The sequence below is a fragment of the Schistocerca piceifrons genome, chromosome 4 (assembly GCF_021461385.2).
Source record: "Schistocerca piceifrons isolate TAMUIC-IGC-003096 chromosome 4, iqSchPice1.1, whole genome shotgun sequence".
NCBI lineage: Eukaryota > Metazoa > Arthropoda > Insecta > Orthoptera > Acrididae > Schistocerca > Schistocerca piceifrons.
Genome location: NC_060141.1, coordinates 77,697,522 through 78,639,100, shown reverse-complemented (window position 1 = coordinate 78,639,100; position 941,579 = coordinate 77,697,522). Strand labels below are relative to the sequence as shown.

The following is a 941,579-nucleotide window of genomic DNA, read 5'->3' as shown; positions in this document are numbered from 1 at the left end:
CTCCCAGTACGTACTGCAACCTACATCCTTCTGAATCTGCTTAGTGTACTCATCTCTTGGTCTCCCTCCACGATTTTTACCCTCCACGCTGCCCTCCAATGCTAAATTTGTGATCCCTTGATGCCTCAGAACATGTCCTACCAACCGATCCCTTCTTCTCGTCAAGTTGTGCCACAAACTCCTCTTCTACCCAATTCTATTCAATACCTCCTCATTAGTTATGTGATCTACGCATCTAATCTTCAGCATTCTTCTGTAGCACCACATTTCGAAAGCTTCTACTCTCTTCTTGTCCAAACTATTTATCGTCGCCGGCCGGTGTGGCCGTGCGGTTAAAGGCGCTTCAGTCTGGAACCGCGTGACCGCTACGGTCGCAGGTTCGAATCCTGCCTCGGGCATGGATGTGTGTGATGTCCTTAGGTTAGTTAGGTTTAATTAGTTCTAAGTTCTAGGCGACTGATGACCTCAGAAGTTGAGTCGCATAGTGCTCAGAGACATTTGAACACATTATTTATCGTCCATGTTTCACTTCCATACATGGCTACACTCCATATAAATACTTTCAGAAACGAATTCCCGACACTTAAATCTATATTAGATGTTAACAAATTTCTGTTCTTCTAAGCAAGTATTTACTTTGGTATTCTCCCTCGGAGGAAGTTCATCTTTGTCTGGCATTTGTAGTTTTCTGATCGTCACACCCTGAATAACGTCCAGCAGTAATTCGCTAACACTGACGCACTCCACTTTCCATGGTATCTCATTTCCACGTCCGATTTGATGGTGGAAGCGATCTCCGTCCTCGTCGGTTACAGCACCACAGTTCTCAGGAAAGTAGTCTGGAGTCTGGAAAATATAGCTTGAGGACATGTTACAGCCCAATCTATTGTAGCAGTGCGGATGATCTGCCACAAGATCCTTATAGCTTTCTGCTCTCTTATTTCCTTGAAAGCTTCATGACACTTGAACAAAGGCATCACCTTTCAGGATGCTGTTGAAATACTCATCTTTGTACAGTTAGCGTATCTGGGGATCAGCGGCCTTTTATTTTCAACGCTCTAAGAAGTGGAATTCTCGTGCAAATAGAAAAATGGTTCCCCACTTCTGTCCGTGGTCTTAACCAAGTTTTTCGTTAGGCCCAATTTTAAGTGAAGAATATGAAGAATTATGTTCTTGAATTCGACAAGTGCTTCGTGCGTAACACTGTGAGATCTTGGTTCAAATGATTGAGGCTTTGGCAGTCTTTAAACGAAGCGCTTTGACGCGGCTATCCCAGATGCACAGGCATCAACAGAATTTGGTGTAGCCGTATTGTGGCCCAAGTAATATGCCTATGACTTTCTGATCCTCAGAAATCTGGCACTTAAACTTGTCATAGTTCAGCATCAATAACAGTTGTTTCATGTTATCATATGTTTCTTCCATGTAGCATACCCAATCGCAGTTTACGGTAACACGTTGCCTATGAAGTAGCACACACTTCAGATTTACTTTGGAGCACTCGGTGAACAAGCTCCACTGATCACTTTTATAGTCAATGCCCATGGCTGCCATTAGTACCTGTACATCACTACAAAATACCATGAGCTTTTCACTTCCGAAAAATGGAAGAAATGGCATATGCCGGTTACGGAACGCAGTCACGTTTACCGCCTCGTTAAGACAATTTCACTGTTATAATCTTGATGTCAACAGTTCACACTTACATTTCTGCAAATCCAGATCTCCCACTAGGTTATAAGTTAACACAGTATTATTTTGTGAATCTCTGTACACTCATCGTTACACACAAAATCAGGATTTCTCGAAGAATTGATTTTTGAAAGTGATGGTGCAGAACTAGTTTCACTACCGCCATCGTCACTGTCACCAACAGGTGGGACACTGGGACAGAAACAGGCAGTCCGTCTCCGTGAGGCACTGATCGCGTGGCCGACGGTATGTTAGGATATGTCGAGGAAGACACTTTCTTCTTCGAAATATCATGTATTAATGAAGTTGTCATACAAAAGTGACAGTCATTCACACGGTTTGATGGTTCTCGCCAGATCATGAGTATAGAAAAGCCCATGGAAGATCTTTTACGATTTAACCACGAATGACGAATCGAGACACAAGACATACATGAGGAGCCCATGGCTCGTTCTGGTCCCCGATTTCACAGCCAAAGTACAGTCTGCACGCCTTCCTAATATATGGCGTTATTGGCCTCCTTTGCGATTCCAATGTAGCCTGTCGGCAAATGTAGCAAAAGTTGTCAGCACTGTTTCTGTTTACGCATTTGCGAGACATACTGAATCACAGACATAAAAATGACCGCACGCACGAACTACACAGCAGTGACATATTCTTCCGGCACACTAACAGAACTACGCTTAAATGAAACATGCTCAGTTTTTCCCTTAACCTTGCTGCTACGAGCCTGGGCTAAACACAGCGACAAAATACACAAAGCTCTTGTTGCCTGAAACTTCATCACTCTACGATCAGCGGGATTTCGAAGCATATACGAGTAGGGACTGACAATGAATGCTAATAAAATATAATTATAATTAAATGAACACCCTTTAACTTGGAAACGAGAGCTAATTCGAGTTTTTTCACTACCTCCTTCGTTATCATCCACGATTATTTCATCCAAGTTACATTTTCACTGTTGGCTGTGTTGTTTACAATTGTAAATTATAGATTGCAGCGATGAGTCGTCCTTTTTAAATTTTATTGTGCAGATCTAGATTTCGGCTATAAGTTAGCCTTTCTCAATGGAGGGGGTAATGCCTGTTGGTAGCGCTTCTGAACTGTGGATGAAGCCCGACCAACAGGCATTACAGGCATTGAGCGAAAATAATAGTACACTTGCCACTTTGCTGGCGGAGAGCGTCCGTGAACTCCCTAAATTTGGTATACAGGGTATAAGCCAGTGCTCACAAAAGTTTTTGTTTATCTGCTTGCCGGTTTCGAGTTTTTGATCATTTTCAATGCAAATTTTAAATGACTAAAAAAACTTAAATCAGAATAAAAAAAAAGTTCCTGAGTCCCGGCTTGCTAGCGCAGTCGGTAGGAGCACTGCCCGCGGTAGACACGATTCTGGATTCCAGTCTCCTCCTCACACTGTTCAAGCATCCAAGAAGTTTCAAATAAGATTTGATTTGTAGGATCAGTCATAACTGTAGAATACATTTAACCACTCCATCGGTTCAATTTCCACGAGAGCAAGGGGGCGAGGGCAAAAGACTGCAGAATATGGCGAATATTTTTTTCTGTACTATCTTTCCAAGTTTTCAGATCCTTACATTGGGAAAATGAAGTGGTTATAGTGCTAATGGAACATATATCAATCACCAAATTGCGGATGACGATGTGCTGTTTGCTTCTAGTACGGATGGTTCATACAACAAAGAATGGAAGAACTTAGAAAAGCAAAGTTAGAAGTAAAGCCAAAAAGTTAATTATTATAAGAATAAAATAACGTAGAATAAAAAATTCAGAATTAGGAATAATTAATAATGACATCACAGAATCAGTTGTGACTTTTTGTATTCAGGGCAGTTGAAGAGAACGTCTGAGTGATTAACGAAAGAAATAAACACCAGAATGAAAATGGATTCGACTGCTTTTGGTAAATTAAATAGTTTTCAGTACTAAACCTTCAATATGCCTAAAATGAAAGCTTTTAATCAGTGTGTATGTACCACTAGTTTTGACTTAGTGCAGTGCGGAGTGGATTTCTTACGCGAAAATACGAATATTTCAAACAGCTATAGTTAGTTAGTGAGCAATGGAGAGAGGCATGGTAGGAATTACTAGAACAGACAGGGCAACAGCCGGCCGTTGTGGCCGAGCGGTTCTAGGCGCTACAGTCTGGAACCTCGCGACCGCTACGGTCGCAGGTTCGAATCCTACCTCGGGCAAGGATGTGTGTGATGTCCTTAGGTTAGTTATGTTTAAGTAGTTCTAAGTTCTAGGGGACTGATGACCTCAGAAGTTAAGTCCCGAAGTGCTCAGAGCCATTTCAACCAAGACAGGGCAACAAACGCGCGGATCAGGGTGAAGACTATAGTAGAAGACCTAAAAAATGCCTGTAAAATGGAGGCAGATGAGCCAAGGAATTTGTTTGCTGAATTCAGGATAATGACTAAGCACAAAGTAGGCAAATGAGGTTAGAACACTTTTTCAGGGGAATGAGCCTTGGTGACCGCTGCGCAGAGGCACAGGAATCGAATCCGAGTGCAACTGTGCCGACGGGGTTCTCCCGAAGCGACGTGTCATCTCAATGCTAACCATCAACCGCACAGCACAGCACATTCTCGAATCATGTTCTTCAGGGAAACGCTCGATCATAGGTACACTGGTGGGCACGCATATCGGCACTGAAGATTTTGACTGCCTATTTCATTTTAACCCTCGATCGATGGGTATCTAATATTCTTGACAAGTTCGATCTGTTTGCCAAGACTTGTTTCGTGGTACGAACAAGAAATTAAGCCGTTTCTACCACAGAGGTTGATGAAATCGCTCGTAACAATACTTAGTGTGTTCTGGTGCAACACACCTTCAAATGTTTTTGGCACGTCTATTTCACTTGTTTCTGTACAAAAAAAAAAGAAAAAAAACTGTCAATGACACTATATACAAGACGCTTGCAATCGGAAGTCATGGAAGCAATGGGTGAAAATTAACTCAACTTCCAACAATGCACTTTAACCGGTGTAGAAAATTTGAGTTCCGTTGGGAAGCACACACGCATTTCAAGAGATAACGGGGAAGGAAATCAGCTTTAAGATAAACCCAGGAAAATATGGTAGGTAAAGTTAGCGGAGGCGAGCTGCGGTAAGTAGTATCATTAAAACGAAATACTGACAGAAACCTGAGATCAGACAATGGAGAAATTAGTGTAGCCGGCTTGATACAAAGTAAAGGTGTTATCAGTGCGTGGTGTGTTCGGTGTCAGATTTAAGGCCGAGATATCTTGTAAGATCGAGCTGAACAATTTCAGCGTTGTCTTAGCAAATCTTCACTCTGATTACCTGATACCCCTCTCTGTATGCCAGCCTGCCGTACCGTGTAGTTATGTGATTTCGTGCACCCAGTTAAGCAAGGTCTAACAGGTTTATTCGCAGCATTTATAAATGCTAGCATAGCCTACTCCACTAATAACCCATAGGTCAGCGATCTGATGGTGAAGCCCCGAGAGCCTCGAGCTATTTTTCATTGTAAGTGTGGGTAACGTCTACATAACAACGTGTGCCGAAGCGAAGGCGAACGACATGTAACAGCGACTAACAAAATCAAATACAGTTATTTGCTTTGGAAACGGCGATGATCATTACGTCTCCTTCGTCTGTAGCTTATGATTATCGTTATCTTTTCAGTGATGACGAAATTGTAACCCTGTACTACATACAGTTCCCCGTCAAGTAAAAACTTTTTTGTCTTGTTTTCCTTGAGCCATTCAGCTCACAATGGTTTACCAGTTATTCTTTCCTTTTGCCGTCAATTTTCACATGTCCAAGATAGCTCTCTGTTGACTACAGTGCCTTTCGTTTGACTGTTCGTCTCTCACAAAACGATGATGTTCGTATATTGCCGAGATGGGAGTACAGGTGGTAGTCACCAAAGCAGATCAAGCTGTTAATAAAGGAAATATATTTCCTATCTCAGACCGCAGTCACTGCGAATATGTTGTGAAGATAGCTTAATAATTTTTTTTATTTATTATGCCGTTTCGACTACCGCCATTTTCTGCAATTACGATTAGAGCAACATAAAGAGCGACAGCAATTATCATACAACGTCAAGCTTCAAAAGATGAAAATTAAAAAGTTGAAAAATGTGTTTTAGAAGTTCACTCAGCAAAAAATTTAGACCTTGCAAATCAAGGCTCAGCGTCGATATTAAAAAAGCTATGCGTAATCGGGCCAACCATTAACAACTTGGCACAAAAAATTATCCAAAAATTAAGTTGTAGCCGACAGGTGGGGCTAGTGTAGGAACTCTGCCTCAAATCTTATTTTATTTATTTCTTGTTCCCTTCATTCTTATAAAAATACAGTCTTTAAATTAATAACATCCAAAGTCAAATCATGATATACGATTTAAATGAGTACAGTTGTACACTTGTAAAATTAGTTTTTCAGATGGCAACCGTTAGTCCATTTGAAGTTCACCTAAACTTGACAACAAGTGAAATTTCCTGGCAGATTAAAACTGCGTGCCGGACCGAGACTCGAACTCGGGACCTTTGCCTTTCGTGGGCAAGTGCTCTACTAACTGAGCTACCCAAGCACGACTCACGCCCCGTCCTGACAGCTTACTTCTGCCAGTTCCTCGTCTCCTACCTTCCAAACTTTACAGAAGTTCTCCTGCAAACCTTGCAGAACTAGCACTCCTGAAAGAAAGGATATTGCGGAGACATGGCTTAGCCACAACCTAGGGATGTTTCCTACCTGCAGTAAGTCTGGAAGGTAGGAGACGAGGTACTGTCAGTAGTGAAGCTGTGAGGATGGGACGTGAGTTGTGCTTGGGTAGCTCGATGGTAGAGCACTTGCCCGCGAAAGGCAAAGGTCCCGAGTTCGAGTCTCGGTTCGGCACACAGTTTTAATCTGCCAGGAAGTTTCATATCTGCACACACTCCGCTGGAGAGTGAAAATCTCATTCTTTGACAAGTATTCACTGAATCTGTTAAACAACAATATCAATACAGCAGCCGCCTGGACTTTAGTATTAAATACTAGTTTTATAACTGCAGCGTCAGCAGGATTGTGACCACTGACTGATTAGACGAGCCGGCCGGTGTGGCCGAGCGGTTCTAGGCGCTTCAGTCTGGAGCCGCTCGACCACTACGGTCGCAGGTTCGAAACCTGCCTCGGGCATGGATGTGCGTGATGTCCTTAGGTTAGTTAGGTTTAAGTAGTTCTAAGTTCTAGAGGACTGATGACCTCAGATGGTAAGTCCCATAGTGCTCAGAACCATTTTAACCATTTTTTTTATTAGACGAGCTCCTGACACTCCACACTACTGTCATAAGCTTTCTTTGTCATTATTCGAAGCCGGTTTTCAGATTTTTTCCGATATCCCTCTGGGAAGCCGTGCCTCCATCGGAGTGTACATGGAGTTTCTGGCTACTCCAATGGAACTAATATTGTACGCATGTTCGCCTAGATCTCCGTTTCTTATCTCCCAATTATACTGATCGACGGCAATATCCCTCTGGTACTTTTCCGGCCTATGTACGTCAACGATCAGTGCCCGGGCAATATCGTGGTTCATCAACGAAGAATACTGAATGCAACCAATCGAGCGATAAATCCTGATTTCCAGAAGCGCACTGTGAACACTGCCTCCTGCGACACTTTGTAAGTACCGTAATACACACACTACTCCTCTCCTTGTACACAAGCTGCCTTCAGGGTGGCGACTTGCAACCGCAGTTGTGGTTAGATGCCGCAGAATGGCAACCACAAAGTCTGCATGCAAATTCTTTGCTGCAGAGCATCCAAGCAAATGAAGGGTATTTATAATCAGACTTTCGCTACTTGAGCCATGTAGATGGAACATTATTTATCGCAAGTTTAGGGCATGACGTTCGGACTGTGCGCTGAAGGATTTGCGTTGTTAACAGTGTTAGTGTCATGACTTGCCATTAGGCGCTGAGACTGGTGCGGCAACGTGGGGTTGAAACTCAAGCATCAATGTGTACTACAACTGCAAATAGTTAACGTGGCTCTCGACAAGGTCAGCGGGGCGTTACTCGTAAACCTGTTTTATCAGAAGAACAGCCACAGTGGTACTGCTCTTCCCGAGTATAAAGGCATTAAAGGAATCCGGAGAGGTCCTCTTTCCGCACCAGGGTTCAAGGACATGATTCAGGAGTTGGAATTAACTGGCGATTTGGGAATTGCTCCAGGGAGAGACCGACAACCAATTGCGCCAGAATTTGTTGAAGACCTTACTGTTGCCACGGCTGAGAATTCTGGACGCAATGAGCGATCTTCCAGCAGTGCACGAGCTGTGTCCCCACAGCTGAACATTCCATGGCCCACCGTTCGAAAAGATCTGCGAACAGCTGTGAAATGTTGCCCCTAGTGCGGTTCCAGGCTGTCGTAGATACAGATGGCCGTCACACTGAACAACGTTTCTAACGTGGAACTTAAATATGGTATTCAATTAACAATTGTTACCCTGTCATGTGGAAATTAAAATTATGTTTCTTTCAATGCTTTATTCGTTATTTCTCTTCAGCATGTTCTTACAAATGTTTCCACAAAGTTTCATTGTCCTAAGGTCCCTCGTTTTTCACGGGAGTCCTCTCAAGTAGCGAAAGTTTAATTACAAGCATCCTGTACATCGGTTTGCAGTGTTCGCTCTAAGTCTCCAAGGCGTTTAGCCTTAAATGCATTGTCTTCCAAAGCCAAAGAAGGGCGAACAATTGAACCCTTATTTCTTCCTAAAAATTTCGGTGGTGGTTCAGGGAAAATTTCTTTTGAGTATTTTGGTACAGGGGATTATTTTGGTACGAGACACCCGGTATCTCCGTTGGCTTGTTACCGAGTAATTGCATTTCACTTGACATCTAGTCCCATTTACCTTTGTAGCTGTATTCCATTGACAAATCTGCACATCAGTGCAAATGACGACGGTTATAGCTGTCTTGTTAGGGAACAAGCCTGTTCAGAACTGCACTTGTTATGGACAACAGTAATGTCCACTTCACTTTTGCCTTCAGTACCGTTCGGTTCCGTCTTCCTTTTTTTCCCCGGTGTTAATTGCAGGTGAGCAGTGATACAATGTAGTTTGCTGATGCACAAGTGACCGATATGAGCCTCATGTATTAGTCCACTAATTACCATGGAAGAGCCGTACAGCGATGCTATGTTGAGCTGTCCCCGCGTCGACGGCAACCACAGCACACAGCGTTTGTATCAGAGGACTGTTGCTTTAATCTGCGTTTTGTGGTGAACCCTCGACGATTACACATTTCAGGGTTTTGTTTCACTGCTGTAAATGTACTTTTAAGGGAAGCAAAGGTAAACGGCTCTGAGCACTATGGGACTTAACATCTATGGTCATCAGTCCCCAAGAACTTAGAACTACTTAAACCTAACTAACCTAAGGACATCACACAACACCCAGTCATCACGAGGCAGAGAAAATCCCTGAACCCACCGGGAATCGAACCTGGGAACCCGGGCGTGGGAAGCGAGAACGCTACCGCACGACCACGAGCTGCGGACAAAGCAAAGGTAATTGGAGGTAAAGCATCTAACACATCACAATTAAAATAATACTCTGTAATGAGCCACCGGAGATCACCTGTCGCTCATGCCAAAATACTCAGAAAATATCCCTGAACAACCTCAGAAATTACCACTTCAAATCCCCACAGCTCATTGTGCATAATTTACTGAAAAGTGTTTGGTTGGCTTTGGTTACCAACAGCTGTTCAGTAAATGTAAAAGCACATTCTGCGTGCCCCATCACCGTAATACGTACAGCGTCAGTACTCCGCCAGCTACCTCTGAACTGAACTGAATTCACAGTACTCTGCTTTCCGTTTCGTAATACTTTAAAATGGTTGTTTTATCTCGTTCTGTGTGTTGCTTACTTTCCGCTGCGTTGCGTTGAGTACTCCACAGTTAACCACAACAGGAGACACTGTCCCGTTTCTCACGTCACTGTACAAAGAATCGGCTCCGCTATGTTTTTGTTTTTCCTTTTTTCCATTAAGAAATTTCAGTTGTTCTCTGCTGTGACTATTAGTTAAGGAGAATATGATGAAGTGAAGTGGCGCATCCTCGTGAATGCGTATCGTACGCTTGTTTCAGTTTTGCTGTTCTGAACGTTCCACTTAGAACGGGTATAAAGCAGGCCCTTTGAAACGCTCGGTGAGTGCCGCAGCCGATAGCTGCTATGGCGCGTGGGAAAACACCGCTTGTGAAGTCGGTGATCGGATGGATCAGAAGCTATTTCCGATAACAGCTTATCTGGCATTCGACACGTCGGCATCGGCGTTTCGCACGTTCGCAGCCTCTCAGACGCCTATATTCAGGAGTATGCCCACAACGATGAAAACGTGACGTAATTACTTGGCGCTAGCGGCAAACCCCAACTTCCCTCGGGTATCACCAGGTATCTACGGCCGGTCGACCTGGCTCGTGCAGCGAGAAAAAAAATATACACACAGACCTTCCTCGTGAAGCGGTTTATCTATTAGCGAAAATCGAGTCAAAATCTCTATAGTAGTTCATAAGACTAGCCGTCATATACAGACACAAGAACACGACCGGGGTCTTTGTAACGTATGAAGATTAAGACGCTGCGTCGATATAGGACCCTGTCAGCAGCTTTTCGTTCCACTGGCCGTCTTACATGGATTCTGACACGAATAGATCGTAACTTCAAGACTAAAAACTTCTGGCGAATGAGACATTTGTTTACTTAACTTTCCGCAAAAAGCAGAAGAGTTTTTCGTGCTCGCCATTAAAAACTACCAATCGTAAGAGGGACGTTTTCAATACCGAAGCCACTGTTCTGCTCCAATTGCTCTTATACTTCGTGCTCTTAAAAGTCAGAAACATGAATGGCGAAAACGCCTGACATGTAATAAGCACAATGCTGCACTAGGAAGGAGACTTTCACTTAGCAAGAAACATGCGACTGGACGTTTTCTTGTGATTATGTAATCCCTGGTGCGTACCACACAGTCTTTGACATCTGTGCTTAAATTTCTCCTATCAAGATCTGTCAGTACTCTCGGCAAATATTAAAAGAGTAACAACAGTGAAGCAGCTGGCATCCATATGCGTGTATTAGTAATACTTCCTATAAAATACAAAGTACACTACCGTACCACTCATTCCCTCCACAAAAAATGATCACTTCATTACTACGACTGTATTTGTCCCGAAATTTACTCGTTTATTTGTATAACGATTCGTATGAGGCATACACTGCGTGCAGTGGTAGTTATTCCTTTATTGTGGTAGGTCTCATCAAAGCCTTATATGTTGCATTAATCCAGCACATTCGAATGAATCTTGCTCTGCTATTTCACTTATGTTTATACAGAGAGCAGTTGAACCCAGAATATAGCTTCCAATTGGAGTGAAAATTTACGTAGCTGATTTAAAATCAAAACATCGCGTCACATACATTTTAAGTACATTCTAATGTTCGAAAATTAAGCAGAATGGAGAACAAAACTGAAGGAGAAAACGCAAGCAATTACTGTGAATGACTATCAACATTTGAGCAGAAATCTGAATTGTGCTGTATGTCTGTCCAGAAAAGGAGCATTCTTGTACCACATGAAAAGGTGTTTTAATAATAACTAAATGAATATACATTAACCACACACTGACTAATTGGTAGTATGAAAGACGGTGAGATCGTAATGTACGAAGACAATCTTTTCTTACCGAACAGAATCATCGGACGCCTCAAGCGACTCAGACACAAATCACAGTTTTTTAGCGACCCATATGCTTTGTCGGCTATTTAGAGACTCGGCAAACGTTCGTAGCTACTTTGCATCTTCGTTATGACGTACGTATGTGACTCCAGAGATCAAATATATAACTATACAGTTATAAATGCTCCAGACTTCCTTTTAAGCAGCGATAATGCTACTCCGCATCTAGCCGCTCTGGTAGATGAGTTTCTTCCAGGTGAATATCTCCATCGCGTGGACTGGACATCGGAACTGAATCCTGCGGAGAGTAAATGGGAAGACTAAATCTAGTCCAGCTCTCGCCGCACACACCTCCGCACTGCTCTTTCATAGCAATGGAATCGAGTGCCAACAGAGCTCTTGATGCACCTCATAGAAAGCATATAATGTCGCTCCCAAGCGTCTACGGCGTTAGAAACGGAGATATCCTGCAGCAACTACTTTGCTGTACCTTAATTACTTTGGTACTGAGCGAGATATTCTCCGGTTTTGTTAATGTGAATTTTTAGTTTCAGAACATTTATAATGCATATGTTGATTACTATCTACAGTTTTGTATGATTATGCATAAGTTTGTTCTGTTGGTCTCCTTCCTTGAAAATGCATAAGTTCTAAACAGTACCGACAGTTGTGAGTAAGTAGTATTACCCATGACGTTTCCCGTCTCAGCGTGAGCGTGTCGTGATTAACGTATTTGCTTCAGGATCATACAAATTTTCACGGGAAATGGAGAAGATAAAATGTATCGATGTGAAATTGTGAAACCTGGTCCGTGAAAAGACTTGAGTCGAACATTATAAGCAAACATCCAAAAAGATATATTTTACAAATGTTCAAAGTTAAGATGAGGTTACCCAAAAAATTTTAGAACGACTCAGAATTAAAGTAAACATTGTTCACTTTCTCAGAACAAAAACGACCTTATAAATTATTACTAAGGGGGAAGAACTTAAAATGGGGGTGGGGGGTGGGGGGGTGACGACGACGACTTTGGTCTGCATTAGGCACTGTATTTACCAAACTCGTACCGACATCAGTTATGTTCAACACTGTAAATTTTCTAGCTAGGTATATTTGAAAACAAATTATTACAGAGGACAATACCGAAAAAATATATTTCATCGCTGAGTCGGAGGCATTTCAAATGATACTGCGAAAGCTTTTCATTTCTCAAAAATATACACACTCGCCAGAAATTGCACTTGTTAGGGCAGTGAATTCATTAGTCATGTTAACGATGAGACCAGAAGCTTAATGAATAAATCTAAAATGTGATATTTCTGGCTTTTAATCTTACATCATAAATAATTAAAACGAATCTTGCACACATGTCCACAGACATGAATTCTACCAAAATTTCGAAGTGTTACCCGGAGTCTCAATGAATAAATGCATATAATAAGTTTATAAAGCAAAACACACACACACACACACACACACACACACACTTACAAAAGACTGGATGCCTGGAACGGAGCTCACCTCTTTCATCTGTTTCCATTCTCAGTGTTATCTCCACGCCCCACAGGCACTCCGTATGTTAACGAATTATAGACATGTGCGACGAATATGCGCGACGAGAGACAGCAGACCTTTGCTACTGCATGCGTGGCGACCAAATGTGTTCCAGAGTAAACATTTAGGAGATTCTGTACAATATTTGCGGCATTCCATACCAGTTTGTCAAATCCCTAGAAGCTTTGCTATACACCTGCACAGTACATGATGATAGTGACGGTTTCTCATCTACACTGAATCGTCCTGAGGGCTGCGGCAATGAGAACGCCAGGCAGCAACGTAAACTGCGTCCTTTCTGTCGGGGGAAGTACGGTGAAACGATCAAAACATCAAATAAACAAAAATAAAAACATGCTTTCTACTATCGTTAAATCTTTATCAGCCGAAACATTAGAAAATGAAGGACAGAAGGGCTTTGAGAAAGTGATGACCTCTCCTAGTCACGAAAATAGATGGACAATGCGAATATACGGAGATTCGAATTCATTAGCTTCCCTAGCCCTAGCTTTTGCTCCGTATCTCACGACCTCGCCGTCGACGGTACGTTAAACCCTGACAGTTGTTTATTCCTTTCGGTCCTGTCGGTTACGGACGTTTTGTGTCCAGGAGCACATCAGACGCAAGTCGCCACACCTGAAAAGCGTTCTGAGCAGCAATGGGTGCCGTCAGATCCATAACAAATGTCACGGAATCAAACACTGGGCGAAGTGACACATCGGAAGAAGAAATGTCGGGTAAGGCCTATCTGACATACATTCCCACGGTAAAGGAAGGAATCGGAAGTACACTGCGCAAACTCGCCGTAAAAACCACATACAAAACGACAAAAAAGAGTGTTGTGACTTGGCATACTTAACTTTAATCCATAATTGGTGAACATCGGTCTGACGGTACATGCATCACAAGATAAATAGCAAATGATAATGGCGCCTTGCTAGGTCGTAGCAAATGACGTAGCTGAAGGCTATGCTAACTATCGTCTCGGCGAATGAGAACGTAATTTGTCAGTGAACCATCGCTAGCAAAGTCGGCTGTACAACTGGGGCGAGTGCTAGGAAGTCTCTCTAGACCTGCCGTGTGGCGGCGCTCGGTCTGCAATCACTGACAGTGGCGACACGCGGGTCCGACATATACTAACGGACCGCGGCCGATTTAAAGGCTACCACCTAGCAAGTGTGGTGTCTGGCGGTGACACCACAAAGAGTGTTTCAGATTGGCATACGACAAAAGAGACCCAGTTACAACATATGGAATATACGACATACCCCGTACTTGTCGAAAAGTGGATGTCGGAGTGACTGGACGATGACAAGGGGCATTGCAGTTTAGGTCGGGTGGAGAAATCGGCCGTGCCGGAGCACGCGCTACGTGAAACGGACCACAGCGTAGAGCTACCACATCTGCTTACTCGGGGAGACTACAGAAATTCACAGATATGGCAGTAACCTCAGAAAGAGAGAGGACAGCCTCAAGGTGAACGGCTCCGCATTCCCGTGCAGCAGCGAACAACCGTTACAGGTAGCAAGGGGGGAAACGCAGCGGTAATGACCACGGAAAGGCCCTCGGACGTTGGAGCACCAAATACATTTAATCTGCGGCCACGAGCTAAACTCCAGTCCTCCACCAGCAATGGGGGGTGAAGCTTTGGCAATGACAGCCACTCGTGCTGCCGAAACGCTAGAAAAATCATCAAACAAACATCAGCCGAAGAATCCGAAACAGAAACCAATTGACAGTTTGTTAAAATATTTGTAGTCGGAAACACCACGTTGACGTCACCGTTCGCAAAGCCCACAGTCGGGAAGTCCCCCAAACCGGTCTCACTGAACCAAAATGAGGCTCTGCAGAGTTTGGAAGGAAAATGAGAGGTCTGCGTTGAATAGGTCAGGGAGGGCATGGCTGCATTGAGACGCAGCCGACGAAAGCAGGGCAGGGAAACGCAGCGGAGTATCGCACCGACCCCGCGAGAGCACATGGTCTGTACGCCGCCCGCCCGACAGGTGCGTGGCGCTCGCGGAGTAAACTGTCGCACACACTGCGCGCCGAAGGTGTACAGCGGTGCTCTACCCTGCCTTGCGCCTCAATTTGCGCTGTCATATTTACACCCGTTGAGTCACAAAAACCTTCGCTGCGCTGCGCGGCCCTGCCCTTCACAGGTGGCGTCCCAGTGTACTCCTGGCCTGAGGCGTGTTTAAGTGGCGTACTTATTAGCTTTAGCATAAAATGGCAGTCGGCGATTCGGTTTCGTATCCAACGGAAAATTCTCTGCATAGCGAAAGTTTCATTCCCCTGATTAGAATACTGAAATAGCCAAGAAAAGCGTAGTCCATGCTGCGGCATGCTCTAAACTGCACTCTCATTTTCAATAAGCAGCAAAACGGCGCAATTCAAATTCCCACCGAATAAAATAGCACTAGTAGCCGACTCCATGGCAGTTCTAGGAACAACGGCAAAGCGAGAAGTTCACGCGATTCTTTTACTAAGTATCGGCGAGAATATGGCGTGCCCATCTTAAGGCAACAGTAGCTGCTGGAAGGAACTTACAAATATGCGATCTGAGGCTTTCCCACCGTTGATGCTGCTTCCAAATTTCTCGGGTGTACTGCCGGATACAGTCCTCGAAAGTCTACGATATCTCGGCGAACAACCGTTCCGCTATCGTCAGATGGTGCTAATGAAACGATCATTCCATCAACAGCGCGTGATGTTTTTTCTCACATACTGCTACCGTACACTATCGTGCACGGCCCGATTCTTCACAGGTACGTGACTGACACTAACAATTTTTGACTAATACAGCCCAATATGTTACACTGCACGGCGAATCGTCAACAGAAACAAAGTAATGTGAGGTGTTTAGCAACTATACGTAAAATGACCTCTAATATTGTTAGTGTACACAACCAATTTATCAAACAGGAGCAGCAGCACTGTAAGTTTGTTCGCTGAAGATGCTACTGTCTGCAGGAAAGTTAAGTCTTAACACGATCGCCAGCCCCGGATCTACGATATTTCCAAACCAGGGAAAAACTTGATAGTGCCACCCCTCCTCCCCTCCATTGCTTGAGGTAGGACTTTAAAATTTAAAAAAATGGTTTCCTCAAAAATATATTCATTTTATAGCGCTCATCTTTCTGAAGAGTTTTATGTATAAAACATATGTGAGACTTGTGCTTTGGCCTTAAGTGTGCCACAGTACAGTGCACGCCTGTCCACACGGCATTCTTCTATCGCACGTCGCTGTATTTCTCTCTGTGGAATTCAAAAGTGTATATTTTGTAATGGAAGCCATCAAACCTATATCCAGGTCAGTGGAAATCAAAATGCCCAGTGTTGCCTCTCCTGCTCCCAGTCCGCCGGTTTGACATCCTATCCCTACTTTAAGAAAAACACAATAAATACTGGGTGGGATTATTTGTGACCGGGAGAATAAGAACTCTTCAGAAAATTTGCACTCTTCTTTGGCTATTAGCTAATAACTTTCTCTTTCGTGTGACATAAAATTAAATATAGAAAAAACAAAACCAGTAAAGACAAGAGACGAATAAGGCAATACACATTTCCTTAATATTTAGGTCCTAGCATTTTTTTCCTCTCTCATCTTGCTACAACTATAAACGGCGTGCTTTCGTTTCTGCGAAAGAATATATTACTTTATCACAGTTCGTCAAACGTTTCGCCACATGAAAAATCAAAATGTCGTTGTCTACAACTGAAAATTTTGTTAATATGAATAGTACTCAAGACTAGTGTGGTTTCTCGATTTGATAGTCTATTTTTTCACCGTCTGCTAGATAAAACGAAATAGACCTTTCCAATATTGCGGCAGTTGTAACATACGCGAAATAAGCGAGACTGACACGGCACAAATGGTCACTTTTAACCATCTCATTTACATAAATAACACGAGAGAATATGTTTCACAAAATACCATTATAAATACCTATTTGCCCTACTACAAGCTAAAAGTTTTATGTTAGTAAACAGTTTCACATTTCGTTCATATGCTCCATTTTTTCAAACATTAAATCGGAAAGTAGTAGTAGTACAAAATTTTTATATAAATTTGTAATCGTCATATTCTTCCATATAATTTGTGTGTTGCGCCGTTTCTTCTCCTTCCTCGTTCTAACGAACAATCTTGTCAGCACTAGTTCTGTAACTATTCCTGCCATTGTCAAAATTTATTCTCCAGGTAACTCCACTAACCCCGCCAGTATCACCGGTTTAGTTAACCCGCGTTTATTCTCCGGTTAGGCGTTATTACGTGTTTATACAACACGTTTTCCGCGCTATTCCGACAATAGAACTTACGCGGCTGCTAACTGGGGACTGTACAACTGGCCCTTAGTAGTGTAGCGATCTGGCAAAAATTAACTGTCAATATTTCATTTTTTTTCACAGAGAAGATAATATGTAATCTTTTTTACCTGTGATTCCTGTTAATCGTTTATTTCTACTCTGGTAGTTTGAATCTATGGATTTTGCTAGTAATTATAATAACGCTTATCATTCGCACACCGAATCAACCACATAAACAAACAGTGATTGCCATTCACCTGTTCGGGTTTATTCGGCTCAGCTCTTATAGTCCCGTTCCCTTTTGTCTGGGGGAAAGATTTTTTTATTTCTAGATGCGACGGGGACTCCCCTGGCAAAGACATCACGTACGCTGTGCACCCATTCAAAAATCAACTTATGATTCGTTCAATAATCAATTTAGAATGCGTTAAAAACGTTCAAAAACCAACAGCGTTGTGTTTCAAAATCATATGATAATCGACAGACCAACAAGCGCTGGATGCTAGGCGCTTTGTGAAACATGGTTTTTTCTTCAAGAATATGAATTTGGCGCCCCCGGAAATGGGCGCCTGGGGTAGATACACCCAGATACCCCGGTTGCAACACCCCTAGATCCGGGCCTGATAATGGCAGTGAAAAGCAGAAAGACTTGTACGTGATTATGACTTGGTGTATTGAGTGGTATATCTCATTAAATCTGAATAAGTGCAAGATTGTGTCCATAACAAAGAGAAAGAACCTAATAGCATCCAACTGCAAGATTAGTAGCGAACATCTCGAACATGTCACACCATTTCACTATTAATGGCTAACACTAGGAAATAAAATGATTTTGAATTTGCGGTAAGGTTCTATGGGACCAAACTGCTGAGGTCATCGGTCCCTAGGCTTACACACAAGGACAACAGATACATCCATGCCCGAGGGAGGACTCAAACCTCCGACGGGGAGAGCCGCGCGAACCGTGCAAGGCACCCGAGACCGTACGGCTATCCCGCGCGCTAAATGAAATAAAATTGGGCGAATACGCAGTGAAATGGAATGGAAAAGCTGGAATTTGGAAGAATTTTGGAAAAATACTGTTCACTTGTAAAGGAAACGGAATAAGAACGCTAGTGCGACCAATTATATAGTACTAATCTTGCGTTTGGCATGACTGTAGACATGTAATAGAACAAACTGACAGACACATTGCTAAGAACGTAACAGGGTGCTATAAGTCATGTGAAAGTGTAACATTAATTCTCAGGGAACTTAAATGGCAATATCTGGAAGAAAGGCGACGTAGTTCTCGTTTAAGCCAGTTAGATAAATTTAGAGAGCCTGTATCTGAGAAAGACTGCCCTCCTATTCTGCTCCCACCATTATGGCGCTTCTTAGAGACATACAGATGATTATATGTTTCCCTCGGACAATGCGCGAATTCAGTAGGACCAAGGAAGGAACGAAGAGTGGGTTTAACGTCCCGTCGACATCGAAGTCATGAAAGACGGAGCAGTAGCTCGGATGGTGTCAAGGGTGGGGAACGAAATCGGCCGTGCCCTTTCAAAGGAACCATCCCGGCATTTGCCTAAAGCGATTTAGGGAAATCAAGGAAACCTAAGTCCGGATGGCCGGACGCGGGTTTGAATCGTTGTCCTCCCGAATGCGAATCCAGTGTGCTAACCACTGCGCCACCTCGCTCGGTCAGTTGGACAGAAAATAGTTAACAGTAGTATGCAGTACCTTCCACCATACAGTGTACAGTGGATTTTGGAGTATAAATGTGGATGTAAAAATAGTACACCCCAAAAAAGGAAGGACTTGCGTTCTGTCAATTTAAGGTTGCCAGTTTGGATCCCATTTCTTACTGTAATCAGAAAAGTTGACTACAAACATCCTGGACTATACTCCAGAGCAAAGTCCACCTTTCCACAAGTTACAGGTATAATTATTTTATGATTATACGATGGAGAGACTGTAATATCGTACGATGAGCTACAGGAAATCATTCGTATGGTCCTATTGTTCACAGATATAAGAGGTCAAGTGTCCTAGCGACGATTTGTATACCTATCGGAACAATGGGTATACTGTAACAGAACAGGGTCAAATTTTTGACATTACGCATTTTCTCAAGGACAGGCAAATTGAGGAAATCGGTTGACTCTTTTGCATTATGTGTGGTTTAGGGTGGACCTTAGGCGGCTTACAAAAGCGTAGTTCGTTCATGGGCGCTTCCTGAGAAAAAAAAAAAGTACCAGTTGTGGGGATGGCCACTTCTAACATTTCTATTCATAGCAAACTGTGGAAATTTTTACAATACGTTCCTGTGACGAGGATTTCGAGGGCACTGAAACTTTTTTTCGAATACGTTACCATAATTATAAACGTAAAATATGTACGTAATATCCGGTGCAAGGCGTAAATACAGTTTTAACTGGCGTAATGGACACATGGGAAGGGTTACAGGGCCATTACAAGGTTTATGAGGCCACCAAACTATGTTTCTAGTCAGCGTGTTTTCACCAATAAAACATTATGACAAGCTGTCTCTGTATAACGGACACTTCACGTCTATACAGATCTGAGCAAATTGGTAACGCAGTGAAAAAAATGGGCCAAAAAGGGTGTCAACATGACTGAAAATAACTTAAGATGATAATGAAACGTTATCTAAAACTGGAAAGACTGCAAATTATGTAAAAAATGTCTAATAACATTTTTTATTATTTTAAAATACAATTCGTAAGCCGGGCATTTTCCATGTAGTGCTATCGGCGACTGAAGTATCCAGAAAAAAATGAAAACCAAACGATAATGTGTTAACTTTATATTATGCATAATTATCTGTTGTCTACATGTTCCTAAAAAAATAAGCTGTCAAAACTTTACTAACCTACAGAATTCGATGTCTACATGTGCCTAAAAAAATAAGCTGTCAAAACTTTACTAACCTACAGAATTCGCTTTATATAAACAGCACTCACTGCAGTAACAGGGAAAAGAAGGGAGCCTGCGAAAAAATGCTCCTGTCGGAGGATAAAAATTGAGCATGAGCCTCTTTAAAAGACCCTGACAAGAACGTAGGGAACTAGCTGCTTCAATCCTCATTTCGCTTTCCTCATTAAATATTATGGCTCGCGAACATATTCGAACTTTTTGATGCTGAAAAAGGACAGCGGAGAGACAGTGACGATGGAAGAGAGAGGAGCAGTGCCAATGGGAGGTAAAGACAGTAGAGGCAGTAACGATAGGAGAGAGAAAGTGGCAATGAAACAGAAAGAAAGACAGATGAAAACCGTCGCAGTAGGAGCCAAATAGAAAGAGGAGATACTGATGGTCAGTGAAAGTGGCAATAAAAGCGCCTCTCCTGGGCTCGTGGCCTTATCTGTTGGACCCTAGACGACTGGAAAACCGTGGCCTGATCATACGAGTCACGATTTCAGCAGGGAAGAGCTGATAATAGGGTTCGAGTGTTGCACAGACCCCACGAAGCATTGGGCCCAAGTTGTCAACGATGCACTGTGCAAGCTGGTGGTGGCTCCATAATGTTGTAGGCTGTGTTTACATAGAACGGACGGGGTCCTCTGTTCCAACTGAACCGATCGTTCACTGAAAATGGTTATGTTTGGCTACTTGGAGACCATCTGCAGCCATTCACGAACTTAATGTTTCCACACAACGATGGAATTTATATGAATGACAGTGCATCATGCCACAATTATTCGCGATATGTCTGAAGACCATTCTGGACAGTTCGAGCGAATGGTTTTGCCACCTAGATTTTCCGACATGAAACCCATGGAACAATTGCGAGACATAATCGAGACGTCAGTTTGTGTACAAAATCCTGCGCTGGCAACACTTTCACAATTACGGACGGCTACAGAGGCAACACTGCTCATTGTTTCTGCATGGGGCTTCCTGTGAGTAGTTGAGTCCATGCCACGTTGAGTTGCTGCACTACGCTGGGAAAATGGAGGTCCCACACGATATTAGGAGGTATCCCATGACTTGAGATGCTGAATACGAGGGTTTGACTACAAAGAGAGACTTCGTGAAAGAATTTAGAAAGTCCTCTGCTAAAAGAGCGTGAATATGTTCGCATCCTAAAGGAGTGCAGAATGAGGACTGGGCAGCTGGTTTCCCGCATTTCTACCAGTCCTTTAAACATGAACATATTCCCCTTTTTCGTGCTCCGACTGATGCATTTTTCCGCTGGTCGTCATATGATGGTGTCTTGGTTTTTGGTCGACAGTGAGATGCAGTTTTCACTTCCCTCTCTATTCTTACTATTTTGCACCAGGACACGATTAAATTTATATATCAGCTCGCGAATTCCATGTTGTAGAAAGCAGATCACGACAAACGAATAATACGCATTTGCTATTCTGCAGAAGTGATAACGTGAATCCACTTACTACAGAGCTCGAATAAAACGTAGTTATCATATGACACATAATACGTTTCGATATCGCAACACTCAACTTTATCTGTTGGTAGCAGACTCATGAAATCACGTGATAACACGGATGTGAAACGTGCTTGTAATACTGCACGCTCACCATGACCAAGAAGAGCATCTGATTCAAGTCCAGCTCTCATGGCGTTACAGATTGACTTATTTTCGGACAGGAGACGACAAATATTTACGTAGATTAACTTCGAATTTCATTTGATACATAACACGTTAGACAGCCGGACTGACTAGAATAACAAGTTTCGGAAATTGATACTCACTGTCATATAAAAAGAAAAAAGTCCGGGTATCACAAACGAAGATACGGGAGATTTGTGTTTAACGCTCCGTCCATGACAAGGCCATTAAGGACGGAGCACAAGCTCGCATGGGGGAGGATGAAGAGGAGAATCGGTCATGCTCTTTCAGAGGAACCACTCAGACAATATCCTTCATGGATTTATACAAATCACGGGAAACCTAAACGTGGATGGCCGGGCAGGCATTCGAATCGCCGCCCTCGAGAGTAGGAGTCCAGCGTATCACCACTGTGCCATTTTACTCGCTCTGACGCAACGAATTCTCCCACCAGAGTATTCTCACGAGTTGTTGTCGCGTAAAACTGAATAAATCTTCAGTACTGAGTACGAACTTCCCAATTTTGACAGTGTCTGGAAAGGAGCCTATGTAGAATGTAAATTGAATCTGTTAATGTCCTACTTCTTTTAAATGTGATAGTCAGCTTCATCACTGGACAGTCTTTTCCTCCTCCTCCTCTTCTTCTTCTTCTTCTTCTTCTTCTTCTACTACTCCTTTTTCTTATCAACTATCAGGCATCTGGCTCTTGCCATGTCGATATTTCCCTCAGTCAGCCCTAAGTTATTCTCCCTTCAGGTTTATATCTTGCGATTTTGCAAGGCAGTCTTTGACCGTTCATTCTGTTAAATGTGTTCACTCCATTTGATTCTCTTTTCGCAGATGCTATTTCCTAATCTATACGTAACCAATTTGTTGTTAACGCTTCGTTTCTTCATCGCAGAAGAACCTCATATCTGCTGCCTGAATTCGACAACCTTGTTTATAGCTGGTAGCAGACGTGACATTTCTTACAGCGGTGAATTATGTAGTAGACAATACAGAATCAGGAATGACTGACGACTAATAGGACACTAATGATGTGACAATGTGATTCCCAAGTGTCATTCTCACCTGATTTCTGTGTACGCTGCCCTGCAAATGATGCTCTGACGACCGGGTAGTGACTGAGTAATCTCAGTCACTCATCACACACATCCATGCCCGAGGCAGGATTCGAACCTGCGGCCGTAGCAGTCGCGCGGTTCCGGACTGAGCGCCTAGAACCGCTAGACCACAGCGACCGGCAATGAAGGAGTAAATAGGTCTAAAGAACAGCGGCGCGTTTCCACGCGAGCTCATTAAGTAAGTGCAAAAGCGTCAAGAATGGCTCATCAAATCCCAGCGGCAGTAGCTGTGAGAGAGGTTCTGTGTGTCGCAGGCAAGTTTACTGTCAGTGTTCTGAGAGAATGCGTTGCCAGGAGCATAAGGCAACATATTAGTTCTTCTCACACTCACCTCGATAAACACGAAAGTAAAAAGATGACAAATGGCGCTCAAACGGAGGCTTACCGACAGTCACTGTTATCCTGCACCATCTGTAAATGGAAGAGCAAAGAGGGGAATTAACACCGGTATCAAACGTGCCACAAGATGGCTCCCGGTACTTCAGCTGTGGGTGTTATTTTGCGAACGGTAAGAGGCTTGCCTGCGACCACGACAAGGGCAATACTGTCGGTCGTGTGCAGACCACAATTAACGTAGTGAGCAGAAAATGAAGGGGCGCTCCTCACGCGGCCGTGCACGCTAGCTGCGCAGCTCCGCTGCATGCCCGAGGGCCGCTAATTGCGCGCACACCTGCTAACAGCGCAGCGCAACCCGACTAGCTGGCAGTACCTGTGCCGGGTCGCAGCAAATTCAAAACAGACTTCTGATTCTGGAGGGCCGCGCTATTGGCGGGGGAGCTCTGCTTCAATTGTACTGCACCAAACATTTCTCTGACTGGGAGAAATCACGGGGTTGCGCGAGGCTCAATCTTAGGTCTGCTATAGTTTCTCATATACAAGGCCTCCCCACGTCCCTCCCCCTCACAAAAAAAGAACTGAAAAACTTTAGGGACAGGTTCTTACGCAGAAATAAGTAAAAAATGTCTAGTAATCATGAGCTCTAAAATGCATACCTTAAGAGGCCTGACCACTTATTCACATTCCGTACTATACAACAGATCTCTTCTGCTGCAAGGTCTTTGCTTTTCATATTTTGGGAGGAGGAAGTATTGGCCAAAACAAGAAAATAAGTCCAGTAAACATGGGGTCCAAAATGCGTACTCCCAGAGCTATGAGCTCTTGTTCATCTTCGCTGGTGTGAAACCCATCTCTCCTACTGAACAAGAGATAATAGCTTTTAAAGTGTGTATTTTAGAGCCCATGTTTGCTAGAGATTTTTTTTCTAGTTTTGGGCCACACTAACGCCCTCCCAAAATATGAAAAGTATTTGTAGTAGAAGAGAGGTGTTTCACTGTATCGACGATGAAGAAGTGCTCACATCTCTTAAGGTACGTGCTTTTGCCCTTGTTTACTTGACGTTTTTTTCTTGTTTTGGTGCAAGGAACCCGTCCCTGAAGTTTGACGCTGTTATCTTGGAACACTCAGTATAAAAGACCCTCTAACTAATACACGACAGGCAGGATTACTTCTTTTGAGGGCGACACTAGCACTGCGATCAGTCCAAACACACATTCAGCAACAGAGGAAAAGGCAAATAATTTTCTTAAAGGCGCTATTGAATGGTTTTCTGCAAATGGTTGCATTCTCAATTCCAAACGCTATACAACATATTCGTTTCCCCATATCCAGGTATTACACCAACGATGGACGTAAGCATATGGTAAGGAAGTAATAATCAGGGTGGAAACATCACACAAGGTGTACATATTGAAAGGCATTCTTGCATAATTAAAACAACTCAATTCAGTCACATTTGCACTTGCAATCATTTTAAATCTAGGAATGTGCTGCAAGCACACAGTATGTGGTGCCAGTCCACGACCCGTCTTGCAGATATCCGTTTTAAGGCGTTAGCCATTTTCACTAATGATACAGGGTGTAAGTGTCCCCCTTGTTGCAAATAAGCCACTACAGTTATAAACGAACAGTGGTCTGCATAATGAAAATACCATAAGCAAAAATGCATTCATTATTCTACGTTGATTTCTGACTTAAGCGCGAAATGGGGTGCACAAAACTGCCACCAAAATTTTTATTACTTACGCGATGATATAAAACGTATGACAGACAGGAAAGTTAACCTTTGTAACACTCAGTACCTCCGTGACAATAACTTCCAATCCGTAGAAGAATTTCTATTAATGGAATATGTAAACGGTACGGGCAAAAATTATTAATTCACATCTGAGAAAAAAGGTTGTGAATGGTCAGCCAGTAGCCATATTTACATGACTAGTTCCACATCGCTAGAATTAATCGGGCACATACCCTATGGCCCGCTTCTCGTGGTCGTGCGGTAGCGTTCTCGCTTCCCACGCCCAGGTTCCCGGGTTCGATTCCCGGCGGGGTCGGGGATTTTCTCTGCCTCGTGATGGCTGGGTGTTGTGTGCTGTCCTTAGGTTAGCTAGGTTTAGGTAGTTCTAAGTTCTAGGGGACTGATGACCATAGATGTTAAGTCCCATAGTGCTCAGAGCCATTTGAACATACCCTATGGAACATGAAACTTTTTTCTTCAGCGTTTTAACGGTACAACTACATAATAAAGATGGATTTTAGGTAGGTTAAAAACCAGATTAAGGATATTTCTCATATTCAAATAGTTGCTAATCAGATGGTGGCTTACAAGATCATCTTCACGGCTAGTGAAATTAATAAACATGAGTAGAGCATTCAGAGTTCCATATTAGCCAACCGGCCGCGGTGCCCGAGCGGTTCTAGGCGCTTCAGTCAGAAACCGCGCTGCTGCTGCTGCTACGGTCGCAAGTTCGAATCCTGCCTCGGGTATGGATGTGTGTGATGTCCTTAGGTAAGTTACGTTTATTTAGTTCTAAGCCTAGGGGACTGTTGGCCTCAGATGTTATGTCCCATAGTGCTCAGAGCCATTTGAACCTTCTGTTCAGCTTGGAGATATTAGGCGCAATGAAATTTTACCCACACTAGCTTCACGTTTTTCGCAACGTGAATTCGCTTTAACTGGTTATTTGATTGAAACTCAAACAGTAGTTTAATTTCTGGCGATGTAAACGCTGTAATCACGCAGTCCAGATCCAGCAAAACGAGTGACTGCACGTTGTTTTTTCGTGTTGGGTTTCGTAAGGAAACAGGTAGATACATTCCGATATTCGGATTTAATGAAAACTAGATCGGAAAATAAAACCTTTTGCTATTATGTTCTTCTCTCCAGGGAAGACATACAAAATAATAAACACAATAAAAACCGTTAACCTGCCTCAAGTACCGAAATGCGCCGTTACCTTCCTGTTATTTATTTCGCTTATTTGTGCTGTACTATGTTAACTGTGGTATTTTTATTTTCTCATTGAACTCACAAGGATGTTTTCTTCTTCTATTTTTTCATTGAAATAAGAACGAGAGACGGTTGCAAGGATGGTTCGCAGATCTCGACTGACTGTACCAGGTAGCTCTAGCACGACAAAAAATGCCTCATCCCAGAACGTACGATCTCAGAGAACGGATGTATTGCATTGAACATTTACAAAGTCGTTGGCTCAGACGTCACCGTGACGCTGTTACCAATCTTTGACTTCCTTATTTCATACGATTCATCTTAATCAAGGGGGCCCTGAACGATCATTTTCCTTATTAATGAAGGATAACTGCATTTCATGGCACATTTCTAATGCGTGCGTCTACATTATGCTTCTCGTTCAGAAAATTGTAATATGGAGATGTGTTATCTATTTAGGACACATGTGAATGTTATCTTAATGTATCATCTCTACATGTATTTATGAAGGCAGAAGTAGAGAACAATTGGTACACGAATACTACAAACTACTAGAGCCCGAATTAGTTTTAATTCATTTGTGCACTAGTGGTCTGACAGCATCCGCGAGACAGCTCATTATCCTGCATAATAAATACAGTGGATATTGTGAAGACGTGCTACACGATTGCCATTGAAATCACAACCGCATGTAGCGTGTCGATAATGCAGAAGTAACACAACAGGGGATTCTAAGCAAGTTCATCGCACCTTTTGACTCATGACGGGTAAAAATATTTTTGAAGCGCACCATCGCTGTTCGGAAAGCAGTTCAATGACGACATTTTCATTCAGATAATGGGAAGAACAGAACTTCGACTACAAATGGAGCGCAATGTTCACTTTTAGTTGCAACCTCCTCGCATTAGAATGCTTCTACATAAAGCTTTTTGTGACGATTCCCTGGCTCACAGATGAGGTTAGTATACCGTCAGCAAACTGACAAGAGAGGAATGTGAATGGCAGCTGTATGAGAGATGTCAGGAAAGAGGATGTCCTTTGACGATATACAAGCCATTTGCTGACAGCGCGTTATTGTCACGTTCGCAGCAAATTCCCCCAACACGCAAGACCGTATAACAGAGCACCAGTAAAGAAGAAAGGGCGAGCAAAATGGGGACTTACATGGTGAAAGGTATGCGTCAGATACCGTCAGGTGGCTTGCAGAATTTTCACGTAGATAATGTAAATTCACCAGCTGCGACATAGTTGCGTTTATGAACAGTGATCTAATACTGTCAAATGTTTTTTATTCCAGTCTTTGAGCAGTGTGTCTTTCAACATAATACAGCATTACGTATCACAATATACTCTCATACAACTAGGGAAATGTACAGATAAAATAAGGTAAAACGTACCTTTGCTACACCATGTCCTAAAGTGAAAAGGCCGTAATAGCATCGCCAAAACATATAAATATACTCATTACTGCATCGTCACTTAGATCTAAAATAAGGTGTAGAATAGGCCACATCGTCCACAGTCATTTTTGCAACAGGCTGCTGAAGTACAGTAGCTACCAGAACTATGTTTGCCTACATCCTACATAGATGCCGCTACTGTTGAAACGTCCCCTTAGAAAAATTATACATGACTGTGCTAAAACTGACACGCAATATTTTTTTAGCGCAACGCAATCTGACTTTCAGTAATCTCTACAAAAGAATGGCCCTGACTAACATTAATCTATACCTTTCATGAATCACTTACCTCACAAAAATCTTCATTACTCGAACTACTGCAATACAGCGAGCGCCAATACTGCCAGCTAAATAATAGGTTTTAACTACTGAAGGCACCAACTACTGATAGGCATAGTTAGCAATTGAAAGATTTTGATAGAGAAGAAACAATGTATTTACCTTAGTAGTGTTCAAAAGTCATAATATACACTCCTGGAAATGGAAAAAAGAACACATTGACACCGGTGTGTCAGACCCACCATACTTGCTCCGGACACTGCGAGAGGGCTGTACAAGCAATGATCACACGCACGGCACAGCGGACACACCAGGAACCGCGGTGTTGGCCGTCGAATGGCGCTAGCTGCGCAGCATTTGTGCACCGCCGCCGTCAGTGTCAGCCGGTTTGCCGTGGCATACGGAGCTCCATCGCAGTCTTTAACACTGGTAGCATGCCGCGACAGCGTGGACGTGAACCGTATGTGCAGTTGACGGACTTTGAGCGAGGGCGTATAGTGGGCATGCGGGAGGCCGGGTGGACGTACCGCCGAATTGCTCAACACGTGGGGCGTGAGGTCTCCACAGTACATCGATGTTGTCGCCAGTGGTCGGCGGAAGGTGCACGTACCCGTCTACCTGGGACCGGACCGCAGCGACGCACGGATGCACGCCAAGACCGTAGGATCCTACGCAGTGCCGTAGGGGACCGCACCGCCACTTCCCAGCAAATTAGGGACACTGTTGCTCCCGGGGTATCGGCGAGGACCATTCGCAACCGTCTCCATGAAGCTGGGCTACGGTCCCGCACACCGTTAGGCCGTCTTCCGCTCACGCCCCAACATCCTGCAGCCCGCCTCCAGTGGTGTGGCGACAGGCGTGAATGGAGGGACGAATGGAGACGTGTCGTCTTCAGCGATGAGAGTCGCTTCTGCCTTGGTGCCAATGATGGTCGTATGTGTGTTTGGCCCCGTGCAGGTGAGCGCCACAATCAGGACTGCATACGACCGAGGCACACAGGGCCAACACCCGGCATCATGGTGTGGGGAGCGATCTCCTACACTGGCCGTACACCACTGGTGATCGTCGAGGGGACACTGAATAGTGCACAGTACATCCAAACCGTCATCGAACCCATCGTTCTACCATTCCTAGACCAACAAGGGAACTTGCTGTTCCAACAGGATAATGCACGTCCGCATGTATCCCGTGCCACCCAACGTGCTCTAGAAGGTGTAAGTCAGCTACCCTGGCCAGCAAGATCTCCGGATCTGTCCCCCATTGGGCATGTTTGGGACTGGATGAAGCGTCGTCTCACGCGGTCTGCACGTCCAGCACGAACGCTGGTCCAACTGAGGCGCCAGGTGGAAATGGCATGGCAAGCCGTTCCACAGGACTACATCCAGCATCTCTACGATCGTCTCCATGGGAGAATAGCAGCCTGCATTGCTGCGAATGGTGGATATACACTGTACTAGTGCCGACATTGTGCATGCTCTGTTGCCTGTGTCTATGTGCCTGTGGTTCTGTCAGTGTGATCATGTGATGTATCTGACCCCAGGAATGTGTCAATAAAGTTTCCCCTTCCTGGGACAATGAATTCACAGTGTTCTTATTTCAATTTCCAGGAGTGTATATACCAGTCCATGATATCCAATATTACAAATTTACTCTTTCTGATGGACACACGTCCAGATCTCCTCTCAAAATTCCGCCATCTCTCTCCCCACATCCACCACTGCTGGCGGCTCTCCTCCAACTGCGCAACGCTACGCGCTGTTAACAGCCTACTGCCCAACGCTACAATAGCGACTATTGCAACAATGCCGACCAGCCTCAGACTGCACACAGCACAGCCAGTGATTTTGGAGCGCTACGTGGCGTTACCAATAAAAAAACCTGTACAGCCTACTTACACTGTGGGCTTAGATGTAGTCATCATTTACGTAAGAAACATAATCTGATACAAACATATTAGGTAAAATACATGTAGCAGACTTTTAAATATTGATAACTACTATAGAAACCAATTGTGATACAGTAAAAGACGAATGCAGTTACCCACTTAAAATTATTAAAAGGAAGTATATAAAAATAATAAGTCTGACACTTTTATGATGAATTTACGGTCAAAAATTACTATACGTAATGCATTGCCCGTAGTAACCTATAAATTACCTATGAAAGATAAAATGTCTATATGACAGCTGAAAAAAAGACAGATCAATGATCAGCGCCCTCTGTTGGGTCGGTCGCCAGGACGTTATGTAGGCGCGCACCGATCGTACGAGCTTAACCATTAGAGGGCTTCACATACATCGTGATATCTCTCCCACTGAAAACGTTCAACATATTAACGGTCAATAAACAAAATTATCTAGTCTGGCCATACAATCCATGAATAGTTAGTACATAATAAGTTACAGGATTAGAGCGACGAATGTATGGCAAATGCTTACTGTTCTCAACATAAATCATATAGCAAGGCTAGGTATAAATACACGAGAGGCATTATTTGATTAGCGTAGCGCGTTGGGCCCAACGCCTACTTTGCTTTGTTTGATAACGCATTTCGATAACCAGATAATGCCTCTCGTATATGATTTATGTTGAGAACAGTAAGCATTTGCCTCACTTCCATACATTCGTCGCTCTAATCCTGTAACTTATTATGTCCTACCTATTCATAGATTGTATGGCCAGAGTAGATAATTTTATTTTTTGACCGTTAATATGTTGTTTAAACGTTTTCTGTGGGAGAGATATCACGATGTATGTAAAGCCCTCTAATGATTAAGCTCTTACGATCGGTGCACGCCTACATAGCGTCCTGGCGACCGACGCAACAGAGCGCGTTGATCATTGATCTGTCTTTTCTTCAGCTGTCATATAGACATTTTATCTTTCATAGGTAATTTATAGGTTGCTACAGGCAATGTATTACGTTCGGAGGGTGGTTGTAAAAATGCCTCGAAATCGGTGTTGGTAATCTCTCCGGACGCTTGAGGCGGTATAAAGAGCGACGCCAATGGACAGTGAATTCTGGAAACAAGTGAATTGGAGTGATGAACCACGATATACCACGTGGCAATCAGATGGAAGACTTTGATTTGGCGAATGCCTGGAGAACGTTATCTACCAACAGTGAATTACCGAGGAGGTGGTCTTACGGTGATTACGGCGAGGAAGGATATGTACACGTTTTAAAGCACTGTATACCGTGTACTGTAAGGGAACAGTACGGAGATGACGACTGATTGTACCTGCATGACAGTGCACCCTGTCATAAAGCAGTAGGCGTAAGCCAATGATATGAGTACAATAACACTGCTGAAGTGGACTGGCCTACACAGAGCCCCGACCTGAACCAAAACGAACACCTCTGGGATGAGTTAGAACGTCGACTTCGCTCTAAACCAGAGCGTCCAACATCGTTGCCTCCTCCGATTTCAGCTCTCGAGTAAGGATGGGCCGCCATTCCTCCACAGACAATCAGACATATCACTGGAAAGCGTCGCCAGCGGAGTTCAAGCCATGATACAGGTGAAGGGCGGGCACACCACATATTAATGTCCACCGATGAGTGTCCGGATGGTTTGCATCAAATAGTGCAGACATATTTTTCTCATTAAACTCGCTAATGGAATAGCGCAAGAAATCGCTAATATATGTTGAACGTATCTTCCGCCACGCGGTGCGCAGTGGCTTGGGTAGTATATAGACAAATGCAGATGACACCGCATGTAATGTATTGCGAATACATAGATAGAAAGAAGGAACCTTTATTGTGTGATTATATGATAGCGGAACAAACACTGGTAGCAGTTACTTCTGTAAAATATCTGGGAGTATGCGTGCGGAACGATTTGAAGTGGAATGATCATATAAAATTAATTGTTGGTAAGGCGGGTACCAGGTTGAGATTCATTGGGAGAGTGCTTAGAAAATGTAGTCCATCAACAAAGGAGGTGGCTTACAAAACACTCGTTCGACCTATACTTGAGTATTGCTCATCAGTGTGGGATCCGTACCAGATCGGTCTGACGGAGGAGATAGAGAAGATCCAAAGAAGAGCGGCGCGTTTCGTCACAGGGTTATTTGGTAACCGTGATAGCGTTACGGAGATGTTTAATAAACTCAAGTGGCAGACTCTGCAAGAGAGGCGCTCTGCATCGCGGTGTAGCTTGCTCGCCAAGTTTCGAGAGGGTGCGTTTCTGGATGAGGTATCGGATATATTGCTTCCCCCTACTTATACCTCCCGAGGAGACCACGAATGTAAAATTAGAGAGATTAGAGCGCGCACGGAGGCTTTCAGACAGTCGTTCTTCCCGCGAACCATACGCGAGTGGAACAGGAAAGGGAGGTAATGACAGTGGCACGTAAAGTGCCCTCCGCCACACACCGTTGGGTGGCTTGCGGAGTATCAATGTAGATGTAGATGTAGATCCCTACAAGCTTTAAATTGTACTTAACAATATAATAAGGTCGACAGGTCACTGGCCGAAGACGCTTTATACGGACGGAAACGTCTGTGTAGCCATAAACCTGAAAACAAACCATCTCAAAACTTGGTCAATATGTTCAAATGTGTGTGAAATTCTAAGGGACCAAACTACTGAGGTCATCGGTCCCTAGACTTACACGGTACTTAAACTAACTTACGCTAAGTACAACACACACACACCCATGCCCGAGGGAGGACTCGAACCTCCGGCGCGAGGGGCCGCGCGAATCGTGACATGGGGCCTGTAACTGCCCGGCCACTCCGCGCGGCTCAGAAGTTGTTTTAGCCTTTGTATAGTAACTGTAACAAAACGAATTCTGGCCTGCGGTTTCTCTCGGATGGCTCTACCACAATATGGACGCCTAGCTCTGTACTTACCTTGGCGCTTGCGTGGAGCCCGCCCCCGTGCCGCCGCCGCCGCCCCCGCCACCGCTACCGGCGGCCCGAGCATCCGCGCCGCCCTCGCCGCTGCCTGCTTCGTCATCCGAGTCCAAGCGGTCCCGTGAGTCGCCCATGCCGACAGGACAACTCTGCGCGCACACACACACCCGAGAAGCTCGTCATCATCCACTTAGGTGCATACAAAGGAGAGAGCGCATGATACACTTAATAACGAAAAATGTTGGTTTTGTTATGGCAGTTAACAGTGAACTGAAAAACACAATGTACTGGACACAGTACCAGCACAGATAAACAACCCATCAGTAAAAAGCAACAAAATATACTTATTTCTAGGATAAATTACCGAAGGTAGGTCTCCATTATCTCGAGGATTACTTTTACATTCGGTTTGCATGGTTTTGCAGGACTACTCGCATATTATTTCGTACTGGGAGCTTGTGATCTGCAACGAAACGATGTTGATGAGAAATTTTGTTGGGAGTTAACCTACCATTTTATGCTTTAAACGTAAACTCCCAACAAAATTGCTCATCAACATCGTTTGGTTGCAGATGCCAAGCTCCCAGTACGAAATAATACGCAAGTGTCCTGTAAAACCATGCAAACCGAATGTAAAGATATTAACTAACAGAACAAATAGTTGTTAGAACTAAATATTTCCGTAATTTGGTAATCATTTAGTAAAAATGTTCACATTACAGATTAAATAAAACAGAAACCCACTGATGATGGCACAGAGGTTGCTGAAAAAATTTTGGGAGCTTTGAAAAAACGATGTTTTGCATAACTGGCAGACCTTACATCCAACAAAATACAAAGAAAACGAGTGACAGAGTGACGGGTGTTGCTCAGCATTTCACGTTGTAAGTATTTGGCTACAGAGAGGGGGTGGGAAATAACGATCCTGAGATCATCTTCGGCAGTATTGTGCAGTTCCTCGCGTCTCTTCTGTCAAAGGTCTTTCGTTCGTATGACTAGACCTTGTGAAGTCCTTGGCTTTGTAAAGCATATAATGTTGTATAATCTCTATTTATTTGATTCCATTAATATGAACAAGGGAACTGCTGTACAGTCGAACGTGGGGCCGGTAACACATGTGCACCGCGTGAAGTGTTTTCCCTGACTCAGATAACAAAAGAACTATTTGTTTCAACCGCTAACTTCCTGCGGTCCGTCAAAACACCACCATCCGCTATTTGTCCTTCTTAAAGCAATTAACATTTAATTGAGAAAGTAAATCTGTTACTAGAAACCTGTTACTCCGACCAAAATTATTTGCACTGCTATTTCTACTGGGAGAATAGACAGAGGAAAATACATACAGCGACTAATTGTGGAGGATGGGAAATGTTCATTTATGTTTCATTTTGTAGCAAAACAAAGTAAAATATACCGCAGTTTTAATAACAGAAGTAGGAGAGACATACCGGTGATCAGGCAGTGAAAACATATTCTGTAAAGGAAAATGTTGGAAACAGACCCTAGAAGACAAGTATGGACCTATTAACTTGAAAATTCCCACAATAGAAGGACGTTGCCTCTGCTCATTAAGCTAACTGCACGAGCCACGATAAATAACAACTCCGAATTTTGTGAACATACCACGCTTATCTTCCAAAAGAAACAACGAGTGGGATAATCTCCCACTATGCAGATAGTAATGAGTACACCACAAACGAGGCGCTGTCTGCTCTAAGCACTTCGAGGAACACGTGAGAAAGTACGAGTACATAAGGACCAAATTCAACAAATTCGAATGTCCACAGCTGCACTAAAAATTACGTTGTGAGCATATTCTGTGGTTCCGACAATAAATGTACATATTTATGGAGATTACGTAAGTCGGCAAACACGAACAAATCCGTGCAACAAAATGCGAGTATACGCTGTGTTAAAGCGTCCGAACTACAATTTTAATTTTAATTTTAAGCCGTCATAGTGACTGTACCATGTAAAATCAGAGATTCAAATTAATAGAAAATGAAATTCCAAAATCAGATTATTCTCGTATAATAATATATTTCGCTAAATAATTTACACTCGGGAAGCGGAGAACCTTCACTGCGACGTCAACGCGATCAAAGAGCGTATACGGAGAAGGAGACAGCGAATTTCAAATAATGAAATCCTCAGTAATTGCTTTGTGATGCGTAGAGAATTTTGTTTATCATATTATATTCCCATTAATGTTGCTTGCATATGATATCGCAATGTTGTTTCTTGCTAAAATTGCTTACACCGTTGGACAGCACGTCTGCAATTTAAGTAAGATGAGCAACAAACTACATTAAGATGGCACATGATAGGAGGCAGCAACATCTACATGTCCATGATGATTTTAAAAAATCCGTGTGTCTTAACTTTGAAACTGAGGTTTTGCTTGTAAGTGTACGTTGCCTAATAAAATACGGTAGATAGATTTTATCATAATATTCCCCATACAAGAATTCTATGCGATACATTGTGCTTAATTAAGTAAAAATCAATGCAAACCAATCAGTTCGTGACCTCGGTAACTTTAAATCCACAAACGATAAGGACCAACGGCTGATCTTTCGAGCCACAGTTGAATAGCAACACTGCAAGTAGTTTTTTTTTTTTTTAATTAACTCTGTGAATGTGACGGAAGAAGAGCATTTTATATTTGTATATACGCGTTTCGGTTGATTCGCTGTAAAGTATATTGAGCGGTCTGAAACACATACTATCTGTAAATTGCAATAAAAATGTGAATGTCGTGTGACAAGGACTTCCTGTCGGGTAGACCGTTCGCCGGGTGCACCGTTCGCCGGGTGCAAGTCTTTCGATTTGACGCCACTTCGGCGACTTGGGCGTCAAATGGTTCAAATGGCTCTGAGCACTATGGGACTTAACATCTGTGGTCATCAGTCCCCTAGAACTTAGAACTAAACCTAACTAACCTAAGGACATCACACACATCCATGCCCGAGGCAGGATTCGAACCTGCGACCGTAGCAGTCACGCGGTTCCGGACTGAGCGCCCAGAACCGCGAGACCACCGCGGCCGGCCGACTTGCGCGTCGATAAGGTTGAAATGATGATGATTAGGACAGCACAACACCCAGTCCCTGAGCGGAGAAATATCTCCAACCCAGCCGGGAATCGAACCCGGGCCCCCAGGATTGACATATTTTCGCGCTGACCACTCAGCTACCGGGGGCGCGCTGTAAATTGCATTGAAGCTGGTTTATTTTCAGCACTTCGGAAGTCCCCCCCCCCCCCCCCCCCCCCCCATGAACCATGGACCTTGCCGTTGGTGGGGAGGCTTACGTGCCTTAACGATACAGATAGCCGTACCGTAGGGCAACCACAACGGAGGGGTATCTGTTGAGTGGCCAGACAAACGTTTGGTTCCTGTAGAGGGGCAGCAGCCTTTTCAGTAGTTGCAGGGGCAACAGTCTGGATGATTGACTGATCTGGCCTTGTAACACTAACCAAAATGGCCTTGCTGTTCTGGTACTGCGAACGGCTGAAAGCAAGGGGAAACTACAGCCGTAATTTTTTCCGAGGGCATGCAGGGTAGATCACATAACTACTGAGGAGGTACTGAATAGAATTGGGGACAAGAGGTGCTTGTGGCACAACTTGACTAAAAGGAGGGATCGGTTGGTAGGACATGTTCTGATACATCGAGGGATCACCAATTTAGTATTGGAGGGCAGCGTGGAGGGTAAAAATCGTAGAGGGAGACCAAGAGATGAATACACTAAGCAGATTCAGAAGGATGTAGGCTGCAGTAGGTACTGGGAGATGAAGAAGCTTGCACAGGATAGAGTAGCATGGAGAGCTGCATCAAACCAGTCGCAGGACTGAAGACCACAACAACAACAACTTCGGAACTGTTTATAAGCAAACATGACAATGCTAAAATCTGCACAAACTTCAGACAGCTACAGAAGAGCCACATAGGAAAACGCATGTACACAAAATGTAATCAATTTACTCTCCTGCAGACAGACGTAACGTTAACGTCACATGCAACGCCGGAATTTAAGGAGAAGGTAAACAATGAGGGAATGAAGGAAGGGACTTTCATCAACGACGAGAAGCAGCAGAGGTATCCACTTCGGTAGCCGAGATCGCTAACGATCGCCTCTGCAGTGACGCTTCTCTCTTGAGGTAGGCGGTTCTAATTCCGACGGTTGAATACATTTTCACCAGCAGTGTAAGACTGGGAAGGGGAGGTGATGGCGTATAAGTTCCTCGTCACCAGACTTTGCACCAGTCCATTTTAAACGTCTCCGCAGTGTGTGGTGAAGTGAGGGCATGTAACACTGTTCTTGATTTGTTCATCAGTGTCCGCAGCTCGTGGTCGTGTGGTAGCGTTCTCGCTTCCCGCGCCGGGTTCGATTCCCGGCGGGGTCAGGGATTTTCTCGGTTTCGTGATGACTGGGTGTTGTGTGATGTCCTTAGGTTAGTTAGGTTGAAGTAGTTCTCTGAAGTTCTAGGCGACTGATGACCATAGCCGTTAAGTCCCATAGTGCTCAGAGCCATTTGAACCATTTTTTTGTTCATCGGTTGGAAACGTTTAGCTCGGTAGCCCCCTTAGTGGTTAGCCCCGTAGAGGAGAAGGTTAAGGTTCAAATGGCTCTGAGCACTATCGGACTTAACTTCTGAGGTCATCAGTCCCCTAGAACTTCTAAGGACATCACACACATCCATGCCCGAGGCAAGATTCGAACCTGCGACCGTAGCGGTCACGCGGTTCCAAACTGAAGCGCCTAGAACCGCACGGCCACACCGGCCGGCTACACTGAACACCCAGCTCCTATACACGAACTGGAAAATGGGCATCACGCACAGAGGAAGCGAACCCTATCCGATTAGGTTACTGAACGAGCCTTCGTCCACAATGTCACTAGAGTCTTTCTTACTTTAGTGGAGCAGCACAAGCTCGGATAAAATAAGTATTGGGCAAGAATTCGGCCATGATCTTTTCAAAGGAATTTTCGCCTTTATCGGTTTACGAAAACCTAAACCAGTATGGCTGCGACAGGACTGCAATCCGGATCTTTGTGAATGCGAATGCAGTGCCTCAGTGCTGTGCCACCTCCAAGTACTGCATATGCGTCTATGCCTTTTTTACTCGACTACAAAGGAAGCATGAGGCGATGCTCTGGGCTTCAAATGTTTGCGATACGCAGATCTGTTAATTATTCTCGATCAGGATTCTGTATTTAAAGCCCTTCTTAATCGAAGATTTACTACATACAGACTTTTGTTAACGTTAACTAAAGATACATTAAAGAATGGATATGTATCGCTGCATGTTTGCACACGAGAATATATGCAAGGCACAGAAGTATCTGTCGCAAAAGATGTGCAATCAGAGCCAATCGAAATCTTTATTAATCAAAGACTAAAATATCCCAGTTGCAAGGTGCCATCTAACTGCTTCCAGCAGCAGCAGCAAAAATTTGATTTTCAATACAATTATTGACAGAATTTAAAAGTTTAAAGTGCAGTGATAATCTACTCTAATAAGCTCATGCAGCCACATAAATTGCAGTTCTCGTCTTCATCTAGTATTCCGGCCATATGCTGTTCGGTCATCTTCAGAGTGAGCTGCATCCTTTTGGACCAGGGGCGGCCACGGATTCGGCTGAGGAGCCGCGCCCTGGCTAGCGTGCCACAGCGCTCAGCCAGACTGCACACTCCCCCACCACCATGCCGCGTTGTCTGAGTGTCATGAGGGGGGGACGGGGCGACACTGCGAATGCGCCCTATTTACATAGCAATGTTGTTGTTGCACTCTTCATGCGACTTGGTTTCATATTTCTCAACAACATACGATCAAAAACGAAACATATTTTCAGCAGTAATTAACTATTTTTGCATGTCGAAGACATAATTTTTCTGTGGTTCAAACTGTTGCCATGCAGACAGTTACAGATAATTTCACAGGTTTTCGCACTCAGGCTGCCACGTAATCGTGACTTATTTAGTTTCGTAATTGAAAAAAGGACTTTTACACAAATAAAAGTATGTTGCTCTAAATGTTAGTATTTTTGCAACCTCGTTTTGAAAATGCAGAAAGGCTACTTGAGGAAAACAATGTAGACGTCCTGAAAAGTTTTAACGTTAAATGTATTTATCTTTCAAAAGAGGAATTACAGTGCACATCAGTTACATCTGCAGATGCACATGCATCTGAAACGGCAGACGCTGTCGAAAACAGATGTCAGATTGGCAGTGTTCTCAAAACTTATAGAAAAACATATTTGTAATTCTTTCAAGACCACAATGAAGTCTTCAAGCCTCGTGAGTGAGTTAAGGGAACTGGACTCTGTTGTCACAATTTACCACTTCTACAAACAATTAGATTTTATTTTCAAAATGGAACTGGATTGTATTGTCGGAATTTGCCGCTTCTACATACAATGAGTTATTCTTTTTAAATGCATCTCCACCAAGTCAGAAATAAGTTGTTTCTCACCTTGCAGTGGTGTCTTACTGTGAGCAACGTGCAATCTAGTCCACTTACAATGCAATGCTCCAATCCTCCCCCAATGTTCTATTTTTCGTTCCTGCACCCCTTTTTCTTTATAAATTCAACAATAGCGGGTTTTAAAACGAAAAATTGTTCCAGTAATACCACCTCGACTTAACCGCCGTGACCGCTACGGTCGCAGGTTCGAATCCTGCCTCGGGCATGGTGTGAGTGATGTCCTTAGGTTAGTTAGGTTTAAGTAGTTCTAAGTTATAGGGGACTTATGACCACAGCAGTTGAGTCCCATAGTGCTCAGAGCCATTTAACCGCCGTACTCCGCAATAGTATACAAAGTCTCCATACTCTTCATTCAATCCCATCGAAACCTTTTGCAACTGACAGTTGAATAATGGGTGCCTTCCGAAGTATTCGTACTACCAATTTCTTAACGCGCTTTATGGCTGCAGATTTAGCACAAAGTGCTTCTTGATGTACGGTACAATCAACCCTGTCTGTCGATTGTTGTAATTATTTGCTCTTCCACCGTCAACTAAATCTTTGAATTATTTTTGTATGCTGTTGTAACGTCGTTTCATTGCAAATTAACAGTACCCGCCGATTATGCGACTGCATAATAGAGATTGAGAATTCTTGTCTCTCCTTTCTGTCACTACAATTCATTTTTAAAGGCTTCTAACGATAGATCGCTATACTGCCTCTTTTTGTGCAAAAGCCACTAGACCTGTAAATGTCCCTCATACCACCAACCAATAGCGAAGGGTAAACAGCGCTGACAGCACGAGTCTGGTGAACTGAAGAGAATTGTGCTGACCTAAAAACTCACACCGCAATACTAAATAAAACATCGTGCTGCACTCGATACTTCCGAGAAGGTCCGAGCAAAGCCGAGACAGGCGTCATATCCGGCTGGCTGGCCGGCCCTGTTCCAAGCACACGAACCTCGCCAGTGTGCAAGCTGCCACAGATACACGAGCGCCAGAGACGCTGAGGAGGATGGTGGCAGCTATTTGCAAGTAAATATAAATCAGTATGCCTCGGCTTTCGATAAACCGCATGTCCCATGATGTTACCATCTTTGCGATAAACCACACCATCTAGACATGGAACCCATCTCTCCTTCTAGATTCCCATGGTACACCGGATTTGCCCGTGGAGGGAATTAAGATGCTTTAAAAAATCTTGGGATTTATCTTCACCATGGAGCCACATTACAACCGTGTCGTCAATGTATCTCCAAAACACTTTGGGTCTCAAACTAGTAGATTTTATTGTCTTCATAATTAAATTGACCACCAAGGCCAATAAAGAGCTACCCACTGTGTCACTGTCACTCTGTTCAAAAAATTCGTTTAGAAAGTATGTCGAGGTCATTACATGTCTGAACAAAGCTGAAACCTCATCATCAAAACTTTTGCCAATAAGAGGTAAGGATTCTAAAAGCGGAACCTTTGTGAGTAATGACACCACATCGAAACTGACTAGTAGATCCGACCTGTTCAGGTTTAGTGATTTTAGTTTGCTCATAAAGTCTGCAAAGTTGCTTAAGTGATAAGCACCGCTTTTCCCATGGATTCCTGGAACATTTTTCTTGAAGGAACAAGACCACTTGGTTTCAACTTCTGGCGGAAGGGGAGAGGCAGTCTTCCTTACCATCTGGATAGTGGTATCTTTAATGACCTTCACTCAGTAGACAGAACATTTTATCATTATGGTTGCGAAACATTGAAACAGAGGCGCTGTCTTTATCAACTGGGAGAACCGCAATCTCAATATCCTGGCTGGCTCTGAGCACTATGGGACTTAACATCTGAGGTCATCAGTCCTCTAGAACTTAGAACTACTTAAACCTAACTAAACTAACAACATCACATATATCCATGCCCGAGGCAGGATTCGAACCTGCGACCGTAGCAGTCGCGCGGTTCCGGATTGAAGCGCCTAGAACCGCTCGGCCATTCCCCGGCCGGCTATAAGACAAGTGTCTGGCGCAGTTGTTAGATCGGTTACTCCTGCTATAATGGCGGGTTATCAAGATTCAAGTGAGTCGAAGCACGAGCGATGGGACACAGCATCTCCGAGGTAGCGATGAAGTGGGGATTTTCCCGTTCGACCATTTCACGAGTGTACCGTAAATGTCACGAATTCGGTAAAACATCAAAGCTTCGACATCGCTGCAGCTGGAAAAAGATCCTGCAAGAACGAGACCAACGACGACTGAAGAAAATCGTTCAACGTGACAGAAGTGCAACCCTTCCGCAAATTGCTACAGATTTCAATGCTGGGCACTGGTGTACGCTTGATGACTGCACAACACAGAGTTTAACGCCTCGACTGGGCCCGCCAGCACCGACATTGGACTGTTGATGACTGGATACATGTGGCCTGATCGCACGAATCTCGTTTCAAACTGAATCGAGGGGATGGACGTGTACGCGTATGGAGACAACCCCGTGAATCCGTGGAACCCGTACGTCAGCTGGGGACTGTTCAGGCTGGTGGAGGCTCTGTAATGGTAAGGGGTGTGTGCAGTTGGAGTGATATGGGACCTCTGATACCTTTAGATACGACTCTTGACAGGCGACACGTACGTAAGCATCCTGTCAGATCACCTGCATCCATTCATGTCCATTGTGCATTCCGACGGACTTGTGCAATTCCAGCAGGACAATGGGGCACCCCATATGTCCAGAATTGCTACAGAGTAGCTCCATTAACACTCTTCTGAGTTTAAACACTTCCGCTGGCCACCATGGTCCGCTCCCCAGACATGAACATTATTGCGCACATCTGGGATGACTTGCAACTTGCTGTTCAGAAAAGATCTACAGCCCCTCGTACACTTACGGACTTATGGACAGCCTTGCAGGATTCATGTTGTCAAATCCTTCCAGCACTACTTCAGCCATTAGTCGAGTCCATGTCACATCGTGTTGCGGCATTTCTCATGCTCGCGTTATTATGCAGGTGCACCAGTTTCTTTGGCAGTTCAGTGTATTAACGACAGAGTGTCGATCAAGAGTTGCTTGCTAAGAAGACGTCTCAACTTCACTACACTTTGCAGTCTGTCTCATTGTTGCCACAAACCTTATCAGACATGGGCCATGTCGTACCATCTATCCAGTTCCACGTGCTGTGGAAGAACTCCAGAGACATTTCACGTGCAGGCGATATAATTGTTCAGAAACCAGGTACACTAATCGATAGGTAAACCTCATTCTCTCCATACAAAAGGAGGACGAGCCTTTCTTAAAATCTTATTCATGGAAGTTGGTTTTAGAAAATGTGCTATCCTGGCAAACTTCAGAATCATGCCATGCGAAAAACAGGACGGATTCTCAGCAAGCACCAACTGCAACTGATTTTTTGGCCTTCATAGGAGACAGTAGCAGCCTTGGGTTCCATTAAAGACGCCTAGAAGCTCCAGAACGTTGCAGTTTAGAAGATCCCCTGCGAGAGTGGTCTTTCGTACAGTCCATAAAAGATGTACGGGACACAGTAGGTACATCCGTGTCTTGCAGCACAATAAACTATCTGTGGCAAAGCACTGTACCAGTCCCCTGTGCTCCGCGTAAATGCTGAAATTTTACAGTCGACTTCATCTTGTATGTGACTTGAGCGTGAAAGAAGAGTTGAAATTCGTTTGGCAACAAGTTTCATAAATAAAGATAGAGGTTTCAGCTTGGACAAGTCAAGGAAGCGGCGCTTTGTTTAATAAATTCACGAAAACATCACCATAATCAGCTCATTATGATAAATCAACTCCCCAGTGTAGCCAGAGACTGCACTTATGCATAGTTCTTTGCCGCAGACCTACGTCCATGGAGCCTTTGTATCTCTGCTTGCACGGGCAGTGGACGGTCCCCGAGTTTAAAAGGACGAACGATTGCTTTAGCGTCAGTTGTGCGCTCAGTGGCGCGCATCATGTCGCCCGAGACACAGAGAGGGTCACCATCTCTGCTCGTCTTCGCCCGCGACAACGCGGAGAACCGGCGAGGGCGGTCACCAATGAGCCGCTGAAGCACGAAGGGCCTCGCCTCAGTGCTGCTGCCGAAGGGTGGGCCATGTGGCACGCCTCTACTCTTTCCCCGACGCGTGCGGGAAGTGCACGGGCTATCGTGCGAGCTCCCGTTGCCCACATCCGAGGACGCAAGGTGCAAGGACTGCAGTGGCTACCATGTTGCGAACTACCGTGGCTCTGGGACGTTTCAGGCAAAAAGGAAGAAGTACCTACGTCCGCGCCGAGGCGCACGGTCAACGGAGAGCATGCAACAGCTCCAACCCAAACACGCCAGGGCGTCGCCCCCACAGGCAAGGGATGACATTACCGCGGCAAGTGGCAGTAGGGATGGCTGTTATCGCTGAAACAAACGGTTTTCGATTATTATCGGTCTTGTTATCTCCAGTTTAACCTGACAGTTAAAACCACTCATAGCAACCGGGTTTTGAAATAATAGATTTTCATTTTTAGGGTTGAATAATAATTACACTGCTACTAGTTTTCGGCTTATTGGGCCACCCTCAGCAAATAACATGTCTGAAAGGGGCACTAGTTGTTTGGTGACCAAACACTACAAGCAAAGGTACAATCCACTTGCCTAAAATGTCTGTTACCTAAGAACTAGTGTTCCTTTCAGACACTAGTCAGTTTTTTTTCCTGGAGATGGCCCAACAAGTCGAAAACTAGTTTGAAACAAACGAGAATCAGTAGTACAAAAACAGTGCACTTGTTATCCACATTTGAATACGGAACTGTCCTACGAAGAAGTAACGTAAGAATCCATAAATAAAACCGATTTTCAGTTTGTTATTGCTATTATTTCCGATAGTAAACAGAGACACAGATCAAAAGGCTGAAAAATTGTAGGACGACCTTAGACTTCTGCATTATACGTTTCAGGACATGTTGTTGTTGTTGTTGAGGTCTTCAGTCCTGAGACTGGTTTGATGCAGCTCTCCATGCTACTCTATCCTGTGCAAGCTTCTTCATCTCCCAGTACCTACTGCAACCTACATACTTCTGAATCTGCTTAGTGTACTCATCTCTTGGTCTCCCTCTACGATTTTTACCCTCCACGGTGCCCTCCAATGCTAAATTTGTGATCCCTCGATGCCTCAAAACATGTCTTACCAACCGATCCCTTCTTCTAGTCAAGTTGTGCCACAAACTTCTCTTCTCCCCAATCCTATTCAATATCTCCTCATTAGTTACGTGATCTACCCACCTTATCTTCAGCATTCTTCTGTAGCACCACATTTCGAAAACTTCTGTTCTCTTCTTGTCCAAACTAGTTATCGTCCATGTTTAACTTCCATACACGGCTACACACCATACAAATACTTTCAGAAACGACTTCCTGACACTTAAATCTATACTCGATGTTAACAAGTTTCTCTTCTTGAGAAACGCTTTCCTTGCCATTGCCAGTCTACAATTTATATCCTCTCTGCTTCGACCATCATCGGTTATTTTACTCCCTAAATAGCAAAACTCCTTTACTACTTTAAGTGTCTCATTTCCTAATCTAATTCCCTCAGCATCACCCGACTTAATTCGACTACATTCCATTATCCTCGTTTTGCTTTTGTTGATGTTCATCTTATATCCTCCTTTCAAGACACTGTCCATTCCGTTCAACTGCTCTTCCAAGTCCTTTGCTGTCTCTGACAGAATTACTTCTTCTCCATGAATTTTAATACCTACTCCAAACTTTTCTTTTGTTTCCTTTACTGCTTGCTCAATATACAGATTGAATAACATCGGGGAAAGGCTACAACCCTGTCTCACTCCTTTCCCAACCACTGCTTCCCTTTCATGCCCCTCGACTCTTATAACTGCCATCTGGTTTCTGTACAAATTGTAAATAGCCTTTCGCTCCCTGTATTTTACCCCTGCCACCTTCAGAATTTGAAAGAGAGTATTCCAATCAACATTGTCAAAAGCTTTCTCTAAGTCTACAAATGCTACAAACGTAGGTTTGCCTTTTCTTAATCTTTCTTCTAAGATAAGTCGTAAGGTCAGTATTGCCTCACGTGTTCCAACATTTCTACGGAATCCAAACTGATCTTCCCCGAGGATATAGCGAATGAAAAAATTGAATGAAATAGGTAAGTAAAAAAACTTCGTCTGTCAACCGTTCGCTTCTTTTCTCGGAGAGTAATGAGGGGCTGAACACCACAAAAAAAAAAAAAAAAAAAAAACATCAGTATTCTCCTACAGATGCCAATGTTTTGAAACTCGTTGCAATTGAGGATAACTATTTGGACATTACGAATAGTCAGTGCTAAAGGATGAAAACTGAGGTTGAAGAACTCTACTGCTGTGTTAAATTATCTGAGTCGCAGGGCTACAAGCAGATAAAGGCATATTATGTAAACACAGGCGGCTGATCAGCTACTTTCTATTTTTATTATAGAGTGTGAATGCATTGTTAAGTTTCTAATTGATTACTATCGCCTCAATTCCCTTTCTCGTTTTTTATTCCACAGACATGGCAGACAAGCAATAAGCTTTGTGTAAACCTTGTAGCGATGTTTTCCTTTAATTATTTCGAATGGAAAACCCCGTTTGGTAGTCAAACATATTTATTTATTTTTTAACAGGAATGATAATACAACTGCGGTTATGTTGGGAAAACTAGAAATGCTCTTTTAAAAAATTCAGTTGGACAAGTCACACAGTAGACAAGACAGAACAGTTACGAGGAACAGCTACATGATAATAGTGAAAATTTCAGTAATGAATTAATCCAGCGGCCAATATTTATCATCCAATGTGTTCATGAATACTCGTAGTATAACGTGATGATCTGTAAGTAGACTCCTTCCACCAGAACAATATGATCCAAAGACGATACCAGTCTTTCAGAAGTCACAGAACTTTCTAACAACGAAAACTATTTTGTAGATTGCAAGTAACAAGCTTGACAAACGTCCTTTACCTTGCTCCCAAAAAAACGACAGGATCACTGTTTCTGAGCAGTGAAGGACAACATTTTAAATTATCTCAGCAGTGCTGTATGGTTTCATCTGTCATTCGTATGTTGCTACTTTCTAACTGCCGGCATTGTTATTAAAATAGCACTGATTGCTTTTCGCATTTTGTACAGAAACATGATATTTCAAAGCAATGGAAATATTACGAATCAGCATTATTCGTCTCGAAAAAGTTCGACTTAAAAGGCTGAAAATTTTAGCACAGCTGCTACGACAAATTGATATGTCAGTTTTTTTACCCGGTTATTGGTAAAAAAAGTAACCTTTCATTATTGAGACCAAACAAATACCGCAAAATACCGAGTACACAAGACTAAAACGCCGGTGTAAGTTTTGGTCGATTTATCACCAACCCTCGGCTGCAGTAGTGGAAAGGCTACCACTGCTAAGCCGTGACGCCCCAGGCCACCGGCGCCGGCGCCGGCGCTGCCTGCCTCGCCCTCTGCAGTCAGAGGGCGGCTGCCTCACAGCTGGTACCTTCAACGTGCTCCCACAGCGGTCTCGCCGGGGCGGGCGGCGCCACGCAGACTACCCTAGGGGAGGGGGGCCTTGGGGTAACAAGGAGACGCCACAAATCGAGATGAAAATTTTGTTTCGACTCATTACAGATTTGTGGAGGAAGAACATTCGTGTCGATACTCCGCCTAACCTGAGGTTAAGATATCCCTTGTCATGTTCCCATCTGTGTCTGAATCTGCGTGCAGCGACAGTCTTTCGGCTCACTCTATAGATCAGTGGTTCCCAATAGGTGGTCCGCGGACCCCCAGCGGTCCGCGAGCTATGCCAGAGGCGTCCGCAAGATGCTATTACAATAAAAAATATATTTAACAGATTTTTTTGTTTTGGCCGCTTCCTGCATGAGCAGAGCTTTAGCGAACGCTAACTTCTGCGTCTAGCGTCTTCCTAGAGCCAACTGACACATAGAAAACGTATAAAAAGACTTTTAATTTGGCTTTCTTAAGTACTTGATACTGTGATATGACAAGGTACCAATCATGCTCGATGAGGGGGCGGGGGGTCCTCGAGAAAATTTTGTTGGGAACCCCTGCTATAGATGATCGAACGGCATACGGTCCAAATATTAGAAGTAGCGGAATTTATGCGGCTGCACGCACGAAATGTAATGGAGCAATCACTGCGCCGCGAAAACTGTCAATCTATTAATTAAGGGGATACGGAATCGGATTTTGGGTTAAAAAATCGAATTTTTTTTTATTGGCGTATTATATTCTGCCATGTTTCCTCTTTAAAATGACGTATCATACATAGCTGTACTACAATTATAACTATTTTATTTTTATATATTTGTGAGATCGGGTATTGCGCTTTAGTTATACACGTCTCTCGTGGCTGACCATGAACTTTTTGGCAGTACCTTTAAAGTGACATGAATTCAAATATCCCGGTTTCCAGCGACTATTTATACACTAGTTGCCCGAAAATGTTTCTCTCTGGTTTCCTCAAGTTACTCTTTGACTTTGTGGCGGGACTGTTTTGTAAACAGTGTGATATAAGAAAGTAGTTGTTGTTGAGTTATTTCGTATTTAGTGCTTCATTTTTCGCAGTGAAAATGCCTAGAGCTAAAGCAAAAGTATTTAAAAAGCGTGTGAACTGGCAAAAGAAAAGAAATAATGATTCATTAGCAAAGCAAAGCAGTTCATCATCATCACTGTTGGAAAATGTGAATCCACTTATTACTGATTTGCCGAACGAACTTACACCAAATGAAAACAGTGCTTCTCATAAAAAACTAAGAGATTTGGAAGAGAAATATAATTTACTTGATAGAGGGAATGAAGTTTTTGAACTCATTGATACGAATATATTGTGTGAAGCTCTTGAAAACAGTTTGTGCTGCAAAAAATGTCATGGAAACGTTTCTCTGAAAGTAGAATCCCATGTTGGCCTGGCTGCCCAGTTTAATTTAATATGCAGTGTTTGTAAATACAGCTGTAAGTTTCCAGGTTCGGTTTCAGTAACTGTAAATAATGGATACAAGAAAACTGAACTTTATAGTGTAAATATTAGGTTAGTTTATGGATTGCGAGCAATTGGTAAGGGCAAAGCAGCTGGTGATATGCTATGTGGTGTTCTAAATCTTCCAAGTGCACCTTCAAAGTTTGAAGCTTACAATTATGTACTAGGATCTGCAGTTGAAGATGTAGCACAGAAGTCAATGCAGGTTGCTGTGGAAGAAGCAGTGGAAGAAAATGACGGCAGTCGTGACCTCACAGTGGCGTTTGATGGCACGTGGCAGAAAAGGGGCCACACCTCCAACAATGGTGTTGTAACAGCAACTAGTGTTGATACTGGCAAGGTTATTGATGTTGCAATAATGTCTAAATACTGTAGGTGCACAGGCAGGCTGAAAAATGAACACAGTGATGACTGTATTGCTAATTATTATGGTAGTAGTGGTTGCTGGGGTGAAGAAAATTTTTCATCGCTCTTCACAGTGGTATAATGTTCGCTATGTCAAATATCTGGGAGATGGTGACTCTAAAGCATTCAAAGAAGTTTTGGAAAGCAAACCATATGGGAACAGTGTAAATATAAGCAAACTTGAATGTATAGGACATGTGCAGAAGAGAATGGGTGCCAGGCTGAGAAGGTTAAAATCAGTTATGAAAGGGAAAAAACTAGATGATGGGAAAACCTTGGATGGCAGAGGAAGATTGACTGATTCCATAATAGACCACATTCAGAACTGCTATGGCCTTGCAATCAGGCAAAATACAGGCAATCTTGAAGAAATGAGGAGAGCTATATGGGCTTTATATTTCCACACCGCATCCACGGATGAGCATCCACAACATGGTTTGTGCCCCAAAGGTGAAAACAGCTGGTGTAAATACAATAGGGGACTAACAACAGGAGAGAAATACATTCACCACCACAGTCTACCATCAGCCATCATGGCAGAAATAAAGCCCATTTTCAGAGATCTGGCTGACAGAAGTCTTCTGATGAAATGTCTTCACGGAAAAACGCAGAACCCCAACGAGTGCTTGAATAGTGTGATATGGCATCGTCTCCCAAAAACAGTGTTTGTCGGAATTAATACACTACATTTTGGTGTGTATGATGCTGTGGCAACCTTCAATCTTGGAAATATAACTAAATGCCAGGTCCTTCAAAAGTTGGGTATGTGTGTTGGTTCCCGTACGGTACGTGCTATGTTCTTTTTAGATCAGCACAGACTAAGGCATGCTGATAATATAATCAAGACATTAGTGAAAAAAGCAAGACAGGTGCAGAGGGGTGCCAAAAGAAGACTTGAAGATGATTATGAAGACTGTGAAGGGGGTATTAGCTACGGATCAGGAATGTTTTAATCTTCTTTCTCCGTTTCCCATAAGTTTACTTTTTACTTCATCTAGGAACATTATCTCAGGTACTGGTCAACCTAGAAGTCTGAGATTTTTATGACGTAGTGACATAGGTCCCTATTACATACTGAAACAACGATTTTTTAATTACTTGATTTACAAAAGACTTAGGGGTGATAGTCTAGTAAAAAGCGATGGAAAAAATTTACTTAAAAATAAATGTACAATATCTCTGTAAGAAAATACTTTGACAATAAACTGTTGTTTCAGTATTGTTGTAACATATGAATGCACATACAGTAAAATTTTTACCTCTCTGTCTCCAGTAGTTTGTGAGAAAATGTTCCCTATAGTAGGCATATATTAACATTGCGGGGATAGGTGATTCCGTATCCCCTTAACAGCTTGCACAGTGACGCAGTTCGTGCTTTTAAAACAGGGCTGGCCTGCCGGATGCGCGTAATCCTGTCTCGGCTTTGCTCGTGGCTTCTCGGAAATACCCGGTGCAGAGCAGTATTTCATTTCATATTGCGGTGTGGCATTTTTCGGTCAGCAGATCTCTTTTCAGTTCGCTAGAATCGTGGTGCCAGCGCTTGTTACCCTTCGCTATCGGTTCGTGGTATGTCCTTCATACCATGAAGGCGCAAGGCTACCGTGGCCTCCCAACATTCGCTTTTCCCGCGCACCATCCACGACCGGAACACTTAACAGGGAAAGTTGCAGTGGTACACGAACTATCCTCTGCCACACACTATTCAACACAACAAGTCAATTATTAGAGATACAAACTGTGTATTCATCCGGTATTTGAGACTGAGAGTCCTTACTGAGTCGCAACAACTTTACACGTTATTTCAAACCTTTACAAAGCTTTTTCTTCCTGACATCGCTCACAAAAGCTGAAAGGAAAAAAGTTTATCACTTACTAAATTTTCGTTGTTAATGTAGCGAAACAGCAGCATCAGAAATGAAGTTTTAATTTATTACTTCTTTACAACTAACTTTGTTCGCAATACATTGTGCAGACCGTGTCCACGTACATCCATGAATGCAACTGTACGACAAACAGTTCGGGAGATATGACGTTTTATACACGGGAGTTTGATTCTCGGGGATGGGCGTTCTACCATAATCCTCAAAGACGAACAATCCGATCTGTAGTTCATTTCAGGTCAATATTTAACAACAGCTACTGCATACGCCAAGGCAGTAAGCGTAGCGTAAAATAAGTGAAGACACCGCTTCAGAAACTGAGGACAGACCGCAGCTAAGATAATTACCGGAGGTTTGTAATTAACAATGCGAAAGGCTGTGGGCCGATGTAATGACCCCGGCGGGCGCGAACCGAGGGAGGGGAACGGCCGCCTTGGTGCCAATCATAACTTTTCCTATTAAATGGGCGCCCAGCCTCCCCGGAGTCCGCGCAATGATCCCGCAAGCCACGTGGCCACGTGGCTTCCACACCTGTCGCTGCGCACTTGCCCTAACTCAGAAACAGCGCATTTTCTGTTGTCCCACTGAAACTCTGCTATATTTTACGTGACAGTCAGTGATCCGTTAATACGACACTTTACGTCACCTGCTTGTCTCTTTCCCAGCGTCTATCCCGTCGTACATTTTTACTCTGTGGTCGGATGACTTTCCTGTCTCCAATCGGGGGAGAATTCGAAGTGAATCGCGTAAACTTTGCTGCGTGTTATTTATTTTAGCTGTTTGTGTAACGTATTTTCTAAGACTGAGATTGGGGACAAGGCCGGCATTTGCCTAAACAAACGTGGAAAAGCGACTAAAAATTAGTATTGTCTGTTGGCTTCTCTCTGTTTCTTCGACCGTCATTTGTTTGAGGATTTTTCTGACGTAACGACAGCACCAGTGGTGGCGGACCAGCAACTGAGGGTCAAGCTTTGACAGTTCCAGCCAGTCGTGCTGACGAAACCTCATTAAAAATAATCAAACAAACGTCGGCCGAAGAACCCAAGACAGAAGCCAACAGACAATTTGACAAGTGGCCACGAAAGCCTTAAAAATTTCGTACATGCCAGTGTACTCAGCCAACTGTCGTTAAAACGCATCACAGATCTGATTCCTGTCTGGTTTATCTCCCTATCCGACAAGACAGCGCGCTGCAATTTGGCATTTTTTGTGCTATACAATTTGCATCCATGAGAATACAACATATATTATTGTACCTTCTTCTCGCAAAACATTTCCTGTGTGCTACGTTGATATTTTGTTTGAACTGCTTGTAAACGAAAATTAAAGAAATTACGTAGCTGAATTGCAATAATTGCCGCAGAATAAATGCATGTTTCTCTTAGAATCCAACAGGGTACTACTACTCATTCGCCTAGCTACATGCCGCGCCAACGTTTAGTCCAGAAAACATGCTGATAAACGCGGGAAATATGTTCAACCTACCAGGTCTACGTGCGCTAGTCAGCCTACCACAATTTGTAGGATAACCGTGATGTGACAGAAATCTAGTTCACGTGGATGTATCATCATCAGAACTGTTTTCCACGGATGACACTCACGAGTGCAATCGCCGGCACGTCTTGCGGTTTGCGGCTGACAATCGGTTCGCTTACAAGACGTCCGCAGCGGCCTTCCCCAACACACTTTCGAGCACCTGTGACGTGAAGTTTTTCATCTCGGGCTGTGTATTTACTTTATATTTGTTCATTCAGTTTTTTTTTCTGGATGAACTATGTAATACAAACTTACGGAACCAATGACGTGTTTATTTCCGCCCACAAAGCTGTGTATTATTTACATACCGAAACAACTACGACGCTGTTTGGCAAATGTTCCTGGAATAAGAAAATGTTTTACGAGAACTGTGTGAGCTCTGTGAAGCAAATATGCTATGGACATCCTGAATGGTATTTTGCGTAACGTGGAAACAAGTAACTCGGTTCAGGTAATCACAGACTTGACATAAATGGTCTGTATTCGGTTACTTGTTGGATTTATCTTAACAAGAGCACTGGAGTATTCCCGACCTTAACTTGTTGGATGAAACATTCAGTGTTCAACTGGTTCCAGATGTTGAGGGACCGGCATGAAGAATATACAGGAGGAATTACTTACATGGACTAACACGAAAAATTTCCGGCTCAGCTGGCACTGATAATCCGTGGCGCTACCTAGAGCGTGACATATTTGTTACTGTCAATCACCGCCGTTATCGAAACCTGTATAGGGAAAATAAGTTCCTAGCTGGAGCTGCTATAAGCATTTGTTTTTAAAACCAGTTTCAAAGCATTAAGAATTCATTTTCTATGCAAAAAAAAAAAAAAAAAAAAAAAAAAAAAATCAATCTTGCTAGGCGGAGAGCTTGCGTTTCTTTCAGGCTTGTGCATGCATCATTGCTCAGACTTAATGTGTTTAACCGTGGTATATTCTTTTTTAATTGAAAATCAGGTTGTAATGCACTGAAACCGTTTTTCAAAATAAATACATGTAGTCGTTGCTTGGTGCGATTTCTTTTCCTTGCGGTATACAAATGGAGATAGCAACTGCGGGCACAGCACACACCACCGCTGTGTGGAAGAACCTCAAGATTTACATAATACATTCTAGGTTGCCGCCAACGAGACTAATTCTCTGTACAATCAGCGTAGAACATCCACTGCAGGCAAATCGTAGTAAGCAATATTCATATGAACGTATCAGTCGTATATAGTTGAAACCACAGCTACAATGAGTCTGAAGAATAAGTCAAACATCATCATACATACTAGCATATTTGGTCACTGCGCTTGTTTCTCCACGAATGAAGAAACAACAAGATTTTGGGTTTGGATTGCCACCAGGACCATAGTCTGAGGTACATCATACTTGCTACATGACAACAGTTGTATTTATAATGGATGAAATATGCTTGGTTTTTAAATGCAACCAGAGTTCCCTTTTCTTTTCATACCACACGGGCTTTCACCTTATGAAAAAATTTGGAATTTTACGGAGAAGGCACAGAAGGATGGAGCAGTGTTGTTGTTTTTACAGTATCACTCTTCCAGTTGTGTTTACAAGTAGTGGCTGTGTTGCTCCCTGCGTCAGTTTGACAAATCTCAGTAGAATTTTGCTGCAGCTTTTATTCCCAAGTTCCACTACGCAGAGACATTTGGCAGAGCTATGTATCTGATATACAAGGCAGTGCGAGCACTATAAGGTGCCTTTATCAGTAACTGAGCATCTGGAATGCAGCCTCAGAGTCAAAACCATGCGATTAATAAAGCTCGCTCTATAGACAACAGTATGGCACAGTCGTGTACTCTTGAACTACGAAAGTCAATTAGACGGCTTCTTTCTTTGACACTATAATGCCGTTCCAAGAGTAAAAGAAAATCTAAAGAGAGCACCTCGGAAGAGAGTTGCTTGGAGAGGGAGAGGGATTCCATACGAAAAGAAGTAAAGTATCAGTTCTGAAGGAGACAGATGAAAAAGGAAACCTAAAGCAGAAAGGATCAGAAAAATATTATTTTAATAACGACTATAAAAATGTAAATCGAAGAGCAACAATACAAATCCCAAAACCATTAAAAACAGAGGAGTTGATGGTAAGAAAAGTGAACAAGACTGTGAGGGTTTCCATTCGATCTCGGTAGAATGATGTGTTGCGTGTTCTCATTGCAAAATGTGTGCCCAAAACTAATGTACAGATGCCGAAAGTAGGCAAAATGCATCCTTACTGATGTGATTCTGTGAATAACTCGTTAACTATTTCTTTTCCTGTTATGTGCATTTTTAGAAACAAAATATTTTCTACCCCACCAAAAGGTTAAAATAAGGAGCTCGGCAAAATAAAAAAATATTTTAGAACATTTTCTTTTTTTTTTGAACATGTTGTTTAGCAAATGCTAACAAGCCACAGGTGCATCGTATGTGTCTTTATTCAGCTACGCCGGCCTTTGTGGCCGAACGGTTCTAGGCGCTTCAGTCTGGAACCGCGCGACCGCTACGGTCGCAGGTTCGAATCCTGCCTCGGGCATGGATGTGTGTGATGTCCTTAGGCGAGTTAGGTTTAAGCAGCTCTAAGTTCTAGGAGACTGATGCCCGCAGATGTTAAGTCCCATAGTGCTCAGAGCCATTTGAACCATATTCGGCTACGTCTTTCACGAACGGATCGCTTAGTTAGGTCTTGCATGGTTTACTTGAATCACTTCAGGCGAATGTCGGGATGGCTTCTAGAAGAAGATCTTGTCCAATCTGCGTTACTGTTTTGTTTTTAATACCTTCGACACTGATGAGATATGTAACACCAACCGTCCATATTTTTGTATATTTGCGCTCCACTACCGACTGCATTCACATATTGAATGGAAATTATCTTAGCAATACGCTCGATGGATAACTAAGAGTAATACGTGGACCTACTCACATGCTACATATGCACAGTATACTTATAACATACAGGAATGCTACGATGAATAAAAACGCTATTTGTTCCTGCAAACAGGTTTAGACGCAAATTTCTGGTGCATCCATTCACATAGACTAAGTTACTTTTACCTTCTTTATATTAAACATTTCGAATGAGGCTAATTTAAAATTTCATACTGACCTCAAGCGGAATGTATTTCAAACGCAGTTAAAAAGTCCCAGGAGCATTTTAATATTGGAATTGTATAATTTCTACTGTTACTGTTTATGACACGTTAAATAAAAACGAAGGCAAAGTTATATTCACATCTAAACACAAATTAACCCGCCCTTTATGCATGCTGTACAACGAGACGTCACATAAATCGTATTTGGTAAGACCTTACGCAGAGGTATTTACTAAAAGACAAAGAACAAATTTAATGTTTTATTGTGACATTGTAGACTGTCCTTTAACCTCAGAAGTAATCTACATAAGATTTCGAACAAAACAATGCACACTGTCCTAGAAGGCGTTCTTCATTGACATTTTTAGTAAAGAAAAAAAGTATAAAGAATTCCAGCTACCCTTATGCTTAAAACCAGACAATGTGCTCAACTATTATCAAAATTCGAATATCAACCACACCATTTGTTATTAACAAAACATTTTTTGATCGATTACCATTTAGTACTCCCGAGATCTTCATTTTGTTACTGTCCGAGTGATCCAACGTATCTTACGTCTTGTTCAGTATGTTAATTACTTTCAGTGTAACGAACAAATTTAGTACAAAAGAGAAACACGTTCCCAGTCACACTTACACAGTCTCCTGAGACACTGGGAGATTTATTATATAATCTCGCACAGACACAAGACGTGGGACGTGGAGATGTTCGAGTTTTGTGACCGTAAAACGTGGAATTTCACGCAGCGGCGCATTCCAAAGCAGGAAAGAAGCAAGGTACCTAAGATTTTAGCAGCTCGAAAAGCAGCGAGACTAAAGACATGGAAGAACATTTCCGAAATCACAACCACAACTTACGACATCCCGTACTGGATCACATCGTCTGCACTTAAATCCCGCATCGGTTGGTTTTCGTACTATATCTTAATACACAGAGCTGCAAAAAACTTTAAAACCACCACTAAACATCTGTTTCATTCCGCCTATCTATACGGGTAAGCTACTACAAACAGTATAGTGAACGTATTATAGCGGCCAAATTAGACACGAAGCCCATGCCTACTACAGTAGTACAAGTTTATATGCCAACTAGCTCTGCAGATGACGAAGAAATTGAAGAAATGTATGATGAGATAAAATAAATTATTCAGGTAGTGAAGAGAGACGAAAATTTAATAGTCATGGGTGACTGGAATTCGACAGTAGGAAAAGAGAGAGAAGGAAACATAGTAGGTGAATATGGATTGGGGCTAAGAAATGAAAGACGAAGCCGTCTGGTAGAATTTTGCACAGAGCATAACTTAATCATGGCTAACACTTGGTTCAAGAATCATGAAAGAAGGTTGTATACATGGAAGAATCCTGGAGATACTAAAAGGTATCAGATAGATTATATAATGGTAAGACAGAGATTTACGAACCAGGTTTTAAATTGTAGGACATTTCCAGGGGCAGATGTGAACTCTGACCACAATCTATTGGTTATGAACTGCAGATTGAAACTGAAGAAACTGCAAAAAGGTGGGAATTTAAGGAGATGGGACCTGGATAAACTGAAAGAACCACAGATTGTACAGAGTTTCAGGGAGAGCGTAAGGGAACAATTGACAGGAATAGGGGAAAGAAATACAGTAGAAGACGAATGGGTAGCTCTGAGGGATGAAGTAGTGAAGGCAGCAGAGGATCAAGTAGGTAAAAAGACGAGGGCTAGTAAAAATCCTTGGGTAACAGAAGAAATATTGAATTTAATTGATGAAAGGAGAAAATGTAAAAATGCAGTAAATGAAGCAGGCAAAAAGGAATACAAACGTCTCAAAAATGAGACCGACAGGAAGTGCAAAATGGCTAAGCAGCCATGGCTAGAGGACATATGTAAGGATGTAGAGTCTTATCTCACTAGGGGTAAGATATATACCGCCTACAGGAAAATTAAAGAGACCTTTGGAGAAAGAGAGCCACTTGTATGAATATCAAGAGCTCAGATGGAAACCCAGTTCTAAGCAAAGAGGGGAAAGCAGAAAGGCGGAAGGAGTATATAGAGGGTCTATACAAGGGCGATGTACTTGAGGACAATATTATGGAAATGGAAGAGGATGTAGATGAAGACGAAATGGGAGATACGATACTGCGTGAAGAGTTTGACAGAGCACTGAAAGACCTGAGTCGAAACAAGGCCCCGGGAGTAGACAACATTCCATTAGAACTACTGACGGCCTTGGGAGAGCCAGTCATGACAAAACTCCCATCTGGTGAGCAAGATGTACGAGACAGGCGAAATACCCGCAGACTTCAAGAAGAATATAATAATTCCAATCCTAAAGAAGGCAGGTGTTGACATATGTGAAAATTACCGAACTATCAGTTTAATAAGTCACAGTTGCAAAATACTAACGCGAATTATTTACAAACGAATGGAAAAACTGGTAGCAGCCGACCTCGGGGAAGATCAGTTTGGATTCCGTAGAAATGTTGGAACACGTGAGGCAATACTGACCTTACGACTTATCTTAGAAGGAAGATTAAGGAAAGGCAAACCTGCCGGCCGCGATGGCCGTGCGGTTCTAGGCGCTTCAGTCCGGAACCGCAGGACTGCTACGGTCGCAGGTTCGAATCCTGCCTCGGGCATGGATGTGTGTGATGCTCTTAGGTTAGTTAGGTTTAAGTAGTTCTAACTTCTAGGGGACTGATGACCTAAGATGTTAAGTCCCATAGTGCTCAGAGCCATTTGAACGGCAAACCTACGTTTCTAAGATTTGTAGACTTAGAGAAAGCTTTTGACAATGTTGACTGGTAGACTCTCTTTCAAATTCTAAAGGTGGCAGGGGTAAAATACAGGGAGCGAAAGGCTATTTACAATTTGTACAGAAACCAGATGGCAGTTATAAGAGTCGAGGGGCATGAAAGGGAAGCAGTGGTTGGGAAGGGAGTGAGACAGGGTTGTAGCCTCTCCCCGATGTTATTCAATCTGTATATTGAGCAAGCAGTAAAGGAAACAAAAGAAAAATTCGGAGTAGGTATTAAAATCCAGGGAGAAGAAATAAAAACTTTGAGGTTCGCCGATGACATTGTAATTCTGTCAGAGACAGCAAAGGACTTGGAAGAGCAGTTGAACGGAATGGACAGTGTCTTGAAAGGAGGATATAAGATGAACATCAACAAAAGCAAAACAAGGATAATGGAATGTAGTCTGATTAAGTCGGGTGATGCTGAGGGAATTAGATTAGGAAATGAGGCACTTAAAGTAGTAAAGGAGTTTTGCTATTTGGGGAGCAAAATAACTGATGATGGTCGAAGTAGAGAGGATATAAAATGTAGACTGGCAATGGCAAGGAAAGCGTTTCTGAAGAAGAGAAATTTGTTAACATCGAGTATAGATTTAAGTGTGAGGAAGTCGTTTCTGAAAGTATTTGTATGGAGCGTAGCCAGGTATGGAAGTGAAACATGGACAATAAATAGTTTGGACAAGAAGAGAATAGAAGCTTTTGAAATGTGGTGCTACAGAAGAATGTTGAAGAGGTGGGTAGATCACGTAACTAATGAGGAGGTATTGAATAGGATTGGGGAGAAGAGAAGTTTGTGGCACAACTTGACTAGAAGAAGGGATCGGTTGGTAGGACATGTCCTGAGGCATCAAGGGAGCACAAATTTAGCATTGGAGGGCAGTGTGGAGGGTAAAAATCGTAGAGGGAGACCAAGAGATGAATTCACTAAGCAGATTCAGAAGGATGTAGGTTGCAGTAGGTACTGGGAGATGAAGGAGCTTGCACAGGATAGAGTAGCATGGAGAGCTGCATCAAACCAGTCTCAGGACTGAAGACCACAACAACAACATCTAGGGAAACATTTCAAAAAAAAGAAGATATTATCAGCTTGTTTGTGCTTTCAAAAATGACAATGACCTAATTTTGAAGAGGGCTCAAAAGCAGCTCGTTACAGGACTGCAAGTTTTGGTACAAAAACAGAACACTATAAGATATTTATTACTGTGCATTACAAAAAAATTATTTTAAAAAATTACGCCATTGTTTTGGGATTTTTTATTCTTAAAATGGACTAGTTTTTCCTTGGTATTAATTTTTTTTTAAAAGTCCTGCCAGACAGGAGTAGCGACTTGCTTCTAGCCCAGAGATGGACCTGCAAAATACTAAAACCAATTCTGTATTATGAAATATGGCAGACATTGTTTGAAATAAAAATTTTGTATTAATATGTAGCACTTTACAATGCGTGATAAATGATAAATAAGGAAGTAATTGAGAAATGAAGAAAATCTGATTTTATTCAGTGGTTTTAAATTTTTTCCACTGCTATATACTGTTACAAAGTATTGTTACACCAAGGCTCTCTTGATAACTCTTCCATACATTAAAATTCACCGTAGAACATTACCACAGCACGAAACAGAATTAATGATTAGTGCATAATCTCCAGAGAAGCTTTGTTTCTATGTGCGTCAACTACGCAGGGGAAAAAATCTGTAGGTTTCAAAGTATTTTTTGAATGATTTCGTGATTTCTTCAGCTGCCATTCCCATTATTTAATGTATTATTGCTTTATTTATATACCAACTGAGAAAAGTCTCTGTTCGATGTCCAAAATTAACGTTGAAGTAAACTGAGGTAGGGCAAACAGAATCTGAATCTGAACCACAGGGACTTCTTTATCCTCTAGGAACCAACCCTGTTTTCAATGTCACAAGCACACCTCGGGCTCTTGCGATCGCGTATTTGCTGCTGAATGTATAGTGCAAGGAGTCTCGTTGTCCCCCCATTATTTCCGCTCAAAGTAAAACAATGTGTGTTGTGCCACAATCGAGCGTGCCGAATATGATACTCAGACTACGCTGATAGCACAAACAAACGCTGGAGCGCGGCTGGCCGCTGAGTAGTTAGACAATGCGTCCGCTGTGCGCGGCGCCTCCTCGCCTGCAGCTACCTGGACAAAAGGACAGCCCGCTCCAGGGAAGAGCACGCCGAACTGTTGCTGAGTCTCCGTGCTGCAGAGTGCGCACAGTGTTTCTGTGTTCATACAGGAAAAGTAACTGCAGAACGATGAGAAAGCTTTCCACAAAGTTGATTTCAATAACTTAAACACAAACATCACAAAATTTACAAATGTCTTACACACGTAGTGCTCTGCAGGTTGCATACATCGAAAATATTATTTATACAATTTGAGTTGGGTAAGACAATACAGTCTTTACTTCGTGAACGGTTCAAGAATTTGAAACAATGTTTTCGGCAATTGTTAACTTACATATGAGTATGTGCACTCATTCGAAATACTAGCGAAAAAGTGCTCCTGTCAGATACAAAAAAAAGCTAATATCTAGAATGAAATTTTCACTCTACAGCCGAGTGTGCGCTGATATGAAACTTCCTGGCAGATTAAAACTACGTGCCGGACCGAGACTCGAAGTCGGGACCTTCGCCTTTCGCGGGCAAGTGCTCTACCAACTGAGCTACCCAAGCACGACTCATGCGCCGTCCTCACAGCTTTAATTCCCCCAGTACCTCGTCTCCTACCTTCCAAACTTCACAGAAGCTCTCCTAGAGCACTTGCCCCCGAATGTTACTCTTTATATCTCCAGGCCTCTTTAAATCAGGCCGCCTTCCTTACCAAAAATTTTGGCATGCGATCGTATTCGTACTCTTTGTAGTTAAGCTTTCATACTCAGCATCTGCCACTGTCACTGTCTCCCTTTTCTTCCACTGGTTTACATTATATCCCACTGCCACTGTCACCTTTCTCATTTAGACTGTCTCCTTTTGTCTTTCTTTCCCCCTGCCACTCAACTCAGCACTGCTCAGTAGCTCCCCTATACCTACACGTTTAAAATTTCGGTCCAAAATGGGCCCCTGCCCATACCTAACCTACGTGCTGAAGTTCTCCTGTCTGGGAGGGTCCAGTCCATCCAATGTCATGTGTGCTCCCCACTCATTTGTAATTTTCAGTTTCATTGTCTCCTCACTATTTTGCTCCTACTGTTATTCTCTTCACCAATCTCCTTTTCTCTTTCACTGCCAGTTTCTCTCCCACCATTACTGCTTTCTCTCTCTTTCTCCCCCACTGGCATTGTCTCCTCTCTCTTCCACCGTTCACTGCCTCTCTGATACACTCTTTTGAGCACAAAAAAGCGAATGTTCGTGTGCCAAAATTTTTGGTATGGAAGGCCGAAGGATTGAGGCAGCTGGTTCCCCACTTTCCTGTCAGAGTCTTTTAGTGATGAACATATTCGCCTTTTTTGTTCCCGGGCTGTATCATTTTTCCGCTAGTTCCTTTCTTTCCTTGCTACAGCAGGGTGTGCTGCTTATATAAGACGAATACTGCACGTCAGTATAGATTTGATAGCTTATTTATGTACTTCAGCACATTTATATACTTTGGCACGTATTACCAATAAATATGTACGCATAATATACGGTTAAAATAAAATCGTTTGCTTTACATTTTTATCCATATTTCGCTAACAGATCGCAACTCCTCCAAAGCACCTGGCTTATGATTTGTATCTTAAGAGTAAAAATGTTGTTATAAGAGTTTACTGAATTTGTAGCTTTTCCAGTTTTACATAATTTTTGGTAGTTATTTTTAGTTATTCTCAGGCATTTTAAGACCATTTTAGGCCACTTTTCTGTCACTGCAGCACCACTTTGGGCACATTTGTAGAAGCGTGAAGGGCACACTATAAAGACACCGCGTCTTAAAGTTTTATTGGTGTAAAAATGCTGACCAAAAGCACATTTTGGTGAACTCAGAATCCTTGCGACGACCCTAGAACCGTTGCCACGTGTTCACTGCGTGAGTAAAAACTACATCTACGCCTCGGACCACATATTGCAAGCATAAGTAGGCTAATTTTGTACCTCTGGATCTCAGTAACTGATAAATGATATCGAAAGAGTTTCAAGGTTCATCATCTTAACATATGGTAAAAATTTCGACTATTTGCCATGCATAGAAATTACGAGAATATAACCACTTATATTCTTGCAGCTGTTACCCTACTTCAGGTACCCAAAAATCGTAGTTCTTTGGGGTTTGCTACGAAACGGCCCATGAACAAATGGTGCTTTTATCATCCGCCTAAGGTCCGCCATGGACCACACCTAATGCAACAGAACCAACGGCTTTGCTGGAACTGCCTGGGCTGGAGAAAGTGTGTAATGTTTAAATTTTGACGCTATAGTGTAGGGTAGCTGCAGTACGCCCTTTCTTCTGACAGTTATACAAATGGTCGCTCGACCAAGGGTTATCCGTAGCACTGACTCCATATACCCGTGATGATCACGATGTTTGACATGTGGGGCGCTCAACTGCGCGGTCATCAGCGCCCATACAAAGTCCCAAGTTTTCACAGTCCAATTTTTTTTTCACAGTCCAATCTAGCCACTGTCACGAATGATGAGCATGGTGATGAAATGATGAGGACAACACACCCATCCAGTCCCCGGGCAGAGAAAATCAGCAACCCGGTCGGGAATCGAACCCGGGACCCCGTGGTCCAGAGGTAGCAACTAGACCACGAGTTACGGACCTCATATCTCCGTGATAAATAGAAACTAAAATATGACTCCCTGAAAAAATCGCGTTTTCGCGCGCAGCTTTTTGGAACATATTTGTACAGTGAACTGTCGTGCACGGACTGACTTTCCCTAGGCGCCTTCTTGTGCGACAGAAGTTAGCATAAGTTCTATGTACAACAGTCGTAACTCACCCTGCATCGACATCATATAAAGTATGGCCAAGAGACGATATGTTTCATCTCTGTAGCGTAGGCCTACCTATCACAGTTGATACAAGAGTTAACTCAACCATTCAACAAAACTACGTGCCCCTCTGTGTACCACAATTTTCCGAATACCTCGTTTTGATATTTTAAGCCGTTCACAAAATAAAGCTGATGTTAAGTCTTACGCGATTCACTCATTAGAGTGCATTTTTTATTTTACTGCCAGATTCGCATCGAGTACATGGCGATCTTCAGCAGTGTTTCATATAAACGTATTTTATTCTTTTTCCTTTTATGCAATTATTTAATTATATGGCAGTGATAATCAGCAAATAAACTGTGAACTTGTGCAACTTCCAAGGGCGATAATTACATTAATGGCATTTGCAAATGTCTTTGGCATGTGCTAAAAAAAAGATATACTTACAAGTATACGCTCCAGCAAGCTGTGGCTCGTACGAGCTTCCACAGAGCTCTTTTTTAAAGCCTATGTCAGCTGTAAAATGACAGTTACTGAGAGGGAGATATCACAAAAATTCTGAGTACGTTCTAGCAAGTGATTTAAAATTCCGAATAGTCACTTGCTCTCAGCCTCTAGAGATTTCTCACTGCACCCTGTTCACGACAGAAGAGCGTTAGAGGACGCGCGAGTTGATTATGCCATTTGAGTAACGCTACGAGTCTGACTCCCGGTGATGCCCTTTGTTTTTGTCTAGGGTCAGTAGGTCTGGAACGGTGCCGACTGAACTTCTTGAGGCCAAATGAACTGCCTGAGTAAATAAACAGCAAAACTGACGCGCAAGTCGCCGAAATGGCGGCAAAGCGGAAGGCCTGCACTTGGCTGAGAGCCACACATTTATTTACGGAGTGGCTGACTCGAGGTTCCTCACCGGACGCACTGTCCTACGGCTCTCTCGCTGCGACCAGTTTGCCATTCTGGAGAGAAAATAGGAAATAGGAATTGAGTGAGTATGAAGACAGGATGGCGATGGAAACGACAACAGGTGTCATTAATGACGTTGCTGGCAGATGAAGTGTTTTGATGTTAGCTGTAAGTGGCAGTGATTACGATTATATGCATGAATCTAATGTACAACGGCTATGTGATCAGTGAAGTGTTTTGTAAGAAATAGGCACAAAATTGTGACAACTCTAAGTATTTGCAGACAATTAAATGTAGTAGAAAAATGTTACTTACATTACTAGTACCTATGCAAATACATTGTGTATGAAAGTCGTTGAAGGCTCAAGACTCACCCAACCCTGCTCAAGCTGGAGGGCTATCCCTACTGGACAAATAAACCTTGTTTTCAGTCATGATCTATAAAGTTACCTTTGTTGCTGCATTATTACACACACACACACACACACACACACACACACACACACACACACACACACTGTCCAGGATCGGCTACCTGCATCGATTTCAACCAAATCAACACACAAACAGCAAATTTCACAAGTATCATCACTGTGGGGTTTATAAATTCCTAGCCCTAATAGGAGAGGAGATGCAAGCAGAGACGAGTTTATTCATTCAGCAACTAGGCCGCCCTGCACGACAAGCACGTTGAAGCAGTAGTATCGGTCTGCGTCATTGGCCTGCTGTTAAGGCGGCCTACATGTCATGGGTAAAAAATGGTTTTCCAGCCTGACATGTAGGCTGCCCTGAACAACAGGAATGTTGTAATAGCACAGATCTGCCTGGTCGACCTTGCTTTGCAGAGCACTTTACACATCAGGGATAAAAACAGTTTTCAAGAATCTGACATGTAGGGTGCCCAGCATGACAGCTGTGTTGTGGCAGTGGTATAAACCTGTTTTGTAAATCTATTTCACAAGGGTACATGTGTGAATTGACATGGCTAGGAGAGTTTGAAATGGATATCGAAGACCATGGACAGAGAGAAAGGAGGGGGGGGGGGGAGGCAGGAGAGGTTGGACAGACAGAGAGAGGGTTGGACAGACAGAGAGGGGGCAGGACTTGATGGACAGAGACGGGGCAGAAAGGGATGGACAATGTGTGGAGAAGGAGGGGACATAGAAGAGGATAACAGAGAGAGGGGGCAGGTGAGGATGGATAGGTAGCAAGGAAACAGGAAGGAATGGACAGAGGGGTAGGAGGGAATGGACGAAGAGGGGAATAGGAGGGGGCAGGCAGAGAGGGGTGGGGGAGGGGAATTGAAAGAGAAAAGGGGACGGGAGGGGAGACAGTGGGGAGGAGATGGATAGGGACAGGGAAGGTTGAGATGGACAGAGAAAGAAGGAGGAAGGGGGGATGGATGGTGATAGTTTGGGGTGGAGGAGGAGATGGATGGGGAAGGATGAGATGGACAGAGAAAGGAGGAGGAGGAGGGGATGGATGGTGAGAGTTTGGGGTGGAGGAGGAAATGGATGGGGAAGGATGAGATGGACAGAGAAAGAAGGAGGAGGAGGGGATGGATGGTGAGAGTTTGCGGTGGAGGAGGAAATGGATGGGGAAGGATGAGATGGACAGAGAAAGAAGGAGGAGGAGGGGATGGATGGTGAGAGTTTGGGGTGGAGGAGGATCGATTTCAACCAAAATTAGCATAATAACAGCAACTATCTCCAACAGGAGATACAATCAAAAATTTGTTCCTCCAGCCACTGCCGTACAGGCAACCCTGGGCAACAGGCAAGCTGTGTAGGCATAGTATGCCAGGATGTATACAGCCCAGGACAGCAGAACAATACTCCAGCAATAAAACGTAAACGAGAGAGTAACACAAGACACTTTGGTTGCAAAGAAAATGTTTCATTTACAACAATAGCAACAAGTACACACACAAGGCTCTGCTGACAGCAAAATGTGTCAAAGGCTTTAGGACGAAGACTATGTGATGCTCCGTAGCAACAAACTGCTTTTGATGAGTGTGATATCACAACTGTTTACATTTCTAACAGGTTGTGGGAAAATATTGCGGTTAGTGATTTCATAAGTGTTATGTGTGAGAATGAGTGATAAATTTCTTAGTTCACGAGCCTTTGGCTCTCATTCAAAACTTAACACTTTGAGGACCAGCTACTTAGAATAATTTTGGGCCCAGAAGACAAGCCATTTATGCCATTATTTAAAATTTCACTGGGACATTTGTGTTTGATATATCTTAAAGGGTAAAACACGCTACAAAAGACCAGGCTCAAAGGTTAGTTTTTCATATTTATTTTAGTTCTTTCATGGATTAAGAACTCTGCAAAAACGATGGCTGTATAATTATCGGTCAAAAAAATGTGTGCAAGGTAATTCTTGAGCAATTTTGCAAGTACATAATTGGCTTTTCAATGAAAAAGTCAAAGTGCTTGATGGAAGATGTAAGCAGCTAGGCAATCCATAAAATGTTTGGTGCACAGCAGTGAAATTTATAATTGTGTTTTCAGAAACATTCAGCTGCTGCAATTTCAGCTGTGCTCTTAGAATCCTGCCTAATTAAACCCTCAGAAAAAACAGCAAAAATTTTTTGATGACCAATATTATAGCAAAAATTTTTTGACGATCAATATTATATGTGATAGCTTAGTTTTTCTTGTAGCTATACTGCACATATATTAATTTAAACCATAAACTTTTTCTATTTGTGTGTTTGTGCTACTTAACAGAGATATTGTTATTGGACGACTACATCACGTGTTCTATGCTCTGAGTATCTGCTGTCATTAGTTAGCGAGATGATGCGACATGAGCCTACAACTGATTGACAAAAGTACATCTCACTCTCGATTTCAGTGCTTCAGAGGCTACCATGCTGTTTTTAGTGGAATTCGTATTTATATTTACGTATTAGGTAAATATGCAGTTTACTTGTTGTTGCACATCGAAGGTCTTTCCAAACCTCGATGTTTTTTTGCTGATTGCTGGGAAATTCTACACCAGTGTATAAAAAAATTACTATTCAAAGGATTGATAAGTTTACAGCTCTGAGGGAAAGTATATTGTCACTTAACACAGAAAATATGTGCTTTTATCTGGGGTATAGTGTATTTTCTCCCACGAGAAAGTGTATTTTTAACTGGGAAATCCAGGAATCTTTTCTTTTGCCCATGTATACACCTTGCGTATGAGCTTGCCTTATCGACCTGCTCTGCTAGGCAGCCTCACATCAGGGACAAAAAAATTGGTTATCAAGCCCCTGCCATGTAGGCTGCACAGCATGACAGGTGTGAGTTGGCAGCAGTATCAGCCAGCTTTATTGGTCTGATTTACAGGGACTACATGTGTGGATAGGCAGGGCTGGGATAAGTTTGGGATGGACAGAGGAGGTGATGAACAGATAGGGAAGGGCCAATGTGGGTGACAGAGGAGGGAGAAGAGGGGAGGGACAGAGAGGGGGGAGAGTGTGGACAGGGAGAAGAAGAGGAGGAGGAGAGGGACAGTGAGAGTTGGGAAGGAGTAGGTGTAGGGAGGGGGGCAGCAGGAGGGAATGGATAAGGAGAGGGTATACAATGTGATGGAGAGAGAGAGAAGAGTGAGGAGGGGATGGACAGAGGGGTGAGAATGAGATGTACAGAAAATGGAGGCAGGAGGGGAGGTGGCATGTTTGGAGTAGTACAATACAAAACAGAATTTTTCAAGTGTTCACCATTTACATAACTGAAAAGCTATGTTGGCCCTAATAAACCAAAAAGCAGGCTAAACAGCAATAAGTACAAAAAAAAATGGGGTAATGTCGGCAGGGACGGAGGGAGGAGAGGAAGAAACTCGAAGACTGCCCGGGATGCCACTTTCTCAGCGACTGCTTATCAGGGAATAAATTTGGTTAGTTGTAAAGGGAAAAGTACGTTTCATGTAAGATGGGATGATTCATTTGAATCGTTACATGTGTTGACTAGTTTTGGGAGACAGAGTCAGATTTTTTCCTTGTGTGTGTTAAAGTACACTAAGTTGTGATACTTGCTGGTAAGCTGGTACAAATTATTCTCAATAAATTCTTCAGACTTGTTGTTGATGTTTAATTTTCTGTTTTGAAAACAGAAGCTACGAATACATAGAGCAATATTTTTAACTCAATCAGAACATTAAGATGGCATCAGTCATAGCAGCCTGTTCACCTAAAAGCTTCTTCAGCTTAATATCTGCACGCATTTTACGCCGTATGGTAGTCGGTATTATCATGGCGCCCGGAAAAATATTGTTGTGCAACTGCTTCGTGCTGTCGCTCAAGCAGCGTCGCTTTTAGCAGCTCGGTGACTCGGATCGATGGAGACGCTGCAGTGTCTCCCAAAATAACCAGGTTCACTTCCCAGGAGACTGATCTATTTGCTGTCAGCGCGAGTGTTTCGACCATTGTGATAGCATGTTTAAGTAACTAAGAATGTAGTTTCCCATTCAACAACGACCGCCACGTGTAGATATGCATCGTTTCAAGTGAACGTACAAACGACGTGTTTGCTAAAAATCGAAAATATTTCTCGAATTAGCGTCAGATACTAAACTGACTATTTTTCAGGTTTGGCGTAAACCTGCCCTTTTAGCTGAGATCAAAAATGTATTTCAATACTCAGGTCGGTCAAAATGTAACGTACACCCGACTGAGTCTCTGCAATAGAAGTGCTGGTGAAATTATGTTTTTCAATTAGAAGCACTGGCACAGAATCACACTTATCTTGGTGTTTCAGATAATGATCTTGTGTGGTCAACACAAACTTTAAATTATGGTATTACTCCACAAATCCGGAGATAATTCAGTTAACACCGATTCACAACTAGCCATTAACAGTCAGGGGGGAAAGAAACAATGAATCGCAGTACTGTTTTCTGACGGCTTCCAAAGTTTCAGCGCGATGACTGGCGCATTCAGGACAAGTTAAGATAGACCAGCATATGTCACAATCAATGAAAACACATCAATCATTATTCAACTGGTCAACACGACAGCTGCATCACCATGAGACAGCAGACCATAGAGCACATATTACGGCAAAAGGGACCGGGTTAAAATTCATTGACACACTGGGATGCAGAAGCAATTGTAATTGAATTTACCTTTTCCCTGCGCACTACTGCTGACGAAATCTTCCCGGGCTTCCGCCCGGGTCGATGAGCTGAAATTCCAAAACGTTTCGAGTTTCAATGAGTGACTCTTAATTTCAACGCAGCCACACAAATGGAAGCTCGACAAGTCATCGTCAAAATTATTATGCTCACTGCGTTTCACAGCTCTTGACACAGCAGGTTATAACATATCAAGGCTTCTGTGAAGTTCCGTATGCGATTGTCTGCTATGTTTCCAGGGCTTAATTGACTGTCATGAAAACCTGCGTTCTCATTTCGATTCTGAGAGCAAAAGGTAGTTGATTGAAGCCAGCCAGTTAGCCTCCCCGCCCCCCTCCCCCCTCTATCGCGTAGGATCACATCGCCGAAAGAAATTGCAACTTAATACGTCATGTAACAATTTATGGTAATTTTTCTTTTAGGATTGAAAAGATGTTCTTTAAGTTTGGCAAACATGTGAAAATCTGATGGGGCCAACTAGGGGCTGTATGGAGGATGATCGATGACAGCAAACCCGAGGCAACAGATTGTTGCAGGCGACATAGCGTTCGAGTGTGGTCTGGCGTTGTCATTCTGAAGGAGAAGGTGTCCCATTTGTGAACTAACTCTCCAAATTCGAAACCTGATTACAGCACGCTGTTTCTCATGCACCGACATAGTTACATTGCACAACGTCATGTTACAAGCTACAACTGGGAGCCCTGCAGTGCAGAGGGCTGCAAATACGAGTGTGTAGGCATGAAGAATAACGATACAGAATGTTAAGAACGTTTGATTTATTTAAAAATCTTTTAATAGTTTTCACAAAAAATTTGTAGTCATTAATTCTCAGTACGCTGTCGTTCATATGTCTACACAAAGGCACATCATGTACTGCGAGTAGTGACTTCATACTGGTCGGAAGCTGCCATCCACTAAGCACTGCGGGAATCCAGTTATTGCGTGGTACTGCAGTGGATAGCTGACAATGCTGTGGTGATGTCCTCCTCTGTGCCGGAATCACATAGCGGCGAATCAATCAGTTGTAACCTACAGAGGAGTAGTCGGAACTGTCCATGGTTAAAGTGCAGGCGGAACATTGTAACCAAACACTTTCTATGATAAACACCAAGGGAATACCACAATCGTGCAACGATATTTGGTGATATTGCTCCATAACGCCTTTCTCTTTGTTGGGGTTCTGATCTGCTGCCGCACGTCCTGCTGTGAAGCAGTACAAGGAAAATGTTCGTACACCTTTGTCACCTGGTGGACGGCACTCTTAGCAAAACCGTTGACTTTCACTGACCTTGATACCATGGTGCCCCTTTACCCACAGCATGGTGATTTTCTTGTCGCAACACTTTAGTGATGTATTAAGATGTACATTTTAAACAGTAAAAACTTAAAATGAGAACAAATGTACACGCACTGTATTCTCTAATATTTACTTGCACTAACATGTATATTAAATTTAATAATACAGACCGCTATTATTATAACGAACCATATCCATGGTGAGCCGAACTCGAATGGATAACGCTGTATCAAGAAGGAACCACGTGCCGAGTCACACAGGTATCCGTTTCATTCGGAGTCAAGAGTGGCGGGGAAGTGGTTGGTTGGTTGGTTGGCTTGGGGGAGGGAACCAAACACAAAGGTCATCGATTCTATCGGATTAGGGAAGGATGGGAAAGGAAATTGACCGTGCCCTTTCAAAGGCACCATCACGGAATTTGCCTAAAGCAATTTAGGGAAATCGTGGCAAACCTAAATCAGGATGATCGGATGCGTGTTTGAACCGAATGCGAGTCCAGTGTGCTAACCACTGCGCCACCTCGCTCGTTGCAGGGGAGTGCAGAACGGCTCGTGACCGGTGAGATGACTCAGCAAGTGCAACGTGGAGAACTTGACACAGTTTTTTTTCCCCTACAGAGCGCTGACAGTTGACCGAACACATGTTGAGCCATGAGCGGCAAAGTTGCAGAAAATGGAGAATTAGCTCTTGTGAGTCAGTTCCTTGCAGCTTGCTCGCTCCCAAATGAGCTGCAACCTGTTCCACGCAAGCTGCCTTTTCAAATCAAGAGTGGAAATAAAAAGGCGAGAATGTTTTCTCGATTAATGAAGCTTTCTAAAGAGCTGACATTTCTTCACTTTGCATGCTTTTCATGGCTCATAAGATGTGTTCACAGTATGCAAACACACACACACACACACACACACACACACACACACACACACACACACATTGGCTACAGCACAGGTGGACAACTGAAGGCCGCATCTGGCCCGCAACTGGTTTCAATCCGGCCCACGGAAGAAATTTGTGTGTGTGCGTGCGTGTGTGTGTGTGTGTGTGTGTGTGTGTGTGTGTGTGTGTGTGTCAGAGAGAGAGAGAGGGGGGGGGGGGGAGAGCGCAAAGAGCTCGCATTGCATTGATTTTGAGCTAAAGAACCGACCCATGCCTATAGGATAAGTCATCATAGGTATTTTTTTACAAATGTTTTAAAAAAACGCTTGCTAGTAGTGTTCGTGGATATTAGTGCACTGAATTTCAAAGACTCCTAATTGCTTGCTTGTTGACTGGGATTGCCTATCTCATTGCCATATTTTGTTTTTCATCAGGTTACCCTCCATTCAGAGGCTGTTGCACGCAGCGACTGTTATTGACTGGTAAATAATAGATTTCAGCTATCAGTCGTCCTTTTGAAATTTTATTGGCAGACCTAGATTTCAGCTAGAAACTAGCCATCGTCAATGCACCACCATTTATAATCAATGCCTGACCCACAGGCATTACACGCATTGATCATAAATGATACTGCATTGAAGATGGCTAGTTTCTAGCTGAAATCTAGATCTGCCAATAAAATTTCAACAGGACGACTGATAACTGAATTCTATTATTTACAAATATTTTATTTTATCCTTTCTCGTACTAACGTACATAAATAATCCTTATCCATTGTGGATGTATTAGAATACAGCAAACTGTTGAAACTGAAGGTAACTTATAATGAATTATCCGCACCCCGGTGCTTTTGAAGGCGTTTAATTTTCCATGATAAAATTTCAAGATGCGTGGAACGGCATCATCAGAGGTTTCCATTTATTTACTAATGGCGTTGCAGAATTTTGCAGTCGAAACTTTTTAAGACAGCTTCTGTAAAACGTCATAAGTAAAGATACAATGTTCATGACCTGTAAATAAATGATGTAGTGTAAATCGAATATACTCTCAAAAAAGTGTTTTGAGCCATAATTTGTTGGCGTGTCATGTCAGGAAAGAGGTGCTATTTGAATCATTGCGTTATCACTTAAACATTAGCGACATGGACGCTGTGGTTTTGATTCTATGCAGTAGGAGTGCTGCTGTCGCGTCGCATGATGAGGCGGCGTGGATGACCAAAGACTGCCCTAGGCTGGTCTACAGCGTGTTTTTCTCCGACTTGGGAGACGTTGCTTATTATAATGATCCAGGCTGTAGTAAATAATTCAGCAAATTGCCCAGGCTCGTGTTGCAGCAGCCTGTTCAACGATCTTTATTTCACTCATTTACATCACTGGGAGAGATATTTCAGATGTAAAGAGCTAGTTTCTTTCTCCTGATCACCAATCGTTCACTCCATAAGAAGATCCAGATCTTTGAATCAGTTAAGGAGCAGATCGCCCATACCTAATCTAGTCTCATTTAACCGCATCATCTCGCTCAGTGCGGAGCTCAATGCTCAGGCGCCCAACGTAACTTTTACTTACAATGAAAAAAAGGGGGCAAAAATGAGGAGCTGCAGTATAGTCAATACTGACATTCCTACAAAAATTACTTTCTATACTACTTATTATTTCTGACCTACAGTCAACTGTGGGTTACTCTCTGACCGACTTTCGTTCAATATTCGAAGTACATTTCAGTTTAACACTAATACTGATGACCGCTTTCTAACAATACAGTGTGCCACTATGGGGTCTTGGTTTAAACAGACAGAATCGCTAATATAATGGCAGGTTTCTTTAAAATACCTCTAGGTACACCCTACACCACTACTGCATGTATCATGTCTCCTAAAAACTGGTTTGCATCTAAGTGAGGCAATTTGTACCACAAATTCGACTCCTGATTGCGAGAGAACATGCTCATGGTTTATATTATAGTTCTAACACGTAGTTAAGGGCCACCACTTCCGTTTATTCATTGAGCTGTGTCCGCAAGAAATGTTGTACCCTAGCATTTCGACATTCGTTCGGTGTGGCCTTCTTGATATGTGCACTTCCTTCAGCTACGCGGTTCAAATTACAGGTTTTTCATAAAACTTCATCAGAATAGTTTACTATCACACAGTCTTTTACCTCACTGCATCTTGCATTAACTATTATCGTGGCTCCCCGTTACACTAAGTAGGGAATGGCTACTCGGTTACACAACGAAAATTCCACATGATTAGAATCTCCGCGCCGATAAGATAAATGGTACACAGTTAGGATCTCTAATTCTTGAAGTGTCTTTGAAGGCAGCAGATCCCAAAACGATGTGTGTTGTATTATAATTTGGCAGCTACAATATGTCTAGCGAGTTTTCGTTCGTTAGTTGGCGGCGTTAAGAATTGTGATTTATGTGAACCCATACACGAATACAACAGCTGACCTGCCGAGACCCATCTACACAATACCTGACAAAAGAAACGAAGACAGGAAGAACGCAATGGAAATTACTTGAACAGAGTTCGGTCGCCTGGCCTACATTCCTCAATGCTGACGGTTATTGTACAACATTCACACTACTTCACTTCATAGAGTCTGTTTCCGAGCGTTCATAAAATGAGCTAGAAAGTTTTCAGGTCGTTTACTGGGTACTCATCACGTTGAAGGAATGCCGGACATTTGCCACACTTGCCCCTTCGTCAGGTAGCGATCCCTCAGGTAAGGGACGCCCTTCCTACTTCTGTCCGCTTTCAAACTGCCGTCTCCACATCTTACTCGACATCTTGGCCAAATACAGAGCTTCTTTTCCGAAACAGAAATATTTATAACTTTTGGGAAACGAAAGCAATACCGATGATTATGTCAGTACGTAATTAGTTCTGCCAAGTATAAATATAGATCCCTCTGTCTGTACGGTAGCTTCCTTTCACCCTTACTGATTGCGATAGAAACAGTCCATCGTCATGAGAGCAACAAGAAAGGAACGATGTAAAGAGAATGCGAATGTACGCTAATCATTTCTTTTTTATCACTGCATTTGTGCCCACTTTAATTACTACAACTGCGTGCCCAAAAGACAATAAGGAAAGAAGAAATGGGTGTGTGAATGTTTGAGAGAAGAACGAAATACTCCAATTAATTTACTCTCTAAAATGCGATATCCCTTGCGGCGAAACATTAGTTAATAAAGTGCAGCGGGACAATGTTCAAAATATGACTGAAAACGCGTTCACTAAATAGAGATAATATCATCTATGATTGACATGTCATCTAAAGTCGACATACAATTTTAAAATGTTTGAAATAAGGAAATGAAGTAATACAGAATGCTATGCTTGTAACGTACGTTGTTGTTCTACATTGTTTAGCTCTGGTATTTACAGGGTCACAGAGAAAGTATCCTAGTTTTTGGAGGGAAAAGCCGTTATTGTAATGATCTGCACTACAACAGAAACAAGAAGCACAGCTTAAGGAAAAATAATGTAATGTTTGTTCCAGCTCACATGCGACATTGAAGCAGATAGTTCCTGTAACATAGTATGGGCAGAGGTTATATTCGACAACCGGAATAAATTAATAACTGGCTCCTTTTACCGACCCCCGGTCTCAGATGAAACAGTTGCTGAACAGTTCAAAGAAAACTTGAGTCTCATCACAAATAGGTACCTCACTCATACAATTATAGTTGGCAGTGACTTCGATCTACTTTCCGTATTTTGACAAAAATACATTTTCAGACCATATTGTAGATAGAAAAAAACTTACGTAATTGTTCTAAATGCTTTTTTTAAAATTATTTTGAACAATTAGTTTACGAGGCCATTCAAATTGTAAATGGTTACGAAAACACACTTGACCTCTTAGCCACAAATAATCCTGAGCATCACAGGGATTAGTGAACACACAGTCGTAGCGAGGCTCAGTTCCGTAACAAAGAATTTCACCTAAACTAAACGCGAAATATTTCTATTTATAAAAGCAACTAAAAATTCGGTTGACGTCTTTCTAAGACACAGTCTCCAATCCTTCCAAACAGTGTAAGTGAAGACCATATGTGGCTTAAGTTCAAAGAAATAGTATCAGCAGCACTCGAGAGATTCATACCAAATAAATTAATAAGAGACGGAACTGATCCCCCATGGTATACAAAACACGACAGAAAGCTGCTGTAAGAGCACCGAAAAAGGCACATATAATTTAGATGAACGCAAAATCTCCAAGATTGGCGAAGTTTTACTGAGGCTCGAAATTTGGTGCGGATTTCAATGCCAGATGCATTTAATAGTTTCCACGACGAAGCTATCTCTAGAAAGGTGGCGGAAAATCCAAAGACATTCTGGTTCTATGTTAAGTAAACCAGCGGAAAGGCTCTGTAAGCGTTGAGGAGGAGGAGGAGGAGGAGGAGGAGACAAGGGAACCAACCCTTCGGAGCAGGTAAAATCGTGGCAAATGTCCGGGGTGGCAATTGTCCGGCGTGGCAAATGTCCGCACACCCGCTGGAGGGCCGTGTCGCAATCTAAGTTCCTGCCTCACTAAAAACAAACTCGTGCAATACTAAACGAAAAATTATAAACGAAAAATTAAAAAGATGAACTTCCTGCATACTAAATGATACGTATCCTATTTCATAAGATTGTTAGCAATGTCTCGACCGTTTATGTGTATCTTCCATGTCGTCATAATTTCATCGATTAAGATGGTGCACTTTTGAAGTACTCTCGTCCAATATTGTTCTTGGGTTATGATGTTCTTCACCTTGTAATCACCAAATTTAGAAGAGGTCATTTCGGAGTACATATAGCGCGTGCATTTTTACGCTTGTAAATTCTGTTGCTTAGTGACATGTTACATGTGAAACGTAGAGTGGTTTCGAAATCGATTCTTATCGATACTCAAGAGGGTAACTGAAATCCCATCTACAGCAGCGACTGGTTTTTCCGATCAACAAATTTAAACACACTACATGTTCAATAAATTAATCAAATCAAGCATTTTTCACACTTTAATATAAAATAATCTTGATCATGCTGAGTTCCATTAATATTAATAAGAAGCCACCACAGTATTACTGACGCACATTTATTAAGTCACTACCGGTTTCGTTGAAAAGGTCAAATGGGCTCAAATGGCTCTGAGCGCTATGGGACTTAACTTCTGAGGGCATCAATCCCTTAGAACTTAGAACTACTTAAACCTAACTAACCTAAGGACATCACACACACCCATACCCGAGGCAGGATTCGAACATGCGACCGTAGCGGCCGCGCGGTTCCAGACTGAAGCGCCTAGAACCGCTGGGCCACCCCGCCTGGCGTTGAAAAGGTTATCAGGTTACACTGCGAATACACTTCGTAACAAATGCCCTACGAGCTGTCCCAGTATCATTACTTGAGAAGTCTATTTACCTCAAGTGATGATATTGGCACAACTCTCTGGGGATTTGTTATGAAGACTATTGGCTGTGTAACCTGATGATGGTGTTCTGAATGAAGCCAGTAGCGTCATAATAAATGTGTATCAGTACCTCTGTGGCAGTTTCTTATTAACATTACTGATAAAATCCCAATTTGTTCCGTGAACAAAATTCACTTTCTGGAAGCTCTGGGCAGTAATTGAATAGAAAGTGCTGGCGTTCAGTTAGTGACAAGTTCCAGAATGTCATCATTAACGGTTGACTTGGCACAAACGGCTCTTACGAAATGTCCCTCGCGAAATGCCTCAAACTTGTCGTTCCCTGTGGCAAACTCGTTCATTTCGCTCTGTTGAGTCCTACCGGCAGAAAACACGCCTGTGACGATAAGACATCTACCTACACTTACGTAATATCACATCCTTAATGAGGTGTCACACAGCAGGTTCCGCAGGGACTCCGGGGACCTTGGCTACGAAATTTAAGTTGTTTACACAATTCTACTGGTTTTATGAATATAGCAAATATGACTGCGCCTAATGTGTAATTACGCTGTGAAGAGAAGACTACTGAGACCGAGTCGCCACTGGTATGCAGTTGTCTGTCTGAAAGGACTGATGGACTGCTATATCGTTCGTGGATCACGAAATCTTACGAGAAAACCGAATAATAATGGCATAGTGGAAAAAGAAGTACGGCAACTTTGAGTACCAGTGCGTAACAAAATAATAAGCTACAACCGTCTATACAAAACGACACGTATTCGTTTGATTGCTGTCGCCAACTCTTATAAAACAATAAATAATTTTTGTTATCTTCAAACTCTACTAACCTATACGGTTTAAAATTCGAAACAGCACCTGACAAAAGTATGGTTTAAAAAAATTAATTTAAATCAAACCATTATAACCTAATCTAACTTATCCAATAACTGCTACAAAACGAGGCCATAACAGGAAAGCAACGAAATCTGTAAGAGCCATTTGAAGATGCATTTGCAATAAATCCGAAACCCATAATGGTCTGATTTAAATAAACCTTTTACAACTATACTTGTAGCTAGCTGCTGTTTCAACCTTATAATACTGTATTATAGCCACGGCTCTCCATATCTGCTTTCGACAAGGTAGCGTCTTCAAACCTGTCTTATAAACCTTACTATCTACAATAATTGCTCTAAATAAAAAGCAGTAAAGACATTTGGATTTCTAAGGTCCGTATTGTTGTTTATACATCCAAATCTCATATAGCAAAGAGTGGGCGAAGAAGTGATTGGGCGTGCATTGCCATTGCTGGGGTTCACTTAGTCAAATGCTCTCGAGATTCTTTCAACCGTGGAAAAATATGGACGTCCCGGAAATCCACACCCGGTAGTAGACCTTCCGACAACGATATCTGTGGAACACTACTGCGCGAGTTGGTGAGCTGACCATCTAAATTTGTTTCCCATAACTCAGTCTACCAATATGGTTCCCTTTTAGGTATTATCAGCTACACAGCGTATGTGCCTAACGATAATTTGAACACGACAGAGTATGACATTCAAAAAAAGTTGCACGTAAAAGTATTCTACAGGATGTGAGAGGAGGGAACGATAATTTGGTACGAGAAGTAATTCAAAAAAATTAAGAAATTTCAATTGACACCAGTTTGAAAATAATACCAGACGAAGTCTATATAGCCGTGAGGAAAGGAAAGGTACCTGGAGACGGTTATCCTTAAACATAGATCGTTGAAGCTGGAGGCAAAGTAATTAAAAAAGTACTTGCAAAATTATTTACAAAACATTTGGGGTGGAAAATAATTCCCAAAAAATGGCTCTGAGCACTATGCGACTTAACTTCTGAGGTCATCAGTCGCCTAGAACTTAGAACTAATTAAACCTAAGGACATCACACACATCCATGCCCGAGGCAGGATTCGAACCTGCGACCGTAGCGGTCGCTCGGCTCCAGACTGTAGCGCCTAGAACCGCACGGCCACTCCGGCCGGCTAAATTCCCAAACACTGGAACTGTGCTGTGACTGTTCTGTCCACAAGAAAGGAGAGAGAGTTCACAAATGTTATAGACTTGTCCGACCCCTTTCCGTACACTCTAAGAAATACAACAAAATTTTCATCAGTTACATCGAAAAAAGATCAGATTTCAGTATTATCCAGTGGTATACGTCAGACGCGTTCAGAAAACATAGAACGTGCTTGGGTTCTCTCAGGACGTCAGATAATGGCCTTGGAAACCGAAACTCACTCAAAATCAATATGCTCCATATGCTAGTCAAGAAATCTACAAATATTTGTTTAAGCTTCATACGAATTAACCAACCAGCTACGTTACGCACTCCCACCCAGACCTCAGTCCCAATACTCACGTTCATTTCCACAAACTTTTAACTCAATAGAATTGTCGTATACCTTCTTTTCTCCCTCACAACCTCTGGTACTATATTTATATAAATTTTATACTTTAATATTGAGTGTTTTTATTATATACTGTACAGTGTATGATACTGACCGCCTTGTAAACTGCACTTCAATATTGTAATTTAGCAGGATAGATGCATAACGTGAGCGATGAACGCCCAATCTAACATTTCTCACGTAATGTCAGGAGCGAAGATTTTGTATGGACTGACAGTATCTTCGTTTGTAACATTTTGTTTCCTTGTGGACGATAGCCACCTATTTCCTGACAGCGGCTCCATCGGTTTGACATAAACAAGTATTAGCACAACACAAATGCAGTTTGTTTGTTTTTCAATCTTAAATATGAAACAGTTCTACCAATAATTGACGGAAGAATCCACAAATATAACAATACTTTGGCCCGATTCGTAGATTTTTAAAAGTCTTTGTATTCGGTTTCGAAGACTTCTATACTTACAGTCCTTGAGAAAAAATGTACTAATCCAAAATGTGTTGTTACACCGAAAAATACATACCTCAATGCTGTAGCCTAAACTGAGGTTCATCAGGATAGTCATAAATTTCGAACTGCGCCAGACAAGGTGATTTCGTATCACCAAAACTGTTCTCAGGTGCTCTACAGAAAGTATTCAGATCAAACTGGGACAACGAAGACGGAATACCAGATAGCGGAAATAGAGCAAGAGTCAGTGTAGGCTTGAGAATAAAGTGTAACAAGACTAAAGTAACGTACGACGGACACATCGCAAAGAAAATTTTACATTTATGGAAAATTGCCGCGGTACTTGGAGCAACACAGACATATTAACAACTGAAACACATACTACCGATGTTCTGCAATAATTGTGGAACATCAATATGTGTATTTCAGCTCTTAAATTTGTATACAATAACAACGAAGTCATACAATACGGTGACATGTCGTTGTATTTAGAGCAGCGCTTTCGGTACACCAAACACTATTCTTAGAACAAATTTTTCATTGTTTCAGAAAGAAGAAAAGCTTAAAATCAGTGTGTACCACCAATTCTCATTTTGCCAATGAGCCACGGACTTTCAATGCGATAGTAATTCTAAAACCGAGGGTTGTTCAGTGTGCTGTACAGAGGTGCATCTTATAAGTCATCAGGAGACACAGGAAAGGCAACAAACGATCAGGGAATAGAATGGAGTAGATCAAGTAATTAAGATCTCAATTACAATAAAATGGTCGTGAGCGGCAACCAACAGTGGCTGTCGAATGCCAACTAATGTTGCTGAAAATGACGAAACATACTACAAGATATGTTCTCGTGCTGAGATTATTTATGGTGTGGAGCACTACTTCTCTATACGCCTCCAAAACACGTCAAACAGGAGAAATTAAATAACGTGTCTTATGTACTTTGACAGACGAAGACGGCAACAGCAAACACACAGAAAATAAACTTTTTCCTCAAGTGTTTCATAGATAGTGTAGAATATGTGCTTCATTGTTGTCTGGAACAGAATTAGCACAGCGACCCTTTCTATAATATGTTCAACTTTTCAACGATGAGCTATAGTGATGGACAGCATACTTTCACTATCGAAGAGCACATGTTTTGTAATTACCTATCTGTAAACAGAGAAGTCTTGAATACGCTGACCAAGAGTCGATACTCAGTCATCATCTGAAAATGAGATACTGTGAAACTATAGAAATATCTCGTCAGTATTACATTTCCTGTATAGTAACTGACTACCGTGTACCATCGTTCTACAATCAACAAGCGTCATTTAAGGGAACTGTCAATACCATCTTCCGAAAGATATTTGACGGACATGTAAGGAATCGCTGGAAGTAAGTCAAAGGACGCGGCTCGTGGATCAAACTGCTCAGCTGGAACGCAGGCGTGCGAATGACAACAGTCTAAGAGCGTACTCATCTGCACACACCTGTACAAACACAAAAAAGGCATTAATCACCTGTCAGCACTGCTACCGGCCTTCATCGCACGTCCATTTCAGTTATGTCTGAGGGCACATCAATACTGACTACTACTTGAGGGCAACTGTATGCTGTGTTTCGTACCTTTTCACGCACAATGCGAGTAGTTCCCCATTTTCGTCTCAGACGCACAAAGCACACAAACATGTAAAACACTGAAAGATGCAATAATTAGGAAAACAAGATGAGCCAGATGCTCATCAAATGTCAACATCGAAAAATTGGCTATAATGATAGTATAAATCGTAAGAAGAACGAGAAGCCGGAACTAATATTAGCCAATACCTGCAATAAAGTTTATTTACTTTTATTTTCGCGATATACACCTCGTATGATTCACAAATTGTTCTCTGCTACGCTGCTGGTGTACTAAAATGCTCTTCTCCAAACTTGTACACTTTTACATCTTACCGTGTGTGCGGGGGAAGATATTTCCGTTACGACTATTATTCCCCCTGTGCCAATCCATTTACGACTGGTGTGCGTGAGGACCGACTGCCTGTGACCTCCTGCATCAGTTCTAACTTCTCTGACGTTTCCGGTCATATTCATTTCGGAAGATGTATGAGGGAGGAAACACTTAAGCTGCCTGACTCTACTAGGGGTGTTGACAGTACACATTGTAAACCCGAGACTTTCTCGCATTGGGGTACCCAAAAGTAGAGAGGCATCACGGACTGTGTTGTCCACTCCCTCACAAAAGAAGAGTACTTAGTTATTTGGCAAATAACATTTCCAGTCACAGATTCATAGTGGAGACGAAATTACAAATAATATGATAGCACGCTGCGTGAATGTTTAACAAGTCTTAAAATTTAATAAGCTAATTTCTGTTACAATATTAACTTTATGCGGTCTTCTGGATTAACCGACGTATTGCCTAGCTACAGGACCATCGAATGGTGGAAGCGAATTAATTTTAATATCAGCCGAAAAAATACTTTCAGAAAGTCACAAGATGGCGTAAAATCGGTGTACAAAAAAGCTCTTACCTTCATATTGCAGGCACCGACATGCTACTGCGCCGGGATACCATTTCCTTCGCGGAGGCGCCCTCCTGGAATGACAAACCTAAGCCCAACAGAGTTTTCCCCAGCCCTCCAGCCTCTAAGCCACAGGAATGGGCAGTGCTAACACCTTCACCTATGGTATTGGAATTACTTTTTTCTGGAGGAGGCGCTTCACTGTGTTTCCTCCAAGGCAATAAAACCTCTGAGAGGTGCAGATTTCAACGGAGTCTATTTGGAATCAGTCGTGTGCAAAATCACATCAGCAGAAATTTGCTCACGCCGTGAGAGTATGCATGCACCTATCTCGACCGCCGTAATTAAACGCTCAATGAGCTTGCTTTGCAAGATGTCTGTACACCTCTAACCAAAGCTGGCGGGGAAAGAGTTGTTGCGCTTACTGCCGTAAGTATTCGAATCGCAACTATATCTCATGTCTGTTTGTTAACAGGGTTGTCCATGTTTCATTAGTTATGACCTTCTAGTTCTAGGGACTAGACAAACATTTATTTCTTGTTCGACTGTTTTTCTCTTGTAACTTTAAATTCTTGTTGAAGAGTAACTATCCGATGACTAATCCAGAACTGTGTTCTGATGTCTCATCCTTATAACAAGGCTGCCACATATTCAAATGTGTTTTTCAATGGTCGGTAAATAATTACCCATCAGTTTACTGATTATCTGTTGCGTATTTGTGGCCTCCCCCCTGTCCCTTCTTATATAACTTCTTCTGGCGGAAACACATGCTGTAGGATAGACCTCAGATGCCGCCAGGGTCATGGAACAGAGGATCTGTAGATAAGATATCTTTTATGTGCTGATAGGGAGTGGTAACAGACAGAATAGTTAATTTAATTAATTACTCTGACCAAATTCTCCTCATCATACGTTGAAACTAGCTGGAGAAGAATACATGGGCCGATGAAGATCCAGCACGCTGGGTGCCAAAGATTGTGGTTAGAGTGGCCGACCTAATAAGTAAGTAAGTAAACTCCCCTCCTCGACTTCGTTCACGATGTAACACCATCCTCATGCGCAAAGCCACTTCTTTAAAGACTGCCACTGAGGTTGATGAGCATTTAAGTACCGCTCTCGTAGTCACTAAAAGAACCAGTGATGGAACGCATTGTTCGTCTTTGGATCTTCTCTATCTCCTTGTTACTAGCCGCTAAGAGTCCTGGCCTGACGATCGATACTCGAGAATCGTTGCGCGTTTGGTACGCAGCTTCTTTCGTGGATGACTTACGCTTCCTTGGGATTTTTCCAATGAAACTCAGCCTGCCATCTGTTTTTTCATAACTAGTTTAGTCATTTTCTTTTACATCACTATGGATTGGTACTCCTACATATTTTAATGTTGCTACTACATCCAATTATTTACTACCAATAGTGTAATCGAATAGCAATACTTGTACTATCTAAGCGTCAACCACCAGTCCGTGGATCAAAATTCTAGTATTCCGGGGCTGCGATATTTCTAAGTACAACAGCATCATTCTCAAACAGCCTCATGGACATTACTTATGTTACCTACTACAGCAATTACACATAACGTGAACAGTGAGAAGACGGGGCACTAAGCCTTACTCTTCTATTTTTGTTATTTACAAGCTGCTTTAAAATATCTCAGATGATTACACTTCCATATATAACACACATGGTGTGCCAGAAAACACCAACAAACTTTAGTGACAGGTTCGTTACATCACAATAAGAAAACAATGTCTAGTACACCTTAAGAGATATGAGCACTCGTTGATCTTCGGTACTATGAAACATATAATCTACTGCAAGCCCTTTGCTTTTCATATTTTGGGAGCACGTAGTATGGACCAAAACAAAAAAAAAAAAGGTTCAAATGGTTCTGAGCACTATGGGACTCAACTGCTGAGGTCATTAGTCCCCTAGAACTTAGAACTAGATAAACCTAACTAACCTAAGGACATCACAAACATCCATGCCCGAGGCAGGATTCGAACCTGCGATCGTAGCGGTCTTGCGGTTCCAGACTGCAGCGCCTTTAACCGCACGGCCACTTCGGCCGGCCCTGGACCAAAACGAGAAAAATTATCCAGATGACAACTTAACGTGATGTCCAACGTAACATCAACAAGTTTCGGAACAAAAAGATTTTTAAGACGTGAAGATGACAGCACAGTCCGTCGAAATCCGTTGTTTGAAAGAAAGAAATTCTTTTATGCAATCTAGGCTGTTGAATGCTTTTTAATATGCATGGGAATCAGAGGTGGTATGAACTCAAATACGGTGGCAAATGCATTAATACACTAAATACACTAAACAGTTTTAATGTAACAATCAACAAACAATTTGACAATTAAACAAACTGAGCCAGAATACGCAAATCTCCACAATATCACATTACGAAATCAGCACTGTGTAGGCACATCCATTACCTCTTCCCTTTCTTAATGATTTCAAAAATTTCAATGTTTAATAGTCACATTACTTGATATTGGCCATTAATAAAAGCTATTGCCATGTGAGTATGGTGTACGTAAGCCCGCCCGGCTAGCCGCACGGTCTAACGGGCTGCTTCCAAAGCACCGGAAGGTGTGCCGGTCCCGGGCACGAATCCGCCCAGGGGATTAGTGTCGAGGTCCAGTGTGCAGGCCAGCCTGTGGATGGTTTTTAAAGCGGTTTTCCATCTGCCTCGGTGAATGCGAGCTGGTTCCCCTTATTCCGCCTCAGTTACACTATGCCGGGGCCTAACGCAAAATAACTCTGGCTTCGGTGTGGGGCGACGGTGGAGTGGGTGGACTGCTGTGGCCTGTTGTTGGGTGAATCCTGCCTCGAGCATGGATGTGTGTGATGCCCTTAGGTTAGTTAGATTTAAGTAGTTCTAAGTTCTAGGGGACTGATGACCTCAGAAGTTAAGTCCTATAGTGCTCAGAGCCATTTGAAACATTTTTTGTTACAGGGTGGTGAACAACTGAGAGCTACGGAGGGACGAAGCCTCTCCGTCGTTTCTACGTCCCCGGTTTAATGCACACATACACACATGGTGTACGTACTGTAAATCCTGAAGACATAGGTGTAAGGTCGTCGAAAGATGATTCGGAACACCTGGCCATTTAACGTAAACATTAATTTACAAAGATGTTTTCTTTGTGTACGCCGGTTTTGCAAAAAGGTTCCAACAGGCCTATATATTTTGTCAACAACAAGGGAACCACTAGATTTATAATGTAGTTAATTGTAGGCGGCAAATGACCGCAAGGAAGACGGCTATCTTCACACATCTATAGCTTTAATGTCTGATTTGCAAATTATGAATGGTGGTCATGAAAGTAATTTTCGTTGTAACAAACAAAGCAGTGTGGCGGCCGCTCCGCGTCGTAAATTTCATGCTATTGAATCAAACTTGGTCTCAATTCATCATTCGCGGGAGATAACTGCTCGCAGACAGCGAGAACTTGGGACGGGTGTTAAAGACACTAAAGCGAGCTGAAACGTTATGTTTCGCGGCGTATCGCGACGTGCTGCAGTGAACTAAAGCAAGTTCAAACTAAGTTCTCGCTTGAGAATCTATATATTACTGGACAGATTTATTACCAATTTTCTCTGGCGTCAGAATCGTGTAATAAGCTTTAATTTCCAATTTCAGGAATTAGGGCGCTTTCGGCCTTTGAAATTGAAGGCCCACGCGTGATGGCTGCTCGTTATGGGAGGGGGTTCGCTGTGCTCAAATGTGATTTACTGCTAGCTCTATAGCACACATTCATGATGAACCTTCCTGACGAACTGTTCACGTCAAAACTAATTACATTTTATTTATGTTATTGTTAGGCCACCATGAATTAAATTTTATCCAATAAAATAAACTTTGATCAGTTTTCAATCAAAAAGACTTGTCTCTTTCAATTATTTAATTATCCCATTTTATTAATTTTACCTTATTTTTCGGACTGTAAGACGCACCTTAACTTTTAAGCAATTTATTAACAAAATTGTGTCCGGCGATCTTGATTTAGCTTTCTGTGCTTTCCCTAAAGCGCTTCACGCAAATGCTGGGATTGTTCCTTTGAAAGGGCACGACCGAATTTCTTCCCTATCCTTCCCTAATCCGATGGGACCGATGGCCTTGCTGTGTACTCCCATCCTCGCGAAAACCAACCAACCAAACTCCAGTAGTAAAAGTTACAAGGCAGGATTTATGCGTCCTCGTCACTGCTTGGACAGGACAAGCCTTCTGGAATAATAACCTGCTTGGTCGATCTTGTAAGTTATTTATTTAACGACCGGTTTCGTAACTTAGAAGCCAAATCATCAGGTTAGATGTGTTAAATCATGATATGAAACTTGAGACCTGGACGGGTTCGGACGCTCCTTGTCTAGGAATTTATCATCGCATGAAACAATGAGTGACCGCTAGTTGGTGTTAGTTAGCTATTCAGTCAGCAACAGAGGCAAGCAGTCATATGGACTTAACCGAATTTGTGAAATTTTACGAGTTTCTAACAAGCAGCGAATTGTATAGTTTCATCTGTGTGCTTTGCTAACTTAGTTTCTTGAGTTTCTGCGTATTAATTTAATATACACAGGTCTTGCGTTTTCGTTTGCATCGGAAAGTAAATCGATTTTGTGACATATTACCATTTCCTATTCAGGAGCGAATTATTTAGTCTACCAGAGTGCCTTGGTAGTTCAGTTTTTTAATCTCTGCGTGTTAAACTAATTTATTGGACACCTTGCGTTTCCCTCCGTGTCCTGAGGAGAGTTCCGTAGCCCGTGTCGACCGTCCTTGTTCGTCTGTGTGGTATAGTTTTCCACGATCTTTAGTATGGACCCGCCCCCAAGATACGAGATATGTTGCGCCCTGTTAAAGATGACACTGCTCTCCGAGTGTCCGACGTGTATGGTGTACCCTGTGAATGTGGCAGCATGTATATCGGACAAACAATTCGCACGGTTGCGGAGCGTTGTACTGAGCACAAGCACCATATAAAACAAAAGGGGCTTGACAAGTCGGCCATAGCTGAGCATTGCCTAGAAAACGGACATCAAATACAGTTCGAAAATACAAGTGTTGGCTCATGCATCTACATATTGGGACTCCGTTATAAAGGAAGCGGCCGAGATTCGTTTAAAGACCAACAATTTAAACAGAGACCAGGGGTATACACATGAGGGCGGGCGTTGGACATCGAAAGAAAGCAAAGACAGATGCGCGACGTGGGAGCCGGCAGTTTCAAACGTGGCGCTCGCCCCGGTGGTGCCGCGAGCAATAGTCCCGCTAGCTGCCCGGGTCGACGTAACGCGCGCGCGCCACAGTTTCATTCATGTTTGCCGTCGCGAAAGACTCTGAGGAGGTATAACAGTTGCAAATTGTCGCAGCTGGGTTGGGAAAGTACCAGTACTCCAAGCGCTAATAGAAAGCACTGATACTCAAATCATAATAAGCACTGAAAGCTGACTACAGCCGGAGGTAAGTTCAGCCGAAATTTTTGCGAAATACTCAATGGTGTTCCGAAAGGATAGGCTAAACACAGTTTGCGATGGCGTGTTTGTTGCTGTTAGAAATAGTTTATATTGAAGTAAAATTGAAACCGATAGTTCCTGTGAGTTAGTATGGGCAGAGGTCATTCTTGGCAACCGGAATAAAATAAAAATTATATCCTATTACCGACCTCCCAACTTAGATGATAAAACTGCTGAAAAGTTCAAAGGTACCTGAGTTTAATTTCAAACACGTACACAACTCATACAATTATTGTTGGTGGTGACTTTAATTGACCCTCAATATATTGGCGAAAATACGTGTTTAAACCCAGAAATACGAATAAAACATCATCCGAAATTGTGCTAAACTCATTCTCTGAAAATTATTTAGAGCAATTAGTTCACGAGCCCACGCGAGTAGTAAACGGTTGTGAAACACACTTGACTTCTTAACAAGAAATAATCCTGAGTTAAGGACGTGCATCAAAACGGATACAAGTGGCCGTGCGGCTAAAGGCGCTGCAGTCTGGAACCGCAAGACCGCTACGGTCGCAGGTTCGAATCCTGCCTCGGGCATGGATGTTTGTGATGTCCTTAGGTTGGTTAGGTTTAACTAGTTCTAAGTTCTAGGGGACTAATGACCTCAGCAGTTGAGTCCCATAGTGCTCAGAGCCATTTGAACCAAAACGGATACAAGGATTAGTGAACACAAGGTTGTCGTAGCGAGACTGAATATTGTAAGCCACAAATTGTCCAAAAATAAACGAAAAATATACCTACTCAAAAAAGCAAATAAAAATTCACTTGACGCCATCCTGAGAGAAAATCTCAACTCCTTCCAAATTAACAATGTGAGTGTAAACCAGACGTGGATGGAATTCGGGAAATAGTATCGACAAAAGTTGAGAGATTTATACCGAACAAAGAGATTCTGGTCGTATGTAAAGTAGACACAGTCAATGCCTTCTCTGCACAGAGGGAATGGAAATACTATCGACGACAGTGCTGTGAAAGCAGAGTTACTAAACAAAGCCTTTCGAAATTCTTTCACCAAAGAAGACGAAGTAAATATTCCAGAATTCGAATGAAGAACAGATGCCAACTTCAGTAACTTAGTAGAAGTAGATATCCTCGGAGTAGTGAAACAAATCACTTAATAAAAGCATGTTTTGTGGTCCAGACTGTATACCAATTAGGTTCCTTTCAGAGTATGCTGATGCAATAGCTCCATAAACAATCGCATACAACCGTTCGCTCGACGAAAGGTCCATACCCCAAGACTGGAAAGTTGCACGGATCACACCAACATTCAAGAAAGGTAGTAGACGTAGTTCACTAAATTACAGCCCCATGTAATTAACGTCGATATGTAGCAGGATTCTGAACATATATTGTGTTCGAATATCACGGATTACATCGAAAAGAGCTGTCTATTGACACACAGTGAACACGGGTTTACAAAACATTGTTGTTGTGAAACCCAACTACCTCTTTACTCACACGAAGTGCTGAGTGCTATTGACAAGGATTTCAAATTGATTCCGTATGTCTAGATTTCCAAAAGCCTTTTGACACTGTATCACACAAGCGCTTGTAGTGAAATTGCGTGCTTATGGAATATCGTCTCAGTTATGTGACTGGATTCGTGATTTCCTTTCAGACAGGTCACAGTTCGCAGTAATTGACGGAAAGTCATCGAGTAAAACAGAAGTGATTTCTGGCGTTCCCCAAGGTAGTGTTATAGGGTTCTGTTCCTTATCTATATAAACGATTTAGGATACCATCTGAGCAACCGTCTTAGGTTGTTTGCAGATGATGATGTGGTTTAACGTCTAGCAGACTCATCAGAAGATCAAAACAAATTCCAAAACGATTTAGAAGAGATATCTAAATGGAATGAGAATTGGCAATTGACCCTAAACAATGAAAAGTGTGAAGTCATCCAGAGTGATAAAAGGAATCCGTTTAACTTCGGCTATAAGATAAATCAGGTAAATCTAAAGGCCGTAAATTCATGAAATACCTAGGAATTACAATTACGAAAAATTTAAATTGAAAGGACACACAGAAAATGTTGTTGGGGAACGCAAACCAAAGACCACGTTTTATTGGCAGAGCAACTATAAAATGTAACAGATCTACTGAAGAGACTGCCTACACTACGCTTGTCCGCACTGCTTTAGAATGCTGCTGCGCGGGGTGGGGTCCCTACCAGATAGGATTAACGGACTACATCGAGAGAGTTCAAAGAAGATCAGCACGTTTTGTATCATCGCGAAATAGGGGAGAGACTCAAAGGCGTTTTTCGTCGCAGCGGAATCTTCTCACGAAATTTCCATCAGCATCTTCCTACTTGGAATAAGAAAATATTTTGTTGGCGCCGATCTACATAGGGAGAAACGATCGTCATAATAAAGTAAGGGAAATCAGAGCTGGCATATAGGAGCTCGTTTTTTATTTAGGCGCGCTGTTCGAGAGTGTAATAATAGAGAATTATTGTGAAGGTGGTTCAGTGAATCCTCTGACAGGCACTTAAAAGTGATTTGCAGAGTATCCATGTAGGTGTAGAGGCTGTAAGTACCCACGTTATTACCGAAACATGTGTACATCGAGTTAAGAGGAAAGTAAACATATGAGGGGTGATTTCAGTCTGTTGTACCACGACACCTGCCTCCTCCAACACTGTACTCAATACCCAAGATGTGGCACCGCTGAAACTTGTTCCTGTATCGCAACCTCAAAACATGGCTCGGTGGAAAGAAATTTGCTTAGAAGACATTATCTATGCTAGTAACAAGTTTTACGGAAAGTTGAAAACAAATTTCTAACTAAAACAACAGCAAATGTAGAGATACAATGCAGATAATGCCATGAAATTTTTGTTTTTGCAAAAAATGTTGTTTACTTTTTTTTAACTAACTTATCAATCCGCATTCGTAATTAGTTTGCACACGAGGATGGGCACACGGCCTGTAAAGCGAACGGCATATCGCTGAGACAGCCGGTCTATGTAAGAGCTAGTTTCCATCGCCACGCTTGACAACTGAATTGATATCATAAATACGAAGTGCAATACGCCTCGGAGAGGAGTTAAATAGCAACGCAGCGAGTTAAAAGCATTCGGCAGTGGCTATACCATTGGGCTACGAGAGGCTATAGGGCCATTTCACCATACTGCAACGTCGTCCGGACATACATACTGTATGTGAACTGCAGAGCGACCAGGCGAGTCGCCGCTCTCTCTACCCTACTATGTCACGAGCAGCATCAACAGGCGATTCCCAAAACTACATCGGCTCCTTCAGTGAGTGCATTTTAAATGAGTAACAACGCAGTGAGTGATCAGTCAGACGCGCCGGTGTGTGTGTGTGTGTGTGTGTGTGTGTGTGTGTGTGTGTGTGTGTGTGTGTTTTCGACTAAATGTGATTACAACATACAGAATACAGAAATTAGAAACTAATATAACTAGCAAAAGAAACAACAAACATCGTAAATCACCGAACGCTGCACTGCAATTCCACACACGAAACTGATTCTTATTCATCCTGTACGGCGTTCTTCCGGGTGAGACCAGTTCCCCGATCATAGGCACTGCTCGCTCTTCAGTTCACCGACAGACTGGAACACCGATATAGCGTCGCTACTTACTAGAATGGCGTGAACGATGCAAGAGTCTTGTTTAATGACGATTTTTGCTTCTGCCTCGGCAATCGAAGCGAGTCCGTGATGAAGAGGAATGATAAACTAATTACGAAGTGTCTGAGCAGTCAACATAAAATATTCAGCGCTAAGGACGAAGAAGTGCTACAAAAATGCGCAAATTTCAATGGTACTGTGCCATGCGCCTCAGACTATCGACAAGGGGAGGCCACGACGTTGGGATCACGGCTTTACTTCAAACTTTGTAGTCCTTTAGTAGGTCATTACAACAACATAATTTGCAAGTAGTAAGGTGCACTACTCTGGTAATTCCGAGAGAATCGCAAGAGAAGCTTTACGCGTCTATTATGTAACTGATGTACCTATGCGAAGGAGCGGGTTGCAATAAGTCATTGTGGTCACGTGCTTAGCGTACGCATTTTGAAGGGGTCCGTCACCGAAGAGACGGTTCAAATCCCGATAACACCTTTTATCTATATTTTTTTTCATCGCTGGTCACATTATATACTTTGTATCACATCTGAGAGGTAATATAATGAAAAACACCCATACGTATTTTCGTGAAGTTGTGAAGTGTGTTATTTAACTGTTTACTATTTTGAACTAAATTTTCAAGGACGAGGGACAGGCTCTTGGAAAGCCGAAGTCAAACATCGATAAATAATGATGCGACTGACGTTATCCAGTAATACAGCAAGTCACAATGTCTCAGACCATAAGAGTAATGTACAATTACTCGTCGGATGTGCTCTCGACATCACACGCTGCAGGATCGGATTTATCATAAAGACATAGAAAACAAATTGAAACTGCATCTACTACATCGAATGACTGCAGTTTTCTCGCATTTACAGGGAATCTTCGGAGTTTAAGGGAAACATACCTCGTTGATATTTTCAAAAATTTCTCTTTCTTCAGATAGTACTCATTAAAAATTAAGTTCCGGCGGGAGCCGAACCGTCACCCCACATACTTTGCCTTTTACAGCTCGAACGCTAACCACTTCACCACCATAAACTCTAACATCCAACACCTACTCACAGATGCGTAAGCAACATAACAGACGCGCAAAACTTCTCTTGAGATTTTCTGAGAATTGCCAGAATGGTGCACCTTTCCACTTGCACAAAAATGGTTCAAATGGCTCTGAGCACTATGGGACTTAACATCTGAGGTCATCAGTCCCCTAGAACTTAGAACTAGTTAAACCTAACTAACCTAAGGACATCACACACAGCCATGCCCGAGGCAGGATTCGAATCTGCAACCGTAGTGGTCACGCGGTTCCAGACTGTCTACTTGCACATTGTGGTTTTAGTGGCATACTAAAGGTGCCGAAAGTCAAGGAAATCTGTGATCTCAACATTGTGGCCTCCCCTTGTGAGTGTCGAATAAGATGGTGGATGGTTAAGATCCACTGTCGTGCAAAGTTACTGCGGAAGCAAAGACAGCATCGCAGGTTCAAACTAAGTGGAAATCCAGTTGGCAAACAAAATCTAACCGAAACCAAAATGAGCATACGGAGCGCAATTCGAAGAACTAGAAATTGACTCGAAAGCTAGCTTTTGACTAAGGATCTGACCACAAACCCTAAGGAGTTCTCGTATTCCCGCTCATTCATTCGTTCAGTGACCAAAATGGAACCGAAACGGAAGATTATAGAAAGAAGGCCGAAATAGTGAATTCATTATTTTGATATTGTTTCAGCTCGAAGGATCATACCACGGTTCCGTCTTTCATCGCACAGACGGCGAAATTTGCATATATTGAAGGAAGTGAGTGGTGAATGAAAAACAACTAAAAGCGCTCAATAGTGGAAAGGCACCCGGACAGGACGACATAACTCTTACATTATACATAGATTAGATGGTTCCTTCAAAAGAGTCGGCCGACTTCCTTCTCCATCCTTGACACCATCCGAGCTAGTGCTCCGTCTCTAATGACCTCGATGTCGACGGGGCGTTAAACCCAATCTTCTTGAATTCCTTTTCGAATTCGGCTATGAGCTTAGTGAAGTTAGTCGTTTACCTCAAGGGCAGAGGTGTTAGCAGCGCAGCCACTGCGGGGTCAAAGGACGTGAGGGGTGGAACGTTTTACCGTTGACCTTCCTGCACTGACAACTTACGAGCGTGCGCGGCTCGTACCTATATGCTGTCATGATATAAATTTTGACACCTAACATGAATTCGTGAATGTGCATCAGACAGACCATGCGGTCGTATTTGTAGGATGGAATGTGATATTATATTAAGGCTGGTGTAATAAAACCCAATGAGTAGAGTAAAAAAAGACAGTCAAAAATTTATTACACGTTTCTCATTGTGGCTCGCACTGCATAATGCATTTAACGTCAGCGGTCAAACTGTTAGTCCTGCCAATGCGCACGCACTGACGAATCGCTAAGCCTTTAGAGATGGCGCAGCAATCGAGTCACCTGCTGAACCGTACGCGCACTGCCTCTACGTCAACCCAGGATGTCAAATCAAACACCTTTCAGCCGTCTAATTTCCAAACTTATTTTATTCGGCTACCAGTTTCGGGCCGGCCGAAGTGGCCGAGCGGTTCTAGGCGCTACAGTCTGGAACCGCGGGACCGCTGCGGTCGCAGGTTCGAATCCTGCCTCGGGCATGGGTGTGTGTGATGTCCTTAGGTTAGTTAGGTTTATGTAGTTCTAAGTTCTAGGGGACTGATGACCTCAGAAGTTAAGTTCCATAGTGCTCAGAGCCATTTGAACCATTCTGAACCAGTTTCGGCGATTTACTACGCCATCTTCAGGCCCCTGACCGACGCGTAGGAAAGTTCCTCCTCGTTTCCGGTCAGAATAAAGGCCAGCTTTCAAATGCTGGTATCTTCAGATTTCTGTTTGCTACAGCGATCACTTCAACTATCATCTGCCGACTGGTGAAATCTTCCTACACGTCGGTCAGGGGCCTGAAGATGGCGTAGTAAATCGCCGAAACTGGTAGCCAAATAAAATAAGTGTGGAAATTAGACTGCTGAAAGCTATTTTATTTGACATCCTGCAGCGAACAGCCGAGTCCCGCAACCATCTCTGAAAAGATGGACATACAGAGATGTATGCTTCATGTGGACATTGTATGGAAACACGAATAAACGCAACAAAGTGACAGAGTGGGAAAAGGGCGGAATTGTGTTTGGCCGTGCCCAAGGGCACACAGTGTGTGGAGTTGCTGGATTCCTTCTTCTTTTATAGCGGGCTGTTCAACGTGTCTACAGGCAGTGTGTAACGCACTTTGCCACCACAAACGTCAGAATCGTGGCCACGAAAGATCCTGACTAAGGGGTTTGTAAATCAAAATCGCTTCCAAATTCGACAGGAATTGCTGCAGGCAGTGAATGAAGATCCAGGCCAACCGTTAGCGAGAGCACATCGCTACAGAAACTGCAGGCAATGAACATTTGGAGTCTGTCACCTCGCAGGAGGTCATTGCTCACAAAGGCACCTACAGACGACATCGGACTGGAAGAATACGTGACTGTTTTTCTGAACACTCCCCCACCCTATGACATCACGACTGACCTCTACAATCACCTGGCTTGAACTCCACAGCAAATTTGTGGGACATGTTGGAACAGTGGGTAGAAAGCCGACATCAGCATCCCCGCAATTTGATGGAACTGCGTGGTCAAATCCGCCGCGCGTGGCTTAACCTGAATTCGCCTTACCTGCACAACCTTGTGGGCTCACTTCCCAAATGAACTCAGGTGGTTATCCAAGTCCAGGGGCGAAATTACACGATATTAAATGACGCTTTGTAATGATTCGTCTAGGAGCCACTAATTGTTTGTGCGGTAAGCTTAGATACAATTACTGTTATTAATCAATAAATAATCCGCTCGCACAGATAACATAATACTTCATCGGGCAATTACTGTGTCACAATTTTGGAGTTGCTGTGTGTGGGAGCAACCTTAAGCACAGAATAGATACGAAGTGTTCGGAATGGTGCCTAACTTTAACGATCAATACCTGGGGGCCGGCAACCAGCTAACACGAACGTACCATAGTTCGTCTATTCGGGGCTCATACTGTAGTGTTTACGTAGGTTACGGATTAATAACAGCATCGGTAGATACGCGGCCCGAGTTGCCGCCCCACCTTGTCAGTATTGGCTCTAGAGGTAAAACGTGTGGCGACCACTGATGGTGGATAATGTTGGAAGCTCCATGGCGCTTTTTGCAAACGCCGCTGTTGACTATAAGAAGGCGATAACTCCAGAATACTGCGGCGAAATGCAGAAAGACCTGAAGCGGACTGGTGCGTAGACTGGCAGTTAACTCTGATGGTAAACAAATGTAACATACTGCGCGTAGATAGGCAGAGAGACCAATTACTGTTCGATTACGCTACTGGTAGAAGCTCACTGGAAACTGTAATAACAATAAAATGCCTAGGAGTAGCTGTCCGGAGCGACCGACAGTGGAATGACCGCATTAAACAAATAGCAGGGGCACATGATGACAAGCTGAGATTTGTGAGGGCAGTCACTGACCATTCTAAACCCAAACGAGAAGGTGCGAAGTGGCACTAAGCGCATTATCAGGGCTGCACCTGTACATAGGAAGAAAGAAAACTGAATCTGGACAGCGTGGAATATCGTACAATATCTTTAAGAACGTCCAAAAGTCCAGGCAGAAATGTCTGGAAGACTGCGTTCGCAAAGACGGTGACCAGAGGTCACATTCTAAAACAATTAATCAACATAAAACAACTTATAATTAGTGAAATAGTGCCAAATTCTGAGTGACTTTTAACTGCTTATCAATATATATATATATATATATATATATATATATATATATATATATATATATATATATACGTTACCCGCGTCGTCATCCTTTTCTACCTTTGGAGGCACCGCCGTGTTTTTGCGGTTAGCGTTATTGGCTAGTGATGCGGATTTCTCGCACAGTGTGACTCTTTCTCGGAAATCTCGTCACAACAAACCGCCTTCTCCGTTCCAATGATGTCGGAAGCGAGTAACTGTGTTCTCTTATATACACACATCAAAAGACGTTTTGCATCATCCCGGTTCCCAGAACTCCTGAAGATAGAGGTTGGCTGTGGATACTGTATCACAGACATAGTCCCTTTGACTGTTCAGGGATGTCACAAAACCCGCCTAAAGATGTAAACAACCATGCATGACAGCGCCTATTAGACGGAGGGTGTCCGACAGCCGATCAGTTCCAGTCATTCCACCAGGAAGAAGGTACACGGCTCGTGTTGTCTGTAGTTCAACCATGCCACTCCGAGCCGCAGTAATAGTGTAATGTTGATCACGTAGGAACATAGTTTTTGACAGACTTGTAAAATACTTTATACACGAAATAAGATCTGCCGAACTGATTGCCAATAGGCACCAAGTCACAAGTGACAGCAGAAGCGTCAACGTATGCGTTTTAGTAAGAAGTTATTAATCTCTTCATTGACTTATTGAAGTCTTTTTTTGAATGGCTTTCAGTTTGTCATTCATAGGCTCTTTGTTCACCTAAATTGATCTGGGAAGAGGGTATAGTCCGGAAGTGACAAATTTGGTGAATAGAGTGAATGGTGCAGCGTTGAGACTGTCTTATTTGCGAGGAAATGGCGAATAATAGCTGCCGAATGAAACAGCAGCAAAGAAATCATGTCGGGTGCCATGGTCCGTGCAAACTTGTAATTGGGTGTTTAAACGCTCCCTAACAGAATTCCACGTATACTGTTCTACATGCAGACATTAGGTCTCATTAAACATCACTGATACTGAAAAATACGATCAACGTCGTCTTTTCCGTTAATTCGGTGTCTGATTGTTAAGTTATTACTGTCTGATTCTGGGGAAATGTAGACCGCACTATATAATTCGTCAATGTTGACTGATTTTACTCATGTTTGTGTTGCTTCGAGACTCTAATGCTTTGTGTGTTCATATATGTGTCTGGCCCACATGAAAACATTTATGCCACTCAAGACGATTGTTCCGCCATGTTTTGCCTCGACATAAACTTTCTAAATTAATTTGAATGCCTTCATCAAAGAAAAATCAGTTTTGCAGTAAAATTTAATTGCTAGGCGCTGTTCCTCCTCATAGTTCATCTCTCGAGCATGCCTTAAACACTCCCTTTCTCTTTCTAAGATTTCACACAATCTAGATGCAGAATCTGTTTAGCGTCAAGGAAATGAAATACGATTCTGTGGCTGATAGTCTGGGAGCAGCCCCGAATCCTCCCGCGGTCAGAAAAATGGTACCGAATCCTCCCAAGCCCCCAAGTGTCTGAAAAACGATGGGACCGAATCCTCCCGTTTGAAGGAGGTAGCAGTTCTAAACGTTATGAATACTCCAAGCAGGCAAAGGAAAGCATATGAAGTTACAGTAGAAGATGTAAAAAATTTTCGCGTTTATTGTATGTTTAAAAGTTTTATCTTATTGAGATAAAGCCCAGCCAGCACAGCGCCAGCGACTGTCCCGCTCAAGGTCACGCGCAAATCGTGCACACGTGAATCAATATTTTCTGTTTAAAACGTGGGAGGGGTAGGGGAAGGATATAAGGAACATGGCAGAGATAACTATATAATTGTCTATAATACAACATACGAGGGTAATCCCAGAAGTAAGGTTCAAATGGTTCAAATGGCTCTGAGCACTATGGGACTTAACTTCTGAGGACATCAGTCCCCTATAACTTAGAACTACTTAAACCTAACTAACCTAAGGATATCACACACATCCATGCCCGAGGCAGGATTCGAACCTGCGATCGTAGTGGCCTGGCGGTTCCAGACTGTAGCCCCTTGAACCGCTCGGCTACCCCGGCCGGTCCAAAAGTAAGGTTTCCTATTTTTTTATAAGTACATAGACCTGTTTATTTCTACAGTGCTTTGCATCAGTTTACAGCTTGAACATTTAGCTATTTTTCGACATAACCACCATTTCTGTCGATGCATTTTTGTAGACGCTGTGGCAGTTTTTGTATGCCCATGTCATACCAGCTCGCCGCCATGCTGTTCGGAAAGTTACGAACCTCGTCTTTCACTTCGTCGTCGGAGCTGAATCGCATGCCGGCCAAATGTTCTTTTAACCTAGAGAACAGCTGATAGTCACTGGGCTCCAAGTCAGGGTGGGTGGGTGATGATGTTCTACTAAAACTGTTGCAGGAGAGCAACGGTTTGCCGAGCGATGTGTGGGCGAGCGTTGTCATGGAGAATGGGTACGCCCTTGCTCAACATTCCTCTTCTCCGGTTCTTAATTGCCCGTTTGAGTTTTTTCAGAGTCTAACAGTACCTGACCCCCCCCCCCCCCCCCCCATGAACCATGGACCTTGCCGTTGGTGGGGAGGCTTGCGTGCCTCAGCGATACAGATAGCCGTACCGTAGGTGCAACCACAACGGAGGGGTATCTGTTGAGAGGCCAGACAAACGTGTGGTTCCTGAAGAGGGGCAGCAGCCTTTTCAGTAGTTGCAAGGGCAACAGTCTGGATGATTGACTGATCTGGCCTTGTAACAATAACCAAAACGGCCTTGCTGTGCTGGTACTGCGAACGGCTGAAAGCTAGGGGAAACTACAGCCGTAATTTTTCCCGAGGGCATGCAGCTTTACTGTATGATTACATGATGATGGCGTCCTCTTGGGTAAAATATTCCGGAGGTAAAATAGTTCCCCATTCGGATCTCCGGGCGGGGACTACTCAAGAGGATGTCGTTATCAGGAGAAAGAAAACTGGCGTTCTACGGATCGGAGCGTGGAATGTCAGATCCCTTAATCGGGCAGGTAGGTTAGAAAATTTAAAAAGGGAAATGGATAGGTTGAAGTTAGATATAGTGGGAATTAGTGAAGTTCGGTGGCAGGAGGAACAAGACTTCTGGTCAGGTGACTACAGGGTTATAAACACAAAATCAAATAGGGATAATGCAGGAGTAGGTTTAATAATGAATAGAAAAATAGGAATGCGGGTAAGCTACTACAAACAGCATAATGAACGCATTATTGTGGCCAAGATAGATACGAAGCCCACACCTACTACAGTAGTACAAGTTTATATGCCAACTAGCTCTGCAGATGACGAAGAAATTGAAGAAATGTATGATGAAATAAAAGAAATTATTCAGATTGTGAAGGGAGACGAAAATTTAATAGTCATGGGTGACTGGAATTCGAGTGTAGGAAAAGGGAGAGAAGGAAACATAGTAGGTGAATATGGATTGGGGCTAAGAAATGAAAGACGAAGCCGCCGGGTAGAATTTTGCACAGAGCACAACATAATCATAACTAACACTTGGTTTAAGAATCATGAAAGAAGGTTGTATACATGGAAGAACCCTGGAGATACTAAAAGGTATCAGATAGATTATATAATGGTAAGACAGAGATTTAGGAACCAGGTTTTAAATTGTAAGACATTTCCAGGGGCAGATGTGGACTCTGGCCACAATCTATTGGTTATGACCTGTAGATTAAAACTGAAGAAACTGCAAAAAGGTGGGAATTTAAGGAGATGGGACCTGGATAAACTAAAAGAACCAGAGGTTGTACACAGATTCAGGGAGAGCATAAGGGAGCAATTGACAGGAATGGGGGAAATAAATACAGTAGAAGAAGAATGGGTAGCTCTGAGGGATGAAGTAGTGAAGGCAGCAGAGGATCAAGTAGGTAAAAAGACGAGGGCTAGTAGAAATCCTTGGGTAACAGAAGAAATGTTGAATTTAATTGATGAAAGGAGAAAATATAAAAATGCAGTAAGTGAAACAGGCAAAAAGGAATACAAACGTCTCAAAAATGAGATCGACAGGAAGTGCAAAATGGCTAAGCAGGGATGGCTAGAGGACAAATCTGACCACAATCTATTGGTTATGACCTGCAGATTAAAACTGAAGAAACTGCAAAAAGGTGGGAATTTAAGGAGATGGGACCTGGATAAACTAAAAGAACCAGAGGTTGTACACAGATTCAGGGAGAGCATAAGGGAGCAATTGACAGGAATGGGGGAAATAAATACAGTAGAAGAAGAATGGGTAGCTCTGAGGGATGAAGTAGTGAAGGCAGCAGAGGATCAAGTAGGTAAAAAGACGAGGGCTAGTAGAAATCCTTGGGTAACAGAAGAAATTTTGAATTTAATTGATGAAAGGAGAAAATATAAAAATGCAGTAAGTGAAACAGGCAAAAAGGAATACAAACGTCTCAAAAATGAGATCGACAGGAAGTGCAAAATGGCTAAGCAGGGATGGCTAGAGGACAAATGTAAGGATGTAGAGGCCTATCTCACTAGGGGTAAGATAGATACCGCCTACAGGAAAATTAAAGAGACATTTGGAGATAAGAGAACGACTTGTATGAATATCAAGAGCTCAGATGGAAACCCAGTTCTAAGCAAAGAAGGGAAAGCAGAAAGGTGGAAGGAGTATATAGAGGGTCTATACAAGGGCGATGTACTTGAGGACAATATTATGGAAATGGAAAAGGATGTAGATGAAGATGAAATGGGAGATATGATACTGCGTGAAGAGTTTGACAGAGCACTGAAAGACCTGAGTCGAAACAAGGCCCCCGGAGTAGACAATATTCCATTGGAACTACTGACGGCCGTGTGAGAGCCAGTCCTGACAAAACTCTACCATTTCGTGAGCAAGATGTATGAAACAGGCGAAGTACCCTCAGACTTCAAGAAGAATATAATAATTCCAATCCCAAAGAAAGCAGGTGTTGACAGATGTGAAAATTACCGAACTATCAGTTTAATAAGTCACAGCTGCAAAATACTAACACGAATTCTTTACAGACGAATGGAAAAACTAGTAGAAGCCAACCTCGGGGAAGATCAGTTTGGATTCCGTAGAAACACTGGAACACGTGAGGCAATACTGACCTTACGACTTATCTTAGAAGAAAGATTAAGGAAAGGCAAACCTACGTTTCTAGCATTTGTAGACTTAGAGAAAGCTTTTGACAATGTTGACTGGAATACTCTCTTTCAAATTCTAAAGGTGGCAGGGGTAAAATACAGGAAGCGAAAGGCTATTTACAACTTGTAGTGAAACCAGATGGCAGTTATAAGAGTCGAGGGACATGAAAGGGAAGCAGTGGTTGGGAAGGGAGTAAGACAGGGTTGTAGCCTCTCCCCGATGTTGTTCAATCTGTATATTGAGCAAGCAGTAAAGAAAACAAAAGAAAAATTCGGAGTAGGTATTAAAATTCATGGAGATGAAATAAAAACTTTGAGGTTCGCCGATGACATTGTAATTCTGTCAGAGACAGCAAAGGACTTGGAAGAGCAGTTGAACGGAATGGACAGTGTCTTGAAAGGAGGATATAAGATGAACATCAACAAAAGCAAAGCAAGGATAATGGAATGTAGTCTAATTAAGTCGGGTGATGCTGAGGGAATTAGATTAGGAAATGAGGCACTTAAAGTAGTAAAGGAGTTTTGCTATTTGGGGAGCAAAATAACTGATAATGGTCGAAGTAGAGAGGATATAAAATGTAGGCTGGCAATGGCAAGGAAAGTGTTTCTGAAGAAGAGAAATTTGTTAACATCGAGTATAGATTTAAGTGTCAGGAAGTCGTTTCTGAAAGTATTTGTATGGAGTGTAGCCATGTATGGAAGTGAAACAGGGACGATAAATAGTTTGGACAAGAAGAGAATAGAAGCTTTCGAAATGTGGCGCTACAGAAGAATGCTGAAGATTAGATGGGTAGATCACATAACTAATGAGGAAGTACTGAATAGGACTGGGGAGAAGAGAAGTTTGTGGCACAACTTGACCAGAAGAAGGGATCGGTTGGTAGGACATGTTCTGAGGCAGCAAGGGATCACCAATTTAGTATTGGAGGGCAGCGTGGAGGGTAAAAATCGTAGAGGGAGACCAAGAGATGAATACACTAAGCAGATTCAGAAGGATGTAGGTTGCAGTAGGTACTGGGAGATGAAAAAGCTTGCACAGGATAGAGTAGCATGGAGAGCTGCATCAAACCAGTCTCAGGACTGAAGACCACAACAACAACAACAGTACCTGTCAGCGTTAATTGTGGTCTCAGTGATTCAGCTCCGACGAGGAAGTGAAAGAAGAGGTTCACAACTTTCTGAACAGCTTGACGGCGAGCTAGTATGACATGGGAATACAAAAACTGCCACAGCGTCTACAAAAATGCATCAACAGGAATGGTGATTATGTCGAAAAATAGCTAAATATTCAAGCTGTAAAGTTATGTAAGCCATTGTGGAAATAAACAGGTCTATGTACTTATCAAAAAAAAAAGAGACCTTACTCTAGGAATTACCCTCGAACAATGTGTCAGTCTGGAAGGACTCGGTCCTGTTACCTGCTTACCTACCTGGTTTCAGGAGGATTCGGGGCTGCGCCCGATAGTCTTAACTTGATTTAGAGGATTCACAGAAACTGTGTGTGTGATTCCAACTAACCGTTGTGCATTTAGCATACCATCCGTATGTTGCACACGTAATTACTATTACCATTTGTACTGGGTAATATATCGAAGGACCTCGGTTGCTGAAGAAGGAAAAGTAGTAACCGAGTCAGCGGTGATTAGGTCGCGATCGCTGTGGTAGTGGTACCGACATGAAGACCACTCCGACGTCAGACCGTGAGAAAGATAATACGGCAGAACGTTTGCCACGACTTAATTTGAATCACAGATCACAACCAATAATAATAATACGAGGCGCACGTGTCTCGATGTCATTACACATCACCGTGCAGTGGAACAGGAGACGCGTCATTACACATGCGTAACATCAGATCGACGGCCTTGACACGGTGACACAGTGTTGGCTGACGTCACACTGTGCAGCGCCGCAGAAATGAAACACTGTCTCAAAATGTTGCCCGCTACAGATAAAGGGCGTTGCGCAACAGGCTCTGCAGACTTGCGGTCCACGGTTTCTGCAGCGAACATCTAGTCCAGTTCTACTTCTGTATTGGACTCTGTACCAGGCGACCGTCAACGTGCAGCCTCCTGCGAGCCACAACACGTGGCTACCGCAGTCCTAAGCGACACAATCTCATGAGCCCAAGCGTAAGGTCTGCGGCTATTCTAGTTTACTGGGAAGGTGAACACCCGGAAACACAACTCTACGCATAATTTCTTTTCTAGTGAGACACACAACTGCTACATAAAAAGAATCAAGTATGAAACCCCGCGGAGTCCCTTCATCCGCTTACTGGATGGCATCTCTATCATCTCTCCTCTCAAACCAGGTGGTACTTCTACAACTTGTGTTAAAAATGAGGACTGTAGCACAGAAAGTCCCAAGTAATGCAGCAGCTAAACTTGATTACCTAACCAATGGACCAAAAAGGTTTCTGCAGGTTAACCATCCAGATGGAACGGAGGCTATTGTTTTATAGAAGCTGTTATCTGATTTTACGGAATGATGCAGCCTATGCCCAAGAGCATGTTACTCAACTAAGACACTACGTGCACATGTATTCTTTATATTACGTTTCTCACTCAAGTATGAACGTCACGCTGCTTATTCCAATACAGAATCAAGCAACCGTTATACAACGACACACCGAACACTTAATAAAAGAAACATCCATTCAAAAGAACAGACGGATTACTTATAATGAGAAGACTGATAAATCACATCACATCGAGTACTTTGTAATAAATATGCCGAGAATATAGTTTACTTATTACATTTCCGGAGGATAAACGAATACTTGACACTGAGTTCAAGCACAAGAAGAGCACAAACAAAATTATTTTTACCTCTCCATTTTGGAATGTTTCGCTGCCAGGTGTGATGGTACAAAAAGCAGTGAAGAGTGCTCGGAAAATCTGTCAGCTATTTCTTGTTGTATCTAGCAACACAAGGATACCAGGGTTTGCATCACATAAGAAATTTATTGAGTGCACTCACCGAAACTAAGAGAGGAACTCTTATGAAACAGCGAAGTAGGCTGGCTACACACTCGTTTGGCTTCCATTATTCGAACGCAGGCGATGATTAAGTTCTGCAAGGCTCTGCTCTTGGAGGTAACCTCTAACAAAACCTCGACGTCGCAACGGGAAAAGTCACTGTCCACACAGTTACAATGATGCTGTCCTAATACTGAGTTAAACAGCTTCCAGGCGCTTAGATGTGTGCTGCGGGCGTCAGAAGTTACCCAGTATTTCTCCACTGGCTTATACAACCGGCTCATACCCGGTCGCAGGTTTCAAGTCCATTATTCCATGGTCGGCTGTGAGGGCGGCCAGCAGTATTGGTATTTCTTCCTTTCCGTTAACAGATGGCATGACACGTTATATACCATTAGAATGCTGAGAAATCGTTTTATTTACTGGTGTATATCAGACTCGACTTCTTTCGAAATTTTGCGAGTTATTAGCAATCGCTTTCAGGTTTTGTTAGGTTTATTCCCCCCCTCCCTCCAAAATTATCCCATCGAGAAAACACCCTCCTGAAGTTGTGTGCTGGGCAAAACAAAGAAGAAGAAAAATGATACACGGTATGAGTGTGAGGAATGTTTGGTGACGTTGCTCACGTCCTTACTTTTTCGGATGTACCACACCAACAAAAGTATTTAAAACAGTAGTATCTTCCTTCCTCGTCACTTCAATAAATAGTATGGATAGACTTGTAAAGATTTCCAATCAAAACAAATTATACAATTTTGAGAAAAGTGTGTAACACAAAATGAAAAGGAAAAATATGCTGATTTTCGTAAATTTAAATAGTAAATATAGGTCGACTATGGGGGAAAATATTAGTAAGTCAATGGATTAACCAATACACACGTTTTCCAGTATCTCAAATGACTACATAATACTTCCATTGTGCGAACTACTGGAAATATTGTTTAGTAATTCAAACTCAAGCGTTCTTTGTCGGTATTTTGACAAAAACATATGAGGGCGGAGGTGTGTTATTCACTGAAGAGCCAAAGAAACTTGTACAACTGTCTAATATCGTTTAGGGCCCCCCGAGAGCACGCAGAAGTGCCGTAACACGACTTGGCATGGACTCAACTAATGTCTAAAGCAGTGCTGGAGGGAACTGACACCAAAAACCCTGCAGGGTTATCCACAAATCCGTAAGAGTACGAAGGGGTAGAGATCTCTTCTCAAGAGAACGTTGCATAGCATCCCAGACGTGCTCAATAATGTTCATGTCTGGGAAGTTTGGTGGCCAAGGGAAGTGTTTAAACTCAGACGAGTGTTCCTGTCGCCACTCTGCAACAACTTTGGACGTCTGGGGTGTCGCATTATCCTGCTGGAATTGCCCAAGTCCATCGGAATGCACAATGGACATGAATGGATGCAGGTGATCAGACAGGATGCTTACGTGTCACCTATCAGAGTCCTACCTAGACCTATCAGGGGTCCCAAATCACTCCAACTGCACACGCCCCACACCATTACAGAGCACCCACCAGCTTGAACAGTCCTCGCTGACATACAGGGTCCTTGGATTCATGAGGTTGTGTCCATGCCCGTACACGTCCATCCGCTCGATACAATGTGAAACGAGATTTGTCTGACCAGGCAACATGTTTCCAGTTATCAACAGTCTAATGTCGGTATTTACGGGCTCTGGCGAGGCGTAAAGCTTTTTATCGTGCAGTCATCAAGGCTCCGAAAGCCCAAATCGATGACGTTTCGTTGACTTGTTGATGACCCAGCATTGCAATCTGTAGCAATTTGTGGAAGGGTTGCACTTCTGTGACGTTGAACGATTGGTCCCATTCTTGCAGGATTTTTTTCCGGCCGCATAGATGTCGAAGATTTGATGTTTTACAGGATTCCTGATATTCATGATACACTCGTGAAATGGTCGTACGGGAAAATACCCACTACCTTGGAGATGCTGTGACCCATCGCTCGTGCGCCAACTATAACACCACGTTCAAACTCACTTAAATCTTGATAACATGCCATTGTAGCAGCAGTAACCGATCTAACAACTGCGTCAGACACTTGTTGTCTTATATAGGCTTTGGCATCCGCAGCGCCGTATTCTGCCTGTTTACATACCTCGGCGGGACAGTTATTATTTCTATTTCACCTCCGAAGAGTGTGAAACAGATATGTAGCCTTTACCCTATGTTATTATATATGTACATTGACCAATCTGTAAAGGACACCATGAAGTCATTTGGAAGGGTAATTATACTTCAGAGAAAGGAAATAAAAACTTTGAGGTTGTCGACGACACAGTAATATTCTCCCCTTGACAGCAATGGACTTGGAAGTTTTGATACAAGGTTGAGAGGAGCGACAGTAATAATTCTTCGTTTAGCACACACACTGGATTAGATGGACATGAGATCCTGAACATAAGCCGTAGACTGTAGGTCTTCCGTAACGTAATATAAGATACGACCCATCAGGCGCGGTTTACACTGAAACGATACGACATGCAATACGACCCATTGCAATGCAGGTCGCGCGACATTCGTGTTTCCACTGGGATGGTGCGATATGCGATGTGATTCACCATATGACAAGCACAAGACAGCACGAAACAAGTTTCTTGTTTCAAAATGGTTCAAATGGCTCTGAGCACTATGGGACTCAACTGCTGAGGTCATTAGTCCCCTAGAACTTAGAACTAGTTAAACCTAACTAACCTAAGGACAGCACACACATCCATGCCCGAGGCAGGATTCGAACCTGCGACCGTAGCGGTCTTGCGGTTCCAGACTGCAGCGCCTTTAACCGCACGGCCACCTCGGCCGGCCTTTCTTGTTTCACTTTCAGCTGCAATCATGAGATCTTCTCAAGAGGACGCGTTGGGGCTTATTATTTAAAGCTCAAAAAACTCAAGTACTGCGTATCTGTACAGTGCTATAAATACCCAACATAGTTCGTCTGTGGTTTCTTGTGAGGTATCCCAACACGAACACAAATTCCACGAATTCTACAGAACGAGTCTAAATAGTTTACAATTTTAGGAGCAACTATAGCTATTCCGACAAAGCAGGACACATATTTTCCAGCTGCTATTTTTCCTGCTGCTACTTATTACAATAATGTAAGCTGGTGGAACTGTGTGTATGACATTAAAAATACGACCACTAACAGTTATTTTTGGTAAGACTACCTAGAATTGTATTTTATTCAGTGTGGTACGTACATACATGAATAATGGTTACAGAGTGGCAATGTTAGGATAGTATTTCTATAACTGTTAAATTTCGCAAAGTTGTGTATGTTTCAGCACGAGTATTCAGAAGAAACGCTGGATTTAAAGTGAGTTGTCACCAGCGATGGTGAAGCAGCGTACGGGTAGACAATGCGTCTGAAGAAATGGGAGAAGCTCAAGACGATAGCGAAAATCGCGATGTGTCCTCCTCGGCATCCGCCACATGCTCAGTCAGAAGTAACAGGAAGGTTACTTGGAAGGTAGGAGACGAGGTACTGGCAGAAGCAAAGCTGTGAGGACGGGGCGTGAGTCGTGCTTGGGTAACTCAAGATGGTAGAGCACTTGCTCGCGAAAGGCAAAGGTCCCGAATTCGAGTCTCGGTCCGGTACACAGTTTTAATCTGCCAGGAAGTTTCAGAAGTAACAGGAATTTACAATTCAGATTTCTGTTGCGAAGTTTCTTGAAATCAGGGAGCAGAGAGCGGAAAAACACCCACTCAGCACCATCAGCTGAGAACTCCCAATGTCTTTTCATTTCAGAAGTTTTTTTTATTTCCAGTTTCGGCTTGTATCGGCAGCAAATGAAAAAGAGGAACTCGAGACAACTCCGCACAGGAGGCCGTTACAGGCAGTAGTAGCCTCGCGTGTGGCGTGTAGCTGCCCACCTCGTCGCGGACAACCTCCAATATATCTCACATATTTTTTCAGGGATGGGAATACATTACGCACTCCTTCCTCCATTAAAAGCAATTTCGTTATGTTGGCCATATTTAATGTGCACGAATATATGACCTAAAACGTACCAAATGTGAACGGAACGGGGCAGCGACTACATTCTTCACTGTTAACTTTTCAAAACATGCCTGGTGGATTACTTATTTGCGGTGCATCATAATAACTATGACGAATACCTGTTCATTATCAAGCTGTGTTGTGGGACTATACCATGTGAAAAAATTACTTTTATTTTGAACAGTATCCTTAGAATCGAACGAGAAAAGCTGGATAGCGACGAACACTTGCGAATCTAAAAATGTGGTCTTTACATTTCAAGCAAAAAAATAAAAGCTATGCTGAAAAACTGAGTATAGAGATTTTCTTCAATTACGTGACAGTTTTTTCGGGACAAATCTGATGACCATCGCTCGCCCCTGCGCTGGGTTTACGCTAGACATAGGTGTCGGTGTCTTCTCGCTGTCATCTCAGTGTGAACCAATTAAGTCTCTGCAACTGCTTCTCGACGCGCGTCGTATCGCCTCAGTCAGAACCGCGCCATGCAGAACCTCAGTGTTTTTCACCCAAATAACAGGCGACATGCTAAAGGGAATAAATGGGAGCGGATTACCAGTTGCTATATTTCCCTCAAAATAAAGGTAAACTCTGCTGGGAACCGGGGGATTCCTTATGGGCATTGTCGAGGTATCGGAATAAACGAGTAAAACAGCTTTCACGAACCTTCCTCTGAGTAACCTACTTGCAAATGTCAGCACAAGTGACTATAAGATGGGTACATCTCGGCTTTATCCAGTTGGCAGCGAGATGCTGCTATACCTAGTTCATTATGGTCTTGCTCTTGTATATGGTTCGCTGCGTTACAGCTGTTAGGCAACACCTGATGCCATGTTGGGAAGCACGCTTATCACGTAAAATGTTTTGTTACATGATGTTCTCCATTATCGCATGCCCAGCATTTTTAAAACTGCTTATGTTTAATTTTACTGGGTACTTGGCTATGTTCCTACGTTTCTACTACTGTATGACTAAATGAACATTTCGATTTTAATCCCAGTAAGTGCATTTGATGGATTATAACGGGTGCCCTAAGGGTAAGAACGAATTTGAATTTTGCGCTATTTTGCCATATGACGGTTGACAGCCGTGGTTTTTTCATGTTTGTTGTCGGCGATCCTTTCCATTAGTAGCCCTATAGCCCTATAGTGGTAAGCACTGTTGTCTGATGTTTATTTTCGTCATGGAGCAGATGAGAACTGAGCAACGTATCCAAGTATAAAAAGTTATTACAAAAATAGTGAAAGCCCCACTGCAACAGTTTTTGAATAGCGCCCGGCACTTGAACGTAATGCTGCTGCAACCGAATCATCAGTTCGGAAGTTGGTCCACAAATTTGAGACCACGGGTTCTGTTTCAAACCTTAAGAAAACAGGACGATAGCGGTCTGTTCGAACACAAGAAAACATTGCGGACAATGTGACCGTAAGCCCCAGAAAATTATGAAATCATTTCAAAAGATCTGAAAATGCATGCGTACAAGATTCAATTTGCAAAAGAGTTGAAGCCTGCAGGTCATGGAAAGATACATCGATTTGCTCAACGTATCTTCGCTCGACAAGCAGAGAACGAAATTTTTTCTCTGATGGGGTGCACTTCCACCTCAGTGGCTACGTCAGTAAGCAGAAGTGGAGATTTTGGGGTAACGAATATCCGCGGGTGAGTGTGGAAGATGAGATGCATCCACAACGCACGAACTGTATGGTATGGGTTCTGGGCACGAGGAGTGATCGGCCCGTACTTTTTTGAAAATGATAAGGGAGCTGCCGTGACTGTGAACGGCGACCGTTACCGAAACTTGTTTTCTGATTGATTTTTCTCTCTTATTGATGAAAATGGCGATTTTTGGTTTCAACAAGATTGTACGACATGTCACCCATCCCGTGAAACAATTGCTCTACTGCAATGAAAAGTTTCATCAAAAAAGTAACTCTTTGCGTGCCATCCAGGAATGGCCTGCCAGATCACGCGATCTTACGCCTTGGGACTTTTTTTGGTAGGGACTTTTGCAATGAAATATGTACGTCAACAAACCACAAACCATACACCAATTGAAGAATGAAGTTAAAAGGGTTATTAACGGCATCCTATCAGATGTCTGTGAACGCGTCATCGAGAACTTCTATGAACGCATTGCTCGTTGGCGCGCGGCCTTGGGTGATCATATGGAGGACATAAATTTGTCATACATAAATAGAAGTTACTTAACGTGTTTGAGAAAAAATACAAAAAAGAACATTACATATTCAATAAATTCTGTATGTTCTATAGCGCTTTAATATTCGTCCCTTCTTCCCGGGCACCCACTGCCATGTAATTCCTCTTCTTAATCTCTTCACTAAACGTCCAATAGTTGCTGAATGTTTGTACTAGCTGAGTTCTAGGCGTTGCCTGGATAAGAATTTATTCGAGTTTTCTATTAGTCCATCTCGTCCCTTCACACCTGTCCCCCACTCTCTGTCTCTCTCCTCCTCCCCTTCTCTCCCTGCCAATCTCATACTCCCCTCTCTCTCCATCTCCCTCTCCCACCTCTCTCTGTCAATCTCATCATTTTCCTTATCTCTATCCATTTTCTCCCTCCCCCTCTCCCTGTCGACCTCCTCCTCCTCCCCGACTTCACCCTCCACCATCAAGTTATAAATTCCACACCAACAGCAGGTTAGTGATTCTTATTGCCACAGTATTTCTTTCCAGATAGCAACATGTGTACCCAGTCTGGTTGAAACTGCTAGAGTACGCACGTCACACAATTTCATATACTTGACATATTTGTACACATATTTCACCTGTATCTGTAGCGAATTTCGCCCTAGAGTTCCGTTTTCACGCAGCTCAATGTTTATGACGTCATATCTCTTGAACAATGTGTCGTACATTAATATAACGTTTTCACGCAGCTCAATGTTTATGACGTCATATCTCTTGAACAATGTGTCGTACATTAATATAATTTTGAAGGTACATTCAATGGTATAAGTGAATACTGTCTGCAAATGTGTCGCGAGTACAATTCGTAGTAAAGAAGTAGTAAATTAAAAGATCATGCCTGATGTGGCGCCGCGCGGTCATGGGCGCCGTAACAAGGTTCGCGCGACTCCCCCTTCGGAGGTTCGAGTTTTCCCTCGGGCGTCTGTTTCGGAGGTTCGAGTTCTCCCTCGGGCGTGTGTGTGTGTGTGTGTGTGTGTGTGTGTGTGTGTGTGTGTGTGTGTGTGTGGATGTCGCCGTTTTACTGCACCAACAACGAAAATATATTAAGCGGTAAACTTTGTTTTCCTTTCATCATTTTGTGGGGGATGTCAGGAGAGAAAGGATCGTACAGGTTTGAAATCATGTGTGAAGTTTGTTGCAAGTCACTAAGTACTCTGATTATCAAATACTAGATGAATAAAGTTTAAGTATTAGCGCATCGTGGGCTAAAATATTTTCTCACCTCCCATCCCTGCCTCTTTTGGTAGGTAGGTGGTTCTTATCCCCACAGCGATTCTTTCAAGGCAGTAAGTGATACATGTCACAAGCTTGGTAGAAATCGGCACAGTCGTGTAGGAGGATATGTGGAACATACATACAAACATAGATCCATACATACATTTGAATAATATGTATGGATGTAACTACGGTGTATCTAGTAGCTATTTCATTCACTCGAATATCACTTCGCAGGCGAATGCAGCAAATTGTTACCATTCAGAAAACGGAAGAAACTGTCTGGAGTGTGGCCTTAAACGGAAGAGAAACACGACGATAAACAGTACAGAGAAGAGGAGACCACAATAATTTGCAGTGTAGCGCAACAGAAGAAAATGTTGGTAATTTTATGGGCACTTCCGATAGATGATGAAGAGGTACTCAACAACTTGAGTAAAAGAAGGGATACGTTTATAAGGTGACATCAGGTTTCAAACAATAGTTTATTTGATAATGGAAGGAGGCAATGGAGGGAGGGAGGATTAAAATTGTAGACGGTAACCAAGGTTTATTTGCAGCAAGAAGGTTCAAGTGTACGTAGGTCGGAATTGTTACGAGATTGTCAGAGCAGCACAGGATAGACTAGCGTGGAGAGCTGCATCAAACAAGTCTTCCGACTGAAGACCACAGCGACAACCCAGTGAAAACATTCGTTATACTGTTTGCTCATCGGTAAAACGCCTGTGGTCGGTAATTCGGCTACTGTCGCATCTACAACGTATGTCACAGTTCGACTTAAAGTCTGTATTGCAACAGGATACAGTACTGTACCTCACAAAACGTCTGCTTATGCAACGACAAACATTCACCTGCAAAGTAAACTCAAGTCATATGGCATCGTTGGGTGCGAGACTTCAAGTGGGTAGGATGGTTATGGTGATGACGATGACGATGCCAGAAGGGAGAAAGTGAAACGCGGTGTCGGTACGCAGATATAGTGTACTTCTCTAGATTAGCACCAAGCTTAACGTCCCCATCCGACGGAAGGATCACCATCAACGTTATCACATTTGCTCCCTTCATCAGCCACTGCGGAGAGGTTTGTAATTTAATTCCAGGATGTTGTTGCAAAGACTGGTGATTAACACGCCACCACTTCTCTTCCCCTTGCCCGCCAAAGCTGGCCGTGAATGTGACCACCAGAATTCGAACCAGCTTACCTCCGAGTCGAACGCCACCGCACAGGCAAGAGACAATAGCTCAAGCTGTCCTATCGTAGGTAACGCCTAACTCTTGTTGTGGTCTTCATTCCAAAGACTCGCCTGATACAGATCTCCACGGTAGTCTATCCTGTGCAGTTCTCTTCACCTGTGCGTAACTACTGCAACCCACATCCACTTGAACCTGCTTGATATAATCAAATATTGGTCTCCCTCTACAATTCTTATCTCCCTCCCCTTCGTGACATAAATAAATTGACAATTCCTGGATGCTGCAGGACATGTCCCTTCTTTTAGGCTACTTACGCAAAAAAATTCTTTTTCCCCAATTCTATTTACTAACTGCTCATTAATTATTCTATCTAACCGCCGGCCTCTGTGGCCGAGCGGTTCTAGGCACTTCAGTCCGGAACAGCGCGACCGCTACGGTCGCAGGTTCGAATCCTGCCTCGGGCATGGATGTGTGTGATGTCCTTAGGTTAGTTAGGTTTAAGTAGTTCTAAGTTCTAGGGGACTGATGACCACAGATGTTAAGTCCCATAGTGCTCAGAGTCATTTGAACCATTCTATCTAACCCTCTAGTCCTGAGCATCCTATATCACTACATTTCCAAGGCTTCTGTTCTCTTCCTGTCTGAACTGTCTAACGTTCACGTTGCACATCAATGTCCAAACATCTTTAGCGATGAGTTCCTATAATTTAAATTTACATTCGATGTTAAGAAATTTCTCTGTTCAGGATCGCTTTACTTGCTACTGAAAATCTACAATTTATATCCACTTTTGTCATCATCAGTTATTTTGTTGCCCAAATAGCAAAGATCATCTTCTGCATCTGGTGTCTCATTTCCTAGTTCGCTTCCCTCAGCATCGCCTGATGTAATACGACTACATTCAATTACCCTTATGTTGATACTTATCTTATAATCTGTTTTGAAAGCATCATCCATTGCGTTCAACTGCTCTTCGAAGTCCTTTGTCGCCTTTGACAGAATTACTATGTTGTCGACAAAACTCCAAGTTTTATTTCTTCTTCCTGAACTTTAATGCCCTACTCTAAATTCCTCCTTGGTTTCCTTTTCTGACTCTCAGCGTACATACTGAATAACATCGTGGACAGACTACAACCTGCCTTACTCTCTTCACAACTACGGCTTCCCTTCAAACTGCAGTTTGCTTTCCCCGTAAATTGTAAAAGATAACTTTTCTCTACCGACGTGTTAGATCTGCTACCTTCATAATTTCAAAAAATTGTAGACTCGTGCAGGTTGTCAAAACCTTCCTGTAAATGATCAAACGCCAAAACTTAGGTCTGTCTTTCTTCAACCTGTTCTCTAATATAAATCGTAGGATCTGTATGGCTTCGCCTTTACCTTCAAGCTGATCTCCCCGACTCCTACCAGTTTTTCCAGTCTACTGTGAATAATTCGTGTCAGTATTTTGCAACCAAGAGTTGGTAAACTGATAGTTCAATAATATTTATACCTGTAAGCCTTTGGAATTACAGTATCTGATTAGAATCAACTAAATTAAACAAATTTTCCCATTAATTAACTGCGATCATTATCTGTCAACTACAAGTATAAGTTTCTTGAAATTTGCACTGTCTTGCACACATTTGTTAGCAATGAAAGTGAAGAATAACTTCAATGTCAAAATGGAATGTAAATATGCCCAGTCGCAACTCCAAATCTGATGAATTAACACCAAGTTTCCCAACTACAAATTTATATATTGAGTGTCTATTTTTCAGTTTACACACAATGCCACTGTCTCTGTATGTGGAATTAAAGACGTACATTTTAACTATTTCTGTCTAAGAGAAATCATTAATTTGGTGACAGTCACTATAAAGAAGAGTAGAACATTATTTCCATCTGCTACAGTTACCAAAACTAGTTAATTGGTTCTTTGCATTAACTACGGTCTCCCACCTTGCTATAATTTGCGGGTTATGACATCAAACTTAATGAAACACTTGGTTTCCATATGTTTATTTATTTACAAAACCGAAAACAGTGAATACGTTAAAAAAGGTTCTTAGTCATGAAGCACCTCACAATGTCTACCCAGGGTTACAGGCAGTTCATCGAATGGGCACCTGATAATTACAGCCCCTATCTGCAGTACGTTACAAAGCAAACCCTTCGCGGGCCCACTGCTGTGTTCAAAGTCGTGTGCTACTGCGTCCTACCTCTAAACACCGCCTCCCACGTCGAGTACTTCTGCGCACACTCTAGAGCCTCCCATGTTCCGCAGATCAAAACTTACTACAATCTAATTTAAATGAATTTAAATCTGAAGTTTGAGGTTGCGACGTCGTCGCGACAAATACTTTTACGCAGGTAGCCACCAAAGCGCTTCGGTCTTGGCGACGACAGAAAACCACGTAAAACCTCTTAAATACATATATGATGTAGGTCTCTATAGTACAGGGTGTTTCAAAAATGACCGGTATATTTGAAACGGCAATAAAAACTAAACGAGCAGCGATAGAAATACACCGTTTGTTGCAATATGCTTGGGACAACAGTACATTTTCAGGCAGACAAACTTTCGAAATTACAGTAGTTACAATTTTCAACAACAGATGGCGCTGCGGTCTGGGAAACTCTATAGTACGATATTTTCCACATATCCACCACGCGTAGCAATAATATGGCGTAGTCTCTGAATGAAATTACCCGACACCTTTGACAACGTGTCTGGCGGAATGGCTTCACATGCAGATGAGATGTACTGCTTCAGCTGTTCAATTGTTTCTGGATTCTGGCGGTACACCTGGTCTTTCAAGTGTCCCCACAGAAAGAAGTCACAGGGGTTCATGTCTGGCCAATAGGGAGGCCAATCCACGCCGCCTCCTGTATGTTTCAGCCCAAAGCAATCACACGATCATCGAAATATTCATCCAGGAAATTAAAGACGTCGGCCGTGCGATGTGGCCGGGCACCATCTTGCATAAACCACGAGGTGTTCGCAGTGTCGTCTAAGGCAGTTTGTACCGCCACAAATTCACGAAGAATGTCCAGATAGCGTGATGCAGTAATCGTTTCGGATCTGAAAATTGGGCCAATGATTCCTTTGGAAGAAATGGCGACCCAGACCAGTACTTTTTGAGGATGCAGGGACGATGGCACTGCAACATGGGGCTTTTCGGTTCCCCATATGCGCCAGTTCTCTTTATTGACGAAGCCGTCCAGGTAAAAATAAGCTTCGTCAGTAAACCAAATGCTGCCCACATGCATATCGCCGTCATCAATCCTGTGCACTATATCGTTAGCGAATGTCTCTCGTGCAGCAATGGTAGCGGCGCTGAGGGGTTGCCGCGTTTGAATTTTGTGTGGATAGAGGTGTAAACTCTGGCGCATGAGACGATACGTGGACGTTGGCGTCATTTGGACCGCAGCTGCAACACGGCGAACGGAAATCCAAGGCCGCTGTTGGATCACGTGCTGCACTAGCTGCGCGATGCCCTCTGTGGTTGCCGTACGCGGTCGCCCTACCTTTCCAGCACGTTCATCCGTCACGTTCCCAGTCCATTGAAATTTTTCAAACAGTTCCTTTATTGTAACGCTTTTCAGTCCTTTGGTTACATTAAACCTCCGTTGAAAACTTCGTCTTGTTGCAACAACACTGTGTTCTAGGCGGTGGAATTCCAACACTAGAAAAATCCTCTGTTCTAAGGAATAAACCATGTTGTCTACAGCACACTTGCACGTTGTGAACAGCACACGCTTACAGCAGAAAGATGACGTACAGAATGGCGCACCCACAGACTGCGTTGTCTTCTATATCTTTCACATCACTTGCAGCGCCATCTGTTGTTGAAAATTGTAACTACTGTAATTTCGAAAGTTTGTCCGCCTAAAAATGTATTGTTGTCCCAAGCATATTGCAACAAACGGTGTATTTCTATCGCTGCTCGTTTAGTTTTTATTGCCGTTTCAAATATACCGGTCATTTTTGAAACACCCTGTATGTCTGAGCACGTCAATAACCGAGGTAAATTTAATTTTATTTTTGAAACGGATAAAATTTTCCCGCCCAGGAAACAATTTCAAATGTTAACTCTCTAAACTGTTGAACTCGCTGAAACACTTTTATTTTCCTTGATACAAGGCTCGAAAAGGAATTTTTCCACAATTTCGAATCGCACTGCGTTGGCTACGTATAAGCATGGAAAATGGATTTGTCTGTGTATTTGACACTTAATAAGTATCTCCTATAGAAACTACGTACAAATCATAAAATTAACGTATGGCGTAGACCTCTATAACGTATCCAAGAATGTTAGAATTCTTTGCGTAGAGGACGTAACAGCATTGCAGGACAACGCCAGGCTCCCCAGTGGTGTGCTGCTAGCGACAGCATACCACTCAGCGCGCGTTACAATGCGAACTAATTTAAACAGTCACGAGACGTGTTGAATTAAATCCGTCGTACCACGAGCGGCCTCATACACTCCACCAAACGCATGTTTGTGACGCCTTTAATCTCCTTTTAATACTCGTTTCTGGCTAATCGACGACAACGCCATCAGATCAATATTCAAATCTCTGACGTCATTTGGAGGTAAATTACTCATCACAAATTAATTACGAGAGTAGCCTGTTCAGGTGTCGACAAACCATCAGCAGATGGAGCTACTAAGAGATGACACTGCACTGTTTCAAAATTTCTCTTTCGCTACGGTTAATGCGACGTCAGCTTAGAAATTCGTGTATCAGCTTGTTTACAGCGGGCGTTTTGTTGCGAACAAGTGGAAAAGTCACATGAAGATTTCCGTTTGATGATTTTTTACGATTTGGTGTAAAGGCCTAAATCAACAAAAACGCTTCGAATAGCTTGGACCAAATTTCTGTAATGAATCACTTTAAAAAATACTTTACAATTGGTTTGCAGAATTTCTTTCTGTTCGTGCTCTCGTCAACGATGAAAAACGTGAAGGTCGAATAAAATCAGTTGTTCTCCCATGTAACTCCGCTGCTGTGCAGTACACGACTGAAGAGGTCCCGGCTGACGAGATCCACCTTGCGGTTTGTGGCGGACGGTATTTTGTCCACCAGTGTCACTCCTCCCTTCTGCTGTTCCAGCCGCTAAGGCTTCGCGTGAACAATTGCCTGTAAGCCACACCGAGTGACCTCGAATCACTATAATGTTACGTTTGCGGTCTTTTCGCGAGATATACGTAGAAGAAAGCAATATATTGGTTGATTCTTCCAGGAACGTGCGCTCTCGGAACATTCAACAGTAAGCCACAATGCCCCTGCAGCGTCTGCCACTGGAGTTAGCTGAGCGTCTCAGTGACGCTTTCGCGCTAACTGACGCTTTCGCGCTAACCCACTGAGAGAGGGAAAAAACAATAAAAAAATAAAAAAATTTCACACTGAAGAGAAATACTCAAGCATTGGTCGAACGAGTGTTTCGTGGTGGACTATGTTTCCTGAGGATTCTTCCACTGAATCTCAGTCTGACATCTGCCCATCTGCCCCACTTGCCATTAGTTTTATGTGATCGTTTTTCTTTGAATCACTCCGTACGCTTATTCCTAGATATTTTACTGATTTGACTACTTCCACTGATGGTTCTGCAACCGTGAAATCGTACAATAATGGACATTTCTGCTTATTGATCCATAATAAGTTACATTTCTAAAGTTGAGGGTCAATTTCCAATCTTTGCACCAAGCATCGATGCTCTTGTAGGTCTTACCGCATTTCACTATGATTTTCTAGCGTTTCGAATCCTCCGTACACAACATCAACATCAGCAGAAACCCTCATGAATCTTCGTAAGTTATCCACTAGTTCGTTTGTATCTAATGCGAAAAGTAATGGTCCTGTAATACTCTCTTGGTGGACGTTATAAGTCCGGAAGCCGGAAACTTAGCAGCAATGAACCGTTCAGGTGTTCCGGGATGAACCGGAACTAACAAAAATGGTAGTTCATGAACTTCAGAGAAAATACTTTTTTGCTTCTTTGGTTGCACTGGATATGCCGCGACCAATGCTTTAAAACGGTAGTAGTCAAACTTTTGTGCTGAAAAGTCAATATTGACATTGTGCGGCGCAAATGGGCTGCTGATGTATCGATATTATTATTAACTGGAAACCCATATACACCAGTATGTTATCCGCCCCCAACAGACAAGCGATAAGTTGGCCGCCGACTATCAAATACTGGTCGTTGAAAGTCGGCACCATTCGGAACACTTCGTATCGACTGTTCAAATTGCTGCCGCACGACTCCAAAGGTGTGACACAGTAATTCCCTGAAGAAGTCTCGTCCTGTCGCCTGTGTGAGCAGCTGTTCAATTGGTTAATAACAGTAACTGTACCCATATTTAAATGCGTTATGCAATGAGACACGATCACAGATGTTTACTAAATGTTTCTAATGTTATTTTTTTCTATTCATTGTGTTGTATATCATTAGCTTATTGAATTTCACATTCCTCGTTACAGGTACGTCCGTACTTGAAGACGACTACTCTATAATGTGCATCCATGCTATTTCCATTTGAAATTTATACCATAACAGACCACCGGTGCGATATATGCAAGCCCACGATACGTAAGCAATCGAACAAACATTCCTCCTTTCACGTCCCCCCACCCCGCAACGACAAATCTATCTGCACCCACACCCAGCATATCCCCTTCCCCTGCCATGATCGGCCAACTTTTCACATGCCTCGTGTAGTACCTCCGGTAAGATTTTGATTCGACAAAGGAGTCTGGCACAACAAACAGTTGCAATGGTAAACATTTATTCTTTACCAGTTTCGGATATAAATAAGTTATCTTTCTTTAGAAGATATTAAACATTAATATCTGTCACAAATGGAAATGTATATTCGAAACAGGTAAGGAATAAATATTTACCATTCGAAACTGTTGGCTGTATCTGACTACTTCGTCGTATAAAATCATTGTGCAGTTGCTGAAAATGATCAGACACGTTTATGCTATTAAAATTCCCCAATATAGGGAATAAGAATTTTATATTGTCGTGTGTCGGTTTGATACCAACTGGATTTCGAGGGGCGTAGTTACGGGAATTGTGTGTTGACGCGCGCCATTTTGACAACAACTACATTTTTAACGTTTTGTCGATTCTGAACTTTTCTCAGAAGTGAACGTGAAACTAATTTTACTATCTCTGTAAGTATTTTTGTTTATTACTGAGGACGAAAACTACATTCTTAAAACGTTAGTTGACGTTTTTGCATTCGGATGTTAGTTGCTAGATTCGTATATCATAAAATATGGCTGAAAGCAGCGCACTGCAAAAATTTTAATTTCACTTTACCGTTTTTAACAGATTATAGGCAAGCTTGGATGATAAAGACATCCTAAAATGATTATGTTAAAAACTAAAGTTTGTTAAAAACAAATGTACAACAGTTGATCATCAGGAAAGTATAAAAAATTTGTTAAACACGAATATGGAATAGTTGAGCACCAGGAAAATGATTCATCGTCCGTATAGGACAATAGAATTGTGACGTACCGCAAAAGGTGCATAGTCTACGCGTCTGATACGAAGGGCGTTCAATAAGCAATGCAACACATATTTTTTCCTCGGCCAGCTTCGGCTGAAGAAATGCGGAATCTGTTACGGCACATCGTGGAATATTCGCTTCAGTCCCTGTAGTTTCATAAGTTCCGATAGGCGGCGGTGCTAAGCGTAGCTTTCTAAAAGGCGCCTGTAACGGAGGCGCATTCCATGCACTGCGCTGCCACTAACTTTCTTCTGGTACAAAGCCGGAACATTGCAGATATTCACAGGCGCTTGCACAATGTCTACGGAAACCTGGCAGTGAACAAAAGCATGGTGGGCCGTTGGGTGAGACGTTATCATCGCAGCAACAAGGTCGCGCAAACATGACCGATCTGCCGCACACAGTTACGACTCCTGCACTGTTGGAACGTGCAGACACTCTCATTCGAGGTGATCGACAAATCACAATCAAACATCTCGTTGCTCCACTGGACGTGTCTGTCTGTAGTGCTGACGCACTCGTCCGCCAGTTGGAATACTCAAAGGTGTGTGGCTGCTGGGTTCCTCGCTGCCTAACATAACACCATAAAGAGGAACGAAGGACCATCCGTGCGGAATTGCTTGCGTGTTACGAGGCTGATCGCGACAATTGTTTTTCGAACATCGTCACAGGCGATGAAACATGGTTCATCACTTCGAATCGGAAAGAAAACGGCAATCCATGGAGTGGCATCACACCGCCTCTACTCCGCAGAAAAAGCTCAAACAGCCGCACCCTCAGCCGGTAAAGTCATGTCGACGGTGGTCTGGGACTCTGAAGGTGTTATTCAGTTTGATTTCCTCTTTCACAGTGCAACGATCGCCTCTGAAGTGTATTGTGCTACCCTCAGGAAACTGAAGAAACGACTTCAGTGTGTTCGTTGCCACAAAAATCCAAACCAACTTCTCCCTCTCCATGACAACGCAAGGCCTCACACAAGTCGCATCCGAGAGGATGCTCACAAAATCTCTTTCAACTGTTCTTTCTCATCCACTGTACAGCCGGTGTCTCGCACCTTCCGATTTTCATCTGTCTGACCCAATGAAGGATGCATCCAGCGGAGAGCAGTAAGTGGATGGTGGGGACGTCATTGGTGCAGCAAGACGCTGGTTACAATGTCGACCACTAGAGTGGTACCAAGCGAGCACGCAGGCCCTCCTAGTTAGATGGCGTAAGGCCATGCATTGAACAGAGATTATGTTGAAAAATATGGTTTTGTAGCCAAAGGAGTGGGGAATAATATGGTTTACTGGAATCCTGAACCTGCTTTCAGAAAAAAAGTGTTGCATTACTACATATGGCGAGAGACTCAACCTATTACTCATATATTAAGTCAGTGGCGCAAACGGAAGTGTAAAGCTAACTTATTCATATTTGTATAACAAAACTGAAAAGATTGTTTGAAAGACAACATGTTTATGCCATTGACTGTTAAACTTTTTATTTCCACTATTGCAATTTCGGCCTTAGGCCATTATCAAGTGAAGATGTTTTGGCTTGATAATGGCCTAAGGCCGAAATTGCAATAGTGAAAATAAAAAGTTTAACACTCACTGGCGTAAACATGTCTTACAAAAAATTTTACATGATTGTGAATCCCAGTTATGAAAAGTTAAACTGAAAAGAGGCAGAAATGGTTAAGAAATTTAATATGTTTTAACTGAGTGTACATAATTTTCTTGTTGGAACAGGGGAAAACTCAGTTTTCAGATGTTATATACTTTTACTCAAATACTTAACGTAGATCAAAAGATCTATATCTGGAATGCTCCAATACTGCTTTTCGACACGAAAGCAGTATGTCTGCGTTGTACCATATCACGTGGTTATTATGCCGAAACAAAGAAATAGAATCTTCCCCAACTCAAATACGACTTATATTGTGTTAGATAACAGGATAATGCTTCTCGGAGTGACCCATCAGTTCGTAGTTGTGACTACCGGACGTAACTGGCACAAGATGAGACTTGAATAAAGATATAAAAGCACTATCGGCTACTAGATGAATCAAGTAACAATATAGGGTGTTTCACGAGCAAAGAAACTGCTGTTTCAGTGTTGCGCGAGCACCAGTACCACGTAGGTAAGGCAGGCGCACTGATAACCCAATGACACGACGGCACATTGCTTTGAGTGTAGCAGGTCTCATATAGGTTTTGGTCGAACTAGCCAAGTTATGAGTACCCTTCGAGAGAAGTCCGAGGAATCGTTGCTGTATCAGAAGCATTTGGACACAGAGCAGTGCAATCAACTCAAATTGAAACCTCTCCAAGTAACGGTACAGCATCGATTGACCAGTACGTCAGTACTGCAACTGTGCATGAAGGGAAGGTTGGTCCATAAATTTTCTTTTTTCTGATGAAGCATGGTAGCATTTATCAGGGTACGTAAACTCGCAGAAATATCCCCATTTACGCTGTGAAATTCCTCAAAAGTTTCCTTGCGACCTTCTACAAGATGTGAAAACGAGGTTGTGCTGTATAATTAGTGCAAAACAAATTGCTGGAGCAGTCTGTCTCAAATACAGGGTGGCGCACGAAATGTGTTACCATTTTCCTTTTGAATATAAACTTTATTGTCAATACAATCTGAAAGGGACATATACTACAATGAAGAGCCGTCCATGGAGATTTGTTCTAACTCAGCACATGCTCAATATGTCCACTGTTTCGTTTCCTAACTTCCTTCAAACGAACGCTGCAGTTACTGATTACCCTACGGCACATGTCTTCCGTAATTTCGCTGCAAGCTTGAAAAATAAGGCCTCTGAGCTCCATTAAACCACGAGGACGTTTCGGAAAATTTTTTTCCTTTAGTACTCCTAAAGAGAAAAGTCACATGGATTGAGGTCTGGACTATTGGGGGGCCAATTTTGTCCGTCATTGAAGCGACCTGGAAACCTGAGTGAAATGATCCGCATGTCTAAATGCTTGTGTAAAAACCCCAACACAGTGTTTGCAGTATGTGGCCTTGCTCCATCTTGCATGAACCACTGCGTGTTGAGGGGCAAGGCAGTAGCAAGAAGCTGTGGAATGAAGCTATTGCGAAGCATGCTCAAATAACGCTCGCTGTTCACAGTTTCTTCAAAGAAAAAGGGTCCAATAAGTCCGTGACTGGAAATTGCTGCCCACGCTGTAATCCTCGGAGCATAACGTTGTCGTTCATGAAGCACTTGTGGGTTTTCAGTGGTCCAAAAGCGTACATTTTGTTTGTTAACCACACCGTCTAAATGAAAATGCGCCTCGTCTGAAAACCAAACGTTGTTGAGAGTTTCTTCCCTATCCTCCGCCCACTGAGCAAACAGCAGTCTCTGCTGCCTGTATTCTTCAGTGAGCTTCTGTGCACAGGTATGGGCACTGTGTATGGGTACATATGGAGGTCACTTTTAAGAATGCATTGAACGGAGCGTCTGGATATTCCCAGTTGCACTGCTGCTTTTCTACACGATTTCCCGGGACTTCTCTGTACAGCAACTCGTACCGCTTCAATATTCTCCGGCGAATAAACAGGCTTAGGCCGAGGTCGCTTCGCTTCCAGTACTGTTCCTTCCTGTACAAATTTATCGTACAACCTGTGGCTGGTCTTCTTGCAAGGGACACATCGTGTGTTAAACTGTTGTCGAAAACGCCTCTGAACACCAACAAGGCTTTTCGTTTGATGAAAATGTAACACAACTGCCGATCGTTGCTGTGTCGTGTCTTCCATTGTCAGCCATTGCTGCTTACTAGTCTCCTAACGGCAGTATAGTGAATTAACGTCATTTCCTAACTCATTTGTTTTTCCAAGCTCTGTACTGCTGTAGAAATCCCAGCGGGATATCTAATGTGCGTCATAAATTGTGAAAGAAACAATTGGTAACACATTTCGTGCGCCACCCTGTACATCCCTTCTGATATTCTTGTGAAATGCTGTAATTTTTTTCACGGAGCTAGCAAGTATCGAAAAGACCCAACGCTTTTTCACACACAATAATGCAAGAGAACAGACCGCTAATGCCTCTACTGTCAGCATTGCGGGTTGGTTTTGGGGATATGACAGTATTCCCGCACAACGCTAGACTGCACTCACGTCTTACCTCAAACACGCTGTTCAAATGGCTCTGAGCACTATGGGACTTAACTTCTGAGGTCATCAGTCCCCTAGAACTTAGAACGACTTAAACCTAACTAACCTAAGGACATCACACACATCCATGCCCGAGGCATGATTCGAACCTGCGACCGTAGCGGTCGCGCGGTTCCAGACTATAGCGCCTAGAACCGCTCGGCCACCCCGGCCGGCAAACACGCTGTATTTTGGGGTATCTGTTATTACACAGGTTTCAAAAGTATTATTGTACTTACGACAACATGGCATAATGAGAGAGTCATATATTACCACAAATTAAGACTATCACCGCGATATAAAAAAGTTACGATCGGCTATAGACACAGTGCTCCAGTGTTAAGAGATGAGAGGGCAGCAGCAGCAACGGAACCTAATTTGTAAACATTGTTTTGGGTAGTAATTATTTATTACCCGACAAAGCTTAAGACCTGGTCATGGTGGTGGTACTATTACGTTTATACCCGAGAAATAGGGAGAAAAGTTGTAACAGCTGCACGTTAGTATTCTTGCTAGTGGAGCACTGTCGTACGATACAAATCTACACGGCTATGTCCCGCACAACATAAAAATGAAATAGCCTGCTCCCGGCAGACAGTCATCTGCTGACGAAGGAGATTGTAATTAACTTCGAAAGTTCGGGTCTTAGCTCCGATTTGAAGAAGCCTCTAAACCGAGAAGATTTTATGCAAATTTAACACTTTTGTGTGACAAAACTTCTCGCACTCTAATACGCTCACAACATTTATTCACAATGTAACCTGTGCTAATCCACGCTACGTTATGTTTATGTTAAACCTCTGTACGCTTCAATTCTGCAGCTTCAATTTCTCGCATTAATCTAACGTAGAAAATCTTTTTTGAAACTATGTCGTAGCATTCGCACACTCTTTTATAGTCTTAAAGTCCATTTATGTGTGCAAAATCTGTGAAATTTTCGTAAAGTTAGTGTGTTGTATTGTTGATACATCACAGAAATCGCTGCGTAATAACAAATTTACCCATCTCGTCAGTGGAATCTACAGGGGCTGAGCAAAAATATGGAAACACCGCGAAAAATGCATAGTTGAACATAAATGCAAACGCTTCCCAGGCCTGCAAGTGGTGCTGCTGAATTTGACCATCAAAGGCACCTGTGCAACGCTCTCAATATCATGCAAGTGTCAGTCGTGGTCAGAAAGTGTTCTGTGTAGTGTGAGAGCAATATGTCGGAGCTAAGTGAATATGCACGTGGGCAAGTTGTTGCAGGGTGCTTCAGTAACCAACGTAGCTGGAATGTTTGATGTTTCTAAAAACACCGGAAACGTGAAAAACGCCACAATGCGGACGGAGGTCTGTGTGGGTGGAGTGATCGTGGCGGAGGTCATTATTGAGGATTATGTCGAATAACAGAGAACAACAGCTGCGAAAGTCACTTCAGAATTGGATGTCGCACTCGTGACTCTCAGTACCAAAACGACACGAAGGGAGCTCACGAAACACGAAACTGCAGCGCGAGTTGGAATTCCAAAACCACACATCAGTGATGAAAATGCCCGTAACGTGAAAATGAACTGCCAAAATCATAAAACCTAGACTATGGAGCAACTGTTCATCGTCAAGGACTGGTTTTGTGAGCACGAGTATTTCTCTTGGCCACTACTGCCACCAGATCTTTTTGAGGCTTTGTGGTCTGCTTTGGAGAGAAGGGTGCGTGACCGCTAACCACTCCATCATCGTAACTGAATTGCCACTATTTTTGCAGGAAGAATGGTACAAGATTCCCTTGAAAACCGTACATAAACCGTAATATCCATTACGGGACAACTGGGAGTTTTTCTGAACGCCAGCAGCTTTCCTACACCATGTTAGGCAAGGTAATGTGTTGTATTTTTAGCGTTTCCTTATTTTTTCCACCCCATGCATACTGTGTACACTTTGCTTCTTATTTCTGAGGAGTAGATATTTGGATCTGCTTTGTTAAGTATTGTGTCCTTCCTACTGTTAACTTGCACAACGTGAATTACATTTTGCTTTCACTTTCTGTCATCTTTCCCATTAACAGTGTCATTCCACTCTCCTTCTCAATGTTAATAAATTTAACAACGCCAGTAGCAAGCACTCGCAGTTTCCCGTAAATGTACTGCAGCGTCATCACAGCGAGACACTGAAGTGTACTACTCTAACCTGGTACGTGGCTGCCCCTAGTCATGCGACCGCGTTACATCCTGCTACGGCTGGGTCTAGAGTTCGCTTTCCCTGAGAAGTAGTAAACTAGCTGTTTATTGTCCTATTTTAGTGGTGTTATTAACTATTTTCTTAACTTTTGCAAATTTTGCGAGCTAACAAAGTCTTTGCTGCTTGTGTACGGGCATTAGGTGAATTGGCTGCTGTCCGGATACAGCTGGAAGCTGCGTTGGCCATGGCTGACAGGCTTCAGGTTGCAGCGACGTTGGGGACCCAGTGGCGAAAGCAGTGACACCTCTGGTGCCTCCCTGCCCCGAGAATTCGATGCTAAATATCTGACTGGTTTGTCTCCAAGTAGAGGGAGAGTCGTGGATTCGCGCACGGTGGAACTGGGAACTAGCTGCACGCTTATCCCCCACAACGCCATAGCTACGGGTATGAGATACTATCGGTGTTGATAAAATACCTTAGCCAGCAGGTATGACCCGTCTGTTGGAACAGCGGCAGATTTTCCTGCCAAATCCGGGCAAGCACAGAGAGAGGGCGTTCTGGTCACAGGGAGCTTCAATCTTACGGGGGATAATGTAGCTCCTCGGGGAAATAGCAGGTAGGTCGGGACAGAAGGACAATATATGCTCAATGTGCTTACCGGGAGGTCTCGTCTGAGACGTACGGAAGACCCTGCCAGCAGCTGTTCGACGCATTGTGTGCAACCGACTACAAATCGTGGCTCATGTTGGCGCGAAAGACGACGCTTGCCACCTGGGTTATGAGGCAATCCCCGGTTCCTTTAGACGGTCGGCTAGCCTCACATGCAGAGCGGAAGCACAGGACTCCTATTTGTTGCGTAGTACACGGATTGGAGACGAAAGGAGGGTCTAAACCAAAGGCTCGAACGATTCTGGTCGACCTCGAATGCGAATTTTTCAAAATCCGTTAACCGGTAGAGAACTATAGGACCTCTCTATAGGCCAAGCGTGTATTACACAAAGCAAACAGCTAGTAGAATACACTGAACGAAAATATACACTGATCACACAGCTGGCCTACTAGAAGATGACGCTGCCGTCTTAGTCAATGATGGCAGACTGCAGTGAGCGGTCCTGTGCTCGGCTGCAAGTAGATGATGATGATGATTGGTTTGTGGGAGGCCCAACTGCGCGGTTATCAGCGCCCGTACAAATTCCCAAACGTTGCTCAATCCAGTCTCGCCACTTCATGAATGATGATGAAATGATGAGGACAACACAAACACCCAGTCTCTCGAGGCACGTGAAAATCCCTGGCCCCGCCGGGAATCGAATCCGGGACCCCGTGCTCGAGAAGCGAGAACGCGACCCCGAGACCATGAGCTGTGGACGCTGCAAGCAGAAGAGCGGTTGTGGTGGCATAGGGAAACGTTTTTGGGCGTGGATACGCCAGTGTCGCTCATTCGTCGATGCGTTTCCTGCGACTATAGTCTCCTGTGCTTACGTTGCGAAGTACCAGCCTTGAGTTGGCACTTCGCTCTACGGACGACACCACACGTGGGACAATCCAAATTTTTAAAATTTTTATAAATGTTTAAGGGCTCGGGGGCTCATTGGTAAAGTGCCAGACAACAAATCCAAAGGTCTCGTATTCAATCTCCGGTCAGTCCTAACATTTTTATCTGTAACTTAGCACTTATTTCACCTCTGGCAGTGTTTGCTGATGTGAAAAATGCCAAGTTTCACCGTGGTTCGGAAACCACGTTGAACTATAGGTATTGCTATAACTGGCTGGGTAAGTCAGTTCAAAAATCGAAGGAAGGCAACGGTATACAAGCTCCAACAGGACCAAGCCTAGTAAAGCAATGTGCTGTTCAGAACAATCTTCGGATTGGTGACTGCTTTACTTTTTTAGGTTGAAAGTAGTTTTACTATAACCACGGGTGTGTAGCCTCTTGTCTAAGGCATTAAAGCCGACAACATTCAGCTGCGCACACAATTCATTGGTCGTAATCCGCGGATCATCACGCATGAGTCCATCGAAACGCCGTTCATGACGAGGAACGTCAGCTAAACAGAGCCGACTGGGATGTGGCATGTCGTGCATATCCTTTCCACCACTACTGAAACGCAGTACCCACCACCTCGCATTACAATAGTCGATAGATTTCGACGGGCGCAATTCGTACAGCATTGAGGAACTCTATGGCACATCTCTGTATTATAAGAACCTCGAAATCAGGCGCCATATTGGAACGCTGTCCTACTGCTACTATCTGTCGCAGGACAACGAAACCAATAGGACTTCAACGGGAAGATTCACCAGCGTAACCTTGGGCACTCAGTCAACGTTTTAGTTCCGGGATCAATCTTGCAGTTTTAGAGTCCGCTGCGACTACAATGGAACATGTCGTGGTCCTCAGACATCGCCAGCCTGCCGGCCGGCCAAGCCCAGTGCTCTGCGAAAACAGACGTCCGCTAATGAGCTCAAAGGCTGGCCGGCGATAATTAAAGCGCCATTATCGAAACCCCAGTTCAATCACAGCTCAGCACTTGACATTTCCAGGTCAGCCGACCGACGCTGCTTTCAAAAACACCGCGTCTAAAATACAACACTGTGGATTTAGTACAAACAATTAGCGCCTGTCTCTACTACAGCCACTGCTCAACATTCAGCCACAGAAATGGAATCCTTCAGGTAATACAGACTGACGATAGTAAGAAAAGCTTTCCTGAAAAATAGAAATATGTGAAAATCTAAAATAAAATTTAGCGTTGTGATTCTTTTCTGGATTGTAACGTTTCAACAAAGTGAAACCATGAACGATAAGAAAACAGGAGAATAGGCGCTACTGAAATGTGATGCTAAAGAGGAATGCAGAAGATAAGCTGGGGAGATCGAATGACTAACGCTGTCGATGAGAGCAGTTCTGATCTTTCAATTTTGTCGTAAATATTTTTTTCTGTGCAAGGCAAAGCAACCACGCGAAGTCAACGATTCTATAAAGGCACCGTACCACAGCAAACAACAACGCAACCTAAATCCTCTGTCAGTGGCATTACAATGGTCAATTTCACTTTATCCGCTTGTCTAGGTATTCCAGGGACCTGCGACGCAGGGCTAACTGCGTGAAACCCAGATCGTGGAAAAACTTCTTTTCCTTAATTCCGTGATCTGGACGGGAGGATACGTTACGTACAGTTTCTGATTATCAGATAATACGCCAGTAATGTAAAGCTGACCCCACTCTAAAGCGTTGTTTCAACAGCACATTACTTTACCAGTCATGGTCCTTTTGGAAGTAGTACGCTCTTGCCTTCCTCTGACTTTCCCTCTGACCTACCTACATATACGCAAGGGATCTACAGTTTCATGTGGCCTTCACACCCCCGTCTAACTTAGCACTTTTCACACCTAATTATCACTGCCACAAGAAACGATACGGACTGAAAAACATAAGCGCAATCTGAGGACTGAACCCCGGACCAGTGGCTATGGGATAAGTCTCAAATATCTCTACAGTGGATTCAGTCTCTCAGGCAACGAGGTAATGTGACAGTGATGACATCGAACTGCCCGTTTGATGCAAACGTCGTCAACAACACGACACAGCTCCACCCTAGGCTCTACATGCAAATATCTACAGCACATTTCTTCTTCTCCTCCTCCTTCATCTATATGAATAAAAATTGGTTGCCGCATGTATGAAAGATCGTCGCCTGAGAACGGCTTGACCGATTTGATTGATTTTTTTGGTTGTTTTTGTGTTCATGACTGTGGATTGTAACGGTGTTTTTGGTATGAGAAAATAATTTTTGCGTTCAGTTTTCACAGCTTATATATACAGGTATAAGAGGAAACGTTGTTACCGAAAATCTCAAATTTCTTACTCAGGGTGTATACATGGACAAGGAAAAAAATTTCCCGGATTTTTCCCGGATTTCCCGGTTGAAAATACACTTTCTCCCGAGTGAAAATACACTTTTCCTTGGCACTGTAAAATTTATCAGTACTTTGAATGTTTATGGTTTTATATGGCGACGTAGAATTTCCCGGCACTTTAGAAAACTAAACTAAGGGGGGAAAAACACGTTTTGGAAAGATCTTTGATGTGCAGCAGCAACATGTACGCTGCATAGTTTCGTGTTATGAAGGTATATCTTCGAATTCCACCAAACACCGCATGTTACTTTCCAAAGCATTGAAATCGAAACTGCGACGCGCTTTTGTAAGCCAGTCATAGCTCATGTCGTGATCTCGCCAGCTGAAGACAGCATAGAACACGTGATGTAGTCAGCCTATAGCAAGATCACTCATAAGTAGTGCGAAAATACAAATAGGAAAAGTTAATGGTTTAAATTAATATATATAGTGTTGCTACAAGAAAAACAAAGCTTTCACATATAATCGTGGTCTCGAAGATTAATAAGCTGCAACAGAAGCTAAGCTTCCACATATAATGTTGATCTTTTTTGCGCGTGTTACACTTTGAGATGTATCACACAAATGTGCCAGTAAAATTTTTAATAACGACGTAAATTTCTGATCTTCTGGGCTCGAAATTCTTCTAGATGGTCGTCCTCAAAGAGTTGATTTTTAATTGAAAGTCAAACGCTCTGTGATTTAAGAAATTCATCGTACATTCTCGCACATAGTTCATGTTGTGTAAAAGGAAATTTACTTTCAAAAAGTAACGTTTTTCAAACCACCATTCGCAATATTTTCCCGTGACGTGTTAGAAATTGATTTGTTTCAGCAGTTGTCAATTTGTTTCAGCAGTTGTCAGAGAGCGCCAGATGACAGGCGCCCCTGCTCTTTCGCAGCTACGACGACGCAGGAAGCTCGTATGTTCGTACATGTAAAACATTAAAAGATTTTGCGCTATGTCACAAAAGAAACAAGACATCAGAGGATACTTCAAGAGTATCGGAATTTCGTGAACCATACCAAAATGCATAATTCGGCTTAAAGTGCACATTCGTATGTCCAGATTAGGATGTAAATTTTCCTGAGTACCACTACTGTATTGTCTCATGTTTGGTTGCCATGCGAGCTAGAAAATGGAAAACGTGCACTTGAAATGCAGCGAACAGTTGAAACTAACCAACAGTGTGAAATTAAACACTTCGTTTCAAATAAATTGACTGCCTCATCGCTAAAGATTAATAAAAGTCAAATCTCTTTAGCAAACCGACAAAAATAACTTCATTATTCTGCAAGAAGATTAATGCTTGACTGTCAGAAAAGTGGAGAAAATTTTAGCGTTCCGTAAACATGCGAACGTATTTTAATTCATTTGATAGCTCCCGGCCACAGAAATCCGTTTCGTTTTCATTTAATGTGAGAGCAATAAATGAAGAGGAAACAGCAAAATCACTAAACGTAAACACGGGTCACGTGGAGACTACCCACCTCCCCACTACAGCTCAGACTGCTCTGTGCATCAGCCCCGGATCTACATTTCCGAACCGGGGCAATATTAGGTAGTGGCGCCCAGCCACACATCCGTAGCCAGAAGCGGGAGAAGGTGTTACTCATACGCGACGTAACTGCGCATGCACAAGAACGCGCCCGCAACTGCTCCAACGAATCTAATGTCAACAGCTGTGACCTCACACTCATCGGAGACCATTTGTTGTTAGGAAGCAATGCATAGTCTTCCTGAAGCATTTGACACACTTTGCTGTTGGCAGACGCTTGTATGAGCACGTTTTGCTGTTGTATATGGCGCATTTCCTTTGAGACTTAAGTTTTATTTTCGTTCACTTTTTCCTCTCGTTCGTGTTTTGTTGCTGCAGTATTATTCTTCAGAAGCGGGATGCAGTAATATCCTTTGTTGGAGTATTGATTCTTACCAGTCAAAATCACAAAAATTTAACTGAAAACTAAAACAATAATAGATTCCGGAATTCTAAAATATTCCCGGGTTTCCCGGGTTTCTCCCGGATAAAAAAAATTCCCGGGTTTTTCCCGGATCTCCCGGTTGTCCCGGGTCGTAGACACCCTGTTACTGATTCTCTACAAATTTTTATATTATACTCTAATGAACGTTCGGAAGCACATAGGTTATATATTTTTGTAACATATATAATATTTACATAAATATGCAATATATAAAGGGGAAGCGTAGCTACCACTGATCTCGAAAAGTTCTTGACCAATTCACTCCAAATTTTCATGCAATACTCTAATGAACATCCGTGCGGACGTAGACTATGTATTTTTGTAATTTATTGCATACATAAATATATGTATAATTACAAGGGGGAAAAATCTGTCATCAAAATTCTCGATAAGATCTTGACGGATTTACTTAAAAAATTTTACACTATACTCTACTGAACATTCAAACGGAAATGAAGACACAGAGGGAGAGGGAGGAGATGGACAGAGAGAGGGGAGAGATGAGGTTATGAAGACAGAGATGGAGGAGGAGGAGTTGTATGGAGAGAAAAGGGGGAGGAGCGAGAAGATGAGCAGAGATAAGAACGATAAGGAATTTGGACTGTATATGCAATCCCCAAACATATTTAGCAATTGCAAAGCATTGTCGGGTTCACTAGTTTACGATAAATGACACGCCAAATGACGAATTAGTGCCACGTCAAAACACTCGTATCTTGGCATTAATTACACGACATTATCATTAGTTTTGTTTGGAAGCAAAATGCTGTAAAAGCACAGCACTCACCTTGAGAGAAGAATATCAGACATGAGATTCACTTGTCTTAAAAGTAAGCAAATAATGAACAAAAGTTCTACAGTTTAATCCAACTACGTAGTTAAAAACAATTTGGGAATAACTACAATGTCACCTTGAAAGTAACAAATTATTAATACATATTTGTTTTTAATATCGTTACTCTGTCATCTACGAACGGTGACAATAGTTCCCACGTAATGTTCTTTCGTTTGAGACATGTTTTTGACGAGTTCTAGTGAGGCGTGCTCCGTCTGTTTGGACATAGTTACCGTATCTCATCTGGGAAAACGCATCGACACCTATTCTGAAAATTTTTATATTTTGCTATTTTGAAAATTTTTATATTTTTCTCCTATATGTAATTCCAATCCATTTTTCTTTATTAGCATTATTTTTGGTTCTGAGTCAAAGATGTCTGCGATCTTAGTATTAATATTAACACTGATATTATTATTATTATTATTATTATTATTAGTGGTAGTAGTAGTAGTACTCTCCTCGTCCTCTGGAAGTGTCAGTATCCACAGTTATTCAGTACTGTTCTCATAAATCTCATGAATCTCCACCACCACCACCACCACCACCACCACCAGCAACAGCACCTGCACCAACCATTCAACATCAACTGCTGGGGAAAAAAAGACATGTTTAAATGTCTTATTAAGATCGGCTACATACATCCATGCTGTTGTTGATTATTTTTTAATGCCATCTACCGCCTTCCACCAATCTGTCGTCCTTTACCTCTTCAAACCCAGCAGAGGATTTCCTTGGTTCATCCATTCGCCCACCCTTATTTTTTTCAGTCTTTCCTCATTATTCCCGTCATGCATATTTCCAGCGTTCGCTGAGAAAACGTAAATTGTGTAATGTCTTCACATTAAAAGTCCATGTCTCATTGCGAAACTGATAATACCCAATCACTGTGTGCTTTCCTTTCAGATACATCAGCAGCTTAGTTTCTGAAACCCTATTTAGTTTATCAAAACATTCAAGACAATGTTTACTCCTTGTTTATTTCTTTTTTTGTCCATCCAACCATTGTCTTAAACTGACCTAAATACAAAAAGCTCGTCGATAAGTTCCATGACTTCTTTGTTCACATCTTCAATTTCGTTTTCAGTATGCTGGTAAAACATACTCTTGTTCTGCTTGGATTTTCAGCCATACTCGCAAAACCGTCTTTTTCATTTCCAGAAAAACGAGCATGGTTAGAGATTTGCTCCACTATCACGTATTGCCTATTCGCTTTCCCACTTTAAAGGTCTGAAATCTTCTCCTAGAACAACTGAGAATAATTTTGACGCTAGGAAACTCCCTAGACTGACCCGTCTTTCCATGCTGACAGTCTCACTAACCTAATCTAACAAATAAATTAAAATACATGAATCCAACTGCGAGAGAGCAGGGGGCTGGATAGTACTTGGAGTGTAAGACTGAAATAATTATTTAAATAAAAATATATTTCTAATCTGACACGTTTTGAAGTCGTACTAAATAGTACAAAATTATTTATCCTAGCCCCATACAGATTCCTAACTCCATAAAGATAGTTCAGAAAAATTGTGACTCTGAATTTTTAATAGCTATGAAAATACTTCATAAATAACGAAAAACTTGGGGCACATGCAACAAACAACTAAACGGTTTACCTCCAAATTATTATATATTACAGGTACCCCACATTTTTCGTTAGAAGCCTTGGGACTATTTTCATAGCCGTTAAAAATTTACAATCTTAAATTTTCAGACTATCTGTATGGAGGTGGCAATCTGTATCTGTTAGGAGAAATTATTTTATACTTTTCAGTTCGATTTAAAATAGGATTATATTAAAAATTCATTTTTATTTAAATAATTATATGTTGCTTTTTAGTCTTGTGCGTGTGAAATTTCTCAATGACTTCAACATTTCAATGAGATTACAACAGGCATGTGCGATATTTCAGGTTTTTATTTCTGTGGCTTTTTACAGGATAATATCTGAAACAGAATAGTTTTATACGTTACTATTAATAGTACATCAATCTGTTGAATTGTAATTTTTCTAAAACATAAAATAAAGAAGAAATCCCAAATAACTTGCAGATATTTTACGAGATTGTTACTCCTATGTTAGCCTAGCATTAGAACGACTGACGGCCTTGGGAGAGCCAGTCCTGACAAAACTCTACCATCTGGTGAGCAACATGTATGAGACAGGCGAAATACCCTCAGACTTCAAGAAGAATATAGTAATTCCAATCCCAAAGAAAGCAGGTGTTGACAGATGTGAAAATTACCGGACTACCAGTTTAATAAGTCACAGCTGCAAAGTACTAACACGAATTCTATACAGACGAATGAAAAAGCTGGTAGAAGCCACCTCGTGGAAGATCAGTTTGGATTCCGTAGAAATATTGGAACACGTGAGGCAATACTGACCTTACGACTTATCTTAGAAGAAAGATTAAGGAAAGGCAAACCTACGTTTCTAGCAATTGTAGACTTAGAGAAAGCTTTTGACAATGTTGACTGGAATACTCTCTTTCAAATTCTGAAGGTGGCAGGGGTAAAATACAGGGAGCGAAAGGCTATTAACAATTTGTACAGAAACCAGATGGCAGTTATAAGGGTTGAGGGACATGAAAGGGAAGCAGTGGTTGGGAAGGGAGTAAGACAGGGTTGTAGCCTCTCCCCGATGTTGTTCAATCTGTATATTGAGCAAGCAGTGAAGGAAACAAAAGAAAAATTCGGAGTAGGTATTAAAATCCATGGAGAAGAAATAAAAACTTTCAGGTTCACCGATGACATTGTAATTCTGTCAGAGATAGCAAAGGACTTGGAAGAGCAGTTGAACGGAATGGACAGTGTCTTGAAAGGAGGATATAAGATGAACATCAACAAAAGCAAAACGAGGATAATGGAATGTAGTCGAATTAAGTCGGGTGATGCTGAGGGAATTACATTAGGAAATGAGACACTTAAAGTAGTAAAGGAGTTTTGCTATTTGGGGAGCAAAATAACTGATGATGGTCGAAGTAGAGAGGATATAAAATGTAGACTGGCAATGGCAAGGAAAGCGTTTCTGAAGAAGAGGAATTTGTTAACATCGAGTATAGATTTAAGTGTGAGGAAGTCGTTTCTGAAAGTATTTGTATGGAGTGTAGCCATGTATGGAACTGAAACATGGACGATAAATAGTTTGGACAGGAAGAGAATAGAAGCTTTCGAAATGTGGTGCTACAGAAGAATGCTGAAGATTAGATGGGTAGATCACATAACTAATGAGGAGGTATTGAATAGAACTGGGGAGAAGAGGAGTTTATGGCACAACTTGACGAGAAGAAGGGACCGGTTGGTAGGACATGTTCTGAGGCATCAAGAGATCACAAATTTAGCATTGGAGGGCAGCGTGGAGGGTAAAAATCGTAGAGGGAGACCAAGAGATGAATACACTAAGCACATTCAGAAGGATGTAGGTTGCAGTAGGTAATGGGAGATGAAGAAACTTGCACAGGATAGGGTAGCATGGAGAGCTGCATCAAACCAGTCTCAGGACTGAAGACCACAACAACAACAACAACAACAACATGTTAGCCTTATACCCACAGCTTCACACCTGTACATGTATGTCATATATACTGCATACACATTCTCCTCACGCCTCTCTCTGTCCATCTCCTCTTTCCCCCTCTCAATGGCTATCTGCTACTCTCCCATCTCTGTCACGTCTCTTCCTACCCCTCTCTTCCTCCATCACTTCCTGCCACCTGTCTCCGTCCGTCGCCTCCACCACTCCCCCTCTGTCCACTTCCCCTTCCCCTATCTCTCTGTCCATCTCCTCCCCCACTTTCTCTGACCATCTCCTCCCCCTCCTCCTCATTCTGTAACAGCTCATCCCCCACCTCTCCCTGCCCATTTCTCCTCTGCCCTCTCTCTGTCCATGTTGTTGTTGCCCCCCCCCCCCCCCCCAAGCCTGTCCATGTAATCCACCTCCTCATACTACCCACATCCTTCCTTCCACTTCTCTCTACTCAGTAATGCTCATACGCACATATACCCTAGGTGACACATTCTGATACTATCTGCGCAACGTGCTGGTCGTGTAGGGCAGCCTAGATTTCTACTTTCACTCCCACGCTTACCGAACAGATAGACAAAGTTCTAGTTCATTGGGAAGTTAGTTTGTAATCAGTTGCAAATATCACGAAAAAGACCTGAAGGTAAAATTAGAGAGATTCGAGCCTGCACAGAGACTTACCAGCATTCGTCCTTCCAGATAGCCATATGTGACTAGGACAGGAAAAGGGGGAAGTGTCAGTGGTACCCTCCACCACGCACCGTGAGGTGGCTTACAGAGTATAGATGTAGACGTGGATGTACTGAAAAGTCGGACAGGCGGGAAAGAGACATAATAAAAACGTTGCAAAATGGACAAGATTTATACAGAAAATTTTAACCTCTGCATACTGCGAAGAGCACGCTTCAGAAATGACAGATCTAAATCACCTACTGCTAAGACGTTCCCGCCATGAAAGTCAGCAAGCCGGGCAGTATACGATAATCGTTAAACTGGAAATTCTCTTACCCACAAGTGTCACGAACCTTGCCCGACAGCCACAAATCAATGTCCACATAGCATGATACTGTCAAGAAATGAACATTAATTTCTGAATTTCAAGACATGAAAACAATTAGCAACAACATTACGCAAATAATTCCACAAGTGCACACAAGCAATTGATATCACAAGAAGAAATCGTCTGTACTCATTTTTTATACCTTATTATTTGTGCTCAGCATTAATCTGTAACGGTATTATTTATTTTAGTCCAATGGTGGACCCATAAAATTTACTACGACTGAAAAAGATTATTTGCACCTTCAGCAAAAGAATAAGAAAGTTTACATGTTTGTGTCATTTAGGGAGATAAATGTAATTAAGAAAGAGTGAGATGCATCGAAAAGTCACAGTAGACTTAACCAATGAGTATGTAATTGTAAATATACTAAATAACAACGTAACGTGATAAACTGAAGGGCATGTAGAGGTCAAATAATTACAGTAAAACAATTTACGCCGAGAAAACTAATGACACTTCGGAAATGGACCAGCACAGTGCCTGTCCCTTCAGTGGCTCAGCAGTTCTTGTCAGAATGTTCCGTTAGCTGCATCTGACAACACCAAGTCGGAAACAGAAGTAAGAATAAATCAGCGCGGTTTTACAAGGTGTTGGGGTTCCCGAAACGTTATCGCTGCTTGGCCTGTGGGCCGTAACCATTGACACAACTGTCACCATTTGTGATAATGCTGGACATGAGAGACGGGTCGCCTAGAGCAAGATCTAAGACCACATCACACTTCTACTCAGATCCGCTGGTGAGCATGGAAACAAGATACAGCACTCCAACTGATAGACGGGCTGTTCAGTTATCAACACTGGAGAATGGCCGACACCAATCGTGCAAAAGCTTCTAGTGCAACTACGTCTGTGATTCAATACAACTAGTTGTGACAGATGCGGATGTCCTGTGTCGGCAGAAGAATGTTGGGCAAGATACAAAATAGTAGCTGACGCAAAGTTAAGCAGCAAACAGAGTTTCGCATGGTATTTCCTATCTAAACGCCAGCGGCACACTCGAGTTACTGTAAGTGGTCAAAATACCAATACAAATCAGAGAAAAACACAGTAAATACTGTTTTGTTTGTTATCACAGCAACAATCTTTAGATCATAAAAAATTAAAAAACATATATATATATAGCTGAGCGTAAGGCCCATGGACCCAAGTCATCCAAATCTGCCACACAAATTGCTTGCCTGAGAGTACCAAAGCAAAATGTGTGTGTGTGTGTGTGTGTGTGTGTGTGTGTGTGTGTGTGTAATGCTTTAGCTCTAACATTTATGGAGATACATGTGAGTTTTTCAGCCCCTTCTGTATAGCTGCCCTGATGACAGGTGTTGTGTAGGATATCGAACTGCTATGAAGGGCAGCCTGCACTTCGGGGGGGCAAGAAACTGTTTTCCAGCCCCTTACGTGTAGGCCGCCTAGCAAAACATGCATGTTGTGTTGCAGTAGTGTCTGCGTGCTTCATCAGCCTGCTTTGCTTTGCAGTCTAAACGTCAAGGTAAAAAAGGGTTCCCAGGCCCCCTTGGCATAAAGGCTCTTCTACATGAGAGACATGTTGTAGGAGTAGTACCAGTCCACATCATCGACTTCTTCTTTACGGGCTACACGTGCAGATGGGGGAAGGTTGATATGGAAAGAGAGAGAGAGAGAGAGGGGGGGGGGTAGGAGGGGATGGACAAGGAGACGGAGCAGGAGGTGATATGTAGGGAGAGATGGGGCAGGTGGAGATGTAAATACAGAGAGGGAGGGGGTGGAGGAAATGGACCAAGAGATAGGGTCGAGGATGAGGTGCAGAGAAAGAGGAGAGGGGATGGACAGATGGTGGGAGGATGAGATGGACAGTTAGGGAGGCAAGGAGATGATGGGCAGACAGAAAGGAGAGGAAAGGAGAGGAGAGGAGAGGGACAAAGAGATTTGCATATTATACAGTATGTGACATATATATGTACACAAGGAAAGCACAGGTGGACAAAGAGAGGGGGACGAAGGAGATGCGTGCACTGTGTGTCGAACATGTATGTGAGCAAAGTTCCAGGTAAAAAGCTAGTACTCGGAATATACTTGAACATGCATTACTTTGTTAACATGTTACCATTGCAGTAATGTTATCTGAAGATATTTGCTGTGACAATCAGAACTGGTACCACAGTGCAATAACTGCAATTCTGATGACTGAATAAATATTTCTAGCAAAAGTTAATCTGGTATCTCGTTAGAAAAGAATGTTAGAGATGTTAACCTTTGCGTATTGTAGTCCGCCTAGAACAGTTTCGATATCGTGAACAGATCACCACATGCCAGTGGCGCAAAGGATATGTGGGAGACCAATCCATAATGCCCATGAAATATACTTATTCCCTGAAATGACAAGTAACTAAAATTTCAACATACAAACTAACTGGGTTTGTGTAGTTCAAATCAAGTAGCGTCAAATGTAAGCTACGTTCGTCTTTGCTGTATCCTATCTCGGCAGTAATCGATGTCAACGCACAGTACCCCATTCCCTAAAAAAAACACCGACGATAAACAGTACCGACCTTTAACATTCACAACATAGAATGGACTTGGACGAAGTGATTAGATGGTTATGGTTAGAGATGGCCGATTTCGTCTCACAAAATTTCTCTCTATCTTTCTCTCTACCTGTCAACCACCACCACCACCGACACCACCAAAACCACCAACACCACCCTCGAAAACTTCATGAGATAGCTGCGTCAGTTTATAATTTTCAGTTCGTTATGATCTCGGTGTCCAAAGATTTTGTAGTGCGAGAGCGCGCGAAAAGTAATGCCTCCAAATTTTTTGTGTAAGAGCTTTTTAAGATTTTTACATAAAACAGACCCTGTCAGCATCCTACATCTTTATCCTTCGCGTCTACATATTTATTTCTGAACACAACCAGCATGGCGACGAACACATTTCTCTCAACGAGTGACCAGTTCAATGATACCGTCACTGTAGAATATTTGAATTTGTCGACAGAGCCACAACCTCACCTCTGCTTGCACCGCCTCATCAGTATCAAAGTGAAGTCCTCGAAGGTGTGCTTTAAGTTTTGAAAACTGATGAAAATCGGCTGGAGCCAAATCGGGACTGTATGGAGCGTGATCGATGGCAGTGAACACAAGGCATCGGATTGTTGCCGATGCGGCACGTTACTGGTGTCGATAGAATCATCACAGTACACAGCTTTCATTCCTCTATGGATTTCAACTGGAGGCACGTTTTCTGCTATTGGAAACTCGATTCCAGCATGCTGTTTCTCATGCACCAACGAAGTAACGTTAAACACCGCCGTGTTACACGCTACAATTTTCTAGCGGCAGAGGATTATAGCTTGAGTCAGCGAAGAGGAAATGTCGACCGAATAACATGCACGATTTGTAATACCCCAAAGGATGTTGAGAAAAGAATAAAAAATTCAGAGTCTTTATTCTTCAGTAGGCGCGTTTATATGCTACAGTGTTCGTTCCTTCTATTTCTGAACATTCGCCGCTGTCGATACAGACGTTTCTTACCTTGATACAGACGTTTCTTAGCTTGTATGAAACTATAAAAGTCTCACTTTGCGCATTACTGTTCCATTAAGGAAATGAAACACGTTATATACTCGGCTGCGTTTTCAGCAAGTATTGCGAAAAGCGACTTTTCCTTCCCTCCGTTCTATTTCTCGTCTGAAAGACGATGTACTGAGTCACCCTATTGAACTCCAGATCTCTGGATAAACTACACGCTGTATCACATCGAATGTTTTCTTTGTAGCATTATAGTGTCACACAATCACAACCTTGGTTAAATTTCGCTTTCCTTTAGTGATTCATATAGAAAGAAGGAGGTATTTTTCCTCGATATCATTTCTTGCTGAGTGTAGAAATACTGCGGTATCTAACAAAAGGGGACGTCTGCAGTCATGGAATTTTCCCAGATACACTCTTATCAGCGACTCTATCAAAGGTCAAGGCATGTGAGATATTCAAATTCTTTCTGACCTCATGTTTAAAAAATATAGATTTACTTGGCGGACATGGGAGGAGGAGCAAAAAAAAAAAAGTTCCATTTTTGTCATAAGAAACCCCCATAGGTTGACTATTCTGTCGTCTGATTTTCGGATACTTGATTGTACTAATTTCAGTTACTGCAGTAGTAATGACTGAAGTCATCGAAAACTGTTCACTACCTTGAGATGACAGAGAAAATTCATTGCCCCATTCCACACGCAGCTGTAAGAAAATGCAATAACTCCCGCCACAGCACCTCATTAGCTTAATTATTCATGCACTTCACATATTAAAATTCGTTTCCAGCTGCACAGGGTAAGAAGAGTTTTAGATCATTTACCGATACGAACAGTGGAATTTTGTCGTGCTATCATTGTGTGATTCCCTGATTTTATGCGAGTCTGTTGAGGTCTTTTCATCATTCATCACAGAAAATTTAAATTTTTCGCCCAAGGAGGAAGAAATTTCCGGTTTCAGAACTGCACCGGTATTTTTTAAGGCTGTACCGATGTATAGGACGAGGCACGACAAATGTTCAGTTACAGGAAACTGCAAATACCAAAACTGGGAAGAAAGTAACAGACAATTATGATGGACGCTGTGGCTGAGGTGTGGAAGTAATGATTCATTAATGGTGTGCTTCTGGCCTTTCAGCCGATTTATTCCTTCCGTTTTATGGATAAAATCGAATCAACAACTCGGCTCAACTCCTGGAAGTGCACCATTCATCTATCACGCCACGAAAATTTTCGAGGTCGCAGTACAATATACATGTTAATCTGCTGTGCATGAAGCCTGGACGCTAACGCAAAACAAAAAGAATGACAGCTATATATTTTTTCAAGTGAAAGAATGATCCTGGCGGTGGAAGTACGCAGTCGTTCAAGCGGCAGAAGCAGTAAAAGCTGCAGCCGATTCTGGTATAGCGCATCGTCCTTTTACCGTCTCTGCTGCTTACAGGCCCTATTGAAGTGATTACCGGTACGTAATTATAAAATATCTGGTGCAATGGTACCGACGAACTGCAGGTCATAATTTGCTGCCTGACTGGTGACGGACAACGACGAAAATTGGATTAGAAACGTAATTCAGTGAAACAAATCAGCCTGAGCACGAGGAACAGAATGCAAGACTTCTATCGAATGTTACGAGACATGGAAGAATAAGTTATCTAATGAGGTAGGAAGGAACATTAGCACTTAATGTCGACAACGTGGTCATTATTGATGGAGCAAATGTTAGGATTGGCAACGGATAAGGTTCTCTTCAAGGGAACTATAGCAGCATTTGCTTTGCGCCATTCGGGGAAACAACGAAAAATCTAGATCTGGTCGGGCGGACGGGGTCTGACCCGCTGCTCTACCGAAAGGGAGTCTGGTGTCTTACAACTGCGCCACCTCGTTCGGTGAATTATTATCTGAATTCGACGAGAGACAGAAGAGTTGGTGCCCATCAGCACGACGGCTGAAGGTAGTGCAAATGACGAAGCGCTCTCTACACTTGTGCCCACAGTTTTAATGTACAATTTACTAACAGTTAAATTCGTGGTTCCACTGCAGCCGTTAGATTTCGTTGGCAATACGATGTGGTGACGTGGATAGGTACAGCCACGATCTCGTCGCGGTGGTACACGCTGTTCTGCTAGCACGGAAACCGACCGCCTTAAACGGCTTCGCGGGCAGCTCTGGCTGTTCGTTGTTAATGTCTTTAAATTTATTGACAGTTAAAAGGAGAAAGGAAAAAGGAGTGGCAGTGCTGGCTGTGAAAGGTAACCGGCGAAACGTGCAAGCAAATGTTAAAGTTGAGAACGACGACCACGTGGAAATCACGGCTGCAAGGACACGATGCTGTACGAAGTAGGTATTCAAGTATCCAACTCGAAGAAGAAGAAAATGGCAGCAAAATTCATACTGTAAGTATCCCACTGAGAATATGGATAAGCTAGCTGTTAACTGCAGCTGCGCTCTCGTACCATTTTTTTTTTTTTTTTTTTATGATGAGTGATGGCGCGTAAGTACGCTACAGTGCGTGCAAAACGTCAGCTGCTCTTATGCGTCCGCCTGTTCTGGTAAATACAGCTGGCGATGTGCACCTCATCTAGCCCGAACGCACGACGCAGCGGAAGCTGCACTGCTGAGCAGTGCGTGCAGAGGGGTTTGGCCAGGTGCGCGCATCTATGTAGCTTGCTAGTGAAGTAGTTATACACAATAAAACGTGTACAGTATCCAACAAATTTAATACTTTTTAACATGTGTGTGTTCCAGTCCCTACTTCACCCTCCTAGTGATCAATTTTTTTAAATGTAGCCTATGTTCTTCCTCTGGGTTCAACAAATGTTCACACCAAATTTCGTCGATATCGGTTGATGATGATATTTGGTTTGTGGGGCTCTCAACTGCGTGGTTACCAGGGCCCGTACAAATTCCCAATCGTTTTACTGTCCAGTCTCGTCACTTTCCCGAATGAAGATGAAATGATGGATAACACAAACACCCAGGAGAAAATCACCTATCCGGCCAGGTATCGAACCTGGGCCTCGGTGATCCAGCAGCAGCAACGCAGCCACTAGGCCACGAGCTGCGAACGCCGATATCGATTATGTTGTTTAGTCGTCAAAACGTAACAGACAGATCTACTTTCATATTTACAATACACTGACCGGACTCGCATTCGGGAGGACGACGGTTCAATCCCGCGTCCGGCCATCCTGATTTAGGTTTTCCGTGATTTCCCTAAATCGCTCCAGGGAAATGCCGGGATGGTTCCTTTGAAAGGGCACGGCCGACTTCCTTCCCCGTCCTTCCCTAATCCGATGAGACCGATGACCTAGCTGTCTGCTCTCCTTCCCCGAAACAACCAACCAACCAACCACTGACCGGAAAAACTTAATACATCCTTTTAGAGGTTTGCAATTCACTCAGTATTTATTGTTGCAACAGTGCATATGAAGTGCATGAACTGATTACATTTACAGATAAATAGCACAGACGGTTCTGGGGTATCAGGTATCGACCCATGCTGAAACAGCTATATTAGTATACGGTGTAGCCTCCATACGGGCAGCAGTGCAGGCGCTGACTAAGACATCCAGTCGATCGTAGAGATGGCGGATACTTTCCTGGGATACGTTGTGCCATGCCTGCACGAACTCTTCACGTAGTTCTGTAAGAGTTGTAGGTTGACGAGTAGCACGAGTCATTTCTCGTCCCATCGCATTCCACAAGTTCTTGACTGAAGACAAGTTCAGAGATTGTACTGGCCAGAGAAGTTACTGCATGTCTTGCAGAGCACGATGCATATCACAGGCAGTGTGTGGGCGAGCATTAACCTATTCGAACAACACATCACCTTCTCGTTGCCAGAAAGACACAAGAACGCGTCTCACAACATTTTGCACTTACCGAGCGCTATTTGGCGTCTCCTCCAGAAACACCAAAGATGAGCAAGAGTTTAAGCTTATCGTACCCTAGACAATAAGGCCTGCAATGGCGCCCGTATGTCTTGGACGAATGCACTCTACGAGACAGCAGTCACCAGGTCTACACTGTACGTTCAAAATACAATAATTTATATGCAGGCAGAATCTGCTTCCATCGCTGAAGACAGCGGCGCGCCATTCCATCTTCCAAGTGATCCTCCGACGGCAGCAGTCGAGCCGTGCACGTCGATGCTGTGCAGCGAGTGGAAGACCGGCTAGAGATGTGCGTGCCGTAGTTCCACTGCAATAGTTTGTTCGTGCCAGTTAGTGTTGTTGACCCGTCTGGGCTTACCGGTGCTGTGGTAACTGTACGATCTGCCACTGTTGCCTTATAATACGACAAGCCTAGCGGCCGTCTGTGCTGCGTGGGCGTCCAGAACCTCGTCTACGGATGTGAGAATGTGCATGTGAGCACTGTTACCAGCATCGCTGCACACCGCAATACGTTCTACCTCGGTGGCAATTCTCCAAAAGGGCCATCCCCCCATTCGGGTGACCACAATTTGACCCCTTTCAAACTCGCTCCGTTGGCTGTAGGAAACACGAGTGCGTCTCCTTGGCATCATTGTTTTCTTGCTTCATACGTTTGCACCACAACGAACCTTATGGCCGTAAGCATTCCGTATTGAAGAGTAGACACAGATGGCGCTCTGGTAGGTATGGGACCACGATATCTGTTGGCGGACGACGCTGAAACCATTATCATTCATCTGCTATCCACCAGGTGGCATACTCCATCATCGGGACAAAATCGTCAGTGTCTTTCCAGGAGTACCTTTTTTTCCCTGCATTGTATTAGTATGGTATGTTATTAGGCAGTAACTCCTGCGATATTATGAAAAATATGAAAATACCAAATTTACGAAAACTTCGTAGTTCTTGTTGCACGTAACTAGATTAAAAGTCTAGGGGAACACAAAAAAGTTGTTAGCCTACAGTTGGATTTGGTTTCAGAAGGTGGCAAGTATAAACGAGTCATAGATAATGAGACGACGTTATTTTAAGGCTTAAAGCAGATTTCTGCGAAATAATGATGGATCAAAATTAAAGCGGCTAATAATTATTTCAGACAAAAATGGATTCACATACATTACGCTGCGAATAAATGTAGTCATGGTGAGAGAGTGCATGGAGTACTGTCAGACAAATGTGGTCAATTTTTCATAGTTGTTCGTGCACTGTCAGTCATTCAGATGTGTGGCTTGTGACAGCGTTTAATTGTTAACAATAATGGAGTGTTAAATTAACGTCCTAACCGAACTGTTGCCGGGTGCGAGCACTACTTTGGCGCCCCCAAGGGCCTAGTTAAATGCGTGTCGCAATTATTTAGAAGCTTGTCACTCATAAAAAAGAGGATCTGTTCCTCACGTTTATATGTCAAAAAAGGTTAGTAAAATAGCAAAGCTGGGCAAAAATTACTAAGTAGCTTAGGCCTAGAGATGGAGCGTGCGCTTAGGCTACGGCCACACTTGCGTTTTTTGAAGCTGGAAGCTGAGCGTCTAAAGAAGCAGCTCCAAAAGTCGGCTGGTGGTGGCCACATTCGCCCGTGTATATAGCTTCTTTCAGCGCAACGCGTCCTATCGACAAAAGACATCAATGTGGCCATATATGGCCCAGTAGTGTTTCAGACCTGCCTGGGTGACATCGCAACACTGAGAAATGAATGTATTAAGTAAACAATCGGCAACATTAATATGTGCTGCATTGTTACTGATTCGCCGGCCGTTGGTGGCCAAGCGGTTCTAGGCGCTTCAGTCCGGTACCTACGGTCGTAGGTTCTAATCCTGCCTCGGGCATGGATGTGTGTGATGTCCTTAGGTTAGTTAGGTTTAAGTAGTTCTAAGTTCTAGGGGACTGATGACCTGAGATGTTAAGTCACACAGTACTCAGAGCCATTTGAACCATTTGTTACTGATTCGATGTTTTTGGACTCATCCAATAATTGAGCACAGATCAACGAGGGGAACATTCAACCTGCTACACAACAAACTTAAAGAAAACGCTTGAAAGTTTTTGAGCACTACAGGATGTCTATTAGGTCATACTAAACTCTGCTGTCTACTGTGTCGAATGCCATTACTGGAAGAAACACTCCGTGATTGTATAAGGGCTGAAGAAAAACTATTAATTACTCTGAGGTAAGTGAAGTTTTATTACTTATTGTACTATTTGTTTACAATGCATAAAGGGACAAGATTGAATCTTCTGATTTTTCCTCGACGATCATTGTAGATGTGATGCTTGTGGACTGAGATGATTGTTGGTCACTTTCAGATGTAATTCTGGACGGCTGTGCATGTGTGTAGGACTGAACCAATTGTAAAAATTTCCAATTGAAAATCCATTTTGTCAGCTGGGCTAAAGTTTTTAATAAGGGGCATTTGCAAAAGTAAGAATATTTCATCTGGATCATTAGTTCCAAGGTCCTTTGTATGTGATTGTTGCCGGCCGGTGTGGCCGAGCGGTTCTAGGCGCTTCAGTCTGGAACCGCGAGACCGATACGAACGCAGGTTCGAATCCTGCCTCGGGCATGGATGTGTGTGATGTCCTTAGGTTAGTTGGATTTAAGTAGTTCTAAATTCTAGGGGACTGATGACCTCAGATGTTAAGTCCCATAGTGCTCAGAGCCATTTTATGCAATTGTTGCTAACTAGTTTCCAAAACGCCCAACAACTTTTTTTCAATCTCGTCCCGTTGTCGTTGCTTCGGAAATTGATTTTCGTTCTCCCTTTGCGCTCTGCGAACAGGGGGAGAGACTTTGGGTGTAGTATGTTGTATGTCAGGTGTCGTGTTTGCTTCTTGTTCTGCAGTGTTGTTGTCAGCGTCTTGCGTACTTTCTGTTACATCCACAGCCGTATCCCCAGATGTCCTGTGGTAAAAAGAGAAAACTATAACTGTCCACAGTAAAATTTTATAATTTGTGGCCATGCATGGCTCAGTCTGGAACTTAAAAATGCACGAACAATGTAAAAATGGAATACTCACTCTCTTTCTACACATAAAGATTGGAGAAATGACAACTGTTTGTGATAAATGTAATATTCCCTGGGTTTTGATGAATCTCCACTTTTGCCGTCGTGCATTTTCACATTTTTGTAGTAGTAATTCTTAATGCTCTTCCACTTTTTTTTGCATCCCTTCCCTAAAAAAACACGTAATATACATATTGGTTCTACTTTTAACCCATTATCAATGTTTCATTGTAGGTATCTCGCAACTGGAAATTCCATCGGACCTCTACACTTCCGGTTTCTACTTGGTTCAAATGGCTCTGAGCACTATGGGACTTAACAGCTGTGGTCATCAGTCCCCTAGAACTTAGAACTACGTAAACCCAACTAACCTAAGGACATCACACACATCCATGCCCGAGGCAGGATTCGAACCTGCGACCGTAGCAGTCGCGCGGTTCCGGACTGCGCGCCTAGAACCGCGAGACCACCGCGGCCGGCTAAAGGTTTCTACTTGGACGTTCAACAATTTCAAAGATTATTCGAGAGACATGCTCAGCAATCAGGGAAACAATGCAAGGCCAATATTTGAAACAATTAACTGCTGAAGATTGGTTGAATATTAGTTTACAGTTTGAAAAAAAAAAAAAGCTAATTTTCCACATTGCGTGGGATTTATTGATGGTAAGCATATTAGAGTGATCAATCCATGGGGATCGAGTAGTGAATACTTTAACTACAAGAAGTATTTTTCAATAGTTTTAATGGCAGTAGCTGACACAAATTACTGCTGCAGATATATAGATGGTGGGGCCTTTGGACACGAGGGAGATTCAAACATCCTGAAAAGTACTAATTTTGGCAAGAAACTCTATTCTAACAATTTACCACTACCACCACCAGCCACCTTACCAAACTATACATCTGGTCGATTGCTGCCATATGTGTCCCTTTGCTATGTGTGAGACCATACTCCGGTAAGGACATGACTAACATTAAAAGAATTTTTAATTACCGTTTATCGTGTGCCTGGCGGTACGTGGAATGTGCATTAGGTATTTTAGCCAATAAATGGCGTATATTCCACCGTCCGATTGACGTCAGTATCGATTTGGTTGACATCATTGTTAAAGCCACTTGTGCACTGCACAACTTTGTGAGGGAAAACGATTGGTACAACTTTGAAGACACGTTATCGTGTCCTTTGGACAGCATTCCGGCCAAGGGGCCAAGAGGGACCGTGAAAGGAACACACACGAGAGATCAGAATGCTGAATATTTCTGTTCTACCGCAGGTTCTGTACCCTGGCAAAACCGATACGCAAACATTGCTGGGTGAAAAACACTGCTGGCATAACAAGACACCTCTAATATTCTACAATACAGCGCATATATTGTGACTTCTCGTACTTACTTAATTTAACAAATGTAATTCACCAGATGTCTTTCATAAAATTTAAATATTTTATTGTATTTTTGATCTTTTACGCTACCCAAATTAAATGTTTTTACTACACTTACCTAAGGCTTCATTTGTTTCTTTGTCCATGTTGTCCCAACCTTCACCAACAACATTAGATGTCACAGCTAGCCAACTGTGTCTTCTTTTTTGTCTGTTTTTATAATCCGCATTTTGAATGTCGTGTAAAAAAAGGTCGAGCTTGAACTTCTAAAATAATACGTTCGCTATTAAGTTCAATTTTTTCCATCTCATACATCGAAAAAACTGTAATGAAAGACTTGACTACACGCATCACTTTGTGTTAACACACTGCCAAGTTACTACTGAGTTCACGTGGGAACGCAATGTGAGAAGCGTCTTTTGACGCAGGGAATGGTCCCCGGCCCAGCCGACTAGCGTCTGATTTGAGTATACGCCTTCCCGTCGGACATTCGCAGAAAAAGACGCTGTGTGTGTGGCCACTACCGGCCTTCTCCAGCCTATAACCGTGGCGTCTTTTTTGACGCTGAGCGTCCAGCTTCAAAAAACGCGTGTCGCCGTAGCCTTAGAGAGCTGGCGCTCAAGTGCAGCGCGTCCCATTCAACCCCTTCCAGCCTCCGCCAGATACTACCTCCCATCCCCGTTTCACGAACGTGCTACCTTATTGGCCAGGTTCTCGGTTAGCTTTGCTGGGTAATATATCACGATTGCCCATAGACGCCATTTTCAACACGCTGACAAATATATCAATCTTGAGCAGCAGGTCGCAGCATGTTCTCCTAAGACGTACCAGTACATGTTGGAGACTGCGTTTGGTGGGTGCCTTAGCATATAAAGCAGCCTCTCACAGCTCACGATACACTGTCGGACAGAAAATGCATAGGCCAGATTGCAGCTATTTCTCTATCGGCGACAAGTGCTGTGCTGTGCTGTGCTGTGTTTGTGTATCGGTTACAGACGGTCAGCGAAGGAAGCATCTCGTAACTGGGTAGTGGCACGTTGTCAGATACGTCCATATTACTTCAGTCTACGAGCAGCGTTTAATTTCCTACCCACTCCATTGCATACACAGTTTACCACTTGTCTTGACAAAATAAAATAATTTTTGGTCCAGAAGCAAAATAAAAAATGTATAAAGAAAATGTCGGGGTAATGTAAATCGTCCTCTTGCTGGAGTTGACAGTAGACAAATGGAAATACAAGGAAAATGCACATCGGTCACTCAACCAACCGTCTTCAGCTCCTATTAACGCGAGAGCTTCCAGGTTAAAATGGTTCAAATGGTTCTGAGCACTATGGGACTTAACATCTGAGGTCATCAGTTCCCTAGACTTAGAACTACTTAAACCTAACTAACCTAAGGACAACACACACATCCATGCCCGAGGCAGGATTCGAACCTGCGACCGTAGCGGTCGCGCGGTTCCATACTAAAGCGCCTAGAACCGCTCGGCCACACGGGCCGGCCGCGCTTCCAGGACGTGGAGGTATGCCGGCCCCGGATCGAATCCGCCCGGTATATTAACATCGAGGAGTCTCTATGCCGGCCAGCGTGGATGTGGTTTTGGTGCGGTTACCCCGTACTGGTTCCCGTGTTCTGCCTCAGATACAAAACATTTATAAAACTTTCTCACATTTGCATACAAAATTTAATCTATACGCAGGCAGGATGGATACATTACTTGTATCCTGTATGGCATGGAAGGGGGGAGGAAGGTGAACAGGAAACTGGTCACAGTACACTCTACATAGATGAGTATCATTTCTACCGTATCTTCGTTAGTGCACAAAAACTGTACCTTGTTCTCACGCAGACCTTCCGACTGAAGGTGGTTGACTGAATGACCGGCCTGCAAAAAAATGGCTCTGAGCACTATGGGACTTAACATCTTAGGTCATCAGGCCCCTAGAACTTAGAACTATTTTAACCTAACTAACCTAAGGACATCACACACATCCATGCCCGAGGCAGGATTCGAACCTGCGATCATAACAGTCCAGCAGTCCTGCGGTTCCGGAATGCAGCGCCTAGAACCGCATGGCCACCGTGGCCCGCTGACCGGCCAGCATTTTCCTAGTGTTTCCGCTTGTTTACTATCGACTCCACCCCGAAATAATTTCTGAGGAACAATGAACACGCCGTAAGTTATGCAAGAAGTGACAGGAAATCCAATACGCGGCGAGGTGCCACGTCGGAAGACGAAATGTCGAGTGCAGGCTTTCTATCATGTATCCCCAAGGTGAGGGACAGAATGGGCCTATACTACGCAAACGCCGCGTAAAGACTGTCTCTGAACGGCGAAAGACAAAAAGGACCCACGAGCAATGTCGGGAGCATGCCGCACACATATGGAAAGGCGTGTTGGAATCGTACGATGATCCATCAAAACTAGGATTACAGAACAAAAGGTACTGAAGGTTGAGACAGGTGGGTAAATCGCCTGTAGCGGAGCACGTGCTGTGTGAGATCAGCCACATAATACAATTCTCCGACATACTAGTTCTCACTATGTGGAAGAGCAACCACGCAGATTTCTTCAGGGAAGCCATTAAAATTTAGAAACGAGAAAATCGTTTTAACAAGAAAGAAGTAAATCTCAGGGTGAACGGAGCAAGGATTCCCATGCTGCAGCGATCAACCTTTGCAGGGAATAAACGGATGGTGACCAGGAAAATAACCTTCAGACAATGGATCGGCTCCAGTCCGCCACCAACAGTCTTTGACACTGCCAGCCAATCGTGCTGGATCAACGTTATAAAAGTCATTAAACAAATGTCGGCCGAAAATCCCGAGACGAAAGCCAACAGGCAGTACATCAACATCGAATCAATAAGTAGCCTCGGAAGCTTCAACAACTTTGTATTTCTGTCGTATTCCATGTGTGTACTGAGCGAGAGGAAAATAACTGAGTATTCGAGTATGTCACCGTACGCACCCTAATCTCCCTTATTCTCACAATCCCTACGAGATATAAGCGATAGTGGTAGCATAATGGTCGCTGAGTCTTCTCCGAACGTAACTGAGCACTATCGGGCCTATTTTTCTGGATTCATACACATTTAAAGGGAGCCGTCATTCATCATACCAAGTCGACACTCTGTCCAAATCTACCTCTATGTCCTTCAGATCGTGCAATGACGGTACTTGGATATAGACAACCTCACAATCAGTGAATAACCTTAGAGTGCTAATGTACAGTCAAGAGCGGACAAATGTCATTTCACGCTCCCAATAACTGATTGTTAAGGTCGAAGTAAAGAGGATATAAAATGTAGACTGGCAATGGCAAGGAAAGCGTTTCTGAAGAAAAGAAATTTGTTAACATCGAGTATTGATTTAAGTGTCAGGAAGTCATTTCTGAAAGTAGTTGTATGGAGTGTAGCCATGTATGGAAGTGAAACGTGGACAATAAATGGTTTAGACAAGAAGAGAATAGAAGCTTTTGAGATGTGGTGCTACAGAAGAATGCTGAAGATTAGATGGGTAGATCACATAACTAATAAGGAGGTATTGAACAGAATTGAGGAGAAGAGGAGTTTGTGGCACAACTTGACTAGAAGAAGGGATCGGTTGGTAGGACATGTTCTGAGGCAGCAAGGGATCACCAATTTAGTACTGGAGGGCAGCGTGGAGGGTAAAAATCGTAGAGGGAGACCAAGAGATGAATACACTAAGCAGATTCAGCAGGATGTAGGCTGCAGTAGGTACTGGGAGATGAAGAGGCTTGCACAGGATAGAGTAACATGGAGAGCTGCATCAAACCAGTCTCAGGACTGAAGACCACAACAACAGTTATGCACTCGAATGTATAAACAAAAAATTTACGATTTGGCTCGTCGACGCTGACCGTAGGCGTACCGGAAATATCATAAGTAGTCACCACTGAAACATCAATAACGCGCCACACTAACAACTACAGAACAGAGGGATAGGGTGGTTGACTGGGCGCGAGGAAACGAAAATTCCTCACACGGTACAGACTTAGGCACGGTGAAACCGAAATACGCAGTAGAAAACAGTATGCTGCCTTTGATAGTATTGAAAGGCATTCCAACGCCTGGGCAAAGATGGTACAGTGACGTAACTGGCTGGCGCTAGTGTTTTGCGCGTTAGCTAGTGCAGTGTTCCGCGCCAGAAACGGTCGGCGCTCTACTGCCAAGGCTGCAGAACTGCGCAAAACCTGACCGCCGCAAGCTGCGTTTGATGGCAGACAGAATTGCCCGTAAATCTGAAACTGCGTAGACCGAGGGGCGTTGCAGCGGAAGCCGACTGCGATAAGGGGCTCTCCTAACAAAAGCACAGCACAACTCCCGTAGCACGCCAAGGAGGTGAACTCTGATAGCGGTATGGTGCCCGTTAAACGTTGCAGGAATCAGCATCGTATTGCTAAAGGCGATACTCAAATGTATATGCTCTGTAAGAGTTAGCATTCTGTGTTGCCCGCATCTCGTGGCCGTGCGGTAGCGTTCTGGGTTCCCGTTCCCGGGTTCGATTCCCGGCGGGGTCAGGGATTTTCTCTGCCTCGTGATGGCTGGGTGTTGTGTGATGTCCTTAGGTTAGTTAGGTTTAAGTAGTTCTAAGTTCTAGGGGACTGATGACCATAGATGTTAAGTCCCATAGTGTTCAGAGCCATTTGAACCATTTTGTCACTGTGTCCATGGTCTGTTAAGATTTGCTTGTTTTGTGGCTATTTTCTACTTCTTACGCTTTATTCGCCTCACAAGAGGACAGTACCAACTTCCCTTCAACTATTTGATAGTATAGACAGTGTGTGTAGCACACGACTAGGACTTTAGCGTATGTAAACAATAAGACCAACTCTCAACCGTTATTGAGAAAATCGAGTTTGGAAATTATAGGCGTGCCTATGCTGTATGATTTGTAGGCCGCCGCGTGGTCTCAGGCGCCTTGCCACGGTTCGCGCCCCCCCCCCCCCCTCCCGTCGGAGGTGCGAGTCCTCCCTCGGGAATGTGTGTGTGTGTGTGTGTGTGTGTGTGTGTGTGTTGTCCTTAGCGTAAGTTAGTTTAAGTTAGATTCAGTAGTGGGACCGCTGACCTCAGCAGTTTGGTCCCATAGGAGCTTACCACAAATTTCCGATTTACAACTTGTATGGCCGCTAGTGTTCACGGAGTCCACATTGAGCGGGGAAGCGCTTAGTTTCATAAGCGCAAGGTTTCTGTGTCCAATCTCCTATTTTATCCATTCCCATGTAATTCCAACAACAGATTTATTATTGCTGTGCAAAGTATTAATATTTAATAATTCATTTATTATTTTCCTTATCTTTAGTAAGAGGAATTGAGAACGTTTCTTTTCCTTAAAGAGACTGGAAGTGAACAAAGGATACACTGGATCTTTCAATAAACTCAGTGTGGTCATTTTTTTTATATTACTGCATTTACATTTGTGGTTCAAATGGCTCTGAGCACTATGCGACTTAACTTCTGAGGTCATCAGTAGCCTAGAACTTAGAACTAATTAAACCTAACTAACCTAAGGACATCACACACATCCATGAACGAGGCAGGATTCGAACCTGTGACCGTAGCGGTTGCTCGGCTCCAGACTGTAGCGCCTAGAACCGCACGGCCACTCCGGCCGGCTTTACATTAGTGACAAGCATAATGTACAACCTGCAGCGCTGCACGAATCAGGATGATACTGATAGTAGAAACATGAGAACAATAGTTTTCGCGACATACACCAGATGTAATGAACGCCGAATTTTTGCATGTTCATGAATTTTTTCAATGTGTCTGAGGAAAAACGAACTTGCTTTACTTTCATATAGGGTTCTTGGTTGTCACACAATACTGAAGCATAGCATCGAATACAGGTGCACGTGACTCTCAAAAAGAAGTAGTACCGACAGCGAGTTTCGATCCAGAGACCTTGCACTTACGAAACTAGGAGCCTACTCGCTCGGTTGCTGACTCCGTGAACACTAAAGGCCCTACAAAGCATACAGCGTACGCATGCCTGTAATTTTCAATCTCGAGTTCCTCAAAAACGTTTGCTAGTTGCGTCTTCCAGAATGTGGAAGTCCTAGTCGTGTCCACATTCGGTCAATTTTATGAATCAAATCGGTGAGGGGAATTTCGTACGGTCCGCTTGTCAGAGCAGCAATGCAGCACATGTTGATCAACAAAGCGAAGAGTCGATACTAAATTTCGCTCTCTTTTACTCCTATTTACAAGCTGTATATCCTACCAAAGCAATTTTATTGGCAACTGTTGGTACCAGTTTTTCATCGTTATTTTCGCTCACATTTGCGAGGGACAGTCAAGCTATTTGAATGACGGTGTATTCAGTGCAGTACAACGCTCGAGCGTCAACTGATGGCAATGACGTGACACTCAAGATCAGGAAAAACTTTGAATGGCAACCAACAATGGATAGTGCCACAATAACCACATGTCCATGGTCAAAATGGTCCAAATGGCTCTGAGTACTATGGGACTTAACATCTGTGATCATCAGTCCCCTAAAACTTAGATCTACTTAAAGCTAACTAACCTAAGGACATCACACACATCCATGCCCGAGGCAGGATTCGAACCTGGTACCGTAGCGGTCGCGCGGTTACAGACTGAAGCGCCTAGAACCGCTCGGCAACACCGGCCGGCTGTCCATAGTCATGCTAGTAAATTACCACCCATATCTAACGACGATTTTTGGTTGTTCGCCTTGCATCAGAACTGGGGCATGGAAGAAGGAAGATAAGACAGAGCACTTGCCCGCGAAAGGCAAAGGTCCGGAGTTCGAGTCTCGGTCCAGGATACAATTTTCATCTGCCGTGAAGTTTGGGAAGAGAAGGTTGTTTAATTTCCGTCAAGGCCATTACAGATGCAACATTAACTAATATTATAGAAGAGGGGACCTAGACTTAGACATGGACTTGTCGAGTGAACCGTTTAGACATTCATTTGAAGTGAATGAAGTCAATTATGGAAAACCTAAATTAAGATTGGAGCATGATTTCTCTTTCTGAGTGCAAATCTTAGCTGTTGAGTGGCAGGCCTTTTCCACCCCTCAAAACATTGCTCGAAAGTAATGGCGACAATCTCCTTGTCTTAACCCTGTTAAATCGTAAACGGCTCAGACACACTGATGAGCCAAAACATTATGACCACCTACATAAAAGCGTCTTGGTCTACTTCTGGAACACAATTCAGCAGTGATTCTCCGTACCATGGATTCCACAAGTATTTCATAGATTTCAAGAGGTTTGTGGCACCTGATGCCTACACACATATGACGCACTCTCAGTAACTTACGGGCGGTTGGTTTGTGGGCGCGGAGCCGGCTCCCGATAGCGCCCCAGATGGGTTTCATCGGATTCAGATAAGCCGAATTTGATGGCCAAGACATGAATGTGAATTTACTATCGTGCTACTCAAACAATTGCAGCAGGGTTCTGGCCTTGTGACACGGACAGTTACCTTGCTGGAAGATTCCATCGCTGTTGAGGAAGACGTCAAGCATAAGGGGCTTCAGGTGGTCCTTAACAGTGTTCACGTCGTCCACTGCTGTCAAGGTGCCTTCGATTACTACCGCAGGTCCCATGGAAGCCCAGGTGAATGTTCTCCATAACATAATACTGCTCCCACCGGCCTGCGTCCGCGGTGGGCTGCACGTTTCGACCAGACGTTCCTTTCGGATGAGGGGATATCTGGACATGACCAGAACCTTTAATAATAAACGAGATTCGTTCGACCAGGCGACACGAATGGTTCAAATGGCTCTGAGCACTATGGGGCTCGGTGATCCCGTGCCTACTGTAACCATAACTGACGATGTTGTTGCGCCAACGTGGGAACACGTAGGGGTCCTCTGCTGCGGGACACTATGTTCAACACTTTGCGCTGAACGGTGTGTTCCAAAACACTTGTGCCTGCACCAGCACTATTCTCTGTCGTCAGATCTGCCACAGATCGCCGCCTAACCCGCTTTAGAGAACGGGCAAGCCTCCGATCCCTTTTCTGTGATGGATGTCCAACTTCTTGTCGCCTACTCATGGTTTCAGCATTCTTCAACCACTTTCCACAGAAGCTCACGACAGCAGCACGCGGACAGCCGACCAGCTTCGCTCCGAGCTGCTCGCTCCCAGGCAATGAGCCACAAAAATCTACACAATCTCGCTGTGGGCAGTGGTCATGATGTTTGGCTCATCAGTGTGTTTCTCTTCTGAACTTTACTCTAGAGTGTAATTTTATTTGGTATGTACTCGGATATTCCTTAGTATCTTCATCACTGAAGATCTGCTTTTCCGAAGTCTACAAAGGTTATGACTTGTTGTTTGTTGTCTTAAAAATATAAGAATTGTAACCAAGAAAGACCAAATGCACTTAACTTGCTCGTGATTCGCAGATGGCTTAGCGTCACTATCAAATAACATTCAAGGGTCCAGAAACCAGAAAACGAGCTTAATATACGTACCACAAAAATTGGACTACAGAAATCATTCGAAAAGACTCATTACAAATTTCGACGTTATTATATGTTCTGGAGAGCTTCTCCAGGGCCTCATCCTCCTTGGTATTCTCCTAATTCCAGTTCAAGTTGATGTCAAGAAGAATTATGTACAATTCTTGATATGACTCTGTATGTGATATTCAAAAGAGAAATTCCTTTATAATTGCCTGCAATTGATTTGCCTCCTTTTTTGTGCAATGGAGTATTACAGTTTATTGCAAAATTAAAAAGGTAAATTACTGCCTTAAATGTAGCCTCGGTTTCTAGCCGGCAGTGCACTACGCTCCGGCGCTGGAGGTGCCGGATTCCGTCCCGGGTAAGTGAGAGGATTTTCCTTGTTCCAATCCCTCCTGGGTTTTTAAGTTAAGGGTAGCATTTAAGCTCTGAACTTCAACAAGTGTCATCTGTGCATTTCTCGATTTTTCCATAGCACAATTTTCCTCTGCGTCAGTAATTGCCATTTTCTATTCTTTCAGATTTTAGTACATCACCGGAGCCGACACTCTGTAGCAGAAGGTTAGAGTCCGTTTTTACTATTCTCACGTTACTAACAGAAATGTAAATGTGAGCCGGTTCTAGCAAAGAGTTAAAACGAGACTCAAAGCTCTTCCACATGTTTGACGTGCGAAAGCGATGTTCCAATACAAGTACGCACTGTTCTAGCTGAAGGGTATGTCGTGCAACTCCTCGACCTTTCCTGAAATGCAGAAATCGTGTCCGCCTGAGAAGAGAACAGGAGTTTACAGTGACCGCCGACAACTTCGTGCCTATCGATTATCCTGTCGATCACACGCATTTCAGCTTACAGTTCAGCGGGTTCCTGCGCTCGACGGCACCCAGGGTAAGGATGAAGACTGCACCAGCCACAGCTGAAGAAGACAGGCGCAACGTCGAAGGCCAAACACGCGCGAAGCAGGATGCCCTTATCCGCAGATGCCGCCCACACCAGTTGGAGCAACTTGGCAGCACCTCTCAAAAGCGTCATCCGCTCCGGAAATTTTCCGGCAGACTGGATGCACGCTAAAAATACTGGCCTTGGCCAAGGTGGCTTACACTCTTTCCTAGCCATCTCATCAGCTTGTCCCCAGCGCTGTCGAAAGTTTGTGACATACATATTATAAAACTAACACCTCTTCCAAGCTTTATTTCAGTCAGTCGGTAAGTAGACGGTTCAAGTGTGGAATACAGTGTGAACCAGAGCTAAACGAATACAATTTCGGTGGTTGTTCCGTGATATTTTCTAAACATTTTGGTGTATGACACTCGTGTGATCTCCGGTGGCCGGGTACAGAATAATTATATAGTGTTTGTCTTTATTAATCCTCATTTATCTTTTACCTGTATTGTACTGAAAACAATAGCAATGCCCATGAGCTAAGAAATTTCGGGCTTGCAGGGCGTCGTCATTTACTACGCTCCACGATATTTCGTCCGGGCACCTGCCAGTCATCCTCTGGTGAGCCGTCTAAGACTTCCTCCTTCCCGCAGTTTATTAGCACTTCGTGTGTATTCCGCATATGCATTTAGATCGTGATGAATCGCGAATTCGGCTGTCCTCAGGATTGCTGCTCGTCATGGTCATCGGCGAACAACGTCGTCGTCTTTTATAGCAAATCGTGGAGATGATGGGGTTCCAAGCATTATCCAACTAGCACCCGGCATCACGGTTCATCGGATTTTCCGCCATGCGTATTTCCAACGATTCTACATCTAAATCAATACTCCGCAAGCCCCCTGACGGTGTGTGGTGGAGGGTACTTCTGGTACCACTAAGTGGTTCACACTTGCCTATTCCATTCCAGAATGGCGCGTGGGAAGAACGATTGTCGGTATACCTCTGTATTAGCTCTAATTTCTGGTATTTTCTCGAGGTGATCATTTCGTGAGACATATTTGGGAGGAAGTAGTACGTTGCCCGGCTCTTCCCGAGAAGTTCTCTCTCGAAATTTCAATTGTAAGCATCTCTGTAGCGTCTGTCCTGGAGTTTGTTGAGCACCTCTCTACCGCTCTCGCGCCAACTGGACGATCCCGTAACGACACGTGGCTCTGTCAGTAGTATCTTCTCTATCTCTTCTATCAGCCCATCTGATAAGGATCCCTGGTTGATAAACAATATTCAGGAATCGGTCGCACAACCGGCTTGCAATCCACTTCCTTAGTAGATGAATTACATTTTCTTAAGATTCTTCGGCATCTGCTTTTTGTTTCACGTGGTCATTCCACATTCTGGATAGTTGCACCTACATATTTTACGGCAGATATTGTTTCCGCCACGCCCAAACTTTCTGAGGGATCTATAGTATCTTAAGCTGTATCTAATTAGACGACAGCAACATTTTAATGTTTCTGTATTATCTGTAAACTAAACGGGAAACCACCTTTCACATCTTCACGGTCAAAGTAGTAGAATACTACTGTTCATTTCATGTTTATGAGCTAGTACCATATTTTAATGTGGACAAAAAAATCAAGCGTGCTCAGGTATTCACCAAATACGCACATTACATGTAATTAATTTCTTTTTACAAACGGCCCGGATAATTAGTCCGGAAAAATGATGTAAGCTGTAATTAACACACAAACAGCAAAGATGAGAAACTGGAGGAAGATCCGTAGTACTGACTGCTTACCTGCTAGGTTATTAGTTATTGTTTTAGGAGGAGGCAGACTCCCACCGATGCCCCCTGAAACAAACAGAAAAATAAGCATCAGAACATACAATTAACCAATGGAAGCTATTAGAAGTCCTCTGCATTAGCATTGTGGTTCAGAAAAATGAAGTGGAGTTTACATACTGAGTGCGCTTCCACTACGGAAGCAGTAGACCAGTTCCCCAGTTACATTCGAGAATGAAAAATATGAGAGATACAAATTTTGCTGTACTTGTCAGTGCTGACATCCGTCTATTGAGTAGTTGTCTTGTGCAGGCATTTAAATTCGAGAGAGTGTAGTCAGAGGACTTTTTCGACAGCTAAATTTTCTCCTACACGTGCTCCTATTTTATTATACATTACGCGCGGCGTGTGTAATTAACTTAAAATGCAGTAATTAGCAGTTTTACAAAAATAGTGCTTTTGTTCAACCTTTGCCTCGCTAACAGTATGAATAAACTGTCCATCTACCTATCAGTACAAGCATCGTCTGTCAATTTTTTTAACATCGCTCTCTCGAGGTACCCACTGCATGCTAACTAAACGTTCATGTCTATAAAAACTTTTGGTTTTCACGGATATAAAATGCCTCTACTTCAAACAACTTAGAATACAGCATTATAAGTATAAAATGAGTACAGTTGGTTTTATACGAGGTAGTAAATCTTTAACGGAATACAATGAACCAAGGAACAACAAACGTATTACAGCATAAACTGAAGTTCATCGCAAAATAACAACAGTGACGACAGTGAGTCTCAATGCCTGCATCACAACTGTGCATTAAGTTGTGCTGCATTCTCTCAAATATCCACCCTGTCTCGGATAATATCTTGTCGGGTTTTTGGTAAACCTGCAGAGCCAAACTCGGATAAAATTTCAAGCCTTCGATGACTGCTGCCACCATCGTCGTCAAGGGCTGTCTGAGTGTCGTGAGACTGCAAGGCCTCCTTTTATGCCTAGAGGCTGGCATGTCATTGTATACGACACATGTTGATGGTTGGTTGGTTTGTGGGGGTTAAAGGGACCAGACTGCGATGGTCATCGGTCCCTTTTTCCAAAAAACTGAAATCACCCACAGAGAATAAAAAACAAACAACAGAAAAGACGTCTGACGACACAGGACAAGAAAGACTCAGACAGAGATCAGACAAAACAAATTAAAATCACTTAGAGTGCGACGGTGGTTGGCCGACCATAGAGATAAAAAAGGAAAAGCCAACCACCGAGAACACATTAAAAACTCAGTTTAAAACGGAGGCCAAAAGCCAGAATCAACACTAAAAAACATAAACACTCAGATTAAATGATAAAAAACCCCTGCCCGAATACAACGCAAAACTAAGTCCACCATGGCAGAGTCATCTGTTAAAAGGGCAGGGAGCGTGTCAGGCAGCGCAAACATCTGCCTGAGCACAGCTAAAAGGCGATACTCCAACAAAATGTGGACCACAGACAAAACGGAGCCGTAGCGACATAGGGGGGGGGGGGGGGGGGGGGGGGTCATCACGGCGCAATAAGTGGCCGTGGGTCATCCGTGTGCGCCCAACGCGCAGTCGGCAGAGGACGACAGACTCCTTGCGAGGGACGCGCAAGGAGGAGTGCCACACAGTCGTCGTCTCCTTGATGGCACGAAGTTTGTTAGGAGTGGCCAGACCGCGCCATTCAGCGTCCCAAAGCGAGATAACTTTGCGGCGGAAGACTGCCCTCAAATCGACGCATGTTGAAGTGGAGCCTCTCTGCCCACTGATTACCTCTGCGCTTGCTATCCAGTGTCGCTTGCAGTGCCACCGCTTACAGGCGGTAAACCACCAAATGCACGCTCCCATGCATTACTAATTTGTCTGTATTAAAGTTGTTCTCACATAGTGGGAGCCAGTTTGACGACACTCAGACCTAGCCCCTGAAGAAGAAGAGGGAGGCAATTTTAAGAAACTTGGGATTTTATGCGAATTTGATGCGGCTAGTTACCGAGAATTTTTTTATCCAGGGATTCCGTCACAAGGGACTTCGCAGTCATCCACATTATTTGTTGTAAAATGGCACACGCAGTTACAACACAGCCAAACAGTTCCTCTGCAGGTGTTACTGGCGTTTCATACACCAACGACTATATGTACCCCACTGAAAAAAATTAAATTTAAAAAATCCGTAAGAGTGAGATTAGCACTAGCTCTGGCCATGGGACGGGAGACCATTTCCAATCTAATGAGGAGGATATTGTTGATGTAGTGTTCCTGCACATTAACATGGAAGTGGGACAGTGCACCGTCGTGTTGAAATCACAGTGCCCTACTGGATAAGAATCTGTACTATCTTCATTTCAGATGTGTTACCAGAGTTTCTGAACACTAGGAAGGTGCATTATTCAAAGGCAGTGACATGTAATAACTACTCCAAATTCTGAGAACAGGCAATGGGACAACAGATAAGTGGTGGGACCGAATTTAAAAAATCTATTTACGCAAAAATACCTTCGCAAGAAACATAGTTATCATATTTATAGTAAAAGGGTGGAAGTGCTTGCAGAGCCACATGCTAGCCCACTGCAGGCCCCACTAACCAACAGCTCGCGAGCCGTTAGAGTGACTGAAATTCGGAAGAGCGTCTGGCATTCGGCAGAAATGGGAAAGCGGTCACGTGACGGCCCTCGCTTGCTACTTTTGACACGTGATATTGGGTTCATCGCATTTAGGTTTTTTTCGCATTATAACTTGCGTATTATGACAGTATACCGTTTTAAGGCAAAGATGCAATGAAGATTTGTCACTCTTGGTGCGGTTTCCTATAATTAAATGTAAATTAATGACATCACCTGTAACAGTCCTTAGAAAATTAATTATGAACAGTTCTAAAGCATTGTATATGTTGGCTGTGGATCTGCAGTTAGAGATATCTCGTTGTTGAGCCGAAGAAGTGGGTTCGAATGTAGGTACATGCTAATTTTGTTTTATCGTCATTGTGTTCGTAACATATTCTGGGAGTTTCTTATTCATATAACAGAAGTATGTTCTGCATTATTCGATGTTATTTATATATAAGAGCACGCTCTTTCAGTAATAAGTTCCTTCCATTTTGTGTCTTCAGTCTGATTGAATAGCGAAACACGAAACTGCTGCGAGTGAAACAGCCCGCTATGACATTTACATTCCTTCTTGTCACAAATATTTGAACATTTTTTCCGAAGATGTAGCGATTTCCGAGAGTGTCGTTAGGAAGGAATCTAAGAGTACAGTTTAAAGTGCTGCGAGTAAAACGAGCGGCAATGATATACAGATTCTTCCCAGTCAAAAATATTTGGCTGTTTATTTTAGAATATGTCACGAGTTCCGATGGTGTCTTTAGGCTGGCATCTAAGAGTTCGGCCTAAATTACTGCGAGTAAACCGGAAGGCAATCATGTTTACAGTCTTGCTTGTCACCTCTACTTTGCAGTTTATTCGGAACTTATCGCGATTTTCGAATTTGTGGTTTTGTAGGAAGCAGCTTAAATTGCTGCGAATGAAACGAGCAGCAATCATATTTATAGTCCTGTTTCTCACAAATATTTAGCCGCGATCGAATGCTTATCAGTGATTTCGTAAATTTATCGGTCAAGGCAAAGATTGCACGACACCAGTGCCAGACGCACTGGCCCACCCAAGGCCGTGAGCTACGTCTCTCTCTTCTCACATGCAGCTGCAACTGCCTCACTTCCGCATAGACTACAAACTGTGTAGCATAAATCAAGGCTGCACGAGTTATTTTGCTGTACAGTAAGCGGTACCATATACTTTTAAATTTCCACTCAATAAATTAAACGAATAGTAATTAACAAACCCATCAATTTTTAAGCTAACACAAAATATGTAAATATGTCCTGTAGGTAACAGTCTCAAGAAGCAAGAACGAGGGAGCTTTTGTTTCTTGTACATCTACATCTACATGGATACTCTGCAAATCACATTTAAGTGCCTGGCAGAGGGTTCATCGAACCACCTTCACAATTCTTTATTATTCCAATCTCGTATAGCGCGCGGAAAGAAAGAACACCTATATCTTTCCGTACGAGCTCTGATTTCCCTTATTCTATCGTGGTGATCGTTCCTCCCTATGTAGATCGGTGTCAACAAAATATTTTCGCATTCGGAGGAGGAAGTTGGTGATTGTAATTTCGTGAGAAGTTCCGTCGCAACGAAAAACGCCTTGTAAGCACCCTGCATCAAATTCAGACGGGGAAAAAAATCATCATGTACCTACACGAAAAAAAACCATCCAATTTTACTGTAAACAGTACTGGTCAGCACCTTACAAAAGAATTGTATATAAGTAGGATGTCTTTCAAATTTTGAGTACCTACAGTACTTCATTTATCTGAAACAGCAAGTCCTGAGAGACTAAAATTATGTTCTGCCGAGGCACTGCTGCACTACTTCTACATCTATAAGATTAATCTGTAATTCACGAACTGTTTGGCAGAGGGTTCACTAACCAATCTCCAGCTGTCTCTCGACCGTTCCACTCTCTAATAGCACATGTGAAAAATGAACACCTAAATCTTTCTGTGCGAGGTCAGATTTCTCTTATTTTATTACGACTGTAATTTCTCCCTGCGTAGATGGGAAACAACCAAAATCTTCAAAATCTTCGCATTCGGAGGAGAGAGTTAGTGACTGAAATTTTGTAAAATGTCCTCGTCTTTGCATTTTCTGCCAGATTTTGAGTGTTTCGTTCTGAAAACTATAAAAGCAACTCGTACAGAAATTCATGCTACGTTTCGAGAATCTCACATAACGCATATGCCTGCGAGCTATCAATCAGTTACCGAGTCATGGAATCGCAAGTGTTGGTTTGGCGCGTTAGGCCAAGGCGAGGAGTGAACGTTGGACCGTCGCGGCAAGCGACACGTAATCTATGGTTTCCCCCAGGCTGCAGGTGTTGGGGGACGACGGTTAGCCATTTCGAAGCTTAATCTGTGTATGAATGGGTCTGTGTGTGAATGGGTCCTAAGATGGCGTCGCTCGCAACATGGCACAATATGGCTACTGTGAAATACTTCGAAATTCAATAGTAGTCGTTTGCGAAAAACCAATCACGTCAGTATATTCACAGCATGCATATATTGATATATTAGTATTAAGAACATCACGGAAACTACAGAAGTTGGGTCGTCACAGTAAATGAAAAATCTTGCGGGAAAACATTAAAAATTAATGTCTGTTGAACGCTTGATACAATCTTCTCAAACAAGTTATTGGATGATAGTTTAGGACCCTATCTTCATTCACAACCTAATATTTATATACATTTTATCTACTGAGTTATTACATATTTTATATCTTTTTAATTATATAAATGAGTCGCAGTTTCATATCAAATAAACGCAGCATGGCATTCCTTACACATCTCCCTACTTCACCAGATTATTACTTAATTTCTAGTTTATTTGATTAAATGTTAATTCGGCTTATATTGAAGACAATCGTCATTTAAAAGCGGAAATTCTCATATAAGATATACCGCCACTGAACACAGTGTAAAAATCCGCCTCTACTGAACAGGTCAATTACATTGCCTTACATTTTTAACAACTTTTCTTTGCGCAAAATTCATGTTTTAATTGATTAAACTTAAACATTTAGATATAGAATCATGTGCATGGTCTGAAGGGCACTGGGAGAGAAAGGCCTTTCATTTAACATAAATGTCATATTTGTAACCTATGTATTTCTAATGGTGGTCTGTCTTCTATATTTTAAGGACGTTTTGGATTGTGGAGGGAAAAACAAGGACTTAAAGCAATCTCTCCTGGTAGGGTTCTCACCTCTGATTGTGGCATCATACACAACCATTAACCCTGCTCAAGGGTGTTAGGGTCGCTTTCCCTATCCTCCTTTAGAACAGTTTTTGTCCGGCGCGTCCATGTTGCGGCGGTAGACATCCTTCACATCCATACCAAGAAATTAGGTACCACCAGGAAGAATTCAATTCGTCTAGATACACGGCCGATAATTCTTATTGAGTAACACCACATAACAAGAAGGTTATCGGCGTTATGAAAGACGAGCCGAATGGCTGACAGTTTGTGGCGTTTGTAGGGCTCAGGTCGAAAACGTACATATGCCGCATAGATGCAGAAACCACACAGACGCTGGCTAAGGTTGTGCATCGTGCGGCCTCAAAGGCTCCCGCAATCGAGGATTGCAAGGGGTGCCTGCTCACGGGTGTTGGCGCCGCTCCGCATGTGGTGCGTTCTGCAGCTTAAAGCAGAGCTGTCGCATCGTGGCGACAAAGGTTCATTTGTGGGGATGGGATCGGCACCTGCCCATACTCACACTATTCATCGAATGACTGAGTGTGTAACTAGTAAATTTATTTGTGAGGAATAGTTGGATGAACCGTTCGTCATAGTTGTGTGCGAGTGAGTATGCACGTCTGCTAGCGTGCATACTGTGTGTGTCTGTAAATATTATGTATAGTTTTGTGTATGTGGGAGAGAGGGGGGGGGGGTGTTCTTCATCTTCAGCTTCTGCTTCTAGTCTTTGTTTCTCATATATATTGTATACAGAAAAATGAACGGAAAGAAAAGATGTAAAATATTGTACATAGATTGATAAAACCAGTCAGAAAGAAAATCATTAAATGTAAAAATTGTATAAAAGAGTAACAAGTGTGATACAAAGAACATGAAACGTAGTATTAAGTTGTCCTCTCTACAGTTTTACTGCAAGTAAGTGTACCTCATAGCAATATACATCAACCAGAAGAAAAAAATGCTTCAGTTTACTGTAAATAAACCAATATATATACTGCGTTTGAAAATAAAACCATAAGAGAACAAACTGTTAATAAACAACAAAAATATTGTAAAAAATTGTACTGCAAAAAATGTTAACATTATGCGATTAGTTATTTTGTTTCATTGTTATTGTTTCCAAACTCTGCCACTATATATTTTTTGATAATAATAAATTCTTTATAACAAACATGAACCTCACCTACGGTGCACAAACCTCGAATGAAGAGGTCTACGCAACTGAACTAGTTATAAAGAATGATGAGTGTGAGGGGAAGCTTGACTCTAATTGGTCCAGGGGGTTTCGGGGGAGGGGGGGGGGAGGTTTCCCACCATTTTTATGTGCTCCTTTTGGTCCAGGCGTTTCTCGCCAGTTTTACATCACATGTGAGCGATCTCGAGCTTTTTCACGACCTAGTCCACTTGCTTAAGGTGCGTGGGTTGGACAGGGGTTCCCATGGGTGACTTCGATCAATTGCCGGTGATTCCTCATGGGGAGCGGAATGGAGGGTAGCCTTGAATACCACTAGCTCACGTGTGTGACAAGTATTTGTTTTGCAATTGTGTTTGAACGAATTTTAACTTATTTCTTTTATTCTGGTACCAAATTCCTCAAGAACTATAGCTGGCCAAAATACTTCAAATATCTTTCGTTAATTTTCTATTGTTGTAATTTGCGGAAGAAATCTCTGTATTTAATAAATGTTACTTTTCCGTAAAAGAAGCCCACGTCTGCACAATCCGCAGCCCAAACCTTACTGCACCCAAAACCAACGCCACACATTATATGATCAAAAGTATCTAGACACTCCCAATAGATGTTACGAGAGGCTGGCCCGCCAGTATAAAAGAAGGCGGTGAGACAGAGATTGTCACTAGAGAAGCAGCAACAGAAGGATGGATTGATTAGGAGAGCTCAGTGACTTCGAACATGGACTAGTCACTAGATGTCACCTGATAAGTGACTTAGAACATGGACTAGTCAATGTATGTCACCTGATAAACAAATGTACCAGGGACATTTCATCCTTTCTAACGTTGCCCAAGTCAACCAACAGTGATGTGACTGTCAAGTGGAAAAGCGAAGGAACAACTAAACCAGAAGTGTCCAACATGTGGCCCGCGAGGTGCAAAACGCCCAAAGGAAGCATAAATCCAACCCAAGAAGTGAGCGTCTATCACACGACCAAAAAAAACCCATGAAATTCCTTTTATTTAAAGTTATGATAAGTTGAAAATATTCAATCTGAACTCCTACCAAATGTTGCTATTCTCTCATTGGTCCATGTTGTTATACTTCTATTTCCTCTTCTTCCTTTTTTCCCCCAGCGTTTATTGTTACAGTTAGTGTATCACGTGCGGCCCAAAAATACTCGTCTTTTTCCAATGTGGTCCAGGTAAGCTAAAAGGTTGGACGCTCTTGGGCTAAACAAAGAACAGAGTGACCTCATGTACTGACAAACAGGGACAGTCGAGAGTAGTTGTGGAAATAACACGAAATAAGCAGCTGAAAGAATCATTCGTTACTTCCAAAGTACTACTAGCAGTCCAGTTAGCACAATGACTGTGCGTATGGAGGTAAAAAGAATGAGGAGCAACGGTCGACAGCTCCTTATAAACGACACAGTTAAGTAGGTGACGTGAAGAGCGACGCCATTGTACAATGGATTACTGGAGGTGAGTGATATGGAATACTGAATCATGCTGTACTCTATGGCAATCCAACGGAAAGCTTTGAGAAAGTTACAAACAATCATGTCTAATGAATGACGTACGGAGAGTGTGGATTTACGGTATGAGGGTGTTTTTCGTGGTAGAATTTGGTCCCATTATTGCTCTTAAGAAACCGCAAAATTTGGAGGAATATGAGCACATTTTACTAGACTGTCTACCGCGTACAGTAGAGGACCAGTTCGGAGACGATGATTTTGTATCAGCATGACAATGTACCCTGTCACAAAGAAGCATATGTGAGGCAATGGTTTGTGAACAATAACAGTCCCAAAATGAAGAATCCTTCCCGGAATTCCGAGCGGAACTTTTGGCATGAGTCAGAACTCGCTCTATCAGTACCTTCTCTTTTTCGGCTCTCGCGTAGAGTTCAGGTCGTCATAAAGGTGAAGGTTGAGCACACCACATATTAATTTCCGCCTGTAGGTATCCGAATAGTTTTGATCTGATGGTGTATTAAATGGGGAGCTACAGATTCCGAAGATGACAAAATATTTCTATTACTGACTTTGGACTCGCGTTCTCATACGAAACTGCTTGATTAAAATGTCAGAATTGGTATACAGCTACGTACTGCACACAACATTCCATTATTTTTTAATTAACTATCAGCGGAAACTTCAGGCTTCACGAATTATATAATTCTAATACGACCTCTGTTACAGAGTTGAAAATAAAATATCCTAACAGAAACTGAACCAATTAAAACTGTACACGCTGCAATGAAAGAAAAGTACATGTTACTGACCTTCACTCATTTGAGCACGTTCACTGGAGTATTTCACAAGAGCCTTCCACTAACATTTTCGTTAAGCTTGTGCTGCAGGGTTAACTGGAGGGTAACAGATTAAGTTAGTAGAATTTATATGTAGAGAAAAAATATTTTCTTCCTGCCTCGAGGCGTAGCAAGCAAATGGATAACGATCCCTTCTGTGGAATACAATACTAAACTGTGCATCTATTACAAAAAAAAGTTATACTAGCATTGTCTTTTCCGAGACAGGCATGTTATGAACAGTTAAGCTACTTGAAAACTAAATTCGGTTCTGTTAGCGTCGCAATGTAGTCTGTTTCAGCCTCCCCATATATCACATACACAGGATCGTACAAGGATTCGAGCGAACTCTCTCGTGCAGGTCTCAGTTTAAATCACGAAATCCAGCGACCCTCACCTGAATTCCCATCATATATATATATATATATATATATATACACGTAAAAACTGAAAAACTCTAAGATGTTGCAAGTGAAGATAAAGGATGAAAGAAACATAAAACTAACGTCGCAGTCTATGCGATTAGAAACTGAACTATAGCTCTGCTGAAGAAATGTGGGAGGAGAAATCAGCTGTAGCCTCATACGGAACATCGTTTCATTCGCTCTCAGTTATGTAGGAGACATATGAAAAACCAACATCGGAATGGTCGCCATGTGTGACTTACATGCCATATGTGACTTACGTGTTTTAGCACAGTGCAAACTAGCTCGGGGCAAAGTTACGCTTAACAACATCAGACAGAACATAAACTATTACAAACAAGATTTATTTATCGTCGTCTGTAGATATAGCCCATGGACCTTGCCTATATGTGGTGGCTTGCGTGTCTGTAACGACACTGGTAGCCATACCGTAGGTGCAACCATATCTATGGAAAGGTCGGATAAATTTGCTGATAAGGGCAGCAGTCTTTTCAGTAGTTACAGGGGTAATAGTCTGGCTGATGGACTGATCTGGCCCAGTAACATCAGCCAATATCTCCCTGCTGCGGTGATACTGCGAGAAGTTGAAAGCTAGGGAAAACTACACGTGTAATTTTCCTCGAGGGCACGCAGCTCTACCGTAAGGCTTAATGAAGATGGCATCCCCTTGGGCAAAGTATTCCGGAACTAAAATTGTCCCTAATTCGGATGTGTCGTCTGGAAAAACAAAACTATCATTTTAGGGTCAGAGAGTGAAATGTTAGATCACCCAATTAAAAAGGTAGGATGAAATTTTAAAACGGAACATGGATAGGTTGAAATTAGATATAGTGGTAATTAGTGAAGATCGATAGCAGGATGAACAGGACTTTGGGTCAGGTGAGTACAGAGTTATAAATACAAATTAAATGTGGGAAATGCAGGAGTAGGTCAAATGAGGAATCAGAAAATAAGAATGCAAGTGAGCACTATTATAGCCAAGGTAGACATGAAGACAAAATCCATCACAGTAGTAATGTTTATATGCCAACTAGCTCCACAGATGACGAAGAAATTGAGGAGGACGACGACGACGAGGAGGAGGAGGAGGAGATCAGTGTTTAACGTCCCGTCGACAACGAGGTTATTACAGACGGTGTAGGAGCTTGGATCAGGAAAGGAAATCGACCGTGCCCTTTCAAAGGAACCATCCAGCATCAGATTGGAGTGACCGAGGGAAATCACGGAAAACCTAAATCTGCATGGCCAGACGCGGGTTTGTATCGTCGTCCTCCCGAATGCGAGTCCTGTGTGCTAACCACTGCGCCACCTCGCTCGGTGTGAAGATACTGAAAGAATGTACAGGGTGTACATAAAGTCCGGGAACACTTTCGATTGAAGAGAAACTCTCAAAGTTTTTTTACAAACATTCGATATGCGAACCATGAGTGACCCGGCAGACGTCAATACAGTAATCGAATTCTTCCATAACTGTCCCAGCGGGGCATCGTTGACTGTGGCTGACGCTTCCCGTATTCTCTCCCGGAGATCTGCTACATCACGTGGTAGAGGCGGTACATACACCAGATCTTTAATGTGTCCCCACGGAAAAAAGTCACAGAGAGTGAGATCTGGTGATCATAGAGGCCATTTCATGAAACAGCTGTCCCCTTTTGTAGCACGCCCAATCCATCGACGCGGCAGCACCGTGTTCAGGTACCCGCGAACTTCACGATGGAAATGGAGTGGAGCCCCATGCTGCTGAAAGATGAACAGAGAGTCCGATTGCATTTGAGGCATCAGCCATTGCTGCAACATGTCCAAGTAGGAATATCCAGTGACAGTGCTCTCGGCGAAGAAGAATGGCCCGTACACTTTTCGACGTGACACGGCACAAAAAACATTTACCTTCGGGGAACCACGCTCAAATGCGATGAGGATGCTTTGTACCCCAGATTCGACAATTATGCCTGTTCGCTTTCTCATTAGAGTGAAAAATCGTTTCGTTGCTAACAATTAAGCAATCAACAATGCCATCGACATCCTCATTCAATTGTTGCAACTGCGAACAAAACTCAAAACGCTTGTCTTTGTCGTCGTCATTGAGCTTCTGCACTAGCTCCAATTTGAATGGTTTCATAGACAGCTTCTGTCGTAGGACTTTCCACACAGTCACTGAAGCCATTTCGAGTTCATGGGATGCACAACGCACCGATTTCTTTGGACTCCTGATGAATGTGTCTCGTACGCCCTCCACATTCACTTCACTCACACTAGGACGTCCGCTTCTCTTTGTCGAGCACAAGCAACCCGCCGTAACGAATTTGTAGTGCCAGTGGCAAATGGCCTCCCTTATTGGTGACTTCCTACCGTATTTGGTTCTAAACATCCGTTGAACAGCTGTAGCACACTTGTTTTTGTCGAACTCCACCACACACAAAGCTCGCTCTGCACCTGAACTCAATAATGTTTGCGACTAGCGCTGACTATCAGCAAATTACCAAACTACGCTGTGACGGTATAAATGAAAAACACTTTCAGGATTTCTCTTCAAAATGACATATGTATGATATCTGTTCTTGTGCAATAAATAACTGAAAGTGTTCCCAGACTTAATGCAGACTCTGTATTACGAGACAAAAAAAGTTATCCGGATACTTACGGGAGACGAAAATTTGTGATTTGTTCTGGAATTCGATAGCAGGAAAAGGAAGAGAAGGAAAAATAGGAGAATATGGACTGGGGTAGGAATAAAAGAGGAAGTTGCCGGGTAGAATTCTCCAAAGAGCATTATGTAATCATCATCAACACTTGTTTTGATATTCATGAACTAGGTTGTATACAAGTAATAGGGAAGATTTCAGATTAACTATATAATGGCAAGACAGAGATATCGGAATCAGATTTTAAACTGTGAGGCATTGCCAGAGGCAGATGTTTACCTCTCACCACAATTTAAAACTGAAGAATCTGCATAAACATAGGAAATTAAGGAGATGAGACCTGGACAAGTTGAAAGAAAGAGATGTTGTTGAAAGTTTCAAAGGGAGCGTTGGGTAACGATTGAAACAGTGGAAAAGAATACAGTAGAAGCGAATGGGTAGCTTTGAGAGGTGTAGTGGAAATACTTGGATATCATACAAGGTACTGTATCTAATTGCTGAAATGAGAAAATATAAAAAATACAGAAAACAAAGCAGAGGAAAGGTAATACAAACATCTGAAAAATAAGGTTGACAGAAAGTTCAAAACAGCTAAGCAGGAATGGCTAGAGGACAAACGTGAGAATTCAGAAGCATATTTCACAAGGGCAGAAACAGACACCTCCTACAGGAAAATTAAAGAGGCCTTTAGAGAAAACAGAAGCAGCTGTATGAATATCAAGAGCTCAGATGGAAAACCAGTACACAGCAAAGAAAAAAAAAGGCTCGAAGGTAGGAGGAGTATACAGTATAGAGTGATTATAGAAGGGAAAACATCTTGTAGGCAATATTGTAGAAAAAGAGGAAGACGTAGACGAAGTTGATATGGGAGATATGATACTCTGAGAAGAATTTGAGAGCGGACTGAAGAAACTATGTCGATGAAAGGCCCATGCAGTAGACAACATTCCTTAGAACTACGGACATCCTTGGGAGAGTCAGCAACGACAAAACTTTCCACCTGGTGTGCAAAATATATAACATAGGGGCGTATACTCAGATTTCCAGAACAGTGTAGTAATTCCAATTCCAAAGACAGGTGTCAATATTAGCGAACTATCGTTTTAATAAGTCGTGGTTGCGAAACACTGACATGAATTATTTACAGAATAATGGAAAATTGGTGGATGCCGATAGCAGGGGAGACCACTTTGGGGTCTGGAGAAATGTTGGAACACGTGAGGCAATACTACGACTTATGCTAGAAACAGACTGAAGAAAGACTAACTTTCGTTAGAAACATCTGTAGACTTAAGAGCGCTTCTGACAATGTTGACTAGAACACATTTTAAATTTCTGAAGGTTTCACGGTAAAATACAAGATGCGAAAGGCTGTTTACAACTTGTACAGAAACCAAATGGCAGTTACAGGAGTCAAATGCCATGAAAGGGAAACAGTGGTTGAGAAGGAAATCACACAGGGTTGTTATCTGTCCCACTGTTATTTAGTCTGGATATTGAGCAAGCAGTAACGCAAATCAAGGAAAAATTTGGAGAAGGACAGAGAAGAAAGAGAAACTTTGACGTTTGCCGATGACACTATAATTCTGTGAAGAGACAGCAAAGAACTTGAAACAGCAGTAGAACGTAAATGCACATCTGAATACCTATCGGAAGAACTGGCGTACTGCAGCTATCCTGCAGTACAGAGTCAACACTACACACTTCCTCCAGCCCTGACAAACTGAGCAATCTGTTGGTTCGTTTGTATTAGATGTGGTCTAGACTCGGACTTAGGCAGTTTAAAAAAAATGTGTGTGAAATCTTATGCTAAGGTCATCAGTCCCTAAGCTTACACACTACTTAACCTAAACTATCCTAAGGACAAACACACACACCCATGCCCGAGGGAGGACTCGAACCTTCGCCGGGACCAGCCGCACATCCATGACTGCAGTTGCGCAGTTTAAAAAGCAGCATTTGTTCCAGGGCGGTTCCTAACAAAAACCTGAAAAGCCATGGTTTTTGGACACGAAAAGTATTCATTTTGGGGTTGGCCACTTCTATAATTTCTGTTCATGGGAATTCGTCGAAATGTTTACCATATGTTCTTAGGAACGTAATGTCAGGGTATTTCGAAACTTTCTTTTTCAGTATCATCATCCGTTACCGAGAACCAGGGATTCAAAGTTACCCTACTTACGCACGTAAAATACGCATCTAGTATCCGGTCGGACTCCGTACTGTAGGATAGTTACAGTGTACCCGTTCTTCCAATAGGTATACAAGTGGTCGCTAGGCCAAGGGATACCCAAAACACTTGATCTCTTAGCTCTGTGATCAACAGAACAGCAGACAAGGGACCCTGAAAAATCGCATTTTCGGGCGCGGCTTTTTGGAACATATTGGTACGTACACTGTCGTGCACGTACCAATGTAACGAAGTGTAATTAAATCAGGCAATGAATGCTGAGGGGATTAAAATTAGGAAATGTGACACTGAAAATAGTAGACGAGTTTCGCTATTTGGACAGTAAAATAACTCATGAGCGCTGGAGAGAACATAAAATGCAGAATGGCCAGTAACGGGCTTCTGAATGGTGGTAACGTCGGATATAGATTTAAGATCTAGGAAGCCTTTCCTGAAGGTATTCGGCTGGAATTTAGCCTTGTACGGAAGTGAAATGTGGACGATAAGCACTTCAGACAAGAAGAAAATACAGGCTTTTGGGGTGGGTACTATCGAAGAATGCTGAAGATTAAATGGGTATATTCGCCTAACTGCTGAGTACGTTCTGAATAGAATTGGGGCGAAAAAAATATGTGGCATCTTCTGACTAAAGGAATTGATCGGTTTGTAAGACAGTCTGAGACATCACGGTACCAGCGGTTTAGTACTGGAGGGAAGTGTGTGAGGTAAAAATTGTCGAGGGAAACCAAGAGCAGGTGTAAAGAGATAGGGGATGCAGTGGTTATTTACAGATGCAAAGAGGTGTACAGGATAAGAGCAGCGTGCAGAGCTGCATCAATCGAGTCTTCGGACTGAAGACCACAGCACCGGATTATTTTCCACTCTTAGATATAGAGGGTAAACCGGAACTCCAGAGGTTGTTCAGTGATGTCTTATGAGTACACTTTACAAAAAAACACCCCATGGACCAAGAAGGAATTATGCAAATTGGGAACAAATTGATATTCATACAGGTATCGGCGGAAAATGTAAAACTGTTAACTACGACAGCCGATGGATATGAATGTGAGACGCTGCATCGCAATTTCACCGCTCTGCTGTCAAGAACAGTAAACAGGAGATATGTCGACAGCACTGCGTAAAGCCATTAAGAATTTAATTCCCTGTACTCAGCTGGACAATAACTAAGGCTCGCAGAAAGGCCGGTGAACAACGCACGCAAATGTCAGCATTTGTGAGAGGATGCGTAATTGGGCTCAAAGGAGCCGGCGGAAATAATCGGCGAATCACTGGACATTTGAGTAGCAGTGATGCCACTAGTAAACGATGTCGGCAGCAGGAATAGGTGAACCATGGCCGAACTCAGGGTCAAGATGGAAGCGGTCTACCTAGATAGACGATAGAATGGGAGGATCGAGCAATCTTCAGAGAGGCACTCAGAGCTGCGGATTCATCATTATCATCGATCAGACATGCAACTCGTGCTTCATTGACCACACGGATCATTAACAGGCGGGGTCAGGGATTTTCTCTGCCTCGTGATGACTGGGTGTTGTATGCTGTCCTTAGGTTAGTTAGGTTTAATTAGTTCTAAGTTCTAGGGAACTGATGACCATAGATGTTAAGTCCCATAGTGCTCAGAGCCATTTGAACCATTAACAGGCGGCTTACAGAAAGAAGACTGAGCTCAAGGGGCCCGTGGGTTGACTACCAATAACCTTTGTACACCAACAAACCCGTCTGTTGTGCTGTCGGGCACATTCGGATACAATCTCTTTGACTGTAGTAAAATTGTCTTCACCGATGTAGTAAAATTGTCTTCACTGATAAGTCCAGCCTCGAACTGAGCCCCGATGATCAGCGAAGAAGTGTGTTAGAGGCGCCTCTGACAGCGGTGGAATACCAACCTGACTGTCGCCCGATTCATTTCACAGCAGGACCCCTTTAGTTGTCATCCGCGGCATCCTTACAACACAGCGGCCGATGACATTCTACGCCCTGTTTTGTTACTTTTATGGCAAGCCATCCTGGGCTTACACGTCAGCAACATAATGCCTGCCCGCACACGGCGAGAGCTTGTACTGCTTGTATTTGTGCTTGCCAAACCCTACTGTGGTCAGCAAGGTCGCCGGATCTCTCACACATTGAGAACTTTTGGAGCATTATGGGCAGGGACCTCCAATGATCTAACGCGCCAGTTGGACAGAATTTGGCACGAGACCCCTTAAGAGGAGATTCAACAACACTATCTAGCAAATGCCAAGCCGAATAACAGCTAGCATAAGGGTCAAATGTGGACCACGCGTTATTCATTTGCAGATTTTTTTAAATATCTTTTTCTTGAATAAATAACCTAATTTTTCAGAAATTCTAATCATTTGTCTTTCTGTACATGTACATCACATCGCCGACTTCCGTCCTATTTAGATAGTTCCTTCGTAGTATTTTGGTATAGGGACCCATGGTCTCTGGCGGCCCGGCCCGTTACAGAGATATTGCTTTTCGTTTTTTTTTTTTTTTTTTTGCCCCAATTAGCTTTGTATGTGTATTTTAACTGAAAACAGTGCACGATGGTGCAGATGTCAATGGCATGCGCTGTGAGCCTTTTCGCTAGTCTCACGCGGTACCTATGTTAACAAAAGTAATTGCCGTCCTTGCCTCGTTGACGTCAAGTTGGCATTCAGTGGTACTCGGTTCTGTCCAGGTTTTTTCCAGGCAGTGTTTGTTGTGCTTTAACAGAGTTACACAGCAATACTATGGTTAGCCTTACTGATGAAGAATTGACCTGTATGCCCCTCTTGAATGGTTCACTGACGTAATATGGAAGAGCGGTACAACGACGCTATGCTAAGATATCCCTGAACAACCTCCGAAAGTTTGTCGGTTCACCCTGTATCTATCTAACTATATCCGGATCCCGCTCCAGCTACTGCCAGGTCTGGGTGCTGACGAGTCCTCTCCATTTGGCTCGGTCGTCCCACCACTTTTCTTCCTCCACTTGCTGCCAGGTCACACACCTTCTTTCCTCAGGTATTCTCACTCCCATTTTCCACCGTGTTCTTGGGCGCCCTCTACGTCTTTTTCCATCCATCTTTAGTTCTTCCATAATTTTGGGTAGTCCTCTTAACATGCCCGTACCATCTTAGTCTCTTTTTTTCGATTTCTTCTCTCATACTTTCTTGTTTAAGGTCCTTTCTAATATCTATATTCATTACTCTGTCCATTCTTGTTTTTCCCTTAACTGCTCTGACAAATTTCATTTCCTCTGCTTGCAGTCTGCTCCAGTCCCTTTCTGTCATTGTCCATCTTTCTCCTCCATAGGTGACAATAGGGAAGTAATAACTCTTATACATAAGGAGTTTTGCTTTTTCTGAAACTTCCTTATTCCAAATCAGGCGTTTTATTGTTTGGTAGAAATTGCCTCGCTTCTGTAACCTCCTATTAATTTCGTTGGTTATTCTTCCATCACTAGATATTTCACTCCCTAAATAAGATAAACTGTCTACCACTTTGAGGGGTTCTCCATTCAAAGTAATATTCCCATTGATCCCTTTGTCTCTTCCAAATACCATTACTTCACTCTTATCTTTATTTATTTTTAATCCACACCTTTTCATTATTTCCTTCCACACATTAAGTTCTAACTGTACATCTACCTCTTTACCACCCCATATTACCATATCATCTGCAAAAATCATCTTTTTGTCTTTTTCTTTTACTTTATCTTTAACTGCCCTATTCATTCCCTCCATCACAACACTAAAAAGTGCAGGAGATAGAATACTTCCTTGTTTAAGTCCCTGTTTTATTTCGAAATATTCAGAGTTCCACAATGGCGTTCTAATTCTACAATTGTGTCCTCTGTACATTAATGTATCCATCTTCTATACCTATCTTCTTCATTTCTTCTCACAGTGTTTCCCTGTTAACAGAGTCACATGCCCTTTCTATGTCTGTAAAAACCATTATACTCCAGACCTTTTTCCATCAGTTGACCGTGCTTCTTCCTTTCCTAAACCCATGCTGTTCTTCACTCACTCACTTTTCTATCTTTTGATTTATTCGATTTAGTAAAATTCTTTCAAAAATCTTGGCTGTATGACTAAAAAGGGTTATTTCTCTGTAGTTTTTACAAAGTCTTTTATTGCATTTTTTGAAAATCGGAACAATGTCTCCTCTTCTCCAATCGTCAGATATTGTACTATTTCTCCACACACTTGATGGTACTCTATAGAGCCACTGCATTCCCACTGGACCTGCTGCTCTTATCACGTCCACTGATACCCACCCTATACATTCGGTAAAAATCACGTCTAAGCTTTATCTTGACGACGATGTTGATAACAGACATTGAGAAACATAAGCCCCACAGCACAGGCACAAATTTTTGAGAAAAATAGATTTTTGTGAAAATCAAATTTGTAGGCAAACCACAACTCTCATAGGTTAGGTTTATTTTTTAACCACGTCTCAACAACTTATATTCCGCATAAAAAAAATAATGTACCCACTTTACGGTGAGAAATATGATGGGTGGTGAGATGGCCCTTAACTACGCACCCTCTGACTCAGTGTTGAAGTATTAAAAGTTTTCGCTGGTTTCGTTGCCTAGGGGTTGGAATACGTAGATTCCGCAATACAAGCCAAATCCTGCTGAGTCTACAGTATTGAATATGAATATACACATAAATCGAATGTACGAAGGTTTCTAACACTGGCAATTGTGAATGTAACGTAGAAATTTATAAATGAAAGATTGCAATTAAATAAAATCTGCAGATACTAACTCAACAACTTTAAATGATGAGTACGATAGTAGAAGTACTTTTGAGAATGTGGTATATTTCTGCAAAACACTTATTGGTGTCGATAGTCCAGCAATTACATAAAATGTAAGTTGAATAACAGGGAAACAATAGATTCCTGCTGCACGTAATTAGTTACGAACAACAACATAGCTCGCGTGATATTCACTTCTAAAGGCACACTACGTCTTCACTGTAGAAGCTACGGAAATCTCACAAGTGCACAAATCCGCACTCCCTAGTATTTCTATCTGCAGCGACCACGCGCAAACCGGTCCACACTCCAAGTCTCTCTCGCGACCGTGCGTCGCGCCTTCACGTCCCGCACTCTCTCCGTGTCCTGTGCGACCTGCTCAAGACTGCAGCACTCCAAGAACTACCTCGTGTCCTCTCTCCCGAACTCGCTTCCATCCAGTCTCCCCATTCACGAGCGCTGTGATAGGCTAGAGCGCTCACGCCATGTCTTCAAGCCAACACACCCTCACACATATTTAAGCACATACGAAATACTGGATTCACATTTAAATACTTGAAATTAAATGAATATTCCTACTGCTGGACCATAAACACGCTCTAACGCACATTATTAAATACATAAGCAAATTAAATAAATATATATCAAAAGAAATAGAACAACAGGTAGGGCAGTAGCCTAATGACTCTGTGATTTCTAAAACACAGTAAATATTTAACCAATTTCTTCATGAATAGTATATATCGGATATAAACAAAGACATAGACGAATAAATATATTTATAAGCATGCTGCTACCGTTTTTTCGTGTAACTGTGGAGAACTTAGGCCTGACGAGATCGATAGTAATCGGCCACTTTGACCTCCAATAACTCATTTACTATTTAAGTTACATGCCTGTAATTCATAACAATTTAGGTTTACACTAATAGCTTTCTAAAGACACGGCGATCGACAGAATCGGATGAAGCGTTTATATTTTGGTAATTTCGTTGCTGGGTGTTACTTGTATAATTTACCGTCAGATACTAAACTTTAAATTAATAAAGATATTGAAAATCTGATTACACCATCAGAATCGTCGTGCAAATAATAGTGATGTACATGTTTCTTTTTGAGGTATCAAGATTCATCTGGCTACTACTAATTTCTATACGAACTGTGAAATGTCTGCCATTAATGTTTCACAAAGTCCGCCGTCTTTGGCACTCCTGGCATAGACATCTCCTTCATCGTCACAAACCACCGTCCTCGTCACAGTGGAATTCCCAGCCACGCGGCTGGACCATGCGCTGGGGCTATCCCTCTCGTCCGGCTAACGTTTGGCACCACGTGTTTGCAGCCGGACCCCAGCTGGCCGAGCGGCCCGTGCGGCTACGCGAACTCCGAACTTAGAATATTTTCAGGGCGCCACAACTCGCCCGTTACCTCACAACGTGTAGGATTGTCGTAATTAATGTTAATTCACAAAATTTTCACACATAGGCTCGTGACAACAGTGTCTTTTTGACATATGCAAAGTTTATAATTAATGTGGAGCTACAATCGGAAGATAAAAAACAGATACTAAATACACCACACATTCCATTATGACCAAGCAAGCAATTGAGGAGTGCAGAGCAACAGAACTATTTTGGCTCTGTATGGAAATGAATATCACAGGAATCTGTAAAACAGCTTTTTTTAAATGTTCAAATATACAATTTGGACCTAAAGTTCAGATCAAGTTGGATCACAGGCACTTATGGTTCGTAGTGCCTCAATTATAACATTCATCGGCAATGTGTTTAAGATTTTGTTCCGTGATGTATCGGTTCACGGCAGAGTGCCGCCTGGCAGCTGTCGCCAGTGCTGGTGTCGCCTTTCGCCACGGCAGAGCGCGCTACCAACAGCAACATAGCTGGAGACGTCTGGCGTATGGCAGTAAACCGGCAACATTAACTTGCAGCCAGTGCCGGACAGCTGCGGACACGACTTAGCGTGCGGCGCCAAGCCACGGGATACGCGCAGCCCAGTCTTGATGTCTTGGCGTGGCTGGCTCACAGAGCTGACCGAGGATCGCGACCCGCTGTACTAGGAGTACGGTGCGGACGCTGTCGCCGTCAGGGTGGGGTCGAAACGGAAAACTGCTGGTTTGAAGACGGCCAGCGAGCAGGATGGCAGCTAGCGACTATGTAAGAGGGCAGCCAGCTGGATGAGGCGGAGCGGAAGTTCGTGCAGCAAAGTGGTGGAAGCAGTCGGGTACGGTCTGGGCTAGTTGTTGCTTGATGTCAGCGCGGGGCGTCGGTTCCGGTCTGGACGAGCGAACGGTGCTTGGCTTCGGGGATCCGAGGAACGCCGTGCTCACAGGACACAAGTTACCAGCCGAAATGTGTGCGGCCATGACGGTTCAAAGAATGTGCCCACTAAGTTCAGTGCAAACCGTTGCGCAGACTGTGTCTGGTTTCGCCAATTTAAATTGTGCAAGAGGTTCCCTTGCCAGAATGGCGAGACCGATGTAGGGCCTAGAATGTTAAATCCTGAGAATCTGTATTTTATTACCTAATGTGTTCTACGAAGTTTTTGTCTGTTTTACTCCAGTCCTAAGATTGAACTGCTCACCCAATTACTCTAGGTTGTTGTCAGCAGCGGCAACTTGTTTGCTATGCTTTATTAATAAAACACTGTCCTCTTCGTAACTCTTTTGTTCAGTGTGTTGTCTTTTGGCGGGGTGTATTTTGAGATGCTGCTTTCAGGGTTACAATATGATTATTGCAGTCCTTTGAAAGCTACTCTGCGATTTATGGTATACTGTTCTGCGTCCTCTTACCGTAACACTAAGGATATTACGAGGGGCAGAAGATTCTGTCGTATCTTATATTGTGCTAGACAGTAATTTAGTATTCGTAAATTGAGAGCTGGATTATTTTGCTTATGATCATCTTGTGTCGCGCTCGTATGTGCTCTAAATTTAAGACCCTATCTATTGGCAGTCACCGACCATAGGAGAAGGTGAGGCATAGTATTCCATCTGGGAAGGTGCTTCTTCAAACCCTCGTCGTCAGTATTGAGGAACAATTAAGATTACTTAAAACAAATGGAATTCCAGTTGCATTTTACACTGAATACTTCGCGAAGTTAGCTCCTTTCCTGGTTCATATTTGTCCGGGATCTCTTACACGGCAAGTAGTCCCGCGTGACAACAAGAAGCACAGATCACTGGTTTTTACAAAAAGGGTAGGGTATCGAATACCGAGTTACAGACCAATACATCACATATTTATAGTCATTTTTACACGTTTTCCATGTCTGTCATTTTCGTTCTACTCGCCAACTATTAGTCCCCAGTTCGGCAAAACACTCGGTTTTCTTCATTTTTTTGAGAATTTTAAAAACGTACATTTACAGAGTAAACCTGCGTTATAGCTCGAGGAACCTGCACGTAGGCAACCACTTGACATACCTCCAAAGCCAGTTGCCTCCATACAGTTAGAAATACTTTGAGGCTTTTCTCTGTAAAGGCACATTTTTAAAATTCTCAATAAATGTGGGCAAGTGCTACCGAGACACTTGCTGAATTGGAGAGAGGGGGGCGGGTGCCATTCGCCGTTTCATTCGCGCACGTATCAAATGTCACACCCTCAGTGACCACGCCACAGGAGAACGTGAAACAGAAGCACCGAAAAAGCGTAAGCACCCTTTGTTGCTTCGGGTCGCGTTCAAATTTCGGCGAATGGGTTTGAACGTTCCCTAGTAGTTCCACCCTGTGCACCAGCGTAAAAATTGTGTTCGCGCTGCACTCTATAGGGGTGACATGTTCAATGGGAATGTAGCCCCTCAATGTCCACATGGAACGGTTCGAATGTCCGACGGTGCCAACAGTATCAAAGTTTGTTAAGAATGTCTCCCCTGTTGCTCATCGCACGGTAAACTATCGTTTTGGAACGCCAAACGCGTGGGAATCAAAGTCCAAAGGAAACGGATGGGTTCACAGACGCTCTTTATTCCACACACTGAGGTCTTGTTTTCGTATTGATTCCGAGTGTCGGTGTGTCTGAAACGTCCTCCTCGGCCACCTATTAGAGAACCGCGTGATTTCGACTTTGGGCGTCGCGGTTCTGACCTCCACTGCACAGGCGTCAAAAGAAGGGTAATGTGGGTAAGAGGGACTGTGATGACCTTCCTACCTTGGTGCCATTGTGACATTATTAACACGCTTTGCACGTCGCATGAACTCACGAGCTGTGGCCTTTTTTTGCTGTTTGAAGCGTCGTCGAGGCCGAGGGTGACGTCGCAGGGCGCCGCGCTTTGGCACCGCTACAGACGAAGGATGCAACCACCTTTGAGCCAAATTTCAAACTTATGCGTTGGAGGGGACACAATCACGGGTAATTTTGTTGTGCTGTGTATAAAAGGCATAGCGAACATTTCATGAGACCACTTCTGCGACAGATTTTCCTTAGTCCTTCCTTTAGCATTAGAGCTTATTGAATAAATCAGATAATACATATATCTCGAGAATTATTTCTTGGCAAACGTTTAATTTATCTTTGTGATGTAGCTACGCAGAATGCGTTCTAAGATGGCGTTAAGTTCACTGTAAATAAAGTCATAGATTAACTATACGTTGTCCGCCACTGGTAACTGAATGGTCAGCGCGACGGAATGTAATACCTAAAGGCCCGGGTTCGATTCACGGCTGGATCGGAGATTTTCTCCGCTCAGGGACTGGGTGTTGTGTTGTCCTTATCATCATCATCATCATCATCATCATCATCATCATTTCATGCCCATCGACACGCAAGTCACCGAAGTGGCGTCATCTCTAAAGACTTGCACCAGGTCCACGAACAATACGAGACTGGAATAGAAGGGAGAACCGATAGAGGTACTCAAGGTACCCTCCACCACACACCGTCAGGTGGCTTGCGGAGTATGGATGTAGATGTAGATGAACGGTCTACCCGCCGGGAGGACCTAGCCACACGGCATTCCAACTATACGTTTTAATTGTTTACTTATCGTCACCAATGAATTATTTAAGAGAGGAAAATGATTACAGTTTTAAAAAGTGTCTAATTTAAATTCCATGTGCCAATTTAGTGATATTATCTAGAGGGCTAGTATTTCATAGTCGCTATTCAGCTTAGTTTTATTTCGATAACATAGGAACCTGTTACACAGTAAATATAATCGTTCAGATTATTCAAATTAAAGCCTATAATAATTAGTAATTTTTCTAGCGTCAATTTCCGCCAGACAAGACGGGTGTTACTGTCATACTGAGTATTAGCATTCCGAAACAAAGCACAGCTTTCGCTACTCCGGTGAGGTGCACCTCTCCGAAATCAAATCTACTTGTAAGCGAACACGGACTGATTGACTGAGGGAGATTATGGGACTAAACGGCGAGGTCATCAGTCCCTCGATTCCGAAGTTACACACGGAAGAGAGAGGGTCCACTAAAAATGGGAGGATCCACTCGGAGGAAGCGAACTATAAAAACGAGGAAGTTATAACACAGCCGGCCCGGGTAGCCGTGCGGTCTAACGCACTGCTTTCCAGGGCGGGAAGGCGTGCCGGTCCCCGGCATGAATCCGCCTGTGGATGGTTTTTAAGGCGGCTTCCATCTGCCTCGGCGAATGCGGGCTGGTTCCCCTTATTCCGCCTCCGTTACACTATATCGGCGATTGCTGCGCCAACACTGTCTCCACGTACGCGTACACCATAATTACTCTACCACGCAAACATTGGGATTACACTCGTCTGGTGTTTGACGTTCCCCGAACCGCACCATAACCCTAGGTTAGGGGCGGCGATGGGGTGAGTTGACTGCTGTAGCCTGTTGTGGCGTTGAGCCACTGAGGGCCACGGCGGGGACGAAGCATCCCCGTCGTTTCTAGGTCCCCAGTTCCATACGATACAATACAAGCTAAAACACACGCAGGAGAAGGTATAAAAGGATAGCCCAAATCTAAAAACTGGGAAAATAGAGGGATAAAAGAGCAGTCTTTGCATGGGGAAGTGGTCATGGGTCCCAGAAGGAGAAAACATGAAGAGAGGCCCCAGTCCCAACCACAACCACTCTGCCCCTGCTCCTAGAGCAAAGCGAAAACCTGAATCTCAAATAAAAACCACTTTAACGGATGAAATTGAGGACTATTTCGACCATCCGTGAATCTTCTGCTAATGTTAAATTTAAGGAATATGGGAGACTATCTGGTATGAAGGACGAAAAGAAGGGGACATTTCACCACTATATGGGATGCCGTCAATCTGGCTCTACGGTCACATTGTGGGGGTGGGTCGTTACGCAACAGGAAACAAAGAGTGAGCCTGGGATGACCAATGCGTAGACGGCATAAGACAGTGAACTCCTTGCGAGAGGAGCGGAAGGAAGAGCGCCAAACCGCAGTAGACTCCTAGATTGTTCGGAGTTAATTACTGAGGGCAGTAGCGCACAAGATGTCATTCAACTTCTGGGCAAAGAGAGATTTGACGTAGATCCGTATATCCGCAGCTAGAATCGTGAAAGGGAATAGGGGGGGGGGGGGGGGGTTGGTATCTGCTTCCCTAGCCAAACAACCATTTCATTCCCTGGGATGCCAAAATGACTTGGGACCCAGAGAAAGACAACTGAGCAGGTGGCATGGCCAAGGGCAGGGAAAAGGTCATGAATAGCAGAGACCAAAGGGGGACGAGAGTAGCATCGGTCGATGGCCTGCAGGCTCCTCATTGAGTCAGTACATAATAGAACACAGTGGAGGGAGCCCTGAGGAACAAAGTGGATGACCCTGTTCATGGTTAGTAGGTCTGGTGTGAACACACTACATGACCCCGGCAATAAACTGTGTTCTAAGCCGGTAGAAGGCGTGAAAGCATATCCCGCCTTATCCATCGTCTTAGAACCATCAGTGTAGAACAGTGGTTCTCAAACTGGGGGCGCGACCTCGAGGGGAGCGCAAATGGCGTGCAAGAGAGGTGCGTTATGTTAGGAAAAAAATATTCTTAGTAACAAACAATGAGATTTATCTTTAGTCGAACGAACGACGTGCCACAGATCTGGTCTGAATTTCGCCCGAAGTCGATGTTAACGCCAGACGTGGCCGACGACAATGAAACCGCTGTCACATTTTAAGCATTGTTTTAAATGATCGTTCGAGCTGCGCGACTTCCTTCAACGCCACCTAGGAACAAAGCCTACACACGCGACGGTGCCCGAGCGGTTCTAGGCGCTTCAGTCCGGAAACGCGCCACTGCTACGCTCGCAGTTTCGAATCCTGCCTAGGGGATCGATGTGTGTGATGTCCTTAGGTTAGTTAGGTTTAAGCAGTTCTAAGTTCTAAGGGACTGATGACCTCAGATGTTAAGTCCCATAGTGCTCAGAGCCATTTGAACCATTTTCTACACACACGAGCTGAGTAGGCTTTGTTCCAAGGTGGCATAGCTTCCTTTGATAGTGGGCGGAATATCCTTTGTCGCCTGCGCCATTACTGTTTCCGTAACTATCACGCGCAATCCATTGTTTTGCTCGTGTATCTCAACGCGTCCTTATAGCGACGACCATAATTACAGTTTTATAAGATTAGACTTTGCGAGGAGCACTTGACTGCAATATGAAGCGGTTCCTGATTAATGACAAACATCAAGACAGCAATGGTCAGTCAACTGGCGGAGGGGAGGGAGATACTCCAAAGGCGAAAACGAGGAGGTATGATGAGAATTACTTATTGCTAGGCTTCACAAAAACTACAATCAATGGTGAAGAACGTCCGGAGTGTGTAGTTTGTTTAGCGATTTTAGCTGCTAATAGCATGAAACCTAACATGTTAAGCCGTTAAGGAGACATCTTGAAACCAAACATCCTGAATTGACGGGAAAACCAAAGGACTTTTTTGTCAGGAAAACTAAATGTTTTAATATCTATCCAGAAGAACTTTGCTGGAACGACGAGTGTGACGTCTAAGGCCCTTTTAGTCTCTTACCAGATTTTTCATAGAATTGCTAAATGCAAGAAACCACACACGGTTGCAGAAACTCTGGTTTTACCGCGGCGATTGATGTAGTATCAACAATGTTTTGCGACCCATTTGCCCAACAGTTGAAAAGTTTTCCTATCTCAAATGGCACAGTGCTTAGAAGAATTTTAGACATTTCTGACGATTCACTCGAGCAGTTAACCGATCAATTGCGCAACAACTATTTTGCAGTTCAAGTAGGCGAAGCAACTGACGTTCATAAAGATGCTCATTTGATTGCTTATGTTCTTTTCGTTGATGAAATTAACATTCTAGAGGAATTTCTTTTCTGTGAGCCGATACTGAAAACAGCTACAGCTGAAAGCCTTTTGACATGCTCACTACTTTTTTTTAAAATCAAAACGGTATATGATGGAATAGGTGCATTGGAGTATGCACAGACGGAGCGCGCACAATGTCTGGAATTGATGGTGGATTGCAAGAGAAAGTTAAAGCTGTAGCTCCTGATGCTGTATGGACTCACTGCATGATACATCGGGAGGCTCTGGCCGCTAAAGAGTTTAGTACGCCCCTTCATTAAGTTCTGCAAACAGTTTTACAAACAGTTAATATTATTAAGGCAAAATCTATAAAATCGAGAATATGTGAGGAGACGGGTGCTGAACGCACTCAGTTGCTCTTTTCTAGTAATGCTCGATGACTTTCAAGGGATAAAATACTGAAAAGAATGTTTGAACTGAGGAATGTGGTATTCTGTTTTTTAATGGAGAAAAGTCACTGGTTGGCAGACTGTTTCAACAACGAAGATTTTCTATTTAAAATGGCTTACCTCACCCATATTTTTGAGAAAATAAATATTCTTAACACTTCACTTCAAGATAATCTGGCAAATGTACTATCTTGGAATGAAAACGTGAAGGCGTTCATAAAGAAGTTAGAGCTGTTGCAAAACCGAATGGAGAGTGGTATGTTAGATATGTTCCCAACTATAGTGTCACTGTTAGAGTATACAGATAATCCGATACTTCCAATCGCGATAAAAGCTTTTTTACTTTATCATCTTGTAGCATTAAGAGTTCACTTCAAAAATATTTCAGCAAAGATTTTGATAAATTTAACTGAATAGTACTATGAAATATTTGCAAAATTGCTGCTTCTTTGTATTGTTCAGCATGTCACAGAAACTGCTGCGGAATAGCACATTTGCGCACATCGTTAACTATGTGCAGTTCGCTACTTGTTTGGATGCTACATAGTTCAACACTGTGTCCCTCGTTCCGCAGTTTGCACACCAACGAATCACCTCTGACATGTTTCTTCCACGTTCCGTCAAATTTCTCGTTCTCATTGTTAATAAATATATTTATGAAATTACCAGCAACTTTAAGCGCTTGCTCTTTGAGGTAGAAACACTCACCACCTCGAACTGGAACGTGGGTGAACCTAGCCACGCGACGAGGTAGATTTCCGTTACGGCCGACTGAACGTATTGCTTTGTCCAGTAATATCTAAGTACACGATCCTATTTACCCGCATAGTTTCTCTTAAAGAGCGCAACTTTAAATGAAACGTGATACTACCCATTATTACCAAATACTGCGGGAATTTGCAAGACACCTAAAATGTACGCGGAAAATAATGCTTCGAGCAACTTCAAACAACACTGCCGGTTTAGCAGTGGATCGTGAGAATAGGTGACACAACTGAATTTTTTTTTATTAACTGGCGATAAGCTTCCTTGGCACGTAGTTATTACAAACTAAGGGGAAGGAGAAGGAAAAATAATTGTGAATTGAAAGTTACTTCCAGTTATCTCAATTGCTTCTGAAAATTCTGCCTGACGTGGCTCTCCTGTAAACTTTTTCCATAGTTGTAGACCACATCAGACACCAACTGTGGAAGCAAAGTTAAGACCTAATGGAAGTCACCAGACATGGAAAAATAGCCGAGTCGGTAAAGGACTGGGAGCCGGGCGTGGCCTCTGGCAGCGGACGAGCCCCTACGGTAACGGGATCAGCAGTGCGCAGAACTCGATCCTGCGACCTGTGGTTGCCAGCTTGCGCCGACGAGGTAACAGGGTCGCCAACGCCGATACTCATATCAGACTTCTTTCACAGCTCTCTGCAGCTTAATTTTAGCGTTACAGATTTTTCTCTCAATACCGCCATCTCAAGGTAACATCCTGAATTGAAAGAAATGATACCTGTCTCCCATCTTCTTCTTCGTCTTCTTCTTGTCCCACATGTGTAGCTCCCTAGTCGCTGTATCCAGTGACTAGACATTACTAACCAGCGACTAGTATTTCTGGGAAACAATCGGGTCACATGAACACAACAGACTAAGTACCTTTGCCCGACGAATACAGGGTGTACGTAAAGTTCGGGAACACTTTCAATTATTTATTGCACAAGAACCAAACATTGTGCGGATATCATATATATGTCATTTTGAAGAGAAACCCTGAAAGTTTTTTTTTTTTTTTTTTTTTTTTTGTTTTCAAGTATACCGCCACAGCGTAGTTTGGTAATTTGCCGATAGCGCTAGTCGCAAACATGGCGAGTTCTGGTGCGGAACGAGCTTTCTGTGTGTTGGAGTAAAAAAAAGTATGCTACAGCTGTTCAGCGGATGTTTAGAACCAAGTACGGTAAGAAGCCACCAACAAGGACACATTAAAGATCTGGTGTATGTATCGCCAGTATCACTTGATGTAACAGAGCTCCGGGAGAGAATACGGGAAGCGACTGCCACAGTCGACGATGCCATGCAGGGACGGGTATGGTAAGAATTCGATTACCTTATTGACGTCTGCCGGGTCACTCATGGTTCGCATATCGAATGTTTATAAAAAAAAACTTTCAGAGTTTCTTTTCAAAATGCAATATGTATGACATATATACAATGTTTAGTTCTTGTGCAATAAATAATTGAAAGTGTTTCCGGACTTTATGTACACCCTGTATAGGGTAATATCAACAGCAACCGCTTAAAGTGACGTAACAGAACTAGGATTCTTCGTGAATAGGAAGGCAGCACTGTGATAGGGTTATTTTCATCACGATCAATAGTAAACCAACGCCTATAACAGTAGTTCAAGTATAAATGCAGACGTCACAAACAAAAGATAGAGAGACATGTAACTTTATGAGGATACTGAATGTCCGATTCAGTATGTAAAGAAAGATGAACGGAGTGACTGGTACCCAATAATAGGGAAAGAAATAGAAGATAGTTCAAGCTGGCCTACATCGTAGTCAGGCAGGCTTTCCGAAATCAGATATTAGATTATAAAACGTATCCAGGAGCAGATATAGACTAAGACCACAATTAAGTAATGACGAAGACTTGGTTGACGTTCAGGAAAATCGTTAGGAAGAAGCAATGTGGAAAGAAGTGGGATAGTGTAATACTGAGGGATGATAAGATGCATTTAAAGTTCTCTACGACTGCACATTCTGCGATAATGAATACTACAGTAGGCAGTCCAGCTGTAGAAAAAATGGTTCAAATTGCTCTGAGCACTATGGGACTTAACAGCTGTGGTCATCAGTCCCCTAGAACTTAGAACTACTTAAACCTAACTAACCTAAGGACATCACACACATCCATGCCCGAGGCAGGATTCGAACCTGCGACCGCAGCAGTCGCGTGGTTCCGGACTGAGCGCCTAGAACCGCTAGACCACCGCGGCCGGCCCAGTTGAAGAAGACTAGGCATTTGTGAGAAAGGCAACCACAGAAGCTGAACAGACAAATATAGGTACCACGAAGGTAACGGTCAAGAAACTTTGAGCAACAGAAGGAATACTTCAATTGATCGACGACGAAATAAAATAAATAAAAGTTCCTAAAAAGACAGGACTACAGGAATATATGTAGTTAAGGAATGAAATAAATAAAAATACGGGGAAGCTAAAGCGAAGTGGCTGCAGGAAAAATGGTAAAAATGGAAAAGAAATGGTTGTCAGGGCAGATTCATCATTTACAAAAGTGTTGTGTATGTATGCTTGAATGCTCACCGATGAGGTTATCAGCGCCCTTGCTAAATTAAGCAGAAATGAATATGCATAAAACTTCTAAAACATTAAATGCAGTAAGAGACAAGCTCACTTAAAATTGTGTTCACTCTCTCTTAATACCTCTCACGTTCACCTCCACAATTAGAGCGCCACACGTTCCTTAAGATATTTTAAATTTGGTACGATTTTCTGTAACTTTAACAAAACACGGACAATACAAGAAGTAGTCTAAAATAATGTCACAGTGGTATGAGACTGGCTGATTATTTACAGAAAATATACATAAGCCAGCCTCCATGCTGGAATACACTGACGGTCTCTACGCGGGGGCGAACTGTCTAATGACGTGACAGAAGACGTTGATTTGACGACGAAAGGACAACGTAGAATACTCAGTCCAAGTCTTTTAGAAGGCCTGTGATCAAATAAAGTACAACGCATAAATAACATTCCTTTAGAATTTCTAGAATCATTTTGGGAAGTGAGAACCAAACGACTACTGAAGTTGACGTACAGAAGTTGAGACTGAGGCATACTTTTGGAAAAGTATCATCCACACAATTCCGAATATATCAGGAGCAAATAAGAGCGAAATTGTCGTAATGTTAAGAGCTCATTCACTGAAGTTGCTGATAAGAATAATATACAGAAGAATGGGAAAAAAATTGAGGATCTGCTACATGACGACAATTTTGGCTTTAGGAAAGGCAAAGACGCCACAGAGGCAGTTCCGACACCACGGTTATTAATGAAAGCAAGACTTAGGAAAAATACAGACAACTTTATGGGATTTATCGCATTGCAGAAAGTGGTTGACAACGAAAATGGTTTAAGATGTTCGAAATTCTGAGAAAAATAGGAGTAAGCTAAATGAAAAATAAGAATGGAAGCCCAAGAGTTAAGAATTACGATTAAAAGTGTGAAAGACAGAGAATATGTAGCCTTTCTCACCTACGGTTTAATCTATACATAGAATAAGTAATGTCGAAAATAAAAGAAAGGTTCAGGAATGAGATAAATTCAGTGGTAATACCTATTATATTGCTGTACTCAGTGTAAGTGAGAAAGAATTTTAGGGAAAGCTGAATAGAATGACCAGTCATGAGGACACACTATTAAATGTGAGTAACGCGAAGAAAAACGAAAGTAATGAAGAGTAGCAGCAATTAAATTAGCAATAACCACAACACCAAAATTGAGGAACATGAGGCAGACGAGGTTAAAGAATTCCGCTACCTTGGGAGCAAAATTACACGTGACGGACAAAGCTAGGACGGCACATAAAGGCTGACCAGCACAGGCAAGAGATCGTTCCTTCCCAAAAGAAGAAATTCTTGAAAACGTACGTTTGTGGATGCAATCGTGTGGAAGTGAATGATGGTCTATGGGAAAGCTGCAATATAAGGGAATCGAAGCGTCTGAGATCTTGTGCTGCAGAAGGATGGTGAAAATTATGTGGATTGATTATAGAAGACACTGGCAGAAAATAGGTACAGGATGACTGAAAATGTTAAGGCATCATCAGGGAATAACTCCACCGTATTAGAGGGAGCTGTAGAGAGTAAAAACTGTAGGAGAATATACCAAACAAATAACTGAGGACGTATGGTGCAAGTGCTACTCTGAGGAGAAAATGCTGACAGAAGAGAGTATGTCGTGGCGGATCACACCAAATCGTCTGAAGACCAATGACCAGAAAATTTGTATTAAAAGCAATTGTATGAAAATAGTTTGTAGATAACGGAAAAAGCATAGTGCCATGGAGATTTCAAATTAAATTTATTACCAAAGGACTGAAGAAAATAAATTCGCAACACCCGGGGTACATCCGACTTCAAGACAAGTTTAAACAATACCGACAAAACTTCCTAACCTTTAATTTTTCCCAGTTTTAAATGTCATTTTGTGTCCTTTCATAACCATAAATGAATTATTTTTACTGTCTGAAAACTCTATACCGGGTGTCATACACTGTCAAAAGCATGAACCATCCAGAAGGGGAGGAGAGAACTAAACTTCACGGGTTGACAGGGTATGTGATGTTATTTAAATTACAAACTCGAGCCAAATTTACAAAGAAATTTGTAGTACGAGTTTACTTATAAATATGACTTTGCAATCTCTGATGACCTGAACGCATGCAGTAATTCGGTTGGTAAGTCCCCCCCCCCCCTCCCTCCCGCTGTTGTTCTGGTTTCTGGTCCATGATATTCTGGATACAGGCACTTAAACGGACTTCCTTGCCTTACAGTAACTCAACATCATGCAGACACTTCACAGAAACATGTGCTATGTCTCGAAGAACACTGTCCTGTTGAAAAATGGTACCACAGTGCTGTCTGATGAGAGGACACACGAGGACGTAAGATATGCGTGACGTACCGTAGTGCCGTCAGCGGTCCCCAATCACAGTGAATCACTTTAATATTCGGACACTATGATATGTTTACCTTGTAGCATCATAACTTTATTCGTAACAAAACATATAACCAAGTACTGTATTCCGTGATGTGTCTTGTAAATAATAGCACAAACTTTATTAAGATAACGTATATAAGTTCTTCTATGATACTATTTAAATACAACTCGGTCCTATATTCACGTTACTTTAATATTCGTACACTTTGCACAACTAATCATTTCAAGACAAGATTTTGTGGAACATTAAATATTTCAGCACCTTGTCGGGTAGCCATTCTGTTTTATCACTTCTTTCAAACGCTGCGGCATACTACAAATGATTTTTTTAAGTAGTTCGAATGTAGACAGTCCCATTCTTCTTTTAAACGACGCTTCAGAGTTTCCTTGGACGATACTGGTGTTTTTCTAATACGTCGCTCCAGTTCTCCATACACATTCTCAATGGGGTTGAGATCTGGTGATTGAGGTGGTGCTTGCAAGACTTTGGGGCAATTGTACAACAAATACTCCTGCACAATGCGAACCTTATGTTTCGGGTCATTGTCCTGGTAAAACTTGGTCGTGTTCGATGTCCCGATGGTTTCACCACTTTTCCGAAAATTGTTCTTTAATATGTTCAAATAGACATATTTTTCCATAATACTATCGATGAACACCAATTCGCCCGATCCAAATATCGATATACAGCCCCAGACACAACGCTGCCACCTCCATGCTTTTCAGTCGGTTTAATATTTGTGACTGTAAATTCTTTGTTCTTCTTCCGCCACACCGTGCTTCGTCCATCCGACCCATAAACGTTAAATTTACTTTCGTCGGCAAAAATTACGTCGTTCCACCATATTTAATCCTTCGTAATAAACTCCATGGCAAAGTACAATCTCTTCTTTCGATTCTGTTCAAGCACATACGGTTTCTTCCCAGCCACTCTTCCATTGTAGCCACTTTCATTCAATGCGCTGCGAATCCTTTGAGGATGTACCTTCTTGCCAGTCTCGTTTAGCAGCTCACGTGCTAGTGTGGGTGCACTGAGTGTAGGATCCTTCTTTATTTTCTGTATTAGCTATTTCTTGTCACGTGCATCCAGCTTCGGTGGCTGCCCTTTTGCGGAATACAGTCGATACGGTCCTAATTTTTGAATCGTCTGACGATATCTTCCACAGTACTCTTACTTATGTTGAGCGTGGCAGTAATTTACCTTTCGCGTTGTGAAAAATCACAAGCTGTCGTATCTCAAAACTAGTATTAGCTTTGCGTGGCATCGCAACGTCTGGACAGTCGACTGCGCTTGTAAACACACACTTGCCTTGTGACTCGAAGTATTTACCTCGGTGTGAACGGTGAAAACAAGTGCTGCACTGCCATCTGTCCGGATATTAAAGTAACGTGACCATGGAAGAGTGCTTCATTTCAATCGCATTATTTAATAAGTGGTATACGCTGTGTAAACATCATTCATACTATTATTTACTAGACATCTACCTTCACATAATACGTGGATATATTATATTTTTCTTTTATTCAGAATACAGTTTTGATGCAGCAAAGTAAAAATCTCTTAAACGTGTGGATATTAAGGTTATTCACTGTACCTGGAGCCATACCCGACGGTTCCCTAGAATGTTTTCTCAGAAGTAAAACCGCTGTGTCTCTCTAAAACGTTGGAAGAATGGAAGGTCTTTCTCTTGGTCGCCGACGGTAGTCATTCCGGGTTGTGCAAAACTGCGATTCATCTCTGAACAAAACGCGACTCCATTCACCAGCAGTCCACGCTTCCCGGGCACGGTACCACTCCAAACGAAGTCGTTTGTGTTGTGGCGTTAACGGCAGCCTAGGTGTGGGACGTTGATTCCCTAGTCCGTCTGCTGCTAGTCTCCAATCAGTGGTGCGGAATAACACAGAATGTTACACAGAGTCATTACTTGTTCTCGGACGGCATGCGCAGATATGAAGGGGTTACGATGTGCTTGGTGCGCAATACGGTTGTTCTCCCTTGTGATGACCGGTATATTCACCACTACACCTGCCCTTACGTTGCTATGTTGCCCAATGTCGGATCCTGTCGCATCCGCAAGCCGCACAAATCTTGATACCCCAGGATTCGTCCAAACGGCAAAACAGAGATGCACAATAAGGCTCCTTTCAAGTGTCAGATGTCGATAACGCTGTCCCACGTGAAAACACAGAATCACATTGATCACTCTGTATCTGGTCGTGCGGTAGCGTTCTCGCTTCCCACGCCCGGGTTCCCGGGTTCGATTCCGGGCGGGGTCAGGGATTTTCTCTGCCTCGTGATGACTGGGTGTTGTGTGCTGTCCTTAGGTTAGTTAGGTTTAAGTAGTTCTAAGTTCTAGGGGACTGATGACCATAGATGTTAAGTCCCATAGTGCTCAGAGCCATTTTTGAACTCAGTATCTGACGCAGTTCTCGCCCTCCGTATATACGGCACCAGACCCCGTAACAACACTAACCATAAACAGCAGTTTGGTTACCGTTCTTACAGTCACAAAGAATTGCATCTCTTATCTTTTATATAAGCGCCGATGGGGTGCACGTGTACGAAGTTACATTGATACTGAATCACGTGTTCTGGGCGCTTCACTTTATTTGTGGGTAGGTGTATCGCTTTGTTTACGCTCCGGAAAAATAGTTTGGTTCAGAATTTTATTAAATCCACGATTCAGCTTTTTTACGACGTGAAAGTGAAGCCGACACCCCCCTTTAACGTAGATTTCATTGAAACTGACACTGGAAGTTATTTTTTATACATTAACCAACACAGACGTTTTTACTCAGGAAGTCCACAACGATGACATAGTAACACAGGAAATTCATTTCCTTTGCTAATACGAATGTTTGTTGTAAGATTAGAAAAAAATAATAAAAATAAATGATGAGACTCTCGCGCGTAAACTGGTTGCGTTAACACCACGTTTCACGTGTGGTATTCAACAGCGCCGTAATACTTTGAACCTCGATTTTTACGAAACGCTCGAGAAGCGCGGCGTACCAAACCAGGATTTCTTACATTTTACTACGTGCTGCAATTACGTGTAGGATAGGCTGTATGCTTCCTCTATAGATGAACTTAATCGACAAATTCAAAATGGCTCAAATGGCTCTGAGCACCATGGGACTTAACATCTGAGGTCATCAGTCCCCTATAACTTATAACTACTTAAACCTAATTAACCTAAGAACATCACACACATCCATGCCCGAGCCAGGATTCGAACCTGTGACCGTAGCGGTCGCGCGGTTCCAGACTAAAGCGCCTAGAACCGCTCGGCCACAGCGGCCGGCAATCGACAAGTAAGTACATTTGCAGCTTCAGTCTCATTCGGTTTGAATCACGCGTCGTTGACGACGTTTGCCCGACGAAAGCAAGCTACTTCAAGAAGTGTATCAATTGCGATGAAACTACTCACAGGCTGCGGACACATTCACATTGAGAAAAAGCCGCGTACTACCAGGCACGAGAATTAATTGCTCGGTAATGCGAGCTGTTTCGTAGTTGAGGTCGTGTGCTAAGGTTAAGGCTCGCTGTTCGCTGGCGGATAAAAAGTTGTTGGACAGGATGTAAAATGACGCAAGTGTGGGGCGTCGAGCGGCGAAGCACGTGGCCGCAGTTTCGCTGACGCAGGCGCGTGGGCTAGGCGAGGCTAGGCGGCTAGGCTAGGCCGGCCTTGGCAGCGTGGCAGGGCAATGCACTCGCCGGCTAGATGCAGCTGTGCGTCAGCCGCAGCACGAGGCGCTAATGGCGCGCCTAGAAGGTCGCCCCACCTAGGAGAATGCGCTCGGGCAACAAGCGCTTTGACCTACGGGCGAGTCTAGCTTACGAGCGCAGGGAAACCTTGGGCGTAATTGCTGTACTTCCCCCAGGCCTGTAGTCCACACGGCGACGACTTAAGTTTTGCAAGACGACACATAGCAATGGGAACGTAAAATTTTAATTTCAAAACTCACGCAAATTACTTTAAAAAATTATAAAAATAGTAATAACACAAGACTGTTGTACGTCTCCGACCATATTTAACCACAAAGCTACCAAACAGCGGAAACGCTGGGTGGAAAATTTTTAAATCGAAAATATGGAGGGATCACAATTCGTAAGTAGCCATGATTAAAATGTGTTCCTCGCAGATTACGAAAATCTTTTACAATAGGGACTGCCTGAACATTTGAAGGTAACCAATAATTTTAATTTCGTACTCTCTACAGACAAAGAGTAGAACTAAACTTATTGGGACGCATGCAAAATTACGCTTCTGGAAAAAAAAAATCGTTATAACATTAACAACTTTTGAGATTTATCAATGGAATTTGACACACTTACTTAGAAACGGGTTCTTTATGTATTAAACGACTTTTCAGAGGTCTCCGTATTATAGTCCTTTGAATGCAAATTTTACATTTCCCGATAATGTGTACCTACGAAATGTAGGCCTACCATCTGTAAAAAACCATCACACCCTCAGATACTAAATTCGGTACATACTACACAGTGATTTAAAAATATCTGTGGCAACAGATTTTCATTCGGTTTTAATAGCTATCCAAACCTGATTAAAAAAATTATCTAAAATTTTGTTTAACATTCTTGGTAACAAAATTCGTAGCACAAACTCATGAAAAATGACCAAACAAAGTTTCTTACAATAAAGTTTTACATCACCATGCCAAGTTTTACTTTCCTGTCTTGCATAAATCAAGAGAAATGGTACATAAAAGATGTAAAAAGTAAACTTGTGAACCGCCCTAATTGATGGCTCAGCAACTTCTACTAACCTAAGAAAACGGCGGGAAAGAAAGGGCACTTGGGCTGCCTCCACTAACCTAAGTCATCCGACAGCCATCTCTTCCTAGGGATTGGTGGGGAATAAGGGAATCAAGGCAGTGTATGGAATATATGGAAATTGGTGGAGAGGAAGGATCTCATAACAGATAATTCAAGGGTATGTGGTTTATTTTTTAAAAAAACGTTCAGTTTGTGGGATTGGATTTCTCTTGATCATCATTCTCAGCTGTTTGGAAACATATAGGTCTTGTAAGAAGTAATTACATGGAGCAAAAATGATACATAACCCATGTTCGGCACTACTCCGGGTGTCTTAACCTAATGTTTCGCCCTTTGTCGGCACTTAATCTATTGTTCTGTTAAGTGTTTTTCCATGTCATCCCCATTTCCTTAAACTATTGTACCGCCTTTGACACCAAATTAAGTAATTAGTTATGTCCACCCACCATTTCCTGGAACACTTTACGATGCTTTTGAACGCCATTTCTGACTCATTCTTCGTCACCCAGCCCATAAACTATTGTACTGCGTTTTACATAAAAATTATGCAAATTAACCTAGTGTTCTGCACTTAACCTGCTGTTCTGCTCCATGTCGCCCACTCACGCACACCTTCCCCTTAACTATTTAACTGCTAACACCACGTTGATTTAAAAAATTTATGCGAATTAATTAAACTGATGTTTTTCACATGTATGGTGTAGTGTTTTTAATTCGCAGCATCCTATTGGTCGGTGAAATCGATGGAATACAGTTTAAACAAAAGATCGCTAGTAAGAAACACATCCCGCCGCCTCAACCACTGCAGCCACCGTTGCTGCCCGCGGCGCTGACCCCACCCCGACCACGGCCCCCACAGCATCGCTCTGGCGTCCGTGGGCCGCCATCCCTCAGGCTAGCAGGTTAGGGCTGCAGCAAATTGGCTGCTCACAGAGGCCCGGTTCTACAGCATCTCCTCCTCTGCCGTCATGTCCTCGTCGATTACGTGAGGCACAGTGCGCACCCCTGTCCACCACCCCACAGGCACAGTGCGCACCCCTGTCCACCACCCCACAGAACTCCGAGGTGTGCTCACACCAACCCCATACACGAAATGCCTCCGGGCAGCACGTGTATTCACCGTTGCTGACGCTATACCTATGGATACAGATGTCACAGACTGTGCTATAGAAATCTGCTCCAGAATAGCACACACTACTTTCTCCGTAGCGATCCTAACGGAACATACGAGATGCATCCAGCCGTGCGTACTTGTCCCAACGTAACCGACACTGTGCCGCGAAACGTCTGTGTGACAACTCACCATCTCAAAAGGCTCTCACTGTTATTCTGACGTCACATGGGTATGTAAAATAAGAGCCAAGTCGACCTCTCGGAAATCCTATAGTGCCCCAGAAATAGTTAACATTCGCTTTCTTGATGTCTCATCTTGTCCGCGTGGAAATTCTTGCCCTAACAGAACCTGTTTACGAAAATAGCGTGGAATAACGCCAAATGCATTCTTCCTTGCAGTCCTAACGTGGCACCATGTCCATCACGTGTTACCCTTCCTGCTTTCAACATATGCAAACGTTCTCATTGCTATGTAGTGACTCCTATATCCCAGCACAAAGGATATCATGTGAATGAATCAAGCATTATGATTGGCTCTTATCGAATTTACCCTCCAAATTACTGATGCAGCCAGTGTGGAAGCACTATCCACATTTTCTTTCTTTCTGCAGATGAGAGTATCAGAAACAAAAAAAGAAATAGACAGACCGCCATATTGCACCGACAATTAAACCCTGCAAAGTGCCCCTACATATCCTCAAATACAGAAAGACTCTTGCTCAATTACACTGCTCCCCCACTGAGGACAAGAGCTTGAATATGAGAGAGTGAAACTGATCTCCAACCCAGCAATATATAACTGCATACCATGTCGATGTAGTAAACATACAATTCGTATCCTGCACCAAACAAATCACCCATTTTACATCATTCGTATATGTATCGCGAAGATGGACAGCATCGTATATAGTCCTCACAGTGCTAGATATTTTACCACAGCTGACGCTCACAACTCATCCACCCCCAACACGCGACCAGAGTACGCTCAGTGGATCGAAGTCACTCTCGGAACTGTTCTACAAATTCAGCCTCGATTTCCCCATCAACACAAACGTGTGACTGTTTCTCGTCCGGACCTGCTTGCTAGCTTGCTCACTTTTCTACACCCATCTCAAGACTCTGGGATTACAAGAACATATCTAATTTTGCGTGGCTTGCTAGAATATCATACCATTTTTGCGGTATTTCTCGATATCAAGCACACAGCAGTATCCTACCGATTGCTTGCACAACATAATTACAAAGATATAGGCTGAAAATTATTTCTCTACAAACCTGAGACATTAGGAAGGTGGAGTGTATTGTAAACCGTAGCGTAACTAGAAATTTATCCCATCTGTGAAGATCTTTATGTGAAAAAATTCGACTAAAGAAAACAGAGTAAACTGATATTTCCACTCGCAAATACTGATGTCTGTGATGTAGCAGATTCCAAATCTTCCCTATAATTTACAAGGTCAACTAAGGTGTTCCTCATGTCTAGAGAACCAGCAAATGTGTCTTCCACATGCAAGATGCACATACCATATTCGATCTTCTCGCAAATAAATAAAGGCGCGAAATGTGCAGAAGCAGTCAAACGAACAATTTCTATGGGAGGGAATAACGGTCCAGTGCAAACACAGCTCCATATTCAATCTTTTCAAATTTCCATGTGATCACGAAAGCTATCCAACACATGCTAAGTATTAGGTCGCTATTCGGTCGTCTAGAGGACAAGACGGTTGATTCATCTACTTTCCTACACTTCAACAGGCCTCTCCATTCTCACAGCAAAAGGGAAACATGAATCACCCTAGCACAGGTGACCGGCGCTGCAGACCAAACATGCATAGATAGAATCAACATCCTAAGAAATCGGTCACATACGTATTTTATCCCTGTACTTACAACTAAACGTTACGATCACGGTCATAGTTGAACGACATTTGACAATGAGCCAAGTATCGGAAATTCACCCTCTTAATTTGGTATCAAAGGCGGTACAACAGTTTAAGGAAATGGGGGTGACATGGAAAAACACTTAACAGAACAATAGGTTAAGTGCCGACACATTAGGTTAAGACACCCGGAGTAGAGTGGCGAACATTGGGTTATGCATGATGTTTGCTCCATGTAATTACTTCTTACAAGACCTACATGTTTCCAAACAGCTGAGAATGATGAGCAAGAGAAATCCAATTCGACAAACTGAATTTTTTTATAAATAAACCACACACCCTTGAATTTTTTGTTATGAGATCCTTCCTCTCCAACAATTTCCATATATTCCATACACTGCCTTGAATCCCCTATTCCTCCACAAATCCCTAGGAAGAGGTGGCTGTCGGATGACTTAGGTTAGTGGAGGCAGCCCAAGTGCCCTTTCTTTCCCGCCATTTTCTTAGGTTAGTAGAGATAGCCAAAGTGGACTTTCTTTACTGCCCAAATTTAAATTTCCCACCAATTTCTAGGAAGAGATGGCGGTAGGATGATTAAGGTTAGTGGAGGTAGCCCAACTGCACTTTCTTCCCCACCATTTTCTAAAGTTAGGTGAGATAGCCCAATGGACCTATCTTCCCTCCAAAATTAAAACTTCCTGCCAGTTCCTAGGAAGAGGTGGCGGTCGGATGACTTAGGTTATTGGAGGTAGCGCAAGTGACCTATCTTCCCACCATTTTCTTAGAGTAGTAGAGGTCGCATTATTCTGATGGAATTTGAACTACCTGCCAGGTCCATCTTGAATAACAGTACTTGCATCATTAGCTGATATCAGTTGATGACATCATCAACAGACGCGTCAGATGCCATCTTGGATGACGTCATGCGCTGTTGCCAAGTCTACACACTGCCATCTTGGATGACGTCATCGCCATCATCTTGAATACATCTGGCAACAATGCAGTGTGGGGCTGTGTTCCCTTTTCACCAATACTTTCGTCCTCATGGACGACAATTCACGCGACCATCGTGCATATCTTGTGAATGACTTCCTTCAGGATAACGACATCGCTCGACTAGAGTGGCCAGCTTGTTCTTCAAATGTGAACAGTTTCGAACATAACTGGGATAGGTTGAAAAGGGCTTGTTTATGAACGACATGGCCGACCAATAACTCTGAGGGATCTACGCCGAATCTCCGTTGAGGAGTGGGGCAATCTGGACCAAAAGTGCCTTGATGAACTTGTGGATAGTATGTCACGACGAATACAGACATGCATCAATGCAAGAGAACGTGCTACTGGGTATTAGAGGTACTGGTGTGTACAGCAATCTGGACCACCACCTCTGAAGGTCTCGCTGTATAGTGGTACAACATGCAATGTGTGATTTTCATGAGCAATAAAAGGGCAGAAATGATGTTTATGTTGATCTCTATTCCAATTTTCTGTACATGTTCCGGAACTCTCGGAACCGAAGTGATCCATATCTTTTTTTGATGTGTGTATTTTGTTATATTCATTGTCTGTTGATTCAGTGCTGTCCATATCCACATTCCACAGTTTTTTTCCCTTCATCTTCACGTCACTTTCTTCTAGACTGTCTCCTTTGACAAACTTGTGCTTCTATTTTTCTGCTCGTAATTGAGAGTTGCAATACAGTACTTCGATCGTCAATGTCCTGTAGTGTTCACAGTGCAAAGGCCGCTGGTTACAAATCTAGCCTTCGTAAAATCTTGGTTCTATCTATAGTCCCACTGCTAAATTCTAACACGCATATATGCAGCTATTTTTACTATATTTGATGAAACAAATTACATTTTTGTACATCTCTTCCATAAAGGGAGTTGAAACTTCCATTAGGGCTTTGAGTACTGGCATGGATACGTTTTTTAACAGGTCTGGTTGAGCGAAGAACCTAGAAGTTGGCTTCCCAGGACTTATAACAGTTTCATGAAGATTGTGTTCAGCTTGTTTGAATTTGCACCAACAAATATAACACAAGTTGTGAATAGGTTTTTGGTCGGTTGAGAGTTTGTGGAAGTAAATGGCCCAAACAGCTCTTAGCACATTTTACACAACTTCTACAGTTTTCTCTTATAGCTTTACCATACGATGACCACAAAGCTCACACCACAGTTTGTGTTGAAACATCCAATGTAGCCCCTGATCAAAGAGCCCATCATCTGCTACTAAATGTCAAAACCAAAAGACAATCTGTAAGGACAAAGCTACAAACATATTCTGAAGAAAATGACGTTATTGATGCCCTTTCAGTTTAGTAGAACTAGAGGACGCCATACGCTGCATGAAGAATAACAAAACTCCAGGCCTAGATGACCTACGAGGTGAACAAATAGAGTGATTAGAACCATGTACTAAAAAGTGAGTTTTACATCTAACTAACAACTGCGTCTCGAAGTTACAGACACGCAAAGTCTGTCGTAAAGGTGAAGCAGTAGCCATATTGATACCTGGGAAAGATCCGACGGACCCCAAGAATTTTCCACCAATCTTTGCTATACAAACTGTTGGAAAGAATGATTCTGAACAGCATATCTGCATATGTAGACCAGACCCTTTTTAAACAACACGCAGGATTCCACTCAGCAAAATTATGTTACGGCCAGATCCTCTACCTAACACAGCATACTGATAGCGGATACGAGAGACATCTGATTACGGGTGTGGCATTCGTGGACCTAAGAGCAGCGTTTGACAGTAAATCACAGCAAAGTCGGAAGGAAGATTTAATTACCAAGGACTACTGATTAAAGCAATTCATCCAAACCCTAAACAAAACAGGTGGTTTTTTGTCACACTGAACAACAAGAAAATCCGACGGAGAATCCAGAAGAACCGTCTTCCTCAAGGCAGTGTGTTGGCAGCGTTGCTGTACAATATCTGTATACCAGTGACCAACCTGTCGGAATAGAAACAAGATGTTTCATATCTGCCGACGACACAGCAGTTGCAGCCCAGGAAAGAACGTTCGAGGAGGCAGAAATGAAACTGACTGCAGCCCTCGAAGATCTGGCAGAATGCTACGACAATAACCACTTAAAGCCTAATCCTTCCAAAACAGAGGCCTGTGCGTTTCACTTGAGAAATAGACTATCTAGGAGAAAACTGGAAGTAACTTGGAGGGGAAAGCAACTAAGACACAGAGACATCCCTACATACCTCGACCGCACACTTGCTTTCGAACACTTTTGCGCGAACACGAAGTTATATACAGGGCTATTACAAATGATTGAAGCGATTTCATAAATTCACTATAGCTCCATTCATTGACATATGGTCACGACACACTACAGATACGTAGAAAAACTCATAAAGTTTTGTTCGGCTGAAGCCGCACTTCAGGTTTCTGCCGCCAGAGCGCTCGAGAGCGCAGTGAGACAAAATGGCGACAGGAGCCGAGAAAGCGTATGTCGTGCTTGAAATGCACTCACATCAGTCAGTCATAACAGTGCAAAGACACTTCAGGACGAAGTTCAACAAAGATCCAACAACTGCTAACTCCATTCGGCGATAGTACGCAGTTTAAAGCTTCTGGATGCCTCTGTAAGGGGAAATCAATGGGTCGGCCTGCAGTGAGCGAAGAAACGGTTGAACGCGTGCGGGCAAGTTTCACGCGTAGCCCGCGGAAGTCGACGAATAAAGCAAGCAGGGAGCTAAACGAACCACAGCCGACGGTTTGGAAAATCTTACGGAAAAGGCTAAAGCAGAAGCCTTACCGTTTACAATTGCTACAAGTCCTGACACCCGATGACAAAGTGAAACGCTTTGAATTTTCGGCGCGGTTGCAACAGCTCATGGAAGAGGATGCGTTCAGTGCGAAACTTGTTTTCAGTGATGAAGCAACATTTTTTCTTAATGGTGAAGTAAACAGACACAATGTGCGAATCTGGGCGGTAGAGAATCCTCACGCATTCGTGCAGCAAATTCGCAATTCACCAAAAGATAACGTGTTTTGTGCAATCTCACGGTTTAAAGTTTACGGCCCCTTTTTCTTCTGCGAAGAAAACGTTACAGGACACGTGTATCTGGACATGCTGGAAAATTGGCTCATGCCACAACTGGAGACCGACAGCGCCGACTTCAACTTTCAACAGAATGGTGCTCCACCGCACTTCCATCATGATGTTCGGCATTTCTTAAACAGGAGATTGGAAAACCGATGGATCGGTTGTGGTGGAGATCATGATCAGCAATTCATGTCATGGCCTCCACGCTCTCCCGACTTAACCCCATGCGATTTCTTTCTGTGGGGTTATGTGAAAGATTCAGTGTTTAAACCTCCTCTACCAAGAAACGTGCCACAACTGCGAGCTCGCATCAACGATGCTTTCGAACTCATTGATGGGGACATGCTGCGCTGAGTGTGGGAGGAACTTGATTATCGGCTTGATGTCTGCCGAATCACTAAAGGGGCACATATCGAACATTTGTGAATGCCTAAAAAAACTTTTTGAGTTTTTGTATGTGTGTGTAAAGCATTGTGAAAATATCTCAAATAATAAAGTTATTGTAGAGCTGTGAAATCGCTTCAATCATTTGTAATAACCCTGTAATATTATGCGCAATCTCGCTGACAGCACACGGGGGCTCAACCAAATGATTTACGTACGTCTGGGCGCTCTCTCTCTCTCTCTCTCTCTCTCTCTCTCTCTCTCTCTGTTTCTCTGCAGCAGAATGTGCTGCATCAGTCTGGCAGAACTCCGCACACACCGGGCACGTTGACACCGCTCTTACAGCGAGACAGGTCGCATTATAGCTGGTTGCCTACGACCAACTCCAGTTGACGAAATGTACTGTCTTACTGACATAGTACCCCCGGATATCAGTCGACGAACAGATACAGAGGTTGTGAAGAAGAAACAGGAAAATGAGTCCAGGCATCCCATGTTTGGAAGTGAAGCGTCATGACCTAGGTTGAAGTCGAGAAAGACCTTTCTCCGAACAGCTGAAGCCATTACATCATCCCCTTCCACTCACCGAATAGACTGTGGCGAAATAAGGCAACTGGAAGTACTGAACAAAACCCAAAGGGAGAGCCTACTGCTGGTTTCCAACTACCCTACCAGATGTGGAAGATTTTAAACAGACTGCGAACTGCAGTGTTGTGGTGCAAACAAATCTTGAAGTGGTGGTGCTACATTACCGGATATGCAACCTGTGAATGTGGAGAACTTCAAGATAGTGAACACCTCTTAGTAAGCTCGAAGTTGCCTGCAGCCTGAACGCTGGAGGACCTGGTTTCAGTAAATGTCCCAGTAATAGAAATTACAGAATTTATGGCCAACAAAATCAACCTGACATGTACGAAGTCTAATGTATATATTGTATTGTATTATTTTGAATTTGTATTGTGCTGTTGTGGACACAATAATAAAATAAACTACACAATATACTTGTCAAGTATGTATCTCTTTGTCAGTAAACCTATTAAGACCCCCAGGATAGACACCATCTTCCAGTTTCTGATCCTCGAGTTCTCATTTTAAGTTCAAAAGCCTGCCACCCACCCTCTTTTGAATGTGTCCATTACATTCGGCTTTCTCACTTTGAGAATCAGCTGCAATCAAACACGATTTTAAAGTACCAGAGTCACATTCGCCACGATACTGCACACAGCTCCCTGCACAATAGAAGTAAGATTGTGTTTACATTCCTCCTCTGCTACACGCAGTTCTCTGTTTGTCTAAGTGTACCTTACAGCAGGGGATGACATGTTCGTAATTCCACAAAACAAGTTACTACCTGCCCTGTCCATACCTAAACATCTCATACCGCAACATAGTCACAGGCTGTTGTCCAGTTATTCATATCAGAAGTTTTCAACTAACATCAGACTGACAGGCCGTCATATTACCTCAAAGTATGGGCACCACAGTCAGCACAAGCACAAAATAATGAGATATGTCAGTCTAAATCTGCTTTACATTTCATGTTCAGCCTTGAAATCGTCTAGAGAAATGCCTCGGTCAACTTTTTTGTTTAAAGCACTTGGTTTATTCAATGTACAATTTTGTTCATAATCCGAGAAATGCGGCCCTTCTTTGCTGCTTTAAATATCTTGTACCCAGTATGAAGCATGCTATAAGAAGTAGGCTTTATAGTGTACGAATGAACATTATGAAAACATTAAAATTTTCAGACAACATCAAACGTAAACAAACAATCGACCATTGCGGCATTTACCTGAAGTGGTTTAGGGAAATCACGGACAACCTAAATCAGGGTGGCCGGATGTGTGTGCGAACCGTCGTCCTCGCGAATGCGAGTCCAGTGTGATAACTACAACGCAATCTCGGTCGGTCCCACAATTTGAGACGTAGAAGTCATCCCACAATATAAAGGTAATTTTATCTGTTGGACAGAACTAATTAATTTGGGTCCGCCACTCATAGGGACTCTGGGCAGGGGAGAAATTTGACACGCCGAATACGTCCCAAAGGTTACAGCGTCGCGTGTAATTCTGCATCAAACACAGTGAATTTATTTGGTAGTCCAATCTTGAGGACACGACCAGGTAAACGACTGAATATTTAAGACAGTCCACCTGCTTAGAAGCAAGTGACGTGGCTGCGAGGCTCATTTAAGATGTCATGAAACAAAAAATTAAAACTAAGTGGAGTCTTTTCTGTATCTCAATATATCTAATTCTGGGAGGCATTCGGTCCCAGCCCTTTTTATTTATTTATTTATTTATTTCTGGAGATGTTCGGAACTGCAGCACTAAAAGCTACTAGCAAATAGGAAAACGTGTATGTACGAGAATGTGGCTCCCTGATTTTGCGTTGAAGCTTCGTTTAGTCCCTGATGTAAGGTGGAGGATGGTTGTGTGCCCACATGACGCAATATGGCGACATGGCGACACTACTTGTAACTACAAGTAATTTATCCTTAATTTTTTTCACCTGATTATTACTTTGCCTCAGCACGATATTCTCCAAGGTTTTAGAGGTTACTGCTAGACAGTGGCATGTTCTAGCTTTAAAAAAAATGGTTCAAATGGCTCTGAGCACTATGGGATTTAACAGCTATGGTGATCAGTCCCCTAGAACTTAGAACTACGTAAACCTAACTAACCTAAGGACATCACACAACACCCAGTCATCTTCTAGCTTCCGCGGACCAACAAATCAATGGCGTGCAAAAGACACGTATCAAAGATGTCATGTTCAATAATAGGAGAGAATGCTCAATTCGTCACAAATACTAAGTATGACAAACGTTTATGTCTTTGGCAACAACTGCACTAGTTCCTTGAAGTTGGAGCTCATATGCTCAGTAAGGCGATCTGCACATACCATGATATAACATTACTGTTCATAGTAAGTGTGGTCTAATGTCCTATAGGCACCTGAAACGTAATACAACTTTACCGAATACTGATTGATTGAACTTCCTCTGGCACGTTCCTGAGTGCAGATGAGAGTGAGTGTTTACAAAATAGTAGGCATCTATATTTAATTTGCTATTAGTAGCCCAAGTTACAGCATATAAAGAGTCGTCGCAAATAATCTTGTGGGGCCAACTTTTGATGGCTCCCGGGAATGAAACTATTTGAGCACAAGCGCGAGACACGAGCTTCTGCAGTTCCTACGCAGAGCACTGTCTGAAGTCGTCCATTAATTCAGACACGTATTCTCTCGTCATGGAATAGGGCGTCTCCCGTTGCACAAACTCGTGTGGTGAAAACGCAAGAACCTCGACACAAGTGTTCTGTGTAATAATGAAGCATCTATGCCGAGGATGCGGCGCAGGGGCAGTGTGACTGCGGACCTTGACTGCAGTCTCACCCTACTGAAGGTCGGACGAACAAGTCCCTGGCGCTGGAAGGTTCTCGCTTTTACTGCCGCTGAAGTCACCGCTGTAGATTGTCGCTGCTCGCTGCCAGTCAACGTATATCCGTAAGGGCATCAACCTCTTTTACGTAACGTGCAGGATGCACCTGCGCGCTGCTTTGCACTGCACAGAGCCTCGCTACTTCGTCCGGTATTTAGTCGCAACGACTGAATAAGTCCGTGCAACGCTGGGCATGTCTTTGAAGATCAGCTGTAAGTTTCTGAACATGGAAAAGAATAATTGAGATGTTTTAACAGTGATCACTTCGTAAGTAGATTCCACATCGTCCATTTTGCATTCAATGCTTCCTTCTATGCGCCAACCCGCAAACAACATGAATGCAATAACGCGCCCTCTGATACCAGTTTTCAACTGAAAGGAGAGGGGGGGGGGGGGGATGGGAGATTTTGCTTGTTAACGGACATGCCTTATGTAAAACATGCGAAAATTCAACAAAGCTACATACAATTAATATAACGAAGTCAGCACTTCATTTAAACAAATTCTGTCACATCTCTCCTAATTTTTCTCCTCCTCCTCCTCCTCCTCCTTTTTCCAATTTCGAATCAAACATAACAGGAGGGGGACAATCATTCACAATGGATTCCTGTCCCAGTTCTCATATGAAATTTAGGGAGGACTCTGTCACCCTCTTGAAGAATATATTGCCGGCTTTCTCCTGAAGTGATTTAGTTTAATGTCATGCAAACATTTGTGAGCACTGTTAGGTTGGAATTTGAATTTCGTTACCTCACTTACGAATCCTTAAGTTACTATACGCTTAGAGTTTTTAACCAGATTCAGCAATTTTCTCTGAAGATCCATAGCAAAAGATCTCTACCACGAAGTCTTCTTCCCGTTATTTCATTTGTTTTTGGTAGGAAGAGACAGAGACTGCTTCCAGCTTAAAGTTCCTCTATGATTCGATTCTTCAGAACATGGCGCGCCCACAGAGTTTCTACAACCTACAACTCTGTAAGCATCTTTTCCAGTTCGCTTACCCTACCAGGCGTCCGTTACCATTCACAGCTAAGTACAGGGTGTACATAAAATCCGGCAACACCTTCGATTATTTATTGCACAAGAACTAAACACTGTACAGGTGTCACACATATTGCATTTTGAAGAGAAATTCTGAAAGTTTTGTTTTACAAACATTAGATATGCGAACCATGAGTGATCCCGCAGACGTCAATACAGTAATCGAATTCTTGCCATAACTGTCCCAGCATGGCATCGTCGACTGTTCCCGTATTCTCTCCCGGAGATCTGCTACATCACGTGGTAGAGGTGGTACATACAACAGATCTTTAATGTGTCCCCACGGAAAAAAGTCACACAGAGTGAGATCTGGTGATCATAGAGGCCATTTCATGAAACAGCTGTCCCCTTTTGTAGCACGCCCAATCCATCGATGCGGCAGGACCGTGTTCAGTTACCCGTGAGCTTCACGATGGAAATGGAGTGGAGCCCCATGCTGCTGAAAGATGAACAGAGAGTCCGATTGCATTTGAGGCATCAGCCATTGCTGCAACATGTCCAAGTAGGAATATCCAGTGACAGTGCTCTCGGCGAAGAAGAATGGCCCGTACACTTTTCGACGTGATACGTTAGAAAAAACATTTACCTTTGGGGAACCACGCTCAAATCCAATGAGGATGCTTTGTACCCCAGATTCGACAATTATGCCTGTTCGCTTTCTCATTAGTGTGAAAAATGGAATCGTTGCTAACAATTAAGCGATCAAGAATGCCATCGACATCCTCATTCAATTGTTGCAACTGCGAACAAAACTAAAAACGCTTGTCTTTGTCGTCGTCATTGAGCTTCTGCACTAGCTCCAATTTGAATGGTTTCATAGACAGCTTATGTCGTAGGACTTTCCACACCGTCACTGGAGCCATTTCGAGTTCACGGGATGCACAACGCACCGATTTCTTTGGACTCCTTATGAATGTGTCTCATACGCCCTCCGCATTCACTTCACTCACACTAGGACGTCCGCTTCTCTTTGTCGAGCACAAGCAACCCGCCATAACGAATTTGTAGTGCCAGTGGCAAATGGCCTTCCTTATTGGTGACTTCTTACCGTACTTGGTTCTAAACATCCGTTGAACAGCTGTAGCACACTTGTTTTTGTCGAACTCCACCACACACAAAGCTCGCTCTGCACCTGAACTCAATTTTTGCGACCAGCGCTGACTATCAGCAAATTACCAAACTACGCTGTGGCGGTGTAAATAAGAAAAAATTTCCAGGGTTTCTCTTCAAAATAATATATGTATGATACCTGCACAATGTTTGGTTCTTGTGCAATAAATAACTGAAAGTGTTCCCGGACTTTATATACAACATGTGTATGCTGCGCATGGCCTAAACACCTTACAATGTTGTGGTCCGTATAGAATTTGCTTAATTACTTCTAGAAGTCGCTGGTTTTCAAGCATTGTTGAGACGGACTGACACTGCACAAAAGGCAAGCCGAAGACAGTGTGATCTTAACTTGTGAGGAACACAATACTGTCTGTGGTAACTGATGTTATGTACCGCTCTCCCTAATTATTGAATGAATTTGTTTCTGGTTCCTTCTGTAAAATTCAAATATACATTCTGTCCAACGCCTCAGAAAAAAATCTGCCATATGATACATAATGTGTTAGCTGTCACCAACAAACTAATTGGAAAGGTTTGCACAGCAACCACTGACTAATGGGAATGCATACGAAAGCAGAACGAAATAAACGGAGAAGTACAAAAACATAACGCTTGATATTTATTAATGGGGTGAGTACCGACCGTCAATGCTGCATCGTGATATACAACAATTCAGTTTTTCAAGAACACGATTAAAATCGATATGACAACCACGGGCGACTCAGTACTGATCTTTCTAACACAAAATAAAAAGATAGAAAAGATTACAGAGTTACAATATTTAAAAAAGTTTTGCTCAATGCATAATGAAAAGTATGTTTTTTTGGACTGCCTGGTTTCTTTTTTTTTCTTTTGCTGTAGAACTCAAGTAAATTGAGTGACCTATTCGAATGGCTAGGAGACCAACTGACCGAATCCGTGCGGCAGATTATGGTGCACCGACCAGCCTGATAAAGGTTTTATACCGTTTTATGCAAATGCTGGTCTGGTCAACAACCACCGCCTCAGGAATGTGCGATTACTAATGAAGACAGCAATACTGAACAAAGTTTACACTATTCACAGACAGATGGGAGCGCACAACTTAAAGCAAAAACAGCGGACCTAGTACGATGAGACAAACACTGAGAGAGAGAGAGAGAGAGAGAGAGAGAGAGAGAGAGAATCAACTAACCTGGAATGAAACAATTTAAGTAAACTGTTTATTACTTCAAAACTAATCGTCATAATTGTTAAGAGATATATCCCACTGGGAGGAAAGACTGCCAGTGCCTTCATGGAAAGATATTTGCGGATGCCTAAGGAACAAAAGGTCGTGCTCACATCTTCCCACGGCTGTTTCGAATATAATGTAGAAGTTTCGCTGAGAAGCTCGTTTCGATCTCTCCCCAAGCAATTTCCATATTTTTGAAGCCCAGAAGAAAGACATTCCTGTCCGTCGGTTTGCTTCGGACGAACAGGTGCACTCCAGAACACAATCATGATTCCGTAGGAAACTGCAAACATTTTTCCATGTAGGCACTGAACGTCTAGTCTCACAGCGGTATACATGTATTCACAGTTAGGGCGATTACTTTTGAAATAGTAACCAGTACATCCGCTTTTTTTTCATCTGTCTCTTTTTCATATGACTGCCCCTTATGTGTTACGTATTAACAGCGGATGAACTATCGTAGCCGGCCGGTGTGACCGAGCGGTTCTAGGCGCTTCAATCTGGAACCGCGCGACCGATGCGGTCGCAGGTTTGAATCCTGCCTCGGGCATTGATGTGTGTGATGTCCTTAGGTTAGTTAGGTTTAAATAGTTCTAAGTTCTAGGGGACCGATAACCTCAGATGTTAAGTTCCATTGTGCTCAGAGCCATTTGAATTTGAACTACCGTACAGCCTGTGGCGAAAAATAGTTTTATTCAATCGATACGTCGAAATTGGGGAATCTCTAACGAAGAAAACATGACCAGTTTCAAACGTATCACCAAAACAAAAATTCAAATGCATATTTTTTGAGCGGGATAGGGTAGGTCGTTTTAAAGTCATTAGTGAGGTGCCAACATTTCTACCAAAAAACTGTGTCAGTTTCTGAACAGTCTCTATTCTCGCAAAGCCGTGCCGGTCACATACTGATATCCTCATATTTTGAATTTGTTTTCCGTAATGCGACATGGGGTGAGAAGACAAAGCAGCCCCCAGGGGTTGGCGAGTAGTGTTCGTTGCCACGGCGTTTTCGATCAACACAAATAATCTTGTTAACTATGTTTGCAGCGTTGCTACCAATTAGATCGACTCACTTGCTGCGGCAGAACGTGCTAGCACGCAAGTGGGGACCACTAAACACCATACTTCTGCTTTTCTCGCGTGTGTACATGTGTGTGCGCGCGTTGCTGTACTGAAACAGCACGACATGCACCAGACCCGATGCGGTTAGACACTAACTCTGATTCCATTCATATAGTTAGTACTCGCAGACAATGACCTATCTCTTTCGTCTTTTCTAATTCAGTCATATATCAACCGACGGACTAACTTTCCTTATCTTGCTCATGGAGTATGCGTCTCTGAAGCACGTAACAATCCCCTTGTGTGCCGCCTCATTTCTGTTCCATTTTCGAACAGAGGTTTTGAAACGGAATTAGCATCTTGTAAGAATACCCTCTAATACTGACAGATTACGGCTGGCAGCGAACTGTTTACATTATTATTGTTAGCTCACCCTTGAAAGATTTGATGTTAACTTAGTCAATCTAAGGACTCGGTTAAAGGCGTCTGGAACTAGAACGGTCTGAGTACGGCAGTGGAAAGCATTGGTAAGAATCCAAAAAACCTCGTCCGGTAGATTAGTGAGGATTTCCTTTTACCATTCCAATATCACGGAAACACGGTGAGTCAATTTATATAAAACAACACCTGCCAAACTAGCTGATTTTTTTTGCAACCCAGCACCGGTATATGATACAGAACTGAGTCAAGACGGATGATATGACGTAACAACAGTAATGGATTATAATTCGTAAAGTATCACCTACGTGGTGGAGTAGGGAGAGGAGGGAGGGAGGAAATAATTTGAAGGGGGAGGACACACGAGAGGGAGAGGGGGAGAGAGGGAGGGGGGGGGAGAGGAGAGAGAGAGAGAGAGAGAGAGAGAGAGAGAGAGAGAGCAGCAAAATGGCTCTGAGCACTATGGGACTTAACTTCTGAGGTCATCAGTCCCCTAGAACTTAGAACTACTTAAACCTAACTAACCTAAGGACATCATACACATCCATGCCTGGGGCAGGATTCGAACTTGCGGCCGCAGCGGTCGCGCGGTTCCAGACCGTAGCGCCTAGAACCGCTCGGCCACCCCGGCCGGCAGAGAACAGCAGCAAGATATAATAAAGTATAATGGGCATTCAAAAATTTCTCTTTTTAGGGCGTTGCTGCAGCGTATATGCAGCATAGCGCGACTCCGATGCGCGTTTATTAGCACCAATACGTAGGCATGAGGTTAAAGGTGGCCTTCTAATGGAAACTACGAGTATATGATCGCCCTTTATAGTTACGCATTTAACGGTGAATTTGGCCAACACACTGTAACTATGTGCACGACCGTGACTCGGAACACAGACACTTAACTACCGAGAGCAACGTTCTGTAACTCCGAGCTATCCAGGCAATAACTCCTCTTTCCCAAAGCACAGAAATGGAACTTAAAGTGCCTTTTACTGTAAGTTTCATCACTGCAGAGTGAAAGATTCGTTGTGTGATCTGCCTCTACAACCTAAAGAATATTAGTGTATCTCGTTCATGTTGTGCCTCCGAAATTATGTGCTCACTTGTTCGGCTACGTTGGCAAGTGATTAGTTAATAAGATGAGGTTTCGTGATCACGTTCATTGATGTTTCGATCGAATATCGGGCAAAATTACGCTTGACACTGTGTGGGAAAAAAAAAGAAAAAGAATTTTTTTCTCAGAAAATTTATACAATAGGCAATGGAATATATGTATTTAACAGGGTAATAACACTTACTAAGTACAGAAGGTGGATAACATCACAGAAGCTAAATATTTGTAACCAATGCATGGAACGTACTGAAGGAAAGAACACGAATAATGGATGAAGTCTCGTGATAACGTTGTATGGTTGGTAGGCGATGATGAGGATGAAAAGCGGGGAGCCATACAAAAGAGCCTGATCTACAAGTCTCGTCAGGAGCTTGTAATACAAAGCTAGAGACAGAAGCATAGCGAAGGGAACAAGTGAGAATGAAAAAAGACACATAACAGTGCTTTCCAGCTCATTATATTCGTGTGCATTTGCTCCAAACTGTGCAACAGACAAACCATTTAGATCAAATAGTAGGGAATTTAGTTCCCGTTTAATTTAATACAGAATAATGTTACTCGAAACATGTCAGGAGATATTTATAAGCGGAAAACCGGAGCAAGCTGAATTGGTTGTGTTTTTGCATTCCTTTTTATATTTCCGAGAAAAATTCGAGTTGCCGAAGTTGTAGTTCGTGATCAGTACCTCAGAAAATGTAATGAGCAAATTATCATAACCTCTTTCTGGTCACCGAGCGACTAAACTACATTAAAAAGGCAATCGTGCGATTGCGACGCATTGCTGCACTACAGTAGACAGTGATGTATCACTAAGTGTGGGAACAACAGCCTCTCAAAGAAAAAGTGTGCACCGTGAGAAATTTGTTTCCTTTATTGTAAGCACCAAGATACAATATTTAGTGCTACTGATCTTCATTCCTTACACACCACACTGGCGAGAAAAGAGCATTAATGGATAATTTCTGATTCATGAATAAACACCGACGTTGTAGTTATCAGCGGAAGTCTAGACGAATATACTGCAGGGAGTCGTCCAGGGGTCTTGCTACTTTTCCTTTAAATTCTCTCTAAGTTTCTTCTCGTAAACAAACTCTACACAGACTCCCACTTGGCTCTTGGCTTCAAAACAACTTACAGCAACGAGAAGCGAGCGGTTTAATGGCAGCAGTGCATTACGCCTGCTTCTCAGATCTGCAACTGCTTTTGCAAATTGCCGTTCATCGCAGCGGGGGGTGCGCGATACTTGGTAGTTTCTCATTACCTCACCCATTCAGCTGGCGACCCCCGGCGGAGACAAACTGTATTTCGACGTCAGGTCTCCGCCGCAGCTACAGCCAATTCAGGTCACCGTAGCAAGAAACCTATGCGTCACATTCTTGGCTACTAATATTCCAAAAAATCTCAAGGACAGGACGTGACGCACAAGCTCATCATCCTAATATCAATGAAGCTCTCTACATTATTATTAGAATAATTATGTAGAGTTACGTTAACGCTTGTCGATTAGTGATACGTAAATAGTCTATATTAGATCTATAATCCGCAAGCCATTTTATAGAGTGTGGTAGAGGGTACTTTTGTGTACCTCTGAAGTTTCCTTGTAATCTGTTTCGGTCGGGAATGGTGCGCGGGCAAAAGAAATGTCGCTAGATCACGATATACCAGCGTCCTCCGTGTGATCTCGAATGCAAGAGACTATATATAGATCAATTAAAATTTGAAGTATACAGCTGGAGAGAAAGACAAAACAATGTGATACGCTATGGCGGCTATCGGTGGAGTGCTACGTTGCAGTGATAAAACAAAGAAAAAAAACGCATGTCTGCTACAAGATTCTAGTGATACTAACAGAAGAACCACTTGCAACAAATGGTAGTATTTAGTTAACCAAATACTTCAGTTAAAACCGATAATAATTACATTTCACTGCAATAGGCTACCTTTCAAATGCAATGTTTCTGCTGCGCCTTCCGTTAGATTAGATGGTTAAGAGTTGTCGCCTGTGATAGAAAGAAAAGTAATTTAACTTTATCATCAGCCTATGTCATGTTGGACAACATCGAAAGTCAGTCTTGAAGAATACGTTTTAGATAATGGAATAGGTGAGGCAGTGTCTTGAACAAGGTTTGACTATAACTGGTTTTCAGTAACTACAATATGAGATCAAAAGTATCCGAACACCCACAAAAACGTAAGTTTTTCAGATTAGCTGCAATGTGCTGCCATCTACGGCCAGGTACTCCATACCAGCCACTTCAGTAGTCACTAGACATCGTGAGAGAGCAGAATGGTGCGCTCCGCGGAACTCACGGGCTTCGAACATGGTCAGGTGATTTGGTGTCATACGTCTGTACGCGAGATTTCCACACTCCTAAACATCGCTAGGTCCACTGTTTCCGATGTGACAGTGAAGTAGAAACGTGAAGGGACACGTACAGCACAAAAGCGTAAAGGCCGACCTCGTCTGTTGACTGACAAGAAAATGTTCAAATGTGTGTGAAATCTTATGGGACTTAACCGCTAAGGTCATCAGTCCCTAAGCTTACACACTACTTAACCTAAATTACCCTAAGGACAAACACACACATCCATGCCCGAGGGAGGACTCGAACCTCCGCCAGGTCAAGCCGCACAGCCCAGCGCCCTAGACCGCTCGGCTAATCCCGCGCGGCTGACTGACAAGAGACCGCCGACAGTTGAAGAGGGTCGTAATGTGTAACAGACAGACATCTATCCAGACCATCACACAGGAATTCTAAACTGCGTCAGAATCCACTGCAAGTACTATGGCAGGCGGGAAGTGAGGAAACTTGGATTTCATGGGCGAGCGGCTGCTCATAAGCCACACATCACGTCGGTAAATGCCAAACGACGCCTCGCTTGTAAGGAGCGTAACTATTTGACGATTGAATAGTGGAAAAACGCTGTGCGAAGTGAAGAATCACGGTACACAATGTGGCGATCCGATGGCAGGGTGCGGGTATGGCGAACTCGCAGTGAACGTTATCTGCCAGCGTGTGTAGTGCCAACAGTAAAATTCGGAGGCGGTGGTGTTATGGTGCGATCGTGTTTTTCATGGAGGGGGCTTGCACCCCTTGTTTTGCGTGGCACTACCACAGCACAAGCCTACATTGCACCTTCTTGCGTCCCACTGTTGAAAGATTCAATCGCCGTCCCCGAATTGCTCTTCAACACGATCGAGCACCTGTTCATAATGCACGGCCTGTGGCGGAGCGGTTACACGAGAATAACATCCCTGTAATGGATTGGCCTGCACTGAGTCCTAACCTGAATCCTATAAAACACCTTCGGGATGTTTTGGAACGCCGACTTCGTGCCAGGCCTCACCGACCGACATCGATCCGTCTCCTCAGTGCAGCACTCCGTGAGGAATGGGCTGCCATTCCCCAAGAAACCATCCAGCAACTGACTGGACGTATGCCTGCGAGAGTGGAACCGCTGTTATCAAGGCTAAGGTTGGGCCAACACCATATTGAATTCCAGCATTACCGATGGAGGGCGCCACGAACCTGTAAGTCCGGATACTTTTGATTACATAGTGTATATGTGTGTCAGACACTAACATTCTCACTGTAGTGCTTGCGAAATTCCCTCCCGTTTGACACACACAGATAATCTAACAGAAGCCACTGCAAACAATTTTACATCATCCCGATAGTGACTATTTATTTTGTGTGTGTGTGTGTGTGTGTGTGTTTTGCAGCTTGTCTTGTGTTCACGCAGTAGCGTCTATAGTGAGTGGTCTAAATATTTTTGCAATTTTGTGTCGCAGTTTCCCAACAAGAGGCAGAGGGTTTCTTTTCTAAGTTTTGTATGGAACTTGGCTTTTCTTGTTTTTAATACATGACACTGTAAACGAATGAATCATCATAAGCAATGGTTGTAAATATTTGTTTATTTACGTCAAATTCTTACTAATCGCAATTTTCTTCCCATAGATGTTTGATTGACTCAGATGATTAGAGTCCTGCCTTCAAAGTCTAAAATATAAGGAAGCTGGAGGATCCAATACTGCTTTATATAAGAAACTAAAGGACTGAAATGAATTTTCTTTCTTGGAAAGTCTGCTTTCCACGGCGACTGTTCGGCTCAACCCGTGTCCATTACGGACGTGCCGCGAAACAGGCAGCAATTTCCGCACTGTGTCGGAACATCGAAGGAAATGGTTCGATCGTGCGCTGCTCTGTCTGGACAGTGTTTCTCGTTTTCTGTTCTGATTGACGTGCGCACAGTGGAACTTTCCTGCTCCACTACGAACACGCTATTCCATTCTGCGCGGTTCTACACTGGTCTGCGCCATTGTGTACTGCTCTGCGCAACGCGTTTGTGCGTGTTGATTGGCGTTTGGCGAGCCCGCGGCTTCAGCCTAGTCAGCCAGTGGCATACCAGCACAGCAGGATTTTATAAATTTAGCTTTATCTCTGTTTTATTTTTTAATTACATTCCTTATATGTTTTCATACTTAATAGGTGTTACATCGCGTTTTAGTAACTGTAAAGTGTAGATTCGCGCATGCGCAAGCCTCCATTGGTGATACATCAGGAGGGTAGCAAGTCACACATTTACCTTTGCATGTGTGCTTTTATAATTAATTCTTTAAGTTAGTAATACTAGGATGAATAGGATGTGCTAATGTTGTGTGTGAACGCAGCGAGAGGTCCCCGCACAGCGGGCAGCTGAAGACGCTTTTCGTCACGGTCAGCCGTCTTCTTGCTGCTGCCGCCTCGGGCTGCGTGGCGCAGAAACTGGTGCGTCACGTGGGACGCCTCAGAGGTCGCCTGTTTCGGGCCCTGCTGCCGAGGCACCTTCTAATGGACCCGACGGCAGTGGGCCCACCGCACCGGAGGGTGAGTGGCGGGTGGTAAGGTGCTCACGTCGCTCGAGGCGGAGAGTCCATGAGGTGGATGACCGTCTGGCCTCGCCCATTCACCCAGTGAGTCGGCAGGTGGCCGCTCCTTCAACGGTGACCAAACAGTCACACGGTGGGAGGGAGTGGGGGGAGGGGGGAGAGAGTTTGTTAGTTATCGGGAGCTCCACGTTAGAGGCATTATGGAGCATCATATGGAACTATTTTTCAGGGACGGAAAGAAAGCCAATGTGCACTCTGCATGTCTGTCATGGGGCCTCATTCGTTCGTAGACGAGGCTTTGCCTGCGACTATCGACCGTGCAGGGCGCCGGCCGGAGTGGCCGTGCGGTTCTACGCGCTACAGTCTGGAACCGCGACACCGCTACGGTCGCAGGTTCGAATCCTGCCTCGGGCATGGGTGTGTGTCATGTCCTTAGGTTAGTTAGGTTTAAGTAGTTCTAAGTTCTAGGGGACTGATGACCTCAGATGTTAAGTCCCATAGTGCTCAGAGCCATTTGACCGTGCAGGGTGCAGTTGTCAGCAACTCGTGGCTCCTGTCGGCACAAATGACACCTGTCGCCTGGGTTCTGAGGTCATCCTCAATTCATACTGGCAGGTAGCGGAGGTGGTTAAGACAGCTGGCCTTGCACGTGGTGTACAAGCACAACTCGCAATTTGCAGCATTGTTCCCAGTATTGATCGAGGCCTTTGGTTTGGATCGGAGTGGAGGATCTCAACCAAAGGCTTCCTAGACTCTGTTACGGTCTTGGCTGCAGATTTCTGTACCTGTGTTACCAAGTGGAGAGTTGTCCGACTCACTTCGATAGGTCAGGGGTGCTACTTGGTTAGCATTCTACTTGTAGAGTGCACATGGTTTTTTCTTTTTAAATAGGAAGGTAGTTTGAAGTACTCTGACGAACACTCGCCCCTCTATACGAGAGAGTGAAATCAGACCGCGTCCAATGTAAAGACATTTCGGCTGTCAAAATTTAAACAGTAAGCTGTCGAAGTATTCGTAACAAAGTTCCCCAATTTACTGTCTTCCAGGAAAACTGTCATGCGCAAATTATTTTCGCAACCGAGAGCTGGCTGAAATCTGAAACAGAAAGAAACATGGCTCTGAGCACTATGGGACTTAACTTCTGTGGTCATCAGTCCCCTAGAACTTAGAACTACTTAAACCTAACTAACCTAAGGACATCACAAATATCGATGCCCGAGGCAGGACTCGAACCTGCGACCGTAGCGGTCGCGCGGTTCCAGACTGTAGAGCCTAGAACCGCTCGGCCACTCTGGCCGGCGAAACAGAAAGCTCTGAAATATATAGCGATGCACAGAATTTATATGAAAAAGGTAGATTAGACGCTATGTGGAGGGAAATGTTCATTGCCGTTGAAAAATATATTGTCTGTACAGAGGTCGTAACTAAGTCTGACTCTGAAGTTAGCTCGACGTGTCTACATGAACTCAAGTTAATTATCGGACGTTTCTACCGGACAACAGATTCCGCTATGACCGTTTTAAAATCATTCAAAGAAAGCCTACGCTAAGTAGCGCGGAAATACTCAGATCATGCAACATTAGCTGGGGGCGACTTTAACCTGCTGAGTATAGAGTGGGACATAGTCTATGGATTCATTGTAGCTGGTATGAACAGGACATCTTGTGGAGTACTTTTGAACACGTATTCCGAAAACATGTCTTGAACAGCTAGTTCGACAGCCCACATGCAAAGCAAATATTTTACATTTTGTAGCTGCGGGTGGACTAATAAGAGAAGGAATGAGGAGGTTCTCCGCAGAACCGGCAAAGAAAGGAACATACGGAAGGCACTGAGAAGAAGAAAGGTCAGGATGATAGCATATGTGTTCAGGCGTCAGGGAATAACCTCCATGATACTAGAGGGAACTTGTAGAAGGCCGCATCAAATCAGTCAGGAGACTAAAAAACGATATGAAACACACACGCATGCGCCCCCCCCCCCCACATACACACACACACACACACACCTGATGTTGTCGACGGTATCAGTATACAGACAGGGATGGATCAATGACTGTCGTATCATTGCGATGATGGTTATTGAAGCTAATAAATCCATGAAGAAGGCGATGTCGGTATATTTGCGTATATTTGCTAGAAGTAGCAGATTAGCATCCAATTTAGAAAATGAACGGATATCATTTAAATCTAATACGACGAACGTGGAGAAATTATGAGCAAAATTTAGAAATTATGAGCAAAATTTAAACGAAGCGTAAATCGCGCTCTGGAGACGGATGTGGCGAGTAAGCGGATTAAGGATAGGAAAGAATCGCCGTGGTTTAACAACGAAATTCGAAAAATGCTGAGGAAACAGAGAAAAAGATCGATGCGCGAAGCACACAACTACCACCGTCATACCTTAGCAAAAGACCTTGCCGATAAAATTATTGTTCTACGTAATATCGCTATGCGGGTCTACGGGTTATATCTAGTCACGCAATGCACTGTCTGGTGTGGTAGTAGAAGACAACAAAGCAAAAGTTGATGTTTTAAATTTCACGTTTAAGACTTAATCAAGCAGTAAGATCGTCCAAACGTATCTTTGGTTGACATTCGCACAGACTCCTGCATGGAAACGTAGTAATAAGTGTCCCTGACGTAGAAAAGTAGCTGAAAATAAATAAGTCGCCAAGTCTGGATGGAACCCCAATTCCGTTTTACAGAGAGTACTCCGCGGCACTGGCCCCTCACTAAGCTTGGATTTATCGTGAATCTCTCGCCCATCGCGAAGTACCAAGTGGCCGGAAGTAAGCGCAGGTGACTGACCCGTAAAATCACTGATTAATATCCTTAACATCGGTTTACTGCAGAATTCTTGCACATATTCTAAATTCGAATGTGATAAGTTTCCTTGAGATGGAAAAGCTTCTGTACGGATTTAGATGGCACCGCTCGTGCTTAGCTTGCCCCTTTCTCGCACCACATCCTGCGAATCATAGATGAATGGCAACAGGCACATTCCATATTCCTAGGTTTCCGGAAAGCGTTTGTCGCGGGATCCCAGGGCAGAATTCAAGGTATGAGCATACGGAACAGGTGTGCCCAGGTATGTGAGTGGCTCGAAGAGATCGTAAGTAATAGAACCAATACAATGTCCTGGATAGCGAATGTTTATGACAGCATCGTCAGTAGTGTGATAGGACCGCTCTTATTATCTACATAGATAAATTATCTGGCGGACTGGCTGAACAACAATTTACGGCTGTTTGCTGATGACACTGTGGCGTACGGGAGGAGTCGTCGCTGAGTGACTGTAGGAGGATACAAGACGACTTACACAAAATTTCGGGTTGGTGTGATCAATGGCAGTCAGTTCCAAACGTAGAAAAAAGTAGTAGGATGCAGATGACTAGGGAAAACAGTCCCGTAACGTTTGAATATAATATTGCCAGCGTGCTGCCTGACACAGTCACGTCGAGTAAATATCTGGGCGTAACGCTGGAAAGCGATATGAAATGGATCGAGCACGTGTGGACAGTAGTGAAGGCGACTTGGTTTATCGGCCGAATTTTAGGATAAACGTTCATCTATAAAGGAGACCATCTGGAAAACACGAGCACTACCCATTCTTGAGTACAGCTCGAGTATCTGGGATCCCTACTAAGTCCAATTAAAGGAACACATCGAAGCAATTCAAAAGCGAGCTACTAGATTTGTTACCAGTAGCTCCAATCATCACGCGAATGTTACAGAGATGCTTCATTAATTTAATGAAAATTCCTGGAGGAAAGACGACGTTCTTTTCGCGAAACACTGTTGATAAAACTTATAGAACCGGGATTTGAAGCAAATTGCAGAACGTTTTTAATACGCCGACGTACAGTTCGCCTGAGGAGCACGAAGACAAGATAAGAGAAATTAAGGTTCGTACTGAGGCATATCAGTACAAACAGTCGTATTGTAACACTTATGTCTGGTACCGACTGTGACCCTACTATGTAACCTACATGTTTCCTGTATATACTGTAATATCCGCCTTATGCGTATCCTTTGATTTGAAACGTATAGAAATAACTTTTCTTATTCTGCAATTTTTATGCAACCAGAAATAAATAATTTTCGTAAACATCCTTCATAAAACTCTGTTCTTTCGTGGTATACATGTATTAATTTTTTTATTTGTGTAATTGGTTCATTCTGAAGGACTGTAGGGTTGTATACAAAGTAAGAGCCGTAGAGTAGTCCCTCTGCAAAGAAAAGGCTTAGGCAGGTGTGTACAAGGCGATTTGGCACAAGAGGTCTTCGTGGCATACACAGTCTGTGGCCAGCATCCAAAGAGCTAAAGTCTCGAGTGCTTAGCGAGGCAAGGATTGCAGTAAAAGCGGAATAAATATGCCTCGGACATCGATTATTATTTGCTGTGATATCACGGCATTTATTGAATTACTCTAAAAGGTGAAATTCCGACGCGAAGATAGTTTTAGAGAGCCTATTACATAGAGAGCTATGATTGGGTCTTATGGTCCTTTCTTCTGATGCCACGAAAGATTAACTTTGATATTAAGATATTAACTATGTACATGATACGCGTTCCATTTTTAACTTTATTTCGTGAACCATAATTTATTCTTAATCACTTACCTCGATGTGGTAGGTCCTTTTCCTATCACTGAGATATTCCGAGGTAAGCTGATGTACTATATAATCAATATTGTGTAAAATTTTGATAAATTTCGTCTAGTAATAAATTTCGTAATATGTTAATTTGCGCCGGCCGGTGTGGCCGTGCGGTTCTAGGCGCTTCAGTCTGGAACCGCGTGACCGCTACGGTCGCAGGTTCGAATCCTGCCTCGGGCATGGATGTGTGTGATGTCCTTAGGTTAGTTAGGTTTAAGTAGTTCTAAGTTCTAGGGGACTGATGACCACAGATGTTAAGTCCCATAGTGCTCAGAGCCATTTGAACCATTTTTTGGTTAATTAGCCTTTCCTGTGAAGTACTCCACATGGTTATCAATGTGCCTAAAATGCTTAAGTCAAGTGATAAATTTCAGTTATTGGTAAAATAACTACACAGTACTTAAATTTTTCAGACTTACATTTGCCTTAGTGACATTACAGATTTGTAATACGGTTTTTTTGTGTATTTGTGTTTATGTTGTCCAAAACCAAGTCAGAATCGTTCTCGCCCCCCCCCCCCCCAAAATGTTGAGTCGATGGTTTAGTGAAAGTGAAAGTTTGTGCAAGGCTCATTAATTATTCTAGAAACAACGTTCACTTGAAAATATAACTGGTAATAGCTAAGTAAAACAGTAACAGCTTCAAGGTCCTCGTACGTCACCCATGTTCTGTACAATGCAAGGTTTATATGCATCCCACTAAAACAAATAATGTTCACGTTAGTTTTTGGGCCCTTTACTCTTCCACTGTAATTAGCATTATCCATCACGCACTACAGCAGGCAGAGTACGTTAGCGTGAAGTAGTTTGTTGACAATATATTTAAACATTTATCTGGTTTGCTCATAGTAAGTTACTTTATTAACACATACTAGTGTGTGCTATTGCTCTTTCGTATCCAAATTACAACCCAAATTTTCAGTGCATGGAGTTTAATGCAGTAATTATTTCACTTTGTGTACTGTACATTTACTTGAAACCACTTTTTCCCAATTAGGCTAACGACAGTATTCTATTGCACGACCACAGTTTTACTTTTCAGTTACAATACCGCTGGTTCGATTCCCGCTACGAAGAATTATAGTTCGGTTACATTCCAGTAACACATGATCACGGTCAAATTTTAGGGTGGGGCTGCTATTTCAAAAACCACCTACAGCGTCATAGTTTTTCCACCGTATAGTGGCTTGCGGAGTATATACTTAATGAAGATGCATGTTTTGTGGGGAGTATATATTTAATGAAGATGCATGTTTTGACAGATGATTACCGACAAGTTTTGCCCCAGAGGATCCAAAACAACCTCCTCAAATTCTACCTCGAGAAATATTCTCTATAGCACTGGTTAGCTCTCTGGGACTTTTACTAAGTTCCTCGTAGATTTCTATCAATGGCGATAAATTTATCTAAATTAGTATAACGCCTGTTGCTACCGTCTCCCTTATATATTCGTTCGGCTTTCGGGACACCAAACCAGTACTCCAGTATATTCAAACCTGTGGGATATGTTGTGGCAATTTCGTCCTTATGCAATATTATTTCAGTACAGAAGAAAAACCATCCATAAAGTTAGAGAATAATGTGACTACATGACGCTTATTGATCGTGTCTAGCGATACTGGAATTCATTCCATGACGTTTTGGTGTTTGCATCAGATAAAGTCGACTTTCTGCGAGGAAACCTGTAGGCACGAAGTCGACGTTATCTGGATGCCAACCCCAAAACTTCATGGAATACTCTCAGCGCTGGAAAAATTTCGAGACTTATTGGAATTTGTCAGTACATCGCAGCACAGTGCGAGCAGAACACAAACATTTGCAGCCTATCATCATGCTTAGGACTTTTGAGAAATGTCAAACCATCAAAATTACTGACATGGGAGCACCATATCGACATATCGCACAGACAACAGGCTGTAGTTCAATAACTGCTGAACGAGCAGTGACAATATGAAATCAGGACAACGTTTCGTCAAGGTGCGTACGCACGGGTTCTTTCAGAGGAACTATAACACAAGAAAATTTTATTATTGTTCGACTGGCTGTGGCGAACAGATAAATGAATGCCGGCAGCGGATACAGACAAAGAACCTATTGAAACTTCCTGGCAGATTAAAACTGTTTGCCGAACCGAGAGACACCTTTGCCTTTCGCGAGCAATTGCTCTAGCGACTGAGCTACCCAAGCAAGACTCACAACCCTTCCTCACAACTCTACTTCCACCAGTATCTCTCTTCCTACCTTCCAAAATTCACAGACGCTCTCCTGCGAAACCTGCAAGACTAGCACTCCTGGAATAAAGGCTATATCTACCAGGAAGTTTCATATCAGCGCACACTCCACTGCAGAGTGAAAATCTCGTTCCACTAAACCTATTACTGGAAGCTCGGTTGAGACCTTGGGCTGCCATGACTCGTTTAGCGCTGCCAGAAAACAGGGTCTAGCGTGTTGTACAGCCAGAGACAACTGGGACACTGAGTGCCATTCTGTGATGTTCAGCGTCGAATCTTGATTCTATACGTGGGCGGCCAGATACACGCGAACCTGTCTGTGGGCGACCTGGTGAAAGGACACAGTTTGGAACTCTCGCCAGTACATGTCATGAATTGTCGTATCCTCCGTGATCAGGGTATCAAATGGCATATTCCATATTGCACGACTCCGCAATGCAGTTCCCACTACAAATGTCTTGAGGTACGTACGGATCCTTGACTGGCATGCCCAGGCCCCATTTCTCAATCAGAGAACATATCTGGGACGCAATGGGAAGACATTTACTTTCATATGAGCCTCCTCTCAGATATCTCCATGAACTGACAAAGTAATTTTTTCAGGGACGGTTAGGAATTCCTAAACCCCACATTCGGAGCCTTTTTGCTTCCATGCCACAAAGAATACAAAAGTGTATAAGACCCCGCGGGATTCACACCTCACACTGATGCTGATGATCGACATCAGTTTCGAGTGGAATCAAAGTTTATCATTTAACAGCCGATATGTGATTAAGATCCCCACAGAGTTTGATAAATCTCGGACTGGAGCTTCGAGGCATAACTCTTACCATGTCTATCAATCACGGTAATTTTTAAAGGACCCTGCCCGATCACGTTGATTCGTATGGTTAGCCTTACAAATGACATCATTATGGGCGAATTTACAGCCATTCAGTTTTTAAGCCCACTGACACGGGATACGTAGCAGAGAAACACAGGACTGCGCCAGTATGCAGGGAGGCAGGAGATGCGAGACTAATAGGTTTCTGTAGAAGGGCAGGCGAACACAAGACCATCCATCAGCGGGTGTCGGCGGCGCGAAGTACCCGGTAACGGGTACCGGGTACCGGCTGCGACGCGGCGCGCTGCTCTTGTGCAAGAATCAGAGAACAAGCCACAGTGGCCACGACACATAAAATACACCAGCGGCTCCCCGAGTTGTTACTCTGTTGCAGGCTCGTCCCCTCCTTCCCCTCACTTTTCCCCGACTCGACTAGTTCTCCTCGAGGTCGCCCACCACGTTCATCACTGCGCGCTACTGGTAAGACGCATAGAAAGGCTACTCGAATACTTTTCACAGTTTTATCTCTAAATACTTTATACAAATACTATTCATTACATTCATTACATTCGCAGCTGAACAATGGAAGAGAATTGAGATAAGCATAAACTGAATCCGTTGCGGAATACCAACGCAGACTGTCAATGGTGAGGGAGTAGACGGATTAAATTGACGGAAAGCTTTGCCGTGCAACTATTAAACAGAATGTCGTATTCTTGTTGTGGTTCCTTTGCTTTCCTAGTTCTTCTTATAGCCTTTAATTAACGAGAGATAAATTTAAATGCAATTTACCGGTTTTAAGACAGTGGGATGACTGGCATGTGCTAGTGAAATTGGCAGTGCTGCTTAAACTGAACGTATCACTTGTGTTCCGTCTTTCAGTTAGTGAAATGGAACCGAAAACCTGTGCAGTTTTCTCGGCGTAGGACTGAACTGCACAAAACGACTGAAACAATATCGGATGGAAGCAGTAAGAGATTAAAGCACTTGTTCACTGTGTCTTCACAGAAGTTATTCACAACCCATAATATTACGAAAAAATATAGCATCTGGTTAGACAAAGTTATTAACAATTTTCAAATACAAAGTTGGTACTCGTATATTGGCCACAAATGAACATGCCACACTTTTCACGCCGATTTTAAGTGTTACTATCTGCCTGTCTTGGACATCCTTCACATCTGTATTTTCTTGGTGCTTCTTCACTGAGATCGAGTTGAAGGGTATGTATTCCTATGAGTTTGCGTATGCCAGCTTGCAGATCCCGAGGAACATGCTTCAAATCCCTGCACTGCATATGCAGGCGAATTATAGCTTTTTCAAGCTGCAGTACTGCTTCTCTTCGGTTTTCTTCCACTGAATTTTCAACAGTCTTGAAAAAATTCACACCGTTTACAGCAGCAATGTTCGGTATGGCAATAAACATGACCACTAGCCGTCTTCTGGTTCGTGTAGATACTCAGTAGGAAGCGCGAAGCCGATCCAGGGTGTTAACTCCAACTTTAGCATTGCTATAGTGACTTATCATGTCTGGTTTTCCATTTTCTTTGCATATTTCTTGATTATGGTGCATTGTACATAGTAACACACCTGATCGATTCTCTTAACTTTGTTGTTAAAAGATATGAACAACAGCAGCACATCTTTTTTAGGTAACACTGTATTTTTTCCCGCTGATCCCCTGTTCCTCAAGACCTGTACAAAAATGTACGCATTCTCACGTATTCACATAAACTCTACATTCAAGTGAATAAGAAGCAGAAACGGGGAACTTTAATACTATTTTGTAGTACTGCGATCCATTGTGGTCACAAGAACAACATTAGAAGGTGCTCAAGTGGGTGACCACGGACAGTGATACACTGGTTCATGCGTTGGATGAAAGGTTACTCGTATTCGTAGCCGCTTCCAATGTTGCCAATTAAAGTGACTTTTAAGCAAGCACGATACGTTCCTGATTGTTGTCTGGATTTGTCGGAATATCAGGATTGACAACGTCTTTTATGCATTTCCAAAGAAAAAAATCCAGGGGAGCTAACTTAGGGACCAAGCAGGCAAATCGACTCTTCCTCCACGACCAATCCATCTAGAAAGATACCTTCGGTTCAGAACATGATGTTTGTGGGAGCAATTACAAAGTGATTTAACGTCGGGCAACATACACATTTATTTTACACTGACCTTAGAGATCACGGAAGTAGTAAGTCTAAATCACTGTGAGTTTCTGGACCAGTAATACATGTTCTTTGTATTTACTTATCCGTTGTTTGAGAATGAGCACTTACCGGTAAAAGCACATCTTCGACGAAGTTCCGGTTAGCATAAATCTGCTGCCGTGCCCAGTAACAGGACTGTTCACAATTCTGGAAATCATTCTCACGTAATTCTTGCAATAAGTGCGCATGATAAGAATCCAATTGGTGACGTGTTAGACTGCGATGTACACTGGTTTTAGGAATGCCAATGTCCTATTCGAAATGTCGTGCGCTCACGTGTGGACTCACTGTAACCGATGTGAGTCGATGGCTTCATCTGTGCATGTTCTTCAACGATTACGTTCCTTGGGTTCCATCTTAACGTTTCCTGAAGCGTCACAAGACGGAGAAACATCTCTCTGGAAGGTGGGTTCTTGTCAGGATACCGCTCTCTGTATAGTTCCTCTGCTTGAGTAACATTACGTCTACCTTCAATCTTAATAAAAGAAAAGTAATGATGATGCAGCTTTTAATCAAGCACTGCCTTTACCTTACTCATCGTACCATTTCAAAGTACGACGCTACTGTACTACAATGCCGATATTGTAAGGAAGAAAACATTATTGCAATTATTGTTTTGCTGACTCGCATTTTTCATATACGAATAGTATTTCTTTCTCCTCGTCGTTCATGTACATTGCACTCCCCAGTCCCTCACCTGAAGACGGTTTTTTGCATTTATTTACTGTCAACCTCAGCAAGTGGACGAGTTACATTACCACGCGAACCTGCGCTATGTGCTTTTACAGGAGAAGCAAAGTCAATTTTGTGTTTCTAATATTCAAATGTGTGTGAAATCTTATGAGACTTAATTGCTAAGGTCATCAGTCCCTAAGCTTACACACTACTTAACCTAAATTATCCTAAGGACAAACACACACACTCATGCCCGCGGGAGGACTCGAACCTACGCCGGGACCAGCCGCACAGTGCATGACTGCAGCGCCTTAGGCCGCTCAGCTAATCCGGCGCGGCTTTCTGTATCATTTTTAATAACTTTATATTTATGTGAAACGTTTTTAAACCATCCGTAAAAAGAGGGAGTGGGTTACCAAATAAAAAATACGGGGTGCTATTTAAGAAAGAAATGCTGTTCATATCTTCGTAATGAACAAAGTTACAAGAAAGGCAGTCGAGCAAGTTCACGTTCCTCTGACAGCCAAAAACATTTGCTTGACACATTTTTACTTTCCTGCTGGGCAAAAAATTATCTGAGATGGTCAAGATAAAAGGGACACCCTGAATAGACGGTGCAATCCATAGACGTGAAAGCAGGGGAAAATATTTCAAGTATGGCATTTTACCGAGGCACTTTTCTGTTTATTTATAATTCGTCAAATCACCTCTTGAAGTCAAAACTAATTAACTCCCACTCTGCAGGGCACAACTCATAGCGATATCACTTCTGCATTTGTTGGTACAGCTACCAGCTACGCCATTTATCAGCGACGACACTCTTGCTACAAAGAGTGCATAACAGTCACAGTGAATTATTGGAAAGTGTTGAAAATAAGCAATACAATGAGATGCTGAGGACCTTTGAATGAAGCATCCATATGCACAGATGCACAGGCCTTATCGGTTAATATTGTAGCACATCATGGAAAAAAAAGCTGGAGTTAGCCTTCATGTGTCGCAGAATGAGGACAAGTTTGTCGCAAGGAGGAGAATCACGATATGGGCAAAAAGACAAGAAACATTAATGTGAAGAACTGGGTATCATTTTCATAGAGCCATGCTATGGTGTGACAATCATTGAACTATATGAAAAATTAGTTACAAACTACGGCAATCACACACTTCATTCAACATGTAAACGTCACTATACATAATCGGATTTAGATTATGACATGTTCGATATGCCTGCCATCATTGGCGATGATGTGGCGCACACGAAGAGCGAAACTCTGCATGACCCACTGAAGTGTCAGAACATCGATGTTGTCGATGACCTCCTGAATGCTTGTCTTCGGCTCAGCAATGGTTTTGAAGTTATTGCTGTACACCTTGGCTTTAATACAGCCACACGAAAGGGAGTCGCATGTGTTCAGATCCGGGGAATGTGGTGACCAATAAGAGGCCCAAGCCAGGGGCCTCTGGATACCTCAGACACAGAATGCGGTCCCCAAGTGCTCTTCCAGGACATAAAACACTCTCCTGCTTCGATGAGGTCGAGCTCCGTCTTGGATGAACCATATCTTGTCGAAATCAGGGCCACTTTGGATAACGGGTATTAAATCATCTTCCAAAAGCTTCACGTACCGTTCGGTAGTCACTGCGCAATCAAGGAATGTCGCACCGATTATTGCGTGACTACACATTGCACACTACACAGTCACCCGTTGGCGGTGAAGAGACTTCCCGATCGCGAAATGTGGATTCTCAACCCCCTAAAGTGCGCCACCAATTCTGCTTACTGAGGAGCCCACCCAAATGGAAGTGAGCTTCGTCGCTAAACCCAAAATCATGTTCGTCAATTCTGTGGACAATAGTTTTGGCGTAACACAGCCGCTGTTCTATGGCCCTGTGGCTTAATGGCTGGTGCGGTTGAACGTTGTATGGGAAGAGATGCAGGTCTTCAACAATAATTTGTCACAATGTCTCCCAGTTGATTCCCATTTGTTGTGCAGCTCGTTTCATCGATTTCCTGGGGCTGGTTTGAAACACAGCGCGTGTCTTCTCGATTTTCCAGGCGTTTTCACCCTTTTTGGACGACCGACATGGCCAACACTGTCATCATGAACATCTCTGAAACTTGCGAATCAAATTCTTGATTGTTAGCAACTTGGACCGTTTGTCTTCAGCTTGAATTCGGTCGCAAACTTCCTCTGAGCAGCAGTTGGGCTGTTATTGCTCACACTGTAGGCCTTCACAGGCGCTATACGCTCAAGCACGCTGTACCGTGAAATTTTCACGTGCAAATGGCCGACAACAAGGCACATGCGCATGCGCATACTAAACCCCATCATTCCCTGCGGTCAACCGTGCTGCCTGAAGGTCCTGGCGCAAACTGTTCAGAAGGTATGACGATTTTATTTCATACAGTTCAATAACTGTCATCCTGTAGCATAAAACTGCACTTTAAGATCGCAGTTGTTTAAATAATTCTACATCTATATCTAAATGACTGCCTTGCAGTACACAGTTAAATGCCTGGCAGAGGGTACTTCGAACCATTTTCACTCTATTTCTTTGCCGTTCTACTCTCGAATAGAGCGGGAAGAAAAATAAAACTTAAATCTCTCCGTGCGACCTCTGATGTGTCTTATTTTATTACAATGATCATTTCTCCCTATGCAGGTGGGTATCAATAAAATATTTCCGCATCCTGAGGAGAAAATCGGAGATTGAAATTTCGTGAAAACATCTCGCCACATCGAAAAACGCCTTGATTTAATGATTGCCACCCGACTCGCGTATCATATCAGTGACACTCGCTCCCCTATTCCCCGATAATACAAACGGAGCCCCCTTCTTCGAATTTTTCCCATGCCCTCCATCAATCCTATATTGTGAGGACACAATAGCGCACAGCACTACTCTAGCAGAGGAAGGACAATCGTAGTGAAATGAAATGTCGTATGGCTAGAACCTCCCGTCGGGTAGACCTGTCGACTGGTGCAAGTCTTTTGAGTTGGCGTCACTTCGGCGACTTGCGTGTCGATGGGGATGTGATGATGACGATGATGATGAAGACAACACCAAGTCCCTGAGCGGAGAGAATCTCCGACCCAGACGGGAATCAAACCCGAGCCCCTTAGCATGGCATTCTGTCGCGCTGACCCCTTAGCTATCGATGCGGATGACAGTCGTAGTGCAAGCAGTTTCTTTAGCGAATTTGTTGCGTCTTCTAATGTTCTGCCAGTAAAACACAGTCTTTGGTTCGCCTCCCCCCCCCCCCCCCCCACACACATTATCTATGAGGGCGTTCTGAAGTGTAAACTCTTATAGCTTTTTAAATGAAACAAACATTTTTTCTACATCTTTGTTTTTCATATTTACATATTTGAAGCCCTCTGCCGCTAGAGTGTTCCGAATTGTCGTTTTCAGCATGGTGGTGTGTAATGTAACAATGTCGACGCTTGAGAAACAGCGTGCTGTAATCGAATTTCGAATTCGAAGCGCTCGTCCACACGTGGAGTACCCTCTCCTTCAGCATGACAATGCCAGGCCGCATATCAGTGCTGCGACATCCGCTACATAGCGACGCCTTTGGTTCACTGTCATCGATCATACTCCGTACAGTCCCTACTTGGTCCCATTCTATTTTAATCCGTCTTCAAAACTTAAAGACATCCACTGAGGACTTCCCTTTGATAGTGACGAAGCGATGCAAGGAACGGTGAGGTTGTGGTTCCGTCAACAATGTCAAACGTTCTACGGTGACGCTATCAACAAATTGGGCTCTAGTTGGAAGAAATGTGTTCGTCGCCAGGGTGACTGTGATGAGAAATAAATATGTAGACATAAAGAATACAGATGTAGAATTTTAATAATGTTTTATTTAAAAAACTTCCAGTTTTCTCATAAAAAATTCGAAGGTATTTCTTTCCGGCGCGTCCTTGCATGTGATTATTCCAATTTAAGTTGTTCGTAATTGTTATTCCTACGTATTTAGTTCAACCGACAGCCTTTGAATTTGTGCGATTTATCGTGTGACCGAAATTTGACGGATTCCTTACACAACTCATGTGGATGACTTACACTTTTCATTGTTTAGCGTCAACCGCCACATTTCACATCATACAAATATCTTACGTAAATAATTTTGCAACTTTTTTCATCTTCTGATGACATTACTAGACGGTAAATAACAACGTCACCTGCCAACGTCTGTCCTTTCTGACAGAAGTCACGAATTCAGCCGCAAAACTGAGACGACACTACACAGGCACGCAGTGTGATTATAAGCCGCTCTGTTTCTAACATCGATCAGTTGATTGAAGGACCCACAATCGCTACTGCTTTCGAAAGGAATGCATCTTCTGTCTTCCCCTATTCTCGCACTTATCATAAAACTACCAGAGTGCACGTCCCGTAAACTGGCCTCAAGCAACTCACGAAGCTTAGATGATTTATCTAGCCTCGTCTCATTCACTGTCACAATTCACATCATTCACAGCACTTGTCCATACAGCTGTCTTTAGCATTTTGTTTCCTTCGCACCTGATTCATAATCTGGATTGTCATTTTAGCACTACACAGACACTACATACCGTTTTTGCGCTATCTCTCCGTATGGCTCATGGACTTTTGTGCGATTTCAATCTCTCTTTGACGTGGTAGCTGAAATAGGCGACGGGCCTCAACCAGTTTATGAACAAACCAGAGTGTGGATGACTTGTAGCTAGATCGGCAGAAGAGGCAAGTATGGACACCCCAAAAACAAGTTTTTCATATTAGGCGCAAGGTGCTGCCACCTACTGTCAGGTACTCCATATCAGCGATCTCAGTAGTCATTAGACATCGAGAGAGAGCAGAATGGGGCGCGCCGCGGAACTCACGGACTTCGAACATGGTCAGGCGATAGAGTATCACTTGTGTCATACGTCTGTACGCGAGATTTGCACACTCCTAAACATCCCTTGGTCCACTGTTTCAGATATGATAGTGAAATGGAAACGTGGAGGGTCCCGTACAGCACAAAAGCGTACAGGCCGACCTCGTCTGTTGACTGACAGAGACCGCAGACAGTTGAAGAGGGTCGTAATGAGTGATAGGCAATAACTATCCAGACCATCACATATGAATTCAAACTGCATCAGGATCAACTGCAAGTACTATGACAGTTAGGCGGGAGGTGAGACAACATGGATTTCATGGTCGAGCGGCTGCTCATAAGCCACACAGGACGGCCGGTAAATGCAGAACGATGCCTCGTTTGGTGTAAGGAGCGTAACCACTGGACGATTGAACAGTGGAAAAACGTTGTGTGGAGTGACGAATCACGGTACATAATGTGGCGATCCGTTGGCAGGGTGTGGGTATGGCGAACTCGCGGTGAACGTCATCTGCCAGCATGTGTAGTGTCAGCAATAAAATTCGGAGGCAGTGGTGTTACGTTGTTTCAAATGATAAAAATGGCTCTAAGCACTATGGGACTTAACATCTGAGGTCATTAGTACCCTAGACTTAGAACTACTTAAACCTAACTAACCTAAAGACATCAGACACATCCATGCCTGCGACCGTAGCAGCCGCGTGGTTCCGGACTGGAGCTCCTAGAACCGCTCGACCACAGCGACCAGCTGTTATGGTGTGGTCGTGTTTTTCATGGAGGGGGCTTGCAACCCTTGTCGTTTCGCGTGGCTCTGTCACAGCACAGGCCTACATTGATGTTTTAAGCACCTTCTTGCTTCCCACTTTAGAAGAGCAATTCGGAGATGGCGATTACATCTTTCAACACTATCGAGCACCTTTTCATAATGCACGGCCTATGGCGTAGTGGTTGCACGACAATAACATCCCTGTAATGGACTGTCCTGCACAGAGTCCTGACCTGTTTTGGAACGTCGACTTCGTACCAGGCCTTAGCGACCGTCATCAATACCTCTCCTTAGTGCAGCCATTCCAAAAGAAATCTTCGGCACTTGACTGAACGTATGCCTGCGAGAGTGGAAGCTGGCGACATCAAGACCAAGAGTGGGCAAACACGATATTGAATTCCAGCATTACCGATGGAGGGCGCCACGAACTTTAAAGTCATTTTCAGCCAGGTGTCCGGACACTTTTGATGACATAGTACAGATGTAGAATATCACGTCACAAACAACGTGAAAGCTAGTGCCGAGCTTAGCCAGTTGACAGAGAACATAGGGGCCCTGTGCAGAAACTTTGATGAAGAGGATCAGATACTTACAGGAGGAGGAGCAGGAAACACCCAGGCTAGCAACTTACAGAAAAGTATTAACGATGAGCTGGAGAAAATAGGAGTAGCAACAGAACACACTTGTGTGCTGTTTGTGGAGGTTTCACAGCGTCATGACCACCCTTGGGTGTAAGATTGAAACAAAACCTCATATCTGCGTTGTGCCAGTTGCTGCAATTGGGAGATGATGATACGCAATCATGGACTGCATCTGAACAGAAGGTGGAAGGACAAATTAGCTGAGCATCTTCCAGAAAGTGTACGGTGGGCCACAAGCAAACAAGACAAAATCCTGTAGTTACTGGAGACGGAGGGCCACAGTTTCTAGGTTAGAGTCAGGTTATAAACCAGACAGTCTTGAAAGAAATCAGAACATTCCAGGACCAAAATATGTATACCATTTTCCAGAAAAGCAAAATTAATTTGTTTCATCAGAACACTAGGGAGTTGAAAACCACGATAAGTGAACTTCTTGCCCGCCTAGAAGTAGTGGAAAATTCTGAAGTGATAGATGTTCTGTGGCTCTCCGAACACCATGTAATCACGGGGATGGACAAGTTAAATATCAGAGGTTATAGACCAGCATCATCTTCGTTAACATGGCAAAAGGAGGAGTTGCAAAATCTGTAATAGCTAAGCCCATAGTCAAAAATATTGAATACTTCGTGATGATCAGAAACTAGAAGGATGTGGTTGTGTGCTGTTACTGCAGAATACTTCTCTGAGAATTTTAACAGTCTAAAGAACCTTCTAGGAACCTTTCAGCTATTAATGAGAAAAGATGCATTATTGGGATACCCGTCACATAAGAAGAAATAGATAGTAGTTTGTGGAGATTTCATTGTCGATTTCGTAAAAAAACGGACCGGTGTTATTATTTGGGTGATACAATCTTATTTTGATAGTTAATTTTCCGACTCATACAGCGCAAGATAATAGGACCCTGACAGACAAAATTTTTATAGTCAGTGCTCAGGCTGAAACAATTAATGTGTATCCAGTTGTTAAGGGACTATCTGATCAGGATGCAAAATTCAGAGAAATAAACAATATAGCACATTACAGCCCTGAAGCAGTTTCATACAAAGCAATGAGGCGTACTAACGAGAACAAGATACAATGTTTTAAGAGTAAGTTAAAAGAGACGGAATGGAGTGAAGTATATACAGAAAGAGACGCTAATGTCATATTCAGTTTATTCCAAAGTTGCAAAATTTATTTCTATATTTAAAACTTGCTTTCCTACAAAAATATATCTAGAAAATCTATAAAAAAAGACAAGTATGCCGTAGACAAGTAAGAGAATTTTAAAATCTCATGTAACAGCGAGATGGGAATTTATGTAAAGATTAGAATTAAGTCAAGATCCAAAATTACTTACATAGTACAAAAAAATACTGTAATATTTCATTGGAAGTCATTAAAATATCAAGAAGTATGTACATCATGACAGAAATTAAGAAGAATTATAAAAATTCTAAAAATCGAAAGGTCATTTGGTGTTGATGGAATTTCAAACAGCATTCTGGTAAGTTGTTATAACACGAAACAGATTAAAACATTCAATTGTTAAACCTCTTTATAAGAAAGGTGTCAAGAAAGACTTAAACAAATATCATTCAATTTCCTTATTGATGCCTTTACGGCAAGTTGAAAAAGAGAGAGGAAGAGAGATAAAGGGTGTGATGTATACGTGTGTATGATAAATCCCTTCCCTCCAAGATTTCTCTCTTTCACACCTCCTCTGTGTTACCACAGATGATATGTCACTGATCTTATTTGTACTAAGGTTGCAGTACGCACGAGGTGCCGCCTATTTACTTCCACCGCCACGAGTGGAATGCAAAAGTACTATTAAATGTTCACCAACCTGCAGTCTTCTATAGCTGTTGTACCCCCCCCCCCCCCTCTCTCTCTCTCTCTCTCTCTCTCTCTCTCTCTCTCTCTCTCTTTCCGGCACAGAATCGAGCGGGAAGATGCGAATTGAAATTTCACAGTCATTCAGCTAAAGCAGCAACCTGCAGTTTAAGTGGATCCTATTATGTCAAACACATCGACTAACGTATATGGGAACTGCTTGGAAAAGAAATAGTCGTCAGGGCCTTGAACACGACTGTTCCTCAACGTCACCAGCGCCCCGTTAGCTCAAAGCCGGCCATGGTGACCGAGCGGTTCTAGGGGCTTCAGTCTGGAACCCCGCGACCGCTACGGTCGCAGGTTCGAATCCTGCCTCGGGCATGCATGTGCATGATGTCCTTAGGTTAGTTACGTTTAAGTATTTCTAAGTTCTAGAGGACTGATGACCTCAGATGTTAAGTCCCATAGTGCTCAGAGCCATTTGAACCGATAGCTCAAAAAATAGTTCAGATGGCTCTAAGCACTATGGGACTTAACATCTGAGGTCATCAGTCCCCTAGACTTAGATCTGCTTAAATCTAACTAACCTAAGGGCAGCCCGCCCGGTTGGCCGTGGGGTCTAACGCACGGTTTTCCGGGCGGGAAGGACGCCTGGTCCCCGGCACGAATCCGCCAGGCGGACTTGTATCGAGGTCTGGTGAGCCGACCAGTCTGTGGATGGGTGTTAGGCGGTTTTCCATCTGCCTCGGAGAATGCGGGCTGGTTCCTCTTATTCCGCCTCAGCTACACTATGTGGGCGATTGCTGCGCAAACAAGTTCTCCACGTACGCGTACACCACCATTACTCTACTACGCAAATATAGAGGGTCACATTCGTCTGGTGTGAGACGTTTCCAGGGGGGTCCACCGGGGGCCGAACCGCACAATAACCCTGGGTTCGGTGTGGGGCAGCGGAGGGGTGAAGTGGACTGCGGTAGTCGTCGTGGGGTTGTGGACCACTGCGGCTGCGGCGGAGACGGAGCCTCTCCGTCGTTTCTAGGTCCCCGGTTAACATAACATATAACATAACATAATCTAAGGACATCACACACATCCATGCCCGAGGCAGGATTCGAACCTGCGACCGTAGCAGCAGCGCGGTTTCGGACTGAAGCGTCTAGAACCGTTCGGCCACAGCGGCCGGAGCTCCGTTAGCGTACGAAGCTTCAGGACAAAAAGGTTTATGACAAGTGCACAGGAATATAATAAGAGAATGCGAATAAAATATCTTTTAGTAGACCACAGTGTACGTGAGTTCGTATTGCGTTGTGAGCTTCTAACAGTCGATGTATAGGAGGTGTCTACTGCCACCCATATCGCGCCGAGAAAAGCGTTGCACGCAGTCCTTCCCCAGTTACTCCACTCGCACGTTTTTTGCAACTCCGGCGAAAGTGGACATTCGAAAGCGGCACCAGTTGCAAAAAGAAAGGGCACGGGAGAGTGCAGCGCTTGCTAAGCACGCAGGCGGCAGTGCATGCAGGCTGGCGCGCATGCGCCGCGGGACGCATCGGCGCGTCACTTGCAGAAATAGCAGCAGCGCTCACCGCCACCCATCTGGGTCACGGTCACCCTGATAACAGCGGCTCTGCGACGCCCACGCCGCCCGACGCACAACATCTCGAGCCGCAGCATGCACCGAAGCACAACTCAATGCCGAGTAAATACAACACGTTGTATCGTCATTAGCGACGTGGGAGAGCAACCGTGAAGGTTAATATCATCTCGGGTTACTAGCCGCGTCAGCGTTTTAATCCGCGCGAGCTTTCACCTGAGTACTTTTGCGGCCGTAGCCAAGTGGTAACTGACTGTCGTATCATCGGTGGACTCTTCCTTACACTGCTCCTCTATCGGCGGGCTGTGGCGTCACTGGTGGTCAGTCCATGTGACAATGAATTAAATAAACGCGTCAGTGAGGATGCAATTAATGAATACGCAATGACAGGAAATTGTATTAGTGCAAACCGTTCAGACACGCTGAACTGAGTGGAATCAATTGAAACCAAATGCTAGACAGGGACTCTAACAAAGATGTTATCGTGAACACTTGACTTACTGATTTCCACACCTTTGTAAACATGCTACAGAACAGACAAAACTTTGACTTTGACTGAGGTTTCCGCCTTCGATTTCCGAAAACTAGTAGCAAAGATTCTTCCACGGCGTGCGTGGGAGTAGCGCAAGTGAAGGAACAGTCTATGGATTACCGTGACAACAAGGAAAATACAGGAGATCGACAAAAATATGGAAACACCGAAAACAAAACACTTACCTATGCCTAATACGGTGTAAGAAACCCGTTGGCATTCAGAACAGTTTCCAGTCGTCTCGGAAATACAGGTCCTGCGTGGTCCAATGGAATCTTATATCAGTCTTCCTGCAAAATAGTTTCAACATCAGGTAACAGTGTTGGAGGTGAATAGCAGCCTCTGTTACAGCTAACAATGATTTTCGGTAGTTACGGTGATCTTCAGACGGCAATTGTTTGGTTACAGTGTGACTCGTCGCATTCGACTTTAATATCTACGCAGCCATTCATGGCCTCTTAAGTTACGTGTTACACAGTAACCACCCAACTGACAGCAAAAGATGGCCTCTAACGATAGAAATCGGTCACGATCACTTGCGTCTGTTCGTAGCTGTGGCACAGTCTCGCACAGTCTCTAAATCACGGACTTCCTCTGTCCGGTGGTGGTGGAGGCTAAGCAGCGGTGCTGCTGTTCCTCCTTTGACAGCTCTGTTGACGTCAGTGTGGCCTCTCGTTGGAATGGGCCTCTGGATTCTTCGCTAGATTTAGTCTGGCGAAGTATTCGATTGCTGGAAGATCTTCTGGGGCAGGCTGCCGCCTGCCGGAGCGCCACTCTTCCTTCACCCACTTCACTGTGACCTCAGTGATGTGGTCCCAGTCCGAAGGGGTGAAGATGGGGCGGCTGTTCAGCAGTTTGAGCTCCTTCCGTGTTATCGCCTCGCGCAACATGCCACGCGAGAAGCGTAGGTCGCACGGTACGTGCGGAAGAGGTGGTTTCGCGTGCGCCGGCGTGAAGGGGTACGGATTGTCCCCGTGAGGGTACGTCCCGTCCTTCAGCGACGCCGCGATCTTCTTCAGGAAGGGCTGCACACTCCGCTCGTCAGGGAGCGGGAGGGGCAGCCCTTCTTCGGTTTCTGCTTCTTCTTCATCTTGCGAAGAAGCGGTCGGCAGGTCCTCATCGGATGGTTCTTCTTCTGCATCTGTCTCCAAGCGAGAAGACGGTGCAGGCGTCCCGACGTCAACTTCCATGCGAGACGCCGCCTGCATTGCTGCAGGAGGCGAGTCGGTGGACGTCTGGGTGGCGGCATCTACCCGCAGTGGCGGCCTCACAGGGGCGGGGGGAGCTGGCACAGGCGGCGACTTCTTGAGAAGCCGCAGCTCCTCCCGCAGCTGTTGAAGCTGTCAGTGGACAGCCACAAGTTCGTCCCTCGTGGCGGCCCTTTCGGCCGCGATGGCTGCTTGTAGGTCGGCCAGCGCTTGGTCGGTTGCCGCTTCGACGCGGCACGACGCGCGCCCCTCGCCGGAGCGGGGAGGCAGTGCGGCCGACTTGGCGGCAGGCACCTCAGAGCTTGCTGTGGTGTGCTGCCGGCGGTAGCTGCAGCTGCGCGAGTTGGCGGCGTGAGGTCCGCCGCAGTTCGCGCATCTGCTGGGTGCTCCGCGTGGTTTGGGGCAGTTACGGGTGTCGTGTGCCGCCGCGCATTTTAAACACGCGACTGCGTTCCGGCAGACACCCGCCACATGCCCCAACTGCTGGCACTTGTAGCACTGCACGTGTTGCAGTGAACGCCGCTTGAAATAACCAGTTATAGCGTCGTTTACAGTCATAACGAGTTATGTTCGACTTTCTCTTCAACAGTAAATCAAGTATCGGCATGAAACTGTAGAATGACAAATTTTAGTTTAATGATTCCCGTTCAGGTTTTATCGAAATTCCGCTAAATCGTTCCAGGAGGGTAGAAGCGAATGTTATTCAAAGTTTCATTTAAATTCTTTCCTGGATTTTGGAAAGCCAGATGAAAACGATTCATTTCTCAGAGCAGATTGCGGAAAGGAGAAAATTAAACTACAATTCAGTGTTTCTGACGAAAGTAACCGACGCCAGCTTCTGCTAAAAAACTGAAGAAGTTTTTGGAATACCGTCCTTTGAATAATAATTCTCTTACAGTTACTGCGCAAATATATGAAAAGGTTCTTCTTATTTCTAATAATTTTGCAAAGCGCGACTCTGCGAGACAAAGCTCAATAGGGACGAGCTGATGAATTCCAAGTTTACAAAATTATATTTGAGATTTTCTAGGAAGGGGTCTTTCATTTACTGAAAATTAAATTAAATATTCAGTTGTTTTCTCAATCTGTCTATGTATCTATCGTCTATCTATTTCTCTACACCTCCTCCAAAAAAATGGTTCAAATGGCTTTGAGCACTATGGGACTCAACTGCTGTGGTCATAAGTCCCCTAGAACTTAGAACTACTTAAACCTAACTAACCTAAGGACAGCACACAACACCCAGCCATCACGAGGCAGAGAAAATCCCTGACCCCGCCGGGAATCGAACCCGGGAACCCGGGTGTGGGAAGCGAGAACGCTACCGCACGACCACGAGATGCGGGCTACACCTCCTCCCTCCCCCCTTCCCCCCCTCTCTCCATCCCTGTCTATCCGCCCTCTTAACTAATTGGTCAGCGCGTCTGACTGCCATGCAGCGGGCCCAAGTTCGATTCCTGGTCGGGTTGGAGATTTTCTCCGCTTGGGGACTGGGTGTTGTGTTGTCCTTATCATCATTTCATTATCATCGACACGGAAGTCGCCCAATGTGGCGTCAACTGAAAATACTTGTAACTCGGCGGCGAAACTTCCCCAGGTAGGGGACTCTTAGCTATTATGCCATACGATCATTCTCATTCTCTCTCTCTCTCTCTCTCTCTCTCTCTCTCTCTCTCTCTCTCTCTCTCTCTCTATTCTACAGGCGTGATGGAGCGTCCTCCGCTCTCGGCGCTTCAGTATTTAACGAAATTAGTTAATCAACAGCGTTCTGTAACGAAGCGTCGCCGAATGTAATTACTTCGCATTTTTGCCTAATCAGTGCCGCCCGAGAGTTTTATCGCCCAACTCAAATATTATCAACGGGTGGTCTTCCACAGAAAAGTTCTGAACGGCAGCTGCACGACCTCTGTAGATTGTACGAACCTGATCGAAAATGAGGGTTTTCACTTGCATTAAGTGTCGCAGGTAACAAAAATGAAGACCGTAACATGCGTAAACATTTACTAATTTCCTTTATCATCAGGCGTTGGCTGCCATAACTAATGCAGGCACATTAGAACATCCCCTACGTAATCTAACCTCACAGCAACAACAGTTTATCGCTCACAATGAGCAACGTAGGTGCTTACAGCAAGGAAATTAACACCATCGGTTGGTTCTGAAACGACAACAGCAACCGTGTTTACAGACTAAATTACTGGAGCTCAGGTTCGCCCATTACGCAAACAATAACTTCTTTACTACAGGAACGTGTTTCAGAACATTTTTGTCATCAACAGTGGCTACTTTAATTTAGGAGTGTAAAATACAAGCATATTTTAGGCGACAGTTACTTGAACGAAAATTAGGGCTGAAAACACTTTGTCTATTATTATTACCTTTTTTTTTATAAACTGTCAAGTTGTGTAGGACGTTCTATACATTATTGGATACCTCGCCAATTGTAACGAAATGCTGTTTTTGAGAGATTGGTTAGTGAGCTACATAACCACTTCATCTTAAGAAGTATTTTTGTTGCTCAAAGATAATTTGCGCTGTATTTCGTGATTACTTAGAGATGACAATGCAAATGAAGACAGGAAAAAAAAAAACAAGTAATCGCTTAATTTAAAATATTTCCTCGCAACAAAATTACTTATAAACTGACATTTTCTGTCACCAAACAACCGCACAAAAACATTTTGTTGCAGATGACAAGTTATATAATAATGGAAAGTACAACTAAAACTGGACACTAAATGCTTTAGATGTAATTGTCATTCAGATGACAATTTCTTATAACATTAGACGCAGCTGAATAAAAGTTCTCACTGATGACAGCACAAAAGTGCCGAAAGACAGTAAAAAGATTACTTATTTGTATTGCGGGCGGATCTGAGTGCTCACGAAAAATTATGATTATAACTGTGAATTTGTCAACACATGAAACCAGACCAAAAATACAAATAGTGCAGGCATAACGCAGCAGTACACGAGCCAAATACGGACAGCTGAGTAGAGCTAATGAACCACCGATGTCCCCTCTCCTATTGCAATCTCATCATCTCATATTAGCAACTGGTCCCGACGTCCTCAGTTATTTATTTGGTGTATTACAATCTCTGTATTCTGCAGTTTCTACCCCCGCACCGTTCCTTCCGATACCATGGAAGATATTCCTTGACGTGACAAATCTCTTTATCATCCTGCCCCTATTTTTTATCAGTAATTTCTGTATCTTCCTCTTGTCGCCGATTCTACTGAGAAGCTCCAACTCGAGTCTTGTCTTATCAATCCACCGCATTTTCAACATCCTTCTAAGAGACCATATCTCAAACGCTTCGAATCTTTTCAGCTCCGGTTTTCCCAAAATTCATGACCCTTCTCAAATTAAAGTCAATGTTTGAATAAACATCAGTGTGAAGTCTGTACGTAATTACTTAAGAAAACGCATATGCGCGCCGCACCCCCCTTTACACACACGCACACACACAAAATTGTGGCATAGTCGTTACGTAACTGAATTTTTAGGAAATGTATACTTACGTGAAAACGATCAGTACTTCTTCATGGAACAAAAGCCAGTTCATCGGAAGAATCCTAACATTGGTTACTCTCCCACGGAGGACGTCGCTAATAAAACCCTCATTATACAAATACTTGAATAATTATCACGGATATGGAATCCACACGAAGACGGATTCGCGATAACAAGGCAACAATAAAAATCAAAAGCTGCGCGATACGTAAAGCCGTCCTCACACTGGACGAGACAGCTAACACGGACGGGACTTCCTACGTGACAAGCCATAGCGCCGTCGGCACACGGGAGGAGCTGGTTTACATGATTTTCGCTCTCAGCTCTCCTCAGCAGCCGTTGTCAGCTTCATTTGGCTCGCTAATCACACAGTTTCTTTACGAAAATAGACACGCGTAAAATAGCTGCCTCACCTCTGTTCGCGACTGCCGAAGAAGAGTGGAGAAAATCGCGAAAAAGATTCTGGACTCGTCGATGGTCCGGTTTGAATTCCGAATTGCCGGTAGAGGAACACTACACAACGCTGTACAACGATCTGGGATACATAGCAACAGAAGTTATTTGTTAACTCAATGGAATTTTCATACGATTTCCGTTTTAAATTTAATATAGTGAAGGTAGAGTGTCTAATGTCAGTTTGCACATGCATAATATTCATATTCTCGATGTACAATTGACTACCAAAACTCTGAAATAACGTACTTCATCACATAGGTTTCCAGATCGAGATTCATTTCGTAATTTCATTCGCATGGAAGAGGAGATTTTTTCGAAGATGCTCACCATCAATGAAAAAAGATATTTACCGGCAAAATACAAACAGAACCCAGTCCATAAACCCAAGCAAAATCTTCCAATGTGTAACTTGGTTACCTTCAGACATAGACTGACAGTAACGTTAAGCTTACTAGTCACTGCTGAAACATTGCAGTCATTGGTCTTTACAACAAGAACTGCAACAAAAACGTTATTTATAATAGATAACATCGACTTTTGAGATAATACTACTGTTAAATTAATAAGAACAACCCAGAATCTTTCAGAAAACAAAAAGGTGGAAAAGATCTGAAAGGAGGTGGAAGCCAACCTGTTACCTTCCTCTTCACAGGTGAAGAGTTGACGACGCTGTCAAATGCGCTACAGTTTCAGCACAGCAACCATGCCTCCTATTGAGTACACTGTCTAAAGTCTCTGTCCACCAATGTCATTATTTGATATTTAATATGGAAATTGTACCAAAAACACGCGCTTTTGATAGATCACCATTGTTCCGTTACACTGAAATGCTAGGCTTTCGTGGCACAAAAATTACACCAGTAAAAACATCAACTAGAGGAAGCCTCGACAAGTGGTTTTCCTGTGATTTTGTTATAACAAATCGCAGTTATAATTACACATTTTCGAGAGATACTCAATTTTCTGACGCTTTGAAACAGATTGAATTCATACCACGTAAACTATGGTACAGGAAACCCTTTAGATACGTAGTTTAACTCAACACAATATTGCTGCTCGTAAGTTCTGCTTGTGACGTAAAACGATGTCACGCCTCATCGGCCCCACTCCTCTCCACGAGGCAAACACCTAATATGACGGATTCTTCATTTCATTCCACGCTCCGCAGTGCAGTGGAACGTGGAATTCCACGCTGTGAAGTCACCGGCTCGTCCAAGTGCGTTTTCACGTCCCGTAAGAGGCCGGCCTAACTTTCTTCTTTTTTTTCCCTTTTTCATTTTTTTTACATCACTGCGAGAGCGTCACAAACATACTCAACAAATTGCCATGTGGAGACGCTAAAAATAATAATAATAATAATAATAATAAAGCATTCTGCAACGTGGAGATCGGTACTCTCAAAATTCCGAGGGCCCACGTTCCAATACGAATCGAAGGCAAATTTCTTCCTTCAGATTGGACCTCACATAATGAACACGTGCGTACACTTTCAGAAATCCAGGCGTATCTGATAATACCTGCTCGTGTAGTGCAATGCACAAGCTTGCGAGTCGAGAAGGTAAGCCGGATCCCGATAGAATCCATACGGCAGATTAACGACCCTAGACTGGCACACCGTCCAGGTTGAGAGTGGTTTTTAGGCGAAATACCACGCTCGTTTACACAAAAGCTGGACTGGACGCCAAACTGCGCCACAGAGAATACGACACACGCCACGAACAGTGCAACACACAAACAGGATACGAACACACACACACTGCCAAGTTTACACAAATCACAGACACATGGCGCGGCCAACTTCCCTCCCTTGATTACATTAAAGACCGTGGCGTCTGGAAGGGCAGACGAACACAAAATTCAATAACAACATAAAATTGTTCTAATTTTGCGACAGCGGAACCCATATTAGACGTGATAAACGCTGGGGAATATAAGAAGAGGGCGTGTCCGATAATCTCTCTTAATGCCCACCATCAGCGTATGGAGCAGAACGGCGATAAGCAATAACTGGATCTATACATATCCCCGCTCAGGCAGCGTGCGGCGTCTCGCGGAGGACAGACTTTGGACGCAGACGCAGATCGCACGTTGGATGCATGTGCTCAGTTATGCATGCCACGAAACATGTTGCGAGATGTTGATCATGCTACGAGACCGAGGGAGGTAGAGCTGTAGTTATGGTACTGGATTCTTACTCAAGATGACCGGAGTTCGAGTGTCCGTCCAGTCGACTTGAATCATAGAAACCGCGAAAGACTGCAGTAATGTACACTACTGGCCATTAAAAATGCTACACCAAGAAGAAATGTAGAAGATAAACGGGTATTCATTGGACAAATATATTATACTAGAACTGACATGTGATTACATTTTCACGCAATTTGGGTGCATAGATACTGAGAAATCAGTACCCAGAACAACCACCTCTGGTCGTAATAACTGCCTTGATACGCCTGGGCATTGAGTCAAACAGAGCTTGGATGGCGTGTACAGCTACAGCTGTCCATGCAGCTTCAACACGATACCACAGTTCATCACGAGTAGTGACTGGCGTATTGTGACGAGCCAGTTGCTCGGCCACCACTGACCACACGTTTACAGTTCGTGAGAAATCTGGACAATGTGCTGGCCAGGGCAGCAGTCGAACATTTTCTGTATCCAGAAAGGCCCGTACAGGACCTGCAACATGCGGTCGTGCATTATCCTGCTGAAATGTAGGGTTTCGTAGGGATCGAATGAAGGGTACAACCACGGGTCTTAACGCAACTCCAATGTAACGTCCACTTTTCAAAGTGCCATCAAAATGGTTCAAATGGCTCTGAGCACTATGGGACAACATCTCAGGTCATCAGTCCCGTAGAACTTATAACTACTTAAACCTAACTAACTTAAGGACATCACACACATCCATGCCCGAGGCAGGATTCGAACCTGCGACCGTAGCGGTCGCGTGGTTCCAGACTGAAGCGCCTAGAACCGCTCGACCACCAGCGGTGCCGTCAATGCGAACAAGAGGTGATCGAGACGTGTAACCAATGGCACCCCATACCATCACGCAGGGTGAAACACCAGTATGGCGATGACGAATACAGCTTCCAATGTGCGTTCACCGCGATGTCGCCAAACATGGATGCGACCATCATGATGCTGTAAACAGAACTTGGATTCATCCGAAAAAATGACGTTTTGCCATTCGTGCACCCAGGTTCGTCGTTGAGTACACCATCGCAGGCGCTCCTGACAGCGTCAAGGGTAACCGCAGCCATGGTCTGCGAGCTGGTAGTTCATGCTGCTGCAAACGTCGTCGAGCTGTTCGTGCAGATGGTTTTTGTCTTGCAAACGTCCCCATCTGTTGACTCAGGGATCGACACGTGGCTGCATGATCCGTTACAGGCATGCGGATAAGATGCCTGTCATCTCGACTGCTAGTGATACAAGGCCGTTGGGATCTAGCACACGGCGTTCCGTATTACCCTCCTGAACCCACGGATTCCATATTGTGCTAACAGTCATTGGATCTCGACCAACGCGAGCAGCAATGTCACGATACGATAAACCGTAATCGCAATAGGCTACAATTCGACCTTTATCAAAGTTGGAAACGTGATGGTACGCATTTCTCCTCCTTACACGAGGGATCACAACAACGTTTCACCAGGCAATGCCGGTCAACTGCTGTTTGCGTATGAGAAATCGGTTGGAAACTCTCCTCATGTCAGCACGTTGTAGGTGTCGCCACCGGCGCCAACCTTGTGTGAATGCTCTGAAAAGCTAATCATTTGCATATCACAGCATCTTCTTCCTGTCGGTTAAATTTCGCGTCTGTAGCACGTCATCTTCGTGGTGTAGCAATTTTAATGGCCAGTAGTGTAATTTGAATGCGATGGTTTCTCACACAGACCGTAGCCGCATCCTTCTCCCTTCCTTGTTCAACTAAGGAAATGCTTCGTCTCTAATGATCTGAGTGGCGACAAAACAAACTCAACCTTCCAAAGCTCTAAGATCACTTGCGTTCGGCAGTTCTCCGTGACAATCCGCTGTTTTTGTCACAAATCATGGCACCAACTGAGGCGGCACACAAGTGAGAATCGAACGCTCGGACCGATGAAACCACAGACACGGCCACGGATATACATAACAGTGACAATGCAAGTTTAATTTGGATACACTACACAGAAATCGGCTATTAGCCAACATTACTCATGTAAAACTTGCTATCAGAATAAAGACAGATGTGAACAGCAGCGCAAGCGAACTTCATTGCTGAAATGGAAGGCACTGATTGTCCCATCTTGTCTGTCAAGGAGACATGGTACTTACAACTTTCACATTAGACTGTGGATCATTTTATTGTATTATTAGCATTAGAGTATCGCCATTAGATACACAGTGTCTAATTCAAGCAACAAAAGTTGTATAAAGAGAACCACTGCTAAGAATGACGTCAAATTTGAACAGCATGTTACTGATGCAGGGGGGAAATTTCACGGAACAAGAACAAAAAATGACGAAAATTTGACCACTACATGGCACCGTAAGCGTCAGAAGCACATTTCAGACGCGAACATGACGGTCTCCATGAAGGGTCGCGCGCATATAGTAAAGATCTTTTACAAGAACAGAGACGGTGCGCCAATATCCCTGCAGAAGTACGAGCAATAAAGGGTATGAAAAAAAGCGCAAGTTTCGATCACTCAAGGGTATGATAAAAGGCATTGGTCCGATGGCTGCTGAGGGTCTGGAGAAAATGATTACAGAATTCGAAAAGACTGGCGCTTTTGAGGTGCTATGTGGCAGAGGGATGAAAGTAGTTGATTCGACTTCTGCTGCAGTTGTGGTCACTGCACTGAAGGAAGGGTCGAGCGGTGGAGTGCAAACATACAATATAGGAGGAATTGCCCGAATGTTGGAGATGCCTACGTGCGCGTTGCATAAAATCCTACTGACCATCCAACATTGATATTCATACAAAATCACAGATATTTAGGAGTTGTTTCCTGCTCACCTGTCAGGGAGACAAATGTTTACTCTGAAATTTCTTGCTTGCGTGGAAGTGGAGAATGAATGGCAATAGAGCATTCTGTGGACATACGAAGCCCATTTCCATCTCCAAGGACATGTCAATACGCAGAATTGCATAATATGGGCAACGGAAAATCATCAAGCAGTACCACTTCATTCTGTAAAGTTGACTGTGTGGTGCGGATTTGACGGCATCATTTGTGGTACTGTCATATTTTTTCGAGAGGATTGTTTGTTTTGTTTTTGGCCGCAAAACAACTGGGGCCATACGCGCCCAAGTGAAAACTATAGAACACGAAGACAGGAGTTAAAAAACGACTATCCATCAATCCCAAGTGACGTATGAGAAGACATCCTTTGAAAATGGCGACACGAGACATTGTATGAAAGAGCGAGGGATCAGCACACGGCTCTCCCGGCCGTTGTCAATTTTCATCACCTGGGTCAGCTACTACTCAGCCGAGTACCTCCCCCGTTGCAGTCCTCCCACCACGCGAAAATCCCAGGCTGCACCGGGAAACGAACCCGGGTCTCCCGCAAGACAGCCGCACGCTCACCATTCAGTTACAGAGGCCGACTATTAAACAATACACCTACAATTGCAAATACATATAAATTCGTCCTGTCTTACAAGTGGACTTTGTGGACGGGCTGTCTTCTGTTTTCTTGGAAATTTACGGTAAGGTCTTATGGGACCAAACTGTTGAGGTCATCGGTCCCTAGGCTTACGCACTACTTAATCTAACTTACGCTAAGAACAAAACACACACACACACACACACACACACACACACACACACACACACCCGACGGAGGACTCGAACCTCCGACGGGGGTAGCCGTCCGGACTGTGACAAGACGCCTCAGGCCGCGCAGCTTCTATTTTTCTTCATAGCATTTTAGGGACAGAGCACGCACGTCAATTTCCAAAAGCAGTACGATGCAGTGATAAAAAATCATTTCTAAAATTAAACGATTTCCGAGTTCTGTTAAATAAAACACCGGTAGCTGAGAGCGCAGAGCATCAAGGTCCTGTAATCATGAAGTCGTTTAATCGCATCCCGCTGGTCGCAACTTTTTTACACTTTCATTTAAACTCCATAGTTATTAACAAACAGAAACGTTAGCTAGCAAAATAGTAAGTCATGAGTTTTATGTAAAAGTAATATGTTTTTATTTGTAATTACTCGTCGTCTAAGACCATTTTTTTCGACTTTTTTCGCTGAGAAATGAATCGTACTGCTATAAGAGACCGATGTCCGGGGGTTAACCTTAAACTCCTTCCTTTGATGAAACACGAATTTCATTTGCATGTAGGACTGTGCTCATTTTAATATGTGTAACGCATAAATGCTACTGTTTGAAGTCGAAGGAGTCTTCCATAAATGGTCAGTTAGAAGGACTTTCATAAAACAAGCAACTACAATACTGTTCTCTTTCCTTGCGACAATCACGGTAGCGCATTAATGATCAGTGTGTCTGAAACACAGTTGTCCACATAATTTTGACGAACATGTTTTTCTCCTCTCGAGAACTTGACCTTGTTTGTCTCGATACGTACGAGGAGGAATCAAATGAAAAACCTTAAAATTGTAATTAAAAAGCGACATTTCGCGCCATTATTCTCTAAGCTAGCAGTACTGTTAACAATGATGATTGTAAGGAATGTCGTACGGGCGGCAGCATATTACCAGGCCAGGACCTGGGAAGTGGGGACAAACCAGCGTATGCGCCCCGAGCGGCAATTTCTGGGGGCTCCAAATTCATATTCTCGACGAAGGAAAAAAAGCCTTGTTTCACAAAGCGCCGACCACCAAGCGCACATTGGTCTATCGATTATTCACATGGTTTTGAAACGCATCCTTTTTGGTTTTTGAACATTTCCGAACATATTATACGTTGATTTCTGAACGAATTATAAGTTGATTTTTGAATGCGTGTGTAGTGTACGTGATGTCTGCCAGGGGAATCTCTGTCGCATCAAGAAATAAAACACTTTCCTGCCGATAAAAGTGGATAGATCTATATGGGGACTGAGCAGAATAAACCAGAATGGGTGAATACCAATCGCTGTTTGTTTATCTGGTTGATTGGGTGTGCGAATGATAAGCGTTGTTATAATTATTAGCGAAATCCATAGATTCCGACTACGTGGGTGGAAATAAACGACTAAGAGGAATAACAGATGAGAAATATATTACTTGTTATCAAGAACATGACATTTTGATAGAAAGTATTTGCCCGATCGCAACACTAATGAGGGCCAGTTGAACAGTCTAGTCTCGGAATAGCGTGGAAAATGCATTGTACGAACATGTAATAACACCTAACCGGTGAATAAACGCGGGATAACTAAAAATCACACGAATTATATGGAAGAATATGACGATTACGAATTTATATAGAAGTTTCGTACTACTACTACTACTACTACTACTACTACTTTTCGATCCCATGCTTGAGAAACTGGAGCATATGAATGAAATGTGAAATCACGTCCGAACGTAAGACTTTTTTCTTGAAATAGGCCTAATAGGCATTTAGTATTGGTACTTCGTGAATTATATTCTGTCGTGTTATTTATGCAAATGAGGTAGATAAAAATGATCATTGTGCCAAAACAGTCTCACTTATTTGGCATGTGTTACAACCGTTGCAATATTAGAAAGACCTATTTCGTTTTATCTAGTAGACAGTGACAAAATAGACATAATCAAATCAAGAAACCACACCACTCTTCGGTGCTATTCGTATTAACGGCTTTTTCAGTATTAGACGACATTTTAATTTTTCCATGTAGCAAACGTTTGACGAACTTTGATGAGGTAACAGATTCTTTCGCAGAAAGGAAAGCACGCCGTATAAAGCTGCAGCGAAATTAGAGAGAAAAAAAATCTGGGATGTAATGATTGAAGAAATGTGTACTTTACTGGTTTTGTGTTTCCTATGTTTAATTTTATGTCACACGAAAGAGAAAGATATTAGCTAACAGACAATGAAAAGTGCACATTTTCTGAAGCTTTTTATTCTCCCGGTCACAAATAATTCCACTCAGTATTAATTGTCAAGTTTTTTAAGCGAGTTAGGATGTCAAACCAGCCGACTGGGAATAGGAGAGGCACCACTGTCCTGAGTATAGGTTTGATGGCTTCGATTACAAAATACACACGTTTGAATTACACAGACCGAAATACAGTGATGTGTGATAGAAGAATGCTGCATGAAGTGGTCTGGCACTGCATTGTGGCTTACGTAAGATCAAATAACATTTTCTCGAACATGTATATTTGTTTTTCGCTGAGAACTGGATCGTACTGCAATAAGAGACCGATGTTCGGCGGTTAACCTTAAACTTCTTCCTTTGATGAAACACGAATTCCATTCGCATGTAGGACTGTGCTCATTTTAATATGTGTAACGCATAAATGCTACTGTTTGAAGTCGAAGTAGTATTTTATTTATAAAACTCTTCAGAATGAGGTGCGCTACAAAATGAACATTATTTTGAAAACCGATTTTTTTTTAATTTTTGACGTCCTCTCTCAAAACGCTCGAGTGCGGGAGGGGCGGGGAGGAGGGGGGAGGAGCACGGGGGCGGCGTTATCAAGTTTTTGCCCCGGTTCGGAAATATCGTAGATCAGGGGCTGCATATTACAGACAAGCGAAACGCATCAACATTTCCAGTTCAAAATGACTGCCCTGCTTGTGACATGCACCAAGGAAGAACAGTGTTCCGTCATGCGCTCTTTGACTAGTGATAGTACGAAACGTACTGAAATACATCAACGAACGTAGATCCAGTATGGCGATGCATGTCTATAGCTGCAGAAAGTGTGCGAGTGGAGGAGAAAGTTCGGAAATGGCATGACTTACGTGACAGACGCTCAGCACACGGGTCAGGACCACCGCTTTGCAACACTCTAATCTAGTACAGCTGTTGAAGTCACTGTGATGGAAAATTGCCTTGTGACGTTGGATGAAGTAGCCTCAAATCTTAACAATTAATCATCTGTGATGTGCTTAAGTTTCGCAAAGTGTCTGGAAGGTTGGAGCCATGGCATTTCACTCCAGAACACACTGCCACATCCGCCATACTCACCAGACCTCGAACCGAGCGATTACCAAATGGTTGGACCATTCAGAGAGGCGATGGGAGGAACGAAATTTCGTTCCGATGTCCAGGTGCAGCAGGCGGTGGATGAGTGGCAACGCACACGACCGAAATAACTTGTTTTCAGAGGAATCTGTGTACTTTCTACGCGCTGGAGGAAGTGTGCTGAACGACAGGGAGACTATGTGGAAGAATGGCACACCTATGTTCCACTTTAGTTCAATAACAAAATTTTTAGTTTTACATTTGACGCCCCCTCGTACAATCGGCATCCGTGAAATGACGTTTAATGTCAATTCAGGGTCAATTTACTGCTTTGTGAGACGCACAGACTGTCGCTGTCTTTAAAATCATCCACGTCTCCTCAACGGTAGTTACTTTCTCGGACTCTTTTGAAACATCTGAGAATTTGAGTCCTGAATGGATATGGATGCATAATTTGAGTAGGAAAAGCGCGAAAAGGGTGCGAGCGGTGCGCAGACGTGCCGGACAATGGAGCCGTTAGCAGGGAGTACGTGCCACCAAGGGCATCAACGGCACGTAAACACACGCGCCTCGGAACCATCCCGTCTGCAGGATCACCTCGGCCTGCTGCAGGCGCCGCGCGCTCTTCTGTCTTGCACTGCCATCCAATCGCAAGCGCACTTCGTTCGTACCAAACACTGCAATGGATTAAGAATGCCGGCGGAACCGTTTCATATATGAATCAGCGCGTAAGTTATGAAAAGGTTTCTTTATTAATTTCCTTGTTGGCCATCAAAATTGCAACATCACGAATTTTATATGCGACAAACGCGAAATCAGCATGTAGTAATGCCTGGATACAGCGTTCCACCAGAACGGCACAAAGTCAGTAGTAGTAATGCCATCTACATTGAATACGTAAGGAAAGACAATGCAGCGGGCTTCCCATTGATGAATGTCATCTGAATGTTTGTTTGTGAGAAGAATGCGTTACCCGTCGTGTAACAAGGAGATATTTGTATCACCACGTTTCGGTACTTGACAGTGGCAGGATCGTGGCCTATCCAGACTGCGACTTAACATTCTGTGATATTGCCGTTCCCGGCGATCGGCATACCAATGCGAGACTCTGTGTTCAAGTGGGTCATGCTTAATGCCATGAAAAATCTCAATGACTCCACACAACTAGCGCCCAACAGCACACATCGTTACTTTGCAAGCGGATCTGTAGGCTGTGCTATGTGCTATTTGGTCAGTTTACGAGTTGGTTTCATGTCTGCACATCTGTGTATGGCATTATTGAGGAGGAGGTTGCATGTGTGTACTGAAACTATTTTGGTAATTTAGGAGTTGTTTGCGTGTCTGCAGAGTGTTATTTAGGAGTAGTTTACTGGTCTATTGACTGTGTGGCGTAAGCCCCAACATGTCACAGAATGTGTTCCGTATCAGTGTGATAAATATACTCATCCCTAAATAAATTGTTCCAAAATAAATACACTCCTTCCTTACTCTCTCCAGCAGCCCAGTGTAGGCTGAGTCATTTTCGCGCCATTTTCCCCCTCCAGACCACCATCTTGGATTACGTCACAGGAAGTATGACAGCACCCTCTGGTGGCAGTACTAGGTCAGTTGGACTCTAGATCTCGTGGTGGAGACAATGCTGCAAAATAAAGACCTATGTCCAGCACAGGCAGAGTCCTTTTCCCACCATTTTCCCCCACCACAGACCGCCATCTTGGATTACGTCATGGCATGAGGACAGCGGTCTCTGGTGTTGGTACTGTGTGCTAGACCCTGACCTTGTGGTGAATACACTGTTTCCTGCCATCTTGGAAAATGGTACCTACATCATCAGCTGACGTCATACCAGCTATTTTCGATTACATCACAGGAGGAATGAGAGTGCCCTCTGGTGGTGGTACTGTGTACTAGGTCAGTTGGAGTCCGGACCCTTGGTGACCACATTGGATGGTGGTAGTGTCTCTAATTGTTTAAATAAAATAGTGCATGCAAAATAATAAAGATTTATGTCCAGCACTGGTCGAGTCCTTTTCCCATGAATGCCAAGGAGGAGGTGGTGGTTGGCTGACTTGGGTTAGTGGAGGTGACCTTTCTTTCCCGGGATTTTCTTAGGTTAGTAGAGATAGCCCAATTGACCTTTCTTTACCACCAAAATTCAAACTTGGCACCAGTTCCCAGGATGAGGTGGCAGTCAAATAACTTAGGTCAGTGGAGGTATCCCAAGTGACCTATCTTCCTGCAATTATCTTAAGTTAGTAGAGATAACTGTGGTGTGATGCATTATCCTGTTGGAATTTGAACTTCCCGCCTTTTTTCTTCGAAAGGGCAGGGGAGGGGGTTAGGTTAGTGGATGTTGCCCAGTTGACCTATCTTCCCACCAAAATCCGCCATCTTGGATGATATCTGTTGCCAAGTCTACATGCCGCCATCTTGGATGACGTCATCGACATGCCGCCATCTTGGATGACATCATCGACGCCATCTTGAATACATCTGGCAAAAAATGCAGAGTGCACCAGAAATGCTTTGCCCCAATACTTATGTTACCTTACCGTTTCAATTGCTTTTAAACACAGAAAGTTGTTGTGTAACAGAAAGCTAATACTGCACAACTTTCCTGTAGCACAGACAGCAAACGAATTTAAAATAGTTTCACATTACTGTTCCATGTAATCAACAGCACTTCTATGCTTCTCCCTCCCCACCTAGTTTCAGTTCCTCAATGGACGGTATCGACCCTCTTTCTGTTATCATTTCAATTTTCCTCTTCTGCCTCGGTCATTCTACAGCTTTTCCTCTAGTCCCCTAAACGTTCCAGTGTAAAATGTTTAATTTTTTGTGGCTCTGTATGGGTTGGCTATGGGGAAGGGTCATATTTCTAATATCCTATTTCCAATTTTTCTTTTTCCCATCATTAATATTCCTAGTTACATACCGTCTTGTACGGGGACTTCTGTCTGAGTCCACATATTTTTAGATGATACTTAACCACAAATATCTTTTAGCCTGCATGATACAGTGTTTTCAAAGACACGATAATTGTCCCTTGCGAACTACAAGTCTGGAAACAATCACTTACCTAAATCACATACTTAAAGGTCAGCGTACAGACATAAAACCGACTCTCGTAAGTTCACATAACAACAAGTAACAGAAAGAAGCCAAACTAAAAAAACGCACTGTCGCTAGTAAGACGACGGACCAGTGATGGCATGATGAAGTTGCGAGAAGATAGAAAGAACAGTAACATTATAGCCAACTTTATTCTGCGTGTCCTTTAAAGGGCCAAACAGATAATTAAATTTCAGACAATGTTTTCATACAAACTTCAACATATGGTCGAATGACTACCTCTGTGCGAAGATCTTTGCCCTGTGGAAAAACGGATCGCTGAAGCACAGACAGGCACGAACTTAGAATGTTGTATTTAGGCAATGATTGACGTGTCTGACTCTTGAAGATGTCTTGTCAGAAGAACAAAATATAGCTCGTGTCTCCTGCAGCCGGCCGGAGTGGCCGAACGGTTCTAGGCGCTACAGTCTGGAGCCGCGCGATCGCTGCGGTCGCAGGTTCGAAGCCTGCCTCGGGAATGGATGTGTGTGATGTCCTTAGGTCAGTTAGGTTTAAGTAGTTCTAAGTTCTAGGGGACTGATGGCCTCAGCAGTTAAGTCCCATAGTGCTCAGAGCCATTTGAACCATTTGTCTCCTGCAAACAAACTTGTTCTTTGAGGGACAGTATAGCCATGCAACTGGCGAAAGTATTTCCACCATACAGCTGAAAAGTTCGTCTCCAGGAAACAAACATACTTTTTTTGTACCTGTATTTGAAGGAGAGTTATCCAAAATCGTGTTTTGCAGAGATGTACTTCTGCCACGAAAAAGTCTTAAAGAGCTCGAGGTACACTGTTTACAGGCTTAGCTCAGACCTGTAATACTGATCAATAAGAACTGAAAGTGACCTTTCTTGATGAACATTTGTTCTTCGTGTGCATTCCGATGCAGTGGGTATGGAAGCAGTTCCTAGTTGTAAATATGGGTGTCAGACGCACGTAACAGTCTTATCAGCCGCTAACAATGACATGTAAACCATTCTCTCACAGAAGCATAAACGGTAATAGGGTTACTTCCATGTCTCTAATTCATTATCAGTAGCAATATTGACACCTAGATTCGGAGATATCACGCACAGATTACATACATTACACTCTACTCCCTGGAGTCCTACCCCATGGGACACTGAGGGAAAAACTAATGATTGTTACAACTATGAATTTTGTGGCACCGACTGAGTAAAAGTATCAACTGCGAAGGTTTTATTCGACACATATCGAATCGTAGACTTATTTTTCGAAACTGTTTGTGTGTGCTGTCTGTAAGAACACTGTCCACTTTCACTCGTTTTGTTTCTGTGGTTTTAAGCGCTAGATGCAGCCAATGAGGCGCTGGCATGGATATTTGCGCCTACGTACATCCGTTAGCAAAATGACCGACTCTTAACCTAAGCAGAGTTGAGTTTATCAGGTTACCAGTGAACGCGGAATAGTCCCTCGAGTAGTCTCTGGGATGGCCTGTAATCAGAGGGCTTTCCCCTAACCTTACGGAAATATCTCTGAACATATGGTGTAACTAGTGATTCATCCGACCACACGACACGGTTCCATTGATCCACGGTACAATCTCGATGATCGCGTTGCCACTGCAATTGTAACTGACACTGTCGCGGCGCATCACGGGTACACGTGGGGGTCGTTTGCTGCAGAGCAACAAGGAGCACCGAACGGTGTGTTCCGAAATACTTGTTTCAAGACAGCGTTTAACAGTTTCAGCAAAGAGGAAGGCAAGGATCCCGAGTTCGAGTCTCGGTCCGGCACACAGTTTATTGTTTCAACAAAGTTTGCACTTACAGATTTTAAGAAACGAGCCCCCGATTTAGCGTATGTTAGTATACTTACAGAATAAAACGTTGATTAAACTTCTAACTGATAAAGAGAAATTCAAAATTAAAAGACAACTCCCGACAAGATTCGACAACACAAAAACTAATATATATATATATATATATATATATATATATATATATATATATATATAAAGGCTCATCGGCCACTTGACCATCTTCTTCTTCTGTGCGAATGAACAAACAGTGCCCTAACTCTTACGGGAATCGGCAACGCGCCGCGAGTAATGAGTATAATGGGCGGGGGCACTACGATGTAGTGCGGGACAATACGTTGAGAATGTGAGTTTCGTGGGAGGCGTGCCAGAGAGAAATCCCTGCAGTCGAGCTATCCTCTGTGTCCTCGGTGGCTCAGATAGAGCGTCTGCCATGTAAGAAGGAGATCCCGGGTACTAGTCCCGGTCGGGACGCACGTTTTCATCCGTCCCCGTTGACGTATGTCAACGCCTGTAAGCAGCTAAGAGTGTTCATTTCATTCTAACACCATAACTACCATTCCCATAGGCCCAGGGCTGGGAAAGAGAAGCAAAACGTGTTAGGAACATACTTTAACCACGTGCGTTTTGTGCCTGAAATGCAACAGTATTTTTGAAAATAGTGCCGAAAACCGACTGAACTAAGAAAAAATCAAAAGAAATAGAGCAACTAACAACGAAGACATAGTACCATCTGTTGATTAGTTCTTGTATTTAGTGCGATTAGAGACAATGACGGGACTGACACGCCGTGGACTGTTTTTGGTAAACTAAAAAGAGTTTTAAAACTAAGCTTTTGACGAATCTCAAATAGGAGGTTAACAGTAATGCATATTATCAGTCTTAACTTACGATATTTTGAACAGGAGCTCCATTACGACATTATTCACCCACGGATTGTTACCAGGAGACCAAGAGAGAGATTCAAGACTGTTAGACAAATTAATCGCAAAACCAACTGAAGTCATAGATCAATTATGACCAATGAAAAGAATGGAATGGGCGGGAAATGCAGCCGGCGACTGGCTGGTGGATGGAGCAAGAAAGTTCCTGTTGGGTTCCAAGAAAGTAGCAGAAGACCGAGATGACGACGTACTGAAATCTGGGTTGATGACATCAGAAAACACGCTGAGCCAACATCGCTGATGTTATAGGATATTTCGACATTCTGGCCGCCACTGCACTGTCTAATGTCCCGCTGGAGCAGAAACGAAGGAAAGCACTTTAACACACCATGAGGACATACTCTTCATGCACCAGAAAGTATAACCTTCTGTAGGCTAAGGGCACATATTATGTGAGATTGGGGCCAATCCAGTGAAATTTACACGGTTTTTTCCTCTCTGTCGATCCAACTTTCGACTGCAATAAGAAGTTTCCCCTCGAATGCGCATCATGCCAACAAGCATTACTGGGATACCCGTCTGCCTAAACGAGGGACTCGCCGGAATTTGTGTAGTACATGATCCAACTGGTGAATCCCATTAATTACCAACTGATGCAGTACAATTCCCGAATCTCGTTCCAGTTAACTGAAATCCGTAGTGGAGGATGGTACGTTTCAAACACTCCATATCTGCGGAGCGTCTGAAGTGACGGCGTGGAACAACGCTATGCTCCTTCTCACAAGTAGGAGTTCCGCAACAAATTGATTTGCTTCTTTTCCTGCCTTTGATCTTCCCGCTCGTTAAGTTTTATTTTCCGCTCCTCTGCTCCGTGCGCCACCCCTGCTGGCACGGCTACCTCGAATTATTTCTATGTGCTATTGCAGTGCGCTTCATTATGATGTCACTGGCTGCCAACTGTCATCAGTCGTTCCATTCACTGTTATTTTAATTGTCAGTTATCATTGTCCTCCATTTTCGGATGCATGACTTTGTATCGATAGCCGCGGTATGCAAGAATCTAAAATATTCTTCCTTTCTTCGTCGTGGAAGCAGGTCCCATACATCTTAATTTATTTATGGAATGTATTCTGATTAGCAAATGTAAATACGTTTCTAAGACTCTCGACTATCTACAGAATGTATAGTACATAATCCACTGAACGCTTAAACTCTTTTGTGGTCCGTGTATGCTTACACTTCATGTCGATACATCGATTATGGTTAAGAAGCGTCAACAGCTCTTTCAAATTATGGTTACGTAGAGGCCCAGCACGGGCCCAAGCTTGTGTCTGACAGACGCCCTCTCTCATACACAACTGACACAGTTACTGAAGTTCGAAAATAGCACAGTACCCAGCCCATACTGCGCCTAGACGTGATTTACAAATAAACTGGGGGCGGATATGGTGCTTGTGTCGGACGCTTGTCAACATTTCTCTCGCACCACGATGTTGTCCGCAGCGTACACAAAATCACGAACAAGTACACAATGAACCAGGGTGGGGGAAATATACACAAATTGTTCGATGCAGGTCTATTACAAGTGTAAGTAGGCAGTTTATTTGTGACTTGGGAGTGGCTTGAATCCCTCTAAGAACGTCACCGTCATCCTTTAGACCAGGGCAGTGGTAGTGCCGTTACCTTTGAGTCTCAGGTCTTAGCAACGATCACATATACTCCGTTTCCGCCGCTAGAAGACGGTTGCCTAGGTTTCACACTTACAAGGCAACCTCCCCATCGCACCCCCCCCCCCCCCCCCCCCCCAGATTTAGTTATAAGTTGCCACTGTGGATAGGCCTTGAAAAATTGAACACAGATCAATTGAGAAAACAGGAAGAAGTTGTGTGGAACTGTGAAAAAATAAGCAAAATATACGAACTGAGTGGTTAATGGCAAGATATGCAACATCAAGGACACTGGGGACGTAGGAGCGTCGTGGTCCCGAGGTAACGTGAGCAGCTGCGGAACGAAAGGCCCTTGGTTCAAATCTTCCATCGCGTGAAAAGTATTAATTTTTATTTTCAGTTTATGTGACAAACTATTATGTTTTCATCACTTTTTTGGGAGTGATTATCACATCCACAAGAAAACCTAAATCGGGCAAGGTAGAAGAATCTTTTTACCCATTCGCCAAGTGTACAAGTTAGGTGGGTCGACAACATATTCCTGTCATGTGACGCACATGCAGTCACTAGTGTCGTATAGAATATATCAGATGTGTTTTCCTGTGGAGGAATCGGTTGACCTATGACCTTGCGATCAAATGTTTTCGGTTCCTATTGGAGAGGCACGTCCTTTCGTCTACTAATCGCACGGTTTTGCGATGCGGTCGCAAAACACAGACACTAAACTTATTACAGTGAACAGAGACGTCAAGGAACGAACGGACAGATAATAACTATGCAAAAATAAAGAAAGTAAAATTTTCACTCTAGGGAAGACTTGAACCAAGGACCTCTCCTTCTGCAGCTGCTAACGTTACCACGAGACCACGACGCTGCTACGTACCCGGTGTCCTTGATGTTGCCTATATGGCCCATGGACTACTCAGTTTGTATATTTTGCTTATTTTTTCACAGTTCCACACAACTTCTTCCTGTTTTCTCAATTGATCTGTGTTCAGTTTATCAAGGCCTATCCACTGTGCCAAGTTATAACACTCTGAGGGGGGTGCGATGGGGAGGTTCCCTTGTTAGCACCAAGCAATGTCCCCTACTGGGTGCTACTATACAGACTATCCAGTCCACAAGGACCCAGATTATTTTTAAAGTGTTTGTTACCTCTGCTTAGCCCTTATCTTGTGGAATAAGGCCCCAGCTGGAACCTGGCAATAGCTGCACGCAAAACCAACACTACAGCTTTCGGAGTAAAATATTCAATCAAATTAAAAATAACTTTAGATAATAGACGAACTGAACAAGTGTCCACTATCAACACCTTGGCTCTGGGTGACAAACATTAAACATTTTAGTAAGCTATGGACACCAGAAATGTGATTCTTGACATTCTTGGAAGGTTACACGAGACTTGATAGATTTAAAAACCGCGAAGTGCAGAGACTCCTTAATATTTTTACACAAGAGAACATAAAAAGGAAATAAAGGAAGCTGTCCCTCCGCCTGATCATAATGCAACGATTAGCAAATCACATTTTATTACTGAAACAATGTACTTACAAATTTACAGAAAACAGCAACTACATTACACTGCTTGTTCCTTCAGAAATAAATTTTCACTGTCGTGATTCCAGTATACAGCTAATGGTTGTCCATATTCGCAACTGCGAATACATTTCACGTATTTCATGACGGCTGTAGTCGCCGCAGTGCCCGTTCCTTTCGCCGATATCACGCAGCGATTTTCAGTTAAAATGTCCTCACCTTGTACAGGAATCACTTGACGTGTACGAGTGCTGGTTGTGACGCATGACCGCCGACAAACAAAAGTTTGGGTCTGGCCGTGAGTCAAGCAGGACAAAAAATGGTTCAAATGGCTCTGAGCACTATGGGACTTAACTTCTGAGGTCATCAGTCCCCTAGAACTTAGAACTACTTAAATCTAACTAACCTAAGGACATCACACACATCCATGCCCTAGGCAGGATTCGAACCTGCAACCGTAGCGGTCGCGCGGTTCCAGACTGTAACGCCTAGAACCGCTCGGCCACTCCGGCCGGCCATGCACGGACAGCCAAAGCGGTTGAGGCGACGGCTCGCGTAAAGCCGTAAATGCGTGTTCGAGACTCGATCCGGCACTAATTTTCATATCTTACAAATAAATCGTGTAGTCGCTTACAATTGCATTCGCAATTTGCGAATGCGTTTCATAACACTTTCTATGAAACTCAGCCTGGCACCTGATTTTTCTACAATGTGTTTTATGGGGGTCATTCCACTTTAGACGACTCCGGATAGCTACTGCTACGTACTTGCGGCTGTTACTGTTGCGTCGGCCGCGGTGGTCTCGCGGTTAAGGCGCTCAGTCCGGAACCGCGCGACTGCTACGGTCGCAGGTTCGAATCCTGCCTCGGGCATGGATGTGTGTGATGTCCTTAGGTTAGTTAGGTTTAAGTAGTTCTAAGTTCTAGGGGACTGATGACCACAGATGTTAAGTCCCATAGTGCTCAGAGCCATTTTTTAGTTACTGTTGCCAGTGACTTGACACCAATAGTGTAATCATACACAAGTAGATTTTTTAGCCTACTGATGAGCAAGTCTGATGCAAGTCCCAGCACTAATCACCAATCCTCTGCAGGTCTTCCTGCAGTTCGCTACATTCTCCTTGCTTTGATACATCCTTATAGAGAAGCGTATCGTCTGTGAACAGTGTCACGGAGCTTCCGACGTTATCCGCCATATCTTACTATACATGGTTCCGCAGAACATCTGCCTACAGCGTGACCGTCAATATACCGGATTAGGGCCTGCAGCAATCAAAACGCGCCCCACTAGTTCTGAAATGCGCTAGAGTCTATCCACGGCGTTTTAAAACAGATTACCTGAGTACGAAAACATGGGACACTAAGATATTTTGCATTACATACCGTTCTTTGATGTGAAGAAACTTGAAACATAATCGACTGGCGGTTGTTAACATTAAAAGTAATCCATATGCTACCACATGTAAACGAAGAATCGACGTAGAACTTGTAAGAATTATTATTATCTTTAATTGTCTTGACGTTTTCATTCCTTGTCCAGTACATGAACCGACAGGTGCACAAGTAACTTTGAAGAGTCAAGTTGACGATCAAGTTAAGTCACAGCACATAAATTGCCATATTAACACTTATACAGCGACTGCTATTCGAAAAAACGATTCACTTTTTTTTTGGAACATAATGCCAGCAATCTATAAAACACTTCAAGGACTCTAACCTAACACTAGACTCGCATTCGGGAGGACGACGGTTCAATCCCGCTTCCGGCCATCCTGATTTAGGTTTTCCGTGATTTCCCTAAATCGCTCCAGGCAAATGCCGGGATGGTTCCTTTGAAAGGGCACGGCCGACTTCCTTCCCTAATCCGATGAGATCGATGACCTCGCTGTTTGGTCTCTTCCCCCAACCAATCCAAATCCAAATACTCTAACCTAACTACACGATCAAATTCCCGAGACAGTATTCACTGAAAGCGCTGAACCAGAAGTTTTATGAAAATTTTTAAAATACAGAACACTCACATAATCAATAGCAACACAGACGACAGGGGTAATAAGCAATGCGTATACATTCCTGTGCAAGCTAACATCCCAAAGATGTTTGGGCACACATGCGGTTCCTCTTCGTCGAAATAATGTCTTGGCTCAAACTCGTCTAGGGGCTGAACCCGCACGTGTCGCATTACACGCCCTAAATTAGACACTTGTGAGCCTTTGGTTAAATTGTTCGGCCGGTGAAAAGTTTGCGAAATTATATTAAGTTAATATGACATATAATAACAGTAATAGTAATATCGGGAATTAAATTAACGACCCATAGATGATGTAGGCTACACATTTGCGATTTGGTTAGAATAATGTTTATTCACAAAGCAAACTAACTGCGAAAGTGGTCGTATTTAGAGTTACTATTACATTCGGCCGCATATCCATTTGACACAGTTCGATCATTCACAATCTCATTGCGAATTACAAGTTCGATACTTCACGTCGTTAACTATGCGAAAGTTGCGCGCGGCTGCTCACCGCTCAGAGACCAAGTTCCGCGATACCACACAACGCGAAATTTTCTAAGTCGTTTCACTTCCTAGCTACCGAAAGACCGACCGTCCGCTTTCCAGTCTCCTCCAGTACTGTCCCTTTGATGTCTAGACCGCACTGCCCTCTCTGCCCGTCTCCGGCGGCGTTTTCCCGCGCGCCCAACATCTTCGCTCAATTGACTGAGGCACTTCCCTTTCCTGAAGCCGTCCATCTGATTGGCTACAGCTTATTCTACATTATTTTACATTTTAACATATTTAAATAATCAATGCTTGACCACTTTCACGTTCTAAATAAAGTAACAATAATATCCATTACAAAATAAACGTTAAATTCTTTTACATAAAACCAATACAATTTCCTTCTTACCTTTGAATGCCACGGCCAGTAGGCTTGCACCAATGTGCTTTCTGATAAATAAATAAAGAACAAAAGGAACTTATATGCAATAAATTTTACAACAAATATTCTGTTACCTAATGATACAATAAGGTGTCATGCTGTCATCGTTCAATGTGTTTTGTATGGAGGAAATAATGATCTGAAGCTTAACTGAAAATACTGATAATTTAAATTTACTTGTTAATTTCTCTTCAGCAGTAAATCCTAAACTATTATAGATATGATCAATACTCAAGTTTTACTGGGATCACCATGGCAGAGTCAAATTACTGTGACTTGATTCCCTGCACTACTACAGAATTAAATAGTTTTCATAAATGTTTCCCTTTATATGGCCGATCATAGGTCCGCCATATTTAACACTGCTACGTCTCCTCGGCCACGAAAGCTTTCTACTGGGTTTCCTTATGACGTAGGTTCTCGTCTGTCTCACTCGCACACTACAGCGCTTAGGCCTCAATAGACAATAGATGCCTGTTAGTTTCCCCATCTCGTGGAGAATCTCCGCCCCTTGTGGCATCCTGTCGATAGGGTTCGTTTCAAAATTCCTGAAGGTTGACTCTTTCGGACATATACTTAAATGAGAACGAAATGCTCGTTAACTCATACCTGCCAATGAAGTTATTTCATTTAACTGTAAGCTATAAATTCTTTAAATGACTTCAATGCTAAGTTTAACCAGTATTTTGATCGGGGGCTTTTTAGGTGCGCACTTTTGTTGCAAAGCTGCGACAACGTTGTTCTAGAAACTCAAATTTTATATTCAGTGATATCTCACTAACATTTTTCTGGTATAAGTATACAATTTTGTGTACAGAAAAATTAGGGCCATAAAATAGTAATATTAGATTTTGGAAACGTTTGCGTTCTAAAATTTGAATAATTGCGCAACAATATTTTTCAGTAATAATTACTAAATTTAGAAAGAACAGATGATGATATCTGATTAGGAGAAAATCGGAACTTTCAAATGAGATATGTCAATCCTAAAACAAACAATTACTAGCCGGATCGAATTTTTAAGTGCACTTGGTTTTTCCAAATCTTACATTTAGAAAACGGCTTAACTAAAATGTTTCTAAACGCAATACTTACATAATTCTCATCATCCAATGTCAGTTACTTCATCAACAATAAAAATTGTAAAAATACAGGTCAACAGCACTGTGGTATTTTACGCACGTAGTGCATACCTTTATAATAAAAGAAAAAAGGAAGCCAGTATTTGCATTAGGAGTGGTTTCATAGAAAGCAGAGTTACTCCATCAAGCCACGTTTTTAAGGTCAACAGAGACTGTTTACGCTCTGGAAAATACAGTAGTAGAGAACAACTACTGAGGCAGCTGAACACATGCAGCAAATGTGTGGTCGAAGGCGTCACAGGATAACAGTGATACGAGAGTTTCAATGCGTGAAGAGACGTCGAAAAACCGTAAGAAGTTACGTTATTTGTAACACCAGAGAATGTAGCTTCTCTACTGGTGGTACAGCTTTTCCTCTTTCAGAACTGACTTGCGAGTCACCTGGTTTGTAACTGAGGCCTCCATTATTGTAGTGGGAGAACCACTGCGTAACTTTTCAAAACATAAATTACTGTCACGTAACGCCACAATTAATTCTACGACCGGCTCGAACCCCTAAGCTTCGGATACGTACTCTGACATTAGCGGATCCAGTACACCACACATAATGAACGACACGGGACAATATTCTACATAATGAATCAAACAAATGAGCAGAGGAGCATCATTTTGCTTGGCCTCCCCACAATTTCATTTTTACCGACAAGTGAACGATTTCACTCGGAACATACGGGCTGTTTGACTATTACAGATACAAAGGGAAGAGGAAAGTAGAGAACAATGAACTAAGCAAGCAATTTCCATAAACGAAGGTCCGTTCTAGAGTGAATACATGAACACCTTATAACAGAGACCCTGAGGTTCCAAACTGCAGATATACACATGAGACCAAATGTTCCAGGGCACCGTTCATGTGACGGCAAGCTGCAGAGCGTTTGCTCATCGACGCCTGAACGCGTTGAAAAATACCAGCGTGTTCCGAATGCACTGACAACCGTCTACATTTCTTTCCCGGAGTTGCTGGACACTGTCAAAAGGGCTGGAATACGACAAAACTTTTAAATCTCGGACCTAGGAGGCCATGGAATAGTCGAAAAGCTTCTTACCAATTCTTAGGTACTCTTCATGATGATAAAATTACACGAGAGCAGCTTATCACTCGGCAATTTACGCCTCACTTGCTGTATTTGAAATAAACTTAGCCGGCCGGTGTGGCCGTGCGGTTCTAAGCGCGTCAGTTTGGAACCGCGTGACCGCTATGGTCGCAGGTTCGAATCCTGCCTCGGGCATGGATGTGTGTGATGTCCTTAGGTTAGTTAGGTTTAAGTAGTTCTAAGTTCTAGGGGACTGATGACCTCAGTAGTTAAGTCCCATAGTGCTCAGAGCCATTTCTGAAATAAACTTAGCCTTGCGCATTAACACTGTGTGCCTTGATGGACACGGCATCGTACCGCCGGAGCCGGCGGGGCAGTTTTCAATTTCCGGTTCAAATGGCTCTGAGCACTATGCGACTTAACTTCTGAGGTCATCAGTCGCCTAGAACTTAGAACTAATTAAATCTCACTAACCTATGGACATCACACACATCCATGCCCGAGGCAGGATTCGAACCTGCGACCGTAGCGGTCGCCCGGCTCCAGACTGCAGCGCCTAGAACCGCACGGCCACTCCGACCGGCTGAATTTCCGGCAACCGCGTAGAGCACCTGCTGAGAGACAGAGGGTGTACACGGAGAACGCGAGGTGAGTAAACTTCGAACACACGAGCAGAGAACGCAGCGTTGACCAGCCAGACGCTCGCGGCGGCAGTACGTCTCCTGGGCCGCAACGTGACAGTAAACAATGGACGGAGGGGCGGCCGGGCCGGTGGCTGCCGCCGGCCAGAGCAATGGCCTCACATCGGATGACACGCCTTCAAGTCGCGCCCAGTGTGGCGGAGGTTCTTCTACACGGCCACGTCGACAAGAGTGCGGACGCAACTGCCAGCTACTCGCGAGGAGCCTTAAGAAGGATTTTATAAAAGTAGGTGATGAAGGAAACATCTGAGTTTGCGTAATTGTATACTGACTGATCAGCTGCAAGTTAATCATGTTTCCCTGAGTTTAGTATTGGTACCATAGGCAGTTTCAGTGCAAGTTTTAAAATTTTCGCCCATGTGCCTAACCTGTCAAAATTGTTGTTGATATTCGATAATTGGGGAAACCCCGGTGCTTGTTGTTTTGTTAAGGTGGCTATTCTGCCCAACAACCTTTTTATTGTTATTTAACTGCGCTCATTGATGAAAATTAAGTCACTGTGCCTAAGATAATTATACTCCTTTATTTGTTTTAACATATATTTCCAAGAACTTACTGAGCCGTGGCGCGGCTGGCGCCAGTGTTCTCGCACTTATAATGGCATCGCTGCCATCGATTATAGGGTCACCATGTTTGCCTGCCGCAATTCAGCCGGTGGTCGGGTGGTTAACGGAGAGAGAAAAGAGACAACGGAGTGAATATTCGCAGGGTCGGAGGTGGCTTGTTGACGTTTGCCCTGAGGCCTGTGGTACGATGCCTGCACGCTATGAGCAGGGTCAGCGAGAGATCCCGGTAGTGACTTGATGGGACCTCGGGTTTGATATCGCGGTGGTGCACTGTTGTGTTTTGGGGCTTTTCTTCTGCGAGGGCATGTATAGGTTCTTGTTACTGGACATTGAAATTGAGATTTGTCTATGGCGTGACGGAGGAAGTGTGTGATGCTCGACGCTGTTGCATGTGAATACGCTTCGTATGCCTTGTGTCTGTGCAGGAAATTATGTGAAGTAAATAGCTGATACCACGGCGATGTCTTGCTCTCACGCGTTGTTGAATATATTTCGGAATTACTGAATGGGGAAGATATCCCACGTGTAAAGTAAATGAAGCCATTTGCGCCGTACTAAGGTACTGTTTTATTCTGCTTAAATCTGTGTCAGTTATATGTGAATTTATATACCCTTCTTTAGTTGCGGAAGTTATAGAAGTGTGTAAACAGAGAGCTATGTGGAAAGGGATGTAAAGTTGAAACCATTCCAATAAGTGAATACACTCGAACTCTGTATTACTAAAGGTGCCTTTCCATACCATCACCTATAATAATAATAAGTGTTATTCGGAGGTTGTCATGGTACTGTAACTATTATACTATACTAAATTGGAGATGTAAGGTCGGTTGTGTGCCGCTGTGAATTACTATGTCTCCTCTGTGTGGCAGCCTAGCATTGTCAGTGGCTTATTCCTGTCATATTTCGAGTTTTGTATTCGCGGGTTTGCTTAGACTGATACTGTTGAGTTGTAAGAGCTATAAACAGGAAAGTCAAACTGAGTATTCTATGAGCTCAAGACGATATTATATTACGTGTTACCTTAGTTTGTTATCAGTTAGAAGTATTTTACGTGTTATTAATATTCTGCTGTTTGCTTTGTCTAAAGAGGAGCTAGTTCTGTGAAGTAGTCGTTTATGTTTTATTAGGGTGTTACGCGTTGTGCCTTTTCATGTCAATTGACTCCGTGTATGTTGCAGGTAGCTGAAACTGACGTGTTCACGGGGGTCGCGTCCTGACGGCGTTGATTGTGGCCCTTTTTACTATGGCACATCCGGCTATCTTTCCTCAGTACATTTGTCTCGCTTATATCGTTACTACGTTTGTCGAGTAGAATTAGGGCTTACTGTAATCACCTTATATGTTGAAGTTAAATATCTTCCTTGCCAGGGCGCGAACCTTCGTGGATAAAGTCGTATTTTTTGTGTGTGAAATCTTATGGGACTCAACTGCTGAAGTCATCAGTCCCTAAACTTACACACTACTTAACCTAAATTATCCTAAGGACAAACACACACACCCATGCCCAAGGGAGGACTCGAACCTCCGCCAGGATCAGGCGCACAGTCCATGACTGCAGCGCCTGAGACCGCTTGGCTAATCCCGCGCGGCATAGTCGTATTGTTATCTGGAAAGATTGATAGTGTTATTCATTTGTTCTCGTCACATGTATGATTATTTATCTTGTTACATTTAATTTCAGTAAAATCTAAGTGTTAGCGAGGGCCGAATTGGGACGATGTATTTTCCTCTTGTGGAAACAAATTTAAGTGATTTTATTCCTTTTTAAAGTAGCTATTGATGCGTACATTTTGCCTCCATGTTTGGTGTTTTTATGGCTTCCATGTTAATTAAAATTACAATAAAGGTAAATTTGGCAACGGAGGGTTTCGTGTATTTATTAGTTGCTAAGTGGATCCTAAGTTAAGTGCAGGAACCCTACTACAAACCACTTAACCAACCAGTCCTTCCACTCTCTTAACCTTTTGTTACAGGTTATTTACTTGTTTAATTGTTCTCTGTTCGCCCCTGTACTACACGAACAACCTGTGTATGTTGGTAACTCCTGTATGAAGCGCTAAAGTTTTATCATTATTACCTTGGACCATGCAAGCCGCGAGACGGACGTGAGCAACACTGCTAAGTATTTTTTTTATCTACAAACACGCAAATAACATTTTTAGCATCAAAATAACTTCCTTCTGAGAAACCTGACCTAATTTCGCAACTACGACAAAAAAGACTGCGTCGGTGAAATTAAATTGAACGATTCAGATTGCAGTAACCGAAACACTCTCACGTGAACAGATTGTTTCTATCAATACTAAATGCACGTTATTAGCGTCTTGAAGTTAGTAAAGCGACACCTACGTTTCCTGCTAGTGGTCTTAATATCCGCATAGAAATATTTGTGACACTTATCACAATAATTCAACTTCAGACGCAACGCGAAGTATAATGGAGTGAAACTGCTGTAATCAAACTTACCATTACACTCCATTCACTCACAAGGGAAGGCCACGACGTTGGAATCACAGATTTACTTCAAACTTTGTACACCTTTAGTAGGTCATTAATACAACATAACGTGCAAGCAGTAAGGTGCACTACTCTGGCAATTCCGAGAAAATAGCGAGAGAAGTTTTACGCGTCTATTGTGTAACTGATGTATAAGTGCGAAGGTGCCAGCCGTAAGAAGTCAGCGTGGAGTGGTTAGCGTTGGCTCCTTACAAGAGGGTCGTGGACGAGGCGACGGTTCGAATCGTCATGACATTCAGTATCTGCAGTAGTCGAAGAACAGAGAATCGCCTTTACTTTTCTAGGAAAAGCTTAAATTCTGTGACGGTCAAAATATTTGCACCTACGCTATTCGTTCCTGCTATTAGCAATGTCTCGCCGTTACGCAGGTTAACTGCCAAATGGCGCCTACCTCTATATCTGCAGCTCGAAGCGTGGTGGTGCACAGCAGGAACGAGTGCCGTAACAGACTACATGTATAAGGAATTTCGCCAATCACGACAAGCACAGATTTTCAGGAAAACTCTATGCATTTCTTCGTTTACTTGTCGATAGTTATAAATATGTTTCTAATAATAATTAAACTTAAGAAAACAGTAAGTAGTCAAACAACATGAAATTCACTAAAACTTCATGCAAATACACGTGGTTTTTTAAAATTATATTATCGCTCAAATGTCATATAAATTAAATAATGACCAGTGATGAAAAAATACAGATTTGAGCGGGAGTCGAATCATCGCCTCTTACACGTTCGTTTTACGAAACTGGAACGCTAACCACTTGACCATCATGAACTCTAAGTGTCCAGCACCTACGCGTAAAACTTTTCTTGTGATTTTCTCGGAAATGCCAGAGTAGCGCACCTTAGTATTTGCACATTGTGTTGTTTTAATGGCCTACTTCAGGTGTACATAGTTTGAAGTAAATCTGTGATCCCAACGTCGTGGATTCCTCTTGTCAGTGTAAAATACGCGCGTTCCTTGTTGTACCGACTCAGCTCTCTCTGTGCCTCTTGAGCACATAGTTCACATGCAGCCTCCAGGTGATGCGTGGTTCCCCTAATCCCAGAGTAAGTGTTGTTCCACCGACTATACATGATGGGATTATATAGGGTGAGTCATCTTACCTCTTATCCTTCATTATTTACAGAACAGGTTTTTACCCAAATATATTGTTAAGGAAGTCCCCACTAAATTCCCCACTAAATCACATACAGTCTCTCGCCATATATCACACACCTGCAGACCACGCCCTGCTTCTACAAACTGCCTTTATTCCATTCTGCTTTGTGCTCGGTTGCTCCAGGTTTCCAATCCTGCTAGGTCCTTCGCCGGGTCGTCCATCGACCGCTGTCTTGGTCATCCTATTGGACGTCTGGCTTTGATTGCCCCTCGCGTTCTCTCTTCACCTGTCTTTCTTCTGGCATACGGGTGACATGGTCCGCCCACTAGATTCTCTTGCTCTTCAGTTTCTGCAGGATTGTTGACCATTGCATCAAGAGGTATATTTTCTCTTTCTTCCCCCTCCCCAATTCTCATTTAAGATCGGTTCCCATATCTTCCTCATTGCAATTCTTTGAAATATTAATAATTTTTCCTTTTCTCATTGATCATGTTCCAAGTTTCTGAACCGTAAACGACTGCTGAGCATGCCACTGTGTTACAGAGTCTCAGTGTTCGCTGATATTGATTCTGAGCTGAGCGTCTCCCTGAGGAAAACACATGCATTCCATTCCAAGTGCTATTCTTTCTTTGATGTCCATTCCTATGCTGTTGTTGCTGGTAAGCTAGAATCCCAAATATATGAAATGGTGAAATCTCTTGAACCTTCTATCTCAAGAAATTCTCCCTGCTCTTGTCTTCTTCCCAATTGCATGAACTCCGTTTTGTCTTGATTCTCCTTTAGCCCAACCTTCTGTGCCTACTTGTCCATTTCATGGAACATTTCTTTGAACTCATGTTTTGATTCACTTAGTACTACTACAGGGTTATTACAAATGATTGAAGCGATTTCACAGCTCTACAATAACTTTATTATTTGAGATATTTTCACAATCCTTTGCACACACATACAAAAACTCAAAAAGTTTTTTTAGGCATTCACAAATGTTCGATATGTGCCCCTTTAGTGGTTCGGCAGACATCAATCCGATAATCAAGTTCCTCTCACACTGGGCGCAGCATGTCCCCATCAATGAGTTCGAAAGCATCGTTGATGCGAGCTCGCAGTTCTGGCACGTTTCTTGGTAGAGGAGGTTTAAACACTGAATCTTTCACATAACCCCACAGAAAGAAATCGCATGGGGTTAAGTCGGGAGAGCGTGGAGGCCATGACATGAATTGCTGATCATGATCTCCACCACGACCGATCCATCGGTTTTCCAATCTCCTGTTTAAGAAATGCCGAACATCATGATGGAAGTGCGGTGGAGCAACATCCTGTTGAAAGATGAAGTCGGCGCTGTCGGTCTCCAGTTGTGGCATGAGCCAATTTTCCAGCATGTCCAGATACACGTGTCCTGTAACGTTTTCTTCGCAGAAGAAAAAGGGCCCGTAAACTTTAAACCGTGAGATTGCACAAAACATGTTAACTTTTGGTGAATTGCGAATTTGCTGCACGAATGCGTGAGGATTCTCTACCGCCCAGATTCGCACATTGTGTCTGTTCACTTCACCATTAAGAAAAAATGTTGCTTCATCACTGAAAACAAGTTTCGCACTGAACGCATCCTCTTCCATGAGCTGTTGCAACCGCGCCGAAAATTCAAAGCGTTTCACTTTGTCATCGGGTGTCAGGGCTTGTAGCAATTGTAAACAGTAAGGCTTCTGCTTTAGCCTTTTCCGTAAGATTTTCCAAATCGTCGGCTGTGGTACGTTTAGCTCCCTGCTTGCTTTATTCGTCGACTTCCGCGGGCTACGCGTGAAACTTGCCCGCACGCGTTCAACCGTTTCTTCGCTCACTGCAGGCCGACCCATTGATTTCCCCTTACAGAGGCATCCAGAAGCTTTAAACTGCGTACTATCGCCGAATGGAGTTAGCAGTTGTTGGATCTTTGTTGAACTTCGCCCTGAAGTGTCTTTGCACTGTTATGACTGACTGATGTGAGTGCATTTCAAGCACGACATACGCTTTCTCGGCTCCTGTCGCCATTTTGTCTCACTGCGCTCTCGAGCGCTCTGGCAGCAGAAACCTGAAGTGCGGCTTCAGCCGAACAAAACTTTATGAGTTTTTCTACGTATCTGTAGTGTGTCGTGACCATATGTCAATGAATGGAGCTACAGTGAATTTATGAAATGCCCGCATCTCGTGGTCGTGCGGTAGCGTTCTCGCTTCCCACGCCCGGGTTCCCGGGTTCGATTCCCGGCGGGGTCAGGGATTTTCTCTGCCTCGTGATGGCTGGGTGTTGTGTGCTGTCCTTAGGTTAGTTAGGTTTAAGTAGTTCTAAGTTCTAGGGGACTTATGACCACAGCAGTTGAGTCCCTTAGTGCTCAGAGCCATTTGAACCATTTTTGAATTTATGAAATCGCTTCAATCATTTGTAATAGCCCTGTATATCATCCGCATATGCCAGACAACCGAAATTACCATCCAGCTGTACTTTAGTCATTTCCTGTTGCCTACATTCCTGTATTATTTTCCCTAACATGACACTAAACAGAACTCACGAGAGAGCATCCAAGTTTGCACCATTCTCACTAGCTTCTCAGGGATTCTAAAGTCATGGAGTGAACTGTAATGTCTGAGAAATTACAATATCTAGAACTTAGTATTTCTGTGTTTGGCTATAAAACTGATTGCTCTCGTATGCGGAAGCTCGTGATTTCAAAACCAAATAAGGAAACACGTCGCTTTGGGTGAATAGGAAGAGAATGTTACCACCGCGATAGATACTAGTACAGCAGGGGTGAAGATGAAATGACGCTGCGTTGCTGTATCTCAGAACTTCATTAATAGATTTACAATGATGACATAAGATATTATGATCACCTGCTTAATAGCGTGTTACTCCCTTCTTAGAGAGCAGTACTGAAGCGGTGATGGATTCGACAAGTACTCGTTAGGTTTCCAGGCGTAAATGGCACAATACGCTACGCATAGGTAATGAGCCGAAAATTATGGGGCCGGTCGTTTCTGGGCACGGATATAGCGCCCAGCGTCCCACAAGTGTTCAGCCGGGTTGAGATGAGACGAATGTGGTAGCCAAGACATGTTTCTCGAACCAATACAGCGTAATTCTCGCCTTCCGACAAGGAAAGTTATCCAGCTGGAAGATATCATTGTTGTCGGGGAAACAGCACAACATCAAGGTATGCAGGTGGTACACAGGAATGGTCATGTAGTCCATAGCTGTGACGGTACCTTCCATTACTGCTACAGGTCCCACGGAAGCCCAGATGAATGGCCCCAATAGTATAAGGCTGCCCCCACCAACCTGCGCCATGGCGCAGTGCATGTTTCGAACAGTCGTTCGCCTGGATGGCGGCGTAACCAGACACGACAGTCGACCTGACGTATCAAGAAACGTGAATCATCCGACCAGGCGACACGTTTCCGTTGATCCGCGGTCCAATCTCGATGATACCGTTCTCAGAGCGATAGTAACTGACGATGTCGTTTCGGACACATAGGAACATATAAGGGTCGTCTGTTCTGGAGTCAGATGTTCAACAATGTGCGCTGAACGATGGCTTCGAAGCCCTTGTCACTGTATGTCTACATATCAGACAGATCGCCGTCCATTTTGTTTTCCAGAGCGAGCAAGCCTCCGATCTCCACGTTCCGTGATAAGGCGCGAAGTCCAACACATTTTCGTGTATTCATGGTTTCACCAACTTCCAGCTTCACCTCCGTTCAACCACCTTCCATAGATGCTCACAACGGTGGCGTGTGAACGCTGACAAGCTCTGCCGTTTCCCAGATGCTCATTCCCAGGCGACGGACCATAAGAGTCTGCCCATCGTCAAAGCTGCTTATGTCACTGGATTTCCTCATTGGTGGCTGTATCGTCGCTATACTCCGATTTAAATAACATTGCGACAGACAAAATGCAGAGGCAGGAACAGCGCTGCAGACGTGCGTTCACCCTCTCATCTGAAAGCCCTGGATGTACCTACTGAACAGGCAACACAGCGAGCACGTAGCACTCGAGAAACAATTACGAACGGCTGGCGGCTGACCTCTTCCATTCGACTCGATGAAACGTCTGTCACAAAGTTATTCTGATCGGAATGCTGAATCTTACGGTGTGTGTCGCAGGCTACTTTGTGTACCACCACTGTCACACCCGCTTGTGCTATTCCAATCGCATACTGTTCACGGAAAGAACGACTGCTGGTTCTCCTCCGTGTGGGGTCGAATCTCTCTAATTTCATCTTCGTGTTTTTTTTTTGTTTTTTTTGCGAGATATACGTACAAGGCAGAAATATAATGACTGATCTCAGGACGCCAAGAGTAGCGCATATCGTGATGCATAACGCGTCTCTTGCTGTGTCTGCTACTCTAGTTGCCGGAGTTCCTTCGTGACTCTTTCGTGCTTATTAAATGAAGTTTTAACGAAACGCGAGACTTTTCTGTTTTCTCCAGCAATCCTATGTGGTAAGGATCCCAGAATGACTAAAAATATTTAAGTATTGGTCGGTCGAGGGTTTTATAAGCTACCTCCTTTGTGGGTAGACTATATTTCCTCAGGATTCTTCCAATGAATCTCAGTCTAGCATGTGCCTTACCTTCGATTTACTTTATGTCTGCGTTCCTCTTTAAATCGCTACGCACTCATATACCTAGATATTTTATGAATGTTACTGCTTGCAGTGATTGTTCGGCAGTCGCGTGATCGTACAGTAACGTGTCTTTCATCCTAATTGTAAGTAAAATGTTACATTCGTTTATGTTGAAGATGATTTTCCAATCCATGCACTAAGCGTCGATCCTCTGCAGGTAGTTTGACATTTCTCCATAATTTTCTGGCGTTGCGTCTTCTCCGTTTACAGCAACGTCATCCGCGGAAATTCTCGTGGTATTTCTGACAATTCACGACGACGACGACGACGACGACGACGACGACAACAACAACAACAACTGTAACTAGAACAAGGGTGCGGTAATGCCGCGTCTAACAGCAAAAGAGGCCCTTCGTCTCGGCACGACGAAAGCAGACGCTACGTTGCGACCGTAAAGACGGACGCGTCCTTCTAGAGGTCAAACGTTCGTACGCTTGTATGGCGTCATTCTGTTGGCGTACTCATTTAACTCTGCTGCACTAAAATTGTTCGTTTACTTATATTCAGTAAGGATAGGCTGCTAACTGAAAATGAGAAAACTGCAAGGAAAAAGAGCAATAGTTACACGACGAAGAGACGCGTGCAGAGGTGGAACGCTTCACCGACTGAAACACATCACCTAAAAGAGAATTCGAAGTAACTAGAAAAATCTGCTGAAATGATTTGTTATAGTCAGCTGTATGAACTGGAATTTTCGGAAATAACCTAGTTAAATATCCACAATACTCGCTTGGTTGAATCTCGAACCTCTTGGTTGAATCTCGAACCTTGCACTACACCTGACTGAACTAGACCGCACAGGCACAGTGTAACAATACAATAACGCCTTGATCGTCGAACAAGGAACTAGCTCTTTAACGCGCCTTTTGTGCATATGACTTACTGTTATTTTGTTCACTTAGGTCTCACGCCCGTCTTCCGTATATATCACAGCTGCAGCACCTGCGAAAAAAGATGAATCGACTGACATAGTGGCACTAGGTATCCACTACATAACACCGTGGAGTAGAGCAGCTCCGGACGTCTAAGATAATCCTCAACAACCTTTCAGAGCTGTACAGATGCTCCTGACTGATCTGGAACTTGAGACCAGAAGCAAATAATAGATAATAAACAGATAGTGGAGGGTTCGCTCATGAAAAAGTAAGTATCTCGAATTAAATTAACACATTTAAATTTAAGTTTTTAAAACACTGCATTCTGCAAAATACAATGTATTTACTTTTTTTTTATTATTTCCCAAACAAGATTCGATACCTACGTGTAATCTCCAGTTGGTCTCCTTTAATCTCTGAAAAGCATTATAGAATCATTTCGCTTGTTCTCTGTTTTAGACCGCAAAGCTACTAAAACTAACTGGACCGCTCATTGGGCCGGCCGTTGTGGCCGAGTGGTTCTAGGCACTTCAGTCTGGAACCGCGCGACCGCTACGGTCGCAGGTCCGAATCCTGCCTCGGGCATGGATGTGTGTGATGTCCTTTGGTTAGTTAGGTTTAAGTAGTTCTAAGTTCTAGATGTTAAGTCCCATAGTGCTCAGAGCCATTTGAAACATTTTTTGAACCTCTCATTGGCGCCAGTGTAGTGCTCCCATATTGAAGCCGCCATTTGCAGGGCACGCTGTGTTGGCATATATTGTTAGTAAATCATGTCAAATATCAGATAAAACATTGCGCATACAACGACTTTTTTCATTTCATATTATGTAACAAAAAGACTTCCGGTGAACAAATATTGGTAGCGTCAGGTTCTCATTTCCGTGAACAATGTTCGGAAGCGCACTCATCGTCAATTTGTTGTTTTATTTCACCAGAATTGACCAGTAGATGCTGTCAGCAGGGAGGCTGAGAAACTTGACAATGTGACCGCCACTTCCCTGAAACGCTGAGTACGATAAGAGATTGTCAATCAAAGCCATTTTGACTGACCACTTCCGAAGTCAGTCTGAAGATAGAGAAGTTGAATCCTAGTGCGGGTTCAGCGGAAGTAGTTAACCGGATTTACAATAAAGAGCTACAAGTTCCGCCATTCCCATGAATAAGTGACAGGTTCACCGAGTGTCTGTTCTCCTTCGAAAGAATGCAGTTCTAATAAAGAAAAAGATTCGAATTTATTCAAAATACATTCCTCTGTCCTTAGGAGCAAAGTTAGTTCTCAACGGAAAACCAAAGTGATTAAATACACTATGTGATCAAAAGTATCCGGACACCTGACTGAAAATGACTTACAAGTTCGTGGCGCCCTCCATCGGTAATGCTGGAATTCAATGTGGTGTTGGCCAACCCTCAGCCTTGACCATAGCTTCCACTCTCGCAGGAATACGTTCAACAAGGTGCGGGAACGTTTCTTGGGGAATGACAGCCCATTCTTCACGGAGTGCTGCACTGAGGAGAGGTATCGATGTCGGTCGGCGAAGCCTGGCACGTCGGCGTTCCAAAACATCCCAAAGGTGTTCGCCTCCGAATTTTACTGTTGGCACTACACTCGCTGAGCGATGACGTTCACCGGGCATTCGCGGTACCAACACCCTACCATCGGACCGCCACACTGTGTATCGTGATTCGTCACTCCACACAACGTTTTTCCCCTGTTCAATCGTCCAATGTTTACGCTCCTTACACCAAGCGAGGCGTCGTTTGGCATTTACTGGCGTGATGTGTGCCTTATGAGCAGCCGCTCGACCATGAAATCCAAGTTTTCTCACCTCCCGCCTAACTGCCATAGTACTTGCAGTGAATCCTCATGCAGTTTGGAATTCCTGTGTGACGGTCTGGATAGATGTCTGCCTATTACACATTACGACCCTCTTCAACTGTCGGCGGTCTCTGTCAGTCAACAGACGAGGTCGTATGCTTTTGTACTGTACGTGTCCCTTCACGTTTCCACTCCACTATCACATCGGAAACAGTGGACCTAGGGATGTTTAGGAGTTTGGAAATCTCGCGTATAGACGTATGACGCAAGTGACACCCACTCACCTGACCACGTTCGAAGTTCATGAGTTCCGCGCAGCGCCCCATTCTACTCTCTCACGATATCTGATGACTACTGAGGTCGCTGATATGGAGTACCTGGCAGTAGGTGGCAGCACAATGCACCTAATATGAGAAATGTATGTTTTTGGGGGTGTCCGGATACTTTTGATCACATAGTGTATGAAGTTGGTTATTTGCCATTAGGCTCTAGCAGCATCCTTTTGAATAACGAGGAAGACCGCAATATGTTTTTTATTTTAGCCAACGATAGCTTGAAGAGTAGAAAACTAAAGGGGCACATGCAGGCAAGCGTCCAGAACATGTGAGTAAACCCTTCGAATTTCTTAGTATTGAGCAACAAATGGAAGGAAGTGTCAGATTCCTCAAGAAACATGTATCAATTCCTAAGAAAGACCTACGAGCATTCAAGGGCATTAATTGCAAAATCCAAATCACCGAGCATTACTAGCGAGAAATTGCTTCTTTCGGTAGCCCTTAAAATGCATGGAGAAAGGTTTAGTGTAAGTCTGAAGCCAATACTACTCTCAAATGATACCGTGGCCGTCGTACTGATGCAATAGCCTCTGATATGAAAAATTAATTGCTATCACGTCTTCATGACAGTCCAAAATTCGCCGTGAAACTTTATGACAGTACTGATATCGAAAATCTTTCTCAGCTTCTTGTTTTTGGACGGTACTTTTATGAAAATGAAATGCACAAGGTCTTTCTATTTTGTAAAGCTCTGGAAGGGAGGACAGCAGGCGAAGATATTTTCTTTCTTTGAGTCCTTTTCTGTTGACAACAGTCTGTCACGGACAAATTGTGTTGGTACATGTACTGATGCCGCGACAGCATTTACTGGAACTAAAATGAGGTTCAAAGGAATGTGTGCTGTTTCTCCTTCCGTAAAATTCACACACTGCGTGATACATGGGGATTCACTGGCTTATGAAGTAGTACAATCGGAATTCGATAACGTTCTGAACGACGCAATCAGAGTTAAATTCGGTGAAAGCATGAGGTTTGCTAGGCTATTTTCCCTTCTCTGGGTTCTACTCATGATTCCTTTCTATTGCACACGGAGGTGCGTTTGTCGTCTCACGGTAAAGTTTTATGTCGCGTTGTGGATCTGAACTTCGTCTTTTCGAGTCGAACAGCAGTCCTACACTCGCCGTTCTGTTTCTGGATAAAAAGTGGCTTCTGGAGTATCGCTGTGCGATATGGGAACCGCATCATAGGATCAACGGAGGAAATCGAAAAAGATCGAAGGAGGATAGCTGGTTTTGTACTATCGCGAAATAGGAGAGGGTGCGTCACGGATATGATAAGTGAACTGTGGTGACAATCATTAAAACAAAGGCGTTTTTCGTTGTTGCGCGATCTTCTCATGAAATTCCAACTATCATTTTCTCCTCAGAGAGTGAAAATATTTAGTTGGTGCACACCTACATACGGCGGAAGGATCCTCACAATGAAATAAGAGAAATCAGAGGTCCCACAGAAAGATTGAAGTGTTCGTTTTTCCCGCGCGCTTTTCGAGAGTGGATCGGTAGAGAAATAGCTTGAAGATGGTTCGATGAAACCCCTGCCAGGCACCGCAGAGTAATCGTGTAGATGTAGATGTAATATTGGGCTGCTTGGCCGATGTTTTTCAGAAAGTGAATGATCTTAATGTATGACTTCAAGGCGAAGTATCAACTTTCTAAGCGAAAAAATTATTGCGTTTAAAACAAGACTTGGACGTCGAAAAACACGGATGGAGAAGGGTACCTGCAAGATGTTATTCTGTCTGCAAGATTTTGTGAAGGAAAATGAGATGTATGTAGGTAGAATTGGCGCAGTACACTTCGAAAACCTTCGTCAACAATTCGAGAATAAATTTCCGGAAGCTTCATCTAATTAGTTCTGGATCCACAATTGTTCGATAGTATCACAATAAACCACCAATCAAACACGTGACAACATTAGAACATGAGGAGCTAATGGAGCTGTCAAATGATAGAACACTTCGAAATGGATGTAAATCGAAGCCTCTTGAAAATTTCTGGGTGCACGCTCGGAATGATTATCTCAATTTAACAAGAAGGGCAGTGGGCGTTTTATTATCCTTCACGTCAACTTACTTATGTGATCAACATTTTCTGCAATGATTTTAATCATGACGAAATATTGGTTTCGAACAATAGCTTCACGAAACCAAGCACACAAATCACACCAAATGCGAAAATCTTAGAAAATTTTCGAATTTTAAACCGTTCGCTTATTTTTGATTCTATTTCCTTTTTGAATGATCAGCTTAAATATAACAGTTCTTAAATTGGCATTTAAAAGTTAAATATTGTTCTATATTTACTTTTACGTCGTGAAATTTCAAATATTAAAACATTCCAAATGAAATAGATGTTTAAACTTTAACTAATTTGTGAACCAACTTATACAAAAACCTGAAGTGAAATACACATATTTTCTCAGTTCCAATAACTGCACACGCAGCCTACATTATTCATAAACTAGCTGCAATTGTTAAATAGTGCACTCTTGGAATAATACAAATGTATAACGATGTTTAAAAAAATGTTTAATGTGCTTGAAGGACACACTCTTAATACCACTACTACTACTACATTATTATTATTATTATTACTGTAACTGACAGATGCAAAAATCAGAAAGAAGTAAAAAGACATCGTGGGCCGTTTTCGTGCCAAGTATGAGAAGTGCTGAGGCAGGAAACAACAGCAGGGGGGAGGGCAAAATAATTTATGTTTCAGAACGGGGGGTGCGAAGGAAAAAGTTTGAGAAACCCTACTTTAAATCACAGGCCAGTATTAATATTCGTCCCTTCAAATGGCGATTTCTTCACTTCTCCGCTACCGCGTCGTGGGGGCTCCGTTAGACTTAGTACCTAAAAAATAACCATTTTTTTCTGTCGTGCTTTCTCCTCTTAATCTGTATTGATTTTATTGGTTACTGCTCAAGTTGGCCTGCTTTAAGCAATTTATGTCTTGACAGTTTTGTGTGTAAAAACTAACACTTTCTATTAGAAAATAGACTCACAATTGTAACTCATGTTCGTAGTGTACTACGTTACTGTAAATTCAAAATGATGGATGCAATGCCGTTACATTAACCAACATAAACATCAGTGACAGAGTAAATTGTTGTATGAAAAATGACAATGGAATTCATTAACTAATAGTGGTTAGTAGTGGATTACAAGCCACGAGCAGTGCTTGACACAATGCGTGAGACGTGGCAGAGATCTTTGTGGCATGCGCTTGTTCTGTTTTCTTGGCACCAGTCCATATTGATTGCTTGCGCGCACTCTTTGGTTCCCGGAGGGATCGCCGTAGCGAGTGCCCGATGCCCGAGCGCAGCGTACACTGTAGTCCAAAATTAAAGCAACGAACCGCTATTTTCCTGCCTTCTGTCTAATTCACCGTATAATCAAACTGTCGCCAGATGTATGTATAATCGTGTTCTGAACGGAAATTGCATTCCGGTCAACGGACAACCACGTGGACGATGACGTCAGGGCACCATTAAACGGGGTAGTGTTTGCTGCGTTTCCACATCCACAACCGCTGCGTACGAAGTTACCACCGGTGCAGTATGGCACAAAGAAGACGCCTACCAGGCTGTCTGTGATGGAGGGCCAAAAGAAGAATGGAAGCAGGACAGTCGCAGACTGATCAGGCTCGATGGCATAATGTGAATAGTTCTGTTGTTTCTCGGGTATGGCAACAATTTATTGAGACCGAAACAGTACCCCAAAGACCTGCGCAGGTCGACCACGTGTGATATCAGAAAGAGAGGACCGTTATTTCGGTGTAAGGACACGACAGTACCGCCGTAGTACTACACGACAACTGGTATCTGACCTCGCAGCATACAATGGACGTGTTGTAGCAAGGCAAAGGTTGTACAGAAGGCTTCGGCAGATTAGCCTTTATTGTTGGAGACCTGCTGCATGTGTACTTCTGACGCGTCTTCACAGGAGGGAACGTCTAGAGTGGAGTCGTCAACGTGCCACCTGGGCGGTCGAACAGTGGGCCAATGTTCTTTTCACAGACGAGTCCCGACTTCGTCTGGAGAGCGATTCTCGACGCATCCGCATCTGGAAGGAACATGGAACACGATTTCGGGACCCAAACATTATGGAAAGAGACCGATATCGAGGCGGATCCCAATGTTGTGGGCTGGGATTACCTTGACCACATGAACACCTCTTCATGAAATTGTATGGGTGGGTTGGGAGGGTTTAACTGCTATGAGGCATCCTAACAAGATCTTGGGACCTTATGTGTGACTGTTACTTGGTGGTGCGGAACTAGACTTCCCACTGATGGAAGATAATAGTCGACCTCATAGAGCAAGAGCAGATGATATTTTCTTGGGAAAGAAGATACTGCACAGTTTGAATCCCACAGAGCATGTCCGGCGTGCACTAGGGAGAGATGTTGCATCACGTCAGCATCCACCAACCACTCTCAAAGACTTGCGAGCAGCTCTCCAGGAAGAATGGGCGTTATTGCTTCAACATGAGATTAATGATATCATTCACAGCATGTCCTGTTGTTGTTAGACCTGTATTGCTGGCAGAGGTGATCAAACACCATACCGCCGGCCGCAGTGGCCGAATGGTGGTTCTAGGCGCTTCAGTCTGGAACCGCGCGACCGCTACGGTCGCAGGTTCGAATCCTGCCTCGGGCATGGATGTTTGTGATGTCCTTAGGTTAGTTAGGTTTAGGTAGTTCTATGTTCTAGGGGACTGATGACCTCGGATGTTAAGTCCCATAATGCTCAGAGCCACTTGAACCATTTTTGAACACCCCATACTGAGAACATTAACCAGTTGTCTGAATGTGTGTGCAAATCCGTTAAGTTGAAAGACAGCTCCGTGGTCCGAGTAACGCGTCTATATTGAGTGGGGCCCATCATAGCTGTGTACGCGACTGCCGCGCTCCGAAGAGTCTTAAAGGCCGTACGGAACCCCGGGCCACACGAACTTTTGCCGAACCGCTGGCGCGGATGCGGCGGCAGCTGTGAAATACTTATCATCCGATTCCGAGGAAACTATTCGGCAGAAAAATTTGATTCTTGGGCATGTTACAGTCTGTTATCTTCTCTCGATAAAGGACCGAATTTCTTTTCGTTATTCGTCGTGGTTACTTGCTGTATCGCATTTACGTAAACCTTTACACGAAATTTTAATGAGTGTGCAGAGGTAAAAACGCATTGTGTGGACTTTGCGTACAGTTCATTTTAGGTAATACATTGTGGCGTATGAAATTTAGTCAACACATCGAAATTGTTTTTAAAGCTGAGAGCAGATCGATAGCTATCACCATTCTCGAGATATTGAATGATATGTCGGCGGACGGGCTGTGCCGTGACCGCGCGGGGGTTGCTCGCGACGCGACCGGTACTTCGTCCTGCTCGTCGTAAACCATGTGGTTGTATCTACCGCAAATTTCGTAAACGGTTCGAGAAATCGAAACGTGTTTTTTTTGCAAACGATAACTTGTGAAAAGTCATGTATTTCGTCGCATGATAAATATCCTAAATCTGTTTATCTACCGAGATATAAAAGTAACTACAGTTTTTCAGAAGGCATAGATGAATTTTTTTAGACAGCATTTAATAGCATGTGGAATGAGAAGTTAAACCGAAACTAATTTGCTGGTATGTCATAAGATGTAATTTACTAAATATCTACAGCTATTGATTATTTCCTTTGGTAAGTAACACACTTTTTTTTCTTTATCCAGTGTACTTTACTGATTCAAGACGCGTTTCGCCTTTTACTTTAAGGCATCTTCGGTGGAATCTAGAATGATTCAGTTTCGTTTTGATATGTGATACTTGCAGATTATAAAACAGTTCACATCTTTTTTTATGCGAATGACTGATTACTTACAGTGAATCGAGTTTTTGGCGGACATATACGTTTCCCCTCACCTGGTCACATGCTGGAGGTTGAACTAAAACTTAGATTATGGAACATAAGCACATTTTCATGTTCGCTCTTTTTTCTTCTGTCACTAGCAGTAGACGTTTTACCGAAAACTCTGATTTGAAGTCTTAACTACAGTGTGTTCACCTCATGCCCCTTCCTGTCTGGTTTGTTTATGTATATGTTTCCAACCTGCAGAGTTATATGCTGAAAACTAATGTTTGTTTATTTTTGTTCTCCTTATATCTGTATGTGTGTGTGGCTAGCCAGTGATAGTTATAGAAAGTTGAAAGTGAATCCAGTAGTTGTCAGACAATTTGGTGTTCAGCTGATTTCAGTTTTGGTTTAAATGTTTTGTGGAGGAGTGCATGGAAGAGTAAATTCACTGCTTACATTAATAGATAAAATAGTAGAATAGTATTTCAACAGATGATTATTATCAGAATACTATCACCCAACCCCTCTGTCCTCACTCTTTGACGCCCCATAATACGTCCTGTCAACTAACCCCTATTGTTGTCAAAGTTGTGCCGTAATTTCCTCTTCCTCCTCTATTTAATTCAGTACCTCTTCTTTAGTCACACGATCCTCGTATCTAATCTTCAGCATTCTTATTGATCACCACGTTTTGAAAGTGTCCATTGTCTTCTTGACAGAAGTGTTCATCATCCACGTTTCACTTACATACAAGGCTGCACTCCACACAAATACCTTTGTAAAATAGTATCCAACCATTAGAATTTATATTCGATGTGAACAAATTTTCTTTTTCAGAACGCTTTTCTTGCTATTGACAGTCTTCAGCCAGGTTTGCGTCTGCACCAGGAAATGCCTTACAATTTAAAATCTGGTTTCGAAAACTCTGTTCCAAATCTATATAATTTTTCGTGATTCTTAAGCAAGGTGCTGGCGATAATTACATTATGCTCTGTGGGAAATTCTACCAGGTGGCTTCCACTTTCATCCCTTCCACCTAGCCTTTGTGTTCTTACTGTTTTCGTGTACCTGCTACCGTATCACATTTTAAATTTTTGTCTCGCTTAACTATCTGAATAATCTCTTTTATCGTACACTGTTTCAATCGTGAACGGTAGTCATGAAATCTGTTTATGTTGAAATGAGAAAACATGAATAATGAAATATGTGAAAGAGTACATTGTACAGAAAATGAAAAATTGGTATGTCTTCACCCAACTTCGTCTTTCCTTCATGTAGGTGTAAGATAATAGTTATTCAAACACACTGGTCGTTTCGATGGGTCCCACCCCGTACCTCAGTGGCTGTCCGTCATTGGCTACGCTAGCGTCTGCCGCTTCCAGATGGGAACGCCAATTCCGCGAGCCGCCGCGTCAAAGCGGGAAACGCTTGCCGTTGCCGTTGCCGCGCTCTAGTGGGAACCGGCCTTTAGACGGGTGGCGCCTGGTGACGCTCTGTGAGGAACAGTCGTACATGAGACCGTGGATTGAACGAAGATCGGTTGGGCTGTCCGATACTGCGATTCTTCTAGCGGTTAGACTCAATGAGTCTAGCGCATGGGAAACACCCAACATGCTGGTTCTGTGTGTGTGTGTGTGTGTGTGTCTGTGTGTGTGTGTGTGTGTGTGTGTGTGTTCAGTTAATGTCCTCCTCTATAATCCTGCAGGCGCTTGTGTCCGGCGTACTTGAACAAATTTTGGTTCTTGCTGTTTCGGTATTTACGCTGTCGCCTCTTGCGTGTGATGGTCATTCTTTAATTACACTTCTGTGCGGTCAATCTATGAGCCGAGACATTTTCCATACTTTGTAAACAGTAGATTTGAGCCAGCTGCTATTTATTGTGTATTGGTGCAGCGTGACTCAGATGTCTTCAAAATTCTGATATATTAATACATTTTTAGTGCGCCCAGTCTATTGGCCGTGATACTAGAATAACTACTGTTCTATGTAAACTGGTCAGTTGTGATTTATGGATTTATGTGCACTAATACGCCGCGTTTCTGTTGCAGACCTATGCTCTGATATATTGACATGCTACAGTGTGAGCAATCGATGGACTGTTTGTACGGGAGTAATTGCTGTTCTGAGCAAACTATTTATTCGGCCAGTTGCCATACATTATTCGTTGTTATGGACTAGTTCTCACTGTCCAAGCCAGTGACTTAAGTTCTGGTAGCGCAGAGAGAGAGAGAGAGAGAGAGAGAGAGTTTTGCAGGCCTACGCCATTCGTTGTGACCATCACCCTCGTTATCTTTAAAAATGAGACTGGGTAATTGCAAAATTGTACTATTCAGTTGAACGCTGTACAACCAGAGTCATTGATTCTGTATCTGAATCACGATTAAGATATCTGGCTATGTTACCTTTCATTTAATACTTTTCTCTGGCCAGCGCACTTCATTTGATAGCCACGCGTCTACTGAGCGTGTGTATTTTTGCGTATAAGCATCCTACAGCCATCAGGCGTAGCATTAACTTTACGCTGTTTGACCCCTTTGGAACGCTTTTGACTGTGGGGTACGTCTCTGCCCGCATTTGTGATTAATTTATTTACGGAGACAAGTTAAACGAAATCACCTTATTTGATGCCTCTTGCTACACTAGTTAGCTCAGAATAAACGTGTAAACATGATCCCGAATCGTTCTAGAGAGGAGACAACACTGAGCGTTCTTCATAAAATGTTGTCTCTTGCAGCTTGAGTAATATTTTGCATCCGTATCTCTTTAAGGTGTGATGGTTTTGTGTTCTTACTTGATCTGCTCGATGGAGCGTGCTAATTTCTTCCGCCACAGAGGATTTATTTTGATGTATATTGCCTGTTTGAGTACGAATTTTAGAGGCTGTATGCCTTGTCACTGTTGTTCAGTCATTTACGGGAGGGGGGGGGGGGGGTTGTTACTGATTGAGTACGTCGAGGCCTAGACTTTGTGTGTGTTTTTGTAAGCGTTTGCCCCCAAGAAAATTCAAGTCATATTTGTTTATCCGTTGTAAAGCCTTTATTAATCTGGAGGAGAGACTATTTTTATTGTGGGAATTATTTTGAATAATCCTGTTAATTTGTCAAATCCACTGTACAATGATGTTTCGATTTACAAACTGTGCCTCCGGGAGCTCTTTGGAACTGTGAATATATATATATATATATATATATATAAACTGCTCATTTGTCCCGGTTCAGTGGTGTGTCTTTGCATTTAGACCTTACCTGTTTCCTTAAATACAGACTTGGCCGACCTCCAATGGCACTGTTCAGTTATAAATGGCGCTGCTGCTTTAATAAATAAACTGCGATTGATTAAACTGAATATTTATTACTATTGTGCTCTAGAACTTTACTGATCCCTACCATCACAATCTTATTCACTCAGAACATTGTTACGCGCCGTCCAAACGATGCGGACGCTGCAACTGATGGCCAGACGTGAACCAGACAAGCGATGTAGAGGGGCTATAACCATTTGTGCGAGCTGCATGACGCTGCCACACAGCTCAGTCAATAGCAAGCAACGCTCAGCATCACTGCTCTGCGAACAGCACACGTGTCCTCCATAAGCACCACTATACCGCCACAAAGCCGGTCAGCGGAACGCGAACATAGCCACGCCGGACAACATGTTTGTATGCGAAAGGCGCTCGCTCTCTCTCTCTCTCTCTCTCTCTCTCTCTCTCTCTCTCATGGGCTCCGGCTTTCCACTTTTACTACTTGCTCCTTACAGAATAATTCAATGCTACCCAAAGAAATTTTGTTGGTTTCCAGGTTTCCTACAGCTGCGTTTGAAATGTAACAACGGTGCTGCATTTTTACAACCCCAATGCTGAGTTATCATATGAAACGAAGCTTAGTACTGTGATGGAAAGGAAGAGGGCACTGCCGAAGTAAAATTTTTGTACGAGATTTAGGCCAGCGTTGATCATACACTGTGCCTGTGAGCCCAGGGTGCAGGGCTTAGCGAAGGGCACTGGAATGTTTATGAATTCCTGATCGCTCTACGTGATCTCCTTCGCCTAATTTTGCGAGTGACATTCTGGAATACAGGAGTGCGCGTTCTGCTTTGGTAACAGAACCTGTCCATGATCGCGTATGATGTCCATGATCGCGTATGTGCAGGATGGGCTGAAATCTCTTCGCCCCATCACTAGCGACCACGAAGTACCACCAAAACTTCGAACAGTATCGCAAAGCGATTGAATTAATGTCTTTCAGTAACTTCATGATTTCCTTGAATAATTCCACGCTTCGTAAAGGGAATAGTTTCATTTCATGCTTGCCTAGAGTTGAATTACCGTCCATGAGTTCGGTGTCATATCCACATCCAGATCTGTAAGTCGCTCACTTCAACAGTTAGAGTTGACACACTACGCAGATTCTTCTTAATCAATAGCCTCCTCGCGTCTTCTCAATCTTTAATCCACGTAATCGACGCCTTAGCAACTACCATGGCTGCTATCAAATGCGACTGGACAAAAATCTCAGCCGGCCGCGGTGGTCTCGCGGTTAAGGCGCTCAGTCCGGAACCGCGCGACTGCTACGGTCGCAGGTTCGAATCCTGCCTCGGGCATGGATGTGTGTGATGTCCTTAGGTTAGTTAGGTTTAAGTAGTTCTAAGTTCTAGGGGACTCATGACCACAGATGTTAAGTCCCATAGTGCTCAGAGCCATTTTTGAACAAAAATCTTGCTGTGGGCAATATGCTACCTTGTTTTTCAGTACGGCTCGCTAATTCAATAGGGGTTGATCGTACAATGTTGCTTTTAAGACCAAGTCGTCGAACAAAATAAATCTAGAGGCCCTTTTATTATTATCGACTATAGCGTTATAAAAAACAAGAAATAATCAACAAATAATGAAGGGTAAATATATGAAACCGATCCCGAACGATAATGATGATATCTACAACGGGCTGTTTAGAATGTTAACCAAACGTTTATTTTAAAAGTCACGCAAATGTACGCAAATGGTTACCTCACATCAAATTAATAAACCAATCGTACAATATTCAAAGAAGCTTGGTGAAATACAGCAGAGCATTTACAGATATTGGCAAGTGCGGAACAAATGCATGAAGCCGTGCATTAATTTATGAATAACTAATATCAGAATATTAATAGGCCCACAGCGCGAAATTTTATTTGCATTCACGGCGAAATCTACATTTCATAATCACAAAGACTACAGCAACTAATATATAACAAGTTCGTCACACAATTATATCAAAATTACTGAATTCATGAGCGATGAACGTTCAACTTCCGACGTCTGTTGGAGTCCCGCTGATTGAACCCTCTCCTTCAGGTAACCCACAACCAGAAACCACAAGGGTTCGAATCTGGGGATGATGCCCACGTCGTCTGGAGCGATCGGCCAATGATCCGGTTTATGACAAATGCGTTATAGGGTAACACAGTGATCTCACGAGCAAGAGCAGCAGCAGCAGCACTACTGCCGTTGTTTCGATAAAACAACTTTACGAGTAGAGTCTTCCTCACCTCGAACAGACTCACGTTGACTAACTGTATTGCACGCTGATGCTTGTGTTTACCAGTATTGGGGCATAACGGCAAGTCATGACACTAACGCTACGAACAAAACAAGTCCTCCAGCGCAGTCTGAACATCATAGCTATAAAGTTGGGTTCCAATGCGGCAAATAGTCCTCTGTCAGTTTAGTTAAAACCCACTGTACTTATTGTGCGGTGTATTTCTGTAGTCACTGGTGGTGGAAAGTTCTGTGTTGCTAAACGTGTAGCATGAATATTTTCGCGTGATTCTTTCAACACGAATGCAATCCATCACGCGTTATTGGCCGCGTCTGCAGAGATAGCTAGACTCTGCCTTTAAGAACAGCGTACACTGCGCCCCCCCCCCCCCCCCCACCCTGCCCACAGGTGCCGCCAGTAGGCCGGTCCGGTCCATGACATCCACACACTCCCAGCAGCCGGCTGCGCCCGCTTCAGAGTCGATGCTCGGTGTAACCTGTTTGCAAACCTACTACGCACAGCATCAAGCCTTCCCGCGGTCGGTGACGTGCCGCGACTGAAGCTGTCATCCTCTCGTCGCTAGCGATTAAATTCCTTGCGTAAATATATGCACTGGGAATGTCAGGCCGACAGCTGAGTTTGCAGACATATAATGTGAGAATCGTCCACAGCTGACCGCGGAATTAATGTGTAACCACGACCACTGAATTGTTATGCATGATCCCTTAGTTAATACTGCAGAACCCCCCCCCCCCCTCCCCACACACACACACACACACACTGCATGCATCTGACAGCAGAACGTACAAATAAGCCAGAATTATCTAATGACAACGACGGAAGTTTTGGACACAGGGGTGACGCATCAATCCAAGTTAAATATACACATATGGGCCGTCCAATATCATCCCTCTCCCAGTCCGCCCGGTTAGCCGTGTGGTCTAGCGCACTGCTTCCGGGCGGGAAGGCGTGCCGGTCCCCAACGGATTAGTGTCTGGGTCCAGTGTGCCGGCCACGCTGTGGATGGTTTTTAAGGCGGTTTTCCATCTGCCTCGGCAAATGCGAGTTGGTTCCCCTCATTCCGCCTCGGTTACACTATGTCGGCAATCACTGCACAAACACTTTCTCCACTTAACGCGTACACCATAATTACTCTACCACGCAAACATTGGGGTTACACTCGTCTGGTGTGACGTTGCAGGGGGGGGGGGGGTCCCCACTGGGGGCCAACCCGCACATTAACCCTGGGTACGGTGTGGGACGGTGGTGGGGTGAGTGGACTGCTGTAGCCTGTTGTAAACCAATGAGGGCTAAGGCGTGGACGAAGCCTCTCCGTCGTTTCTAGGTCCCCATTTCAGTACAATACAATACAATCCCTCTCCCAAAATCAAAGGGGACAGCAAGATGGTGTCACGCCAAGGCCCTCCACAACCACCCTCCTCCAAGGTCGAACTGTTGCCACCATTGCATCTGATGGACGTTGTGTGCAGGTGTGTGAGCCCCACCCGTCACCTAGAAGTAGGAAGTTGGAAGGATACGTTTGCAGTCACGTCGCAGTGCCTGGAATACGGAAATATGGCGTCTTTACTGTAAATAATTGTGCCCACACAGCCGAGACCCTGCTCTACGCGTCTGCTCGCGGCGAGGACCGGTAGTCGACCATGCAGAGCGGTTTGGGAGGGCTTTCCTCTCTCTCTCTCTCTCTCTCTCTCTCTCTCCCTCTCCCTCTCCCTCTCCCTCTCCCTCCCTGATATGCTGGAACCGCGTACGTGCGTGCTGGTAAAGTGATCGCTTATAGCTGTAACACCCGCCATGATGCTATAACGAATGTTTCGTCTGCTCCTTAACATTTAGCCATCGCCAACTGCGCATTGAAACTTTCCTGATAGTCATTTAATAAGTTAGTATATGAAAGTGCCGAGTGGCTAGGGCCTCCCATCGCGTAGACCGTTCGCACTTGCTTGTCGACGGGGATGAAATGATGATGATTAAGGCAACACAACACCCAGTCCCTGAGCGGGGAAAATCTCCGACCCAACCGGGAATCGCACACGGGACGTTAGGTATGACATTCCGTCGCGCTGACCACTCAGCTACGAGGGGTGGACATTTAAGTTAGTAACATACCATCAAACCCACGAATCTTTAAAGAATCGAACTCCCATCTATAAAACAGCTTCAAACGTCTTATTACTTTAAAAATGAGTTAATGACTTAAATATGTACCTTTAAGCATGTAAATGAGAAAAAGTTCAGCAAAGGTTTGAAATTATGCTTAAAGTTTGTTGGAAGTCGCTAAGTTTTCTCATTATAAAACAGTGGATGACTACAAACTTAGTAATTAGAGCTCCATTTTAAGCAAGTACTCGTTTTTCACGCGTCTTAAAAATGGCTCTGAGCACTATGAGACTCAACTGCTGTGGTCATAAGTCCCCCAGAACTTAGAACTACTTAAACCTAACTAACCTAAGGACATCACACACATCCATGCCCGAGGCAGGATTCGAACCTGCGATCGTAGCAGTCGCGTGGCTCCAGACCAAAGCGCCTAGAACCGCGCGGCCACACCAGCCGGCTGAGAAATATTTTTCTGTAGCTTTAATAAAACACGTAGATATGATACTTATATCGTCTTCGTTGTAGTCTCCACGCAAAATAAATAAGCGGTTCGGAATCCTCTATACAGTCACTCAGTAACCATGCTGGAATCGAAACGGAAGATAACAGAGGGACTGAACTTGGCCTTCCGGAATTATTTCACCACGGAATACTGTAGTATGGCCTTCCATTCAGTCATTGTACGAACGTCGAAACGGCAGTTATTGAGATAATGGGTTGCGGAATAGAAAAGAAACCACAGTAACTTAGTAGCAAAAAGGCATCAGGACCTATAAGATTCTACAACGACTATGTGAAAGAAATTGCTGCCCTTCTAGAAGTGGTTTATCGTAGAGCGCTGGAGCAACAAAGCGTACCTAGCGACTGGAGAAAAGGGCAGGTCATTCCCGTTTTCAATAATGGTCGTAAGACAGATGAACATAATTATGGGACCATATCGTAGACGTCAGTCTCCTATAGAATTATGGAACATATATTATGACATTTTTGGTGATCGAAAAATCTTCTCTATAAAAACCAACGGAGAGTCCGAAAAACGAGACCTTGCGAAACAACTCCCTCTGTTCCTCCATGACATTTATAGCGCAGTGGACAACGGCGCTCAGGTTGGTGCCTTGTTCCTTGACTTCAGGAAGGCATCTGACAGCGTCACGCACTGCCGTCTAGTGCAAAAACACTAGCTGATTCAGTATCGGACCAGATTTGCAACTGGGTTCAAAACTTTCTTGCAGAGAAAACTCAACACCTCGCTTTTAACGAAACACAATCTACAGAAGTAAAGATAATTTTGGGAGCACCCCAAATAAGTGTAACAGAACTGATACTGTTTACAATGTATTTAAATGACCCAGTAGAAATCGTCGCATTTAGAAATCAGTAAAGCCAGAAGACAGTAACGATCTGCAGAAGGACCTACAATCTTAATAAATGGTGCAGGCTCTGGCAGTTGATCCTGAATGTAAATACATGTAACATACTGAGCATAAAACAAATACAATACTGTGCTATTACATTACTGATGATACACTTCTGAGAACAGTATCTACCGTCAAATATCCAGGAGTAACCATCCAGAGAGACCTTAAGTAGAATTAGCACATAAAACAAATACAAAAGGCAAATGTCAGACAGATTCATAGGAAGAACCTTAAGAAAATTTAACTCATCCACAAATAAAGTGCTTTGAAGATGCTTGTTCGACCGAATCTTCAGTATTGTTTGTCAATATGGGATCCTTATCAGGTAGTACTGATAGAAGGGATAGAGAATCTGCAACGAGGAACGATACGTTTCGTCACGAGAGCGTTGCAGAGATGCTCAACAAATTCCAGTAACAAACGTTACAAGAAAGGCGTTTTACATCTGAGGGAGGTTTTCTATTGAAATTTCGACAGAGCACTTTCGGGGAATAATCGGACGACAAGTTAATTTGTCCCATATATCATGGCGAGAGAATTCGAGATATTAGAGCTAGTAGGGTTATCGACAATCATACGTCCCATGCGCCATTTGCTAGTGGAACAAGGAAGGGGGATCAGTTAGTGGTAGCCCCCACCAGATACCGTTAGGTGGCTAGGGGAGTATGATCTAGGCCTCCACGACCAGTGTCATTTTGAACAACATAAGTTTGGGTGTTAGGCTGCGTAATTATAAAACCTTCATTGCAGGCACTTCGACCACCTTTGCACCTGTCGCACTTGGTGCTACCACGAGGCCTCTACTATTTTAACACGTTCAGACATACAACAGTTGTGGCGCCCCTCTTAGCTTCGCTCCCCAAGCAGAGGCTCGTGTCGCTTGGGCCTAAAACTGGCCCTGCCTGTTCCCTACCGTGGTCGCTAAGGCCAATTTCAGGCACGGGACAGGGGTTGTGTGTGGCCGCAAGGTGATAAGCCAGTCCATCCCAAATCCTCCTAAATGGCTGCTCGTCGGAGCCGACTAAGCTGATCTCAGAACGAGTAATTTTCCCGTGACGGTCGATGTTTTCAAAGCCCGTAACAGTGAAACTAGTCAAATTCCGCGTAGGAGGCATCACCTTAAAGAATCCCTATAAATGTGAGCAATAATGGAAAATGTTTACATTCTTCTCCTGATCCTGACTAGCTGGAATGCATAAATGTTAAATAATTTCGTGGATCGGTTTGAGCTCGTGAAACTGTGGAGTCGACTAGCACCCCTCGCAAGGTGTAGCATTAATGTGCCCTCTTGTATAGAGGTGGTGTTCTCGTAGTTTATTTTTGTAGTTTGGAGTAGGTGATCTTTTGTGAGTAATCGAATTATTTATTGCAGTTCGGGAGACAGAGAAATCCCGGAAGCGTGGCTCCAGCGCGGCGTGGAATTTTGTTCGGGCTTTTTCTGTTTCTTCTACGGGAGTGTTGCATTATAGGGAGAGTTCAAATGGTTCAAATGGCTGACCCTGCAACCGTAGCGTTAGTGAGAGTACCTATGCAAAGTAAGCAGAGGTCTTATACTATATTGTGGATCCAATTGGTGGCAGGAGATGATGTTCGAAGAACGAGGTATCTTGGCGAGGTTTACACGACGGCAATGAATTCAACATGTTCTCACGAAAATTTGAGTGTGATATTTTTGTATGTTGACCAACTGACTTCGAACTATTGTCTCTCATCAAAGGTACCCTAACACCTATTAGTGGACTTTAGTATGGAATGTGTCCACGCGTCGCCTTTGTGACGGCTTGAACTCTGCTGGGGACACTTCTAGTGAGGTGTCTGAATGCCTGTGGAGGAATGTCAGCCCATCCTTCCTGAAGAGCCGAAACAAGAGAAGGTACTGACCTTGGACGCTATGATCTGCAGTGAAGTGGAGATTCTAACTCTTCCATTGGGTTCAGGATGGGACTTCGAGCGGGCCAGTTCTTATAGTCCACAACCACTTCCCCATAGATGCTGCTAAATGACACGGTGCAGTATCATGTTGATAAAAAGTATAATCGTCTCCAAGTTGTTCCTCTACTGTACGCAGCCGGCCGGAGTGGCGCGGTCCTATGCGCTACAGCCTGGAACCGTGCGACCGCTACGGTAGCAGGTTCGAATCCCGCCTCGGGCATGGATGTGTGTGATGTTCTTAGGTTAGTTAGGTTTAAGTAGTTCTAAGTTCTAGGGGACTGATGACCTCAGAAGTTAAGTCCCATAGTGCTCAGAGCCATTTGAACCATTTTTACTGTACACAGCACAAAATTCTGTAAAATTTGTTCATAACCTTTCGCATAGGGCGATTTCTTAAGCGCAGTAAGGGGGACGGAACCTGACCACGAAAAACTCTCCCATATTGTAACATAAATTCATGCGTGCAACACATAATGACATGCAACGTTCTCCAGGCACTCGCCAAACCCAAATCCCCAAATCCTTCCACTAGAATGCCACAGGGTGTAGCGTGATTCACCACTCCAAATCACTCGTTTCCAGTCACCCGCTGTCCAGTGATGTCGCTCTTTACACCACCTCAAGCGTCACTTAGCACTGAGTACATACATGTGTGGCTTACGAGCAGCTGCTCGAACATTAAACCCCGTTCTTTGTAACTTCCTATCCAAAGTCACTTTGCTAGTTCGACTGCTGGTAGTACTTTCTAACTCACGAATGATGCCTTCCGCTCATTTCACGCGAATTTTTACGACTGTTTTTCGCAATGCTCGACGCTCCGTCTCCGTCTGTCTGATCACTGTATAGCTGTGATAATTCCTTGGCGTTTTCACTTCACAATCATACCACCAACAATCGAAATGGGCAGCTTTAGATGTTTTGAAATGTCGCTAATGGATTTGTTATTTGAAATGTCGCTAATGGATTTGTTACTCAGGTGACAACAGCAGAATAGATCCGCTGACCGACTCATTCTGCTGTTACTGCTTTTCTGCTGACAACACAATACGGCCTACTTTTATAATGGCGGGTCCGCCTTCCGTGATACATAGTGGTTAACTTCTGATTACATATGGATCTCCGGATATTTTAGATAATATAGTCTATGATCCTGTATTGTTGTTGCAGAGATTATCGGCGAAAGTAGCTACGAGCCACTTGGAGGCTGTGTACTGAACTGTTAGCGGTGTAACATTCGAGTCAAGTGGTCGGATCTCGAAATGGTTCTGAAAGTAGTTTGACGGTGCAGTGAGAAATTTATCCTGTCTGGTGGTTCCAAGCGAGGCTGGCGACCATTACTTAGATGGACAGTGAGACAGTAGAGAGATCTAACCCCGGTCCGCCAGTAAATGTTCGTTTAAATCGTGGAGAACTACGTCGCGTAATTTCTCTCTCGCGCCGCCACGAAAACTCTGGGGCTTCAACGAAAGGACCGTTTCAGGTTCAATGAGCAGTAATATAATGTGGTGTTACGAAAGAAACGCGGCGGATGGTTTGCTGCACAGATGTTCAAGATTAACAACTGCACTTGCATTATGAGAAATGGTACTTGGCCGAAACAGTATCTGTTGAAAACAGATCGAGTAGTACTTTTAGACTTTGTAAACAATGGTCTGCTTTTGTTATACGGAAGTTTCTTGCTTGTGTAAACGCAGGTCGCGGAAGACGAAAGAACGAGCTACCGCTGAAATCAAACGGGACTTCCGGCCGGCGCCGAGCAGCAGACGCCAGAACAGGTGAGCGCCCCGTTCACAGGGCTGGGCCGGCCTGGCTCCCCGGGGCGAATCGTGTTTGTGAGGACGTGCGACGAAAGGCGACCGGGAACCCAATTACTGGTGCCACCGATAGCGGTCCCTGCTGCGAAATGGAAACTAGTTGGCGGCACGTGCTCGCTCACGACTCGGCGAGCGTTCGCGTCCCACACGGACAGTACGCATCGCCACATCTGCTTCATTAAATTCGCTTGACAAAATAAGGCGTAACCCGTCAAAACAATCACAGGATCTTGCAATGCATCCCCATCACGTTAAGTTGAACTTTTAATTCCTTCTGAAATGTCATGTTCGATTACAATTTCCGAGATAAATCTGGAAGTATTAACAATCGAAGAATACTGGTAGTGACCGCCTGTAAGGAATGCCCACATAAAAAAAGATTGGAGGAAAATCAGATGCCAGTCAGATTCAATGAAAGAATCTTAAAGAAATATAATTCATTCACGAAAGAAGTGGCTTACAAAACTAACACTCGACCGATTCCGGTGTCCCCCTCATCAGTGTCAGACCCCTACCATGTGTGATAATAGAAATGATAGAGTACCCAAGAAGAGCAGATTGTTTACTAAGCCCGGCAGTGTTACGGAGATGCTCTACAAACTACAGTGGCAAATCAGTATTCCTGTCCAGTTGGAAACCTATTATCATGACAGGGCGTGGACATTCGCCCTGTATCCTCGTCGGTTAGGATATTTTCACTACCACTGTTCTTCCGCTGTGCGAGAACAGAAGGAAAATTACTCATAAATAACAGAAACCCTAAATATCTAGGGGACAAGCTCGACAGAACGCTCAGTTACAAACGTCTATTGCCAAAACCAAAGCTCGAAATAACATCCTCTAGAAATTCTGTGAAACATCATGGGAATCAACTGCATCAACACTCTGTACTTCAGCCGTGGGACTCGTTCACCCCGTTGCGGAATATTGCTCACCAACCTGGATGAACAGTGCTCATACAAAACTTAATGATACAGAGATCAACCATACCATGCGTCTTATAAGCGGTGCCATCGCATCCACACCTACTTTCTAGCTACCCATATTGAACCACATCACACCACCATCAGCCGGCCGGAGTGGACGAGCGGTTCTAGGCGCTTCAGTCTGGAACCGCGAAACAGGGAAGATTCCGAGATCCAGCGACTGGATTGGAATGATTACGCCGTTAGGTAACACACAGCCTCAAAAACTGGTTTCTAGTGACTTCCGCCGATAATCTTCGGCCGGCCGGTGTGGCCAAGCGGTTCTAGGCGCTACTGGTTGGAACCGCGATCTCTCGAGTTCCAAAACCACTCCACTAAGTTATTTATATTCAACCCCTTCCGCCTGCATAACGCAGACATTTTCGTTGACCATTTCCCGCTCGCAAAATGATGCTTGCTGCTAGAGCTTTCCGAAGTTCATTCCCAGGAAGTGCTGGGAAACACCTTCCATCTTAGGGAAACCTCTCGCCCTCGATCCAGCGTCATAGGCCTCTACCCCAACTCAATTAGGAGGGTAGCGTAAGACCAGCCCGTCTTCTCTAGGACAGAGAAGCTCCCCTTCAACAGCACACCGAATGCCAGCTCTGGCGTGCACAATAGCCACAGGACGAAAACACAAGCACGGCTTGGAAAATGTGTGTGTTTCGCCCACTGGCTGTTACCGATAAATTATTATTCAGCCTACCGAGCATGGCTTTGATATTTCCAAATTAAATACACAGTACAGTCACATTAACGTGGCCACCGCCCTATATCAGATGTCAACGTGCGATAACCACTCAGAGACCGTAGGTGGCAACACTAGCAGTGGGGGGTATACAGGATGTTACAAAAAGGTACGGCCAAACTTTCAGGAAACATTCCTCACACACAAATACAGAAAAGATGTTATTTGGACATGTTTCCGGAAACGCTTAATTTCTCCATGTTAGAGCTCATTTTAGTTTCGTCAGTATGTACTGTACTTCCTCGATTCACCGCCAGTTGGCCCAGTTGAAGGAAGGTAATGCTGACTTCGGTGCTTGTGTTGACATGCGACTCATTGCTCTACAGTACTATCATCAAGCATATCAGTACGTAGCATCAACAGGTTAGTGTTCATCACGAACGAGGTTTTGCAGTCAGTGCAATGTTTACAAATGCGGAGTTGGCAGATGCCCATTTGATGTATGGATTAGCACGGGGCAATAGCCGTGGCGCGGCGTTTGTATCGAGACAGATTTCCAGAACGAAGGTGTCCCGACAGGAAGACGTTCGAAGCAATTGATCGGCGTCTTAGGGAGCACGGAACATTCCAGCCTATGACTCGCGACTGGGGAAGACCTAGAACGACGAGGACACCTGCAATGGACGAGGCAATTCTTCGTGCAGTTGACGATAACCCAAATGTCAGCGTCAGAGAAGTTGCTGCTGTACAAGGTAACGCTGACCACGTCACTGTATGGAGAGTGCTACGGGAGAACCAGTTGTTTCCGTACCATGTACAGCGTGTGCAGGCACTATCAGCAGCTGATTGGCCTCCACGGGTACACTTCTGCGAATGGTTCATCCAACAATGTGTCAATCCTCATTTCAGTGCAAATGTTCTCTTTACGGATGAGGCTTCATTCCAACGTGATCAAATTGTAAATTTTCACAATCAACATGAGTGGGCTGACGAGAATCCGCAAGCAATTGTGCAATCACGTCATCAACACAGATATTCTGTGAACGTTTGGGCAGGCATCGTTGGTGATGTCTTGATTGGGCTCCATTTTCTTCCACCTACGCTCAATGGAGCACGTTATCATGATTTCATACGGGATACTCTACCTGTGCTGATAGAACATGTGCCTTTACAAGTACGACACAACATGTGGTTCATACACGATGGAGCTCCTGCACATTTCAGTCGAAGTGTTCGTACGCTTCTCAACAACAGATTCGGTGACCGATGGATTGGTAGAGGCGGACCAATTCCGTGGCCTCCACGCTCTCCTGACCTCAACCCTCTTGACTGTCATTTATGGGGACATTTGACAGCTCTTGTCTACTCAACCACGGTACCAAATGTAGAGACTCTTCGTGCTCGTATTGTGGACGGCTGTGATACAATACGCCATTCTCCAGGGCTGCATCAGCGCATCAGGGATTCCATGCGACGGAGGGTGGATGCATGTATCCTCGTTAACGGAGGACATTTTGAACATTTCCTGTAACAAAGTGTGTGAAGTCACGCTGGTACGTTCTGTTGCAGTGTGTTTCCATTCCATGATTAATGTGATTTGAAGAGAAGTAATAAAATGAGCTCTAACATGGAAAGTAGGCGTTTCCGGACACATGACCACATAACATATTTTCTTTCTTTGTGTGTGAGGAATGTTTCCTGAAAGTTTTGCCGTACCTTTTTGTAGCACCTTGTACAGAGCGTGTCGGGGGGGGGGGGGGGGCGCGGAGAACAGTGCAGTTGTTGCTGTAATGCGGAAACGAAGCGATTTATCTGACATACAAAAGGGTATGATATAGGCTTGGAAATGATATTGGCTTTTGGGCCAAGAGTGAAAGTATTTCCGCGACGGCTAAACGTGTGAACTGTTCGTGTACCGCTGTGGTTAAAGTAAACCGCGTAAGGCAAAATACCGCTATCCAAAACCGGCGCCGAGGCGCCTGTGGTGCATCATGGGCCACAGATGACAGCGGTGAACGACGGCTGCAGAGATGTGTAGGGCGAATAGACGGGCAACCGTTGAGTAACTGACCGCACAGATGAAACAAGGGGCAACAACAGTGTCTCCTCAATGACCGTTCAGCGAAAGACGCTGCCTATGCGTCTCAGCAGCAGGCGCCTGGTTTATGCACCCATGCACATTGCTGTTCATCGGCGACAAAGGCTGGTATTTGCAAGCAAAATATCGCAACTGGACGTCCACTGAATGGCGATAGGCGGCCTTTTCAGATAAATCACGTTTTGGGCTCAATTGGATGACCGTTGGCAAGGACAGCATGAAACGTCTGGAAGCAAACACCGTTCTGCAATCGTCGAAAAGGTTCAGTCTGAAGAAGGAATAACTACTAAGTGACGTCGTTATTCTGGGAGGCACAATGGATCAACACAAGTTGGGGACCATGTCCACCCCTATATGCAGTTTATTTTTCCTCAGCACTACGGCATCTGCCAACAGGACAATACGACGTGTCACACATCTCGCATAGTACGTGCGTGGTTCGAAGAGCACCAGCATGAATTTACCGTAATTCTGCGGCCAACAAAATGCCTGCATTTAAAGCCACTGGAGAACATGTGGGACCACCTCCATCGGTCTGCTGGCGCCGTAGATCCTCAACCGAAACACCTAGCGCAGGACAGTGTATTTAGAACAGGAAGTCACATGCTAAAATCTGCCTTTTTGCTATCACTTACGCAATGAGCCCGTGTCATGAGAAAATGAAATACAATACTGGTGGTGATAAAAGTTAATTCGAATCTACAAAAGTTGGAAATAACGCGGACTGCATTAATCATCGGTGGTTTTCTGGCACTACCAGTAATGTGATTTCACAATCATTTGTATCCCAGTAAGGGCCACTTATTTCCCATACTTAATTAATTAAGTTAACGGGCATCCCATATTGGAACTAAGTTGCGGGCAATACCTCCAAACTACGCAAGAATTTGGGCTGACGCAGTCTCAACACGTAATGACCTGTACAAGGACAACGCGTCAGGAACCAGTCCCGCCGGACAGGCTCAGTCAGCGCAGCCCACACTTTCAATTACCTGATTCACAACACATGCAAGTACCACATCATACACTAAGCAAAGAATGAATATTAAATCAGTGAACTTTCCAATGAAACCAATATGGTTAGCTAACTGGCGTATCTCATGCGACAGTCGCAAAATCGATAAGAGCTGCAGAGATATTAATTCTTCATAAGAGATTAACTGAATAGACCAATAGCCACTTCTACGGTACTGTCACCAGTTCTTAAACAGCTTAAATGGCAAATAGAGACTAAATTTATAGAGGCACTTTACGTATTTGTTTTTCGTCTATAATATTTCAATGCGGTAATAATTTCATAACGATAGTGCTTGTTAAAATTCATTTCAAGGAATCATTGTTGTCTAAAGTGAAATAAATATTTATTTTTTATATTACTTCTTCTGCAATAAAACTTCTCGATTGAACAAAATAGTGTGCCAGGCAGGGACTAGGCACTTTGCGGGAATCTAAGCAATATGGGAATGGCCCAGGGCAAAAGGCCCACTTCGATCTGCCGTAACCCTCATTCATCCCCACCCTTGTCTCAGTTTAGGCCACAATTTTAATCTGTCACATTGATTCATTCAGACAGGAATTTGGGCGAAATTCGTTATTACCCTCATCTTTCGAACCGCTTTCCATCCAAAAACCTATGTAGAGCAGTCTAAAGAGAAAAATGGCCCAAAATGCGACTTGTTCTTTGAAGTGTAACTTCGTGCACACGAGGTGGTCAAGTGAGATCTAATATGAATCATTGTTAAGTGTCGGGTTGAATTGTCTGTTAACAGGGTACACCGTAACAATATCACGCGTGGTAACGGCTTTCCGACTGAAATCGGTACCTAGAATAGGGAGAATAGAAATCTTTAATCACTGGAAGCGCCAAGGTCTTTGGCGGCAGATGCATGAAGCCCGTTGGCTACAGGTGATCTGTTTAAAAAAAATTTTTTTTACGCGATGCGGTCTACCATGAACAATTTGCCAAGACCACGCGGAGTCGCCAATGAGGTGCGCATTATACAGGTGGTCAGAATGCTGGACTCCAACGCAATTTGCCATCCTGATTTAGGTTTTCCGTGATTTCCCTAAATCGCTCCAGGCAAATGCCGGGATGGTTCTTTTCAAAGGGCACGGCCGACTTCCTTCCCCGTCCTTCCCTAATCCGATGAGACCGATGACCTCGCTGTCTGGTCTCCTTCCCCAAACCAACCAACCAACCAACCATCCAACGCAATTTAGTGCCGGCCAAAGAGATATCATTAGACATGTTATTCTTGTAGTCTTAAATCTGTAGACATGGAGCTCTCCATGCTACTCTATCCTGTGGGAGCCTCTTCATCTCTAAATAACTATTGCAACCTACATCTTTCTGAATCTGTTTACTGTATTCATCTCTTGATCTCCCTCTACGACTTTTACCCCCCCCCCCCCCCCCCCCCCACTCCCCACCCACAAATACTAAACTGGTAATCTCTTGATGTCTCAGAATGTGTCCTACCAATCGATCATTTCTTTTGGTTAATTTGTGCCACAAATATCTTGTCTCCCCAATTCTACTCAGTACTTCTTCATTAGTTACATGATCGACCCATCTAACATTCAGCATTCTTCTAAATCCTTATATTTGTCCTCTAACCATTCCTGCATAGCAATTTTTTAGACTTTTGTATTCCCTTACGCCTGCTTCATTTCCTGCATGTTTATATTTTCTCCTTTCATCAATTAAATATTTCTTGTGTTATCCAAGGATTCCTACTAGGCCTTGTCTTTTTACCTATTTGATCCTCTGCTGTCTTCACTATATCATCTCTTAAAGCTACTTACTCCTCTTCTACTGTGTTCCTTTCCCCTGCTCTAGTCAACCGTTGCCTGATACTCGCTCTGAAACTCTCAATAACATTTGCTTCTTTCAACTTACCCAGGTCCCACCACCTTAATTTCCTACCTTTTTACTATTTCTTTAGTTTTAGTCTACAGGTCATAACCAATAAATTGCAGTAAGAATCCACATCTGCCCCTCGAAATGTCTTAAAATTTAAACTATGATTCCTAAAACTGTCTAAACATCACATAACCAATCTGAAACCTTTCGGTGTCTCCGGCTCACCTCTACGTATACAACCTTCTTTTATGATTGTTAGACATATTGTTCCGAAAAACACAATCGCAGCCGAATACCGCTCCTGGCCGCACGCCACGGGTCGCAGAGCTTAACACTGGGTAAGGTCACCGCACTTGGAGGACTGAAGCATTTTAAAAAAGTAATAAGTCAGGGCTTAACAACTGGCCGGTTTTGAGCGCGAGTACTCGCGTCTGCTCAGGCACGTGCTCGCGAGCAGGTGCAAGGTCGCGGAGTAGGGAGAGAGGGGAAATGCGCGCGCACGTATGAATAGGACCGCAGCGTGCCTATTGAATTCGCGCCGACTGTGTAACATTAAAAGTACTACGATCAGCTCTAACAGTCACTTCGCTGGTTAAGAATCATGTCAAGTCGCCGTTGTGTAACCCCAATCATGCTTTCGCAGTTCAACCCCCATTGGGAGGAATTGTATCTGTTTACAGAAAAAGATGGTGTTGCAAAATGTTTAGTATGTCACAAAACGCTGAATTCTTTTAGGAAATTTAATTTGCAGCGACATTATATGTCGTACCACGCGAAAGACTACGGAAGTGGAAAATGTGATGGACCAGATCATGCACAGGAAGTTATTAAACTTAAAAGGAAGCTATCCGAAGAAGATCTGGATGACGAAGAAAAATCAACTGAGGCAGCTCTCAGAGTGCGCTACAAAATTGCTTTGTTTTTAGCAAAATCCCTGCGCCCCTTCACTGATGGCGATTTAATAAAAGATGTTTGGTAGTTGCAGCGGAACATTTGTGTCCATCTCAAATTGAACAGTTTCGGATTGTGCCATTATCTGACATGACCATTATGCGTCGCATACAGGACATGGCAGACGACGTCCAGAGCCAGCTTGCAAATATCTATAAGGATTTTATGGCGTATTCTCTAGCTCTGAACGAAAGTGTTGATATCAATGGAACAGCGCAGCTTTCCTTATTTATTAGAGGTGTTAATAGAGATCTTCAGGCGAGGAAGGAGCTCCTCGATGTAGTAGCCATGAACAACACTACAACCGGAGGTGATATTTTAAGTAGTGTTGAAGAAAGCGTCGAAAATATAGGATTGTCGTGGAATTCTTTAGTTTCAGTGTCTACAGACGGTGCATCAGCGATGACAGGGAAAAAATTAGGATTCGTTGCGCTGTTGAAGGAGAAAATGTAAAAACTGACCGTGCCGAATGAAATAAGGGGCGTTCACTGTGTGATCCACCAGGAAAACTTATGTGCAAAGAGTATCACTCTAAAAAATGTGATGAGTGTTTTGTTTGTACAACCAATTATATAAGGAAGCATGGGCTACAACACAGACAATTTAAAAGCTTTCTTAAGGATGTAGAAAGCCAGTATGGTAGCCTGCCTTATTACAGCGAGGTCCGCTGGCTTAGTCGTGGCGAATTATTAAATCGAATTTTTGCCTATTAGATGAGATAAATATGTTCATGGAAATAAATAACATGTGTGTTCCTGAATTGAAAGAGCCTTCATGGAAATGTGATCTCGCGTTCTTAGCAGATTTCACTAGCCATCTGAATGCTTTGAACATTTCACTACAAGGTAAAGATCTGCTAATTACTCATTTCATAGATCGAATACGAGCTTTTAAAATGAAATTGACACTTTGAGTGAGTCAGCTGGAAACAGGAAATCTAGCTCATTTTCCTAAATTATCATCCATGCAAGATGTTCACAAAGACTGTGAACGTTATTCACATAGTTTAGTTGCCCTTAAGGAAGAATTTGATCAACGCTTTCAAGATCTGACAGCACTAGACAGTGATTCTGATCTGTTCTCCTCTCCATATTCAGCGAATATTGAAGAGATTCGTCCTGAGCTGCAACTAGAAATTATTGACCTGCAGTGTGACAGAGAATACAGAGACAAATTTCAGAACAAGAAAAACATTTTGGAATTTAACAGACACTTCCCTCAGGATAGATTTCCTCATTTGCACAAACTGGCGGCTACAATAATATCAATGTTCGGCTCCATGTATGTTTGTGAATAACTGTTCTCTGCAATGAAGTGTAACAAGACGCGCCTGAGAAACGCATTGTCTGATCGAAATTTAAACTGCACGCTGCGCCTACGATGCACAAGAACAATTACTCTGAACATAGACGCAATTGTAAAGGGCAAAAAGTACAAGATAACAGAGAATCCCACACTTCAGTGACACATTTTATTGTGTAACAGTTCACAAATTAATACGAATGTAGAGGCATACACTAAGCTAATAAAATTATGTGGCACGTGTACATTCTCCTTTATTTATTTATTTGTCACAGTAATATTTCGTGAGTGATATCCCTGCAGGTGGCCGCAGATTTACATTGACTGGCGGCAGCTGTTGTGTGCCCCACGTGACTCTCCCCACTCTCCGCTCTGGTCCGGTAGTGGGGGTAGCGTGCTCGCGCTGCTCCGTGCTCGCGCCTTGCTGCTCACAGCTTGCTCCGCGAGCACGTATGTTGTGAAGCCCTGTACTAAGTCCTCAGAGATGCTTTCAATTCCTGATTGACGCGGATGAGTGAGGTCGTTGTGTATCAACTGTCTAAAAGTCAAACAACAGCAAGATATTATTCACAAACAAGAATCCTCTGTTAATAAATTTTTAACATTTCTCATTATTACCATCAGCATCTTTACAAATGCTTGTTTTCTACTGTCACCTGCACATCTAGCATTCGGCCGACGTCACTTTCTTTTGTGATTTCTTGGAAACCAGCAAAGAACTTTCTTGTTCCATTTACTATATCTGTCTCTCTGGTTACACGTAGCGCCCTCAACTTCATTTTCACTACGATCTTTCTTAGTTTTTCCGCTCCAGTCTCTCTCCTAATCCAGTCCTTGCTTCCCTATCCCTCCTAGACAATCACAACATGCCATTCTCCATTATTATATGAACAATCCCAAACTTATGACTAATTTTCGCATTAAAAGTCCACACTTCACCGCCACAAGTCAAAACTGGTAACACACACCGATTGTACTTTTTTTCAGACGCATAGGAAGCTTGGTACTTAAAACACTATTTAGTTTATTGCACGGACCACGTTTACGATGTTGTCTATTTGTTTTGCCACCAATCAATCCATTGTCTTCAACTGCCCTAAACACACAAACCAGTCAACTGCTTCTATAACTTTACTGTTAATTTGTATTGTTTTCTTCTCGATGTGTTCATTGTACATCATTTTACTCTTATCATTTTCAGGCTTACATTCACATAGGTTCTCTAATCTGCGCTAGATGCAAACAGGACAGTGTCATTACCGAAACGGGCTGACAGTTGCGAGCTAACATCCCAAAGATGTTCGGGCACACATGCGGTTCCTCTTCGTCGAAATGTCTTGGCTCAAACTCGTCTAGGGGTTGAACCGCACGTGTCGCACTACACGCCCTAAGTTAAACATTTGTGAGCCTTTGGTTAAATAGTCTGGCTGATGGCAAGTTTGCGAAAGACAAAGTTAAAAATAACATATAACAACAGTAAAAATAATATCGGGGACTAAATTAACGACCCATAAATGATGTAGGCCATTAGGCCACACAGTGGCGAATTGGTAAGACTAATGTTTATTCAGAAAGCAAACAAATAGCGAAAGTGGTCGTATTTAGAGATACTCTTACACTTGAGCGCATATCCATTTGACAGAGTTCGATCATTCACAATCTCATCGCGAAATACAAATACTCCGCCTAGTTATCTCCGCGAAAAGTTAAAGAGTTCACACCAGGCGCGCGGCTGCTCACCGCTCAGACACTAAGTCCCGCGACACCACACAACGCGAAATTTTCTAATTCGTTTCACTTCCTAGCTGTCTAAGGACCGACCGTCCGCTTTTGCGTCTGCATCTGAAGTGTACCCTTTAGTGTCTCCAGCCGAACCGTCAGCTTTCGCGCCTGCTCCACCACCGTCCCCTTTGCAGTCCCGACCTGAACTGTCTCTACCCGTCCCCTGCCGCGTTTCCGGCGAGCCGAGCATCGTCGCTCACGCCGGCCGTTGTGGGCGAGCGGTTCTAGGCGCTTCAGTCTGGAAGAACGCGGCCGCTACGGTCGCAGGTTCGAATCCTGCCTCGGACACGGATGTGTGTGATGTCCTTAGGTTAGTTAGGTTTAACTAGTTCTAAGTTCTAGGGGACTGATGACCTCAGATGTTAAGTTCTATAGTGCTCAGAGCCATTTGAGCCATCGTCGTTCAAAAGACTAGGGCAGTTCCCTTTCCTGAAGCCGTCCATCTGATTGGCTACAGCTTATTCTATATTATTTTACATTTTAACATATTTAAATAGTCAAAGCTTGACCACTTTTACGTTCTAAATAAAGTAACAATAATATCCAGTATATAATAAACGTTAAATTCTTTTACATAAAACCAATACAATTTCCTTCTTAACTGCGAATGTCACGGCCAGTAGCCTTGCACGAATGTGCTGTCTGATAAATAAATAAAGAACAAAAGTAACTATTACGCACTAAACTTTACAACAAATATTCTGTTACCTAATGATACAACAAGGTGTCATGCTGTCATCGTTCAATGTGTTTGGTGTGGAGGAAATGATGATCGGAAGCTTAACTGAAAATACTGATAATTTAAATTTACTATGTCTTTTAAACATATAAAGTTACAGTGTTGATATTTACATCGTTTGTCATTTTAATGACGCGGTTCTATATGAAATGTCGATCGTTAAGATCGTTAACTCACACAGTCTAGTTTCTGTACTTGTTTGAATAGCTGTACGATTCCTACGCCACGTTAAAAACGTTATATCGATGTTCTTGGTCCCCACTATTGCAACGAGTTAGAATTTAACCTGGAAAGAAAATTAATACCCTGTCTGACTCAACATCCGCCAGCGTCCAAGCTGTCACATGATTCACGGAAATGTGGAAGTAAGACCACAGAATATCTTCACACCTATAAACATCTGGACTGATCACTAACTTTCGTTCGTCCGTGTTCGAGCGGTACAATTTAACGACGATGCTAATCAGTGACGTCACATGGGGAATTAATACAGTGGGATCTTCCAAAGAAACCCATAATGAGTTGGAGGGAAATTTAACAAGTGGTATATTTCAGGTACGTTACAGACAATAACTATCAAGCGATGCAGAGTTAGCTGCCCATATGAGGCGAACAGGGTACAAGTTGTTTAAGTCCACAAAAACTGTGTTTTGAGAACAGATGTCTAGTACACTCGGCATTACGGGATCTTTTCCTCAGACTAGTGAATGAAATCCCTAGCTAAGCTGTGTGGTGCCAGATGGCAACATTTTACTTGGCAACAAAAACATCTGTTTATCATTTCAAACGACAAATGAAGAAGTCCACACAGCATGTGGTGTTTCAAAATTTTCTAGTTCCATTACACCAAATAATCATTACTATGGACATAGACGAGTGTACAGAAGAAAATGAAGGACACCTAACATAATTCAAAGCGTACTGCGAAACATATACAGTTTTTATCACAGATACCATTTGTATATATGGTTTTGACAACAACACAAATTGTTTTGAAACCGCCAATGCAATATAATGCACTTACTTGCCTCGAATTTTACCTTTTCATTAAATTATATGTTATAGGGCTTAGAGACGAAATCGTAGAGAACAGTCAGCCACCACTCAAGAAGAGAGCAAGAAAACATATACAGAATGTGGAGTCCTGGAAGACCAACAAAAAGAAAGCTCTTCGAGACACTGAAGACGAGTACATAAGCAGAAAAGGACAATTGGTTTAAGGAATATTTTATACCAACAGAATCCGCACATGTCGATTAAAATGCTCTGCAAGAAGAACGGAAGATCAATCCAGGACACTGTTTGATTCTTTCTAGAATCTAGGCGTCTGTTCACAAATATTTATCTTCAGACAGCAGAGCAATCGTTCAGTGAGCGAGGAGACGGCCGCGAACTGGTTCTGGAAATCTAAAACCAACGTCATTTCAGAATTTCCTAGAGGTGGAAAACCAAAGCGTCCAGGTTTGTATGGCATTCCCTCTGAACATATTTCAGATATTCGATGGACGACTGAAACGTTGCATATCAAAGCCCGATGTTCGTGCTGTAGTTGACTCTTGTGGCAACAAGACCCCAGGCAATAAAGTTGTTGACATGGATGTTATAGAACGTATAAAATCATTTCCAGCCTATCAAGGTCATTACACAAGAAACAAAAATCCAGAAAGAAAATACTGAAACCCAAATTTGTCTATTTTCAAAATGCACAGCATGCACGTCCCGAACAAAAGAGAAATTCTATTATCATGTCTTTTCAACAAAATTTAATCTTCATTTATAGCTATGATCAAAAGACACGTGCAGTTTTTGTGATGAAATTAACATGAAGATTTCAATGGAGCAGAATGAAGCTACGCTGCTGTTCTTGATGCAGGAAAGAGACGTGCACTTAAGAAATCTGCGCAGGCTAGGGAGAATTTGAAATCAGATGCAGCGAATATTTTAGATGACTTGTACATACTGATCTTTGATCTATAGAAGGTGCTTCCGTTCCCAAAACTGCCACATCAGCAGCATACTACACGAGGAATCTCTATGTGTACCACTTTGGAATACATTCATTTAATCAAATGAATGGTTTTATGTACATGTGGGATGAAACAGAAGGGGGATGAGTGTCGTAAGATCTTTCAACGGGCCCAATCAAGTGTCTTAAAGAACATCCAAAACATTGCAAAACATATAATTTTATATTCAGACAGCTGCACAGGACAAAATCGGAACATGAAAATGGCATCTGTTTTGAAGAAACTACACTGAAGCAGCAAAGACACTGGTATAGGTATGCGTATTCAAATACAGAGATATGTAAACAGGCAGAATACGGCGCTGCGGTCGACAACACCTATATAAAACAATAAGTGCAGTTGTTAGGTCGGTTACTGCTGCTACAATGGCAGGTTATCAAGATTTAAGTGAGTTTCAACGTGCTGTTATAGTTGGCACACGAGCGATGGGACACAGCATCTCCAAGGTAGTGGGGTTTTTCCCGTACAACCATTTCACGAGTGCATCGTGAATATCAGGAATCCCGTAAAACATCAAATCTTCGACATCTCTGCGACCGGAAGAAAATCCTGCAAGAATGGGACTAACGACGACTGAAGACAATCGTTCAACGCGACAGAAGTGCAACCCTTCCGCAAATTGCTACAGATTTCAATGCTGGGTCATCAACAAGTCTCAAGGAAACGTCATCTATATGGGCTTTCGGAGCCTTGATGACGGCACGACAAAAAGCTTTACGCCTCGCCTGGGCCCGTCAACACCGACATTGGACTGTTTATGACTGGAAACATGTTGCCTGGTTGGACGAATCTCATTTCAAATTGTATCGATCGGATGGATGTGTACGGTTGTAGAGACAACCTCATGAATCCATGGATCCTGTATGTCAGCAGGGGACTGTTCAAGCTGGTGGAGGCTCTGTAATGATGTGGTACGTGTGCAGTTGGGACCCCTGATACGCCTAGATACAACTTTGACAGGTGACACATACGTAAGCAACCTGTCTTATCACCTGCATCCATTCATGTCCATTGTGCATTCCGACAGACTTGGGAATTTACAGCAGGACAATGCGACACCCCACACGTCCAGAATTGCTGCAGAGTGGCTCCAAGAACACTCTTCCGAGTTTGAACGTTTCCGCTGGCCACCAAACTCCCCAGCCATCAACATTATTGAGCATATATGGGATGCCTTGCAACGTGCTGTTCGCAAGAGTATCTCTAGTCCCTCGTACTCTTACGCATTTATGAACAACCCTGCAGGATTTATGGTGTCATTTCCCTTCAGCGCTACTTCTGACATTAGTTGAGTCCATGCCACGTCGTGTTGCGGCACTTTCGCGTGCTCTAGGGGGCCCTGCACGATATAAGGCAGATGTACAAGTTTCTCTTGCTCTTCAGTGTATTACAAGAACACGGTATGGAAATAGAAATTGTAGCCCATAAATTCTTTGTGTCAGAGCATTCGTACCTACCAAATGATGTCGACTTTGGATGACAGAAGCAAAGGGTAGAAAATCAACTCATGTTTATTCGCCAGATGATTGGATAATCACTGTGAAAGAATCCCAGAAGAAAAATCCGTTTAAAATAGTGCACATGATGCATGCTGATTTTTTTAATCCATAATGAAATTGGAAGCTGTCACTGTAAACCAGAGGAAAACCGTTGATTGTCACAAAGTGAACTGACTACACATTCAGTAGTTGAGGTACGACAAGGGATGTCCACATTCACTAAAATACAAAAACAGCTTCGACGCTGACATACAGTTCCACGAAATCAATTTGACAAAGACAGGTAAAGTAAGATCAGCACATCAGCTACCAGAAGAAAACAGCCTCTAAAAGCAGCGACCTGTAGTTACGGACGCACGGAAGAAGGATAAGTTGAATCTGCTGCCTCTTATTCCTCCCACTCAGCACCATTTCTTAAAAAACATTCTTTACATTGCAAACACATGTCAAAAAAGATTTGCTGGAAATAATGCCGTGTCTGAGGACAATGATGAATTGTTCTGCCTGTGAATACGTAGGTAAAAGTAGTCAATTCAAGAATGAATGCGGAAATATTAAATACAGAACTGTTATATTGGTAGCACTTTCTTTGCAATTACTTTCAGAGAATTACTGAAAAAAGTCCATATTTTCCGTCTCAAACACTGCTGCAGTCTCCAATGTTTCTTCTGTCTACCATAGTTTCCATGGAACAATTGAAGTACAATTGCCTTTTTCAGAATAAAGTAAATTTATGTTTATAAAGTTTATGCTGATTTTTTATTCTCCTTTATCTTTAGCCTCCGATATCTCAGACACACTTTCTCTGGACTTGTACCTCTTGTATTCTGAAATGCCTCCTATGTTAGTCGCCAAGTAGCGTAAGCGTATTAGCTGATTCCCGTGCGGCTTCATCGGAAACACTTACTAATAATCAAACTAAATTTCCTTTTTCCACCTCTGTTGAATTAAGTATCCATTATGCACACATCAAAAAAAGTTTTGCATCACCTCGGTTCCGAGAGTTCAGATACCTGTACAGAAAATAGGAATAGAGATCAACATAAACATCATTTCCGACCTTTTTATTGACCATGAAAATCACACATTGCATGTTTTACCATCATACAGCGAGACCTTCAGAGGTGGTGGTCCAGATTGCTGTACACACCGGTACCTCTAATACCCAGTAGCACGTCCCCTTAACATTAATGCATGCCTTTATTCGTCGTGGCATACTATCCACAAATTTATCAAGGCACTGTTGGTCCTGATTGTCCCAGTCCCTAACGTCGATTCGCCATAGATCCCTCAGAGTGGTTGGTGGGTCACGTCGTCCATAAACAGCCCTTTTCAATCTATTCCAGGCATGTTCGATAGGGTTCCTGTCTGGAGAACATGCTGGCCACTCTAGTCGAGCAATATCATTATCCTGAAGGAAGTCATTCACAAGATGTGCACGGTGGGGGAGCGAAGACGAATGCCTCGTCAATATGCAGCTGATCTGGTTGCACTATCGGTCGGAGGATGGCATTCACTTATCGTACAGCCGTTACGGCGCCTTCCATGACCACCAACGGCGTACGTTGGCCCCTCATAATGTCACACCAGAACATCTGGGAACCTCCACCTTGCTGCACTCGCTGGACGGTGTGTCCAAGGCCTTCAGTCTGACCGGGTTGCCTCCAAACACGTCTCCGACGATTGTCTGGTTGAAGGCACATGCGACACTCACCGGTGAAGAGAACGTGATGCCAATCCTGAGCGGTCCATTCGGCATGTTGTTGGGCCCATCTGTACCGCGCTGCATGGTGTCGTGGTTGCAAATATGGACCTCGCCATGGACGTCGGGAGTGAAGTTGCGCACAGTTTGAGTCGTAACACGACGTCCTGTGTCTGCACGAAAAGCATTATTCAACATAGTGGCGGTGCTGTCATCCACTGCAGTAGTAGCCCTTGGGAGGCCTGAACGAGGCACGTCATCGACAGTTCCTGTCTCTCTGTATCTCCTCCATGTCCGAACAACATCGCTATGGTTCACTCCAAGACTCCTGGACACTTCCCTTACTGAGAGCCCTTCCTGGCACAAAGTAACAATGCGGTATTGATCGTCTAGGCATGGTTGAACTAGAAGCAACACGAGTCTTGTACCTCCTTCCTGGTGGAATGACCGGAACTGATCGGCGTCGGATCCCATCCGTCTAATAGGCGCTGCTCATGCATGGCTGTTTATGTAGTTGGGTGGGTTTAGTGACATCTCTGAACAGTCAAAGGGACTGTGTGTTTGATACAATATCCACAGTCAACGTCTATCTTCAGGAGTTCTGGGAACCGGAGTGATGCAAAACTTTTTTTTATGTGTGTACAAACATTAGACTGAACTTGTAAATCAAACGTTATTTTTCATCTGTTGTGAAACGTATCTCCACATAAAAAAAGATTTACTATTCCCTTTTTAGCTAACTGTAACTACTTCTGTGCGACACAAAAATGCAACACTTTCCTCTGCAAATAATCTGTACATCATCATTTTTGCATCTTTCCCATAAATAATGTCTACGTAAGTAACACGTGCGTGATATGTGTTTGTGACATTCAGTTGTCACCTGCGATAGCCTAAGAAACCGAATGCCTGTTCGTAGCCAAATGAGTATAATTTTGTGGAAAATTGTGAAGTGTTACCTATTTAATGTTGTTATATTTTGCTACGCACCGACGGAAAATTCCGGTAATGTTTTATACATCACACACATTACAGGCTCACGTATCTTAAATCTAAGGTACAGCACTTTAAACTGTACTACAGTGTTTGTTCGGTGTCTAAAGAGGTGATTATACGTTTGTGTATAACAATATCATTTGTTGCTAATAACGTCTTTATCTAACGAGGTTAACTGTCATCCATACTTATGTAAAAGTTTTAGTAAAGATGATGTTCCTCGTGATCGCAGGGGAGTGCCGAGTACGACGTGGGTACAGTAGTGTTTCTTCTCTCCGCCGCACTCTGACAAAGTTGATTCAGGCCTTTGCAATCCACGAATATGCACGGATCATCGTGAAGACAAAGTTTCCGTGACACACGCCGCAGACATAATACGGTCGAACTTCAACAAATACCTTTCTCGTGGAGGCCAAATAGGCTCTACTCGGCATCACGCGAGGCAATACAAACACACCCAAAAAACAAGCACAATGTAAAAACGACGTCTTGTTTTTAATGATGCTCGACAACATTTTTCTTGAGCCTCTGAACGTTCAGATCAGTGGACCAGCTCCGTCAATGCTCAACGTAGCAAAAAACCTTCCTGCAAGGAATAAGGCAGCTTACTGCACAGCGTAAAGCCGGTCTCCATCGATAATGTTTCGGTGTTGTTCAGGAATATATTCTCAATATTTTGACATAAAAGACCCTTGGTCTTTACAGAATAATAATGTAATTATGATTTATCTGGTTTGTTACCCCAATTACCTCGGTTTCTGTGGAAATACATTCACAGGAGTGAAAAAGCGTGTAATTGTCAATTGCCAAAACGTAAAACACAAACGACAGAGTAATGAAACGTCCTCAGTTATGTGGTTGCCGTCGCTGCGGAAATAGTTCAGCATAGTGTCAGTGTGCCGCTCTTCCATTGCTTTCAGTGAACCCACACACGAGGTGCATAGCGACCAACCCTTCATTAGTAAACGTATCTATACCGCTTTGTCACACTGTTAACGTACAACAGATAAGTTCGTTCCACAACAACCCAGGTTGCAAACTGTTACTGAATACCGATACAAACACAAATGCGGGTAAGAATTAAAATGAATTAAAATTACTCTGTAACGAGCCACAGTAGACCGTGACATCCTCGTACCAAATATACTCAGAAAAAATCCCGGAATTATCTCCGAAACTGTGTCGGCGGAGTTCGGATTTACTCCGTGTTCTGAAACTTTAAGAACTCTCTTCTCACACCATCTTCCATAACTTTATATAACTTAATGAAAAATTAAATTCGGAACTATGGGGACGTTCGCTAGATAACGCATGCAGTAACAATGCACATTCACATGTACATGCACGAGTACCTAGCATATATCCAAAATTTAATTTTAGCTATGCCAATCACGTGTACGCTACTGCTACAATATACACACACACACACACACATTCTTCTCGAAGACTCACTTACTGATCTGCCTCCTGCTCACCTCATGCGGACAAATGAATTCTATTAATGAATTTGAATGAAAAAGGAAATGCCGCGCTATCTCGTCTTCTACACTGTTAAGTCTGTCCCATGGAAGTATCTCTTACCCTCTCTACCTAAATTAGCTCATTTACAACAATCGTTTGGTGCTAACGATTTATGAGCAGCCATGTTTGCACATTAAATTATTAGACTTCAGATCCGCCCATTATGCAAACAAGAGTATTTCTTAATGCCCACACAAGTTTCAGCACCTTTGTGCCATCAGCGTGTACTTTTAACATCGTCTTATTTTCTAGAATGTTAGGAGGAAGGTCAGTTTTTAACGTCCCGTCGATATCGAGGTCATTACAGACGGCGCACAAGCTCGGATTGTTTCAAGGATTTGCCTCTACCTATGAAGGAAAATCACGCCAAAACTTAAATCAGGATTTTTGGAAGCAGATTTGAATCGTCGTCCTTCCGAATGCAGGTTCAGTGTGCTAACGACTGTGCCACCTCGCTCGGTAGAAAGTTAGATTCTACGAAACCTTCTTTACATAGTTATTTTCGTGGCATCTCTCCGTACAATCTCAAATGTTGTGGAAATAAACGTACAAGGAAGATCCATGTGTTTGAAGTGCTACTCTGGGAAGTCACAATGTGTTTAATTAAGTTCAAAACAGAGAAATTTGTCTGTGTATAGTTCTTCAAAACCAAGAATCTTGTTTCTGAGAGTGTTTCCACAACATACGAGCATCTACGGCCGGATACCACAAAAGTAACTACGGGAAGCTATACGGTACTGTAAAAAAGGTCCTATAGAACGTAACATTACAGAAAATAAGAATAGATTAAAAGTACTCGTTGATGATGGCAGAAAGGTGCTGATATATGTCTGGGCATTAAAAAGAGAGCAGTTGTTTTGATATTAGAGGGACCTGACTCTCCACTCTTGAACACAGTCATTATTTACGTGTCCGCCCCCCCCCCCCCCCTCCCACCGGGTTGCTTAAAAAGTACTTCAAAATGTTATCAGCGCCTGATTCCTCGCTTGACCACCGCTGATCACTGGATCGATCTGCTTCTAAAGTAAAAGCGTCGAACAATACTAATTTTTTATTAGTCGACTGGCACGTTTCTCTTCTCAACGAAAAATTATCCTTATTTTGATCATACTAAGTGCGTCCGCATCGCAAATGGTAGGACCGCCACACTTGTAGTACTGTCTTTCTTTGTTGAGGGCTTGCTAGTCGTAAATAACACAATCAACAGAGAGATTTCAAGTGAACATGCCTGATACTGTTGCTGGAAGACGGACATGTCGTCAGTCACAAGGTGAACGGCAGGCGCTGCGGAGAACATCGGGAGGGACTGCGCCAACAGCGGTGGCGCCTGCGTCTCATACTCACCTGCAAAACACAGAAGTACCTGCGTCAAATCTCGCTCACCCTCCAAAGTAGTACATGGTACTTAATACAGAGGAGACTGAAATTTCAGACCACGGCAACAGTTATGTGTTTAGGCGCACTCAGCGAAACTTCTCCCATACACAGTTTTTATTTGTAAGGAGAATAAGATTTAATCGGTGGAATAAAAGGCGTATTTTGAGTTATTACACGTTATGCGTTCGGTTAATTTCAAACACAATAACGTAAGTACAGTAAGACAAAACAAATAAAATACAGTGGATACAGCTTTATGTCAGAACACATGGAACAACTCGCTACCACCACGTGATGCACTTTAAAACACAACAAACAAAGTTCAATCTAGTCCTTACTAAACCGAGGATTGACCGTATCTTCCACCGACTCCTTCAGATTTCAGTCAAATGACTGCATAACAACCCACAATTCTCTTAGAAAAACCGTGTTATATGAATGGTTAACCTAATCAAGAAGTATCACCATTACTAACAGTAACAATACCATGATACTGTATGTCGAGTCATTTTTAATACGTTAAAGACGTACTCATTCCAGCATCGATACAGCTGGAGATTCCGCTTCTTCTGTTCCGTCGTAGCACAACACTTTTCAGTATTAATGACGGATTTTTTCTTTCCAGATGAGAGACATTTTAGTGTAGATTCTTTGGCTTCTTTTTCAATATCCTGTAACGTAAAACTGAAATATTTGGTACCCGTCTGTAAAGAATTAGGTAAGGTTTTCTGCTCCGACCGGAGAACTTACTGTATACCTACTCAGCTCCTGTCGTTTGATTATTTTGTTGGGGGTTCTTTGGGGGAGGAGACCAGACAGCGAGGTCGTCGGTCTCATCGGATGACGGGAGGACAGGGAAGGAAGTCGGCCGTGCCCTTTCAAAGGAACCATCCCGGCATTTGCCTAGAGGGATTTAGGGAAATCACAGAAAACCTAAATCACGATGGCCGGACGCGGAATTGAACCGTCGTCCTCTCGAATGCGGGTCCACCTCGCTCGGTATCATTTTGTAAAACGTCCTGCCATCTATCGATCAAAAGCTATGTCAATGGCATTTCAATCGTAATCCACGAACAGTTGGGTAAATATGAATTATTCGAAGTGTGGTATCAACGTTCGGTACCACACTTGTTAGGGGTTTCAGATATCGACCGCGGTTCGCCGTTAGCGCCGCTCCGTGGCTTGTGACAAGTATCTAGCGAGCTCTTGTCCACTCTTGCTAGGGACGTCAACTAGGAATGTGGCTCTCTGAGCACTAGAGGACTTAACATCTATGGTCATCAGTCCCCTAGAACTTGGAACTACTTAAACCTAACTAACCTAAAAACATCACACACATCCATGCCCGAGGCAGGATTCGAACCTGTGACCGTAGCAGTCGCGCGGTTCCGGACTGAAGCGCCTAGAACCGCTCGGCCACCGCGGCCGGCAAGTATGGCGTAAGTAATGCCTCTCTAGATACGTTTATAATTGTATGTATGCAGCATATGAAGAAGCCTGCAACACAAGTACAATGTATATTATTTTTTACCAACGACTACTTATTATTTCGGTCGTTGCAGATACAGACTGTGCAGCCAGCTCCTTACCGACTTCACTGCCAAATCTGCAATATATGTTTCTATTTAGCATCGGCCAACTGTCATCATAACAACTGACGACGAGAATCATAACACGAAGGATCTCGTAACCTCCAGTTGTTTTTAACTGCCCTTACGCCACACACTGATCATACCATTTAATTCATCAATTCTCTTCCTAGCAGAATGAATTTTTCATTTCGCATAACAGTGTGTTTTCTGAAACTCGCAGACGGATTGAAAATATCTGTCGGACCAAGACTCGTACCCGAAATATCCGGAAAAATGGCTCTGAGCACTATGGGACTCAACTGCTGTGGTCATAAGTCCCCTAGAACTTAGAACTACTTAAACCTAACTAACCTAAGGACATCACAAACATCCATGCCCGAGGCAGGATTCGAACCTGCGACCGTAGTGGTCGCGCGGTTCCAGACTGTAGCGCCTTTAACCGCTCGGCCACTCCGGCCGGCGAAATATCCGGAAAGACAAAGTTTGTTGACTAGGTTATACCTCCCTCTAACTTGTGTTACCTACTCTTCTCATCGACGATGATCTATCGTCAGTATTCAGACGGCATTCACACTTCATTAATGACGTATCTGTAATACGAATATGGTACGTGGATGCTACATATCCAAAAGAAAACAATTACTAAAAATAAAGCAACTCTTACATTTAGAAGTTAACGGTAACAAGTAGCTCATGGTTTTGCCCCCTCTAGGTAGTAAAAGAGAATCCTTTTGTCGTGTTTGAGACTCTTCACTCTTCACTCTTCATTTGGAACAGGAGTGTAATGTGTTTATCGCACAGTCCTTATCAGCTGCGACTATGAGAACAATCTGAATAACCATACATCAACAATGTCCGAACAAGATTGCAATGGACTAGCATCAAACTACTTACAATTGTAACATTTCAGGTGTAGCACATACAAGGAAAGTTCAAACCTATCTCCGCAGACGGCATAGTATGGGGGAGGACACCAGTAGCAATGGGGTCTCCACCTGAATGACCATCCTTCAGTAAGGTGGTGGCGTTCCGAGAGCTTAAGCTATGCACAAATGCATATCTTGCCTAATTTTCTAATCACTTTTAATCCACAGCTAACTAATCTGTGAACAGTCGTATTAACACGTCATGTCAGCACGATCAATAATTTGACAAAAATAGACTTCAAAGTCATTAGTTTCTCACTAAAGTATCTACATAAAATAGACACATTTTTATTTTTTGTGCTGGCGTAAGGTGGCGCCAGCACACCAGGCGGCAAAGGGGCTGCAAGAAGATCGACAGAGGCCAAACAGATTCGCAAGAAACGCCGCCAACACCAACCAACATCCTCTCCTTGCTTCCCATGGTACAAGCCTACTGTGAGAACGAGATGACTAAAATTTTTATATTTATTCCATTTAAAGATCAAAATATTTTACACAAGGCAATTAATTTCGGCACAAACATTCTCCCAGCCATATTGAGGCAACACACTTGATTACACTAAAAAAAATAATAATAATAAAAATAAAAAAACACGATGGCGGAATTATCCGAATGGGAGAGAAATCGGTAGATGTGATGTAAATGTTCAGTCAAATAAACGAATACAACTTCAGAAACAAATGGACGGTTTATTCACAAGCGAGCTTCACAAACTGAATAAGTCAATTACTCGTTGGTCTACCTCTGACCCTTATGCAAGCAGTTATTCGGAGGCATTGATTGAAAGAGCTGTACGATGTTCTCCTGAGGGGTTGTTGTTGTTGTTGTTGTGGTCTTCAGTCCAGAGACTGGTTTGATGCAGCACTCCATGCTACTCCATCCTGTGCAACCTTCTTCATCTCCCAGTACCTACTGCAACCTACATCCTTCTGAATCTGTTTAGTGTATTCATCTCTTGGTCTCCCTCTACGATTTTTACCCTCCACGCTGTCCCCCAACACTAAATTGGTGATCCCTTGACGCCTCAGAATATGCCCTACCAACCGATCCCTCCTTCTAGTCAAGTTGTGCCACAAATTTCTCTTCTCTCCAATTCTATTCAATACTTCCTCATTACTTACGTGTCTACCCATCTAACCTTCAGCATTCTTCAGTAGCACCACGTTTCGAAAGCTTCTATTCTCTTCTTGTCTAAACTATTTATCGTCCACGTTTCACTTCCATACATGGCTACACCCCATACAAATACTTTCAGAAACGACTTCCTGATACTTAAATCTATACTCGATGTTAACAAATTTCTCTACTTCAGAAACGCTTTCCTTGCCATTGCCAGTCTACATTTTATATCCTCTCTACTCCGGCCATCATCAGTTATTTTGCTCCCCAAATAGCAAAACTCATTTACTACTTTAAGCCTCTCATTTCCTAATCTAATTCCTGCAGCATCACCCGATTTAATTCGACTACATTTCATTATCCTCGTTTTGCTTCTGTTGATGTTCATCTTATATCCTCCTTTCAAGACACTGTCCATTCCGTTCAGCTGCTCTTCCTCCTGACGCGTATCATGTCACATTCGGTCCAATTGGCGCTTTAAACCCTCAGCTGGTTGGAGGGGCCTACCCATAACACTCCGAAAGTCCTAAACTGGGGAGAGATCAGGCAATCTTGCTAGACCGCATGCACGAAGAGCACGAGCAGACGCTCTTGCTGCGTGCGGGCGGGCATTATTTTGCTGATCTGTAAGCCCAGGATTGCTGGCCACGAACAGCAATAAAATGGGGCGTAGAATATCGTGGACGTACCGCTGTGCTTCAAGGACGCCGCGGATGACAACCAAAGGGGTCCTACTATAAAAAAAAGGCATCCCTGAAGATCATTCCTTGTTATCAGACTGTACGGCGGGCGACAGTCAAGTTGGGATACCACCCCTGTTCGGGTTGTCTCCAGACGCGCCCTCCCTGGTCACTGGGACTCAGTTAGATGAGAGACTCATGAATGAAGACAATTCTACTCCAATCAATGAAATTTCAGACCGAATATGCCCGACACCACTGCAAACGGGCTTGTTGATACACAGACGTCCATGGTTGTCGGCGCAAGAAGCATCGTGATCTCATCCCCTTTTTAGAAAGCTGTCCATTAATGGTCATAGAGACCAAGCACGAGCTGCACGTCGGATCGATGATAATGATGAATCCGAGGCTCTGAGGGCCTCTCTGACGATTGCTCGGTCCTCACAGTCTGTCTCTCTTGGTCGTCCGCTTCCCTCTTGACACTGTATTCGACCATGGTTCACCCACTGCCGCCAAGATCGTCTAATGCTGCCATCGCTCCTATTCAAATCTCGAGTAGTTCTCTGTTTACGTCAACCGGCCTCTTTGAGTCCAACTACACGTCCTCAGAGGAATGATGACATCTGTGTACGTTGTTCACGCGTCTGTCTGCGAGGCATATTTACTGCCCAACTTAACGCCCGGGAATCGACATGTCCCCTGTTTACTATCCTTGCCAGCTGAGCGTGGAAATTGCGATGAAGCGTTACATTGCGTAACTCCTCCGTGGTGCGTCTTTTTCTTTTTGTCGTAGGTTGTGGATGTATGGTTGGCTATATGTTATTCGAAAAGTGTTTGCACTCAGGTCCGAAGATGGTCTCCACACAACGAAACCAGGTATCTTGTATAAAATATTGTGGTCTATAATTGGAATAAATAAAAAATACTTTCCTGGGTCACAATGAATTTTTGCTCTGAGTATGTCGCAACTCGTGAAACAGCAAAAACAAAACAGTCCGATCATGCAATGCCACAATGAAATAATACAGGAAAAAAGCGTAAAAATGTAGCTTAGGAGACAATATCGTATACTACAAATTGACAATGTAACGTACAGAATAGGGATAAAGGAGGATTATATGTCAGTCTCGGCGACCTGTTCGTCAATATCATCCAAAAATGAAAATTTCTTCTCTTCTTCTTTAAGGAGCAGCCAAGTCTTGGGAATTACTTCCAGCTATCTTTTGCCCCTCCATCTTTATTCTCTTCACTGTGCGACTGGAATAGTTAGCGGTTCCTGGATTGCAGTCATTTCGAACAATTTTTAATGAGATTTTGGCTTTCTCATTTGCTTCTTCCAACATAAATTCCAGGACACAGCAAATAATCACACGTTCCCGTTTATGAAGAATTTTCCCTGCACCTATGGCGTGTGAGAACTGCGCTGTCATGGTGTGTAGTAATTGTATGGTATACAAAACAATATCGCATATATGTATATTTCGTAGCTTGTGAAGAGCTTTCAGTTTACTGATACAAGAGAGCCTACTTCAAACAGCATAGACGATTTTTTACAGAAATGAGCAGACACCTGCATAATTTGTAGGTCTCAGCTCTTCGGGAGTTGTGCTCCGATGACAGAATTGGAAGTCCACAGCCAGCAAAAGGCAGGAATCAGTTACGGGGCACCATGCCGTTTCAACTACTCCTGCAAGAGAACACTTCACATTTTCTAATATGTGGTCCCTTACACAGACTGTATCATAAATTCAGGGTACCTTGTGGAATACCAACATAATCATTACTGTCATTAATGATTTGAATTACAATATTAGTTATTACCTCAGACTTTTCACAGAAAGAGTGGTTATCAGTGAAGAGAAAATCGTCGAATATCCAGACAGAGCTTGCTTGTCTAGATATTAACTCGGTGATAACACTGCCAACTAGTTCTGCATGTAGTGGAATTTAAAGTTCAATACTTACCAAACTGTAATGTTGTACACGGTAACGCGATTAAGAAATAACTACTGGAATACCTGGGATAAATGCTACGTGGAAGAAGAAACTGAATGCTCATACAGGCTCAGTCACGAGCAAATCAAGTGAAAGGCATGACAGAAAAGTGCTGTCTGTAACGGTTAAAATTCATTAATGCTGTCCGAAGTCCACAACAGGAAGGCCGGGCTTACTACATGCCACTTACGTAACTAAATTCTGGCCTCGATGATTAGAACTCTTCGCTGCATGTGACTCAGCACGCAAGAATAAAGGAAAACCGCTGGGCCGCCTCCGGTCTCCACCAACAGAAATTAGCGCCCAGGAAGATCAAAGGATGACGTCAGTAGCTGCTGCCCTTTCTTTTCTAGCGTCTGAATCTCGTCAGGAGACTCACCGCAATATGACGCACGCACTGATAACTTCCGACTCCCACGAGTACTTGTGAATTAATCTTGCGTCTCATGTGTTGGTACGACCGGCTCATAATTAAACGTGCGTCGCAAAACAAGTCGGTAACCTAACATCAACTACTGAAGGTAATAACAATTTCCCATCCGTAGATCAATGTCATAAAAAAATAGATTAGGGATACAGCAAAGTAAATAATTTAGGAATGAAACCGGCAGTGAGTGCAGGAAAGCTACAGTGGAACGGCTGGATGAACGAGAGAAAAAAATTGATAAAGTACGAGTAAATGGTAGTTGGAATGTCACTTTCAGCAAATAGAAAAAGTCAAATTAACTTTCCGTGCAATTCAAAGCAAGGGCGCCAGCACTTACAGAGCAACAGTAATTCCATTGTTAAACGCAGAGGAGTGAGGGAATAGGACGCAAGAGTTCACTGAGTACCTTTACGAGGAGAAGAGCTGTCTGCTGGCGTAACAAAAGAAGAAAAGGCAGTCGATATGGAACACATACGGGATGGGATGGGATCCAGTGTCAGAATCAAAGTTTGACGAAGTTTTGGAAGAGTTGCTATCAAGGAAAGCAGCAGGACGGACAACACTTCCTGCAAATTGGTGGAAGTGACAATCAAACAATTATTCAAGTTAATGTGTCGAATTTATGAGACTGGAGACATACCACGGAACTTTTGGAATAACATTATTTACACAAATGTGAAGACGTCAAAGGCAGATGGCCTAACAGTTCAGGCACTCAAATTGATGAAAATAATAATATATAGCACTATGGAAAAGAAAACTGAGGCTCTGTTAAACACTTATCGGTTAAAATTTGGGGCTGGGAAAGGTACAGTCACGAGGGATACGAAAAATCAAGACACGTTAACAGGATGTGTAGACGTAGAAAAAGCATTCCACAATGTAAGATGGTACAAAAAGTCAACTCTTAAAAAAACAGGAGTAAACTATAGGTTCAAATGTGTGTGAATTCCTAAGGGACCAAACTACTTAGGTCATCGGTCCCTAGACTTAAACACTACTTAAAGTAACATGCTAAGAACACCACACACACCAATGCCAGAGGGAGGACTCGAACCTACGGCGGGAGGGGTCGCGCAGTCCGTGACATAAAGTAAACTATAGGAAAAGATAGGTAATATAAAATATGTACAAGAAAGAAGAAAGTACGGCAGAATGAAAACCAAGAGAGAAGTTGTCGAATTAGAAATGGGGGAAGGCGCAGATGCAATCAATCTTTTTACCCTGCTCTTCAGCCTCACAGCGAAAATGATGGAAATTAAAAGAAAACTTCAATAGTGGGAACGAAATTCAGGTTGTAAGAATATCATTGATGTGAATCGCTGACTATATTGTTATCATTACTGAATGTGATGAAGTACTGCAAGACCTGTTGAGCTGAATGCAGAGTCTACTGAGGTAAACCAAAGAAATGCAAAAGAAATGAGAACCAGCACTAATGAGATTAGCAATAAATTTAACATCAAAATTAGGGACTACACAGAAGGCGAAGTTGAAGAATTTCCCTGTCTTGGAACGAAAGTAAGGCAAGACGAACGAAGCAAGGAGGATATAAGAAGCAGATTAGCACAGGTGAAGAGGGCATTACTCACTAAAATATCTCTACTAATATAAAATATTGAACACGAAATTTCTGAGACTGTTTCTAACACAGTAATTTATGGAAGTGAATCATGTATTGTGGAAAATCCGGAAAAGATGAGAATCGGAGCGTTGAGATGTGCTGTTACGTAAGGATCTCGAAAAGTAGGTGGATTAATAACGTAAGAAATGAGGATGTAAAACGAAGAATCGACCAGGAAAAGAATAACCGGCAAATAACGGTTAGATGAAAGGCCAGGATAATAAGACACCTGAGAAGACCTCACCCAATAACCATCGTGGCACAAGAGAGAGCCGTACAGGGCAAAAACTTTAGCGGAAGACAGAGGCTGGAGTGTATCCAACAAATAATCGAGGAAGTTGTGCCTAAGTGCATTTTTGAGATGAAGAAGATGAGGAGAGGAAGTCAGGGCGTGCTGCACCGGACCAGTCAAATTCGTGGAAATAGGACATCAGCTGGTGTCTGGACACTAACTTTGGTGCCACTGGCAGCTTCCAGTTGTGCCCAGAATTTCTTTGCCTCTGCGCTAACTTTTTAACTGCTTATCCACTGTCAGTATTCCGCTCGTCCTGCATTCAAATTTTCACTCTAGTACAACATACACGGTGGTCAGAAACAGTCTGAAAAGCTTGTAGAAGTGTTGCAGGGTAGGTTGTGCTGAGAAATACTTGCTAAGAAAAAAATTCGATACGTGCACCTGTAACGCTACCACCGACGACATTAAACGGCAATCAATGTTAACGTTATATCTCTGCGAGGAATTTTTGACAGTTGTGGCCGTGAGATTACCTAATGGAAACAGAGCAGTCAATCTGGGAATTGGTTTCGAAACACTCCAGCAAAGTATAACAAACAGTAAACGGTGGGACAGCAACAGGCGTTCTCCCAGCACAAAAGTAAGGTGTAACATTACATATTAAAACTAGTCGCCAGCCTAATTAGGCATTCTTGTGTCAAGCAAATGAAAAGCAGAAGGCAGTGCTACGGCTAACCTAACCTTCCTCAATACAAACACTGAACTCTTTCCTTATACCTGTTCATACTACAAGACAGTAACCTAACCTTGCAGATAAATGTGCTACTACCAAACAAATGCCAATGATATAGCAAACGGTAACATATGCCTCTCAACAACACGTACCTTAAATGAACTAGGTGTAACAGTTTATGAAATCAGTTACCGACACACTTGAAACTAGTCGCAATACTAACCAGGGAAAAGCTTGAAATTATTCTAAATTTAAATCAGGGGGTCTGCTAATGATTATTATCTATAGCTTCATTGCTTAGTACAGGGTCTCTATGCCTGAGCGTTAACCAACGAGCATTAGAATAGATAACACAGTAAACAGTTCTTGCTTAAACTCGGTTTGAGGCGACTAGACAGAATGCAATTCTAACTACACTGGTTCTGAAGGAGCCTTTGCATTGTTTCATTAACTAACTAGCCTAGTACATTAGGACCATCAAACTTTCACGGTTTGAAGAACCATGTCATTAACAAAACTACACCAGTATGTGTGAGAAAAGTTAAGTATTCTTATTAATTGTTAAGTAAAGCGCAACAAACAATAACTCTTTATATAACGAATGTGCTTTCATAAGCAGTCTTTTGACTTACTCAGAAGTATAATTGGCTCTGCAAATGACAGCACAACATTAAGCTAAACCACTTTCTTATAATTAATTAGTAGACTCGGAATTAAATTCACTACGATAGGATTCCTGTCCAGGTTTGTGAACTGGGATAATCACGGGTGTAAGATAAAAAGTTTTTAGTAATACCACGATTATTATTATAAATCAACCGAATTTCACAAATATCTGGTCCATTTACAGAGTGCCAAGTATAAACAATTTAGTGGAAGGATGGGGGCGCAATTTGCAGCGGCTATTAACCTGACGGCGATGCAGTCACAGCTATACTATTGGCCTCGCCCTATTACATATCTTCTTGGAGTCGGAATTATATTTTTTGGGGGCCAAAAACCATGCCATTATAATGGTATCATCAAATGCAGCATCCGAGCCCCATAAATACTGCCCTTAAGCTCGTTAACCACAGCACTGCTCAGCCCCGACTCCTTACTCGTCACAAAGGACGAGTTGCCACTTGCGCGCCAACACCTTTTCCACTTCGCCAGGCTACTTCCGTAGCTGCAGGGATTCCCCACATCTTTTACATTCAATCCTATGTTCCCTAACTATGGACCAAGTCATTAACAGTACATTACATAGCAATCATTCCATTAGTAATTTAAATACACACGCATAATTTAAACAACATCGTTCAAAAGTTTCACGTAACTGAAACATGTAAACACAGGCAAAGAATTTCCATGACAGACACAACATTATACATAAGCAATACTACAAACTGACATCCAAATAACTATACAGATACAAAATAGGTCAGAAATAGGTTTCCGAGTTAATTAGCGTTGAAGTTAGCCATTAAGGCCGTTGCGCGCGCAAACTCAAGTGGCCCACCAGAGGCTATGTTGCCCAACACGTTCTTCGTTTAGTTTCCTAAAACCGAACAAGAGGGCGATACAAAAAATGGACACGTAAGAATCGAACCCGAGCCAAAGGCTGAGCAGCCTCGTGCACTATCATCTATGCTATGAGACCAACTGACACTAATTGTATCTGGCGGGCCGCTTGAATATGCGCGCGCAACGGCCTGGTTGGCTAACTTCAATGCTAATTAACTCGGAAATGGCGCAAAGTATCGATTTTTTTTCTTAACAATTCTTTCGCGCAAAATCTACATCGCAATACCTTTACAAGCTTTTCGGACTGTTTCTGACCACCATGCATATCAATATCATATTGACACTGGTTTGGTGATGGTGTACGTATGTTATAAACGCGCTCAGTTCTTTGCTTTCAGGAAAGCTCGCCTCGACTTTTAACAGTGTCGTAACTATTTTCCTCCTTTTCCAAAACACTGTAGAGAATCCGTTGATGGCATCCTCACAAGAGACAGATATTGATGTTAACAATGGACGATTTTAAAACCACATTGCTTCATCTAAGAGTTTATGAAAAAAAAAGCGAAAAGACGAGTCAGTCTGAGAAGGAGAAGGGAGTGACGGTAAAAAGACATCATCTCTCTCTCTCTCTCTCTCTCTCTCTCTCTCTCTGTATCTGTCTCTGTCTTTCACTCTTTCTTGTGTAAGACACTGGTCATTCTTCATGTCCTTTCGACACCACACAGGCCTTGCTGCGCTTTCGCTCGAAGTATAATGTCATCTGACGAAGGTTTTTCTGTGCCCACCACAGGCCGACAGGCCGGATGTGGAATAAGGCGCAGTTTCCCGCGCAGCGGCGGACAGACGGCTGTAGTAAGAACGACCTCGGTGAAGGTGAATTGCGCAAGCCCAGTACGCTACTCAAATGCCCACGATGCCAGCAACGCTCTCTGCGACACTGCGTTCTGACGTTCCGCTCAGTTTAGGAATAACACAAAGCTCTCCATCATACCGGCTGAGAAAGCAACAACACACGCAGTTACAAGAAAAAACGGTTCCCACGGAGCTTCGCTAAGTTACATTAATTGGTAACAGGAAAAGTTGTATGCCCCTCCAATTAACGTACATATGGAAACCATACACAACTGACAACATGAGAGCCATGTGCCCATGGTTTAGGAAAATCACAGACACATCATTAGGAGCAGCAGCACCTACTTAACATCCACTACCGGATAAAGGTCGTATGTAACTTTCCAATGTACTATGCATTATGTTCTTCCGTTGTCCAGATTCTTGTTGCCTCTGGTTGTTTACTAAAGTAATCTACCCACCTCACATCGGTCTTCGTCTCAGTCTTTATAATGCCTGTTGGGATCTAGGACTTCAGAGGCCCATTTATCACCCATTTGCTGGCAACATGTCTCGTACACCTCTCCTTTATTTTCATTGCGCTCATCGTTCTCTCTTCCACTCCAGTCTGTTACCCCTCCTATTTCTTTTAATTTCTCTTCTACTAAAACGTATCTCTTCATTGCTCACACTTTTCATTATTTAGGGTCAACTGCCAATTTTCGCACCATTCAGACATCTTTTCTAAATAGGTCTACAATTTGTTTTGACCTTGTGATGAGTTTACTAGACAATAAACGACAGCATCATCTGCAAACAACCTAAGACGGCTGCTCCGACTGTCTCCTAAATCGTTTGTATAGATAAGGAACAGCACAGGGCCTAAAACACTACCCTGGGGAACTCCAGAAATCACTTCTGTTTTACTCGTTGACTTTCCGTGAATTACTACGAAGTTAGACCTCTCTGACAGAAATCACGAATCCAGCCACATAACTGAGACGATATTCCATAAGCACGCAATTTCACTACAAGACGCTAGTGTGGTACAGTATCAAAAGTCTTTGGAAATCTATAAATACGAAATCAATTTTAACTCCCTCGTCAATAGCACTCAACAATTCGTGTATGTAAAGAGCTAGTTGTGTTTCACAAGAACGATGTTTTCTAAATCTGTGTTGACTGTGTGTCAACGGACAGTTCTCTTCGACGTCACTCATAATATTGTCGGTTCTTCCTACTAACGTACTTGAATACTGGCATGACCTGTGCACCTTTCCAGTCACACCGATCCTAAATCGTCCCTTTCATACACATCGAACGCTCACTTCAGAAAATCTTGTTTAGTTTACAACACTCCTCTTGATTTCTTTTGTTAAATATTCATTCTGTCCTAAATGCATGAATATTGTGAACTGATTGTATGGCTTAATTGCTAATGTGTACTATTTTCTTCTCGATGTGTCAGCCACATATTATTTCACTTTTACTGTAATTAACTTTCAAACCTACATTTCCACTTGCTCAATTCAGATCTTCCGTTCGTTATTGATTTTAGCTGTATTAGAGCCGATTTCTCCCCAGGTGGTAAACAGCAGGATACTCATTAATAACGATGTGTACCAGGGAAATGAAGCACCCGGGGTGGACCAGACCTCAAAGTGGTAGAAGAGACTTAGAAATCCGTAGTAAAGCCAACTCTTCTTGGGGTAGAACACCCCGAAATGAAGGCTCCTGGGTCTTAGGGTTGGGAGCTGGGCATGAAAGTGTCAGAATACCAAGGACGCTCAATATTTGCGTTGGAAAAAGATGTAACTCACTGGAGCCACAAAGGCATTCTCAATCTGATCTTGGAATGTGATAAGTTTTTACCGTCGTGGAAGTGCTCATGTACCAGTAGAACGATGCAAAGTGAAATCCCTAACTCCCTCGGAAGTTGGATGGTGAGGCATGGAGTCACTGCAAACCGGAACAATGATGCACGGCGACTGAGGACAGCGCCACGCATTTGGAACAGAATTCTACATCCCCCAATGCTTCTGTACTGGAATTGCAGTATATTCATAAAAAAATTTCGTGTATCACAGTCCCGATGATCGGACATCGCTTTCTAAATGCACACACCCCACACAAGACAAAGATGATGGAAAAAGGAGTATTCTGCAGCAAACCGCAACATAATTACAACTTACTTGGCAGGCATAATTTGACAGTAATTTTGCGGGACTTTAATGTTCAATGCTAAAGTGGGCAAAGAAGAAATCTCTCAACCAACCACTGGTAATTTCGGCTCATGTCAAAAAGATTTCAGGTAACGGGATTAGACTCATAAATTTTACGGTGAAAAATGCTCTCACATTTAGTTGCATACAATTTTAGCACGAACGATTCTCTGTAGGAACATGGATATCACTTGACAGAAAAGTAGTACATAAAACTGACATATACACTGATGAGCCACCTGCGTAACAGCTCGTTTGTCCGTCTTTGGAACGAAAGACATCACCGATTCTGCGTTTATCAGGGACCCGACATTTTGTGGGGGTGTATGGCATTAGATGCCCACGCAAAGTCATGTAATTCGCGCATCCAACGGGCCGTTGATTTGCATACGCGGTGATGGCGCCTGATAGCGGCCCATTTGGGTTCTACAGCATTTGTATCGGGCGAATTTGGTCGCCGAGACATCAACGTGAGTTCACTATACTGCTCCTCAAACTAATGCAGCACGGTTCTGGCTCCGGGACACGGACAATTATACTGCTGAAAGAGGGCATAACTGTCGGGGATGACATCAAGCATGATGGGATGCTGGTGGTTCGCAACCGTCAGCGTGTCTTCGATTACTGCCACTGTGGCGCGCTGCACATTTCGATTTACCATTCACCTCGATGACGGCGTTTGTGGAGACGACCAGCGACCTAGTGCAGCAAAAATGTGATCCACCCAAGGAGTAGACTCTTTTCCACTGATCAACGCTCGAATCTCGATGGTCCCGTGCCCACTGCAATCGTATCTGATGATGTCGTTGGGTCACCATGTGAACACGTAGAGGTAGTCTGCTGTGGTGCTCCATGTTTAACAATGTACGATAAACGGTGCGCTCCGAAACACTTGGGCGTGCACCAGCATTCTGTTCTTTCAGCAGAGAAGCCACAGATCACTATCTATCCTACTTTACAAAGCAGATAAGCCTCCGACCCCCAAGTTCTGTGAAGAGTCGTGGACGTCCAACTATTTAGCGCCTAGTGGTAGTTTCACTGTCCTTCTACCTGTTTCCGCAAATGCTCACGACAACAGCATGTGACCATTCGACCAGCTCCGCCGCTTTCGAGATACTCATTCACAGGCTCTGCGTATAATAATCTGCCCTATGTCAAAGTCCCTTATCTCAGTGGATTTCCCCATTTGCAGCCCATATGTTCGCTAGGGTGATCCCCCGTCCGTGTCTGCTCCGGTTACACACATTTTTTTACCGCATCACGCGCCCGTAAAGCCACCAGGCAGCATCCAACGTCGCGGTAGGCAGTGGTCATAATGTTTTGGCTTAACAGTGTAAGTATCTATGATGCTTCCAAAAGAGTCTTATGTAACTGAAAACTTACAGCAGAACAGCTGCCATCTCAACGGATTCCCACACAATGTGGAACAGCATAAACGTTTTGAATATTACTTAATTTTCTAGAACTAGGTTAAGATAATCTTAATTCAATTGCGGTTGCCCTCAGAGCGATTACGTTACGAAAAGAACAACCGTGTATGTGTTATAATGTAGTTGAGGATCTTTGAACTATACTTCACTTATACAACACATGCTTGACGTGAGCCAGAATTTCATGAGACACAGACTTTTTCAAAATACAATAATACAAAGAAATATTCAATGATGGCACACTCTTTTAACACTGTCAATAAAAGACAATGATGAAGTTGTCTGTGGGTTTTTTACACTGCTACCATCAGTACTTCCCAGTAAGTAAATAAATTAATCATAACTTTCTTCGCAAGATGATAGATTGAATATTTTTGATTCTTAGGTCACACCGAGCTAATTCCCAGCGCCCAACATATCCGCTGCCGTAAACATTTGTTCAGTTCATGAAAAGCTGAGTCCGAAGTGCCTCGATAACTACATGATTAAAATAAAGTTATAATGGCTCGAGAACTAGATAATGAAAATAAAGTAATATAATGATCAGCCAGAACATTAAGACCACCGACCTACTATCGATAGAAAACGCGTAGTGGCGATAGCAGCGTCACTTGGCGAGGATAGACCGCTAGTCTCTTGTTATATTTTTTTAATCTCATTTTGTTCGGTATTGTTCGCTGCATTCGTTCGGGGCGGATGTCCCATGACATCCGCTGAAGTACGTCGTTGACCCATTCACTCAGTTTTATATTACAGAGGGCAAAACCATTTAACGAGCACAGCTATTGTAACTCGAAACTAGACACACGCACGGTGCATATACACCCCTGGAAATTGAAATAAGAACACCGTGAATTCATTGTCCCAGGAAGGGGAAATTTTATTGACACATTCCTGGGGTCAGATAGATCACATGATCACACTGACAGAACCACAGGCACATAGACACAGGCAACAGAGCATGCACAATGTCGGCACTAGTACAGTGTATATCCACCTTTCGCAGCAATGCAGGCTGCTATTCTCCCATGGAGACGATCGTAGAGATGCTGGATGTAGTCCTGTGGAACGGCTTGCCATGCCATTTCCACCTGGCGCCTCAGTTGGACCAGCGTTCGTGCTGGACGTGCAGACCGCGTGAGACGACGCTTCATCCAGTCCCAAACATGCTCAATGGGGGACAGATCCGGAGATCTTGCTGGCCAAGGTAGTTGACTTACACCTTCTAGAGCACGTTGGGTGGCACGGGATACATGCGGACGTGCATTGTCCTGTTGGAACAGCAAGTTCCCTTGCCGGTCTAGGAATGGTAGGACGATGGGTTCGATGACGGTTTGGATGTACCGTGCACTATTCAGTGTCCCCTCGACGATCACCAGTGGTGTACGGCCAGTGTAGGAGATCGCTCCCCACACCATGATGCCGGGTGTTGGCCCTGTGTGCCTCGGTCGTATGCAGTCCTGATTGTGGCGCTCACCTGCACGGCGCCAAACACGCATACGACCATCATTGGCACCAAGGCAGAAGCGACTCTCATCGCTGAAGACGACACGTCTCCATTCGTCCCTCCATTCACGCCTGTCGCGACACCACTGGAGGCGGGCTGCACGATGTTGGGGGCGTGAGCGGAAGACGGCCTAACGGTGTGCGGGACCGTAGCCCAGCTTCATGGAGACGGTTGCGAATGGTCCTCGCCGATACCCCAGGAGCAACAGTGTCCCTAATTTGCTGGGAAGTGGCGGTGCGGTCCCCTACGGCACTGCGTAGGATCCTACGGTCTTGGCGTGCATCCGTGCGTCGCTGCGGTCCGGTCCCAGGTCGACGGGCACGTGCACCTTCCGCCGACCACTGGCGACAACATCGATGTACTGTGGAGACCTCACGCCCCACGTGTTGAGCAATTCGGCGGTACGTCCACCCGGCCTCCCGCATGCCCACTATACGCCCTCGCTCAAAGTCCGTCAACTGCACATACGGTTCACGTCCACGCTGTCGCGGCATGCTACCAGTGTTAAAGACTGCGATGGAACTCCGTATGCCACGGCAAACTGGCTGACACTGACGGCGGCGGTGCACAAATGCTGCGCAGCTAGCGCCATTCGACGGCAACACCGCGGTTCCTGGTGTGTCCGCTGTGCCGTGCGTGTGATCATTGCTTGTACAGCCCTCTCGCAGTGTCCGGAGCAAGTATGGTGGGTCTGACACACCGTGTTCTTTTTTCAATTTCCAGGAGTGTAGTATGAGTGAGCGTGCTGTCCGCGTGTAGAATGCGGAAGGCGTGCGATCTATCTGACTGAGGGCGGATCGTAATAGCCCGGAGGCTCGGCACGAGTATTTCGGAAACTGGGCGACTTTTCGGGTGTTCCTGGAGAGATGTGGTGAGTGTCTTCAACACGTGGAGAAAAACGTGGTGAAACCACGTCCAGAAGTCGAGGGGTTGAGAGACCACCCCTCATTACAGATGTCGGACGCCGTAGGCTGGGTAGACTGGCAAAACAGAACAGGTAGCGAACCATGGCGGAACTAACATCTGACAACTGAACGGAGTACAAGTGTGTCTGAAGACACAGTGCACCGAATACTCACTCCTAACGACGGGTCTCCGCACCCGACGATCCATGTACCTGTAACAACACCACGACATAGACAACTACAACGGAAATGAGCACGTGACCATCGGCACTGGACGTTGGCGTAGTGGCCGAGTGTTGCATGGCCTGATTAATACCGATATCTTCATCATATTCGGATGGCAGGGCGCACATCAGTCGTCTTCCAGGGTAACAGCTCCTTCACACCTTTACTATGGGACGAGACAGGTTGGCGGCGGCTCCATTGTGCTCTGGGGACCATACACTTGAGAATCCATGGGTCCAGCGGAGCTCGTGCAAGGCACCATTACGACCAAGGAGTATCTACACTGGTTGCAAACCACGTATACCCCTTGATGACGATCATGATTCCCGACGGCACTAGCATTCTTCAGCAAGATAATGCGCCATATCACAGGGTCAGCAGTGTGGTGGTATGCGATTCGAGGAACACAGTGGCGAGTTCCAAATGTTGTCCTGCCCCCCCCCCCCCAAAAAAAAAAAATCGCCTGATCTGAACCCGATCGAACACATCTGGAATGTGATTGAACGCGGCGTCAGAGCTTATCGCCCTCACTCCCCACAATTTACGGGCGTTAGGTGACATGTACGAGCAGATTTGGGACCAACTCCTTCCATACACCTACCAAGGCCTCATTGCTTCCATGCCACGACGCGTCGCCGCTGTTATCCGTGCCACAGGTGGACATACCGGCTATTAGGCAGATGGTCACAATGTTCTGGCTGATCAGTGTATAAAGCAAACCATTCTCCGAAGCTATGTAATTATAATTCACGAAGCAAGCGGAAGAAAAGAAAAGTTTAACATGCCGCCGCCGACGCAGTAATTAGAGAAAGAGTAGAAGTTCGCAATAGATAAGGGTGGGGACGGAAATTAACCAATTCCTTTTCAGTGGAATCATGCTGCTATTGCTATTTATCTCATTTGATTGCCTGACAAAAAGAAAAGCAGAAATGAGGACTGCAGTACAAGTGTTCAAACGACAGTTTCTTTGGACGCCAGCCCCCTGTCCTTTCCGAAGGCGCCCCCTTACATAACTGTAGTACGTGAAGCTCAGTAAATTATGAAACAAATCAAAAGCAAGAAGTCCAGTGTCCTGTTGCATGTCGCTCCGTTATAGGACGGGAAATCCTGAAGAATGCCATTACCGCATAGGAGACTATGTAAAATGTAATTTTATTTCGGAGAACAAAGGCTGATCTCTTCCTATCTTCCCGCAGAGCTGTATTTATTATTGTAATTTATCTGGTAACAATACCGAAGCAACTGTGGTTTCATATTTAGGTCCTTCAGCACTGTTATCGATGTGATGTAACACATCAAATATATCCCGTCACTCAAGTTCACCCAAGCACCCTCTAGTGCGGTTATTTCCAGCGCCATAGAAGTACCAAGTAAAGTAAGGATAATGAAATATGCGCAAATAGACGAAAAGACACGATATCGTTAGATTAAGCTAATATCGATCAGTTATAACGTTCCAGTAGCTAGAAGTTCCAGTTCGGAGTACTTTACAGTAGAACGATCACAAATACTAGCGGTGAGGAAGGCAGGGGTCTGCGTGTGACTTATATGGAGATTCCATAAGAACCGTAATTCAAGCACGAAACAGTTCGCTAACAAAACTCTCATTGAACGGATTCCTGGGTCTCTTCAATGACACTCTGCCGCCTGCAACCGTAAATTTTTAGCTTATTTTTTACTGCTGCTCAATCTCATGCACCTTTTTTATATACAAAAAGCAATATTACTACGGTATATTGAAAAGTAATACCTCCGAATTTTTTTCTTCCGACTTCAATATCGGTTGAATTACATGTCATGCATATTACTCGGTCGGCTTTCCCGCTTCGCTGACGCAAGTTGCAACCCTCTGTCTCTAGACGGCTCCGAACCGTAGCGTGTAACATGGTGGAGTGTAACTACTCTGTCGGTGCGTGAGAAACAGCGTGCTGTAGTAAGAGTTTCGAATACGGAAAGTTCGTCCACACACAGAGCACCCTCTCCTTCAACATGTACATGCCAGACCGTACACAAGCGCTGTGACATCTGCAACAATCAGACGCCTTGAGTTCACTATCTTAGATCGTCCTCCACACAAGTCCACACTTGGCCCCATTCGACTTCTATCTGTTTTCAAAACTTAAAGAGCAACTTCGCGGACTTCATTTTGGTAGCGATAAAGTGGTGCAAGCAGAGGTGAGGTTGTGCCTTCGTCAGCAAGTCAAGCATTATACAGTGACAGTAGCAACAAACTGGTCTCTCGTTGGCAGAAACGTGCTCGTCCCCAGGATGACTATATAGAGAAATAAATATGTAGAATCGTTGAATAAATATGTAGAATGTTATAACGTTTGTTTTATTTAAAAAAGCTTTAAGAGTTTCCACAAAAAACATTCGCAGCCATCACTTTTCGACACGCTCTCGTAGATATTCGGCACATTTTTTAATTTCAGTTAACAGCTGCGACTATACGGAATATAACTTGCTACATATATTCTGTAGTTATGTGAACATCAAAAATCTGCGCTGGCAAATATTTCACTGGCATTACTATTGATGACCAACCCGCCAGGTTAGCCGAGCGCGCCGGCCCGGATCGATCCGCCAGGCGGATTAACGACGAGGGCCGGTGTGCCAGCCAGCCTGGATGTGGTTCTTCGGCGGTTTTCCACATCCCTCTAGGTGAATACCGGCCTGGTCCCCACGTCCCGCCTCAGTTACGCGGCTCGCAGACATCTGAACACTTCCGCACTATTCCATGGATTACACTAGTCACAGACAGTTGGGGTACACTAATTCCTTCCCGGGGGGTACGAGGTGGCGGCAGGAAGGGCATCCGGCCACGCCTTCAACTAACATTGCCACATCCGATTAATCATGCCGACCCTGTGTATCCAAGGGACAAACGGCACAAGCAAAAGAAAGATTACTATTGATGATCAAACGGATAACACATGTATTATTAAGTTAACTTCTGTCTAGTCATTGTTTTTAAATTAAATTAAAGAACTGATGTGTCGAAGATCAAAAAATTTATTTGTAAAAAAAATAAATGCTTTTCTCTTGAAAATTGTCCACGCCCGAAATTGTGCAAAAGTTTGAATATAAACTAAAAATTAACAGTTTCAGACGGCACGGCTTCATTTAAAAATTATTGTTAACAGTGGACCCTTGCGTAAAGAAAATAATAAATTTTCGAGTATACTTCGTTGACCTGCGTCCCTTAGCAAGTTGGATTAACGGAAGAGTTATAAGATTGAAAGAGAAGATGCACGATTTGCCATCTGTTGTTTAGTCAGCCTGATAGCGTCACATAAATATTCAACACACTGCAGCGAGAGAGAGACGATCTGAAACGCTTGCAGCCTTCCCTACTCAATTCCGACAGCACTCGTTCCCGAGTCAACAGACACACAACTTCATCCCACATACATCTGACATAATTATCATGATACAAAAATTAGAGAAATTCAGGTCCATATGGAAGGATACGGACGTTCTTTCCTGTACCATCTCTGAACACAATGCGTAGCGAGGGGGGTGATGAGATTGATACACTTATCACTTCGTGCCCTCCACCACACACTGGACGGTGACTTGCAGAGCACAGACATAGATGTAGAAAGGAAAGAAGGAAGTGACTAGGTCGCAGGAAACAAAAATACAGAATGTGTAACCTATGTAAGCCATGGAATAGTGCGAATGTGTTGCAAATGTCTGCGAGTCGTGTAACTGAGGTGGAACGTGGGGACCATCCCGGTCTTCACCTAGGGGGATGTGGAAAACCGCCTAAAAACCACATCCCCGCTGGCCCTTCGTCGTTAATCCGCCGGACGGACTCGATGCGGGGCCGGCGCGCCTACCCGAGTCCTCTCGGCTACTCTGACGGGTCATCAAAATACATCCAACTATACATCAGTAATTATCCTCGGCAATATGTGGCGAAATGAACTGTGCGATGAAAGAGAATCTTTCATGAATGTAACCCAGGTCTATTGTTCTACAGAAACTTTAAAGCAACCATATAATTGTAAAGACGTGGCGTTTGTAACATGTACAAGATGCCGAGATAATTACTGCTTCCCCTATTTTTACAATGAATATCACACCAGCACGAGTAAATGATCAGCTGTAAAATATGGAAATATCTAATTTTATGTACGAAGTTCTGGTGTACGCAATACAATCGCTTCGTGATACTTTATTGCAATCGCAAATTTTACTCTTGCCTTTCCTTTTTACGCCTTTTAATGAAACCATTAATAAATACGATGTACTGAACATAATTCACTTCCTGTGCAGAGGAAGTAACGTAAAAACTGAAAATAAGCCAATGTTTCTCCAAAACATTCGACTCCATGATCCCCGGATTACCTTTTTGTATTTTTCCCGCTGCGCAAACCGCTGCATGGTACCTGCGCCTACATACCCGTAAATGGCTCATGCCTCGCACCAACCGCGCCAAAAGTTCTTTCTTCTAAACGTTTCGCCATCTGGAGCTCCTGCTTCTGTCACTTTCATTGTTGGTCAAGCCCTACATATATTGTACCATAAATTTTGACGAAAACGGTGATGATGAGTAGGTGCTATCCTCTTGCCAGTTGCTAGAGCACTTGCCAACGAAATGCGAAGGTCTCGAGAACAAGTCTCGGCCCGGCACACAGTTTTAATCTGGCAGGAAGTTTCATGTAAGGACACACTCCGCTTAAGAGTGAAAAATTCGTTTTGTCATTATTACATAGTTAACTATGATAAATCGCAACACAACGACGCGCTTTTGATAGATCATCTTTGTGTCGTCGCATTAACGCGGTATACTTTCATAACCCAAGTTGTAACACTACAAGCCTTTAACAACGGATATATAGTTCACCGTCATTATCACAAACTGTACCTGAAACGAAGCGTTTTCGAGAGATCTTCCATGTGCTGGTGCTTTGAAACAGTTTATGTTTAAACCACTTACGATATAATAAAAAAACACTAAATACGGAGTTTAACTCCACACGGTATGGCGTCTTTGTAACGTAAAAACGATGCCACGTTGCCCTCCATGAGGCAAAAATGTGACATACCAGATCCTTCATTTCACGCTTCACAATGTAGTGGAATGTGGAATTCCACGCTGTGACGTCACCAGCTCTTCGTCCACGTACGTTTTCACGTCCCGTGAGAAGACAGCTTACGAGTGTGTGGGTCCCAGCCACGGGTGCGAGTGAAAATTTTTGCGACGCTACGGAAGCTCCGAGGGCGGAGGAAAGGAACGTGTGAAATGCTGGGCAGGGGCAGTGCCGTAAGATGTGCGGTCAGCAGGTGGTGGTAGCGGAACGACACGGCAGCCACTGCGCTCCAGGCGCAGTAATTCTACGGCCGTCGCCACAGCCGCAGGCCCACCCACACGCGACCGCTACGACCGCTGCTTGCTGACCAATAAACCCCCACGTCCGCAAACTCCTACGGCTCTCGCTGGGGCATGTGCGAGTCCGTAACTTCTTTAGCTACGAGTGTGTCACCAAGCAGTTCTCACTGTCCTCCAGAATAACTGAATACACTCTCTCACATACGAGACTCTCCTTTCTGTCCAAGTGCCTTTCTTTTATTTACCAGTGACGAAAGGAAGAACAACATACTTCAGTTTATTTTTAACAATAATATTTCGTTTTTAGAGAAGAAACAGGTCTTCACTCTGTCGCGTTTCCCGTTCGGATTGAGGACGAAGAAACAGTTCTAACAATCATAAGTACAGTGATCAGCTGTCGTCCTCATTAAAGACTCCCATTCATCTACTCGTAATGACTTTAAAAAAATCAGAAACAAATCTCATGGTATTCGTAGTGACTATTCTTGGCAAAACCGAGCGTAGCTCTCTCGGTCATTTTGGAAGCAGAGACCACTGTCATTCTAATTGTTCTCTTCCTTGGTACAAACAGTAGCTCTCTAGGTAACTATCCAAAAGAACTCCACACACTTCATTCGACCTAGAGCTTTGTATTTAGATTACTTCCTCTGTCAAAATCCTGTATAACCATTTCCTACCAGGAGTTCACCGTATTTTAGACATTCTTTCGTATTTCTACATTTTTCCATTCTTCCATTTTTCCATACAACTATTTTCCCATGTTTTTCCATGCTAGGTTAACATTCCCTCGTTCTTCCATACAGTTGTCGGTAGCAAGCACTTCGTCCAGAAAAACTTCAGATGACCGGTCGCGAAGGCGTGTGTTCTTTCTATAACACTAAATAAATTAATTTTCAGTGGTCAGCGTCAAGAGTTGCAAATCGTACGGAGACAAGCGTCGACGGAAATATTCGAATGTTTTGGAATATTCTCTGTGTTCTATAATGAAATGAATACGTGAGTGACAGAGTAATTTATTTCAAATTGAGAATATTGTTGAATAGTTTTGTGGATTTATGAGGACTTAAGAGTATTTTTGAGCGTGGGACCTAACATTTTTACGATGTTCTCGAGTGGTCTGGAGTGATCTGAAATGTTCTCAGAAATTAAATGAAAATAACGACCAAGCGAAGTCGGTCCTATCCAAATACTTGTATTGACAATAATTAAGTCTGTCTACTGCCCTTTTAACGGCTTTTTTAATTCGTGAGTGAGGTAGATTTCCAGGCACAGCTTCATCATCTGGATACAGCTGGTTGTCGAAAGATTTTCAAATACTACAGAAGTCAACCAAATTTACGTTTGTATTACAATAAGCTATATACGGGGTGTTTCAAGAGGAATGGTAAATATTTTAGGAGGTGGTAGTATAGACGAATTGCAATAAAAATGCCACATAACATGTGTCCAATTTTTATTGAGTACAGAGATCCAGCTGAGTTCAATGCATTTTCGTTTCGTGTGTTGGTACAACGGTTGCTATGGGCGTATTTATCGAATGTCATCGGTAGAGTGTTGATCTTCACGTTGCGAATTTGGGCTTTAGTTTACACTGACGTTTCCATTGTGATTTGTTCCCCAAGCCTACTGCACGGTAGCGTGTCAACGTGAGGCACGTATTTACACTTGCTGGGTATGTCGATATGGGGTTTGTAATGGAAACGCTGCTGCTGCTTGTAGAGAATATGGCAAACGATTTCCTAACCGTGGACTATCATATTCAAGAGTGTTTGTTTACTCGTGCGTTCCATACACTGCGTGACTCCGGTGCAGTGCCCAGCAGTCAAATTGCATCTGAACGTGTAAATTAACAGACTGTGGATGAAGCAGAAGACATTATTCAGCTGGTAGAACTTAGTCCTTCAACAAGCAAACGCAGAATTTCTGCACGTATCGGCGTTCCACATACAAGAGTATGGCGGACTTTACATATGCACGGATTATGGGTTCCATCCGTATCATTTACAGCTCATTCAACACTCTCGAGCAGGAGATGGAGATAGACGACTGGAATTTTTCATTGGATACTTGATAATCGCCAGATAATACCATTTTTACTCTTCACTGATGAAGCCACTTTCACTCGTGACGGCATCAGTAACACTCGTAATTCACATCAGTTTAAAGAAAACCCACATGCCATTGTGGAGACACATTTTAGAGAACGCTTCTCTGTAAATGTGTGGTGTGGTTCAATAGACAATCAGTTGACTGAGCGTGTTGTGTTACCGCATCGTCTTACATGAGTCCGTTATCTAAACTTTTCTGAAAATGAGCTTCCAGCATTATTGGTGGAGATTCCTTTGGTCACAAGAATGCGAACGATCATGCAGCATGACGGGGCTACCGCACATTGTAAGCGTCAGATGATACATCTAAACCTAACATTCCCCGGAAGATGGATCGGTAGATACGTGCACGTTTTTTTGTAACCTAGGTCCCTTCTTTGGATTTTTGTCTGTGGGGATGGCTGAAAGGCAAAGTATACAAAGAAAAAGAAACCACAAGAGCCGATTTGATCGTTAGGGTTACGAGTAGTGCAGCCTTCATAAAAGAACGCAATGACGACCTCAGAAGATCTACCAAGAGAAATCGAAAGTGCACTGAAGTTAGCAGTGGAATTTTTGAAAATCAACTGCGAACGTTCTCATTTGCCTTTGCTGTAAGTCTGTTTGGGTTACATACCAACAGCTGTACCTCTGTACTTAATAAAAATTGAATACACGTTATATGGCATTTTTATTGCAACTCGTCTATGCTACCACCTTCTAAAAATTTACTACTCCTCCTGAAACTCGCTGTATACACTGACGTTAAAAAATTGCAGCACCAAGAATGAGTTATGTGGCATAAATGAGAAGTCGGTAAGCGTGTTTATACTCTCAAAGATGTCTATTCAAATTTCGCGCCAGTCGCATAAGAGCGGCGCTAGTAGCGCTACTATGATGATTCAAAGCACATTTGCTTTAAATACACGCTGTTACGGTCGTGAGCGTTAATTACCTTTGAGACTGGATGTGGTGAGCTGATGTTATTCAAGAAGGTGCTTAAGACGCCATTATCAACACTTGACTGAGTTTGAAAGAGATTATGTAATGGGGCTACGATAAGCACGATGTTCCTTCTGCGATGCTGCACAAATTTTTGGCAAGAATGTAGCCGCTGTACATGACTGCTGGCAGCGGTAGTCAGGAGAATGCACGATCGCAAGAAGACCAGGCAGGCCATGCTAGGCCACGTGGCTCTACCGAGAGGGAAGACCAGCGTGTTCGGCGTATGAGTCTTGGCGCATCGTACTGCATCTGCTGCAGCAATCAGAGCAGAAGTCGTCACCACTGTGACACAACCAACTGTTAAAAATCTGTTACTTCGAGGAAAGCTACGAACCAGATACAATGTAGCGTGCATTCCACCGACCCCAAAATACCCCCATTTGCGAACTCAGTGGTGTCAAGCGAGAGCTCGTTGGGAGGGCAGGGTGGAGATCTGTCGTGTTTTTTTCACGTAAGCTGTCCCTGTCTCGGTGTCAGTGACGGTTGTGTGTTGTTCAGAAGAAGGCCAGTTAAGGGCCTGTAACCGATCTGTCTGGACCTGTACCTGAAGTTAATGGCGCGAGTTGAGATTTCGTGTGACAGCAGGAGCACTCTTGTGGTTATCCCATGCATCCTGGTTGCAAATCTGAACATCAGTCCGGTGATTCGGCCTGTTGTGCTGCCATTCATGAACAGCATACCAGGGGATGTTTTCCAACAGGGTAGCTGTAGCCTACATACCGATGTTATAACCTAACATGCCCTATAGAATGACGTCACGTTGCTTTGGCCTGCTCGATCACCAGATCTGCCTCCAACCGAGCACATAAGAGATATCATCAGACGACAAATCCATCGCCATCTACAAACAGCATTCACCGTCTCTGCACTGACCAACAAAGTGCAACAGGCACGGAACTCCATCTCACAAACTGACATATGGCATGTGTACAGCACAATGCATGCTTGCATTCAACTTTCTGGCGGTTACATCGGTTATGAATATATCAGCATTTCATATTTGCAATGGCTTACATTAATATGTGATCTTACAATATTAATCACTCAAATATGTTACCTCGACAATTCCCGAAATGTAACTACTATACATTAATTTATTTTTTTGCTGACGCGATTTGTTTCCTGTCAGTCTGTTATTCTGTTATTCCATATATGTTGCCTCATTTCAACTAAAATAACACTATAACTTACCACAGACAGGTGTTGCTGACGTATTGACCGTGCAATGATGTTCGTTTGATAATTAACTGAAGTCCTGATTATGAAGCTGTCATATATACATTGGTGAAATAAACACTACACTGTATACACAGTAGACGGACTACACTATTAACATCGCCAATTTATATTTGTATTATAGTTCAAGAACAAAACTACTATCTATTTCGCGATGATACTAGCTTACCAGGCTTCTTACTCCGTATCTCATTCAACAAAACAGAAGTGCTCGCCAAAAGTCGCTGTTGTGAAATGTTTAGCTGTACTAATCTACAGACCTGATTCCAGCCGTCACGTGTACTGCAATCACTTTGTGCATAACTACGCATAACTACAGATTATCAATATTGCGTCTTAGGCTCTATACGACGTCCTGGAATAACATACCGTAGATGTTGTTGTTATGGTCTTCAGTCCAGAGAATGGTTTGATGCAGCTCTCCATGCTACCATATCCTGTGCAAGCTTCTTCATCTCCCAGTACCTACTGCAGCCTACATCCTTCTGAATCTGTTAAGTGTATTCATCTCTTGGTCTCCCTCTACGATTTTTACCCTCCACGCTGCCCTCCAATACTAAATTGGTGATCCCCTGATGCCTCAGAATATGTCCTGCCAAGTGATCCCTTCTTCTAGTCAAGTTGTGCCACAAATTTCTCCCCAATTCAATTCAATACCTCCTCATTAGTTATGTGATCTACCCATCTAATCTTCAGCATTCTTCTGCAGCACCACATTTCGAAAGCTTGTATTCTCTTCTTGTCTAAACTATTTATCGTCCACGTTTCACTTCCATATAACCATACAAGCTGCAAGCCCTCGGGAGAAATTACGGCTGTTGTTTCCCCTTGCTTTCAGCCGTTCGCAGTACCAGCACAGCAAGGCCGTTTTGGTTAGTGTTACAAGGCCAGATCAGTCAATCATCCAGACTGTTGTTGCCTCTGCAACTACTGAAAAGGCTGCTGCCCCTCTTCAGGAACCACACGTTTGTCTGGCCTCTCAACAGATACCCCTCCGTAGTGGTTGCACCTACGGTACCGCTATCTGTATCGCTGAGGCTGAAGCCTCTCCACCAACGGCAAGGTCCATGGTTCATGGGGGGGAATACCGTACCTTATGTGTCTCTAATTTTTATGGCCAAATTTATCCAGGTTCTATAAAAAGATCTCAGAAACTTTAGGAATTTACTTTTTATATCAAAACATTAAAAAGAATTCATATGAAGATAGGACGTGAAATTCTACGTTGTGAAAGTATAAGGGAATTCCCTGGTTGTGTAGCTTACCTAGCTTTCTTGTTTACAGTTGATCACGGGATTTGTTTTGTTTTGTCCGATTGCCGTCCTGTTCTAGAACAGCTTCCATCACCATACATCACAAAGACGGACTGCAGTACATGTACAGCCAAGTATATTGGAATGTGGACACAGCACGTCAAGTTTATGATGAGCGTTACATTGGCAGACAGCTATCTTGCGCAAGAACGTTTGTACGACTCCACAAACGCTTACAAGCGACAGTTTCATTGGAGAAGAGAGTTGCAGATGCTAGATCACCACTTGACGTACCAAAACCTGAGCTTGAAGAATGGGTTCTTCGTACTGTGGATGAAACTCCAACTACTACAATGAGAACTGCGAGAAGGGAAGGCGTTAATCGCATAAAGGTCAGGAACATTCTGCATCGGAATCTTCTATATCCCTCTTACTTCTACGGGTGCAAGGGTTAAATGAAGCAGACGTTCAGCGAAAAATATCTTTCTGTCAATGTATGTTAGGGCAGCGCGCTATGTTTCTGCAGTTATTAGCATTTACCTTATTCGCTGACGACGCTGGTTTTTCACATAATGAGACCTTCTCGTATGCAAGCCTTCGGGAAGTGAGAGAAGACAAGACACCAAGATAGGCATAATCTCAACCTGTGCGATGGAATTATTCATCACCATCTAACTGGCCTTTAATACTTACCGCAAAATCTTACTGGACGAACGTATTTGCAGTTTTCCAGACTTGAGCTGCTTCACTTTCTTTGTGCGTCTTTAGCTGACATCCGAGGAATGTTGGATACGTGCGTTGGTGCTCCACCTAACTTTACAGAGACAGTTCGAAGGAAATTTATTACATGAACTGCGCGGTCGCCAGAGTTGATCCCAATGGATTTTTTTTTCCATTTGGGGCATTTAAAATTCTTGGTTTATTTAACTTCCATATGCAACCCCGATATTCTAAGAAGCTTATCCCAAATGGATTTGAAAAACTGCTGAACGCACCAGAAGTTTTCCACAACGCACGGCAAAGTATGGAACGCAGGCTCTGGGAATGCAAGGAAGTTGGAGGTGGTCATCTGGAACAATCGTCCTGAGTGTAAATTTGTTTGGTAAATATATCCTTTTTATACCGTGAGTAATAAATCCTTTCATACCTCCCTAACGAATGATTTTCGGACCCATGTTCATACGAACTTTTTGTAATATTTTGATCTCAAGAACAAATCCCCGAATTTTATTACACACATTTTTACACACCCCGTATACAAACAAGGTGGACTATCATAAACTGAGAACCTGAAATCAGAAAACATCTCTTGAAAATGGATATTTCAGGAGGTATGAGGACTTGAATGAGCAATATGTATGAAGTTCTTGTTCGTGGACTGTTTACGAACTAGTAGACAACTGTCTGCGACTTGTTCACAACGGAGATTATCACTGTTTATAATTAAAGACTGGTTCTCGAAGAGAATGATACTCGTTACAGTAACATGCAGACATGAGTTTAATATATAGTGTAGGAATGATAATACATTACCGCAAACGAACAACGTGTGCAAACAATAAGGCTAAATTACCTTGAACACAGAGTTTAATTTATCTAGTACTGTAACTGGGGAGTCATCACTTAGTTGGTATGAGCTTAAATTACTGTTATGAGACGTAAGTTGTTTATCTCAATAGAATTAGTTTCTGATCTCGGAGTACACTGCTTGGCCCTCTCTGATCTTGTTAGTTACAGGATTTGCAAGATCTGTACGTATTCGCTGGTAGGTGAATGTGTAGCATAACAGAATTGTAATCTTAAAGTCGTCTGTTCAGAATAAAATGCTGCACAATAACCTTATTTACAGTACACCAAACGCACGTTTCGTTCAGAAACAGCGTAACATGTGTTTTACTTGTATTTTATTTCTGTAGTTATTAAAAAATGGGAATGTTACTATCAAATACACCCATATGTTTAACAAAACAGATCTTTATTTTTATAATCGCAAAATACGGCATGCATTCACAATGATTTAAAATTTCGAACGAATATAGGAAACATCAAATAGAAAATTAAATATTTCTTTATATCGAGAGACTGAACAATTATTATTGATGCATATAATTTTTTTCATTTAACAAGGAGGCATTTCCGTATGTCTGAATCGCATTTTAATTTATTTTAATATGGCCAGTAATTACACTAAAAGATGTATTTTATTCAAAATTATAATTCAATACTTGTTAATTTAAATTTCCATTTGTTAACAAATATCGGACTTAAATAAAAAGTAATTACTTTCGACCCAGCAACGCAAGCCCATTACGCTGCGCGCTTTACTTCCCCCGTTCAGAAAATACTGAATTTCTTCAACGACAGACAGAACAAAATGCTGCACAATAACCTTATTTACAGTACACCAAACGCAACGTTTCGTTCTGAAACAGCGTAACATGTGTTCACGTCTACTCCATCTTAGCTACCGATGAATATCTTAAGAAATTAAAAATGTTTTGTGCATAACAGTGCTCGTAAATGTTCTAATCTTCAAAAGTAATTCTTTCGAGGTTTTTTTTTTATAAATGGAAAGTGGGGATTCGTTAAAGTGATGTCAGGGCACTGACTTTCATATTCTGTACGCGCGATGAAAATCGATGAGCGTAGCGCAGTCCGTGAAGTCCCCTTCTACTATCTGCATAATATTCAGCCTAAAAATGTGGTTCTTCCTACATATACTAAAGACAATTTTTTCAATACCATGCCGATTAATAATGATGCGAATCTTTCTTACGATGAAAGGGAGTATATCAGCAAGGACAAGAGCGATTCACAGAGCGCAACAATTCATCGACTAATTAAACAGCAGCGCACATGTACAGGGCTATTACAAATGATGAAGCGATTTCATAAATTCACTGTAGCTCCATTCATTGACATATGGTCACGACACACTACAGATACGTAGAAAAACTCATAAAGTTTTGTTCGGCTGAAGCCGCACTTCAGGTTTCTGCCGCCAGAGCGCTCGAGAGCGCAGTGAGACAAAATGGCGACAGGAGCCGAGAAAGCTTATGTCGTGCTTGAAATGCACTCACATCAGTCAGTCATAACAGAGCAACGACACTTCAGGACGAAGTTCAACAAAGATCCACCAACTGCTAACTCCGTTCGGCGATGGTATGCGCAGTTTAAAGCTTCTGGATGCCTCTAAGGAGAAATCAACGGGTCGGCCTGCAGTGAGCGAAGAAACGGTTGAACGGGTGCGGGCAAGTTTCACGCATAGTGATGTGAAAGATTCCGTGTTTAAGCCTCCTCTACCAAGGAACGTGCCAGAACTGCGAGGTCGCATCAACAATGCTTTCGAACTCATTGATGGGGACATGCTGCGCCGAGTGTGGGAGGAACTTGATTATCGGCTTGATGTCTGCCGAATCACTAAAGGGGCACATATCGAACATTTGCGAATGCCTAAAAAAATTTTTTGAGTTTTTGTATGTGTGTGCAAAGCATTGTGAAAATATCTCAAATAATAAAGTTATTGTAGAGCTGTGAAATCGCTTAATCATTTGTAATAACCCTGTATTTACTGTTCTCTGCCAGACATGTGGGGATAATAAACGCATCTTCCAACCCTACCTATGTGACGAGTGCATTTACTCACGCTGCTACTTAATTGTGTTTTCCAGACTGTGGGGACTCCGCTTCAAATCTAGTTTACAAGCTTCCAGACATTTACCACCCAAACTTACACAATCGAATGAAGCGTCATTTCCAAGTAAACAACGAAACTGTCTTCAAGTTGAACCTGCGACGCCGCCTGGTTGTACAGGTTTTCTGTCTCACGAGCCAGGATTTACTACTTTCACCTGCTATCGTCAGTCGTCACTGAACCTTGCCATCGAGTTAACACTGCAGCTGCGGAAATGACGCTGGGCGTATAGCTTAAATTTTCCGACTTCGTAAGGTTGTCTCACACTGTTCGTTCTGTGTAGATGTTAACTCAACTTTCTTTTGTTGCCTTCAGATCCATATCTTACATTAACCATGTTTAATTTCTTGTTGTCCGCCCCTGGTAGCTGAGTGGTCAGCGTGACGGAATGTCTTGCCTAACGGACCGGGTTCGATTCCCGGCTGGGTCGGATATTTTCTCCGCACAGTGATTGGGTGTTGTGTTATCCTTATCATCATCCTTTCATCCCAATCGACACACGAGTCGCCGAAGTGGCGTCAGCTCGAAAGACTTTCACCAGGCGAACGGTCTGCCCGACGGGAGGCCCTAGCCACACGACATTTTCATTTCATTTCTTCTTAATCCCGCTGTTTCTTAATTTGTCCAATACGGTACAGTCTTTAACAGCCATACGAAATCTCACTTCACCTGCTTGAATCTTACTTTCTTGTTGTTTGTAAATGATCCACGACTAACTTCAGCAGAGAAGTGTGGGAGGGGGTTAGCCATTATTGCCTGACACTTCATTTGTGTTATTTTCTATTCCTTCTAAAGTACCCGTGTTTCTAAATTTTGCAACTTTCTTGTCTATAGCTTTGTCATACTCCTATTTGATATCACATACCACAAAATTAAAACGGCAGACTTGTTCTGCTATTGTCTTGTTCACCACTATTTTTGTTTTTATGGGTTCCAGTCCTAAAAAAGCTATGTTTCATTTTTCTTTGTGAATATAGTCATATTATGGTCTTTGGCAATTTTGTTTAGAAAATAAATTCTTTTCTGCAAGTCATTCTGTTCTCTGCTAAGATTATGACATCGTCTGCATATAACAAAAATTATTAGTCATTTCTAATACCTGCATCAAATTTCGTTTTCCGTTAATACACCTTCTTTGAGATAATGCTGTTAGAGATAAAAGGTGTCGCCAACTCTCCATTTGTATCTAACATGTTTGTTGTGTTTTCGTACAGGCTAAATCACCTGTTCATTAAGGAAAGTGAACACTTTTTTACTTATTATGCTTTACAGTTTTTCCCTATTAACTTTATCAAAGGTTTTCCTCCAGATCAACAAATGCCAAGTGGATTCCTCGTTTAAATTCTCCACGTACCTCAATCATCCGTTTCATCACGTCATGAATACCGCGTTTGTTGTCGATCTTCCCTCAACTTAAATCCACTCTGATACTGCTTTTCATCTGCTGTTCAGGATACTAGTATCAAGCACCGTATGCTACCTCGAGTGATGTAATCCATATATAATTCAGGGAGTACTTCTACATCGTTAAAATAATAGAAAAAAACAACAATAGAACTTCTGCTTGTAGCAGTCATACTCTTTCCATACACCACAATGAATAGATCTCAAATGCATAACAGGAATCATACTGACCCAAAATAATGTCGTTGATCTTTCTCTCAAATGACACTTCTACGCCTTGTACGCGTTCGAGTGCCATAACTGGTTTTTAACTGCCAGCAAAGTCAGGGAAATAAGTTCGAATGCCTGCCCGAAGCTCTCTTTAACACATATAATCAATGCAGCATATACTTCGCTCATAGTAAATGAATTAAAATACACTGTAAAATTTTCTACATGAATTTCAGGTGACTCTTTAAGTCTCTCCACTACAAAAGGTTCTATCACAAACAAGGGAACGTCCTCAGAGGTAAGTGAACGAGCCTGATGAAACTTAGCGGGTATGTAGAGGGAATAAAATAATGCAATAGTGTTTTTTCTTTCTTGACAAACTTCACTTTTAAGAAGTAAAACACATTCCGAAAGGTAATTGAGCATTTACGTTTAGAAACAATATTTTCGAAACCATGTAGCATAAAGAACAAGCGCAGACGCTGAAACCATCTACGACAGCATTACGTAATTACTTGGCAATCAGAAGCCGTCTACGGTCTATTTAAGGCCACCACAGCAGCAGTTCAGGCACTCAGTTGCTCCTGACGAAGACGATGGAAATAATCGTCGAAAGCTCGAGGGTTTATCCTGAATTGATGCGGCAATAAGTCCGAGAATGGATGTTAGTTTACCAGATTTCGGTGCCGTCACAAGTACGTTTGAGGCTTCAAAAAGTCTCAAACTCTCCATTGGTTTCTTTTAGAACTATGAAAGGGGATGATGGTAGAACTTTGCCAGAAGATTCTCAAATCTAGTTCTGTTGAATGATTATGAAGTCAGTTTCCACTTGAGAAGCATACAGTCAACCAGGAGTCATTAGTACATAACCAATTCTCTTTGCCGAAGTTTTCCAACGTACTGAAATATGTCTGGGACAAGTCAGAATATTTAAAGGCTTGCCCATTGTAGTTTGAGAATCTTGTTCATTTTGTTTTATATTGTGCTGTTCGTCGTGTCTATTGACGAAGTTTTGTTCTTTCTATGTGCATGGTGTCAAAAATTATGATGTAAACATTTCTTTACAAATTATCGTTACTGCAATCCCTCTGTATCATAACAATGAGTTACTTATTATTTGCAATTAACAAAATACACGTGTGAGCTGCTTTATTTCAAACTGGACGAAAAATTAGAAAATTGTGCTTTCGTAAAAATAATTAATAATTTCTACGTGTATGAATTCCTCTGAAAAAAAGAAAACTTTTACAGAGTTATCTCGCAAATGTTTACTAGCTTTCGAGTTAAAATTAGGTAAAGTTAGCATTATTATCTGAAGTGACCATTTGTTTGCTGTGTAGCTCAAGAACCTTATATCTGATTTCAGTGACCTGGATTAATTTTGAACCTGCTGATGGAGGTACATAACAATAACACAACAATAATTAATGAAATATTTAAAAACCTGTTTTTCGTGTATTAAGCACAAGCACAATTTTCACAGATTAAACTTACTCAGATTTGAACCTATTTTTATTACACATTGATTTCAGTTTTAAGTTATAGAGCCCTTGTCCAAAACGTGTAGAAAAATACATAATAAATACTTTCGCTGATGCGAAGGGCTGCCGTGAAACAAAAGTACCAGGCGATCGGCAACGGCCTCTTCATGTATATTGCCAGATTTCTGTTTACTTTTTATTTTTTCTACAGCTCTTCACCGAGGAAACCAAAAAAAGTTTAGTAATATTGTTTTTAAATCAAATACTGAATAAAATATGGCATAATTTTTATTGCACTCATAACTGTGCTTTTCAGAAAAAATATGAAACATGATGAAAAATTGCATTAGGTTTAAGTTCTAAAAACACTACTATGCAACATTGCCGTCATTTTGAAATTTATTTGCGAATTTCACTTTGAATAGTTTCTGAGCTACAAGTCTCATAATCCCGTGAGTTTATCAAATAGCGAGAATTTGATACTTAAAAAACGGAAAGCATTTATCACAGCTTCGACTTTGCAAAACAATTTAATGTCGGCTTTAGATGACAGAAAATTGAATTTGTTTTTGTCAGAATTCAATTTTCTGTCATTGAAGCTGACATTAAATTCTGACAAAAACTGTAGTGTTTCCTGCTGCCTGAAGTGAAACTGTAATTTAAAACGTAAAATAACAATTTAAAACATTAAACAAACATAAGTAATTAATAATTGGAATAATTAAATAATAATAAAAAGTAAATAGTAATTAGAATAATAATGAATGTATAGATATTTAAGTAGGTACGTTGAGATAGTCCTACAGTGCACTGTGTACAACTTATATCCCAGAAAATGGAGCTTCCGAAACCAGCTTTATTACACATGGATGGATGTGAGATGAAAGATTCTTTAATTTGTGTTGCTAAAAAAGTTTTCATTTTGTAAAATTAAATAATGATGGAGTATTTTTCAAAATTTCAAATTATTACAGAAGCTGGTTATACAGTTTTCAAGAGTAGTAATTACACTTCAGTTTTCATATGAAACACGTTTTTTTTAAATATTTCTTGGTTTTGAAGATATTCTCTGCAAACGTAATACACCAAATCACCTTTTATGGGATGTTTTGTTTTGTCCCTCGAAAATGAAATTAGGGAGAAACCAAAAAATACGTATTTTATTATTTTGACCACTCTACTCGTACATACCCACTACATTTCATCAAGTTCGTTTACTTACACTTGGTAATGGTCCCTTGTATGTTGAAAACAGTTTTATCCTCAAATGAATTATCAGCATACCCTAATTAATAACACATTTTTAAGACAGGATTTTACAACAATGGATTCAGTATTTTTATGTTTTTTAGCCCATGAAGGACGTTAATCTACAGATAACTGATGTTCATATCGATTACTGTAAAAAATGCGCTACAAAATCACCACATGGTAAGCTTGGTTAACTGAAGTTGTTTAGTATTCACTTTGTTCTGAACGAATGGTCAGTTAATTAATTACAGTTATCACTCGGCAACAACATTTCGGCTAAATGTTGACGTTGAAAACTCTTCCTTAGTAATTATAACACAATGTTGATCACAATATGTGTTTTGAGTAGTCGAAGAGTAGAGTAATTGGTATTCCTCTCCGAAATAACCGAGTGCAAAATATATGGCCCGCAAAGACGAGTGTTCAACCCGCACGGAATTAGTTACACATTATAAATAAATGTATCCACGCAAGAAAAGCTTTTAAAATTTTAATTTATATATGAACATATCTACAGTTATTATACAGCACAATACTATATACATAAAAATGAACACGTATTACAGGGCACTGAAGATAATCCACAAATAAAGAGAAGTGAAACGCGTGTGCTACATTACAAACTCCTTTCATTGAGTTGCGTTCGAGGAACCACATCTCCAAGCAACTAAGGAACGACAAAAAAACACTTAAAAAATGAAAATCATGACTGGTTTACGTAATTTTCAAAGCAACCGCAGGAACTGAATACATGATTCAAAGATACAAAAGCATCAGGAAATAGACCAGACAGGGCGTGTGTGCCTTTTCCCCCTTTCCCCCCACTGCCGCTATTCGGCGTTTTTATGTCACGGCCAGTGTTTGCGCACTGGAGGAAATGGGATTAAAGTGCAAATACAAGCAAAGATTAAAGTCATATCTGTTATCGTCCAGTCTTCGACCCTGGCATACATACGCTTTATATCGCAACAGTAGAAATGTACCATCTAAATAAAACTTTGTATTGCAGTCAACGCTTTTAGGAGTGTCATTTAATAGCTCTATCAATAAATCTGATAAAAATTTAACTCTCCAGCATGTAGGTCACTGTTAAGTGGCTTTCGATTGTCTATTTATACTCTGTGTTTTAACGTTTTCCGCAAATTTTCTCCTCTCGCTGTACGTAAAAACGACGCCACAAGCCCAGCTGATTCAGTGCAGCTATCGGGCAATACTGATTGTGGTAATCTGTTAATTTCGTGCAATGCGCTCTTCCACCGGCAGCGCTTGGTCTCTCGATATTTGCGGGATGGCTTTGTGTGTGTGTGTGTGTGTGTGTGTGTGTGTGTGTGTGTGTGTGAGAGAGAGAGAGAGAGAGAGAGAGAGAGAGAGAGAAAGAGAGCATATGTGAAAATCCCCCTCCCCGCAACCTGCTCGCCACCTCTGCCCCGCAGAACAAACGTCATCGTTGCGTCGTGGCAACCACACGGTAAGCCTTGAACCCCAAACAACATTTGCAGTAGTTAAAAAGTCACACCACCGCGTCTACAGCCACGTCCTTTTTTCTGATGCTCTCCTACCCTCTCTCTCCAAAGGGTGAGCTTACATCAAAAGAAGGGCGCAGAATTAAAAACTAATTATCTTGTTCTAAGGGTAGTTTCTATAATTTGTAATCGCAATACGCTTCGCTGAAATCAACAACAGCGAATATTTCTATTTCTTTTCCTATCTCTTCTTTGTTAGGACTTAGGATAGCTCCACACACTTCCTACACAATCCAAATGATGAAACGGCGGTGAAGTTACGTGACTTACTCGTATTATAGATTCAGATACCTTTTTCTTACTGTAACACAATATTTACTTTACAGACACTTTCTACTTTTAATATCATAAGCATGTACACTGGATTTTTTTTTATTTGCCATTCCAGCTAAACGGTTCATCTGACCATTGGTCAGAGAACGCACTTCCACTTCACGTACGAAAATTCGAACATATTCACGTCGTCCAGCCCTTGAAGGCTCGACTTGCCAACTTTTAGTCCTTGACGCCGCTTCTTCTCACTCAAGTGGCTCCTCAATTGGCATCAGGAGGCACAGTGCACCCCTTACCAGCCCTCCCACTAATTAAAAATCCTTGGCAGTACCAGGAACGGAGCCCGAGTCATCCGCATGGATCCTATCCACGCTGACCACGCAGCTACGGAGCAGGACTTCTTGTTTTCACATTTTATTAACTAAAGAAAATGGAGTGCTTCACTGTTGATCCAGCAAAACGGATCCACAGGACACGAGTCGCGGAATGAAAAACATTTCTTACGACAATAATCGTGACAGTTCTCGTGCTATAAATCAGAAGATCTTGCTAGATAAACAATGAAACATTGCTCATACTCGTAATTTAGTTAGTAAACCGTGGAAACAAAGAAAACCAAAAATCGCAGTGCGCGTATGTGGCGAATTCCGTAAGTAAAGTGGCGTCCCTTTGTCAGATTCCAGGGAAGGCAGCTTTTGTCACGACAAACGATTAACTAAATAAAGCCACTGAAAATGCCCTTAAAATAAAAAGCCGGAATGACTTATATTATACGGCAGCAAGAATAGTACTTTGAATTTATAAAACAAACATTTGTATACCTGATGATGAAAATGGTGACATCAAAAAATTTGTAGAGTTAGGTGTTCATATTAATTACCACAGCGGACTTCTTTTCTACATCTGGATAGCAATTTCGAGACGAAGTTCTTTGGTGCATAATGTGTAACGAAGGCAAAAAGTATCTCGAACTGACTTGGACATACAATTTCTTATCCAACGGAAAACTTGCGACTCAACAGCAATGCATCGAATTTGTTTCGTACCATATTGCAATACTGAATGACTGTGTTAGTCTATAAACCATTTTCGTTCGTTCTCGGCTGTGCTCATGTAAGTACTTACTACCTAAATAAGTGAGCATGGTCGCGCCTGACATTTTCGTGAGAACAGCGATTCATATCCCTTGCCCGAACGTACAGATTAATTTCCACGGCTTCCCTAAATCATTTAACGTCGATGTCAGTATGGTTCCTTTGAATGAGTACGGCCAATTTCCTTTCTATATCATACCTTGCGCTACGTCTGTAATGACTGGGTTTTTAGTAGCTCAGTGAATAGCTTTACCTGCACAAAATTCCTCAAACATCTAACACAAATCCAGTACTTTTGGGCTCAAAAATGTCCTGTTGCTCTACCTACACATATATGACACACCAGTTTCCACACTAGGGTGTAATATAAAAACAACAGTTAAGATGACTACTTCAGATAGGACTGTAGTGTTTCCTACCCTAAAACTTCGATGGTGCTGGTAGCCGGCCGCTGTGGCCGAGCGGTTCTAGCCGCCTCAGTCCGGAACCGCTCTGCTGTTACGGTCGCAGGTTCGAATCCTGCCTCGGGCATGGATGTGTGTGCTGTCCTTTGGTTAGTTAGGTTTAAATAGTTCTAAGTCTAGGGGACTGATGACCTCAGATGTTGAGTCCCATAGTGCTTGGAGCCATTTGAATTTGGTGCTGGTAACCGGGAAAGCAATGAGATAACATGCATACTTCACTGCCCTCATCTATGGTAGGGAGTTGTGCATGATGTAGCTTGGACATACGTATTTAAATGTTATTTTTGGCATGCTCACTGGTCTGGGGAGAGAACATGGCCGAGTGGGCCACACAAAGAATGGAAAGGCCATGCGCTTCTACGCGCGTGTTTCTCTGAAAGTTGCTTTATTTGCGCTGAGAACCTTACGCGCGGAAGCAAAAGTCCGACGGACGCCCACGAGCCCGCAGCCTTCACGCTGCGCTTAACGCAGGTCGCCCAATGCGCAGAAAATGCTACAAATAACTCGAGATCGTGGTACAACTTCACTATCGCAAATTATCTGTCTCATATCGCAAGCTCCCCCCCCCCCCCCTCTCTCTCTCTCTCAAACACACACACACACACACACACACACACACACACACAGACAGTGATAAACATAGCACGAGTCTATCCAATACAGAGATGTATGCCTCTGTCAAAATTTCCGTGTAGCACTAAAGCAAATGCGGCTTTCTAACAAGCGCAGCGTGATAAAAAAAAAATGTTCTACTTAATCGATACGGTCTTTCACTTTATATTCTATCATTAATCCCTAGAACTGATAGGTTGCCGGAAGCGAGAAGGAATTAGAAAAAGAAAAATTGACATAGCTTATTAAGTAATCCAACGCCATCGACCGATGCTGATTAATTTAAATAATGAGCAGAGTGCCTGCTTTAGCAGGCTCTGGCACAATTCTCATGTTGCTAGCGGCGAAGTGGAATGAAATGACCACTGAATTAACACATTGCTGAGGTCGTTATTTTTGGTAAGTCTTTACATAGCGGAACCTACACGTTGTTATCCTTCCAACTGCCATATGTTTCTTTGTCAGGAGAGGCAAGTGGACACGAAACTACACAAGTGAAAGAAGCAAGAGTCGCCGTCTTCGAGAAGAGCCCGCTTTGTTTCATTTCATCAACATGCGAATCAAACATAGTTTCCAGAGATTAAATGTTGATCGTCGCTGCAATATGTTTGCGTACAGCATGAACTTTACGCTTGTAGTGTAATATCGACAGCCGGCCGGAGTGGCCTTGCGGTTCTAGGCGCTACAGTCTGGAACCGAGCAACCGCTACGGTCGCAGGTTCGAATCCTGCCTCGGGCATGGATGTGCGTGATGTCCTTCGGTTAGTTAGGTTTAATTAGTTCTAAGTTCTAGGCGACTGATGACCTCAGAAGTTAAGTCGCATAGTGCTCAGAGCCATTTTGTAATATCGACAAAATTTTATTTGATGTATTCGTGAAAACACCTTTTAAAATACAAAACAATCGTACAAAGAAATAAACATACGTACAAATGTATTTAGTATCCCGGACGGTTTTTGTACGCTGGCCGCAGCTGCTTTGCGTGTCTACAACGCGATTCTGTAAACGTCTCTATGGGTATGCCTACTGTTTCGCCCATAGTTGCTTGCGCTTCGCAGCTGGGAGCTCTCAAATGCGCTGCCAGGTGCTAGAGATTTCCTTAAGTTGACTAGACGGTAGGAGTGTCTTTTACTAAAGAGTAAATGAATTAAAACTTCATGCATGACGCGGCAGTTTTTCACGCGTCTTAGTATTCATGACGTCATACGTCCTGAACAATGATAGGTAGGTGGTTCTTATCTCATAGCAAATGTTGCCAGACAGCAAGGGATATATGTACCATGTTTGGTTGGGATCGGCCCAGTGGTTTCGGGGGACACGAGGAACATACAAACACACATATATCCAATTTTATAATACACCGCAACAAAAAAACAAAGGACGCACTACGAAGGAATTCTTCGACTGGGTCGGAAATCGGTAGATGTTATGTACATTTACAGACAAACAAATGAGTGCAATTTCATAAAAAGCTGGATGATTTATTCGGGAGAAAGAGCATCACTAGGCCAGTTACGCGTTGGTCTACTTCTGGCCCTTATGCAAGCAGATATTCGACTTGCTATTGATTGGTAAGAGTTGTTGGATACACTACTGATGAGTAACACGCCGAATTCTGTCCAACTGGCGCGCTAGATCGTCAAATTGTCGAGAGGGTTGGAAGGCTCTGCCGATGACGCACCGAATTTTCGCAATCAGGGAGACATCCGGCAACCTCGCTGACCAAAGGCATGGTTTGGCAAGCACGAAGACAAACAGTAGGAACTCTCACAGTGAGCAGGCGGGCATTAGCTTGCTGAAATGCAAGCCCAGTACAGCTACTCGCGAAGGGGTGCAAAACGGGGAGCAGAATATCGGGGTGCTGCAAGGGTGCCGCGGATGGCAACCCAGGCCATCACGCCTGGTTATCGGGCCGCATCGCGGGCGATAGTATCTCACCGCAACGTCTCCAGTCGCGTCTTCGGCTTCGAATCACACTGACTGGACTAGAATCATCTTCAGTGATGAGTTCCGCTTCGAATGAGCTCCGCCGACCAGGGAAGACGTGTCTGGAGACTCCCTGGACAGGTGGGATACGAACCTAACTGTCCCCCGCCATTCGGTCAGACAACAGTGATGGTGTGAGGTGTCACTTCATTTCACAGCAGGACCCCTTGTCTTCCGCGGCCCCCTTACAGCACAGCGGTACGTCGACGACACCATTTTGTTGTTCTTTATCCTGGGCTTACATTCCAGCAAGATAATGAAGATAAAGCCCGCTTGCACACCGCGAGAATTTACACTGCTTGTCTTCGTTCTTGCCAATTGGGCAGAGTTCGGCACGATATCCCTCAGAACAACATCCAGCTCCACCAATCGACGCCAAATCGCGTAACTGCTTGCGTAAGGGCCAGAGGTGGACTAACGCATTTCTCTTGAATAAATCATGGAATTTTTTCTGAAACTGTAATGATTTGTTTCTCTGCACATATACCTGTCGTCTACCGATTTCCATCCATTCGGATAATTCCTTCGTGGTGTGACGTTTTTCTTGTCTTAAGAGTGTATGTATGGATTCTTCATTGGTCCGCAAAACTTAGGGGCGAAAGTAACTTTCGCATGATGTGTCACTGCCAAGCAACATAGCTCTTGGTCCATAAACAAAAAGATTTGCTACAGTATAATGAGGAGATACGCAGTCAGACGAACAGATAGGACACTTTTATTGAACGAGAATAATTACACTGAAGTCACCACACCACGCTCCACGATGGTCCCTTGGATACTACAATCTGCGGCACACGGTTGTTAATAGCGTGTGAGATCATCTCGGGGGATTACATTCATCCATCAGTGCGGTTGACAACTGCTGGGTGTTCGTTGGTGTATGTGGATGTGCTGCAATACGTCCCTCCAACAGACCCCACACGTGTTCGAGGGATTTAAGACGGGGGAACGGACAGGTCTGTCTTTTCGCCGAGTATCTGCTCGTTCCAACAGCTCCTCCACCTCCGCTACTCGATGCTGTCGCGCATTGTCATCCCTGAAAAAGGAGTCAGGGTCGAATGCACCTCTGAAAGAAACGCAACAGGAAAATAGTACAGTGCCACAATAGGTTTGATCGATGAGTGCCCAACCAACACTATGCCTCCCGCCTCCCCACACCAGGACCCCCAAAATGACATGTTCGACAATGTTCCTAGGTGCATTACGTGTTCTCACCTCTCGCCTTAAAGAGGGCGTGTCCAACTTTGCAACAACAATTCTAGAACAAATCTTCCGCTCTGCAGCAATATTTGCAGTTTTGAAACTTTCTAGTAGATTAAAAATGTGTGCCGGATAGGCAACAGAATCCGGACCAATGCTCCTAAGGACTGTCGGCAAGGGCACTGCTCGCGAAAGACATGGATCCGCGTTCCAATCTGCCACAAAATTTCAACCCCTGGCTTCAAATTGGAAATAACTTTGCTTTAACATTTGCAGACAGAAAAAGAATGACTACAACAAAGACTGAAAAAGGGTCCACATCTCTTAAGGTATACAATTAGAGCCCATGTTTACTGGATATTTCATTCCTGTATTGGTCCACACTATCTCCCACGAAAACATGGAAACCAAAGAGCTGCAGTACAAGAGATGTGTTTCACAGCTCTTAAAGTATAAATTTTTTACATATATTCCATTGCCAGAGGTGCGACAACGATTTTCGCTTACACCTTTCGACCCTGTCGTTTCCGGACCATGGTCCCTTATCTCAAATTAATACACTTACTATTCTCCATCATCCAGAAAGTTTGTATCATCACGGAGTAGCTCTGTGTATTCGTGATAGAATGAAGGCTTTCATGACCGTATGACACTGTTGCTGGTAAACCTTTCGGAGTATAAGGCCGTGGTCCACGAAACTCTTCTGTTCCTAACGTTTCATCCAGAACTGCGTTGGACATCTGCAGCGGCTTGCTCCTCCGTTGAGTCTTACCGACTCCGTCTCTGTATGCTCCGAGACTCGACTCGCGGGTCTTCACCGCTGCTCGTTGATCTTGTTGTCGGGTACAAGCGGGTAGAACGGAGAGCGATTACACGAGTTCGCAACTATAACTGACGACTCGCAGCATTGCCGCCACATACGCAACCGTTTAGCATGACGATTATTACGTATCAATAAGATGACGAAACGGTTGGTACTGAATATTCTTTTCACACACACACACACACACACACACACACACACACACACAAAGTCAAGGCCGGCTTCATACGGGGCCATTTCGCAGCGCTGCTCAGCGGCTCGCAAGCGGATCTTCCGCTGACGTTGGGGGCGCTGCTACCGAGCTTTCAGTTCAAACGCGCGTTAGTGGTGCTGCAGTCTCTGCTCATCTTGTATAAAATCTGTCACTATTCCAGTAGGCATGAACATAGAAGCTGATTTCATTCTAGCTCTGCTTCTTTTTCGGAGTAAGAATAAACACCGAAATGGAGATTCTGGATCCTTCCACTGGTTTTAGAAAGACACGATCCTCGATCTTTTCACACATTATTTGATGATTTTCAACGAGATGATGATCAATTTTTTTTTATTTTCATATGTCGAAAAATTCATTTCAAGAAATTTTGGCTGTAATTAGCAACATGACTCGAAGAAAATACACTGTCATGATGCCATGCGAAAGGCTATCCCCCAGATGCGAGATTAATTTCGACGTTGAGCTAAGCGAAATATTAAGGTTTGAAATACATTTTCCGTGTTTATTAGGTACAAAGAATGATGCACTGACGTGCATATAGAAATGATGACTAAGAAAACAGTACTGTCCGCCTCAGTCAGCGAGGTGGACTGCTAAGCGAAGTGGCCCGGGTTCGATTCCCGGCCGGGCCGCAGATATTCTCCGGTCGGGGACTGGGTGTTGTACTGTCGTTACTTTCGTATCATCATAACAGACACAACTATTGAGATAGAAACAGTACGCTCCAATCGCTAGATACATCACTATACTCCGTTTATCACAAGATTACATCAGATTTAAATATTACACCATGTATTCTTCCGCATTTGCTTGAAACTCACTTGATTTCGTTTTATGTGAAGAGGAAGATAAGCTGTGTCCTGTACAGTGAAATACGATCATAAAAATACATTTTATGCTGTGTTACATGCACACAGACTGAGCGATAATGCGGGAGAACAGCTTTCAAATCAAATGGCTCTAAGCACTATGGGACTTAACTTTTGAGGTCATCAGTCCCTTAGACTTAGAACTACTTAAAACTAACTAACCTAAGGACATCACCTACATCCATGCCCGAGGCAGGATTCGAACCTGCGACCATAGCAGCAGCGCGCTTCCGGACTGAAGCGCTTAGAACCGCTCGGTCACAGCGGCCGGTGAGAACAGCTTTACCAGCGCATTTAACTACGACAGCACTGGCCAGCCAGCTGGTCCAACTAACCTGCAATGATGTGAGCAGCTGCACTTCGGACATAAAGAGAGACGACCAGAGAAATGTATTATAGCTTAGATTGTCCTTTAATTTTTACAGAGAATGAAATAATATTCTACCAAACTCCGGCACTACCGCAGGCTTCTTATGTGGCCAGACGGAAAGCTTTTCCCACCTAGCACAGTAGTCTAATTACAAACAATAGTGACGAAAACTCCTGACTTAAACACAGGGTAATTTTTGTGAGCGAGCTATGTGTGATGCAAAAGCATACTCCCGGGATTCTACTATATTGTTGAATATTGAAGCCACTGAAGGTGTTAATTACAGTTGTCTGGTAATCTCTTAGCTCCTCTTCCTTATTCGAATACGCGAAATACATTTCAGTTCTGGAACTGTCAGCTGCCACGTCGATAACGAGTCGATCGGCGACAGACTCCGTGTAGCCATTAATTACAGGCAGTCGTCTGGTAATCTCTTAGCTCTTTCCTTATTCGTCTCAGTTCTGGAACTGTCAGCTGCTACGTCGATAACAAGTCTATAAACAACAGAAGCCGCGAAGCCACCCAGGCGCGGCATTTTCTCCTTCTCTTATGACTTGCCGTTGCACACTCACCAACGTTCGGCAGTGACATGTGGAAAAGATGCGTGCGTTTGTTCAAGTACGTCTGGCAGCTTAAGTTTTATTATTTCTCGCGACAAGGGTCCACGCCGGCCGGAGTGGTCGAGCGGTTCTAGGCGCTACAGCCTGGAACCGCGCGACCGCTACGGTGATGTCCTTAGGTTAGTTAGGTTTAAGTAGTTCTAAGTTCTAGGGGACTGATGACCTCAGATGTTAAGTCCCATAGTGCTCAGAGCCATTTGAACCAGCATCAGGACTCAGAAGTAAACGGTCATTCGAGATATCCTCATGCTGTATCGTGTCATTTTCCTGGTATGGCAACACAGTAAACCCTCGATTGAGCATCGTTTGTTGGTAGTGTAACTGCAAAGGTGATTTTTGAGGATAAGTTGTTTCTGGAGGATCACACAGTTGAAGTTAGTAAAATTGTGGAAGCGCAGAGGTAACCACAGGAGCATAGGCAGACTGTTTAGCAGAAAACAGAACTTCAGCTACCTAGATTTACACAGGCAGTTTAATATTATCTGGAGAGTGTCTTTTAAATATTATTTATTTATTTAATCCGATATAATTATAGCCATTAGGCTCTCTCTTACATTGGTTCAGGTCTTCACACATACTGTACCCTTTTTACATCATAGCAACCTAAGAAATAACCATTTTAATATGACAAATATAATTAAAATGATTTGAGTGTCTATCGTGACAACAAGAGAAAGTAATACTGACTGAACTAATACAGTTAACAGTGCTAGTACTTGCACTACTGCTGCCACTAACAGTGATAACAAAAAAATAATAACGATAGTGGCAGATACATAAAAAATTTACAGGTGTACGAAGTAGATTTTTTCTGATATAGTGAGTACTGGAGAAAGGAAATTTAAGGTGATTGCACTAGCTAAGAATACTAGGAAATGAGAAAGATCTGATTGGAAAAGAACGATATAAAACGATAATGAGTGCGTATACGCGCAATAGTAATCCTTATTGTTGCTTTAGTTGACATGCCATTAACTGTCTTCTGAAGCTTGAGATGTTGTAAAGTAATCTAAGTTATCTGATGTAATGCGCTTGGTTACTCTAGAGTCGGATTCCCGAAACTTAGAAGGTCTTCAAGGAAGTGGCTGAACGATGAAGTGGGACAGAAAGGATTTTGCTCTGATGGGAAAGGGTGTTTCTGCCATGTTGTCCAGCTATCATCGTTATGGTCAAGGAGAGATATGAGGGACACTGCTCGTTCACAAGACAATGTAGAAGACAGGTGGTATAAAATCTCTGCACCTGTTAGCACACAACAAGGATAGTTACATGCGTAATGGTGAAACATGATCAAAGAGTTGAATACTAACGATATAGCGAATAAAGACATTCATAAGCTGTTTCAGGCGCCGTGAGTTTGTATTTGCAGTGAACTGATGACACATCATTTACATACAATGAAAAGAGTATAGGACATAATACCGAACCCTGGGGGACGCCTGATACTACCTGCCATCATTGCGACTTTATGATGCCAGACGTGAGGCATTGCTGGCGAGACGTCACGTATGAGCGAGATTATTGGACTGCTATTAGGAAGAAATTTAGCCTGCTAAGTTTGGCAAGTAAAATGCCATTCGATAGTGTCAAAGGCTTTGCTGAAATCTAAGAAGCACATGCCAGTTGGCTTTTGTGTATTCATGGAAGCTTTATGTCATCTGTTACCTATATTAAGGCAGATGTTGAGCTGCGATGTTTACGGAAACCTGATTGGTATTCGCTTAGTAGGCTGTCTGTAGTTAGGTAGTTTGTTGGCTGGTCGTGGACCATATATTCCAAGGCCTTGTATAATGCAGGAAGAAAGCAAACACGTCGGTAATGGGAGGGTGCTGTTACAAAGTCCTGTACGTCATTTTTAAGTAGTGTGTTAGCTATACTGCGTTTAAAATTACTTGACAGTGGACGTCTGTCACTTGGCACTGCAGTGTTGCCACATCGGCTACCGTCGGATAAAGGCGACATGCAAACACGGCGGATCATTTCACAAGTTTTCATATAACACGAAGCAATTTTGGAAGCTGCTGCCATCAGACATGGAGGGAATGCAAGTTGTTCTGTCCACAGCTGATTTTAAATTACCAATGACTGAACTGCGGCAGACAGCGTTTTGTAGTCCTCATTTTACATTCCTGTCCTAACCTTACCCACTACCTCTTGATGTGCAGTGTATCCGAGGAAACGGCGTTCAGCAACTGACGGCAGAACTATTAATCACGCTCGATTTGCTCACGTCGATTAAAGCTGGCCTGTACGAGCAAAGTAATGACAAAAAAATTCAGTGTCAGCGCTAAAAGCGTACTGAAACATCTCGCTTTTGCTATGCGATACCGACCTGAGCAGTCCAGGTTGGAACTTACTAGAGAAAACGAAAACAGAATAATAGGAAGATAAATACAAGGAAATAATAAAAGTCAATACTACAATAAAAATTATACGACAAAAGATTAAAAATTTAAAAAATCGCTGAAATCTATTAACTGAAAATAATAATAATCAGAGTCATTTAGAAAGAGATTTAAAAATAAAAATATTGTCGTCCGACGGCATACGAACCCATTACCTTGTGCAGCTGAAACTAAGTTTACCACTGCACTACAGTCTTTCAAATCACGTTGCTATATTGCTTTATCTATAAAATCAACTGCAAAGATCACTTGCTACCTCCAAAAAGTTCGGTTTCATATTGTACGAAGTTTACCTACTGTAAGCCGATGTCTGTGATGATAATAATTAAATATGTGAAGCCGAATCGTCTCTTGTGCGAAAGAATCCAGTAGTCTTCGGCTAGTAATATGTACGAAATGTTCATTATTTCGTTGCCATTATTTTTTGTGTGTTGTTTTGAGTGTGTACCATGTGTGATGAAATGCGAAATAAAAGGGCCGGACCCAGGAGTACACACACACACACACACACACACACACACACACACACACACACACACACACACACACAAACCAGACAAGGAATTGGAAGTGCACTAACCATTTGATGTGGTAGCTTCGCAACGGCGAATAGTTCGGGCGTGACGTTGAGCAGTCTGACTGGAGGAAGATACTTCCAACACTTTAAGCGTCGACTATCAAGTAGGTCAATAATTAGCATCCTTTGAACAGTGATGCCAACATGTTCACTATATAGTAATCTGATAAGGATGATGGCTTTTTTGACGGTACTCTAAGTAATATGCTTCAGATAGAAATTTTTCATGGTTAAAGTCGTTTAGCCCCGTGAAGCAACCAACGAGTCTGTTTCGTTTGTTGGTTCAACTGTGGTTGTAGGTAATGTGAAGCACCGATTCAGTTCTCGGGCTGTGACAGTGGGATCAGCAGCAGCTTTTCCTTTGCCCATACCAAGATTACACAAGTTTTCCATAGAACAACTGGTCTATTTCTGCTTTCGATTAATGTATGGGCATGCCTGAGTTCTGCGTATCTCACACGTTGACTGACTGTACCGCTTCTGCTTGTGAGCAATATGATTTTCAGGCGTGGGGCGTAGTTTGTCTGCAGTGACAGAAAACTTTCTCTTGCTGGCTGGAGAATATTTATCAGCTCTTTTTATCATCACCTACTTTATTTCTATCCGTATTTCAGTACTGTTGCTATATTCGTCATGTTTCAGGTCCCGTATGGCAAGCATCTTTTTCAATTTCAATGATGATATCTTCAGTATTGATGAAATTTCCTGGCAGATTAAAACTGTGCGCCGGACCGAGACTCGAGACGAGGTACTGGCAGAAGTAAGGCTGTGAGGAAGGGGCGCGAGTCGTGCTTAAGTAGCTCAGATGGTAGAGCACTTGCCCGCGTAAGGCAAAGGTCCCGAGTTCGAGTCTCGGTCCGGCACACAGTTTTAATCTCCCAGGAAGTTTCCTATCAGCGCACACTCCGCTGCAAAGTTAAAATCTCATTCTTCAGTATTGATGTTTGGTCCGTGTATTCCCGTATCCCAACAGCACTGTCTACGACAGTGCACAACCAATCACATCCGCTTTACAACAGCGACCCCCGACCCGTGCGTTAGGGGCGCTGTGCTCCCGCATTTGAAATTGTGCTGTGACTGTGACGTAGTTTGAACGCTACCATTACAGGTAAATTCATTGCACAGTCGCGAGTGGAGCCACTATTTGTGGTCGCCACTCGCAGCAAAGCGGAACACCGACCGGCAAGTAGCACCACCGTTCAGTGGCTGTGGCTGCGTGTGAAACCACTCAAATAGCTGCAGCACTCGCAGTCTCCAGCGCTGCTAAGTGGTTGCGTCGGAAAGGGCCCTAACACTCCTGCACGTTTCACTAAGAGAGAACGAGTGGACGAGTAGGAAGCGACGGCGGAGCCACTGTTCTGACACTCGTCCTACTCGCAGCAGAAGGAAGGATGGTGGAGGGGTGCCCTGAGTTCCGATATATGCAACCCGCAACATAAGACTCTCTCTCTGTTCCTGATCTATTTTCTACAAGACCAATGAACATGCGCTCTCTCTCTCTCTCTCTCTCTCTCTCACACACACACACACACACACACACACAGGCTCAGTAAAGCACCTAAAGCACCTGGGAAGATATGTCTTCCCATCCTACACTTTTGCACTTGTGGGTTAGGTGTTAGTATTAACAACTGACATAATATTTCCCAGTGTTTCATTATAGTAAACAGTACAAAAAGTCACGGGTGTTTATGTTTCTTTAATATACAATGTATTTTCATAGTTCACAAATTGTAATACATACATCAAACACAGAACTTAAGTTTATGAACTGTATTACAGTGCAGCTTCTGCTCTGTCCAGCCTAGGATGTGAATGGTTCGCAACGTGAAACTTCATGTTACGTCATCACAAAATCCGTCCCACTTCATCTCCATATTAGCTTTCATGTCCTGTGTGAAGACAGCTCCAAAAAACCTCAGAAACCACACCGTATCTGATATTGGAGACATTCGACTGCTTTGAAGAAACATGAATGTTTACAACTTTTGAAATACATCTTGGTTCAAGATCAACATTCACTTTTGAATACCTTAACTAGTATTTTGCACCGAAAGAAAACAATTACAAAGGATTATGGTAGAGGATCACTCATAACCCCCTTGCCAGGGACAAAGCACCGCTTTACTACCATTATACTGCAGTCGCTGTGAGCCCAAACAATGGAATTTGCCGAATGTGCTGGAATTATGAGTAAATAGTAATAATGTCTCACGTCTATGCTCACGGGTTGTTAAAAGTTCGGAATTTATCTTATATGTAACAGCCATGATCACCGTTTACTCAGTATTATCGACCATTACGTTTAGTGTATTCCGCAAGCACCGCACACTTACATACTTACTGGGCTCATAGTTATAAATGATGACCATGACAACTTCAAATTTCAAAAGCGATACGAGCGTGTGCGGGAAAGCAATAAGCAAAAGATTTTAGTTGTAACAAAAGGGAGATATAATTAACTACGTCTTTAAACACAAATACCCCTCGTAGGAAAAAAAGTACTTAGCAAATAAAGCTGTGAGACTAGGAATCACCTTCTCTCGACATCAAATAGTCGGGTAAGTTCACCTAGCCCAAACTCGAGTTTTGGTGCACCTGTTCCGTTTTCCTCTTTATGCTGTGCTGCTCACACTGTCTGTTCACCTGCAACGAAGCTGCGAAGAAGGCTGTTCCATTATGTTTCAACCTGGAGCTCTTCATTTCATCTTAAATGTCATACATGCTACAATACTGTTTTCATATCGGAAGAAATTTTGAAACGATATGAGTACGCAAGTTTTTGCATACACTTGACAGGCTTATTCATAAGACTGTGAAACACTTCAGACACACACTACGCTAATAATAAAAGAATGAAATTTTCACTCTGCAGTGGAGTGTACGCTGATATGAAGCTTCCTGGCAGATTCCGATTGTGTGCCTGACCGAGACTCGAACTCGTGACTTTCGCCTTTCGCGGGCAAGTGCTCTACCGACTGAGCTACCCACGCACGATGTTGTTGTTGTTGTTGTTCTTCTTCTTCTTCTAATAACCTCTTTTTACGCAACTGTTTTTCAACGTTTTTAGTTCTTTCCTCTGAACTATGTAATTCCGTATCCAAGTTTACCTTGGGTCTCCTTTAGTATTTGCTCAACGTATAGACTGAATAATATCGACAAGGTGCTGCATCCCTTTCTCACTCTCTTCGCAACAACCGCCTCCCTATGATGATTCTCGATTCCTGTAACTGCACTTTGGTTTCTGTACAAGTTGTAAACAACTTTTCGCTTCCGCTATTTTATCCCTGCTACCTTCCTTATTTGAAAGACTTAATGTGGTCTCTAAATCTACAAATGCTGTAAGCGCAGATTTGCTTTTCTTCAGTTTATCTTTTAAGGTAAGTCGTACGGTCAGTGTTGTCTCGCGTGTTTCAGCATTTCTCAGGAACTCAAACTGGTCTTCCCCGAGTTCCGCCTCAACCAGTTTTTCCATTCTTCTGCAAATAATTCGTACCATTACTTTGCTTAATATAATAACAATAAACTTCACGGATTACGTCAAGTCCGAAAACATTCCAGGCTCCTTAGCATCCACACTTTATTACTAGAAAGCGGAAGCGCAAATAAGTCATCCAATAAATATTAGCAAGCGTAGTGTGTTCTGGAATAAGAAACAACTCCGGTCATGTAACGACTATTACCAGCAGAATAGCAATACTTACGATATTTTGAGGTTCGGGCTACCGCGATTATGTTGAACAACAGTTTAAGCCAGATCAATTTCTTTTTTAATACTTCAATAACACTTTTATTTTGCAGTACCCAGAAACGGTACTCGACTTTCCGTGTCGAAGACTGCGATGCATAGCCATCCGAGTGAGATGCTGAGGATCAAGCGAGGAAACGGGGGAGCCTGACCAGCCATCCGTAGCCTAAGGCACGGTCAAATGCATTGTGGATTATCCACACAAGGCTTAAACCTAAGACCTGCAAACTCGAGCTCATCACAGTCCTAGTCTAAAGGCCGAAGATGTTCCAGTAGTGAAATGGAAGGGAGATTTGAAATTGATGGCTTCACAGACTTTTATTTAGAGACAAAACAACATTTTCCCAGTCTGGAAAGATGAGCCTGCACAATGTGTGAGTTTTGGGGCTTGAAAATAAAATAAAGAATATTACTGTTTATCGTCACTGGAGAAGGATGCAAAAAGAAATGGATGTATCCTTTTGGAAGGAACCATTTTAGCATTTGCCTTAAATGATGTAGAGAACCCATGGAAAATCTAGATATGGACGACCATCGGGTGTTCGCCTAGTTTTCCCGCTGAACACGAGTGTTGTGCTAACCACCGCTCCACCTCGCTCGATCAAAGTGATCGAAAACAGGCGCACAGTACTTAGGTGGCCAGGTTTACACGGTACACAACTCCTAGAACACAAAAACCGAATTTCGGAAACCGCTTTTACTTTCGTGTTTACATGTTACACCTAATCGAATTTTGCAAGCTTGATCAAATATTGGTCTTCACTAAGAAGCGAGGTTATCAGTACATTTGTCATAGCTATACGTATTAAAAAGTCTGTGTCGCGTTTTTTTCTGTCTGTATCTGAATGCTAATCTCTGGAACTACTGCAGGGATTTTGTTACGATTTTCACTGGCAGATAGACATATTCAGGAGGAAGGTTTGTGTCTACCACTACATATCATAAAAAAGTCCAGCCAGGCGGGTCGCTAGCTTTTAATAAAGACAGGGGACGATTTCTTTACGGTAATCAGTGACCTCGCAAGAAGGAGGAGGAGGTGGAAAGAAGATGAGTGGTTAACGTCCCGTCGCGTCTACTACGTCGTCATTAGAGGTGCAGCACGAGCTCGGTTTAATGAACGATAGGGAAGGAAATCGGCTGTGTCCTTTCAAGGATCCATCCCGGCATTTGCCTGGAGCGGTTTAGGGAAATTACGGAAAACTTAAATCTAGATGGCTGGATGAGGGTTTGGACCGTCGTAGGAGCTAGAACGAAGAATGGTGGGTGGTGGTGGTGGTGGTGGTGGGGGGGGGGGGGGTGGAACTACTGTAACTGAGTACATGTTTTAAAACGTTACGCGTGCCAACGGTTTCGAGACATGGAATAAATAGTTAATTTCCGCATGACTGAAAACACGCTTATATTCCTACTGCACTAGCGAATGTTTTGTCACTAGACACTGATTGTGTACTTGATATTCGCCACTAAAAGAGGAAGTAGGTATAGCCGTGACATAGCTATGCACAATACGAGTATGCAGGCTTGTTGCCAATCAGTTCCATTTTTCTAATGTAGCAAGTGTATCGTCATTTATGTATGTTTCCAGGTAATAATCAAATCTGTCTCTCTTCAATTAAATTAAGAAAATGAATGAATCTCTATTCAGTGGAACACACTACATAAAATCGCTTCGTCCACATTTATCAACATTTTTAAACGAAATCAGAAACAAGACAACCCAGGAACGTTTCAGTAACGGTTCAACGTTTACAAGGGAGCGAATACTAACGCGACAGCTTCAATCGCACTTAGTAGTCATAAACAGGGCGTCGAAGACAGGCTGTTGACAGCCTAAAGGCATCCATCCTGATCGTTTAAGCCCTTGTGACGAGTTACTATGCGGCTCTGCGCAATACACCGTCCAGAGAACTGTACTACTGTTTGCAAATGTATTATCTCACGACAGCCTTATGATGACAGTTACGCTCAGTGCTTACAATTCTTCCTTGTCGACTGAATATTCCTCTGTCATGTTGAAGGTACTAATTCGGACAGTTTTATACAGCGATGCGGTATGCTTCAGAGAAGTTTCAAGAGAGTCACTTTAATTACTACTTACTTGTTGACGATTTCGACTTTTTTGCCCCCGTGTTAGTTGGACTACCACAATTACAAGTGAAAATAGTAAGATTAGAAGACTGCAGAAGCAAACGAAAGTTTAGGTTTATTTTTCGGTTAAAGTACCTGCGTCAGTTTTCATGTAAACTGCCTCATTCTACGGTATATTGATAACTTTTACTTATGGACCGTCTGACAGCAACTGAATAAAACACAATTTTAGTGCCATACGCGTTTCGCCTTTATTTTCTGCAAGGCATCATCAGTGGCAGGTTGATCGGACAGTTTCTTACATATTACACTCCTGTTGCATTTTTGGTGTTGTTGTTCTTGTTATGAACGCCAATTTGCGGTTTTTTCCACATTCCACAGCACTATGCACTGAACGCTTGTTTTAACAAAAGTTGAAGATGCCTCATTCTCATTGCACTCATCACTTTTTTCGAATTAACGTCAAGTACTTGGAATTTACGAGTTAGGGGAGTTGCACTTACGGAACCACGTAAGGGTTCTCAAGCTGGTAATCATCCTCAAACGCCTCAGTAGTCACCACTTGGGTAACTTTTTCCCAACTCTGTTCGAGCGATCTCTGGTTGCGGGTGTACTGCTTATGTCAACAAGAGCGTCATAACAGTGAATGTTACTCACAAGAGGTATCCAACGGGTGCTTACAGACCAGAACAGTGAGTAGTCCTATTATATTCGATGGGGCACAAATTTTCGTTATGGAGCAGCGTTTATTGGCGCAGCATCGGCGTGGATTGCTGTCCAGCGATCCACATCACGTTCTCCAGTTGCCTGTTTAGCACGTCTATCAAAACTACAAAAGAAGATCCTCGGTAATAGATATTTGTACAGAAAAATGCCAGATCTGCAATAATATTCTTTAACAAGGGTAGTAAAACAGTCCCTTTCTAACAACTTCTTCTATACTAAGAAATCACTGGGTAATTCCTGACGAGGAACAAGACCATCATCAAAGTACATGAGATTGTATTGGCTGTTTTTCCTCCAAAAGAAAGTGCAACGAAAATAATTCTGCGAACAGAAATGGAATTCATCTTCTAAAAGTGAAACCCCCTACATTTGTACAGCTAGCAGTTCTGTGAACCATGTATCGTGGCAGTTTGTCTCACTGATTAATTAGCTTTAATTTACCAGACGGATCTTCCTTCGTCAGAGGAAATGAGAATCCACAGCACTGTGTTATTATTTCCGGAAACATTATGGCGAGATTCTTACAATAGATTTCGTTATAGATGCTGTCTTCAGCATTGCGTTGCGTTTAACTCACGTTTCACCTCACAGCTATTGACTCCAACATCGCTGAAACATGTTGTTGTTGATGATCGTTTCTTAACTGCTCGAGATAATCTATGCGAAAATTCTTTTGATCCCACACATTTTTCGCCGTATCATAGTCAATCTGTGCAACAGCAGTGGTGAAACGAATTAAGTCTGAGAAGGTTCGTGTTGACTTGAAGAAGAACCCTTGCAATCTGTCATTAACGTATCGTATCGCATCATAATATATTCTGTTTTGACTGCTGTCTTGGCAGTCACAGATTCAGCATATATTGGGTATCACGTAGAACTTTACTGTAAGAAGTGCAGTTCATTCGCTCTCTTTATGAAGCCTCCTTCGGAAGTTTAACATAGTGCGTGTACTGTCATCAGTTACTGCAATTAATGTAATGCAGATACTCTTGCCATAAGCCATAAATACAAAACATCCATATACAAATTAATATCGTAAATGCGGAAGTAACTCTGTCTGCTACGCCTTCGCGACTAAACAGCAGAACCGATTTTGATATTTGGTATGAAGATAGCCTTAACCTTGAGGAAGACCAAAGGCTACTTTACAAAGTTTTATTTTTCGAGTGTCATTAACGTTTTTTAATATAGTGTAAGTGAGAGGCATGCACTCGACACTATCGCGATGGTCGGCGACTCTTAGTGTCTATAGATTATTCCGTGACAGTGCAAATCCAATGTTACTGAGCGGGTGGTTTATAATATTGAGTTCCCACACCACATGGCATAGCTGCAGAGTTCTGGTAGAGTTACGACAGTAAAATAAGACGGCAGGCCCGAGAACCATATTTAAAACAATAAGCTTTGCAAACGTCCTATTTAGCGCATACTTGTAAGGGACTCAAGAAGCGAAAGTTGCTCGAATCCAACAAACCTCAGAGCAATCTCAGGTCCGCAGGAACTTGGAACATTAGAACAGACATTAGAACGGTCACAAGCCCGTCGCATTTTAGACGTTGAGCGGAATGCATCTCTTACAGCTTCCAAGCTCACATCCTGTACTAGATAAGCCAGAGAAACTTCTAAAAACTCTACTTCTCCATGGATGTAACGAATCGAGGCATTTTTTAAATATAATTAGAAAATATAATGCATGCTTTCAGATTCGACACACAGCAAAACAATAGAAACACTTTCATACTGGCACTGCAAACATTTTTATACATACGTCTCTATACTACCACACACTCAGATATCTCGTAAAATAACCAGCTTACTTACTCGTCAACACTCATCATAACAAAACTACCGATATACGAGCGAAGCAGCTGGTAACAGCTAGTTTCGAATATTTTAAAAACGTCGCTGGTAGCACAATGCGTAACGTCTAAGTCATAAAATCGTGATGTTCCTGACTCGAACCTCTAACGGAACATTTTTCTTACTTTCTTTAAATTCTATATTTATTATGGTTGTACAGAGATTCAGGGAGAGCATAAGGGAGCAATTGACAGGAATGGGGGAAAGAAATACAGTAGAAGAAGAATGGGTAGCTTTGAGGGATGAAGTAGTGAAGGCAGCAGAGGATCAAGTAGGTAAAAAGACGAGGGCTAGTAGAACTCCTTGGGTAACAGAAGAAATATTGAATTTAATTGATGAAAGGAGAAAATATAAAAATGCAGTAAGTGAAACAGGCAAAAAGGAATACAAACGTCTCAAAAATGAGATCGACAGGAAGTGCAAAATGGCTAAGCAGGGATGGCTAGAGGACAAATGTAAGGATGTAGAGGCCTATCTCACTAGGGGTAAGATAGATACCGCCTACAGGAAAATTAAAGAGACCTTTGGAGATAAGAGAACGACTTGTATGAATATCAAGAGCTCAGATGGAAACCCAGTTCTAAGCAAAGAAGGGGAAGCAGAAAGGTGGAAGGAGTATATAGAGGGTCTATACAAGGGCGATGTACTTGAGGACAATATTATGGAAATGGAAGAGGATGTAGATGATGATGAAATGGGAGATATGATACTGCGTGAAGAGTTTGACAGAGCACTGAAAGACCTGAGTCGAAACAAGGCCCCCGGAGTAGACAATATTCCATTGGAACTACTGACGGCCGTGGGAGAGCCAGTCCCGACAAAACTCTACCATCTGGTGAGCAATATGTATGAAACAGGCGAAATACCCTCAGACTTCAAGAAGAATATAATAATTCCAATCCCAAAGGAAGCAGGTGTTGACAGATGTGAAAATTACCGAACTAACAGCTTAATAAGTCACAGCTGCAAAATACTAACACGAATTCTTTACAGACGAATGGAAAAACTGGTAGAGGCTAACCTCGGGGAAGATCAGTTTGGATTCCGTAGAAACACTGGAACACGTGAGGCAATACTGACCTTACGACTTATCTTAGAAGAAAGATTAAGGAAAGGCAAACCTACGTTTCTAGCATTTGTAGACTTAGAGAAAGCTTTTGACAATGTTGACTGGAATACTCTCTTTCAAATTCTAAAGGTGGCAGGGGTAAAATACAGGGAGCGAAAGGCTATTTACAATTTGTACAGAAACCAGATGGCAGTTATAAGAGTCGAGGGACATGAAAGGGAAGCAGTGGTTGGGAAGGGAGTAAGACAGGGTTGTAGCCTCTCCCCGATGTTGTTCAATCTGTATATTGAGCAAGCAGTAAAGGAAACAAAAGAAAAATTCGGGGTAGGTATTAAAATTCATGGAGAAGAAATAAAAACTTTGAGGTTCGCCGATGACATTGTAATTCTGTCAGAGACAGCAAAGGACTTGGAAGAGCAGTTGAATGGAATGGACAGTGTCTTGAAAGGAGGATATAAGATGAACATCAACAAAAGCAAAACAAGGATAATGGAATGTAGTCTAATTAAGTTGGGTGATGCTGAGGGAATTAGATTAGGAAATGAGGCACTTAAAGTAGTAAAGGAGTTTTGCTATTTGGGGAGCAAAATAACTGATGATGGTCGAAGTAGAGAGGATATAAAATGTAGACTGGCAATGGCAAGGAAAGCGTTTCTGAAGAAGAGAAATTTGTTAACATCCAGTATTGATTTAAGTGTCAGGAAGTCATTTCTGAAAGTATTCGTATGGAGTGTAGCCATGTATGGAAGTGAAACATGGACGATAAATAGTTTGGACAAGAAGAGAATAGAAGCTTTCGAAATGTGGTGCTACAGAAGAATGCTGAAGATTAGATGGGTAGATCACGTAACTAATGAGGAAGTATTGAATAGGTTTGGGGAGAAGAGAAGTTTGTGGCACAACTTGACCAGAAGAAGGGATCGGTTGGTAGGACATGTTCTGAGGCATCAAGGGATCACCAATTTAGTATTGGAGGGCAGCGTGGAGGGTAAAAATCGTAGAGGGAGACCAAGAGATGAATACACTAAGCAGATTCAGAAGGATGTAGGTTGCAGTAGGTACTGGGAGATGAAAAAGCTTGCACAGGATAGAGTAGCATGGAGAGCTGCATCAAACCAGTCTCAGGACTGAAGACCACAACAACAACAACATATTTATTATCAAATGGAAATAATAGTTAACAAATAAGTAATCATAATTTTAATAACAATAACATCTTTGTTTTTAATTACTAATCACATGAAAATGCGAGTGTTCAAGAGAAGTTAATATTTGTCACAAAAATGTTAAACATCAAATAAAAAAGCAAATACTTTTTTATTTCTATACTGTTATTGATGTATATGGTTTTTTTTCATTTAATAATGAGGCATTTCGCATGTCTGCATCGACTTTTAATTTAGTTTCTTAACAATATTAAATAAAAAAATGATTCAAAATTTGTTAATTCACATATCTATTTAATAATAAATTTAGAATTTCAGTAAACGTAATAAAAAATTGCTAGGCCTCCTAGCGAAATTCGATTCAGGTCTTTAAGATTATAAGACTCACACGTTTCGCACTCAGTAACCGGCGAATCTTGTGGAGTTATGAGGTTTTTTTTTTTTTCCTCTCCCTCTCTCTTTTGCCCCCAAACAATCAAATAGGGGACCATGGTACCTCTGTAATATTTCATCCCAAAAACAATCTTTCTCCATCTGTTTTTTTAACCTTTCAGCATCTCCCTACCGCTGAATAACGGGTAGTTTTTCATTATCAATACAGGCTTCCTGGTATCACCGGAGAATGTTCAAAACAATTACTGTACTGAACATCTGGAATTGTCCAACTCGTGTCGAAACGCTTTCCTTTCATTCTCATTTTCAGTTTTGCAAATAACCTGAAGTTGCGCGGAGACAAATCAGGAGAATAAGGAGTGTGTTCAAGCATCACTATACTTTTCTGAGCCAAGAAATTGCTCTCACTCTTGCTTTTGTGCGACGATGAGTGCAAGAAATAGCATGTTTCTTGATTGCGGTATTCAGGTCGAACCCGAACAATTCTCGCCCATAAACGATTTCAAACAAACATTCACAATTTAACCTCCTGCAGCGAATCTTTAATGCATGATTCCCTTTGAAACACAGAAAACAGTGAGCAGCGTCTTGACACGGCCTACGCACTTTCTTCAGTCTTGGAGATTCTGGACCTTTCTATTCCTCGCTTTGGCACTTTGTAAGTGGTTAAAACTGAACACACAGTGTTTCGTGACCAGGCATGGATCCCTAGCAGCCGATCACTTTATGTCTCTGCAGTGTTCCACTCTACGACCTTTTCGACCGTAAGTGTGTGAGTGGGCCCGAAGCGACAACACATTTTCGTTTTGTCCAAAATTTCAGTTAGAATGCGAAGCACAGTTGTTTTATGAATTCCGGTGAGCTCCTCAGTCAACCTAGTAGATGCACAACGATCGTCTCGAAGAATTTTTTGCCACTTTCTGAGCTGTTAATGATGCTCCTGGACATGGATCATCTTCAATGCTCTCTACAGCGTCACGAAACTGGCATGCCACTACACCGCTTTTACGACTCATTGCTTTACTATTATAAACAGTTCGCGTCGTTTCAGAAGTGTCTGTGGCACTTTTACCTAATTTAAAGCAAAACGATGTCGCGCGTTGCTCCACCGCTCCTTTCACAACCGGGTTTCAAAACTTAAGGCAAATTTTCGGTTATTATGCGCAGTTTGTGATGCCAGAGCTCTTAAATTTAAAACAGAAGGTAGAATAAACACCACGCTGGTTAATTCATGCAACCGTTCACAGGTGGCATTAGTAGTTACTACATATAAAATCGGTCATCTTTCCTGTGGGTCGGGCTATGCATCTCTTCTGTATCTTACGAGCATTCATGAAACATTTTTCACGGTACTTGGTTAAAACTCGTCACACCTTTTACGTCTTTCACGCGCAAGACTCCTCAGTGTTTAATCTGATACCGAGGAGCACAGACTGCTTGGAAGACACTAGCTAAGAACTGTACAGAAACACACATTAGAAGATGATCACATGCCAATCACAGATTCAGATCGAAATCAAAGTAAAATACTTGTTTATCGCAGTGCTTGATTATTTCCTTCAACTTACCGAAACATGTGGACCGTAGTGTGCAATTCTTTTTATAAACGGGCAGCTCACGGAGCTTCATTCTCGGCAAAAGCTTATCAAAAATTACTACTGATGGTCGCAATGATCCCATTATTCCTAAGGTTTTGAGTTCTAATTAAAAATTAAAGAACGGAAAAATACTTACCTCACAAGGTGACGCAGTTTCAGTATGCTGTACAGTGTTCAGAAGGGCCAAAATCTGAGTCCAGGTGCAAGCACTCAACTTTAGTTTGACGTTGTTTCTCTAAATTACTCCACGGAAACCCCATCTCTTAGCAAGTGTCACGTCCACTTCCCTTCCTTACTGATGTCAAGTATGAGAGGCTCCATCGCCTCTTTGAACACATTTGTCGGTGGGACGTTGGGCCCTAACAAAAAGAGAACAACAGGCTACTTCAGAGAAGTTGCTTCACTGGGTAACGCATAGAGTACTCTCGCAATTGAATATCTAAGATGGGTTGTAGCTGCACAAATCCGTGGCAAAAGCATACAACTTACAAAGAAAAAAAGCAGTATCACACAGAAGGTAACATTGCTAACAATCTGATGGTCTTTAATTTACGTTGGTTTTACATCTGTTTTGGTTTTGCCAAAGCAGTTTCATATAATGTTTATAAACCATGTAACTAAGTGGAAAAGATGAGTTTTGGTTGCTTTAGGATTAACGTTCAGCTGCTTAACAGGAATGTTGTAAATTATATAACATGTTTCCATAACTGTAGAGAAACTGCACATGTTGTTAAATGATCCTGAAACCCAGTCTCCAATTATAAAGTTTCAAATATTTGACTGCCACATATAACAAAGGAACTGTCATGCTCAGATGTAGCACGAGTCAGATATTGCAGTTCACCAGCGCTGCTTATATGGAAGTTGTTAGTGGAGTACATTCAACATGAGTGGGATTATTGATGAATTAGCAGAGTAGTTTACGTATACTGCTCTCCTGATTTTCAGCTTCGTAGCAGGCACAATATTGTTGGAGTTTCCATAGTTGCCTCCTTGAGATGTGACTACCGCAAATCTGTTGTCTCTCAGCCTGGACTTCAACCTAAGTGCAAACTGGCAACATTAACTCGGCTGCAAACTCGAAACCTGAAGATTATCGACGCCGCCAATAAAGTTTGAATCATAGCAAAAATTCTTACGTATTCCAGTACAAATCCAAAACGAACAAGCTTTACACCAATGAAAAAAGGAAGTTTCAAAGTTTTGGCGGGCGTGATGGTTTCAGAGGCGGCCGGTAGAGTTCGCGCGGCAATACGGCCGTCATTCCGTTTCACTGTCACTTGTGAGATGGCGACTGTGGAGCAAAAGGTTTTCTGCGTTCTTGAGTTCGCAAAACGTGACTTGCAAATTGCGATACAGCGGTCATTTCGTACCAAAATCGGTATTCAATCACCAGCTCGCAAAAGCATTAGCCTTTGGTTTAAGCAGTCTAAACAGACTGGGAGAGTGTGCAAAGGAAAAAGCACAGGCCGACCGCTTGTGTCAGAAGATGATGTCCGACGGATCCAAGAAAGTTTTGTGCGCATTCCCAGTAAGTCTACCAATACAGCCAGTCGAGAACTTGGAATACCCCAACTAACTGTATGGAAAGTTCTGAGACGGCGTTTGCTGTACAAGCCCTACCGATTATAGATTTTGCAGGCTCTCAACCACAATGACAAAGAGAAGTGTCTCGCATTTTGTGGTTATGTGCTAGCAAAGGTGGAGGATGACGCATTTCTGCAGCGGGTAATTTTTAGCGATGAAGCCACATTCTATCTTACTGGAAAAGTCAACAGGCACAATATTCGCATATGGAGTTTGGAAAATCCACATTCACCATTGCAACAAGAAAGAGACTCACCACAGATCAACGTAAATGATGATTAATTGAAACCCTCAGCTGCCGACAGGTGTTGTTGATATACCTCGATGGGGACAGCCGAAAATGTGTGCCACGACCGGGACTCGAACCCGGGATCTCCTGCTTACGACACAGATGAATAGCGCGACTGCAGGGACTTATCCCTTGCACGCTTCCCGTGAGACCCACATTCCCAACTGTCCACAATCTACATACCTGTCGGCAGCTGAGGGTTTTAATTAATTATCACTTATTCTAGAAAAGCTGCAAGATCAACAGTGGTACCGGTTCTTTCGAGAACCGTTACTATCTTCATATATATTGTTAAAGGCTACCCAGCCACTGACCTTCGTCTGTGCGAATGTGCACAGGTTGTCCGAACTCTTACGGGAATCGCCACCTTAGTGTGCGCAAGTAATGAGTGGATGGGCAAATATCTATTAGGTACATTACGTATGTAGACTGTGGACAGTTGGGAATGTGGGTCTTACGGGAAGCGTGCAAGGGATAAGTCCCTGCAGTCGCGCTGTTCATCTGTGTCCTCGGTGGCTCAGATGGATACAGCGTTTGCCATGTAAGCAGGAGATCCCGGGTTCGAGTCCCGGTCGGGGCACACATTTTCAGCTGTCCCCATCGAGGTATATCAACAACACCTGTCGGCAGCTGAGAGTTTCAATTAATTATCATTTATTCTACAGAAGCTGCCCGATCATCAACGGTATCTGTTCTTGCGACAACAGTTACTATCTTTATATATATAATTCTACTGTACGTGTGTATGTCACTGAACTCCTCCTAAAACGACTGGACCGATTTGAATGAATTTTTTTGTATGCTTTTGGTTGGCGCCCTGAACGGTTTAGATTCACAAATCAGCCCGCCAGATGGCGCTGCAGTCGGTTTCTAGGTTATTTATATATACTGCAACTGAACGGCTGGATCGGTGGATGATTCGTGCCAATGAAGACAATAATATTCTCCGACGGCGCCAGCTGTTTCATCAATATATCGTCGATATGTATGCGAAAATTGAAAGCGAGCGATTACGATATATCAGGTATAATCAAGTGGAACTTCCAGCTGAGGAATACATTCATTTGCGTTATGCTACTGTTGGTAACGTAGATGGAATAACTAATATCAACGACATCGGTACTTCACATATTCTTCCATCATCATATATTTGTAGCCCACGGCATACGCAAGAATATATTCAAAACGCCATGACTTTTGTGCACGCGTACGGATGACCAGATTTGTTCATTACATTTACGTGTAATCCAAAATGGGATGAAATTAAAATTGCGTTATTGCCAGGTCAAACTGCAGTAGATCGGCATGATATCATTGCAAGTGTCTTCAGACAAAAGTTAAAATCGTTGATGAACGTGATTATACATTCCTCTGTATTTGGCAAAACACGTTGCTGGCTGTATTCTGATGAATGGCAAAAACGAGGTTTGCCACACGCGCATTTTTTGATTTGGTTGGTCGACAAAATACAGTCTGAAGAAATTGATAAAATTTTATCAGCAGAAATTCCGGATCGGAATATCGATCAAGAATTGTATGATACTGTTACCGCTAACATGATCCAGGGTCCATGCGGTGCTATAAACATGACGGCGCCGTGCATGGACAATGGAAAATGTACGAAACGTTTTCCAAAAAATTGTATAAGTGATACATTCACTAATATCTATGGTTATCCATTGTATCGTCGTAGAGACACTGACCTGGTGGTCAATCACACCAATTACGCATGTCAAACGGTACAACAGTTGACATTGACAATCACTGGGTGGTTCCGTATTCATCATTGCTGCGCAAAATCTACAAAGGAATCATAAACATTGAGCTCTGCAGTTCGGTAAAGTCCATAAAATACACATGCAAATATGTCCATAAGGGCAGTGATATGGCTGTATTTGCTGTTCACAATGTTAACGAAAACGATGAAATAACACAGTATCAAATGGGCCGATACATCAGCAGCAATGAAGCAGTTTGGCGTATTTTGGTTTTTCCGATACACGAAAGAGACCCTGCTGTTATACATTTGGCCGTGAACCTTGAAAATGGACAGCGTGTTTATTTCACGGAAGAGACTGCTCTACAACGTGCGTCAATTGCCGCAGAAACCACATTAACTAAGTTTTTCTAACTATTTAACCGACCAGGTATTTCCGGTCAATTCGCAAAGACATTAATGCATACTGATGTGCCACGATATTTCACATGGAACCACGAAAGCGAGGTGTTCCGGTTGAAGGACACAACGGCATATTTATGGCAAATACATTAGGCCGATTATACACAGTCCATCCAAAGCAACGCGATCCAAAGCAACGCGAATGTTTCTTCTTGCGTTTATTGTTGGTTAATGTTCCTGGACCGACGTCCTTCCAATACTTGCGAACAGTCAATGGCATTTTGTACGACACATATCATGATCCGTGTCGCGAATTACATTTGCTGGAAGATGACAACCATTGGGATATTACACTTGCAGATGCAGCATTGAGTTCCTCTCCTCATCAAATTCGCCAATTATTCGCCATATTATTGACGACATGTTCTCCATCTCAAGCTTCTGTCCTCTGGGACAAATATAAAGATTCCATGAGCGACGGCATTCTGCATCGCATTCGAATCGCTGATCAAGATCCCAATATCGATTTTTCGCCGGAAATATATATCGAGGCGCTAATAAAGATTAAAGATATTTGTATTCTGATTTCGAATATGCCACTCATTCATTTTGGTATGCCCTCACCTAACCGCCCAGGAACATACATTATTAACAGCGAGATTCAGTGCGAACAACAGTTCAATACGGTCTCTTTAACTACTTTCGTTGAAAATAATGAGCAACTACTCACTGATGAACAAAAGAATGTATACGATCGAATTAATGTGTCAACTGCAGCAGAACAAGGTTTTTTTTTTTTTTTTTTTTTTTTTTTGGATGCATCAGGTGGCACTAGAAAAACGTTTCTTATCTCACTAATACTTGCGCGCATTCGATCACAAAATCATATTGCGTTAGCAATTGCTTCATCAGGTATTGCAACCATTTTGCTTGATGGCGGACGGACTGCACATTCAGCACTCAAGTTGCAGTTGAACATTCACACAAATCCAGATACAGTGTGCAACATAAAAAACAATCCGGTATGGCTAAAGTTTTGCAAAAATGCAAAATTATTATTTGAGGTGAATGCACTATGGCTCACAAACATTCACTTGAAGCTCTCGATAGAATAATGAAAGATCTAAATAATAACACCAGGCTTTTCGATGGTGCCTTACTGCTGCTGTCCGGTAATTTCAGACAGACTTTGCTAGTCATTTCACGTGCTACATATGCGGATGAAATTAACGCATGTATAAAACAATCTTATCTATGGCGAAATGTCAGTACATTACGTCTTAACACAAATATACGTGTCCAACTGCAAAACGATCCATTGGCACTATCATTCTCCGAGCAATTGCTCAACATTGGAAATGGAACAATACCATTGCATGGAGACGCACAATGCATCAAATTACCAGACAATTTCTGCAACATAGTAAAGCATCTTTCCAGATTTTCAAGCTAATTATATTAGTCATACGTTTCTTCATGAACTAGCTATTTTAGCCGCAAAAATAATCAATGTTGACGCTATTAACTTCAAAATACAACAGTCATTGCCCGGCAATAAGATATTGTTCAAATCGATCGACACTGTTACCGATCCTGACGAAGCAGTCAACTATCCTGTTGAATTTTTGAATTCGATGGATTTACCAGGAATGCCACCACGTAACTTGCGATTAAAAATTGGCTCACCTATGATTTTGCTTCGGAATTTAAATGCACCTAAGCTACGCAACGGTACAAGATTAGTCATAAAAATTATGGGGAATGTTCTTGAAGCTGCAATTTTGAACGGCAGATTTGAAGGTGAAGTTATTCTCCTGTCACGAATCCCAATGATCCCTTCACTCACGCATTCCATTCAGACGTCTGCAATTTCCAATTCGCTTGGCATTTGCCATGAAAAGTCACAAGGTCAAACAATGTAGATTTATGGGTTGGTTGTAAAAAATCAGGTCTTTTCACATGGCCAATTATATGTGGCGTGTTCTCGCGTTGGAAAACCGTCAAGTTTATTCATTTATTCTCCTCAGGAATTGACTAAAAATATTGTTAATCAACTCACATTAAGATAAAATTAAACAAACATTATTTATTATAACGAATTGTTTTTAGAAAAACCGAGGTTATTTCAAAATAAAGAATAATGAAATTATTATATTATTTGTCATTCATTTCATACTTTGTTCAATATCCTAATCGCTTGAAATATCATGCAGGGCAACGTCTGTCGGGTCCGCTAGTCTTCATATATAAAGATCAACGTGTTCTGTGCCGTATCACGCACAAAGATTTATGGACCATTTTTCTTTGCGGAAAGAACTGTAACGGGAATCACGTACCTGGACATGTTGGAACAATGGCTGTTCGCTCAAGTTATGGAAGGCTCCAAGGCTTTCATTTTCCAACAGGATGAAGCTCCGCCCCATTGGCACCGTGATGTAGGGCTTTTTGAGTGACACTCTTCCTCATCGCTGGATCAGTCGCAGGGGACTTAACGACCTGGCTCTGCACTTCTGGCCACCGAGATCTCCTGATCTCACACCCTGCGACTATTTCTTATGCGGTTATGTGAAGGAAGCTGTTTACGTCCCGTCTCCACCGACCACTCTGAACAATCTACGGAACTGTATCACTGCTGCCGTGCACTCAGTAACAGCAGATACGCTCTCGCGTGTGTGGGCCAAGTTTGGCTGCCGTATCGATGTTTGCCGTGCAGCCAACGGAGGCCACATTGAACATTTATATAACATTCGTTTGCCGTGCAGCCAACGGAGGGCACATTGAAGAACATATATCAGATTTCTAATTATTAAATAATTATTAAAAACTATTTAACTACACATTATTACAAGTTATTAAATTCATTGAATTGATATAAAACATTATGAAAAAAAACTTTTGAACTTCCTCTTTTCGTTCGTATAAAGCTTGCTCATTTTGTATTTGTATTTGAATAAATAAATACGAAGTTCTGAAAATGGGTCCATCACTTACAATAATCCTGTATGTGAATGCCCCCTGGAGTAACAGGACTGATAATATTGGCCGATTCATATTACAGTGCGGAATGCTACAAAAGTAAGGAAAAAAAGAAGAAACACACAAAGCGATAGGCAAGTGTTTACGGAGGAGGCATGGTTTGGAATGTAACTGCCGGCCGGAGTGGCCGAGCGGTTAAAGGCGCTACAGTCTGGAACCGCACGACCACTACGGTCGCAGGTTCGAATCGTGCCTCGGGCATGGATGTGTGTGATGTCCTTAGGTTAGTTAGGTTTAAGTAGTTCTAAGTTCTAGGGGACTTATGACCACAGCAGTTGAGTCCCATAGCGCTCAGAGCCATTTGAACCATTTTTTTGGAATGTAACTTGTTCCTGGAACAGTCATTAGCATCCAGACTCACTCGATGAAGAGAGATACTGGAGTGTTACTACACTACAGTCCCGGTCCGACTATCAAGATTTAGGTTTTCCATAGATCCTTGAAATCTCAACGGGAATACGGTAGAATTATTCACGAAGTACAAAACTGACGGCTTCCTTCTCACTCTAACACTACAACTGTAATGGTGGCCTCTTTTAATAATAGTTGCGCTGACGAGAATAAACTGTTCTGAACAGCTTCTGGTAACACCGAGCGGATGATTAAGTAACTTGAGGAATTTTGGTGTGATTCATCTTCATGGATGGAGCGTTAGGAGCGTTTAGCAATATTCCATTAACACACTGTTATTGGGATAACCATTTAGCTTTTTTGCTGAATGTATTTAATGCAGATGATTGAGTCGGAAGTTAAACAATTTCATGTTCACGTCATAAGTATATTTCACGTCTGAAGATAAACTTATAGAATACTGAAATCGCTCATGCGAATTAAGTTCTTTCCCATCAATATGGATTGTCCAAATACAGTACATTAATTTCAAGAAATTTTCCTTGTTGTTTTATATGCACTGTGAACAAAATCTTAAGATTCTGGAAGTTACTAAAGTACTATCATGCATCCGAGACGAGTCGTCAAAATACTTCCAGAACCACGCACCTCACAACAAAACAGCAAAGAGCAAATTCTCATGAAGTAGAGGGACCGACATGATGGTACCATACACTTTCTACTGGATAGCGCTGTTCTCGGAGAAACAGAAACTCCGTTGTTTGAATGAAAACCGCTTTCCTCCACAGCATATTACTGTTCTACAAGAAAAAATGATTAATGTTGAACTGAAAAATTTCTCATTCCATTATGCTTATATACAGGGGGTGAATCCGTGAAGCTGTTACGAACTTTTAGCGATAATGAAGAATGTATCAGTTTGAAGCAAGAGACACTGCTCTGAAAATGACCTTAAGAGCTATGAGCACTTGTTATCTTCGCTACTGTGATCCCCGTCTCTTCTTCTGAACAAATGCTCGCAGCTCTTAAGTTACGCCTTTTAGAGTCCATACCTGCTGGACATTTTTTCTTGTTTTGGTCAATATTCCCAGATCTGAAAGTTGTCTACCCTACAGTCTTAGCAATAACGGTACGGTGCATGTACTCCACTGTCAGAGGCATCGGAACGATTTTCGCTTGTAACTCGGTTGTTTCTGGACCTGGGTCTCTTATCTCAAATTGATACATTTACCCTTCTTTATCATCCCTGAAAGTGTATCTCCTCATAACAGAATCACTATATACCTTCTCTTGCAAGACTTTGAGAATTACTCAAATAGAATTACTCCAGAGCATATTAGAAACAGTGAACTTCAATCTCAATACATATACTGGTCCCACTTATAAAGGAGTCCTGACAATTCGATACTACTTCGAAATGGGTTCATTAATCAGCCATAAAACACAAACTAGTTTAGTAGATTGCACTGTTACAAAGCACAATCCCCTCTGCTTGGTTGTAGGTTCAAGAAGTTCCAACGTCACAGTCGAACAGGGGAAGCATTATCAGAATACAATTCATAACATGACTGTGTCACATTCTTTCTCGAAACGGACCTCCCCGTACGAATTCCATATTTTTGGATACCTAAAGAAAGACATTCGTGAATTTGCTTCGAACAAAAAAGTGCACGTCTCGGCACAATCACATGATTCCATGAAGGCACTGAATGCCTTGTCTCACAATGGTATAAATGTACGAGGGCCGTTCAATAAGTAAAGCGACAATTTTTTCTCGCCCGATTTCGGCTGAAAAAAATGGGGAATTCGGTTGTGAGGCAGTATCATGACAATAACATAGTTGGCGGCGCTACAAGTAACCTTCAAAATAGCGTCTAACGGAGGTGCGTTCCGAGCAGGGAGCTACCACAGAGTTTCTTTTGGCGGAAAACCAGAGCATGGCAGACATTGATAGGCGCTTGCAGAATGTCTATGGAGACTTGGCAGTGAATAAGAGCACGGTGACTTGTTGGGCGAGGTGTCTGTCACCATCGTAACAAGGTCGCGCAAACCTCTCCGATCTCCTACGTGAACAAAAGTAAACTTCTTTAAAAAAAAAAGTGTTGCATTACTTACTGAACGCCCCTCGTATTAATAGTTATTATGATTATTGTCAAAATAACAAACAGTTTACTCACTCTTTTCCATCTGCCTCATTTTCATTTGACCATCCCTTATGTGCTGACTGTTGTTCGATCATGAGCAGGTAATACGTGTAATCCAGTAATATACGGACGACCGTCAGCAGTCACAATTCTTTCATATCTTGCTTGTTTTATCTTATAAATAAAGCTACTCAGAACTGTAGAATTCGCACCTATCTGTAAGAGCTTTAAGCTGCCAACGCCATCCGCAGGCGTGCAATGTCAACGGATTTCACTCCTACAGAAAAGATTTGGATTGTACCACGAAGCCGTCTTGTTCGTCACGGCCCCTATTACCAAGTCGGCTAACTTGCGTACGAGTTCTCCACATGGAAGTTTCGAAGATTCATCTATTGTTAGTGCACTTTAAACACTGACATGTATGGAAAACCATAGCACTCGCATGATGAATTCTGGAATTACAGCTAATGAAGCAACCAAATTACGCTGCTTAAACCATGCGCAGCGCCGACTGAAGTAGACACTTTGTGTGCCACCAATGAGTAGAGAGGACGATACTGCCGACATTACAGACGCTACTAACTCCGAGTATTATAACATCGGGAACTAGCGCACTGCTCTCTCCTCTTCCATTTTTTTCATCCTTAGAGGATTCGAAGCTAAGTAGCCAGACAATTTTCTACGCTAGTTCAACGCAATTCTCGCAAAAATTCGAAAAAAAGTACAAAAGGTTCTCGCCTGCAGCAACATCTATTACAACATTTGTTAACAAATACGTTAATTAATAAACAGTAAACCAGCTTTTAAATGAAAAGCACTTGATTTCCTTTTTAAGTACCTACTTGACTTAAAATAAATTAAAATTTGATGTAGATCAGCGAAATGCTTTGGTACATGAAAAAATTATATACATCAATAATACTACTCATTCTCTAGAAATGGAAAAGTATTTTCTTTTCTTTTAGATGTTTCGAATCTTTTTTACAGAATTTTAATTTATTGTGAATACAGAAATACGTCATTTTTATTAAAATTATGATTTAATACAATTAAAATTTCATTTAGATAGTAAAAACACAGTTCCAATATAAATGAAAAACCACAATAGAAGTGTAAAACCAGAGGAAAAATGCTCCTATCGGTGCACAAAATGGCGAATATGCTCCTGGTTAAATAGAAGACTGACTGAAAAGTGGGATAGCAGCTGCCTTATTCTATCTTCCTCAGCATCTTCAAAAATTTTCCCAAAAATTTTGGGATCCGAACGCATTGGCGCTCTTTTTAACATGAAATCACCTCTCACTCCAACAAACACCTCCAACTGCAAATCGTTCACACGCACTAATCCGTCGCTGTAAGTCGCTCATGCCCATACTCTCCCACTTGGCCGTTATCACTAACTCGTTTAGCCCAACCAATTCTCGTGATCTCTCTGTCACTGTCTCCTGTCTCACAGCCATAATCCCCTTCGTTCTGTCTTGCTACTGCTACTGTCTCCTCTCACTGTCACTATCTCCCTCTTGCTATTATTACTCCTTTCCTTCCTTCCACTGCGGCTCTCTCTTTCTCTCTCTTCCTCATGGTCATTACCACTGGCTCTCACCCATTTGCTACTTTACTTTTACTTTATTCCTCTCCCACTGGTACTGTCTCCTTCACTCGTTTCCTAGGGCTATTCTGTCACTGTCAACTATGTTGCACTGTCGCTGTGTCCCTCTCTCATACGGCCATTGTCTCCTTCGCCCTTTCTATACCAGAACCACTGCCTAATATTTTCCAGTATTTATTACTTTTCAGTCTCTTTCCCAATGCCATTGCCTCCCTCTCTCTTAACATAAAAAAGCGCGAATGTGTTCGCAGGCCAAAACTTACGGGAAAATTTTTAATGGCGCTGAGGAAGGATACAATGAGCCAACTGGCACTCCCGTTTTCAGTCAATCTTTTAAATACACACGAATATATTCGCATTGTTTTGCGCTCCGATGGGATCATTTTTCCGCTCGTTCCCTCCTTTTTCCTGCTAGTGCAGGGCATGTCACCCATATGAAAAGAACTTAATGGATCAGTAAAATCTTAATTGTTTATTATGTGAAATTGAAATAATACGAAACTAAATTTACACCTCAGACCGGAGTTTACGTGTACAAAAAATGGTTCAAATGGCTCTGAGCACTATGGGACTTAACAACTTAGGTCATCAGTCCCTTAGAACTTAGAACTACTTAAACCTAACTAACCTAAGGACAGCACACACATCCATGCCCGAGGCAGGATTCGAACCTGCGACCGTAGCGGTCGCGCGGTTCCAGACTGTAGCGCCTTGAACCGCTTGGTCACCCCGGCCGGCTTACGTGTACAAAAATTTTGTATGTGCTGCAGTGCTACTACATAGGGTCCACAGAACACGTCTGATGATAACGGAGACAGTTTACAGCATATTTCTCCATGCACAGTCACTTTATAAACTATATTTCCGTCTGCACCTGATTTTACGTGTACAGGTAGGGTAAATCTGAGCCTCTGTATCTCGGAAAAGGATTATTATTATTATTATTATTATTATTATTATTATTACTTGCTATTTTCTTTTAGTCTGTTATCTACATAAAACAACAGACCGAATGTTGCACATGAATTGGCATGAATATAACACATTATATTTTAACATAATTTCAAATGTGTTAGTAATAACTAAGCATTATGCTGTTTAACGGGAAAAAATTCAAATAGATTCAAATAGAATATCTACATAAAAAGAATAATAATAATAATAGTAATAATAATAATAATAACAAATGGAGTCTACATAGTACCATTTGACCATCTGGCGCACAGATATCAGTTCATTCGGAATCCAGAAGGCACAAGCTATTAGTCTGTTAAACTGTGCAGGATTGGTTGATCATAAATTTTGTAATTTATAAATCTGGACTAAATTACTATACTCTCATTTGTCTGGATGGTTATGCATAAAAATGTCAAGAAACTTTTCAAGGTTGTTCGAGATCGCAACCTTAGGAATATATAGTAAACATTTCAGCCACTTACTGTGCATAGCCATCTTAGAATCCCTTGCTCGGATTTGGTATCCAAAAACTATGTTCTGGAGCGCTTCTCGATAACGGATAAAGATTTTTGAAAACGGGAATATGGTGTTTTTGATAAATGCGTAGAGAATATACTGTAAAAATTTGAGAAGTTTGCTGCTGTTAGTTATTTAGATATCGGCTGCTGACGGCGAAAAATGATGACAAACGCATTTTTCCGATTTTCTCTCGGAACCACCAATGGTGAGCCACCTGAAGATTACTGGCAGATGCCCAGTAGAAACATCGTGTGATGAATTAAACGACGACCGGCTGCAAGCCCGAAATATGTTTGAACATTTAGTTCGCCGGTAAAATTTTAAAAATTAATAGCATCATCCGATTTTCTCCATTTGCCTAACCTGGAGGAAGTGTGTAATAAGATTTCTGCGCCATGCATTCAGCTGTCTGCAGCTTATCATTTACCTCTAAATGTCTGGTAGCAATTCAAAAGCGCTCGGGCATCTTCCGAACTTCAAAGGCGATTTTTTTTCGCGTTTTTGTGAGAATTACTTTTTACTGTGTTTGTAAACTGATGCCTGCTCACTGAGCTTCGAATTGTGTAAGAATGAACAAAATGGAAAAATGGAACAAGGTCAGTCCCTAGCACGACTACGAAGTAGAATGCACCTTGATATCCTTATGCTGAAGTGCTTGATCCTGTCTACGCGTGAAAGGAATGTTACACATACTGAACTGTTACTTACCTTGCTGTTACAAAGTGTGGTTAGACCGCACAAACGGTCACTAATTAACTCTGGATTAGTTAGTGTCACACACTGCTGTATTCGACGAGCGTAATACTAAAGTCACGTGATTGGATCTCCTTGTTCATTTCGAGTGCTGAATATTTCATACAGGGAGATGTAAATTCAATATTCAGACTACGTCAGACTATCTATCTTCTACCGAGCTTACAAGTCCTTCATTCTTACATTTGAGAGATATTTTGGTTGATACTCCATGCGGTATGTGACAACAAATGTGACCGTTGAGTGTCACGGTAGGGATCAGGTCAACGTAATATTTAGCAGATGATTTAAGTGCTGACGAAAGGCAAGGCAAGCAACGCTCTTGTAAAGTATACTTCTCGACACTAAACACGATAGCGTACGCGGATTGCAACAGCTTACTTTCCGTGTCCTGAAATCGACTAATAAACTGCAGTTCTGCTTGACGGACAGTTTTAATGTCTCTAACAACCTCCGTAACATTTACAAGCTCCAAGACAAACAAAGGAAGTCTGCGCGTGATGGTAAAAAGGACTCCGGGAATTCAGGCACAGTACGTAAAAAAACTGGCTCCATAAATGCAACAAGATTACTTGCATTGCTGGAGGTTCTCCTCGTACGTGATCTATCAATGCTTCAAGGCAAGAAAAAGCCGAGTGCAGGCGACAGTGAAGAACATCCTGCCAGGCGGGTTGATTCGTGGCGTGGCTCACGCGGCTACAACGTGACTCAAACTGCCACTGAAATGTATGCATATCCAACAGATACGCACCAGAGGTCGATGCTGTCAATCTCACACGTCCCGGAACGTGTTCCTTGGGCTTACAGAACAGATGCTGGCGTCAGTGGTTACTGTGCGCCAGCTTAATACACTGGAAGACATTCAGCAGCACAATTATTACAACGGAAACGAACATGCCAAGAGAACTTGTAAACAATAGTGTGAAGTGGAAACGCAGGACTAAATGCAGCTCTAACCCTTAAGAGAGAAAAGTGATGAGTCCCACAGATGACTTGCATTGGAGGCTGCAAAGCTTCTTATCAGCCAACCTTAAAAAACCAATCCCTCTACGCTCAGCAATTTTGGCCACCGAAGCACGTGACTGCGTTCCTCTAACGTCTGTGCACACCTCTCTTTGCGAGTGAAACGCTTTGACAAAAAAGCACTATCTATATTTTCAAAATATTTGACTTTCCAGAGGAAAAAAACTGATTACCTGCAGACTACGCGGTGTCGGTAGCCCACATAATCATCACTAATGCTAAAATCACAATTATCTCCGTATTCACATTAGTGGTGCAGTGAGTACGAATTTTGGTACATCTTCCTCCCAATACTTGGATTACCGACATCGTCTGTCTGTCTGGTTAATGTGCTTTTCTGCCCGAAGATACTAGATTTCATGGAGCTCTCCATGCTAGTCTATCCTACAAGTCTCTTCATATCTGCATCAGAACTGTAAGCTGCATCTATTTGAACTTTTTTACTGGTGTCCATTTATAATTTTCCTACTTTCACCAAAGAGTCCCCTCCATTTCCTAATTAACTATTCCTCGGACCCTCAGAATGTGTCCTACCAATCTTTTAGTTATACGGTTCTAGGCGCTACAGTCTGGAAGCGCGCGACTGCTACGGTCGCAGGTTCGAATCCTGCCTCGGGCATGGATGTGTGTGATGTCCTTAGGTTAGTTAGGTTTAAGTAGTTCTAAGTTCTAGGGGACTGATGACCTTAGAAGTTAAGTCCCATAGTCGTCAGAGCCATTTGATTTTTTTTAGTCATATTGTGCATTAATCTTCTTTTGTCCCTAATTCGAGTCTGTATCTTTTAGTTATGTTTTCTCCAGAAAGCGATGCTAACTCGGTCCTACAACAACGGGACCTGCTGCTGTAGTTGAACTTAATTTAACCATACTGCGTTTAAGCTGGTACAAACATGAAAAGATCAACCTATAAATATCACAAAGCAAATAATCGACACAACAATTTAACATTACATCTCAATATCCACAGAAGTTTTCATACCTTACAGCTGCCCAATCTTCATCACACACCAACTTTAGCTTCAAAGGAATATAAAAAACAGAACTCCGTAGACTTTCAGAAACACACACCTGAAACTGAAGTGTTAATGTAACCGCTATTAATACACTAACTTTTGTGTATGTCTCAGCGTAATTGTTGAGGGAGGGAGGGGGGGGGGGGAGAGACACATTCATTTGCAGATGCTATTCTTAGGCATATCTTAAGGAGTAGTTCGACGTCACTGTACAATGCCAGGCCGAATAACGGCGACGGAACAGCCTCACGACATACCATTAAACGATGGTACGCAATAGAGCTAACCCCTACAAGGTTCAGTCTCTGTAATTCTTCACTTACCTTCTACCGATCAACAATAACGGTCACGTCTTTAAGGGCGTGTTGCAGGTATCCAATAAAATAAGATTCACAGTAGAAATTGGATATCAGTCTGCGGCAGCTTAAGTTCTCATTCGGATCTAATGCACTTTCGCAAAAACCCGTTTATTTTAGTCTCACCTAAAATAAAGCAATCGATACATGCGTGCCACGGCATGAAAGGCGCGTGCAGCGAAAGTAATATTCCCGCGTTAGGACTTGTTACACGATGTAACAACTATACGAATTAGTTAAAAAAAAGTTCGTGATATTTTTATTCGCAGTACATCTACGACTTATTTCAATACACCCCGGAATAGTTTTGAGAAATATGAGTATAAGGGAGGCTGCTATTCCAAAACATACAAAAAGTCAACAATCGTGACGAGTAGGTGGCCACCATATGGTCTGATTTATTTTGCGTCCAGTGGCACCATTACATTATGACGAAGCTCTATGCAGTCGACATTTACGCCACAGATAAGGCAATGAACTCGCTACCTATCCTCCGGTCTACAATGTTCTGTGCAGATTCGTGGGTGGAAAGGCGCGATAGGGGTGTGTCACGCGAGGAACTTTCAATTTCATATATCTGGCTTCTCGATATTCGGCAAAAGAAAGAACGTAAGGAAGGGCAGAAGGAGGCAGGGAGGGAGGGAGGAAAAAATATCCAGGTTTTTTTTCGATTGTAAGTGTGTCTAACGATTACTATTCAAACTCCCAGCTGTGTATCATGTATTTGGTTACGTCGCTTAGTGGCGGGACGTGTTTTAGTTGACTGCTGAAGACCTTCAGTCTACAGCGAGCTTAACCGCATTTAATTTTTAATGACATGCTTGTTAGGTTCTGATGTTTCATTAGATTTCGCTCGGAGGCGACTTCCTGCAATTCGATGATCAATTCATTTCTGTACGGTGCTTTCTTTCACATTTTCGATGGAATTATGCAAACAATGGAGACTACTAAATTGAGTACATGAAAGTATGGGACCAATATTCTGAAATGGAAATTTACCGTTTACAGTTCATAACTGGTCGCTGAAGAAGAAGGGGACATTACTTGTTATAGCAATTTGCAGGCATGCATCTAACGTGTGATGCAACAGGATGTTGTGTCCGGAAAGCCGAAAGAAGGAAAGGGCAACGCGTTCTAATTGGAGTAAATTTCTATCCGTGGACAGAAACTGGGTCGCACTGGCCAATGTTCCCGTCGTAGAACTGTTCGCACAGTACAATTTGAGCAGATGCTGTTGTATCGCGTGGGAGATTATTTATCAATAAGTGTGCGTCAACTTGGCCTTGAAATGCAAACTTCAAAGAACAAACAACGAATGATTTTTGAAGCTTTTCAACGGAATACGCTGTAAAGCATGCACTGGGATTGGCGGTCCAATAGTTGTTATGTGGTTGAGTTCCTATGTCAGCTGCTTATTCCATTAAAAGCGCAAGTTCATTTACGAGCCTCTTTTGGAACACTATGTAGATTTTTGAGGAAGCCTACCGCTATTTTTAACGTAACTTGTTCTTTTGTTTTTTTGTTCGTCGGTGTAGTTTTTATCTTTCTTCCTGCTGATAAATGTATAGTTTTATTACGTTCATTCTACTTGAAATAGACGCTTTGCATGGTCAGCTATTTCATTTGTTTTGCGAATTTGATAAAGTGCAATTAATCGTTGCATCTGTGTACAATTTAACTTATTCACAGTATATTCAGATAAACTAACATGTTATTTTGTTTCGTGTGCAAAAACAAATTAGTTTTGTGGTTGTCCGAGACACGCAACCAAAGTAAACTTGTCCGTGCGAGACACATGATTTTTTAAAAATTCATTCTGAAACACTAAAATGTTTGCCCTTATGCTTCGATGACAGTCATAATGTACAATAACCTTACCAGAAATACCACCCTTTTATAACTGAATGGTAAGTTAATTGAAATCAGTGGCATTCGTGGTATGATTAATGCACTTGCCTTTTTCTTTCCCGGTTGATATCACCGCGTCAGTAACGATGTCTAGAAGTATTTTCCTAGGGCATACCAGGAACACTGAGGGAATTCAGCAATTCTGTGGCGAAGTTTACGCTTTTGTCTTGGTTCATCATTATATCGAGGGATTTAACAATTTTTTCTTCGCTTAGTAACATATTCCGTACTCACTGATTTCATCGCATCATTTTTGTTTCTAGAACTGTTGGCTCATACAACCTTTATTTGTTTATGTAGCTTATCTAATCAGCCACGCTTTTCGTATGAGTTGTTCCTCAGCCTGTTGCACAACACAATGGTTAGGACGATTTTGCCTGAGTGCCGATCAATCTGATGTGTGCCGTTTCCAAGTTGTATTCGAAAACATTCGTTAAAATTTCTGAATGTTCGTAATATATCGCGTACATTATGCAACCATCTCCAATACTTTCGCCTTGAACAACACAGCGATGTGGAAGAGACAGATGACATCCTTCGTGTGCACCTCCACTACAGTGCACAATGGCGGAACCAAGTGTAGCACCAGACACAAAAGACAGTGATTAGTGGTGCGTGGATTTGGAGGTATCGTAAATTCACCAAAAACACATTATATTTATTGATTTCAACTTACTTCAACCAGTTATTTCATTGCTCAGGGTCTCATTTTATTTCGATATATCTCTTGCTATCGCCTTCCATGTACCTCTCGCAACGCCATACTGTGTATCAGTTTAGTATTCGTTAAAAGGAGGTTCACTCAAATGGCTCTGAGCACTATGGGACTTAACTTCTGAGATCATCAGTCCGCTAGAACTTAGAAATACTTAAACCTAACTAACCTAAGGACATCACACACACCAAAGCCCGAGGCAGGATTCGAACCTGCTGCCGTAACGGTCGCGCGGTTCCAGACCGTAGCACCTACAACCGCTCGGCCACGCCGGCCGGCGAGGTTCCCTCATTGATAGAGATCCACAACTCAAGAATGAGACCTGTAGAGCGTTTACGAAACGGGGCAGTGCAGTAATGTTTAGCCTGCGGTAGCAGGAGGTCACAGCGAACGCGAGGAGATAAAAAGCTGCGCGCGCCGCGCCAAGCCCGGATGGCCGGCTGTTGCCTGGGCTCCCCGCAACACGCACTGCATTCCTCACGCTTCGACATCGCATACTCCCGCAATTAGCCTCCAGCAACTACTAGAACTGTGGAACTTTTAGAAGAAACTTTCATACTGCAGTGGAGTGTACGTTGATATGAAACTTGCAGGCAGGTATACTGAGTGCCGGACCGAGACTCGAACTCGGGACCTTAGCCTTTCGCGGGCAAGTGCTCTACCGACTGTGCTACCCCGGTATGACTCACGACCCGTCCTCACAGCTTTACTTCAGCCAGTACTTCATCTCCTACTTCCACATGTGGAACTTATGCTGATGATCCGCTACACCCTTTAAGTGGGAATGCTGCTCACCTCTCTGCTCGTACAACCACCAGGCCGCTTGTGTATTTGGTGTAACGAGGCACTCTGAGAATCTAGTCAGTGACAAGACAACTATTCCAGCAAAAAAAAAAAAAAAAAAAAAAAAAAAAAAAAAAAAAAAAAAAAAAAAAAAAAAAAAAAAAATCCCTTCAGAAATATGAAGCGACTGACTCAGTCAGCAGATCTCTAAATCTGAAGCAGGCAGGTTATCACGGCCGTTCCGACCATATTCTCCTCCTTCTACATTAGTACTCCGCAAGCCGCCATACGGTGCATGGAAGAGGGTACCTTGTACCACTGCTAATCAATCCCTTTTCTGTTCCACTTGCAAATGAAGCGATTGAAGAAAGACTATTTACCTTCACACGAGCCCTGATCGGCATGTATGCGACAGCATGCGTACCTGATAATGTGTTCCAAAACGCCGCACATAAAAACGAAATTTTCTGATGCTCATACCTTGGGTTCTATTTGTGATCCAAAGGCAGGGTCGGGTGTTCTGGATAGCCCTTGGACTAGGGACCATTTGTATACCCAACAGAAGGATCGTCTTAGTGTCACTATCCTGCAGTACAGGGTCAAAGTATGAATATTACACACTTCCTCCAGCTTAAGCAAATGGAGCAAATCGGATGGTTCTTTTTACATTGATGTGGTCTGCGGCGGGCTTGACTGTGGACGGTTCGTCGGAAAACCAAGCAAAAAGGGTTTTATTACTATACTTTCGCCATCACCAGCGGACCAAAACCCAGCCGAGGATTCCAAGACGGCTATGCACAGCAAATAGCTGTAATTTTCACGATGTATTCCCATGATTCCAATCTCGAGCAACCATGAAAATTTTCTTTATCAGTAAAAAACAATAAAAAAATTAAAAAATAAAAGTTCGAAGTTACCCTACTTGTACACGTAAAAAACGGTATGTTGCGAAATGTAAACAATAAATAACCGCAGCAAATTGCTCAGACTTCCTCTAGTCATTTAGCTACAACAGCCGCCACCCTTGTTTCAAAAATCCTTATCCGTTATCGAGAAACACACCGAAAACTTATTTTCGGCTGTCAAAACACAGCCGCGGATTCCGAGATGGCTATGCATAGCAAATGGCTGTGATTTTTACGATGCGTTCTTATGATCCCAATCTCCACCAACATTGAAAGTTTTCTTCAAATGTTTATCCGTGTCCGAGATACAGAGGTTCAAAGTTACCCTATTCGTAAACGTAAAACAAGCACTTAAAATTCGTTGCAAGGCGAAAACGTAGTTTATTAAGTGACATAGCGCGGATAAATAAGCTTTATCGTGTGGAGAGCTCAAGTTGTTGTACTCAAGCACATGCCATTTTTTTCATGTAAAATCCGGTTTGAGATGTAAAATTAGTTTTGCTTTATTTCAAATTCACGTAAGTAAACCATCTAAAGTTTACTGACGAATATATTTCTTTTCATGTGAGTTACATGCCCTGCTGCACCACGGAAAATAAGGGAACCGGCGGAAAAATCCTACTGTCAGAGCACAAAAAATGTGAATTGATGCTGTTTGTTTGAAAGAATGACTGAAAAGTGGGGTACCAGCTGTCTCGCTATATTTTCCTCAGCACCATTAATAATTTTCCGAAAAATTTTGGCTTGCGAACATATTCGCCCTTTTTTTATGCTGAGAGAGAAGACGACAGTGGCAATAGCAAAGAGACGGATAAGTGATAAATACCGTTAGATGTGAGATAGAGTTACAGTGGCGGAGGGGGGGGGGCGACAAGGGAATAATGAGAAAGTGGGTGAGAGCCAGTGATAATGAGAGGCGGAGTATATGACAATGACAACGAGGAAGAGAGATTGCGACAATCTGAAGAGACAGTAGCAGTACAAAGGAAGGAAGGAATGAGGTTGTCGCAGTAAGAGAGAGAGAGAGAGAGAGAGAGAGAGAGAGAGAGAGAGAGAGAGAGACAATAAGAAGAGATTGTAGGACAGAACGAAGGGAACTGTGACTGTGACACAGGAGACAATGAGAGAGAGATACTAAGACACATGAGTGAGTGAGAAAGGGCAACTGGGGTATGAGTGGCTTACAGCTACGAATTTTGGGTGTGAGCGAGTTACAGTTGGGGGAGCATGTGGAAGTCAGAGGTGAGTTGCATGTAAAAAGACCGCGAATATGTTCGCACGCCAAAATTTTTGGTAAAATTTTTAAAGTTGTTGAGGACGGAAAAACGATGCAGCTGATACCCCACTTTTCAGTCAGTCTTTTAAATAAACAGTAACGTATTCGCTTTTCTAGCGCTCCGACAGGAGCATTTTTCCGCTAGTTTCCCTTATCTCGTATTCGCCGTCCTTAGGTGAAATGAACGTTGGCAGCAGTAAAATAATTCTTCTGTTACCCGCAAATTCCGGTCCTCTAAATTTCCTTAATGTTTCGCGAAAAGGAAGTTATCTTCCCTCCATGGGTTCCCATCAGAGTTTACGAAAAGTCTTCATAATTCTCACGTTTGATCGAACTTAACAGTAACAAATCTAGCAACACGCCTCTGAACTGTTTCGATGTCTTCCTTTAATCTAAATGGTGGAGATCCCAAACACTGGAGCATTTTTCAATAATGGGTCGCACAATTGTTCTATATGCTTCTCCTTTACAGATGAACCACATTTTTCTAGGACTCTCCCAACAACCGGAAGTCGAGCATTCGCCTTCTCTTCTACTAAGCCGTATCTCTTCGAAACACCTCATCTCAGAATTTCTGTGTAACGCCTACTCAAAATTTAGATCACGACTGATAAACTGCCACTGGACTTAAAATTCTCCAATGCTCTCGCTTTCACAGTTTTAAACGGAGACTATTATAAGCAACTTTTTCATGTGGAATAAATTTCTCTATTGCATCAGACACACTGCTAACGACTGAAAACCATACATTGCCCTACAATCGTTTCAGAGGATATCAAACGTTGTAGCCAAAATGGAAGGTCCAAAATGCGAAAAAAACTGCATTTGCACCACACGCGCAACTCAGATAACACAGGACTAATGATCTATATTACATCCCTTGAAAGTTTCAGCAATGCTCCATAAATAAATTTCCAACTATGGCTACTATTTCTGTTTCCTTGCAATAGAGAAGAACAGTGCTAAATGGTGGTGTGAGCTACCTTTTCAGCAGGTGACGTTATCAGAGAGGCTACCACAGGCATGGGATAGTCAGCGATGATTACCCTAAATCATAATGTTGAAGCTGCGTGGTCACAAAATTACTTCTTGAGGCCCACGCAACTAAATCCTCAATAACGTGAATACATAGCCTCTATTCGCATTTCCCATGGCTTTAGAGGTGATAAATTCTTTAGAAGAATGCCCCAATTCTCCTGAAGTACTGTACTTTACCGTGCTGTCCGAACAGCAGAAAAAGTCTTAAGGAACGTAGTTTCACAGTTTATTTTCGCCGTAATTTTAAACAGAGAATACATTTTGTGTATATAGTTTACAGACACTACCACACTAGTTTTCAAATCGAGTTTCGTAGCCAACCACGCGTGCTGTAAGTGAAACCGACGTTATGATGACTTCTTATATAAGGCGTACACATATGACGTACGTAAACGATTTTAATCTGGACAGCGTCTTTGTTTCCATATGCTGCCGACGTTTACCGTCGTCATAAATTCTGGACCAATTACAAAATGATTTTGACAAGATAACTGCATGGTGCGAAATAACAAATGTGTGAGATCCTCCACATGAGTACAAAAAAATTCTGCTATACTTCGGTTACATGCTAAATCAAACTCAAATTTCAAGCCTTTCTATTCAACTGAATTACAATTACTAACAACGTAAATTGCAACGATCACATAGATAATGTTTCTAAAGATGGAGAAAAGACTCTGCTTTATTGGCAGAAAGAAGGTGCACCAGATCTTCTACAGAGACTGTTTGCACTAACTTGATCAGTCCTCTTCTGGAGTATTGCTGCGCTGCATAGGTTGGTAGATAAAATTGATGGAGGACATAACAGAAGTCCAGGGAAGGGATGATAGTTTTGTATTATCGCAGAATGGAGAAAAGCGCGTCACAGATACCGCAAGTGTCTTGAGGTGGCAATCATTAAAACAGGGCGTTTTTGATGCGGTGGGATCTTTTCACGAAATTTCGATCACCAACGTATTATTCCAAATGCCATAATATTTTGTTGACTCCCACCTACATATGGTTCAATGACCACTGTAATAAAACAGAAGAAATTTGAGCTCGCACGGAGATATTAAGGATTAATTTTTAGACGTGCTATTTGAGAGTAGAACGGTAGAGATATAGTCTGAAAGTAGCTCTACGCACCCTCTGCCTAAGACCTAAGTTTAAATTGGAGAGTAATCGTGTCGATTACTGCCTGTACTTTTGACTAAGTTACAATGTATTCGTACGCGTTATGCACGTGATATTCTTATTGTAACGATTTAACGTACCATATTTAGACAGACAGACAGCCAATTAGGTATTCTGGCTAAATTAACAGGAACTGTTGCTAATAAGCCAGCTACGTCGTTTCTGAATTCACACTAAATTCTGTTGTCTGCGGTTTTTCACTTCACGGAAATATGCGTTTTCTACTATCCCACACTATCGAAAGCTTGCTAATTGCATTCTGTGACGAAATGACGTGAACGCGGAAAGCTCCAACATCATTAAACGTTTCGCAGAACCTTTTCATTAATGAGAACCTCCAGTGATTCGAAAATTTCCCAGTGGTCTGCAAATCAACAGTATACCACTGGAAGCTCTCGATACTTCACGTATGTTACCTTTTGTCTGTTACTATTATAACAGAAGACGGAGCGAATTCAAAGAACAGTCGCAGCGAAACGTATCGGAAATTGTGGAACAGTTCAGAAATGAGACCTGAGAAACGGGATGCAATTAGCAACAAATGCGGCACAGCTGCCTCTACAATTCAAGACTTCTGAGATGTTTTGCCATGCATCTGGATAAACTGTTCAGCATCTCTCACTTTTTAACATTCTGTAACTATCACCAGAAAATTACATACAGTGTATCGAAGCGCGGGTCGAAGAATAGACACATAGTGCAATCATAGCATTTCTTCACGTCATCGTCACGTATCTCTTTCAGAGACGTAGCTGCAAATGCCTGTTCCGTTTCCATACATCATCGGTATGTTTTTAACGGTCTCTCGTTTATCTTCTTCTTATTGGTCTACTAGATTCTATTTGTTTCTGGTATCTGCACAACAATCTATTGGTTATTAACTGTAGATTAAAACTGAAGAAACTGCAAAAAGGTGGGAATTTAAGGAAATGGGACCTGGATAAAGTGACTAAAACAGAGGTTGTACAGAGTTTCAGGGAGGGCATAAGGGAACAATTGACAGCAATGGGGGAAAGAACTACAGTAGAAGAAGAATGGGTAGCTCTGAGGGATGAAGTAGTGAACGCAGCAGAGGATCAAGTAGGTAAGAAGACGAGTGCTAGTAGAACTCCTTGGGTAACAGAAGAAATATTGAATTTAATTGATGAAAGGAGAAAATATAAAAATGCAGTAAATGAAGCCGGCAAGAAGGCATACAAACGTCTCAAAACCGAGATCGACAGGAAGTGCAAAATGGCTAAGCAGCTATGGCTAGAGGACAAATGTAAGGATGTAGAGGCTTATGTCACTAGGGGTAAGATAGACACTGCCTACAGGAAAATTAAAGAGACCTTTGGAGAAAAGAGAACGACTTGTATGAATATCAAGAGCTCAGATGGAAACCCAGTTCTAAGCAAAGAAGGGAAAGCAGAAAAGTGGAAGGAGTATGTAGAGGGTCTATACAAGGGCGATGTACTTGAGGACAATATTATGGAAATGGAAGAGGATGTAGATGAAGATGAAATGGGAGATATGATACTGCGTGAAGAGTTTGACAGAGCACTGAAAGACCTGAGTCGAAACAAGGCCCCCGGAGTAGACAATATTCCATTGGAACTACTGACGGCCGTGGGAGAGCCAGTGCTGACAAAACTCTACCATCTGGTGAGCAAGATGTATGAAACAGGCGAAATACCCTCAGACTTCAAGAAGAATATAATAATTCCAATCCCAAAGAAAGCAGGTGTTGACAGATGTGAAAATTACCGAACTATCAGCTTAATAAGTCACAGCTGCAAAATACTAACACGAATTCTTTACAGACGAATGGAGAAACTAGTAGAAGCCAACCTCGGGGAAGATCAGTTTGGATTCCGTAGAAACACTGGAACACGTGAGGCAATACTGACCTTACGACTTATCTTAGAAGAAAGATTAAGGAAAGGCAAACGTACGTTTCTAGCATTTGTAGACTTAGAGAAAGCTTTTGACAATGTTGACTGGAATACTCTCTTTCAAATTCTAAAGGTGGAAGGGGTAAAATACAGGGAGCGAAAGGCTATTTACAATTTGTACAGAAACCAGATGGCAGTTATAAGAGTCGAGGGACATGAAAGGGAAGCAGTGGTTGGGAAGGGAGTGAGACAGGGTTGTAGCCTTTCCCCAATGTTATTCAATCTGTATATTGAGCAAGCAGTAAAGGAAACAAAAGAAAAATTCGGATGAGGAATTAAAATCCATGGAGAAGAAATAAAAACTTTGAGGTTCGCCGATGACATTGTAATTCTGTCAGAGACAGCAAAGGACTTGGAAGAGCAGTTGAACGGAATGGAGAGTGTCTTGAAAAGAGGATATAAGATGAACATCAACAAAAGCAAAACGAGGGTCATGGAATGTAGTGGAATTAAGTCGGGCGCTGCTGAGGGAATTAGATTAGGAAATGAAACACTTAAAGTAGTAAAGGAGTTTTGCTATTTGGGGAGCAAAATAACTGATGATGGTCGAAGTAGAGAGAATATAAAATGTAGACTGGCAATGGCAAGGAAAGCGTTTCTGAAGAAGAGAAATTTGTTAACATCCAGTATTGATTTAAGTGTCAGGAAGTCATTTCTGAAAGTATTCGTATGGAGTGTAGCCATGTATGGAAGTGAAACATGGACGATAAATAGTTTGGACAGGAAGAGAATAGAAGCTTTCGAAATGTGGTGCTACAGAAGAATGCTGAAGATTAGATGGGTAGATCACATAACTAATGAGGAGGTATTGAACAGAATTGGGTTCAAAATGGTTCAAATGGCTCTGAGCACTATGGGACTTAACATCTGTGGTCATCAGTCCCCTAGAACTTAGAACTACTTAAACCTAACTAACCTAAGGACATCACACACATCCATGCCCGAGGCAGGATTCGAACCTGCGACCGTAGCAGTCGCGCGGTTCCGGACTGAGCGCCTAGAACCGCGAGACCACCGCGGCCGACAACAGAATTGGGGGAGAAGAGGAGTTTGTGGAACAACTTGACTAGAAGAAGGGACCGGTTGGTAGGACATGTTCTGAGGCATCAAGGGATCACAAATTTAGCATTGGAGGGCAGCGTGAAGCGGAAAAATCGTAGAGGGAGACCAAGAGATGAATACACTAAGCAGATTCAGAAGAATGTAGGTTGCAGTAGGTACTGGGAGATGAAGAAACTTGCAAAGGATAGGGTAGCATGGAGAGCTGCATCAAACCAGTCTCAGGACTGAATACCACAACAACAACATCTGTACCGATACATTCTTTATTGATATATTTAAGATTTCCTCCCATTTTCTCTGATTTTGTCGCTTATAAAGAATATTTTTAGATCTTCTCTTATGGCTGCAATTCCTAATTGACGTCTTAATCTAACTGTAGCGGCCTCAAAAACTTCAATCTGAATTCTTGATGTTTGTCTTTACCCCTTTCTTGTTATCAACCAATTTTTACTGCCACAAATAAATGTCAGGACGGCTATATTCTTGTGTTACTCGTTTTCCTATTGCTATTTCTATTTTTCCAAACATGTGCTGATGGTTGGTCACTTTATTATTTCCGGAAGGCTTTTGACACTGTAACACACAAGTAGTGAAACTGCGTGCATATGGAATACCGTCTCAGTTATGTGCTGGATCCGTGATATCCTGTCAGAGAGATCACACTTGGTAGTAACTGGCGAAATCATCGAGTAAACCAGACGTGATTTCTGGCGTTCCCCAAAGTAGTGTTATAGATCCTTTCCTGTTCCCTATCCATATAAACGATTTGGGAGACAATCTGAGCAGCCGTCTTAGGTTGTCTGCAGATGACGCTGTCGTTTAACGACTAGAAAAGTCATTAGAAGATCAAAACAAATTGCAAAACGATTTATAAAAATTATCTGTATGGTGCGAAAATTGACAGTTGACCCTAAATAACGAAAAGTGTGAGGTGCCTGCAGTACGCTTGTCCGTCCTCTTTTAGTATACTGCTGCGCGGTGTGGGATCCTTAGCAGATAGGATTGACGGAGTACATCGCGAAAGTTCAAAGAAGGGCAGCGGAGTTCTATGTTATCGCGAAACAGGGAGAGAGCGTCCACCTGAAATCCTGTATCATTTCAGTGACAAAGGAATTTTTCTTTGCGGCGGAATCTTCTCACGAAATTTCAATCACCTACTATCTCCTCCGTATTCGAAAATATTTTGTTGAGGCCGACCTACATAGGGAAAAACTACCACCATAATAAAAAAGGGAAATCAGAGCTCGCACCGAAAGATATAGGTGTTCGTTTTTTCCGCGCGCTGTAAGAGATTGGAATAATAGATAATTATTGTTAAGGTGGATCGATGAACCCTCTGCCAGACACTTAAATGTGATTTGCGGAATATCCATGTAGATTTAGATGTATCTGGTCTGCAGAATTTAATGCCACACCCCAGGAACCGACAATGTGAGACTTGTTTGATGGACGAACTGTCTAAGACGTTCTTCCCCTTAGGGTTCTTTTGTTCTGAAACCGAAGACCATTACTGTTCTCTTGAGGTATATCCAGATCGTAGCCCACACATAATTTTTGCTTCTTCGGGCGAATTGTACTTTTTTGATCTGCCTTTTTTTATACAAAACGTAAACCGCACAGTTTTCGGCTCCGTTATGTGTCCATTTTTTTTTTTTTCTTTTCGAACATAAGCGTTGACGAGAGAACAAAGAACAAAATTACTTCAACAGACCGAATGAATGCTTCCAGTTTTCTTTTTCCAACTGGCAATGCTATTCTTGTGGTAGATTTACATATCACGCTCCAAAAACCCAAGGTAAACACCATCTTCCACTTCATAATCTGGCCCGACATTGCGCACGCCCATTACAATTTTCTACAAACTATGCCGCTCTTTTCGCTTGAAGTTCAGGGACCTCATTATCATTGTAGCAGTTTTCTTCTGAGGTGAAAACAACGGTACAGTTTACTTCGGAGACTGAAGCCTTCGACACCTTCTCTACGTTGCTGTAGGACTTTCTGCGCACATTCAAGTGTTATGTTCTCATTTATTCATTTAAGACTGGACGGCTCCTGCGATGAACGGCATTGTTTGCACAAGCTGTTGGAGTTTAAACGGATACAAATATCATCTCTGGTAACTGTGGGATTTTATAAGCCATTGACCTAAAACTACATTTATGACGAATTGAGTGATGAAAGAAAGGTCATTGTTATTTTCAATCGCTCGTTGACCTTCTGATCCTCGGTTCAAAGCTAATTTTCGATTACTATCCACACCGTGCTGTTTCCCTTTACATTTCAGTGTCTGTAAAACTGTCACAAGTCTTAAGAAGTGCTCTGTTTCCCCGCTGGGCTCAACATTTATTCTCGAATCCGTTATTTTAGACTACGTTGAACAGACCAGAATTCGTTTCTTACGTCTCCAATATCATCCAGAACGGCACAACAGATGCAACACAACTTTCGTATGGTGCAGAATCGAATATCGGAAACCGCTTTTCGCTGACGAGTTTGTGTGTTCAAGTCATGAATATTTTGAAAACCCGGTCTAATGTCAGTTTTTCCATCGCCAGTTGTTTTACACGAATGGGTTGCGAAAACCAGCTCCTCCGCTTTTTGATTTAGTTAACACGACAGGTGTTTGTCTACAATTAAATACGGTAGGTGGATAACTTCTTAGTTGGTCCAGTACTCCTACTCCCCCTCCTAATCCCCCTCTTTCTCCTCCTCCTCCTCTTCCTGCTGCTGCTGCTGCTGCTGCTCCGCTGAACAAAACGAATTTCACATTAGTCGACAGTTTTGAGAGACATTAGGGACCTGACAACGGAACCGCGTTTCAAGAACGGTTGAGCGTTTGCATGGTAGGTAACATCGGTTGTGGGAGAGCATGTCATGCAGCTATAAACGCATTTTTAAACTATATATTTGAGCGTTCACATGACCAACCATATGCGGTATTGGGAAATCAGTCTGCGGAAACTGAATTTGTGAACCCTATTTTAACGACAATATCGGTCTGAATTGAGAATAAGTTACAGAACTTATTGTGATCTCATTAGCAAGGAAAACATAATTGTCTGACAAAACCAGAGCTGATTCTGCTTAGATTAGACTAACGTAAATAGTCACAATTAACTACGAATGAAGCCTAGGAACTGTGTTTTCGGCTTCTGTGAAGAGAACGAAATCACATAGGGCAGAATTGGTCTGTGAAGTGGACGCAGAAGTATAAAGGTTGACTGTATGGACAATCACACCAAATAAACAATAATAATAATAATAATAATAATAATAATGACCCACTATCCAACATGCTAAATAATAAAAATTATGGTTACAATATTACTGGAACATACCCATACAAAATCACACATTTGCTATACATGGATGATCTAAAACTACTGGCAGCAACAAATCAACAACTCAACCAATTACTAAAGATAACATAAGTATTCAGCAATGATATAAATATGGCTTTTGGAACAGACAAATGTAAGAAAAATAGCATAGTCAAGGGAAAACACACTAAACAAGAAGATTACATATTGGATAACCACAGCGACTACATAGAAGCGATGGAAAAAACAGATGCCTATAAATATCTAGGATACAGACAAAAAATAGGAATAGATAATACAAATATTAAAGAAGAGCTAAAAGAAAAATATAGACAAAGACTAACAAAAACACTGAAAACAGAATTGACAGCAAGAAACAAGACAAAAGATATAAATACCTATGCTATACCAATATTGACCTACTCATTTGGAGTAGTGAAATGGAGTAACACAGACCTAGAAGCACTCAATACACTTACACGATCGCAATGCCACAAATATAGAATACATCACATACATTCAGCAACAGAAAGATTCACATTAAGCAGAAAGGAAGGAGGAAGGGGATTTATCGACATAAAAAACCTACATTATGGACAGGTAGACAATTTAAGAAAATTCTTTCTAGAACGAGCAGAAACTAGCAAAATACACAAAGCAATCACTCATATAAATACATCTGCTACACCACTGCAATTTCATAACCACTTCTACAACCCTTTAGATCACATAACATCAACAGAAACGAAGAAAGTAAATTGGAAAAAGAAAACACTACATGGCAAGCACCCGTATCATCTAACACAGCCACACATCGATCAAGACGCATCCAACACATGGCTAAGAGAAGGCAATATATACAGTGAGACGGAAGGATTCATGATTGCAATACAGGATCAAACAACAAACACCAGATATTACAGCAAGCATATTATTAAAGATCCCAATACCACAACAGATAAATGCAGACTTTGCAAACAACAAATAGAAACAGTAGATCACATCACAAGCGGATGTACAATACTAGCAAATACAGAATACCCCAGAAGACATGACAATGTAGCAAAAATAATACATCAATAACTTGCCATACAACATAAACTAATAAACCAACACGTTCCCACATACAAGTATGCACCACAAAATGTACTGGAGAATGATGAATACAAATTATACTGGAACAGAACCATTATAACAGATAAAACAACACCACATAACAAACCTGACATCATACTCACCAATAAAAAGAAGAAATTAACACAACTAATTGAAATATCCATACCCAATACAGCAAATATACAGAAGAAAACAGGAGAAAAAACTGAAAAATACATCCAACTGGCTGAGGAAGTCAAGGACATGTGGCATCAGGATAAAGTTGACATTATACCAATTATACTTTCAACTACAGGAGTCATACCACGCAATATCCACCAGTACATTAACGCAATACAGCTACATCCAAACTTATATATAAATCTACAGAAATCTGTAATTATTGATACATGTTCAATTACCCGAAAGTTCCTAAACGCAATGTAACATATACCGTACAGTTAAAAGAAGTCACGCTTGATCAAGGTCCGCGTCACTTTCATTTCGAACAAGACCTTAGGTCTGAGAAAGGAAAGAAGATAATAATAATAATAATTGGACTTGAGGTTCGTAAGTCTCAAGAAACTCTATGGCTTGGCCGTACTACTAACTGAAGCATTGTCGCGGTAGGGCAAGGCAGATGTTTACTTGTCATTAGTCTTTCTTTGGAATTCTTTCGCAAAGACCAGAAAGAATACTCTACAGTCCAATCAGAATTTGCTGTTGTTCCTACTTATAATGTCACAAAATTATAAATTTTTAGACTAATATCATCGGCACAAATTCTGATTGCTGGCTGCAACTTGGTCTTTGGGCCATTACAGTACACTTACATCTACGTTTCGTCAACAACGAAAATGGTGAGTGCGGATCTCCATCAAGCTGCCCTTCATACAACAGCGAACTCTGAGCAAATTTTTCATGGAGTACATGATGTGACTCCGACTGACTGAGAAACCTTCCGAATATGTATTTTCTCACGTGAACTTGCCGATCATATAACCTCCAATCATTCACTGAACGTGGAATTCGTTTCCTTTGATAGTGCCTTTTGCTACGCGGGCAGATTAACTTCTGTTTTCAGGGAACGTCTGTTCGTTTACGAATTCGTTGAATAAATTAAAAACTGATTTTTAGGAGTCCTCAAATGCAACACGCAAATTTTAAACGCAATTTTCTCACTATCCTGTGCCAAACCCTTCACCTCAGAGTAGCACTTACATCCAAAGTCCTCGATTATTTGTTTTCTATGGCTTCCTTTAGTACCGTTAGAGTTATCGCCTGATGTCTTGAAAACATGTCCAGTCATCCCGCCGGTCCTCTTACTCAGCGCTTCCCGCGTATTTCTTTCTTCGTCGATTCTGCGAAAGACATTCTCATCTCTTATCTTATCAGTCCACATTGTTTTCTGCATGCCTTTGGAACAACATGTCTCAAACGCATCGATTCTCTTCTTTTCTGGTTGTCCCACACTCCGTGCTTCTCTTCCATACTGTCCTCTATTTCAAACGCACATTCTCATAACCATCTTGCTCAAATTAAGGTCTATGCCTGATCCTGTAGCAGACTTCTCTTGGCCAGGAATGATCTATTTGCCTGTGCTGGTGTGCTTCTTACATCGTCCTTGCTTCATCCGTAATCTCTATTATGCATCCAAGGATGCAGAATGCCTTCACTTCGGTGCTTCATGGACCTCAATTTTCGAAAGTTCATTGCTAATCTCTTTTCTGCTATTCTTCATTGCTTTCTTCTATTTTCGCTCAAAAGGTAGGTATTTCAACGGTATGAGTGGTAATTTGGAGAAACATACGTACTAGGCTCGTTGTGCGTGGCTGATTGCAGTGGTGGTAGTTTCTTGTTACGGAAATGCCTAGTTTTCGAATTACAGAGATATATCATTTGTGAGCTATATGTTCTTGGTGTGCGCATCTACTCCACTGCATTTTGTGCTGTGTGGTATTGTGATATGGGGTCTTTACGCTACGTTCATTCAGTTCAGGCAGTTCAAAAATGTTCAAATGTGTGTGAATTCCTAAGGGACCAAACTGCTGAGATCATCGGTCCCTAGAATTACTCACTACTTAAACTAACTTATGCTAAGAACAACACACACACACACACACACACACACACACACACACACACACACACACACACACACACACACACACACTCATGTCCGAGGGAAGACTCTAACCTCCAGCGGGAGGGGACGCGCAATCCGCGAGATGGCGCCTCTAACCGCGGGGCCACGCCGCGCGGCTTTCAGGCAGTTCCCACCGCTGCTGTGCAGAAGGAACTATCCGTAGTTCTTTCGTGCGTATTCTAGATTATTCTGGCTTCATGCTGGTAAATATTAAGGTATGTTTAAAGTATAATAGTGATGTATTTACGATCGTAATGCTAATGTATTTTTCTTCTAGTTAAAAGTTTTCACATTAATATTACAAACTTTTGTTTTTCAGGCTGCACACATCACATCAATCCAATTCAGGTCGTGGAAATTTTACGAAATTATGTGGCACAGTCAACAGTGTTTCATAATGTGACAGAAGATGGGCTTTAAGACCTTTCTTTTACGAATACACCACTCGAACTCATTAATGGTAAGTTCTTCGGAGAAGTATCTCTGACTGTAAATAATACTTAAGATGTTGACGAATGCCTCTGAGGATCAATATGTTTATGGGGCCGCACAACTGAACGTGGGAGTGAAGAATGTTACTCTAAAAGAGTGTATGAACCATAATTACCATATAAAGGTAAACGAAATGAATCGACAGGAACCACTAAACATAGGAATAAGAAAATGTATGCATATGAAGAAAAGTTAAAACAGAAACGTAATTGAAAATATGTTTCGACGACCGCAAAGACGTTTAATTGTACAATGACTGTAGGTAATAAAGCGGTAATATTTTGCAAAACACCTCCAAAATTGTTTCAATATTCTTTAATAAAAAAGGAAGTTTTTAGAAGAGAAATGACGGACGAAAAAGACGTAATGGAGCCTGCTGCAGCACTTGTACACAAAACCAACGCCTTAATCGCAGACGAAAAGCAGAGTGGAAACAGTAACGATCTGAATATGAACAAGTGGACGAACTTCATCGCAAGTAGGAGAAAAGCACACGCATGCTGTAGTGAAATCTATTTCATATGTAACACATTCTTATACCGTCAATATTCACAGGTCATCTGTTGGGTTTCTTGGTAGAAAGATGTAACTTTGTCTTCAAGAACAAAATGAACAATTCGGACCAAGAGTGAGGCAGCTAATAACACGGAAACCCTTTTTAACATAGTCTCTGGTAAATTTACACGGACCCATGTTGTCTGTTGGTTAAAAAAATGTTTTCATTCCAGATTTGATAAACAGCATCCTATTATTACTTGACTCTTGGACTGAACAAACCGATGGACATTGCAAGAACTTGCCATTCAGAAACCCTTAAATGTAAAACGTATTCGTAATTCCCCCAACGAACCACTAAATGCATTCAGCCGTTAGACGTAAACTTTTTCAGGCAATATAAACTTGTTCGCAGGCTTGAAGATTGCATTACTAATAAATGTATTTTGGAGGTATCGCAAGAGGTTTTACATGACCGAGTATTAATTGTTGTTGTTGTTGTGGTCTTCAGTCCTGAGACTGGTTTGATGCAGCTCTCCATGCTACTCTATCCTGTGCAAGCTTTTTCATCTCCCAGTACCTACTGCAACCTACATCCTTCTGAATCTGCTTAGTGTATTCATCTCTTGGTCTCCCTCTACGATTTTTACCCTCCACGCTGCCCTCCAATACTAAATTGGTGATCCCTTGATGCCTCAGAACGTGTCCTACCAACCGATCCCTTCTTCTGGTCAAGTTGTGCCACAAACTTCTCTTCTCCCCAATCCTATTCAATACTTCCTCATTAGTTATGTGATCTACCCATCTAATCTTCAGCATTCTTCTGTAGCACCACATTTCGAAAGCTTCTATTCTCTTCTTGTCCAAACTATTTATCGTCCATGTTTCACTTCCATACATGGCTACACTCCATACGAATACTTTCAGAAATGACTTCCTGACACTTAAATCAATACTGGATGTTAACAAATTTCTCTTCTTCAGAAACGCTTTCCTTGCCATTGCCAGTCTACATTTTATATCCTCTCTACTTCGACCATCATCAGTTATATTACTCCCTAAATAGCAAAACTCCTTTACTACTGTAAGTGCCTCATTTCCTAATCTAATTCCCTCAGCATCACCCGACTTAATTAGACTACATTCCATTATCCTTGTTTTGCTTTTGTTGATGTTCATCTTATATCCTCCTTTCAAGACACTGTCCATTCCATTCATTATATTAATTATAAAACTTAATTCAGTTGTTCATCGCAAATGTCTTCGCTAGTTTTTACGGACATGGTCACTTATGCCTAGCAGACCTGTGAGGTATCAGAGGAAACTGTAACCAATTTCAATACTGTTCTAGAATCAATATTACGAGTAGGAAATTGTGATAGTGGTATCAAACATTGTGAAGATGGTGCTGTTGTTACCTGTTTGTATTGTTGTCAAAAGATCTGCCAGGAATATTTAATAACAATACCTCATTATCAAATATGAACACTATCGTATGATGCAGCAGAATACTCCTGAACAGAAATACCATTTCAAAATAGACAAGTAGAAGTCTGTATTTGCAGAAATGTTACACCGACTGTGAATAACTATATATAATACGTACTTACATATGTATGAATGTATGTTGAAGGATAAATATAAATGTGTCCGTTTATGCTTGTACAATCTTTCTCCATTACATACTATACAGTACGCTGTGTAGTTTATTTTCGTTAGGGAATAACACTGCCGTTTGCTTGCGAAACGGAATATGGCTCATGAATGCACGGCCATATTGCTCGAAAACTAGGCATTTCCACCGTCCGTTAGTCACGAATTATCTAAATTTGCAATACACGATTAGACTGAATGCTGCCTCAAGTCTTTCTTCGCTGCGATATCAGAAAAAAAAATCATTGGCCTTCGTCATTACACGTACGATAACAGGCATGTGAAGGCGTTGTAGCCTTCGACCAGGGAACAGTGTGTTTGCCGAATCGGGAGTCGGCTAGTACCGGCTAAGCCCCATGAAGCCTCAGGACGGAAGGTGTGAGAGCTGGGTTGGGGTTAGGGGGATACGATGAGGGAGAGGACGCTCATTGTGTTAAGTACACTCAGGGCGCAAGAAGAGTGGCTCCGGACTTACCGCCACTCACAATCTTACGAAGTTTTCATGCGGTTAAAGGGAGCGGAATCCTGGTTGATTGTAAAGTCAACACGCTTAAATGAGAGACACTGACTGGCAGGAGGTTCTATCCTCCTGGGAAAAATGCTAGAAACACGCAGACAGCAGTGAGAATTCGCATAATAAGCCACTACACCAGCTCACATTTCTAGCAATCATAGTTGCGCTAATAAAAAAAAGGACAACCGGAAATACAAATAGGCACTATTTGCTGGACATCTTGTCTGTGAATATTACAGGAATCAGAGGAGTGGAGCCGAAATAAGGTACTTCTTCGTCAAACAAACACAGAGATCCGGTTCACTATGTTATCATCATCATTATCACCACCACCATAAATAGCACAACTACTATTTTCCAAATTAGTAAGAAAGACAAAGAACCAAAAAATGTTAAACAGTTGCAACAATAATATGTGGATTACCGAATGGAGTGGATTTTTTCAGATTTCTACTCTACAATCAGGATGTAGATCTTTCGTTGTCTCCCAAAAACATTACTTTCCTCCTTCCCAAAGTCTCACCCTTCTTTAAAGATGTTGCTGTCCATGATACTGATATTGCAAGCTTGTTATGATTGTTTCTCCTGATGAATGAAACGCGTAGTCCCCTGTATTCGTTCCCGGTCCTTAGTTCCAGCCTCTTCGAAGTCCGTTAATTGTGACGCTCCACATCGTGTCTATGGAGTCGGCCCCATGTTCTTCTCCCGTAACGCTCCAGCCTTGGTCGTTGAAATATAAGCATTCGGACCACAGCTGCAGCCGTGGAGGGTTGAAATACATCGAAAGAACACCTTGTTATGAGTCGATTGTATGGAGTCTGACACTGAGATTCCGCGAACTAAAATACATATATATGCCACGTGAGGAAAATTATTTCCTTCGCTGGTATCGTGTCAGAGCTTGAGCGCCAAGTAACACACTGTAACGGAAGTCTGGCTATCCGCCAGTTGCAGATTCCGAGAAGGAAAGCAGAGCAGAAGGATGCCAGACATGTCGCTGAAATAATTCCAGGTGTACTGCTACTGATAACTTGCTGCAGTTCACAACCTCCTTAAATAACAGTGAAGTCTGTTTATTTTGAGGGTGCAGATGGTGATTTTTAAAGAACAACAGCGGAAAAACGAAGATTTGGGATAACGTTCCATCAACGACAAAGTCATTAGGGACGGATCATGAGCCCGGGCTAAGGGAAATTGATCGGTTGGTTTAAAAGAGAGGGGGGAGGGGGGGGGGGGGGAGGGACCAAACTGCTAGGTCATCTGTCCTTCGTTCCGCAAGGTTGGGAGTAAAATAATCGAGACATACAAAACACAGCTGGAAGAAAGGAGAAAATGGTTCAAATGGCTCTGAGCACTATGCGACTTAACATCTGAGGCCATCAGTCCCATAGAGTCCGTAGCTGAGTGGTCAGCGCGACAGCATGTCAATCCTAAGGGCCCGGGTTCGATTCCCGGCTGGGTCGGAGATTTTCTCCGCTCAGGGACTGGATGTTGTGTCGTCCTAATCATCATCATTTCATTCCCATCGACGCGCAAGTCGCCGAAGTAGCATCAAATCGAAAGACTTGCACCCGGCGAAAAGTCTACCAGACGGGAGGCCCTAATTCACACGACATTTATTTATTTAGTCCCCTAGAACTTAGAACTACTTAAACCTAACTAACCTAAGGACATCACACACATCCATGCCCGAGGCAGTATTCGAACCTGCGACCATAGCGGTCGCGCGGTTCCAGACTGTAGCGCCTAGAACCGCTCGGCCACCCCGGCCGGCAAGAAAGGAGAAAACCACAAGAATGGCAGAAGGGCAACAAACACTAAAATGGACAAAATCGGACAAGAAAACCACAGAGAGACGCAAGAAACATGTAGAAGAGATCAAAACTAGAGAGCAGATTACCATGGCTGGCTGACCATGAGAATAAAAAGGATAAGACAGGCACTCTGAAGGGGCTAAGGGAAATATAGAGAAGTTAATAAACGGGGTCTGCTTCAGAGGAACTATCCGTATATGAACTCTTCCTCCAGTGGTAGCATCTTTGCCTGGTATCAAAACATCCTGGGTCCTGGGTTCGCACTTAGCCACTGCTTAAATTTTGAATAAAAGTCAACAGCGACGGTGGCCGAAGACATCCTCCATAAGAAGTCACCCACGTTCTGCCAACGACGCTGTCAGAGAGGGCGGAGGAGCGAACAGAAGTTCATATCACTCTCTTGCCCTTGGGTGGGAAATTGCCCCTAAAAGCGGAAGAAGCAGCAATGATCAACGGCATGAGATTTCAGTAGGCAATGGAAATCACTGCACGTAAGTTAATCTACGAAACATGTGGCAAGTAATCGAAAAAGTATCATAATAATCTCTCTATTGGCAAATGATTCCAGATTACATCTCCGGAAAAGGACTGCCAAAGGGGAGGTGACCATGAGATAAAGATGGAATACCAACGAAAGGGTTATTATTCTACGAGTCGGAGCGTGACATGTCTGAACTTTGAACGTAGTATGGAAGCCAGAAAATCTGAAAAGAGAGTTGCAAAGGCTCAATATACATTTAGTGGCGGTCAGTGAAGTGGGATTTTGGTCATACGAATATGGGATAATATCAGCAGCGGCAGCAGAAAATAAAATGGGAGTAGGATTCGGTAGGAATAGGAAAATACGGCAACGAGTGAGTTACCGCGAACAGTTCGATAATAGAGCTGTCCTCTCAGAATTGACAGCAAACAAACGCCAGGAATCGTTCAGACATACATGCTGACATCACAAATACAAGATGAGATATAGAAAGTTTATAAAGACAGCAACTGGGCAATTCAGCATGTACGAGGAGATGGCAGTTTCATAGTCGTGGGGCACTGGAATGCAGTTAAGGGGAAGGAGCAGAAGAAAGTGTTGCGAAAGAAAATGAGCGTAATAGTAGGAATGAGAGGAGGGAAAGACTAATGGAGTACTGTATTAAATTGCAGCTAGTAATAGCGAATACTCTGTTCAAAAATCACACGATGAGGATATATACTCGGAAAAGACTAGGAGATACAGGAAGATTCCAGCTGGATTACATCGCGGTCAGACAGAGATTCCGAAATCAAATGTTGCATTGTAAGGTGCACCCAAGAGCATATACAGATTCAGATCACAATTCAGTAATGATAAAGAGTACGTGTAAGATAATCGTCCGGAAGAATCAGTGTGGGAATAAGTGGGATAGTGAAGTACTGACGAATGATCACACGCGTTTGAAATTCGCTACATTTGTGGATGCTGCCGTGAGGAATAGGCCTACCAGAGCAGGGAGCTCGCTGAAGATGAGTGGATATCTCAATTAAGAGCAAGCACAGATGTTGGATGCATAAGCATAGGCACAAGGAAGATAACTGCCAAGAAACCTTGGAGAACAGGAGAAGCACATCAACTGATCGACGAAAGAAGGAAGCACAAAAATGGTTCGGGAAAGAAAGGACTACAGATATGTAAATAAATTAAGAATGAAATAAATAGGAAGTGCAAGGAAGCCCAGGCGTAATGGCTGCAGGAAAAGGTGTGATGAAATAAAAAAAAAAAAAAAAAAAAAAAAATGACTGTCGGTAGGACTGATTGAGCTTACGGAAAAGTCAAAACAACGTTCGGTGAAATGGAAAGCAAGAGCTGCAACCTTAGCAGTGCAAAGGGAACCCCACTGTTGAACGCAGAGAAGAGAGCAGATAGGTGGAAAGAGAACACTGATGGCTTGTATGACGGAGAGGAATTGTGTGATGATGTGAGAGAAGAAGAAATTGGAGCTGGCATGGAAGAGATGAGAGATCCAGTATTAGAGTAAGAATTTTAGAAGAGTTACGCAAGATTTCAGATCAAAGAAGGCGGAAGGGTTAGATAATACTTCATCGGAATTTCTAAAATCACCGAAAATTACAGCCAAACGGCTACAAAGTTTTGTGTGAGGAATCTATGACACTGGCAACATATCATCAGACTTTCGGAAAAATATCATTCGCACAATTTCGAAGGCTCAGGGATTTTCTCTGCCTCGTGATGACTGGGTGTTGTGTGATGTCCTTAGGTTAGTTAGGTTTAAGTAGTTCTAAGTTGTAGGGGACTGATGACCACAGACGTTAAGTCCCATAGTGCTCAGAGCCAGAGAGCCACAATTTCGAAGATAACGAGCGCCATGCGTGCGAGAAATATTGCACAATCAGCTTAACAGCCGTTGAATCCAAGTTGCTGACAAGAACAACAAACACAAGAATGGAAAAGATACTTGGAGACTCTGTTAGATGGCGATGATTTTGGCTTTAGGAAAGGTAAACGCACCAGGGAAGCAGTGCGGACATTTCGCTCCATAATCGAAGCAAGACTGAAGAAAAATTAAGACACTTTCATAGGATTTGTCGACCAAGAAAAAGTGCTCGACAGTATAAAATGGTGCAAGATATTCGAAATTATGGGAAGAACAGATACAGATAACGACGGCTAATATACAGTATGTACGTTTAATCTACACATTGAAGAAACAATGATGGAAATAAAATAAAGTTTCATGAATGGGATTAAAATACAGGATGAAAAGATATGAATGATTACACTGTTATCCTCAGTATAGGTGACGAAGAACTACACGATCTGTTGAATGAAATGAATGGTCTAAAGAGCACTGAATATGGGCGGAAAGTAAACAGAAGAAAGACGAAAGCAGTGAGAAATATAAATGAGAATAGCGAGAATCTTAACATCAAAATTTGTGCTCACGAAGTAGACGAACTTAAGGCATTCTGCTATGATGGAATAGCAATAACCCGTGACGAACGAAGCAAGGAGGAGATAAAAAAAGACTGTCTACATCTCTATATCATCTTTTGGAAGTTTGTGTCGGTCCGGGAATCGTGCCCTGATAGCCGACGTGGTTAAATCGGGAAAATGCAGTTTCGAGTCCCGGTCCGGAACAAATTTTCGTACTTCGCTAATAGGTAGTTTATCTGTATCTTACACAGCTAACGCCAAGAGACTCGTAGTCAGCGAATTTATTTGGAAGGATCGAATTGTTTTCAGGGTATCGGTCATCATTAAACGCTTGTTTTCTGTATTTCTTTGCTCCGTTAGCGAAATCGTGTGCTTTGTTATGTTTGTATTTACATTATTATGCGGTTGTTTATTTGCTGCAGCAATTCGAAAACGAGTTCTTATATGCACTCTTATAGCTCAATAGTTTACATGTAGGAGATGAAACGTAAACCATATTGGCTGTTATGTGTTTAGGAAACTGCTGTTGCAATATATCAATTGCTACTTGACGTAACGCTGTCAAGTACCATATTTCGCCGGCACAGGTATATTGTCAAACAAAAACCTTATTTTGGGGAAGAAATTTCTGAGAAACTACGTCTGCAGCACAGTATATTATGGTAATGACTGTGAGAAAACTGGAACAGAACGGAAGCTTTTGAGATGTGGTACTACAGACGAATGTTGAAAATTAGTGGACCGATGAGGTAGGGAATGAGGAAGATCTCCACAGAATCGGCGACGAAAGGAATATATGGAAAACACTGACAAAAAGAAGGAAAAGGATGACAGAACATGTGTTAAGGCATCAGGGAATATTCCATGATAATTGATGGAGCTCTAGAGGATAAAAACTATATACGAAGACAAAGAGTGGAATACATGCAACAAAGACCCGACCGAGGACGTTTGGTGCAGGAGCTATCCGGAGATGAAGTTGGCACAGGAAAGAATTTCGTGGCGAGCCGCATCAAACAAGTCAGAAGAAAATCCCAGCATTTCTCTTCAGCTATTTAGAGAAACCACGCAAAATCTAGATCTGCCTCGCCGTTCGGGCATTTGCACCTTCATCTTCCTGAATGCGACTGCGCTCGGTGACAACAGATGAAGCAAGCGGTGTAGCGAGGAAATCAGTGAAGTAGAGCTGGTATTTGTGATCTGATGAGCTTCCGTGAACGTTTATTTCCCTCCTTCTAATTGTGGTCATTTCCGCAGAGTAGGAAACATATTGAAAAAAATATTCCGCTGCCAATAAAAGGCGGAATTTTGGTTTCAGAGTCCCGTCTACGACGGGATCACTTGAGACAAAGAACATGATGAAACTGGATTAGGAACGAACACGGAAATGCCCGTGACCTTTTAAAACGAATTGTCTCTGGATTTCTACAAATGAAATGACTCAACTTCAGAGAATATACTGGTCTCAAACAGATATGATTTTATATATACAGACTGATACGGCGAGCGAACACTTGTACCAAGGCCGGGAATCGTATTCGTGTCTCCTGCTTACAAAGCAGTTGCGAAACCACTAAGCCACCATAGCACAGCGGTTCGCACAACTGCACGGCTTACCCCCGCACATCTCCCTCGTCGATCCAAATTCTCACTGCCGCCCTAGTCCACTTTAAGTTCTCCCTTAACATTAACCGAATTGCCAAGGGTCTCCAAGTTCTGGAATAACACTTGGCCTCTTTTACGGCAGATACGTAGTTCCTTTCAGAAACAAAAGTTTAACAGTGTATTTGGCAAGACCAACACCGTAGTTATATTTTAACGTTAACACCATTCACGTATCAGACCTTAGACCTGCTCCGAGTGGCCGACTGCTGCATACGAGGCAGTAATGAGAGCGACCTACGATCGTGGGACACGTGATTAACATGTCGCCAACCCCTACAATCGTTATTGCCAGCAGAGGAATCCTGATGGTGCAGCTGCCTCTTTAATAGAAGTTCCTCTTTGGCCTCACAAGGACTGAGTGGGCCCTGTCACAGGCCTCCCTACCTTAGAAAAAAAATCCAAGCTACTGAGAATAGAATCCGGGTTCTGAATCGATGGCAGCCCCGCTAAACTTTCGGTTACGGACGCGTCCTTGCAGTACAGTTTTTGTTAGTCAAACATCTCTTACATGGAGCATTAGAAGCAGATTGTAAGCTGTAACATTCCCAAGCGTTATTAGGGTATGAGTTTGAAAGTATCCCAGTCAGCAGGTGAACAAGCTCCTATAATCACTTACGAAGAGGAATAACAAAAATTCAAATGGTTCAAATGGCACTGAGCACTATGCGACTTAACTTCTGAGGTCATCAGTCGCCTAGAACTTAGAACTAATTAAACCTAACTAACCTAAGGACATCACACACATCCACGCCCGAGGCAGGATTCGAACCTGCGACCGTAGCGGTCGCTCGGCTCCAGACTGTAGCGCCTAGAACCGCACGGCCACTCCGGCCGGCAACAAAAATTCGTCAAATTCAAAACAACCTACAAGAAAACAATTGTATCAAAGACAGGGAGGAAAGCGAGTTTCACACTAAAACAATTATGACGTTATAGAACGAACGCAAGAGTTTTACAACGATGAATACGGAAATTGGCGTCAGTAATATCGCAGACACCATCACGTCGTGCATAAAATGAAGCAGATAAACCCCAAAAATATACAAATCTTTCTTAATATATAAAATTCTCGTGTCACAGTGTTAGTTGCCATACTCCTCCGAACCGGCTCGATCGATTCTGATGAAATTTTACACGTATTTTCGGTAGGTCTGAGAATCGGTCGTAATCTATGTTTCATACCCCTAAGTGATTAGGGTGGTCCACCCCAAAATATTTTTTCTTATTTTTTGGACAGAACTTTTCATTTTTTTATGATGTGGCACTAAAAATACACACAACCCTAAATTTTCACCCTTCTACAGCCAACCCCTATTTTTTAATAGCGATTTCAGTAGTTTAATAATTTTCAACCACGGTTGATAATTGATTACTTGATCTGTTATCCCCGCCAGGTGTCTACCGGTGATAGTCTTTCACTATTCGATAGATACGCAATTTAAGAAAACGTATGAAAAGCAACGACTCGAATATTCCTCTTTGAATCGACGTAACTAGACCGATATAAGTTTAACTAGGTATCACGCGTCATTCACTAAACCGACATTTAGGCCTAGCGCACACGCGTCGATTTTTATCGTAAGGAAATATATCGTACGATCAAATTCTTTTAGTGGAACAAAGAAGTTCCTATGCTCTCCTTTGTTCTTATAAAAGAATTTAATCGTACAATATTTTTACGTTGGATAAAAATCGATGCGTGTGCGCTTGGCCTGATTCATAATGCTGCGATCTACCGTAGAAACGCTAGAACTAATAGTGGCCGATGTACAACCAAAGAATAAATACATTATTACTATACTGTTTTTTCATCATTGAGTTATTCAGTTTGTTCTATTTATGGGATGAGTTCTAATCACACAAGAAGAACTGCACCACAAGATGATTGTTCTATTTATGTGTGTTTTGTACAGTGAACAATGCAAAAAATACGCAAAGGGCCTTCTTTGGGCCGTCAGACACGTAAAGCTGCAGGCATGCGAAATACAAGAACCCAAAGGACAGAATAACAAATCCAGCAAGGTAATAATAATACGCGTGTGAGCATGGCGCAATTGCGTCAAGCAGAATCAGATGCACGAGTTGAACGGAATGAACAAAGAAGATTGGAAGATTAGAACAAAGACAAGCACGTCGTTTCATAGTTAACCGACGCAGAGCAAATGAACAACAACGCCAAAAGGTACATCGATCATTTAATTTGATTCATTATTGAGTCTAGCACTCGAGTAAGAGCCCGATATTCAATATTATGCTCATAAAAAAGTGATAATTGGTGCTATGGACAAGGAATGCCGGCATTGTAATGCTCTTAAATTTAAAAATGAGCCAGCCGGCATGTGGTGCGCGTCAGGGAAGGTGCAACTACCTGCAACTGATACACCACCTGAACCACTGAACGGTTTATTTATCGGCACGGATCCACATTCTAACCTGTTCCTGAAGTCAATTCGAACATTCAGTTCATGTTTCCAAATGACATCGCTGAGAGCACCAGAAGTAGTTAAGCATAATGCTGTAATTGGTCAACAATTCATTTCAACATTCAAAATCAAAGGCCAAATTTATCACGAAGTGGGCTCAGTGCTGCCAATGCCAAACGAACCACATAAATTTTTACGCGTGGATGCACGTTATGGCTACAATAACTTCACGTCACTCTTTGCCAGACGAATCATCGGCGGGCTGAACGCTCTACTGAATGAGCACTATGAATTGTTGAAAATATTCAAATCACACATGCACAAATTACAAAGCGATAATCACGCTATTGTCATCAATCCTGATGAAACTCCTGCTGGAGAGCACATTCGTAGATTCAATGCACCTGTTGCTGACGACGTTGCTGGAATCATGGTTGGCGACCGTACAGCTACACGAGAAATCGTGATTCCTAGAAGAAATAATAATCTCCAGTTCATTGCTGATACACACCGTTGATATGACGCTCTCCAATATCTGCTAATGTTCTAGAAGGGGCAGGACGGATATTGCATAAATATTAAACAACGAGATCCCGCAACAGGCACTTTTATTCATTATAAACTTGATCATTACTCATTTAACAAAACTACTTGACTTATTAATTTTATTTATTATTGAACTTAACTAATGTTAATTAATATCCATTAATATATATTATAGGAGCCGAAACAAATAAGAACGTTAGTTCGAAGGATTATTATGCGTATCGGTTGATGATTAGACGCGGTCAGGACAACGTCATTCTACGATGTCGTGAGCTCTGTCAACAATTCATGGTCGATATGTACGTCAAGATAGAGAGCGAACGACTACGATACTTGCGATTTAATCAACAAAAGCTGCGTGCGGAAGAATACATTCAATAGCGAGACGCTACTGTCAACAACGCCGACGCCGCCAAAATCGGTAACACTGTCACTCTACCATCATCGTACATAGGCAGTCCACGTCATATGCAACAATATATACAGAATGCTCTGACTTTCGTGCGCGAATATGTGCGGCCGTGTTTATTTATCACGTTCACATGTAATCCAAAATGGCCGGAGATTACGTCTTTGCTATTGCCTGGCCAAAATGCAATACATCGTCATGACATTACAGTACGTGCGTTCAGACGAAAATTAAAGTCTTTAATAAGTTTTATTACAAAATTACATGCATTCGATCCCACATGTTGCTGGATGTATTCGGTTGAATGGCAAAAGTAGGGATTACCTCATGCACACATTTTGGTTCGGTTAATCGACAAAATCCGTCCTGAAGAAATCGATAGTATAATTTCTGCAGAAATTCCAGATCCGTCCACTGATCCATTGCTGTCTGATATTGTTACAGTAATGCGGTAATCTGAATCATTCATCAACTTGCATGGCAGATGGAAAATGTACCAAAAGTTTTCCTAAAAATTTCACTAATGATACGATCATAAATGTTGACGGACTTACAACATATCGTCGAAGGAATCCTGATAATGGCGGACAATCATTTATTAAAAATATCAAAAACACAGACATCGACATTGACAATCGTTGGGATGTGCCATATCCGCCTCTGCTGAGCAAAACATTCGATGCTCATATTAATGTCGAGTTCTGCAGTTCAGTGAAGAGCATTAAATACATTTGCAAATATGTGAATAAAGGCAGTGATATGGCTGTATTTCGAGTTGGAAATACCAATGTGAATGCTCCTCCAATGAATAAGAACGATGAAATAACGCTCTACCAAGTTGGCCGGTACATAAGCTCCAATGAAGCTGTTTGGCGTATCTTTGGTTTCCCAATTCATGAACAGGATCCAGCAGTTATTTATTTAGCTGTCCATATTGAAAACGGTCAGCGCGTATATTTCACGAACGAGACAGCGATTGATCGTGCTATAAATCCACCAAAAACTACACTCACTGAATTTTTTGAATTGTGTAATCGTGCGGATGTTTTTGGTGCCTTTGCAAGGACATCACTCTATTCAGAAGTACCACGCTATTTCACAGGGCTCAAACCAAAAAAAATGGATGCCCCGCAAGCAAGGCACACCGACCGATGCACATCCTAGTTTGTTCAAATCAAACACCTTGGAGCGAGTATTTAGTCAATCCAAGGCAGACTTAGTGCTTTTATCTTCGACTGTTGTTGGTTAATGCCACCGGCCCATTGTCATTTCAAGAGATATGTAAAGTGAATGGACAACAGTATCCAACGGCCGGCCGCGGTGGCCGAGCGGTTATAGGCGCTTCAGTCCGGAACCGCGCGACTGCTACGGTCGCAGGTTCGAATCCTGCCTCGGGCATGGATGTGTGTGATGTCCTTAGGTTAGTTAGATTTAAGTAGTTCTAAGTTCTGATGACCTCAGATGTTTTAAGTCCCATAGTGCTCAGAGCCATTTGAAACATTTTTCAGTATCCAACGTATAAAGATGCATGCCTTGCACATTGCTTGCTGGAAGGCCACAACCAGTGGGAATTTATGCTTGATGAAGCAGCATTGAACTGTACAGCAAAACAAATTCGTCTACTATTCGGTATAGTGTTGACTACATGTTTCCCGGCTCGAGCAGAGACATTGTGGGATAATCACTAAGATTCAATGACCGATGATATACTGTATCAACATCGTACACGGTGCAACGATCTAACCATAGCATTCAGCGACGCTATGTACAATGAAGCATTGATTACTATTGAGGATCTTTACATTATCATTGCCAACTTACCACTCAGTCATTTCGGTATGCATTCGCCAAATCGAAGTGCATCTGATTTAATCAACACTGAAATGAATCGTGAACTGCAATACAATACTGTAGAAATGGCAGCGATTGTTGCTCGCAATGTCCCACTGATGAATGAGGAACAAAGAACCATTTACGACGGCATTATGCTCGCAGTCTCGGCAGGACAATGCGGATTCTTTTTCTTGGATGCACCAGGTGGAACTGGCAAAACATTCCTTATATCGCTAATTCTCACCGAAATACGATCAAATAATGACACCTCATTGGCCGTTGCATCATCTGGCATTGCGGCAACTTTATTGGATGGAGGCAGAACAGCTCATTCAGTATTTAAGCTGCCACTAAATATTCAAAATAAGACAGACGCAGTGTGCAACATAGAAAAAAATAATCGTCCATGGCCACAGTGCTGAAACAGTGTAAAATTATCATCTGGGATGAATGCACTATGGCACATAAACATTCCCTTGAGGCATAGAAACAGGACATTGAAAGATATAAAAAACAACGACGAACTATTTGGCGCCACTCTGTTACTCCTTTCGCGCCGGCCGCGGTGGTCTAGTGGTTCTAGGCACTTCAGTCCGGAACCGCGCGACTGCTACGGTCGCAGGTTCGAATCTTGCCTCGAGCATGGATGTGTGTGATGTCCTTAGGTTAGTTAGGTTTACGTAGTTCTAAGTTCTAGGGGACTGATGACCTCAGATGTTAAGTCCCATAGTGCTCAGAGCCATTTGAACCATTTTGTTACTCCTTTCAGGTGATTTCAGACAAACACTTCCCGTCATTCCACGTTCAACGTATGCTGATGAGATCAACGCTTGCTTACAATTATCGCCACTGTGGCGTAATGTTGAAAAAGTACAACTGAAAGTAAATATGCGCGTTCAAATGCTTCAAGATCCATCCGCAGAAACATTCTCAAAACAATCGTTAGATATCGACGATGGAAAAGTTACTATAGACGAAACTGGATGCATAAAATTACCGACCGATTTCTGCACAATCATTAATTCGCAAGATGCTCACATTGACCAGATATTTCCCGATATACACACACAATACACTAATCATGAGTGGCTGGCAGAAAGAGTAATTTTAGCAGCAAAAAATGTGGACGTCAACGAATTGAATCTCAAGATACAACAGTTGTTGCCAGGGAACTTGGTGTCATACAAATCTATTGATACAGTTTGCGATGCCAGCGAAGCTGTGAATTATCCAACAGAGTTTTTGAACTCATTGTATTTACCAGGCATGCCACCGCATAATTTACAAGTGAAGCTTGGATCTCCGGTTATTTTGCTTAGTAATTTGAACCCACCACGGCACGCGATTACTCATTAAAAAATTAATGGAAAACGTTTTCGAAGCCATCATTTTAAATGGCAAATTCCAAGATGAAAATATATTACTACCACGAATCCCTATTATACCCACAGATGTGCCAATTCAATTTAAACGTTTTCAATTTCCAATTAGATTGGCATCTGCAATGACTATCAGTAAGTCTCAAGGCCAAACGATGTCTGTTTGTGGCTTAGATTTGAGCACACCATGTTTGTCACACGGACAATTATACGTGGCATGCTCTCGAGTGGGCAAACCATCCAGTTTGTTTATGTTAGCTAAAGATGGGATAACTTAAAATATTGTACACTCTATTGCAATAAGGGATTGATATTGTTTTTAAGTAATATTGTCATAATTAGTGATATATATATAATTTCAAAGAATAAATTACAATAAATTTTAAAAAAATGTTTGATGTTTTGTTATTTTTATATTCTTTCATCGTTCACATCGCTCCCTGCCTCTTCCACTCAAATACCACATCATCACATACTTAGCAGTAAATTAGTTATTTTTTCTACCAAAATATTCCCTAGAGATAATTTTACGGCAAAACAACGTCACACACACACACATATACACGCGCGTATTTATGACGCACGTATCAGTAATACTAGATACTGCGATCCCCACCCCCTCCCCCAATCATGGAAAACAACAAGAATTTCGGTGCAAAACAAATCTCTCCAAACGAGTTAAAAACCACTGGTACGGCAAGTCCCTGAGATGTTTTTTTGCAAAGCAGCACACAGATTTCGCCAGAAAGAAGGAAAAGTTAATGGTTTCGTTCTTACGGGAAGGTCAGACGCCTTAAGCATGAACTTCGGCGTAGTTTTCAGTTGACATAGAATAACGAAATGTGTCTTAAACAGATATCGCGTAAGGTATATAATTCTCTTATCGACAGTAACGAAGCAGAATCATCGAACTCAACCTGGACGCCGACAACAGATGAGCCTGAACTGGGCACAAAGAATATGAACGTTTTAATCATCTTAGTCTTTAGAAAGCTGAAATAACGATTTACAAAACCTGACCATGCAGAGGACCAGCTTGAGCGCGTTTTAGATTTCGAGAGATTTATTAGAGATAGTGCACCGAAGGGTTTCTGGCGGGAAAAAAAATGGTTCAAATGGCTCTGAGCACCATGGGACTTAACATCTGAGGTCATCAGTCGCCTAGAACTTAGAACTACTTAAACCTAACTAACCTAAAGACATCACACACATCCATGCCCGAGGCAGGATTCGAACCTGCGACCGTAGCGGTCGCGCGGTTCCAAACTGTAGCGCCTAGAACCGCTCGGCCACTCCGGCCGGCTTTCTGGCGGAAGTTGTCGCTTCTAAACAGGGACTATTCTAAATTTGACATATTTCAAAACTGTACCTACGAGTATATTACCAGGGTTCCGCATTCTTAACTCAGGAGCTCAACAGTAAACCAATCTCAATGGGGAGCAATGTCTTTTTATCCACAAAAACTAAACATATCACTTGTAACTGTACATAGTTACCACATTGCACTCCAAACGTTGTATCTCCAACACACACTTTGACAGCATTACAGAAAGATCCAAAGTTCGACAAAGTATACTACCTGACAAAAAGAGTGAAGCGCCCAGATGGGAGGGTGAAAATGGAATGAAACTACATGGGTTGCCAAATACAGTCAAATTTATAAGGAACTAGCAGTATATGTATGATGTTGCATCCCCCCCCCCCCGCCCCCCCCCCCCCCCCCCCCCCCAGGCCTGTAAGCATGCACTGATTCGGTTGGTAAGGGTTTCAGTCTGCGGTTGCATCCTTTCCTGGCCAGAACAGTGGCAACTGGTAATTGATATCCCAAATACTGGCACTGCAAAGAAGGTGACGACCGATCTGGTCCCAACCATGTTCTATCGCGAACTGATCTGGGACTCCAGTTGGTCACGGGAGCGTCTTATCACCGCGCAGTTAGTTCGTAAGAGAGACGTGCTTTGTGTGGAGGACAGCAGTCCTATTGAAAAATGACACCAATATACTGTCGCATGAGATTTAAGACAGTAGGACGTAGGATGTACGTGATGTATTGTTACGCTGTCGGAGTTCCCTTAATCAGTACGAGCCGTGAATAGAAGTCGTATCAAATGGCTCCCCACACCACGACGCTAGGAGTAACACGGCTGTGCCTCTCCAAAACATTTAAAGCATTGGGCATCTCCCCAGGTCGCCAACATACTAATTCGGATTAGTACACAGCCACGATTCATTGTCGGACACAATGTGATGCCATCAACAGCAGATCATGCTTCCCGGTCACGGCACCACTCCAAACAGTCGTTTGTGTTGTAAACGGCAGCCTGTGCAAATCCATAGTCTGGCTGCTTGCAGTCTCCATCAATGGTGCGCGGTGACGCAGAATGTTGTAGGCAGTCCATTACTTGCTGTCGGATGACAGGTACAAATGTGAAGCGGATACGATGTGTTTGGTGCACAATACAGCAATCTCTTGTAGTCGCCAGACGCGGTTGACTGGAACCTTGACGTACGCCAGCCCTCACGTTCCACTGCAGTCCATCATTGAGACAAAGTAATATACGAATATATCACAAATGTGGATGTTGCACTATTTGACCAGAAGCCAAATGGAGCCCCAAAATGAGGCTCCTTTCAAGCTCTGCCAGATGCTGATAACGCTGTCTCAGACGAGAGACGAGTACGAGGCATCTCCTTGTCCGCCGTAGTGATCACTCAACATCTGACGTCGTTCAAGCCCCTTATGTACCTTACCACGACTGGTAACAATATTACACGAACAACATTTACGCTCTCTAGTAGCTTTTATACCTGTTACACAGATTTGAACTCCAATCATTTTACATACCCGTCGATTGTGTTATGTTTGCGAAGTTATTTTGATATTGACCGTGTCTTTTGGGTGCTTCACTGATTTAGTCATTCAGTGTAAATACCACACAACATTGTATCTGGAGGTACCTTGATATTACGGTGCACACTGATAGAAAACAACCACTATTGTCAATGTGATCATGTGAGTACTACGAACAGAATTGTAGGTGTCGTTTTAATAAAAAATTCTCGTGATTGCGTGTAGGTCAACATCGAAACGTCCCTGACATGATATGACGTACCAACACTTTAGAGCCGGCCGGTGTGGCCGAGCGGTTCTAGGCGCTTCAGTCTGGAACGGCGCGACCGCTACGGTCGCAGGTTCGAATCCTGCCCCGGGCATGGATGTGTGTGATGTCCTTAGGTTAGTTAGGTTTAAGTAGTTCTAAGTTCTAGGGGACTGATGACCTCAGATGTTAAGTCTTATAGTGCTCAAAGCCATTTGAACCATTTGAACACTTTAGAATTAATACTGATCACAGTATTTATTTGTGTGGTCATGACATTGGGAGCTGCTATGTAAATGCTTTAGTAATACTGATGTATACGGAACTATTGGAATTCCTTTTTCGCCTCGAGACACATTTAGTTTTCGGCCAGTTAAAACGAACAGAAGAGTTTTCTCGCCTGTTTATTGCTTATAAAGGTGATGTCGTGTCATTTGTGTATGCATGCTACAGCGGAATTTTTACCATTGGCGTTACTACTGTAAATAAAACATAAACCAAAATCAAAGCGCATAAATGGCGACCAATGAAACATAGGACAACGCTACTGACAATTAACTCTACTAGGAAGGCAATATTTTTCGGATGGCCGATAACAGATGGCAGACGTGGGACGGAAGGGAGGCGGAGAACTAACTCCCTCTCCCCATCTCTCCCATCGCACGCATTTTCTGAGCTGTCTACATTAAATTCACCGGAGCATTTAAACTTACGAGGGCGTGCTGAAAAGTAATGAGTGTCAATTTTTATGTGAAAACTCTTAATGCTTTTTAAATAAAACAAAACGTTATCAATGTAACTGATTGTTGTCTGTTCTGGCGGACATATAACAATCAGTTACATTAATATAATCGAACGCGACGGCTCCACGGCATATGTTTCGGTACGGATGCACAAATATAGTTCTAACCTCTAAGGGAATCAAGAATTTGCCAGTAGGGGGTGTAACAGACGAGGGACGCAGCAATTCAGCGTACGATAAGTTCAGACGGACGGAGTCGTGTCTGAGTGGTCAAGACGGTCAAGGCAACCGTTCAAGAGAAGCGGAGCATCCACGTTCGACTCTCGGTCTGCAACAAATTTTCAACTTTCGCCACTGTTATACCGCAGTGCCCTGTGCGGCTTAGAGTCATGATTTCCCACCTCCTCTTTTCCATTCCTTGACCCTTCCTCTATTTCATTAAACATTCTACATCTTCATTCTTCATGTCTACATACATAGACCTCTGCCGGTAGAGGACGCCGAATGGCAGAGTGCAGCACAGCAGTGTGTAACGTAAATATGTCGGTGCGTGAGAAACAGCGTGCTCTAATCGAGTTTCGAATTCGAAGAGTTCGTCCCTCTCCTTCAGAACGACAATGCCACACCACACACGACCGCAGCAACATTTCTAACAATCCGACGCCTTGGGTTCACTGTCGTCGATCATCATGACTTGGCCTCATCCATTCTTATCTGTTCCCGCCTTCACGGACTTCACTCTGATAATAATGAAGCGATGCAAGCAGGTGTGAGTTTGTGGCTCTGTCAACATTCCATTGCCCAGTATCAACAAACTGGTCTCTCGTTGGGAGAAATATATTCGTTGTCAGTGTGACATTGATCAGAAATAATCTCATGTAGACACGAAGAATAAAGATGTAGGACATTAATAAAATTCGTCTTACTTGAAAGGCTTGTTTTCACATAAAAAATTCGGAGGCATAATTTTTCTATATGCTTCATACTTTTAAACATTATCCGAGAAAAGGGGAAAATATCAAGATATGATAGAGACGAATGTAGCAACATGAACGACGGAATGCTGACTGCGCTTGCTATAGGAAAGTGTCGCAGGCACACCTGTCACTAACTGTAATTACTTGCGGGTAGGCACCGCTTCACTCCGCTCCGGATATTGATTCTTTCTGCGTCGCGCTGGAACTGCACTGCACTGCAGACACTCAATTTTGTCGGAACTCCCAGCCACAACTTAGATGCATAATGCCCGGACCGCCGCAAAACCTAACCACTTTATCGATGAACTGTGACACAGAACGCGGCGCCACACTGTGACACTGTCACTAATTGTATCTCCAAAAAGTTGATCGATTACCAGATTGTTCGGCTGGTATTCTTTGACAATGTGATATGTTGGTAATTGTAGAACAAAGAGGCTATCGCGTAGCACGCTATCTACGTACAAGTGAATGATTTTCTGGTAACTTTCATAGAAAACTATGACGTTTGTAAAACAGAGTTTACCAACATTGTTTCTCGGCACGCTGGTGTTCCGCGGGTAGTAAGTGCGCGCGAAAAACTATTAATGCGTTTTTTTTCCCTACATTTTCACGATACTACTTATTTTTAATACCTTATTACGATTTAATTACTATTATTTGTGGTCTAAAACTGAAGCCATCACTGAATAAAAAAACTATCCTCATTTTTAAAAAAAATTTTGACCTTCAAAATAAACAAGATGTTCCACCAAAGCACCGGCATTCTCAATGTGTTTCGGCAGAGAAAGAGTATGGGAACCCCTGCTCTAGACACAGGGCATGCTGAACACTATTCCCTATTTCATGTCAATGTACTAGTTTATGTAACGTCACCCACCGAGAGGCAGTGTTTGAAAATGGCGTATCAGTTGCTGGTCTTTCAACGCCTATTGATAACATCCGTTTTCGCCAGGGCTACAATGGGTATTCCACAATTTTAGGATAAAAAATTATACAGAATCTATGGTGAGTATTTTGAGGTGCTGTGAGTATTTTGAGATGCGGAACTAATAATCAGAAACACAATTCTCAGGCGCCAAGAAGTACGAAAATAGTTTTATTTGTCATAACCAACTACCGATTATTCCGTTGACCCTACTCGCGAAACTCTGCAAAACAATGTACGTTCATTTGCTATTCGTCCACAGTGGGATCCGCCACTTTTTTCAGTTTATGGCCGGTTGTTTACACGAACTTGCAGATGTGTATTCAAATGGTTCAAATGGCTCTGAGCACTATGGGACTCAACATCTACGGTCATCAGTCCCCTAGAACTTAGAACTACTTAAACCTAACTAACCTAAGGACAGCACACAACACCCAGTCATCACGAGGCAGAGAAAATCCCTGACCCCGCCGGGAATCGAACCCGGGAACCCGGGCGTGGGAAGCGAGAACGCTACCGCACGACCACGAGCTGCGGACGCAGATGTGTATTAAATGGGTGATGTAAAGCACAGAAAGCTAAAACGAAAGTACAGAAACGTATGTCATCCAAACTGCAAAAATATATTAGCTTTGAATAGATATTTGCAAGAGACTGATTAGATCAAGGAAGTACTAAAGGTACTAAAGAAATAATTGCTTACGCAGCACAAATTAAGGAGATTGTCTCAGATCGCTGAGAGAAGCGCCAACAATAAGTAGTTGCCAGTATGCGAGTTTAATGAAAATGTCGAAGAACATTACTGGCGGTGTAGCAGGTACACTCGTCGTGAAATACGTGTGGCAACAACGGGCCAAATAATGTCGAAGCAGGGTCCGCTTCTTTCAATTAATTTTATAACACTCTTCTACAATAGCGAACTCCTACAGTCACTTCTTGTTCACGAATAGAGCCTGTTTAAAAAAGTGATGGTATTTTCAGCTGCCAAAAAAGCATGCCTGCACTGGTGATAACCAATTCGCCTCACATGTCTCTGGGCAACAGCAATATTTCTATCATATTTTGGGCTGCAGTTTTAGAGTATTCCCTAACAGGAACTTATCTTCTAGCCTTCCGTTTGACAGGTAAATTTTAGTTTGTATCGATCCTAATTATTCTGACGTAGTTGTTGCATATAATGTCTCTCGTGCCAGCGAGAGAATATGGTTCTAAAAACAAGATGGGCCAGCCGCTTCGACAGTCATGCCAATGTGCACAGATACATTACCTTAAGAATGGAGGTCATGGGTGTCTTACCGTCAAGGGTACGCGGATTTCTTTTCCTGTGGGGTTTCATGAAGTTGTTGAACGAAGGGCTGGTAGGGAAGATCCCACCTACCTGACATGCCCAACAGGCAGTATTATTATGTGATAGAGAGCGGCAAAATATTCTGCGGCGTTGCAAGATGTATGTTACCGGCAAAGTGTCAAATCAAGGCAGTGTGTAGAATACCTAGGCAATATACAGAATGCCTAGAATTTTTTGGCGAAGTGTTAAAAATTAAACACCCTTCCTAGGAAATGTATAACATACCCCGCTATTTTATAAAACGCCACAGGTAATAGTATGAAATTACAATGAAATTACAGGATCAAACTTAAAATTTATATATTTAACAAAAATTAAATCAAAACATAGAAATTCACATAACTGTGTGTGTTTGAGAATTGGTTTAACTTGGAGTAAATGTGTTTTAAGAGTTAAACACTTATTAATATGTAATAAACAATTGAAAAACAGTTTTTATTAATTATTACAAATATACGCTAAACAATAACTGAACCTAAACTTTCAACTTTTATATACTTCGAAGCTGTAATTCTTTTCTGATTTATTTATTGGAGAAAGCAGAACTGAAATGACATTTTTAATTGCATATAACTTTTCTTTTTACACAAAAACACAAGATATTCTCAAATTTATTTTTGTAAATGCATTTTACAAATACTTGTCCAGTCCAGGCAGACGGCTGAGTTGCAGTTAACCTGAGAGAGACTTCTTTGTCTTCCGGAACATCTTCGGATTTCTAGGGAGACTTCTTGCTTTATGTGAACAGTGACCTTGTGCACAATTACTTCAGAATTTCTTCTTTGGTACCCTATCTATAAAAAACCATCAGTGTCACATCAATCACGACAGCCAAAATGTTGCGAGCGCCCCCACGACCTTTGTCAAGGTTCGAAGTTGCTTACTTTCTACAGTCTTAGCCCTATTCACGCCCCTTACCATTTCATTATAGCGATCGGCTGTTAGAAAAAACACTGTTTGTTGAAGAATTACTCCTCATTATATTTAACTCTCTATACAATTTTTGTTTCATTGTATTTGCACGATCATCAACCACAATATTTTCAGAATCACCACGTGCAGCCTTCGTTTTAGCGAAATTGACACTCTGCCATGTAACTAACTCCAACCGAACTGGGCTGAAACTGTTACGACAATGATGTCTGTGGATCATGTAAGTGTCGAAATAATTATCTTTCTTTTATGCTTCGCCTTGAACTTAATCGGCACTATATTAAATGACTAGATAAAGTATTAAATAAGATGCATTTCATACCCTATCTAATGATTTTTGGTATTATATATATTGCTTACACATAGCGCACAATGCCGAATTTCAAAAAAATGGCTCTGAGCACTATGGGACTTAACATCTTAGGTCATCAGTCCCCTAGAACTTAGAACTACTTAAACGTAACTAACCTAAGGACATCACACACATCCATGCCCGAGGCAGGATTCGAACCTGCGACCGTAGCAGTCACGCGGTTCCGGACTGCAGCGCCTAGAACCGCACGGCCACCGCGGCCGGCGGCGAATTTCACATATATACACTGATAGGTGATCGCGCGTCTTAACTATTACGCCGAATCTTAAGTTGTTACTAAGAGATAAATTGTACATGTAAATACAAAACATGAGACCTGGTGGCTATCTCAAAACACTCAGTTTAGGGATCTCAATTATTTGCATCATTTTTAAACATTTTCTTTACTATTTGTATCTGTTAAAGAAACTTGTAAATAACAAATTTCGTTAACAGATACTCAAACAGATCTGATTGGAACAAGCATTTTAAACTGGCACTCTCTACAAGTAGCTGATTGTGATGTAATAGTATAGCACACAGCAGACGTTAAATAGCGCTCGGAGTAATTACGAGCAGCTGCTAAATGCCATTAACAGCTTCACTTCCTGCACGAGGAAGGAGGGCGGGGTTGGAGTGGGGGGTGGGGGGGTTATGAGACAAAGTTTTAAACTCTGACAATATAGGCGGCTGGTTAGAGAATACGCCTTCGCGTAATTAGACCCACAAGTTTAAGTAATCAGGTACGTTACACCCAGTCGCAGCAAATAGTGTCAGCATATGCAAGCCTTGAAAAAAATCACCTCTCACAGTTACCTTTGTGATGTCAAGACTCAAAATATTACTCTCTTCTGCTGTCTTATTTCTGAGAGACCAATTAAAAAACAGACGCATCGGTCTAGTCTGAAGAAGAGACCGCCAAATAAAGTGAATAGGTGAACAATCGGCAGTGTCTGAACAGCAGAGCGTAGGAGCAACACACATAAAGCCGACTGCGGTGTTTCCATCGTGGGGAACAGCGGGCCGCCCGCTGTCCTCCCACGGTGGGCGCAATGATCATGTTTACATCACGGCGCGCTGAGGCCTCGCCCACACGCTGCAAATCCGCCCAGTGCCACCCATGGCTATTACAGCGCGCTCTATGCCGCACACTGGCCGGAATGGACCCCAGGGGAACGTGCAGCACTTTTCCCCGGGAAGCTTTCCACTAGGCGGTGACAATGTGCGGCACAGGCATCGCATTAGCACGCCAAAAGCTCCTGACTGAAATGGAAAGCACTAGCACTGTCAGGCAGCGCTGCCATTAGGGCATTAGGGGTTTCCGTCCTCTACCCACTTTCACTGCGACGTCAGAACGCAACGCCCACAGGATGCGTACGTAACAACAGTCAACATCCACTAAATGCACAAGCAGTTCAATGACAGTCCTGTTTGCTGTGCAACTGGCACGTGAGACTATATGCTCTGTGGGAAGGGTGATATGGTATGTCAGACTGTAATCGAATGTATAGCGTAGTCTTGTTTCTTATAACTCTTACCAACGATCTTGTTCGTGCCTTCTTTGTCTCAGTCACCAACAAGTCTACAGTGAACTTCACACTGTGAAGATACCATCAGAAACGACACATTCCTTTCTGATTACTTTATTTAAATTACTGCGGCAATCAAGTCACTTTCAACACAAGCAAGCCAGTCATTTGAAAGCAGCGCACAGGACGAGTTACCGTTGCCATTTCCGAGGCAGGCAGCAGTGGCTGCGAACAGACAGTGCATGTGAGAATGTACACTGACAAATGCAAATGCTGATCTTAATGTGCGCAGTAGCCTCAGTCTACAAACTGCTACCGACATGATAATCATTTTTAAAAACGTTAATACACTCCTGGAAATGGAAAAAAGAACACATTGACACCGGTGTGTCAGACCCACCATACTTGCTCCGGACACTGCGAGAGGGCTGTACAAGCAATGATCACACGCACGGCACAGCGGACACACCAGGAACCGCGGTTTTGGCCGTCGAATGGCGCTAGCTGCGCAGCATTTGTGCACCGCCGCCGTCAGTGTCAGCCAGTTTGCCGTGGCATACGGAGCTCCATCGCAGTCTTTAACACTGGTAGCATGCCGCGACAGCGTGGACGTGAACCGTATGTGCAGTTGACGGACTCTGAGCGAGGGCGTATAGTGGGCATGCGGGAGGCCGGGTGGACGTAGCGCCGAATTGCTCAACACGTGGGGCGTGAGGTCTCCACAGTACATCGATGTTGTCGCCAGTGGTCGGCGGAAGGTGCACGTGCCCGTCGACCTGGGACCGGACCGCAGCGACGCACGGATGCACGCCAAGACCGTAGGATCCTACGCAGTGCCGTAGGGGACCGCACCGCCACTTCCCAGCAAATTAGGGACACTGTTGCTCCTGGGGTATCGGCGAGGACCATTCGCAACCGTCTCCATGAAGCTAGGCTACGGTCCCGCACACTGTTAGGCCGTCTTCCGCTCACGCCCCAACATCGTGCAGCCCGCCTCCAGTGGTGTCGCGACAGGCGTGAATGGAGGGACGAATGGAGACGTGTCGTCTTCAGCGATGAGAGTCGCTTCTGCCTTGGTGCCAATGATGGTCGTATGCGTGTTTGGCGCCGTGCAGGTGAGCGCCACAATCAGGACTGCATACGACCGAGTCACACAGGGCCAACACCCGGCATCATGGTGTGGGGAGCGATCTCCTACACTGGCCGTACACCACTGGTGATCGTCGAGGGGACACTGAATAGTGGACGGTACATCCAAACCGTCATCGAACCCATCGTTCTACCATTCCTAGACCGGCAAGGGAACTTGCTGTTCCAACAGGAGAATGCACGTCCGCATGTATCCCGTGCCACCCAACGTGCTCTAGAAGGTGTAAGTCAACTACCCTGGCCAGCAAGATCTCCGGATCTGTCCCCCATTGAGCATGTTTGGGACTGGATGAAGCGTCGTCTCACGCGGTCTGCACGTCCAGCACGAACGCTGGTACAACTGAGGCGCCAGGTGGAAATGGCATGGCAAGCCGTTCCACAGGACTACATCCAGCATCTCTACGATCGTCTCCATGGGAGAATAGCAGCCTGCATTGCTGCGAAAGGTGGATATACACTGTACTAGTGCCGACATTGTGCATGCTCTGATGCCTGTGTCTATGTGCCTGTGGTTCTGTCAGTGTGATCATGTGATGTATCTGACCCCAGGAATGTGTCAATAAAGTTTCCCCTTCCTGGGACAATGAATTCACGGTGTTCTTATTTCAATTTCCAGGAGTGTAGCTTAGAAACCCGAAACTAAGGGGAAGTCCCAGTAATCATAAAAAGATGGGACACTGATACACAAAATCTAAAATAAACACAATTTCGTAATAGTAAGAAAGAATTGTATTTTAAAACAATTATCCATGAAAGTTTACGAATATGCACGAAGTTCAGTTCGGTTACAAGAATATCAATCATAAGGAGTGGAGAGGTGGCCTCCAGACGTACTGGACGTAGTAAGCAATGTAATCATACTGGGGCTTCCACGAGTACTGAAGGTATTAATAAAAACTGCCAGTTTTAGACAGTTTGACCTGTAGTAGTAGTTATTAGGGGCCAATTCAGCATAGCCTTGACCTTCAGTATCAGGTTGCACTTCTGGTGTCAGGTTACACCTGACGCAGTTGTGCGAGTTTTATTCAAGGTCATCCTAGTGAGGTAACGGGCGAGTTGTGGCGCCCTGAAAATATTCTAGCAAGGGAACCTCCCCATCGCACCCCCCTCAGATTTAGTTATAAGTTGGCAAACTGAACACACATCAATCGAGAAAACAGGAAGTAGTTCTGTGGAACTATGAAAAAAATAAGCAAAATATACAAGATAGGCAACATCAAGGAAACTGTGAGCTCAGGAGTGCCGTGGTCCCGTGGTTAGCGTGAGCAGCTGCGGAACGAGAGGTCCTAGGTTCAAGTCTTCCCTCGAGTGAAAATTTGTACTGTCTTTATTTTCGCAAAGTTATGATCTATCCGTTCGTTCACTGACGTCTCTGTTCACTGTAATAAGTTTAATGTCTGTGTTTTCCGACCGCACCGCAAAACCGTGCAATTAATAGACGAAAGGACGTGCCTCTCCAATGGGAACCGAAAACATTTGATCGCAAGGTCATAGGTCAACCGATTCCTCCACAGGAAAACACGTCTGATATATTCTATACGACACTGGTGACGGCATGTGCGTCTCATGACAGGAATATGTTATCGACCCACCTAACTTGTACATTTGGCGAATGGGTAAAAAGATTCTTTTACCTTGCCTGATTTAGGTTTTCTTGTGGATGTGATAATCACTCCCAAAAAGTGATGAAAACATAAGAGTTTGTCACATAAACTGCAACAAATGAATGCAACACTTTCACAGTCGCACAGTTTTCCCTGTGCTCTGTCAAAACATATGTTTTTAACGTTTTCAAATTTTTCCGTGTGTAGACCGTCAAATCCTGCATATGTCGAAGCAAATCTGAACATGTCCTGGAATTTTGGAGAGCGAAGTTGCTTATGTGTGAGTGCCTGAACTTTGATAACTGTCTGAAAGTAAAAAGTTAAAGTTTTCGCTCGAGAGACGACTTGAACCACGGACCTCTCGTTCCGCAGCTGCTCACGCTAACCACGGGATCACGGCGCTCCTGAGCTCACAGATTCCTTGATTTTGCCTGTCTTGCTCATGGACTACTCAGTTTGTATATTTTGCTTATTTTTTTCATAGTTCGATACAACTTCTTCCTGTTTTTTCGATTGATCTGTGTTCAGTTTTTCAAGGCCTATCCACTGCGCCAACTTATAACTAAATCTGAGGGGGGTGCGATGGGGAGGTTCCCTTGTAAGTTCGGAGTTGGCGTGGCCGCACGGGCCGCTCGGCCAGTCGGGGCCCGGCAGCAACCGCATGGTGCCGAACATTTGCCGGAGCAACAGGGGTAGCCCAGGGCGTGGTCCAGGCCGACCGCGCGGCTGGGAATCCCATGTTGACGCTGTGTCGAGGAATAGGCTTTGTGTCGATGAAGGAGATTTGTATACCGGGAGTGCCAAAGATGGCGGACTTCGTGAAACGATAATGACAGACATTTCACAGTTCATGTAGAAATTAATAACATGCAGAGGAGTTATGATACCTTAAAGAGAAACATGAACATTACCATTATTTGCACGACGATTCTGATGGTGTAATCTGATTTTTAATATCTTTATTAGTTTAAAGTTTAGTATCTGACTGTAAATTAACAAGTATTACCAAGCAACAAACTTCCAAAATATAAACGGCTCATCCGATTTTGCCGATCAACTTGTCTGTACAAAGCTATTAGTGTAAACCTAAATTGGTATGGATTACAGGCATGTAACTTAAATAGTACGTGGTTATTGGAGATCAAAGTGGCCGATTACTATCGATCGCGTCAGGCCGTAAGTACTCCACAGTTACACAAAAAAACGGTAGCAGCATGCTTATACATGCATTTATTCGTCTACGTCTTTGTTTATATCCGATATACACTATTCATGAAGAAATTGGTGAAATATTTACTGTTTTAGAAAGCACAGAGACATTAGGCTATCGGCCTACTTTTGGTTCTATACCTTTGATATATGCTTACTCAATTTGTTTATGTATTTTATAGTGTGTGTTAGAAAGTGTTTATGGTCTAGCCATAGGAATATTTATTTAATTTCAAGTTATTTAAATGTAAATCCAGTACTTTGTATGTGTTTCAATATGTTGTGACTGTACGTTGGCTTATGGCGGAAGCGCTCTAGCCAATCACATGGGTCATTACTTCAGTAGGAGGATACCGAAGTCAGTGGAGAGACTGTATGGAAGTGGGAGAGGGGCATAGGGTCGCACAGGACACGGGGGGAGGGCGCGACGGACGGTCGTAGGAAATACCTGGAGAGCGTTGGGCAGTTTGCGCATGGTCGCGGTATATAGAAATATTTCGTAGTGCCGACTTGTGCACTTGTGAGATTTCCGTGGGTTCTGCAGTGAAGACGTAGTATGCGTTTAGAAGTGAATATCTCGCGAGCTATGTTGTTGCTCATAACTAATTACGTTAAGTAGGAATCTATTGTTTCCCTGTTATTCAACTTATATTTTATTTAATTGCTGGACCATCAACACCAATAAGTGTTTTGCAGTAATAAACGGCATTCTTAAAAGTACTTCTGCATCGTACTCATCATTTAAAGTCGTTAAAATTAGTACCTGCAGATTTTATTTAATTGCAATCTTTCATTTATAAATTTCTATGTTACATTCAAAATTTGCAATTGCCGAGTGACAGGAACCTTCGACCATTCGATTCATGTGTATATTCATATTGTATACTGTAGACCCCGCCCCCAAATGAAACACGGACCTAGCTGCTGGTGGGGAGGCTTGTGTGCCTCAGCAATACAGATAGCTGGTGCAACAACAGAGGGGTATCTGTTGAGAGGCCAGACAAACGTGTGGTTACTGAAGGGGGGAAGCAGCCTTTACAGTAGTTGCAGGGGCAACGGTCTGGATGATTGACTGATGGACTGGTCTGGCCTTGTAACACTAACCAAAACGGCCTTGCTGTGCTGGTACTACGAATGGCTGAAAGCAAGGGGAACTACAGCCGTAATTTTTCCCGAGGGCATGTACCTTTACTGTATGGTTAAATGATGATGGCGTCCTCTTGGGTAAAATATTCTGGAGTTTAGCCCCCCATTTGGATCTACGGGTGAGGACTACTCAGGAGGATGCCGTTATCAAGAGAAAGGAAACTGGAATTCTACGGATCGGAGCGTGGAATGTCAGATCCCTTAATCGGGCAAGTGGGTTAGAAAATTTAAAAATCAAATGGATAGGTTAAAGTTGGATATAGTGGGAATTAGTAAAGTTCGGTGGCAGGAGGAACAAGACTTCTGATCAGGTGAATACAGGGATATAAATGCAAAATTAAATAAGGGTAATGCAGGAGTAGGTCTAATAATGAATAAAATAATAGGAGTGCGGGTAAGCTACAACAAACAGCATAGTGAACGCATTATTGTGGCCATGATAGACACGACGCCCACACGTACCACAAGTTTATATGCCAACTAGCTCCGCAGATGACGGAGAGATTGATGAAATGTACAAGATAAAAGAAATTATTCAGATAGTGAAGAGAGACGAAAATTCATTAATCATGGGTGACTGGAATTCGATAGTGGGAAAAGGAAGAGAAGGAAACATGGTAGGTGAATAGGGAATGGGGAGAAGAAATGAAAGAGGAACCCACCCGGTAGAATTTTGCACAGAGCATAAATTAATCATAGCTAACAGTTGGTTCAAGAATCATGAAAAGTAGGTCGCATACATGGAAAAGGTCTGGAGATACTGGATAGATTATATAATGGTAAGACAGAGATATAGGAACCAAGTTTTAAACTGTAAGACATTTCCAGGGGCAGAGGTGAACTCTGACCACAATCTATTGGTTATGACCTGTAGATTAAAACTGAAGAAACTGCAAAAAGGTGGGAATTTAAGGAGATGGGACCTGGATAAACTGACACAACCAGAGGTTGTACAGAGTTTCAGGGAGAGCATTAGGCAACGATTGCCAGGAATGGGGGAAATAAATACAGTAGAAGACGAATGGGTAGCTTTGAGGGATGAAATAGTGAAAGCAGCAGAGGATCATGTAGGTACAAAGATGAGGGCTAGTAAAAAACCTTGAGTAACAGAAGAGATACTGAATTTAATTGATGAAAGGAGAAAATATAAAAATTCAGTAAATGAAGCAGGCAAAAAGGAATACAAACGTCTCAAAAATGAGATCGACAGGAAGTGTAAAATGGCTGAGCAGGGATAGCTAGAGGACAATTGTAAGGATGTAGAGGCATATCTTCACGGCTTTTCAAGTCACGGACGACTCCTTGCAGCGGTCGTTGTTTTTGTCTTGGGCCTCTCCGGACACGTTCTTTCTTCTCCGCAAGTTGGCACCGTTGTCCGATCCTGTGGCTATCTCTTTCCAGGAGATCTGCTTTTTTGCTGACAAACTATTATTCCCAACGGTATCAAGCATATCCGTAGCCCCCCTTTTCCACCCTTCGTCCAATGGCATGGCGGAGGGGCTTGTCTCCTCTTTTAAACACCAGTTGACTAAGGCGGTCGACGCATCTCCAACCACGTCGGCCCTCACCCTGTTTTTGAGCACCTATCGCACTACGCCAATTGACAGACGCAGTCCGGCAGAGCTCCTTCATGGGTGACAGCCGCGGACCCTGCTCCATTTACTGATGCCATCCTCCTCCCGCCCCAGCTCCCGGCCCTCGCAGCGGTATGCCCCTGGCACGGCCGTGTGGGCCCGTGAGTACGGGCGCAAGGCGGGTTGGACACCCGCCACGGTCGTCGCGGCTCATGGGCGGCGTGTGACGTCAGTTTGGAGGAATAGCCTTCCGGCTTAGACTCCACCGACCCACAGGGGCTCATCTGTCCCTGTCAGGCAGCAGCACCCAGTCAGTCTATTCTCGCTTACGTCGGTTAACACCTCGCATTGCGCTAGACAGCCTATTTCCTTGTTCCTGTACGAGTGGACGTGTTTGTTTCCTTGTGACTCTGTTGTTCGGTTTTGTTGTATTCGTTCTGTCCTTCGTTGGTCGTGTCCGTCCTCTTCCGTTGTGTTATTGTTCGCAGGCCTCTCTGCGGGTCCCGCCGCGCTTTCTGTCATTGCAACCCAGCGACCGTCCTGGTGGCAGCTACAAGAAAAACAGAACCACTTGTATGAATATCAAGAGCTCAGATGGAAACCCAGTTCTAAGCAAAGAAGGGAAAGCAGAAAGGTGGAAGGAGTATATAGAGGGTCTATACAAGGGCGATGTACTTGTGGACAATATAATGGAAATGGAAGAGGATGTAAATGAAGCTGAGTGAAGAGTTTGACAAAGCACTGAAAGACCTGAGTCGAAACAAGGCCCCGGGAGTAGACAACATTCCATTAGAACTACTGACGCGCTTGGGAGAGCCAGTCCTGACAAAACTCTACCATCTAGTGAGCAAGATGTATGTGACAGGCAAACAACCTCAGACTTCAAGAAGAATATAATAATTCCAATCCCAAAGAAAGCAGGTGTTGACAGACGTAAAAATTACCGAACTATCAGTTTAATAAGTCACGGATGCAAAATACTAAAGCGAATTCTTTACGGAAGAACGGAAACACTGGGAGAAGCCGATCTCGGGGAAGATCAGTTTAGATACCGTAGAAATACTGGACCACGTGAGGCAATATTGACCCTACGACTTATCTTAGAAGAAAGATTAAGGAAAGGCAAACCTACGTCTCTAGCATTTGTAGACTTTGAGAAAGCTTTTGACAATGTTGACTGGAATACTCTCTTTCAAATTCTAAAGGTGGCAGGGGTAAAACACAGGGAGCGAAAGGCTATTTATAATTTGTACAGAAACCAGATGCTAGTTATAAGAGTCGAGGGGCATGAAAGGGAAGCAGTGGTTTGGGAAGGGAGTGAGACAGGGTTGTAGCCTACCCCCGATGTTATTCAATCTGTATATTGAGCAAGCAGTAAAGGAAACAAAAGAAGAATCGGAGTAGGAATTAAAATCCAAGAAGAACAAATAAAAACCTTGAGGTTTGCCGATGATATTGTAATTCTGTCAGAGACAGCAAAGGACCTGGAAGAGCAGTTGAACGAAATGGACAGTCTCTTGAAAAGAGTATATAAGATGAACTAGAAGAAGGGATCGGTTGGTAAGAGATGTTCTGAGGCATCAAGGGATCACCAATTTAGTATTGGAGGGCAGGTTGGAGGGTAAAAATCGTAGAGGGAGACCAAGAGATGAATACACTAAGCAGAATCAGAAGGATTTAGGTTGCAGTACGTACTTCGAGATGAAAAAGCTTGCACAGGATAGAGTAGGATGGAGAGCTGCATCAAATCAGTCACTGGATTGAAGATCACAACAACAACAACAACGTAGACTCAGCAGTATTTGGCTTGTAATGAGGCAACTACATATCCCAGCCCCTAGACAACGAAACCAGCCAAAACTTTTAATATTTCAACTCTGAGTCTGAGGGTACATAGTTGAGGGCCACACCATTAATTTTTTCCAGTCACCTCCCCCAGGGAACCACCATCCTGGCCACAAACCCTCCTCCCTCTCCTACCTGGACCTACAAAATTCAAGCTACCCCTCACCGACCTCATAGAAAACGATCTGATTTGGCTGGGATCAGGGTATATGTATTTGTTATAAATAATAATAAATTAATTTTATTATTATTCGAACCACATGTGTTTTGTCATTTGAAGTCTGGGCACCGTAGTGAAAGAACAATCATGAAGCTATCAGACTTCCATCACCACCCCAGGCAAAATAAGAAGACAAATGAATTCCTCCCTCTGTTAAGTAATTGCTATTTTACATTTTAGTAGTTTATTTGCAATATTACCGATTATTCAAATACCCAAATTTCCATCCTCAGATATATGTAAATAGGACATTAAATAGTTATTGCAGAGCATTACTTAACAATTTATGTCAATATTTCGAGTTAAACAATTTCCACACTGCATCATTAACATCAAATACGCTACTCTGGAGACTTTAAATGTTAAACAAATACCACAACACGATATATAAATAAATAAACTCTAGCTATATACCAAATCTATGTCATCATTACTTGCTTACGTGTGTGTGTGTGTGTGTGTGTGTGTGTGTGTGTGTGTGTGTGTTAAAACAAGTATTTTGTCCTATAGGTAGAAATACTGGAACATAATGACATCATGACATTCTGCAAAAATCTTGGTATATATTATCATCCTTACGTTGCAAGAAATTTTGACAATATAGTGAGTGACTGAGGCGTGTATGACATCACAGCAAATTCTGTAAGCACTCCGACCACCCATTGCAATTTTATTGATTTCCTATCACTTTCCTGGATTATCAAATGAAGTGTTAACACCACACATACTAGCGAAATTATCCTGTAAAGTAAACACAGTTATTACTATGTACGCTATAGTACAAACACTTTATGGTACACGGGTGATGAGAACACTTAATGTCATCATAGAGCACCATTGCAGCTAGGCTGCTCAGCGCCAACTACCGCTAGCGATCGCTGGCTCCATATACCTCTCGCCTACGTCCCAAGCTCCAGGCCAGATAAAATACCAATGCAGCTGCTGCTATCTGCAGGCTACAGGACACAACACATGACACACTGCCAGCAACTGCCAAAAGTATATAAAACACACACACACACACACTGGACAGGGAGCAAGTGAGAAGGAGAATATCTCTCTAGCACTAGGCAACAGCCGTCAAGCAGTTGCCCAACATAGGGTAGGTAGCTAGCAGGCACAGGAAGTAGCTGTCAGAGCTGTGTGGATCAAAGACAAAACCATGCCAATGAATACGAACCCAACCTCCATAAACAGTAACACTCCAGAACACATTCTGTATTAACTGTTCTTGCCCTGTTTCACACTTCCTCCAACAATCCTTCTGTATCCATCATCTAGGTAAAGTTAGGCACGAGAAAACCCCTCGCAGTTTCCTTCAAATGTAGGCAGGACAGGCGTCATGCTAGCAATGAACTTGACACATTTTCCATGGATATATCTACAGCCAGATGCAGTTCCAATTATGTCTTCAACTGAGGCGCCCAATATCTGTATGCAATCACACAGAGCTGTGGTGTCAGGCTGCAGAGCATCTGCTTGTACCTTTTACAAACATACTGACAAAGGATAACACCCTTCCATTACTCTTTACTGGTATCTTGAATGGTTGAGGAGAGGGACTGCTGCGATATGAAACACACTACCTGGTCCCTACCAGCCAAGAGGAATATCCCTCGCCGGCCGGAGTGGCCGTGCGGTTCTAGGAGCTACAGTCTGGAACCAAGCTACCGCTACGGTCGCAGGTTCGAATCCTGCCTCGGGCATGGATGTGTGTGATGTCCTTAGGTTAGTTAGGTTTAATTAGTTCTAAGTTCTACGCGACTGATGACCTCAGAAGTTAAGTCGCATAATGCTCAGAGCCATTTGAATATCCCTCCTTCACCCCCCCCCCCCCCTCTCTCTCTCCTCTCTGTCTGCTCCAATAATGGTCAAGACCCCCCTGCCCTTCCCATTTTTATTACAAGAGCAAATGCATGGTTGTCAACTTTCTTGAACTGTTCACCATACAACAGTGGATCATCGTGAAACATCAGCAACTGCAGGGATCGGGTAGAGCCCCTTGGGCAGAATAAAAAGAGTACAAAGGCATTTAAGTACAATTACAACACGATATTTTAACAAATAAACTATGGCTACATACCAAAGCTACATCACTCCTACATTATTAACGTGTGTGTGACATCGTAGCATCGTAGTGTATATTAAAAATGGATGCATTGTATTAGCGCCAGAGTTACTACAATTTTGTGATGCCACGAAGTACTCTGTAAGCACTAAAAAGCTCCCCTCCCACCAAACACTATTTTAAAACACATACGAGATGCCTGAATGTTTAATAAATTACGAAATACATCGTTGAACAACCAATAACCACTTGCCAAGTACCAAGTCTATGTTTTCCTGGCACTATGGTAATATAAACATGCGACATCATAGTGTTAAAAAACAAAGGCATGAACAGTCCACTGAGCAAATAGCTATCGCTATTTACCTTATTTTTATTATCTCCCACTTTTTCAAGAAGACATGTGCAAATACTTGGCTGAGCAAGTAACGCATACTGCAATGAACAAATGAAACTAAAGCTACTCAGCATGAGCCAGTACTAATGCTCCATGTTCAGCAGCAGCAGCAGCCGCCACCGCCGCCATCTCCACACGCACTCCCCGCCACAGTCACTCCTGTCTGAGAAGCTCCATACTTCGCATAAATGAAACATTTTGCATGGGGGCAGCCACGACAGCTTCAGCGTCTGGCAACAGATACGCAAAGCTTGCCAGTAACTGCAAGAAATATAGCGCATGCAGAATACTATGCACAGACGGCTGGACATTCTTGCTGAGAACAGCAGTGGTGGGGGCTGCAGGCAGGCACTGTAGGGGAAATGCCAAGCGCTGGAGGGGAAGTGCGTTCAAAACTGATGCCTAAGTGAGAACTGATGCCTAAGCACACATCTTTTGTAAATATATTATTGAGGCCCCTTCACACCCACATTTGCATGGTGACCATTCAAAAACATGTCACCTCGGCTTTGCTAGTATCTGGAAAGAATTCTACTGAAAATGCAGTGATTTATTTTCACCTGACTTGTTAACCAATTTTAACTTTCAGAGAAGTGTCACGAGTGGCGGATTTTGAGAAAAGCCGACACATTCCTCTTGTTGCCATATGAAGATTTGCTTCTTTTACCAAAATACAGAGGACTTTACACAGTCTCACCTCACTAACATGTTGTGCAGACCCAATTATGAGAGAATTCTGAAACAATGTTTTATTACGTTTATTACGTGAGGAACTGAGGAAAAGTAAGGTCAACATCTTATAAAAAAGCACATCCTTGGTACAAAATAAACGTGTAATGACTTCACTTATATTGTTCCAAAATGCATAGCATTTCTCGTTTCACCTTAAAAATTACCTTCTTTCACCAATGAAGTCTGTAGTTAGTGGAAGAGCACAGTAGATAACAAAATTTTCCACAATAACCATACAGAAAAATATTCTCCTCTTTGTGTGCTATCCTTTGCCACAATCTCACTTCAACATCTCAAACTGTTTATGAAATATGAGGAATGTTGTGGATATTTCATTCTGGGTTTATCGCTCACTCAGTGTGATCGCAAATGAATGCACTGCGTCAGATCAATTTTCTTGAGACTGGTGACAGATAGACATCTCCACTCACGTCTGAAGAGAAATTCAATACTTTACTTAAATTTCATATGGAGCAACGTACTATGTAACATGCACCAAACGCAAAATCATAGCGACTATATTTTTCATTGCAAACTTTTCTAATTTCGCGCAGTGTCATATTTCCATGCAAATAACACAATAGCTATGACCATTTAAGTGGTTCTAATGGCTCTAAGCACTATGGGACTTAACATCTGAGGTCATCAGTTCCCTAGACTTAGAACTACTTAAACCTAACTAATCTAAGGACATCACACACATCCATGCCGAGGCAGGATTCGAACCTGCGACGGCAGCAGCCGCGTGGTTCCGGACTCAACACAACGCTGCGGTCGGCAACGCCTATGTAAGACAACAAGTGTCTGGCGCAGTTGTCAGATCGGTTATTGGTGCGAAAATAGCAGGTTATTAAGATTTAAGTGAGTTTGAATGTGGTGTCGCCGCACGAGCGATGGGATACAGCATCTCCGAGGTAGCGATGACGTGGGGTTTTTCCCGTACGATCATTTCACGAGTATACCGTGAATATCAGGAATCCGCTAAAACATCAGATCTCCGACATCGTTGCGACGGAAAAAGATCCTGCAAGAACGGGACCAACGACGACTGAAGAGAATCGTTCAACGTGACAGAAGTGTAACCCTTCCGCAAATTGCTGCAGATTTCAATGCTGACCTTACAACAAATGTCAGCGTGCATTCAACGAACAAGTGTCAGCGTGCGAACCATTCAACGATATGGGCTTTCGGTGCCGAAGGCTCACTCATGTACCCTTGATGACTGCACGACACAAACCTTTACGCCTCGCCTACGCTCGTCAACGTCGACATTGGACAGTTAATGACTGGAAACATGTTGCCTGCTCGGACGCGCTGATCCTACGACTTATCGTATAGAAGAGAGATTAAGGAAAGGCAAACCTACGTTTCTAGCATTTGTAGACGTAGAGAAAGCTTATGACAATGTTGACTGGAATACTCTCTTTCAAATTCTGAAGGTGGCAGTGGAAAATACCGGGCTATTTACAATTTCTACAGAAACCAGATGGCAGTTATAAAAAGGGGTACGAAAGGGAAGCAGTGGTTGGGAAGGGAGTGAGACAGGGATGTAGCCTATTAGCCTATCCCCGATGTTATTCAATCTGTATTTTGAGCAAGCAGTAAGGGAAACAAAAGAAAAATTTAGAGTACGAATTAAAATACGGGGAGATGAAATTAAAACTTTGAGGTTTGCCGATGACATTGTAATTCTGGCAGAGACGGCAAAAGACCTGTAAGAGCAGTTGAACGGAATGGACAGTGTCTTGAAAGGAGTATATAAGATGAACATCAACAAAAGCAAAACGAGGATAATGGAATGTAGTCGAATTAAATCGGGTGATGCTGAGGGAATTAGATTAGGAAATGAAACACTTAAAGTAGTAGATGCGTTTTGCTATATGGGGAACAAAATAACTGTGGATGGTCGAAGTAGAGAGGATATAAAATGTAGACTGGCAATGGCAAGGAAAGCGTTTCTCAAGAAGAGAAATTTGTTAACATCGAGTTTAGATTTAAGTGTCAGGAAGCCTTTTCTGAAAATATTTGTATTGAGTGTAGCCATGTACGGAAGTGAAACATGGACGATAAATAGTTTAGACAAGAAGAGAATAGAAGCTTTCGAAATGTGGTGCTACAGAAGAATGCTGAAGATTAGATGGGTAGATCACATAACTAATGAGGCGGTACTGCATAAAAGTGGGGAGAAGAGAAATTTGTGGCACAACTCGAATAGAAGTAGGGTCCGGTTGGTAGGACATGTTCTGAGGCATCAAGGGATCACAAATTTAGTATTGGGGGGCAGCGTGGAGGGTAAAAATCGCAGAGGGAGACCAAGAGATGAATACACTAAGCAGAATCAGAATGATGTAGGCTGCAGTAGGTACTGGCAGATGAAGAAACTTGCACAGGATGGAGTTGCATGGAGAACTGCACCAAACCAGTCTCTGAAGTGAAGACCACAACAACAACCGTAAATAATAAACGCATCATCTTACCCTGTACGCATCATCTTACCCTGTCTTCATTCTGTAACAAATATCCGGCACAGTAACTGGACTGTGCTTTAACTTTCAAGTCTCTAGCTCTTCGGGTAGTTAGTTTAAAATCAAATGCAAAATTTATACCGAACAGACAAACTCTCAACAAACAGAAAACGTGTTAAAAAGAGGGATAAAGTATTTTTTGTGTGTTAAGGTACATCTTAGTGCGTCGGGGAGTTGCCCAATAGTACAAAAGCGACCTTGCCGTGCACTTCAGTGTCATGTGCTGTGTGTACACGTAAATAACACTGTTATCTCGTCCGTCAAATGACATTGGCGAAGAACTGAACGTTATCAGCAAAGCTGCCGACAGCAAATACGACTTGCAAGATGGCTCTACGGAAGACTTCCGTAATCTCTAGTATGATCTCCGGCACACATTACTATACATGACAGTATTAGAGCATTTGATGATTATATCAGTTTGTGTACATGTGTCATCATATGCGTTGTCTTTTTAGGTTTAAGATGAAGGCTGTGCCGGAATACCAAATTACGAAAGCTTACACACTTGCACTACATTACGTAAGGCCATTAGATACCGCATTCAACATACCAAACATCGCACATAATCGGGTATTTCTCAAATTCGCAGCGAATAATGCAAAAATTTATATACGGTGTACGAAGAGGAACGGTCAATATTCAGGAATTTGACAAGAACGATAATTTCTAGCAATGGGCTCTAAACTGCGTACCTTAAGAGCTATGAGCACTAGTTCATCTACGCTACTCTGAATCACATCTCTTCTACAGAAAAAGTGGTCATAGGTTTTCAGATATGCATTTTCGAGCCCATGTTTACTAGAAAGTTATGTTTGTTTTGATCCGTACTACTTCCTCCTAAAATACGGAAAGCAAAGAAGTTTCAGTAAAAAGATTTGTTTCAGAGTACCGAATATGAAGAAGTACTCATAGTACTTAAGGTATGCATTGTAGAGCCAATGGTTTATTAGACTTTCTTGCTTCGAATGAGTGTTCATCGTTGCTGTCTCATTCCTGAATATCGACCATACCTCCAGCGACACTCCGTATTTATAACAAAGAGGCACAAGTTTTGACATTTGATTTAAGGAACCAGTTACAACTGTAGATCTTTGTTGGGGAACCACTGTCCGACGACCAAACACTTATTGAATGACACTGAAAATTCCTTAGAAATTCTTCGTAGAAGCAAGACTGAAATTTATAGTGCGTTTGGAGACCAATCTGAACATATTTTGAATCAGCAGACGTACCAAAAAACAAACTTCTTTTTCAAATCAATGCACACTCCGCCGCAGAGTGAAAATTCATTCTGAAAACAATCCTTTAAGTTGTGGCTAACCATATTTCGCAATATCCGTTGTTTCGAAAGAGCTGTTCCAGCATGGTATGCAAGAGAACTTATGTTAAGTTTGGAATGCAGGAAAAGTACTGGCAGACGTAATGCTGTGAGGGCGGGTTGTGAGTCGTGAGCAGGCGTAATGTTGTGAGGGCGGGTTGTGTGTGAGTCGTGATCCGATAGTTCAGTCGGTAAAGCACTCGCGCTTAGGGAAAAGGTGTCAGGTCCCGGTCTGGAACACAGTTTCAATCTGCCAGGAAGTTTCAAAAAAAGTTGTCTTCCATACGACGGGACTTCTCTCCGAAAGGGACGAATTTGGAACTGACAGCGAAATAGCACTTTTAGTTCGTCGGTTTTCAAACGGTCAAAAATAAATTTCCTAATTCAATATTGCAGCAAATGAGTCTATTCTGAAATACTGTATAGCTCGACGAAGGCCAAAAATAACAAATGTCTTTATTACAGTGCTCTCGGCGATCCGCCATGTCCCGGGATTAACGGAGCATGAAGTGCTCTTCCCTCTGAATAATCATAGTTGAAGTCACAAGTCGGAAATATTTTCTCGTTTCTGCAAAACGAATTTTTCGACGAATGCTTGTGAAAAAAGTAACTATGTTGTATTCCGAAAATTAAATAAAACGCATCTTCCTATACTGACATTTAAAATCACGACCAGGCAAAAATTACCAGAAAACAATTAAATGCTGAAATTTGAAATGAAACCCCCCCTCTCACCTCTCTCTCCTCTCGTGTGTGTGTATGTGTTTGGGGGGGGGGGGGGGGGCGTATATTGTCTCAACCTGCAGCAAGCTTTATTTCAAACATATAACCTCCTGTATAATACAAGTATTCCATCAATGGTGATATAGCAAATGAAATCTATCACTGTCAGAAAATTAAACAATTTGGTCACTCCAGTCAGTGGCGCACTAAAAAATCTTACTTGATAAGGGAAAATTTTTTACGAAGGCATGCTGAAAACGGAAATGAGCGTTTGGCTTCATTTGGAGGGAGGCCCCTTACGGGGCAGGTCCGGCCGCCTTGGTGCAGGTCTTATTACATTCGAAGTCACATTGGGCGACCTGCGCGACGGATGGGGATGAAATGATGAAGACAACACAACACCCAGTCCCTGAGCGGAGAAAATGCCCGACTCAGACGGGAATATTACAGAGGCCAACCAGCTCTCTGGCCGAACACGCTGAGCTACCATGCCGGCCACCATTTAGCTATCGGAGCGGACACGAACGAATACTTATAAGTGAACGTCATAAAGATATTGCTCGCAAATGACACCAGTTTGCGGTCTAGCAAGAAGTCACGACGCTGTTTACAGCAGTAAAGAAGCTATTATTATGCACTGCAAATAAAGCCTAGAAAGTGAAGACTGAGTGTTCCAAAATAATCAGTCTTCACAAATTACGTAACGTTGATAAAGTAAAAACAAACGCGACTAGAGGCGTGTTTCGTGGCAAACGGCGAACAGTTTCACCGTCTGTTGCACTGAAAAGTTAAAGCAAAGGAAAATTACGTTACTACCTAAGCCAGTGCTTCCAAACCTTTCTGAGTCCCCATACCACTGAGTGTAACGACATACGCCTCGTTTTGTAGTATCGTCCCCAGAACCTATCACGGTGCTCTGGTCTGGAGCCGAGTGGAAGGCTTAAACCAGATATTCACACAGTTCTGACTGTCTTGGATGTGGTTGTATCGACAACCGCTATCGGGTGGAGAAATGTAGGATCCCTCTAAAAAGGTCAGGCCTGCACTACACGCAGCAATCGGCGGAGCTTTCTAGGATAGAGAAATCACTCCACAGGTCCGACATGAAGCATTCAGATTACAGACAGGATAGCATTCGTCATAGCAGATCGGCGAAAGAAAACGTTAATACAGTGATAGTCAAATGCAAGACCGTCTCTGGAAATGTTCGGAAACTAGTCTCGCTTATAAATGGTAACAATGCCCACATAGCACTAGGGACAGAAAGCTGGCTAAAAACAGCTGTTAATGACAATGAAATTCTAAACTGTGACTGGAATGAATGTCGCAAATTTCCAAAACCCATTAGATCCATTTTTTCCCAATATTAACTTCTTGATATATCGAAAGAATGCGCAATGCGCTTCGAGTTGCACAGTTTAGAACATAATACATGATCTGTTATGAAAGTAACTCCAAAGTTTGTCTGAAGTTACAGTCTTCGTTTTATCCATAACGGCCGCAGTTCCAGTAGACGTTAAATCCCGACAATACAGGAGCTAAAACCGTTACATTCAGTGGATGCTGACTGCTCTGAATAAGATTTATTTCCAAAATCCATTATTTTTGTACACTTGTCAAATTCAGTTTACATGTTAATATTACATTAATTTATCTTTAGTTTAGTTTTCTGTATTTTACATTTTTCATATTGGTACACCTGTCAAGTTGGACTTTGGCGCATATATATGCTATTGAGTAACAGCTGTTTGGCTGGATTGAAAACGAGTCACGTTCAAAAAGCACTATCGTGAACTCTGATGATCATTACGACATTATTGGAAACTTTAGGACTATCTACAAACTTGGATCAGATGTGCAATTTGCTGACTGCAAGTCATCTCTTAAAAATGCCACGAAACCTCCCTCACTTGGTAGTTTCAGTTCTACTATTCGAGGGGAACAAAGCTGTAACATTGATAAGGATGTGGTAAAAGTTTCTGGAAGAAGGGTAAATCCTGGATGGGAGTAAAATCAACGGAAATACATTATAAAGATGTTAAGGTAAAAAAGAATCAAAGATGTAACAGTCCTTTTAAAGAACCACTATGGACCAGGCTGGATGAACATTTAATGAACTTCTGTTCTAGACAGCAGTCTGGAGCTGAGCTGGCTGATGAATCTGATGCCAGAGAGCTAGCTGATGAGGCCGAAGACTAGATCAGTATTTGACGTAAAAAGTAGTGATCTCATAATGATGTTCTATTTTAATATAAAGTTGTCAGCAATTTAAAAAAATATATTATTAGGTATGTAATACGTTATTCCTCCTAGCGGTCATTAATAACTGTGTGACAGGAATAATTATTATGAAATGTCTATGTTGTGTTTCCTCTGTCACCATCATTTTAAAACCAAAACATTTCTAGAAACTGCTACGTCCAGATTACAGTTCCCAAAGTCGTTGTGTTCAAAATAAAATATTTATTTTAAATAAAAATGTAGTTGTGTGGTTCATGGGACATATAAATATAAACCAAGATTATAAAAGAAAATTGTAATAAATAAAGAATAACAATAAAAACCAAATAACGACAGATTAACAGTTTGTTCTCGTTTCCAAAAACTTGTGTTACATGGAGATAACGGACGTTGCAAACGGTCGACTCACTTTGTAAAGGAAGGTTGAACGCTGATGGTGGAGGCGTGTTTATAACTATAAAAAATTCATTAATATCAGATTAGTACAGGTGCAGAACTCTGAATAATTTGAGTAAACATTAATGGTAAAGGTGGATAAAAGATAGTCATTGGATGCTTTCATAGGCCTCCTGCCTCAGCAGCAGTAGTCGCGGAACAATTGGGAGGGGAACTAGGAGAATATTTCGCGTAAATTTCAAGGTCATATTATAGTTTTAGGTGGAGTGTTCAACTTATCAGCTAAAGACTGAAAGACTGAAGAGTTAAGGGTGGGTAGCAGAGATAGGGAATGGTGTGAAACCGTTCTACGTTATTTATCCGAAAACCACCTTCAGCATTTAATCAGAGAACCGACTCACAAAGGTCGAGACGTACACGAGACAAAGAGTGCCCGCGTCCCTTTATGAGATTTCTTATCGATAAACGGTCACGTGACATTACAACAGTGCTTCAAAACTTTTTACTATAAAAACTAACGACAAGATAAAACAGCATAAAAAACTGTATCAAATTGCCTTCTTTGAGAGCTAGCGTCACCGAAGTAGTTATCAATGTAGTAGCACCGACTGCCAAACAGGTGCAAAGAAAAAGACTAGGTTTTAACTCCCCGTCAACGGCATGTTATTAGGGAAGGCGCACTTAAGAAGTTGGATAGATATGGTGGCTTATTACAAGAAAACATCGCGGTGCTCATTGGAAGTATCAATGCACGAAATGCGATTTATAAGCCATTCGTCTTGAATATGAGTTTATTGTATTAAATAACACTGGAGAAATGAACTACCGCTTACAACCAGCCTACTGTGAAAAAACGGAAACCAAAATGAAACCTGAATTTTAGTAATTTTCCATTTGTAAGACGCTTTCTTGACACACATACAACACCTTGTGTTCTTCTTTACCTGCAACGTGTTTCGGAGCAAAAACTCGACCTGTGAAAATCGGTCATCACTGATGTAAAAGCTAAAGCATTTCGTGGCTAAGTGAAGGCGCTAAAATGAGACAAATGTAACGTCCAAAGAACTTCACTGTAGTCCTCGAAAATTAATTCTGCAACGGGTGTTTATTCGCCTGACTAAGGCGAAGGGATTACAGTTTTCATTACAAATAATTCTTCAGAAATAAATACCAGAGGATGAGGGCGAGAGAGAGCACATCTCCATTTCGTGTCTACATAAAGGCAGCATTTGTATAATGTCTGCAGCTGCAGAGGATACAGATGCGCCCACGGACAGTACATTAGGAAGTCGTCACGCAACTCGCGTCAAATCGTGAAAACGATGGTGCACATTTATCATCTAAAAGCGAGTATTTTTCCACTTTACGCGCCAACCTGGTCGTGTTTCATGTCGAGAACACGGGCAAATATTTCACTCGCATTGAGAGAAATCGAATCTGAAGCATATTTCTATTTTCATTGATGTTCCTCTGATCGGTCAGGCAAATTACAGTGACGCAGCCTTTACTCCGCTACAAGTAAAATAATTTTGCTGATGTCTTCAGAAACGCAACTTTCTTAGAAGTCCATTGCCAGGCTAGGTTCTGATTCGGCACACTTTAACAATAACATCATCATAAGCGGCACTTCGTACGAGTATGATGCTACCTCGATTTTTTCAGAGTCCACTTATTACTGTGTCATTACACTGTACGATATGACAGACGAGTGAAAAGCAACTACTCTTAACGAACAAGAAACAGGGCTTAATAAGGAAGGCCGAATGTTTTATTCTTGTCATGTCATCACTCTTACAACGTACCACAGTGTTTATAGATCACAGGGAGCAACAGACGAAACTCATATTCCAACACATATTGCGAACTGTGTGTTTCCTGAGGTAACTAATAAATATATTCAACTGCGAAACTCTTTCGGTGTTAATTTGGTGTAAAGTGGCCTTCCCTACGCTAATTTTAATTAAACTGTTTTACTAAAAAAGCAGTCAAAATCGCAAGAACTTATTTTTGATTCCGGTAATACGTTTCGGTCCATACGACAATCTTCAGATCAGTAGTTCTGAAATAGATATTTACCACTGTCATGAAAGACACAGCTCGTCCGCATTAAGAGCTAAAATTGCAGGTACGACTGATGTTTTCCACAATTATGTCAAAAACTGTTTTAAATTTTTCTCACCCTTACTTTATAAATCGATCACTTTGGTCAGTCAGTTCCTCTTCAACAAACAAAGCGCCCGCGGAAACACTTCTCACAATACTCAAGTCCCTGACATCACGAGCAAAACATACACATTCTCGCTTAACACAGCATTTGTCAACGGCCACACCTTTGTTTATCGTCGCCGCAGCAACCCCCTGTACTGTAGCAGTTACTTACCGCGGCTTGTCATCGCCGAAGGCAACAAGCTAATCTGCGCAGTCGGCCTGAGCGCCTCAGACAGCATAAATGGCAGTGAAACCAACTAGGCTGTCAGATGTCCACTTATCTCTGCTGCTGACGAAGGTTTTCCCGTAAACTGCAAGCTAAAATGCAAATGTGAAGTATATTCACGCTCCAAAACGAGATAACCACCAATAAAACCGCATTCACATTCTTCTCAGATCCGACCTGTGTACACGCGGATAATAAAATAACTGTTTTTGAAAAACGCGTGATAAAAAAAACCACTTTCGTTTGACTAAGGGCCGTCAGCTACAGAAAGCTTACATAAGTGTGGCAAGTGGAGCTCTTTTCACGTCTGTCACTTTTTCGACGGGATTATTTGAATGAAGCTGGACCAATGACCTCGATATTTATTCATAAGTATGTGTCAAAAAACCAGTTCAGTGTCGCGATTTATAAAACTAACACCAATAACACGCTTTTAATCAGTCAAACAGTTGCACATGCAAAGGGCGAATGCAAGACTTTGTAGATACCATTTAGGATGATTCTAGGTTTTCACTCATTGTAAATGCACATACCTATCTGCATCCCTCCTACTACGTGGAATGAAAAATACTTGTTTAGAATTATTCCGAAGAGCTACGGTCAATACAAGCCCTCCAGAATTTTAGAGGGCTCGTTCATTTACGAAATATTTTCTTCGTCACCGTTACCGCTCATACACCCTCTGGACTATCACATCATTAATCGCCCGTGTCAATTAGAATTACTCGCACGTATAAAAACTATATAACGAGCAGGTGGAATGTAACAGCTGCATGGACACACACACTACGTGATCAAAAGTATCCGGACACCCCTACAAACATACGTTTTTCATATTAGGTACATTGTGCTGCCACCTACTAGGGGTATTCATTATCAGCGACCTCAGTAGTCATTAGACAGCGTGAGAGACCAGAATGTGCGCTCCCCGGAACTCAAGGACTTCGAACGTGGTCAGGTGATTGGTTGTCACTTGTGTCATTGATCTGTTCACACTCCTAACCATCCCTAGGTCCACTTTTTTCCGATGTGATAATGAAGTGGAAACATAAAGGGACACGTACAGTGCAAAAGCGTAGAGGCCGACCTCGTCTATTGACTGAAAGAGACCGCCGACAGTTGAAGAGGGTTGTAATGTGTAATAGGCAGACTTCTATCCAGACCATCACACAGGAATTCCAAACTGCATCACGATCCATTGCAAGTACTATGACAGGCGGGAATTGAGGAAACTTGGATTTCATGGTCGAGCGGCTGCTCATAAGCCACACATCACTTCGGTAAATGCAAAACGACGCCTCGCTTGGTGTAAGCAGCGTAAACATTGGACGATGGATCAGTAGAAAAACGTTGATGTGGCGATCCGATGACAGGGTGTGGGTATGGCGAATGCCCGGTGAACGTCATCTGCCAGCGTGTAGAGTGCCAACAGTAAAATTCGGAGGCGGTAGTGTTATGGTGTGGTCTTGTTTTTCATGGAAGGGGCTTGCACCCTTTTTTGTTTTGCGTGGCACTACCACAGAACAGGCCTCCATTTATGTTTCAAGCACCTTCTTCCTTCTCACTGTTGAACAGCAATTCGGGGATGGTGATTACATCTTTCAACACGATCGAGCACCTGTTCATAGTGTACATCCTGTAGCGGAGTGGTTACACGAAAGTAACATCCCTATAATGGACTGGCCTGCACAGAATGTTGACCTGAATCTTATAGAACATTTGGGATGTTTAGGAACGCCGACTTCAAGCCAGGCCTCACCGACCGACATCGATACCTCTCCTCAGTGCAGCACTCTGTGAAGAATGGGCTGCCATTCCCCAAGAAACCTTCCATCACCTGAATGAACGTATGTCTACGAGAGTGGAAGTTGTCATCAAGGCTAAGGGTGAGCGAACACCATATTGAATTCCAGCCTTACCGTTGGAGGGCGCCACGAACTTGTATGTGATTTTCAGCAAAGGTGTCGGGATACTTTAGATGACATAGTGTATATTCCGCTAGCCCTTTCCTGTCCCACTCGCAAATGCAGCGAGGGAAACAGGCTGTTCATATGCCTCCGCACGAGTCCGTTTACTCCGATCTTGAGGTATCAAAGTATCCGAGCGACCTGAACTGCGTTCCGACCGATTTGCGTTTAGCCCACACCACGTAATTTTAAACGGTTATCAAAAGTTACCACTAGGGGACACTGGTCTGCATGGTAATAAGTCCAGACGTAAATTAATACCACGATACTGCAAATATCAGGAAACACTTTATTACATATGAGACGACCATTAACACATAAAAACTCGAACGTAATACAATCAGTGACATTACTGAAAAGTTAGCACTGTCATTGGTATCTAAGACAACTAACGCTAGTAACTCTACTCCAAATACTCTGAACTAAACTTTTTTTGTGAAAGTGAGGTTCAAATGGTTCAAATGGCTCTGAGCACTATTCGACTTAACTCGTGAGGTCATCAGTCGCCTAGAACTTAGAACTAATTAAACCTAACTAACCTAAGGACATCACACACATCCATGCCCGAGGCAGGATTCGAACCTGCGACCGTAGCGGTCGCTCGGCTCCAGACTGTAGCGCCTAGAGCCGCACGGCCACTCCGGCCGGCTGAAAGAGAGGTTTTGCAAGAATATTTGAACTTCCAAAATCCAATGGTAATTCGAAGTTGCTCTCTAAAAACGTTTTCCAACCAGTTATTAAACGTCGTTCGTATTGCGAGTAGTCCTGAATGAACTGTTTAAGGAACTAATCAGTTAGAAAAACCGCGATTAACAACGTCAAGCGCTGTATTGGCGCCTCACCAGCGCGTTATCACTAGTAATTACACGGCATTCATGATGGCACGTGGATTAATGTGCGGTTCGAAATCACCCGTGGCCCTCGTTACCTAACACGAAGCGAAATTAAAAATCTAAGTTATCATGGGCAGCTATTCGTTTGAACTGTAAATGATATATGCCAGCCAGTACCAGTTAGACAATCTAAAAAATGGCTCTGAGCACTATGGGACTCAACATCTGAGGTCATCAGTCGCCTAGAACTTAGAACTAATTAAGACTAACTAACCTAAGGACATCACACACATCCATGCCCGAAGCAGGATTCGAACCTACGACCGTAGCGGTCGCGCGGCTCCAGGCTGAAGCGCTTAGAACCGCTCATTCACAACGGCCGGCTAGAAAATCTAAACTTGAAAGTTGAAATGACGTGACGTAAGGTTCTGTGTTCGACGGGTATTCGAAATCAGCAGCTAATCGGATTGTTACCAAAGCACAGTCACATGTCAGATATCCATTTTTTCAGCAGACGTTTGAACCTGAAATGTCGAGACGAATGAGTAATTTTTGCTTTCCCGGAATTCGAAAACGGGACCCATCGCCGTTGTTATCTAGCCACAAATGAACGTTAAATATGGGTTCCTTTCACCAGTAATGTAATGTGAGCATGTTTGAACTAGAAATAAGGTGAAGGAAGGTTCAGTGCTGACTGGGACACACACTGTCCCTTACTACACACGAAGGCATTAACTACCGAATTCCTTTTCACCCGTAGCTAGAAGTGGCGTATTTGAACGTTTCTGCGTCTGACTGGGAGTTGAAACCATCACCCATCGTTATCGCTGGCAATGCACGAAGAGACGTAAAAAATTAAAATAATTTTTCACCAGCAGGTAGGTGTGCACGTGCTAGCGCCTGAAAAGACGTGATGTAAACTTCTGGTACGACCAGAATTCGAATGCAGACACACGCCTTACGTGGAGTTCTTGATGAGTTTTGAATAATGGGTAAAAAACGAACCGACGGAACTGTATCGTCACAAAGGAATCAAATCCCGCGAAAGGGAAGTTTCGAATTCGAATCCCGGTACAGCACAAATATTTTTAACATTGTAAGACAAAATAAAACATGCAATAAGTGCCCTGTGACCTTACTTGGCGACTGGTTCATTACCTAAAATAAAATTACTAGTGTAAGAAAGTTTTCTGGTGACAGAGCTTCCACAGGCCACGACTTCCGTCTTTGTCATGGCCCAATCTAACATCTAGTCAACAGTGAAGAGACATCATGTTTAATATGAATTTCTAACCACGGTTCAAGCCTATAGTCTACGCTTGGCATTACCAGAAGTGAATAGGATCCGTTTGTGCCTATTAAAAGGTCAGCTGTATTCGGAATCAAACATTGACTTAAGGCATATCAACTTCAATCCATCAAACGCCAAAGGTAGCTGCACAGCGATTTCGTTATAACGGAGGCTTGCCACTGGCATGGGAATTCTTACTGAAATCACATAACGGCCATCCACACAAGCTGGCAACAGTTTGTGATGTAGACGTTTCTGAAGGAAGTGTTGGCTCCCACCTGGGCTCCTCTTCTGCACTATCTGTTTGAGGTATATGTGATACAGTGCGAAAGAAATACTGGATAATTGCACTCGCATCTTTCGCAACTTTTTTGAAACACGCTCGTCTGTCTGCTACCAGTATCAATCTGTTGGAAGCTCGAGATAATTATTTTTCTACCCCATCAGTAATCGCAAAACTTGAAAAACACTTCCGTGAGTGAGCTCGTAGACTCCTGTTCTGATCAGAACGTATCTGCAGCACCGGCACAGATAATCGCGACGCATCGCACCTTGAACCTATGAAATACTAGCAGCACTGGCAGGACTAGCAACAGCAGGTGAAGAAACCCCCGCCACAGACACGGAGTCAAAGCAAAATGTTCAAATGTGTGTGAAATCTTATGGGACTTAACTGCTAAGGTCATCAGTCCCTAAGTTTACACACTACATAACCTAAATTATCCTAAGGACAAACACACACACCCATGCCCGAGGGAGAACTCGAACCTCCGTCGGGACCAGCCGCACAGACCATGACTGCAGCGCCTCAGACCGCTCGGCTAATCCCTCGCGGCAAGTTCAAGCAACTCACGTACACATACATATACACATCTCTGACAGATGGTTGGTTCATCCAACTATTCCTTATACATTCGAGCACACAAATCCACTATTTACAAATAAATAATCATTCACACATGCCATCACCCATGTAAATAGCGTGAAAATGGGAGTGTCCCAATCCCGTCCCCACAGAACCGTTTGTCATCATGACGTCACTAGCTGACTTTCACATGCAGTGCAGTAAGTAGCAGCAAGCAGGCAGTTCTAATTTTTGTTTGCGACTGTTCTCGACGTCGCATAACGCACAACCATAGCCCATCTTTAGGTGGCACCTATATACGTATGTGTAAATTTTGGATCTGAGCTCCAAAAACTCTACGATCTGCGATCAGTTCGCTTCATCGTTTGTCAGGACAAATATCTTCGTGTTTTGATGTCTTACGTTAGGATTATCGACCACATATCCAGATGTATAGAATGCATTGGACTGGACCTAATTACTTCATATGCAACAGAGCCTTTCACCCAGTGCATGTAACTGACTGTATCCATATAAAGTAATTTGGTATAGGAGGAGTTTAGTTTCACAAACGCATAGCGAAACCGGTGTATGTGGAATTTGGGGCGGGCCAGAATACACATGCTGGCATAGATAGGTTTTGTGAACTGCACTGAAACATTAGCTTGCTCCACAATGACTAGTTATTTATTTAAAATAGTGGTCCACTTAAGATTCGGCCTGGAAATGTAATCTCTTGTGCCTAACTGACCCCCCCCCCCCTGACAATACACTAAATGAATTTTGTGGTGGTTCCTGACATTTTCCATGGCTTGGGCGAAAACAGAATTATTCATTAATTTAAAAATATCCTTTTTGAAGCTACATCCGTGAGACGCCCCTTTTCGATATTTACATAAAAGTACTCTTTCAACCAGCAAGATTGCTTGAAGATGCTGTAGGTGATTCTAATATGTTTCATCCCCAAACTGAGACGTTGATGGAGGTTTCTGTAGTGCAGGATGTATCTCGGCTTATTCCCCAGCAGTGTCATCAGCTTGGAGATAGAACCACTGCACAGAGCTAAGCGCTCTGGACACAGCAGCAAGTACACGAGTATGTCACGCAAATAGGGAAGCTATGCCACGTCTGTCCGCACGACATATCCTTCACCACAATCTGCAACCGTGTCTTGGAATTCATTCAGTCAGGCGTTTTCCTCTTTGGACAACCAGTGGAACTCTCCAAACGGCAGAGATTGTTGAATGGCATGCCCATAGAGGTTGTTTACATCCAAGTAAAGGGTGTAACTCAAATCGTCAAATGGCCTGTACTACTCGTCGTTCATTTGTGGACTATTCGCTTTGGTGTACCAGGGCAGAAGTATTCCACGTTTGAAAAAGAGCAACGTGTCAACACCAGCCAATTATACGAGGGCCGTTCAGAAAGTAACCTCCGGTTGATTTAAAAAAAATACACCAAGTTAAATAAAAATATTTTAATATATACATCTTACAACTACATCTTTGCACTATTTTTCTACATAGTCTCCATAGCGATTGAGGCACTTATCGTATCTCTTCACAAGCTTTGAAATTCCTTCTGCATAAAAATCACCCGCTTGTGCCTGGAGCCAGCCTGTGACCGCATCTTTGAGCTCTTCGTCGTCATCAAACCGCTGTGACCCGAGCCATTTCTTCAAATGCATGAAGAGGTGATAATCACTTGGCGCCAGGTCTGGGCTGTAAGGTGGATGGTTGATAACGTCCCACTTGAAGGACTCAAGAAGGGCCGTTGTTCTGCGAGCAGAGTGAGGACGGGCGTTATCGTGCAAAAAAACGATACCGGAAGTCAGCATACCACGGCGTTTGTTCTGTATAGCCCGTCGTAACTTTTTTATTGTTTCACAGTACGTCTTGATTAATGGTCGTACCACGTTCCATGAATTCAACCAACAACACCCCTTTGGCATCCCAAAACACCGTTGCCATCAGTTTTCTGGCAGAAAAATCTTGCGAGGCTTTTCTTGGTTTGGTAGGCGAATTTGAATGTGCCCACATCTTTGATTGTTCTTTTGTCTCAGGGTTCACGTACTTAATCCAGGTTTCGTCACCGGTCACGATTCTGTTTAACAATGGTTCTCCTTCGTCCTCATAACGTGACAGAAAGTCTAATGCAGAGGCCATTCTTTGAGTTTTGTGGTGGTCGGTAAGAATTTTGGGCACCCATCGTGCACAGAACTTACGGTAACCCAATCTTGCTGTCACTATCTCGTACAAGAGAGTCTTAGAAATCTGTGGAAAACCAGTAGAAAACTGCGACATTGAGAAACGTCGATTTTCACGAACTTTTGCATCAACTGTCTGAACGAGTTCGTCAGTCACCAATGATGGTCTACCACCCCTCTCTTCATCATGAACGTTTTCTCGTCCACTTTTAAATAAACGTACCCATTCACGGACAACTCCTTCACTCATAACTCTTGGTCCGTACACGGCACAAAGCTCACGATGAATAGCTGCTGCAGAATATCCTTTGGCTGTAAAAAACCTTATGACAGCACGCACTTCACATTTGGCGGGGTTTTCTATTGCAGCACACATTTCAAACTGCCACAAAAACTAAACAAGCGCAGGTACGACGTTCACTCGACCACGGCTTGATGCCGACTGACCTGTTGAGTGCGTGAACGCACAGATGGCGTCGCTACTCCCCCCACAACCCGCACTGTGACCAATCGGAGGTTACTTTCTGAACCGCCCTCGTATAATTGTGTCCCACGAAAGCCCTGGTGCAGTGTAATAGAAGACAGGATCCAGAGTGTACATGTGTCGGTGCAAACACTCTGAAATTTCTCAAAACTGTCTACGAGCAGGCGTATGTCAGTGTTCGTGTGCAATCTAGCACGTTCCCCTAAATTAGCGATGTTTAACTCCTGCCAAACATATTACAACATAAGAATACTCTGCGTGTACATGAACTGCAGCAAATCCAGGGAGCTAATAGTTATTTTCGCGTAATTCGCTTGGAAAATTAAACATAATTTTCAATGGGTACGGGTATGACACTATCATCTTTCAAACTGGACTACCCAAGTACTCAATAAGAAAATGATGCAGTGTTATGCTGCGTTTATCAAACTGTGGGACATGAATAATGGCTCTGTCTGAAAGGTAGCAAGAATAGTGTTTTCCAGGTTCTTCAGCAGCTTTTACAGTATATGAGAATTGTCTGAGTTCCCTTGAGCCTTCAATTTGCCCTACAGTTAAAATGCACTGGGAGAGAGATCAGGTGATCGAGGTTGCCAGGGGATTCCACTGCCTCTGCTGATTCTTATTTCCTCACTGTACACATCATGCCCACGTGGCAAGACTCAAGGAGATGGTGCTGTTCCTCCATCGTCTTGAAAATACCGATAACGTCGTTCGTTTTCTATCAGTAGATCCACTTGTGGATAAAAAAGTTTCTGGACATACCCCACTAACCGTCTGGTGAAAGAATCGTGTTACGATGCGGGCACCAGATCGCTCGCATCAAACACCAATCTTAAAATTATGCAACGACCCATAGAGAACTGGTGGGGATTTTCTGATGCATAATGGTCATGTTCTGTGAGTTAACATGCCTTGACAGGCTGAGCCAGGCCTCACACAAAGAAATGACAAAGTAAGGATCCAAAAGCCCTGGTTTCAATTCACTCAGAAATCACCGGCACAACTCATCACACGATTTAACTCTGTAATGATACAGATGCAGGTCCTTTTTGATAATGTTTCGACACGGCAGGCTCTTGATTCCCATTTTCATAGGTAAACGACGTCGCGATTTCGTCGGATTTTGTTCCAGGTTTTCCTCCACTCGAGCAGTGTTTCCTGCTGTTCTGTTTTCAGCCAGTTACGGTTTTTATTCGCTACCGAGCACGTTTCGTGCTATTTTGCTACCAAATTTTGCGCTGCAGACTTTGCTGGAGGTTCTGCCGAAACACTTCCAGTTGTAGACTCCTGCGCAAACTGTTACTACTAGCTAACATCCATTACACTCGGAGCTCAGAAAGATTGGGAACCACTGATGTAGGCAATACAGCCCTGTGAAACCGGATTAATCTTTTTAAAATACACTGGAAGTAAAGATAAGCCAGAAAGTGTACCTTTTTCGAGACGTAACTTTTATTTCTCCTTCAATATGAGATTTGTTCAGAATGCAATTTAATTTGTTGTTGTATCAACATTATAATTCTTCATTCCTCAAAAGAAATCATAATATTAATACGCAAGCACGAAAAGTGAAGTACCGATTTTTTATATAAATTGTACGAGGAGGCTAATGGTCCTTATATAATCCGACAGGAACGTTGCGATAGATGTGCACAAAGGAAAAATAGTATGTATGTGTGTAGTCGTTAACAGTGGTAAAAAGGAAGTAGAAGTTTCACATTCGTAACACTGGTGTTACACTCTCTAACACGCATTAAAATCTCCAATACCTGAACATCGAAAATTGAAACGCTACCTACCTCTGCTCTGCGCACAGATCATGTGCTGTGATAGAACTGACACACGGAAGTAACAACATTTCGCGAAATAGCATTCTAGGGGCTTTCATGTTTACAAGGTTCATTTGCAGTAAAACATGGATACCGGGCAGCTACAATGCGACAACTGCTAGGTCAGTGATGTTTCTAGCAGTGAAAATGAACGCATCGTAGTAACGAAGCCTGTAAATAACGTTACATTGGCGTCGTTATTTCGCATACTTTTCTGTAAGAGAACTGTGTGGTCATTTGTTGCCTTTACTAGAAAATTTGAAGTAAGTTCCTCATTTTTGATTTCTCCATTTTGAATAGCTACGACTTCCGATTTCCCTTATTATGTGGAAACTATATTTATTTTAGGTTACATCTGTAATGCCAACTGGTCACAGAGAAAGACGCAGAGCTAGACAGACACAATTTTCGCGTAGAGACAGTAATAGCAATGTGGACATTCATAATGATAATACGTTTGTTTTATTTAATGATCATAATATTAGTACATGAGCATTGAAAATTGAATTACCTATTTCTAAAATTAATTATATAAGGAGGCCAATGAAATTATAGGGTTCGAAAGGAACTTTGTCGAAGAGGTGCACAAACGAAAAAGTAATGTGTATACGTAGCCATTAGGAGAGTTAAATGGAAGTAGACACACACATGAGAAAAGTTTTCCTTTCTCTCTGATATTGCTATCGACTTCTACCGCGCTTAATGATCGAACGCTATGGGAGAAACGCCACACGACAGTAACAACGCTTCGTGAAGTTCTATTCCGGGGACATTCATGTTTAAAAGTTGCAGATAGTTCATTTGCAGTAACACATGGACACCGGACAGCTACAACGCCGCAACTGCCAAGTCGTTGAAGTTGTGAACAGTGGAAACGGAACGTAGTAACGAAGCCGTCGGGGACAACAAACGTTGTTTATTAGCGTTGTTTTTTCACTTACTTTCGTCTAAGAGTACACGGAACTAATTTTGTGTTAGTTTGTCGCCGTCACCACAAAATTTAGGGTTTCCAAATTTTCAGTATCTTCATTTTAAGCAGCTACACGTCCCTTATTGTAAGGAAACTGCATCTGTTTTAGGATATGCCCAAAGAAGAACATTACGGATCGGACTGAAAGACGAAGAGCTAGGCAGACACAATTTTTGTGTAGAGAAAGTAACAGGAAAAATGTAGATGTTGAAGAATATATTTAAATGAGAACTGAACGTAATTCCACATAATTCTGAGAATTGTAATTGCGGTTTGATGAATTTACTGCGCAGCTTTTATAATGCAAATTATTTCGCGCCTGAGGTGACTTTACGCGATACAATGGCATTGACACGTGTTTGTCATAAAGGAAAAGTTAGTTTACCTCCATTAATCCAAATTTTTTTGCAGCGCTGTGTATCAAAGACTCCCTTCAAATGATCAAACAATTTAAGAGAAATCAAAGAATTATTGCAAGAATACACGTAGCTACAATGCAACATTTGCCACAGACCAATTCTGCGGCTAAAATTTCAGACACTTCGAGATACATGACATTTGCTGTCACAGGTCCACTGACGCAATTTGTCGAATTTCAACTACAGACGATACCAGTAATCCTATTAGATATAATACTTTACAAAGGTGTGGGTGTATGAATATCTTCAGTAACTATGCATTACCGTATGTGTAAAAAGCGCTAAACGGTCGAGCCGTTAGATCTGTCGACGCGAACGCTACTGCGGTGGTATCATAATCGCGACTACCGGTAAAGTCAGCTACATTTTATTTTGCATGAACAAGATGACAGACATGCAGTACGCCCTTTGGATATTACTTAAAGAAGATTAGGCGTAGGGTGTTTTATCAGGTGGAAGCGGGCGGCGGCGCTGGGCCGGTCAACAGTCGGAGCCCGGAGTCCGTGCCGCGGACCGCTGCGGCTGCCGGCGCACCACGTGCCTCGACCGGCTGCACAGCCGCCACCGAGGTCGCGCAGCGCCGCGCCGCGAATCACTCCACGCAAATACTCCGCACTAAACCCACAGCATCTAGCTCGGTCCGCTCCGGTCTCCGAGTTACGTCGAGCGAAGCACGTTTATTATACAGGGTGATTTTTTCCACCGTGTATAAACTCTAGGGATTGATTGATGAGAGTATACGGAACAAAAAAGGTCTAATGAACTAATGTCCGGAAATGCATCGTTTTCATGCTAGAATTGTTACAGAGAGTCCGGTCTAATACGCACTGTACCATGCAGCCACAGTTACTGTATGGATGGTTTCCGCCTAGAGGGTGCTACTGTTCCTCTTACGTCATGTCCTAGGACTCTCTCCTGCAACAGTAATTGGTAACGTTATGTCCGATTCACTTCTCTTGCTGACTCAGCGTCGTACACAGTGGTTCTGTACACGAATCGAGAGCTTGCCAACACGGTGTTTACTTTCGGAAAGGCAAATGACAACGGGTGGCAGGCAGCAAGTTTGTATCAGGAGAGTTATACCCGCCAACAACAACCACAGCATTCAATGTTTGCGCCGTAAGTCTCCGACAGGGTCGTTTCAGGAAGTAGGAAATCCTGAAGGATGTAGTCGAAATACTAGAACACCAGAATTGGGGGATAATGCGATAGGCACTGTGCAAGGCGAGCGCCGTGTCAGTACCAGGCAGTTGGCCCGACAGTACAGGGTAAGCCGGACGACCGTGTGGAAATTCTCCATGACAATTGTTACTACCTCACCATTTAGAACGTGTGCAGGGCTTACTAGCAACAGACTTTCCATATCGGGAGCAGTTTCGTCACTGGTTTCTTCACCAGGCACCACGACTCCGGGATTTGTCTCATCTATCCTATTCACAGATGCGGCCACATTAACGCGAAGTGGTGTCTTCAAATTCCATAACAGTCACCTGTGGGATAGTATGCAGAGCTCTTGTGGTATGGTGACAGCGAATCATCAGGATCGGTGCAGCCGGAATGTGTGCGCCGGAATAACAGGAGACCGTATTTGGGACCAGTCCTCCTTCTACGTCGCCTAACGGGCCGGAACTATCTGCGTTTCTTGCGTGTCACTTTGGCTCTTCTGCTGGAAGAATTACCACAGATAATTCGAAGGGTTATGTGGCTGCTAAATGATGGTGCTCCAGCCCACTTCACCGTTGACGTCCGGACTCTCAATCGTGACTTCCCTGCTCGAAGGATCGAACTATGGGGTCCAGTTGCATGGCCTGCTCGTTCACCGGATCTCAACCCGTGCGATTACTGGTTATGGGGCCATCTCAAAAGTATCGGGTATGCAGAGCCCATTCCAGATGTGAAGACACTGGAGCAGCGTATTCATGTCTGCCTTTAACACTGTTCGGATGCAACCTGGTCGATGTGAACTTGTGAGACAGAACATGCTGCGGCGCGCACACGCATGCGTTGAGGCATATGGAAATCATTTTCAACACATACCGTAACTGTGACTGCATGGTACAACGCGTGTTAGACCGCAGTCTCTGTAACAGTGTATGATAGAATAAAATATCTGTACCGTGGAAACCAAGTATTCCCCGACATAAATTCATTAGATCTTTTTTGCCGTATCCTCTCATCGACCAATCTCTAAGAGTTTGTACACGGTGGAAAAATCACACTGTATAGACTGCTAGCCATTCAAATTTTTGCAACACGAGGAAGGATAGCAAACAACGAAATTACACTAAGGTGTGTATGCAACATAATAGAAAGAATACACCATGAATTTTAGTATACAGATGTACCAACTCTGGCAGCAACAATGCCTGTAACAGAAATCGGCATCGATTACAAATGAGTTTGGATGACTGATACGAGTCAGAGGTGTACAAATTCTCCTTCCACCTTGCCTGCCTCTGTCTCCGCCGCAACCATTAAAGCAGCTCAAAATGTTCAAATGTGAGTGAAATCTTATGGGACTTAACCGCAAAGGTCATCAGTCCCTAAGCTTACACACTACTTAACCTAAATTATCCTAAGGACTAACACACATGACCATGCCCGAAGGAGGACTCGAACCTCCGCCGAGATAAAGCAACTCAACCTGCCGCAACGGAGACAGAGGAGCACATGTGTAATGAAGCACAGTGGTCAAAGCAGACCAACTTGGGTTTCCGCAAACCTGGAAAGCTTCGCGGGACCCGTTCAGGCTGCTGCTCATGACGACAGGTTGCGCCATCAATACAACGTGACTAGCCAGTAGTTGGCGCGGGTAGTTTCACTGCACCTCATTTATCACAACGGCGGGAGCAGCAAAATGAACAAAACAGACTTAAAGGAGACTGAGGAGAAATTAAGAATGGGCGAGTGGTGTCACTGCCAGACACCACACTTGCTAGGCGGTAGCCTTTAAATCGGCCGCGGTTCGTTAGTATACGTCGGACCCGCGTGTCGCCACTATCAGTGATTGCAGACCGAGCGCCGCCACACGGCAGGTCTAGTCTAGAGAGACTCCCTAGCACTCGCCCCAGTTGTACAGCCGACTTTGCTAGCGATGGTTCACTGCCTACATACGCTCTCATTTGCAGAGACGACAGTTTAGCATAGCCTTCAGCTACGTCATTTCCTACGACCTAGCAAGGCGCCATATTCAGTTACTATGTCTTCTGAACAGATAATATTGTGACTCATGTACCGTCAAGAGCGACGTTCATCATTAATGGATTAAAGTTAAGTATAAAACTAATTACGTCCTCACTACATAAATATTTTTAGTGGCTTACAAGTGTGTGCAAACGTATGCGAAAGACTTGAAGCCATTTAACAGCTTTCTAAATTTAGGGCAAACGCTGACTGAAATAGAAAAATATATGGAACTGCTACGAACTACAGCATGAAGACAGAGAGGCACACCAGATTCCCTTAGCCTGCCTGGGTTGGTCATAGTGTGGCTTGGATGGGAGTAAAGCTGCCTGCCCGTTCTGCTAGTAACGTGCAACAGCTTGCCTGCCTGGCTAACACGCAAGCATGGGAAGGTTAAAAGCGGAATGTGTGGACCTCTGATAGGAGTCTGTCATTTCACGCTGCTTCAACTACATTATCTGGTCGAAAGTATCCGGACACCCTACTTAATGCGGAATTGACCACTATATGTCACATGAGGCGGATCCGCCAGCATAAAAGGAGGGGGGATTATTGGGTTGTCAGCAGAGAAGCAGTAACAGCGGAATGGATCGATCAGAACAGCTAAGTGACTTCGAACGTGGGCTTCTTATTGGATGTCACCCGAGTAACAAATCCATCAAGTACATTTCAGCCCTTCTAAAGTTGCCCTAGTCGGCTGTCGGTGATGTGTGAAGTCGAAATACGAAGGAAGAAATACAGCTAAACCAAGACCAGGCAAACTCCATGTACTGAAGTACAAGGGTCTTCGAGCATTGAGGAGGGTTATTGTAAAAAATAGCTGAAATCAGCTCAAGGAATCACTCTTGAGTTCCAAATTACTACCAACAGACTCTGCGTAGGGAGTTGTGTACGATGTCCGAGCAGCTCCTCATGAGCCACACATTTCTGTACTCAAAGCTAACCGACGCTTGAAGTGGTTTAAACAGGAGCATCACTGGAAACGAGTGATTTAGAATGACGAGTCACGCTGTAACATCTGGCAGTCCAGTGCAAAGGTGAGCGTTAGGCGAACATGTAGTGCCAACTGAAGTACGGAGGAGGTGATCTGAAGGTATATGTGAATGGTCGTCGTGCTGCTCCAAGCGTCGTCGCACTCTCCGCATGGATACCAGTGTTGCTGCTAATTATACTAGCCTATCTTCTGACAAAGCATTTGACGTGGCTGCAACACGGAACAATGAGTCAGTGCACGTGGGTGTTGTTCGTATGGGTGTGGAGTATGGCTCTACGGACCCCAGCGATTCCAAAATTCGACCAACGAGGAACGATAAACTGTAGTCTCGACAGGTCACGATCCTCCCGAAATCCTACACGCACTGGTAAATGCTTCTGTTTCTTATATGAAACCTACGACGATATTCTCTGAAATAACCAACATCTGAAGTGACAATCCCGCTGCGCAATCTTTCCTTACATATTGAATGTAGACGCTGTTTCTCCTGTTTACTTCCTGAGGTTGAGCTTAAATGCTAATCATTTTTATATTCAAGTTTGTTGTAAACTTCACGTCAATTTGGCGTTTCTTGCATGCTGTGATTACGGTGTTGCAATTTTAGTAGTTAACACTGTAATTGTCGAAGTGGAACTGTACGGGTGGTATCGACGACAGCCAAAAAAACATTTCCGAAGTCACAAACAGAAAGTGTAAATTTCGGCTTTTAAACGTATAGAAACTCGAAGACACAAAATGTGTTTCGATACTTGACCCTGCATAACGCGTTGTGCGTATTTTAATTACTGAACACAATACAGCAGTCCAAAACAGCATTTAATTCGGGGAAGAATTTGCTCGGTAGCAAGAATACCAGTCTCGTAAAATGAACGGATCATGAAAGCATTTGGAAATAAAGCAAACACCACAAGAGACTGCTAGAAGCCCCAGAGGTTTGGTGATCCACAAGCACGATGAAAACAGAAGTTACCACTGAAGAGGTACAGAGAAGAATACAGGAAACCACTTTTCTCTGGAAGCATATCCCAAGAAGAAGAAAGAACTCGTCACTTTATTTGAACACATCATCACTGAAACAACAGCAGGGACCGACGGGGACGAAAGAGTGTGTCATAAATGCAGCAGATTGCCAATGATTTGGCGTGTGATACGTACACTGTGTGATCAAAAGTATCAGGACACACCCAAAAACGTACGTTTTTGACATTAGGTACATTGTGCTGCCACCTACTGCCAGGTACTCTACATCAGGGACCACAATAGTCATTAGACATCGTGAGAGAGCAGAAAGGGGCGCTTTGCGGAACTCAACGGACGCCGGTAAATGCCAAACGACGCCTCGCTTGGTGTAAGGAGCGTAGGTGGTGGTGTTATGCTGTAGTCGTGTTTTTCTTGGAGGGGGATTGCACCTATTGTTGTTCTGCGTGGCACTATCACATCACAGGCCTACACTGATGTTTTAAGCAGCTTCTTGCTTCCCACTGTTGAAGAGCAATTCGGGTATGGCGATCGAGCACCTGTTTATAATGCACGGCCTGTGGCGGAGTGGTTACACGACAATAACATCCCTGTAATGGACTGGCCTGCACAGAATGCTGACCTGAATCCTACAGAATACCTTTGGGATGTTTTGGAACGCCGACTTCGTGTCAGGCATCACCGACCGACATCGATACCTCTCCTCTGTGCAGCACTCCGTGAAGAATGGGCTGCCGTTCCCCAAGAAACATTCCAGCACCTGCTTGAACGTATGCCTGCGAGAGTGGAAGCTGTCATCAAGGCTAAGGGTAGGCTAACAACATACTGAATTCCAGCATTACCGATGGAGGGCACCACAAACTTGAAAGTTAGTTTCAGTCAGGTGTCTGGATACTTTTGATCACATAGTGTATGTGGAAATGAAGAATGGAGTTTAGCGCTAAATCCCCTTGATCACTGAAGAAGACAACACCGCACAACAGAACTTCTAGTTCGTTCTACTGGTGCAGCCCGAACGACTGGGATCTATTTATCTTCAATTTTAAGAGTAGCCACTAAAAGTTGTAAAACTAATGAGGTCGAATAAAGGACAAGTTTAATCTTCAAGTAGATATCGTCAAGAGAGAAGGGAGAAGCTCGCATTGGTCACGGATGAGAATGAATATCAGTCCCTGTCCTGGTTACGTAAAAATCGCAGCATTTACGGAAATCACGGAAAACTTGCCAGGTGGAATTTGGTATCTACACTTGCCGAAACTTAACACAACGCCTTAACCAATACGCCACCTCACCCGATAGTAGTAAGCTTATACGGCAAGTAGAAGATTTTGTTCCTATTTGCCACGTTACTGCTGATAACATCACCAAAGACATAACTTTTTACTTCAATCAATGCTCACCAACTTTTATTGTGGCCGTACCAGTTTCGACTGCATTCTCATTAGTAGCCGAAAAATAATGCCTTCTATATTTGCATATCCATTGCACAAAACAGAGCAAGGGTTAAACGACTGTCTATATGCCTTCGTACGAGCACTAATTTCTCTTATCTTGTCTTCGTGGTCCTTACGTGAAATGTATATTGTCGGGAATAGAAGCGTTCTGCGGTCAGCTTCGAATGCCGGTTCTTTATGTTTTATCAACAGTGTTTCGCGAAAAGCACCTCGTCTTCCCTCCAGAGACTCTCATTTGAGTTCACAGAGTGTTTCCGTAACACTAATGGAGAGGAAAGGAATATGTGGAAAACACTGACAAGGAGAAGGGAAAAGATGACTTCCATGGTCTAGAGGGAGCTGTACAGGACAAAAACTGTAGAGGAAGACAGAGATTGGAAAACATACAGCAAATAACTGAGGACATATTTGCTATCCTTCTTGGTGTTGCAATTATTTTAATCGCCAGCTGTAATTTTCGTTCACGTTATGAATATTGTGAGGCACACCAAGTGTCAGAGTGAACTTTTTTCGAAATAGTAAGTGTTGTTATGCTAGTACTTCGGCTCCCAGATCTCATTATTCACCTATGTCATGGTTACCTTGACAAGCGTTCTCTACCTTTCTTATTTTAGAAAACCCGAGTGTCACTGGTTAATAAAAGACAATATTAAAAAGAGTAATATAGCCAGTGTTGAATGCTTGTTGAAAATATGACTGAATTGTATCAACAGTGAAGCTTCAGTAAGATAGCTATTGTGTTCTCTAAATGAGAAGTAAAGTAAATTCAGTGTAACTGAGGAAATACCGGCAAATTAAAATCTGTGTTCAAGATACATAAATTTTGCACATTTCATTTTAAGTTATTAGTCAGTGTGTTAATTAATTGGTTTGTATTCCGTTGTTTCAAGCGTGCTCAAGATTAATTGTTGTTCATTCATTCAAGTGACTTCTACATTATTTAATAAAGGAAAGTTCAATGAGCCTTACTTGCAAATTCGTTGGATTCTGTACACATAAGTAGAGAGAGTCTTTATCATGCAGTCATTTCAGTAACGAGCACTGATTTATTATTCCAAATTATTACTTCTTTTTGTCTTAACATCAAGAGCTCATATGGAAACCAGTTCTAAGGAAAGAAGGGAAAGCAGAAAGGTGGAAGGAGTATATAGAGGGTCTATACAAGGGCGATGTACTTGAGGACAATATTATGGAAATGGAAGAGGATGTAGATGAAGATGAAATGGGAGATAGGATACTGCGTGAAGACTTTGACAGAGCACTGAAACACCTGAGTCAAAACAAATCAGTTTAATAAGCCACAGCTGAAAAATGTTGTTGTTGTTGTGGTCTTCAGTCCTGAGACTGGTTTGATGCAGCTCTCCATGCTACTCTATCCTGTGCAAGCTTTTTCATCTCCCAGTACCTACTGCAACCTACATCCTTCTGAATCGGCTTAGTGTATTCATCTCTTGGCCTCCCTCTACGATTTTTACCCTCCACGCTGCCCTCCAATACTAAATTGGTGATCCCTTGATGCCTCAGAACAGGTCCTACCAATCTAATCTTCAGCATTCTTCTGTAGCACCACATTTCGAAAGCTTCTATTCTCTTCTTGTCCAAACTATTTATCGTCCATGTTTCACTTCCATACATGGCTACACTCCATACGAATACTTTCAGAAATGACTTCCTGACACTTAAATCAATACTGGATGTTAACAAATTTCTCTTCTTCAGAAACGCTTTCCTTGCCATTGCCAGCCTACATTTTATATCCTCTCTACTTCGACCATCATCAGTTATTTTGCTCCCCAAATAGCAAAACTCCTTTACTACTTTAAGTGCCTCATTTCCTAATCTAATTCCCTCAGCATCACCCGACTTAATTAGACTACATTCCATTATCCTTGTTTTGCTTTTGTTGATGTTCATCTTATATCCGCCTTTCAAGACACTGTCCATTCCATTCAACTGCTCTTCCAAGTTCTTTGCTGTCTCTGACAGAATTACAATGTCATCGGCGAACCTCAAAGTTTTTATTTCTTCTCCATGAATTTTAATACCTACTCCGAATTTTTCTTTTGTTTCCTTTACTGCTTGCTCAATATACAGATTGAACAACATCGGGGAGAGGCTACAACCCTGTCTTACTCCCTTCCCAACCACTGCTTCCCTTTCATGTCCCTCGACTCTTATAACTGCCATCTGGTTTCTGTACAAATTGTAAATAGCCTTTCGCTCCCTGTATTTTACCCCTGCCACCTTTAGAATTTGAAAGAGAGTATTCCAGTCAACATTGTCAAAAGCTTTCTCTAAGTCTACAAATGCTAGAAACGTAGGTTTGCCTTTCCTTAATCTTTCTTCTAAGATAAGTCGTAAGATCAGTATTGCCTCACGTGTTCCAGTGTTTCTACGGAATCCAAACTGATCTTCCCCGAGGTTGGCTTCTACTAGTTTTTCCATTCGTCTGTAAAGAATTCGTGTTAGTATTTTGCAGCTGTGACTTATTAAAATGATAGTTCGGTAATTTTCACATCTGTCAACACCTGCTTTCTTTGGGATTGGAATTATTATATTCTTCTTGAAGTCTGAGGGTATTTCGCCTGTTTCATACATCTTGCTCACCAGATGGTAGAGTTTTGTCAGCACTGGCTCTCCCACGGCCGTCAGTAGTTCCAATGGAATATTGTCTACCCCGGGGGCCTTGTTTCGACTCAGGTCTTTCAGTGCTCTGTCAAACTCTTCACGCAGTATCATATCTCCCATTTCATCTTCATCTACATCCTCTTCCATTTCCATAATATTGTCCTCAAGTACATCGCCCTTGTATAGACCCTCTATATACTCCTTCCACCTTTCTGCTTTCCCTTCTTTGCTTAGAACTGGGTTTCCATCTGAGCTCTTGATATTCATACAAGTCGTTCTCTTATCTCCAAAGGTCTCTTTAAGTTTCCTGTAGGCGGTATCTATCTTACCCCTAGTGAGATAGGCCTCTACATCCTTACATTTGTCCTCTAGCCATCCCTGCTTAGCCATTTTGCACTTCCTGTCGATCTCATTTTTGAGACGTTTGTATTCCTTTTTGCCTGTTTCACTTACTGCATTTTTATATTTTCTCCTTTCATCAATTAAATTCAATATTTCTTCTGTTACCCAAGGATTTCTACTAGCCCTCGTCTTTTTATCTACTTGATCCTCTGCTGCCTTCACTACTTCATCCCTCAAAGCTACCGATTCTTCTTCTACTGTATTTATTTCCACCATTCCTGTCAATTGCTCCCTTATGCTCTCCCTGAATCTCTGTACAACCTCTGGTTCTTTTAGTTTATCCAGGTCCCATCTCCTTAAATTCCCACCTTTTTGCAGTTTCTTCAGTTTTAATCTACAGGTCATAACCAATAGATTGTAGTCAGAGTCCACATCTGCCCCTGGAAATGTCTTACAATTTAAAACCTGGTTCCTAAATCTCTGTCTTACCATTATATAATCTATCTGATACCTTTTAGTATCTCCAGGGTTCTTCCATGTATACAACCTTCTTTCATGATTCTTAAACCAAGTGTTAGTTATGATTATGTTGTGCTCTGTGCAAAATTCGACCAGGCGGCTTCCTCTTTCATTTCTGTCCCCCAATCCATATTCACCTATTATGTTTCCTTCTCTCCGTTTTCCTACACTCGAATTCCAGTCACCCATGACTATTAAATTTTCGTCTCCCTTCACAATCTGAATAATTTCTTTTATTTCATCATACATTTCTTCAATTTCTTCATCTGCAGAGCTAGTTGGCATATAAACTTGTACTACTGTAGTAGGTGTGGGCTTCGTATCTATCTTGGCCACAATAATGCGTTCACTATGCTGTTTGTAGTAGCTTACCCGAATTCCTATTTTCCTATTCATTATTAAACCTACTCCTGCATTACCCCTATTTGATTTTGTGTTTATAACCCTGTAGTCACCTGACCAGAAGTCTTGTTCCTCCTGCCACCGAACTTCACTAATTCCCACTATATCTAACTTCAACCTATCCATTTCCCTTTTTAAATTTTCTAACCTACCTGCCCGATTAAGGGATCTGACATTCCACGCTCCGATCCGTAGAACGCCAGTTTTCTTTCTCCTGATAACGACATCCTCTTGAGTAGTCCCCGCCCGGAGATCCGAATGGGGGACTATTTTACCTCCGGAATATTTTACCCATGAGGACGCCATCATCATGTAATCATACAGTAAAGCTGCTTGCCCTCGGGAAAAATTACGGCTGTAGTTTCCCCTTGCTTTCAGCCGTTCGCAGTACCAGCACAGCAAGGCCGTTTTGGTTATTGTTACAAGGCCAGATCAGTCAATCATCCAGACTGTTGCCCTTGCAACTACTGAAAAGGCTGCTGCCCCTCTTCAGGAACCACACGTTTGTCTGGCCTCTCAACAGATACCCCTCCGTTGTGGTTGCACCTACGGTACGGCTATCTGTATCGCTGAGGCACGCAAGCCTCCCCACCAACGGCAAGGTCCATGGTTCATGCGGGGAGCTGCAAAATACTAACACGAATTCTTTACAGACGAATGGAAAAACTAGTAGAAGCCGACCTCGGGGAAGATCAGTTTGGATTCCGTAGAAATACTGGAACACGTGAGGCAATACTGACCTTACGACTTATCTTAGAAGAAAGATTAAGGAAAGGCAAACGTACGTTTCTAGCATTTGTAGACTTAGAGAAAGCTTTTGACAATGTTGACTGGAATATTCTCTTTCAAATTCTAAAGGTGGCAGGGGTAAAATACAGGGAGCGAAAGGCTATTTACAATTTGTACAGAAACCAGATGGCAGTTATAAGAGTCGAAGGACATGAAAGGGAAGCAGTGGTTGGGAAGGGAGTAAGACAAGGTTGTAGCCTCTCCCCGATGTTACTCAATCTGTATATTGAGCAAGCAGTAAAGGAAACAAAAGAAAAAACCGGAGTAGATATTAAAATCCATGGAGAAGAAATAAAAACTTTGAGGTTCGCCGATGACATTGTAATTCTGTCAGAGACAGCAAAGGACTTGGAAGAGCAGTTGAATGGAGTGGACAGTGTCTTGAAAGGAGGATATAAGATGAACATCAACAAAAGCAAAACAAGGATAATGGAATGTAGTCGAATTAAGTCGGGTGATGCTGAGGGGATTAGATTAGGAAATGAGACACTTAAAGTAGTAAAGGAGTTTTGCTATTTGGGGAGCAAAATAACTGATGATGGTCGAAGTAGAGAGGATATAAAATGTAGACTGGCAATGGCAAGGAAAGCGTTTCTGAAGAAGAGAAATTTGTTAACATCGAGTATAAATTTAAGTGTCAGGAAGTCGTTTCTGAAAATATTTGTATGGAGTGTAGCCATGTATGGAAGTGAAACATGGACGATAAATAGTTCGGACAAGAAGAGAATAGAAGCTTCCGAAATGTGGTGCTACAGAAGAATGCTGAAGATTAGATGGATAGATCACATAACTAATGAGGAAGTGTTGAATAGGATTGGGGAGAAGAGAAGTTTGTGCCACAACTTGACCAGAAGAAGGGATCGGTTGGTAGGACATGTTCTGAGGCATCAAGGGATCACCAATTTAGTATCGGAGGGCAGCGTGGAGGGTAAAAATCGTGTAGGGAGACCAACAGATGAATACACTAAGCAGATTCAGAAGGATGTAGGTTGCAGTAGGTACTGGGAGATGAAGCAGCTTGCACAGGATAGAGTAGTATGGAGAGCTGCATCAAACCAGTCTCAGGACTGAAGACCACAACATGTGGAATTTCGTGGTACGCCTTTCCGGTGGGTTATTTGGAATTTCGTGGTACTCCTTTCCGCTTAGTTCTTTAACATGTGGCATAGCACTGTATTACAGGCATTATTCGAAATTCAAGAAAGCGGAGACTATGGAAAGTTGTACACTTCTCTTATTAATTATTCACATCGTAGACGATTACCTTAAACATTGGTAATTGGATTAGACTCACGTGATGACAGTCCATGAATTCGCAGTAACCGGTTAGAATGTGAGGAGATTACAGCAGGGCCAAAATTTTGCTTGGATTCTCGATAACATCTTTCGGTAGGGTGAATGTTGTATGTTTCGTTACGCGAAACATACGACGTTCATCGTACCATACAGACACAAGAATTTCTACTAACTTTCGTCTGTCGACATTTCCACGTTCTTTTTTGAAGGGAGAACGCAACCATCTCTATGTCCTCAGTATTATCGGAATTTGGTACTAAACTCTTGTGGATCTTTTCCGTCCACTTACTCAGCACGTTTTGCCGATGATTGGGTGAAGACATGGTGGGAACCAAAATTTCACTAATGCTCCTACCAGAGGAGCTGTGGCCTATTGATGAACGGTAGTCAATGGAAAAATGGCTCTGAGCACTATGGGACTTAACATCAATGGTCATCAGTCCCCTAGAACTTAGAACTACTTAAACCTAACTAACCTAAGGACATCACACAACACCCAGCCACCACGAGGCAGAGAAAATCCCTGACCCCGCCGGGAATCGAACCCGGGAACCCGGGCGTGGGAAGCGAGAACGCTACCGCACGACGAGATGCGGGCGATAGTCAATGGAAACTGGTATAACCACTAAATACGATGGTGAGCGTTAACTAAAATAAACTTTATTACATGAAATATAATACCTCCTATTATCAATTTACATAAAACGTTTTTTTCACCTTACTTGCCTTGCCTTGACGCGGTTCATCCCTGTGTGCAAGGCCTTAGGCCTTACACACTTTCGACGTAAGTAACTGAACAGTAGTGTCACTGTGTGTATGTGGTGCGGTGGACAATAAAAATGGTCCAAATATAAAATGGCACTGCATTTCTGATTAAGTGCGTTGGGGTGCAACTAAATGATGAATCAGTGTTCTTCCTTCGGGTGTCCGTAAGCTTAAGAACAAATTTGAAATGAAGCATTATCTACTTCGCAGTCAACCTTAAGTTGCATGACTGGTGAGGGTCCACAGTGTAACTTAATCACTTTCATTTCATTCTCATCCCATTCCTAGATGGTAGTCGAGAACAAAGTTTGTCAGCGCCCGCCTGTAAGCGCCCTTTGTACAACAATTTTGCTGTCGTGGACATTACGCTAAATGTACGATGGAGGAACTAATGTGTTACTTGACTCTTAAGGCAACGTCTTAATTTGTAATTCTGAGAATAAGATTCCGCGATTATATTTCGTGTATAGATTTCCACTGGAGTTTGTTATGCTTTTCTTTGAGACTCTCGCACTAACCAAATCTACTATGAATCGCGCAGCCCTTCTCCGAAGCTTCTACCTCATTAATCTACATATGTAACGGTCGCAGACATCATTAATCAGTATAACAGATGCATGTACTATCTTCATGGCCGAACTACAAATCCTTGGGAGTCTTTCGACAAATCTTAGCCTCCATCTTCCCTACAGCTCCACTTTAAATTACTCTGGACAGATAATTTCACATGGTTCACGTTAGCAAGTAGATTCCAATGAGTAATCGCCGATCATACTGTGACACAAATGCCGGTCTTTTTTAAAATTTATTTGCATTAAATTACATTTATTTATGTCTTCTTGCAGGATGTGAAAATTTTCTTATTACGTCACCTCGTTATAACCGACTGTGTCGTCTTCAAACAGCTGCTTAATGTTTCTGCTACACGTGTAGGATAGTACCTTGCACCCAACAAAAATTGTTTAAATGACACCATCTTTAGACACCTCAGGCTGTGCTATAAAGTTTTATTTCTCACATTGAACTTATTTTGGATCTTAGTTTACTTTCAAGTCTTACGAAAATAATAGTATGAGAATTTCCAATAGCTTGATGACGACTTCTCGCAAATCGGTCTATTTATAGAGCGAATTCATATTCGACAACGTAATATACGCAAGGGAAAATGGAGTAGCAGCCAAGACAATAGCAAAAGCACACACAGAAACAAAAATGATGCCTTGTGAATAGGTGAAAACTTTAAGTCTAACTAACAGCAGTTTGTATGTACAGATTTTCTTCTCCATCATCGACTGACAAGCTGCGATTCATGTTGGTGACGCAGTGATGTACCTAGGGTAAATGGCGCCCAGGACGAACTTGAACTTGGCTTAGCCACAGCCTGGAGGATGTTTCCAGAATGAGATTTTCACTATGCAGCGGAGTGTGCGCTGATATGAAACTTCCTGGCAGATTAAACCTGTGTGCCGGACCGAGACTCGAACTCGGGACCTTTGCCTTTCGCGGGCAAGTGCTCTACCAACTGAGCTACCCAAGCACGACTCACGCCCCGTCCTCACAGCTTTACGTCTGCCAGTACCTCGTCTCCTACCTTCCAAACTTTACAGAAGCTCTCCTGCGGACCTTGCAGAACTAGCACGCCTGAAAGAAAGGCAGTGGCAAAGCCATATCTCCGCAATATCCTTTCTTTCAGGAGTGCTAGTTCTGCTGGGTTCGCAGTAGAGCTTCTGTTAACTTTGGAAGGTAGGAGACGCGGTACTGGCAGAAGCAAAGCTGTGAGGACGGAGCGTGAGTCGTGCTTGGGTAGCTCAGATGGTAGAGCACATGCCCGCGAAAGACAAAGGTCCCGAGTTCGAATCTCGGTCCGGCACACAGTTTTAATCTGCCAGGAAGTTTCTATCAAAATTGCTTGAGAAATACTCCATTTCTGTGTGCTTCAGTGGAACTCTGCTTTTCAACATGTTGTCAAACACATTATCAACGTACTACTGCCTGTTTTTTTGGGTGTGAAATCTTGTGGGACTTAACTGCTACGGTCATCAGTCCCTAAGCTTACACACTACTAAACCTATATTAGCCTAAGGACAAACACGCACACCCATGCCCGAGGGAGGACTCGAACCTCCGCCGGGATCACTGCCTGTTTGAATATGGTGCTGTCAACGTATAATCACTGTTAACATCAGCTCCAGTTTTTAGCATCTGACCTAAGATTCCTTATCTTAATTTGCTAAATCCGAAAGTTACCCACAAGAAATATTGTACATGGGCATGAAACTGCTGTAATGTACCTACTGTTATTCTAAATGAGTTACTTCGTAATATAAGGTGTTATGTAACTTAGTAAATAAGTTGCCAGAAAAGGCCATCACACTACACACAAAAAGAGCGGCAAACGTGGCGCATCTAAATAAACTCAGCTTTTGTGCGAATCACTTTCAAACTCCACCTTTGAATCTCGAATAATTTGATTTACTTATGGAGTATCAGATGTTTTTGATGCGCTTTAGTAGGTCGCTAAACTCAATCATTTGTTGTTTAGGAAATAGGAATTTAACACGTGAGTTGTTGATTTTAGAGTACATATTTTGTAATTTGAACAAAGAGTGATCTGCTGACTTTAGCGACCTAATAAAGCTGGGATATAAGACATGTTCGGACTTTACATAACGGTCACAGGCCTCCTACGTAGGATTAAGAGACAATTTAAAGTCTCTACTTTCCGCTAAATAGTTCCTGAGGAAGACGGTTACTTTTGAAATTCCGAGAGCGTAAGTTCCAAGTACGAGCCAGTAAATATATCCCAGGAAATGATTTCAAATCAGAGAAATTACAACCCCTACATGGGCTTATCGACAGTTGCTTTTCCCGCGCACCATTCGCTTATGGTACAGAAAGAAAGGAAATGAATGTTGTACCAGAAAAAACCTTCCGCCACATACCGTAAGGTGGCTTGCTGAATTTGGATGTAGACTTACGGCACGACAACATGTAAGCTGCGCGACAAATTTCAATACGAAGTCAACAATACATGCGATGCGAAATTAAAACTGTCAGGAAACGAATGTTCTAGGAGAGCTCGGAGTCAGACGGTGCATATTATGTTATGCAATGCGAAATCTTACATGTTCTGTTTTCACTAGAGAGCCTCGGCTTTCAGTGCACACACAGTATCGTCGGAACAACAAGGGAAGCTAACAGATTATAAATTTGTATGGTTAAAGCTCAATTAAACTTAAAAGCTTGAAGCTGCACAATCGGACAACCAAGCAAGTCTAAGTGCAAACGTAGGATCTTCCTTAAGCTTCGTGCACGTCTGTGTGTCTTCTGGCACGAGATCTCCACTTCCGCGAACAGGGAGATTACATTACGTAATTTTCATCTGTGTAAATAAAGATGCAAAAGTTCGTTTGTACAAAATCGTAAATCTCAGAAAGTTCTTCGCCGATTGCTTTGAAATTTTGCCACTATCTGTAATTCGAATACGCAGGTGACAATATTACGAAAAAGGAAAGTTGCTACTCACCATATAGCGGAGATGCTGAGTCACGAATGTGCCTATCTGCGACTCAGCATCTCCGCAACTTTCCTTTTCATAATATTGTTACATTCCATCCTGGATTTTCCATTGTTTGAATACGCGCATGATATACGTTATTGAAACGTTATCAGCAGAAACAGAAAAAGAGGGGGTAGGAGGAGAGGGACAAATACAGGAGAGAGAAGGAGGTAAGGATGAACATCCAATTCCCAAACATATTACAAACATGTGCTTTCTCTTTTCTTTTACTTCCACTTAACCAAACTGAACCACAGCAACTTGTGGCCGTGAACCACCCGTCATTAATGAAAATGTTAATTCTGCTACTGTGTGACGCTGGTTAATGGAACTTAAGGGGAAATTTCACGTAAACTCCTGGAATTTATAACCGGATTATTTCTGATAAACGATTATCCTGAAAGGTTGTTAGTTCTTTGTTCTTCGGTGAATGAAAATGCGTAACTTCGTAGTACACTTGATGGGAAATAGGAGCTGTTCCAGCCTTGCGTGAAATAACAAAGTACATAGACATCTAAGAACAGGACTGGAAGTCTGAGAGAGACTGAGAGACTAGCGAGACTGGGCGGGGCTATTTTAATAACAGCATGAAACAATGATTGTCGTATATCACAAAGAGCATTATACTCAACAATATCATGTCGTCATAAATAATGTAGAAACAGAGAGAGAACATGCAGGCATTAATTAAACGAGGTTCAAGGACAGCTAAAGCCAAAGTATTGCTCTGCAGTAAATAAATCATTGCCGTTTCCAATTATATAGTAGTTTGATACGCACAGTGAACATACAAAAGTGACGACTGCAAAAATTGAAGCACGTCATTGTCCCGCAATCATTTAATTTCCTGGTTCGATTTCATCATTTACTAAGCCGAAGTGACACGAAATTCTGTTTATATCGATAAGCTATTCTAGGAGGTTTACGCAGCTGGTCAAGGGCGTTTGGCGTCCAACCAGAAAATCTAAAACGCCCAGCTTTAACAGTACCCGACAAAAACGGATGTAATAACGATCATATGCTGTGTACATACCTAAGTATCAGTAAAATATTTTTTCCAACTATCTAAACAAAGTTGACCATTATTCCGAAGTGACGTAATTTATTGGTTGTACGCATCACATGACGACAGGCTTGTGACCCTGATAAAAATATAATAACATATAGTTACTGAGAAATAGTGTGGAGGTAAGGTACAAAGTTTAGTCCTTTCGGTGAAAGACTGTTTAAGATAATTCTTCAGGCTTTTGTGGCCGTTGTCACTGAAGTAAAATATTCTGGATCACGCTGTAATCTTCTTCAAAGCACTTCTTGCCGTTTGTTCTCGTGTCCTCGGGAACACGAAATAATTCCTGAGCCCATCGGAGAAGAGAAAACGTCAAGCCTAGGGAAAGCAGTTTGAAGAGGAATATGAAGTCGCCTCTCACCCTAAAGATCTGACCTGCTGCGTTTAAGGTCGAAAATGCACATTCGATTTTGATGTAGTCCATTCTGTCCGACGTTTTTCCGGTGTGTTGATTCCATCCGTGAAGTGGATTCCGGAAGGTCTAGAAAGTATTTATCCACGGATGTCATGATATCTTCACTGGACTTGAAAGTTTTCCAACCACAAAAGTATTTACATGAACGCACAGGTAGAAGCCACAATATGCCAAATCTGTTGAAGAGGGTAGAAGCTCAAATTTGTACTTCAAATCTTTCGATTTTCACAGTGGCAAGGCAGGATGGAGAAGGAAGTCGGCCGTACCCTTTCAAAAGAACCATGCCGGCATTTGCCAGAAGCGATTCAGGGAAATCAGGTAAAACTCGTAAGTCAGGACGGCCGGACGCGGTTTGCACCGCCATCCTCGCGAATGAGAAAGCAGCGTGCAACCACTGCGCCACCTTGTTTGGTTCTGTTTTGGGCCGTCATATTTCACCTCACTCTCGTATTATACTAATTTATTTGCCTCTGCTTCTCGGCTTTAGATATTTGCCTTGCAGTGACTGTTCTTAGCACCGCCCAGAGGCCAGTATGACTTACCGTATGCCATTGACGCGGACAGTCGTTGTGCCCGCACTATTGAGCACTATTTATAAGTATCTTGAAAGAATTCTATACAATCGGATTAGTCCAGTGATCTTTCAGAAACCTCCTACTGAGCAAGCTGGATTCTGGCGAAGACGGAACTGCGCGGATCAAGTCCTATCATTAACAACGTTTACTGAACAGGATAGCTAATGAAGCAGAAAATATCAGTTGCTTTCTTTGATCTAAGTGCAGCGTATGACACGGTTTGGAGGCATGGACTAGTTCATAAATTATTACAAGCTGTTCTGTGCAGATGGACCAAAACAAAGTGTCAAGGACATTTATAATAACTACAGGGTAAGACACTAGCTGTTCAGATGTTTTGAATAATGCCTTTCCTCAGGGATCCGTTCTTGCTCCTACATTGTTTATTTATGCGTATCTGATGTCCCTCCAACACAGTTCGGAAAGTTTGGCTATGCGGACGACTGGAAAATAGCTACCCAACACAAAACCGTCGAAACAACTGAAGAAATGCGAATTTTTGTTCTAGACATCCTAAGCCAATATTTACGTAAATGGAGGTTAGAACCAAACTGAAATACAACAGAAGTTGCATGTTTTCATCTGTCCACTGGATTGGCACGGAGAGCCCTTTCCGTCTTTTTTGAGGGAAACAAACTTCAACATAACATGCATCCAAAATACCTTGGGATCACGCTACGTAAGACACTTTCATTTTAGGACCATTTGACAGGAACATCTGCAAAGCTCAAAAGCAGAATCAACTTTCTCCACAAATACTGTGGTATTCGGATTGGTATACTCAGCAGCAGAGTACTGTGCGCCTGTATACTAAACAACAGAGTACTGTGCGCCTGTCTGGCTTAACAGGCCATACGTAAAAAAGAGGTACAACTTAACGAAGCCATGCGCATTGTTAGTGGGTGAGTACTACCACTCTCACGTACTGGTTAGCTATTGCAGCCACAGTCCACCTACTGATATCAGACGGAAGAGAGTGCTTGCTATTAATTGAATACAAGATTGCTGGTAACACCGACCTTCAAATATTGAATGATGTATTCACTGCGAAGCAAAAAAGATGAAGAGCAAGATGTCCCACTCTTACCACAGCCAGGAATCTCAGAAACTGAATTTAATGCCATCGATGAATGGAAACATCGCTGGCAACAAAATTGTCCTCCACAATGCCTGAATTGCCCTACATCCAGGAAAAAACCGTAGAATTTGACGAGTGTCCAGCAACTTGGATCACCCTGAAACGTATCCGAACGAGCTATCGAAGATGCGCAGACATTCTCCACAAGTGGGGTAAATCCTCATCACCACCGCGTAACTGTGGTGCGGAACGACAGGCAGTTGACCACTTATCAACATGTCCTACCCGCGCCTACGAGGGTCCTTTCGAGGTTTCCTGACAGGGACGGGTGGTGTGATAAAATATATAAAAGACGTCGACATCCCTATATACCTGTTGTCATTTGTTGGTTAATAATGGCCTATTTCTACCTATTTCAGATGAGAATGTCTCGGTAGAACCTCGAGCTAGTCTCATCTGAAAAGGTTTGTGCTTATGTATCTGAAATGGTTTGTGCTTATGTATGTTTATTGTGTCTGTGTGTATTGGTATATTACTGGGAGTGTTGCAAGTCAGGACACTACACGAGATTCAGCAGCTGTTTGTTTGTCCCATTGTTGGTAGTTTTGATATATTCTACATGATACCCTAGTTAGATACACCTCGTATTGTACAGATTAAATACTGATTGAGTATTACATACATGGAATACATGAATTTTAGCTTTACATGAGAAATACACTTATTTTTGTAAATTTGTTAGTAGAAATAGAATGTAGTTCATTGCCACTTGAATTCCTTAAATAACTTAATACATTACATTTTCAGTTTTATACATACTTTATACAGAAAATATAGTATATGATACATAAAATTCATTGATTGTAGATTTGAATAGAGAAGAGAATATACTTCTATCTACACACAGTAAGACAAGCAATACATTACTGCTTGTGTGTAGTATACTTTAAACAATATGCAGAATGTTGTTGGGGAGGAGGAGCCTCAGAATACACAGACTGTATTACACATCCAAATACAGTATATCACTTCCCTCTACATATTGCAAATTATTTTCAACACACTCATTGTATTGCATTTTCTTTTATTTTTCTTTGACATTCTCATCAACTAGGCAGAAACAAGTTATATGGAACCATTTTAACAATTGTTAAGCATTCAATTCGCTGTAACTTTAGAGAAACCTTTATATATGATGTTCTTTATATTGCTTAAAAAAAACATTGACAACTGCATTCCAATAAGATTGTAACAATGAGAAGTCTTTGCTGTTAGATTTTGAAGCATCCGACCCACCTTACATTTCAAGGTTGCGGGTTACTCTGTACTGTTAATGAAATAAATAAAAACAATTGTCATTTGCGTTATTTCAAAATTGAGAGCTGTGTTTAAATGTTGACTTGTAGTAGGTTTGTCATCTTTGTATATGCATGTCATATGATAAGTAAATGAATAACCCAGCGACTTTTTCCTCTTTCCTCGGATAAAGAAACCATTGCGTGGTAGGCGTTTCCGGAATGAAGGGAAGGTGATGTTTGCTGTGGAACGTCTCGTGAATATACTTCTGCAACCATGTTCACTGTCCAGTTGTCACATTGAAGGCTGGATATATTGACAAGGATTAACGCAATAAACAAGTTTCATGGTCGCAGTTTGATCTTTTTCGTGGTGATACTTAAAACTTTATGATTACTCCTCGCGTACAGACCTATGGTAGTGTACAATATGTCGTGTACGTAAGATACCGGCAATCGATAATTTGTCAATTTAGGTGAGACATTTTGTAATTGCTGTTCGGCTTACAAAGCCAAGGCTAACTAAATGAATCCACTTCTTTTTTGGTGCTTCCACTCACTGCTTAGATTGATATATTTCTGGTGTGGTTCTGCAGTGGTTCCACAGACATATCTACGCATGAAATTAGTTGAATTCCTTTCAAACCGGCCCAGATATTACTGAAAAATTTGCTGTCGCATTTGTGCGATGCGGCACACATCTCGAATATAGCGTTCTCGAAACTCTTTCCATAATAGACTTTCTTCTGCAGTGTGCGTATGCGTTATTTCATACACCGTTATTCGCCGACGGTCCAGTACTATAAGATATGTTAGATGGTACTACGGTAGTAACCAAGCAAAAATTAAAGCTGTGAATCAGAGCGATAGTTACTAGTGGTCTTTGGCTATGCTTACAGGTCTGGGCTTCTTTACTGTATCATCGATTTTCGCATTGTAGTAAGTGCCTTGTCTTTGCAATCTGTGAATGACAGAGAAAATTTTGGAAATATTAAATCAAGAGTGATTCTATATTGTGAGCAGGCGGATAGGTCAGCAGCAAAAATGGGTTTATTTTTCAAATAAATAGGTATAGTTCTCATATTAAAACACACAAGTGCAAGGTAAGATAAGATAAATGCATTAACTTCTGTAAAATATGTATACATATTTGCACCGGAAGAGCTAATTTACGACACTGAGGATGTCCTAATGTTTTACGTTTGTATATGGCGACTTTTTCCTGTTTCTCAGTGCGTTCATTAATAGTGTTTAAGTTAGATTAAGTATAATATGATTACTATCTGACGTATGTTATTTTCATGCATTTTTTTGGACTTAAATGAGATCGTTAACGGAAATACATTGAAATGTCATTTAATGGAGCAACATGTTCCCCTTCCTTCTACTATACCAATGAAAGAAGTTAGTGGAGAAATTTCGTTTTAGTTAGTGCGCGGGTTTCTTTTTGTATTGATGTGCATACAAGAAGGGAGAAATGTGAACACAGTCCATCAACAAGACGCGACGAGGAGCGAGTGTCTTTACGTAAGCTGGACAGGTCATTTATGGTTTGCCGTCGCGGCTTGGGGATGCTGTGGAGTCCAGAGGAGGACAACTCCGGACGACAGTGGCCTCGCGCCAGAACAAAAGAAGCTTGTTAGTAGACTCTGTTATTCATTTACTTGCTTATCTCACTCTCTCTCGATCTATCGCTTGCAGAGTTGTCGTGAGTTATGTTGCGATTGTAAATAAGAGCTCTGGTTAACTGATGTTATAAAAGCTTACGACAAACGTCAGAATACAGAAGAATTATTGAAAACGTAGTTACGTGATTTCACAGTCGATAGAGAATAAGAACTGCCTTACAGCCGTCGAACCGGCTGCAGTTGAAACTAAGTCCGATAGAATAATTGCTGGCACTGCATAGCAGGATCACTGCATCAAGTATCAACGAAAAAGCGGCTGTAACAAGATATTCAAAGGTAATTGTCATTTGTACCAATGTCAAGGCAACAGATCGCGTCATGGAATAGGTACCCTCATAGTCCGAATGGGGCAGTACCATTCCAATCTCAGTATTTCAGCTTGTCAAAGCTAACATGTAACTATAGACAAGAACTATAAAATAAATTACGCTATACAATTAAATATACTTTGTACATAATTTTAGTGGAAATTTTGGATTTACTTTCTTGTTCTTTTTCTCCTTTTACTGCCAATAACTTTCTGCATTTTATTCCAACCAACTACGCACAAAAATAGTTTTCAAAGCGGTGGGGAGATCTCAGGATACCGTAATCATCTCTTCACTTACAATAACACAGTGACTGTTGTGAAATGGACTTAAAATTATTGAACGTACCAGCTGACATATTGCAGCAGCTAACATTCGTGAGCCGTGCTGACCCTGGCTTATGCGTTGCTTTAAAACTTGGCTGTTACTCTGCGTTTGGTTGCCCGCGGTTATTGCGGTTATGCTGTGGTTCTTCATCTTTCTACGTGTGGTAGCAGCGATGTGTATCGATATTTGCATCGTATACAATCTTTGGTCTGGTGTTTATAGTTCCGGCTTGGCGGTATGCAGCCCGACGGTCGGTTGGAGCGGATCAGCAAGCAAATTTCCGCGCGGCGCAGGCGGCCGCGGCCCGCTGGCGGTCTCTATGCTGTTTCGGAGCTGTCTCGAGTGCTACAAGGTTCGTGGCTCACCGACCCAGGACGTGAAAGTTGAGTGGTGATTTAACTACTGAAGCCACGTCTGTTCACGTTGTTCCCTTGGTTGGTGGTTCGCTGTTGGTATTCCTGGGATAAACAGCGAGCGTTCGAGTTGGTGAAGATTTATCTGTCGTGTGGTGGGATTAACTATATTTGTCTGTTTGAAATTCAAGTGCACCAGCGGAATTTTCTGCTTTGTGGCTGTTAGTTCCGGTTACCTGCCCTGGTCGTTGACGTAAATTCAGGCAGTGTTCTGTCCTCACTCGTTGTCGCTGTCCAACATGGTGTGTAGTCTTGACAGCTTAAAGTACTTTTGGTTGTGGGCAGCTCTGTCTGTAACGTTTTGGCTTTGGAATTCTCGTATACTGGTTGTTGGTTAGCAAGTCGTCTTGTCGGTGGGTCCCTGACTGTATCTTGGTTGTGTTGCCGGGGGATCAAGTATAGTTGGGCCGACTTCTTGTCTCACCTAAGCAAACGTTAAGATGTCAAGGGCAGGCTGAGCCCCCTGGAAACTTCTGAGCGCCGTTGCCTATACTGCCTTTCTTGTTGGCGTTCAACTGTGTATTTTTAATGGCTCATGGCCGATGGTTGGAATTTGTATGCTTGTAATTGTGTTCTTAAAATCAAAGGCCTTCAGCCGTTTTAAAAGTAAGTTTTTCTAAATTGGGCAAGTCTTACATTGTCGGAAGATAAAGCTTGGGCCTTCTGCCTGCTGAAAATTTAAAAGCATCGTCCTTCAGCCGCTTTAAGTTTAAGGATCCTACTTATCAAGTATTACCTTTTGGAAGATAAAGCTGTGGATCTTCTGCCTGTTGAAAATTTTTCGTAATTGTATTGTTCTTAAAATGATGGGCCTTCAGCCGCTTTTAAAAACTTAATCTGACTAGTGAAGTCTTACATCGCTAGGCCTGACTGCCGCTCATTCTGGCCCCATTCCACAATTCCTACTACTTGTCCTGTCCTGCAGGTTTAGCAGGGCGTCTCTCTTCAAGTGTATTCAGATAGTGTAAACAGCACTTCGCAGGTGACTACTCAGCATGACAGTCTGAGTACCTTATTCTGTCGGTAGAAAAAAAATTGTGCATATAAGTTACGCAAGTTCAGTAACAGTTTGATCATGTGAAGGGACAATAAACACGAAGCGCGCGCGCGCACACACACACACACACACACACACACACACACACACACACACACAAATAAACTAACAGAATGCCCCATTCTCTGCGCGAATTTCGCCGCTGTCGAGACAGCGGGAAGATCACAACAGGGCGTAATTTAATTCTGTTCGGTGCAGGAAACTGACGGTAACATATGAAGGAAAGTGTCCATGTGTCCGCTCTCCAAAAATTGTAATCTTGTAAACCACCAGCAAATATTATTTCTGAGTACACTCCACTGCCAAATGCAAATTTCATTTTGCGAACTTCCATAAGCTGCAGTTTTCCCATTCTCCGCCATATCACTTCTCGATGCTCGTGAAGCAAGAACCTCTGCGGAATTTTTAATCTCTAAAACATGAGGTGCAGCAGTTACCTCTGCAATATGCAATTAAAGAGGTAAATCACGGAATTTTTTATTTTTTTTGATAACTTGTCGACGGATGTATTAATGTGTGCTAACGTCTACTGTTACCAATACACTGCAAATATACAAGCGAATTTCGGCAAGGATAACAGCCAGAGTAGCTGCAGATCAGCCGCTCTGGAATGGAACGGAACGGATATTTAACAACTTGTTCAACAGAACCTACAATTCTGTCCTTCAACAAGACACTAAATTATACACATGAAAACGAATATACTTTTTACTTTAGTTGCAATACAATACACGTAGCCTAGAGAACATCTGACACGACGAACAACGTCGAAATAATCGTTACGAAAGTATTAAATTCTGCAAGTTTTCAATTATATAGGCCACGTTTCTTCTATTTGAACTGTTTGAGTAGCGAACATGAAACTCGTTCCCCAATAGTTACTAGGCTATGATTATCGGTATCTCATGACTATACTTACAAGTAGTCATTTCAACATCATTATTGACCAGGAGAGAAATTGCAATAATTTATAAGAAATCGAGGTCCAAAGTTTACCGAGTATTTCGAACAATACCAGCTCAACTGCTTGGTTATCAACGTCCGTACACATTCCCCATCTTCTCACTGTCAAGTCTCGCCACTTTACATGACGATGATGATGATGATGATGATGATGTTGTGAGGCTAGCACAAACATCCAGTCCCCGGACAGAGAAAATCCCACACCTGCCCAGGAATCGTACCCGGGGCCCTGTGATCCAGAGGCAACAACGCTAGCCACTAGACCACGAGATGCGGACAAAAATAAGACAGTAACAATCTGATCAGATGCTTGTTTTGACTGCAGGAAGAGCGTAACGGGGGGGGGGGGGGGGGGGGTGTTTGGGGTAGGAGACCAGACAGGGAGGTCATTGGTCCCATCGGATTAGGGAAGGACGGGGAAGGAAGTCGGCCGTGCCCTTTCAAAGGAACCATCCCGGCATTTGCCTGGAGCGATTTAGAGAAATCACGGAAAACCTAAATCAGGATGGCCGGACGAGGGATTGAACCGTTGTGGTCCCGAATGCGAGTCCAGTGTGCTAGCCACTGCGCCATCTCGCTAGTTAGAGTAACAATCAAGTAACAGCGTTAGTGTAATCGCATGAGGCAGCCCACTTAAAAGTCCGCTTCTACTGCGTTCGAGTCTCGTTAATTTTTTTCTTTTATGTGCAGCCAAACACTTCTACAGCTACAAAGAACAATGTTTCTTTAGAAAGGAATAATGAAGATAGTGATACATCCCTCACGAAGTATAATAGAGGTGTCTGTCTTCTCCTCCTCCTCCTCCCCCCCCCCTTAACACTCTGCACCTCCGTCTCCTCCCGCCCCTTGGCCCTTTCCTCCTTCCCTCTCTCTGCCATCCCCTCCCTACCACTCTTGTCTCTCCATGCCCCCACCTCCACCCTTCTCTATGCCAATACGAGGTTGGTGGTTCTTACTCCCTCACAGTATTTCTTTCCAGGTAGTACGTTGTAAGTGTACTGAAGTTTGCTTGAAATCGGGACTTAGGAAGAGCTTTGCACCCGCAGCTACACCCCTATACGCACATGTCACATTTATTTAACATGCATTTACCATATTTCTACACGTGTTTCACCGTATCTTTAGCAAATTTGGCTCTCAATTTCGTTTTCACGTAGCACTATGTTCATAAAGTCTTACCTTTGGAACTGTGTGCCGTACGACGATATAATATCGCGCGTACATTTAGCAGCATACGTGGATCCTATCTGCGAAATTTGTCGCGAACTTAGTTATTAGTAAGCTAGTAATAAACTAAAACGTCACGAATTATGCGGCGATTTTACTGCAAGAACACCGAAAATTTAGCAAGCGTTAAACATTTTTCCTTTCACCATTTGTGTAGGGTGTTAGCACGAAAAAGCTTCTTAAAGGTTTGAAATAATGTATACAGTTCGTTTTAAGTGTCTAAGAGTTTTCATTCTGAATGCTCGATGAGTAAAATTTGGGTATTTGCACGTCGTCGTCTAAACTTTGTTTTTCGCCCCCACTCCTGCCCCTTTGGTCCTTACCCCACAGTGCATCTCTCCAGACAGTTAGTGATATGTTACCACGTGCGGTTCAGACTGATCCAGTAGTTTAGGAGCAAATGTGGAACATGCGTACATACATTTTTATAATATGTATGGATTTTATGTACATTAAAAAAAAGCTTATGTCCGTCGGATTGTTTATTACAGCATCTCATAAAAATAGGAAGTAAATCAGTCAGTAAACTTTTCGAGATTCTTGGTAACAATGTTAAACAACGTCTTTGTTCATATACTCGTATAGGTCATACCTCGCCACGAGTGTCTCAAATTATTATTACTATTATTTCCTTTTTAACTGTACGGTATATGTTACATTGCATTTAGGAACTTTCGGGTCACTGAACATGTATCAATAACTACGGATTTCTGTAGTTGTATATACAAGTTTGGATGCAGCTGTATTGTATTGATGTACTGGTGGATATTGTGTGGTACGACTCCTGTAGTTAGTATACTTGGTATAATGTCAACTTTATCCTGATGCCACATGTCCTTGACTTCCTCAGCCAGTTGGATGTATTTTTCAATTTTTTCTCCTGTTTTCTTCTGTATATTGTATTGGGTATAGATATTTCGATTAGTTGTGTTAATGTCTTCTTTTTATTGGTGAGTATGTCAGGTTTGTTATGTGGTGTTGTTTTATCTGTTTATAATGGTTCTGTTACAGTATAATTTGTATTCATCATTCTCCAGTACATTTTGTGGTGCATACTTGTATGTGGGAACGTGTTGTTTTCTAACTTTATGCTGCAAGGCAAGCTGTTGATGTATTATTTTTGCTACATTGTCATGTCTTCTGGGGTATTCTGTATTTGCTAGTATTGTACATCCGCTTGTGGTGTGGTCTACTGTTTATATTTGTTGTTTGCAAAGTCTGCATTTATCTGCTGTGGTATTGGGATCTTTAATAATATGCTTGCTGTAATATCTGGTGTTTGTTTGATCCTGTATTGCAATTATGAATCCTTCCGTCTCACAGTATATATTGCCTTTTCTTAGCCATGTGTTGGATGCGTCTTGCTCGATGTGTGGCTGTGTTAGATGACACGGGTGCTTGCTATGTCGTGTTTTCTTTTTCCAATTTACTTTCTTCGTATCTGTTGATATGTGATCTAAAGGGTTGTAGAAGTGGTTATGAAATTGCAGTGGTGTAGCAGATGTATTTATATGAGTGATTGCTTTGTGTATTTTGCTAGTTTCTGCTCGTTCTATAAAGAATTTTCTTAAATTGTCTACCTGTCCATAATGTAGGTTTCTTGTGTCGATAGATCCCCTTCCTCCTTCCTTTCTGCTTAATGTGAATCTTTCTGTTGCTGAATGTATTTGATGTATTCTGTATTTGTGGCATTGTGATCGTATAAGAGTATTGAGTGCTTCTAGGTCTGTGTTACTCCATTTCACTACTCCAAATGAGTAGGTCAATATTGGTATAGCATAGGTATTTATAGCTTTTGTCTTGTTTCTTGCTGTCAATTCTGTTTTCAGTATTTTTGTTAGTCTTTGTCTATAATTTTCTTTTATATTTGTATTTATTCCTATTTTTCGTCTGTATCCTAGATATTTATAGGCATCTGTTTTTTCCATCGCTTCTATGCAGTCACTGTGGTTATCCTATATGTAATCTTCCTGTTTAGTGTGTTTTCCCTTGACTATGCTATTTTTCTTAAATTTGTCTGTTCCGAAAGCCATATTTATATCATTGCTGAATACTTCTGTTATCTTTAGTAATTGGTTGAGTTGTTGATTTGTTATCCATGTATAGCAAATGTGTGATTTTGTGTGGGTATGTTCCAGTAATATTGTATCCATAATTTGTATTATTTAGCATGTTGGATAGTGGGTTCAGAGCAAGGCAGAACCAGAAAGGACTTAATGAGTCTCCTTGGTATATTCCACGCTTAATCTGTATTGGCTGTGATGTGATATTATTTGAATTTGTTTGGATATTAAGTGGTTTTCCAATTTTTCATTACTATGTTTAGGAACTGTATCAATTTAGGATCTACTTTGTATATTTCCAATATTTGTAGTAACCATGAGTGGGGTACACTATCAAAAGCTTCTTGGTAATCAATGTATGAGTAGTGTAGCGACCTTTGTTTAGTTTTAGGTTGATATGCCACCTCTGCATCTATTATCAGTTGCTCTTTACGTCCTCGTGCTCCTTTGCAACAGCCTTTTTGTTCATTTATAATTTTGTTCATTTGTAATTTTGTTCTGTGTTGTATGTGTCATTAATTTCTGTGTAATGACTGAAGTTAATATTTTGTATATTGTTGGTAGCCAGGTTATGGGGCGATATTTTGCTGGGTTTGCTGTGTCTGCTTGATCTTTAGGTTTCAGATAAGTTATTCCATGTGTAAGTGTATCAGGGAATGTGTATGGGTCCGCAATGTAACTGTTAATTTAGTTAGATATGAATGTGTTGAGGTGACTTTCTTTAGCCAGAAATTTGCTATTTTATCATTTCCAGGGGCTTTCCAATTGTGAGTAGAATTGCTTGGGTGACTTCATGTTGCAAAATTATCATTTCAGCCATTTGTGGATCCTCTTGTACGTATGTTTCTGCTTGTATCCACCGTGCATGTCTGTTATGTTGTACCGGGTCTGACCATATGTTGCTCCAGAAGTGTTCCATGTCTGTTATGTTTGGTGGATTGTCTATTTTAATGTGTGTTATCTATTGTCTGGTAAAATTTCTTTTGGTTTGTGTTGAATGTTTGGTTTTGTTTCCTTCTATTTTCACTTTTTTTTGTATCTTCTAAGTCGTTTGGCCAATGCTTGTAATTTCTGCTCCTTTCACGTAATTGCTCTCATTACTTGTTGTGAGAATTTACCTAACCTTTTTCTTTTTTTTCCTGACATTTCATTTCTTATAAATTCTTAGCTGTCCGATGTCTTTTCTCAGTTTTTCTATTCTGATCTGTAGCCTGTGTTGCCATGCTGGTTTTGTGGGTTTCTTCTGTGTGTTGGTTGGTTCTGATCTCTGCTTAGTGTGTATATTTAGTGTAGTGAGTGCTCCTATATAAACCAGTAGTTGTAACTCTTCCATAGTTTTCATTTATTTTGTTGTGTATGATTGTGTAGTTTTTATTGTTGTTTGGACTTGTGGGTTATTTGGCGGTCTATGCAAGAATGGTCTAATGTCTTTATTTGTCTTTGTATTCTACACTCCTGGAAATGGAAAAAAGAACACATTGACACCGGTGTGTCAGACCCACCATACTTGCTCCGGACACTGCGAGAGGGCTGTACAAGCAATGATCACACGCACGGCACAGCGGACACACCAGGAACCGCGGTGTTGGCCGTCGAATGGCGCTAGCTGCGCAGCATTTGTGCACCGCCGCCGTCAGTGTCAGCCAGTTTGCCGTGGCATACGGAGCTCCATCGCAGTCTTTAACACTGGTAGCATGCCGCGACAGCGTGGACGTGAACCGTATGTGCAGTTGACGGACTCTGAGCGAGGGCGTATAGTGGGCATGCGGGAGGCCGGGTGGACGTACCGCCTAATTGCTCAACACGTGGGGCGTGAGGTCTCCACAGTACATCGATGTTGTCGCCAGTGGTCGGCGGAAGGTGCACGTGCCCGTCGACCTAGGACCGGACCGCAGCGACGCACGGATGCACGCCAAGACCGTAGGATCCTACGCAGTGCCGTAGGGGACCGCACCGCCACTTCCCAGCAAATTAGGGACATTGTTGCTCCTGGGGTATCGGCGAGGACCATTCGCAACCGTCTCCATGAAGCTGGGCTACGGTCCCGCACACCGTTAGGCCGTCTTCCGCTCACGCCCCAACATCGTGCAGCCCGCCTCCAGTGGTGTCGCGACAGGCGTGAATGGAGGGACGAATGGAGACGTGTCGTCTTCAGCGATGAGAGTCGCTTCTGCCTTGGTGCCAATGATGGTCGTATGCGTGTTTGGCGCCGTGCAGGTGAGCACCACAATCAGGACTGCATACGACCGAGTCACACAGGGCCAACACCCGGCATCATGGTGTGGGGAGCGATCTCCTACACTGGCCGTACACCACTGGTGATCGTCGAGGGGACACTGAATAGTGCACGGTACATCCAAACCGTCATCGAACCCATCGTTCTACCATTCCTAGACCGGCAAGGGAACTTGCTGTTCCAACAGGAGAATGCACGTCCGCATGTATCCCGTGCCACCCAACGTGCTCTAGAAGGTGTAAGTCAACTACCCTGGCCAGCAAGATCTCCGGATCTGTCCCCCATTGAGCATGTTTGGGACTGGATGAAGCGTCGTCTCACGCGGTCTGCACGTCCAGCACGAACGCTGGTACAACTGAGGCGCCAGGTGGAAATGGCATGGCAAGCCGTTCCACAGGACTACATCCAGCATCTCTACGATCGTCTCCATGGGAGAATAGCAGCCTGCATTGCTGCGAAAGGTGGATATACACTGTACTAGTGCCGACATTGTGCATGCTCTGTTGCCTGTGTCTATGTGCCTGTGGTTCTGTCAGTGTGATCATGTGATGTATCTGACCCCAGGAATGTGTCAATAAAGTTTCCCCTTCCTGGGACAATGAATTCACGGTGTTCTTATTTCAATTTCCAGGAGTGTATATATGTCAGCTGAAATTTTTCTTCTATATCTAACATGTGTCACTTCGTGTTCTATTTGTGCTTGTTCTGGTGGCTGTCTTAAGATTTCGTTTTCCTCTGATTGTTTAATTGATGCGTGTTGTTCTTTGTTTGTTTGTATTTTCTTCTTCTGATTGCACATTATTTTGTTCCAGTATTTGTTGTACTTGTTGTTTGATGTTTTCTAATTCTGACTGGGGTACCCTGTTATTTTTGATTATTACACGGATCTGATCAGCTAGTCGTTGTTCTGTTAATTTTAATTCTGTGTATCTGGTAATGTTGTGTACACTTGTGTTGGTTCCTAGGTTTGTTGCATGGTAATAACAGAACATGAGGTGTCGATTAACTTCATCCGACCATCTCATCCTCTGTCTTTGTTTTCCTTCTAGGGTGGTTGCAGGAAGCATATCCTGCAAAACACCTCTCTTTGGATTTGACTCATTTTCCAGTTGGCTAGCAGTGTCGTTACCATTGTGGGCGGGCATAGGGTTCAAGCGTCGTCCCCAACCATGACGGCGCTTGTCCGAGGCTTCTTTAGTTCTGTCCTCAACCAACTAATCACACTAAAAGGGGGTTAGCCCTATTAGTGGTTTGTTCTTTTCGTCGCCTTTTACGACTGGCAGAACATACCGGAGGCCTTTTCATTATTACTACTACTACTACTACTACTTTACTTTCTCAGACGTTAAGTCTGGTTAAAAATGGAAAGTGACGCGGACCTTGATCAAGCGTGACTTCCTTTTAACTGTACGGTATATGTTACATTGCATTTAGGAACTTTCGGGTTATTGAACACGTATCAATAATTACGGATTTCTGTAGTGTGTGTATATATATATATATACGTTTGGATGTAGCTGTATTGCGTTGATGTACTGGTGGATATTGTGTTGTATGACTCCTGTAGTTGATAGTATAATCGGTATGTCAATTTTATCCTGATGCCACATGTCCTTGACTTCCTCAGCCAGTTGGATGTATTTTTCAATTTTTTTTTCTCCTGTATATTTGTTGTATTGGGTATGGATGGTTCGATTAGTTAATTTCTTCTTTTTATTGGTGAGTACGATGTCAGGTTTGTTATGTGGTGTTCTTTTATCTGTTATAATGGTTCTGTTCCAGTATAATTTGTATTCATCATTCTCCAGTACATTTTGTGGTGCATACTTGTATGTGGGAACGTGTTGTTTTATAAGTTTATGTTGTAAGGCAAGCTATTGATGTATTATTTTTGCTACATTGTCATGTGTTCTGGGGTATTCTGTATTTGCTAGTATTGTACATCCACTTGTGATGTGATCTACTGTTTCTATTTGTTGTTTGCAAAGTCTGCATTTATCTGTTGTGGTATTGGGATCTTTAATAATATACTTGCTGTAATATCTTGTGTTTATTGTTTGATCCTGTATTGCTGTCATTATTATTCCTTTCGAAGGGTCCTGATCTGTTGTAACGACACGGTGAAACACTACAAAAAAATTCTGAGACCCGAACATAAAACTTTTACTCTTCCGTCTTGCCTGCTGCTCCGCGGCTGGCCGTTTCGTATGGTACGCATCAGGGTCGTAAAACTTTGAAGACAGATTTCTCCAAAAACGCTTAGGAAGCGAATCGTACTACAACAGAATTTGTTAAATTTTATTACGTATTAATATCACGCGAAAGATAAGACCAGCGAGTCTTATGTGTATGAGACGGCGCAAATCCGCGTTTTCCAACCTTCTGAACGGCGACTTAAATATCAGACAACTTTACGATTACTTAGTTGAATTGAACAGAATTCCCAAGCCACGCTGCTGTGCGGTGAAAACGAGTGCCGAGAAAGCTGTTGGTCGACTTCTGAAATGCTCTTTTCCGCGCCACAATGCCACATTGAAGACAAGCAATAACGCCCGGAAACAGGTTAGTACGTTGTCAGCATAAACAAGTAAGATATATTTTTCTGACTCTGTATCGAGTGAGGTAAAGACACTGGACACAAATTTGGAAGGACGAGGATTCAATTCCCCGTCTGACAATCCGTATTTACTTTCTTACCTAAATTCCCAAAAGGCAAATGGCAGATGGCAGGATAGCTCCCATGAATAGGACACAGCAGTTTTCATTTCCCACGTTTCCTCCTTTAAATTCTTCAGAACAACTGATTCCAACTACCATACCACATATGTTTTAGAAAAAGGAAGCAGTTTTCCTCTCAGCCCCCAAGAACTTCAGGAAAACTGGTTACAAAACAACAGTGCGTCTAACGCGCGCGCGCGCACACACACACACACACACACACACACACACACACACACACACACTCTCTCTCTCTCTCTCTCTGCCAGTATTAGGCCTTCGATCCCATCAAGAGTAAGAAAATGAAGGAATAATGGTGTACTTAATTCCATTAATTTCCCTTTCTTGAGGCGGCAACTTGAATGGTCTTAACTGCAAATGAGTCGGGTGCGTAAGGGTAGCTGCTTTGTGCGAGTGTGTCAGGACTACAGATGACTACTGTTCTCATAGTGAACCTCGCTGTGGAGATATCTGAATTCAAAAAAATCATTAAAAAACAATTACCCTCGACGGATACGTCCACCTGTGCGACGCTGACTTGCAGATGTCACCTGAAAAGAGGGGCGGATGAATTTTAATTCGGGGTGCCAATTCTGGTTCCGGCGGACGGAAGGACAACGACATCCAGCCACGGCCACACCGACTGCATTTTCAGGCACACTCAGCTGTTTAGAAGGCCTTGAAATATAAATAATGGGCTCGTTGGTACTTTCTGTAGCGGTGCTAGAAATTAATCTCTGGGTAATGTTATGTTTCCAAATTAATCACAAGCTTCTGTGCTTATTGTCGATCAGCAATTTGAAAACAGGTTTTATAGATACGACCAAACTATGGCTGGAAAATGTAGTTCCTGAGTGTAACGTAAGAAGTAACATGTACCCAATTACCCCTTTTGTGAATAAAAACAGCCTTTTTCTTGCTGCAATGCATTTTTTTCTTCCACGAGCCTTTCACTTTAAAGCTTCATGGAATGATAGTTTTTCTTTCGGCTGTTTCAGAGTGAAAGGTAATTTCTGTAATGAGATAAATGAAAAGTAATTTGCGCTGATTACGCTTCACAACCGTATGCAGCAACACCCAGTTACATCAGAAATCTCTTTAAATTTCATTTAACAGTCGACAGATTTCCCTGCATACGTACACAATCCACCATTTTCTTTATAACATAGGGTATTATCGATATTACGAATGAAAAACATCAATAACTCAACGATAAAAGGTTGAAATAAGCGGATCAATTATAAATGAAACCTCATAAGCTGATAATGAAAGTCACAAAACAGCGCCGATTGCCAGAGACTTTCGTTATCTATGGCCAGATAAATATTGGAGGAAGTGCCCTATCAGTGATTCGTGTCGTCTCTTCAGCAAGCGATGACTGAGACGTCACAACAAAGATTCTAAGTTTAAAAAGCTCTTTAAGGCCCCCAAACAAGAGCAAGGCCGCGCGCACCTGGCAGTGATCGATCGCTGGCAATTCTCATGCAATCATCACATGTGACGGGTGACAGTATGACTGCCTGGCTGAGACCTGTGTGTCTCGACAGAGTGTTTTTGTAGTTTGATTTCGCTACGCCCACGTAGAATAAGAGCTTCACGTTACAATTTGTAGTCATTCAGGGAGCACAAACCAGTCTGAAAAGTGAAGCTGAAGCCGGAGTTGCCTCTTACACTAAAAATGGACTACAAATAAAAAACACAATGACACTCAGATTTTTCGGTGATTAGTATTTTGAAGCGTCTGCTGTATAAGTAGAAAAACATGGGAACTTCATGGCAACAGTCACGATATACATTGTGAAAGTTTTAACTTTCACAGAGAATGAGGTAATATTAAATGAGCAATTTACTTTGTATGTTCAGGGCATACCAATTGTAGGCAACCGCAAAACGCGCGGTAATTCTGCGCTGTGTCGCTCTTTCCACAGTCCAAACGAATGCACACACTCGTTGAGAAGGAAAAACGGTTGATAATGAAAGTACACGATTGGTAAAAGTGGACTGACTACACTGCGAGACACAGTTACAGACGCGTGCGCGCTGCTCGGCGGTCACGATCCGTCACCCCTGTCCCGTGCATTGTGTAGACGGCCGGGCAATTTTTTTTTTACCTGCATCGACTGTGCGGTTGTTGCCGCGCCACTGTGGCACGTTGCACCAGTATTGAACACCTATACTCTCCTCAGCGTTACTCTCACACAGTTTACAAAAAGAGTTAGGAAAGCAGTAGTGCTGCACATTACATTTCTATAAATCCACCGAGATTTCAAAATCACTGTAACTACTTGCAGTTATACTAAAAGACTAGAGGAAATGATGAAATTATGGGCACCATATTTTGTTTGTGACTTAGATACTTTCACTTGGAAAAACCTAGATTTTTGACCTTCATTACAATTGTAATATTTTGAGTAAATGACAAGTGGCAAAAAATATCAATTATTTCTACTCCAAAACTAAGATTCACTTAAAGCCCGTAAAACTGCAGTAAAAATTGGATGCAATATGGATCCTTTCTCAAAAAAGATACAAAAATCTTAAATGTTTTATTAAAACAGGATAAAACGATAAAATACGGTAGATTAGCCAGTAAGAGTGACTCGCACATTTAATCATTTTAAGTAATCGTCAAATCAAAAATTATTTACAGAAATCTCATGCGTTATGGCTCCTTCAGTCCCAGTGCAGTATAACAGAACCCACATTTGGCGCGTAACACACTTAAACCACCGTTCTCCGCGTGTGTCTTAATAGAAGTTTTCATCACAAAAGATGAAAGTTGCATCGCTCCAGTCTGTTGTATCCCCAACGTTTCCATCGAGGTCATTATCGCTGTCCACAAGGGGTTGGCCTGAGGAGTCTGATAAAGAAGCGGACCGTTTCGTGATCTTAACCCTTCCCTCTAGCCGCCATCCAACCCTAGAAAACTTAACAATCTCTTCTTGATAGCACTTTGGTCAGGCGACTTACCGACTGATCCTTGCATGGCGTTCCAGTCATGAGGCTGACACTTCCTGATTTGCGTCTCTGAGAGGTAGTTCTCTTCTTAATATTCTGGACAGAAGTGTCTAACGGAGAAACTGCATTTACATTTGAAATTCCCATGGAATATTGCGGTGTTTAGATGTGGCCCATATTCACACCAACACCACCCAAGGATGTAATGTGAGTGGCTAAGTAGCTTAGGACTCTGCTTTCCATATGTCAATGTGAAACAGCTTCAAACTAACCGTAAGGACATGAAAAGAAGGATTTCATTTACCCGCCAAAGGACGGCAGTCCAGAGGAAACACCAATTCGCACTATAACCGACGCTGTATCCACACTACTTGAAACAATGGTTCCAACTGCTCGCTGCTATATTCTAAAAAGTCCTGGGTGACAGTCTGAAGCATCTCCCATGCCTAAATCGGGCAAGGTAGAAGAATCTTTTTACCCATTCGCTAAGTGTACAAGTTAGGTGGGTCGACAACATATTCGTGTCATGTGACGCACATGCCGTCACCAGTGTCGTATAGAATATATCTGACGTGTTTTCCCGTGGAGGAATCGGTTGACCTATGACCTTGCGATCAAATGTTTTCAGTTCCCATTGCAGAGGCACGTCCTTTCGTCTACTAATCGCACGGCTTTGCGGTGCGGTCGCAAAACACACACTAAACTAATTACAGTGAATAGAGACGTCAATGAACGAACGGACAGATCATAACTTTGCGAAGAGAAAAAACGTAAACTTTTCACCCGAGGGAGGACTTGAAGCAAGGACCTCTCGTTCCGCAGCCGCTCACGCTAACCACGCGACCACGGCGCTCCTGAGGGCTCACACCGTCCTTGATGTTGCCTATCTTGCGCATGGACTACTGTTCGTATATTTTGCTTACTTTTTTTCACAGTTCCACACAACTTCTTCCTGTTTTCTCGATTGATCTGTGTTCCGTTTTTCAAGGGCTATCCACTGTGCCAACTTATAACTAAATCTAAAGGGGGTGCGATGGGGAGGTTCCCTTGTTAGAGCCATCTGAACCATTTTTGCAATGACTATATCCAGTATAAAATAGTGTGCCGCAAGGAAGCTCATTAACTTACATCTAAAAATCTGATATCTACCGCTCACATTTTTTCAGCCCTGCAGGAAGCCTATTGAAAGTGTAACCTCTAGAATAGTGCACATCTTATTGTGACATGTTTAAGAAAATATTCGCCAAGTACGAATCATTCTTCTGTCGGGTGTTGACTGAATGAATGTTGTAGTTAATTATGAAGAATTTAGACACTTGAACAACGGTCTGCACGAAGTTCGTGAAAAGATACCGCTGAAAGTGCAGACTGCCTTTTTCTGAGCTAATAAAGTTTTCCGTAACTGCACTAAGTTTCCCACAATAAGATACCACAGGCAGAGTGGAATGAAAATGAGTAAATAAACTTTTTCGTTTCTGTGCCAAGGACGAATATTCTTAAAGTAGCAAGGCGAAAGTTAGTGTATGAAAAATATTCTGATAAAACACTAATCACGCTGTACGGAAAAAAAATTCCTCGCGCGATATTAATATCACTATTTCTATTGAACGTAAATGGCAATCTGATTTCTGGAAGTCATGAGCTTATATTTATTATTAAAGTGCGTCAGTTGCCAAAGAGCCCCACACTTTACAGTAGACCACCAAGAGTCAAATGCGCTCCCTCTTTCGTAACACTGGACAACCTTCTGTTCTTTATTTGATAGGTAAGAACCATAGATCAGTTTTTTCTGTAATTCCATAGTGCTACGACTTAGGCAAAATAATACACTGTTCTGGAAAATTTAAGGACGGGACTGACAAAGTAACATAGTATGTTACCTACTCGGTGGAAAAAAGTGAAAGTGCGGGAGCATGTTGCCAGAGATCTCCCAGTCGTGCACATAAAGTTGGACATCGCGTGGTATGAGGTTAGGATGGCTACAGCGCCAAATGGGGCTGTCCCCGCAATATGGGGCAATTGTAGGAACGGGAAGAGACATTGTGCGTCAGTCAACGAGCAGTTACGGCGCACTTTCTTACAACATGGCCCGGAGATGATTTCACACGAGGAAGAGCCATCGGGAAACTGCAGGAAGGATGAAGCTCCGGACGACAGGCACTCCTGACCGAAGGAGAGGAGGTGGGCGCCCACGGTTAACTACAGCAGTAGATGACTACTGCAATGTGCAACAGACAATAAGGGACTCACGTTAAATACCGGCTATAAATGCAAACACATTTAACAGGATTGCAAGGCACGCAGTCTCACGTTCCACAGTGGCATGCCGACTGAATTGGGGTGGTCTCTTTGTCCGACGACCTGTACGTTGTGAGTGTTCCGTTGACAACCACACATCGGCTGCACCGTTTGCGCTGGTGCGCAGAGCACAGGGACTGAACCGACGAGGAAAGGCATCGTGTGCTCTTCTCAGATGAGAGTAGATTCATTCTGAGCAATGATTCTGGATGCACCCTCATGAGATCAAAAACACGTAATGTACGCGGGAACGATGGCAAACACGATCGTTTCGGAGGTCAAGGTGTTATGGTGTGAGGAGGCACAATGATGTAAGGACGTGCTGTGCTCCAAATTTTTGAACACGCTGTTCTCACAGTTCAACGTTATTGTCATACTGTATGCCTTTCCCGTTTTTTAGGGATGCCTTCGACCCTGTCTTCAGTTTTATGGATGAAAATGCGCGATCGTATCGAACAGCGCACGTGGAGGAGCTCTTGCAACGAGAAGATATTCGGCTCGGCGAATGAAGTGGCCCGTCTGTTTCCCGACTAGAATCCTATCGAGTACGTGTGAGATGCGTTGGTGAGACGTATCGCAGTCACCCATGCACGAACAACGACCCAGCAGTTGTCAACTGTGCTGGTAGAGGAATGGAACGGCTCCTTACTAATCTTGCTGCCAGAATGGGGGCACGTTGCAAAGCATGCACTGCCGTCCGTGGTCATAACACACACTACAAAGAACCATGTTCCGCCTTTTGTGTCGTTCAGTGGACCATAATAAATCGCGATGACTTCAAGCTAATGATCCTCTTTGAATAAAAATGTCATTTCTGTTCGACTCACTGCTTATTTACTTCAGTTACCTTCTGCACTATATTGTAGCAGTTCTTGCTATGGTGGCCCAAGTTTCATCGAGCTATGTTACTTGGCAGTGGCACATGTTACTTTTGTATGTAAACTGAAGGTGGAGGGGGGGGGGGGGGGAGAGAAATGAAAGGGATTATTATGTCAGCTGCATGTGTAATTAGCAGATACGAGAGAAAATGTGTGCCAGAGCGGAATTCGAACCTGCGATCTTCTGCTTACTAGGCAGGTACGATAACCACTGCTCCATGCGAGACAGGATGCTATTGCAACTGCGCGGACTATCTCGGCACGCCTCACGGCTGATCCACACTCCCACCGAGCGCCACCTACCTGCAGTCCCTGTCCATTTACTCCACGCTCGCTACTCAGAGATTCCGGCAAGAGGTCGGACGTATCTGTGCGTCTGCACTGAAGAAGGTGGATCCATTGCCCATCTAGGCGAATCAGTTATATGAATGCGTAGTGTCTGTTCTTTCGGACATGTCTGAATGTGTGTGAAATCCTATGGGACTTAAATGCTAAGGTCATCAGTCCCTAAACTTACACTTCTTAACCTAAAGTATCCTAAGGACACACACACACGATGGAGGACTCTAACCTCCGCCGGGGCCAACCGCACAGACCATGACTGCAGCGCCATAGACCGCTCGGGTAATCCCGCGCGGCAGACATGTCTGAAAGAACAGGCTCCACGCATTTATATAGTTTCTTTTATCCTTAAGTTTTGCACAAGAATGTAGTAACATTCACGGAGTAAAACGCAAAGGGTTTGTTTATAAATAACTTTTCTGCTACCAGTCATGATTTTGTTTTATTTACACCTTATATGACGCATTTCGGGAAATGATTCCTTTTCTCTTTGTACTATGCCATTTTTACGTAATATTCTCGATGTCTGAGAGTCTGCTTTGTTTTGTTGACTTTACTGCAATTCATAAAAGACGCGAAAATGGACCAAAAGAAACCAGTAAGTACAAGTTGTTCAAAATTTCGCTCTTAACTACATACAAAAATTGCGCATTTTTCGATATATTGCAGCAAAATGAACAAATCAAAGCAGAACCTCATCCATCGAAAACATTACGTAAAAATGACACAGTACAAGGAAAAGCACAGTTGAAAATGAATCATTTTCCGAAACGCGTGGTGTAAGATATGAATAGAAGAAAATCGTGATTGGTAGCATAAAAGTTATTTATAAACAAAACCATTGTTTTCACAGTAGCAGGCTTTCGAAAAAAAATCATTTATAATGGACAAAATCAAAATCAGAGTAAAACACACTTATCAAAGAATAAAGCAGTTATTGTCAGTTTAACTAGCCCTGCAAGAGATTCACAACGAAAGAATAAATTGTGTTCTCGGCTGATGCTGTTTTACTGAATTCTCATTGCTTATCTGAAAATAACTGATGATGAATTCTCTTACACAACCAACAAACCCCCGTTTCTTTAAAGACTCGAACCCCTATGCATTAAACAGCTTCAGACTTCTGATTACTTTTTGTAAGAGTTAATGCGATAAATATTAGACATGTATGCGAGAACTAGTTTATAACAGTCTCATATCATGGTTTTTAAGTGCGTCTTAAGTCACTAAGCGCTCTCATTATCACACACAGTGTAAGTAATTTACGTTCCGTTTCACGCAAAAGCTAGTTCTCCGGCACTTAATAATATTTATAAGGTGATTATACCCTACACTGTGAGTCGTACAAAGATACAATTTTGCAGGTACATTCACTAGTATGTGTGGATAGTTTGTAGTACAGAAGTAATAATTTAACACGACATGTCCGATGCTGAATTTTTACTGCATGAACAGCGAAAATTAGTAAACAATAAACCTTTTTTTCCTTTCATCATTTTGAGGGGAGTGCCAGAGAGAAAAGATGCGTGTAGGTTTGAAATTATGTACAAAGTTTTGTTGGAAGTCGCTAAGTGCTGTCATTCTCAAACACTTGATGAAAATGGTGTGGTTATTTGCGCTCGATGACTTACGCTGCCTCAAGGCATGCTTGCTGTGCTAAACCTTGAACATAAGACTAAAACTCTGAACGGGTAGATTGTGATAGTATTTTAAATTTTTAAATTCGATCAATAATCGTGTGAAATAATGAAATTCAAATTTTTATTGTCCCGGGGAAACGTTACAGACAACCAGCAAAGGGGATCGGGTAACCGTACCCCTAGGTTAGCCATTTAGTAGTATGGGTATCTTCTCAAAAAATCTGAAAACAACTGAAATACAGATACTGGGATTGGCTAAACCTACAGATTCCGGTCGGCGGCTTTGACTAATGATGTAACGATGATACGGCATGTGACTCTGTACGTGCAGAAACAGTCAGAACAGAACCACGACAATGATTACTTTGCTTCTTTATCATTTGTTGGCATGTAGTTTATGGTAACTGACCGATCTTTAACATTCCTTGACGTCCACATTAGGTTGAAAGATGAGTTTTAGTTGCGAGTTCACCGGTCAACTAATGTGGTGTCCCGATAGTAACGATAAATAAACATAGTAAATAGTTGCTTATCCATCTGTATTTTATAACAAGAAGCATAGGAATCAGACAATTGAATCGATCATATCAAGAGCATTAAGCAGTTGTACAGACTGGATATTACATGGTCAGAAAAACTATACTGTTTAGTAGCGATTCACACAGACCCATTGTAAAAACGACCTTAAATACCTCAATTCACATTCGCACGTTTTTAAAATAACCGTAAATTATTTATAGAACAATTCACGCCGAGGCTACTGTTTGCCAGACTGAAATAATTCAAATACGAAGTAATAAAGCGTTCTTTGCTTAATGAAAAATAAGGTTGTAATTTAAAGGTTTGAAGTAAACAGACCTCAAATATTCTTTTGAAATATACCTTATTGTATATATCAGGAAAATATCTGTATATTAACAACATTCGTATAAAATCACTGAGGTACAGTGTCCCGGCTATTGAGATAATTTGCCGTGTGGTAGAGCTCGGTACGTTTGTCTTACCATGTTACCTTCAATCTGTACAATTGCTAAATGCTTCTTGATATCACTTCATGTGTCTTGATTCCTATATTTCTTATTCCTTTTAGCACTGTGATGGATATACTGCAGCTGAAGTCTAGTTAGATCTGCAATAAAATACTGGTACACGACAGTTCGCTTTACTGATCTCTGATAATCGTTTCACAGTCGCCGAGCACAATGATTCCTAATGGAGTCCAATCCGAACGATAATTCTTGTTATTAAGCATCTTTTACAAATACTGGATTTCGACGGGCGATTTACGTCCAAGGGATCAAAATACACCAGTGGTATCGGTAGACCGCAAAGGGTAATAGCAGACCAGCAGTGTCGGTAGATTCATTATTTCCAGAAATTGTGCTGCTATTATCAACATTACTTTTCTCCGTATTACAAGAATTTTAACCTTTCTGGAAAATGACTGCACACGAAAGGCACAGTGCACAAATAGCTTGGTACAGCATCAATATACGGTGAGCTGATCGTTGCAACACTGCTTCATATTTGTGCCGTGTATGTGGATAATGCCATTGGACAGAACACGGCAAGAAAATGGTTTTCTAGTTTTAAGGTGGATCGCTTTGACATTACTGACTCTCCCGTTCAGGAACACCTTTGGGTGAAGGTAGTTTATACGCATTAATCCACAATGAACCATGTCAGTATACTCTAGAACTAACAGATGTGACGAACTGTGATCATTCCACCATCGTGCAATATTTTCATGCAATGGGGAAGGTTCAAAAATCGGGTATGCGCGTACCGTATGCTCTAAGGCAAAAAAACACAAAAACCAGCGGTGGCCATATGTGCATCTGCGTGCTCGCCATCTATTGACTAGTTAACAACACCGACCACCTATCGTTATTGGTGACAAGAAATGATGTCTTTATGCTGATATTAGTAAAAGAAAGGAATGGTTGAGCTCAAAGTGGTAACTCCCCGAAGGAAGACCTACGCATTCACAAAAGATAATGCTATGCATCTCGTGGAACAGCGACAATGTGGTGTACTACGAATTCTTCCCTGAGGTATAACCACCACTGCACGCATTCACTGTTAACTGAGACGTCTCGCAGACGCCGTCCCAGAAGAACAATTAGAAAGACTTGTAAGTAGGCTGTTTATGTTTTCTTATTGGCAATGTTACGTAGCGCACGGTATGAAAATCACTGGCTGTGCTGTGTGCAGTCTGTGGCTAGTTTGCATTGTTGTCTGCCATTGTAGTGTTGGGCAGCGGCAGCTGGATGTGAACAGCACGTCGCGTTGCGCAGTTGGAGGTGAGCCGCCAGCAGTGGTGGATGTGGGGAGAGAAATGGAGTTTTGAAATTTGTAAAAATGGATGTCATGAACTGCTGTATATATTATGACTTTTGATGACTATTAAGGTAAATACATTGTTTGTTCTCTATTAAAATCTTTCATTTGCTAACTATGTCCACTAGTAGTTAGTGCCTTCCGTAGTTTGAATCTGTTATTTAGCTGGCAGTAGTGGCGCTCGCTGTATTGCAGTAGCTTGAGTAACGAAGATTTTTGTGAGGTAAGTGATTTGTGAAAGGTACAGGTTAATGTTAGTCAGGGCCATTCCTTTGTAGGGATTTCTGAAAGTCAGATTGCGTTGCGCTAAAAATGTTGTGTGTCAGTTAAAGCCCAGTCACGTATATAATTTTTCAATAATTCATGCTCGTAACACACTGACGACATTATTACACATTTTTCAGTACTGCCCGTAGTTACATTACCTAACTAAACTGTGGCATTCCTTCATATTACAACACTGTTCCCACGTCCACCTGCATGATATTACACTACCCTGCTTATCCGAAGTGGTTTCTTATTAGTACTATGTTTGACAGCTTTTTAATACAAAGGAGCTATAAAAAATAAGGTAAATGAAGAAGTATAACACTTTACTACAATTTTTGAGTATTAGCCACTGTATAATCATATAGGTGTTCGGTGACTTCCCCAAATAGGATAATGCGAATCCTTCCTGGATGGTTCCCTGAAGGGGCACGGACGATTTCCTACCCCATACTTCCCGAATCCGAGTTTGTTCTCCGTTTCTACTAAGGAAGAAACACAAACATTCGACATCACTTATGGTTTCCTCCTATTTTTCCCAACAAACAATAAGATGTTCTTTTGCAGTAACAGTTTTTGTCGTTCTCTTTTATTCTTATTATTACTACGTTCAGTTGTTACCTAAGCCCTCTCACATCAGTGTTACTGGACATGCGCCTCGGACCACGGAGCCTTCTTTGCTGCAAACACTGATATGGTTATCAAAATATCCACGGGTATGCTGCCGGTCTATAGTGTCCAACGGGCACAATATTTCGGCGATCATACATGTCGCCATCATCAGGTGAACTGACGGACTGAGCTCCTGTGAACGTGCCGGCACGGAGATCCGTACGCTATGGCTGCTCAGAGGGAACTGGGTTTGGTTGTAATACTAGTTTCGGGAGCGTTAAGATTATTTATCTAGAATTAAGTATTGCGAGTCATGGCAATACCTCTTGTCTCAAAAGCAGAGCGTCGTCTGCTAAGCAGTTAGCACAACAAAAACGACAGTCATCATTAAAAGAGAAATATTTAGACCGCTTGAAAAAGGGCAGCTCACAATGACTCACTTTTTCTCTTTCTTACCTAACTGAAGCACCTGTTCAGCGAATAGTTAACTATCAGTAATTATCGTCGCAAGTCAAACGCGATGAATGACGGAGCACAAAAGTTTCAATTTATTTTATCAAATAAAATTGGAACAAATCTAAGTGATTATGTCAGTGAAATGTATATAACTACGCCCTCAGCGGTAACTTACCGAATTGGCTTTCCTAATTTCAACAGTTACCAAAATTTCGCATCGTATTGCGCAAGCGACCACTCATTTGGAACCTCGAAGAATTTGTACCCGATAATGTTTTACACGTTGAAACGTGCAATACGAAATTAACACGGTGCAGTCCCGGTGTACAACAGTTGCCTTGTGGCAAGGAAGTAACGCAGCACTACATCAGACCAGGTTTAAGGTAATCTTTGAAGTTTTTCATTTTTGTTTTTTATTAACCAGAGCAGCTAAAATGTAATAACAAAGTTTGCTGGAGAGGAAGTAAGCAAATTTCATATAAACACATTTTCATTGTAATTCATGTACGAATACAGATAAAGTTACGTTTGTGATACATCGAACTTCCACTTACAATACGCAAGCTATAAAAAGTATTATCACCTTATGGAAAAATATATTGATTCGAGTTTTCACCAGTGATTCGTTCGATAGCAAATATTTATTGTTGTCAACCAGATGTTAGGATCTTCAGCTGATTAAACGTAACTACTTTCACCTCTTCTAACTTGTCGAGGGTAATTTATGTACAGTGAAGTCGTATGTTTATTATTGGACAACAGCACACAAATTTTAAAATCGTGTTTAATTTCACTGGTTCGAGACGCGAGCAATACGGAAATTTCATAGCGTTGAAATTTGTTCTCCATCTGTAACAAAGTGCAGATCCGTGAACGACTGCTTCACCAACCATAATTGAAATTCCAAGTGAAATTTGAAGCTCATCTCAGCATGTCGACACACTGTGCCCAGCAGGGCACAGCTCCGCCAAGACCTTGCCCAACAAAGTTTCGCAGGTCTTCACACGCATCATTTGCATGCCCTCGGAAGGTTCTTAGCGCTTCTGAAAGCAAATACTTCCTGGTTAGCGCTTGGGCGTGGGGGCCGTTAGTCCTAAGTTACTCGCCTGAGGTCGTCTACCCACAGTAAACGTGGGAAAGGAACTCTGAAGCGCTGCATTACACACAGCCACTCTACAAATGAAGGATGTTTCGTGACATTCGTCTAACTCACGAATTCGGAAATACGAGGGCCGTTCAGAAAGTAACCTCCGGTTGATTTAAAAAAATACACAAAGTTAAATAAAAATATTTTAATATATACATCTTACAACTACATCTTTGCACTATTTTTCTACATAGTCTCCATAGCGATTGAGGCACTTATCGTATCTCTTCACAAGCTTTGAAATTCCTTCTGCATAAAAATCACCCGCTTGTGCCTGGAGCCAGCCTGTGACCGCATCTTTGAGCTCTTCGTCGTCATCAAACCGCTGTGACCCGAGCCATTTCTTCAAATGCATGAAGAGGTGATAATCACTTGGCGCCAGGTCTGGGCTGTAAGGTGGATGGTTGATAACGTCCCACTTGAAGGACTCAAGAAGGGCCGTTGTTCTGCGAGCAGAGTGAGGACGGGCGTTATCGTGCAAAAAAACGATACCGGAAGTCAGCATACCACGGCGTTTGTTCTGTATAGCCCGTCGTAACTTTTTTATTGTTTCACAGTACACGTCTTGATTAATGGTCGTACCACGTTCCATGAATTCAACCAACAACACCCCTTTGGCATCCCAAAACACCGTTGCCATCAGTTTTCTGGCAGAAAAATCTTGCGAGGCTTTTCTTGGTTTGGTAGGCGAATTTGAATGTGCCCACATCTTTGATTGTTCTTTTGTCTCAGGGTTCACGTACTTAATCCAGGTTTCGTCACCGGTCACGATTCTGTTTAACAATGGTTCTCCTTCGTCCTCATAACGTGACAGAAAGTCTAATGCAGAGGCCATTCTTTGAGTTTTGTGGTGGTCGGTAAGAATTTTGGGCACCCATCGCGCACAGAACTTACGGTAACCCAATCTTGCTGTCACTATCTCGTACAAGAGAGTCTTAGAAATCTGTGGAAAACCAGTAGAAAACTGCGACATTGAGAAACGTCGATTTTCACGAACTTTTGCATCAACTGTCTGAACGAGTTCGTCAGTCACCAATGATGGTCTACCACCCCTCTCTTCATCATGAACGTTTTCTCGTCCACTTTTAAATAAACGTACCCATTCACGGACAACTCCTTCACTCATAACTCTTGGTCCGTACACGGCACAAAGCTCACGATGAATAGCTGCTGCAGAATATCCTTTGGCTGTAAAAAACCTTATGACAGCACGCACTTCACATTTGGCGGGGTTTTCTATTGCAGCACACATTTCAAACTGCCACAAAAACTAAACAAGCGCAGGTACGACGTTCACTCGACCACGGCTTGATGCCGACTGACCTGTTGAGTGCGTGAACGCACAGATGGCGTCGCTACTCCCCCCCACAATCCGCACTGTGACCAATCGGAGGTTACTTTCTGAACCGCCCTCGTATATAACGAACTTCGTATTCGGCTACGGTGCAACGATAATTTCGATGCAAAAAGTAAAGTCCCGCTGATATAATAACACGCTCTCTAATTGGGAGTTTCGTATTTTAAATCAAAATGTTTCCACGACCTGCGCTGATCATGCATAAGTTTTCTTTCTTAATGAAATTTATGCCTTAGTACTCATTAAGATCTGAAGTCATAATAATAACTGTACGAGGACGAAGCGAAAAAAAATTTGTGTCACGTCAAACCGGACGGTGGCAAGAATTTGAAGCCGACACTGACCAGGGGAATAGTAAAAGTGCTGGAGACAATATTTAGAAATTTCTAATGATTAACTGCCTCTGAAGAATATGAGCAGATGTTACATTTCGCTCTGAACAAAATCACGAAGTACACTAACCTGAAGAAGTGGCGTGAAGTTACCAAAGCATCTTTTGTGGCTGACGCAAATGACGAAGTTCACGCATCAACCAGTATTTTCATCTAACAGGCCCGTATTACACTTTAGAAGATCTTTGACATAAGTCTTTTATCAAAGCCCTCTGGTCATACCTTTGACAGTGTACTAGGGAGGCTTTTATCAAAGATATCTTTTATCAAAGATCTTTGACAAACGTTTGAGGCACTGGCCTAGTTTTGATCAAAGTTCGCCATTGTATACATGTCGCTTCGCTTGCTGTAATGCCTTTAACCTATAAAATGACGCGGAAGTACACTTAGTCTCCGGCTACCACTACAGCGATCACTGCGGAGTATGAAGTGCGCAAAGCACGCTGATTACAAAAAACCGCAATATGCGATTAGAATCTTAGCAAAAGTGGTAAAACTGTGAATGATGTTAAGCTCACATGCAGAAAGAGGATGTGGAAAGAAATGGTGTTGTCGAAGTGTACGTAAGTGAAATAAATGTATTTATTTGATACTGTAAATAGCCTAACGTAACCCAATGTACCCTTAATAAACTCCTCCTTAAGAGATTTATATACTGATTCACAAGTTTCCGAAAAAATACGTGAAATGGTACACTGAGGGTTTCGCGTACTATATTGCCAACTAGAATAGCTTTCGCCTTTTGCTAAAAATCTTAACGTTACTGAGAGATGATCTTCACTATAAACAATAATCATTTAAGAAATGCTGTTTCTTAATTTCTGAAAACCCTGGAACTGTGTTATTTGTCATTTAAATAATGGAACACTGCACTACTTACACATTTTTCGTGGTTTGCACGATGCTTTGCGAGAATTCATTTTCATTATCAACTACAAATACTGTATTTACATAGCTATTTTGTATGATGATTCGAAAAATCGGACACAAGAAATGTCCGACAGCAGTAAACCATAAACACACATCTGCAGAGCAAGGGAGGTAGAACAGCACACGTACAAACACCACACAAAATATCTATGTAATTATTTGCTCTTGATAATGATGATAAATTCTCGAAACGAACCATATTAAGCACAAAAAATATGTAACTAGTGCAGTGTTTCATTATTCAAACCACGACTGACACAGCTGCGGGTTTTTCGGAAACATCGGTTATGACGAACGAAATTAAGAAATTGTGTTTCCAAAGTGAGTATCGTGCATGCATCTATAAGGGACTACTTTCATGAGGGTGAACTGAAATGTTTACTCGCCTATTCTCAAACAATTTCCATTGTTTATGTTTTCGCTTCTCGCTATCCACGACTTCACCCACAATTGTTTCCATTTCTATTTCTTTTCAAGAAAGATCCACGCTACCAACATATGTATGACTGGCATCCATTCCCGAGTAACTATGACGAAAAATTTTACAATAGTGTAATAGCTCCAGTGAAATAGTTTGGTCAAAGAAGTTTGACGAAATCTTTGACAAAGATCTCTAAGAACTTTTACAGTGTCAAATGGACCTTAAGCCGTCCTCTCACGGGACGCGAAAACACACGTGTAAGAGGAGCTGGTGACGTCATGGCCCGGAATTCAGTGTCCCACTACACTACGGAGCGCGAAACAAAGAATCTAGCATGTCAGATTTTGTCTCGTGGAGAGCAACGTCGTGAATGAGATGCGGCGACCTTGTACATCACATGCAGAACGGAGGAGCCGCCATATCTTACAGCGTTTAACACTGTATTTGATGGGTTTTCTGTCTACGTATACACTGAAGTGACAAAAGCCATGGGAGAGCGATATGCACATTATACTGATTGCGGTAGTAGCGCGTACACAATGTATAAAAAGGCAGTGCGTCGGCGGAGCTGTCGTTTATACTCAAGAGATGCATGTGAAACGGTTTCCGAGGCGATTTAAGGCCGCCCGACGGGAATTAACAGACTTGTTGGAGCTAGGCGCACTGGACATTCCATTTCGGAAATCGTTACGGAATTCAATATTCCACGGTGAAAGTGTCAAAGTGTGCCGATTATACCAAATTTCAGGCATAACCTCTCACCATGGACACCGCAGTGGCCGACGGCCTTCACTTAACGACCGAGAGCAGCGGCATTTGCGTACAAGTGTCTGTGGTAACAGGCACGCAACACTGCGTGAAATAACCACAGAAATCGATGTGGTACGTACGACGAACGTATCCGTTAGGACAGTGCAGCGAAATTTTGTGTTAATGGGCTACGGCAGCAGACGACGGACGCGAGTGCCTTTGCTAACAGCACGACATCGCCTGCAGCGCCTCTCCTGGGCTCGTGACAGTATCTTATCCTGATCAGATGAGTCCAGACCTCAGTTAGTAAGAGCTGAAGATAGGGCTAGAGTATGGCGTAGACCACACGAAGCCGTGGGCTAAAGTTGTCAACAAGGCACTGTGGAAGCTGATGGTGGCTCCATAATGGTGTGCGCTGTGTTCACGTTTAATGGAATGGTTCCTCTGGTCTAATTGAACTGATCACTGACTGGAAATGTTTATCGTCGGGTACTTGGAGACCAACTGCAGCCATTTATGGGCTTCACGTTCTCAAACAACTATGGAATTTTTATAGGTGACAATGTTCGCGAAAGGGTTAAAGAACGTTCTGGACAGTTCGCGCGAATGATTTGGCCACACAGATCGCCCGACATGAAAGCCATCGGACATTCATCAGACATAATAGAGACGTCAGTTCATTCACAAAAATCTGCACCTGTTACATTTTCACAATTATGGACAGCAATTACAGAGGTACCGTGGCTCAACATTTTTGCAGGGACTTTCAACGACTTGTTGAGCCCATGCCACGTTGAGTTCCTCCACTATGCCAGACAAAAGGTCTGACATGACATTATGAGGTATCCCATGAATTCCGCCACATCACGTATCAGCAGTTTCAAAGAGTCAGCAAATTTAACACCTATAGAAAATTCGCCGTTTTTGCTACAAGGCTTCGTGTACTGTGCTCGTAGTACATGCTTTTAGAGTTATCGCTTGTGAGTTAAGAAAATATACCGTTTCAGTGTTACGGCACAATGATGATCTAACAAAAACGCGTCTTTTGGTACAATTTGCATATTAAAAATCAAATAATGACATTTGTAGATTTAGTCTTTACACAGTGTGTACCTTAGACGGAGGACCAGCTCCGGTGTCAAAGTTGTCCCGTAGTAGAGAGCGTCGTGAGCTGTGAACTTAAAGAGAGAGGTTGCAGGTTCACTCCACCTCCTTCCAAATTTTTTCCACCTTTTGTTTTCTATGTCAAATGTCGATGTTATTTAGCATAAATAACGTACTTGCTACAATTCGTGTTGCAAAGGCCAACTACTGGAATGTTTCCCCAGTGGCCAGAAGTCTTAATGTGGCCGACAGTATGACAGAAAGTAAACAGAAGTTACAGAATAGAAAGTTTTGCTATTATGAAACTTTCTGTAAAATATTTATATACCTATCAGTTGGTTTATGGACTCGCTCATGCTTGTATCTTGCGGGTAAATATCTTTTTTAGGTGATGAACAGCTTCGAAAAACTTTCTTCCTTTCGAATGAAATTACGAAACTAATCCCGAGCCTGAACTTATGTGATGAAGTGGTTTACTTCAGAATGATGGCAGTCGATGCAACATGAAGAACATGGATACCACGCATGCGCAAACTGACATTAGACATTGCACTTTAACTATATTGAATGTAAAACTGATAATGTGATGAAGAACCAGTTAACGAATAACCTTCTACAAGTATTTGTAGTATTTGTTTCAGATCACTGTGCAGCAATATTCGCCGTTCGTGCCATCGACGAACCCAAAATCATCTTCGCCATACTCCAGCTCGTTCCGTGTGCCAGATCTGGATATACTCCGCACGGTGGACTGACTAGAGTTAATATGTTCGCCAGCCTGACTGTGGTTTTATACGGTTATCCACGTCCTTTTAGACCAGGGCTTCACAACATATGTGCTCGCGGAGCAAGCTGTGAGCAGCAAGGCGCGAGCACGGAGCAGCGTGAGCACGCTACCCCCACTACCGGACCAGAGCGGAGAGTGGGGAGAGTCACGTGGGGCACACAACAGCTGCCGCCAGTCAATGTAAATCTGCGGCCACCTGCAGGGATATCACTCACGAATTATTACTGTGACAAATGAAACAAATAAAGGAGAATGTACACGTGCCACATAATTTTATTAGCTTAGTGTATGCCTCTACATTCGTATTAATTTGTGAACTGTTACACAATAAAAGATGTCACTGAAGTGTGGGATTCTCGGTTATCTTGTACTTTTTGCCCTTTACAATTGCGTCTATGTTCGGAGTAATTGTTCTTGTGCATTGTAGGCGCAGCGTGCAGTTTAAATTTCGATCAGACAATGCGTTTCTCAGGCGCGTCTTGTTACATTTCATTGCAGAAAACAGTTATTCACAAACATACATGGAACCGAACATTGATATTATTGTAGCCGCCAGTTTGTGCAAGCGAGGAAATCTATCCTGAGGGATGTGTCTGTAAAATTCCAAAATCTTTTTCTTGTTCTGAAAGTTGTCTTTGTATTCTCTGTCACACTGCAGGTCAATAATTTCTAGCTGCAGCTCAGGACGAATCTCTTCAATATTCGCTGAATATGGAGAGGAGAACAGATAAAAATGACTCTCTAGTGCTGTCAGATCTTGAAAGCGTTGATCAAATTCTTCCTTAAGGGCAACTAAACTATGTGAATAACGTTCAGTCTTTGTGAACATCTTGCAGGGATGATAATGTAGGAAAATGAGCTAGATTTCCTGTTTCAAGCTGACTCACCCAAAGTGTCAATTTCATTTTAAAAGCTCGTATTCGATCTATGAAATGAGTAATTAGCAGATCTTTACCTTGTAGTGAAATGTTCAAAGCATTCAGATGGCTAGTTAAATCTGCTAAGAACGCGAGATCACATTTCCATGAAGGCTCTTTCAATTCAGGAACACACATGTTATTTATTTCCATGAACATATTTATCCCATCTAATAGGCAAAAAAATCGATTTAATAATTCGCCACGACTAAGCTAGCGGACCTCGCTGTAATAAGGCAGGCTACCATACTGGCTTTCATGCTCAAGAAAGCTGTTAAATTGCCTGTGTTGTAGCCCATGCTTCCTTATATAATTTGTTGTACGAACAACAACACTCATCACATTTTTTAGAGTGATACTCTTTGCTCATAAGTTCTCCTGGTGGATCACAAAGTGAACGCCCCTTATTTCATTCGGCATGCTCAGTTTTTGCATTTTCTCCTTCAAGCAGCGCAACGAAACCTGACTTTTTCCCTGTCATCGCTGGTGCACCGTCTGTAGACACTGAAACTAAAGAATTCCACGACAATCCTATATTTTCAACACTTTCTTCAACACTACTTAAAATATCACCTCCTGTTGTAGTGTTCTTCATGGCTACTACATCGAGGAGCTCCTCCCTCACCTGAAGATCTCAGTAATAAATATGGCAAGCTGCGCTGTTCCAGTGATATCAACACTTACGTCCAGAGCTAGGGAATACGCCATAAAATCTTTACAGATATTTGCAAGCTGGCTCTGGACGTCGTCTGCCATGTCCTGTATGCGACGCATAATGGTCATGTCAGATAATGGCACAATCCGAAACTGTTCAACTTGAGATGGACTCAAATGTTCCGCTGCAACTACCAAACATCTTTTATTAAATCGCCATCAGTGAAGGGGCGCAGGGATTTTGCTAAAAACAAAGCAATTTTGTAGCCCACTGTGAGAGCTGCCTCAGTTGATTTTTCTTCGTCATCCAGATCTTCTTCGGATAGCTTCCTTTTAAGTTTAATAACTTCCTGTGCACGATCTGGTCCATCACATTTTTCACTTCCGTAGTCTTTCGTGTCGTACGACATATAATGTCGCTGCAAATTAAAATTCCTAAAAGAATTCAGCGTTTTGTGACATACTAAACATTTTGCAACACCATCTTTTTCCGTAAACAGATACAATTCCTCCCAATGGGGGTTGAACTGCGAAAGCATGGTTGGGGTTACACAACGGCGACTTGACATGATTCTTAACCAGCGAAGTGACTGTTAGAGCTGATCGTAGTACTTTAAACGTACACAGTCGGCGCGAATTCAATAGGAACGTCGCGGCCCTATTCAAACGTGCGCGCGCATTTCCCCTCCCTCCCTATTCCGCGACTTTGCACCTGCTCGCGAGCACGTGCCTGAGCAGACGCGAGTACTCGCGCTCAAAACCGGCCAGTTGTTAAGCCCTGTTTTAGGCAAATGCTGCGCTGGACCTCAATCTTCGGGTCAGAACATATGATAAACAATTAACATACGTGACACACACAGCAAAGTATACGATTCTGACGAATGGTTGCACACGACTTCCTTCCCTCTGGGTAAACGACGACTGTTCCCACACAGTGTAGTTGCAGAACTGGGACCTAATCAACAGTAGCAACGTCTGTAGAATGTGTCAGACTGGGTGGGAGACATTAACAAAAACTGCTGACAGTAGCGAGAGGGAGTAGCACGGAGGAGTACGGGAATAATCTACCGAAAGATTCTCAAGGAATCTAGACTCTGAATAACAAAGTGTCGGTAATTTTCGTTGGACACGGTTGTAGTTGGAGACTTATTACATACCTGGTACCTCTCTGATTATCCACCAGAAGAACGTGCTAACTCAACATTATCTCCTTTGTTTCCTTACGTTTGGCAGCAATCTTGGACAACTTATAAATACAGATGCAGCTGATAGGTACCTTCAGAATTACACGTTTTTACAGGTACCACTACACACCCTCTGGTACTTCTATTCGTAAGCAGACAGTTAATAATCCAATTAATTCGGTATCTTTGCTGAAGCGTCCGTGTGAAATGAAGGTGAAACGGAGAGTCAGGGTCATAAAATTAATACACCATGCTGCAGTGGCGCCCTCAATATGGGTTATAACGGGAGGATTGATGACTGGTTAAGTTTTCGAAAGTGTCTCGCTTTAAGACAGACTACAATTGTAACTGCACTTGCGTTAATCAATACCCAGGCCAGCGCCATGTTTTAATAAGTGATACAGTTCATCCTATCAGACGATCCTGAATAGCTATTATCTGCGCTGTTTCCGCTTGAATTCTGCTTGTGCTGATTGTAAACGTCACCTTCATGGTAGCTGTGTAGGCACAAATAACGACTGCACTGCATCACACACGTTACGCTTACCAAAGACACACACACTAAAACCTGCGTAAAATGCAACAACCTATTTTACAGCACAGCAAGCATCATTTGTTACATGGGCTACCAGCGATATGCCACTGAAAATGCAGAGACTGTGGTTTCTACACTGACTGACAGCCAGATACAAAGCGAAGTTCTTCCTCTATCTTTTTGTTACTTTACAAGTTTTCGTTTGTGTGCAAATGGCGCTGCACTTGCTTGAGAGAACTAATTCGTTAATTATTTTCTATCAGGCTGTAGGGTTCCAATTACATGGGTCTTTTTATCTGCCACTTCAACAATTTTAAATGTGCTCGGCAAGATACTGAATCTTAAACGATTGTTCAGTATTGGAAGAAGGGCGACATGCGGAGAAATATCCTTTTACTAATAATTTTATTCCGTTTCATGTACATTGCGAAAAACGTCCGAATCGCCACGCACCATTGTGTCGCGGAGGATAGAACAGGCAAGAAACTGATGTGGATGCAGTGGAAACGCCAGACAATCACCTGGCACACTAGACTCGCATTCGGGAGGACGTCGGTGCAAATCGGAGTACGAGCATCCACATTTAGGTTTCCCTTGATTTCTCTAAATCGCTCCAGGCAAATGCAGATTTTCTTCCCCATCCTTGAAACAATGCTACCTTGTGCTCCGTCTCTAATGACCTCGATGTCGACGGGACGTTCAATCCTAATCCTCGCCGTCCTCCTCTCCTCCGCAACGATCCCCACGGAAAAAAGAGACGTTACACAGCCCACCTGCCCATGTCTTTTTAACAAGAAACAATTAAAAATTGTCTGTATGATAGTCGGTCTTTGTACTGTATCCATTTTGGGCTGATCTGTTTATAACTGCGCCACGCTAGGGCAATCCAATTTATCAATGTTTATTATTTCACGTTGTTAGGGCACTTAGTTCCATCAGGCGCAATGCATGTACGTAACTGGAGGAATATATTTTGTTTTACATCCGTGATATATCGGACATTATACGAGGTGAATTAATTTAACAGTTTGCTCCCGTATTTTTAGTCGTTCTATGTTGTGTGCAGTTCTAACTCCCTCCGTTAAGACAAGTCGAGCATATACTCTTTAGAAATACTACACTCTAATGGGAAAGAAACATGCACCACGAAGGAGTAATGTAAATTGATCACAAATTGATATTCATACTGGTACCAACGGAAAATGCAAAACTGTAAACACTGGCGTCCGATGGATGTGTGACGCCGCAACGCAATTTCACCGCGCAGCTGGAAAGGATAGTAAACAGTGAACGATGTACGCAGATGTCAGCATTTGAGAGAGGATGTGAAGTTGAGCTCAAAGTTGCCGGTAGGAGTAATCAGCGAATCGCTCGACTTTTCAACAGAAGCGATGCCACTATTCGAGGTTGTCGATGTTGCTGGCACGAATGGGTGAACCAAAGGTAAATACAGCCTCAAGAATGAAGCGGTCGATATAGAGATACGGTAGAACGTGAAGAACGAGCAGTCGTCAGAGAAGCATTCAGAGCCTCGGATTCCCCATTATCATCGATCGGACGTGCGACAGATACTGCAGTGTTAACAAGAACCATTAATAGGCAAGCTCACAGAAAGGGGATGAGCTCAAGGTGTCCCTTGTCCTGATTACCGTTGACCTCTGTACACCGACAAGCCCGTTTGTTGTAGTGTCGGGAACATTCAGCCGGGAATTCGGTGCGTCGACGGTATTCCACGTCCTCTTTTGTTTTCCTTCGTGGCAAGCTATCCTGGGCTTTCATTTCAGCACCATCATGCCCGTCCGTACTGCGAGAATTTTTACTGCTTGTCTTGTGCTTGCCAAACCCTACCTTGGCCAGCAAGGTCGACGGATCTCTCCTCGACTGAGAACGTTTGCAGCATTATGGGCAAGGCCCCCTCCAACCAGCTCGTAATTTTGACACTCTAACGCACAGTGGGGCACGATATCCCTCAGGAGGACATCCAACAACTGTGTCAATCAATGCGAAGCCGAATAACTGCGACAACAAATTATTTTCGCATTCGGAGGAGAAAGTTGGTGATTGCAACTTCGTAAGAAGATTCCGCCGCAACGAAAAACGCCTTTATCTTAATGACGTCTACCCCAAATCTTGTATCATGTCAGTGACACTCCCTCCCCCATTTTGCGACAGTACAAAACGTGCTGCTCTTCTCTGAACATTCTTAATATACTCCGTGAATCCTACCTGGTAAGAATTCTACACTGCGCTGCACTACTCCAGAAGAGGACGGACATGCGTAGCGTAGGCAGTCTCTTTAGCAGATCTGTTAAATTTTCGAAGTGTTCTGTCAATAAAATGCAGTCTTTCGTTTGCCTTCACCACAACATTTTCTGTGTGTTCTTTCCAACTTAAATTGTTCGTAATTGTAATTCCTAGATATTTAGTTGAATTTACACAGCATTTAGGTTGGATTGCTTTACCGTGTAATTACCGAAGTTTACTCCTTTTAGCGCTCGTGTGTATGATTTCGCATTTTTCATTATTTAGGGTCAATTGCCAAGTTTTCTCACCATTCAGATATCTTTTATAAATCATTTAGCAATTTGTTTTGATCTTATGATGAGTTTACTAGACGGTAAACGACAGCATCATCTGCAAACAACCTAGACGACGGCTCAGATTGTCTCCTAACTCGTTTATATAGATAAGGAACAGCAGAGGGCCTACAATACTATCTTGGGGAACCCCAGCAGGGCATCCAGCAAGTCTTATCAATCAATGCCAAGCCAAATAACTGATTGCATAAGGGTCAGAGGTGGACCAACGCATTACTGACTTGCTGAATTTGTGACGCTATTTCTCCTGAATAAATCACCCAGTTTATCTGAAAATACAATCATTTGTTTTTCTGTACAATTACATCACCTCTACCCATATCCGTCGCACTCGCTTAAATCCTTTGTGGTGCGTTGTTTTATCGTCTTAGAGTGTATTTTTAATTCAGCTGTTTTGCTAGTGGTGCCTGTAGCAGCGCAACATTTTATTGCAGTCAAATGCAAAATCTAAGGCTCCACTTACGACTTTTATACTGGTAATTTAATTTTTCCGGTTTTTTATTTAATTTATGTCCCTTACTGCGGATGTTCAACAGAGCCACATTATAATTAAATTTTTTCTGAATTTTAGCGCTCAGGTTAGGAGGAATCTTAAATAATAATTAAATAAAATCAATCATCATTTTAAGGAAGGAAGCCGGCACGAAGTCCATAGTAGATTAACTTTAGGAATTCCTTGGATTCACAGATGTGAATTAAATGCCGTTACGAAACTATCTATCAGCTCTAACATTCTATAAACCGTTACTGGACTAATTTAACGAAGAGATCATCATACACTGCGATGAAAAAGCGCTTCTAATAAAATAGATTTGACTGGGTTCACAGGGTTCGGTATATAGTATATATGACACGTTAGAAACAGTAATCACTCTCACTCAGGCAAAATATAGCACAGAAATGTATACCACTGCAATCCTACCGTAATAGCTGCGAGTTCCAAGTTGTCACATCAGTTGCACTTTGGCTGGCCTACCTGCAACACGAGAAGGTGAACATAGTCATCAGTTAAAAATTTGACACCCACACCAGTTTTACAGTTTGTAACCTGAAGGTTTCTATTTCATTTTAAACAAAACTGTGAAATACACTTTCGGAACAGAAACTTATCATCTCTTGAAGTAGAATTCCGGTACACAATATATCTTCATTTAAATTTTGTTCTGAAATAAGGAATAACTGACAATGTACACTAATAGCAGATACATAAATACGTTATATTAAACACCTGCGCATTATGCAGTTTAAGAATACGTTACAATTGTTGGAATTCGCCAACAAAAATTTTCTATCCATATTTCATTTCTCACTGTCACGTAGTATACGCTGTTGTGATGATTAATTCCGACTCCTTCGCGCACTTATTTGTCCTATTGTCATTGTTAATGGATTCTGTTCTATGTATTGAGTTTCACGTGTCTTTTTCTTTCATTCAAGGAATAAAACTTTTTCATTCCGAAGTGTAGTAACTTGATGACATTTTGTCCTATACACGCTTACAATCTAATTTACATTTATCACAGTTTAATAATAATAATAATAATAATAATAGTGATTAGAATCGCTTGCTACGAAAGCCCATGAACAGTTTTATTCAAAGGTGATTTTCTAGCTCGTCTATTCTTTTTCGCCGTCATGTTGCATTTTCTTATTCTGAAAGAAAAACTTACAAAGATGTAGTTAGAAATTGCGACGATCACTTAAGGTTTCAATTTCACACGATGAAAGAAAATGTCAGTGTAACCGTAGCAACGCAATTCACTCACTAATAGCTAGGTTTTTTAAGCAAAATAGTTACATCTACGAAAATATTCAGCTGCTGCCTCTAAGATTATAGGATGCGGCCAAAGGCATTTATGCTTCCCCCCCCTTTCCTGTTTTACTTGCGAACGAATATCCGTAAGCCTCCGAACAAGCGCGAATTTCTCCAATTTTCTCGTCATGGTTATTTGACGAGACATGTGTGGGAGGAAGTAATGTGTTGCCTAATTCTTCTAGGGACGTAACCGTATACAATCTAAAATATTAAACCTCTTCGTCGAGCGCAGCGCCTCTCTTGCATCATTTCCGAAACGATCTGGTCACTATACAGTGCTTACTAAACCAATCTGCGAAAAATGTGCTCCTCTTTGATTCTTCACTATTTCCTCTATGATCGTATCAGAGAAGGATCTAAAAATGGTCCAAATGGCTCTGAGCACTAACGGACTTAACATCTGAGGTCATCAGTCCCCTAGAACTTAGAACTACTTAAACCTAACTAACCTAAGGACTTCACACACATCCATGCCCGAGGGAGGATTCGAACCTGCGACCGTAGCGGTCGCGCGGTTCCAGACTGTAGCGCCTAGAACCGCTCGACCACTCCGGCCGGCAGAGAAGGATCTAGACAATACGAATTAAAATTAAGAATCGGTCGAACCAGTGTTTTGTATGCTACTTCTTTCGCAGATGCGCTATATTTTTTTAGCATTCTTTCAATGACTTTCTGCCAAGCACCTGCTCTTTCTACAACGAATTTCGGTTGTTCCTGATTCCAGTGATGATCGCCACGAGTGCAATAGAAGAAACAGTCTCTTCGCGTAAATACGTGTAACACGTTACGTTTCTTTACGATGATGGTTTAACTGTCAGACTTTGCAACAAAAGTAGATCTCCTGCACGTCTTTCTAACGAGTAGTTATGTTAATTACAAAAATATCTGTATCCTCTTCGCTTTTCCAAACGGGAACATGGTGATGTTTGCAGCTAGTATCATAGTTCTAAAGAGATGAATTCAACGATGTTTCAATCTTCAAAATCTAATTAGCAGTTCCAGAGAAGTTACAAAATACAGAACTTACAATTTAACCGTTTTGAACACGAAACCGACAATTGTCTTACGCGAAAGTTAGTGCTCTCAGCCGACCCATGGTGGCCGAGCGGTTCTAGGCGCTTCAGTCTGGAACCGCGCGACCGCTACGGTCGCAGGTTCGAATCCTGCCTTGGGCATGGATGTGTGTGATGTCCTTAGGTTAGTTAGGTTGAAGTAGTTCTAAGCTCTAGGGGGCTGATGACCTCAGATGTTAAGTCCCGTAGTGCTCAGAGCCATTTAGTGCTCTCATAGTCAAATAAGGAAATACGTCATGTCGGGTAAGGATTTAACGTGTTCTGCACCGCCGCGATACCTTCATAACAGAGGCACAGAGGAAATGCAGCTATCACCATGACCCTATCTGTGTCGTTCACACGTGTCGAGAGCTGGTTAGTTTGAAAAAAGACAGTTCAATGAATGCGCAAACAGTTATTATTGAAAGGGCATTGCAATACTACGCAGTGGATAAGGAGGAAGCCGTGAATAAAATATGTGGATTATGAGCAACAGCTGTCCGAGAAATTGCGAGAGCCTCTGGAATAAGTGAGCGCAGCAAGGCTTCCATTCGTATCACGACAAACTTATTAACCACCGGGATTGCGTAAGACGCCTCGAATTATGCCGCTCCGTTATATTGCGACATCAGGACTTTCTTCGAACAACAAATCGTGAAAAGCTGAATGAAATAATACAAGTTGAACAGGAGCACTGGAATCTGAACTTTCGGTGCCGGATTTTATTGAGACTATGCTACTGATCCTTACTTGAAGAAACCTTAACGGGTAAAAGATAACTAAAATTTCTCCAAAAAAAAAAAAAAAAATGTTCAAATGTGTGTCAAATATTATGGGACTTAACTACTAAGGTCATCAGTCCCTAAGATTACACATTATTTAACCAAAATTATCCTACGGACAAAAACACACACCCATACCCGAGGGAGGACTCGAACCTCCGCCGGGACCAGCCGTAAAATTTCTCACTGAAGTTATCGGGTCTCCTATATGAAATACCACTTGATTTCCGTGGATGCATGTGGTATCAGCACGATGGGTCCCCGAATCAACCCGCTTGTGGTTAGGAGATCGCTCACTCACATCTTCCCTGCTCGTTGGATAGGACGTGAAGGCGTTATAAACTGGCCTGCACATTCGCTTGAAATGAGGCCAGTGGACTTTTTTACTTTGGCTTAAACTCAAAGACGAAGCCTGCACTCAAGTTTCGATGACCCAAGAGATTTTAAAACATGGTATTGTTGCAGCATGTCCAATGATATCGAACGAATCTCTTCAGTCTGCCCAGAAATCCTGGCACCAGCGACTGAAACGAGTAATGCGGTAGACTGTGGGCACTTCGTACACTTTATGACAAACAGAATTTTAAGGGAGTTTTTATGACCACTAGTTTGCAATTTTCTTTTTTTGCTGTTGCTGATGTAATTTTGCAATGTAAAAGCATAAATTGCCATTAAACTCTTTACGCGAAGTTGTTATTTAACTATTTTTATTCCAAAATTTACTGTTTTACAAATCTATTCAAATTTTAGCTTCCAGTTGGCGAGTCAATTCTGAATTAAACTTTTTCCGTTATTCTGCTTTTAGCAAGCAGACACTCTTAGCTGCGTCAAGCTGGAGTGCCTGATCTGTCTGACACAAGTCCGTGTAACATGACCTTCCGCATAAGACAGAAATCCGTATCCCGTCAAAATACCTAAAGCCTAATTTCTAAATTCCTGGGAAAACTACTGATCGTATTTTGAAGGTTGAAACACCGCTTAATTTGTCTTTTTTAGGATTACGGTGCTAGCAACAGAAATTACTATAGTTCCATTTGAGCGATATTTTTGTAATTAATACAGCTATGAGAAGAGACTATACTACTTTTAGTCAGAGCTTTTTCACAATTCATAATGCCACTCATATACAGAAGACTGGAAAAGCTGGTAGTAGCCAATCTCGGAAAATACCAATTTGTGTTTCGGAGAAATGTGGCAACACGCATGACTTAATTTAGAAGTTAAAGAAATGCACATCTGTGTTTATAGCATACATGCATTTGAGGACGTACATTAATTACGTGAGGCTTTTTTTCCCAAAAGTTAGACTCTCTCTTCCCCGTTGGTGAGGTGTGGTGGGAGCGTTCCATTCCTCCCCCTCACGTGAAGTTCATCCCGCAGTCGGGTAAAAATACGTAAAAACGAAATTTTTTATTTGTTTTAAATATTCCTTATAGCCCCTGAATATAAATGTTTCGTTTAGAAAGAGTATTAAACAGTGTTTTTAACAAGTGATTAAATCTAGATTACTAAACACTCATGAAATTTTCGATCGCATACGGTATAAAACAGGACATCTTGAACTTTGTTCTAATAAAATATGGAGTAGTAAACTTAGCGATGGTTTAGCATCAATGTAACAGTTATCTCCCTATAGCGTTCTAGTGTTAAAAACACTTTGATTTTAAACATGCCAACGCTGAGTAGTATTTGGACGACAGACGGATGGATGGACATGAGGCTCCATGAAAACAGAATTAACCGTTTAGACGGATCCCTAAAAAACTGACGTATTACTGATGTATTATATACATCAACCGTCACTGAACCTTTACTTACTTTGCAGATGAAAGATAACATTGCTTGAAACTTCCTTTGAACCATACAATACGTAGATTTTCAAGCTCTTGATTTGTATGATCGCTAAAACAATTCTTGTCGCTCAACTTAGCTCAGTTTCCTGCCACAAGTGATTAACTTCTCACTCGCACATGTGTTTCGACATGTCGGAATGCCGCTTAACATATGCATTGTAGAAATTTTGATACGAATTCACGTCGAACAGAACAACATCGGCTTTATATGCGTTGCATAATATCACGATTGACTCACTGATTCTCACGCAGTGATTTCGACAGGCTCGACAATGAATTCCGCGAATGAAATCTGACACTCTTGCGGAACTTGTTTCAACTGGTGAAATCCCGGGCATGGACACGTATAAAACGTTCAGTTTAGTTCAGAGAGGCCGTATAGATTGGTGGGTACTGTACTATTATCTATCCTCGGGATTAATTTTATAAAACAAAATGTTAGCCGTTGAATTAAAGAGCTCACGTGATATTTTCATTGACTCCGCCCCCTCCCCCTGAAATGAGTTTTCTCGAGATTTTGCGACCCCCTCCCCCATTTTCAGTTCACGTAATTAACGGATATCCCATTCACAGAAAGCTATCGGCAATGTTGCCTAGAATCCACTCTGTAATTCTGAAGGTAGCACGGCAAAACAAAGGGAGCTAAAGGCTGTCTGCAGCTGTACAGAAACAAGGCCGGAAGTGTAATAGCCGAAGAACGTAAAAGGGAAGCTATAGTTGACAAGGGACTGAAAAATGATAGTAACCTATCCCCCTTGTCATTCTCTCTATACACAGAGCATTCAGTAAAGGGAAAAAATTGGGAAAGAGCGTTAAAGTAAAAGGGAGAAGAGAAAAAAAATTATTTCGGTGGGTGAACTAGTAATCCTCTTTGAAGGTCAGCTGAACGGAATGCACAGCGTCTTGAGCAGAGGCTGTAAGATGAATCCTTCGGGTTTTATTGCATAACGGTGCCAAGAAACAATCGCTAAGGCGGCGCGCAGTGTGTCCCTTTCACAGTTTGGACGTAACCAGCAATAAAACCTGCGCGTGGGAGTTGTCCACACAATGACCCCCACAACGCTACAATCAATCATTAACACTACATACTATCTGACGACGAGTCACTAGGCGGCTTGTAACCGGTCATAGTACAACAGACATAGAACCATCATAAAAGACGACTGGTTGCAGTTATTCTGAAAACCTTTCAATTTGGAATTCATTCGACAGCTTTTACCATAATTCTACGACTTTATCTTACTGTATTTTTATTAATTTTTGTTTTTCATTTTTTCTACATTATTTTTTTCATTTATTATTAATAATATTATTACTACATAAAGCAGAAAAAACACGAGCTTCTAAATACACTACCATTGTCACATGATGTTAGATGTATACATACGACCTGTTGGGCGACTAGGTAACAGAGCACATAAATTACACTCAACAAACTTTAAAACATATTTGGCCATTTTCTTCTTCTCATGTTATTCCTATCGAACATTAACAAGAGCCTAGAACAGTGTACAATATTTTGAGAAGTATGATGAATTATGATTAATATCTTCTTTACTATCAAATTTGCCGGTATTAGCCCTGTAAACCAGAGCTTCTTTTACTAATATACAGTAATTTCCTATCTTGTGCATGGGAATATGGTGTAAATTTATTTCTCCCATGTACGAATACAAGCTGTTGTACGTTGCAACCGTCCTGAAGGAAGACCAACACGCTTCTAATCGGAAAGTCGTAATGCTGACAGTGACTGTGGATGATCCGTTAAGACTTTCATAAATCGGCAAAGGCACTACAAAAAGTTCCTTTAGTAAAAAGGTGTGAATTTATTCCTTGACTGTTTTCTGATCTGTAGATGTGGTAACAGAGCATTAGGTTATTGAAAAATGTGGTGAGAGAGGAAAGGAAAAAAAGGTTTTTGGCACCATTAAAGAACAAAACATAAAAACATAAAAACTGTAGCCACCTAAAATGAAACTGACGAGAAGGGCCCATACTTCTTAAATTAAAATCTTACGTGAAAGACTACTAAAAATAATTTTTATGCTTTCAGCGCGCTGTCTTACCATGTTCGTCTTGCAACTACTCCTGTATTGCGACACTCCGTGAATTTACTGCAAGGAATACAGAGCAGACGTTCAGATCCAGAAACCAGTTCACGTGACTACTACTTACGTAGCCTTTCTCTCACATTTCCTATCATCAATGAGAGCAGTTTCTTTTATTTTTATGACTGTCGTTTCAAGCATATTCGCCAATAGGTTCGGGCAGAGAATGCAGCTGAAAAAGAAAGGTACGCGGGAGTCCGGTCCAGTAACTAAAGCTTCGTAAACGTCATGACCTGACTCTGACTCTATCTCTATCTCTCTCTCTCTCTCTCTCTCTCTCTCTCTCTCTCTCTCTCTCACTCACTCACTCACTCACACACTGTGTGAGGTGGTTAATTTTTTACCCCTCAAATTATTTTTGACTTGCTAACGACATTTGTAATCTGTTTCCAGCTACACGAAAAATCTCCAGATATTCATGAAACAAACGGCAATGCGTTCTCGCAGCTTCACTATTAACTGAGATACAGGAATCAACCTTTTTTTAATGAAATGCTATTTTCCTATTTTTGTTGCCAGTGCAACACATTTCGGTTACACACATTCACTGACATAACTGTTTCATAGATATAGCAAGAAATTATGGAGTAAAATTCATTCAGAGTATGGATTTTTGTGATGTGCTGTTCGCCCAGGTGAAAAAACCTTCCAAATGTCTTTAACGGATATAGGGTGGATCACTTATAGCTTGCACTCCATTATAAACTGAAGAGCCAAATAAACAGGTACACCAGCCTAATATCGTGTGTGGCTTCTAAGAGCATGGAGAAGTGCCGCAACACGACGTGGGATGGACTCGACAAATGTCCGAAGTAGTGCTGGAGGGAATTGACACCATGAATCCTGCTGGTCTGTCCATAAATCCGTAAGAGTACGAGGGCGTGGATATCTCCTCTGAACACCACGTTGCATGGCATCCCACGTACCCACAATATGCTCATGTCTGGAGAGTTTGGTGGCCAGTGGAAGTGTATAAAGTGAGAAAAATGTTCCCGGAGCCACTCTGTAGCAATTCGGGACGTGAGGGGTGTCTCATTGTGCTGCTGGAATTTCCCAAGTCTGTTGGAATGCACGACGGACATGAATGGATGCAAGTGATCAGAGACGATGCTTACGTACGTGCCACCTATCAGAGTCCTATCTAGATGTATCAGGGGTCCCGTATCACTCCAACTGCACACGCCCCACACCATTACAGATCCTCCACCTGCTTGAACAGTCCTCTGCTGACATGCAGGATCTATGAGGTTGTCTCCATACACGTCCATCCACTCGATACAATTTGAAACGAGACTCGTCCGACCAGGCAACATGTTGCCAGTCACCAACAATCAACAATCCAATGTAGGTGCTGACGGGCGCAGGCGAGGCGTAAAGCTTCGTGTCATGCAGTCATCAAAGGTACACGAGTGGGTCTTCGGCTCCGAAAGCCCATATCGATGATGTTTCGTTGAATGGTTCGCCGCATGCTGACACTTGTTGATGCTCCAGCATTGAAATCTGCAGCAATTTGCGGAAGGGTTGCACTTCTGTCGCGTTGAACGATTCTCTTGATCCGTCGTTGGTCCTGTTCTTGGAGGATCTTTTTCCGGCCGCAGTGATGTCAGAGATTTGATGTTTTACCGGATTCCTGATATTCACGGTTCACTCGTGAAATAGTCGTATGGGAAAATCCCCACTACATTGCTATCTCGGAGATGATGTGTCTCAAAGCTCGTGCACCGACTATAACATCACGTTCAAACTCAATAAAATATTGATAAACTTCCACTGTAGCAGCAGTAACCGATCTTAACAACTGCGCGAGACACTTGTCTTATATAGGGGTTGCCAATCGCAGCGCCGTATTCTGCCTGTTTACGTATCTCTCTATTTGAATACGCGCGCCGGCCGAAGTGGCCGTGCGGTTAAAGGCGCTGCAGTCTGGAACCGCAAGACCTCTACGGTCGCAGGTTCGAATCCTGCCTCGGGCATGGATGTTTGTGATGTCCTTAGGTTAGTTAGGTTTAACTAGTTCTAAGTTCTAGGGGACTAATGACCTCAGCAGTTGAGTCCCATAGTGCTCAGAGCCATTTGAACCATTTTTTGAATACTCGTGCCTATACCACTTTCTTTGGTGCTTCAGTGTATACGCCGATACTGCGAATAATGAGGTGGAGGGCCAATACATCAATCGTGTGTTGTACAAGTCGAGAATTTGGGTGTGACGGGAGGCCTGCTAGGGGAGTTCGTGCGGATGTGGTGACCACTGTGTCTCGATTGTGTAGTGGTCAGCGTAATTGCCAAGTAAGCAGGAGGTTTGGGTTCGAAACCCGGTCCGGTACAAATTTTTAAGTTGCACCACTGCTACAAAGCATAGCTCACTCCTAATGTCTTTTAATTCTTTGTGTCTTGTACCCCTTTCATTTCTTAACGGAACGATGTTTCTTAAGTGCATTCGAAAGCTCTTGAGAATACAGTCCAGTGAGATAACTCTTGCTAATGTTAGCGATGAAATTTTTCGCAGAAATATCGGCGAACGGAAGAGCGGCCGGACTGAGCTACTGCGGTGTAAACATAGGCATGTGGGACCCACCAGGCTTCGCTACTATATCACGCCTTCCAATTATTTACTTGCTTTTTAAATATTTTTCCTCAGCTGCTCCTGGTAAGCTAGAAGTTACCGTACAGTTCCATTTACGAAAATTGTACCTGACCCTGTACCTAAGTCGTGTCAAATATCGCCAAGAGGAAACACATATCATCTTAGAAGCGTAAGCCTTTTTCCTTGCTGCATTTAACAACAGAGCCTGACATGTGAGCCCTATTTGGTGGAGTTGACAACGCGACAGCCGCCTAGCCTTCCAACTCTGGCGTAGTGCACGGATATTTTTGCGAAAAGTTTCAACGCCAATCTAGCTTGAATCGGCGAAATATTTCGGCTTAGAAGACACCTTGAATATCAATGGACTATCCCAGATAAATACACCAGTTAAATTTTTTAGTCAACTGTTCAACATTATTTGTCTTGAAGTTACACACTTGTTGTGCATAGTATTTGTTTGGTACAGATTTATCTTAAGGGCCAGTTTTCCGTAAATACCTGGTAAATCCTTCATGGAGGATTGCAGTTCCGTTATATTGTTCGCTAGTACTACTATATCCTCTGCAATGTCAAATTAGTGAGTTTATCCCGTTTATTCTAATTTCCCTTCCTTTTCAATTAATATTTAATACAGCCATCTCCAGGACTGCTTCAAATAGTTTCAGTGATATAGGGTCACTCTAATGTGTCAACATTTTTTAATGTAAAACTTCGACATGAAACCTTCATCACATACACGTAAACTTCGTTATATGCGCTTCCTTGAAACGAATGGTAAGGTAGGCACTGTCGCTGTAATCTACTTCTGGTAGCAGGTGCCCATGGAGCACAGTGCGAGGCATGATACAGGGGAGTCTCATTTCAGCAGTCAGCACGGACAAAAATTCAACGGCAATGCCCCCCGGTTTGTTAATGATGTCGAAGCCGATACAGAAGCGCGCCCAAGATTTTTAAATAAGAAACGACTTTCTAAAAAAAAAAAAATGGTTCAAATGGCTCTGAGCACTATGGGACTTAACTTCTGAGGTCATCAGTCCCCTAGAACTTAGAACTACTTAAACCTAACTAACCTAAGGACATCACACACATACATGCCCGAGGCAGGATTCGAACCTGCGACCGTAGCGTTCGCGCGGTTCCAGGTTGTAGCGCGCCTAGAACCGCTCGGCCACCCCGGCCGGCACGACTTTCTCATTATTGTGGTCTGAACATGCGTGTGTGTCCAGCTATGTGAGAGAATCACCCTCGCCCCCGCCTCTTAAAAAAAAGAAACTGAAAACTATCCCGCATTTTTCCGCGGTTCTCTTTGCAGTTGAAAGTGCCAAAGGGATTTGGGATCTATAAGCTTTCAATAGCGTTGTACCTTCGTTTCGCGATTATTATTCCCGTGTCATCGGCCATGAACACAGTTTTTAGAGTTTTGTTTTGTAGGAAATTGGTATTCTTTCCTCCATCCTTCCTCCTTCCATTGAACTAATATCCTAATTTGCCCTCTCACCGTCCCACATTCAGATTATGAAGCTTCAGTAAAAAAAAGAGAATTTAGTGACTGGCCCCCATGATGGGAAACTTCTGAGACGATCTCTACAATTAAAATAACGTGCTATTCATAATTCAAACTTGCTCGACGCCATGTTAATACATTAACAAGGACACAAAATGATACGATATTTACCCAGAACATAACCACAGAGTCAAAGTTTTAATCTCTCCCTGTTCAAAGATTACCCATTAGAACTAGCCGATCGCAATCACTTACAGGTCGGCTGTTCCCGTCGCACCAGTCAACAAGCCAGATTTCATAAGGCATTTCTCAAATTCGAAATTCCCGTCTCCTCGAGAGTCATAAACCTTATTTGACAGCCGATCTATCGCCCTGTAGCAAGATACGTTCAAAAAAACGGGCATTCGCTTGTAAATTTGACGATGGAAAGGCAACGAAACACATCAGCCACATTCTTTGATTACTTTGAGCACACGTGCATCTCTGTCTACTGGTGCCGGAAGAAGAAACCGTCTGACGTCTTTTACTAATTACGTATTTAGTGCTAACGGTTAATAAAAAAACGCCATCTGCCTTATTACACATTTATTGTGTAATAAATCTGCTAAGGTGGTTTTTATTAATCAATAATCATTAACATTAATGGAAGTTGTGGTGCTCAACATGATCAAGATTATGTATTCAGGGCGTTACTCTCCAGTAGCCATTAGTTATTTGTCTCTAGCGATGATGTTCATCAAACTTACCGCTAGTGTTTCAGCTTGTCAATTATAACGTAGTCTCAGCGCAAGACACAACCATTTGTTAAAGAAGTAATACGAAAGCTTATATAGAATCTGAACTTTGTAGCAACATGTTGTAATTAACTCTGCTGAGAGCAATGTATCGTAAACCATCAAATACGTAGTTTGAAGAAAGATCAAATAAATCGCTAAATGGCCGAGCTTTTCGAAGTCACACAAATTTAGAAATTAAGACATGAAAAATCAGCTGTGTCTTCTTTCAGCGACTGAATTGTATGTATAATGACGCATAGAACAGCATGCATAAAATTATTTTCTCCGTTTATTACGAACTCTGACGAACGTAAAATGTGCTTGTTACATTTTCTCGAACAACTACGCGTCTTCATAGTATGACCTATGTGGTACAATCGTTCTTGTTCTCGCACCTGTAGCATAAAATATAGAAAGAAGCAAAAAGTAGGCGGCCGGAACGCATGTACGGATAATTTCAGATAAAGTATTATATTGAATATGACCAAAAATTACCTTATTTGTATCCGAAGAATTGCGAATTCTTTGTGATACCACACAATTATGCTGCCCGCACACCAACAAACAGTTTCTAAGTGACAATATGAAAAATTTCAAGTGCCATTAATACAGAGGCACTGCGTTTTACGAGGTCTATTCAAAAAATTCCATAACTTCGTCAACAAAATCGCTTAAGTTTTACTTAGGGTGCATGGTCTCCTTCGAAATACCCTCCTCCACACTTGATACACTATTCCGGACGCCATTTCCACTTCCGAAAGCAGTCTTGGTACGCCTCTTGCTGGAAGGTTAGGTTAGGTTATCGTGCGAAGCGCCGTCTGCGAATTATCTTTTATCTCATGTATCGTTGCAAATCTTCGTCCTTTCACGAGGGTTTTCAACTTTGGAAATAAAAAACAATCCGCAGAGAGCAGGTCTGGAGATACGGAGGATGAGGCAGCACAACGTTTTTTGCAACAGTCACGCACCAACATGGATGAATTTGCGGATGCGTTATCGTGATGCAGTAGTCATGAACTGTCTTGTCACATTTCAGGCCGTTTCCTTTCCAAATTTTCTCACAGGCATCGCAACACGTTCCGATAGCACCATCGATTAGAAGTTTGTCCCTGTAGCAAGAATCCATGATGAACTAATTGATCAAAGTCAAAGAAAACTATTAGCAGGACTTCGACATTTTACCTGACCTGAGAGCTTTTATTGGTCCTGGAGAACCTTTCCTGACCCATTTTGAAGACTGAACCTTGGTCTCAACATCATAACCGTAGACCCACATCTCATCACCAGTTATTTAAGGAACACTTCGTTCTCATTTGCGCGATCCAAAAGTCCTTTACAGATTGCGAGGCGAAGGCCTTTTTGGTCTTTACTTATGAGAAGTGGGACGGATTTCGTTGCAACACGATGCATTCCAAGATGCTGTGTCAGGATTACATGACATGATCCAATTAATATGTTACATTCTTCTGCAATCCCTTGGACATGTCCTCGATCGGCATGCATAATTTCGTAGACGTTCCTGACATCAGCGTCGTCAGTAGATGTCGAAGGGCATCCTGCACGAGGATCAACTTTGACTTCCGTCCGGCCAGTTATTTTTAAACCGTGTGAACCATTGGGAACACCGAGTACGGCTTAAGCACTCGTCACCGTAGGCTTCCTCCATCATATGGTGTGACGTTGTAACGGTTTTCTTGTGTTTCACGCAAAATTTAATGCAAACGCATTGCTCTTCTAACTCTGCCGTCTCGAAATTCACAAATTGTGCGACACAACGTTCTGCTCAACACAGCACTGAACAATTACTAACAGACATAAAACTTCTGGCAATTACACATTAAACTGGGAGAGTGCAGAGGCGCCAACCACATTTCGCTCCAACACGCCATTAGCACGATATTGCGAATGTTCCGGAATTTTCTGAACAGACCTTGACTGCGATTGTACACGAACACATATATAGCACTAATACTTTAATTAGCTGAACTCTAGTTAACAAAAAAATTCTCTAACCTTTTACATCTATTACAAGAGAATAAAAAAAATTAAGTCAAGAAAAAAATCTCTTAGTATTGAACTCTGTTTCGTACGCATCACCATTCTTGGTGTCAGATGTACGAAGTTTTACAGTACACTACCTCTACTTAGAGAAGGAAACGGGAACAGCGTCAAAAGTAATTTCTGTTTTGCAACTGATACACAAGGCTGGTCTTTCCTCTTTTGAATACAGCGAAATCTTTCCATTCTTCTGTTTCGCAGTAAAACTTTATAATAGCCATTTGAGATGGATGAGTATCAGAAACCTTGATGACACTGCATTTGCATATCCTAAACGTGAACATTGACGACAATGTTTCAGTAGCAACTTTAAAATTAAGTAAGTCAGGGTAGTACGCGCTGGAAATACATGGAATGTGAGCGTAGCTTTAGCTGACTCAACCATCTCGTGTAAAATATGCAGAAAAAAAGACTTGGGACTCCATAGGCTGGCACTGCTTGACACACAGACCATGTGTCATCTACTAACGCATGTTTAACACACTTCCGCGACAAAAGAGTACTGAGAAAACAACAGCACTGAAAAGGCGATTTGTGAAGAAATAGTACTAAGAGCTTTTTCAATTTCCACTCTTCAGTGGTCTACACTTCGTCTCGTGGACGAGCATCAGACATTATTTTCACAGCATGCTTTTGAACAACGATAACATTTGTTACTACAGATGCGTTATTCCAGAATACAATTCCATATAAAATAACAGACTGAAAATTATGACGAAGTTCTAAAATATTTAATAACTCTCTGTCAAGTGGTGGCAAAGACTGTTTTTATTAGATTTAGCTATTATCGATAGCATCGCACGACGGAAAGCCAACAAAAGAAATACGACCAGCCATCTTTTCGATTACATATTGCCAGGAAACTGGAAGAATAATTTTCTTCTGGAAAGTGGCGAGGCTAGGAGTACTGTCAAATGTCTCTGATGTGAGATTACAAGTAAGATGTTATGTACCTTCGAGTACTCATCCATATTTTATAAATTTTCATGACAGTTTTACATGTTCATATTGTTATTTTTTCATCTAATATTGTAAAATAACACAGTGTACATCAATATGGGTGATGAGATATACAGGGTGGCCAGAAAAAGCCTGAAAAGCTCGTTACGCTGTTGCAGGGTAGGTTTTGCTTACAAATAACGTATGAGCCAAGAATAGCTTTGAGACTTGTCAACTGTTGTCTATAGAGGAAGAACATTTCGAAAAACTCAACTCGTCTTCAGCTATGGATGATTTAATAAGTTTGCCGAAATAAAGGCGAGAAAAGTTTATATAAATATTTATGTTATTCAAAATGAGAGTTCTTGTTTCTTTTGTGAAAAATCTTTACCCTCCATTTGAGCTTCGACACAGTCGGGTAAAGGGGCCCGCGACAAATTTTGGTACAGGGCCCGTTTAGGCAAGCTGCGCCATTGCTATGAGATCAACTGACATTAATGGTTATATCTGACGGGCCGCCTGGATTTGCGCGCGTAACGATCACATTTGCTAACTTCAACGCTAATTACTACTTGGAGAAGTACCAACACATTGTGCTGTCTTACAATATAATGTAAGTCAACGCAATGTGTGTCATGCATTTGTCCAAGGATATCGATGGACTTGACAGTCGCCTGAAAAAATGTTTTATTACGCTGGTGCATAAGTTCGTAGAGATTTTGTGTTGCATGTTGGTACTCTGATTGCTGTGGGTTTACTTATCGAGTCTCATCTTTTATTTGTAGTTCCCTGTTACTATTTGAGTTAACATATCGTCATTTGCAGATATGTGAGTGGAGCTGTGGACGCTAGGAAATGGAGTGCGGTGGAGAAATCGGAACATTCGGACATTTTCTTCTGTTTGAGTGCAATAGAGGGGTGACAGCAGCGGACGCAATCTGAAACATTTGCGTCGTGTATGGGATAATGACATTGGACAGAATGGTTTCCTCGTTTAAAGGAGTTAATGGGGCCCCTTAGGGAAATGGCAGCAAGAGAGGGGAAGAAAACCAATGTGCACTCCGTGTGCATACCGGGGGGAGTCATTCCAGATGTGGAAAGGGTCCTTCCGGATGCCATGAAGGGTACAGGGTGCACCCATCTGCAGGTGGTCGCTCATGTCGGCACCAATGATGTGTGTCGCTATGGATCGGAGGAAATCCTCTCTGGCTTCCGGCGGCTATCTGATTTGGTGAAGACTGCCAGTCTCGCTAGCGGGATGAAAGCAGAGCTCACCATCTGCAGCATCGTCGACAGGACTGACTGCGGACCTTTGGTACAGAGCCGAGTGGAGGGTCTGAATCAGAGGCTGAGACGGTTCTGCGACCGTGTGGGCTGCAGATTCCTCGACTTGCGCCATAGGGTGGTGGGGTTTCGGGTTCCGCTGGATAGGTCAGGAGTCCACTACACGCAACAAGCGGCTACACGGGTAGCAGGGGTTGTGTGGCGTGGGCTGGGCGGTTTTTTAGGTTAGATGGCCTTGGGCAAGTACAGAAAGGGCAACAGCCTCAACGGGTACGGGGCAAAGTCAGGACATGCGGGGACCAAGCAGCAATCGGTATTGTAATTGTCAACTGTCGAAGCTGCGTTGGTAAAGTACCGGAACTTCAAGCGCTGATAGAAAGCACCGAAGCTGAAATCGTTATAGGTACAGAAAGCTGGCTTAAACCAGAGATAAATTCTGCCGAAATTTTTACAAAGGTAAAGACGGTGTTTAGAAAGGATAGATTGCATGCAACCGGTGGTGGAGTGTTCGTCGCTGTTAGTAGTAGTTTATCCTGTAGTGAAGTAGAAGTGGATAGTTCCTGTGAATTATTATGGGTGGAGGTTACACTAAACAACCGAACTAGGTTAATAATTGGCTCCTTTTACCGACCTCCCGACTCAGCAGCATTAGTGGCAGAACAACTGAGAGAAAATTTGGAATACATTTCACATAAATTTTCTCAGCATGTTATAGTCTTAGGTGGAGATTTCAATTTACCAGATATAGACTGGGACACTCAGATGTTTAGGACGGGTGGTAGGGACAGAGCATCGAGTGACATTATACTGAGTGCACTATCCGAAAATTACCTCGAGCAATTAAACAGAGAACCGACTCGTGGAGATAACATCTTGGACCTACTGATAACAAACAGACCCGAACTTTTCGTCTCTGTATGTACAGAACAGGGAATCAGTGATCATAAGGCCGTTGCAGCATCCCTGAATATGGAAGTTAATAGGAATATAAAAAAAGGGAGGAAGGTTTCTCTGTTTAGCAAGAGTAATACAAGGCAGATTTCAGACTACCTAACAGATCAAAACGAAAATTTCTGTTCCGACACTGACAATGTTGAGTGTTTATGGAAAAAGTTCAAGGCAATCGTAAAATGCATTTTAGACAGGTACGTGCCGAGTAAAACTGTGAGGGACGGGAAAAACCCACCGTGGTACAACAACAAAGTTAGGAAACTACTGCGAAAGCAAAGAGAGCTCCACTCCAAGTTTAAACGCAGCCAAAACCTCTCAGACAAACAGAAGCTAAACGATGTCAAAGTTAGCGTAAGGAGGGCTATGCGTGAAGCGTTCAGTGAATTCGAAAGTAAAATTCTATGTACCGACTTGACAGAAAATCCTAGGAAGTTCTTGTCTTACGTTAAATCAGTAAGTGGCTCGAAACAGCATATCCCGACACTACGGGATGATGATGGCATTGAAACAGAGGATGACACGCGTAAAGCTGATATACTAAACACTTTTTTCCAACGCTGTTTCACAGAGGAAGACCGCACTGCAGTTCCTTCTCTAAATCCTCGCACAAACGAAAAAATGGCTGACATCGAAATAAGTGTCCAAGGAATAGAAAAGCAACTGGAATCACTCAATAGAGGAAAGTCCACTGGACCTGATGGGATACCAATTCGATTCTACACAGAGTACGCGAAAGAACTTGCCCCCCTTCTAACAGCCGTGTACCGCAAGTCTCTAGAGGAACGGAGGGTTCCAAATGATTGGAAAAGAGCACAGATAGTCCCAGTCTTCAAGAAGGGTCGTCGAGCAGATGCGCAAAACTATAGACCTATATTTCTGACGTCAATCTGTTGTAGAATTTTAGAACATGTTTTTTGCTCGCGTATCATGTCATTTCTGGAAACCCAGAATCTACTATGTAGGAATCAACATGGATTCCGGAAACAGCGATCGTGTGAGACCCAACTCGCCTTATTTGTTCATGAGACCCAGAAAATATTAGATACAGGCTCCCAGGTAGATGCTATTTTTCTTGACTTCCGGAAGCCGTTCGATACAGTTCCGCACTGTCGCCTGATAAACAAAGTAAGAGCCTACGGAATATCAGACCAGCTGTGTGGCTGGATTGAAGAGTTTTTAGCAAACAGAACACAGCATGTTGTTATCAATGGAGAGACGTCTACAGACGTTAAAGTAACCTCTGGCGTGCCACAGGGGAGTGTTATGGGACCATTGCTTTTCACAATATATATAAATGACCTAGTAGGTAGTGTCGGAAGTTCCATGCGGCTTTTCGCGGATGATGCTGTAGTATACAGAGAAGTTGCAGCATTAGAAAATTGTAACGAAATGCAGGAAGATCTGCAGCGGATAGGCACTTGGTGCAGGGAGTGGCAACTGACCCTTAACATAGACAAATGTAATGTATTGCGAATACATAGAAAGAAGGATCCTTTATTGTATGATTATATGATAGCGGAACAAACACTGGTAGCAGTTACTTCTGTAAAATATCTGGGAGTATACGTGCGGAACGATTTGAAGTGGAATGATCATATAAAATTAATTGTTGGTAAGGCGGGTACCAGGTTGAGATTCATTGGGAGAGTGCTTAGAAAATGTAGTCCATCAACAAAGGAGGTGGCTTACAAAACACTCGTTCGACCTATACTTGAGTACTGCTCATCAGTGTGGGATCCGTACCAGATCGGTCTGACGGAGTAGATAGAGAAGATCCAAAGAAGAGCGGCGCGTTTCGTCACAGGGTTATTTGGTAACCGTGACAGCGTTACGGAGATGTTTAATAAACTCAAATGGCAGACTCTGCAAGAGAGGCGCTCTGCATCGCGGTGTAGCTTGCTCGCCAGGTTTCGAGAGGGTGCGTTTCTGGATGAGGTATCGGATATATTGCTTCCCCCTACTTATACCTCCCGAGGAGATCACGAATGTAAAATTAGAGAGATTAGAGCGCGCAAGGAGGCTTTCAGACAGTCTTTCTTCCCGCGAACCATACGCGACTGGAACAGGAAAGGGAGGTAATGACAGTGGCACGTAAAGTGCCCTCCACCACACACCGTTGGGTGGCTTGCGGAGTATCAATGTAGATGTAGATGTAGAGGATCTTTTTTATACTAGTGACTCTTCACGTTCAACAAGATCTTCGGGATTTGACGAAGATCGTTTAAACGCATTAACCCACAACGATCCACATCATTGTGCTCGAGCACAGCAAATGTGAAGAATTGTCAGCATTTCATCATCGCGCGACATTTGCATGCAACGGGGAAGATACAAAAATTGAATGTATGGATAACGCATGCTCTATGCCAGGGCTTCACAACATACGTGCTCGCGGAGCAAGCTGTGAGCAGCAAGGCGCGAGCACGGAGCAGCGCGAGCACGCTACCCCCACTACCGGACCAGAGCGGAGAGTGGGGAGAGTCACGTGAGGCACACAACAGCTGCCGCCAGTCAATGTAAATCCGCGGCCACCTGCAGGGATATCACTCACGAATTATTACTGCGACAAATGAAACAAATAAAGGAGAATGTACACGTGCCACATAACTTTATTAGCTTAGTGTATGCCTTTACATTCGTATTAATTTGTGAACTGTTACACAATAAAAGATGTCACTGAGGTGTGGGATTCTCGGTTATCTTGTACTTTTTGCCCTTTACAATTGCGTCTATGTTCGGAGTAATTGTTCTTGTGCATTGTAGGCGCAGCGTGCAGTTTAAATTTCGATCAGACAATGCGTTTCTCAGGCGCGTCTTGTTACATTTCATTGCAGAGAACAGTTATTCACAAACATACATGGAACCGAACATTGGTATTATTGTAGCCGCTAGTTTGTGCAAGCGAGGATATCTTTCCCGAGGGATGTGTCTGTAGAATTCCAAAATGTTTTTCTTGTTCTGAAAGTTGTCTTTGTATTCTCTGTCACACTGCAGGTCAATAATTTCTAGTTGCAGCTCAGGACGAATCTCTTCAATATTCGCTCAATATGGAGAGGAGAACAGATAAAAATGACTCTTTAGTGCTGTCAGATCTTGAAAGCGTTGATCAAATTCTTCCTTAAGGGCAACTAAACTATGTGAATAACGTTCAGTCTTTGTGAACATCTTGCAGGGATGATAATTTAGGAAAATGAGCTAGATTTCCTGTTTCAAGCTGACTCACCCAAAGTGTCAATTTCATTTTAAAAGCTCGTATTCGATCTATGAAATGAGTAATTAGCAGATCTTTACCTTGTAGTGAAATGTTCAAAGCATTCAGATGGCTAGTTAAATCTGCTAAGAACGAGAGATCACATTTCCATGAAGGCTCTTTCAATTCAGGAACACACATGTTATTTATTTCCATGAACATATTCATCTCATCTAATAGGCAAAAATTCGATTTAATAATTCGCCACGACTAAGCCAGCGGACCTCGCTGTAATAAGGCAGGCTACCATACTGGCTTTCATGCTCAAGAAAGCTGTTAAATTGCCTGTGTTGTAGCCCATGCTTCCTTATATAATTGGTTGTACGAACAACAACACTCATCACATTTTTTAGAGTGATACTCTTTGCACATAAGTTTACCTGGTGGATCACAAAGTGAACGCCGTTAGTTCATTCGGCACGGTCAGTTTTTGCATTTTCTCCTTCAACAGCGCAACGAAACCTGATTTTTCCCTGTCATCGCTGGTGCACCGTCTGTAGACACTGAAACTAAAGAATTCCACGACAATCCTATATTTTCAACACTTTCTTCAACACTACTTAAAATATCACCTCCTGTTGTAGTGTTCTTCATGGCTACTACATCGAGGAGCTCCTCCCTCACCTGAAGATCTCAGTAATAAATATGGCAAGCTGCGCTGTTCCAGTGATATCAACACTTTCGTCCAGAGCTAGGGAATACGCCATAAAATCTTTACAGATATTTGCAAGCTGGCTCTGGGCGTCGTCTGCCATGTTCTGTATGCGACGCATAATGGTCATGTCAGATAATGGCACAATCCGAAACTGTTCAACTTGAGATGGACTCAAATGTTCCGCTGCAACTACCAAACATCTTTTATTAAATCGCCATCAGTGAAGGGGCGCAGGGATTTTGCTAAAAACAAAGCAATTTTGTAACTCACTCTGAGAGCTGCCTCAGTTGATTTTTCTTCGTCATCCAGATCTTCTTCGGATAGCTTCCTTTTAAGTTTAATAACTTCCTGTGCACGATCTGGTCCATCACATTTTTCACTTCCGTAGTCTTTCGTGTCGTACGACATATAATGTCACTGCAAATTAAAATTCCTAAAAGAATTCAGCGTTTTGTGACATACTAAACATTTTGCAACACCATCTTTTTCCGTAAACAGATACAATTCCTCCCAATGGGGGTTGAACTGCGAAAGCATGGTTGGGGTTACACAACGGCGACTTGACATGATTCTTAACCAGCGAAGTGACTGTTAGAGCTGATCGTAGTACTTTAAACGTACACAGTCGGCGCGAATTCAATAGGAACGTCGCGGCCCTATTCAAACGTGCGCGCGCATTTCCCCTCCCTCCCACCCTCCGTCCGTTCTCAGCGACCTTGCACCTGCTCGCGAGCAGGTGCTTGAGCAGACGCGAGTACTTGCGCTCAAAACCGGCCAGTTGTTAAGCCCTGCTCTATGCCAATATCACAAAAAAAGGCTGTCCTTAGAAATAGTTGTTTGAAAAAAATCGATCCTTTGCGCCTTTTTACAATTATTAGGTTGGTACATAAGTAAGTTCGTAGCATTTTTCCATAAGTTTATGAAACAACATTTACACATAACAGAGACTTCAGTCATCACAAATATATTCTCCTTCACTATTTACAACAGTGTGCAAGCATCTCTGCTTGTTTGTCATCAGCTGGTTCGTGAAGAACACCGACCATTCCCATCCCGTGTCGTTACTGGTGGCGAGAAATGGTGTCTTTATGCTGATATGAAAGCAGTGGCTGAGCTAACAAAGCAGCGGCTCCCCGTACAAAGACCTGCGCGCATCCACGGAAGATAATGTTACGGATCTGGTGGAACAGCGACGACGTGGTGTTCTTCGAATTGTTTCCCCGAGTTATAACCACCATCACCGCTGACATTTATTATGGATGACGTAGGAAGCGATGCTCCTACACGATAACGCCCGCCCGCGTTCTGTCAGACCGACAAAAAACACTGCACATGAGTTGGGAAGTCAGTCCGCATCCACCTTATTCACCTGATACTGCACCCTCAGATTTTCACCTTTTCCGCTGTCTAACGAACAACCTTCCAGAAACTTCCTATCAGGATCAAAATGCTCTCCAAAAATGATTCGACGAGTTCTTCGCCTCAAAACCATGTGATTTCTATAGTCTCTGACTCGAAAAGTTACCCCGGCGTTGGCACACTTGTAAATGGTGAAGGAGAATATATTACTGATGACTGAAGTCTCTGTTATCTGTAAAAGTTGTGTTTCACAAACTTATGGAAAAACGCTACGAACTTATATACCAACATAATGATTCTAAAAAGGCGCAACGGGTCGAATTTTTTTCTGAACTACTATTTCTAAGGACAGCGTATTCTGCAACTCCGTCACAAGCTTTTCAGACTGTTTCGGACTAGCCTGTATACGGAACACTATTCACGGTCTCACTTCCAGCTACTTCCTACCTTGTGTAACCTAGTACAGAGGGAAAAAAATGTAAATCCTTTTTACAGATCAATTGAGGAGGTAATTCTAGATCGTTTCTTTAGGGCAGTAGCTCAATTCTCCCAGCAAAAGCCGTTACGAAGCTCTCAAATGTGTAGTATGCTGATTTGCCTAGAGTATGGAGATTTTTCTCTTTTGGTGCAAGATGTGGTCTCCTTCGAAGAGTGACGTGCCAGGGCAAGGGCGGTGCCTCGCGACGGAACCACAAGTAAACAAAGTCGCTGGCAGAAGCAATGACGAATGAGATACGTGGTGTACACGCACCCAGAAGTGTTTCCATACGCCGCAGCATCTGCTTGCTTATTTAATACGTCTGAGCACAGTGCCGCTCAACCCTGTCAGCAATCACCGAATATGAAAGCAACGTCTGTCTACCGAGCCACCAGTTCGACAGTTGTATTAGATACAAGTCTGCGTAAATGTCTATATTTAGTTGTACTCTGTGAAAAGACAGTAGTACATTGCCCTGCATTAAGAGATACATTAACATTCAGTGACAGTAATAAATATGCATGAAATTCCTGTGGACACTGATTGTTAGAAAGTTTAGTATTTCATGTTGTTCAAGTTGTAATAAAGTGATCTGATATTTTGTATGTCATATTGTCATCGGCACCCTCGAGGAGTAAAGTTAAGAATCTAACACTGTACCGATGAGTGTTATTTCGTACGGTACAACACAAATAAGCCTGATAAACATCCTCCATGAGGTAAAACTGCAGGCAGTCCAAAGCGATGCCCGCGGCGTAACTTCGGGAGTTTGGGGAGCCCGGCGGCAGAGTCGGGTGGGCGAGGTGCACGCAGCGGCCGCCGGCGGCCTTGGGCGCGCTGCCGCAGTCAAGGTCGGTCGCCGCCTGACCCACATTCCTCAGTTTGTAAACACACCGCGCTATCCGCTGCCGCCCGGATTATCCGGCCTGTGCGCGACACACGCTGCACAAACCTCTCAATCAGCATTACAGCTTCATCTACATCACAGCTCCACAAGCCACCGTGCTATATCTGTGGCGGGCACACACTGCACCAGTCTCTCCCGCCACCCTACCACTCCCGCTTTCTATTCCATACAGGAACACCACGCGGAGTGGGAAAATTGTCGCTGACCCTCGGCATTTCTCTATTTGTAGCGTTGTGGTCATTGCAATATATATGTTAAAGGGCAAATTTAAAAGCAAAGACAATTAAAAACTATCTCTCAATTGCAAGAAAAAAAACTGGTTCAAATGGCTCTGAGCACTATGGGACTTAACTTCTGAGGTCATCAGTTCCCTAGAACTTAAAACTACTGAAACCTAACTAACCTAAGGACATCACACACATCCATGACCGAGGCAGGATTCGAACCTGCGACCGTAGCGGTCGCGCGGTTCCAGACTGAAGCGCCTAGAACCGCTCGGCCACAGCTCTCTCTTGCAAGCCACATCATATCTTTCCACAATCTCCATCAGTCTTTATACAACTGAGCTGTTTTTTTTTTTGTTTTTTGTTTTTTTTTCTCGTGCTTCCTAATTCCGTGCTGGAACAAGCTTTCTGCTATCGTTCCTATTCACGTCTGCACCGCCCCAGCAACCTCGTCATCGGACGAAAACTTGTATTCACGCCTCTGCTCTTCCAATGGCCCAAAATGGCGAAAATCTCTTAGAACAATCTCAGGACTGAACGGTACGCGAGTTTTTCCAGCTGTACGTGAAAAGGCATTATCCTGAAACAAAATTCACACCATCTGAAAGCCTCTCTCACTTCGTCATAATGACTTTGGGTTTCAGGTCTCGCAGTAGCTGACAGCAGCTGTCGCTATTCACTGTTCGACCTTTAGAAGTCTAAACACAGCAATCGACATGTCATCTCCCAAAACATTACCAACTTCAACTTCCCGTCAAAAATTAGGGATCTGGACTTCTTTGCTGTAGGCGAAGATGGATATTTCCACAACTCGCTCTAGTGCCTCCCTAAACTGTGGTTCGTCGTGATGGAGGTACGTCTCACCAACGGCTGCGATGCGACTGAGACAGAATCTCCTTCCTCTCAAAAACGCCTTAAATGTGGTTTCAGCATTTGCAAACATTCCTGTTTGTGAATCCTCGCAGATTACAAGTATGTGCCGGATCGGGACTCGAACCTGCGTCCTTTGTCTTTCAAGTGCAAGTGCTCTACCGACTGATCTATCCCTGAACGACTCACGAACCGCCCCCACAGCTTCACTTGCGGCAGTACCTTCTCTCCAAATTTCAAACTGCTAGTCCCCCTAAGTTTGCTGGTGAAGATATATTGACAGGCGAAGCTGTGAGAACAGAGCGTAGAAGTAAGTACAGGGGCCTTTCCCGTGACGAAGGACCGGAGGGCGTGTGTCCGGACCCCCCTCCCCGTGGGTATCTAAACCGCCTAGCGCAGCACCAGTCGCGCTGCTGTTTTCTCTGTGTTTGCTTGTTCACCTTTACGTCATCTCGCTTTTCTATCGGGGTTGCTTTAGATATGTTGGTTTTCAAGTTAACTATAACTTGTTCATTTTACAACAGCCGAAGGCAGAACACGGAATTATACTTTATGTACGAGGTGGATTAAAGTTCTAAGGCCCCCGATTTTTTTTCTAATTAACTACTCACCCGAAATCGATGAAACTGGCGTTACTTCTCGACGTAATCGCCCTGCAGACGTACACATTTTTCACAACGCTGACGACATGATTCCATGGCAGCGGCGAAGGCTTCTTTAGGAGTCTGTTTTGACCACTGGAAAATCGCTGAGGCAATAGCAGCACGGCTGGTGAATGTGCTGCCACGGAGAGTGTCTTTCATTGTTGGAAAAAGCCAAAAGTCACAAGGAGCCAGGTCAGGTGAGTAGGGAGCATGAGGAATCACTTCAAAGTTGTTATCACGAAGAAACTGTTGCGTAACGTTAGCTCGATGTGCGGGTGCGTTGTCTTGGTGAAACAGCACACGTGCCGCCCTTCCCGGACGTTTTTGTTGCAGTGCAAGAAGGAATTTGTTCTTCAAAACATTTTCGTAGGATGCACCGGTTACTGTAGTGCCCTTTGGAAAGCAATAGGTAAGGATTACGCCCTCGCTGTCCCAGAACATGGACACCATCATTTTTTCAGCACTGGCGGTTACCCGAAATTTTTTTGGTGGCGGTGAATCTGTGTGCTTCCATTGAGCTGACTGGCGCTTTGTTCCTGGATTGAAAAATGCCATCCACGTCTCATCCATTGTCACAACTGACGAAAAGAAAGTCCCATTCGTGCTGTCGTTGCGCGTCAACATTGCTCGGCACCTGGATGACACTTTTCGCATTTTCAGGTCGTCATGCAGGATTGTGTGCACCGAACCCACAGAAATGCCAACTCTGGAGGCGATCTGTTCAACAGTCATTCGGCGATCCCCCAAAACAATTCTCTCCACTTTCTCGATCGTGTCGTGAGACCGGCTTGTGCGAGCCCGAGGTTGTTTCGGTTTGTTGTCACACGATGTTCTGCCTTCATTAAACTGTCGCACCCACGAACGCACTTTCGACACATCCATAACTCCGTCACCACATGTCTCCTTCAACTGTCGATGAATTTCAATTGGTTTCACACCACGCAAATTCAGAAAACGAATGACTGCACGCTGTTCAAGTAAGGAAAACGTCGCCATTTTAAGTATTTAAAACAGTTCTCATTCTCGCCGCTGGCGGTAAAATTCCATCTGCCGTACGGTGCTGTCATCTCTGGGACGTACTGACAATGAAGCGGCCTCATTTTAAAACAATGCGCATGTTTCTATCTCTTTCCAGTCCGGAGAAAAAAAATCGGAGGCCTTAGAACTTGAATGCACCTCGTACAGATGGGACCAAAGCTGTCCGACAACACTCAAGAGCACACGCCTGACTCAGGTGCCTCAGCATTGTACCGTCACGTTATAATCATAGTGCGTTATTATTTATGTCTATTCTTAGCGTCTGCTGAAATGGATCGTCATAGTGCAAATTTACATTATCGAAGAATACGATCAGATGGAGAAGTGATGATAAAATAACGTAATTCAGTTCTGTTTAAAGAAATGTAAAAACCGGATATTTCTGGCTTAGAGGGAAGACATTGTAGTGTGTCGTGCACACTTTCTTAGAACAATGACAAAACAAAAAAGGTGCGAAGAAACCCAAAACTGTGATCTGAACGCCAGCTCCCGTTAACAGGTCGTAAAACAACAGTCTGCTTCTCTCTCTCTCTCTCTCTCTCTCTCTCTCTCTCTCTAGAAGAATGTATTAATAGCAATTGTATTGCACGTTCGCTTCAGTTATTAGATGGTAACACAAATTTTATTTTACTTTTTTCATATCCTACGCTTTGCTATAGAATATGTTAACAACGGAAGTACACCCAAGTCTTGGCCTAACGATGGTGTTTTAAGCTGTATTTCTCGTGTGAATTGCATTTCCTCAGTATTCGTCCACTAAATCTCAGTCTACAATTTGCTTTGGCCACAGTTACAATTTATGTAGTATGGTATTTTAAGCTGTATTTCTCGTGTGAATTACATTTCCTCAGTATTCGTCCACTAAATCTGAGTCTATAATTTGCTTTAGCCACAAAAAAAAAAAAAAAAAAAAAAAAAAGAAATGGCTCTGAGCACTATGGGACTTAACATCTGTGGCCATCAGTCCCCTAGACCTTAGAACTACTTAAACCTAACTAACCTAAGGACATCACACACATCCATGCCCGAGGCAGGATTCGAACCTGCGACCGTAGCAGTCTCGCGGTTCCGGACTGAGCGCCTAGAACCGTGAGACCACCGCGGCCGGCTTACCACAGTTACAATTTATGTAGTCGCTGCAAGTTATATCGGTCTGGACAGATACTGGAAACGTTTAACTGATTCCGCTGATTGTTCGCCGAACGATATCGGAGCTTTTTGTTTATTTATGCACATTATCTTATATTTCCCGCGTGGCCGAAAATATTGGGAAGACAGTATGCTTCTGAAGCCAGTGTGGTGCCTCTGTTTGCATACAGTCCTGGTAGAAATGGACTCTGACAATCCGCCTACTCACAGTAGTCCGTCGATTGCTCCGTATGGCTCTGCGTAAGGTCACATGATTGGTTGATTGGTTTAAAGGAGGGGGGGGGGGAGGAACCAAACTGCGAGGTCATCGGTCCCATGTTCCCGATAAAATAATTACACAATGGAAAGAAGAAAAGAAAGGAGACGTACCGCACAATAACAGGAGAATGGAAGAACCAGAGGAACAACAGAAGGACAACCAACACTACTATTGACAAAACAGGAAAAGAAAACCACGGAGAGAAGCAAGAAACAGGTAGAAGGGATAAAAACAAGAGAGCAGATGACCGTGGCTGGCCGATCACAAGAATAACAAGGAAAAGCCAGCCACTCTGTGGCACATTAAAACATCAGCCTAAAACTCACAGTCACGTAAAAAACGTAAAACTAAATTAGCCGATGAGGCGTTGTCAGCTAAAATTAATGGCAACGAGTCCGGTAACTGAAGAGTCCGTCGCAGGGCAGCCAAAGGGGGACAGCTCAGTCAGCCGTGCGCCGCACAGATACTGAGGTGGGTCATCACGGCGGAGGAGGTAGCCGGGTGTCACCCAAGCGTGGCCAATGCCGAGCCGACAGAGAACCCAAGTCCCTGCGTGGAGGTCTTCCAAACATTCGCAGTCTCCTTAATGGCACGCAGTTTGTTGTGCGTACTGAGGTTATGCCATTCCTTCTCCAAAAGCCGCAAAACCTTGCGGCGTACTACTGAACGCAAGTCAGTTGCAGAGAAGCCGATCTATCTCCATAAGCGGTTTCCGCGTAGCCTGTTTGGCCAGCCTGTCGGCAAGTTGGTTGCCTGGGATTCCGACGTGACCTGGGGTCCAGACAAACACCACTGAACGACTGGACCGTTCCAGGGCATAGATGGACTCATAGATGGTCGCTACCAAAGGATGACGAGGGTAGCATTGGTCGATAGCTTGTAGGCTGCTCAAGGAGTCAGTACACAGAAGAAACGACTGCCCAGGGCATGAACGGACGTGCTTAAGAGCACGTGATATAGCCACCAGCTCGGCAGTGAAACCACTGCAGCCATCGGGCAAGGAATGCTGTTCAATATGTCCTCCATAAACATACAGGAAGCTAACGTGATTATCAGCCTCTGAACCGTCGGTGTAAACCACCTCATGGCCTCGGTACATGTCAAAAATCGGGAGAAGTGACAGTGGAGAGCCGCGGGGTTAACTGAGTCCTTAGAGCCATGTGAAAGGTCCAGGCGAAGCCGCGGCCTAGGTGTACACCATGGAGGTGTAGTGAATGGACTTCAAGTATAGGTGGTAAGGCAAGGACTCCAGTTCCGAAAGAAGGGATCGGACACGAGCTGCAATTGGAAGCCCTGACCTGGGCCGCCGATGCGGGGGATGAACCACCGTGGGTGTGAAAAAGGAGACGGTAAATCGGATGCGGAGGAGAACTACGAACGTGTGCAACGTAACTGGCCAGCAGTTGTGCACGTCCAACCCGCAATGGAGTGACTCTGGTCTAAATCAGGATGCTGGTCACTGGACTCGTCCGAAAAGCTCCAGTCGCTAGGCGAACGCCACAGTGGTGCACTGGGTCGAGTAAACGCAATGCTGAGGGCGCCGCCAAACCATAAACCAGACTCCCACATTAAAGGTGGGATTGAACAAGGGATCTGTAGAGCTGCAGCAGCGTGGAACGATCTGCGCCCCAGCTGGTGTTGCACAGGCAGCGAAGGGCATTGAGGTGCTGCTAGCACTTCTGCTTAAGCTGACGAAGGTGAGGAAGCCAAGTGAACTGGGCGTCGAAAACCAGTTCTAAGAACCGATATGTCTCGACTACAGTGAGTGGATCGTCATTACTGTAAATTTCTGGTTCCAGATGAACGGTACGACGCTAGCAGAAGTACGTAACACACGACTCTGCGGCCGAAAACTGGACACCGTGGGCTACAGCCCACGACTGCGCCTTGTAGATGGCTCCCTGTAGGCGCCGCTCGGCAACACCAGTACTGGTGGAGCAGTACGAAATGCAGAAGTCGTCTGCATACAAAGTTTTGTGGCGGTGTTCGTAGCGACAAACACTTGGCTGTAGAAATGGCTTACGAAGTCACCGCCACACTTAATAGCGGGCCGACCGGTCCGCTGGAACAGTGAATAGAAAGATGAAAGCCCAAACACTCATATTAAATAAAAGTCGGTACTTATCTTTTATTAATGGAGATACAGTAACACAATAGTAAACTCGGTGTCTACAGAAATCTGTCTAGTTCGAGTCGGAGCGGCTAGGTCAGCGTCGGCTGACGACAAACAACAACTCTGCCGCGATGAACACACAACTGACCAGCAAGTACACAATTCGGTGGCGAGTATACAACTGAGCGGCGAATACAGAACTGTCCTAGCGCTCGCGACTCCAGCGCTTAAGAAGCCAGAAGCCAGCGGTGGCGCGCGCAGACTTGCGGCGATTTCCTGTATCACTGGCGCTGCTTATGCGGGCGGCGTCCGGACTTTGATGCTGCCAACCTTTAGCAGCGGGCTCGGGTGGCATTACTGGCTAGGATATAACACAAAGCATGTGAGACAGACGGCCTTACAGCTGCTGCTAGACCATTAATGGCCACTAAAAATAGAGATACACTCAATACAGACCCCTGCGTACGGAAAGTACGAAGCGACAGGAAATTTCGGGTAAAAATCGGGAGCGGTCCTCGGAGACCCCACTCGTTTAATGTGGCAAGGATATGATGTCGCCAGGTCCTGTCATACGCTTTTCGTAAATAAAAAAAGACGGCAACCAGGTGTTGACGGCTGGAAAAGGCTCTTCAGATGGCGGACTCGAGGGACACAAGATCATGAATGGTAGAACGACCCTGGCGAAAGCCGCCCTGACATGGAGCCAGTAGGCCACGTGACTTCAGGACCCAACCCAACCGCCGACACACCATATGTTCCAGCAGCTTACGAAGAACGTTGGTGAGGCTAATGGGACAACAGCTATCCACATCACGCAGATTTTTACCGGGTTTGAGCACCGGAATGATGGTGCTATCCCGCCCGCCATTGCGATGGAAAAGCGCCGTCGCACCAGATCCGGTTGAAGACGAGGAGATGATGTCGCTTGTAGTCAGATGAGAGATGTTTAATCATCTGACTGGATTCGATCTGGCCCAGGAGCAGTGTTGGGGTAATGTGCAAGGGCATTGAGGAACTTCCACTCTGTAAATGGGTCGTTATAAGATTCACTGTGGCGTGTAGTGAACGAGAGGACTTTCCCTTCCAGCCGCCGTTTGTAAGTTCGGAAGGCTGCGTTGGGAGGGGGGGGGGGGGGGTTAGGCGTGGGGAATGCAGAGGCTCGAGCGTAGTGCTCGGCAATCGCGATTGTGTCGGTAGATAACACGACATTTATGTTAACACCAGGAACACCTGTTGGGGTCTGGTACCCAAAAACTCGTCTGATCTCTGCCCAGACTTGGGAAGGTAACGTATGGCACCCAATGGTCGAGACGTATTTCTCACAACACTCCTGCTTCCGTCGTTTGTTAAGTTGGCGAACGCGGGCACGGAGCTGTTTAATGGCTATGAGGTGGTCCAGGGAAGTGTGCCGCTTATGCTGCTGTAGAGCTCGCCAACGTTCCTTAACTGTTTCAGCAACTTCCGGCGACCACCAACGGACTGACTTTCGCGAGGGACACCCTACAGAGCGAGGGATCGCGTTTTCTGCTGCAGAAACGATTGTTATAGTCACCTCCTCAACCATCACATCGATGTTCCCGTGTAAGAGAGATTCAACAGTGACAGAAGAGGTGAAAGTTTCCCAGTCCACCTTGTTCAAAGCCCATCTGGGCAGGCGTCCGTGGGCCTGACGCCAGGGCAGTGGTCACTACCACACAGGTCGTCATGTGCTCTCCAGTGGATAGATGGGAGAAGTCCTGGGTTGCAAATTGATAAGTCAATGGCCGAGCAACTACCATGAGCCACACTGAATTGTGTGGCGGCCCCAGTATTTCAGAGGCACAGATCGAACTGAGACAGTAAAGTTTCGACATCTCTGCCTCAGCCAGTAAGCATTGTGCCACCCCACAACGGGTTATGGGGGTTAAAATTTCCCAGAAATAGGAAAGGTTTAGGGAGTTGATCAATCAGTGCAGTTAATACATTCAGGGGTACTGCACCATCTGGAGGAAGATACACATTGCAGACAGTTGTTTCCTGCGTCGTCCTTATTCTGAAAGCCACAGCTTCAAGAGGGGTTTGAAGGGGGCACAGTGTCACTAAACCCTGAGTGTAGGACAAAACGCAAACTCCACGTGACACTCTAATATAGTCACTACAGTTCCTGTAATATCCCTTATAGCTGCGTAGGGCAGGGATCCGCAATACCAGGAAACATGTTTCCTGGAGGACAATGCAGAAAGCAGGTGTAAAGCTTAGCAGTTGCCATAGCTTAGCCAAGCGGTGGGAAAATCCGCAATGACGTCATCGTTAGACTGCGAAGGCATGGAACATTCAATGAGGCAATTTTCGCCTCAGGGTCACCTGCCGCCGCTGCCACCGACTTATTGCCTGAACAGTCTATATCCATTGTGTCGGAGGGTCTGGCGAGATCTAAGTCCTCAGCAGACACCAGAATCTTCGCCTCATCTGCAGATGCAAAGTTTGTAGGTAGTGCTGGTGTGGGTGCCCCTGCAATTCCCTTGGTATTGGGGATCTTCTTTTGGATTCCTCTCGCTGCTCCTTGAGTTTCCCTAGCCGAGAGGACTTCACTGATTCAGTCCCCGGGACTGAGGATGAGTGTGAAGCTCTACGACCAGCTGTTTTTGGGCTCTTCAGCCACAGGCAGTAGTACATCTATGTCTTGCAATTTTTTGTCTTCGTGTTGTTTATGGACTGTTTGTATTGCTTTTGTGACTGTTTTTCTAGTATCTTTGAGATATCCAGGGTCTTTTTCTGTCTGTTTGTACCAGTTCGGTCTTGTAGTTTTGTTCTTTAAAAATGGAAGGATTTTGTGTGTTAACCTGTTTGACTCCATTCTTTCTAAATGCCCCACGAATTTGATTCTTCTCATGTGCATTGTGTCTGTTATTCTGGAGGTATTTTTACATATTTCTGCATTGGGTTTTGGATAATGCAAAACATTTTTAGTTCTTGATCCTAGGAGTTTCCTCATTTCTTTACGTTCTTTCACTTCTAATTCCACTTTTAGAGTCCTGTGCCTCTGAGCACTATGGAACTTAACTTCTGAGGTCATCAGTCCCATAGAACTTAGAACTACTTTAACCTGCCTAACCTAAGGAGATCACACATAACCATGCCCGAGTCAGGATTCGAACCTGTGACCGTAGCGGTCGCGCGGTTCCAGACTGTAGCGCCTAGAACCGCTCGGCCACCCCGGCCAGATAGGGTTCTGTGTTGAAGATTTAGTGTCTCAGGTGCGTAAAGAGCGTCGCGTTTAATTACTGTTGTGTAGTATCGTATTTTGCAGTTCCACGAGAGACTTTTGCTAACTCAAACGCCGTCTCCATTTTCTGGACTCTTGATCTGACAGATTTCTTTTCATTACAATTTTCTGCAATCCATTCACCTAAATATTTAAATTCTTTTACTCGAGAGGTGTAGTTATTACCCATTTTAAGATCAGAAAGTGCATCTTTGATGTTTGAGCCGCGGTAAAAATTTCTGTTTTGAAGAGCGCGCTGCAGCGCGTAGTGTGAAGCAGGGCCTTCCGTTTCTGGCGGTGGCACCGCTGTTGCAAGCGTAGCTTTGGTGTCACCCTCTGGTGGGAAAGGGGAAAGGTTGCCTGTTCACGTGCATTTAAGGGGCGCTATGAGCTCGCCAGTCAGTCAGTCAGTTAGTCTAGGGAGTGAGTCTGGGTCTGTCTCTCGTCCGAATTTGTGAGGCAGTTAGTGTCTGTCTGTCGTCCGGAGAGCTAGTATGTCTTTCGTTCGGATCAATCTTTAAAGCCGGATAAATGAGAGTCCTTCCACTCCGCCAGTAAGAGAACTCAGCGATGGTCGCCCGGTCGAGGTTAGGTTCCTGCAGCTGAGTCTGCACCCCAGGCCGCCAGTCTGCTCGAGTTGCTCAGGCAATGGTCATCGGTTGGTCGGTCGCGCACTGAGACACAAGATGACTTGTCCGCCTTGAGCGTCGGCGCATGTGAGGTCGCCACGTGAGTCTAGTGGGCCGCGCAGTATAGCGAGGGGTAGTGGCTTCGTGGTCGACACGAGAGCAACAGGAGTCAACCCACGACATTAGTCTGGCCGGTGTGAGCTGCGACGCCATGGTGTAACTGGTTCTCCTTGCGCTTCTGGGCCCCTTCAGTTACCATCTTGTGGAGCTTGGCTCGGTCCTTTCCGGGTGCAGGGATGTCGTTTTGCCAGTGAGTGTGTTTCCTCTGCATGGTTGGGTCCGAGCCAGTATTTCCGCCGTCGTGTGTCTGGAAGTGAGTGGGAGACGCACCAGCAGTGCAGTCGCGACGGAGCAGCAGTCGCGGATGGTGCAGCAGGCAGTTGTTATTTTTCAGTTACTGAATTATCTCGTTAATCTCCTGTAAACTTGCTGGCTTTGAGTCTGGGTTTCGTGTAGTGTATGGCGGAACTCAAATTTTTCAGCGGACTTTCCACAATTCATTTAGAAAAGTATTTTGCAAGAATTCCACAGTTTTTGGTGTTGGTATGGGCAATTTCCCCATGTTCATTTTTGAATTGGAGTGATGGAGGAGAGTACGTTGTCAATTTTTGTTTGAATACTCTGTAGAAATTTCGGGAATTGTTCTTCTTGAAATCATCATCTATGTCTTGCAATTTTTTGTCTTCGTGTTGTTTATGGACTGTTTGTATTGCTTTTGTGACTGTTTTTCTAGTATCTTTGAGATATCCAGGGTCTTTTTATTTTTGTTGCACAACCAATTTTGCCACGCCTGTTGTCTGAGATTTATCAGTTGGTCACACTCATCTGTCCACCATGGGTGTTTACTTGTTCTTGTTTGCGGTGCTACAGTTTCAGCTGCTTGCAGTTGTTGCCAATTTTGTGATTTTAAATTTTGTGTTTCTTTTGTAAATTGTTCATTACCATTTATCTCCTTTACATCATATTTACGGTATGGAGATTCTTAGTGAATTTTCTTTTTTATCGAATGACATCTAGAGAGTATTTTGTTGGGTAATGGTCGGAATCTAGGTCTAGTCCGATAAGGACTTTGTTTCATGATTTCTACTGTATTTACGCGGGAGATCATTATATGATACAAATGATATTCACCTTGTAATGGAATAGGTGAGATCCAAGTTTTGGTTTTCGAGGCTCTTTTCCTGAAAAATGTTGATTTGAAAAATAGGTCGTAGTTTTTGCAGATTTCAATGAGTCGCATGCCATTCCGGTTGGTCAGTGTATGTCCTGACCATTTACCTACCCAATATCGATATTTCTTTACTTTACCAATTTGTGCATTGAAATCGCCCATAAGGATTTTGACACGGTTATTTGGGATTTTTTGGAGAATATTATCTAATTGGTTCCAGAAGTCTTCTATTTCTTAAAATTTGTTTTTGTTAGTGATGTTAGTTGGTGCATGTTCGTTGATTAGTGTGTATATCTTATTAGCTGATTTTTATCGTCATCGTGGAGAGCCAACCCCAGTAAGATTTGAAAGTCGTGACTGAATCAAGTATTGATGTATCTACTATAAATCCAATTCCAAATTGTGGACAATTTGACATGGCTCGTTTTCCAGGTTTCCCTTTGTATATCCTGTACCCTTCTGAATCAAAAGGATTTTCATCTGTATACTGTGATTCCAGAAATGCGATAATTTTGATTTTACGTTCTCTGAATTTGTCCAGGATGTTTTTTAGTTTTCCCATTTTTAAGAGAGAATTTACATTAAATGTCACTAGCCAAATTCTCGAAATGGTTTGATTTTGTTATTACGGGATTTTGAGGCACTCCGATTTACCTCCATGCACACTTCTGTGTTCTCCCCAGAATCCGAATAGACCACTTGCGGTTTTTCAACCATAGGATTTGACCCACTGGGGAAATTTGTCTTTGAAGGTGCTGTATCCATGTTGATTTATTTTGACTGGGTTTGTTACTGAAGTTGAGAGTTCCACTTCTGAGTTTCATATATCAGCCGTCACTAACATGTGAAACAGACGCTGTAGGGATACCGCCACTAATCTGTGGAACCGTCGTGCCCTTAGTCTAAATAACCTTGGAAGATAGCTTTTATAGTATCCCAAAAAGCAAGGTTGCTTCTTCCACCACTTACGCCGTACCGATGATCTTCATCTCCGTCTTTACTGCCGTTGAGGACTTCACCGTATCCCTGCCAAGGGGCCCTCACGAGGTAATATCACGCAGGCCAGGTGAACCAAGGGTTGTTTATGAGGTGTTACTCCTCTAAAAGTTTGAAGTTGGAATTTTGATTCACCCTGTATATAAAGGCCTCATACGTGTACACAGTTCCAACACTATATTTGAGACATAATGTCTCACTACAACAGCTGTGAAGGCCGTAATCCAGGCAAGCTTACAAAAGTATGGGACGAGTTTGACAGTCACCTTTATGTGTGACGTGCGCCCGATGGAGAGTACACTGAACATTTGTGAAACGCCAATTTCCTAACCGTGATTTTACGCACTTCAAGGTTGTATCTGCGTGCATGTGAAAAAGGTACCCTTTTAAACCAGATGATTCTTTCGAAAAAAACATTGCATTAAATTTATACCTAGTTTATACATTCATTCACGTGAATTCTTTTGAAACATCTTGTTTTTATGCCAAAAACTAATCAGTGAGTGACTATGTTCTGCACCAAGCTGAAACAGAAAGTTTTTATATTCCAGTTGGTTCTCTGTGAATAGGCAAGTAATATCACGAAGTTCATCAGATTATTATTTTTGCTATTGATACTGAATATTTAAAACCCAACAATTTAAATCTACATAGTTCAATCTATGTTTCTATAAGAGCGACTACATTTATTATCTGCTTGCTGCTATATTTTTAACGATGCAGCCTATTGCACATACAAAGACCTCGTTTGCCCAAGTGTACAATTGTCAAAGTAACACGAGAAGGGTTGAGCGTGTCTTCTCAACTGCCGTAACCGTATTTGCCAACCGCCCACTGCATGGCCATTAACCAACAGTAATATGCAGTGCACCGCTTGCATGATCCGAAATCTGTGCTAGCGCAGCCGATCAAAAGCTATGGTGTCTTAACCTCATTACATGATGAAACAATCCAAATTATGTCTGATGTTATTAACTCCAAACTGCCGAAATCAACTTCTATTGTCTGAAATCTGCTCAAACAACATTCCATCGTTATAAAGGATTATAAATGTGTACATTAAGAGACATTTTATTTAGGGATCTGTCATTTTAATTTACTTAAAAGTACGTATACTACATTTTTATCTGTTCTAAGACCATTTATCTATTTTTTCAGACATTCCGATAACCATGGCTGGTAATTTAAGCAGCAACCAACGGAAGTTGATAATTAAACAATACTGGAAAACAGACAAGGTTGAACAGGTTCGACAGAAATGGACCGGAGAATTTAATGCATCACCACCAAGCAGGCTATCAGTGTACAAGTTGCGCGTCAAATCTGATCGAACTACGTCTATCTGTAATGCGCCAAGGAGTGTCCCACGAGTGAGAGTTACTGCCCATGAAAATGAAAGACAGTTGTGCAGGCACTTGTCCAAAGCCGAAAGAAATCCTAAAGGAGAGCCTGTTTTCGGCTGGAAATTTCCCGTAGGCAATTGGGTGGCTAATGCAACTTTTAGGTTTGTAAGTGTATCGGCCAAGATTATTTCATAGATTACTAGATGATGATCCACAACGCCGTTTAGAACACTTGCTCCAAGAAAGTAAACAACTCCTACGGTTGTTGGGCGTAACAGCAAAATTAGTGTCAATAGCTGGCGGCTTCTAAATTTTTTACATCGACGTGTATTGCCGAAGTCGCGTGGCAGAGTACTCTTGCGTTAAACACCTGAACAACTACAATAGCTGTCGTGGATGTCAGTAAAACAGATTGTCGACGAATTGTCGACATTGTTTTTATACAAATGTTGACAAAATAAAGGTTTTAACGAAAATTATAATTTTAAACTTTGTGTATTTTTCGCCGTTAGTGGTTAACGAAATCTTGAAAATGACGTCTCACTCACTGATTTTGATTAAGTGATACTGGAGATACGGCGTACCGACAAAAAATACGGTTCTGAAATAATAAATGTGGTAGTGGTGGTGGTGATGATGATTATGATTGTGTATTCCATTTTTACTTTGTTAGTTCCCACTGCCGTAAATAAGGGAGTCTTTTAGTCTTTGAAATCACAAACAACAAAACAGCTTCAAAACTGTATTCATGTACAAATTATTGGGCGAACGTAATTCTTCTCCCGTAACAGAACCTGTCGTTCTGCATAAAGGTATATTTGAAGTATACCGATCGATGCTGTTCCTGAATACACCAGTTGAGTTTCCAGGAGTCATAGAACACTAATTCATTCTCAAAACACCAAAAATACTTTTATGTTCAACATCTGCCTTCATTGTTATGTCGAAGCGATGATAATATTCGCCAGTGCTAACCAACAGGGCCAATTTTTGAGCATTGTGTGAATATTACGAAAGAAGTGGTGTATATAAGTGTGTGTGTAACGGCTCTCAAAACGGAATGAATTAGAAATATGCTTCCGGTGCGTAAGATAAAGAGCACCAGTCTCTCACAGCGGGACGGCAGCGGTAGTGTCCGATAAAAAACCGGCAACAGCCAACTGCGCTCGAATTTCAAAAACATGTGACGTCACACCCCGGCACGGCTGTACCTCGCTACGGAACTTCAGTCAGCAGCGGGCTACTATATACTGTGGTTCAAAGCCACGACACCCTGTGAAGTTGCTCTCTGCAGACGAGGGTTAAACGTTGCGTTTACTAAGGAAATCAACTCGACTACGACGTAAGTCCGGAAAATAAAAATAACTGTAACATTTCCAGCCGCGGATACTTAAATTTTACTATTAAAGAGATAGGAACATCAAGCATTCTTCCGCTGTCAAATTCGAGACTCGCTAATCTGCTCTTTGCGACCTGACTTTTCAATAACACTAATATGCCTCTTTCAGAGTTTTACATTAATATTATAACTTTTGTTAATATGGAAAATGCAAAGCTGCACTGTGGTTCACAGATCACGTTAAGTTGCAGGACCTCTGTGACTGCCTGCGTAAAGTTGAAAAATCGGATGAAGACAAGGGCATACCTCCTCCAATTGCACAATCCCTAGTTAAGCAATGTGGATTAGCATGCTAATAGAGAAGCTTGTGCAGTCTGATGTCTGGTCTGGAGCGTCTGTGTCCAAGTCTCGACAGTCTCTGCAGCGTTGTCTTCCAGTTGCTCCGAATATCTTTCACCCCTTCTGGGTGGCTTCAATTTTTCTTCGCCTGCCTACTCGCTGTTGTAGTGGGATTGCTGTCGTGTCACTTAAGACATCGTAGATGAACGAAACTTTACGAAGCTCTTCCTCTTAACGTAAAAAATGGGTAAGGCTGTCATCAACTTGAAAGCTGGATGGAACACTAAAAGTGCGTGTTCCTGGGCATGGCTCTATTATAGGTGGTGGTCGTCGTCTGTCTGAGTTTCGAACCGACTCATCCAGCTAGTCTAAGGGCCTATGGATTAATGTCGACTCCGGACCACGGTTAAAATTGGTGTTTTTCGGACTAGCAAGCATTACCACACCCAACAGCGAACACACAACCCTTGATCCATAGTTTGCTACCTTACCACTGAGCCATCAATTCACAAGTGTTACAAAAAAAAAAGTTGTTGACTTTTTAGTGATTTTTTCCAAAAGTTATGAGAAGACTGAATGAATTAATCAAATTATTTCGCACGACAACCCCAAATTTTAACGAGCTTTGTCACATATGCATCACCAGTTATACGAACTAGTTCACTTATGTAAATCTCACTGAACACCTTTTATACCAGATAGTACATCAACTCTTAGCGCAATTTGACAATTGACTGAAAGGATAATTATGAAATTTTGGCCACCCGTACAATAATTAGCAAATTCAATTGAAATTTTAAGTTACATAGCCAACGTCATCGCACAAAAAATCGTGGTGAAAACTACTCAGACTATGAACAAGAAATGGCATTTTAATTTTCTCTAAAACGCAGCACTCCCACAACTGTACTTTTAAAAAGAATCTGGCCGAGCGATGAAACGGTGTTTTCTTTGTGCTAATGAACAGATCCAAAAATTGGCATTTAAGTCCTTCGTCATCAGGGTGTAGAGGCATAGTACATCCATTCTACGGCCCGATCCCGCGCGATTCAACATCACCAGTCGTAAAGAAGACGGCGGAGAAAAACAAGATCAGCTACATGAGAAACGGATTTAACCTCCAGCTGAATCTTGTGAAAGGAATGTCGATTTAATAATCTGCAAAAGCAGTTGCCCTGTTCGGAAAGACTTCTTTACTTCTTCAGTACCTGTGCCTCTGCGCGGGGAGCAACTGCCTGTCTTGGTAAATGAAACAAAACGTGTGCAGCATCACCGCCAGTGTAAATACAGTCCATTCCACTTTTTGCCTAAAACAATTAAAAGCTGTGTGTATTGCAACAGTGATAACGACTGGATACTCAACATTAATATGAAAAACGAACGGAAATTAAATAAGTAAAATTATACATGAAGTAAAGCTGCCTAGAACGTGACCTCGACTATGCAAACTCGTTAATTACCTACAGGAAAAGCAAATGGTTCAAAAATTGTTCAAATGGCTCTGAGCACTATGGGACTTAACATCTTAGGTCATCATTCCCCTAGAACTTAGAACTACTTAAACCTAACTAACCTAAGGACAACACACACATCCATGCCCGAGGCAGGAATCGAACCTGCGACCGTAGCGGTCGCGCTGTTCCAGACTGTATCGCCTAGAACCGTTCGGCCACCCCGGCCGGCAGCGCTCAGTGAACGGGCTCTTCTACTTGCTGGGTAGCGTCGTCTGCTCTGTGACACAGCGACTGGAAAGCATGGAAAGAATGTGACCCCCATGAAGTCAAAGAAATGCTTGCCAGAGAACAAAATTATGTTGAAATATATTTTGTAAAAATTGTTATTGTCCTGATGGGCTCCGATAGCCATACAGTCTCCTGTCCAACTGGAATGCATGAAGAATTAGTCGATCCGTCATCATCTAGAATTGTATACTACAGGCAATACATAGAGTTCAAACTGTATTGGTTTGTTATTCCAGAAGATACACCGAACAACAGAAATCGCTTTCAGCACCTTCCCATGCAAAAAGGAGACGTCCACTGAGAAGAGCTGATCCGCGGCTGAAGGGGCATTGACTAGCAGGACCCTTTCAGCACAAGAAATACGGCGACCGATAAATATATTGAGAGTACTTTAAAGAATTGACCTACAAAAATGCTACGGATAGAATAATGAAGCCGGCCGAGGTGGCCAAGCGGTTTTAGGCCGTACAGTGTGGAACCGCGCAACTGCTACGGTCGCAGGTTCGAATCCTCTAGGGCATGGATGTGTGTGATGTTCTTAGGTTACTTAGGTTTAAGTAGTTCTAAGTTCTAGGGGACTGATGACCACAGATGTTGAGTCCCATAGTGCTCAGAGCCATTTGAACCTTAGAATAATGAATCGTTTTACCTATCAACACAATACGAACAGTAGGGAGAAACATTTCACCCCCAGTGTACAGATTAAAACTGTGCAGAATAATGTTACTGGTGCTATCATCCTCACAGATTCAACAGCTGCAGAGATCTCTCTCATACGCAGAATACCAATGATCCCAACCGATTTATTTGTCCATTTTAAACAACTTCAATTCCCAGTCAAGGTTTCGCTTGCAGTAATAATAATGAAGGCTGAAGGTCGGGCATTCAAACATTGTATATTTGATTTACAATGAAAGTGTTTTTACCACGGTCAATTGTATGTGCCTTTTCTCTAAATCTTACCAAAGATTATTTGAAAAACCAAAACTATGCTCTATACTACTACGAAATAGCTGTTTAAACAATTGTATATACAACCAAATATACTAGCGTAGTTGATGTGCTGTGAAAGTCTGCTGTTTTGTTTTCTTCCTTGCAGCAGGTTTTTACCACGATAGAAGGGCATTTGAACAATTAGACAAATTTTCATTTGGTCCCTCATACAAAATCCTAATCAAAAAACGAAAATTTCAGATTCTGAAGATATGTAATTTTACTGTGCACAAAAAATTTAAAAAACTTTACCAAAAAAAAAGAAAAAATTAAAGGAGCTTTTTTCATTCATATTCTAATGATTCGTCATAAATGCGAGTTCCCACCTTCAAAGCGTAAGGAGTCGCAATGAGGAGCAGAAAATTTCGTCCTGACACAATTCCCAGAGATACACCAGTTCACGACATATATCAAGTTCCCGTATATATTTAGCAACTGCAATGCATTGTCTGACTTGCAAGTAACATTATAAAACTTCAGATTTTATAAACGAGTGTATGGGTTTCACAATCATCTGTCTTCGGCAGACCGTGTTTAAAAGTACGTCAAATGATATAGTCAGAATACTAAGGGCCAATATACACGTCGGTCTTACGGAAACATCCTGTGCGTCGACAGGAAACTTAGCAGCAATAACACTTTGCTCCTGGCAGTTGCACGCAGCAGCTAATGCAGTACGCAAGAGAGACGCTCGCTGTTCGCCTGAAGACGAAGAGAAATGCGAGTGCCGGAGTCACCAAAGTGCTGCGTACGACGACGCCACTCCCACCGCTCTGTCCCTAAACAGAAACCGATGAGGCGCATTAGGCGGCCATTTTCTGCATTGCTGGAACACCCGTCGCCTTGCGATAGGGCCTCGCATAAACTGTTAGAAATTTTACAGTTGGATCGCACGTATACTCAATACAAAAAAATCTCTCTCTACACTTAGCACCATTTTTTAACGGTAGTGCTAATAGCGCTAGAAACAATATTGCGCAATTGCTTTGCTTTTCTGCTGTAGTGGCGATACTTGACAAAGGCCCAGGATGGTCCACAACGGAATTGGGTATCCTGTTATTGAAGCGTCCGAGGGAATACACCAATGACGAGCGTCTGAGACGGCGAACTGTGCAGTGGTTAGTAAATTGCGAGAGTCGAGCCACCATATCAAACAGGAATGAATCATACGTTCCGTAACCTTGCAAACGCAGCTGGTGAGAGAAATAGGAGGTAACTACACTCCTGGAAATTGAAATAAGAACACCGTGAATTCATTGTCCCAGGAAGGGGAAACTTTATTGACACATTCCTGGGGTCAGATACATCACATGATCACACTGACAGAACCACAGGCACATAGACACAGGCAACAGAGCATGCACAATGTCGGCACTAGTACAGTGTATATCCACCTTTCGCAGCAATGCAGGCTGCTATTCTCCCATGGAGACGATCGTAGAGATGCTGGATGTAGTCCTGTGGAACGGCTTGCCATGCCATTTCCACCTGGCGCCTCAGTTGGACCAGCGTTCGTGCTGGACGTGCAGACCGCGTGAGACGACGCTTCATCCAGTCCCAAACATGCTCAATGGGGGACAGATCCGAAGATCTTGCTGGCCAGGGTAGTTGACTTACACATTCTAGAGCACGTTGGGTGGCACGGGATACATGCGGACGTGCATTGTCCTGTTGGAACAGCAAGTTCCCTTGCCGGTCTAGGAATGGTAGAACGATGGGTTCGATGACGGTTTGGATGTACCGTGCACTATTCAGTGTCCCCTCGACGATCACCAGTGGTGTACGGCCAGTGTAGGAGATCGCTCCCCACACCATGATGCCGGGTGTTGGCCCTGTGTGCCTCGGTCGTATGCAGTCCTGATTGTGGCGCTCACCTGCACGGCGCCAAACACGCATACGACCATCATTGGCACCAAGGCAGAAGCGACTCTCATCGCTGAAGACGACACGTCTCCATTCGTCCCTCCATTCACGCCTGTCGCGACACCACTGGAGGCGGGCTGCACGATGTTGGGGCGTGAGCGGAAGACGGCCTAACGGTGTGCGGGACCGTAGCCCAGCTTCATGGAGACGGTTGCGAATGGTCCTCGCCGATACCCCAGGAGCACCAGTGTCCCTAATTTGCTGGGAAGTGGCGGTGCGGTCCCCTACGGCACTGCGTAGGATCCTACGGTCTTGGCGTGCATCCGTGCGTCGCTGCGGTCCGGTCCCAGGTCGACGGGCACGTGCACCTTCCGCCGACCACTGGCGACAACATCGATGTACTGTGGAGACCTCACGCCCCACGTGTTGAGCAATTCGGCGGTACGTCCACCCGGCCTCCCGCATGCCCACTATACACCCTCGCTCAAAGTCCGTCAACTGCACATACGGTTCACGTCCACGCTGTCGCGGCATGCTACCAGTGTTAAAGACTGCGATGGAGCTCCGTATGCCACGGCAAACTGGCTGACACTGACGGCGGCGGTGCACAAATGCTGCGCAGCTAGCGCCATTCGACGGCCAACACCGCGGTTCCTGGTGTGTCCGCTGTGCCGTGCGTGTGATCATTGCTTGTACAGCCCTCTCGCAGTGTCCGGAGCAAGTATGGTGGGTCTGACACACCGGTGTCAATGTGTTCTTTTTCCCATTTCCAGGAGTGTAGAATCAAATGTTTGTCCTTGCCAGGCTTAGGTATGGGTATGGCAGTGGCTTCACGTCAGCGTCTGGGTAACGTGTCCTCTGTCCAAATGCGATTGTAGGTATGGAGGAGAAAATGCTTGCCTGCAAGAAAAAGGTGCTGCAACATCTGATTGTGAACATCGTCTGACCCTGGGGCATAGTATCGGGATGAAGTGAGAGTATGATCTAGCTCCCTCATAGTAAAAGCGGCATTGTAGTACTCACTATTCTGAGAAGAGAAGGGTATCGCCTGAGCCTCCTCCACTCGTTTACGATGGAGAAAGGCAGGATGATAGTGGGAGGAGCTCGAAATCTCCTCAAAATGGCGGCCCAAGCTGTTGGAGATAGCAATAGGATCCACTATGACATCGTCTGCTACTGTCAGGCCGGAAACTGGGAAATGGATATTGGTCCCAGAGAGCCGTCGGAGGTTGGCCCACACGACAGAGGAAGGGGTGTAACTGTTAAAAGTAGTGAATGAAATACAGTTAGCTTTTTGCTATGTCGAAGAACGCGACGACACTGTGCGCCACTTGTTTATAATTAAAGCAGCCTGCGATTGTAGGATGACATTTAAAAACGGCCGGCCGCGGTGGTCTCGCGGTTCTAGGCGCTCAGTCCGGAACCGCGCGACTGCTACGGTCGCAGGTTCGAATCCTGCCTCGGGCATGGATGTGTGTGATGTCCTTAGATCTACTTAAACCTAACTAACCTAAGTTCTAGGGGACTGATGACCACAGATGTTAAGTCCCATAGGACTCAGAGCCATTTGAACCATTTAAAAACGCGGAGAGCACCGAGGGACAGGCACACGGCGCGGTAAAGAGGAAGTGCGAGGAACGGAACGTTCTGCGGCAGTAAGGATAACGATTGTAAAATATTCTACCTGGTCATCACAACTGGGGAAATGTTATTCGTCGAAGGCTGCCTCCAGTCCGGCCTAGAAAGCTGATATTTGGGTGTGCACGTAGGTGGGGCAGGAATCAGCAAACGGATAGCACATGGGAAATGGTCGCTCGAGAACATGTCAGAGAGAACGGACCACTCGAGACGATGGGCAAGCTGGGCAGTGCAGAAGGATAGGTCCAAATGGCAATAGGTGTGCATGGAGTCTGAAAGGAACGTGGGTGCTCCCTGTGCTCCCATGTTAAGGCAGATGAGGTTATGGCTGCGTTCACACTGCCGGCCGGGCCGGGCCGGGCTGACGCGTGCTGGCTCGGCTCGTGCCTAGCCAGCTCAGGCCGACGAGTAGTGCATTCACATTGCGCGCCGCGCCGAGCCGGGACGGCGAAATGGGGGAAAATCCACTTCTCCGATTATCACGTTTTAAAAATTCTTAGTGGTATATAAGACTTCGCCACATCGTTTTATGAACTTATTTTTTCCTTAAAAGCGTTACTTACGTCGTGAAAACAGAAAAAGTCTACTTTTCGTTTCGCGTGATTTCTTAGTTTCGTAACGCTTCCCAACCGATTTTGAAGAAAGTATGTGGCTAAAGAATCTGATTTTTGTACACGTGGTAGTGCAATATCTTAGCTTCGTATTGAATCATTTATCTTTCCATATTTCTTAACAGTCATTGTGAAATGATGCTATTTGTCAACGTTGTGCACTTGATTTACAAATCTTGTAGTGAAAAAGTTATGTAGCGGGTAGCTTGCTGTTAGATCCGTTTTAGACCATACATTGTTGGGAATGAAATGTAGCTAAAAGTACCAAAAAGTTTTTGAAATTATAATGATACTGATATCTGTCTCTGGTCTCAAGTAATGCGAGCTATTCAGTGGCGTCAGTGCCGCGTCCGCAAGCCACGGAGTTCGCGCGGTTACAGCTTGGTTTAGTGTAGTCATATAATGCAGGACAGAAAAAAAAAACTAATTACTAGTGATCAGCGCAGACCTAGTGCCGGTCCCTCGTATTATTTTAATGGTCTCATTCTCTAGATAAATCCAAATGTATAAGAATTTTTCCCTCGGCTGCTGGACAATCATCTGCTATGCTTTTATAATTGGCCACACGTTGCATCACAAAAGACAAACAATTATTTGTCATCACCATCCTACAATTAGAATGATGTACATTTCGTATTTCGAACTAAAAGATAACTGAAGCGCAATTCTGTAGTCTCGTTGTCTACTTTGACAGAAAAAATAATGGAGAGTTAATGAAACTACTGTAGATCGGCACAGATGTGCGTTTCATTGTTCTTCATTGTTTTTTTTTCTTCCTTGGCGGGCTGCGCTGCACTGTCAAGGTAATCCCCACTCTTTGGCTAAATGGCTGGTCGGAGGCCAAATAAATAAATTTAAAAAGATCCCCACCCTTCGACAGCTGACAAGCAAGTCAGTAGAAATCGCAGCTGCAGTCAACAGTTGCTCGCCTTTAGCTAGTCTGTGCTGTTGTGTAGAACAATGTCTTCACTCTTTTATTGGTATTGTTTTGACTCTGCAGTAACTCGTCGAGTTATGAAGTACAGAAGAACTAGGAGGTTATGTATTCATCCCATAAATAGCGACAGACATTTAGGAGAGTTTTTTTCTTTATATGAAGAACTTAAAAACTGTCCTGAAAAATTTTATTCAAATTACATAATGAATCATAATACATTTCAGTATGTGCTGCAGAACATTCAAGACAAAGTTTCTAATCAGAACACAAATTTTCGCAGAAGAAAATTTGTGTATAACGGTAAGGTAAGACTCGTTAGTACACACATTTTGGTTTGCAGTAGAACTTTGTACAGCATTCACTACCTCCAATTAATTGTAGTCATGCATTTGTATTTTAAATTTCACATACGCTTACTTCTGAGGGGAAGAGAGTTTATGGGACTCCTGAGAATCATTAGGAAGTAATTAGCTTCGTCATTTTGGGTAATGTCTTGCTGTGCCTTCAACGAAGAATCACAGAAATACTCCTTCAGAATTTTACAACTTTTTTCTTCTTTTTTCTTCATGATGCAGCGCTTGGCAGTGGTGATGGTTCATCATGTGGAGCCACTGATGACCTCACAGAATTCTTTTCATTACCTTGTAAGATAGACAGATTGATAGGCGAAGAGTTTTGAGGTAATGCCCTTTGACTCAGTGGTTCTATTTCCACTGATAAGGAACTGCCACAGCATGACTGGTAGGGACACATTTCCGTCCCTCAGTGATCTGTCTCCGTTTACAAGTAAATGCGAACTATTCAGTGGCGGCAATGCCGCGATCGCTGGCAAGCTATTGTTGTAAGTGCATGTAAATACGGTAGATTAAATAAATGAAATAAAAGTAATTTCGCATGTATCATTATAATAAACGTAATTTTTCCTCACTGATTGTGAAATAAAAGACGTGTGCAGTCACACTTGTGAAGAAAGCAGAAGGGAGACGTGTGATGCGTGTAGTGCAGAAGCTGTAGTGCTGCTCCACAGGCTCGCGCCTGCGGTCGGCTCGCGCCGGCAATATTAAACACTCGGGATGTCGCCGGCTCGGCTCCGGGAGGCTCACGCCGTGTCGGCGCGGCCCGGCCGCCAGTGTGAACACCGCAATTCAAAACCAAGTGCTTGATATCAAAGCGGGCGGCGGCCCGGCCAGGCTCGGCTCGGCTCGGCCCGGCCGGCAGTGTGAACGCAGCCTAAGTTGGGAGAACCCCAAAGAGGATGGTGCGCATTGAAGACACCGAGGAGCAGAAAAGGGTGATGGAACTGCCCAATAAGCTGGAGAAAGTCTGCCCTGGTGACACTGAATGACAGGGTAATGTAAATGGTACAAAGGGAAAAGGTCAAACGAAAAAAGAAAATGTGGACTGCAACAGCTTGAAGCCAGGTAGTCAGGGAGATGAGCTGACTATGAAAGTCATCCCGGATGAGCATCAGACTCTGCCATGAGGCAGAATGCCGTCCTCGGGAGGAAGATCAAAGTGGACCAGGAAGAAATGCGAGAGCTCAAAGCAGTCGTGAGGACGCAATTTTGTTTCCTGGAGGCGGAGAACAAGCAGAAGCTGCGATTCTAAGAGCAGCTGTAAGTCCTCTTTGTGGCATCTAAGGCCACGAACGTTCCATTGGAGGAGATTCATGAGAAGGAAAGGGGAGGAGGGAGAAATGAAGGGGTGTCACCTCGGTGGCTGACGAGTACCAGCCTCCGAGGACTCTGTCAGTCTTCGGAGTCCAGGGCAGAAAAATGGTTGGCAGTAAGCACTGGCGACACAGAGGTAGGCCGGGTTATAGTAATGGGTGGCGATACCGTCGAAGAGGATCTCCAAGTCGGAAAAGAATAAAACCGTTTGCCTTTGTTTGACTTCTTGGAGCCTTTCCGGTTGGCGGTGGAAGACTCAGATAATCGTTGGCTGGAGGAACGTAGGAAGTCATCGTGGGAGTGCTCCATCTGTCCTTTCCGCCATGCCGGTTGTGTAGCAGGTGACTTCGTCCCGTGAGGCGGAAGTCTGGTGGATGGGATTTTACAACCTTCATGGAGCGAGATGTAGCAAGAATAGCTCTATGTCAGATGGTACAATGCGACTGGGACAGTCCCTCATCGAGATACAAGGGACAATCTCGAGAAGACGCGGCTTAGTCACCATATGCTGTTGATGCAGTTGGGAGGAGGAGGGGGAGGCAGACAATCGCCCTCGTGTGCATCCCTATCACAGGTTACACATTTGGCCGTGTGTTGACAGTACAGTCGAGTGTGGTTGAAGTGATGACATTCGTAGCAGCGCATAGGATTCAGAATGTATGGTCGGACTGTGATAACTTCGTAACCTGCTTTCATCTTTGACAGAAGCACCACTCTATCAAAAGTGAGAAAAAGAGTGCCAGTGGACCCTAAGGACGCAACTACCTTTTTCATCACCTGATGGACTGCAATGACACCCTGATCAGAGAGATACGTTTGAATTCCTGCCTTGGTCAGACCATCGAGCAGCCTAGTATAAACGACAACACGGAAAGACTTCAGCGTTCTATGGTGGAGGAGAAGAGAAGCGGCAAGCAGTTTTTGTGCTTGAGAATCAAAAGTAGTCTCCAAAAGCAAAGTGTTGTTGTTGTTGTCTTCAGTCCTGAGACTGGTTTGATGCAGCTCTCCACGCTACTCTATCCTGTGCAAGCTTCTTCATCTCACAGTACCTACTGCAACCTACATCATTCTGAATCTGTTTAGTGTATTCATCTCTTGGTCTCCCTCTACGATTTTTACCCTCCACGCTGCCCCCCAACACTAAATTTGTGATCCCTTGATGCTTCAGAACATGTCCTACCAACCGGTCCCTTCTTCTAGTCAAGTTGTGCCACAAACTCCTCTTCTCCCCAATCCTATTCAGTACCTCCTCATTAGTTATGTGATCTACCCATCTAATCTTCATCATTCTTCTGTAGCACCACATTTCGGAAGCTTCTATTCTCTTCTTGTCCAAACTAGCCAAGTGCCATTGCGTAAACGAGAGCAGGATCACAGGGCCAGCAATTGCATCAATACCTTTCTGAATAATAAACCGATTTACCGTAGCAAAGAACTGACCGTCTTCAGCGAGGAACCATGGTGCAGTCGGGAGGGTTTTTGAATTGTGAGCTTCATCCCGTTTACGTCTGGTAGACGTTGACTGTGAAGAAGAGGACAGGCTCATTGCTAGAAAATCCCCCATGATTGCCATCGTTTCCGATGACGTGGTCCTTCCAACTGTGGCCCCAGGAGGGGGGGGGGGGGGGGCGCATCCGCCTTAGGTGATTGTTCACACCTCAGGTCAAACCTCCCGAACATCTGACACAGGGACCAATCGGCAATTTGGGGAGGTAGCAGCTCAGGCAATCACCCCTCCCTGGGCCTGGCCTCTAACAGGAGTACGTGCGAACCCTACCTGTCGATGGGAGGGGAAAAGAATAGCAAGAGGATAGACAAGCAGCACGGAGAGGAAAAGATGCTGCAGAGCAATCAAGTACATGTTCTCTGGTGCTTCGGCAGATACTTGCAACTTTGTTTTTGCAGTCACTTCAAACAAATATTGCTCATCTCATCTTTCATGCGACGCCCAGCGTCGAAGTAAATCGTCAGTTTCTCTCTCGTTACAAACGAAATTATATTTAAAGTGGAATTTGACGTGTCAATTCGACAGAGCTGTCCCAAATTAGTAGTGTGATATTTGTTTTACTGGTGTGTATTATCAGGGACAGTTAAACACGATGAATGATGGGTACTCCAGCACCGTCTTGGCCCGCTCTGATTGCTACCGCCATTCAGAAGCGCACTCCTCAGGAGCTGCTGGAGTACCGAGTATTCTTCGTGTTTTACTGTTCCTGTTAATACAAATCGACAAAATTAATAACGCACTAGACTAATCTGGATGTGCTCTATCGAATGGACACATAAAATTCCCATTTAAAATTCATTTTCTTTCTTATGAGAAAGAAAGCGACGCTTTCGCTCGGCGTTGTATGAAACACGTGATGAACATGATTTGTTTGGGCTATCTGTATACTCCGCAAGCCATATTTTGGTGTACCATCGTCCTATATTTCCTTCTGACCAACACATCGAAGAACGGAAGGCAGTCAGCCTTCTGCACCTCCACAATACAGTGAAAATTCTGTGGTCGAAAGCTGCGCAAATTCTCATCGCCATAATGCCTAAAAGCAAAAGTGTTGACTATACACAAATTTTTTTAAAAATGAGGTTTCCATGCCGCCGATGTCGGAGCTCCTTCCTCGACTAATTATATTTGTTTTAGGTGTCCTAGTTCTTGATGATAGGCGACGGACTGTACCTTCGGATCTAGTTCGTGAATAATTCTTGGATTAAATGAATACAATAGTAGATTTTCAAGTTTACTGTACAGCAGTGGTTTTGCACATTAGCTACTTTAGCACCATGACAACTGCTAAATTTAGAATTACAGTTTTATCTGCGAAGCTACAAACACTGCCATGCATTTGGAAACATCCTTTAACTATGTAGCTGATACATTCATTTGTTACAGCAATGACACCAACACTAAATTCAATATTAAAATATGGTTTCCATATCTTAATAATACCATACCCGCTCTTCCACCACCCATACCAGAAACAATCGATCGAATGTCGTAGTATATAACGATTTCTTGTTCCTATGATCCAATATACGAAGGGTCAGGGGAAAGAACCATGTACGTAATTTGTTATAAAATTCGAGAGAAAAGGATTTTAATGCTTGGCCTGCGAATACGTCAATATATAAGAACATACAATAATTTTAATTTCATAAATGAAACATCTTGAATACATCGAATGTGGAAATAGCGTTATTGGCATCCAGTGTGTTCCCAGAACTGAGTAATTTTCCAAAATGTACGCTTAAAAAGGAGAGGAACAGGTAAGTCAAGAGAAACACACGGAATAATTCCACACAATCACGATTAAACGAATTTCTGTTTGTGATAATACAGCGACAGTAATCAGATAACGTATATTTAGTGTGGGGCAGATGACTGAAGAACCTCATACCACAAGGACGGCAAAACTTCATCAGGCTTGGCAAAGCTTTGTATTCGAGCCAGGAAATTGGAATAAGATCTAGATCAAACAACTGAATTCTTAGAGTTGGATTACAGAGAACAGAAGGTAACGGACAAGTAAGGAGTTCTAGAGTTTAACATAACATTATAAGCAAGTATGGGCAGTTCAAATAGCCCGTCCATTGGCTGACATTATCATGGTGCTCTTATGATGCGAGTTGGTCCTCCATGATAAGTCGTCCAACAATTCATCTTACGGCAGTGGCTGGATTCAGATTATATCTTCAGACGTTATCTCAATAGGCTACGTTTTGAAAGGGCATCTTGTAGCGTACTTTTTCTATGCTCACCAGATCAAGACGATTCTTAACTCTCAAACAGCTGACCGAATTGTTTTGAATATCCAAATACTGGGAGTATTACTGAACTTACTAACTTTAGCATTGCTAATTTTCGCAGTGCTACTATATGTAAAACTTTTCATTTTTTTTTTAATCCGAAGAGATTTTCCTTCCACAGTGAGTTAACTATTTTTTTTTTTCCTTTCTGTCTAGCAGAACCAGTGCGAAAATATTAGATTACTGGAATGTGTAAGTAGTAGGGCAGAGTTCGTATGTGGACATGTAAACATCAGGCGACGCACCACTTCCAGTGGTAACACTGTAACTGATTAAGTTGTACAGGGTGGCCCATCTGAAGTTTCGGATGAGATTATCTCGAAAACTATGAGCGGGTAAAAATAGTGAGTAAAACAAGTTCGAAAGCTAAAAGGTGGACATCAAATGATACTACACGTGACCTCCAGCCCCCGCCCCGTAAAAAAGTAATTAAGTTTTGTCTGAAACATTTTTTAAAACCATTGACAGATGGCACTGAAATAGAGAAAAAAGTAAAATTGGAGAAGAACTCTGATTTATTTAGAATTATCCGAGAAAGACGCATCAAATCGATAAAAATGTGCACCAATTCTTTCGTTACGCCATATTAAGCTATTTTTGTACAAAATGTACTATATCCTACTTTTAGCGTTACCCAGGAACAACGACATGGACGTAGTAGAATGATGTTCCCATGGGGTGCTTCATTAGTGTGAGTCCCCTTGCCTCTCACATGTTGGGGTGCTTAATTAGTGTTAGTGCCCTTGCCTCTCACAATTTGGGGTGCTTAATTAAGAAATTAGCCACGAAGAAATTATTCCAAATTATTCCCATTTGCTTCAACGCCTAAAGTCAGTCGTCTGCGAAAGTTGTCCACAGTTTGAGCAACACATCCCGTGGCTGCACACGCTCTTCGAATGCGTTGCTCCTTATCGTTTCGGGTTGTGGGCTGTCTTTCATAAACAATATTTTTAAAATAACCCCACAAGAAAAAAAAAAATCAGATGTCGGGTCTGGTGAACGTGGAGGTCACTGAACTGGTCCGCCGCGTCCTATCCACCGACCAGGGTACAGTAAATTTAAAACTTTCCGCACATTTTTAGCATAATGGGGAGCTGCTCCGTCCTGTTGGAACCACATTCGTTGCCTAGTTTATAAATCAACATCTTCCATTATCTCCAACAAATCATCGCAGAGAAGTTGTAAACAAGATTCCCCAGTAACATCTCGGTCAAAAAATACGTCCCTATCAAGCAACCGTTTAAAATTCCACACCAGAGCATTAACAACCAATCGTGTTGATTGTAAACGGGTCTGTGCCAGTGTGGATTGACAAGGGACCAATAATGACAATCATGACGATTTAATTCGCCATTGTTTTTTAATGTGGCTTCATCGGTGAACATAACGTACCTGAAAAAATCATTGTCACCTCTTATCACTTCCAAGGCCCACTGGCAGAAATGCACGCGTATTTACATATCTTTCGGCGTTAATGCCTGTGTCAGTGTGATACGATACGCATGATATTTATGTGCCTTCAAAATCCTCAGAACAGTTGATTTCAGTATTCCAGTCTGTCTCTGAATCGCTCGACTACTCATTTCGGGATCCAGTTGAACACAGGTGAGAACGGTAAGGGTACGAGCGTCATTTTCATTCTATTCGCGATGACGAGGTGGACGGTGCATGTATCCATTTCGAGCTCGTTGAGTGCAATTTCGAATAATGTTTTCGCTTGGATGTCATCTGTTTGGGAAACGATCTGCATACAATTGCGCAGCTGCAGCGTAATTGTTATGGCATTCACCTACAATTAACATCATACCAACGATCTCTGTAGGAGGATAGTAAGCCACGTTGCGCTACAGAATAATTTACTTTCGTCAGGTGATGTTTACGGTTCACAATCTGAAAGTGAAGTGACGTCTGATCGCGTTGCACCGACCTTTATACTGAGCCATAGTTCGCAGTTTGGCCACGGTAGCGCCACACTTGGGTGAGTAACGCAGTTGTGAAGAGTTCCCTGACGAGATTTTAATACCATTCGGCCTACCCCCATCAAAAACTGTGGCAGGTAGAACACATTTTGTAAAAAAAATTGCTTAATTTGGCGTAATGAAAGAATTGGTGCACATTCTGTATCGATTTGATGCATCCTTCTCGGATCATTCTAAATAAATCGGAGTTCCCAATTTTAATTTTTCTCGATTTCAACGCCATCTGTCAGTGGTTTAAAAAATGTTTCAGACAAAACATGATTACTTTTTTGTGGAGAATCCGAATCTGCAATAGAAAATGGGGGTTTCCATTTAAAAGTCCCCCCCACCCACCCAAGGGGCCGGGGGCTGGGGGGTCATGTGTAGTATCATTTGATGTCCCCCTTTGAGCTAAAGAACTTCTATTACACACTGTTTTTACCCGCTGTATAGTTTTCGAGACAATCTCGTCCGAAACTTCAGATGGACCACCCTGTAGGTAAGCAGTGTTTCTACACATACAGATGACACTATTATTTCAAGGTCACTGATAGGGACTTCTGGTATTAGATTGCACAACTGTGCTACTTATATTCAAGGTCAACTACCCCCTCCCGCCCTGGAGGGCCACCAAAAATTATTCAAGGTTACCCAGATGGAAACCCCACCGTCTCCCCTCCCCTGTGGAATCATCAGTACGTTTACGCGGTGCATTCGAGATCACTCAGAAGAACCCCCGCCGCACCCACGCACCTTAGGCAAGTGGACTAAGCTATGAAGTTAACTTGATACCTGTGAAATATGATATAATATTGGTGAGAAACCCCTGCACCAATGGAAGCACATTAAAATGGCGGAGACCCCTCACCCCCCCCCCCCCAACCAAACATGATGCAAGCTCCCCCTCCCATTTATCATCCTTTATAACTAGCTCAACAGCGTAGGCCTCTTCATTCGAGGTCTGTGCATCAAGGGGACAGTTTCAGGATTGTTATAAACGAATTATTATTAACCATAATTTCATAGTAAAAATGTTTGGAAATAATGCCAGTAATATACCAAATGCACTAATGGTTTATTATTAACAATACCTTCGCAAAACAGTTTCTTTACAATAATTGTTTATTTTTTAACAATCTTTTTATAGTGCTAATTACAAATGCATTTGTATTTTTTGATTACTTATATACACTGGTTTATTCACAATAAATTGCAAAGAACATGTTTTCTGATGACTTATGTACATTACTAGCAGGTACATTTATTAACACTGAAACTAGTAGAGAGACAGTAACGTAAATACTGTTTCCCACTTTGTTTGTAACACACTTATTACTCTTTTATACAATAATTGCATTTTTCTTTCTAATCATTTTTCTATACACAATATACACTGATCAGCAAAACATTAAGACCACCTACCTAGTAACCAGTATGTCCATCTTCGGTGTGGATAACAGCGGCATGTCATGGCATGGAAGCAATGGGGTCTTGGTAGGTCGCTGGAGAGAACTGGCATATCTGCACACACAAGTCACCTAATTCTCATAAATTCTGGGGAGGGGGGCAATGAGCTCTGGCGAGTTGAGAGTCAAGACATCAACTGGAACTTGGCAGTGTGATACTCGAACCACTCCATCGAACTTCTGGCCTTGTGACATGGCGCTATATCTCGTTGAAAAATGCCACTACCTCTGGAAACATGATCGTCATGAAGGGGCGTAAGTCGTTTGCAACTGGTGTGCAATATTCCTTCGCCGTCATTGTGCCTTGAGCAAGCTCCATTGGACCCATAGGTGCCCACATCAATGTTCACCATAGTACAACGGAGCCATTGCCGGCTTCTCTCTGTTCCGCCGTACGGGTGTCAAGAAGCTGTTCCCAAGGAAGACGACGGATTCGCGCCCTCCCTTCGCCATGATGAAAACGGTATCGGGATTCATCAGACCACGCAATGTTCTGCCACTGCGCCAAAATCCAGTGCCGATAGTCATGTGCTCATTTTCCAAAACGTCGGAAAGAGCGTCGGGTACGGCACATTATCTGACTGTCTATAACTTTAACTGCCTAAAATGGAAATCCATATGTAACTCACGCTATTTGTGTATTTGTATAAATTACCACCAAACAATTTATAAACACTCCTCGCAGAATACTAGTGGGGAAAAAAATTCAGGGTTTAATCATACAGTATATCTGTATTGCGTAAGCGGTGGGTACTGTGGCAGCTACTGGACACTGAGTGATGGTTGATTCTTATACACTCCTGGAAATGGAAAAAAGAACACATTGACACCGGTGTGTCAGACCCACCATACTTGCTCCGGACACTACGAGAGGGCTGTACAAGCAATGATCACACGCACGGCACAGCGGACACACCAGGAACCGCGGTGTTGGCCGTCGAATGGCGCTAGGTGCGCAGCATTTGTGCACCGCCGCCGTCAGTGTCAGCCAGTTTGCCGTGGCATACGGAGCTCCATCGCAGTCTTTAACACTGGTAGCATGCCGCGACAGCGTGGACGTGAACCGTATGTGCAGTTGACGGACTTTGAGCGAGGGCGTATAGTGGGCATGCGGGAGGCCGGGTCGACGTACCGCCGAATTGCTCAACACGTGGGGCGTGAGGTCTCCACAGTACATCGATGTTGTCGCCCGTGGTCGGCGGAAGGTGCACGTGCCCGTCGATCTGGGACCGGACCGCAGCGACGCACGGATGCACGCCAAGACCGTAGGATCCTACGCAGTGCCGTAGGGGACCGCACCGCCACTTCCCAGCAAATTAGGGACACTGGTGCTCCTGGGGTATCGGCGAGGACCATTCGCAACCGTCTCCATGAAGCTGGGCTACGGTCCCGCACACCGTTAGGCCGTCTTCCGCTCACGCCCCAACATCGTGCAGCCCGCCTCCAGTGGTGTCGCGACAGGCGTGAATGGAGGGACGAATGGAGACGTGTCGTCTTCAGCGATGAGAGTCGCTTCTGCCTTGGTGCCAATGATGGTCGTATGCGTGTTTGGCGCCGTGCAGGTGAGCGCCACAATCAGGACTGCATACGACCGAGGCACACAGGGCCAACACCCGGCATCATGGTGTGGGGAGCGATCTCCTACACTGGCCGTACACCACTGGTGATAGTCGAGGGGACACTGAATAGTGCACGGTACATCCAAACCGTCATCGAACCCATCGTTCTACCATTCCTAGACCGGCAAGGGAACTTGCTGTTCCAACAGGACAATGCACGTCCGCATGTATCCCGTGCCACCCAACGTGCTCTAGAAGGTGTAAGTCAACTACCCTGGCCAGCAAGATCTCCGGATCTGTCCCCCATTGAGCATGTTTGGGACTGGATGAAGCGTCGTCTCACGCGTCTGCACGTCCAGCACGAACGCTGGTCCAACTGAGGCGCCAGGTGGAAATGGCATGGCAAGCCGTTCCACAGGACTACATCCAGCATCTCTACGATCGTCTCCATGGGAGAATAGCAGCCTACATTGCTGCGAAAGGTGGATATACACTGTACTAGTGCCGACATTGTGCATGCTCTGTTGCCTGTGTCTATGTGCCTGTGGTTCTGTTAGTGTGATCATGTGATGTATCTGACCCCAGGAATGTGTCAATAAAGTTTCCCCTTCCTGGGACAATGAATTCACGGTGTTCTTATTTCAATTTCCAGGAGTGTATATGACATCGTCTTGGGCCATCTCGCAATCATCATGGACCTTCATTTATAGGCGCATTCTATGAAATATTGCAATGGATTGGCAGAGCAACATATTACATCACAACTAATAAAGACATGACGAGAGACATGTGGTCTTACATAGACGCCGCTCATTTAGAATCTAAGTAAAGAAAACTACGAATTATGATAATAAATGTCTGCAGTTATCTTCTTTCATGCATGAGACTTATAAATGGTTCAAATGGCTCTGAGCACTATGGAACTTAACTTCTGAGGTCATCAGTCCCCTAGAACTTAGAACTAATTAAACCTAGCTAACCTAAGGACATCACACACATCCATGCCCGAGGCAGGATTCGAACCTGCGACCGTAGCGGTTGCGCGGTTCCAGACTGAAGTGGCTAGAACCGCTCGGCCACTCCGGCCGGCGAGACTTATAATTTTTTTTTCTTTCTTTCTTTCTTTGCAGATGACACGGAGGCCGTGTGTGAAACGAGACATGCACCTGCAACTACTCCACCACCTCACCAGACGATGATGCATTTCTCGCTCCAGCCGGTTCATCGACAATGTATTCACCGTGCCATGAAACACCACCCACAGTCCTGTACGTCATCATCAGTATGGTACCGGGCTCGTATGCCGACATAGCCACGCTGTCAGTGCGCTGTACCATCTTGCAATTGTCTCAATCGGACATCACTATTGACCTAGCAACAGCAGCCCTACAGCTCGATCTGTTATCGATCATCAGGTAAATTACGCAGTTACACTGGACTACAGTGTGGTACTGGCGCTTTTAGGGACTAGACATCATAAACTCACATTGATAACATTACTGTGGGGTACTGTGATCCTGAGACTTGCCTTAATGCTTGTAGAGCTTTTTTGGAAAGACAAATACCTTGATTGGTCAACGACCAACAGTATCCCACCATTAAGTGCAAGGCAGCTCTGTACTGTGAAATCACGCACCCCCCAAAAGAAGGCAGTAATGCTACTGAAGAAAAGACCAGCGTTCACATTTGAGGGGCTAAAGGCATGACATCGCAGGGCAACTCAATCGGAGTGGTTCTGAACATTTACAAAAAATGTCAAATGTGTGTGAATTCCTAAAGGACCAAACTGCTGAGGTCATCGGTCCCTAGACTTACACACTACTTTAACTTACGCTAACGGCAACACACACCTATGCCCCAGGGAGGAGTTGAACCTCCGGCTGGAGGAGCCGCGCATTCCGTGACATGACGCCTCAAACCACGCGGCCACCCCGCGCGGCTGAACATTTACCAAGATAGTTATTTGTACTGGCCAATTTTCCAAAACGCCGGAAAGAGCGTCGGGTACGGCACATGGCCTACTTAATAAGGGGTCCAGTTTCATCCTTCTTCCGAAAGATATTGCCACTAAATAGGCATATATTAATGTCCAGAATCTTGATTAGTAGGATGAATATTGTTTTGCATGGTTGTTTCTGGCTTGTGATAGAAATTATGGTATTCATCCTGAACATAAAACTATGTACCATACATCAAATGTCTGTGAGATTATACTTTCAATGACATCTCATTCCCCATAAAACTCCAGGGCTTACCAAAATTCGAGAGGCAAAACCTAGATTACTCAGTTCATATATACAGCCTTTATGACGCAAAGAAAAAAAAGATGACCAGGATCACTATGTGCATAACAAAGAATCGAAACATAAAATATTTGGACACCTCTATCTATCAAAATTAGCCGGTCAGCGCTTCAAACATGTAGATCTGTTGCTGTTCTCGGAGGGCGAGAAGCAACACTGTGTGGATCAAAAGCATGTCCCGCCTGATTCCTGCTCAGTCGAGTAAAAAACATTATACAAGATATTTTTGTTGTCATTGTCTCTTAAAAGGAACCACATTGACTGCACAAGCCAGGAACCAATACATGTGGAAATGTCTACCAAGGATAAGAATGCCTACCACCGGGAGCGACGCTCCTTCGTCGCACACGCTGACTTCGAGGGCACCGTAGCTACAGTGGCATGTTGTACAGGCGACCGCAATGCCGCCCATGCTATCTTCACAGAACGGCATACATCTTATGCAGCAGCATATCAAACTATGTGTTCATATGACTCCAGTCGCAACAACTTCCAATCATACATTCAGGATTACCCTGCCAGATGGTTGGTCTCTGAGCTGAAGTAACTTGCATAAGAAGTTGATCACATTTATCCCAACAACACTGCCACGACTTACTCATTGGAGGACGATGTCTAGCACAAGAAGTAAACTAATATTCATATTTGTGGTGTGCCGCTGGACAGAATAGCGGAAACTCTCATACAAACCACTACCATCTAATGAGGAAGCTCCATGGGGCAGCAAGCGATATATGCTACCTATTGTACTAAGTGCCACGACACATTGCAGATGACATGATGTTCTCTAAGTAAAAAGACGGCAACAGAAAAAAAGCACAGAAAATATGTCGAAAACAGCGCCAATAATTGCTTAAAACATACTGTAACATACAATAAATAAGGTAGTATGAAAGTATCAATAGGAAACTATATTTCAAAAGACGAATTGTAAAAATGTAATAATGTTTTACTGTGTTTGTACAACCATGCCATTTTCTGCATGTTTTAGATTTAAAAAAAAAAACACTGATGATGGTGATATTTGTCGCCGAAACTAGTTTGGGATAGCAAAGAAATAAACGTATAACAAGGTGTTTTGCATCAGGGCGGACTCAATGTTTGATATTACATTTCCGTCTTCTTTCACAATTTAAGTGAGTATGATTCTCACTTGCTTGTTAAGCATTTGGTTAATTTCAGCTTGAATGACGGTAATGTCAGTGTCAATCCTGACACTATTAAAAAGTACATTTCATTTTCCAAGCGAATCACGCCAAAAATATCGATCTGCTTGCTGGATTTGCAACCGTTTAAGCATGTGTCTCCTCAGACACCTGCTGAGACAATGCACCAGGAGGAAATGCATATCAAAAGAACTGCATATATCCCGATGATGCGAGGTTTTAGTTTGTGGCGAAGAAGGGGTCTTTCCATATGAGTACCTAGATTCGATGGAGAGGTTCAACAGAACCACGTTGCCTGACGTAGCTGCTTTAGCCAGTAAAGAAGTTTTCGAATGTATGACTGAGCATATACTCTTCGGATACTGCCTTCCATTTCATCGCGCAAGGACCTTCAGGGACGCAATGTTAAGAACAATGTGTGTCAGCATCAAATTATTAATCGATGCTGACATGCTCCTGCCGTTCGAACACGGGATTCATGGGGGACATTGCCAACGCATGCACAGATACACTAAGATGAATGATCCGTGAAGGATTGAGGAGGAGTACAGACCATCTGACATCTTTTACTTGGATGCGAACAATCCCTATGGGTACACCATTCAACTAACTTTACCGTTTGGAGGGTTCCGATGACTGCCTGAAGAGGAAATCGTGGAAGGAAAAGATCCATAACGTGGCTGATTCTGGTGAGGGATACGCTCTGAAGGCAGAACCAGCATATAAAAAAAACTATCTGCACCATGCGCATAGTGACTTGCTGCTGTGTCCGGAGTGCATAGTCCTGGAAATCGTTCCATCCCCTAACTGTTGACAACTCTGTGGGATATGTAGCGCAATATTCTACGTTACAGAAACTTCGCACAGTGTTTCAGGTTGTGGATGGAACTTGTTAGAATTACATGCAGCATTTCCTTCATGCAACAACGCTGGCTGAAGGAATACACTGATGTAAACACTGAACAGAGAATGAACAATTAGGAAAAACAATGGAAATTGTTAGAGAAAATCGGGAAATTCATTTAGTTTACCGATTGGGTGGGGGTGTCGTTATGACACAAGAGATTGCGTTACCAGACCAAATTTCAAGTGGACCACCATCATCAATGGAGGGCTAGCCTTTGTGATGCTGAAGGTTTCAATGCAATTCACAAAGCTTGTCTATTTTGGTATGTGTGTTCTGGATCTCTCCAAACTCCACATTTACCGATTCCACTATGAGGTAGCGAAGACAAACTTGGCCGACTCAGTTTACATTATATCGATTCAGACAGTTCCATCTACTGGATAAAAGGCTGCGATCCATATTAAGTAACTAGGTACACTCACGAAGATTTGGTAACATCGATATGTAGCATATAATCGTTTTGGAACAACACTACAAAATAAGCAGGTTACCGTCCTGATGAAACACGAGGGGAATAGTTCGTATATTTTGCAGTTTGCAGAGCTCAGGTGTACATCATACCATCTCAAAGGCTTTCACAGTCGAGGATTACAAGAGGTACCTCCTCGAAGGCGTTGGCGCTGCTCCACATATCGTGCGCCAGGTAGTCTTCTGATCGTGAGGCCATCAGGTACATACTGCACTGCAGCTGAAAGTAGGGCTGTCACGACATAACGACGAACTGTTCGTCTGTGGCGACGGGATCGGCGCACTCCGGTAACCACATTATTCATTGAATCATTCGATCGTGTGGCTGGTTAATTTACTTGTAAAAAATGGATGTATGTGCAGAATAGTTGTATAGCCGTGTGTATGTGTGTGTGTGTGTTCTTCACCTATTGCTGCTAGTCTTCATTTCCCATATATACTGTATATAGACACATGATCAGAAAAGAATGTAGATATTGTATAAAAGAGTAACATATTAGTTAAGTTGTTGTTTTCTCTAGTGGTTTTAGTGTAAATAAGTGTACCTGTTGCTAATGTACGTAAGTCATCCGAAGAAATGGCTTTACAATTTATTGTAAATACACCAATGTATCAAAGTCATCAAAAGACACACATTCATTTGTAAAGATTTTTAATAAACAACAAAAAATTATTGTGCACAAATTGTTTTGCAAAAGGTACTGTTGTTGTTGTTGTGGTCTTCAGTCCTGAGACTGGTTTGATGCAGCTCTCCATGCTACTCTATCCTGTGCAAGCTTCTTCATCTCCCAGTACCTACTGCAACCTACATCCTTCTGAATCTGCTTAGTGTATTCATCTCTTGGTCTCCCTCTACGATTTTTACCCTCCACGCTGCCCTCCAATGCTAAATTTGTGATCCCTTGATGCCTCAAAACATGTCCTACCAACCGATCCCTTCCTCTAGTCAAGTTGTGCCACAAACTTCTCTTCTCCCCGATCCTATTCAATACCTCCTCATTAGTTACGTGATCTACCCACCTTATCTTCAGCATTCTTCTGTAGCACCACATTTCGAAAGCTTCTATTCTCTTCTTGTCCAAACTGGTTATCGTCCATGTTTCACTTCCATACATGGCTACACTCCATACAAATACTTTCAGAAACGACTTCCTGACACTTAAATCTATACTCGATGTTAACAAATTTCTCTTCTTCAGAAACGATTTCCTTGCCATTGCCAGTCTACATTTTATATCTTCTCTGCTTCGACCATCATCAGTTATTTTACTCCCTAAATAGCAAAACTCCTTTACTACTTTAAGTGTCTTATTTCCTAATCTAATCCTCTCAGCATCACCCGATCAAAAGGTACTGTCAATAATAAATCATTAGTAACTTGTCCCAATAATGCACTGACGACGAATGAAGAGGCTTGCACAGCTGAGCTAGCTATAAAGGATGATAAGTGGGAGGGTGGCAGCTTGAATCATCATTTGTCCTGGGGAAGTTGAGTTTCCGTCATTTTCCTGTGCTCCCATTGGTCTAGTTGTTTCCTTCCAATATTTTAGAACATTTGACAGGTATCAAGTGGGTAGGACAGTGAATCCCTTGAGTGACCTTGAATGCATCACATACACGTTCCAGTGATTCCACGGGGTAGGGGAGACTGTGAGTTATCCCTGGGTGATTTCGATCCATTGTTGATGGTTCCACAGTGGGGGGGGGGGGGGAGGCTAACCTTGAATATAACTAGCGCAAATGTGTAACCTGACACCGGAAGTCCTGATCAGTGACCCTGAGATAAGCTCGTTATCTGCATCTGTGGGAACCCTGCTTACCTACATGCGTTTTATTTCAGTCGCATCTGTTACAGGATTATTGGAATACGGTGTTGATTCAGTAACTTTGCATATGACTGAACATTCCTCTACGGCTGGTGATCATGTCAGAAACTTTTCCTTTTGCATTCTGAAACACACAATGTTGTAAGAATACCAAAATATGCAGAAAGTCAGAAAAGCCACTGAAAATGTGAAGTAGAAGGGCTATACGCCATTTTCGACCAGTGTGCTACTGATCGACATAAAAGAAATTTATTTGCATTTAATTGATCAGTTATACCCCTGTAAACAATAGTTCCTAATTTCAAATCGGAGAGAGAGGGAAGGGGCGGAGCGAGGACAAATAATGATGGTGTCACGGTCTAGGCGGGGTTTTCACTATCAGTATTTTCTTAGTTCACACTCACATTCAGAGTTGAGTCTACACAGTCTGCTATCCGAAGAGGCACCTATGCAACCTTTGTGTGCACAACTGCGTCGCCCATGAACACCCATAGAAAGCCACTGACTTACCATACCGGAACACTAGTGATAAACCGTCATGCACACGCCACACAGTAATGGGCCTACCACACGTTCCTGCTGTGCACCCGATGCTGCTTTTACTTTTGACGCCGTTCTCCATTGCGAACTACGTAGCGGAATCTGTTTTCTAACACGATACCTCCTCATACTTATTTTATTCCCAAATTAAGCTGTACCACTCAGCTCTTCACAGGATATGCTCCATCATGGCATTAGTATTCGCCATCCCAATTAGTTTACAATATGTATACCAGCCTGAAAAGTAACGTCGAGTACAGCTGCCGCTTGTCTGCTCTGACGCAAACGCCACGGTACGTATTTCCACTGGATAGTACAATCGAAAATACCTAGGAACATCTCCTCGTGCTAGGAAGACCGCGATAATATTTCGTATATCACTGTACTTGAGTAGAAGAAGCAAGCAACCAGAAGGCTTACAAGAAGCGCGATGAGCGAGGTTGTAGAATGGGGAAGGCACTGTACTCGCATCTGGGAGGAGCGGACATTCAGATTTCAGTTTTCTTTTGTTTATCTAAATTATTTCCGCCGAATTCTGAGAACATTCTCTGGAAAAGATCACGAGTTCCCCCACACCTTGTCCGTTGTAAACTTGAGATCCGTCCATTATACTTAGGTCGTAGATCTATGTCGAACTGTTGTCTCCCTCCCTTGCAGGCGTTGAACGTGTTGTTGAATCAGGAAGTCGCACAGGAGAGGTGAGAGATGCGTGTGTGCGGCGCGATACACTTAAGGTCAATCCAGTGGTCCAATGGCATACGAATATCTCTATTCCACCGTTTTGGCTCAAATGGCTCTGAGCACTATCAGACTTAACATCTGAGGTCATCAGTCCCCTATCAACTTAGAACTACTTAAACCCAACTAACCTAAGGACATCACACACATCCATGCCCGAGGCAGGATTCGAACCTGCGACCGTAGCGGTCGCGCAGTTCCAGACTGAAGCGCCTAGAACCGCTCGGCCACCAGCGGCCGGCATTCCACCGTTTTACGAAGTCCAGACATTTGTTACAAAACACGCATCCTCTTGACCCTCCTCTTCCTAGCGACAACTGCGTCCCACAAACCCCGTCCCCTATTTAAAATCAAGTTGAAATGTGTGTACTGCACTTCTTGTTTGTAAATCACTTAGTTGTTGGAGTTACAATTTCTGCCAGGTCGGAAGTAAGAAACTTCAGTATGCCAATGCTTTGTTTCTAACCAAATCCAACAAATAATAATAATAATAGTACTGTGTATGCCCTACAGCAATGTAGAAGCCACTGTATACTTTGGTGTGCTGTGCTGTCAATTGGTTCGTGTATCTGTTGCGAAGTGAATAATGAAACAATTTCGGGTCCACTGTGGTAACGACCTGCAACTCGGAGAAGGCATTTTCGTGAGATATTTAAGCATATGTGACGTTTATGCTCAATATTACTGTCATAGATGCATGATACATGATATAATGTAATTGTACAGAGTATGTGTGCAATGGGTGGATCATGTGTGAATGATATTGTTCGTACATACGTATCTACCGTACACCCCATTGTTTCAAGAAAAACTTAATTATTTGGAACTTATGTAATCAATATCACCGTCTTATAAAATAGTGAGAACAGTAATGATATTTTTAAAATACTGTAATTTAGTTTAGTGACTGGAACACAATCGAATCTTTCGTTTTCACCCCTCAACATTTTCATTTTACCCCTCAGGGAGATTTACCTTCCGCCTGGGAACCACTGCTGTAACAGCAGAATAAAATTTGAACTACAGATAAACAAAATTGTACTGTAATTTGAGGAGCCTATGATGCAGCAAGAGTTCTCACGTATAGGTAAGAGGCAGCGAAGTTCAGTTAAGCAAGTTTCTTATTGGTTTGAGTGATGGTACGGCGGCTTTCAGTTCATACTACAATGTGAAGAAAAGTAAAGCAAAAATCTTTGTTACTAGTTACCATTAACAAACACACAGTCATTCTCCTGTTATACACGTGAATGGAAGCAATTACAGCTGTGAGACACTATGCATGACATTATCAATTTATTGAAATCCGAGTAATCTCAACATAGACATGCCTCCAGAGACAAGCGTGGCGTACGTATACCTTCAGGAAAATGCATCCGACACAAAACTAACGCGTATAAAGAACAAATTAACGATACTAAGGAAACATCGAGTTTGATACACAGCATCGTAACCTATATTTCCGATGCATCCATTACTGCATGACGGCTAGCATGTTGAGCACTTTATTAGTTTGTAAATGAAATAACTGATAGAGTCTGAATTAATTCTACTACTAGATAAAATATTCAAAACACTATAAACTCAAACGGAGAACGAATATTACTCCTAAACATACATAAAGAAATTAAATGCGAGATTTTATTGTTCCATACTTGCTGCTTTACGGTTATTGTGCCACGGTGCGTCATGCAGCACTCTTGTGCTTAATTAAAGACGCAAAAAAGGAAAGTGAAGTGAGATGCGTGGGAAGTTCAAAGTGCGCGAGACACCAGGGAGTAAGAGCACAGCATACCAGCTGGCTGCGGCCGCGCGCTGAGGCTGTGGCGCTGCCATCTGACAAACAGTCTAGGAACTACCTCGGCGTTCGATGGCTCGAAACTTCACCATCGATTGCTAGCGCGACCTCTATGAGTATGCGCCATAAGCACTGGAGTCGCTGTCGGGCGCATGAATTTCTATTTGTACCGCAATCCTCGACCGAAAATAGTTTATGAAACTTTGTTGTTGCGTTCAAACAAAAATTTACGCAAAAGCAAATGCTGGAAGCACATTTCAGTACAGAGAAAGTTTATTCCATCAAATGTTTTATTTACATCTACGTCCAAACTCCGCAAGCAATTACGACGTGTGCGGCAGAGCGTATATCGCGTTGTACTATAGGGCTTCTATCAGTTTCATTCATGTATGGGGCGCGGGAAGAATAGTCCTTTAAATGCATCTGTGCGCGCTGAATTAATCTAATCTCGTCCTCACTTCCTTGGTGCGGGAGCGATACGGAAGGGACTGTTACAGTTTATTCTGAGAGTGATCATTTATAGCCGATTCTCTAAACTTCGTAATTAGGCTTTCTCGGAAGAGTTCGTTTCTACCTTCAAGTGTCTGCCAGTTTAGTTTCTTCAGTATATCTTTGACAGTCTCCTGGCGTCAAACAAACCAGTAACCATTCGTGCTGTCCTTATCTGTGTACTCTCAATATCGCCCAATCCTATTTAGTATGGGTTCAACATACGTGAGCGATATTCTAGGACAGGCCACACGAGTGATTTGTAAGTAACCTCCTTTGTAAGCTAAGTGTATATTCCTCCTATTCCACCGATAAACTCTATTCTCCTACGACTGAACCTACATGACCGCTGAATTTACACCCAGATATTTGTATAAGTTAACCGATTCCAACTGTGATTCGATGATATTATAGTCATAAGGTGCTATCTATTTTCGTTTTGTGTAATGCACAAATCCATATTTCTGAACTTTTAAAGCAAGGTGCCAATTTTTGCATCACTTTGAAATCTTTTCAAGATCTGACTGAGTATTTGTGCAGTTTCTTTCAGACTGTACTTCATTGTGGATAACGCCATCGCCTGCGGAAAATCTGAGGTTTCTATTGATATTGCTTGCAAGGTCATTAATATACAACATGAACAACGAAGGTTCCAAAAACACTTCACTGGAACACACCTGCAGTTACTTCCACATCTGACAATGACTGTCTATCCAAGAAAACATTCTGCATTTTCCCTCCAAAAAAAGCCTCAGTCCTGCCGCAAATTTCGCTTGATACCGTATACGATGGTACTTTTGACAATAAGTGGTTGTGGTACTAAGTCAACTACTTTTCGAAAATGAAGACAAACTGCATAAACCTGACTGCCTTGATCCAAAGCTTTTCAGTAGGTCAGGTGAGGAAAAGGAGAGTTGGGTTTTGCATGATCGACGTTTTCGGAATCCATGCCGGTTGACTGGGAGGAGATCGTTCTGTTCGAGATGTCTCACTGCTTTTGAGCTCAATGTATGTCGTAAGATGCAACAACTAATGTATATCAAAGATATTGGACGGTTGTTTTGTGGTTGAATTCTCCTACCTTTCTTGTAGACGGATGTGATCAATGATTACTTCCAACTACTGGGTACGCTTTTTTCCGATGGATCAACGGCAGACTGTAGTTAAAAGAGGAGCTTACTCAGCCGCAAATTCTGCATCTAACTGATAGGTATTCCATCGGGCCCTGGTGTTTTGTTTAATTTCTGGAATTTCAGCTGTTTCTCAACACCACTGCACCAATATTTACATCACTCATCTTTGCAGTGGTGCAAGAAATAAACTGGCGCAGTCCCCTTGGATTTTCCCTGTTAAACCTGTAGTTGCGCCTCTGCCACTGAAGTGGAAAAACACACGAAACATAAAATCGTTGAAATGGCTCTGAGCACTATGGGACTTAACTTCTGAGGTCATCAGTCCCCTAGAACTTAGAACTACTTAAACCTAACTAACCTAAGGACATCACACACATCCATGCCCGAGGCAGGATTCGAACCTGCGACCGTAGCGGTCACGTGGTTCCAGATTGAAGTGCCTAGAATCGCTCGGCCACGGAACATAAATTAATAAGGATACGAAAAACGTTGATATCGACAAAAAGGTGTTCTTACTGCTGAATATTGTTTAATTTGCAACAGCTGTTAATATTTCCAGCGAAAGAGAGAGATTTATCAATGCCCTATTTTTCTACGTAGTCTCCATCACGTTCTATGGCCGTTTGCCAATGTTGCGGAAGAGCATGTATTCTCTGCTGGTAAAAGCTCTTGTCCTGTAGGTGTAGCCTTGTTTTCACTGTACGACTGACACTCTCGATCGTTGCGGACGCACTTCCAATGCTGATCGACAACTGTAGAGCTGTGACGCACCGCTCGGCACGGTTCAGCATGTCTGCAGCAGTGGCTGTGACAGGACGCCCCCAAGCGTGGCTGAACCTGGAGCTCTGCTCCTGCATTTCCTGAGGCTGTAACTTTCTTTACCCATCGCCCAACTGTACTCCTATCCACTGCAGCATTGCCACACGCTGCACACAAACGTTTATGGACGTTCACCACGGTTTCTTTTTCTGCACACAAGACTTCAGTAACAGCACGCTGCTTGTAGCGTGAGTCGTTTGTAGACGCCATTTTGACGCTGTACTACGTTCAGCTCTGCCATCTGCCAGAACAGTTCAAAACTTCATCGGCGCACAGAACAAACATCAAATGTGAAGCCCCAACAAGCACGTTTGTCTATGTATACTAACGGCATTAAAAAAAAAAAAAAAAAAAAAAAAAAAAAATATGGGGCATCACTTACTGAACGACTCTCGTACAGGGAGAGGGGGGCGGGAGGGAGGGGGAGGGAGGGGGAGAGAGAGAGAGAGAGAGAGAGAGAGAGAGAGAGAGTTTTTCCACATCTTTGCAGTACATTATTCGAATTATATCTTCTTGTGTTGTTTGTGGTACGTGTAAACGGCGCTAGCCTAACCAATAACTAAAAGTCAGATAGTATATTTCTAGAGTGCTGAATTGCTAGGTACGATATTCTGATCACTTCTGCAACTAATCAGTTTGTTTCAAAACGAATCGTACTTGTGACCTACCGTAAATTTCTAGTAATACAATTTTAACAGGTCAAGAAGAGCTTCTCCAAAGATTCGAACGCTTGTGAGTAGTGATGCAGCAGTCAATTCAGGATTTGAGAACAGTCGTCTAGGCACAATATCGAGATTCGCACAATTTGAACAATGGGTCCCATAGTAAGTATGCCGTCAATATCACTGTATGTTTTACATCACAAGATCCAAGGAACGTAACAAACAGCCAACATACTGGAAAGACCTAGAAGGAAGAAAGAAGGGAAGATTGGGTTAACGTTCCGTCGATATCGAGGTTATTAGAGACAGTGCACAAGTTCGGACTGCGTCAAGGCTGGGGAAGGAAATCGGCCGCGCAATTTTCAAAGGAACTATCCCGGAATTTACCAGAAGCGATTTAGGGAAATCACGGAAAATCTAAATCTGGATGGCCGGACGCGGGTTTGAACCGTCCGCCTCCCGAATGCGAGTCCAGTATGCTACTCACTGCGCCACTTCGCTCGGTCGAAAAGGCTTCGACCAGCTCTCAGAAGCAGAACGCCCGTATTTTAACGTATTCTGCCTTGCGACAGGTCATTTGGGAACTAAGATCGGCTAGATCATGGCTTAACAACTCGCTGAATTCAAACATGAGCACTCACACCTACTCATGCTCTTACTCACGAGCAGAGCGGTTGCGAGGGGCTGAGGAGTGAGGCAAATGCGCGAGCACATTGTGGTCGCGACAACGCGGCAGATGCGCTAACGTTAAAAGGAGGAAGTTAGTTTTGCAACTGATGCAGTCTCATAGCAGCAATGGCGATTGGTACTGTGTAACACAGGCACTGTTTTCGCATTTGATCCGCAAAATATTTAGTGTATCGTAAGACGCTGAGTACCTTCTCAGGGAGATCACTTTAAAAAGGCACTACATGTAATACCACGTTAACGCACATAACGGAAAAAGTGAAGGACCTGAGGAGCTACAAGAGGTTTCAAAACTTAAAAAGGAACCCCTTCGAAGAGGAGGTAGAAGAGAAATCAAGCACAGCTTTTAGCCAAGTCGGCAACCTTTCACAAATGGAAATTTCATTAAAGAATTCTGGGTAGTTGCAGATGAATATTTATGTCCGTTTCAGGTGGAACAGTTTAACGTGGAGCCGTTATCAAACGTGACAATCATACACCCTGCACAGATTATGGCAGACGACGTACAGGGCCAGCTTGCAAAATATTTGTAAAGAGATTGTTGGAATTCTTTCGCGCTCTACGAATTTGTAGATGTCACAGTCACACAGCAGGATATGGCTTCCTTAGCAGCGTTGAAAAAAGTGTAGGAAATGTTTGCTGTTATCGAATTTATTAGTTTTTGTGTCTACAGACGGAGCGCCGGTCAACTGAATCGGAAAATGAAAAAGCTTCCATTACCCATTTCGCACTGATTTGCACCATGAAGTAACTGATCTGCACGACGACCGGGATGTAAGGACACAGTAGATTCCTCCAAATATTTCCCTGAGGATCGGTTTTCTTATTTACACAAGTCTCCCCACGGCTCCGCATCCTACTCCCTGGGACGAAGGAGGAGTATGTTTGCTGTGAAGCCCTGGGCTTCATATAAGTTGGCGTTGTCGCCAAATGACCTCAGCACTGGGCATCCTCGTTGCCCACATTGGAAAGCTAAACTTTCCAGTAAACCTTTTGTGTCTGATACATCCGTTTCCCCTTGCGAGACGGGAAAATCGCTAACAATATTACCGAGTGCATTCGACAAACGAAATCTTTGTTTTACACTGTAGATGTAACTGCAGATGTGAAAACTTACCTCGCAAATTTGTAAAGGGAAATCTATACAGAGTAATATCTGGGCACACTCACATCAACACGAAGTAAAGGTCTCCTCTTACATAAATGGCCGCAGGGTCAAAATTATATCCATAGTACGGGATCCTAAAATAACGCTTTCCTCATCAGTACTCTCCATCCGGAAGTCTTCGAAATGCGTATTTCAAGAGTACGTCAAGTACTGATTACACACGATTCCACGTCACGTCCTGAAATTTCTACTGTGCGAGTAAATCTTTGTTACTCATTTTGGGCACCTCTCTATCACTGGAAGGATCCTACATATTACTTCCAAAGGGGACACTTTCCATAAGGTATCTGAATATCGGTGGAGGAATGGTAGCCCATTCTCCCTCAGAAGCCGAAACCAGAGAACGCAGTGACGTTGGTTGCTGGGGTCTGGAGCGAAGTCATTGGAAAAATTCTAAGGAAATGCAATCCGAAAACAAAGGAAGTAGGTTACAGTACGCTTGTTCGCCCACTGCTTGAATACTGCTCAGCAGTGTGAGATCCGTACCAGACAGGGTTGATAGAAGAGATAGAGACGATCCAACGGAGAGCAGCGCGCTTCATTACAGGATCATTTAGTAATCGCGAAAGCGTTACGGAGATGATAGATAAACTCCAGTGGAAGACTGCAGGAGAAACGCTCAGTAGCTCGGTACGGGCTTTTGTTAAAGTTCCGAGAACATACCTTCACCGAAGAGTCAAGCAGTATATTTCTCCCTCCTACGTACATCTCGCGAAGAGACCATGAGGATAAAATCAGAGAGATTAGAGCCCACACAGAAGCATACCGACAATCCTTCTTTCCACGAACAATACGAGACTGGAATAGAAGGGAGAACCGATAGAGGTACTCAAGGTACCCTCCGCCACACACCGTCAGGTGGCTTGCGGAGTATGAATGTAGATGTAGAAGTCGATGTTGTAACTCAATCCAAAAGTGCTCAGTTGGGTTCAGGTCAGTACTCTGGTCCGGACTGCCTGACAGATCCTGCTTTACAACAGGGTGCACTGTCATGCTAATAAAAACAATCATCGTCTGCGAAATTTTCCTCTGTTGCACGCAGTACACAATGTTGTAAAACGTGTTCAGATCCTTCTGCTTGTTGCGTTTGCTCGACCGCGACACGGGGACCACACCCTAACCACAAAAAACACGCGATTCATGACTCCAAACCACTCGTTTGTAGTTAACCACTGCCCAGTATCCTCGCTGTTTTCACCTTCTCAACCGTCGCTTATCACTAACTACAGATATGTATGGCTTTTATGAGGAGCCACTCCCCCTGTGCCCCATTCTTTTTAACTCCTTACGCACAGTCATGTTAGCTGGACTAGCTCGGCTATGGAATTCGCGAGTGATTCCTTAAGCTTCTTTCATGCCATTCTTTACAACCATCCGCCGCAATGCTCGGCGGTCCCCGTCCGTCATTTCATAAAGTCTGCCTGGTCTTGGTTTAACTACGGTTGTTTCTTTGCGTTCCCACTTCATATTCGCATCCCTGTGAGTCTACATGAAATGCCCCTGATGCATTTATTACTCAGGTGATATCTAATGGTTGGTCTACTTTCGAAGTCTGCTATTACTGCTTCTCTGCTGACAACACAACGCTGCCCGTCTCCTTTAATACTGGCACCACGTCTCTCGAAACATCTTGTGGTGAATACTCCATAACATTGGGTGTGGGGTATTTTTGATCACATAGTGTACATAATTATCTCAAAAACACATGTCTCACAGACTTTGTTCATTCAAGACCTCGAACCGCCTGAAACATTGATTGCTGCTGATGATTGTGTGTTTTAAGGAGATTAAACAAATGAAGTCATTTATGACCTATTCACCTCACCTCTCGGAACGGAATCAACGTACCACATTTGTCAACGTCTAGAATAAATTCCATGTGCCAGTATGATTTCTAAATATTTGCGTTGCGTGTATCTGAAGCGGGCCGAGGGTACCAGGCCGCCATTCACCTAGTGGGATGCGATAACCACCTAAAAACCGCTGTCTGGCTAGCCAGCACACGGGCCTTCCTCGTTAATCCGTTGGGCGGATTCAAGCTGGAGTCGACCCGCCTCCCCGTCCCAGAAATGGGCGCTTTAAGGTGCACGGCTATGCGGACACGTAACATTCATTTCTCATCTCTGGTTCCTTATCTCAAAGCACACAGTTTGGAACCCTCTACCGTATGTATCATTTTGACGATTAAAGATTTTTTAAAACAGGAAACGAGATTAGAGGTCAGGGCTTGTCGACGACAAGGTTTTTAGCAACGGAGCAGAACTTCGGACTGGGGAAAGAGATCAACTGCGCTCTATTAAACAAACTATCCCCTTCATCCACATCTGGCGATTTTGAGAAACATAGGAAAACCTAAAAGCGAATGGCCACGTGAGGATTGGAATCGCCGTCATGCGGAAGCAGTGTCTAACTTAAACCTAGCTCGGCCCTTCAGTTTTGAGGCATCCTGTACAAACTTACTCCTGTGTTAATCTGCAGATCTTTATTTACCACGCATCTCATGCACGGTAGTTCGTACTGTGTAAAGTTCACTCTGCACCTTTTCTGGTGGCACCATCATATATCTGGCGGGTTCCCTATTTCAGACTACCTTGTATACTATGTACGCAGACGTGTAACTGACGTATCTGTTTTACATCTCCATCTATAATCCGCAAGCCACATTAAGTTACGTGGCGGACAGTCATTCTGGTACCACTAACGTTTACCTACTTCTTAAAGGAAGTCATTTTCCTGTGCCGGCTGGTCTTTTATTTTAAAATAAATGCCTTATTTAATATTTTTGCTATTACCTAATTTCGCCTTCTTGCGTATTATCCACGTGTACCTCAATAAAAGTAATTATGCTTACATGTTACGATCAACATGGCGGTTGCGCGAATTTTTTATCCCGGGCATCATCACATGTTGCTTTTCCCCCACATTGCTGTGTATATCATAACAGGATGTATTCATAAATATTTTATTGTGGTTTAGCTTGATAATATCCAAGGGGCTAAAGTTCAGTAACTGCAAAATAAAGTGTTTATTTCGAAATAAAAGAACTGTCTACGTAAGAAAATGACTATCCTTAAGAAATTTACACTGGATGTGAAGCTAGACGCAAAATAACGATTACCGACTTTTTTTGATCCATTCGCGAATGGTACAGGGAGAAAACGGCTATTGGTAAGCCAAAGAGATACTTTATTCTCATACTTCAGGTACAAAACAAATTAGTCATATTAAATACACACTAACGTTTGCGACGTACACAGTCCTTCATAGTAACCGTGAAGACTGCGAAAAATTCAAATCATATAATTTCATATACTCAACGTTTTGTCTGGCGTATACATCACTTAGTAACCGGCCAACGATCAGGAGTCGGCTCGAGGCTCTGAGCACTATGGGACTCAACATCTGAGGTCATCAGTCCCCTAAGACTTAGAACTACTTAACCTAACTAAGCTAAGGACATCACACATCTCCATGCCTGAGGCAGGATTCGAACCTGCGACCATAGCAGCAGCCCGGTTCCGGACTGAACCGCCTAGAACTGCTCGGCTACAGCGGCCGGCGATTAGGAGTCGGGTGATGAACTGTTAGGTGGTGGAGAGGGGCGGCAAACGAAAGAAACGGCACGTTGGTAGCACGCAAGATGTTGAGTGGCAGCTGGTAGGTTACTTGCACCGCCTGGCCAAGCCACGGACCCAAAACTTGAGAAAGGTCAACCTGTGCTGTTATCACGCTCCGCGGACCGTGTCTTATACACCACTGGCTCCCTGCAGGAACGGACCTCTTTCAGGCTTGAGACGTCTACCACGCCAACTGCGGGCACGCAAAAAGTGGACCGACATTTGAATGTGTTAGTTTCTATGGCTGAAGATCAATCAAAGCGGATTGGGGCAATCAAGTTGTTGCAGACATTAACCATGAGCCAAATTCTTCCTTACCAACCTCCCACATTCCAAACAATAGCAGTAATATAATTACGAGTAATGAACCAATCGTCTTGTACATCATGAATCAATAGTTGATACGATTTAATATCACTTTAGTTTGTACTACAGTGAAGTCAGAGAGGGTAGCACACATGCGAGTAGCAGACAAGCACAAGCACAGATCGTCGTCGGGGAAAGGGGGGAGGTGTACAATCTCTATTTCAACGCGTATAAATTATTGAGAATTGTATGGAAGTACCCTACCAGATTTCAAAGTATCACAGCATAGGGGAGCAAATTTCTCACAGCTCAAAGTGTTTTGAATACGGTTGGATGTGCGCATCGGGGTGTCCATAGAAAATAATCTCCGTAGGTCAATACGACAAGTTAATTAAAAGTACCGCGAGCGCATTACTCCATGCAGTATAAAATGTTATATGCTAACAAGTTCAAAAACATGTTTATGAAAGGCTAATGGAAATGTTCAGAATCTTTCAAAACCTCACGATATGGAAACGACAAATCTTCGTTATATGACCAGCATTCGTGCAAAGATATGTAAGAAGGAAGTTGAGACAGCTACCTATATGAGTAAGCAACGAAGCAGGAATCAAGAACAGGTGTTCCCCAACTAATCCTCGTCTCACAGTCAATCTTGAAAAGTAAGTACCACATTCAAGAAAAAGTAAACAGACAGATTCAATGAAGGCTGATAATTAAAAACTACCGGAAAAAAGACGCGAACGTAAATGATGCTGAAAAAGAAGAATCACAGTGAAAAGATATATGGAAGCGACAGTATCAGGCCTCAGCGCTTGTCAGAAAACGTATATGACGGATGAAACCGAACTCAAAGACAAAACTTTGGTGGACGCTCAACGATATTTTCTAAGTGTTTTCGTTTATGGAACCCATGGTCTCCAAAGGATTGTTAAATAGTAATTGCATTTTTCTTGATTTCTTACTCCCATTTATCTTTGCATCTGTAATGCATTGGGAATATCTGCAACAAAGTACAAATTTCGACGACGTGCGCGGGTGTCTTGTTTGGAACAAATTAGTTCCGCTCACTCGAGGTACTTGCTGTTGACAACAGCAATGCCCACTTCACTCTCCGCCCGTAAGCTTTCATGCAGTCCTGTCTTGGACTTGTTTCTGGGTAATGCTGGTTGCACGTTAACGTTGATACACAACTGTACAAATAGGTTTGCTGGTCGAAACGCCCTCGTGTACGGGTTCACCGAAGTGCGGCGCAACAGATTGGGCTGAGCCGTTCCCGCGGCGACGGCAGCCACATCGCAGTACTTCTGCGTTTGTACAAAGAGTAACCGTATTATGCTGATTGCGTATTATAGGCTTTAACACTGTTGTCGAGGTACTCCCACAGAAAAAATGGTCATTAGGATAACGAAACGAATAATTCACAATTTTGTTATTTCTCTGTAACGAACCATCGTAGATAACGGGTCCCTTGTACCAAAATAGTTAGAAAATGTTCCTGAGCAATCTCCGAAATTTATTACCGGATTTACCTTTAAATATCACGAAGTAATAATAAATCAAATACAGGTATTTTTGTGCGGCATTTGCGGCAGTTGAACGGCCCAAGTCCCTATTCGTTAATGAGAAAGCTGATTATATATGTCTTTAACGGATCAAGAGCACTCTTAGATGAAAGTTACGCGCCTCACTATCTCCGAACTTACAGGGGGAGAAAAGTTCTCAGAGAAAACTCGACTACAAAAAAATGAAGAGAGGTTACGACAAAATAGAAGACATATACACTATGTGATCAAAAGTATCCGCACACCCCCAAAAACATACGTTTTACATATTATGTGCATTGCGCTGCCACCTACTGCCAGGTACTCCACATCAGCAATCTCAGTAGTCATTAGACGTCCTGAGAGAGCAGACTGGGGCGCTCCGCGGAACTCAAGGACCTCGAACGGGGTCAAGTGATTGGATGTCACTTGCGCCATATGTCTGCACGCGAGATTTCCACAGTCCTAAACATCCCTAGATCCACTGTTTCCGTTGTGATAGTGAAGTGGAAACGTGAAGGGACACGTACAGCACAAAAGCGTACAGGCAGATCTCGTATGTTGACTGACAGAGACCGCCGACAGTTGAAGAGGGTTGTAATATGTAATAGGCAGACATCTATCCAAACCATCGCACAGGAATTCCAAACTGTATCAGGATCCACTGCAAGTACTATGACAGTTAGCCGCCAGGTGAGAAAACCTGGATTTCATGGTCGAGAGCGGCAGCTCGTAAGCCACACATCACGCCGGTAAATACCAAACGACGCCTCGCTTGGTGTAAGGAGCGTTGATTTGGTTTCGTTTGAGGTATAAAGGGACCAAATTACAGGGTCATCAGTCCTTTTTTCCTGACGCAAGCAAGGCTCAAGATACAAAAACACTCAACACCACACCTAAAAAGAAAACGAATGAAACGAACAAAAAACGGGGAAAACATACACCACAAGGAAAAGCAGAAGAAGGCATTAAAACCATGAAGAAGATTGTCTGGGCTGGCTGATCACAATAATAAAAGAGGATGAGCCAGCCATTCTGCAACACATTAAAATGTCCACCCCAAAAAGACAGGGCGAGATGAACAAAAGTCCGTCGCAGAGCGGCTAAAAGTGGCCAGTCCAGCAAGGTGTGGACTACAGTCATATACAAGCCACAGTGACATACAGGTGGGTCATCATTGTGCAGGAGGTAGCCATGTGTCACCCAAGTGTGGCCAATGCGGAGCCGACAGAGAACCACTAGGTCCCTGTGAAAGACCTGCGTGGAGGTCTTCCACACTCGTAGTCTCCTTAGGGGCACTCAGTTAGTTGTGCGTCCTGATAATCCATTCCGTCTCCCAAAGCTGCAAAAACTCGCGGTGTAATAATGATCCAGGTCAGTTATACGTATGCCGACCTCCAGAAGCGGTTTCCGTGTAGCCTGTTTGGCCAGCCTGTCAGCAGTTCATTTCCTGGAATTCCGGCATGGCCTAGCGTCCAAATAAACACACGTAACGACTGGACCGTTCCAGGGCATAGATGGACTCCTGGATGGTCGCTACCAAAGGATGGCGGGGGCAGCACTGGTCGACAGCTCGTAGGCTGTTCAAGGGGTCAGTACAGAGAAGAAACGACTCGCCAGGGCATGAGCGGATGCGCTCAAGAGCACGAGAAATGGCCGCCAGCTCTGATGTGAAAACACTGCAGCAATCTGGCAAGGAGTGCTGTTCAGAATGTCCTCCATGAGCATATGCGAAGCCAACGTGACCATCAGCCATCGAGCCGTTAGTGTAAACTGGAACGCACAGGTCAGGAATCGAGAGGAAGTTACAGCGGAGAGCCGCGGGTTTACGTGAGTCCTTACGACCATGTGAAAGGTCAGGCGAAGCTTCGGCCTAGGTACACACCACGGACATCCACGTGAATGAACCTCGAGTAAAGGTGGTAAAGGCAAGCACTCCACTTCAGACAAAAGAGTTCGGACGCGAACGGCAATTGTTAGCCCTGACCTGGGCCGCCGATGCGAGACGTGAACCGCCTTGGGTGGGAAAAGGAGACAGTAATTCGGATGGGGAGACAGTAACTCGGATGGAGGCTCGACAAGAGCCTTTCGGAAACTGCACGACTTGTCGTGTGTTCCAGAAGAGCTGTGGTGAGTGTCTTCAACAAGTGGCGAAACCATGGTGAAACCCACGTCCAGATGTCGTGGGGTTGGGCGGCTATCCCTCATTCCTGATGTTGGACGTCGTATGCCGGGTAGACTGGTAAAACAGGTCAGGTGGCGAACTGCGGCGGAAATAACATCAGACTTTACTATTAGAGTCCAAGTGTGTGTGAACGCACAGTGCACCGAACACTCCTAACGATGGGCCTCCGCAGCCGACGACCCATACATGTTCCAATGTTAACACCACAACATCGGCAAACATGGCTCTGAATAGCGCACGTGGTCATCGGCACTGGACGTTGGAGCATTGGCACAGCGTTGCATAATCTAATCGCGATAGCTTCTTCATCATGCCGATGAGAGGTCGTGAATCCGTCATCTTCCAGAGCAGCAGCTCCTTGACACCTCTACAGCAGGACAGAGACAAGCTGGCGGTGGCTCCATTATGCTTTTGGGAACATTTACGTGGGCATCCACGGGTCCAGTGGAGCTCGCGCAAAGCACAATGACGGCCAAGGAGGATCGTACACTTGTAGCAGACCGCGTACACCCCTTCATGACGATCATGTTTCCCAGTGGCAGTGCCATTTTTCAACAAGATAATGCGTCATGCCACAATGTCAGGAGTGTGATGTAGTGGTTCGAAGAACACAGCGCCGAATTCCAACTGATTTGCTTGCGACCCAACTCGCCAGATCTGAACCCGATCTAACACATCTGGGATGTGACAAAGTGGCATCAGCACTCATCGACCCCTCCTCCCCCGAATTTACGGGAATTCGGTGGCTTGTGTGTGCTGATGTGGTGCCAATTCCTCCAGCGACCTACAAAGGCCTCACTGCCTCTATTCTACGACGCGTCGCGGCTGTAGGTGGACATACGAGCTATTAGGTAGGCGGTCATAATATTCTGGCTAATTAGTGTATACAGAGACAAGATACACAAGTGGAATTTGAGGTCAGAGACTGAAGTCCCAGGGACACAGTGGACTGAAGATAGAAAGAGACTCCAAGGAAAAAAATGAGAGAACCGTGGAAGACCAAAAAGAAAGCTCATATGAGGCAGCATGCTTTGCGTAATCTTGTGATCCTACAAGGTGTCGACGTAAATAATAACAACAACAATAATAATAAGTTTTTTAAAGAACAACAAAGCATCTGGTGAAGACGTGATTGTTGCAGGGGACCTGACATCAGCTGGCACAACAAAAAATGGAACGAAATTTCATTCACCATCCAAAAATTTTGGCACACGAACAGAGAGAATTCCGTATAACTGGAATTCTACACTGATACATCCACAACATAAGGAGGAAGACAAATAATGCTGATAGCTGTAGTGGGATTCCTCATCTTACAGCCCGATACAGAATTTTATCTCAGCTAGATTTCTAAATTAGCAAATATCAAGCACGTTTCAGACCAAACGAATCTTCCGCAGAACAAATTGTAGTTCCGAAACTAATTCTCAGACACCAAAAATTTTACAATAGGGGCGTAGTTTGTTTCTTTGTGGATTTTTAAAATAAAGCTTATGACTCTGTGAACCGTTATGTCTCTCTTCCAAATTCTAAAATAAGATCTGGACCTCGATACCACTACAATCAAACCACAGTGAAACATTAAATGGTACAAAACCTGAAGTAAAATTCAAGAAAGAGATTTCTGCAAATTTTGAAAATAAAACAGAAGTGAGTCAAGGTGATATACCCTCATCCCATAAGACTGGAGAAATCTAAAATCGATTCTAAAATTATCGAAACAAATTAGGTACAGATAGTATAAGGATAGCCTGCTGAGCTTTTGCGGACGGCCTAGTGATTCTATGTCACGAAATTTTAACAGCATAAAAACTAATAGAAATTCTTCTAAAATAGTAGAAAGAGTGGGGCTCCAAATATCAAAACATTTAGAAAAAGAAAAAAAAAGATTGCGTATCTAGCAAAAACATGGCACCCACAATTCTAAAAACAAAACACGGGGAAACGGAGAGTTTCTCAGTTCAAATATTTAGGCGAACCCAGTCACGAAATGTAAACAGATTTCAGGCTTACAAACGATGTCTACAACAATAATATATCTCAAAATACACAGAACTGGGACACTGTAACACAGGCATCAAACTATATAGTCTTTACGCAACTCAAACACTCATTTTAAATAGAGATATCTAATAAATCCAAAACGAAAAGTAATTGTCAAAATATTATGTCCAAATTATACTGAAGAAGGTACATCAGACTAAGAACAAATAAAGAAATTGGAAAATACACCAACATTTATTCGGATATGAAAAACGCAGGTTAAAATGTTATGGACAAGTTAAAATAATGGAACCAGGTTAACTATACAGTTGCGCAAATCTTCACAACCTTTAGTAAACCTAAAATTAAACAATAGATTGAATGGGTACAGTGAAAGGAGACCTGAAGGAAGTAAATATAATACAACTGCATGTAACAGACAGGAAAAAAAATTAGGCAGGAAATTCACGACTGGACACTCGGCCGGGCAGAAAAACCTGAGAACACTCAACTTGGCCTGACTAGTGGAAAATAACCCACTGTGAGACACGAAAGCAATATGGACACAAAGAAATGCTAAAAACTCTCAAAACACCCCTTGTTCGGAACGCCTGGAACAACTTTAAATCAACGAAGGTTTAGTAGTAGAGAGGGTTAAGAACCGCTAGCAACCCTATTTGTGGAGGCGGACGGGGTGAGAAAATCGTGAGATGTAAGCATAGTATAGAACGCCTACGTGAATTTCAATTAAGTGTGGTACGTATACGACTTGTCAACTAGGGAAAAATATTTTATGGTGAGACACGCCTACCACCATTACGGGTGAAGTAACCGACAATGCCTGTTGATCATCTAGTAGAAAATATTGACGAGTTGGACATCAAATCGACAACGATGCATTACGATATTTACGACTATCGCTGGACTGCAGCTTTCGAAACTGTTACCACGTAACATCGGTTTCGAATGCTTCACAAATGCATGCGATGGATAATTTCTCTACAAGCGTCGTTGATTTCAAGTCATAGCTAACGTCTCCTTTGTCCTCGAGGTCTCACAGCAAGCAGAAGCCCTTATGGCTTATGAACTTTTTTTCGTGTACTGGCTTTCGGGACGCGCTCCATCTGCTAGAGCGCCAATTATGAAAATATGAATGTGAAGACAACACAACACCTAGTCTCCGAGCGGAGAAAATTCTAACCCGGCCGGGAATCGAACCATTAGCTAGCCAATCCACCGTGCTGACCGAGCAGCTACCGAGGCGGACAGGATTATGCACTACGGCTCTTGTCGTGTATCCTCCTGGCTGCAACCTACATTAACCAGCACACTAGCATAATGCTTATGACTAACGATGTGCTTCCAGTCTGGTTGGAATCAAGGCAGCGAGTATACTTAACAGCACCTGAAGAAGACTGGGTCTGTCGTCGAAATGGAAATAGCACGCCAAAACACTCCGAAAGCTCGCCATTAATCGATCACATCGAGAAAACCTGGGTATCACATAACGGTAATTGTTACTGGTAGTTCTTTGTATTTGCCTGCTATGCGTCCACATTTGGGCTGAATTAAATAGGATACCCATGCCTGCATTGTGACTTTTTCTCACGGGTCTGCGGGCTGTTGTACAGTTTTAAATGCCGGAAACGTCTGCGACAACATTTTCACAGCGTTCACATGCAGTGCTACGTAAGAAATCTAGGAAGCCGACAGCAGTGGAAAAATTATAATTTGGCATGGCTGTTCCATCACTGAACAGTGCTTTCACTCCCTTTCGTCGCAGATAATGGCAACAACAAAAATTCACGGATTCACGGGCCAGTTCCTGCAGTGGGATTTCAGTTACGATGATGATGTTTGGTTTGTGGGGCGCATAACTGCGCCGTTATCAGCGCCCGTACAAATTCCCAATCTTTGCTCAGTCCAAACATGCCACTTTCATGAATGACGATGAAATGATGGGGACAACACAAACATCCAGTCATCTCGAGGCAGGTAAAACTCCCTGACCCTTCAGTTACGAGGGATACTCGTAAATTAAATTTCGTTATAACTTAGCATGGGGAGAAGTTGGGGGGGGGGGGATAAAACGGAACACAGTCTCTATATTATCGCAGTGGGTCTGTTAGCTTAGACACTGATTCTCATTCGCCCACAGTTCCTGTTCAACATAACGCTGGAATTGAAAGCCCCGTAATACGTTTTCCAGTGGCGAAGTACCTGAGAACTGTAGATGAATATCGCGAAATTCGTATTGTAGGCGGACCAAATGTGATGAGCGAAGGTATTGTGTACCAATGCTGTCATTTGTTTAATAGTAGAAGGACGAATGTTCTTGGTGATGACAGAAATGAGCTCCCGCCTGCAATCCGAAAAAAACCGACACAAGAAAAAACAGGCTTTTCGCCAATTCTCAGCTGTCGGATGCGTTTCTGCTGATTTTTCGGAGTGTTGTGCGTGACACTGTGACGGAATATTTTGGGTACCACAAATTCTGAGCTCGTTGGGAGACACAACTCTTTCTGATAACCACAAAATTCAACGCATGAATGCTTTTCTGAACTTATTTTCTTTCTTGTTGCGGCGTGGAATGATAATACTTATGAAACAGGATCGAGTACGGTGACGAGCCATGGGTTCGTTAAGCAATCGCGGAGGCAAAATAGCCGTCTATGGAGTGGCGTCAATCCGCTTCGACCAACGAACCAAAAAAGTGCGCCAGAACGGTTTTAGCTAATAATGCTTTTGGGCGCAGGATGAACCTTCTTTGTGAATTTTATGGAAAGTGGAACGACAATAATTTTTGAAGCCTTCTGTGACATTACGAAAACCCAGCGGAAAAATGCTCCTGTCGGAGCACAAAAATAGAGAATATGCTCCTGTTTATTAAAAGACTGAAAAGCTGCTCATACTACCTTCCTCGGCACCTTTAAAAATTTTGGCATGCTAACATATTAGAGATCTTTTTAACACTGAACTCCCCTCACACTCCCACAAGCTCCCCTCACTCTAACTCGCTCACACCCACTAGTAATTCGTTGTTAGTAGCTCATACTCACCACTCCTTGTTGCCCATTCTCTCTCACTCACTCATTCTGCCCAATTCATTGTCATTGTCTCTTTGTATCTCTCTAACTGTCTGTGTCCCCTGTCTCACAATCACAGTCTCCTTCGTTCTGTCCTACTACTACTGTCTCCTCTCACTGTCAATGTTTTCCTCTTGCTCTCTCTTACTGCTATCTCAATCATTCCTTCCAATTGCTGCAGTCTCTTCTCACTGTCACTACCTCTCTCTCTTCGTCGTTGTCACTGTCGTAGACCTTCTCTTGTTATCACTGGCTCTCACTCATTTCTACTTTCACCTTCTCTTTATTCCTGTAGCCGGCCAGGATGGCCGAGCGGTTCTAGGCGCTTCAGTCTGGAACCGCGCGACCGCTCCGGTCGCAGGTTCGAATCCTGCCTCGGGCATGGATGTGTGTGATATCCTTAGGTTAGTTAGGTTCAAGTAGTTCTAAGTTCTAGGGGACTGATGACCTCAGAAGTTAAGTCCCATAGTGCTCAGAGGCATTTGAACCACATTCCTGTAGCACTGCCACTGTCTCCTTCACTCTTTCCGTAACATTGTTCTGTCGCTGTCAACTGTGTTCCACCATCACTACGTTCATCTCTTTCTGTCACACGGCCATTGTCTCTTTAGGACTTTCTATACCACGACCATCGTCTGCTACCTTCAAGTGTTTATTACATACCCGTTTCCTTTCCACTGCCACTGTCTCCACTCTCAGCATAAAAAAAGCGAAAATACGTTCGCATGCGACGTATTTTGAAGGTACTGAGGAAGGTGGAACGAGACAGCTGGTACCCCATTTTCTGTCAGTCTTTCAGTAAATAGGTGAAAATTAGCCATTTTTATGTCCCGATAGATGCATTTTTCCGCTGGTTCCGTTCTTTTGCCTATTACAGCAGGGCATGTCACTCATACGAAAAGAACTTCATGGGCCAGTAAAATTTTGGTAGTCATGAGAAATTAAAATAACGCAAAACTATATAATTTTAACCTGAGGCCGGATTTTACGTACACAATAATTTTGCATGTTATTCAATACTACAACATGGAGTACCCAGGACCATTCTGATGATAACGGAGACTCTTTACAGCACTTTTTGCGTGCTACGTCACTTCATAAACTGCGTTTTCGCCTCAAACCGGATTTTGCGTGTACGAGTAGGGGAACTTTGTACCCCTGTATCTCGGGAACGGATAATGGTGTCATGAAAATATTCACAGTTGTTCAAGATCAGGCTCTTAGGAAAATATCGTAAAAATTACACCCATTTTCTGTGCATAGCCAGATAACGGATAAAAATTTTAGAAAACAGGAAGACGGCACTTCTAGATAAAAGACTAGAGATAGATAGTATAACGTTAAAATTTGAACAGTTTACTGCGGTTATTATTTATTATTTAGATTTCATCTCACACCGGAATTTACGTTCGTATTTTACATGTACATGTAACGTAACTTTGAATATCTGTATTTCGGAAATTTAAAAAGATATCAATAAAATTTTCAAGGTTGTTCTAGATTAGGATCTTAGGTACATATTGTGAAAATTTAAGGCATTTTCTGTGCACTACCATCTTGAAATCTGCGGCTCTGTTTTGATTCCCAAAAACCATGTTTTTTGGTTGTTTTATTATTTTTCCAGGAAGCGCCCAAGACGTAAATGGTGTCTCCCTAAGCGCACCGCAGACCGCAGCTAATGCAAAAAGAACCAACTGATTTGCTTCATTTTCCTACGCTGAAGAAAGTGTGTAATATTCAAATTTCGAACCTGCACTGTAAGTAAGTAAGACGTTCCTTCTGTTGGGTATTCAAACAGTGCAGATCCCAAGGGCTTTCCAAAACACTTGCCCCCTACCTTTACATCACCAACAGAACCCGACGTATGAGCCCCGGAAAAACCGCTTTTCTACGCGCGGCGTTTTGGAAGATATTGGGTAAAGCAAGTTGCCGCCTTTATGTACATGATCCTAATGCTTTGACTCCTAAGAACTTGAGGATGTCGTTATGGCCTGACTACGGTCTCAAGCGGCAGAATTTTGTGCAAAGGGAAGGTAGAAGAATTATGCTTAAAGTTATGATAATTTTATATTGAGAATTATTGCAAAAGTTTGTTTTCTTATTTATAGCCTAACGGAGATTTCTTTCCAGACTGTCCTCTTGTTATTTTACTTATGAGGAGGAAATGCAGTGAATGTCTTGGTAAAATACACAGGAACCATCAACGCCCTTACCGAGACAGTCCGACATTCTCTGCAAAGCGGCTGAAGTTCACAGCAACGGACCGCACAATTCACCCTCCCTGGGCGCTAATTATCGCGGCAAACGACTCGTGACCTCAGAGACGCGAACCTAGATAACTAGCTAGCCAGACGTTAGTTACGCTGTTAAATGACTGCGGGAGGTTAACACGCCCGTCGGAGGGTTCCCCCGTCCCATACACTGCGTGTAATTGTTAACTGCTAAGTTACACGTTAGGTAAGTATTCAAGAGGGATTTTTAATGGAATTCAGTTAAAGGTAGCCTTGTTTTCATGATACCTCGACGTCATTTCAAAAGAACTACGATTCCTTTCCGCGTTTATTTCTCTTCAACGTATTAACTGAAAATGATAGGACAGATATTTAATAACTCTAATATGGACAACCGTCAACAAAAGATAATGAATTACAACAGTCTCATGATAAGATTCGGAGATTTCTATAAAGCTGCTGTTCACCTTCAACAGCTTTCCATGGAATGAAAGCTGCAGCTCTATAGTTTTAAATTTTGACGTGAAGACGTTGCCACATGCAAATACGCAATCGCACTCCGTTCAAATGTACCGTATAATTTTGGCAATCAACAGGTCGCCAAGTATCTGCACACCAGAAAAAAATTACACCTGTTAAAATCAAATTACTGCTGACACAGTCGACTGTTCGTTACTTTTTTTTCTGGCGCTGCTTCCTTTGGGGAAGCCCTACTGTTCCTGTATTTGACAAGGGGGCTTATGCAACGCTCCGTACTGCTTTAGGAAGCTGATGTCTGGGCACTGACCTACAAGTTCTTTAAGTATGAGGAAAATCGAAGAGGCAGAGCAGACACTGATAAGATCCCCTTGTTGGGTTATACTGCGATTCATAATAAAAGAAAACCACACTGAACAACGACAAGTGGACACTACCAAGTTTTTTTTTTTTTTTTTAAAAAAAAAGATCCACCTTAGCAAAATACAATTTCAATATTTGGAAGAAATGGATTACTCGTAATAAACGTGTATAGAAGAATCCTACGTGATTTATATTTTTTTAAAAAATTTAACATTGTTTCCGATAGTATTCTGAATGTCTATGAAACTGTGCAAATAGTCGTATACAATTTGCTAATATTTGAAAGGAATGGCGACCAGAATGAAACAGTTTCTTTCCATTGGCTTTCAGGCCGTACTTTCATGGCCTTAATATGGAACTGTCGCCACTATGTGCTGCAATTTTAAAAGCGTAAAGGAGAGTGCTAATTTTTTCGGTTCGGGAAAAACTCTAATGCTACCTGTACACTGTCTTAGTGCACGTGAGCAAGTGATGCAAAGAAATATCTAAATGTGAAATTTCGCCGGCCGTTGTGGCCGTGCGGTTCTAGGCGCTTCAGTCTGGAACCGCGTGACCGCTACGGTCGCAGGTTCGAATCCTGCCTCGGGCATGGATGTGTGTGATGTCCTTAGGTTAGTTAGGTTTAAGTAGTTCTAAGTTCTAGGGGACTGATGACCTCACACGTTAAGTCCCATAGTGCTCAGAGCCATTTGAACCATTTTGAACGGTCGCAGGTTCGAATCCTGCCTCGGGCATAGATGTGTGTGATGTCCTTAGGTTAGTTAGGTTTAGGTAGTTCTAAGTCTAGACGACTGATGACCTCAGATGTTAAATCCCATAGTGCTTAGAGCCATTTGAACCATTTTCGAACCACTGCCTACGCCAGAAACACATTAGTGAAAAATATTGATACAAAACGTTAAAATACGTAACACGTTCTCAAGCATGCTGTATGTAGAGATCACAGAAGTGCTTTACAACGGCTGTGACGTACCTGCGTCTTTATCATGTGATGGTGAGATAGTTACAGTGTTACACAGAAGTTCTACTCTGTCTTACAAAACACATTCGAAATGTCTGTCCTCGCTATAACTGACTTCCATACACTAGGTTAACTTAGCAAATGTCGTTCTATTTATGTGTACGGCGCCAACAGTGTTCAATATGTTTTCATGGGCGCAGGACAGGATTCGAAGACTGTGTGTGTGTGTGTGTGTGTGTGTGTGTGTGTGTGTGTGAGTGAGTGAGAGAGAGAGAGAGAGAGAGAGGAGGGGGGAGGGGGTCGAATAAGAAACGGATCTGTCATCTGCCAGTTGAAGACTGATAAGTTTCCTACTAGACAGCTTTCGATTCTAAATGCTCTACCAGGATTTCTTTTCTCAAATTCCAATTATAATAAGCAGTCAGAACAGAAGAAAAATGTGACAAAGAAATCGTAACAAAGCAACACTGGTAAGCAGGCGTTGGATACACACAGAACGTCTTAAAAATAAACTAGCAGTGTCTTGCAACTAAAATAAATGTCGTGTGACTAGGGCCTCCCCCGTCGGGTAGACAGTTCGTCGATTTGACGCCACTTCGGCGACTTGTGCGTCGATGGGGATGAAATGATCATGATTAGGACAACACAACACCCAGTCCCTGAACGGAGAAAACCTCCGACCCAGTCGGGAATCGAACCCGGGCCCTTAGCACTGACATTCTGTCGCGCTGACCACTCTTTTTTCTTTTGTAGTCTCATTTTGTTCGTTTTCGTTAGTTGCATCTGCTCGGTGGGACGTCGCAAGACACCTCTTTTAGTTCATCGTTGATCCATTAACTCAGTTTTTTTGTTACAGAGGGCAGCTAACCCTCTGACTGAACACCACTCAGCTACCGGGGACGGACGTTTTGCAACTGTCCTTTAATCATGAACATCAGTAGCTGAAACAACTGTAGAAAATATCCCGTGTTTACGTTTCAGTTACTTAACAAGTGTGGCATGCGACTGAAATGAAAACAGCAGTTCTGTGGCATTGGAAGATACATCGTTAACAGGTCCAGGATTAAGTATACGAAGACTCAGCCAAAAACTTGTTCCCTACAAAAGGGCTCCGACTGCAGTGCGACTCTTTAACGTTCGCGCCTTGGAGCGTCCCGCCATAACAGGAGCGGACGTGTTTATTTGATTTGTCGAATCTTCTTGGACACAGCCCACACTGTTAAGCCTCTCTGGCTTTCCCTCGCACGCCGCTGGAAACACGTCGCAAACGCACTTATAGAACGAACGAGACGGGAAGTATTCGCTGTGATAAGCCGTAAACATAAAGCATTGCTGCTTCTCAAGTTGACAGTTTTATGTTTAAGATTCAGTTTTAATGGCCGTGAGCACGACACTCACTTAGAATTCTTAATAATATACACACTATTCAGGAAGCAAAACACGTATTTTTTTCAATACAAGAGCAGTGCAGCAAAGCAAAGCTATCTTACTTGAAACTTTGCGCTAAATGAGCAACGGCGTGGTTGTGAGGCTGCATACATAAATACTCTACTTAGAAGAAAATCCATTTCGAATTTCTACATGGAAGAAAATGCAACAGTACTGTCGTTTTCTTCAATCATTGTTTGACAGAGTGGATCCTGTGTACGGATGATGTAAGTTGAGTTGCCTATCTTAAGGTGCGTGAGTGCATGTATAGTTTTCCCGGAACCATTCGTTAGTTTTCGAAGTTCTACATTTTCCAAAGTATAAAATGAACAAATACGATTGATGCATGCATAGAACCGTACACCAAGTCTGCATTGTGCTCATCAGTTGTCGACAAAGCAAGAAACGAGTTTGTGTGCGTTGGAATATGCGAGATATTTGTCTGTTACAATAGCGCAGCGTGCATTCAGAAAGAATTATGGAAAAGAATTGCCATGTACACAGAGTATTGTGCGTTGGTATAGACAATTTAGGGATACTGGTTGCCTCTGTAAACAGGGAACTACCGTACCGCTGGAATGGCGTAGTGGTGATGACGTAGCAGTGTTCACTTGCCGCCACCTCCCCTGCTACTGTGATAATCAGTGACAGGACGCTGCTACATGCGATATGGAACGAACTTGTTTGTTGATTGGGCGTGTGTCGTGTGTTAGAGGTCACTTAACATTCTTACAGTGCAAAATGTAAACTTAATGAGTTCACGGTTCTACTCATGCACCGATGATATTTGTACATGTAATATGTTGGAAAACATAACTTTGAAAACGCACGTATTTTGCCCATCCTGTATAGTTTTAGGTCCTTCAGCCTTCAAGTATACGCGCCTAAACTCTCATTGAAGTGTCTACTACCAACGCAAGCAGAACCAGCTACATATTTACAACTAGTTGACGTGTCTTGATGTCCACTGAGGCGTCTTCTGGAAAATAAAATCTTCCACGGGGACAATTTTGTAAGCACCTTCAATCAGTTATTTTTCAATCTTTTTGTATTTACTTTTCATAGAATTTTAACCATAATTTATTTTCACACAATTTTAAGCCACATATTTTCTAATGAGATGATTCTGTATTTTTAGGGATTGTGTTGCTATTGGAAATTCAGATAATCTTACAGACGACGGAATTTGCACTTATCATGCTTTGAAGAGAGAGTTGAAATAAAAAACTTGCACTCAGACACTCAAATTTTTCTACGAAAACATAAAAGAAAACTAGAACAACAACACGAGCAACGAATTAAAATACGATGAACATACTTCTGCTGTACAAGACAAGCGAACAGAGTGACAAAATTACAAGGAATGTAGAAGAAGATGGAGTTATAGAGATCATTAGTCCAGTGTGCGAAAACACAGATAATGGCGAACATACAGAGCAGTTTCCAATGTACTGTATGTAGAGGGCCTATGGCACACAGTATATAAACAAGTGTATATGGCGAACATACAGAGCAGTTTCCAATGTACTGTATGTAGAGGGCCTATGGCACACAGTATATAAACAAGTGTATATGGCGAACATACAGAGCAGTTTCCAATGTACTGTATGTAGAGGGCCTATGGCACACAGTATATAAACAAGTGTATTGTTCATATACTGTTTGTATCTGCCTGTACCCAGAGTTTAAAAAATGTGTAGTACAAGCTGGAGACAGTATACGCTGATTCTACGTTCATTATGTTTCATATTTTGGTAATTTTGTCACTTTTTAATCTTACGTAAACAATTCAAAAAAATGGTTCAAATGGCTCTGAGCACTATGGGACTTAACTTCTGAGGTCATCAGACCCCTAGAACTTAGAACTACTTAAACCTAACTAACCTAAGGACATCAGACACATCCATGCCCGAGGCAGGATTCGAACCCGCGACCGTAGCGGTCGCGCGGTTCCAGACTGTAGCGCCTAGAACCGCTCGGCCACCCTGGCCGGCCTAAACAATTCACCACGCATGTACTTATTGAGACATATTTAGGAGCATACAGTAAAAGATTTACTGGTCAAGGAAGAAATTTAGGGGCGATGGGGCGTTTCCATTGTCACAGTCTGGTTCACTGCAAGTGTCGCAGGCGTCTGTCCTGACCAGGTATGTGCCTATCAGTTTTCTACTGGTCGGCATCGTCCTATTAATAATCTTATACCCTATGCTGCTGATTTCTGGTGTCGAGGGGGAAGGGGCAGTATTGAGGTGGAAAAAGTTAGGAAGGCCAAAATAAAATGAAGGGAGTGATGGATGGAGGGGGGGGGGGGGGGGGGGGGGAAGGGAGGAGAACGAGAATACGAAATAACTGGAAGGCACTGCAATAGTAAGGGGAATCGTGACGAGATTAGGACTGGACTGCGTAGAGCAGCAGTTCCAGAAAGCCTGCCTTTTCCTGGTACACAGACCCTTATTTCTTCTTTCTGGCTACTAGATGGTGCAAGCTTCCGTTATGTGAAGTGCGTCAACGCAAAGAAACTCTGAAGAGTGTGTTCTGAGTTCGTCGCTTTGTTTGTTACAGCTATGCATTGCTCGGCAATGTCGCAGTTAGAAAGGAATCGCGATATTGTCGTAAGCAGTGCGACTTTGATCTGTGTCATTTCATATTTCGAAATGTACAGGGTATCTAGCGAAGGACTCCATTTCAAAATTACTTAATATCTAAAAAAACTAAGATCGACAGACGAGTGCAACTAACAGCACATTTATTGTGAATTTTAGACGGAAATTATACAGAAGTTTCGAAATAGTTCGAAAAGCTGCTAACAGATGACGCTGTACGCTGTGGAGTTCGTACAGTATCAGCGTGCATTATTATACTCGTTCTCTGCAAGAGGTCTTTGCAATCACTCCACAACCTTTTCGAAATGCCCATCACTCGCAGTACGGAGGTGGAGTAAACGAATAATGAAATGTGCTATCACAAACTGTAGTGTCTAAACGGAAATGGATTCGAAAGCCACACAGATCAGCCATTCAAGCTCGTCCAGTGTGGTGGGATAGCTCTGGTAGACAGTGTCTTTCTATGAGACCCACAGAAGTACTCACAAGGAGTCAGAGTGGGCGAATATGGAAGGCAATCCATCCCTGCGTCAGTTCATTAGCGATAATCCAACGCAATGACTCTATTCTCGAAGTGCTCATCAAGAAAGCGAAACACCCGTTCGGAGCCTGGTGCTTGGCGACGAACTGTTTCATAACTGCAACTCAATATTCAATGAACTGTGGATGAATCCCGACCAACAGGCATTACATGCATTGATCAAAAATGATAGTGCATTGAGAATGGCTAGTTTCTAGCTGAAATCTACATCTGCCAATAAGATTTAAAAAGGACGACTGATAGCTGAAATCTATTATTTACTGGGGTAAGTAGTTACTGCGGTGACCCAGTCGCAACTGCAGCCTCCAAAATTTCTGTATCACGCACTGTCGTCCCCGACGTTTATCTCATGTAAGCTGTGATTATGATAAATGTATATGTGACGCTAAATCACATTTTCAGCGAAAGTATCGAAGAGTGTTCGGTTAGCTTCAAATGGCTCTAAGCACTAAGGGACTTAACTTCTGAGGCCATCAGTCCCCTAGACATAGAACTACTTAAACCTAACTAAGCTAAGGACATCACACACATCCATGCCCGAGGCGGGATTGGAACCTGCGACCGTACCAGCAGCGCGGTTCCGGACTGAAGTGCCTTAACCGCTCGGCTACAGTCGCCGGCAGTGTTTGGTTAGGGCTGTGTATGTAAAGTGCGTATTTCATTAGCACTGTGTGTGTGTGTGTGTGTGTGTGTGTGTGTGTGTGTGTGCGTGTGTGTGAATCCTTTCTTTTTTTGGCATGGTTCTGAAGTCTGATGAAATACGAAATGTAAGTGCCACACCCAACATTCGGGCTCCAAACGCATCATGAAAGAAAGCCGGACAAGCAAATCGAAGTGAAATGACCAACTGTTGTAGAAGTTTGGCAACGGCGAACGGTTCGGGCGTGACGTTGAGCGCTCTGATTGGCGGAAACCAGCTCCACCGTGTGAAGTACCAACTATTAAGTAATTTTAATCGGACTACAGTAACCGTTTCTCGTGTGCTAAAAAGGTCAATAATGTCTCCGCTACACACCATAGCCCAACCGATAACTTTAGGAGAACGCAGCGTGGTTCCGCTTTATACAAACGGTGATTTTCGGAACCCAAAATCGCCAAGTGTGAATCAGATGCAACAAACATAAAATCCTTCATTACTAATCATTGTGAAAATATGATTCGCAAAGTCAGCTCTCTGTCGCATAGCTCGTATAGGTAGTGGCTTTAAAATTTGAATGGAAACATGTGAAGGATCTGTCTCAACATTTTCTGCTAGCTGGAACGCTTCAGACCTGTCTCTACTGCAATTGTTCAGATGGATTTAGTTGGATTTTGGTGAATAATTCCAGAAATCGTAGCGACAATTTCAGTTGTAACTACAGTTTGGCTGGAGCCAACATACCCCGCTAGATACCACCCACGCTTTCTGTCCGTTGGAATTTGGCAAAGAACATGCAAATCGTTTTCGCATAGGGTCCTTTTGGAACATTAAATTGTGTTTAAAAACTGCGCCTTGTTGCCGTAGGACCATTGCGTTCTAACCTGTGGTATTGGAGTACCAGAAACAGACGTTGTTCAATGGAATACACGATTTTAATCTCTTCCTTAGGTACGGTGACTTCCTTTCACGTGTCAACGCTGAAAATGATCGTTCTGAGCTGCAGTGCACTAAGTATTTTGATTAAGCGCCATCTGTTAACAGCTTTTCGAACTATTTCGAAACTTGTGTATAGCTTCTGCATAAGATTCTTGGAGCTTTCATAGTAAAAAGACGCACAATAATTATTGAAACGTGTACCCTTTACGTCATTGTAAAATCGTGTTGATCTCATTAAACAAGCTAAGTAACGACCGGGATCAAACAAGAAAATTGCAGACGGGGGAAATAAAGACGTCGCAGTTCGTCCTTGGACACCACTTACATTAGCTATCCCAATGTGATGACTAGACCGCGGATTTTAGGTAAAAACCTATTTTGTTCCTGAGTTACTATTTGCATAAAAATTTGTACTTATGCGTTTCATGACTATTTACACCTAATAGCGTTAATTCTACAGGACCTAAAAAAGCCTATTTCGACGTTAGTGCCTATTTTTGCCTATTTCGGCGTTAATATCCTAAAAAGTGCGTCTTTCATCATATAAGACAGTGGCTCCAAGTTTTTCCACACCATACGACAATGGAAAAAGATATTTTCTGCCCAGCGTGCAGCAAGGTGGCTAGTTGATATGCGCTCATGCTTCGTATTTGCCTAACACTTCGGTCTTTTTTTATTTCTTTATATGCAAAAAGGTGGGAATTTAAGGATATGGGACCTGGTTAAACTGAAAGAACCAGCGGTTGTACAGAATTTCAGGGAGAGCCTAAGGGAACAATTGACAGGAATGGGGGAAAGAAATACACTAGAAGAAAAATGGGTAGCTTTGAGGGGTGCAATAGTGAAGGCAGCAGAGGATCAGGTAGGTAAAAAGACGAGAGCTAGTAGAAATCCTTGGGTAACAGAAGAGATGATGAATTTAATTGCTGAAAGGAGAAAATACAAAGCAAAGAAGGGAAAGCAGAAAGGTGGAAGGAGTATATAGAGAGTCTATACAAGGGCAATGCACTTGAGAACAATATTACGGAAATGAAAGAGGATGTAGATGAAGATGAAATGGGGGATACAATACTGCGTGAAGAGTTTGACAGAGCACTAAATGACCTGAGTCGAAACAAGGCCCCGGGAGTAGACAACATTCCGTTAGAACTACTGACAGCCTTGGGAGAGCCAGTCCTGACAAAACTCTACCATCTGGTGAGCAAGATGTATGAGACAGGCGAAATACCCTCAGACTTCAAGAAGATTATAATAATTCCAATCCCAAAGAAAGCAGGTGTTGACGGATGTGAAAATTACCGAACTATCAGTTCAATAAGTCACGGATGCAAAATACTAACGCGAATTCTTTACATACGAATGGAAAAACTGGTAGAAGCAGACCTCGGGGAAGGTCAGTTTGGATTCCGTAGAAATGTTGGAACACATGAGGCAATACTGACCCTAATAGCGAAAGGCTATTTACAATTTGTACAGAAACCAGATGGCAGTTATAAGAGTCGAGGGACATGAAAGGGAAGCAGTGGTTGGGAAGGGAGTGAGACGGGGTTGTAGCCCATCCCCGATGTTATTCAATCTGTATATTGACCAAGCAGCAAAGGAAACAAAAGAAAAGTTTGGAGTAGGTATTAAAATCCATGGAGAAGAAATAAAAACTTTTAGGTTCACCGATGACATTGTAATTCTGTCAGAGACAGCAAAGCTCCTGGAAGAGCAGTTGAACAGAATGGACAGTGTCTTGAAAGGAGGATATAAGATGAACATCAACAAAAGCAAAACGAGGATAATGGATTGTAGTCGAATTAAATCAGGTGTTGCTGAGAGAATTAGATTAGGAAATGAGACACTTTAAGTAGTACTCGTAGATGAGTTTTGCTATTTGGGGAGCGAAATAACTGATGATGATCGAAGTAGAGAGGATATAAAATGTAGACTGGCAATGGCAAGGAAAGCGTTTCTGATGAAGAGAAATTTGTTAACGTTGAGTATAGGTTTAAGTTTCAGGAAGTTTTTTCTGAAAGTATTTGTGTGGTGTGTAGCCATGTGTCGAAGTGAAACATGGACGATAACTAGTTTGGACAAGAAGAGAATAGAAGCTTTCGAAATTTGGTGCTACAGAAGAATGCTGAAGATTAGATGGGTATATCACATAACTAATGAGGAGGTGCTGAATAGAATTGGGGAGAAGAGGAGTTTGTGGCACAACTTGACCAGAAGAAGGGATCGGTTGGTAGGACATGTTCTGAGGCATCAATGGGTCACCAATTTGGTACTGGAGGGCAGCGTGGAGGGTAAACATCGTAGAGGGAGACCAAGAGATGAATACACTAAGCAGATTCAGAAGGATGTAGGCTGCAGTAGGTACTGGGAGATGAAGAAGCTTGCACAGGATAGAGTAGCATGGAGAGCTGCATCAAACCAGTCTCAGGACTGAAGACCACAACAACAACAACAACATATCGCTATCCATGTTAATACCAAATACTCTTTATAGGTGTTTTATTATTCATATGTAAAAAAAGATCGCGGATCTTTAGGTTAAAACCTATTTTTTTCCTATGCTCCAATTTGCATATAAGTTGATACTTATGCGATTCATGACTGACTGAACTGAATACCGTTAGTTCTAAAGGACCTAAAATTGCGTATTTCGACGTTGACGCCTAATTTTGCCTATTTCGGCATCAAAATCCTAAAAAGTACCTATTTCGTTAATCTGACATAGAGTTCTTGTGTTTTCAAAGATTAGAAAAGGCGAAGGTCGTTGGAGACTGTTTACAATTCCTTTGCCTGCCTTACTACCAACAGCACTCGGCACGGTTGAATGGTCATCCATCCAAGTACGCGCCGAGCGCGACAGTGCTTAACTTCGGTGAGCGAATGGGAATCGGTCAAACATTTGAGTTACACATTAGAATCGAACGTGGGAGTACAAAATGTTATATTTGAAAATATTTCGTTTGTAGGATTCTGGTCAGCTGTGTATTTTCGCGAAGAAACGGTTTCATAGGCCTTAAGCTGAGCACGGATTAAAAAATCACAATGTTAATCGTAGACGCCCTCTATAGCTGAACTACTGCCCTTCGCGCATTTTCTCGCTGCTGTCTACAGGCAGGCCTATCAAACTACTCTGTTTCGTGAAAGGTATTATACGTGAATTTTCCGGTTCGAAAAATAATTTGCCAGTAGTGAGATGTTTTTATCTGAAGCACTGGTAGATTCCATTCGCTTGTTCAGAAGGGGCGGCCATCTGTCAGGTGCCATATTGCCATATGTCCAGCAACGAGTACGGTTCTTCCCCTACCTCTCCCATGCACCGCAGTAAAATAAAAAAAAAATAATAAAAAAAAAAAAAAACAGGTCATAATTCACTTTTTCCCAGGAAAAGCAAATCAGTACATTATGTAGCGACCGACGTGTTAAGTGTTACTGACGTTCTAAGTGCAAAATGAATTCTAGTTTCTGTGTGAGAATACTACGCCATGCCGAAAACAGCTAGTTCAAAGTCTACTCATATAAGGCAGTGGCTGCAAGATTTTCCGCATTATACAACAGATGGGAAAATTATTTTCTGCCAAGCATGCAACAAGGAGGTTAGTTGATGTTCTTCTTAGACTTCTTATTTTCCTGTCACTTAGGATTCTTTTTTATCGCAATCCTTTAGTAATACGAAATACTCTTTATATGCGATTCTAAACTGCATTTGCCTTTTCTCTCGTATTAGGTTTCGAGTGTCAAGAAATCTCACTTAACTCAGCATGCAGATGGAATCGCACATAAAGCTAATGTTGAACGAAAGTCAAAATTGAAGCAAACTCTTTTAACCAATAAACCTGGTGAATCCTCCGAAAACAACAAGTTCTACAGTGATGTGTCATGAATTTGTGGCAGCAAACATCCCCTTTCGGAAACTAGAAAACCCTATTTTCAGAGGTTTTCTTGAGAAATACTGCCATCAGTCTATACCTGCTGAGTCAAATTTACGTAAGAATTATGTGGATTCAGCTTACAATGCTGTATTGCACAGAATCCGAGAAGATGTTGGAGAATCTTGTATATGGATTTCTGTGGATGAAACTACTGACAGTCTTGGCCGTTACATTGGAAACCTGATTACTGGCAAGCTAGATCCTGATGCTCCATCCAGGGCTCATTTTATTTACTCAAAACATCTTGCAAAAACTAACCAACAAACTATAGCACAGTTTGTGAACAAAGGGCTTAAGCTGCTATACCCAAACAAAGTGGATGAGAATAAGGTGCTTCTGGCCGTCACTGATGCTGCTGCATATATGATAGCAGCGTTTCAACTATTAAAAGTATTCTACTGATTGATGCTGCACGTAACTTGTGTAGTGCATGGGGTCAACCGCATAGCAGAGCAAGTAAGGCTACAATTTTATAAAGTAATATCTACGGTGAAGAAATTTTTTGTTAAGGCACCATCAAGAATACAGGCATTCAAAGAACAGCTTCCAGATGTCCCATTGCCGCCAGAGCCTGTTGTCACCCGCTGGGGCTCGTGGCTGATAGCAGCAGAATACTATAGTACGCATCTCTCAGCTGTCCAGAAGGTGGTTGAAAATATACCGGAGGATGCTGCATCCGTGATTGCAGCAATGGAGTTACTCAAAGATTCTTCTTTAAATCGGGACTTATCTAACATTAGGACCCACTACACATTTATGGCAAGAATAATTTCACAATTAGAAGGCTCAGGGAGACCTATCTACGACAATATTTCTTTGCTTGAAGAAGTCAAAATGAAAATTAATGAAGCGCCAGGTGAAGTAGGGGAAAAAAGTACGGGCAAAAATGCAAACCGTTTTGCAGAAGAACACTGGCCTGAAGGAGTTGTGTGCAGCTGCCGACATACTTAGTGGAAAATCCAGCACTCCTGACTGCAGCATTCCTGTCCAACATGTGCCGAAAATGAAGTACGCCCCTGTCACATCTGTTGATGTAGAACGTTCTTTTTCAGCGTATAAACTGATTCTGACTGACAAGTGCCACAGTTTTTCACTAGAAAACCTAGAAAAGATTTTGGTTATTTATTGTGAAGCCAACTATGGTCAGAATATGTGAAACTACGGATGTATTAATTAAACCATTGCCACATCTTTTTTTACGGTGATCTTTATCTTGCAGGAACTCAAAAATATTTGGAGTTATGTTCAACATTAATGTTGTAGATTGCTGCGCTCTGTAACTGTGTAAATATTCATTCTCCTTGTTTTCATGACTAATAAGGTGTTCATACTATCAAAACTGTGTATTTTCATTTATTTTTATTTTCTCTCCATCATTTCTATTAGAGCCTATTTTAGGTTTTATATAGCCTAAATGAACTGCTGAAGGAGCCTATTTTAGACGCCTAAAACACACTTTTTTACGACCTAAAAATCCGTGGTCTAGTGATGACGTAAGGAGCTAGAACAGTCACACACGCAGATGATCGCACATGCCCTGATGACTCATTTCTTACTCAGGATTTGCAGGGAGTGTTGTTCGGAAAAAATACCGCTTCTTCAGATTCTCAATCCCGTTTTTTCACGTCTTTGGCAATTTTAACTTATTTAAATATAGAAAAACACCGTTCTCTGATATTACATTCACTACGAACAACAAGATATTCGAAAGGTGCACACAGTACTAGTACCGACGTCTATCTATACGTGGCTGTAATGGCGGAGAACCGGGGTTGAACGACGATGAAACCTCTGAGCAAGTCGTTAAATTGCTTTCCAGTGAAGGTGTCTGTTTCTAGGCATCAAAGTTACGGATCCTTTTCAAATGAAGCTTCTCACTCGGATTATACAGCCAGTCCTGCAATACGGTATTTACAGGCATAGGCAAATAGGTAACACACACATATCATGGTGATTGGGGACACCCCTATTCATGGGAGCGTGTTCAGAAAAATCAATATGATGAGCAGATATTGTTACTACTCACATATTGCTTAGCAAAAACATCAAAGGTAATCTATCGCCAAATATTTGTCATAAACCCAAGTCGTCTTCTAGCGTAAATAAACAAATAATATAGCTTGGCGTATGAAAAACCAACCCATTACGCTCGCCATTTACGCTCGAATTATTGCCAATCATGAAAAGTTACAACAACAAATCCATAAAATTGTAATAATTAGATAATAAAGAAACAAATACAAACTTAGTCGGAATAGCTTCGAAGCAACAGACGACAAATGGCGGGCGACAATGAGCAGTCTAATTCTCGGCACCAGTTTTTCGTGCACCACCCTGTAGATTACATATAGAAAAGAGAAATGGATTTTTTTAAAATGTTTCTGAAAAATCAGTACGTATCTCACGACAACTACTGCAAATTAGGAGGTGAATCAGCATTACACATATGTAAGAGTGCATGATTTCTCAGCGGGAGTGGAAGTCAATAAAGTTCTTCTGATTGTGTTCTCTTTTATTTTGCTGCCCTTCTGCGAATAAAAATTTCTGGAGTAATTACATTTTGTGCGTTTCTATATAATATTCACTGGCGATGCTAAAGCTATTCTTAATTTTTTTGTCAGCTTGGGATTTTCACAACGTTTCAGTGAACAAAAAAGTGGAACGACCTATCAATATACGGCTTTAAATGACCCCAAAATTTCTGTAAATGTTTACACAACTTTGGTCGCAGAATAATTACGGCAATTTAGCTGTTTTACAGTTAATATTTCATAGTGAAAACCCAGCATTTCTGAAGTTAATACTACAACCATAGGCGCCAAAGAAACAAAGGAAAATATCTTATTCGATTATATGCTACGTCTGGTAGCTGGTAGTGACAGGGGGTTTAACGTCCCGTCGATGACCACTAGCGACAGACCACAAGCTCGGACTGGATCAGGATGAAGAATTAAGCTGGCCGCGTTATTTTCAAAGGAACTATCATATTCGTTTCACGCGATGAGAAAACTACGATAAATCTGAAACTAGATGGCCATATGACATTAGAATTCCGAACGTCCCAGATCAGAGTTCACTGCGTTAACCTCTGGGCCACTTCGCTTCATAACGACCGCGGATGTGAACGTAACTGGGTTTTTTCCATATATATTGTAGATCCCTTTGCAACAATAAAAGTATTTGACGTATCATAATAGACAGAATAAAGCAACGCAATGTCAAGTACGGGTGTAAGTTAAAAGAAAGCTCTAGTTTTTAAGAGGATCTTTTATAATGGGGAACAACATTCCAAGTAACATCATTTCTCGGCATTATCACCCCCCCCCCCCCCTCGACTTACATGACTTGGTCTTCCTCTTAGCCGACCGCGGTGGTCATGCAGTTCTAGGCGCTACAGTCCGGAACCGCGGGACCGCTACGGTCGCAGGTTCGAATCCTGCCTCGGGCATGGATGTGTGTGACGTCCTTAGGTTAGTTAGGTTTAAGTAGTTCTAAGCTCTAGGGGACTGATGACCTAAGATGTTAAGTTCCATAGTGCTCAGAGCCATTTGAACCATTTTTTCTTCCTCTTGAGAAGCTTCATAATTCCGTCCTTGAACCAGCTTCGTGACATGGTGCACATCCATTCTTGTACAGCCTGCACATACCGCCATCCGACGAAATTTGTATTCACGCAGGTGCTCCTTCATCTAACCAAAATCTCCTGGAGTTAGGTCAGAACTATACTATGTAAGCTCTATCAGTTTCAAATCAAATTTTTGACTGCACTGGGTTGTTTTCCCTGCTGTATGATGGCGGCGATTATCCACAAGGAGAATCACACCTTATTAAAGCTTCCACCTTCTCTTCGTTTTGATTTTGTATTTCAGATCGTGCAATAGCTCACAGTAATTGCAACTATTCCCTGTTTGACCTTTAGCGGTATAATGAATCACCAATGGGCCTCATCATCATCATTTCATTTCATCCTCACCGAGCGAGGTGGAGCAGTGGTTAGACACTGGACTCGCATTCGGGAGGACGACGGTTCAATCCCGCGTCCGGCCATCCTGATTTAGGTTTTCCGTGATTTCCCTAAATCGCTCCAGGCAAATGCCGGGATGGTTCCTTTCAAAGGGCACGGCCGACTTTCTTCCCCGTCCTTCCCTAATCTGATGAGACCGATGACCTCGCTGTCTGGTCTCCTTCCCCGAAACAACCAACCAACCATTTCATCCTCATCAGAGTCGCGCAAGTCGCCCAATGTGGCGTCGAATGAAATAAGACTTGCATTTGGCGGCCGAATTTCTCCGACTGAGGCCTCCCAGCCAACGATGCTATACGCTCATTTCATTTCAATGAATCTTTCATTTTCCAAAACACTATAATCAAGTTTCCTGCAAGTGACTGGCTATTGGCTGCAGTTAAAGTTGGATGTTGCTACACCAGGTTTACCGGCTCGATCTGTGATTTGTAATGACGGACCCACGTCTCACGAACGATTACTATACGACTGAGAAAGTCTTATCCTTCGCCTTCAAAACGCTTTAAATGTGATTCTACATTTCTAAACGTTCCAACTGGTGTTTGTCTTTCAACAGACGTAGTACCCAACGAGCACAAACTTCGAGATAGTTTAAAGATTCGCTGACAGTTGCTAATGCTGAACCGTAGCTAACGTGTAACTCATGCGCAATATCTTAAGTTCTAACGCGACGATCACGGCAAAACATATGATCAGTTGGCTCAATGTTTCTGCCCGTTTGCGAAGTGGATGGCCTTCCCGAACGATGTTCGTGGCAGACAGATACACATATCCAAAAAAATGTTCAATGCGTGTGAAATCCTATGGGACTTGCCTGTTAAGGTCATCAGTCCGTAAGCTTACACATTACTTAACCTAAATTATCCTAAGGACAAACACACACACCCATGCCCGAGGGAGGACTCGGAACTCCGCCGGGACCAGCCGCACAGTCCACGACTGCAGCGCCTTAGACAGCTCGGTTACACATATCCTTTTAAAGCAATTTACACACTCGTAAATACACTGTTCACTACGCCAGCGATCACAACACTTCAGCTGCATTCTGCGAATACTCAGCTCCTTCTGTCCCTTCAGAGTACAGAAAACTAATCACTCCATGTTCTCCTTGGTGCATATAGGCAACGGGGCATATAGTAAAATTCTCGACATCAATATGAACAACAAGAACAACTCTACGTTAAGCGAGGTTCTTGTTAAGACAGTACTGTCAATTTTGGAATCATAAAAAAGCCTTTACCTATTGACTTGCCCCCGCAGTTGATGATGATAATAATAATAATCATTATTATTCCTTTGTGATACGCCGTTTAGCGATATCTTTACGTTTGCCAAACTGAGACTGTTATAACTAATGGCCCCCTGACATACTTTCATTTGCCGGCAGCACAGCATTCGCTGAGCTTGGCTGTGCAATAACATCGCAGCCACTTCAGCTATCTAAGCTCGCAGAGGCGCCGGCATGGGTATTATTGAGGAAGAGTTAGACGTGCGCCGGCTACAGCATTATTTATGTGGGTCAAGTCCGTGGCCTTAGTTAAGGCAATACCGATCGATGGAATGACTAAATTTTGTAGTTTCCCTTCAATTGTCAGGCAGTGTACAAGACCTTGGCCGTGCCCTCACCAGTCCCGGTGCTGCTGCCTGTTTATAGCTCTCTCCGAGGCAGTTTTAACTAGGACGTCACATGTCCGAACCTGAAAGAGCTCGTCCATTCATCAGAGCAATTTATGGTGAAAAGAACCACCACGACTGTTTAAACGGTGTGTACCATGCAGGTTCCTTCTTCGCAAAGTTTGGCTCGTTTACTACGAAACACATTCGCTAATGTTATTGATTTGAATGATCACAATGCAGTCGACGCTACAATTCTCTTATTATTAGGTGGAATATCGTACTCGCCATTGATAAGCCTCGCACACTAATGATGCGATGTTATTGAAGTTTCTCATAATGAGAAATGAGAAGCAGAGATCTGTATGTACTTTAAAGAAATGTTTTATAGCCAAGATCGCGTTCAAAACTATTCTTTATTGATCGGTTTCGACAGATACGGCTGTCATCTTCAGATCTTCGAAAACTTTTTTGGTTGTACGTCATGTTCAATTGTATGTTGATTACTCATTTTAGTCGAGAGTATATGCACATTCCACACAGGATTGTCAAAAATAAAATTAAAACAGGTCTGTCGCAAGCAAAAATATACACAGCTAAAATGCACCTTGTGGAGCCTGACAGGTCTACATATGTACCACTCCTTTGATGCTTGTCAGTCGCTTAACAATTTACAAGCCACAAAGCAGTGCTACATACGCAGACAAGCCACGTTCCACATGGTGAATTTTAGCTGTGAATAATTTTACTTGTGACAAACCTGTTTGTAATTTTATTTTTGACAAAACCTGTGTGGAATGTGCAACATACTCTCCACTAAAATGTTAACACTGTATGAGTAATGAACGCATAATGCAACACGACGTACGACCAAAAAAATTTTTAAAGATCTTAAGATCTTACCTGTCGAAACCGATGAATAAAAAGTAGTTTTGAACGCGGTCCCCGCTATAAAAATTTCTTTTGAACTTAACTATCACCTCCCATCATTATACTTTTTACTTATAGCTTTCCATTTCCTACACAGATTTCCCCTATTTGTTTATAAATTCCATCTATTACTTCCTCCTCTGCACCAGATCTTGGCATATAAACTTGAATGCTCAGCATATTTGTTGTTACCAGTCTATCAAGCGATGCAGTCATCCAATTTTTTTTCCCTTATTAATCCGACAGCATCTGCCTTTCTCTCTCCTCCCTTGCACATTATTTCGTAGCCCTTAGATCCGAAATCATCTTCTCGTCCTCCTTTCCACGGCAATTCATTTAGCCCGAAAATACTACTGTTGTACCTCTCCACGTCTGTTTTCATATTACAGTTCACGTCCTCTATTCACGGTTCTTTATTTAACTTGCAGACCTCAATCCAAAAATTTTACTTTTTCTCTCATTATTAATTCTTAACAAACAACATCGCTCTCTTCAAAAGGTACTCATCTGGTGATTAAAGTATGGGTATATTACTACGGAAGTATTCTTTTCATGACCTGTCATGCTTGGGTCATTCGTAAAATGTGGCACAGAATACGATTATGGTCTTCAATGCGATGGTTTCCACTGCCATTTACCTTACTGGGCTCACCCGTCTTTAACAATAGTTTCCCGTTCCATGAGTGTGACGATGCACCACCTTTCTGTCGCTCTTTGAATCTCCGAAGACGTTCGGAAGATAAGCGTCACCCTACTCCGGGAGATATTTGGTCCCTACGTCACTGGCCGTTTGTCACTCTATACGTCTCTCTCAAAGGATAAGTGACCACAAGATTTAACCTTCATCGAATGTGGGACTACAATACTATTTTATTTATTTTACGCTTCTAGTTCCATAGAACCAAACTGATGAGCAAATCTCCAAGGTCATGGAACGTGTCAGTACATGAAATTACAACATAAAAGTAATGACAAATAAAATAAAACGTTTATGAACCCAAAAAAAGTCAGGCCATACGTCTATGTAAATGCAATCAACAATATAACACAGGAATCAGCTAATTTTTCAGGAAACTCCTCGACGAAATAGAAGGTGTGAACCATAACAAAACTCTTCAGCTTCGATTTGATAGCGCATGGATTGCTGCTAAGATTTTTGAATTCTTGTGGTAGCTTATTGAAAATGGGTGTAGCAGTATACTGCACATACTTCTGCGCAAGAATCAAGGGAGTACGATCCAAATGCAGACTGGATTTCTGCCTAGTATTAGCTGAGTCAAAGCTTCTAATTCTTGAGAATAAGCCGATATTGCTAACAAGAAACGACAGTAAAGAATATATATTGAGAGGCCAATGTCAGAATACCCAGATTTATGAACAGGGCTCGACAGGAGGTTCGCGAACTTACACCACTTATTGCCCCAACAGCCCGTTTCTAAGCAAAAAATTTCTTTTGAGAACGGGAAGAGTTAACCCAAAATATAATACCATACGCCATATGCGAATGAAAATACGCAAAGTAGACTACTTTTCGTGTTACACTATCACTTACTCCAAATACCGTCCGAATAGTAAAAATGGCTGAACAATGTCCTGAACGTGAGCTTTCCACATTAGTATGCTATCTATCTGAAGCCAAGCAATTTGAACTGTTCAGTTTCACTACTCATATGCCTATTCTGTGAAATTAAAACGTCGGGTTTTGTCGAATTGTGTGTTAGAAAATGTAAAAACTGAGTCTTACTATGATTTAGCGGCAATTTATTTTCTATAAGCCATGTAATTACGCCATGAACTGCACTATTTGAAACAGTGCCAATGTTTCACACAACATCCTTTACTACGAAGCTAGTGTCATCAGCAAACAGGAATATTTTAGAACAGGGCTTAACAACTGGCCGGTTTTGAGCGCGAGTACTCGCGTCTGCTCAGGCACGTGCTCGCGAACACTTGCAAAGTCGCTGAGTAGGGAGGGTGGGGAGGGAGGGGAAATGCGCGCGCACGTATGAATAGGACCGCAGCATGCCTACTGAATTCGCGCCGACTGTGTAACGTTTAAAGTACTACGATCGGCTCTAACAGTCACTTCGCTGGTTAAGAATCATGTCAAGTCGCCGTTGTGTAACCCCAACAATGCTTTCGCAGTTCAACCCCCATTGGGAGGAATTGTATCTGTTTACAGAAAAAGATGGTGTTGCAAAATGTTTAGTATGTCACAAAACGCTGAATTCTTTTAGGAAATTTAATTTGCAGCGACATTATATGTCGTACCACGCGAAAGACTACGGAAGTGGAAAATGTGATGGACCAGATCGTGCACAGGAAGTTATTAAACTTAAAAGGAAGCTATCCGAAGAAGATCTGGATGACGAAGAAAAATCAACTGAGGAGGCTCTCAGAGTGCGCTACAAAATTGCTTTGTTTTTAGCAAAATCCCTGCGCCCTTTCACTGATGGCGATTTAATAAAAGATATTTGGTAGTTGCAGCGGAACATTTGTGTCCATCTCAAGTTGAACAGTTTCGGATTGTGCCATTATCTGACATGACCATTATGCGCCGCATACAGGACATGGCAGACGACGCCCAGAGCCAGCTTGCAAATATCTGTAAAGATTTTATGGCGTATTCCCTAGCTCTGGACGAAAGTGTTGATATCACTGGAACAGCGCAGCTTGCCATATTTATTACTGAGATCTTCAGGTGAGGGAGGAGCTCCTCGATGTAGTAGCCATGAAGAACACTACAACCGGAGGTGATATTTTAAGTAGTGTTGAAAATATAGGATTGTCGTGGAATTCTTTAGTTTCAGTGTCTACAGACGGTGCACCAGCGGTGATAGGGAAAAAATTAGGTTTCGTTGCGCTGTTGAAGGAGAAAATGTAAAAACCTACCGTGCCGAATGAAATAAGGGGCGTTCACAGTGTGATCCACCAGGAAAACTTATGTGCAAAGAGTATCACTCTAAAAAATGTGATGAGTGTTTTGTTCGTATAATCAATTATATAAGGAAGCATGGGCTACAACACAGACAATTTAAAAGCTTTCTTGAGGATGTAGAAAGCCAGTATGGTAGCCTGCCTTATTACAGCGATGTCCGCTGGCTTAGTCGTGGCGAATTATTAAATCGAATTTTTGCCTATTAGATGAGATAAATATGTTCATGGAAATAAATAACATGTGTGTTCCTGAATTGAAAGAGCCTTCATGGAAATGTGATCTCGCGTTCTTAGCAGATTTAACTAGCCATCTGAATGCTTTGAACATTTCGCTACAAGGTAAAGATCTGCTAATTACTCATTTCATAGATCGAATACGAGCTTTTAAAATGAAATTGACACTTTGGGTGAGTCAGCTGGAAACAGGAAATCTAGCTCATTTTCGTAAATTATCATCCCTGCAAGATGTTCACAAAGACTGTGAACGTTATTCACACAGTTTAGTTGCCCTTAAGGAAGAATTTGATCAACGCTTTCAAGATCTGACAGCACTAGACAGTGATTCTGATCTGTACTACTCTCCATATTCAGCGAATATTGAAGAGATTCGTCCTGAGTTGCAACTAGAAATTATTGACCTGCAGTGTGACAGAGAATACAGAGACAAATTTCAGAACAAGAAAAACATTTTGGAATTTTACAGACACTTCCCTCAGGATGGATTTCCTCCTTTGCACAAACTAGCGGCTACAATAATATCAATGTTCGGTTCCATGTATGTTTGTGAATAACTGTTCTCTGCAATGAAATGTAACAAGACACGCCTGAGAAACGCATTGTCTGATCGAAATTTAAACTGCACGCTGCGCCTACGATGCACAAGAACAATTACTCCGAACATAGACGCAATTGTAAAGGGCAAAAAGTACAAGATAACCGAGAATCCCATACTTCAGTGACACCTTTTACTGTGTAACAGTTCACAAATTAATACGAATGTAGAGGCATACACTAAGCTAATAAAATTATGTGGCACGTGTACATTGTCCTTTATTTGTTTCATTTGTCACAGTAATAATTCGTGAGTGATATCCCTGCAGGTGGCCGCAGATTTGCATTGACTGGCGGCAGCTGTTGTGTGCCCCACGTGACTCTCCCCACTCTCCGCTCTGGTCCGGTAGTGGGGGTAGCGTGCTCGCGCTGCTCCGTGCTCGCGCCTTGCTGCTCACAGCTTGCTCCGCGAGCACGTATGTTGTGAAGCCCTGTTTTAGAATCACCTATAATACTAGAGGGCATATCATTTATATAAATACGGAACAAGAGAGGCCCCAGTACTGATCCCTTGGGCACAACCCATTAGACCGTGCCCCACTCAGACCCCACATCACAGCCATTCTTAACACTGTGAATAATGACCTTTTTCCGTCTATTGTTATACTAAGACGTGAACCAATTGTGAGCTACTCCCCGTATTCCGTAATGGTCCAACTTCTGGACCAAATTTGCTGATCAACGCAATCAAACGCCTCAGTTAAATCAAAAAATTTGCCTAGCGTTCGAAACCTTTTGTTTAATCCATCCAGTATCTCACAGAGAAAAAGAGAATATAGCATTTTCAGTTGTTAACCCACTTCTAAAATCGAACTGTACATTAGATAGTAAATTATATGAAAAATATAATCAATTATCCTAGCATACAAAGCCTTTTCATTAACTTTAGCAAACAATGATGGCTTGGAAATAGGTGTAAAATTGTGTACGTTATCCCTTTATCCCTTTTTATAAAGCGGGTTTACTATTGAATAATGGTTCAGGAAACTGACCAGTCTTACAGGAAATATTACAAATATGGCTAAGTACAGGGCTCACACGTGCAGCGCAGTACTTTAATATTCTGCTAGGTACTCCGTCATTCCCATGCGAGTCCTTAGTTTTCAGTGATTTTATTACTGACAGTCACCCCCTTGTCAGTATCACAGAGGAGTATTTCAGACAACAGTCTCGGAAAGGCATTTTCCGAGAGAGTCATATGATTTCTGTAGAAACTAAATTTTTATTTAATTCACCAGCAATGCTCAGAAAGTGATTGTTAAATACTCTACATATATGTGACTTATCAGTACAGAAATAATTTTGCCACGAACTAACACTGTATCGCTGACCTTGTGCTGCTGATCAGACACTTCCTTCACGACTGGCCATATGTTTTTAATTTTATCCTGTGAGTTAGTCTATTTGCGTACCACGTACCCTTTGCCTTCCTAATAACATTTTAAAGCACAACACTGTTTATAACGGGCTACGGTAATTCGATTGTGACTACTTCTAACATTTATATAATTCCCACTTTGTTCTAACCGATATCCTTATGACACTAGTCAGCCTAACAGGCTGCTTTTTACTGCTAGTACCCTTTTTAGAACCTTCTAATAGAAAGCAACTTTGAAAGGTCATGATAAATGTGTTAAGGACATCATTATATTTATCATCTATGTTATCGGCACTATAAATATCCTGCCACTCTTGTCCTTAATGAGGTTTAAATGTCTCTCTATTGCCGTTTGATTAGCTTTCCTACATGGTTTGTAATGATCTATAACAGTTGTTTGAGTGCAAAAATCTTTTAGTGTTAAAATTTTTGCATCCTGGTCTGAAAGGTCATTCACCCTTTTACTAACAGAATGCCCATCCAGCATTAAAGAATGAATAAAAATACTGTCAATGGCTGTGCTACTGTTCCCCTGCGTCCTGGTTGGAAAAAACACAAATCTGCATCAGGTCATATGAATTTAGATCTTCCAACATCCTTTTTCTTGCACCATCACATACAAAATTAATACCGAAATCACAACATATAACTAACTTTTGGAACTTCCTATGAAGTGAACCAAGAACCCTATCTAGCTTGAGCAGAAATGGTGAGTTAGGGGACCTATAAACAACAATTAGAAGTTTAGTTTCACTAAATCCAACTGCACTCGCACGTCATTCAAATACCTTTTCAGTGCAGTGTTGAGATACGTCTACGAACTCAAATGGAATACTGTTATTTACGTACATCGCCATTCCCACCACTCCGCAAAGAACTACTTGAAAAACAGCCAGCTAATCTGTATCCTGGTAAAGGAAGCCTCTGACTAGTCACTGGTAAAGGAAGCCTCTGACTAGTCAAATTAAGTTTTGCTCCGATATACCAATAATGTCAGAGTCAACATCTATAAGCAGTTCACTAACTTTATCTCTAATAACTCATATTTTGATGAAATATGCTAATTCCTTCACTACTTGGATATCAGGCCTCCTTTGAAGGTTATTTCTTTGTTAGAGGGGCTTCCTTTATGCATGGATACCTATCAGCTGACTTCAATCTAAAAAAGGTGCAACTCTAACAACTACTACAGGAATTTTTCCGTGAGTGATCCCACCATCGTCCACAACACGGTCAACTAGAAGCTTTACAGCCTCCTCTTCCTAAACCTACTGAGGCGCAGGCCATGCCTAGTGAAACCCGATCTACTGATAGACTCAGCTGGCACCTCTGCAATTTGAGCCATGCCCTCCACCATCAGCGCCTTCTCCAGGCAAATTTAACACCCCTAACAGTAGCATTAAGATGAGCCGATCATGACGCTGAAACAGATGCATGAAATGCACATTAGTGCCACAGGTCTGAGTAGCTATCTTTACCATACTCCCCGTCCCGAACAAGACTGTTCCCAGCTCCAACCACAATTACTACCTGATCCTCTTTCTTAAAATTCCTATAAAACTCCCCTATGCTCTCAGACACCTGAGCCAACCCTGCACTAAACTTCACAATGCCGGTGACCTAGTATTCACTCCCCAACAGTTCCTGCAGCTGCTAGCCCACAGCTCTGCCATGCGAGCTACCTAGTAGCAGAACCTTCTTCTTTCTGTTAGAAATTGATACTGACTTAGACTTCTACTGAGGACTGCTGCATGTTTTCTACACCTACGGCTATAAGAGGCTCCTCTCCACTAAACTCTGACGGTTAGTCAAATTTATCGGTTATACGCAAAATACAACTGTCAAAATATCTCCTTCTCCTAACTGCCTTCTTACCACCTGCCATTCCCCAGCGCCCTTCGCCCTCCTCAACCTATCTAGTTCCTCCATCCTTTTCCGAGATTCCAGTTTTCATGCACTGAAGCGCCAAAGAAACTGGTATAGGCATGCGATTTCAAATACAGAGATATGTAAACAGGCAGAATACGGCGCTGCGGTCGGCAAAGTCTATATAAGACAAATGTCTGGCGCAGTTGTTAGATCTCTTACAGTTGCTAAAATGGCAGGTTATCAAGATTAAGTGAGTTTGAACGTGGTGTTACAGTCCGCGCACGAGCTTTGGGACACAGGATCTCCGAGGTAGCGATAAAGTGGGGATTTTCCCGCACGACCATTTCACGAGTGTAACTTGAATAGCAGAAATCCGGTAAAACATCTAATCTCCGACATCGCTACGGCCCGAAAAAGACCCTGCAAGAACGGGACCAAAGACGACTGCAGATAATCGTTCAACGTAACAGTGCAACCCTTCGGCAAACTGCTGCAGATTTCAATGCTGGGCCATCAACAAGTGTCAGTGTGCGAACCATTCAACGAAACATCATCGGTATGGGCTTTCGGAGAAGACGGACCACTTGAGTACCCTTAATGACTGCACGACACGAAACTTCACGCCTCGCCTAGGCCCGTCAACACCGACATTGGACTGTTGATCACTGGAAACATGTTGCCTGGTCGGAGTCTCGTTTCAAATTGTATCGAGCGGATGGACGTGTACGGGTATGGAAACAACCTCATGAATCCATGGACCCTGCATGGCAGCAGGCAACTGTTGAAGCTGGTGGACGCTCTGTAATGATGTGAGGCGTGTGCAGCTGGAGTGATATGGGACCCCTGATACGCCTAGATACGACTCTGACAGGTGATAAGTACGTAAGCATCCTGTCTAATCACCTGCATACATTCATGTCCATCGTGCTTACCGACGGACTTGGGCAATTCCAGCAGGACAATGCGGCACCGCACACGTCCAGAATTGCTACAGAGTGGATCCATGAACACTCTTCTGAGTGTAAGCACTTCTGCTGGCCACCACACTCCCTAGGCATGAACATATTGAGGGTATGTGGAATGCCTTGCAACGTGCTGTGTTCAGAAGAGATCTCCACCTCCTCGTACTCTTATGCATTTATGGACAGCCCTACAGGATTCATGGTGTCAGTTCGCTCCAGCACTACTTCAGACATTTGTCGAGTCCATATCAAGTCGTGTTCCGGCACTTCTGCGTGCTCGCGGGTGCCCTACGCGATATTAGGCAGGGTGCCCTACGCGATATTAGGCAGGTGTACCAATTCTTTGGCTCTTCCGTGTCGTACACATCAGCCCAGTTTACTATGGGGTTCTTCATGTAGAAACTGAGCAATGTTGTGCAGCGGTTTGGACAATAAAATTGTAACCGAGAGGATAATTGTCGACTGGGATTTAGGTTTCCCCTGCTTTTTCTAAATCGCTTAATGAAAATGTCGAAATAGATATTTGAAGAAGGCCAATTTCAGTCTTTTCAGATTACGTTGAAACCATATTAGCTGAGGACATCGGTCGCGGGTTCATCATGGACCCTCCAAGTGGCATATCACCAGGAACACAAATGACTTGCTAGATGAGAGGGTAGCTCTTCTGAAAGTCATCTTCTGAGATTCCATTGCATTTCGATTCTGCAGCCTTCGTTTTCAGAGAAGAAAGAAATAAAGGAGGAAAAATGAGAGAGTAAGGAGGATAAACGAGTGTGTCGCTTTGTGGAACAGATGTCAGCAGCCATTGGCAGTATAACGCACATTACAACTGCGCAAATTAAGTATACCGTTAAATCAAACGTATCTCTGATTCAGTATTTAATAGCTGCGATTTACGTACAGAATCAGTTACTGTACACAGCACAGTAGAGGGTGGTCGAGGTTGTTGTCGCCGCCGTCGTGAGTCCGAAGACTAGTTTGGTGCAGCTCTCCACGCTAGTCTCTTCTGTGTAAGCTGCTTCACGTCTGAACAACTACTGCAACCTACATCCATTTAAACCTGCTCACTGTCCTCAAGCCTTCGTCTCCTACGATTTTTACATCCACAGTCCCATCTATAAACAAACTGACAATTCCTTGATGGCACAGGATGCCTACTTTAAGCCGAGTCGTCCTGCAGATACTTTTTTTCCCCAATTCCATCTGTACATGGCTACACTCTAGACAAAATACCTCCGTGTGTGTGTGTGTGTGTGTGTGTGTGTGTGTGTGTGTGTGTTTATTACACTAATCTGAGGCGAGCTGAAATTCTTTAACGGAGAGGAAATTTTGATCAACATAACTGAATCTGCGATCGACGTAAATGAATTTGTGAGGAAAATGAGTGTATGTGTATGTTTCTGTTCTTCTTCTTCTTCTTCCGTCTTTCCCAGATTCTTCTACGAGGTTGGCATTGTTATATGTGCTGAGGCAATGTTAGTGGCAATTGGTGGGCGGATGCCCTTCTGACGCCATCACTCCCCTAGGCCGGAATTTGTATACCCATCTGTCTGCGTCTTGAGTAAATCTACGTTCAAGTGAGAGAATGTATTCTAGTAATTTACGTAGCGTGTATCTGTGTGGGACGTGTGTATCAGCTCGGTATTCAGCTAGTGGGATGTGGTAAACAGCCTAAAGATACATCCAAACTGCCCAGCTCACCCTCCCTCGTCGTTAAACCGCGAGGCGGATTCTATCTGGTGGCAAGGAAGCCTCCCCGTACTGCAGAAGCGGAGCTTCGAGGCGCTCGGCTATCTGGACGGGTAGGTGAAGAGAAGCAAGAGTAAAAAAGAGCAGTGTTGGCGCTGCAAGGTACTGCTTTATGGTTAATAAGCATATATTAAGGCCCGTTTTCCATTTTCATTAATGCATCATCCATTTTAAGCACGGCAAGTACGTCCCGTGGTAACAAATTAGCACACGTTACGAAACTTTCTCGAGACGCCTGCACAACTGACTGGCCACTGTATTAATGTAATCGTCAAACTGTAAGGCAATTAAACAGGGCATTTTACATTCATGTATCCATTCGAAAAAATATATTCATTGTTTGCGCAAGAACGATGTCAGATTAAATGCGTGTTTACTTTAGTAACACCACATTAATTACGTTCGTAACCACTTATGGGTCTCAACTTGCAGTTTTGTTTGTGTAGTGTTGCCTCCCGCGGCCAGGTAAAAATGGGACGTTACACACTGTTAAATTGAGGAGCTACTTACCTGCCGGCTACTAGACCATACTCGGGACTTCTGATTCCACATGACCATTTGCCTTAATTTGAAGATAAAATTTCTGAGAATTTACGTTTGGTGACGTCATTGCTTGACGGTGAATCATGGCGTGTGAGAAAACTAGAAAAGAGGATATCGAAGCGTTTAAGACGTGGTGCTTCAAAAAATTGCTGAAAATTAGGTGGGCTGAAAAGGTAAAGAATGAGGAGGTTCTCCACAGATTCGGCGAGGAGAGGAACATATAACATTGTTAAGAAGAAGGTATAGGATGATAAGACTTTTAAAACGTCAAGCAATAGCTTCCACAGTACGGGAAGGAGCTGCAGAGTGAAACAACTGTAGTGGAACAGAGAGATTCGAATTATAAACACTTAATTGAGGATGTAGGGAGCAAATACTAATGTGAAATATAGAGATGAGCACATTAAAGAAATTCGCAGCGAGCCGCGTCATATCAGTCAGAAAACAGAAGAACCAAAATAAAGAAAAAAAATGAAAAATCCATGGAAAAGAACTTGGCACACTGCCCTTGATACGACCAGAATTTGAGTAACAGTTAACAAGAATGAGGGTACGGCTGGGTGAGGTGGGGGCACATAGGCTCTGCTGAAAAAGGTGTCACAGTCCCCCACTCTTACGTGCTAGAATGGTTGGAACTGAAGCGCCTACGTGTTTATAAGGGACTGATGTGTGATTGGAAACGGAATGTTTTTGCGAACAAAGTAGGTGCATGTTTGGACACAGGGCGGCACGGTTCCAGCAGTTTTACTTAGGATGACTGTGGCACTTCGTAACGCATGTTACAGAACGTGTGCAACATTGTACTCATCAAAATTATCGAACAGGGCGCGATGTAAAAAGTTAGTTTTAAAACTGTACGGCCAGATAAGTTCTAGAGAAGAGCGACAACATACCAGAGATACAAAATGCATTTTGTTCCACTAACAGTATTGGAAAAAATGTGGTGTTTTTGCTTTTCAATCTGAAATATCTATTTGTTTTACTAATAAGTGATAGCAACATTTATTATTACACAAATGGAAATGTTAAGACATCTTATGTTGTTCAGAGGACACCGATCACTTTGTCAATAACATGTTTTTATATAGCATTCTGGAATAGTAAGTTCAAATGTTACCTGTTTCGGAATACAAACAGTCCCTCTTCTGATAACTTAAAAAAAGAATACTAGCCTAGCAAGTTGACTTGACAAACAGCTTAGAAAGTGAAGCATAACTACCCCTGTTCAATCTCATAATTTAATATGTACCAGTTGTACATGTCGGGACGTGACTCCTACGGTGGCGGGCGGATTGGGCTGCTGGTATGTCAAAACGAAGTGCCATTCCGCCAGCTGGACGTACAGTGGTGGCGGTCATTAGTCTCGTACGGGGGACTGTCAGTAAAACATCCCTATTTATTCACGACAGTTACAGAGACGGAATCGTAGCTGGAGAGGAAGTCGGTAGCCTCGGTGACGTAGTCGGCCACGGTTGCTGAGGCGTGCCTGCGCCAGCGGTTTCCCGCAAGGAAGGCGTGCATGCTGATTGGTCGCTCCCTTAGCTGCAGTGTACAGTACAACGGATCAGGCGGTGGTAACACCCGTCTTCCGGTAAGGTTGCTGACTAAGGCGACAGACATCAACGCCGTACACCCACAAGGGCCGGCGGACAGTGATGGAGCAGCTGGGCACATGTTCAAACTCACGACTCACCAGCATGGTGACCGTCAGGGAAGGTCGTTACCCAGCGGGCTTCTCGACGATGCGATGGTGCCAAGATGACTACATGCAAGCTTTAGCTCAAGCAAAGGCCTGGAACCGTCACAAGTGAAGTCTGGCGGCGGTGACGGGTGGTCTTCTCGCGGTTATCGGCTGGCGCTGACTGCGTCGCTTGGCATATTGTATACACCTGGATACTACCGCGCACACACTGAGAATGAGTGTCTGATTTGGTTGGTTTAAGTGTGAGCCGGGTGGCTCCTGTTTCTCCTAAGGCAGCAGCACTCCTACCTCGGAAACCATGACACACTGGTGCGGCCAGGCGTCACCCGTCGGCAACGGTGACCTCATTTGCCTCAGTTTTCCTGTCAAGCCAGTTCCTTCAGAAGCCCTGCCGGGGCTGTAGGATGTTCCAACTGCGGTTTTCAGAAGCGCTAGCTGCCGGCTTCCAGATCTTTAGCGCACTGACTGAGTGTTCTGAATACACTCTCTTACACCAAAGCGCCTACTCATCAGACTGGTGACGATGTCGTTCTACTGATCGACGCTGTGCAAAACCATTCAACTATATCCAGTGTAACCGAATGGATTTTATTTTCTACATTTCGTTTCGCTATGGTGAGTTACCGTCTCATATGAACTATGGACCATGCTGGAAACTAGTAGTGCTGAATAAAATATTTTAAAATACAGTTCGCGGAATCATGTTTTTCGTCAAATTTATCGAGGCTGTGGTGCCCATCTAGAAGAAAATAACATCTACAAGTATAAACACCACATTATGCTACTTACGTTTCCATTCTTATTCAACATTAGCCCTGACGCTTCTCAGGAATCTCTACATAAACTAAACCAAACTTTAAATCTAGTTTAAGATGGAATGAAACTACATGTTTAAGCAATTGTAGCTTAGGCGTAACAATTTTCCTAACAGGCGTATCAATTAACGTACAGATAAAACGCAGATGACACTTCTAGCCCATCTCTGAAATAGTGACTGAGACTCTCTCTCTCTCTCTCTCTCTCTCTCTCTCTCTCTCTCTAACCCCCCCCCCCCCCCCCCCACCTTACCCACCCCTTTAGATACAGGGTGTTGGTATAACTTACAGAAATGTTTGATACAGCACTAGCGTATATCTTCATGTTTTGTTTACAAATGTTCAATGTGGCTACCTTATGTAAGACGACCATCTGTAATCAGTTTCATGACAAATCCTGTGAAGTATGGTGCCAACTGGTTATGTTATCCTTGTCACAGCATGTCAACGTTTCATAGAAGCGGAGGAAGAAACACCGTCTTAAATGTCACCCCCCATACACTAAAGTCCCATGGGATTAAGCTAGGTGATCACTGTGGCCAGAATATTGTTACACCATATCCAATCAAAGTCGGCACACTGCTACGGAGATACACGACAACTTAACGATGATAATGTGGTGGCGCGCCATTTTACTGGAAAATAAATACCGTACCATATGAAAGAGGAAGCCGTCTGGTAGAATTTTGCACAGAACATAAATTAATCATAGCTAACACTTGGTTCAAGAATCATGAAAGAAGGTTGTATACATGGAAGAACCCTGGAGATACTAAAAGGTATCAAATACCATTATATAATGGTAAGACAGAGATTTAGGAACCAGGTTTTAAATTGTAAGACAATTCCAGGGCAGATGTGGACTCTGACCACAATCTATTGATTATGAACGGTAGATTAAAACTGAAGAAACTGCAAAAAGGTGGGAATTTAAGGAGATGGGACCTGGATAAACTGAAAGAACCAGAGGTTGTAGAGAGTCTCAGGGAGAGCGTAAGGGAACAATTGACAGGAATGAGGGAAAGAAATACAGTAGAAGAAGAATGGGTACCTCTGAGGGATGAAGTAGTGAAGGCAGCAGACGATCAAGTAGGTAAAAAGACGAGGGCTGTTAGAAATCCATGGGTAACAGAAGAAATATTGAATTTAATTGATGAAAGGAGAAAATATAAAAATGCGGTAAATGAAGGAGGCAAAAAGGAATACAAACGTCTCAAAAACGAGATCGACAGGAAGTGCAAAACTGCTAAGCAGGGATGGCTAGAGGACAAATGTAAGGATGTAGAGGTTTGTCTCACTGGGGGTAAGATAGATACTACCTACAGGAAAATTAAAGAGACCTTTGGAGAGAAGAGAACCACTTGTATCAATATCAAGAGCTCAGATGGAAACCCAGTTCTAAGCAAAGAAGGGAAAGCAGAAAGGTGGAACGAATATATAGAGGGTCTATACAAGAGCGATGTATTTGAAGACAATATTATGGAAATGGAAGAGGAGGTAGATGAAGATGAAATGGGAGGTATGATACTGCGTGAAGAGTTTGGCAGAGCACTGAAAGACCTGAGTGGAAACAAGGCCCCAGGAGACAACATTCCATTAGAACTACTGACGGCCTTGGGAGAGCCAGTCCTGACAAAACTCTACCATCTGGTGAGCAAGATGTATGAGACAGGCGAAATACCCTCAGACTTCAAGAAGGATATAATAAATCCAATCCCAAAGAAAGCAGGTGTTGACAGATGTGAAAATTACCGAAGTATCAGTTTAATAAGTCACAGCTGCAAAATACTAAGGCGAATTCTTTACAGACGAATGGAAAAACTGGTAGAAGTCGACCTCGGGGAAGATCAGTTTGGATTCCGTAAAAATGTTGGAACACGTGAGGCAATACTGACCTTACGCCTTATCTTAGAAGAAAGATTAAGGAAAGGTAAACCTACTTTTCTAGCATTTGTAGACTTAGAAAAAGCTTTTGACAATGTTGACTGGAATACTCTCTTTCAATTTCTAAAGGTGGCAGGGGTAAAATACAGGGAGCGAAAGGCTATTTACAATTTGTACAGAAACCAGATGGCAGTTATAAGAGTAGAGGGGCATGAAAGGGAAGCAGTGGTTGGGAAGGGAGTGAGACAGGGTTGTAGCCTCTCCCCGATGTTATTCAATCTGTATATTCAGCAAGCAGTAAAGGAAACAAAAGAAAAATTCGGAGTAGGAATTAAAATCCATGGAGAAGAAATAAAAACTTTGAGGTTCGCCGATGACATTGTAATTCTGTCAGAGACACCAAAGGACTTGGAAGGGCAGTTGAACGGAATGGACAGTGTCTTGAAAGGAGGATATAAGATGAACATCAACAAAAGCAAAACGAGGATAATGGATTGTCGTCGAATTAAGTCGGGTGATGCTGAGGGAATTCGATTAGGAAAAGACACGCTTGAAGTAGTAAATGATTTTTCTATTTGGGGACCAAAATAACTGATGATGGTCGAAGTAGAGAGGATATAAAATGTAGACTGGAAATGGCAAGGAAAGCGTTTCTGAAGAAGAGGAATTTGTTAACATAGAGTATAGATTTAAGTGTCAGGAAGTCGTTTCTGAAAGTATTTGTATGGAGTGCAGCCATGTATGGAAGTGAAACATGGATGATAAATAGTTTGGACAGGAAGAGAACAGCAGCTTTCGAAATGTGGTGCTGCAGAAGAATGCTGAGGATTAAACGGGTAGTTCACGTAACTAATAAGGAGGTATTGAATAGAATAGGGGAGAAGAGGAGTTTGTGGCACAACCTGACAAGAAGAAGGGACCGGTTGGTAGGGCATGTTCTGAGGCATCAAGGGATCACAAATTTAGCATTGGAGGGCAGCGTGGAGGGTAAAAATCGCGTAGGGAGACCAAGAGATGAATACACTAAGCAGATTCAGAAGGATGTAGGTTGTAGTAAGTACTGGGAGATGAAAAAGCTTGCACAGGATAGAGTAGCATGGAGAGCTGCATCAAACCAGTCTCAGGACTCAAGACCACAACAACAACATCCTGGGGATTGGAATTTTTACATTTTTCTTGAAGTCTGAAGAAGTCTGAAGGTATTTCGCCTGTCTCATACATCTTCCTCACCAGATGGTAGAGTTTTGTCATGACTGGCTCTCCCAAGGCCGTCAGTAGTTCTAATGGAATGTTGTCTCCTATGGCCTTGTTTCGACTCAGGTCTTTCAGTGCTCTGTCAAACTCTTCACGCAGTATTGTATCTCCCATTTCATCTTCATCTACATCCTCTTCCATTTCCATAATATTGTCCTCAAGTACATTGCCCTTGTATAGACCCTCTATATACTCCTTCCACCTTTCTGCATTTCTTTCTTTGCTTAGAACTGGTTTTCCATCTGAGCTCTTGATATTCATACAAGTGGTTCTCTTTTCTCCGAAGGTCTCTTTAATTTTCCTGTTGGCAGTATCTATCTTACCCTTAATGATATATGCCTCTACATCCTTACATTTGTCCTCTAGCGATCCGTGCTTAGCCATTTTGCACTTCCTGTCGATCTAATTTTTGAGACGTTTGTACTCCTATTTGCCTGTTTAATTTACTGTATTTTTATATTTTCTGCTTTCATCAATTAAATTCAGTATCTGTTCTGTTACTCAAGGATTTTTACTAGCCCTCGTCTTTTTACCTACCTGATCCTCTGCTGCCTTCACGATTTCATCTCTCTAAGATACCCATTCTTCTGTTGTATTTCTTTCCCCCGTATTTGTCAATTGTTTCCAATGCTCTCTCTGAAACTCTCTACAACCTCTGGTTCTCTTCAGTTTATCCAGGTCCCATCTCCTTAAATTTCAACCTTTTCGCAGTTTCTTCAGTTTTAATCTACAGCTCACAACCAACATATTGTGGTCGGAGTCCACATAATAATAATAATAATAATAATAATAATAATAATAATAATACTGTGTACAGCATTATAGTTGCTCTTGTGTTTTACTGCTTTGTCGTTCTGTCAGTTAATTCATTTATCTGTTTCGAATTGAGTAATGAAGCAATTTCTGGACTGCTGAAGGAACTTGGAGAAGACGTTTTCTTGAGATATTTAGCATTTGTTACGAATATGTGTCACTTTTATCATCAGCGATGTACGGGACAAAGCACAACATATGTGTGCAGCAGGTGGGCTATGTGAGGAATCTGTAACCTCCACCGCATTAATGCTACTAATTGAGAAAAAGTAATTATTGATAACTTATATCATCATTATTAAAGTCTTACAAAATTCTGATAATAGCAATTATCCATTGAAAATAATATAGCTTCGCGACTGAAACAGAATCGAATCGTTTAGTTTTTATCCCTCAGAAAATTTCATTTTACCCTTCAGGGGGTAATTACCCCCAAGGATGGGAACCACAGTCTTAAAGCTTGCAACAGTTCCTACTTGTATGTTTTGAATGACAGCCGTTTCCGTAATACTTTCCACACTGTAACACCGAGCATATTCAATTCTAAGCTGCCATTTCCCGTTGATTCACCCGGATTATGGATGTAAGTCTGCCGAACTTATTCAATTGCTGCCTCAGAGACTGCTGCCCGGCCCTGTGTGACACACGGCCAGTTTCGGTGAAACGATTGTACCAATTAATAACTTTGTCTCTCCGGTGGTGGCTTGCGATATTTTGCGCAGAATTGTCTCTGAACTGTAGTAGCGTATATGGATTCCTGAAAACGTAAACAGCACTGCGCGCGTTCTGCGCCGTAGTATTACTTCATAATTGTTTTAACAACTAATTCGCACATGTCACCTAGCAGGAACGTCGGGAACTACCAGTGTTAGGCCGGAATAGAACTTTAAGACTACATTCAGCGCTATATCAAACATTTCTGTAAGTTATATAACCTTTCAACAATTAAAGGCTACTTTTTTATAACTCCCCCCCTGCCTTAATCCAGAAGAATTATGAAACTGGGTGTAACCATCTTGCTTCAGTTTTCTTCTGACATTCAGGAGAAAAAATGTTTATTGCGTAGCTTCACACTGTCGTTTGCCTTGAACCGGTAGTATTGATGATTGTGTAAAGAGAAGTCGGGGATCTACACACTTAAACAGGATGTTATTCACACCTTTTCGGTAAATACAGGGTGTACATGAAGTCCGGGAACACTTTCAATTATTTATTGCACAAGAACCAAACATTGTACAGATATCATACATATGTCATTTTGAAGAGAAACCCTGAAAGTTTTTCTCATGTATACTGCCACAGCGTAGTTTGGTAATTTGCCGATAGTCAGCGCTAGTCGCAAACATGGCGAGTTCAGGTGCGGAGCGAGCTTTCTGTGTATTAGAGTTCGACAAAAACAAGTGTGCTACACCTGTTCAATGGATGTTTAGAACCAAGTACGGTAAGAAGCCACCAACAAGGCTTGTGCCGAATTTGTTGTGCCAGTGGGTAAATGGCCTACCTTGTTGGTGGCTTCTTACCGTAATTGGTTGTAAACATCCGTTGGACTGCTGTAGCACACTTGTTTTTGTCGAACTCCAACACACAGAAAGCTCGCTCCGCACCTGAACTCGCCATGTTTGCAACTAGCGCTGACTATCAGCAAATTACCAAACCACGCTGTGGCAGTATACATGGAACAAAAAAAAAACTTTCTGGGTTTCTCTTCAAAATGATGTATGTATATCTGTACAATGTTTGGTTCTTGAGCAATAAATAACTGAAAGTGTTCCCGGATATCTGTACACCCTGTATATTAGGTTTTAGCTACAGACTATAGTTTCATGTCTTGGCCTCGTAAACGTGTTAGCAAAATTTCGGTATTTTTAAAGCAACTTCACCTGGACGAAACATCACTTCCTTTCACACATTTTTCTGTTAACCGAATATTGCACAAGCCTTCACCATTATTATAAAAAAATTGAATGAAAACACTACAATAAACACAAATCAACGTTTGCTCTATAAGCTGTAAGCATCCGATTCCCAACCGTCTGCTAATGTAATGACGCCATGCGCTGTCTGTTTGGTCTCTTTTGTAAGTTAGGCACTAAACATTCTTCCGCTGCCACCAAAGTGGTCGCTGCGTCCACTTGGGTAGGCGAAGCGCTCTCTCCCGTTGCTACGCCAAGGTCAGTCGGTAGGCTGTGCTTCCACTGGCTCCCGCCGTAAACACGACCAAAATCGCCCGACGCATCACGATGTCCACATCAGGTGAATACAGCCATTTACAGAGACCACCCTAAATATATCCGTGTTGTTAGTGTACTCTGCTCAGTCAATATCCTGGCAGGTTGCTTTCGTAAACCAGAGTACATTTACAACTGCTACTACACTTTTCGTGGCAATATCGAAGTATCTCCATCCTTTGTTTAACTGCTCGTCCGTGACAGCTCACATGCATCCCGAACACGGTCTTGTTCCTAGAGTTTGCAGGCTCCCTATAACAAACTTCAAAGTTCCTGCCCGTTAGTCCATTATAAAACTTGTGGCTACACTTTTCTCGGTCGCCTCACTTAATTTTTATTCCTTAAAAAGTTCCAGCACATCGCGACAGCCACCATTAACAACAATACTCAATAATCCATTTTGCTTGTTGTTGTATATAACAGAAACTGTATTACTAATTTTATGCTACGTGATAGAGTACATTTTAGCCCTATTTGCGTTTCATATGCATCACACGGCTTTCCAAATGGAATAGCGCAGCCCAGAATGTTGTGTTGAACGTTCCTGGTTCCTCCTTACTATTGCTTTTTGTTATTCACGGTAACTTGATATCATGTGACAGCATTGAAAGCACTGTTTTTACTTTTTAATGAACGTACCACTAATTAATTCTTTTCAGTTTTTTGAGATGTAGAAAAGAACTGCATCACGATTACTGTGCCACGTCACGTGTTCTATGGCTGCTTACGTTTTGCTATACAAGCCACACTCCATCATAAAGTAGCAGTGTTCCACGGAGTTACCGTAATAAATGTTTTTGCTCCCTTCTTTCCAATTTATACTGCTACATTTTGTCATTCACTGTCAGGTACGATGTACTTCGACGGCTCGTTAAAACATTGCTTGTACTACGAAGAGCATTCAGTAAGTAATACAACACATTTTTTCCAAAAGCAGGTTGGTTTTATTCTGGATTCCAATACATAATATTATTCTCCCCCCCCCCCCCCCCCACTCTTTTGGCTACAAAACCTATTTTTTATCGTAATCTCACCTTACTCACCTTTCTGGGAGGGCCTCTATGCTCTCATGGTACCACTCTACTGGTCGACGTCGGAGCCAACGTCTTGCTCCATCAATAATCTCCCCATCCATCATCCACATACTGCCTCCCACGGAGTACATCCTTCATTGGGCCAAACAAATGGAAGTAGGAAGAACTGACATCTGGGCTGCAGGATGGACGAGGGAAAACGGTCCACTGAAGTTTCGTGAGCTCCTCTCGGGTGCGCAGTCTTGTGTGAGGTCTTGCGTTGTCGTGGGGGAAAAGAAGTTCGTTTTTATTTATGTGGAGACGAACATACTAAAGTCGCTTTTTCAATTTTCTGAGGGTAGTACAATACTTCGAGTTGATCGTTACACCATGAGAGAGGACAACAAACAGAATAACACCTTCAGTGTCCAAGACCGTCGCCATTACTTTACCGCTGAGGATGCGTGCAACTGCGAACTTTTTCTTGGGCGGAGACGTGGTATGGGCACACTCCATGGATTTCCATTTTGTTTCCGGCTCGAAGTGATGTATCCACGTTTCATCACCTACGACGACGTTCGATAAAAAATTGTCACGATCAGCCTCGTAACGTGCAAGTAACTGCGCACAGATGGTCCTTCGTTGCTCTTTATGGTGATCTATTAGGCGGCGAGGAAACCAGCACGCTCACACCTTTGAGTTCCCCAGCTGGTGGACGAGTGAGTCAGCACTACCAAGACAGACGTCCAGTTAAGCAGCGAGGTCCTTGACTGTGATATATCAATCAGTGTCCGCACGTTCTCACAGCTCCGTGCGGCCCGTCGGCACACGGGAAATTGGACATGTTTGTGCGATTTTGTTGCGGTGATGACAGACAACTCACCGCCCTGTTGTTCAGTGCCAGGTCTCAGTAGACATTCTGCAAGAGCCTATGAATATCTGCGATGCTCTGGTTTTCCGCCGAAAGAAACTCAATGATAACTCTCTGCTTGGAATACTCCTCCGTTACCAACGCCACTTTGAAAGCTACGTATAGCGCTGCCAGCTATCGGAACTTCACGAAACTATACGTGCTGAAGCGTGGATAGCCCACGACATTCCTACACAAATTTCGCATTTTTTCAGCCGGAACTGGCCGAGAAAAAAAAAAGTGTTGCATTACTTATTGAACGCCCATCATATTTTGAACATCACGTTTTATAATGTTCATCTGTACAGAACTGTACACATATTTTCCTGGTACGTTTTGGCGTTTACTACCACGCACGATGTACTTTGATGGCTTGTTAAAATACTGAAAAGTTCGTATCAGCGCACACTCCGCTGCAGAGTGAAAATCTCATTCTATTAAAATACTGTTTGTGTTACTTTGAACATCAGGTTTTATATTTGTTTACACAAACCTGTACAGAACTGTATAAGTATTTTCCTGATATAAAGGTAATTAAAGATGTACTGCAATTGGTAAAATTGTACAGTATATGCACTGATGCTTTACATACTAAACAACTTTACGGTCGCAGTGCGTAATTGTAATTGATGAACAAAGTACATACTGCTCTAAAATTACACACATTTGACTTAAGCGAGTGACATATCAGAGTGTGTTCTTTTGTCACTGGCACTGAGAATGTCACTAAGGCCACCTGGTGGCAAAAATGTAACATCCCGAACGGAATCAGATAGTTTTGTCTTATGTTACTACAATTTTATACCACAGATCTGATAATGGTGATATCGAAACGCGTTTGAGAGGTGAACCATAAAGAAAATATTTTCTTTGCGACCAAAAGTTCAATAATTAGTAACAAATATGGGGCAGACCCCATGAATGGCTTCTTGTCCACAGTGATGCAATATGAAACTTGCCGCTCCCTCTACAATTAATCTAACGAACGCCAGAATGCGCGTATTTTCTACCTGTATTGCCTACTCTATATAGCAGTCGTTTAAATGACCTTTCGTCCGAAAAGCTGTTGCTGTGGTAGTTGGGAAGTACATAGCAAGTTTATGGCAAACAAGGCCCACGTATAATAACGAGAGATTTCCTTTCCTTCCCCGTTACGGCCGGCCGTGGTGGTCTAGCAGTTCTAGGCGCTCAGTCCGGAACCGCGCGACTGCTACGGTCGCAGGTTCGAATCCTGCCTCTGGCATGGATGTGTGTGATGTCCTTAGGCTAGTTCGGTTTAAGTAGTTCTAAGTTCTAGGGGACTGATGACCACAGATGTTAAGTCCCATAGTGCTCAGAGCCATTTGAACCATTCCCCGTTACGCCGACTACATCCGCATTATCTCTTCCTCTTATTTTTTGTACATTTGCTCAGTTCTCTATGTATTACATAACAGGGATAACATCTCGAAGTACAAGCAAGTCGGCATAGCAAGGAAACAAACCTCCAAAAACTTAAGCTGAGACAACAGACAACAGCCTTCAACCTCCTGAAAAGCCTGCAGTGGCTTCTGTCAGTCGCGCGCGAGAAGCCTCACAGGCCACAATGGCGTCGGGTGTGGAGGGGAGGGGGGCACGGGATGCTATAGTCCATTATCCGTTTACGTGAGTGGTTCCCAACATGGAGGCGGAAACTATACGATTCGGTTCTGTTTCAGTCACGAAACTATATTACTTTGAAAAGATCTGATTATATAAGTTATAAGTAATTGCTTTTTCTCAATTAGCAGCAGTAATGCGGTGGAACTTACAGGTTCCTCACATAGCCGTCCGCTGTACCCATATGTTGAACTTTGTCCCGTACATGGCTGATGATAAAAGAGATGTGCGTAAAAAATGCTAAATATCTCAAGAAAATTTCTTCTCTAAGTTGTAGATAGTACCTGCAGCAGCAGTCCAGATATTGCTTCAGTACTCGCTTCGAAACAGATAGATGAATTAACTGACAGCATGACACACAACGGCTACTGTAGTGCTGTACATACCACCACCACCACCACCACTACCACCACTACTACTACTACTACTATCCTTCTTCTTCTTATTATTATTATTAGTGAAGAAAGAAGGCTAAGATCCGAGACAATGAAGAAGTACTGGGCTGACAGAAAACGGGAAAATTATTTGTATAAAGTTGGCTAGAGTGGTCCAATGAAGGCCATAAAATGTAGACAAATAAATAAATAAATAAATATTGGTGGCTGAAGTCAGACACAAAGCATTAACAGTCTTCAGTCTTCCAATTTCTGCCGGTTCAGAAGTAGGGAATGCAGCAATCAGGTGAATTACGAACAGTAAGTATAGTGCACACATTTTAACATGGTTGATTTTAAATGCGGTTGCAATGTGCAGGTGAAGCAAGTGCCTCAATGTAGAGGAGTAATGCAGGGGAAGTTTGTTTTGTAGGAAGTGTCTATCCTCAGCTGAGGATAGTTTTCATTCACACTCTCTCTCTCTCTCTCTCTCTCTCTCTCTCTCTCTCTCTCTCTCTCTCTCTCTCTCTCTCTCTCTCACACACACACCCACACCCACACACAAATAACTAAATCTCATTCATCATTTAAAAATTTCGTTTTGCACTCAGGGGTAATGGCCAAGTAAAGTCTGGGAACTACTGATCTACGCTTTTGTGCAGAGTACCAGTCCACGTGTGATCTGCGGCCTTCTAAGCCTCTGACTGTTGAAACTCTAGAAGCTTTTTGTGAGAGGTGACTCTCGGGAACAATACAATAACATTTTATATATGACAACATTTTCTTCCTGGTCTGTTTGTAACTATATTTATTCATTTATTTACTTATTTATTGAGGATGGCGATTTCGGTTATTGCGCTATTCCGAGGTGACAGCTGTAACAACATAAATTACTGAAATGCACCTAAATTTGAAATGGCTCTGAGCACTATGGGACTTAACATCTTAGGTCATCAGTCCCCTAGAACTTAGAACTACTTAAACCTAACTAACCTAAGGACATCACACAACACCCAGCCATCACGAGGCAGAGAAAATCCCTGACCCCGCCGGCAATCGAACCCGGGAACCCGGGCGTGGGAAGCAAGAACGCTATCGCACGACCACGAGATGCGGGCGCACCTAAATTTTAGAGACATGTTTTGTTTTCAATACTGTGAAAAATAATTTTTTGAATTACGCCCCTTTCTACGTCATAATGAACTGCGTCACACGTATATTCATTCCTGTTAAGATGAAATTGTTCTTGTGTCAATTACGTTTATGTATTTCATATACAAAACAGATCAGGGTTCTTCTTCATCCATATAAAAGGAAACAGCAGTCCGCTAGAAACAATAACATTACGCTACATCCTTGCACCACGTACGTTTTAAATGCCGCTTTCTGATCCGCACATTTGATTTTTATGGTGATCAGCAGAAAACACTTTACATTAACATTTAAGAAGAATTGTCTTTCTGATATTACTTTTGACGCAGACCACGCATAATTAAAAATAGCTACGAATACCCGAGCCGTCAACTGATGCAGTACCAATGAGAGCCGATGATGCTGCTCTCAAGCGCTGCAACTGTACAGAAGCATTTTGTGATCGTTTCGGGATATTTTTGATTCGGCTATAAAAATATTGTCCGCCTCCGTAACTAAGTAGTCAGTGCAAATGAGCCTGGTTCGATTTCCGGTACAGGGATTTTTCCTCGGTTGAAGGACTGCACTCGTGATGCCAACTGAGGAGCTACTGGGGCGTGAAGCACTGGCACCAGGTCTGCTGAACAGACGGCGCCTGCGACTGTCGTGTGCTGACCTCACGCCACTGGCTAAGGACGACACAGGGGTCGATAGGGCACGACTGGCCCGTCCGTAGTCAGACCGGCGGTCCTTTATGAAAGTAAACATCTCAAGCAAGACACTGCTGTGTCTTGATTCTTATTATTTCAAGACACGGGCGTACCACTCATCTTCTTCTTTCTGCTGATGCTCTTGTTATTGTTGTTGCTGTTCCTCAGAAAAGATCATTCGTTGTAGCGATACAAATGTTTGGTGGAAGATAAAAGACATAACTAGACTCTAACGCAGGACGGGCACATTCTACGCTGCTAAAGCCGCTCATGGCCGACTGGTGCTCTCGTGTGGTAGCCAATGAACTCTGAAAATCATTATTTTTCGAAAATGTTAGAGAAGCCCTTAATGGTATAGCAGCACTTGTTACATGTATGTTTGTCCACAACCGTGCGAAAAATGTGCAAAGCCGGCGACTCGTTGTGCGTATGCTTCGCCTCTAAAAGAAATCGGAATCAACGCGAAACATGTCCAGGATGCGCTGAACCCGCAGAGGTGCTGAAGCACGTCGGCGCTAGTGTCGCGCTGCCACACGTCCACAACCTCCCAATCCCCAGCTGCTCACACCGCGGAGTAAACCAATACGAGCCACTCCCGCCTCGCGCCATTCACACGCCTGCCACCGCCGCCCGGTCGCTTGCACGCTGTCGGTTCGGATAATATTTCGAGCACGGCCACCGGCAGCCTGCTGGGGATCCGTCAACAAAACACAGGCAGATCGTAAGTAATACCAGTCAAACACGAAGCATGCAAAACTTCACTGATCCATGCTTAATTCTCTCAGCTTTCGGTATTAGTATGCGCTGTATTGTTTGGTTTAGTGACAAGCCACTTTCATTTGGATAGGTTCATCAATAATCAAAATTGTGCGCATTTGAAGGACTGCGAAGCCGCATTTAGCGATCGAAAAGTCTCTTCATCCTCAACGGGCGACTGTGTGATGTACAATGTCCAGTCACAGAATAATCGGTGCGTTATTTCTTGATGGCACAGTGACTACCGGATGGTATTAAAGCCACTCTTTCTTAGCATAGTAATTTAAATATTTAGTTTTATTTAATTTGAGTTATTTAAATGGGTTATTTTGTCAATTTTTGTTTGAAACTTATAGTTTATTAATATTATAAATAACTTAGATTTTTCAAGGAAGCTAAACGCTTCAGAATAACGAGTAAATGTTACTAAATGTTTTGTTTTTAGTAGTTTATGTTTTAGAACTTAGCGATATCTTCTGTTCTGCTAGCTCTCTCTCAGAATTTCTGTTACATTTACGTTTGTTGTTGAGAAGTGTTATTTGTGAAAGTTTCGTTTCGTTCGAATTACGAATAAAACACAATCAAATATAATCTCTGGTTCAGCTTCATTATTTATGGATTTTAATACGTGCAATTATTGAAGTGTTACGTTGTTACATCTGAGGCTGATTGGTTTAAAAACACTAGACTTCACTTACCATAATTTTGAAGTCAGTCTAAATTCAACAGCAGTTAAACTGTGAATTCTAAAATTTTCCCGGCGGATTGACTGTTCAAAGAAATTTCGGGCTTGCAGCCGGACGTCGTTCAATACTTCGCACGATATTTCAAATGGGCACCTGCCAGTCATCTTCAGGTGAGCCGTCGCAGCCACAGTGCGTGAAGGTTTTGGAAGATGATCTCATCCTCATTATGCAAGATGACCCTGATTTCGTCAAGAGGTGGTTCATGCAAGACGAAGCCCGATCCCTTGAAGCAGGAGAGTGATGTCCTAGGGGTGCACTTTTGGGGACTGCACTCTGGCTCTGGGGTACCCAGAGGCCACTGGCATGGGCCTCAATTGGCCGTCATATTCTCCGGATCTGAATACATGCTATTCCTTTTTGTGGGGCTATATTACGGACAAGGTGTACAGCAATAACCACAAAACCATTGCTAAGCTGAAAATAGCGATGCAGGTCATTAACAGCATCGATCTTCTACTTTTCAGATTGTCATGCAGAATTTCGCTATCCGTCTGCGCCGCATCATCGAACATGTCATAACCTAAATCCGAATATCTGTAGTGGCGATTACCCGTTGAAACAAGGGTGTGCACGCCATAGTTTGTAACTAATTTACGTTTTTTTACATATAGTTCAATAATTGTCACCCTGTACGCCCTTTCACAATAATGCTATTTGTGGCCAGTTACACTACAAAAACTCGGCCAACTTCAAAATCATGTAAGTAAACGAAATTTCGTGTTCTGCTCTACAAGGCAAATATCATACAACAGTGCAGGATCATCTATGGTGAGAGAGGACTGCATGCTGCACATATTGCCAACACCAAAATGGAATCGTCCCGTGGCTTCAGTATAACGTTGTTTGCTTACGTTTTGCTTTAACAGTGAGACTAATTTTTCTATTCCGCTTTTTTGTCCTGTTTTTACACATTTATTTATTAGTAACGGCAATAGTAAATAGTTGTTGCTGCTACGGACGCAAGTCGAGTTACGTCAAATGAGGAAAAGTGTCACAAGTAAGTACCACAAATGCCTAATTATCATATTAGAAAGAGAACTTTTCGCATTTAAAAATACCGAGAGACAGTGTAATGAACAGTTAATATCATAAGGCAAATTTATGAAGCTGCACTGCAATAAACAGGGTGATTTCGGGGATCGTTGACAGGTATTTTGTATTTTTCTACAAGTGTTTCCGATGGCTCGCAAGAGAGTAATACCGCAATTTTAATTTATTCATTTTGTTGCCCAAATTACCTTGTTTTCTGTAAAAATACCCTGACAGCAGTGAAAAAGCCTGTCATACGTAATCGTCGTAACACGGGAAAAAAAGAGTTCAAATAGCTCTGAGCACTATGGGACTTAACTTCAGAGGTCATCAGTCCCCTAGAACTTAGAACTGCTTAAACCTAACTAACCTAAGGACATCACACATATCCATGCCCAAACATTGCATTCCGTGAATCCAAATAAGAGGTGCATATCGGCCAATTGTTCAACAGCAAATTTGTTCACAATCTTGTGTTTCATTGTTAAGGTATAACAAAAGCTGCCAGAGAATCAAATCGAACCGGAGACACAATCGAGCAGCAAGCCGGATGACGAGGAGTAAAGTGGGCAATGATTTGCTAATAACAAGTACCGTGGGTGAGTGACAAGTTTGTTTCCCAAAAAGATACAGCGCATATCTTCGACATTTGTATTGTTGGCAGGTATTTTCAGAGCAACTGAGATAGAAATATAAATGACTAAGAAATAAAGCAAAATGCAACTACTCTTTAACGAGCTCCCGGATACCGCGGATCTCGAAATTTTGTAGGCGTTGCTTGGATTCGCCGTGTGCTTAGAAGTACTAGATAAATTTGGTAGCGTGGTCGTGTGCTACCAGGCTGTGCATTCAGTGTATTCACATTACACGCAGTTTCCGCCCGCAGATAAGATTTATAAATGATGGTTCGAGTCGTTATCTTCGGATTATATAGATATCCACGCCACTGTGCTTATATTAAAGTATTCACGATCAGAAACTGTACTGCTACGAGCCGTGACGTGGAGAATGAGTATGTCGGATAAATATGTGAGTCTCATTAAGGAAGATCGAGGATTAAACATAATGCACCAAAAAGTAAAAAAGGGGAGAATTTCGTATCTTTCTCTTTGGCGTACAACAAAGCTATCTCGCAAAGCCGCCGCAGTATAATTTATTAGAAGAGACTCGCCAATACCATCAAGTGCAATATAAAACCTGAAGAATATCTGCGGCTATCCCTTCTTTTTCTATAGGAAAAAGAACTGCCATCTGAGCTGCGGCAATTGTCACGAACAAAAGAAATGCCTGGCGCGTATATACGTTGCTCTGGACGAGATTTGTGCACATAAAGTTGGACATCACATGGAGTTGGGTCAGCGTGGGTGCAACGCCAAACGGGGCCGGCCCACAACACTATGCAGCTGAAAGAACGGGAAAAGACAGTGTGTGTCAATCAGCAAGCAATTACTGTGCACTGTGATGGTGCTCTTCCTTACGAGAAGTCCTGGAGGCAACATCTGGATGATTTAACACGGGGAAGAATCATCCAGAAACTGGAAGAAGGACGGAGTGCGACGAGTGTATTGTTCAAATCGGTGTTTCACGTGTACGAGAAGCGTTCCCATCCACAGGCTCTGCTGCCCCAACGAGAGGAGATGGTCGGCCATGGTCAACTACAGCAGCAGACGACCACTACGCTGTGCAACACGGAAGAAGCTACCCATGTCAAATAGCGAGTGCAATTGCAACCACGTTTATCAGGACTGAAAGCAAGCAATCTCATACTGCACAGCGACACGGCTACTGCATGAGTGTGGTTTCTTCGCCCGATGACCCGCATTTTGTGTTCCGCTGACAACCGCATATCGGCACAGCTTGCTATGGTGCCAAGACCATAGCGAGTGGACCAGCGAGGAGCAGGGTCGCGTGCTCTTCTCGGATGAGAACAAATTCAATATGAGTAGTGGTTCTGAGCGTACTCTCATATGGTGAGAGGTGGGAACACGTAATGGACCCAGGAATATTGTCGAACATGATCGTTTTCGTTGTCCAGGTGTTATGGTGCGGGGAGGCATATTGTCGCACGAGCGTACTAAATTTCAAATCCTCGAACACCGTTCACTCATCGGTCAACGTACTCTTTCCCAATGTGAGTCTTTAAAAGGTATTCTTTCGTTCCTAAATTCATTTTTATGGACGACATTGCGCGACCGTATCGAAAAGCGCACGTGGAGAGTTCCTTGAACCAGAGGACATTCAGCGAATGGATTGGCCTGCCCGGTCTCCCAACTTCAACCCTTTGTAGAATGTGTGGGACTCAGTGAGGAGACGTAATTGTAGAACGTTGACAAGCGCCGACGAAATCCAACGGTTGCTAAACGCGCTGGTAGAGGAACGGAACGCCCTACCAGGAAAACACCTAACCAACCTTGTGGCCAGCATGGGAACATGTTGCAGAGTACGCATTAAGAACCATGTCCCGCAGTTTCTAATGTCCCTGGGACCAGCATACATCGTGACTGTGTATTCGTTTCAGTTACGTTCTGTAATGTAGCAGTTATTTCTATTTGTGGTCCAAGTTGCATCGAGCTGTATTACTCGACACATCGTGCGAACCTTGCTTTCGTCCTAAAGTTTTGCACACCAGCGTACAATTTTTAAGTCAAGTTCGTTTTACAAATCAAATTCAAATTATTATAATACTCACGGAAGGCGTGTACAAAATCCACAGTACTTCTGAACGAGATCTGTCTGTACCAGCGATGTAAGGACATTCAAAAATCTACAGGCCGGTTACGGGCAAACATTGCGCCATAGTTACATGATTCTGTAGGCAATGTATGTTTGCGACAAACATAATGCTCAGTACATCTGAACGCTCACTCCACAGATATTCCTACTACTCTATGCATCACGTAGACGGTAAGACACCTGTTTCTTCTTTGAGTTACACTTCCGATATTCGTAGCCAGCTGGGAGCGCGCTACTTCGTTGCACTGACACATAATGAGTCTATTAGTGAAAACGACAGGCTGCCGTACTTTGCGGAAGCGGGACCACGGAATGCCCTTTCGTCACAAACGTAGCTTACACAACCGTCAAAAGTCATACGCAATGTCTAATTTCTTTAACTTCTACAAGTAAGCGTTACGCCCTAGTTCACTAACAGGGCAGTGACAAACATGATTGATTAAGAAACTCTCCAACAGCTGAATTATTACTGGCGCACCACTTAGAAAGCGTACAGGACGAGATACGAACCATACGCACGAAAAAAATAAATAAGTAAATAAATACTGGAGCGACAGAAGGTGACAATTTTCCGGCTGCTTTGTCACGCGATGGAATGACTGTAGTTGCAGTTCTCTGTGACAGGTAGAACTGCCACCAGATTGCGTTAGTGTTGCTCGCGTTTAGTATTGTTACCAGGCAGGACAGTGTATGTTATCAGGACCTGACAGTGTTTGACAGGGGCCTGCATTTGGACGGCTGGTCGAATCGTGCAACATCCATATTTGTGGAGCATTCGGATGTAACAGGGGCCCAATGTTCGACTGTGAGGGAAGACATACTCGTCAACGACCACGTCGGACCAAATCATCGAAGGATCGTTGAATTGTGCACTATGCACTTCGAAACCCATTCACACCTGCATCCAGAGAAGTAATGGACAAGGTGCAACTTTGTCATTCCTCACCATTGGTGGGAGACCAGTAACAGCCGGACTAGGTGATTGCTGTTCCATACGTTGACTGCCGTTAACGCAACACCACAAATGGCTGCTTATGGAGTGGCAGCGTGACCAGGAAGTATGGACTGCTGGTAACTCGAGTCGCATTATGTTAAACGATGAATCACGGTTCTGCACTAACCCGGATGATCATCGTCGGCGAGAATGACGGCCTGGGAGAGGTCCAACTCTCAAATTGCTCCAGAGAGCCACAGCAGTGTTACTCCTGGAGTCGTGGTGTGGTGAGCCATCGGGTATTACTTCAGACCACGGCCAGTAGTGACTGGGGGAACTCTGATGGTACAGCGGTACGACACGGACATCCTGCGTTCTCTTGTGTTACCTCTCATGCAACAGTATCGCGGTACCATTTTAAAAAGGACAATGCTCATCCACACACGGTAAGTGTTTCTATGATCTGCCTGCGTGATGCTGAGGTACTCCTACTGCCAGCACGATCCTCAGAGAGATATCTGAACAGTTCGGACGTATTCTCCATTCCAGCGCTGTTACTCAGGACATCAAGGATCAGATACAAGAGTTGTGGGCCAGCTTGCTCCAGGAGAGGATACAACGGCTATGTGGCACTTTTCCCAACGGAATTACAGTATGTATCCAGGCCACAGTGGGTACCACGTGGGCCCATACTGTCGGGTTCTTAAATTTGACTCGATATCGTAATCACTGAAAACACATCAAATACCCTCTCAACACGTAAATTTACTTTCCTCCTCCTCTTCTGTGTGCATTGCACTTTTTATCATAAAGTGTATTTCAGATTTATCAGCGAATCACCCATACTTGGCGCCTTTAGAATATCCCTGGTCGAATATAAATTCCGCAAGATTTTTCAACCATCTACAATTGGGTAAAACTGCGTATCCTCAGGTAGGCATCCTCAATCCTTACACCGCTTTTGCTGTGCGAAAAGGTTTAGTAATAATAAATTGTTACTATCTATTGGCTTGTTCAATTGGTATGTTATTTAGAATAATGACTTAAACAGTAAGTTACACAACAGTAAACAGTGTTCACACAGAACACGCTGCACTATTCTGAAAGTAATCAGCGCAAGATAGAGCGAAAAATACTGTTTTAGGAGCTCTACACTCTTCTTGGTTCATTTTGAAATCTCGTTTATAATAATAATAATAGTGAAACTAAACTAAACTCTTCCCGAACAGGCCATGAAGGCCCAAAGGTACCGACTGGCCGCCGTGTCATCCTCAGTCCACAGGTGTCACTGGATGCGGATATGGGGAGGCATGTGGTCAGCACACCGCTCTCCCGGCAGTATGTCAGTTTCCGAGACCGGGGCCGCTACTTCTCAATCAAGTAGCTCCTCAGTTTGCCTGAGTGCACCCTGCGGGCCAACAGCGCTCGGCACACCTGATGGTCACCCATCCAAGTGCTAGCCCAGCCCGACAGCCCTTAACTTTGGTGATCTGACGGGAACCGGTGTGACCATTGCGACAAGACCGTTGGCAATAATAATAATAATAATAATAATAATAATAATAATAATAATAAATAGTACAGCCTTTCAGACTTTTCCAATTCACTCAAGATTTATTATTGCAACAGCGCATATGGAGTACATGAAATGATTACATTCACAGATCAACACCACAAGCCGTTCTGAGGTACATAGTTCTGTAAAAATTGTTGGTTGTCAAGTCGCACGAGTCACTTCTCGTCCCATCGTATCCCATCGTGCTGGCCAGAGAAGTTGCTGCACGTCTAGCAGAGCACGTTGAGTTTCACGGGCAGTGAGTGGGCGAGCATTATCCTGTTGGAACAGCACATGACCTTCCTGTTGCAAGAACGGCAAAAGAATGGGTCGAACACATTCTGTTGGTACCAAGCGCTGGTTAGCGTGCCCTCCAGAAAACTAAAGGTGAACGAGAGTTGTACCCTATCGCACCCCAGACCATAAAGCCTGAAGTGGGACTAGTATGTGTCTTGGACGAATGCATTCCAAGAGACAGCGCTCAACATGTCTACGACTATCAGCTGCGTACAGGCAGAATCTGCTTTCATCGCTGAAGACCACGGCGCGCCATTACATCTTTCAAGTGATCCTCTGACGGCAACAGTCGAACGTGAACGTCGATGCAGTGGCCTGAGTGAAAGATGGGCCGGAATGTGCGTGCTCGTAATTCTACTGCCAATAACCGGTTCGAAACAGCTGATGCTGACGCGTCTGGGCTCAGAAACCCTCTTACCTGTGCTCTGGTAGCTGTACGATCTGCCACTGCTGTCCTTGCAATAGTCGTCCATAATCTTGTCTACGGGTGTGAGAATGTTCACGAGACCAGTGATACCAACCAGCATCGTTGCACAACTGACACAGCACGTCCAACTTGTGTGGCAATTCTTCGAAAGCACTATCCCGCCACTCGGAAGGCCACACAATGTGACCCCTTTCAAATTCACTCAGTTGGCTGTAGGAAGCACGAGTGCGTCTTCTGGCATAGTTACCTGTTTGCTTCACACGTTTGCATCACATGAGCCCTCTCGCTGTGAGCATTCCCTATTGATGGGTAAACAGAGAAAGCGCTCTGGTAATATGCCACTATGCTATCTGTCTTCGGAATCACCGAATCGAACGAATTACATTGTACGTAGATGTCATTGTAATGCTATGAAATTTTAAATTTGATTCCTAGCTTGCTGGTTTTCCCAAATGTACAAACCACTATATGCGTTTTGTTTAGGTCGAGATTGAACCACAGCGTTTCGAGGAACCAGCTACGTTGGCTTTTTCAGTCTTCAGTCATCTGATTGGTTTGATGCAGCCGGCCACGAGTTACTCTCCTGCGCTAATTTCTTCATCTCAGAGTAGCACTTGCACCCTAAGCCCTCAATTATTCGTTGGATGTGTTTCAATCTCTGTCTTCCCTTACAGTTTTTACCCGCTACAGCTCCCTCTATTACAATGGAAGTTATTCCCCAATATCTTAACACATGACCTATCATCTTCTCCCTTCTTTCTAGTGTTTTCTATGTATTATTTTCTTCGGCAATTCTGCACAGAACCTCCGCATTCCTTATCTTACTAGTCCCCTAATTTTCAACGTTCTTCTATAGCACCACATATAAAACGCTTCGATTTTCTTTTGTTCCGCTGTTGCCATTATCCATGATTCACTACCATACAATGCAGTGCTCCGAACGTACATTCTCAGATATTACTCCTTCGAATTACGTTACGCGGTCCAATCACATTAATGTGACGACTGCCTGTTAAGAGGTCAACGTGTAGAAACCTCGCACAGACGGCAGGTGGAAGCACTAGCAGTGGAGGGTATATAAAGCATGATTCGTGAATCAGTGCTGACGTTGTTATAATGCGGAATTAGAGAGATTTTTCTGCCGTTCAAAAGGGCATGATCATTGGCTTTCGGACCAAGGATGGAGGCATTTCCGAACGGCAAAGTTTTTAAGCTGTTCAGCTGCCACTGTAAATGGTAAAAAGGCTCTATCCAAAACAGGCGCCGAGACAACTGTGGTGAACAACAGGCTATATATGACACGTGTGCATCTACGACTTCGGAGATGTGTACGAGCGAATAGCCGTGCAACTATTGAGCAACTATCCGCCCAGATGAACTAAGAGGCTCCAACAACGTCTCCTCAATGAGCGTTCGGCGAACGTTGCTGCGTATGGGCCTTTGCAGCAGGTACCTGGTTTACGCACCCACGCTGATTACTGTTCATCTGCGACGAAGGCTGGAATTTGCAGACATTACAGCAACTGGGCGTCCACTGAATGGCGACAGGCGCCTTTTCCGGTGAATCACGTTTTTACGCTCCATCGGACAGATGGCCATGAGATGTAAGGCGTGAAGCGTCTGAAAACGAACATCCTGCTACAAAGATGAAGCGTATGGTCTGGGAAATGCTTTGTGGCATTTCCTGGGTTACCTAATCATTTCAGAAGGCACACCGGATCAACCCAAATATGTATCTACCCTTGGGGACCATGTCCAACCTCACATGCAGTTTCTTTTTCCTTGGCACGATGGCATCTACCAGCAGGATAATGCAACGTGTCACACAAATCACAGCGTGGTACGTGCATAGTTCGAAGAGCACTAGGATGTGTTTACCGCACACCACTGGCAACCAAACTGAACCCTCAACCAAGAAACCTAGCGCAGCTGGGCACGGCACTGGAATCGGTAATCCCTGCCGGTACCTCCCACAGCTTCACTGACTTTTCCTGCTTGTCTCGTGCTGCAAAATGTGATTATTCAGGCTTTTGAAATGTGATCACATTAAAAATATGGCTCTGAGCACTATGGGACTTAACTTCTAAGGTCATCAGTCCCCTAAAACTTAGAACTAATTAAACCTAACTAACCTAAGGACATTACACACATCCATGCCCGAGGCAGGATTCGAACCTGCGACCGTAGCGGTCGCGCAGTTCCAGACTGTGGCGCCTAGAACCGTTCGGCCACTCTGGCCGGCCCGATCACATTAAAGTAACTAGAGAGTATGTAATTAATAAGTTAAGTTACAAATTATATGAACATTAGCACTCCAGTTCAGAGATGCTCCTACACCACTACATGTCTCCCGGGTGCGCCCACTACATTGGCTGCCCTAGATGATGAGGAAGTTAGGTTTATTACCTAAAGCTGCCTAAGTAGGCGATGTTTCTTAACTTGAAAAAAGGTGGGTTGCACCCTGATTAGAGGTCAACGTTAAAATTTAGGTCTCGCTTTAACTGGATGGGTACGTTAATTCAAAGGTGGAAAGCAGACAACAGCATACCACCTCTAATGGGACCTGTCCTAGCAAAGCGCTGTAGTGTTCAGACCAATCTTCACGTAGATGACAGCTTTACTTCAGTGTTTCAAAATAATTTTATTTTTGAATTTATACAAAAACATATTTTGTAGAATGTTCATTCATTATCGCATGTACAGCAACAGAACACGTAATTAGCTTAGCTGTGGATGGTGCGCTCAGTCTTCGGGGCCCTCTTGAAGCCGCGGCCTGGTACGATGCACCCCTTACATCTAAGGTAGCGCTGCTGCTGCTTTCGCGCCTAGTATTAGATTCCACAGATCTTCTGAGTGTGTGACAAAGTAATGGTCATGATGGTGATCAGTTATAAACAGCCCACCAATTAGGGTCTCATTTGCTTTCTTTACTATGAGTTCTGTAATTACAATGTTGCTGTCATCAGCAAAAAGAATTTTTTCTCCACGTCTAACGTTATCTGGTCCTAACATGCTGCCCAGAATCGGTATGCCAATCAGGCAAAATCGTCATGAGCACTGAGGCAATCAATATTTCCACTGAGGCACAAGGTTGACGATAATCGTCTGGTAAAATATCGTGTTCTTCTGCGAGTAGTAGTTCGTAACTGCCTGCTACACATCCTCGACCGACAGGAATCGTCGACCCTTCAATGCAATTTTTAAGTGACCGAAGACATGAAAATCGTATGAGATCAGGTTTGTATGACGGGAGAGCTCCAGTATCTTCCACTTGAGTTGTCATCCGTAAAGGATCAAGCCGGCTTCCCACATCGACGGACCTCTTATGTCAAATCGCGACCAGCATGGAAATTAAGGGGCGCCATTCCACAACGCTGGTTTTGGACAGACATGCTGCCCCATACACATTCTTCATTCGCCAATGAGTGTCTAACGATGTTTGTCCTTCGGCAGTCAGGAAAACAACAGCGTCACGTTGGTCTTATTTGGAAGCATTCGGTATTAACGTCATTATACACTCCTGGAAATTGAAATAAGAACACCGTGAATTCATTGTCCCAGGAAGGGGAAACTTTATTGACACATTCCTGGGGTCAGATACATCACATGATCACACTGACAGAACCACAGGCACATAGACACAGGCAACAGAGCATGCACAATGTCGGCACTAGTACAGTGTATATCCACCTTTCGCAGCAATGCAGGCTGCTATTCTCCCATGGAGACGATTGTAGAGATGCTGGATGTAGTCCTCTGGAATGGCTTGCCATGCCATTTCCACCTGGCGCCTCAGTTGGACCAGCGTTCGTGCTGGACGTGCAGACGCGTGAGACGACGCTTCATCCAGTCCCAAACATGCTCAATGGGGGACAGATCCGGAGATCCTGCTGGCCAGGGTAATTGACTTACACCTTTTAGAGCACGTTGGGTGGCACGGGATACATGCGGACGTGCATTGTCCTGTTGGAACAGCAAGTTCCCTTGCCGGTCTAGGAATGGTAGAACGATGGGTTCGATGACGGTTTGGATGTACCGTGCACTATTCAGTGTCCCCTCGACGATCACCAGTGGTGTACGGCCAGTGTAGGAGATCGCTCCCCACACCATGATGCCGGGTGTTGGCCCTGTGTGCCTCGGTCGTATGCAGTCCTGATTGTGGCGCTCACCTGCACGGCGCCAAACACGCATACGACCATCATTGGCACCAAGGCAGAAGCGACTCTCATCGCTGAAGACGACACGTCTCCATTCGTCCCTCCATTCACCCCTGTCGCGACACCACTGGAGGCGGGCTGCACGATGTTGGGGCGTGAGCGGAAGACGGCCTAACGGTGTGCGGGACCGTAGCCCAGCTTCATGGAGACGGTTGCGAATGGTCCTCGCCGATACCCCAGGAGCAACAGTGTCCCTAATTTGCTGGGAAGTGGCGGTGCGGTCCCCTACGGCACTGCGTAGGATCCTACGGTCTTGACGTGCATCCGTGCGTCGCTGCGGTCCGGTCCCAGGTCGACGGGCACGTGCACCTTCCGCCGACCACTGGCGACAACATCGATGTACTGTGGAGACCTCACGCCCCACGTGTTGAGCAATTCGGCGGTACGTCCACCCGGCCTCCCGCATGCCCACTATACGCCCTCGCTCAAAGTCCGTCAACTGCACATACGGTTCACGTCCACGCTGTCGCGGCATGCTACCAGTGTTAAAGACTGCGAAGGAGCTCCGTATGCCACGGCAAACTGGCTGACACTGACGGCGGCGGTGCACAAATGCTGCGCACCTAGCGCCATTCGACGGCCAACACCGCGGTTCCTGGTGTGTCCGCTGTGCCGTGCGTGTGATCATTGCTTGTACAGCCCTCTCGTAGTGTCCGGAGCAAGTATGGTGGGTCTGACACACCGGTGTCAATGTGTTCTTTTTTCCATTTCCAGGAGTGTAGTTCACATTTCCGCATTTACCGACGAATGCCAACTAACCCGTGGCGTACATGTCGATGCTTATATACCCGTATCGGAATCGCGCTACATAGTGTATACGCTGCAGCAACGCACTAAAACGGGAACTTTTTGACCGCTCCTTATACTTGGGATCTGTTAAATGTTTCACAAAGAACTGCTTTATTTGAAGCTGCTATACCTCTACCCTTAGCCGGCCGTTTTGACCGAGCGGTTCTAGGTGCTTCAGTCTGGAACCGCGCGACTGCTGCGGTCGCAGGTTCGAATCCTGCCTCGGGCACGGATGTGTGTGATGTCCTTAGGTTAGTTAGGTTTAAGTAGTTCTAAGTTCTAGGGGACTGATGACCTCAGATGTTAGGTCCAATACTGCTCAGAGCCATTTGATTTGACCTCTACCCTTCATACTCTGTTCTTCTGGTTTGATTGGAACCAGTTATCAACAGTTTGTTTCGTTCCTGATGATTCTAGCTTTTTCAGTAGGTCTTTCATAGATCAAAAAATACACCTGTTGAACACACAACCTTGTCTAGTACGTCAAGGAACACTTTTGTAAATTCTTTTATGGCTGATCAATCACTACTGCAGGTGATTATTTGATGTGATGGTGTATACATTGTCAAATCTGATCAACATAAAATGGTACAGTTATAGAAATGCAAATCCAAAAATGTCAATTTTCACGTATATAAACTTCTTATGCTGTACTACAGTACCGATTGATTACTTGGTCAACCAACACAATTGAAGTAGGAAATATCTTTGTCGCCTGTCCGAAACTCCTTAGGACTGGTAGTAGGATATGACCGAGACACGAGCAAAATAGAAAAATGCAGTCATAAAAAAAATGGTTCAAATGGCTCTGAGCACTATGGGACTTAACTTCTGAGGTCATCAGTCCCCTAGAACTTAGAACTACTTAAACCTAGCTAACCTAAGGACATCACACACATCCATGCCCGAGGCAAGATTCGAACCTGCGACCGTAGCAGTCACGCGGTTCCAGACTGTAGCGCCTAGAACCGCTCGGCCACATTGGCAGGCCAGTCATAAAAACACTACCACTGAAATTAAGATGCCAAATGCGTTTTGGTGGGAAGTGGTTAGGTACATTCTCATGTATCAAGAATAAGAAATAAACAAACAGAAAGAAGTATCAGAAAGACAGGTACTCAACGAAATACCCCATACACTGAAATTTTGTTCCAACAGAATAAATCGATCATCATTTAATGTATGAAAATCATTCTTGTTCCTTCCTTTCCCTCCTAACGATTTGCTTAAATAAATACAGTAAATAAAATGAACATGTCTTGACAAATGAATATTTATGTCAGACAAGGATTCGAACCAGAATTTTTTATTCTCTGGAAGCGGTCGCCTTAGCCAATAGTTTTTCTTAGGCACTGTCCTTTCAGAAGGAATTCATATACTAACCGGCATTAAATATCTCAGTAATGTTAATATACTACTTTCTGCGATCTTATTATGCAGCAGTGCTATTTCTGTTTAATACAAGGAGTACTAATTTTCTCGTTGGCTTGGGGTGCTAAAAAGGGCGTAGTTCATGTTGCTTATCTTGTTCTGGTCTGTAACATATTTTATTAGGGCTTAACTATGTACCACAGTGTGTCATATCTCAATGAGGAACTTGAAACTTTTAGCTCATGATAGGAGCATATACAAGATCTATGGCTCAATTTTAAAAGAACAGTTGACCAAGCACTGGATAGATGTTTACCCAGTAGAACAGTAAGGTGGAAAAGATCCTCCATGGCTAGGAGTCATTGTGAAGAAACTTTTTAAGAAACACAGACCGCTGTATAATGGGTATAACAAAAAGCGTAGGGCAATAGACAGAGAAAAGCTGAATCAAATGCGTGTGGTAGTGAAGAGAGCAATGCGTGAAGCCTTCAATGACTATCGAAAGATCTTTCACAAAATCCCAAGAAATTCTGGTCGAGTCAAGGCTTTTGGTGGCATTACAGTTAGCATTCACTCATGGTCAAGGAAGGAACTGAAATTGAGAGTAGTAAAGCAAAAGCAGCATTGCTTAACTCCATTTTAAAATGTTCCTTTATAAACAAAAAACCCAGTAGTACTGAAAAGATGAGGGAAAAACATATCAGTGTCAGTGACGTTTGGAAACAACTGAAATCGTTAAAATTGAACAAAACTCCAGGGCTCGATGAAATCGGTATGACATTCTATACCCAATTTATGGCCGAGTTAACCCTTCTGTTAACTGCAATCTCTCGCAGATCCCTCGAGCAAAACACCCTGCCAAGTTGCTGGAAGAAAGCACAAAACACACCTGTCTACAAGGAAACAAGTAGAAGTGATCCACAAAACTACCGTCCAGTATGCTTGACATCGATTTGTTGTTGAGTCTTACAATATATTCTGAGCTCAAACATAATGCGATATCTCGAACAGACGTGAATGGAATGTGAAAAAGCCCTAATAAATGGTACAGTGGGCCGCACCCTCTGCTATGCACTTCACAGTGGTTTGAGAGTACAGATGTAGATGCAGATGTGCAACAGCACCTCGATGTTATACAATCTGTACATCAAACAGCGAAAGGAACCAAGAAGAAAGTGGACAGGGAAATTTGGCCGACGACAATGTAATTCTGTCAGAAACGGCGAAGAACTTGCAAGAATAGTTGAATGGAATGGAATGAATAAGTGTCTCGTAAACAGGTAATAAGATGAAAATCAAGAAAAAATAAAAAAGTGTAAAGGCGATGCTGATAGATTAGGAAAGGAGACACAAAAGTAGTAGACGAGTTTTGTTACTTACGCTGCAAAATAAGTGATGACCATTAACAACATATACACTGAAGCACCGACGAAACTGGTACAGCCATGCGTATTCAAATGCGGAGATATGTAAACAGGCAGGATACGACGCTGCGGTCGGCAATGCCTAAATAAGACAAGTGTCTGGCGCAGTTGTTAGATCGGTTACTGCTGCTAGAAAGGCATGTTATCAAGATCTGAGTGGGTCTGAACGTGGTGCCATAGTCAGCGCACGACCGATGGGACATAGCATCTCCGAAGCAGCGACGAAGTGGCGATTTTCCCGTACGACCATTTCACGAGTGTACCGTAAATATCAGGAATCCGGTAAAACATCGAATCTCCGTCGTCCCTACGACAGGAAAAAGAGCCTGCAAAAACGGGACCAACGACGATTGAAGAGATACGTTCAACGTGACAGAAGTGCTACCCTTCCGCAAATTGCTGCAGATTCCAATGCTGAGCCATCAACAAGTGTCCACGTGCGAACCACTCAACAAAACACCATCGATATGGGCTTTCGGAGCCATTGATGACTGCACGACGAAAAGCCTGGGCCCGTCAGCATCGACATTGGGCTGTTCATGACTGGAAAGATATTGCCTGGTCGGATGAGACTCGTTTCAAATTGTATCGAGTGGTTGGAAGTGTACCAGTATGGAGCCAATCTCATGAATCCGTGGACTCTGCGTGTCAGCAGGGGACTGTTGAAGATGGTTGAAGCTCTGTAATTGTATTGGGCGTGTGCAGTTTGAGTGAAATGGGTCCCCTTATACGTCTAGATACGACTCTGACAGGTGACACGTACGTAAGCATCCTCTCTGATCAACTGCATCCGTTCATGTCCACTGTGCATTTCGTTAGACTTTGGCAATTCCAGCAGGACAATGCGACACCCCACACGTCCAGAGATGCTACAGAGTGGCTCCAGGAACACTCTTCTGAATTTAAACACTTCCGCTTTCCATGAAACTCTCCAAACATGAACATTACTGAACACATCTGGGATGCCTTGCAACGTGCTGTTCAAAAGAGATTTACACGCTACCTCAGACATTAGTGGAGTCCATGCCACGTCGTGTTGCGGCACTTCTGCGTGATCGCTGTGGCCCTACACGATATTAGGCAGGTGTGCCAGTTTCTTTGGCTCTTCAATGTATGTCCCAGGCGAAGGTTGGATCGGACGCCGCAGCGCTTTTTTGGGGGCCTCAACAGTTACCTCAGTCTCCGATTCATGGTGTAACATGACGTTTTGCAAACGCGCTAACCTGCCTATGGTGACACCTCCCATCGAGCCATACATTAAGTATAGGAATAGCAGAAACAATGAAAAAACAATAATAGCAACAACAGAAAAACAGCAAAATTTATATTTCTGTGTGAAGGATGGAATACGAGAGAGAATTTACAGGCAGGTACATTCAGATTGTTGATTCCGGCAATAAAGCATATGGGAGGGGCAGGGAACGAGGAACACAAGGAAATAGTAAAACACAAATAATGAAGGCAGCAGGGAGAAGAAAATAATATGACGTGACTGATGGAAAAGGAAAGCGTAAATGGATTTTACAACTGAGTCTTTTACGGAGAGAAATTATGATAATGATAAAAACAAATGCCTCATATGTTTCTTAAATTCAGTAGGGTATATAATAGAGTGAACAGCGCAGGCTAATTGCATACAGAGTAATTAATAATTGTCGCCAATATGCTTTACGCTCGGCTTTTAGTTCTTTCTTCCTCTTGTGCATTGTAAAGTACGTAGATGCAGCACGGTAAAACTTGCAATTGCTCTACACGGCAATGAAAGAAAGAAGGCAGAAAACTTCGCAACTACGTGTGATAAACTTGTGTACGCCTCGTATCGACAAAAATTATAGGCCACAGAAAACACTATCAATCTATCTGGTTTCACGAAGGGTAAATTCAGCTATCACCTTATCGAATCATACAAAAATAATATCAGGTTATACTGAATTCTTTATTCGCTTGCTAGGAAGAATTCTTTTGCAAAGAATGAAATATTAACCTAGTAAACAGAAACAGATACTCATCGTATTATTATTACCATTATTATTGCATTTTTATTAATATCACGTAACGCAAGGAAAAAATCTGATGAAAGTAATTCCCGCTATTTGACTGTTCATTATTCATTTATTTTACACAAAAATGATTTCGCTTTAAGGTCATTCTCAAGTCCACCTTGAAATGTTTAAATATATCTGACCCGTGTGTGACATGTCATTGTCGCAAAAACATGTTTCTGGTCCTATAGATCAGTTGTATTACAGGTCTATAAGACCACAAGTATGTTTTTCCGACGATGACACGTCACAGGAAGGACAGCATATAAAATATGTCAAGACATATGTCATCGAATGTGATTTCTGAGCGTATTTCCAAATAAAAATTTCACTAAAACGAAATCTCTGATGATCCAAACATGCATTGACATAGAAGTCATTTTCGGGGAAAAATACTGGGTAGAAATAGATACAATTTTCTAACTGCAAAGTAACGGATACAACATCGACATTTTATTTCAACAAAGGATGCTTTTGTTTTTACCTAACATTTTTTTAAACAGTACGTATGTAGTCAATAAGTAAACGAAATAAGATTACTGTTCACCGGACAAAGATAGGATTGCAATCGGATTGCCGATGTCAGGGAAACGCATTTACTATCAATGTCTAAAGTTAATTTGCAGTCTAATATTTATTTTAAAAAACCACATTCTTCTCCAATTTCGTGCAGATTTACAGTACACCAAGATCGCTGTACTGAGTGATTGAGAGAAACCTTCGCAAAAGCATCAACAATTAAAACGACGGGTGATATAGTAACCGCAATTGCCTATCTGGCTGATGGAAATGAAAACTACGCCTTCACCAACTGTGAACAAACGATTTGTGGTTAATTAACCGCGTAGAATTTAAACAGTCGATTTCGTGTGATCTATTCTACAGCTTACTAATAATTAAAACAATCATATTTGCCTTACATTGTTATATTCGGGCAGCGAAGCAGCGTAGTATCCCGAAACGCGTAACAGTTTCAAAGTGAAAATCTGCCATTACATGCGTCAGCAATAAAATCGAAACAATGAGGAATATTTCAAAATATCGATGTTCTGTTTCGATCCCTTTGTATGTTCAATTGCAAATCTTCACGAATATCTTTGACTCGGGCAATCACATTACTAGTACACGGCTCAAACTAAAAGTTAATCTCATTGACTTAACATTTTATAACTATTTACGCCACAACAGAGTAGCTCTGCTTCTTTGATGTAGTAACTATAGGATTCAAAAACACTGAAGGCAGAAAGCACAAGAGTTTTAATTCCCGAGGACGTTATAGAGAGATCTTATACTGTCAAGGACAGGACAAGTAACTCGCTATGGCTACTCCAAAGGAACTATCAGTGCTTTAGCCCCGACAATTCTAAGTAAAGAACCGCCAAACCATAGTCTCGATGGCCAATATAGGAGTTTACAGTCTGTTCCTCATGAATCCAGTGCCTTAACCACCTCATTCGTAAAAATATCAAGTAGGCTGAAATAATAAAATTACTACAGGTTAATCCCTGTCATTATTACTTGCATCAATATACAAATAATTCGTACAAAGAAACGACCAACAATAACATCACAGCTGACAATCTTCCTAGCTTTGAATCTTGTACTGACAGACCTTTTATTCTGTTTAGCCAAGCGCCGTTTTGAAGGAGACAAACACGCTTTCAAATATTCCAAAACATTGTGAAACAGTAAAGTTGATTCTTGCTCTGTTCCCGGTCGTCAGATGAAAAGAACTTGAAATAAAGACCGCAATTGTGGGATGGTGTGCTGCCTTGCTATATGAACACCCTCCACAGGAACTGACTTAAGTGTTTCAGCGTATTAACGCGGGACTCTTAAAGTAGGTCACGACTACAAGATTCCCGAGCCTCGTGTGCCGTGAAAAAACGCCGACGATACAGCAGTTATGGGTGAACTTATTTATTTCAACTTAGTACCACTACCACCTTCTACAGAGTAAGCATAAAATAATCATGCATTCCTGACACAATCAGACTGGTTGACTAACCCAAACCGAAGTTTTGTTAACTGCCGAATATCACTTCATTTGGGTTATGTTAGTGTCAAACGCAGGCTCGGGGCAGAAATATGACTACAACCGAAACAAAAATTAATTAACGTTGCCCCACTGAGCAAATCGGCAAATTTGACACTTCCCAACTACATAGATTTACATGATACACTGAAACTGAAATTAATTTGGAAGCACATAAACAAACATAACAAGAGAACATGCGATTGCGTTCTGTGTAGGCCTACATTATCGAATAAAAACAAACTCCTATACTACAGTAATAAACATCTTAATCAGGTAAAATTTTAGTTGATAACATTTATGTGAAATGGGCATGCGTTTGTTAAAGTAAATAATACACACATACATTTTGTGTTGTTATTGTGATTTCTCTGTCGTATCGTATCACCGATTTTCAAAACCGACATACGGTTGTTTACGTGAACAAAATTTTAGATAAGGCAAATATTGGAAATTGTAATATTTGTAACGCTTTCAGGAACGTTTTATGTCTTATATTAACAAAACAAACTGTCAGTTATCTAGATACACAACTCGTGAGAAACGCAATAAGAAGTAAATACGACAGGTATGTTTACATCACGTGCTACTACATCCGCGTATATCATCAAAAACAATCACACAGCTTTCATTGCTAACAAACAATATGAAGAACGAAAAGACCACCTTGCCAAAATAAATAATACGCGTTGAAGCGACGAAGTAGATCACAGCGTATGCGTAACACAAACAAACCGTCACGGTTGAAATAAGGTCATTGGCCAAGCTTTTAATAACTAAAACAACAAGTTCTGCTCTAAACATAACTTTCACCGAACTTAAACTATACCGCATTTATGTAAATAAGTTTATTTATAAAGATTAGAAGAAGTCAAAACGATTCGGAAGCCGCCACGCCTCTTGCTGTCATGAAAACAGTCTCACCTTCTCAGTCTTGAGAGTTGTACTCGAGTGGGTTTTCGCCTTCAGTCTTGTATTGCAGTCTTCTGTTGAGGCACATGAGGCCGTGACGTGTGCAAATTACACGTCACAAGTCTTCAAAGGTTTATCAGCATCACATACACAAACAACACTTGCATTTCAAACTGCATTTTCTCAGTCTTCATTCAGTCCACTAAATATAGATCTCCGCCATTTTCGTGGTAGGAGCTTACCGACATCTGGCAGCAGCGCGCTCAACTACGCGGACAGTTCGCCCGAAGCCCGCTGCATTTCCTCCGTCGGTAAGCGCGCCACACTTGGGATGTTACGGAAGGTGAGTAACATTACCATCTCTCCGTTAATTAAGACAGTTGCTTCCTCAAGAGTCTCGAACTCATTTTACTGTTGTTTCCTGTCAATCATTAGGTGCATGTAGTTCATCAGTTTAATATATACTGGAGTCATTTGGCGAAAAATAAAATAAAATTGATAATGGCATTCCGATAGTTTACCGAGCAAATGTGCATTATAGCGTTAACTATTATTATTTATATCATTGATTAGTGCACTTGATCATGTACCTGCACAGTTCGCTGGACTTAAAAAATGTGTGGTTTCGTTTTTAAAAAAATTATCGCTACTTATTAGTCAGCGTAAGGCAGCATATGTGCTCTCTTCATACTGCAGAACAAAGTTGTTGGTTTGCTGTTCCAAAAGCTGCTAGCGAAGTACATACGGATCACAGCGCAAATACGACAATTTAACAATGTTCCTGCCTTATCATTCATGCATTCATTCATTGAGCTCAGTAGTTTCCATCAAGAAGAAAATCCTTTAGGGACGTCGAACTAGTCAAGGTAAACACTGACAGACAAGCAAATCGTAGACACTAAATCTTTGAACTCTATCAATAATAGATATCACTCTACTGCTTAATGTTGTTCATGCTGATGCCAGGTAAATTTAATGAAGCAAATTAGAAAGAAAACTTGTACCTACTTCGAAACCATTGTATCATCCATTCTCGCGTCATTCTTACGAGGAAGGCAGCCATTTAATTTCGAACTGTCGGGGGTATGAAATGCTTTTCATTAAATGTGTTTTTTAAACTATCACTGACAATTTTTTGATGCCCTCCTTGTAGAATGGATGAACCTGCAGTTTCATTGACATTAGATTTTTATATACGCTAAGTAGCATTCATTAATGTTATTCGCTATGTACTGATTCATCCAGTTTCATTGTAAGATGTTTTATGGACAAATAAACTGTTTACGTCATATAATGAAATTGTCACAAGACGTCAATGTTGTTGCTATTTGTGGAAACGTGTTTGCAATCGTCATATCACTGTAACAGTCGGCGACAAATGTTTTGTGGCTTTTAATTTGAAGCAGTATTGAAACGTGTAGCTTTTACAAAGCTCTAACTTCTCTAAATTTTAAAGCACTTGTTACCGATGCGACGAGCCTTGTAAGAGGCGCGACCATTTACTGAGCCGTTCGAGAGTTCATGACTCTCGGACTTCGGACCAGCGCGAACCAAACAGAAGCGCGCGCATCCTATTGCAGCCGAGAGTGCAATCTGCACCAGGTCAACGCCCTAGAAACCGTGTCATGGCGCATGCGCTTCCCTTGTTTGCGTCCTTACCCTCTATTGATTGCATACCGTATTTATTTACTTCCGGGTTGTCGTACTACGCCGCAAGGTCCCGCGCAGTGCCGCGTTCCGACGCGTCATGACTGGCCCAGATGAACTTGTCACTGACAGCTGTTAATCACGCCGCTTCCATGGTCCCCCCACATCGCTAAAATGAAAATTTTCGTTACGCAAGAGACTTAATATGAAGATATTTATTTTTTTTTTTTTTAGTGGAGGAGTAGAATTCAGTAATGTTTTTACAAGAGAGGCCGTACATGTGGAGAAAAAGTTCTTTGGATTAGTACCTTTAACCCCTATCCTTAAGTTAGATTGCACTTTCTCTTACATTACCTGCGCGACTAGATTACTAACATATTAAGAGCGAACAGAATACATTTTTGCGGAGTAACTGTATACATATGCGACAGTACGAGCAATTTTAAGTAGTACAATAGGCGGGAAGAAGTAATTAATGAGTGGTTCAAGAAGCTGCGATGCCAGGTCGTTTCTCATATGTAACATAATTTAACTTTTTGATGAAAATCTTTGCAGCAATTCCAAAGAACATAGTCGTTGTTATTGCTGTTGTGGATTGTTGTCTACAGGGAAAAATGCAGAAATATAAAGATGACAAAATACGAATACCATCTGCAGTGATTGGCAGAACGTACTATCTGTAGAACAGTTAATGGAATTCGTGTCACTGGCTAAAACAATTATACAGATGGCTTGAAGCGACCATTCGGTTGGTAGTTGAAACTAAGAAGACTTACAAAGAGAGTAAAGATAAATGTTAGTTATTGATGCACTAGAAATCGTCCACGGAAGTATTGGTATCCACGGGAACAACTGCACGAGAATTTCTGCGTGACCCACTCCGGAATTTTTCGATTCAATTAACGCAGAGCAGAGAATTAATGATCAAAAGGTCGTTACAGCATTACTAACTACCGACGTCAGTAGGAATTTTAAGAGAGATAGGAAGATATTTATACTTCATAAGTGCACTTTAACTTTAGGCTACCTGAACAAAACTTTTGATCTGAGTAACCGTCGCTGTCAAAAGCGTACACAGGGCCTGAGCTGTAAAGAAAGTGAGTGTGTGTGTGTGGGGGGGGGGGGGGGGGGGGGAGTGGAGGCTGGAGGGAGGCGGTTCTTGTCGGGTGTTGGTTTCGCGATGAACAACGTAAGAGTAGTGAAACTTCATGGCAAAGGGCTCTGGGTACATTTGTTACTCTTTCATGTGTTCAGGCTTTCTTCAAACTAATACTTAATCTACATCGTGGAGGTGGAAGTAACGCTCAGAAAATTATTTAATTACTAATGGTACCCAGCCACGCGTTGCTGTGGCTAAGTTTCGTTAAATGGAAAAGAAAGAAAAGAGAGAATGCACGATTTAATATGTGTGGGAACAGTACGTCCTAATCTCCTTCTGCCCCCCAGCCTCTGTCGATCTTCTCCCCCACTTTGTCCTTCGCGTTCCGCCATCACTCTGTCCATCTTCTCGTCCCCCCTTCTGCCTCCTCCTGCCTCCTCTCTCTGTCCATTTCCTCCCATCCCTCTGACCATTCACCCCTCCTTTGATCTTCAGCCTTGTCTATTGTTATTGCAAATTCAGATTCTGCAATAGTAAATCGTAAACCATAAATACAACTTTCCTGTCTTCTGTGAGAGCCGTTGCGAAAAAGATAACAAGACAGCGCATTGTTGCGTACACAATTTAAGTTTAAAAAGTGTGTGTATGGGAGAATAGGTTTGTCTAATGTTTAAATGCCTCACTATCGTAGTTAAAACTAGCTGCGAAAAAGGTAACAAACGCGCATATTTTTACAGTAGTACATTTTCTTTCTCCAAGTCGATTTTAACAAAAAACCTCTACATTTTTGTTTAAAAATAAAAAGTCTATGCCGTCTGAATATTTCACATAGTACAGATTAAAGTTTGAAGTAAACCGGTTCAAATAGTTCAAATGGCTCTGAGCACTATGGGACCTTAACATCTGAGGTCATCAGTCCCCTAGACTTAGAACTATTGAAAAAGAAATGGCTCTGAGCACTATGCGACTCAACTGCTGTGGTCATCAGTCCCCTAGAACTTAGAACTACTTAAACCTAACTAACCTAAGGACATCACACACATCCATGCCCGAGGCAGGATTCGAACCTGCGACCGTAGCAGCAGCGCGGTTCCGGACTGAAGCGCCTAGAACAGCTCGGCCACAGCGGCCAAGTAAACCGCTCAAGAATTTTATATACATACACATAAAAAAAATGTTTTGCATTACCTCGATTCCGAGAGTTCCGGAACCTGTATAGAAAATTGGAATAGAGATCAACATAAACATCATTTCCGCCATTTTTATTGCTCGTGAACACCACACATTGCATGTTGTACCACCATACAATGAGATCTTCAGAGGTGGTAGTTGTCCAGATTGCCGTACACACCGGTACCTCTAATACCCAGTAGCGCGTCCTCTTGCATTGATGCATGCCCGTATTCGTCGTGGCATACTATCCACAATATTCATCAGGGCACTGTTCACCCAGATTGTCCCACTGCTCAACGACGATTCGGCGTAGATCCCTCAGAGTGGTTGGTGTGTCACGCCGTCCATAAACAGTCCTTTTCAATGTATCCCAGGCATGTTCATGTCTGGAAAACATGCTGGCCACTCTAGTCGAGCGATGTCGTTATCCTGAAGGAAGCCATTCACAAGATGTGCACGATGGGAGCATGAATTGTAGTCCACGACGACGAATGCTTCGCCAATATGCTGCCGAAATGGATGCACTATCGGTCGGTGGATGGCATTTACGTATCGTACAGTCGTTACGGCGCCTTCCATGACCCCCAGCGGCGTACGTCGGCCCCACATAATGTCACACCAAAACAGCAGGGAACCTCCACCTTGCTGCACTCGCTGGACAGTTCGTCTAAGGCGTTCAGCCTGACCGGGTTGCCTCCAAACACGTTTCCGACGATTGTCTAGTTGAAGGCATATGCGACACTCATCGGTGAAGAGAACGTGATGCCAAACCTGAGCGGTCCATTCGGCATGTTGTTGGGCCCATCTGTACCGCGCTGCATGTTGTCGTAGATGCAAAAATGGACGTCGGGAGTGAAGTTGCGCATCATACAGCCTATTGCGCACAGTTTGAGTCGTAACACGACGTCCTGTGGCTGCACGAAAAGCATTATTGAACATGGTGGTGATGCTGTCAGTGTTCCTCCGAGCCATAATCCGTAGGTAGCGGTCATTCATTGCAATAGTAGCCCTTGGGCCGCCTGAGCGAGGCATGCCATCGACAGTTCTTGTCTCTCTGTATCTCCTCCATGTCCGAACAACATCGCTTTGGTTCACTCCGAGACGCCTGGACACTTCCCTTGTTGAGAGCCCATCCTGGCACAAAGTAACAATGCGGACGCGATCGAACCGCGTATTGATCGGCTGTCGGGCCCTCTCCGTCTAATAGGCGCTGCTCATGGATGGTTGTTTACATCTTTGGGAGGGTTTAGTGACATCTCTGAACAGTCAAAGGGACTGTGTCTGTGATGCAATATCCACAGTCAACGTCTATCTTCAGGAGTTCTGGGAACCGTGGTGATGCAAAACTTTTTTTGATGTGTGTATTACGTATTTATTTATGTTATACGCAGGTATACTAAGAAATAGGTATACAAGAAGACGCGCCTGTTTGCATGCAAAGTTGGGTTAATATTTCAAACAGTCGGTGAAAAACTTCATGAGAGAAAAGATTTTGAACAAACGAGCTTTTACATTTTTGTTTGTACATATACGAATGTTCGTTCGTTCAGAATCTTAAATCTCCTGCTGGAGCGCAATATGGTATATAAATATACAGGGTGTTCAGAAATTCCTGCTACAAACTTCTGGAGCTTGTAGAGGGGAGTGACTACGTAGTATAGCAACCCATGTCGGGAAACGCACCATTTCCGTGTTACAGCTGTTTGAAGACATGTTTGCTAGATAGGTATACAACAGGGTAGTCATAGAGTCATAGCGTCTTGTCGGCTAAACTCATTTGACGTCTATTCTACCTCTCTGACCTGGTTCGAGCTTCATTAACGTGTCTGTGAGTGTAGAGCAAGATGGTTGAGTACATTCTTTCTGGATGGCGAAGATCACGGTAACGGAAGAGCTGCTCGCCACCTTTATGACCATCATGTTAACAGGATCTTCCGTCAGTTCTTTGTAGAACGGCATTATAATAAATGAAAAGTACCAGTTTGCTTTTGTTCTACAATTTTACTTTTATTATTAACCGGTTTTCGGCTTACAAGGCCATCTTCAGAAATTTACTGAGTATTATCACCAAAGAAGAGAAGTAACACGTCCAGACTGAAGTAGAAACATACAGTCAGTAACAAATGGTTCAAATGGCTCTGAGCACTATGGGACGTAACTTCTGAGGTCATCAGTCCCCTAGAACTCAGAACTACTTAAACCTAACCAACCTAAGGACATCACACATATCCATGCCCGAGGCAGGATTCGAACCTGCGACCGCAGCGGTTGCGCGGTTCCGGACTGTAGCGCCTAGAGCCGCTCGGTCACTCTGGCCGGCTGGTACAGTTGAAAAAAAAATGGCTCTGAGCACTATGGGGCTCAACTGCTGTGGTCATCAGTCCCCTAGAACTTAGAACTACTTAAACCTAACTAACCTAAGGACATCACACACACCCATGCCCGAGGCAGGATTCGAACCTGCGACCGTAGCAGCAGCGCGGCTCCGGACTGGAGCGCCTAGAACCGCACGACCACACCGACCGGAGGTACAGTTGAAATTTGTCAAACCAATACAAGTTTATTAGTTACTACGTTACACCAGCCCGGAAGATAATCTGAAGTCGTACATTATATTGACTTCTAATGTTATACAGAGTGCTCAGAAGCAATCTGAAATGCTTGTAAGGATGTTGCAGGGAAGATTGTGCTGATAAATAATTGTTAAGAAAAAAATTCGATACGTTGTGCCACGTCCGAGTCATTTAACATTGACGCCAGCCAATCAGGTCGCCGCGCGCGCAGATTCAAGCAGCCTACCAGAGACAGCGTCGTCAAAAGTGTTCTTCGTCTGGTTTCCCCAAATCGAATAAGCGTAGCTTTTGCTCACCTTACTTACATTTATCACTTCGGGAAAAGGTACATTTTACTGCTAACGATCATTTGAACAAGTGGTAACTCGCGGCCCTAAAGGTGTTTACGAAGTACCGCGTTTTTGCCCGAGCGAGTGCTTCAATTTGCGAGCGCAACGGTCTGTACAGTGCTAAATAACTCGGAAGCGGTGCAACGTGTCGATTTTTTTTTCTGCGTCCCACCTGACCGAGCAAGCTGGCGCTGTGGTTAGCGTACTGGATTCGCATTCGGGAGAACGGCGGTTCAAACCCACGACCGGCCATCCAGATTTAGGTGATGTACCGAAATCGCTCTAGGCAAAAGCCCGGATAGTTCCTTTGAAAGGATAAGGCCAGTTTCCTTCCCCATCCTCGAAACATTCAGATCTGGTGCCCCATCTCCAACGACTATACGGTAGTTTCCGCTGTCGCCCTCGGACGTGAAAATACTCACTCAGAAGTAACACCAGGAAAATCAGTGACAATGAAAGTTTGAGCCAGGTGAAGCGCCTTGCTCGCATATTTATAAAATGCTGAATATGTATGGGAACTGGATAAACGTCATAATCTGAGTTATCCGTGGAAATTGTATAAGGAAGCAGTTTTCAGCTCCTCGTTGCGACTTTGCTCTCTTAGAAGGTTGTTGTTGTTGTGGTCTTCAGTCCTGAGACTGGTTTGATGCAGCTCTCCATGCCACTCTATCCTGTCTCTTAGAAGGTAAGGAGCTCGAAATTATATTAAACCATATAGAATATGAATTATAAAGACTCTTTTGTTTTCTTTTTATTATTTTAAGTAATTTGTCCAGAATACAACTCTAAAACTCCAGAATATACAATATTTTTCCTTTCTTGGATACTGTGTGATACGAGCGGTTTTCTGAACCACCAGCTCCTCAAAGTGCAACATACAACTGGCCGTAAGACAAAGACTCTTATGGTAAATTAGCTCCAAGGTATATGAATGTCTGATCTTGACCATTGTTTATCGTTATTGCAAATGAAACCTTGACTGGGAACTGAAGTCCCTTACAACGAATGGATGATCGATTGGGATCATTGGTATACTGTGTACGAGAGCGACTTCCAGGGATGCGAACCTATGAGCGTAGTAGCTGCAATGACATTACTTGTCACAGTTTTAGTCTGAAGACCGGCGCAAGGTTTCGGAGGATTGAGACTGCATAGTAGTATTTCAGGAACGCCGAATTTAAGCCTCAAACTTTGTGGAGGAAAACCTGCTGGATTCAGAAAATGGTTGTGGATCTGCCTTTTCAGTGCTGACTTTATCGCGGGAGTATTAGCACTGAGAACAGCAGGCTAGCTGTCGATGAGTTTCTAACGCAGTTAATAACAACAATGAAAACTGAAAGATCGGTTAACACGGGTTCGCATCGCAGGACGTACAAGGAATGTAGTAGATGATACGGGAGTGGGGCAGAGCCTTAGCGTTAGGAAACCAAGGCTAAAGTTATGCGAATAAATAAAAATTTTTAGGTTTGCCGATGACATTGTAGTTCTGTCAGAGACGGAAAAGGACTTACAAGATAGGTTGCATTGCATGAAGACGAGTTTTGTTATTTGAGCAGCAGAATACTGATAATGAACAACGTAGGAAGCATGTAAGTATAGAGTGGCAATAGCAAGAAACTGGTTACTGGAAAAGAGAGTTTTGTTACGACTGAATATAAATTTAAGTATTAAGAAGTGTTTTCTGAAGGTCTGGAGTGTAGCGTTGTGTGGAAGCAACACGTGTACGACAAATAGTTCAGATACCAGGAGAACAGAAGCTTTCGAAGTAATGTACTACAGAAGAATGCTGAAGATTAACGTAGCCTGTGGGGAGGTGTTAAACAGAGTTAGAGAGAAAAGAAATTTCAGGTACACCTTAACTAAAAGAAAGGATCGGTTGACAGGACACATTCTGAGACATCAAGGAATCAATAATTTGATATTGCAGGGAAGAGAGGGGAGCGGGGGTAAAAATTGTAGAGGAAGACCAAGAGACGAATAAAGTAAGCAGGTTCAAATGGCTGTAGACTGCGGTAGTTGTGAAGAGGCTTGTACAGATACCCAAGCGTGGAGAGCGGCATCAAAACAGTCCTCCGACTGAAGACCACAATAACAAACAAGATAAGGCAGCAGAGACAGAGGAAGCCAAAATTGCTGACTACCTGCTTGAGTCAGTACTTTGCATTATGTATTTGAACCAGCCAGCCCTTCGTTGTCGACAGCCTTCTATTCTAGAACGGCTGCTATTTATTACACGCTGTACGTAATATTACTGCTCAAGTGCAAAAAAGGCCTGTCGAACACAGTTATTCGCCTCTTCACATTTTTCACATAATATCGTCGAACGTAACGCCCATTTATAAATGACAAGCCCTTGGTGCACGTGCCGACGGTACGGGTGCATTTTTGAGTCTGCCAAAATGCTATGCACCATTCCGCGTGAGATTTTTAATCCCCCGGTGTCAACTCGTGTACCAGTTTATGGATTTGTGTCTAGTACATTCATTGTGATCGCATTGTTTAGACTTCAGTGGTTAACGCAACTGCCTGGTAAGCAGGGGATCCCGAGCTCGACTCCCGGTGCTGCACACATTTTCACTCGTCCCCGCTGACTCCACATGAAGTCCCGATGCATTTCACATCATGAATTTCTTCCCTTTCCTTTCTCATCTCCCGTCTCCACCCGCAGTTTATACAGGGTGTTACAAAAAGGTACGGCCAAACTTTCAGGAAACACTCCTCACACACAAATACAGAAAAGACGTTATGTGGACATGTGTCTGGAAACGCTTAATTTCCACGTTAGAGCTCATTTTAGTTTCGTCAGTATGTACTGTACTTCCTCGATTCATCGCCAGTTGGCTCAATTGAAGGAAGGTAATGTTGACTTCGGTGCTTGTGTTGACATGCGACTCATTGCTCTACAGTATTAGCATCAAGGCATTGTTGGTGATGTCTTGATTGGGCCCCATGTTCTTCCACCTACGCTCAATGGAGCACGTTATCATGATTTCATACGGGATACTCTACTTGTGCTGCTAGAACATGTGCCTTTACAAGTACGACGCAACATGTGGTTCATGCACGATGGAGCTCCTGCACATTTCGGTCGAAGTGTTCGTACGCTTCTCAACAACAAATTCGGTGACCGATGGATTGGTAGAGGCGGACCAATTCCATGGCCTCCACGCTCTCCTGACCTCAACCCTCTTGACTTTCATTTATGGGGGCATTTGAAAGCTCTTGTCTACGCAACCACGGTACCAAATGTAGAGACTCTTCGTGCTCGTATTGTGGACGGCTGTGATACAATACGCCATTCTCCAGGGCTGCATCAGCGCATCTGGGATTCCATGCGACGGAGGGTGGATGCATGTATCCTCGCTAACGGAGGACATTTTGAACATTTCCTGTAACAAAGTATTTGCAGTCACGCTGGTACGTTCTGTTGCTGTGTGTTTCCATTCCACGATTAATGTGATTTGAAGAGAAGTAATAAAATGAGCTCTAACATGGAAAGTAAGGGTTTCCGGACACATGTCCACATAACATATTTTCTTTCTTTGTGTGTGAGGAATGTTTCCTGAAAGTTTGGCCGTACTTTTTTGTAACACCCTGTATAATGTTTACAAATCGTACTTTGGATTTACTCCTGGCGACTAAAATAAAACTTCAGCACCACACACTGTATTAAACAACTGTGAGGAAATGCTGCGTGACTGGACGAAAGGAAAGCGTAGCGATTCACATTTCGGAACCCTCATGTCCTGGTCAGAACCAGTTAATTACGCAAGTGATTGCTATTCTGATATCGTTAATAAAATGGAAACGGTTCGAAAAACAGATATAAAACACCGTGTCCTAATGTCCCCTCAGCAGTCAGATCTACTAAGCACTCTGAGGCCCACCGCAGCCAGTTTTTATAGGGTTTACTCCATCTATAGATGCAGGTGGCGACCAAAACCCGGAAAATGGTGAAGAAAGTTACCTTGACGTGTATTCCTCTAGTTCCTCATAATCCTCAGCTTCTCATCAGTTTAACAAATCTGAGCTGAATTACCTTGTGCGTGATTGGCCTCCTTGGCAGAAGGAAAGTTGGAAGAGATCTTTCTGTCACCTTTTAGAGAGGAAGTCTCAGGTCTTCTCCAGATGATTAGCATTTGTTCGTAGACAGTTCAAAATGCAGCCTGAAGTGTGTTCTAGTACATAATGTAAAGTCTATGCACCTGTTCCTCCTGCTCTGTCCCTTGAGAACATTGAAGGCAGGAGTGTTTAATGGGCCCAAGATTCGGGCTTTTGGATGAGCTAAGGTTTTTATTACAAAGCTCAACATCAAAGAAAGGGCTGCATGGGTATAATTCGCGGCGGTAATTGAAAACTTTCTTGGTAATAAAGAAACTGCGCCGCGCGGAATTAGCCGAGCGGTCTAAGGCGCTGCAGTCATAGACTGTGTGGCTGGTCCCAGTAGAGGTTCGAGTCCTCCCTCGGGCATGGTTGTGTGTGTTTGTCCTTACGATAATTTAGGTTAAGTAGTGTGTAAGCTTAGGGACTGATGACCTTAGCAGTTAAGTCCCATATGATTTCACACACAATAAAGAAACTGCTGACTATGAAAGTCTCACAGCTGATATGTTGTCAGCATTTCATGTCCTGGGATGTAATGTGAATGTCAAACTCTATTTCCTATAAGTCATCTTGATTAACTCGCCGACAACTTAAGAGGCTTCAGTGACGACCAAGGCGAACTGCTCCGCCAGGAACTCAAGACTGCGGAAGAGCACTCTCGACGGAGACGGGACAAACGTATGATGGCAGACTACTGCTGGAGTATTTCACGAAATCTCCCTGAAATGGAAGAGCTTGAAACGAAAATATCACTTTTATCCAACGATCACCTTCTTCGTGAAGGTATGTGTTTCGGTTTGTAGCCCTGAACAGTTTTAGACGGTGTTTCTGTTTAATTTGTATTTAATTTGCATTACACAGGTAACTTCAAGAGACTTCAATTAATTATTTATCCACCTACATTACGATTTATAGGTGAAACCATGAATTACTGGAATTTGACGACTGCAAAACACTGGGGCTGTCAGAAAAAAGCTACCTCAGACCTGAAATCAGCATCCCTAAATTAGGTAAAAACAACTGCTGATGACAATGCAACAAAGAGTTGTTGGCCAGTGTAATACATATTACAAGTTTTGGACTCAGCTGGGTTACACCAAAAAATGATCCATTTTGACGTTATGGACTGAAAGTAAGTATCATCTACGTCTACATATATCCGCATTGCAAAAAAACATTTGTTTAGGCACTTCAGTAGTTCTGTGGTATGCCGGTCCCAACTGAATTTGTTATCAAGTTGTAGCCCGTATAATTTAATCTGTTAGCCTCCTCCTCTCGTCATGTTTTAGGCGTTTACTGGAGGGAAACCTCTTACGAATTCTGAAATGCATGTACTTTGTCTTTTCTAAGTTAAGTGTCAATGAACTGGCTAAGAAACGTTTATTAATGTTCAAGAAAATTTCATTAACCAATATTTCTAAAACTATGCTTGGTTTGATATTTTCATTCCGCACAGACCATTTTCACCAATCGTCAATCTCCCTGATTCATCCGAAACGTGTGTGCCAGGTGTGACTTCCCATCTCTTTCCAGGTACCCAATATCGCATACCTGCACTATCTTCTTGGAAAGCGAATTCCACGTGTCAGACCAAATAAAATATATATCACAGGATCTTTTCAGAAATACCCAAGATAGCACCGGCTGGACGCAGATCAGCTCGAGTAGCATAACTAAAAGCATATCAGTTATCTTCAGGCAGTGTGTACATCTTCTATTCTACCGGGGAGGGCGCATCCCACCAGTAGTAGTACTCATCGTGTAGGTAAACATTTGTTCTCCACGCCTACCGTGGACCTTCACACCTCGCGTGCCGTCACGCGCTGAACTCCCGCTGTTGTACCCAAGGAGGTTAGAATAAATGGACATGGCGTTACGCACGCTGAGAACAATCATTGAGCCGGCCGGAGTGGCTGAGCGGTTCTAGGCGCTACAGTCTGGAACCGCGCGACCGCTACGGTCGCAGGTTCGAGTCCTGCTTCGGGCATGGATGTGTGTGATGTCCTTAGGTTAGTTAGGTTTAAGTAGTTCTAAGTTCTAGGGGACTGATAACCTGAGAAGTTAAGTCCCATAGTGCTCAGAGCCATTTGAACCATTTTTGAACAATCATTGGTTGAATCCAGAGGGTGTATCAGTCCACCATCTTGGAGAGACCAAAACGAGGCTCCCCGTGTAAAACTCGCCCTCTCTGCTTAAAGTCACTGAACTGACAGTCACACCTGATTCTGTACTCAGATACGACATACAATGAGGTGACAAAAGTCGTGGGATATCCCCTTGAGCCGTAGTTGTGTCCGGCTCTTCGAAAAGCGCGCCAGGCGGAGTGCTTTCGCTTCGCGTCTAGTGTTTGTGGAGGTGCTTTCGATTTGGCACGCTGTTTGGATCGCTACCGCCCTCTGGCGGGAGTTGGAACAAGTATACGGTCGCGTGTCTGTCTAGGAGTACGTACTGGGCTGTGTCCGAGAGAGGTGGTGACTCGAGCGGGGCCCTGTTGTTGGGGGTCGTCAACTGCTCGCCACGTGCTTTGGCCGACCTCTTGGCTGTCAGGGGCTAAGTCTGCCTGACCTGCATGTACGTGACTTATGAAGCTTAGAAGGCGTGGTGCAGGAGATCAGCGCGTGGGACCGTATGTTTTCTTATCGGCAGTTGAAACTACTGGCAGTGGCTGGCTCTGACGAGCATAAGGAAGTGCAACGTGTTCCCGGTGCTGTGGTTTTTCAAGTTCTAGTGAAGTGTGTGAGTTTCTTCACCAGTAGTTTTGTTGGGGTCTTCCCTCCACAGTTTTCGTTTGCCTGTCCGCGGGAATGTGGTAATTGCTTCTTGGTAGGGCCGCTTCATTCACACCTTGATTGGATGATTTAGGGTCGGTGTCGTGTGCCTCTGTAGTTCAGAGTCTCTACAGGCACCGCCCTTGCTACATCTTCTGGTTTTGGGTAACTCGGGGATATGGTGGCTTGTAACGCAAGTTTTGGGGGCTGATCTGCTGTGGCCCTGTATACCACTAATAACTATTCCGACTATTGCGATTTGGGCCCCTTTAGACGTGTCACTCCCTCACCGAGCTAAGGAAAATTTTTTTGGGAACTGCCTTTAATGTGAAGGTTTGTGTGCTGGCCTATTCAGATTTATCTTGTAACAACTGACAGGTGTAATATAAGTTATTTAATTGGCAAGAGACAACTATTTTAACTTTAGTACAAACTAGCTACTTAAAGTTTTTTCTAAGGAATTGTTCTCTTATATATATATGATAAGTTTAAAATCTTATTATTGGGAAGTTGTTAACGTCATACCTTGCAATCTCCTTTTCATAAAGAAAATTTGTCACCTATTAGAAATTGTTTTTGAATTACCTTTTTTTTAATGCCAGACTTAAAAAATTATTATTGAGAAAGTCTTTTAAAATAAAAAGGTATCTTTAGCAGTGTGCGTTATTTCACCAGCATCTCCTGGCCCCTACTTCCACGATAACGTTTTGGAATAGCATGTGTACCTGAGTTGTAGTTTGTGAATCGCCCTAATTGATGGTTCACCCCTAATATCGTGTCGGGCCTCCTTTTGCCCACCGTTGTGCAGCAACTCAACGTGGCACTGAGGCGTGGCACTGACTCAACAACCGAGCGAGGTGGCGCAGTGGCTAGCACACTGGACTCGCATTCGGGAGGACGACGGTTCAATCCCGCGTCCGGCCATCCTGATTTAGGTTTTCCGTGATTTCCCTGAATCGCTCTAGGCAAATGCCGGGATGTTTCCTCTGAAAGGGCACGGTCGACTTCCTTCCCCGTCCTTCCCTAATCCAATGAGACCGATGACCTCGCTGTTTGGTCTCTTCCACCAACCAACCAAACTGACTCAACAAGTTGTTCAAGTTGTTAACATCCCCTTGCAGAAATGAGCCATGGTACCTTTATAGCCGTCCATAATTGCGAAAGAGTTGCCGGTGCAGGATTTTGTGCACGAACTGACCTCTCGATAGTGTCCCGTGAATATTCGATGGGATTCATGTCGGGCGATGTAGGTGGCCAAATCATTCGCTCGAGTTGTCCAGAACGTTCTTCAAACCAATCGTGAACAATTATGACCCAGTGACATGGTGCTTCGTCATCCATAAAAATTCCACCGTTGTTTTTCTGCGACACATTCGAACCCTACCATCAACTCTTAACCAATTGAAATCGTGATTCATCTGACCAGGCCCAGTCGTCTAGGGCCCAAGCGATATGGCCACGGGCCCAGGAGAGCGATAAGCACTCGCGTCGGCTGCTTACTGCCATAGCCCATTAACGCCAGATTTCGCCGCACTGTCCAAACGTATACGTACGTCGTAAGTCCCACACTGATTTCTGCGGTTACTTCACGCAGTGTTGCTTGTCTCTTAGCACTGACAATTCTACGCAAATGCCGCTGCTCTGGTTGTTGATTGAAGGTCGCATGGTAGGCTCTGGCTCCAAGAGCTACGTAACTGCCTGCCCATTTGATTTAATTATGAGAAATAGAATCTTAGGTTTATAATTAACCTGCTGTAACGTTTACCGATCAGCCCGGCATCTACACCGTCTGTCGAAAAAGTTCCCAGACTGATCTTATTTCTGATGTGTAAGTAACGTCAACTAAGTAATTATGGTGGCAACTTAAACTAACCAGTCAGTTGTTAATAGGCATTGTTTGGCTTTGGAAGTGCGACCACAGTATGTCAGCGTTGTTGCATCATAAATCGCAATGGAGCAACACCTGTCAATCAAGTGTTCAAATCAAGTGTGCAAAGTTTTTCCCGTACACACTGACTCGTCGGTAAAAACGATGTATGGACGACTGCTGCGACTTGATTGAACTGTAAAACACTAACAGTTCCTTTCCGTTAAAAAGCATCACGGTATTATCAATACGAACCTACCACAAAACGACGAAATGCGGAAGTTCAGCTGGCGGGTCAACGCTTTGATGACACAACCCACATTCAAGCCAGTGTGATGCCCAAGTTGAACAACATCCCAAAGAAGAACTTTTCTAACAGTTTCACATGTTTGATCCTGAAACTTTTCTCTATTTTTTTTATTTCTCCAGTCTTGTAACTTTTTGAACTAGTAGGGTATATATTCTCTTCCCGTCAACAGCTTATGGTTCAAATGGCTCTGAGCACTATTGGACTTAACTTCTGAGGTCATCAGTCCCCTAGAACTTAGAACTACTTAAACCTAACCAACCTAAGGACATCACACACATCCATGCCCGAGGCAGGATTCGAACCTGCGACCGTAGCAGTTGCGCGGTTCCAGACTGTAGCGCCTAGAATCGCTCGGCCACTCCGGCCAGCAACAGCTTATGGCTATAGTGAAAACTCTGGTTGTGCAGAACTGTAAATAGCGACGTGCGAGTGCATTCAGAAAGACGTGTTTCCTTAAGGGCCATAAATAATACGCTGAAAGTCGAATTTCCTTTCTACGATAGTAATCATGAACATGACGAAGTGGTCCACATATCTCATGAGTTTCCAGTTTTGATGATTTTCCAGTTTCTTCTTTCTCGAATCTTTCCTTGTCACTCTTCTCAACGGCATTTTTGTTCATTTACAAATCATCAGCAGTTATTTCGATCATCTTGTTAATGGGGAGAATTGGATATCATTAAATTTTATTTTGGGAAGTAGAGGTGTGACGTGCAAATCATTTTTCTCGACTGAGCAAGTATGACAACTCTGTGACAAAGAGACCGACGCCAAACTTACGAACTCATAACTTTTGCAAAGTTGCTTCTGACGTTGTCCAATATCACACACCAAAATTCGGCAACAACAAATAAAATGACCCCGCATCCATAAGAACTGAAAACAAATAAATGCACAGTGTAATAACTAACGATCGCGCAAGACAATAAGCTGCTTGAAATTGCAGCCAGGTGGAAGCGGGAAATGCAGTAGTGGTGGGGGTGGCGGCGCGGCAACGCCAGCTCCACTGCTTCCTTCGTAACCGTCAACACTAAAAATAGTAGGTGTAGGTAAATGGATAAACGCAGAGTAACAAATGATACAGTCATGGAAGACGAGTATTCAAACGTGTTTGAATGAGACATTGGCAAGTTAGTTTTGAAAACCACCGATAGGGGCACCACCGATCGTAGTTGCTGAAAATTGTAGAAATCGGCATGGGTTTCGAAAAAGACGGTCGTGCGAAACCCAGCTCGAGCTATTCGTCCACGAGACTCAGAGGGCCACAGACACGGGTTCCCAGGCAGATGCCGTGTTTCTTGACTTCCGCAAGGCATTCGATACAGTTCCCCACAGTCGTTTAATGAACAAAGTATGAGCATATGGACTATCAGACCAAGTGTGTGATTGGATTGAAGAGTTCCTAGATAACAGAACGCAGCATGTCATTCTCAATGGAGAGAAGTCTTCCGAAGTAAGAGTGATTTCAGGTGTGCCGCAGGGGAGTGTCGTAGGACCGTTGCTATTCACAATAAACATAAATGACCTTGTGGATGACATCGGAAGTTCACTGAGGCTTTTAGCGGATGATGCTGTGGTATATCGAGAGGTTGTAACAATGAAAAATTGTACTGAAATGCAGGAGGATCTGCAGCGAATTGACGCATGGTGCAGGGAATGGCAATTGAAATAGATCCCTTATCATTTAGCTACAAAATAGCAGGTCAGCAACTGGAAGCAGTTAATTCCATAAATTATCTGGGAGTACGCATTAGGAGTGATTTAAATTGGAATGATCATATAAAGTTAATCTTTGGTAAAGCAGATGCCAGACTGAGATTCATTGGAAGAATCCTAAGAAAATGCAATCCGAAAACAAAGGAAGTAGGTTACAGTACGCTTGTTCGCCCACTGCTTGAATACTGCTCAGCAGTGTGGGATCCGTGCCAGATAGGGTTGATGGAAGAGATGGAGAAGATCCAACGGAGAGCAGCGCGCTTCGTTACAGGTTCGTTTGGTAATCGCGAAAGTGTTACGGATATGATAGATAAATTCCAGTGAAAGACTCTGCAGGAGAGACGCTCAGTAGCTCGGTACGGGCTTTTGTTGATGTTTCGAGAACATACCTTCACCGAAGAGTCAAGCAGTATATTGCTCCCTCCTACGTATAACTCGCGAAGAGACCATGAGGATAAAATCAGAGAGATTAGAGCCCACACAGAAGCATACCGACAATCTTTCTTTCCACGAACAATAGGAGACTGGAATAGAAGGGAGAACAGATAGAGGTACTCAAGGTACCCTCCGCCACACACCGTCAGGAGGCTTGCGGAGTATGGATGTAGATGTAGATGTAGAAATACGGCGAAGCAGACAGTGGAAAGATTTTGGAGGTGAGTTTGTCCGTCGCCAGTCGGTAATTATTGGCAATGTTCACATTATACCACCAGTTTAAAAACAGCACAGTAAAGTGATACAAGAAATTCGAAAAGGATAGTCGTTTTTGTGAAGCAAAACATTGATACGGACCGGGAGCGTCTGATCAGACAGTGCACCGTGTGAGGGATGTGATGTTGTCAAGTCCTACAAATTCTACCTGTCGAAATGGTGCAGAACTGAACATGTCTTAGATAACAATGTGGAAAATCCTGGCCGGCCGGTGTGGTCGAGCAGTTCTAGGCACTTCAGTCCGGAACCACGCGGCTGCTACGGTCGCAGGTTCGAATCCTGCCTCAGGCATGGATGTGTGTGATGTCCTTCGGTTAGTTAGGTTTAAGTAGTTCTAAGTTCTAGGGGACTGATGACCTCCGATGTTAAGTCCCACAGTGCTTAGAGCCTTTTTTTTTGTGGAAAATCCTTCGCAAACGATTACGAGTGAAACCGTTCAAATTGCAGCTCGTACAAACTGTAAGCCATGACACAAATTGCGCCATCTGCAGTTCTGCATCTTCAAATTGCAGCTCGTACAAGCTGAAAGCCATGATACAAATTGCGCCATCTGCAGTTTTGCACCGATATGAAGAGCTATCTTGAAAATGACGACTTGCAAGCAAATTAATCTGCAATGACGACGCCACTTTTCTTTTTTCAGGAGAGGTCAACTGACACAACACTTATGTGTGAGTAACAGGGAATGCACATGCATCCGTCGAACAGATAATGGGTTCTGAGGAAGTTAAAGTGTTCTTTGGTGTGCCCAAAAGGACATTACGTGAGCCTATCTTCTTAACTCAGAGAACAGTCAATGGCGTCACCTGTCTCTACACTCTGCAGTCGTGGCTCATGCCACATCTTGAAACTGATGGCAGGGATTCCGTCTTTCAACACGATGGCGTCCCTCCACATTTACACACTTGTGAACGGGAGTACCTGAATGAGACGCTGCCACTTCGCTGGATAGGCGCTGACCTGTATAATGTGCAGTGCTCTTTTAAAGCAGAAGCAGAATAAATGGTACTGTATTTGCTTGTTCTATCTGTTTTTAAGGTATAAAAGCAAATTAACTTTGTTGTAAGCGGAAATGGGTAATCCATAAAGTAAGTCACAAACATGTAGGTTCGAATTTTCGCTGTAGGAGAAGCGAATGTATGACATCTCAGTTGCTAGCCACGTCAGATAGACATTTAAATACACGACACATGGTGGTACTTCACCAAAACTAAATCATTACTCACTATGCTGCAAGATATTTTTCAATAATTATAATAATCGTTAACGGCTCAGGTATTGACTTGACTGACGACAACTGGCTACAAATTTGAACTATCACAAGTAATTTATTAACTTGAACAAGTACATTTACCGAGAGCTTTTACCTATCCGATGATCCTCAGCAAGAGAATTAACAAATAGGAATTAATAATGGGTGTAATGGATTTTTATAATTTCGTGTAATTCTGCGAGTAAAGGAGAAATTTCGCGTAAATTTCGCACGCATAGCGCCTCTGTATTCGATGCTGCATCGAAGATGGATCGATGATATCGCAATCACGAAAACTTGATATGATATGCTGTAAGAGGTCCATGACTAAGGAATTTATTGCTAGCGCATTCGAGGATATGTAATTTTGATGGATTGCTCAGGCGCTGCCTGCGATATGTAAGCTATAATAGAATCGCAGACCAAAGAGCAGTGTTGGCTACAGTAGGAGCTGTGTGGCAGCAAGACTAAGTAGTAGCTAACAGTCGTGTGCATGGAGTTGGCTGGGCCGGTCGTGGAGAGCGATGGCGGTTTCTGAGGAAGGTAATATAAGGTAAAAGCAGCCGCCCGCGTATGTAGTTTGTTACAACAAAATTTGTACTATTGTTATATCAAGTCCCATGTAAATGTTTCAAAAAATCTTTTAATAATAATCCTTTTTATAAAATTAACTTTTTGACAGTCATTCATACGAATTTAAAGAATTTACTAATTTCTGCAATCCATGGTCATCCCGATTATCGTAAAGAAAAATCAGTCGTTTCCTTTTATACATGACAAATCTAGCGGCCAGCATTGCACTAGGCTGTGCCAGAAAAATTTCTTATAGGAGCATATATATATATATATATACGCGTTATCCGGCGACTTCATTGAGGTAAGAATTTTCAATTTATTCAGAATGATTTTTCAGGGCCATGACGCAGCACTGCTGACGTCCAAAATTTACCAGTTTAAATTCACAGTCAGTTATTGAAAGGTTATAAGTGAGCCACAATTTTACTGAGAGGTTAGTCACGTTATTATTGCGGGGTTACGGAATAATACTGCTGGGAGGTTACACTGAATTTGATTGTTATACATATTTTATCTGTTGGGAGGTTACAACCTGCCTAATATCGTATAGGGCCCCCGCGAGCACGCATAAGTGCCGCAGCACGACGTGGCATGGACTCGACTCGTGATGGCTGGGTGTTGTGTGATGTCCTTAGGTTAGTTAGGTTTAAGTAGTTCTAAGTTCTAGGGGACTGATGACCATAGATGTTAAGTCCCATAGTGCTCAGAACCATTTGAACCATGGACTCGACTAATGTCTGAAATAGTGCTGGAGGGAACTGACTCCACGAATCTTGCAGGGCTGTCCACAAATCCGTAAGTGTACGACGGGGTGGAGATATTTTCTGAACAGCACGTTGCAAGCCATCCAAGATATGCTCAGTAATGTTCATTTCCGGGGAGTCTGATGGCCAGCGGAATTGTTTAAACTCAGAAGAGTGTTGCAATTCTGGACGTGTGGAGTGTCGCATCGTCCTGCTGGAATTGCCAAAGTCCGTCGGAATGCACAATGGACATGAATGGATACAGGTGATCAGACAGGGTGCTTACGTACACAGTCGTATCTAGACGTATCAGAGGTCCCATATCGCTCTAACTGCGCACCCCCCACACCACTACAGAGCCTCCATCAGCTTGAACACTCCACTGCTGACATGCAGGGTCCATGGATTCATGAGACTGTCTCCATACCCGTAAACGTCTATCCTCTTGATACAATTTGAAACGAGACTCGTCCGACCAGACAACATGTTTCCAGTCATCAACAGTTCAATGTCGGTGTTGACGGGCCCAGGCGAAGCGTAAAGCTTTGTGTCGTGCAGTCATCAAAGGTACACGAGTGGCCCTTCGGCTCCGAAATCCTATATCGATGATGTTCCGTTGAATGGTTCGCACGTTGACAGTTGTCGATAGCCCAGCATTGAAATCTGCAGCAATTTGCGGAATGGTTGCACTTCTGTCACGGTGAACGATTCTCTTCAGCCGTCATCTTGCAGGATCTTTTTCCAGCTGTTGCGATGTTGGAGCTTTGGTGTTTTACCAGACTCCTGATATTAACGAAGCACTCATGGAATGCTCATAGGGAAAATCCCCACTTCTTCGCTATCTCGTAGATGCTGTATACCATCTCTCGTGAGCCGACTATAACACCACGTTCAGTCTCACTTATATCTTGATAACCTGCCTTTCTAGCAGCGCCGGCGAGCGGTTCTAGGCGCTACAGTCTGGAACCGCACGGTCGCTACGGTTGCAGGTTCGAATCCCGCCTCGGGCATGGATGTGTGTGATGTCCTTAGGTTAGTTAGTTTTGAACCATTTTTGATCTTTCGACAGGGTGAGGAGGAGGAGTACGGTCAGATACACGGGAAAACGGAAGATAATCCCGCATTTATATTCTGATTTACGAACGACACAAGACAAGCATGAAACGTCACATTCCTCCACCATAGGAACTGCTTGTGTGTGTTGAGGAGCCCACAAACTCCAAAACAGAGGTTTTCCGTCGACATGATTTGGCAATGAAGCTGCTCTCGCAATCGTGCTTTAAGTACCAGATACACTACCGCGCTGCACAAACCAAATCGCGCAACGGCAATATCTAAACTCGAGTGATCGTCAAAAAAAAAAAAAAAAAAAAAAAAAAAAATGGCTCTGAGCACTATGGGTCTTAACTTCTGAGGTCATCAGTCCCCTAGAACTTAGAACTACTTAAACCTAACTAACCTAAGGACATCACACACATCCATGCCCGAGGCAGGATTCGAACCTGCGACCGTAGCGGTCTCGCGGTTCCAGACTGTGGCGCCTTGAACCGCTCGTCCACTCCGGCCGGCTCGAGTGATTGTTGGTGGCAATGAACCCCCACTGGTGTTTCACTAAGATAAAATAAAAGTTGTTAAGAGAAATCGAGATGCAATGTCTGTCGGAATTAACGCCACATACTATAATCAATAAAAGGTGCACGTAACTACTTAAATGATGGACCACTACTGCGTCCAACATCGTGAACGAAGCCAAACGCTTGCCCACGTGTTTCTCTCCTAAATTAACTAAATCCATTCGCTAAAATGAAATAAAAACTTTCCCGAACGTTCTAGATACTGAAAGAAATGAATTTCTCCTACTGAAATAACACTTCTCCGTACGAACCGAAGTATGATCATCTCAATCCAACTTCCGAAGGAACGATAGGTCTTCCCACTTCAGCACCTGCGACACGTTGCCTCGTTTCTAGAGGCCAATCGAGGCGGTGGGCGTCGGTGAGTGGTTTGTTTGACAGGTGTGGGGGCTGGACTGCTCAAAACGCCTGTTGCTAAAAAGTGGTTACCGCCCGAATCCGTCAAGGAAGAACCCGCACAAATGTTCTAGCGAAAGCCACCGGCACCAGAAAAAAGGACGTGCTCTGATTCGTGGGTAAAGAAAGCTAGGAATACTCCTCTGGAGAAAGCTAACAGAATCGATATTGCAGCACAGATTGCGCAAGAAAAGTTTTGCTTCCCCCATCAGCGGACTCCGTCACACAAGCTCACAGAAATTAACGAACCAGATATTATTTGTGCAACTGAAAAAGGGAGATCAGGTTTTAACGTCCCGTCGACATCGACGTCATTAGAGAGGAACAGAAGCTCGGGATGTTTCAAGGATGGGGATGGAAGCCAGCAGTACCCTTTCAAAGCAACGGTGCCGGCATTTGCCTGAAGTGATTTAGGGAAATCACAGACATAAATCTAGATGGCCGGACGCAGATTTGAACCGTCGTCCTCCCGCATTCGAGTCCAGCGTGCTAACCACTACGCCGCCTCACTCGGTCTCTGCAGCTAAAGTGGAGGGAGGGAAAGGAAGCTGGTCGATACATGAAATAAATACGCACCCGCGCACTGCGCATTCCCTTCACGACACAGAAAAATAATCTGCACCATTTGCATATGCCACCATCCATTAAAATGAATCATTCAGCCGTAAAAGTCGACTTCCAGAGCTGTCTTTCAGTATATGTGTTTATCTTAATCAATAAGTTTACCATTAATGTTTATATGACAGTTTGGTATGTCTTTCTTGCTGATGACCTTTACTTTTGTTTTACTTATTTCGATTTTGTAGACTTACCGCTGGCTACTTTCGTTGATTCGGGATACAAGACGGTGGCGACTATTTAGGCTGTCGGCAAATATTACAGTATCATCAACGCAGCGGACATCGTTCATCTCCTCTCCATTCAAGACGATTCCCTCGTCGACATTTTCAAGGGCTTCTTTGAAGATATATTCCGAATAAAGATTGCACATCAGTGACGACAAAATACTGTCCTGTTTCACTTCTCAGATTTCTCATTTTCTACCGTTAAAGCAGCATACTGGTTCCAATTTACATTAACTACGATCCGGGGGAATCTCTGTCATTCATCTAACTATTTTTTAGCACATTGGCCATCTTGTAATGTTTTACTCTGCCGCATACCTTTTGACGATGAATGAAACAGGCATATATGTTATCGTTCGTATCTCTACACCCCTGGAATGAGACTTAAATACCTTCCAGAGACTCGATGAGTGACTGTAGAAGGATACAAGGTAACTTACACAAAATTTCTAGTTGATGTGACGAATGGCAGCTTGCATTAAATGTAGAAAAATACGATCTAATGCAGATGATTAGGAAAAACAGTCCTGTGATGTTCGCATCAGCTTCAGCAGTGTGCTGCTTGACACAGTCAAAATGTTCAAATGTGTGTGAAACCTTATGGGACTTAACTGGTAAGGTCATCAGCCCCTAAGCTTACACACTACTTAACCTAAATTATCCTAAGGACAAACACACACACCCACGCCCGAGGGAGGAGACTCGAACCTCCGCCGTGACCAGCCTTGACACAGTCACGTCAGTTAAATATCTGAGCGTAACGTCGCAAAGCGTTATTTAGTGGAACGAGACAGTGGTAGGGAAGGCGACTGGTCGACTCCGATTTATTGGGAGAATTTTAGGAGAATGTACTCATCCATAAAGGAGACCGCGTATAAGACACTAATGCGACCAGTTCTTGAATACTACTTGAGTGTTTGCGATCCCCTCCAGGACAGATAGAAGAAAGACATCGATGCATTTTAGAGGCGTACTGGTAGATTTGTTACAAGTAGATTCGATCAACACGCAAATATTGCCAAAATGCTTCGTCAGCTCAAATGGGAATCGCTGGAAGAATGATGATGTTCTTTTCGCTAAAAGCTGATGTGAAAATTTAGAAAACTGTCATTTGAAGCTGACTGCAGAGTGATTTTACTGCAGCCGACGTACTTTAAGCACCACGAAGATAAGAGATATCAGCGTTCGACCGAACACATAGACAGTTGTTTTTCCCTCGCTCTGTTTGCGAATGGAACAGGAGAGGATGACTAATAGTGATACAGGGTAAGCACTGTATGGTGGCTTGCGGGGTATGTATGGAGGTGTAGATTTCTCGACTACGACAGACTTTCTTTAGACAAACTGTGCAGATCCTATCAGTTCTGCAAAAACCTTGAGATTCTATTGTGAATAATTTTTAGAAATATTTTCAGCGGATGGCTCATCAAACTTATTGTTCTGAAATCATTGCATTATTTGACTCCTCGGTTTTTAGAAAGATTACAAACTCTGATTGAAGCCATTTTGTGAGAAATGATAATCGAATTCTAAATGTAAATGAACTCTGTCGTCAACCATTTTATTTCTTCTTCATTAAACAACTTCAGGAATTCAGAATGCGTCCCACCTGGTCCTGCTGTTTTCCCATCTTCTATTGCCTCCACTACTCCTCTCACTTCATGATCAAAAGTATCCGGACACCTGGCTGAAAATGACTTACAAGTTCGTGGCGCCCTCCATCGGTACTGCTGGAATTCAATGTGGTGTTAGCCTCTCCTTAGCCTTGGTGGCACCTTCCACTCTCGCAGGCATACGTTCAGTCAGGTGCTGGAAGGTTTCTTGGGGAATGGCAGCCCATTATTCACGGAGTGCTGCACTGAGCAGAGGTATCGATGTCGGTCGATGAGGCCTGGCAGGAAGTCGGCGTTCCGAAAAATCCCAAAGGTGTTCTATAGGATTCAGGTCAGGACTCTGTACAGGCCAGTCCATTACAGGGATGTTATTGTCGTGTAACCACTCCACCACAGACCGTGCATTATGAACAGGTGCTCGATCGTATTGAAAGATGCAATCGCCATCCCCGAATTGTTCTTCAACAGTGTGAAGCCATAGGGTGCTCAAAACATCAATGTAGGCCTGTGCTGTGATAGTGCCACGCAAAACAACAAGGGGTGCAAGCCCCTTTCATGAAAAACACGACCACACCATAACACCACTCTTGGCATATGACGTTAAAAAAAAATGGTTCAAATGGCTCTGAGCACTATGGGACTCAACTGCTGTGGTTATCAGTCCCCTAGAACTTAGAACTACTTAAACCTAACTAACCTAAGGACATCACACACATCCATGCCCGAGGCAGGATTCGAACCTGCGACCGTAGCAGCATATGACGTTCACTCGGCATTCACCGTACCCACACCCTGCCATCGGATAGCCACATTGTGTACCGTGATTCGTCACTCCACACAACGTTTTTCGGCCGTTCACTCGTCCAATGTTTACGGTCCTTATTCCAAGCGAGGCGTCGTTTGGCATTTACCGGCGTGATGTGTGGCTTATGAGCAGCCGCTCGACCATGAAATCCAAGTTTTCTCACCTCCCGCCTAACAGTCATAGCTTTTGCAGTGGACCCTGATGCAGTTTGGAATTTCTGTGTGATGGTCTGGATAGATGTCTGCCTATTAGTCATTACGACCCTCTTCAACTGTCGGCGGTATCTGTTAGTCAACAGACGAGGTCGGCCCGTAAGCATTTGTGCTGTACGTGTCCCTTCACGTTTCCACTTCACTATCACATCGGAAACAGTGGACCTAGGGATGTTTAGGAGTCTGGAAATCTCGCGTATGGACGTATGACACAAGTGACACCCATTCACTGACCACCTTGGAAGTCCTTGAGTTCCGCAGAGCGCCCCATTCTGCCTTCTCACGATGTTTAATGGCTGCTGAGGTCGCTGATAGGGACTAGCTGGCAGTAGGTGGCAGCACATTGGACCTAATATAAAAAATGTATGTTTTGGGGGGGTGTCCGGATACTTTTGATCACATAATGTATCTGCTGCTGTTTCAATAGCGGCTTGAGATGGATCCGACCTATCGTCATGAGAAAGTTCTGCCCCATAGTTCTTCCAAGCTTATATTCTTTAGTTTTTGTCGATGATCAGCTTACCATCAATAACTACTAATGTAGATGAGAGTCTAGCACGGAAGTTCCCAGAAAATTCCTTGTTTACATTGTAATAGTCAAACTTAGTTTTTAAAGTTTAAGTACTTGAGCATATTTGTTTCAGTTCTTCTTTTGCTTCTCTATTCTCCCGGCGATAATTTTGTTCAGGCAGCTATACTCGCGTGGGTTTGCTTCGCAACTTCTTCTTTGATGCGTTAGGTATAATACTTCCTTTTGCTTATTTCAGTCGCTGACCGACTATTACAGTAATCTACGACCGCTGTATCGAATAGGAATAAAATTCCACTTTAAAAAAAGTATTTGTTTCTCGCGATGAATAAGCCGCCGTCTTCCGCAGAGGCTTGTCGTCGCGTGAAACACGTGTGATGAGCAGTTCAGGTCCGCGCTGACTCCTTCAACAATAGCAAAAACTAATTTGTGAACATTTGCCGAAACATTGCGGAAAGTGCGTCTGACCACTCGTGGGAAGATTCGTCTTGAAGAAAGGCCAGAGCACCACCACTCGTACGAGAGACGTCAGATGCACAGGGTGGACCCGAACTACGCACACAAAATTTCGACGATTGTGCGTGGATATTTTCTGAGTATTTTTGCATAAGAGATTGGTGGTCTCCAGTAGCTCGTTAGAGAGTAATAATGTAATTATGGTTTACTCTGTTTGTTACACCAACTCCTTTGTAACCCGTACATGGGGTGTATATAGGCTGTCAGTGTTGACGTACAGCTCACTCTACCGAGGAAACAAACCCGAGACAGAACCGAGCAGAGCTGAATACTAACTTGAGAACGAAGCGTAAAGTGGGCGTTACGGTTGTCAACTACAAGTGCCGTGACTAACTGGAGTTCCAACCAAGGCACACAGCGAACACCGTCCAAATTTGCACTATTTTTCAAATATTTTCAGTGCAATACAGATACAAAGATAATGGGAAGGAATTACTCCGGACCAGGTCACCAAAGACCATGGGTTTCTTTCACCGAAATAATAAGGAAATGTCACTGAACAGTCTCCGAAAGTTTGCCGGTCGAGTTCTGATTTAATTTTAATTCGAACGAAACAACACGTTCACTGTTACTTATTTACATCCATACACGACACATGTATTAATACACATAAATTCACCTGATAATAGAGGTTTAAGCCTTTGGAACGCGTTGTGGGCATGAATAAACAGCGATTGGTAACAGTGAACTTGTTGTTTCATTCAATACCAGTAACAATCACGGAAAAGGCTGACCTATCTAAGTAGGCTGTTTAGGTTTTTTTATTGGTAACGCCACCTCTGTATGAAAATCACTGGCTGTGCTGTGTGCAGTCTGTGGCTGCTTTGCATTGTTGTAATACTCGCCATTGTAGTGTTAGGCAGCTGGCTGTGAACAGCGCGTAGCGTTGCGCAGTTGGAGTTGAGCCGCCAGCAGTGGTGGATGTGGGGAGAGAGATGGCGGAGTTTTGTAATTTGTCATGAACTGCTGCATATATTATGACTATTAAGGTAAATACATTGTTTGTTCTCTATTAATATCTTTCATTTGCTAACTATCCCTATCAGTAGTTAGTGCCTTCCCTAGTTTGAATCTTTTATTTAGCTGGCAGTAGTGGCGCTCGCTGTATTGCAGTAGTTCGAGTAATGAAGATTTTTGTGAGGTAAGTGATTTCTCGAAGGTATAGTTTAATGTTAGTCAGGGCCATTCTTTTGTAGGGATTTTTGAAAGTCAGATTGCGTTGCGCTAAAAATATTGTATGTCAGTTTAAGCACAGTCCTGTATAATTGTTCAAAGGGGACGTTTCACCTAAAATGTTCACATCTTAAGTTAACGTTTATAATATACCGGTCAATAACGTCAGAAGCTCTGTCCGAGAGGCGGTTCGCGTATGGTACCGTTGCATAGAGAATGTTAAAATGAAAGGTACGAAACGAAACAACCAAACAAGTTGAAATTTCGATTTGCCGCTTTGGGCTAACGTAGTCAATAGTGAGACATCTAGGGAAGTGAATGGAGTGCCCGGGACGGTTGCGCACATGCGCGGTCAACGTGAGAAGCAGGCAGTTGTGTGTTCCGTCCATTTGACGCGGCAGTGCGCGTGAGGGAGGACACCATGACGTTCACGTTGCAAAATTCTACGACTGAGAAGCAGCGAGGTGTTACCAGATATCTGACTGCGAATGGGTTAAACTGGCCGGTAGTCATCCCTGGATGGTGGTCGTCTACGTGACAGAACGCGTGTCCGACAAGTTAGTGAGAAAATGGAGCACTTGTTTTCGTGAAGACCAGGAGTGTTTGTGTGATGGCCCGATACCAGGCCAGGTGTACACGATAGCCACAGCCGAACTCATCGACAAGGTGAGGTGTGGTGTGGGCCAATTTGGAACAGTGTGGACAAATCTCCACGACAGGTTGAATTACTGGAAGGTGTGCGCGCAGTGGGTTTTGATGAGGCTCAACAAACCACAAAAGGATCCGCATATGGGGCAAGCACTGCAACACCTGTTCCAGTATCGTGAAGACCCTGCTTTCCTGGTCCCGATCGACATCGGTGTGGGTAGCTGGTGCCATCAAATGGCTCAAATGGCTCTGAACACTATGGGACTTAACAGCTGAGGTCATCAGTCCCTTAGAACTACTTGAACCTAACTAACCTAAGGACATCACACACATCCATGCCCGAGGCAGGATTCGAACCTGCGACCGTAGCAGTCGCGCGGTTCCCGACTGAAGCGCCTAGAACTGCTCGGCCATAACGGCCGGCGTTGGTGCCATCACTTCGGGCCAGAGACAAAGCGGGACAGCATGCAATGGGCGCATGCGTTGTCAGCTTCCTCTAAGAAATTCAAAGCTGTGTCCCCAGCAGGCAAGGTGATGCTCAGCGTCGTTTTCGACGTCAGAGGCTCGATAGTCATCGAATTCCTCGAGCACCGACAAACCGTTAGCAGCGACGTGTACAGTGAGACACTCTGTAACCTATGCAAGTCCGTCGAGAGCAAACGGCCTGGGCTGCTCACGGAGGGAGCGATTCTCCTGCTCTACCATAGCGCGTGTCCGCGCGTCTCCAAGGTCAACAACGTGTAAAGGACAAGGTCAAGGCCGAGTAGCTTCGGTACCCGCCCTGCAACAGATATGTCGCTGTGTGACTTCCAGAGTTTTGTCCGCTTAAAAAAAAATAAAATAAAATAAGAACATCTCAAAGGGAAGCGCTCCAACTCGGATGACGAATTGAAGGACACAGGAATACATAGAAAGAAAGATCCCTTATCATTTAGCTACAATATAGCAGATCAGCAGCTGGAAGCAATTAATTCCATAAATTATCTGGGAGTACGCATTAGGAGTGATTTAAAATGGAATGATCATATAAAGTTGATCGTCGGTAAAGCAGATGCCAGCCAGACTGAGATTCATCGAAATTATTAAGATGTGAAAATCGGAGAATTTTGACCTCAAACGGAGACGCACTAACAGCCACTCTTCCGGTACGCCATTCGCGAATGCAACAGGAAAAGCGGGAGGAAGCAGTGGAGCCCGGAGTACCGTCACAAGCCGTCAGCTGGCTTGCCGAGAACAAATACGGATGCAGATGTTATACAAATAAGTCAACTGAAAACCGTATCTTATACTCATTGCGGAATAGATGCTTTTACAAACTTCAAGAGATGTCAGAGTAAGATTATAAACTACTTCAGATATTGTGGGTTCCCTAACCCTTTTTAAACTGAAGTTGAGTAGATAACTGGCGTGATCTCAGAGTTAATGCACCGAAAATATGAGGACGCGCTGAAACGTAATGCCTCCGAATTTTTTATGCGGAAACCCTAAATCTTTTTGAATGCAACAACCGTTATTAACATTCTACATCCTTATTCATCATGTATACATATTTCTTTCTCAAAACAGTCACCCTGCCGACGAAGACATGTCTCCCAACGAGAGACCGGTTCGTTGATATCATAACTACAGAATGTTTGACTTTGTTGACGGAGCCATAACGTCACCTCTGCTTGTTCCGCTTCATCATTATCAAAATGATGTCATCGAAGGGGGTATTTGAGTTTTGGAATCAGATGAACAAGGGCCAAGTCGGGATTGTATGGAGGATGATCGATGGCAGTGAGCCCATGCCTTCGGATTGTTGCAGAGTTGGCAGAAGTTGCAAAGCTCGTGTGTCGTCTGGTACTGTTATGTTGAAGGAGAAACTGCTCCATGTGTGGACGAACTCTTCGATTTCGAAAGTCGATTACAACACGCTGTTTTACATGCGCCAAAATAGTTAAGTTACACACCACTCTGTTACATAAAGGCTACGATTCCGACCTGTCTAGCGGTAGAGGGTTGCAAATTTGTAGACATGAAGAATAAAGGTGTAGAATGTCAATAATGTTTGTTTTATTTAGAAAGCTTTCAAATAAAATATCCGGAGACGTTACTTTTCGGCACGTCTTCGTAATCGTCTTTGTGTGTAAAATTTTGACCCAGGAATGAATAGTAATATGATTTGATTTCTATTTATGAGATATTCGGAAGTAGGAAGGACTTCCGTAGCACAACGGGGATCCTGAACATGTATTTAAGTAATGTATGATTATGCCCGATATACCCAAATCTGTTGACATGATCTGAAAGGAACTGCATGCTCTCTTACAGACAGAGTGCGTGCAATGGAACTACTGACTCCACTTCGGGTAGTGGAATACCTACTTACATGAAGCATTAATCATAATAGTCATTCTCAATAGGATCAGTACTTGTCTAGAAGCTCTCAACAGCTCAGACCTGCCTTATACTTACTGCAATAAGCATGCAGAGGAATAAATACGAATATGTTATTTGACGATTACAGTTTATCCGAATAATGATTCCACTGAAGACAGAGCATGTTCACTGAAGGGAGCTCGTCTCGTTTACAACTTATACAATGAAATTCTATGTGTCCTCCACGGGGCCAAGTGGAATGCAAGACCACAAATCATCAAAAGTACAGCGAAATGGAACTGCATATAATCTCTGATCCCCGAGGTAGTATTAAATAAGTGGGTACTAACTTGGGCCATGGTCTATACTCACCGACGAGTTAAAGGAATATTATTAATCATTATTATTCTGCCAGAAAGTTTCATATCAGCGCGCGCTCCACAGCAGAGTGGAAAATTCGTTCTGGAAACATGCCCCAGGCTGTGGCTAAGCCATGTATCCACAATATCCTTTCTTCCAGCAGTGCTAGTCCTACAGTTTCGTAGGAGTACTGTGAAGACTGGAAAGCAGGAGATGAGATACTGGCGGAAGTATAGCTTTGAGAAAGGGTTGTGGGTCGTGCCTGTGTAGGCCAATCGTAGAATACTTTAACAACAAAAGGCAAAGTCCCCGAATTTGAGGTACAACTAATTCTTTCAAAGAACAGTGTTTGATGTTACTGAGCAACAGTCATACAATATTTCTTAAGGAAGCACACCGCCATTTCAGTGTTCTATTGTTAATTTAAGTACAACCCAGGCATAAAAATGCGTGATTTTTTCACCACGCGCGTTTCCCTTTATTGAGGTAAGGCATCATCAGTGGTCTGTAATAAAGTTATTTAAATTTCGGTTTACTTTTAGATCGAAAAACAGTTCGCTAAGAATATGTTGATTTGTACTTACGGTGATTTTCGCTTGATTTCTCGCTTTCATCGGGAAATGCCGTCTGCTAGCATATCGTTGTTTTTCTGCGCTAGACACCGATAACTTTGGTCTAATTTTTAGTTGTTCGCAGGACTACGCATTTCTTATGTTTTTCACAACACATTTTTATGCACACCACTGTATTCTGGTTAAAAGTCTGTCTTAGAAGTACAGAAACAACCAGAATACAGTGGTGTGCATAAAAGTGTTTTGCGAAAAACGTAAGAAATCCATAGTGCTGCAGAACAACTAAAAATTAGACCAAAGTTATCTTGTCTAACGCAGAAAAACAACGATGTGCTAGCAGACGGCATTTCCCGATGTAAGCGAGAAATCAAGTGAAAATCACCGTCGTGCTCTCACGATTATTTACTGCTTTGTTACAAGATGGTGATTTTACATCTCGCATTTCGTGGGGAGCCAATATTTTTCTTAATTTATGGCCAACTTTGAGCATGACAACGTGTTAAGTGTCCTGCAAAGTATGTTAAAGTCATAAAATCAAATTCTTGAAAATGGCGCAAAAGCAGAAACCTGGGTTGTTCCTGAATAAACAATAAACAGTAAAATGGAGGTGTGTTCCTTTAAAAAAATGTAAAAACATTGAAAAAGCTTCACACACTGCTGGATATGAAAAATGCAAGAAAATAAAACATGAACGAACTGTTACTTCATCATCGTCCATTTCATTTATTCTGCAAGAAACTAGTAAAAAGGTAACTTTGAAAAAAAAAGCCTTTGTGAAAAATCATAAATGTTATATGTCGAATCCTATAGTAAACAGGTAACTTTGAAAAAAAAAAAAGCCTTTGTGAAAAATCACAAATGTTATATGTCGAATCCTAAACCGGAACAATTGTACAAGCTAATTACTGGGATGGTTGCACTTCTACATCTGTGATTTAATTTCGTGAAGTGGTTTGGATTCCAAAGGCTTAATGCAAGTCATTAATCCAAACTGTCAGTTAGTTTTCAGCATTTGTCAACACATGTAAGTAGGATAGCACTACCAATACGGGCGGAGATAATGATCTTATCACATCCGATGTCCTGTTACACATCCAGTGTCAGGTCAGCAACTTGGCCGACTTATCCTCAAGGTCAGCCCCTTTCCCTCTCTGCTGGGGAACCACTGGGAACTGATCAGTGTCACCCAGGCAATTGTGTCACGTGAAGTAAAAATGGCCAGAACCCTCTCCCCTACCCTCTTGACCAATGGGGGTCAAGCTCACCCTGCACACCCTCGTCTCTTATTACTGGGATAGTTTACTGGGAGGAATTACTCTGGAGCTGGACGGAGTAGGGAGACGTTGTAGGCTGTGTCTATTTGTTTATAACAAATTACATTAAGTTATGCCATTTGAGTTCTGCTTGTTAATAACAATTTAATGTTACGTCATTCGCGGCTCAGCCACGATCATCTTGTAGACATCTCGGGGCAACTTTCTGCATTCATGAGAGGTGGCTGCTTCTGTGACAGCTCATTTAACTGCCGTTGTGTGTCGTAGCTGTGGGTCCAATGGTACATCGCGTGTCTCCTTACCAGCCTCAGTCAAGTTCGTAGATGTTAATGTTTCAGTGGGACTGCACCCCTCTTGATTTACAAACATGGCTGACTGCGTAACACGGGGAAAATATTTGATGCACGAATCTGTTTGATTATGGTGCTGAGATGCTGCGTGGATTCTGTTGACCATATTCAGTTTGACTTCTATAGGTTCTTGTTGCTCCCTTGAAATAAGCCCTGTGTTGTCCTAATCATCATCATCATCTCATCCTCATCGACACGCAAGTCGCCGAAGTGGCGTCAACTCAAAAGACTTGCACCAGGCGAAAGTCTACCCGATGGGAGGCCCTAGCCACACGACATTTCATTTTTAGCATGGCTTGTAGTGAAGGAGGAAGTTTTAATATCCATATTTTCCATAAGGTGTCATAAGAAAGGATGTCAATATAATATAGCTTGCCGAACGTGCCGTCGTGTATGAGAAGGCGTTCTGTTTCCAATTTCTTCTTCATTCAGGACCTTTTGTATTTGACGTTCAGGTGCCTCTGATAAATGTAACAATGACGCATTTTTTGTCGTATCAATCTTGTTTGACGTAGGTGAGAGGCAATAATATCAGTAGTGAGTTGCGAATGTTCTGCCAGATTTTTCAGTAATTCTAAGAACTTTTGTGTGTCGTCTGTTATCTGCAACTTAGTAGAATTAATTCGAAAATTTGAAACCAAGTCTAAGATTGGCTGGGCTAGAATGCTGGTAATCTAGGAATGTTTCCTAATCACAGTGGCTTCCTGCTGAGCACTTTTTGAGAGGGTATCATTCTGCCAGGTTCGGACGACGAAAATTCTTGGCACACTTGCGCAGTGGTAGTACACACAGTTCACGTCTCACTTGGCCATGTGGTTATAACTGGAACAGTAGTAAAATCGGGGCATCCATCACACTGCTTGAAAGACGAATGGTATGCTCTGATGTGAGCAGAAACGTGGTTATGTTCTGGCACGGTTGAGTTTTGTAATGAAACAGCCTGATGCTGAAAGTGTTCTACGTGCGCCATCTTATAGAAGGTTTGACGGTTCGTGGTACAAGTTGGAATTTTGCTCCCACACTGCACGAGAATTGCTGTTGGCTTGGTGTGCTAAAATCTCCGGAGTCTGGATAGTTCGTAGGTACGTAATCCTGTCTCCTCCAATTTTCTTTGGCCTTTGCTGATGGAATGAGAGTGGTGTGCAGTTCATCATTTGAGTCTGTGTCCTGAGTGGCGACTTCCCCTATATGCTGGTGCTATACGTCATCAATTTCGGCTCAATGTTTGGTGTTGTGCATTCGTTGTTGTGAATGATCTGCTGACTTGGGGTCACCACTGTAGTTACTGACATCTTGGTGGATCGGAATTAATGAAACTTGAACACACTGTTTAATGAACAGAACTACGCTATTGACCATTCCTTCACACAAAGTAAGATACGTACGAACACACTGCATTATCAGAGGACACTGGGCCTCCTTTCTCCCGAAGAACCCACACGTCTCCTTCTTTTGCGCGGGAAAGTTTCTTTCTCCACTTTATTGATTTGATTATCTTTAATTTTGAAGTCATTATTCTTGTCATTGCTGCAAGTTATACAGATACAGAGATGCACATGGAAAACCCTGTTAATGCGTTGGCTTCTTTTGCATTCTCTCTCCACGTCCCTGCATGGGCTCCCGAGGAAAGGGACTTTAGTCAAATGAGTGTAGTTAAAAGAAACTTCGCATATACTGAGTTCTGAGATGCTGAATGCTATTCTTAAAGAGCGAACAGAGCAGCTTCGACAGCACAATACGTATTTTAAGGATTACATCCTTCCTTTCTCCGTTGCAAACACAAGTGAAACAAAGCAGTCTTGCGAATGTCAGTCAACCTCACTACACCGCAGTACTGGATGAAGTAGTAGAAGATGTAGGCGTCAAGGATACAAATTCATATTTAAATTAGGATGTAAAGTGATGCATATCATCCGTTTTGAACTTTTGCATGGCTGTTGTTTTCGAGTTACCAAGCATATGTAATTTTTTTTGCACAATAATACACCTTGTTTTATTTCAGTTCTTTTATGGCTTTTATTTGTAGATGCAATTAGGTTATTTCGTTTTGGAGACTTGGCAAAACTGGTTACACACTTTGTTTACATGTGTTTGTGATTATTATCTTTGGTGCGAGTGGCCGTAGTTAGAATGAATGAGTTATTTCTGTAATTTACGATATCTGTCAAAAAGCTGCAGTAGCTGATGGATGTATTGTAGGTCAGTTGCCACAGTCTTTACTTGCCTTCAGATGTATGCTATTTGCGTGGAGTTTGTGTTTACTTAACCTATGCGAGTGATACCGGGGTCCCGAACTTTTCTGAATGTCTATGTTCGCGTTGGGAGTTTCATGTTCCAAATGAATTCATCCTTCTGTACGGAAAAAATAAGTGTTCTTCGCACGAGTAGCAGAACATTTTTGCAGTTTCAGACTTGTATTATGATCACCCTCACACGAAAGCTGAAGAAAGAAACTGATGCTCCTCCGAACACGCCGACCGATGCAAATAAACGCGTTTCTGTGAGGGACAAGCTTCTGGTGAAAGAGGTTAGTAAGTTGTATTTCTTTTTTCTTTAAAGTAAGGAACACAGATATATGTGAAGTCAATCGCTTTTTCAACATTCAAAGCAAATAATCCACACTTTCATTTTTCTAACAATGTGATATTAATTGATTGAAAGTACAAACGAATTGCAAATACAAATGGTTCAGGAATCACTGTACAGTTTGCATTTTTATTGTTAGTGTGATCCTAATATAACTGTGCCAGTTCTAACATGCTAAGTTTTCGAAAAGTTTTGATTTCTTTGTTTAGTGATGTTTTTGCCCACTGTTAGAAAATTTTTAAAATTTTCGTGACACTCTCCAGTTACTAAATTTTTATGCAGTTCCGTTTCTCAGTAATGCCGATGGGTAGTGGGAAATAAAATGTTACAGGCTGTAAGACATTGTCGGCATAACAGGCCACTATTTTCAGAAAGAGAACGTGAGAAAGCTGTACCCCGTCCGAAAATGAATACGGTCTCATCTGTTGTCACCGATTTGCGACAGGGGCAAGCAATTGTATGTTCGTTAAAGGATAGTTGAATTTCATTAGTTGGAATGTATCTCTGTGATAAGCTACAAAAAAATTCTCTTTGTCAGATCAGAGTTTCAGATATAGCCCTGGAGTTATAAAGAATTAGGCGCTTACAATGCTGATGGATGTTAGCTGTTAATTTTTTTTTTACATCGACGCTCTGGCCAAGCCATTTTAGACCAAATCGTTTCTACCAGTAGTACTAGCCCTGGGAGTTCGGAATCTAGTCCCATAGGTGTACAATTCTGTTCTGTGGGCGGTTTAACCAGTCATCAAATCAACAGAGGAAGAACCACTGCCATTCGGTACTGCATGTTGACTTTGACCCATGATGTGATCAGAATGACGCACTTGAGCAGCTCTGGAATATCCAAATGGCAACCATGACAGACTCATAAAATCAAAATAAATATACAAAAAGAATGTAACTAACAGGACGCTAATGGGTGTCGGAGGGTTGGGTTATAGCAAACCATTTCCCTCCCACTCAAATAGGAAAGAAAACCAAAAATGAGGTAAAAATCATTAACCTCACGTCACATAAATAAAATGGAAAATTAACCTAGCCTATATAGCTAAAATGAACTCTACAATATTCACCAAACGTGAAACAGAGATATCAGAAACATAACAAACGATTTACGATGCACAAACGGTATCATTATGTGAACAAAAATAAACTTCACATCACCCATCAACAGGGAAACACACTATTGGAAAACCATTTGTATTATAAGAGCAGTATTACTATAGCACTTAACCAACACGGCTGACATGAACACTATAATTTCAACTAAAAAAACAAAATCACTAAGACACCCATAACACATCAGTATGAATATACATTTAGTATAATTATTATCCATTTACTTATGTAGCTAAAATGAAATTCACAATATCCAATAAATACATATTAATAAATTAACTTAAAAATTGAAAAGTTATTACATACATATTAGTGACATACTTAGCTATCAAAAGACGGTTGTGCCAAAAACTTTTAGACTAGCAGAAACAAAATAGTTTTTTAATATAGTTTTTTAAAATAATAAAACACCATTCAATATAGAAATTGAAACACAAATTTATACAGCTAAATTAAATACTTGCCCCACCTATCCTTCCCCAATACAGCTACCCCATACTTAAAACTGAAAATCGTGATCGCCTGTCCTACAGTAAACAGCATACAAACTAAAATTGAATGAAAATAAGACATATGCTACCTTTTGAAACAAGCCACAACAGAAAACTCCCCAAAATTCAAAATTTTTCACTTCACTTACCAGCCAATCGGTAACCAAATTAGCTACACCCAACTTTTAGGCATAAAACCACTTGAACAATTGCACCAAAAACGAGAAGTAATTTATGAATATGAATAAAAGATTGTCTGTGCCAAATCAGTCATTACGGTTTTTCTCCATGACACCACCCGAGTCCACAGGTCTTATGGGGGGAGGAGTCACTTGCTATTTTTATATGTTTTTCGCATTTCGGACATTTAATGTAGTATACCAATACTTTTAAAAGAGTAAAAGTGTTCTTGGTCTTTCACGTATCTCTCTGTTAATGTATGGCTGTCAGATTTATCAAATAGCCATCAGCTTGTTACAAATAACACACGTATCTGGTTTCCTAATATTGAAATTTCTGGTTTCCTAATATTGAAATTGACCACAGAATAGTGCCATCTCAACCATCACACCTTCTTCAGAATGTCTTATTGCCACATGCTATTTACCAAACTTAATGCCTGCATATAATGATCACGCTCCACAACATTATTATATCAAGGTTCAAAGCAAAAGTCCAGTACAAACTGCTGTTGCTGACTCGGTCAGTTGGACAACTATTATATTAATGAACATGCCATAAAGTGCTAGTGGGATTGTCCTTCACTGCAGCTATTTGCTTGTGAGGTACCATGGATTCCATCTTCTTCTAGACAAGAGACAATCTCACACACCTATACAAAAGATTAATCTCTAAGTCTCAAGTCAAGCATATAAAAACTGGAGTTGATAATGTCTTCTGTAATTATGTTAATTGTGCAGAGGAGACATTAAGACTCTAGTAAATTTACAATTCATGAGACTGCTAATGATTTAAAATTGAATGCAGCTAATGTTGTTAATTTTAATTGCTGGTGCTAGGGCCTCGATAGGTGAGGGAATTACACATCAAAGTCCTTTTAAACACATTTTTAAACTGCTCTGCCATATAGAGGGGGGAAAAGAGATTGAAACTGTGGCTCTTGTTATAGATTTATTTGAACAGTTTAAGCACACCTTTACAGTGTACATATACATATACATGTACATGAACAGTAGACAAACGACATGTCATAATCTGAGACACTCTAGAATTACTTTGGAAGCTAAATGACATCTGATTTAATTTAGTATTGTTGCCCAATCATAATTTTAAAAATATAGAAGCTAAGCTGTTATTGAAAAATGATTGGTTTATTTTTTCTTTTTTTGTAATAGGCCTATCTGCTAATTACAAAACTTCAATCAGTGTGAAATTACAGTTAATGATGTGTTTTAAAACAATACCGCTGTATCATCTTATTTGCTCAGTCTCTTGTATGTGTTGTGTTAATAGGTAAGTTATGCTATTTTGACATAGTAATGTTAATTTCATTTATTTAGTTTCATTTGTTGTTTATTGCACTGCCTTCTGACTTGTTATTGTGAGCTATTAGTGGCACTTGATTATGAGTTATCTAACTGCAATGGTAGTAATTTGTGTTCGTGCGAAAGCAGTTATGCATAATTTGTTTAATATGTTCTTATACTAGTAACACACTAAATATTTCAGATGGTACATGTTAAGGTTTGATGTTTACAAAGAACTGATTCGTAGTCTTTCACATGTGTTAGATCTGTAATTCATAGGAGTACACTTCTGAAGAGTGTGTATATTTATGCATACATCATGATTTAAAAGTACCAGCTGTAGACTATTTGTGGGGAAGCTTTCATTGTGTTTGAAGGTAAGAGTAAGTGTTGTTAGTAGACTGAATAACATTGTGTTTATTGATGTAAAAATATTTTGTGACCAACTTCAAAGCTAATACTATATTGCAGTACCTGTGGTAATCTGAATTACAATGCAAAGTTCCTTTGGATGTGCATGCTTGTCCAAAGGAGTACATTTAATGTATTTCGTAATAGCTGTAGTTGCTGCAGTGCCTGTTCCTTTGGACATGGATGCACGTCCAAAGGAACTTTGCTTCATAATTAAGAATATACAGGTATTGCGATATTGTATTTATCCACCAACCCCCCCCTCCTCACCCCCTCACCCGTGGGTCTGGGGGTTAGAATAGGCCTGCGGTATTCCTGCCTGTCGTAAGAGGCGACTAAAAGGAGCCACATGTTTCAGCCTTTATGTGATGGTCCGCTGTAGGGTTTTACCTCAATACTTCCAAATTTGTCCAAAGAGCGAGCCAGTTGGGGAAGAGCGCCTTACATTGTGCATTGTATCCATCGTGCATTGAAATTTTTAGCCTGATTTCTCACATTGCAGTACTGCTCATTCTCCGTCTCTTGGGCGAGGATATATTCCTGGGCGCAGTTTCTGCCATCCACTATGCTGTGTCGCATTCTGCGCTGCCGACGACCATGGACTTCTTTGCACCTGATATTCAGCATGGTAGCCAGTCCGTTGAGGTGGGGTCGCCATGTACCCTCTTGGTTGTAGCGCCTCTGACAACATGGGGATCGCTCTGCTGATGCCTGCGCTGTTAACTTCGCATGTATGCCAAGGAGTAGATAGCTATCTCCCTGGGGCATCGGGACTCCCGGCAATGGCCATTCTGCCAGGTGCCCCTTGCTGCGGCTGTTTGGCACCTGTTGGGAGGGCCCTTTGGTCGGAGTGGGTAGCATCAGGGTGGATGAAACGAAATGAAGCGTGGCACATCTTCTCTTGCTGGTGGCCAGCCACCAGCAGTCTCTAAGCGTTCCAGGGCTCAATTTAATGCAAACACATATGACCCCAAATCGTTCCCCTCCCTGCCCACACGATGGGAGGAATGAAAGGCTAAGAATGGCCGCGAAGCTTATTCGCCCCGCTTCCTAGTATGTACAAGAGGTGATGAGTAATCCTTTGTGTCCATGAAGCCTCAGTTTTTTGTTGAGCATTTAGAGGACAAGTTTGGGGAGGTGGAGGGCTTGTCCAAAATGAAATCTGTGTCAGTTTTGATAAAAACAGCATCCTGTGCCCAGTCACAGGAGTTACTCACTTCTGACAGGCTGGGGGATGCTTCAGTTACCATCATGTCCCATAAGACTTTAAATGTGGTCCAGGGTGTTACATTCCACAGGGACCTTCTTTTGCAGTCTGATGACGAGCTGCACGCCAATTTAGAGTGGCAAGATGTTCATTTCGTCCGGCGCGTTCATTGGGGTCCGAGGGATAATCAGGTGCTACTGGTGCCTTCATCTTGGCCTTTGAGGGTGATACATTGCCTGAGGAGGTCAGGGTGATGGTCTACCACTGGACATCAAGCCCTATATCCCTCCCCCAGTGCGGTGCTTTAAGTGCTGCAAGTTTGGCCATATGTCTACCCACTGTTGACCATGGAAGTCGATCACTCGGATACTCAGTCGGTGGCAGCAGATGATCCAGTGGTATAATCTGCCTCTTCAGTCCCATCACGCCTTTTCCAGCCGCAGACAATGTCATCCTCCAGTGGAATTGCAGTGGTTTTTTTCCATCACCTTGCTGAGCTCCAACAACTTCTCAGCCTTCACCCTTTCTTCTGCATTGCTCTCCAGGAAATTTGGTTTCCGGCAATGCAAACCCCCACCCTCCGTGGCTATCGGGGTTATTTTAAGAATTGAGCAGCTTATGAGAGGGTATCTGGTGGAGTCTGTGTGAAGGTCCTTAACACTCTTTACAGCAAGTGTGCCCCTCTTCAAACACCTTTAGAGGCTGTCGCTGTTCTGGTGTAGACGCCTCAGGCTGTTACTATCTGCAGTCACTATTTTCCACATGATGGTGATGTCCCGCAGCATATATTGGCTGCGCTGATAGCCCAATTGCTGCCACATTTTCTGTTATTGGGCGACTTTAATGCCCATGTCCCTTTGTGGGGTGGGTTGATGGCACTGGAGGCACTGTCATTGAGCAAGTGTTGGCATAGGTCGACCTTTCTCATTTAAATAATGGTGACTCCTCACATTTCAGTGTGGCACATGGCACGAACTCAGCCATCGACCTTCTGGTCTGCACCCCTCATTTTCTACCATTTGTCCAATGGAGTGTGCATGACGACTTGTGCGGTAGTGACTACTTTCCAATGTTTGTTACTGCTCCAGCGTCACTCACCTGGGCGCCTCCCCAGATGGGCTTTGAATAAAGCTGACTGGGACTCGTTCACCTCCATTGCCACTCTTTAGCCTCTTTCTCATGGTGCCATTAATGTGGTGGTTCACATGATCACCACCGGCATCGTTTCTGCCGCGTAATCTAAAATTTCCTGTTCTTCCAGGTGGATGACTGTGCCTTGGTGGTCACCGGAGATTGCTGAGGCACTTAGAGATCGCAGGCCTGCCCTCCAGCGTCATAAGAGGCACCCATCATTGGAACACCTCATTATCTTTAAACGGCTCCATGCCCAAGCCCGACGCCTTATTCGGCGATGGAAGCAGGAGTGCTGGGAACAGTATGTCTACCATTGGCACTTGTACCTCTCCATCGCAGATTTGGTGCAAGATTAGGTGACTATGGGTATCAGACACCCGTCAGCATACCTGGGCTTTCCCTGAATGGAGCAGTCTGTACTGAATCAGACACGATTGCAGAACTGTTAGTAGAGCATTATGCTCAGAGTTCCGCTTCTACAAATTACCCACTGGCCTTCTGCACCCTGAAAGAGCATTTGGAAAGTTAGAGCCTTTCATTCCATACGTGCCACCCCGAATCATACAATGCTCCATTCAGTGAGTGGGAATTCCACAGTGCCCTAGCCACTTGCCCTGATATGGCACCCAGGCCGGATCGCATCCATTATCAGATGCTCAAACACCTCTTGGTGGACTGCTAGCAACACCACCTCGAACTTTTCAACCGTCTCTGGGTTGAGGGTGAGTTCCCCTCTCATTGGCAAGAAAGCATTATCATCCCAGTGTTGAAGCATGGCAAGAACCCCCTGGAGGTGGACAGCTACCGCCCCATTAGCCTCACCCACGTTATGTGCAAGTTGCTCGAATGCATGGTGAGCCAGAGGTTGGAGTTGGCTACTTGAGTCTCGGGGCCTTCTGGCTCTATCCCAGGGTGGGTTCCGTAAGGGCCGCTCTGCCACCGATAATCTGGTCTGCTTGGAGTCTCCCATCCGCACAGCATTTGCCCGCTGTCAGCATCTGGTTGCCGTCTTTTTTGACATGCAAAAGGCATACGAAACTATGTGGCAACATCACATCCTCACCACACTTCATGGGTGGCCCACTCCCGCTTTTTATTCAGAATTTTCTGTCGCCTCATTCCTTCTGTGTGCAAGTTGGTTCCTCCCATAGTTCCTCTTGAGTCCAGGAGAATGGGGTCCTGCAAGGCTCTGTCTTGAGTGTCTGTCTCTTTTTAGCTGCTATCAATGGGCTAGCTGCAGCTGTGGGAATGTCCGGCTTCTTTGTATGCTGATGACTTTTGCCTTAGCAGAGCATTGTGCTCTCCACTGGCATTGTGGTTGATGAACGGCAGCTACAGGGCGCTATCTGCAGGGCGCAGTCTTGGGTCGTCACACATGGCTTCCAGTTCTCATCTGCCAAGACCTGCATCATGCATTTCTGCCGGCTTTGCACTGTTCGCCCTGAGCCACAGCTTTGTCTTGACACCGAACCTCTTGCCGTGGTGGAGGCGCATCGGTTTTTGGGCTAGCTTTTTGATGCCCGGTTGACGTGGCTCCCTCATATTCAGCAGCTTAAACGAATGTGCTGGTGGCATCTTAACCCTCTTCGCTGCTGGGGTGCCAATCGGTCTACCCTCCTACGACTGTATCAGGCCTTGATTCAGTCCCATCTCGATTACAGGAGCTTGGCTTATGGTTCGGCATCGCCTTCCATGTTGCGGTTGCTTGACCCCATACTTCACTGCGAGATCCGACTCGCAACTGGAGCTTTCCGCACAACTCTGTAACCAGCCTACTTGTGGAGGCTGGCGTCTATCCATTGCGGATCCAACGACTACTGGCCGCTTATGCTGCACATGTTTGAAGCTTGCCCGGGCAATCAGATTACTGTTTCCTGTTGCCCAATTCGATCATCCATCTTCCAGAGTGGCGGTCCCGGTTAGGATGTATGATCTCGGTTCGCATCTGGCCTTTTTTTTCTGGGCTTGAGTTTTTCCCTTTCTCACCTCTTTTCTGGGCCCATACATGTATACCCCCATGCTATGTGCCCCACCCATGCCTTCAGCTGGATTTGGCACAGGGCTCAAAGAAGTCCCTCCTGAGGTCCTCCGCAACTTTCTTTCCATCCTTGCCACTGGCTGCAGTGTTTTCACTGCCGAGCTGGTCGCCATCTCTTGTGTCCTAGAGTATATCCGCTCCTGCTCAAGTGAGTCCTTTGTTATCTGTAGTGACTCCCTGAGTGGTTTATGACCTATTGACCAGTGTTTTCCTCGCTCTCGTGTGACGATGGTGATGCAGGAGTCCATCCATACTCCTGCCTGTTGCGGCCACTCGTGGTTTTTATGTGGACCCCGGGTCTTGTTGGCATCCCAGGTAATGAATGTGTTGACAAGCTGGCCGAACAGGCTACACAATGTGCCACTGTTGTGTTGAATACTCGTTAATGTTAGTGTCTTGCCTGTCATGAAGATTGAGAGGCAGGTAACCGAGACATCAAGTCATGTTGCAGTTTCAACCTGCAGTACTTCAGATCCTGCTCAGCAGCCATTTTAACAGTTTTCTCTTATGAATACACTTAAAAAAAAAAAAAACTCAACTTTTCCCCAATTCTTTAATTGCCGCGATTACCCAGTTATGTACCTTGCATACATTGTGGTAGCTGTCTTGACGACTGCTTCATCAATTGTCTTAGGGTTAATTCATAATTCATTATTTCATTTTAAAGTCAATGTTAGCCACATTTTTTCCCAAATGCTTTCAGGACTTCGTCACTTTAATTATCAGTTGATTATACGTGGGATAGTATAAGATTTCACAAAACTTATATTGTCGAAACATATGTCCTCGTCTTTTATCTTACACACTCTTCACCCTGAGCCTTTTGAGACTGGTCGGGTACTGGTCCACAGGGACAGTTCTAAGAAAGAATGTCTATAGCACTATAAAGTATATACTCTATTTGTAAGATTCACCAATGCATAACTATTAGAAGCAATTAAAGGAGTTCCAGTTTTGTGGTCAGCATAGCATTTGGTAGAATTGAGATGTGAGGGTTTGTGTGCAATGAGTTTGTAAGATTTAAGTATTGGTATGTGTGTGAATCAGTGCTGTGCACCTATGCACAATCATTAATCTTTTCTCATTCCATCCCATTAGGACACAAAATAAACTTTCTTGGATGTGACAGTTTCACTGAATGTGACTAGTGACATAATCTATTAAAGACAAACACATTTTAAGTGTGGAGAGTGATTTAAGAGCACACCTGGTATACTTACAACCATTCACCGGTATATCCATTTGAATCAGGTGACTTTTGGAATCTTAAATGAGTGTTCATGTCAGGAACACTTATAGTTGTTGGGTATCGTATTCTGTAATCTACAAAGCAAATGGTGTAGCGTGAAACAGCAATTGTATCTCTTGATTTTCTATGATATTTGTCTGACAAAACATGAAGAGAATAAGTAGTATGGGCAAAGAAATTATATCCTTTTCTTTTTTCACATCCTGACAAAGTCTTGTGTGAAAGACGTAACACAATGTTCAGTCTATTTTCGGGCATGTGACCTAGTCATTGCATACTTGCAACAATATTATAAAGTGGGGTGGATGACTAATTTCTGTGTAGAAATCTGTGCCCATTTATTCCTTAAGATGCTTATACATGTGATTCAAAACTAACATACTGTGAAATTCAGGGTCAGTGTCCACTTGAGCCGGCCAGAGTGGCCGAGCTGTTAAAGGCGCTACAGTCTGGAACCGCACGACCGCTACGGTCGCAGGTTCGAATCCTGCCTTGGGCATGGATGTGTGTGATGTCCTTAGGTTAGTTAGGTTTAAGTAGTTCTAAGTTCTAGGGGACTTACGACCACAGCAGTTGAGTCCCATAGTGCTCAGAGCCATTTTTAGTGTCCACTTGAGTGTGTCAACCCAACATTGTCATAGTTACAGCTAAACCTTTATGACATAATGAGATATGCATAAAAGATAAAAATGCATCCACATTCTTGACCACCAAACCCTAAAGAGGTGAGACTGTGGCCAAGACAGTTAGATTTCATAATTCATTGAGTGACTTGTATAGATAATAAACTGTTGCAGAATTATGTGACTAAAGAAAACATTGTGCTGCTGATTTTAAATACAACATTCATGTACTGTGTATTTGGTTAGAATATTATGTTTGTATGGAAGAAAAGCTCATGACTTGTTAACCCACCTATATCTGTAATTGTCTTTATGTTTTCCGGATTGCACACCTTTGATAATTTAATGTGGTGATATGTTTATCTTAAAAAATTTGGCATTTAGGCAAATATAAATATGTTGGTGCACTTGAAGTAAACAGAAATTAGTAACTGAAAAAAAGCAGTTATCTGCACTCTTTTTCCCATTGTGTGCTTAGTATTGTGGATTGAGTTAAGTGCTCAGACCCCAATTAATTTATTTTGCCATTGGGCTGATGAATGTGTTGTTAATGTATCTCCAAAACTTTTGGTTCCAGTATGGTGTTCAGCTCATTATCTCTAAAATTCTTCATAGTTTAACTGGCAATCAGAGGAGAAAGAGGGCTATACATGACAGCACTGTCAATCTGACAAAAATATTTATTTAATACAAACATATGTTATATGTAGCACATGTACTTTGAATTTCACAGTATGTTAGCTTTGAGTCACGTGTTTTAGGTTCTCAAGGAATAAATGGGAAAGAGTTTTCATTCTGAATCTGTTACCTGCCACTCTTAACAACTGCAGAAAGGTTTTTAGCTAAAATATTGATAGAAGAATTAATTATTACTTCCTGTAGGCCCAAAAATTGACGGGATATTCTATTCTCTGATAACACTTAGAGATCACAAGTTAGTACGATAATTAAACTATGCGTGGATATGCTTTCTTAAGCTTTCTGGAAAAAATTCAGAAACAACCAAAAGTGGACATGGCGGGAATCCTGATCCGCCCATAAAACACACTTGTCCACAGAGCAGCAAGTATTTAAGGATTTCTTAAGGTGTCTTCTCTCACTTTGTGAGCCAGACATGGTCCCATGTATTGCTTTCTCTTCCCAGAACCAAACTGAACCACCTGTGGGAATTGTATCTCCAGAAGTAGATCTACATGCCAACAAAACATTACTCCACAGACCTCCCAAGAAGTCATATTGTGGAGTCTCCACTAAGTAGTTTGGGGGGATGCATGGGTGCTTACAACATGATGGAGAGCACTGTGAGAAGATATGAAGGTAAGTTTTCAGAAAAGCAGAAATTTGCATTATTCTATCAAAACTTTCAGATTGGCTTCACAAAAAACTGTGACTTCAAGTGAATTACTGGGAACCACTGCAAAAGATTGCATTGTCCGTTGTCTAATACTTATAATCAGTAATAAACTATTTTGTAAAAGTAAATAGTTGCTGAATTGTTGGTTCAGAGAATCTCTGAAGGAAGGAGAGGGCAGTGGTAAGTAGGGGAGGGGAAGTAGTGGTCTGAGGAAGAGGAACTGTGGTGGTGGTGGTGGTGGTGGTGGTCAGATTACATGGAAAGAAAAGGATTAGTATTTCATCAATGAAATTAAAACAAGTGATGCTATAACTGTAGAGGATTTCTGTCTTACACAAGACACCTTTGTGGTTTTGTTTTCACTCAAAAATGTTGCATTGTGCTATTTTCATTGGGTTTATTTGTTTATTTTCCTTCTGCCAAATTGTTGTTGTACATTAAACTTTAAAGAAACTTTTGGTACAAAATTTATAAATTTGTAAAGTGAACGATCATTGTCAAATGTTGTACTTTGGTTTGTGTACAGTACCAGGTTGAGCCGTATCACTTTGTTGTTTATTTAAGGTAATCTGAAGGTTCCAGTTGGCAAACAAGGTGGATGTATGAATTCTTTTGCGCACCTCCCTTGAAGCTATTGATTTTTCTGTTTATTATGCTTTTCCAACCGATCATCACTACGTATCATGTTATTTAGCGTGTTGCAGTTTTTGACGTGGTTTCGTTTTTACTTTGTGTGTGTCAAGATAACACAATTATTTCTTTTGTTTGTGTCGTAAGACAAGCATTTTCTAAAATTTATTAGCCAAGTGCTGAGTTTTCGCCAGCTATGTGTTGTGGCTGTGTAGTGTTCGTTTTGTTTCGTGTGTGTGTGTGTGTGTGTGTGTGTGTGTGTGTGTGTGTGTGTGTGTGTAGTTGTGCTGCGTAATCATTTGTGTTCATGCGTGTTTTGTACATTTTGTGTAATAAATATCTGAAGCTAGCTTCTTCATGGGTTTTGGGGTGATTAGATTGGTGATTATAGGTTTCCTATAAATTGTGAACTCATGTTAGTTGTTTGTCTTCTGTATGGTGAGTCCTAAGAAATAGTTTTTCACCTGTGTTTCAATTGTGAACTGTTTTGGTGGGTGGATGGTGTCTAGGTCTTCATGAAGTTCCTTTCTACAAGATTGTGAGTCATGTATTAGGCAAATTATATTGTCTACATATCTGTGTCCATATCTTATTTAGTACTGCTTTGGTTTTACTATTTCGTCTCACATTTGATTTTCTATCTGACTGATGGAAAGGTCAGGTTGAAGATCACTGATTGGGGATCCCATAGGTCAGGGGTGGGCGAATAGCGAACTGCGGCCACATGTGGCTCACTAAGGGTTTTTGTGTGGCCTGCCAAGATAGTCAGAAAAATCCGCATTGAACAGAGATTTTGTTGAAACAGACACCATGCCATTACCCATGTGTAATGTAGATACTAATCACGCAAACCAGTATGATATTCGGTGTGGTGGGTGATGGTAGCGACCAGAAAGGTATTTCCATTTACAGCCTCTACGGTCAGCCACGGCGCCAAATGTCAGTGTGGTTTCTGCATATAGTACGATGCACACTCTGGAATGTTGTATGTTTAATGAAGAATGGACAAATACATATTTCTTTGTTTACACCTGCTGAAGCAGTGTGTTGATTGTGTCATGAAACAATAGCCGTATATAATGAGTACAATCTGAAAAACATTACAAACCAGAACATAACGAATATGGCTCACACCTCAAAATACTGCCACAGAAGCAAGTTTCTTGCTAGCCTTTAATCTATGTAATCTTTCTTTCTTTCTTCTTCTCCTTCTTTTTCCCTCTGCGCATAGTGAGTTTATTAAGCAGTGTGTGCTAGAGTGTGTGAACATATTGTGTCGTGATCTTACAAGCAAATTTGAAAGCACTTCATTGTTAAGAAATGCTATAGTGCAACCCAAGGACTAAGTGACGAACTCATAGAATAGCTGAAGAAAGCCAGCAAAGATTTTTCTTGGTCTTCTTTGGCAGTGGATGGGAATACAGATAATGATGACACTGCATGATTACTCCTCTGTATCCATGAAATGAATGAAAAGTCCCTCATTGCAGAGGAGTTACTTGGCCTACAATCGATGACAGATAGAACTGTTGGTAGGGACATGGTAGAGTATGCTATGAATTGTATGGAGAAAAGTGGCTTGTCCTGGAACAACATGGCAAGCATTACAACACATGAGGCCAAGGTGTTTTGTGAGACTGTTGTAGGTATTGTCAAGCTTTTAACAAACGAGGTACAAGCACAAGACGCAGATGGTGATATAAAGAATAGGGCAAGTAAAAGTACCCTGGTGGGCCGGAGAACATAGTTCCTGGGAATAAAGAAACACAGTAGAGGAAAGGAATTATAGTACCAACATGACTATAGCAGATGTTGAAAGTGACCACCATTCATCTCTTTTGGGCCCTGGTCAGCAAGATGCTGAAGGTGATCAGAGCTGGACTGCAGGAATTGCTGCAGTCTCATCTGAAATGTTCTGCTGCAGCTCTTGAGACTGAGGGTTGTTGCGATACACTTTAGACTTGAGAGCTACCCACACGAAGTAATTGCACACAGACAGGTCAGGTGACCGGGTTGACATGCTAGGGCTGTGACCAGACTGACATGTGCTAACAACTGTCAGGCATGAGACGTGTGTAAATGTGCTCAAAGGTGTGGCTGGCTGTATGGACAGTTGCTCCATCCTGTTGGAAGTAACTGTAGGTCTTTTCCTCCTTCATTAATGCTGCCACAAATGGTATCCACTCATCTGGGCCTCTTTTATTTGCCCTGCCCTGCCCTGTACTGTCATTTCATTACATTTTGCATAAGGAGATCCATTGTAAAGCAGCAGTGGACTTTGAAGTATGTGGAAGAGGTAGATTATATATTGATTGTGTGTTGCATACAATCAGAGCAAGGGCACTGCACCATTGTCACTTCAGACCTTTTCTTGAGGATGTGGAGACACAGAGGGAAGATATAATTTACAACAGCAGCCTGAATTAGTTGAGCTTTGGTGAAGTTTTAGAGAGTCTGAGCACTGCAGAGTGAAATCCTCTTATTCCTGAACACAAAGGAGATACCACATGATTTGGTGAGGAGTGGAAATATGAGATGTTGATTGCAGCCTGATATATCTGAGAAATTTAATGACCTGAATGAGAGATTGCAGGGAAAGGAGTCGCTTGCACATGAAATGTGTGAGCATGTAAGATGTTTCAGAGTACAAGTTGGTCTTCCGGTAAGGTGAGCAGATGAAGGCAATTTTTGTTATTTCCATTTATTAGGAAAAAAGAATGTGCCTGGAAGTGTTTCTAATAAGATTAAGGGTCATCTGCAGAGTTTGGAGTAGCAGCTCACCAGATGATTTCAGGACTGTGAGAAAATTTAATTTAAATTCAATTTGCTCTCTCATCTCATCACTGCTGATGTTGACATAACATCCTAGGAGCTACAGCTTGAACTCACTGACATGCAGTCATATTGTACCATGAAAGAAATGTTTAATGCTGAGACATTTCTTGACTTTTGTAAATCTCCGTTGTTTGAAAAATTTCCATCCATGAAGAAGATTTCTAGGAGTATGTGCCCTGTACTTGGCTCTACATATATTTGTGAGCAAAGTTTTTCTGCTTTAAGATCAACATGAGTAAACATAGAGGTTCCTTGACAGAAGACATAGTAGGCTGTGATGAGTATCTCAGCAAGGAATGTCAAAAAAAATTGTAGAAAAGGATGACAGGATGCTGAATTTAAAATAAAATGTGCTTGCAGCTATAGACGATATCTATAAATAAGCTGAGTATAACTCACGAATTAATTTTGTTTAGATTTGTTGACTTTTATCATAACACTTAAATCCTTTCTGAAATGCAAAGTTTGGTAAGGAATTCAATATTTTTAACAGGTGTGGCCCTCTGCCAATTTCTGCTTCCACAAAGTGGCCCCCAACCCACAATAGTTGCCCACTCCTACCATCTGTAGTCCCTCTTGTTGAGAGTAAATTTTGTTGTTGAATGTGAAGTAGTTTTGCCTTGCACTGAGCATCAGTGTGGGTGACATTTCTTGTATGTTTGTTGTGGGTACGTTTCCTTGTAGTTCGAGATTTCTTCCTATGATGTAGACAGTTTCTTCCTTTGGAATGTTTGTGTACATGTAAATTATGTCAAATAAAATTTCGTATGTTTTCTTATTTTTTGTATTAAGTCTTTTGAGTTCTTTAGACTTCTGTTTCAGTGTGTTTGTGTATTGTCTGTAGTGTCTGGATGGGAAAAAACTGCAAGCATGTCTTGCATAAGGTGGAAATCTTCCAGTTTTTTTAGCAAGTGTGGAAATAAGAACTGCCATTCACAAGTTGATGATAATGATGATGATAATTTTCTGAAGGAATGGGAAGGAGAAAAAATATGTTTGTTTGCAGGTTAAAGGAACAGAACAAAATAGCTAGGCACTCTTTATTCAGGGGATGTTAGTTTTTGCTTCAGCTTTTATGACTTTGAAATTTTTACTTGATTGCTAATTGGAATGGACATATTTTTAAAGCGCAGAATATGGTGACAATATATTGTATTTTGGAAACAGTCCTGTCCTGTTTTTGTTGGCGAAGAACACAACCAGATGTGGAGTTCATGAGATCCACGTAGGGTAAACTAATCTTGGAAGTCGTGTTTTTAGTCCTCTGTAACCTCAATAGTTGCACTGTATCTCCCTTGTTTGTTTTTTAATCAGCTTGAAGACATTATTTGCCCCAATTTTTCCTTCCAAATGCTTTATATAAAATTTATGAAGCAACAATGACACATCCATTTTGACAGTTGCTGCTTTCTGTGTCTAAAGTTGTTCCTACCTTAGACTTTCCCTTCATGGGTGTCAAATCCCTACCAAACAACAAATATATATATTTTGCCAACATTAGACATGAAACTCAAGGTTTACAATAAAATGACTTTAGCACCTTACACCCACAAAGTCAGTCTATGTAGTTCACTATTAGAAGACAACAGTCTGTAACACACTTTACAAAGTAATTTCCATTTTTCAGCTGTTGATAGGTAGATTCAGAATTATTTTTTCTGGTTATCATCATAAGTCGCTGCACTCATTGCTGAGGGCCATGACCCAATGAACCAAGCGTCTCCACCCGGGATGGTTGCCAGCTTCTCTTAGTACGCGCTGAAGAGGTAGACTGGAGATCTTCTTGTTTTGATCCATCCATCTGCTCACTGCTCTTCCTCTTGGTCTCAAGCCCTCGATCTTTCCTTGCAAGATTATTGCCTCTAGATTTTCTCCATCTCTTCTCACAATATGGTCAAAAAACTGGAGAATTTTTTCGGTGACTCGAAAAGAAAGGCGTTTGGAGATAGAGTTGTATAATAATGGACACACTTGTTCTTCTTTCGGTCCATTTTATGCGTAACATCCTACGCCAGCACCAAGGCTCAAACGCATCAATGCACTGTTTGTCTCTGACCTTGAGTGTCCATGTTTCGCAATCGTAAAAGAAGACAGAAAACACGAGTGTTTCAAGTAGCCGGATCTTTGTGCTATTTGTTATTGCTCTGCTATGCCTGTTCTTGGCGGTGAGCTTCATCATAGCGACTCACCCTAGCGTGATCCACCTTCTCATCTTCACAACTTCCTGTACTACAGATGGTTGACCCAAGATAGATGAAGGAAAGCTCGACTTCCAGTTCCTTTAATCGACCTGTGAGGTGGATCAGTTCTTGTCAATCAATTAACATGAGTTTAGACTTGCTGAGGTTGATGTCTAATCCATTTTTTATGGTAAAAGTACCATTTATCACTTAACATTGTGTTCCAGTGCAGGCTCCTTTGTCTTTAATTTCTCTGGACAATACCCATATAATGCAGTTTTGATAACATTCTCCCTCTTTTCTCAACAATTTTCATTTCCATAATGTGTTTTGATATTTCATTTATTTGGTTCCTAATTTGAATTTTCTAGCATTTATAGACTTAGAGAAAGCTTTTGACTATGTTGACTGGAATACTCTCTTTCAAATTCTGAAGGTGGCAGGGGTAAAATACAGGGAGCAAAAGGCTATTTACAATTTACTAGAGAGACCAGATGACAGTTACAAGAGTAGAGGGGCAGGAAAGGGAAGCAGTGGTTGGGAAAGGGGTGAGACAAGTTTGTAGCCTACCCTCGATGTTATTCAATCTGTATATTGAGCAAGCCGTAAAGGAAACAAAAGAAAAATTCGGAGTAGGAATTAAAATCCACGGAGAAGAAATAAAAACTTTGAGGTTCGCTGATGACATTGTAATTCTGTCGGAGACAGCAAAGGACCTAGAAGAGCAGCTAAACGGAATGGACAGTGTCTTTAATGAAGGATAATGGGCCGTAGCCGAATTAAATCGGGTGATGCTAAGGGTAGGAAGTGAGACGCTTAAAGTAGTAAATGAGTTTTGCTATTTGGGGAGCAAAATAACTGATGATGGTCGAAGTAGAGAGGATATAAAATGTAGACTGGCAATGGCAAGGAAAGTGTTGCTGAAGAAGAGAAATTTGTCAACATGGAGTATAGGTTTAAGTGTCAGGAAGTCGTTTCTGAAAGTATTTGTATGGAGTGTGGCCATGTATGGAAGTGAAACGTGGACGATAAATGGTTTGGACATGAGGAGAATAGAAGCTTTCGAAATGTGGTGCTACTGAAGAATGCTGAAGATTAGATGGGTAGATCACATGACTAATGAGGCTAATGAGGAAGTATTGAATAGAATTGGGGAGAAGAGAAATTTGTGGCACAACTTGACTAGAAGAAGGGATTGCTTGGTAGGACGTGTTCTGAGGCATCAAGGGATCACCAGTTTAGTACTGGAGGGCAGCGTGGAGGGTAAAAATCGTAGAGGGAGACCAAGAGATGAATACACTAAACAGATTCAGAAGGATGTAGGTTGCAGTAGGTACTGAGAGAAGAAAAAGCTTGCACAGGATAGAGTAGCATGGAGAGCTGCATCAAACCAGTCTCTGGATTGAAGACAACAACAACAACAATAACAATTTGAAACTATTTTGATCTACAGATTTGTTTTGTACTTCAACTGACTTTATAATATTGCTTTAGGCACAATAATTTTTATTCCCTATTTTTGTATTGCTTACCATTAATTTTTGTTACTCCTCGATAATAGCTTCTTTTTGTCATCGATTGTGGTTCTGACCTTTGTTAAATTGACAAGCATTTTATATACAAATAACCAGCTATAATTCAGAGAGAGAGATCAGTCTTCAGATGGTACACTTTTTTATTTCAAGATTATGTTATCTCTTGAAAGCAGTGTGAAAATTAAAAGCAAGCTGAGTGGTATGAGGGGGGGCTGGGGGTGTTTTTGTGTTCTGCTTATTTTTATCAGAGATTTCGTTCTGGCTGAGCAGTGGTGTTGCAAAGTGGGATCAGGTGGTAGATACTGATATCAATAGCCTAGTTAATTGCACAGGGCTTCATTCTTATGACAATACTTACACACACATATGGTCAAGGTCCCAGCAACCTGTGAACTTATATCCAGTTTGGATGTCATTGGTGGCAGTGGCAACACAACAGACAGCGATGACACTACACAGCCAGTGGTGATGCTGCACAGGCAGCGACCTTGTATTGAGCCAACTGACGTGGGAAAGTGCATACTGAGTGCTGTAAGGTGAATGCTCTCGCACCGTACTTCCATGGCCTCCTAAAATTATGAAGGTGCAGGACAGTTCAGGAACCCATGGTTCTGTTAAAAATTTGTGTAGTTTAGTACTTATTTTCTTACTCTGGTAGTCGAGAAAAGTACAACCAGCCCAATAAGTGTTTTTGACATTTCATGATGTGTAAGCTACACAGAAAAGAGATGATTAGAAATTGGAACAGATGCAATTGAGTATGAAATTAGCATGCCTGAATGCTTGAACATGCAGGAAGTGTCCAGCCACAGATTTGTGACAGAATCTTGTTTCTGTCAGAACTGCAGGTGGGATTAGTGATCAGTTGGGCACAAAACAGCAAATATCCATTGTTGAGTGTCATTCGTGGCACAGTGTGTGGTAAACATGAGCTGAACTGGTTGCACAAGAGTGAAGGGGTTCTGCAAAAATCTGTAAAGTTTCAAAACAGATACAAACTCCAGAAAACATTAACTCAGGTGAATGATAGCTCACAGAAAAGTCCGACAAAATCACGGAACTGTTTAGCTGTGAAAGTTGGAATTAAGATTTTTGTGTTGGAACATTATCAGAAAGTTCTCCATCTTTATCTTAACTAATTTTGTATTAGTCATGAGTCAAAGCGTTCGAATCAAGATACATGTGTTAAATTCTGGTGGGGACTATTGAATGAATTATTTGGATCCTCAGTTTCCCATTTCCTCCTTGAGATCTTGTCCATTATGTCAATTTGTGTGAACTCGCAGAATACAGGCCATTAAATATCAGAAAATCTTCACCAGTAAGTTGCATAACAATAATATGTGTAGATCAAAATTGTGTGGCAGATCAAGGTTTGAACCTGGAACCTTTGCCTTTTGTGTGTGAATGTTATAGTGATTGAGCTATCTGGGCATGACTCACTTCCTGTCCTCAGAGTGCTACTTCTGCTAGTACCTCTCTCCTACTTCCAAAACTTCACAGATGTTCTCAGTGCATACACTGTTGTAGAGTTAGAATTCATTCTGGAAACAATTGCCATAGTTGTGGCTAAGTCATTTCTCCGCAGTATCCTTTCTTCAAGGAGTACTAGTCTTGCGAGGTATGCTGGAGCACTTATAAATTATTGACATGGGAGAGAGGTACTGAAGGAAATAAAGCTGTGAGGACAGGTTTTGAGTCATGCCTGGATAGCTCAGTCAGTAGAGCACTTGTCAACAAAAGGCAAAGGCTCTGGTTTCATTCCCTAGTCTGACAAACAGCTTTAATCTACAACAAAGTTTTAAATCAGTTCCCACTCTGCTGCAAAGTGAAAACTCATTTTGGAAATTGAGATAGATGTTTAGAGTGCAATGCCTGTTTTCTGAACAGTAACAAGGTCCCTCCACCAAACTGTTAATGCTGAGCATTGCACAGGTAAACTGCTTAATCCATTTGTGGATCATGTTTTCAGCAATGTGGCACAAAAGCACACATTGCATTTTCCAACATTGGCTCAAGCTCGTGACTTCTTTGCTTAGGAGAGGATGATCAGCAAAGCAGTAAAATATAATGGCCTCTGAGATTGTTTAATCTCTCCCCATGTGATTTCCTTTTTTTTTTTTTAGGAAGTTGGTGAGGTGTACTTGAATAATTCCCCTTACACTGAGAAAGGTACAACAGGACATCGAAAATGTTGTTATTGCGGCGCCCCCCGTCGGAGGCTTGAATCCTCCCTCGGGCATGGGTGTCTGTGTTGTCCGTAGCATAAGTTAGTTTAAGTTAGATTAAGTAGTGTCTAGGCTTAGGGACTGATGACTTAGGTAGTTTGGTCCCATAAGGCCTTACCACAAATTTCCAAAGTTTGTTGTTATTGGCATTGCTATTGGCGCACATCAGGTGTAGCTTCTACGTGTGTCTTGCAGTTTGATAAATCACGCACAGCACTGGATTGCTGTCAATAGTGGCTATTTCCAGCATCTTTTGTAAAGAGCAATTATTGTGTTCATTACAAGAGTACTTCAGTCACCCTTTACAACCTGCAGTTTCCTACATTATGACAATTAACTACGTGTTGTTTTCACATTGTTCTCATTTATTCTTGAGTTCAGTGTTTCTTAGTTGCTGCTATTTCTATGTAATTGCTCCCTAGTTGGACGAAACATGACTTCACTTCATTTTTTTTTCCAACTTACTGTATCTTGGTATTTGAAACTAATTATTTATTTGAGTGACAACTGTGAATTGATACAGGTAATCATGTCTGATTTGTGGTCTATAGAACACACAAATGAAAGCTACCATTTGTAGAGACTATAAGGCCTGAGTAAAGTGTTACATTTGTTTATAGTGGTGTCTTAGAAGATAATGCCTCATATTTCCTTTTCTTCCCAGCAACAAACACCACTTTTTCTGTTAAATGGGGTCCAACTACTGGAAACAGCAAATGCGAAAATTATCATGTGCAAGGTGTCATTTATGTGCTTTTCAGTCATTGCAGTACTGACTGATTCTGTGTAAGTGTTCTAAATGCCTATACATCAAATGAAAGAGCACAGGCACTCACTCACCTGCTTCAGCAGGTGTATGAAGGGTGGTACAGAAGTACTTCAAGTGAGAATGAAATGTCTCTGAGTAATAGTGGCAAAATGCTGATAAATTCTTGGAGAGTTGCCTGTACTCGTCCAGTTTTTGCATATTTTCACTTTGGAATTCGTTTGTGTAATGGTACTTTTTTCATCACTGTGCTTTCTAAAGATAACAAGTGTAATTTTTTTTATTACTTGTAGCATTTAATATTTCATGTATACATGTTAAATAATCTCATTGTTGTTGTGTTCTCAAAGGTTCAAGAAATGGAGCAAACTTTGCCTGTCACTTGCAAGGTCCATTTTGACAATCCAGATATTCTGTATGATTTTACTTTAACGGTAATGCCAGATGAAGGATACTGGATGGGTGGTCGTTTCGTGTTCCACATTCATGTTACTGAAGAGTATAACATGGCTGTAAGTATCATTCTCTATTCTGAAAGAATTTCTTTTTCATTGTGTAATTTAAGTAAGACGTCGTACACTGATTCTTATTGGAACCATATAACATGAGTACACTACAAAAAACTTTACTTTTTGATTTGGTTTGTTTGTGTACAATGGTATTAAGTATAACTCCAAAACTTCCAGCCTCAGTGAATCCAGACTGCCACAGCCATTCATAATGTGATTAGCAAATAAATTACTCTATATGAAACTGGGCATCATGTAGAACAAATAATACAGCTTAAGTAGCAACTCTCCTAATTTTGGAACCAACCTATTTTTATATGTAAGTTATTTGGAAAACTAACTTTCACCACGGTTGTATCTTCGTTTAACAATGCTCACCTTGAACTTTGCCACATTTAATGCTCTTTGATAGATTTTACTAGTATCTCCTTGTACCATGACAATGTCTGATTCATCTGGTCTGTGTCAGTATGCTGGAGGTACACATCTTTAAATGATTTACCAACAGTATTCTAAGACGTCAGGTCTGGACTAAACAGAGGAGGAACAAATGGCCTCAAGTGGAGTCTACCATGCCATTTAGGTCTATATGTGCTTCACAGTGTGTAAGGCATTTATTCTCATCAGAGCAAATTTCTGGTGAAACCTTGCCACTGTAGCCTGATCTCCATCAATTCTGTAATGCGTCACATTTTGCAGTAGGCCTGTGTCTGCAAAAACCAAATCATTACTTGCATGTCAAAAGGATTTTTTAGACACTGAATTTGTTTAGCATGTTAGAGTTGGTGTGTGGATAGGTCCACCATACCAAACAATGACTAGATGGCTAACTGCCACAAAACATCTGAGCATGTATGTGAGTAAATCACCGCCACTCTCTGAATGGCCCTTGTATTTTAAGTAACATTCCAGTATTAAGGAAAAATGTGGTTTCATAATGGAGCAAAATACATAATTTATTTATACTGAATGAGGTGGTGCTGTGGTATATGTTGCATTATTCTGGGAGGATGGTGATTCAGATCTTTACCTGGCTAACCAGATAGTTGCCTTCCCCCATCATTATGCTCCAACTCTACTGACCTTGTCATTGATGGGATGTTAAACCATTTTTACTTCTAACTTGTAGTGTGCATTAGGATGGATATGTTTATATGGATAAGTATGATTACCTAACTTCTGCTTACTAAAGTAATCCCATATCAAAGCTATACGTTTGAGATGGAGGTACATGACATGGCTTCCAGTTGTATAAACAATATTCACATGGCAGAATGGTTTCAGTATTCAATTAAATTAAACATTGTGAAATGAAATGCCATCAGTGGGAGGGGAAATCACTGAAGACACAGTGACATGAAATTACATCACTAAAAACAGTTCAGAAATATTGAACCTGTGTTGTAATGAATATGCTGTTAACAAGTGGGAATTTGTAGCAGTCAACACTCAAATCCTCACTTCCTGCCTTTTGCAAGTAGTCTCCTTAATGATTAGGCTATCTGAGCATTCCTTTTGCCCTGTCTCAAATCATTGTCGTCACTGACATTTTCAACTGTGATATCCAAACGCATCATCCAGTGGTTCCTCCCCCTAGATATGAGAGGTTACCACCATTGGGGAAATAAATAGATGCAATATTTTCTTGAACAGTGCATTACATTCTAGCAACTAAGGGATGCGTGGTGTGGTGTAAATAGCTTTTGCATTTCCAGGAAGCTAGGTAGTTAAGTTTACACAATGAAATTCATGTCTATATTACAAACGAAGACAAAATTATTGTATCTCCTGTGTATAACAATAATAGAAGTTCCTGCAAATATGTAAAATAAGGGAAAGGCAACCATGTACCCCTGGAGGACTGGTCTGTGATGCACAGAAAAACGTAATAGAAAACAGTTAACATTAGCTTTCAGTCCTTTAACCCAATGGCAGTACAAAAAACTATTTTAAATAAAAGTAAAACAGTAAATTCCAAATTTTTTAAAGACAAGAGACAATAATTCACTTCTGGTGTGATATCAAAAGTCGGTGATCTATCCAAAATGAACAGCAGTGTTGTATGTGGTCAACAGGAGTGGCAGCCTAAGTGTAGGTTGTGTAAAGGGGTGGAGGGGGAGAAAAGCTTAGAGGTGGTGGGATTGGAAGAATGGGCAACTGGTGAAAGTGGAAGACAGAAGGGATCAGGAGGGAAAGAGCAGTGGGAAGGGAGGGGGAGGGGTGGTAAATAGAGGAACAAAGGTAGACAGGAAGGGTAAATTCAAGGGGAGCAAGGAATGGAAGAATAAGCTCTGTGGCAACACAGTGGTGAAAATGCAGCCAGTCTCCTTGAAATTACATATCTTCATTGCTTTGTGAAATCAAAATCCTCTTCTGGGTAACATTCAGTATGTCATTATTGTGCTAGTCCACTCTGTGCATTGTAATATGATTAAATCCTCCATGGCATCTATTCTCTAAGTGGTAGAGACTTTGCTGCACAAGCCTTTACCATTCTTTGACAGTGGCCTCCATGTAGTTACCTGGTGTGTAAGGGCGAGTTCCTGTGATGTTGCACTCAGTTTCAATTTGAGCCAGGTGTTTTCATGCATTACTGTCTTAAAACGTGAATTTATTGATTTGTAATGGATGTCTCGAAGCCAAATTGATCATGTGAACAGTTCTCTTGCGTTCTCCTTATGGTACATCCAAGGCAGATCTTCAGTGTTTTGTGCCTTTTGATAGCAACTGGCTGTTTAGGTGATGTCACCGTAGTAAATGGACGTTAGAATACTGAGCAGTCAACAGAAGTTGCATTGTCCTGTTCACAATGTGAGAGACTATGCAATATTCCTAAAAAATACAGCCTATGCAATTCATGAGGAAGATGAAAAACCTTTTTGAACTGCTGCATGAAATGAAACTGCTCTGCAAAAACAAAAATTATTAATTAATTGACTTTTTGTTTGACTTTTTGTCTTTGACAGAGATAAGACAGGTACTGCATTAAAAAGCTCTTGTTTGAATTTTTTGCCTAGACATATACATTATAAAATTTTTACCTATCTAATACAAACAATCTGTGAAAAAAATTGACTATAGATGACTGTGGTTTTTCTTCATGGCTGCTGTAAGGAGAGAACAGATTAGGTACAGGATGAGATGGTGGTCGGAGGTTTTTGCTACTCTGGTTCTCAGAGAAAGCCAGGCAAAGTTGGAGAAAACTGCTACAACTCGCGATGAAGAAGCCGTTTCCCTTAGCAGCTGCAATATTCAGTCACCATAAGATTTTCTTTTCTGGAAACACTTTAAGAATGATACGGTTGAGGAACAGTGGCAGTATGATATCTTCTGACTAACAAACTGGTCACTTAGGGAACCTCTTGAACATACAAGCTGACAGCGAAAATATTGCGCATTGTCCGGACCTTGATTTTAGCAGATTTGTCTAGTACTGTTAATTTGCGAAGAAATCACTATGCACTGTATTGTTAAGCATGTTAATAGTTTTTATGAAGGTATGAGGATCCAACATCGAATAAATGTTCTTAAAGGTATTTACCTTCCTTTCCACAAATTCAAAATAATCGTGATTACATGTTGACCTCTGCACTTCAAATTACTTCTATATGCAAACGTATTTGACCTCAAAAAGGCACATGTCCACTTGGCATTTCTTACCTCCAACAATTAAAAGAAAACATAGATTCTCTGGTACTTGCAGCCAGAATATTACAATCATGTTACATTACATAGGGTCATTACATAGCCCCCTCTTGGTCACAAATATTTTTTTTGCAAAACAATTAGGTGACCACCAGCAAACTAAAACATTGCGTTGCAGGTAGTTGCTGACTCTCGCCACTGGGTGGCACAATCAATCCTACTAACTTTCTCGGGAATGGATTTTACAATGGAAATGAGGCCCACTGATTTGGGCATGGTTGGTGGAGGAAACCAGAGATCAAAACTGGCCAATGGGCCTCGCCAGACCGGTTGTAATTATTGTATTTAGCAAAACAGTGGAATTTTGAATAAAACATGTTGATTTTCAGCATGAATAAAAAATAAGTTACATAGTAAGGAACCAAAAAATACAGAAAATCATTAAAATGTTCACAGAACTGTTTAGAGTCTCTGAAAATGACACAACACAAGATTATGGATATTATGTTGACGATGCAGTGATAATGGTACGGTGTCGACAGTGCGAATCTGATGGTACAGCAGGATGGTGAGAAGCTGCAAGACATTGGTATGGAATGGTGGTTGGTGGTGACGGCTGGTCAGGTGGTTAGATGCGAAGCTGTTAGTGAAGGACTGGAGGCTGGGCTGGAACTACTGAGGCCTCACAGTGCCAAGACAGAAGTTCTCGCGACATGCAACAAGGTACAAAGAAATGTGCAGGAACAAAAGGGGAACTACAGTGCCTATCTGAAATGAAACGGGTTAGCGCTCAACTCTACCCAACTCGCTCCTGTGTATAAACAGTCCACTTCGGTTCGTGTTTATACTTGCACTCCAGAGTGTCCAGCAAACAATAAAAAAAAGTCTCTGCATGGTGGAAACAATGCACACTGAGATATTTTCGCAACACCAGATAAGTTGTCCAGGGTAGCCACAGCTACATTCAAAAATGACACTAGAACTCCTCAGATAAGATTGGTGCAAACACATATACATGTACTAGTGATTGAGCAGGATGGATCACTGTCTTTGCATAGTAACACTAGTCTGCATAACACCACAAAAACAGCAGCATCACTGTCACTCAACAACACTTCCGTTGAAGTTTCATTGTCGGACAGGACACAGGTCTAAAACAAATCACAGGAACAAAGTTCACTGTCTTTATATCGCTGAAGGTGATTTCACACAATTTTGAAGAACACTGTCCAGAACAGTCACTAGTTAGCATGAGACACAGCAATCGTTTTATAACACCAGTTGATGGGACACAATGGTGGAATATTATCAACACATGTCACAGGAAACAAATGACATAACTACTATGTATGTTGTAGCAAGATTGTTGTTATGATCCAATGCAATGATGGACAGAGACTAGTAGATGAACTTATGCATGACATCCAGCATTGTACAGCCAAGCGTATGACCGTTCCTGTACCGGCAATATATGCAGAAGTCTTTGGTCATACCATTAAAGTAATTCTTGACTGTGGTGCATATGTGAATGCAACCTCCGCAGCCATGTTTGAGAGGTTGACAAGACCGGAAACTACCAGTCTTTCCTGCGAGTAATTGTGAAGTTATATGTGCAATCGGTACCAGGGCACAGAAGGTAAAGATACAGACACTTATTGAATTGTGTTGTTGTTGTTGTTGTTGTTGTTGTTGTGGTCTTCAGTCCTGAGACTGGTTCGATGCAGCTCTCCGTGCTACTCTAATCTGTGCAAGCTTCTTCGTCTTCCAGTACCTACTGCAACCTACATTCTTCTGAATCTGTTTAGTGTATTCATCTCTTGGTCTCCCTCTACGATTTTTACCCTCCACGCTACCCTCCAATACTAAATTGGTGATTCCTTGATATCTCAGAATATGTCCTACCAAGCGATCCCTTCTTCTAGTCAAGTTGTGCCACAAATTTCTCTTCTCCCCAATTGTATTCAATACTTCCTCATTATTCATGTGATCTACCCATATAATCTTCAGCATTCTTCTGTAACACCACATTTCGAAAGCTTCTATTCTCTTCTTGTCTAAACCATTTATCATCCACGTTTCACTTCCATACATGGCTACACTCCATACAAATACTTTCAGAAACAACTTCCTGACACTTAAATCTATGCTCGATGTTAAGAAATTTCTCTTCTTCAGAAACGCTTTCCTTGCCATTGCCAGTCTACATTTTATATCCTCTCTACTTCGACCATCATCAGTTATTTTGCTCCCCAAATAGCAAAACTCCGTTACTACTTTAAGTGTCTCATTTCCTAATCTAATTCCCTCAGTATCACCTGACTTAATTCGACTACATTCCATTATCTTCATTTTGCTTTTGTGGATGTTCATCTTATATCCTCCTTTCAAGACACTGTCCATTCCGTTCAGCTGCTCTTCCAGGTCCTTTGCTGTCTCCGACAAAATTACAATGTCATCGGCGAACCTCAAAGTTTTTATTTCTTCTCCATGGATTTTAATTCCTACTCTTAATTTTTCTTTTGTTTCCTTTACTGCTTGCTCAATATACAGATTGAAAACATGGGAGTAGGCTACAACCCTGTTTCACTCCCTTCCCAACCACTGCTTCCCTTTCATACCCCTCGACTCTTATAAGTGCCACCCGGTTTCTGCACAAATTGTAAATACCCTTTCGCTCCCTATATTTTACCCCTGCCACCTTCAGAATTTGAAAGAGAGTATTCCAGTCAACATTGTCAAAAGCTTTCTCTAAGCCTACAAATGGTAGAAACGTAGGTTTGCCTTTCCTTAATCTATTTTCTATGATAAGTCGTACCGTCAGTATTGCCTCACGTGTTCCAATATTTCTACAGAATCCAAACTGATCTTCCCCGAGGTCAGCTTCCACCGGTTTTTCCGTTAATCTGTAAAGAATTCGTGTTATTATTTTGCAGCCGTTGCATATTAAACTGATAGTTCGGTAATTTTCACGTCTGTCAATACCTGCTTTCTTTGGGATTGGAATTATTATATTCTTCTTGACGTCTGAGGGTATTTCGCCTGTCTCATCCATCTTGCTCACCAAATGGTAGAGTTTTGTCAGGGTTGGTTCTCCCAAGGCTATCAGTAGTTCTAATGGAATGTTGTCTACTCCCAGAGGCTTGGTTCGACTTAGGTCTTTCAATGCTCTGTCAAACTCTTCACGGAGTCTCATATCTCCCATTTCATCTTCATCTACCTCCCCTTCCATTTCCATAATATTGTCCTCTAGAACATCACCCTTGTATAGACCCTCTATATACTCTTTCAACTTTTCTGCTTTTCTTTCTTTTCTTAGAACTGGGATTCCATCTGAGATCTTCATATTCATGCAAGTGGTTCTTCTTTCTCCAAAGGTCTCTTTAATTTTCCTGTAGGCTGGATCTATCTTACCCTCTAATGATATACGCATCTACATCCTTACGTTTGTCCTCTAGCCATCTCTGCTTAGCCATTTTGCACTTCCTGTCGATCTCATTTTTGAGACGTTTGTGTTCCTTTTTGCCTGCTTCATTTACTGCATTTTTGTATTTTCTCCTTTCATCAGTTAAATTCAATATTTCTTCTGTTACCCAAGGATTTCTATTAGCCCTCGTCTTTTTACCTATTTGATCCTCTGCTACTTTCCCTATTTCATCTCTCAAAGCTACCCATTCTTCTTAGACTGTATTTCTCTCCCCCATTCTTGTCACCCGTTCCCTAATGCTCTCCCTAAAGCTCTCTACAACCTCTGGTTCTTTCAGTTTATCCAGGTCCCATTTCCTCAAATTCCCACCTTTGCGCAGTTTCTTCAGTTGTAATCTGCAGTTCATAACCAATAGACTGTGGTCAGTGTCCACATCTGCTCCTGGAAATTTCTTACAATTTAAAACCTGGTTCCTAAATCTCTGTCTTACCATTATATAATCTATCTGACACCTTCCAGTATCTCCAGGCTTCTTCCATCTACACAGCCTCCTTTCATGATTCTTGAACCAAGTGTTAGCTATGATTAAGTTATGCTCTGTGCAAAATTCTACCAGGCAGTTTCCTCTTTCATTCCTTACCTCCATTCCATATTCACCTACTATGTTTCCTTCTCTTCCTTTTCCTGCTATCGAATTCCAGTCACCCATGACTATTAAATCTTCATCTCCCTTCACAATCTGAATAATTTCTTTTATCTCATCATATATTTCATCAATCTCTTCGTCATCTGCGGAGCTAGTTGACACATAAACTTGTACTACTGTGGTAGGCGTGGGCTTCGTATCTATCTTGGCCACAATAATGTGTTCACTATGCTGTTTGTCGTAGCTTACCCACATTCCTGCTTTTTTTCATTATTAAACCTACTCTTGCGTTACCCATATTTGATTTTGAATTTATAACCCTGTATTCAACTGACCAGAAGTCTTGTTCCTCCTGCCACCGAACTTCACTAATTCCCACTATATGTAACTTTAACCTACCCATTTACCTTTTTAAATTTTCTAACCTACCTGCCGATTAAGGGATCTGACATTCCACGCTCCGATCCGTAGAACGCCAGTTTTCTTTCTCCTGATAACGACATCCTCTTGATTAGTCCCCGCCCGTAGATCCGAATGGGGGACTATTTTACCTCCGGAATATTTTACCCAAGAGGACGCCATCATCATTTAACCATACAGTAAAGCTGCATGCCCTCGGGAAAAATTATGGCTGTAGTTTCACCTTGATTTCAGCTGTTCGCAGTATCAGCACAGCAAGGACATTTTGGTTAGTGTTACAAGGCCAGATCAGTCAATCATCCAGACTGCCGCCCCTGCAACTACTGAAAAGGCTGCTGCCTCTCTTCAGGAACCGCACATTTTTCTAGTCTCTCAACAGATACCCTTCTGTTGTGGTTGCACCTACCGTATGGCTGTCTGTATCGCTGAGGCATGCAAGCCTCCCCACCAATGCAAGGTCCATTTTTATGGGGGGGGGGGGGTTGTAGATCATATAGTTAATATAATTCTGTGTATTTTTTTATGTATGTAATGATTTGTGTAATTATAGATCATATAGTTACACAAATCATGACATACATAAAAAATACACAGAATTATTTATAGAACATTTTTAAATCTTCATGAGGGTACACACCCTTTATTTTCAATGTCTTTGGATATGCAAACAGACCAACAGATATGCACCCGGATGTGGTACTTTTATAATAACATATGATCCATGGTATATTCTTTGCCACTACTTGGTCCTCTTCTCCAGAAGTGAAGATCTTGAATGAGATCTCAGTAGTACCAAATCTCCAACATTATAATATTGTTTCCTCTTTAATCCCTTGTTGTGTCTCTTCTTTCTCATAAGAGCTTTCTCTTTCATGTTGAGGTAATTATCACAAATTTTTTTCTTCCCATGAGATCCTATTTCAGGGTATCTTAGGTAATGCTTGCACCCGCTCATTATTTTCTTCGGTATTTAGGAGTAATTCTTCTGGAGTATAACCAGTAGTTGTATGTGGTAGGTTACTGATGATTATAGTGAAATCTTGCAACAGTTCAATCCACTTGGTTTTACTTCATTGAGCAGTAGGTTCTCATAAAGTGATTTAACTCTCTAAATACACATTTGATGGGACTCGCTCTGGGATTGTAACATGTTGTTTTGGCATGTGTAATATTTGCTTCCCATAAAGCCTTTCTCCAAGTATAGCAGGTGAAAATCATTGCATTGTCTGTCAGGCTCGTTCTTGGCTTCCCAACAGATGGAATAAAATCAGAACAATTTCTTGATAATGGATTTGCTGGTGGCTGACCGAATTGGGTACAACATCACATGTTTAGAAAATGTATCTAAAAATCCAACTATGTATTTACTACTACTCTTGCCCTCAGAACTGGTCCACAGATGTCTGCAGAGATCAGATCTAAGGGCTTACGTGGAATGATTGAGTGCATCTCATCTTGTGTACCTTTGTTACAAGGCTTGGTCAGCTGACAAACTTTGCACGTTCTCATAATCGATCTTAAAAGAGGCACAGCCCACAGAGAAGTCAGATTTTACGTCCTTCCCCCGAATACTCTCAATACCCAAAATATAGTCCTCTAGTAATTTATTTATTACTAGGTACATGCATAAAGTCGCTACATTTCCTATTCTTAATTCAATAAGAGTCTGTATCTTTACCTTCTGTGCCCTGGTACCGATTGCACCTATAACGTCACAATTACTTGCAGGAAAGACTGGTAGTTTCCGGTCTTGCCAACCTCTCAAACATGGCTGCGGAGGTTGCATTCACATATGCACCAGAGTCAAGAATTACTTTAATGGTATGACCATAGACTTCTGCATATATTGCCGGTACAGGAACGGTCATACGCTTGGCTGTACAATGCTGGATGTCATGCATAAGTTCATCTACTAGTCTCTGTCCATCATTGCATTGGATCATAACAACTCTCTTGCCAGAACCCCTTACATCACCCGACAAATTCTCCAGGCACGATCCGGTCATCTTTAGTTTAACAGATGGGTTCTGGGTTCATCAGTGACATCTGTAATCAATGACAGTTGCTCTCTCCAGTCATTTATGTTTGAAGATTGCTTGTTAATATTTTGTGGTTGACAATTTGGATTATTCCCTTGGAATTGCTGATTATTGTGACTGTTGGTTGTGGTTATTTTGATTCGTGGTTTGCATTGGTTTGAATCTTTGCTTGTTAGGTTTCTTCTCTGCCCAGCGAAGTTGGAAATGCACCACATTGGTATTCAATCTTTGGTCGCCATTCACATGTTGTTTGTTACGTTGAGCTTGGAAGCCCGAGCTCTGCTGTGCTCTACTACTATTGTTGCCGCTCAGTCCTGGGTGATATGCAAAGTTCTTGTTTACACTAGCCGACAACCCATTCCCATGATTTAATGACTCAAAGGTGATGGTGACAGAGAGAGTCTTCGACATTGTCTTCGGGAGTATACACGAGTTCTTCACACATCTTGACCGGTAACTTTGCCTTAATAATCTTCAAAATATCCACCTGTGGGACTGGAGTATCCCAGTATCTACTTTTATTCAGGTAATTCTCAAAATACTGGCACAAGTTTCCACTCTTGACTGAAAATGGTTCTGGGTTATAAACCTCTCTTTTTCAGTAGTTCTTGAATTCCCGTAGACCAATACCTATTCAAGAACGTTCACTCAAATTCCTCGGTAGGTGCCATAGGTTTCCATAATGTCTGTGCATCGTAAACTGTCTTCCCCTTGTATGTATCCAGCGACAAAAGAAATCTTTTGCGCGTCAGTCTGTGCATGGGGTAAAACACCTCTGAACCTGCAGATGAAAATCACAGGGTTAACAGATTTCTTCTCCGGACAGAAGACTTTGAACTACTGGTGCTTTAGGACCTCCTTCTCCATCAACATTTGGGCATATACATTGTTGGGTGATATATTGCCATAAATAGTCAGACACCACATATGCGCCTTTTGTCGTAGGCGTCGGGCTACTCATCACTGACGCTGAATTCATCACATTTTGCTTCGGTTGGTCGGAAAATATGACTTGTGTCAAAACCACTTAATCTTATTGGAACTTTCTTCAACCGATTTGGTTATATTGTCTTTCCACTTCAAGAGCTTTTGACCAAATTGTTGGATTATCACATCATTATCAATTTGGATAGCTGTGGAATCTGGTACATTAGCCAGTTGAAAGTTCTGCACAGCTTGTTGCAGTTGTTCATTAACACACTGGTGTCAACCTCTCTTCTATAACTGCGACACAGTCTGATTTGACAAGTTCCAATTTGGACACAAGAGACTCTACGGTTGTGGTAACATCTTTTACTTTGGTTTGAATTTTGGATATTTTCCCAGGAACTCTCTCCAGCGACAGCTTCAGATTTGCCTTTTCTGTAGCAAGATCACTTTGCTTAAATGATCTACTTCGCATCTCAAATTCTTTTCTGGTTGGCAATGACTCAACCATAGCAATATACTCTTGCATAGTTAGCCTGATATTTGCTTTTTCAGTAACCAGTGCCTCCTGCTGCATAATGAGACCGTCTTGTTTATCAGAGAGATTTGCCTGTTGTACTGCTAGAGTATGAACTATAGTAGAGATTTTGTATTGTTGTGCTGCCATTGATTCTTGTGTGGAGGCTATCCTAACTTGTTCAGTTGTAACAGACTGCACTGTAGCAGACATATATTGTTGATTTGCAGTTAACGTCTGCACCACTTGGGATACACTAAGTAACAGACCTTAAATGTCAAACTCCTAAGTCCTAGCTGTGATCATTACAGGTACTGAACTATCAGTGGAAGGGGCTTCCTCAACTGACCGAATATTGTCCGTTGTATTCTGTCCCCACTCCATTCTCGACTGGGTGCGTGTCCTAACCATAAATCTGTAAATAAAAAATCTTCACACGACCCATGTAGTTTCAAAATACACACACAAAATCAGTACAAATCTACACATGATTTTTTTAAAAATATGCATCTACAACTAATAGAAATAGGAAGACTCTACAGGAAAGGACAGTATTAGATTCCAGACTGGTAAACTTGTAGTTGCTTGCCTGTAGCCTGGACATTCAGGTGATCTGTTAAGATTAACCATACAGCATCAGTCTGCCAGCCCCTCTGTCCCCATTGTGGTCTGAAAAAAGTACAGGGTATGCAACGCAGAAACACACGTTATAATACACTTCCTATCAATAGAATACATACATGAAAATGATACAAAATCCTAACAAGTTCCCTAACTTCGCAAGCAGTCCTTTCAATTGGTTGTCACTCTAAAATGAGATTGCTTCAATGTCGCAAACAAAATATAAATTAACTTACTTGCTCTTTTGAATTTATGTCTTTGACAGAGATAAGACAGGTAGGCATTAAAAAACTCCCCTTTGGATTTTTCGCCTAGATGCATACATTATAAAATTTTTACCTGACTAATACAAACAATCTGTGAAAAACTTTGACTATAGGTGAAGGTGGTTTTCTTCATGGCTACTGTAAGGAGAGAACAGGTTAAGTACAGGATGAGTTGGCAGTCGGAGGTTTCTTCTTCTCCAGTTCTCAGAGAACACCAGGCAAAGTCGGAGAAAACTGCTACAACTCCAATGAAGATGCTGTCTCCCTTAGCAGCTACAATATTCAGTCGCTGTAAGATTTTCTTTTCTGAAAACAATTTCAGAATGATTAGGTTGAACAACAATGGCAGTATGATATCTTCTGACTAACAAACTGGTTGCTTAAGGAATGTCTTGAACATACAAGCTGATAGCAAAAATATTGCACATCATCCGGACCGTGATCGTCAGATTTGCCCAGTAGGTGCACAGAAAAGAAAAAAAGTTATTAGCCTTTGTAGTAGTCCTCTTTGAAGTTAGTCGTGCACCCGTGCACACACCTATTCCTCTACATGGTGTTAGCTGGATGTGTGGTGCCAGTGCTGCATTTCGGCAGGTGGATTATGCTATGGTGGGATTGTGTCGGGTGGGGTGGGTGGAGGAAGAGAGGAGGAGGTGGGGGAGAGCGATCGAGGGTGGGTAGCTTGTGGCTCAGAGGGACGCAGCTGCTTCACTGGCTGTGAATACAGGAAGGAGGGGCGACAGGTGCAGGGACTTAGGCATGTGATGTACGGTTGTCAGAGCTGATGGGGAGCAGCACATGCTGAATGTGTGGGGATGTTAATTGGAAGAGGGTGACAGGATGGAGGAATGGGAAACTGTTGGGTGGAGAGTGTGGGGCATTGGGTTACTAGATACTGAGCCCAGCATGATGACGGGAGCAAAGGATGTGTTGTAATAGAACCTCCTGTCTAGCTAGTGGTGGAGGAAAGGATCCAGATGGCTGTGTTGTGTAGCAGCCATTGAAATTAAACATTTTATTCTGTGCTGCTTGGTGTCACTGTGTGGTCAAGTTCGTTCTTCAAAACAGCTTGGCAGAGGCCATTCATTGTGGTGGACAGCTGGTTGGTTGTCATACTGACTTCAAAAACTGAGCAGCATTTGCAGCAAAATTGGTAGACCTGACTCCTTTCACAGGTGGTGTGGCCTCTGATGGCGTAATATAAGACTGTGGCAGAACTAGAGTGAGAAATGCTGGTTGGGTGGATTGAGCAGGTCTTGTACCAGGGTCTTCCACAGGTATATGATCCCTGTGGCAAGGGGTTGATGGTGGGCATGGCATGGGGATGGACTAGGGTGCTGTGGAGTTCTGGTGGGCAATGGAACATCAAATTAGGAGTGTTAGGAAGAATCCTGGGTAGGATGTTCCTCATTTCAGTTTATGATGGAAGAGACCCTGATGAAGGATATGGTTCAGTTGCTCCTGTCCAGGGTGGTATTGGCCAACAAGGGGGACACTCTTTTATATCTGAATCTTGGGGGTGGTGGGAAAATAGAAGGTATGTGAGGATATGGTATGGGAAATCTGTTTGCGAACTATGTTCAGGAGTGTAGTGCCTGTCCGTGAAGGCCTTTGTGAGACCTTCAGTATGCTGGTCAGCGGAGCTTTCATAACTGGAGATATGTCATCCACGAATAACCAGCCTGTACAGGAGGTATTATTTGGTGTTGAAGGGATGACAGCTGTCAAAATGAAGGCACTGTTGGTGGTTAGCGAGTTTAATGTGGACAGAGGTATGGATGGAATGATCAGGAAGGTGGAGGTCAGCATCCAGGAAGTGCTGCATGTTGTGTTGAGGAGGACAATGTAAAACAGATGGCAGAGAAAATGTTGAAGTTATAGAGGAATGTGAATAGGATGTCTAGGCCCTGAGTCGAAATAGTGAAAACATCAACAATGAACCTGAAGCAGCCTAGGGTTGCGAGGTTTTTTTTGGTGGGGGGGAGGGGGGGGGGGAATAGACAGGAAGGTTTCCTCTAGATGGCCCATAAACAGATTGACATGTCACTGTGACTGTCCCCAACACTGGTGGAGCCTTTGTCTGCTGGGAGGATGATAAGGTCAGGATCTGTTTTCAGATTGTGTATGGCTATTTTATAGAGGTGGATGATACTACTTGCAACCTCTGCTATAGTGACCCATCCCTGAAGTGTAACACATCCTCCAGTTCCATTACGGATATTTTAGAACCCATGACTGTTAATTGAATGTAAATACATAAAACTGCAACCAGTCACTTTCTTGAGTACTTATTTAGTAGTCCGTGAACTGGTCTTCGAACCTTTTCGGGTTTATCTTCAGGTGTTTTTCTGGAAGCTACATCACTATTTCTAACATGATACTGGTTGTTGTCTCTGTGACAAGAAGATGGAACACACTTCAATGTATCGCCATGACTATTGTTTATCTGTCGATATGGATGCAAAATTTAGTTTTTTGCTTACTGTGACAGTATGGGCGGCTTTCTTCATTAGTGTCCATCTGTCTGCTTCAATTTTGATGGCCAATTGGTACATCTCTTATGCACCAATTGGCCATTAAAATTGAGGCAGACAGATGGGCACTAAGGAAAAGGCCACCCATATTGTCGCAGTAAGTAAAAAACTCAATTTTGCATCCATATCGACAGACAAACAATAGTTATGGTGATACATTAAAGTGTGTGCCATCTTCTTGTCACAGAGCCAGCAACCAGTATTACGCCAGAAATTGTGCCATAACTTCCAGAAAGTCATCTGAAGATGAACCTGAAAAGGTTCAAAAACCTGTTCATTGAATAATAAATAACTATTCCAAAAAGTAACTGGTTGCGTTTTATGTATTTACGTACCTCCAGTTCCTATTGAAACTCAAAGGTCTTGATATCCATAAACCTACTGTCCTTACAACCTTCACTCAACAGTTTGCCCTTCCTGCGTCCTGTCACACCCTTGTAATTCAAGTTCCTATGTCATCTTCAGCAAGTGCCGCTCCCCACAGACTCCAACAACTGTGCATCGCATGCACGTGCCGCCCCTCCCTCTGTGCTGCTAGCCACCCACCCCCAAACCCTCACATTCAGTTAAAGCAACAATTTTTAAGTAACTAGATTGAATGCATTTTTAAATTTTAAAATGTTAATTCACACAAAAATTTAAGTATAATGGAAGTTTCCTTTTTCTTCATTTCAGTTGAGGGTACTACAAAAGGCTCACCGTGAACAGTGATTCCTTGTTTCAAAATAAACTCCCTGGCTCTTGAAGGAAGGGACTATAGATTTTTTTGTAACAAAAACTCCTTACAACATCTTTCGTGATTCATATCCATGAAATTTGGTTAAAAGCCTTTGTCCTGCAACATCAGAAACCTTCAAGGGTTGAAATGGCCCAGCAGCAGTAATGATGTTTTAAAGTTCTTCCACATATGGAAGCTTAAAGTGTTTTGCATGTTCCTCAATCACTGCAAATTAGTGATCTGAGACATGGAAGCTATTTTGAGACTTGTTAAAGTCACTATTTTTGACAAACAGATAAAACAATCCTGCAGTTCACCTGATCTGTACTGCTGTTGCTCCATCCAGAAAGTTTACATTTGTAAATGGTGAGGAGTTCCGTATTCAGGCACTTCTAAAATGCAGAAAGCCACTTGGTTTTTGCCTGTTACTCATGTTACATGCTCATTTTCTGTTCCTCCTTCCCATTTTCAGATGAAATGAAAGCTTGAACAACCTTTTCACAAAACACACAAATATACTGTAAGTGGATTTCAGAAACTGAAATGGTAGTATACTGCATTACAATGTGGCACTGGTTTCATACACAATCTGGTGGTGGTGCTGGCACTTTGATCTTTTTGTTCAGCAATTACTTCAGAACATGGTGTTGGCAACTTTTGCTAATGCCACAAATAACAACAACACACAAGAGTGTCCACTTGATTATACAGGGTGGTCCATTGATCATGACCGGCCCAAATATCTCACAAAATAAACATCAAACGAAAAACCTACAAAGAACGAAACTTGCCTGGCTTGAAGGGGGAAACCAGGTGGCGCTATGGTTTGCCAGCTAGATGCCGCTGCCATAGGTCAAACGGATATCAACTGCATTTTTTAAATAGGAACCCCCATCTTTTATTACATATTCATGTAGTACGTAAAGAAATATGAATGTTTTAATTGAATCACTTTTTTCACTTTGTGATAGATGACGCTGTAATAGTCACAAACATATGGCTCACAATTTTAGACAAACTGTTGGTAACAGGTAGGTTTTCTAAATTAAGATAGAGAACGTAGGTTCGTTTGAACATTTTATTTCAGTTGTTCCAATGTGATATGTGTACCTTTGTGAACTTATCATTTCTGTGAACACATGCTGTTACAGCGTGATTACCTGTAAATACCACATTAATGCAATAAATGCTCAAAATGATGTCCATCTACCTCAATGCATTTGGCAATACGTGTAATGACATTCCTCTCAACAGCAAGTAGTTCGCCTTCCGTAATGTTCGCACATGCATTGACAATCCGCTGATGCATGTTGTCAGGCGTTGTCGGTGGATCACGATAGCAAATATCCTTCAACTTTCCCCACATAAAGAAATCCGGGGACGTCAGATCCAGTGAACGTGCGGGCCATGGTACGATGCTTCGATGACAAATGAAACTGTCATTAAATATGCTATTCAATACTGCTTCAACCGCATGCGAGCTATGTGCCGGACATCCATCATGTTGGAAGTACATCGCCATTCTGTCATGTAGTGAAACATCTTGTAGTAACATTGGTAGAACATTATGTGGGAAATGAGTATACATTGCACCATTTAGATTGCCATCGATGAAATGGGGGCCAATTATCCTTCCTCCCATAATGCTGCACCATACATTAACCCGCCAAGGTCGCTGATGATCCACTTGTCGCAGCCATTGTGGATTTTCCATTGCCCAATAGTGCATATTATGCTGGTTTACATTACTGCTGTTGGTGAATGACGCTTCGTCGCTAAATAGAACGCATGCAAAAAATCTGTCAGCATTCCGTAATTTCTCTTGTGCCCAGTGGCAGAACTGTACACGATGTTCAGAGTTGTCGCCATGCAATTCCTGGTGCATAGAAATATGGTACAGGTGCAATCAATGTTAATGTAGCATTCTGAACACAGATGTCTTTGAGATTTCCGATTCTTGCGCAGTTTGTCTGCTACTGATGTGTGAATTAGCTGCGACAGCAGCTAAAACACCTACTTCGGCATCATCATTTGTTGCGGGTCGTGATTGATGTTTCACATGTGGCTGAACACTTCCTGTTTCCTTAAATAATGTAACTGTCCAGCGAATGGTCCGGACACTTGGATGTTGTCGTCCAGGATACCGAGCAGCATACATAGCACACGCCAGTTGGGCATTTTGATCACAACAGCCATACATAAACACGATATCGACCTTTTCCGCAGTTGTTAAATGGTCCATTTTTAACACAGGTAATGTATCACGAAGCAAATACCGCCCGCACTGGCGGAATGTTACGTGATACCACGTACTTATACATTTGTGACTACTACAGCGCCGCCTATCACAAAGTCAAAAAAGTGGTCCAACTAAAACATTCATATTTCTTTATGTACTACATGAATATGTAATAAGATACGGGGTTCCTATTTAAAAAAACGCAGTTGATATGTTTGACCTATGGCAGCGCCATCTAGCGGGCCAACCATAGTGCCATCTGGTTTCCCCCTTCAAGGTAGACGAGTTTAGTTCTTTGCAGTTCTTTTGTTTGAAGCTTATTTCGTGAGGTATTTGGCCTGGACACTATCAATGGATCACTCTGTATAGTCCTGCACTGCTGTCACAGCATACATTACTATGGAATAAAAAATTCTACTTGCCCAATTTTGGTTTTAGTTAATTTAGCTTTCCCACTCCACATTTATGTTCTTTTTAGTGTTTGTTTAATACAGTAACTGGCAAAAGAATTGAAATTTGGTATTACTGTGCGCTTTGAAAATAAATGATACTTTTTCAAGTGATTTCCTCATATTTTAATGTAAGTGACTATGTAATGAATTTCTTTCACAGCCTCCATCAGTAAAATGTCTAACAAAGCTATGGCATCCAAATATCAGCGAGGATGGTGACATCTGTCTTAGTTTATTAAGACAAAATTCTATAGATGGGATGGGCTGGGCACCAACACGAAAACTGAAGGATGTGATATGGGGATTAAATTCTCTCTTTACGGTCAGTATTCGCAAGTACTGAAGTTACCTTTCAGTAATATAGCATTTTTTCTTTGTATAGCTTTCAACAAAGTAGATACAATGGCCTACATTATTCTTATTTTGTGTTGCTCAAAAATGTGATACAATTTAGAGAAATCAGTGTTACAGGTGTGCTGTATTGCAATTAAAAAAAAAAAAAAAAACGTAGTCATTATGTTTGTTGTTTTTGTAACCGACATTTCATTTTTCAGTTTAATAAATCAGTTTTCCATCTTCCCCAAACATTCCACTTGCTTAGTGATTGCCTGAATTGTGTAAAATATTCTTTATCAAAGCTCCATTGATAACCCCTGTTGAATACTCAGTATTTGCCAAGCTTCTGATTATCAAAACGGGAAAAAAAGAAAATATTGGGCATCAAATGCTAGAATTTTTTCATGTCATTAGATTTCGTCTGCTTGAATCTAGAGTTCCAAAAAGCATTTCATGTTTGTATTTTTTGCATATTGATTCATAGTAGTGTGTGGGTGACACTGCATGTGTGAATGAGAATTTTATGTAAAATCCTTCGTTCTGAAATTTCGATGAGACTACAATTTTTATTGCAGATGAATTATTTGATAATGGTCAAATGTTAAAATCAACTGATAATGCATGCCAAATCAATGTTAAAACATAATTAATTCTCAGATGTATTGCAAAATGACAAAAAGGCAAAAAAATCAGGTAAGTTACAGTACATATGGAGGTTTATCAACAGTTACTCTTTCCATGGGGAAAGAGAAAACGATCATGATCCCAGAAGCGCCATCCTTAACCACTTTCCCCTGTGGGTCCAAGTGTAGAATAGGCCCGAGGTATTTCTGCCTGTTGTAAGAGGTTACTAAAAGGAGTCTTACACCTTTCGGCCTTTATGTGATGGTCCCCTGTCGAGTTTGACCTCCATTCTTCAAACTTTTTCTGAAGAGTGAGCCAATTGGGGAAGGGCGCTTCACAAGGTGCATCATGTCCACCGTGCATTGAGATCTTTAGCTCACTTTCTCGTTTACTCATTTCAGTCCTGCTCATTCACCATCTCTTGGGCGAGGACACCTTCCTTGGAGCATTTTCCACCATGCACTATCGCTTTCTGTGTCGACGATGACCACGGACTGCTTTGCACCTGATATCCAGCATGGTAGCCAGTCCGTTGTGGTTGGGCTGCCATGTACCCTGTTGGTTGTAGCCCCCTGATCACACAGGGATCGCTCTGCTCATGCCTGCGCCATTAACTCCCCATGTATGCCAAGGGGTAGGTGCCCATCCCCCTGGGGCATTGGGACTCCCGGCAATGGCCATCGCACCTGGGTGGCATCCGTGGGGAGGGCTCCTGGTTGGAGTGGGTGGCATCAAAGCGGATGACACACGATGAAGTGTAGTCCATCGTATCTTGCTGGTGATGAAACACCAGCAGTCTCTAAGCGTTCATGAGCTCAATTCAGCGCACAGAAGTATGACCCCAAATTTTTCCCCTCCCTGGTCACACCATGGGAGGAACGTCAGGCTAAGGATGGCAGTGGATCTTATTCGCCCCGGTACCTTGTATGTTCAAGAGCTGATGGGGATCTTTCATGACAATGAAGCCTCAGTTTTTTGTTGAGCATTTAGAGGACCAATTCAGGGAGGTGGAGGGCTTGTTCAATGAGATCTGTGTCAGTCTTGATAAAAACAGCATTCTCTGCCCAGTCACAGGCATTACTCGCTTGTGACAAGTTGGGAATGTTTCCGTTACCATCATGCCCCATAAGAGCTTATATATTGTCCAGGGTATTACATTCCACAGGGACCTTCTTTTACAGTCTGATGATGAGCTGCGTGCCAACTTAGAGTGGCGAGGTGTACATTTTGTCCGGCGTGTCCACCAGGGTCCGAGGAATAATCAGGTTGCCACTGCTGCCTTCATCTTGGCCTACGAGGGTGATACATTGCCTGAGAAGGTCAAAGTGATGGTCTACCACTATGATGTAAAGCTCTATATCCCTCTCCTTGATGTGGTGCTTTATGTGCTGGAAGTTCGGCCATATGTCTTCCCGCTGTACTTCCAGCGTCATATGTCAAGATTGCAGATGCCCGTCACATACCAATACTCCATGTGTGCTGCCCCACATCTGTGTCAGCTGCGGAGGGCACCATTCACCTTGCTCGCCAGACTGCAGGATTCTCCAGAAAGACAGGAAAATCATGGAGTTAAAGACCCTGGACCGACTGACCAACACTGAGGCTAAGAGAAAATTAGAACGCATGCAACCTGTGCATATGACATCATCTTACGCCACCGCCACGACAGTTAAAATCCTGTCAGATCCGCCAACCCCAGCATCACCTACTTCAGGAGCAACACCCTCTCCAACCATCGGGGACGTCCGTCCCTACGTCTAAGCTGGAGATGCGTAAGTCTTCTTCGGCTTCTCTTGCTAGGAAGGGGTCCCTTCCCAGGTTTCAGCTAGTGGGAAAGATGACGCACACCAGTGGCTGAAGTGCTACAAAAATAGCTGGTCGTAGGGCTTTACGATCATCCTCAGTCCCGGAGACTGAGCCAGTGAAGTCCTCTTAGCCAGGGAAACCCAAGGAGCAGCAAATTGCGGCAGTTTTTTTCCACCACCTTGCTGAGCTACGGCAACTGTTAAGCTTTACACCTGCTATCTGCATTGCCCTCCAGGAAATCTGGTTCCAGGCAATGCGGACCCCCTACCCTCCGCGGCTATAAAGGATATTACAGGAACCATAGTGACTATAATCGAGCGCCAGGTGGTGTTTGCGTTTATGTCCTAAACTCAGTCTGTAGTGAACCTGTGCCCTTTAAAACCGCTCTTGAAGCTGTGGCTGTCAGAATAAGGATGCCGCAGGAAATAACTGTCTGCATCATATATCTTCCTCCAGATGGTGCAGTACCCCTGAATGTATTAGCTGCACTGATTGATCAACTCCCTAAACCTTTCCTACTTTTGGGAGATTTCAAAGCCCATAACCCGTTGTGGGGTGGCACCGTGCTTACTGGCCGAGGCAGAGATGTTGAAACTTCACTGTCTCAGTTCGACCTCTGCCTCTTAAAATACTGGGGCAGCCACACATTTCTGTGTGGCTCATGGTAGTTACTTGGCCATTGATTTATCAATTTGCAGCCCAGGACTTCTCCCATCTTTCCACTGGAGAGCAGCTGACGACTTGTGAGATAGTGACGATTTCCCCATCTTCCTGTCACTGTCACAGCAACAGGCCCACGGACACCTACCCAGGTGGGCTTTAAACAAGGCGGACTGGGAAACTTTAACCTCTGCTGTCACTGTTGACTCTCCCCCACATGGTAACATCGATTTGGCGGTTGTGCAGGCAACTACAACAATTGTTTCTGCAGCAGAAAACGCAATCCCTCGGTGGAGCATCTCATAGCCTTTAAATGGCTCCATGCCCCCGTTCGCCAACTTATCAAATGACGGAAGCAGAAGTGTTGGGAGAGATATGTCTCTACCATTTTGTGCCATACGTCACCTTCCCAAGTCTGGGCAAAGATCAAACGTGTTTCTGGTGTGTTATCTACTGACGTAAATGCGATTGCCGAGCAGTCCGCTGAGCACTTTGCTTGAGCCTCTGCTTCGGAGAATTACCCCTCAGGCTTTTGTACTCTCAAATGGCAGCTGGAAGGGAATGTCCTCTTATTCACTACACGCCACAGTAAACCCTATAACGCCCCCTTTACAGAGTGGGAGGTCCTCAGTGCCCTTGCACATTGCTCCGACACAGCTCCTGGGCCTGATCGGATCCACGGCCAGATGCTTAAACACATCTCATCTGACTACAAGCAACAACTCCTCGTCGTCTTCAACCAGATCTGGTTTGCTGGCGTCTTTCCATCGCAATGGTGGGAGGGCACCGTCATTCCAGTGCTCAAACCCGGTAAAAACCTGCTTGATGTGGATAGCTATTAGTCCATCAGCCTCACCAACATTCTTTGTAAGCTGCTGGAATGTATGGTATGTCAGCAGTTGGGTTGGGTCCTGGAGTCATGTGGCCTACTGGCTCCATGTTAGGCGGCTTCCGCCAGGGTTGCTCTACCTCTGATAATCTAGCCCACAGTTTCCAGTTTTCGGCGGCCTCAAAGTCGTGTGTCGTGCACTTCTGTTGGCGTCGTACTGTTCATCTAGACCCAGAAATTTACCTTCATGATGATCCACTCACTATAGTGGAGACATATCGACTCTTAGGACTGGTTTTCGAGGATAGATTGACTTGGCTCCCTCATCTTCGTTAGCGTAAGCAGAAGTGCTGGCAGCACCTCAGTGCCATCCATTGCCTGAGCAACACCAATTGAGGTGCAGATTGCTCTACGCTGCTGTGGCTGTACAGAGCCCTTGTCCAGTCCTGAATCTACTATGGGAGTGTGGTTTATGGTTCGGCAGCACCTCCAGCATTGCACGTATTCAACCCTGTGCACCAGTGTGGGGTTAGACTAGCGACTGTAGCTTTTAGAACGTGTCCAGTGACCAGCGTACAGGTGGAGGCTGGGGTCTCTCCATTGCAGATCAGACGTGCACAACTGCTCGCCAATTATGTTGCACACATTCATAGTTCTCCTGAGCATCTGAATTACCGTCTCCTTTTCCCACCTACAGCAGTCCACATCCCGCGTTGGTGGCCCACGTCGGGGCTAATGATTGTGTTTCGTGTGCGGTCCCTTCTCTCCGAACTGGAGTCCTTCCCTTTACCACCTCCACTTGAGATCCGTTCACATATGCCTCCATGGTGCATGTCTCAGCTACAACTTTGTCTGGACCTTTCATGTGGCCCTAAGGACTCCGTTAACCTTGCGGCTCTCCGCTGTCACTTCCCCTCGATTCTTGACATGTTCTGGGGCTCTGAACTGGTTTACGCCGACGGCTCGATGGTTGATGGTTTTGTTGGCTTTGCCCACGTTCAGGGCGGCCATATTGAACAGCATTCCTTACCTGATGACTGCAGTGTATTCACTGCAGAGATGGTGGCCACTTCTCGTGCACTTCAGTATCTCCGTTCATGCCCTGGGGTCTTTTCTTTTATGTACTGACTCCTTTGAGCAGTCTGAAAACTATTGATAAGTGCTACCCACATCATCCTTTGGTAGCGTCCATCCAGGAGTCCATCTATGCCCTGGAACGGTCCAGTCACTGAGTGGTGTTTGTCTGGACCCCTAGTCACATCGGAATTCCAGGAAATGAACATGCTGACAGGATGGCCAAGCAGACTACATGGAAACCACTTCTGGAGATGGGCATCCCAACAACTGACCTGCGTTCGTAATTGCGCCATAAGGTTTTTCAGCTTTGGGACATGGAATGGCAAAGTGTCAGATGCACAACAAACTGTGAACCATTAAGGAGACCACTAATGTGTGGAAGTCCTCAATGAGGGCCTCTCACAGGGGCTGTGTGGTTCTCTGCCGGCTCCACATTGCCCATGCCTGGGCGACCCATGGCTGCCTCCTGTGCTGTGAAGACCCACCTCAGTGTCGGTGCGGCTCCCGTTTGACAGTGGCCATATTGAACAGTATTCCTTACCTGATTGCAGCAGTGTATTCACTGCAGAGCTGGTGGCATTCTTCTGCTCTGTCCTTCTTTGACTGTCCTGCGACTTCATCTCCAGTTTCCAGACTCGTTATCATTGATTTTAGCAGACATCGCCTCAGTGGCTGATTTGGTTTTATGTTTCAGCTGTGAGGGTTGGTTTTACCATTCGATCTGCGTTTTAGAGCTTGTCCTTTGTCCCTCTGTGTCCTCCATCCTAGTGCTTTCAGGGTGGAGGTTTTAATATGTTGCAGGGTGACTAGCTTTTCCTTTTTATTTTCATGGTCGGCCAGCCACTGTATTCTACTTCCTTGTTTTACTCTCTTGTAACTGTTTCTTGCATCTCTCTGTTGTTTCCTTGTCCACTTTTGTTCCTTTTAGTGTTTGTTGTCTTTCCTTTGTTCTTGTGGTCTTTCCTTTCTTTCCGTTTTGTGTTATATGTCTTGTCTGTTTTATTCTCACACTTATGGCATTATTTTATTAGGAGCAAGGGACCGATGACCTTGTAGTTTGGTCCCTTTCCCCCTCTTTTAAACCAACCAACCGTAACCACTTGCTATAAGATGGCCTGTGGAGTGTAGAAGTAGATTTAGTATGTTTACCTACCATTAGCTCTTCCTTTCTTGTTCCACCCCTCAGCCACCTTTAACCTCATTTGTGTAGTGGCTCAGAAATGTATAAGGGGCATTAAAGTGAAACCCGGTCACTAGTGTAAGGTAATGGTAACGATTTTATTAACTCAAAAATATAGTTATACACAGTACACATACTCAGAAATAGTCACCAAAGCTGTTGGCACAATTACACCATTGTGACACTAGCTGGTCGATTCCATCCTTGAACAAGCTAGTAGGCTGCTCTAGGATCCAGGCCTGGACCCAATCACACACTTCATCATCCATTGCAAATCGATATCTGCAAATAGCCTGTTTTAGAGGTGCAAACACATGAAAGATATGTGGTGAAAGATCGGGATTGTACAGTGGATGTTCCAATGTTTCCCACCGAAACTGCTGCAATGTCGTCTTCACCACATTGGCCGTGTGTGGGCGGGCATTATCACCTGCAGGAGGATAACGCCATTAGACAACATACGTCGGCATTTCGACTTAATGGCTCATTTAAGGGTCTATAACGTGGCTTGATAATGCTGGGCATTGGTGGTGGTTTCCCATTACAGGAACTCGACAGGCAGTGGGCCCTTGTGGTCAGAAAAGGACATCGTGACCCTACCAGAACTGGTGTGCATGGCCTTTGATTTCTTTGGAGGTGTACTCACCATACACAGCCTTCATCCGTAGATACGTTTCATGGTCTCCATTATCCCTCCGCCACCAAAAATCGAATCGCTCCTCTTTGTTCCTGCATACTTGCCTACATGTTCGGTAGTGGACGATAACTTGGGTGACCAACTTCGCTTTGGCGTGAAACCACACTGATGCTATGAAACATCAAACAGTGCACACCACCAGTTTCTATACAAATATATGGGGCCATGATACATGCAGTTACGTTGTGCCACCTTACGTGTAAGGCAAAGGTGGGCGCACTGACCAGGTTTCATTTGAATAAACCTCATACATGCCTGTCGCAGCTGTTTACATCTAGTGAAGATAACATCAGCTCGCTAGCTTGACATTTCATTGCATTGGGTTCCAGAGGAGGTGGGACATACCATTGCCTCCTTTTTTCTATTCCGTTCTCATAGATTATATTTTACCACACGCTGATGTCTTATAGAAAAACTAAGTAGGTGTTGAAGGTACACTTAGATTTGAAGATACACGAACTGTATATTTGCTTGTTACATGCTGTTCAAAAGACTGGACATTGTCTTCCTTGAAGATCTGATGAATTCTGCAGTTTTGTGGATTTGACAATTTTAAGTGTTTTTATGCAAGTCTTTCCTGCAGTGCCACTTGTATCTCAAATTGGGTAAGAATGTGAACTGTTTTCAGATTTAATGATTGATTGTCTTTCTCATATTATTTATTGCAAGAATATTATAAATCCAAAAGTGGCGTGTGATACTTATAATGGCAATAACATTGGAACTGAAAATATCTTACCCTACGTTGGCAGAACTATCCTTTGAAGAACAGTTATACTGTTACTTATCTAATCCACAAACATACTTATTTCAGTCTATCCACCAACATTTGAAACTACATAATTTTCAAAATTATAAATAATTTCTTCTGTAATTTAATTTTTGCTTCTTGTGTTTGTTCAACAATAATTTTCATATGTCCAGAAAACCTTCAGTGTGTAAGCAAACAGCTACGAAAGTGAAACACCTCCTTATAAACGTTAACTGCAAGGGCTGCATGGGGCTGTGTTTCTGAAATGCCGTTATTGATGTATATTGGCCACATGAAGGGTGGCTGTCAGCCTGATGCAGCGTCAGGCGGCAAATTGTCTCATGCTTGGTGACAGTAGGTGCTGTTAGGGAAACTTTTTAGAAAAAAAGTTTTTCGCTCCTTACTGTCTCACATAACCGCTTGATAACGAACTGGAAATTTTTTCATTATTCATTGTAGTAATTACAGGCTTCAAAATAAAATCAACTTATTACAGGTAACCCAAAGAAAGTGTTATAAATTTTACAGTCATAGGCTAATTTGCATTTGACGCACTTTAGGTCTACATTGCTGCACAGAAAATGTAGCTAACATATTGAAATAATTTTTAATCACAGAATGAGAGCGCTCTCTCTCTCTCTCTCTCTCTCTCTGGCGATAAGCAATAAGAGCCTTTATCTTTCAGAAACGGTGGAAGATAGTGAAACAAGGATTTTGCCAAATACAAATTGATGGTTCTTTGCTGTAGGAAATATCTTTATCTATTAGGAAATAGAACTAACGGTGTTATTTTTCAATGTAAAGATTTACTTTTTAATGACATTCAACGGATCATAAAAGTACAAAGATGTGCCATATGTCAATGATTAGAGGGAAACAAACCCAAAAAGCCGGAAAATACAAATGTGCTATTACATCTGGCGAGGAATTTTAAGTAAAACCACTACTGTGGCTTGATTCTTCGGAGTTATGTACTGTATTTGATTTACATATTGTTGTTGTTATTGTTGGGGTCTTCAGTCATGAGACTGGTTTGATGCAGCTCTCCATGCTACTCTATCCTGTGCAAGCTGCTTCATCTCCCAATACGTACTGCAGCCTACATCCTTCTGAATCTGCTGTCTCTGACAGAATTACAATGTCATCGGCGAACCTTAAAGTTTTTATTTCTTCTCCATGGATTTTAATACCTACTCTGAATTTTTCTTTTGTTTCCTTTATTGCTTGCTCAATATACAGATTGAATAACATTGGGGAGAGGCTACACCACTGCCTCATTCCCTTCCCAACCACTGCTTCTCTTTCATGTCCCTCGACTCTTATAACTGCCATCTGGTTTCTATTTACATATTAGCAGTAACATAAGTGAAGAAATCAAATGTTTATTTTTATACTGATAATGAGCTTTTATACAGAGTGTTTGTTTTAAATTAAGAAAATGAGGGATTGTATGAAAAAAATGTTTTAGATGAAAAGTTAATATTAGTAAAGGGACATCAGTCTGTGCTACAATTGGCCACTTTCTAACCACCCCTCTTAAGTTTTGGGGGATGTCACCTTTGTATTTTCAAATGGGGGAAACCCCCATTTTTATTGTGTATTAGGATTCTACACAAAAACTACATACTGTTTATTCAAACCATTGTTTTCCATTTGTGGTAGGTGAGCTGTAACTGACAAATATACAGTGTGCTTGTTTTTTGCATTTGATTCTGTGTTTCATTTAAGATGTAAATGCTCTCTTTGTTTCACACCGCTAATTCATGTCCCGCAGTGCAGTGCCAAAATAGTATGTTGCGGGAGGACGTGTTCCACTTCATATACGATCTCTCACTTAGTTGTGTGTATGTGCCAGCTTTACCATGCAAATAATTTGTGGTTACTGTTCCTGAAGCTAATTGCTTTTGTGGGCCTGCTATGCAGTGCCACTAGACAGTGACATGTGACTTCTTACTCTCTGCAGTGGGTGTGGGTACTGAAAAAGAGCTCTGATCTGTCCAAGCTACTAAATGTTGTAAACAGCTTTGCGGTAATTCTTCTGTATTTTACGCACAATGTGTTTCGTGTACAACCGCAGTTAAGATATCTCTTATTTTGTAGCTCATAACAGATTACAGCGTATAAACATGTACTCCTTTTACGTTATAGGAAAGCACATAACCGAATAATGATTCTTCCATCATTTTCTGGCATATACTTGTTTGCTAGTGCTTCTTACTCTGGTTTTACAGGTACCTCAAGCCGCAATGCCAAAGCATAAGCACATCTCCACAGCAGGTAGAAATGCGCATTTGCAGTCATGCCTTATCAAGTTGCTGCTTTCCTTTAGCATCTATCTGCACATACATCAAGCAAGGGCATATGCAGTGGGATGTTACACACTTAACAACTGCCTAAGATTACATTTTCCATTTCTAAAAGTATCTTTCACTAGCCTAAGTGGTCAAAAGTGGAACATGTTATTTCAGAGGATCACCATATTACACCACAAGATGTGAAGCACTGCTGCACCAATGGGAATGAAACTGCTCCCCTGAATGTGACTTTGGTGAAGAGCAGCAAATGGTACATCACATAACATTTGAATGTTCCCTCATAGCATTCAGAGGGGTAATGGAAAACCTTCAGAATTTGTCTCCAGAAGCTTCTGATGGGATTTCAAATGTGGACTAAGAGCTATTACAAACTTGAGATTTTGTGTATCTGTGTAGAAATCTATAGATTTGTTGTAAATACTTATCTAGTATTTCTCCTATCTTAAAATGAATGATTACAGAAGTATTCACTGTGGGTAAATAGTTTTAAATATCTTCCTAGACACCTTCTTCAAAAACAACTTGTAGGAAAGTTCTGGCAGAATGTAAACACCATGTGAATGTAATTGAAGTGCGGCTACTCACAGAGGTCAAGTGTGGGCTGCAATTATTGTATGACACTGAAATTTAGTAGCTATTCTAATGTGTTAATGTGGAACTGGAACACTGGAAAAAAACAGTAATCCAATTTTGGTCATCAGGTGCAAATATGGTGCTGTGAATGCAAGAAAGATGTGTAGAAATATGTTCATATGTAATGGATTAATAACGGGACATGTGCAGAAAAGGTGAGAGAAGCATAATGTTGATTTTATTGTTAACCATCACCTACACAATTTGTTCAGTACGAACACTGCAGATGACTAGGTGCTCTACAGTGCCATATTTTTGGTGGCCAAAATTGGAACAAATTTTTTTCCAATGTAAATCGGTTCTGCATTATTGTATCTTCGAAATTGAGACACAATGCCAGGATCGCATTTCGGCGGTTGAAATAGGGTGGCGTTGGTGGTTGTGTCAAGGGGCAGATGGAAGGGAAGAGGGGTGAGAAGCTGGGAGAGGGTTTGGGGTGGGTGGCTAGCAGCTCGTAGGAAGGGTTCAGTTTGCGACCCAGGAGTACAGGAGTGAGGTGTGACAGGTGCACAGGCTGGACGTGTGAGGCACCGATGTCAGAGCCGGAGGGGAACAGTTCACGCTGAAGATAAAGTGGAGACGTGAATTGGAGTTTTAGGATGGAGGAGGAGGAATTTGTTGGGTAGGGAGATTGGTGGCAGTGGGTTACAGAGGATTGAGCCTGAGGCCGGGACAGTTAAGGGAGCGGAGTATGTTTGCTAGGATAACTCCTGCCTGCATAGTTCAGAGGAGGTGGTGGTGGAGGGGCGGATCCGTATGGTTGAGTGGTGAAGCAGTCATTGAAATCGAGCATGTTACACTCAGCTGCATGTTGTGCCACCGGATGAGAAACTTTGTTTTTGGAAACAGTTTGGTGGTAGCTATTCATTCTGATGGACCTTGTTGGTAATCATACTGACATAAAATGCTGTGCAACATTTTCAGCAGAGTTTGTCAACATTGCAGCTTTGACACATAGCCTGGCCTCTGATGGGTTAGGCTAAGCCTGTGATAGGAAGTAGTGGGTAGAGGTAGGGCATGGGAGTGGCATGGGGACAGAAAGGATAGTTGGAACGAGTGATGGAACACCATTACGTGATGGGTGAGGAGGGTTTTGGACAGGATGTCCCTCATTTTATGGCAAGATGAGAGAGAATCAAAGCCCTGACGAAGAATATGGTTAACCATTTCCAGTTCAGAGTGATATTGAGTGCTGGGTGTTGGAGAAGGCTCTCCTTTGTGGCTTATTCCTTTGGATGATGGTGTGGCTGGGGTGTGTGAGAATATGGAATGGGAAATCTATTTGCTGAGTAGTTTCGGGCAGGGGGTGGTGACTGTCTCTGAAGGCATTCATGAGATCTTTAGCATACTAGATAATAGTTCTTGTCACTGCAAGTGTATCATCCACAGGTGGCCAAGCTGCATGGGAAGAACTTCCATGGTGTGGAAGGGATGGCAGTGTCGGAACACAGGTACTGTTGGTGGTTAACAGGTTAAATGTGAAGAGAGGTTTGGATGGGGCCATCAGAAAAGTGGAGGTCAACATCCAGGAAGGTGGCACTTATGATTGAGGAGGACCAGGTGAAATGGATGGGAGAGGTGGTATTGAAGTTGGGAAGAAATGAGGATAAGGTATCTTGGCCCTGAATCAAGATCATGAAAACAGCTTTCTACATCTACATCTACATTAATATACTCAAACCACCTAGAAGTGCATGGCAGAGGGTATTTTTTGTTGTACTATTAGTTAGGATTTCTTCCCATTCCATTCAGGAAAAATGATTCAAAGCATCTGTATGTGTTGTAATTATTGTAATCTTTTCCTCAAGAGACCTGCATGAGCAGTATGTAGGGATTGTAGTATATTCCTAGTCATCATTTAAAGCTGGTTCTTGAAATTCTGTTAGTAGACTTTCTCGGGATAGTTACGTCTGTCTTCAAGAGAGAGCTAGTTCAGCTTCTTGGTAACACTCTCTCCTGGGTAAAAAAAAAACCCTTCACCATTCATAGTGGCCTTCTCTGTATACATCGAATATCCCCAGTTAGTCCTATTTAGTACGGGTCCCACACACTTGGGCAATATTCTAGAATACGTTGTGTGTGTGATGTGTAAGCAATTATCTTTTTAACGATGTTATGAAAACGATAGTTGCTACTCACCTTATAGTGGAGATGCTGAGTCGATAGGCACAACAAAAAGATTGTCACAAAATAAGCTTTTGGCCTTTATTTTGTGACAGTTTCTTGTTGTGCTTATCTGTGACTCAGCATCTCTGCTATATGGTGAGTAGCAACTATACTTTCCATAATATTGTTACATTCCATCCTGGGCAATCTCCTTTTTAGATTGATTGCACTTCACATATATTCTACCAATGAACCAAAGTCTACCACTTGCTCTACCCACAACGGAGCCTATGTGGTTTATATTTCATATCCCTAGAAAGTGTTAACACAAGTATTTGTATGAGTTGGCTGATTTGAACAGCGACTCACTGATCTTATAGTCATATGATACTATGTTTCTTCATTTTCTGAAGTGTGGAGTTTTACATTTTTGAACATTTAAAGCAACTTGCCAGTCTTTGCGCCATTTTACATCTTACCAAGATCTGACTGAATATTTATGCAGCTTCTTTCAAACAGTACTTCATTACAAATAACTGGACCATTTGCAAAAAGTCTGAGGCTTCTATTAATATTGTCCGCAAGGTCATTAATATACAACGTGAACAGCTGGGGTCCCAACACACTTCCATAACATGCTGTGTCCTCCTTACCAAAAAGTCATGTAAACCAATCACAAATTTCACTTGATACTCCATATGGTCAAATTTTTGACAATAAATATAGGTGTGGCACTGAGTGAAATACTTTTCAGAAATTAAGAATTTTTTTTAAAGGGATCTACGATAGATTATAGTTCGAAGAGAGGATAACTCGGCCCTAAATTCAGTATAGAATCTGATGGAGATTCCATTGGAACCTTGAGGTCTGCTCAATTTTAACGATTTTAGCTGTTTCTCAACACCACATACACTAATACTGATTTCACTGACCTTTTCAATGATGCAAGGATTAAATTGGAACAATTCTCCTGGGTTTTCATTTCTAAAGGAACACTTGAAAACGGAGTTAAGCATTTCATCTTTTGCTTTGCTACACTCAGTTTCAGTTCCTGTCTGATTCAATAGGGACTGGACAATAACTTTGGTGCCACTAACATCATTTACATATGACCAGATTTTCTTGGGGTTTTGTGGAAGGTCGTTTGACAGTATTCTGCAATGGTAGTCACTGAAGGATTCATGTATTGCCCTCTTGACAGCCAAATGTGTTCCTTTTAGCTCTCTCTCTCTCTCTCTCTCTCTCTCTCGCACACACACACACACACACACACACACACACACACACACACACACACACACTCTCTCTCTAGTTCTATGCTGTGTTTTACGCCTATACTGGATACATATCTATCCAGTGCATGGTCAACGATTCTTTTAAGCTGGTACATGCTCCTGCCATGTGCTGAAAGTTTCAAGTTCCTCATTGAGATATGGTACTACTGATTTTTTATCTAGTTTACTGAACGTTTCTATCTTTTTGATTGTTTTAGTTGTACTTTGGTAATCATTGCTGCCACAACCCATGATGATCACTGATACCAGTTTCAATGTGGACACCCTCAAAGACGTCAGGTCTATTTTTTGCCATTAGATCCAACATATTTCCATCATGGGGTTCCTATCTATCTGTTCTAACTGGTTTTCAGAGAAGGCATGTAGTAAAGTTCCACAGCATCTCTTATCATGCCCATCACTAACAAGACTGTAATTTTTCCAATTAATCGTTGGATGGTGAAAGTCTCAGTCAGTGATTACAACATGATTGGGAAACTTGCGTACAAGTGAACTGAGGTTTTCTCCAAAGTTTTCAGTTACATCAGGAGATGAGCCTGGTGGGCGACTGAAAGATCCAAATGCATTTTGTGCCCACCCCTGATAATGAGTCATGCCCAAACAGTCTCACATGCAGCTTTAATTTCTATATTGGTGGATTTGAGTTTCATATCTGCGGTGGCAGATCCACCACTTCCATTTCCCATTAGCCTGTCGTTTTGATATACATTTTACTTTTCTCCAAAACTCTCACTGCTATCAATTTCAGGTTTCAGCCAGTTTTCTGTACCTAGTATTATGAGAGCTTTACCGCTTTACAGAAGTGCATCGAAGCCTGTCACTTTGTTGCGAATATTCTGACAGGTAGCACTTCCCCCTTTGGGTGCGGGGGTTAGAACAGGCCCGCGGTATTCCTGCCTGTCGTAAGAGATGACTAAAAGGATAAAAGGAGTCTCACACATTTCGGCCTTTATGTGATGGTCCCCTGTGGGGTTTGACCTCCATACATCCAAATTTTTCCCAAGAGTGAGCCAATTGAGGAAGGGCACCTTACATGGTGCATCGTGCATTGAGATCTTTAGCCCGCTTTCTCATTGTCGCATTGCAGTCCTGCTCACTCTCCGTCTCTTGGTTGAGGATACATTTCTGGGTGCAGTTTCCGCCATCCTTTGTGCTGTGCCGATTTCTGCACTGACGACCACCATGGACTTCTTTGCACCTGATATCCAGCATGGTAGCCAGTCCTTTGTGTTGAGGTCACCATGTACCATGTTGGTTGTAGCCCCTTGACAACACAGGGATCGCTCTGCTGATGCCTGCGCCGTTAACTCCCCACATATTCCAAGGAGTAGATGCCTGTCTCCTTAGGGCATCGGGACTCCCAGCAGTGGCCCTTGCTGTGGCTGGGTGGGACCCGTGGGGAGGGCCCTTGTTGGAGTGGCTGGCATTAGGGCGGATGACATGAAATGAAGAGTGGCACATCTTCTCTTGCTGGTGGCCAGCCGCCAGCACTCTCTAAGCATTCCAGGGCTCAATTTCATGCAAACACGTATGACCCCAAATCGTTTCCCTCTCTGGCCACACCATGGGAGGAACGAAAGGTTAAGAATGGCAGCAAAGCTTATTTGCCCCGCTACCTAGTATGTACGAGAGCTGATGAGGAATCCTTTGTGTCCATGAAGCTTCAGTTTTTTGTTGAGCATTTAGAGGACAAGTTTGGGGAGGTGGAGGGCTTGTCCAAAATGCGCTCTGGGTCAGTTTTGTTAAAAACAGCATTCTCTGCCCAGTCACGGGCATTACTCGCTTGTGACAAGTTGGGGGGATGTTTCAGTTACCATCACACCCAGTGAGAGTTAAAATGTAGTCCAGGGTATTATATTCCACAGGGAGCTTCTTTTGCAGCCTGATGACGAGCTGTGCGCCAATTTCGAGCGGTGAGGTGTTCATTTCGTCCAGCGTGTTCATTGGGGCCCAAGGGATAATCAGGTTGGCACTGGTGCCTTCATCTTCATCTTCGAGGGTGATACATTGACTGAGAAGATCAAGGTGATGGTCTGCCGATGTGATGTCAAGCCCTATATCCCTCCGCCAGATACGGTGCTTTAAGTGATGGAAGTTCAACCATATGTCTTCCTGCCGTACTTCCAGCCTCACATGTCCAGATTGTGAATGTCCATCACATCCCAATACTCCATGTGCCCCACCTCCCATCTGTGTCAACTGCAGAGATCATTATTCACCTTGCTCACCACACTGCAGGATTTTACAGAAAGAGCGGAAAATCATGAAATATAAGACCCTCGACCGACTGACCTACACTGAGGCTAAGAGGAAATATGAACAACTCTATTCTGTGTGAATGACTTCCTCTTATGCCGCCGCTACGACAACAGTGATAGCCCCATCAGTTCAGTGAATTCCAGTTGGCTGCCCGAGCCACAAGACTACACCTGTCCCCTTGACCATGGGGAGCAACACCCTCCCACCCATCGGGGATGCCCATCCCCACTTCTAAGCCGGAGACTGAATCAGTGAAGCCCTCCCAGCCAGTGAAACCTAAGGAGCAGCGAGAAAAGTCCAAGAAGACCACCTCTAAGACCAAGGAGTGTGTGGTGGCGCCCAACCCACCACAACCTACAAGCTCTGCGTCTGAGGATGGGGTGGAGATTCTGGCGTCCAATGACGACCTAGATCTCGCCAGACCCTCAGACACCACGGAAATCGATCGCATGGGTACTCAGTTGGTGGCAGCAGGTGATCCAGTGGCATAATCTGCCTCTTCAGTTCTTTCATGCTTTTTTCGGCTATGGACAATGTCATCCTCTGGTGGAATTGCAGCGGTTTTTTTCCATCACCTTGCTGAGCTCCAACAACTTCTCAGCCTTCACCCTTCCTTCTGCATTGCTCTCCAGGAATCTTGGTTTCCAGCGATGCGAACCCCCGCCCTCCATGGCTATTGCAGTTATTATAAGAATCGGGCAGCTTATGAGGGTATCTGCTGGAGTCTGTGTCTATGTCTGTAACTCTCTTTACAGTGTGTGTGTCCCTCTTCAAACACCTTTAGGGGCTGTCACTGTTAGGGTGTGGATGCCTCAGGCTGTTACTATCTGGGGTCTCCATCTTCCATGGGATGGTGATGTCCCACAGCATGTACTGGCTGCGCTGATAACCCAATTGCTGCCACATTTTCTGTTATTGGGAGACTTTATGCCCATAACCCTTTATGGGGTGGATTGGTGGCAACAGGCTGAGGCACTGTCATTGAGCAAGTGTTGGCACAGGTCGACCTTTCTCTTTTAAATAATGGTGCTTCTATACATTTCAGGTTGGCGAATGGCACGTACTCAGCCATCAACCTTCTGGCCTGCAGCCCTGGCCTTCTACCGTTTGTCCAATGGAGTGTGCATGACAATTTGTGCGGTAGTGACTACTTTCTGATCTTTCTGTCACTGCCCCAACATCAATCACCTGAGTGCCTCCCCAGATGGGCTTTGAATAAGGCTGGCAGGGATTAGTTCGCCTCCATTGCCACTCTTGAGCCTCTTTCTCATGGCACCACTGACGTGTTGGTTCACACGATGACCACCAGCATCGCTTCTGCTGCGGAATCTGCAATTCCCTGTTCTTCCAGGTTCCCTCGGTGGAGGACTGTGCCTTGGTGGTCATCGAAGATCGCCGAGGCAATTACAGATCGCAGGGGACCCTCCAGCGTCATAAGCCGCGCCCATCATTGGAACACTTCGTTACCCTTAAACAGGCCCGTGCCCGATAAGCAGGAGTGCAGGGAACTGTATATCTCCACCATTGCCACCCACATCTCTATGGCAGGTTTGGTGCAAGATCAGGCAACTATGGGTATCAGACACCCGTCAGTGTACCTGGGCTTTCCCTGAATGGAGCAGTCTGTACTGAATCAGACACAATTGCAGAATTTTTAGCAGAGCGTTATGCTTGGGGAGTTTTGTTTCTATGAATTACCCACTGGCCTTCTGCTCCCTGAAAGAGTGGTTGGAAAGTAGGACTCCTTCATTCCATACGTGCTACCGGGAATCATACAGTGCTCCATCCGCTTGCCTTGATATGTCTCCCGGGCCGGATCACATCCACTATTAGATGCTCAAACATCTCTTGGTGGACTGCCAGTGACACCACCTCGACCTTTTCAACCGTGAGTTCCCCTCTCAATGGCAAGAAAGCATTATCATCCCAGTGTTGAAGACTGGCAAGAACCCCCTGGAGGTGGACAGCTACCGCCCCATTAGCCTCACCAACGTTAGGTGCAAGTTGCTCGAATGCATGGTGAGCCAGAGGTTGGAGTTGGCTACTTGAGTCTCGGGGCCTTCTGGCTCTATCCCAGGGTGGGTTCCGTAAGGGCCGCTCTGCCACCGATAATCTGGTCTGCTTGGAGTCTCCCATCCGCACAGCATTTGCCCGCTGTCAGCATCTGGTTGCCATTTGTTTTGACATGCGGAAGGCATACGATACAATGTGGCGACATCACATTCTCACTACGCTTCATGGGTGGAGTCTTAGGGGCCCACTCCTGCTTTTTATTCAGAATTTTCTGTCGCTTTGTTCCTTCTGTGTGCAAGTTGGTTCCACCTGAGTCCAGGAGAGTGGGGTCCCGCAAGGCTCTGTCTTGAGTGTCTGTCTCTTTTTAATTGCTATCAATGGGCTAGCTGCAGCTGTGGGAACGTCCATATTGGCTTCTTTGTATGCTGATGACTTTTGCCTGTACTATAGCTCCACAGGCATTGCGGTCTCATATATCTTATTCACCAGATGGTAGAGCTGATAGCCTTGGCTCTCCCAAGGCTCTCAGTAGTTCTAATGGAATGTTGTCTATTCCCAGGGCCTTGTTTTGACTTAAATCTTTCAGTGTTCTGTCAAACTCTTGATGCAGTATTGTATCTCCCATTTCATCTTCATCTACGTCCTCTTCCATTTCCATAATATTGCCCTCAAGTACATTGCCCTTGTAGAGACCCTCTATATACTCCGCCCACCTTTCTATCTTCCCTTCTTTGCTTAGAACTGGTTTCCCATCTGAGCTCCTGATACTCACACAAGTGGTTCTCTTTCCTCTGAAGGTCTCTCTAATTTTCCTGTGGGCAGGATCTATCTTACTCCTAGTGACATATGCCTCTACATCCGTGCATTTGTCCTCTAGCCCTTCCTGCTTAGCCATTTTGCACTTCCTGTCAATCTCATTTTCGAGATGTTTGTATTACTTTTTGCCTGCTTCATTTACCGCATTTTTATATTTTCTGCTTTCATCAATTAAATTCAACATCTCTTCTGTTACGCAAGGATTTCTACTAGCCCTTCTCTTTTTACCTACTTGATCCTCTGCTGCCTTCACCATTTCATCTCTCAAAGCTACCCATTCTTCTTCTGCTGTATTTCTTTCCCCCTATTGTTGTCAATTGTTCCCTAATGCTCTCTCTGAAACTCTCTACAACCTCTCATTTTTCAGTTTATCCAGGTCCCAACTCCTTGAATTCCCACCTTTTGCAGTTTCTTCAGTTGTAATCTACAGTTCATAACCAATAGACTGTGGTCAGTGTCCACATCTGCTCCTGGAAATTTCTTACAATTTAAAACCTGGTTCCTAAATCTCTGTCTTACCATTATATAATCTATCTGACACCTTCCAGTATCTCCAGGCTTATTCCATGTACACAGCCTCCTTTTATGATTCTTGAACCAAGTGTTAGCTATGATTAAGTTATGCTCTGTGCAAAATTCTACCAGGTGGCTTCCTCTTTCATTCCTTACCCCCATTCCATATTCACCTGCTACTTTTCCTTCCCTTCCTTTTCCTACTATTGAATTCCAATCCCCCATGACTATTAAATTTATGTCTCCCCTCACTATCGGGATAATTTCTTTTATCGCATCATACATTTCTTCAATCTTTTCGTAATCTGTGGAGGTAGTTGGCATATAAAATTGTACTACTGTGGTAGGCATGGGCTTCGTGTCTATCTTTGCTACAATAATGCGTTCTCTATGCTGTTTGTAGTAGCTTACCTGTGCGCCTATTTTTTCTGTTCGTTATTAAACCTACTCCTGCATTATCCCTATTTGATTTTGTATTTATAGTAGCCATGTATTCACCTGACCAGAAGTCTTGTTACTTCTGCCACTGAACTTCACAAATCCCACTACATCTATTTTAAACCCAATTTTCTAACCTACCTGCCCAATTAAGGAATCCAACATTCCATGCTCCGATCCGTAGAATGCGAGTTTTCTTTCTCCTGATAACGACGTCATCCTGAGTAGTCTCCGCTTGGAGATCTGAATGGGGGACTATTTTTACCTTCAGAATATTTTACCTAAGAGGACGCCGTCTTCATTCAACCATACAGTAAAGCTGCATGCCCTCGGGAAAATTTACGGCTGTAATTTCCCCTTGCTTTCAGCTGTTTGCAGTACCAGCACTGCAAGGCTGTTTTGGTTGATGTTACATAACCAGATCAGTCAATCATCCACACTGATGTCCCTCCAACTACTGAAAAGGCTGCTGCCCCTCTTTAGGAGCCATTAAGTTTGTCTTGCCTCTCAACAGATACTCCTCTGTTGTGGTGTGTGCAGTTGCAAAAAAACTAAGTTCAAATTGTTGAACAAGATATTGTACCCAATTTGCTGTACACTGTTGGAACAGCTCAGTTGTTGATGTGATATTCTTGACTTGACAAAACTGAATGAGCTGTGACTTTTTTCTCTTTTAGTTTAAAGCTAGCCCGTTTGTCCAAAACAAATCAATAACTTTAACAAACATTTCATTAACTAATTTCTCTGATGATGCTTCTTTGCTTAGCTTCACAACAACGTTTGTATCATATGCAAATAGCATTAATTTTGGTTCCTGAAACAAGTAAAATGGTAGATCATGAACATAGAGATAGTGATCTTATCTTCTGGGACTTCAGTAGTAACTTTGCATGATGCAGATGATGTGGCACCTCCCTTTGTATTACCAAACAGCCTAGGGTAACTTCTTGCATTCTGTTTCTTAAATAAGAACAAAACCAGGCATATGCTGATTATTAAAAACTTTTTTAATGTAATAGTATGATTGGTACAATCAAATGCCTTCACGAAGTGATACTTTACGATTAAATATTTTATCACTTGCTCAGTAAATTCATAAATAGGTGACCTTTCTGAAATCGGAACCATGATAGGAGTAGCAAATTACTACATAGTCGGATGACAACCCTGCAGTATATTTAGGAATTGATGTAAGGAGTGACAGTGGGTGGTTATTATTGACAAATATGGAGACAATCTTCTCATAGTGGTGTATTTTAATCTGCCTGGGGAGGGGGTAACAAATTAATATGTTATGTAAGTTACTAAGTACATACATTGTGTACTGATTATAGGGCCACAACTTTTTTTAGCATCTTGTCGGAGAAGATTACCCATCTCATAAAAACCTTTAATTTTTAGAATCATTATCATCTTCCTTGTCATATGGGGATGTGAGATTAATTTTATTTCACTAAATGTACTCTTGCTTCTTTGGTAAATGAACAAATAATAGGAGAAGTTCTCTTGCAGTCTCAAATATTTCCATTATCAAAATCTGACAGTGATACATTTATTAGTCTGGTATCTGAAGACAGTTTTTAGCAATAGTATTACTGCAGTTTGCTTATTAAATGTTCACATCCACCTGTTATGTAGCCTTTGTTATATAACCACAGCTCACTTTATTAATGCAAGTCATTGATTGGCAGAATAGTCAGTACACTGCAGTTGTGTTGGACTTAATGTTCAGAAAGAGGTAATGTAATACCCACAGTGCAGTATAAAACAATAAAAATGAAGTAAGTTCTGGTATTCTGAAATAAATCTCATCTTTTGTATTCTGTTTTGAGTGCATTGTCATTTTTATACCAGTACAATGTTGTTGAATAATCATCTCGTTAAGTATCACTTATTAAACACTCTGGATTAAATTTAGTATATTATCAACTTCCATATATCCAAAAAATTTATTTATTCTGTTAAATAATATTTTTGTTTGGGTGTGATTCCATTTGCTGCTTTTACAGTGAAAATTTCTTCTGCAAAACTTAGTGAACAGTAAGTAATATATTTAAATATCTGAATGGTTTTAGTAATAAAAAGGGGGGGGTGGAGGGGTGTATTTCGTGAGTATCCACAAAGCAGTGTATTTGGCTAAGATCATTCGACTTTCAGACCTTGTTCCTGTCCGTTAAATGTTTACTTATTTGCGCGCGCGTGTGTGTGTGTGACACACACACACACACACACACACACACACACACGCGCGCGCAAATAAGTAAACATTTAACGGACAGGAACAAGGTCTGAAGGCATTGTGTTAATGTTACGTAGATATTGCCACAAGCAGCATTACTATTTTGTGGAACATGTAATCACTCCATACATATTATATAACGGTTGACATCTTGCTGTTTATTCTGCCGTTTTGACAGAAATGGCAACTTGTGTGTTGACAGAAATGGCAGCTTGTGTGTTGACAGAAATGGCAGCTTGTGTTTTATACTGTAATAATGTTACAAATAAAAAACCCTCTAAATGTTTTTCTTTTACAGGATCTTCTGAATTTTGATGATCCACTCAACATAGAGGCAGCAGAGCTTTACACTAGGGACAAGGATGCATTTCGAAGCAAAGTTCGTGAATATGTAAATAAATTTGCAAAGAGATGACTACGTCATGTTATGTTAAGTGCAGCATTTATTTTTGTTGAAAGCAAAGTGTTGCTGTTCTGACATATCTAACTCCTTCTGAAGTATTAAGGAATTAAAAAAAAAGGAAAAAAAACTTGTGCTGTATTAAGAATGTGTGCTATTTCTGTAATGAAATGTGTTGTGTTAGTATTATTTATAGCAACAAATGAAAAACCTGCGGCATAAAGAGAGGATGTTTGCTTCACTGTATACCATGTTTCTAAGTGTAAAAAAATTAAACACTGGATGGGAATAATTGATAATCAAGAGGTGTCACTGGTGCTATACATCTTCCTGATAGGGGTGCTAAAACTTAAAAAAAGAATTTCTAGAAAGTGCTTCATTAGTGAGTCTTTTCTCCCCCAGGAACACTGGAGCTTTTGGCTCATATAACTTTGACCCATTGGCCAATATTTATTTATAGTTTGCTGAAGCCAATCCTGCATGAAGCTGAACTATTCAAATAATTGAAAATGGCAGAAATAATATATACCAAGTTTCACAGTTCATTGAAGAGGGAGATCTCCGATTTGCACCCTTCAAAATTATTAGGATGGAATGTGTATGAATAACTGATGAATTTCTTTTTCCTTTTTGTCTCACAGAGCATTCAGGATCAATACCCCTTCCACCAGCCAGTGTTCTGACTGACTGAGATCAAACCAATCAGATTCTTCCTCTGTTTTCCCGCAGTCCATGATTCACTATCATGCAGTGCTGTGCTTCATACATACATTCTCACAATTTTCTTCCTCTAAATTAAGATTGTGTCTTACATTAGCAGATTTCTTTTGGTCAGGAGTGACCTTTTTGCCTTAGCTAATCAGATTTTTAAGTTCTCATTGTTTCCGAGGTAGCAGAATTACTTAACTTCCGCTACTCCTAATTACTTTCATCTTTATTCAATTTACTACAATTTTTCCTCATGTTCACCACGGGTAGCAATGCAATTGGCAAATACTATCAGTGATATCCTTTCACTCTTAATTTTAATCATGCTCCTGAACCTTTTATTATAGTCATTGCTTGATGTATAGATTAAGCAGTAGGGGCGAAAAATATCACTACCTTACAGCCTTTATGTATTTCTCTATAGCTTCACATTGTTCATTCCCCCCTCTCCTAGAAATCCTGTGAACATATTTTACTCCCATTGTCAAGTGCAACACCATACCTGCCCCTCTGATGATGGCTGTACCTTAACTAAACTTAATCTGATCACATATCCTAAATTTTCATTACAATATAGTAGTATCTGATGCTGCCTGTAGTAAGGTAATGAGTTAGTCTGTTATTTTTAGCAAAAGTGTTATCACAATATGCAATTGCAATTTAATATACCTTCAATCAAATTTGGGCGAATGTCTGGCATACAGCTGAATATAGTACTTTTTAGACAAAGATTTCTACAACAATTTATTTCACTGAAATGTGTACATTTGGTGTATAAGGATAACATGAATCTGCCATATTAAAAATGCATAGTTGAAACACTCCAACAATAACTTTGCAAGTTTGCATATCAAACAACACACGTGATAAAACTATTTCAAACATTTTAAATACCCTTCATAAATACCCACATTTTCATTGACATTGCAACAGTCATAAAATCTTCCATATATTCAGATAAACAATATATTAGGCACAACACACTCCTTAATCACAATATAATTCCACAGGTAAGTACAAAAACACAGCGAGTGCTCTGAACAGTGATCACAAACTAACAACTAAAACACAATTCTGTGATAAGACAATGTGACAAATCATTTATATTTACATTCCACATTGGAAAATGATGATACACACATGAATAAAAACTCCCATGAATATATACTGACTGATGGAATGCTACAATTGCATGAAAAAATTTAGACTGTTGTAAAGTTTTTAAACTGATTGACCCATTTAAAATTTGTCAGTTACATCACTATAATTTGGACAGTATCAAAGTTTCAAAAAAAAAATTACACATACAAATCGCATTTCTTCAAAGCTGCTGTAATGTACACTTCACATGACATTATGAATTTTTATACTGCGTATTATTAGGTTTGATCTTCCCCAAAAATATAAATTGCTGATTTTATTTAGGAATAAAATATAGATGACAGCCTCCCAAACTATTACAAGTGGGAAGAAACAGCATGCAAATCATTGTTCTGTGATTACTAATTTGTTCTTCACTCTCAGTAGACATGAATGTCTGACATGTCGCTGTTAATGTAATGCATACAAAGTATAGCATACATTCAAACAAAAGTTTTGGAATCATCTTAAACAAAATTATACACGTTCACTATTGTAATAAATGCTTGGAACTGTACTGCATTTAATAGGGAAAAATAATTCCTAAGAGCCACGTAAGTACCAAGTCAGTTTTGAGAAACACACTGACTGTGAAATGACAGGTAATATACACAACAGAAAGGGTGGGGACCACTGAAGAGACAGTTGATATTAACTAAGCATGTAATTATTGCAAAAAGTAACAATGTTGGAAATATCTACGACAATGAGCTACACAAAACACCTGGGGAAAGTTTAGACTATTTCCTGAGCACTTTTTAAAAAAAGTAAAGATGAAACAAAATTCAGAGTAAATTGTGGGTGACTTACAATTAAATCAACAAATAGATTGTCTTTTACTTCCGCTAACAAAATTATGGTATTTAAAATTTCTCAGATTCAATATTTAAAACAGGGCATACTTTTCAAGTTACACAATCCTAATAAATCAATATACTGCATTCTCTTTTTGTTAGCTTACGTATAATTTTAAAAAGTGATGTGAGCTGTAATGCTTCTTGCATGCAAATGAAAAGAGTTTAATTTTTCTTTAACCTTCTATGACAACAGTTTAAGGAAATTAAAAAGTATGTTGGTAAAGTAATTCTTACACATGCAGACCTATAAGGAACCCATTGCTGTGACTGCATAATTTGCAGAGGTTTTGTACTCTAGATACTGCCTTATTTATGATACTCATACCATTCTCGTCAAATCCCTAAAAAAATTGCTTTCCTCAGACAAAAAGATAACAACCTAACACTTCTCTAGCACAGTTTCAAACCATTGTATGTAATCATGACACATTCAGATGACTATCACTACCCTTTTTGGTCTTTCTGCTTTTAAAAAGTGTGTTACTGTTAATGGCTTTAGGAATGCTTCTTCCTTACTATAGATATTGCACACTGATGTGCAATACAATTCTTCTGGAAATGTTTCTCCTTTTCTACAGAACAACAATTACAGCTATGGCTTTCACCCATCCTTACTGAAGATGCTTTTATTCCCCATTGGAAAGCTCTACATGGTCCTCCTTTAAATATATATATAGTGTCACTCAACCAAATGTAGTAATAAAAGGACTGTGAGCAATTAAAATGAGCTATGATTCTACAAATATTACTAGCATATTGTATTAAAAGTTTTTTAATTAAAATTTTCCGCTGCCCATAAGAGGCATTTGTCATGCCACATTAAAACTGAAGTACAGCAAGCACTGATTCGGAAATCAGCGTGAATACTACAACACTTCCAAGTGATGGCTTTGTGTACCAAATAAGCTACAGTGTAATTTGAAAATCAAAACATGATGGAATGTCAGTTTTGTGTACAAGTAAATCACCAGCAACAGATTACTATACTAAGACTAAAATCTCATTTTTAATGAAGCATCAGATTCAGTAAAGATGGGTTTCTTTTTCAAATTGAGATAAAATAGAATCCAACAATATAATAAACGAAATTAAGAATCTAACACAGAAAATATAACAATTATATATCTGTAAACTTAACACACATGGTAACTAGTAATATCTGTTTTGCACAGAAGCTGATATACATATAACTTGTTAAATATTTTATTTATTGGTGACAAACCACCATTTGTACTTCACAGACCACCATACCCTTACTGGCCAAAGAGAAAAAAAAATTATATGTACAACGTGAAAACAGAACCCTGAACCTCCCTACTGTAGTGTCCAAGTATCACCAGGTATACATAGGAACTTTCCTCATTAACAGTGATTAAGGCATTAGTAATGATTTAGAAAATATCAGGTGTTCCAAAGATTTCTTCCAAAAAGCTGAAAGTGACTAGCAAAATCAGTGTGCTATCTACTTAACAGCAATTCTGTGAAACTTGTGGTAAGTGTGTTAAAATTCAGTATCACACCTCAAACTGCATATAATAAAAAGTTAGTTATTAAAGTTGAGATCTTTAATTGATAACTACATCATGAAAAAACAATGACAGTGTTATTTATTTGCCTGGTGTTGCAAAATAAAACTTCTAGTTTATTTCCCATTCTGGGGCTGTATGAAAAAAGAGAAGGTTGGAGATCATTATGGATATAATATAGAATACTTTAATGGGGCACGCGCGCGCGCGCACACACACACACACACACACACACTAGTAACCAGAGAATGAAGTTCTGGGTTTCTTTCCACTTTGGAATGTGGTTATGTTTCTTTGGCAGTGCTAACATCTGAAACCTGTGATATGTAAGTTGTCTGAACTCTTGACAGCTAAAGCAAGGTGAGTAACAAAACTGTATTTTCCGTATTGGATACTGTGTAGAGGGTGTTCAGGAAGTTTTATCAATATTATCAGGCACAAGTTGGCATATCTCACTGTATGCTTTCAGTTCTGAATGCATATTCTTGCAAACAATAGGTACACTTGTAAATAAATTAATTCTGTAGCATTATATGGGAGCTATCTTACTGTAATGAATCATTAAATGAATTTTGGCTATATTAAATGAACTATGAAGGAGAAAAAGATATACCACTCATTCTGACATTTATCCTTTCCCCAACATTGTTCCAAATTGTTATTGCCTTGTCCCCACTCCCAGGCAAATGAGAAAGGAGCCAGATGTTAAGAATATTAACACTCAACATGCTGAAATTTCATACAGCAAATCTGTACAAAATGATACATGAAAGAAGAAAAAAAAAAAGAATCAAATTAGAAGTACATAAAGTGTGAAGTAAATCCATCAAAGCAGTACCCTAATGCCATTCACAAAAACTGTCATGTGAGATTCCTTCAACATAGCAATAATCTTTGGTTTAAAACACTTATTATAGTATTTAAAGCACAATGGTATCTACAACTACTTCCTTATCTGTTTTACTCTTAAAATATGATATGAAACACCTGATATTTTCTTTTCTTGTACTCTAAAATCTATAATTTTCTGGTGTTTCATACAACTAATTTATATTATGTACAAAAATAAATTTGAACATTACAGAATATATATACGTTCAGTAACTGTCTTAAATGTTAGAAATAACTCAGACTGGTGGTCCCAATATTGAGCACATAACTTTGGTCCAGTTCTCCACAAGTAAAAATATGGAGATAACACATGACAATATCTGAGATGTATAGAGTAATGGTCTCCAAGCAGACCATAGCATAAAATTGCACTTAAAAAAGTTATACCTGGCATTATCACATCTAATTACTTACACCGGCTTCAGTTTCAAATCATTCACAAAGTGCATTCTGTCTCTCTTCCTTATTGTGAAGGATCCTTAAATTCTGACTTCTTGTTTTCTTCTAAAATTCCACATTCAGATTTATTTCTCTGGCAGTTAAGCCAACCCTATTGAAGATAAGAGATAAGATTATTGTTGTTACTGTTGTTTTGTCAGCATGTACATGAAAGCAAATACTTATAACTATTTTCTGATAAGATGGATCTCAATGAAGCCCCTTCATTGTGGTTAATTTAATTTACTTTCCAGCACTATTACAATTATGAATGTAAATGGACTTTTCTCATGTTTTTTAAATTAAATTCAAATACTAACAACCTGTTTTTTTAATCACATATGATGTCCAGTGATTCATGTTCTGCAAATCAGTTGCTTTAAAACTTCTTTTTTTGTTCATACATAAACAAAAATGCAATCATGCTGCTACATTCTGAACTCTTGCCTTTGACATGTACTTTTTTTTGTGCTATCCAATTTTGTCTTTCCATTCTACTTACAGTGTGTGTGTGTGTGTGTGTGTGTGGGGGGGGGGGGGGGTACACCATCCCTTTCCCATTACCCCCGCCCAACATGTGTCAGCTACTTGTGTGACGCCATCTCAAGCCCTAGTCTGTGAAATTGGGTACTCAGCTGTCTGCCACATGCCTCCTCTATCTGCACAACTATCCAGCCCATGGACGGCTCCCCACTCTCCCAGGAGCCACTGTATGATTTCTCCCAACAAAACAACTAGTGCACCGCTTGAAGATCACAGACTGCATCAGTGTTCCCAGCCATGCCAACAATAACTTCCACAATTTGTGGTGCAATTGGTCGTTGGGTCTCCCCCGGGTGCAATTCTCACATCACCAGTTAATTAGGGATTCTGAATCACATTCTTGAACTCCAAAGTGTTAAGAATATCTCTCCGTATTTCTTTACTGTGTCAATAATCGTGAAGAAGTGTTAGCAGAAGAAAAGCTGGGAGGAATTTATATACTAGGGAATTGAAAGAAGTACGGGGAAGGAAAGCACTTGCACAAAGCTGGTGAAAGATGAACACTTGGCGCTAATAAGATGACAAGAGGAGACATGGGAAAGATAGAAAGCGTACTTGGACAAACTACAAAATGTGAAACACAGCACTGAAAATAATGCAGAAATACAGCATATGGACCTGGACCTGGAAAAAGACAAAGATGTTACAGTGTTCAGAGCAGAACTAGCACTGAGCAGAATGGAAACAGGAAAGGCAGGTGGGATAGCTGAAATAAATGAGCAGATGATATAGGCAACTGGACATACTGAGCTAAAATGGTTATCTAGATTGCTAAAATGAAATAGGCTCAAATGTGTGCCAGAAGAATGGGGGAAGCGAATAATAATTCCATTTTTTAAGAAAGGAGACAGAAAAGTATGTGAAAACTAGCAAGGGATGACAATAATATCATAAATAGCAAAACTAATGTAGAGAAAAAGAGACTGGTGGAAAAGCATAAGATCAGTTAGAAGAGGAGCAGTATGGCTTTCAATATCTTAGGTCAACAGTGGACCCAGTCTTTATTATGAGAGAGCTGGTGGAGAAGAATTGGGAGTATGAGGAAGATCTAGTGAAGACATTCCTTGACTTAGCAAACAATTGCACTCCTTCAAAGCAATGTATGACAAAAGTTTTAGCTGTGTCCAGACTGAAGATGGAAGACCTGATCAGTTTACGAATGTTATGGGGCTGAGGCAGTATTATTATTTCTACATCTACATGGTTACACTGCAATTCACACTTAAGTGCCTGGCAGAGGGTTCATCGAACCATTTTCATACTACTTCTCTACCATTCCACTCTCGAGTGGCATGTGGGAAAAAGGAACACCTAAATCTTTCAGTTTGAGCTCTGATTTATTTTATTATGATGATCATTTCTCCCTATGTAGGTGGGTATCAACAAAATATTTTCGCATTCGGAAGAGAAAGTTGGTGATTGAAATTTCGTAAATAGATCTCGCCGCAAAGAAAACCATTTTTGTTTCAGTGACTGCCACCCCAAGTCATGTATCGTATCAGTGACACTCTCACTCCAATTGCGCGATAACACAAAACGAGCTGCAATATTCGAGCAGAGGACGGACAAGTGTAATGTAGGCTGTCTCTTTAGTGAGTTTCTCGCATCTTTTAAGCGTTCTGCCAACAAAGCACAGTCTTTGTTTCGCCTTCCCCACAATATTATCTATGTGGTCTTTCCAATTTAAGTTGCTCGTAATTGTAATTCCTAGGTATTTAGTCGAATCGGCAGTCCTTAGACTTGTGCGATTTATCGTATACCCAAAATTTATCAGATTTCTTTTAGTACCCATGTGGATGACCTTGCGCTTTTCTTTGTTTAGTGTCAATTGCCACTTTTTGCCCCATACAGAAATTCTCTCTAGATCATTTTGTAATTGGAACTGATGGTCTGTCGATTTTACTAGACGGTAAATTACAGCGTCATCTGCAAACAATCTAAGGGGGCTGCTCAGATGATTACCTAGATCACTTATGTAAATCAGGAACAGCAGAGGGCCTATGACACTACCTTGTGGAACGCCAGATATCACTTCTGTTCTACTCGATGATTTACCGTCTATCACTATGAACTGTGGCCTCTCTGAGAGGAAATCACAAATCGAGCCACACAACTGAGATGATACTCCATATGCACACAATTTGATTAATAGTCGCTTGTGAGGAACATTATCAAAAGCCTTCTGGAAATGTAGGAATATGGAATCGATCTGAGATCCCTTGTCGACAGCACTCATTACTTCATGGGAACGATATCTTCTGAATCCGTGTTGTTTATGTATCAATAAGCCATTTTCTTCAAGGTGATTCATAATGTTCGAGTACAGTATATGTTCCAAAATCCTACTGGAAAATGAGGTCAGTTATATGGGTCTGTAATTAAATGGGTTACTCCTATTTCCTTTCTTGAATGCTGGTGTGACCCTTGCTACTTTCCAGTCTTTAGGAACAGACCTTTTGTCAAGTGAGCAGTTGTATATGATTGCTAAGAAAGGCGCTACTGTGTCTGCGTACTCTGAAAGGAACCTGACTGGTATACCATCTGGACCTGAAGACTTGCCTTTCTTAAGTGATTTGAGTTGTTTCGCAACACCTAATTTATCTACTTTTATGACACGCTAACAGCTGTTCTAGTTTCGAATTCTGGAATATTTACTTCATCTTCTTTCATGAAGGAATTACAAAAAACTGTATTTAGTAACTCCGCTTTAGTGGCACCATCATTGGTAACATTTCCATCGCTATCGCGCAGTGACGGTATTGACTGTTTTTTTGCACTGGTGTACTTTACATACGACCAGAATCTCTTTGAGTTTTCTACTATATTTTGAAACAATGTTTCATTGTGGAAACTATTAAAAGCACCTCGCATTGATGTCTGCACTAAATTTCGAGCTTCCGTGGAACTTAGCCAGTATTGGGGATTTTGGATTCTTCTGAATTTGGCATGCTTTTTTCGTTGCTTCTTCACAACAGTGTTCTGACCTGTTTTGTGTACCATGGTGGATCAGTCCCGTCTCTTATTAACTTATGCAGTATGAATGTATCTATTGCTGCCGATACTGTATCACTGAATTTGATCCATATCTGGTCTACACTTACATAATTAGCTTGGAAGGAATGGAGACTCTCTCTTAGGAAGGCATTAAGCGAATTTTTATCTGCTGTTTTAAATAGATATATTCTGCGTTTATTTTTAGTGGTTTTGGTTGATATGGTTTTGAGCCTCGCTACAATGAGCCTGTGTTCACTAATCCCTGTATCCATCATGACGCTCTCTATTACATCAGGATTATTTGTGGCTAAGAGGTCAAGTGTGTTTTCGCAACCATTTACAATTCGTGTGGGCTCATGAACTAATTGTTCAAAGTAATTCTCAGAGAAAGCATTTAGTACAATTTTGGAAGATGTTTTCTGTCTATTACTGGCTTTGAACATGTATTTTCGCCAACAAATCAAGGGTAGACTGAAGTCTTCACCAATTATAACTGTAATGAGATTCAAGTTTTCTTTGAACCGTTCAGCTATTATGTCATCTGAGTCGGGGGGTCGGTAGAAGGAGCCAATTATTATTTCGGTATGACTGTTGAGTATAACCTCTACCCATAGTAATTCGCAGGAACTATCTATTTCAACTTCACTACAAGATAAACTACTAGCAACAGACACAAACACACCACCAACTACTTTATTTAATCTATCCCTTCTGAACACGGTTTGCACCTCTGTAAAAATTTCGGCAGAATTTATCTCCGGTTTTAGCCAGCTTTCTGTTCCTATAACAATTTCAGCTTCAGTGCTTCCTATCAGTGCTTGAAGCTCTGGTACTTTTCCAACACAGCTACGACAATTTACAACTACAATATCGACTGTTGGTTGATCGATTCTCATTGTTTCTTTGCCCTGTACCCTTCGAGACTGGAGCCCTTTTTGATCTGTGATAGATGAAACTGTGAAAGAGACAAAAGAAGCTCATAGAAGGATGGAGATGAAGTTATTGCTATCTGCTGATTACATTATGGTGCAGGAAACCACTAGTAAGGAGGTACAAGAACACACACACATCTCAAATGAAAAAAAAATTGAGAGGTATGGAATGAAATGCAGTGTGGAGAAAAGCAAGAATATAGTGGTGAGGGGCTTACTTAGTCTGGGAAGGAAGATGCCAATGAAGTGTAAGGAAGTGTTGCACAAGACATATTTTACACCAATGCTGACATATGCATTGGAGACTTGGATGATGACAAGAAGAGAGGAAAGTAGAATTCAAGATGGTGAAATGAAATTCCTAAGAAGTATGTTAGGGAGAGTCAGAGTGAGAAATGAAGGTGTTAGGAACAGAACTTTAATTATAACCATCCTGTATGCCTAACTGAAATCATTAATGAAATTTGGACAACAAACAGCTGACCATTAGAAAGGACATCAGCATTAAAAAATCCACTGCATAAAAAGGAAAGAAAACATATCCTAATAATTATACAGGAACTGCTCTCTCATCAGTGACGTATATCTGGTCCAAGGCGCTTTGAGGAGATCTGAAGGAATAGTTGACCCACAACTAGGAGAATATCAAGTAGGATTTAGGAAGGGAAGGTCTTGTACAAAGCAAATACTAAATTTAAAGAACACGATACAAAAAAAGGAAAATCAGAAACTGGAAATGTGTGGTAAGTTTTGTAGATTTTAAAACTGATAGAACTACATTAATCAACATTATAAAAGAATGTAGACTTGATAATAAAACAACAGGAATAATTAAAGGAACTTAAACACAACACTGAAAGTAAAATTTATAGGGAACTGTCAAGAGTATTTGAAATAAAAGCAGAAGTACTACAACTTTTTTATTGTGCATTAGAGAAGGCAGTGAGAGAACGGAAGAAATCCATTGATACTAAGGGTGTTCAGTTAAGAAGAAACTCAAAAAATAAAATAGACTATCCAGCTTTTGTAGACGAAATTGCATTAATTACTGACTCACTGGATAGATCCAAAGAACAAATTTCAAAACTACAGGAAAAGCAGTCAAAGTAGGACTGAATATATGATTTGGGGGAGGGGGGGGACGACCAGGACAAATATCAACGAAATCTACAAACTCAGCAACACAATATCTAAAACAAGCCATTTTAAATACCTTCGAGAATGGATAACAAGCAATATAAGAAAAAAGATGGAAAGGCATGCCATGACAAAAAACTTGAACTCTATAAAAAGAAACTCTTAGTCCTTAAACACAAAAATAAAACACTATCAAACAGTAATAAGGCCGGGAATACTGTATGAAGCAGAAAAACTTAAACTAAGAAGATCTGAGATCTTGAAAAAATAGAAATAATTTAAAGAAGAATTCTCAGGAAAACACTGGAACCTAAAAGTAATAGTAATTCTGGATGCAAACTAAAATCAGAGAGCTCTATTTGAAAATGGAAAAGCAACCTGATATAATGGGGAGGAGATGACTGCAGTTTTATGGAAATCTATGACAAATAGATATTAACAGACAAACGAAGCAGATCAAAGAAGTCTGCAAATGGAACAAAGTGGACACAGGAAAAAATTCACTGGCCGAGTACTGGAAAAAATACACTAAGTCTACAAAGGACACTGCTTTTTTAAAAAAGTGTCCCATCTTCTTCGGAAATTGGTCAAGAGAGTAGCGCCTATACCAAAGAGGACTCGGACGCAATATTGAATGTATTCAAAAAAGGGCAGCATGAATGCTCAGAGATTTGTCTGAATCATGAGAGAGCATCACAGAAATGCTGTAAAACCTGAATTGGCATAAACATCAGTTATCCTGTGAAAGCCCACATTAAAAATTCCAAGAACAGTATTAAGTGATAAAACCAAAAATATACTTCAGCCCTGCAGATATCGCTCACACAGGGATCTCAAGGACTAGATTAGACTAAGTACAGCATAAAAAAACTAAACTCTGCACAAAAAGGCCATGAAGGCCCAATGATACTGACCCTCCTCAGCCCACAGCTATCACTGGATGCAGATCTGGAGGGGCATGTGATCAGCACACCACTCTTTCAGCCATATGTCAGTTTATGAGACTGGAGCCTCTACTTCTCAATCAAGTAGCTCCTCACTTTGTCTCACAAGGGCTGAGTGCAGCCTGCTTGCCAACAGTGCTTGGCCTACTGGATGGTCACCCATCCAAATGCTGCCCAACCCGACAGTACTTAACTTCATCGATCTGACAGGAACCGGTGTTACCACTGCAGCAAGGCCTTTGGTCTTCATACAGCATGCACAGAGGCATTTAAGCAGTCATTCCTCGCACACTCCACACACAACTGGAATTGGAGGAAACCTTCACATGTGGTACAATTTCCAATACCCACTGTCATCCACTTCACAATATTTTGCAGAGTATGTATGCAGACGCATAGCATAATGAGAAGACAGAATATGCAGGATCTTACTTGAAAAGTTAACACACATTTTTAGGAATAAAAACACTTGGTGTTTCATGCATTTAGCTTTTAAACATTTTGTTGGCTGGCTGGTTTTGGTAAAGGGTTAAGGGACTAGAAAGTGTAGTCATCAGTCCCTCATCCTTGAGACAGTCGATCTGGTGTTAGTGACATCCGCCAGAAATTTGACTGAACTGTAGGTAGGAGTGATAAAACTGGAACACTGAAATCAATATTGATGCCAGTGACAAGAAATAACCAAATGAGAGGTAAAAATATCTGGGTCAGGTTGGTCTGCGTAAGAGAGTATACAAGGGCTCCCCTGGGGTTCATCGGTGGCAAAAAGTACCTACCCAATGACTAACTCTCAGTGACCCAATGTAAGGGTAAGACAGTAACGGAATAAATAATTCCTTCCAGCTGGTTGGAGAGATCAGTAACAGTAAATCTGGAAATGGTAAAAACATAATGAATGTCAAAATGGTTCAAATGGCTCTGAGCACTACGGGACTTAACTTCTGAGGTCATCAGTCCCCTAGAACTTACAAATAATTAAACCTAACTAACCTAAGGACATCACACACATCCATGCCCGAGGCAGGATTCGAACCTGCGACCGTAGCGGTCACGCGGTGCCAGACTGTAGCGCCTAGAACCACTCGACCACTCTGGCCGGCAATGAATGTCAATAGGAGTGCAATATGAAATAAGGTGAGATAAATATAATCATTATAATCATCTCAGTAGATGGGTGGGTGCAGTTGAGAGTCCCCCAGGGCTCAGCATTAGGCATCCCTCCCACAACCCCTTACAATTTAAGTGTTATAGATGGCAATGCAGCCTGTTCTCTTTGAGAGAAAAATACATATCGGTTTAACTGTTCTTTCACTATTAACCAGTATCAAGAATGAGAAATTCTTAAGGTTTTGTCTTCATCTCAGTGTTGCATGTAGGGACAGGAAAAAAAATCATTCTACTTTTTGCTAATTTTTTTTTTCCTTTTTGCCAGATCTAGTGTTACTTTTTTCACCGAATTTAATGTTAATTTTTAGCCAATTTTGGTGTTATTTTTTGTAACATTCAGCGTTGATTTTTGCCAGATTTGGTGTTACTTATTTGCCAAATTCTGCATTGAAAATTTGGTGTTTTGTGCCAGTTTCGCTGTTTGTTTTGTTTCTTTTAATTTCTGTGTTATTTCACTGAGAACTGTTGATTTTGCATATCGCATAGCGCAGATGCTGAGTTGCAGATAGGCACAACAAAAAGACTGTCACAAATGAAGCATTCAGCCATTAAGGCCTTCATCAATAATAAACACCACACACACAACTGCAATCTTAGGCAAATGAAACCACACTGCGAACAGCATCACCAGTGCGTGATGGGAGTGTCGACTGGGTGGGGGTAAAGAGGACGAAGGGGTGGGGAGGGGGAGGGATAGTGTGGTGGGGGTGGTGGACAATGAAGTGGTGCACGTTAGACAGAGGGCATGGAGAGGTAGGGAGGGAGTAGTGGACAAAGAGGGAAGTAAAAGACTGAGTGTGATGGTGGAATGACGGCTGTGTAGTGCTGCAATGGAATGGGAGGGGGCTGGAAGGGTGAGGATAGTGACTAACAAAGGTTGAGGCAAGGAGGGCTACGGGAATGTAAATGTATTGCAGGGAAAGTTCCCGGCTTCGCAATTCAGAAAATCTGGTGTTGGTGGGAAGGATCCATATGGCACAGGCTGTGATGCAGTCACTGAAATGAAAGCTGTCATGTTTGGCAGCATGTTCAGCAACAGGGTGCTCCGCTTGTTTCTTTGCCACAGTTTGTCGGTGGCCATTCATGCGGACAGACAGCTTGTTGGTTGTCATGACCACATAGAATGCAACACAGTGGTTGCAGCACTAACATCACCTATCCCATAAAGGCAGGGCTACCTGCTAAACCAGTCATGTGATCTACAAGCTAAGCTGCAACAACTGTGCTTCATTCTCTGTGGGCATGACAACCAACAAACTGTCTGTCCGCATGAATGGCCACCGACAAAGCATGGAAAAGAAACAAGTGGACCACCCTGTTACTGAACACGCTGTCGTGACATCCTTCATTTCCATGACTGTTTAACAGCCTGTGCCATATGGATCTTTCCCACAAACACCAGCTTTTCTGAACTACGCAGGTGGGAACTTTCCCTGCAATACATCCTATGATCCCATGACCCTCCTGGCCTCAACCTTCATTAGTCACTATGCTCACTCATGCAACTCCTTCCCATTCCCATTGCAGCACTACACAGCCATCATCCCCCCCCTCCCCCCTTTCCCACCTCTCCCCTGCCCTCTGTCTAACCTGCAGCACTTCACTGTCCACCACCCCTACCATATTACCCCTCCCCCCCCCCCCCCAGCCTCATCCTTACCTCATCCAGTCGCCACTCCAATCATGCACTGGTGATGCTGCTCACAGTTTGGTTTAAGTTGCCTAAGACTGCAGTTGTGTGTGTGTGTGTGTGTGTGTGTGTGTGTGTGTGTGTGTGTGCGTGTGTGGTGAGAGAGAGAGAGAGAGAGAGAGAGAGAGAGAGAGAGAGAGAGAGAGAGAGAGGGGGGGGGGCGCATGCGCATTTGTCGTCTATTGTTGATGAAGGCCTGAATGGCCAAAAGCTTTATTTGTGACAGTCTTTTTGTTGTGCCTATCTGCGACTCAGCATCTCTGGGGGACTATATGGTGAGTAGCAACTTCCCTTTTCATAATATTGTTGCATTCCAGCCTGGATTTTCCATTGTTTGATTTTGGATTATTGTTTTCACGAAATTTTCCTGTCCCTTGTTATATGAAGTTGCACTTCCAAAAAAATAAAATAGCGTGAGGCAGAAAAAACGGTTAACAGCACCTAAAAGTTGTTAAGAACAGTAAAAGAGGGATGGCCAGGGCAACTGTCAAGAGGAAGTAGGGTCAATGCCCCCTGGCCCCAGTGTGCTGTGGGAGACACCCCAATGTGTCCTGAAAGCAGTCTAAAATGTTAGTGCTTAGAATACAGTCCACTTTCTATAGAGGCAATAAAGAACAGGTGCCGCTAGTTAGCACCAGCAATCAGTTATAGTCGTTGTTGTTCCTTCTGCTGCTGCTTGTTGGCGTTTTTCGTGTTTTACTTTGGTTTATTAATGCTGGGTGTTGCTCTTGAAGCCTTTAGGAGACTTGGGAGTTGAGGGATATTTTCCAACTAGATTACAGTCATGTCAGTAGCGCTTCTATTGTCATTGCAACAATTCTGCAACCTTTATTAGTGTTTTGGTGCAGTTGTCGCAGTATTACACCTGTTTGGAATTGTGTAAAATGGATAGTGAAGAAGAGCAGTGGGAAGACATCTCTGTTTCGGAATCTGGTGATGACTCTTTTGGACTTCCGTCAAGTGAGGAATACACAGATATAGATTGGTCTCAGGTGAGAGTGTGGCATGTTGTCAATCCAAATACTGATTGTGCTCCTCCAAGATTTCCATTTTCTGCTAATCCTGGTTGTACGATTCCTTTTGCTGATGATGAAATTCAAATATTTCAACACTATTTGATGGGGATTTGCTGGAAATGATACAGGTGTAAACTGCTAAATCTATCAGCCAATGTGTTTCAACCACTGGCTGTAACGTTTTGTCCACATCATGTGAAGAACTTCGAATTTTCTTTGCTCTAATTATTTTACAGCCTTGTACAGAAACCTGAATTGCAGATGTACTGGTCACAGCAAGCAAGCATATCAACTCCATTTTTCAATGACGTACTGTTCCACAAGAGGTTTTGCCAAATAAAAAAGTATCTTCATTTTTCTGACAACGAAGTATATGATGCGGCATATCATCCAAATCCTATGCCGATCAAAATTTGGCCATTTGCCAGCGCCTTGAAAATAAATTTAGAAGTTCTTATGTTTCTGAACGGGACATTAGGTGGATGAAAGTTTACTTTTGTACAAGGGTAGGTTGGATTGGGTAAAGTATATCCCACTGAAAAGGGCGAGATTTGGAATAAAAGTCTACATGCTGTGTGAATCGGCTAGTGGATATGTGTGGACCCTGATTATTTACACGGGGAAAGGGACAAAGGTGGATGCAAACTTCAAGGACTTTCCAATGTCATCACAAGTTGTCTTGACACTTGCAAAACCACTCCTGAAGCAAGGTTACTGTCTAATGAACGATAACTTTTACACGTCTCCACAGTTAGCAGGTTTCCTAATTTTGAAGTCCACTGATAGTTATGGAACAGTAAAAATGATCCAGAAAGAAATGATACAATCTCTCCAAAATCTAAAATTACGAAACGAGGGAAAATGCAGCTGAGGAAAAGTACTAGTTTTGCGCTGGAAAGACAAGAATGACATGGTACTTTTTTCATCTATCCACACTGTGGATATAGTGGAGACTCAGAAAAGGCCGAAGAAAATAATAAAGTCAAAACTTGTGCTTGACTACAACTGTACAATTGGAGGAGTGGATCATGCCAATCAAAGAATGACATCGTACCCAATATCCAGAAAGTAAGGCAAGAAGTACTACAAGAAAATTTTTTTTTCGTTTGTTGGGTGTTTCTGTGTGGAATTTGTTTATTTTATATGAAAAACCTGGAGGGAAAAAGGACTCACTGGAATTAATATTGACCCTCTCAGAAAAAATAATTGAGAGGTATAAAGGAAGCATCATTTCTCCTAAGCCAGGGTGACCAGGATGAATGCCCCACCCCCTTCGGTTGACGGAAAGACATTTCCCAGAAGTCATCGAGCCAACACAGAAGAAGAGTAATCCAACACGAGTGTGCACAGTTTGTTCCAAGAGGCAGGATGCATGTGGGAAGTGCATCCGGAGAGAAACATGGTACTTATTGACCCCAGTGCAAGATCCCATTGTGCGTCACACATGCTTCAGAATCTACCATACACAAAAGGATTTTTAATGTGATTCTAACATGTGATTCTTATCTTGTATATCTTATCTAACTTATTTGTATACTTTTCCATCTGTAATAAATAACATATTTTAACGAATATTTGCGGAGATTCTTGCTGAACCCCAATTATCTTGGGATAATACTGTTGAGCTACCACCAACTGCATTGTCTCCTTTGATTTTCAAGATAAACGTAAAAATGAATTGTTGATGCTATGCATTTTCAAGAGAGCGTAGAATTATGTAGGGAAAAAAAAGGTAAGATTTTGAACGTTGTGTGTCAGAAATAGGTACGTTAAGTGGTTAAGAACTATTTTATGCTCTACAGACTTTGGACCAGGAAGTGGAATGACAGAGAAAACTAGAGTTAATTTCACATGACTTACAGACTTTGGACCAGGAAGTGGAACGGCAGAGAAAACTAGAGTTAATTTCATATGACTAGAGTTGGGAGAGTTGTCTGTATTAAGACCAATGTACAATGTTGATGAAAAAGCTACAGGTACAAGAAACAAAATTCACAAGTATGCGCAAAGGCAGACATTCTTGGCAAGGCATCCACCTCCATTACATAATATTTCAGTTCTCTTTGCTACTGAATACATATGTTGTGAGTAAATATAGAAAGGGAGCTTCTGGCAGAATGCAAGTAATTTAGGAGCAAAGAACAATGCTCATAGAAAGTGTCAACAGCCACACACAAAAGAGAAAGAAAACCTTTGTCACACTAGAATGAGAACACACAACACATACACATTGTGCCGGCCAGACCCACAATGCCAGGATTGCATTTCAGCAAGTAGATTAGGGTGGGTGGGGTTCATATTGACAGGGGTGGGTAGAGGCACAGAGAGGCAGGAAGAAGGGTTGGGGATGAGGAGCTAGTGACTCAGAGGAAGGCAGCAGGTTTGTTGGCTAGAAATACATGAGGGAGGGGTGGCAGGAGCAGGTATGTGATACACAGGTACTGGAGCTAGTGAAGTGTGGTGCATGATGAAGGTGATGTAGAGGTTTGAATTGGGAGAGTGCGATAGGACAGAGCAAGGGGAAGCTGTTGTGTGACGGGTATAGGAACAGAGGGTTAGTGGTGATCAAGACTAGGAGGGTTACAGAGCAAAGGATGTATTGCAAGGATAACTCCCATCTGTGTAGTTACGAAAAGTTCATGGTGGAGGTAAAGACCCAGATGGCCCAGGTGGTGAAGTAGCCACTTAACTTTGGCAAGTTATGCCACAGTGTGCTGAACTCTGATGATCTATAATGAGCCAGTTACAGGATTGGAGTATGAAGTGCTGTGCGAGTCAATTGGACAGGTCTTGCACCTGGGTCTCCCACAGTGCTATGACCCTGCTGCAAGGGGCTGGACAGAGGATGCTGTGTTGGTTGGATGACTGACACAATACCGCTTTAGGAAGGGTGGGAAGGGTCTGGGATACGGTGTCTCATTTCTGGGCATGCTGAGAGATAATCAAAGCCCTAATGCAGGATACGGTTCTGTTGTTCAAGTCCAGAGTGATACTGGGTGACAGTCCTTTGTAGCTGATTCTTGGAGGTGGTGGGATGATAGGTAATCTGTGCGGATATGGCATGGCAAATCTGTTTGCGGAATACGTTTTAGGAGTGCTGCCTGTCCGTGAAGGCCTTTGTGAGACCTTCAGAATACTGAACAAGGGAATTGTTTTCACTGCAAGATATACTGTCCCGTTGGCCATGTACGGCCAGGCCGTATCAGTGTGATTTTTTGGTATAGAACAGGTGACAGCTGTCATGCAGGTACTATTGGTAGCTTTTTTTTTTGGGTCATTAGTCTTTTGAACGGTTTGATGCGGCCTACCATGAATTCCTCTCCTGTGCTTACCACTTCACGTCAGAGTAGCACTTGCAATCTACATCCTCAACTATTTGCTGGATGTATTTCAATCTCTGTCTTCCTCTACAGCTCCCTCTAGTAACATGGAAGTCATTCCCTCATGTCTTAACAGATGTCCTATCATCCTGTCCCTTCTCCTTGTCAGAGTTTTCTACATATTCCTTTCCCCTCTGATTCTGTGCAGAACCTCCTCAAACCTTACCTTATCAGTCCACTAATTTTCAACATTCGTCTGTAGCACCACATTTAAAATGCTTTGATTTTCCCCCTACAGTCCACCTTTCACTACCATACAATGCTGCACTCCAGATGTACATTCTCAGAAATTTCTTCCTCAAATTAAGGCCTACGTTTGATACTGGTAGACTTCTCTTGGCCAGGAATGACCTGTTTGCCAGTGCTAGTCTGTGTTTTATGTCCTCCTTGCTCCCTCTGTCATTTGTTATTTTACTGCCTTGGTAGCAGAACTCCTACTTTTGTGACCATCAACCCTAATGTTAAGTTTCCCGCTGTTCTCATTACTTTCATCTTTCTTCGATTTACTCTCAATCCACATTCTGCACTCATTAGAGTGTTCATTCCATTCAGCAGATCATATAATTCTTCTTCATTTTGCCTTGGGTTAGCAGTGTCATCAGCAAATTGTATCACTGATATCGTTTCACCTAGAATTTTAATTCCACTCCTGAACCTTTCTTTTATTTCCGCCATTGCTTCCTCGATGTACAGATTGAATAGTAGGGGCGAAAGACTACATCCCTGTCTTACAACCTTTTTAATCCGAGCACTTTGTTCTTGGTCGTCTGCACTTATTATTACCTCTTGGCTCTTATACAAATCGTATATTACTCGTCTCTCCCTTTAGCTTACCCCTATTTTTCTCATAATTTCAAACATCTTACACTGTTGAATGATTTTTGCAGGTCGACAAATCCTGTGAATGTGTCTTGATTTTTCTTTAGTCTTGCTTCCATTATCAACTGCAACATCAGAACTGCCTCTCTAGTGCCTTTCTCTTTTCTAAAGCCAAATTGATCGTCGACTAGCACATTCTCAATTTTCTTTTCAATTCTTCTGTATATTATTCTTGTCAGCAACTTGGATGCATAAGTTGCTAAACTGATTATGCGATAATTTTTGCAGTTCTTGTAGTCTTCAGAATTGTGTGGATGATATTTTTCTGGAAGTCAGATTGTATGTCACCAGACTCATGCATTCTACACACCAATGTGAAGGGTTTGCTGCCACTTCCCCCAATGATTTTAGAAATTCTGATGGAATGTTATGTATCTCTTCTGCCTTATTTGATCTTGAGCCCTCCAAAGCTCTCTTGAATTCTGATTCTAATACTCGATCCCCTCTCTCTTCTCGATTGACTCCTGTTTCTTCTTCTATCACATCAGACAAATCTTCCCCCTAATAGAGGCTTTCAATGTATTCTTTCCACCTCATTTAACAGTGGAACTCCCGTTGCATTCTTAATGTTACAACTCTTGCTTTTAATGTCACTGAAGGTTGTTTTGACTTTTCTGTATGCTGAACCCGTCCTTCCAACAATCATTTCTTTTTCAGTTTCTTCACATTTTTTATGCAGCCATTTCGTTTTAGCTTCCCCGCATTTCCTATTTATTTCAATCCTCAGCGACTTGTATTTCTGTATTCCTGAGTTTCTCGGAACATTTTTGTACTTCCTCCTTTCATCGATCAGCTGAAGTATTTCTTCTGTTACTCATGGTTTCTTCACAGTAACCTTCTTTGTACCTATGTTCTTCTCTCCAACTTCTGTGATGGCCCTTTTTACAGATGTCCATTCCTCTTCAACTGTACTACCTACTGAGCTATTACTAATTGCTGTATCTATAGCATTAGAGAACTTCAAGCATATCTTGTCACTCCTTATTACTTCCGTATCCCATTTATCTGCGTATTGATTCCTCCTGACTAATGTCTTAAACTTCAGCCTACTCTTCATCACTACTATATTGTGATCTGAGTCTATATCTGCTCCTGGGTACACCTAACAATCCAGTATCTGATTTCAGAATCTCTGTTAGACCATGATGTAATCTAACTGAAATCTTCCCATATCACCCGGCCTTTTCCCTCCTCTTGTGATTCTTGAACAGAGTATTCGCTAGCTACTATTACTAGCTGAAATTTGTTACAGAACTCAGTTAGTCTTTCTCCTCTCTCATTCCTTGTCCCAAGCCCATATTCTCCTGTATCTTTTTTTCTACTCCTCTCCCTACAACTGCATTCAAGGCCCCCCCCCCCACCCCATGGCTGTTAGATTTTCATCTGCCTTTACGTACTGTATTACCCTCTTTCAGTATCCTCATATACTTTCTCCCTCTCTTCATCTTCAGCTTGTGACATCGGCATGCACACCTGGAGTGTCTTTGTCGGTGTGGTTTGCTTTTGATTCTGATAAGAACAATCCTACCACTGAACTGTTCATAGTAACACACTCTCTGTTCTACCTTCCTATTCATAATGAATCCTACTCCTGTTATACAATTTTCTGCTGCTGTCGATACTGCCCTACATTCATCTGACTAGAAATCCTTGTCTTCTTTCCACTTCAGTTCACTGGCCCCTACTACATGTAGATTGAGCCTTTGCATTTCACTTTTTAGATTTTCTAGTTTCCCTCCCACGTTCAAGCTTCTGACATTCTGCACTCCAACTCGTAGAACGCTATCCTTTAGTTGATTATTCAATCTTTTTCTCATGGTAACCTCCCCCTTGGCAGTCCCCTCCCAGAAATCGGAATGGAGGAATACTCCAGAATCTTTTGCCAATGGAGAGATCACCATGACACTTCTTCAATTGCAGGCCATGTGTCCTGTGGATACACATTACATGTCTTTAATGCAGTGGTTTCCACTGCCTTCTGCATCCTCATGCCATTAATCATTGCTGATTCTTCTGCCTTTAGGGGCAGTTTCCCATCCGAGGACAAGGGAGTGGCCTGAACCTCTGTCTATTCCTCCGCCCTCTTTGACAAGGCCATTGGCAGAATGAAGGTGACTTCTTCTGCCGGAAGTCTTTGGCTGCCAATGCTGATTATTAATCAAAATTAAGCAGTGGCATGTTTCAAATCTGGAACTGAGGACATTTTGATTACTAATCAAAGACGCTAACCCTAGACCATGGGTCAAGGCTCTTATGTGGACGGAGGTGAAAGGGAGCCTTCAGAGAAGTGGATGTGGCACATTGGACTAAACAGGGCCAGGTGAGGCGGATAGGACACAAGGTGTTGAGGTCGTGTAGGAGTAGGAATAGGATGTCTTGGCTGTAGGTCCAATCACAAAGATGTCATTAATGAACGTGAACCAAATGAGGTATTTGGGAGGCTATGAAGGTATCTTCTAGATGGCCCATAAAAAGACTGCCACAGGAGGGTGCCACACAGGTGCCCATGGCTGTATTGCAGATTTGTTTATCCCTAAAATTCGTAATTAAATAAATTGTGGCTTAACCTTGTGCAACCACATGGCCATCTCCTATCCCATCCTTTTTATGGATCACTTAGACGAATCATTCCTAATCTCCTAAAACCACAAATCCCTCATTTGGTTCAGGTTCAGGAATGATATCTTGATGATCTGGACTCAGGGCCAAGACATCCTATCTGCATTTCTCCACAACCTCAACACTTTGTCTCCCATCTGCTTCATCTGGTCCTCCTCAAACCCACATGACACCTGCACTTCTGTGCTGCCTCCATCCACAGCTCTGTCTATATTACACCCACAAACCAACAACAGTTCTGGATTTCAAAAGCCATCACCCCTTCTACATCAAAAAGCAGCTACCATATAGTCAAAATATCCACGGGTATGCTGCCGATCTATAGTGTCCAACGGGCACAATATTTCGGCGATCATACATGTCGCCATCATCAGGTGAACTGATGGACTGAGCTCCTGTGAACGTGCTGGCACGGAGATCCGTACGCTATGGCTGCTCGGAGGGAACTGGGTTCGGTCACGACGGCGGCCGATTTAAATACCCTCCGCCCGCGGCGCGCTCCCTCCGCCGTCCGCGCCCCGCGCCACGGTCGCGTGGTGGAACAGATTGCGACGGCGTCTGAGATGACGTCGGTGTGATGGCTCTGTCCGCCGTGGTCGTCACAACTATACGTTTGCTCGATTTACTCTTGATTAACCCGATCGCTGGTTCCCAAGCCTTGCTAAGATTATAGCCACAGTCACGGTTTATGAGGTCGTCATTGGTGCGAATTTCGATGGCCTCTCTAACAACGCTGTCCCAGTATCTCGACGTCTGTACCAGAATCCTCGTGCGGTCATACTCCATGGCGTGATTTTCCGACAAACAATGTTCAGCGACCACCGACTTGCTCGGATACATCAGTCGAGTGTGCCTCTGGTGTTCACGGCATCGATCCTCGACGGTACGCATCGTCTGACCAATATACGACTTGCCACATTGACACGGAATCTGGTACACGCCGGCCTTCCTCAAACCCAGGTCATCTTTGGCACTCCCCACCAGAGCACGAGTTTTATTTGGAGGACAAAACACAGTTCCGACCCGGTGTTGCTTCAGAATGCGGGCGATTTTCCCCGAGAGTGTGCCTGTGTATGGAATAAATGCAGTGCCTACCTCCTCCCTCATGACTTCATCCATCTCAACAGGTTGTGCTGCAGTGGTTGGGCGGAGAGCACATTGAATCTGCCACTCTGAGTACCCATTTTTTCGAAATACAGTTCTCAGATGTTCCAATTCCTGGGGTAGACTCTCTGCGTCAGAGATAGTGCGTGCCCTATGTACTAGAGTTTTAAGTACCCCATTCCTCTGTGAAGGGTGGTGGCAGCTGTCTGCGTGCAAATACAGATCAGTGTGCGTAGTCTTCCGATACACCCCATGACCTAGGGTACCGCCAGCCCTTCTCTTGACCAAGACGTCAAGGAAAGGTAATTTACCTTCCGTTTCAGTCTCCATAGTGAATCTGATGTTGGGGTGTATGGAGTTTAGATGTGTAAGGAAGTCAAGGAGTTTATCCATACCATGTGGCAGATGACGAACGTGTCGTCCACGTAACGGAAAAAGCAAGTAGGTTTCCATACGGATGACGACAGGGCTTCCTCCTCGAAGTTCTCCATGTACAAATTCGCTACCACCGGTGAGAGTGGGCTACCCATGGCGACTCCCTCCGTTTGTTCGTCGTATTCCCCATTAAAAAGAAAATACCTGGAAGTCAAGACATGCCTAAAAAGTTCAGTGGTCTTCTCGTCAAACTTCTGACTAATCAATTCTAGTGACTCTCGCAGGGGTACCCTCGTAAACAAGGAAACGACGTCAAAACTCACCATGATATCTGACTCATCCAACCTGAAGCTATCAAGGCGTTTAACAAAATCCACGGAATTACGGATGTGATGAGGGCATTTACCCACATAAGGACTTAAATTCCCGTCAGGTATTTGGCCAACAAATATGTAGGTGCCCTGATGTTGCTGACAATGGGGTGTAATGGTACCCCCTCTTTGTGAACCTTCGAGAGTCCATATAGTCTAGGCGGTACCGGACCTAGGGGTAACACTTTCTTAGCGTCACCCTCCGGTAAATCTGCGTCCTTGAGAAGCGCCCTCGTCTTGTTCTCCACCTTCTTTGTAGGGTCAACGCTGATCTTCTGGTAGGAATTGTCATTTAGCAGGCTCTGCATCTTATCAGTGTAGTCCTTATTGGAGACACCAATTGTAGCATTGCCTTTGTCAGCCGGTAAGACAACAATTTCAGAGCGCTCCCTCAGATCTTTATTGCTGATATTTGACTTCATCGGCTTGGATTTCGTCAATGCACGACAAGTTTCACGACGTATTTCCTCGGCTGATTCTGGCGGAAGTCGAGCTGCAACCTGTTCAACAGCACTAATGATTTCTGCGACCGGAGTGAACTTGGGGGTGGGAGCGAAGTTGAGACCTTTCTGCAAAACCCAGACCGCATCATCACTCAACACCATGCCACTCAAATTGATGACAGTCTTGCACGGAACCTGCAGAGATGGTTTGTCAAGGAGACGTGAGAACTTAGCTGTTTGACGTCCCGTAGCCTTCTTATGGGCGGAATCAGCTGATACCCAGGTGACACCATCAATCCAATCCCAGGAACAAGAAGTGAACTTACTAGCCAGTTGCAAATGTAGTTTGAGTAATTCCTGTGAGATAAACTCAAGGCTCCGGCGGGTCAATTGCACTCTCTCACGTACCAATGCGAGGCTGGCTCGTTTCTTGATTCTCTTAGCTGCTGCAGAATCGATGTGATGCATAACCTTAGCAAAATTTGGAACAACATTCTCGGAACGACATCTCTTTAGAAAGGCAAGAGTACTTAGCAAATGACATCTACGGTGGCGCAACTTTTCAAATTTCTTCATGCTGCGATACATCTCCTCTCTGCCGTCGCGACCGAACCCAGTTCCCTCTGAGCAGCCATAGCGTACGGATCTCCGTGCCGGCACGTTCACAGGAGCTCAGTCCGTCAGCTCACCTGATGATGGCGACATGTATGATCACCGAAATACACTCCTGGAAATGGAAAAAAGAACACATTGACACCGGTGTGTCAGACCCACCATACTTGCCCCGGACACTGCGAGAGGGCTGTACAAGCAATGATCACACGCACGGCACAGCGGACACACCAGGAACCGCGGTGTTGGCCGTCGAATGGCGCTAGCTGCGCAGCATTTGTGCACCGCCGCCGTCAGTGTCAGCCAGTTTGCCGTGGCATACGGAGCTCCATCGCAGTCTTTAACACTGGTAGCATGCCGCGACAGCGTGGACGTGAACCGTATGTGCAGTTGACGGACTTTGAGCGAGGGCGTATAGTGGGCATGTGGGAGGCCGGGTGGACATACCGCCGAATTGCTCAACACGTGGGGCGTGAGGTCTCCACAGTACATCGATGTTGTCGCCAGTGGTCGGCGGAAGGTGCACGTGCCCGTCGACCTGGGACCGGACCGCAGTGACGCACGGATGCACGCCAAGACCATAGGATCCTACGCAGTGCCGTAGGGGACCGCACCGCCACTTCCCAGCAAATTAGGGACACTGTTGCTCCTGGGGTATCGGCGAGGACCATTCACAACCGTCTCCATGAAGCTGGGCTACGGTCCCGCACACCGTTAGGCCGTCTTCCGCTCACGCCCCAACATCGTGCAGCCCGCCTCCAGTGGTGTCGCGACAGGCGTGAATGGAGGGACGAATGGAGACGTGTCGTCTTCAGCGATGAGAGTCGCTTCTGCCTTGGTGCCAATGATGGTCGTATGCGTGTTTGGCGCCGTGCAGGTGAGCGCCACAATCAGGACTGCATACGACCGAGGCACACAGGGCCAACACCCGGCATCATGGTGTGGGGAGCGATCTCCTATACTGGCCGTACACCACTGGTGATCGTCGAGGGGACACTGAATAGTGCACGGTACATCCAAACCGTCATCGAACCCATCGTTCTACCATTCCTAGACCGGAAAGGGAACTTGCTGTTTCAACAGGACAATGCACGTCCGCATGTATCCCGTGCCACCCAACGTGCTCTAGAAGGTGTAAGTCAACTACCCTGGCCAGCAAGATCTCCGGATCTGTCCCCCATTGAGCATGTTTGGGACTGAATGAAGCGTCGTCTCACGCGGTCTGCACGTCCAGCACGAACGCTGGTCCAACTGAGGTGCCAGGTGGAAATGGCATGGCAAGCCGTTCCACAGGACTACATCCAGCATCTCTACGATCGTCTCCATGGGAGAATAGCAGCCTGCATTGCTGCGAAAGGTGGATATACACTGTACTAGTGCCGACATTGTGCATGCTCTGTTGCCTGTGTCTATGTGCCTGTGGTTCTGTCAGTGTGATCATGTGATGTATCTGACCCCAGGAATGTGTCAATAAAGTTTCCCCTTCCTGGGACAATGAATTCACGGTGTTCTTATTTCAATTTCCAGGAGTGTATTGTGCCCGTTGGACACTATAGACCGGCAGCATACCCGTGGATATTTTGATTATCAAATACGCCGGGAGAAACTCAAGAATCACAGCTACCATATAGTCTCGTCACTCATGGATGACATATCTACATTGACTAAAAATCCCTTGACCAGTATACTGAAGGTCTCATGAGGGATTTCACAGACAAGTACTACTCCCAAACTTAGTGCATGAACAGAATTCCTGTGCCGTATTCCCTTCCCCGAATTAGCTACAAAGGCTTGCCTCCATCACCCAGGACTGGAACAAGGGCTTTATCTATCAACACGCATCCAGCTGCCCAGCACTTCTGCGTCCAGTCCAGTCACAGGCTTATCCTATCCCATCAGGGAAAGTCTACCAGTGAAGGCAGCCACAACATCTTCCAAGTTGCTGCGATCACTGCACAGCTTTTTATGTCAGTATAATGGCCAACTAGCTGTTCATCAGAACAAATAGCCATCACCAAACAATGAGCATGAACAAAGTTGACCACCCAGTGGCACAACATGCAGCTGAAAACAATATCCACACAGTCAAAGGCTCCTTCACAACCCACACCATCTGGAGCCTTCTCTTCAGCACTAGCTTTCCTGATCCATGCAGATGGGAGTTATCCTTCCAACACACCCTCTGCTCCCGTAACTCTCCTAGCCTCAGTCTCTCCTAACCCACTGTCCCCATACCCTTCACCCAACAGTTTCTCTTTCTCTGCCCTACAATCCTCTCCCACTCCACGCCACCTTCATGCATTGCGTCTCACTGACTCCAGTCCCATGCATCACAGACCTAGCCAGTGCACCTGCCACCCTTCACTCCTAGCTAGCAAATCTGCTGCCTTCCTCTGAGCTGCTAGCTACTTATCCTCAACTCCTCTTCCCGCCTCCTGCCTCTTTACCCATCCCTCCCAAAACAACTCCCACCCCACCCTAGTCCAGATGTTGAAATGCAGTCCTGGTTTTGCACGTGCCTGGTGATGGCTCAACACTACTTCTTCTTGGTGAGTGGTCTCCTTTACTCCTAAATTATTTAAGTAGTGAGTAAGAAAAGTGTAACTGTTATCAATCCAAAAAGTTGCATTACTCTGCGAGGTCTCCTTCACCTTCCTCTTACATAAAAAATTGGTCACTCACCTAGTTAGGAAGAGACTGAGTTCACCTACAGTTATTGATGGAATTTCTCAAAGACATAAATCATTATCACAGATGAAACAGTATAAATCATTATCACAGATGAAACAGTATGTACACTACTATACATTAAATTGAAACAGCAACTTTATTTCCAGAGACTAGATACGCATGTAACATAACTTCTATCCTTCATTTTAAGTTACATGATGACTATAGTCTGATATAAACTGGTTGCACTACACAGATATCAAGCTGGATGGCCCTCACCAGCAATACACCAACAGGAGTTGCGCTGGCTCCCGCTGTCTCGCTCTACTGCTGCGTTGGCCAGTCCTTAGTGAGCCAATGTAGTGAGAGTTTCGAGTAACTTTCGTAATTGTGCGGCTTACAGTGTATGATGAAAGTACTGAAAGAAAGGTAGACCAAGGCTACACACTCCAAGGGCATTTTCAAACAGAAATGGACGTGATACGATTACACAGTCTTCTTATTTAGCGTGTTCCTTGAGAGAATATTTTGAGAAAGAGACGAGGATGCAGGCAGGTCTCTTGTTCCTTTGGCCAAACTGATAGGGTGAACTGTAGGTGCTCTATGAATGATCAGTGATAAGAAGTAAGAAGGAGAAATTCAAAAGACTAATTAGGCAAGTCACCTAAATTCCTGACACCTAATAGGAATCTCGAGAGGAGGGTCACAGAATTTGACTTTTGCCACGAAGATGTGATTTGTCACCATGAAATATATGCACATTATTCGAGGAAGGAGCAACTGACACTTAAAACACTACATGCCAGTCCTGTAACAGTGGACCTGTTTTGAGGCTAGAAAACTGTCCCCGCTATAAATTGTGAAAAGTATTTATAAATGTATTTGTGACCTAAAGTTACTAATGGATGCCAAGATATTACTGTCTGACACTGCTGTTTTCTTACAGAATGAATAGGGACAAATTTTGACGATAGCATTTGACTTGGTTAAAAATGGTAAAATGCAGCTCTATAACAGCTACAACTGGCATACAGAAGAAAATAAATGTAGCGAATGCTGGAACCTCCAAACATTTCATTCCTAACTGTCACATTAACTATATCCCAACTATTCCTATTTCAATCTTAACAGAGCTCATCTGTGCTAAGGCTAAACATCATTTGCTACAGAAAAAAAAGAAAGAAAAAAAAAAAAAAGAAAACTGACTGAAGTGGAATGTCTTTTAAAGGAAGCAACTGAAAATGTGATCCCTGAAGACAAAATATGTGAAGCACATGCAGTGAGTGGTACAGGCAGCATGGAATAATGGAGGTATATTACAACAGTGTGCTGAACATTTATTTATATCTGACATTAGGAGCAGTGGCCCCGATAGTTCCATTGGCTCTGGCCATGAATTAGATGATGTTTTCCCGCTGTCTAAATAGTGTACAGTTATAGTGTACTTAAATGAACAGGGAAATTTTCCAAACACAAAAATTTCTTCTAGTTAAAAAAAAAGTAACACTGGCCCAATTAAAGTTAAGAAAAGATTTTGGTAATAAACAAAAGAAAGTACTGCCATTTGTTCAGTAGGTTTTGAGTTATGACATTATAACTAAGCTGTTTACAAATGAAACAATTCATTTACGTTTAAAAAAAAAATTAATGTAGCTGTGGCCTTACTTAAAATTAAGAACAGATTTTTGACATGTGTACATAAATCTGTAACATATGTGAATTGATTTTTTTTAACTTGATTGCAGTTGGAGATAAAGGCTTTCAAGTGATTTTCTATCATCACAGAGAGCGATGCACTGTGGTGGCTGTCTGCACACATATTGCCGTGACAGCCTTGCTACTTCGGACCTTAAATGTCAGGGGACAACCAGTTCAAGTCATTACTTTCTCTGTAGGTAACTTGCTACAGCTGCTAATTATTTGAAGAAAAGCATTTTTATAGCCATCAGCTGTACACATTCAACTTTATTCTTTACTGGTTTTGATTACTACAACTACCATCACTGGAAGAAAAGCATTACACCAGATGGATCAAAAATACATATTACTCATAAATGACTTAACAGCATGACAAATGCATTGATGTTCCACAGTGCAAAGACTTTTCTGCAACCTGTTATACATTGTAGTTTAACCTATCTGTGTGATTTATGACATTAGCCAAATCATGTGTTCATTACACGCCACTGAGGAACATAATTGTGTTTGGTATGCTGTTGGGTCATTTAAGAGGAGTATACATTTTTGATCCATCTAATGTACTACTTTTCTTCCAGTGATGATGGTTATAATCACTGAAACTCGTGAAGAATAAAGTTGAGTGTGTACAACTGATGGCTATAAAAATGCCTTTCTTCAGACAGTTTAAGCCAGATTACAGCTCCAGGTACATGACTCAGGAATACCAATTACTACTTCTCCACTAGATTACCAAATATCTGAAAGATTTAATGGAATGTCTGAAGAATAAGGAACAATATACACAAGACACTGACGGAAATGGTCTAGTGCAGCATTTCCCACATTTATAAAATTCATTTCTAGTATTAAAATTAGATCCTCAGCATGATATAAATTTGTATGAGATACTGAATGAAATTCTGTAAGAGACGATGTGCCAAAGAGACAGCTGTACCTCTCAACACATGTTAAAAAACATTGGTATGACCACAAAGTAGCATGATACTATCAGAAAAAAGGTGACAAATTTACCTGGACAGCCATCTGCAATGGTGTAGCTTGGTGATAGAAATGTACAGTTCCAGGTTCTGATGGAAACCAACCAAGACCTTCCATCTCGGATTCAGTGAGAGATGGAAGTCCGGGGCATGCTCTACCCGTCAAGAGTGTAAAAACTGTATGAATAGTTCTTCGCTGAGTTAATTCTACATAGCGATGGAATCTTCCTTGCAAGTGCATCTGATGTTTATCTGAAGTAGTAAAGCTCTTCTCACAAAGAAGGCAATGATGCTGCTCTTTTGTCTGTGGATGTTCCAGTGACAAGTGATTAACAAAATCCCCCTGGAAAATGAAATGTAATTGAATATTTATATTTCCATCAGATGATGTGCAAATTTTTTCATTCAGCATGCAACTAGCAGTAAATTCGTATACAGTTCAAATGAAAATCTAGAGTGCCTACTGCTACATTAGGTTTTAGCACTGTTTCGCAATTGCTATTACAGGCTTCTATGGGTTATAAATGGGACTCAGTAGATGAAGTCATGCTAAGGAACCCATGCCAGGAAATATATAGTTTGAATGTAAAATAATATTAAAAGTGGATCACTTTCAAATTTCCGACTTCATAGTACACATGCAGTGGAGACAACAAGCTCTGACCTGTGAGCTCTACTGGAGTCCACTGCATGAACCATGTTTTATGTACTTGTCATTGTGAACTCTTTTATGTGGTGAAGTATGTTTTCTTTAAAATCAAGAGTGTAGCTCATCCCGGGAGCACAACCGTCGACCCTCCTCCTTATGAACCTAACTTTGTCGCAGCCATTATTATAGCCAGAAAAATTGTATATATGTTACAATTACAAATGCGACTGACCCTGGCACCCTCTACTCTGTTTGCGTGTGTACCATCAAGCAGGAGATCTGAAAGTGATCTCAACTTCTTACTTATTTATAACAAAATGGTGCGTTTGTAAACGTGGGTTCCTTGTCAAAACTTTATCTACTAAGATCCCTCTATAACCTGTGTAACTATGACAACAACAAATCACTATATTCATCTATTTTACTGAAATGGGAAAACTAGATTGGATTTTAATATTGACAGAGAACAGATTATCACAAAAATTTAAGATTATAAAAGTGATGGGCAGATATATAAAAGATGTCTTTGTAGGGCTGGTGAACCAAGGTAGAATTTGAGTCTGCGTGTGATATGATTTGACCAAGAATAACTATCAAACATGGGGTAAAAGTTGTAATGTTTCATAGCTACATCATTATACTTGGGAATATTTTAGCCGCCTTACAATAAAGGGGAAAAATTACAAATAAATAAATAATGTATGGGAATTCTTCTTAAAGCTCATCGAAAATTACTTAAAATTAGTAGCGCTGACCCTCACCAAATATAAGATAAGATAAGATACTTTTTTGACACATAACATGTTTTTATACAATCATTCGATTGAGAACATTGGTGACTCGTCGGTCTTTAACCTAAGTTGTTACAATATTTTATATACTACAGGAAATACGCAATACATACATTGCTTATTATAATAAAAATACAACATTATATTTTAAATTTTTTCGTAACTCATCGAATCATTACCATAGCTTTAACACACCTATATGAAGTATGGATGTACTGAACGGGATACAAACTGCCATTCAAATTATAATTCTATACATAAACATGAATATACAGTGAACGTGTATACTTTGTATCTATTGGGCTTCGAAAGTATACCATTTGTACTTGTATTTTTTCTCCCTATTTCTATTTATAAATTCTTCTAAACTATAACATTGCTTTTGTGGTCTTCAGTACTGAGACTGTTTTGATGCAGCTCTCCACGCTACTCTATCCTGCGCAAGTTTCTTCATCTCCCAGTACCTACTGCAACCTACATCCTTCTGAATCTGCTTAGTGTATTCATCTCTTGGTCTCCCTCTATGATTTGTACCCTCCACGCTGCCCTCCAATACTAAATTTGTGATCCCTTGATGCCTCAGAACATGTCCTACCAACCGGTCCCTTCTTCTAGTCAAGTTGTGCCACAAACTCCTCTTCTCCCCAATCCTATTCAGTACCTCCTCATTCGTTATGTGATCTAATCTTCAGCATTCTTCTGTAGCACCACATTTCGAAAGCTTCTATTCTCTTCTTGTCCAAACTATTTACCGTCCATGTTTCACTTCCATTCATGGCTACACTCCATACATAAACTTTCATAAACGACTTCCTGACACTTAAATCTATACCCGATGTTAACAATTTTCTCTTCTTCAGAAACGCTTTCCTTGCCATTGCCAGTCTACATTTGATATCCTCTCTACTTCGACCATCATCAGTTATTTTGCTCCCCAAAAAGCAAAACTCCTTTACTGCTTTAAGTGTCTCATTTCCTAACCTAATTCCCTCAGCATCACCTGACTTAATTCGACTACATGCCATTACTCTCATTTTGCTTTTGTAGATGTTTATCTTATATCCTCCTTTCAAGACACTGTCCATTCCGCTCAACTGCTCTTCCAAGTCCTTTGCTGTCTCTGACAGAATTACAATGTCATCGGCGAACCTCAAAGTTTTTATTTCTTCTCCATGGATTTTAATACCTACTCCGAATTTTTCTTTTGTTTCCTTTACTGCTTGCTCAATATACAGATTGAATAACATCGGGGAGAGGCTACAACCCTGTCTCACTCCCTTCCCAACCACTGCTTCCCTTTCATGTCCCTCGACTCTTATAACTGCCATCTGGTTTCTGTACAAATTGTAAATAGCCTTTCACTCCCTGTATTTTACCCCTGCCACCTTCAGAATTTGAAAGAGAGTATTCCAGTCAACATTGTCAAAAGCTTTCTCTAAGTCTACAAATGCTAGAAATGTAGGTCTGCATTTTCTTAATCTAGCTTCTAAAATAAGTCATAGGGTCAGTGTTGCCTCACGTGTCCCCATATTTATACAGAATCCAAACTGATCTTCCCCAAGGTCGGCTTCTACCAGTTTTTCCATTCGTCTGTAAAGAATTCGCGTTAGTATTTTGCAGCCGTGACTTATTAAACTGATTGTTCGGTAATTTTGACATCTGTCAACGCCTGCTTTCTTTGGGATTGGAATTATATTATTATTATTATTATTATTATTATCCAATGTGGATTCCCCAAATACTGACCTTATCTTATTCCTGATCTTCAGAGCCATGTAATATGGAGTATTTTCATATACTGTGAGTCTGTGACAAGGTAGCATGTATTTCAATTTATGTCAAGTTTCATAGGCATGTGTGAATGTATTTCCTTCAATATTTCAATCTTATTGGCTATATACACACATGACCCTTACATAGACTGTCAGTAAGTATGACACATTAGCCATCAGAGTAAAAAAAAAAAAAAAAAAAAAAAAAAAAAAAAAAAAAAAAAAAAAAAAAAAACCAAGCGAGATGGCTCAGTGGTTAGCACACTGGACTCACATTCGGGAGGTTCAAAACCCACGTCCAGCCATCCTGATTTAGGTTTTCCGTGATTTTCATAAATCGCTTCAGGCATATGCTGGGATGGTTCCTTTGAAAGAGCACAGCCGACTTCCTTATTCACTCTTTCCTACACCAATGGGACCAATGCCCTCACTGTTTGGTCCACTCCCCCAAAACGACAATCAGAGTAAAAAGGGCTAATAAATAAGCAGAAAACACTTGCACATTCAGTAACATAAAGATTTTACCACATTTCTCAGACAGGAGCTAGATTTTGGGCATAAAAAACGGGAGAAACCATGATTCCAGTTCCAGCAAATAATCAAACATTACTTATTGCACAATAGGAAAAAAGCAAAGCATAAATCCATAGACAGGCAGATGTTAACAGAAACACACCTGATTAGTAGAAGCGCAAAGTGTGAAACCTACAATAAATACCGTAACAATGTACCTATCACAAAGACCCTCTCTAAAGCCTTTAGATATTTTGTTCATATATGAAGGCTGTAAGTGTCCCAAAAATTTGTATCCTGATATCTATTGACAAGACAAGGGCTAAAACATTTAATGGCATAACAAGTCAAAATTTTAAATTTGGTTTTGAAATGTTCCTTCATAGAGGGGAAATCACAGAATATTGCCACTACTCATTTGCTGTAAAGTTACAAAGATGAGTGATACTGTAATTGTACTAGTTTGGTACTTGAATAGCCTGGAAAGAAAACAGTGACATTAAACTCTTATATCCAAGTAAACAGGTAGCTGACTTCAAAGATCAAGTGTTAGCTTTTACACAGTGGCTGATGGTGTATACAAATACTCTTTCACTTAATGTTTAATAATAATAATAATAATAATAATAATAATAATAATATTGTTACTGTCCTCTTTCTAATCCTAAGTAACATACATAGCTAAAAATTATCAGTTTCATCCCTACATTTAACATAATGAGACAGAATTCAGCACTTACCTCTGATCTGAATGCTAGATGACAGCGCTGACAGTGATATGGGTGCTGCCTGATGTGGGAATTCCGCTCTGCAAAGTTCTTTAATTCTATTCCACAAGCCTGACAATCAATTTTACCACCATCTTGGTCCATGCGGTTACAGTCACCACCAGATTTGCAAGCTTCTAATTCATCATTCTGCAATGAAACTTGTTGGTCAATTAATGAACACCGGGCATTTGGTGTAGCTATTTCACCTCTGTGGTGGACGGGAAAATGAGGCTCTTTGTTCGAAAAAACATTAATATCTGGACATTTTTGCTTGGATTTAGATGCTGACTTTGTGTAATCACAGTCCCAAAAACATTGCTTCTTCATAGTAGACTTCGAATCTGCCCACTCAGAATGCCTCTTCTTCGAATTTTTTTCCGCTTTTTGCCGTTCTTGAAACTTCTTCCTGAGTATTTTATCCCTTGAGCTGGTGTAATGCACAGAAGGTCTTTCTTCATTACTTGATGTATGAGAAGACTCATGATAATTATGCTTACTCTCACACATACTGGTAAAATGCTTTTGATTGTATTCACCTGGAGTTGAGACTGAAGCATTATTCACTTTAGTATCTGAAAACATTTCCACACTTTGCCTCCTTTGTGACAATTCAATATTGGGCAAAATCTCCTGACAGTCTGACTCAATTCTCCTGCAATCTTTCCCCCGTTCTTCAGTGAAATTCTTATCGTGTTTCAACATTCCTTTGTATTTCTTCCCACTCTTTAAGGGCACTGTATCAAAAACTAAAGCAGATTGTAATTCAATCTGTTCATCAGGAAAATTGTTTGCTTCAATTATGTCATGCAATGATTCACAGGAGCTGATGCTTAATGAATTAGTATCACTGTGTTTTGAATTCTTAAGCTCACTTAAATCACCCTTTTCCTTCCTTCTGATAATCTTCTTTTGGCTTGTAATGGAAGTATCAATAGCTCCCCATTCATGCTCATTCCCATTATTCTTCTTATCAGGAGCATGCATATTATCCTTACATTTAATCTTGTGAGCCTTTTCCATAATTCCTGTGGGAATTTTCAAATTACTTTGTGACCTTCCATCTACAACATGAGGTGAAAATTTACGCTTTTGTATTTGTTTGGCCAGTTCTTCAATATTTGAATCTCTCTTCAGTATCACTACAGGTTGCCAGTATTTCTCTGTAGCTGCAGATAGACAGAGAAAGCTTTTGTATCTTGTACTCCCATCTGGTGAACGTTTGATAATAACACGAGGTAGTTCTTTGATGCACTCATCTGAATTTTTTTTAATGCTTTTGTCATTTGGCTTTCTTACCTCTTTCGAGTGCTTCACACGTTGAACTTCAACAGAATAACTTGCCCTTTTTTTGGAACTGATAATGTCAGCTTTCACCATATTAAAAGTTTTGTCACTGTTGTCATGAGATTTGGATATGCTGCCACTGTATGAATCTTCTGTGTTCCCTTGTTTTCCTCTTATTTCAATGAAACTCTGTTCATCTCTATGCCTGTACATATCACTGCTGTTTTTAGAACCCAATGTGTCCAATTTACAAATTTCTCGTTTATCAAGATTTGAACATGAAGCTCTCTCTTCGACATTACATACATATCCTGAAAAAGGATCCTTTTTATCCACTTTAGTTTTTCCTCCATGGCCAGGGTGATCTCTGTTTCGTTTCAGTATAAGTCTCTGAACTAAAACAATGGGATTAGATAAGATGTCAGATTTTGAATTATTGTCCACAGATTCGATGACATAATTATTGTTTTTCTCTCTCTTGTATCCACAAGGATTAGAATTGTTCCCATGGGTAACATGCCACGTGTTTTGCTTTAATGAAGAGGAATTAAGTGGAGATCTCTGCATACTAGTCTCTGCTTTGTCAAACTGTAAGGTGGCACTTATTTTTTTAGAATTTTTTTCCAAACATTCACTCATAAAATCATCTTTCTGTTTTCTGACTTCTGATGATATACTTATTTCTTTCAGTTTCTTGCTCATTTTACTGTACAGTTTGTCCTTGGATTTGGGCCACTTCCAACGACTTTGAGTTTTGCAGTAGTAAGGCCAGCTTTTGGTGACAGTTTTTTTTACCCTGTTTTTCATTTTGTAACCACTGCATTTGTCTTTCCCAGACAAATCAAATATCTTATCCCAGCTCAACCGACATTTCAGATCAATAAGTTCATTGTTAGCATGTGTATAATTTTCTTCTGCTGAACTTCTTTTACTTGTGCCAGAACTTTCTTCCATATTTAGATTCTGGCACTGTAAACCATTCTTCATAGTTAGATTATTTAGTGTTGTTGGAGAGCAAGCCAGAGATTGGTTTTTACCTGAATTTCTTTCACAAGTTGTGTTCCCTAATGGAACCTCCGGCTCTACATCTGAGTTCTGAAGCTCTGAAATAACTTCCTCTTCCAAATAAGGCCAATCAGAAACTGAGTCAGCTTGTAACACTCCCGTATTGTAATAATCAACTTCCTCTCCAAAAAAGGAAAACTCCCCATGCATGTCAGAGGTAGTGATATTCTGATTCTCTCTGTCCTCCTTGAGTAAAACGGTGGTCATTGTCTTTAACCTGTTTGAGTCTGCTAGTTCATTAATGTGTGTCGTACTTGATACTGTGCTGTTCTGATATTCATCTGTACATTCTGTAGAAAAATGTCTAAATTCCACTGTATCTTCTTGAGTGCTGCAGGGAACTATGTCCATCAACAGATTCTGAGGAGATTGCCTTGATGATTCATCCTCACTAACAATAACACAGTTTGAATTCATGCAAACATCATCAGAAATAATTGCAGTTGTAATGACATCGGATTCAGAACACACATCCACAGACGAAATGTGTGTGCCAATATTTCCTTCAGAGTGCAACACGTTTTCATGACTTTCAGGATATACAACAACACAAGGAACATCAATGTCATTTTCTTCATCCAGAATACCATCATGTGTTCCTGATACAATTGTGACATCATCAGCTTCTACATAAGATTCGACACAAGGCAACTCATCTTCAAACAAGAACAATGACTCTGCTTTGTCATTAAAATTACAGTCAACAACCTCAGTACTGGCTTCTTCAAGTGTACTTGTGCTACTAATAATTACTTCTGATTCATCTGCTACTTCTAAATTGGAATTCTGTGTTTTCGAACCCATTTGATTTGCTTTCTGAGCAGACAGTCCTAAAACTTGTTGTTCAGGGCCTGAACACATTTCATTTAATGCCAACCAGGAATTCTGTGTTACTGCAGAATCTCTATCATTCATGGCATCAACATCATGATGTATAAGAACTGGACACTTCTCTGTGGTTGTATTCTTGCTGTACGGTAACTCGGACTCAACAACACCACAAATTGTGTCTTCTAGAAATGAACTGTAAGAGGACGTTTCAGTAACAAGACAGTTCTTGCCTTTTTCACTTTGTGAGATCCCATTACAGGTCTCTTCGTTGTTTAATATAGAATTTTCTTCTTCTACTTCGTACGGAATAAACGCAGCAGGTGCTAGACAGTCTGCATCAGTTTCTCCAAAAAATGATTTTAGTGGCAATAGCTTCTGATGATGAGAAGATAGTTCAGTGATTACCTGTCTGCTAGGAGTTAAAGACCCTTCTTGGTTGACAGATTTATCATTATGACAATGATCTTCCTGTTTTGCAGAATCATCTTTCAATTTTTTAATAATTGTAGAATTGGAGCCTGTGTTTGTTTTGTGGTGACTTGAACTTTTAAATAAATGTTTGCTCAGAATCTTTTGGTAATTACCACCAAAAACATTGTTTTTAATGGAGAACAGTATAGAAAGTTTATCATCATTCCCATTAAGAGAATGTTTACTATCAATATATTTGTCATTTACACAGCTATTTCCTTCTGAGTTACACATTTGATCCCGTATTAGCAAAATTTTACTTCTAGTTGTTGAGGCCATGCAGGTTGTAGCAACTGTATCAATATTTTTCCACAGTTTGTTGTCAATGACATCACGCCTACTGAAACGGGTTGTCTCAAATGTGGATACATCCTTCTCATCACGAGTACATGCTATGGATTCTTTGAATGCTGGTGCATGATGAAATTTGATTGAAGCCACATCCTTATGTGAGTGACCATAATCATTGTAACTCAAGTGATGTAGCCAGAAATTGACACAAGATTCTGATATTTTAAAGAGAATACTTGTGCTTTCTAAATCCTGTGAAACACCAGACTGTCCCTGGCTGCACTCATTTCGAAAAGCATCTGAATTGATAAACAACAGAGGTAAATTTGAAACTTCTGGTAAATTTTTGTATCCTGGTTTTTCTCCATTTTCCGAAATTGCAGGTCTCAAGCACAGCCTTCTACAACCTACTCTTCCTTTACCACTTTGTTCCACAAGTGTTTTCAGTGCTTCCACAATTCCCTTATAATAGCCTTGGTTATCCACCTGAGGATATTGTAGAAACAAGCTCAGTCCAATTTCATCAGAATCCCCAAAAATAGTGGTAAAATATCTGTTTTTATACTGAAACATTTCTGCTTGTGAACTTCTTGCAGCATGTGAAGCAAAACTGAATTTAGCATTCATCTGACCACTTCCATGAGCTCTTTCATTCCCCAGTTGTGTGGGATGGGAATATTCTGCAGATCTCTGAAATACACCTTCTCTACTGAGAGTTTTGTCACTGGTCAAGAATCTCTTTTTACTGGAATCCAATGTGCCTGCTATATAGTGATCATGTGTCCTCAAGTTTTTTCCAGAGAACAGTTTTCTCCTTATTAAGCACATTGTAGCTCTATCTAACACCAAATTAACTGGCAATAAAAAACTTTTTGTTCCAGTTCTGGTAAAAGCACTCTGAGAAACTGACTGCTCTGAAAATAAACATCTGCAAGAAATAGATATAACTTCATTCATTGTAGCAGCTGATGCAGGTATAATATTACTGCTGTTATTAAACAGATGTGCAACTCCCACCTTGTTTGAATCTGGCACTATGTTTCCAGCTGGGGTACATGAACTTCGCCGCATGTGGTTCACCATACCACGTTTATTTGAAAAACTTACAAGGGAGCTCTTATCATTGGACATACATTTAGGAGGCAGTTTTCCAACTCCTTTATGCATTTCCAGTTCACAAAATTGATTACGAACAGACAAGTGTCTTTCTAGGATTTCATACTTATCAGTAGCCATAGAAGAACCTGTGAAGCTACCGCATACTTCTCTCTTGTGTCTTAGTGTGACAGTTTTATAATCACATTTTGTACTGCTTTTAACATGAATATTTAAATCACTCTTAGCAGTTGTAGTTAACTGACATGCATTACGTGCGACTTCATCATAATGTTGCATAATCCCTTTGTTCTTCATTTCCAAAGTAGACTGAATTGTTCTGCAATTTACTGGACACTGCTTTTGGCGCCTTATTTCCAAAACTGATTCCTTCACACCTTTTTCCATACAACCCTGTGTTACAAAATTTTCTGCATGTGTACATTTATCTAGACTTGTATTCTGCTCAGATGCAAAATTACAGATACTGATATTTTCAGTATGCAATTGTGATCTTTCTGCACCATTTTTATTGTCTGTAGCCTCATTTACATCTGCTTTTGAATTCCACTCACGAGGGATGTAAGGATACACTTTATCACGTAATTTTTTTTCATTCCTTGAAGCAGAGCAATAATAATCATCATCATCACCACTGTCATCAGGAATGTCAGTCCTTGCAGAAGCATTAGAAAAACTGTATCTGCATTTCAAGGTGCTTTTGCCTTTTTTCCCAGTAGTTAGTTCTTCAAATGCATCTACAGCAATGTCTTCTAAATTATTATTTCTTGATAATGTCATAAGTTCATCACTAGAATGTTTAGTTCCATTAGATGCTTCAAAAGGAAAATTGGACTCATCCTTTTTTACCTTGTTCCAATCTTTTAAGTGTTCACATAGTGGTTCACAAGATACATTTTTTCCTTCATAATTAATATCTGGAGACACAGACTCTGTCTTCTGCAAGAAGTTGACAGATGTTCCTTGCTTAGCATCACATGATTGCTTTTCTTCATTCTTAACAAAAACAGTTGTTGAAATACTTGTTTTCTCGGCTAACAAACATTTGCTTATTGAGTGTATACCCTGTGTATATGAACTGTGTTTTTTATTGTACATGGTAGGAGATAATGTCTCTCTTGTTGAAGTGTTTATACTATCAGAGTTTTGCAATACAGTTTCAGTATTATCCTCTGGGGACTTGTTTTCTATCAGACACACACTATTTTCCTCCTTATTTTCATGTCCATGAGCTAGTACTATGGTTTTTTCTATGTGCCGCTTTGCACCAACATTTAATTCTGAAGTGTCTTGGTCAGACTGCACAGTCTCAGTTTCACTGATGCTGCTTCTCAACAAAATACAATCATTATTTTCTAGAGCTCCAGACTCACCAATAACATTCACTTGCAGTCCATCTGCATTTCTGCTTGACAACTGATCTCCATGTGTACGCTCTGTAACATTGTCACCAGTATTTACTGGCTGAATGTGTTCATAAACAATTACTCCACTTCTATGAACTGTTTCTTCATTAGTTGAACTGGTGGTAACTGGAGAAATTTCGCTCAAATTTCCTCCTCCACACTCCACAACAAAGAGTGGTGTACCATTACTGCTCAAAACAACATCTGGAAGTCTCGGAGATGCCACATCTTCTGTCTCTTCATCCCATGTTGCTAAAAATTGCCGAACATCTAGCTGTCCTATTTTCTGACACTTCTGCTTCACACTATGGGCTGTTCTGTATTCTGACTTCATAATATCACTAACATGCGATAAATTTCTCTTCATCTGAGGTTTTGCAGTAGATTCATAAAACTTTTCTGTACCAAAATCAGGTTGAATTACTTTATTACTTCCAGCAACTTCTGATTCACCAACTGAAGAAACTACAGGACCAGAAGAACTCAACACATCAGGCCCACCTCCTGGATTCAGCACTGGACCAGGCGTGAACTGTTTACTGTAGGGATCAAAGTTTGTCAGCATCTGAGTGCCAGGAAAGTCAACATTTCCTGCAGAATTGTTGAAGGGCACAGTACCTGAGCCAGATGGAATGTTTCCAGAATAAATATTGTACTCACTACTGTAACTTGAAATATTTTTAACCATTATGTTAGATGGATCATTGGATGAAACATCTCTAATTCCAATATTCACATTTGAAGCACTGGTATCAATAACTTGCATTAGTTTTCCAGTTATGTTGTTTTCCTGTAACCTTTTACATGACTGTAAATCTGATATACCGTACTCTGCATTTCCATTAAAACTATGTTCAATCCTAGTGGCAGGGTGTATGGTATTTGCAACAATCTTACTGTCATCACTATTGGGAAAAGTAGGCTGAGAATCTGAAACACAAGTGGAAGTACTAGCAGGATTCATTTTTGGAGATAATGAATTTGCTACTGAAGGTATTGGTGGATTAGCTGTGACTGAATTAGATGCTAAATGGGTAGAGCTATCATAGTCCTGAAAATAACTGAAGTCATTATTAGTTTTTGATATCCTACTTTGAGTGTAAGTAAGATGAGAACTAAATCTTGAAGGTGGTTGTGCAATGCCTGTTGTAAATGCCTCTGTCACTTTACATAAGGAAAACGAATTTGCTGTTACATCTTGTGCTTGAAGCTGACCATTTCCCGCATTTTGAAAACACGATTTTGTGGTATTTTTATTATATGGATGTAAAACATTAGGTTGAGCAAATGATGGAACAGAGATGGGATGACTTCCAATAGATGATGTAAATGTCTGGGATTCCTGAAAAATCACTCTCTCTTGAGGCATACTGGGTGCACCATTCAATGAAAAGTCATTATGTTTTATTTGTTTCACATGAGAAAACTGAGGAACAGTTTGGGAGTGCATTATCTCCCTCTCCTTAAAGTATGGACCATTTATTTTATTCTGTGTTTCATCTACTCTTCGACCTGGAACATGGTTGCAGAAATTTCCATTATACACTTTTTCTTTCTCTTGATGCAATATTTCTGGATAACCATTTATCAATTGTGGTGCTTGCATGCAAGACACATCATTAACTCTCATTTCTGGTAGTTTCAGGGAATCCTGAGGGTCCTTTGGTCGTGTGTTCTGCTGGGTAGCACCTGGATGATGTGTTGTATACTGTGAGAGGCAATTTCCTGGTAATAAATCCTTCTTGTCTATCCAGCAGTTGGAAGCCAAATTATTTCCACTAATAGCGCTGTGTGAATTGTGCACCCACATTGCAGCATTATTATTCTGCCGGCAATATTCAGTTTGAGAGCTTGTATTTGTGGCCCACTGTGTGCAGTACTGAGTTGTGGGCCCTGATTGTTCTGAATGTAGCCCCGAATAGCACGTCACATTGTCTCTGACAAACTCGTTAGGTGTATCAGTACTTGAATAATCCACAATATCCTGACCTCCAAACAACTCACAGTTCTCACTACAATTCCCATTGCATTTAGCACATGGTTCAGTTCTGGCCACTTTATTTCCTGCATACTTTCCAACTGCACGGTTGGCGACAGGCAAGGGAGCTGGCAACTTCACATCATACACTGGGGCCAATCCTGGTACATTCCTCAATGGCCCTGAATAAAATGAAGGTTGATTCACAACTGGATTATCCCTGTGGCTCAGCACCTGCTTATTAATTGGAGCATAGTATGTGTCTGTTCTAAACCTATAATCCTCATTACTCAAATTGCTGTGATTGTTATACAAACTTATATTATCTACAAAATGTCTTGGTGGAGGCACATTAGGAGGCACAGGGTTCCAGTGATGAGGCACTCGATTAGGATGACCACAGCATGAAGTTCCGTTTGAGTGGCAATTAATCACTGCAGTTGGCCTTACAACAGTCTGATTATTATTTGGATACGGACACTGAAGCGCATTATTATGGGAACTTGTTCTCTGTTCAGGTATCACAGTTTGATTGTGTGCAGCAAGAGTCTGCAATTTGATGTTCAGCTGATCTCCGGGGTAAATACGGACATTGTTATAGGACTGAGAATGTACGTTCCACACTGGCGCAGGAGCGTGTTTTGTTTCGTCAAAATTTGCAAACTGACGTTCGCCAAAATTTTCGAACGCCGGCTGTTTATCACGTACATTAGCCGAACCCTTGAAAGAACTGAACATATTTCCACTAGAATATCCTTTTCGTATGTGTTACAAATTTTGTCCTACCGTTATGCGGCGACAGGTTTGAGTCGTCATGATCCACTCTGCTGTCATTCCTCCTGAAAAAAAATTATCATACAATTGTTTAAACAAGCATTTTATTGGAGTGTAATGTCCGCAGCAATGTATAACAAAGGAATCTGACGTGACATGAACTGCGAGAACTATACCTCAAATATACACAGCGTCATCAACTTATCGCCATTTTGAAGCTAGTGAAATACGTAAACAAGGAGATGTGTTCCTTAGGACGGGAACACGGCTTAATGAATTTCGCCGTAAATAGTTTTTTTCCTTGTTCCCAGTAGTGCCCATTACCTTCCATAAAAACATAAGAAACATTTAAAGAAAATTCTAATGGTATAATACTTAAAATTAAATGAAAATCGCTACGCACTTATTCTGTCAATGGAAAGCACCACAACACTGCCTCATATGTCAAACGGAACAAAAATTTGACTGACAGTTCCAAATCCAATTATTGGCTCAAAATGGCTCTGAGCACTATGGGACTTAACATAATCCAATTATTCGTCTAACATAGTAGTATATAAGATGAGAATTAATATCACATAAACAAGGAAGACAGGGTTTAAATCCCCGTCGACGATGAGGTCATTAGCTACAAAACTTAAGGCATATAGGAAGCAGCGGTGCTCTCTCTCTCTCTCTCTCTCTCTCTCACAGGCACAAACATACACACCACTGAAATTGGCGATGAATGGAAAGACAACGCTGGGATCCCTATCGTCTAGTTACGTTCGTTGTACCAAGTTTGAGAATGTGTTTAGGCCTGAAAGAAGTTTTTGTCGCTAATGACCTATATTCGCTCTTCCTGTTTCGAAAGCTCCTTTCTTGTCAGACTGGCGCCTCATAAGCGGCCCCTAGATGGTCGACAATATTTCTCAATATTTCCTGTTGCGTGACGGTCTAAAGTGGGATTGAGAGGTTGCGCAATAATCAGTGGCAATACCGAGAACATCAAATTCTTCGGGAATATATTGCACTGGCTGGGAATATTGTGCCGTCCGTGGGTAGTACTGACAATATATTTGGCCGCCTGCCACGTTCTACACAGACCAAGAACGTTATGTTCATAAAGAGCCTGTTACAGGACAAACCTATTGGCTTCCGATAAAATCGCAGCACGATGACTGTTCTTATGAAAGTAACTGTCGAACTTAAACAAGCTGTGGATAAACAAACTAGGATGTGCTTTTTGGATTTCAGCAAAGCTTTAGACGCTGTCGACTTTGACATACTACTTGCCTAGCTCAGATGCTACAACTTTTTCTTCAAGTGCTGTATGGTGGTTCCATTCACAAGTTGCCTGCAGTATGTGATGACTGGATAAAAAATGCCACAAATGGGGGGGGGGGGGGGGGGGATGGTGATTTACTATCAGGGGTCCACAGGTATCAGTATTGGGCCCATTACTCTTGTCATTAGGCCTGCATGTGAAGAACTATCTTTATTACCAGTTCTTTGTCATCCACGAGTCAAAGCTGGACAGATAGTGTCAATTTCGCTATACTATTACCACATTAACATTAACAAAAAAGATTGCAGTTTCAACAATGATACTAAAGTGGGTACTATAAAACATGTCTTTAAGAACTAGGTTACATATAATAAAATGGCAGAATTGCTGCTGTTTTCATTGGTACTGAGTTGCAGCTAAGGTAGACATCACTCTGTCTCCAGAGAAGTATTCTTCTATACTGTACAAATGTTGCTCTTTCAGTATACAAAAACGTTACTCCTAAATTGTTCGACTGATAATGTCTGTAATCCTTAGGTAGAGCCTTAAATAGTTTTAAAGCTACCACTGGGAAATTGTTCTGCATCTTAGCTAATCGACATCTTGGCCTGTCTATATTGTCTTTAGAGCAAGTGCTGTATTGATGAACTTCATTTTTATTTCTCTAGGACTCATGATTTGTCTTTGTGTCAAGAAGGCAATTGAAAATATATTGGCTGAAAACAGTCAGAACTCCTAATCTGGAAAACATTGGTTTGCAAAAGTCACTTTTTTTGTTTGAGGTAATGATCCTCATTGATTTCTTTTACGATAAAAGCATATTTTTGCAGCCTGGAGAATGGGCCCACAGTAACAGCCCAGAGCTGATGTGGCTGTGGAACATTGCACACTATACTGTTAATAGGCACTAGTGTGGTATAACTCTTTTTAGTTTCCTCGAGAGGTATAGGACCCATGAGAGTTTGGAACATACATGTTTAGTGTGCTGTTGCAAGGTTAACTTGGTACCAATGAAAAAGCCCAGAAGCTTAACAGCTGCTGATTCACTCCAGTATCACTCAGGCCACATCTCATCCTCTGTGTTTTGTCTTCATTAATTTTCATCTTGTTTGTGATGAAACAGGCCTTGCCTCACCGAATAGGACTTCTGCATGTTGAACAGCTTGATATCCATTCTCCCCTTTTCAGAATAAAGTTGTGTCATCTGCAAACTGCAAGGTGTGTCCATTGGAGCCTATGTCATTAATGAAAGTTAAGAACAACGGGGACACTATTATGGACCCCTGTGGCACACCATGTTTTAACTTCATTTCACCTGTTTCTGCTCTTTGCACTGGTACAATCCGTCATCCGTTATTTAGGTAGGATTCAAGAGTTTGTAGAACAGCTTCCCCAGTACTATATGATTTTAGTTTGCTAAGCAGGGTCTTACGTGGGATAGAATCAGATGCCTCACTAAGGACACAGAGTACCAGTACTATAGACTTCTTCTCTTCAAAACTCTAACTAATATTTGTAAATAAGTAAAGTACTGCTGCTGAAGTTGACTTACCTTTCCGAACGCCATTCTCTGTTTCAAAAAGAGGTCATTTCTTTCAAAGCACGTTAATAGCTGATCTTTCATTATGGACTCCATTGTCTTAGCTAGCATTGATATTAAAGATATTGGCCTGTAGCTTAACACTTCATGTGAAATGTTCTCTTTTCTAAGCTGGTAATGTACGTGCTACTTTCGGGAAGTTTGGAAATTCCCCAGCATGGAGGCGTTTATTTCTTACTACTGATGATAGTCGATCAGTTTTGCAGACTATAGTTTTTAAAATATACATATCAAAAAAAGTCCCAAGAGTTCTGGAAACTGTACAGAAAACTGGAATAGAGATCAACTTAAACATCATTTCTGCTCTTTTTATTGCTCATGAAAACCACGCATTGCATGTTGTATCACCATACAGCGAGACCTTCAGAGACGGTGGTCCAGATTGCTGTACACATTGGTTCCTCTAATACCCAGTAGCATGTCATATTGCATTGATGCATGCCTGTATTCATCATGGCATACTATCCACATGTTCAGCAAGGCACTGTTGGTCCAAACTGTCCCACTCCTCAACGGCGATTCGGCGTAGATCCTTCAGAGTGATTGGTGGATCACGTCATCCATTAACAGCCCTTTTCAATCTATCCCAGGCATGTCTGATAGGATTCATATCTGGAGAACATGCTGGCCACTCTAGTCGAGCAATGTCATTATCTTGAATGAAGAAATTCACAAGATGTACACGATGGGGGTGTGAATTGTCGTCCATGAAGACGAATGCCTCGCCAATATGGAGCTGATATGCTTGCACTACCGGTTGGAGGATAGCATTTACGTATCATACAGCCATTACGGCGCCTTCCATGACCACCAGCAGCATACATCGGCCCCACATAATGCCACCCCAAAACAGCAAGGAACCTCTGCCTTGTTGCACTCACTGTACGGTGTGTCTAAGACGTTCAGCCTGACTGGATTGCCTCAAAACACATCTCCTACGATTGTCTGGTTGAAGACATGTGCGACACTCATTGGTGAAGAGAACGTGATGCCAATCCTGAGCAGTCCATTCAGCATGTTGTTGGGCCCATCTGTACCAAGCTGTATGGTGCTGTGGTTGTAAAGATGGACCTCGCCATGGATGTCAGGAATGAAGTTGTGAATCATGCAGCCTACTGTGCACAGTTTGAGTCGTAACACAACATCCTGTGGCTGTACGAAAAGCATTATTCAACATGGTGGCGTTGCTGTCAATGTTCCTCTGAGCCATAATCCGTTGGTAGCAGTCATCCACTGCAGTAGTAAGCCTTGGGCGGCCTGAGCAAGGCATGTCATCGACAGTTCTTGTCTCTCTGTATCTCCTCCATGTCCAATCTATATTGCTTTGGTTCACACTGAGATGCCTGGGCACTTCCCTTGTTGAGAGCCCTTCCTGGCACAAAGTAACAATGCAGACGCGATCGAACCGCGGTACTGACTGTGTAGGCATGGTTGAACTGCAGACAACATGAGCCGTGTACCTCCTTCCTGGTGGAATGACTGAATGACTGCAACTGATCAGCTGTCGGACACCCTCCGTCTAATAGGTGCTGCTCATGCATGGTTGTTTACATCTTTGGACAGGTTTAGTGACATCTCTGAACAACCAAAGGGACTGTGTCTGTGATACAATATCCACAGTCAACATCTATCATAAAGGGTTTTGGGAACGGGGGTGCCAAAACTTTTTTGTTGTGTGTAGTACAGGATATGCCATAAATATCCGCATTCCCTAGGTTGTTGTAGTCTTTCACTATTTTTATTGTGTCCTTTTGATAAACTTTCTTCCACATTACCATGCTGCATTTAATTCCGAAATTCACAGCAACTGGAAGATCTGTTCTGAAGATAGGAATTTCACCTACTGTGCTTTCTACTATGTTTATAAAACATTCATTAAATAAATCTGGACTGCAAGAATTTCAGCAAGAGGTGGACATTTGCCTACATTCATTAATCAGATCCTATGCTGCCTTGTAAGGATTGTGAACTTCTTCAATGAATCTGACACAGCTTTCCCTCTTTGCTTTCTGTACTTCTTTTCTGTACATCCTTTTGGCCTGTAGATAATTGCAGTATAATCTGTCTTTGCTGCCAATATCTTCAGTGGCTCTGACTTTATCATTTAGTTGTTGGACAATGCATTTTATTTTAGCTAAATTATTTTAGCTAAGCTCCTTACTTTGTTTTCAGTGTGTATTTTGATTTGGAGATTGTATATCTCTTGGGTTTTAGTGGAACTATTCTGTCCCACTTCAGATGTCACCTGTATACTGACAAATTTCAGTTACACTTAAGTGCAAGTCCAACGAACTTGTGCACAGCCATGCAGCATGTAAATATGGGTCTACTTATATATAAAAAGGTATATGCTTTCAACGTTAAAAAGGAGACGGTAGAAACACTAATACTCCCCATGCTCGATTTCAGCGATGTCTCTTTATGAGGCTTTTCATACAAAAGCTCTTGCAGGTTGGAACTGGTGATAAATGCTTGTGTGTGATATACAGGTTGAGTCAGGAGGAAAGGTACATGCTTTGAGCGGTGATAGTACTCATGATACTGAATAAAAAATTTCATGTGGACTTATGCCCTATTCTGAATGGTTTCTGAGATAGAACACATTTAATATTCATTGTTATTGATTTTCTGTACTATCAAACATTGTCACTGTTTACAATGTACCACAGTAGTGTAGAGCAAGTTGAGACGAACAGTTTGATGCGGGACACTTGCTGTCTATCAAGTCAGGAAACTACCTCAAATTGACCTACAAAAACTATGTAAGACACAGCACATGCGTGTCGCTCGAATTTTTCAGCATTCTCACGTTCTCTTCACACAAACTATTAGTTCTAGATAAAAAATGAATAGGACCTTTTTTATAGGAAATTTAATGTAGTTTAATTTTGTACTGTGACACGTCTTCACTGGAGGGTGCGGATTTCGAGTTATTCAAGAAAAACGTACAAAAGTGATATTAAATGTGTTCTACCTCAGAAACCATTAGAAATAACGCATAGGTCCATATAAAGCTTTTTGTTCAGTGTCACTAGTACTGTCACCCCTCAAAGTTTGTACCTTTCCTCCTGCCTCAACCTGTATTGGTGACATGCTTTATTTGGCCATATCACGCCAGCCTATGAACTATTATCATGGCTACATGCCAATAAGTGTAGAGACTAGAATGCTCTGTGTCTGCTCTATCGTCTTCTCAATCATTGTACTCCCTCTTGTTTGTCTGGCACTCTGCACTGTCTGAACAGGACAGCAGAAATACTCATTCTCAAGAAAGTAAAATTGTCTCTGTACCACTACACAGCACTGCTATGGTCTCTAAATCGTATCGGGAACCCAACTTTAGAACAATCTCCTCCAATATATCAGAAAAATTAAATTACTTCCACATTTCAAAAGACAGCTAATAATCCACCTTCTACCATAAAAACCATCTCTCTTACATTGTGTACAGCTCTTTCTCATTACTCCCCCTTCTTCATAACTTTTCCGTACCCCTTGTTGACAGAGTTCTCTAAGTTCTGTTGTTTCCTAACAGCCACAGTCACCATCATTTAAGTCTTCTCCTCTGCCTTTATCCATTCCACTTGTGATAATATTAAACATGGCTTCAAACGTGCTAACCTAATCTATATCATTCAAAATACCCTTCACCATTACTATTATCATTGTTATTAATGTCAGATATTATTATTGTTATTGGGAAATTTTTGTAATACCTTTGCTTTGTGATGCTCCAGGTCAGATGTAAGAGGGGGGCCTTAAGGCCATAATATAAGTCAGGCTAAATAAACAATAAATAAATAAATATAAAAGTTTGCACCAGCACCCCAAATACGCAAGTCTGGAACTGCCGACATTTTCATTCACCCTATTACACAATACACCTTATGTGTACAAGTCTGCAGTAGCACCTCAGGTGTACATATTCAGAACTGCAGGCATGTTTACATCGTTGACTTGAAGAACTGATCTTTTTGTAAAGCTGAGATTTACTCACTTTAATACTTCTGGGAGGTCTAGGTTCGTATTTATTAAACAGTTATTATTCTTACCCCAAGAACCATGGACCTTGCCGTTGGTGGGGAGGCTTGCATGCCTTAGCGATTCAGATAGCCGTACCATAGGTGCAACCACAACGGAGGGGTATCTGTTGAGAGGCCAGACAAACGTGTGCTTCCTGAAGAGAGGCAGCAGCCTTTTCAGTACTTGCAGGGGCAACAGTCTGGATGATTGACTGATCTGGCCGTGTAACACTAACCAAAACAGCCTTGCTGTGCTGGTACTGCGAACGGCTGAAAGCAAGGGGAAACTACGACCGTAATTTTTCTCGAGGGCATGCAGCTTTACTGTATGATTAAATGATGATGGCGTCCTCTTGGGTAAAACATTCTGGAGGTAAAATAGTCCCCCATTTGGATCTCCGGGTGGGGACTCCTCAAGAGGACGTCGTTATCAGGAGAAAGAAAACTGGCATTCTATGGATCGGAGCGTGGAATGTCAGATACCTTAATCAGGCAGGTAGGTTAGAAAATTTAAAAAGGGAAATGGATAGGTTAAAGTTAGATATAGTGGGAATTAGTGAAGTTCGGTGGCAGGAGGAACAAGACTTCTGGTCAGTTGAATACAGGGTTATAAATACAAAATCAAATAGGGGTACTAATATTTTTTTATTCATTATTAAACCGTTAATAATGAATAAAAAATATTAGTGTGGTTAAACTACTACAAACAGCATAGTGAACGCATTATTGTGGCCAAGATAGACACGAAGCCCATGCCTACTACCATAGTACAAGTTTATATTCCAACTAGCTCTGCAGATGACGAAGAAATTGAAGAAATGTGTGATGAAATAAAAAAAATTATTCAGATAGTAAAGGGAGACGAAAATTTAATAGTCATGGGTGACTGGAATTCGGTAGTAGGAAAAGGGAGAGAAGGAAACATAGTAGGTGAATATGGATTGGGGCTAAGAAATGAAAGAGGAAGCCGCCTGATATAATTTTGCACAGAGCACAACTTAATCTTGGTTCAAGAATCATAAAAGTAGGTTGTATACATGGAAGAAGCCTGGAGATACTGACAGGTTTCAGATAGATTACATAATGGTAAGACAGAGATTTAGGAACCAGGTTTTAAATTGTAAGACATTTCCAGGGGCAGATGTGGACTCTGACCACAATCTATTGGTTATGAACTGTAAATTAAAACTGAAGAAACTGCAAAAAGGTAGGAATATAAGGAGATGAGACCTGGATAAACTGAAAGAACCAGAGGTTGTACAGAGTTTCTGGGAGAGCATAAGGGAACAATTGACAGGAATGGGGGAAAGAAATACAGTAGAAGAAGAATGGGTAGCTCTGAGGGATGAAGTAGGGAAGGCAGCAGAGGACCTAGTAGGTAAAAAGACGAAGGCTAGTAGAAATCCTTGGGTAACAGAAGAAATACTGAATTTAATTGATGGAAGGAGATAATATAAAAATGCAGTAAATGCGGCAGGCAAAAAGGAATACAAACGTCTCAAAAACGAGATCGACGGGAAGTGCAAAATGACTAAGCAGGGATGGCTAGAGGACAAATGTAAGGATGTAGAGGGTTATCTCACTAGGGGTAAGATAGATACTGCCTACAGGAAAATTAAAGAGACCTATGGAGAAAACAGAACCACTTGTATGAATATCAAGAGCTCAGATGGAAACCCAGTTCTAAGCAAAGAAGTGAAAGCTGAAAGGTGGAGGGAGTATATAGAGGGCCTATACAAGGGCAATGTACTTGAGGACAATATTATGGAAATGGAAGAGGATGTAGATGAAGATGAAATGGGAGATACGATACTGCGTGAAGAGTTTGACAGAGCACTGAAAGACCTGAGTCGAAACAAGGCCCAGGGAGTAGACAACATTCCACTAGAACTACTGACGGCCTTGGGAGAGCCAGTCCTGACAAAAATCTACCATCTGGTGAGCAAGATGTATGAGACAGGCGAAATACCCTCAGACTTCAAGAAGAATATAATAATTCCGATCCCAAAGAATGCAGGTGCTGACAGATGTGAAAATTACCGAACAATCAGTTTAATAAATCACGGATGCAAAATACTAACTCGTATTCTTTACAGGCGAATGGAAAAACTGGTAGAAGCTGACCTCGGGGAAGATCAGTTTGGATTCCGTAGAGATACTGGAACACGTGAGGCAATACTGACCCTACGACTTATCTTAGAAGCTAGATTAAGGAAAGACAAACCTACGTTTTTACCATTTGTAGACTTAGAGAAAGCTTTTGACAATGTTGACTGGAATACTCTCTTTCAAATTCTGAAGGTGGCAGGGGTAAAATACAGGGAGCGAAAGGCTATTTACAATTTGTACAGAAACCAGATGGCAGTTATAAGAGTCGAGGGGCACGAAAGGGAAGCAGTGGTTGGGAAGGGACTGAGGCAAGGGTTGTAGCCTATCCCCGATATTATTCAATCTGTATATTGAGCAAGCAGTGAAAGAAACAAAAGAAAAATTCGGAGTAGGTATTAAAGTCCATGGAGAAGAAATAAAAACTTTGAGGTTCGCCGATGACATTGTAATTCTGTCAGAGATAGCAAAGGACTTGGAAGAGCAGTTGAACGGAATGGACAGTGTCATGAAAGGGGGGTATAAGACGAACATCAGCAAAAGCAAAACGAGGATAATGGAATGTAGTCGAATTAAGTCGGGTGATGCTGAGGGAATTAGATTAGGAAATGAGACACTTAAAGCAGTAAAGGAGTTTTGCTATTTGGTGAGCAAAATAACTGATGATGTTCGAAGTAGAGAGGATATCAAATGTAGACTGGCAATGGCAAGGAAAGCGTTTCTGAAGAAGAGAAATTTGTTAACATCGAGTATTGATTTAAGTGTCAGGAAGTCGTTTCTGAAAGTATTTGTATGGAGCGTAGCCATGTATGGAAGTGAAACATGGACGATAACTAGTTTGGACAAGAAGAGAATAGAAGCTTTCGAAATGTGGTGCTACAGAAGAATGCTGAAGATTAGATGGGTAGATCATATAACTAATGAGGAGGTATTGAATAGGATTGGGGAGAAGATAAGTTTGTGGCACAACTTAACTAGAAGAAGGGATCAGTTGGTAGGACATGTTTTGAGGCATCAAGGGATCACCAATTTAGTATTGGAGGGCAGCATGGAGGGTAAAAATCGTAGAGGGAGACCAAGAGATGAATACACTAAACAGATTCAGAAGGATGTAGGTTGCAGTAAGTACTGGGAGATGAAAAAGCTTGCACAGGATAGAGTAGCATGGAGAGCTGCATCAAACCAGTCTCAGGACTGAAGACCACAACAACAACAACATTATTCTTTTATGCAGCTATCATGAAATTACGTGGCAATAATACGAATAATGAAATATAGTGTTCATTTTATGTCATGCTGGTACAAGTGTATGGCTATGTTTACGTTTCACAGTATTTTGGACATGGGGGACGCTATTAAGTATTTAGCACTTGTGAAAGTGGCCTTTAAGAGAAGGGTAAAATGACGATGTAAATCCAGGGGTAGGATTTGGGTTCGACAGGAATGAAGGCAGCGACATACACTCCCTGTAAATGAAGGAACTGAGGCCTAACGATCCACAGAAATTTAGAAACTTCGTCAGAATAGATGTGTCTTGTATTGACAAACTGCTGTCGACTGCACATGAAGGGATTTGCGCAAGTGACACAGTAAAGTTACGTACACACAATTCCTATTTCCTCATGTGCAATCGCAGATACATGAAAATAAAAGGGCATGCACTAAATTTCCTAGAAAGAACATGTGTACTCATGGACGTTATCATGTCCACATGTTGCGTCATTGCACAAGCAGTCTGCTGTGGATCTCCTCCTTTGCTTGGGAGCTAGTGCTGCCTTTGTTGTGGTGAAAAGACAAGAGAAAAAGAAAACGCAAAGGCGGCTGTAGGTGAAGAAGTACCTAAATAATAAAGATAGGAGAAACACGAAGTTACAGAGAGATTTCAGATTCCCTGCTTCGGAAACTGCAGCGATAAGGCTGGCAGTAGCATATCGGTAGCTAGTAACTGCGACTTATGCACCAGTCTGAACTAGTTGTTTCTTATTTCAAAACAAAGCATTTCAGCATTACTCCTGAAACTGAGAAATACTTAAGTGATGTGCTTAATCGTTATGTGAAGATTAAACTTTCAGTGTGTCATTTGTCCTTCTTATTTCACAAAGAAAGTTGTTTACACAACTTCAGTCATGAAAGATTACGCATAGATTACCATCCCCAGAGTTGAAAAACATAAAAATTACGTAGACGCCAGAAGCTGTCGGAAAAGAGATAGCGTTTTCCTATTTTTTTATTTTTGCATCATTCATATTCTTAATTCCTATTTCTAGTAGTTGGTGAGGAGCTACACATACCCCATCTTGTTTTGTTCAGATGTCAGGCTCCTCAGTTGTTTGCTATTAAGTCATCATAGCATGAACATTTGTCCATGTTTTTCATAGATTTCTGACTTATTGTCATCTGTTTCCCTACTTCAAGATTTAAGGTATCTTATTTTTTATAGTAATATGAACACAGAATTCTTTCCTAAGACTTAACGTTCTGGGCATCACATCTCTAATTTTATTCAAATAATCTTTAGGAGCTGCATTTTGTACGAGTTTTCTTTGTCTGTAATTATCTATAAATTTAGATGTGCTTTCTTTGGAGCCAGCAGACATTATTGCATATAAATTACTTCGCATATAAACCCAGCAGACTACATTATGAGATACACATGAGCCCCATCTGCCTGTCATCTGCTAAAAAACATAAAGATTCCCACAAAAGTCGAGAATCAATGCACTTTACGCGTGACCTCCATTCCCAGCAAATTACGGAGGCAGCAGTGCATATGTGTGATTGCATTATTGGAAATTTATGTGCATGTTCAAAGTTGAACAGAAAAGAGGCATCGTCAGGATACATCTTAATGAGGGAAGCTGCTTCACACTAGTGTGGCCGCAAAGATGAAAAATGGGTTTTTCAATCCTCACTGGTCACGGCTGACACAACTGCTCTGTTTCTTGTGCCTGTTCCCTCAACACTATCCTTCCTGGCATGCTGAAATAATATAAAAGATGCAATCAAATTAAACAAGTGTAGTAGTTTCATCAGTTAAGGTGATATGTACACATATTGAAAGTAAGATTATATGCACGTTTATGTAAAACATATAAACTCAGAAGTAAACATTTGTTGTGCAGACCTAAATCATCGAGTGCAGACCGACCAGCACAGCACCCGAAAACATCAAGAAGGCACTGACCCGCAAGCCAATGGAAAGAGTGGGCAGTGCCGTGTCTTCAGGAGGAGAGATTTCAGCGCCCCCTGTCAACGCTGATTTAACCAGCTGCCCAATGCTGGTAGGCCCATTTCAGTCATAGACTTCAGAGCATCAGTACTGAGTAATAGGAAGATGATACTTAGCGTGCAGTCTGCGACTAATAATAGAGAGTAAAGTACTTGCATGAAGGATGTGCAGGAAGTTAAGTTTCTTTTCCACTTAGAAACAAAATGTTCATTTAATTTTCAGGTGTTATGTACAGATCATTTTGGATTCCTGCCACCGGCCAAAGCAACCTCTCTCCTTCTTTATTTGTATCTGTGCTGTCTCCCGAAGTACCTGACACATTTGTAGCTGCATCTTATAATGGTACAGTGTATCTAGAGGATCATTAGACAGTGTTCCTTGCTGTAGGCCTCTATAACCATGCTTATGCCATTCCATTTCCGCAATAAGAAGCTATCATTAGATACTGAGCTTTTATCAATGATAATATTGTAAAGAGAAGTTACGCTTGTTTTATTACTGTAGTTCCAAAAAACTTACTCACTGAAAAATGTGTAGAATATCTCGTGCAACTGCCAACAGAGTCATCAAGAAGTCACATATTTCTCATCTGCTGACCACAAGTAAAAACAGTAACAATCAGATAGCCTGCACAAAATGCTGTGCTCTGTGCGTGCGCATATGCACCTTCTCAACGGTGCACGAGCTGATCCATGGCAAAATAGAACGGTTCATATTTCTCCATGGCAGATAAACCGTATGCAAAAATCGTAGCTGCACCCATTCTGCCGCTAGGTGACAGGCTTCCTAAACCTGACTTATACATGTTAGGTGTGTTGTGTAACACTGGCTTCAATATTTGTTGCTGCTGTGTGGAAAATGATTTTAAAACAAGACGAAAGAGCATCACTATTATAGTGCTTCGAAATGTATAAATCATTGTGGCATTGTGGGATATAGGGACAGACGAGTACAAAAACAGAAATTTTAAGATTGCTGAGTTATTCATCCGTTGCTCAAAAAATATTGGGGAATGGCCATGAAGGAAGATTTTTTTAAAAAATTTAATCACGGGCAAAGTTATGAATAAAAGTATGTGTAGAATATGTATCTCTGTATACCTGACTGCCCGAATATAATCCATTAGAACATATACATTGATGGGAAAAAATCATAACACCAAAAACTCATTAATGTTGAGTAACGAAATTTTGGGATACATTTGTTCAGGTAACTTATTTAAGTGAATAACATAGCAAGATCACTGTATAGTGTAAGGGGGAGGTAAGGCATTGCAAATGTGAAATGCTGCTGCATTAATAAACGGCATAACTGCCAGAATGTTGAATGCAAGTATGCAAATGTGTATGCATTGTGTTGCACAGGAGGCAGATGTCAGTTTGTGGGATGGAGTTCCATGCCTGTTGCACTTGGTCAATCAATATAGCGACAATTAATGCTATTTGCGTATGACATAGGGTGTTGTCACCCAATGATGTCCCATATATGCTCGCCTGATGACTGGTCTATGGATGGAGTAGGCCAAGGCAACATGTCGACACTCTGTAGAACCTGTTGGGTTACAACATATGTATGCGGGCGGGTGTTATCCTGTTGGAAAACACCCTCTGTAATGCTGTTCATGAATGGCAACACAACAGATCGAATCATAAGAGTGACATACAAATTTGCAGTCAGGGTGTAAGGGATTGCCACGTGAATGTTCCTACTGTCATAAGAAATCGCACCCCAGATCACAGCTCCAGTTGTAGGTCAAGTGGTGTGTTTAGTATGTAGACAAGCTGGTTGCAGGATCTCAATTGGCCTCCTCCTAACCAACACACGTCCATCACCAGCTTTTATCAGAAAACACAACAGACCTCCACTCTGCCTGCCAAGGAGCTCTCTCTTGACACCACTGAAATCGCAACTGGCGGTGGTTTGGGGTCAGTGGTATGCACACTACAGCGTGTCTGACTTGGAGCTGTCCTTGGAGTAACAGATTTGTAACAGTTCGTTGATTCACTATCATGCCCACAGCTTCTCAAATTGCTGTGACTGATGCAGTGTGATATGCCAGAGTCAGACACCAGATGATCTTTCCTCCCAGTAGTAACACATGGCAGTCTGTAGCCGAGTCCTCTTGTGACCTTACATTCTCGTGACCACTACTGCCAGCAATCATGTACAGTGACTATATTCTTGCCAAGTCTTTTTGCAGTATTGCAAAAGGAACATCCGTCTTCTCATCATAGTCTTGTTACATGACTTCACTCAAACTCAGTGAGGAGCTGATAATGGCACCTTTGACCCCTTAAAGGTATTTTAACTAACATCAACTCACCATGTCCAATCGTCAAAGGTAACTGATGGTCAAGACAATGTCTATTTAAACAAAACCTGATTTTCATCCTCATAGTGGGTCTACTAGCGCCACTCTTATGCGACTACTGTGAAACGTTAATAGACATCATTTTCAGATGTAAAAACAGGCTTTCTCACTTTCATTTATTTCGTAGAACTCCTTCTTGGAATTGTGATTTTTTTCCTTCAGTGTATATTGCATTACTCATTTCCATAACTGGGTCTTGAATAACGTAAGGTGAAACTGTATTTGTAAATTTCATGTCTTTGAAAGAATTCCCAGTAGCAAGGCATTGTACGATAATGGGTAAGAACTGACTTGGCAGAACTGCATGTCTCATTGTATAATTTTGTTTTTTGATGGTGGGAGTATGGGCATTCATAGAAATGTATCCAAAATGGAAGGGTGGCGGAGAGGGAATACCTATGTATGGGGATGCCTATGTGTGGGGATGCCATTTTCCTTTATATATCAAACGTTAGACCATCGACACACAAAAAGTTATGACAACCTCAAGTCTCTGAACAAGTTTTCTTGTGTGATCTTTGATGCTAGTTGAACCAGTTTTTAATCAACTTTTTATCTGTTTGTAACAGGTTAGAGGAACTATTGTAGCAGTGGCATCTTTTCTGTCCAACATTCCGAACTGCAGTGTTATTGCATGGTATTATTGAGAGTATATTTGTCAGTATCATTGAGCACTCTAATGGGAATGTTAATAACACTGCATAATATTATAGCACAATATTTTTGGTTATCTAGGCTGCATTAACAACCACAACAAACTTCAACACCACAATGATACCTTGAATTTCAGAGGGATTGGAACAGCGGCTTCTATCTCCCAGAGACAATGCTCCTACATGAATAGCTTCATATGGAGATACAAATCACACCTTATTATGATGTCCAAAATACACTAAACTCTCGGTAATATGGCCCCCAGTAGTCCGACTTCTCAGTATTCCAGCACTCTTCCAGCTGCTAGTTGTTCAACCTGAAATGACACTTACAATAATAAAATTTCGTCTGCAACATTGTTGTTAGTTAATTATAATGTTCAACATTCCTGTACACGTGAAACTGTGGCTTTTCTTATGAATCATCATCATGGATTCTAAAGCGAAACACGTTATGCTAGACCTCAAGCAGAAACTCAAAATTAGATATAAACTGAACTGAGGTTCTTCGCAGAAAACCATTGTTGCTGGCAACTATGTATGACCAAACTCCAGCAGAAAAGAGGTAATCATGAGCTCACAGGAAAGTTGTGAAGAAACAGATGAAAAAGAGGACATAGGAGGAGAGAACATGAGGATCTCAGACTGCTGATGCTGAAGCTGGAGATGTCTTCCTGGAGTATGTTATGCAACAATCAGAAACATGGCCTCACCTATGAAATGCTTGTGAAGCCATCGTGTGATAAAGCATACTAACGTGGCATATCATCACGGGGACAACTAAAATTTTGGGACATGTTTAATAGTGAATGTCGAGTGATACTAATTTGCATGTATGCACTCAAGGACTAAGTTTTGTGTAAAAATGAATGTATCTTTTGATTTGATAAAGTACAATCCCTATGTGTTTATACTAAATTTTAGACACTCTCAACAATCTGGCACTACCGCTAATCCAGCACCCATATGTGTGAGGAATCGCTGGTTTATCTAGAGTCTAGCGTATTAAAAAGCCAGGAACATGTTTCTACCATTTATTATAATGTACCACAGCCAATGTCTGTTAAGACTGTGTTATATGCACTGCATATAAAAACCTACATCATCATAACTGTTTTTTTGTGTGCTTAAAATATCAAGATTAAAAGTCAATAATACTCTAAATAGACATTAAAGATTAATTTAAACCAAGAAAAGCGGATATTATGTCTGCAATATATTTGCTGTTATATTGAAATAACTAAATGATTTATAACCAAGATCAAAAAATAAACATAGGAAGAAGAGTTTGTGTGGAGTTGGGAGAGTATGGCAGAGGTACCTGTTTCATCACTCTTATCTAGCCTGAGGAGATACAATTATGCAGATGCACAAATGTTACAAAGTGATAGCTGGGTGAAACTTTTGTCTGCCAACCGTGAACTATCACAAGACAAAACAGTCATTGTGCTACTAGGTTTTGATAACTGCACATGCACGGGTGATAAAATTGTCGCTGTCTGTGCGTTTTGTGCTCTCCATATTTATTTCCAACTATCTATACAGTGACACGCAAACATGGCCACATTGCCTTAGCATAAATTGACTGTGCACAAAGACGATATGAAATCATTAAGAGAAATTCACATGGCTCGTCATATCATGGCGCTGTTACATCAATGTTATTCACACTCTCCGTCATGTCATGTCAGTTCGCCTAGCCCACACTGAATGGTGAAAGTGAGGTTATGTGTTCCCATACAGTATTCAAAAAGTTGGAGTAAAATATGGAAACTGAGGAACTAACAATGATAAACTTTAATGGCTAAAGCAAACTTCATAACTTACGTTCTTGCTCAATTTTGTGTGGTTAAATGCTGAAAGTGAAACATTTCAAAACATCGACATTTATTAACTAGAGAATATATATACAAATAAACACATGAAACAGTATTTATAAGCGAATGAGTAGAGCATGTTCACCTTATCCATTACATTTGTTTTTTCTTATGTAACACCATAAGCAACTGTATTTTTTTCTACTTCATTACAGCTGACATTTTTCTTCAAATTGCTCATCATCTTATGTTCTTATTACATTGTGGGCATCAGTTCTTTTCTGTTATTTTCTGTAATTTTCTAGTTGCAGATACTATCTAACCTCGCATGTGAAAGAATACACAATAGAAAAAAATGTCTAAGTCATTATGGAACATTTGCAATTTGCCACGACAACAAAAACACAATAAAAAAGTTACCTAAATTGGAAGTGGAGTGGGGGAAAGGAAAGGAAAGGAAAGAAAGGGAAGCAACAATTGCTGTCAGCAGCGTCAGTACTATATGCGGAATGAGTGGCAATGACTGAAAAATGTGTGCCTGACTGGGATTTGAACCTGGGTCCTCCTGCACCTTAGGTAGTTGTAGTTGCAATAACTACGGAACCCTCATGGACACAGTATTTATCGCCATTGCACGAACTATCTCGGTACACCCCTTAGCTGATCCACATTCCCACCTATCGCCACCTGTCTGCAGTTCCCATCCATGTCCTCCATGCTTGCTACTTTGATAAATGTAATTGTGGAACCGCACCAAAGGTGGTGGACTCATTGAGTGACCACAGCGACAATATGTTGAATAATCAGGTCATCTATCGATTCTTCGCGTCGTTCTCGCGCATTATTTCGACGGTGTAACTCACTGTCTTCTTCAGATGCTCCCTGAAACTGGTCCTTGGGTGGATCAGGTCCAGTATTTATGCTTGGATGGTGCTAGGTGTTCTGTTTTCGGTTTGCGCTACCTCTAGCGCTCCATCCCCGGTCCGTACGTGGTCCGCGACCACCAGGGGAAACTCTAGTTGTCCTCTTTTGCCGCTATTGCTCCAACCGCCATCTGCACTGGCTTAACCGTCCTCTGGCTGGTGTCGTGCCCACAGTATTCCTGACCACACCCCTCCCAAATTGTAATAAAAAGTCCGCAAAGCAAAATTGCAAACGTTGCCACATCGTCTGATGCACTGTTTTCGGTCCACCCGCCGTCAGGCGCCTTGTCCGTAGTTCATGCCCACCAGGAGTGGCTTCAGTTGTGTTCTCTTGCCACTCTTGATTCAACTGCTGTTTGAAACTAGTTTGGCAATCTTCTGGTGTCTTGCCTGTTGTATTATGCTCTGCTTCACGTCCGCGCCGCGCCAGGCGTTCTATCAGCCAACTGCTGCCATCTTGGCTGTTCTCTAGTTATCTTGGCCGTTATGTGTGAAGTATTGCCTTGTTGGGACAGGCTTCTAGTGTCAACCTTCACAGCAGGTGCTCCCGGTGTTCCGTCTTCTCCGTGGGACGATCGGGTGTTTGGTCTTATGTTCACTACTATTGGGTCTGTCTAGTACAAAATTAAATTGAATGTGCTACGCACACCAGAAGAATAAATGTAGCATTAGTCTTCTGACACTGTAAACAGATTGTAAATATGGCGCATCATTGTGACTGTGGTAGCCATTCCTGACCATGAATAAAATCAGCAAGTTATATCTTTGGTTGGTACATTCATTGCAGTTTTGGAAACTATTTTTGCCGATTCTTTCTTTGAAAGTGAGAACCTGCCAAGTTCATACTCGTTATTTACATACTACAGATATTTATTATGGAAAGTACTTAACAATAAGCATTCCTCAATGGTAAAGTGCGGTGGTTGTGTAACGTATGTTCGAATTTGCGCGAAAAATTACAACTCATAGGCGAGAAAAATTAATTTCTGTGTCCTTTGAAAAAAAAAAAAACAGAAACAACGAGAAAAAACAACTGCAGGTTTTCTTCTTTGGAAAAAAGGTCTCGTTATAACTATCGTGTAAATTTTCTTTTGTGCCTTATAGACTGTTGAGACTAAGTTACATCCTAATTCTTTTTCGGACATATCACTCTGTTCTAAGTTTTTTATTTTGAGTGATACTTAACGTTGTTTTACCAGATGATCAATGTATTTAGAACATTTTGTGACAGTTACGTGTTTCAGACTTAATTTACAGATTACTATCAAATACAATCACTACCAGGAGAGAGCGCTCTTATATGAACATAACATCGAATATTACAAAACGCACTTTCCTTAAAATAGTAAGGTCCCAGAATCTTTTTAAAAAAGCGAAGGAAAAAAATTTAGATGTGGCAGGATACAAACTGATGCACTCATCACTTTTCATGACCTGACACTCTAACATTCCACTGTAGACCTTTGCAATTTATCACTTGGTTTCACATTTAAACATCACGAAGACTTCAACTGCCATTATAGTTTTACTTTATATTTAATTGCAACAAATCTTACCAACAGCAATGATTTTTCGAGAGAACCTCAATATTTGAAGCAGCCTGTTTTCATAGAACATTGTAGTAGCTTAAAACCTAGCAAATGTGGCTTCTCTCACTACTCTGAACTTGATATGACCAAGAAGGTCGATAGGCGTCCCCAATGGTCGAAACTAGGCATGTGCATGTCATAGTGATGTCACAGAGAAGTGTTAAACCTGTTCTCCATGGGACGTGTGAGCTTGCAAGATTATCCATGATGCATCGTTTCCGCGAGTTTCTATAGTGTAGATGGTGCCACTTGCACAAGAGTCATGTGAACGTTTGCTTTTAGACAGAATGAGATGGATCCTGTTCTCATGGGTGTCAATGTGCTTCAGACACGCATATACGACTGACTGGAGAGCACAACTAACAAACAATGTGAAGCTCTTTGTGAATTGTGTTCCATGTTCAGCAAAACGTTGTAGTTTGTTCATCTGCAACGTATGCTATAAACACTCATTGGAGTTTAAACGATAAGAGACTTTTATGGGTAAATGAATGCAATTCAGTGATCAGGATCTATCTGGAATTACTCTTAAAAATATGTTCTTGTTCAGTTGTAGACGTATTCATGCTGTAATTAGAGGTGAGCCATAGTGTGTCTTCTCATTAAAGGAAAACTATCTTAACTGAGTAAATTAACACTGGCAACAGAAAAGCAACATTTATATAGGTTTGTCCCTGATTTACAGCTTTTATAACGATGTCGTTTACACATGTAAGTGACTTAATTTCTCATAAACCGCTGGAGACGCTTGCATACAGCGTCGCAGTGTTCATCTAAAATACAAATTAATACAGTAATCATTACAAAAGGGCATAGAATATTTGATAGTCTCGGAAAGTGAATGTAAGCCGTCGATTCACTTGCTGGAACGGTAGACACTTAAAGGAGATGGCTCATACTGTGTAAATACTTATTTGTCGTTGGACTGTCTATCACTTGGAGCGCTGCAGTAGATGACGATTTTCTTGTTCGTGCCGCATTTCCTGTGTAAAACAGGCTTTACCAAGGTGAACCAAGCGTCTCCCATCCGCTTCAGATGTAAAGATGTAAACATGACAGGGAGAAATGGTTTCTAAAATGCGGATTTCACCTTCCGGAAGATCTGTCGCATGTAAAAGGAATGTACGTCTGCATGTCCATTCACAAACAATTTCACTAGTCGTCAGGCTTGTCGTTTTAACTAAGTAAGTAAATTAACATGCGATAACTGCTGCTGCTTAAGCCACTGTCTTGACCACTTAGCTTATTCTTTCTGTCTGTTACACTTCGTTAGTTTATTTTTAAGGATAGCTGTGAAAATAGGCCACAGCAGAATTTCCTACATTGCGAGTTAATGTTCTGAACTGAAATGTTCTTTGTGAGGGATAGCTGCTTGCAGCTGGGAGATTACGGGCCAGCAGTACATTGAAACTGTCACGTGAATGTACCAGATTTGCTGCGATTTTTTGCATGCACAGACATCTGTGCAGACCAAGGACGTTAGAGCTATAAGCTTCTTGGCACAAACCACAGCCACCTATAATATAACCGATTACTTGAGTAAACGAGAGGCAGCCATGTGTAGACAGATCATTGCATGATGAGTTACTAAAATAAGTTTGGTACAGCTGGCGTTATGCTGCAATGGTTCTATTCGATTGTGATGACAAATGGAGTGTAGCCTGAGGGCTAGATTAGGTTGAAAGGTGACATTTGGGCTATGAGTTGGTGGAGACGATGAATGTAAATACCAAATAAAGGTTGTGGTAAAAGACTGATCTGCAGCACAGACTAAATGCCATCTTGTCATGTCACGTGTTGTCAAAGCTTCCCAGGAAGAAATTTGGCGGCGTCGCCGTCTGCTAATATTGGATGTTAACCCACGTATTTTTGCTGTGCCCTATGATGTTATAGTATCAGATCTCCCACATTTGTTATTTCTTAATCTTTATTAAATTATTGTGCTTTGTTTTCTTGGGAAACTGCAAATGTTCTACGGCATCCTCGCTAGTTTTTACATTGAGTGTTATCTGCAAATGGGGTCAGATATCAAAAAGCGAAAAGTTCTTTAGGTTTTACGATAACAGAACAGAGCTAATGCCCACACTGTATATAAAAAAGAACACAAGTTGAGGAAACAATTTTCATTAAATAATACTTGAAGTGAAAGATTCGACTATAATGAAGGAGAAAAATGCAGTTGTTTATGATGTTGTTAGTTATGTAAGGGGAAAAAGAAACAAATCTGATGGCTAAGATAAGCAGGCTCTGTTCATTCTCTTTTAACTATTGCTTGATGTGTTCTATGTATGTATTTACGCTAGCAAGTAAATATCGATGGTTTTAAATATTGTGTCACTTCTCAGCACCTTACCGCACAAAATGATCAAGACTGTACATTGTGTAGTTTGCTTTGGGCAATAATAAACTTTATCGTTGTTATATAGGTTTGCAAATAAAACGGTCTCGTATCATATGTAAGTTATTAAATTTAAAATTAATTGATCAGGTTCCTGGTGTCAATCGTGATACTATCGCCATCAAACCATTAAAACTCTTTGAAAAGAGTAATACAAAGTTTCAGAGAACAAGGCTTAGGCATGGATCTAAGTAAGGTAACTAAGTTAAAATAATAAACTAATTTACTGAAAATAAATTTCTTTTTATTGCATAATTTATGTATAATCTTGTATTTATATTTTTTGCTATTACAGCTATAGTAATTACACTTTACTGCAATCTTTTTATGAAATTATGTTATACTCTGTAATCATTGGCTGTAAATGACGCCATGCAGGAGACAGTGGACAGTCTCTGCTACTTTATCACACATGACTGTGCATTGGTCAGAAGTGTCTGTTGACACTACATAGTGGGCTGGTCCTTGCGACTCCCTCCAGCTGTCATGATGGATAGTTATGGAATTGTACTTAAAATGAGCTACTTTATTTACATTTGTACTTATGTATTGTCCTCTGAAACTTTATACTACTGTTTTCAGAGTTTTACTAGCCCGATGATGATCTTACTATAATTGAAGTTTGAGCCAGAGAACGATGTCCCCCAAGGTAGCGTTTTAAGTATGACTGTCATTGCCACAGCTATTAATAGCATAACGTCCATAGTGAAAAGTCCTGTCTGTGTTCCTTGTTTGTGGACGACTTCTCCATGTTTTGCTCTTCTTCAAGCCTCAGAATGGCAACAGGCCAGCTGCAGCTAACTCTTCTTTTTTGGATGAATGGGTGCAAAACAGTAGTTTTAAGTTTTCCACCTACAACTCTGCATGTGTTCTTTTTAAGCATTCTTGTTCCATTTTAAGCTTTCATGAGTTGAGGATGAGGGACACAGTTCTTAATTTTAAAGACACAGTGAGGTTTCTTGGCCTCATATTTGATTCTAAGCTTACATGGTTACCACATCTTAAGGACTTGGAAAAACGGTCACTTAAGGCTTTAAGTATTTTAAGACGCCTTAGCCATAGTACAGGGGGAGCAGACAGGACTTGTCTGCTCTGTTTTTACAGGACATTTGTGCGATCTCGGCTCGATTATGGGTGCACAGTGTACAGGTCTGCGAGACGCTCTTATTTAAAGATTTTGGATGTGGTTCGCCGTGAAGGGATTTGGTCCGCCACTGGAACATTCAGAACAAGCTCCAAACCCATTTCTCTGTGCAGAGGCTGCTGGACCACCACTTCACATCAGGCGACCGTTACTTATGGTGCGCCAGGCATATAAAACACTATCCACACTGTATTTTGTACGGTTCGGAAACGTGGAGCATGGCTAAGCAAGAAAGGGAAAAACTATTAATATTTGAAAGAAGAGTAATGAATAAAATATGGGGACTGGTTTTAGATAACGGAGAATGGAGGAGGAGGAAAAACGAGGAAATCTACCGTCTGATGCGACAACCAGCTATCCTACACAAGATAAAGAGCAAAATAATACAATGTGTGGGCCATGTAGCCCTTATGTCAGATGGAAGACAGGCGAAGATGGTACTAGTGGGGAAACCAAACAGCAAACGCCCCATTGGACGACTAAGGCAGCGCTGGATGGACGCCCTGGAGAAGGACCTAGCAGCCCTGGGAATTGAAGACGCCTGGAGGAACCAGGCACAAGACAGGAAGGAATGAAGGCAGTTTGTGGAAGCAGTGTGTGGTCTGCAGGGCCTCTGATCGCTGAATATCCATGTATCTATCTATCCACACTGTATATACTTGCATACCATACCAGTGCTCGGCTTCCATTGGCACAGCTTTTTTGTAACAGTCAACGAGCTATGACACCCTATGCCATTCACACACAAGATTGTCTTTTCGAGATGGGTGTGGCCGGTCTTAATATTTACGTCGAAGTTGGAGCAAATTTCCATCATGGCTCCTCCAGAGACCCACATTTGTTTTAGACTTGATTGATTTTAAGGAAGGTAGTAGTCCAGATTTTACATTCCAATCTCTGTTTTTTAACAGTTTAGATGTGCATCGCGGTTTTACAGTAGTTTACACTGATGGGGCCAAACAATGGAATTCCCTTGGCTCTTCTGTAGTGTTCCCTGACCATATCACCAGGATTCGCCTGCCTGATAATTATAACGTTTTCGCAGCGGTGCTCCACGCGATACTAAAGGTACTGGAGCAGATGCGACGTATTTAGGGCCAACAGTTTCTCATCTGCTCTGATTCCCTTACTGCCTTACAGTCGTTACACAACTGTACCCCACTGAGTAATTGGTCAAGGTGATATATGACCAATTGTACTTGTTCCAACGGCGGTGTAAGCAGGTATCATTCTGTTGGGTGTCAGGTCATGTGGGGATATGGGGAAATGAAAGGCAGACTGAGTTGCCCAGGAGGCCTGCTGAGGATAGGCTGTGGCACAGTGTCCTATTTCCTTGCAGACTGTCGTTTCTGCACTACACAGGAAGTGCAGGCAGTTGTGGGATGAGGAATGGAGGGCGGTGACGGCCAATAAGCTGCAGTTGGTGAAGTCAACAACCCGGCTGTGGCATTCCTCCTGCCAGTTACTCAGGTGGGATGAAGTGACCCTCACATGTCTTAGAATTAGGCACTGTCCTCTCATACATAGTCTTTTATTCTGGCGAGAGGATCCCTCGCTTTGTGATGATTGTGGCATGCACATCTCCATCTGCCACATTTTAAAAGAGTGCACTTTATACTATGATGTAAAGGCAGAAGTAAATATTGGTGGGGATCTGCCCTCTATTTTAGCTGATATGAGACAAATGTGACTATGTTTTTAAAGTTTTGTAATGTGTCTGGACTGTGGCCCAAACTTTCAGGCTGGAGGTTTTAGTGTGTTGCAGAGTGGCTGGCTCTTCCTCTTTTCTTCTTGCAGTCAGCCAGCCACATTTATCTGCTTTATTGTTTTAGCTCCTTATACCATTTTCATCCTGTGTAGTTAATGTTTTAATGCTGACATAATACTTAGATCTGTGCTTCTGTGTGGTTATACTCATAGTTTGCCAATTTTTGTTGCCTTATTTACTGTGTTGTTTTGCCTTGCTGCTTTGTGTTTTTTACCGACATTTGTCTCAAACTGTTTTCGCTTGGGCGCTGAAGGTCTTGCTATCATGTGCCCATACAAAAATCTCCGTCCTTCCATCCCTCTAGGATTGAAACCAGGCACCTGATAAATAAATTTTAACAACTTACATGTGATTCTAGACTGTAATCGTTTATAAAGTTTTGTTCTAATTTTTTACTGCTGTTTCTTAGAAACAAAGTTCCAAGAGATGTTTATTTTTGTCAGTTCCACGATTATGGCACTCTGACATTTTGTTTTACAGATGGTAACTCATAACTTCAGTTTCACCGTTTGGTACTGGGCTAAATGAATCGACATAATATGACACGATGGACAGTGTGATTACAGCCTGATACGATGGTTCAATGACATGCCATGATGTGACAGCTAGCATCAATTGGCTTTAAATGCCAATTTGCACTAACTGTCATGTTATGTCATGTCAAAACATTCCACAGCGCATTTCAAATAGCAGCGTTTACACAAGCCATCAATGTCACATGACATCACAGTAAGGTTTCCCAGGAAGAAAGTTTTGATGGTGACACTGGTGAGGAAACTATGTCGCTGTCTGCTAACATCGGAAGTTAACCTATTTTCCCTGTAATCCCTCCTGTTGAAGTAGTGTGTTTCATGCTTTCTTCTTAATTTTTATTTTATTATTTTGATTTGATTTCGTGACAAACAGAAAATGTTCCATTATCCTTACTGTTCACTTTTCTGTAAGGAATACTTTCTTTCTAAGTGATGAGTTACACTAGAACATTATTCTATAAGCAATATGCAAAATTTGTCAGCAGGATGACACGTTTGTTTCCAAGATAAGCAATTATATGAAGAGCAAAAGTAGCTGAACTTAATTGTTTGAGAAGCTCAGTAGTATGATTCTTCTAGTTCTAGTTTTCATCAGTATGTGTAAAGAATAAGTGTAGGTCCTGGCTCACTTCTTTGTAAGACAACTTACCTAGAACCTACACTTACTCTCCACCTTATCCAATTTTTCAGCTGTGGCTCACTATTTTCGTGTAAAAATTCGATCTTTTTCTGAAAAGGTTAATGTAGGGAAAAAACTTGATTTTTCAGTAAAAAGTAGATGTGAGAAAAAAATTCGAATTTAAGAAAATAATGGAAATTAACCATGTTATTATACTGGGTGAGTCACTAACTATTGCCACCAAGAATAACTGTGAAAATATGACAGGAACTGAAAAGTTTGTTGGACAAAAGTTGCATGGGACAATGGGGACCATAATATGATGTTGGTATTTTGTTGCTAGGTGGGGTCGCTTCAGAGATATGAAGGTCAACTTTGCTTTTTTAAATGGGATGCTATAGTTTGGTCCTTATTTTCTGATAGCGGCTATTAAGACGAATCCAACACTGTGTAACAGTAATTATTGTCAGAGCATGTGCTTTGATAAGTGCCAAAGTGATAAGGAATACCACTCAATCCATGATAAGAAGACTGCAGCACTGCACTGATACCAATGGTCATTACTTCGAACACCTTCTGTAAATGGACATTCATGCCACCTTTGTGACATTCATTGACCTTCAAAGACCTTGCTGTTACACATCATTGAATGTGTCTTGATAGACACTATCAGAAAATAAGTACCAAACTACAGCATCCAATTAAAAAAAAGTTGTCCTTCATATCTCTGACGCGACCCCACCTAGCAACAAAAAACTCATGTTATGGCCCCTGTTGTACCATACAACATTTGTCCCACAAACTTTTCAGCTAGTATCACCTTTCTGGAGTTATTCTAGTTGGCAGTAGTTAGTAGCTCACCTTGTATACAAATCTTATTTGTCCCAGATGTTCCTAAATCTTTCTTCTTTAGCAATCATGAATTCTTATGAATTTATATATTTTCGTGTATTTTGGTGTACTCTTGACTACATTTCTACCACATTCAAATGTAACTTTAATTTTCTGATAATATCTTTTACATTTTTACAAACACTACTATATCCATCTGTTCGATATGTATCTTTATAAAATTCATCAATATCTTTTTACTTGAGCATTCACCACACAGCTTCATCAGCATGAAGGCTCAATGCTTTCTTGTTCACCTCAGTTGTGTAGATTTGTGTTTTTCTGTTACAATAATATTAATTGTTCTGTACTGCTCTCTATTCTATTGTTGAACAAACAATCCTTACAATCTTCTAAGCTTATTTTATTTTTAAAAACACATTTCTTCACTCCTTCTGATTTTGTTCTCTTAGTCACTAACTTCATAAGCACACATTTTTGCTCTCGAACCACAGAATTCTTCCTTTATTTTTCCATTAAATTCATCCTTCATTTTTCCTAAAACTTTCTTGTTTATTTGTGGAATGCCATATATATTATCTGTTGGATAATCTCGTGTATCAAAGTGATCAGTCATCAATTTCATGTCTTCCAAAAAATCTTCGGTTTTTATGTTGTACATGTAGTTGCCTGTATCTTCATAACACAAGTCTTCTTCTTATTCATTCTTATTCATCATATTTTGGTTCCATAAAGTTTGGGTTTGACAGAAGTTTATTACATTTTTCTCCATCTGAAACTTCTGAATTAATTATCGGTTCGTAGAAGTCTTTTCAAAATCATATTGACCTTAGTCCTCATTTCTGTATTTAGATCTATGTACTTTTTAAATTAATCTGATTGTTTAAATTTTAAAACTCTATGTATTTTTATTAATTTCATTCCTAGAGACATGTACTGCTTAAGATTTCTGCAGTGAACAACATAATTATTTTTATCATCCAGTGTCGTAAACAAATTATTTTCCTTCATTCATGGTACAATTTTGTTTTCAGGAGCAAGTAATAAATCTTTGTGTAGATCATGTAACTCTTTTTTGTATTTTAAAACCTCATCAAAAAAGTAATCATCTTTTGAATTATCTTACATATTCCTTATAGCTTTTTTCCAATGTTTTAAATAGAAATTGTGGATAGCTTAAACATTCAAATCTTCCATGTGGTAAATACTGATGCATAGCATAACCATACAGATTGTTTGCATCTAAATATACTAAAAATTCGATATCTTCCTAACATCATAATCTTTCATTTACAGGGTGGTCCACTGATAGTGACTGGGCCAAATATCTCACAAAATAAGCATCAAACGAAAAAACTACAAAGAACGAAACTCATCTAGCTTGAAGTGGGCAACCAGATGGCGCTATGGATGACCCACTAGATGGCGCTTCCATAGGTCAAACGGATATCAACTGCGTTTTTTAAATTAGGAACCCCCATTTTTTATTACATATTCGTGTAGTACGTAAAGAAATATGAATGTATTCGCTTTGTGATACATGGCGATGTAATAGTCTCAAACATATGGCTCACAATTTTAGACAAACAGTTGGTAACAGGTAGGTTTTTTTTAAATTAAAATACAGAACGCAGGTACGTTTGAACATTTTATTTCGGTTGTTCCAATGTGATACATGTACCTTTATGAACTTATCATTTCTGAGAACGCATGCTGTTACAGCGTGATTACCTGTAAATACCACATTAATGCAATAAATGCTCAAAATGATGCCTGTCAATGTCAATGCATATACGTGTAACGACATTCCTCTCAACAGCGAGATTAGATTAGATTAGATTAGATTAATACTTGTTCCATAGATCATGAATACGACACTTCGTAATGATGTGGAACGTGTCAGGTTAATAAAATATGTCTGTAGAAGATATTACATTACACAAAATATTGCATGACACTAATGTTTAAGTTAGTTTTTCCCCCCTTCCTTAATTTATATCTAAAAATTCAGCCAATGAGTAGAAGGAGTTGTCATCTAGAAATTCTTTTAATTTATTTTTAAATGTTGGTTGACTATCTGCCATGCTTTTGATGCTGTTTGGTATGTGACCAAAGACTTTTGTGGCAGCATAATTTACCCCTTTCTATGCCAAAGTCAGATTTAATCCTGCATAGTGAAGATCATCCTTTCTCCTGGTGTTATAGCTATGCACCCTGCTATTACTTTTGAACTGGGTTGGATTATTAACAACAAATTTCATAAGTGAATATATATACTGTGAGGATCCCTAGATCCTTAAATAGATATCTGCAGGATGACCGTGGGTGGGCTCCAGCAATTATTCTGATTACACGTTTTTGAGCAATGAATACTTTTCTACTCAACGATGAATTACCCCAGAATATGATGCCATATGAAAGCAGTGATTGAAAGTAGGCATAGTAAGCTAATTTACTGAGATTCTTATCACCAAAATTTGCAATAACCCTAATAGCATACGTAGCGGAACTCAGACGTTTCAGCAGACCATCAATGTGTTGCTTCCAGTTTAACCTCTCATCAATGGACACACCTAAAAATTTTGAAAATTCTACCTTAGCTACAGACTTCTGTTCAAAGTCTATATTTATTACTGGAGTTGTACCATTTACTGTACGGAACTGTATATACTGTGTTTTATCAAAATTTAAAGAGAGTCCGTTTGCTGAGAACCACTTAATAATTTTGTGAAAAGCATCATTTACAATTACATCACTCATTTCTTGGTTTTTGGATGTTATTACTATACTTGTATCATCAGCAAAAAGAACTAACTTTGCATCTTCATCAATGTGGAATGGTAAGTCATTAATGTATTTCAAGAACAGTAAAGGACCTAAGACCGAACCCTGTGGGACCCTGTACTTGATAGCCCCCAGTTTGAGGAATCAGCTGTTGTTTTAACATTACATGAACCACTTATTTCAACTTTCTGCATTCTTCCAGTTAAGTATGAATTAAACCATTTGTGCACTGCCCCCCTCAAACCATAATGATTTAGCTTATCTAAACGAATTTCATGATTTACACAATCAAAGGCCTTTGAGAGATCACAAAAAATACCAATGAGTGATGTCTGGTTATTCAGAGCATTTAATATTTGATCAGTGAAAGTGTATATAGCATTTTCTGTTGAAAAGCCTTTCTGAAAACCAAACTGATATTTTGTTAGTACTTTATTTTTACAAATATGGGAGGCTACTCTTGAATAGATTACTTTCTCAAAAGTTTTTGATAGAGCTGTCAGAAGAGAGATTGGACGATAGTTGTTGACATCCGACGTATCCCCCTTTTTATGCAATGGTTTTACAATGGCATATTTCAGTCTATTGGGGAAAACACCCTGCTCCAAAGAGCTATTACATACGTGGCTGAGAATCCTACTTATCTGTGGGGAACAAGCTTTAAGTATCTTGCTGGAAATGCCATCAATTCCGTAAGAGCTTTTACTTTTCAGTGAGTTTATTATTTTACTGATTTCAGAGGGATAGGTTGGTGGAAATACAGTTGTTTCAAACTGCACAGGTATGGCCTCTTCTATTAGAAGCCTTGCCTCTTCTAGTGAAGATCTACATCCTATTTTCTCCACAACATTTAAAAAATGATTATTGAAAATATTTTCAATTTCTGATTGTTTGTTAGTACACTTGTCATTCAGTTTTATTGCACTAAAGTCTTCCTGTGCTCTTGGTTGCCCTGTTTCCCTTTCAACAATACTCCAAATTGCTTTAATTTTATTATCAGAGTTACTGATCTCAGACATGATACACATGCTTCTGGACTTTTTAATAACTTTTCTTAGTACCACACAATAGTTTTTATAATATTGAACAATTTTGGGGTCAGTACTCCCTCTAGCTGTTAGATACAGTTCTCTTTTACGGTTGCAAGATATTTTTATTCCTTTAGTTAGCCAAAGTTTTTTATGTTTTCTTGAAATTATGTTTAACTATTTTCTTGGGAAAACAATTTTCAAATACCCTTAAAAATGTATCGTGAAATAAGTTATATTGCAAGTTTGCATCGGGTTCCATATACACTTCATCCCAGTCTAGCTGCTTTAGGCTTTCCCTAAAGTTTGCAATATTTATATTGTTAATTGAACGCACTGCTTTGAAATTCTGATTTGATATACTGCATGGAGCTATGTCATGTACTGTAACTAGCTGTGCACCATGATCTGAAAGACCATCCTCAACAGGATAAGCATTTATGTCCTTAAACTTATCTTGGTCTATAAAAAAGTTATCTATCAATGTCCTGCTGTTCTTTGTTATCTGAGTAGGAAAATCAATGACAGAGCTCAAATTGAAAGAACTGAGTAATACTACAAGGTCATTCTTCCTATTACACTCTTTCAGGGAATCAACATCGAAATCCCCACAAATGATCATTTGCTTCCCCCTGTCTGACAGATAGCACAACAAAGCATCCAAGTTTTCTAGAAATAGCTGGAAATTCCCTGAGGGGGACCTATACACTGTTGCAATTATGAAAGTGCTGTCATTTAGTTTTAGTTCAGTGGCACATGCTTCCATATATTGCTCTACGCAAAATTTTTTAGTTACTAAATTTTTTACACTGTGGAAGCTTTTGATATATATGGCAACTCCTCCTCTCATCATATTATCTCCACTTACACGTACAGCTAATTTGTACCCATTGATGCTAACCTTTTGCATATCAGTGACAATGTGATGCTCAGACAGGCATAGTACATCTATTACATTCTCAGTTTCTATATCTTCTAAACAAAGCAGAAGCTCATCAATTTCATTCTTCAATCCCCCAATATTTTAATGAAATATACTAACATTAATTTCACTTTACTTTTGTGAGTATCTTGAACTTTTTTAACGTCTTTATTACTTGCCTGGCTGAGTTTCCCACTGGACACTGATCTTACACTAAAAAAGAGTTTCCATCATGAGATGTAGTTCCTCCCCCCTTTAAATTTCCTGCTATCAGCCCAGCCAGTTTACCCTTCCCTTTCTTGTTGAGGTGTGGGCCATGTCTAGTGTAGTCCCACCTACAGAGTGAATCAACAGGAACCACACCAATGTGTGACCCTGCACCAGATTCAAGTAGCCGTTCCAACTCCAAATTGACTCTCCTGACAGAAGAGCTCAAATGAGGCCTTCCGTAATGTTCGCACATGCATTGACAGTGCGCTGACGCATATTGTCAGGCGTTGTCGGTGGATCACGATAGTAAATATCCTTCAGCTCTCCCCACAGAAAGAAATCCGGGGACATCAGATCCGGTGAATGTGCGGACCATGGTATGATGCTTCAACGATCAATCCACATGTCATGAAATATGCTACTCAATACTGCTTCAACCGCGCGTGACCTATGTACCAGACATCCATCATGTTGGAAGTACATCACCATCCTGTCATGCAGTGAAACATCTTATAGTAACATCGGTAGAACATCACTTAGGAAATCAGCAGACATTGTACCATTTAGATTGCCATAGATAAAATGGGGGCCAATTATCCTCCCTTCCATATTGTCGCAAGATGCATTAACCCGCCAAGATCGCTGATGTTCCACTTGTTGCAGCCATCGCGGATTTTCCGTTGTCCAATAGTGCATATTATGCTGGTCTGGAATTGTCCTGTAATTTCTCTTGTGCCCAGTGGCAGAACTGTACACGATGTTCAAAGTCGTCGCCAGGCAATTCCTGGTGCATAGAAATATGGTACGGGTGCAATCGATGTTGATGTAGCATTCTCAACACCGACGTTTTTGAGATTCCTGATTCTCGAGCAATTCGTCTAGCTAAAACACCTACTTGGGCATCATCATTTGTTGCAGGTCGTGGTTGACGTTTCACATGTGGCTGAACACTTCCTGTTTCCTTAAATAACGTAACTATCCGGCGAACAGTCCAGTCCCATGCATGATGTCGTCCAGGATACCGAGCAGCATACATAGCACATGCCCTTTGATCATTTTGATCACAACAGCCATACATCAACACGATATCGACCTTTCCCGCAGTTGGTAAATGGTCCATTTTTAACACGGGTAATGTAACACGAGAGAAATACCGTCCACACTGGCAGGATGTTACGTGATACCACGTACTTATACGTTTGTGACTATTACAGCGCCATCTATCACAAAGCGAAAAAAGTGGTCCAGTTAACTAACACATTCATGTTTCTTTACGTACTATGTAATAAATATGAATATGTAATAAAATGTAATAAAATGGGAGTTGCTATTTAAAAAAACGCAGTTGATATCCGTTTGACCTATGGCAGCGCCATCTAGCGGGCCAACCATAGCTCCATCAGGTTTCCCCCTTCAAGCCACACGAGTTCCGTTCTTTGTAGTTTTTTCGTTTGATGCTTATTTCGTGGCATATTTGGCCCAATCATTGTCAATGGACCACCCTGTATTTACTGTCTGCTTTTAGATATCATTTACAATACTTATTTCCTTTTTCAACAATAAGAATAATTTCATAATCAAGTAATAATTCAAGTTCTTGTCTAGTCATTTTCAGTATCATACCCCAAGATAATCCTGGTGCAGTAAAATATCAAGATGGATCTAAATCATAAGCATTTATACAAATTTTTCTATAATTTTTAAACACATCAGCCAATAAAAATATATCAGTTTTAAGATACAGATCATGATATTCACCAAGATTTTTGATATTAAATTTTTATTGACCTAAGTTTGCATGTTAATAATATGTATCACATATTTCACAGTCATTCAACTGATTGTAAAATTCTTCTTTTGCTGGTTGTGTACACACCTGTTCTGATCACTAGACTGAATAAATCTTCTGAGAAAAATTTCCTAATGTTTTCCATTTGATTCTTTTCAAATTTAATGAAAGTCTGTTATGTGATGAAGCCATAAACTTGAATGTACTGATAAATCTCATCTTCAAATTTTTTATCATCTTGCCAAAACTAATGTATCTGTCTTCATTGCTGGGTATTAAATCGATTTGTTTTTTATCATAACCAAGCTCTTTTATGAAGAGATGTGATTCATATCCATATAAATTGTGCAAATAAATATGTATGAAACTTGGATGTGTTAGTTTTGGATTAAAATTTTTATATAACGGATTTATATATTTTCTTGTTAAATGATCATGATAACAAAACCTTCTTAATTTTATTTGATCAATGACATCTACACAATGAACAAATTTCTGATCTTGCATATCTTGATTATTCTTCTAATTGTCTCATTTCTACAGTTTCAGAATGAGTTCTCCCAATATCTTCTAAATCTTATTTAATACATTTAATAAATTTTTATGACAATTTGGTCCTCTGTGTACAACTGGTTCCTTATAGTATCCATTAACGTACTTGATATAGAAACAGAATCCACATGGTTCATTTTTGATATTTCATTTTCTAACATGATTCTAGAATTGGTTGCCAGTTATTCATCTTAAAGAGTAAACTTTAAAAATCCGCATAAATAATGAATGAAACTTTTATTGTATGCCAATAATTTTTAAAATACTTTTTGAACATCTTCTGGCAGTTCTGATTGTAATGGCTTGTTAACTAAACAGTTTGGAGAGTAAATGTCTTATTTTTTCTTTACTAGTGAAGTGTGGTAAACACATATCTCTAATACACTTTACTTCTTCATATTTATTAATTTGACTTGAAATAATCTGAGATAATTTTTTAGAACTATAGAGTGAATTACTTCCAATCTTAAAATAAAAGAGATTTACATGTCTCTCTTTCTTACATTTCATTACCTTTAATGGATATATTTGATATTTTCCATCAAACAGATAGATGTTGATAGATACATTAATTTTGGTTTTGGAATATTGTCAACTACTCTACTAAATTCAAAATTTTCCGTTTTCTGATCAAGATCAAGACAATCATTTTTATAATTTGTCACTCTTTCTGAATTTTTATTTACAGGATGTAACATCGATTTTATAGATCATAGAAAATTTTGGATTATTTTTGTTCAATTAATAGATGCTTTTTTATTTTTTATTTTAACTGGCAATTTGATGTAAAATGATCATCTCAGTGGAACAAATTTTTTAATTCGTAGATCCAAACTAATAATTTTATTTAATTACCAGCCTGATCCTTGTGCTTGAAAATTAAGTCAATTCTGATAAAGTATCTCGTTTACCAGTCTTAAACATTTTGATCAGCTTTCTTTCATTTGAGATCCTATAGCTCTGTGCCTGGAACATAAATTCCATAACATTTTCATTTGTTTGCATTTGGAACTCACAAAAAGGTTTACAATATACCTTTAAGTCATGACATGTTCTTAGAAAATCTTTCGTAATTTTCATAATTTCTGACTTTGATGCATTCAAGAAGTTTGGGTCAAGCAAGTTTAGATTGTTCTCGAAATTTATACTTTGTAATCTATTTGCAGATGCATTATTGACTGGATAATGATCAACAATGTTTCAATTTTTTGGTGTCCAAACAGATTTGTAGAAAACTGACCATAATCATTCAAATATCTAGTGACTGCTTCAACAGTCTCCAAACCACATCTTGTTGCTTTATTTCTGTCATCTGCAAATGCTGTTTACACAAACAACAATGGAAGAAGTAACTTCATTTATGTATAATTGAAATGTTAAGAAATTAAATAATGTTTGAAAATTTGAATTTGGTAAAACAGGTGCCTTAAAGGTAATGGAAAGTCATCAGTAACTGTCAATGAATCTGATGAATTAATAATATCTAAAAAATAAAAGCCTAAAACGTTTTCTATCGAATGGAGTCGATTATAGACCTGATCAACAACAAGCTTACTTATTATAAAAAGTGTTTCTGGTTACTGTTGACAAAAATATTCCTCAGTTTTGTACAAACCAAGCTGCTGATCGTTTAGGATATGAGCATCCTAGGAAAGCAATTAAAGACCATGTTAAAAAAATATTGTGAAACACATGAAAATTTTGGTAGTTCCATTTTGGTATTAACGAAATATGTACTAAATTCAACGAAAATTACCAATGAACCTGGTCTTTAATCTTTATTTATTAGTTCCAAAATGCCTATTGCTGAAAATATCCAATATTGGATTTATAAAGTAGTTTTACCATCAGATTTTAAACACATTGAATATAAAATGAAAAAGAGAATAACTCAACTGGATAATTTAATCAAATCGTAAATGGAGTAATATTAGAAGGAAACAGAAACATAGATATATTGTTCCTCAAACAGTTGCTCAGAATTTAAGGAAAAGTTTCGTTCTTTTAAGATTATTTGACTATGAATATAATTATTATGTGATTAGATCACAGTGAAGAAATTTACGAAAACAGTTGTATTGTATTGGAGATAGACATTCTGAATTGTTTGTTGGTAATATTATTTCAATATTTTCAAAGACTATTCACAAGAACAGCTCATGATTGATATAATAAATCTTCACCAAATTGAGATTAAGTGCTTTTAAAATCATTTCTACACATCAGACAGGAAACTTAAAAATTCAGATAAGTCGATCAACTTTGAAACAGACATAATTTGATTAACTTTCAATAGTGATGAAATTAATCAACTTGAAACATAGATGAACTGAAATATAGATGAAAATATTAAATATAAACGAAATTAAATATTTATTCAATGATATTAAATTAATTATATTAGATCTTCACGAAATTATAAACTTTTAATAACATTTCTATGGAAGGGACAATTAATTAATTTTTTAACCTTTTCCAGCACTTTCTTTATGAGGAATATGATTACAAGTAGTTTTTACAAAATTATAATATCATTTTTATTATCTAAGTATATGGAACATTTTTTACTTTCAACCTGACACTGGTCAAATATTTGATAAGGTTATATTATTTATTGTGTTTAAAGTCAGCAGATTTTGAATTTTAAATTTTTTTCCCAGTTAACTGTATGTTTAAATTCTTGAATAAAACCTTTGGACAGTATTTGTTTACTTGGTATATCATCCCAGTTTAATCTCTTTGGAAACTCTCTAATACAATTTTCAGACAATTCTTGATCCCAAACAATAGTATCCCAAATTATTATATCGTACAATTCTCTCATAAAATCTTCAGACAATTTTTGAGCTTCTGATAAGAATTCCTAATTAATTTATTTGAAATTCTCTAGTAAAATCTTTAGTCAGTTCTTAACTACATTCTATTTCATCACAACCGTATTTCATCATGAAATTCTATAATAAAACCTTTAGATAATTTTTGATTAGATGACATACAAATCCAAACTACTTTAGCCTGAAATTTTATAATAGCACCCTCAAACAGTTTTTGATATATTGAATTTTCTTGCCAATGTACTTCATATCAAAATTTTGTAATAAAACTCTTAGGCAGTTTTTGATATTTCTTGCCAATTAATCTTACTGTGAAATGCTATTATTAAGTTTTCAGAAAGTTCACAATGTATTAGTATGTATTCGCAGTCTAATTTATTACGAAATTCTCTCATAAATATTTCAAATAATCTATAATAGCCTGTGAATGGATGTTTCCATTCAAATTCAGGAATCGGATTTTTCTTTTTAATATAATCAACAACTGTATTTCCATATGTATTGTTTGTTAAATACAATAAGTATAATTGAGTGAAACTAAATTTTTTTCCAAATAAAACGAATCATCTGGATAACTTGTTCTTCTCTAGTGTTCAGTTCATTCACGTCATATTATTATTATTATTGTTATTAAGAAGAGCAATAAGTTGTTTCTTCAGTTTGGAATAATCTTTATTTCCTAATTGTTCTTATCTAGCTTTTAATTCGTTTGGTTTTAGACTGTTGAGACTCAGCAACTCGCAGGGGACACCGCCTTATTGTAGGCATCTACAGTGCCGGTAGGGAGGGTTTGCACGTTCTGACGATGTCGAGAGCTGTGCCGGCAGTAACATAGCTACTGTCAGGGTCACACAAGCCAGATTGGTCTCGATGGAGGAGTCAGGCAAAGTGAGTCTCACACCGTAGGGCAGGGGGGGCTCTATAGGTGGAGGGAAGCCAACCCTCCTAGGGGTGTATATCCAAAAAAAAAAATCCAGGTACTCCAAGTCAGTGGGTTGGGTGTGAGGCTAGCAACCCCACTCCAGAACAAAAGTGTTGTTGCGGCGACTATACACATGCCTTGGTATGGAAAAGATTGTCTGTTGACGGCCCAGCAAGAATAATGGTTAAAGAGAAGGAACACAGATATTCAGATAGCCACTTGGAATGAGAGGACACTCAAGAGGCCTGGCAAGCTACAAGAAATTGGGAATGAACTAGATAAGTATCAAGTGAAAATAGCAGCAATACAAGAAACTAGATGGAAAGGGCAAGGAATGATAGCATTGGGGGTACATTTAATGATGTATAGCGGTGGAGATACAGGCCTTAATGGCACTGGTTTCCTTCTACATAGGTCTATGAAGGCTAATGTAATTGGTTTTACGGCAATAAGTGGCAGAATGTGTTCTCTAAGGATAAGGGCAAAATTTTTTAGCATTACAATAGTGACTGGCTATGCCCCTACAGAGGAGGCAGATGAAGATGCAGAGGATATATTTTATGCCAAATTGGAAGAAGAAATTGGTAAAATTCAAAGGCATGATGTGAAAATAGTATTTGGAGACCTAAATGCAAAAATAGGGAAAGAAGAGGTATATAGAAGTATAATAAGAAAGGAAAGCCTACATGATGACAGTAATGATAATGGGCCCAGGCTGATAGACTTCGCCAGTGAGAAGAACATCATAATAAAAGAGCACCTATCACCCATGGAAAGATATTAAGAAATATACATGGGTATAACCAGATGGAAATACAAGAAACCAAATAGATCACGTAGTCATAGACGAAAGGCATGCATCAGATATTACGTAAGTTAGCAGTTGCAGAGGGGCAGATGGAGACACAAACCACTACTTAGTACGAATTAGATACAGGCAGAAGATAGATTTGGTAAGAAACCAAAGGAATAAGATAAGATCCACAATGGATCAGATATTTTTATTAAGACAAGTGCTAGAGAAGTTTTATGAGTATGACAAGCAACTACATCAGTTGTACATTCATTTGAGGCAAGTGTACGACAACCTACATATGAAGAAAATTATACAGATCATGAAATAATTTAGAATCCCACTAAAACTGGTCAATTTAACGAAAATGACAATGAATGCAACAGTGTGTAAAGTAAGTTTAAAGCAAGAACTGTCTGGTGAATTCCAAGTACAGAGGGGGTTACGACAGGGAGCTGTGATCTCTACAATGTTATTTAATTTAGTTTCAGAAAAGGTGATGCGGCAAATGCTGATAAACCCAGGAGGAACAATACTTAATTAGCAAGTTCAAATGGTAGCATATGCGGACGACGTAGTATTAATGGCAAGGAATGTAAGGGCGCTAAAGAGGGACAACGATACGTTAGAGGAAGCAGCAAGAGAAGTAGGTTTAGAAGTAAACATAAACAAAACAAAGTGCATGGTGATGGTGGAGCCCAATATCAACGAACAAAAGAACTCAATAGTAATGGATGGGAAAGAATATGAAACAGTGAAAACATTTAAATATTTAGGTTCTGTAATAATGGAGGACAATAAAGTTGCAGTAGAAATTCAAGAAAGGATAGCGAGTGGAAATCGTTGCTATTTTGCCTCGCACAACGTATTTATTTCCATGAATGTTAGTAGGAATATAAAAATCAAAATATACACAGCCATATTAAGACCTATAGTAATATATGGATCAGAAGGCTGGGTATTGACATTAAAGGAGGAGAACTGGTTATTGACATGGGAATGAAAGATACTGGGAAGGATTTTTGGAGCAGTGAGAGAGGAAGATGGCTGGAGAGTAAGAACAAATGTGGAACTACAAACACTTTTTGGCCAGATGGATATTGTTGTTAAAATCAAGCAGCGAAGAATAAGATGGGCAGCACATGTACAGAGAATGCCAGAAACTTGGAGTGTCAAGAAAGTTTTTATGGGAAAACCTGACGGGAGAAGGAGAAGAGGGAGACACAGGAAAAAGTGGCTGGACGATATGGAAGAAGATCTAAAGGCGATGGGAATAAGAAATTGGAGAAGGAAGGCGATGGGCAGAGAAGAATGGAGGCAGGTGATACAGGACACCAAGGTTCTTCAAGGACTGTAGAGCCAACCAAGGAGAAGAAGAAGAAAGTTGGAGGAACAACAATTAAGTTAATCAAATATTGGTTATCGATGTACAATATTGGAGAACATCGAGATAAAAAAAATTATTGTGTATATTTTCAAGAATGTATCAACTGTAAAATGATTGAAGTTAAGTTTAAATCTGCATTTAAGTGCTCCAGGGTTGAAGAAGGTAAAGAATTGTATAATATGAAATTTAATGACATAATGTATTATGCAGATAGTTTTGTTGAGGAAGTAAATTATTCGTTGTTTAATGATTATGATCTAAATAGTGAAGAAATTAAAAATAAGTTATTTGATAATACCAGCAGAATATACTCATTGTGTTGTCATCATTTTAGAACTCACAGCTAAAGCAAACAATAAGATGATTCATAAAATTGTGTTAGAAGATTTACCTAAAAATGAATTAACTCCAATTATTTCTGAAATCTATGAAGAATATCCAAATAAAATGAATGTTGATAAAAAATTCTAGAAGAACTACTTAAATCTAAAAGATAGAAATTAATGCAATGTCAGAGGTATGGACTGAATCAAAGAATGCTATAAGAGAAGCTAAACCAAGCACAGAAATAAGTTTTAAGTACCATAGTAAGTGACTTACATTGGCTTTTTAAACTATTTTCAAAGAATACAAATTTCTTCTCCATTGAGGTTGTATAAAAATTCAAATTCGATTCAGCAAATTGATTTATGAATTTAGAGACTATATCTTCATCATCATCAGGATAACACACAGATAGAAAACACAGAAGTGTTAATTTTCTCAACTGCATTGCATGATATATTTCTATATATAAATTTCTATTAATATCTATAAAATGAGCACCAGCTAAAGCAAACTTCAGTCTTTGCTTACATTACTTTTGTATACTCAACTGCTGTATGAATTATCAAACCCCAGCCATTTAACATATACTTTTTTTACTTTCTTTCTTAAAACTTTCTCAACAATATATACATCTGTTTATTTTGTCTTCTGTAATTCTTGTTCATAAAAATTTCTTTCGATATCTTGCAATTTATATATGTCTGGATTAGAATAAATAACATATGTATTTTCAAATATTTCCATTGAACATTTGGCAGTATATCCTTTCCCAAATATTCCATTTAATATTATTATTCTCACTTTATCTCCTCTTCTAAATTTGATGTCAACTTTAGATACAACAGTTGTTGGCTTATAATTTTTTCATTAACTTCTATTGGTTTCATTTTTATTGATAAATGCTTTTTGTTGTTGTATTCATCAAACAGATTTCAACCAAATCGATCCACCTATAATTTTCTTGAAGACTAAATGGCTTCTACATGTTTTCTTTAATTGTTCTATTTATTTTTTCAACAACAGATATTTTTAATTTAGTAAAAGCTGAATAATAATTAATATTATAGTTTTCTTCAATTCTTGAAATGCTTTATTATAGAATTCTTTACCATTATCTGTTTGTAAATTTCTTGGTGTTTAAGCGAGAGCTGAAGCTTCTTTGGACTGCATCCATCTCTAAATACTGCATTTTTTCCAAATAATGATCACATTCTTATCTGTTTTATGTTTTACTGGAATAGCCCAAGAAGTTTTGAAAAAACATCAATAACAGTTAATAAATATTTATAGCCTTTGATTATTTTTGAAATTTCTTTAAAGTTACCAGAATCCATTTATACTAGATCTGCTTGCCATAAATAAATGCCAAGAAAAATGACATTACTTCTTTCAAATTTTTTTCTATTGGTTTATGTATAAGGGACGTTCAAAAAGAAACAAGCCAGAGGCATAATTACAGAAACCATTACCTGTATGATAGAAATATTTACCCTGGCTGTTGAGACACTTGTCCCACTGCCACACAAGGCACTGAAAGAACGTCTCATAAAAATCCTGGGACTGTGACGTTAAGAGAGATCCGGACTGTATGGAGGGTGGCTGAGAACCTCCCATTTGAATTTCTGCAGGAGTGCCACGACTGTGTTGGCCCGTATGACGCTTTGCATTGTCGTGGAGTAAAAAAAAAAAAGGTTGAAATGGCTCTGAGCACTATGCGACTTAACTTCTGAGGTCATCAGTCGCCTAGAACTTAGAATTACTTAAACCTAACTAACCTAAGGACATCACACACATCCATGCCCGAGGCAGGATTCGAACCTGCGACTGTAGTGGTCGCCCGGGTCCAGACTGTAGCGCCTAGAACCGCACGGCCACTCCGGGAGGCTGTCGTGGAGCAGAATAAACCCCAGGGGTGAGATTGCCTGGCCATTTTTATGTGATCACTTGTCGAAGTGTGGTCAAGGTTTGTGAGTAATGCTGGGCATTGAATGTTGTCCCTTACAGCAAGAAGTAAATCAGAAGGGAGCCATCTTGGCCAAAGAAGAACGTGAGCATAACCTTTCCTGCACTCATATGGATGGCCTTGTCTTTTTCTGGCGGTGGTGACCCTGGATGCTTCCATTGGAGACTTTGTCGTTGTGATTTTGGTTCGAAGTGATGACACCATGACTCATCTCCAGCCACCACTCGTGCCAGGAACGCATACCCTTATACCCTTCCCAAGAATAGCGCTGTAGGTGAGCAAGATAATGGTCCATTCGACATGCTTCCTGGTGTGGTTGAAGACTGTGGGGCACCCATTGGGCATACACTCTGTGCATGTGCAGTCGTTTCTTCATGATGGTGTGAAGACTTCCGACACTCAATCTGACCACAGCGGCTATGGCTTTCACTGTCACGCTGTGGTCCTGGGTAATGAGTGGATCCACTAGCTGGACAATGTCACTGGTAGTGCAGTATGGTGCTCCAGACCGTGCATCATCGGCTAATGACACCCGCCCTTCCCTGAAGCGCTTGTGCCACGCCTTGACCCTTGCGAGGGACATGCTTTGTTTGCCATACACTTGTAACATTCGTCGATGAATGTCCATTTCTCCTACTCGTTCTGCTGTCAGAAAACAAACAACTCCTTTTTGCTCTTCTTTTAACGCCACCATGTCACTGTTTGCAATACAACTGGCAGCGTTGGACGATTGATGCATGCTGCTGCTAGCTCTGCACATGTGCCCTCTAGCTGCCTTCGGGCTGTGAACTTCCAAGCAATGGTTGAAACCACACATCATTATGCATGCCACGATATTACCCTCCTGCGTAACTGGTTTGCACATTCCAGACTCCGGCTTTTTATTTGTGACGTCCCTTATAATTTATTAACAATTTTCTCATGAATATTACAAGGGGGGAACTATTCGTTCCGTCCTTCACCTACAAAAATTTTTACCGAATTTATTCATTTAGTTGTACAACTCGCACAATGTCATTCAGTTCTCTGTCTTCCATTTTTAGTTGATACCCTATGAGGATTATGTCTATCAGGTAAATTTTTATGCTTCAAATAGTAGATATGTTACACTTACATAGATTAAAAAAATTAATAAATTCAAAATTTTTGTTCCTTTCTATCATCATCAGTTGATTCTAAAATCAGTTCTCCAAACATGAGTTATTTGCCTTAAACAGGTACTGTTTTAACAGACTGTTTCGAGATATAAATATTTTATGTTTCATTTTTATTTCAAGTGATTGACTATTGAATTATGTTGGATATTAATTTGTAATTCGTTGCCATTAAATCTTTTTGTCTCTATTTTAGAATCAGAGGATACCGGGTGACCATTTACAATGGCTCCAAATAAAATGGTTCTCTTGATTTTTACATCATACTCAAAATGTGTGAGTTAATATTTCATCACCCCTAACAGATTGAAATTTCTGTTTATGTTTATCACACATTCTTGTTTGAAGTTCAATATACTGATTTAGGTATGGTGTTAAATCTGTCTTCGAGAAATAATCTGTAAAAGCTTTTTCTACTTCCTTTTTTGTAAAGTAATTTGTTTTATCATTATGAAGTTGATGAAGGTCTCATTAAGTATGTATTAGTTACATAATCATTAAAGTGTGTCAGAATACTTGTATATTTAGGTTTTGTAACCTGTTATTTTTTAAATATTGTTTGTTAACTGCATCATAACTACTTATGGATTTTTTTTTTGAAATTATTTGATTATTTTTTTCTAATTTTGAATATATTACCTTATCTATATTTGTATCTGATTGAAAATTTTGTGATCTATCTTTTATTTTATTTAAGTCTCTGATTTCTATTTTTCCATTCTTTTAAATTTATGTCTTATTGATAAAAATGTCAATTTATTAAATTCAAAACAGCATAAAATTTATAATTATCAAATGATGGTTTTAACATAAATAAACATGAATAACGACAAATTATTTCATGAAAACTCTGTATTCGTTCTTGATTGTAGTACAGCTCGCTTGAACTAATTCTTTAGGAATATTTTCTCGAAATGAATGAAACGCAATTTTTTTATCTTTATTCCTTAATAACAGATACAATGTGTACCATTTTATCAGATGTAGCTGAATTAACTATTCCAGAATCATATTCTGTAGGATATCAGCGCCAGCTGAAGTAGTCTTCAGACTGTGTCCACTTTCAATTAATTCATCAATCATGAATACACCTCACAAGTATTTTATTTTTAACTGCTTAGCTAGTTTCTCAGTGGCAAAGTTACATAATGTGTTAGGATACATGGGGCTTAATTTTAAAATTTTTTTGTCACTTCCTTTCTTCTCCATTGCTAAATTATATCATTTTTGTTCTTCTAATTCTTTATCAGCTTATTTCTTGTTTATTACTGCATTTCCAATAGCTGCAGATACACTGGATAGTGAACCAGTAGTTGCTAAGTATAGTAATGTGATCAATAGTAATTGAAGAAATACATCTTCATGTTTTTTTAGCCCTGGAACTTCTTTTTTTTGTTAGATATTCAATAATCTTGTTTTGGAACAGGTGTACCTGATGTTACTAGCAAATTTCCATCTGTCTTCTTATCTCTCTTTCTTTTTTGTGCATCAATTAAAAAATTAGCGATATTAGGTAGTTGTTAAATATTTAGTTCAATTTTAATTGCTTTTGGTTTTGTTTTGCCATTACGTAGCAAAGTATATCAATACCAAAGTTATTCATTTGTGTAGATTAAAAAATTATAAGGATGAATACTTTTTAGACAGTGGAATTTTTCCAGTATTGAAATTTTTATATTTCTATTCTGGATAACTCCATAAAAGTTTCCTTCATTAGCTTTTTCTTACTACAATATATTTTCATTCTCAGTTTATTTCTATATATTTGATTTGCACATCATTCTGGATTTTGCATACATCTATGATAATAATCTCTTTTAACTTTAGGTTATTTACCTTAGTCTCTTTTTTTCATGATTGTGAGAATATGCTAAAAGTACATTCAATAAAACTGGCTCATCAAAATTTTTTATTTCTTGCTGCTCTTTAATTAAAAATTCATTCATTGATAAAATTAGAACAGATAGTACAGCTTCAATTTTAAAATTTTCGATTCCTAAATTTCTCATATTAGCTGATATAGGTTTTTGATTTCCTTTTTTTAGCATTATCTCGACGACATGCCATTCTTACACATAACAGTGTTGTTTTACTTCCAATATGTATTTTATTGTCAATACTATTTGTAACCTTGTATACTGTGCCATATGTTATATTCATATAAATGCTACAATATTTTTATAGACGAAAATATTAATTTTATAATCCTTATCCATTTTCGTCAACTTACTGCCTATACATAATTTTCGCTTTCCACAGATAATACTGGCTACTGTGGCAGAAGCAAGTCTTTCATCTAATTTTGCATCCTTGCTAAGTAATCTTTCTTTTGTTGCCATTTGAAGTTCATTACCTGCTTCACATCTTATTTCTAAATCTGAATGCAATGTCATGTTGTTCATAAGCTTCGTGAAGTGGATTTTCACCTTGAAGTCGTACAGCAAGTTGTTTATCCAGTGGATTACTCAGACCACAGTGCAGTATGTAGGAAATGTTAAATCGATATTATGCTTTCCAATTTCATTAATCATCCAGTTTACTAAGCCTCTTCCAAGTTTTTCACTTACCCAAAATGTATGTGTTAACATATTCAAAAACCTAATCAAATATTGAATTCGTTTTGCATTGTTGATCATAAAATCACTAAATTTATTAGTTAACATCTGTGCTATGACACTTTTTCATTATGATAATGTTTATTTACAGCTAATTCTTCTCCATGAGTTACAGCTAATGTATCGATTAAATCTGTAACATCATTCACATAAGCATATTCAACTGGTTTCTCTGTATATTTTTTAATTGAACCTTCACATAGTCATGGTCTGGGACCTCGTTAAGCTTGCACTACTTCATCTGGTAATGTACACGGAAAAATGGGGACACTTCCACAATTCAATAAAACTAGAAGTGATCAAGGAAAGAAATTACATTCATAGTAATTGAAATCTTACAACTTTGCCATTTACAAAACATTGATAGCATTTATCATTTTTTTTAAAATTACATCCTTTAGATGGCATTCTCCTGTACGAATACATTTGTGAAATCTGGCATTGAGATTCCTTATTGACCGGTGCAACATCTCAGCTGGGATACTGTAAATTGCACTTTGAATTATCTGTTTTAAGTCATCCAGGGTTCTTTGTCGAGTTACAAGTGTAGACTTTGCTCTTGAGGTAGCCCCACAAGAAAAAATCGCCAATGGATAAATCTGATGGTCTAGGGGCCCAAGGAATGTTACCGAATCTTGAGATCACACAGTTGCCAAACAATTCTCGCATATACGCCATTGGTTGCCCTGCAGTGTGTGATGTCACTCCATCCTGTTGAAACCAGGCCTCTTGAACGTTTGGAATGTTGTTCAAAGCAGGTGTAACGAAAGTATGTAACATCTCCACATAACGATCGGCACTGACAGTTATTGTGTTTCCCTGTTCATTTGCGAAAAAATACGATCTGATAAACCCATGCGCTCATGAACGTCATTAGGATTTGTGTTTGCCCAGTAACGGTAGTTCTGTTTATTCACATAACCTGTGAGATGAAAATATGTCTCATCTGACACCAAGAACTTCTTTAGAAAGCTCACACATCTGAAGTCATAGAAACAGAAGACCAAATACCAGGGATGTTGTCAAGACGTAAAACACCTGAACAATTAACAACTGACGATCAAGCCTCTGTTTCGTCTAACTTTCAGGTTACCAGCCCTGAAATGGTGTTAGCTATTCCAAAGGTGGATAAAAAACCAAAAGGAAACCATCTAACAGGAGTGGAAAACCCGTTGTTTTAACAGAATCTCCTTATAGGAGTGAACTATCTGAAAAAATTAAACGAAAAGGAGTCCCCAAACGTGCTGCATGTAAACGAAAACTCTTCTCAAAGACGTTTAATAAGCCTGGGATACCACCAAAAGGACATAATGACAACGAAAAAGTGACGAACGTTACTGACGTCTTAACCACCCCTTCATGCTCAAGGGATAATAAACTGAGGTCGAATGACAACGATGAAGAGAGTGGAGAATGTTTATACTGCTATGACTTTTCTGAAGGAGGCTGGATACGGTGTATTAGCTGCGGACGCTGGGCCCACGACACTTGTGCAGGGATAGAAAGTGATGATGAGGAGGCTGTCCACACTTGTGGACTATGTGAAAGTAAGAGGTCTAAATAAAACGTAATACCTGATTCTACAATTCGCAGAACCATGTTTCGAAACCTTATCGTCTCATAATTTCGTTATTCTAGTCCTTATTTAAGCTTTAGAGATGAATTCATGCTAGTTCCCCATCTTACCCTGCATATGGGGCAAGACGGGGAATTGGTAGTTTATGTTCCAAATCAAGATATTTCTAACTAAATGCAACAAGTTCGCAGGTTTCTTTGCATGCTATTGTAATTCAATGGTTAAGTAAACAAATGATAATCAAACCTACTTGAATTTGTTTATTTTTGACCCTTTTGTAAGCGTTTAAAGATAGCTTCCCCATCTTTCCCCGCCTTCCCCTACTACGTTTTGCAAAAGACTGCGATCTTTCATGTCTTGCGTTCGAGGAACAGTGCAAATATACATGGCCTTGATTTGCTCGATTCATTTGGGTTGTGTGTAGTGAACAACGTGTTGTCAGTTACTCCCTTTGATTCGAAGGACAGTGTGCTTAGTTGTGTGCTGAATTCAAAGGCTTGTTTGCTGATGGATTAGGCAAAGTTTCCAATTTCTTTGTATGTATGACCACGCAAGAAAATGCAGAACCTCGCTTCTTCACGGTTCACGTGGTACCACAAGAGCTGTGTAAACAGATTGTTTAGGAACTTTCCCAGTGACAGGTCAGTGGCTTTTATGGCTCCCATCACAGCCAGTCAGTGGGTATCTCCGTTAGGACTCGTCAAGAAGCCTTCAGGCAAATTGCGTATTTGTACAGACTTTAAGCTAACAGTGATCTTCCAGAATTTGATCGATTCATTTCCTTTGCCTCAATCTGATGAACTTATGGACCGTTTGTGAGCTCTAAGACTGATTTACGCGATGTCTACCTCCGGATCCCTTTAGATGAACAATCACAGCAAGTGTTTGTCATTAATATGCACATGGAGTTCTTCAAATTTCTTTCTTTGCCTTTTGGTAGTGCATCTGCTCCAGCAATTTTCCAGCACTATTTGGACCGTAAATCTTCCTGAAAATTTTTCTTTCCTGCTTTTCTATTTCCTTAATTTTTGAATGACCATCAATCACCATTGTTTCAGCTGCATAGATTGCTTCTGGAAGAATAACTGTTGTATAGTGCCTTAATTTTGCGTCTGTCGAAATGCACTTCTTGTTGTAATGCGTCCATGTTAGCTTGTAGGCCTTCTGGAGCTTGGTGATTCTTTGTTCACTGGCAATTCGGTTTAATCCTGAGGACTGTATAGTTTCACCGAGGTATTTAAAATGGCAGACTTGTGCAATTTTACCATATTTTGTTATTAAAGGGGATTTATTTTGTGGCTGCCTTTCCATATATTGGGATTTTTCATAAGATACCAGTAGTCCGGTTTTTTGTGAAATTTCATGTAGTTGCGTGAATCGCTTCTGTTCTCTTATTGGTGATAATTGCAATATCGTCAGCGAAAGCAAGGCACTTGACTTTAATTCGGTTCTCTTTCTTGATACCAATTTGGATACCCTTTACGTGAGGTTCCCATTTCCTGATTATCTTTTCTAGAACAATATTGAAAAGGATTGGGGATAGTCTGTCCCCCTGTCGGACTCCAGATTTGATTTCGAAGGGTTCTGATACTTCGCCCATGAATTTCACTTTGGCCATTGTTCCTGTAAGTGTCTGTTCTGTGATTTTTCGTGTCTTTCGGTCGATCACAAATTCTTCCATGATTTTAAACGGGGTTCCATGGTCCACTGAATCATATGCTTTCCTGAAGTCGATGAATGTAACTACTGTGTTTCTGCATTTCCTCATTTGTAATATTGTCTTTAAGCACCAGATCTGTTCCGCACATGAGCGTCCTTTTCTGAATCCGGCCTGGTATTCACCAGTTAGTGTATCTGCTTGGAATTCTATCCTGTTTAAAAGTGCTTTGGAAAGGATTTTGTAAGCGACTGGGAGCAGGGAAATTCCTCTGTAATTGTTCATGTCTGTCTTGTCGCCCTTTTTGTGTAGCGGGTGAATTAGAGCGCATTTCCAGTCCTCTGGTATCTGCTCCGTTATCCACATGTCTGACGTTATATAGTGTAATTTCTGCATAAGTATAGGATCGTTTAGTTTCCAGAACTCAGCAATGATCCCATCTTCTCCTGGTCCTTTGTTATTTTTCAACTGCTTGACTATCTCCATAATTTTTTCAAGATCCGGGGCATGTGAGTCTGGATGTGTGAATACTGGAGAAGAGAAGACAAGTTTTTCTTGGGGTGGTTCGCAGTTGAGGAGGGAACTGAAATATTGGGCTAAGATTTTGCAGTTATTTTTCGTGTTGGTTTCCAAAGAGCCATTGGGTTTCTTGAAGCACAAGCTAGGCACTTGGTATCCCTGTAAGTTTTCTCTGAAAGTCTTATAAAAATTTCTTGTATTATTTTTGATGAAATCCTGCTGGATTTCAGAGAGTCTGTTGTTGTCATATCCCCGTTTTTCTTTTCTAATTATTTTTGAGGTATGTTTTTTGGTTTTAAGAAAGTTCTCCCAGTTTTCTTCAGTTTTGTGACTGCTAAATTTTTCCATGCAGTTATTTGGTTGTCGACTGCCTCATCACAGGTTGCATTCCACCAGCGATGTTTCCTGTTGCGAGGGGGTGTCCTAATTTGAGGGCTTCCTGCATTTTCTCTGTTAGTTTCTTCCAGTCTGTTGATTTTTCCTGATTAATTTGCATGATGATTTTTTCTTTGTTGAGTTGCAGATATTCTGGATTTGGTTTGGTACTTTTGAGTGGCCTTTTTAGCATTCTGTTGGGTTGGAATTTTGTTTTTATTTGGAGAAGATGATGATCTGATTCAAAGACACCTTTGCGGGTTCTGATGTTTTGAATTTCTTTTATGTTTTCTTTGGAAATTGCGACATGGTCTATTTGGTATTCACCCTGTCTAAGATTGTGTGATCTCCATGTGGTTAATTTATGTGCAGGTTTTTGAAACTGGGTACTCATTATTTTAAGTCCAAAGTTTCTGCAGAAGTCGATTAGTTTTTCACCATTCTTGTTGGTACATTTGTGTTTGGTGTGGGGTCCAGTGGTATCTCTGAATTTTTTTTCCTTCCCTAATAGTGCGTTAAAATCGCCTACTAAGAGTTTCACGTGGTGCCTAGGTACTTTATTTGTTGTTTCTTCTAGTGTTTCCCAGAAATTGTCCACTGTTTCAGGGTAGATTTTATTGTGGTGATTTGTGGGGGCGTGCACATTGATCAGAGTGTATGCTTTATTAGCTGATTTTACTGATAACAGGGAGACTCTTTCATTGGGAGACGTAAAGTCAATAACTAAGTCGAGTACGGAAGTGTGTACGGCGAATCCTGTTCCGAAAAGTGGTATTTTGTCTCTTACTTTTATGGCAGGTTTGCCCTTGTAGATCCTGTAATTCTCTGTGTTAAAGTGTCCTTCATCTGTGAATCTTGTCTCTTGCAGTGCAGTGATTTTCAGGTTAAATTTTCCCATTGCTTTGGTAAGTTGCTTTAATTTGTCTGTTTTAGTGAGGGTGTTCACATTAATTGTACCAATAAAATTTTTACGCTTCAGTTTAAGAGTGTGAGGAGTTTTTGAGAAGCTCCGATTCTTCTCCGAATGGTGTCCCTGATCCCCCAGAATCTGATGATCAGGTGAATCCAGTCTATCGACTGGTGCCTGGGGTAGTGACTCTGTGGTCATCTTTTCCATCATGCGTTCAAGTTGAATTTTAGTTTTTGTGGTGATCTCTGTTGAGACCACAGGTATACAACTCGATTTTTGAGTTCAAGAAGATTTTGTGCAGCCGCCTCAACTAGAGGAACAGACGCTGACCACTGGCCGCCAGATGCTGAACAGACACCACTGGGTTTATTGGTTTTTGGTCCGCCCTGGGTATTTCATTTCCCCAGTACCACCTATATCTAGGAAGCTTTCCCCTATCCGCCACCCGGGGAGGCGCCCAATAGGGGTACCAACAACCCCACATGGGATATATATATATAACAATTGATTTATTAAAATCTGTATCTTGAGGAAAGAGGATGTGTTGCTAGGCCGTCGCTCAGAACTTATTGTTAGATTTAATGAAAATTGATATTTTAGTGACAAAACCGAGTTAAGTACGTGTAAGAGTTGCCAAACATTTATGCATACAAATTTTCTGGAAGTGAAGAATAGAAATATCTTGTTTTTGGAAAAGGAGATGAACTTCACTGTCGAAGCCGTCTACCAAAAATGGCTATAAGCACTATGGGACTTAACATCTGAGGTCATCAGTCCCCTAGAACTGAGAACTACTTAAACCTAACTAACTCAAGGACATCACACACATCTATGCCCGAGGCAGGATTCGAACCTGCGACCTTAGCAGTCGCACGGTTCCGAACTGGAGCGCCTAGAACCGCTCGACTCTGTCAATCGACAGAATTGTAAGTCTAAAAAGTTCACTAAAATACAGGAAAAGAAATGCATTCTCTATAGTCATCATTCAATAAGTAACAACTTCTCATAATTTCTTAATTACAGTAATTGGACTATGTTCTTGTACAATAGTATGGTGCTGAACTCCACTGACCAATTTTGATGTAGCGGGACGTGTAGTTTGAAGGAAGTTTGTGTGTCAAGTAATCTCCTTTTCTCACGAAAAGCAGATTGCTGTTTGATCTTACTTACTGACAACATACAGGAGGCGGCGTGGATTGGCCTCCCTATTCGCCAGACATGAACCCCTGTGACTTCTTTCTGTTGGGACACTTGAAAGACCAGGTGTACCGCCAGAATCCAGAAACAATTGAACAGATGAAGCAGTACATCTCATCTGCATGTGAAGCCATTCCGCCAGACACGTTGTCAAAGGTTTCGGGTAATTTCATTCAGAGACTACGCCATATTATTGCTACGCATGGTGGATATGTGGAAAATATCGTACTATAGAGTTTCCCAGACCGCAGAGCCATCTGTTGTTGAAAATTGTAACTACTGTAATTTCGAAAGTTTGTCCGCCTGAAAATGTACTGTTGTCCCAAGCATATTGCAACAAACGGTGTATTTCTATCGCTGCTCGTTTAGTTTTTATTGCCGTTTCAAATATACCGGTCATTTTTGAAACACCCTGTATAAATATACATATTATTAAGATAAAAGTCATTTTATAAACACCGAATACCCAGTAGAAACTAACATGTGTTTGACAAAAAAAATTGTAGAACGAGAGAACACGTTCACATATTTTGGCTATGAACAGTTCTTTCTGGAAGAAACTGATCTGGTTCAAAGAGCCACTAGGGATACAAAAACAATGGGAATCATTAATAATGTAATGAAACCCTCCCTAGCCCAGAATACATCAGAATACGCATTTATGAGACCTTAGCTTGATCTGTGTTGTGCTGTGGCAGTGAAGCTTGGACAACAAAGACAAAAGATGCGAGAAGACGAACAGTCTGTGAAATGAAATTCTTAACACCAACAATTGGCTACACAAAAAGACATAACAAAAGAAATGAAGATGTGATGAAGGAACTTAAAATGGAACCCATCACACATCATATTCGGAACTAGCTAAACAACTGGAGGAAACGTCTACAAGGAATGACCTCAAAGACGGCCCCTAGCAAAGGAAGAGCGCTAGATCGACCAATGAAAAGATGGCAGGAGAACTTCTCGAGGAGACTTACAGTCAGGAGGCCTAATTCTTAGAAGGAAGATGATAATGAGAAAGCTAACTGTGGCTTGCAGCGCAAGTATGGGACTCAGAGAGCTGTCCAAGAATATCTTTCTGCTGCTGAAATATTTGAGACTCACTAACGTTACAGATGGTTTTTATTGAACCGCAGCAAAAGTTGTACCAAAGTTTCTCGACGACTGGTTTTGGGCCTCTGACCATTTTCAAGTATTCACAACTAAACAACAAGAGCCCCTCTGTCAGCTGCCGTGCACCGACCATACGGTACAATCACCTGCTCACAGCCCTTCCTGCTAAGCAGCATTTTAGCTCCAACAGCCACCACTTATAACGTTGCTTAAAACTTCACAGTATTTCTAAGATTTTTCTTGTCCAACTTGTGATTACTACGAAATTTTGAGATATGTCTGTTCCGCTAATTTTAAGATGCTAGTAACGGAAGCCTCTTATTTAACCCGCATATTGAATTATCTCACGAATCTACCTACAATAAAAGCAAGTACTTATTCCCAGAAAGAGACTTGGGGTGAGTCATCCCCAGAACACCAAAATACATTCTAATAACACAAAAAAAACTACGCACCACGAAGGAGTTACGCAAACTAATCCCAAATTGATATTCTTAAGGTATCGACGGAAAATGCAAGATTATAAATTTTGGCAGCCGATGGATGAATCTGCAGCGCAGTTTCACCTCGCAGCTGCCAGGGATACGAAACAGAGGACATTACGATACCAGAGCATAAAGTCTTGGCGAATTTTCTTCCGTGTTCTAGTAGGACAGTAACAATGAATTCCAGACAGGCGCATGGACAACATACAGAGATGTCAGAATTTGAGATGGGATGCGTAGCTGCGCTCAAAGAAGCCAGCTGGAGTAATCGGATAATCGCTCGACAGTTGAATAGGAGCGCTATGACTGTTTGACATTGTTGGCAGGAATGGGCGAACCACGGCCTAACATAGCGTCAAGAAGGAAGTGGCCGACCTAGAGAGACGACAGAACGGGGGGACGGAGCAATCGTCAGAGAGGCACTCAGAGTCCCAGAATTATCGTTATAGTCGGCCTGATGCCCACATGGTCCATCAGTGACCATAAAGACCATTAATAGGCGGCTAACAGAAAGGAGGTTGAGCTCATGGCGCCCCTTTCGCCGATTTTAATTGAAATCTGTACACCAACAAGCATGTTTACAGTGGTGTTGGGCACATTCGGCCTGGAATCTCATTGACTGAAGCAGAATTGTTTTTGTGATGAATCTCACTTCAAACAGAGTTCCGGTGACCAGCGAAGACCTATCTGGGGACGCCCCAGTCAGTGGTGGAATACTAATCTGACTGTTGCCCACAATACGGCCCAACAACTAGGAATGTTTTTCTATGTCCCATTTTGTTGCCCTTCATGGTAAGCCATCTGGGCTTACATTTCAGCAAGATAAACGGTCGCCCGCACACGGCGATAGTTTGTACTGCTTTTCTTCGTGCTTGCCAATCCCTAGCTGCCAGCAAGGTCTCTGGACCTCTCCCCATTTGAGAGCATTTGGAGCCCTGCTGGCCCATCAGCCAGCACGAGATTTTGACTGCTTGCATAAGGGCTAGAGGTGGACCAGTGCGTTATTGCCTTGCTCAGTTTGTGAAGCTCTTTCTCTTGAATAAATCGTCAATTTTTCTGAAACTGTTATAATTTGTTTGTCTCTAGCTCTACATCACATCTAGCCATTACTGTCCCAGTCGGACAATTCCTTCATGGTGAGTCTGTTTTGTGTGTCTTAGGATGTATAACAAGTGAACTGTGCATGTTACGGTATGGAAGCACAGAATGACAAAATGGTTCAAATGGCTCTGAGCACTATGCGACTTAACTTCTGAGGTCATCAGTCGCCTAGAACTTAGAACTAATTAAACCTAACTAACCTAAGGACATCACACACATCCATGCCCGAGGCAGGATTCGAACCTGCGACCGTAGCGGTCGCTCGGCTCCAGACTGTAGCGCCCAGAACCGCACGGCCACTCCGGCCGGCACAGAATAACAGTAACGCTGCTAGTAAACTAGCAGGGAATTTGGAATACGGGAAAATATGGCACGAAAATACTTGTTCTCCCTTTCTGAAATACGAGTATTAGAAAAAAATAATAATTCTCATTTATACTTCATGGGTGAGCCCCTAAGTTTGGTGGTAAAGTACATCTAGTTTAATACAAGTGTAGATCGCAATAACATTTTATGAATGACCAGTTTCGACCTCTTGTAGCAGTGATCTTCAGAAAATGAGCAACATCTGGCCGCTGCTGGTGGTTCCTCGGATGCTCAAGTGGCAACACGATCGTAAACTGAGCAATAGTAACCACGGGTTGATGCAGCCGACATCGCCGACGACGAGGAGACGCAATGTGATTGTAAAAAAGGTGAATAACGTCAGACAGAATTACTGGTGAGTGTGTTTATGAAACTTTATTAATGACAGAATACCAAGGGAGGGACTAAAACTAAAAAAAAAAACCTAATTTATTTCTCTGTTAAAAAATTTAATAGCTTAAGTGAAGTTAAACATGGTCAGTAATAATTTTGATGAAATAAAAAAAGATAGGAAATTTAATCAATTTCATCCAAGAATTACGCCTGCAGAAGTCAAATCAAAATAAAGAATTTTAGCTCAGAATGGGTAATTTAAATAAAGAACTATATAGTGAAAAAAATTAGGGAAATTATTGGCTGCCTTTTAAACCTGGCCATAGTGCTAATCAAGTAAACCACTGCACTGTATTGTTGACATTATGACAAAGCAGTGTGGGCAGATGTGAGTCTGCGACACTGCTCAACGGTTGAGTGCAGGGAACAGCTAATAGGATATGACCAAGAGTGAAGTAATATTTTGTAACTCGGGCCCTTTCATACTACCAAGAAACTCACACTTTGCAAATTTAACCGGGCCTAGAAAATCGTTTTCGGGACAGAGGGAGCTAAGAAAAGCTGACAAAACAAGTTGTAAGAAGAGAATGTACTCGTCCCCCTCCACTAGAACTACCTCAGAAGCGTAACTATAAGAGTATAAAAAACGAGCTGAGGGGTCAAAGCATTGATTCGTGGCACCATTCTGTCTGTGTCCCGAAGCGGAGAGAATGACAGGAATTTGCGTTTCAGAGAAAACCTGGTGACGAATATCGACTGTCTGTCCGCTGACTGACTCATCGAGTTCCAATGAGGCGTACCTCCCTGTGGCGTAGCTGCCGAAGGACTTGGATACTTCACCAATGCGGGAAGCTCGTGTGCTGCCAGCATCCGCCCTCTGAGAGACTTCGGCCAATGAACTGCAAGCTATCTATTTGGCTGGGAGAGGCACAGCCTCATAGCCACCACATGGCATCGGCCATCATCCGGGTCGATCCCTGGGAGAGTGATGGGGGAATTGCTGCTTGGCAGTTGACATATGGTGCCAGCTACCACTCCCGAGCACACGACATGGGGACCACGAGGAAGCGTTGGGGTGTGTAACTGGCAAGGCTCAGGAGGGACAGGGTGGCCACGCTGTTCTTCACTGCTGGCGTCGCCTGCTGATGGGCTGCTCGGCGTCGCCCGCGACCCAGGACTACGGACGACACTGGTGGTTCAGGGGAGTCAGTGCTTTCCGTGACCGGTTGCGTTTGCAAGCACATAGTGCGGCCATAGTGACAGCTGGCTGCCTGAATAAATGCCTGTCAATACTACCACTGACTAACTGTACACACCGACGTAAATCTGCCCTGGCCCTCACCATTTCTCTCATCCATTCTGGTATGTAGTGGTCCGGTAGCTGCGTGTTCTCGGGCGCCTTGCCACGGTTCTCGTGGCTCTCCCCGTCGGAGATTCGAGTCCTTCCTTGGGCACTGGTGTGTGTGTTGTCCTTAGTGTAAATAGTGTGTAAGCCTAGGGACCGATGAACTCAGCAATTTGGTCCCATGGGAACTTACCACTACCAATCCATCCAGTGGCGTGGCATAGGTTGGGGTCATTACAGGAAGTATTGTGCCCTAACCGGGAATGATAGAAAATGCAAATGAATTTCGTCTAGAAAGTGGAAGACATCCGTCTAATAAGTTTTCATGTTTTAATCCTGAAGGATAAATATATCCTATAGTCTTTTTATGAACATTTGAACATGAATGAGGAAAAGAAAATCAGATTCGTAGCAGGGTATCTGAAGGCTGAAGCTGGAGAATGGGGAGTCCTTAATGTGAAAGAAGTCCAGAATCATAAAGATTTTAAGAGACAGTTTAAAGAGAAATATTGCTCTGAGGGTGAACATCAAAAACTAACACTAGAATTACTGGACCAAAAACCGTACAGCCCTAAATGGAGTGGATTCCGAAAATACTTCGAGTGGCACCTTACGAAGATAAAGTTCTTAGATGAGCCAATAAGTAAGTGCCACATAATGAAAGCTATAATCAGTAGAATGTCCACCTGACTATCGGAGAAAATAATTGGAAAGGAGTGGTCAACAGTCAGTTCATTTTTAAGGTATTTGGAAAAGTTGGATATTTTTGATAAATCTCATGAAGAAGAGAGGTGGAGAAAGAATGGTCAGAATTTGCAAGGAGAGACTAGACCCTAGCAGGGACCGATAATAAGCAAAAGTAGATATTGATGTACAGTAATTGAACAAAAAACTAACGAGCTGTACAGGCTGTTCTAATTTAAAAGGAGAAATGTAACTGGGAACAGATGTAAAGAAGAGGAAAAATGCAGAAACAGAATTTTTTAAATTGAAGATACTGAAAACTCTTTGGAAACCAATGAAAGAGTGCTCCAACAGATCATATAGTATAAAAGAGGTCAAAAGGTATACTGGAGAAATACAAACTGAAAAAAAGTGTCCCAAAGTGTTTTTAGCTGCCTGTCACAATGATTAAACCCATGGTAAGTTGCACTGGTTTTAGTTTTAAGTTATACAATAGGTTCTTTTTATACCTCTGCATGTCTTTACGTGACAGTAGTTAAGAAAATCGGATTCTGAGAATACAGCTTCGTGCTTCTCCAGCACTAACCAAACCCTACCTCCTAACCATTCCAGTGTGTTTCCACTGTGATGAGAAAGTAAAGAGAAAAACTTTATAGGACAAGTGATCAAACCAGGAAAGTAGCTCCTGTGTCATGATCAGTGACTGCAAATCTTTGAGTGAGGTTTTACAAATAGTAGTACTTTGTAATTTCTATACTGGGATGTTTTGTAGGAACAGGGTTTTAAATGGATTTAAACAGTGTTATTGTTTGTTTATAGGTTAATCCCATTAAGCTATATTCTAATTAGTTTTTTGGGTAGACTCCATGTATTCGGATCTTATACGGTCTATGTACTTCACTAAAAGTAGTCAGTGTGGGATATCATCTTGTTCAAATACGAGATGTTAAGGTTTTCTAGTACTTTTGTACTAGGTGGGGAGGGGGGGGAGGAGGGAAATGAGGACAAGCCTTGCACTGATAGATGGTGTACGCTTTTGTACTTTTCCCTGGTATCTGTACCCGCTGAATGTGAAATACAGTTTTATTTTGATATTTTATCCTGGGAGCAGCTGAAGGCTGGTACCCAAAAAGAACAAGATGTGATATGGCCATCAAAGTTCCTGAGATGATACACTGAATATTTTCCAAAATAATTAACAAAAACTATGTTAAACAATACCTAAAGCACGGAGCATGAAGACTTCCCATTACTGTTCCTGCCCAAAATGTGTAAATCTTAGACTAGCATTGTGAAGGAGGACAACAAATGTTGTATTGTTGAAAAATGAATGGAAGCTGCATCCTGCGCTTATGAAATAATCCGTGACATAAAATACTAACCCATATCCCTGGAGGAAGCAACACATCTGGTTGTAAGCTTATTAAGTAAATGGAAGGATTTATTTCCTATTTAGGCTAGTTTATAGATATGTCCTAACAGACACTTTGTATGGGGAGTTGACACAGCATAAACGATGGTTGGTGACAGTTCTACTCAATATAACATTTTTTAGTTCATGAAAGATCACCTAGAATTTTATTTATAACACTTGCAAACAAAGATTAGTTTGATGAAACATTTGCTGAGGGAACGTTCTTGTCTAGTGGTGCATTTGATAGCTCTTTGAGTGATTCAAACCTCTGTATGTATATAAAGCTTAATGGTCAATTTTGCTTTTGCGAACAGTGGATTCAAACTCAAATTCTGTCGTAAGTCAAAGATACCAAATAGGGATGTCTGTAAAGCCAGCATTGCTGAAATAATGAATGCATTCTTATGTGAGGTATAGACTGATCAGAAAACAATAAATAAAATAGAGACAATTATTTCACAACACTATAGTCTCCTTATGGTATACTGATAATTTTTACTTTTCGACCGTATAACTACAACTAAATGAAACACAATTTTCGTCCCATAAGCACTTAGCCTTTATTCTCTGCAAGACATCTTCAATGGCCTGGAATACGTACATATTTTTAATATTTAGTTTACATTTTGGGACAATGTATATATAGGTTATAAACACTTCTGGTAGCTGGGTTTTCTATGGCATAGTAATATTTTAAATTCTACTTACAAATTCTGTGAATGATTTTCTAAATTCGCGTTTTTGTTCCATTTTTGGAGCTGTTCTTCTTACACCTGCCATTTGCGTTTTTGTTTTCCACACTTCACAGCACTAGGAACTGAGCACTTGTTTTGATTCTGTGTTTTGGTCTTGTGCTGCTGGCTGTTGGGTGTTATTGGCAAGTTCGAATGTTATTGCCAATTTTCAATTGAATTTTTTGAGATTTCTGTGATTTATTTGAATGTGTGTGTTTAAAATGATATTTGTTCTGGTACGTTTTGTGTGTGTGTGTGTGTGTGTGTGTGTGTGTGTGTGTGTGTGTGTGTGTGTGTGTGTGTGCATGAAATGGTATTTGTTTTGGTACTTTTTTAAGTATGTGTGTGTGTGTGTGTGTGTGTGTGTGTGTGTGTGTGTGTGTGTGTGTGTGCGTGCACATGAAATGGTATTTGTTTTGGTACTTGTGTAATCATGTGTGTGTGTGTGTGTGTGTGTGTGTGTGTGTGTGTGTGTGTGTGTGTAAGTGTGTCTGTGTGAGACTGTGACCAGATGGTGAGGTGAGAGAGAGAGGGGGTGGGAGTGAGAGGAGGGAGAGAGAGAGAGCAAAAGGGAGATAGGGAAAAAGTGAGAGAGAGAGATGGTCCAAAAAAGTCAAAATTATCAATATATGTCATTGTATATATTACGCTCAACTGAGAAAGACAGGGTCTTCAAAGGCTGAAGATGTCTATAGTTTCCTGTTTGACTGTATTGTTATATTGGTTGAAGACCATAGCTCTTTGTGTTGCTTATGAGGTAGAAAAATCATAAAATATGAGCTGCACTCTTTGTGCAAGGGAAAACAAATGTATGAATACAGAACTTTGAATTTATTTTCATGTGTAGACTGATGAATAATAATCAATCAGGTATTGAAACCGATAGAAGTGGTGCTGTGGTTAGCATACTGGACTTGCATTCAGAAGGACAATGGTTCAAACCCACGGCTGGCTATTCTGATTTAGGTTTCCCATTATTTCCCTAAATCGCATCAGGCAAATGCCAGGATGGTTCCTTTGGAAGGGCACAACTGACTTCATTCCCCATCCTTCCCTAAACTGATGGGACCAATGACCTCACTGTTTGATCCCTCCCCCCTCCCATCCATCCCCCAAAATCAACCTACCAGATATTGAATTAGTAAACTAAAGAAGTTCATAAATAGAAATTTTGACTCTAGTGTAAATAAGAGCTAATATGCTGAAGAGAGTGCCAAGCGATATTCATTCATGAATTAAAAACTATTGGATCACTATGTTGTCAGTACAGTTACTACTAGAAGGAGTCTTTCTTATCTGTGATTGCACAGCTGGTGAGGGGGATATGCCATGTCACTCTGTGGTTGATGTTTACATTCATACTGTTATCACTAGCGCAACCTTTAATATAATGTTATTTAAGATTTTTAACTGTATTCTGAAACAAGTAGATCTTCCTTTTTTTCGTGCAAGGTGAATGAGTGTCGTGGCCAACTGGAGTTCGCCTACCACATTGCATGCCAAAGAGATGCATAGGATGGACTCCAAGACGCTTGAGATATATAGTTTCCTTGTTAACATTATGGATCTGTTAATTATTGTTCTTATGTCTCTTGAGAGGTGTTGGAAAAAGTTCAGCTAGCTCCATTGAGCAATCTGTACTTTTATGAGAAATATATTCATACAAATAAAAAAAGGGCTGTATTCTATATGTATCAGTGATAAAAATAGATCGAAATTTAGAGTGCAATAGTAGTGGAACGAAGTATGTGCGGCCCCATTCTCGGTTGCTGCCAGATGTGTCCAAGGTGGCGGCGATGATGCCATCCAAGATGGCTGCCTGTAGACTTGGCAACAGTGCATGATCTCATCCAAGATGGCGGTCATGATGTCATCCAAGATGGTGAATTTTGGCGGGAAGTTTAAATTTAGGTGGGGAAAATAGGTCAATTGGGCTGCCTCCACTAACCTAACACTCTCCCCTCCCCCCGAAAATGTCGGGAAATTCAAATTCCATCAGTACAGAATACAAAACCAAAACGGCCTTGCTGTGCTGGTACTGCGAACGGCTGAAAGCAATGGGAAACTACAGCCGTAATTTTTCCCGAGGGCATGCAGTTTTACTGTATGATTACATGATGATGGCGTCCTCTTGGGTAAAATATTCCGGAGGTAAAATAGTCCCCCATTCGGATCTCTGGGCGGGGACTACTCAAGAGGACGTCGTTATCAGGAGAAAGAAAACTGGCGTTCTACGGATCGGAGCGTGGAATGTCAGATCCCTTAATCGGGCAGGTAGGTTAGAAAATTTAAAAAGGGAAATGGATAGGTTGAAGTTAGATATAGTGGGAATTAGTGAAGTTCGGTGGCAGGAGGAACAAGACTTCTGGTCAGGTGACTACAGGGTTATAAACACAAAATCAAATAGGGGTAATGCAGGAGTAGGCTTAATAATGAATAGGAAAATAGGAATGCGGGTAAGCTACTACAAACAGCATAGTGAACACATTATTGTGGTCAACATAGATACGAAGCCCACACCTACTACAGTAGTACAAGTTTATATGCCAACTAGCTCTGCAGATGATGAAGAAATTGAAGAAATGTATGATGAGATAAAAGAAATTATTCAGATTGTGAAGGGAGACGAAAATTTAATAGTCATGCGTGACTGGAATTCGAGTGTAGGAAAAGGGAGAGAAGGAAACATAGTAGGTGAATATGGATTGGGGGACAGAAATGAAAGAGGAAGCCGCCTGGTAGAATTTTGCACAGAGCACAACATAATCATAACTAACACTTGGTTTAAGAATCATGAAAGAAGGTTGTATACATGGAAGAACCCTGGAGATACTAAAAGGTATCAGATAGATTATATAACGGTAAGACAGAGATTTAGGAACCAGTTTTTAAATTGTAAGACATTTCCAGGGGCAGATGTGGACTCTGACCACAATCTATTGGTTATGACCTGTAGATTAAAACTGAAGAAACTGCAAAAAGGTGGGAATTTAAGGAGATGGGACCTGGATAAACTAAAAGAACCAGAGGTTGTACAGAGATTCAGGGAGAGCATGAGGGAGCAATTGACAGGAATGGGGGAAATAAATACAGTAGAAGAAGAATGGGTAGCTTTGAGGGATGAAGTAGTGAAGGCAGCAGAGGATCAAGTAGGTAAAAAGACGAGTGCTAGTAGAAATCCTTGGGTAACAGAAGAAATATTGAATTTAATTGATGAAAGGAGAAAATATAAAAATGCAGTAAGTGAAACAGGCAAAAAGGCATACAAACGTCTCAAAAATGAGATCGACAGGAAGTGCAAAATGGCTAAGCAGGGATGGCTAGAGGACAAATGTAAGGATGTAGAGGTCTATCTCACTAGGGGTAAGATAGATACTGCCTACAGGAAAATTAAAGAGACCTTTGGAGATAAGAGAACGACTTGTATGAATATCAAGAGCTCAGATGGAAACCCAGTTTTAAGCAAAGCAGGGAAAGCAGAAAGGTGGAAGGAGTATATAGAGGGTCTATATAAGGGCGATGTACTTGAGGACAATATTATGGAAATGGAAGAGGATGTAGATGAAGATGAAATGGGAGATATGATACTGCGTGAAGAGTTTGACAGAGCACTGAAAGACCTGAGTCGAAACAAGGCCCCCGGAGTAGACAATATTCCATTGGAACTACTGACGGCCGTGGGAGAGCCAGTCCTGACAAAACTCTACCATCTGGTGAGCAAGATGTATGAAACAGGCGAAATACCCTCAGACTTCAAGAAGAATATAATAATTCCAATCCCAAAGAAAGCAGGTGTTGACAGATGTGAAAATTACCGAACTATCAGCTTAATAAGTCACAGCTGCAAAATACTAACACGAATTCTTTACAGACGAATGGAAAAACTAGTAGAAGCCAACCTTGGGGAAGATCAGTTTGGATTCCGTAGAAACACTGGAACACGTGAGGCAATACTGACCTTACGACTTATCTTAGAAGAAAGATTAAGGAAAGGCAAACCTACGTTTGAATACTCTCTTTCAAATTCTAAAGGTGGCAGGGGTAAAATACAGGGAGCGAGAGGCTATTTACAATTTGTACAGAAACCAGATGGCAGTTATAAGAGTCGAGGGACATGAAAGGGAAGCAGTGGTTGGGAAGGGAGTAAGACAGGGTTGTAGCCTCTCCCCGATGTTGTTCAATCTGTATATTGAGCAAGCAGTAAAGGAAACAAAAGAAAAATTCGGAGTAGGTATTAAAATTCATGGAGAAGAAATAAAAACTTTGAGGTTTGCCGATGACATTGTAATTCTGTCAGAGACAGCAAAGGACTTGGAAGAGCAGTTGAATGGAATGGACAGTGTCTTGAAAGGAGGATATAAGATGAACATCAACAAAAGCAAAACAAGGATAATGGAATGTAGTCTAATTAAGTCGGGTGATGCTGAAGGAATTAGATTAGGAAATGAGGCACTTAAAGTAGTAAAGGAGTTTTGCTATTTGGGGAGCAAAATAACTGATGATGGTCGAAGTAGAGAGGATATAAAATGTAGGCTGGCAATGGCAAGGAAAGCGTTTCTGAAGAAGAGAAATTTGTTAACACCCAGTATTGATTTAAGTGTCAGGGAGTCATTTCTGAAAGTATTCGTATGGAGTGTAGCCATGTATGGAAGTGAAACATGGACGATAAATAGTTTGGACAAGAAGAGAATAGAAGCTTTCGAAATGTGGTGCTACAGAAGAATGCTGAAGATTAGATGGGTAGATCACATAACTAATGAGGAAGTATTGAATAGGATTGGGGAGAAGAGAAGTTTGTGGCACAACTTGACCAGAAGAAGGGATCGGTTGGTAGGACATGTTCTGAGGCATCAAGGGATCACCAATTTAGTATTGGAGGGCAGCGTGGAGGGTAAAAATCGTAGAGGGAGACCAAGAGATGAATACACTAAACAGATTCAGAAGGATGTAGGTTGCAGTAGGTACTGGGAGATGAAAAAGCTTGCACAGGATAGAGTAGCATGGAGAGCTGCATCAAACCAGTCTCAGGACTGAAGACCACAACAACAACAGTACAATGCAACACACCTCTACTAACCTAAGAAAATAGCGGGAGAAAGGTGACTTGGGCTACCTCCACTAACGTGAGTCATCCGACCGCCACCTCTTCTTAGGTATTGGTGGGAAAATGACTCAGCCTGCGCTAGGCTGCTGGAGAGAGGAAGTAGTGTACTTTATTTATTTTGGGGCAATTTATTTAGAGGTAGATTTTGAGAGATAGCGTATTTACCACAGTGATACAGAACACACGCTCTGACATGCTGGAGGTCATGCCACACAGCCTACAGACCTGTAAACTACTCCTAAATTACCGAAATAACCCATGTATAATGCTCTGCAGACGCACTTGCCAACTGTAAACTGTCAAAATAATGCATTGCACAGCCTACAGACCTGCAAACCGCTCATAAATAATGCAGTACATTTATGTCCAGAGAGCCAAACAACTCGTAAATTGTCAAAAATAATCATCCATCAGAAAGACTCTGCAAACATGTGTGCAAATTTATATATATATATATATATATATATATATATATATATATATATATATATATATATATATATAAATTAAACAAACTGCTTGTACACTATGGACATATTTGATTTTTATGAGTTTTTTGTGGTGAATAAATTGTCTTTCACTTTTGAGCCTGTGGTGTCGTGAACTCACATCTGGTGTCCTTGGTTATATTCACCTTCTTCTGCCATAAGTATTTATCTCTTGACCGTGTGTATAACAGTTCTTAATCAGGCTTCTTCCTCCGATGCAGGCCGCTTGTTGACCTGACATTGAGGTAATGTGTGGAGGAGAAGAAAACTTTCGTGGTTTTGCGCACAAAAAACGAATTTTCAGACTTAGTATTTTGATAGGATTATTATTCAGACAACACATTGATTCACAAGAAAAAGTCTTCTTTCCACGAGAACTAAAGACAGAGCCTGTCTATTAATTGACAAAAAAATTGAAAAAAGTCTTTTTTTTATCATTTGTTATTCGCCTACTGGCGTAGCAAAATAGATCTTTATCGACGCTTACAGCGGCCGCGCTAATAATTATTATCACTGATTTTAAATTTTTGTCATAGCTTGTTGGGGCTTTTCCTTATGTACCTGTACACATGCTTGCTAATCGTCAACCATCGAAATCATTCACCAGTCTTTATTTAAACAATTTAAGGGACTACTGCCATCCAGTGTGTTCGCCACAAGACCCAGAGTCCAATTGACCTAGTACCACAGTACCACCACCAGAGGGCACTGTCATCTGTTAAGTTCCGTGAAGTAATCCAAGACAGCGGGGGGGGGGGGGGGGGGGATGGAGGGAAACTGTGTTTGCCGTGAGGTCCAGGCCTAGTACACAGTACCACCACCAGAGAGTGCTGTCATCCCTCTAATCTGTTCGACCACTTTCTCTTCTCTCATTCTAACAGAACACATGCTACATCCCTAGCCCCCACACACGCTCATAGTGTTGTCACAGTGTCTAGCCCACACGCACATACTGAGATCACAGATCGTGCTCTATAAATCTGCTCCACTGCTCGCCAGTCTAACGGAAAACGTGTGACCTCTCTACTCACAGATCGTGCTCTAGAAATCTGCTCCACCCCTCACAATTCTAACAGAACATGTGTGACATGTAGCTGATGCATCATGCGAAAAGAGCGTATCTAACAAAGTTCTCAATGTTATACTAAAGTCACATCACTATGTAAAAATAAGAACCAAGTCGAACTCTCGGAAATTATATAGTGTCCCACAAATACTTAGCGTTTACTTTCTTGATGTCTCAGCTTGTCTTCATAGAAAAAAGTTCCTACCCTAACATAAGCTGTTTACCAAAATAGCCAAGAATTTGATCTTTTGTGCTGTAAACCATTCCTAAATACTAAAAAAAATTTCTCTATTTCATCATCTCAAGACTATCTAAATTATTTGTCTCAGTGCTTACGAAGCTAAGCTAAATGTAAAAAACACTAGTCTTTGTACCAGAAACCTAGACTTACCTGTATATAGCATTCACCTTCGAAAATCACTAAGCTCGCAGACTTTCAGCAAGATGCAATAAAAATACCTCCCTCCATTGTTCTAGACTATATCTAATTGCATTCTATGCAGATATACACATAATGACTTTAGATTCAGAGGCTGAAATCAGAATCATCCAGTGTGTATTCCAAAAAGCATCTTCACTCATAGTATGAATTCTTTCGCTGTAAATCCATAATTTATCATAGACTCAGTTCTCCTCGAGGTACTGGAAGCATCTGGCTAGTTCAGATTTCAGTCACTAGGACTGCTAGTAAGCCTCCCCCCCCCCAAAAAAAGTCCAACACCCATTGGATCACGCTGAGATCACATGATGCTACGTAATCACATCTATATAAGGAATCACTCTCAAATAGTCTTTCTCACTCGTCCTTAGTTCGTCTCATCGCTGGTTTGTGTGTGTATGTCTCTGTGTTCGCTATTTCTTTTATCGCCACAAGATGAAGAGATTTAACTCCAACAACACCTCAGAGTGCAGTGGGAAGAGACTTGGAGTCCATGATATGGGATTTTCAAGTGAGTAAATAATTTATATTTTGAGTCCAAATTTTTGTGTTTATGTTAAATTCGCCTTACTAATTCTGTCTCCTTGTTATAGTACAACTCGCTGAATTTGTTCTCGAGTGCAAGGAGCAGACTGGACTGCAACAGACTCTGGAAGTCCAGCCTCCTGTGTTTGGTGCACAGTCGGAATTGCCTTGTGAGTATAATTTTAATTATAATTTGTTCTTCTTCTATATTACCCATTCAAATTTTTCTTATTTTATCTGGATTTGTTTCAGGTGTTCTAGAAACAAAGAACACCTGAAACAAATCCAGATTCAGTTGGAGGCATAGCTGGATGCTGTTCCACGTAGCATTGCTGCTGTAGATAATTGTTTTCAGCCCCCGGCTGTAGATAACCGAGGACAGCACTCACGTAAGTATAGAGAAAAATATGCATGTCTAATCTTTCAGTGTAACTTGGAATTCAAAATAAATAAAATTATGTTTCATCCTGTTCCAGGAACAGCTCTAGACGATTTGGATGTGCTGGACAGGCGGCTGGAGGCCGTTCATCAGTGGATGCAGGAACAGCCCCCAGCAAATAATGAGCTGGCCAAACTCCATACTTGTAAGTTTAAAAAAGAGATTACCTATCTTTAATAGTAGTGCTAGTAGTAGTGGTAGTAGTAGTAGCATAGAAAGTTTTTTTTCTCTAACAAATTGGTTTATATATATCTTGTTTGTTGTTGTTCTAGGCGAGGACTGACAAGATCGATTATATCTCTCCCTCCTCTACGTTAATTATGATGATTTTTCTGGGGATGTGGTGGAGTCACCTGATGAATTGTTTATGCCCTGGAGCCAGGGCGAAAAAGGTAATTACTTACTCTGCTTATAACCATGTGATCGTCAGAATTCATTCTTTCACCGCGCCAGCAGCGGTAAACAATGTACTAAACTATTATTTATTTTATGTCTACTTGTTCTTCTAATGGGGTCGTGTCTCAACATGGCATTGTGCGCATCCCAATGGCAGCTAAACCGTCCTCATCACATCACAATGGCGCTCGGAAAGGCTCTCCTAGTTGCCACGGCCACCTCCCTCTGGGCCGGCCCTGTCCCAGGCTGCTCTCACTGGGAAGCGGACGCCGCCGCTGCCGCTGCCTCGGCCGCTACATCATCGCTCTGGCCTCCACGGGCCGCCCTCTCGCAGCGGCTCGATTCAGCAGTGTCTCCTCCTCCACCGTCACGTGATGTACAGCGTGCGCGCCTATCCATCTCGCCAACTCCATCGAATAGTTCTACATATAGTATTAGTGAAGATCCTGTGGCTAGTGGCAGTTCCCTCCCCCGTTATTTTAGTGAAGGACATCAGGTTGGTGATACCACGCCACAGTTAGAGTACTTGGTGATTGCCGATGCCTTTGAGGAGCGAATCTCGGTCACCAGGATCAACAACCCGGCAGGAGGGTACCGCGACCTCGATGAATTTCTAAGCACGTACCTTCCTGTCGTGGAAACGGAGCTCCTCATTGTAGTCAGTGATCTGCGGTATCCCACCATTAAATGCAGTGTGGTGCTTTACATTGAATTATCGCATCCCCCCCCCCCCCCTGCAAAGTTGAATCTGGTGTTGAAGAGACAAGTTTTCGTTATCTTTGGGGGAAAATGGCGTGATAGCGCGGAGCACATCAATAGCCGACAGGTTTCATAAATCCACTTTGAGTGCTACATTGGGCCAGTTTTCTGAGATGGAAGTGAGATGCTCAGCTAAGGCACTCAGCAGAATTCTACACCTGGGCATCCATATACATGTCTACGATCCTCTAAATGGAGGGTATAGCTATATCAAGCTCCCTAAAGATACAGCTAATAAGCAGGCATGCATTGATGTAGAAAATAGAAAAGATCAGGCTTGTTTTGCATTGGTCAATCATGGCTTGCAAAAGAAAGTCCGATCAAAGGGATCATCCCAGTACATACCACCTAGGTGATAATATTCCTGAGTGTTATAACTTCGATGGTATAGAGTTCCTTGTCAACATCCAGAACATACATAAATTTGAGGTGCAGAATACTGGCATATCGGTTCATGTTTATGGCCTGGAGCAGAAAAGCAAGTCAGCTGAGCAAGACAAGTATATCGTTGTCGGCCCCCTCCATTTCTCAAAATTTGCTGGTGAGCATGAGCAGCATGTAAACATGCTGCTCTGCTCTGAAAGTGATAATTATCACTATGTTTGGATCAAAGATATGTCCCGACTCCTTTCCTCCCAACTATCAACATATTGTCGTGTAAAATATATTTGCTTAAGGAGCCTCAATTATTTCTCCTCAGATAAGTTATTAGCAACGCATCTAGTAGACTGCACTTCCAAGGATCCCATACGTGCTATTATGCCTACTGAGGAAAACAAGTTCATAAATTTTAAGAATGCTGACCACCAGGAGTGATTCCAGTTTTAACCGCTACAAATCTTACGTCGGGGACAGCCCTGTGGTTTGGTTGCTCATTCAGCTCGAAATTTTTTTACGAGAGGTTGATAAGCTTTACAGCGGCAATGTTCCCATGACCCAATCGAAGGAGAATGAAGATTTGTATGATAATGTGACTGATTGTCATGTTTGTGGGCTTCCATTAGATAGAAATTCGGAAACTCCTCGCAGGGACCACTGTCATCTTACGGGGAAGTTCTTTGGTGCAGCTCACAACTCGTGTAATTTGAAGTAACAGCTTCCTAGACACATATCCGTTTTCTTCCACAATTTAAGTGGGTATGACGCTCACTTTCTAAATGAGTACTTGGCTGATTTCGGTTTGGAGAAAGATCAGGTCAGTGTCCCACCTGAGAGCGTGGAGAAGTATATTTCATTCTCCAAATGAATGACGCCAAGAATTACACTCTGCTTCTTTGATACACTACGTTTTATGCAGGCACCATTCCAGAAACTCGTTGAAACTCTACCTCAGGGGGATATGGATATCACTTGAGCTGCATTTCCTGATGAGGAAAAGTTTCAACTTGCGACTAGGAAGGGGTTTTCCCATACAAGTATGTGGATAGTATGGCGAAACTCGACGAACCAGGCTACCCGACATAACTGCATTCTCCAGCAACCCCACAGGTGATGCCATAATGGGTGCAAAGTATGAGCATGCTGTGAATGTCTGGCGGGAATTCAATATTTCCAGTTTAGGAGAGTGCACACAGCTTTACATGGACACAGACGTGCACTTGCTTTTCGACGTTTTCGAGAAATTCCGGAGTCTATCTATGACCACATATTCTTTGGACCCCGCCTTTTATTACAAGGCACCTGGATTGTTGTCTTGGGACACAATAGTCAAGAAAACGAAGTGCAGCATTGAATTATTGACCGATGCTGGCATGCTCCTTTTCTGTGAGCGAGGAATCCATGGAGGACTTTGCCAATGTGTCCATAGGCATGCAAAGGCAAATAACCCACCGATGGGTGACAGGTTCAACGCATTGCTTGATTCGTGTTATATAATGTACCTCGACATGAATAATTTGTAAGAGCACACCATGCAGCAACCACTGCCGATTGGCGAGTTTCGATTGGTGCCCAAAGACGAATGCAGGGGATTGAGTGGAAAAATCATGGAGGGTATGGCAGCTGATTCTGATTAGGGTATGTGGTAGAGACAGAACTCACATACCCTATTAGTTTGCATGATGCACATACCAATTTGCCGCTGTGTCCAGAGCAACTATTTCCGCAAGGAGACTCCACACAAAAACTGATGACAATGCTGGGGGATAAGCAGAAATACATTATTCATTATTGTAACCTCCAGCAATACCTAATCTTGAGTATGGAGCTGGTTAGAATCAACCGGGCCATCACCTTCAAGCAATCCCCCTGGCTGAAGGACTACATTGATTTGAATAAGACATAGAGAGCTTCCACGGCGCATGACTTTGAGAAAGATTTTTTTATAAATTAATGAATAATTCAATGTTCAGTAAAACAATGGAGAATTTGAGGGGGCTATGTGAAATTTTGATTAGAACCGAATGAGATGGGCGTTATGGTCTAAGAAAATGTGTTGCCAGACCAAATTTTAAGCAGGTCACCATATTCAATAAGAAAATGATTCAAGCACAGAAAGCAGTTTGTACGAAATTACGGTTGCTGAGGTTAGGGCATATGGAGATGGGAGAAGACTGCAGTAGAGTTTATGAAACCTATTTATGTGGGGATGTGCATACTAAACCCATCCAAACTCCACATGTACCACTTTCATTATGAGTTTGTGAAAACTCATTTCGCAGATCCTAAATTACTTCATATGGATACAGAGAGCTTCATCTATTGGGTGAAGAACTGCAATCCATATGAAGTAATTAGGTGCCACGGTAATGAATTCGACACGTCCTCATATATGGCCGATAATCCTTATGCTATTATTCTGCAGAACAAGAAGTGTATTAGTCTTATGATGGACGAGTCAAATTGACTGCCAATTGCGAAGTTTGTAGGTCTATGCTCAAAAATGTATGTGTATCGCACATTGGAAGGGGCCACCCACAGGCGGGCTAAGGGTGAGCATCGCTTGGCATCGAGAGCTCTCTCTATCAAAGACTATTTGCAGTGCCTGTTCAGTGGTGTTCGTGGTGTTGCACCGCAGACACCGCATATGGTATGGCAGATCAGTATCCGATAGAGAGGACACAAGGTGTACACTGTGCCGCAGTCTAAAATCGGTCTGTCACCTCATTAAGATAAAATGGTCATTTGTGATGATGGGACTTAAACTCGCCCATACTCAAACTACTCACTTTTAGCGAGAGAAGGGATGGGTCTCTGATTTAGTGATAGTGAGACAGTGAGAGAGAGAGAGAGAGAGAGAGAGGGAGGGGGAGAGAGAGAGAGAGAGAGAGAGGGAGAGAGAGAGAGAGTCTGAAGAGTAGTAGTATGACCCTTTTGTCATAGTGTAAGTAATTTTGTATATGTGTGTGCGTGTGTGTGTGTGTGTGTGTGTGTGTGTGTGTGTGTGTGTGTATGTGTGTGTGTCGTGTAAATATTTTTATGTACAATGTACTCGTGTATATAGAGTCAGATAGATAGAGAGAGAGAATGTGTGGAAAAGAAGGGAATATTTTTGTGTACTATGTACATGTGTATATACACAGAGAGATAGATAGATATATATATAGAGAGAGAGAGCAAATGCGTAGAAAAGAAAGGATAAAACTTAAAAAGAATAAAAAATTTATCTTTATATATGCACACCATGTGTGTGAAAGAATGAAAAAAGCACAAAAAACATTTTAAAAAACCTAAAAAATAGAAATAATTATATATTCATGTATTTCATGATACACAACGTATTTCTATGCTGTAAATATATCTAAACAGCATGTGTGTGTATTTCTTAAGGAGAATAGCCTTTAAATTTTTCACCTGCCGCTAGCCATCCAAGTCAGAATAGTTTTTAAGTGTATATATAGCTCACAGTACACCAGAATTGTTATTGTAAAAACCTTTGCTATTGTGGAGTGTTGAAATTAGATTCTAAGCGTGAGCAGTCCATCATAATTATTCTAAAAGCTATGCCACTGGGGCTGTAGAATTTAGTTGTAGTACTAAATAAAGTATCTCTGCTTTAGTTTTTAGCATAGATTTATAAAAAAAACTACCTACTAGTGATACTGTTGTAGCTTTTAAGTTAAAAGTAATTCTGCATTGGAAAAGCAGAATCAATTGTACCTCAAGAATACTATATTGCACCTCAAGAATATTTTATTGAACCTCAGGAATTATATCGTACCTCAATAACTATATCGTATTTGTATGAACTGAATAAAGCAAGATTCTCTCTCTCTAAGCTCAGAGATTATTGAAACAACCTGATTCGAAAGAGCTGCATTACCTGCAGCAGCTGATGCCATGAGCAGCCGTAGTCGATCTATTAGCTCGTTGGGGTCGTCATAATATATGTTCTGCGGGATTCGATGGTTCACTGCTTTATCCTCAATGTTAATACCATCTATGCTGCTGCTGCTGTTGTTGTTTTCACCTTCAAGTATTGGTTTTATAATGGTTTTATATTTCCTGTTGCTCAGGCATTTCGTGATCTTATGTACACAAGTCATGTGCAGTGTTTCACAGTACGTTATTCCTACCATTAACTGAATAATTTATAGGTTTTTTGGTAGGTCTTAGGAAAATATGATTCATTAGCCAGGTGTTCTCTCAAACCGCCTATCACCAATCTGTATTGTGTCATCAGTTACAGTTATAGGATGCGTCCCCAAGATGTACGGTCTCCCCCCTGCTAACGCCGAATGTTCTATCTATCTGACCAGGGGCGTGACGGATAATGAATTCGTCAATGGCAACACCATCGTTGTCGTGTGTTTTTGTTTTTGCTGAGAGCTGTCGTAGAGATTCAGTAAGAGGCTGAAAGGTCTCTCTTACTGTTTGCTGTCGATCCATATGCCCTAACCCGAGCAACCGTAATTTCTCACGAACTGCTTTCCGCGTTTGAATCACTTTCTGCTTCATCAACATCTCAGTGTATACTAATCAGATATCTCTGCAGCGTGAGGCTTTATATATCCGGTCATTTACTTCTTTCTCTTACTATGTACCTGCTCCCCATTCTCAACAACAAGGAACTCTACATCTATTTTCCCCTCAATAGCCTCGACATTTTCAGTTAAGTCGGATACTTTCTTACCAACTTCATTAACTAACTCATTTAATGCATTCACCATTCTCAGAAGTGTCTGGTGATACATCTCTAGTTCCCTGCGCATAACTTCAACTTTATGCACAATAGCCTAAATTTTTGTATCCATGTACAGGAGACTCTTCTGTCTGTGTACACCCACCCTCTGGGGTTGAAAGCTAGACATATGTGCGAATTTGTCCATGATGTGGCGTATACTGATGTACTAACCTGTCTTATCGTGCTATATATGTAAAAACTCTTAAAAGTTTCGCATGTACATACCATCACTCAGTTTTCTGGTGTTATCAATAACGAGAAACCCATATTGTGAATGATTCCAGCAATTAGCACATATCTTTACAAAATCACTGAACGACATGTCATTTCCGACATCTGCCTGGCAAATGCGTTTTAGATGCAGATTGTCTTGTCTGAAGGCTATAATGAGGTAGGCATTATCCCTAACCAACGGTTTCGGGATTCTGGAATATGTTTGGCTTAGATAAAACACATCAGTACCCATATCACGACCAAAACAGAAATATTTTCGAATTTGTTCTTGGTTTTCCACAACAACGTTGTCAAATATGAAGACAATGTTTGGCTTTGATTTTTCAGGTGGATGGATATCACCACTCTCACTGAATGTCATGTATGTAACACCATCTACACTGTGCAATATCTTCTGCAATAGTTGATACTTGGGTTGAAACAGTGTGTTTGAGAATACACAAACATGCTCAAATCGGACTCCATCTACAAGTGTAAGAAGCATTATTAGGACATTAGTCTTCCCACAATTGGATGGACCTACAATAATTGCTCGTATATTATCAGGAAGGAGAATTCCATTCTTCTTCTCCATCTTCAGGTCTTCTTTTGTGTCTTCACAGGACCAGTTACCGACAATAAAGTCCTTGTGATGTTTCACACACCCTCCCATGACACTAACTACCCCAAGTACTGACTAGTAGTTGAAATATATAGAAAGATACACTTGAATGGAGAGTAATAGTATGTGTAGCCACTATAGCTCCATCACTTAACTGACTGAGCTATATTGGCTACACAGAGAACAAGCTATATATTTTACCCATGAAGAGTAACTTGATAATTCATTATCTCAATAACTGGTGTAACGTTGAAAAAGAATATTAATAATTGTAATACTTTGACTATAATGAGAGAGGTATGAAATAAAACAAAACACGGTTTCAGATTGTATATATACATACATTATTTATTTATTTAAATATCATACTTAGTGTAGAGGAGGATTTAGTGTGTTTCAGAGCGTGATGCACCAGCCTCACGGCAAACAGCAGACAAAGGCGGGCCACTGCGTTATGCAGGTGACACAGTTTTGCGAGTGTCAGTATGTGTGTACGTGCGCGGCAGCCATCAGAACGCAGCATTAGCAGAATTACGCAGGGACGGGCCGCATGTGGCGCGGTTGCATTATCCAACTCATCGAGAACCTTCTAATAAACACGCCGCCTGTAGGGAAGCAGCCTACTCACGCCGTATAAAATTCTCATCAGTCTTTCCATTGTGTGCCAGCCTAGTCCGCTGTAACTAGCTCTGACGTCATAAATGTTGCGCAATACTTTAAAAATCAAGTAAATAACCAGAAACGTTTCTAGCATATCAGGAGTAATACTAAATCAACATGTGTTGAATCTCAGTTCAATAACTTTAACCATTTTCGAAATTTGGACGTTTTTCTGTAAAAATCATTGGCACAACAGAAAAGAGCTAGAGACTTAAAAAATTTATATTTAGATTCCTTTTTCATAATAATTTAATAGAAACAGTATTTTGAATCTCACAAATTAAGATTTTAGTTGAAATTCATGATTTTCTGGTTTTTGTCTTAAAAATTAAGGAAGCAAGATAGATTAAGTAGGCGAATAAATAAGGCTAGGATGTTTAAATTTAAGTAGAACGGAGATCCGCTATAATCATAAAGATGTGAGAAGTTTCAATTGAATAACTGTAAAACTATAGCGATAGCGGATCTCCAAAGGGCAAGTTCAGAGCTCGTCTACTGCGTGTAGTGTAATTAAATTAATTCTCTCGCCCAAAATATTTTACTTAGCCACGTCAGACTTTTATTATGATTACTCACCTGTGTGCTGAATGCACATTTAAATTGAGAGCTTCATCGGCCATCAGCTAAGGAAGCGATGATTTATTCAATAACTTAAAGTGGTGCATTACTAGCCCAGCGGCTAGTTGGGAGAGCTGATTTGATCAGGCGTTCCCTTAGCCGTCCGCACTGCGGCTTTATATATAAGAACGCTGCGCGAGAGAGAAAGGCCCCAGTTCTCTCCAGGCGCTGAATAGCACACCATCTGTGTCGGGAGTTGCGTCGCGTCGGTATCATTGCTATAAACAGCCTCGGATGCCGTATTAAGTTACTCGGGATACGCGTAACCATGAAATCATCTTCGAGTGAAGTGTTAATTCTGGGATGACTTTAATGATCTATCTTCAGTTTGCGTATGTCGTAGTTTCACGTGCCGGCGCAGGACAAACATTCTACCATTATTTAGCGTGGCGTTTGATGAACGTTATCATCAAATTATGGCGAGCATTCACTTAAACATTTAAATTGGACAGTTATAGTTGCATCAGCGCATTAGACTCTGAACTGCTCTGTTAGTCAGATTGTGTGGATTCATTTTTTTCATCTGTGATTTTCAGAATATAGCAAACGTTTTTTCACGATCGTTTTTGATTATGAATCCCAGACAATCTCCTAATTCCTCAGAGCTATAAGCTGTAGCTATAAGTGTATTTCTCAGATGAAGTGGGCACTAGGAATTCTAATTACAGGCTTCACGTTTTGCTAATCACTGTCTAGTTGCCAAAATTGTAGTTAGAGAGCCAGTGTTGAGAACGGCAAAAGACAGCATAAATAATAGGAACATTTAAATAAAAAACAATTAATTACACCCGCCGCCCCACATATGCTTAATCGGCCAGGAAATGTTTCTACCTTACAAACCAAACATTATATAAACAGCAACCATAATTTCCAACCAGCCGCTCCACATATGGTGCATTGGCATGGAAATGCATCTTTGCTACATTACACTCTACATTAAATAATAAACTACATTAATTCCACCCGCTGCCACACAAATGTTGCTAAACGGCCAGGAACTGCAGTGTTTCTGCATTCAAACATTTATAAACAAATAATAAATTCAACCAGCCACCCCACACGCCGCATAACCGGCGGATTCAGCAGCGGCTTGCACTATTTAAGGGCATCAGAGGTGGGCGTCGGCATTTGGTTCGACTGATTGGGCGTTCAGTCGCTGTCACGTCGTCGTCATGAGTGACTCTGTACCCGACGACTGGCCGGCGGCGGGCGTTGCCCGCTGCTGCACCGGCGACTCCCATCGTCGTCACGAGCTGCCGTGTCTGCGAGCTGGGCCGCGCTTTATGCCGCTAACCTCCTACCATCTGCGCAGCTGCTGACTGAGCGCGGCGTCGTGTTCCCTGGGCTGCGTGCATCAGCACGTCTCCACCACGACACGAGCGGTGGGGCTGAGCTACCGGAAAATGTATTGGCGGAACGAACAATAAAGAGGAAGATTACTAAAAACAGCCACCTTCTTCTACCCAGCCACGCCTACAACCCCGACACATCACCCGCTCCAGTCATCCTATTACAAGTGGTATCAGTTGGGCAACCTACGCATCGCAAACTCCTGTTACAATTGGTGACAGTAGTGGTCTTCTCCCTGGATTTGGAGGAAATTGTGGCTGGTAATCGACGAGGATATGTGGCACCTGAGAAGGGCAACAATGGATGAGCAACTCCTGTAACATGACAAGTAAGTGCCAGTTTTTTGTTTGGTGGTTTGTCTGAACCTGTAGCATAGTCTGTCTTCCCTTCCTGTTCTTCTTTCTGTGCTTACTGTAGTCTTGATTCAATAGCTGGTGGCGATGGAGCAGTACGTGTCAGCTGAGGTGGCTATTCAGCAACTACTTGAGCAAGTGTTGGAATTAGAGATAGAGCTTGCTCAGTCTAAAGAAGCAAGCAAGGAAAGGTTTCCTGTTAATGCAGTAATTCTTGACACTAACGCTGCGTCTTTGGTCACCCCTTTCTCCGGAAAAGCTGGGGAGGATGTTATGATTCAGCACGGCCGCTAAATTGGGAAATTGGGGTGCAGAAACACTTTTCCATGTGGTTAAGTTGAAAGTAGCTGGGGATGCCAGAGCGTAAGTTACATGCCATGAACAATTAAGGGATGTTCGGACATTTGAAGTATTCAAAAAAGGGTTGCTGGAAAGATATCGGAGGAAAAATACGTCTAGATATTATCAGGAACAATTGAATAGAATGTATCAAAGGACTGGGGAATCAATAGAAGCTTTTGTAGATCGAATTCGAAAAATTAATGTTAATACCTATGAGCTAATGGATTCTGATAGGGTTAATGAAGCCATTCTGCAGGAAGCTGAGCAGAGGGCACTAGACGCATTTTTGTGGGGAATACAACCCAAAACCTCCCACAATATTAGAGTGGAATTCCCTAAGACTCTCAATGAGGCAGTCGGAATCGCTGTGGCGTTAGAGAAAGTTGAAGCAGTAACAAAGGTGCGGGACAGGAAAGCAGTGTTTAATGCAGAAATAAAATGTTTCAGATGTGGTCAGATGGGACACATTAGTCGCGATTGCAAGGAAGTGTAGTGCAGGAAATGCAGACGTTGGGGTCATATGGAGCGTAATTGCGATGGGTCCTGGCAGAAACATGATAGGAAGCCGCAAGGTGGGCCTCACTCCCATCAGTTAAATGGGGCAGGGGGTGGTGTGTCCATTGTGCAACATCCCCGGTAAGGATTAATGCTCGTACGGAATCAGTGGCAGACTTTTTTCTGACCGGCTTGGTGAGGGGCAGACCGTGCAATTTTTTATTGGATACCGGATCTCAGGTATATGTGGCGAGTAGAAATGTACTCGGTAAAGTAGAATTAAAACCACCACGCTGGGCATTAAGTGGCGTGGGTGGGGGACAGATGAAGTCACTCGGATCAGCGGTGTTAAACGTCTGAGTGGAAATGAGGAACTTCCTGGTGAAGGTAGAAGTTCTTCCAGTTGTTGGCAGCAGCTATGATGTCATACTCGAATTGGATTTCCTGGTTGCGCATCACGCAAAAGTTAACCTGGAATGGCATGGAATACAATTTCGCCTAGGTTCTGCGGCCGAAAAACCATTACTGTCGCAACGAACCGCCCGGACGTCGGGTGGGCCACCTAAACTGCGTACAAGGTCCCTTAGGGTTAACTCGCGAGATACTATACCGAAGAGTACAGGGAAAATAATCTGGGCAGATGTTGGAGTAGCGTGCTGGTAAATTCGTTGAACCTTTGTCTGAGAATGAGCCGCTGGATAAAATGAAGTGTTTTACGCGCCATAGCGTGTCCTACGTGCAGGAGATAGAAGGAAAAAAGGTTGTGCCTGTCAGTATTGATAATTTTGGCCTTGAAGAGGTGCAGTTAGCACGGGGTACCGCAATAGCGAATGTGGAGATAATAGGGGAAGATGAACTGGATAAGGATTTCGCAGCAGATTACACAATGCCGGGAGAGTCTGTCAGCTGGTCCGCACTGAGGGATAAAGTAGCACATTTAGAAGGGCAAGACAGAGAAGACATGGAGAACCTTATGACTGAATATAAAGAGTTATTTAATTCTCATGGTCCACTGCCCACCACACCATTAGTTCAGCAGTACATCCCCACTGGGAATGAAGCACCTGTGTATAAATGTCCATATCGTGTCCAAAAAGTTTACAGCCTGTCATGGAAGAATTTATTAATCAACAGCTTAGGGATGGGATAATAGAAACTAGTAATAGTCCCTGGTCCGCTCCTGTAGTAATAGTGGGTAAAAAATCACGTGATGGGGGCAAGACATATCGTTTATGTTGTGATTATCGTTTCCTGAAACAAAAAACTGTATTGGATGCATACCCAATGCCTAATATCACTGAAACTCTGGATAATTTGGGTCAGTGTCGGTACTTCACGACCTTGGATCTTCGAAGTGGGTACCACCAGTCGCCCCGGAAGACCGACTGAAGACAGCTTTTTCAACACCTACAGGTCATTTTCAGTATCGGCGAATGCCTTTCGGACTCAAAAATGCTCCGGCAACCTTCCAACGTTTACTAGATAGTGTGTTACGAGGGCTGAAACCTAATCAGTGTATGGTATATTTGGACGACATAATTGTTTTCTCAAAGGACGTGCAAGAACATGTGCGCCGTTTGCGCGAAGGTTTCGATCACCTGAAAGCAGCGCGATTAAATCTTCATACGGAAAAATGTCATTTTTTGTTGCAAGAAGTTCGTTATTTAGGTCATATTATAGGACAGGAGGGTGTCTGCACGGATCCAAAACTTGTAGAGGCGGTAATGAATTTTCCAACACCTTGCAGTCTTATTTATGTCTCGCCAATTTTTACAGGAGGTATATTCCAAAATTTGCGGAAATTGCAAGGCCCTTCAAGCAGTTGTCGAAGAAGGGAGCAAAAGCTCACTGGTCAGCAGAATGCGGAGAGGCTTTTCAAAAGTTAAAAAAATTGTTAACATCTAGTCCGGTTTTGGCTTTTCCAGACTTTAGTAAACAGTTTATATTATCTTGTGACTCTAGCAATTTTGCTTTGGGTATTGTATTATCTCAGGAAATAGATGAGAACGAACACCCAATAACATATGCTTCCAGACAGCTAAACAATGCAGAAAAAAATTACTCAACAACTGAGAAGGAGTTATTGGCATTAATTTTCGGAATAACCTATTTCCGGTGTTATTTGTATGGACGACATTTCAAGGTGATTACTGACCATGCAGCACTTAAGTGGTTGTTAGGGCTTAAAGACCCAATGAGTAGATTAACTAAGTGGGCTTTACATCTTAGCGAGTACGATTTTGAAGTGATTCATCGACCGGGTAAATCGCACGTAAACGCGGATGGTCTGAGTCGTAAAGTATGCGCCATGAAATGCACAGGAATAAATGAGAACGAATGGGTGGAGGCACAAACTGCCGACACAGATTGTCAACGATTTGCCTTGCAGCGACAGTTCGTCGTGGAAGATGGGATATTGTACCATAAAACTAGGAACGGTCCATGCACAGTCGTACCCGAAAAATTGCAAAGCAAAATTTTAAGGCAAGGACATGATTCAAAGTTTTCTGGTCATTCGGGTCGAAGAGCAATGGAAAGGAGGGTAGCACAGAGTTATTGGTGGTAAGCGCGTAGGCAAGATGTCGATCAGTACATAAAGAATTGCATACCGTGCGCTCAACAGGCGGAATTGAATCATCAGAAAATTGTGTTGAAACGACTACCGGAAGCAGATACACCTCCCAATTACTTGGCGTGGACGTCTTAGGACCGTTTGTGCAAACACCAGCGGGTAATCGCTATGTTTTAACAATAAAACACCATTTTGCGCGCTGTGTGTCTATGACAGCTATTCCGGACCAGCGAGCCGAAACAGTGGCTCACGCCATGTTACATCAATGGATATTGAAATTCGGAACACCTGAAACTATAATTACAGATCAAGGGTCAAAATTTATGTCCGATTTGATGAAACAGTTATGCAAGTTGTTGCAAGTAAAGAAATTTAGAACGAGCGTGTTACATCCGCAGGCTAATGGTCGGACCAAGAGAGTTCATCGTACAATAGCCAAGATGTTAAGTTATTATGTAAATTCGCAACACAACAATTGTGATACCCTATTGGCGTTTGTAACCGTGGCATATAACTCAAAAGTGCATGAAAGGAGAGGATTGCCTCCGTATGAAGTACTGTTCGGTCGGAAGATGCCATCTCCGTTTGAATTGCTCAAGACCCCACCAGGAACCGATATTTCTGTTGTTAAGGATTTATCCACAAAGTTGAAAACAACCAGGTGGCAGGTGAAAAAAATGAACACTAAAGCGTTAGAAAGACAGGACAAAGTTCACAATAGAAAGGTGGCTTTACCCAAATATCATGTAGGACAATGGGTGATGATGACTAATCCGTATGTGCCAAAAGGCAAAACGAAAAAATTTATACCCAGTTATCAAGGTCCTTTCCAGGTGATCGAGATGACATCGTCGGTGAATGTGAAATTACAGCTTCCAACTCGCCCCACTGTTGTGCATGTAAGCTGAATTCGGCCTTTCAAGGGGAATTTTGAGGAACTTCCTTCATTGTCTGTAGTAACTTATAGTGGAGTGAAAGATGAATTTAAGAAAAAGAATAAGAAAGGAGTAGATAAATAAGAGAACCAAGTTAATTGTGGAAGCGATCAGACATGCTATTATGCTCTTTGGCCACGCGTAAAAAGGAAGAGCTAATGTGAGTTGTTTTTCTTTTATTTCTCAGGAGACGTGACGTTCTGGTAAGAACAGCAGTTCCAGCGTCGTGGGGTGCGCTGAAGATGGAAGAGGGAAGGTGTGCACTATCTCTCAGCATAGTTATTCTACACTCCTGGAAATTGAAATAAGAACACCGTGAATTCATTGTCCCAGGAAGGGGAAACTTTATTGACACATTCCTGGGGTCAGATACATCACATGATCACACTGACAGAACCACAGGCACATAGACACAGGCAACAGAGCATGCACAATGTCGGCACTAGTACAGTGTATATCCACCTTTCGCGGCAATGCAGGCTGCTATTCTCCCATGGAGACGGTCGTAGAGATGCTGGATGTAGTCCTGTGGAACGGCTTGCCATGCCATTTCCACCTGGCGCCTCAGTTGGACCAGCGTTCGTGCTGGACGTGCAGACCGCGTGAGACGACGCTTCATCCAGTCCCAAACATGCTCAATGGGGGACAGATCCGGAGATCTTGCTGGCCAGGGTAGTTGACTTACACCTTCTAGAGCACGTTGGGTGGCACGGGATACATGCGGACGTGCATTGTCCTGTTGGAACAGCAAGTTCCCTTGCCGGTCTAGGAATGGTAGAACGATGGGTTCGATGACGGTTTGGATGTACCGTGCACTATTCAGTGTCCCCTCGACGATCACCAGTGGTGTACGGCCAGTGTAGGAGATCGCTCCCCACACCATGATGCCGGGTGTTGGCCCTGTGTGCCTCGGTCGTATGCAGTCCTGATTTTGGCGCTCACCTGCACGGCGCCAAACACGCATACGACCATCATTGGCACCAAGGCAGAAGCGACTCTCATCGCTGAAGACGACACGTCTCCATTCGTCCCTCCATTCACGCCTGTCGCGACACCACTGGAGGCGGGCTGCACGATGTTGGGGCGTGAGCGGAAGACGGCCTAACGGTGTGCGGGACCGTAGCCCAGCTTCATGGAGACGGTTGCGAATGGTCCTCGCCGATACCCCAGGAGCAACAGTGTCCCTAATTTGCTGGGAAGTGGCGGTGCGGTGCCCTACGGCACTTCGTAGGATCCTACGGTCTTGGCGTGCATCCGTGCGTCGCTGCGGTCCGGTCCCAGGTCGACGGGCACGTGCACCTTCCGCCGACTACTGGCGACAACATCGATGTACTGTGGAGACCTCACGCCCCACGTGTTGAGCAATTCGGCGGTACGTCCACCCGGCCTCCCGCATGCCCACTATACGCCCTCGCTCAAAGTCCGTCAACTGCACATACGGTTCACGTCCACGCTGTCGCGGCATGCTACCAGTGTTAAAGACTGCGATGGAGCTCCGTATGCCACGGAAAACTGGCTGACACTGACGGCGGCGGTGCACAAATGCTGCGCAGCTAGCGCCATTCGACGGCCAACACCGCGGTTCCTGGTGTGTCCGCTGTGCCGTGCGTGTGATCATTGCTTGTACAGCCCTCTCGCAGTGTCCGGAGCAAGTATGGTGGGTCTGACACACCGGTGTCAATGTGTTCTTTTTTCCATTTCCAGGAGTGTATTTTGCTGTTGCATCTTAGCTGAAGCCTTGAAGGTACGTCCTATACCAAGTGGTGTTTTGTTCTCGCGACAAGGGGACGTAATTATGTCCGGACATCAATGGACCTTAAGGGTGGACTGTAATATTTGGGCGGTTGAAGACGAAATCTGTAAAGTAGAGGATACATTTAATGAACTTCATTCCATAGTGGCTAATCAGTCAAGGTTTAATGACGCACAGCGGGAATATCAGCTACTACGATCAGCTTTTGCGCGCTTACAAGCTCAGTTGCGGCAAACTGCAGGGTTAATCCCGCACGTGCGTAGGAGAAGAGGATGGTTAGACACAGTGGCCGTATCCTAAAAACTGTTTTTCGAACCGCTGACGCGGAAGATATTAAAACTATTAATGAAACGCTGCAGCAGGTACAGGATAATGTGAACGTCAATCAGGGGATGATAGATCTTGACACAACCCAATTATAGAGTTTGCAGAAAGATGTAGTTAATAATATGCGCCAATTGCGAGCTTTGGCCGCGACCTTGATGTCCCACATTAAGGCCACAGCCGACACAACCAATCACGACTTGGGTATAATCAAGTACCGGTTGGATATCATCGATTCACAGCTGATAATCGCTAAGCTGCTCCGTTTTCTTGCTGATAGTATTATGGAAGCACAGGAGGCTTTGTTGCACACAATGCACGGGCACCTAACCCTGGTACTGTTACCTTCGGAACAACTTCAGGAAGGATTACGAAAAGTTCAATCTGAACTGCTCGCATCCCTGGAGCTACTGACGACATTAACAGACGAACACTTATCTCTGTACTACAAAATGGCCACTGTTACCAGTACGCGGATGGGTACCCTGCTGAGAATTCATATCATAATACAATTAACGTGTAAGGATTGTAAATTTGAATGATACGCCTTGCATACGTGTCCAGTGAAGTGGGAAATTTTGCAGAAATTCGTACAGTTAACCATACGGGAAATACTGTTAGTGGCACGTAACAGACAAGCTCATGCGTTCCTCACTGCACAAGACTTGCTGCATTGTCGATCAGGTCCAGTTACCATCTGCTCCGCGAAATTGTTACACACTGTTCCCAAATCTTGTGAGTATTCTCTATTCTGCTCTCAAGAACCAGTCATGGAGTGCCCTAAGGAAATTATAGAAGGCACGGTACAGTTCTTTCACCAAGTGGATCCACATTGGTTATTTTCAGTAATGGAAAACACAGTCGTTATTTGCGTTTGTTACAAGCAGGGTAAGCAAGGGAGTACACAAAGAATAGAATTGCAGGGGCAGGGACTGTTAGTTAACGGCACACAGTGTGACATTTCAGGGCCACCTTTCCGTTTACCAGCCGTGATTACTGGAGCTACAATCATGAACATAACACGCACATTGATCTATGTACCTTACCAACTGGTACAATTCGTCACAAAAGAAAACCTCACTCTTTTGAATAGCACATTAGACCAGACTTTGCTCGCCTCTTTGGACCAGATGCTAGCAGCTCAGGATGGATGTATAACTATGGAACATCTTTTTCAACCAGTGCATGAGTACTGTAATGAGCACAAGCAACGCTTATTAGTTATTGGATCATAAACCACAGCCAATTGTATTTTATATTTGTCGTAGGATTAGTGTATCCAGTGAAGTGGGAAATTTTGCAGAAATTCGTACAATTAACCATATGGGAAATACTGTTAGTGGCACGTAACAGACAAGCTCATGCGTTCCTCACTGAACAAGACTTGCTGCGTTGTCGAACAGGTCCAGTTACCATCTGCTCCGCGAAGAGGAAGGTAGCCCCAATCCCGTTCCTTCCAACCTTTAACCTAAGGGTCCAGACAAAATCACTGAACAGTTGTGAGGCACTGCAGCAGAACACTGAATAATGTTTATGGACAAAGATTAGACTGAGGATAGAGGTGAATGAACACAGTGTAAATAGTGAATCAATCGCATTTTGTGGTGTTTGTGAAGTGAAATGTAGTTCTTTTGACTTTTTGGTTGAATTTGGGGACGAATTCTTTTCGTATGAGGGAGGAATTGTAGAGGACAAGGGGTTATTTTTAGGAAAAACAATGCGAAATTGTGATTTAGTGTGTTTCAGTGAGCGATATGCCAGTCTCACGGCCAGCGCGTTATGGAGGTGACACAGTTTTGCAACGAGCATCGGTATGTGTGTACGTGTGCGGCAGCCATCAGAACGCAGCATTAGCAGAATTACGCAGACGCAGGCCAGTGTGGCGCGGTTGCATTAGCCAACTCATCGAGAACCTTCTAATAAACACGCTGCCGCGTAACCGGCGGATTCAGCAGTGGCCTGCACTATTTAAGGGCATCAGAGGTGAGCGTTGGCATTTGGTTTGACCGATTGGGCGTTCGGTCGCTGTCACCTCGTCGTCATCAGTGACGCGGTACTCGAGGACTGGCCAGTGGGGGGCGTTGCCCCCTGCTGCACCGGCGACTCCCAGCGTAGTCACGAGCTGCCGCGTCTGTGAGCTGGGCCAGGCCTCGTGCTGCTAACCTCCTACCACCTGTGCAGCCACTGACCAAGCACAGCGTCGCATTCCCCGGACTTCGTGTATCAGCACGTCTCCACCACGACACAAGCGGTGGAGCTGAGCTACCGGAAAACAACAATAAAGAGGAAGATTGCTAAAAACAGCCACGTTCCTCTACCCAGTCACGCCTACAACCCCAACACGTCACCCGCTCCGGTCTACCTACTACTTTAGGATGTAGTATTTCAGGAAAATCATTACACTATTTATTTACCTTCTTCTTCCCACATGTACAGTATTTCCCAAACAAAGCTTTTTGACATGCAATAAATTCTGCATGTATCTCCCTCAAGCCAATAGATGCTTCACAATACTCAGGTTTTTCACGCACACATTTAGTCTGTTTCTCTTTAGGTTCAGCATTCATGTGCAAACAAAGGTGCTGCTTAAAATCATCAACATGTACACTATGCACACGAAGGGAGTTTACAACATCATTGTATGCAGAGTCTATGCCAGGCAACCAACAGTTCAGTCTCTCTGATGCAAGACGTAGCACAGTGTCCAGATCGTATAACTTCATAACTGAGGGATGCCTTAGATAAACACAGTTGTCATTCGATTTCACACATAATGCACAGTCATCATACACTGTTGTAATAGAAAGTGTCACATCAGTAAGGCAAATGTCTGGGGGAAAACGAGTTGGATAATACTCTGTAGTCATCTGCTGATTGATGTAGCACTCTACACGACGTATTTCGTCCCAATCGAACTCGGGAATTGGCACTTTAACACCCTTCAATACATTTTCAGGTTCCATTCTCGCATGCAGGCCCCAGACGTGACGTTCTTCTATACCAACGTTCACACATTTTGTTCCACTGGGAGTTAAATTGTACGTGGAAGTGGAAAGCATGGATACACTCGATGTCTTCTTATCCACAGCATCTGCACTCTCTGATTGCACTATCACAGGGGCGTTATGCTTGGATGTGTTGTATCTTGGTGACCACTACTGTCCTCCATCTTGATGTTGTTTAGGACCACTAGCAACAGCGTTCGATGTGTTGGGGGCAGACCGCGTGTCCTCATCACACAAATCGATGAGTGGGATTGGGCTATGTGTGATACAGGATCCTATGTGGTCGCTACAGGTTGAAATGTGCTGGAGGTTGTTGCTGTTGTAGGTCTAGAGGTCACTGCAGGTCTCGACAAGATGGCAGCCAAGGTTCCTATAGGTCTGGACGTAGCAGAGATTGGCATGTTGGCACTTGACCCCGCTGGCTTGAAGGCGTCGAGGGCTACTGCTGAACAAAGATGAGGAAGCGTTACACATGAACCAATACACGGAAACAATAAATAATAATAATAATATAACAATGCTAACCGCAGAGAAAGATGTGATATGGGGTACTTACTTTTCCGTTTCCTCCTGTTCTGCAGGGCTGTGTTGGATTGTGACTGCTGTTGACGTTTCATGGTTCTTCTTCTTCTTCTGCTGCTGCTGCTGACTGACTGAGCAAGACTGAAGTCCCAGAGCTGCTGAGCTAGCCCTATATCCCGTCCAATGACCTTACCAGATACTGCCATCCTACTGGCTGAAGTCTAACACATGACTGGATTAAGGGTTCCTATTGGTTCCCACCATTTCCCCCAACCTCGACCATCATCTTGCATTACGTAATGGGAGGGATGACAGCGTGCTCTGGTAACAGTATTGTGTACTAGGTCCAGACCTCATGGCCAAGACAATGTTTCCAGCCAAAATCGTCCATCTTGGATAACGGTACTTGTGTCATCAGCTGACGTCATGGCCGCCGTCTTGGATTACGTCACGGAATGGATAACAGCGCCCTATGGTGGCAGGACTGTGTACTAGGTCAGTTGGACTCTGGACCTCGTGATGAACACACTGGATAGTGGTACTGCCTCAAATTGTTTAGGTTAGTAGAGGTGTGTTGCATTGTCTTGATGGAATTTGAACCTCCCGCCATTTTCTGGGGGAGGGGAGGGGGGTTAGGGTAGTGGAGGTAGCCCAATTGACCTATCTTCCCCATCAAAATTCAAACTTCAAGCCAAAATCCACCATCTTGGATGACATCATGCGCTTTTGCCAAGTCTCCAGGCCTCCATCTTGAATGATGTCATCGCCGCCATCTTGGATACATCTAGTAACAATGGAGAGTGGGGCTGAATATACTTTGTTCCACTACTTGCAATTATGTACTGATCAATCAATTAGCTGTGTTTACTCGAAACTGACCAAACCTGCTCATGAGTCCAGTAGGAAGAAACATTACACAATGCAGGGAAATAAATATGTAGACATGAAGAATAAAGTTGTAGGATGTTAATAAAGTTTTATTACTTCAAAAATATTTAAGAGTTTCCACATAAAAAAATTCGAAAGTATTACTTTTCAGCATGTCTCGCAGATGCCGACTATCCCATGAAAACCTACTTACATAGTTTCAAGAATCAGTATTTAACTAGGGATTTTGGAAAATACACTAGTCCCCTACATATCATCCGTATGGAGATCACAAATATAGGACTAACCGCAGGGTCCACAGAGGTCCATAAGCGTTTATTCTTCTCGTGCTTGATATGAGAATGGAACAAGAAGCAACCTTAATATTTAATGCTATGGGAAGCACCCTATGCAGTAAATTTCACAATAATTTACCGGGTATGTGTATAAATGTAGACTGATGCATCAATCTTCCTTATAGTTCCTCTAAAATTCTTAACAAGCTCAAATTCTTTCAGTCCCAATGTCTTAATTTCCTGGTTCTCAGTAATTTTTTAAATTTTAATCTGCAGGAAAGAAAGGTCACCTCCACTAACCTAAGTCACCCAACTGCCACCTCCTCCTAAGCATTCGCGGGAAAAGGACTCGACCTGTGTTGGACATCAGTCTTCATCATTTTGCACACACTATTTTATTTAAACAATTAGAGGCACTACCACCATCCAGTGTGGTTGCCAAGGGGTCCAGGCTGCAGCTGACCTAGTACACAGTACCACCACCAGAGGGTTCTGTCATCCCTCCTGTGAAATAATCCCAGATGGTGGGGGGAAATGGCGGGAAATAGTGTGATCGCCATGGTGTCTGGACTCCAACTGACCTAGTACACAGTACCACCGCCAGAGGGCACTCTCATCCATGACGTAATCCAGATGGCTGCCATGATGTCAGCTGATGACACAAGTACCATTATCCAAGATGATGGGAAACAGTGTGTTCGCCATGAGGTCTGGGTCTAGTACACAGTACCACCACCAGAGAGCGCTGTCGTCAGTTCTGTGACGTAATCCAATATGGCGGTCTGGAGTGGGGGAAAACTTTGGGAAAAGGACTCTGATTGTGCTGGACATATGTCTTTATTTTGCAGGCAGTGTCTCCACCACGAGATCTAGAGTCCAACTGACCTAGTACACAGTACTGCCACCAGGAGGTGGTGTTATCCCTCCTGTGATTTAATCCAAGATGGTGGTCTGGAGGGGGAAAATGGTGCGAAAATGACTCAGCCTGCGCTTGGCTGCCGGAGAGAGTAAGGAAGGAGTGTACTTTGTTTATTTTGGAACAATTTATTTAGGGGTGGAGTATATTTATCACACTGATACAGGACACACGCTCTGACATGCCTGGGCTCACGCCACACAGCCCACAGATCTGTAAACTACTCCTAAATAATGCTCTGCAGACATGCAAACAACTCCTAAATTACTGAAATAATTGCAGTACAGAGATGCAATCTCCTCCTAAATAATGCAGTACAAAGATGTGCAGACATTGTTCCTAGCGCGACATGAGAGATGCGTCTAACCATGTTTAACTGCCCAGTGTGACTGAGACAACGCCGCAAAGTGCACACGCAAAGCTACAAACCATTGCAAGTGCATCTAACAAGGTTCTCAATCTTATACTGATGTCACATGACTCTGTAAAAAATAAGAACCGAATGGACCTCTCGGAAATTGTATACTATCCCAGAAATAGTTAACGCTCGCTTTCTTGATGTCCCAGCTTGTATGCACAGAAATTCTTGCCCTAACAGAACCTGTTTACGAAAACAGCGCAGAATAACGTCGAATGCAGTCTTCCTCGTGGGCCTAACGTGGCACCCCGTCCATCACGTCTTACCCTTCCTGCTTTCAACACACACAAACCTTATTACCGCTCTATAGAGACTCCTATATCCCAGCACGAAGGATGTGAATGAATCGAGCGTTATGACTGGCTGTTATCGAATTTACCCTCTGAATTACTGATGTCGCAGGTGTGGAAGCACCATCCAACTTTTTTTTTCTTTCTGCAGACCAGTTTTTCAGCGGTTATTTTACACAGATAGGCATATTGCATCGACAATTAATCCCTGCAAAGTGCCCCTACATATCGTCAAATATGGAAAGAGTCTTACTCAATTACACTGCTTCCCACTGAGGACAGGAGCTAGAATATCAGAGCGTGTAACCGAACTCCAGCCCAGCAATATATTCACAGCGACTGTGTCGATGTAGTAATCATACAAAATCACCCCTTTTTCATCATTCGTACATATACCACGAAGACAGACAGCACCGTATATACTCCTCCCAGCACTAGACATCCCCCTGCGAGGTCGGCAGTCAGCCACCCTTGCCGGGTGACAAAAGTGCCCTCAGTGGATCGAAGTCACTCTCAGAACTGTTCTACAAATTCGGGCTTATTCCCCTTGACAGAAACGCGTTACTGTTTACAATCCGGACCTGCTTGCTTGCTTGCTTTTTTCTACACACATCTCCAGACTCTGGGATTGCAGGAACACATGTATTTTCGCAAGGTCTGCACACAGCAATAGCCTACCGATCGCTCGCGCAACATAATTCCGAAGATATAGACTGGAAATTATTTCTCTACACACCCGAACTTTAGCGCTTATCCCGCCTGCGAAGACCGTTACGTGAGAACTCGAAATAAATAGAGGAAAATGATGTTTCCACTCGCGAGTACCGATGTCGGTGATGTAATACACTCCTGGAAATTGAAATAAGAACACCGTGAATTCATTGTCCCAGGAAGGGGAAACTTTATTGACACATTCCTGGGGTCAGATACATCACATGATCACACTGACAGAACCACAGGCACATAGACACAGGCAACAGAGCATGCACAATTTCCACCTGGCGCCTCAGTTGGACCAGCGTTCGTGCTGGACGTGCAGACCGCGTGAGACGACGCTTCATCCAGTCCCAAACATGCTCAATGGGGGGCAGATCCGGAGATCTTGCTGGCCAGGGTAGTTGACTTACACCTTCTAGAGCACGTTGGGTGGCACGGGATACATGCGGACGTGCATTGTCCTGTTGAAACAGCAAGTTCCCTTGCCGGTCTAGGAATGGTAGAACGATGGGTTCGATGACGGTTTGGATGTACCGTGCACTATTCAGTGTCCCCTCGACGATCACCAGTGGTGTACGGCCAGTGTAGGAGATCGCTCCCCACACCATGATGCCGGGTGTTGGCCCTGTGTGCCTCGGTCGTATGCAGTCCTGATTTTGGCGCTCACCTGCACGGCGCCAAACACGCATACGACCATCATTGGCACCAAGGCAGAAGCGACTCTCATCGCTGAAGACGACACGTCTCCATTCGTCCCTCCATTCACGCCTGTCGCGACACCACTGGAGGCGGGCTGCACGATGTTGGGGCGTGAGCGGAAGACGGCCTAACGGTGTGCGGGACCGTAGCCCAGCTTCATGGAGACGGTTGCGAATGGTCCTCGCCGATACCCCAGGAGCAACAGTGTCCCTAATTTGCTGGGAAGTGGCGGTGCGGTCCCCTACGGCACTTCGTAGGATCCTACGGTCTTGGCGTGCATCCGTGCGTCGCTGCGGTCTGGTCCCAGGTCGACGGGCACGTGCACCTTCCGCCGACCACTGGCGACAACATCGATGTACTGTGGAGACCTCACGCCCCACGTGTTGAGCAATTCGGCGGTACGTCCACCCGGCCTCCCACATGCCCACTATACGCCCTCGCTCAAAGTCCGTCAGCTGCACATACGGTTCACGTCCACGCTGTCGCGGCATGCTACCAGTGTTAAAGACTGCGATGGAGCTCCGTATGCCACGGCGAACTGGCTGACACTGACGGCGGCGGTGCACAAATGCTGCGCAGCTAGCGCCATTCGACGGCCAACACCGCGGTTCCTGGTGTGTCCGCTGTGCCGTGCGTGTGATCATTGCTTGTACAGCCCTCTCCCAGTGTCCGGAGCAAGTATGCTGTTCCAACAGGACAATGCACGTCCGCATGTATCCCGTGCCACCCAACGTGCTCTAGAAGGTGTAAGTCAACTACCCTGGCCAGCAAGATCTCCGGATCTGTCCCCCATTGAGCATGTTTGGGACTGGATGAAGCGTCGTCTCACGCGGTCTGCACGTCCAGCACGAACGCTGGTCCAACTGAGGCGCCAGGTGGAAATGGCATGGCAAGCCGTTCCACAGGACTACATCCAGCATCTCTACGACCGTCTCCATGGGAGAATAGCAGCCTGCATTGCCGCGAAAGGTGGATATACACTGTACTAGTGCCGACATTGTGCATGCTCTGTTGCCTGTGTCTATGTGCCTGTGGTTCTGTCAGTGTGATCATGTGATGTATCTGACCCCAGGAATGTGTCAATAAAGTTTCCCCTTCCTGGGACAATGAATTCACGGTGTTCTTATTTCAATTTCCAGGAGTGTATTTTATCCCTGTACTTATAACTAAATGTTACCATTGCGGTCTCAGTTGAATGACACTCATCAGTGAGCAAAGTATTGGAAATACACCCTGCTGACGGTTGTGGCTCTGGAAATAGAAATTGCGGTACACGTTCTTGTGACTTGACATACTCTTCCCATGCTGTCACAGTACTCCACGTCAAATCCATACCTTCCTTACGAATGGACATAGTCATTTCCTTTGCGCATGTCGGAAAACAAACACATACTTTATAAGCCTGATGCTCAAATGCGAACATATCATGCACCCCCTACTACTAAGTATAATCCTTCGTCAATAACTGATCGCTGGCGATACGGAATAATACTGAGAGAAAATCAACCATGGGTGGACATGTCTCATACGTTTTTCTTGTGAGTGCTACCACCATGTCCTAGAAAGAGAGGTTTAACCGCCAGATATTAAAAAAAACCGATCCCAACAACTACTGTATGTTACTGTCACAAATAGTCTTGCTTCTTTAGGTGCATACAAGTATCAATGTTAAAAGCTATACCCGCTTTACAAATCGAGGTACCACAGTGAGGTGGTTTTTAATCCAGACAAATACCGTGATGGCGATCGCAGGAGTATATAGTATCAGACCAACAGCGCGCTTACAAGTCGCCGATGGTGCAACCTCGTAATAAAATTCTGCCTCGATCCCATGTCAGAGGTTTGGTTGATTGAGAAGGATCAAAAACAGTATTGGATGGTGTGCTGATTGAGGTCATAAGAAAATGTACACTAGCTTTTCAGATCTCTAGTGTTATGCTATCCGCTAGAAATGATGTTTATGATTTGGAATCAATTCTTTCCATTCAAGCACATACCAGCGTTGGATCCTATTGACAATTCGTTTAATGATTACAACCACTACTCAGTCATATTTCTGGCACTCCCATATCTCGAAACGAGCCTTCTTTCTCGAATTTGTCTGCTACAGTAAAATTCCAACCTGGTCTCAATCAGCCCATACACATATTGCAACTGCTCCCATTTCTATAGCTTTGCACATGTGATCGTTCCAATTTAAGTCAGAACTGATCAGAAGTCGGAGAAAGACATATCCACCACCTTCTGCAACCTATGTGAAACAGAACAACCTGAGTTAATGCAACAGGACTGTGTTTTGAACATTTGGTGGAAATGCGCACATTGTGGTATGTCTCCAAACTAGATACAGATACGTCAGTCTGAAGCAGATCCGCGCCCATTCACATCTATCAGTCCAACATGCCATCGCCGTTATTCTGTACCATCCAGCAGAGAAAAATTACAAACTGTAAAAGCTCCACTAACTTCATCTGATATAGAACTCACCTAGGTGTCGTTGCAGGTGCGATAATGCATAGTTGTTATGTGAATCCACTGCAGAGAGAGAGTTGTTGCGATGCTCCCCAGAATAGCATTCCTAATGGGACACCCCATCTGTCATCGAATTTACCTGTGAAACTACTGCTGCTGCCTATGCAGGACAATCCTATTAAATATACAGCTTTTGATCCATTTTAGAGGGCAGTTTAAGGTTTCATCACCCATACTGTAAGCTCAATGGATCACTCTATACTCTCTCCATTATCCTTTAACACAGATGCATGTATCTTTAGAGGTGGATGGTTCTCAGTCTTCCTGAAAAGCGTCAAATACAGTAGTCAACTCACATGTATCACTGCTACCTCAATAGACATACAGTAAAATGCTGCCTCGATGGAGAAAAAATCGGCTGCTTCCCCAATTCCCTTCGCTTCCATGTCGACATTTTCTCAGTTCCTCTTGATGCTGCATACTCGTCCCCACATACAAATTGTTCTGCGTGAACCAGAAGATACGCAAGTACTTCCTCAGGTTCACCGCCTTTTGGTGTATATTCGGTCAATTTATAGCTATTCACTTGTCATTTTTCGCAGTTCTATGGATTTTTCTATGTCAGTTCTATCCACGTAATCATGACATAACCTCTCGTTCTCTTTTAAAATTGCTTGTAAATGTAGCACAGCTGCCAACACCTATCCCAAACGCACAGATCAGGAGGTGTAGTACCAAATTATCTAGCCTATTTAGATGTGAATAATTCATACAGTTATGCTATGAGCCAATATTTACTTTATGATGGATTTGAATGGGATGAACCAAATAATTTTGATTGTACAATAATATGTGAAATATCAGATACTGGTAAAATTAGATATATTGTTGAAGCAGATTTAGACTATCCAAAAGAATTACTTGATTTACATAAGGATTTGCCATTAGCTCCTGAAAATAAAATTGTACAAGGAACTAAAGTAAGCAAGTTGTTGACTAAGCTGAATGACACACGTAACTATACAGTTCACTATAGAAATCTTAAGCAGTATCTGTCTCTTGGAATGAAAATAACAAAATACATAGAGTCTTAAAATTCAGTGAGTCGGATTGGTTGAAAAAGTACATAGATTTAAATACAGATATGAAAACAAAAGCTAAAGATGATTTTGAAAAAGATTTGTATAAAGTGATGAATAATTCAGTGTTTGGTAAGACAGTGGAAAATATTAGAAACAGAGGTGATATAAAATTAGTTTCAGATTGAGAAAATTGAGATAAACTTGCAGCAAAACCAAACTTTAAAGGAAGAACTGTATTTAATGAAAATCTTGTTGCTATTCATATGAATAAAACAAAAATTACATTTAATAAACCAATCTGTGTTGGAATGAGTAGACTTGATTTATTAAAGAACTAATACATGTGACTGTTCAAGCTTTCCTGGCGGGTGTGTTGTAAATAGTCTTCACGGGTTTGGCGCTGGATCACGTTGTGCAAATTCCACAATATTTCCTCAGAGCAACTGTCCGACATCTTCAGGTGGTTCAACCTTGCTGGTGGCTAGGTACGACTGACGGTATCCGCACGTCGACGCCCCGTTTCTAGAACGCGCGCTAAGAATGCTCAGGCGCGGATATCGCGCATGCGCAACGATTTGCAGTTAGATGGTGCCATATTCAAACTCCTTCTGCCGAAAATCGCAGGGCGGCTCTCCTGCGTGTGCGCTGCACCACTGCATTTGCCAACAGTGCGGCCAGACGATACTCACCAACAGCCGTACTAGTCCAATGTTATGACGTGCCTGTTATCGAAGAATCTTGATTTTCACGTCGTGATTTAATAGCAGCCAATGCAGGGTTCCGGGCTGTGCTCAGTTGAAATACCTATCCTTGTTGATGAGATTATCGCCTGTACGGATATGTATTGCTTCCTTAATGACGCAATCCCAGAAAGATGATGCTGGGGATAAGACTTCCGTTTTTTCATAAATCATCCAATGTCCTGTATTCAGACAATGTTCCGCAATTGCCGACTTTTCCGGCTGACGAAGGCGTATACGACACTGATGTCCATCACAGCGTTCTTGTACTGTGCGACATCTCTGTCCCACATATGCTGCCCCACATTGGCAAGGAATCTTGTACACACCACATTTCCTCAGGCCAAGGTCACCCTTAACCGAACCCAACAGGTTTCTCTGTTTTAGAGATGGTTGAAAAACACACTTAATTCCATATCTTCCGAGGACTCTTCCGATACTTGACGACATGGCACCGAGAGACGGCAAAAAGGCCAAAGTGGTGGCTTCGTATCTTCATTCTGCTCCATAGAGTGAACTCGCCTGGGCCTGAATGCATTACGTATCTGTCTCTCAGAATAACCGTTTTGTTGGAACACTGACTTCAAACGTTGTATTTCACTCAACAGGTTTTCAGCAGTATGTGGATGATACATCTATGTTTCTTCAGCATCTGAATTCGCACCACCTGAATATAAAATTCACAATGGAAGTGGAAAAAGATGCTACTTTACCTTTTATTGATGTTTTGGTACGAAAGAAAGCAGATGGAACCTTGGGACACAGCGTCTACCGCAAGCCAATGCATACAGATCTATATTTGCAGGCCACAAGCTGCCATCATCCTGCACAGTGCGGTAGTGCATTATGTACGTTAGTTCATAGAGCACATGTGGTATCTGATCCTGGAAGCCTGTCAAGTGAAATACAACATTTGAAGACAGTGTTCTGACAAAACGGTTATTCTGAGAGACAGATGGGTAATTAATTCAGGCCCAGGCGAGTTCACTCTATGGAACAGAATGAAAATATGAAGACACCCACCACTTTGGCCTTTTTACCGTCTTTACAGAGAAAAAATTTGTATGGAGCTTAACAATGAGTTTACAATAATTTTACCAGATAAATATTATAATTTAATTACTGATTGGGATTTTTAATTAATTAAAAAAGCACAGATAAAACTTATGTATAAAGAAATGAAGAAACATAAAAATAGAAATAATGCATTTCATGCTCTGGAATTCACACTTTGAAAATTTATTAAAAATTTTATTTCTTCCTATTAATTTTATAGTCTTTAAATGGGCAATACCAAACAGCTAAGGCACTATGGTGAGTGTCTAGGGAAAAAGAATATTAATGATTTAAATAAAGATAAGAATCGGAAAGATGGATATCATTGGATTTGTAAGGAACTTGCATCTTATTAGCAGAAAATTACGATTACATGTCAATACGGTAGAATTGTAGGTAAAAAACACTAAAGAAACATGTACAATCGACAGTTTATAAAAATCTTATGGTTGGTGGAGACAAAAGAATTAGAATAAATTTTGGTAAGGAATGAAACAGTTTTTATTTATTTACTTACATTCACCTTTTAACTGAACTGGAGAGCCAGTAAAATTTTAATATTACTTATTCTTTGTGAGAATGAATTAAATTTTTTTCTTAGGTGCACCTTTTATAAAAAAATATTAAATTTAATTTCTTACATCTGCCTTTTGTATAAAAACTAATTTTGTTATAATAGGTGAAAGTGATAAGAAGAAACGTTCATTTTTATTAATTTTTTAAGTAATTTATGCTAAAATTGGTGTTTTTTTAGATAAAAATATCTAAAAATGTGCATGATAGTAGTATATAAATACCGGTCCTGGATAACTTGTGTCAGTCCTGATATGAGCCAGGGCTGAGCCAAGTGAGCTAGTACCGGTATTTATATCCCACTTATGTGTAACAAATGGCCCCAGAACAGTAACATATTGCCCAAGATAGAAACCAGTTACCCCTAAACTGTTACAAATTGGCCCCAAAACTGTAAAAAAATTGCCCATACACTATCACAAATTGCACAAAAACTATAACAAACTGCGTCCAAATTGTAACAAAGTGCCCCAAAACTACAACAAAGTGTATCTAGGTACAGATAAATGTATAGTTTTTCTAGGAGCTCTTTGCGGTGTGGGGGAGTAGCCATGTATGTGAAAAACGGTATCCCATTTGAGTCAATTGATGTTTCAAAGTACTGCACTGAAAAGGTGTTTGAATGTTGTGCAGGTGTGGTTAAATTTAGTGGAGCTAAACTTCTTACTGTTGTTATTTATAGATCCCCAGACTCCGATTTCACAACATTTTTGCTAAAGCTACAGGAGGTTCTTGGTTCACTTTATAGGAAATACAAAAAGTTAGTTATATGTGGTGACTTCAATATTAATTGTATAAGTGATTGTGCAAGGAAAAGGATGCTGGTAGACCTCCTTAATTCATATAATCTTATGCAAACCGTATTCTTTCCAACGAGAGTGCAAGGGAACAGTAGAACAACCATAGACAATATTTTTGTTCATTCGTCATTATTAGAAGGGCATTCTGTTAGCAAAAAGGTGAATGGCCTTTCAGATCATGATGCACAAATTTTAAGTCTAAAAGATTTTTGTGCTGCAACACATGTTAAATATAGTTACCAACTTTTTAGGAAAGCTGATCCAGTTGCTGTACAGACTTTTGTAAACCTTATCAAGGAACAAGAGTGGCAAGATGTTTATAGTGCTGATACACTAGACGATAAATATAACGCTTTCCTCAAGACTTTTCTCGTGCTCTTTGAAAGTTGCTTTCCGTTAGAACTTTCAAAACAGGGTACTAGCACAAACAGGCAGCCTGGGTGGCTGACTAAAGGGATAAGAGTATCTTGTAGAACAAAGTGGCGATTATATCAAAACGTTAGAAACAGTCAAAATCTAAATGCAGCAGCCCATTACAAACAGTATTGTAAGGTGCTTAAAAAAGTTATTAGGAAGGCAAAAAGTATGTGGTATGCAGATAGAATAGCTAAGTCTCAGGATAAAATTAAAACCATATGGTCAGTCATAAAGGCAGTGGCTGGTTTGCAGAGACAGGTCGAGAATATAGAATCAGTGCATAGTGGGGATGTCCGTGTTACTGATAAGTCGCATATATGTACAGTACTTAATAATCACTTTCTGAATATGGCAGGTGAACTAAATAGAAACCTAGTCCCAACAGGGAATCATATAGCGCTCTTAGAAAAAAGTGTTCCGAGACTGTTACCTGAAATGCTCCTCCATGATACTGACAAGAGGGAGATTGAGTTAATAATTAAATCTCTAAAGACCAAGAACTCTCATGGATATGACGGGGTATCTAGCAGAATACTGAAGTATTGTTCCACATATGTTAGCTCAGTACTTAGCCATATCTGTAACTTTTCCTTTAGGAGTGGTCGGTTTCTTGACCGATTAAAGTACTCGGTAGTGAAGCCAGTTTATAAAAAGGGAGACAGGGATAATGTTGACAATTATAGACCTATTTCTATGCCATCGGTGTTTGCTAAAGTTATCGAGAGGGTTGTATATACAAGGTTACTGCAGCATTTAAATTCACATAATTTGCTTTCAAATGTACAGTTTGGTTTTAGAAATGGCTTAACAACTGAAAATGCTATAGTCTCTTTTCTCTGTGAGGTTTTGGATGGATTAAATAAAAGGTTGCGAACGTTAGGTGTTTTCTTTGATTTAACGAAGGCTTTTGACTGTGTTGACCACAAAATATTACTGCAGAAGTTGGAACATTATGGAGTAAGGGGAGTAGCTTACAATTGGTTCGCCTCCTACTTTAAGAACAGAAAGCAGAAGGTAATCCTCCGCAATATTGAGAGTGGTAATGATGTTCAGTCCCAATGGGGCACTGTTAAATGGGGCGTTCCCCAAGGGTCGGTGCTGGGGCCATTGCTGTTTCTTATTTATGTAAATGATGTGCCTTCTAGTATTACAGGTGATTCAAAAATATTTCTGTTTGCTGATGACACCACCTTGGTAGTGAAGGATCTTGTGTGTAATATTGAAACATTATCAAATAATGTAGTTCATGATATAAGTTCGTGGCTTGTGGAAAATAATTTGATGCTAAATCACAGTAAGACTCAGTTTTTACAGTTTCTAACTCACAATTCAACAAGAACTGACATTTTAATCAGACAGAATGGGCATGTTATAAGCGAAACGGAACAGTTCAAGTTCCTAGGCGTACGGATAGATAGTAAGCTGTTGTGGAAAGCCCATGTTCAGGATCTTGTTCAGAAACTAAATGCCGCTTTATTTACCATTAGAACAGTATCTGAAATAAGTGACATTTCAACACGAAAAGTAGTATACTTCCCATATTTTCATACGCTTATGTCATATGGTATTATTTTTTGGGGTAATTCTTCTGATTCAAAAAGGGTATTTTTGGCTCAAAAACGGGCTGTTCGAGCTATGTATGGTGTAAGTTCGAAAACCTCTTGTCGACCCCTATTCAATAGTCTGGGAATTTTGACATTGCCCTCACAGTATGTATTTTCTTTAATGTCGTTTGTTGTTAGCAATATTAGCTTATTCCCAAGAGTTAGCAGCTTTCACTCAGTTAATACTAGGCAGAAATCAAATCTGCATGTGGAATGCACTTCCTTGACTCTTGTGCAGAAAGGAGTGCAGTATTCTGCTACATCCATTTTCAATAAGCTACCACAAAAACTCAAAAATCTTAGCAGTAGCCCAAACACTTTTAAGTCTAAACTGAAGAGTTTCCTCATGGCTCACTCCTTCTATTCTGTCGAGGAGCTCCTGGAAGAGTTAAAAAATTAAGCAAATTCCAGTGTTACATTCTTGATTTTCTTTATTTAAACTAACGACTTGTCGCCTGAATATGTTTCTTATATTTCATTTTATCTGTTTCTACAATCGTGTTATAATTTCATGTATTGACTCGTTCCATGACCATGGAGACTTCTCCTAAATGTGGTCCCACAGAACAATAAATAAATAAATAAATATTGAAACGTCTCAAAAATGACTATTATCAATATGTGTAAGTGTAATGTGCATCTGTCAAACACTGACAGTATACTGGATTACCATAAAATTTGTTTGGAGAGTCCCAGAAACCTTGGAAATACACAACAATGAGAATGCCATTCAGAGCGCCTCCTTTCAGGGCTCTATCCATAATTGAATATAAATGGTTGATGTAATGGACAACTTGTTCCAATTTTTCACAATCTTCTGCAGTGTAACAACCTACCAGTGTCACATCCAATTCCTCATTGTATGTTTTGATTGTGAATGCTGCAGGAAAAATTATAAAATGGAGACAAACAGAGACGTACCACCAAAAAAGACACACACCAAAGTGGTAAAAGAAGAAATAGCAGGTTTGTCACTGAGGAAGACCACTAATAAATATGGAATACATTTCATGACACTACAGTGATTCTGTTAAACAATGAATCTGATTCTACTGATGACCCTAACTCAGCTGTTCCTAATGTGTACAAACAAATTGTGTTAGATTTTGTGGAAATTTCAACGAAATATCCACAAGAAGCAGTCATTGCTGCAAAGAAAAGGCAATCTGAAGCCAACTCTGTGCTGGAAAAAGCATTTAAACCTTCTCCTCAACCTCAAAAGAGTTTAATTGAAGAAGGAAGAAGAAGAAGAAGAAGAAGATGATGATGATGACAGACCTAGAAAGAAGACCAAGAGGATGTAGAATTTGAGGATGTTAAAGCCGCAGTAAACCAAGTATTTATGAAAGTAGAAGGTGGACATATTGGACGAGGAGGGCAAGAAAAAGAAGAAGATTATGAAGAGGAAGACGATGATGACAATGACGATGATGATGGTGATTGTAACATTCAGAGATATGAGGCTATGCAGGTAAATCCATATACATTGGGTGTGCAGCCTGCAACTTCAACCAAGCCTGTGATGAAGGCCCAGGACACAGAATTTTAAGAACGCCAGGTTTACTGAACCCAGTCTTCTAAAAAGTTCAACAATAGGCACACATTCATCAAAAGATATAGAAATATATGGTGAAATATTACAAGTGATAGAAGAACATAAGGAACCCAACTGGATAGAAACAGAAACCCCATCTCAGTTTGAAATTCAAAAATATGATTAAACTAACGTTAGAGGGGGTACCTGTCAGTGGTATATTGACATTCAGAAAGAGAAAATTAGCAATCAGTTTCCATAATACATCTACTAATTCTGAGAAAACACAGTAAATAGTATAACACCATTACTAAATATATATTTTGAGCAAAAGTCTGTTTTTAAGGCAGAATATTAAAAATTGCTGGGTCTGTGCATGGATGATTTGCTGAAATGGTTAGATCCAGCTACTTAAGCTATTAGGGTTATTGCAAATGTTTGTGATAAACATATCAGTAAATTAGCCTACTGTACCTGTTTACTTTCAATACTTACATATGGCATCATATTTTGGGGTAATTAATCATTAAGAGAAAAAGAATTCATTGCACAAAAGCGAGTAATCAGAATGATAGCTGGAGCTGACTCAAGACCACCTTGCAGACATTTATTTAAGGAACTCAGAATATACACAGAACCTTCGCAATACATATATTCACTTATGAAATTTGTTATTAACAACCCCTCCTAATTAAAAAATAATAGCGAAGTGTGTAGCTAGGATGGTCATCACTATTCTGGGTTAAATCTGGCTTTTGCACAGGAAGGGGTGAATTATGCTGTTGCAAAAAATTAGTCAATGCGAAATAGCATTAAAAGTCTGACAGACAGCGAACCAACATTTAAAAACGAGTTAAAAGAATTCTGAATGACAACTTCTTCTACTCAGCAGACAATTATATACAGGGTGAGTCACTAACTATTGCCACCTAGAATAACTCCGAAATTCTGATAGTAGCTGAAAAGTTTGCGGTACAAATGTTGCATGGGACAATGGGGGCCATAATATGACACTGGTTTTTTGTTGCTAGGTAGGATCGCATCAGAGATATGAAAGTCAACTTCGTTTTTTAAATGGGATTCTATACCAGGTGTACCTGTATGAAATGAGCGTTTTTTGTGCAGATGAAACGCTAATTTTGAATTGAAAAGCAAAAACATTTTATTCAGAGTACTGACCATTGCTTTCTATCCATTTTGACCATCTTTCTGGCAATTTGTGGGCACCATGCCAATAGAAATGTTCGTCTTTTGAAGCAAACCAATCAGATACCCAATTTTCGACTTCTTCGTAGGAACTGAAGTGTTCCTCAGCCAATACGTGTCCCATTGATGAAAACAAATGGTTGTCGGAAGGGGCCAAGTCTGGTGAATACGGCGGGTGGGGCAGCTCCCAGCCAAGTGTTTTGATTGTATCCTGAACCAGTTCTGCTTTGTGTGCAGGTGCATTGTAGTGTAAAAGAATTACTTTGTGATGTCTTCTGGCCCATTCTGGTCTTTTTTCGATCAATGCATAGTTCAAATTGATCATTTGTTGTCTGTAGCGATTAGTATTCACAGTTTCACCGGGTTTTAGAAGCTCATGATACACCACACCTTTCTGATCCCACCAAACACAGAGCATTGTCTTCTTGCCGAATCGATCTGGTTTTGCAGTCGATGTTGATAGTTGTCTCGGATTAACCCATGATTTTTCCCATTTAGGATTCTTAAAATAAATCCATTTTTCATTGCCAGTAACAATTCGATGCAAAATTGATTTTCTTTCGTGTGTTTGAAGCAAAATTTGACAAATAGTTTTTCGGTTTTCCACCTGTCTTTCATTCAATTCATGTGGCACCCATTTTCCACACTTTTGGATCATTCCCATAGCTTTCAAACGGTCAGAAATTGTTTGTTGTGCAACATTTAGCATTGCTGCCATTTGCTTCTGACTCAAAGTATCATCTTCATCCAATATTGCTTGCAATTCGGCGTCTTCGAATGTTTTTGGTGGTCTTCCACGTTCTTCATTTCTTACATCAAAATCATTATTTCTGAACCGTTGAAACCATCTTTTGCATGTTGCTTCTGATAGAGCATGATCACCATATGCCTCGACAAGCATTCAATGCGACTCTGCAGCACTTTTTTTTCAAATGAAAACAAAAAATTTATGCTTTCCGCAAATCATCACTTTCTGGTACAAAATTCGACATTGTTAACACGATGAAACATATGATGTTGTTTGTTCCATGACTTGATGTATACTAAATATCTTTGACAGATATCATACCAATCAGACGAACAAAAAATTAAGGCTCATTCACAATAAAAGTTCCCTATCGACACATTTGTATCTTAACGCTCATTTCATACCGGTACACCTGGTAGTTTGGTACTTATTTTCTGATAGTGGCTATCAAGACGAATCCAATGATCTGTAACAGTAAGACCTTTGAAGGTCAACGAAGATCAAAAAGGTGACATGAACGCCCATTTACAGAAGGTGTTCGAAGTGATGAGGATTGGTATCAATGCAATGCTGCAATCTTCTTATCATGGATTGAGTAGTATTCCCTATCACATCGGCACTTATCAAACCACATGCTCTGACAATTCTCTCTCGTATATTGCGCAAATACTAAATATTCGCCGAACATGGAATATCTATCTAACATGCCATTGACACGTAAACACCATTCGATGGTTCCGCAATACAGAACCAATAGGAACGGTAAGATTAGTATTGTCGAATCAAGCAAATGTGAATGATGTATTCCTTCGAAGAACAAGTCGATATGCTTCTCATTTATGGAGAATGCCAACGAAATTCAGTGAGAACTAGAGACTTACACACTGAAAGATATCCTCAACGTACTCACCCTACATGTCGTTCATTTAAGTATGTATATGATAAACTGAGAACAATTGGATCTTTAACACATCGGAAACATATCTGGCAAAGGAAAAGGAAATTGGTACTCTTGGCATTGTGGTTCGAGATGCTTATGTTAGTTCATGTCAAATTGCAAGGGAATCTGGCATGAGCCAGGGTAGTGTTGTTCATGTTCTGCATCGCCATAAATATCATCCTTACCACATCAGTCTCCACTAAGAAAGAACTGGTACGGATTACTTGCGTCAGATTGAATTCTGCCAATGGTCTCAACTTCAGATTCAGAGGGATAACACATTTATTAATTTGATTTTATTTACTGAGGAGGTTACATTCACAAACCACGGAAATGTTAATTTGCATAACATGCATTATTGGGTAACTGAAAATCCATATTGGCTGCGGAAAGTTGCACACCAAAAACCGTGGTTGGTGAATGTATGGTGTGGAATACTGGAGGACAGAATTATACGCCCCTATTTCATCAGAGGGAACCTTAATGGTAGGAAGTACACCACATTCCAGCAAGAAACATTATGTCTGTTATTGGAAGAAATACCTTTAGGAACAAGGAACAAAATGTGGTATCAACACGATGGGTGTTCAGCATATTTCTCACTGATTGCTAGAAATGAATTGAAGAGACCATTTCTGTATTATTGGATTGGATGTGGAGGAGATGTGTAGTGGCCGGCTTGTCTGCCAGACTTGATGCCTCTGGAATTTTTATAGTGGGTTTTCTAAAAGACATTTTTTATAAGATGTTCCAACTATAACTGAATATATGCGAGAGAGAATTGTCAGAGCACGTGCTTCGACAAGTGCCGATGTGATAAGGAATGCACTCAATCCATAATAAGTAGAGTGCAGCGCTGCATTGATATCAGTGGTCATCATGGCAAACACCTTCTGTAAATGGACGTTCATACCACCTTTTTGACCTTCAAAGACCAAACTGTTACACATAGTTGGACTCATCTTGATATTCGCTATCAGAAAATAAGTACCAAAGTATAGCATCCCATTTAAAAAACAAAATTGACCTTCTTATCTCAGAAGCAACCCCACATAGCAACAAAAAACCATCATATTATTGCCCCCATTGTCCCACAAACTTTTCAGCTCATATCATACTATTGGAGTTGTTCTTGGTGGCAATAGTGACTCTAAATATATATAGATTGAAATGAAATCATTTCACTCATCTTGGAACTTCCAGAAAGATGTATTATAGAATAATTATTGAGACAATAATTTAAGAGCTTCACAAAACAATTTGCAAGACAAACCAGTACAAGCATGTTATGAGATGAGGTTTACATGACTTATAGTATGTGGATACTCTAGATCAGTGGTTCCCAACCTGGGAGTAATTGCCCCCTGAGGGGTAAAATAAAATTTTCTGAGGGATAAAAACTAAAAGATTTGATTTTGTTCCAGTCACGAAACTAGATTACTTTCTAAAGACCACCACAACTTTGTGAGACCTTAATAAAGATTATACAAACTATCATTAAGTAATTTTTTCGGTTAGTAGAATTATTGCAGTAGAGGTTACAGGTTTCTCACATTGTTACCCATTACACACATATGCTGTGCTTTGTCGCTGATGATAAATATGGGACCTATATGTAACAAATGCTAAATATTTCAAGAAAAGTCTTCTCCAACTTGTAGACAGTATCTGCAGTAGTCCAGAAATTACTTCATTCCTTGCTGTGAAACAGATAAATAAATGAACAGCAGTAACTTCATACGGCTGCTATAGTGCTGTACAAAGTATTATTATTATTATTATTATTATTACTACTATCGGTGGCTGTGGTCACACACAAGGGATTAACAACCTGACGTCTTTCTATTTCTGCCAGTTCAAAAGTAAAGAGTGCAGCAATCAAGTGATGTACAAACAGTAAGTATAATGCACAAATCCGAACTTGTTTGTTTTAAATGGGGTTGTAGCGTGCAGGTCAAGCAATTGCTGCAATGGCGAGGAGTAATGCACAGGAAGTATGTTTTGTAACAAGTATCTGTCCTGACGGTGGATAGTTAGCTTTCTTATCCGAGTAAAAGATGTGAGTATCACTTGTGATTCACCACAAATTCCTTCATCACTCATTCTAAAACACACACAAACACACACACACAACTAAATATCATTCATCTTCCATCATTTTAAAAATAAAAGTGTACCAAGAAAAGTGTTTCATTCTACAGCTTCGTTAGGTGCTAAAAATTGTGATAATGTGGGAGAGGGGGACAACAGATAGATGGGAGAAGGGAATGATGGGGTATTAGCAAATGTCTGATTTCACTCAGAGGTAATGGTTTAAAAAAGCCTGGGTATTATGCAATATCTGTTGGAGTATAAAGATTTCAAATACATTTTAATTGTCACTGTGACAGTCAACTCGATCATCCATTTTTAACCATAATAATACTGTTACAAAATGGTTCTGTAATGAATGTAAGCACATTCAAATTCTTCTTTCTAAGGAATATGACAGTTTTTATGAAATTTATGATACCAGTGTCAGTAACAAGATTGCCTGGATTCAGCTTGTCTTCATCCCAAGAAGTCGGGAGATGTTGAGCACTTTAGGACAAGACTTGTTGACATTTTGAACTACCACAGAGTTCAAGCTCTCCCATGAGACAGGTAACAAGAAATTGCCCACACTCATTATAAGAATGTGTCAGCTCAATAGTCAAAGTACAGACAGGTGACACATTCTGTGGGATGGAGGCCGGCACCCCATGACACCACACTAGGTAGAGTATTGCACCCAGCGTAATCCACCACACCGTGCACAGTCTGGGTACTGCATCCTCTTACTAAAGAAGTGTCTTACAAAACACTTGTTCGACCAGTCTTCAGTATCGCTTATTGCTTTGGGATACTTAGCAGGCTGGATTATGGGAGAAGTAGACAAGATCAAACAAGAGTGGCACATTTCATCTTAGGATCATGTAGTCGGCGTGAGAGCATTATGAAGGTGTTCAAAAACTCAGTGGAAGATGCTGTGAGATGTGTTGTGCATCATAGTGAAGTTTGGGCTTGAAATTCTGACAGAGTACATTTTAGGAAGAGTAGGACAATGTATTACTTCCTCCCACAAACATTTCACCAAATGAGCACAACCAGAAAATTTTAGAAATTAGAGCTCTCTATCAGATCTAATTCCTAGAATTTTCTGATACAAGGGTCCACTAACAATCACTGATCCCACATACCATTCGTTAATCGAACAGGCAAGGGAGGCATAGATATACAGTACCAGAAGTACCCTGACAGACATATTGCTGAATATAGATGTAGTTTGAATGTACTGTGTATCTCACCTATGAAGAGTGTGGCTACAGTTACTGGCATACTGACTGGCAGTAATGATGACAGTATGCTCAAAAGCACAACATTAGTGTATAGAAGCGAAAATGCCAAAACTGATGAAGAATGGTTGTGTATCAGGGATCAATAATTTGATTTTTTTGTGTATACCACCCACTGGTTCTGCAGTTAACTAATCATTCAATAAGGCAAAGATGAGGGTGTAGTGAAAAATTATGCTTCCGATTTTTTATGTGAAAATTCTTAAGGCTTTTTATGTAAAACTAACATTATTTACATTCTACATCTTTATTCTTCACAAGTACATATTTCTTTTTCAACTTAGCCATCCTAGCGATGAATACATTTCTCCCAACAAGAGTCCAATTTGGTGATACTGGCACTGTAGAATGTTTGAGCTCATTAGCAGGGGCACAACCTCACCTCAGTGCACATCACTTCATAACTATCAAAGCAAATTCCTCAACTGTGTCTTTAAGTTTTGGAAACAGATGAAAGTAGGATGGGGCCAAGCGAGGACTGTGTGGAGAATTGATGACAGTGAAGCCCAGGCAATATACTGTTGCAGATGTCGTAGCACTCTTGTGTGGTCTGACATTTTCATGCTGAAGAAGGGGGTGCTCCATGTGTGGAAGAAGCCCTTGAATTCGAAACTCGATTATGGCATGCTTTCCTGACACACTGACATAGTTATGTTATGCATCACAATGTTATGTGATGCAATTCGGAGCTCTCTTGTAGGAGGGGGTTGCAAAATTTTCACATGAAACATTTGGAGACATTACTTTTCAACACACTTTCGTACAACAAGCTAGCCAATCAGTAGTACCTCATAATAGACAAATTGTCTGTTGACTTCTATCTTGGGGTCTTCAGATGACGTTTGTTGTCGATTTTTCCAACATTTCGCCAACATG

At 42.3% G+C, this 941,579-nt stretch overlaps 1 protein-coding gene, 1 long non-coding RNA gene and 1 pseudogene across 5 annotated transcripts; 1 reads left to right on the top strand and 2 right to left on the bottom strand.

Annotated features, from left to right (window-relative positions):
- Positions 1-32,905: 32,905 nt before the first annotated feature.
- LOC124795718 lies at positions 32,906-687,296 on the bottom strand. Its single transcript, XR_007016725.1, has 3 exons — positions 687,087-687,296; positions 160,680-160,733; positions 32,906-33,010 (listed from the first exon to the last, which is right to left on the bottom strand). It is a non-coding gene; the product is annotated as an uncharacterized LOC124795718 (long non-coding RNA).
- Positions 673,419-673,536, bottom strand: LOC124796522 (annotated as a pseudogene).
- A 36,000-nt stretch (positions 687,297-723,296) lies between the features above and the next one.
- On the top strand, positions 723,297-787,270 carry LOC124794706 (NEDD8-conjugating enzyme UBE2F-like). 4 transcript variants are annotated; one of them, XM_047258279.1, is made up of 5 exons: positions 723,297-723,429; positions 723,635-723,757; positions 745,454-745,615; positions 764,221-764,382; positions 786,946-787,270. In XM_047258279.1, the coding sequence occupies exons 2-5, from the start codon at positions 723,650-723,652 to the stop codon at positions 787,060-787,062; spliced, it is 549 nt and encodes a 182-aa protein (XP_047114235.1). In that variant the 5' UTR covers positions 723,297-723,429; positions 723,635-723,649; the 3' UTR covers positions 787,063-787,270. The 4 variants fall into 4 exon arrangements, with proteins under 4 accessions (XP_047114235.1, XP_047114236.1, XP_047114237.1 ...); XM_047258281.1 differs by adding an exon at positions 734,720-734,892 and having other exon boundaries at positions 723,302-723,757; XM_047258277.1 differs by having other exon boundaries at positions 723,307-723,757.
- Positions 787,271-941,579: the final 154,309 nt, after the last annotated feature.

Excerpts from the sequence above, each read along its gene's own strand:
- LOC124794706 (XM_047258277.1), top strand. The coding sequence starts at position 723,500 with ATGCGAGTGATACCGGGGTCCCGAACTTTTCTGAATGTCTATGTTCGC. Across the intron at positions 723,758-745,453 it reads ACAAGCTTCTGGTGAAAGAG|GTTCAAGAAATGGAGCAAAC; the intron begins GTTAGTAAGTTG and ends GTGTTCTCAAAG. Across the intron at positions 745,616-764,220 it reads CTGAAGAGTATAACATGGCT|CCTCCATCAGTAAAATGTCT; the intron begins GTAAGTATCATT and ends TTTCTTTCACAG.